We start from the raw sequence: 846,346 nt of genomic DNA on the forward strand, positions 1-846,346 counted from the left end.
AATTATGGTCATTTTAGTCATTTTACCTCGAAAACACAGCGAAGCAGTTTTAAGGCACGCATATTTCCCGTTGCCCGCAACTCCCCTTCGTCGTCATACATCGCAAACCGTGTACCACGCGTTTGAGGACTGAATTATGTATTTTTATATATTAATAAATTGATTCACCAGCTCTTGGACTACATATTGGATGACCGCCGGCAGAATATTTACGTATCTGACCACTCTCGTATTGACTACTACCACTGCAAGTCTGATAAAGATAACACTTCTTAAATTTTATTATTCTGTATTTTTCCGTGTTCAGTTAGTGATGTTGCAACACGAACTTTAACTATAGTTATTGTGATACGTGTGAAAAATAGTTTTAATAGTTCTACGTAGAATAGTTTTTGTGACAGTGTATTTGGGGAAAATGTTTAATTGTTTATTTTGTGTGGTTAATTAAAGTTTGTTTGTAATTGGCTTTAGTTTTATGGATGGATCAACATAGCTGAGTGGTTATTTTTTTTTATCGTTATAATTTTTTAATCCATTACTTAATTTAAATAAGTTTCTTTGATCAACATTCTAGTTTACTTATATAATCAGAGGAATATACATATAGATTATTGTGATTATTTTACGGCCTCCGTGGCGCAGTGGTATGCGCGGTGGATTTACAAAACGGAGGTCCTGGGTTCGATCCCCGGCTGGGAGATTGAGAGTTTCTTAATTGGTCCAGGTCTGGCTGGTGGGAGGCTTCGGCCGAAGCTAGTTACCACCCAACCGGCAAAGACGTACCGCCAAGCGATTTAGCGTTCCGGTACGATGCCGTGTAGAAATCGAAAGGGGTGTGGCTTTTCTCCTCCTAACAAGTTAGCCCGCTTCCATCTTAGACTGCATCATCACTTACCATCAGGTGAGATTGTAGTCAAGGGCTAACTTGTAAAAGAATAAAAAAAAAGATTAAATAAGTGGAATAAGTTGTCCCTAGTAATGCAACGCATAAGTATCATACACATACTATACACACACCGAAAAATCTCTAGTATGCAGGTTACCTCACAATATTTTTCCTTCACCGTTTGAGACACGTGAAATTTAATTTCTTCAAATGCACACAACTGAAAAGTTAGAGGTGCAAGCCCCGGTTCGGATTTGAACCCACACCCGGCAGAATCGACGGCAGAGTTCATATCCACTGGGCTATCACGGCTCTTACATACTCATTATCTGCTCAGAAACCCTAAACGACTGTCTCAGACCAAGCCGGAGCTCACAGGAGGCTGTATAGAGACACGTTTTGTGATACTAGTTATTTGACTCTATTACAATTTGGACGACCTCTCTAGTGCTTTGGTTATCGCTGACAAGTTAGCCCTTGACTGCCATCTCACTTGATATTAAGTGACGGTGCAGTTTAAGGTGAAAGCGAACTTACTTGAAATAGATGCGATCTAAAACGCATAGTCGCTGGTGTAATTAATTACATGCACATAAACCTTTATTTTAAAGGTTATTTAACATGTCCTTTTTTTGTGTTGAGTATGTGCCGATGGCTCCATGTAGGACCACTACGGTGACACTGAAGGTTTTGGGTGATCGTAGAAGCATCGCCTGATAAGACCCGAAATCTGAAATAAGGATAGAGGACGGAACGACTCTCTAAGGGCGTCTCCTATGAGACGAACCTCAGCTTAGAGGGACATTCGGGAGGGGGTGACCATGACCTGGGTGAATCAGTCCGGAGATCCCAGTGGAGTTAGAAGACCCACGTCCGGGTGATTATAATATGATCAATATTCCCACTCCCCTCCAACTAGTCGAAAGACTGTATTAGGAGTGGGTACCACAATAGACCAACGTGGTTGAGGGTCGAACCACCACCCCTCGGTGATAAGTCCGACCGCTCTTACTGTTGAGCTATTGAGGCTTTAAACCTAAGCCTCAATTCATGTGTCCACATGTGTGTGATGCGTATAGTTTAGCATTAAAAAATGCTTACAACCCAAAATTTTGTTCCGTCTTCTATCAACTCCTATTTTTTAATTGCGCTGAGGCAAAACAACGTTTGCCGGGTGAGATATTTATTACTAATAAAAATAAGTCGGGTTTTCCTTCCTGACGCTATAACTCCAGAACGCACGAACCGATTTCCACGGTTTTGCATTTGTTGGAAAGGTCTCAGGCTCCGTGAGGTTTATAGCAAAGAAAATTCAGGAAAAATTTCAACTTAAGGTAGAGGTAGGGTAGGGTACGGGTAGGGTAGGGTAGGGTAGGGGTAGGGTAGGTGTAGGGTAGGGGTAGGGTAGGGGTAGGGTAGGGTAGGGTAGGGGTAGGGTGGGGGTAGGGTAGGGGTAGGGTAGGGTAGGGGTAGGGTGGGGGTAGGGTAGGGGTAGGGTAGGGGTAGGGTAGGGTAGAGGTATTTGAAAGTTTACATCGAGTTTCACGCGAACGAAGTCGCGGGCATCCGCTAGTTTATTACTAATAATATTAATATAATAATATAAATATTAATCAACGTGTTATTCTGCTATAAGCTACAGTTATCCACTTACAATCTGGGTCATTTGATCCGTTAATCTATTCTTATATTATAACTAGCGGACGCCCGCGACTTCGTCCGCGTGGAGTTCAGTTTTTCACAAATCCCGCGGGAACTATGGATTTTTCCGGGATCAAAAGTAGCCTTTGTCTTAATCCAGAGTAAAATCTATTTCCATTCCAAATTTCAGCCAAAACACTTACACACAAACTTTCGCCTTTATAATATTAGTGTGATGGTAGTGTGAAGTGTGATAGTGTGAAAAGGAAAGATTTGATTGTTTGTTTGTCGATAAGATCTAAAATTTGAAAAATTTGATTATATTTGATTAAAATTTGATTTGAAAAATACTTTCACCGTTACAATCCTATATTATCCCTGAATAACATAGACTAATTTTTATCCCCATATTCCCACGGGAACGGGAACTACGCGGGCTAAACCGCGTTGCGTCTATTATTAATATAAAGAAAGACTAACAATATTAATTGTGTGTGTGTACATTTCTTTTGAACCTGTTAGTCATGCCAACGACCTATAACAGTATTTTGCATCGAGATTTGACTCTTTCTTTTGGTAATGAATAATTATTATTCATATTGTAGTCGAATTAATTATAGATTGTATTATTAATTACTTGTCATCTAATATATACTTAATATTTAATAGTGTTTGTGCGTTTCCTTGTACATGATAAACAAACAGCCAAATTTTTTAAAAATTTTTGTTTTGTTTAATAGCCAGTTCATGAGAAATACTTATTCAACTAAAATGTTGAACATCTCTCGACTCTCATGAATAGCTAAAGTAAACAACTTTGACGTCAGAACTTCTTCCATTGTAATAAAAAACCGTAGAAATCTTTTGATTGGCTTATCTCTTTAGCTTAGATCCATCTCGATTACGTAAGCTTGCAAAAAACGCATCATAATCGGTTCATTAGTTTAGAAATAACGATGCTAGAGACAGACAAACAGAGGCGTAATATATTTATAACACTCTTAAAAAACTTAAGGAAAGGATGAAAGTTCATAGGTACTTATGGATCTTATTTTTTTGAATTTAATTCACAATTTAGGACTAGATTAAATATAAAATGTATTGATAATAATTAAAGTTATGCTTGCAAAGGATTGTTTCACTTGTATCGTAAATATAAAAAAAATAATTTAATAATAATCAGACTATAAGGAAAATCTTAAAATGCGTTACTAAGCAGTCAATACTGGCAATTTATGATAGACATAACAAACGTCTAAAAAAATAAAACTCGACGTTATTTTCAATCTTCTTTATGCAAGGACATTTTATCCTATAGATATGTCACGTGCCTACATAATCACACAAAAAGTGATCCGAATTTAGCTTCATACACAATCTTGTGTTTTCTTACATTACACTAGCTGACGCCGCGCGGTTCCACCCGCGTGGTTCCCGTTCCCGTAAGAATATGGTAATAATATATAGCCTAATTCGATAAATGGGCTATCTAACACTGAAAGATTTTTTCAAATCCAACCAGTAGTTCCTGAGATTAGCGCGTTCAATCAAACAAACAAACAAACTCTTCAGCTTTATAATATTAGTATAGGTTTGTGTGCCTGAGCCGTGATAGCCCAGTGGATATAACCTCTGCCTCCGATGCCGGAGGGTATGGGTTCGAATCCGGTCCGGGGTATGCACCTACTACAACTATTCAGTTGTGTGCAATTTAAGAAATTAAATATCACGTGTCTCAAACGGTGAAGGAAAAATATCGTAAGGAAACCTGCATACCAGAGAATTTTCTTAATTCTCTGCGAGTGTAATGTCTGCCAATCCGCACTGGGCCAGTGTGGTGGACTACAGTAGTCAGGGCTAGGCGAGTTACTGGCCTAGCCCTGACTACTGTAAAGTAAACTCGAACTCGGCAATGAGTGGGTTGATAATGACGATGATGATAATATGTTTGTGTATAATTGTGTATATAGTTACACACTATAACACTTCCTGAACACACAACTCGACATTTTAGACACTAATTAGGTATTTTATGTTTAAGTAACTTTTGTAGTTTACTATAAGACTAAATTAAATTAAGACAATTAGCCACCTTTGTTCATCTCAGTTTCGACATTTTGAACTAGTTGAACTAGTGACATATCTAATAACTAGTAATACTCTTTGTCTATAAACCTTTTTTTACTCTGGTTAAGGTATATTTAGAGGCAACCTTCTCGACAAACAAGTCAATATATTATTACAAAAAAAATATTATCTAGACTTTAGCTGCCTCGTATATACAATGCGAATATGTGGACGCCTATGTTAATCTTGTGCATTCTCAATTTATATAAAAGGCGTAAATATTTTGAAATTGCTCACAATCGAAGGTAGGTAATCATCACGTAATGAACAATGACAATCACAATTTCATAACTATAGTCACCGCAAACAATCGTCGGCGTTTTGAGCTCGCTCTTCCGTAAAATGCAACGTGACAATAATTTATTCATTAACCCAGGACGACAATAACTTCTGAATTAATTCTCTACGTTTATAAATCGTACGAGATTTGTTGCAATCATCGTTGACAACCTATATTCGGCTCGCTGTTGAGCACGAGTCTCTTCTCAGTATGAGAGGATAATAGTCCACCACGCTAGCCCAATGAGGATTGGCAGACTTCACATACGAAGAGAATTCAGAAAATTCTCTGGTTCTGGTTTCCTCACGATGTTTTTCCTTCACCGTCTGAGACACGATAATTTAATTTCTTAAAATGCACATTACTGAAAAGTTTGAGGTGGAAGCCCCTGAACAGGTTCGAACCTACATCTCCCTAATCAAAGGCAGAGGTCATATCCACTGGGCTATCACGGCTCTGTAAATTATTTGGCTCTATAAGTTGTTGCAATAGTAGTAGGTAAAAGGAATTTCCTTTTTTTTCGTTTTTTTTTTTTTGGTAAAAATAGTCATTACAAGAATCGTCGTCGTCATTATCAACCCATATACGGCTCACTGCCAAGCTCGAGTCTCCTCTCAGAATGAGAGGGGTTAGGCCAAAAGTCCACCACGCTGGCCCAATGCGGATTGGTAGACTTCACACACGCAGAGAATTAAAAAATTCTCTGGTATGCAGGTTTCCTCACGATGTTTTCCTTCACCGATGAGACACGTGATATTTAATTTCTTAAAATGCACACAACTGAAAAGTTGGAGGTGCGTGGCCCGGACCGGATTCGAACCCACACCCTCCGGAATCGGAGGCAGAGGTCATATCCACTGGGCTATCACGGCATTACAAGAATATATAATACTAATTTTAAAAAATACAATCACAATAGATAATACATATCCAAAAAAGTTATATATAAATTTTAAATTGTGCATGATCATTTATGTCGCTAAATAACATTATACACAATATCCGACGCTAATGACATAACAATAGACATTTAGCTAGAAAATTATTTAATTATGTGAGAATACTTTAATTACAATATTATAACAACTAATTTATACAAAGACTTCATTAATTTTGTAATTGTTTTCGTCAACAAATTATAAATAATTAACATTATTTACTTTGCTATTTTCCGCAAAACATGACCTTTTATTTGACAATGATGTGATATACCTAAATAATTTATTTTTACTAGGCACGCACACATTTTAAGCTTATGTAATTTATATATAAGAACTGGATGACGTCACTTTTAAAATGTTAAAGTTTTGCTCTTAAACAAAGACACCATGCAATTGCCAGGTGATAATAGCAATATCCTCAAAATATAGTTATTTAAAAATACCCTGAACACTATTTGAAGTCCTAAAACAGCCAAACTCAAGATAGGTATCAGAAAAAATGTATAATTGCTTTGAAAAACCTAAATAGCATTCGCAAATGAACGTCATTAAATTACTAATTAGTTATCTTTAGTCGACTACCAAGCTAAAAATAGGAATTCTGTAATAAAACGGGGGTTTTCACATTAATTAGGATTATACTTTTACAGTAATGTGCGACAATAATCCGGAGTATCCTATCGACGATGGTTTACCACTTAACTTCAAATCTGCCATCTGCTTGCATCTACTATTGAAATTGGGATTAACAGCACGTAGACACTGCTTCTTGAATAGTCCTTCATAAATAACCTCTACAATTCGGTTAGGATCTAAAGGGACATACTTATTACAATGTTAATGTTTTTTTTATTACTCAGTAGAATATAAATCTTATACTTATGTTATTTTGTAAAATATCACATAGGTAATCTTCCGAATCATTTATTATAAACGCAATAATAGAGTTAGGTACACGCGTTAGCCTGTATAATAGACATCTAACTATGATATCGTAACGTTTACTATCTACAGTAATAATAAAACGAGCGTTGATCCAGCCAATGCACAACAAAAGCCAATTATCTGTGACTACGTTTTATCTTTATCAACATTTAATTGATATCAAACAAATATATCGGAGAAGTAAATAATAAAAGCAATTATAACGACTGCCACATTGTCGTCCATTGTGTTGTGTTGAACAGTGCAAGCCCGAGTGTTCGCGTCTCACTAGCTCCTACAAAATGAAAATATAAAGAAACAACGTGATTAACAGAAAGCTAGCGATTAATTGTGACATCATGGCAGAAAAACAAGAACATGTAGACAAAATAGAAGAAAAACCTTTAAATAAGGAACAGGTGGAACAGAAATACAAAGACAAGAGTTTTACAGACAAGTTATGGCATATAAAGGACAACATCACCGTCGAGCCTTTACTGGCAGGCATGATCATACCTAGTGTTATATCACGATTTGCAATGACAAATTTCAATTTGGATAAAGCCTGCAGAGTGTATTTCGAATTTGAAGACCATATTTGTGACGCCTTGATCAAGAAAAACAGTAATAACTACTCAACATATGAAAAAGAAGTGCAAATGTTAATAAGCTCTATTGACATCTGGAAAAGTATAATTCATACAGGATTACCTTTCATATTGATAATGTTTTTGGGCGCATGGAGTGACAGAACTGGGAAGAGAAAACTTTGCATTATGCTTCCGATTTTTGGTGAATTGTTAACGTCATTGAATAACTTGGTGAATGTTTATTTCTTCTACGAAATACCAGTTCACGTTACAGTGTTCTTAGAGACGTTCTTCCCGGCTATAACTGGGGGGTGGGTGACAATGTTCCTCGGCGTCTTTAGTTATATCAGCGACATAACTTCTGAAAAATCTCGGACCTTCAGAGTTGGCCTTGTTAACATCGGTATGACTGTTGGACTTCCGATCGGAATTGGCTTCAGCGGATACCTGTTGAAAATTCAATTGGGATATTATAGCATATTTTCTTTGACTACCGTCCTGTTTGCTGCTGTACTTCTTTATGGATGCACTTGTTTAAAAGAACCAGATCAGTGGCTACAAGAACGAGGAAAACCTACTGTAAGTGTACAAATCCTTTATTTATAAATTTCGATATCTCTATCTACAATATCATTTACTTCTGATACAGGTTTTATTATATCTTGAATACGCGAGTCAACGTTTTTGTGATACCTACTTATTTATATTATTATTGTTTTAACACCCAATATACCTATCTTCGACTAGTCGTTACCTATTATCTCAAAGCCTGTAAAACAATAGATCACGTGCTTGGGTAAATACACTTAGTCTGGAATTATAACACGTCTGTTTGCACATTGTTCTATTATGTATTTATCAGTTATCTATATGAAAGATAGTTTTTATCGAAGTTCTTTACGCTATTTATGTTTAAATTCTTGTAATTAATTTATATAGTTTTCCCTTAATAAAGTCATTCACATAAAATGACTGTCATGAACCAATTTGAATAGCTTCACATCCAGTAAAGGCTGACAGAATTGACATATTAATAAAAAAAAGTAAAATGTCCGCCCAGTGATTAGCTTATGTAGCTTCGTATCCTCAATGAAGTAACAATGATCGTTACAAAATCAAAGACTTAATGCTAACCTACTTTGGAACTGCGTAGTGTTTCTGTTTCATCATCCCATCTAGTCTCCTATAAGAAAGGAGACATGACTTTATAGTAATCCATTCAAATAGCCCGATGGAGACGACGACAGTTCCACTCATTCCATCAATCTGAGGTGTAAGTCTTAAGCCCAATGATGTTAGAAGAAAAAAGAGGCAGATAGGTTACATAAACTACATTCGATGTTTACAACTGGCACACAAAACTTATTTCAGCGGCGTTGTAAACGGCGCGATGACAGTGCGGCGACTGAGCTCAGGTTTGCTAATTAGCATAGTTATAACGTGCCACTTGCAGTCAGCGTATTACCTATCTACCTCTTTTTTCTTCTAACATCATTGCTTAAGCCTCATGTAATCGCCGGTTTTTGATGCAGAGTGACATATTATACTTGTAACAACTCAATCGTTGATCACAGGATTCATGAAAATCTTATTCAAATGACATATTTTTTAGGAGATAAACATTACATTCTCATAACTATTTAGGTATTTTTCTTTGTCATATTTGATTATACCGATAGAGTAATTTACAATCACAAATCCTCAGATACACAAATTATTGCTGATAATAACATATTACGATTGTATTAAACAGTTTGGTCGGTAGCAAACACATTTATTTCCTTTATACTCCGTATTTGTTTAGGTTCTTTCACAAGTTAGACTTTTATGAGTATTTCCTGTAACAATGAAATAAACATAATGTCTAAACACGTCGGGCATAGACCGACATTAATCACGTGTTTGTCTCGTATAATCCGTCTGTCCATCTATCCGAGGTTCAGCTTTGAGACGAGCACGAATTTAGCATAATGTGAAGTCCTTTTCATGAACGAAGTCCTTTGAAGTCATTTGTGTAAGGCTAATAACTTCTTTCATGAAAAGGACTCTATATACATTAACTACGCAGACGAAGTTGTAAAATAAAATCTAGAAAAAAAACCTGCGTTTTAAATGGGGACAATTTTTACTGGTTTATCCAGTGCCAGTGTCATCGAGATGAGGTTTAAAAAATTGAGGTTTTAAAAAAATATTGTGGGTGTTTATCATTTTTAACTTGTTTTTTTAACTTATGAGTTTTATTTGTGGAATATTGACCAACCAAAAATCACCGTTCTAAGTTTACGTTGGTGACGTACAGCTGCGGAACCCTACACTGTGCATTGCCAGATACACACTTGCCCGTTTTTTATTTATTGGGTAGGTACTTACTCAAAAAATTCTCTTTTTGGGTCAGTGTGTTCATAATTTTATATGCGATTAGATTACAGAGAATTAATTATTACACCGCAGGTTTCTAGGTAAAAGTAGGTATATTAAAGTAATTAAATAATTAAGGATTTGGGGCATGTTATTTGTATTGGCTTCATTTTACAGAAAAAAAAACAAGAGTGTTTTAAAAATACCAAAAAAAGCAAAATTTTTTTTTTACATTACACGCTTTTTATTACATTATTATCTTTCAAACCAGAATAGCTACATCTATAATGAAGAATTTGTTTGTTTAATTTAACGCGCTTATCTCAGGAACTACTGGTCCGATTTGAAAAATTCTTTTAGTGTTAGATAGCCCATTTATCGAGGAAGGCTATATATTAGTCCCATATTCTTACGGGAACGGGAACCATGCGGGTAAAACCGTGCGGCGTCAGCTAGTATAACATTCGTGTTTTATTATAGGTAAAGTAAATATATAGCAGTTTTCGCAAATGCATTAAACTAAGTGTGAATAAATTTACGTCTTGTTTCATTTTTATTATCAAATGAAATAAAAAAGCTGTACAAAACTAACTGAATCCCGCTACGTTGCAAGCGGTTACAGTTTATTAATAAGGTAAATGATAAAGATCATGACGGATGGCTCCAGGCACGGAGGTAACTTGAAAGTTCAATTTCGACTCAATTGCGTCCCCTGAGTCAATGGCCGATCACCGTACTGCGAATATGGCCAACAACAATTATTCTTTATGTACAGTTTTTAAATACAACAAAGGAGATGGTCCAAAATTGTATGGAGCCCAGGATCACTCATTGTACCCTAGCGGAAATAAAAGAACATATTTTTTTAACTAGTTTTGATTATATAAATCTACGAATTTACATTAATTCTTTCGAAATAATTTTTATTATCTCTCAAAAAATGCAACAATAATAAGGATAATAATGGCGGATAGATGACGTTTTCAATGCAGTAATCGATTTGACGTTTGCTGTCAATTGTCATGTCATAGTTGCTCTATGGGTGCCATCTTGATATAACTCAAAATCTTGGGTTTTTATTTTATTTATTTCTTTCTATTTAGTTAGATTTATTCACTTTAAGAAATTTTAATAAAATCCTTGTATTTTTTAAATTTTAATGATAATATACAAGAATGGACCTGAAATGAACCATCTCCTTTTCATTAGCACAAGACAAGCATAGTCATTAACGTATTATTATTCAGTCGCTTATTGTCCCAAAACTGATTTTAAATATTACGAAGAAAAACAGGTAGCTACCCTTTGTTTTTCTTTCTTTAATTTCATCACAAATACTATTTTATTTGCGTCTGACACCTAAAATCGAAATATAATCCCTTTAAGCAAGCCTTAATTTTTAATGGAAGATGTCTAGACAGATGTCAAAGTTTCAAATTTTTTGCGGCTTTGCGTGGGCAACGCACTGTCCCAAAAAAATACTAGTTTTATTTATCGGCACATGCCTCTCGAGATAATTAGAAGTCAATGACACTTCTGATAAGTTCAATTAATATTGGGTCGACTTGAAGGGCTTTTAATCATAGTGCAAATAAAGCTGTGTGCTTTTTAATTCATTTTTTTTTTCTCTCTTATGTGATTAGGACTTGGCATACTTATTTCTCTCATCATTATCATCAGCTGATGGACGTCTACTGCAGGACATAGGCCTTTTGTAGGGACATCCAAACATCACGATACTGAGCCACCTGCATCCAGCGAATCCCTGCGACTCGCTTGATGTCGTCAGTCCACCTGGTGGGGGGTCGGCCAACACTGCGCTTACTAGTGCGGGGTCGCCATTCTAGCACTTTGAGACCCCAACGACCATCGGCTCTTCGAACTATGTGCCCCGTCCATTGCCACATCAGCTTCGCCTTGGGGTTTATTCAGTTATTATTATTAAAGGAATATACATATAAGAAAGTGAAAGCATGTGGTCCTGTATTTGAGGCATTATTCTTTCAAAAATCTTTCCTATTCTAAATTATTAAATTATTTCAAAATTATTTTTCTTTTAAAAATTTTGTAGATGAAAATCATGACCTGACATGAAATCATGACATGACTCCTGATTCTTGTTCCTCGAAAGCCTTCGCGTCGGTCCCGCAACATATAATAGTGGACGTTAGTTAATTTAACATTATCACCCGCTCGCCAATCCGCATTGGGGCAGCGTGGTGGGTCTAAGCCCCATATTTCCTCTCCTATAAGAAGGGAGGCCTGACTCTGTGAAATAATTTTATAATAAAAATGATAATTACCCTAATAGGTCAACAAGAGCGATATTAATCAATATTTATCACATACAAATACCTACATTATGTCTAGTTATTAGTTATGTTTATCAGATGACGTGGTTTCAATACCGATATCGCGTTTTTATATCTGTAATTCTATCTTTATCCATTTTAATGATATATATTTTTCACAAGCTGACGCTTACGACTTTTGCCGCATTGAGATAATTTTCAACCGACCTAAAAAAAGTTAGTGTTCGAGCCATAATGTATTTATGTAAGTAAAAGCATGGATAGGTCATTTATCTATTTAAAGATATTTACAATATTATAAGAAAATTATGTAGAACATAACAGCATAGAAATACAACAGGGATTAAATAATCAAACATTTCTTTTTTTTAATTCAGCTACAAAATACGTGTAATAATAATAAGGGTCTAAAATATATCGTTATTATTTAATATGTAAATTATTAATAACTATCAATAACATCTGATAGTGGTCGTTACTCAATCAAATATTGAAGTATGGTGGGTCAAAGCTCCATATTTCCTCTCCTTTAAGGAGAGAGGCCTGTTTTAGTGGGCCGTAAATAGGGCCAATAATGATGGTTGAAACTATATCGCATACTCAGCAGTATATCTAAATGGGTCAGTAATATGAATCTGTATTAAAAATCAATAATGCAAATGTCCGTCACATGCATTTACGAACAATAGTTCGCGGCGAGAGTATACACGTAACAATAAATATGATAGTTTCACCAAATATCTCAATTATGTCGGAATCGTTCTGAAAATGTATATCCATTGTCGTCATCATAATATTTCGCCTAATTGTTAGTAGTAGAAGACCTCTTTGTCGTATAGTCTAAGTGTAAATGTAGTATTCGGTTTTTGGCGACCGCAACTCACGACCGCGACCGGGTCGCACGACCCACTGTTTAGTATGAATTTATATGGACCACTAAACAAATCCCGAGACCGTGTCGCGCGACCGACTTGTTTAGTGCTCCATATAAATTCATACTAAGCAGTGGGTCGCACGACCACGTTGCGGTCGCATGTCGCGGTTGCCAAGAACCGAATTGTTACTTTATGTTAAATGACAAAATAAAATTATGAATATGATAATCAGACACTAATGAAAAGGATGGTGATACCTGCCGTTAATTTAATTTTCAAAGCATCAGGATTACACTAATGTGCGAATGCGATGCGAAAGATCATCACGAAATCTCGAAAATCGTCTGACATAGAAAGATGAAATTTGGGATGAATTTAGTAGACGTGCACTAAGAACAGATTCCGACCGGGTCCGATTATGGAGGTCAAAGGGCGGACGAAGTCATGGGCGTCCGCTTTCACCTAACAACTCTAAGATGAATAGACAGAACTTGTTAAACAAAAAATATCTGTTTGTAGATGAGACACCAAAGTACGTCCTGTCCTGCAAAACTATAATAATTTTTGGTTAGTCTACATACAAAACTATTCATCAAATATAATCTGCGGTCGTGTTAGCACTTACGCGGTTATTCTATACTGTTTATTATTACAGTAGATACGTTTTAAAACTTAAATTCGGCTACGTAATCATTATCAGCCTTTATAATGACCCACTGCAGACTTAGATCTCTCTGCATATAGACGAAGGAATTAAACTATGAATGAAGCTATAATTATTACCTACTATCTGACGCTGCGCGGTTTCACCCGCGTGGTACCCAGTTCCCATAGGAATACGGGAATAATATATAGCCTATAGCCTTCCTCGATAAATGGGCTTACTAACACTGAAAGTATTTTTCAAATCAGACCAATAGTTCTTAAGATTAGCGCGTTGAAAGAAACAAACGAACTCTTCGGCTTATAATATTAGTATAGATTTTATAATATTAGTATAGTCACTAGCAGACGCCGCGTGGTTCCAGTTCCCGTAGAAATACGATTATGAAATATATATATATATGGAAAGTATGGAGCGCGCTTATCTAGAAGATGCCTTTTCACTCTTAGGTGTTTAAATTTTATAAGTGTCGGTAAACACAAACGCCGGAAGGGCATTCCAAATTTTTGCTGTACGAATTACAAATGTGAATGGAAATAGTTTCGTACGAGTTGCCTGGACATCCACAAAGTAAGGACTGAAACTACTGAACTGATTTTAAAAATGTTTTCACCGTTAAGAAGCTACACTATCCCCGAGTGCAATAGGCTATATTTTATCCCTGTATTCCTTCGGGAACGGAAGCCACGCGGGTGAAACCGTGCGGCGTCTGCTAGTCGTAATAAAAAATGCCGATAATTTCGGATTAGCTTAACAGATATTTATTGTAAGCTACGAGCTATATCAATTAAGTACATCAGCTTTCAAACAAAATCCACATCATAATTGGTTTATTAATTTAAAGGTTACAATGCTACAGACAGACACGTATATCACCGCTTTTTTTTGAACAGTATATTTGCCATTTCTTTAAAATATGACTAATATTCTCGTTTCCCTACAAAAAGTCGGAAAAGACTGTCTTAGGAGTGGGTACGACAATAGTCTAGCGGGCGGGAATCGACTGACTTGGACCAATTATAGAAGGACCAGTATCGCACCCAAATTCACGAACATTGTCTGTCATTTTCTCAGAAAAACAACTATGAAACATCGATGCTATAGAGACAGTTTTAATAATCGCATTAGATCATTGGTCATATACTTTGACAGAAAAGTAACGTCTAGCGAGGTAGGTCCTATACAATAATTGGTCTGAGCCATCTGGTGATGACTGGGCCATTTACCATTTTATTAGGGCTTCAAAACATCACATCGGGAGTTAATAATAGTGATCGGTCTTAACATTTCCTCTGAGGCATGGAAGTCAGTGGTGTTACGACCACTAATTATTATCTATACCTACTCTAAGAAGTATAGTGAGAAAAAATAATATTTTTTTTTAGAAAATGTAAAGCCTCGATAAATTTGTTTTTTCTTTTATCGTCCGCTTTATTATTTAATCTTATCGCCTCGTTTATTTGTTATTAAGAAAAGACTACTCGTAAGTAGTAAAATAATATTTTTCCTGTTTTTATATTTTGATTTTGTAACTCATAACAAAATCAAAATATAAAAAACCAGAAGTCCCAGTCCTTGATAATCCTAGTCTAAACTATTATAACAATGAGGTAAAATTAGATTTTTATTTGTTTGTTTGTTACGTTTTAACTAGAAAACTACTCGACTGGTTTTAAAAATCTTTCACTAGTAGAAAGCTACATCACTAAGTATCACGCGAATTGAACAGCTGATCAAAGTGGGGGCTCGAGGGTAGAGAGTTGACCTAGGTTGGTTGGCCCTAGCTGACGGGCGATATGAAGAGTAGGTTATGTGTGATATGTGGAGGTCGAAAATGGTGTATTTCCATGTGTTCACCCATCTGCAGGCTATAGAAATCCGCTACCCGCCACTATGCACTTCAATGTCCAAACATGTATAGTCCACTACCGCGGCAAAGGTTAGTTCAATCAGCAATCCAAATTCACACGGGAGTCCTGAACGAGAAAGAAAACTGCGCGGGTGAAACCGCCGAGCGTCGGCTGGTTAAAATTTTTGTGACGGATAAGTTTAAGGTCAACTAGATACACAAAGCAATTAAAGGATTGTAACTGCACATTCTTTAAATCATGCAATTAAGACAATTTCCGAATACTGTTTTTTTCCTTTATTCACTTACATACGTAAAGTCATTATGTGATATTTTCTCGATTGTTTTAACTACACACACGCGCGCACTACCTCCGTGGCGCAGTGGTATGCGCGGTGGATTTACAAGATGTCCTGGGTTCGATCCCCAGCTGAGCCGATTGAGGATTTCTTAATTGGGCCCAGGTCTGGCTGTTTACCATCCGCTTAGTTCCCAATCCCATGAGAATAATACGGGGATAAAATATAGCCTATGACACTTACAATCAATGAGGCTTGCTTTTCAAGAGAAAACAAAAGAATTTTCAAAATCTGATCAGTACAGAATCAGGGTTACTCCCTACAACCCCACAAACTTTACCTCTATAATATTAGTATCGATATGTTTCGACTATATATCTATACTAATATAATAAGTTTGTTTGTTCGTTTGTTTGTTTGAACGCGCTAATCTCAGGAACTCAGGAAGGTCCGATTTGAAAAATTATTTCCGTGCTAGATAGCCCATTTATCGAGGAAGGCTATAGGCTATATATTATCCTTATAATCCTACGGAACGTGAACCACGCGGGTAAAACCGCGCGGCATCATAATTTATATTTTTTCCAGACAACAAAAAAATCACCCAGCATAATCCTAGACAACGAAACACAAAAAAAGGAAGATGGTAACTCATAAAATTTACATTTTCCGCAGATAGCGAGAGCCGACAGCAAAGGAGTTTCGTTTTTCGATGTAACTCACGTACTGGATACAATGAGGGTGGCGTTTCGGAAGAGGCCCTCAAATCGAAGGGTCAAAGTGCTTCTTACCCTGGTAGCTGTGTTCATACTATTCGGGCCTTCTATGTGTAAGTAAATGCCCCTTTGGAGCAGTGGTTATAAAAAATAAAAAAATGAAAAATTTATTTATTTCAGGCATACACCCATATAAAGAAAAATATAAAAACAAAAATCAAAAATAAGATAAAAAGTCAAAATAGTATAGGTAAAATGTCAGAATAATATGAAATGTCATTGTTAATAAGGTAACATGATTTCAGTAGCGGATCGGGATATAAAAATAAATCTTCTATCTTTCTAGATATTCTCAGTAGCAACCCTATTAGGGGAACCTGGTGGTGTTAGACCCTTTGGCTCAGAGAGCACATCAATGGTAGGCGTCCACAGATCTGCATCGTACGTATCGGACGTAGCGCATCAAACGGATGTTAATGTTACAGTAGAAAAAAAACGTTCGTTGCGATCAGTACTATGCGGATCAGTGGACGCACTTGTATGACTTTCTATACAAATAATACTAAAATCCGTTTGATGCGATGCGTACGATGCAGATCTGTGGACGCCTGCCGTACTACGGATTATCATATAATAGTGTATTTACAAAATCGAACATTATCAACCTCGTTTTGCTATTCTTTTTTTATTAAATTAGTAGTTAGGGTTAACACCACCACCAAATTTTAAGTGACGCTGCAGTCAAAGATGGAAGCGGGCTAGACCAACTATAGCTTAACTCTTGACTTAATGTCGTCAGTCCACTTGGTGGGAGTCCACAACCAACACTGTTACGTCTCATGAGGTTGTAATTACACCCATCAGGTTGAACCACAGCTTGGTAGCAGAAATAAACATTATATTATCTAGCTGACGCCGGTGACTTTGTTCGCGTGAAATAAAGTTTTTCACAAAACCCACGGTATCTTAGATTTTTCCGATACAAAAGGAAAATTCAATAACCTCCTCTATCTCCTATTGAAAGTCTCATTAAAATCGGTCTAGCCATTCCAATGATTAGCCCGAACAAGCGGTAAGACAGGTAAAAAGTTTGATTGTGTTCTATTATGTTTATGATTTAATATCAGATTGTGAAAACTACTGTGCGGTTTCTTATGTGCTTGTGAAACCACACAGTTGTTTTGAAATAACATACAGACACTTCAATTTTATTTATATGTAATGATTCTTCTGTTCTTCTCCAGCGGAGTACAACGTCTTCTACCTGTTCGTGAGGAACCAGCTCAACTGGACACCGGCGAAGTATTCCTTCTACGCCAGCTACTCGATAGTCCTTCATTCCATCGGTAAATATATCACCAACAATATCGATTCCATCAAAATCATTGCTAGTATGTTTAGTTGCTTTCATCGTTTAAAAATTTAAATTATCTATACTAATATTATAAAGCTGAAGAGTTTGTTTGTTTGATTGAACGCACTAATCTCAGGAACTACTGGTTCGATTTTGAAAAAATCTTTCAGTGTTAGATAGCCCATTTATCGAGGAAGGCTATAGGCTATATATTATCCCCGTATTCCTACGGGAACGGGAACCACGCGAGTGATACCGTGCGGCGTCAGTATCTATATAAGTCAAAAACTGAAAGTTTACCAAACTCTTAGATTTCATTAAAGTTAAATATTTTACCAACTATGTTTAATTTTGATATGATGTATGAATGAAATTGTACACTATTAAACATAATTATTACCTGCCTACAAAATTACTGCAAAAACTAATCCAAATCTAGCGACTCTACTAAACGCATACATGCACAATTTCGAGTTTACTTACTCGTACATTATATATTTAGATATATATAGTTTTTACAGTTCCTGAATACACAACTCGACATTTTAGACAACATTTATGCATTATTTGCTTAAATATCTGTCGCTGTTTACAATGTAAAATTGAGAGCCCGGATAGCCCAGGACATTACCACTGTCTCAGATTCCGGAGGGTGTGGGTTCGAATCCAATCCAGAGCATGCACCTCCAACTTTTCAGTTATGTGCATTTTAAGAAATTAAATATCACGTGTTTCAAACGGTGAAAAAAAAACATCGTGAGGAAATCTACACACCTGAGAATTTTCTCAATTCTCTTCGTGTGTAAAGTCTGCCCATCCGCATTGGGCCAGCGTGGTGGACTATAAGCTTAACTTCTCTCATTCTGAGAGGAGATTCGAGCTCAGCAGTGAGCCGAATATGGGGAGTTCGCATCATAATTCTTGTATCATATTCCTTTTGTTTTAAAATATTGCACAACATAACAGCAAAATAAGTCAATTATTCACTACAGTGAATATAATATATAGGATGAGCGTGTAAGAAGCTTGGCGGACGTCGCATCCGAGTTGGCTGATCATTGTTCATGTGAGCCGACGCGTATAATCGCTTGCTTTACTGCGCGAACTATTGGATTGGACAGCCGTTGTTTACTTCTTACTGTGGGATTTTTTAGTATATTTGCATAGTTTTCTATCTATTTGTATAACATATAGGAAAACATATACCAGGGACATAATATTATGAAGTAGGTAGCTCCAAATTTCGAAAAAAAAAGGTGAACCGCCTAGTACAACTCGGATGAACGTGTGATCGAACCGCGTAATTATTTGTTACGAATACAAGTAGTTATTATACTCTTAAAACATTTTTAGTGCACAAGTGTTACATACAATTAAAACAGTGTGTAAAACCTGAAAGAAATGTGACAACGGTTACGGGTTTTGAAACTTAACTTAAGAAAAGCGAATTATTAAGATAGCCTACAATAACAGTGCAAAGAACAAAATATTTAGTGTTACTAAAAGTGACAAACAATTTAACGAAGTGCGCGTTGCTTAACAAGTAAAATTTATAAATTCATTTCATCATTAATGGTATTCATTCTTTTGATAAAGACATAATTATAACTCATACTCAATGAACTCCTTATGTATGAATGAACTGAGTTCTCAAGTAGAACTAAGTTCACCGTTTGGACTAGTGGATCATAACCAAGGAACGATATAATAATCTATCTATCAAATATACAGCAGAAGTAGAGATAGAACTTTAGAGCAAAAGGAAAATTTTGAAATGACGTAAGCGACTTATTATGTTATGACATAAATGACTTAAACGTAAAAGACCAAACAATATTCTTCATCCAAGAATAACAAGTATGAAAAATTCATTATCTTAAGATTATTATCAATAAAATAAAGGTACCTAATGAGACAACTAAGATTAAGTTGTTCATAAATTAAACGAAAGAACTTTGAAAATTGTTGAAAACATTAAAAAACATTCCTAAATAGATATGTAAGCCTGCTTAGATATAACTCTCCCACATAAACTTTGTGCTTAGTGAAAAAACGAACAACTTTCCACAACAGACACAAAAGTTATTCGGAGAAATCCCCTTGCTTATAATATATTCAAATATTTTCACCCGAGTTTTTCTTTTCAGTTTAAAAGGCCTTTGAATACTTGTTTGGTGAAATAAATTGTATTTTGTTACAAAGAAGAATGAAGTGGGAACCAATTTTGTTGTGAACAAATCTTTAAAATTAAGTTCGAAATAAAAAGAAAAGTGAGGTTTGATAATAATGGAATAGATGGAAAGTATAGCTGACAATTTGGTTAAAGTGTTATCCCAGGGTAATTCCAAATCTTGTCTTTAAAGTTTTTCGTTTGGATTGATTTTAGTATTTCTTTACCTGAATGATCAGCCGATTTGAATGCAATGTCCACTAAGCTTCTTACACGACCGCCTTCTATATTATATTCCGTATTTTCATAAAAAAAAGCTGTGGTGGTTTAATTGAGCTCCAGGAAAAGATCTCCTGATATTTGTTGGCAGTAGAATTTGCTTTCCGAACTGGTGTCTAATGGAAATAGTAAGAATACAACCATAACCTATAACAGATCAATACATGGCATACCTATTAGAATACGTAGAACACGTCCGATAAATTGCTGCCCTTTACATGAGCATGAAGCGTAGCATTAAGCCTCAACTGCCGTAGACTCATCATTTTATCAGCCGATGGATGTCCACTGCAGGACATCACAATCCTGAACCATCTGCATGTAACAAATGCTTGAAGTCAAGCGAGAGCAGTCGAGCTGGTGAGGGGTCGACCAAAACTGCACTGTCTAGTGCGGTGTCGCTTTTTCAGTATCTTGGGACCCCAACGTCCACCGGCTCTTTAGACCGTAGACAGCAAAGAAGAATAGAACACAGCAAAGTTGGTTGGCGAAGAAATAAACATGACAAAAGCGTTTCCCTGAACAAGCAGTCACTAAAAGCTCACTCGTACTACTTAATGAATTGGAATTTTATTATAAATGCATGTTTGTTCCAGGCACAATGTTCTCGATAACAGTTCTTAGCAAGAAGCTACAGATTGATGACTCCCTGTTGTGCTTCGTGTCTGTTTTTAGCAAATTCGTGGGCTCTATCTGGACAGCCTTCGTTACATCCGACATGGAATTGTATATCAGTACGTATTATTTCAGTTGTAGTTTCTGGTATTTATGATCCCTTGATTTTTTATTGTTACCACCTTTACTCAACATTCATTGCATGTTTCCTATGATCGTACCAAAACTTGATTGCTAACTATGGACCTAATTAGAAAGCTCAGAGTCACTCACGATGGAACTAGCTAAATTCGGAATTTCTCTCGTAATAAAATCAGAAATGAGGTGTTCCGCAGAAGAACCAAAGTTAGAAAAGCAATGACAATCATAGCTCAGCGAGTCGCGAAGATGAAGCGGCACTATCCATCAGCTCTTTGAATTGTGTGCTCCGCCGATTGCCACTTCGGCGTCAGGATTCGTTGAGCTATGTCGTGACTTTGTTTCTTTTGAAGATCTCCTCATTTCTCATTCGATCACGCAGATTTCTCACACACTCACTCCATCTGCTAAGTGATTCACCTTCTTTTTTAATATATTTTTATTTATTTATGTTCATGTATTTTTGTGTTATAATTGCAGTACCTGTGGTGGAGTTATTATCTGGAACTATATTTACGTCGCTACGCTCAATCTTATCCAAGTTGGTCGACAAACAAGAAACCGGTAAGTTGACCTTTCTGTATAATAATGTCATAATTAAAAAAGAGAAAGGCGGTCATCTGCTGTATATATCACATAAAGAAAATAAACCACCAGCATGAGAACTGTATAACTACCAATAACTTAGACAGAGTATTAAATAGATGGCCACGCGTCATGACATCGCTCGACTCTTCGAACATTCAACAATCGACATTGGTTCGACTTGTCTGGTTTCTTTACTGAGTCCATGTATCCATATCCATTTATAAGTTGTTCTTTTATTTTTTTAGAGAATGCAACGAATGTTATGAATGCGTCTAATATGCGACCAATAAATTGTAACTGACAGCATTTACAACTTTTTGGTAGTTTTAGTCTAAAAAATTACTTGCGTAAAGTTTTTTTTTTTATTCTTTACAAGTTAGCCCTTGACTACAATCTCACCTGATGGTAAGTGATGATGCAATCTAAAATAGAAGCGGGCTAACTTGTTAGGAGGAGGATGAAATCCACACTCCTTTCGGTTTTTACACGGCATCGTACTTGAACGCTAAATCGCTTGGTATCTTAATCGTCTTTGCCGGTAGTAAGTACAGTTAGCAAGAGGCCCATGAAACTTAGAATCGTTGTAGGGCACTGGGAAGGGCTTTAGTGTAAACTAAAATTTGATATTAAACAAAATAGTTTTCTATTAGGACCTGTTGATATATTGCACATTGATTTTTAAGCAAAATGCATTGCAACAAAGCGTACTGCTTCATTACGTAAGGTCAATTTATGCCAATTAGGTAAATAATGTGGTCATTCATTACAACCCAAAAAGTTATCCTCATTCAATTTCCACCGCAACTTAAAAGTATAAAAAACTTTATGGTGGTGCCACCAGTACCTTGTGGGGACATACATTGTCACCATAATATATATCCTCAGATCTACAGTCCAGTAAATAATTTTGTACCTGCATATGGGACATTTTTGACGGCCACCGCGGCGCATTGATATGCGCGGTGGATTTACAAGATGGAAGTTCTTGGATTCGTTCCCCGGCTAGGCGGATTGAGGTTTTCTTAGTTGGTTCAGGTCCGGCTGGTAGCTTCGGTCATGGCTAGTTGCCACCCTACCGCCTAAGACGTACCGCCAAACGATTTATCATTCTGGTACGATGTCATATAGAAGTAATGTGATGTCTTATAGAAACCAGCTATTTGCCTCGACTGGTGACAGAAGGGCTGGCTCATTTTTTGCTCAAAGGATCAGCCTGGCTGTCCAGCGCGGAAATGCAACCAGTATTCTTGCCACCATTCCACGTGGGCATGATTTGTATAGTTATTTGTATAGTTATGTATGTATTAGGATAAGTTAGCTTAAGTTCCTTATTGTATTCTTTCTCAATAAAAAAAAAATAAAAAATTTCAGCTAAGGTGAACTCCCTGTTCTCCCTCACGGAGACGCTGGCTTCTCTGATCTTCAACCCCATATATGCCTGGCTGTATAAGAACACGCTGGATGTCCTGCCTGGGGCCGTGTTCCTCACAAGCGCCATTCTGATAATACCCGCTGCCGTTATACTTGTGTGAGTAACGTTTTCAGAACTAGTAGAGATATTTGTGACAGAGCTCAGAAGTATCACCGCCATGCTTCATTCTGTTGTTGATGTTTGACAAACAAATTCGATACTCACAATGCCTAATTATAAAAAATCACTATAAAATAGCGCTACAATATAATACACTATCCTTTGGTTAGCAACTCTCCGCCAGTCTGTAGAAGGCTTAACCAGCTTCATTAGCCTGTCGTTAGTCATGTAATTTTATCAGGCAATTAATTACTATTGAAAAAAAAATTTTCTTCTTTTTTTTCTTTTCTTGGGTAATAGCACCCGCTAGATTTCTACTAGATCTAGATCTTTAGTCGTTAATGTTTGTAGATTAAAAATTTTACTAACTTTTTTATGTTAGTAATGATTTTTTTTATTTTATTAATTGGACTGGACAATTTTCAGATACTTTTTCACACTTCACCGAATAAGCTTGAGAAAAGCAAGAAAGAAAGCTTTAGAAGCAGAAGGGAAGAAAGAAATTGAAGCTGCCAAAATCTCTGAGAAGCCGCCATTGCCAGAAAATAATGCTAAGTTTGACTCAACACGTTTGTAGATGGTTTAAGCATGAAAGACTGAAATGAAAAGTTAACCAAAGATATTCTTCGATTAACTTTTCATTAATCAAAGAATATCGCCCGTAAGATAATTCCGAAGGATCCCTTGGGAATCTTTAAGATACCATATTTTGAGTCTGGACAAAGGTATATAGAAAAATCTATATCTTAATTATAGGTTCTGAATATCTTCGGAGCTCAGTATACGCATTAAAGTTATAAAGTCCCTATTCTATTTATTTAATTTTATATTCGGTTTAATAATTCAAAGAAACTACCTAGTTATTTATATCTTCGAATGAAGCGACTTATATAATAATGACCAAACTTCACGAAGTTCGTTTGTTCTTATAATATTCGACGGCCGACGCCATGCCAGGTACCCAATGATTTGCACAAACCTTGAAAATCTTCAAATCAAAACTAAATGAATACACATTTTGCTGATGTATCTCATTCAAAATATAAATAATAAGCTTTTATAAATTTAGAAGGTTAAGTTAAATAAACAATTACCTATTATGTTAGAAGCGCCGTGCTGGACAGTTTTAGGGACTGGGTCTGAAATATTGACCTTGAGACAAACTGGGGTGCATGAACAGACGTTTTACCTCACAGAGTCACAGCTCACTAGAGCTACTGGACAACCAGAGGTCTACCTATAGGGTAGCAAGGTTAGCAAAATCACTGGCACGGCTCGAAGGGTCCTCAGCCCGCGGAGTATTCTATTTGATGTATATGAGTATTTTATTATTGGTATGATTGGTTTTTTTCTGTAGCCTTAGCCAATGAATTCGCCAAGGGCCTCAAATAGAATAGTTACGCCACTGTGTTACTTAACCAGTAGTTCTGCGTCTCGAGTCGACGCCGCGTTGTCAACTGTCTCCAAGTGTCTTAAAATTGCGTGGTCAACAGTAAACCTCAGAAGGATCCAAGTGAATTTCACGTGATCAGCGAATGTACATCGTGTGGACCACAAATGTATACAGACGAGTACATACAAGTAAATCATATAATCCTTGCGTGAATCAGTTGCGGTCAGCGCGTGTCACTTGGTGCGGTAGCATTGTGCAGATTAGCTAGTAGGCACAATTAGTTAGCTTGTTAAGTCCAAAGAAATTCAAAATTAGAATACTAGCCGCATTAGGACAAGCGGTAGGTCTGTAGATCAGGTGCTGGTTGGCTCTAATGAGCTATAACTTTATTTTTGACAAATTTTTGTAACGCATTTTGTGCAGAGTCTTTTGTGTATAGTTTTTCTTTGATGTATTTATTCTTTCTCAATGATTTTTTTAACCAGAGTAGTTATAAGTCACTGTAAATAATTATCAGTTCACTGTACATAGGACATAATCCTGTTATATACGAGTTACAAATTAACTACAATAACCTTTTAATCTTGGTCTTTAATAAAATTCTGTATAATTCGTCGTAAATACTGGTCTGGGTCATTTAAATCTTAATTGTAAAAAAATACATTGTATCAAAAATTTACCTAGTGAGATTAAAATCCTTTATCAAAACCTTATCTACTTACTTAATATGTATTTTAGTGGCCTTACTGTCATTACTAGTATTAAGGTTAATTTGTATATCTCGATAATTTGTTAAGTTCATGTTCTATAAAATGTAATTTAAGGTTTTTAAGCAAGTATAATAGTTAAATTGTTATAGGTTAGAATATGTAAGTATGGATGTCATGGCTTATCTAAAAGTCTATAGTATTTCTACATGCAATGCATGCAATTTTGTGACTTTTAAAGTTCAAAATAATTATATCTAGGTACATGTTATTAAAGTTACTCTACTAAATGGTTTAATTTTAGATGTAGTAGTAACTAACTTATTACTTGCTTACTACTAGTAAGTAGGTAATTTGACAGCAAAAACGCCTTTGTGTATGCAATAACATAAAAAATTTAAAATTTTGAAAAATCCCCGAAATTATTAATTAAGTATACTCTCGATTAAGTTATCAATATTCTACTTAGCCGGCTGAGAATATGGATCCTTAAAACCATCTACCTCCTAAAGCTCCCAGGGTCCAATCTCCATAATTGGGTACCTTACTTACCTATACTGAAAAAGAAGAAATGTAAGAGCTGACAAACTTTTAGCATTTATAAAATGTCTAAGGTTGGGTTCATGGGCTCTTAGACTATTAGTTTCACTCACAAATGTGTCTGTCTGTTCACCTTACCACTGCAAGCAAAATCAAACCTTCTTCCTAAAGTAGAATATCTAAAGCACTATACTAGTAATTTTAATTTAGTGTTGAATTTTCCGTTCAAAAATTAGAAGTCTGGAACATCTAGGTTCTATTTTAGTAATATAAATAGAAAATAAATAGAAAAAGCTAAATTAACCACTAATAGACATTGTTTAGTAATTACTGTTATCTCGATCTTTAATAATAATTATTTCTTTAATACTCAACGATAACAAACCAACATATTTTAATTTTTATTATTATTAACACAGATTGTATCACAAAAGGACCAGACAGTTAATACAATTTGTGGTATGTAAAGTGATATGACTTATAGTGTAAAATATTAAAGTAATTTGTTAAATCAATGATAATTCGTTTTATTTTATTTAAACACTACCCCTTACAGCGGAGGGTTCGTTGCGGTTCGTTGCAGCGGCAGTTCGACGCCGCAACGAATCGTGTGGTGTCGCTGCGTCGTCTTACATAGGAATATCTGTGGCATGTCACACAATGCGCTCCGGCGCCGCACCGGACTTGCAACCACCGAGACGAAACGGGGAGGGGTGAATGAGTTGCGACGTCGGAGCGGCACCGCTCAGTTGTCTATGCGTCACAATATTACTTTATTAACAGACTGTCCAACGCTGCTACGGCGCTGCTGCGACATAACAACGTTGCGGCGCCGCACCACTCATGTGCCCGCTGATACGGTGAAATCTTTGCGATGCGGCGCCGCAACGCATCGTGTGCCCCCGCTCTACGTAAAGTAAGTAACGTGAGTTGCAATTATACCACCTGTCTATTGTATAATAGATTAATGATAAATTTGACTCATCATCATCATCATATCAGCCGATGGACGTCCACTGCAGGACATAGGCCTTCTGTAGGGACTTCCAAACATCACGATACTGCGCCACCTGCATTCAGCGAATCCCTGCGATTCGCTTGATGTCGTCAGTCCACATGGTGAGGGGTCGACCAACACTGTGCTTTCTAGTGCGGGGTCGCCATGCCAGCAACTTTGGGACCTCAACGTCCATCGGCTCTTCGAACTACGTTCCCCGCCCATTGCCACTTCAGCTTCGCAACTCGTTGAACTATCTCTGGATCTACTACCTTTCTTTTACCACTAGAAAGCCAAGTTATTTAGTGAGTGTCATAGGCTATACTTTACCCTATATTATCACGGGAACGGGAATTAAAAGACTAGTATATTAATAAGCAGACAAAATTGCAAATTCCTGCTTGGAATATAAAAACAGAACCTCCAACTAGTTCCACTATTGTGGAAGATCACGTTAACAAAGTGACCTAAAAACGTAATAGTTAGTGAAAGACTAAGATTAAGTTATTAGACATTATCATAATACAATAACTATATATTATAAGTTAGGTTAACGCTAAATTACTATTTAGTCACATAAGTAGGCTAGATCGTAATTTTATGAAGTACCAAATTGATAATATACAACAGAGAGAAAAAAAAAGTTCCACTGTTGTAATTACTGAAACCAACCATTATACTTGTAAATTACATCAAAATAAATATTTGTACTGTTCTAGCAATACTCTATTGTTAGATGTACCATCACATTGAGCAAGACACACTGTTTTATCATGAATTTAATCCTTATATTTCATTACTTTATACCCTAGCAATAAAATAATAAAAAGATTAATGATAATACTCGATACTAGTGGCACTGTTATTCCGCACTACATTAACAAAGTTCAGTGAAATTGGTGTGTACATAGTTAGCGAGCTTTGGAAATAATGACAGTTATAGATGAACTGTTAATGGAACTATAAACTCAGGAATAATCATAATACAAAGAAAAAAACAATATGGCTATAGAAAACGATAAAGATCTGAAAGAAAATGGAAGACAAGCCCCTTCAGACAGGAATGGTTTTGAAAAGCGTGATATTAAAGAAGAATATACAGAATCAGATCCTTTACAAGTAGATAATCAACGAAAAGAATACGTAATTAAAAGAACATTTAGAGAGACGTGCTGCTATGTATTAAGAAATATAACAGTAGAACCTTCAATATTTATTTACACAATTCCAACAGTCATAACAATTTTAACTTCTCAGAACTTAAATATAGAAAAAGCCTGTCGTGTAAACTTGAATTTTTCCTCAGAAATCTGTGACGCTCTAAGATTACAAACACTAGGTGAGCAAAACGAGTACGAAAGAGATGTACAATACCTTGTAGCTAAAGCTTTGTCTTGGAAGACTTATATCACCGCAACTTTACCTTGTGCTTTGTCTCTTTTTATCGGTACATGGTCTGACATAACTGGTCACCGAAAATGTTTCATCATGCTACCAGTTATCGGCCAGATTTTGGTATGCCTCAACGGTATTATAAATACTTACTTTTTGACACAACTCAATTTAGAAACATTGGTGTTTACTGAGGCGATACTAGATGGATTAACTGGAACCTGGTGTGTATGCATCCTAGTTGTAAACGCATACATAAGTGCAGCAACCTCTGATGACAACAGGACGTACCGTATGGGATTGGTTACTCTGAGCTTTACAGTAGGATTCCCTGTTGGAATGGGCATTAGTGGCATACTGATAAGAAAAATTGGCTTTTACGGATGTTATGGTATGAGTAGTGGCTTTCATTTAATGAATTTGCTGTACACCATTTTCATATTAAAGGATCCAAGGCGCAGTGATGAACAAAAGATGGTAAGTTCCATACATTCGTTTTTTATCTCTATTTATATTATTCATTATTCATTTTGGATAAAATTGATCCATTGTGGGAAACAGTCCACTTATGCAAAGATAATAGAAAACATTTAATATAATTATTATTATTATCCACATTATGTGCATAATTAATCGTTAATCACAGTCAACTATTATAATAGTTGTTTACTTTAGAATGCGTTAAATTTTACTCAGGCAAGTAATATATTGATATCCTAAACAATTCGTCAAAATTGAAAAAATAACAACTATTGAATCAGATAAACATGTAACATTTATTTAGGTTTGTTATCGCATTTTTAAATGGGCTGAAATTTGATAAGTAGACTGTATTGATAAACTTAATATTGCTCACAAATTTCACCTACTTTTGAATGAATTTAAAATTAAACAGTCAAAAGGGAAAACTTAGGAAATATCTCTTGAACACAAAACAAATGTAACCTTGTAACCTTTTTAATGGTTGCATTAGTAAGAAGTAACATTAACAAGTAACTTTGTAATAGTATCTACAAAAAATATTTTTGTTAATGCAATAGTATCTTATAATACAATTTTTATCTAACTCGTTAACTGTTAATACTCAAATACTACACCAGCTGATGATAAAATCAATGTTATCAATAGTAATTTAGCACCACCTACCTTGATTCATTATTCTTTTACGAAAAGTAAGTGTGTGAAGACCACTGCATTTTCAAGTAAAATAATATAATTATAATTGATCTGATAAATCTAAAAATATAGAGAGACTTGATAGTACAATAAAATGACTACAGAAAGAAGTAATCATACAAATAACGAGCATCAAAGAGATGAATTTGTAGAAACAGACCCATTGCAAGGAAATGAAGAAAATGAAGAAGAACCAAAGAGAACATGTAAAGAAACTTGCCTTTATGTAGTAAAGAATATAACAGTTGAGCCGACGATGTTCCTTTTTGTACTCGGAATCATCATATCAGTATTAACATCTCAGAATCTAAATCTAGAGAAAGCATGTCGCGTGAATTTGAATTTCACTACGGAAATATGTGACGCATTAAGAGCTCAAACACTGGGTGAACAGAATGAATATGAGAGAGCGGTACAACATCTAGTTGCTCAAGCTATGACTTGGAGAACATACATTACAGCATCAATCCCTTGCTTGCTAGCACTATTCATTGGATCGTGGTCAGACAAAACTGGCCATAGAATATTCTTTATTGGCTATGCTGTAACTGGACAGTTCCTAATATGTATTAACGGTATCTTGAATACATATTTCCTGAAACAAACCACTTTGGAGGTTTTTGTTGTCACAGATGCATTACTCGATGGTCTCTCAGGTTCTTGGTGTGTGACATTTCTGACTGTGTATTCCTATATAAGTGCCATAACTTCGGATAAAAATAGAACTTTTCGAATGGGATTGGCCAATTTTAGTCTAACCGTAGGATTTCCTATAGGAATGGGGGCAAGTGGTATTCTTTTGAGAACAATCGGGTTCTATGGATGTTATGCCCTTGCTGGTGGTATGCATATAATTAATTTACTATACGTTATATTTTATCTCAAGGATCCTAAACGCTCTCCAGAACAAAAAATGGTAAGTAGTAAAAATAAGTTTGTGACCACGCATTTTCATATTTAAAACTATTTAATTTACTTTATGAATTAGCGGTTTTTCGTTTTCACATACCTAATTTATTTTTTAACCGGTTTATCAATTCTAAATCTAAGCGTAAGTATTTTTGGTAATACCTGGTAATAATCTGTAATTTAGATTGCCTTCAAATTTATCGATAAGAGGAGTTTATCTCGATCTTGTTGTAACGGTAGACAGATAATTACTTATTTTCATCATTACGAGTACTACGAGTACAAACTAAAAAAATATAATTATGATTCTGTATGAAAACTTAGGGACTTTTACCTATTACTTTTAAACTCAAAAATAATGGTTCATTCCGTTCATAGGTTGAACCACTGTAATACTAAATTTCAGTGGTATATGTAGTTGTTGTTCTTATATCATCTTGCCATGTTATAAATCTTTAGCTATTTAACTAACTACAACTAGGTATTTTTTGCAAATCATGTTCACCAACAATTTTATAATCTGCATTTCTCATATCTTGATATTATTTATATTTTTATTTCAGGCTATAATAATACATTCAAAATAACTCTGATCCTAGTCATTCTGACTTGCAATTAATAAATGCAATCTATGTCTCTATGTCAGACAATAAATTTACTGGGTTAAATGGGGATTAATTGAAATCCGAAATATCATATCAGAGACAACTCTGATAGTAGTAGTCAATCTTTATACTTTATTGTCAGCGAAGACTTGCGAAAGAAAAATGTTACTTAAAAGTAGATTTTTGTGTACCTAACTCTAAATCGTCGTAGAATATACTAATTTCTACTGAAGACTACTGAAGACTCCGGCTCCGGGAAGGATGAGGTCGTTCTGGCATCCTGGCTGGACCATACACTTATAATTTTCTGAACTTTATCATGTAATCTTCTTTTCAGCACGACAAAAAGGGTGTCCTACACTTTTTCCGTATATTCTTCGACTTCAAGAACATCAAGGAAACATTCGCAGTAGTTTTCAAACAGGGACCCAACAACCGTCGCACGAGGATATGTGTCATGCTTCTTGTAGTCAGTATTCTTTTCGGACCCATGCATGGTAACAATCAGTTGTTTATTTGTGATACCTTTTCTAAGGGACTGGGAGTCTGCGATAGCCAGACATACCTCTTTTTCTGAAGGATAAAAGTTTGTCAGTCTCTTAGCGTAGTTATGTAAGGTAGCCAATTAGTGAGTTTAGATTGTAGTATGCAAGAAAACAGTTATCAGCCCTCAACCGTTTAAGCATTAAGCGTTTTTTTTTAAATGTCTATTAAATACTCTCGGTCTACAAAAATGAATTTTGACTCTAAAGGGGAATACCACCGTAAAAAGTATATGGATATGATAATATGACGTCTAAATAAGGATTTGGTTAAATAATTAGCTTAATAAAAGTATGTTTCTTGAGAAGAACATTTAGGGCAGGGCCGGGATGGACATTCCCTTTTAACATAAACTTTGAATCTAAATGAGACCTATTTTATATAGCTGGGCCCAGGTTTGATTAAACGTTACAATGTCCAAATTAGTGTAATATATTGAATAATAATATCAGTTATAGACTGATTTAATATCAGTTTGATTGACAGTTGCATAATCAAGATATAGGCAAGTATCTACTTTATAAAATTCGCGATTTCGACAATAAATACACATTATAAAAACTATGAATTTTAATTATTATTGTAGATTGTAATCTATTTTATAATCGTATTTTTTTTCTGTAACGGCCAAAAATGGTTGTTTTCTTTTCCTCTCCTAAAGTTTGTTTTTATCTTTTTATACTCTCTGTCTTTTAAATAATGTCAAATATTCTGGTATGTATTACGATTACAGCCAAATCTAAACCTTTTTATCAAATATTTATTTTGATTTAATTTATTTTAGGTGAACTGTCGGTAATGTACATATCTACAAGGTATAGATTTAATTGGGATGAAGTTAGATTCAGCATATTTCAAGCCTACAATTTTGTCACCCACACCATTGGTAAGTTAAAGTTTAGTTTAAACCACTTTCTATCCTTCTCTCTGGAATTGAAGTCTCTTCTCTCTCATGGCAAAGAGGGTCAAATGCTCTCGTGGCATGTGAATGTGTAAAGAATAAATGAAAATGGAATTATTTTTTTCAAAATCGTGTTTTTGTTATGCGATACTACTACTACTACTACTCGTAATTTTACACACCTACCTATATAGGTATGTAAAAATATTCTCAATTGTTTTAACTCTTTTATCTTTTAACAAAACTCTCGGGGCGAATGAGGGCTTATTATAATAACGATAGTTTTAGGGCTCGTTTGTTAGCAGTGACGTAGCTAGATAACCAAGGGCCTTGGTGCAAATGAAAAATGGGCCCCACTACCATCTTAACTGGTTAGGTTTTATCAAGTAAAAATATTCATCAGATCTTTTTCCTTTTCAAAATTTTCTAAGTTTAGTTCGATCGCGATTTTCTGGAAAGGAATCCAGGGCCCCCTGAGCTTAAGGGCCCCGGGGCATTGCACTGCCTAGCCCCTGGGTAGCTACGCCATTGTAAGTCCTTCACGCCGCAACTACTGGACCGATTTGGAAGAAATTTCAAATGGAAACTATAGATTAACACATAGACTACTTTCATCCAGGTGAATTTCAGTGTGGTAACATTCATGACGTTGTTCCTAATGTTCCAGGTACAATCTTCTCAATAACGGTGTTCAGCAAATACCTGCAGTGGCACGACTCCGTGCTGGGCATCATCTCCACCGTCAGCAAGATATCCGCCTCCTTCATTTATTGTTTTGCACCAAACGAAAGAATCTTCTTTATAGGTTAGTACTTTATTTGAAAAAACCTCTGCTTGCTTTAATTTCTGAAGATTCAGTTTTACTATTTTTTTTAAAAACTCTTTATTTTTCTTCAACTCTTAAAATATTACAACCCATGTTATAAAACAATTATCCTGTCTGCCAATCCGCATTTGGCCACCGTGGTGGACTAAGGCCTAACCCCTCTCATTCTGAGAGGGGGAAACAAAGTGGTCCTCCCGTTTCCGTTAAATTTAAGAGTATTTACATTATTGTTTCATACTAACTTTAACTGTATACTCGCGTTGCTAAAAATTCAGTTACCACACGGATCAAAAAATTTTCCTGTTGAGATACGTAATCCTCAAATCTTATAGCAGGGCGGAATGTATCTTACCTTCAAGATCGTACATTATGCATTTTGTAAATATTTTGTATATTTTCTGTGCTCAGCGTGGTCCTCAGAAAAGTTTTTTTTATTTCATTCAGTTTTATGTATAGAACTACGATAGAGAGAGCCGTGTTAGCCCAGTAGATATGCCTTTTGCCTTCGATTCGGAGAGCGTAGATTTGAATCCAGTCCGGAGCATGCACCTCCAACTTTTCAGTTATGCGCATTTTCAGAAATTATATATCACATGTCTACAACGGTGAAGGAAAAACATCTTGAGGAAACCTGCATATTAAATGAGAATTTTCTCAATTCTCTTCGTATGTAAAGTCTGCCAACACGCATTGGGCCTTGGTGGAGCTAACCCTTCTCATCCTGAGAGGATACTCTTGCTCAACAGTGAACCATATATGGGTTGTTAATGCAATAGCACTACAAAACGAATAGTTTGAGAACCACTGCTTTAAAATATCATGAGTAGAATATCAAGTCACAATTCCGTCGTCTCTTTTTCAGCACCACTGGTGGACATTTTAAACGGGACAGCCCTGCTTGCTCTGAGATCCATCGTCTCTAAATTAGTTCTGGCGACTGAATTTGGTAAGTTTCCGTACTTCTAACCAACGATAATTTTATACAATAGATATATAGATAGAACGAGTAGGTTACGTTCCTACAAAATCACCGCATAAAGTGACCAACCAACTTTTCAGTTGGGTGCATTTTAAGAAATTAAATATCACGTGTCTCAAACGGTGAAGGAAAACATCGTGAGAAAACCTGCATACCTGAGAATTTTCTTAATTCGCTGCGTGTGTGAAGTCTGCCAATCCGCATTGGGTCAGCATGGTGGACTGAGACCTAACCCCTCTCATTCTGAAAGGAGACTCTAGCTCAGCAGTGAGACGAATATGGGCTGAAAATGATGACTGACACACATGCACAATTTTGTCAATCGCTGTTTACTCAAGCGAGGCAGATGAACAGGAGTATACCTTGCACGTTGTTCAGTACCTCCACCAAGTATGAGCCCTTAATATTGGTGGGTTCGTTTAGGGCAACCAAAAAAAAAACTAACTTTAGTAATACTTAACCAGCACGTCAGATTAAGATAAGGTAGGTGAATTGATAGCTAAAAGGTGTGCATTTCTAAAATCTGACGATTTGAGCGTAACGTAATATAACGTAACGTAATAAGAATGGGATATTTCTGTTATCGAGCCACGACTCGAGTACGGTTTTTTTACTTATTTTGAATTAACTAATCTCCCTATTAATCAGTCATGTTTTCTGCTGTTTTCAGTAAGCCGAAGTAATAAAAATTGACTATAAAGTCTGTAGTTCTCTTTCCCACCGCTGAAAGAGAAAAAAGTATATTATGACCATTTATTTTTTCTATCATTTAACATCTTATCTACCAAATCTAATCGATTCCTATGACGCTTTAGTAATTGCAAATTCTTCATCAATTAAAACTATGCATCCACATTTAAGCAATTTGGTGGGTCTATGGTCAAATTCAAAAATTCATTTATTTCAATTAGGCTTAGTTTACAAGCACTTTTGAAACGTCAAGTGATTATATTATTAGATAATAGATTATCAAAAAATTTAAATTATAGTTACGAGGGCTCCTTGGTCCGAGAAGAGCTCACAACAAACTCAGCCAGTCCATATTTATGGTTTCCTATAAAAAAAACCTTTCGACGTTTCGACGGCCTCCGTTCGATCCCCAGCTGGGTTGATTGAGATTTTCTTAATTGGTCCAGGTCTGGCTGGTGGGAGGCTTCAGCCCTAGCTAGTTACCACCCTACCGACAAAGACGTACCCTCCAAGTGATTTAGCGTTCCGGTACAATGTCGTGTATAGAAACCGAAAGGGGTGTGGATTTTCATCCTCCTCCTAACAAGTTAGCCCGCTTCCATCTTAGATTGCACCATCACTTACCATCAGGTGAGATTGCAGTCAAGGGCTAACTTGTAAAGAAAAAAAAAAAGAAAAGAAAACCTGTAGATCGCTAAAATTGATAATGAATTGAAAACTGTACAAAGCTGATAATGATGATGATGTACGTCATTTTATTTCAGGGAAAGTGAACTCAATATTCGCCCTGACGGAGAACCTCATGCCTCTGGTGTACGTCCCTCTGTACACGCAGGTGTACGTGGCCACCATGGAGGTGTTGCCGGGAGCGGTGTTCCTGATGGGGTCCGCCATGACGATACCGGCTGTTATAGTCTTCATGTATGATGATTATTTTACTATGAATAATTTTCTCTCATTCAATCACGTATCTCAAACGGTGAAGGAAAAACTTTGTGAGGAAACCTGATACCAGAGAATTTTCTTAATTCTCTGTGTGAAGTCTGCCAATCCGCATTGGGCCAGCGTGGCTACCCCTCTCATTCTGAGAGGATACGAGCTCAGCAGTGAGCCGAATATGGCTTAATAATGATGAATGATAATTTTTCTCTGATATATTTACTTCCACATAGTTGGAACGTTAGGGTTCCAAAGTGCTGGTGCGCAGTTTTAGTCGACTCCTTTCTCTAATGACATGAATCGCTGGATCCAGACGGCTCTGATTTGGTTTGATTTGAGAACTTAAGGTCGTCTGGAAGAGATAGCTAAAAATATAGCGATAAGGCGGCCTTTTTGTATCGTAATTCTTATTTTCTTATTTGTTTGTTATATTGTTTATTTTTCCTTGTTTTGTGGTGTACAAATAAAGAAGAAGAAGTACAAAGGATTATGTTTTGAGGCTAATATAATAATGATGATGAATAATTATTATGATTTATTATATAGATAATAATTGTTATTTAAAGAAAAATCAGCCGATGGACGTCCAATGCAGGACATAGGCCTTTTGTAGTGACTTCCAAACATCACGATACTGAGCCATCGAATCCCTGCGACTTGATGTCGTCAGTCCACCTAGTTCTAGTGCGGCGTCGCCATTCCAACACTTTGGGACCCAAACGTCCATCGGCTCATCGAACTATGTGCCCCGCCCATTGCCACTTCAGCTTCGCAACTCGTTGAGCTATGTCAGTGACTTTGGTTCTTCTGCGGATCTCCTCATTTCTATGATGATGATGAAAGAAAAAAAATAATAATTAATTAGATATGAACAAACACAAACGCAATAACCCTTCTTGTAAGGTAAAATCTTACCAACTTACATTCTTTTTTATCTTTTCTTCCAGATATTTGTTTTGGGAACACAGAAGAAACCAAAGGCGATTAAAAGAGCAAAATAAAATCGAATTAAAGGAACAATAGCATTTGATGAAAATGGCTTAGTAATACCTTAGTTAGTTAAACAAGAAAACTAGTTCAATATACGTCGTACAAACAGAGTGCCTAGTGGGAGTTTTCAATATTTTCATACTCTTACTATCGCGTTAACGTAAACGCGAATTTATACGGAATTGAAACAATTGTGCAGTAGTGCCACTAGATGACACTGTTTCAATTCCTTAGAAATTCGCGTTTACGTCAACGCGATCGTCACAGTATCAAACTGCCACAAGGCCCTCTGATTAAACTTGACAAAGAGTTTAGTATTTTGTATGGCCCATCCCGAATATAACATACCTACTTTGTATTGTACTCTGTATGATTAATTAATATTTATATCAAACTTGTACTGTAAATTTTTTTTGTGTAAATTGTACTGTACTTATAGGTTTTAAAATAAAAAGAAATTAATAATTTTGTCTTATTCGTCGTAAGGTGAAACGCTTTGGAAAAAAATCTGCTTTGCAAAGCATTCAGTGCTCTATTTTCCTGATCTATCTAGGGAGAAACTAAAAGCAGGTTTTATGGGACCGCAAATCACAAAAATACTGAAGAATAATATACATATCTGAAAAAGTAGGTATTTCTGCCACTGAAAGATCTGCTTGGAATACATTAGAAATTGTTACCTGTTTTTAGGCAGCAAACTACATGAAAATCACGACAGTAAATTGTATAGATTTTTATTTAATTGTACAAATTTAAAAAAATGGGTTTCATCATAAGTTCACCAAACATCTCACGTTCTTCCTGAAACCGATGCGTCAGCGAGGAACATAGAGAGCGTTTTCACCAGAACCTTGAGTTTTTGAGCAAAATGGCACTACGGCAAAACAGATTTTTCCGACTGATTATTTTTCTCTTTCAATTTATTTACATTATTTTTCTCTTTCAATTTGTTAGAGAGCCGTGATAGCCCAGTGGATTTGACCTCTACCTCCGACTTCGGAGGGTGTGGATTCGAATCCGGTCCGGGGAAATTAAAAAATTAAATATCACATGTCTCAAACCTGCATACCAGAGAATTCTTAATTCTCTGCGTGTGTGAAGTCTACCAATCCGCATTGGGCCAGCGTGGTGGACTATTGGCCTCCTTCTGAGAGGAGACTCGAGCATTGAGCCGAATATGGGTTGATAATGATGATGATGATTTATTTACACTTTTAAATTTTTAAATATGCTTACAAAATACTTTAAATTTATAAAAACAATCCATCCGTGCGATTGAATGCTTTTTTGAATGCCAATGGAACAGGTGGCTCCAGATTGAAGAACCTTCTCCCAATACGCGCTACTACTAATATTATTTGTCGTAATAGATTTTATAGTTTACAAATTATAGTAAACGTAAATAAAATACGCAATATCGTGACGTAACATTCAACACAGTTATAACTTTTATTTACATAAAACAAATATTGTTAACAAAGTAAATGTTATGGATACAAATAATATATACTCAGTTCGTTATCATGAAACAATATCTTAGTGATGTAAAGGAATATTTATCAATAAGGTCCTGGGTTCGATATTTGACAAATTTCAGCTCCGTGGCGCAGTGGTATGCATGTTGGGTTTACAAGACGGAAGTCCTGAGTTCGATCCCCGGCTGGGTCGATTGAGATTTTCTGAATAGGTCCAGGTGAGGCTGGGGGAGGCTTCGGCCGTGGCTAGTTACCACCGTGGCAAAGATGTACCGTCAAACGATTTAGCGTTCCGGTACGATGTCATGTAGAAACCAAAAGGGATGTGGATTTTCATCCTCCCACTAACAAGTTAGCCCGCTTCCATCTTAGATTGCATCATCACTTACCATCAGGTGATATTGTACTCAAGGGCTAAAAAAACAGTAGTATCGCTGTAAAAATGGCGTAACTTCTCCCGTTTTCCCAACATTTCCCTTCACTGCTCTGCTCCTATTGATCGTAGCGTAATGAAGTATATACTTTAACCAGCCTAGGAGTGTGAAGAATAATTGTGCTAAGTTTTGTTAAAATCCGTCGAGTAGTTTTTGTTTCTACAACGAACATACAGACAGACAAACGGACAAAAATTTTACTAATCACCCCCTAATAGCTATTTGGAAATATTAATATGTACAGAATTGACCTCTACAGATTTATTATAAGTATAGATGATAAAAATAGGTAAAGGTTTGAATAATGTTAAGTACTCTAACAAAAGAGGGTTGAATTAATTTGTTGGACATAAACGCCACAATAAGGGACGCTCACCACCGATGTGGAACAAATCGCTTCAGACTGAATTTGAATAAGTGGATGAGTTTAGGCGTGTTTTACAGCTTGATGCATCGCAAATAAATGTTGTGGGGATTATAATTTTGTTTACTATAGGATGCTAAAAATATCTATACTAATATTATAAAGCTGACGAGTTTGTTTGTTTGAACGCGCTAATCTCAGTAACTACTTGTCCGATTTGAAAAATTATTCCAGTGTTAGATAGCTCATTTATCGAGGAAGGCTATAGACTATATATTATTTCCATATTCCTACGGAATCGGGAACCACGCGGGTGAAACCGCGCGGCGTCAGTTAGTAATAAAATATGCAGTGTCAGAATGATTTTCAATAATTTATTTATCAAGTACTAGCGGACCCGGTCAAGCTTCGCTTTGACTTATCTGCAATTCTTACCTACCTTACCCTCTCCTACCCTACCCCTACCCTTAAGATCTATAATTGACTCTTAAACGTTTGTATGGGAAATAGAAAAGGGTAGTTTTTATGGTTTTTCCGGCAATTATTCTACTACTTCTCACCTTTTAAACCTTCCCTATACCTCCACGAACATTTCAAGACCAAGATAAGATAAATCCGTTAAGCCGTTCTCGAGTTTTACCGAGACTAACGAACAGCAATTCATTTTTATATATATAGATAAAATAATATAAGAGATAGATATAATAGGTACGAAAACCTGCAACTCCACGTAAAATTCTGTTTTATTTTGAAAAACACAATGTGAAAATTTCCTATAGAAAAGAGATTTAAATATCGTATATAACATATCTTATCGACTTTCATCCCCTATTTTACCACTTCAAAAATATTAATTGAATTTTAAAAATTCTTGAATTACATTATATTTATATTCATGAACAAAATTTTAAAACTGTAACTATAAAAATGAAGGACTTTCAATACAAACTTTCAACCCCTGTTTCACCCCCTTTTATTTTTATTTCAGGGTCAAATCGTTTGCTCCAAGGTGTCATTTACCATTATACTAAAATTCATTTTGATCGGTTTAGTCATAAAAAGATGACAGACAGACAGACAGACTAACAGACAGACAGACTTACTTTCGAATTTATAATATTAGTATAGATTTTCTTAGCACTTGTAAACGCAATTCGTACCACAATTCGGTCAAAACAGGACAGTACTTCAGACTTTAATATTTACTAAATTGGGGATCATGTTCTAAACTAACTCATTGTCAACAGCACTAGTATTTTTTGTAAGGAGTATGGTTTAAAGAACTATTATTCCTTTGAAGCTAGAATGTGACTAAAGACATCATTATCATCATTAAGGTCAATGCCCATTGGCCACTCCAGGATACTGGCCTCCTGTCAAACGTTGAAAATTTATAGCTTAGATTCGCAACGCTGATTCAATGTGGGATGTTAGTACATTGCCACTTACACTAGTCACAAAAATCTTAATATGAATACAGTAAATATGTTGATTTATAAATCAATATTTCAAATCAAATCAAACCAATATTCATTTATTTCAATTAGGCTTAGTTTACGACAAAGTATATAAGCACTTTCGAAACGGCAGGTTATATGTTAAATGCAACTAATGCCCCAAATATGAAGGTTCTTAAAAGTAAAAACCCTCTCTTAATCCCTTAATAAACTTTCCGAATAACAATAAAACATAAAAACCAATTTTCAAGGTCTTGCAAAGCCTCTTGGTCTTGGTCTTGGGTATCCTTAAATTCTACTTCAAAATATTGTGCAAGACGTATACGAAAGAAATACTAAAATAAATAATTGTATTGATAATCACTGGCAATGTTGATGAAGATATTATGATCCTACACGCCGATACTTAAAAGCGTTTCTGTTTAACCTTCCAGACGTTTAAAGGCTTGTTATCTGGCTCATATAACATTGCAAATATTGGATTTGATTGTTATATAAATATTCGTAAACAACGATAATAGTTCAAGTAATTCTATTATTTAATTTAGTAGCATATTCACTCTGTTATAGAGAGACAGACGTAATAATCGTGATGTGATGCGGAATTATTTTTAAAGCGTAACGCATCTTCAATTCAAAATGGCGGAGACGCAAGAGAAAACAAAAGACGACAAAGAGTTAGATGATATGAATAAAGAAGAACATAACGAGAATTCACCCTTGAAACCTGAGAATGAAAATATTGATAAAAAAGATAAAAAGGAAAAAGTATCATTTTTACAAAGGCTAAAAATAATTAAAGCCAACACAACAGTGGAACCTATCCTGGCGTGTTACATAATGCCTAGTGTTCTGGCATCGCTGGCCACGCAAAATTTAAACCTAGAGAAGGCCTGTCTCGTGAACCTCAACTACAGTGAGGAAATTTGTGACGCTTTAAAATCTAGACAGACGGAAAATTATACAGAATACGAGGAGAAAGTTCAAACATTAATTGCTGGAATTCAGGCGTGGAAGAATGTCGTTCAAACAACGATCCCGGTTTTAATTATATTGTTCGTCGGCGCTTGGAGCGATAAAACTGGCAAAAGAAAAGCTTGCATTCTCATGCCAATAGTTGGCGAATTTATTACGTGTATGGGCTTCATTATTAACACGTACTATTTAAAAGAACTACCCGCAGAAGTTACTGCTTTGACTGAATCCATATTTCCGGCTATGCTTGGTGGTTGGTTTACCCACTTCATCGGTGTGTTTAGTTACATTGGTGATATAACTACCAACGAAGATCGTACCTACAGGATTGGAATAGTGAATTTATGCATGTCACTCGGTTATCCAATAGGCAGTGCGTTAAGCGGTGTGTTGCTAACTTGGATAGGTTACTATGGAATATTTTCGCTGTCAGCTGGCTTTTATTTATTCAGTATAGTTTACGGATACACCTGTTTAGAAGATCCCAGTCCGAAACCCAGGGATAAGGTAAGCCTTAATTACAAGTTACCAAAACTTAACCTATTTTGGAATTTACTCGAATTGCTTAAATGTAATGTTTTTAGGAAAACGGTTAGCTTTGATTGTAATAGTTATTTGTACAGGCATACTTAAGTTTGTTTGTGAAAGTGTTGTTGTTTTTTATTTTATTTATTTGTATACGATGTCACGCATCTCTCCCTGTATCACATTAAATAATCTATTCTGTTCTTCTGTAATGATCAATTGCCAATAGATCTAGAACCTGCAACCATCTAGAACCAGACATAGTCGTCATCAACCCATATTCGGCTCACTGCTGAGCTCGAGTCTCCTCTCAGAATGAGAGGGGTTAGGCCAATAGTCCACCACGCTGGCCCAATGCGAATTGGCAGACTTCACACACGCAGAGAATGAAGAAAATTCTCTAGTATGCAGGTTTCCTCACGATGTTTTTCCTTCACCGATTGAGACACGTGATATTTAATTTCTTAAAATCAGAACCATCTTATCTTTTAGAATCTTTCTTAGAACCAGACATACTTCTTTTTAAATAAGCTTAGTTAAAGTATGCCCATGCTCCTACCATCAACGATATTATATACTATAGATATGTTACGTACCTACAAAATCACCGCAAAATGTGATCCGAATGTAGCTACTTACTCAAATAAGGGCATACATTTTTGTGTCAACTTACATTTAATATTTATGTGTATATAGTTCTTACACTTTCTGAACACACAAATTGTCATTTTAGACAATATTATTATATTATTTGTTTAAATACCTTTCGTTGCAATGCGACTAAATGAAATTAAAACAATTAACCACTTTTGTCTACCTCAGTTTCAACACGCCGGTGACATATCAATATTATAAAATCTTTGCTACATAACATACTCAACACAACAAATTCTAACAAGCCCCCTCAAATATTTTCAGAAATACCAAGGAGTTTTTGGTTTCTTCAAAGAGTTCTTCGATATTGGCCTCGTGTTAGAGACTTTCAAAGTTGCTTTCAGAAAAGGTGAAGGCAACAGACGGACACGTGTGTGCTTGTTACTCATAGTTGTGTTCGTAGTCTTTGGACCCCTGCAGGGTAAGGTTTATGAATTTACTAGTGGACACCCTTGACTTCATCCCCGTGGAAATCAATGTAAACTATTCAACCCCTATTTCACTACTGAAGGGGTTGAATTTTAAAAATACTTTAGTTTATAGTTTTTTTTTTATATTTTATGAACAAATTTTTAAAACTGTAACTTTCAACCCCTATTTCACCTCCTTCTATTTTTATTTTAGGGTCAAAAAGTACCCTATGTTTTGCTCCTAGGACCCATTTACTATTACACCAAAATTCATCTTGATCGGTTCAGGGTTTAGCGGTGATAAGGTAACAGACAGACTTACTTTCGTATTTATAGTATTAGTATAGATTAGGATTATCATCACTCATCATCATTATCTTCACCATCACATCAGCTGATGGTCATAGGCACATTGTAGGGACTTCCAAATACCACGATTCGGATAGTGGATGGTGATAGATAATTCATTTGGACTTTAATTAGAAATTACTATTTCTATTACTATTACTATTAAATTATTATTTCACGCCCCCGGCCCGCGCGGACCATCGGCAGTGTTACGAACGAATTTGCAAACTATAGTTGTTTAAAGAGTAATATATTTTTCAGGCGAATTTTCAATACTGTACTTATTCACAAGATACCGGTTCAACTGGGATGAGGTCAAATTCAGCATATGGTCTACGTACAGTATCATGACTAATTTGCTCGGTAAGTCGCCTTAGTTTGTCATAAAATTAAGACAAAAAAAAATATTGTTGGATTACAGTGCGAAGGGTACGTAAATGAAGGAATATTTTTAATATATTTTTTTTTTATTAGTAGAATATAATTCTACAAAAACAAAAATATTCCTTCATTTTAAAATAATAGAATCAAAAGCAGTAGTAGCGATAAGCACACGAAGCGAGTGTGGTTCAATTTGCAAGAACCAGGTTTTCGAATTATCGCACTTCCCACTGCATTGCTACTCGCGTCACTCATGCATGGCCACATCTTAGGCACTTTTCACACTACATATGTTCAATAGTTGGCCAAGATTACATTTCTAAGTACAAGTAGCTCCAGGATTAGTAGACGTAACCCGATTTTATGGCACTATTTACAAAATTTTTTTTTTTTTGCTATACTTTTTGTTTTTTTTTTTTTTTTTTGTGGTGTTTTTTCTTTGCAATCTGTTATTAAAAACATTCAGCAAATGGTCTGTATGTTGTTGTTGACTTGAAGGGCATCACATCCAGTGACATGAACCCTATGTATTCTTTTCTTTATTAAAGGTCAGCAGGAGCTTTTCTTTTTAGTCTTTTAAATTTGGACTCATTCTTCATTAATTGTGTTGCAAGTATGTTTGGATGGTTATCTAGGCGCTTCTTGTAGCCTTTCATAGAGTGTGTAATTTCTTCTTTTACAGATCTTATTTGTAGGTCCTGGTGCAATTGCTGGTTAGTTACAAACCAGGGTGCGTTTGCAACTATTCTCAGCATCTTAGACTGAAACCTTTGTAGAATTTCTATGTTTGAGTTGGAGGCGGTTCCCCAGAGTTGGATCCCATAAGTCCAGACAGGTTTCAAAATGCACTTGTACAGCAGCAGCCTGTTGTCAAGCGAGAGACCAGACCCTTTCTTGAAAAGCCAGTACATTTTGTTGAGCAGGATGCCTAGAGCTTTACGTTTGGTAAATATGTGCTTTTTCCATGTGAGACGACTATCCAAGTAAAGTCCAAGATATCTGGCTTCTTTTGCTTGTGGAATTTGCACATTGTTTAGCATTACTGCCGGACAAGTGTCATGTCTCATAGTAAAAGTGACCTGTACCGATTTACTCTCATTAGCTTTGATTCTCCAGTATTCTAGCCATTCAGAAATGTTATCTAGGCTGGTTTGAAGCATAAGGCTAGCTTGTACCGGATTCTCATGGACTGCTAGAGCTGCTGTGTCATCAGCGAAAGTACCTATAACCACTCCCTCTGTTAATGGTAAATCTGAAGTAAAAAGCAGATACAAGGTCGGACCAAGGACGCTTCCCTGGGGTACCCCTGCATGTATGTTATGAAGATTTGTTGTGTCTTCTCCTTGCTTGACATAAAAACGCCTATCTGCCAGATATGACCTTAGGAAGATGTAGTAGTTTGTTGGAAGGTTCTTTTTTATTTTACAAAGTAGGCCATCATGCCAGACTCTGTCAAAGGCTTGGGATATATCCAAAAAGGCTGCACAGCAATACTTCTAATTTTCGTAAGCATTATGTATATTTTCAACCAAGCGATGAACCTGCTCAATGGTACCATGCTTCTGCCGAAAACCAAATTGATGGTTAGGTATTATTTTTGCTTCTGCTATTACAGCATTCAGCCGTTTTAAGAACAGGATTTCCATGACCTTTGACAAAATAGGCAGCAGGCTGATTGGTCTGTATGAGGAGACTTCTTCCCGGGGCTTGCCAGGTTTAGGTATCATTATGATTTGTGCTACTTTCCATTGTGGAGGGAAGAGACCTCTTTTCAATATACAGTTGAATAGCTGTGTCAAGAATAATACTGCTTTTTCAGGTAGTTCATATAGAATTTTGGCCGTAATTAGGTCATATCCTGGAGCCTTTTTTTTATTTAAGTTTTTAATGACCGCAGCAGTCTCCGTTTTCTTAATCTTTTTTATTGGAAGGTCCAGTTGAAAAGGTTCTTTAAGGCATTTAAGAAGTTGAGCATAATCTTTTCTTTCTGGGTTTTGGTTTGGGTTTGGTATGAAAACGTTGTCTAAATGACTCGCAAAGGTTTCTGCTTTCTCTTTGTCAGTTTTTGCCCAGGACCCATCTTGTTTACGTAAAGGTGGTCTAGAGACGGTAGATCTGTCTAAGGTTTTTGTCACTTTCCATAACGAGTAGTCACTATTGGCTGACGCGTCAAGATTGCGCAATTTGTTCTGAGTGTTTTCATTACTCTCTTTGCTCAAGATTTCTTTTAGCCTAGTCGTCAGGTAGTTGAGGTGCTTTTTGTCACCGCGATATCTAGTAGTCTGCCACTGTTTACGTGCCTGCCGTTTCTCAGCTAATAGATCACGAACTGATTTCGAGCAGTCATCCCAATTATAATTTTCTGTCTGTGTCTCTGGAGTACTTTCCCATGCTGCATCTTGAATGCACTTGTTAAAGTGTTCGACTGCCGTCATCATATTGTCATCGCTTCTCAGAGGCAAATTATTATTAATTCTGGATTCAACTAAGTAACGGAATAGTTCCCAGTTGGTTTTTTGGCCATGAAGCCGTAAGGGAGGTTGCAAGCGTACGATTTTCTGAGAAACTTCCACTAGGACAACACTATGATCGGATGAAAGGTCTTGAGTAGATGTGCACTTAAAGCAGCTTGAAGGAATTCCTTTTGTGACACAGAAGTCCACCAAGTCTGGTATTTTTCTTGGGTCAGTGGGCCAATAGGTAGGTGCTCCACATGATACAGTACTGAGATTTAAATCATCTATAGCAATCTGGAGTTGTCTGCCCTTGGGAGTCGTTAAGCGTGAACCCCATCTAGTATTTTTTGAATTATAGTCCCCGCCTGCTATAAATCTGGGTCCTAAAGTTTTGAAGAAACACACGTAATTTTCCCTCTTTACCGCATGTTTTGGTGGGGAATATAAAGCTGTAATAGTTAGATGTCCATGCCAGTCTTCAACAACTATGCTTGTTGCTTGGATTTCTGGTGATTTAAATGGCTCTATCTCATGGTGTCTTATGTTATTCTTTATAATTATAGCAGATCCTCCATGTGCTGTACCATCAGGATGCATTGTTTGATAGAATGAGTAATTTTTAATTTTCAAGTAGTTTTTTGTAGTAAAATGAGTTTCAGATATAAGTAAAATATCAATTTTATTTAGTTTTAAAAATGTCTCTACTTCGAGGACATGGTTTGACAGCCCATTAGCATTCCATAAGGCTAATTTTAGTGTATCGAATGTGACAGTTTGGTCATAATTTCCATTAGCAGGTTGGTCATTGATGTCAATTGTTGCATTAGTTGGGTCATGGTGGTCATCATTACTTTCATGTCCGCATTGATTGTTTGAGCTTGTAGTATTTCCGAATTGCTTTGATTTGGTTGGTTCGTTCGTGTTGGTTTTTTGTCTGACAAAACTTGACTATATAAAGGTTTATTGGGATGGGTCGTTTCAGTTTTTGAGTCCGATTGATTTATTGATTGATTTACAAAATACTATTAAAAAAAAGACACACCGGTTAATATTCTTAAAAAAAAACTCGGGTTTTTTTTTATTTTTTTATTATTCTTAATTTCTTAACCCGATTTATGGTACTATTTATAAAATACTATTTAAAAAAAGACACATGGGTTAATATTCTTAAAAAACCTCGGCTTGTTTACATTCTTTTTTTTTATTCTTTACAAGTTAGCCCTTGACTGCAATCACACCTGATGGTATGTGATAATGCAATCTAAGATGGAAGAGGGCTAACTTGTTAGGAGCAAGATGAAAATCCACACTCCTTTCGGTTTCTACACAGCATCGTACCGGAACGCTAAATCGCTTAGCGGTACGTCTTGCGCGTTGTAGAATAAAGATATTAGTTATTTAATAAAAAGTTGTTGAACCCTGATGTCAACATAAGTAGTAACTACTATTATTGTTTTAGGCACAGCATTCTCGATCAGCCTTTTCAGTAATTATCTCAAGCTGGACGACACTCTGCTGGCAATTATCTCAAACATGAGCAAAATCGTCGCGTCGTTCGCCTACGCCTTTGCCAGAAACGACATCGAAATATATTTGGGTAAGTTCTGCGGTTATGTGGGGATAAAGCATAACCTGTGACAGTCACAAATAATGTAAGTTTATATTGGTAAAAGAATTTCCAAAACAGTTCAGTAGATCCAGAAATTACCCCTTAGGCCACAAACTAAAGGTACTGTTACACATGCTCTAAAACAGCATGCTAAAAACGTGATATTAAGTATGCTCCATGCGAGCATGCTTATCATCTGTTTACATTTGCTAGCAATAAACATGCTATTTTTAAGTATGCTCCTGAATAAGCATGCTCAAAGCAAACATTCCAATTACACATGCTAATTTGTATCTATCGCTCTCTGTCTATAATACAAAAACAAAAACACGTGTTAGACAGGGAGAGATGAAGGTGAAAAGAATACAGAGTAGCAATGCTGATCGACTAGCATACTCAATAAGCAAACCTGTTCAGACGCGCTAAAAGCACGCTCCCTCCCACCTGCCCAGCAAGTAGCATGCTCATAAAATCGCACGACTGTTGATTGTCGAGCAAGCTCGAAATAAGTATGCTCATTATTAGCAATGTTGCGATACACATGCTAATAAGTAGCAACTGCTCAAAGGAGTATGCTTTCGTGCTTGAAATGAGCATATGTAACAGTAGCTTTACTACAAAATCTATATTATTTAACAGGTCCAATTCTGTACATTGTAGATATTTTGAAATTTTTCACTTTTCCCGAGTATTTTGACCAGGGATCACGTTGTCGCGAAAACAAAACCAGAAAGAGGGTGAAACTTATATCATCCCTAATTTTTCAAGTTACATTTGTGAAAATTCGTATAAATACTATCTACCAGAAAAATACTAAAAATACTGTAATTCAAGAAGGTGCAATAGGGGTTGAAACTCCACATAGAACTCACGCGGACGAAGTCGCGGGCGGCCGCAGTTAAATAATAATTGTACATTGTACCACGTGGACTTTGGCAAAGTTACGCCTATTTCTGTTCAATATTTAGAGCTAACAACAATAAGCTGTCTTAGCTTGCCTAAATAACGATTACAGAACTTTGTAACTCTGCAATAACCATCGTTGAAGCGTGCATCTGCTAACTTGAGTTTAAGTCTTGGTCGGCTAAGTTAGAGCAAGTTAAGCTAAAGTGTGGTGACAGTTAGATTGCTGATATATTTAACAAGTTTTTATTTAACATACAGGATGTACCGTAAATAACACGATGTAAGGATGAAAGTTTACATCAAGGCCTACTAAGGAAATTTTAGCCGATATTTTACGGTTTTTAAGTTTATTGATTAAGCAAAATACAAAAAATAGCAACATGTGTTGGAAAGCGATGACTTTCTACTTAGAAATAATTTTTAAATATTGTTTTGTTTTTGAGAAGTATATTTTATTTAAAAAAAAATTATTAAAATCGGACTACTTAATAAAAAAGTTACAAGTGTTCATACATAAAAAATAAACATGTCTAATTGATGACCTTTTCTCTGTCTTTCGTTGGTTGAAATGGCGCCTAATTTTTTTTTTTTATGTTACACATTACTTTGTCTGCACTTTTACTTTCACATTACTTTTAACGCTTGAAAATAATATACCCAGAAAAGTTGTACATAGAGCTTAATACATGTGAATACATACCTATAGCTTTGAATCAAGTTACACCATTCGATGATTCGTCAAATTCATATATTTTATTGATTTTTAAAGTCCCGTTCAACAGTTTGCATTGCTGTAATTTTTTTTATTGACCTGCAATTTAAAAAAGGGCGCAAAATTTCCTTAGGTTGTTATGACGATCTAAAGTATGTTTCTTTAAAAGTTCTTCTTAATAAGGATTCCAAAAAATGTTTATCATTTGTCATTAGTACATTTTTTGAAAAGGGGTTGATTAAGTAAACATGGTTATCTTGTAAAATTTGTTCCTGGCACTTGAACAACTAATACAAAAATTTCACTTAAAAATTAAAGACAAAAAAAAATTTGACAGATCGTAAAGTTCTTTTGAACCTTCTTGCCCTATATTTTTATCGCGATTTTAGTAAAAAAGAAGTTTAAAAGGCTGAAAAAAGTTTTCCGGATCGGCTATATTTTTAAATATATATTACATGGAAATATTGCAAATCATCATGAGGTGCTGTTATTATTATCAGAAAAAGTAAATAAAAATCTTGTACACTAGAAAATAGAGTCCTTTTTTGCAATATTAGAAAAATAAGGTTTTATTGGTTTTATCATTAGTGTAATAGGAAGAATAATTTAAACACGTTCTATGAGTATATCACGTAGGAATGTTTCGAATCTCTACTAATAAAATCGCTATCAGTTTATTTGTTAAAAACACTAAATAGGGCAATAGTGTTATCGGCTGCACTATCATCAATAAGTATCTGTCTGTGATCTCTAAATAATTGTTTAGTCTCAAGTATAGTAATATAGTTATCTAAAGGATACTAAAACACAATTAAACCTTATTTTTTTTTGTCTGATTGTATGTCTGTATATCTGGATGTATGCTGAAAAATATGAAATTTTAAATTATGAAAACTATTTATTACAAAATGTATAAAGAAAACAACACATAGTAACGCTCTGCTTAGGTACATCTTATTTTCGCTTCAAGTGTCATTAACTAGCATCATTGAGGCGTCAACTTTAAATATGTATTATTTTTATAATAGACTAACAGATGCCCGCGACTTCGTCCGCGTACAATTAATTTTTTTACAAATCCCGCGAGGACCTTGGATTTTCCGGTATGAAAACCTACGAGTATGTGTTAATCCAGAGTAAAATCTATTTCCTTTCCAAATTTCAGCCAAATCGCTTCAGTAGTCAGCAGGGCAAAGGAGCAACAAACATACATATTTACACACAAACTTTCGCCTTTAGTGTAATGTAATGAATAAAAAGAAGAAGAAGAATGTAAGAAACAAAAAGAGCCGTGATAGCCCAGTGGATATGACCTCTGCCTCCGATTCCGGATGGTGTGGGTTCGAATCCGGTCCGGGGCATGCACCTCCAACTTTTCAGTTGTGTGCATTTTAAGAAATTAAATATCACGTATCTCAATCGGTGAAGGAAAACATCGTGAGGAAACCTGCATACCAGAGAATTTTCTTAATTCTCTGCGTGTGTGAAGTCTGCCAATCCGCTTTGGGCCAGCGTGGTGGACTATTGGCCTAATCCCTCTCATTCTGAGAGGAGACTCGAGCTCAGCAGTGAGCCGAATATGAGTTGATGACGACGAATGAATAAAAACAGAGATGAAGTTTAAGTCTGAACGACCTTGCCTAGAAGATATCTATTCACTTTTGCCTTGAAGGTGTTCATATAGATGGCGGAAAACACCGCCTACAATAGCCAAGAGAAGGCCACACTCTTGTAAGAATTAGAGATGTAGACGCAATCTCCACTCTAGAATCTGTCTGTTGGATTTTCCCATAAAAATCCTGTCACATATTACCTACCCTCTAAAAGCGCTTATTTGTTTCTTGATTGGTATTTTATGATTTTCAGCGCCACTATTGGAAATATTAAATGGCACGTCATTCATCGCCATGCGGTCTATTGCAACAAAACTTGTCAGCGGAGAAGAATTTGGTAAGTCTTAATCTACAAATACGCATAAAATTCAACTTTTCAAATCTTGGCAGTTCTTTTTGTCTGACTAGTATCAGTACCTTGGATTTTTTATAAAAGTGATAAAAATGCTTAAACCTATATACTTCTCCTCACTATAATTTATCTCTGCTACAAATGACATCCACATCCATACAACAGTTCTGGTGTATTTGACTAACAAACGTCCATTGCCTGCGTGACAACGCACTTTGCCTGCGTAATATAAGTTAGACTTTTTTTTATTCTTTGAAAGTTAGCCCTTGACCTCAATCCCACCTGTTAGTATTTCATGATGCAATCTAAGATGGAAGCAGGCTTGTTAGGAGTAGGATGAAAATCCACACCCTTTTCTACACGACATCGTACGCTAAATCGCTTGGTGGTACGATTATTAAGTTAATATATGAATATTATTTTGTTTTCAGGTAAGGTGAACTCCTTGTTTGGTCTAGCGGAGGCCATGACTCCTCTTCTCTACGGCCCTCTGTACTCCAGGGTGTATATCGCTACACTCAGCTTTCTGCCTGGCGCTGTGTTCTTGATGGGAGCTCTACTCACTCTACCAGCTGTTGCCGTATTTTGGTAAGATAGTTCTTCTTTTTCTTTGTCGTTACATTCTTGACAGTGTGGTCGTGGTCGTCATTAAGGTGCGGTGTCAAGCCTCACTATCTACTTACTTGGTCAGTGCAGTGCATTGGTGACCTACCACGCGCTCTTGTGCCTTCCACCTTTCCCTGCACAAGTCTCTATGGACGTGTCATCTCTTCGTGTGATATGACCAAAGAAAGTCAGTATGCGACAGTGGACTATGGAAGAAAGACGCTGTTTGATGCCCAGTTCTTGGAGGACTGAAATGTTGGATCGGAACTATGTACAGGATATGCCAAACATTCTTCTCCAGCATTACATTTCTAGATCTTTTGTTTCTCACTTTCTCTCAGAATCTAAGTCTCAGAGTCCAAGTCCACCAAGATATTTGTTAGGCAAAGGATAAAGTAGACATTGGATAGAAGCAGGCGTTACTTTGCGGAAGTTCATCATGATTATATAATGATTTATTTATTTTGCTATCATCCGCGAAAGTTCGGCGAACCCATGCGACAACGTCACCCAGGTCCGACAAAACACTCTCTACGTACGTTTCACCCCGAAACCGAGCATCCTCAGGAGATGTTGACTCTACAACGTGCAATTGCAAAGTGTCGTTTTCGACCTTTGCTTCGTCTTTTATAGACCAAAAAGTAGGTGGGGCAAGAGGTGGGCGTTGCCAAGATACTCATAATATAAGCGATTTATCTTGCATCGCATTCAAACATTTTTATTAATGGTGACTTCGATAACTCTATTTGTTCATTTAATAGGGTAATTCCTGACTTATTATGTTTTATTATTTCTAATTGTTCCAAAACGCATAGTCGTAGGCCTTTATTGCAAGTGTGTAAAATGTCATACATATGATTATCTGCCAGCTTATGACCAGTATCTAGGAGATGCTTTGCAAAGTGCGACCTTTGTGGACGGTCATTTCGAACAGCGGATATGTGTTCCTTGTAACGTGTATCAAAATTCCGACCGGTTTGACCAATATATGTTGCATTACATTCAGAACATTGCAATTTATATACTCCCGATTTATGTTGCTTTTCTAGTTTATCTTTACCATTGCAAATATTTTTAAGAGAGTTATTTGTTCTGAAAGCCACATTTATATAATGCTTTCTAAGTGTTTTTGCAATACTAGCAAATTAATTAAATTTAAAGCTAGTCTAACATACTTTGGTCCAGTGTCGGAACGTATTGCAAAAACACTTAGAAAGCATGATATAAATGTGGCTTTCAGAACAAATAACTCTCTTAAAAATATTTGCAATGGTAAAGATAAACTACACCGCCAGCTACATGGCAACCGCCCTTTGCACATGCCACACCCGCGCACGCCACGCTCGCCGTGGCCGCGCCCGCGCCCGCCGCTCACGCCCAGGCTGTGGCCACGCCCGCCACGCGCGCCGTGGCCGTGGCTGCGCCCGCGCCCGCCGCGCGCGCCGTTGCACACACAGCGCGCGCGCCCGCCGCGCCCGCCGCGCTTGCCGCGCCCGCCGCGCATGCCGCGCCCGCCGCGCTTGCCGCTCCCGCCGCGCATGCCGCGCCCGCCGCGCCCGCCGCGCCCGCCGCGCCCGCCGCGCCCGCCGCGCCCGCCGCGCCCGCCGCGCCCGCCGCGCCCGCCGCGCCCGCCGCGCCCGCCGCGCACGCCGCGCCCGCCGCGCCCGCCGCGCCCGCCGCGCCCGCCGCGCTTGCCGCGCCCGCCACGCACGCCGCGCACGCCGCACACGCCATTGCCGCAGCCGTGCCTGCGCCCGCAGCGTACGCCATGGCTGTACCCAACGTGGCGTCGCCTGCCATGGCTGCGCCAGTGTACGCTGCGCCTGCGCACGTCGCGCCTACGGTGGCTGCGCCTGCGTGCGCTGCACCTGCGCACGCCGCGGCCGCAACAGTGGCCGCGCCAGCGAACATAACGCCCGCGCCCGCCATGACCGCGCCTGTGCCCACGCACCACGCGCCCGTGCACCACACGCCCGCGCACCACACGCTCGCACACTCCGCGCCAGCTGCAGCTGCGCTCGCGCTTGCCGCACCCACCGTGGCTATGCACGCCACGCCGCCGTCCACATGGCAACCGGTCCTTGCGCACCCTGCGCTACAGCTCACGCACACTTACGTTGCGCCGCCAGCCGCGTGGCCGCCGTCAACCGCGCGCGCCGCGCCACCATACACATGGCACCAAGCTTTTACCGCGCCGCAGGCCTCACATGTATACACGGCGCCGTCAGCTGCATGGCTGCCGCCAGACACGCACGCGACCCCACATACCACATTTCCGCCATCGACCGCGCACACATATGCTGTGCCACAGACGGTGTCCGCACACAACATGCTGGCACAGTTTACTGCACCAGCCGGAGAACATACACCCCGTCGAACGAAGACCACAGAACCCATTGTCATGGCAATGGAGACATCACCGGTGACGCAGGGATCACCAATGCTGCCAACGCAATCTCCCAGATCTGCCAGATATCTCGTGGCCCAACCACACATCCCTGTTGGCCGCTTCCCATCCCCGCCACAAAGGGCTCAAAAAAGGAGCATGCCGTCCACCTCCCCTAGTTCACCTAGGGAGACTGGACCGGTAGCACCCACCTATGCACGGACTGTGCAAACGCCACCGTCGACAGCCGCCTCAACGAGCGCCTCGCCGTACACAACCAACTCTGCCGCCTCCCCACCCACGCCCGCCGCCGCCGTGAATACCACCATCCCGGGCTCGACCGCAGCAACCGGAGAAGCCAGCCAAGCGCAAACGCAAATGCCGAAGCCACCAAGCAGCAGATACCCCCCTCTCGTAGTGGAGGTGCTGCCAGACTGGCCAACACACTTCCGAGAACTGAAGCGGTTACTTGGGCACACCCCGAACGGACGCCCTTTTGGCAAAGGCGTCCGCTTCCTGCCAAAGTCGGACCAGGAGTTCCGCGCCATCCAGCGCTACTTAACGCAGCTTGAGAGTGCAGCAGGAATATCCTGGTTCTGCTACTCGCTACCAGCAGAACGTAGTGTTAAGGTGGCAATACGCGGCCTGCCAGCAAACACGGAGCCGGCATTAGTGGAGCAGGAGCTGCGCGAGCTCGGGTATGTCCCGGAGCACGTGCGAGCGATCCCAGCTCGCCCGGGTAGACCGGGATGTCTTATGTTCGCGCAACTGCAGCGGACCTCGGGCCTCATCCCCGGCATTTACGAGGTGTGCGAACTCCTATGTATGCCAGGGATCAAGATCGAATCGTGGCGCGGCCGCAAGGGACCGGCGCAGTGCCACCGCTGTCAACAGTTCCGCCACTCCTCACACAACTGCCACAGACCTATCGCCTGTGTGCGCTGTGGTGAAAATCATCCCGCCAGAGATTGCCAGCGCCCCAGGGAAGAGCCTCCGACGTGCGCCAACTGTGGCGGTGCACACACCGCAAATAACACTGCATGTCCCGTCTTCAGAAAGGAGACTAGAAATCGCCGCGCGGGCACTGTGGCACGCACCACGACTGCTCAGCGTACAAACACTGCACAGAATGCCCCAGCCGCAGCGGTAGAAGTCGACGCACCCGGTTCGCTGATGGCTGCCGCTAACATGCCACAGCAGCAGCCAGGTGGTAAACGGCGCCGCAAACGCGGCAAACGCGCCCGAGTTCAGCCACCTGCACCGCCCATAGTACCTCCCTCCGGACCTCAACAAACCATCAGGCGGGTGACAACAGAGCCCAGCCAAGAGTCTAAACCCACCGTGGTCGCCGCCCCTGACAAGGGGACGAAGGCGAAGCGTGTGGTGCCGCAGTCAGTACCTCAGGTGGTCAGCGGCTCCTTGGACTCAAGGACGACCAGAATCATCAGTACCCTCAACCAGGTGCTGATGGCTATCCAGGAGCAACGTGACCCAATCCCGCTGATTCTGGCGTGCATCACGGAGATCTGCTGTAACAATGGCTGAGCTCCGCATCGCATTTTGGAATGCCGACGGGCTCTCAACAACAAAAGCCCGTCTTTTCAAGAACCTGATTTCTCAGCGCAAAGTGGACATTGGCCTGATCAGCGAGACTCACCTCAAACCGGTAGACAAGCTTAAGTTTCCCGGATTCTCTATCTACCGAGTGGACCACATATCACCGACAAGGACTGCCTATCGGGGTCTAGCAGTCCTTGTGCGTCGGAACATTATCCACCAACCGCTGCCAGTACCACAACTACAGACGTCGTACGCCCTGGGCGTGGAAGTCTGCATTGATCGCCAGCCCACCCGTGTGTTTGCCTTCTACAAGCCCCCACAAAATCGGCTTGCTGTCACTGACATCCGCGATTTGCTGGACTCCACACTGCCAACGATCATTGCTGGAGACTTTAATGCAAAAAATACGGCGTGGAACTCCAATATCATAGACCCGGATGGCAGACGCCTCCTGGACGACGCAGACCGGCACGGCTACGAGGTGTTTGGGCCAGAGGCCCCGACACACTACCCGTACTATGCAGCTCACTCACCAGACGTCATTGACATAGTTGCAGCTCGCGGGCTCTCAGCTGCACCATCATTAGATGTCTTGGATGATCACCTCATCTCCGACCATCAAGCCGTCCTCTTAACGTTGGGAAATCCTCCGATGAAATGGACACCTTCTCCTAAGCAACGCCAGGACTGGCACATCTTCGCCAACCACATGGCAAAGAATTCACCGTCCTACAGAGTGGAAACACCCGCAGACGTCGACCGACTCGCCTCGGACTTCAGCGAGACAATGTCCAGCGCTCTTCAAGAGTCCAGGCTCGACAATGCGTCTACGCATAGACCACCTCAGCTCCAAGCTAGCATCAAGGCGATGATTGAGGAGAAGAAGAAGCTGCGTAGGAAATGGCAAACCCTACGATGCCCGACCATGAGGTTGCAGCTCAACGCTCTGGCAGCTAAAATCTCGGAAGCGCTCGAAACGAATGCCACCGAATCATGGCACTTAACCATTGAGCGAGCTGGTGACGACTGGTCAGGCATTCACCGCCTCTGCCGCCGTCTCTCCGGAAAACCCCCTCCGATTAGGCCCCTCATGGCCAATGACGGTACCCCCCGTTACCGAGCCGAGGACCGAGCGGAGATTTTCGCGGATTTTCTGGAGTCGCAGTTTACACCGAACCCGACCACAGATGTGCAACAAGAAGATACCATCGAGCAGCATTTGAAGGACTACTTCGAGTTGCCGATAGAATCTACAGAGGACCCCGTCGTGTTTTCCCCTGGACAAGTCCTAAGGATGATTCGACGAACTAAACTACGCAAAGCACCCGGCTCCGATAGAGTCACTAACGAAGCCCTGCGTCACCTTCCTCCACGAGCAATCGCGACGCTGACGCGGCTCTTCAATGGCATCCTCCGCACCGGGCACTTCCCCTCAACGTGGAAGCTCGGCCGAGTCATCCTGCTCCCCAAACAAGGGAAGAACGTCCTGCTACCTGGGAGCTATCGTCCAATCACACTGCTGTCAACCACCTCGAAGGTTTTCGAAAAGCTGCTCCTGCTGCACATCACGCCTCATCTCCAGCCACGCGACGAACAGTTTGGATTCCGTGCCGAACACTCAACGACGCTCCAAGTAACGAGGGTACTGCACCACCTCGCTGCCGCCTTTAATAAGCGAGAGCACTCCATCGCAGTATTTCTCGACATGGAGAAAGCGTTCGACCGCGTCTGGCACACTGGATTAGTGTATAAGCTGTCCACGTCTACTACTCCTCGCCGAGTAGTTAAGACTGTGGCCACCTTCCTACAAGACAGACGCTTTCAAGTGGCGGTTGAAGACGTCCTGTCCACGGTACGGACCATCCGCGCCGGTGTGCCCCAGGGAAGCTGCCTGTCGCCCGTCTGCTATAGCAGATATACGGACGATATACCAGTTGCTGGCGGCGCCTTACTTGCGCTATACGCCGATGACGCTGCATTCATTACCACCTCGCTGTCTGGCCGACACGCAGCGATCAAAATGCAGCGAACACTGGATGCGCTTCCCCACTGGCTGAAGACCTGGAGACTCAAGGTCAACGTGGCAAAAACTCAGGCGACCTACATAGGGCGATCTCATCTACCGCCCCCGGTGTCGCTAATGGATGAGACTGTCGAATGGTCCCCGACGGCTAAATACCTCGGGGTGACCATAGACAGGAATCTCTCCATGCGACAGCACGTGAAGAACGTGGTCACGCAGACGCGTGCCGCACGTAGCCTCCTGCACCCTGAGCTAGCGTCTCATCTGCCTCTCCGTGCGAAACTGGGCGTCTACAAGGCGTACATCCGCACGCGCCTCACATACGCTGCCCCGGCGTGGTACGCGCTGGTCTGCGAGTCGGGTCGCAAGTCGCTGCGAGCGCAGCAATCTTTAGCGCTGCGCACAATTACAGCCGCCCCACGCTACGTACGCAACCAGGTCATCTCCAGAGACCTGAACATCGAGAGCCTGGACGATCACATTCGCCGCCTGAGCACCTCAATGTTCGCACGCGCCGACGGAGCGCAATCCCAGCACCTGCGAGGGATCGCGCCATACCATCGACGACCACCGGACGTACGAGGCCTGCCACGAGACCTGATCTCATGAACCCCCCAGACACGACCGCTCCCTCGCTGCTGGCTGACGGGCGCACTCCAGCACACATCTGGTGGGCTCCACCTCGCCGAGCAGTGAGAGAAGCCCCACACAGAAGACCATCACGCCGCAGCTCCGCAGATCGCCGGCGACCTGCGCAGGCTCGATCGCAGCGCGGCGTAACACACCGGATATGACACATCCATTCTGGCACCATGGACCGCGACAGTGGTCCCACCCAGTGACCCGCCTGTAGTCGCAGGCGGCGTTTGCAACCACCGTAAGAGGCCATCGCCGAGCCGGTAACCCCGAGACCCGTGAGGGTCTGCGTGGATGATCTCTCGTCGTCGAAAACGACACTTTGCAATTGCACGTTGTAGAGTCAACATCTCCTGAGGATGCTCCGGTTTCGGGGTGAAACGTACGTAGAGAGTGTTTTGTCGGACCTGGGTGACGTTGTCGCATGGGTTCGCCGAACTTTCGCGGATGATAGCAAAATAAATAAATCATTATATAAAGTAGACAGTCTCCTTTAAAAAAAATATTTTTATATAACCAAAAATAGTATACTCTATTTAATGCTATAACGTTGCCCATAACCCGTCCCATAGTTTCAAAGAGATGGACATGTGACTTTGCCGCCATTGGTTGACATTTTGTCTATTTCTCTTAACGAGATCGTTGGTCGCATGCTAGGCATATGGCTAGGCATATGGCCTAGGCATATAACAAGCTTTGTAAGAAAGAGGTAATCTACTAGATGTGCCCTTCAAAAAGTAAAAATGGTACCGAAAGAATCTAAAGTATGTATATTTTTGGATTTTCAGGTGGCTTTACTTTCAACACAAAAAAGATAGACTAATGAACGAAGAAAATCTGAAAAATGGAAGTAAAGAAAAATGCTGAATGAATATACCTACGAGTAAGATAAGAGTAGGGTAACTTTGAATATTTTAATAATAATATGGTAATTTAACAATTTTTATTAATAAATATTTTGTTATTTTTGTTTAGTTTTTCAAATCATAATACTCCTAACTAGCTTAAAAACTTTTCTTTCCTTATTTAACCTCATAATGTTTTATATGTTAAATACACATTAGTGCATTAACCGTTTTTCAAAAATATAACCCAAAACATGAACGATTTATGATATCTAGTTGTCTTAACGTAGATCGAACATGATGAAATATACAGGGTGCTCGGGAGTATTTCCCATAACTTCCACTTATAGGGGCCGAACTGCATTAACTAATTTATAATTAACTAAAAAAATCTTTTTATGTTTTCATACAAAGTAATTCAAATAATTCCGACTATCCATATAACACATGCCTATATCTATCCTTGCATTTTAAAATACGTAATCGTAGTGGTACGACTTTTGATATTGACGAGATATTGTAACTGGCACTCCGCACTTCACTAGTAAGCTTCTTCATGATATTTATCTAGAGTTATGGGAAATACTCCCGAGCATCCTGTATAATAACTTCGAAAAAAGTTTAAAATAATTATCATACCTACTTGATGTATTGCTAACCTGGCATCTTATTTCAACGTTAATTTTATGAACATCATCATTATCGGGCCCCTTTTAATTACTTTTAATGATTAAGCGAAAATTACCTTTTGTCTAATTCGAGGGAGCCTTTATGTGTGGCGAGTCGAGCCTTAATGAGGTTTTCCAAATTTAAAGGCAGTTTTGAAAATAATTAACGATCCTGAGTGACGCGCGCTTTTGTGTGCCGTTGACATTTATCTAATGCTGATAATATCGTAACATGGACGTAACGCAGAGTGAGAGAGATAGCAATTTATATTGGCAGTTCATGTAAATGCATAAGAGAACGAGAGTATGCATGTGTCGGATTAAAGTTGACATCAGAAGCGGATTTAAAGTCTAACAATTCCTACAAAGAATTACCCCTCGTTACCAATAAACCAAGTGGCAGAGAATAACCTTAAGTGAAGTCCCGGACTTGTGACCGATGGACGTAGGGTTAAGAAATTATTCTTTTAAAAAAATTAAGTCATTCTCCGCGCCTATCCCAAAATAATCCATGAAGGATTATCCTTCAAAAGGATAGACGAATCGAACGTCACGACAAGAATGATCTAGGCCGTCTGAGCTGTCTCCCACTACTCCCGACGTAACTCATGGAACACTTCGCACTATCTCGGCTCGTGACGACATGAGCCAACCTATCGAATGACTCACATGCATTGTAAATAGATGGTACGTAGCCTCATGTTATACAATATACTAGAAGAAGAAGACTCGACAGTCGCCTCATTGTACAGTGGTTAGGCTGTGTGGGATCGAGTCCTGGGTCGAGCTTTAAAATGCTGAGATTCTTTTTATAAGGAATTTTTAGTAAAACCTCTTAGTCTAGAATTGGGAAGTTGGTTGTGTTACACCCCCTTACATCGGAATGACGTTAAGTCGTTTGTCCGAGGTCATTATCGGAATACGAAATAAATAAATAAATATACATAATATGCATTTGTATATGCATAATGGATTGGGGCAGCGTAGTAAGTCTAACTCCATATCTCCTCTCCTGTAAGAATGGAAGTTAATAAAATAGGGGTTGATAGTAGAAGAATCACTATCCTACCCCTCCGATACTTTTACCCTACCTCTACCATACACCTTTGTAGTAGATTGATAATGAATGTCAATTGATTTTTTACGTTAAAATTAAGTAAAATATCGTACCTATTTAAGATTCGTTCTAAAATGAAAAAGCTATCTGCGTTTACTTCCATTAATTACTTAGTAAGAAGGTGGGTACCATTAAAAAGGAAGCTTTTATTAAATTAGCAAACGTCCGATGTGGTTTTTAGCTTATACTCAGAGAGGTCGCGGTCAATTCCGAAGGGGTGTTTGAAAAACTGAAACATTTTAATGTGGTTCCTTTATGTTATCTGAATATTGTAAGCTTTCTTATTCAAAGTTTGAGTGACAGGTACTTTGCGCTGAGTTTGTATATGATTTTAAGGGCCTAAAAACCACCTAAAAGTTTGTAACGTGACTTAACTTTGATAAAGTATAATGTTTAGTTCAGTTTCTTAAATAAAGCTCAATGATAACAATAAAAGAAATTTCTTTTATTTCAATTGTCTTTATTGTGAATGCGCGGGCGCCATCACTTCGCCATCCGGTGTCCGGGAGTATGATTTTACAAGTTATCGATATTCTATTACCTACTTCTAAAATCCTAGTCGACCGTAAACGGTTTTGCGCCTAAATTTTCAATTGGTCACTGCAGAGTATGGTCGAGATCTTCGCATTCCATACTTACTTTGGACTCACAATTGGCACATATAAGTATTATTAGGAGCCTGGAGCAAACAGGAGAGGCGCCATAATCGGATCTCGCTCCATTCTAAAATTTACTTCGGGCCGGAGTACCGAACACCCCTCATATTTTACCCATTACCTCTCATTCTAGTATTCCTTGAAAGAAAATTTTAAATAAGATTAAGCCCATAAATAGAATTTGAGCCGACCGTTAAATATCATTACGCCTAAGCTGTGCTTAGTTATTTAACACGCCTACCTCGCGTTTTGTATTAACAAAATTACGACCGGAAATAAGGAGGCTTTTTAATTTGATTCTAGAAGTTGTTTGTACCCTCCAATAAGGGTTTTATTGATACGCAGTTATTTTGTTACATGAATTGATTGCATGACGAGTATAATGTCAGCCACTGTCCAATAAGTTCAATTGTTTGCATGACATCATCCAGTTCGCGACCAACACACCATCAGTTTTATCGGATGTCCTGTTGCTAGCGCTGCAAACTTTTGAACTTATTTGATGGTCAATGGCCGACATAACATACCATTTTTTTATAATTTTAGCTGAAGTACCAAGGGTAGGTATGGTTCACCTGATTCTAATCGAAATTTAAAAAAATCCTAAAATTACTTAACTTTTGGACGGCCTCCGTGGCGCAGTGGTTTGCGCGGTGGATTTACAAGACGGAGGTCCTGGGTTCAATCCCCGGCTGGGCAGATTGAGATTTTCTTAATCAATCCAGGTCTGGCAGATTTCAGGCGTGGCGAACTACCACTCTCCCGGCAAAGACGTACCACCATTTAGCGTTTCGGTATGAGTCGATTTCGATTTTCGTCCTACTCCTTACAAGTTAGCCCGCCTCCATTGCATAACCACTTACCATCAGGTGAGATTGTAGTCAAGGACTAACGATAAAAAAAAAACAAAAAACTTGGAATCGATCTCAGAACCTCTACTGCAAACCACCACACTACCAACTGGAGCTGAGAGGTTCAAAAAACACGAAAAATTCATGTAACTTTAAATAATATTCAGTATATTTTACATACACTAATGAGGCTTTTGAAAAGAATGCCCTCGCTCCGAAGGGCTCACATAATTCTACATTCGTCCCTAATGAGATACAAAACCGTCGAGCCTCACAGTTCACACGTCCATGAATAACCCTTCAAATTAGCCATCTTTATGTCGTCCTACACTGCCAATGAATACTAATAGTCCTAGACGGTATATTTATTATTCTAACTGAAAACGTCTACCTACCTCAAGCATACTAAACTTTCATGATTAATTTCAATAAAGCTTTCGAAAAAAAGTGCACAAAAGTCAAAGTTAAAGATTATGTATTCAATTAAGCGTTTACAAGCACTTTCGAAACGTCAGGTAATAATATTATTAGATAATGGTAATAATAATTGGTCAAAAACTGAAAATTAAAGTTACTAGGGCTTACGCTGCTTAAACGGTTAATGTTTCGCAAAAATCATGTACGACAAAATTGTTTAAACCTTTAAAAGTATAAAAAAAAAGTGCGTAACAGTTCCAGCGGGATTTGTGAAAAACTAAAATCCACGCGGACAAAGTCGCGAGCATCCGCTAGTTATCAAGATAGTTTTAGCTAGTGGGAGGCATTGGCTAGGTACCATCTACGGCAAAGACGTACCGCCAAGCGATTTAGCTTTCCGGTACGATGTCGTAGAAACCGAAAGGAGTGTGGATTTCATCCTACTCCTAAGTTACTAACTCCTAGTTAGCCCGCTTCTATCTTGGATTGCATACATACATACAATCAGGTGAGATTGTAGTCAAGGGCTAGCAAAAAAAAAAAACATACATACAGCCGAACGTAGAACCTCCTCCTTTTTGGAAGTCGGTTAAAAAAGAAACGAGTTCAAAATTTTCAAAACGAGAGAAAAAGCGCACAGATTGGGGAGGTGGAATGTTTTATGCAAATCCCCGACTCATGTGAAGTTCCCGAACTGTACAAACTCGGGCTCCACAAAACAACCGGACGAATTTATAATTGAGCAAACCATTATTTAGATTTAGGCAAATGAGCGCGCAAAACATCGCCATTCACTTACACTCCTCCCCGTTTGTCTTTGTGTTTTTGATTACTTGTTTTTAAGTTTGCACTTATAAATTAAACACTGTACAAATAATTAGTATGTGTGAATTGATTATTAGTGTATTGCAAAGTTGCAAGCTGTAAGGCGGAATTTGGTGTTTATTTCAATAAAATCTGATTGTAACCTGAATTCGCATATTGATTGATTGATTGAGTGATTGATTTGCATCACTAGATAGCGACTGAACACATAAGTATTGGATAGAAACATGTGTTTCTTTACGAAAGTCTAAAAACAATGATTAATTGATTAACTTTTCGGTTATCCGAAAACATCTGAACGTTGACTCCAATATCCCCTAAGGATGGTATATAAGTAGAGGACTTTCTGTTGAATCTTGTTGATGTTTAGGTTTGACAGTTAAATAACAGATAGCAAAATAAACAATTATTAATAGTAATTTTAAAAAGTATTATTAAACTACACTTAAGCTTTATATAAAAGCCTCAATAGTCGATTACCCCAGAATAACCACTACTTTTGTTCCAATGCAGGTTGGTGGTCTTAGGTGATAATGTTCGATTTTGTAATAGAGATGTCACTAGCGAGTCAAAACTGACGCGAACAAAAGCGGCTAATTGTTTTAATTTCATTCAGTCGCATAGTAAACAATGAAAGTTGTATAAATAAATGATACCTAAATCTATACTTAATATTACAAAACTGAAGAGTTTGTTTGTTTGTTGATTGAACGCGCTAATCTCAGGAACTACTGGTCTGATTTGAAAAATTCTTTCAGTGTTAAATAGCCCATTTATAGAGGAAGAAGTCTATAGGCTACATTTTATCCTACGGGATTCCTACGGGAACGGGAACGGGAACCACGGGGGTGAAACCGCGCAGCGTCTACTAGTATTACATACAATGTCGAGTTGTGTGTTCAGGAACTGTGAAAACTCTATGTATACAGCTGTCTCTCGTATAAAACGCAAACGGTAGATTATTATATTACAAATTTGAATAGTTTTCCAAAACATCCCTAGGGTGACCAAGTTATATTTATTTTCGGAATTTTTAAAATTTTCTATTTTGAATCAGTTTTTTCAATGCTGTAGCTGCTGGAATTAAGATTTCCAATATCTTTTTTTTGTTGAACATTACGGATTAAACTCTCTAATAACTCCAGTATTCTAATTACTTCTGAATAATACAACTGGTTACTTTGTAATACTGGAACAATACAAAACCAGTATTATAACTCAATGACCTATTTCTAACCCTTTCTTACTCATAAAGCAATCATTTACATACTCCGCGAGTGCTAATTAACTCGCGTTCCACATTATTGCTGATTTACGACGTCTTTGAAATTAATCCCGTCTAAAGGGATCGACTTGATTACGACGAGATTTCGAAGAAATTCCAACAACCTTCGTGTGTGAAAATATGCTGAAAATATTATAAAATGAAACAAATGAAAAATAAAAATTTTAATAAAAAAAATTCAACCGACTTCCAACTCAAAAAATAACTTTAACTAAAAAGCAAAAAATAACATCCTACCTATGTGCTACCTTCTGATCAGTTTGAAGGCGGTGCCAAGCCAGTGATGTTTTCATCAAATACGTTTAAACTACAAAATTTCTGTGGTCATTCCAGAAACAGCTTTAATTAAAACACGACACTGGCTTGGCACCGCCTTCAAACTGATCAGAAGGTAGCACATAATCAGTTAAGCAAGCCCAAACAAAAGGTGACTGCTGTAAATCCTTGACGAGTTCCATCGTCTGTGTTTCGGCTCCATCATCAGACCAACTCCAAACCTTCATAAAGTTGTAGTGGTTTAAAATACCTTATGGAAACACTAACAAATGCACTAGCCATCCCTACAATTTTCGAAAGTTCCCCTCAATTTCTCCAGGATGCCATCATCAGATCCTGACATGAAAAAAATGGGACCACCCTGGAAGTAAACCCTACAAAAAAAAAAAGAATTTTCAAAATCGGTCCATAATTGACGGAAATATCGCTGGACAAACATAAAAAAAAAAACTCCTCCTTTTTGGAAGTCGGTTAAAAAACAAAATTAAAGATTTAAGGATTATCATCATCATCATTATCAACCCAAACTCAACCTTTACAACAAGTTGAATTATACTTCATTGGAGAATTGTTGCGTTACTCTCCGTTTTTCATATTCTATAATCCTTAAGGAACCGTGAGAGTCCAGTGGATATGACGTCTGCCTTCGATTCGGAGGGTGTGGGTTCGAATCCGGTCCGGGGCATGTACCTCCAAGTTTTCAGTTATGTGCATGTTAAGTAATTAAATATCACGTGTCTCAAATGGTGAAGGAGAAACATCGTGAGGAAACCTTCATACCTGAGACTTTTCTTATTTCTCTACGTGAGTGAAGTCTACCAATCCGCATTGGTCCAGCGTGGTGGCCTAACATCTCTCATTCTGAGAGGAGACTCGTGCTCAACAGTGAGGCGAAAATGGGTTGCTAATGATGATGATGAAACATTTTTTAGAAAAAAAAGAACAGCATACTTAGCTTTTCTTTTTTTTCTCATAGCCCGACCCAGGATTCGAAACCAGGACCTTGGTACCGAAATCATATTTGTTTTTTATTCTTTACAAGTTAGCCCTTAGCTACAATCTCACCTGATGGTAAGTGATGATGCAGTCTGAGAAGGAAGCGGGCTAACTTGTTAGGAGGGGGATGAAAATCCACACTCCTTTCGGTTTCTACACGACATCGTACCGGAACGCTAAATCGCTTGGCGGTACGTATTTGCCGGTAGGGTGGTAGCTAGCGACGGCCGAAGCATGGACCAATTCAGAAAATCTCAATCTGCCCAGCCGGGGATCGAACCCAGGACCTCCGTTTTGTAAATCCACCGCGCATATCTCTGCGCCACGGAGGCCGTCAAATATAGGCACTGGACCAACGGAACAGTTACTTTAAATTTATACATTGTAAAAAAAATCAAATACCCAATTCCAAATAAAATATTTTTTGAGAAAACAGAATTTGTAGCAAAAGAAATCCACTTGTAAACATTGAAGAGGGCGCGAAGGTGCTAAACCCGTCGGTACTTAGCGAGCTAGGGCACGCTTTGCCGCCCGTCCACTTCATTTGTACGTTTTATGAAATAAATTTTAATTAGGTTTGTAATTTTAAAAATGAATTAGTTGATATTCAGTCGTAACGTTGACTTTCTCTTTTTTTGTTTAACATCCTATAAATCACCACGTTAGGGTTAAGTTTTTGTTTATATTGAAACAAGGATATTGGTCACTCACTTTATATTACCAAAATGTTATCACATATGGTAGAGTGGTTAATGGTTGAGCAATTATACAGCAATTATACAAGTGTTTCCCATAACTTCAAGGTAATCGTTGTAAAAAAATTAAAGTTGACCAGAAGAAGTCCATTTACAGGAGCCGAAGTGCATAACAAATTTTTATAACTAAAAAAAAATTATGTTTTTAGCTACTTCATGATATTTATCAGTGAATAAGTTTGACTAGGTCATAGTACATATAAAGATGCAATATGAAGGACACAATTTAAAATCTATTTACAAAAGAATTAATATTTTTTACTCCGAAAATATTCATTTTGGAACACAATTTGTTCCATAAACATTTTTAATTAATAAAAATTTTCCTAAAAGAATATATTTCATAATTATGAGAAATACATAGAGAATAGATATGAAAATTATGGGAAATACTCTCGAGCACCATGTTTACAAAAACGAAACTAACGGACAAAAGAAGAATCTATACTAATATTATAAAGCTGTAGAGTTTCTTTATTTGATTGATTGAACCCGCTAATCTCAGGAACTAATAGTCCGATTTGAAAAATTCTTTCAGTGTTAGATAACCCATTTATCGAGGAAGGCTATAGGCTATATATTATCCCAATATTCTTACGGAAACAGGAACCACGCGAGTGAAACCGCACGTCGTAAATATTGACGTCTTCGTTAAAAACTAAATAAGTTATTTAAGTTACTTCGTACGCTAAGTCTAGACAAAGCGAATAAATTCACTCTAGTATATAGGTGCATACTTAAACAAATATACAATAAAAACAAAACTTAAAATTTTTATCACCAGTTTTTTATTGCTTTTTTACTAAGAATAATTTTGTATCTTCAGGCTTGTGTACAGGTAGGTACACAAACACATACTTAATTAAAACTAAGAGCCCCTTCACACTACACGTTACGTTACTTATCTAAGACAAACGTTCGTCGAACAATACAACAATATTTTTTTTCTGATGCCTTAGGCACCTTAATGTGACTTCAGCGGCGTCACCGGGAGGTAAGCAACAAAATATAGTCAACTTGAAATAGTAACGAGTTAAAATACGTTAAATTTTAACGAAATTCAATGATGTCATTTTACAAACAGGCTGTGATTTTTCGTTCATAAGATCATCTACATGCAGTTTAACTGCACAGTTTTAACTGTACATTTAATTGGTCCGTGTATAGACAAATCCGAGAACTGTGCTGTTGTAATTGTACAGTATTTTATGTAAATCAGCGCTACGTGTCCAAATTCAAATGGCCACGTAGCATTATGCTGAGCTGGGGCCATTTTCTGGGTTATGCCACACATCGCAGTGTATTGTCCTGGATGTCATTATGTACTGGAGATATTGTGATGTGTGTCATGATTTTAAAATAAACGCATTTTTCTTTATTTCTTTCTTTTCTTTCTTTATTTTCTATATTGATTTGATTTAAATTTCGATTAGATAAAACTGTACAGTTATAAAACAATAGCATGTCTGCATGCAGGTTATAAAATAAAGGCAACGTTGCCTTTAGTAACATTTTACAACAAATGGCTTTAACTGAGTGGTAGCGACAAGTCGTGACCACCAACGTGCAGCGAATTGCGTAACATTCGCCGCTAGTGTGTAGGCACTCTAAGTGATAATTTATAACATTACATACAATTACATCACATATTAATTCACTAGAATCAAATTATATACTAAATCATATCCGTAGGTTCATAGTCTCTTATATTCCGTTCCTTAATGTTTACTTCTAAAACTAAAAATCTAAATGTCTGTTTTAAAATAGAAATAAAATATAATTTTAAAACAGACATTTTATTTCTTAAAATAAAGGTTAAAAATATGGAGATCCAATACTATCCTTCCTTAGGTCCCAGAACAGTTTTTGGGTATTTTTTTTATTTTATATAGCTTGGCTGAGTTTGTTGAGGGCTCTTCTCGGACCAAGGCGTTTTTGGAACCCTCGTAACTTTAATTTTAAGTTTTCGTCTATTATTACCTCCATTAGATTATATTAAATTTTGACATATACCTGACCTTTCATAAGTGCTTGTAAGCTAAGCCTAATTGAAATAAAAGAATTTTGAATTTTTATAAAATTAAAAAGAAATACAATGTGGGCCGCAATGATTGCAAAATAGATCAAGAAAGTTTTTTTTTAATTTAAGGGTAATCTTTTGGGTAAACCAGGTTTATTATCGGACATAAGTCTTGAATATGGCTCGGAAGTAAAACGCCCCTCTACCAGGGCCTGCAGCCAAGTGGCAAGTTGATACTCTTTCTACCAACGCTAACGCTTCGAATACTAGAAAAATGTATGGGTATGACAGATCCGATCGACAACTTGATCACGTGACCTGTCGATAGAAATGTCATTCCTATACAATTTTGAATTTTTGAAGCGTTTGCGATCGTAGAAACAAAATCGACATACCACTTACATACATAAAGTTTGGGTAGGGTCATGAATAAATATTTTGTTCCTGGGCCCAATATAATTCAACACATACATAAAATATCTCGCGCTTTCAGTATGCTGTAAAGTCTAGTACTATGTAATGCAAGTGAGTGGATTTTAAAGTATTCATCGCCCACACATCCAATGCATTACAGCTCTCACTCTGTACTGACAGATTTTATTCATTTAGCACATATAAATACTTGATAACCCGACGAATCGCAGTTCGAAATTTAAAATTTACCTAATAAACTGAAGCAGGATTCGCTTTGTCGGTTTTATACTATGTAATGATTTATGTATGCTTAAATCTTAAAAACTACGCAACGATTTTTGATGCGGTATTTTTTATTAGATAGAGTGATTGAAGACTCAGACCAATTATTGTATAGGACCTGCCTCGCTAGACGTTCCTTTTCTGTCAAAGTATATGATCAACGATCTAATGCGATTATAAAAACTGTCTCTATAGAATCGATATTAAATAGTTGTTCGTCGGTTAAATAGCTCCGTAAAAATACCTTTTTGTGTAATTGAATTGTGTAAAAAACGGGCAAAAACTTCTAGTTTAATATAAGATATATACCAAATCTAAGCTCGTTTTCCTCAGAAAATGACATTTTGTTCGTGACTATGAGCGCGATACAGGTCCTTCTATAATTGGTCTGAGATTGAAGAGGATGGTTTATAAGTATAACTAGCGACCCGCCGCGGCTTCGCACGGGTGCAATGCTGATACTAAATACACTACAGAAAAACTGTGAACGTTGTATATACACACAAATATAAAATATCATAATGGCGAAAGTTTGTGTGAAAGTGAGTGAGTGTGTATGTTTGTTCCTCCTTTACGCTGCGGCTACTGAAGCGATTTGGCTGAAATATGGAATGGAAATAGATTTCACTCTGAATTAACACATAGGCTACTTTTAATCCCGGAAAAATCCATTGTGTGGGTTTTGTGAAAAACTGAATTCCACGCGGACGAAAACGCGGGCGTCCGCTAGTAATATAATATTTCTAAAAATAAAATGCTATTCAAAAAAGCACAGTCGTAAAGGTTATTTTTTGAATACTTTTGCAAAGTTGTGTTTTGACTATTATTATGATTTTGGAAAACACGTCTCTTACACTCAATACCGTAATTAATTAAATACAAATTCGGTGGTCGGTAGAAAGATGCTGGACTTTGCCCAGGAAGTCATAGTTACTCTACAAATAAGCAACAACCACAAAAAGCTTTCACTTGAGTCCGTGATTTTTATTACAAACTAGAGGTCGCCCGCGACTTCGTCCGCGTGTAATTCAGTTTTTTACGAATCCCGGGGGAACCATGGATTTTCCGAGGGGAAAAGTAGTTTGTATTAATCCAGAGTAAAATCTATTTCCATTCTAAATTTCAGCCAAATCGCTTCAGTAACCGTACATATGTTTTCTGTACCACAACGTAAATGAGGAACAAACATACTTAGGTACACACACACACACGATAATAATATATAAATGTATACGTATTGTCAAAAAAATATTTGTAAATTTAAATTTTTATGTATTAACGTCTCAAAACAATATGATAATTTTTTTTCAATTCAGCGATAATGAACAATTAAAAAAAAATCAACTATAGCTTGGCAACTTCGTTCGTAACACTCCCGATGCGGGAGCGGGTCGGGGGGTGTGTAGCGATGAATGAAAACCCACGACTGAGCACGTTACTTCCCCGCCCGCACGATTTCACACCCGTGCAGTCTTTCCCCCCTCGCCCGCATATCATGGGAGTGTCATCAACGGACTTGTCAGACTATAGTCTATTGACGAATTTTATTTCGAATTTTGATCCATACTCGCCATTGCGAAGCAATAGTTCAAATATAACACAGCTTTCTAATAAGAGGTCGCCATTCCAACACCTTGATGGGTTATGTGTCAGAAAAAATCATTCAGAATATGGAAAGTCCTTGCAAGTTTCATAACCATGATGACCGAAGCACTCAGACCAATTATAGAAGGACCTGTATCGCACTCATAGTCACGAACAAAATTGTCTGTCATTTTCTGAGGAAAACGAGCTTAGATTTTGTGTATATCTTATACTAAACTAGAAGTTTTTGCCCGTTTTTTATACCATTTAATTATACAGTATATATATATGTAATATTTTTACGGAGCTCTTTAACCGACGAACACGATTACAACTATTTAACATCGATTATATTCAGTTTTTATAATCGCATTAGATCGTTGATCATATACTTTGACAGAAAAATAACGTCTAGCGAGGCAGGTCCTATACAATAATTGGTCTGAGCCGAAGAATGCTCATCTCCCTGTATATATATTTTATTCACGCACTGGCCCCTGTCTCTCGCGCAGTTGCGTTGGACGGTACAGCTAGCCTCTTCTCTCGCGCATCTTTCTTATGTCGAGTGTAGAACCATCTGCGGAAATGTACAAAATCTGTCATTAGTTGACGAATAATAAATAACATAAATTTGATTTTCTTTTAAAACCCCCGAAGGTCAAAAAATTATTAATTACACTATCGATCAAGTCATCAATATTCTCTTTCATTGCGCTTTCATTCGGGACCCCACTCGAGTATATTTGCACTGTAAATATATTTGTAAATATACTCATAAACATACTGCAAATTTTGCTGACATTCGGTTATTCTTCCACAACTTTTAAACAGCTCAACCGAGGTTTCATCATTCATGTCTAAGAACACTCGCACATAAGTCACCTTTTATACAAAACAAACTAAATTGAAATCGCTTCATCCGTTCGGGAGCTTTGATGCCACAGACAGACTGATAGACAGACAGACACGTTAAACTTATAACCGTCTTTCCATGTAGTTAAATATAATGTAAGCCTCGCTTCAAACATAGTGAAAATAAGACGTCTTATCTAGGTAGGTTACTACTGTGGAAATGGTAAATCGCAGTTTGTAATGTCTGCCATGAAAAATAGCAGCGTTCAAGCATTATGCTTAGTCTACGAATTATGTACACGCCCGTGTACACCGGTACTAACATTTAACGTACTTAAATGATAGCCAGCGTAGATACCTAGCGTGACACTGAGCAGGAACACGGCGACAGGACAACACATGCAACGTTAGTATGTACACGACCGAGTACATCGGCGCTACCGTTTAACTCATATTTATATAAAAATACGGTGACGGCAGCACTAAGTAGAAACACGGCGCCGGGAAATACGTGCAAAGTCAGTATGTACACATGCGAGTACAGCGGCGCGAATACTTAACTCTTACTTACATTAAATTACCTAGTACAGGTACGATGATGGCGACACTGAGTAGGAAAGACGACGTTAGGCAACAAGTGCAGCGTCAGTATATACACGACCGAGTGTAATGGTGCGACGGCTTAACTTATACTTACATGAAGATCCCTAACGCGGGCACGGTGACGGTAGCACTGAGCAGGAACACGGCGCCAGGCAACACGTGCAGCGTCAGTATGTACACGCGCGAGTACAGCGGCGCAAACATCAACGGCATCATCGTCTCCGCCAGACCGAACAGCGAGAACACTTTGCCTGTCACCAAACGAAACCTCATCACCATCGTATTATTAAATATTATTCACACCATCTTCCTAATATTTTCTACATTTAGTCTACAGCATTAGCCAGGACAGGATTTTTGAGACTAACCTGAAGAAAATATAAAATGAAAAAAATTATGCCTGATTCTAAAAATATTGAAGGTCAGGAACCTTTGAAACCATTTTATTATCAACACATCTTCGGCTCACTGCTGAGTTCGAGTCTCCTCTCAGAATGAGAGGCATTAGGCCAATAGTCCACCGCGCGGTCCAATGCGGGTTGGCAGACTTCACACACGCAGAGAATTAAGAAAATTCTCTGGTATGCAGGTTTCCTCAGGATGTTTTTCCTTCACCGTTTGAGACACGTGATATTTAATTTCTTAGAATGCATACGACTGAAAAGTTGGAGGTACATGCCCCGGACCGGATTCGAACCCACACCCTCCGGAATCGGAGGCAGAGGTCATATCCACTGGGCTATCACGGCTCTCAGTATAATTTTATATCCGGTATTAAAATTACTTAAAGTTTAGAAAATAAGCAGTAGATATGATGTGTCATCCGTAGACAAAGAAACTCCGGTCACAGACAAAACTATTTATAGACATACAAGCGAACACCCGCGTCTTAACTCCAGGGTACAATGTTTCATCCAAATCAGTTCAGTATTTGGAGCGTAAAGTAACAAGCATTGTTACGTGCACTCTAGTATCCTTTATATTATTAGTGCGATACTTAAACACATTTTTATTCTTCTTTGGTTCTTAATTAAAACCAACATACATAAATTGCCAGTCTAGTTAATCAAATACAAGCAACAAAAGCAGTAGTACCAACCTAACTCTTGGTGAGAAACTAATTTGGAAGCGATGGAGCGCAGTGCAATCGTCGTGGTGCCGTCTAGTATTTGCGCGAGCGGAGCTGAAAAATAAACATCTTGATTACCGGTTTTAATCCCCAACGCGAGATACTTTACTCGCTAGATGAGATTCTAAGCAGACCTTCTGAACTGGTGGTAGACTCGAGCTTTAGCTATAATGTTTTGCTTTTACTGTGGTATGAATAAATGGATCGATGGATGGATGATTGAATGAATGAATGAATGAACGAATAAATGAATCTATACTAATATTATAAAGCTGAAGAGTTTGTTTGTTTGATTGAACGCGCTAATCTCAGGAACTACTGGTCCGATTTGAAAAATTCTTTCAGTGTTAGATAGCCCATTTATCAAGGAAGGCTATAGGCTATATATTATCCCCATATTCCTACGGGAACGGGAACCACGCGGGTGAAACCGCGCGGCGTCAGCTAGTTAATAATAATAGTTTACTCACAAAAAATAAGTGGTAGAGTCACTAGTCACTACAATCACATACCTGACGTTTCTAAAGTGTTTGTAAACTAAATCTGCTTGAAGTAAATTATTTTTTTAATTTTTGAGTAGGATTATTCTAGAGCTGCCTGCCAGTTGATCCAGTGGTTTCAACTCACGAGGTCCGGAATTTGAGTCCTGTTTTGTTCAATGACAAATACAGACAGTATAGGCCATACTTATTTAAGCCTATTTTAACGGCCCGCTACAGGGCTAGGCCTCCCTCCTTAGAAGGGGTTATGGAGTTTAGACCCACCACGTGCATCAGCCAAATTAGAGAGAAAGGCTGACCAAGCGAAAAAGTATCTTTACATTATTTTTACAAATATCTTACCCATATAAACTTCGGTGTTGTTCCTTGCGAAAGCCAAAACGAATGCGCCGGCTATTTTACTTGTGGTCGCGATTATACCCAGCACTGCATCGTCGAATCCTAACTTCTTACTGAAAACGCTTATCGAAAACATGGTGCCTGTAATTAAAAAAAGTTCATTGCAAGCATAATAAAGGTAGGTAGCTTGATTAAACTACGCAATGGAACTAATTAATGGAAAGCCATATTTTTTTTTAATCTTATGTATTTTGTAATCGTATAGACTAGTATTTTGACGGCCTCCGTGGCGCATCGTGGTATGCGCGTTGGATTTACAAAAGGCAGGTCCTGGGTTCGATCCGATTTTCATCCTCCTCTTAACAAGTTAGCCCGCTTCCTTCTTAGACTGCATCATCACTTACCATCAGGTAAGATTGTAGTCAAGGGCTAACTTGTAAAGAATAAAAAAAATAGTAAATAAATAAATGTAGGAGTAAATATATTTGTGGCAGGAAAAGGTTAAATAACTTAACACACACGACACAATGTTTCTTCAAGACACTGTATTAATTAAAACAAACAAAATCACACTTAGTCAAGAACAGACTCACTCGCTCGCGCGTGCCTACTGAGCAGCACGTTTTTACGCGGCGCTCAACGAACTGCGCGCCAACAGTGGCGCCCTCAACTAAACTTATTTATGACACGAAGTTCGCGCCAATAGTGGCGCCTTCAACAAAGCTTATTCACGACACTCCCTCCCTTTGTTGATTTACTTTATCTAAACAAGTTTAATATTAATTTTTCCAACAATCACTTAAACTAATTTTGATTTTAATCAACTTAAAATGAACTTTGTATTTGACTTAACTTAAATTGTAATCACTTTTGAATTTGACTTGATTATTGATTCTTAGTTTGTAATTTGAGTTTGAAACTTCGATTCTGTCTGTAATTATCGTTTACATGTTGTTAAGTTACAGCTGTCCTGAAATCAAAAATCGGCATTGGTTTTCCTCTGAAATTTGTCTTGTTAAATTTATATTTAAGTGCAAACATAAATAAGTGCTTTTACAATTTTCTAAATCTGTTTTCTTTACATAAAGTTCATTCTTTATTTTAGAAGTGCCTTATTAATTAGTCCATGGCTGAGATCTTGTTTCTCAAGTATGTGTGCGACTTTTGAGGCAAGGGTTTAGTCATTATATCTGCCAGATTTTCTTCTGTTGAAATCCAGAGTACTTTGACCTTTTTCTCATCCACACATTGCTTTACAAAGTCGCCATGAGTATCTGCCATGTGTTTTCTGTTCCCTGTTTTCTCTCTGAGTTCCAACTCTTTTTGAATGTCCCTAATTTTCTGATCGAATGTCTTGAGTTTGTGACTTCCATCCATCTCTGTGCAGTCTCTGGCTGACCTGTTATCACACCAGATCGTTGCTGGATACAATGTTTTTCCTATTATGTATCTCACAGATTTATCCAGTGATATGAGCTCTTGGCTAGCATCACTCATTGCTAAATATTCTGCCTGGCAAGTGGATAGTGTGACATACGATTGCTTATGACTTCTCCAAGCAATTACATCTCCGAATAGCTTTATCACATATCCACCAGTGGATGTTGAATCTTGGCAGTCTCTGAATGAAGCGTCTGTAAATGCTTCTAGGTTTTCTGATGTGGATTTGTATTTCAATCCCAGGCTGGTTGTTCCTCTCAGGTATCTAAAAATTCTTTTGACATCATTCCAGTCATCCTCTGTTGGGTTCAGTTGTTTTCTTGCAAGATAATTCACTGCGTATGCTATGTCAGGTCTTGTAGCATTTGCTAGGTACATCAAGCTACCAATCGCTTCTCTATAAGGTACTCTTTTTGTTTCAGTGCTTTCTTGTAAACTTTCCGAGTTTGGTTTTTGTCTCTTGTTTCTGTTATCCACCTGGCGAGTTACCATTGGTGTACTTTGTGGTTTGCAATCTTTCATGTTGAACTTTTCTAGCACTTTCTCCGTGTATGCAGCTTGATGGATTATTATGTGCTTTTCTTCTCTGTTTCTCTGAATTGTCATTCCTAGGAAATTTTTCGGTTCACCTAGATCTTTCATCTGGAAAGCTTTACTCAGGTGAGTTTTGATTTGTTGCATTTTCTTTGGACAGTTGCTTATTATCAACATGTCATCTACATATAAGACAACTGTTGCTACTTTACCATTTTGTCTCCATGTAAATAGACATGGATCATGTAAATCGTTTTCCAGACCCAATGATCTCATTTCTTCTGAGAATCTTATGTTCCACTTCTTTGGACTTATCTTCAGACCATACAAAGATCTTTTCAACTTGCATACTTTGTATTTTCTAGTTTTCTCTGAATTTTCTAAGCCAAGTGGAATTTCCATATGAACTTCTTCTTCTAATTCTCCATACAGAAATGCAGTCTTCACATCCATTTGGCACATATCCAAATCTTCTTTGTTAACAACAGATATTACTGCTCTGATTAAAGATAATCTAGAGACTGGTGCATATGTTTCTTTCAATCCGTATACATTTTTGTCTTTGAATCCTCTGATCACCAGTCTGGCTTTGAATTTAGATTTTCCATCTTCCTCTACTTTTCGTTTGAATACCCACTTTGAATCGATTATGTTTGGCTTCTTTCCATCTTGAGTCTCTTTTGGTCTATCGACTATATTCCACACCTGGTTTTCTCTCATCGATTCTAGTTCCTCGTTTATTGCTTGTATCCATGATTCTTTGTCTTCTGAATTCATTGCCTCTTCATATGTAGTTGGATCTTTATGTATGTTTGCGAGTAGAATATGACCAAACTCATCATTTTGTTCTTCTTGTGATCCCAGGACACTTGTGTATCTTGCAAAACTTGTGTCTGTAACTTTCTTTGATCTACTTCTTGTCATTGGTCCTTCATTTAGTTGCTCTTTTTTGTTTGTTTGTTTCTCTGGAGATTTCACTTCTGTTTTTCTTTCATGTAGATTTTGAGATGTTTTTGGTCTAACAGGTTTTATGGGTTCACCCAATTTCTTCTCTGATTTTTCGGTGACTTTTGAGTTATTTTGTTTTGCAAGTTCGTTGTGCTTCTGTTTTTCTGAATCAGATTTCTTAGGCCTTCCTCGCCTTCGAGGTTTTGTCTCTTTGATCTCTGAAGTATCTTCTTCTTTGGAATGGAATTCTATCATCGTATACTCCGTGTTTTTCTCATCTGGCTTGTTTTTGTACACATCCTTGTACACCAACTTCTCTATGAATTTTACGTGTCTAGATTCCAGGAATTTTCTAGAACTCGGGTGCCATAGAATGTAACCAGTTGATGTATGTCCTACCAAAACTGTTTTCAAAGCTGTGTTGCTGAATTTCGTTTCTGCTTTTGGCAGTTTCATGTATGCAATGCATCCAAACCTCCTTAACTCTTCTAGGTGACATCTGCTATTCGGTGAAAGTTTCAACAGTGGAACCTCATAATCGATTGATTTGTGTGGTGTGATATTGTAAGAATGAACTGCTGCTTCGACTGCGAACTCCCACATTGTGTTTGACAGTCCAGAATCACACATCATTGCTCTGGTTTTTTGCTCGATTGTTTTGTTGAATCTTTCAGCTACTCCGTTAAGTTCTGGTGTGTATGGTGGTCCATAATTTGGTTCTATATTTTCCTTTTTCATAACCTCTGCAAATTTTCCACCCGTGTACTCGGTACCACGATCTGATCTGATGTAACATACTTTCTCATTTGAACCTAGATGATTCCTTGTAGTTGTCAGATATTTCTCTAATGCTTCACCTGATTCGTTTTTTGTTTTTAAGCAATATATTTTTGCATATCGAGAATAATCATCGACGAATGTTATGATATACCTTTTTTGTCCTGGCCACGAGTTTGGTTTTATCACACCCATTATATCTGTATGTATGATTTCCATTGGCCTCTGTGCTCTTCTTCTATATTCTTTGAAAGGTAACTTTTCCATTTTTGACAAAATACATTGTTCACACTCTTTAATTGAGTCGTCGAATTTGACATGTTTTAATCTTTCCTCTTTCTTTTGCAGCATTCTGAGGTAATTTAAAGACGCATGACCTAATCTTTTGTGCCACAACATACCGTCACTCAGAGACTCATTAGATTGTGGGTTCGTTGGTGCAAATTCCGTTGCCATTTGCAAAAGGTTTTTTATATCTTCAGGATCTTCTCCATTCAGTACTTTTCGTGGTAAATTACCTGCCTCTTTTACTGTATACGTTTTCTCTAAATCAATCGTCTCCGAATTAACCTTCTCTGAATTGATATCCTCTGAGTTTGAATCAATGAGCTTTTCTGGTTTCTCCCTCCCAATCATAGGCACAAATGTCTCGTCTTGTCCGGAATTTTCCTTAACTCCCTCCGAATTGTTTGAATTCAAGCTTTCATTGTTTGCCTGTGATTGTTCGAGTGGCTCATTGAATTCTGCAATGCAAGCTGTACAACTATACTCGTTGTACTCATTTGATTCTGAACTTGAATTTTCAAAACCGTTTTCGACTTCAAATTTTACAACCCAATTTGGTTTTTGATATTGTCCGCTGAATATTGTTTTCTTATTATCTTTGTCGTACACTCTGAATATTTTGTCATTTAAAAATATACAAAACCCTGCATCTACAAGTTTGCGTAAGGATAACAAATTCTCTGAAACATTCTTTGCAGCAATAACATTGACTAGTTTAATAACTTTATTTTGTGCTACATTGCTTTTGAAAGTCAGATTGCCAGTACCATCTATCGCAATGTCAGCCCATTTATTTTTGTTTGCACTTTTGATAATTCCATTTTTCGAGACTTTAAAATCAGTTAAAATAAAGCTCTTGTTTACTATGTGCTCTGTAGCACCAGAGTCTGCAATAAATTCAACTTGTAATTTCTTACCTTGTTGTTTATCATAGACTGAATCGTTCTCTGTATATTCTTCTTCTTGGTGGGTAGTGTCTCCCTCTTCATATTCAGCTCTCCGTGCCGCATATTGATGTCTTGAACCTCTTCCTGTACCTCTATCTCTTGGCTGACCTCTGCCTCTGAAATTTTGGCCCCTGAATTGGTACGAGCCTCTGCCACTTTGTATCAACCTTGGCCTCTTGACGTGAGGTGCACTGGGTTCATCTTCTCTGTCGAATCTTCTTTTGAAATTGTTCCACTGTGGATGCTCAACCTTGAAGGGACACTGATCTCCTCTATGATCAGTCACTCTGTTGCAATAATAGCAAAACCATTGGTTTGTCCTTATCAAAGGACATTGCTGTTTCCAGTGCCCAGGGCTGTTGCACCTGTGACACTTGTTTTGTTTTGGTATTTTGACACGAGATACTGATGGAGTCGACTCTGAATTATCATGACTTTCTTCATCTTCCTGAATTCTTTGTATACTTTTCCTCAGTTGTTCCATAGTCATCTCCTTTCCTGTGGTTGCTATGACCGCTGAGTCAGTGCGCCTCACTTCTGGCATAATCCCAATTATTGCTTGATAAAAGGTTGACCGTTTTTCTTGATCCGTGAGCTTGACAGGGTCGTCACTAAGCTCATGTTCACGTATGATTTGATCGAATCGTTCGCAAAAGGTTTGGGCTTTTTCTCCTTTCTTCATTCTTACATTGTAAAGTTTGGTTCTTATGGAAGTTGGGGTCGACATCACCTCACCCTTTCTGCTGTCTCTTAGTTTGCGTAAAATCTCTGTGGGTTCTGTCATTCCAAGAATCTTTTTGTGGTATTCTTCATCAATATGGCTTATGATAATATCTTTAACAAAGTTCTTTTGCAAGGCTAATTCAACCCCTGTCAATCCTACTGGCCCTGGCAGGCTGGAATCAATCAGATACATCAGCTGATAACTCGTTAGTTCAGTCCTGAGACAGTCCAACCAAACCTCATAACTTGATTTGGAAGTTAGTTTATATGTCCTCTGAATTTTGGGTATCAACTGCATGGTGGTGTTTGCAAAGGTTTGACCGGCTGGCATCTCTTTGATTTGTCCAGCTTTTTGTACTTCAATATTCTTCAGTTTCTGTCGTTCTGCTTCCAGAACTCTCTTGTGTGCCAAGTTGATATTATCAACTGCACTTTTTATAAGACGTTCTGTTTCCTTGTCGACATGACTGAGAGACAAAACTTCATTGGCTGACTTCTGAGCTGAAACCAATGATCTCTGAAGATCCATTATGTTGTTCGTATCGTTGCTCTGAATCTCGTTATCATTGACCCCACTCTGAATTATTTCTGATGGTGTTATGGCAGGTTCTGTGAAAATTTTCTCTGTATTAGTACCTGGGTTTATCTCTGAAAATTGTCAGATCTGACCATTCACTCTTAAATATCAAAAGTTTGTTATTGAATTCCAACTGATTCAATCATTCAAATATTCGACCTCTGAATTGTTTTCACAGTGCTCTGATTTTAATTAATAAACAAATTTATAATGGCAAACATGATTTTAATTTAAAGATTAAAAGTCTCACCTTCACCAGATGAATTCTTTTCTATCTCAGTTCTAGTCCTTATGTACTCTTCATATTCCAAAACTTGTGCGTCAAGCTCTCCAAAGACCTCTGAATTGTTCGCCATCTGATCCAGGTTTGGAAAACAGGCTTATTTTTTTTTTTTTTTTTTTTTAAAGATTAATCTCTGAATTTTTCTAACTCTCTAAAACTTTAATTGTACCAGGTAAATTTCTCCATTTGCAACTCATTAAGCAATGTTTATTGCTACTGAACCATAAAAAATCAATTAGTTATAATTCGGAACAGGAAATTAAAATCACTCGATTTGCTATCTACACATGCACACCACTCACTTAGAATTGATTTTGGGAGTTACCCACAAGAATCAGTCAGTTGCGCACGCACATGTGTAGGGCAGAATGTAAGATCCTTCAAATTTCCCTAGTCAATTAACTAGACTCCACTTAACTTAAGTTTCATCCAGTCACTGACCCCAGAACAAAATTTGTTTATTTAAATATTTTTGTTTAAACAATCATTTAAATCACATTTAATTAAACTCTGAATTTCATTTTATGAAAAAGAAATATTTCTTTGGCCAGCAACCGAAGTCTATCTACAAGGTAGATTAGAGTAAGGTACCAAACTTCAGAAAATAATTCTACTAATATTTTGAATTTAAGTTTCACTTCAAGTTGAAAAGTAAAAAAAATATAGTCGGTCATAAATTTTAAAGTTAATGAGAATTTATTCACTTAAACATTGAAATCAAAGTTAAAAATTAAGAACTTTTAATTACTACTGTAATAATAATTGTTAATCAAAAGAATTTTAAACTCTGAAAAATATCAAGTCAAAAAAAATTAAACAATAGAAAATATTTAATCTTCACTCTGAAATCTACCAAACATCTTCTCTGAATTGTCTCTGAATTTTTGTTTAATAAAAACATATGATTGCTTATTTACAAGTATGCCGGAGATTGATCATCAACTTGTAATGGGATCAAAAGCGCATCACATACTAGAACATTCAAACCAAACAAACAAAAAAATTCATCATATTAGAACAAACTCCCTCCGTCTTTTTCAAAAATTATTTACAACAATGTAAAATTTAAATTTTAAAAAGTCAAATCAAATTTAAACTAAAACGTGATAAAGTTCTCTGCGCGCCAAGACGCAAGGCTTCCCGGCACAGCAGTGAACAACAACAAAGAACGTGCGCGGAGGGAAAATTTGTATGACACCGCACGTGCGAGCGTGCTACGTCATCGACGAACAGTTGACTCATTTCAGATCGTTTTAAAATTTTTAACGACTTACCACTTGTTCTCCTCTGAATCCTGGTGAAAAGATTCTAATAACCAGTACTCGGAAAAGCCGGTTCGAAAACACACTCACAGGTTCAACTTAACCTCTTTGAACACCATGTCCTTTCCGTACCACTTCAACCACGGACTGCTACCATGTAGGAGTAAATATATTTGTGGCAGGAAAAGGTTAAATAACTTAACACACACGACACAATGTTTCTTCAAGACACTGTATTAATTAAAACAAACAAAATCACACTTAGTCAAGAACAGACTCACTCGCTCGCGCGTGCCTACTGAGCAGCACGTTTTTACGCGGCGCTCAACGAACTGCGCGCCAACAGTGGCGCCCTCAACTAAACTTATTTATGACACGAAGTTCGCGCCAATAGTGGCGCCTTCAACAAAGCTTATTCACGACAATAAATAAATAAATAAATAAATATACTTGAACAATACACATCACTATCTAGCCCCAAAGTAAGCATACAGAGTAGCTTGTGTTATGGGTGCTAAGATAGTTGATATTATAATATTAATATACAACTGTATACTACATATAAATACTTATATAATGTATAAATACACACAGACACTGGAAAACACCCACGCTCATCACACAAATATTTTCCAGTTGTGGGAATCGAACCCACGGCCGTGGATGCAGAAAGCAGGGTCACTACCCACTGCGCCACGCGGCCGTCAAAAAAGTGAAAAGTGTAACAGATACTTAAGTGTGTAGATTGGTAGGCTTCCACATATCCGCATTGTACGTTTCTCAAGTAGATTATAATATTAATCTGTGATATTAAGTTCCGAACCTTCAAAACTCACCTGCCGCGTGTGTGATGAGACTGTACGTAGAATATATACTGTACTTCACTTCGTCCCAGTTAAAACGGTATCGCGCAAAAATATACATTACACTCAGTTCACCTGAAAAAGTTAAAAAGTCCATTAAGGCGAATACTCTGCGCCCCATGCATATTTAATATACACGAATTTTAAATACGCTTTATTTTTTTACTTTTTAACATTAGATTCCAAAATTAAAATACACGTTGTCCAGTGAAAATAATGTAAGCTGCATGGGATTTATAATATCCAGCTAATACCAGTACGAAGTAGAAAAAAATAATATCACAAGCTAATATAGTTATTTATTATTAAATGGATTGTTGAAAACAGCTACCATAATGGCTACTGCTACTACTAACAGGCCTTCCAATTTTGCTATCATCTTTCAGCATAATTATATATTATTATATGTCGAATAATGAGCATACGAGTAGGTTAAAATGAAATTAAATAAATAAAAGTTTTTTAGGACCTTTAAATAAATTACCTGAAATTGTAATGGTATATTGGATACAAGAGCTATTATTATTTTATGATATTGACCCGTAAACATGAGGAAAATACATTTTGTGACATAAACAGTTGACACTGTTTCTTAGAACAAATATGAAACATAGCTTAGAAGCCTGTCTACTGAAAAATCATGCGCTTAAAGTTGGTAATATATTTTAATGCATTTAATAAATAATATAGCAACGTTTGAGCATAGCCGATATATGCCATTGGCTGCAGCTGATGATCAAATAAAATAATAGTCGAAAAGCATTCGCCTTAAGAATCACCCATCCATCAAAACGGGCGAAATCTGTGAAAGTGCTCTCCCAGTATCATATTTGTTTCGCTGTGATGGAACTAAATGTTTTATATCGCCGCGCCATTCAAAATGAACATCAAATGAAAATCACGTGTAAAATTCACACGGGCGGGGTCTAGATTGAATTTTTAATGACATTTAGTACCTAGTGCCACAACTTAACTAAACTTGGATGTGTAAATATGAAAGTATCTCTTGGTTGACTACGGTATTTTATTTAGCAATCCCTTTCAAAGTTTCATTATTTGATACCATCATGGGGGTAGCCGGTAGGTACTTATTAACGGGTTCGCCAACTTTGAGATTCCATCTTATTTGGTTTTAGAATGTCGTCACTTAAGTAGTTATTACTTAATTTATACGAGTAGTAAACACTAAACGTGAATGGATAGAATGGATGAATATAGAATAGCACTCGCTGCAAACTTGTATAATAAATTATTATAGATTATTATTAGTAGGCGGGATGTTCCCATACTTCCCATATACTTTTACTTACAGAAACAAGATGCCCATATTTGTCTCAGGTTGAAAAGTTAATGTAGAAATCCCTTGCATTCTGTAAAGCTCAGAATACAGAAAAATGTAAAGTTACAGCGATGCCACATCGCTCATTTCCTTGGTAACTACGTTGTTACACATTTTATTTTGGCAGCCCATGGAAACAAAGTTCTAATTCCAATAAACCTTGTCGAAACCTTGGCGAATTGACAAGTATAAAAGGACACATTGTAAATCATGTTCCTAAAAAGCTTTTTGCGCGAGCTTTTTTTTTGTCACATTTATAGATGTATCCAACAACCGTAATTAAAAGAAATATTTTGTACAAAAAAGCTATCGGCACATACAAAACGCAGACGCTATACTGTAGGCTGTCATTTTTCATTCATTGCAATCCACGGGAGTGTTCCGTGCGTCAATTACTGAATTGAGCTGACATTAATGGAGTTACTGCCGCGAAATGTTCCCTACATACTCGTAGTCTAAGAGTTGGTGACAAAAAGTAAAGGAAAAAACTAAACTACATAACTAAGCTCCTCACCTGCGTGTTACAGGGGTGCGGGGTATGACAACAGAATGGGATAGATTGTGGATTGGGCGGCAGGTGTACTCTTCATTAATTCATTCATTCATTCATTCGATCATTAACAGGCGTGCTGCCAGCACAGCTCTCGCTACTCACCTCCGTCATATCATCATCATCATCATTAACCCATATTCGGCTCACACGAGTCTCCTCTCACAATGAGAGGGGTTAGGCTAATAGTCCACTTCAGTGGAGCAATGTGGATCGGCAAACTTTATATCCGCTGGGCTATCACGACTCTTAACTATCATCATACCATACAGACAGTGTATCGCAAAGGCAAGTACCAAGCTATATGCTTTTTTATAGTAGCGAGTACTAGTAGTTTAGTATAATATTTTAGTCAATGTTAGTGACGTAGGAAATAAAAATTTAAAAAAAAAACGGTCAAATGCCATTGATTGACTGATTTTTAAACCATTAAAAATACTATTTGCTATTTATTTACTACAAACTAACTTTACTTTCTACTTCTATATATAATTTTATAACATGTAAGTAATACTTTTATAGTATTTTTATAAACTACTAAAATACGTATTTAAATAACAAAAATCGACATCGGATTAATTGATTTTTAAAAAATTTGTCTATCAAACATACACACATGCATATACGACTATATACAAATCTAATATAAAACCTCCTTTATGAAATCGGATAATGAATTCATTTGATGAAGCGCCTTGTTTTATCGCAATAAAGAAAACGCATCGGTTATCTCTTAGCCTATAACATAATATATCACAGTGCTATTAGTTAATAGTAAAATACAAAATACATGTATACACGCATCAACAAACCAATAAACGGTCTCCTTTGTGATGTCAATACATTCAGATAATTAACACGTACTTTTTATTAACTTTGAGCATACCTATTATTTTAACAACATAGGTAGTACATGCAAGTACTTATAGGCCGGTCAAAATCAACGACAAAATTTATATCTGTGACTTTTAGTGTGTTGTTTGACCTAATTAGAGATATGTAAACCCAAGCTTGCAACTCTCGAAACTCGTGGACATTTTTTTACAAGAAATTCTGCAATACTGTTAGACTTGGGTAAATTGGGTAAGTATATGATCAAGGGTCCAAATTACGTACTAAGAAGAAGAAGGGGTCGTTGTAAAATAATTGTGATGCAATATAATATATGCAAGATAATTGTGATGCAATATAAGTTTTTGTCGACAAAAATATGGTCAAATCATTCTTCTAATTATATTTATAGAACATAATTTAATAATGTCCATTTTGATATGATAACAAAATTTTATTGATTTAATAATAATGTTTAAAGTTATTAGTTGGATAATTAACCACTACCACCACCACCACTTACTTAATAAGTACTTAATAAGTTAATGTTAATAATACCTACTTCCAATTCAATTCTTTAGTTTACCTAAATGGGTATTTTCGAGTTAATCTTATAGATATTTCGCTGCTGAAAGCAGTCAGAAATACCGTAATGCGATTTAGCGAATCAGGGCAGAATACTCAATTCTAAATTTCGAATTAGATTTTTTTTCATAAAATACCGACAACTTGGTATTTTTAATCTTTATTAGCCGACTATTAAAAACGCGTGACTTCTATAACAGCCGTTTGTTATATCTAAATGCATTAGACAGGTATTTTTGTGCATTACATAAGGCATTAACATGCTAACTTAATCTACGGAACCCTATACTGCGCGTGGCCTACACGCACTTAGCTGGTTTTTAACAACTCATGAACTCACAGAGCACTGGACCACTGTATATCTACTGGGACTGGACTTTGTCGGACATTTCCTTTAATTCCCATAATATTTCAACAAATTTACACAAAACCTTGACAAAACATATACATAATCCTTCCTCAAAAATCACCCTATCTATTAGTGAAAACTCCATGTAAATCCGTTCAATAATATTGGAGTTTATCGAGAACAAACAGACAGACACGGGGCTTTGTGTTTTAATATAGATAAATGAGAGATAATAGATCGTTTACAAGTGTTTAGTGGAAACAACTGAGAAAAAACCAATGTATCAACTGATCTTATTGTTTGTTTTCAACTAGCATTATGTCTTTAAGTATAAATTCATTGTTTTAAGCGATGTAAGGGAAAAAACTCGAGTGAACGCGACGAGATGTTGTCCCTCGATTTGATCCCCTATATCTCTGACAATTAAGCAGAACCTTTAGTTTTTAGTATACAGGCATTGGTGTATCTAGAATTATTTCCAAGGGTGGGCCTGGACCTATATATCCTATTAGAAATTAGATGTGATAGTACTCCTATGTGTACAGGCATCCAAGTCTTATTAAATGCTATAATATTCTTAAAAAATATATTAAATTTTTAATACCATATCTTCTGTACAACTAAAAATTCACCAGTTCTTAGACTAGTTTGCGTTTTTTCACAAGTACCAACTTTAATGTAATAATGTAAATAGTTATGAACTAGCGGACGCCCGCGACTTCGTCCGCGTGAAAATCAATGTAAACTTTCAAGCCCTATTTCACCACTTTAGAGGTTGATTCTTTTCTTCTTCTTTCTTGAATCACATTATATTTTGTATTTTTGTATGGTTTATGAACAAATTTTTAAAACTGTAACCTTAAAAATAAAGGACTTTCCATACAAACTTTTAACCAATATTTCACCCCCTTCTTATTTTATTTTGGCAAGAAAAAGTATCCTTTATCCTTCTCCGTAATATGCTAATTTTCATTCAAATTCATTAGTAGTTTCAGCGTGATGCCCGGTCAACTAAATCACGGTCAGACAGACAGACAGACAGACAAAAATTAAAAAAAATATTTTTGGCTTCAGTATCGATTATATAATGCCCTCCAACAAAAAAATTCAAAATAAGTTCAATGTACAGAATTTAACCTGTTACAGTTTTATTATAAGTATATAGATAGATGATGAATAAATATTGTAGACTTTAAATAAAAGTAGGTAAGTACCTACTTGAAAAAAAAAGAAAAAATCAAAAAAATAAGTGCGTTTTCTGACAAATAGATGTTTATATACAGTGTTCTGTACACGCATGACATGTCATGGCACGTCAGAGTTTTTGAGTTTATCACGTCCAAATAGACTTACAGACGCAACGGACGGACTTAGTTTATACTGATACGATTACAATACAATAAGCGATGCAGCCGTAGGCAAAATTACTGATGGCTGCATTGTATGTGGTGTGTGCTTTGTTTGCGTTGCATAATACCTACAGATTAATAGACTAATCAGTACATAACACCTATTTGTTATGTTAAACAAATATTTACCTTTCACAATACACCTATCTAATAATGTCAAGAATACTAGTACTAATAAATCCACTTCATAATTATTACACTCTCACTTTATTTGTTACTATAATCTAGAAAGTTTTCCATTCCTAGGCATAAATTAATTTCGTACAGTAATATTTCCTTTATAATTAATATGATATTTATATTTAGCTCGTTAGTTGTGGGAAGTCACTTTTCCGAAAGTAAAATACATAAATGTATTATTACGTCAGTACATAAAACATACCTACTACACTAGAAAGTGAAAATATTGGTCTTATTTAAAAGATGATAATCCAGTCAAATAAGACTTTGAAGGTTACAATAATTCCCATGGAACTAAAAATTGGTATGAATATTCAGAATACTATTATAAATGAATTGTGAAAAGTCCCCATCAATCCCCCTTGTGTAAATAATTTTATTGATGGTGAAAGTTTGCAAAAATTGGTTATTTTACGTTTTTCAGCTAAACTGTGAGTTTTACAGCAAAAATAGTTCAGAGAAAAATTGTAGATCATCCGATTCTCTACAAAAAATATATCCACACTTTTTTTCATAAGTATTGCCATTTATGGGAACTTTTCACAATTCATTTACAATAGTATTCTGAACATTCATACCAATTTTTAGCTCTATGGAAATTATTGTATAACCTTACTTATATTTTAAGGATTAATTTGACTAAAAAGCTAATACTTATTGTTTTTTTTTTAAATTTACGACCTTGCAAATGGAACAAGAAGTTATTGCATATACTAAACTACTAAAAGACGAGTTCTTCTAGTTTTTTCGAAAATTAATTATCTTTATGCGATCATGTCGAAAAAGTGTTGTTTGTTTTGATGACATTAAAATTAAAGCAGGTTTTTAAATGGTCACTATTTCGAAAAAGATATGGCAGATTGGTATGCAAAAAGTAGGTAGTCGAAGTACCGACCAGCCAAAGCTTTTATGCTCTATGCGTAATATGCCTTTATACGTCAACGGTAACGGAGCCGGACTTAATACCGAAAGTTGATGAGTTCGATCCCCGCCCGTTTTAACTCTTAGCCCGTTTACAGTCTTAGACCTTAGACCTAGAATTATGAAATTTGGCAAGGAATACCGTCTTAGGTACTAGTTTACCTAGGAAAAATCTCAGTTCTAATTTATTTTCATACCGGGATTTTGAACTCCAAAACGTAACGTGTTTTAGTAACGCACGGCATTGTAACGCATTTTGGTAACGCTTGAATCAAAAAAGTAATGTTTATACTTACCCCAAAGAGGTCCAAAAGTAAAGCACACAACAGCCATGACGAGGCATATCCTCAATCTTCTATTGTTTGTGCCTTTTTTGAACGCAATCTGAACTGTGTCCCTAATACTCCGGAAGTCAAAAAACTCCTTGAGAAATCCAATGAAACCGGGTTTCTTTTCCTGAAAGAAACTCATAATATGAAATTTCACTCGGAATTAATACATCCTACGTAGGTTCTTACTTGAAGTTAATACATTCTTTGCTGATGTATCAATAAGTGATACATATAAAAAATATCATAAAACTATTTTACATGGTGTATAACAAAAGTATGGAAGAACAGTGAATTTGTTTATCATATAAATTTAAAAATCGCCTGTAACAAACCATCGTTTCACAGAGAATGCAAGAAACAGTCCTGCAGGACGCCACCCTTCATTCGTTCGTTCATTATCATCATCATCATCATATCAGCCGATGGACGTCCACTGCTGGACATGGGTCTTTTGTAGGAATATTTACCCTTCATTACGCCTTTAAGGCAAATGCGTTTAATTACACTAGCAAGCATTCCCTTTACACCCGAACACAATGGTGATTTTGGGGAACGTTGTGTACTGCTGAACTTTATTAATGTACTAGCGGACGCCCGCGACTTCGTCCGCGTTAAAATCGATGTACACTTTCAACCCCTTATTCGCCCCCCTCTGTTTATATTTTCGTATGTTTTATATATAATAAATAGTCCGCTAATCATTTTACAAAATAACAACTCAAAAAAAGAACGATTTAAATAAAAAAACTTCAACCCCTTTTTAGCCTTTCAAAGGTAAAATCAATGACTATTCATACAAACTTTCAACCTATTTTATCTCCTTCTGATTTTATTTTCGCAACAAAAAGTATCCTTTAACCGTCTCTGTATTATGGTCTCAAAACGTGCCAAGTTTCATTTGAATTCATTTAGTAGTTTGAGCGTGATGCCTGGTCTACAAAAACATGGACAGACAGACCAATAATAAAAAAAAATTTGCTTCAGTATCGATTATATAATGCCCTCCAACTAAAATTTTCAAAATATCTTCAATGTACAGAATTGGACCTATTACAGTTTTATTATTTAGTATTGATAGATAAATGTTTTTTTAAAGCAGGCAAAAAAGGATCTTTTAGTGCAATTTTACTGCGTTTTTATATAAGGAATGTTTCCTTTATCCTTTGAGATACTTTCTTCGCTTCTATTTCAGGTTATCTACCCAGTTTTAAAGTGCAGAGCTATATTACAAAATGAATGAACGCTAGAAGTATTTTATCTCGTTTTATAACAATCAATGTGTAATAGTCGACTGTCAAGTGTTCATTACATACACTTCCGTTAGATAAATAGAATATCGATTAAAACAAATAAGTATATATTTCCTTCTAATTTGGTTTGTCATTTTCATTTGAATGACGAGTCATTAGGAAAAATTAGGCTATCATCGTCTCTTATCATTGGCTGATGATAAGAGATAGCCTATGATAGCCTAATTTAAAAAAAGGCCTGTGTGTGTGCCTTTCAAACACGTCAGTCCTGAGCCACCTACATCTAGCGACTCTGAAGGCCTGCTGGTAGGTGGTCACCATTCCAACACCTTAGGACTCCAACATCCATCGGCTCTACGAACCAAGTGCCCCACCTATTGCCACTCCAGCTTCGCGATTCGTTAAACTAAGTCGGTGACTTTGGTTCTTCTGCAGATCTCCGATCTGCTTCGATCACCCAAAGATACTCCGAGGATTGCTTGTTTCATCATCCAATGATTCTGCGTCCTCTTATGAGGCCTTCAGTAAGCGAATTTTGAAAAATTTGATACCTACTCGTAAAGTTAACAAATAAAATAGGTAAATACTAGAATAATAATAAAAACGGCGTCACCATTGATCTCTTATAATAATTATCAATAGGAGATCGATGGATGTCACCCAAGAACACCCAATATTAGTAAGAATATCGGGGTAAAAGGTGGTGTATGTGGGCTGTTCCAGACTCTATCTGTGTGCCAAATTTCATCCAAATCCGTTGAGCCGATGTTGCGTGAATAACAAATATTCAAATAAAAATAAAAACATACACACTTTAGCATCTAATGCCATAATAGTAGATAATTATACATCTTTTGTAAAATTTCTCATTCATAGTATTTAAATGAAGCTATCTATCATCTAGATCTAGCTTACGATCAAGGTCGAGATTTTGAGTAACACATCGAACCAAACAAAATTAGTGGTAGAGATCTAAAAATTCCCAGAAAAAGTGCAAAGTTTATATAGTGGTGATGTTACGATCTTATTTTTCCTTCCTTATGATTCGATGCTTATTTATGTAGTCCTGGCAGTTGACTATGGTGACAAGTTAATATTTAATACCTATATGTACAAATATGTTTACATATTTATTTTATTATACGTCAAAAGATAAAATGTTTCAAAAAAAATCAGTCATAATTCATCATCATCAATACAACCCATATTCGGCTCACTGCTGAGCACAAGTCTCCTCTCAGGATGAGAGGGTAGGCCAATAGTCCACCACGCTGGCTCAGTGCGGATTGGCAGATTTCACACATGTAGACAATTAAAAAAATATCTCAGGTATGCAGGTTTCCTCACTATGTTTTTCCTTCAACGTTTGAGACACGTGATATTTAATTTCTTAAAATGCACATAACTGAAAAGTTGGAGCTACATGCCTCTGCCCGGATTCGAACCTACGCCCTCCGGAATCAAATGCAGAGGTAATATCCACTGAGTTATCACGGTTTTATATAACTATATTAATTAAAACTCAATCATATACATACCTTATCTTTAGACTCCAACCACGTATGATCCTTGATAGAAAAAGTCACGTAACAGAAGTTCAAGAATTGGAACAATGCAGATACTGAAAAGACCCCATAGTACCCCGCGTACTTCAACAACACACCACTCATTCCCATGCCTATGGGGAAACCGATCGTCATACACAGACTCAATATTCCGATTCTGAACGTCCTTGTTTCCTTCGATGTAATATCACCTAAGTAGCTGTAAGTTCCTAATAACATAGTATACCAGCCACCTGTTATCGCTGGGAATATGACCTCCATAAACACAGTCAACTCCACTGGGACTTCATAGAAAAAATACGTGTTCACCATGTTAAGAATGCAAGTCATAAACTCCCCAAAGATCGGTACTGTCATACAGATTTTCCGCCTTCCTGTCTTGTCGCTCCAACCTCCGATAAACAACATCAAAATTGTAGGAACCGCTGTGTGGATAACACTTTTCCACGCTTGCACTGAAGCGATCAGCTTCTGAACCTCAAGTTCTTCGAACGTATGATTTTCTCGCTTCCTTAAACTCAGGTCTGTGCAAACCGCATCGTCGAATTGCAAATTAACACGGCAGGCTTTGTCTAAATTCAAATTCTGTGTCGCCAGCATAGCCAGTACACTGGGCATTACGAATAAGCCCAATACGGGTTCGACAGTTATGTTCTCCCTGACATATTTCAATTTCTGCCAGAAACTAAAGTTGCTGTAGAAACCATTTGTGGCTTCGTTCTTCAATGGTTGTTCTTCGGCGTCCTCCGCGATCGTGTTCTGGTTTTCAGTAGGCATTTTCGATTTTTAACTAATTATTAAAATCACACTAAACACATGTTTAATTTAAATTAATAATTAATGTTTTTTTTATTTATTGTTCATTGACTGTTAACGCGACCACTCACTAAGATAATCTCGACAGTATTAGGTATGTAGACGTCGTTGCATACAGACGCCTAGTGTTCGATTGTCCGTCGTTGTAAACGCAAACATCCTTTTTATTATTGTCATATCAGTGCTAAAAGTATCTGCAAACATCTATTGCAAATTGAAAATAAACCCACCTATTATATTATAACAGAGACAGGGTTGCCACTCACAATTTAATTTAAAAACATTTTCTACACCAGACTATGAATACGAAAATAAATAGACAAGCGAATTTATAAACGCGAAAAGTATCAAACGAATACGAGTGAAAAATATAAAAGTATAACATAATATGCTAATCTAGCCTATCTCCTTTACCAATAAAAGTAATTAGTACTAGTACAGGTTTGTGGGCTCCATGGTATATATAGGACCGGACTTTAATCCAAGAGGTCTAGACTTCTATGCCCACCTGTTCCCATTTCTAGCTACAGATTTTTCGCTTAGATAGTGAGGAATAATAAGAGATTAATAATTATAGATTAATTATTATGACTCAACACGAGCCATATAGCTGCGTATATTATAGGTGCACAATTCGTCATGTTGCTTATCCAGAGCAGACTAAAAGTATGGCGCAATATCAATTTTAACTGAAATTTTATTTAAATATATACTGAAAGTCGACCTCACTACCATAAAACTTGTAATTACTTCGTAGTGCATTTTCGATATTGACTACGCAAATCATTTATGATAATCAGCTTGTTTAATTCGACAGAGTGGCAACCCTACAATACATACAACGGATTAGGTGCGTGTAAGTCTAAATAGCGATTGTGAATATTTATAGCTAATGAAAGGCGAAACACAAATTTTATTGTTTAATCCAATTTTAGCCACTTTAAATTACTTGTAAGATTATGATAAGGGTCACTAAACGTCTTTATTTACGTTTTCCATCTCTTCCACCTGTTTGTTATCTTCTTGCTGCTCGAAATACATCCATCTGAAATTAAGAAGAATAGTAAGTTAGAGAGCGACAACTAAAATAATCTTCTTTATTTTAACAACTACAATGCCAGGCCTCTATTCATGAAGTAGAGGGAATACGAAAGTTAGCCACCACACAGCTCCGGTACGGGTTGGCGAGTCATAATATTTTTTACCTTTTTAACGATGACTATCAGATGACCTATCCCGACGGATTAACGTACTCTCCAGGCTGAGAATTTTTATATATGACTAGCGGACGCCTGCGACTTCGTCAACGTGGAATTAAGTTTTTCACAAATCCTGCGGGAACCATGGATTTTTCCGGGATGAAAAGTAGCCTATTTATTTTCAATACAAATTTCAGCCAAATCGCAGCAAAATTGACAAAGTTTAATACAAACTTTCATCCCCTATTTTATCCCCTTGGGGATAGAATTGATCCCAATCTTTTTCTTAGCGGATGCCTACGTCATAACATCTACCTGCATGCCAAATTTCAGCCTAATCCGTCCAGCGGTTTGTGCTATGCGTTGATAGATCACTATGTCAGTCAGTCACCTATGAGTTTTATATATTTATTTAGATTTTTAGTTTTTTTTTTTATTTGAACACTATCAGATAAGATATATTGGTAAATATATATTTTTTTTAATAAAAAAAAAATATACTTAAACAATACACATCACTATCTAGCCCCAAAGTAAGCATACAGAGTAGCTTGTGTTATGGGTGCTAAGATAGTTGATATTATAATATTAATATACAATTATATACTACATATAAATACTTATAAAATGTATAATATATACACACAGACACTGGAAAACACCCATGCTCATCACACAAATATTTTCCAGTTGTGGGAATCGAACCCACGGCCGGGGATGCAGAAAGCAGGGTCACTACCCACTGCGCCACGCGGCCGTCAATTTTACTACTATCAGTAAGTAGTTTTTATATACTTCAACCATTTATAGTAAATAAGTAATCTAGATTTGTTTGTTTGTGTAGGAAACAAGGAATTTACTTTCGATTGTTAAACTTTAAACTAAAAAAACTTTTCCACAGACGTGACCTTAGACAATTTGATATGCGTTATAGATGTCCTCAAATTCAATCTTGTAGGTACCGGTCCCATATACCTAATACCAGAATGAGCACATTTTTCAAACCTGCTAAAACAAAAATTTAAACTAATTAAAATTCAAAACCAAAACTCGTTTATTATTTTTGAACGTATGCCTTTTTTAGATTGAGCAAAAATATTCATCACTGGCAATGCATAAATATATATATATGTATAATGTTTGTTCTGATTAGTTTAAGTAACTCAAGCTTAACTTAATCATAACTTCAACTTGTTTGAAATTAAATATTGAATTTTTTACATAAAGCAAATTTTTTTTATTAATCTTTACAAGTTAGGCCATGACTACAATCTCACGTGGACATAGCCACGGCCGAAGCCTACCTTTAGCCAAACCTGGACCTATTATAAAAACCTTAATCGGTCCAGCCAGGAATCGAACCCAGGTCCTCCATCTTGTAAATCCACTGCGCCACTGCGGCCGTCAAAACATTATTACCATAAACGTCATAAACAGACTATTTTAACAGAACTGAGACGTGATAGCCCAGAGGATATGATCTCCACCTTCGATTTGAAGGGTGTAGGTTCGAATGGGCAGGGGCATGCACGTCTAACTTTTCAGTTGGGTGCATTTTAAAAAATTTAATGTTTAAGTTAAAGTCATCTATAAACGAACCACTTGAGCAAAACCGGTCTGGTCATCCGCGCGATTTTAATATTTTTGTATGAAATAAAATATGGCAACATTTGCCGGGTCCAGCTAGTTTGGAATAAAATTAACAAAAAATAAACAGTCATTATCAAGTCATTGACCATTGACAAACAACAGAGGTGCACACACCAAACAATGCAGTGCAAATATTTGGTTACGTAGAGTAAAACAAATAGGTACGAGATTTTTTTATCTCAGTTCAATTCCTCGGACCGTTAGTTGAACAACCTTCTAATTAACCTTCCTGGCCAAACTATAATTAATGCTAGTTAATAATGGTTAATAATAGTCGGGCCCGGAAATTTTTAGGCACTTTTCATCCATTTAACAAGTGGGTGAAGGTAATTTCTAATTGGAATCCACTATTAAGCTAATTAGTCATAGAGTCATAGACAAAAGCTCAGCACTGGCAGCATTATTATGTTGCTAATTGTACTCAATAACCTCGCACGACAGAATAAAGAAGATCCAGAATGAGTATTTACAAGCAGCGTGGTGAAGCCGGTGAAATCCATAAGTACCCCAAACCTTCTCCTCCCCACGCGTCTCCTTGACATCTGCATATACAAACTTTTTTCATAATTTGTATTTCAAAATTTAACACTTACAACAATTACGTAAATTAATAAAAAAATACTTCATCTTATGTCTTTAGTTTGTGTAAACGTTTTTAAAATGTTTAAAAACATAAGACGCCATTATTTAAGGTTCTCAATTCAAATGAATGTTTTTTTTGTATCTTGAATCATCATCTCCTTACCTTTATCCCACTTAAGTGAGCTCGGAAAAATACGTCAATCTTTTCCATTCGTCTCTATTACTCGTCAACTCATCATCCACTCCTTTTACACACATGTCCTCTTTCACACACATGTCCTCTTTCACACAATTCAACCAATTCTTTGGCCTTCCTCTCTTCTTATGTCCTTCCACTTGCACATTCGACATTTTCCTAGTAATATGACTTTCCTCCCTACGCATTACATGTCCATACCAAGCTAACCAGTTTTTGTACCTTGAATAATATTGAAAATTACTGATGCTACGCTTTGTGTCATACTGACTCGAGACTGTATTCGTTTTTGAATTCTGTATTTGGAATGGCTACGACACCGTCGTGTTTTGTACGCTCTATCTGTATATTATTCTTTAATCTGTGCCTCGTACTCATAAAATAATATAATTTTAAAAACACAGATGTTATCGCCGCGTCCCAACGACTTGACTTTGATACGGACTTCGGATTTCTTCGGTTCGGTTCGGATTTGTTAACAGTCAAAGGTACCTTTAACCCTACACACAACTTTCACAAGTGCGTGACTTCACTCAAGGTCGTATTTTGGTTACAGTTTGATTTGTTAAATAAGTTGTCCTGACAAATGTTGTGAATCACAACCTTTGACATTAGTTTTCTTATTTTCGGTAATCACTTTTGAGTCTTCTAAAACAGACACACTATTTATGTATTGTTGAGTTGATGAACCTCACCCAAAAATGGCCACCGCCGGGACCGTCATGGCCGCCCCCAGCAGGAACACGGCGCCGGGCAGCACGTTCAGCGTCGCCATGTACACCCGGGAGTACAGCGGGCCGTACACCAGCGGCATCATGGCCTCCGCCAGGCCGAACAGAGAGTTCACTTTACCTGGAAACAGATTCACTTCACTTTACCTGGAAACAAAGGCTTACATATTTTCATTGAAGTGAACACTTCTTTGAGGACTTTATCGCAGTTGTGAGACTGTGAATAAAAATATCGGTGATTTCTCATTCAACTCCGGTTATGACGTCTAGAAAATTTTTCAAAAATTTCATATACGCACTTCGTGATAGCCCAGTGGATATGACCTCTGCCTCCGATTCCGGAGGGCGGAGGCAGACGTCATATCCACTTCCAATTTTTCAATTTTAAGAAATTAAATATCACGTGTCTCAAAAGGTAAATGATAAACATCGTGAGGAAACCTGAAATTTTTTTTAAATAATTATCTACGTGTGTGAAGTCTGCCAATCCGAATTAGGCTAGCGTGGTGGACTAAAGCCTAACCCCTCTCATTCTGAGAGGATACTCATGCTCAGCAGTGAGTCGAATATGAGTTGATAATGATGACGAATGACTACAACTGCAAAAGTTATAAGCAATCAAAGATTAATAAAATTAGGGCTAAAATACAGTAACTCCAAAACTTTTGGTATTAGATAATTTTTACAATAAGTTTCTTAAAGAAGAGGTATTTTAGTAATTAAATTATTTTAGATTAACTTGTGAAACTTGATTTCTATTGTTATTAGATTTTATTTAATGTTGAAAGTCGCGTCATTGCTGAAAACTAAAAAAAAATAGAAAAAAGGATATTCTGTTACCTTGTCACTTCAAAGAATAAATCAATATACAAGATACGCGCGAGAAACATAACTCTTCTTGAAGTTGGGTAAAATATCATGTATTACGATATAGTTTCTATAAAGTTGTCTTGGCTGAGATTTATAAGGAGAGTTAGAAAAAAACCTTTTGCTAATTAAGTAAACAGGAAAGCGAGTAAAATAAACAGCAATGTAAATATTGCCACACGTGTTAAATGCTATTTAGATTTATCAGTCAACGCCAGTATTAGGTATTTTATTAAGGCTTACAGGCTACTAGCATAAAAATAAACTAAAGATATGCCTAATAGATAACGAAGTACAACAAAAATATTGTCTTTCTTTGTTACTAGTGAGATTTGAATAATATATCAGTTTTGATATGAATTCATTATAATAGGCAACTCCAGGGTTCGATTACGGATCTCAATCTTTTCTTTCCGAGATATGGAGGGCTTGGAAAGAAAAGAAACGGCCTCCATGACGCAGTGGTATGCGCGTTAGATTTACAAAACGGAGGTCCTGGGTTCGATCCCCAACTGGGCCGATTGAGATTTTCTTAATTGGTCCAGGTCTGGTTGGTAGTAGGCTTCGGCCGTGACCTACCTACAAAGACGTACCGCCAAACGATTCAGCGTTCCGTTACGATGCCCTGTAGAAACCGAAAAAGGGTGTGGATTTTCATCCTCCTCCTAACAAGTTAGCCCGCTTCCATCTTAGACTGTATCATCACTTACCATCAGGTGCGATTGTAGTCAAGGGCTAACTTGTAGAGAAAAAAAAAACGAAAGCTGCTTTGTTTCTAAATTTCCAACCTATCCAAGCTACCCCTACCCTTTCAGCCTTTACCCGGTTCAGCCGTTCTCGAGATTCGCGCTTAGCAACACATTTTTATATCATCATCATCATTGTCAACCCATATTCGGCTCACTGCTGAGCTAAAGTGTCCTCTCAGAATGAAAGGGGTTAGGCCAATAGTCCACCACACTGGCCCAATGCGGATTGGCAGACTTCACACACGCAGAGAATTGAGAAAATTCTCTGGTATGCAGGTGTCCTCACGATGTTTTCCTTCACCATTTGAGACACGTAATATTTAATTTCTTACTATGCACACAATGAAAAGTTGGAGATGCATGCCCCGGACCGGATTCGAATTTTTGTTTTTAAATCGATTTTTATATTATAGATTTAAAAACTGTCATCATCCCTATTGGTAGACTTACCCAACTCCTCGCTGGTCACCAACTTGGACGCAATGGAGCGCATCGCTATGAAGGATGTGCCGTTGAAGATTTCCACCAGCGGGGCTGTAACAAAGAACTGGATTAAGAAATTATCTTTTATTTACTGCGCTTAAGTAGGTTATGAATATTTAAACTTATACCTACTAATCTAGGAGGTTATTTACAAAATTACCTTCGAGATATTTAATCCTAGCTTTTCCTTTTCCTAGGGGTCGGTACACAAAAATATTAAAATACAGTTGCAAACACTAATAAAAAAGTCTTGTTCTCAAAAGCTATTTATACCAAAAAATTGTCAATCTTATTAATGGTCTAAGGGTCTAAGGTGTCATTCGATTCGGAATCAAATGTAGATGGTTTTTGAAAAATTGAAAGACCGCTCGCAAAAATTGCAAAAGTTATAAACAATAAACTAAAAATAATAAAAGAGGTTCGGTTTTTGACTTACTACTACTATACTTCCAATTTGACAAAATATTCAAAAGGAACAGAACCCCTTTTTTATTTTTAGTTAATTGTTTATAACTTTTGTAATTTTTGCAAGCGGGCCTTCATTTTTTTAAAAAATGAAATAAATTGAATGTAGATAACATTCAATTCCAAATCGAATGACAACTCAACTATTTTTATAGGAGACGGAGAAAAAATTTTGTACTACATAACACATATCCAGGCTAAAAGTACAAACAAAAAATCTGAAAAAGTACAATACAAAAGACTTTTGAAGAATGTAACTAACCAATGTAGCCATAAATAAATAACGAAATTATTATTATTAAAAGGCGGCCTTATCGCTTAGTAGTTAGCAGTCTCAACCAGGCAACCTTAGGCTCATGCTTAATATCTCAGGCTGCAGACATTTTTTTGCTCTAAAATTTTCACTATATTTGTGTCCATAAAAACTAGCTAACTCTTTACTAAAGGCGATGTTCCATTGGTGTGATCGATATTTAAGAAGTAGAAGAAGAAGTAGAAGTTTTTGATTTCGTCAACTGCTTCATCTACGCACGAATATGTAGATGATAAACTTATTGAATTTAGCGTTGTCTAGGTATAACAATAAAAGTATTATGTATTCACAAAGGTTTATCTTTTTATAATATTTCTAATCTTCTCTAATCTTCAGTTAACATTCAATTACATCAAGCGTATATAGACACTATTACCACTTTTAAAGTAGGCCGTGAAAAGAATAAATATAGAAAAAATAAGAAAAAACATAAATGTCTTCCTCTCACAGATATTATTCGTACTTAACGGTTTGTTCAGTTTGAGTAGCTATTCATAGTGCTAAATATATCAAATTAGGTTAGTAATTACTAACCTAATTTGATATATTTATTGTTCTATAACAAAGCTAATGTAACTGTGATCATGTAACCCTTTCAAGTACTCTTTAATTCAAACTAACTAAATTGGCGTTTATTATTCTGTATATTTATTTATCAAATTGACTAAACTAAAGTAGCACTTGTCCGTCCGCAGCAGTGGAGCAGTGCCTTTATGTGGTAAGTACGCGCCAGTCACAATCGATTTTCTCATAAAATATTAAAGCCACCGAAGTGGATTTAGCTATAAAAGCTTACGTGCCCAAATATATAATCTATAAAGTCACAAGTCAATTTTTTATACGCATAAGGGAAAAATGTGTACGTCTTTCTTTATATTCTCTGGATGGTTTGTCTTTTTATTACGGTATCTGTGGATTTAGTTAAAAAGCTTTAGAGGGAGAGAGTAAAAAGCTGTAACAAGAACTATGTCTATAAGTATCATATCAATCTTCTATTCTTCTATCTTCTATCTATCTATCTTCTTCTTCTATCTATCTATCTATACTATAATAAAAGAGTAGAAATCGAGTGTCTGTACTTTGGCCAAATTTAACTAAAATCAAGTTAGGGCGATTAGAAAAGAGCAATAGAATACAAAAATATTTTTTTAAATTTTCTTGTTTAGTAGCTGTTTAGTAGCCCGGCCTTCGGCCGGGAGTTTGTAATAGGGCCACCGACCGTGGCTAAGGTTGGGCATTTTACTCAAGCACAAAAAACGGAACGCGCGGCCTTTGGCCGGGGGTTTGTGATATGGCCTCTGATCGTCACTACGCCTAGCATTTTACCGATGCACAAAAAACGGAACGCGAGGCCTTCGGCCGCGCACTTTGTTGTGCACCGGCCTTCGGCCGGGGGTTTGTGATATGGCCTCTGTTCGTGGCTAGGGCTGGGCATTTTATCGATGCACAAAAAACGGAACGCGCGGCCTTCGGCCGCGCACTTTATTGTACGCCGGCCTTCGGCCGGGGGTTTGTGATATGGCCTCTGATCGTCACTACGGCTGGGCATTTTACCGATGCACAAAAAACGGAACGCGCGGCCTTCGGCCGGGGGTTTGTGATATGGCCTCTGATCGTCACTACGGCTGGGCATTTTACCGATGCACAAAAAACGGAACGCGCGGCCTTCGGCCGCGCACTTTATTCTACACCGGCCTTCGGCCGGGGGTTTGTGATATGGCCTCTGTTCGTGGCTACGGCTGGGCATTTTATCGATGCACAAAACACGGAACGCGCGGCCTTCGGCACGCGCACTGTTTTGTAGTCCGGCCTTCGGCCGGAAGTTTGTAATAGGGCCTCCGACCGTGGCTATGGCTGGGCATTTCACCCAAGCGAAAAAAACGCGCGACTTTCGGCTGGGCACTTTATTGTACACCGGCCTTCGGCCGGGGGTTTGTAATAGGGCCTCCGACCGTGGCTAAGGCTGGGCAATTTACCCAAGCACAAAAAACTTCGGCCGGGGACTTATGATGGGACTACCGACCGTGGCTATGACTGGGCATTTTACCCAAGCAAAAAAAAAGCGCACTTTATTGTATAGGGGTCATGATTTTGTATTTTTCATATATAAAAAATTCGAAAATGTAAATAGAAGGGGCGAAGGGTTCGAAAATGTACATCGATTTTCACGCGGACGAAGTCGCGGGCATCTGCTAGTACTTACATAAAATTAATATGTCTGCCTGTGGTTTTAAGATAACTGTTTCCTTAAGTGCATTTAGTTATATACACGACTATATACGTCCTTTTTTTAACTCGGTTAAAAATGAAGGACTTTAGATACAAACTTTCAACCCCTATTTCACCCTTCTTTTATATTTTAAGATCAAAAGTACCCTATGTTTTGCTCCAAGGTCACATTTACCATTATACCAAAATTCACCGTGAAAAGGTAACAGGCAGACAGAAAGACAGACAGACTTACTTTTGCATTTATAATATTAGTATAGATAAAATAACACACAAAAACTCACCGATGTAAATCTCAGTAGTGGTGGTTGCGAAAGCGAATATGAAGGAGGCGAGGATCTTGCTGGTGCAGGAGATGATCCCCACCACCGTGTCGTCCAGCTTCATGAAGTCGCTGAAGATGCTGATGGAGAACAGCGTCCCTGAAACACTCGCCATGAGAATACCAAAACAATCTAAAAGCTACAGAAGGGCATGGGAGTTAGAGACATCTCAGTAGTCATCACTCGAATCACTGTTGGACTTGGCAAGTTTGTTTGTAACACTCCCAATGTAGCACGCAGAGCGGGGGGCGTGCAGCGATGAATGACAAACCCACGACTAATGTACGTCACTTCCCCACACGTACGATTTCACACCGGCGCAGTCTTTCCGCCCGTCGCCCGCATATCATGGGACTATTATCAACTTACCGGACTATAGTTTAACAGTCTACGCTGGCCCAATGTTGGCCGACTTCACACACGTAGAGAATTCAGAAAATTCTCAAGTATGCATGCATGTTTTTAGTTCACGCATGTGATATTTATTTTCTTAAAATGCACATAACTGTAAAGTATGAGGTGCAAACCCTGGACCGGATTCGAACCTACGCTTTCCAAACCGAAGGCAGAGATCATATCCACTGGGCTATCGCGACTCAGCTTCAACACGTCGAGAAGTCATGAATTCGATCGACTACCCACATCTAAAACATATTCGTTAGGGGTACAGCACTACCAACCGCGCCAGAGAGGTAGTCAAAAGGCTACCTAAGCCCTTCTTATTCTTTGTCGCTGCACTCTTGATAGAGCGGTCGTGGTCTTTAGGACGTGTTGGAGGCAGATGTTATACGCCTCACGAGCATTCGCCACTTCTCCCTTTGTGTAGTGAGTCGCGTACATTCATGCAAGGGACCGCCTACAGCAGATTTAATCTGGTCGGTCCATCGCATGGGTGACCTTCCGCGTGGCCTAGTTCCCTCCACCTAAGCCCACCAACCCACATTAGAGCAATGTCTCTAAGTTCCATATTATGTCACGTATATGAAGAGGGAGGCCTGGCACTGGGTTGTTAAAACAGGCTGATATTGATGATAATAATTGATAACGATGAATAGTCATTAATAGGTTTATGATACGATCGATGACATCATAACAGAGCAGACAATTTCCTTTTGAACACACAAACACAGATAAGTGATAAGCCTTATGTGCCTCATTTTACTGACATACCCCTTTAGACACAGCCGCTAATTACCTTAATAAGCGGCAGAAATAAGTATTTATTTCCAAAGACAGAGCTGAAGTATGAAAAGGTCACGCAGATGGTTTTTTATCTATAACTCTTTGTTTTCAGTACAAAACTGATGGACACTTGACGGTACGAGTATGTAAAAACTTCCCTGAGGAAGTTTGTCACAAGAAACTCTGCTATAATTAAAACTATCGTTATCAACCCATATTCACTTATTAACTGCTGAGCTTGAGTCTCCTCTCAGAATGAGAGGGGTTAGGCTAATAGTCCACCACGCTGGCCCAATGCGGATTGACAGAATTCACACATGCGGAGAATTAAGAAAATTGTCTGGCTAAAATAAAGTCACCTCACGATGTTTTCCTTCACCGTTTGAGACATGATATTTAATTTCATAAAATGCACATAACTGAAAAGTTGGAGGTGCATGCCCCGGACCGGATTCGAAACCACACCCTCCGGAAGACAAGGCAGAGGTCATATCCACTGGGCTATCACGGCTCTTAAAACTATAACTACTAGTTTCTATACTTACAGAGTACATAATTTACTTCGGTTTGCCTTTGAAAACTAATAAATAGGAGTAGGGTAGATTTTCGTACTTACCCACTAAATTAGTGATAATGCTATATGTACAAAACATGCTGAACTGAACCTCGTCCCAGTTGAACCGGTACCTCATGAACAAATACAGAACGTTCATTTCTCCTGTAGACAAAAACAAAACAACCATATTAGAACATTTTGGAATGGACATATAAAAGCTGACATAGCTCGTGTTGCGAAGCTGAAGTGGCAATGGACGGGGCACATAGTTCGAAGAGCCGATGGACGTTGGGGTCCCAAATGCTGGAATGGCGACCCAGCAATAGTAAGCGCAGTGTTGGCCGACCCCCTACCAGGTGGACTGGAGTAAAGTTAATATAGCGACTAATAACTCATAGTTACCTACTTAGTACTTATAGATATTAAACAGACCACGATAGGCCTGTCTTAGCTACAGATCTTCATGTACCTACCTAAAGTAAAAAAAAGTATGTATATTTATATGTAAGTAAGTATATATCATAAGCACAAATGGAGTTTACTCTTCCAGATCGACTGTCTAAATAGGTGTATGTTGCCTCGCAGCATACACTATGTACGTCTCAATACGCCTGAAAGTGAAAGGTGCGCAACAGAGGAGCAGTAGGTCGCCCATATTTTTTTCATACCGGGGGCTATATATGACAAACCGATTCTTAAGGAGTCCAAAAATAATGTAATCACTTTTTGTCAAATCAAACGTGTTTTTTTTTATCGTCAGCGGCTCTGTTTGAAGCGTTTGTCAAACATTGTTTATTGAAAAAGTCAAGTTTGGCAAACAAGAATGTCAAACCTCGATAACGACAAGAGCGGTCGGACTCATCACCGAGGGGTGGGAGTTCGCCCAGTTGGTCTATTGTCGCACCCACTCCTAGCACAGTCTTTCCCGACTAGTTGGAGGGAAATAGAAATATTGGTCTTTTAAAAAAAAATGTTAGATTGTTATTAGGGACACTTATGGCATCATAACTCGTTATAGACAGTGTGACTCGACAGGCTACTTGGTGTAAGCACTAAGCAGTGATTACAACATAAGTCTCTATCATTCTCTTGAAGAATCTATTCAGTTGTTTTCTGCGAACTCTTGAACCAATGTACGGAACCACTTAAAAATTATATCTACCATGAGGCAAGCGGAAATAAGACACTTGAAGGAGTTAAGAACGTAATACATAGGTACATGGAAACATATGTAACTGTGTAAACTGTGAAAAAGTATATTCGTTGATGACTAATCTCCTCATTAATTTTCTGGACAGGATGTTTTGCTCAGAATTTCAGACTGTTCGCAAATTGGAGTTGCTCACTTCTAACCCGTTGCACGTACTTTTAGTTCCTATTTAACCGACTTCCAAAAAGGAGGAGGTTCGGCTGTATATATATGTTTTTTTTTTCTTGTTATCATTAGTCAATTTTTAATGTCAACGGGAAAAAATATTTAAAATAAAAGAAAAATAAACAATCGTTTTAACATAAAAATGGAACCAATTTCAAAGACGTATTCCAATTAAGTATTTTGATTTTAATACAAAACTACTAAGTCGATTACCATGAAAACTAAATGGGATCAATCTGGAAGTATCTTTTAAATAACAAAAGAATTTTCAAAATTGGTTAGTAAATGACGAACTTATTACGTAACAAAAATCAAAAAAAGAAACATACGCGTCGAATTGAGAACCTTCTTTTTTTGAAGTCAGTTAAAAATAAAGAAAAATCCTGCCACACATCATAATATAACATATTTTTCTCTAGACTATAGTGATCTGCCCCTGCATTCTGTAATGTTACAGCGATGTGACATCGCTCATTTCCATGGCATTGTTAGTGATGTTTTGTTTACCCACAGATATAAAGTTCGAAATATTCGGCGAATATAACATCGACAAGAAGCCGAAGAGATTGATTTCTTAAATCAATGAGTTAATTTTTTTTTTTTTATATCCAGCATTATTTTAGCATTCTTAAATTGGAAGATAAATAATGTTCTGATTCATTTCAATTTGAACGGTAGCTGTTTGCTGCTTTTTTCATTGAGATATGCTTGTAGTTGTAAGCTATCTATGATTACTGAACCAAGTATTATCAATACATATAAATAAAATTGAAGTGTCAGTCTGTGATTTCAAGATAACTGTGTGTTCTTAAGTTCTTATAGATATTTACACGATACCAAAACACAAACAAGCATTTTTTTTAATTTTTGGTGTCAGCCTCTCTGTTTGTCCTTGCTGATCTTAGGAACGGCTAAACCAATTTTAATGGGATTTTCAGTAAAGCTTATGATGATTAAGATGCTTACTAAAATATACTTGACTAGCGGACGCCTGCGGCTTCGTCCGCGTGGATTTCAGATTTTCACAAATCCGCGGAAACCATAGATTTTCCTGGATGAAAAGTAGCCTATGTGTTAATTTAATAAACCTATTTCAAGTCCAAATTTCAGCCGGTTCAGTAGTTGCGGCGTTAAAAAGTAACAAACATCCAAACATACAAACATCCAAACAAACAAACATTCATACAAACTTTCGCATTTATAATATTACTAGCGGCGTGTAATTCAGTTTTTCATAAATCCCGCAGGAACAAATCGCTTTAGTGGCCGCAGCGTAAAAGAGGAACAAACATACTTACACACTTGCACACTTTCACACTTACACACAAACTTTCGCCTCTTTAATATTAGTGTGAAAGTGTGATAGCTTGACAAATTCGTTCGTAACACTCCCGATGGTCCGCGCGGGCCGGGAAGTGTATAGCGATGAATGAAAAATCTCACTTCCCCGCATGCACGATTTCACACCGAAATCAAAAAAATCAAAATCAATAATCATTTATTTCAAGTAGGCTCAGTTTACAAGCACTTTTGACACGTCAGTTGACTATTTGTAAAGATTCTACCACCGGTTCGGAAAGCAGGTTTTGCTGAGAAGATACCGGCAAGAAACTCAACAGTTGCTCTTTTGAAAAAGTCATACAGTATTATAATTTACAATAAATTGATAACAATTACTGTTTACATTTCTTATAGTTTTACTTCCTGTGTGAAGGTGGAAGCTGATCCAACGGCATTAAGGAACTCATCAATGTTGTAGTACCCTCGACTAAGTAAATGTTTTTTAACATATATATTGACAGGCTACTGTTAGTATACCTATTTCTTTAAACTTTTGACGAAGGGACGCATTCTTTCCCCCCGTCGCCCGCATATCATGGGAGTGTCATCAAAGAAGTTGGCAAGCTATAATAGAATACTGACCATGTAGAGGGCCGAATATGACGCAGACGACGACGATGAGCAGCGACACGCGCAGGCGGCGGCGACGCGGTCCACTGCGGAACGCCACGGTGAGCGTCTCGCGCACGTGGCGCGCGTCGAAGAACGAGCACACCCAGCCGCGGCACCCCACCGGCTGCTCCTGCAACACATCATCAGCATCATCATCATCATCATCATCATTATCATACTCATCTTCATCATTATGACGGACTCCGTGGTGCAGTGGTATGCGCAGTGGATTTACAAGAGGTCCTGGGCCGATTGAGGTTTTCTTAATAGGTCTAGATCTGGCTGGTGGAAGGCTCATGCCGTGGCTAGTTACCATCATACCGGCAAAGACGTTCGGTTTGCGTACTGCTACGATGTTATGTAGAAACCGAAAGGTGTGTGGATTTTCATCCTCCTCCTAACAAGTTAGCCCGCTTCCATCTTAGATTGCATCATCACTTACCATCAGGTGACAGGTGAGATTGTAGTCAAGGGCTAACTTGTAAAGATTAAAAATATATATTGTGATAGACTGCTCGACCGACGACCATGTGCATGTGCACTTCCCCATTACATGTAAAGTGGGGATATTTTATTTTCTCCTCCATCCCGTAGCCGTAGTATCGCTATTAATATTGTATATTAGAAGGGTTTAAAGTATAATTTAATTTACGGATGTCCGAACCATTCAGTTACTGATTAGAAGAATTATTGCATGTTGTCCGCCGCGAACTTTACTTGGTAGACGCGGCAGCGTAATGTCTAAAGATAACCTCAATACACTCATCACTACACACTAGAGCTAAAAAGAGCTTGTTTATAGCCAGCTTTCACACAACGTATGGTTATAGTATGAGGACTCTTAGGGTATCTATAGCAGGTTCCAAATCGATTTTTAAAACATCCCCTGTACATCAAAGCACAGTTTGTGTGACTTTCGGATCCAGCGATAACGGACGCGGATCCCAGCTAACTCAATATCTATTTTTCATTGAAACCGAAAAATAAATCATTCGTACAACATCCGCGGCAAACGGAATAAATTGACAACCCTATCTCGATAGATCAGCGACATTGTAGTACAAGAGACGGTCGTAAGGTTTCGTTTCTACTTGTACCCAAAAGACAGAGTGCCCATTCAGAATTATCAAGCTCGAGTCTCCTCTTAAAATGAGAGGGGTTAGGTCAAATAGTCCATCTCGCTGGCAAAATGCGGATGATCAGACTTCACACGCGCAGACAATCAAGAAAACTCTCTGGTATTCAGGTTTTCTCACTATACTTTTCCTTTACTGTTTGAGACACGTGATATTTAATTTTGAAAGTGAGAGTGCCATTGCAGATTGCAAAATATCTGCCATACAGATCTAAACTTTTTTTTATCACACTACTACCACTTTCATTACGAAATGGGGACTATATTGTCATCAGACGCAGCTGAAAGAGTACCAACTACAGGCTACTCAAAATAATATAATCTAAGCAGCTTAGAATTTAATCAACTTTTAATACCAATACAGATCATTAAAATGTTTTATTTTAAAAAGGCGTGATACCACTACATAGATACTTCTATTACAAGTAGGTACTAGCCTATGGTGGTGAGCAGAAGATACCTATTCACTCTTGCCTTGAAGGCACTCAAGTTGCACGTGTCAGCACTGTTTGTTTATCTATTTTAATTATTTTTGGTTACATTTATAAACATCAAAATTATTAGGTACCTGTGGAACCTGCTATAAATTCAGGCAACAAATCGTGTGAAACCTTACAACCGTCTCCTGATCTATCACAAATGCAGACACCTATCTGAGCCCCGTGAAACCACTGATTGCGTTACGATGTTCCCCTTCGTTCGAATTTGCGTAGTGGCACAGAGCAATTTATCACTTAGACGTAGGACGACTGATGGACGGACTCTGCCTTAGTCGATAACCGGCAACCAGCGCCCGCGACCCTTCTCTTCCGATTCTACTTTCATCTACTGAGCCTGATCCTTGCAAACAAAAAAGATCCTTGGACTTGTTCGTGTTATAGACCACTTGACAAGAGATTCGGTTTTTGCATCTTAGGGTTCATTTACACCAGCGGCAACTCTACCGGCGACCGCAGTCGACTGCAGTCGGCGATGTCTCGGCGGCAGCCAACGGCAGTCGACTGCAGTCGACGATGTCTCGGCGGCAGGTGATGGCAGTCATGTAAATGAACACTTAACTGTTCAATTATAAAAGTGTTTTCATTCTACAGCTAAGCCTTTAAGGGTCTATTACCCTTACAATGTTAATTTTATATTTTAATTCAAGTTAATACCATCCAAACTAGTAATACTTCGATGAACTGATGGACGTTGGGGTCCTAAGATGCTGGAATGGCCCTCGCAACGGGAAGCGCAGTATTCGACCCCCCACAAGGTGGACCAAGAACACCAAGTGGGTTGCAGAGAGTCTCTGGATGCTATAGTATGCGCATTATCATCTGAGTCGTCCGGTCATAAAAGTCAAAAAAGATAGGAATGTGCAGCGCGCCTACCTGCGCACCCTAATTATCGATAAACGGCTACCTGCGCACGTGCTAATGATGAGTCAATAATGATTTGGACGATTCTGATTGGTCGGTTTCTAATGTAATTGCATTGCGTATTTTTTTTGCTATAAATGTGTTTACTGCAATTAAATAAATACATTCATGTGTTACTCGTTGCGCACTATGGATACTAATATATAATAAATTTGGCAGAAGACGAAGATTCTGATGATGAAGACTCAGATGAAGATTAATTTTATTTAGTTAATAATTATATAATATGAAATATGTATTATATTAAATCAAATATTGTTAATTTTTTTAATTTTGTGAACAAGATACGATAATAAACTTTACTTATCGATAATATGTCTTTCATTGTTACACCCTTCACTAGACGGCTCCATAAGACCCATAAGTGCAAGCGAGATAGATATAGAGAAATGATTTATGGCCCTAAGACTCAGTTGTTAATGCTATTAGTATAACGTCTAGAGACCATGTTGTTTGGAAGACCTTATAGAAGACCTATGTCCAGCAATAGATGTCCATTGACTGATTATCATGATGATGATACTAGTAAATATAAATTCAAAAGTGAGTCTTTCTATCTGTCACCAATTTTGGTATAAAAATAAAGACGTACCTAGGAATAATATAAGCAGAGCAGAGCGTAGGCTACTTTTGTCGCAAAAATATAAATAGGAGGGGTAAACGGGGATTGAAATTTTATAAGAAAGTCCTTCAGTTACGATAGGAGAATACATGGAACAAATGTAACCTGACGTTTCAATAGTGCTTGAGGATATCATTTTGACGTTTACTAACAATAATTGTCGTATGGTCATTGGTCCATTCAATAAACTCGATTTCCTTCTGCCTAAGCAAAAAAGAATACTTTACTACTTTTCGCTACGAAAACTTAGTATTCCGTTCAATTTAAATAATACACAATTCAATGGAGTGTTGACGTTGAGGCAAGAAGCTACGTCTTTATTTATTTTTTTGGAGTAGTTGTTCAAGAGGTCCAGCTGTAAGGTATAAACAACAGTTCAAGAACCCGCCAGAATGTAGTTATTTTTTTTAGTTTTTATTGGTTGTATGTAAAGAACTCTTCTACGGTACTCCCCCTCGCCTGTGATTCGCCAGCGAGATTTTATATTTTGGTGTCTTACTTGAGTTAACTAGAAATTGTTTAAGTTTCAGCAAAAGCTAATGTTATGAGACAAGATAAAGAGAGTATAAAACGATGTACAACTAAGTATTGAAACTTACTCGCTGTCTATCTTCGGAAATAATCGGGTCCTTCAGCCGTATGTATCCATAAATCAAACTGGTGAAATATAAACAGTTGGATATGAAAAAGATCCCGTAATATCCAATCTGCTGAAGTAGGATGCCACTCAGCGACATTCCCAAGGGAATCCCCAAAGACATACATAAATTAGCCACTCCCACCCTAAATGTCCTCATTTCTTTTGTGGTCACGTCACCGATATAGCTGAATACACCAACGCAAACAGTTATCCATCCTCCGGTTAATGAAGGAAACAAGTCGGAGAGAGCCGTGATTTCCAGCGGTAATTCGTAGAAGAAGTATGTATTCAAAATAAAACTCGTGCAACACAACACCTCACCGACGATCGGCAGGAGTATGCACGCTTTCCTTTTCCCCGTCTTGTCACTCCAGGAACCTACGAACAGTACTAATATACAAGGGAAAGCTGTCTGCACGATGTTCTTCCACGCCTGCACAGACGCTGTCAGTTTTTGCACCTCCGATTCTTCCACCGTGAAGTTCTCAGTCTGCCGTCTGTTCAGCGCTGAACAAACTTCATCACTGTACCCTAAATTCACTCTACAAGCTTTCTCCAAATTTAAGTTCTGAACGGCCAACCCAGAAAACACATTGGACATAATGTAGCACGCGATAATCGGTTCCACTGTTATGTTGGCCCTTATTTGCATCAACTTTTCTTTAACACTTATCCTCTTCTTCTCTTCCTTGATTTCTCCGGGAGCTTTTTCAGCTCCGACCGTTAACCCGTTCATTTTCTTGCTCAAAATTAAGCTGACTTATGGAGATTTATGTGTTCGGAGTTTGTTCTTTCTCATATTGTCGGTTAATAAGGGTTAGCATTTGTTGATCAATTTTAATGCCTCGTGAGTTCCATAGTTTCTACTGTTTTCGCTATTTCCATGTAATTTAGGATACCAGTGTGCCCCAAGTTAGACGGCAGACTGGAGAATCTTCTTGTCTTAAGTAGATTGAACGGATACGCGTTCGAGTGGAGTCATTTACCAATTTGTTGGTGTAGTGTCGCCTCAGATCGGCAGCGTTCGCGGCACTGCGTGGACGGGGCGTCACAACCTTGCTCTCAGCTACCGTTTATCCCATTAGACCAATGCCTGTCATTATTGTGAAACAGTGGGTACGTTTGTGTCATTAGTACACGGTCAAGGTACGCTTTAGTGGGCGGATGATATTGAAACGTTCAGGTACACTTCATTCGTGATTCTTAATCATAAGTCGGTTTTAAGAAGCTCTCCAAAAACCATATACATCGCCGCAGTACACAATTCGATGAATCTTACCTAAATTCACAAATGCAATTGCGAATGTGAATTTGTTGGTTAAACAACTTAAACAATTTAAAAAAATCTTTCACCAAAGCAAGTAAGGAGGCTATATTTTATTACCATATTCCCACGGGAAGAGGAACTTCGCGTTTGAACCCCAAGGCCTCCGCTAGACAATAAATAATCCGATTAGCGAATTTTGACCTTGTGTTTGACATTTTTTGCTTCTTACGTGTCAATAAACAAAACGTAATATATTACTTCCTAAACAACATTTTGGCAGGAAATTCCTGACTGAAGCTTAATATATGGGGGAGGCTAAAGGGCTTAATTCCCCGCGGTCACAAAAGCAATTAAAACACCATACGTCAGCCCCTGATGTACTGAACACGGACATCTGATACGTTTTTATCTCGTTGATTTATACCACCATTAAATCGGTATAAAAAATCATAGATTCCGCTTTTTGTTTTCATGCAAATGGCCGCCATTTTATTGCGTGGCTACATGAATGGATATGAATAAATGTTTTCATAAAGGTGAACAGTTTAATATCTCGAAATTGGAGCGCGAAATAAATCGTCGACACGGGTTTTTATTACGAACGTATAAATAAAATGTTAGTTTAGATACTTTGCCTCCATGCTCAGTAACTATACGGCAAAGGGTCACAGTTCAATCTCTGCCCGCTGGAATATTGTCGTACCCACTCCTGAAGCAGTCTTCCCGGATAAGTAGAGGGAAACGGAAATACTGGTCATATTTACAAACACTTTGAAAATATTCTTAAAAAAAATGTGTTTAGGTGATTAAAAGTTATACCTAGCCAATGTTTTCTGTGACCTAGCACGTTTCTCCAATCATCGTTGTTGCTTAGAAATTACTATGCCATGCCTATCGAATTTATCATCAGCTCCCTAGTGTATTAAATTGATTTTGAAAATACACAAGTACACAAATGGTCTTAAGCCGCCAGCATCTTTTGGCAGTTCAAGGTTGATTAACGCTATCACCTTGGGACTCTTCGAACCCTTGGGGCACCTTGGGACCCCAAATTCATTCGCTCTTCGAACTATGAGCCCTGCCCATTACCACTTCAGCTTCCCGACTCGCTGAGCTATGTCAGTGAATCTCATATCTGATTCAATTAAACAAAGATACTCCCAACATACTGCTGAGTGGCTCTGAGCCTTTTTTAAAGGTCCATAGTTAGAGACCAATTTTAGCTTCCAATAATGGACCACCAGTAGTAACAGGACAAATTAAATAGAAGCTTGTAATAAGGAGTCGTGATTTCCCAGTGCCTTCGATTCGGAGGGAGTAGAGTCAAAATTACAAATCACGTATATCTTAAACGGCGAAGGAAAAACATCATGAGGATACCTGCATATGTGAGAATTTTCTTAATTCTTAAAGTGTGTGAAGTCTGCCAATCCGCATTGAGTCAGCGTGGTGGACTTATAGCCTAACCCCTCTTATTCTCAAAGGATACTCGTGCTTAACAGTGAGCCGATTAAGGTTTGTTAATAATTGTAATAATAGACGTTGAATGTTCGAATTGGTAAACACTTGCCATTCGCTGGCCAGCCCGCAATAAACAACGTTAAATTGCTTATAAACAATATAACACAATACGCGCAATAAGTACGTTCAGATGAATTGCTATTAATTTCCTTGCTTACCCTTGTGACGTACGGTCACCATGATTTACAACTTACACCGGAATGCGAGTATGTAAAATACCTATATATCCATTGAAAATGTATGTACACATGTATTTATTATAATGATAAATATGTAATTATGTATTGAAATAATAGTATAATATTTTTTATTAGGTCTATAGTTTAACTCATTTTAGTTCCTTTTGGTTATTTATTATTAAATTTATTTTTCAGTTTAATGTCATTGTCAACGGTTACCAATTAATATTGTGGTCTGTAGATCAGACATTAGTGATCACGATTCTGTGCTGTTTTCAATCGGAAAACCTAAACACAGTACTCCAGCTCAAGTAAAATACTCAAAAAAGGTAAACTATGACCAAATATTAAAAGACCTTCAAGAAACAGACTGGTCTCAGTTCTTCAAACACACAGACATCAATGAGGCGACTGATGAATTCCTTAGTACAGTAAACGCGACTGTAGCCAAAAACACAGAGTTGCGCACTGTTCATCGTTCCCAATGCATACTCAAACCCTGGATGACTTTAGGTCTCCTGAAATGTATAGAGAAGCGTGATCGTCTCCATGCATCGTTACGAAAAAACCCTAAAGATCAAAAATTAAATGACCAGTACAAAAAATACAGGAATACTTGTAACAACATTATCCAAAACCTCAAAGATACACACGAAAGGAATAAATTATTAAATAGTAAAGGTGACCGTAAACGGACTTGGGATGTACTCAAAGATATTTGTAACTTAAATAATAAGAAAAGTAATCAACAATTAATTCTAAATAGCTCACAACCAAAATGTGTACTCGATGAAGCCAATAAATATTTTTCGAGTATAGGTGAAAAACTTGCTAATAAAATCTTAAGCGATTCCGGGAAAACTGAAACTGAACTGTCAAATAACTGCTTGACACACATGATTATCACAAATAAAAGCCAGCATTCTTTCTTCTTCACTCCGACCGATGAAATCGAAATTTTAAAAATAATTAGTAATTTAAAAAACAAGTCAGCATCTGGCTTAGACAATATATCAAACGTGCTTTTGAAAAAATGTAAACTCCAACTAGCTAGTCCCATCGCCTTCTTATGTAATCTCAGCTTATCTAGTGGGATTGTTCCAAAAAAGTTTAAGATAGCTAACGTATGTCCCATATTAAAAAACGGTGACCCTGGTGATTTATCTAATTATAGACCCATCTCTCTTCTCTCAAGCGTATCCAAAATTGTTGAAAAAATCGTTAATAAAAGACTTTTAAGCTATTTAGAACTGAATGGTCTTCTTTCAACCAATCAATATGGATTTAGGGCTAATAGATCGACAGAGGATGCCGTCACAGAACTTACAGACTACGTAACTAAGAAACTGGATGGCGGAAACAAATGTATAGGCTTATTTCTCGATCTAGCTAAAGCGTTTGATACCATATCTCGGAAAATACTGATTGCTAAATTAGAGGCCCTCGGAATACGCGGTGTAACGCTACAATGGTTTCAATCTTATTTAACTGACCGCAAACAAAAAGTTACTATTGATGAGTTATCTAGTGATCAAACAGAAATTCACTTCGGAGTTCCTCAAGGTAGTGTGCTTGGCCCTACCTTATTTTTGACCTACATAAACGACCTCTGTGCACTTAGCCTTAATCAAGCACGATTGTTCAGCTTTGCGAACGACACTGCAATAATATTCCACGGTGATAGTTGGGATTCAGTAAGACATCTATGTCAACAAGGCTTACAGGATGTTTCTTCATGGCTTGGAGACCATCTTCTTACGCTTAATGGTAACAAAACCAAATTCATTGCTTTCAGAATGTCAACTCGAACGGATCCAAAAGAACAACTACATATTAAACTACACTCATGCAAATATAATCCTGATAAAACCTGTCAATGTCCTACACTGGAACATGTCAGAGACATAAAATATCTAGGAGTTATACTAGATGAAGGGTTGAGATGGGATAAACATATATACGCATTAAGTGGTAGATTAAGAAAGCTCATATTCATATTTAAAAAACTTCGTAATGTGGCCAACGAAGAGGTTATTGGGCTTTTGTATGAGTCATTTTGCCAGTCTATTTTAAGCTATTGCCTGCCCGCCTGGGGGGGAGCCTGCAAAAGCTACTTCATGAAATTAGAGCGAGCCCAGCGAGCAGTTTTGAAAGCTGCCTACAAAAAGCCATTCCGATATCCAACTGATACTCTGTACCGCGAACTTGGTTATCTGCGTGTTAGACAACTTTACATCAAAAGTGTCGTTTTGAGGTTTCACAAAACGGCGGCTTTGACAGTAAACAAGCGCTTTCGTCTTCAAAGGTGGATATGTCCTGTGTTACGCACCCAGTTTGCACGTAAATCTTTCGCCTTCTCCGGACCATTCATATACACTAAAGTCAACAGAGCACTTAAAATCACACACGTGTCGAGGTATAAATGCAAACAACTCTTAAATAAATGGTTTGAGGAAATTAATTATGAAGAAACCGAAAAATTGCTGAAATTAAATTAAACTATGTGATTAACGCATGGATTAATTTATTGACATACACACATTCACACATTCCCCCACACACACCACAAACACACAACACACACATACACACCCAACACCACACACGCATATTCACATAATATATATTGTAATTATTTTGAATTATATAAACTTAGCATTAAGAACTTACCACCTAACTTAACTTTACTACCTAACTTAACTTGTTTGTCACACACTTCATAAACTGTTATATTCTTGTTTCACTACTGTGGAAGAAAGTGATTACCACAATACAGGGAATCCTAGTGTGGAGATCACAGACTTATGTAAATTATTTTTATGTGTACTAGTGAATCAATAAATATTATTATTATTATTATTATTATTGTGTGGGCTGTGTTCGTGGCGTTACCCAATCTTTGGTCCCAACTGAAAATCAGCGCTACGTCTACGTGTCCAAATTCAAATGGTCACGTAGCATTATGCTGAGCTGGGGTCATTTTCTGGGTTATGCCACACATCGCAGGGTATTGTCCTGGATGTCTTGGTGTACCTACTGGAGATATTGTAATGTGTGTCATAATTTTGAAATAAACGCATTTTTCTTCCTTTCTTTCTTTAAGTGTCTTTTTTTTAGTTTTAAATCTTGAAAACGAAAAAAAAATAATCTACAGGTAATCTACTAATATTATGAGGAGGAAAGATTTGTTTGTTTGCATTAAATAGACTCCGAAAATACTTACTGTTCGGAAGCTATACATATATATATCGCAAGGTGCTATTGTATCCTACGGAAACGGAAACTACGCGGGTGTAACCAAATGGCGTCTGCTAGTAATATTTTTTATTTGAAAGTAAGCCTATCCGTTATCTATTCACAGATAAACTGCGATTTCAATGAATTTTGGTATAGAAATATTGGAGCTTGGAGTAGAACGTAGGCTACGTTTTGTTGCGTAAATTTAAATAGATGGGGAATGGAACAGGAAACAGGAGCTAATTTATAAAATTCTCTCTCAATAAAAATATAAATGAGCCAAGTTAGAGTTATGTGTGTGTTTGTGAAGTGATTTTTTCATGAAAGTGTATTTTTTTTTCAAATTACATGGTGTTTCGTAAGTAGGAATACATTGACCATCATGAAAATGTAAAAATTACTCATAAATATTTACTGCAAAAATTACTAAATTAAATTAAATATGCTAGTCATTCCAGTTTTGTCCCTAAAATTCACTACGATAAATGAATTCCCTAAAAATACCCTCAATGAAAATCCGGACAATCCGTTAAAAACCCAGTCGCATGGACGGCCTACGTTTGCCCAACTATCCGGAATAATCTTATAACCTGCAATTAATTGGCTAGTTGAATGCTTAAGTATGCCCGATCCGTTACTTCCATATAATAGTGGCGTTTATGAACAGTTTACAGGGTTTCAGAGTTACGTTGACATTTTACGACCTTTTAACTATAGGGTAGGCTAGGATATAGCACCCTATACATACGTAGATTACAGTAGCTACTCGTATAAGGGAGCGTCTTCTTTGTTCTACATCTTCAACCAATTTGAGTGGCCACAACATATCTTTCCTTTAATAGGATTTGGGGCTGAAACCCTGCTACTTCAATGTTTATGGGCTTACAGTGACAATATTTAACTAAGAATATATAATAAAATATAAGAATAATATATAAGATTTTAATTATAATGAACGATACTTATATCCCGGGATCCGTGAAACAGATTTACAATTGATTACAATCAAGTTAATTTTCCGTGAGTAGCTTCATATTGATGAGACGCTCAACTTTTGTATTTACGAAGGTTCTTGATTTTTATCCGTTCCATCCACCTGACGTCATATCCGTTTCAGACTACTATTTCCTACAATAGTGTAACAATTGACTATTTGGAGGATATTGCTATTATTTTTACGCAGGCGCTCATTTCCGTAGCTAACCATTTGTAATCACTTCAGAGGCAGTTCATAGCACATAGCACGCAAGCTTGATTATACGCTAGTTAAGCATCAAAGTGTTTTTCATTAGCCATTTAAATATTAGCCACGATTCGAACCGAATTATTTCGATATTTTGAACGACATTCGACGATTATTTTGTTAGATCGTAATAATTTACGAAATTTACTTTCATAATCATCGGCGTATTTTAACATCCCACTCTCAGACCAATTATTGTATAGGACCTGCCTCGCTAGACGTTACTTTTCTGTCAAAGTATATGATCAACGATCTAAACGGGCAAAAATTCTAGTTTAGTGTAAGATATATGCCAAAACTAAGCTCGTTTTCCTCAGAAAATGATAGACAATTTTGTGCGTCAATTTGGGTGAGATACTAGTCCTTTGTTAATTGGTCTGAGATCCCACTACATAAAAATTGTATTTGCTATTATTATCGCTTCCCTTTTTATAAGAGAGGAGGTATATATAGAGTTTCAAACCACCATGCTGCTCCAATGTGAATTTAGATGTTAATTTGATAATCCTCTTCAATAGGGTAGTTGACTCATATCAAATTTAATCTAAACAATATTAATTTCGCATAGTACATGGAATAAGGGCCCAAAATACATCGATATTAATTAATAAAAGTTAAGGATTTCTTATAAAACTTAATTTAAAAATCATGTATTTTTCAAATTTTCCAAACGTCAAAAACGCTGTCTTCCATTTTGTGACGTCACAATGTTACTTGATGTACTAAAGCTCTCAGTTTGTAAAGGATTTGTTGAACAGTTGAAATATAGACTATCATGCCGACAGGCGTTTTGGCTCGCATTATCTAAAACTAAAATTTTCATGTAATCGAAAAAATAGGACAAAGTTTTTTCAATCTAGTAGAACGTAATAAGCTATTTAAGACTATTAAAAAAATTGTCAACTAGCCTATTGATAATGTTCTTCAATAATTAGGTGTGTACAATAAAAAAAAATATGCGCACACAAATACCTACAACTTCAATCAAATTAATTCATGAATTTTAGCGTTCAGCTCGAATAGCTGCCGGCTGCATGCAGATTAGGCATGTGATAATTTCTGACAAGCAAATACGATCGCAATGCTGCGTTAGCCCCGGGCTGAACTCGGCTAATATAAACCATAGCAGCTATATACGCCTAAGCTTCGTCGGTTTACATCAAACTTTACTAATGATACGTAATCCACGATCGAATTCTCTGAATTTACTATTTAAAATAGCCTGCGATAGCCAGACTTCATTTTATATAGGCTGAAAGTTAGAGATAGCCCAGTGGACATGACCTCTGCCTCTAATTCCAGAGGGGTTTGAATCCGGTCCGGGGCATGCACCTCTAGTGCAACCTTTTCAGTTGTGTGAAACACATCGTAAAGAAACCTGCATAACTGAGAATTTTCTTATTTCTCTGCGTGTGTGAAGTCTGCCAATCAGCATTGGGCCAGCGTGGTGGACTACTGGCTACTAACACTATGTACTAACACATCTCATTGCGAGTGGAGACGATTCCCATATTCTAACTATCTGCTGAGTGAGCACGAGTGCTCAGGGCACGTCTTTGCCGATAGGGTGGTAACTAGCCACGGCGAAAACCTCCTACCAGCCAGACCTGGACCAATTAAGAAAACCTTAATCGGCCCAGCCGGAGATCGAACCCATGACCTTCTTGTAATTCCTTCGCGCATACCACTGCGCCACCGTCAATAAATCCTGTTAAGTTCTGTTGTTGTTCCATACCAACCCTAAAAACAAAATAATATGCTAATGCATATATGCTAAACATGCTTTAATGCCAAAACCAACAAATTTCAAGACACATGGGCCAATCGCTTACAATTTTACGTTAACCCTAGCCAACCTCACCCTCGCCCGGACCCTGAAAAGGTGCCAGCATAATCGGTACCTTTTTATTCCGAGCGGACCTCATCAATTAGTGACACGTGTCTCTACACGAGGGTAGTAAATAGAGGTAATACGTAAACTTACAAGTAGCCTTGTAAAGTTGGGATTTAGACTGATCGATTATTTCTAGAAACCGATTTCTGGTTCAGATTTATGGTCGAATTGGTCACTATTTTTTTTGGATTTTGGAAAGGCATCATAAATCGATGCATCGACAACCACTGTGTCAAGAGTGAACGTTTAACGGCCGTTTTCAATAACCTATCTATCCGCCATTTCGCTTAAAAAAGTTAAGATTATCTAACTTTCTGTTCATATATGCTTTTCAATAACCTACTGACAGATACTTTGACTATGTAAAGATAGTTTGATTGTTACTGATAATCGAGGATAGATATCTATCCGTACTGTTGGGTAGGTGAAAACGGTCGTAAGAAAAACAGATCTACAGTCAATGATAAAATCATTGCTTATATCAATATTTCTTTGTTTATGAATGAATAAATAGTTCATCGATTTTAGAATCAATCACAAATATCACAGCGAGACATGGTTTTAATCAAACTTTAACTTATCACATAGGTAGGTACTTAATACTACAATGCTCAACTCAATCCGGTTGGTTTATTTTACATTTTTTCCTATTTACATAATACTAACAATCGTTTTGTTTATTACAGACGGTGGCGTCCGTGCTTCAGTTCTTCACGATGGCCTACGGTATAACCAATACGAACAATTTATTTGTACATTTTTCAATTTATCTCACCGGTATAGTTATTAATAAGAGATCAAAGGCGACTTTAAATCTATATATAAAATATGTCACACTAGGGCGGCGGCATAAATAATGTAGACTAGGGTGGACGCCGGCTAGTCACAGGACGAGTTATAGTGGATAAGACTCATGTATAATTCTTTATGGGACGTCATAACGCTATACATTTTTAATAGGTCCTTCCCAATGTTTCGACTCCGCGATGTGCGTGAAATTTTTATACCGGACCCTCGTTTCGTAATAAATAACACTTTGACAGATACAGGTACGAATTCCGAATTCAACTTGCAAACAAGAGCCTTGAAATTGACGTTTATATATATTTTTTCTGAGTGACTCCTTAATGAAATCGCAGAAGATTTACCGAGGGTTTATGCGAGCTTTTAAGGTCTGAGGTAGAGAATCAAGAAAATTTTCAGGTAGGTACGCTGATTACATCACGATGTTTTTCTTTCACCGTTTGAGACACGTGATATTTAATTAACCGACTTTAAAAAAAGGAGGAGGTTCTCAATTCGATGCGTATGTTTTTTTAATGTTTGTTACCGCATAACTTCGTCATTTCTTAACCAATTTTAAAAATACTTTTTTTATGTTTTTCGTCCGTACTGTGGCGCTTTCGTTCACTAACGAAATCATAAACTTTTAGGATTTATAGACAGTTATTTCCCGTAGTTCTTTCAGAAAAGGCTTTAAATAATGCGTCACTGGCTTGGCACATACGATGTTATTTTTCGCTTTTTAGTTTATTTTTTTTTTATTTTGATGTGCATGCCCCGATCCAGACTTGGACCTACGCCTCCCGAATCGAAGGCCGAGGTCATATCACGGCTTTCATAAACTATAGTGGATATAAAATATTGTTAAAATCCTCCCTAACCCTTAGCCGCATGGAAGCACGAGTGGTCACAACGGCCGGCCTGCTGCAGAATTTACATCATGCTACTACACGCTAGCATTCAATTCTATCTCAGAGTTATGATACATACTACGTACAACACTGCCCCGTAGTTCAGTGCTTAATCTATGTGGTTACAAACCACCAGATGCTACAAGGCGTTGGAAAGGATAATGAGCACCAATGTATGAAAACTATACCCATATACAGAATGGTAAAGTGGAATCGGTAGAAAAAGTTTTCTTTTTTTTAATACATCATCGGGTTAGCACCGCCTTCAAACTGATCATTAGGTAGAACATAATACGATATTGTTTTTCGCTTTTAAACTTAGTCGGTACGTTTTATGTTGTTGCAGTTGGTTGAAATTTTTTCATTGTTTTTTGTACTCCCAAAGTAAAAAGTAAAGGAATTATCGTAATAATTTAATAGTTAGGTTATTGTACGCGATTTCTTCACACTTCTTCGCGAGTCCATAATTAGACAAAATTGAAAATCCTTCCCCAATACAGGTTCATACCTAATAAGGCAGGATAGGTAGGTTATTGCATCCATAAAGCAAACACTACTGGTCTTCATCATTAACAATCCATATTTGACTCACTGTTGAGCACGAGTGTCCTACCAGAGAGGGGTTAGGCCAATAGTCTACTTCGCTAGCTGGAATTGAGGAAATTCTGAGGCAAGTAGATTTCCTCACGATGTCCTTCACCGTTTAAGCACAGTAGGTGGTTTGAGAGACGTCATATAAAATTTCTTTAAATGCACTTAACTGAAAAGTTAAACGCCCCAGGCCGGAAACGAATCTTCGCCCTCCGTATCAAAAGCAGAGATCATCCCCACTAGGCTATCAAGGTTTTACTAGGTACCTACCTAGTCGTTAATAAAAAACCCTACAATGGTTTAATATAAGGTTTATAAGTATGTTTCCACCCTTAACCCCGGGTTTTTTGCGTCGATTCAGGATAATTACTGCGAGTGTTTCGACCAGAACCCGCAAAGTTGGGCGCAGGGTTTTATACGGGGTCGTTAAAATTCTATGGACTTGTATTTCTTATGACGGTTGAGTTGCTCTTTGGAATAACGGAAACTTTGGAGTGAAATAAGTCAATGTTAATTATTCTGGCATGGCTTTTTCATAAGAATCGGTTAAAACAACGAGTGTTGTGTGGTTAAACTATAAAGATATAATTAACGGATCAAGATGAGTCACCTGCTTTAAGGAGTAGGTATACGGTTTTTACGGTGTTGGTCGACCCCCTACTAGATGGACCGAGGACATCAAGAAAGTTGCAGGGAGTCGCTGCACGCTCGCGGCTCGAGATCGTTTTGTTTGGAAGTCCACGCAAGAGTCCTTTGTCCAGCAGTGGACGTCAAATGATGATGATGATGAATCGTCATAAATTATTGACTGAAAAACGAAGATTTTTTTTTTCTGATTGTGTAAGTGCCGTAGGCTCCTTATGGGACCTCCGCGGCGTCATCGGGGGGTTTGGGCGAGCGCAGAAGCATCGCCTGATGGGGCCCGAAGGCAGAAGCAAGTAGAAGGGCGGAACGACTCTCTAAGGGCGTCTCCTCTGAGACTCGGGCCTCGACTTAGAGGGCCGTTCGGGAAGGGTGTTTTGGCCTGAGTGTATCAGTCCGGGCGCCCCCGAGATCGTGAGTTAAAAACGAAGAGGTATGTCTAGCTAGTGTAGACTCGCGTTCTAAATTTCCACTTTCATAATGTCAGTAACATTAACGTAGAAACGAAAAAAAAAATACAACATTGCCGGTAGAATAAAAAAAAAGTCCTCTCTCGTATCATACGCGTGCTTTGTATTTAGACGACACCCCATTCGGGAACTCATTGCATTGGTAAACCCAGGCTTTGGGCAAATGTTGACTCGACGCGATATTGCGGCGCCGCAAACTCGTACGCCTGTGTTTTTGCAAGGGCTTTAAGAGTGAACCTTAACATGCTATTTGAGGATATTAAATCTGTGTACTTGTATGTTTTGTCATTGCGTTCATTCACATCAAAACGATGGGTTGTAGCGATTGCTGAACAGTTATAAATAAATGTGGTAAAGATTTACGTGAAGCATTGGTATTAGATACCCCTCGTTGTCACTGGTTTATGATTATCAAAGGTGTTCATCATCAGGTTGGTATGCTATAGTAATCACTTATGCTGTCCATACAAGCGTGACCGAAAGATTAGACCCAACACCACATACATACGTATTTGCCAATTGCCGGGCTCCTAAAATAATGTGGATTCCGTTCGATTTTTGTGTATCGCGTCGTTTGTGTCGTCAACCCATGAACGGCTCACTGCTGAGCTCGAGTCTCCTCCAATACGGATTGTCAAACTTCACACACGCAGAGAATTAAGAAATTCTCTGATGTGCAAGTTTCCTCACGATGTTTTCCTTCACCGTTTTTACACGTAATATTTAATTTCTTAAAATGCACACAACTGTTAAGTTGGAGGTACATGCCCCGGACCGGATTCGAACCTACACCCTCCTGAATCGGAGGCAGAGGTCATATCCACTGGGCTATCACGGTTCGGACCATAAATTTGTTATTTTTACAGTTACTCTCGAGAGCGGCAGTTGAACATAGTATACTATACTATACCTAGCAATAGGCACCGTCGATAAACCTTTAAATTCTTCTAGTCCTGTCACCTAGAGCAGAAGTTTCTTCAAGAAGACTAAAATTTAAAAATTGTTGAGTATTTGTTTCTTGTAAACGATTGATACACTTCAAAATGCGATAAAATCCGATGAGAAAACTTCTTATTGTTACCTGTTACGGGGAAGAGTCCTAGAGCGGCACAGTAATGGTTTTATAAGCTTTTTTACACCCGATGTCGCCTGTTTTATTGAGTTTCTTCGGTTTAACGTTGTAATAAACATTTTTATAAGGGAGCCTGATCGAGAATCGAGATAGGCTATTATGCTTTAATGTGTATGGCAGGGGTTCTCAAACTTCGTTGTCATGTTTTTAATTTGCATAAACCCTTAACTAATGTATAGTACGCACCTGATTCAATTTTCGCTAATCTTCTGACTAATCCGTTTTTATAAATAAAATTTTAAAACAGAAATCACCTAAAACATAAAGTAATAGGTTACTAACTTTATGTTTTAAAAATGGTTTTATGGCATTATTTGGTGACAAATAGCTACTTATTAGGCACTAAGCCTAAAACGCTAGGAAAATATAACTGCTGTTTTTTATATGAGAACCACTACTGTGGACCCCTATTCATTTCAAAGTTCCACAATTAGGTACCTATACTTTTTACTAGCATAAACCCCTAGTACCTAGCTCGTCGTCGAACCGTGCGTATCGATGAAGACCACTTTGAGTAACACTGGTCTGTGATCTCAAAAAAGCGTCCCGCAAAAATGATACAAACATTGCGCGTTTACAGATTTCCTCTCTAATATTATACCAACCATTCCAAGTCCATTAAAAATACTAGTCGGTATACTCGATAGCCCAGCCTCCAATTCCGGAGGGTGTAGGTTCGAATCCGGTCCGGGGCATGCACTTCCAACTTTCTAGTGTGTATTTTAAGAAATTAAATATCACGTGTCTCAAACGGTAAAAAAAAACATCGTGAGGAAACCTGCATACCAGAGAATTTTCTTAATTCTCTGCGTGTGTGAAGTCTACCAATCCGCTTTGGGCCAGCGTTGTGGCCTTCTTGAAGTCCTGACTTCCGAGTCCTGGATCTGTCTATGAAATGAGCTTCTCTTTCTTCTATGAAATTCTTAGTAAAAATCCGTCGTTCCCAGTTTATATCATTAACATTAATAGTGATCGTTACAGAATAAAAATCATTATTGCCCTAAGCGCGCCAACTTTGGAACATCATGTCCAAGTTCCATATTTCCTATTAGTAGAAGATCCGTATTAAAAACGACCTTCACCCATTTGTTTAATGGTCAAAGTGTTTTTTATCACAAATAGGGATCTTCAAAATATCAGGCGAGTGGGTTGCCTCAAATACTACTGCCTAAACTATCAATAACGATAGTTAATAATGGTTAATAATAGTTTGGTTAGGTAATTTTTACGCAGTTTACTCGCAATATATTTTTTAATGTACTTAATTTTAAATATAAAACACTTTTAATAATGTAAGGAAGTGAGCCGATAAAATGGCCCGATAACGATGATGCCTAAAAATTGACTAAAATGACGAAACAGTAGGTAATTACCGACTACCGTCAACCTGTCAATAAAACAACTATTAATCAATCAATTGACAAAAAAGGCAGCGTTTGCTCTTTATTGTATTTTAAAGGCGTCTGTAATGCAAAAATTTAATCTCAAAGGCAATTTGGTTAGCTCAAAAAGGGTGCGCGCGTAATCGGGCCCTTTATATTCACCTCGGACCACACCAATTAGTGCCACGTGCTTTGGATTTACAAGGTGAGGGTAATCCGCAAAAGTTACGATTATTCAAAGGTGCTATGTGTGAAATAGATTTTATTTAACCCTGAAACTTTTACAAACTTGTTTGATAATGTTTTCTGTTCAAATCGTTGGAAAAAATAAGTGGATTTTGTTGAAATTTTTAAATTTCGTGCCACGTTGTTTGTACGCGATCAATTTTAATGAGAATCTTCAGTCTTTGTATAGAACAGTATGGTCCGACTTCAGATATCAGAAAGGAGTTTAAAACAAATCCTACTATATCTTAATCTTAATGTGTAAGTCTGTAAGTAATGTTTGTTCCTCTTTTACGCTGCGGCTACTGAACCGATTTGCCTTCAGTTTGGAATGGAAATTGATTTTACTCTGGATTAACACATAGGCCACATTTCATCCCGGAAAAATTCATGGTTCCCGAGGGATTTGTGAAAAACTAAATTTCACGCGGACGAAGTCGCGGGCGTCCGCTAGTATTACATAAATAAAACAGTTTTATTAGCGTGTCCATAATCAATTTTTTAATCTTCAAAAATCACAAATAAAACATGTATATCTAATTAATATTACAACACACTTATATATTATTAATACACACTTTACAGGCTACATCCTGTAATAAAAAAATCATACATTATTAAATTTTTAAAAATTATAACATTACAAATAATATTCACAAGAAAAGACGAAGAAATATACAATTACATACTTACAAAAAGTTACACAACTATATCGTTAAATGTTACAAATAAATGGTCCTTACAAAATATATTACTTTGTTAAATGTTAAAGCTGTTAACCATGTTGTAAAATCTTTTATCTATCCTATATAAAAAAATAATGTTTTTTGTTAATTAATAATAACATTAGTTCAAACAATATTTTTTCTATTTCTAATTGTACTTCCCTAACTCAAACTATTCTAACTTACAATTTTAATTTATTCAATCGAAAAATTGTGGACTCTGCCAATATTGCTGCAATATAGTAGGTACTACGTAGGTATATCCAGCGCCGGCCCGAGGTAAATTTTAGAATGGAGCGAGATCTAATTATGGCGCCTTTCCTGTTTGCTCTTAACATTATATACTAGGGACGTTTGAAAAGTTCGTAGCCTAACGTATATCGGAATGTCATTCCAGGCGCCCCCTAGGATTTGGCGCCTGGAGCGACCGCTCCGTTCGCCGTATGGACGGTCCGGCCCTGGGTATATCCTTGTATTCCTTATTGGTATACTAACTCAATTTAAGTTATGAGTTATATTAAAAAGTGTGTAAATGAAATTTATTATTATAAAAAGTGAAAGGAGCACCAGGCCGCGGCACGATGTTGGCGGCAGCGCACGGTGAAAGGTGCGCAGAATAAATTGCTCACAAATACGTAACGCTGTCATTCGTTCATCGGATTTTACTGCCCTTATTTGTTTTATACCGGGGGCTACATATGAAAAATCGATTGCTAAGGAGTAAACGTATTCCACGTTAGTTAAGTAAAGTTCAGGCAAACAATAGAATATCAAGTCAATCAAATCAAGTCAAAATACACTTATTTTGACATTTGTCACGTCATATTCCACGATAGCTCTAAAATGGCGGTGTTTCGAATATGTCAGTTATTTTCTTTCGGGAGTTTACTTGTACCATGGTCTCGTTTAGTCAAAACAGTTTAAAAACATTAAAAACTACATACATTTTCCCTATTGGAAGTGCTAACTGGCGTTGCAATGTCCATGTAGAATGTTTATCAACAAACAAATTAATTAAAAAACTTTTAGTACGCACTAATTTTCGTATTCCTGACAGCAAACGCTTTCATTTGATATCCATATCATGGGGATGGATTTCAAACAGCCAGTCCGCCATCTTGGGGAGGTCGCCATGTTGGATTTGTAATGACGTTTCTCAGCTAGTCATGTATTGTCATCAGAACTCAGAGCGTGTGCAAAATTTCATCCAAATCGAAGACCGGGAAGTGGGTCAAATGAAGATTCCAAGATTTTCTTACGTACATAGTTACAAGTAAAGCTAATATAAGCGTGTCAAAAATGAGGGTATAATCGATATTCGTTTTACACCTAATAATAATTTTTAACCCCCGACGAAAAATAGAGGGGTGCTATAAGTTTGACGTGTCTGTCTGTCTGTCTGTGGCACCATAGCTCCCGAACGGACGGAGCGATCTCAATTTAGTTTGTTTTGTATAAAAGGTGACTTACGGTCAAGTGTTCTTAGACATGTTTGATGAAAATCAGTTGAGCCGTTTAAAAGTTGTGGGGGGAAAGTGGGGAAGGACAACCGAATGTCTGCAAATATACTCGATAGAGTCTCAAATGAAAGCGCACTGAAAGAGAATATCGATGACTTTATCGAGAGTGTAATTAATAATTTCATGTCATTCGGGGGTTTTTCAAAATTTTCAATTTTATATTATTAAGTGACGTAATCTACATCGAGTTTTGCTTTATTATACTATGTGCGCTGTAGCATGGTGCGGGTGACAGACGCCTGTATGACGTTCATAATACATTATATTATGGTGAATCGCGACAAAGTGAAAATAACTGTCACCCGCACCATGCTATAGCACACGACCTATATATGAATTATTTTCTATAATAATTTATTACAAACACACACAATAAAAAATACATACACATTACACACCACTAACCTTTTTAACGACAAAATGTCACAATGTGCCTAATTTATTTATATAAAAACTATTACATTAAATTAAAAAAACATTAAAAAAACATACAAACTATTACAGTCATAACCTTGAACAAGAATACATAGTCTACTTTTTCTCGCGAAATCATTAATACAAGGGTGAAATTTAATGTCAGTATTAAAGACTATATAGTAGATGAGCCGAAGAGGGGATCTTTGCAGTTACTCGAGCGCGGCAGATGAAGATATGGAAATATACCTTGCACGTTGTTGATTACCTCCACCAATTATGAGCCCTTAATATTGGTGGATACGGCTAGGGCAACCAAAAAAAAACTAACTTCAGAAATACTCAACCAGCACGTCAGATTAAGATAAGGTAGGTGAGTTGATAGCAAAAAGGTGTGCAGCTGTCAGTTCTTAATATTAATAATTATTCATTGTCAAGTGTGTTCTTCAGAAGGGCTGGTCATGGTGGCTCCTTAATTTTCTTACATAATAACTTAAAATGTAAGGATAGAAAAGATATAGTTAGTCTTTCTGTGGAATGCATTGTTGAATTTTCTTGTGTGGAGTTGGAACAAATTATTATAGTATGCGTGTACCGACCCCCTCCTGCTGACTTTGATCAATTTGAAGAGGTAATGGAAGATGTAATGAGGCGATTGTGCACATCTTCCAAACAAATACTGATTTGCGGCGATTTTAATGTTGATATTCTAACAGAAAACACAAAATCTATTAGATTTCTTAACTTATTCAAATGTTTTGATTTGACGCATGCTTTTAACGAACCTACTAGGATAACCGCAACTTCAGGTACCTGTCTAGATAATATATTTTATAATTGTGTGCTTGAGAAAAAGAAGATAATAAATAAATTAAGCTCTGATCATAGCGGTCAAATAATTACTATCTTAAATAATAATAAACCCAATAGCAATCAATGGGTAAAGTGTAGGCCAATATCTGAAAGTAAATTAAAGCGATTTAAAAACACAATTATTTCTAAAATTCCAAGTCTTGCATTTGAAAATAATCATCCAGACTTGCTCTTTGGTACACTTTTCAAGTCAATAGACAGAGAGTTTAGTAAAATTTTTAACTTTAAACGCATTAATGCTAGCCAAAAATTAAAGTTTAGCGAATGGGCTACTGTAGGCATCTATAAAAGTAGAGATAAATTGTACGAGTTGTACGAGGAAAAACAATATAATCAAACGCGAACTTATTTAGATTACGTAAAAAGTTACTCAAAAATTTTTAAACGTGTTTGTATTCTTGCGAAATCGTTACACATCAAACAGAAAATAATTGAGTCTGAGAACAAGATACAAACCACCTGGAACATAATTAATAGAGAATCAGGAAAAATCAAACCGCGGGATATGAGTTTTGAATTAATTGTCAATGACAAAAAGGTAAACACTGATATCGAGGTTGTTAATGCCTTTGAAGATTTTTTCCAAAATGTTCCTATCTTGTTAACTGATTCACTAGATTCGTCTGCTACGGAAGCCCAGAGACTATTAAGAGGCAATGTTAAAGAGTGCAACGTTCTTTTTGAATTTCACCACATAACTGTATCAGACATTAAAAGATCTTTCAATTTATTAAAATTAAAAAGAACCGGAGATCTGTGGGGCATGTCAGTGAAAGTAATATCTAATATAATTGATATCATTGCTCCCCACTTAGCTATTATTTTTAATGAATGTGTGGACTTAGGTATTTTTCCGAACCAAATGAAGCATGGCAAATTGATACCACTTTTTAAATCAGGAGACAAATCAGATCTTAATAATTATAGACCGATTACAATATTGCCAACACTTAGCAAGGTCTTTGAAAAAATCATATTAAATCAACTTTTATGTCATTTTAATTTAAATAACTTGCTTCATCCTGAACAGTATGGTTTTACAAAAGGTCGCAATACAACTGATGCAGGGGCTAAACTTTTAAAACATATTTATGAAGCATGGGAAGGTTCTAAGAATGCAATTGGTGTGTTCTGTGATCTGTCCAAGGCGTTCGATTGTGTTGACCATAACACGCTTCTACTCAAGTTAAGCCACTATGGCATCAAAAGTGTTGCACTCGATCTCATTGCCTCTTATCTCAGTGATAGAACACAGAAGGTATGCATAAATGATATAAAGTCGCACGGTTCCACTACCATAATGGGCGTCCCACAGGGTTCAATTCTGGGTCCTTTTCTATTTTTAGTGTACATAAACGATTTACCATACCATGTCAGCGGCATATGTGAGATTGTACTGTTTGCTGATGATACATCCTTAATTTTTAAGTCCGACAAAAATAAAGATAACTCTGACGACGTAAACCGTGCCATATCGCATGTGTCGCATTGGTTCACTGCAAATAATCTACTTTTGAATGCTAAGAAAACAAAATGTATTGAGTTTTCATTGCCAAATGTTATAAAACTAGATAAGTCTATAATGATCGATGGTGAAACACTAGAAATGGAGAGTTCCACAGTTTTCCTGGGAGTGACCTTGGATTGTAAACTTCAGTGGGGTGCTCATATAGAAAAACTGTCTGGTAAACTTAGCTCAGCGGCATTTGCCGTGAGAAAAATAAGACAGTTTACTGATGTCGATACAGCTAGGCTTGTTTATTTTGCGTACTTTCACAGCGTAATGTCTTACGGTATTTTATTGTGGGGCAAGGCTGCCGATATACAATCTATATTTGTACTTCAAAAAAGAGCAATTCGAGCAATATATCAATTAAAATCACGCGAGTCCCTTCGTCAAAAGTTTAAAGAAATAGGTATACTAACAGTAGCCTGTCAATATATATATAACTGTATAATATATGTAAGACAAAATATTAATTTGTACAAACGAAAAGGAGATCTAAACCCACGTCTTACTAGACACGGGCATAAGTTAGTTATTTCTGCATATCGTCTCCAAAGAGTAAAAAAATCTTTTGTAGGTTTGGGTGTACTCTTCTATAATAAGATCCCCAAGACTGTGATGGACCTGCCAATGCATAGCTTTAAGCAATGTGTTAAAAAACATTTACTTAGTCGAGGGTACTACAACATTGATGAGTTCCTTAATGATAAAAATGCTTGGAGGCCATTGGATCAGCTTCCACCTTCACACAGGAAGTAAAACTATAACAAATGTAAACAGTAATTGTTATCAATTGTAAATTATAATACTGTATGACTTTTTCAAAAGAGCAACTGTTGAGTTTCTTGCCGGTATCTTCTCAGCAGGACCTGCCTTCCGAACCGGTGGTAGAATCTTTACAAATAGTCAACTGACGTGTCAAAAGTGCTTGTAAACTGAGCCTACTTGAAATAAATGATTTTTGATTTGATTTGATTTGATTTGATTTGCATTTCGAAAATCTTACGATTTCAGCGTAACGTAAAGGAATCGGAGGGTTCTAAAGTTACACCACGAGCGCAGTTAATTTTTTATTTATCTTGAATAAACTAATCTCCTGAATAATTGCTCATGTTTTCTGATGATTTCAGTAAGCTGAAGGAATAAAATGTCTTTAAGATCTGTAGTTGAAAAACTCCTTTCCACCGCTAAAAGCGTAAAAAGTAAATAACCTTTTATCCTATGATTTGATCTACCAAATGCAATCGGTTCCCATGACGCTTTAGTAACTGCAAATTTATCATCTCGGGCTCTCCTACTATTACAGAATTTAAGGGGATGAAACTTCATACAAATTATATTATAAGGGCGTCTACATAAGACAGATACAATGTTTAAAACAAGTCGTGTCGTTCTGCTTCGAATGGAGTTTCGTCACAAATGTTATTGTCTCTCAGTCACTTATTATCGTAGTACGAGAGCCGACATGAGAAATATATACCCTCATCTTGGGATCAGAAAATAAATAATAAAAATATTCACATTGACACCTTGCATATAAGGTGACAAGTTAAATTGTTGTCCAAAATATTAAATGATTTTTTTTTAATTTATTTCAATCCTTCCCATATTGGTTAATTTAAAAAAAACCATACACTAATTATAGAATTGAAAAAGTGAAAGTTGCCTGCTTTCACACTGGAACTGTGGGGTTGCTAGATATAAACGGTTAGTAATGTTTATCCTCATCAGTTATTTAGTCGTGTAATGTGTCATATGAAAGCCTATTTATTTTATGCTTAATTTAACTGTATTATGTTGACTTTGATCTAGTTAGATAGAATTATTTGCAATGTGTAAATGTGAACATTATTATCTATCATTAATTACATAGCACTAATGAATAACAGATGAGGGTATATATTTCTAATGCCGGATCTTAGACTATTAGCCACTTTCGCTTGTATTCACTCGCATTCACTTGCGTTCACTTGAATTCACTTCCTGACAGCGTAGCGAGGAGGGTTGCGAGAGTAGGGATGTGGCTCGATCCTCTCTCTGGCGCGAACTGCTTTAAGACCAACTGATTTATCAGTGACAGTAGCGTTCTTCGACCCACCTGTTAGTGTGTTAGAGGACAAACACAAACATTGAGTTAGTACACAAAACACACCACAGTCACCAACGTGCACTTCATGGGTGCAAAAAATACTCCTTACCTTGAGTCTCATTACAATCCTATATTGGAGGAATCATCTTTTCTGATTAATCTATACTCAGAGGCACAAATATCCGCCCACTTTAATAGGACGCGAGTATATTAAAGTGGACGGATAATTGTGCCTCTGAGTATGAGGTCCTGGGTCTACTGAGCTTTTCTATCTTCTTAGATATTTTCTGCCCAGAGTTGGAATGTTGGTGGTGTACAGAACACGTTAAGGGTGATTTCAGACTAGCGTATTTTTTCGCGCATATACGGTTGTTTCAGCATACGCGCTTCAAAAAGCCGAACATAACATAAACGAGCTTAGAAGCGCGTCAACGCTCGTACGAGTTGAGCGTGTGCCAAAAGGCGCGCCTATACGCGCCTACATGCGCTTCCAAAAGCGAAGTCATACGCGCGTATAACGCTAGTCTGAAATCGCTCTTAGCAGTCTGTCGATCCCAGACATTGTCATTAGTTGCTGATACTTTAACATAAGCCTAATCCCGCCCCGCATTGGAGCGGCGTGATGGTTCTAACTCCATATCCTTCTGCTATAAGTATTTACGTCAATATGCTGTTTGTGAACAAAATATAAAATTAACAAAAAATCACATTTCCTTTATGGAGAGGCCTCGCCCCATGCATTGCCTACCCTAGTTAAAACCGTGTGCACACCACGTGTTCATCACATCATAAAACATCACACCAGTGTTATTCCGAGTGTTAGTTATGTGCATATAACCCTCATTTGATAAAGCCCCTTAAAATTATGATGTGTCTCAGATATAGAATTCTGATTCTGACATTGAGTTGAGATCTTGGGTTCAATTTCCAGCTTGGGTCAATGAAGGATTTTATTTTTTCTAATAGGGTAGTTGACTAATACCAAATTTAATGTAAACAATATTAATTTTTTGTAGTAGGTACATGGAATAGGGGTTCCAAATATATCGATATTAATTAATAAAAGGTAAGGATTTCTTATAAAGATTGATTTCAATATCACGTATTTTTTTAAATTTTCCCAACGTCGAAAACGCTGTCGTCGTCCATTTTGTAACGTCACTAAAAGACTTGATGTACTAAACGTCAAACTAAATTGTTAACTAATATTTTTGTCAAACGCTGCGTTTGTAAGGGTTGAAAAGGAATTGAAGTTTTTTCAAACTAAATCGTTCACATTTTGAATTGTAACTTTTGTAAAATAATTAGTGTACTATGTACTATTTTTTAATAAATATGAAACATGCGAAAATATCGAAGGGGGTGAAATAGGGGCTGAAAGTTTAAATCTAGTTTCACGCGGACGAAGTTACAAGTAATATTTGTCCATAGAGTTAGTAATATTAAAAAAAAAATACCTTACACCAGTTGAGTTAGCATGCATCAACGACATCTCGTGACGACGTGAATACCGGCAGAATCGTAAATTACAGGTGGTATTAACATTCATTATTTATATTATTGTGGATGGTATAAATAAGAGAATATTTTGATGACTTCCGCTCAGTTGTTTGTAAGGCAGCGTGGACACCGTCACGCTGCTGGTCGCGTTAGTGATTTTTTGCGATAGTATTTTGAGTGGGCATGATGACTATGTCGGGCAGGGGGGTGAGTGTTTATGCATTCTAAAGGGATCCCCAAAACCTAATCTCAAAGTCACAAGTCCTGGGACCTGCTCGAGGTGTTTCCTCTACCCCAAAATAATAGCACAATCACAGTCGCTGCTACCCATCACGTCACAATTGCTCTCTGTAATGGGAATAGACTAGAGTACAATATTAGTAAAATAGTTTTTATTTATGTCAATTAATTACCTTGTACAGTACGGTAGCTGGAGCCGTCACGAGCTACGCTGGAGCCGAACGCCGCGCTGCGTGGCGGCGGCATGGCGGTGGCTATTCGCCGGACGGGCATCACCGGCTTCACTATACGAGCTGGTGAACCAAACAACACATTACACTTAACATAACCTAATGTATCAAAAGTGCTTGTAAACTAAGCCTAATATTTAAAATAAATGAATAAATAATTAATTAACTGGAAAACCGCGACAGTATTGGTACAAAGTTAACCCTTCAGTGGTGAAATTTCAACACTCTTTATATTTTAAGTTTATCTGTCGCGGCAAAAAGGAACCTATATCTTTCATGGCCCCATATCTCTCTTTACCAAAAAATATTTTATACAGAGTTACTACCACATTTATCCATACTAATAATATAGAGGAAAGATTAGATTTTTTGCTGGCATTGATTGGCTTTGAAACTACTTCAAAAACTCTTTCACTGTTTTATCCCCGTAAACCTACGGGAACTGGAACCACGAGGTTATATTATTATAGATAGGTATACATTTACAAGCTTGCTCAAAATAAATTTAACTTTCATTAACGCATCTAATAAATACAAACCCTTAAAATAACATAACACAACATAAGCCTTACCTTTATTGTCATTACTACAGTTGATAGTCCTTTGCGTATTCATAGTGGATAGTGTATTAGTGCGATCAGTCAATCCTCTCTTCACTGGCTGCACATCTTTAAATTCAACCTTACTGGACGCCTTTTTCAAATTATTCACCTTTTCCGCAAGTACAAAAGTGGAATTCAAATCATTGGGGTCAATTTTACCAAAATTATTGATATTTTCAATACCCATACAAGCTTCCGTCTTTATTTTCTTCGCAGAATTCAAATTTTCAGATTCAAACGAGTCGTTTATTATTATAGTTTCATTATTATTCAATTTTATAGGGGTCCCCTTGCGTTTGTTGTTGCAAGGTTTCTGATTTTCGGTATCTGCCAAATTGTCAGTGTCAGATACTATGTCAATGGTAGTGTTTGCATTGTCCTTGTCCTGGACATCTGCATTATTAGTGTCGGGAAGATTTGCAGTGAAATTCAGTGGTGAAATGGGGCTTTCCAAATCTAGGGTCGAAATGAATTTGATGTCTGGATCAGTATTTACCGTCGTATCGGACCAGCTAATGTTTTTGGCTGATTTGGCCTTATTTATTATACCCAAATATTGTAATGTCAACGCAGGTGGTGCGTGGCCGTAGCCTTTGAGGGTCAAGTAGACCTCTTTTAGCATATCAAACGTATCGGTCATACATTCAGCGGACACTGTGATCTCGTCTTTCATAATGGAAATGATTTTGCAGTGCAAATCGTTGCTGGCTTCGCTTATTCTGTATTTGCTTTGCAACTTCACTTTCTGTACAGTGTCCACCATACACGGACAGTCAGCTAAACATTCATCTAGTAACTTTTGCAGTTTTTGCCCACTAGCATTCCAGTTGCTCCAGACCTCCAGTATTTTTGAATTCCTATTGGTGTATTGTTTAGCATAGTTTTCGACCGCTCGGTCTTGGCGCGGTATATCTTCTGTATATATCTGAAAAGGAAATAAATTTAAATTGTAGGTGTATGCTAAATAAAATAACTTATAAGTTTGTATTTTTTCACACGTCATGTTAATAAAGTCATTAAGTACAATATTATAATATCTAGCAAACGTCATACATAATAAATAATAATGCCATATAAATATCGTACAAAAATACTTAAATCAGGATTATAAAATGGGGGTGGAGGTAGGGGTGGAAAATATTTTACGTCCTATTCTCATTTTTACCAAAATATACAAAAAGTTCATGAAAATCGATCCGGTCATTTCGGTATGTGATGTGAAATTTCCATTATAATAAAATTAGTACTGTGTGGTGATTTTAAATCAATAAACTGGGTCCTAACTGAAAATCAGTGCTGCATACTTCTTTTTTTTGTAGGAAGTATGTGGCAAAATGCTGAGTTAGGGCCTTTTTCTAGGTTATGCCACATATTGCAAGGCATTCTTCTTTTATTGCTTATGGAATAATTTAGAATTTAAGAATGTAATATGTGGCATTACTTAAAAATAAAGATCTTTCTTTCTTTTCAATAAAAAAAACTACAAATTCAAAGTAAGTATTGACCTGCTCCAGGGCATCGCATGAGGATCGATGTGCGAGGTCAGCGACGTGCTCAAACGCGCGCGTGCGCAGGTAGTGCCTCAGCGCGAGCACGCGCTGCTGACTCATCAGAGCAAGCAGCTTGCTCTCTAGCGCGCCGTGGACCAGCTCCTCTGCCGTGATGCGTCGACTCCACGATACTTGTTTCTCTGATGCTATTAAAGAAAAAGTTAATTAAAAATAATTAAATACAAATTAATCAAACCCCCTTTCAGATTGGTTCCATGAAAAATCCATTAGAATCTATAATTATATAATTAAATTATAGATTGTAATGAATTTTTAGGCTGTTAGCTATTTTATTTAACAAATACGAAGTAAAATCGGTAATTTGTATGGGCGTTAAAAAAAAATACAAATATTAGGTATCTTTAATTATTTGTCCGTTTATGTTTATACTTCTCATAATAAAAATCATATATTTTCATATACAATGCTTATAGAAATTTTAAATGTTTTCAATATTTCAGAACTCCAAACCAACATCCATTGCTTTTAACGTATGAATAACGCGTATAATATTAACTTAATTTTCCCTGAAAGTCTTGAAAAACAAAACAAATTCAAAAGTAGTCAAAAAATAATAAGTAAAAAGTCAACCCATTTGGCTTACCATTTCCTCCTCCAACATTCGACGACAGAGCCAACTTGGCCCTCAGCTCCTTATTCTTCTTCTCCTCTTCCTCCAGTCTCCTCTGCAACTCCTTGTTAACCTTCATACTCTGTGCGGCGTTCATGTCAGCGTTGATGATATTCTTCTTCAGACTCAGCTGGATCTTGTTCGCTCGGGCGGCGTACTTCAAAGTGTTGTAAGTGTCCTCATAGCTTATTGATGATGGTGACACGTTCGCAATCATAACAGTCTTGCAATTACCACCGAGACTGTCTTTGAGCAGGCGCGTCAATTTTGAATCCCTGTCCAAAAAAAAAATCGTAAAATAATATTTTAAAGCTTTTGCATAGCTTTTATAGCGGGCTTTGACCAAATCAAGAAATCCCGAAAATAAAAACCTAACACCTAAGCCGTAAGTAATAGGGATGATGACAGTTTTTTAAATTGTATATAAATTAAGAGTATGCTAATAGTAAAGCAATTTTGTAAAAGGAACAGGGTATCTGCGATCATTACTTTCGGAGCTACAGGGATTTAAAGGGTCAGATTTGCGGCGCTGCCACGGATCCCTGAAAAACGCTCCATACAAAATGGTACGATCTAATGACGTCGTAGGTAATGTAATGATCGTTACATTTGTATGTGCAAAAAAAAATTACTAATATCAAATAAAATTACTAATATCTTTGTTTTGTGTAAGGAAGCTAAAACTGTATAAATTTTCATCTAATTATGATAAAAGATTTTTAATAGATTTTGAAATTTTATAATCTCTTTTATTTTGCAAATATCCAGACAATATTTGCTTTTTATGTATAAATTAGTTAACATTGAATATATTCACCCGAATGTATCATAAAAATCAATATATTCAAACCTAGTCATCATCCCCATTCAAGTTAACAACATTTTGACGTTTTCATATCGACTGAACTGGACAAGTGGTGTGAAACTAGGGGCAAAACCTTAAACTAGAATTGATTCCAGCTCAATGTAAAGACATTTTTTTTTTTATTTTAATTATTCTTGTTCTTATAATTATTATAAGTTGATAAGAAATGATATGCAATAGCTTTTTTTTGTTTTCTCTGTGAAATAATCACGTCAATTTAGTTATTAATTTAGTATTTGTATTCTACAAAATATATTGGTACTCGTACCGCGGGGAGTGTGCTCTTCGCACACAAAGAAGTTTTAAAAAGAGTTGGTACTTGCAAATACCTGTTTATTTAGTATCCAAAAAATATAAATCGAAGAAACTAATATGTATCGACATATTAAATATTGTCTAAAACACCATTAACCGAACTAGCGGGAAAGAAAATCGAATCTAAATAAATTGCAAACTGTACACATTTACAATTTCCATTCTCCCTTATACGTAAATTATTGTCAATCATTTTATTTTAAATTAAATTGATTACTCGATTTATAAACACGATGTTTTAAACCACTACACGAATATAACTAGAAAAAAAATATTCATTGTAACATATGACGCGTGATAACTGACAAAGCAAATATTTTGTAGACTACCCTCAAATCATTTTTATGTGGCTTACGTATTGACAGCGTGTCACCTGTCACATAAAATATAGAAGTATCTATGTCTATCTAACTACGTAAAAATGAATAGCTGATATTTTGTGAACTTACTTATTTTATTATTTGATGGATTTGAATCATTCTTGTCTATTTTGTTCACTGTTATACAGGAGAGGTTTAAAACTAAAGAGAATTAGGGTAACCTTAAGCAACAGCCTAAACTTATTTACTTTATAGTCTAAGAGCTGGTTTACCCCAGACCTTTGTCATTTTATAAAAGCTGAAGGTTTGTCAGCTCATGCTCCTAATCATAGGTAAGTAAGCCAACTATGTAGTTTGGTCCGGTTACTTTGTGAGGAAGCAGGTTTAATGATCCAGATCCTTAACCGTCTAAGTATAAAGTGTATTTTTCCTCTGCACAATATGAAAAATTATATCCTCATTCACTTGGCCTTGGCTACATGGCAACCCTTCATTAGAGATCCATAAAGTTTAACCCAAAAGGGTGTTTTTCAAAGGGTTGCCGCGAACCTAGTTGACTGGCGACTATCTTCTAGACAGCTAAGACATTTTTCACCTGATATTATGATGATTATGACAATCACTATAGCTACTCCCATCGGCAAGCTTATTGATACAACTGTATCACTTTGAACTGCTGTAGGTTGCCCAACACACACATACTTTTGCTTATGTTGGACTAGGTTGCCCTGGTTTTGATGATGATGTAGATCAATGACCTGTACAGTATGGTATGTAACTGCTGCAGTTAGAGAGCTTGCTGGCGCCTGTTGCCCTGGTAAGGATAATGACAAGGGTTACTGACCTGTAACAACGCCCTGGTAATGATGATGATGTCACTGACCTGTACGGTATATAGCTACTTCCATCTGCAAGCTTATTGATACAGTTGCCTAACGCTAACAGGCTCCTGTTAATATTGGCGCCCTCCTTGAACCGCTCGCCGATGCAGCCGGTGGCGGAGGCGCGCTCACTGCCGGCCAGGTCGATCATGGAGAGCTTCACCATGCGGCACTGGTTGCTGGTCTTGCAGCGCATTGTCACATACACCTGTCAAATTACTTTTAACTTACAATATGTTTTTAGGGTTCCTTACCACTAAAAAATAGCTGAACCTTATAGGATTACTCTGTTATCTGTTTGTCTGTCTGTCAACAAGTATTGACATTAAATACTGTATAATCATGTCTATAGAAAAAATCAATTTCTAAACAATACTCTCAAGTATTTAAGAAGTACTTGTAAGTATTTGATAATCTGAATCTTCCCCTGACCATATTTCATAGTTCTATGAAATATGGTAAATAATATCATATTGTACTACTAATACTATATATACTATAAGTATAGGGAAAAATCAAAAACCTATACATTTGTAATTAAGTCCCAAAAAAACAGGGTACTTATGCTAGGAACAGGAAAGATGGTCTAATTTAAGAATTGAGTTCATTATGTTATGTGGTGTATTGACTAAAAAGGCTTTATTGGCACATGCTTAAACCAGTGTTTAATTATTTTTACAAAGTATGGCTTATGATTTATGATGGAGAAAAGTTTGTACAGAACCCACCGTGAGCGAGTTCAGCATTCACTCAGTATTTTTATTTTGTATGCTCTATACCTGTCATAAATACCATCACATCTAATTCATGGGTGATTTAAAACCAAAAAATAATAGGAAAGCCAAAAGGAAGTAAATAACATAAAAGTTTGGTAAGATGAAGCTAGATGAATTTTATAAAAATAATAACAGAAAGAATACTTGACCATGCCAGTGTTCAAGAACTAGATCTAGACTTGTGCAACTGAGTGCTTGTTAAGCTATTGGCCCCAGTCAATATCATTGAAGCACCTTGAAGGGTTAAAACTTCATATCCCCACTCCAATAAGAGGAAGGTTTGGTCCTATAGTGGGTTGTTAAAATAGGCTGATAATGGGGATGAAGACTAGGTTTGAATATATTTGATTTTTATGAGACATTCGGGTACATAAAGTCAATATTAAGTAAGTAAATTTGGATAGGTAGGGAGAACAACACGAGCAGAGAAGGGGAGTGTTGATCGATCATCAAGGAATTCCTTAACCCTACATCCAGTAGTCACAAGCCCTGGACTTTGCTTGGCGTTTTTCTCTCTATCACGTGATGGACCCGGCACATGCACGGTTAATTGACTCAAAATTGATTGACTGGGTGTTTGCAAAATAAATAAAATTATATAATTTAGTAATCTAAAAATAGATGAAAATTCATACATTTTTAGCTTACTTACATTAACATTAATTAAACTTTTTCAATATATGAACTATAATCATAAACGCACAAATAACAAAGCTATTTGTAATTTTGTTTGAATCCTCATAAAAATCTAACAATCGTATAGGGCGTTTTTCAAAAATCTTCTTCTTGTAGCTCCAAAAGTAATGATCACAGATATCCTGTTACTTTTAAAAAATTGCTTTACTATTAGCATCCAGCAATCCTAATTTTTATAGAATTAAAAATTTAAAAATCTGTCATCATCCCTATTATAGATATTATACCTGAAACACAGCATGGCTTCTGGAGCTCTCAGCATTAGCATCAGTGGGATGCTGAGTTCTGTTCTGGTTGCCAAACTCCAGCATATCCAGCAGCTCCTGCGCCACCTTGATGTTGCGTATGCTGAGTCCGGCCACCGTCACCCCGTACTGAGGGTAGTCCCGCAGCTGGAGCGGAGTGCTGGATGGTTGCAGCAAGTCGTACACATTCTCGTTATAAACCTGAACATGAAATTGTTTTTTGATTTTGTTTTTATAGATTTACTGAAGAAATTTGTTTTGTTTTTCAAAATAATTTGTAAAATATTTTGTCAGAAAAAGTTATTCACTAGATGTAAATTACTTTTTTCTTGTTCTAATTCTACTAAAAATGTATCCTTATTGTATATTATAATGTTTCTAAATATAGGACAAACAAAAATAAAATATAAATAATCTCTGATTAAAGACTAAATTACTTAATTCTACTTTATTTACTTAACTATATCAGAGCAATTACTCTATCCTTCCTCTTGGTTTTTCTTGACCTTAACAGGTTCTTTAAATTACATTTGTTTTATAGCTTGGTTAAAAACATTACTCAAGCCACCATGCTCATGTTTTTAAATATAATTAACCCTTAACCAGAATCAGTGGGTCCATTTGGACCCAAGAATAACAAACATGCATCACTTGGACTTTACTAGAAACGGAAAGAATAAGCCATCTTGGGTCCAATTGGACCCACAATTCCAGTTAATGGAAATATTATGGTAAAAGATATTCAGGAAATACTTCTAGTTAAATAATGCTCAGACTCTGAATATTTTAGTATTTGAAGCTTGTGACGAAGTACAAGTGAGAAGATAACTGTTTTTTATGATTTTAGAATAGTTGCAATTATTTTTTATCATTTATTATTTATTTGATTTCTTATAGAATCTCTCTTATTTGTTAATAATAGAAATACTTTAAAATTAAGAAATGTATTTAATTTCATGATGTTGATTAATAAAACCATTAAGGAATCAAATCAAATAATTAATAATTAACAACCCATAATCAACTCACTGCTGAGCACAAATTTCCTCTCTGAATGAGAGTGGTTAGGCCTTAGTCCACCATGCTGGCCAAGATTCTTTCACAAGAGAACCATGCCTTGATCCTGCAGTAGGCTGTAAAGACTGGTAATAGTAAACATATTGCTTGTCGTTTGAAAAAAAGAAAATCATTTACCTCAATATATGAGACTCCAATGTCAAACTCTCTGTCCATTTGATGCCCACTTATAGTCTGAAATAAGTGGTCCATTGTCAAATATGTTATGCCAGGATGTTCTTTACTGCCAATCATAGTGAAAGTCTTCCCTGCCCCCGTAGCCCCATACACGAACACGGAGCAGTTGTACCCTTCCATTAGTGACGCTAGCATATCTTTAGTAGCACATTCAAAGACATCCTGATTCGTTCTGTTAGGCCCGCACACGCAGTCAAAGGCGAACCTCAGTTCCTTGTTGGCACGTTTAAGGTAATTTTTGCTTGGTTGCTGTACGCCCTGGTAGTAAAAGGGAGGCAAATCCTCTTTCGGATCAAATACCAGTTGATTTTCGTCAAGAACTTCGATCACCGTGCGATTGTTTTGGCCCAATTCCTTAGCGTTAAAGGGTCGCACCCGCACCAGTACTTTTATATTCGCAGCCATATTCTGTGTTGAACCACTCCTAGAAGGCACCATGGCTGTAGTTTTAACCATTTTGAATCCTGAAGCTAAGTTACAAACGTTGGTCAAACTTCACATAAGTATCACCAAACAGCAACAGTCATACACTTGAATTCGTTACAATCTTAGTCACAAACAGTACATTAAATCACAGTCTAAACACAAATTAATAATATTAAATACACAATATCAATACATGATCACAGCTTCAGTCAATTTAATAAACGACGATCCGTTTTTCGTTTGCAAATAGTGATTTCGAATTATAAACCGTCAAAATTTAAATTTTGAAGTATTGAAGCTGACAGACGCCATATCAAACAGCCAATGAGAAAGTCGCTGTTGCGCTTCTATTCTAATTGTCTATGGTTGTAATTGTGTGTTCGGAAACATGTCGCCATCTTAAAAGTTAATTAATTAATGGTTATTTTATTTTTTATATTTAATGTGTTTTTGATATATAATTTTTATTTATTTTACCAATCTATTTATACTTTCTTACAAAGTGATCAATGGATTTAAATACAGTAATCTATTTAATCTATCATTATAGCGACCTTGGTAAGAAATGGTAAGAACCCTAGAAACTATCAGCACTAAAACCATGCACAGCCGTTTCTGAAAGAACTAGATAAAGCCTCAATAGCTCAACGGGAAGAGTGGTCGGACTTATCGCCGAGGGTACCTACGTGTTACCTATGTTTTTGAAGTCTTGTTTTTAATAAAATTTTGTAATTTTTTTTTTGGTTGAAAAGGTTGAAGTATTGTTATTTCAAATTTGGTCCCTTTGGAAACAAAATGTTTTTAGCATCTAGCTACATCCTTAACTAAAATAAATACTTAGGTACTAAGTACTATTGCAGCTGCTCATTTATAGCTTAATAGAGCCTTGTACATATGTTTTCTGTGATAGAGCCCGTACATATTGCTTAGTACAAGAGCCATTCTATATGCTTAGTTATATCAAGTCCGCTGTATTTAAGTTTATCATCCCAATGGAAACCCTACTAACTAGCACAACCACTACAACCAACAAGATTTAATACCTCCCTATACAAAATTAAGGTTTATTTATACACAGCGCGGCTAAGACGGAGCTTCGTTATTGCGTCGACGCGCGACGTTGTATAAGAAACAAATACAATTTCCTCTTAATTTCCGCCGCCGATGTTATCTGGACATAACGAGAGTCTTAGCATTCAGTCGGGACTGTAGCTAAAACTTCGGAGAAACCGGAATTATATTGAGCCCCTTTTGTGTACGGAATGAACTAGACAAGGGCTTTGGTCGCAAAGACTTTTTTGTTGAAACTGTGTATGATTCATAACTAGGTAAGTTGGAATATTGGTATAAAAATCTTGATTAAAAATCAAGATGTGACTACTATTTCCAACACTAAACGGCGATAACAATACAGAGTTCTCAAAAAAAAAAGGAGGAGGTTCTCTAATCGAGTGTATGTTTTTTATTTTTTTGTATGTATGTTACGCGATTACTCGAAGAGCCTGGACCGATTTCAATACTTAATTTTTTGTTTGTCCTCACGTCAGGATCTGATGATGGGATCCTGGAGAAGTCGAGGGGAACTTTCAAAAATCGTAACGGCAACTACAGGTTATGATCCTCTTACCTCCACAAAGATGTACAGTAGCTACCTTGTTTGATTATTATTTTATTGATGAGAACTTTCCGCCTAGATGGGTTTTGACTATTATTAGAGTTCTGATGATGGAGACGAAGGACAGTTACTGGAATTCCTCAACTGTTTACAGAAGCTACCTTGTGATTGGGTTTCACTAATCATTTGTATTGATGAGGACTTTTCACCGACCTATATGGTACACCTATATTTTTTATTTATAACGCAGAATACAGAAAGCTTTTAAAAATAGTGAACATTCTCCATTCGGCAAAATATTTATTAAAGATCTATCTAATAAGACTACACTAAAAATAGAAAAATAGAAAAAAATTATAAAAAAATTAAACGTTTCGACTAAACTAAAAAGCGAAAAATAACATCACATTATGTTTTTGCTGCTTTGCTGTTGATTATCTACTGATTAATTTAAAGGCGGTGCTAAGCCCGTGTCATGTTAATTTAAGCAGTTTCTAAAAGAACACTGATATGATATCTTTATATGGCTAAAATTGTTACATCATCGGGCTAGCACCGCCTTAAAATTGATCAGTAGGTAATCAACAGCAAAGCAGCAGAAACATAATGTGATTTCATTTTTCACTTTTTAGTTTAGTTAGTTTAAAACCAAAGTCTGCGCGGTTGCTTATGTATTTGTCTATGGTATGTAACGTTATTTTTTTTTAATTTAGGCGTTCGAAGCCCATCGGCTTTAAATTTCTAAAATATTCCGTTTGGTAAATACCTGTAAGTATACTATAAAATACATATTATTAACCTACTCATGTATAAAATTTATAGTTATATAGTCGAACCAAGGCAGTAGGTACGAAGGTACGAGTATTAGGATTACCTAATACCTTAGGTAGATAGAGTAGAGGATGTAATTTAAATTCAAAAGGAATTCAGAATGAAGGCATCCTCGTCTTCCACCGTACAATGGCTACTCTAGACTGAACAGTGAACACTTGGCGAACTTGCATTAATTCACATTCGCATTACGATGTATTGTCTATGAAACTTTACCCAGAGCTGTTCCAACTTGCAAGTTCTATGTTGGTAAGTTTTGAAGAATAGAACGTAGTGATCACTATTTGAATGGCATTCGCTACGAAGATGTAACGGATGTTATTCTTCAAAATCTTCTAACTTACGGTACTGTATAAGTAAAATAAATGCTACAATCTTTCCTTTGTAGTACCTACATAGTAGACCTATCCAGACCCAGTTATTGTTGAGGACTCTGCGCTTGTAGACGAATACATAATATACGTAGGACACACGGTCCAGTTAGGTAGGTCCAGTATCAAGAAAGAGGTGAACCGCCGAATCCAGCTCGGTTGGGCAGCGTTTGGGAAACTCCGCGACATCTTTATGTCCAAAATTCCTGAGTGCCTAAAAACGAAAATCTTCGCGTGCGTGTTGCCAGTGATGATCTACAGATTCGAGACTTAGTCTATGAACTATGAGCCTCATAAGAAGGCTCAGATTTACACAGCGGGCGATGGAACGAGCTATGCTATTAGAAGTATCTCTGCGTGATCGAATCAGAAAAGAGAAGATTTGTAGATCGACATTTATGTATTTCTCTTCACGGGCCTTCATCATAAGTTAGGACCACAGATTTTTTGCCCACCCTAGAATGGACCTATGCCCACCCTAGGATTCTGGGCTATCGATATGGAATTCTATTAATAGACTTGAAGTCGGGGGCTAGGCCCACCCTATGAAATAATGCTAATGCATAAAATCCGTCCAAAGCGATCCGTACGATGCGGATTAGTGGACGCATCTGTATGACATTCTGGACATTCTATACCATTCGTTCGATGTGTTGCGTCCGATACGTACGAAGGGGTTCTGTGGACGCCTATCATTACCTAACTTTATGAGTACGCTATTGTGAATAATATAAACAAGTGGCCGTCAAGGAATTCAGTTGATTTTCGATCGCATCGGCCGAAAGGTCTCGAGCGGCTACCGTCGTCACCTGTCACCTCCTCGACCTGGGCCCTGTTGGAAATTTAATTTGCCGCCCCTGTGGATAAATTGTGATTTGATAAGTAATTTAGTACGAGGGCCGGTGGCTATTGGCTCAGTTCTCGGTATTAACGGAAATTGCTTTCTGTGCGGTACTTGTTCGTGTAGCGTGGACTAATCTATACGTGCGGAAAGTCACTTCAGCGAGGCCCTTTTCTTTCAGTAGGTATCTATCGTTACCAAAAATTAAATATGACTAATATCCCCGTTCCCTGTTAATTTGTCGGAATACACTATTTTAGAAGTGAGTATATAAGATTAAGTCTGAAGGTGGCGCCAGTGACAGAAAAATTGAGGAGTAGGAGGTTAGCTTGGTATGGACATGTAATGCGTAGAGAGGAAAGTCATATTACTAGAAAAATGTTGAATGTGTAAGTGGAAGGTCATAAGAGGAGAGGAAGGCCAAAGAAGAGATGGTTGGATTGTGTGAAAGAGGACATGTGTGTAAAAGGAGTGGATGATGAGTTGACGAGTAATAGAGACGAATGGAAAAGATTGACATATTTTTCCGACCCCACTTAAATGGGATAAGGGTAAGGAGATGATGACACTATTTTAGAAGAGGGTATTACAACAAGAAGTGGAAGAATTAGTTCATCTGTAAATTTTTTTTTTTTTAATAAGAAACGTTACTATTGTGATCATATTATTAATTTATTATCTTCCTAGGCCGAACGAGGCTGGACTAGGGCCCACTTTGCATACACCTAGCTACGCCACTGTGCTCTGCTTGACAGCGCAAGCACTCTTAGTAATCCAGTTACATGAAAAGTTGATATCGAATAGGTACACACGATACAAGATTTTTATACATGACGGCCTCCGTGAAAAGCGCGATGAATTTACAAGACGGAGGTCGTGGGGATCGTCCCAGCCGGGGATTCGATCCCCGGCTGTCTTAATTAGTCCCGGTCTGTTCGGTCTCGGTCATTATCATTAACATCTGATAGTGATTGTTATGAGGTTAAACATATCCTAACCATAATCCCTAAGAATAGTTTAATTTTTAACTTTTAACCGGAAAACAATGCTGCTGTACTTTGAAGAGATGGCTTACTTTTGGAAGATTTTCCCATGTTTATGAATAGTTTATGAATGATTCTGGTTGCCATTATTAGTAGGTATGTCTAAATAAATAAATAAACAAATAAGTTTAACTTATTTGTTTAGGTTTAGGTGGGTCTACGCTCCAAATCTCCTCCCCTATAAGAAGAGAGGCCTGGGACCTAAATGGTCCCCTACAGAGCCAGCCTAGCAATTAGATAATAGCCTAGAAAATTATCCTAGAGTTATGAAAATATTTTATAGATTTTGTTCTGATTTCTCAAATTTCAAGATTGCCACGTCGTATGTTTGCCGCTAAGCAAGCTAACTTTGAGATTCGTGGTTTCAAATCAAAGTTCCGAAAATAAATTCGAAACCGTGAAACAAGTTCCTGAAACTTGTCCAACGTTATTATAATTGAAATAATCTCGAACTGGCAGAAGATTGAACACGAATCACGATACAATCAAAGCAATATTTAACTCTCGCAAAGTTTGAGATAGCTCCCCAGTTGCCAAGAATCCGCACTCGGAATCGATTTGAGCTTGAAATTACTCGTTAATCGATTCTGATTCAGCAAGTTCTCGATAGAAATGGAGTTGCAGATTTCAACTGGATTAAATGTTTGTACTTTGTAACGAAACTTGTTTGGGCGCCACTTGTGTGGAGCGCTAGTTTGATGGATTCCATCGCGGAGTCTCAGTCGGATAACTCTTGTCTTACAATATATCCACGTCTAATACTCGTATACTAGCTACATAAATAAACTAGCTTTAAGTGCTATACAAAACTACTAGCTGACGCTTGCGGTTTCACCCGCGTGGTTCCCGATCCCGTATGAATATGGAGATAACATATAGCCAATAGCCTTCCTCGATAAATGGGCTATCTAACACTGAAAGATTTTTTCAAATCGAACCGGTAGTTCCTGAGATTAGCGCGTTCAATCAAACAAACAAACAAACTCTCTGAAAAATTCAATTCAGATCTTTTCCGCCGTTGACCTTTGATTGATTGTAACAAAAATTTTTAAAATAATCGATTGTTTTATTTTTCTAACCTATTGCAGAATTTCTCAATCTTTCTAAAAAGTGTTCAAAATAAGATGCTCCTACTCCAATACAGGTTCGCAATGGGTCCTCAGGGTAGGCATTTTTGCATCTATTAAGTGCACGTCAATTATAATAAAATCTATACTAATATTATAAAGAGGTAAAGTTTGTAAGTTTGTAAGTTTGTCACATTTTTTAAATGGGGTAATCTTCGGAACTACTGGTCCGATTTTTAAAATTCTTTCACCAGTAGAATGCTCCATTATCGGGGAGTGCTATAGGCTATATTCTATATTGGTATCATATATATTAGCCGAGTTATCATAGTTTTTGTCATACAGGTCGGACTGAAAATCCTCTTAAACAGACTTATTCGCATGCGCTGCCTTAACTATTGTGTAAAATTTAAATTAATGTATGGAGACTTTATGTATCTTTAAAAGTTCTACAAAAAAATTCGCAATACCATATATCTATCTTCTATATATTAGCAGATATAGTACCTTTTGTGTTTTAAAAATTATTAATTTTATATACTTAGGTTTACGTCATTATTTATACAACTAAACTTTAATCCTTATTAAAATAAATTATTTAATAATCACAAGGATATTATGGAGATAAGATTTGCCCTTTACAGTATGTTAATTACTTAAATAGTTTCGGAGATAATACAAAATTTCTAAAAGACGCAGAAATTCCGCTACATGACGCCCGGCGCTCTCATTTACGTAGTTCCCGTGTGAGTATGGTGATCAAACATAGCCTATAACACTCGCAAATAACGTAGCTTTCTATTGGTAAAACAATTTTCCAAATCGGTCCAGTAGATCCAGAGATTACCTCCTACAACCACACGAACTTTACCTCTTTATATTATTAGTATAGAAGTCTCTATTCCTCTTGGTCATACCACCACTCTCGAAGGACTGGACCGATTTTGCTAAGGGTAGGAGTAAGATAGAGAAGTTACAGGGTAGGGTAGGGTACGGGTAGGGAAGCGTAGGGGTAGTGTAAGGGTAAGGTAGGTTTAGGGCCGGGTTTAGGGTAGTGGTAGGGTAGGGGTAGAGGTAGGGTAGTGGTAGGGTAGGGGTAGGATAGGCGTGAGATAGCGGTAGGGTAGATGTAGGGGTTGGGTAGGGTAGGGTTGGGGTAGGGTAGGGTAGGGGTAGAGTAGGGTAGGGGTAGTAGTAAAGTTGACATCGAAATTTACGCGGACGAAGTCGCGGGCGTCCGCTAGTAAATAAATAAAATAAAAAAGCCTTTATTCTAGTATCCATTTACAATTTTAACTTACAATCTAACATTAATAAAAAAGAAATAATACACTAGATACAAGTCGCCTGTACGGCGTAGGCCTCCCCCAAATCTTTCCATATTTTCCTGTTTCGGGCTGTACGCATCCAGGCCGTGCCAATCGTTTGTGAGAAGATGACGTGCCACGTCAATTATATGAGGTGCTAATGAGGTTTGGACTTTGAAGAGAGGATTATTCACTAATGGAATTTCAATCTTACTAATAAATAAAACATTAGTTTATCAGCAGCTCTGTTTATTTAATCTGCTCAGTTTCTATAGCTACTGGTAGTTCAGTACAAGGCTAAGCAGTTTGAAGTTAGTTCAAGAGATACACAGATTCGTGATATAGTATCTACTTACTAGATGGAGGTTTTTTGTTATGGTCAACAATGCCTGATGGAAAGCAATGATGAGGTCTAAGATGGGATGTTCTTGCTCAGAAAGTGCCAGTTTACTCTTGTCTGAAAGGCATTCAGTTTGTAGGCAGGAAACACAGACGCCTGAAGGGCATTCCACACTTTAGCAGTTCGAATAAAAAACATAAATAGAGACAGGTACTCCCAATATATTACTCCTCTATGTACTCGATATGGCCGTGATAGCCCAGCGGATATGACCTCTGTCTCCGATTCCGGAGGGCGTTGGTTCGAATCCTGTCCGGGACATGCACCACCAACTTTTCAGTTGTGTGCATTTTAAGAAATTAAATATCACGTGTCTCAAACGGTGAAGGAAAAACGTCGTGAGGAAACCTGCACACCGGAGAATTTTCTTAATTCTCTGCGTGTGTAAAGTCTGTCAATCCGCATTGGGCCAGCGTGGTGGACTAATGGCCTAACCCATCTGTGAGAGTGAGTGTGAGTCGAGCTCAGCAGTGAGCCGAATATGGGTTGATAATGATGATGTACTCGAGCCTCCGAGGCTGAGGATACGATGACGAGTCGTAGGTAAAATATCGCGCCCGCTAATTATTCACTAGTGGAATGTTTGGCATTGTACAAATCCGAAGTGGAGTGAAGTTATTCGCGTACGAACCTAGTCCATACAGCAGAATTAACATATAAATTGTTTTGAATCCGGCGTCTCCATCCCGTTAAATTATTTCGCGAACTTCGCAAATTTACATGGTAATTGCCAAAACTCGAGATTATTGTTGAGATCACGATTGTCCTCGCCGCTTAGATAGATGTGTATATCTGGAAATTAATAGTGACACCGTAATATGCGTACAAGTTTACTTTGCCGTTAATTCATGATTTATATTCAAGATAATTATTATTTTTAAGCTATTGCATAACTTTTATCGCAGGCTTTCAGCGCGGCGACCGAATTAAGAAATTCCGTAACGAAAATAAACCTAACACCCAAGCCGTGCATCAAGTTAACATTTCGACGTTATCATATCGACTCAACTGGACAAGGTGGTGCGAAACTAAGGGGCAAAATTTATTCCAGCTCAAGCTTCTTATATTTTATATTATTTTCTAAAGAAAAAAAAATACTGCATTAGCCCTTCCAGTAGTATTGCTGTAAAAATAGAGTAACTTCTTCCGTTTTCCCAATATTTCCTCTGCTGCTTTGGTCGTAGCGTGATGAAAAGTATACTATAATCTGCCCTGAGTATGAAGAATAATTGTACCAAGTTTCGTTAAAATCCGTGGAGTAGTTTTTGTTTCTATAACGAACATACGGACAGACAGACAAAATTTTACTGATTGCATTTATGGCATCAGTACCGATCACTTATCACCACCTGATAGTTTTGGAAATATATTTCATGTACAGAATTGACCTCTTTACAGATTTATTGTAAGTATGATAAGATAAAATAATTATAAGAAATACGGTGTATATTTCTTATAACTATTTTATCTAATAAATGTTCACCCAGAGTCGGGGTAAAATTACGCTAGCGCTATTACCCCTGGATGCCAAGGCCTAACTATTAACCTTAAGGCCTAAGGACCTTTGGGCCAAATAAGCGCCAGCTCTGGATGGCAAGGCTTAACCTTTGGGCCAAATAAACGTTAACGCTTCGAAAATTTTAAAATGTATAGAAATGAAATCTGTCATTCCCATATATTTTAGTTTTCAAAGCGTTAGCGTTTGTAGAAAGAGTCGACGTGCCACATGGCTACAGGCCCCTTTAGTGAGCCGTTAAAATAGGCTGATATGAATGATGAATACTTAAGCATAAATAGACTATGCTCTGTATTAAAAAAATATACTTTATCAAAGACAACAATTTTAAATTAGACTCATACCAGAAGCTAAGCTTTAAAAGTGGGTACCTACACAAAATTTTGTATAGCAGGTATTCAAGAGGAGTGTAACGGAAGTGAGGATGATGCTTTTCATCTCAAATTACATTGCTCTCGTGAATTTCAGTAGGAAGAAGTACGTACCTACGTATTCAAAGACAAGTTTTGTATTTATTCAAAAGTACAGACTTTACTCGTATTCAATTTAAGTAACTTTAGGGGCGTTGAATTATATTTGCTATACTACGAGTAGTTTCAGCTTCGTATACCTCATTCCTGTGAAAATCTATGCTAATTAGCTCCTACCAGTTTTTTTTTTATTTGGAAGGTCAGAAGGGTAATATTGGTCACAGTTGGACGTCAAGCGGTTTCACCCAATTGTTTCCGTTCGCGTGGATATACTGGGATAAAATACTCGCTAATAATGTGGCTTTTCATTAGTGAAAGAATTTTTAAAATCGCTTTAATGGTTTAGACGTGAAAGCATAACAAACAAACTGGAACATTAAACTATTTGGCCAATATTGTAAAAAAAATGCATTTACGTATGAATTAATGAATCTAATATAGCGGAATAAAGCAATCAGCTTTGTACATACGAAATATACATGTCGCGAAGCTGAAGTGGCAATGGGCGGGGACGTTAGGGTCCCAAGGTCCCATCGGCTCTTCGAATGGCTGCAATGGCGACCTCGCACTAGAAAGCGCAGTGTTGTTCGATCCCCCAGCAGGTGGACTGACGATATCAAGCGAGTCGCAGGGACTCGCTGAATGCAGGCGGCTCAGGACCGTGATGTTTGGAAGTCCCTAGAAAAGGAATATGTCCTGCAGTGGACATCCATCGGCTGTATGATGATGATGGGATGTAAGAGGGAGGCTAGTACCAGTCAGCCTCCTCAACTGCCAACCTCACCTGCTCGTGACCACCCTGCAGATTAGCCAACGAGGCTCTGGCGACCGACTAATGGCGGTATAACCATTCTCAACTGGCTGGATTTTTACAAATGGCATAGGTTGACGCTGGTTTCGGGCAGCAGCGCCACCGGTGCGAAATCCATGACATCCCGCATGCCCTGCGAATGACAATGACATCCCGCATGCCCAGCCGGCGTGGTTATTCTTTGGGCATTAACCTATATGGATAAAGCCAAATGAATTATCCACAATTTACAAAATTTTAAACAAACTTTTTCGTCCGTCCAAAGCATCTGCAGCAACGCACAACACCTGAGCAGATTCTGATTAAAGTTACTCAACTCTAATTGGAAAACTTGTGCTGATTAGATTGTTTTCAGAAGGATTAGGTACGTTTAACCCCCCCAAATTAATATTCAGGAAGATGAACTTTTCGTACTAAAAGTTTAATTAAATTATTTACCCGATCATTCGGTAATACCCAATCCCAGTAATAACAACCCAATGTCTGTGGCAATATTTTTGTTATTGAACAAATAAAACCAAATTCATTTTGATATTTTTCAAATATTTTTAACACAGTGGTGTGCGTGGTGGATTTACAAGACGGATGTCCTGGGTTCGATCCCCGGCTGGGCTGATTGAGGTTTTCTTAATTGGTCCAGTTCTGGCTTAAGGCAACCAACCGGCAAAGACGTAGCGCCAAGCAATTTAGCGTTCCGGTACAATGGATGTCTTGTAGAAACCGGGGTGTGGATTTTCATTTTCCTCCTAACAAGTTAGATTGCATCATCACTTACCAACAGTCAAGGGCTAACTTGTAAAGAATAAATAAAAAAAACTTCCTTGGTTCATAGTTATCCTGTGTGAGAATCACGAGGTCCTGGGTTCGTGTTCAAGGTAGGGTTAAGAAATACTAAGCTTTTATTGATTCCAAGAAATTCTCTGTATAAATTCTAAGGTAAGGGTTGGAAAGTTGGCAGGCCCCTTAACTCGAAAAGCACGTTATGACTCCGGTCGCGGTTATTACCGGAGTTAGATAAGCACACATACCACCAAGTTTCCAACCCTGAACTCCTTGAAAAGTTCCATAGTCTGATCCAGGGCTCGAACCCTGGGCTCCGTGATATGAGACGATAGTTACTTACTACTTAAATAAAGTAGAGTAGCTCCTAGCACTATAAATACCAAAAGGCTGCAAAGTTTACGGCCTCAGAAGTGAAGAAACGATAAACTTTGGAAACCAATTTCAAAAGCGAAAACGATATTTTGGGCGCATATTCGCGTAATTTTTACTGAAAGCCCCGCACGGGATCTTGGAACGTAATCAAATAGTGAAGAAGGCCAATTTTCCGTGTGAGCGCCCCGGACCTAGCGCTGCCGTACCGGCCAAATTAACCCGCTCTGGAACTTCTACAATGGTCATAAAAAATTACAGGAAATTCGAGTCGACTCTATATTAATGTCTTAGCTTATAGATATAGATAAGCTATATGTAAATAAATATAATGATATTAAATACAGCGGAAAAGTTTGTGTTTTTGTATACAGGAAGAAATTTTTTTTAGTACAGATATTTTTATATTTTGTACATAAACAAAATTTAATGAACACGTATTTTTTCTTTTTTTTTTTAACTCAAAAATAACAAAATTATCGTTAACTAAAGTTATTTACGTTTAAACAGAATTTAAGGGTCACCCTATCGCTGTACTAGGTAATAGGCAACTACAAAATCAGCTGGTAGGTACTACGTTAGCGAGCGCCCGCGCTGAGGGCCGTTGACCTTTGTGCGTTTATTTTATTTTTGTTTGATACCTATTATTTTTTATAATAATTAAAGGTCATCACTTTTGAGCTGAGTACCGATATTCTCTTCATACTTTATTGGGCTTAGGACCATCAATAATGCCTGAAGTGCATGCGTAATAATAATGAACTACCTATGAACCTATGAACTTTCGATTGAAATAATAAAATACAAATGATGATTATTATAACGCAAACTTTTGCATTAAAGACGTATTTAAAAAATTGTAATCAGCTTATTTACATTAATCAATGATATCTACTTACTAAGTTTGTTTTTGTTAATTTTAAAATGTTAATCACTGTATTTTAACAATTGTTCGAAATGAAGTCCATTCCTTTCAAGGCACAACCGAACACGTTTTAATAAATTAGTTTATTTAAAACACTTGTTCCTCACATTAGGCACTGCGGGGTTCAGGATTCCTTGGGCTCGTAGCCTAGGAACACAATACAGTCGCATCATTTCGTAATATTCGCGATTTGAAAATCCCGACATAGTGGCTTGCACATGCGATTTATTAATTAGGTAACTTAAATGCGCACGCGACGGCAGATTGTCTGTCACTGGTCGCCCATCGGCAATTCGGTAGGCGTCCTCAGGGATTTTTCGATCCCCTCACCTCTGCCGCCCCCGTCAGCCGAAGCCGAAGCGATATGCCTACGGCCGGTATTTCTTTGTCGGCGTCTTGCAAAGTGCCGCCAGCAGTTGCGCAGTTTGTTTGGTAATGTGTCCATTATTTTGTTATTTCTGAGACATAAATTGAAAAAAAAATATTACATAAAATGTATCGAACTGTTTGTAGATTTATGTTCTATTAATGATACAGAACCACGAAAAAAAATATCCGCACTAAAGACCGAATCACCCTGTATAGGTATGTACGAGTATGATCGTTTCTTTAAAAAGCCTAGTTTCTGGATTTTCTTAAGTTTTCTTCAAATGACCAATTGGATTGCAAACAATATTTTTGTACCTATACGATGTTGATAGTCCGAGGACTGATATAAAGTAACTTGAATAGGTGAGGGAAACTGTATAAGAGTCTCATCTTTAAAATTCAATAATTCATCTTGAAAATTTAAGTTTTATTAATTCTCTAGGTTACAACTTTATATAAAGTAACAATCCACGTGGGCATGATTTGTATAGTCATTAGGATAGTATCATTCATTGTATTTTTTCTCAATACAAAAAATATAATTGTAAACAGGTATAACTTGATAAACGAAGGACTTTCCTACAAACTTCCCTTGTTTACTTTTTCGTGACAAAAATTAGCCTTATTTTCTGCTTCAAAGTCCAATTTTTTATTTTATTCTTTACAAGTTAGCCCTTGACTACAATCTCACCTGATGGTAAGTGATGATGCAGTCTAAGATGGAAGCGGGCTAACTTGTTATGAGGAGAATGAAAATCCATACCCCTTTCGGTTTCTACACGGCATCGTACCGGAACGCTAAATCGCTTGGCGGTACGTCTTTGCCGGTAGGGTGGTAACTAGCCACGGCCGAAGCCTCCCACCAGCCAGACCTGGAGAAAATCGTAATCTGCCCAGCCGGGGATCGAACCCCGGACTTCCGCCTCGTAAATTCACCGAGCATACCACTGCACCACGGAGGCCGTAGAAATTTTACCTCCATATCACAGAATATAAATAATTATTATAATAAGTAGGTTTGATCCAAATCAAAATCTATTTCACAGTCAAGTCGTGAAAAGGCACATACATACTAACTTTCGCATTTATATTTTCCTTCTGCAAATCTGCAGCTATTGTGGAGGAGTTTTCAATAGTGGCATCATGCGGTAAACGGATTGCGATGTCTAGTTAGAAGGAATCAAATCTACGTGTAGGCGACCCGAACACGCCTAACTCGAGCCGAGCAAGTAATTGAGCTGCTGGCTTCGTATCCTACTACTTTGAGTGCTCTTTTACTTGGTTTTTTTTTCGCGCATAATGTAGTGCAGTTGAAAAAACTACACAAGCTACTAAAGTAGGAGCTACACCTGCAAAATAGCCCGATAATCATCATTATCGGGCTATTTTAACGGCCCACTACAGAGCTAAGCCTTATAGGAAAGGCATATGTAGCTTAGACCCACCACGCTGATATAATGCGGGATGGCGGGCGTAGGCTTCATTATCAATATCATTACCAACCTATTTTAATTGCCCACTACAGGGCCACACCTCTCTCCTTATAGGAGACAGATATGGAGCTCAGATCCGCCACGCTACTCAAATGAAACAATTTAACATTGTTAATGATAACCGACTAGATTAGAATGATAATAACCGGCTGAGAATCTTTTAATAATAATATAACTGTTTTTTTTTTAGAAAGAAAAGCTCCTAGTATCTAATTATGTAGGTACATATCTCATAAGCCCCAGAAATCGAATCCAGGATCGGATCCTCGTGTTCCGTTACCACATACTCGTACGCTAACAACAAAGTAGCTGGGAGATGTCCCGTAAATAGTGCGTCATACTCTACAGGGTTATAGAAAACAGATTAAAGAGGTCTAAGGGCGGACGAAGTCGTGGGCATCCGCTAGTTATGAATATTTATTTCGTACTACCCAGCAAATTACAGTTTTTAAAATATCCGATCACTTATCGAAACAAGTCTCATTAAAATTAGTATTCTGTCAGTCGATGGTCAGCCGTTATAAAATGGGCAACCCATATGAATAAACAGAACGTTGGGCTTTCGCATTTTGTGGTTTTATTTACGAGGCCCACATTATATTAATGGAGCAATCAAATTTATCAGCCATTGTGAAGTATTGTGTTTTAACAATATAACGCTTTGGGGAATTCGGGTGTGCTGTTATAAAATCAATTGGTTATTAATGTAGAACGCGTTTAATTTTGGAATTATCTAAAGTAGGCTTAAAAAAATTTACTTCTTGTTTGTTCTCGCCTGATGGAACAACCCAGTGTCGTATTGACCCGCATTAGATATCGTAGTTAGTCTACGCTTCGAATTTCCTCTCCAATATAGCCTTTATCTGGTGCTTCCCGGAGAACAAATAGTCAGTAGACAATATTCATTTACTTCAATTTTTTTATTTATTTATTATTCTACAAAAAAAAAACATTTAAAAGCCTAAACATAGTGCAACACAACTACAAGGTTTTACTGTGCACTGATTATTATTACGTAATACAATATTTAAGAACATGCCAGAGAATTATCTTAATTCTCTGCGTGTGTGAAGTCTTCGCATTGGGCCAGCGTGGTGGACTTGTCCCTCTCATATTGAGAGGAGACTTGAGCTCAGCAGCGAGCCGAATATGGATTGATGACGACGAATGAAGCATTATATAATGGATGTATTATTGTTGTTCGTTGGGCCTCGTAAATTACCTACGCGCGTTCGTCGCATCGGAATTCGTCGTATCTGTCGTCATGCGACGTACTCGTAGCATTGCGACGGTTTTGATGTATTGCGGTAGCAGTTATGCTGTAATTTGTTGTTGTACTGTTATTGTTTTACCAGCTGACAATCAGAAGAAGGTTATCCTAACGGAAAAATAACCCATATTTATAGAATCCCATTTTTGTTTCTCTGTCTGTCTGTCAAGACTTTTTACCTCGGGAACGCGTAATAATAACTCAGGTCTACAGTCCTTTGAAGGTGTGGAAATTACTTATATAAAATTGTATGTACTCGTAAAACTTATCCTAACTTTAAATTATAAGTGGGGGTTATCTTAACAATTTAAATCTAGTTTGGTCATTGTACCCACGCAAATTTTCACTAAAACCGGGTCAAATTGTCTTCAATGTCCTTTATAGTTTTTTACTCAATCAATAAAACCAAGGACTGAAAATGTGGTACAGAGATTGAATATATTCCCATATTCTATACGGGTGAAACCGAAGAGCACAACGAACATGATAATATGTTGATCATAATAACAATATATTACAACAAAGATCATAATACTTGCCTTGTACACAAGTGGTTCATATACCAAGTAACAATTACGTTACAACGTAATACGTAGAAATTTATGGTCTAAGAGCTGGTCGACATTTTAAAATAGGTATTTGATTTGTAAACTTGTACTGTATTCCTATAATACCCTAATATAAAACTGAAGACCTGGCTGAGGGCATTTTTCTTACAAAAAATACTTGAGAACACATGGTTCCATTATTTAGAAAACACTGAAAGAATTTTTCAAATCGGACCAGTAGTTACTGAGATTAGCACGTTCAATCAAACATACAAACGAACTCTTCAGCTTTATAATATTAGTATAGATATATGTAGTAGGTAGGTATTTGATTAAATATCTAATTTAGCCAGATTATTTAGTCGAGTCTTTGACTTAGCAAAATAACATGGGTGGGTCTAACATGCGACCGACGACATATCTCGTGAACTAGGACGAAAGAGATAAAAATGGGACGACTCCATCACCATTGTTCGATATTTTGTCTATTTTCTTCATTTGGTCGCACGCTAGGCATACCTACTGGAATAGCATCAAAACTATATTGCAACAAAAATGTTAAAAAACTGGCTTTTTTTTGTTCTTTAAATATAAGAAAGGTACAGGAACAATTTTCAGCGTAACTCAATCTCCTACCCAAAAATGTTGACAAGCTAAGTCAAAAGTCACAATTTATTAATTTCAAAGTAAACTTAGTTTACAAGCATGTTTTGAAACGTCAGCTCTCGGACTATCAGCTCAACGCTGATTGAAACACCGAATTGAGATCGTCCCAGAGCACTCCCTGATAATGACACGCTGTAGACTTGATAGCTCAATATTGCATCATAAACGTATCGTGTGCGCTGTTTCAATTTGGAGGCTTTTACCTGAGCATTGACAAGGGCTCCAATTTTCTATAGCTACCCTTATAACGATGACATACGAAAAGATAGATATATCTGAATGCTATTTCAATTTGGAGGCTTTTACCTGGGTATAAAGAAGGGTTCCAATGTTCTATAGTTAATTATAATATAAGACACATGAAACATCCTACTAATATTATAAACGCGAAAGTTTGTATGGATGTTTGTTTGGATGTATATTACTTTTTAACGCCGCAACTACTGAACTAATTTGGCTGAAATTTGGAATTGAAATGGATTTTACTCTAGATTAACACATAGGCTAATTTTCATCCCAGAAAATCCATTTAGCCCAAGTGATTTGCTTGTTGTTCTATTGTGCTTCAATTTGAAAGTTTTTACATGGGCACAAAAAAGGCATAAATTTTCTATAGCTAACCGTAATATGAGATATGAAAAGATAGATAAATACCTGTATGCTAGTACAATTTGGAGGGTTTTACGCGGGTATAAAGAAAAACTCCAATTTTCTATAGCTCCCCTTGAAATGATGGATATAAACTTAAATAAATAACATTTACTCGTAGGTATGTACGTGTTATTTCAATTTGGAGGCTTTTACCTGATAGTACTTGTACCAACTCACCTGACCCAAGATTAAAGTCACAACCTTCCGAACAAAGTCCTTTAAGCTGCCGACTCTTTAATACCAATATACCTAAACCATAAAAATAGCATTTTTACGATAAACCCAATCGTCCAAGAGAGCTACGCGAATGCGAATATAAAGCTGGTAATACACATAAATAATCTTGGGCTTAAAATTACTTTCAGACAATTTGTCAGGAAAAAGTGTCTCGCCGAAACAAATGGTCCGAACCTTTTTCGGTGTAACGGAATTTTGTAATCTATTATTTTGAATAATATATTCTACCGCTAATGCGTTACTTTTCATACTATGTACGTATATAACTAGGACCGCAACTTCGGTCTTGGTACAAAGTTTTGCGTTACTATCCACAGCTTCTTCGGTACGCTAGAAAAACTGGCATGCTTGCTATGCAACAGTTCATGCAAGCCGATTCCCGCCGTGTTACCTTTAAAAATTCTAGCATATTTCATAATCTAGATATACGAGAAACCGGAGTTAGTATCACGCTGTATTAATTTCCTATTCTTTGGGATGGCTTACCTTCATCTGAATTCCATCCTTCGCCACTGCTATGCAAACCGCTCCTTCCTTCACCGCCTTTACGGTACACTCTCTTCTCTTAGACAGAGTTCTCAATCCGAACGGAATCCCCCAAGGCTATATGATCTGGCCTCTTCTGAGTTGTCACTAAGAAGAGTTACCCAGTAAATAGTTCCGTTCCACATTCACTCTTTTTTTATTGGAGCAGGACAAGATTCAAAGCCTTCCTCCTTGTAGAAGACGGGTCCCTAGAAGAAGGAAGGCTTATCCCTGTAATGAACCATCAAACCGGCTGACGATTGCATTAAAGAAGATATAATAAGAGCCGTGTCCACCTATGCGACTATTGGCTGTTGATTGTGATAAAGATGATGATGGTTTAAGATGTACTATTTATTACCTAACATTACAAGTTTTTATATTTGGAAGGTACTTTCTTATTATTTTGATTTTTTTTTACAGGAGATCCCTTAGGTAGGCGCGCTTTAGCCTTCTAACATCTATTGGATGACCGAGGGCAGTAGCAAGTTTGTTTTCATGGGTGTTAATGCGATTTTTATAGCAGATATTTATTGATCTGAGTTCAACCTCTTCTTTTACTGTTTTTATGTCAAGATACTCAAAGTTCCGATATCTTAGTGAACCATGGAGCATTTGTGATGGTTTTTAAAACTTTATTCTGAAATATTTGTAGTATTTCCAAGTTTGAGTTCAATGCCGTAGGTCCGCACTGGTTTTATTACTGTTTTATAAATGAGCAATTTATTACTAAAAAAAAAACAAAATAATAAGTATGTACAAATGAAATACAAAAATTAACAAATAAAATAAATTAGCATGGCCTTCAATGGAAGGTCAGCTACACATGCCATGAAGTACCCACAAGCAATTTGCTTAAAGCTGTTGCAGCTGATTGCACAATAGTAATGAATTTAAAAAAAAAAGAATATTTGGAAGGTATTAAAGCAGTATAAAGCTGGGAAACTATATTGTTGTCAGCTGTCAGAGTAAACTTTAATCGCAACTCCCCGAAGTTTCGCAAGCCCAGGGAACTTTCGCGATTTACAGGACACATTGCTTTCCGATATTGCTCCTTTTATAAATTGTTTCTAAAATATTTTTAAGAGGGAAAACTTTATAAGATTTCGCTCTCCTAACGGACAGTGTTATTTAATGACTTAATCGAAACAAAAGTTGTTATAATAACTAGTATAATAAATGCGAATGTTGAGTTTGTTTGTTACGCTTTCATGCCATCAGTAAACCGATTTTCAAAATTCTTTCACCAATAGAAAGCTACATTATCGTCGAGTAACTTAGGTAATGTTTTACCCCCGTATTCCTACGGGAACAGGAACTACGCGAGTGAAACTGCGGTCCGTCGTAGCATAGAATATCTGGACATTTGCTCAATCTGGATTTTTTCACAGCTACAAAGTACAAATATGCTACAATAAAATTACGATAAAGTCTACTTTTGTGAGTAATTCGTAATGTGACTTCAAACTCAAACTTAAAATTTACTAGTAGGACCTCGCAGTTTCACCCATGTAGCTCCCATTCCTTTTGGAATACAGAGATAAAATAAAGCCTATGTTACTTCCTAATAAAATACCTTTCCGTCTTGCGAAGGAATTTTTCAAATCGGTCCAGTTTTTGAGTTTATTTGTTACAAAAAATAAAAAATATATCTTTCCTCTTTATAATATTAGGTAAATTTTGTCTTTTCTCTCATTTATTTAATTATTAACAATGTTATACATACAAAATATAAACAACACTATTAAAAACTTATAAAAAAATAACCCTCCCACTGCGAGACATCTGAGTGTTCAAGCAACCGGTCAGGGCTCCAGAGTGAAGAACCTCTTCACAATACGCGCCGTCTCGAGGATAACTGCCTTCTGTATCCGACCCTTGATCCAGCAGTTTAGCGAAAGCTTCATAAGGTGTTGGTCGAAGCTTTTTGCTATAACACCATTGACTGTAACGACTATCGTAAAAATAATAATAATTAATAGTTGACTCAACATTCCACATGGCGGTAATCTCGAGAGCAAGATCTAAGTATTTTGGTAATTTTTTCTATTATTATATTTTTATATATTATTATTACTATTCCTAGTAAATTTTCAACTATCCCTACCCTACCCCTACCCTACACTACCCCTATCCTACCCCTACAAAGTTTTCTAATTATTATTAATATGAACTTTATACAATAACAATAAAGCTCAAATTGACTACGTTTTAATTAGAAAACATTTGTATGGGAAAAAGAAAAAGGCTATTTTTATGGTTTTTTCCGGAAATTATTCGATTTTATCTCGCCGCAAAAACCATTCTAGAACTTCAACGAACATTTAAAAAAAAGAATTAGCCAAATTGGTCCAGGCGTTGTTGAGTTAAGCATTTTTATATTATAGATATTTAATATATGGTCCAATAACTTAATCATAATGAAGATGACTAATAAACACTGTTTTTGATTAAAGTCAGTCAACAGTGAATCACTCTAATGATCCACTTCCGGAGATAAGCTTTAAACTGGGCGCCATTTAAATGAATTACTCAACACTTCCCGGATTAAACTTCCATGGGCGGGGAGGGTGCCTGTCTCTCCTTTCTATAAGAGATAAAAATCAATAAAAGGGGAAAAACATAAATATTAAAAAGAAATCAAAAATATCTACTCGTACTTCTGTCTTTTCGTAATATCGCAAAAACCTTTTCGTTAATCCAAATTCATTTAGGTATAGATATATTGTTATTTTTATTTCATTCCAATGAGATCATCTATCTATATATCTTCTATAGGTACATAAATAAAAGTGAAAGTCGAAATTACGAAAGCTTATTTTAAGCTTAATTTAACTGTATTAGGTTACCTTTGAACTTGTTTTTGGTTTCCTAGATTTTTTTATGAAAACTGTGTGGCCGCATTTTAACTTTTTGCAGTAAATAATTTCTATTGCCGGATCTTAAACCAAAAGTTGAAATTTGGCAGGGAGGTAGTTTATAGTTAGTAGGTATAGTGTGCGCGAACATTACCCACAGTTAAAAAATTACTGTAGACATTCGCTAAGAACGGATTTTGAGAAAGGCCCGATTAAGAATGTCAAAGTCAGCTAGTTGTTCATATTTGTGTTATTAGGAAGGTAAGGTATCCAAACACACAAATACACGGAATAGTAAATGAACTTTTGAAATAGTGCACATATCTGCAATAAAGAGAGTTTGTCGTTTATTGTAATAAAATTTAAATTTTTGATAAACCACCAAAGGTCAAGAAATTATTAATTAATATATTCATGACACTCGATCAAGTCATCAATATTCTCATTCAGTGCTTTTCTTTTGAGAACCCACTCGGGTATATTTGCAGACATTCGGTTACTCTTCCCTACTTTCAACCTCCAGAACTTTCAAAAGGCTCAACCAATTCTCATCAAACGTCGCCTTCAGCTTCATCGTCACCTTTCATCCAAAAAAAACCTAATTGATTGACAGATTACACTGTAGCATTAAAGCATAGACTTGTAGATAGTTGATTTATCGGCTAACTTTTAAAATTCCATTTAGTCTACCAAATTAGTCTATTAATATATTGCAATTTAAATGTTTTATTTTAATTGTCGATAACTGTAAGTTAATTTAATTCGGGTTCTTGAAACACAAGAGCGTGAACAGTCCCAAAATAACTGAAAAATAAAACCACCGCTCAGTTTAATCGCTTAAATAAATAACCGAACACTTCTCTGAATAAATCTTCCATAGGGTATGGACGTGTTTCATCGGGGGGCCGCTGATAAATTGCGCGAAATTCAATTTAAAAGGGTAATGTTTGTGTCCCTATTACGACGTCACTCGACGCCCGCTATAAACTCTGTCGGTCCGCTGAACAATTGAAATATTGAGGCCTGACATACCTTACTCCCATAAAAATATTGGCCAAGTCACATGTCCTCAAAGTTATTTGTCCCGTGGACCATGCTCAGTGGAGCTAGCATGCGACCAATGACATAAATCGTTAGTGCCCCTCCATACTAAAGAACGAACAATTTTATGTCATTACCCAAAGACGTGCACGCACATCTTATCTTAGTACGTAACAAGCGCATGAGTGAGTGGACGTGGATTTAAAAAACATTCTCTGTTTTTTTTATTTTAATCCCTTAATTATGCATTCGTGTTCATTTTGGAAGTGTAAAAACACAAGCCACAACATGAATAAAGAGAAATGTGTTACGAGTGCGGACGTACTCAATGTGCGATCGATGACTGACATATCATCACGTTAATTTAGTCATCGCGGCTAGTTGCCTCAACAGAAGGGATAGCATTTTTTACACAAAGAATCCCCTGATAGCCTGGCTGTCCAGCGCGGAAATGCAGCCAGTATTTTTGCTCCATTCCACATGGGTATGGTTTGTACAATTATTGAGATAAGTTAGCTTCATTTCTTTAATGTATTCATTCTCAATAAAAAAAAATATAATCTCGTTAAAAGAATTAGACAAAATTTCCTGGGAAAGAGTAGTCCCAGGCCCATCTATTTCATTACAACGCAATGAAGGGGATAGCGATATTTCTGGCTGCGACGCAATTGGTTGTCTTTTATCTATTTCTCTTCGTTGGTCACATGTTAACACTACAGAATGGAATGGAATGATGGAATGGATCATAGAACTGGAATTCTGGATTGGTCATTAAAATGAGATCATTAGATTCTTTTTACTTCTAACAAGATTTCAGTAGCAGCCTGGACTTGGAAATGGCAGTGTTCCTTGTGTATTCCGTACATTGGGGAGAATGTACATGCATCCGTCACATATTACTATGATAGTGATAAATAAGTATTGAATTATAAAAATTACGCAATAAGTCATGTAAGTATGACAGAATGGTTTTCCTTTAAAAGTTCTAAAAGAAACAGCATACTGACTTTGTTTAAGGGTTTCCGCGCGAAGAAAGTCGCATGCTTTCACTAATATTACATATATCACGAAAATAAAACCTCAAGATCTCATAATTGAAAGTGTTTTATTTTACCATCAATATATAGTGGTTATCGGTGGGTTGATTCTACACCACTCACGTGGTAAATATCGTCCACTTTGAGAACGATTGGCCTAAGCCTTACTTTTGGTTTCCGATCACGGGTTAGGGTATTAAAGCGTCGACGTAATGGAAAGGATTTGGGAAGACGGAATGGCCTGTGTTACGTCACATTGCGTGGCATTCAGGACTCAGGGTTAGGGTGCCCCAGTATCCCTAAGTATGAGACTAATGTCTGAGACTTAGTCAACTTTTTTACGTAGAGGCGAATAACCTCTGGACACCGGTGTTGGTTAGTGTCAAACCCTCTAAAACGTAGCCTTAAAAATAATTGATGTGATGGACTTGCCAATGCACAACTTTAAGTAATGTGTTAAAAACATTTACTTAGTCGAGGTTCCTACTCTATTGATGAGTTCCTTAACGATAAAGGTACTTGGAGGCCATTGGATCAGCTTCCACCTTCACACAGGAAGTAAAACTATAAGAAATTGTAATTGTTATCAATTGTAAATTATAGTACTGTATGACTTTTTGCAAAAGAGCAACTGTTGTTTTCTTGCCGGTATCTTCTCAGCAGAACCTGCTTTCCCAACCGGTGGTAGAATCTTTACAAATAGTCAACTGACGTGTCAAAAGTGCTTGTAAACTGAGCCTACTTGAAATAAATGAATTTTGAATTATTAATGTATTATGCTCTAAGCTTTTAATTATACTAATACCTATTATAAAGAAGTAAAGTGGTTTTGTAGGTGATAATCTTTGGATCTACTAAAATGATTTTGAAAATTATTTTACCACTAGAGTGGTAGGTATTTGGTAGGTGGGTAGTTATTTTACCAATAAAGCCATGTTATTTGGTAGGTGGCTATATTTTATCCCCGTATTCACGAAAACGGGAACTACTCTAGTGAAACTCTCGGGGCGTTGGCTACTTGAAACTAAAATTAAAATTAATTGCTTTGCAGTATCATGGTGTTAATCCACATTAAAAAGAAGGTATAGGTAAATATGCATACGTATGCCAAATTAAATCCTCGATAAATCTCGTTAGGTCCTAAGGTCTGGAACGGCGACCCGCACTAAAAAGTGTGTGTCCTGCAGTGATATAATGATGATGATAGTGATGATGATAATGGTGATGATAATGATGATGATGATGATGATGATGATGATGATGAAATCTCGAACCACGACATCGTGATCCGAAGTCTATCCAATTGACCAACCTACACCATATTAAGAAATTTATAATCCCATTTATATACCTACCTCATTGGTAGTTTGATGCTGGAAAGAAAATAAAATTTTATATTAGGCAATATCTCCTTTTAGCTTATTAGATGTGAGTTGAGAAAAATTCCAAAAATCAAAAATATATAGAGATATGCATTGGAAGAGCAAGTTGACTGACCTCAATAACTATATTTTCTAAATTATAGATACCTGTTCAAGTGTTCAGTAAGAACAGACGTATAATTATCAGAAAGGAAAAAAAAACATACGCGTCGCATTGCGAACCTCCTCCTTGTTTTTGAAATCGGTAAAAAATAGATACTCTCCATAGATCCCCTGTAACGTAGATCCCCTTTCCTGTAAGGGGAGACCTGGCCATGTGTTGAAATATGCTGGGTGATGAGATACTCGTGATATGGAAGAATGTCAAGAATTCGCTGTTCCAAGTTCAAACGAATTGGTTTTTTAGTAATTGTGGCGTGAAGAATGCACACACAAACTACACATTTATAATATTAGTGTAATTAAAAAGAGGAGAATAAAACAATATACCTGTTTCTCTTCAATTTATTAGAAAGAGTATTAGAAATGGGTACAGTACAATGGGTTTGTGTTGGGTCCGTTTACCGAAGCTATTGAAGATTTTTATATCACGTTAAAAAATTTCGATCCTTCCTACAATCTACTCTTGGATTTTCGTGAATTAGTCGGCATGCCCGTGGATGTTTTGACGCAAATTGGACAGGCGTCAAGACATGCCGAAGCGTCGTTAGTGGTACTCCTAGATTTAACGAGATTGCCTCTCAGGTCTAGGGTTGACACCGCCCTGACATCGCGATATCTACTCGGCCATCCGTAATTGACACATTGGTACTAATAGACTGCCTAGTCGATAAAAAGATCTTGACCACGGAACTTTACCTAATGGTAAGGAATATTTAGGCACAAATACGTAATACAGCCAAGTGCAAGAAATATTTAGGGACTTCGTAATGATGTATCCAATGACAATCTATACTAATATTAGAAGCTGAAGAGTTAGTTTGTTTGCCTGAACGCGCTAATCTTAGGAACGAGATCTTAGACCTATTGAAAAATTCTTTTAGTGTTAGATAGCCCATTTATCGAGGAAGGCTATATATTATCCAAATATTCTTACAGGAACGGGAACCACGCGGATGAAACCGCACGGCGTCAGATAGTGTATAATATCATGTAATCCTGTATAACCCGCAGTGCAGTGTTGGCATTTCAAGGGTCGCTCAATGAATCACTCATGTTCATATATTATGTTATCTATGTTCTATGGTAGAACATTTAAGAAAACTCTTCAATATAAATCAACTAAGTGAATCAACCCACACCATAATACCGAACAAATATAATGCAAAGTTGAGTAAGTATAGAACTGTATAAATCTTCAACCAACTTAAACTCACAACGCTACTTCAAAGTTGGCATGCATGATAATGTTTGACTTTGCAACGACCGCTAACATAAGTTTAATAATGACAGTGATATTAAAACGCGCTTTTTAAGGCACGGGGTTATTATATCACCTAAAATAACATCCATAATTTTTCAGCCCGATCTTGTAACCGAAGCCAGGACCTGACAATTATGCCCTGTAACCTGTAATAAAGGTACACGACACAAAAACTTAACTTAAACTCTTACCAACTACCCTCAGGTTGATTTGATTCTTGGTATGCCCAGCGAAGAGTCGCTCTGTTTATAGAGGATGGTTTTCCACTTACCATAATTTTTGTCCGTCAATGATTAGGTATTATAAAAAGGTCTATTCAGGAACCATAAAAGACTTTAGGACAACCTCTGTCGCATTTGTATGTTTGACTCATTTGAGACATGAGGATTTCTGCCAGTTCACTTGTTAGCCGCAGAAAAGAAATTTTGTATTTTGACTCGCATTCGTATGTCATGCATCCGCAGTCGACAACCCTGAACTCGTCACAGTACAGCGCAGAGTAGATCGCTCGCTATTGCCTAATAAAGACTCCACGTATGGGATTTCAATTTGGGGGATTTTACTGAGGGGCTTCAATTTTCTGTAGCACTAACTGAGGCGTGATGTATTTGACGTCGCGATGTTAAGTTAATCAGTATGATAAATTGAGGTTTATTGATTCCATTCCTTTCGGACGGATTTTATGCGTATCACTTTGAGGAGAGCTAATAACTTTTCTTGTAGATTTAATTCTATGTAGGTATGTAACTGCTTATATACTGCAGATTTATAAGTATACTATTGTTATCGTATCGTATCGTGTATTAATAAATTTTTGCGCATTTTACGGAAGCGCAAAAAAACGCGCGATGGCTTCGGCTGGGCAATTTTACCCAAGCACAAAAAACCCGCGGCCATTGGCCCGGGGTTTGTCATATGACCTCCGATTGTGGCTACGGTTCGGCATTTTACCCAAGCATAAAAAAACGTGCGGCCTCCGGCCGCGCACTTTATTGTACACCGGCCTTCAGCCGCGCGCGGCACCAGCTAGTATAGGATAAGCCTCGCTGCCGCTACTATTTACTGAGGTATTTAATAACAGTAGCTACGAGTAAATAACGTAAAAATAACGTAAGTATTTCTATTCATGTTGGCGTTTGCAGCAAGTTTGTATTTTTCAATATCGCTGCCGGTGCCTTCGACACGCAGTTCAAAGTTGAGAAACTCTCGCAAGTTTGATAAGTTGGACACGAGTTCCACTACATACAGTCCGTCTACTTGCAATACAAACACTCGATACCTCCACGACTTACATTAAAGTTTGGACTTACAAAAATACTTCAAAACTTGAAATTTTCATTTTCATCTTGAAAGCTGAGTTATTATTAATATTAATAAACTTGTAATCATCATCAATATCATCCCATATTCGGCTCACTACTGAGATCGAGTCTCCTCTCAGAATGACATGGGTTAGGCTAATAGTCCACCACGCTGGCCCAATTCGGATTGGGTGACTTCACACATTGGGTGAATTAAGAAAATTCTCTGATATGCAGGATTTCTCACGATATGTTTAAATGCAACGTGCAATTGCAAAAGTTGTAGTCAACATCTCCTGGGTGTGTCGGCTTTTCGCGGATAATAGCAAAATAAACAAATTATTATATATTCATGAGGAACTTCCGCAAGTAACGCCTGCTTCTATCCAATGGATTATAATTTTTAAATCTTCATCATCAATTATTAACAACCCATATTCGGCTCACTGTTGCGCACAAGTCTCCTCACAGTCTCAGAATGAGAGTGGTTCAGTCCTTAGTCCACCACGCTAACCAATGGGAATTGGCAAACTTCACACAAGAAAATTCTCAGATAGGCAGCTTTCCGCACGATGTTTTTCCTTCACCGTTTGATATACGTGTTTTTAAATTTGATGAAATTATTTTAAAATGTGGCAAACTTGATTTTCCAACTTAATCGGGTAACTTCTTATAAATATAAGTAGAGGTACCAAGGTATTTTTACAGCTATACACACCCATACAGTACTTTTCATGCAATAGCGATAATTGAAGTCGGCTGATAATGATAATAATCGGCTACCAAACAGGCTTAAATTTTTCCAAAAATGAAGAATCAAGCCAAAACCATTGAGGAGGTTACATTCAACAAAATATTATGCTCAAAGTTGCAGTTTTGTAACAAAATCTCTCAAAGTTCTACGCGAGGCAGCAAACTTCATGGCACTAGTGTAAAGCGTCAACGTGCAAGATAGTTTCTCGTTCGTTCTTTACAAACACAAATACTTCCAAGCTTTTATTTTCGTATTTTCTAACTGCTATTCAGTTTGATGTTTTAAGTTTGAACACCAGAGAAAACTTTTCTAATTAACCTACTTAGATAATACCTACCTACAATTCACAAAATTTACTGGTTTACCTTAAGCTAAGTACTTAGTCAAATTTTGTGAAACAGTGTCTCGAATTAGCGTAAATAGTGACAGGAAAAGACTGCGATATGATGACTAAGTAGACTTTTTTTATTCGTTCCGGTACGATGTCGTGTGTACCGAAAGGAGTGTAGATTTTCATCCTACTCCTAAGATTGTAGTCAAGGGCTAACTTGTGAAAAAATATTTTTTTTTTTTTAAAGAATATTTGCAGGGAAAGACTATGCTAGGAGTGGGTACGACAATAGACAAACGGGGCGGGAATCGAACCACCACCCCTCGATGATGAGTCCGACTCCGACCGCTCTTACCGTTGAGCTATATTGATGCTATATGATGATACTTATGTATGTTTTCTGTGGTTTAAGTATAAAATTATAGTTCTAAATAAAGGTTTCACGAGCTTGTTTATGCAACAATGTTGTAGCCTAGTTAGAAAACTAAATAAACTCGAGCATATATTTAAAATAATACACACATCGCTATGTCGCCCCAAAGTACTAAAGCTTAACTTATGTCATGGATACTTAAGGGTATTTAGCTGATGAGAATACATAATTTTAATGTGTAATCAAAGATTTTAGAGTCGGTACAGAGTGTACACTGTACATTATAAGATATTATCTATGTGTGTAATACATAATATTTTGTATAAACCACCCAGACACATCCCATGGAAACATCCATGATCATCACACAAATATTTCACAGTTGTGGGAATCCACACGTAAATACGGAAGGCCATGGTCACTCTTATCTACCACTTATCTACTGCACCATTGTAGGTAGCGTTTAGCAATATAATTTGATAATAATAATATTTATAATATTTCAAAAAAATCGGAGTAAACTCTTAAAACTATAGTGTAAATATTAGAATAACTGAGTTTAATACATACAGTTTATGTAGTAATGCATTCACAAACAAAAAAATAATTTAAACAAATTATAAAACGCATGTTATTTGAATGATTTTTTAAATTTGGCGGGCGATTTCAGTCTCTACTTTCATTAGCCAAACTCTACTTAATTTAGTTTGAATCTTCGATATTTAGAGGATATGTAAAATACCCAACTATGAATTAAGTATTTATTTTAAGTGTTGTAATTAATACTCGGACCAAATACAACTTAATACTATAGGAACATAAATCATAGAGATGAAAAAAGAAATAAAGCAATATCAAAACGCAAACTCTAGTAAATGAAATGACAGCCAGCTGTCGAGTTGTCAAAAAATGTCAGCCAACAAGGAAAATAACCTTGTTCAGGCATACGTAGAATTAAATAAATTTTGCCAAAGCAGCGATTATGAAAGGGCTTTAAAAGCAGCAGGAAAAGGTAAATAAAAGGATCCATACATTTGTTTCTATTTCATTCATAAAACCACTTTTAAATTATACGTAAAGTATGTGTCCAGTTTCGTATACTTTTCGTAATTTTGCTCTCGCTTGTACTATTTAATCAATTATCTTAATGTAATAGCATGTTGCAATAAATTTACCAATGCTTTGTAATTCTTTAAATAGTTTTACGAATTTATAATTTGAAACGACTGTGTACCTATTGCTTGGCAACAGTTGTATTCCTTGTCTAAATTAGTGAGATTATATGTGCATACTTCAGCATATTATAATATCAATTGCTTTGAAACTGTCTTGCTGGCGTGTCTATTGAAACTGTGAACAAGGCAGTAAGTATTATACAGATGCATCAAAATATTTGGCACAGAAATAGATATATAGAAAGCTATATTTTAACCCTGGTAACCACATGGAAACATGATCAATGTGATAGAAATTCTCACTTTTTCCAGAGTCAGTAATTAGTGTAATGTAATAATGTTAATGGAAGATAAGTAATAAGATTCTAACAACAAATTTTATATGTTACAATCAGACGTCACACAGTTTCACCTGTGGAGTTCCCATTCTCATGAATATGGGGATAAAATATAGCCTACAGCACTCGAAGATAGTGTAACAGTAAAAGAATTTCTCAAATATGTTAAGAAGTTTCAGAGCCTATTCAATGCAAACAAACACAATCAAATCTTACCTCTTTATAATATTATAGATGGTTAACAAAGCATTCAAAATGACAAAACATCTTTTACAGTCCTGCAAATAGCACCAAATGAGCAAAAAGCATTTCACTGCAAAGTTATCTGCTTCATCCAACTTCACAACTTCAAGGAAGCTCTTACAGTTCTCTGCAATGCCAAGAATGCATCGCTGGCCAGCGAGCTTGTCTTTGAGAAAGCGTACACACAGTACCGGCTCAACTGTCCCAAGGAGGCTTTGGAGACTGTTGACAGTGCTCCGGAGCTAACCCCAGCTTTAAAAGAACTCAGGTTAGTAAAGTAATATTGAAAAGTTTATTATCATTTCTTCTTAGGGCACAACAAACTGTGTAAGGTTTTATTATTGTTTCAGGGCTCAAATTTTATACCGTCTGGAGCAGTACCAGGACTGCTACAACCTTTACAGAGATATAGTGAAGAACACCACAGACGATTATGAGGATGAGAGGAAAGCTAATATGTCTGCTGTTGTTGCTAACTTAGCTGCATTGAACCCAGTAAGTCAAGTTTTTTACCTCTAGTTAATAAATCAACCCACCATCTGTATGCCTAGTATGACACTAACAACATATCTTGTAAAAAGAAATAAACTAAATGTCATTCAATGACAGCAGAGTAGTCCCAGACCAATCTCCTATACCCTATGCAACAAAGATATAACAATATTACTGGTTGTGCTATTTATGCTATTGCTTGACATTTGTTTATTTCTTGTCTAAAGTCCTTTAGTCATAAAGTTGTTGTTTGGTTGTATGTTTGGCCTACTGATGTTAAGTTTTAACCATTGAATACCACAATTCTCAAGACAACATTTGGTGCCAGTGCATAGAAATGTTAAAAGTGTATTTTGTATAAAGATTATTATTTTTCTGCCAAGGTCCACAGTCAACAAGGAACCCTTATATTGTCAATACTATACCTTCTAGAAAAATACTAGGAATGTGTAATTTAGCATAAGTTTGTACCTTGCAACAAAAATCTAGAAAAATAATAATTTTTAGGGTAACTACCCTACTTAAAAAGTGAGAATGAATATTTTAACTTGTTTAACTCATTGTTATAAGTTTTTAAAAAGTATTGTGGGTGCATTAACACCATTTTCAGTGAATTAAAGTTTAAATTGATCATTTTCAGAAAACCTATCCTTGTTCTCACTATTCTTTGCCAGTCCACAGATTTACCATCATTTGAAGAGAACACCTATGAACTGTCGTACAATGCTGGCACGAAGCTTGCCATGGTTGGCAAATACAATGAAGCATTGCCAGTGCTGAAGAAAGCTGAACAGGCTTGCTCGGAGAGTGTCTTAGAAGACGGTGGCACTGAGGAAGAGGCTAAAGAAGAAGCTGCTATTATTAGGTAAAGTAGGAATATAATTTGTGATTAGAAACAATAATTGACTAACTTTGCTACTAGAAAAGGTTCACAACTTATGTTTTATACATATGTCACAAGAATGAATTGGATTTTTCTGAGATGAAAAGTTTCTTTCACTTCAAGATCCAATTTATTAATAAAATTGGTTCAGTGGTTTGCCTGTGAAAAGGTAATATAGACATACTTTCAAATTCAGTTATTCTAATAATTCTAATAAATCCTGTAATTACCATTGATTTTTCCGGGATAAAAAGTAGCCTGCATTACTATGTCTGAGGAGATGAAATGCCAAATATACTTCATAATATGGTCTCTCTAGAATTGCAGCAATTTCTATATTAGAATGGGTATCCAAAGCTTACCTAGTAGGATCTTACCAAATTTAGGTGGGGAGAACAACACAAGTGAAGAAGGGGAGTGTTAATCAATTGTCATAAAATTCCTTAACCCATTCCATTGGTCACAAGTCCAGGGGTTTGCTCAGAGATTTTCTCCCTACCACGAGAATGGACCCGGCACCTGCACAGTGCATCCATCGAATGCTACTCGTAAGATATTTGTCTAAAAAAAACAAATGTTTTAAAAAAGCTTGATAATGTTTTGGTATTGTGTGTGTAATTGTGTTATTTTAAAATCACAGACAGACACCTTAGTTTTATTCATATGTATTGATATCAGTTAGGATAAATTGATTCTTCTGCCCAGGGTGCAGCAAGCATACTGCCAACAGCAAATGGGCAAGGAGAAAGAAGCTGCCGCTCTGTACCAGAATGTGTTGAAGGACAAGCCCTCCGACCAGGCTCTCACCGCCATTGCGAGCAACAACCTGGTTGTCATCAACAGGTAACCTTTACAACTCCAATACATTACTAGCGAAGTAGATCAAAGTCAATTGAATAAGACAGTGTAGACACATATTTCCAATTGTTGTCGGTTTTGTCAGAGTCAAAGGAATTGAAACGGTCCGAAGTTTAATTTCAAGACTTCGTCAAAGCGTCGAAGCAAGCTTCAGACTTTAGGTTAAGCAGCACTATCACTGTGATATGTTACACTGATATGTATACACTGTGATGTGTGAATTGTTGGAAAATTAATCTATGAACGTTTTATTCAAAACACAAATCATTTTAGTACACTGCGATGTAAAAGTGTATATTTAATTTAAATTGCTCCTGGTTGAATATCTTGAAGGAAGTGACAACTAGCTAGCATTTGTGTTTCTTTTGTGAGAAATCTTTACCCTTCATTTGGGCCCCCAACAAATTTTTATACAGGGCCCCGACGCCACGTCACAGCCAATACCCAACGTTTTATTTCATAAAGTTTCCCAGGACATCACAAACTATATATTAACTGTGCCGGTTTTGTCCATTTCAATATTTTCACTGTGTGATTCTATTGTATTGACAGAGATACCAACGTGTTTGACTCTCGCAAGCGCATGAAGGCGGCGACACAGGACGGGCTGGAACACAAGCTGAACTCACGACAGCGCGCTAGCATCGCGTACAACCAGGCCATTCTCGCCATATACTCCAACCAGGTATCAACATTCTCACTATATACTCCAACCAGGTATCACCATTCTTGCCATATACTCCTACCAGGTATCAACATTCTCACCACTTTTTATATATGACCAATATTCCCATTCCCGTCTAACTAGTCGGGAAAGACTGCATTAGGAGTGGGTACGAAACCAACAAGGCAGGAATCGAACCACCATCCCTGGGTGATGAGTCTGAACGCTCTTACCGTTGAGCTATTTAGGCTCAAGCCAATCAATATCAAGAAAATGATATTATAATTTTTTATTTAATTCATTGTTTCCCAGCCGGACTTTTGCAAGCAGTGCTGCGTGAAGCTGTCCCGCGAGTTCGGCCAAGAGCGCAGAGCCGCTCTCGTGGAGGCGTCCTCTCTCGTCAAGGAAGGCAAGCGCGCGCAGGCGGTGGCATTGCTACTCAAACATGGCGGCTCGCTTACTCTTGCCGCTGCGCAGGTCCTGTTGGCGCAGGTGAGGTCATCATTATCATCATCATCCAATCATCATAATCAACGACAGTCCAATCATCATAATCATCATCATCATCATCATAATCATCATAATCATCATCATCATCATCATCATCATCATCATCATCAACAACATCATCATCATCATCATCATAAAAAAGTCAATATTAACTAAATAATAAATAACATGTAAAAATTAAAGATTGACTGGATCCGCGGCCGCAATTCTGACCCTTTAAATCCCTGTAGCTCTGAAAGTAATGATCGCAGATATCCTGTTACTTTTACAAAATTGCTTTAAATAATCCTAATTTATATACAACTAGCGGACGCCCGCGACTTCGTCCGCGTAAATTTCGTCAACTTTTCTACTACCCCTACCCTACCCTACCTCTACCCTACCACTACCCCAACCCTACCCAACCCCTACATCTACCCTACCCCTACCCTACTCTACCCCTACCCCCAGCCTACCCCTACCCTACTCCAAACCTACTCCTACCCTACCCCTACCTTACCTACACCCTACTCACATCCTACCCTTACCCCCATCCTACCCCTACCCTCCCCATACCCTATCCTTTTCCTACCCCTATCCCACCCGTACCCCTATCCTTACTACAACACTATGGTGGCGGCAGATCGTTCATTTTACAGGTTGACTCGTATTAATTATTGTTTGATTTTCCTTGTTAATTTAGTTTCCCATAAATGTTAATTTTGTTATTTTATTACTCTGTTCGTTCTTGTTTCATTATTTTATTTTACTTTGTATTCATGTATAAGTTTTAAGTTAAGACACGTCACGTAGACACGTCCGTGAACTCACAAGGTTTCACCTGAAAACCAGCGCCACAGCTCGCTGTGGCATCGTGCTGAGGTGGATACCTGTTTTGTCCACGACCAGATATTTGTATGTTCTGTTTGTTTATTTTATTTTATTTTATTACTCGTGTGTGGACAAATAAAGATATATTCTATTCTATTCTATTCTATCTCACGCCTATCCTACCCCTACCCTACCACTTCCCTATCCTACCCGTACCTCTACCCTACCACTACCCTACCTCTACCCCTACCCTACCACTACCCTAAACCCGGCCCTAAACCTACCCTACCCCTACACTACCCCTACGCTTCCCTACCCGTACCCCACCCTACCCTGTAACTTCTCTATCTTACTCCTACCCATAGCAAAATCGGTCCAATCCTTCGAGAGTGGTGGTATGACCAAGAGAAATATGCTAATAATATAAAGAGGTAAAGTTCGTGAGGTTGTAGGAGGTAATCTCTGGATTTACTGGACCGATTTGGAAAATTGTTTTACCAATAGAAAGCTACGTTATTTGCGAGTGTCATAGGCTATGTTTGATCCCCATATTCACACGGGAACGGGAACTACGTAAATGAAAGCGCCGGGCGTCATATATCGGAATTTCTGCGTCTTTTGAAAATGAAATTTTGTATTATCTCCGAAACTATTTAAGTAATTAACATACTGTAAAGGGCAAATCTTATCTCCATAATATCCTAGTGATTATTAAATAATTTATTTTAATAAGGATTAAAGTTTAGTTATATAAATAATGACGTAAACCTAACTATATAAAATTAATAATTTTTAAAACACAAAAGGTACTATATCTGCTAATATATAGAAGATAGATATATGGTGTCGCGGACTTTTTTGTAGAACTTTTACAGATACATAAAGTATCCATACATTAATTTCAATTTTACACAATAGTTAAGGCAGCGCATGCGAATAAGTCTGTTTAAGAGGATTTTCAGTCCGACCTATATGACAAAAACTGTGATAACTCGGCTAATATATATGATACCAATATAAAATATAGCCTATAGCACTCCCCGATAATGTAGCATTCTACTGGTGAAAGAATTTTTAAAATCGGACCAGTAGTTCCGAAGATTACCCCATTTAAAAAATGTGACAAACTTACAAACTTACAAACTTTACCTCTTTATAATATTAGTATAGAAGTATAGATTAGTATAGATAAAATATAGCCTATAGCACTCCCCGATAATGTAGCATTCTACTGGTGAAAGAATTTTTAAAATCGGACCAGTAGTTCCGAAGATTACCCCATTTAAAAAATGTGACAAACTTACAAACTTACAAACTTTACCTCTTTATAATATTAGTATAGATTTAAAAAACTGTCATCATTCCTATTCAAAAGAATATGTTGAATTGTTTTAAATTCTTTAATTAATTGTTTAATTTAATTTGATCATAAGTCTTCAGACATTGTTATACACATGTGGTCGTTTTTGAAAGATTGTTATACCAATGGGATCGTTTTTCAAACATTGCTACACAGGGATGACGGTTGATCAAACATTATAGATGTTTATAAGTTTTCAATGATTGTGACCTTAGCCTCTGTAGAAGTGCAGCTAGTTCTATATTAGAACGAGTATCCAAAGCTGCTCTAATAGGATCTTACCAAATTTGACTAGGCAGGGAGAACAACACAAGCAGAGAATGGGGAGTGTTGATCGATCGTCAAGGAATTCCTTAACCCTACATCCAGTAGTCACAAGTTCAGGACTCTGCTCGGAGTTCTTCTCTCTGCCACACTCAGACCAATTATAGAAGGACCTGTATCACACTCAGAGTCACAAACAAAATTGTCTGTCATTTTCTGAGGAAAACGAGCTTAGATTTGATATATATCTTATACTTAACTAGAAGTTTTTGCCAGTTTTTTACACCATTCAATTACACAAAAAGGTAATTTTACGGAGCTCTTTAACCTCCGAACACGATTACAACTATTTAACATCGATTCTGTAGAGACAGTTTTTATAATCGCATTAGATTGTTGATCATATACTTTGACAGAAAAGTGACGTCTAGCGAGGCAGGTCCTATACAATAATTGGTCTGAGCTGCCACGCGATGGACCCGGCACCCGCACGGTGAATCCATGGTATGCTAAGATATTCGTCTCTCACAGGGTGATCGTAAAGCGGCAGTGAAGCTGCTGGAGGAGAGCGAGTACAGGTACCGGCCGGCGGTGGTGGGGCTGCTGTGCACCGTGCTCACGGCCGACAACGACTGCGAGAAGGCCTCCAGGATGTTCATCGACGTGTACGAGCACTACAAGAACGATAGTGAGGTACTCTTCTGTACTTTTGTAATTCGTGACTTTACATTTTGTTTCTGTTTCTTCATTTTTAGCAATGTTTGTAGCCATAGTAGGCGTAAAGTTTGCGCTACGTATTGATAAAATGATACAAACATAAACGGTGAAGGAAAACATCGTGAGGAAACCTGCACACCAGTAAAATTTTCTTAATTCTTTGCGTGTGTGAAGCCTGCCAATCCGCTTTGGGCCAGCGTGGTGGACTTTGGCCTAACCCCTCTCATTCTGAGAGGAGACTCGAGCTCAGCAGTGAACCGAATATGGGTTGATAACGACGAAATAACGATGTAACGGAGCCACACCACGGAAACACATGGAATGCCAGAGGCAGTGTTTTTTGGATAATCCACAAAACACTTCCCCGTCTCCGGGCGCTTGTAGCATTGGTGTGCGAACTCTCGCAAATCATCATCATCATCATCATCATATCAGCCGATCGACGTCCACTGCAGGACATAGGTATTTTGTAAGGACTTCCAAACATCACAATACTGAGCACCTGCATCCAGCGAATCCCTGCGACTCGCTTGATGTCGTCAGTGTAGTACAACAAATAGTGTTGTATTCCAGAAGCTGCTCTCGCTGCGCAACATGTGGCGCGCGGCGGCCGAGGCGCACCAGCGCGCCAACAACGCGGGCGCCGCCGCCGCCGCGCACGAGGCGCTGGCGCGCGCGGCGCCGGGCGACAAGCGCAGCCTCGCGCGCCTCGTCAAGGCGCTGGGCGGCGACCCCGAGCGCGCCCGGCAGCTGGCCGCCGGCCTGCCGCCCGTATCCGAGCTGGAGGTAACTAGCGCCCCCCTGGCAGAGCCGTGGCGCGCGCGGCGCCGGGCGACAAGCGCAGCCTCGCGCGCCTCGTCAAGGCGCTGGGCGGCGACCCCGAGCGCGCCCGGCAGCTGGCCGCCGGCCTGCCGCCCGTGTCCGAGCTGGAGGTAACTAGCGCCCCCCCTGGCAGAGCCGTGGCGCATCTTCATCATCTCAGCCATACCAGTATATCGTCTATATCCACTGCTGGACCATTTACCATGACGTAATAAACGGCTTTCTGAAGCACGGGGATTCTATTGATAAAAAAATTCAAAAGGAAACACTAATTAATATGCATGAAAACCGAATGAATAAATATAAAAAAAAATCTCAAAAAACAGACAGATTGTAATATTTTGATATTTAAAATAAATATCATTCCAGGGAAAAATCGACGTGGACGCGTTGGAGTCCTCGAAATGGATGATGGGAGCCAAGGTTGTGAAGAAAACTGTTCAGAGCAAGCAGGAACAGTCTCCCGGGTAAGTGATTGTGAGAGTGACGATGTCACATAAGATATCACCAGACATACTTGAAACAAGTGCCAATTTTGGTCTAAGAGCCGGCATCAGAAATGTGTACACTCATCTGTTTTTTATTAGTGCTATGAAATAAATGATAGATAATGTTCACAGTGACACATTGCAAATAGGTTGCCTAATTAAATTACGGACGAACACATTTTTTCATAGAAAATCTAGGAAACCATGAACTAAATCAAAGGACTAAATAATAGATGAGGATATATAGTTATATAGTTTATATCTGGCACTGGAAGGTTGCCTGCTTTCACAGTGCCAGTGTGAAAGCAGGCAACCTTCACTTTTCCAATTCTTTTGCGTATATTCTATTAATTAGTGCATGATTTTTTTAATTATCTTCAACAGGTAGGTAAGGAGGCATAATAAATTAAAAAAAAATTATTTAGCTAGAAAACCTATGTGCAATGTGTCAATGTAAATATTTTCTTATCCCAATCAAATACCAGATGAGGGTACATATTTCTTATCAATACCAGTCTTTACAAGTCTGATCAATAACTTATTGATTCAATTAATCTATCAAAAGATTTTTTCAAGTCAACCATAGTTCTAGATATTTCTATTAACCTGCTAATTCACTAACTTTGACATATGTTAGTTAACACATACGAAATTGAGATTCTATGTAATTTATGTCATCTAGTGCCTGATGACAACCCTTTGTAGATTCCTTCCTTAATTAATTTGATGTTTACCTGGTACTTTAAGATTGTATGTGTTTACTGTTTAATGATTTTTTTCCTATAATTTAATAAAAAATTCTAGTGACTGTAAAACTCCTCCTCCTCCATATAGTAGGGGAGCCCGGGATGCTAAATTTGCAGTTACTCGAGCGTCATTGAGACCGATTACATTTGGTAGATTAAATTAAAGGAAGAATAAATGGTTATTTACTTTTTCCGCTTTTAGCGGTGGAAAAAAAACTACAGACTTTAAAAACAATTTTTATTACTTTGGCTTACTGAAATTGTAAGAAAATTTTAGCGATTAATTAGGAGATTATTTCCTTAAAAATAAGTAAAAATTAATCGCACTCGTACCTCGAGCACTAAAATATAAGGGTTTAATTTTGTAACTTTGAAACCCTCCCATTCCATTACGTTACGCTCAAATCGTCAGATTTTCGAAATGTGCAGTTTTTAGCTATCAACTCACCTACCTTATCTTAATATGACGTGCTGGTTGAGTATTTATGAAGTTAGTTTTTTTTTTGGTTGCCCTAAACGTACCCACCAATATTAAGGGCTCATACTCGGTGGAGGTACTCGACAAAGTGTAAAGTATAGTCCCTTATGTTTATCTGCCGCGCTCGAGTAACTGCAAAAATCCCCTCTTCGGCTCCTCTACTAATATTAGCTTGGTACTTTAAAGCTTGTGCGTTAAGTGACGATTTTTGCCAATCAATCAATTTCAATCTAGTGTAGACCGCATAAAAGAACTTTTTTCTTATAATTATTTATATATTTATGTTATTTCACACAGAACGCCGGGGTCTGAGCTGGGTCAGAAGACAAAGGCGAAGCGGAAACGCAAGACCAAGCTGCCTCCCAACGCAGACCTCTCCAGACCTCCGGACCCGGAGAGGTTTGTATAACTATACCCAGACAAACGTTGTTCTGCCATTTTTTTTCATACAGTAATACTAAAATCACAATTAAAATAATGTGGAGGGTGAAATAGTTATTTATGCCACTGTCACAATGTAATGAGGGCCATTGAAGCAGAAATATTTTTGTGCGATAAGGTGAAGAACAGCACGAGTGCTACAATGGCTAATTACGTGCAGTGGCATACAATACAATACCTTTTCTATGACTGTGATAAAATAAATAAAAGAATTAACGTAACTTGGTAAATAATAGATATTTGGTGTTCGATTTTGTATCGGCGTGGCCTAATGGATTTTGTCTCTTATAAGGAAGCCTGAATGGGCATGGAACTATTTAAAGATTATAAAAGAAAGAAATGTAAATAATTATAGTATTCAATACAAAAAATCAAACCATATCAAAAAGCTATTCATTTGTACAGGTTGTTTGATAATGTTTTTTTATGATGTGGTGATTTTTTGTATATCTTTTTAATATGGTTTGATTTTTTTGTATTGAGTAGATTATGAAATGGTAGTAGAAAATAATTAATGTTTCAACAAGAGAGCAAGTTCGTTTTTGCTGAGAGTGCCGAGTTTGAATCCCGAGCAAGCGAAGGATTCTTTAATTGAATCACAAGCGAATAATAGGGATGATGACAGAGATTAAGAGCATACTAATAGTAAAGCAATTTTGTAAAAGGAACAGGGTATCTGCGATCATTACTTTAGGAGCTACAGGTATTTAAAGGGTCATATTTGCGGCGTTGCCGCGGATCCCTGAAAAACGCCCCATACAAAATGGCACGAACTAATGACGTCATAGGCAATGTAATGATCGTTAGATTTGTATGCGCGTTCAAACAAAATTACTAATATCTTTGGTATTTGTGCGTTTATGCTTATAGTTCATATATTAAACATTTAATGTAAGGAAGCTAAAACTGTATGAATTTTCATCTAATTTCATTTATTACTATTATATAATCTCATTTATTCTGCAAATATCCAGACAATCTTTGGTTTTTATGTATAAATTAGTTAACATTGACCCTATTTACCAGAATGTATAATAAAAATCAATATATTCAAACCTAGTCATCATCCCCTTTATCTATTACGACCAGTGCACTCCATAAATGAAAAAGTGTACTGCATACCCTGAGATCTCATTATTATATTATCATGGTCATATCCCATGAATAAAAAGCGAAAAATAACACCATAATATGTTCTACCTGCTGATCAGTATGAAGGCGGTGCTAAGCCGGTGATGTATTAATTCAAGCCATGTGAGAATATCTTATATATTTAGATTTTGCAGACAGTGTTGTTTCATGTGGTCCTGTCAGAAATGGCACTGCTGTAAATCGCCGAGGAGTCCCCTCGTCTGTTTTATGGCTCCATCATCAGATCGATTTTAAACCTCCATGAAATTGTAGTGCTTAAAAGTACTAAATGGAAAAGTTTACGAACACACTAGACACCCATATAATTTTCGAAAGTTTCCCTCAATTTCTCCAGGATTCCATCATCAGATCTTGGCATGATGGCAATGGGACCAAATGGGGACTATACCGTTTCAAACAACAAAATAATTTTTGAAATCGGTCCACGCGTCTTTGAGTAATCGGTCGTCGTCGGAACGTCCTCCTTTTTGCAGTCGGTTAAAAAGTATCACTAACTCATTGTACAATATTGAATTTACAGATGGTTGCCCAAATACGAGCGCACCGCGTACCGAAAGCGGCGCGGCATACGGCGTGACGTCATCAAGGGCAGTCAGGGGATGACCACCACCGCCGTCGACCAGTAGTACGTAGTCACATCACATCACTCGCTGACGATGATTTAACTATAGCTTGGCAACTTCGTTCGTAACACTACCGATGTTCCGCGCGGGCCGGGGGTGCGTGTAGCGATGAATGAAAAACCCACCTCACACCCGCACAGTCTTTCCCCCCCCCGTCGCCCGCATATCATGGGAATGTCATCAACGAACTTGCCAGACTAATCGTGAATTATAATAATGTATGATTTACAAAAAATCAGCTTCGAGTTTCTTGCCTTTTCTCAGCAGAACCAGCCGTGAAAACTTTTGAAACGCCAGTTAACTTGATATAAAATGAAAAAAAAGAAAAAAAAATCTTTATTAACCTAACCAACAGATACAAAAACCAAGTATTTGATTGCCTCCATACTAGATTGATCTGTATCGTGGAGATAATTTTCTTATGTTTTCCGTTGGACTAGGACTACATTACAAAAAGAAATACATTACAAAAAAGAAAAGTATAGTGAAAAAGTAAACAGAAACGTTAGATATTTGTGCATAATTATTTTAGTTTATTTCATATTTGCATTGAGTAATTCTTCGTGATGTTTCAAAAGTGCTTGTAAACTAAGGCTACTTGAAATTAATGATTTGTAATATTGATTTTGATAATCGAATCAGCGGTTTAGCATTTGTTACGCTTTTAATTTTCGCATTTATTAAGTACCAGCAGAATATCGCGGTTTCGCCTTCGTCCATTCCAGTAGGAATAAGGGGATAAAATATAGCCTATTGGGGAAAGAATTTTTCTGATCGCTTCATTACTTTTGGGTTCATTAGTGTGTTTATTCATCTTATTTTAGAATTTAAACTATCGTGAGTGTTATTCATATTAATTGACGGTTAAAACTCACGTGATATTAGGTCGGAGTATGCCAGACTAGTTTCGAACCCATACGGGGCCCTTAGTCATGAGCTGGTTCTTACATCGCGGCACGATCCAAACTCATCCATTTATTCATCTTAATGTGAATGTAGATTAATTTATGCTTGCTCACAGTGACATGAGCAAACAAACCCCGAGCGCGACGGCGGCGGCGGCCAAGAGTCCGCGCGTGGAGGCCAAGCCGACGGACGGCGCGACGGCGTGGCAGCGCAAGCAGCAGCAGAAGAAGAAGGGCAAGGGGAAGGGGAAATGGTAGACTATACCGCATATTATATAAATATTATACATTTTATATCTATACTAGTTGTTTTATTCATTGAAGTAAAACTCCTATTCGTACGCTGGACTTTGGTGTGCACATATTAAGATATTAAGTGATGTGTGCTGCCATCTACAGAAATAGTGAAACAGTGTTTGTTATATAAAACTACCAGTAGATGGCGTTCTAAGAGAACTTTGAAACAATCCCTATTTGTACACTTCACGAACCTGTGGCGATGAAGTTATGCCTAAGGTTCATAGATGGCACTTTGTTTTTTTTTTAGCCATCTTCAATAAAGGAGGAGGGTCTCTATTCGTCTGTATCTTTTAATATTTTTTTAGGAAGCTGTACTTTAGTCGTATGGTCTACAGCACACTTTCTTTTTAGTACTAAAATATTGCAGGGGTGGTCTAACTAAAGGGTCAACTGATATATTTACTTTTGAAACTGCCCATAGTTACATACAATAGAACATTACTTGCATGAGCAAAGTTCACGCGTGGAGTCCAAGCCGACAGACGACAATACGGCGTGGCAGCACAAGCAACAACAGAAGAGCAATGGGAAGTCGAAAACTTATTTTGAGAGAGCCGCCACCCACCCCAACCAACTAGTGGTTGAGGCTTGCAGCTACTTTCCCGATACCAACGCTGATTTACAATCCTGACGATGACATAACGAACGACAATGCTTCCCAGGCAACACAAACACAACTACACAGCATCTTCGCCGGCGAAGACGAGGTCCCCGATGGGCTTTTTAACTCACGATCTCGGGGGCGCCCGGACTGATACACTCAGGCCAAAACACCCTTCCCGGCCCGCTAAGCCGAGGTCCGAGTCTCAGAGGAGACGCCCTTAGAGAGTCGTTCCGCCCGTCTACTCTGTTTCTGCCTTCGGGCCCCATCAAGCGATGCTTCTGCGCTCGTGCAAACCCCCCGGTGACGCCGCTGAGGTCCCATAAGGACTTACACAATCAGAAAAAAAAGGGAAGTGGTAGATTGTACCTGATTTTGACCGCGATTATACAAAGCTACATCTATGATAATACCTTTACCTTTACCGCCGACATTGTCCTACATTATCATTCACTCATTCCACAACTCTTTATACAGGAGCTATATGCTAAATGGATTCGGAAATAAAAACTTCTTTTTTCTTGCGTATTTTGTACAGGCAAAACATTTGACATGAAAAAAACAAATAAAATGAAAACAACTTTAAATCCATCAAGCATCATTATTTAATCTTATAAAAAATAAACCTTATTTTATCGTTTAGCGTTTTTCCTCTTAGATTTCCCGGGCCTTTGATTCTTCTGTTTAGGTTTAAACGATTTAGATTTAAAATTGAAAGGTTTCTTTTTAGCAGAACTGTTGAAGCCGTCCATTTGGCTTGATGACTCTCTGGTATTCAACTTTGATCCTTTCTTTTTGCCTCCAAAGCCGAACTTACTGTCTTTCATTGCACGTTTTTTATTGACTTTCGCTTTGGCATTCTTCGGATTGCCTTTGTTTGAATTTTTGCCTTTGTTATCTTCTAAAAAGTCCAAGTCTGTGGATTTCCCTTTACGCACCCTTTTAAGTTGTTCTAGCATTTGTTTCTTGTCTGCAGCCTGTTTTAGTTTGGCGTCAATCTGAAAGATTAAAAATAGTTATATTGTTAATTAATAATATCAGACGCCCGCGAATCTCTTTCGCGTGCAATTCAGTATTTAAAAAAAAAGAGGAGGTAGGGAAAAGAAACATAGTGAATCTTATAATAATAATTCTTTATATATTAGGAATAATTTAACTTAATACTGCTAGGTAGACTGTTCTACCTAGCAGTATTAAGTTAAATTATAATAGATAAAATAAAATTATCCCTAGTTTCACCTATCAAAATCATTTACTAGTTCAGCGTGATATGTTGCCAACAAAAAGAATCACAGACATAAAGTTATTATATATACATATAAGTGTCATCTAATAAAAATATTTTTACTAAAGTTTCAAACATTCCCAGCTTGTGACAGTTTAGGATTTTAAGTGTTAAATGTTTGTGTTTAGTCCATATTGTAGTTTTTTATGTAAATATGTAGAATGTAATAAGATCAAATTGTAATATTTGTTTATAGTATGTAAATTGTTTTAAGTATTTTGTTAATATACGTTATGTCTTGTTTTAGGTAACAAAAATATTATTTAATATTAACTATTTAGTAGATCCTCAGAATTGAACTTGTCATCATTCACCGAACAATCTCCTTTATGCCTTCTCCATCTACTTAAGACTGCAAGATAAGCCGCGCCTAGTTCGCACAAATGAAAGCCATTAAGAAGAATTGAATTGACTTGACTCTGTATGGTATGGTAGTAGGCATCGGCCATGGCTAATCATACCCTATTATCGAAGCCATATAATATGATGCTGTATACAAACAGTCAGAGGAATAGGTAGGCATCAATCATCATTCAAGCCTGCTTCCATCTTAAACTGCACAATCACATAACACAAGGTAAAGGGCTAACTTGTCATAGGATAAAAAGAACAAATTCTTCAAAATATCCACATACCTGTACTCTCTTAGCAATCTTCTTCTGTTCCCGCAACTGGCGCACCTTCTCTGTGCGAGCCTGCTCCGCCTGCTTAGACATCAGGTTCTTGCGCACCTTCTGCATGTGCTCGTCAGATTTTGCCATCTCAGCAAAATAGTCGTCCGGTCTTATAGAGAAAACATCTCATGTAACAACATAGGAACTGTGTTTTCACACAGTTACTATCGCGTTAGCGTAAACGAGAATTTAGAGAGTTGTTCAACCCATCCACTCTACTTCTGCCTTCGAGCCTCATCAGGTGATGCTATGGCACTTACACAATCAGAAAAAATAATTACAGAAAAAATAATTGATAAGACCTGAAGCAATTTGAAAATAATAATCTGCATTGATCTGAATCTGATAGCTTGAAATTTAACACTTCTTGATTACAAAGCAAGGTTGTTTGACTGTGTTAACTATACTAAAGCCCAACTCAATGAGAAATATTTATCAATAATTAGTGATTATCATCTCATTTTAATTTGTATGACAATCATTCCTCATTAGCTTTAGAACAGGTTGTTAAAAAGAAACAACAAAGTAATAAAAATTAAAATAATTGATAAAGAATCCCAACCTTTTTGTCGGCATGTTTAAGTCCTTCAGCCTCTTGATGCCATCCACAACAGCTGCCTGTGCCTGTCGGTGTATAAGGTTCTCTCTTTTAAACTCATTCAGCACGGGATCCTCTGTGGGGTCGTACTGTTTCTTGCCTTTTGTGTTTTCCATTATGTTCCTGGAAGTCATAGGAATTATATTTTCTGTCATACATTATTTGCAATTCAAGATGAAAGAAACATAGCTTCTTGTTGATTTTTGTTTCAATATGGCTTTCCAATATGCTTAGCCAGTCATCAAGTAATAATTTTTACCCAATAATTTGCCCTATTATGGCAAAAGTAGTCAAATATAGTCCATCATCCATCGTTGGTAGTCAGTCAGTCCTAGTCAAAAAAAAAATATGATTACAGTTTCTTTTTCTAGCTTTTTTTTCAACAACAAGTTAGCCTCTTAGCCCTTGCTATCTCAACTGATGTTAAGAAAATATTATAATATAGAAATCAACAATATAGAAATGATTATCATGTCTTATTTAATTACTGTAAATTAATGCCAATAGACGTAAAAACAAAATATTCCATAATAACAGAGCAGTATCTTCAAATAAAACCTAAACTGAAGGAAATTACATACAATAAACAACTAAGAAGTTCAAAAAAATGTAAATTGTATGTACCGAACTTCATAAATGGGTATGGTAAGAGAAGGCTGGAATATATTGTTCCAACAATCTTTAACGATTTTCCGGATGCGGTAAAGAATCTTCTAAAAGATACCAATATACTCACGAACGTACATAAGCGGAAACTAAAGAATTATTTTTTGGGACAGCCTGTGTAGCGCCGCAGCACCGGTTCACTCACACTTTTTTTTAACTACCCTATAATGATTATTCTTGGTATTTATCCTCTTCTGTTTGTTAATCTGTTTATTTATCCTCTTCTGTTTGTTAATAATGTTCTGTTTGTTCCTAAATATTGTATTTATTGTATGCAATAATAACCAGTGCACAGTAAAACTAACTGTGGTTTGTGTTGCACTATGGTTAGGCTTAATTTCAATGTGTTGTTTGTTGAATAATAAATAATAATAATAAACAAAAAATTATAAACCATAAAACAAAATTTAATCTTTGTCAGAGGACATGAGTGATAAATACTAAATACTCAGAGCTAGAAATTAAAAGAACATCCAGCATTAATATTAGGTACTAGTGGACCCGGTCAAGCTCTGCTTTCACTTTGTGCACTTCTTCCTACCCTACCCCTACCCCTTGACTCTTGAATGTATGTATGGAAAATGGAAAAGGGTTGTTTTTATGGTTTTCCTGGCAATTATTTTAATGTTTCTCACCTTTTAAACCTTCTCTACATCTCCACGAACATTTGAAGACCAAGATAAGATAAATCCTTTCAGCCGTTCTTGAGTTTAAGCGAGACAATTCATTTTTATATAAATAGATTAAACAACTAATCACTTAATTATAACTTACTTCCTCCGCTGCGCAGTCTGTTGCATCTGCAACGCAATATCAGGAGCCATTGGTGCAACCGACGTAACCAGATCAACAGTTTCCACCCAAGGCAGTTTCAGCTCGAATTCCTTCAACTTTGCTCTTAAATCTGCTACATTGTTCACGTATGTCTTCTGTACCTTCTCTATTTCTTCATTAAGTCCAGGTTTTAGTAAACCTTTAGCAAATGCCTCTTGTAACTGGAAAATTGTTTTTATATCAAGTATAACTTTTTAATTTTTTATTTATAATGTTTTAAAGAGTTGTTTTTTGATTTCAACTTACCTCTTCATCTGAATCAAGGTCAGTGTCGCTATCATTCAGCACAAAATCACTCATTTTCTAAATTATTTAGATTTATCGTTCGGTGGTAAAATATCAATACCAACCACCACAATATCACACAGATATTTTTAAAATTTTACCTAACCTAAAATTTTGATTCGAAAACCGTAACAAAAAATGACAATTTGGTATTGACCACAAACGAAACGGCTAAAAACGTGCACTTGACAGCTACGCAAAGACAAAAAGCTTACACTTTTTTTGTACATAGATCTAATTTTACCATAGATATTCGTAGATTGTCAAAGGATTTTACAGCTCCTTAGACCATTAATAACTGGACGTGGTTCGCATCCAAATTCACCAACAAAAAAGTCTGTCTTTTTTTGAGGGGGACGAGGTGAACTCACACAACGAAAACATTTAACACCATTAATTATATTCTGTGTCCATACACTATACACAACTATAAATTCGACTCGCAATACACACACGCGTAATTTTTACACACACTAACAAACACATTGTGCACAGTAAAAATATATACAAGCAGTATAATCGGCCGTATTTTTGAAATAAATACTTACGTAAACATGTGATAGGGTTGCCTGCCTCCAGCATATTAATTACATTTGCCAACTTTGTATTTCCATTTAGTTTTGTGATTGTAAATATACTTTTTTTATGTAAACAAATAAAATATTTTTTAAATTGTAGTAAAATAGGAAGTGATCAATAAAATGCGTGTTGTTTTTTGATTGGTACATTTAAATAAGACTGATACTAATCAATGACCTTGAATGATGTTTATTTTGGTTATGCCATCTAGGTATTACCTCCACACTACGTGACCAAATATTAAAAAAACCGGTCAAGTGCGTGTCGGGCCACGCGCAGTGTAGGGTTCCGTAGATTATGTTAGCCCTTTAATCCCTTATGTTTTTCTCAATTTCAAAGCCTTTATTATTCCTTACATTATTACATAAAACAAGGTTTTCAATTAATAAGAGTAACAGTTTTAATTTTTTTTTTCTATGTTAGTATATTGTTAGTGTATCTGTTTTAAGTTTAGTATGTTAGTGAGTTAGTCTTATTTCTAATTAATAAAATCTATTTAACTAGTAAGTTGAAATTGAAATTGAATTATAGCTCGCGTTTCGACCTCTAGTATGAAGTCAAACTACTGCTTGCATATTTACTGTGACATTGCTTAGACTATCCACAGATTAAATACATAGAATATTCGATTACTGATCGATGTTTGGCTGTTTCGCCAAAAGAATCGATTCTTTTTATAAATTGTTTTTATTAAAAATTTTATAAAATTAAGGTTTAAATACTTTCAAATGAAACGTTACTCCATCATTTACTAAACTACAAGTTTTTGGCCGTTTTTTATGCCATTTAACTACACAAACCGGCATTTTTAGGGAGCTCCTTACACGACGAAAACGATTAAAACAATGAAACATCGATTCTGTAGCAACAGTTTTTATAAACGCATTAGATCATAGATTTTTGATCTTTGCCAGAGGGGTAACGGTTAGCGAACCACGTCCAGTTATTAATGGTCTAAGTACAGCTCTGATAGTCCTTGGTCTGAGAACGGACTGGACTATTGTTAACACCGGTGTAACACAATAAATTAATAACCACCTACTGTGTTAACAAAAATGAGGATAAATCCAAATTATTTAAAACTAGCGGACCCTCCGTGGTTTCACCCGCGTTTTTCCTTGTTCCCATTTCCGTGAGAATACTAGGATAAAATATAACCGATGATACTCACATAGGTATAACGTGGCTTTCTATTAGTAGGTAAATTTTAAGGTATTAGCTTATTTAAGTAGCTGTACAGACTACTTTAGTTTTTTAGTCGAGTACAAACAATCTAATCTGGATCTACCCCTAGACCATTAAAAAGAAAGGAACTGCCTCGTAAACCGTTACCCCTCTGTCAAAGATCAAGAATCAATGATCTAACGCGTTTATAAAAATTGTTGCTATAGAATCGATGTTTCATTGTTGTAATCGTTTTCGTGGTGTAAAAAGCTCCCTAAAAATACCGGTTTGTGTAGTTGAATGGCATAAAAAACGGTCAAATACTTGTAGTTTAGTAAAAGATGGAGTAACGTTTCATTTGTAAGAATTTCTACCATAATTTTATCAAATTTGTAGTAAAAACGATTTCTAAAAAGATGTTCTCTTTCTTTTTTTTTTTGATTCTTAATTTGTTCATGGTTTAAATTTTAACCTGAACGCATCCACTTGTAAAAATATTCTGGAATATTTGTTTATGATTAAAATAAAATAAAAAGATTGCACTATGCTTCAACTATAAACAAATAGAGTAGTTACATCTTTGTCTATGATATTTAATCATATTCTTGTCTTTTATTATGTTTCTTCATTCATTATAACACTACAGTTTATAAATAATAATACTTGTATTCCAGTAAAACTTTTATATATTTTTTTAGTTACAGTATTAATAAATGAAACTTTTAAGAAGTCATTACATAAAAATTAAATTATATTTAGTTACATTTGACCGGAAGTGCTAAGTACTCAGACATGTTCCGTGAAACCCCCCGTTGTTTTGTATCAAGAAAATGCAATGGCCGCCATCTTCGACTCTTGTGAATGTTTTGGTCGTAGTTTCGGACTTTGAGGCCTTTTTCGTTTGTGCTATGCAAATACAGGATAGAAATAGTTTCGCTACATCATAGGAATTCTGAATTCGTTAACGTACAGGTTAGTATTGATCTCCTTCACCGATTTCTCTAAAAGTGTTTACATCTGGATTTCGTAGCCTAACGTTTGTAATGTCGTATTTATTGTGTGTGGTTCGTGATATTGTTATCTTTATCATTAAATATGTTCTAAAATTACATTAATTATGTCATGTTTGGTGATATAAATATACGAATTCTGATTTTCGTATGTATTTATATATTTCACCCCTTTGTTACTATGCGGGATATAATATTACATTTCTTTACTCAAAATAGTTCTATTTCAGTAATAAGTTCAGTATATCTCTCATAATATTAAAGTTTTAGGTTACTGTTTACTTTTTTGATGTTTGGAGACATTACAGTTTTTGTGCCACAATAATGGCGGCAGTGGATTTTAACCTATTCGCCGATTTTACTAATTTACACTCCGCTAAAACGGGCTTTTGTGCATATTTTTGCTTTTATTTGTTGTATTTTCTCGTAGGAATCAGAATAATGTGACTTTTGACTATTTTCTGAAACAATGACCTCGAGTGTCATGTCGTATTTGTGGACTAAAAATATTTTCACAAGACCGCTGTGCCGCGTTCAGTTTACGAAGATTGCGAAGGCAGATGGATAAAATGACGATTTTCGATTGCAGTCGCATAAAATAAACTTGGAGGCCGGGTGCTCTCCAAACTCTCATCTCGGGTTTAACCCAAGATGCTATTCTCAGCATGTCAGCGACATCAGATTACGAACCAGCGGTCCGGCAAGTGAGTACTTCATCAACGCTTTTCATTTATTTCATCAGATTCATAAACACTAACCTTGAACACCATATCAAATGTACACCATCACAAACCAAAATATTGATTTAGTGCAATATCACAATGTTTTTATTTTGAAAAAATATATATTTTTATGAATAACTGCCTGAAAGTATTCTAAAAGTATTGAAAATATATCAAAACTAAACACAGTGTAGCACATGATTTTTAATATTCATTTCAACTCTAAAAGTGCCGAAATACAGTGTGAAAATATAATATCATCAGTGTAACTTTGCTTAACATATAACCTGAATTTAATATAATTCTAGGAACATAATATAACAATAAAAATAACTTACGTGAATTGGCAAAGCCATATGTATCATACAAGTATTATTTCACTATATTTGTAACATAGTCTTTTTGCCCTAAAACAATATATTAACATAATATTTTCCCTGCACTGTATATTGTTTGTCACTTTCACATTAACATACATAAATTAATACATAATTTCTCTTTATACAGGTAATAAATAAATTATTGAAATTTTAATGTTGTATTATTGATACCTTTAGTTTGTAATATAAAAAGTGAATTTATATTGTTTAATGTAAGACTGCATTTTGTAATTTACTTTTTTTATATCTGGTGAGTATATGCTTTGTTTTGCTAATTCACTTGATTTGTGTTGATAAAGAAAATTGCAAATTAATTGGCTATATAACCAACTATGTTTTTTAACCAGCTTTTACTATTTTAATAGAGTTTATAAAGGTTAAGCTCCACAAGGAGAGTTTCTTGAATGCAAGCAACTGTATCTTTCTAGGTAACAGTGAAATCATGAAAGAGCGACTAAGATTGTTATCCAAAAGGAAACTTGCTCACATTCAAGTCTTATTGTACAGTTTGTGTTATTTTGAAAGTCTTTTTGGCTTTGGAAGTAGTGAAGTGTACAGACAGACAGCAATAATGTGTAAAAATAAAGGGTTATTCTTTAACAAAACATACTCTCAGACACAAACAAGATTGGTCTCTCATATCACTTCTACATGCAAATCTTTATGGATTTCCTGGAATAGATTGACTGTAACTTAAATTTATAATATTTAAAGTATTGTCCATCATACATATGCATTTATCACAAAGTTAGATAAATTAGGCCATTTGATAGAACATTACTTTGATGTTCATCTAGTTGCATTATTTATTATGTTGATTGCATGATAATGCATTCATATCATAGGGGACTGTGTTAGTTACAATTGTAATATCTGATTGAAGAAACATGTTTTAAATGATGCTAACATGTAACTGTAACATTTAAATATTTCTTCTCTGGCAGCAATCAGAATAATCCATATTGATGAATACAAAAAGTGAAGAAAGCATTTAAAAATTAATTTAATCATTGTTACAGACTGCCTTAACAATGTCTAACATTGCAATAGATTCAGTAATGAATTTTTTTTCTGTGTTTGTTAATTGGCTGTTGCGACTTTATTTTATTTACATGTAGATGAATCTCTGATTTCTCTCAATTTATATTATATCATAAAAAGTTTGTTAACTGATGTTTTATAACTTTGTTACAGGATTACGGGCCGACCACCTCCAGTGAAAATATATATGAGCATGTTTTGGATCATAAATTAACAAGTACTATGGATATATCAAGCATAAGAACACCTGTACTGAGGGCTGTTCCAATTTCACCCACCCAGGGTGACCCAGAACCCGATTCTACTAACCCAGAGAGTATTATACAAACTGTTCATAAAGTAGATGGCAAAGATATTGAGTTTATAAATGAGAAGAGATGTGACACAGAGATGTCCATTGACTCCCTTTCTAGAATTGTAAGAATTGAAGAAACCACTATTGATAATGTAGCACGCATAGCGTACCCCATAATACAAGAAACTGATGATTCCGGTGATGGCAACTATGTAGAAAACACTGCAGCTCTTATTCAAACTCCCTTGAATACTTCAATTGTACAGAATGTCACTAAGCTGCCACAAAATTTCACAATAAATGTTGATGCGGCTGTGGGAAATATATCACACACACAGCTCACAGCACTACAGAATGTATCACAGGACGTCACCAACCAAACTTTGTGGTTGCCAACTATCTTGACCACTGCTGCACCTCCTGATGGTAAGAATGAAGACGACAGGCCGGCTGGAGTTTCGCAGATCATAATAACTAGTGAAAGTTATGTCAGCGATGCCATACCATCTAATCGACGTGCAAACATTATAACAGAAACCAGTTACCTAAGGCCTAAAACATCTAAGGTGCAGATATTGAGCAACATATCTTTACCGAAAAATTCAAATTACCCTTCACAGTACATAACTCAAAGTAAAGATATAGCTACACCTGTTTATGGAACTCAGAATCACGTGTACAAATTGAGTGCTAATGTTGTTTCACAAAAGCAGTTGAACAACACAATGCTGAGCACAAAACCGCCGAAGAACCAGTCTCTCATAGGTGCTGCATCACTTTCACCCACAGTAATAAATAACACTTCCATGAAGAGTGTGCCATATGGTCACACATATTCTAAAAGCACAAACTTGAATAAGCTTAATAATGGTGCTAATTTAAATGCTATGGTCGCTGCCTCCTCTGGTAGCACGCAGTGTCATATATTGTCCAGAGTTGTTTCTGGACCTAACAAGTTGTCAGTTCACTCTGGAAGGAAATCTATAAGCACATTCAAAGGATCGAAAAGTTCTCAAGTTAATCAAAAGAATCAATCGAGAGCTATTAAAATTATACAGCAGGCTGGTACTGCTCACAAATCTGAGAACAAACCGTGGCCTTTAGCTAGTGTTACATACAAAAGCCAATCTTCCAATTATGGTATAGTTGAGTCAAATACTTCAAAAGTTATACAGAAAGTTGGAAGTCCTACACATAAAAATCAACAAACAATGACTGTGCAAAAAATTCCCAAAGGTGAACGTCTTGTTTTGCAGTCTCCTTGTGGACCAGTTTTATTATCCACTGGCCCCATAAGTACCACTCTACCAAAAGGTCCACATTATGTCCAATCAGGTTCTACTCCAAACCTAAGATATGTTCAAACATATGGGCCGGACAATCAGCTCTCTACAGTGTCCCAAGTGTCGGCAAACCAGCAGCTAACTGCACAAATATTAAAATCTCTATCACATTCACAGCCCAAACTAATGTTGCAACAAACTCAAACACCTCTACATGCAATAAATCATAAACCAATTGCATTGGTTACTATTGAAGAACCAATTGAAGCAAAGCCTATAAACCAGAAGAGGATAGTATTGTAAGTATACAAACATATTTTTTATTTTTACTATTACCTTACATATTAGTTGCATCCTTTGCTTTGACAATAAATAATATTCAATTAAATTTCTTATTAAAGAAAATGTGCAAAAAGTAAGTTGCAGAAATTTTTATCTTGTTCTAACCATTTTCTTTTTTACAGTGGGGATAAATCTACACTATTGACAGCAGATGATATTATAGGCATGGAGGAAAGACCGAATCTATCTGAAGAACTACGTCGATATTCTTTCCAATCTTTGGCTTTTATCATGCTAGATCACACATACTCCTTGCCTGTACAAAAACAACCAGTCGTTAGTACTCCAACCAGTACTGTGGCTTCCTTATCTCCAGTTATAACATCGACTGTCACAACCACTACTCCAATGAGTCCATTAAAAAGTTCGCCCGTCCCAGTGACTTCAGTTGTACAAGAGATACCACCAGCTGTACCAGTCAATATAGTCGGAGTTGGAGCAGGAGCTCCCATACCAGTGACTTCTGTTCCACTCGGAGCTCTCACATACAAACCGCAGCTTCCCCCATTGCCTTCTCAGGATGAGGATACAGCATCGGTCACATCCTCAATTGAAGGGGAAACGAGGCCTCCCATGCCCGGTGGCAGTGATACTGAAACTGCTCCAGAAGGTGAAGAAGAAGGGAAGACTAGATGTATTTGCAACTTCACTCATGACGACGGATATATGATATGTTGCGACCGATGCGGCGAATGGCAACACGTGGACTGTATGGGTATAGATCGACTGAATATACCTGACGCATACATGTGCGAGTTGTGCCATCCACGTCCCATAGATAGACGTCACGCCCGATCCATACAATTGAGAAAAAGAGAAGAATTGAGCGCTTTAGGTGCATCAGATTCAGATTCATCAGAATGTGGCCGACCTCCTGGTCAAAGAAGGAAACGGTTGTTAACAGTCACTACATACACTAACACTAGTGGATCATGTGTGACGACGTACAACTCCAACTTACCTGTCCTGCCACCACTACCCCAACCGACATTGACATTACCGAAGAGAGGTCTCAAACGTCCCAAAAAAGCAGAGGTCGTTAGAAAAGGCACAAAGAGAAAGCTTGCAGAAAAACGAGTGAAACGGAAGAAGGAAATGATGTTGAATAGAAGCAAATACAGTACTAATATGTCGACACAGTCTCATTGGAGAGATCAATACGAGCTAGCTGTGACAAATCACTATAGTCCAGAACTGCGCGCTAAGATTATGAAGTATAGTAGTAAACTCGGTAGCACGCCCAATATGGCAGCAGCGGTCACTGCGCATCTATGTACCACAGTTCCCCACGCCGGTGGAAAAATACTTATAGCTACGAAAGACCTCAAGGATAACTCACCCATTATCGAACTGAGAGGCAAATACATGCTCTCAATTCAGCACAGGCCACAATTACAAAACTCAGCTCGGGCAGGCAGTCAGAAACCAGGTCCATTTGTATTTTTCTACAGATTACCAAAAGACAATACACAAATATGTATTGATACGAGGACGTATGGGAATGAAGCGCGATTCGTGCGTCGCTCTTGTAAACCTAATGCTGAATTGCAGCATTGCATCGTTAAAGGTGCATTGCATGTGTATATTGTAACGATAACTGATATCCAATCGAATACTGAAATAACCGTTGGACACGACACAAACGGAAGCAAACAACCCTGCGCCTGTGGAAACCCTAAACACTGTAAAGTTAATGGTGGCCTTAGTCCTTTGGTGACTAGAAAAAGTGTTGATTGCACACAAAGAGAAAAGAGAAGTAGGAATAGATGCTTCAGTGCGTCGTCACCAGCGTCTCCTCCATTGACTCCTCTGACTCCCATAAAAGACTTACCGTCGCCATTTAGTATTGTTAAAACTGAGAAGAAATCTCCTATAAAACATGAGTTTCCCCCTATGTCGCCCGCTAAGGAGCCTTTACTTTCTCCCGACTACCCTCTGAAATTCGAACCTTTATTTGTGAAACAGGAAAAAGAGGAAGAGATTGACTTGACAGCCAAAGAAGAAATGAAACCAGAACTTGATGAACCCGATTTTGATAAAATTGAACCCAAAATAGAAGAAAATATAGAAAAATCAGAAGAGGAAATGGAAGTTGAACCAGAACCGGAAACTTTTAGTTCTGCTATAAAAATAGAAGAAGAAATTAAAGAGGAAGAAGTTCTACCCCCTCCAGTTGTTGAAGAAAAGATCGTGGAACCTATAAAAGAAGTGATAGAGGAGATACAGATTCCAGAAGAACCCAAAGTGGAAATTAAAACAGAACCTAAACTAGAACCCAAAATGGAACTCAAATTGGACCTAAAAGTGGAACCTAAAGCTGAACCCAAAGTTGAACATGAGAGACCTGTAACGCGAGAGCTGACTGCTAAATCTGCGTGTCACGACAGGTCATCAAGATCAAGCCGTACTACATGCATTAATCAAGATTCTATGGATGACAAAACTGATGACTCACAAGATAAAATCACAGCTGCTAAAGAGAAGGAAAAGAGGAAAATGGTAAGTGAATTCCATAAATTGTTGAATTAATCCTTTCGTCACTATCTTTATTACATAATAATGGAATGTTAGTAATGAAATAATAAAATAAAATGCAATATTGTGAATATTGCAGAAACCACAACAGATTCAGAATAAACAGAAATTCTTTTTTTTTTAATGCAATGAATTCAATTGAATCAATAAATATTTTTTTTGACAGAAATATTTTACATGTATTTTCATACAGGCTTATATACAAACAATATAACATACAAATTACAAATGGAAATAATTGTTTGCATATGAAATCTTTTTGGAAAACTTTGCACTAACTTGAGAGGTGGAATTCTTGCATATTGAATTTGAGTGTGTTTTTTTAAATTCTCTTTTGCTTACAGACTCGGGAAGAGCGTAAAATGGAAGCTATAATGAAGGCTTTCGAGCGTATGGAGAAGGCTCAGCAAAGGAGACAAGAGGTCAAAGAGAGGCAGAAGCGAAGGGAATCCGACCCACATCCCAGCAACATTGATAAGGATGATGATGATGATATACATTGCAGTTCTAAGAAGAGGAAGAAGTAAGTTTTGAGACTTGATTCCCTTTGACATGTCACAGATTTGTAATTTTTCAAAAATAATGACTTCCTACCCTACTCCCACCCTACCATACCCCTAATCAACCCTACTCTACTCCCAGAGTACCTCTAACCTACCCCTACCCCAAGTATCCTATGTCAGTCTCCTGGTTCTAAGCTCTCCACGGATTTTCAGACATAGTGTACACAACTTCCTTTATTAAATATTGTTGGTGAAAAAAAGAAAATTAAAGTTTTAGATGTATATTATTCAATCTTAGTGACTGATTGTAGGGAATAAAAGATATTTCGTTAAGATTGAAAAAAAAAATAAACGAAATATTATTATTTTTATTCATATTTAAATTTTAATATTTGTATCAGGCGTAAAGGTCGAGCTCGCACGGCGTCCCAATCAAACAGACGTCGTCTCAACTCCGCTGACAGCGACATGGTGACGTCAGGAGACGAGGCTGGTCCGCTGTCTCCGCGGGGCCCGATGCAGTTGGAGCATATTCCACACCCACCTGAGCCTGAAACACATGAACCAGTTAATGAGGTAAGTATAAAAAAAAAAAAACAAAAAACAACATTTTTTTAGAAATTTGTGGGTACATACTTATTTGTCTCAATATACATTTTTTGTGGCATAAAATGCTATCTTTTTTTACACAACTTTAAAGTAATTTTTTTTTAAGGTAAAGAACCCTAAATATAGCGTGCGTAAAAAAATCGTAGCTTAATAATTGTGTCATAGAAAATTGATTTTTAAATCAGTAAGAGAATGTATGTGAAGATTTCCTCACATACAATTTTTTTTATTTATAGACTGCCAAGTAAGTTATTGCTAATAATTTATTAACTTTGCACCTTTAACATTCTTCTTTTCCCAGGACCTCGGTTTAAGCTCGGCGTGCCTACTTGTAGAAGCGGCGGTTGGTTCCGTAGAATCTGCTTTCAAACTTCCCAAAACAAAGAAAACTATGGCAACAGAATGGCTTGGCCGTTCGCCTGAGCGGACCCCATCCCCTTACCAATCTCCATACAGACCCCCATTAGTATCGGCACCGTCGTTAGAAAGCTTAGTCAGGGTTGCCTCAACAATGATTGGTGATCTCAGTGGGACTCCGGATTTCAACGATGATGACCCTCCATCCCCACCAAGGACCCCTGGAAGGGAGAGGAATAAGCCACCGAAGAAGGCAAAGAGGATCACAAGGAGTACTCCTCCAGCTGAAGTTCCTGAAGTGATTCCAGTGCAGCACAGTGCTAAGAAACGATGGTTGAGACAAGCTATCAGTGAGGAGAGTGATTCCCCCATCATAGGTAAGTAACAATGTAGATATTTACTGAGACTTAAACTATAAAGACTATACTCAACCAGGCAGGGATCTAACTACAACCTCATGGTGGTAAATCCAGCATCTCTATTGTTGACCTATAAAGGCTTTAAATGATTGAGGAATTTATTAAGGAAATTTTAATATCCACCTTATTTAATCTGTACAATGTATAAGAATCAAATGGGAAATCTAGTCAGCAATTCATTGAGATGTATCTGCATTAAGGATTTTCTGTTACTTTGAGGAAGAAAATGTATATTGACTTTTGACATACATTATTTGTTTCAGAATCTCCTCCAAACGAAATTGTGACACCATTGAAGAAGAGACGTATGGCGAGGGAGTCATTGTCTTGTGAACAGAACACTATTGTGACGGTAAGTTGAATGTAATAGGTTAATGCTAGTCTTTTGTTTTCAAATAGTACTAGTAGAAAAGCAAGAAAGAATTGACCTTGACTGTACATTAGTTACTTGACCTTTGTTATGAAATTATAATGTTTTTTTTTTGTTTAGTGTAACGAGGACACTTCTCCAGTATTGACATCTGAGGATTCTCCAGTAAAAGAAGATGCGTTGTCTTTGGCGCGGCAATATAAACGGAATATAATGGATATGTACAGTCGCGACCGGACGCGGTCTGACAGCGGACAAGGCTCTGACGATCAATGCAACATTGATCATGACGTTTTAAATGTTAATTTAAGAGGCCCACACAATACCGAGCATATCAGAAGGATTATAGGTGTACCACCAACACCAGAAGAGGAAGTACCACCGGACATAACTAAACCAGAAGACATTGTTATGAACAACAACACTCTGGAACTCGACGAAGGAGCTTACAACAACAAAGTTGTGCCAATGGACATAGACACGACAGTCGTGACGCAAACAAAATTAGAATCAAACGAAAACATGTCAGAATTGAAAGATCTTAAAGGCATTGAGAGCCCAAACGACAAAGTGCATAGCTCCCAATCTGCCGACACGTCTGGAAACTCGTCACCACAACGAGACGAAATGGACGACATCCAAAAGAAAATACATTCATTTCACACAGAAAACATACAAATACTGAAGAGTAGGAATAAGAAACCTCCAAAAGAGAAGCGAAAGAAGGTCAACTTGAACTTTGACCTGAATATGGTGGACGATCAGATCAGCATACAGCTGCGCACTGAAGACGACGCCAGTTCAAAATCATCCGAGATCAACGGCGACATTCACGAAGAGGCAAATTCACACGAGGATGTAAAGTTACATGTTTCGCCCGAAAACATACCTCTGCCGCCCGTCGAGTCGATACCTCTGCCGGCGCCAGAGAACATACCTCTACCCGAAGAGCCCAGCCCTGTGGTGATGCCGTCTCCAGAAACGATACCCCTACCTGAAGAGCCGATGCAGCCGATTCAGAAATCAGTGATAGTAGAACCATCAGTGGTTAAAACTGTAGAGAAATGTAGTGACATCGAGCCGAGTGACAGGCCGTCAGTGTTGGACAACACGCTGCCGTTTTCGACTCGGTTCAGCTCTACCGGCCTATTTTCCGGGATATTCAGCAACATGTCCCACTCGTTCAAAGTGGACAGCCCTATAAACGAGAACATACCCAACATGTCGTTAATAAAGAGTGCAATAGACAGGACTACAAGTTTAGACGCTAGTTTGTTTGATAAAGGTAGTGTTAGCCCGGTGGACGAGTTGAAGAGTGTGCAGGAGATCTTGACTCGTGTGAACAATATGGACTCTAATAACAGTGTGTTGTTGTCTGGCGTGCTGAGGAGTGCAAGCGCGGGCAGCACGGGGGGCGTGGGGGCCGCGCGGCCCCTGAGGAACAACGACCCGCGCCTCAACCCGCCGCCGCAGGACAAGCCCAAACCTGTTCGGAGAAAGGTGAGTGTATTGCCCCCACAGCACCACTATACAAGTCTTATTTAATTTATTGAATATATTGATTTTTATGATACATTCGGGTAAATGAAGCTAAAAAAGCTAAGATTGTCTGGATATTTGCAAAATTTCAAAATCTATTAAAAACCTATTGTAATTAGATGAAAATTCATAGTTTTTCATAGCTTCCCTACATTAATAAATGTGACATTTTTCAATATATGAACTATAAACATAAAACGCACAAATAACACAAAGATATTAGTCATTTTGTTTAAACGCCCATACAAATTTAACAATCATTATGATCTACGACGTCATTAAATCGTATCATTTTTTATGGGGCGTTTTTCAGGGATCCGCGACAGCGTCGCAAATCTGACCCTTTAAATCCCTGTAGCTCTGAAAGTAATGATCGTAGATACCCTGTTACTTTTACAAAGTTATCTTCAAAGTTCAATTTTATTGATATCACATACATTTACACGAGCAGGCACACAAAGGCAGGTTTACTTCAAACATGAATAAAACCGCGAAAAATTAATGTAGCGAAACAGAATTGCATAATGAAAAACAACAAGAAACCATTAAAGTTTTACACTCAAACCGGTTTGATCAAGATGGCAAGGCCTCTCTGTGACCTTGATATTACTGAAGTGCATTCAATTTGAGATGTTTGGACTTTTTTTATTCATGTTTTTGCTTTACAACATTTTTAAATGACTGTTGAAGATTAAAGTATTGATGTAGCAATGAGAGTTGCAAATATACTCGGAGGCACAATTATCCGCCCACTTTAATATACTCGCGTCATATTAAAGTGGGCGGATAATTGTGTCTCTGAGTATATGTGTATTTATATTAATCAATACATATAAATGAAAGTGAAATTTCTGTCTGTGATTGATAACTATTTTAAAAGTTTGTCCGGGCTAATCTCTGAAATGGCTTAACCGATTTAAATGGAACTTTCACTGGTCGGTTGATAGAGGAGGTTATTGTATTTTTATTCAGGAAAAATCCATGGTTAACCGTGGGTTTTGTGAAAAACTGATTTTCTCGCGAACGAAATTACGCGCGTCAGCTAGTGTATAATAATATTTTCATTTACTACCTCTAAATATATTCATCATATCTGTATAGTATTTCAATCGATATTTAAAGATATTTTGATAATAAATCTTAGTGGTATTGAAATTTGTATCAAGGTGTTTGTTGATAAGATATTAAATAAATAATAATTGTGTTTGCTATTATAAAATAATTTCCAGATTCAGAGTATATAATTTTTGTACGTCATTGTAGTGTATATGTTGAGATAGCCATCTAATACGCCATCAAAGGGAAGTGTTGGGGCTTAATGAATAGCCTAGGCATTCTTTAAGAAATGGAAAAGCGAAACCAAGTCTCCATACAAAATCGGGCACAAATTATTCAAATGATACAGTGCTGAAAGTTGGTCATAATTAGGACAATTAAGGAGAAGTCATGGAGCAAATTTTCAGAGACATCTATATTTACCTAATCAGTTAAATTACTCATTAAAAGTGGGCAATACTATACTCTCCTTTCAACCTGATGACTGCGACATATTTCTAATTCTCTGCGTGTGTGAAGTCTGCCACCAGCGTGGTGGACTATTGGCCTAACCCCTCTCACTCTGAGAGGAGACTCGAGTTCTGCAGTGAGCCGAAAGTGTCAACTAGCCTATTGAATAGTGTCTGTGTGTACAGCTGTCGATCAGCGAGTACCGCAAGCGGCACCTGTGCGCGGGCGCGGAGGAGGGCGCGGCGGGCGCGGGCGGCGGGGAGGCGGGCGAGGGCGGCGAGTGGTCGCGCGGCTCGTCGGGCTCCGCCTCGCTGTCGCCGCAGCGGCTGGACGCGGCGGCGGCGGCGGCGGCCGACGAGCTGGAGCAGCGCCTGCACAGGGATCTCAACGCGCAGCTGCCCAAAGGTAACATCGTCATCCTCATCCTCATCGTTATCGTCATCATCATCGTCATCATCATCTATATCATCTATCATTATCATCATCATCTATCATCATCATCATCATCATCATCCATTATCATCATCGTCATCATCATCATCATCCAATATCATCATCATCATCCATTATCATCATCATCCATCATCATCATCATCCATCATCATCATCATCCATCATCATCATCATCCATCATCGTCATCATCATTATCATCGTTAACATCATCATCCATCATCATCGTCATCATCATCATTATCGTCATCATCATCATCATCATCATCATCATCATCATCATCATCATCATCATCATCATTATCGTCATCATCATCATCATCATCATCATCATTAACATGTATATCCTTCCTTACATCAAGGCCTCGAGCTGAAATGAAAATTGTTATATGGATAAATTGGAAATTTCTGCATAGGCTAGTACTTTTTATTCCATCAAAATTCATGGTAAAAAATTTAATTTCACGCAATAGTTACGGGCGTCCATAAAAAATAGTAATAACTTTTACGGATTTTCGTTTACATACTTTACCCCACATTAGCCATCATCAATAAAGAAGACTCCAATTTCTCAAGTCATCAAAACATGGATTCCATTTCTAACAACCGTCATAGTGGCGGTTGGCTGATCGGACGTGACCCCATTGTTCCCAAGGGTTCTGGTCCCTTGTCCCTCAAGTCTTATAGAGAGCCCTTTCTCTCCTACGAATAGTTCCTCTGGCCCTTGGACTCTGAGCTCACCCAAACGCCTTGGTAATGCTGCTATAGTTACATTAAGACTCCATTAAATACTCAGGACTATCTCTTAAATAAATTGAAAATTGTATAGTAATGCTAAATTTAAAATGATTACTAACACCGTTTATTGTGCACTGCACTTATCATTTAATGTTCATGTACTCATATATAAGTACATACTATTTATTGAATGCAGTAAATTGGCTTGATAAGATATAAAACGTTTAATTTAGTTGACGTAACATTTATTTACTGAGTGGATAGGTATTCTATTTTAGGAAGATGAGATCTTTTATAAAGATTAACGCAATTAATGTATCAAAAAGTCATCGAAACAGAAAATGTTTTTTAATTTATAATATGTTAGACTGCAAATATAATATGTTACCATCAAGTGAGATTGTAGGCAAGGGCTAACTTATAAAGAAAAAAAAAATGTCTATTAGTATCAGTTTTACCTACTAACGTTCAATTAGCCAACGACTAGGAAAATGAAGAGACTTTGTACCAAAAGGTATATATGATTTTGATTGAGGGGTTTTTATTGTATTTTGACGGTCTCCGTGGCGCAGTGGTATGCGCGGTGGATTTACAAGACAGAGGTCCTGGGTTATTTGAGGTTTTCTTGATTGGTCCAGGCCTGGCTGGTGGGAGGCTACGGCCGTGGCTAGTTACCGCCAAGCGATGTAGCGTTCCGATGTCGTGTAGAAACCGAAAGGGGTGTAGATTATCATCCTACTCCTAACATGTTAGCCCGCTTCCATCTTAGATTCAAAAAAATTCAAAATTCATTTATTTCAAGTAGGCTCAGTTTACAAGCACTTTTGACACGTCAGTTGACTATTTGTAAAGATTCTACCACCGGTTCGGAAGGCAGGTTCTGCTGAGAAGATACCGGCAAGAAACTCAACAGTTGCTCTTTTGAAAAAGTCATACAGTATTACAATTTACATTTGATAACAATTAAATTATAATTTCTTATAGTTTTATTTCCTGTGTGAAGGTGGAAGCTGATCCAATGGCCTCCAAGCACCGTTATCGTTAAGGAACTCATCAATAGTGTAGTAACCTTGACTAAGTAAATGTTTTTTAACACATTGCTTAAAGTTGTGCATTGGCAAGTCCATCACAGTCTTGGGGATCTTGTTATAGAAGAGTACACCCAAACCCACAAAAGATTTTTTAACTCTTTGGAGACGATATGCAGAAATAACTAACTTATGCCCGTGTCTAGTAAGACGTGGGTTTAGATCTCCTTTTCGTTTGTACAAATTAATATTTTGTCTCACATAAACTATACTGTTATATATATACTGACAGGCTACTGTTAAAATGCCTATTTCTTTAAACTTTTGACGAAGGGACTCGCGTGATTTTAGTTGATATATTGCTCGAATTGCTCTTTTTTCAAGTACAAATATAGAATGTATATCAGCAGCCTTGCCCCACAACAAAATACCGTAAGACATTACGCTGTGAAAGTACGCAAAATAAACAAGTCTAGCTGTATCAACATCAGTAAACTGTCTTATTTTTCTCACTGCAAAAGCAGCTGAGCTGAGTTTACCTGACAGTTTTTCTATATGAACACCCCACTGAAGTTTAGAATCCAAGGTCACTCCCAGGAAAACTGTGGAATTCTCTATTTCTAGTGTTTCACCATTGATAGACTTATCTAATTTTATAACATTTGGATTTTATAACAGATTGCATCATCACTTGCAGGAGAGATTGTAGTCAAGGGCTAAATCTGTAGAGAGGTCAATTTTGTACATTAAAAATATATTTCCATAATAACTATCAGGGGATGATTAGTGATCGCTACTGATGCCACAAATGCATTCAGTAAAGTTTTTGTCTGTCTGTATGTTCGTTATAGAAACAAAAACTACTCAACGGATTTTGACGAAACTTGGTACAATTATTCTTCATACTCCTGGGCAGGTTATTGTAAACTTTTCACCACGCTACGATCAATAGGAGCAGAGCAGTGAAGGGAAATGTTGGGAAAACGGGAGAAGTTAAGCCATTTTATCAGCATTGTAAGGGCTGGATTAAAGAGGTCTAAGAGCGGACGAAGTTGCGGGCGTCCGCTAGTTGTAAATAAAAAAAAAGTCTAAAAGCTCTTAGCTACAAGGGGATAGGGGATTTAAAAGTAGATAATAACATCACATAGTCAATGTTCGACCCCTTGACAAATAAAATGTTCAATATTGTATGTAACTGTTTGGAACCCATTGTTAGTAAAGCAAACACAATACGTGTTTGAATAATTAATGTCATACTTGTGTTTTTATGTATCCAACTGTCCTGTTGGTTAATTTACATTGGACTTTATTCCTAACATCGTAAGATATATAACTGTATGAATATGTTATAAGTGTTGTAGTGCCAAGTCGGAATAGCTGAGCTGTGAGATAATCCTATAGAGACAATACCACGTTTAATTTTCACATTTGTTTGCATGCATTTCTATTTACATACGTTTTGGCGCAAACGTAATATCTACAATGACAATATTTGTTCTCTGCTGGTTATGCCCTCCATAAATCGCATTTAGATCCTACTGCAGTTAGAATTTCGGATTATAAAGTGGCCTTTGACGAAAAAATCTATGGGATGGTGTATGTTGTTCCAGAATATAATCTATCTCTCCCAAATTCTTCGTTGAACTTCCACATTAGTGACTTGACCATTAATGGCTAACATGCGTGTAAATGCCCATATCTGGAACGCTTCTATGTTTCTAGATGGTTTTTAGATGTCCCCTTTTATTGTTCAGACTTCACATCCATACAGAAGTATACAGATGTAGCAATGCCAGAGTTGAATGCGCAAAGTTATTTTACGTCTGCGATTGCAGAGAAGATTCCATTAGTCAATTTGTATCATCATCACCATCATCACTATCATCATCCATCATCATCATCATCATCATTATCAGCTGATGGACCTTCACTACGGGACATAAGCCTTTTGTATAGACTTCTAAACATGCTGCTGGATGCTGGATCCAGCTGCTCCCTGCAACCCGTTTGATTTCCTGAGTCCATCTAGTGGGAGGTCGACCAATACTGCGCTTTCCGGTGCGGAGACGCCATTCCAGCACCTTGGGACCCCAACGTCCATCGGCTCTATGAACTATGTGCCCCGCCCATTGCCACTTCAGCTTCGCGACTCGCTGAGCTATGTCGGTGACTTTAGTTCGTCTGCGGATATCCTCATTTCTGATTCTATCTCGCAGATAAAACCAAGCATAGCTGGCTCCATCGCCCGCTTAGTGACTCGGAGCTTTCTTATAAGGGCCATAACAACCAAATCTCAGATCTTTAGATCATTAATAATACACACTATTCGAAGACTTTAAAGTTTAATGTCTTAATTGAATTATTTAGTCTTAAATTTATTTATTTAATTTGTCTGTCGTAAATTGTCAATATGTATATGTATGACAAATTCAATTTGTATGTTTTGCAGGCGTATTCGACGCTCAGCCGACAGCTTCGGAGCGGCAACGAGAGAACCTTAGCTCGCGGCTGCGCCGGGAGTTCGGCCTCGCGCTGCCCGAGGACGAGGACGCGCGCCTCGCGGACACCGGTGAGTTACGAATCTCACCAAAGGGAGATTAGCCTCTAAAGCTTGGCAAGTTCGGTGATGACGTCATCATTTGTTTGTTTGGTTGTTGTTAGTTTGGCGGTCATGTGTAGAAAACTCTTCCGGTCTTTTGCAATATTTTTAAGCCAAGTGCGGAAATGGCCTACAAAAGAAGAAGAAGCTATATACTATTTTAAAATAAGTATATACTTATTTTAAAATAGTATATAGCTTCTTCTTCTTTTGTAGGCCATTTCCGCACTTGGTCCACTCTTGAATAAGTATTAACATACTTATTTTAAAATAGTATATAGCTTCTTCTTCTTTTGTAGGCCATTTCCGCACTTGATCCACTCCTTGACATCATCATCTATCCACTTTCTTCGCTATCTTCCTGGAGCACGTTGATGTCTCTCCCATGATATGCGGGCGACGGCGGGAAAGGCCTGCGCGGGTGAGAGGTCGTGCGCGCGGGGTAGAGGGAATGACTGCGTGGGTATGAAATCGTGCGCGCGGGGCATTGCTAAGGAATTTCCAAGTCCTCTAGTTTTGTATAATTATTAGGTAGAAAGGGAAAGGACCCCTTCCCCTTGTACCTAAATAGAAAGCTAGAACCGATCTGAAGGAAGGAATAATAGGTGTTAGTTTCTTTTCCATTTATTTTATTATTACTTGGTTTTGTTTTATTTTAATTTGTTTAATTGTTAATAGTTATAATAAAGCAAAAAAATTGGCGCTGATTAGTGTGTGTTGTCCACAGATGCGGTCTTGAAGCGTTGCGACAGATAGAGGCGCGCCGGCGCTCGCAAGTATTTTTGTAAATCTCACGCGACTGTAATATACACTTTTATAAACGATTCGGTTTTATTGGCACTGAATCGTTCATACACAAATCCTGACACACATAAAACTGATGAACGTCTTGTCGTTTTTGTATAGGATTTGTGTATCAGCGAACTAGCATAGTTGTATTGTATTGTATATTTTCAGTTTCTTGTCTTTAGATTTTTTTTTATTTGTTTCATTTTCACGGTTTTTCTGCAAGTACAAATTGTTTTTATTTCCCTCTGTACATATTGTATATAGGAGAGTTTAAGGTAATTTTTACGGTACGTATAAAATAATGGTATATAATTAATTAAATATTGTATAGAGAAAAGATTTTTTATATGTGTACACAAAGCGTTTTAGGCGATATGTTTTTGCCTCTGGAGTGATTGTCATCAAGCGTCAAAAAGCCCACCTAATGAAACGACAAAGACGCAAAATGCAATAAATATACATTTTAAGGTAACGTCACATACCTCTCTCTTTTACTCGAGTTACGTAAAGTAACAAGGGATTGCAACCCTATCTTAATTCGGTTAGATCTGATCAAACTCCAATCTGATTTGAGTTGAGTGGTCATAATAAATAAACTAAAATTAAGTTTATAAAGAAAACAATTATATATGAAATGTTTCGAATCAATTTGGATTGTTTGGATTGCAATCCCTAGAAATACCATTACATGATCAATACGACTATTAATACGAGCAAATACTTGTGATACACAAAGGTTCTCTAGAGGTAACAACATCTCACTCGTTTTACGTATCACTATCATTGCGATATGATTATTTATTAAATAGAGGAGATTCGGGGTTGTAAGGAACGTCGGGTTTGGAGGATAGGATTTTTGTAACGCATAATGTAAGTAAATTAAAATTTGTTTTTATTGTTCGTTTTATCTATTATTCTATTTTTATTTTTCTCTTTTTAATAAATACTACGTGTTGCGGGCTCGTTTGGCTTTGATTACGTCACAAAAAATTTAATTTAACAACTTATTTAATAGTGAGTTTTGATATCACACCGTGTCAACAAACTGTGATATTTGAATATCACAAAAAATCTTTTTTTACTTAGTTTGTTAACGAAGTAAGAAATATTTTGAATATATCTGAAATAGATCATTAGGTTCAGAAGTTAAACACATTTTATTTATTAGATTAGTGTAATGGGAACTTCGTTGCAAACGCGTTTATATATAAGCGAATATTGTATAGAAAGTCACGACAACTAAACAAATCTGTGTGGCTTTAACACACAGAACCGACAAAATACCCTCAAGGTTTGTTTCACTCTTAAATGTTGACTTGACAAACGACACTTACAACAACAATAAAATAAGCTAAAAATAATCATTTATTATATCTTGTCATAATCTGAAAATGTCTGTTGGAATGGATCGAGCGTTGAAGGACTCTTGTCTGAAAACATGTGTCCTCAGAATACAGAAAACTCCAGGTGTGATCGCGCATAGGAATGAAGGAATGAAATTACTCTTTTTTGGTGTAATCACTATGTTTGCCATGTTGTGTGACGTATACAGGTACAAGTTTTGGACACAATGCGTGTGTCATGATTATACAGGTTAGTCAGATAGTCGCAGAAAATGACATTAAATGACTAGCTCGCATTAGATATATGAGGTTGACAATTTCTTGTGACGTAATCATAGCATAGTGTGTCCCCATCTACAAGTAGGTCTCTTTAGTGTAGAGTTTCTGGTGTAGTTTAGTGTCGATAATAGACTCTCGTAAGCCATTCTTAGAAGTAAATACGTGTCATATAGTTAGGCGAGCGCCTCATTGCAATGTCTACATCACAAGGTTAAGATAGACGCACACTTGCAACACGCCGCGTGTACGCCGCTCGATGTGTTATAAGTGTGTCAAATTTACGAAAGATTATTACCTGTCGGTTTTGAATTTTCGTTATGGATTTTTAACGACTTAGGCCGGATTTATTTTTTTGGGTAGAAATATTAGCTAGTAGTTCAGTCAAACTCTGTCGTAGTTTAAGCCTCGATATTGTCGTATTTACAGCACACGCTTTTCGATTAGCTGGATAAGAAAAGTGATGATTATTATTATTATTATTATATCCAAAAATAATATTGGTATAGAGAATCGTCGTAGATAAACCAAAATTTCTTTTATGCAAGTATTTTACGAGTACCTTTATAGGAATCTATACGGCATAGGTTTTTTTTTCATTTAAATTAATCAACAATGAAAAAATAAGTCATTATTTATTAATATAATACTAAAGCAACACAATTAGATTTTAATAGATTAAAGTAGGTACTTTACATCACAAATACACTCTTAAATACATGCCATTAACTACAAAGCCGTACTCTTGACGAGAATTTTTTTTAAAAATAAAATGTCCAATAATATGATATAGTATCTTACAATATTTCCCATAATTTTCCTAGATTTACCCTTTTACCTTGTATACAAAAAGATTTGCATAGCATAAAACTGTCTCGGTATAGATTACATTCAGTAATTGTTTGATAAAACTACCTAATTTTTTAAAAATCGTTACCTAAAACAAATATTTTGGTGTAATTATTATTACATAAATAATAAATATTCATTGTCATCTGGTAGTAGATGACAATAAATAATTTCTGTGATCAAAATAATGACGTTTAATTTTTTTTTAGTTTTCAAGACTTCCGTTCGTTGCATTTGTATGTATACAAATATACAGTAGTAGTCGATTGGTAATGAAAATTATATTAAATTTAAAAAAATCCCACATGTGTTTATTTTAAAATCACTATAAATTAAACCGATATTTAAATTATATTTAACATTAATAATTAATATACTTTTTTTTTCTCTAAAATTATTAATTTCTTGCTTTGCGTCCTAACATGATTATACTCAATGAGATTAATATAGTAGTAATTATTTAAATATAGAGAAAAAGGTCATTGACATGATAGAGATTTGTTGTTTTCTTAGGTAAAATCAATGATATGTTAATGTATCTAGAGTTCCTCCACATTACCACTGTCTTAAACATTTATGTAACTAATTGTGTAATGAATATAATATTTCTAATTTTGAATGTACTTACGAATAATTCACGTGGAATCGTTTTATTTGTCGGATAAAAAAATAACAACATATTGCAGATTTGTCTTTGAATAATATAATTAAAATTATTTATGTTATTTATTTAAGTTATATGGCAAATATTTGTAAAACAAAGATAAAAACCTTTTTGATAGGACACTTTGAAAATTCAGTCAATGAACTCTGGTCAGTTAAATACCAACTTATTCAATGTGAAAAATTACCAGAAATTGGTATTGGAAAAATTGTTTATCAACTTGTCATTTGGTAAATAATTCTCAGGAATTAGCCCTGTTTGTCTGTTGTTCGTTGAAATCAAAGATTTTCTATTAGACTTAGACATATGTCACGCGTCAAAACTGAGGCGACAAAAGCGGCTAATTGTCTTAATTTCGACGAAAGTTGTTTAAACAAATAATATCTAAATATTGTATACAATGTCGACTTATGTGTTCAGGAGTTGTATATACAATATACATAAATATTATATAATATAATGGAATTAAATGTGTGCTTTGATGAGTAGCTAAATTCGGATCACTGCGGTGATTTTCTAGGCACGTAACATATCTGCGAGACGGAGTGAGCTCTAGATGCGTGAACATATCACTGACGATGACCTAAATAATATGTTGTATAATAATCACAAGGCCCAGTGCGAGTCCAATTTATTTGCTCAATTTTATATTTAACTTTTTATTAAATTAAAACGCCAAATTGCAATGAACGGCATTTAAAAACCTTTACAATATTATTATTTAAATAAATCATTATTTATGTATGATAAACTTGAATGAAAAATCGTTGAAATTAAATTAAAATTAGAATTGAATATTCATTAATTTTAACCTTTTATTATTTATAATATGCATACAATTCATAAGAAATATTTTTCAGTTGGAACGGTTATTCTATTACTAACAATTTCACCTGTGTGTAAAAATTAAACTAAAACCTTGGACAGAAGCTTGCAATTTTGCTTTGCGCTTTTTTTTCTTTAATCATATGTAAATCGGCCGAAATGGTCTTTGTTATACCGCCTAAATCTAAATTATAGATTCGTAATAATAAGTTGGCTGAGCCATAATAATACGAATATCTTTGTTTCTATACTTAATTGATTCTTAACTTTCTGGTGCAATAGCTTAGTCAAGATTTCGTTGGTATCATAATAATTTTTCCACAATTTAAAGCGGCTAATCTCAGAAGCTACATGGTCACATCTCGATATAAGTATTGAAAATAATTAATTTATATTAACATACAATCAAATAAACGTTTAAAAATATAATCACGTGAGTGTACATGCATTTAAAATTACTTTTTTTTTTTAAATGAAATCTTTTCTCGTTGATAACAGCAGTCTTTGTTAGTTCAATTTAATGAAATGAACTTTGATTCGATTCATTTTAATTTTTAACAATTTTGATTACTTCCTAATACTTACGTTTACCTTCAGTCTTAAAGTAAAATCGGCATGACATTAATAAAATCATAAACGTTGTAAAAATAGTCGAGTAGGTATGCTATTTATGACTTTCTAACCAACCAACCAATCACACACACGATATAGAATGATATAAAAATTGTACATTTTTAACCGACTTTAAAAAAGGACGTTTCTTACATTTTTTTTTAAAAGAGCAACATTCATTTATTTAAAATAAATTTAGTTCACAAGCTTTGAAACTAACGCCATTTTGTTGATCGTTTTATAGGTTTTTTTTTTAATCTTTTCTCTGGCTATAGTTATAGCTACCTACTATAGTTGTGAATTCGTGTCTTTGTTTGAAATGATCTGCAAGCAATTCTCTACTTAATAGTTATACATTTTATAACACATTGTATGTAGGTATTTAACACGAAAAGTGGTGTTTTAAAATTGATGCCGCTCTCGAGTGGGCATCAGCATTGTGAAAAGATAGCAATACTTTCTTGTTTTGCCTATTTAATATATTTGGCAGCGTCGCTTATTTGTGCATAATGTATAATATATTTAGATGTTAGTCGAACGGTTGCAATAAATCGCCTAAAGGCATAAAAATATGTATTAGTGTATAGAAAAATTATTATTAGACGTCATCGATATAATGGATATCGATTCGGTATACCAGTGATAAAATCGATTTTTACATACATACACCATTGTAATTAAAATGATGTGCCCATATCTCAGACCAATTATTGTATAGGACCTGCCTCGCTAGACGTTACTTTTCTGTCAAAGTATATGATCAACGATCTAATGCGATTATAAAAACTGTCTCTATAGAACCGATGTTAAATAGTTGTAATCGTGTTCGTCGGTTAAAGAGCTCCGTTAAAATACCATTTTGTGTAATTGAATTGTGTAAAAAAACGGGCAAAAACTTCTAGTTTAGTATAAGATATATACAAAATCTAAGCTCGTTTTCCTCGGAAAATGACAGATAATTTTGTTCGTGACTATGAGTGCGATACAGGTCCTTCTATAATTGGTCTGAGGCCCATATCGATCGAATGGTCGCTGTTTCTCGAAATATTTTACAGTATCATAATAACAATTTACAATCGTATTCGTCAATAAACAAAATCGATATCCGTCTCGTCACTAGTAATAACAAATCAATAACAAATAATAATCAAACAATTTTTATTTTACGCATGAAATTATATTATTATTTAAAATTTCATTAAAAGAAATGATGTATATTTTGTATATAAAAAGAGAATTGAATGTTTTTTTGTCGATCTACTTATTATTGTCAAATTGCGTTGTGGTTTGTAATATTTATGGCATTACTGTGAAGAATCACAGATCTTCCAAACACGCAGGAATCCACCAAAATTAAAGGCAATTTCTACAAAATGGCGTGCCGTAAATTTTTAAAATAGAATTAATTTTCGAGAGATAAAAATAGCATGAATTCTGTGAAATCGCCTACCCCTGTAGGCCTTATATGCGCACCACGATGTATCTCGAGAGCGACATTTCGACCAATAGCGGTGTATTTAAAAGTATTGCTGTCTCTTTCATTATATTGGGAAAGAAAGAGAGAGCGATATCTTAAATCAGCCGCCATTTTTGTTAATCCTTTTATTTTTTTATGGTAGAAAAATTATTGTATGCCACTGCAATTAGCCATTGTAGCACTCGTATTGTCTATTGTGTAATTCGATTTCAAAATCTTCAAGATCACTCGGGATACAATGTCATTACATAACAGTGGCTTAAATAACTATTATTGTATGCCAAAAATAGAATGGAAAATACACAAGAAATTAACTTAAAAAAAAAAACTAATGTACAATTGGCGGCTTTATCGCTAATGAGCGATCGATATCGTATCGACCGAAAGAGAGCGATATTTCTGTCTCCCCGGCTATTGGTCGATGTTTGTCTTGTATGTCGTGGTGCGTTTTTAACCTAAATATTTAATGTGTTGTTGAACATAATAATAAATAATTGTATTTATTTCGCTTTTTACTCGATGTTGAAGTGCATTTTGCTGTGATGTTACATTTATAGGTATGTTTGAAGTGTACGCACGAGAAATAGAAACGCTGTAAAAATGTGACATTCTGTCTTGCGAAGGTTCGCCTTTGTAGTTATATTGATATTCTATTTTATGAAGATTGGCTTTGTAAGTTGTACAGGTTTGTGCGTGGAAATGAAGTAACGTCAACAAAACAGAAACATACTATTATCATGTAACTCCCAGTGGTTGCGGTTTTTTGGTAGACTTGTATCGTCCAAATAATAATTTAAAAATATGTTTGTTTTGTGAACGCTTCTTTAATTAACAAACACATACTCGATTGTACGGTTTACGTACTGCCAAACCTTCATCTTAAAATGGAAAAATATGTAGTACTGATACGCCTTTTTTTGTTCTACATGAACTTCAGTAGCCTAAATGCAACTGTAAATATCAAAAGAGTACATATTATGCGTACAGTACTAAAACTTGGTGTGACAGATAGATCTACATTTTTATGATAGTTTCTTTTTCAACGTACTAATTGTATAGTTTACACACTCAGACCAATTATTGTATAGGACCGGACTCGCTAGATGTTACTTTTCTGTCAAAGTATATGATCAATGATCTAATGCAATTATAAAAACTGTCTCTACAGTATCGATGTTTCAGAGTTGTAATCGGTTTCGTTCGTTCTCGTCGGTACTCCGTAAAAATAATACCTTTTTGTGTAGTTGAATGTTAGTAAACTTCTAGTTTAGTATAAGATATAATATAAATATGTAATATATCTAATCTAAAGTCATAAAATGACAGACAATTTCGATAACGATACTGGTCCTTCTATAGTTGGTCTGAGATTACACCCACAACCGATCTGTTGGTTGGAGTGGAGGAGATAATTATACTCGTGAAAGAGAGATTGTTTTTTTTTTCATTTCGCTTGTACGCTTTAGTGAAATACTTGCCATATACATTGTATAAGAGAAAAATTTTAGGAAATATCATATTTGATATACTTAATGTTGTTTTTATTTTTACTGTAGCAATCTATTTAGGATGTTTTCTAAGGTCACATTATCTGTTTCATGCTAATATTTTCACCCAACATGGACTCATTAAGATATTCACCTTGTTTTAATTTTACAAACTTTTTTTCTAATATAAATGATAACATTGAAGGTAATTTATTTTAACAACAACACAAATTCAGTTGTAGAAAGTTTTCAAGAATAGTTCAAGTCTTTACTCCTATACTGGAAATAGTTAACTATATTTAGTTTAATGTATGTGAAAGTTCATGAAATGTATCTGTTAGGCCGAATCCACACTCGTGTAATATGATGCATTTATATTACATTACACGAGCTTGGACCCTTAACGTGTAGTATCGTAAACAAAATCAGCACTTTGCGCTCTGACGTGGATTATAATAATATTAATAATAAATGAAAAAATATGAAGTATTTTGTAGAATATTAGATGAAATCTTTGTGATAATTTTTTTTAAAATATCATTCAGTAGTGAAAACCTGTGTCGTGTAAATATAACAAATACTGATTAAGCTACATAATATATTATTATATATTTTGTTAACGGATATCGAACGGTGTGTGTATCATTTGCCTATCCTAACTTATCGCCTTTAGATGTAAGTGCCTTTTGGGAAATTCATCTCTAAATTATATGTACCAATATATTTATATGTTTACGTAAGCTCAATAACTTTCAAAATCTACCCACGAAATTATTAATACAATTAAGTGTTTAAATAACTAGATAATTCATATGTTTCAATTGGACGTTCGTAAAAGTTGATTTTTAACCGAGTTTAAAAAGGAGGAGGTTCTCAAGTTGACCGGTATCTTTTTTTTTTTTTTATTAATCATTACTGCCTGGCAGTGACATGTAGCCGCGACCGTGGATCGTTCGCGACTGAGTGAATGTCGGGCAATTACTTTGTTATGTTAAAAACATAACAACAAAATGGCTTCTTATTTTAATTATTTTATAAAATTACATTAAATATTAAATTGATAATTTAAAAAGAGGCTTATTAATATATATGTTGGTACATATATTATGTATATCTGTTTGAAGTCAAAAGGCTCTTGTTATCTGAAGAAACTTATGGAGTTTGTATATTTTCCCACCTAGGCCTGAGTTTCTCCCGAACGGTTAAAGTGTAAGGTATTCGTATAAACAATGGAACATTTTTGCAATACATATAATATAAATTATATAATTTTTATTATAAATATTTTTTGTAACTTTTAAGCGGATCGTAATATGGTAGAAGCTCTTGTATATTATGCAGATGTTAAATATTATTATTTCTTTCTTAATGTTTGAAACTAAGCATGTAAAATTTAAAATAATAATAATAATATAGAATAAAAGATGTTACGATAATTAATTACATAAAATCTTCGTTTGAATTATTGCCTTTCCTTTAATTAATCCTTACTTAACGTTAAACGTACATTGTCGAAGCTCGCAACGTTTCTCTCTGCCACTTAGCAAACGACAGTGTGCGATTAACTTGACCTGCCCTTTATTTACTAGCAGACGCCGCGAGATTTCACCCTCGTGGTTCCCGTTCCCGTAGGAATATGGGGATAAAATATGACCTATAGGTAATAAGCTTCCCAGCAGAGAAAGAATTTTTCAAATTAGTTCAGTACTTTCAGAGCCTATTCAATGCCAACGATTATAATATACTAAGAGGCACAATTCCGCCCACTTTAATATACTCGCGTCATATTAAAGTGGGCGGATAATTGTGCCTTTGAGTATAGGAGTATTAGTATGGGTCGGCATTATCGACGCCCTGAAGAGCTTTTTAAATTGGTCAAAGAATTTTTTAAATCCTTGATGGTTTGGAAATGAAAGCGTAACAAACAAACACTTTCGAGAAGTTAGTAAACATCAATAGTTTTAATTTCAGAATTGTTAACCAACTTGAGACTTTGAATTTTTGCGACTACCTACATATCTCGAAAAAATGAAGGTGTTTGTTTGCAGATAAAATGTGTCCCGGGAAACAATTTCAGTGGATGACTTGGGATTATCCCAGAAGTGTAAATACACCGAAAAACATGCGCGCGCGTGCTACTAGGCTTTTTTTACCCCTCCGGGAAAATTTTGTCTTGGTCATACAGTTTCGGGGAATGGGGCTTCTAAGCAGCTCTAGTTATTTATATTATATTATCATTACCTAAGAGTATAAAATAATAATTATGTATATTTGGAAAACACCTAAAAATGCTGATTTCAGAGAATCTCTTTGATCAGCCTTGAACTTGAACACTAAAAGGAGAAAATAAATAAAACACTTTGGTAATTATTATAAATGTTTATTTTAAACATCTTTGAAAATTATGACTAACAAAATAACACAAAAATAAAATAATAGTTTATCGTGTTGCTAGTCCAAAACAAAATGAAAAATGGCGACAATTTCTCTCTTAATAGATAACACAGACTAAGGAAAAATAGAAAATAGATTCTATTTGAATCTCAAGCTAGGGCATTTATTTCCTTTTAGTCTGAATATTTATAATATAGACATATTTCTAAATCTAGCGTTACCATATAAAATCTACAAGTCTTATAACAAAAATAATGTTCCAAAAATCAACTTTGTCAAGGATTACTGCACTTGACTAGTAGGTACATTCTTATATCACAGCCGGAACTAACAACACTAAAATATTATCTTCACCAAGTGTTACAGTCTTCTGTGTTCACTTTCACCAACAATTACCTAATTATACAAAAATATAGATAATAATATAAATGTACATATTTATTTCTTTATAATATGTAAAAAACCAGAACATGGTAAGTAAATGACCTAAAAATCTTTTTGTTACCATCTGGGTATTTGGTTGCTGTCAGCCGAAATGGTTACAAAGTTTTCTGTTCAGAGTAACCAGGGTGATGGCACCATGGTCAGTAAAATACCCATATTGCATTGATTAACTATTAAAGGAGATACTTAAGATACCTACATGGTTAACGGTATAGAGTGTAACCTATAGATCCATACCTAACGCTCAACGTCACTATCGAATCATAATAAATAAGTTTAATAATATACTCAGAGGCACAATTACCCGCCCTCTTTAATATGACTAATTTTGAAATATGATTATTTTTGCCTCTGAGTATACAAATAATGCAATGCATAGTTTGCGGAAATATTCATACCTGATGACAAGGGAGCCTCGAACTGTAATCAGGCTCACAATCTACTTATAGTAAGCTGAACTGGCTCGTCGCCCATAAATCAATTATCTCGCTTGCACTTACTGGCCTCATGGAGATGCTTAAAGTTCGGCCGCTCAGAAATTGCGTTTCTGACACCTGTCAATGTCAATATGATATATAAATATCATAAAATAACCATAATAACGAGTAAAAATTTAATAATTTTGCCAACTTACAATAACCGTACCCACATAACGTTCATTTTGGGAAAAATGATTAAGAATTAATATATTAACTAATATAATAAAAATTTTAATAAAAAAATTCAACCGACTTCCAACTCAAAAATTAACCTATACTAAAAAGCAAAAAATAACATCTTACCTATGTGCTACCTTCTGATCAGTTTGAAGGCGGTGCCAAGCCAGTGATGTTTTAATTTAAGCCGTTTAAGTTACAAAATTTCTGTGGTTCTTTCAGAAACGGCTTTAATTAAAACATGACACTGGATTGGCACCGCCTTCAAACTGATCAGAAGGTAGCACATAGGTAAGATGTTATTTTTTGCTTTTTAGTATAGGTTAATTTTTGAGTTGGAAGTCGGTTGAATTTTTTTATTAAAATTTTTATTTTTTAATTTTTAGTGTTAGCACACCTACTGAGTGTGAACAAAAATTAATAAGCAATTAGTTGAAACGTAATTTTCTTCTGATAAGTATCTAAGTCCTACAATCCCAATTTTAAAAATACTACCTTAACTCATATACAAAATTTCTTTCCCCCTTTATCCACACGTAATATGAATATTCAGAAAAACGTGAAAGGTGACTGTCCTCCGTCTTCATCACCAGACCCCTTATGCAGTCACAATCTATATGGTTGGAAAGTTCTCATCAATACAAATTTATCAAGTCCAAACACAAGGTAGCTACTGTGAACCGTTGAGGAGTTCTCTTAACTGTCCTTCGCCTTCATCATCAGACCCTTAATACAGTCACAACCCATCTAGGTGGAAAGTTCTCATCAATACAAATAAATGAAGCCCAAACAAAAGGTACCTGCTGTAAATCGTTGTCGAGTTCCATCGTCTGTGTTTCGGCTCCATCATCAGACCAACTCCAGACCTTCATAAAAGTGTAGTGGTTTAAAATACCTTATGGAAACACTAACAAACGCACTAGCCGTCTCTACGATTTTCGAAAGTTCCCCTCGATTTCTCCAGGATGCCATCATCAGATCCTGACATGAAAAAAATGGGACCACCCTGGAATCAAACCCTTCAAAATAAAAAAAGAATTTTCAAAATCGGTCCACAAATGACGGAATTATCGCTGGACATACATAAAAAAAAAAAAAAAAAAAAAAAACATACATACAGCCGAACGTAGAACCTCCTCCTTTTTGGAAGTCGGTTAAAAAGGTGACATTGACAGGTGTCAGAAACGCAATCTCTGAGCGGCCGGACTTTAGTGATGGGCATAACTTTTAAAGAAATATATCGATATAATCGTATCTTGTAACTTGTTCATAAACTTTAACGAGATAACAAAAATTTCATGTTAAACTATATTTTTAATATTTTATAATCAATACCAAATACCACATTACACCGGTAGAATAAGTTTCATATGCAAATGGAATGTAAAATTATTTAATTTAAGCAAATAATATGTAACAAGTATAATGTAGTATCAACATTTAAATAAATATAATTTCTTTACATTATATTACTTTACAATAAGAATAATCTATATAGGTACCTACTTTATACAAATTAATATATAGAAATCTCTGAAAATAATTAAGTTGATTTGTATTTTACCAACAATCTGGTTGAAATGCTTAACGAAAATTGTTTGTAGTACTGTTCTATCCTACGTTTTCTATTTTCAAATATTAAAAAAAAAATGTGTTATGCTAATTAGATATCTAAAATCTGTGACTAAACATAAAAAAATAAGTTAGCATTTTAACAGATTGATAGTAGTTAACACGTACCTAAAAACGCTTCTAATTTTAAAATAGGATTGTCCTCTCCTCAGAGGAATTACTTGTTAGCTGGCATTCTAGATACTTACTTATTATTTAAAATTTTGGTAAGAATACAATACAGAATACAGTACATGGACAAGATGAATGTGTAATCTATAATCATTTCTGTTCATACAAAAGCTCATAAATATTAGAAATTGGAAGCGTGAAACCAGTTCTAAACAAATAAGTATATTCTTAAATTGGTCGCATTTATAAAAATCATATATGAGAATAACTATATCCAAAAATTAGACAATAATAAATGTTTTGCCGTTTTTCTTAGTAATAAATTCGTTCTTACAGCACCCCTTATTTGCCGACACCCTGCTTTGAATTTAAATCAGCTTTCATTTTTATATTACACTTAGACCCCTATTCGATACGCATTTAAATAATGACCATTAATACACTGCCGAGCTATATCTTAATTATTTTTTCTTGGCATCTCAACACATAGGATACACAGTACACACAATGTGTTTGTGTATTGTACACAGTTTAAATAAGAGTGCTAGACATCGTTTTCACATTTCCTGTGACGTCACGTCATTTCCTAGACCGTAGACAGAAAAGTATATAGACCGACAGAAAGCATACATTTCTTTCCGTAGGACTATGTAAATATATATGCAAAGAATACCAGCCTTAACTTGTTAAAATTATAAGTAACCAGTCAGCTTAAAATATATTAATGAAAAAATGGTTCAGTTTAGTATTTTGGGATGTCGAAATGTCAATTTTAAACTTACAGAACACAAATTATCTTATTAGACTTCTCTGTCTACGACTCATGCACAGTCTCACAACGAATTATGGTCCGAGGCGAGTATTATGTTTAGTCGAGGAATGACTATTACTTGCACGTCGAGCATGTATGTGCGTGTGAATCCAGCTTAAACAAAATCTCTACAGATAAATGTTGTCAAGGTACCCCCTTATCAAACAAAAAAGGTGCACGGCAGTGCACAGGACAAAGATTTACAGCGATATTCCTCAGGAAATCATGTTATTATTTAAACATTTAAATAGGTACGCGGCTGTACCAGCAGCATTGTACGAAATTAATTTTTGGCACATATTTATATTTTATTTAATTAGACATAATCGTATTACATGTAACTGAGGTTATAGATGTTGTTTACGACTAAATAGACTTACTTAGTGTAGGTTGATTTAAACTCAAGTTAGTTAACTAAAGTTCCAATCAAGTCAAATACATAACGAAACCTGTGAAATAAAAGCTTGTTTAATAAACCTGCTATAACTTCTGTGTTAAATTTTGCTTTCATATCCAAGATAACTTGCTGAAACTGACGAATTTAAAAAACTATGATTTCATTTGAATCGGCGTCAATTAACTTGAAGTAGCGTGGATTTGGCTTTTATAGCAAGTATTTTGTTTTATAATCCATTGTATCCAAAGCTTTAAGGTTGAGGTGATTAATCTCAACAAACACCATCAATTTCAGTTATGATGGCCTTTCGTTATGCACTTGTCAACTAATCTTATTACATAACACAAAGAAGACAGAAGACGGTACTCTACTGTCTACATAAATTAACACAGTCTCCTGCCTACACAGGTTGTCAGTCCTCTGTCCACACAGGGTGGCACAGTTCTTAGTCTACACTTTGTTGACACAGTCCCCCTGCCCACACAGGTCGACACAGTCCCCTGTTTGTACAGGATGACGCAGTCCTCTCTCTACACTGGTCGAATCAGTCCTATGTCCAGACAGGCAGGCACTGTCCCCGGCCTACATAGGCCGCCACTGCCGCTCGCCCGGCTCGCGCTTGACGTGGTAGTTGAGGCAGGGGAAGTTGACGTGTATGGTGACGGGATGTAACGCCGTGATGGGCCGCGTGTCCGAGTCCATGGTGCCGAGTTGCCGTGCTATGCAGGTGTAGTCTACGCTTAATGGCACATAGTATTTTCCTGGAAACAAATATAAAATATGTTGAATTACTTTTACCCTCAAACGAAACTAGCTAGCGAAAGGTCTAATCTGGGTCTGATCTGAATGTAAGTAAAGATTTATAAAACCAATACATACCTAATGAATTGAGAGCGAAGACTGGCACGTACTGAGTGGGTGGCTGAGGCTTGTCATAATGGTGGTTGTGCGGAGACTCGCTGGACGTGTCCTGGAAGTGATACGTAAATGGGTGATTAATATATTGTACTACACTGACCCGGAGATATACTAATATTATAAATCGTAAGACTTTGTATGTTTGTTTAAACGCGCTAGACACTGCAACTGCCAATCGAATTGGAAAATTTGAATGCTAGGTATATGATAGCTAAACACATGAGATCTGCGGCGAAGCATTCGACACAGTTTCAGTATCTTGCCGTGAGGCGCGCCATTCGTGCCATTGTGCGCCGCTGCGTCGCATCAGTCATCTGTATAGTAGTAGTAAGCTGCTTTCCGTGAGGCGCGCCGTGCGTCGCATCAGTCATCTGTATAGTAGTAGTAAGCAGCTTTCCGTGAGGCGCGCCGTTCGTATCGTTGTGCGCCGCTGCGTCAATCATCTGTACAGTAGTAGTGAGCTGCTACCTGTGGCGAGGTGTCCGGCGCGTCCTCGGTGGAGGTGGAGGCGGACGTGGATGCAGAGGGCGGTGCAGGCTTGAGCGCGCGGCGCCGCTTCAGCATCTTGCCGTGAGGTGCGCCGTTCGTGCCGTTGTGCGCCGCTGCGTCAGTCATCTGGTACAAAATACACAAAATATTTAGAACTCACTATAAGCGACAGTCTTTGTTTTTGCGTAGCTATATAAAGGAAAGATAATAGGGGAGCGAGAAAGCGGGCGGCAATAACCAATGCCTGTGAGGGTTACATTTTAAGCATACGTTTCACCATAACAAGCTGATGGACTTCCACTGCTGGATTATATAGTCGGAGGATTAATTTCAGTCAGTAAAATAACAAGTGCAACTGTCACTGAAATGTTATTTTACCAGTAAAATGACGGCCGCGTGGCGCAGTGGGTAGAGACCCTGCTTTCTGCATCCACGGCCGTGGGTTCGATTCCCACAACTGGAAAATATTTGTGTGAAGAGCATGAGTTTTTTCCAGTGTCTGTGTGTATTTATACATTATATAAGTATTTATATGTAGTATATAAATGTATATGAATATTATAATATCAACTATCTTAGTACCCATAACACAAGCTACTTTGTATGCTTACTTTGGGGCTAGATAGTGATGTGTGTTGTTTAAGTATATTTAGTAGGCTTTCATTTGTGCCAACTGGACACTGATTTATTTATTTAAGTGCAACTGTCATTGAAATGTTATTTTACTAGTAATATGACATTTCAGTGACAGTTGCAATTGTCATTTTACTGACTGGAATTAATAATCGTAACTATAGTCCTATTGTAAAAGCTGAAGAGCCTGCATTGAAATGGTTAATATAAATATAAAAGGAATAAGGTGTATGTACAGCTCGCGCGGATCTACTTGCCAGGTGTCAAGTTAATTCGCACGTGTTATAAAGGACCATTGAAATCTCCCAAAGCACAAACAACAGAACACAAATAAAGTGCTTGATCTACTTCTTATATCTGTGGTTACCACCACCAAACCTATGGCATGCATGACAAACATTTAGCATTTAAAAAATCACAAAGCTGCTGATAGCTAGGGTTAGGGACTCTATGGTTACAAATGAAACGAATCAAAGTTCTGATGTACCTCTGTGTCCTGCGATCTGCTGAACCGCCTCTCGATAGAGTTCTTGAACTTGTAGGAGTGCAGGTAGTCGTCGTTGTGGTCGAGCTTGCGGACCTTCCGCAGCGCGTCGCGCGCGCGGCCGTCTAGTTGCAGCGGCTCGGTGGCGCCCTCGGCCGGCACTTGGTTTTGTACTGGAAGTAAACACCAGCTTTACCCGACTGTGCGAGCATACGACTACCTCGTAAGCTTGTCATCCTTATCAGCCTATTATAAAGGCCTACTACAAGGCAATTAAAGACTACAGAGCCTTCAGTGCCTGAAGATGAAACTCTTCGAACAGTGCGTGTTGCCAGTGATGGAGCGAGCAACGCTTGGACTTTCTCTGCATGGCCGAATCAGAAATGAGGAGATACGCAGAAGGATCAAAGCTACTGACATACAGACTGACACTGACTGAGTCAGCGAGTCGCGATGCTGAAGTGGCAATAGGGCAGGGCACCTAGTTGGAGCAACCCCATAGGCCCCAAAAATAGGGCCCCACTACTTTCTAAACTGGTTAGGCTTTATCAACTAAAAACTAAAAATGTTCATCAGCTCTTTTTCGTTTTCGAAATTTTCTAAGTTCAGCTTAATCGCCATTTTCTGGTAAGGATTAACGGACCCCGGGGTAGCCACGCCATTGATCACTGTAGTCTGTGTACTATAAATAAGATCGATGGAAACACTTAGCTTACTCAAAATGCCTTCAATAACTAGTTATACCTCTTTCACATTCCATGGGGTAATGCTGTCCAGAGGGTGGATCCTGCTCATAAGGTTCAGGTACGAAGGCGGGCGGCAACTCCGGCCTCTGGATCACCTTTACGGCGTATCCATGGGAACTGCTCGAAGAACTCGTCGTCTCTGAAGATGACGTCCCGGGATGTGTTCGCGTCTTCTCTCGCAGCATCACATCACCTGGAATCGACGGAAGAGGATTGACGTGACGAAGGGCGAGCCAACTATCTTTTAACATATCCCCTCGATATTGGAAATGCCCGAAGACACCTAAATTTAGAAATATTATCTATGTACATGTAATGAATGAATGCGTGTTTCAAACTGTAAAGGAAAAACTTACCTGAAGATATTCTTAATTCTCTACGTGTGTGAAGGCTGCCAATCTGCATTGGGCCAGCGTGGTGGACGATTAGCCTAACCCGTCTCATTCTGAGAGTAGACTCGTGCGCCGAATATGGTTAAACTTGTTAATAATGAATGAGATTCTTGAAAACGAATAGCTATTCCAAATTCCCTTTAATATTTGATTTTTCCTCGAAAACACAGCCCAGGTGTCGATCTATAGATTATTAGTAAAGCAGGACAAACCTGTTACTCAATGGCCAATAGACAACGTCCTCTGCAATCTGTGGAGAGACAACTGCGATGGTAGTTTCAGACACCAACCTTTGGTGACGCCATCGCAGTGCCGCTGCAGATGCGTGGCGAGCTGCACGCAGAGGCCGTCGGCGGGGGAGAAGCCCTGCACATCGACGAGGAAGCGGACGGCCTCAGCCACGGCCTCCTGGTAGCCTCCGCGGAACTCGTCGGAGGCCTGCCGCTCCGCCGCTACAACAACCGCAACGCGCAAGATGGAGCACCTCTGGCGGCGGGGACTCGCGCAAACATTAGCATCCTTCAGTGTTGTATACGACAGATTGATTGTGCACAACGGCTGTCCTCGCTTTTTTACGCACCTACCTACATACCTATTTTATTTTGAAGCCTGAACTTTCGCGAAAGATACTGCCTGAATACGGGCTTTCATTATGTGTTTATAGGAACTGTATCTGTCTGGCTCGATAATAATAATTAGGTTTTGCCTTGTGATACGAAACTTAATTTATTTTACAACTCTATCCTCAAAATTTCGCCAGAAATATTGCCTGAATACTATGTGGCTATAACTGCATCCCTCTGGCTTGATAACAATTAGGTACTGTCTGTCTTAAGGTTTACGATACAAAACTGAATTTATTTAGCAACTTTACGCTTGAACTCTCGCGAAAAATTACTGATTAAGACCTCCAATTATGTGGCTATGAACTGCATCTCTCTAAAAGTCCGTGAAAGCTAGGTTTAAAACTTAACTTATTTTACAATTTAACGGCTAAAGTTTTGCAAGCAATATAAACTAAACATGACCTTAATATTGTGTGCTAAGGCTGTAAAGACATTACGACAAGTAAGTCCACTTATTTTAACAATTTTACGCTTAAACTTTCTCGAGCAGTATTATGTATGTTACATGTGTCTAAATTGTATAAAATTTCGCCGTTATTACATATTCGCGACAGGTTTACTGCTCACTGATTAATATTCTAAGCTCGTATCGTATTCTCGTATTTTGCTGGTTTTGTAACAGAGCGATTGAGCGTTTGCTAGACTTCCGCAAAAACTACCATATGACGAACCAACCAGATACCAAATTGATGGTATATGAATAACAATCTCCTATAACAGAGAAATATAACTCGCATGGCATGTTAACCATCCTGTTAACACGTTCGCTGCAGCACTGATATTTCTGTACTGGAAAGTACAGAAACTAAAACTTTATGTGTTGCGGTACGAGGTCAGTTGACCTCGTAACTCTTGAAGACGCTAGGCGTACGAGGTCCATTGACCTCGTAACTCTTGAAGACGCTAGGCGTACGAGGTCCATTGACCTCGTGACTCTTGAAGACGCTAGGCGTACGAGGTCCATTGACCTCGTACCGCAGCGAACGTGTTAACTGCTCTACATATAGCTACTCGTACTTGTACCTATACTACAGCCTTTCTTGATGAGTACTGTTTACCAACAAAGAAATTAGAAATAAAGTTAGAAAACGCATGTCATTTCATAACTTATTTTTTAAAATTATGTATGGTTTGTTTATAAAGTGTTCTAAGCTTATTAATCAAATTTATTTTCATTAATTTAAGAACAAGTTAATTATATATTATTATTAGGTGTGAAATGGCTAGTGATTTATACCCTCATTTTTAATTTGATTGTTGGTAAACAGTATTCACCAAGAAAGGCTGGAGTATAATTCTATTTCCACCAGCAATTTTAACCCTGCTAAAATACACAGCGTCTGCATAATACACAGATGACCCAAAACAGATCACAACCTAGTATTTTATAGGTAAACTGGTCAAACGCCTGAATTTGTGTGAAACCAAGGTATGAATTATTTGCAAATAATATGTGTGGCCAGCAAAAATTGTAATCTGAAAATGTGTAAGTCTTTTCTTCGCACATATTTTCTACGCGATATTTGGCTAACATAACGTGGAAAGAAGCGAGTACAGCCGTTGTATTTTTAGAATAAAACATTATTTCAATAGTAACAAAACGAGCATGATCAGAATAAAAATTTAAAACATGTATCCGTTTTGCACATAACAAATAGGTATTCATGATATATGCAGGTTACTTACTACGTTAATAATTCAGATGTGAATCAATCATGGAGCGTCGGCTGAAGAAAACTAAGTCACAAGTCTGACTGCCTACCTACATTCCTTGTATGGATACATCTATAATTTTAAAGGTACCTATAATTTTTTTTCTATTTATATATAACCAAGCAGATGGTTGTCAATTATAACACCTGTAATCCTAACATTTGCCTCAGATACACACCATGACATAACTCTAAATGAAATAAAGACATATAGTAAATAGTCAACCAATAGTGGCATAATTGAAAATATTGTTCACTCTTTCGTCCTATCGCTGAGAAACAGAGAGAGCGATATTTTCAAATGCTACGCGATAATATTATGTCATTGTACGCATCTTAGGCCTACTGATGGTAAGTGAAATAGGTACCATAAATAGATTTAATTATAAGAAATTAAATATCACGCGTCTCAAACGGTGAAGGAAAACATCGCGAGGAAACCTGCATACCAGAGAATTTTCTTAATTCTCTGCCTATGTGAAGTCTGCCAATCCGCATTGGGCCAGCGTGGTGGACCATTGGCCTATCGGTCTGAGAGGAAACTCAAGCTCAGCAGTGAGCCGAATATGGATTGATAATGATGATAACTTATAAATAGATCCTTGCAGGTCATGCAACGAACGTGTCCTATAAAACTGTCCTTTTTTACATGGGAAATTTCTTATGGAAACTTTCTTCACCCACGGTCCTCTGACCCGTCGCCTGATGACTGGGCTACGGGAACTTTTCGTAAGCTACTGCAACCTACAAAACTGCCTTGTGTCAACCTGAGGCGCAGGTGTTAAGGCTCCAATCATAGTGGTTTAAGATCCTCCATATGGAATATATACCCTCATACGTTATTTATTTGGAATAAGAAATAAATGATAGAAAATATTCACATTGACACATTGCAAATACGTTGCCTAGTCAAGTTGTGGCCAGACACGTTTTAAAACAAAATTTAAGAAACCATGAACTAGTTGTGGAATGCCCTTCCAGCTTCTGTGTTTCCTAACACTTATGATTTGTGCACCTTCAAGACAAGAGTGAATAGGCATTTTCTAGGCAAGCGCGCTCCAACCTAGACCTCATAATTGCTTTCTACCAGGCATGATTGTAGTCAAGCGCTAGTCTATTACGAATAAAAAAAAAAAAGATCAAAGGCTACTTAATACAGTAAAATTAAGCATAAAAGAAGCTTTCGTTTGATATATTAGACGATTTAATAACTGATGAGGTTATTTGTATGACATTAATTAACTGTTTATATCTGGCAACCCCACAGTTACAGTGTGAAAGCTGGCAACCTTTACGTTTTCAATTCTGTTGGGTATATTATTTTATCTAGTGTACGATATTTATTAATTAAAGCAAAAAGGGAAGTAGATTAAATAAATTTATTAAAAAATAATCATATGATTTAACTAATTTGCAATGTGTCAATCTAATTATTTTTTATCATTTATTTCTTAATAGCTGACGCCGCCCGGTTTCACCCGCGTGGTTCCTGTTCCCGTAGCAATACGGGGATAATATGTAGCCTATAGCCTTCCTCGATAAATGTGCTAACAAAGTCGGACCTGTAGTTCCTGAGATAAGCGCGTTCAATCAAACAAACAAACTCTTCAGCTTTGTAATATTAGTATCAATTAAATAACAGATGAGGGTATATATTCCTTATACCGGATCTCGAACTATAGGTACCCATCCCGCAACCTACAGAAATAAGCATGACGGTAAAGAAGTTGTTGTTTTTCTCTATTACTACCCTTATAACCTAAATATAAATGTATCTGTTTGTCTTTTTGTAACGTGTTTATCAATTATGTGGCAATAATGTAACTACCAGACCAGTGTGCCTAATGGCAGTTTTCAATGTTTGCATACTGTGACTATCGCGTAGCAGTAAACTAAAACAGCGCCATCTAGTGGCACTACTGCACAACTGTTTCAATTCCTTAGAAATTCGCGTTTACGGTTACGCGATAGTCACAGTATCAAAACATTGAAAACTCCCACTAGGCACTCAGAGCCAATTTAGAAAATATAAAATATTTTGACTCGATCTGGGAATGGAATATATGACCTATTGAATGCATTCACAGCATTACTAACAACGCCAAACAACGATATTCACTACTCCACTGATACGCAGGATATCTTACTAACCATTAACACGGTCCTGCAAGAACTTGAGATGTCTGATTGCCATTTCAATGATCTCTGTCTTCTCCACCCGGCCTCGGCCTTTCTTGAGGTACTCCGGTGGTATGAGGCGCGAGAGGTCGGCCAGGCAGTTGTTCATGCGGTCTCGACGACGCTTCTCTATGATCCGGTGGGACATAGGGTCTTGCTGTAAACAAAGGAGATAATCAGAACTATGTTGAACTTAGACTATTAAAAAGAATGGACCTGTTTCGCACCCAAATTCAAAAGAATCAAAAGAATCGATTCTTTTTAGAAATCGTTTTTATTACAAATTTGATAAAATTATCGTAGAAATACTTACAAATGAAACGTTACTCCGTCTTTTACTGAACTACAAGTTTTTGGCCGTTTTTTATGCCATTCAACTACACAAACCGGCATTTTTAGGGAGGTCTTTACACGACGAAAACGATTACAACAATGAAACATCGATTCTATAGCAACAGTTTTTATAAACGCGTTAGATCATTAATTCTTAATCTTTGACAGAGGGGTAACGGTTTACGAGGCAGGTCCTTTCTTTATAATGGTCTAAGATGTTGAAGCATAAAGTGGTTAAAATATTATGGATTTTATGGTTTAGCAGAATGGTACTCAACCTTTTTCTCAAAGGGGCCACAAACACGTGTTAGTTAGTCATGGTGTTGCGGACCGCAAAAAATCAATAAACTATTTCTTAGGTTTTCGCAAAAGGAATGATAATAGGTTAAAAGACGATAGGCTTTTATAGATTGTATATAAATTAAGAGTATGCTAATAGTATCGTCTCTGAAATTAACTACGCGCAGGTAATATGTACAGTGCACATTAAAAACAAAAGAACGTCAACGCGCGGGGTTATTTTTCAAAATGGTTTGATTAATACCAAATGTCTTAGATGGACCAACAACAAAAGCCTGGAGGGTTGACAGGTTGAGTGTCTAACAGGACTATTGTTGTTAATTTATTTTAAATGACCCAGTTATGGCCAGTTCTCTCATTGGAGAGGGTATTTGAAGCTTATATCAACCATGCTGCCTCAATATGGGTTGGCAGACTCAGGGTGATAATGTCTGACCCAGTAACGATCGATGTCAATTAAGTCGACAGCTTAACGTGCTCTCCACGTGATATAACTTGGGTTTGTAACAGTAGTACTGCCCCAATTCAGGCTATGAATTATTACTGAAAAATTCCAAGAATAAAGTCCAGCTAACGGTGGCTACAAATAGTCAAAGTGCTTGTAAACTAATGCCCGGTCCGCACGACAACGGCACGGTTAAAAAATTCGCGCCAATTTTTGTTCACACGTTCAACAAAACTGCACAAAGAGACTGCGTAGATTGTGCAGTTTTATCGTTGCGGTGTGGATCGGGCATAAGCCTACGTGAAATAAACGAATTTTGAATTTCGAACGGAATAAAGAGTATAAAGAGTAAAAATCGGGCATATTCAGTATGACTTGCCCTCGAGACCTTCCCCTTCTTGAGGTACGCGCCGGGCGGGTACTCCGCCTCGTCCTCCGACGGCGGCGCGTAGCCGTGCGCCTCGCCGCGACCGAAGCCATCGTTGGAGTTGTAACTGGAACAAAATAACAAACAGGTAAGATTTTTTTTAAATCTGCAGACCGCCAACGGATTGACGCTTTCGAGATATGATGTTGAAGGAAAAAGCTCCGGATTTAATGCATTGCAAACACCGAAGTGTGACTCTGTTTATAGGCGATGGCTTTCCACCTACCATGGGCTCTCAGACTAAATACATAAGGACTAGTATCGCACCCAAATTCACTAACAAAATTTAAAGGGACGAGGTGAATTCACACATTGAAAATATTTAACACCAATAAAAATATATGGCGTCCTTACACTAAACACAACTATAAATTCGATTCGCAATACACACATGTATATTTTTTACACAGATTGCCAAACACTCGTTACACAGAATATTTGATTATTTGATCGATGTTTTGCTCTTCCGGCTTAAGAATGGATAATTTTTATCCGTTGATATTGTTTTTTGTTTGTTGATCTTTAAAAAACTTACCAATGAAACGTAACTTCAGTTTATAGTACACTAAATAAGTTGTTGATCGATTTTTATTTCAAAGACACAAATCAGCATTTTGAGGGAGCCGTTTACACGGCTAAAACGATTACAACAATGAAACATCGGTTCTATAGAAATAGAAGAAGAAGAAGAAGAAGAAATATACTTTATTGTACATTAAAAACAAAAATAATCAATAACTTATAATAACACTTAGAAACTAATGTACAAATGGCGGTCTTATCGCTAAAGAGCGATCTCTTCCAGACAACCACTGTGGAAGAGAAAAAAAAAACGTAAGCACCGATTCGGGTATACGCACACAAAAAATAAGAAAAGTTAAGTAATTTAAATACATAAATAATATCCAATAATACATAATAATAATACAAACAGACTATACTTAACTACATCATACATATATACAAAGAAATACATATATACATACATACATACATACACACATACATACATGAAAACCTGCAAAACATAAAAACAAGACGGCATCTAAGGGAAGACACAAAAGAAAAATAAATAAACAAAATAATTCAAAAATAATTAATAAATAAAACATACACATACAAGCGTAATTTGGATTAATAAGTTATATTAAAAGATCAGGGAGGAAAAAAGTACTGATCTTATACTTTGACAGAGGGGTAACGTCAAATACGTCTACTCTGGATTACATTTTAATATATTCTCCTTTCACACAATAGAGACCCCAGACGGCCTAGTGGCAGTTTGATACTGTGACGATCGCGTTAACGTAAACGCGAATCTCTAAGGAATTGAAACAGCGCCATCTAGTGGCACTACTGCACAACTGTTACAATTCCTTATAAATTCGCGTTTACGTTAACGCCATAGTAACAGTATGAAAACATAGAAAACTCCCACTAGGCACACTGTTGTCCAGGGGTCCTGTATCATTGGTACAGCTGATAGGAAGGTAGATTTTTAACCTGATACAGACGGAAATATAGCATTGACTTGGCGGCAATAGTACGAGAATAATCAAGTTGGCTATTCATTTTAAAATTCTGAAGAAACTAAATAGTTTCTAGAACACAACAACTTGATACATAGGTATCGAGTTACATGATTTCCTGTCTGGACAATCGACACGTGATCAAAGAAACAATTATTCAAATATGAAATTCAGAATTCAATACCGTAGATACAGGTATGTGCGTTTAGTTCGTTTGAATTACAAAATGCTTTTATGGGTCTTTAAAAACACAAGACCGTGTTTGTTTTAATTTATTACTACTAAATTGTACTATTACATCATTATCAACCCATATTCGGCTCACTGCTGAGCTCGAGTCTCCTCTCAGAATGAGAGGGGTTAGGCCAATAGACTACCACGCTCAGCAATGTGGAATGTCCCATTCGATCCGTTGCTGCTTCATATGAGACGCGGAGGGTATTCTGGACCTCCTGGTCCCGGCGAGTTCCAGATACCCTCCCGAGAGTGCCGCGGAGGATGTCTCTTGCGCGACCTTCGGGAGGGATGCGTAAAAGCATTTCCCAGTGAGAAAAAAACAAAATAGTCCACCACGTTGGCCCAATGCGGATTGGCAGACTTAACGCAGAGAATTAAGAAAATTCTCTGGTATGCAGGTTTCCTCACGATGTTTTTTCCTTCACCGTTTGAGACACGTGATATTTAATTTCTTAGAATGCACATAACTGAAAAGTTGAAGCATGCCCCGGGCCGGATTCCAACACACACCCTCCGGAATCGGAGGCAGAGGTCATATCCGCTGGGCTATCAAGGCTCTTACTTGTTATTATACTACTTAGCGGACCCGGTCAAGCTTCGTTTTGACAAAAGTGCACTTATTCTCTATCCCTACTCTACCCTTCTATACCTCTACCCCTACCGATTGACTCTTAAGCGTTTGTATGGCAAATAGAAAAGGACAGTTTTTAGGGTTTTCCCGGAAATCATTTGATTTTTTCTCACCTTTTAAACCTTCCCTATACCTCCACGCACATTTCAAGACCAAGACAAGATAAGTCCGTTAAGCCGTTCTTGAGTTTTAGCGAGACTAACGAACAGCAATTCATTTTTATATAGATAGATTTTATATAGATAGATAGATTTGGCTTTGCAGCGCCTTCAAACTATCTAAATGTTAACTTACCTATACTAGAAAGTCATCGTAACTTCTTGTTCATTATCATTATTCATCATCGGAATCATCATCATGATCATCCGTTGCTGGATTTAAGCCTTCTGAAAGAACATTCTACTTCCCTAAGCTCTCTGCAGAATTTACGGGATACTTGATCACGTGTGGCTGGCTTATGAGGCCCATAGTTACTCATAAACATTCGTTGGTTGGTAGAATTTTTTGTTGTCAAACGTGTGCCGACCTTGAACATATGCCCGTGTTATCAATAGTTCTCGTTCCTCATGTCTAAGTCCACGTGAAACTTTACATATGGCACCAAAAACGCCTCACATGTCTGGTTTACCATAAACGGCGCGCGTGACTTTATAAATATTATATTTTCACTAACCTTGATGAATTTTAATGCTAACCGATCATTTTTTTGATGGAAAATATAGTTTTGCTCCAGAAAACACAACGTTTTCTAGGTGTTTCATGTTTTTATTTGTCGAATAACTAGCAGATGCCCGTGACTTCGTCCGCGTATAAAACACTTAACCTTCGAATTTCGAAGATCTGGGAGATCCTCCGTCCCCTTTTATTGTAAGCCATCATGAATCTGACTATCATATTAAAAATATATAATTATCAGACTACTTTTAGAGATTAGGGCGTTTAAGCAGACATATACAAACAAACTCCTTCTCTTACTAATATTTGCAGGTGTCTACATGAGTATCTATACATATATGAAATGATGAAATAAAATTATTATTTTTATAGGTAGGTAGTAGTAATTTCCTTTCCTGAAAGGTTTATACCTTTGACACCAGCATGTTCCTCTTACCTGCACCACAATAACAATAAATACAGTTTTTTTGATACTAAATTAACTGTTATAATAATACTATATTTTTAATGAAAAACCTTCAAAGAAAACTTTACTTTACTTTAATATGAGTATACTTTTTATTGATAACCCTGAATGTATTGAAAGGAAAATCTTTACGACACTTTCATAAGTGCGGTAATTTTACTTGCAAATATAATGGAATCTGTAAATATATAAATGGGTCGTAGTATACATTAATACAGATTAAACAACCTAAATACAGAGTTTTTACGGATGTTAACATACATAAATTGTACCTATCTGAATTCTGAGCAGAGAATCGTTAAATATTATAATTATCGCGTTTTATTCTTCTATATTTATATTTACTTTTTTTTTGTATATTTTATAAATGCACGTGTGTTAAATCATGCTGTAGATAGCTTATCGTAACAAACTAAAATCTAAATATAGTGTACCTTATCGGTTGGCTGGGTGAAGGAAACAATTGCATCTATTTATGTTAAATAGAATTGTAATCACAACTAAGCCACGGGTTTATTAAAAGTTTCAAATGATAAATTATATATAAGCTATTACATATTATGTATTCTGTTTAATTTAAAAATCTGTTTGCTTATAAATTAGATAGCCGTGATACCAGTAGATACAGGCAGGATAGGACCTCTGCCTCCTACCTTTCGGAGGGTATAGGTTCGAATCCGATCCGGGGCATGCACCTCCAACTTTCTAGTAATGTGCATTTTCAGAAATTAAATATAACGTGTCTTAAACGGTGAAGGAAAAACATCGTGAGGAAACCTGCATACCGCAGAATTTTCTTAATTCTCTACGTATCTGAAGTCTGCCAATCCGCATTAGGACAGCGTGGTGGACTACTAGTCTAACCCCTCTCATTCTGAAAGGAGACTCGTGCTCAACAGCAAACCTAATGTGGGTGATGATAAAATCGATCTATATTAATTATTTTTATGCCGCCATTTACCTTAAGAATGTACTCACAATGGCAATAATTACGTGCTATGACGTAAATTGTATAATTATATTTTTAAATTATAAGGGCATTTTCCTCTACATCCAGTAGAGCACGTGTTAGTCAATGACCTTAGGAAGACGTGTATGTTCTTAAGCAGCCCACACACTACACGCAATAATATTGTTAACTGGCGGACAACCGCGACTTCGTCTGCGTTAAATTTAGTTTTTTACAAATCCCGCGAGATCCATTGATATGTTAGACTAAATTTCAGGTATAACAACCGAAGCGCTAAATAATGGAGCTATTTCAGAATGTAACTATTTTGTTTGTGATACGATTTTAAGAAAACAAACATCAAATATTACGTTAAGTTTGCCACAATACATCAGTGACAACCACAATTAAATAGGTTGAGCCGTTCCTCAGTTTATTTTCAAAAATAAAAATAAAATATACATTTAAACAGAAAAACAAAAGCAAAAAAAAAAAAAAGCTGGAAATAAATAAAATATAAACTCAATATTCAATTTGTCACGCCACGCGGTTTCACCCGCGTTGTTTCCTTTCCCGTAGAAATACGGGGATTAAATATAGCCTATAGCACTCGGGAGATAGTGTAGCTTCCCAACAGTGAAAGAATTTTTCAAATCGGTCCAGTAGTTTCGGAGCCTATTCCATGCAAACAAACAATCTATCAAATCTTTCCTCTTTATATTAGATGCCATACGATTTCACCCACGTAGTTTCCGTTCCTGTAGGAATACGGGGATAAAGTATAGATTATATCGCTCGGAGATAATATCGCTTCCCAACAGTGAAATAATTTTTCAAATCGGTTCAGTAGTTTCGGAGCCTATTCGATGCAAACAAACAATCAAATTTTTCCGCTTTATAATATTAGTATAAAAGTATAGATATGTATGGAAACATTCCTTATCTTTCATACTATGAATATGTTAAAAATACATTGTGCAATCTTATCTTCACATATGTTTTCTGTGTTCACGTGTGGAGTCGTGTGACTGTTTTGTTTAAGTCGTTAAGGCTTTAATTTATTGATCTATTACTTTATTAATACGATTTTTATCTTTAACTATAAATGAATTTAAAGTGTTGGTTTTTGATTTAATATAAATGCTTAGAATACAAATGTATGAAAATATCCAATGCCTTTAAACAGTTAACAAAAATCAACAATGTCAACTGGTGAATGTCATCTACTTTATGATATCCACGTAGTGTTGTCAATAGGCACCGGATGACTTTTACATCTCTCAAATGAATCTCTATATTGACCGATTAGCATCAAAAAACAGTGAATACGAAATCACGTGACTTAAGAGTTTCTACATTATGACGTATATATGTATAAACTTATATATTAAAGACTATAATTATAGTCTAGTTGGTAAATCACTAACTTAGACGTATGTAAACTAACATACGTCAAAGTTAATTAATTGGCCCGTGGGCCCTGTAGGGGGCCGTTAAAATAGATTGATAACGATTACGAGGCCTAATGGACCTCAAAATATTCAAACCGCGAATGGTGCCGTCGCGAACAATAGCACGCTGTGTCCTAAATCTCAGAGTGACGCCGCCATCACGTGCGTGCAATCGGAACGTGACAGCGTCCGACGAAAACAACTCGCTTCATTGAATAATTTATTATCATACCTACTGTACCTACAGAATACTCGACTCAAACGACCTTGACTCAAACGCTATCTCCTATGTGCATCATTATCATTAACAACCCATGTTCGGATCACTGTCGAGCACGAGTCTCCTCTAAGAATGAAAGGGGTCAGGCTTATAGTCCACCACGCTGGTCTAATGCGGAATGGTAGATTGCATTTATTCTCAGATATGCAAGTTTTCTCACGATGTTTTTCCTTCACCGTTTGAGACACGTGATATTTAATATCATTAAATGCACGTAACTAAAAAGTTGGAAGTGCTCCGGACCAGATTCGAACCTACGCCCTCTGAATAGGAAGCCGAAATAATATCCACTATAGTCCACAACTTTAGGCTTTTTACACAACAATATCACTTCTCAAAAAGGTTCTTTTAGGGCGACACTTTTCGTTTCGATTCACATACATTGTATTTTTAATAATAAGCTTTACGGCTCTGGGTTCTAGCCCTTTTGAGCCCGGATTCACAAACAATAAATTAATTATCTCGGACCAATAATAGAAGGACCTACCTCGCAAGACGTTACCTCTCTGTCAAAGAATCAACGATCTATCTATATAGAGCGGGGCATTTAGAAGTGTTTGTAAAATCGGCTGGGATAGTTGAGCGGCTAACGCGTGTAAAAAAACTAACAAACGCGTTAGATTGTTCGATTGTATCGATGTTTCATTGTTGTAATCGTTTTCGTCGTCTAAAAAACTCCCTAAATATCCCGGTTTGTGTAGTAAGTAGTTCAATGGCATGAAAAACGGCCAACAACTTCCAATTCAGTAAAAGATGACACGTGACTTTCTATTTGAAAATATTTCTATTTTATTTTTGTTATTCTTTACATGTTAGCCCTTGATTTCTGTCTCACCTGATGGTAAGTGATGATGCAATCTAAGATGGACGGTATGATTTCTACACGACATCATACCGGAACGCTAAATCGCTTAGCGGTACGTTTTGTAGGTAGGGTGGTAACCAGCCAGACCTGGCACAATTAAGAAATTCTCAATCGGCCCAGCCGGGGATCGAACCTAGGTCCTCCGTCTTATAAATCCACCGCGCGTACCAGTGCGCCACGGAGGTCGTCAAAAACATAATTATAATTTATAATAAATTTGTAATAAAAACAATATCTAAAAGAAAAATCGATTCTATTCTTCTAACGAACGAACGAACAGAACATCGATCCATTAATTTAACGTTCTGTGTACAGATTATATTATTCTTGTTAAATATTTTATTATTTATTGTTAAATATTTTCGATGAGTGAGTTTACCTCGTCTCCTTCAAAAAACGACAGGCAATTTTGTTTCTGCATTTGGGTGCGATTTCATTTCCATGTCTAATTCGTCTATGTTAATTATTATATAGAGTTTGCACAATGTTGGGCAAAATTTGCCCAAAAACGATAAACGACATAAAAAGAACCTTAAATACCCCAAGCAGACATGAGTCACAAACCATTTTCAAAAACATAGATATTAAGATTTATGGGTATTAAATGTGCATTTATAAAATTAAATAATAACTTTAATAATTTTTATAAATGTCGTATTTTCATATCAAAAGAAGATGTTTTCTTTTATTTTAATGTGAATTTTACCTTTCATTTTAAAAGCAATGGAATAAAATAACACAAGCTGGAATGTATAAACTGTATTTCAAATAACTTATTACTCATTCTTAAACAAATCGTTACTTTGGTAGATGGATAATACATTAATTAAATTGACTTCACGCCACTTAAATCGCATGTTCCCCTCTTTTTCATAGAGTATATATCACAATACCCTACCAACCTCAGAATAAAACCATAATCATTAATAAACAGTACAGATTAAAACATTTATCTGGAAGAAGGAGTTTTTATATGTTGTCTTATGTATTTATAATTATTTAAATAATTAAAAATCTAACATTCGGCCATACTGACTACAAGTTTGTCCTCAAACTTTGTAAACACAAATAAATTCTAACATTACATTATTATAAAGATTCACTGAACTATGTCTCATAGTATTTAAAATTTTAATTTATGTTTATTACCACAACTCATTAATTCTCCAATAATTTCTAATTATAACAAAAGTGAGTCCCAATTAATCTATTATTATTACTACTTGCTAAATTCACTGATTTACAAGTAGTAAAATTTCAATTTTGTCATTACAGATATTTTCTAATTTTAAACCTTGATTTAACAATATGTTGAAACACCCTACAATACATTTAATTATTCTTTAAGAATTATATAATTATAGTTTAACAGATTTCTCATTCAATATTTACAAATTGTGAATACAGACCTATACAGATTTTGATAGTGATTCTATTGATAAAAATCCAAACACTTAAATTCAGTTAAACTGGTATGTTAATTCTTGTTTTTACAAATTTGAAATAAATTCAATCTTTAATCACTTCCAGATTCAGTCCAATTACCCAAATTCATGACAAAATTGTCTGTCATTTTGTCATTCCTAAACTAAACTAAAAGTTATGTTAATATAAAGTTATAACTATGAAACCTCGATTTTACAGAGACAGTTCTTATAATCGCATTAGATCATACAAGTAAATCATGTACTTTGACGAAAAACAACATCTAGCGAGGTAGGTCTTATGTATGTCTGAGCTTCCAGATGACAAGAGGGAGCTTTACTCTAGACAGAGACTTATTAAATATTGTAATTAACTTAGACAGAGTAGTAGATTAATTTAAAGCATTAAGTACATAGACGATATGTAATATTTACAAATGTAATGTCTTTATCTTCTAATATTTGTCTGAGCTTCCAGATGACAAGAGGGAGCTTTACTCTAGACAGAGACTTATTAAATATTGTAATTAACTTAGACAGAGTAGTAGATTAATTTAAAGCATTAAGTACATAGACGATATGTAATATTTACAAATGTAATGTCTTTATCTTCTAATATTTGTCTGAGCTTCCAGATGACAAGAGGGAGCTTTACTCTAGACAGAGACTTATTAAATATTGTAATTAACTTAGACAGAGTAGTAGATTAATTTAAAGCATTAAGTACATAGACGATATGTAATATTTACAAATGTAATGTCTTTATCTTCTAATATTTGTCTGAGCTTCCAGATGACAAGAGGGAGCTTTACTCTAGACAGAGACTTATTAAATATTGTAATTAACTTAGACAGAGTAGTAGATTAATTTAAAGCATTAAGTACATAGACGATATGTAATATTTACAAATGTAATGTCTTTATCTTCTAATATTCGGCCATCCTTACTAAAAGTTTGTCCCCAAACAACACAAGAATATCATGAAATTATGACATTACTATAATATCAACTATAAATAGAACAATGTTAACAATAAAATTTTATAATTAATTATCACACAGCATCCCATAAGTTATTTAAAAGAATCCAATGAAACTATAATGAAATTCTTGATTTCTTCTATATACTTTTATCATAAAAATGTTAAATAAGAATAAGAGTGATACATATTATAAATAAACATAATGTTCATGTGAAGCTTTTGTCAATCAACTTATCTATTTTCATCATTTCAAAACATTATTTATATTTGTCAAATTCGTCATCATCGATTAATGGCATCTGCACCGAACCCCTCACCACCCAGTCCAGAACTAGTAAAGTTACAGGACTTTGTGATCGTGTTAGACTTCCAGATGATGTGTGACATCTGCACCGAACCCCTCACCACCAAGTCCAGAACTAGTAAAATTACAGGACTTTGTGATCGTGTTAGACTTCCAGATGATGTGTGATATCTGCACCGAACCCCTCACCACCAAGTCAAGAACTAGTAAAGTTACAGGACTTTGTGATCGTGTTAGACTTCCAGATGATGTGTGACATCTGCACCGAACCCCTCACCACCAAGTCAAGAACTAGTAAAGTTACAGGACTTTGTGATCGTGTTAGACTTCCAGATGATGTGTTGCATCTGCACCGAACCCCTCACCATCAAGTTCAGAACTAATATAGTTACAGGACTTCATGATCGTGTTAGACTTCCAGATGACATGTGATAGAAGATAATCAAAATATAAAATCAGATATAAATACATATACATACATTTTTAAACGACTTCAAAAAAAAGGAGTTTATCAATTCGTTGGAATCTTTTTATATTTATTTATTTATTTTATTTTGCTGTGTAATAATCAATAGAGAAATTATTATACAACAAATATATCCATAATCATTCACAAAACAAATAACGGTATATTAGTCGTCATAACACTACTATACTATAATACTATCTAAAATATTATCGATAACACCGGCCGACAAATGAATACTTTTTGAACGTTGTTTTGATTTCAGTAAAAATTATCAGTAATTTATAGTATTTTGAACACAAAAATACCTGCACAATTACTCTATCACATCAATTTTTTTTTACAAAAAGGAAGACAAATTTTACTTTAAAAGCTTCTAACATACAGCAAAAATAACAATATCTGTATGATTGTCTTGCTTTCACTATATCATAGGTAGTACCAAAAGGTAGAGATTGTCTTTTGCTGTATGTCCAGTGTCCACTGCCTTAATTGTTCAACACGTTTAGTACAAACTGCAGAGTCCACGATTTTATTTGTATTTTGAAGTCAAAATAAGCTACATATTTATTATACATATTTTCCACAAATTTTTCAGTTTTTGCTTAGAATCATATAGTTTCAACAAATGTAACAAAATATATCTGGACTATTGTGACACTTTATAGAAGACGTTATGTTTATCAGACGTTTTCCAACAACAAAAAAAACCATTAACTAAAATATATATATATTTTTTTTTTAACAAAGGCACTATAACAGCTTATTTCCACGAAACGCGTTACAAATAGGTGTGTCGTTGTTATAACTGAAGTAATTTCTCATGAGAGGTTGCTTAATTCAAAGAAAGAGTGCCAAAACTCGAAAATTTCACTGAAAAATCAAAACTAGCGAATATATTAATTTTACTAAAAATCTGATGTGATATGATGAAATTAGGTCTGATTTCGTAATCAGCACTACAAAATCAGTAGAAAAAAAAATAATTATATCTTGGACAACGAAAATCGTGTCGGCCTGTGTAATACATCTATCCTTATATTAAAATTTTACCAAAACACAAATCGTCATCAGTAAGTCATAATTAATGAACAACATCATGGATGTGAGCAAATATTTAAAATATATGTATATATGATATCAAAACTAATAACTCTCAATATAATACATAATTATAATATCATCATATCATAAATAAAAATACTAAATTTAAATCGTGTGTTATCAATACATAGTGTAACTTCTCTCATCTTTGTGATTTGGGTCAACTGTCGAATAGGGCTGTGTTCAACCCAATGATTATCATGAGAATCTCATATATCCCATATTCATCAATCAATATCCATGCATCTCGGATCTGTAATCAAATATTTTCACACAGTATCACATAGCTCAGTCACTTAATCGTTCAGATAAATATCATACTTGTTTGACAAATAATTTAATTTAACATAACTAGCATACCTAGCATCCAAGAGAAAATCAGTCTATAATTGAATGAACCTTAGACCCGGTACATAAAATGAAATAAAATGTTAAACATGTGTTAATCTATCAATTTACTTTAATTCAGACAAAAGACTCTTTCTCTTAAAGAAATGCTTTTTTTTTTTTTAATGATAATAAAGACTTCTTGAAAATATTGCGATTTATGATTGTAATAATTTTAGTATGTAATCCAATCCTAGTAGTTATCACTAGATAAGAAAAGATGATATTTGACTATGTATTGTATAATTATCTTCAGACTACCCCCTTTTTTGTAATAATAGTAGCATAAACCTGTCTTAGACCAGACCACCCCCTTTGTTATATACCTCTAGTTTGCTATCAGAGGTTTTACCTATTCATTAATTTTAGTATATTCTTTTTTTTTTTTTTTAATTCTGTTAAATTTCTTTTTTTTTTTTTTTTGGCTATATCCATTAATTATTTTACTGATGTAATGATTTAAGTCTCTATATTGATTCATACTTGATGCAGACCACCCATCAGTTGCATGCAGGTACCAACAACTCGGTGGCGTGCACTTTGTAGATGCACAAATGTACTGACTACCTAAGGAACCAATACAAATCTATATTCAAAACCTATACCACTTAATATGTTGGCCAAGGAATTTTCTAATTTTTTTTTTTACCTTTAGTGTACTAGTATACCCTAGTTAAAACCTTATGCACATATCATTGTAACCATCCGAATATATAATTCTAACCACAACCCCATAATAATTACTAATTTTCATAATTATACAAAATATTGCAATCTAATAAAATGCTAGAAATAAACAAATGAGACATGGATTAAATACACTGGTGTATCTGCAAATAATAAACTGATTGATTGAATCTAAAACAACAGCAATAGTATGGTTAATTTACTTGTATGTAGAATCTATACATCTGCACATGACCATTAATGAAAAGAGAGCCCAACGACACCCACCCACAAAACTGTCAAAATATGTCTTAGACAAATATTTTACAACCTATTTATGGCAATCTGTGTCTCTTTACTTGAAGTCCATACAGACTGGGCTCTAAGACAATTTGTGATCAATGATATTATTATAATTAATTATTTATTACTCAATTGTCACACAAGTAACTTTTTAATATCACCCTAAAAAAAAATCTCCAATTTAATTAATTATAAGATTTCATTAAGATGAATATCATAATATCTCTTAGTACTCTTGTAGATAAGCCGAATATAATAATATTCATGGATAAGAATCATTTACTGTGTTGCTGCAGATTGTTAATAACTGTTCTATACTAAATAGGCTGAAGGCATGTTGTCAACGCTTGAATAGTTAAATAGGTTTTCAAACATAACTACAAATTTATTTTTCAAGAAATCTATCAATCCAATTTCTTAAAAGATTTAAAAAAATTTATATTAAGTACATACAGTAATCTACATAATGATATATCTAAGCAAATCCTATCTGAAAATATTGTAATAGCTGTCTCAAAACTTGTTATCAGGTACCTACATCAAGGCCTAAAATAATACTTGAACCATTACATAAAACTTCATATATTTTTAATTTTTATGTTATTCAGTCATAAAAACTCACATATAACAAATGTATAGTTTGAAGTTACAGGCACAAAAAAAAACAATATTTTAGTTAATTCATTTTAGTCCCATGTCAGCAACGGATGTAATGTAGTTCTATAATTAAGATTTCTCAATATTACATTATGCCAGTGTCCTACATCCTAACAACCCTAGAGTGGTCTGTCTTCATACGTTAATTTCTTGAGCAGTGTGTATGTGTGTGTGTGTGTGTGTACTTTTCACTTAAATGATTTTGGTTTCCTAGATATAGTCATCTAACAAAAATGTTTTGACAATAAGCCAGACAAACTGACAACCTATCAACCATACTTAGTTTCACCTAGTGATTATTTATTCTTTGTAATTTTATTTCATATTAGTCACAACTGAATAATTTATGAGGCTGTTTAATCAAAATAATAAAACTCACCAGACACCTAGTTTAATATATTTAGACATCATTGGTATTTCTCATCCGTCAAACCAACAGGATTCCATCTCATATAACTCTGCAGCTAACACCACACATGCATCTTTGTATTTTGTTATTAATTTACACGTTCTTCTCTGTTCTCTCGCAGTTTTTCAAATAATATCCTCTTATGAGTGCTGTTGGACTGTTTGACTGTTTTGCTCATAAATATCGTCAACATGGTATAAGTGTGTTACGTTTACGTTTCTTCATTCTTGTTAGATATTGTAAGCATCGACAACCGACATCGCATAAATACTTTTACCGGGACCAGTGCGGCGTGGTCCCATAGCCGTCAGTGGTATACATACTTAATGGTTGTACACACGTATGATTTTTATCGCATTTCTCGTAATGTAAACCACTGTTTCCCAAATTCACACTTCATTTAAATGCCGTTACATTTTCTTTCTGTAGATCGACTTTAATGTAGGTAATGACATCGTGTTCGTAGGTACTCTCACTTCTGATAAAAGCAATGGAATAAAATAACACAAGCTGGAATGTATAAACTGTATTTCAAATAACTTATTACTCATTCTTAAACAAATCGTTACTTTGGTAGATGGATAATACATTAATTAAATTGACTTCACGCCACTTAAATCGCATGTTCCCCTCTTTTTCATAGAGTATATATCACAATACCCTACCAACCTCAGAATAAAACCATAATCATTAATAAACAGTACAGATTAAAACATTTATCTGGAAGAAGGAGTTTTTATATGTTGTCTTATGTATTTATAATTATTTAAATAATTAAAAATCTAACAATTTATTGCAGAAATACCCTATACTATGATTAATTTTTTGATTTTGTGTTATTAAGTGAAAGAAGATTTGACATTTCACACACACACACTTCACAGCACAAAACACTACTTTATTTGTTGTCTGTGACTAATACTCCTACCTCACAGTATTCGTTAACTAAATCCAGACTGTTGTGCGTATTTTCTTCCTTTGTAATTTTTATTATTTCGTTTTGTTCTCGTTTCGTTGTTGTTGGTAATTATTGTTTATTTGTTGTTTGTTTTTCGCGCGTATCTTGTATGTATTATTTATTACCTCATATCTTCGAAACCGCTGAACGGATTTACGTAATTCAGATATCCTTAGATTTGTTTTAATAACCCAAGTGTTCTTAGATAGGTGAAATTAAAAAAAAACCAACAAGACGACTGTGAGATGCTATAAAATCGAGGTGATTTTTTTTTAAATATTGCAACAAGGGAATCAAATTCAAGGGCTTTTTGTGAGAATTTCAAAATGGTATATAATGGCCAACAAAAAACTACAATTAGAAAAACGTTATTTATTAATTGTATATACATAATACGCGAGGCGGACGACTATAAGGTTTATGAAGTGTAGTTATAAAATACCTTAAATAGACTATATTAAATATATTGATTATAAAACTCGACATGTGCGAGTCGGATTCGCCCACCGAGGGTTCCGTAGATTTTTTTGAATATTTACTTATCCTCGGTTGGACGTAGGTTTACACTATCGTACTTTGTAACAAACATAACAAATAAATCCGAAATTCACCATCTATCTAACTAAAAATTATGAAATAAAATAATTAAATAAACGAATAACCCGACTGCATAAATGATACAAAAACTGATTAAACTAAAGTGGGGACCTATTAAAAAATGTAGACGTAAATCATTATATTCAATATAATAGGTCCCGGACTGTTTTCTAATTTTTTTCTACACTTCTGGACTGAGCTTGTTTTTTTTCTTTTCAGTTTTTGTATCATATAGGCAGTCGGGTTTTTTATTTGTTTAATTAGTTAATTTATTAATTTTATTTAGTTTAGTACGAAAATGAGTGAAGCGGAGCCTGGTACTAGTCGGAGCAGTTATTCCGCATTGCTATCGTTTCCGTCACCAAAAAAGAAACGTACGAAGCTATCACCCTTATCGTCCTCCGAGAAAACCGTTTTGATTAATGTGTTTAAATATGTCGAGGATACCTTATGCTTGCTTATACATAATAAAAAACAAAACTATAAGGGTTCTTTATTGACTACGGAACCCTGAATATAAGTGAAACATTATCTGTTAGATAAATAACAGGATATAGGAATATAGAATAAAAAAAATATTGTCATGAAATAAAGGAAGTTTTATTTCATGACAATATTCGTAAATAATGCTGTAGTAAAATGTTGAGCACCCCTGAGTCAGCTGTTTTTGTTTATTTACATTGTTTAAAATACCTACCCGATCTGACTATAGGCTCATAATGTTATTATGCTGTTGTGTCGTGTGTGTACGGCTTTCTCCAAAATTAGGGGTTCTCAAACTAAAATCAAAATCCGGCCTCTGGGGAAATGCAACCAACAAAAGGTATTAGGATAAGTTAAAGCTTAAATTCCCTATTCTTTCTTGCCAATAAAAAAATCGTTTGTTTCAAGTGAGCATTAGTTTACATACATCTTTTGAAACGTTAAGTTTAACTATCTTTACTTTACCACCGGTTCAGAACTTATCTTATCTAGTTTTTATTCTCTCATTTATTTATGTCTTTTTTAATTTTTAACAATGTTAATAAAATCTATACTAATATTATAAAGCTGAAAAGTTTCTTTTGTTTGTTTGGTTGAACGCGTTAATCTCAGGAACTACTTACCTACTGGTCCGATTTGAAAAATTCTTTCATTGTTAGATAGTCCATTTATCGAGGAAGGCTAGGCTACATATTATCCCCGTATTCTTTGGGAACGAAACCACGCGGGTAAAACCGCGCGGCGTCAGCTAGCACAAAATATAATACTAAACACTATTAATAATTTATAAAAAAAAAACCTTCCCACTGCGGGACATTTGATCGCCCAAGCAACCGGTGGTCAGGGCTCCAGAATGAGGAACCTGTTCACGCGCGCCGTCCCAAGAATCATTGCCTTCTGTATCTAGTGGCAGTTTGATACTGTGACAATCGCGTAAACATAAACGCGAATTTCCAAGAAATTGAAATCGCCATCTAGTGGTACTACTGCCCTAGTGTTTCAATTCCATATAAATTATCGTTTACGTTTACGCGGTCGTCACAGTATGAAAACTTTGAAAACTCCCACTAGACACTCTGTATCCGATCAAGCAGTTAAGCGACAGGTGGCGACAGCTTCTTAAGGTATCGATCAAAGCTTTTGGCTGTAAGACAATTTATGTAGTTATCGTTAGTCAAATAAAAATGTGAAAGCGAGGTAAAACTGTGTTTTTATCGTATCGTATAACAAATTGCACAATCACAGACATTGTAATCCGATTTATTAGTTGTTTACATTTTCACGTGCACGGGTCACGTTAAATTAATCGTGTTATCGCGTTGCAGTTAGTGTTCCAAACACTTTTATATTAATTACTAGCCCGCCACGCGATTTCCCCCGCGTAGTTCCCGTTCCCATCGTAATGCGGAGATAAAATATAGCCTATAACACTCACTAATAACGAGGCTTTCTAGTGGAAAAAAAGAAATCGATATCGGTTTAGTAGATCCAAAGTTACCCATCCACAAACTTTGCCTCATAATAAGTAATCAAAAATACTCCTCTTGTGAAATTTTATATGTATATTCAGTAGGTCTGAGAATCGGCCAACATTTATTTTTTAAACTGCTAAACCCTAGAAGTAGGGGTAAGGTAGGAGTAGGATAGGGGTAGGGTAGGGGTAGGTTAGGAGTAGGAGTAGCAGAGGTGCACATAAGTCAAAGCGAAGCTTGACAGGGTTCGTTAGTATTAGTATAGATTAATACACTATAAGGACCTGGTTTGTTGTTATGGTTTTTGAAGAGAAGTACAGACATTGAGAGCCTGATTAGCCAGACCATGTCAACCCATGGTTTTCCATAGGAGAGTAATGTGTTGGGCAAAAACCGACCAAATACGAAGCCTATTTTATACTAGCTGAAGCTGCACGGTTTCACCCGCGTGGTTCCCGTTCCCGTAGGAATACGAGCCTTCCTCGAATCTAACACTGAAAGAATTTTTCAAATCGGACCAGTAGTTCCTGAGATTAGCGCATCAAATAAACAGACAAACAAACTCTTCAGCTTTACAATATTAGTATATATAACTTAGATTCGAGAAGCTTCCAAAAACTACCTTAATGATCAATCTTAAGGTATGTGAAAGGGTGTCACGAAACTGCCAGGCAACTACGGAAGAACGTTTCATTTCACTATATATTCCATCACAGGCTTTTAGCGATGTGACTCACAAGTCACATAGTCAATGGCTCATTACTTCATTAGTATATTCCAAGCATCGTAATGTATCTATTACCGGCTGTGGACTGTGCGAGCAATCCGTACACAGAATAAATAAATATAAAATATGTATTTATTAATGACACAGGCTCGTACTTATGTATGGAAGTCGGAGCTTTACGAAGGTTTTGTTGCTTCCTGCTTTCATAATAGAAGTAGTTCAAACTTTGAAACGATCAGTTTTATCGGACGTCGATCCATTAGCGCTGCAGATATGTGAGATAACTTGATCGTCAGTGGCTGACATTGGTAGAGAAATTAACCATTATTACATCTTCATCATTATTGAAGATTGATTGATGAGTGATTTTTAATATAAGCCACAATGATTTTATTAATTAGCCATGACGTTATGTTAAACATATTATTGTTTTTCCCTCTAATTCGGCGAACATATTTTGCTACGAGATGCTATGATGAGTTTGTCTATAGGTACCATTGATTCTCAAAGCGGTCCAGGTGGACCCAAGGGGTCTGTTGTACTAGAGTCTAGACTAGTCTAGACTACTCTAGACTATAGTCCAACAGACGGGAATCGAACTATTCAGATATAAGGAGAAGTCAATTAATATCTCTAAGAGATCTAATCCGGACGTCCTGAACTGAATGTAACATCACAAAACTTTCGTTTTAATCTTTGTAGATAAATGATTATTATCGAAAGATAATAATCATTTATCTACATTTATTTGTTTTTGTTGATTGATAAAGAATAATTTTCTAGTTACTAATTACTTTAAAATATTACGATAATAGGCAAATATAAATTATACGATAAAAACATCTAATGTCATGCAATATGTAAAAATGAAACTTTCGAGCAAAATAAAACATCAATTCTAATTATTTGCTTATGACGTAATTCTCAACACATTACAAATTGAAATTTTTAATTTGAAATATTTTTAGATAATAAATAGTGTTTCGTGCTGAAAACGCACGCAGTACTTCCATTAAATTTATACAAATAAAGAACCTCACAATTTCCGTAGTCGGTTAAAGATGGCAGCTATGCACATTTACGGGCATCACGTGACTCGCTTGAGGTCAACCAGCCACGATAAGGCCAACGTTGCAGTCTTTTTATTTATTTAAAGTAGGGTAAACGACCCAATTACTGGCCGGTATTTCACGACACTTAATTGATGCAGATTTTTAATGTCCTACTACATGTATATACCAAGCCGTATTAAATTTGTGTAAACGAAGCAATAGCTAACCGTTTTTAAGAAATGCTAAGCTAATATCCTAAGAGGAAAGATTTGCATTTTTTTATGCTACGAATAAATTCAAAAACTACTGGACCGATTTGAAAATTTTTTTCACCAATAGACAGACGTACATTTACAGGTAACATCAACGATATTTTATAAAGTTGCAATATTTCGGTATTTTGTGCATACATAATACCTAAATACAATGTCGAATTGTGTCGAAAGTGTAAAAACTATAATTATACACATAAAGCTAATTATACACATAATGTAAGTAAACACAAAATTGTGCACTCAGTGGAGTCGCCAAATTCGGATCACTTTTTGCGGTAATAGACTATATTTTATTCCCGATTTGAGCATACCTTGTAGGTAAACCACTCATATTACTGGTACCCTGTAAATAAGCTAGACCTTGACTTAGCTAGACTAGAGCCCAGTAGATTTAGTGCACTTATTTGTAAAATACACTTTAATCAACAAACGCTTGCGATTTCGTTCGCTAGGAAGCCCTTAAAGAACTTTAAGAGGAAGAATTCCGTCATACCGTTGTCATGATTTTTGCACAACTTTCCATTTACGCAGCACACGTAATTTAAACTCTAAAAATGAATATTTTATATATCTCTATAAACCATTTTTTTTCCCAAGTGATGTTATATACCCTATAGCCTTCATTGATGAATGGTCTATCTATACTAATATTATAAAGCTGAAGAGTTTGTTTGTTTGTTTGTTTGTTTGATTGATTGAACGCGCTAATCTCAGGAACTACTGGTCCGATTTGAAAAATTCATTCAGTGTTAGATAGCCCATTTATCGAGGAAGGCTATAGGCTATATTATCCCCGTATTCCTACGAAAACGGGAACCACGCGGGTGAAACCGCGCGGAGTCAGCTAGTCCAATATAAGTTCCTGAGATTGGTGATTTCAACCAAAGAAACAACTTCCTGTAATATAAAATACGCATTTTACTCGTACCCTTGAATTTTTTTACTTCCAAAATCTAAACAGTAAACTAGTTACCTATGGTAGGAACATTGGCTTACAAACAGTCAGCGTTCATACAATAAAGTATGTATGACGGAGGCTCTCGTTCTAAAACGAAACCAACGAAGGTCACATCGCAATCACAAACGATATGAAGCGAATACTTTCGTAAGAAAGCTGGTAAGGTAAAGGAGCGCTTGTACAAACAAGTCCGCATCGATCGATCGCTCGACGGCGTGGGGTGACACGTGCGTCAGTCACGTTGCTCGTCGCGCGTTCTGTGACGCAACGCCAACGCTTTGATACTCGATAGCTCTGCGCCTGGAGCGCAGGCTGCGCAGGGCTGCCAGATTCACGTCACAAGCGGACATCCGCTTACATTTTTTGATATGAAACCTTTATGGGCACTTTTATGAATGGGGGAAATCCCTGAAAGGATCCACGTCACTCCGTCGTATAAAATTTGTTTTGTAATGAAAACTTCTTACGGCACATTGGGCACTTTTGTGGTAAATAAGAAGCATTTCCTGGAGCGAAAACTTTTTAGGCACGTTGGGAACTTTCGTGATGTTGCATGAAAAGATTCACATCAACTATTAATAACATATTAATAAACGACGTACAATTCGTTTTTGTAATGTATACTTATTTTAAGAAGTTGGGCACTTTTGTTATGAAGAGAAAGGTACTGATCTGCGTCATTAGTAAACAACCAGTAAACTTTTTTTTTGAAGAGAAATCTTATTTTGGCACGTTGTAAACTTTTGCGATGGGGGTTGAAAAGATCCACGTCACTTATGTACGTCAATTAAACTTGTTACGACATGTTGAACGCTTTTGTGATAGAGAAAAAGAGGTAAAAAACAAAACAAAAAAAAACAGAGTACAAATTTAACTTTTAGGTGTCTTTTATTTATTTTGTAAACGAGTTTAGTAAGCGTGCATTAGCGTTAAATTTTTGGAGAGAAATCATTGGACGATTTGATGTGTTTGATTCTTAAACGTAACCACAAATAAACTAACATGCTATGGGTAGGTATAATAAAAACTAAAGTGGTGAGTGGCAACCCTATTAATACTTCATAGAAGAAATTCCAATAGTACGTTTTAAGGTCATCATAGTATGAATGTGTGACGTGCCTATAGTAATAGAAAGACTTCAACGAATCGCAACGTGGTTAAAGGTTATTGATACGTAGTATATTGCCACTTGTCCTATAAAATTTTGCATACACAGAAATAATAATTGGTATAATATTTTAATTACAAATTATAAATATGCAGCATAGAACTTGATGTTTCCTTACATAGCATTTAAATGAAACAAAGCCTCCATCATTCTAGTAGAATACTTTAAATTAGAATTAGGTCATTACGCTCAGTTTACATACAAAAGTTTGAAAGCTCAAGTCTGTCTGCTAGTAATGACTCTAGCGGTTTAGAAGCACAAAGAAGAGCCGTCAATAAGCTCGACATTTGTAGTTTAATATACGTGTAAGACTTAACTTTTTAGCACTCACACACGTGCAAAACAACCTATTAATTATTATCAATCAATTTACTTAATAATGGAAGAGCGAAGTCTTCTAGTACAGAGGTAGTTTACACTACTCCTAAAAGAAGGTTCCATACTCCCATGTATTTATGTGAAATAAACGTCTTTTTTTTTTATTTAACTTTACTTGAGAATATTTTCTAAATATTTTAAAATTGACCATAATAACGGTGGGTACGGAAATAACCCAGCGTGCTCCCTGCACGCTGGGTTATTTTCGTACCCATGACCTCTTGAAGCTGAGTCCGGACTCCGGACCGTTGAGCTACTGAGGTTTTAAAACACTCAACTTTACTAGATAGACTTTGGTTCATTATAAATATTTTTTTAAAGCTAAGACGTTAGACGTCCTAGCATCCTCATTATAATATCGGTATAATTATGCATTTATATAAAGACCTTTGTTTGTTTACAACGTGTAAGGCGTAAAAATTTTCCACACAAGGCAATTATTACGAGGTAGATACCAAATTAATGTATTTGTGATGTAAAAAATATTTGTAGCGCATCGATTCCTAGATAAACTATCATTTATTTTTCATATACCTTATAGATTGAGGCCCGTGGATGGACTTTGGAACTTAGAGGCTTAGTGAGGTTGTAAGTTGTAGATTTTACCCCTAAACTACAACCAAGGGACCAATCCAGGGACTCAACCATTCGGGTAACCTCTTCAAATCCGAAGATATCTTAAAACTATGCACCTGCTTATTGCCACTTAAGCTTTGCAACTCATTGAGTTATGTATCGGTAACAGTTCTCCAAATGTTTTTTTTATTCTTTACAAGTTAGCCCTTGATTGCAATCTCACATAATGATGATGGTAAGTGATGACGCAGTCTAAGATGGAAGCGGGCTAACTTGTTAGGAGTAGGATAAAAATCCATACCCCTTACGTGGCTTGGCTATAAAGGCTTATAAAGGCTCCGTATTTTGCCATTTCCCATAAATATACTAAGGTAAGTTTTATTTAGGGTCGACATCAAAGCCCTTTACCCTACTAGAAATTCTGCAAATATACATTGTCTGAAACGTCTTGAGCGCAAAATTCCCTTGTGCTTACAAAACGTGTTCGTATTTTCCCTGACACATGTTCCGGTAGCAAGCACGTGAGGCGTTTAATTAAAACAGCGGTTTATTCCATTCTAATCATTGACCTCATTTATATGTTTGAGCTCATATTTTTTCCTATTCCGCAGGGATTCCGATAATCGATTCACTGAATTGGGAAGTTAGTGGTGTTATAGGTAGGGTTGCCAACATTTCTTAAGACATTCTTTTCAGATTTAGTCATATAACATTTACTTGAAGTAAATATGGTATTTTACGATATAAGCGAAAAAAACACGTTTGTTTTTATAAAAACTTTTTTTTTATTTACAGTTATTGCATTTTTGTCTTAAGTAGGTAATTATGAGATCATTCAATGTACATACATTAAAAAAAAGATACAGGTCAACTTGAGAACCTCCTCCTTTTTGAAGTCGGTTGAAAATAACGTACAGTAGGTACATGAAACGAATTTGAATTTGAAAAATAAAGAAAGCGTTACTTTAACTTCATTCGATATAGATCCAATCCTTGAACTGTTGACATATTCAGTATTCTACCGGCTACACTCAATTCTGACCCTAATGTCATCCAGATACGATTGAATATCGTACGAAGGGATGTTCTAATCGAATGCGCACTGCATTTTTAATGTAAGAACCAAAGAACACTATTTTAAGATTTCCAATGACCTTGTAGGTCGTTGTATTAACAATGTATTGGCTTTGTACTATGGAACGATGACTCACGAAACCCATGTTATTTAAAGAGCGTCTAATAAGAATCAATATGACGCCTAGGTTATCTATAGAATGCGACTAACGAGATACTCTCGTGAAAAAAATAGGCAAATTTCAAGGAATGGAAGTACTACCGGAAATACCTCTTTCATTGGGACTTCTAAACAGAAACTCCGTCGCTATTGGACGATATTTTGTCTATTTCTCTTCACTTGGTCGAAACAACACTTCAAAGGGCATGCAAGGAGCATGTTACCCTGTATCAAAATGAGACGTAAGAGCCTCATATAAACGGGCAACCATACTCTTTAGAAAGGAGAAATTGCATGGTGGAGTAAAAGACATAAAGAAATGACGTGACCAGTACAAAATACAGAGACCAATGTCGTATTCGGCTCACTGGAGCACAAGTCTCCTCTCAGAGTGAGAGGGGCTAGGCGTAAGTCCACCACGCTGACCCAATGCGGATTGGCAGACTTCACACACGTATAGAGAATTAAGAAAATTCACAGGTACGCAGGTTTCCTCACGATGTTTTGGAGGAAGTGGTCTGTACCTTATGCGAGATTCTTTTAATTTCAAACAATTTAAAACTAAAAACATATGATTTTATTATGTTATTGTTTCATTAAGATCTCTGCCTTCAAATTCGGTAGCGACCTTGAACACGGTCCGGGGCACCTTCAACTTTTCAGTTAATGTGCATTTTAAAAAGTTAAATAATTATCTATCACGTGTCTCAAACGTTGAAGGAAATACATTGTGAGGAAATACATGAGAATTTTCTTAATTCTATACTTGTGTGAAGTCTGCCAATCCGCTTTGGGCCAGCGTGGTGGACTAGCCTAACCCTTGTCATTGAGAGGAGACTCATGTCCAAGAACACACAACTGTATAATTGGAGGTGCATGCCCCGGACCGGAATCGAATCAGCATCACAGCCTCCGGAATCGGAGGCAGAGGTCATATCCACTGGGCTATCACGGCTTAATGATGATGATGATTGTTTAGTATATAATAAAATATTGGCTAGCATCCAAGCAAAGTCAATACATTGTATTTACGTTCTATATCTACTCGGATATGATTGCATTATTTCTTATCGCTTGCACGAGTGTATCAGAACAACTACGCAGTTAGTTGATACATAACGCGCATGACCTAGCCCAACAGCCAAGATCGTTTTATTATCAACTATATGTTGTTAAAAGTATAAGTACCTATGTTGTTGGATAAAAATAAATTAGATAATTGTAAAACTACTAGGGAGTGGACATGATATACCTAATACCATATCTAAACTTTTTTTTTACCTCATTTATTTATTTTTTTAATATAACAACAATCTATACTAATATAATAAATAAATAAAGTTTGTAAGTTTGTAACATTCTTTGAAAGGGGTAATCTTCGGAACTATTGATCAGATTTCAAAAATATTTTCACCAGCTAATATATGTGATACCATATTTTATATTGGTATCACATATATTAGCAGAGTTACCATAGTTTTTGTCATACAGGTCGGACCGAAGCTCCTCTTAAACTGGCTCTAAGTCGCGGGCGTTCGCTAGTGTTATTAATATAAAACACAATTAAACATTTATAAAGCAACCGATGGTCAGGGCTCCAGAGTGAGGAACCTCCTCACAATACGCGCCATCTCAAGAATCACTGCCTTCTGTATCCGAGCCTTGATCCAACAGTTAAGTAAAAGCTTCTTGAGATTTTGGTTGAAGCTTTTCGCTATAAGACCATTGACTGAAACAACTATCGGAACAATAATAGTTGACTCAACATTCCACTTGGCGGTAATCTCGTGAGCAAGGTTCAAGTATTTTGATAATTTTTCCATATCTAAACTATTATAATGAGGTAATAGTTCTTTCACCAATGGAAAGCTAAATTATCACCGAGTAACATATTCCCGTGTTATCACGAGCGGGAACCATGTGGGTTAAACCTCGGGGCGTATGGTAGTACGCTATAACTATGTATTATTATTTATTTTAAGGTCAATAAATCTATTCGTAAACACGTTCGCAGTTGATCTAAGCCTTGGCGATATGATCAATCGATTTTAAAACGTATTGCATCAGCATAGAGTTCTATACAGTACGCTGTATCACAATGCAACTTGCACCGTTGTAGGCTAGTGACTATGCCGGATGCCTACGTTTCCCACTTACGTCATTATTTCCTTCAAAGATTTCCTTGGTTTATTTCCCTCTATAATACATAATATCTATGATTCTATGATATTATCTGTAGACATACCTACTAGCTACTATGCCATCGCCTTGTGTAAACGTTCTTTTCTATCCCTTGGGACTATCCTTATGATTTTTCTCATCAGGCAAGGAATCAGGGTAGCAGTGCACCCTTATGTATAGAAGACGGATCGAGCAAAAGCATGTATCCCCGGATCTTCCATAGTTTTGATTGATTAATTGATTTTATATTTTAATCTGCCTCATTGGTACCATGGTTAGACAATGAGGTCTAAGGTTCGGTCTAGGGTTCGATCAGGCCAATAAAAAAAAAATACGTTATTGGGATTTTTAACGACATCGTCATCATTTCATCATTATCAACCCATATTCGGCTCCCTCCTAATCCCCTCTCATTTTGAGAGGAGACCTCTCAGAATGAGAGGGGATAGGCCAATAGTCCACCAAGCTGGCCCAATGCGGATTGGCAGACTTCACACACGCAGAGAATTAAGAAAATCTCTGGTATGCAGGTTTCCTCAAAATGTTTTTCCTTCACCGTTTGAGACACGTTACATTTAATTTCTTAAAATGCACACAACTGAAAAGTTGGAGGTGCATGCCCCGGACCGGATTCTAACCCACGCCCTCTAGAATCGAAGGCAGAAGTCATATCCACTGGGCTATCACAGCTTTTTTATGTTATGTAGTATCGTGTAAATAACTTGGAAATAACGTGTAAATAACGTGAAAATCTCAGTTAATATGTATTTCTTGCAAAGTTTAAGTTTCAATAAACGCAGTCACGTTTTCCGCGCCTGCATTCATTCAAGTTGTAGTGGAAAATTTCGCCGAGCACAAAAACAAGCACTTGAGATAGAACGGTGTAAAAATGCTCGTTAAACGACACGTGAAGCTCATTTTTATTCGACATACACTTAAGGGGCTACCTTTGGTTCTAATGCCTTTACTTCGTGTTAGTCACTATTTTATTCTTTAGCAACTAGCAAGTTAGTTAGAGATTGTGATCTGCGGTCTAATTGTGTACCATTCAAACAATGAGTCACTACATCGATTTTCGTCGTATTTTCGTTTTTGTGATCATCTAATAAGTTCTCTACAAAATTACCTTGACTATGCCATTTAACATCAAGTGGTAATGATGTTTTGTTTTAACAATCGTGTGACATGAATATTTCAACAAAATAACGTAAATATCAGTTTTTCGTTAAAATAACGATACTATCTCCTACTACCACTATTACACTAATGTTACTTTACGTAAAATGACGATTATTGTGTCATTTCGTTGAAAACACAATGTTAGATGATTGCAAAATCGAAAATACGATGAAAAACGATGTAGCGACTGATTACTTGAATGGTACACCGAGTTACATAATAACCCTCCTGTTGTTAAGTGACGATGCAGTCCTAAGATAGAAATGGGTTTACTCGGAAGATATACGAATTTATTCTATCCATACCTTAGACGGTTTCTACGCGGCATATTACTTGGCGGTATGTTTTTTTTTAAGAATATTTGCCATGTTTGGCTTAAGTTACTTTTATCATAAAAACGTGAAGTAAAAATACTGCAACAAAAGGAGTTTAAAATGCATGATCCGCAAGAATGGGGGAGGGAGGTTTTATGTTTGCTAGCTGGGTTGCGGTAGTTTACGAAATGTTCCCGTGACTCAGTCATCAGGTGACGAGTTGGAACACCGTAAGGTTTTAGTCGGTTGAAGTCCGACATAACCTTCTTGCCTCCCCGTGGCGAGAAGGTATCCATGAGGATTTCCCCATGTTAAAAAGATGTAGGTTTTATGTTTTCCGTAAAAACAGTCCACACGTTTGAACTTGTGAATGTATAATTGTATATTGTTAACCGGCTTTAAAAAAGGAGGATGTTCGCAATTCGACGCGTCTGTTTTTTTTTTAAATATTTGTTAGGTACCTCATAATTTCATCATTTATTAACCAATTGTCATAATTATTTTTTTGTTTAAAAGAGTATACTTCAAGATTGGTTCCTATTTCATTGTCATAAAAATCGGTTTAGTAATTTTGTGTTAAAATCAAAATAACTGAAGTACGTCTTTGAAGTCGGTTTCATTTTTATGTTAAAAAGATTATTTTAGGAACCGATTAAGAGTAAAAAAAAAAAGAAAAGAGTATGAAGTAGTAAGATTAGATCAAACAAGCAGCTAATTTTCATTTTAAAAACTTGGTTAGTCGGAACCACTACCTGACATCCGATTGAAGCTAGAAGGTGAGCCCTTAATAAAGTAGATGCACGTGTTTACGATTCACTCATGCGTCAAGTCAAGCATCACGTGGTCTTTAGATAACACAGTACATTGGTCATTGGTCAAATTGTTCTTTGTGCATAAATCTCGCAAACCTACTAATACCGTTTTGTAAATCCACTGCGCCACAGAGGCCGTCAAAAGCTAGGCTAGGCAAGTCAAAGGCTAGGTTGTAGGGTAGAGGTAGGGTGGGAGTAGGGTAGAGAAGGGTAGGTGTAGGTGTAGTGTAGTGAGAGGAATAAGTTAGGGGTAGGGAATGAGTCAAAGCGAAGCTTGACCGGGTCCGCTAGTAACACTCATATTATAAAGAGGTAAAGTTTAATCTCTTTGATCTACTAAGTAAACCGATTTTAAAAATTCTTTTACCAGTTTAAAGCTACGTTATTTGTGAGTGGCATAGGCTATATTTTATTCCCGTATTCTCACGGGAACAGAGAGTACTCATGTGAAACTGCGGGACGTAGTACTAGTACCATTATATAGTACCATATTCACAAATAGTACTACTGTACTATTTGTGAATGAAGGTAATCGGAAATAGATTTTATCTATGTTAGCATAAAATGGATTTTATACTAACATAGTATAAAATCGTTCAAAATTCATTTATTTCAAGTAGGCTCAGTGTACAAGCACTTTTGATACGTCAGTTGACTATTTGTAAAGATTCTACCACTGGTTCGGAAGGTAGGTTCTGCTGAGAAGAAACCGGCAAGAAACTCAACAGTTGCTCTTTAAAAAAAATCGCACAATATTATAATTTACAATTGATGACAACATTACAATTTTTCATAGTTTTACTTCCTGTGTGAAGGTGGAAACTGATCCAATGGCCTTCAAGCATCTTTATCATTAAGGAACTCATCAATGGTGTAGTAACCTCGACTAAGTAAATGTTTTTTGACACATTGCTTAAAGCTATGCATTGGCAGGTCCATCGCAGTCTTGGGGATCCTTGTTATGATCGTCTGATTCGTACCTATCTGACCACGTATGATTCGTTCGCCTTACGTAAGTGCGAACGATAACTATAAATAACTGTTATAGCTTCGGTCACGTTTGCCTCCATGCTCGACTCGATACCTCTGTCTCACTCACACCCGTCACATTTCACAGTGTTATCTCTTTCATTCATAGTTCTTAGATTAATGTCATTGAATTTAAATTTGAATTAAAAAAAAAACATTAATTACGTAAGTACCTAGGTAGAAAAAGTGCAGCAAAAACTGGGAATTCCAATATTTATATCCGGGACTTATAAGTGTCGTCATCATCATAAACAAACCATATATGGCTCAGAGGACTCGTGTTTGACAGTAAACACGAGTCTCCTCTGAGGATGAGAGGGGTTAGGCACCCCAAGCTGGCCTAATACGGATTGGCAAACTTGACATACGAAGAAAATTGTGAAAATTCTCAGGTATGTAGGTTTCCTCACGATGTTTTTCCTTCAGCGTTTGAGCCACGTGATATTTAATTACTTACTTTAAATGTACGTGTAGGAGGTGCATGCCCTCCGAATCGAAGGCAAAGGTTATATCCACTGGGCTATCACGGCTTCTTATAAATGTAGCTATTGTTCATTGATAAATATCATGAAGTAGCTTACAAGTGAAGTGCGGAGTACCAGTCAATATCTCGGCGATATCGACAGGCTTACCAAAAGGCGAGTGTTCCGAGTGTTACATGGATAGTCGAAATTGTTTGAATTACTTTGTATGAAACAAAAAGTTTTTTTTTGGGTTAGTTATAAAAATTAGTTATGCAGTTCGGCTCCTATAAATGGACTTGTCAACATCTGGAAGTTATGGGAAATACTGCGCAACATGCTGTATAAATTATAAAAAAAGTTCGTGCGGATATCAAGGAGACGCGTGATGGAGTCATTCTGTGTCATTCTTTATTCTGTGAATTTTGTTTAATATTTTCTGTACAAACTGATAATTAAATTTTATTTAGATAGGTACCTATTATTCCTATTTCCTTTCGCTCGCTAAGTTTTTAAGAACTGATAATGTGCCCAAAAAGCGGGTATTGAACCCACGACTTCAGATTTGAATCCGGCTTCGCTTAGTCTCTAAGTCTCAGAGATACTTAAAGATTTTTAAATCGTCGCATTATTGTGATTCTAAATTTAAAAGTTGTGTGAAACGGCTATTTTTAGAACTACTTTAACTAATTCAAATATCGACAAAAACATAATCTGGATAAACGTGCTCATACTTAAATGTAAGCTAAGCGTGTGTTCTTTTCTGGAGAGGAGACGCCATGCCGAACGTTACCTCAACCAATGTACAAGCCCAAATGGGCGTGCGATCATAACTTGGTTATGTTTTGTTATTTACTTTTATCACAACCTGTTGGTTGCTAAGTTAGCTGCTCTTCTATTATAATTACTTGATTTTTCCATCTGTAATTTCGTTTGATATGGCTACGCACAGTTTATGAATTTATCTCTATGTACATGAGCCACTTTGGTTTCGCAACAATAACTTCTTTCTTATCTTTAGTCCACTTAATAAAACTAAATAATTAATACTATAGTAAAAACAAATGATAACAAAATCTTGGGACACAATCTGGCGATGCAGCTACGCAAGTATTACTCCTTCATCACCATACAAAATTTAATTACACTATTATTTAGTTGGTTTATTAAATGAGGACTGTGATGCATTGCACGGAGGGGGTAAGCGCCGCCATTTTGAATATTTTTTTATGAACCTGTTTACAATTTTGAATCATGTATGTCGATATCGAAAAACATCGCGATCGCTTCGCGCTGCTCTATACAGTCAGGCGATCGCGAACGTGATACAACGTCTATGTGTGTGTACGCTATCATCAGCCGACATTATAGGACGAGAGCCTTCATAGCCTGACTTACCTCATTCTGTGAAGGTTGAAAGTTCGTCAGCCCCTCTATATCTACCCTATGTAAGTAACTATCATAGGTCAACTATGGAGATTGGGTTATGGAGACTTTGGAAGGTAACAAGTTTAAAGTGGACCATGGTGTGTGAAAGTGGACCCTTAAATTGTCCAGGAGTAAAACGTATTTTTTTTTAATTTTTACGGGTTATCATAAGGAATCATGTCTTAGACCTCAGAGTCATCAGACCTTTAGCTTCATGGGAAACCTTTGCTAGATAGACCTGAAATTTTGATTTTTCACCGTGTTTTGGAACGGTGGACTGGAGACATTATTTCTCATAATAATCATTGGCCGGTTCCAAACTCTTGAAAACTGCTACCTTCCAAAGAAACCACAGTCCAAACTAGGTGGTCCACAATTGGCTACCCAAGATAGGAGCATAGGCTGACAAACAGTTTTCATAAAATAAGATATTACGGCTACGCAGGCTCTTAGTCTATTACCTGTTAGGAATGTGTTTAAATTCGTCTGTGTGCGTGCGTGTACGACTATCATCAGCCGACGTTAGTGTCGTAGTGTGCGCGGGTCACGTTCCGCGCGGCGTGCGATGCGGAGGCCGGCGGCGGCGCGTGCAGGCCCCAGCAAGTCACGTGTTCCAGCTATTTTAGTTTCGTTTAGCCGTTCGCTTTCGCCGTCTAGGGTCAGCGCACACTGAACTGCGCGTTGACAGACGATTGACAGACGATGCAGTGGATAGTGACCTTAATGTCCAAAATATGGATTTCTAAAGCAAGGCATGAGTGAATAGATTTCTATACAAGCGCGTTCACCTTTAATTTCGTTTACTCATAGCTTTCTCGTCATCATTATTAACAGAGAGTATGGACATCCAAACACCAGTCTCGAGCCGCTTGATGTCATCGGTCCACCTAGAGGGGGGTCAACAAACACTGCTCTTTCCGGTGCGGGGTCACCATTCCAGGGCCTTGAGACCCCAACGTTAATCAGCTCTTCAAACCAAACGACACGCTCATTGCCACTTCAGAGTTGCGATTCTTTGAGATATGACTTGACTTGACTTGAGATTGACTTTGGTTCTAGGTTAGTTTTGGTTCTAATAAGGCATACTTAGATAATGTTGTAATCAAATGCAAGCTATAAAAATACTGATAATACACGTCATTAAAACAATTACATTTATAAGAGAATCGCAAGACAAAACTACTTAAATAAGTAGGTACCTACGCCGAAATTTTCAAAATAAATGTTTATACCATTTTGTGGTATCCTTGTGCTTAGTACTTGGTGTGCGCTGGCCCTTAGAGTCGCGAATAATGCTGCGCTAGACGATTTTGACAATCAATATTGCCTATCGGTGATGTCATTGAATTATTTTAATGATAATGACCTTGCAGAAAACTAACCTAGCGCAATTTTTTTTATTACACCTATTTTTAGAAATTTTATTAGGTTTGCCCATTTAGAATTTTAATTTCGGATTTTAATTAATATGTACTTACAATAATAATAAAATACAACAATAATAATAAAAGAAGTTTGTGGATTTAATATTATAATAAAATATGAAATAAATGTTAATTTTGTAACCCTTCTACTTACCACTTATATAAATTAAGTGTTATAATAAATTAACTCATAAATAGACGTATAATTAATACCTATTTTAAATATTACAACATTGCAATTGTATAAAGCTTTTTGTGGTGCATAATAGGTATATACTAAAATAATTATTAAAGAAAATATAGCATTAGGATTCAAAATGAGTTCGCTCCTAAAATAAATAATTTAGTCAAGATATTACTTAAAATAAATACTTAGAAATTGCCTAGGTAGAGGTACCAGAATGAAAAATGTTACGGAATTTTCACAAAGAGTTCGTCAGAGTGGGAAAAATGATTCGACCTTGACCTCATTTGCAGAAGGATGTCATTTCGCTCACATTAAATAAATTGCAATTTTAGAGGATTAATTTTATCTTTTAGATTCTAATGATAACCTTAATACCTAATAGCTGACTGTGGTGGAAGTTTTAAATAGATCATCTTTTCGTTAATTTCTTTGTTTGGTTTAACGCGCTAATCTCAGGAACTACTGGTCCGATTTGAAAAATTCTTTCAGTGTTAGGTAGCCCATTTATCGAGAAAGGCTATATATTATCCCCGTATTCCTACGGAAACGGGCACCACGCCGGTGAAACCGCGCGGCGTCAGCTAGTTTCGAATAATTCCGATTCGTCTATTGGCTATAATTTTTTATCTTTTCGATTCGTCTTTTCGTTAAGGTTTTGCTTAATTCCGATTCGTTATGTTTTAAATTGCAATTGTTGGTTAAATTGCAAATTTATTCGTCAGAATTGGTCAGAATTCATATACCTATCCTTTAGGAATTTGGGATATTTTATACTATCCATTAATTTATACATCCGATATAAGAACTATAGGCGTAATGATTTCTGTATAAGTTAGATGGATAATAGGGATAAATAAATCAGTGTAGCGTTACAATTTACAATACAAATAGAAGTCGTTGTCTTACTCACAAAGGACTACTTATTAATACATAATTCCTAGAACCGTGATCGACTTTCAAGTCTAAAGACCTTGTCAAGGCAGAACTGAGAATACCAGCACAATGTTTGACTTTGAACACGTCGGTATTTCAACATTTACTTGCTTTAATCCTCCTAAAATTTTCCATTACGTAGGTAGGTAGATTCCATGATACGAAGTAGTTTTTTTTTCTTTTTTATTATTTAAAACATGAGAGGTTTATGTAACAAAATGTTACACCAAATTAAGACATTGATTATTTCACCCTTTTTGGTGTTTTAGACCTATAGGACCTGATACAAAATCTAATAAAGATACTACTTACTTGTCATATTTAACGGGATGGACATTTTCCTCCCAATAGTTACGAGTTTCCATCATATTCAAAGTTGATTCACAAGCAAAAGAAAGAATGTACACACTTGTCACTATCACAAATGAAATTAAACGTTGATAATTCTGTCACATGGTTCCCGTACGGGCACTTAACTGGTATCCTTCACACAAAACGAAACACTGTAGAGTTTAATTCGATGATTATCATAATTATCACGATTTGTATAAGATATTTCGTGGTTTGTTTGTTTGTACGCGAGGAACAACGACGTCGACTCTATGAGACGTTCGCGATGTTTCTGATCAGGGGGGGGACAGTTCCATACATTCTTAGCAATTTGTTGACTTACAGGCCATCTAGATCTAGTAGTGAAACAACTTTTCGACTAAGTTGGTAAAAATATCTCAACAGATGGCAGCAATTCCATCGCTCATCTTAGTGTGCCCAGTATCAATATTTGCAACCATTTCGTAATACTTAATAATTTTAACGACAATGAAAAAAATAGTAACTATGTAATAATCTCATAGACCACTACATGAAATATATATTTAAATCGTTTTGCAAATCAAACTTCTTCATTTACTAAAATATGTGACGCATAAGTTAACATAGAGTGTTTGGTTAGTTTTTAAGTAACAAATGGCAACTACGCAACAATATAAATGGTTAAGATGATATGAAGTAATAATCTTTATATTATGTCCGGGAACAAAATATTTATAGTATGTGGAGGCAAAACATGGAGCAGTGGCGTTTTTCTTTCAAGCCATTTTCCAGTCCTTAAAGCGTTTGATAGCAAATAATGTCTGCAAATTGGTTACGACTTCATATACTTTTCTATATTTATTCTGCAATTATTTTTTTAAATAAAAATGTTTTGACTGCTCAGTTTTGTCCGATTTCCCGTGAATATCACATAAACAGTTTTTACAGTATGATCATGAATTAAATTGTGTTGGTTGCGATTGTAAATTATTAGATGAAGAAAGTAAGCGTATATTAATTTCAACGTGGCCATGAACTGTCATCTGGTCCAGTGGTGTACATGGTCAAACGGAGTATAATAGCAAAGGTACGTATAATTAGGATTAGTCATGGGTTCGAGCCCGGGTGGAAATTGAATTACATCACAATTTTTTTTTTTTGTTTTTTTTTATTTGTTTTTCTCAATTCGTTTTTTTTAATATTTTTTGCGTTTTATTAAACCTCGATTAAAAATCTCCATTTAAATAAAATTGCGGCTGTTTTAGTAGTACCTATAAGTTTACTCCAAACCGCAGTTGGCGCTTCAATTTAATCCACCGAAAATCTGCAAGAGGGCTCTCTTTTCCCATATACTTATTATACTCTTTGTTTCTGATCGTTCGTCGAGCTCGGGCCGGCCGGCTAGGTCATGTGATTGCGCCGTCAAAATATGGCACGGGTGTAGGAATGTGCACGCACGCAGGGCTGGCGATTAACAGTTTTTAAAACAATGGGGATGATGAATATATTGATTTAAATGATACATTCGGGTAAATAAGGTCAATGTTAACTAATTTATACATAAAAAGCAAATATTTACTGGATATTTGCAAAATAAATAAGATTATAAAATTTCAAAATCTATTTTTTTATCGTAATTAGATGAAAATTTATACAGTTTTAGCTTCCTTAGCGTAAATGTGACATTTTTCAATAAATGAACTATAAACATAAACGCACAAAGATAATAGTAATTTTGTTTGAACGCCCATACAAACCTAACGATCAGCGAGCCAACGACGTCACTAAATCGTGCCATTTTGTATGGAGCGTTTTTCAGGGATTCGCGGCTCTTTAAATACCTGTAGCTCCGAAAGTAATGATCGCAAATAACCTGTTACTTTTACTAAATTGCTTTGCTATTAGTATACCGTTAATTTATATACAATTTAAAAAACTGTCATCATCCCTATTGGATATTTGACATTATTATAGTACATATAGTATATGACGGGGATACGCCTAAATTCCACTTTTGATAACGGAGAAGCCGTAGCCTCAGAGCAGGTTGGCAGATACACAATGTAACACTATCGATCATTACCGGAACGACCGCTTGACTTACTAATACAGTTCTACCCTCTAACTATAATATTGACCAAGTACAGCGCTGATACTATAAGATGTAAACCAGGATTAACTATCATAGGACACATAAGCTAACCATTAGACCAACTGAGAAGCAGGTTTCGGGTTTGTTCAATAGTTTCTTCGGGTGATGTGTGTCGATAAATGCATTGTATATGTTGTGATGTATTGTTTTTGAGTTACGACGAAGAATTGTACGAAACTCTCGACGGGCGAGTCCGATTCACAATAGTTCGGTCTTGAAGTGATAACTTTTTATGGTAGGCTAAACCACTTCGTAACGTAACGCGTTACGACGCCATCGTCTGGTTTCCCTACCTCTCACACATACGGCAATGGCAACAGGTCCTAAATTTAAACTCTTACGCACACGTTATTTTTCCTAATTAAAATAAACGCAGACTGCGTGCGTAATGGAGTTAGGGCGAGCGCAAAAGGAAGGTTTGCAAAAGGGGAGGTCTGACGTCCTCAGGCCTCGTGACCGTGGTTAGTATGACGTACGGGTGCCGTAAAACCGGGAATCTCGTTTCCCGTAATCACTGTGCAGAGGTTATTTTTTTTTTAAAGAATACTAACGGACGCCTGTGACTCTTCGTTGTATTAAATCGAACAGCTCATAGACTAAAAGCCTGTGTAGCATACCTCATTTTAAGAAGACTGTTTGTCAGCCAATGCTCGGTAGCCAATTAAGGACCGCGAAGTTTGGACTGTGATTGCTTTGTAGGGTAACAGTTTTCAAGAGTTTAAATTTAGAACTTCAACCGACCAAGTATTAAGCGTTTTTTTTAGTAACATTTTCTTAGCGTTAATATGAGTAATAATGTATCCAGTCCACTAATAATGTATCGAAAAACACAGTTTCTCGAAGGTTTTACTGGATTCACACTAGGCTCTCTAGCAAAAGGTTGCCATAAAGGTCTGATGACTCTGAGAAGAATTAATTGTACTGAGTTCTCAACGGGTGAGTGATGAGTCCAAATCGCAATAGTCTGTTTTTAAAGTGATACTTATGGGATGGTAAACCGCTTCGTTACGTAGTGCGTTACGGCTCCACTCTATCTGGCTTCCCTTTCTCTCACGCATACGGCAGTAGTTTTAAAATTCTTCAGATAGCACGGATACGATGATAATCGCCTAAGGTATGACGTTCATAATACGTACTATTATCGTAAATCGCGGCAAACTTTCAAGAGTGAAACGAACTGTCATCCTCACCATCCTACATGAAATGAACTGTAAGTTAGCAGTTCTGTCGAGTGTCCGACGCACACGTTTTTTTTCTTAATTCAGACTGCGTGCGTAATAGAGTTAGGGCGAGCGCAGTAGGAAGCTTTGCAAAAGCGAAGGTCTGACGTCGTCAGGCCTCGTGACCGAAGTTGTATGACGTGCGGGTGACGTAAAAATCGGGAACCTCGTTTCCCGTAATCACTGTACAGAGGTATTTTTTTTAAAGAATACTAGAGGACGTCCTATACAAAAAATTAGATATCACGTCTCAAACGGTGAAAGAAAAACATCGTGAAGAAACCTGCATACCAGAGAATTTTCTCAATTCTCTGCGTGTGTGAAGTCTGCTAAGCCGCATTGGGCCAGCGTGGTGGACTATTGGCCTAACCCCTCTCATTGTAAAAGGAGACTCGAGCTCATCATTTTTTTACAAATATACTCTGGGGAACTATTTATGGATTTTTCCGGAATAAAAAGTAGTCTGGTCCAAGAAGGCTCCAACTCCAAGGGCCAATTTACTAGTATATCTGTACCAATTTTCATCCATATAATTATGTTCAGAGGCTTAACCGTGAAAAGATTACGTTTGTTTCCTAACGAAGTGCACGCCACACATGCAGGAGCTATTCTGTAACGATGTTTTTTCGAATTCACCTCATTCTTTCTCTGTCTATAGTATCGTGTTAGACAGAGAGAGGTGGAGATGAATTTGAAACTCGCACTTGCGAGTTATACAAATGATCGTTACAGAGTAGTCCACCGTACAGGCATGCGTGTCTCTAAATTGGTACGCTAGTAACCCTAGCGTCGCACATTGCGCTCCATGTGTGAGCTGCGTTTTGTCAACATCACCTAATTCCAGCCTGAAATTACTTCTATTCGGTTTTGAATGATTGTGTAATAAATAAATTATCTACATAATCATCGATATAAATCGTTAGATGGGCCCTCCATATTAAAGAACGCACAATTTTTTATCATTACCCAAAGACGTGCACGCACATCTTAATGTTAGTACGTAACAAGCGCATGCTGTGAGTGGACGTGGACGGACTTACGTGGACGACGTAAATATTTACTGTCTTTTCTTGTTTTAATCCCTCAATTATGCCTTCGTGTTCATATTGGAAGTGTAAAAACATAAACCACAACATAAATAAAGAGAAATGTGTTACGAGTAATGACGTAATCAATGTGCGAAAACAATGACAATTCCGCGACGCTTTAAGGCCCATCTAACGATCTACTATCGATGTATATAATAATATAATAGGTACTAATATTATCAGTGTTAGATAGTCCACTTATTGAGGAAGGGTATAGGCTATATATTATTCCCATATTCCTACGGTAACGGGAACAACGCGGGTGAAACCGCGCAGCGTCAGCTATTACTGAATAATGCCAACCGTATTTCAAACAACTAAAAATATTGACCCTGCCCTGCATATATATTTTTGATATAATTATGTAAATTTGTCACTTTTAATATGTTAATTGGTCTGAGCCTCACACTGTCCTACACGTGTCGAGTCGATCTACACGTGATGACGTGAGTGAGTGAGTGTACGACGTCCTTGCAACCTCTCCTTCCCCGATGTGTTACGTCACCAAGACGTAACATTAGTTATCTTTACTTTCGGAAGTGTGTATATAGTAGAAAGATTAAGATCTCGTCATCATTATTCTAATAGCCCACTACAGGCCCGGTCCTCTTCGTAGGAGAGGGGATATGAAAATCAAATAGTGTAACTAACACGACTTTCTTATTGATATACATATAGGTAGATTCATTAACTATCAGATATTAATGATAGGATGAATGATGATCCTAATGACCGGGATCCGGGACCGACAACATAACGTGCTCTCTGAGACACGGAGGTGTAAGTATAAAACCACCACCTTCCCAAAATCTCAGTATCTCTAACACCTACCCAGGATTGGAACCCAGGATCTCGTAATCCTAAACCGAAACTAATATGATTATCATATTATACATGGATAACATACTACATAGTCGGGCTATAAGCTGGTGGATAGGACGAATTCATTGCCACTTCATTGCATTGAATTGCATTTAAATTCCGCGCCAAATTTGTAATTGGTTGACAGCTGTTGAAAACTTCGTGACGAACTAATACTGTTGCTACTTAAACACTTACGATTACCCTTGACCAAGCTCTCAATACAAGCTTTTCAATTTTTAAATTGAAATTAGATTGTGAATAAGTTAAAGTTTAATCGGAAGCCTTGTTCATATTGTTGTTGATAATCTAATAAAATAAAAATTGATGTCAGAATCACTAGAAACTAGGTTTTATGGTTTTGAAAAAATAAGGTTTTCTTTTTTGTTTTGAAATGTGGGTTACTACCACTTCAAAGTGGCATTTATACATACAAAATCAGATACGTTTTCAATCGAATCTTATTAGAAAAAAGACAGAATTTCCAATTAACACAATTACTTCCGCGACATCACATTCACTCAGGACTTCATATTACCCTATTTTTTTCCTGATTAATGGTAACAATCAGTTTGCTGGCAATAATCTAATAATAAATGACAGTCTTTTATTATCTATGGTTATAATCTTTTATCTATGCCTGTCACAGATTCACTATCCTAGATGGTGGTTGCGTTTAGAAATAACAATCGATGATTCACTTATATTTTGTTGGAAAAAATTACAATAGTAATAATGATGATTAAAATGTATTGTCTATTTATCAAACGCACAAATAAAGCACATTTTAATATAGACAAGATAGAAAACAAAAATTGGTTACTAAACGCAATCAGTGACTGTCAAATTGTTAGCAGCAGCGATTTTTCCGAAAGGCGTATTTTAATTTGACTTTCCTCTGAAACAAATATTTATTAACGAAATTAAAATGTTAGCTTTGATCAATCGGATCCTAGATTGGATTAAAAGCTTATTCTGGAAGGAAGAAATGGAGTTAACATTGGTTGGACTACAATATTCGGGAAAAACAACTTTCGTTAACGTCATAGCCGTATGTATTAAACTTATAGTGAAAACATTTAGAAATAACCACTATTGTTTACTGTTAGTTCAATTTGTTGACAATATTTGCCTCAAATCACCGTATCGACTTTCACTATTATGTAAAAGCACCTAAAATTGACTTTGTGTGATGAATTTTTTGTCGTAATTTTTTCATGACTCAGTTATCTATGAAGCGTAAGCCTTTTGTTTACGTCTATTGTTATTAAATATATTTCAATGAAAAACTAACTACTTGCTGTGATTAATTTAAATTCAAAATTCTTATCAGAATATTATTGATTTTTATGTAGCTAGAGTTAATAGTATGAAAAACAAAAATTGATAGGTCGCTATTTGATAATTTAATGCTAACAATATGGATAGATAACAAGTGGTATGAATTTCATGTACTACATATTAACTTTATACTCAATATTGAACATTACTGAAAGTAATGTAAAAACTGGTGCTATTTATTTAGCCATTGCATAGAATTTTAATAAAATATGATTTAACCCCATTTTATACATACTTTTAGCTTTAGCAATTCCCCTTTCCTAATATAAACAAAAATATAATTTGTCACTAAGTAATAGGAGGTTGATAAAACCAAACAATTGATAAGACCACTATGCTTATAAGCAGACATTATTATCATGTTTTTGGTAATCTGTAGGACAATTATCTAGTTTATTGATTCCAAACTACTTTCTGCACATTTTCACTTTTAATAATAAATTAAAGCCTCAATAGCTTGAAGGGGCTGGACTTTGAGAGGTCTATCTATCCTGTTGTCGAGCTATTGTCACACTCACTCTATTATATATAAATAATTATATATAATATATAATATTATATATAAATGAGACGCGTAATTTTGGCCCCTGACCACTTCCCACACAAAAGTGCTAAGTAGCCTTTGCATCACAGAAATCACCATTGCACTGCAGAAACTGTCTCAGTTTCGGATAAAACTGAAACTCAATCATAATCATTAGGTAATTTTTTTGTACAAAAGAAACAGTAAAATTTAAAAGAACTTCTTTTAGTCCAGATTATATTATAAATTTGGAAATGCAAATGAACCAAGAAAGCTGAATTTTGAATATGACGTTGGGCGCGCTAGAAAAGCTTAACTTCACTTGCAGTTTGTATATGCACATGCAGGCAGTATGTTTTGTTTATTAATCAATGTTTTGTCTGTAAGACAGCTTGAAAATTTTATTAAATTCAAATGGTGTCAATTATATTTTCAGTCTGGACAGTTCAGTGAAGACATGATCCCGACTGTAGGATTCAACATGCGCAAAATTACCAAAGGCAATGTCACTATTAAAGTGAGTAAACTGATATTATAATAGTGAATGTAACCCTGTGGTGAGTTATGCTTTGATGCTCAAATCAGACACATAGCCCATATCGAGCTGTAATCTATTGACATTCACTAATATGTAAAAACACCTAAAAATGTGAAAAATCAGAAGGGCACAAATTCCCAAGAGCAGTTGAATGTTAGGGTCCCAAGGTGCTGGAATGGTGGAATGGTCAACCCCAGTTGGCAGCTCAAGCCTGGTGATTGAAAACACCATACAAGAAGTTTTATGTCCAGCTGAGGTCATCCATTGCTTGATAATGATGATGATGAAGCTTGTTTGTTATATTTTTACATTTAACTACTTTTTTGGTCATCCTAATTGATGATGATTTTCCGATAGCATGGGTACGGTGACAGTCCCCTGTATGACATTAATAATATATACCATTATCATGAATTGCGGCAAACTTTTAATGGTGAAACAAACTGTCACTCCCATCAGCCAGACTTGGATCAATTAAGACCCAGGGATCGAATCCAGGACCTCCGACATGTAAGCCGAGGCCGTCAATGTTAAGCCATTGGTGCCATTCATCATCATGAACATTATCACTAAGAAAATCAAGGCACTTTGGATCATTGTGGTGTCTAAATTCCCCTCTTCTCTCATATAAGTTTAGACATCTGTCGTAAATACAAATTTGACTGCAGAATTTATTATTCAAAATCTAAGTTTTATATAACCTTACTAAGAGAGTTGTATGGTTTTTAGGTTTGGGACATTGGTGGCCAGCCCAGGTTCCGTTCCATGTGGGAACGGTATTGTAGAGGCGTCAACGCTATTGTGTAAGTTGAATATTTCAACTATTTATTCAATAAAAAAAATTAGTATATAATTTTGACCCAGTGGATATGGCCTCTGCCTCAGATTCCGGAGGGGTTGGTGTGCGTTAAAATCCAGTCTGGAGCATGCATGTCTAACTTTTCAGTTGTGTGCATTTTAAGAAATTAAATATCATGTGTCTCAAACGGTGAAGGAAAATCTAGTTTCAAGAGTGATGGGGTCTCATGGTGCTGGAATGGTGACCCCACACCTGAAAGTGCAGTGGTAGATCCCTCACTAGGTGGACCGAGGATATCAAGCAGGTTGCAGGTAGCCACTGGATGCTGGCGGCTTAAAACTGTTGTTTGGAAGTCCATGCATGAGGCCTATGTCCAGCAGAGGCCCATTAGCTTAGTGATAATGATGATCAATCATACACTCAATGTATCTGTTGGACAACTAAATTCTGTTTGCAGATACATGGTCGACGCAGCTGACCCTGACAAGATAGAGGCTTCAAGGAATGAGCTGCACAGCCTGTTGGACAAGCAGCAGCTTACAGGCATCCCGGTGCTGGTGTTGGGCAACAAGCGCGACCTGCCGCACGCTCTGGACGAGCACGGGCTCATTGAGCGCATGTAAGTAACAGATAGAGGCGGCAAGGGACGAGCTGCACAGCCTGTTGGACAAGCAGCAGCTCACAGGCATCCCGGTGCTGGTGTTAGGCAACAAGTTACTAGATCCCGTGCAAAGAGAACGACAACATCAACACAACTGTCCAATGTTCAATCCAATCCATGATTTGCACAAATTCTAAACAAAAATAAATTGACAGTGTCTGAATACTGTTGTTCTTTTCCAACAAGAACATTGTGGAAATTGTAACACTTGTTTGACACCTGTCAATTTCGTGCAATTTAGAATGACAGATTTAGCAGTATCTTTACATATAACACTTTAGAAAACAACAATGGGTACTTATTTAAATTCACTTAGGTATAATAATAAATAACTTGAGTTGGGACACTGCATGTAGTGAGGCAGTATTAAATTGTGTTCATTGCTCGTTTGCTTGATATCAATATTGATATTGATTTCGGTATATTCAAAGTCCTGTTTATAAGATCGTTTTATTATCTCTTCCTCCAGGAATCTCTCAGCTATCCAGGACCGCGAGATTTGCTGTTACTCGATCTCGTGCAAAGAGAAGGACAACATCGACATAACTCTCCAATGGCTCATCTCGCACAGTAAGTCTGGTAGTGCGCGTTAACTCACACGCTCACACAAATGTACGTACATGAGGCGGTACACACACAGAGGCGCAGTCTACAGCACACTACCATAAACAGCTATTTTGTTAGGGGCCATTCATTTGTTACGTGAAGAGGTTTTAGCATTGATCTTTATAGTGACTGGATAGCTTTCAACGCATGCGCGGCCGCCTTTGATAATTACTAATAAATAATATAAACTTCTGCTGTAACTAGTGGCACTGACTGACTTGAAAATTTTCAAACTTTTTCAGTAATCATTAGCTATCCAGTTAGTATACAGATCAGTGGGTTATGTGGGGAAGGTTTTGTATTACAAATAGATAATTGTACACGCCACTGAATAAACGCAAAAGTTAAAAAGCTTATAATACTAGTGGAGTTTACAATACAAACAGAAAATTGAAGACGAAAAATGACCTTGAATGATGTAAGAAAAAGATAGACAAAACTTTTGTAGACCTTTCTTTTTTCTGTACCTATGTTTTACACTAGACTGGGTATTTTAATACAAATCTATTCATAGTACATTATTTATTTGGCGCAGATTTGTGTTTAGATCGTTCCAATATAAAAATTTTAATAAAAAAATACAACCGACTTCAAAACCTAAAAACGTACCCACTAAACTAAAAAGCGAAAAATAACATTATCATATGTTCTACCTGCTGATCAGTATGAAGGCGGTGCTAATGATTCCATCATCAGATCTTGACATGATGGCAATGGGACCAAATGGGGACTATACCGTTTCAAACAACAAAGAATTTTTGAAATCGGTTAAAAAAAAAAATACCGACCGAATTGAGAACCTCCTCCTTTTTGAAGTCGGTTAAAAATCTGAATCTATTTTCTTTTCTCTAATTGATTTTCATTAAGTAATTATACAAAAGAACAGGACATAAAGGGACATCATTCAAAGACATTTTTTCGGCTTTAATTTTCTATTAGTATTGCAATCTCCAGTTAGTGTGTATGCTTTTTGCTTTGCACTAAATTGACAGAAAAGGTCAAATCTGTCAATTTAGTGAACAGTGGATATCCAAAGCCGCGTTAATTCATTCACAATGATTCAATCGGGCTGTGCATAACAAGTGCATTACCTAATTAGAACGACAAGTTGACAATAAGACTTTAGCTCTTTTAGCTCTATAATGACTGTTATACAGCTCTACAAGAGTTTATACTTGTTAACTTTTCGTGTTAATTCGGCAGTCAGTCGTGATATAAAAATACTCAAATCTAGTTTTTTATTCCTGAAATTGAAAAGTCAAAGTAAAGTAATCTTTAAAAGGGTGTCCATAGTAACAAATTCATCTTGCGTAATTCATGAAGGGTTCCATACTCGGCGCGTAAACACATATAGATACAGCGAGGGCCCTAAATACGAGTAAAGTAAATGACATTTTACATAGAAAATTGTTGAGCCACAGGGAAATACCTTAGCGTGCTTACAAAAGTCACTATAGTCTGGCAAATTCGTTGATGACACTTCCATGATATGCGGGCGACGGGGGGAAAGACTGCGCGGGTGTGAAATCGCGGGGAAGTGAGGTGGACCTCCAAAGGACCATGGGAATGTTACGAACGAAGTTACCAAGCTATACACACACATTACATATTAACACATGCGTTAATGTACGTACACTAATTTGACAGGTGTAAAAATAGTGCAGTTTACAACATTACAACAATCCTTTTAATGTATCTGTAAGCATGCTTATGGTTAATCTTGCCTTCAACACATTGGGCCTAAAGTGTATAACAATTAACAACGCACTTTAATTAATGTTGAATTGGTTAAATCTTTTGTTTTGGAATTACATACATCAAATAAGATAATATAAATATAGGAATAGTTTTTGCATTCCCCGTTTGAGATTCCTTTAAATATAAATAATTAATTAATTATTATTAGAAAAAAGAAATAGTCTGTTTGATAGATGGGTAGACTAATACATACCGCGATTTTTTGAAGTAGGTACCTTCGAAAAATCGCATTTGTGCTTCGCCTTATAAAAGTGTGAATTAATAGAAACTTTTTCTCTCAATGCGACAATCGCCAAAACCTCTTTCAGTAATAGAACTTATCTAAATATTTGTAATCTAAGAGCCCAACAACGAATGTATTGAAGACTTGACAAAATATATTAAATTTTGGGCTCTTGACTTAATAACAATGTAAAGTTCTATTCCTAAGCTTTTATTTTGGCGATGTTTTTCACATTGAATTACACTTCAAACACAACCAGTAGTTGTTGAGATGTCATAAAACATTTTAAAAGCCAAATAAATAGGTACATATTTTTATGTATTCAAGCGTATTCACGGAACTATTTTTCATTGTATCTCGTGCTAAATAGTAAATTTTGAGCTCAATTACATTATACATTACAGTAAGTACTTTTTGGCACAAATTGTAATAAAAACTTTGCCTTATCCCGAAGAAAAATTTTAAGTAAGTAACAAACCAAATAATTGACCTTTAAACGCTAAATTTTATGTCCACTTTAAAATTTATCAGGGTTCATGATCTTATCATAGTTTTGCACAAATACTAAACAAAAATAAATTGACAGTGTCTGAATACTGTCATTCTTTTCCAACAAGAACATTATTGAATATTGTAACACTTGTTTTGACACCTGTCAATTTAGTGCAATTTAGAATGACAGATTTATCAATAACTTTACATTTAACACTTTTTAAGACAATAAGTAAAGTTGAGTTTAAATTGTAATTCAATGGGAAGTTATTTAAATTCATTTAGGTATAATAACTAGCTTGAGTCGGACACTCTCTGTGTAGTGTGGTAATATTCTGTTTACATACAAAATGGCGGTCTATTAATATATTGGTGCCAAGTTTGTCGAGCGCTTTTTTAATTTATATTATCGGAGTATGAATTTAGGGTATTGCCACATAATAAAATGATATGACAATTTGGGGACTGGTAGAAATGATTATATCAAAAAATTCTGGGCCAGCTACATTTTGCAATTTATAATTGATATATTCCTTAACAGGTAAAATGTGTTAAATGTCTAATTGTTGTTTACACATTCTTTTTATCAGATGTTATTTAATTTCAGTAATTGATTTTGATTCTTAAATATTGTTTTTATATGTAGCTGTCGATGGGAAATATATCAGATATTTTTTATCTACCAGTTCCAATATTGAGGATCGGCTGGGCTATTCGCTAACTGAGTAGTTTTTACAATGAATGACCGAGCTCAATGACAATTATGCATTTCCCCTAGTAGAGCAATAGTTATAATTATATATTTGTTTTTAAATTAATATTTCATTGCATAAATGTGATGAACAAAATGTCAAAATAGATCTGCAACGTTTTGTACAGTTGGCCAATAGCCCAATCTGTATGTACTATGGGTTAGAGTGTTTAGATTCTTAATACTAGCATTATAAATATACTTATCTCATATTGTTAGCTAAATAATAAGTTAAAAATATATTATTATATACATATAGTGTGAGACTAATAATAATAATATTTTTCTCGATAATAGCTGTATATAATTAAAATGTAATTAATATATATATATATTGTGTTTTGTTTATTGGCTGTATTAGACTCACAGGACAAAATCGTCAGTCATTAGTTTTAAAAAATATTATTATTAATTAAAGTAATGCTTCACTTGCACGACGTTTGGTTCGTTTTAAAACGCTCGCACATTTGAAATGTCAATTTAGTTTTACACAAATCCCTAAACTACACTAAATTGACAGGTGAAAAAAAAATGTCTTTTTACAGCACTATTTTTGTTTTAATTATAGTATGTTTGGCTCTGGATGTAGTGGTAATTTGTATAGTTGGGTGCAATCTTTATGATGTCTACCAAATGAGCTGCAATAGTTCAGGTCTTATCATAGAGACAATATACTGTCTACTGTCAAACAAGCGATTCACAGTAGACAGTTGTCAGACAATGTGTGTAAAATTTCAAAGGAATATTTATTAATATTTAATCGTACAGTCAAACTGTTCAGTTAAATCGTCTGTGTGTAAAACTATGTGTGCCAAAACACACACTTTTACACACGGAACTCATAGTTTTTTTCGGAAATTTCAATTAGATACAACTGAATTATAATTATAACCCATATTAGTTATTACCATTACACCCAAACGGAATTCCCGGAATAGGTTGACTATACAACCAAATTAGAAAAGAAAAAAAATTTGTTTTTTAAAAATAACACTGATTTCGAATGGCAGATTGAAGTGAACCTATACGCTTCACGCTTCTGCTTTTCGGATTTCGAAATCCTTTTTACTTTTCCTGGGTTTGATTCCCAGACCATATAGTTTACAGGAAAGACTACTTGTTTAATCTGTAGGCGATCACTTTGTTTCATTATTGAAAGTGTCTTAATTTCTTAAGGTTATAGATTTATTTAATATGTTAGTTTTCGGCTGTAATATAGTTGTTCTTTTTGTATGATGACACAAATCAGTGCACTGCTGACTACGGTTGAAAGAAAATATTATTAAATTATGTTCAACAGACAGTGTTTTTATTTGATTTCCTTCTACTAAAATTAGTTATGTACAGCAAAATTCATGTTTATTTTTTTTAATGTGGATGACGAGCCTGGGCTTGTAGCCACGTGGCACGTCGATTCTCTTTCTACAAACGCTAACGCTTCGAAAACTAACAAAATGTACGGGAATGACAGATCTGATCGCCAACTTAATCACGTGAACTGTCGATAGTGAATGTCATTCCATTATATCTTTTAATTTTCGAAGCGTTAGTGTTTTGTAGAAAGAGAATCGACTGTCATATGGCCACAGGCCCTGCTTAGCCTGAGGTACCTCTTTTTATGATAGCTGAAACTTTGTCAGCCTATTCTCCGACCATAAGTTAGTATGGTAGCCAATTATGGAGTCGTCTGTGGTGGTTTTCGAAGGTATAGTCGGCTGTCGGATGCTATGTTGACGTCTCCGAAATGATCTGCGATAGCCCAGTGATAGCATATGCCTCTGCCTCTGATTCCAGTCCGGGGCATGCACCTCTCAATTTTTCACTTGTGTGCATTTTAAGAAATTAAATATCACGATGTCTCAAACGGTGAAGAAAAAACATCGTAAGGAAACCTGCATATCAGAGAATTTTCTTAATTATATGCGAGTGTAAAGTCTGCCAATCCGCATTGGGCCAGCGTGGACTATTGGCCTATACCCTCTCACAACGACAGGACAGGACAACACAGGTGCTCCTGCCGTTAGCGCTGCAGGCACGTCGACTTATTGGATGGTGAGTGCATAACGCACGATGTTCGTAAACGTCATAAAGATTGCCTCCGCGTAGCAAGTTTCATATTGAAATTTCGGTCCTTTAATATTGTACAGAATTATTTTGAAATGTTAACTAGCCTACTTGCTCCTCTATTTCTTTGACCTACTGACATATAGCGCACTAAAGGAGACTCCGCTTTGCTGTTCCTAGTTAATATTTATTCAGAGCTATTTTAAAGGCTGTTTATAATAAATACCTAAATAGTCCGCCAAAATGTTTAAAGAAAACGACACAGTAGCGAAATAAAAATCTGTAATCAATTAATTATTGAAAATATATTCATTAAAAAATTCAAATCAGATAATAATTGTTTTTTACACAATTTATATAATCATTACTTATTTATGGAAAATACCATTCGAAATATTCATAAACACCTAATTCTAGCAAAGTTTGTACTAAACGTATTAATGGATATTTACAAATATTCCAATTGGTACTTCATTAAAATATAATATTTTAAATTATTAAAACTAACTTGTTAGGAGGAGGATGAAAATCCACACCCCTTTCGGTTTCTACACGACATCGTACCGGAACGCTAAATCGCTTGGCGGTACGTCTTTTTCGGTAGGGTGGTAACTAGCCAGGGCCTCTCTGCACCAGTCAGACCTGGGTCAATTAAGAAAACCTCAATAGGCCTAGCTGGGGATCGAGCCCAGGACCTCCGTCTTGTAAATCCACCGCGCACACCACTGTGCCACGGAGGCCGTCGAAATGTAGCATGCGTCTAATCACTTTTGTTTATGATTGTCACTGCACAGATAACTATTATTTTGGTTCAACTTACTTGCCGGGGTCTATACATTGCCCGTGGGTAAACAAACATTAGATGGCGTAAATTTTTATTTAATATTTTCTAACCAGTCTCAAGTTTTTTTTTATCACCCAAAATGTAACCCATTCTTTTATGTGGGTTCCTGTCTCCTTAAAAATTACAGTGATATCGTCATTTCATTGTCATTGATATCACAAATTAATTATTTAAAGGATCTCCATTCAAATAGAATATCCATGTGATGATATTAATTATTATACTAAGGCGCAAATTTTTTGTATAAATTTTAATTAAATATTTTGTAAACAGTCTCAAGTTATTTTTCTATCACCCAAAATGTACACCATTCTTTTATCTTTGTCTCCTTAAAAATTACAACAATATCATCATTGATTGTGAGTCATAATATACCTAACAATATATACTCAGAGGCACAATTATCCGCCCACTTTAATATACTCGCGTCATATTTAAGTGGGCGGATACTTGTGTCTCTGAGTATAATTAATTATTTAAAACATCTCCATCTAAATAGAAAATACTAATTATCATATCCATGTGATGATGTTAAAACAGCATCTTGTCTAATAATAAAAATCAATCATTCTTAACCTTAACTCATCAACCTCCTATTAAAAAGTGGATGCACAATCAGCGACCAAAAAACGTTTACATTCAATGAGTGCCAAACACAACTTCTTGGCACTCAATTCAAGTAGTCGCATTTGCAAATTTAACCTTCAACTCAATGTATAAGGTTGAATTTGCTCTGAAATTGGGATTTTATTGAATATTGGACTATATTTAAAGGCCTTTAGGTATAATTTTCTTTCTAACTGTCCAGTTTTTAATTGAAATTTTCTACATGATTGTGCATCCTTTTATTATAAGAGGTCTATCATCTTGTCTAATAATAAAAATCAATTATTCTTAACAAGTTCTTAACATTAAGTACAATATATATAAAAAAATTGTGATCCCTGAAAATAGAATATAAAATTGTTGCAAATATGGAAGTTAGTGCGTTTTATTAACACTTGTGGTGGTTTCTATGTTGTATAATTGTTTATAATCATATTATATCAAAAAATATACATATCAAGATTTCCATATTGATATTGACATTTCTTGACAAAAATATAGAATTTTTCAGATTTAGCCATAAAAAATAAATTCAGTGTTTAAAGAAAATATCGTATTTTAGGAAATAAGCCAAATAAATATATTTATTTACACTTATTGTATTTTTCAATATTTTTGGTGTTATGTAAATAAAAGATATTTTATGCTTTTTCAAGTTATTTATATTGGTATCATATATATTAGCCGAGTTATCACAGTTTTTGTCATAGAGGTCGGACTGAAAATCCTCTTAAACAGACTTATTCGCATGCGCTGCCTTAACTATTGTGTAAAATTGAAATTAATGTATGGAGACTTTATGTATCTTTAATAGTTCTACAAAAAAGTCCGCGACACCATATATCTATCTTCTATATATTAGCAGATATAGTACCTTTTGTGTTTTAAACATTATTAATTTTATATACTCAGGTTTCCGTCATTATTTATACAACTAAACTTTAATCCTTATTAAAAGAAATTATTTAATAATCACAAGGATATTATGGAGATAAGATTTGCCCTTTACAGTATGTTAATTACTTAAATAGTTTCGGAGATAATACAAAATTTCTAAAAGACGCAGAAATTCCGCTATATGACGCCCGGCGCTTTCATTTACGTAGTTCCCGTTCCCGTGTGAATATGGGAATCAAACATAGCCTATGACACTCGCAAATAACGTAGCTTTCTATTGGTAAAACAATTTTCCAAATCGGTCCAGTAGTTCCAGAGATTACCTCCTACAACCACACGAACTTTACCTCTTTATATTATTAGCATAGAAGTCTCTATTTCTCTTGGTCATACCACCACTCTCGAAGGACTGGACCGATTTTGCTAAGGGTAGGAGTAAGATAGAGAAGTTACAGGGTAGGGTAGGGTACGGGTAGGGAAGCGTAGGGGTAGTGTAGGGGTAGGGTAGGTTTAGGGTAGTGGTACGGTAGGGGTAGAGGTAGGGTAGTGGTAGGGTAGAGGTACGGGTGGGATAGGGAAGTGGTAGAATAGGGGTAGGATAGGCGTGAGATAGGGGTACGGGTGGGATAGGGTACGGAGACGGTAGGGGTAGGATTGGGGTAGGGGTAGGTTGGGGGTAGGGTGTAGGTAAGGTAGGGGTAGGTTTGGGGTAGGGTAGGGGTAGGGTGGGGGTAGGGTTTAGGGTAGGGTAGGGTAGGGGTAGGGTAGGGTTGGGGTAGTGGTAGGTTAGGGGTAATGTAGGGTAGGGGTAGGGTAGGGTAGGGGTAGTAGTAAAGTTGACATCGAAATTTACGCAGACGAATTCGCGGGCGTCCGCTAGTCGTTATTTAAGTGTGGTATTCAATAAGATAGAAGTTCGAATTCGTTGATAATTTTCATAAAATTTAAAGCTCATAAAGTTGTTGAAAATATAGTATTTTTGCGTACTACATATATCTTCAACAGTACGTAGATCCGAAATATAGTACAATACTATATATTATAGTACTGTTGGCAGCCCTAACTTCAGCAAGCAACACAAACAATGCAAATCCTCTTTGACTAAATGCAGACATTTTGATGCAACATGGGTGTTGCTATAATTATATTATCATCCAAAACATAGTAAATCTGTCACTTCAGTATCTTGTGTATTTTTTATTTCCAATACTTCCGCTTTTTTATTTTCCAATATGTCCACTTTTAGCTGTGTTGAATTTTGATTGGTTTCATTTTTAAGCTCCTGCAATTCTTTTTCTAATTTCATTATTTTGTCATCTTGTTGCTCCACTCTTGTAGTCAATCGATCAACTTTGGATATAAGACTTTTAACAAGATCAAAGACTTTGTCGTCATCTTGTTTTTTGTTAGGTATTTGGATGTTAGTTGAACAAGAGGAAGAAGAAGAAGATATTGATCTAACAATAACATTGTCTGCTGGAAGATTAGCCTCTTGTTTCTTATAAAATTCGGATTCTTTAAATTCTTTTATTTCATCTGTAGTTAATAACGCGTATGCTACCTTCTCTACATCATTGGCATCAATGCTGTCTAGGACCTGTTTAAGCTTTTCCGCATAGTCGTTCAAAAGGGTCTCCTTTACACCCTGTATTAGATTGTTGTCTTCATTCCAAAAGTATGGAATGTTCTTCTCTTTGATAGCATTGTATAATTCTTCTACCATCTCGCGGAAGATTACGCTAAGTTTCCTCTGCCAATACTTTTTGTCTTCTGTCTTTTGGACTTTCCAAAGGAACAGTGTTTTTATGTAGTAGCTCGCAATGGCTTTCATTCCACGCGCGTCTCGTAGCTTTTTCACCTAAATGATAAATCAGAGTTTTAAATAAAATTTTATTATTTTTAAATGAAATACAATATTTAATTAGTTTATTATTTCATTTGTTATTATTAAATTAAACTTCTATTAAATTTTCCTTTTTTGCCTCAATAATAATTGTCATTAATATCTGATAATAATAATTAAAATAAAATATTATGACCCTAAACCTGTACGTCTTCAAAATAGGACATACTATTCATCCATATAAAGCAATTAACTAAAAATGGTGGAAGAACCACAAAGGAGTATGCCCTATTATATAATACAGTGTCTGGACTGGTCTATTTTTTTAATAACTTGGAAACTATTAATTTCAAAATTACAAAAAATATATATTTGCAATCCTCTTACCATGCTTGTTTGTTGGACGTGTCACATGATGTTTAAAAAGTTTTTTTTTTAAATCTCCCATCTTGCCCCCAAAAGTGACCTTCATATTTAAAAATCCTAGAGTTTCAAAGTTTCCCGAAAATCTTCCAGTAAAAAAACTAAATACAGTATTTTTTTCAAAATTTTACATACTTACAGTAGTTTCCGAGAAGGGCATGGTTAGTTGTTCAAATAACTTACAAGAATTTTTTATTATAATTCCAAAAGTAATATTTTTAAAATCCTCTTATTAATTTACCTTTAATTTGATGTATATATATATAACAAGATGAATTTTGCAAAAGTTTTTTTTTCAACTTATCATCTTTACTTTTTTGGTTTGGAACCCTGATAAACAAATTCATGTTAAATATAGCCAATAAAAGTTAATTTTCTAATTAGTCTAGAAATACATCCCTTATCCATATTTGAAGACTCAACTATTTTGTTAGTCCAGTGGTCAGTTTCTGTGTCTTCGGATCACAAGTTCCTGTGTTTGTCACAAGTCCTGGGTTAAGCCATGAAATACTGAGCTTTTCTTTCTGCTAAGCAACCTTATTTTTTGAAGTAGAAACCTCTTGAAAGCCATTTGAGAGTTTATGAGATAATCGCGAATAGACAGAAACAAACACATTTCAAATTTTACTCAAAATACAAATATTTGATTACATATTAATTTACATACCAATCTTATGATGTTTTTGAGTTGTGAGCAGCCCTTGATCATATCTCTCTCATAGTCCTGGAAGGACAGTCTCCACAGGCGGTTCCTCTGCGACTCATCAGCAACCGCCTTGTTGGGCTTCGGCACAGCGAGCCACTCCTTCACCTGGCTGCCCTCCATCATTCTGATAAGTATAACAACATTCTGATCGTATCTATATAAATAGATGAAAAACTGACTGAAAGACATTAATATCCAGCCCTGCGGCAAGCACCATAAAAATTAGATATAATTTCCAGTTTTGTCATGCACTGTGAAACAGAGCTGTCTGACTTATTTTATTGGTCTCTAACTTAATAAAGAAAAATTGAAGATTTATAGAATCACTTTGTTGTCTGTCTGTATGTCAAGAAGATCCTTTATAAAGACGCAAGATTTGTTTTTTTTATAAGTATAAACTGAGCCAATGAAACAATTTGAGAAATACTTTCACCAATAGAAAGCTACAGTATCAGGGAGTAACATATTATATATATAGCCTATATTTTATCCCCAAATTCCCACAGAATTTGGTTGCCTAGTAGCGTAATTATGGGGGGATGTGCTTACACCACACTTATTTCTGCAGCAAGTATGTGAAATTATAGGGATATGAGGCTTAAAACATCATCATGACTAAGATGTTGATATACATATACTTACAGGTAATAGACAACAGTTTTTCACTTGATATTAGGTGGGCAATTTACTCTATTTATCTAGTCCAGTCATCATCATCATCAGCTAATAGACATCCGCTGCTGCTGTATATACGCTGCTTTCCAAACACAAGTCTATAGTCTCAAACCTGGCTGGTGCAAGGCTTGGCCGTGGCTAGTCACCCTAGCCAAGTGATTTAGCGTTCAGGTACGATGTTGTGTAGAAACCGAACAGAGTGTGGATTTTCACCCTCCTCCTAACAACAAGTTAGCCCGCTACCGTCTTAGATTGCATCATCACCTACCATCAGGTGAGATTGTAGTCAAGGGCTATCTTGTAAACAATAAAATAAAACCACTACCATCAGTTTCCTGCAAAACCCACTTGAAGTCATCAGTCCAGCTAGAGTGGGTTCTACCAACACTGCACTCTTCTGTCAAATATTACTTCCAATCAAATATTTAGGCTATTTAATTTTTTTGTAGTATTTGTCTGATGTGATTAATCATCAGACTATGAGCAGAAGCATTGTCAGAAAGTTGGAGATTTAGATTTTTAAAAAACCATCACATTGTTGCTAATTACCTGTATCCCTCAGGCCATCGTGGCAGGAGAAACCGTATAACAGGCACAAGGTCCACGTCAAGCAGGAAATGGTCCTCCCCATCAGCGTTACGGATGTTCAATGTATAAGCCGGGCCTGACATCTTGTACTTCATGAGGTACGTCACTCCATTCACTGTCACTTGACCATTGAGCTCGTTGAGAGTCTTCTGTACAATGCTATGGAGCCAGTGACGGAACTTGTTTTGTAGGAAGTACTTGTCAGAGTCCCTCCAGTCTCGAGTCACTCTGTGACGGTTCTCCCATTCCTGTCAATAATATAACTAAGCTTAGACCTATACCTAAATAGAAACTTTTACTTGATTGTTGGATTAGGGGTTGGATACAGAAAGCAGTGATTCTTGAGATGGTGCATATTCAAAGCGGTCATTTTGTATTATATTGTGTATACATTACAAGTGTATACATTATAGGGCTTTTATAATAGTTTAATAGATTATCACTGTGTCTGCAGCCAAGCAGCATTGCAGTGTACTAGTTGAGCATGGTACAGTAGGGATACATAAGGCGTGGCACCTATGCCTCAGGTTGATCAGAAGTAAGGTAACAGAGATTTTAGTCTATTTGTTGTTGTACTGAAAAGTGATGCTGATTTTATCTGTTTAACATTAGATTTGGTCACTGGTGTGCATTTTTCATAGATACTAAAATGCAATGTCTTCCTTGAAGACTTATTACAAAAACATTTTAACATTTTAAACAATTTGTATGTATGGTCTCTACAATATTTAATAACCTTGTGGACTTCACTGGGTGAGGCATCTACTTGTTTGTCATTGTGAACTGTTACAGATTTCTTACAAGTTGTTTAATAACTCAGATGTACTATTGGTATGAAGTTGCATTGTAGTATGCCTGCTACACGCATTATGAATTCCATTAAAACTATTACCTTTTGCTTATCCAAGTTGTCAAAAGCTTTAACAATCTTCAGCGTAACAAAGCCAGGCTCTGCATTCTCTATTATGATGCCGTTCTCTCCATCATCCTGATAGTTGACGGGCAGGCGGATGACAATGTCCATATCAAACTCATCCAGCTTGCTGACCTTGATGCCATCATACACACTGCCTGCGTACAGCACCTATTGATAACGACAAAGACTTCTTAGATGTTAGCCCTTGACTACAATCTTACCTGATGGTAAGTGATGATGCAATCTAAGACGGAAGCGGGCTTGTAAGAGCAGGATGAAAATCAACATCCCTCCCTTTTGTCAGCTTCTACATGACATCATACTGGAACGCTAAATTGCTTGGCGGTACATCTTCGCCGGTAGGGTGGTAAATAGCCATTGCTTCCCAGGTGTCAGACCAGGACCATTTAAGAATACCTCAATTGGCCCAACCGGGATCAAACCCAGGACCTCCGTTTTGTAAATTGACATACCACTGCATCACAGAGGCTGTCAAAAAAGACTACATAAATGAATACAACAATATTTTAAAATTTAATGATTTGTTAAAAAATACACAAGTATTTATTAAATAGTAATAAAGGAGTTGGGAATTTGGTTACACCCCTGTACCTCCAAGAGCATGTTAAAGAACCATTGGTCATGGTCTCAAGTCATTATAAATAACATTGGTTATTAGTTCTTAAAAATGTACATTAAAATGGTGTTGCGTGTCAAACCTTATCCTCTTCTTACCCTGTGGGCCATCTAAAGTAAAGACTGAAACTAACAGAATAATAGATAGAATATTCTATATTTCTCTCTGACCTGTGATGCATATGTCCCAAAATAGTTGCACTGTTCCCCCATCTTCTGTTTGAATTGTTCAAACACACTTTTGAACACCTCCTGAGACCTTTTGAAGTCGTCATCTTTGAGCGCTACGAACTGCTTGAATATCTCGCCGAGGTAAACATCCAGATTTTTCTTTTTTGCAGACATGACTTTTTTTTTTAATTTATGTTCTTTTAAGTATTATGTTTCATGAAGGGTTACTTTGTTGGCTGCTAAGGGCTATTGAAAATGTGTTAAAGATGGTTAAAATGCTATAACTTTTGACAGAGATTTAAGTAATATATTTACAATTTTCGGCTGATATTAATAACCATTTGTTTATGGCCATTCACTGAAAGTGCAAGCGACTGCAAACTTGCAAGTGGAAAACAGCAATCAAGTCTCAAACTCTCAACTCATTACTCAAATACTCAACAACCGGCTCTCCACTGCCGTAAGGAGTGTTTTTTTAATTAGCATTTTGCATACCACAATACAATGATTAAATATGAGTATTTATTTATAGAAGTAAATAACAAATCAACAAACAGTAAACACTAATCACTGATCTTAATTTATACCTTAAATCTGGGATTGGGAATGGAAATATGAAAAGTCACAATCACAAACATAGAAAGTTATTTAAACTATAATCAATTCAAGGAACATATTTGCTATTAATGATCGCAAACAGGCTTGGGAACGGGATTTCCCCATACTTAAAGTAGTACCACAGACCACAAAGTAAAAAAAAAGTTTAGACCATGTATTAAACTACTCTATGGTTTACACCGGTTAACTCAGAATTCGTCTGAGCCTAATGAGACTAATTACTAAAGGACCTAACTACCTAGCTAAAAGTTACCCCTCTATCATAGATGATAAATCAAGATCTAACGCGTTTTTAAATAGTAGATTGTGGGGCTACAAATACCCATTACCCTTTTTATTTTTAAGCCGCTAAATAGAAACCAAGTTTATAATGGGTTTACTCTGCGTGTTAAACTATACTCTTTACTATTCTTTTTGCAGACGCAGCTCGCAATTCAATAAAAATCCAATTAAAAAAAAATTACGCATTCCACAGACAAGAACGCTTTCCAATTTCAAATGTTTTATCAAAAAATCAGGGCCTTACTTATGTACTCTACTCGTAGTCTCGTACCCACATACGATTAATATGATTCCATTTACGAATAAAACCTTCTTCGTTTTATAGAGGTCATTATTTTATAGAAACTATTTACGAATTAAACCTTTTTCGCTTAGACCATTAGGTCTAAGCCTTTTTCGTTTTAGAGTAGGCTAGTACTCGTAACCTTCGACTATTAATAACAGGACCTGCCTCGCTAACCGTTACCTCTCTGGCAAAGATCAAAAATCAATGATCTAATGTTTTTATAAAAACTGATGCTATAGAATCGATGTTTCAGTGTTGTAATTGTTTTCGTCGTGTAAAGAGCTCCCTAAAAATACCGGATTATTAAAATATACGAATTAAACGGCATAAAAAACGGCTAAAAACTTGTACTTGTAAGTAATTCTACTTTAATTTTATCAAATTCGTAATAAAAATAATTTATAAAAAGAATCGATTCTTTTGACGGAACAGCAAAAAATCGATCAAGCAATCGAATATTCTATGTATTTATTCTGTGGATAGTCTAAGCGATGTGTTGTTTAGTTGAGTAAAAATTACGCGTGTGTGTATTGCGAGTCAATTATAGTTGTATGTGTGTTGTTGTGCACAGGATTTAAATAATGATGTCAAATATTTTCGATGTGTGAGTTTACCCAGACCCCTCAAAAAAAACGACAGACTTTTTTGTTGGTGAATTTGGGTGCGAAACAGGTCTAAATAGTCAAAGCTCATAACAGACAAAAATTAAAAAAACAAAATTACTTTAGCCCCTAGAAGCATAAGTGTTTTTAAGCAAGAGTAGTAAAAAACTATTTTTTACAGAATCGATGTTAGTTCCTACAAAATCAACGCAAAAATTGATCCGAATTCAGCTACTCCACTGAGTGCACATATGCACAATTTTGTGTTAACTTACATTAAATATTTAAATATGTATAGGTATTTAGTTTTTACACTTCCTGAACACTCAACTCGACATTATAGACAATATTTAGGTGTTATTTGTTTAAAAAGTTGGTACCCAAAAATCGTTCGTTCTCGACCAAAATACTAAAGTAGTTCTATAAACTTTAGAGGCCGTACTATAACCGTACGGTTTAGTACCGTATTAGTACTTTAGTCGAATACGAATAATTTTTAGGAGGTAAATCCAAAAATTGTTTGTACTCGTCTAAAATACTAAAGTAGTCCGAACTAGGCCTCAAAGCCGTAAAACACGTTTAAAAAAAAATAGTAACATTGTTTATTTCGAAGTATATAATAGTCTGTGTTTCGAGTTTACTTTGTCTTTAGTTGGGATTTTTTCGTTATCCACACTCCGCGGCTAACTATCGCTAATTGATATTCGATAAGCTAAGCGTGCTTTATCAATCTCAACAAGCAGGGTTCCCAACTTAGGGGTTTTCCCCCCAGATTTAGGGGGCAAATAAGTGAAATGGGATTTTTTAGGGGTCTGAAATTTTTAGGGGTATTTTCAGGGATTTTTTGACTCTTTAATATTTTTAAATTGATGATAATTTTAATATTTCTTTCTTGGCCTAGCGACTTATAACGACATATAATACGTTATTCTACAACCACTCTGAGGCAATTGGAGGCAATTTTCATCGAATAAAAAAAATTGGTAAATTTGTTCATTGTCAACATGTATGATTTCAAAAAATCTAAATCTTCAGATAAAGACGTAGTATTTTGTCTGTATTAAATATAGACTTTTGAAACATATGACAGCATATTATTTCTAAATTATTATGAATTTATATTTTTTAGGGGGACAACTCAATAATTAAGGCGATTTTAGGGGTTTTTGACACCAACTTTAGGGATAAATATTTTGGAGAGTTGGTAACACTGTCAACAAGTGAAGTGAGCTCAGGGTTCCCAACTTAGGGGTTTTCCCCCCAGATTTAGGGGGCAAATAAGTGAAATGGGATTTTTTTAGGGGTCTGAAATTTTTAGGGGTATTTTCAGGGATTTTTTGACTTTTTAATATTTTTAAATTGATGATAATTTTAATATTTCTTTCTTGGCCTAGCGACTTATAACGACATATAATACGTTATTCTACAACCACTGAGGCAATTGGAGGCAATTTTCATCGAATAAAAAAAATTGGTAAATTTGTTCATTGTCAACATGTATGATTTCAAAAAGTCTGAATCTTCAGATAAAGACGTAGTATTTTTTCTGTATTAAATATAGACTTTGAAACATATGACAGCATATTATTTCTAAATTATTATGAATTTATATTTTTTAGGGGGACAACTCAATAATTAAGGCGATTTTAGGGGTTTTTGACACCAACTTTAGGGATAAATATTTTGGAGAGTTGGTAACACTGAGTGAGCTGTTGTTGTGAGTCATGGCAGCCCGATGTATTCCTAATAATATACTTACTTGCGTTGGTAGAGTTAATGTGGTTTATATACTACATGATTGATATCCATGATCATTATCATCTAAAGTCGTTTGTTGGTTTTGTGAACTTTAAATTAGACCAAAATTATCTAGACCGTATTTATGTCATACAACTTCACTGTTTATAAATATTGTGAATAGGTACAATACAAAAAGGAGGTGCACTTACGAGTTACGAAGTTACGAACCGTTAGTAAGTATCTTTTTTTATGTATGTTCACCGATTACTCGAAGACGTCTAAACTGATTTATTTTTTTTGTTAGAAAGGGTTTACTTTCCAGTTGGTCCCATAGTAATCATGTCGGGATCTGATGATGGGGTCCTGGAGAAATTGAGGGGAACTTTCGAATATTATAGGCACAACTAGTGCGTTTGTTAGTGTTTTCATTAAGTATTTTAAAGCACTACAATTCAATGAAGGTCTGGTGTCGATCTGATGATGGAGCCGAAGCACAGACGAGGAAACTCCTCATCGATTTACAGCAGTTACCTTGTGTTTGGAGTTAATTAATTTGTGTCGATGAGTACTTTACGTCTAGATGGGTTGGGACTGTCATCAGGGGTCTCATGATAGAGACTAAAGACAGTTAAGGTTTCTCCTCAACAGTGTACAGCCATGAGTACCATGTGATTGGGCTTGATTAAATTGTATTGATGATAACTTTTCACCTAGATGTGTTGTGACTGTCATTAGGAGGAGTATAGTGATGAGCATGAGAAGAAAAAGAAATAAAGAAGATTTTGAATATTCATATTTCGTAGGGGTAAACGGGGAGTGATGTATTTAAGGTTAAAATAGTATTTTTAAAATTGGGTTGGTTAGTGTACCGAGATACGAGTACATGTGTAATAATCATAACATAATAATACGTGGTTTAAGGATTTATAACGAAAATACTTAATATTTTACACTTATAACATTTTATCACTAAAACGGGAAAAATAAAAAAACACAACCAACTTCAAAATCACAAAAATGTTTCTACTAAAAGCGAAAAATAGCATGTGCTACCTTCATTCTGTCTTAATTTCATTCGTAGGCCTTACAGACGACTTTTTATTTTAGTCGAGTACGAACAATTTTTAGGCGGCAAATCCAAAAATTGTTCGTACTCGACTAAAATACTAAAGTAGTCCGAACTGTAAGGGTAGGGGTTGGATAGGGGTAGGGTTGGGGTAGCTGAAAGTTTACATCGACTTTCACGCGGACGACGTCGCGGGCGTCCGCTAGTACCTAATATAAGTACCTAAACTCAAATTTGTGCATGAGTGCGCTCAGTGGAGTAGCTAAATTCGGATAACTTTTTGCGGTGATTTTGTAGGCACGTAACATATCTATAGTGTAAAATATCGTTCGTGAACATAGGTACATAAAAATGGAATGTAGGTATAAACAGAAATGTAGTACCTAATGTTCCTATCACAGATTAAGAATAATAGGCAGACGGAGCGCACGGAACACGACGGTGTCGTAGCCGCTCCAAATACAAAATTCTAAAATTAATACATTCTCGAGTCAGTACGACACGAGCACGAGGCGTCGCATCAGTAACTTTCAATAATAATCAAGAAAAATGGCGTCATAAGTTTTAAAATATTTTAGAAACTGTTCAAAAAACTAAAGAAATAAGATGGAGTATTTTTTTATTGGCAATTATTGATTATTATATTAACGTAATTATTGTTAGTGTTAAATTTTTATATACAAATTATGAAAAAAATTGTTTAAGCGGATAGTAAGGAGACGCTTGATGGTTTTTTTATGGGTTTCACCGGCTTCACCACACTTGTAAAGACTCACTCTGTATGGTGTTTACTCTGTATAATATATAAACAAAAATGTAATGTATAAACAAAACAAAGTAATTTTAGTAGATAAACCAAGATGAATAGAGACAACAACAGAGACAGAGACAGAGACGAAAACGGAAACGGAAACGGTAATGGTGGGAACCAAAATGGCGGTTGGACTTGGTGGCAAGCCGGAGCTACAGCAGCCGGCGTCGGCGCGCTCGCTTCTCTAGGGTACTTGCTTATCAGAGGCAGCTCTAGTTCTGAAGAACCCAGTCCAGCCCACCCGCCGCCGCAGCGAGACGCGAGCGAACGAAGAGGATTTCTATCCAATTTGGCAGATACACTTGAAGCGGCAACCAATACAAATAAAATGGACTGGTAAGTGAGTGTTTTGGTACTTTTAGGCCTCTATTAATATAATTTAATCGACTAATATCACAGGTGATGAATATCTAGCCATTTAAATAAACATCACAATTATTACACGCACAATTATTATAACATCACAATTACTATGTCAAGTTGGAGTTCAAGTCCGATATTGAAGAACGTCTATAATTTAATTTAATACTATTTTAAATTATATTACTAATCTAAAACAAAGTGTAAATATTCTTTATTCAGATTATCTAATCTAAATAATTGATAATCGGCGCGAATTTTTTTGGTGATATTTTAGGGAGCCCGTAAACGTTCAAATAAGTTTGACGAACTTGCTTATCAAAAATATATTTTTTCGATTTCTTGTCTGTCTGTCTGTCTGTCCGTATCTTTTGTTGACCGGACATCACGCTGAATCTACTGAATGAATTCAAATGAAATTTAGCAAGGTTTGAGAACATAATACGGAGCAGGTTTTAGGATACTTATTATAGCAAAAATTAAATTAGAAGGGGGTAAAATAGGGGTTGAAAGATTGTATGGAAAGTTCTCCATTTCTAGAGTAACAGTTATAAAAGTTTGTTCATAAATCAAAAAAAAACATGCGAAATGTGATTCAAGAATTTTTAAAATTCAACCCCTGAAGGGCCAAAAGGGGCTAAAAGTCATTTATCAAGTTATATTTGTAAAATTGGTTTTCATACGCTTTGTCTAACATCAAAAAGGAACTTCAAAAATTTCACCCCTAAAGGGTTAATTACTCAAATTTTGTTCACGGTATTTATTATCATTGACTATCGATATAATGTGAAATGCAATAGGGATAAAAAGTTCAACCCCTAAAGGGTTGAAAGGGAATTTTTCTGGAATTAAAAATCTTACATTTTCAAGTCATATTTGAGAAAAATCATCTACAAACGGTAGGTTTAACATGTAAAAAGAACTTCGAAAATATATTCGAAGATAAATTTCAAATAGGTATAAAGTTCACGTGGACATGATTTGTTGATTCGGATAATTCAGTTTTAGTTCCTTATTGTATTCTCTTTATTATCTTTATTGTTTTGTTTGTAGCGTTGTGTCCCGGGCGAATGTCCCGTCGTGGCCGAACATCAACAACCTCAACGCGCTGCTCGCCGACATCCACGTGCGGCACATCGCGCTGAAGAGGGAAGACTTCCAGCGCCACTACCGCGTGTTCATGGGGGTGTTCGCTCAACTGCAGCAATGCATGAAAGAGGTCGACAAGTACTACGAGCGCTATGCTAGCAATGTATGTGGAGGTTTTTAGTGACTTTCTAGTGTTTCGTTTGTACGTACAAATACGGAACCCCTAAAAGATACGTCTATCAAAGTCAAGTTCCTCCACATCTACTGGGCTAATTAAATGGATATTTGGTACACATATCATTTTTTGGGACCTAAACGCAGAGGATGTGCCGTGAACAGAACAGGTGCACTTTTGGTGGGCCCGATCGAAATTTTTTATGTTCCTTTTTTTTTGAAGGGCAAGATGGAATATTTAAAAAAATATTTGCATAAAAATAAAGAGCTTGATAAGAGGATCTCAAATATATATTTTTTGTGTATAATTTGTATATAATATTTTTTTTTTGTATTTATAAAATAAACCTTGCATCCTTGTAGCGCAGTTTTGTGCGCGGTGGACTTACAAGAAGGAGATACTTGGATTTATCCCCGACTGGGCCGAATGAGGTTCTCATAATTAGTCTTGGCTGGTGGGAGGCTTCGGCCATGGCTAGTTACCACCAAAGACGTATCGCCAAGCGATTTAGCGTTACGGTACGATGTCGTGGAGAAACCGAAAGGGGTATGGGTTTTCATCTTACTCCTACCATGTTAGCTCATCTAAGATTGCATCATCATTTACCATCAGGTGATATTGTAGTCAAGGGCGTTGTAAAAAAATCCGAAAGTGGTCGAGAGGTCGTCAATTGAATAATCGAAAATATTACAACTTTACGATATTCTGCACTCTGCAGCAGTGGCGTAAATAGGGCGGTGCCACCGGTGTCCAGGCACAGGGCGTAGACTCTTGGGGGCGCAAGAAAAGATAGAATTAAGCATCAGAATGGGCAATGCTTTTGCTGTAGTTTATGTGAGTGAGACACAGTGGGTGGTATGATAGGCAAGAGGTCTAGTTAAATAGGGCGCAGTTATAGAAGCTCGCACAGGGCGCGGAAAAGGATATTTACGGCACTGCTCTACAGGTACAATTCGCCGGTAGCCACTACGACCGCCTCCGTATAAAGAAGCCGGACGAGTTCGACATGGACATCGTCATCGGCGTGCCGGTCAACATGCGAAGGGACCCCTCCGACCCGCTGGAGAGCGACATCGTCATCGAGCAGAAGTCGCCCGGCTTCGTTCAGCTGCGCGCCGGCACGCAGTACCAGAACATACTGATCCGCGACGGCATCGACTGCGTCATCAACAAGACGGCCTACGGCTGGCTGGACGACAGGAAGTACATCCTCCGCTCCAAGTTCATAGACTGGTTCAAGAGCGTCGGGAACAAAGGCCTCAATAGGTTCCAGGTGATTTCATTTTATCATCATCTTACCCTTATCCCACTTAAGTGGGGTCGGAAAAATATGTCAATCTTTTCCATTCGTCTCTATTACTTGTCAACTCATCATCCACTCCTTTTACACACATGTCCTCTTTCTCATTATCCAACCATCTCTTCTTTGGTCTTCCTCTCCTCTTATGCCTTTCCACTTGCACATTCAACATTTTTCTAGTAATATGACTTTCCTCCCCACGCATTACATGTCCATACCAAGCTAACCTTCTACTCTTCAAATTTTCTGTCACTGGCGCCACCTTCAGACTTCCTCTTATATACTCATTCCTTATTTTATCTATTCTTGTCACACCACACATCCATCTCAACATATGCATTTCGTTCACATGCATTCGTTTACGTTTATTCTGATCCATACAGCACGACAGGTCTTACAACCGTTTTGTATATTTTACCCTTAAGTCTAAGAGGCATTCGCGGGTCACATAGTACACCTGAGACCTGTCGCCATTTCATCCATCCCGCATTCATTCTACTTTTTACGTCTCGGTCCACATTGCCATCGTTTTGAAAAAGCGATCCGAGGTACCGAAAATCGGAGCAAGCTGGTAGGGTTACAATTTTATATCATTTAAAAATCAACAATTAAATAAAACTTTAAGAAACACATTTAGGTATGTTAAGATAAATTATATCATTTGGAAGAAAGTCATAGTAGAATCACGCTAAAACACATCTTTAGGCATGTTAGTCTTGATTTCTATTGATTATGTATTCCATACTTAGACCATTAAAAATAATGGACCTGTTTCGCACCCAAATTCACCAACAAAAAAGTCTGTCGTTTTTGAGGGGGACGAGGTAAACTCGCATCGAAAACATTCAACACCATTAAGTTTATTCAGTGTCCATACACTACACACAACTATATAATTGACTCGCAATACACACACGTAATCTTATTCCATAAGATTGTTTAAATATCAGTTTTATCAGCAGGAAGAGCGAGGATGATAGGTTTTTCGAACTTAATTCAATGTCTTCGGCACTATTCTAAAGTGACATAATATGTCAGCCACTGACGATCAAGTAATCTCACATGCCTGCAGCGCTAACGGTTTGACAGCCGATAAAACTGATCGTGTGTTGGTTGCGATGTGCATAACATCATGCCGATGTGAGAATACTTGATCGTCAGTGGCTGACTTTATAGTGCGACATAAAATAGTAGAAGTTAATAAAAATGGAACTAATAAATTCGCTGTGTGGCAACACCACATTTACTGTCATTATCTCAAAGATGTCTCAGTAAAGACCAACTAATTAATAAAATTATCAAGTATTTGCAGTCACAAGGGGATGACAGAAGATAGGGTTATTAAATGAACGACTTTAAGTGACAATCGCACCCTCATTTATTTTCTACTATTTTGCCTCGCACTATAATTTAGCAATTCATCATCATCATCATCATCAATAGCTACCCATATTCGACTCTCTGCTGAGCTCGAGTCTCCTCTCAGAATTGGTTAGGCCACCATGCTGGCCCAATGCGGATTGGCATTTTAGCAACTAATTTAATTTCAATTCATTTCGCTAACAAACTACCAAACCAAACCAAACCAAAGTCACTGACGTAGCTCAGCGAATCGCAATGCTGAAGTGGCAATGGGCAGACCACATAGTTCAAAGAGCCGATGGACATTGGGGTCCCAATTGCTGGAATGGCGACCCCGCACCGGAAAGCGCAGTGTTGGTCGACCCCCCACTAGGTGGACCGAGGGTTGTAGGGAGCCGCTTGATGCTCGCAGCTCCAGACCGTTTTGTTTGGAAGTCCATGCAAGAGGCCTATGTCCAGCAGTGGACGTCTATCGGCTGATAAGGTGAGGTAATGACGGCCTCCGTGGCGCAGTGATATGCGCGGTGGATTTATAAGATGGAGGTCCTGGGTTCGATCCCCGGCTGGGCCGATTGAGGTTTTCTTAATTGGTCCATGTCTGGCTGGTGGAAGGCTTCAGCCGTGACTAGTTACCACCCTACCGACAAAGACGTCCCGCCAAGCATTCCGGTACGATGTCGTGTAGAAACTGAAAGGGGTGTGATTTCATCCTACTCATAACAACTTAGCCCGCTTCCATCTTAGATTGCATCACTTCCATCAGGTGAGATTGTAGTCAAGGGCTAACTTGTAAAGAATAAAAAAAAAGGTAAGGTACATTTCATTGACCTCTGCCTCCGATTCCGGAGGGTGTGGGTTCGAATCCGATCCGGGGCATGCACCTCCAACTTTTCAGTTGTGTGCATTTTAAGAAATTAAATATAACGTGTCTCAATCGGTGAAGGAAAACATCGTGAGGAAACCTGCATACCAGATAATTATCTTAATTCTCTGCGTGTGTGAAGTCTGCCAATCCGCATTGGGCCAGCGTGGTGGACTATTGGCCTAACCCCTCTCATTCTGAGAGGAGACTCGAGCTCAGCAGTGAGCCGAATATGGGTTGATGACGACATTTCATTTCATCAGCTGAAGGACGGTCAGCGGGTATGTTACGTCGACAGCACATGCTACACGATCCGCACGTCGTCCAGCGGGCCGGCGTGGACGATCATCATCGAAGCGCCCGGCTTCAGGCTGGACGTGGACCTCGTGCCTGCGCTCAAGTTCCCCGAGAACAGGTGGCTGAACGCCAGGAGCTACCGCCCCATCCCCGTCGACTGCCGCAGAGGGTACTGGATGGTGGTGCCCAAGCCCAACAAGGCGGGCTCGCCGCATGACGAGCAGCGCTCCTGGCGCATCGCTCTGCAGGAACAGGAGAAGCAGCTCCTCAACAATACGAACAGTTTGCGACAGGTCATCCGGCTGGTGAGTTTTTACTATTCATTGCATTCACTCTATTCTTGTTCTATTTCCAAAATCACAATAGCAAAAACAATTAACCGTGTTAATCGTGTCCACGTGAGGATATCAATGAAAGGGCTTCTTTGGCAAAAAGATATCTGCAGATTTTTATTCATTGTTCTTTTAATATTTATGACGAAAAATAAAATATACTGAACCTAATAAAGTAAGCTGGTGAATGCCTGACGGAGCGTTACGAAAAGTGTGATCGGGCGAGGCGAACATATAGATTAGTTAAGATAGAGAGAGAGCAGTGTGCGCCCACATTTTCTTTATCTCTCTCATCTATATCTATACATATAATAAAGCTGTAGAGAGGTCAATTCTGTACGTGAAATATATTTTCAGAATAACTATCAGAGAGTGATTAGTGATCGATACTGATGCCAAAAATGCAATCAGTAACATTTTTGTCTGTCTGCCTGTATGTTCGTTATAGAAACAAAAACTACTCGACGGATTTTAATGAAACTTGGTACAATTATTCTTCATACTCCTGGGCAGGTTATAGTATACTTTTCATCACGCTACGATCAATAGGAGCAGAGCAGAGAAGGGAAATGTTGGGAAAACGGGAGAACTTACTACATTTTTACAGCGATACCACTGTAAGGGCTGGATTAAATAGGTCTAAGGGTGGTCGAAGTCGCGGGCGTCTGCTAGTTCATAATGTAGATTTAGCTAAAGAAGTTTTACTCCAGCCGTGTAGCATAAAGCATAATTGTATATTGTTTAATATTAACCGTGTAATAAAGCAAGACCAAGGTTTCTTATTTTGTATCAGGTACATATTCATATACGAGTATAAGTACACATAGGTACACATAGGTAGCCTTATATAGTATTTTATATTTTTTCAGCTCAAAAAATTCCGTGACGCCCAGGGCATGCAGAAGATAGCCAGCTATTACATCAAAACCATCTTCTTCTGGGAAATTATTGAAAAGCAAGGCGATACCACCTTTTGGCAACGAAATGACATAGCTTATCTATTCCAACACATGATGAAAAAGTTCTATGAAGCTTTGGATAGAGGGAGTATACCATATTTTTGGAATAGGAATAACAACATGATTGAAAATTTGAACAGTAACCTTAGAAATGAGTACAAGCGAAAAATTTTGTCCTTGTTAAACGTTCTTGATAGTCCGAGAGAATACAAATCTGTGGCGAGATATTTGTTAGATTCTAACGAATATCTTGAGTACCAACGCTTCATAAATTAAGTTTTTAATATTGACCTCAATATTAATTAATTTATTTTAAACAAGCGGACGCCCGCGACTTCGTCTGCGTGAAACCCTACTACTACCAACCCTACCCCTACCCTACCCTACCCTAACCCTTCCCTACCCCTGCCCTACCACGTGACGGCGAGCGCGAGCTTAAAAAATGGAGTATCTTCTACCGTTTTCTCAACATTTCCCTTCACTGCTCTGCTCCTATTGATTGTAGCGTGATAAAAAGTATACTATAACCTGTCCAGAAGTATGAAAAATAATTGTACCAAGTTTTGTTAATATCCGTCGAGTAGTTTTTGTTTCTATGACGAACATATCACGCGACGGAAGCTTAACAAATTTAGTAACTTCTCCCGTTTTCCCAACATTTCCCTTCACTGCTCTGCACCTATTGATCGCAGCGTGATGAAAAGTATACTATAACCTCCCCAGGAGTATGAAGAATAATTGTACCAAGTTTCGTTAAAATCCGTCGAGTAGTTTTTGTTTCTATAAAGAACATACAGACAGACAGACAGACAAAATTTTTTCTAATTGCATTTTTGGCATCAGTATCGACCACTAATCACTCTCTGATAGTTATTTTGGAAATATATTTCATGTACAGAATTGACCTCTCTACAGATTTATTATAAGTATAGATGGGGATGATGAAAATTCATACAGTTTTAGCTTTCTTACATTAAATGTGACATTTTTTTAATAAATGGACTATAAATGGATTTTGTTATTTGTGCATAAACACACAAATAACAAAGATATTAGTAATTTTGTTTGAAAGCACATACAAATCTAACGATCATTACATTACCTACGATGTCATTAGTTCGTGCCATTTTGTATGGGGCGTTTTTCAGGGATCCGCGGCAGCGCCGCAAATCTGACCCTTTAAATCCCTGTAGCTCTGAAAGTAATGATCGCAGATACCTTGTTCCTTTTACAAAATTGATTTACTATTAGCATACTCTAGAATTATATTCAATTTAAAAAACTGTCATCATCCCTATTGATATTTTTACTCTTTTTACTAATCTTGTAAGTGTTTAATTCATCGAGAGAAGTTTCTATATATTTCCTAAATATTATGCATATAAAAATCAATGCTGCTTTTCGTTGTAATTTTATAACTCAAGAAGGGGTCACCTATCCAAACCAAATGTTTAGGCTTTGTTCGGACTATTTAACAGATGGTTTATGTGAAGTTTGCTCAAAATCGGTCGAGCGGCTCTTCATTCATGACAATTTTTGTAACAAATTAATTTAGGGGTAGGGTAGGGGTAGGGTGGGGGTAAGGCTAGTTTAGGGTAGGGAAGACGTGCACATAAATGAAAGCGAAGCTTGACCGGGTCCGCTAGTAATTAATACTTTTAAGTTTATTATCTTACTAGCTGATGCCGCGCGGCTTCACCCGCGTGGTTCCCGTTCCCGTGGGAATATGGGGATAATATATAGCCTATAGCCTTCCTCGATAAATGGGCTATCTAACACTGAAAGAATTTTTCAAATCGGACCAGTAGTTCCTGAGATTAGCGCGTTCAATCAAACAAACAAACAAACAAACAAACTCTTCAGCTTTATTATATTAGATTAAATAAGTACAAGTACCTAAGTAAGTTTATGTTTTGTATGAATAATAAATATATACCTAATCATTAAAGGCCTTTTTATCAAAGATTTCATATTATTAGTACCTACCTATATTGTTGTTGTTTTTTATTACTAACTAAAATTTTTGAATCTTATCATGGTTAGGACCACAGACTTATTATGTACGTATTGAGTGTCTGTGTTTTCTTTGCATACATAACATTTTATTTTAACAGTTTTACTATATTCAACCTGACCTTAACACTATCTTTTTAATTTTTCCCAGAAAATAATAAAGTACTCTTCGATAGGGATTATTAATATTATCTATGGACTTTGGTTATTTTGACAAAGTTGTCAATTTATAATAATTTATTTTTGTGAACCTAATAGTATTAAATTAAAAATATGTTGATTCTTTGAAATTTGACACGAATAGGTATTTGTCGATTGTTACCTGATACCCAATTTTTGAAAACATTAGATGCAAAAATATTATCGACATGAGTCATGACTGATAAGATTGATAAGGTACACGTGTGTTGTGTTTGTAGATTGGGGACAAAAGGTCTTTATACCTTCTGAGGTCACAAATTCCCTACGCAAAAAAGGACATACGATTCGTGGATACTTACCTACCAAACTTTGATTTTTAATTTTGGAAGACATGTTAAGTAAATAATATTTATTTTGTAAATAGATGTCGAGAGCCGTGATAGCTCAGTGGATATGACCTCTGCCTTCGATTCCGGAGGGTGTGGGTTCGAATCCGGTCCGGGACATGCACCTACAACTTTTCAGTTGTGTGCATTTTTAGAAATTAAATATCACGTGTCTCAAACGGTGAAGAAAAACATCGTGAGGAAACCTACATACCAGAGAATTTTCTTAATTATCTGTGTGTGAGATGTCTGCCATTATTGTCTATTTTTGGAAGTTGGAACACATTTCCGGGGATCCCTACAAAAAATAAATACGTTTATGTACTCGCTAAGAACTGAGTAGAGGAAATACCGCGCGCTATTCACTCATGTCTTATCTTCCGTACCTATGTAAGTATACTGTCAAGGCCGGCCCGTCCATACGGCGAACGGAGCAGTCGCTCCAGGCGCCAAATCGTACAGTAGAGAGCGCCTAAATGATAATCCTAGTCAACCGTAGACGGTACTGCGCCTGATGTTCAATTGGTCACCCCAGAGTATGGTCGAAATCTTCGCGTTCCATTCTTACTTTACACTCATAATTTGGTATAGGTATCTGCATATTATTATGAGCAAACAGGAGAGGCGCCATAATTGGATCTCGCTCCATTTAAAAATTTACTTCTGGTCGGCGCTGTATACTGTGCTTCCGTTATTGATTAATAGGTACAATGTTTACGTAAGCATCTAAGAACTTTGCCTACTTTTTCTGACTAGGGTGGAAGTTAATAATATTTTTTTAATTTATTATGAAACACGGCTAAAACTCACGTGATACAATGTCCGAGTATGCCCGACTAATTTCATACCCATACGGGGGGCCCTTAGTCATGAGCTGATTTTTGCATTGCGGCACGATCCAAACAGCGGGCATACTCGACGTTGTATCTTGTGGGTTAATAATTACAAAAAAAATTTGCTTACGTAATGACGGCCTCCGTGGCGCAGTGGTGTGCGCGGTAGATTTACAATACGGAGGTCCTGGATTCGATCCTCAGCTGGGCCGATTGAGGTTTCCTTAATTGGTCGAGGTCTGGCTGGGTGGGAGGCTTCGGCCGTGACTAGTTCTGTAGTAACCGAAAGGGGTATGAATTTTCATCTTACTTTTAACAAGTTAACCCGCTTCCATCTTAGACTGCATCATCGCTTACTATTGGGCGAGATTGTAGTCATGAGCTAACTTGTAGATAATAACAGAATATCTGCGATCATTACTTTCGGAGCTACAGGGATTTAAAGGGTTAATTTTGCGGCTCTACCATGCTCTATGTCAAAACAAAACTCTCACTACTAAATGGCACGAAACAACAAACGTATTTACTCTACTTTTTTCAGTGTAAAATTCATGGAAAAAGGATAAATAAGTGTAAAGAAAAAAGAAGTGTCGACCTGTCGATGTCAATTCTGTCATACATACATAACAGTTTCTCACTTTCTCACCTTCTGTATAAATTGTAAAATGAGTAAGTATGTAGATCTTGTACGAGTATCTAAAATAATATAATGCCGAAGATGGGTTACCACAGGAATGGTACATACCTACCTACCAACGGAAAATGTTTATATGTATAATACTATTTTGACTTCAAAAATCCAGTGAAATGTGTGACTGGTGCGTTTATATTTGTATTCTTTATATTTATCCCTTATTCTTCACCGTTTTTAGTATATCCTATTCCTATGAGTATTAGCTGAAAACTTCAGCCCTTAGCGGCACTCTGCATAATTCGAATTTATCGTTTTATTCTTGGAAATTATGCATCGAATCAATTCAGTCTGTCTTATTTTTTACAACATATTATAGGTACGTATTATACGTACCTTTATTATGTTGTATTTAGTTACACGGACTGCAGTTACCCACACCATATAGTAGGTAAATTTTAACGCAGCATATACCTACGGTATTGACTTTGATAGAATAGAAGACACCTAACCGTTCACCTTATTACTTGTATAACTACAAATGCATGGTTAGTTTGTCTGGCTAAAACTCAAGAATAGTATAATATGAACAATATGAATATTATTTATTTTTACCGCAATTTTAGCTACCTAGCATGACCAATCCATTAACTAGCACATAGGTTATACTACAATTTAAATAGTAGTACAATAAAGCGTAACCACACTTAAGATATAGTTATAAACTTATCCGTAACTAAAGGTAATAAAGGCCGTTATCAAGCTATGGATAAGCTAAGAACTATATCATATTATGACTATGCTATAACATAAGAAAATAAAAAGCCTTTGTGGATTTCTTTGAATGTTTCGAGTGTTTTCAGTTCTGCAGAATTGGAAAGTAAATCTTCGCGCCCCATTCCGTCGCTACAGTCCGAAGCATCATCCCTAAGTGCTTGCGAGTGGATGGGCTGGCCCTCGCGGAGCTCAGCCTCCTCGCAGGGTGGGGAGGGAAGACCTAAGACCTGGATGTCGATAACGGTGTTAGGATTGGGAGGCACTACTTTGACCCTATTTGCCCTATTCTATAAGTTCAAAGACAAGATTAAAACGTTGATATGGGGTAGCCCAAGCGACCCTTGTAACGGACTCGGAAGGAAAACGAAACAAGTTAGTCTTACCAATCGAATACTCGTTACTAGATAGGTGTATATAAGTATATTAATTTTACCCAAGATGTGTGTCGATATTCTCGAGACGAAAGAAAGACAAAATGTTGGCCAATACGAAAGAGAAGCGGTATTTTCAACTCTGTCGCTATTGGCCGACAAGTTATTGTATTTTTTTCTTCACGAGTTAAATCGTAGACGCATGATATACCTACCTGGTCTCTAGTACCTATATTACTCGTAGTACTTATTGCTTGAAGTGTAGCGTCAATGACACACCGGAAACACTTTCAACAATACCAAAGAGCCTGATGTTCGGGTGGCGCTGGATGGCTGGCCATTGTAGTTAGCTTAATCAGTTTAACTACTTTATTGCGTTGTAGGTTGTTCATCTTGCAAACCACCACTCACTTGTGTACTGTACCTACTTGAACAAAGTGCGAACGATTTTTGGCCAGTGACAAGTAGATTAGTACGCTACTGGAAATGCTAAAGTAGTCCGAACAAGGCTATAAGAAAACATTCCCGTAGCCCTGTCATCAGGTGACGAGTTGGAACACCGTGGGGTTTTAGTCGGTTGAAGTCAGACATAACCGTGTTGCATCCTCGTGACGAGAAGGTATCCATGAGGATTACGCCACGTAAAAAACTGAAGTTCCAGTGTAGTCCAAGCCCACAACAAACGCAGCTTTACCATTTGAATAATAATCTCATATTTTTTTCAGGTGCGAGAAAAGAACAAGCTGTGTGTTTGTTAATAAAAAGGAAAACCAAAATTAACAATTGCATTTCTTAACATTTGTTTACAAAATACTCAATAAAAGGTTATTGGATTGAGGCACCCTTTGTTTAAATTTTACTCTGTTAGTTTATTTTTTTATTCTTTACAAGTTAGCCCAATCTCACCTGATGGTAAGTGATGCAGTCTAAGATGGAAGCGGACTAACTTGTTAGGAGGAGGATGAAAATCCTCACCCCTTTCGGTTTCTACACGGCATCGTACCGGAACGCTAAATCGCTTGGCGGTACGTCTTTGCCGGTAGGGTGGTAACTAGCCACGGCCGAAGCCTCCAGCCAGACCTGGACAAATTAAGAAAATCACAATATGCCCAGCCGGGGATCGAACCCAGGACCTCCGTTTTGTAAATCCACCGCGCATACCACTGCACCACGGAGGCCGTCAAAGTTTGGTCTTCAAAGTATCTTTCTACTAAACCAACCGTTGTCACAATAGCTGGTTTAGTAGAAAGCAAATATGTTACTCGATTATATTGGATAATAATAAGGTAATGGTGAAAGGTATAAGGTATTTCTAAAATGACTTATTCTCCAGCACACTAGGTATAGGTAGGTATTTTATTTCTTTCAACTAGTTTAGTATTTTTACATAACAATCTAAGTCATTCCCGCCAACCAATCGCTACCCCTCTTTACTGAAACAAGTCGTTAGTCGCGCCACCTAGTCGGTGCGAGCCACCACGAGATCGAGCGACGTCACATCCGTCTCAGATTACCATTTCTTACATTAAATTAATATCTGTGGGCCTAGAGCTCACAGACAACAAATTCAAAACAGTCATCACAGGAAATAAATTAAAACGCAAATAGAAACAAAATATATTTATTAATACTACCTTTCATTTACAAATTATAGGTATCCTCAAGTGCCTCAGTCGGCCAACTATAGCTATCAGCGAGTGCGGCCGCGGCCGCAGTAACAAAACCTAAGGACGTAACGTAACGTCCTAAGTAACGCCAGTAGTCCTTCGGCGTGTTTACACGTAACGAGTGCACACAACCGTTAGCACCGAACTTGTCACATCACATTGCAAGTAGCAATCTTTAAAAATATCCTTTGATCTTATCTTGGACGATTCTAAGAATGTTTCAGCGAACAACGGAAGTTACAGCCAATCGAAAATGATTGCGATTTGCGTAATTACATTGTCGCTGTCATTGTGATATTCAAAACATCAATATTATCATAGTACACATATCTAATTATTATCTAATTAGATATGTGTACTATGATACATCATACATATATCTATAGTAATTAATTATCTGTGAAAATTCTCTGTGTGAGCCCAGAGTCCTGCTATCCGTTGGATAATCTCCACGGGCCACGAAAATATCGCCAACGTATCATTGCGATTGTATCACCCAGTCGAGATTGTCCTAATGAGTTTGAATAGATTTGGTGAACTTCCATTACGTGATTCAAACGACTGCACATCCTTTTAATGGGTAAAGTAAAAACTGAAGCGAAGGTGATTTGAATGCCATAGTCTCAACATAGTAGTGTTGTGTGGCTTGGGTGCAGTAACTCGCGTCGTGTAAACTAGCCGTTATATCAGGTGATTACCACATTGACTCTGTCATAAATGCAAAATGAAACATTGTTGTTTCAAATTGTAACATTCAATTTTCAATGAACTGAGTCAATGTAAAATCAACTTTAAACAAGGAACGTTAGAGTCTTAAGTGTATTCGTATAGTCAACATCACATACATACGTAACAAAATGAACAGTCAATATATACAGAGTGATTCATTTTTATCTTGCACAATATCTTAAATCAAAAAAAAAAAAATGTAATGCATTAGAAGAACATTGTAGTTATTTTATGAGAAAGATTTAATATTCAATTAAAAAAATAGAACTTTTCTCATAAAATAGGATGTCTTCGAAAACACATTGTATATTTGATTTTGTATTTTCAAATAAAAAATGAAACACTCCTTATAAATACATATATTTATTATTTACAAGTTAATCTAAAGATACACAAACATTTGCATATAATATGCATATCTGTTGGGTACCTACATTGCACGGAATATTCTGTAATATATTTGTTCTAGAACTTTTAAGTCATGCAATTTTCGTATAAAAAATATAAATTTACTAGTGATTGTTAAAAATTTAAGGCCCACTTAAATTTTAATTGTTTATATTTTTTGGCATAATTGTAATTGTTAAATTGTATTCCAATTTATATTATGGAATGTAATTAACAATTTATTTGTTTTTCTATTCGATGTTTACTAATTTTTGACTACTGTTTAATTTTTCTTTCTGTAAATATGATGCTGACTGTACACAGAACTTATATACAAAATACACGAGTGATTATGAAAGGACGATTCGTATATGAAAATAATTGAACCGATATTGGAAACTTTAGTCTTATACTTTTTTATTCTACTGCGATTGTTTGCAAAGACTATGTACACAAAATAGAAGTGTGATGGTAGACATAGGTAAAGTCAACGTTTATAAATTATCACTCGAGTATTTTTATATCTAGATTTATTACAAAAATAACTAGATACAAAATGTTTTCAGTAACTGATATGATAAACTCGGGTGTAACTTTGCCTAAATTGAACGGCGTTCAAACATTTTGTCAGTCAGTGTTGAAACATTCTCCGAACCTAAAATTATTACTTACATATAATTGACAGAAGTTACACCATTCCTGTTGACGTGAACGGAATTGTGAAAATCGCGTATTTATACAACAATAATAATTATCACATAAAATAAAAAAAAAAACAAAACGATCTGACAGTGAGACCGATTTTGTATTATTTTTTTATTTTAAGCTAAGCAGAATTTTATATTCTCACAATACCGTCCGCCAACCAGTCAGAATTATCTCTTTATCCGTCTATTGCACAATATCTACATCGGTGTATCATATAACAGGTACATCTGACAAATATATTATTATTTCTATTATATAATAATAATTAAAACCTTATTTGCTGACGTTTTTTAATCGCACAGAACGTTTTATATTCGAACACCACTATAACTAGAACACAGAGACTAATGCAAAAAGATAGAGGCTCTAATGGTGGCACATAGTAATTAGTACAAAATATACACGACAATTGTTCATTGTATATTATATATTATGTAACTATAAGAATTGAGTGGAATAGAAAATGGATCGATCTTAGGGCGGAAAGTCAAGGTATATAATATTACATATATGGATGCCCTGTTTCGTCATTAGGATGATCTCGATGACATCTCGGAACGTAAGCGGTTAGAGTGGAGGCACTGTAGCTCGGCAAGTTCGTTGATGACACTCGCATGATATGCGGGCGACGGGGAGGGAAGGACTGTGTGGGTGTGAAGTCGTGCGCGCGGGGCAGAGGCTGAAAGTGGGGTGGATCAGTTGTGGGTTTTTCTGTCATCGCTACCCGCCTCCCGAACGAACGAATTTGCCAAGCTATAAAAGTTTTTTTTTAAATTTTGACGTACAAGGAAGTCAGCCGAAACAAGCCAAGTATCTTGCGAGGGAGGCATTTTAGGATATTTTGAAGCGATTTTGTATGGTTGAAGTTTAGACTTCGACATAATCAAAAGGACATTAGATATTCACATCAGGAGATAACTAAAAGGTATCTGTGGTGTGGTTCCGTACCATCTATCTTTTTTTAGTCTGTGGTTAGCTAGTATACAATTTATACAAAAAATATTTAAATCTACCGACGGTCATAGATTTTAATTATACATTTTTATTACTTAGTACAATATGTATATTACAATTAATAAATAATAATATTAAGCTAAAATATCTCTTAAATTTTCCATAATTTTTGTTAATCGAACCCAACCTTTTCTATTTATTTTATGTCTAAACTGAATAGCGTGTTTTTTTTTCATGTTATTTAAAAAAAGCAAGTAGTCAGACGACGATTCATAAAAAAAAGTATACCAATTGTAAACCTTTTGTATAAAAGGCACTTTGTATTATTGTTATGCGAAAATATTAAAGTCAGACAATTACACTATTATCCCGGTTCTATTCCAGCCCCGAACAAAAGACACAGATCTTGTAGGTATTCTCAAATTGTCAACTTTGTGACAATATCTCTAAAATACATTACAATATGTGAATTATTTCTACCGGACACCTCATACTTATAGTCACTTTTCACGTTTTTCTAAACCACTAATTCCCAAAGTGGTGGTGGTTTGTGGTGGTTGTAGTTTGGGAACATCTGTTCTAGATACTACACAAGCATGCGTTGAGGAGCCAGAAAAAATAATTTACTTAAATATTGGATAGAAGCAGGCGTTACTTTGCGGAAGTTCATCATGATTATATAATGATTTATTTATTTTGCTATCATCCGCGAAAATTCGGCGAACCCATGCGATGTGCAATTGCACGTTGTAGAGTCAACATCTCCTGAGGATGCTCCGGTTTCGGGGTGAAACGTACGTAGAGAGTATTTTGTCGGACCTGGGTGACGTTGTCGCATGGGTTCGCCGAATTTTCGCGGATGATAGCAAAATAAATAAATCATTATATAATCATAATTTACTTATACAGCGGCTCATTTTATTTTATTTATAAAATTTAAAATCAATGAATATGATAAAAAAAATGCATCCCACATTAGATTTGGACGGACATAAAATTGCTCTCATGTATAAATAAAAGGAAGTTCTACAGCTTTAAACATTCAAATAAGTTTAAACTGCATATGTGTGCATATAGTTCACACACAAACATAATTTAAAAATAAAATTGCCATATATGTTTCAACACCAACTATCTATTATGTTTTATACCATTATGAAATATGTATTTTTATTCATAATAAATAATGCAATTTTATTGATTTTTTACAATAGTTAATCTTCGTTTGGCACAGACGATTTTTTCGATTTTAGTGTTTACGTCATTATTACACATTATTTTGGGAATGAGGATCAAATATTTCAAACGTTGATATGCCAAGGGACAGTAAGTTAATGAAATATATTTAGAATTATTGATTACTTAGCTATTCTCGAATATATCTGCGCGATCAAATCAGAAATAAGAAGAACCAGAGATACCGACATAGCTCATCGAGTGGTTATGGTAAGTGGCAATGGAATGGCCACCACTGAATTGTTGGATGAAGCGACCAGTGGCCTAATTCACTATTTTGGTTTTTATTATCAACTTATTGAAGTGGACAACAAAATGTCATCTACATATTAAATGATATACACCGTAGGTACCGGATGACATTTGTAATTTGTATCATAGTATGTGGATGACATTTTGTCAATAAATTTGTTTTTTATTTTGATAATAAAAACCAAAATAGGAAATATGCCAGCTGGAGAGTTATTTAATGGTATTCACAATAAAACAAAATCGTTTATTAGTCGTCACTCATTAAAGACAATTGATATTAAAAAAAAAACTATTCAGAAACTAAAATAGGACACAAAATAGTAGCGTGCCAAATAGTAAGTGTTTGAAACTAATCTGTCGTCGTTCACGCTTGGATGGACCTGCGTAAATAAATATATTATAATTTCTCCATAAATATCATTATATACATAATTATGTCGCAATATGATAGACAAAGCTAAAATAGTTATATCCCAAGAAATATAGTTATACTAGAACACAATAATTATACGACACGATTACCTTACTAGGAATATACTTAATATATTATTAATATTATATTTTTGATTTCATTTAAAAAAATTATCATTCAAAACATACGAAACGAATTATATTAAAAAACTTTCGTTTCAAAACGTTTCAGTATCGCTTATATAACAAGAACTTCTCCTTCAACAAAATTTTTCAAAGTATCTTCAATATAAAGAGTTTTATCTGTTATAGTATTATTTTAGGTAATATATATCCAAACAAATCAGTTAAATATCCAAACAAAATATAAATAATATATATTGCGTCCATATTATACTTATATTACGGTATATATAACTATATCCATACCATAGGAACGCAACTATAATACGGCTTTATCTATCTTACTGCAACATATAAATTATGGGGGCATATCTCATTTCAAATATTTGACCACGATTTTATTTAAGTAGGTTATTTATTTTACTTTATTTACAACCAAATTACCCTGACCATAGAAGCAGCTTTATTTTTGTAATATTAAAAAAAATAAAGATTTGATCATTTATTATTTCTATATACAAAAATATACCGTTTTTGATCTTATAGTTTGTGATTTGAATCGATTATTTTAATAAGTAACTTTTGTATAAATAATAAAAATTTGATAAATTACTATTATTCTGTAAAAATATAAAAACAATGTTTATAATTTATTTGATTTTCTGTTAAGTCAAAGAAAAAAAATGCTATGTATATTTTGTCACTATTAATAAATAAAAAGATAGTGTCTGAATCTATTTTTGAAGCTAACAATGAAACTATTCATGTTCAATTCGAACTCCTTTATTTAAAGTAGAAAAAAGTCGAATTTGTCTGTATGTATGGTATCGGACTTTCATTTGCAAAAGTGTATAATAATAAATCACTGGTCAATCACACATTTGCTTGGGTTGTTGACTCAAAGGTCCCTTTTTTATAATTTTTTAATAGTTTTTTGTATTATAATTTATATTTTATTAACATTATTAAAATTAAAAAAAAGGAAAAATAAATAAAATATATATAATCACTGGACACAACTTTTAACACTGAGCTGCGATATATTTCTTCAGTTTTTATAATCAGTCAGTATAATTAAATTATAGTTCGAAGAACGTATTTACACGATACTAAAACACTTAAAACTTTTTGCAAACATTACAAAAAGTCTGTTCGTTTGTCTGGTTGTAGTAGCTAATCTCTCTATCTAATCTGGAACGGTTAAACGAAGGTTTGTATTCAACATTTATGGTACTTTTTATCACAGAAAAATCCATAGTTCCTGCGGGATTTATGAAAAACTATATATACCATGTGGACGAAGTCTCAAGCGTCCGCTAGTAATGTAGAGTTGTATAAATTTTAAAATTTCGATTTTCTTACAAAAATTATGTATTTATTAGATGTGTTTCAGGTTTTCCTTTTCTTATTTGTTTTACAAAAAAAAAAAGGTGTTTTTAGTGAGATTTAAACAGAATATTATGAAATCATCAAAATAATCGATTCAATATTGATATTATATCAGATTTTCAACAGAACTGTTTTGACACATGTTTTTGTACGTTATAGATCGTCGCGGATTTATTCTCTTTCGCCATCGATCTCCTATTAAAAAGTGGATGCACAATCAGCGACCAAAAAAACGTTCCCACTCAATGAGTGCCAAACACAACTTCTTGGCACTCAATTCAAGTAGCATTTGCAAATTCAACCTTAAACTCAATCCTTAAGGTTGAATTTGGGATTTTTTCAATATTGGACTATATATATAGGCCTTTAGGTATAATTTTCTTTACCAATAATTCTAAGACTGTCAAATCAAAATTGGTCACTTTTTTAAATGAAATTTTCTACATAATTGTGCATCCTTTCCTAATAAGAGGTCAATGTCTTTTGCATTATTAAAATTGACTCGACGTTGCGCTATCATAATTTGCTGTATTTTTATAATTTGAAACATATTTTTTTCATTATTCCTGAATTTGGCAAAGTGTTCAATATACTTAATTAAGAAGTTATTATTGGTGCAGTTATTATAAAGTATGGACCTTGTAGGCACGTTTCTGTATTACATAGATGTTTATAGATTATCGCAGTTTAAAAATATCAAAGATTTTAATCAAAGATTGCTGTTGAAAAGTTTTCCATGAATATAATGGTATAAGATCTTCCCAGTAGGGTTGCCATCTGTACTATGCATTGCACACTGCATATGTTTTTGTACTATTAGAGTCAAAGAAGTACGAAAAATATATATTTTTTCAATGTATACTGATTTCTGTAATTACTGTAAGAACCTTGGTAGATATTTTAACATTGTTAAAAATAAATAATGATCTAAATTATTAGTGTATATTATTTAGTCTATGGAGGTCTATGGCTCTCATTCATTCAGGAAACGAACATTCAGTTTACACACACAAATGCAATAGTAATATTTTTCGACTTCAAAGAGCAGATTAACTGTATTGAAATACTTGACGGTGTGGTGAAAGCGTTACGAAAAATGTAATGGGGTGAGGCGAACGGACATTGTGCGGTAGTATTAAAAAAGTTTTCCTTCAATCGTGTGGTCTAAAGCACACTATTTTTTTTTGTATTCATTATTTCTGTGAATCATACCATATATTTTGCAAAATTAAAAATAATAATTGGATAATTATATAAAATCTAAGTTGGCAACCCTACTCGAGCTCACTCACTCGGGCATATATTTCATAGATTTAAATCTTTGAATATATATTCAAAGCTATCACACACCTTTTTATATAAATAGTAAGTTTAAAGAATTAGTTCAACTTGAGGACGATTTCGCAAATAGTATACAAAAGTTTTTGTAGATATCCACAAGATAAAATATTTGAGTATAAATAAATAATTTTATGTGATTTATTCGCAAAAAAAAGAGAACTCTATGACTCTGTCTGTTAAACTAGCTTAAATAACCAGAGAGATGTTATTACCTCTAGATTGTTCACTATCACTTGCCATATGTCTATCTACATACATACAAATGAAGAAAATGAAGCCTCATTTAATTCTAAGGTTAGGAAAACCTCACAGTCTTGGTTTTATGTTACAATATTTTATCACCATCTTGTCGTTGGAATCATGGATGGACGATCTGATGTAGAACTTTAAAAAAAAAGTTCGTAGTTTTTTTTAAAAGACTGCTCAAATAGAACTATTAAAAGTGGAAAACTCAGGTTACGTCATAATTTCTAAATGCATAAACAGTTTTGGATGTATGGGATATTTTTACATAAATATAAGAAGGCCTCAAAATTATTTGTAGTTGTATTTTTAATTTCACAAACCGAAAAAAAAAACTTTTCTAGATGTTCCTCTACATTGTATCGGGATTACCGTCTAACCATAGTACAGAGAATGAAAAGTATGAATCTTTTTTTTGCAAGGTTTGAGTCATTCGAAATAGAGGTGATTCTAGAAGCAATATCATCTCAATGTAAATATAAAATAACATTACAATAATTATTAAATCCCGAGACGAAAAAATAATTATTACAAGAAAAGAACATACATAACCTAATAAACATCAGTACTCCAAACACTTCACCATTTGCAAATAAACTAAAGTATACATTATGACAATATCTCTCATTAGAACTTAAATGTTAACGAATATTTACAAACTCATGTAATCTGGCAAGTAGTATGTAATTTAATACTGTATAATATATAAATTATAAATATGTAAACAAATAATTATAACCTATTATTTGCATATGCAAACACCAAATTAAGTATGATAGATTTATATCAGTTTTATATATATGTGATTAATTTACAAAGTCCAAGTACTCAAACTCATCGCGTCAGGTCGGCAGATATATAGTCTCTGACACTTTGCTTAGTTTATAGAGACAACAATAAATCAAAGATTGGTGACTTATTATCTGATGGTCACACAAATACAGATCGCCATTGCACATAAACACTTGTGTGTGTGTGTATGTGATCAGTCGGGCGGGCGGCGCCGCTACGAGCGCGAGTCGAACAGCGGCAGCTTGGAGCGCACGGCGCCCTCGCAGATGAGGCGGCGCGCGCCGCACGGGTCGTCGCGCGCGCGCTCGCCGCCGGGCCGCGGCCGCCGCTCGAAGTACTCCACGATGCGCGCGATCTGCGCCGAGCGCGCGCGCGGCCGCTCGTCGTACAGGCTGTCCGAGCCCAGCGACGCGCCGTCCTCCGAGCTGTCCGTGTACACGCTGCCGCTGCCGCCCGCCGGGCACGCGCGCGCCGCGCAGCAGCAGCGCGCCAGCACGTGCGCCTCGTCCGTGCCTCCCTCGCACAGCAGCGCGCCGGCCGCGGCGGGCACGCGGCGCCGCAGCAGCCGGTCGTAGGCGCGCAGGCACGCGCCGCACGCGCGCACGCAGCGCTCGCGCCCGCCCGCGCCGCGCCGCCACCAGCAGCGGTGGCAGCCCAGCAGCGAGCACGGGCACAGCGCGCCCGCCGCCTCCTCCGCCGCCACGCTGAAGATGCCGCTCTCGCACGACGCGCGCCGCCGCAGCGAGCCGTCGCGCCGCGCCATGGCCGGCGACGGCGGCAGCGACGCGGCGCGCGGCTCGTCGGCCGGCGCGGGCGACAGCGGCGGCGGCTCGCCCGACGAGCTGCGCGCCACGGCCGGCTCCAGGATCTTGTGCACGCCGCGGAACGAGTGCAGCGCGCGGCGCGCGGGCGCGGGCGCGGCGTGCGTGTCGCGCAGCAGCATCACGTGCGCCAAGCGCTGCAAGCGCGCCAGGCGCGGCGGCGCGGGCGGCGGGGCGGCCAGCGCGCCGGCCGAGCGGTGCGGCGGCCGCTCGCAGCGCCCCGCCCACTCCAGCTCGGACAGCGAGCGCCGGTGCGCCGCGCGCGCCTCGCGCCCCGCGCAGCCCGCGCCGCCCTCGGAGCGCAGCCGCCCGGCGCGCCGCCACGCCGCCGGCCCGGGGCACGAGCGCGGGCCCGACGAGTCCGCCGAGTCGCTGCGACAGAGAGCGCACGTCAGCCCGGCTGCGACGCGACGCGACGAGCGCAACGCACGCGACGCGGTGACACGTACCTGTCGTAGGAGTTGTTGGGCGTGAGGCACTCCCACGCGGCGTCGTCGAGGCCCTCCTTCACCTCGGCGAGTTTGCTCACTATTTCCGTGAATAGCGGCCGCGCTTTGGCTTCATACTGCGAACAGAGAAGGAGTGATATGCAATTCGATTTCGTCCTTGAAGTCCAGAAGATCTGCTATCAGTGCAGTAGCGACACTCACGATGCAGCAATGGAAGGCGAGGCGCAGGAAGTCGGGCACGGTGTCCTCGTCGCACAGCTCCACGAAGGCCATGTAGTTGAGGCCGAAGTTGTCCGTGCGCGGCAGCACGTCGGGGTCGGCGTCGACACGCGCGATGAGCTGGCACAGGATGATGCCGTACGAGAAGATGTCGGAGCGGTGGTCGTACCAGCGCCCGCGCAGGCACTCCGGCGACATCCACCACGGCGAGCCGACGCTGGGCAGCCGGTAGCCGTTGCTGGAAGCGAAAACCTTCACCGTCAACAAAGTCCCTCAACCTTTATTGGTCACCTGTGATGGACAGGTTTTTTCATTTTATAAAAGACTTGCGGTATTGGCAGTGTCTGTTCACAACTATCGACCACACAGTAGGTAGGCGATGGTAAGCGCACAATATCCGCAGCGTTCGCAAAGAGAAGGGTAGTGGTTGCCACGGCCGCTTGATTAATGGCCCAAAGTTGACAAATGACCCGTTCCGTCACATGCTGCGCCGCGGCACGCGAGCTGCCGTGCGATAGCCTGCGTACAGTCTACCGTGTGTACAACTATAATATAATTGTCGGTTACGCGCTGCCGCTGCAAATAATTCGATGCCACTTCTACGCAATACAACTACGAGTATACGCATAAATTCGAAACGAAATCACTTTAATGAGTGTGATATCCTAGTAGCAATTGTGCCACATCATCCAGTCAATCTAATATATGCTATAATCTAGTATATAAAAATAAGTCGGGTTTTCCTTCCTGACGCTATAACTCCAGAACGTACGATCCGATTTCCACGGTTTTGCATTCGTTGGAAAGGTCTTGGGCTCAGTGAGGTTTAGAGGAAAAAAAATCAGGAAAAGGTAGGGGTAGGGTAGGGGTAGGGTAGGGTTAGGGTAGGGGTAGAGTTAGGTAGGGGTAGTTGAAAGAAAAGTATACATCGAGTTTCACGCGGACGAAGTCGCGGGCGTCCGCTAGTAAAATAATAGAATTTGACTTTATTTATGTAGATTGTCTAAAAGTGATATTGAAAGAAGAGTAAATGCCAAATGATGGGATGGCCTAAAGTTGTCCCGTAAGGTAAGACTGGTTGTGCATAGTAGAGTGTTAGTGCCAAAACTTAGGTACGGTATTGAAAGTTCGGTATGGCAGTAGAAGCATTAAAGTGAAATAAATGCAGTAGAGATGAGACAATTGAAAAGTATGAACGAAGTATTATTTGAGAGAGCAAGGAACAGTAATATGAGAACGTTGTGGAGTAAAAGAAAAAGGAGGCACTAAGATCGAGATTCTTAGATGGTTTGGGCACATAAAGAAGGTGAATGAAAGGAGGTTAACAAAAGGCGAGTGTGAATGGAAGTGTAACTTTCGTGGACCAAATCTAGGATATTCTCATTATAGGATAGGTCAAGAGTACGAGTACCTACTTAACCTAAATCGACAAACTTGTATGAAAGGATTGATAAGAATAGAAGAAGCAAGGGAGATATGCAAGGACTCTGCCTACCCCTACGGGAAAGAGGTGTGATGGAATGTATGTACATTGAGCGTTATTATCAAAAATTGAGATAAGGATGTAAAATAAGAGCAAAAAAAATATTTAATAGAAACTAATAACAAAGTTTAACGCATATGTCTATCTGTCAGCTTATTCATAAAGTCTGTAATGCTAATGTATGGTAAACTTACATAGAATGTGGAATTTTGGCGGCCAAACCGAAATCCGCGACAATGGCGGTGTACTCGCCATCTGGTCGCTTCCTCAATAGTACATTCTGGAAACAACATACAAGTTATAAGTCGCTTGACGGTGTTGGAGAGCAAATAATTAAAAAACAAAAACAATAATTACAACACAAAACACTAATGCACAAAATCACTAACGCGACTGTCTAGGTTGCAATCTCTTCTAAAACACGTTTGGTCACCATCTAAGTTTAAACTTCAGTCTGGGACACATGAGTCAAGACAAGTGTCTGAACTAGAGAGTATTACGATACTCTGCTAGTTCAGATACTTGTAAAGGCAGGCAAGATCCAAGGGTGGACCTTAGCAGGCGATTCACCTTTTGGTTCAAACAAGGTATATGTTACATTTTCCCCTTCTAGGAAAGTTTCAACACAGTACGACGGATACCCAACGTATCTTCGTCAATAGCACCAACAGCGCCACTGGTGCGAACTCCCGCAGCCGGCGAAGTTTTCTTCCAACGAGACGTGGATTATGTAGAAGACCGGCCGCTTCTTCCCGTGAAGAATTCCATCCTTTTATAGAGGACATTACCAGGACAGTGACAGATACATAGGACAGGACGTCATGTCTGTCCTTGTTCACAATCACAAACCCACAAACAACTTACAATGACAGACTAGAATCACAAACCCACAAAATCTCATCCCATGCCGGTTCGCCCCAAAACATCATTTATTAAAACACATCACCTCGTATGACCTTTCAACCTCTCTGTTATTTGGGCCGAATTCAGGGAGAACAAGCCAGGTAGGTACTTGCTCTTGGCGTGTTATGATATGGGGCGCCTTTATAAGCCCCCTTAAATATTTATTTTGCTCAGTGTTATAATAATTTCCTGTTATATAGCCGCAACAGAAAAAGAATACCTGTGAAAATTTCAACTGTGTAACCATCACGGTTCCTGAGATACAACCGGCCGGACAACCGGCAACAAACCGACGGACGGATGGACAGTGGAGTACCCGTTTTACCATTTGGGTACGGGACCCGAAGAATGAGAATCCTCACCTTAGTAGTAAGATCTCTATGGAAGACCCCCAAGGAGTGCAGGTACTTCATGCCCTCGGCCACGTCGGCGGCCAGGGCTATGCGCAGCGGCTGCGGCAGCGGCTCGGGCGGCCGGCTGAGGATCAGCTGCTCCAGCGAGCCGCCCTCCATGTACTCCGTGAGCGCGTGCAGCTGCCCCTCGTGCACGCACACGCCCATGAATCTGGAATTGTGAACAATACATTTAATGTAGGCGTCCACATATCCGCATCGTACGGATTTTTAATTTTACGCTCTATAAAACCGATGCGGATCAGTGGGTGCGTCCACTTGTATGATTTTCTATACGGAGAATACTGAAATCCGTTTGACGCGGTCCGTCTAAAAAATCATAATTTTTGGGAATTTTCTTTATTTAGCCATGATATAATCAGCTGTATATTAGTAACTATAGGACGCCTACGACTACGCTCGCCCTTAGACCTCCTTACTTCGGCCCTGGCGTAAAATCAGTTCTCAACAGATTAGCAGACTAACTATAAACTTCCTCTCCCTGCCAAGAGTAGTAATAAGAGTGAAGATGCCTATTCACTCTTATTTAAAAGATACCCGAGTTATAAGACTCAGGAAATACAAAGTTAGGAAGGAACTTATTCCAAACCCTAGCCGTAAGTATGAGAAAATAAGACTAAGAATACATCTACAACATAGGGGTAAAAACCCACACAATGTCTTGCGGTAAAAAGTTGAATGGGATTTCATTTAATGCATTAAATTAATTAATTTACAGTGCCATAAATTCTGCGTCCTATAGATCGTCTCGGATATTATCATTTAACGTACCAAACAATAGATGAAATAGGAGTGAATAAAAACGGGTTCAAACTTCAAACCAGTTCTTATACCCCCTTATCAGGTTGTACACCTGACGAAGCGAAGGGTGCCAAGGTGGGCACAATAGCAGTGTAGTGTAGTGGTTCCACCTCACAACAAATGCATGCAAGTCAACAGCTACAAACAATGCTCCTACTCGAGACGACATTCAAAACACATTTTTGAGGTTGAAGCCCTTTGTGTATAAATAGACTTGGAAAGCCTAGCGGCTAAACACTCGTGTGTAAACTAACACAATAATATAAAGGGAAGAACATTAAGGCAATAGGGTGCGGTTTTGAATATACTTATATTTTTTTATGAAGACAATTACAATAAGAGCAAAATTAAAACAACTGAATTCCTCAATGGTAACTACAAACTATAGGAAGGAACATATTATTATTAGAAAAGCAAAAACAGTGAAATTATTAGTTGCGTGGTAAGGCAAAGGGACATTAAAAACAAAATTAAAAAAAAAAAAAACAGACATGGCGCATTCAAATTGAAATTAATTCGCAGTAAAGTAGCAAGAACCGTTATACTTCATGCTAAATTAGTATGTTTAAGTATTTATTCAAATACAAAAAGAAAGCGGTTTAAGAAAACAAGAAGAATTATTATACAATGAAAAGGAAGTAGCAGCATCAAGCGATTATCTAGAAGGCGTCACGCAACGAAAATAGGAGCTAGTGTCAAGGCCCGTCAATCAATCGAGCAATCAATGCGAATTGCCAATTAAACAGTCGCGTGCACGAGAGAGGGCTCAATTATAATGCAAATGCCATGGAAGAATAAAATAAACGACGCGAATGATAGATGCACACGCAAAAGATGTTACGCGCAGTGAAAGTACTAGTCCTTCCTAGGAAGTTTCGAGAATCGAGAGCCACGATAGTGAATGCCATTGTTATCTTCTAACAATTTAATGATGGGCTCTTATGTGGTTCTCCCCTTGACTAGATGGCAATTATCCGACATCTTAAATAGTAACAAATACAAAATACTGGTGTTCTTTAATTGAAGTAGATAGAGTTATCCGTGAAGTCAATTATGTGCGTTTCTAGATATTTTCTCACAATTTTTTTTGCTGCTTATTTACTGTTAAGTATTATTTACCCAGCAGTTCATTTCATTATATTTTATTAGAAAAATAGTGAACGAAATTGCCAACTGTAAATTTTGGGACTTTTTTGTTTTTTCAGAAGATGTAATTATAAATAAGTTTAATGACATACATACCAAGTATTCTTGGTATGTATGTCATTAACCTGTACGCTTCACTTGAATTTTTAGCATAGTCAAGGAAAAAGGAAGTAAGTGCATACCTCACAAACACCAAAAAATATGCATAGTAATAAAAGATCGATTGCTTAGTTAAGTTTTAACTAATCTTATGCATTGGATTTTGTTACAAATATAATCAAAGAGATGCAGTAGAAACTTAGTTAATTTTTACTATTTGCAAAACATAAAACATTGTACAAAGAGCCTTTATTATTATTATTATACCTAGCTTCCCGAGCAATGAAAATAAAATATTTTTCCTTGTCCTAAAGAAAGCACAGAAATAGAAACGACTTTTATCAGAGACGAACCACGTTCATGCACCAGTAAAATGATATAATAGGCGGAACGGAACTTTTGCTTATTTTTAGTGCTATTCCGCTTCAACGTCTTAAGAATAAACGAGACATTCCAACTTCTTAGAATTTGCTTCAACGAAATTCTCGGAAGTAAAATTGATACCTTGGGAAACATTTGAATATCATTCAAACTTAACTTCAAAATAAAAATGAAGAGAGTTTCTTCAAAGCCGACATAGCAACTAAAAATATATTCGTAATAGCTAATGCAAGATGAAAAAAGTAAAACTGTTTTCAAAACTTTAAAACCAAAAATGACGCGTTACAATAGATGTAGTTTTTGGACCTAGCAAAAAATGCTTCGATGCCACACGACACAGTTCTTCGAAATTAAATTAGGAGGCAGGTAAGTCGTCCATTATGCAATCACGTCTTGGAAGTCGTGATGAAGATGTCAAGTAAAGAGGTCACGTTTTGATGTCACCCCAGTTGCTAAACGATTGGGTGAGTGCATAACAAAACAATAAGACTTGCGTTTCGTCAATTATAGCGTGTTTAGCACGTTCTACACATACAATTTGTATATTGGCACTAATTCGTTTATACGTACGCAAATGGCCGTCCAAATTGACAGCTCTATAAGTAGTGTCTTCTGTTTCTACACCAACGATGGGAAATGGTTTTGTTTATGATCTGTGAACTCTATACACAATAATGTATAGAGTTGCTTTGCCTTTCTCTGTAGGTACTATTTCTAATAGATTTTTCATAAATCCAATAGATTTTTTAAAAAAATTCTTTTTTTTGATGTTATAGGTGGTGACATGGTGTCGCTGGACTCAATCCCCTTCAAACCCTAACTTTACTAAAATAGAGTAGTCACTAGTCAATCTAGGCTTACAATGATACTAAATTTATTGTCAACCTCTACAATGACATTGTTAAAAGCCAAAGTGAAATTCGTAGTATTCATTATTCAAATGAAAGTACAAAAAGCTCAAACATAGATGCCGCCCTAGATGCTGAGAAAAATATGATTCAACAATGTAATCAAAGAGGCATTGTTTTTATATTATTTGCGGAGATAAGCGACCAGGAAATGAACTAAAACAGAGCAACCTATTGTTTTGGCGTTGTTGCCATTTCGTAACACGTTACGAGGCTTACGTATTGCCGATACTTGGTTGGAGATGATGGCATTTGACCTGAGGTTGAGGAAAATTGTTGTTCGCATACAACTACGAGGTGAGGATTAAATCCTATCGAAACAATCTTATCTTATTTATACTAATAGGTATTATAAAGAGGAATTATTTGATTATTTGTTAGTTTGTTTGAGTAGGCTCCGAAACTACTGGACCGATTTGAGAAAATCCTTCACCATTGGAATCCTACATTAATCAAGAGTAACATAGACTATATTTTATCATCATATTCCCACGGAGGCGGGAGCTATGCAGCTGAAACTAGCGGAGTCTGCTTGTTTAATATCTTAGTTCATCTTCAGGACCATCATCTTATACATATTAAATACTTATAGTATAGTAGAGAGGATACATCTGACTCACCCCAGTATGTTGGGATGCTTCAGTTTGTTCATGAGCTGCACCTCCCGCAGCATGTTGGGCCGGTTGGCGCGCTGCTGGTTCATCTTCAGGACCATCACCTTGCCCGACGTTTTGTGTGTCACCTGGAACATTTCAACGCCGTTGTTAGCTATGCTAATTAGTTCAATTCAATAAAGTACTCAGTGTTGTGTGTAGTACAATCTTATAAAAAACATACAAAATGGCAAAGCAGGTGTAAAAAAATCCCATTTCAATTGACCGCTCTTTTAAAGATAAAGTCGTTCCAACTAACGAAAAAATATTTATCAATGTAGTTGCACCGGTTTGGTACAATGCCGGAAACATTGAGTTTAAGCAAATGTCCCCTTATTTTATTTTAAATCCCCAATTTTAGCGTCCCACACAATAAATAATGTCCTTATCGATACAGATGACCTAATCAAAGAAAACTAAATACAATCAAACTTATAAATAAAATAAATATACTTAAACAATACACATCACTATCTTGCCCCAAAGTAAGCATACAGAGTAGCTTGTGTTATGGGTGCTAAGATAGTTGATATTATAATATTAATATACAATTATATACTACATATAAATACTTATATAATGTATAAATACACACAGACACTGGAAAACACTCATGCTCATCACACTAATATTTTCCAGTTGTGGGAATCGAACCCACGGCCGTGGATGCAGAAAGCAGGGTCACTACCCACTGCGCCACGCGGCCGTCTAACTTATAACATCTTTACCAGCGAATACGAGGTCCCCGATTTTTTACGTCATCCGGATGTACCATTGTCAGGTCAGAACTGTTCTGACGATGAGCCCACAATGCAAATAATAATGGTTTCAGACCCTCTAAGCCGAAGTCTCATAAGAGTTGCCGAAAGTAACATCTCGTCCTCTAGAAATCGAATCTAGCAGAACTTCTGAGCTCGAGTAAATTTTTTAAAGACATTGTCATGGATCCATTAATGAACCAACAGCAAATATACAATTTAAAAAGAAAGTTCAGACAAATTGCGTAAGAGTTTTTTTTCTATTTTCACTGGTTTCATTTATTTCTATTTTGCTCATCAGAAATGTAGGCAAACTTCATCATCATCATCGTGATATCATCACCTTTTCAAAGGTTTCCACTGAAAGCCAGCGCTGCTACTAGTTGCAGCTTTATGCTGAGTTGGAGACCTTTATTTTTATTATCTGTGATTTCTTTTTTCAAGTTTTACTGAATCAAACAAACATACAGCCGATATATATAAAATAAAGTAGTAATACATTTTCAATGCCATGTTGTTTATATCGTAATTATAGAACGTTATCAGAACTCAATCAATACTAACTAATTAGCTCCGATATTATCTATCTATCGGCTTTTGCACCAATACACATAATCTTTATTAAGTAGATAATTAGTATATTCCTGATATCAAAAATGGCTTCCTATGAAGTCTTACATAAATAAATATTTAGTGTACCAAGTAGAACATAATATATTTATTATCTATATCGAGGTATGTCAAGTAAATTAGTACTATCTAACTCTCAATTCATTGTATCAGTTTTAACTGTTTCAGCTAGTAATCTAAGTACAATTTCAGCTATCATCCGATAGGAGCATTGGCTCAGGTTGTGAATGTCTATCGCAAGCTTTCGTTATATTAGGAAACAGAATCTTACTAAAGTAAAAAATTGAAGTGATTTATGGTACAGGCAACGAGTACCAAATGGTACTCGATCGCCATCACTTGCGAAACGCCTCGTTCACACCGTCCCAAGTGGGCCCGTAACAGTATTTCACGCCCACGCCCAACAGCCTCACGACTTCATTACCTAGCTATTGGTTTTCGCCTCTATAGCGAAGGCGTTGGGTGCACAAATAATTCTGTCGAATTTACGTTAGGGTGCCATCATAAAGTGTGTTTCCGGCGTGAAAACTATAAACCGATTGTCGAAATGTCGCTGGGTTACATCGTAGAGAGAAGTTTCAAGTTTTATTATTTGGAGAGCTCTTTTGTCACAAAGCTCGTCCGTGTAACGTTTATAATAATAAATAAGACCACCGATGCTTGACGATTATATTATTTAATAGGCTAGATACGTGTACAGACTTTAGGACATGACAGTAGACAATAGACAAGACAATTAGACAGACAAGTAACATAACATTGACATTGACAATTACACAGATTATAAATATTATTAATGTATATATATGTGTTGGTTAATTGTATATAACAGTCCGGGAACGTACTAAAGCTTTCCTTCTGCCACCAAGCAAGCATCATGTTTGCAAATATAGCTGCATTCACTCAAGGGAGTGACCGCATAGACTGATAACAATAATACAAGGTCGGAATAATATTCGTGTCAGATACAGGTATTTATTACTGCTAAAACCAATAGTAGCAAATTGCGACAATTGTCACACAAGACGATCGTATGAACGAGACCTTATCCGTTCAGCGTCCACTTGACACGAACTGTGCTGATCGTATGATACACGCGGAGTATCGGAGAGCACTTGAACTTTTGCACAATTAGCGACCGCTCCGGGTTATTGGGTGAAAAAATAACTATGGCTATGGATTAGTGGGTGAAAAAATACCGATCACGAAGGCAGATTTTGCAAGCAGGTGAAGGTGGTGTGATTCTTATTCTCCTATGTTTAGAATTTAGATGTATTTTATTGATTTAGAAGGTGCAACTTCATTGGCGAAGTTGCCCAAGTTTTATAAATCAATCTATCAAAATTAAGATATTTTAGCAAAGAAAATAGTACATACTAGCTGATGTCACGCGGTTTCACCCGCGTGGTTCCCGTTCCCGTAGGAATATGGGGATAATATATAGACTAGACTATAGCCTTCCTCGATAAAAGGGTTATCTAACACTGAAAGTATTTTTCAAATCGGACCTGTAGATCCTGAGATTATCGCGTTCAATCAAACAAACAAACTCTTCAGCTTTATAATATTAAGTATAGATTATGTACCACATTTAAAATTACAATTCAACCAACTACAGACTTAGCAAATTCTGTAGTTGGCAAAACTTGGAAAATTACTACATTTACTACTGTTAGACAATTATTCCAATTATAAAGATATAGTTAATTACTTTTAAGATGGGTATTTAAAAAATAAATGGTGCAATTGATGTTGCCACATAATATCTAAAGTGTTTGTATAAACCCAGGTTAGTACGAAGTGTCGCAGAGATATGCGCTCAGAGATAGCACTCTCCTCCGCCGGTAGGTTGCAAAGTATAAAATGAAACAGAGAGTAAACTTCAAATGACCGTCCAGTGACAGTGATAGTTTGTACCTAATATAAAAACGACACAAAGTCCACACGAAGCGCATACGGCAGCAGGCAGCAGAATCGCTTTAACGTAACTCCAACAGTAAAGTGAGACAAAATCAAAGACAGTAGATAAAGATAAAGCTGTTCAACAAATGAATAATTATGATGGGCGTGTAAAATAATATTACATTGCTGTGAAGCGCATTTTTTGATATTTTAACTTTCTAACTAAAAAAGCTTTAATAAGAGATTTGAATTCAATTTAGTTTGTGATTTAATAAAAACAGAAAAAAAGTCTTATTTATCGTTCTGTGGGTTGTTGTTGTCTTTCAGAATAGGTATAAATATGTACAGCTTTTTAGACCTTTCTATTAGTCTGTGGCTGGATGCTCTGCGTCCGTTATCTTATCAATGCTGTTCCCAGTTTGTTTTTATAACTCTAGCGTCACACTGTTTGCGTATACTTTTAACTTTACCTACATTTTATATGGATCGCTACATTCATTATACCTCTGCGTAGTAATTATATTGTTGTTGAATTGAATTATATGCTTGTTCAATCAACGCGGCGTGAACTAAACCAATGTTTGACATACAACCTTACAATTAGTTCACGCCGCGTAGCATGAACAAGCTTATGAGTAAGGGCCCCATTAGTATTGGTTCGAAACTAGTCAGGTCCCACAATGTTTTGTTATTTGAAGATCAAATTAAGCACCATGTTTCATACTATTCAGATTCATGCCCTGAAGCGTAGCCGCGAGTTGAATCCATATCAAGTAAGCTTATAATTTGGTGCGCTTCGACTAACTGTGCCTTATCTAAAACTGCATTAACACCCAAAGCGAATCCCGTCCGAGGCACGTCTCGGAGGAGAATTTCCATAATTGCACTGCTTTCAACTGCTTCGCTCTTCAAATATGGCTTCTCTGTGACCCTAAACTGCTAACTACCGTAATATGCCATCCCAATACGGGAATTCTGATACTATCGGCTCTTTTAAAACGATAGACTCTATTGCCTAGATTTGTATTGCGGTCTCGATTTATACGGTAATTTATGGCGAATAAATTGCTCTTTGATCGTATCGTTTATTGTTCACCCATTTATTTGACACTACCAATAGTACTCGTATTAATCTTATTATAATTGTATACTTAAAATGGTCTTTTGAGTTCTAACCTAAAGTGTATTTACCTTAACACGGCTCATTATTTGACTATTTAGCATAGTGCCGCAATGTAGTTTGTTTTTTTACTGTGTTCTCGTTTACTATTGGGGTTTCATTAATAGTCTCATGCCTGTCTGTCTGTCGTGATAGCCCAGTGGATATGAGCTCTGCCTCCGATTCCGGAGGGCGTAGGTCGAATCCGGTCCGGGGCATCACCCCCAACTTTTTTTATTAGTATGCATTTTAAAAAATTAAATATCACGTGTCTCAAACGGTGAAGAAAACATCGTGAGGAAATCAGCACATCAGATAATTTTCTAAATTCTCTGCGTGTGTGAAGTCTGCCAATCCGCGTTGGGCCAGCGTGGTGGACTATTGGCCTAACCCCTCTCATTCTGAGAGGAGAGTCAAGCTTAGCAGTGAGCCGAATATGGGTTGATAATGATGATGCCTGTCTGTAATAAACTGAAAATTATGGATAGATCGTGAGATAAGGTGAGTGATATAGGCTATATTTTATCCCTGTATTCCTACGGGAACATGAACCACGCGTTTAAAAGTACAACTAAAATATAAAACCAATGCACGGCTTCCGCTTCACCATTGTTTCAAACAACTTTGCGCCAACAGACACGTTTAAAACAAAATAATGTGTTCGTGACTGAATGGTTTTTACAAGTTCATTGGTTTCGAATTCACCATAACACGTGTATCGTGACGTGACTCCAGGTCGAAGTCTTTTGGTTTTACAACTTAAACGTTTTCTTAAATTGCATCAAATAAAACTGTGCTAGCTTCTTCTATCCGTAGTTATTATCGCTAACCGTTCTCGCAACTGATTTCATTTCTTCTTGAACTATTGTTGGTTCTATTGTAAACTATTTATTATTCTTGACTAGTTTCTGAGATAGATCTGCTAATTATGTATGAGATTGATGCATGAAATTCGATGGATAGCTGTGAAGACTCTTTAGTAACAAGATCATCTGTCATGCATATGTGTGCCACTTTAGATGATACATTTTTATAGGAATTAGTTCTATTTATATTTAAAGATTCTAGTACTAGATTTTTTTTTGTTTGCTCTTATTCTATTTTCGTTTTTAGTTTTGTGAATATAAGATGAAGTGTCTGTCTGTGATTAAAATAACTGTGTCTTCTCAAGTGCATTTATACGATTGTAAAACACAAACTTTTTTTCAATTTGTGAAGAACTGAATTTACGCCGAAGAACCTGCTAGTAGGTACAAAAAAAACAATGACAGGACGAGTACAACTTTTATAAAAAGTAACAGAATAATGTATCCAGGTAAATATATGTCATTGCAAAACACTACACGTACAAAGTCGGTGCTATAAAAAGATCGCCGCAAACCCTGATAACGTTATCTTGCAGCTGTGATAACGAAGGTAACGGGAGAGTTATCATTAACTCTAATAATTGCAATAATAGTCTACTGACTACATACTCGTACATTGTGTGTTTTCATCGACATTGAATATTTTTTTAATGAGCTTAACAGTGACCATGTTGTCCATACAAACATACAGTAAAGTAGACATAAATAATAGTAAATTAATTACTAATTAAAATATAATTCTTCGAACGGGTGGAAGAGTTCATAAAGCTTAGTGTGTGAATTAAGTATAATTTAGTGAGTTAATGATTGATGAATGATTTAACTTCTATAGTAATTCAATACAAAATGTCGGAACTCAAGAGTCAGATTTTAAATGTAGAACCAGAAGGACTTAGAATGCAGAAAACACCAGAAGCCACGTTCAACCGTCATTATAAAGCACGCATTGTGTTCAAAAATTGTACCTGTACTGCACGTCACTCTACGGCATACACAGAGTGACTAATCGCTTGTTCGGAAAATTACACCAAAAAAGAGTAATTTCAATTCATTCTTATACTCGATCACTCCTTCTGGAGTTTTCTGTATTCTGAGCACAATGAGATAGGCGGTAGTTCTTTGCAAAACAATATATTTTGAATGTCAATTCTAACCTTCAAAAAAACAACTGTAACATAAAATCTTATTGAAGAAATAAATCTCCCAAGGTATAGAATACTAAACAAAAGTCAACTTCCTTACAGGCACAGTATAATGATATTTCCTTATGGAATGACAGATCGTCTTCTCATTTTGCACGCTCGCTTCGTTACCATAAGCAAGCAACGGGACTCCTCTCTACAATGGTTAATAACATTTGATATTCATAGTCTGCGGAGATAGGTTCATTCCTAAACATTTCTTTAGAATGCGAATAAAGGTTTCGTAAGACGAAAATGTTTTCCATAGACAATTTAAACTTATATACTTACACAGAAATCATCATCATCATCATCATCATCATCATATCAGCCGATGGACGTCCACTGCAGGACATAGGCCTTTTGTAGGGACTTCCAAACACCACGATACTGAGCCGCCTGCACCCAGCGAATCCCTGCGACTCGCTTGATGTCGTCAGTCCACCTGGTGGGGGTCTACCAACACTACGGATTGTAGTGCGGGGTCGCCATTCCAGCAGCTTGGGACCCCAACGTTCATCGGCTCTTCGAACTATGTGCCCTGCCCATTGCAACTTCAGCTTCGCGACTCGTTGAGCTATGTCGGTGACTTTGGTTCTTCTGCGGATCTCCTCATTTCTGATTCGATCACGCAGAGATACTCCGAGCATAGCTCGTTCCATCGCCCGCTGTGTGACTCTGAGCCTTCTTATGAGGCAAGTTTATGCAAGTTTAATCAGTATAACGTAACAGATCATTCTGCTTAAAAGTCTCAAGTCGAATGCTGACATTTTTATTAAGTATTTATAAGTAATTTGGAACGACTAAGTTCCAAATTTAAAAATACATTATTATTATCATAAAGTATTTAAGTTATTTTGCCTAATCTCCATTTATTGTGTGGCAATCAAACACAATTGGATATACATTCGTTATCCAAAATTGTATTTGATTATTTTATAATGATGTAAAAAATGTATTTACGATAAGATTTTTTTCTCGATAACTCTAAACACACAACTCTACATTATAGACAGTATTTAGGTATTTGTTTAAATAACTGTCGTTGTCTATGCAACTAAAGGAAATTAAGACAGAATAGTTTTAGAGAGTGCTCGGGCACTCATTGTTTACAACTTGATTGATTCGATTGATTGATCAATTGATTGATTTCAAAGCGCACGCATACGGTGACTCCGTAATTCCGATACTCCGGCTATGGGCCCCCGGACTTAACGGAATTACAGACGGGTGGTAAATCCTCACAAATAGTCAAATGACGTTTCAAAAGTGCTTGTGGACTGAGCCTGCTTGAAATAAATGATTGGTCTGATACAGTAGGTATTAAATAAAGAGGAAGATTTATTAAAAACGGATACAAATCCCATCTTACTCAATCCGCATCTTGATAGTCAGTGTGCACGCGGCCTAAGCTTTAATAACGGAGTGCGGATCGTGCAGGGGAGATAAGTCGGGCCCGCGGCGCTCAGCGTTGCCCGCAGGCCGCAGGATCCATCGGGAAGGTGTAAGCGGAAGAAATTGCAAAGATGCATTGTTTATGAGAGAACATCAACCGTAACAAACAAATCTGATCTGAAACGGTAAACCAGACGTTTTGCCAGATGACAAGATGGATAAAGATGAAGAAATTACAGCATTTTTAGACGATACAAAATAATATTGCTCTATTGTGCCTCAAATTCTTAGTAGATTAGTTGTTTGTTGCTTTTCCTAAACTATCGAATAAAGTAACGGTACATCACAAATCAAGTCACAATCGTGTATAAAAGAAGCTGATTAAAACTTTCGACAAATCATTTAAGATACCTTGAGTGTGTACAGAAAATGTACGATAGAATTAAACTCAAATAAATTTTGAAGTGCAACTTTTAAAACATTAATAGTTTTAAAGAATCGAATGAATAATATATTATAAAACTAAAAAATATCGAATGAATATTTAATAATAAAACTATTCAAGAGACGGCAGCTGTTAAAATAAGTTGTAGGATGAATGAATAAATTTATACGGAGGATTTTACATTGTTTAAATTCTAGATAGATTCTTGGAAATTGAAGATTTAAATTCCTCTTTAAAATAATAGACTGTTCATGATGAGTAAAAATCAGATAATAAAATTCATAGACACGATTTTAGTTTCTATGTTTTAATTTATGGTGTAACAAATAATAAAGATGGAATGTATCTTACTTATTATTAGATTATGGTATCTGTGTAACTTTATTAGTTTGACTTATAAAGTTAATTGAGGAACACTAAATATTAATGAAATGTGCGCAATATTTCCCTTCGGAAATATACCAGGACCTGTAGCTATGTAGCAAGTCGATTCTACAATCGGAAACGCTTCCAACATTAAAAAATATATGAGAATGGACATTTGTTATCGACAAGTCACGTGATCGACCAGATCAGATCAGTCAATTTATCGATCAGATCTGTCATTCCCATAGGTACATTATTTTTGATGCAATCGTTTATTTTATCAACGTTACAGTAACTGAGGATTAGATTTAGATTTTCAAAATCAAATGAAGTGCTGCCAACTGCCACCGACCTGTTTCGATTTACATTCGAAAGAAACACCCACAAATTGCGTAGGACATTATAAATAAAGTGCCACAAGTGATTCTGGGTTAATCCTAAAATATACATCCGATTAATTTAAACAATGTTGTAACATAAAAACGTGGGATATAATTTAATTTAGTTACAGGAATAACACACATTTGGATCATTTTAGTGGAAACTAGGTTTTGTTTATATTTTTTCACAATATAGGTTATAGGGAGCTATAACTGTGACAGTGAAAAGCACTTAAATACTCTTAGAACAAATCGTTAAAGATTATTCTAAATCATAGTAGGTGCCTACTATTATTATCATTCACAATGGATTTATAAGCAACATCTTGCTAAATAATAATTAAATTACCGTCCGCAAAAAGGCAGTTTGTACAATTTTTGCGGATTAACTTGACATTTGGCTCAAATGATTTGTTTTTTTTTTTTCTGTTGAAGATTATTTCAGATAGAAAGATGAAATAAAATCAGCTTTTCAAACTATAGAATGTCATTATGAAAAATAAAAAGTGCCCCTCATCATCATCATATTAGCCGATGGACGTCCACCAGGACATGATTTAGAGACTTCCAAACATCACGATCCTGAGCTGCCTGCATCCAGCAAATCTCTGTGCCCCTAAACTTTGGTATTTCAGAATTTCGTTTCAAAAGGAATTTGATTCAGTTTACAGATTAGAGTCCATTCATTCTAATTAGACACAAAATTGTTCAACACGTCATCGTAACGCATAAAGGTGATGCAGATGCACCGGCAGCGTCTCAGATTAGTTATTCTTGTCCAACTAAAAATACGGGCATCCAACATGGCGCCGTCTGTAATGCAGTTTTTATGCATCTCGCTAAATATTTTAGACGGTGAATATCTTCGCAGACGGAAGGGCGACATTCGCTTGCAGGCAACACTGCATTCCGCCACGTCTGGGCGAGGATTATCTTCACTTCGAGTAATTTTCGTTGCAAATTGATTAAGCGGAACTTTTGATTCCATAGATACATTCAGCTTTATCGCCGCCAGGTAAGCCGAACACTTTTTGCTCGAATAACTTTCGATTACGCGCGAGTCATATAAGAAATCGCGTTACGATGTTGCGGAGCTTTTTAAATCCCGGATTTAAGTGAGCCGCAATATTTAAGATTTCGCGATTACGTCCATTGGTTCGGATATTCCACATCATTTGTTAGATTATTTGAATTCCACTGAGGGCAAAATGACGTCGTAAAAACAAATTGCATTCGACACAAATACCGCGCGTTCTCGAACCACAAAAAAACATATACTCGGAAAATTTGCTATGCTATTAAAGTTTGACCCAGAAATTTGGCATTCGGTTTAACTCGGCACATATTTATTTGAATTTAGACAGAGTGAGATTTACGGACACCCCAAATCGTGATCGTGGATTTAATTAATCGACTAAAGGGACCTCGTATTCTAGTTTTCTAAGCGATTTATTTGAAGGTTGTTGACAGCCAGTAAGTAAGCGCGCTACGAATTTTGTTTCTGGATTCCTTTTCAATGAGAACTTTATTTAACGTTTAAACTTTAATGATGTCACCCAGAATCGATATTTTCTCATTTAAACTTTAAATTACTCTAAATCAGTGTAATACGGGTAATCTTCCACAGTAATCTTTTAACCTTTAATTTATACTATTATTATAAAGAGATAAAGTTTGTGGTATTGCAGGGGGTAGTCTCTGGATTTATTGAACCGATTTTGAAAATAACAGTGTCGCAGTATGGATCTCGCTGCGTTGCAAGAACCATACTAAGGGCCCCGTATGGGTTCAGAACTAGTCGGGCATACTCCGACGTTGTCTCACGTGAGTTTTAGCCATAAATAATAATTTAATAGAAAATAACTTAATTAAGGACAACAGAATTTGATAGCTCATAAAGTTGATCTTGCACTCGAGTTGAGCTCATACTCGTAGAAAGTCTGAAACAAATATTATGGACTAGCGGATGTCTGATGAAATTCAGTATCACACAAATCCCACGAAACCTACGAATGAAATGAAAAGAATAACATCATTTATCTTCCAGTGAAAGTCCCATTGAAATTGGTTTAGCCGTTCCAAATGATTAGCCCGGACAAAGAGATAGACAGACAGAAAAATAATTTTTAAACAGTTCCTTTTTTTTTGTTATAAGCACTTAAGAAAACAGTCATTTTTAAATCACTTGAATTTTATTTACATGTATCGATGATAACGAAACAGTCAATATTATATTACTATTAGAAGTAGTCTATAGCCTTTCACGATAAATGGGCTATCTAACACTGAAAGAATTTTTCAAATCGGACCAGTAGTTCCTGAGATTAGCGCGTTCAATCAAACAAACAAACAAACTCTTCAGCTTTATAATATTAGTATAGATTTTTGCAATGTTTCGTTAACCGTACCTAATTATTTGCATGGCCATCAGCGTTGTTTCATTTCACAGATAATTACGAACATTATGACAGTCGCAGGTTTTAATTATGCGACCGATATAACACAGCTCTATTAAAATAATAACGAGTATTAGCAGTTGTCTCTTTTAATATTAATGTAAGTTTTTTATTGGCCTTAATTATATTTACCGTACCAATGTATTAACTTATTAACTGCTTTGACGTTGTGTGACTTTTTACTTGACGACTTATTTTTTCACGTCAAGTTTCTTTGATATTATTTACTTTGTCTTCATTATGTATTTCATATAGAGTCACGATTGCTTCCATTTCTGTTTTAATGCAATTGTTTTCGATAATATTAGTTCGATGCACAATGTTGCAAAGCTGATTTTAGACTAATACATGTTATCAAGTTGGCAGGAGCTGAAAGCTAATGTGAGCCAAAATACTGTTTGCACGATGGACGTATATTAACGGCGAATATTTCCTCACAACTCATAAACCATGCACCATAATTGAAGTGTCTATAATCCATAACTTTAATAAGGTCGTTCACATTAATCACAATGTTGGTTAAACTATTTATGAATTTATTTTTGCTAAAACAAATGCACCCGTAATTCGTAAAAGACTTGATTCAAGGAATCGTGTTAAAGTAGCAGGAGACAACGGATTGTGGCTTTATCATTCCACAGAGGAATAAAAGCTTTCTATAATCACCATCAAATCAAACGTTTGCAAAAGAAGCCATCTTGCACGGCCTTGACACGGTGGGTAGATTGAAATAATTCTTCCTGTTGTATTTTATTTGCTTATTTGTTGGAAAGCTTTTGTTGGCATCTGAAAAGAACTGCTATCGTATTGCCACGGTCACGGGTTAGTGGGAGCGCCGCACGCGACTCTTCGATAGATTGACCGGCAACAATAACTGTACAGTTTGGTACCAAGGCCGATCGTTTGTAATATCTATTACGGATTATACCTAGTGATTTGCCTTCAGTATTGAATGGTTCAATTGATGATGTTTGTTATCTCGAATCTTTTTCATCGTCGATTTAAAAATCAGTTTACGGAATTAATTCTAAGGCTAAAGTTAAAACCAACATACATTTAAAAACAACAATGGATTTCATTCTGGAGAAAGTTCAACTTTTCATTTCAGGAATTAAAGATTTAGGATTTAGGAAGGAAAAGATACAAATAACACTAATAGTAGTGGACGTGGATGATTCGTCCGCTCTAGTAAATAACTTAAACAACTTTTCAAACAGTAGTCGTATTTGTTTAACAACAAATCACATTTCTCATACTGTCTACAGAAGAAACCACCACAAATAGGTAGATTGCACCCAATCGTTTTTACTAATTTGCGGGGGTGATATCATCGACTCAATCCAGTTAAAGTGCTGCCCATCGTATTGCAGTGATCACGTCATTGCGGCTTATGCAATTGCTTAATAGATGCTTAATAGAGATGAACCGGTAATAGTAACTGTCTCGGAATTTGTACCGACCGTTCGCAGATAGATTGACGTGGCCATTACTTGCGGTTAAGTATTTATGGAGGAAAATATAGGACTTAACTGATTTCCATGAACTGAAAGTCGCTTATAAATTGAGTTGCATTTCTGTGCCAATGCAATAAAATGTGATAGTATTGCATATTATAGCGATCCGGTAGACTAAGCAACGGTTCAGTTGAGCTTGCTTGGTTTAATAACATAATGCAAAAAGTATTACGATATTAAACCAAGCAAGCTATTAACTAATTCTACAATTGAACATTGTAGTCAAATCTCCTAAGGAAGCTTCAGGTCCTTAGTACGGACGTATAGGATTTTATATTGGTACTGGGCCGGGATGTCGGGATGGAAAATATTCATTGATAATTCCGCAAAAATACGCTCTGTTTCTTCTTCTTCTTCTTAATGTCGCGGCTCTGCAGGTCTTCTTGAGGTCCTGTATCACATTGACCGTTACCGATCTATTGTGATCGCCACTGACTAGATTTCCCCTCCAATACTGGTTGCTGCCAGGTACAGCAGCAGTTTCTTGGCTGGGATGTGTTTCACCTCCTCTGGATCCATTGTGTAATGCCCTAAGTGGAGGTTGCGTTTATGTATTAGAGCTGGGCAATTGCATAAGATGTGCATAGGTGTTTCCTCTGCCTCTAGGCAGAGTCTGCACAGATCTGTGTCCCGGAGTTTAAGATTGAACATGTGTCTATTGAGTCCACAGTGTCCGGTAAGTGCCCGCACTAAGATACATAGGTTTTTCCTACTAAGCGCTAGTAGGTCTGAAGCAGCCTTCTTATTGAAGGATTTTACTAGCGCTTTTGAGTGATTCATTCCTGGAAGTTTTCTCCAGCGAATAAGGGTGTCGTAGTAACAGTAAGTTAACAGGGTGAGTTTGGCTAGGCTTTTAGGTATACCACAGAAGGGTTCAGATCCTGTCTGTGGTAACCTCGCGCCTAGTTTCGCAAGTTGGTCCGCCTTTTCGTTGCCGACTATTCCTGCATGCCCTGGAACCCAGCGAAGGATAACCTGATTACGGTTGCCCAAGTTATTTAGACATTGCCAGCAGTTTTCAACAAGTCTAGAGGTAATAACCTCCGCGGACAAGGCTGAAAGAGCCGCTTGGCTGTCAGAGTGAATATAAATAGTTCTGTTAACGTAGTTGTTTTGCTGCAAGGCTTCCGCACAATCAATAATGGCGTACACCTCTGCCTGGAAGATGGAGGTATACGTTCCCAGGTTCCGGTGAATTTTCACCCTGGGCTTCTCTCCATAGGTTCCACAGCCTACGTCTTTTCCTGACTTGGAACCATCGGTGTATCACTTTAGGCTTCCCGCTTTCCAAGTTATTTCATTTTTTAGCCACCTGTCCCGATCGGGTATCTCAACGGTGTAGTTCCTTTGGAAGTAGTAGTTTGGGGTCATAGTGTCTGATGGCATCCCCAGAACTGGAATATCAAGTACTGAGTTTTGTAGGTTCCTCATAACTTGAGAAAGCCAGTTCACCTCTTTCTGGCAGATTACTCTGTACATGCCCTCTCTTGCCTCCTTTTCCAAGTAGAGAAACAGGGGCGGGAGGTTAAGTAGTGCATCAAGAGCTGCTCCAGGTGAGGTGTTCATGGCTCCGGTTATAAGCAAGCAGGCAGATCTTTGAAGACTGCTAAGCTTACTTTGAGTGTTTTTCTGCATCGTTTTCCTGCACCAAACTGTTGAGGCGTAAGATACAATCGGCCTCACCACAGCTGTATAGAGCCAGAGGGTTATTTTAGGTTTCAGCCCCCATCGTGCTCCTGCCAGTCGACTGCAGATACCGAGGGCTGTTTTCGCCCTCTTTAGTGTACCATCCACGTGAGAGTTCCAAGTAAGTTTCTGGTCTAAGGTAATACCCAGGTACTTAGCCTCGCACGAGAACGGAATGTGTTTTCCATTCAAAATAGGCGGCTCGAGTTTTTCGAGTTTATGCTTATTGGTGAATGGGACAATAACTGTTTTATCTGCATTAACAGATAAGTCATTCTCTTTGCACCATCTTTCAATGGTGTTTAGTGCTTTCTGTATGAGGTACGAAATAGTACTTTGGCAGTTTCCTCTCACAATGATTACCAGGTCATCCGCGTATCCCTGGGTATCTATGCGGAGTTCAGCCATCTTATACAGCAGGTGATCGACTGCAAGGGTCCATAGCAGGGGTGACAAGACCCCGCCTTGCGGGCATCCCCTTGTCGTAAGCACTTCAGTCGAGATGTCGTTTAGCTTAAATCTGGCTATTCTGTTTGAGAGCATCGCTTCGACCCAGCGAACAGTGGTTGGGTCAGCCAGTTTGCTGGTTAGACCATTCACCAATGTTCGGATGGGAGTGTTATCGAAAGCTCCCTCAATGTCTAGAAACGCCGCGAGGGCGATTTCTTTGTCTTCCAGTGCCTTTTCGATTTTATCAACCAGGCTTAGCAGGGCGGTTTCTGTGGAGCGTCCTCTGCAATAGGCATGCTGGGTTACATGGATGGGTCTCTCAATGAGAATCCCATCCCTAATATACCTATCCAGTACCTTACGCTCTGTTTACTATCCAGATTGTACCTTTAAATTATAAGTAGAATTTTACCTAGCGCATGATCGGTGGTAAATCTGTAGCAACACTCACTCCCTTAACGGCGTAACTGTAAAACGTCCCGGAATCTGTACCAAGGCCGACCGTTTTAATATCGATTGCGATCCATTCCTCGCGGTCAGCCCTTTGGCAGTTATCAAAGAAACTACGGACCTTGCAGATGTATTAGCATTGAATAGACTGAGTCGAGGAAGGCGGTTGTTCCGAGGTAATATTCAATTGCTTTACATTAATGTTTATTCAATTGTATAGCATTGTATTCATTTGATACAAAGGGGGTAGAATTTAGATCGTTTCAATATTCGGCGTTTGAATTCTGATTTCGTTTGATACCATTTTCTAAAGGCGGCGACTGACATGAATATTCGCTCGATATGAGCAAGTTGAACATTCGGCATGTCAGAATAGCAAGCCGAGAGAGCGCGCTCCATCCGACAGACGGTGTTTCGGCGAATGTTATATGTTGATAGTTGTTTAAGTTATTTACTAGAGCGGACGAATCATCAACGTCCACTATTATTGTTAGTGTTATTTGTTTATTTTCCTTCCTGAATCCTGAATCTTTATTTTCTGAAATGAAAAGTAGAACTTTCTTCAGAATGTAATCCATTGTTGTATGTTGGTTTTAACTTCATAAAGTTAGTCGTTAGCACGAGCAGGCTGCAGTGTTTTTATTACTGTTGGAAGATGTTACCATCAAGCAAAGCGAGCAAATATCTGCTCCCAAAGAACAAATACTCGTTGAGAATATTCGTGTCAGTGGCCATATCTTCACCCTTAGTTACCGTAATCGTGTAGAAAAGTTAACGAAACTGATATTAACGATTTTAGATTTGAGACAGATCTAAGAAACTTTTCCACGAAAAATCAGCTTTCTGTTAAATAACCCATTCATAATCAGACATTTTTGAAGGGCGGTTATTAATTCAAACTGAGTAAGTATATCCATACTAATATTGTAAGTAATAAAAGCTCTCTTTCGCCTACACTTCAGAAATATTGAAGCTTCAATAGCACCACGTATAAGGGGTCTGATTCAAATCCTAAAGTTGAATTTAATATTGTCGTACCCACTTCTAGCGCTCTTCGCTTAGTTGCGTGGGAAAAGAGAAATATTGGTGCCGTACAAGATTTCATTTATAAACCCTGTATGCAAACAACGCAATACTTTTCCGTTTAAAATAAATGCATGTACTTTTCTCCACTCAATCCTGAAGGGCTACTACTATTAAAATGTAATTGAATTTAATGTTTGTTTAAATACTTCTATGTTTAAGTTCTTACTAAGTATTGGATTTAAGTACTGCAAAGCTATTATGTATATAAACTGTATATAGTTTATATACAATACAGCTTGTCATGAATATATTGCCATGTATGGATATCCATAATTTCTAAAGTAAGATATATGAAAGGTAGTTAAGATAAACGAAGTCACAGACGACATCTAACTAGATAAATTACATAACGCGAACGCATTCAAACGTATTAATAAACCGAAACTGAAGCAGAGACGGACGTTAAAAATTAAAAGACCGCTCCACATTGTCAGGAAGTGCTTAGTTTAGTTCACAAACGATTAGATTGTACAAATATAAAACCCACCTTTCTAACGGTGTTTTCACACGGGCCACTTCGGTTTTTGTATAATTATTACACGTAAGTACTACGATTTAATTACTCACGCATGAAAGGATGTTATCTAAAAGATTTTCGCTTTTTAGTTTAACATTATTATACGGATTGTTATATAAAAATGTAATGCGGTAATGTGATTTCCGTGGGCGTAACATCTGTTAATGTCGTTGGAATCTAGTTTTTTTTAAACAAGACTTGTATCGGGCGTACTCATAATACTGTCTAAAGTGGCGAAGACTTAAAGAACCCGATTCATACGCTGCATATATCTATCAGTCAATGGAGCCAGTGAGTTCTACAATATAGAGCTGAACTGAGGCCCAAGTGGAAGTGTGATACTGTGACGATCGCGTCAACGTAAACGCGAATTTCCAAGGAATTGAAACAACGACATCTACTAGCACTACTGTACAACCGTTTAAATTCCATATAAATTCGCGTTTACGTTAACGCGATAGTAACAGTATGAAAATATCGAAAACTCCTACTAGGCTACTCCCACTATATTGGCTAGCATTTAATACATTGCTATGTTACCTAAGCTATTAAAAGTGTCACTAACGTCAAGTATCTAATCATTTACTGGAGTTCCCAAACAAAATTACCTACTTGTTAAACTATTAATTCTTTGGGTTTCCTTTTATTTAATGCAAACAAACCAAGATATTTTTTCTGTGCCATGACTTTCGGTTTAAAAGATACTATACCTACACATTTATTCCATCTTGGTCAGAAAAGCCTGACTGCCTGCCTGAATTAGAAATATATCGTGGTAAGTACATTACTACTTACCACGATATATTTCTAGTTTAGGATTGATATAACACCAAAGAGCAACATATTTACCTGTAATCTAACTCTACCATTAACAGTCAACCTAAAGAATGATTGAATGACATGACATGAAAGAATGATTGAATGACAGATGTAGCTAAAATTGACAAAAATATTGTATGTGGCACATGAAACACTGAACACGTAGGTAGTATTGAGAATGTTAATGTACTTTTAATTCTTAACACTACAAGTAAGTAGGTCGGTGCTCGGGGCCCAAATATTTTCAGTTTCGAAATTTGTAGAGCGTTGATAATACGGCGTGTTTGCCCGCGCGACTCCGCCTACGTCAGTGCGGCAAATTACTTTTTACCTAACTACAGATTTTTTATAATTTTTTGTTAAGATTAAATCCTCCGGCGCAATTGGTAGTGGTTTTCACTTGTACGAGTAGGTCCTGGTTTCAATTCTCAGCTCGGGTCAGTTTCATCATCATCATTATCATCATATCAGCCGATTGACGTCCACTGCAGGACATAGGCCTTTTGTAGAGACTTCCAAACATCACGATACTGAGCCGCCTGCATCCAGCGAATCCCTGCGACTCGCTTGATGTCGTCAGCCCACCTGGAGGTCAACTGCACTTTCTAGTGCTGTGTCGCCATTCTAGCACCCTGGGATCACAACGTCCATCGGCTCTTCGAACTTCGAACTCCCGTTACCACTTCAGCTCGGGTCAGTTTAGGATCTTTTATTTTCTAAATTAGCTAAGCTCTGGTTTGGTGGCAGGCATCGGCCGTAGCTAGTTCCCGGAAAGACGTATTTCCAAGCGACTTAGCATTTCGCTACGATGCCGCATAGAAACCGTCAGAAATATGGATAGAATACTTGTAGTTCTTTCAATTAAGCCTGCTTCTATCTTAGGCTGCACCGTCGCTTAACATCAGGTGAGATCGCAGTGAAAGGCTAAATTGTCAAAGAATTTTAAAAAAAACTAGTCATTGAATAAAAAAAAGTCATATCCGGTCGACGCTGCCCAAGGATGCTTCAGCCGAACTTCGGATTTGGTATAATTGCAGTCAGTAAATAATAAAGTAAAACACCCATAAATAAATTAATACGTAAACGTATCAAGATAATTTTCAGCCGATGGACGTCTACTACTACTGTTACTTAATAATTAATATTCATCGAGTTTATTACACTAGGTACGTACCTATGTACCATTTATGATTACGGATAAAAATCCGATTGTCTTTTTGGTTTCTTTTTCATGTTCTAAATTTCTGAGCAAACGAGAGAAAATATAACAAATAATGAATTTTATAATAGAGTTTTAAAATGTTTTCGTATTAATTAAATTAAAGATAAAAAACGTCAGACAATAGACAACAAATTACGTGATACGGAACGTAGGTGTTCACATAACTTACATAATTTTAAAGCTAGTGAAAACAGCAGGCAATTGACACTAAAAATAATAAGAGATAAGATCGAGTCGCACGAGACAGATCATTAATGGTAGGCGTCCACATTTTGGCATCGTACGTAACGGATTTCAGTATTTTTTGTATAGAACAATACAAGTGCGTCCACTGAACCGCATCGTACGGATCGTATCGAACGGATTTTTTCTACCGTAAAATTAAAAATTCATTTGATGCGATGCGTCCGATACGGATATGTGGACGCCTACGTTTAGACGACCTTAATAGGGATGATGACGGTTTTTAAATTGTATATAAATTAACAGTATACTAATAGTAAAGCAATTTTGTAAAAGGAACAGGGTATCTGCGATCATTACTTTCGGAGCTACAGGGATTTAAAGAGTCAGATTTGCGGCGTTGCCGCGGATCCCTGAAAAACGCCCCATACAAAATGGCTCGAAAAAATGACGTCATAGGCAACGTAATGATCGTTATATTTGTATGCGCGATCAAACAAAATTACTAATATCTTTGTTATTTGTGCGTTTATCTTTATAGTTCATATATTAAAAAATGTCACATTTAATGTAAGGAAGCTAAAACTGTATAAATTTTTATCTAATTACGATAAAAAAATTTTAATAGTTTTTGAAATTTTATAATCTCATATATTTTGCAAATATCCAGACAATCTTTGCTTTTTATTTATAAATTAGTTAACATTGACCCTATGTACCCAAATGTATCATAAAAATCAATATATTCCAACCTAGTCATCATCCCCATTAGGACTGCCTCGCTGGTTCAGTGGTTAGCCCATGTGGCTTAAGATCACGAGGTCCTGGGTTCGAATCCTGGGTCGGGCTATGCAATACTAAATTTTTCTTTCTTCTAAGATTTTTTTCAGTTACAATTGGGAAGTTGGTGGTGTAACACCCCGTATCTCGGGCAGCGCGTTAAAGCCGTCAGTACCGGTCATATAGTGATCGTTAATGAATTGAACATTATCACCCGCAGCCCACCAACCCGCATTGGAGTAGTGTGGTGGCACCAAAGAATTTATACTATCTATACTTAATATTATAAAGCTGAAGAGTTTGTTTGATTGAACGCGCTAATCTCAGGAACTACTGGTCCGATTTGAAAAATTCTTTCAATATTAGATAGCCCATTTATTGAGGAAGGCTATAAAATATATATTATCCCCGTATTCCTACGGGAACAGGAACCACGTCAAAACTGAGGCGCCGTGGCGAAGCGCCTTGAAAGTGGCTAATTGTCACATTGTCGCTCAGTGGAGTAATCTATTCGGATCACATTTTGCGGTGATTTTGCAGGCACGTACCATATCTCATAGTACAAAATCTTTGGGTGTCACTATATTCACTCTCTTTTAATGAGGAAGGCCTCGCCCTGTGGGTCGTTAAAATAGGCTGATAATAATGAATGATGATTAGGGATTTCAGAAAAATAAAACTTTTAGCAAGATCGTACCAACGGAAAGTTTCAAAGGCATCTGGAATCATTAAGTCTGTCTGATGGTTAAAGGAAACACTCTGAAACTGGGTTAACAATGATAGATAGATTCTTGAAGATGAACATAATGGTTTAGGAATCCTTCCACGAAGTTTGATAAAGTTTAAAATTCAAACGAACTAAAGTATGACGGCCTCCGTGGCGCAGTGGTATGCGCGGTCGATTTACAAGACAGAGGTCCTGGGTTCGATCCCCGTCTGGGCCGGTTGAGGTTTTCTTATTTGTCCAGATCTGGCTAGTGGGAGGCTTTGGTCGTGGCTAGTTACCATCCTACTGACAAAGACGTACCTTAGAGTTCATATCCACTGGGATACGAACTCTGCCTCCGATTCTGGAGGGTTTAGGTTCGAATTAAGTCCGGACATGCTACTCCTGCTACCTTTTCACATAGGTGCATTTTAAGAAATTAGCATCAAACGGTGTAAAACCTGAGAATTTTCTTAATTCATACACGTGTGAAGTCTGTCAATCCGCATTGGGCCAGCGTGGTGGACTATTGGCCTAACCCTTCTCATTCTGGGAGGAGACTCGTGCACAGTAGTGAGCCGAATATGGGAAATGATAATAATGATGATGATGATGATGGAAGTATGAATACTGAACTGATGGAAAGAAACGTCACACGTCTAAGGACCAATACACATCACCAGGGAGTGATGACTTCCTATGATTGTATATACAACACTGCTTGTTTATTTTAGTACGGCCGTTGGATTGTAAAGCATCTTGATAAACAATACCTGTATTGATTGATTTGTACACTCTCGATTTCGTTTCGTTGATTGTTTAGATGAATTGAGTGATTGATTATGTTTTATACATATATTGATACTTTGAGCTTGATTGGACGACGAGTATTACACGGTTTTAATAGCTTTAAATGCTGATATATTTTATCACCTAAAACAGGTACAGAAGAAGATGTAAGACTGATGGGAATCTTATTATGTTAAGTTAGAAGCAACACAACTAAGGTTATAAGAAAATTCGGAGTGCCAATTTACACTATAATATAGCCTTATCTTTAAGGCTAAATAATTATATTTTGTGAGAAAAAACGCGATAGTGTAACGCGAGTAAAACCGCGGGGCTTTGCTACTTTTGTTTAAAATCTGAGTAAACATTATAAACACATAAGTAAAACACTAACTAACAATGTACGCTTCATAGTTGAGTAACGAACTTCATTAGCTCAACAGCCTGCAAGGTTATTAAATTAAAGAGAATATCTGAACGTAGCAGCCGGTGTTCACTAAAAAGCTAACTGTTTTGAAATAGGATTAAAATACTCCGCTCAGGCACGTCGACAAAGCTAAGTTGATTAACTCGAAGCATTCAATTTGCCGTATGCTACCTAGGCAGATAGAAGTATGTTAACTCGATGTATTATTCAGTTTTCCATCAACAAAAATGCATACATCCTAGGTATGCCAACTAGGATGTATGAACACATTTTTCAAGCGTTTCTGATTTTATATACAGACTTCTGATTTTTTTGTAATCGCTATAGCACAGCTAAACAGCTCAGAAAATAAAACATTTGTGTGTTTTAAAATAACAAAAATTGTAATTAATTGCTGTTTTAATATCCAGATAGTAAATCAACTATTTTTAGCAACAAATTTTCATCTATACATCACAGTCGAATCCCTGCATTCTGTAAAGTTACAGCGATGTGACATCGCTCATTTCCATGACAACTTCGTTGTTAGTGACATTTTATTTTTGCCATCCCATATAAATGGAGTTCAAATTCTAATAAAACTAGTTATAGGCGAATATTACATCGACGAGTATAAAATAGCGGAATCACACCCCTAAAGTGAACTTAGATGTAACTACCGATTTAAGCTGTGTAATGGGCGATCAGCTTAACACTACAAAAAGATCCATCGATAAGTGTGAAGCAATCGACACGTTAGTTAGTTACGAACGATTGTGAGAGGATTAATTTATTTGCTCTTACACACAGACATATCAATCACAATCACGAGTGCTTCTGATAATGATGGGATCTGACAAGTGTTGTGCGAGTAGATGCCACACTAGATAACGTTGCAACTATCACAAATAATCAAAACACTAATAACAATAACTCGTGTTATATGTAGTAACCAAATATTTTTTACAATTGTTCATCGATCTCCTATTAAAAAGTGGATGCACAATCAGCGACTCAATGAATGCCAAATACACGTCATTCAAGTAGTCACATTTTCAAATTCAACATTAAATTCAATTCTTAAGGTTGAATATGGATTTTTTTTGAATATTGGACTATATGTAAAGGCCTTTAGGTGTAATTTTCTTTACCGATAATTCTAAAACTGTCAAAGCAAAATTAGCCAGTTTTTAAGTGAATTTTTTTATATGATTGTACGTCCTTTTATTATAAGAGGTCGATGCAGTTGTTATAAGAAAGGGAGTCTGTGATAAAAACAATAAACTGCTAGTACAGTTTGGCAAGAGAATAGCATAAGGAAAAAAACAATCACACTTTTCTCATGTTGTAATAAAGATTGAGAATAAGGTGAAGATTTCAAGGATCCAGAAACATCCAAGTACAAAACGTAAACTTTTTATTTTCCTTCGGTATAATATGAGAAATGATGTCGCCAGTCAATAAGCTTCGTGATAAACCTTCGATAAACACAAGTAAAGATCAAACTTTAAGGGTCTCTAGCGATGGTTCATGATCATGAAACTAAGTATAAGGTAACAGGGAATATGATACACATGATATCCTGAGTAGTCATGTCAAAATATAACAAAAATATGTTCATGGATTAGAGGAGATCCTCCTATGACAAAGTATTAAACAGGAAAAAAGTTTCAAGGATCCAGATGATCCTTTTCCCTTCCAAAATTTCCCCATGGTCCAAACTACACTACCATACTTCTATGGTAGGAACATAAGCTGACCAACTTCAGCTTTTATAAAATGAGGAACGTCTGGCCAACACAGCCGCTTATTTCACAGTCTATCTCTGATACTTTCACAAATGTTTCAAGCTCAAAACTGACATAATACAAATGCTGCATAATTTTTGATAAATTGCCAAATTTTCCAAATACAGTGAGTGCCAAAAATATAATTAACGCCAATACGATATGTAGGTATAATAAAATGCACGACCGAAAAAGTCCGTTACGAAACACGCTAAGAACTTGAGGAATGGACATCCGACGTGCCGAAGGGCTTATGAGTGCTATAAATAACGTTCCCACTGATCCGTGGACGCCAGCCTAAGTCCTCACACATCTTAACGACTTGCGCATGCATATTGTACGTGTTGGTGTTACGATCATCATTTGTTATTATGTGTTTGATAAAGTAGATTTCTAAAGGGATGTGTTGTCTACTGTATGTACTATGACTTACTAACTAATTATAAAGCTGAAGAGTTTGTTTGTTTGATTGAACGCGCTAATCTCAGGAACTACTGGCCCGATTTAAAAAATTCTTTCAGTGTTAGATAGCCCATTTATCGAGGAAGGCTATAGTATATATTTTCCTTCCTTCCGCATTCCTACGTTAACGGGAACCACGCGGGTAAAACCGCACAGCGTCAGCTAGCTAGCTAAAAAACACCTAGTTGTTACTAACCAGCTGTTTTTTTACTGTTGCTTAATTAATAGTTATACAATTTAACAGCCACATTGTCCAACATATTGCGTAGTACATTATCTTATTCCGACGCTTTGAAATTTTCATTTCCTGGTGACTCAGTTAGCTACCAGAATCAAGAATCACCTCATCGAGGTGAAGCTACTCACGAAAAATTAGCTTGTTAGTAATCAGGTGCTCAAAATGTTATAGAGATCCCTGACTATTATTATTATTTATCCCGAAGCATCATCATTCTTTAGCAAAAGAGTTCAATATCTGTAACGGAGAATGAATAAATTTATTTGTTGGAACATAAAAACAAAACTTTTAGATAAACATTTAGGTACACTGCAATAAAGCAATGTCAGACAAATTCTGCGGTATATCTATCTTGTAAAATTGGCAAGAATCTGAGTAAAAATGCATCAGCAAGTAGGTATTTCTTAAGCCAAGTACTCGTATATTCCGGAGCAATGTAGACGCGACTGAATCGATCGCTGAGGTGTAAGGCGCCTTTGCAAGCGCATAGCCACAAAATTAACTTTTAATTTAATTTTCTTATACGGTCTTCTAAATTTTCCCTTATTATTTTTATCTAACTAATCTGCATTGTATCAGATGTTTAACGGTCCGTTATTCCTGCTTGTTTATTATACAGTTTTCCTTTAAATACCAATATTCCAAATGTTATCTTGAAGGCACTCACATTTTTATTTATACGAGGAACTGGTGTCTTGATTTCAATAACACAAATCTGTCCGATTTGCTTATTAAGCAGGGGTGACCTTTAGCTCTAATCCTTTTTCTGTGCTTCAGAGAACACGTCAAGCTGTAATCTCAGTTATTAACCTATTATACCTAAAGGCAAGAGTATACGTTATCAAATCCCTATTCCTGTCTTAAATGAAGTATGCATCTTAATAACTAAGTTGATGTTAGTAAAAGCAGTACAAGTTCATCATCATTAATCAGTCTCTTTTAATTCTCTCTGCTTATAAGAGATAAAGGTAAGCTTTTTTTCGTCTATGGAGCATTACATTAGAATGGAGAGTTGGAGGAGAAGGTGAACTTAGGTTAATATTTTACTCGTGTACTGTTTGTTAATAATGTTTTTATCAGATGTCAATGACAATGACCGAGACCGACTGATTACGGGAGATGTAACTTCTCAAATTCAGGATGCTACTAAGAATTGAAAAAACAAAAACAAAAGCTTAATGGTTCATATGACGACCAATCTAGTGGTTGGCTTTGGATCAGTAGTTACATAAACCGAATTCCTTCCACTAAACGCATCGTTGCTATGCGAGCAGCCTACCGACCGTGTGAAATGTAACTGAATAACTATTGCGTCGTGCGTCAGGGCGACGCATCCCGCGTCTTCGCCGTCCTTCGATACTAACGAGCTCTTATAATTAGATCGCGTTATGCATTTCAGCTTTACGAGTACGTCTACAACTGTACGAGTACAGCCATTTGTTTCAACTGCATAATGGTGCGACTGGCGGGAATTTATGTGAAGGCTGGCTCTGTTGATACAGGTAATCGGTTATAGCGGATTATGTGATGTGGTTTATTGCACTATGCGCTGAAATAGATTGTAAATAATATTTTTATGTTGTAAAAATAAAATTAGACGACATTTGACTTGACATCGTAAACGCTGATTTGAGAGCCAGCCAACAAACTTAAGAAGTCCGGCAAATTATGCCGTATAGCAGACCCCACGTAGACCACGCTAGGAAGAAAAATAAAATATGATTGTGTATTGATAACAAGCATTTTTGTGTAATAATGCAAGTTGAAAAAAATATACAAAGTAATTTAGGTAACTGTAGCCAAATGCAAATGCCTGTTTTGAGAAATTGTAACGATATAAAAATTCCGCATATGTACAAAATTTACCGTATCGGAATTTTCATGACAACACATTTAAATATTGACCTTTCCAATGAAAAAATGCTAAAATTCCAATAAACCCGAACACCGTTAAACACTCACTGCACTGCAGACGCTCCAGGAAGTAACGTATACATCTCAACTCGTTCACTTACCTGAAAAGAAAACAGAATTGGATTAAAAAAATGCATCACATAAACACAGACGGTTATTTCCATTGAAATAAACAAGTTCAAATAATTAACCTTAAACAAATCGAATGTGAACGAGAAGAACAATTTAGGAACATGCATTTGGAAACGTACTCTCACGAAAAACTGACGCACGTGTAATCCAATTTATTAAAAACAAAGTTTTTATTATTTTGTTATTGAGTTAACTTTTAAACGCAAAAATATAAAAGTTGCATGACATTCGAAGTTAGCAATTCCAGATTACTTACATAGATGCTATATACCCACAAGTCGTATGATAACTTTTCAAACAATTCCGAGTTGGAAACTTAGATTAGTTTTTATATGGTGGATTTTATTGACACTAGTTGACTTCTAGAGGTCGTTGTTGTCGTTTTAACAGACGAACACATTGGATAGATTTCGATGTTTTAATGCTTTTATCCAAGGTTTACTTACCTCAGAATTGAAGGAGTTAACTAAAAGAGTTATTATGCGGTTAATACAAAGCGAAAGTAATTTTAAAATGTCTCATAATGTTGTTGTCGCTATTTCTGAAAAATCATGTTTTTTTTTGTATACTGTTACGTTACGATGTTGTATTACATATTTAAGGGTTATTGAATGTGTCACATGTACACTTTGCTGAGTAACTAACGTTCTAAAATTGAAAGCACTTACATCAAGTAGTCGTCGTTCAGCTATTTGCAATGCCGGATGATTTCGAGCATAGCCTACTGGGCGGCTGTCCAAAATACCTCACCTTCTGGTTTTCGTCGATGTGCACTTTCTATATGACATACTTGTATGTCATCGGCAATATTCGTCCTTACATATTGGTGTCAGCGTACCAGAAGATAAAAGAAAAAGTTAAAAAGAAATTGTAGCTTCTTTTTAAAAAATGAATAATGTGTCCCATTAGTTTTTTAGAGAGATTATTATTTGTAGTGGTCACACGTAATTGCTTCGTTTAAGTCGACTACATAATTCAAAGTAATTACAGATTTACAGAATACAGTTTAAAATTAAGGAAAAAAAAAACGATTTTAAATGCGCATAAAGCCTGTCAGAATATGTGTGATATCGCTGCACGTGGATATGTCTAATATTTCTCAGAACAATTGTTTAAAGTTTAAATTATCCCAACCTGCTATCTCTGAGAAGCCCTCAATAAACTCAGACGATGAATTCACGTTAAATGTCGTTAGCTGGTGACTATTAACACAATATTAACATTAATATTTTGAGTTTTAACTACATTGGCCCCTATAAATAAGATTGTTCTTTCAATCAGGATGTAGTTTATTGTTCTTAATTTTAATTTGCTATGACATTCTGTTTACCGACTGGTTGGAGTCGTGCAAACTCGTGCCTATATTCGCCCTATTTATTAACAAAAGAGCCCCAGATTGATCCTTTGTGTTCGGTTCGTTAAAACGGGATCAAGTGGTCTGTCAATTAAATTCGCTTATTTTTTGTAGGGGTATTGAATTAGCTCTATTATCCCCACGACTGACCGAGCTTGTTTAGTTAATAATTTTGACATTGTTGTTTTTATGAAGCGAGCGAATTTATTAATTTCAATTTATAAATAGGTATTACCTATAGGCACGACCTTTAAATACGTTTATTTTATCTCTTAATAAATTTATGTTCTATACATCTAAATTTGTATATCATAGTAAATACATAAAAGTCTACTTAACATAGCTGATGTAATTTCCTATACTTTCTAGTTTTAACTATCAATTAATAAGATACTTCAAAACACGAATAATAAGATACTTACTTGAATAACTTCAATGGAACGTACAGCAATGTAAGTATAATATTGCTTTCAAACATAACGAAATCATTTTAAAATATTCGTGTATCTAGGCTGCTCGTAAATCTGATACCTACTGTACAATCATCTAAGGAAAATTATTTCTCATCTGTCGTAATAAATAATGTAGTTTACAACGGTGTTTTGACTTTTCTTGTCGAAGCCCTTAATGCTGGCCTACAGCGTGGACTGTAGGCGGGAATTATTTATGAGCCACGAGAACGACGGACACTCGGGCAGAGGCAACTACCATCTGATGCAACTTCCTCTGCACCCACGGCGCTGTCGAAAGAATAGGAAAAAAAAAAAACAACAATTGCTTCTGTTTTGCAATATTAATACGTCTGGTACAGTTACCTCCAGATAAATGTAAACAATCTGTTGAAACTGTAGGTTAATTTGGGTAGTTTTTATTTAAATTGTCTATTCCATTATTACCTAAGTGTATCATCAATTATAGCGATGAAAGAATAATAACGCGTATGCGTTCTTTTTCTTTCAACAATAACTTTAAGTGAAAAGTCGATTTTAGGATCGATAAATTAAGTGTCGATAAGATTATTGAAATAGGATGTCCCGTATTTAATCGTAAAACGCAAGTGGGAGATACCGAGATCTAAAACTAATTTAGTTAATTTTGAAAAGATCTGTAGGGTGACTAAGTTATACTTAATTTTCGGATTTTTTATCACTGTAGCTGCTGTAATGAATATTTTAAATATCGGATTTTTGTAAAAAGAAAATTTTTGTTCGAGGTGTTTTTAATTTAAAATACGTTTATTTGTGATAATGGTGCACACCCATTCAATGCAATACAAGTTCAATTAAATCGCATATGAATAACATGAGAACTTGTTGGTAAGCTAGAGATATCTGATACTAACTGTACAGCGTGCATTCTAAGCCGAAGTTCGCGAAGCGTATACGAACAATTAAAAAGCAATCGTGTGCCATCGGCATAGCAAAAAATCTAGCTTTGGAGGAAGCGATTTAATTTCTTCCTTCTTTGTTTCCGCAAGCGAACAATTACACGTAATCGGCGGATGCGACACATCTAATTATCGACATGTTTTTTGAGGTGAGGATGAGGAATTCATGTACATAGGGTTTTTTACTATTACTTCGCAGATCGGTTGCTGTCGGAAACGATAACTTAGTTATAGCTACTAGTTATAAAACAAATCACAACAATGTTTACCAAATAAAACACAAACTTGAACAATAATAATGCAACTTCATCTCGATACGCAGACGGAAATTCGAGGATAGATATAGAGAGATGTGAATTCATGTCCTTTAAAAATCATGACGCACCACGAGTTATGACACGTATATTATATTCATTTATACCACTATACTACATATATAACAAAACTCAAGAAAATAGATATCACGTGTCTCAAACGGTGAAGGAAAACATCGAGAGGAAACCTGCATAGCAGAGAGTTTTCTTAATTCTCTGCGTGTGTGAAGTCTGCCAATCCGCATTGGGCTAGCGTGGTGGACTATTGGCCTAACCGCTCTCATTCGGAGAGAAGACTCGAGATCAGTAGTGAGCCGAATATGGGTTGATAATGAAACTCAATATCAACTCTCAAATTGGAGAGTTGAGGCAGAAGAACTCCACTTCAGCGGAGGCATAAGAATTGATAAAATTGTCTGATCACATTTCAAATCGAAAAGGGCTGACTTTTTTTCAGCTTCATAACTGCTATATCCACAGGCCCAAACTTTTGATAGCAAATATAACAAGATCAGCTTATTGGATTAAAGAAGAGTTCGATAACACAGTAGAGTGGATTGGGTACAATGAAACTTCAATTTTCAGTTTATTGAACTTTCAAGGCAAAACAATTGAGGACACATTATTTGTAACTTCATTTCATTTATCAACCGAGCAGTCATTTCAATATTATTTCTATGGAACAATATTATCACGATGCACCCACGTATGCGTCCATATACTCGTCTACATTTACAACTGACGCCAATTTATAAAGAGATGATTAATTTATTGTATCAATTACCATAGCTAATAAAGGGCTTTAACCTTATACTAGTCTGTAATAATGGTCTTGCATCGCTGCATAGACAGATAACAAACTGGTTCATATCCTGCCAATGATATCTACATCGTAACGCCGCATCATTTTATAAATAAACCAGTCATACTTAAGCGATTGTTCATCTATGAAGCCGTATATGGATTAAGCATAAAAATACTATGCGGAAAATTAAATATGAATAAATGGAGAGAGCTTGCGATGAAAAATATGCAACACAACTTTAAAGATTGCTCGTCTGTAGAAGTTTTTTATGCAGAATATATTATTTCAATACGTGCGGAGCAATTTCTTCTTGCTATGCACCTAGTTTTCATTTATGACTTTTAACAACGAGACTGCCGCTGTATATTTACAGCATGCGTCCACAAATCCGCATCGTACGCATCGGACGCATCGCATCGTTCCTCAGCAGAGCACATGCTCTGCTAAGGAACGAGTTAATTTGTATCCTGTGTTTCGTGATAGAGATACTGAACAATTCTTTAAAAAAAATATATTATAATCATGCATAGACATTGCAGAATCAACATCTGAGGATATGGATGATTCGATTTAGTAGTGAAAAGTGCGTAGGGGATTTTTTGACATATTTGGGTGGCAACAACAAATGCATTCCAAAGTATATGTTCACACGACAGCGTTTTTAAAACACGACGCCTTTTTTGAGCAGTGTTGCATTTTCAATTTTGGGCCTTGGACACTTTATTAACGTCCTTTAAAAAAAACTCTCGTGCGAATTTGAGCTTAGCGCCACAAAGAATTTAGGCCATACACACCTGTTCAACACGACTGACTCCAAGGGTTCTGGTGATCGTGCAACGAAATGTGTCACATACAATAACCATCTTACAGAACCATGGTGTATCAGCTATCACAGGTTGTCTGACCGAGTGAATCGAAACAGACGGTTGTAATTTGCGCGGGCGTACATGGCGCCTTGTTCCTACGCAACGTCGAACCCAGGTAATATCTATTACGGAATCTCTAACGAGTTTTACGAGTAAGTACACAATATAACAGCTGACTTATTGGATCCGCGTCGTGATTCTGTAAATTTTACGAACGCTGGTACCGAAATTAATATTGGGTGTGAAATAATTTAGAATTTGTTTTACGACTAAAGTTTCTGTTTGTCCCCGATAAACTAGCCAATGGGGTGAAGATGCCACGTGTAGGGTAGGGGTATTATATGGTCGGGGTAGAGAAGTAAGTGTACACTAAGTCAAAGAGAAGATTGACCTGTTGGCTTATTAACTAGTTAGAATAGGTATAGGTTGAATAATATGTCACTAACATAGTCAAAGTTAGTGAATTAGCCTGCGGGTCCGCTAGTTATGTTTATAACACAAATACTTTATTATTATTGTCAGACGACGAACCTCCACTCGAAGACGTAGACCATACGTACAGCCATAATCCTTACTCTAGTAGTTTTCATTCCTTACAAAATGCCAAAGTATCTTGTACGAATATACGAGTACATCGAAAAAATACATAGATTCATAGTCTTTATTAAATCTCTGTTAACCCGGGAAACATATTTCCCTTCGATACCGTAACTGTTATATAAGATAGAGGATTTGATGAATTACGGAAAAAATAATTACTTCAATTAAACATTAACCCTTGCTCGTTATACCGGGAACATGCTCCGTCGAAGAGAAACTATATGCTAATTTGCAGGCCGCAAAATCTACATTACATTTCCTCAACTACGCAATAACAATTTTACGTCTATTTAATAATAGAATTGTTATTAATTTTCCATAAAATATACACTGTAGCGTAGCCACTATGTAGGCATATAAAATTTAATCGCTCCAGTAGTTTCCATTCCGAACCCGGGACCAAGTTTTTACGATGCCACGGGTTGAACAAACATAGACGTTGTGTGTGACCATAATCGGAATATTATGATCACGGGCACCGCATATAGGCATTTTGAGGCAACACTGTTGCAAAGTCGATATCTGCCATTAAATTTTGATTACAATAGGTACTAGTGCCTACAACTGTGATGCAATTATTTAGATAAATATTTACTAACAAGACGGTGTTTTTATGTCAGATCCTTATCTCAAACTCAGATAAAAATACAGACAAAATCTAAATCGGGTATCAGAACTTACTATAATTTTATCGTCTGAATTATATTCCTTACAAGAAAAACATCAAAAACAGAAGCGTAAGCACATAAAACTGCTTACGCTATCAAGGACGTTGTATTTAGCGCATCGGCATATTCGCAATACGGCTTAGTAACTAATCGTCGTTCAGGAATTTTGTCATTTCATTGCCTGGTCTCATCCATTTGATAAAATTGAAATTACTAAAAACGCCAACTAAGAGTAAACGGTAAAGGTAACTTGAAAGAGATTTTATTCGGGAAAGTGCTATATAATTTTGTTACCGATCATCAAAATTCTGTCAGTCACATTATGAGGTTTATCATCTCTGCTCTGTAACCAATGTTTTGCTTCACTTTGGTATGTGTCTACGAGTTGTAATTGCTCTACTATAGAGTATAGAACTATAGACGATTGGTTTTTATTTAAAATTCTTAGAATACAAAGTTGTTGCGTTAATTCTGTAAAATCCAAAATCAAACTTAGCAAGAGATCGTTCGAAACGTTGACTTGTCTGAGTGGTGTGCACTGCCTAACCAGAGCACTAGATATTAACCGAGATTTTTCTCAGTTTGAATAATTTAGTGCTTACCAGGGTTCGAAACCTTTCTTTTCGCATTGCAATCCGGGCATCATTTCGCATGCAATTGCAATGCGTAAAGGAAGCCACCGAGATCGTGATCTATACTAATATAATAAAGCTGAAGAGTGTTTATTTGAACGCGCTAATCTCAGGAACTACTGGTCCGATTTTAAAAATTCTTTTAGTGTTAGATAGTCCATTTATCGAGGAAGGCTATAGGCTATACATTATCCCCGTAGTCCTATGGGAACGGGAACCACGCAGGTGAAACGGCGCGGCGTCAGCTAGTAAACAATATTCTTGCACATATTGATAAGGCTGATGAACGCGGTCAGTAGACCTTGTTCACTGTATCTAATGCAGTTTTAGGAATCGATTCGTTACGATAATGCCGCTGAAATATCAGCTATTGTTATCGTGGAAAGCGGATGGCGTCGGCCATTGCATTTTTTTTGAGAGCAAACATAATATATCCGAATAAGTCCCAATTCGATAAGCATATCTTAAAGTTTGACAAACCCAATGATATCATTAGTCATCTTACAGATAGGGGTCAATTGCAATTGCTTTTCTTGTAATGTTCCGTTTTTATTTATGGTCATTTTCTTCAGACATTTGTACTTTTTAGAGTTTTGTAGTCAACAAGGGATCCATATAGTTTGTTCATGTCCTTATAGTTTGTCTGTCTGTGCGCGGTTTAGCTCAGATATTATTAGTAATATTCTTCAAAAATATTGTGAGCGTGAGAACACCATTATTCAATTCTATTTAAATTAGTTGTTGTAACGAAACCCACCATTAATTGGATTATTCGGTTAAGACGTATTCGTACAAACTGCGGAACCTTAGGACTCATTTACACGAGCAGCAACTACTACCGACGACTGCAGTCGGCGACGTCACGGCGGCAGTCAAAGGCAGTCAACGGCAGTCGCCGGCAGTCGACGGCAGTCAACGGCAGTCGACTGCAGTCGTTAGTAGCAATTGCCAGCTGCTGTTGGCAACGTGCTGCTCGTGTAAATGAACCCTTACACTGTGAGGAGAACATGACTTGTTTTTTTAGAATCGCGGCTGAAAAAAAAACACGAGTTGTTGGCTTTAAATGTTATCCGAGATAAAGCGGAACGGGCGTCGTGCGCCGACAGGTGGCGCGCGACACCTGCCACCGGCGGATTCGTCGCGCGACAATCTCAGGTGGAATGTCTTCTACGCTACATTTAACGCAGTACGCTTGTATAGATCTGTGGTGTACATGAATTCGTTAACATGGGACAAACTACCTTTCTCTTTTTATTGATTCCTACTTCAGGACCTGTAGCCATGTGGCACGTCGATTCTCATTCTACAAACGTTAACGCTTCAAAAACTAACACAATGTATGGGAATGAGAAATCCGATCGACAACTTGATCAAGTGACCGCTCTATAACAAATGTCATTCCGATACAATTTTCATTTTCGAAGCGTTAGCGTTTTTAGAAAGAAAATATACGTGTCACATGGCTACAGCCCAGCCGTAATAATAACATCCTCACAAGGGTAGTAGTATTCCAAATTTCCAAAATTTTCGTTTCGTAAAAACTTGCTACAAAGTATTGTAACAATTAAAAAAGAAAAAACTAAGAAGATACATAAAACGTAAGTAAATAAGAATTAATTTTTGTATGCAGATCATAATACATCATGCTGAAACTCTGCTTATTATAACGCTTTCCACAAATCCTTTTAATGTCGTCAGGGGCATTCCACAAAAAGGACATTCAATTTTCATACGAGTAATTTTAAAAACTTAATAACACTTGTGTTGTTTTTATACAATAAAGAATATCTGTATTTGATAATGTCGTTCAACAATTCGAACCCACAGTAAGCTTACAAACCGTGTCAGTCACATGCACCGCTGCACTGTTGTGGGCGAGAAATACCAAACCGTCATTACAACCGAGGCGATACACCGCTAACATGCCGCTAATGATTTATAGCCGCGATTGTACAAAAAACGTGTAGAAAGTGCCAAGGAGTCAACGGCACCAGCGCTGGGCCAAACGGTGGCAAGGCCGCCTCTATTCGATAATAGACGGCCCGTTGTGAAGTAATCGTTTGTTTATAGTTTTTCTGCACCGGCCGGTGACATAGACGTTCTGTCGCGGCAGCGTGGCATTGAGGGCATAATAGAAAATGTCGCGATAAAAATCGACAAATTACTCGCTGAAGAAACATTCGACAATAAAAATAAAGTTATAAACATTCCTTTGACTGCACATGCTTCATTACTAGAATGTAACGTAAGTGTAAATATTGAAACTTCGAGTGAAACTTTGATTAAACGAGATTATTAAACTGTTTTACTGCTGGACATACTTCTGTAAGGACTTCCAAACACCACTGTGTCGAACCATACAGCAACGAGGACGAGAAGTTGCAGGGATCCATTAGAATCTAGATCATAAGCGTCAATATTCGTTAATAAATTAGTTTCTGTCAATTCGTTTCTTTGTAATTAAATAATCTGCCACATCAGATGGGATGGAATTCTAAAAAAACACTAGCCTGAACCTGGCCCTGATTATGAATCGCATTTCAAGTGCTTCGAACATTTCAAACTTCTTATAGTTACGTCTGTGTGTACGTCGTCTTATTACACTGGTCGTCAATTCGAATCAATTTGAAACTGTTTTTAATAATCGTCGACTCGTTTCATGGATTAACGAAGCAGAGCGATTTGTTGATTGCTCGAAGACGGACGCGGTGGAGCGTAAACGCTGCAATCACGTGGCTAATGTTTATTTTGAGCGATGGAATTCGTTTGATACAACAATCGGTTGTTGAATTATAAAGGTCGTGCAATAAAAAAATCTGCAACTGCATAATAATTTATTTGACAGTTCAGTGTCGATTCCGGTAGTTTTTATGTCGTTAATACTTCCTGGGTTTTCAACAACAGTTTTCCGGATGCGTGTGTTGTAAGATAAAAAGTTTTCCCTTTAAGTTTGTCATACAATGCAATCTTGAATATAAATAGCCAATGATGAAGAACTTCTAGATTTGTTTTTTTATTGAAAACAAGAAAATGTATTTTTGTTGATTTTTATGCCAACTTTTGCACAACTTTTAATTGCGGTCGTTTAGTACAACAGTCTAATGTTACAAATATGTAGGCCAGTCACCTTGTGCTGGAACTCAAGGATTTGTACAGTATTCTAATCAATTTTAGTCCTCGTAATCGTAAAATGAGACGATTATTAGAAGCGGGAAGGGGAGAATGATTAAGTAACATGAAAAAATTAAAAATGAAATAAAATTATTGGTGTACTTCTTTCTATTTTATATATTCATTTATTAATCTAGAATCTATATAGTCAAGTATTAAAAGATAGAACGAGAGAATCAAAGGAACCAACAATATAATGAACATCTAAAGATAGTCACAATAATGTAAATGAAGAGTTTCCATACTTGTTTTATAATTTCCGCCAGACAAGCTATGCTTACAAATTGTAGATAATCAGAAACATTACAAGCGTAACATATATTAACTATCAAGTAGTTCTTTGTAAGAGAGATTAGGAATTGTTCGCTTATTTATATGACTTCACGACCGCATTCATATGGAAGTGAATCCAGATATTATAATCAAATCAAGGAAAGATTTTTAATTCCATAAAAACCATCCGAATCAACCAATTATTTTATTTTATTTTTGATCTGATTTCACTGAAATGCAATATACCTATACCCTAGAAAGACAAACTAAAAGGCTGGAGGTTAGTTCTGTATCCCTATGGTCAGATCAACTGAAATAGACAGTTGCCCGTACCTTCTACGAGTACAGTCCCTATCAGATGGTACCCAGTGGAAGAACAAGAAGAAGAACAGTCATGAAGGACGATTGGAGAAAGAGAGAAACCTATTCCATAAAAAAACAATGAAATAAGTGGCGCATAAACGCCACCTAACTGCGTAAATATGATCTAACCAAACAACTGTAAGTACAACATACATTACAATGTATTTACCTAAGGAGAGTCTTACAGAGACGCAAGGTTGTTTGCTATAGATCCCATTGAGCCGGCGATTAGTTACACACGGTTTCGAGGTCGCCGCTCCATGATTGTGACTATGCACACATTATTGGTGATGTAGAATTTTCCAGTTATGTAAACAAACTTATACAATAGTGAACTGTAGAGGAGTCCCCGTCGAATAGAAATAGGTTTTAATATTAAGTTAAACGAAATGAGCTTCAACAGGTAGTATCAGTCGGCGCTGTATTGAGATTTTCCTCCTTCATGGAAGTCCATTAAAAAACAAGAACCTCCAAACATCTAAAAGGTCATACACGAACACTACAAAAGGTAACATTTGGCTCGAATCATTCAATATTATTTTTGAGATTCAATATATCACAAAAACATTTAGCATACCTATTCAATAATTTATTGTATGCGATCTTAATTTAACTCTGAACACAGTTATGAGTGAAATTACATAGTGATGCTTCAGGGTTATTAATTGCACCCTGGTAAAAGCCTTTTTGGCCTAACGCCTCACATTCTGAGAGGAGACTTGAGCTCAGCGGTGAGCTGATTATGGGTTGATAAATGATGAAAGCCTTTTAGACCTATACATAATCTAGAGATCACAGGCAGAGTATCTCAGGTGGATCTATACATATATATCCGGAGCTTTCCTTCGCGTCGCTAAAGCAGGATATATTTTATCGTCGTTTGCACGCTGCACTGAACGTGTTATTTTCACTAATGTCATCCCAAGGGCTATTTTTGCAGACAATAGGTCGTAACAGCCAAACGACTAATTGTCCTGACAACACGAGCAAGGTCGTCACTACGTCTCGATTCATCTGGATTGTTCTAGATATGTGTGCAATATCAAAGGTGCAATATTAAGAATCGAAATATTTTTTTTTAATTTTAAAAGTTTAATTATGTTTTGTATTGGTGATTAGTCTTTCGTCTTAATCACTGGTGATTCAAAAAAATATTCAGTTAGGCCAAAATGCTTAATTGATTATTTCATTTAGGTTAGGTTTAGTGAAGATAGCTGGAGGTTTATGACGAAACTTCTCAACGGATAATATGAAATAAATACTTAATTCTTTAGGAATAAGCAACTACTAATTTTTTAGCCTTTGGTAGACTTTAAAAATTTAAACTTTAAAATTTTTAAATTTTTTCACCCGCGTATTTCCCTTACCTGTGGGAATATGGGTATAAAATATAGCTATGAAACTCATTGAAGATGTAGCTTTCTAACGTAGAAGGAATTTTCAAAATATGTTTTAGAGATTACTCCGTACAACTTCACAAACATTACCTCTATTGTATGTGAATTATACCAGATTCCACGCGGTTATGGAAAATTATGGTAGGTCTGGACACCTACTAAGGAGGAAATCTTGGCAATGTTTCAATTTCTAAAACAATCTCTCGGTCTATTTTCGCAAATTTAGGAAAAAGGTGTTTGGCAAAAACAGCGTGTTTAAAATTAGACATTTTAGTGGACCGAACACTTTTACAGATTCGCTTTCATCTGAATTTTGCCAGTTTGGTAACATTGAAATGATTTGAACTATTAGTGTCATGAGACAATTAAATTGATATTGTAGTATTGGTAAATTGCTATATACGATTTTACGATTAAAATGTTTCCTAATAAAAAACAAATCACAAATTATGCACTGCTTTTTGTACCAAAAAATATTTGAGGTTATACTTAATAATTAATATTGATAAATTATACGCTTAAACAAAAAAAAGTTAACTTAATTTCAATATTATAACAGTCGTTTGATCTGAACAGTTCAGTGAGGAACGTTAAAAAACGAAATCGATAATCAAATACATCTAGAATACCGAAGATTCTTAACAAAGCGTTCGATATTGATCGCGTGCGCATTGTAATTTGACTAGAGAATGCAAACGCCGACACTTAGCACTTTTCACTGAGAAACGTTTAACATTTTCATCGACAAATTGAACGAAAACCGAATGCATTTTAACTCATCACCTTTTTAATAAACTAATCTAACATGCTATGACATTTATAAATGAGTATTTTACAGATACGCGTGCAAAATAAATAATAAACTGACAATTAACTTGTAATTTTAGAGGTTCTGATGTATACGAGATTCTTTAATATGTTAATGTGTTGATCGAACTTTAGGTGGATCGATGGTATCAAACAGGAAGAATTCTGGGGGTTCAAGATCGGTACGGAAGCCCTTGGAAGAGGCCTATGCCCTATGATGACAATGTTTATTTATTTATTAATGTTTATTAATAGGTAATTCGCGAAGTCATGAATCTTAATAAAAATTGAATAATACAACAACAACCACAAAAATAGAAATTATCACAAAAGCTAAAGAGGTTTTTAGTAGAGGAGGTTCTATATACGGTAATATATAATATGTTTTTCGTAAAAAGCATTCATCGAAGGAGGGTGGATGAGAGTGTTGACATATTAAGTCTGTACGTGTTGCCGCGTACCTTTGACTTCAATACGTTTCCCTTACACAAAGCCTTCCAGCTGACATATTACTTCGCTTTGCTTTCTTGTTTTTTTTTTATTAAACTTCTAAATGCGAAGAAACGACGAAACGAGCTGACATCCCTAGTCCGTGTATTGATTCTCGATAACATCGGGGTCACGAAAGTTTCAAAGTATTAGATATTCAATACCACTTAATAAGAGCGAACGATTTGTATGACTATGTAAAATATTCGCAACTTTTTACAGACAAACATACTTATATTTCATAGTGATAATTAACGGACCAAGCAGATGTCCCACCTGATGGTAAGTGGAGCAATAGTGTTTGTTGCTTCCGAAATCAAACATCAGTAGAATCACTAATTTTAATGACAATGTGACGTTAGTGTCTTTGACTGCTATTTTGCATCCACGGGAGTACCTACAGATAAAATTACAGTACCCGATAAATAAACTTAAAGTGGGAAAGCTGCGGGTAAAAGCTTGTGTAACAATATTATGTTTAAGATGAGTCATTGTGAATTCAAAACATAATTGTGTCTCGGCAAATAAACAACTTCCTCGATTGAAAATTAGTTTGCATACAAACAATGGCCGTGACAATCCAAAGTTCGCGGCAGAGACCTCGACACTGAGCGTCACACCTAAGGACAGATGAACCGAATCGCGGAACCATCATGGCGTTAGCAAAGGCTGTATGTGCAATGAAAAACAACTAAAGAAGGGCGTGACCATAATGAACAATAACAATAAAAAGAAAGTTGCAATGATGCAGCTTAGCTCGCGACGTACTTTGTTTATCAAGACAGGAATAGAAATGGATAAATAAAGAATATCAAAGAAAGAAAATATTTTGAGATAATTTGTATATGCATGCCCATAAGAACAATTTTCGAGGTATTTTTGCAATTTTTTAAGAAAAACTTTAAAGCTGATATTTAAGTTGGACAATTGCAAAAATTGTAAAGGTTTCTTCGAATTCGAAGCAGCAAAAAAAAATATTCAAGCTGTGTTTAGATTTTCTCATTCTTCTCTTGATTTTCAGTGTTATAGGTAGTGGTGACTGAGAATTTTTAAAGTACCCAACTTTGGCACAAAGAAATAGGCCATATATAATAAGCTAAAACAAGCAAACTCTTTAATCGGATTAAAAGGAAATCCGTAGGCACATCGAAGCCTTAGAATGGTTTGGAAAGAAGTTTATGTTTACGCGAAAAAGACTAGTCTGATTTAATATATTCACCAATAGTATATTACAAGAGTAATCTTATAGAGCAATTCGTAAGTTACAGAATATTTTATTCAAACAACCGTATAAGCACGGAAATGCTAGATATTATTAACATTGTAACTAGATAAGTACTATTATGGCTCAAGGAAAGGAAAGCAACCCATAACAATACAGATAAAGCAGACATAACAAAAACATATGAGCTCGATAAGGACGCAGGTACATAGGACAATAGTATCCACGTTATTTAAGACGATGTGAGAAATAGGACAAACGGCGAAAAGCAATACTTTGTTTAAAATAATTTGTACAAGGAAGGAAAAATACATTAAACATTTTTATAATGTATGTGGTATGTAATTATGTGTTATAAATAAATATTAATTATTATCTTGTAACAAAATCGTACATGACATGGTCAATGCCTATTTTTATTTTTTTTAACGATTTATTTATTTAAGCACTCCTCATAAATACCGATTTAATTTATAAGCAATAAATTAGATGAGGGCATGAGGATTTTCATTATGAAAAATGATTTATGCTGATTTCATTGATACAGAGCGTATAAGGCAATTGATATATCTATTCGACGAATGACTTTTAGAGCAAAAGCCTATATGGCTTTATAAGGAACGGTCATATATTTTAATGGAAAACTTACGAATCACATACTTTATTAATGGAACGATTGACAGTCTGGTTTTTTGAAACCTGATACCTTGCAAAGTCTAAAGCAGAAGCTTGTAAAATAAATTGATAACATTGATATGTTGATCTCCAAATCACCAAAAATGTCTGCGTATGCGCAGTGCCTTACGAGGGTTACGCCTTTACTCGTACAGTCAAACACACGTGAGAATCGAACAATACGCGACCGACCGACGGTTTAAATAGGAACATTAATCAATCAAGATTACGACCATGAAATATGTGTTTTCCAAGAGGTCATTGCAGATCATTAAATAGGTACTGCTGAGTATGGGGAGCTGTATGCCAAATAAGAGACTACAGAATACAGATAAGAAATTATATTAGCCTAGATTACACTCAATATGGAGTTGCTGATCCCAAATTACGATAAATAATTTCAGACGCTATAGTAATAAGATTTATTTAGCGTACTAGAATTATCAAATACATTTTAAAGACATGAATTATTTTACTGATAAGCATTCAGTAAAATATTTTTTAATTTTAAAGTCACAATTGAATTTGGAATTTCAAGACGGACAATAACTTGCAATTAATGAAACATTTCAAGCATTATAACTTAACAAATGAAGTTAAGATATTTTATTTATGAATATTTGATGAGTTCTAAAAAGTTATGTAATAGGTAAAGAAATATGACGTTCTAGTAAAGAGTTTTAATGCGTTTCTGTTACGCTAGATGAGCAATTATGAGATGAAACGGTTTATATGCGCACTTACTTGCCACCTAAGTGGACTTTGAACGACTATTACTTTTGAGTGTCATACAACTCAGCACAATGGTAGTCTGAACACACAACATTAAAGAAAAGTGATTATGAGAATTCTTTAATTTGAATTTTACATGAAGACGACGAGATAATATACCTTTGATACCTATAACAAAATCACAACAATAGATTCTTCATCAGATTACGGATTACGTACATTTGTTTTACCATCGGACACTAAAAAAATATGTCGGATATACCTGCAGACTCATCGTGCTTCGAATTCAAAAACTGCTATTAGGATCTATAGCAAATAATTTGCAATTCGTCAAAGTCAATAAATTTTGAGGAGCGGAAAAAGCTGAGAGTAAAACAAAGAGCGATTTTCGCATTCAATGGCAACATAATAAATAGTTTATCTCTGAACAACAATGATCATGAGTTAGTTGAAGTAGTAGGAATCGTGTTAAATTGACCGGGAATAATAGATTGGAATTCAGGATATAATAATATTATGTGTCATCGAGATTTACCAGTATATATTTCGCTTAAAAATACAAAGTAAGTTCTTCTAATATTCAATTCTAGCTATGAAATAACACAGAAATGGCTCATCTTCAGTGTAGTCGGTAGACATAATATACAATTTATTGGTTTTTGGATATAATACAGATTTCGATCGTTCATCTGTTCCGCATCTGAGTTTCCTCAAATCGATTTCAAGTAAACATTACGAAATCGCTTATGCATTGGAAATAAACGTTGCAACTAGGGAAAACATGAAGTAAATTGCTCGCTGCGTTTCCAGTTTTTGTTATTTATCCATTAAAAGGGAATTTTATGTAAGAAAGAAAGTTGCATACACCCTTTTTGGTAAGACTTACATATACGAAAATTGTCAACTTTAATGACAGTTTCAGGTGATGTAACTGTAATCTTAAAGACAGATTTTCCACTGTTACAGAATTGTGGTCGTTTAGTAGGTAATTAGACCATTAGCTATGGAATTAAAAATAGTACGATATTTCATATGATGTATGTAATATTAAACATTTCGTTTCGTTATCAATGGAACGGTACATGGTAATCTTTTGGGTTTTATTTTAAACATCCTTATTTCTGAAGATAAAGACGAAAAATGTAATATGATTTTTTCTGGTCTTGTCATTCGAATTACAGAACACTAATTATATTAGGTTAACAAATGCTTTCAGACGTTTGAACAAGTTCGTATATTTCGGCCACCCCACACAATCCAATCGTCAACTGGTTTTTCTGTGGGCCCGAACTGGAAACGTAAGACAAAAGTTGCCGCAAATATTTTTAGTAGTCGTGTCCAATGCGGGCTAACGATTCGACATTCTTGACTGAAAAACTTGCACGACTGGTCCGTATGGTGCAGGCGGCATGGAAGCTTCGTGACCATCAATAACGATGGCCACATTAGGCCCATATGCGACTTGCGACATTATAAAAATTTTCGCCGATCAAAATAAGCTGCATTTCCTTAATGACACATGATTTTATCCACTAGTGTCAAACTAGATTTGCAAAATAATCACTCCAACCTAAAAATGCTTTTGTTTGGCTTTACAAGTGATATCCTAAAAAAACCAATGTTCCTAAATACAAATATGACAAACAGCTGTATTTCTTGTACAGTTACGAATATGGATCAACTTATTTTGCTATTTTCTGCGAAAACCGAAAAATATATGTGACATCGTTTCCTAGATCCGACAGAAAATCCTCTACAAAAGTTTCAATAACTGCAAGAACAAGATAAGTACTCACAATATGTAGTTTGTGAGTACTTGAGTAATTTTTGTAATGTAATCGTGTAGTAATAATTGCAATCGTTGATTACTTTTAATTTCGCTCTTGGAGTCGCGTCTCAAATCACAGCCTAGTGTAGCCTTCGCTGTAATAATATCGAGCTAACTATAATATTGTCTGACTTTCGCTGGAAAATGTCCATTATTTATTAATACTTGTTTCTATGATTACAAGCCTTCTGATGTTAAAGCAATTTCGAGCACGGTCTTTTGCTGCATGTTCTTCGACGCAACTTGCTTTCTAAGTAACACGATTTCTTAATGCTACTAAATTAAATAGAATGCCCACTCTAATAAAATACTAAATATCCAAGCAAGCAGCAACATGTTTGCATAAAGAGGCTTCAATTGAAGATTTTATTGTTGGATAGGCTACTCGTAGTTTAAGAGATTTTAATGTGACAGTTATAGGTCGAAAATAACGTAAAATCTGAATAGTCAAAGCACACAAAACTCAAGAAGTGCACAGTACAAAAGGAGTAGTTATTACAACACGTCAGTTTGGCGAGACGAGGAAACGAGTTGATCCTATTAACCGACTGTTGTTGTTGCTTCGAATACAACAATTTAAAAAGTGTGTTACAACGTAATATTATACTGCGTGATATAATCGTGACTGTGTGTAATGCTAATTAAAGCTTATTTCAGTTTACGTATTATTTCATTATTACTCAATCTCCTCTGAGATTTGTGTCGTGAAAGTGTAACGCCAGATTAAGATGAAAAGATGCAATTTATTTCTCACCAAAACTTTATCATTTTAACGTTTCGCCGGATTCACATCAGAATGCGATGATGTATCAGAACAAATAATCTGAACCAAGCGTATATTTTGTAATTTTCCTTTTCATATAGCTTTGATATCTCTGATAGTGTTAGCAGTATTGCAATCGTCTCTTACGGATACTCCGTATTCAAGTTAGTTAAGATAGTACTTTTAATGGTAGTGCTCTAATAAGAATGCCATATATACCAGCAACTTAGGTCTCGTTAATATTTCAATAAGTGGGGTTTATTTTACGTCTGTCATAAAAGCGAAAGTATATCAGTTTGTTCATAAACGTTACCACGCTTAAACTTCTGAACAAATTTTGATTCAATTCAATTAGACAGATATTACATGTTATAGGCTACATTTACAGCAAAAATAAAACTTAAGTTAGTCACTCACGGTACTACTTGTTCTAAATGTACGGGCATAAAAATAAAAAGGACAATTTATTTCTATTTGTGTCAAAAACTGCAATAAATACGCTTAGCAAGAAAAATAATTAAAATCAGTATCAGCATACTTCGGTTAAGTTAAAAAATTATGCAGTTTACTTGCAAAGCTTGCCATGTCCTTAGAGAGAAACGATGCCGCGGCGACAGATGGCTTTATCAATTGCAAATCTAGGTAAGCCGCTGCCTCAATGACTTATTTATTCTTCAAACACGAAGGCTCTAGATTCTAGGACGTGAACCACTAAAGTGACTTACACATTGGATTTTATAATAAATCATTATTTAATATTATTTTTCAACAAACAGTTTGCTTTGCTAGTTTTAGAGTTTGCTACTTTGGTTTATCTTGTTTAGTTTAGGAGTTCCTATAGCTAATGACGACATAATCAGACCAGCTCCGTGATACTCAATTATTAGAATATCACTGTCAAGCTCAGGATGGTCGCAGATGTGGGCAATGATAAAAATATCAGAATGCGGTTATAAGTATGGCTCCGGTATTTTTTCTCTGCCCACATATCTAACCATCATGCAGATTTGATCGAGAGTATGAAGTAGAAACACTATCTCATAAAAATGTGGTCCACGTATAAGTAACCTGTGTTATCTGACATTGATAAAGATTCCCCGCCGCGTACCTACGCAACGCAGCATCGTCTTATTCACATTGCGCTTTATTTTTACTCTTATCACAAGACTTGTCATAATTTATTACTGCGGGGACATCATTGACTGGGAAAGTTTATATCATATCGTATGTCCATGTCGCCCTTCAGGGATTGTTTTTCTTTCTTTACCATTAAGTATTATTGATACTGTATTTAAAATCATTACAACAAATAATAATGCCAAAGGTATTAGCTATTCAATACATCAGGTTCAACATCAACATAATCGTATGTTGTAGTAGTATGGTTAACTGTGTAGTCCAAACATTTATTTTCGTCATCAGTAATTTTTTGTTGTGCAAATCTTGACTAGCAGGAGAGAGATGTGACCCTGTCAATAGCAAATATGCTTTTATATTTTGCCTGATCCACTAGATTTTCAGGGTCCGTATCCGAACAGGCTAATTAGACCTTACGAGGCAGTTAATTATTATTATTATCATCATTTATTACCTCTCCGAAAGTGATAAAGTTTATCATCATATTAACAAATGTTCATGTCACTCTCACTGGTTCTAGAGCCAATAAAATTATAACACATTTATTGTACTCGACTCAAATTGGACCCGATTTACGAGTACGAATACCTAATTGCTGAATTTTATGTCCGAAGTTATTGGGACGTGACACTCAACTTCGCCGCAAACTCTAATAGTGAGTCGGCTCTCGAGCCAGCTGTTAATTTAAGGGTATATGTATAGTAAACAATTTTATTACCATATTCATCCCTATATGTATAATTAAATTTCAAAATTTAAAGTTTCATCATCATCATCATATTAGCCGATGGACGTCCACTGCAGGACATAGGCCTTTTGTAAGGACTTCCAAACATCACGATACTGAGCCACCTGCATCCAGCGAATCCCTGCGACTCGCTTGATGTCGTCAGTCCACCTGGTGGGGGGTCGGCCAACACTGCGCTTACTAGTGCGGGGTCGATATTCCAGCACTTTCGGACCCCAACGTCCATCGACTCGTCAAAATTTAAATTTTACCCTTTTTAGTTTGTTTTATTTATTACCAATATTTACTTATTGGTACACCACGATAAAGAATGTAATACATAGAACAGACATATACCTACAGATTATGTAATATCCAAAATCACTACCAGTCAACCTCTTTTTGAAGCAGTCGGGTAAAAATTTAATATGTAGGAATGTCTGTCAAAAAATTAGGTCCTACAGACCTAAAATAAAGTTCTAAATCGCCTATTAGACACTAAAAGATAAACTGAGTAAAATATTTCGTACCTACAATGAATGCTCGTGAATACGCGTACAATTTGGATTGATTTGGACTTTGGAGAAGTTAAGTTAATCTGAAGAAGACGAAATATTAAATACACACAAAATACAAAACAAATGAAATATGATTAATTAAAACTACTGAACGGTATATTATTTCTATAAATAACTGGCAATGATAAAAATTCTTCATGAACGCATATCAATTATTTATTGTTATTAATGTATTATTGTAGTTTATTGTTATCCATATCACATTGCGTATTTTATTGAACTCAGAATCACTCATCGAGAATGAATAAGTTATTTGCACAGTAGTAGGTACTGCAGACGGATAGAATCATAATTTTTGGATGTCTCTACAAGGTCTACTATTCTGTCTCTACAACAACAAGTCTATCTCTACAAGGTATAGGGCGTCAATCGGCTGGTGAGATAATGATATATCATCATCATCATCATCATCATTGTCAACCCATATTCCGCTGACTGCTGAGCTCGTGTCTCCTGCTTGAGTGAGAGAGGTTAGGCCAATAGTCCACCACTCTGGCCCAATGCGGATTGGCAGACAGACTGGTTATGAGGTAACGAACATCAAAAAAAAAAAAAAAAACATACGCGTCGAATTGAGAACCTCCTTTTTTTTGAGGTCGGTTAATTATAAACAAGTCGTAGTAGGCAGTAGGTAGATATATATCGGTAGTGAGGTGTCACACAATACTGTGTCATCGGGTGTCCGACCTCCGCCCGATAGAACGACCTACACAAGCCGACCTGTCTCAAAACGTGGCCTCAAGTGGCGCCTGTACTGGTACTCGTGTCACACATATGAATAATACGCGGCAATCACTTGAGCTAACACGTATCGTCTACTAGCACGCGGTTTCACCCGCGTGGTTCCCGTTCCCGTAGTAATACGGGGATAATATGTAGCCTATAGCCTTCCTCGATAAATAAACTGTCTAACACTGAAATAATTTTTCAAATCAGATCAATAGTTCCTGAAATTAGCGCGTTCAAACAAACAAATTTTTCAGCTTTATAATATTAGTGTAGATAAAGTGAATAGGAAGATCATTACAAATATAACGTTCGAACACAATGTGCATAGTACAAATATACCTTGCATCTTTATCCTTGTGAAAAACAAACAAATTTTCCAAGACATAAACAAACAAACAAACAATGTCGCTGTATAATAATAGAACCTATAGTTATAGATAGATGCGATTAGATTAAAGGGTATAAAACCTGCAATATGAATTTTATTTAATGACTGATCTGCATTCTGCAAACCAAATAGTCAGTCAGTCAGTCAAATAAATCAATAAGTCTGGAGAAAAATACAAAGTAATGACGTAGGGGAGAAAAATTCATCAAAATAACATTGTACGCATCGTAAACAAAACCTGAAATTTGTATGCAGATAACGACACCTATTGCATACGTCGGGCTATTTTGGTGTACCTAGTAAAAGAATATTCCTACTTTATGGTACAAAAAATAAAAGAATATTCCTACTTTATGGTACAAGGAATAATATTTTTTATATTTAAAGAGTCTAATCTCCTACATCAGTGTTGTCAGGAATTGAATCCTAGTTAGCGTCTCACAAGGGACGAGAGGACAGTTTCTGAGTGAACTCAGTTAGCAGTCAATATGTTTCAGGCAATATGATGTAAAACAGCAAACACAACACAGATAACAAAGGCATCGTCAAATAGAAAAAGAATTCAGTTTTTATTAAATTATCTGGTACGCTAGTACCAGATAATTTAATAAAAACTTAACTCGGCTACGACGCCCGCGACTTCGTCCGCGTGAAACTCGATGTAAACTTTCAACTACCCCTATCTTACCCCTAGCCTACGCCTACCCCTACCCTACTCCTACCTACCCTACTTTTCTGGTTGATTTTTGAATTCTACACCTTGTGTCCGAAAAACCCAAATATCTTACGGAACCCTATTTTTTCCCAAAATTAAATTTAGCCTATGTTACTTGTGGATAATGTAGCTTTCAAATGGTGAAAGAATTTTTAAAATCGGTCCAGTAGTTTTTGAGCCTATTCATTACAATCAAACAAACAAAGAAACAGAGTTTTCCTCTTTATAATATTAGTATAGACTAAGTACGAGTACAACCGCAAACTCCAATTACTGAACACTGTGTAGGCGACGGCGCCATATGTCACGGTATGGGCTTGGTCGAACACAATACGAGAAGTTCTGGTACAATCCAATAGCTCTAAATAAAGCTGCTAGTTTAAGTATGAATTCGATCAACGAAAATAGCTATGCAAGTGACTATTGCTTTAATTGTGCAACTAAAATACGTTTGCTACTCAGACATTACTCGTAGATCATTAATTGTAAATAAATAGATTAATTTGTTTCTCATTAACCACAGCTACGAACGAATCGATTTGTTACGCTAAGTAGGCAACGGTGTTAGGTCAGACGTATGTTACAAATTCTTATTTAATCTGACGAATTTTAGGAGATTGTTGCACTTTGAGATTTTAACTTTTTCAAATCGGAATGTGATTTAACAAAATACTGCACTAATCATTTTAAAACTAATGATGCTAATTCGAAAATACTTATATTTCATTAAAAAGACCACCTAAACTCAAATGTATGGTGTATTTTTAAGCTACAATTTCACATTTTAAATATTTTATATAAATGCTAACATTAAACTACTAGGACCTACTTAGTTTCACTGATGTGACATTGAGAAAATACGGTCAGAGCCTTAGACACAAAAACGAAAGCGTATATTTTGTTTATTGTTTGAATATACGTAAATTTTGTTGTTTTACTCCAATGTAGACTAACTATTGCAGCGCTATTCTTTAACGATGTTTCATGAACAGTGTGAGCCTTGACTTCGTGTCTATCTGTCTCTGTCTAACACGTTACTATAGGGTAGAGATTTTTAGAATTATAATTTTTAAAGCCTCAATTATCGCAAAATTACATCTTTCACTAGCTGACGCCGCGCGATTTCACCCGCATCCATTTCCGTAGGAATAGGGGGGTAATATATAGCCGATAGCCTTCCTCGATAAATGGGCTATCTAACAGATTTTTTTCAAATCGGATCAGTAGTTCCTGAGATTAGCGCATTCAAGCAAACAAACAAACTATTCAGCTTTATAATATTAGTATACATTAATTCTGAATAACCAAATTTTCTTCACAGAGATGATTAGTGGCTACCATTATCATAACTAGGTCTAAATTGATTTGGAGAAGAACGTTTCTATAATTAATCATACATAAAGAAACCGGGGTCGTCTCGTTGGCATGAAGTGCAGCTCTCATAAAAATAAAGCAGATGTCACCAGAGACCTAGAGTACACCCACGTAAGGTATTATTTACCACTCATTTACTGTCTGTACATATAGAGTTCCCCTCTCAATAAACACCTGCCGCAACATAAGGTGATACGCTCCGATGAACGGGGGTCGACACTCAAGTTCAAACAAATGACCTCCAAATTTCTTCGAAGAACTGCGACTGCGATCCAATATAACATAACCGACTATAACAACTGCATGTTCTGGTGATCTGACTATTCGTTTATAACATGTTGTTAGCTAAGTTGGTTTTAATATGTTGTGTGTTTGCAAACCCTTACCTGAAACAATAGAAATGAAAAATTAATTTAGATTCTTTAATCTTAGAGATTTGTTATCATCTAATACAAAGGCTTAATCTAATAAAAATGTAAAAAAATAGCGCAACAATGAAAATCTCCAATTGAGTAATTGTTTAAAAATGCATAACAATAGTAAACAATTGCATGATCGCTCAACGTTACAAAAAGAAATAAAAATTCTAATGAGAGGTTTTGGGAATACACTTACAAAATACTGCGTTATACGGACGATAAATACAAATCAGCCGGTCGTTGTCCGCAAATGTTACTATAATTGCTTAATGTATTTAGAAAAATGCTGTTCTGCTTTAATTATAGGTTATATCACTTTTACCTGCTCTTTTGTTACTTAAACATTGCATAAACATTGGCTTCAGTGAAGATAAGTGGAATTAATTCGTACTTTGCAATCGTGCATAAATTGAACAACGCTCCGTTTTATACAATTTTGCAAATGCGAGCGCGTTGCATACAATTAATATTTTCTTCGTTTAGCAAAGAGCTTTATGGACCGTTCAGTTATTAATCTTCTGCAACGCGAATAACAATTATTGTTATCAGTGAGGAAACTACTCTAGTTTGGCCAAAATGGCTCAAAAACCTAAATAACAATTACACGCTTTTCCTTTGAAAGTTTTCTTGAATTATTTTACCTTACTTAGAATACACTAAACATACTTTGAAAAGTATATAAATAAATAAAAGGCGTGGTGTCAGTTTCTATCACTTTTAAATAAGACAAATCAGATCGACGATGCTTCGTGCTTATGCTCGTAGATTAGAGTAGAAGACATGAGATTTTATCACATGGATTATATTTTATATAAATATTGTATCGGAAGTAAAATCTGACGACCTATAAATGTTTTGACATTGACAGTAGATAACTATGTGACAGACGTGATGGATAATCTATAACTGGCGTCCATTAGAGGAAATCGGCGCAAGGCTTTACGATATGCTTATTTTTAGAGTACGCTATGCGAAAAAAATGTTAAGTTGTAATTTCTAGAATTTATTTCGTATAGTATCGATATTCTTCTTCTATCCGTCGTTATTCTTTAATCCGGAAGATAAGTTCTAATAACTTTAGTAAGAACGTTTAATTCAAAATCAAATATTGGAACAGTCGTTGATATATCATAGAATGTAGTAAAAGTAAAAATAAAGAGCGAGATTAAATTAGCGAGAGCAATGAACAAAAGCTGTGCGTGCTGAGATGCTATGAAGTTGACGTTTTTAACATTATTAATAGTAATTGTCAAGAATGCCTCTTTGACACGCGAGAATTAAATCACTGTGACCCTTCCCCGGCGTAGCAAGTAATTATAATTTTAAGTTCCGCGTAATATATCTTCCGCCAAGGCCGAATTTTGTGATGAAGTACCCAATTTACATAATATTTACTCGGGTCTGCTTTGTGAGCGAAAAATTTTAACAATTCTAGCAAATTGTAGTACATAAATATCAAGAATTAATTGCTCGAAATTCTAATATTTTTAATACTAGACAAAAATGGTAAGCTAGCTGAGCATGAAGAATTAAAAGCTTTACAAAATATTATTTATAATATTTATTTAGAGCGATTATGCAAGGTATTGGCAAAGAAAATGTTTCTAAATATTTTCTTGGTGTCTCTTGTAAAAGATATGAAATACATACAATATTTATTCTACAGACAGTAACGATAACTTGAAATCTGAAATAGAGATCCTTCTGCATGTAACTTTCAACAGCGTAATGTACAACTACAGTGTAGAGATTCAAAGTTTAGAAAATGTTTAGTTAGACATAATTAATTCTAACGACTTTTACGTGTAAACACAAAGTAATTTATATTCAAGAACTATAGAAAATAGAGAGACCGAGACTGACAAAGTTGAGAGCATAGTGAACATACAAATCAACATTTGCCTTAAATATTCGAATGGTGGAGTATACGCATGATATAATAAAAGTTATTAGTGGTATTTTTTTATCAGGTACAAGATAACTAAGTAATGTTTAAATAATAACGAATCACATCACATGTACAAACCTAAATTTTTGAAGGGAATAATCAATAAATCTAAAGGTTCTTAAGGTAGGGATGGACAATGGTCAAAAAAGCTTAGAATAAGCAACACATACTGAAGCGGAAAACAAAGACCTTTCCATAGTTTACAGGGACACAAAAGATGGAGAAATATTAGAGGCCATGACCTAAATAGTAGCTCATAAGAACGAATAGGTTATACAGCTGGTTATCACGTTAGCCTGAATATAAATTGCTAACACCTGAGATGCGAAGTGCAATATATTTCAGTCAGATATTAACCCACATTTCGCCAGTACGAATGTTACTGACAACGTAAACACCTACAATGGGAACAGCGCATTATGCTTTTACTGTACTCCGATTTAGTATTGTGATCGAACCTTTAGTACTTAGTAATCCATTTTGTTCATAATAGAAATTGGAATAATGGCTAATTTAGAAAATAACACATAACGGTATAACAGATTTTGAAGTCTCCAAATCATTGAAAAATGTTGCATTTAGTAATCATAAATACGAGTAAGAAGTATCAAATAGATTGTTGAAAATTGACGATAATCTTCTTCATCATGCATGGTAATATTTCCGACGTACAACTCGTCAGATTCATTGAAATCGCCACATGACTCTTGTATCGATTAAGAATTTAGTTTCTACTTTCTGCATAAATAAAACATTACTGCAACAAATTCCTAACGAAGGCATTGGCAATTTTTCTATAGTAAACATCTCTATTGTATTATGCAATGCGGAATACAAATGTCGGTCGTATTATCCGAAGCACAATAAAAAGACAGTGGGCTCGTTCGTGGAAGAATTTCTGGTCGGCTGGTTGAAGGATCTACGCTAATCGTTCCACCTGTCATTACCATCATTGTCAAGCGTTAATTAAAGAATTACAAATATACGTTGATTGGCAGGAAATGATAGTTCTCATTTATAAAGTGCCCATTGACATTTTTGTACACTTATTTCAAGACAAGAAGAAATGAGTTAACGATGTTCTATTTATGTCTGGCTGTGTGGCGCACTAAAATATAAAATGGCGTGATTAAAAAACAAATTGTCCTAATTCATGAAATGAGGTCAAATGTTATGAATTTGTTGTGGTTTCGTAGGCGCTTTTATTCCCCTCGCTCGTTCAAAAGAGTGATTCCAGCGAAACTTCTTTACATTATTTTTCTGACCTACTTATATTATAACAACTTCTTCAATAATAAAAAAGAAAACATTACATAAAGTCGAGGGAATTGTGTAAAGGCTGCATAAAGGACGAAGTTACGCGCAAACCGGATCGTCGTATGCAACTGCAATGTACGAAAATGAAAGTATTACGAAACGACAATCAATATATTTGGTCAGATCAAGTTGTGACATGATTATCTGAAAAGAGTTCATACAAGCCTACAAGCTGATGTGTACTTTAATTGTAAAGCAGTGGAAGTTAATACTGTGTTTAATAATGGAAACGATGTTTGCTCGTTAATAGACTGCATTGTGTGTGGTACGAGCGACTATTTTTATACAACTCATTAAAGTTTTGTTGTAATGTTTTTTGTCGTTGTCTTAATTGGGATTTGCTGATTTTAATTTCAAGTTGAATTATAAAAGGCCGACTTGTTTATTGTTGTTTGAAATTAGCGGTCTTTATTCAGTGCGTCATGATAGATGCATCTGAACTAAAAATAAAACGAATGTGCTCTTGAAACATTTTATATTAATAAATTTGGAGTTAGCTATAAAAAAGGCTTACTTATACTTGATTAACATAATTTACTAATCTAACCTGTACTAAAAATATTTGACATCACTTGTGAAAATTCATTAAAATTATGGTTTTGAAAAATTCTGATATTGCATAAATTTTCAAAGAGAAATTTTATAGTGAATAAATAATCAAGGTCAAGCAGTAAGCAATATAATTTTCAGTAAGAATACTAAAGTCAGGCTTTTGTCCAGTGTTCCCACATGCGTGCCATTACATAGACAATTGCAATGTAACAATGCAATAAAAACATCGCTAGTTCCATATCCAACTTTGCTTATGCAAGCGTTTCCGCGCACGCCACTCCGCCGGAAACGTTTTACACTCAATGTGACCGTAAAATTTGGTCACCTTTTTCCTATTTCTGTTCGTGACTTGAAATTTTTAAAGGCTAACTAATGTAACTGTGTGGAAGAGATTCATTTCCTTGTTTAAAGTTTAGAAGATGACACGTAAGATTTAAAAGATGCAATTGAAGTGAGTAATGAATCTATGGAATAACTTTAATTACACAAGTTAATTTTTTATCTAGTGTTTACTAAGATTTACTTGGTTAAATGATTCTATCATTAAAACTTCAAAATTTAGTGGCCCGTATTAAAAACTAATAAGTTCTGCAGACGGTTAGGCGGATGATACAAAAATCACTCAAGTTTAACAGACAAGAAATGCTATTTCCTTGTTTGTATCTGCAGACCTTTACAAATATCTTAAAAAGTGGATCATCGCGGGCAGCCAAGTCGAACATTAATGTTTTTACACTTGCAGCCCACTTTATGCTTATAGCTGGTATAAAGTGTGCACACGCTTACAACACACTAAAGTGCAAGCAAGTGAAATTCACGATCGGCATTCCATAAATTATTTTATTTCGTTTTTGAGTTTGGATCACTTTTTATGTTCACTTCCGGGCGGGTTGAACGCTTTCGAAATTAATTTGTGAAATGTATGCTGTTTGTGTACTTCGAATTTAATGAGCTGATTTGAAGATGGACAAGGACATCGAAATTTTTTAATGTCATATTACCTATTTAGTTTTGATCAGTGATTTTATTATTAATTCGTAAAATTTAGTAAATTAGGTTTTAATATTTAATTTTTTTGTTATATTATTAGATTTGTATTGTAGATAGATTATTGAGCCGTGATAGCCCAGTTTATATGACCTCTACCTCCGATTCCGGAGGGTGTGGGTTCGAATTCGGTCCGGGGCATGCACTTCCATCTTTTCAGTTGTGTGCATTTTAAGAAATTAAATATCACGAGTCTCAAACGGTGAAGGAAAAACATCGTGAGGAAACCTGCACTACGGAGAATTTTCTTAATTCTCTTCGTGTGTTAAGTCTGCCAATCCGCATTGGGCCAGCGTGGTGGACTATTGGCCTAACCTCTCTCATTCTGTGAGGAGACTCGAGCTCAGCAGTGAGCCGAATGTGGATTGATAATGATGATTGTTGATAGTCTACATACCTATATTATTTAGGTATAGGTATTTTATGGATGATTTACAAGAATTTTAATAAAGTTCAGAAATAAATGATTGCACAGAGGCAATGCTATTAAAACGCTACATAAATGTATTCGTTAATAAACGGTAACTGCAAAAGATCCGGATGAGTATCCTATCGAATTGTGCGTGACAAATGCAAATAAAAATACAACAATAAAATTTTATCGATACATTAAAAGTAATTTTAGAAATGGAAACACTATTCCGAGATTCGAAACAAATTGTACTGACCGTGTCCAGCGTAAGAGGAGATACCTTTACAGGGATTTCTTTAGATATTATGTAGAAAGCGGCATTCGATAGTGCCAATTAAAATACTCTGATAACAGTTTCAAAAGTTGTCTTGAACCTTGCAGACCATTTTATAACCTATGTTGTTCTGGTAAGATATAAAATTTAAAGTATATTTTCTTGGAATTCATTTTCGCTGATGGCTCCAGTACTGTTAAGGTTGGTTGTCACGATACATCGCAATGGACCGCTTGGAAACTCTTCTAAAGATTGCTATATTTGGACGACCAATGAGAGTAAAACAAACAGATGTCCCAGATATGATGATGATAAAACTGAGACATAAGTAAAGAGAAATAGACATTATTTTTTATAATTGCACTAAAATTCACTAATTAAAAGGGTGCTAATAAAAAAATTTACTAATACGTTTTCAGTGGAGGTGTTTGATTATGATGCAGATGAAGATGTAACTATGGAATGAGGAACAAAAAGTACAAAGCAAACTCGCAGTACTTTTTTGTTGTAGTATAATTATCATTTAATGTGTCACTGGTTCTATAAATATATCTCATGCTGCAGTTCAACGACCATCTAATTCTAAAATGATCGAACAGGTAACTATTTTGCGGATTGAATAAATTAATCTGATGAGATTATTGCTGAAATCGGACCATTTCAAATGACCTCGTAAGCTTGTTTTCAGTAAGGTAACCTTGAGCAAGTGACATCATCATGACCGACCAAAATCATCAAACTTTAGTTATTTATTTAAACAACACAATAATATCTCGTTTTCAATACACTTATCTGTCTGGCAGTAGGTTGCTTAGTATCAATCTTATTAATATACATACGAGTATAATTAAGAATGGAGACTAAATTGTGATTGATAAATATTTTTTTTTAAATACCACCTGGCTTTCAAAAAATAAAGGTAACTACGAACATGAAAAAGCGAAAAATAACATTATAATATTTTCTACCTACTGATCAGTTTGAAGGCGGTGACAAGCAGGTGATGTCAAGGCGTATCTTTAGTAAATTTAGGTTTCATTATATCTTTCAGGCCGACCGATGCGTTAAATATAAATTTCCCGACTGCACAAATACCATGTCAACTCAGCCTTAAAAGAGACTTGCACTTTCTACGGTTTCGGGGGCACCAGTGTCCAGGTGCTTCCGTAGATTAATTTGAAATTCTGATGCGATTATATGCGTCCTTGCATTAAGTAACCAATGGTATTTAGGGTACACGCAAATTATGTAGTGCATTCCCTATGCGCCAATAATTTTATTTGTCAAAGGAATGCGCCATCTATTTTAGCTAATCGGACTGATAGACAGATCAAAGGAATACGCGATCTATTCAGATCGATATACCAATGTCAAGTATAAAATAGTAAGAATCTGTGTGCCGCTATTTAGCAGTTATTAACATACATTATACAGGTACTTCATTATTTATAATCATCCGATTGTGATTTATTGAATTAGTCTATTCTAAATATTTTGAATTAATCAAAATTTATGCGGTCAGTCAGCAGGGCCTCTGAAAGCGACCTTGCTTTGAGTAACCCGTGGTCCTTATAATGTAGCCTGAATAGTAAAATCATGATTCACATTTCACATGAGATCAGGCAGTCGACAAGTGGTGAGTCATACGTAAAATAATTAAAGACTATCGCGTGCGACGCTATTGTATAATAGTCGACAGATTAATACACCAACAGTTTAGACTTATAGGATAACACAGATTATAAGAGTCAATTATGATCATTTTTACAAACCATTTGCAAACACTATTTATGTGCACGCTACTGGTTAGAAGTCTAAATTGTAGCATAGATCAGCAGATAGGAAACGTTTCGATAATCCAAATGATGTTTATTAATAGACAAATTAACATTTTTGACTTTATAAATTATTGCACGGGTATCGTTCCCCTCTTGTGCGCTGGGGTCCGGAAATATATTCGTGATATACCTCCGCCCAGGCAACAATGTACTCAACGCCTATATGATGACTAATGCGAAATATTCGTCACCAAGGGAACTTTGATATACACGCTACATAAGTATGTAAATAAACATGTCTTATGTATAAATAACTAATGATAATTGAATAATGAGTGAACGTATTTGTAAAAAATCTAACTAATAGACTGAGGCTGATTAAATAAGGGAGGTCAAATTTAATAAAATTAAGTTGCAATTGTTAAGACTGATGAGGAAATAAAATAAGACTTCCAGGTAGAAGAGATGAATAAAAGTAGAATCATCATCATCAGTAGTCAGCATTATAAAAAGATCAAAACAAATTTACCATCAAAACTTTACTGGCGCCGAGTAAAAAGATTTGCATTCAATTAATGAAGTCATTTTATATAAAAAATGTTTAACGCCGACTTCTACGTTGGAAAGTTTTTGCAGATAGCAAAAACTTTCCAACGTAGAAGTCGGCTTTCCTGGTAATGGATAAGACTTGAGAGTCAAGAGCAAGTAACGCGGAGAGCCCAATTGATTTCTTGTAATTTGCTTCGCTGAAAGGATGCGAAGGTTTGTACATTTTATACAGGTGGTGAATTTAGTAATTGATAATAAAATTGAGCACAAAATTAACGACAATAAAACATATTAGTTATGTCGGTAAGCAGTTGATTTTATAATGGGAATTTTCTCAGATCTTGTCACGGGGAACTCATAATCTCCGAAACATTAGTTCTGATATATAGAGTAAAGAAGGTAATAATGCTTTTTTTGGACAGGATACGTAAATATGTTTAGAAGAGTACCCGCTGTAAATCTAATTTTTAAACCTGATAGCCACTTCTAGCTTAACTAACTTCTTCTTACAACTCTATTCTTCTTTATTTGGGTATACTATTTCTTTGGGTCTATTCCACAGTAGTAGGTAGTTACGTAAAGACGAGCAACACCCATAAACTGGCCAGTGGCCGCACATAATCGCCGCAGTCGACTGCGTAGATGTTATCACCACGGCTTTATCTGCCGCACGCATAATTCCGGAACTTAGAGGCAAATCCACGAAAGTTGCACGTTTGTTCGCTTTCATTATTATTAAACATGGCGACGGGGTCTGAATTACAGCGGATGTTATCTAAGTATGCTGTTAATAATGACGATAGAAAATTGTTCCGATGAAAATTTTATTGCTAATAGAAATTGCATAGTCGAGTAGAGATTAGATAATTGATCTCATAATAGATTTGCTTTTATGTATAATGCAAGACGTAAACGTAAACCTTCTGAAGGAAAACAATGCTGCACTAGCAATACATACCTAATACTACGAGTATACTACACTAAATTGCCAAAAAGTGATGATGAACAAAGCGATGTCTAGTAACCGACAAGCATAAGTTTTTTTTAGCTTACTTAAAGAAAGGAGAGGAGTTACTAAATGAAACCCAACAACATGAGAGTTTCCAAAAGAAACCTACAATAATCATTAATTAAATTGTTTCACTACAATACTGCTGGTAATGACACCTCTCATAAATCTTCATGAAGGTTTTACAGACTCATCTACATACGAGTATGCATAGAAACCTGATGAGTTACGCGACGCGCGGTAGGTAAGAGTCTTGCGGGGAACTCTCATCGTCGTTTCTATACTAAAGGAGTGTTTATTATTGTATCGTTGCGTGTGAAATGCTACTACGTAACGTTAAATCTTCGACATATTATGTGCCAACAAAGTCTGCTGTTAGAACATTCCAACATATTTAGCGAATGATTATTAAGTTAATTAAATTTATTTTAAATATATTATGTTCCTTTAGATATTTCATGAGTTTTTGTGACGTAGAGTTGAGAGAGTGTAGTGATAAAATCGGCAGGCCGATTGCCTGGTGATTTTATTTCAAATATTAACAAGTAATTCTACAAACATGTTAATTTTTGAAGGAAATACTAGGAACTTTTAGGAACACACGTTATAAGATAACGTTTTGGTATAAAAGAAGATGAAGTGATTAAAATCGAGAAAGGTATGCTAAGATGGTTTGGGCACGTAGAGATGAGGAATAAAAGTAGATTAACAAAAGCGGTTTAAGTACAAGTATACAGTGAGAGTGAATGAAAATGTAAGAAGGGGAAGGCGAAAATTCAGGACATTCTCAATAAAATCCAGGTAAAAGTACCCTAAATCGACGACCTTGTATGAAAGGATTGATGAGAATGGAACAAGCAAGGGAGACTACTCTTAACAGAATCGTAGCAAGTGGAAGGACGTGGCATCTACCTATCGTTATAGGAATGAAGCGTGATGATATGATTTATATGAACAAACGTCTATTAATTGGGTCGATATATTCCCAAATGATCGTGGTATGTAACCGTTGTTACATTTGCCCATACTATGCCGACATCAATTGGAAGTTGACACGTCTATATATAAGAAGGTACAATGCAAGAATGTTGTGAGTTTCCAAATAAAACACCATTCATTCACGAGGTGACTACCCTTTTACGTAAGTTACGTATTACCAAAAGGCATTGTGTTAAATTGTATTGTGATTGTTAGTATAATGTTATAATTTTTGAGTACGTGTTATACAACGCAGACATGTTTTACTTACTTTGTTATGGTTTAATGAATCGGTATAATGAACGTTTATTTAAACTGACTTTAATTGAACCTTCAAATATGGTATTTGTATAGTATCGTTGAATCGTTATCTCACTTGATGTAAAATGGAAATCTATCTTAGCAGTGGGTGTCATACCGGAGCGGTTAATTGTTACTGGTACGCCTTTAACAGTAAGGGTAAGAGTTAGTTACCTAGTTGCTGAAAATTTAGAATATATCTAAAGTGGGAATATCATCAAAGTAAAAAGCCAACGTATTCTAACTGATGCTATAAAGCACCTTGTAATAGTGTATTCGAAAAAGCACCTTGTAATAATAATTAATGTATTTGTACTTTTAAACCAGCAAAAGATACAGCAGCTGTTCTTTACGAAATGATCTCGCATTCCATATTGACAACATCTATTGCCATTCTATCTTTTGTACAGATAATGGTGATGAATCATACAATAACAACAGTTCGATAAATAAGAAACTAGACAAACGATAAATGATGAAACTCATGCGCGACTGTTGCAACTGCATTAAAAAATAATTATTATATTTATTATGTAAAAGATAGAGTTCATGACTCACATATAATAATACCTAGTGTAACATTTATTAACAAAATGATTAACTTACTTATGAATTATATATTTTCCTTTCAAGGTTACTCAAGTTATAAAAATACCATGATCTTTATTTTTATTACTCATGGATAAGATTCCAGGATGCTACTTCAATAAATATGTTTCCAATTTCATTAATATCCCTTTCAATATATTAAGCAATGAAGGCTTTAGGTTTTAAAAGTAAAAAATTAGGGATTATTCATCATAGAACCATACAAATGTATATTATTCAATAACACGTCATGAGACACTATTACAATGATAAACTAGAAAGCTAATTGGGACAAATTATGAGTGTTCAGCTAAAATCTAATAACAACAGACAACAATAGCTAACAAAATAACGTTCAAAAGATGCCGAAGTCTGCAAGAGGGCAATAAAAAAAACTCTCTTGGAAACAGAGTACCCTTACCTTACCTTAGTTAAAATTAAACTAAGTTACTTCAGCTTGGTTTTACAGCCAAAATTGACTGGTGCAATGATTTTTAAACATGTTATGCTCTTTAATCTTACAGCCTAAGTCAACATTAAGGATGTGGTAGTATTCAATGAAACCGGTAAAAGGTTATTTTAAAATTCAATGAATAATTTGGACGTTATTGATAATTGAAGCCGTAAACATAAAAATTAAAGCTATGATCATATATTAAATGTCCGTCTGACCGAACAGTTTAGATTGATATGACATCGAACAAATATTTAAACAATTAGAAAACCATAATATGAGATGTCCTTTTCACTTGGCAGACATTCCTCTTACTCATGACCTACTGTATACCTAATTTCTATAATACGTAATTCGATCAGTCACGCATGATTGACTAATATGGCTGCATTCAGCAAACATAGCAGATTTAGTGAACGGGCGACGTTCAGTAGCAGTTGATCATTTCAACCATAACATACATCTCAAATAACCGTATAACGTTCATAAATGTTGTAAACTGGGCACTAAAGTATAAATTAAAAAGATATTTAATAAGAATAGATTGATGAACGAAAAATTTAAAGACTGTTAAATATTTAGTCTTTATCTTCTTAGGTTTCGTCGGAAAAAATAACGTAAAAGTTATTCCCCTTACCCTACCCCTTACCCTTCATGAGGGTTTTCCCACGTCGAACGAAAGAGGAAATAAAATAATTGGGTTTAATGTAACCAAATTATCGATAACAAAGTGATATCGATAGTTTGGTTAAGTTGATTGTAGCACCGAAACAGCATAAAAGCCACGAAAATCTCGGAGGTCTTGCACGTGATTTCTCTTTGGTTGTGTCAGAAAGTGATGTAAATGATGATGAGTATAGTAATGTATGGTGGTTGTGGTCACAGACGCATAAAATTATGAAATAAATAAAACAATTACGTCACTTATAGGTTAGTAGGATAAAATGCAGGATACCTCAATGAGTCACACACAAATATACCGTACATTTGAAATAGTCAAGCCCTAAAACAAGTAATTTGGATGACGATATGAGTATTGAGTATGTTTCACGCAACTTGCTGGTCATGCGGTTAATGTGGTGACGAAGGGGAAGGTGCTGGAAAGTGCAATTTAACACTAAGGCAAATGTATTGTTTTTATTTAGTTAGAAAATAATATTGTAATAACATGAATTTATTACTTAACTTATATCTAACCTGGATATGACCTCTGCCTCCGATTTCGGAGGGTGTGGGTTCGAATCCGGTCCGATGCATGCACCACCAACTTTTCAGTTGTGTGCATTTTAAGAAATTAAATATCACGTCTCTCAAACGGTGAAGGAAAACATCGTGAGGAAACCTGCACACCAGAGAATTTCTTAATTCTCTGCGTGTGTGAAGTCTGCCAATCCGCATTGGGCCAGCGTGGTGGACTATTGGCCTAACCCCTCTCATTCTGAGAGGAGACTCGAGTTTAGCAGTGAGCCGTATATGGGTTGATAACAACGATATCTAACCGAAATAATTTTCAAACGATTAGTAAAATTAGTTTTTAGTCAGATAGCTTTAATATGGTTTAATTCGCGAATGATGCAATCCGCGGTTAGCCCTTAAAGTTTTTATGATAAACTGTATTGAAAACGATCTATTTATTAAATGATCAATGAAACAATTTATTTTTACTATTTGACAGAAAATTAACATCATTGGGGAATTGGACTATACTTACCAAATCAGGCTAAATATGAGAACTGGACTAGAGTTTGTGCACAAAGTAGATCAGATTTATTTTGAGTAAGTTTCTATAGAGTACTTAAAGTTTAAACACCCGGTAGACGTATCGGACGGGTTGTTTCATATCCGTACGTCTTAGGTCCTGAACTTCGTCATTCGGTCAAAGAGAAGCTTAGCACTATTATATTTTAGCACCATAGAATCTAAATTGTTTACAAACCAACACTCACTAAAGTAGGTCACCAAGATATTAAGGGTCGTTTTGTTTCATGAAAAATGATTAAGGCCGCACTTGTTAAGGCCACGAAATTGTACCTCAGCCATATATGGACGGAACATGTTGCCAGAGTGAAAAAAAAAACCTCTTAAAAGATTGAATAATTACACACGTTCGCGATATTTACGACGTTATATAAATTGCGACCCAGATAAATGAAATTATGAATCGATTTATTTTTCTTAATCGGCTAGCGATTTATATATATTTTTTTGATGTAGGTACATTTAAAGAATAATTTGGCATCTATGGATTTTTTAATCTTTTGATTTTTATTTTTTACACCTGAGTTACTAAACATTAAAAAACTTTTAATCCATTTACATTTACCTAATCAAAAATTATCATAATTATTGGAATATAATCCGACGTATCGAATTCGATGCAAAAGATTTTCGAGTTATCAACTACAACTTGCATAAAGATTTTTATCTTATTATAAAAATTTACAAAATCGCTAAAATGTGAAACTAAGGAACAGCATATTTTATATTTTGTTAAATAATGGTGTTTCCCTATATTTTTTCTCCATGGTAAAAATAAAAAAATTAAGGAAACCCCAAATAAACAGCACAAAAAATTGTGTTACCGTCATAATACCACTATTTTTTTTTCTCTTTTTTCTGTACTTTAGATCAATGAATCAGCATCTGAGCAATGTAGGTACAAAAATAAGGTTTTCTATGATTGTCAGGTCGTTGACCCCGCCATCTCCGCGCAAGGGCCCGCGCGAGGGGGCCCCGGGGACGTGTTGAATGGGAGGTTAAGCGGCGCTCGGCGTTACATTGATTTAAGGGCGTAGACTTGTGACTTCGCCGGGAACGACACATCCGGCGGTATAATTTAAATGAAATCGTACAAACGTTCAATTTGCTGAATACATTATCAATTTGTAACAGGTGTTTAGATTTAGATTGCAATCATCGCATATTTAATAAATCGTAAGGAAGACCGATCTGTACGTGGAGTATTTATTTAATTATGTTTGGGGTCTGGCCTAACTGACCCCAAAGCAGGTGTTTATTGTTTTTTCAAGTTTGTCTGTTTATTGCTACTAGTTAATTAGTTCAAGCGTCACTCATAAACATGTACTGATTTTCATACGCTTTTTCGGGGCAGTTTAAGTTTCTCTAGGAACTCCTTTTAATTGAACTTAGAGGTAAGTAAAGAAAATTATATGTCAATAAAAATTAGACGAAGGATCCACATTCTACAATAGACATAGCAGTAGCTTTAGACATATTTATTTACTTATTACATAAAGCTATAAAAGTTCTTTCAAAATCCATATACTCGTACTCAGTGCAATCGTCATTAAATTACGAGAAACTTCCAAGTAACCAAGAGATTGCATCAATCAGAGAGTGCCAATGACAGCACACGTTCGTGTCAAAGTGAATTCACTTTACAAAAAAAAAAACAATTTTTTTCTACATTCCAAAAATAGACCGCGCTTACAAAACTGGCTTACACTCCGCACACGATATAGAATACCTAATAAGCGGATCGGTTTAAATCTCATACACGTTGATATTAAAAAAAACCAAAGACACGGAAAGCTTTGCCGCCTCAGACCAATTAACTTCAATAGGACCTGCATGGCTAGAGGTTACGCCTCTGTCAAAAATATATGATCATGATCGAAATTATAGATTCTAAGTGTTCATACAAACTGCATCTATAGAATCGATGTTTCATTGTGTTAAAATAACACGTGTGTATATTACGATTTTAAATTTATATTTGAGTGTAGTGTTAGGACACACGATATATTTATTGGTGTTAAATATTGTGTGAGTTTACTTCGTCCCCCTTAAAAAACGACAAACAAATTTAAGTGCGATACAAGTTTAAGTTTGCTGCTTTCAGAGTCTGCTATGTTTTTGTCTTTGTTTCGTCGTTTATTGCTAGAAGAATACCTTGCATGGCATGTATCGCTAATAGGCGATTAGATTGAGAGCCTGTCACAGTCAGATCTTCGTCGTTCGAACTTTTCATAAAAGTTGAATGTTTTACAGCTATGAAAAAAAACCAGAATATAAAAATCGAAAAGCAACATCTTTTTCATATAAATGTATTTTTTTAATTTTCATTATAATTAATGAAACGCTTGATTATGATCTTCATAAAAGCTGATTGCGTTATCGTCCAATAAGTGCCGCATTTTTGGCGTTAAAAACGAGCAATGACATCCAATGGAATGTTGATAAGATATTTACATAACTACAGCTGATTATTTTAATATACTCCAGTCAAATATGGATTTCATATCGGAATGAGAAATAGTAAGCTGTAATGGACCTTCATTTTGGTGTTCTAAAAGGTTTGATTGAATTTTGGCGAATTTGGTCGATTGGACTTAAATCTGTAAGGCTTTTATGTCTTGTCTCATAGTGGACTTTATTTTTTTATAAATTTTTTTGGCGGTAGGCGGAAGGTTTTGTAGGTATATATCTCGGTGTTGGTATGTCATTGCTCGTACGCTAACCCGTGCAGGGTCAACGACCCGTTGGTGCCGGCTAAGCAAGACGCTGCGCAGGCGCAGGCTTATTGTTGTCTATAGTCTATACTATGGCCGCACTACGCGAATAGATCCGAAGGTTATGTGGCCTTATTGCGATAGAGTTTAACGAATTGTTGCTTTTGGTCAAGCGGGTCGGACGTAGGCGATATTTATGTTCCGCTTGAGTGCAACTAAAATATTTTAATTCTTAGCCCGATGTTTGACTTACTTGCAAACCACAGCTGAGCCAGTTGTGGTTTACGGAATAACTGCTTCATAAGTATATCATTGGTGCAGTGATTTGCCTAAGCGGCTGCGAATCGCGAGGTTTCACGTACGAGTCCTGTTATGGGTATAATATATTAAGTTTTTCATTGTTCAGTAACTGCCTAAAGGTAGGAAGTAAGTGGTGTTACCGAGCAACACCACCTACTGCTTTGGATAGAACGTTAAGCCTACGGTATCGGTCATTATCATTAACATTATTAGAGAGTCACTTTAAGCGCACCAACCCGCACTAAAGCAGCTCGTTGGGTCTAAACTCCAACTCCTCTCTTATTAGGACAGAAGTTTGAGCCTATTAACCACCAAAATAAGCTGATGATGATGAATGAAATTAAAATATATTAATCCTTAGTCTAAGGCTTTACCATAAACAAAAACACTATACGTTAGGAACCGGCTGAAAGAGAACGGCTGTTACTTGGTCTTGAAAAAATGCCGCGAAATTGGTGCAAGCAATTCGTTTATGACTTGACTGATTGGCGCCACTTATCAGTCCCGAGCGTAGATAATCAAATTGTCATACGCCTTGGCGGTCACGTAGATATGTGCCTACGTCACGAGGAACTAGTGTGGGGCAGAGGTGGATATGCTCTCTGCTCAAATTGGGGAAATCTAATTAGAAATTCCACATCAAGGGTCAAAATAAAATAAAATACCGCGATGCGTTGATTAAATCCGTGCAAAGCCTCGTTAAATCAAAATTTCTCCTCTACCCCTCGTCATAGCTTATACTCACCACACTTCTAATATGCGGGGTGGGCTTAGGGTGATAATGTTTTACTTTATGATCACTACTAGCTGACGCCGCGCGGTTTCACCCGCGTGTCAAAAGTGCTTGTAAACTGAGCCTACTTGAAATAAATGATTTTTGATTTTTTTTTGTGGTTCCCGTTCCCGAAGGAATAATATAAGGGGATAACACAATTATAGCCTATGGCCTTCCTCGATAAATGAGCTATCTAACACTGAAATAATTTTTCAAATCGGACCAGTAGTTCCTGACATTAGCGCGTTCAATCAAACAAACAAACTCTTCAGCTTTATAATATAAGTATAGATAAAATTTGAAGCGACGTTTGAAGCTGCTCTACGAGGGACGGGGGTGTAATACCACAAACTTCCCAATTTGAAGACATGGGGTATATTATGTTCCCGATTTCAAATTTAACCAAATTGTAGGTAATTTAAAGAATATTCCTACGTAGACACACAATCGGAGTGGTTTTATATCGGTTTAAAAACAAAGTGGATCGAACATTAAAACGGATAATTATCGTATTTGAAAAATTACTCAAGTTAGCGTAACTAACGTCCCTATTATGTCAAGGTTTTGATATGCAATGATTACGCAATACATAAACTTCATTTTGAAAGTTTTAGAAACTTCTGCTATTTAACTGGCAAAGCATGAGTTCTGAAGACAGAACTGTACACGACAAAGGTATCTCGGATAAGTTTCTAATAGACCACATGACGATAACTACTTGTAAAACATATCTACTTAAGAGTACATCAAGTATATTGAGACATTCTGTATAGAACAAGATCCTGCAATAGCCAGACGTACCTTATTTAGATACCTAGCTACGGTAGGTTAATATGAAATTTGGACTGAAGTGATTTTGGAAGGTTTGAAGTTTCCAACCCTTAACCATCCGAGTATACCTAAAGTTTTTTTTTAACATTTTCCTATGCATAATGCCATCAAATGCTGAAAGTTTGTAATTTGCTGACATGATAGTTCATACTATCATGTCAGCAAATGACAAACTTTCACCACAAACGTCCGACTATCACAGCCCTCTATTTTTTATTCAGCCATTGTGTACTTGGTTTTATAAATTAGCAATTCCGAATTTATCTACTTGATAAAAAAATACAAAAGCCGATTGCAATTACAAGCAATGATGCAGCAGAAAAAAAGATGGGAAACCACTGTATTGTTATATAAAAATAATCCTTAAAGTCGGTTGGATGGATGGCAACAAACATAAATGAACAAGGATGTAAATGTGCTCAAAAAATACAAAATCTAATTAAAATTCGCATGTAGAAACCTTTGAACGAGGTAAATTGGTTGTAGTGAATTTTTTTGTGAAGTTTTTATTCCGTCGCCATGAGCAATACCAAATATAAATTTGATAAAATTGAATATGTAATGCGTATGTATTTACGTAAAACTAAATTTGCATTTTAAATTTTGGCTTTGCCAATCGTACTTGTAAGAGATCACGTTTTGGTTTTTAAGTTAGGTTATCCAACACGGACACTAAAGGACACGGTCCAAAAATTCATTTCAAAAATACAGTTACTACACAGTACGTGAGTTTTAAAAATTAAACAATTATTAAATGCTACATTTTTATGTTAATTTTTCAACCAACAAAATATGTATGTACAAAATAGGTGCTATTAGAAAGGATTATGATATTTAAAAAAAAAAACATTAAAAAAGAATTTCTGAAATAACAGGTGTAACAACGAACCTCCGTGACGGCCTCTGTGGCGCAATGGTATTTACAAAACGGAGGTCCTGGGTTCGATCCCCGGCTGGGCCGATTGAGGTTTTCTTAATTAGTCCAGTTCTGGCTGGTGGGAGGCTTCGGCCGTGGCTAGTTACCACCCTACCGGCAAAGACGTACCACCAAGCGATTTAGCGTTCCGGTACGATGCCGAAAGAAGATGTAGAAACCGATAGGGGAGTGGATTTTCATCCACCTCCTAACAAGTTAGCCCGCTTCCATCTTAGACTGCATCATCACATCAGGTGAGATTGTAGACAAGGGCTAGCTTGTAAAGAATAATAAAAAAAAGAACACAGAAATGTAACCTAACGTTCAGGGAAAAAAACTTAACTTAATAAAAACTGTTGCATATATTACGATAGGTGAATGAAACTGTAATGGCAAATTTACTTTCAAATTACTAGGCGAATTAGACAATGAAGATATTATTGTTGGTAACTATAAACTTACTTTCAAAACTACCATCTGACGAAAGCGCGTTTATTTGGACGAGCGAGAAAGTTTACTGGACGCTGCCTCTATTACATCTAATCTGAATGATTTATTTCATTACGTATTAAGAATGTATAATAGATTGAAATGTGGGCGTTTAAGAGAAAATATAAAAAAAATTAAGAACGTCATAAATAATAACACGACAGAACTACAGAAGTGAAGAAAAGATTTGAATCTTAAGGAACATGAGAAGATTGGTATCCTGAGTTAGTCTTGATTAGGACGTTTAATTAGCACTAAATAAAGACTTAAAGTTGATGAACCAACTTAATTAAAAAGAACATAATATCAGTGTTACAGGAAAAATACTTATTGTTGTGTGCAACATTACCTAAAGTATGGATAGCCTTAATGGTAGATGGCAATCTCTAATAGTAGATGGCATTGCAAGAAGATTAAGATATAATCATAATTACCTCGCTAAAAGAATATACGTAAATAAAATATGAATGGTCTAAGTATTTCTTTAATCATTAAACGAGCACAGAAACTCTATCTATTAAATTGGAAACCATTGCCAAGGCATCCTAGCAACACTTCATACAATGTGACTCCTTGCACCCATCAAATATGAAATATAATAATGTCTCATATATCTGTAACATCAGAGGAAGATAAAAATAAGCAAGTTTTAAACATTGTCTTTATAGAAGTTTTCTTTTGATACTTAGGTACTTAAAGAGATCTAAGTGTTATGCTGGTGCACTGTGCAGCTTAATAAACTTACATCGCTTCAATATCTTTTTTTCTCTATAATTTTGTTTTTGTGTATTCTAGACTAGCTAATAAAAAAAACCACAAATGAAACAACATCTTTAATCTTTCGCACGACTGTTTATTTATTCGCTTTCATGTTTTTTCTAAACATCATCTCGGAGTTTATTGATTACGTCGAGTTATTTAACGGATCTATAATTATTGCCATAGAGCTCTTGACGGTTGTTGTAAATATAAAATTATGTGGTACTTATTATATTATGAGTAATTATCGTAAATAACCTCTAACGAGCTAGACGATGATAAAATTCGTCGGTACCTTCTGACGTACCTAACGTATAAAAGTAGAGTCTTCTTATGATGTAAATTATGTAATGACGAGGCTTAAAATTTACGAGCACCATTTCAATGTAGTAATTTTCCTTTTAAGTAGATTCTGTTTTAGTAGGTACAACTATGCTGCTGATGCCAAAAAGCCTTTCTTTTTTAGGGAATTTAGACTATAACCGGCATGTTTTTCATATATTTTATAGATTTCATTACCTTCTGAGGTCTGATAAGTGTCAGATAGTTTAAACATAAATTTTATCACTGTCTTACTTTATGTCAAATCACAAAGACAAAACTAATGAATAAGCTAATAATAATAATATTATTCTAACAATTATCAGAAGGAGATGAAACCGTCATTAACTCTCTTGTCGAACTAATAATATTATTATACTTCAAGTTCTTATCAATAAAATATTAATAAGAATTCTTTAAGTGTCTACATAAATTGAACATAATGAACACTTATGAATTCAAACGGTGATTACACAAAACATTAAAGAAGAAGCAGCCAATCGCAAACACTTTCTCGTTCAACAAAAATAAAGCACCAGACGTCATTTTGCCATTGTTATTAGAAGGTACTTGTTTGTTAACCAACACTTTAGCGTCACCTGTTGTATGGATGGAGCTGAATCGATCTGTCATCATGAGTGGTACAGTCGGCCTCAAATATAAATTATTTTCAAAGACCACAATACAATGTTTGTCAAAATAACAAACAAACAGTTATAACTCCGTCACTCAATTATGAATATTTACTTAATTAAAGTAAGTGTAGTATGTTTAATGGAATTGAATCTTAATTGAGTATGGTAAATTAACATACTGGTAAATGCAATTGATCTAAAACACACTCCAGCAACAATGTACAATAAAATTTCAAGTATTTCGAAATTGGATCTACGTGATATAATCGAATATGATTCCGCAAATTTTAGCTCCTTTACTGGAAGACTATAATTATAAGGATATTATTGAAAATAATGCTATATAATACATACTGGTTAATTGCTAATGAACTTACAACAATATACCAATGTTACTTATTGTAAAAAATAATCTAAAATTGGCTCTATATGATATGATCGAATATGATTCTGCAACTTTTTAGCATCTATTCTTGAAGGCGAGGATTTAGTTTAAAGTCCATGTACAGAAACCATAGATATGTTCGACGTCAACTGTACATTGGTACTACTATAGATTGTCATTATTGTCAATGCGAGTATCGAGTGAGTTCATGAACCATAGGTGTTATAGAAAGCGTGGGTGATCGGCAATTAATGGCAACATCTAGAGATCTGCTTGCATTGTTCCGTTGCCACGTGTAATTAGTGGTGAAAGTCGTGAAAGTCTCCGCACACATGGTCCCACGTTCGTTCTTGCTTTGTTTTTAGGTGTTACGTGTAGGTTACGTCTCAAGGTCGTTGGTATTGTTAAACTTTATAAACCTTTACATGTTTAGACTCTAGAGCTTGGCTGTGGCGAAGAAAACTAATGATAATATAGTATTAAAATAGAAACCCAATTGAGATTTTGGACATGAGTAGCAAACGTAATACGTTTATAAACGCCAAAACAACAACACAGCCACTTAACCACTTAACACATTTAACCAATAGCCCGCGACTTCGCACGCAATTGAAGCTCTCAAAAGTTTTTCCTTTTCCAGCAACATTTTGTCGTAACATATATAACACTAGCAGACGCCCGCGACTTCGTCCGCGTGAAATATAGTTTTTCACAAATCCCTCGGGAACCATGGACTTTTCCGAGATAAAAAGTAACTTATGTGTTAAAGCAGAGTAATATCTATTTCCATTTCAAATTTCAACGAAATCGGTTTAGTAGTTTCGGCATTTAAGAGTAACAAACATCCATATAAACTTTCGCGTTTATAATATTAGTAGGATGAACAATTAAAAGAGTAACTAAAAATGAAGGACAAACTTTCAACCCCTATTTCACCCCCTTCTATTTTTATTTTAGGGTCAAAAAGTATCCTATGTTTTGCTTTAAGGTCCCATTTACGATCATACCTAAATTCATCTTGATCGGTTTAGCCGTGAAAAGGTAACAGACAGACAGACAGAGTTACTTTCGCATTTATAATATTAGTATAACATAACATCACATAGCGTGATGTTATGCCTTTCTCGATAAATGAACAAACTAACACAAAATTAATTTTTCAATTTGTACCTCAGTTCCTCAGATTAGCGCGTTCAACTTATAGATTTAGATGAAAGAGGTCACACATAAAGTCAATTATTCAGACGTACTTAACTTACTTGACACGAGGTTTAGAAATATATTAAGTACAGTTGTTGATAAAAAAATTAGCACAACACACAAATACACTAATAGAAATATCCACATTCCAAACAGGTTCTAAGCAGATGAAAACTAGTTCAGGTAATTGGACTGACGAAGTCTAAATGCGCAAAATTAAGTCATTAAGTATTTATGCTGACCGCATACAATTCATCGCAAACTGGTTGTTAAGTGTTTTATGAATGCAATTGAAAAAAAAAATTACATTTGATTGTAACGTATTCAAATTGATTATTAACGAAGTGTTTAATTTAAATTTTAAATTGCGAACCTCGGAAAATCTTTTTCAATACTTATTAAGGTCAATTGGACAAGTGATTGACCGAAATAGATTTTTCCTTTTATTTAAATATTATGCTGACCGGCCTTGCTTGAAGAGGCGAGACGAAGGTAGCTGCGAAATGAGGTATTTTAGGGTTCAGTACCAATATATCTCAAATGATGAACAAAAAGGATCCTTTATAGGATCTCTTTGTTAGCCGTCTTGTCTGACTGACATCGAGACTCTTTTGCTTAGTATTGCATAAAGCGTATTGAAAGTATCAATTTTATATGAATACCAAATATTTGTAATCCCTAAGAGCACGCAATATACAATTGTACTCGCCGCATATTTTGATACTCGCAAAGGAACCGCACTTCGCGAGTCCGATTCGCGCTTGACCTTTTAAAGCTAGAAACACATTTATTACACCCGTGATAAATAATTCGAATCAGTAGTATGACCATAAACAACTAACGTGAGGTGGTGTTGAGAATTTCTTGAAAGCTCAATAAATAATACTAGTGTTTGATTTGATTCAACACGTGTAGCTTGGAATCGTATCTTGTAACTTGTTCTAGGTGTCAATACATAGTTTTATTTAACTTCTTGATCTTTTATATAGAAACATCTTTAATTTTCAATATTTAAGATAAGTTAAAATTAAGACAGATTACAAGTTCATTTCATTAACCGATGTCTAAAACGGAGGAGGTTTTTTTTGTAGGTAAATGTTTTCAAAAGTCTGATAAATAATATAATTTAAGGGCTGTTCGGCTGTATATGTATGTTTCCAAATATCTGTCATCTGGTAAATAACAAGAATATTATCGTCTTTCGAAAAGGGATAGTTAAAATGGTAATTTTCTGGATATCGAATAACTTAAGAGAAAAACAGTGTAAAGCGATCAAGGCGATCGATTTAGCAATAAACACCGCCCAAGTAGCACGTGTTTCAGCTCCTGTGGCGCGGCGTGGTCTAGTGTTACAGTTATCACTACATTAGCAGTGTTGCCACTATTCAATTACTGGAACGTGCCTAAGCCGAAAGTACGCGTGCGTTATCGTGCCGTGTGACCTTGACCGACACTCACATGTGTGATTACTTTGTTGGTATTGTGATAAAAATAAATTGAATTAGTAAAGCCAAAGGATTTTAGGTCACGAATGAACACATTGACTTGAGGTTTAGTTGCGACACCAACAATTAGTAGGTAGGTTCAGATGGAACCTATTGCCACAGAATTAACTACGAATTGGAAAACCTAGTGAAAGGCGAAACAATAGTGAGACACTGTAAAGTCTAACGTCTTCAGTGCCTAGGGCACGTGGAGAGGATGCCAAATACTACGGCCTAAGGATGACAAAATGGAGACCACAGGTAAAAAGATTAGAAGGAAGACTTAAAAAAAGATAGCTAGATTGTGTGAAAGAAGACTTTCAAAAAATGGAAAGCTATGTGGGAAAAAAACGTGAAGAAAAGAATGAATGGAGAAAAGTGGTAGAGGAGGCCAAGACCCACAAAGGGTTGAGGAAGGCGCCGAAGGAAGTTGTAAGTAACAGCTTCTGCTGCCTCGTTGGTCACAAGGACCTGGATTCGAATCCTGGATTGGGTCTTGGAATACCTAAGGAGCTTTTCTTTTTCTATGAAACTCACAGCTAAATTCTGAGCCCGGACGTAGGGATGGAATACCCAGCCGCCATGACGAACACGTTTCCGACTATCGGTCCCCGTGGATAACATCTTATTAAATTATTAGTAACACTTATAGAATCAAACATTATCACCCTAAACCCGCTAATCCGCATTGTAGCAGCGAATTGGTTCAAGTCCTATAGCCCCTCTCATAAAAGGAGCCTAGCCCTCTAGCGGACAGTTGAAATAGACTAATAATAATCAAAGATTTGCTAATGATATTTCTATTTATACTATGTATTATGTAATACATCCTCGTATATATAAAATAGAAGCAATACTTTGTACGGGCGATCTATTACGAAAGTCCGAATTTGACCTGTACTATTCCCAATGTCACGGGAAGTAAGTACATTACTACATTAGTCACGGTACCGGTCGTTGCCATCGACATCTTGCAACAATAGCTAGTTAACGAATTGTAACAGCGTGCTGTTTTATCCTGTTTTTAATTATTTAAAAAAAATACTATGTCTATAAGAATAAAAAAATATATTCTCGTAAGACTATAATGATGATATTTTATTAATAACTAGCGGATCCGGTCAAGTTTCGCTTTGACTTATGTGCACTTCTTCCCTACCCATGACTCTACCTCACCCCTCCTACCCTTCGTATCCAAAACCATCGTTGTATTTCAAGGAATATTCTAAAAAAATAATTAGCTAAATCAGTTCAGCCGTTCTCGAGATTTGAGCTTAACAACACATTTAACGATTCATTATTAAAGTATAGATAACAATAATTGAAGGACCATGCAGAAGATCCAACTGTATCCAATTAAAAACCATCGCTTGTCAAAGCGAGGAAGCAAGGAATGCATCGTATAAAGTGCCGCCTTGTGTCCATCAACCTTAGGCAGTTTTAAGCCTCATGTGTTTGTAATTGCACCTCTAACGATCCTTCAGACCAGAGCACTACGAAGCTACACAAACAAGCATAGCTGTAATACTTCTCCGGACAATCTCTGTCACAGAAATCTCTATTGAACAGAGACGAATATCTTAGCATTCCATGGGTGCCGGGTCCATCGTGTGGCAAAAGGAAAACTCCAAGCAGAGCCCTGGACTTGTGACCAATGGGCGTAGGGTTAAGGAATTCCTTTACAATCAATTATTTCCGAACGATATTTCCGGTTGCGCCGCTGTTGGTTGACTTTTGTCTATTTCTCTTCACAAGAAATGTTGTTGGTCGCAAGTTAGGCTTACTGATAAATGGACTATCTAACGCAAAACGCAATTAGAATCATTTGTTCCTGAGATTAGCACGTTCAACCAAACAAACAAACTCTTCAGCTGTATATTGATATAGATAGCAACCCTATATCGCCGTCACCACAGTAAAAAACGAAGGTCACCATTAGGGGTTATTGTAACTATTTATTGCGGCCACGTTGTGGTTTGACGCCGGCTCGTAAATTAGATTACAGGCTTACTCTTTATCTCATTATATCTCGATTCGTTTTGTTACTTTTTACTGCATTCAATTGCTCCAGCTTATCTCTGTTATTTTTCTTTTTACGCATTTTTTTACCTGACTGCAAGAAGGGTTATGTTTTTATAAGCTTAGTATTGGTACCCACCTATTATATGTTTCGTAGTAAATCTAAATTAGTATTATAAAGAGGTAAGATTTTTCGTTTGCTTGTTAACTCAAAAACTCGAAAATTATGCTACTAATTTTAAAATTTCTTTCACCATTAGAAAGCTACATTTTCAACGAATAGCAGTAGTATTAAAATCCTTCAAAGTCACAGATTACATATCTACTAACATACATTACGTCATATATAGATTACTTAATAATTGTCTACTACAAAAAATACTTTATGTGTCTACTTAACCACAGTCAGTCGAATGTTTAGAAACTTATTTGAAAAGATTGTTGAATACCTAATAAATCTTGCAAATTAATTTATTGAAGTAGAATAATGTAGAGTGTATATAATAATAATGGAGAATAATGTAGAGTAATAATGGAGAATAATGTAGAGTATTAATAAAATGAATCTGTGTCAACACAAAATTAAAGACTATCATATTTTATTATTTCAGTTCTCACAATAGTTCTTTATGATATTGATATAACTCGAATTACATTGGTATACCAGATCCAATGCTTACCACAAAACGTTCGACAATACTACGAATAAGTATTTATAGGGCTGCCATAAACTTTACGCCTCTAATATCTTTCATCTCTATGCAAAAAATAAATTGGAAATGTAAAAAATAATATCCACTGTATTATACGAATATAGTAATAGTAATAAAGATTAAGTAAACGATCCTAAATAGAGTACCTGAATGTAGAGGATACGGGCTTTATCGTTTCAGGGGAAAAACATGTTAAAGATTATGGCACTCTATTTTCTTTGTCCAATTAAACTTATCTACTTTACGGGAATCGATCATTTAGCAAATCTGAGTTTTCAACACGTACAATTTTAACATTTAGTATAAAACAATGTGACTTCAGCTGCAGCTTTAGTGTTTCACGAGGAATGTTTGTACGTTTAGCTTAACGTTTTCCACACGGACAAAGTATATATCTGAACAATTAATTCGCAAGTCTTGATGTCAAACGATTAAAATTCTAATTATTCTGCCCTTGACGTAGGTACATCTGCATTTTAAATACGAGTCTAACAGCATCTTGAAAATTGTTATCTCGCCATTTACTATGCCTCGACCAGTCTAATTGCAGCGAAGATGACTGCCATTGTGAAACGATTCTCACGGTTTGCTGGTGATTTTTATTTTTTTTCATTCTTAACCTTAATTAAGTACCGACTGCAGGTGTATTGTAAACAACTTTATAGATTTATTTTCCATAAATAATAGCATAAACATTATACAATACAATAGCAAGGTACCTAATAGCATTATTTAAACGCAAGTCGATGAAGATTTTTTCTAACTAGAAGAATTTAAAAAACTCTCTCACGTAACAAACAATAATGTTATTTCTACAAGTTTATTAATAAACTGATTCACTTACAGTTGATATATATATAAATTAAAAAATTACAACTATAGAATACAATAAACTTTAAATAATGCAAAAGAAACATGATAACTTTGAATTAATAGTTAAATAAGCAACAGATGTAAACAAAGAAGTGCTAGATGTTACAGCAGCTGTGAAACGTGATACAAGCGCGAAGGGAGAGCAAGCGGGATTGATTGAATTAAGTCGGCAAAGGTCCCCTCTCGAAGCTGGATCTATGTGCACCGCACACAACAATTTAAGTAATTGAACGCTACCGCCAATGAAATTGATGAATGAATATTTTGATTAGTACAGAATATTTAACAATACGGTGTACCATCAAACTTTCTTGCTAACAACAAACATAACATAACCTTCAATACAATACAAACACTGCTAATATTTGTTATGAAAATCAGCGTTTTAATCAGCAGTAGCCTAACGATAATAATAATTTTAAACAATATCAATGACTAGATACCTACCTAACTTTTGCATTGTTGATCGCATGATAATCCGTTCAAATCCTATTATCATATGTATATTTACAATCTAGATTCTAGAGTATTTATAAAATTCAATAGTTATTTAAATAAAAAAATATGTACATAACATTTAATTAAACGTACAACGTTATTCACCGACATCTGTATCTGAGCAGCGTATTTTAATTCTTCTTATTAATTCATAGGAAGTTTCAATCGATGTTAATCAGAAACTTGTATTTTCAAATCATTTACATGCTCATTATAATAACCTCACTTTCACGAGCGTCGATTTCGTGCGTATTACAATATGGTTATAGAGTAACGGAAGAAAATATAATTTTACGTTGGCAAATCAATGCGCGATAACTAACTGTAACGCGGTTATAAATTTATCAATACGGAGCTATCAAGAGCGTTTCGCCAGCTCCTGCCAAACCGACCGTTTCATATCGCAATAAATACAACGACGGACACTGTAGCGAACGTACTTGTATTCGTAACACCCGAGTATGTAACAAGTGCGTATTTTGTTAAAATTCCGCAATTGTACTGCAAGTGTTGTGTAATTTTTGTAATAGTTTGGAAATGTTCAGAAGTGGGATCATTTTTTTTTGGAAATACCGCAAACATTGCAACTGTTGTGTAATTTTAGTTTAATTTATTTAGAAGTGGGATCACTTAACTTATACTTATCGGATGCTGTCTGTAGAGCCTCCTATTTTTTATAATAGGAGATAAAAATGGGTAATACAGTCCTCCACGCAGCGATTTGGCAAACTTTGGAATAACGGAGTTTTAACAAGTTGACTCGCGTACTTTGTATAGCGATTAATAAATAACGTTTTTCTAATTGTAGGTTTTTTTTTTAATATACCATTTTGAAATCCTCTTGATGAGCCCTTGAATTTGATACCCGTATCACAATATTAAAAAAATAAAATTTTTGACCGAGTCTATAGCGCACAGTCGTCTTGTTGGTTTTTTTTTTAACTTCACCTATCAAAGAACACTCGGGCTGTTAAGACAATTGTAACAATGTCTTATTTACGTAAATACGTTCAGCGGTTTGGAAGATATTAAGGAATATTACATACATACAAACATTACATACGAGTACATACAAGATACGCGCGAAAAACATAACCTTTCTTGCAGTCGGGTATTTTTTATCAAATGTGTGTAATTCAAAATAATCTTTAACTTAATTTGTTTTAATTTTAAGACGATATCATCAGATTTTCTGCTTAGTTTAATTTAGGAAACTTACCCTAAACCGGTATAAAAAATACTATTTCCAAAAGGTTTTTCTATACGAACGTTTAAAAGCCGTAAGTTGTGAACATACACACTTTCACCAGATTTAAGATTTCCATCATTGCACTGACAACTTTCCAATACAGATGCGCCGATGTGTAAGAGAAGAGTATTCTTGGTGGTGCACTGATTTCGCGCAGTCATGCACAATCATGTCATTAATTTGTTTTCAAAAATCGGACTATAAACGCTTTCATACTCAACAGTTACATGCATTTTCGTATTATGTCACAGCAGAAAAGTGTTTTTATCTGTAATACTTAATGTTATGCGATTAATTACTTTTTTTAAATTCAGTAGAATGACCACGATGTAAGCATAGATATATTTATATTGATATAACCTTATCAACATATTCCTTTAATAAAAGAAAACATTGACATCGAAATCTGGAGGAAAGAACTGAAATATCTTACAAATATGAAATACTTACCACAGAAAACTGTTTACAATGCGAGGAAGATTACCACAATGTAAGTATAGATATATTTATATTAATATCAATTTGTCAACAGATTCCTTTAATAAAAGAAAACATTGACATCGAAATCTGTAGGAAAGAACTGAAATATCTTACAAATATGAAATACCACTGCAAACTGTTTACAACGCGAGGAAGAATAGAGAAAATAATGAGGCGTAATATGTCAAATGCAAATGGCAAATCTCTACAAATTTCATAGTAGATATGTAGACATGGATCATAGTGTCGCCGACGTCGTACAATTTTTGATTCATACAAAATGTATGAATCTTACAAAGCATTGTCAATAAGCGTCATCAGAACGTGACATGTTTTTTCGATGAACCGATTCAACGCTGTCATGCGAATTGATTAGCGAATGATTAGTATACTTTATTCTGAGGATTATATAACTTTAATAACACAGTCATTGCACTAATACTAACAGATAGTTTCCTCATAAGAATTAAAGTTTTTTGGATACATTAAAAGCATGAATAATGATCGTAATAAAAGCTTTCAAAAGAAGTCTTTCTTTTGACGCCCTCCCATTTAATGGTATTGATATAATAAGGATAGTTTTCCGATTAACTTTCCTTGAGACTGCATCCTTTTTCGTTTATCCCAATGATATTTATTCTTATTGTTGTTCCTTTTTTCATGTTTATCATTGATTAATAATTATACGTCACTCTTTATATATTTTTTATTCCTTTTTTTCTTTACAGGCTATTTAAGTATGTAGTGATGAAATCATGGACGTTTATTGCAAGCCGCTCAGTTTCCGCGCGTCATGCTCGATCACTCTCTGGCACGTGGAAAGTTTGAAGGTACACCGAAAGTAATATCTGTTTTTACTTAAATGGAAAATGATAAACTGTTAACTTTTATGACAAGTGAAACTGGATCCACTGCATTGTAATTACCACGAACGAATGCTCCGCAGTTATAAATGCCCCGTAATACTTCTTTTACGTTTCACTTTTACCTGTTATTAACAATTTGATTTATTGTATGTGATCAGATGTGTTCACATAAGACAAGTTGCCCAATGCTTTTCTTCTTTAAAATGTGGTCTAACAATCTATATAGCCTTCGATGCATAAAATTACTAAATTACACTTGAGGAAATTTTCGACGAATATGTAATTCTTCGTTTCGATTGGTACGAGTAAGAAGTAAGATTCGGTTAGGGGTTGAATAAAGTAGGGCATACCTACCTCTTCTGGTATACTTTGCCTGACTTTAACGATAAATTAAATTGCAGTCATTGTATTCCTTATGATTGAATTTCTTAGACCACTGATTAAAAGTAATCAACTCAATCAAATACAGTTACAACGTATAAAATAGAAAAAAGTGTTATATTAACTTACTTACCTAATCAATATCTATATTACACAGAATTTTATATAATACATAATATATAGGTTATTACAATAACATCGACGTAATCTTAACTTCTGGTATATAAAATTATAAAGATTCGATCGTTTGTTAATAGAACTATGCGTATTTTACGATATCAAAGAAACTGCACGTAACTTTGAAGAAAGGGGAAAAGCGTAGCACATAACGTCGCAAGTCATAACTCAGTGCAATAAAAACAAACAAAAAAATATTATAAAGAGGAAAGATTTTTTTCGTTTGTTTGTTTGGTTTCGAAACTACCGTACCGGTTTCACTACATTATCAGAAAGTAAACATGGGCTATAATTTGTTTTCAAAAGTTTAAGTGTTCCTTAAGAAAGTTACAAAAAACCTAATTCAAAGCATACGAAGTCGCGATCCCGCTAGTTATGAATAAAATAAAATTACATCACATTAATGGTAGGCGTCCACAGATCCGCATCGTAGGTACGTATCGGACGCATCGCCTCAAACGGATTTTAAATTTTACTATAGATAAAATCCGTTCGTGTCGATTCGTACGATGCGTATAATGCGGATGCAGTTGTATGAGTATAAATCTGTTTGATGCGATGCGTTCGATCTGTGGACGCCTGCCTTAAGTTTACCGGTTGAAAATGGCTCCAGTTTCGCCATTGTATTTTTATCTTTATGTGGATAGATTTATAAATAAACATAACAAGTTTATGAATATGAGATGGCTGATCCATGTCAGCTAGACATGGATTGGTATACGATGCAAAAATGGTTCTTTATCACAAAAATGTTTTCGATTCGATTTCAAAAAAAAAAAAAATTTTTAACAATTTTCATTTACTTACTTAATTATATAAAACATTACATTTTTACTATAACATTGATCACACCGACAAGATAATACTTGGTAAAGCGTCAAACGTTTACGCCATCTCATTACCGCGTATACATATTGTTGCAGATTATAAGATGGGAGCCTGAGACGGTCAGACATACCTCATTTTATAAACACTAAAAGTTTGTCAGTTTATGCTCCTAACTTAAGTACGGTAGTCAAATATAGTTTAAACCGTTACGACTACCAGGTATCAGGTTTCAAATATGCAGATCTTCAATAGCTGGATTATACTTGACACTTTTTATTACTTAAAGTGTCTAAAATTGTTCATTATAAAATTTGTATTGTCAAAAAAATAATTAAAAATTTTAATTTTTTCGGACCTTATTCCATGCACTACAAGAAATTAATATTGTTTATATTAAATTTGATATGAGTCAACTGCTTTAATGTTCAAGTATAAAGTACTAGCTGACGCCGCGCGGTTTCACCTGCGTGGTTCCCGTTCTCGTAGGAATACGGGGATGATATACATATAGCCTGTTCAGCCTTCCTCGATAAATGGGCTATCTAACACTAAATTATTTTTTCAAATCAGACCAGTAGTTCCGGAGATTAGCGCGTTCAAGCAAACGAACTCTTCAGCTTTATAATATTAGTATAGATAATTTGAGGTATATCTGGCTATCGCAGACTCTTAGTGTATTGGAGATATTGTTAAAGCATTTCACGTAACAAAGTTTCCGTTAAATGCCTTGTTTGTATTTAAATTTGACGCTTTGTATTCAGGTATACATGCCGCCCCACCTGTTTACGCTGACAAATTTCTTACTGATGAGCAATTCAACTAATTAGTTACCTTGTATACGTTTAGACTTAATAAATAATTTTCCAGTAATTGGGTATTCTACTATTTTGGAATATGTCTTTATAAATTTACGAGAATTTCGTGTGTATATATATATATATATATATGTAATATAGGGTATGTAATAAATACCTATTAATATACCTATTCATATTAAAAAAACTAAGATTCGCGATTTTTTCTAAAACAATCTTGAATCATATATTTTTAGCTTCCTCATATTAAATGTGACATTTTTTATTACTAGAACTAGTGGACCCGGTCAAGCTTCGCATTGACTTATGTGCACTTCTTCCCTATCCCTACTCTACACTACCCTACCCCTACCATACCCTACCCCTTGACTCTTAAACGTTTGTATGGGAAATAGAAAAGGGTTGTTTCTATGGTTTTCCCGCCAATTATTCTAATTTTTTTACCTTTTAAACCTTCCCTATACCTCCACGAACATTTGAAGACCAAGATAAGATAAATCCGTTCAGCCGTTTTCGAGTTTTAGCGAGACTAACGAACAGCAATTCATTTATATATATATATATATATAGAAGATTATTATAAAAAATAAACGAACAAAATAACAAATTATAAGTATTTGTAATTTTGTTTGAATACCCGATTTTACGTTCCCTTGTCATATTTAATTCTGCCGAATCTAGTATTGGGTGTTCTTGAACGATACACAAGGATGTATAACATAAAAATAAAAAATACATATTACAAACAGGTTAGAAAATTAAACTTTTATTGAATATATGAAACTTAAAACTCTGAAACAGAATACAGATAAATCGCCCGTAGTAAATGGCCTTAAGGTTTTAATAATAAATTTCTATTCTACCAGCTAGTTATCATTACAATTAATTTTCTTTACCACAGGCTAACCATTTGATTGCCCGGCCTTGTTGTGTTATTTATAAACGACGAATATTTGCAACCGAATAATTAACAAGGTAATTAAATACCTAGTTAAATTAAGGCGCGTGACAGATTGGTTTTGTCCATAGAAATCTCATGAAACGGGAAATAGAAATGGCATGAACTATTCGCCGCGCAAGTAACAAACACACACCTCCAAAGTTCAATAAAGATAATATCTGTAAATAAGTCAAATGTAAATTCTGTAACGTCAGTCGGCCTAAGATCTGCGCAACGAAATTATGAGTTAAGTTGTCTACGTACCTATGTCTCTATTTCTCTCTGAGAGAGAGACGAAAACTCATTGCAACTAAAAAGGGAGCGATATTTATGAAAATATCTCTCGCTCTCTCTTTTATTGCGATAGGACGAAAGAGAAAACGATATGTAGAAAACGTATACGATGATGTGTTATATTAAAAAAATATGTTTCATATACTTAATGCAATTTTAATTTGCATGCATATTTATATATTTAGTAAATATTTAGTAAATATGTCTTTATAAATTTACGAGAATTTCGTGTGTATATATATATATATATATATATATATGTAATATAGGGTATGTAATAAATACCTATTAATATACCTATTCATATTAAAAAAACTAAGATTCGCGATTTTTTCTAAAACAATCTTGAATCATATATTTTTAGCTTCCTCATATTAAATGTGACATTTTTTATTACTAGAACTAGTGGACCCGGTCAAGCTTCGCATTGACTTATGTGCACTTCTTCCCTATCCCTACTCTACACTACCCTACCCCTACCATACCCTACCCCTTGACTCTTAAACGTTTGTATGGGAAATAGAAAAGGGTTGTTTCTATGGTTTTCCCGCCAATTATTCTAATTTTTTTACCTTTTAAACCTTCCCTATACCTCCACGAACATTTGAAGACCAAGATAAGATAAATCCGTTCAGCCGTTTTCGAGTTTTAGCGAGACTAACGAACAGCAATTCATTTATATATATATATATATATAGAAAATTATTATAAAAAATAAACGAACAAAATAACAAATTATAAGTATTTGTAATTTTGTTTGAATACCCGATTTTACGTTCCCTTGTCATATTTAATTCTGCCGAATCTAGTATTGGGTGTTCTTGAACGATACACAAGGATGTATAACATAAAAATAAAAAATACATATTACAAACAGGTTAGAAAATTAAACTTTTATTGAATATATGAAACTTAAAACTCTGAAACAGAATACAGATAAATCGCCCGTAGTAAATGGCCTTAAGGTTTTAATAATAAATTTCTATTCTACCAGCTAGTTATCATTACAATTAATTTTCTTTACCACAGGCTAACCATTTGATTGCCCGGCCTTGTTGTGTTATTTATAAACGACGAATATTTGCAACCGAATAATTAACAAGGTAATTAAATACCTAGTTAAATTAAGGCGCGTGACAGATTGGTTTTGTCCATAGAAATCTCATGAAACGGGAAATAGAAATGGCATGAACTATTCGCCGCGCAAGTAACAAACACACACCTCCAAAGTTCAATAAAGATAATATCTGTAAATAAGTCAAATGTAAATTCTGTAACGTCAGTCGGCCTAAGATCTGCGCAACGAAATTATGAGTTAAGTTGTCTACGTACCTATGTCTCTATTTCTCTCTGAGAGAGAGACGAAAACTCATTGCAACTAAAAAGGGAGCGATATTTATGAAAATATCTCTCGCTCTCTCTTTTATTGCGATAGGACGAAAGAGAAAACGATATGTAGAAAACGTATACGATGATGTGTTATATTAAAAAAATATGTTTCATATACTTAATGCAATTTTAATTTGCATGCATATTTATATATTTAGTAAATATTTAGTAAATATGTCTTTATAAATTTACGAGAATTTCGTGTGTATATATATATATATATATATATATATATGTAATATAGGGTATGTAATAAATACCTATTAATATACCTATTCATATTAAAAAAACTAAGATTCGCGATTTTTTCTAAAACAATCTTGAATCATATATTTTTAGCTTCCTCATATTAAATGTGACATTTTTTATTACTAGAACTAGTGGACCCGGTCAAGCTTCGCATTGACTTATGTGCACTTCTTCCCTATCCCTACTCTACACTACCCTACCCCTACCATACCCTACCCCTTGACTCTTAAACGTTTGTATGGGAAATAGAAAAGGGTTGTTTCTATGGTTTTCCCGCCAATTATTCTAATTTTTTTACCTTTTAAACCTTCCCTATACCTCCACGAACATTTGAAGACCAAGATAAGATAAATCCGTTCAGCCGTTTTCGAGTTTTAGCGAGACTAACGAACAGCAATTCATTTATATATATATATATATAGAAGATTATTATAAAAAATAAACGAACAAAATAACAAATTATAAGTATTTGTAATTTTGTTTGAATACCCGATTTTACGTTCCCTTGTCATATTTAATTCTGCCGAATCTAGTATTGGGTGTTCTTGAACGATACACAAGGATGTATAACATAAAAATAAAAAATACATATTACAAACAGGTTAGAAAATTAAACTTTTATTGAATATATGAAACTTAAAACTCTGAAACAGAATACAGATAAATCGCCCGTAGTAAATGGCCTTAAGGTTTTAATAATAAATTTCTATTCTACCAGCTAGTTATCATTACAATTAATTTTCTTTACCACAGGCTAACCATTTGATTGCCCGGCCTTGTTGTGTTATTTATAAACGACGAATATTTGCAACCGAATAATTAACAAGGTAATTAAATACCTAGTTAAATTAAGGCGCGTGACAGATTGGTTTTGTCCATAGAAATCTCATGAAACGGGAAATAGAAATGGCATGAACTATTCGCCGCGCAAGTAACAAACACACACCTCCAAAGTTCAATAAAGATAATATCTGTAAATAAGTCAAATGTAAATTCTGTAACGTCAGTCGGCCTAAGATCTGCGCAACGAAATTATGAGTTAAGTTGTCTACGTACCTATGTCTCTATTTCTCTCTGAGAGAGAGACGAAAACTCATTGCAACTAAAAAGGGAGCGATATTTATGAAAATATCTCTCGCTCTCTCTTTTATTGCGATAGGACGAAAGAGAAAACGATATGTAGAAAACGTATACGATGATGTGTTATATTAAAAAAATATGTTTCATATACTTAATGCAATTTTAATTTGCATGCATATTTATATATTTAGTAAATACAGATGTTTGCACTCTAAAAACAGATACGACATTTGTTTCTTTAGTTTGTAGTGAATCAAGGCATTTCTATTGCCATGTTATTAAGATTTCTATGGTTTCGCTCGAACCAAATTCGTGTTACATTGATACAGTTGTCAATGAGTTTGGCCAAATGGGATTGACGCCAAAACTATTAATAACTTAAAAGTTTTAAAATAGATTCAATGATTAAAAAATTAAAATATGGAGTTATGCTCGGAGTATCTTTGCGATATCGAATCAGAAATGAGGAGATCCGTAGAAGAGCCAAAGTCACCGACATAGCTCAATAAGTCGCAAAGCTGAAGTGGTAATGGGCGGGGCACATAGTTCGATGAGTCTATAAACGTTGGGTCCCAAGGTGCTGGAATGGCGTCCCCGAACCGAAAAAAAATACATGGTGGTTAACCCCTACTAGCTGGACCGATGATATCAAGGAATTCAAATCAATCAAGGAAATCACCGGATTACAGGAAACTATTGGATGCAGACCAAGTCCGTTGTGTTTGGATGACCTTACATGAGGCCTATGTTCAGCAGTGGACGTCCATCCCTAGATAATGATGATGAAATGAAGGGTTAAAAAATTTTGATTGTCGAGAGGGCTTAGGCTAATAGTCCACCATGCTGGCCCAATACGGAGAGGAGTCTTCACACATGCAGAGAATTAAGAAAATTCTCAGGTATGCAGGTTTCCTCACAATGATTTCCTTCACCGACTGAGACATGTGATATTAAATTACTTAAAATGCACACAACTGAAAAGTTGGAGGTGCATGCCCCGGACCGGATACAAACCCACACACTCAGGAATCGGAGGCAGAGAACATATCCACTGGGCTATCACGTATACGAATTTTATTAAAAAAAAAAACGATTGTAATGTATTCAAAAAAGTTATGGGGTCCTGAGTATTCCTAACTGGCTAACTACTTAACAATAGTAATAATAATAGGTAATTTAAGAGATTAGTTAGGGAAATACAAAATATTAAACCTGAATTATTTTCCTATGCTTTTGTGTTAATCTTGTATAGCCTTTTCACACAGATTTTGAAACGCTGCACATACTTGTACTTTAATCATTATAAACATATAATAAACAAACAAAATTATATTTTTAATAGCCGTCGAAGCGTCTCGTGTTTATAATATGCGACAAAGGCCACTCGCGGTCGTAATTTTTTTGCAAAATAAGCAAAAAAAAAAAAAGACATTATAATCTTTAATGGCATGTAAGTGGGTACACATATAGCCTGTACACGACGCGAACCCTTACGCGTTTTTAGGTTAATGGCTTCGCGTATGTCGAAGACAGCCTTGCGGGGAAGGTTGTCCCGTGTCTGCCTTATCAGCCGGCTGCACTTAATAACAATCGACTGCATAATACCACTCGGCGACGACCTCCGACGCACAGTTGCGGTTTTTACCCGACTGCGCGATGTAGGGAAGGGTTATGTATTCGTTTTCCGACTGCTTATACAAGGAGAGGGTTAGGTGTTTATTACTGCGCGATGCGAGGGAAGGGTTATGTGTTACTGTGTATGTTTGTTTTGTTGCTTTGTGGTGCTGTAGATACGAAACATATAGGCCAATTTCGTTGACTAGTTACATCAATCTATTCGTCTTACTTGCGCAAGTGTCACTAATGATAATATAGTAATCACAATTCAATATGGGAAATAGGTGTGGACAGGTGAGTAAATGTTGTGTATATGCCCTCCGGTGTTCTTCGGTCGTCTAATATGTCAAAGCTTTTTATTATTAATTTAACTCTAATAGGTTGCCTTATTTAATCTTACAGTTGCTTACAAAAATAAAGAAAAAAAAATATGGCGGCAAACAGGCGTCAATAAAGCAAGCCCATTTTCATCTTAGACTGCAACGTTGCTTAAAATTATGTGAGATCGCAGTCAAGAGCTAACTTGTTATAAAATACTGTTATATTGAAGTCCAAGACAAAATTTTTTTATTTCTTAGTTTACAAGCACTTTGAAACGTCAAGTTATCTCATAATAATGGTGATAATTAAAGTCGATTTCAAACCATTTTTTCAAACACTTAAAACAACGTAAATGAGATCCATCGTATATAGAAGATTCCTCAAATACACGTCATAATAGCATTTAATTGCGTACATAATACGCACACACAGATATAATTTCTCATGGTTCATCAAGAACCAGTTAGGCGGCCTTCGCAAAGGATTTCATCTCAATTAACTGGTAACGACTGATTGACCGATCTTTAAACTAAACACCCGCTAAACCTGATATCGGACGTCTTGGATTCTCGACTCGCGGAACTAATCGGGAAGTCATTAACTACGAGTAAGTACCTACTTTGTGCTGGCATTTGCATGCAACTTTGAGTACAGGAGCTGTTAACGGAGTGAGATTTTAATGCAATAATTCCGACAAACTTCCGAGTCACAATAACTTTACGATCAATTTTAAGCGAGAGGTCTTGTCTCATATTTGTTAGGAATCTTTTCGATTAATTGGAGGAGGATGGGGCAAATTGGGCATGTATTCATAGCTACTATTCTATTAAACAATTCAGTAGTTGCGCACCACTAGAATAGAAAGAAATTTCGATGCTCATTATTTTCAAAAGATAATACGCATAGTATGATACTTGCACGAACATACGAACTCTTTTGAATTTTTCAAATACTTAATCCTTTGTCATCTCAGAGCGGTACTTATAGTGTCCATCAAATCAGTAGACACATATTTAAACAATTCAGAATTCCAATATAATGTCGCGCCGAAAACAGTCTGGACTTGGAAAGTGAGAATATCCCATACACTATTATAAAATTCGCCATCACTACAAACAGTAGTTTTATTTACAAACAGTAAATTAAATAGTTCTCAGTCGTAAAGTTTCAGAGTTTTTCTTAATTAAACGCGTCAAAATCCGACGTCTAAAATTACTCTTGAGTTAGCGCGTTCCATCTACGAGAAGCCACTTATCATTAAGCGAGATCGCAGCGAAGTGCTAGCCTGTCATAAACGTTAAAAGAACGTCTGGCATTTCGATCTGCATCAGATTAACTAAACACCTAGTGCGTCTTTTATCACCACGCCACTCTATTAGATAGAGTGAATGAGTGATTCCGACCTAACTGACCCCTGGCTTAGATTACACTACGTCATTACTATTAATAAAACAGTAATTCAATATCATCAATTACTTAGTTTATTATGCGCGGCTGCGTTATCACAAAGCGGCGTCTTATCATTAGGGTTACGCCAGAGGCCGTGTATAATGAGAAATGACATAATTGTTAAAACACGAATAAAAAATATATAAGTTAAATACGTACATATAAAAAATTCGCGTCCAGTTTTTTGTGGGTCATCGAGAACGTTGAACGGTATGATTTTTTACGATTATTTGGAAACATGAAACGTTGTGAGATTATAAAATTACCCATCTTTCGTTGGTTGGGTGGTCTTTACATATTGTACAGTACTGAAATTATTTGCAACACAAACAAATTGATTTTATACAAATTCTGTTAATTGGATTCCTATTTACTTAGGCTTAATTTGTCTTCTTATCTAGAATATCGTAAATAGATTATTATCGCAGAAATAACAATTTTCATTTTTAGGTGGATCTATGGATGGCCTATGGTCTAAGTGGCTTGCTTTTTTGTTTGACTACGGACCGATAGGGTCGTGAATTGGAATTGAAATATTGCGTCTTTTATAAATTCTGACAAATTCTCAACAAAAGAGTTCTACCCGCGTGTTTGGGAAAGCACGTAAAGCTGTGAATCTCGATCAATTTACTTAACATCTAATAGTAACACTGATAGTCATTCAAATGGGATGATGATCCACAAACTTAGTAGACCACTAAAGGGATTAAATAAAAATAAAAAAAGTTTGCTGCTTCTCTCGGATCTGAGCGCGTTATTTATGAGTGACAAAAAATTTTAATAAAAAAAATTCAACCGACTTCCAAGTCAAAAAATAGCTTTAACTAAAAAGCAAAAAATAACATCCTACCTATGTGCTACCTTCTGATCAGTTTGAAGGCGGTGCCAAGCCAGTGATGTTTTAATTAAACACGTTTTAACTACAAAATTTCTGTGGTTCTTTTAGAAACAGCTTTAATTAAAACACGACACTGGCTTGGCACCGCCTTCAAACTGATCAGAAGGTAGCACATAGGTAGGATGTTATTTTTTGCTTTTTAGTTAAAGCTATTTTTTGACTTGGAAGTCGGTTGAATTTTTTTTATTAAAATTTTTATTTTTTTATTTTTAGTGTTAGCATACCTACTGCGTGTGTACAGTCACAACCTATCTAAGTGGAAAGTTCTTATCAAGACAAAATTATCAAGTCCAAACACAAGGTAGCTACTGTGAGCCGTCGAGGAGTTCTCTTCACTGTGCTTCGTTTTCATCACCAGACCCTTAATACAGTCACAATCTATCTAGGTGGAAAGTTCTCATCAATACAAATTTATCAAGTCCAAACACAAGGTAGCTACTGTGAACCGTCGAGGAGTTCTCTTCACTGTCCCTTGTCTTCATCATCAGATCCTTAATACAGTCACAATCCATCTAGGTGGAAAGTTCTCATCAACACAAATTTATCAAGTCCAAACACAAGGTAGTTACTGTGAACCGTCGAGGAGTTCTGTTCACTGTCCCTCGTCTTCATCACCAGACCCTTAATACAGTCACAATCCATCTAGGTGGAAAGTGCTCATCAATACAAATTTATCAAGTCCAAACACGAGGTAGCTACTGTGAACCGTCGAGGAGTTCTCTTCACTGTCCCTCGTCTTCATCACCAGACCCTTAATACAGTCACAACCCATACAGGTGGAAAGTACTCATCAATACAAATTTATCAAGTCCAAACAAAAGGTGACTGCTGTAAATCGTTGACGAGTTCCATCGTCTGTGTTTCGGCTCCATCATCAGACCAACTCCAAACCTTCATAAAGTTGTAGTGGTTTAAAATACCTTATGGAAACACTAACAAACGCACTAGCCGTCTCTACAACTTTCGAAAGTTCCCTTCAATTTCTCCAGGATGCCATCATCAGATCCTGACATGAAAAAAATGGGACCACCCTGGAAGTAAACCCTTCAAAACAAAAAAAGAATTTTCAAAATCGGTCCATAATTGACGGAATTATCGCTGGACATACATAAAAAAAAAAAAAAAAAAAAAAAACATACATACAGCCGAACATAGAACCTCCTCCTTTTTGGAAGTCGGTTAAAAATGTAGGTGTTGCGAAATCCGGAGAGCAGATTAGCGTCGTTATCCGAGGCGAATGTCGAAAACATCTGCTCGCGACAAGAGGACTACGTTCTAGCATTGCCAATTTGTGGGGAATTCCCCGAATTGCGGAGAATTTCAACTCAATTTTGGACCAATGTCGGCACATACTAAATGACTATTCGTCGTCATCAACCCATATTCGGCTCACTGATGAGCTCGAGTCTCCTCTCAGAATGAGAGGGGTTAGGCCAATAGTCCACCACGCTTACCCAATGCGGATTGGCAGACTTCACACACTCAGAGAATTAAGAAAATTCTCTGGTATGCAGGTTTCCTCACGATGTTTTCCTTCACCGTTTAAGACACGGCTATCACGGCTCTCCAAAACAGACAAATGACTATTGGAGACTTAATAAAAATAATTATACGGTAAAAAAGACAAAAGCCCTAAAATATCAATACAAAGTTAATTTTCCTTTATTTCTACAAGTGAGAAATCTGTTAGTAATCAGGATGATTTCTTTAAATTTGTGGATTTTTGTTTCGATCTGTGGGGAACTAGGGAAATACTAAATAGACATTGGCAACACTGCTGCGTTCGTAAAGCGGTCGAGGCAAGCGTCAGCCATCGATGGGGAATTCGTGTCCATAATGCCGCTTTTTGCCGCTTAGCTAGTTATTAGTGTGTCCAATTTATCTGACCGCTATGTACTCGTAGTATAGTAAACAGTGAAGCCTTATTGATATTACGTAGTTGGGTTAAAATTTCTTACTGCTCAATTAGCTCAAATTCCCCATACCTTTAGTAAGTTGAGCAAGGTAATTCCACATAACTTGCTGAATTTACCCCATCACTTACATAAGGGTTACTTATGTGTAGAAGACTGGCATGAAATGAGATTACCAAATTGAAGAGCAAATTGTGTTGTGTGCCATAATGCTGTAATAAAGCTTTGTTTCTTTCTTTCTTCTTTCTTACCTAATAACTGCTTTCATTTTCATTTCTAAAAACTTGAATTTTGGATCTAAAAACTACATCATATTCTAAAAAAAACTAAATCATTCATATTTACTAAATAGATCGCTCAATAAAAATATTACTGTATAGTTCTGATGACTTGGTTATCTAATAAAATAGATTTTATTATACATTTAAACATTTGCTTGTCTTGATTCAGGCTAAACATTCTAGGAAAAATTATCTTCAGAACGCACCAAAAACAATGATATTTGCTATACGTAAACCTAAATAAAAAGATTTTAAGCAAATGTCTCAAATAGCAAATTTCTTTACCATTAAAAACAGTTTCCTGTACATAACTCAGAGGTTAAATCTATACTAATATTATAAAGCTGAAGAGTTTGTTTGTTTGATTGAACGCGCTAATGTCAGAAACTACTGGGCCGATTTGAAAAATTATTTCAGTGTTAGAGAGCCCATTTATCGAGGAAGGCTATAGGCTATATATTAATCCCGTATTCCTACGGGAACGGGAACCACGCGAGTGAAACCGCGCGGCGTCAGCTAGTCCTAGAATATGAAGGAGCAGTAAAATCGCCGGTCCGCTGCACATCACAAACAAATCACACGTGGTTAGCTATAATTAGGCAGTTTATAAGCGGTTTGTGGACGCGAACCTTGTGATTCACTACTAGGTAAATACAATAGAACATTCTACACCAATAATAATTCAATCCCACTAAGCGTTACTATAAAATAAAACTTATAATAAGAGGACTCATGCACCTTTCCTTAAAAAAGTTTTGGTAGTAGTAAGGCTAAGGATGCGAGATCAGATCATAAATGAGGCGATCCGCAAAAGAACCAAAGTCACTGACATAGCTCAGCGAGTCGCGAAGCTGAAGTGGCAGTTCGAAGAGCCGATGGACGTTGGGGTCCTAAGGTGCTGGAATGGCTACCCCGCACCGGAAAGCGCAGAGTTAGTCGACCCCCTGTTTCTGCCCTTGATGCTGGCGGCTCGACAGCGTTTTGTTTGGAAGTCCATGCAAGAGGCTTATGTCCAGCAGTGGACGACCATCAGCTGTTAATGTTGATGATGAAGAATATTGTGCCAGTCCTCATACATGAAAATACTACCACCAAGCAGCATTGCTGCGTTCGAGGCAGAGGCGCATGTTGTCGGTTCATGAGCACAAGGCGCTTAAGCGTAGCATAAGTGCTTGTTCTGTGAGCACAAGAGACTTAACATCTACGTTGATGGATGGACATGGGACGGCATTTGTAGTACGTGTTGCGTGTCATAGACAATAGTTTTCCACACATCAGTGTTAAAAATAATAAAGAAAATACGGGTAGGTACTCAAAAATGCACTATAAAAACATAAAATATAATTGCACAATTTGGTTTCTTAACTTTAAAATATCTCTGAAATCTTCTTACTGAACCGAAAGAATTGATTTAAAAAAAAGGGTTGATTGAAGGATTGATGGCACCCATCATTCTTTTTTGAAGTCAGTTAACAGTCCGTTTATTCTTCACACTTCAAAACTGACTTTTAGTTATCTTCAAATCACTTAACACAGTTATACTTATCTACTAAAAACACATTGCCTCGTAAACCTTGCTCGAAGGTAACATCCTGTATCCACATCAAACTTCCTTAGAAACATTTTCCTGCATTCAATCTCAGGCCGCGGCACAATGCCGAACAAAAAGTTTATTAATTTCTTCCGTGGAACTCGACTGTTGCGTCGCACGATTGTTTTGCGATAACTATAATAATTAGAAATTAATTAAATAAGGAATCTCTTCGCACGATCTTTGTATAAGCAGCTGATATGATAGCATCAGATCGCGATTGGGATGTTGAAACAGTGTTGCAAGAAATAGAAAGTTTGGAAACAAAAAGGGATATTTTAAAGCGGAAAATATACGACGGAAATTTTTCCTTAAGGAAATGTCAACTTGATGAGGGTTTTGATCATCCATATTTAATGACTATGTCATCGAATCCGGTCCGGGGCATGCACTTTCAACTTTTCGGTTGTGTGCATTTTAAGAAATTAAATATCACGTGTCTCAAACGGTGAAGGAAAAACATCGTGAGGAAATCTATATACCAGAGAATTTTCTTAAAGTGATGTGAGTGTGTGAAGTCTGCCAATCCGCATTGGGCTAGCGTGGTGGACTATTTTCCTAACCCGTCTCATTTTGAGAGAGACTCGAGTATGGGTTGATAATGATGAATTAAAAGCTAGTTCTATATTAGAACGAGTATCCATCTGCCTTAGTACCAAGGGTAGGGCAGGGAGAACAACACGAGCGGGGTAGGTAAGTGTTGACACGCGTCATCAAGGATACTCTTAAACCTACACCAGGGACACAAGTACTCTCCGGGATTTGCTCGTAATTTCTCTGCCACGCTATAGACCCGGCACCCACACGGTGAACCTATAGAATACTAGGATATTTCATAGAGAAATTTTTTACTTGCTAAATAAAATCAAAACATTTTAATAATTGAATCCAAATGCAAATGATGATAGCGATAAAGTTGAAGAATTACCGAATCGATCCACTGAGAAATTCTTAATTTCACGTATCTATGAGGCAATTTATAAGCGTAGTGTAATTTTTTAATCTGAAAAGTTGTTCCATTTAGGCACCTACAGCCATTCAAGAAGCCATTAGAAGTGTACGCAATAATTTGGCATTTTTAACGAAGGTTGCGTTGAGAAATTTCGCATAAAATAATATTGTGAAAGCGCGAAGTTTCGCACTTCACCAGTTTTTATTATAAAAGCGTACGCCGTACAAGTTAGTGGGAGTTAATGGAGAATGAAGATTCAATAAGAGAGTTTTCTTTTAAGTAATTAAAGCTTTCTTCGCTGTAGAAGTTACAAACCTATTACCTATAGATAAAATTCTATTTTCGGAAGACTCACTACTTGGCCTTTAGAATTTGATAAGCAACTTAATAGGTTTTTTTTTATTCTCTACAAGTTAGCCCTTGTTAGGAGGAGGATGAAAATCCACACCCCTTTTCGGTTTCTACACGACATTGTACCGAAACGCTAAATCGCTTGGCGGTACGTCTTTGTCGGTAGGGTGGTAACTAGCCACGGCCGAAGCCTCCCAGCCAGACCTGGACCAATTAAGAAAATATCAATCGGCCCAGCGGGGATCGAACCCAGGACCTCCGTTTTGTAAATCCACCGCGAATACCACTGCGCCACGGAGGCCGGTTGGTATTTCATCAAGAAATTAGGTAAATTTTCGCAAAATAGATGAACTTTAAGATCAAGTAACAGTACACCTATATCACATCACACTAGTATTATAAGACGAAAGTTTGTGTGCAAGTGTGTATCTTTGTTCTTCCTTTACGCTGCGGATACTTAAGCGATTTGTATAAAATTTGGAATGGAAATAGATTTTACTCTTGATTAAAACATAAGCTATTTTTCATCCCGTAAAAATCCATGGTTCCCGCGGGATTAGAGAAAAACTTGTTTCCACGCGGACGAAGTACTGAGCGAAGAGCCGTGATAGCCCATAGGATATGACCTCTGCCTCCGATTCAGGAGAGGGTGGGTTCGAGTCCGGTCCGGGGCATGCACCTCCAACTTTTCAGTTGTGTGTATTTTAAGAAATTAAATTTCACGTGTCTTAAACGATGAAGGAAAACATCGTGAGGAAACATGCATATCAGAGAATTTTCTTAATTCTCTGCATGTGTGAAGTCTGCCAATCCGCATTGGGCGGATGGACTATTCTGAGAGACTCGAGCTCAGCAGTGGGCCGAATATGGGTATGATAATGATGATGATGACTTTTAATTTCAATCTAGTTTAATTAGCATTTTCGTTGAATCTACAGTCTTTGGCTATGAGAAAAAAAAAACAGTCGACTCCTACATTATCGACAAGGAATTCGAAATCAATACAATCTAAATATGCGTACAAAAAGTCTACAACACGTCAACATAGAGTGAGCGTTTCACATGACAGTCGCAAAAGATTGCCATGCCCATTTGACGTACCGACCGATTGCAGATAAAAAATGCGCATGCATTTGACAGCGCGCTGCGTGATCCTCGATCACTTGTCTCTGATAACGCTGGCATAGACAAGATCGGACGGTGATGTTTTTTTTTTGTGTCCCTCTATTTTTGGATCTAGCATGATTCTTTCATCTATGTTATCAACATTGATTTTATTAATTTCTCTGTGTGAGGTTGTTGCGTGCTGATAATTTTGAAAACAAATCAAATCATGATCATGAAAAATTTCTTTCGCATAACTAAAGTCTGTTACAATTACCAATATAAACTTCTGATTTAAATACAAAATACTACTTACTAGCTGACGCCGCGCGGTTTCACCCGCGTGGTTCCTGTTCCCGTAGGAATACGGGGATAATATATTCCTCGATAAATGGGCTATCTAACACTGAAACCATTTTTCAAATCGGACCAGTAGTTTCTGAGATTAGCGCGTTCAATCAAACAAACAAATAAACTCTTCAGATTTATAATATTAGTATATATAATATAATAATATTAATTAATTATTTAATATTACTTATTTTAATCCTCTAGGTAGAGGATTTACTCCGAAACGAATTAAGGAGGAGACAATAAGATAGATAATATTCATAAGTGTGATTTGTTTGTTTGTTTGTTAGGAATATGCTGCACTGATTTTAAAATTCTTTCACCAATGTAAAGCTACATTGTTAGCGAGTAACATCTAATGTTATCCGCGCATTCTCACAGGAATGGAAACAACGCAGATGATACCGCTTCACCATATTTATATTTAAGTATTAGAATTTGTTTAGAAATCCGTAACCTTAGCTGCAGTAATAATAATCATCAGATTTATAAAAAGATCCGTGATAGCGAGCGGTGATAGCCCAGTGGATATACCTCTGCTTCCGATTCCGGAGGGTGTGGGTTCGAATCCGGTCCGGGCATGCACCTCCAACTTTTCAGTTGTGTGCATTTTAAGAAATTAAATATCACATGACTCAACCGGTGAAGGAAAACATCGTGAGGAACAGCATACCAGTGAATTTCTTAATTCTCTTGTATGAGAGGAGACTCCGAGCTCAGCAGTGAGCCGAATATGGGTTGATGATGATAAAAAGATCAATTTAAAATCAATAACAATTACGTATTTTAATCTTGCTAAACAATTTTAATCGATACATGAACTGATGAAATCGCCGCCTAATCTCCGATTAGGTCTGGGCGTAACAGCATAGACCGGAAAATCGAAAATAGTTTAATTAGCGAGTTTCAGGATAGAGCCAATCAGCCGGCCGGTGAGCCCTAACCTACGCATTAGATAATTCAGACCATTATAAAAAGCGGCTTTTTATTGACTTACGAACTTTGTGCATTTAAATTCTAAACTAATACCTGCAAACAGGTGAGATTGGACTGTTTGCTTGTTTTTTCAAAAACCACTGGACCGATTTGGAAAATTGTTACGCCAATGAAAAGCTACATTATCAACGAGTAACACAGTAATATATTATACCAATATTTTCATGGAAATGAAAACTACGCGGGTGATAACGTCTGGGTGGTCTGATAAGGTTTTACTTAACGTGCTCTCTAAAACACGGGACGACAACACCAATTTTACAGCTTCGGGCTGCTACTGACATTTTTTATTAGGACTCGAACCCACGACCTCGTGATTCAAAGCCGTGGAGGCTAACAATGCATTTTAATAGGTGTACAAAAGAGGTTAAAAAAAAAATTAAAAACAAGTCTTCTTGCAATTCTATGGAATTCAATTTGATAAAAATCAATAAAAAAAAATGCCGAGCATGTTATTTTGTATCTTTCCTTTGAAAGTTTGATTCGTATTATGAAATTAAAATTGCCTATTGTAGTAAACAACGACTGACCACGCCACATCTAGTCAATTTAGCTTTTTCGTCTTCACCTTCTCAGAATGTCAAAATCTTTTAAAATAAATTTTAAAATTCCGAAAAAGAGCTTCAGCACTGAAATCATTACGCAAACAAATTTGACTCAACGCGTAAAATATTTCCAATATGTACTCGTACCAGTTGGCATGCAAGTAAACCTAATCACTGAGCAAATATTGAAGACTCCTCACTCGTCTGCATCACAATGGCCGACATTGGCCTGTGGAATTCCACATACAATAAACACTATATAACAAATGATGTCACTACCCAAGCACGCCTTTCTTAGCAACACTTGGACCAACAACTTATGTGACAATACTGTCACGCTCTTTACGCTTCATCTTGTATTGTAATATCGTGTAAAACACATAGTAATTAACGAGTAAATGCATATCTAGTGTTTAGTAGTAGATCTTTTTGTGATAGAACTCGTGCAAAGAAATAACTTCACGCTTCTGTCGCTAAGTAACATTGTTGTTCCGGTCTTAGAGGTATAGCGACCGGTATAAGCCACTCACCATCCAATAAGTCCACGTGCCTGCAGCGCGAACGGCAGGACATCCGATAAAACTGAGCGCATATTGGTCGCGATGTACATGACATCATACAGATCGCGACCAATCTATCAGTCACTATCAGTTTTATCGGATGTCCTGCCTTTACCGCTGCAGACACGTGACCTTGTTGGATGGTGAGTGCCTAGCATAACAAGATAAAAATAAGGATTAGCGGCATGCCTCAGCGCTTGAAAACAAAAATCTTCTATCAGTGCGTGTTGCCAGTGATGACATACGGAACTGAAAGTTGATCGCTAACCTGGGCCTCATAACCGTAAAAAGAATCACTCAAGGCTCGAGGCAATTAACGGGCGATAGAGTGAGCTATGCTCAGAGTATCTATCTCAGAGTAAGACACAAAGTTATCGATATAGCTTAACAAGTCGCAAAGTTTAGTGCAGTAAGTAAGTCGTATATTTCAAAGACCCCGCACTGAAAAGCGCAGTGTTGGTCGACCTCACACTACGTGGACTAACGATATCAAAAGGGAAGTTCATAACCAGGGTCAGGGTTCGAACCCCGCCTATTGGACTATTCGCTATATTTGTCATACATATGGGATACGTTAAAATATTAGTTTAGCAGATACATACAATGTTCCAATCGGTATAGTAAATGACATAACGCATTGGTCATCACAGGTATCCATTACGTGTTAGATCGTTCAAACAAACTGTAAGCGACGATCGTTGTACAAGACTGTTTGAACAACAAACAACAAAGTCCAACAACACGAGTCCGACAACAAAAGTCCAGTTACCGGCTACGCACATGTAAAAATAACGTTCCGCGTACCACAACAGTGTGAAACGGCTGAATCACTTCCCCGGCGCGACGTGACAAAGCGAGCTGGGGGGCGAAAATGTGTTTCGGAAATAAGTTTCTTACGAACAACCGACAAAGCAATAAGGAGCCGTCAATACACTCGCGTTGACGTCTGAAGCGTTCATTATGAAATTATTGGGCTAGTTTTTTTAATAGGGATGATGACAGTTTTTTAATTGTATAAATAACATAAGAGTATGCTAATAGTAAAGCAATTTTGTAAAAGTAACAGGGCATCTGTGAACATTACTTTCGGAGCTACAGGGATTTTAAGGGTAATTTTTTGCTTAATGCCAAAACGCACGAAAGAATGACGTAGTCGCTGACTGCAAGAACTTTGAACCAATATTACAAATATCGTTGTTTTTTGTGTGTTTATGTTTAAGGCTTGCTGGCCTTTATATTTTTTAAGTCGGTGAGGTAAAGAATCATCATCATCATCATCATCATCATTAACAGCCGATGGACGTCCACTGCTTTTCACACAAAACAATCTTAAGCCACCAGCAATCTTAATCCTCAGAGCCCATCAGCTCTTTGAATCGTGTGCCCTGCCCACCCTGCCTGCCTGAGGTCGAGAATAAAGTAGACGATAGATTCTACTACTACCCTCTACTAGTCAAAGATTGAATTCAACTCTAACAAATCAGTAGTTTTACAACTCTTTATATGCAAATAATATAAATATGCAGGTGAAACCATGAAGCACAGCTAGTCATTCAAATAAATGATATGAAAAACGTGATGAATTGGAGATAATTATATCATTTGTAAACAACAAAACAAACATATTGAAGGCAAGGAATCATTGGTAGTACAAATATGGTCTAGTATTTGAGCAGTACTCAATGTCAAATACCTACATGTTCAAGGCGCTTCTAACAATTCAAATTATGTATACAAAATGAAATATACTCAGTGAATGAATAATTAAATACTAAGGTCATTGGCAAGGTTAGGAAAACCATAACATGATGACTGCATCAGTAATGATTTGTTGTGAGTCAATTCTTAAATATGTTTTGTGGTTTGAGTGCAATAGAGACTTAAGGAGGAGTTAAAATAAATAATTTTGTCAACTAAACTAAATTAAAGTATTTTTCAGTTAGCATTGGTATGGTGACAATCGCCTATATGACATTCATAATATGTACTAATATCGTGAATCGCAGCAAACTTTCAATAGTGAAACAAACTCTCACCTGCACCATCCTACATAAAACAAACTATAGAAGTAAAGTTTGTGAGGTGGTGGGGGTAATCTCTGAATCTACTGAACCAATTTTGAAAATTTATTTACCAATTTTATCCCTATATCCCTTTATGAATGACTACAAGGGTGAAGCCATGGGTGTCCTGCTAATAATTTAAAATTTAATTTTTGTAGTTACTGAATGTCAATCAAGTATGAGTTAGTCAATTTTCTGGTTTTCCTCAAACTAAACAATAATTCTTATTTTTATTAATTATTAAATTAATAAACAACATGGCAGAGAATTGAACCTGCAACCACTTGGATTTGATCATAGCATCTAAACTATGGCGGTTTGAAAATATAAATACACTAGCAGATGCCCGCGACTTTGTCTGCCTGGAAATCAATGTGAACTTTCAATCCTTATTTCACTTTTTTATGATTTATGAATAGATTTTTAAAACTATAACTCTAAAAATGAATGACTTTTCATACACACTTTCAACCCCTATTCACCCCTTTATTTTATTTTAGGGTCAAAAGTGTTTTACTGCAACATTGCATTCACCATTATTACTAAAATTAATCTTGATCAGTTCAGCCATTTAGCCGTGAAAAGGTAACAGACAGACAAGAGTTACTTTCAAATTTGTAATATAAGTATAGATTTGTAACATACTGCTGTATAGAAAAACACCAAGCAAAGTCCTAGACTTCGCTTGGTGTTTTTCTCTCTACCACGCGATGGACCCAGCACCTGCATGGTGAATCCATGGAAGGCTAAGATATTCTTCTCTGTAACATACTGCCATTTGAAATAATTGTTGTATTTCAGTCTCTAAAATAAAAGACAACATTTAAATAACTAGTATTCAAGCCAATGTAGCGTATTGTCCTAAATTACTATAAATTTTTATTGCAAGACAACAATTTTAATTACATGCAAATTAGCAACATTCTAGTGCAGATATTTAAAGGCAAAACGCCAGTGAAATTGTTAGCAGGAGTAAAACGAGCAACTGCCAAAATATATCTTTGCCAAATAATATGATAACGGCAAGTTTATTGCCACATGTTTATCAACAAATAAAGAGGCCACATTTATTTTGTAATCTATTCTTGTGAAACTCACCTCACTGACACTTTTTATTACTATAAAACAGGTTAGTGTTGGTTTTATAAAATAAAAAAATGTATTTTGTTTAATAATACTTGAAACTAAAGTTTTTTTATTATATGGATGGATTGATCCATAGGTAAGTAGAAAAGGGTTTAGGTATTATGTACATCACACTAATATTATAAAGGAGAAAGTTTGTGTGTGTGTGTGTTCGTTTCTCTTTTGCGCTGCAGCTACTGAAATTTGGAATGGAAATAGATTTTATTCTGGATTAACACATAGGCTACTTTTCATCCCAGAAAAATCCATGGTTCCCATGGGATATGTGAAAAACTGAATTCCACGTAGACATATTCGCATGCGTCTGCTAGTTTACAATCAAACTTGCAGACTGACAAAAGGACTGATAAACTCACTTAATGCTGGTTATAACTTATAATTTTATTATTATTACAAAATATTTTTTTAAAAATCAGTTTAGATGTTTACAATAAATGCTAACCTGTTGCAGGTTCCTAATGTTAAATATAAATTAATATTATGTATGTAAAATAAAGTGTGTACATTCTAATAAGAATTTAAATATAGATAAATTAGCTACTATTATTACACAACTAAGCACAGGTCTTAGTGCTTATACCTACCAATACTGCACTTAGTGCAGTTAAATTTGAGAATGGATAAATCATTAACATTAGAGTTGTCAAAAAGAAAATTTTTGAATTAGGGTGACCCACAAATTGAACTCTGTTTCTGATCCTTAGCAAATGGCCACATTACTAATTTATTATATTGTTTCTTAAATGCAAGTCCAATACATTATTTCATAAAAGCATTTCATTTTGATTCATGACAAATAAGCCCTCGATGATCACACCTGATGTTAAGTGACAAGTCTAAGATAACTAAGGTAACTTGGAAGAGGTTAAAGTATGTTCTAAATACCTCAAATGTAGTGATAAATCACTGTACATATTTTCCAACAACAACAACAAAAACCTCTAGAGTATGCCTTTTGTGCAAGATATCTTATAAAGAGAAAAGGACATAATATTGTCAAAGACTAGTGGTGGCATCACAAAAATTCACTCTCAAAAATATCTTTTAAATCAGTCATCAATATGTCATTTATGTTCAGAGATTGTTGAAGCATACTAGGCATACTGATAATCAAAATTCTTCAGAAATACTACTATAAATGCCAAAATAAACACTTAAGTACTCTCTAATGTTTGGCTATGAAATGTAAATAAACAAATAACCTAGCAACTGCTTTACAAATGAATGCAAGATATAGTTTATCAGTGCTATGTCACATGTTTTTCTTTATAGGCAGACAGCACATAATAACTTGTTTGATTGTTTTAAAATCAATTTCTAGAAGTCCATTTGGCTTTTTATGGAGTGATAAGATGATAAACCACACGTGTTTGTATGTTAGAGTAAACTGATAGAGCATTATTACTGTACAGTGAGTTTTAGGCACCTACGCACCTGTCAAACTCTTGTATGCTTTGGATATACTTAGTGGTTCTTAACCAGGCTAGGCACTGTACATACAAATAGTATGTAATAGAAAATTCCTCCTCGGATACAGGTTCATAATAACTGGTATGCAGTGTGTTTATGCAGATACCTAACAAATTACCTGTATATCCAAAGCCTCTCAGAGTAGATTGTCTATACAATAAGCAGGTGATAATAATTTAGTTTCTAACTATTTTAAAAGTTTATTTTTAAAGAAGAAAGTATTGTAGTTTAAATTTACAACTCTTTTTAACTTTAGATTGTTGAATAGTAAAAATTACAGGCAACTTAAGCCTTAATTCCTCTTTTGCATAACAAAAGTTGAATTAAGCCTGTAATTTAACATCTCTGCCTCAGGTTGATTAATGTAAAACAGGGTAGACTATGTGCCCTTAGCAAGTGTGCTCTGTAGTATTGTGATTTTAGTATTATTGGCAACGGTTTACCATTTAACATCACTTAGGCTTTCTGCTTGTTTGGTCAACTAATATTATAAAAATACTATTGGTTACATTGTCACTTCTATCCAAAATGAATGGACTTACTTTAAAAACTTCCGAGAAGAACCCGGTCCCGATTTTCTCGAGGATGAAGTCGTCGAAGGGGTAGAGCGCGGCGACGGCGGTCCTCAGCGCTGTACATGAGGACCCGGTCACCTGGCGGTCACCTACTTTCTCACCATCACTAACACTTGACTCCGCACAATTATCATCACAACACGCGCGTTTGCCTCGCACCCCATTTTCCTGAAACTTCCTGCCCACCCGCGAGTTCGGGCCACGCACGTAACGGCCTGCCTTAGCAGTCTCGTCCAAGTTCGTGAAGCTCTCCGCTATCTTTAACACTTTGGTAGGCCTCCGCTCGAAGTTCCTCTTCAGTTCTGTACACTCGTCTTGCATTCTAACTGTTGATCACGAACTAAAGTTTACCACGGTTAGCCCGCTTCGAACATAGTGGACGTAAGTCTCACACACGAATCCCATAGTAAATACTCATGTGGCGGCACTCGAAACTATGCGAAACATTGTTATTCTCACAAAAAAAGGATTCGATTTTACGCGAATGTCACTTTCACATATCTCCGAAGCATCAGTTTTGCTGGGTTTCAGTTCCTTAACTTTATGCTGGAGTTTATTGACTTATAGTTCGTATGTTATTGTGTTTGTATTATTTCACTGAACGGGCCATTGACTGACGCGCGTACAAGCAAAGCAACGAAAGCAGAAAGTAAGCAAGCAAGCAAGCATTGCCAGTGCCACTTCAATCTGCAATTGACGTTTAATTTCTGAGTTGTGGCACCAGTGCGCAATCTTTTTTGTCAATGTTGGCTAGCTTCAAATTTCGTTCAGAAATTACGAAGAAACGTGACATTGCCACGTTTTTTTTAAATAATTCATTTCTTTTTTCACATTTCACATTAAATAATTTCAGAAAAGCACAATTGAGCAATGAGCATTACTGCGCGTGTGCGTCGAAATCAGATTTTTGTACAATTTTTCATGAAACGACAGCCGTTAGTAATCTCGTAGTCTCGTATCTATGGTCTGCATGCAAAATGGCGCGACATTCAAATTTAGAACAACTATGCATTGTTGGTCTTTGAGGCATGTTTATTTCTTTTTCGTAGTTTAAAAAACAAACCTTATTATATTATTTAACTATGAAATAAATTTACTACCGCACCAGACGTTGTATATTTTTAGATTATTTTCGTTTCTTTGAGGAAGATTTTCGAAATTTCATTAAACACACCTGTCGGTATTAAATTACGTGTTCAAGCCATCAGGCTATGTATTATAATAATTATAATTATATTCAAAATGTCGCTCAAACATATTCATCGTTTTTGGGATTTTATGACGCCTGCGACTTCGTCCGCGTGAAAATCGATTTAAACTTTCAATCTCTTCTTCTATTTAACTTTTGCATAGTAGTCTCAGACTCTCAGCGTGATGCCCGGTCAACCAAAAACGGACAGACAGACAAAAAATAAAAGTATATAGTATCGATCATAATAATTAATGCCATTCAACAAAAAAAAATATCTTCAATGTACCTACAGAATTGGATCTGTTACATTTTTAATAAAATTGATAAGTAGAGACAGCAAAGATGACGCCTGCAATGCGCCTGCAGCTTTGCTTACCTATTTTGTATCTGCATTAATAAAATATAATATAGGCAGCTTATTGTTGTCACATCTCAGTTTTAGGCACCTATTCAGCCAGTTACCAGCAGCGAAGAGTCGTACAAGCCGATTCCTGTCTGGTTACCTTTTAAAATATTTTTTTAAATCCATACATAGGTACATATTCTTTGAGACGAACATCTTAGCTTTCCATGGATTCATCGTGCGGGTGCCGGGTCCATCGGGTGGTAGAGAGAAACTCCGAGCAGAGTCTTGACTACAGGATGTAGGGTTAAGGAATTCCTTGACGATCGATCAACACTCCCTGTTCTCTGCTCGTGTTGTTCTCACTGCCTAGCCAAATTTGGTAAGATCCTATTAGATTTGGATACTCGTTCTTATATAGAACTAGCTGCACTTCTAGAGAGGCCAAGGTCTTTAAGCAAGTTATAGAGAGATTTTGCTGGTAATCCTCTCGCACCTACTTCTACGGCGTACAAACTACATAGCCATTTTTAGTTAGTTTATTTGTTAGGTTATAATATTTGTTAACTTTTATACTGTGGTCCTTCGGAATATTAGTCTCCCATGGCACAGTAAGCTCTACAAGTACTTGCTTAGTTTGTTTGGACAAAAGGAAAATGTCTGGTCTAGATCTCGAAATAGCGACATCCGCTGGGATTTTTAATGCTTCTCATACGTATCCATTATTAATGTCCAATCAGGTACATAAACTAGGATTGAGTAAGGCTTACTATATAGATGATTTTGTTATTGAACCTACTTTGACGAAGTTAATTTGTCTTTTATTTGTAGTCAATCCTTTTTGAGTTCTAGCTACTGAGAGGCTTATAGCTTCATGTATAATTTGAAGTACTCTATCAAGACGACGTGAGTAAAGACCTCTATCCAGGAGCACTTTGCATCCAACCAACAAGTGCTTTGCTGTTCCTATTGCCTCACCACAAGAATAGCAAGATTGTTCAGTGGCTTTCCCCCATCGTACTAAGTTGCTCTGATCTGAGAGTCATTTGAAAGGCATTAAGATAGAATTTTAATAATGCAGGAGACCAGTCATATAGCAAAGCGCGCCACATTAGTGCAACCGGGATGCAGAACTCATCTAAGGATAACCACTCATTTTGAATTTCTAAACTCTTTGCGTGCACTTTGTAGCTGTCATTTATAATTAATGAATATAAATATTGTAAAGAGGACTAAAATTTAAAAAGTAAACAAATAAAACAACCGTTACAATTTTGCAGTTTATTATAATCCATGCTGACGACTATATAATATACTTAATTAAATGTATCTATATCACACGATGTAAACCACGATGACATTGTGTTCAGAGAATCATCTTTAAGATTTAACTTGACTTGGAAAAGACGAATGGTTAGCCCAGTGACGTTATTTTAAATTAATCATGGCAGGTTCTCAAAGATGGCGGATCTGTAAAATCTCTATCAAGATCACGGATTAATGGGATATTATGGATCAAGATTTTAATAAAGATGTATAAAATGAATGTCAAGAAGAATAGTCACAAAATATTTTATTATATCAATACAAAATTCAAAAACGAATACATTCTCGAGTCAGTACGACACGAAGCGTCGCATCAGTAACTTTCAATATTAGTCAAGAAAAATGGCGTCCTACGTTTTTAAATATTTTAAAAACTGTTCACAAAAACTAAAGAAATAAGATGGAGTATTTTTTATTGGTAATTATTGATTAATATTTTTATATTAATTTACGTACCTAGGTAATTGTTGTTAGTGTTAAATTTTGAAATACAACTTATGAAAAAAGATTGTACCTTTAAGCGGATGGATGTCAAAGAGACGCGTGACTTTTTTATGGGTTTCACTGGCTACACTGCTTGTAAAGACTCATTCTATATGATCTTTATTCTGTGACTAAAAGACGGAACGAGTGGATGACCCCTATATAAACATTACTTTCCTTTTCCATACTTAATATCTACTACGTACTTGGAATAGGTATACAAAGTACTGTGCCCGTTTTGAGGCATAGGCGTTAAGCATAGTGTGCCTATAACCTAATAGACAACCTTCAGATCGAATCAGCGATGATGTCTAAGAGAAAAAATCATTAATGGTATTGGTGGAAGAGCAATTATTCTACAATATTCGGTATTGAAATGAAATGAAAAATGAAAGTACTCTTTAATGAACACCGAAAATTATAAAATGAATAAAAAGGAATAAATTAAGTAGGTATAATAGGCGACCTTATTACTAAGCTTGGTTATTTTATAAAATTATATGTATACTTATTTATAGCGATGTGTAACAAATAACCCTAAAGATGATTCTCCTCTTATTTCCATAGAAATAACTCTGTCACGATAAAAAATAACAACACTAGCTCAATTATTCACAACTACCTATTAACTATTAAAAATTTAACGCTCAATAGCTATAAATACAAATATATTATTGCTGTCGCGATGTTATATCTAAACCTTAACTATCTAGTTAACTATACATTTATCTCATAGTGAGTATTCGTTTTTTCTCTTATCTAAATGTATATACTATAACTATCTTAGTATTGCTTGATGAAGGAAAACATTGCTTCCCTTAGAAAGTTGTAACAAATACGTACTAACTATCAAAGCGACCATCAGATGGCGCGCTTGTAACAATTGTGAGTATGAAAAGCTTCCTTCTCATTCTAGATTTAAATATAAAATAGTGACCCATTAAAATGTTAACCTGGCCTATTTAGTAACTTTTCAAGCCAACTAACGTGACGAGTATGTTACGATATTTTGTAAGGAGTTGACAACCTTTGACAAAACCTTATAGATTTTTTATTTATTTTTTGTCAAAAAAATATCAGCAGCCATATTTTAAATGTTCAATAGTCTAGGACTTGGTAAGACAACAGTCTGATGAGAATGGGAATATAAAGCTTTAAGCCAGTTAAAAAGCCAAAATACATATTTGGCTTTTTTGGCTAAAACCTTTAATATGTAATAAAGCCAAAATACATATTTGGCTTTTTTGGCTAAAACCTTTAATATGTCTGGACTACAAAATAAATGTAATGATAACCTTTGTGGGTTTTATTGGGATCTCAGGAATGACGGACTAACATGGTTGTGACGCCAGCTAACTTGAACAGTTACATAGGCATAGATATCTTTCACAAGAATAAAAAAGAAGCTTTAAAGTTAAGCCCCTTATACACTGACGCATTAAACGGTGTCGCTTGGAAATGCTGTCTTGTCAGATACGAGCAGGACGCAATCAACGACGTAACCGTAAACAATTCAGTGTATTCGGAGCTTTAGTGCCGTATTACAATCATTTGCAGAATTAACGTTCCAAATGTAATTATGGATTAGGTCCTTGTTTTTAGTGACAGAATTGCTGAACATAATTTTCGTCTCAATTTTCCGAACCATAGGACAGATAATTCGTTATAAATCCAAGAAAAAACTACAACAAAGTTTCTAAAAGTTTACTAACGCAGTTTTTTGAGCCAAAAAAAAGATACCGCTGTTCTTCATACATTCAATTAGTCGGTTAAATATTAAGATAGTCTAAAAACTATCTGAAAATCTAACAACTGTTAGTTCTGTTAAACGAGTCTCTACTTTAGTTAAATGTGTTCTACAAACCCAAGACCTATATTTATCAACACAAACATTTAATAACTGCAATTGATTGTAATAGCTTGCATAGACCGTACAGCTAACTTCAAAAATATTTTAGTTAGGGATAAAAGTACCTAGTAGAAATATTTTTTATTATAAGTTATAAAATAATAATTTAGTTTACGTGGTAAAAGCAGGTGGTACAATTTCAAAATAGTATTTAAACAGTGTCAGGGATCGCAAACCTTAATTTTAATATAAAATTTTCGTTTTATAATAACCCGCAACGGTGCCGCGATAGAAAGAATCATTTTCATATCCTTACCATTGCCCATTGAGATAAATTGTACGAGTATTACGTAATACCAAATGAAATCTATTTTTCGACATTTTTCCTTAATTAATTTATGAGCCCAAATAAGTCTAACATGTAAAAAGTTTGCCATCTCTGACCAAACGAATGATAGTGAAATTGTAACGTTTGGGGATTAGTGGATATATGAAAAAATTGTTCCAATAAAAAATTAAGAAAAATTAGATAGAAAATCATAGGCTTTGCGTGCATGTTAATGATATATTTTTTAGGGAAATTGTAAACAATCAAAATAAAATATACCTATAATTGGTATGGTAGATATTGTTAGTATTTCATGTCATTATAATATCATGCATGACGCAAAGCCTATATAAATTCCAAACTTAACCAATGAATATTTCGAATATCTAAATATTATACCGGTGCTACATAAAGCTACAAACATTTGAACATTAATAACAGACTTTTTATACTTGTTTTAAACACACACACAGAAGTTACCTATTTGATATATGCTAAAAAACCGACACCGCTTGGTAAAGTGCATTTATTCGAATAAAGATCCTTGACTGACATACTCTTACCTTCATGCAGGTACAAATGTTTGAAGCTTTATGTAAACCGGCGTTAGAACAAAGACTGTTCATGGAAAATATAGCGCTAAATTATTCTAGCTACAGTAACGTTACAATATCTTTGTACATCTTCACTAAGCTTCGTGTTCATATCTTTTCTATCAAACATTGTTAACATGAATATTTTTCACATAAAACAATAATATTTTGTTTAAATACAATGTGTAAGATTAGAATTAAAAGCGTGAAACTAAATGATTTCTTTCACAATATTCCTATATTATTAGTATAACTGAGGCACAATGAAATGACCGTTTTGATGTTTATGGTGCTCAATTTTTGTTCCTATTAACGGTTATATTCAAGCAAAAATGCTGTTTTTTAAACAGGTAGCAGTGGCGAAGGTTATTAACAAGCCGATTCCCATCGGGCAATTCTTCGAACATCTTTTGACTGTCAACAGCACGTTAATTAGTGATCTATTTATGATCCGTCCACGTGGCAAATCGCAAATATACCTGATGATAGAAAATGTTTTGTTTTCCGTGTATGTTATTCAAGTTTTACTAATACTCAGCCATAATACATTCCTATAAATTTTTTCTAATTGTGTTTCAGTATTCTAAATTACCTATTTCTTGAAAATTTACAGAAAAAATTACAACTTTAGAACCGAATTTTGCAGTGTAAATAAAGAAATGTATTTAAAATCAAGTGGTAACCTTGACAATTAATTTTCAGATATATTTGTTATGGGACACATTGAAGTATGTACTTTGATGGCTTGGAAGGAGAAAGTACCACCACCATCGTTCGCTACGTTTATACTTTTTTTCGGCTCGCCATGAATATTTATGTATTATGTATTATGTATTATGTATTATGTATGTATTTGATATACCTATACAAAGTTCGAAATATTGTATTATATTTATATGCCCAAGGATTATACTTTTACATCTGAAAATTTTAAACTCAAATGACTGCACCACGCTGCCTAGGAATCACTCATGTTTCGCCTCTGGTATATTGTGAAAGAAGCTTAAATTATCTTAACTATCTGAGAAATATACAGTCTTCGATGCTGTGATTAAAGCTAATTTATTTATTTTGTTTGTTATAATTTCAATGCATTTTTAATATACATTTACATAAATATTGTTAAGTGGGTGATATTTGAGACTACTATGTATTGTACAAAAATTATGCTTTATAAAATTTTATAATACTGAAAAATTATAAATAGTTTACTATTACATGGTGTACTGTTACAGGCTTTTACATAAATAATAAAATAATCGTTAAGTGAGTTAGTATTAAACCTACCTGTTTAAAACACTTCAATGTTATTTTATTTTTTTCCTGGCTCCTCAACACTTTCATACACTGTCCTTGTATAGGAGGTATCTATGTAGCGACAATTCATAATTCATTTATTGCCATTACGTCGATCATTACTAAGCCTAATTGAAGTAAATGAATTTGGACTTTGACTTTTGACTTGGGCTTTGACTGTGACATTGATAATGTAATGAATTCACAGCACACAGTAAAACCAACCGTGGTTTTACTGTGTGCTTGTACACTTTGGTGAGGCTTAATTTCATGTATCTTTGAGTTATAATTATTAAATAAATAGTTATTTTGTTTAAAAGTAAGTTGTTTAAATGTATAATTTTGATGAGGTCACCGGTAGAAATAATTAAGATATACATACAAAAAGTTTTTAAGTCAACAGAATATAAAGATTGTGAAGTTATGAATAATATAGATTCTAAAATAAACTGATTCTTTACAGGAAAACTTTAAGTCGACTTTGTTATATCACAATGCATTTATGGAGTTTTCCTATGAACACTATTATCAGAAGTGGGATCTGAGAGTTATATAGAGTATAAAAAATCGCTTCACAATAAGTAAAGACATCACGTTACATACATATAGAAAAATTAAATCAAAAAGCAAAGTTTCTTTTTTTTGATGTCTGTTAATATATCATCGAGTATGTTTTAAATGTAAGTATTCCTTTTTTAACAAATTACATATTTAATTATATTGTTAGCGGACGCTTCCAAATTCTTCTATATTGAAGCGAGAAAGTTTCTTATGTATTGTTCTTTTAAAAAAATTAAAATTCCGTTTAATAATTTCGGAGAGCAGTGTAAACAGACATACAGGTTTATTGACTCCTCACCCTCTTCTTTTATAACAATATCCTCTTTTTGGTATATTCAATGTATTCGACTGCTTCTGTTATATTAGAAATATTATTTGTAGGTAGATAACTTTTTTTGGGGAAATACCCACTTAAGAATTTCTGTAAAATAGTGAAAAATAGGTTGCCTTGCATTGTAAGATAAGCCAGATAGTTTTATATTAAGATAGTTCAGTTTATGAGTTATAATATGTGTTATTTTAATTTTATGAATTACTATATTAAAATCATTTTCTGTGTACAAGCTACAAGTTAAATACAAGTGCTTTAAAATAATAGAAAATTATTCATGATACATCTAATCCATAGATAGTAACAACAGGCGCTTTTAGCTGGTAATCTCGCGTAGGTACCCTAGAATTTTCGTCATACGCCAATAGAATTTCGACGCCGTGTGCCTAAACGATAATCACTGAGTTATCAACATGGGATAGTAAATTGCAGTCATTGCTAGTCTACAAAAGTTAACGCTTCGAAAACAAAAAATGCATGGGAATGATAAATTTGATCAAAAAATTGATCACGTGACCTGTCGATAGCAAAATATGTCATTCCCATACACTTTTTAATTATCGAAGCGTTGGCGATTGTAGAAAGAGTATTGACGTGCCAAATGGCTACAGGCCCCGAATAGACCACCGTTGCAGGTAGCTCATAAATCATGTTTTACATATGATAACTTGCACTTGCATATGCATACGAGTATCGTATGCATATGCACGCTTTAATAGGACCACATCACTATAACGAATATTATAAAGCGTTTTGAGAAAATTTTCTGTGCGTTTGTCGACAACTGTCGACATGTGTGCTTGTACATCACTACATACTCCTGTCAGATACACAAGTGTGAGGGAGCGCGCTATATTCTCCGTTTTGCTCACATGATTTATTGCAAATCCTGCAGCGAGATTTTGTCCACACCATAGTGAAGTAACTAGGTCGATATTGATCTAGTTGTAACGTTCAATTGAAGTACATTTATCATTAGGTCGCTAATTTTGAACTATTATATTCTTGCGTTTAATTCAATATCAAAAAAATATATATCTAACTCTGACACACAATATTACAATATTAAAGTTCCATTTACCGATGTTACCATTTATATTACGCACTCTAAAACCGAGGTATTACAGACGATTCTTTCACAAGTAGTTATTAATAAACATTTATTTCACAACCATTTGCACCATCTCTAATGTCATTCAAAATAATACGACTCGCTTGCATACATATATTGAAGTATATAATATTGAATATGAATATTCAAATCACTTACAAATTAATCTGAGTGCATATATTATGGAGGAGGTTTGTATATTCACATACGAAATCTGGAATTAAATAGAATTAAGTGTTTAAATATAAGGTCACAAGTGTTTAGAAGTGCCTGAGAAAATAAATGGAACCTGTTTTATTTTATTCACTATAGTTTTTGTGTTCGGCTGCAAAATTCTTGTATTCCGCAAGTAACTAATTGTTTTCGAGTAAAAGAAGGATTTTATGGACCATAATTATTCATAAAATAATCCAAGAATCCTAGATTCAACGACACAGGATACTAAGAATAATGCAGCAGCGCACAGCACATAATTTTCCATCTCACTACAGCACATAAAGGAAAAGCAATTAAAATTTTCTCATCATGTATGAAATTCAAATCGCTTTCCACGCTAATTGATAAAATAGACTTTTGCTCGCTGTTTTTAAAGCATAAATAAATCCGTTCCGTGCTAGTGAGATGAAAAACACATTCTTAAATAAACGACTAAATTACGCAATTAATGATAATATTTCAACTAAACGACATCAAAACTTTCATATATTTAACAGTTTTTATTACAATTTACCTGTACACACAACAAATAAAACATATAGAAATTAAGTTTTATAAATACGATGAGCAATTTCAAAAATACATTAAAATCAATGTAATAATGTGTGAAATGAACATTTATTACCTAAGCATTTTATATAATTACAACGGTTTTGAAAATTCCTATATCGTGTGTCTATGTGAATCACCTCGGTTTGATGAAGTGTAGGATGACTGCAGTCATGATGACAGTGTAAGCAGATGGGGACCGAGACGCCTGGCCGCTGGGCTTGTCTTGACATTTGCCTGAAACAATGATCAAAACCATATTACATACTATACAACTAAAATAATATATATCTCAAGCGCGCATTAAAGTCAAAATTTTTATATGAATACTTAACATCCTTAACGAATCTAGCCCTCCTCAATCCAGCCTTATTGCCGAATCCATTTTACGCGGACTGTAAAGTACCTCCCTGCCTAGTCTCCGGCTCAGCCACGGCGCGCTCGCAGTTGGCCGCCGAGCGCGCGACACCGGCTCGTCACCACGAGTATACTGACCTGTGAAGGCGGCGTCAAACAGCACAGTCTCCGGCTCGGCCACGGCGCGCTCGCAGTTGGCCGCCGAGCGCGCGACGGCGAGCGCCCCGTCCCGCGGCTCGCGCGACACGAAGCAGTAGCGCCGCGCCGCCGTGCTGTCGCGCGTCACCGGCGTCGTCACCACGAACGACGCGCCGTTCTCGTACCAGCCGCCGTGGCATATGTATACTGAAATAGTACAATTTCTATTAAAAGCGCCCAGCGCGTCGGTACGATATGGATATAAAATTCAAAGCGCAAGCGAGACGCCGAATTATGACTGTCATGTGAGTGAAAAGCACGGAGCGATTGACGCGCGACGCAAATATTATGACGTGAGCGCCAAAACCATTTTTACCTAATTGCAAGTAAATTAAACAACATAACGAAAAACAAAATGGCCATGTTCAAGATATATACCTAATTTTCTATACAAAACAAAAATTTAAGAAAATAAGTTTGCTTTTCCTGAAATTGAAAGCAAAATGTGAGCAAAACATGTATTTTAAAAAAAAAATAAACTATCGAGAAAAGTTTTACAAATTGTGTATTTTGTATAACGAAGCTAACATTTTGAAATATCATTTACCCAAATATCAGGCTCCTAACTTTTCCAGAATCTGAGATCCAGAACCATTTGTAACCACCAAATTACATATTGCTCACTCTTAAGAGTTACCACTCCAAGTGACCATTTTAACCACATAAAATGGTCACTTCTCTCTGCTGCTATTTATAACCTACCCTGTCCGAAATTGGGCATGCATATACATCCCGTGTTGATTGTCGCAAGACTGCATACGTCTTTGAAAACGAGGAGGGATGGTCTTTGAGCATAATTTACAAGTTGATTGTAGAAAAAAACACTACAACTCTTTCCAATTCAAATATATTTCTATATGCTATTATGTGTCATCTGAGCACAACTTAATTAATATTCACATACATGAAATAATCCATGAAATTGCTATGAACAAAACGTACCTGTAACTACTTCCTTATTATCACAAGTGGAATAGAACTCCATGTTCTTATTAGAATTGCACCCGACCGCCAGCCTGCTGTACACTCCACCAGAGCACGTGGGCTCCTCCGACTGCCTCCTACTCCTCAGTATGGGAGTACTCGACATATTCCTTACGCTAAAATTGAACAGCCTAGTGTGGTTAACCCTATGATTATGTTCAAACATTGCTTTCTCTCGTTCGTTCATACGAAAACTTCGTTTGTGACGGTGGTTCGAGATTATGTACTTCCCCGAGTATGGGCATTCCTTTGACTCGGGATTACTAGCTGAAACACAAAATAATATAAATTAAAAATATAATAATTACAAAAAAAATTGCACGTAGTTCAGAACTCAAGTATTTCAATCTATAAATCAATTGCAAATCAGAGCCTGAAGATAAAATTCTTCGAACAAAGCGTATTGCCAATGATGGTTCCGAGACTTGGTCGCTAACTATGAGTCACACAGCGGGCGATGGAGCGAGTTATGCTTGAAGCTTCTTTGTGTCATCGAATCAGAAATGAAGAGAATCGCACAAGAACCTTACTCACTGACATAGCTCAGCGTGTGAAGCTGAAGTGGCAATGGACAGGCCACAGTTCGAAGAGCAGTGCAGTTGCAGGAAGCCGCTGGATGCAGGCGGCTCGAGACCGTGGTGTTTAGAAACCTCAGACCAATTATAGAAGGACCTGTATGGCACTCTTAGTTACGAACAAAATTGTCTGTCATTTTCTGAGGAAAACGAGCTTAGATTTGGTATATATCTTATACTAAACTAGAATTTTTGCCCGTTTTTTACACAATTCAATAACACAAAAATGTAATTTTACGGAGCTCTTTAACCGACGAACACGATTACAACTATTTAACATCGATTCTATAGGGACAGTTTTTATAATCGCATTAGATCGTTGATCATATACTTTGACAGAAAAGTAACGTCTAGCGAGGCAGGTCCTATACAATAATTGGTCTGAGTTAGAAACCCATGCAAGAGGTCTATATCCAGCAGTGGACGTCTATCGGCTGCTAATGACGATGACGATGATGTTGTTGACGATCAGGCGAATAAGAAATAGAAAGTCTTACCAACTAAAGTAACGTAAGGCGCTGTGACAGCGTTGAAGTGGTGCGTGGAGCAGGCGTCGTCCGGGCGGGCCGTGGGCGTGCCGCGCTGCAGCTCGGCGATGTGCGTGTCGCGCCGGTACAGCACCACGCACACGTAGCGCGACGCGCTGCGGATAAGTGTATAACGAATGTGTGTTCGCTTATAGTACTCTGTCTTTCTGTCTGCATAGGCCTTTAGCTCACTACGTTTTATATGAATACGACGACCGTCCGCGTCGGTCTTAACTTAATACTTAATCAATTATTATAAACAAAAAGGTATCACAAAATAAGGAACGTGAGAGATCTGTTGGCTGCTGTTCGAACAGCAAGCTTGTAAGACGGTCTAAGTGGTAATGCCAGGCAGACTATATTCCCCGCACGTGTGTTTCTTAGCCAGCAGATCGCATTCCGTATTTGAAAGCCGATTTTGCAATTTGAAACAGCCATTCCTAGCCAGTCTAAACGCTATGCGAATTTCTTGGCTCACTACAGGCTCCTAAAAGTTCCTACTCCCATTTTGTAATCTACCTACTCAACATAAAACCACAAACCATATCACAAAGCTATTCATGCCTACAAGACGTTTGGTAATGTTCATTACCACACGGGTAATTAATAAATAGTTCCATGTTATTCGCTACAAAAATTCAGGCTTTCTTGTAAGAGATAACATCTACGAGGCCACGAGACTAAATCGAGGGGGTCTTGCCAACGCCATTATTTACCAACTTTTGTTAACTCTTTTATCATAGTCGTAGAAAAATTGAAGCACTCATGTTGTCTATTAAATCGGCTTCGCCTCATTCCAAAATAATCACTTGTGTTACAAAAGTCCCCATTGCCTCATTACATGACAGTGGCGTAAATAACCATTGCAAAGCTCACCAGTGGTGCTGCCAGTGCGCCACCAGCGCGACGGAGTTGCCGCTGGGCGAGCTGGCTTTGACGTAGACGCAGTGCACCTTGACGTCGGCGCCCGAGCTGTTGCTGATGCGCAGCGTGGCGTTGCGCTGGTAGAACGTGTAGTTGCTGCTGTAGTCCAGCGTGTGCCACGTGTGCGAGAACGTCATCCACGTGGGGAACTGGCAGTTGAAGCGGACTGACACTGGAACAACATTATTTTTTTTTTTAAAAAGAATATTTGCCATATCTTTTATAATATGACCAATATTCCCATTCCCCTCCAACTAGTCGGGAAAGACTGTGCTAGGAGTGGGTACGACAATAGACCAACGGGGCGGGGATCGAACCACCACCCCGCGATGATGAGTCCTACCGCTCTTACCATTGAGCTATTGAGGCTTTTACATTAGGCAATGACGTTAAATACTGTCAGATGTGTTACTAGCGCATGAAAAATGAGGCGCTCAAAAGAGGAAATTTATACACAACTCAATGTTAGTTGTGGTTAAACGAACGTTATTTCTGGTTTAAGATCTTTATTTTTCTCAAAAGAATTACATTAAATTCGCTTTTAAGATAAATATAATTAACTTACTAAGGTAATTCACGTGTGTACATACTAATTAGACTTAAATTCTACAGATAAAAATCTAAATAAATAATTGCTAAATTAAACGGGTAGTTTTTAAATTAGGTTATTTAAACACATAATACCTAAATATCGTCTACAATGTCGAGTTGTGTTTTCAGGAAGTGTAAAAACTATAAATACATACTTATATAATATATAAAGGAATTAAAGACAAAATTCTGCATGTGTGCGCTCAGTGTTGTAGCCTATTATTCGGATCACTTTTTGTGGTGACTTTGTAGGGACATAATCTATCTATAGTATAAAATTATCATTGGTAGAAGGTAGTTTTGACGGCCTCCATGCAGTGGTTTAGCTAGGTAACCAAGGGCCCTGGTGCAAATAAAAAATGGGGCCCACCACTATCTATCTAAACTGGTTAGGTTTTACCAAGTAAAAAGTTTATTATATATAAGTAATTGAGTAAAAAAAAAAATAATTTAAAAAATTAGCTTCATCCGTGACTCGTTACCACTCTACCGGCAAAGACATACCGCCAAGCGATTTAGCGTTCCGGTACGATGTCGTGTAGAAACCGAAAGGTCTGGATTTTCTTCCTACGCCTAACAAGGTAGCCCGCTTCTGTCTTAGATTGCATCATCATTTACCTTCAGGTAAATGCAGCCAAGGGGTAATCTCTAAAGAGTAAAACAAAGTCAAAGAAAATGTGTTCCGTTATGTAACATGAATACAACTTAATAGTTCTATATTAGAACGGATTTCAGGGCTGCTCTCGCCAGATTTAAACTAGATGGGGAGAATGACTTGAGCAGAGAAGGGTTGTGTTAACCAGTTTAAAGGATGTCCTTAACCCTACATCCATCGGTCATAAGTTCGGGGCTTTGCTCAAGGCTCTGCCACTCGAGGGTTCATTGCTAATGTATAGCAAGGTGAAAGAAAATGCTTAGCTGATTAGACACCAACACTAACTAGGTTACAGCTGTCTATCCAAAAGCATTTCTCATTTAGTTTGTAACCAAAAAAGGTGGCCATTTAACCATACTTTAGGAATAAAAAATAATAATAACCTCTCTTCAAGGCCATAGTCCTTGAGCCTTCCGTAGCACTGAAGAGGCCGTTGCAAGTGGCGTCACCAGACTGCGCCACTCGGTACTCGACCCCGCCTGCTGGCGTCGGACCTTCCTTCATACTGCTCCCTGACGCTGGAACAACAAGACATTTCTGACGTGAATACAATTATTTCTTCCGAAAAGTACCTACTCTACACAAACTCGGATTTAAATAAAAACCATGTATTAAGCCAATAGCAGAAGTCATAAGGATATTGAAGCTTTTGATAATATACACCTAACAAAGTTATTCATTGTACCTTATGAATTACCACAAATTTATATTCAATAATAATATAAATTTTAGAGAGCAGTGATAGCCCAGTGGATATGACCTCTGCCTCCGATTCCGGAGGGTGTGGGTTCGAATCCGGTCCGGGGCATTCACCTCCAACTTATCAGTTGTGTGCATTTTAAGAAATTAAATATCACGTGTCTCAATCGGTGAAGGAAAACATCGTGAGGAAACCTGCATTCTCTGCGTGTGTGAAGTCTGCCAATCCGCATTGGGCCAGCGTGGTGGACTATTGGCCTAACCCCTCTCATTCTGAGAGGAGACTCGAGCTCAGCAGTGAGCCGAATATGGGTTGATAACGAAATAAGACAGTATGTAAGACTAAAATGGACTAAGAATAATTAAATTAACAAATACTAAAACACTTACAGGGGATAGCTTATCAAGTCAATAAAATTAGAAAACATAAGAGCTAAGTAGGAATTTGTGGATTAATTATTATATGCTTTAATTAGTTTCTGGCTTTCGACTAGGCACATCAATCACATTATTGGATTATCACAGAATTGCCAAAACGGTGGTAGAGTATTTACAAATAGTCAAAACTTGACATTTCAGTTCAGAATAGAAACCAGATGTAGGTTTTTTACAGAATATTTTAAAATTTGATTAAAAGACCAACAATATGTACCCTCATCTGAAATAGCTTTCAAAGAAATCATATAAAACAAGAGACAGTAAAGGAAAACCAAAAGATACAAACCAAAAAGCAAGTAAGTCTTACCAATACCATTGGTCTTCTCGTAGACGAAGCACCGGTAGCGGTCCTCGTTGCTGGTGGCGTGGTTGTGGTGCAGCTTCCCCACCAGGAACCGCAGGCTGCCCTCCTTCCACGTGGCCAGGCATTCCAGCTCCTCCACTGGAAATATGGGTTTGAACTTGAGATATATATTTTTTACAAGTTAGCCCTTGACTGCAATCTCACCTGATGGTAAGAATGATGCAATCTAAGATAGAAGCGGGCTATCTTGTTAAGCATAAGATGAAAATCCACATTCATTTCGGTTTCTACACGACAACTAACACTAAGGGCGGTACGTCTTTGCCGGTATCCGCATTAGAAACGACCTTCACCAATCTGTTTACTGGAGGATATTTTATATTAAATTACCTAACAATACTATTTTGAAATGCTGATAACAAACACATTATGTTTGTTAGTAAAACGTAATAACCCACGTTTTTTAATCCTATCCAATCGGAGACAACCAGCCAGAGACCTACACCAAACCCCGATGAATCAAAATTCACCGTCAACCTATAAACTGCTTAATTATAAGTTACTGCATCACCCAAATATTAATTAAATAAACTTTATCTCATCTTCTAATTAAGTGTTGTAAGACTAAGATCCAGGTTCGTTTGCACCAATCAGCGATCTCAAATATTCCTGCAACACTAACTTCGCTAACAAGCAGTGACAAACCCGCCGGGACCGTCACTTAAAATAGCCAAGTTATTTCTATTGTCTTTATAAATACAACGAGATTCTCGCAACTGTCGACCCGTCATGGAATGTCTGTAGCCGCTAATTCAAGATGCTCATTTTTTGGTTCTGTGAGAAATTGGACAATTAGACTGACCTAAACAAGTAAACAGTAAACAAGTAAAAAAGTAAACAGTGGCGTAGCTAGGTGCTGTAGGCAACCAAGGGCCCTAGTGCAAATAAAAAATGGGCCACACTACCATTTTAACTGGTTAGGTTTTATCAAGCAAAACTGAACCAGTTAAAGCCAAAGTCAAAGTCAGTCAGTCAGTTTACAAGCTCTTCAGGTAATAATATTAAACTTAAGATAATGGTGATAATAATCATTCGAAAACTTAAAATTAAAGTTACGAGCGTCCCGGGGCATTGCACCGCCTAGCCCCTGGGTAGCTACACCATTGCCTGTAATGGTGATTTCAGACTAGCGTATTTTTTGCGCGTATACGGTCGTTTTAGCATACGCGCTTACGTGTATAACATATACGAGCTTAGAATAAAAGCGCGTCAACGCTCGTACGAGTTGAGCGTGTGCCATAATGCGCGCATATATACGCCTACATACGCTTCCAAAAACGAGCTTATACGCGCGTATAAAACGCTAGTCCGAGACCGCATTAGACCAGCAGGTGAAGATCGAACCACAACCTCTAAGGGGACTACTGATTCCAATGAAGATGAAGCTAAATAATCTTATAAAAAAAAAAAAAAACTTCTGAAACGAAGAAAATATGTCGTCCAACAAGTTCTGTATCAAAATAACGTAGATGACACAGACAGAAATAGTTAAGACTGAGTTATTTTAGAGCAAGCATTAAACAATAGTGTAAGAATGCCAGCGGCGCGAACTGCCGAGCGTCTCATAAAACGATATTGAGTGGCTGTGAAACAATCTGCCCGCTTTTATTTTTACTATTCTTCAACGATTTCATACTATTAGATATGTTACGTGCGTACAAAATCACCGCGAAATGTGATCCGAATTTAGCTACTCCACTGAGCGCACGTGTCGTGACAGCCCAGTGGATATGACCGCTGCCTCCGATTTCGGAGGGTGTGAATTCGAATCCGGTCCGGGGCATGAACCTCCAACTTTTCAGTGCATTGTGCATTTTAAGAAATTAAATGTCACGTGTCTCAAACGGTGAAGGAAAAACATCGTGAGGATACCTGCACACCAGAGAATTTTCTTAATTCTCTGCGTGTGTGAAGTCTGCCAATCCGCATTGGGCCAGCGTGGCGGACTATTGGCCTAAGCCCTCTCTGCTCTCTAAGACTCGAGCTCAGCAGTGAGCCTAATATGGGTTAATAACTGAGCGCACACGTTTTTTTCATTCTTTACAAGTTAGCTACAATCTCATTCTCATTCCTACTTTTGCGGTAGGGTGGTAACTAGCCACGGCCGACACTTCCCACCAGCCAGATCTGGACCAATTAAGAAAACTCTCGGCCCAGCCGGGGATCAAACCCTAGACCCCTGCCTTGTAAATATACACTGCGCATATCATTGCGCCACGGAGACTGCCACGTTCACAATTTTGTGACTTTAAATTAAAACAATTAGCCTTTTTCGCCCCAGTCTCAACGCGCTAGTGACATATCTGATAGTATAAAATCTTTGCTGTTCTTACCATTTATTGTTAGCAGACTTTATGTTGAATTTTATTTTTAAGGAACGTTCATTCAATCAGAATAACACCTGATGAAGCTGTGGCTTAGATAGTAAAAGCTTTGAGAATTACAATTAAATATATAATTTATTAATTTCTGAGGCAGATTTTGTGTAAAACTTTTTAACCGACTTCAAAAAAAGGAGGAGGTTCACAACCACATCGGTTGAGTAATTTTGTGTTAAAATGCACATAACGAAATGGTCCGTACTGTGGAGCTTTCGTTCACTGAATGAAAGCTCTACATTGCGGGTCATTTTTTACTAAAGCCGATTAAATCATAAACTTTTAGGATTTAAAGACAGTTCTTTCCCCTGGTTCTTTCTGAAACGGCTTTAATTAATACGTCACTGGCTCGGCACCGCCTTCAGAGTGATCAGAAGGTAGTACATACAATATTATTTTCCGCTTTCTTGTTTATCTTTGTGATTTTGAAGTCGGTTAAATTTTTTTATCAAAAAGGTTTCAATTTATTTTTACAAGTTTTTTTATTTTCATGTGTATGCCTAAGCTTACCAACCCGCATTGCAGCCGAGTGGTGGGTCTAAGCTACATATCCCCTCTCCTATAAGGCTGATAGTGATGTAAGTAGGTACCTGTGCTCTCTGAGCCGTAAACGTCCGGACACGCTTGGTAGTTGAGCAGTAATCGAGAGTCTTCGGTACAACTTTCTATGGACGACGCCGGTATCTTGCAGTCGCCATGTCCCCTGAAATTTTATTATAACATAGTTTTAGTTAAGGAAATAAATAGACACAATATTAATTAATCAAATTAACATCTTGTTAACAGTGTTACTTCAGTTTGGTTTCATCGATTTTTATTTTTAAGTTGCCCATATCTACTAAAGGTACCGATCCAGCGTCAATTCATGAAAATAGCAGTACATTGCTTTACAGTGACCTACTTATCACTGACGGGTATATTGTAGCATAGACAACACGTTCTACGAAATATTTCCCTGTGTCCATTAATATGAGACTTAGGTGTGTGAATAGGTATTAAGTCATGTGCCTGTACGTAATTCACAAAAAACAGGCAAACAGGCAACCTTTGAACACAGTAGCTGTTTGAGTGCTTGGCAGCAGAAATAAGCATGGAGTATTTCCCCGGACGAGCACCGTCACATAAAGCTCTACTGTCACTCGAATGGTTAAATATATGTATGTGAACTCTTGACGAGAGCTTACAGTACGTAGCACCAACTATATTTCATACTATAGAGTATAGATATGTTACGTGACTACATAATAAAAATTTTAATAAAAAAAATACAACCGACTTCAAAACCTAAAAACGTACCCACTAAACTAAAAAGTGAAAAATAACATCATAATATGTTCTACCTGCTGATCAGTATGAAGGCGGTGCTAAGCCGGTGATGTATTAATTCAAGCCATGTGAGAATATCTTATAGATTTAGATTTTGCAGACAGTGTTGTTTCATGTGGTCCTGTCAGAAATGGCTTATATTAAGACAACACCGGCTAAGCACCGCCTTCATACTGATCAGCAGGTAGAACATATTATGATGTTATTTTTCACTTTTTAGTTTAGTGGGTACGTTTTTAGGTTTTGAAGTCGGTTGTATTTTTTTTATTAAAATTTTTATTATTTTTCCATTTTTAGTGTAAAATTTCATCTCAAATGAATACATCATAACCCTAATGACAGTCACAACCCATCTTGGTACAAAATTCTCAGCAATACAAATTAATCAAGCCCAAGCACAAGGTAGCTACCGTAAACCGTTAAGGGGTTCCCTTAATTGACCTTGGTCTTCATCACCAGATCCCTAATAACAGACACAACTCATCTAGGTAGAAAGTTCTCAGCAATACGAAGTAATCAAGGCCAAACACAAGGTAGTTACTGTAACCTATTAAGGAGTTCCCTTAATTGTCCTTGGTCTTCATCACCAAACCCCTAAATGACAGTCACAACCTATATATGTGGAAAGTTCTCATTAATACAAATTAATCAAGCCCAAACACAAGGTAACTGCTGTAAATCGCCAAGGAGTTCCCTCATCTGTTTTGTGGCTCCATCATCAGATCGATTTTAAACCTTCATGAAATTGTAGTGCTTAAAAGTACTAAATGGAAAAGTATACGAACACACTAGACACCCATATAATTTTCGAAAGTTCCCCTCAATTTCTCCAGGATTCCATCATTAGATCTTGACATGATGGCAATGGGACCAAATGGGGACTATACCGTTTCAAACAAAAAAAGAATTTTTGAAATCGGTCCAGGCGTCTTTGAGTAATCGGTGTACATACCTCCTTTTTGAAGTCGGTTAAAAATCACGGCAAAAAGTGCTCAGAAGTTAGCTACTCCACTGAGCACACACATGTACAATTTTATGTTTATTTACATTATATAGCGGTCGCTAACTATGGGCCTCATAAGAAAGCTCAGAGTCACACAGCGGGCGATGGAACGAGCTATGTTAGGAGTATCTCTGCGTGATCGAATCAGAAATGAGGAGTTCCGCAGAAGAACCAAAGTCACCGACATAGCTCAACGAGTCGCGAAGCTGAAGTGGCAATGGGCGGGACACATAGTTCGAAGAGCCGATGGACGTTGGGGTCCCAAAGTGCTGGAATGGCGACCCCGCACTAGTAAGCGCAGCGTTAACGACCCCCAACAAGGGGGACTGACGACATCAAGCGAGTCGCAGGGATTCGCTGGATGCAGGTGGCTCAGTATCGTGATGTTTGGAAGTCCCTACAAAAGGCCTATGTCCTGCAGTGAACGTTCAGATATTTATTTATTTATTTATTTATTTATTTAAAGCACGCCAACAATACACATATTAACCATTAAAAACAATACAATATACCACAAAAAACCTGATATGTATACTAACGCTTGGCGCACATAACATTTTATATAATTTCATGTCAACACTTTCATAATAATATGATGATTATGATGATGATTACATTATATATATAGTTATTACAATTTCTGAACACAAAACCTGACACTGTAGACATAATTTAGCTATTATTTGTATTTAAATAACTTTCATTGTTTACTATGCGAATAATTTAAATTAAGACAATATATAGACGCCTTTGTTTGCCTCAGCGCTATAAAATCTTTGCGTAACACTATCATAGCTCCTCACCTGTTATATGTAAAAGAAAATGGCCCTTTGAGTGGGCAGGCGACGGGCTCGGCGTTTTCCCTGAACATGGAGTAGAGTAGGGCGTCTCCGGTGATCATTGAGCACAGGTGAGGGAGGGCATCGCGGCGGTGGCAGAACGCTACAAATTGACAAATTAAAAAAAACAATGAATGAAATGTTCGACGAATATAAGTTCTTGTTGGCTAGCGGTCTGCAGTCTTAGTAAGGGTCTCTAAGTACAGGAGCCCATAACTCGCAACGTGGATTTACTCGAACGTCGGTAGGACCTTTTCGATTTGGTTTAATTAAATGATAGGTAGAATAAATGGTTACATCCTATTTTATATAAAGGAAAAAAAACTACTGATAAAAAGACACAGTTTTTTTAGAATATTATAACATTAAAATTATTTGTTTATTTATTACTAAGTGAAGATTTGCTAAAGATTTTTTTTTAGAATGTATAAAATTATTTGTTTATTTATTATTTACTATTGTTAAAAAATAATTGTCGGCTTCGTAGGTGAGTGAAGATTTATCAAAGAAGTTTTAGAAGAGTTTACAAATTGTAAGTACAAGGAGGTATTATTCAATACTTCAGTACATTTCAAATGCAAAGCTATACTCACTTTCTTTATACTGCAGTACATTCAAATGTTTTTCATGCATTACTACGCAGCGGTAACAGCCTTTTCTGAAAACAGAAAAAAAAAATCATGAGTATAAGTAATAATATAATATGTATTGTAGGGATATAAGAGTCATCATCATCATATCAGCCGATGGACGTCCACTGCAGGACATAGGACTTTTGTAGGGACTTCCAAACATCACGATATTGAGCCGCCTGCATCCAGCGAATCCCTGCGACTCGCTTGATGTCGTCAGTCCACCTGGTGGGGGGTCGGCCAACACTGCGCTTACTAGTGCGGGGTCGCCATTCCAGCACTTTGGGACCCTAACGTCCATCGGCTCTTCGAACTATGTGCCCCGCCCATTGCCACTTCAGCTTCGCAACTCGCTGAGCTATGTCGGTGACTTTGGTTCTTCTGCGGATCTCATCATTTCTGATTCGATCACGCAGAGATACTCCTATAATATAAGAGTGACATCTTCATTATCAGCTAAAGGCAGCCATTGACGGTCAATTATTCTCACGTTTCTGCAGCGCTAACGGCAGCGAAGCCGTTTCATAAGTCGAGCCGTCATGCACGCAGAGACCAATACACGATCAGTTATAGTCGTGGGTGCTGCAGAAACGTGAGAATAATTGATCATCAATAGCGTGTATAATCACACTAATATTACAAAGACGAAAGACGAAGATGTAAGTGTGTAAGTATGTTTGTTCCTCATTTACGCTGCGGCTACTGAAGCGATTTGGCTGAAATTTGGAATTAACACATAAGCTACTTTTCATCCCGCAAAATCCACGGTTCTAGCGGGATTTGTGAAAAACTGAATTCCACGTCCACGTTCCACGTTCCACGTTTTGTCGTTAGTTGTGTATTTTTTTATTGACTTAATCGTGAATAAATACTAATTAGATTTTCTCACGCGGACGAAGCCGCGGGCGTCCGCTTGTATTACATAAATTTACCCACATAATATTCTAACATAACTTATAATATATATTTCCCATTATTCCATTCTCCTCGAGTTCGCAGCCTAATTTGAAACCGCTGAAGGAAGATACAATAACTATTATAACAAAAAGCGTTCTCATTCGCTCACCTCATTTCAGTTTTGATTCAAGACATTCCACGAGATTGGCGAGAGCGGGGGAGAATAGGGCAATAATTTTAATCTCGGAATTATGCGATTCGAGATTGTCATTGTCGGGCTGTTGAGCGCTCCTCGGAGTGTCTTCCGATAAAATCTGGAGCGAAGAGCATTTATCATTTTTGTCGTTAGTCTAGTAACGTCAATCGTTCGTCATCGTTTTTGTTACAAGCTTTTATTTAAGAGCGCGCAGCGCGTCGGTACGATATGGATAAAATTCGAAGCGCAAACGAGACGCCGAATTATGACTTTCACGTGAATGAAAAGCACGGAGCGATTGACGCGCGACGCAAATTTTATGACGTGAGCGCCAAAACCATTTTTACCTAATTGCAAGTAAATTAAACAACATAACGAAAAACAAAATGGCCATGTTCAAGATATATACCTAATTTTCTATACAAAGCAAAAATTTATGAAAATAAGTTTGCTTTTCCTGAGATTGAAAGCAAAATGTGAGCAAAACATGTATTTTTCAAATAAATAAACTATCGAGAAAAGTTTTACAAATTGTGTATTTTGTATAGTCATAACGAAGCTAATACTTTGGAATATCATTTACCCAAATATCAGATTCGTAACTTTTCCAGAATCTGAGATCCAGAGTCATTTGTAACCACCAAATTACATATTGCACACTCTTAACGTACGTTGAATGTTTGTTTAGATGTAATTTTCCAAGTGTATTGTAAAGTAATCATGTAACCGATTGTAGACGATAGTGCATGATTAGCTAAATGTAATTTTAAATAGGTCCAATATATCGGATTAGCGATAAGTGATAAATATTATAAAATATAGAGGACTATAGTCTGGCAAATTTGTTGAAGACACTCCCATGATATGCGGGCGACGTGGGGAAAGACTGCGTGGGTGTAAAATTGTGCGTGCGTTGAAATGAGGTGCATCAGTCGTGGGTTTTTCATTCATCGCTACACGCCTCCCGGCCCGCATGGACCATGAGGGAGTTACGAACGAAGTGAAAAGCTATAGTTATATATATGCAACCCTATGATCCAGGTGCAAGGTTCCAATAAACGTATAACCCCTAATTCTCTACTTTATAATATTTGTATTTTAGCGACAAACATCAGCCTGTAATCTGCTTCAATGTCCAATTTATCTCTACATTAAAATTAATGTAAGTCTGTGCTGTAAGCGGTTAATGATAGGCGTCCACACATCCGCATTGTAAGTATTGATCGATTTGAATGTTAGTGTAGAGGTTTTTTTATTAAAAGAATATTTGCCATATCTTTTAAATATGACCAATATTCCCATTCTCCTCCAACTAGTCGGGAAAGACTGTATTAGGAGTGGGTACGACAATAGATCAACGGGGCGGGAATCGAACCACTACCCCTCGGTGATGAGTCCGACCGTTCTTACCTATGAGCTGTTGAGAGGTATAAAAGGGTGACAGACCGGCAGACAGTTTTCAGCTTTTATATTAGTATGGATATGGAATACTTACTCGTCAACGATAAGGAACTTGTCGCCTTCGGAGGAGAGGCAGCGGCCCTTGTTGGAGAGCAGTGCGCCGTCGATCATGATGGGCTGGATGACGCCGGACTGGAACCAGCGGCCTTGCCAGCGCGCGGGGAACGCGCAGCCTGGGACAAACAGAACATCATTTAATTTGACCCTCATAATAACTGCCTCTTTAATGGTTAGGCTGTGGTTTTGGATTACGAAGTAGGAGATCTTCGTGCTATGAGATATTGAGTCTTTATTTTTTTTAAATAAGTTCTCAGCCCGGTGGTAGTTGTTTGTACAGTGGCGTAGCGTGCCTTGGGGGGTTTGTATCGAAATTAGTTGGGGGGCCCCAAATAAAGGTTAAGGTTTCTTACAAAAGAAACAAAAATTCTCGCATAAAATAAATATGATAGTGACTTAACCTATGAAGGATTTTTCCAAGTTTTGTACTTTAAATAATGTGATAGTGATTTAACCTACGAGTATGTAGGATTTGTCCGCGTTTTGTAGAAAGGCGTGTTAAATTAGACTGATAATGGTGAGACATTCTCGTGCTCACTGTACTCGTAACTCTGTACTGCCTTTGTTTGTCTTTGTTAACGGTTTAGTAAGAGATACGGCATAAATAAAATAAAATATATACCTCACTGGCTAATTAATAAATTCGTACAACACTGCAACTCTGCTGTGGGGTTGCCAGATATAGGTAAACAGTTGAATAATGTTATTTAAATGCCCCCATCAATTATTATTATGTGAAATGAAAGCTTATTTTATGCTCTATAGCTCCAACTTTTCAGTTGTGTGCATTTTAAGAAATTAAATATCACTTGACTCAAACGGTGAAGGAAAACATCGTGAGGAAACCTGCATACCAGGGAATTTTCTTAATTCTCTGCGTGTGTGAAGTCTGCCAATCCGCATTCGGCCAGCGTGGTGGACTAAGGCCTAACCACTCTTATTCTGAGAGGAGACTCGAGCTCTGCAGTGAGCCGACTATGGGTTGGTAACGAATAAATTACAGATGAGGGTATACTTACACTTCTAATGCCGGATCTTAGACCAGCCCCTGCAGCTAAGTGGCACGACGATTCTCTTTCTACGATCGCATACGCTTCGAAAACTAGAAAAATGCATGGAAATGACAGATCTTGATCACGTGACCTGTCGATTTTAAATGTCATTCCCATACATTTTTCTAGTTTTCGAAGCGTTTGCGATCGTAGAAAGAGAATCGTCGTGCTACTTAGCTACAGGGGCTGTATAGATTAAGGTAAATAAAATATGTTTGCGCAAGTAATCCTCCATTACTATTATTAGGTCTTAGCTATAAGCGTTCTAACGTACTATTACTACCCGCATGTAGTGGCTTTCAAAGCGTTTTTAATGTAATGAAAATATAAAATATTCATACATTCCACGCTCTAGGTCTCTATTTATTGATTATCGAGTGCTTCCTCCATGTTGATGCTTAAGTTCGCTGTGGTTAATTGTATTAGTAAACATTGTATACGAATTGCAAATGTACACTACAACTGTAGAGAGGAAAGATTTGATTGTTTGTTAGAATAGGCTACTTGCCTCTTTTGTAAACATTGTTTAAACTGAATTATGGAAGTATTATAAGCTATATTTTATTTTGGCCCATAAATAATAATTAGTAAAAAAATCAATATAAATGAAAAAATATCTACGTAAAATTTTTGCCGCCGAAACACAATACATTAGCAAGTGACGTCATTCATGGAGATAACAGCGTGATTGGCGTTTGCAGTGATGTCATATATCACGTCACCGCAAGCGCCAATCACAAACCGATGCCTTGTAGCGAATGACGTCACAGTTTATGATGTGCGTTTGCGGTAACGTGATAAAAATGCAATTTTGTTTTATTAAAATATTACAATTACGAGATTATTTTCACAAATAAAAATGTGATTAGAGTTTCTAGGCAACTAAACTGCCTACATGCAAAAAATCTTCTTAGTTTTGTACAGCAGGCGAGAAGCCTATTGAATATGCTCTGGAATTACTTCACTGATTCGAAAAATTCTTTCACAATTTTTAATGGTAATGGTGAGTGGTAAAAATTATAAGTTAATTTTAGGCAACTCCACCGTCATAATTAACAATCCATATGTGGCTCGCTGTTGAGCACAAGTCTCGTCTCAGAATAAGAGGGGTTAGGCTAATATTCTACCCAATGCGAATTAGCAGACTGCACACACGCAGAGAATTAAGAAAATTCTCAGGTATGCAGATTTCCTCACGCTGCTTTTCCTTCACCCTTTGAGACACATGTAACTGAAAAGTTGGAGGTGCATGCCCCGGACCGAATTCGAACCTACGCCTTCCGAATCAAAGGCAGAGAATCCACTGGGTTATTACGGCTCTTACTACTGTTAACTTCACCCTACTGAGATATAAAGTGGAGAAGTGTGGCGTAGCATGACGAAGAGTCGTTGTTTAGTTTTCGACGGCCTCCGTGGCGCAGTGGTATGCGCGGTGGATTTTACAAGACGGAGGTCCTGGGTTCAGCCGTGGCTAGTTACCACCCTACCGGCAAAGACGTACCGCCAAGCGATTTGGCGTTCCGATACGATGCCGTGTAGAAACCGAAAGGGGTGTGGATTTTCATCCTCCTCCGAACAAGTTAGCCCGCTTCCACCTTAGATTGCATCATCACTTACCTTCAGGTGAGATTACAGTCAACGGCTAACTTGTAAAAAAAAAGAGTTAGCATCGGACGTTCCGATGATTCGTAGAAGGGCAGATGGCACAAATTCTTAGATTGCTGAATTGAAAACTTTATTCAATGACCTACCTGAATACATAAAATAAATTAGCTGTAAATAAATTTAGGAAAACATTATTTGATTTATTAATGAAAAAGTTGTACTATAGCGTCAATGATTACATGAATGAAAAATTTAAATAGGGACATTGACCATAAAAGTGACATTTATATTGACATTTTTTATTGACATTTATATTAACATTAATTAATTCGAACTTTGTTTTATTTTTATTATTTGTAAATTTGTAATTTGTAAATTAATTTGTAAGATCTGTTAACTTTTGCACGCCAACTATGGCAGGATATGTGTTAAAATATGTAAATATTAAAGACCTATGTAAATGTACCATATTCTGGCGAAATAAAATTGATTGATTGATTGTAAAAAGATAAGTTGTATCTTGGAGATTGATAAAAAAGTTATACAACTTTTGTGATAGCTGAAGGATCCCTCCTTCATCATCATCATATCAGCCGATGGACATCCACTGCAGGACATAGGCCTTTTGTAGGGACTTCCAAACATCACGATACTGAGCTACCTGTATCCAGCGTATCCCTGCGACTCGCTTGATGTCGTCAGTCTACCTGGTGGGGGATCGACCAACACTTCGCTTTCTAGTACGGGGTCGCCATTCCAGCACTTTGGCACCCCAACGTCACTGGCAACACGCTATATGTAGCCAGGTCTAGTCGTCGGGGTTGGCAGCGGCATTTCTGCCGGAGATTCTTAACACCCCTTACCCTGCCGTTACCGTAACCGCCAACGCCAGAGCCAGGAATAGCGGGCTGCCGGGGACTAGGGGCTGTGTAAGGTTTTTGTTGTCCATACTAAGCTTTGCCCAAATCTGACCACGCTGGTCATGCGGGTTGGTCAGCATAGTGATAGATTACTCGCGCCGATGTAAGGCATTTTAGGCAGGCAGGTGAGGTTGGCAGTTAGGGAAACTGAATCCTCCCCCCCCCCCGTTACACTCCATACTCCCCTACGTAACTGCATTTCCTAGCTATAAAAAAAATCTTATTATTGTCCGTCCTTATTATTGGCTAGCCACTGGACGCAGCAATTACTCGATAAACGACGAAGGAAATCTCAGTGTGTTGTCGATTGGTTTACAATATAAACAGCTGTCTGTCACATGGAGCGGCCATTGTGGGACGATCACAGTGATTGAGGCTATTAGAGCACAAAGATCGTTCAATTGGCCATCTCGGCTGAATGAATAAAAATTATCTCCATAGACGTGGTACAATCATTTGTTCCGGCCTTTGTAGAACAAGAATAACTTGTTTATTTATAACTATTTCCGGTAATTTTATATAAATCTTTTAATAGATTATTCTTTAACGATATACGAATTCTTAGATAACGAAAGTATATGTATCTACTTAGATACATATATTTTCATATCTACGAGTATAATATGCTGGGTTAAAACAAAATTTTGTCTTATAAGATTCAAGACATTAATGTGGATTTAAAAATAAGAACACTGTGGAAAAAACATTTTAAGTGCCAATTTTTACGAGAACTATTTCCTAACTTACATTAACCGAGCTGAAACAAATTTTATACGGAATTTACGGACAAACAAATACTGAATTTAAAATTTACAAACACTAACTCTCAGCACCGGCCCGAAGTATATTTTAAAATGGAGCGAGATCCAATTATTTGTATGCTCCTAATAATGACAACCGACATGACCGACAAATGGCGGTATATCCATTCACAATGGCTAGATTTTCAAATGGCACAGGCCGGTGTCGGGCAGCAGCGACACCGGTGCGAGAAATCTGGTCCTGCGCTGACCAACCCGCATGCCCAGCGTGGTCAGTATCGGGCAAACCTTTGTAGATGGACCAACAAACTAAAACACAGCCCCTAGTCCCCGGCAGCCCCGCTATTCCTGGCTCTGGCAGCGGTTACGGTAACGGCGGGGCAAGGGGTGTTAAGAATCTCCGGAAGAGATTCCGCTGCCAACCCCGACGACTAGACCTGGCAACATACAACGCACGCACTTTGAGGTCCGACGAAAAGGTCATCGAGCTGGAAGAAGTTATGAGCAAGTTGCATTGGGATGTCATAGGATTGTCTGAAGTCCGAAGAGAGGGGGAGGGCTCGATAATCCTTGAATCCGGCAACATGCTCTACTACCGGGAGGGCAACCATCAGTCCCAGGGTGGTGTCGGATTTATCGTTCACAAGTCCCTCGTGAACAATGTTGTAAAAGTCGAGAGTGTGTCGAGCAGGGTAGCGTTCCTGGTCCTCCGAATTACCAAACGGTATTCGTTGAAGGTTATACAGGTTTACGCACCGACCTCGACACATCCCGACGAGGAGGTTGAGGTATTGTATGAGGATATTTCTAAAGCCATACATGCCTCAAACTCTTATTACAATGTTGTGATGGGGGATTTTAACGCAAAGTTGGGCGAACGTAGTGGTTCAGAGTTGAAAGTGGGACGATTTGGATATGGGCAACGGAACGACAGGGGCCAAATGTTGGCTGACTTCATGGAGAAGGAGGGCCTCTTTATGATGAACTCCTTCTTCAAGAAGCCACCACACAGGAAATGGACCTGGATGAGCCCCGATGGTTCCACGAAAAATGAGATTGACTTCATCTTGTCTACCAGACGGCAAATATTCAACGATGTTTCTGTGATCCATAGGGTGAAAACCGGTAGCGATCAACGAATGGTTAGAGGCACGTTGAATATCAACGTTCAGCTGGAACGGTATCGACTGGTGAAGTCTACGCTCCGACCTACTCGTGCCCATATTCAAGACCCCGAGTCCTTTCAACTAGAACTGCAGAACCGCTTTGATTGCCTAGCAAATTGCGAAACTGTGGACGATCTGAACAACAGGTTCGTGGAAACTGTCCATTCCGTTGGGTCTAAGTTCTATAAGACCCAGCGTACGAAAAGAACCAAAAAGTTCTCGGACCGAACACTTAAACTCATGGAAGAGAGGCAAGAAATGAGATTACAGTCTTCAGCAGATGCGTCAAAATACCGACAAATCAGTAGACAGATCTCTAAGTCGCAAACCAGCGACTTGCGAAACTTCAATACCGAGCGTATTAAAAATGCGATTGAAAGCAATCGAGGCTCGAAAGTTTTCGCCAGAGATCTGTCTATTGGACAGAGGCAGCTGACGCGTTTGAAGACCGAACACGGTAATCTGATTTCTTCCAAGCCCGAGTTATTAAGTGAGGTCGAGAAGTTCTATGGACAGCTATACACGACTACTCAGCAGCCTGTTGCCAATTTGGCTAAAGACCCCAGAGCCAAGTTGACCCGACACTATACCGAAGATATCCCGGACGTCAGCCTATACGAGATTAGTATGGCTCTCAAACACCTGAAGAACAATAAGGCGCCAGGTGAGGACGGAATCACAGCAGAACTCCTGAAAGCGGGTGGAAAACCGATACTTAAAGTCCTTCAGCGATTGTTCAATTCCGTCATTCACGAGGGCACAACGCCTGAGGCGTGGCATAGGAGCGTGGTGGTTCTTTTCTTCAAAAAAGGTGACAACACCTTGCTGAAGAATTACAGACCCATCTCGCTGCTGAGCCATGTTTACAAATTGTTCTCGAGAGTCATTACGAATCGTCTCGCTAATAGGTTTGACGACTTCCAGCCTCCCGAACAAGCCGATTTCCGAAAAGGCTTTAGTACCATAGACCACATCCATACGCTGCGGCAGGTTATACAGAAGACTCACGAGTATAACCTGCCACTTTGCTTAGCGTTTGTGGATTATGAGAAAGCCTTTGATTCGGTGGAAACCTGGGCTGTGCTAAGGTCATTGCAGAGATGCCGAATTGATTACAGGTATATCCAAGCGTTGAAGTGCTTGTACGAAAACGCCACTATGTCAGTCCGTATTCAGGATCAGACTACGAGGCCAATCCAGTTGCAGCGAGGAGTGCGTCAGGGAGATGTGATCTCTCCGAAGCTATTTACCGCCGCATTGGAAGACGTCTTTAAGCTTCTGGACTGGGGCGGACTTGGCATCAACATCAATGGCGAGTACATCACTCAACTGCGGTTCGCGGACGATGTAGTCATCATGGCAGAGACTCTGGATGACCTTAGTACCATGCTCAATGACCTCAGCAGAGTTTCTCAACAGGTGGGCCTAAAAATGAACATGGCCAAAACGAAAGTAATGTGTAATGCTCATGTATCGCTCCACCCAGTTATAGTTGAGAACGCTGCACTCGAAATTGTAGACGAATACATATACCTAGGACATATGATCCAGTTAGGTAGGTCCAATTTCGAGAAAGAGGTGAACCGTCGAATCCAACTCGGATGGGCTGCATTCGGGAAGCTTCGCGACATCTTTTCGTCCGAAATTCCTCAGTGCCTGAAGACGAAAGTCTTCGAACAGTGCGTGTTGCCAGTGATGACCTATGGTTCCGAGACTTGGTCGCTAACTATGGGCCTCATAAGAAGGCTCAGAGTCACACAGCGGGCGATGGAACGAGCTATGTTAGGAGTATCTCTGCGTGATCGAATCAGCAATGAAGAGATCCGCAGAAGAACCAAAGTCACCGACATAGCTCAACGAGTTGCAAAGCTGAAGTGGCAATGGGCGGGGCACATAGTTCGAAGAGCCGATGGACGTTGGGGTCCCAAAGTGCTGGAATGGCGACCCCGCACTAGTAAGCGCAGTGTTGGCCGACCCCCCACCAGGTGGACTGACGACATCAAGCGAGTCGCAGGGATTCGCTGGATGCAGGCGGCTCAGTATCGTGATGTTTAGAAGTCCCTACAAAAGGCCTATGTCCTGCAGTGGACGTCCATCGGCTGATATGATGATGATGAATAATATGCAGATACCTATACCAAATTATCAAATAGTATAGTATAAAGTAAGAATAGAACGCGAAATTCTCGACCATACTCTGGGGTGAGCAATTGAAAATGAGGCGCAGTTAACTAGGTTTATCATTTAGGCGCTCTCTAGGATTTGGCGCCTGGAGCGACTGCTCCGTTCGCCGTATAGACAGGCCGGCCCTGCTAACTCTACTAGTACATAATTCTACGAACTTCTTTAGACAGAGGTAAAATGAACGCTCCTCATCAATCCTTACTTATAGACGAACGACGTCCCTATTTCTTGAACATCCGTAATACAAAATCCAATCTGTTTTATTCAAGGTTATTTATTTTGATACACATCATAGTTTTAAGTAATACAAAGTGCAGGCTTTCAATTAAATAAAGCGCAAGGACACGCCCAAACTTTAAAAAAGCAACCCAAAACTTACAATTAGATCTCTGATAACATCATAATGGTCCATATAAACGCAACCAGTGTTACCCGGCCAAATAAAGTGGATGCTATTTTCATGTTCACATAACAGGTAACGGAGCGTATTTGATTTGGTTGTGTAATGTGAATTACTTAATTTTCGGTTAGAATGGTTTGAGCAGTCATTCCCAAAGTGGTCTAAAACAAACTGTCTAAAAAATGTCAACCTTGGCTGCAAAGGTTACATGAGACATTGAAATCTTATACCCAGTGGCATGCACTTCACAGATGTAAAAAAGCACTGCCTATCCTGAGGACTTAATAGTCACAATGCAAACCTATTAATATATGCATGCATTATTTAAATAATGACAAACTCATCCTAATAAAATTATTGGTTTGTGAATTAGTCAAAATCATAATATAAGTCATCATTATCAGCCTATTTTAACGGCCTATTATAGGGCCAGGCCTCGCTCCTTATAAGAGAAGGGATATTACCCACCATAGGACCACTTGCGCAAAAAAACGACGGTTACTTATTCGTTTAAAATTCTTTCAGGGACATGAACATGAGTGTGGCTTACATAAATAAAATCCTGGCAGCAAATCTAACTTTTTTAAAAGAATAACAAATTTTACTAGCATGACCTCGTGATATTTTCACAGCGCTCGCACCAACAGTACACGGGCAAAAGTTAGACATTAATAAAATATCCTCATCGCTCGTATGACGTGTCACTTAACAGTAACTGGACGATACTCAATTGCAAAAATATTCTCTATGATAACTACACCATGTTTTCGCGAAAATAACAAAATGATTTCTTTATTTAGCTACTAGCTGACAACGCGCGGTTTCGCGGGAAAATATATAGCCAGCCTTCCTCGATAAATGGGCTGTCTATCATTGAAAGTACTTTTCAAATCGGACCAGTAGTTCCTGAGATTAGCGCGTTCAATCAAACAAACAAACAAACTCTTCAGCTTTATAATATTAGTAAAGATAGATGTTGATATTTCTATTTCCCCTGCATTTAAATATAAAACAGAAGCAGGCATTACTTTGCGGAAGTTAATCTCGAACGTTGAATAATTGATTTATTTTGCTATTCTTTGCGAAAAAGCAACGAATCTAAGCGAAAACTTTATCCAGACTAGACAAAAATCATCTAAGTACGTTTCTTTACTAAACCGGAGTATTCTCAGGAGATTTTTAAAGAAATAATTTGTTGTTGTGACCAACGTTTAATTTTAAAACAAACTTTATAGAATGAGTTGTGTACAATATAATATCGCCATTATTAATTGTATGACACCAAAAAGGTTGGGAACCTTTGGATTTAAGTTTACATTAATTTATTATAATGATACTTTGATTATGTGGCGCTTACCTTGGGGTAGAGGGTGGTTTTTAGTCAATAATGTACCTTAATGTTTATTTTTTTAAAAGAATACAATGTAGGTGCAGTGAATACATTGTTGTTTTTTTTTTGTTATTATTCTAGGATCCCACACAATAGCAGGTTTTGAAACAGTTGAATTTGAAATTGAATTTTGAAAGAGCCGTGATAGCCCAGTGGATATGACCTCTGCCTCCGATTCCGGAGGGTGTGGGTTCGAATCCGGTTCGGGGCATGCACCTCCAACTTTTCAGTTGTGTGCATTTTAAAAAATTAAATATCACGTGTCTCAATCGGTGAAGGAAAACATCGTGAGGAAACCTATATACCAGAGAATTTTCTTAATTCTCTGCGTGTGTGAAGTCTGCCAATCCGCATTGGGCTAGCGTGGTGGACTATTGGCCTAACCCCTCTCATTCTGAGAGGAGACTCGAGCTCAGCAGTGAGCCTAATATGGGTTGATGACGAATCCGAAACTGACTAATTATACTGTAATAGTAACACAGTTTTTAAGTACATACGGGCGGAAAAGAAGGAAATAAAATATTAAGATTAAAAGGTCGGCACGAAAAAATTTAAAATGTATTCTTTTTAGCAGTTATTAGGTTGTCATTTTAGGCCTTATTCGCACGAGAGTTAAAAAGCGATGCGTTAAAAAAACAACATCGTCGGGCGTATAGTATGACGTAGGTAGTATATGGTCCAAAATTTAAAATGCAACAGATCGATAAAAAAACGTCGTCTTTTAAAAGCTGTCGTGTAAACATATACTTGATAATGCGTTTGAACGTCTTTTTACGTCAGTTAAAAACTCTCGTGCGAATGAGGGCTAAGACCGTGCGAGACTGATTGTTCAGCAACAAAAGAATCTCGTCTAGCGTCTATATTAAAAAGCGGTAGAGTTTGTCTATATATTTGTTAAATAAGCCTAAAAACCGATTCTTATTAAGAGTAAAGTTAAGCGAAATTAAACAAAGGCGGTTAAATAGCCACCGTTTCTACGGACGCGATTATAACGTCCCTACTTACTTGCTTTCATAAAAAACTTTTCATTTTGCATAATCCGGGTTTATTGTTTGCGTACGGGTTTCCTTCGGAAGGCTGCTTGCAGTTGGGGTGGCCATGTCGGCGGTAGGTCACCGGACTTGTCCTACTTTCGGGACGTTACTTTTTAAGACCATCCGCTTGGTTATCGCCATTGGATAATCGGTATTGTTTGCAAGTGTCGTTTATAGTACAATATGAGAAAAAGTTCTTTAATTTGTTTTTATATAGAATAAGCTCGCGCTTGACCATCTCACCTGATGGTAAGTGTAGCTATGGTAAAGAGAAACGCGCTTGCCTAGAAGATGCCTATTCACTCTCATCTTTAAGATGCCTAGGTTGTAAGAATTAGGTACAAACTAACTTAACACTGATTTTGGGAGAGTTCCATACCCTAGCCATGCGTACCTATAAGAAACGAAGAAATCGCTTCGTACTAGTTCTAGGGATGTCAATGACATAGGGACACATAAAGTTTATGGTTTATCAAGATTATGATACAAATATTATAATAATAAGTAAATAATATTATCTGCGAAAAATAATGCCACCCAGCTCCGATAAAAACTCTACTCATTTTATAATCGAACATTGTAGAGTCAATATTAATTTTGAGGTTACTACAGTTACTAAGTGATACGTACCTACCTACCTACGAAAAGTACTTGCCAGTTAACCTATTCACTATTTTGGTCTTTATTATCAACCTTATATATTAATTTAGAAATGTCTACCTACCGTATGATATGCACCAGTAGGCACCGGATGACATTTATTACATAAAATCTCCATTTCGTATATGTCAACTTGCATATGTCAAAGATAGTGAATTAGCCTGCCAGGTAGGTAGGTGATTCTTTGGCACAGTTAATATAGTTTTTTACAACAGAGCGAGTGTTCGATATGGCAGTTTTCATACTGTGACGGTCACGTAACGTAAACACGAAATTCTAAGGGATTGAAACAGTGCCATCTAGTGACACTACTGCACAACTTTTTCAATTCCATATTTCAAGACCGTTTACGTTTACGCGATCGTCACAGTATGAAAACATTGGAAAATCCGACTAGGCTCAGATCAATTTAGGACTTTATATTCTTAAACGACAGTAACAGCATCCCGTTTTAATATTTTAACGGATGTTCATAATAATTGCAATACATTTTATAACTAGTTAGTCGAAAGTTGGCCGTGTGCCAAGAATGTTTAATTTTACTAACTAGAAATGAATTAGACGGTCCAACACAGAGTGTGTGTGTTCCAAATATTTGCTCAGAGGATTTCATTTCGGGATTTTGTTTTGTTATGTTGATTCTACTTAAGTGCTGTGAAATTTTTGAATTAATTTGATAACAGACTTTTGAGTGGGAAGTCGTGTTAGCGATTATGTATGGAGGTTATGTATGTATAACCTTTTTGGGGCAGTTAAGCATTTATAAGAGAAAGTTCCTGAGTTTGGTTTCCAATTCGGATAATTTAGGATTTTCTATTATTTTATCCGTATTACTATCTATATTCTCTGTATAATGTGTCATCATTATCAACCCATTTTCGGCTCACTACTGAGCTACAGTCTCCTCTCAGAATGAGAGGAGTTAGTTCAATAGTCCACCACACTAGCCCAAAGCGGACTTCACACACGTAGAAAATTAAGAAAATTCTCAGGTGTGCAGGTTTCCTCACGATGTTTTTCAATCACCGTTTGAGACACGTGATATTTAATTTCTTAAATTTAACATAACTCAAAAGTTGAAGGTGCATACCACTGACTGGATTCAAAATTACGTCCTCCAAATCGAAGGCAGAGGTGATATCCACTGGGCTATCACGGCTCTCACATGTATACTATACAATGTGTACATTGTTTTAATTTTTCTGCTCAGGTATTCCCATTTTTTAACATCACCCTTGTGTATATTAGAGTATACAAAACAAAATATTCAAAAAGGTCAAGCCGTGACTGCCAGACTGATTGGTACAGATGTTAGATGTTGGTTTCTCATCACGAGAAACTGTTGCTGGTTGGTTCGAGTCAACATTTAGATATTCTTTCTTGTAAGAAATTTTCTTTATGAGGTCAAGTCGTTTTCGATTGAATAGATTAATGAATAAAATTGATTTTTGAAATGAGAATGTTAGCTTAGGCTGATGGTATAAAAAAGAAAATTATAGGCAATAAAGTGTCCACAGACAATGAGTCATAAACTACAAATCAGTATGAATCACTACAATTCACATGTATTTTACATGCAAATTGCGTATCATTTATTGAAGGGAGCCCAGAGACAATGTAGACGCAAACTCAAACAAAACTTAAACGGAAACAGGAAGCCCTTCGTGAATATAGAATAGCCATTAAATACTGAGCAATATTATCGTCATTCAATATTATAAACGAGAGTCAAAATCAAAATTTGTTAATTTCAAGTAAGCTTATTACAAGCACTTTTGACGTCTTACAAGCTATTTGTAAAGACTTGTAAAGACAGGTGTTTGTTACTTATTAACATAAAAACTAGAGGCTTTTAACCGACTTCTTATATAAGAACTTTTGAAAAGGCAAATCTGTCTATGAGTAATGACTCTACCATTGGCCAGGAAAGAAGATTCTGTCAAGGATAACCAGCAAGAAACTAAAAATTTATTATTATAAATTAAAAATTAAAGTAATACAGCCTTAGGTGGCTGATTTGTACACTGGTGGCTATTGATCCATCATCATCATCATCATCAGCCGATGGACGTCCACTGCTGGACATAGGCCTCTTCCATGGACCTTCAAGCATATCGATCTCTAGCCGCCAGCATCCAGCGGTTTCCTGCAATCCGCTTGATGTCCTCGGTCCATCTAGTGGGGGGTCGACCAACACTGCGCTTTCCGGTGCGGGGTCGCCAATCCAACACTTTAACTATGTGGCCTGCCCATTGCCACTTCAGAATCGCTACTCACTGAGCTATGTCGGTGACTTTGGTTCGTCTGCGGATCTCCTCATTTTTGATTCGATCACGCAGAGAAACTCCAAGCATCCATCGCTCCATCGCCCGCTGAGTGATTTTGAGCCTTCTAACGAGGCCCATAGTTAGCGATTGCAAAAGAGTAATAGGTAGCTGTTTTAATTAAAAATCATAGGTGAGAATATAGTGAGGTGAGAATATAGTGAGAACCCAGTGGATATTAGTATAAACCAGGTAATAATCTTGTAGATATTAGATATATGCTAATTATCCAACATAAAAATTGACCAAAGTTGACAACAGAACGTAAGATCTCCCGTTTGTATTCGAATGAATACAAAACTGTGTCACAAAAGTCAAAGACACAATAGAGAGTGTAATAAACAATACAGTACAGCTGATACGATGCGAGGCAGATATAAAATTAATGATCTCACGAACTTTGCTAATTACTCACCATTTTGTACATACTTGAAACATGACGTCAGATGTATTTATAACATACGATCATTGGAGTATACTCGTATGTATCTATACTATAATATTACAAAACTGAAGAGTTTGTTTGTTTGGATGGTTGAACGCGCTAATCTCAGGAACTACTACTAGTCCGATTTAAAAAAATATTTCAGTGTTAGATAGCCCATTTATCGAGGAAAGCTATATGGCTATATCGCGGGGATAAGATAGGATAATCCTACGGGAACGGGAACCACGCGGGTGAAACCGCGCGGCGTCAGCTAGTTGTACGATATTTTATTTCATTAAAAAAATAACGCCGAATGCTGAATTTCATTGAGCGTGTGTACCTAATATTTTTTATACAGAATATTTTTAAGTATGGCCAATATTTCCATTCCCCTCCAACTAGTCGGGAAAGTAGTATTAGGGGTGGGTACGACAATAGACCAACGTGCTCTCCGAGGCACGGGGCTTTACACCACAAACGTCCTAGAGCCAGACATAAAATTATAGTCAAGAGTAACATAAGGTCATAATATTCGGGACAGTCGGATTTTAATTTCTATTAATGTAAGTCAAAAGGGTTGACATGACAGGCCTAGAGATGTCGCGAAAGTCCATTATCGGATCGGAACCGTGTCGCGACGTGTGACACGAGTGAAATTGGCGGGGGCTCATTTGTTTAAATGAATATGTAGAAGGAGACGATGAATTTCGTTGGAAACTTGACACCCCGCCTGAACATACACAAGTTATGTTATTATTTTGTAAGCGAAGGTTTATTGCTGTTTAGAGTTATTGTTCGCACATAATACATGTTGTGATAAAAGCTTTCTTTTTAATGTTTTTTTTTTATGTATATTGGTAAATTTAAACGATAGTTGGCTTTAGAACCATTGCATCAAGTCTTTTTAGTATCAACTTATGCCGGACTATATATCAAGCAGGTGGACTGACGACATCGAGCGAGTCGCAGGGATTCGCTGTATGCAGGTGGCTCAGTATCGTGATGTATGGAAGTCCCTACAGTGGACGTCCGTCGGCTGATATGATGATGATGATGATGATATGGTAACATAAAATAAGGTAAAAAGGAAAAAATCCTTTGTTGCTGTCTATCAAGATCTATCTCTAGAATGCGTGGAGGTTTCGAGTTGTAAATCAAATCGTATCTCAGGTCATTCCGAGGTAGCCAATTTATTTGACTGGGGTAGCCGACACCCTGTGGGTTGCGTTGCATGTTAATATCATCAATTTGGACAATTTGGATTAACACATTCAACTATACTTATATTAACACATCATCATCATCATCATCATCATCATCATCATCATCATCATCATCATTAACAGCCGATGGACGTACACTGCCGGACATAGGCCTCTTTCATGGATTTCCAAACAAAACAGTCTCGAGCCGCGAGCATCCAGGTGCTCCCTGTAACCCTCTTGATTACCTCAGTCCACCCAGTGGGGAGACCAACACTGAGCTTTCCCATGCGGGGTCGCCATTGTTAAAATATCTGTGGGATGCAAAAAAGAGAGAGGTAATATTGGTCACATTTATAAAAAGACATACATACAGCCGAACGTAGAATCTCCTCCTTTTTGGAAGTCGGTTAAAAAACTAGCTGAAGCCGCGCGGTTTCGATCGTGGTTCCCGTTCCCGAAGGAATACGGGGATAATATATAGCCTATCGGACCAGTAGTTTCTGAGATTAGCGCGTTTAATCAAACAAACAAACAAACTTTATAATATTAGTATAGCTTTAGTAAATATTCTATAAAAAATACATGTACAATTTCAGCTAGTTGGAATATAGCTGTTATTAAAGTTCGCCGCAAAAGAAGTGGTATACAGGGCAGGCTCTTAGCTCCAAGTTTCAATGTTCCCGTCGCAAATCGATGCAATGTATCCCGGGATACGACTGAATGGGAATTAATGATGGTCGCTTCTGGGCAGCACCTGACTCGGCGCCCTGCCCGCCTTTTTATGGCGCTCATTTGAAACGCTTACTGTTATTTCACTTAAGTTACGAGTGTTTCTGGTCATCCACTTTTTTACAACCTTTTATGTAACTGCCCTGTTGTAGCATCGCTATCGGATTACTTTAAATTACTATACTTTATTTACTTTATTTTGGCTGGTGGGAGGCTTCGGCCGTGGCTAGTTACCACCCTACCGACGAAGACGTACCGCAAAGCGATTTAGCGTTCCGGTACGATGTCGTGTAGAAACCGAAAGGGGTGTGGATTGTCATCCTACTCCTAACAAGTTAGCCCGCTTCCATCTTAGATTGCATCATCACTTACCATCAGGTGAGATTGTAGTCAAGGGCTAACTTGTACAGAATAAAAAAAAATACGATAAATCATTATACGATTTTGTACTTAGTTCTAGATAAGTAAGTCTGTAAAATGGTGGTAAACAAAAAAAAGTACAGCTTGGCTGAGTTTGTTGTGAGCTCTTCTCGGATCAAGGCGCTTTGGAACCCTCGTAACTTTAATTTTAAGTTTTCGACTTTAATTATCACCATTAATCGTGACGTAACTTGACTTTTCAAAAGTGCTTGTAAACTAGGCTTACTAATTGAAATAAACGAAATTTAGATTTAAATGGCTCACCACATTATGTATATCGGTGTACGATGCCAATTATGAACGACATCAAATGGTAGTGATTTTTTGTGTTCACGGGTCATTTAATATGGGTTATCTCTTAGCATAGCATCTAAGAAATTATAATAGTAAATAATTGAAATAAATCATCATCATTATTATCATCAACCCAAATTTGGCTCAATGCTGAGCTTGAGCCTCCTCTCAGAATGAGAGGGGTTGGGCCAATAGTCCAATACGCTGGATGAGAATAAAGAAAGTTTTCAGGTATGCAGGTTTCCTCACGATGTTTTTCCTGCACCGTTTGAGACACGTGATATTTAATTTCTTAAAATACACACAACTGAAAAGTTGGAGGTGCATGCTTCGGACCGGATTCGAACCTACACCCTCCGGAATCGAAGGCAGAGGTCATATCCACTGGGCTATCATGTAAGAACTAAAACTAAGAATTAATATATTTTAATTGTATTCATCATCATATCGTGACTCGAAATTGACATTCTATCTAAGAAATTAACAAATATCTATCGGTGCCTCCTGACAACCCTTTGTGGATATCAAACAGTAGGTAGATGACATTCCTCAGTTAAGTTGATGTTTATTTTAATAGGTTGTTATAGACCAAATTAGTAAAAGCAGGTAGATAAAGGAGATGGCCCATTTCAGATTCACTCTTGTACCCCGTATCATTAAAATTTAATAAATACAAGGATTTCATTTTTATTTTCCCTTGGTCATCAGACACCAAAAAATTGTATGTTCGACAAATTGATCCATACGTCAGGTGACCCAAGACCTGGCGCTTATTTGGCCCGAAGGATAAGTCTAGCCATCCAGAGGAGTAACAGCGCCAGCGTATTGGGTACCTTGCCTATTGGTGAACAATTAGATGGTGTGTTTTGTTATAATTATTTAATTTATTATTATTTTTAATTAATTTAATTAGATTAGTTTATTTTAGAATTTAATTTAGATTAGTTTATAATAATTATATTAGGATTTTATTAAGTTCTAAATAAGTGAACATTTATTTTAAATGTATGACCCCTACTAGCCCCTCAAATTCGGTTTTTAATAAAATTGGGTCCAAATAGTTCCATCCGTTGGTACATCATCATTAATACACATGGCAAACTTTTAATACCAACTTAAAGGTTAAAAATAATAAATTGCTAGTTGTTCCTTTTTGGTACACTGTGTCACTCAACTGTTAATGGTTGCGACGAATGAACGCAAAAAACGCACTCAATGCGAACGCCGAACACCGGAGCGCACTTACAGTAAACGCACACGATTTTTTATGCCAAGTAGGTGAATATATCACGACGATGGGGTGAATGGGGCGATGTAAAGTGCCGCGTTTTATTTTAAGTTTGACGGCCTCCGTGGCGCAGTATGCGCGGTGGATTTACAAGACGGAGGTCCTGGGTTCGATCCCCGGCTGGGCAGATTGAGATTTTCTTAATTTGTCCAGTTCTGGCTGGTGGGAGGCTTCGGCCGTGGCTAGTTACCACCCTACCGGCAAAGACGTACCGCCAAGCAATTTAGCGTTCCGGTATGATGAAGTGTAGAAACCGAAAGGGGTGTGGATTTTCATCCTCCTCCTAAAGGGCTAACTTGTAAAGAATAAAAAAAAAAGTTCATTCGAGAGTTTCAACACTTACGATTTAGGAGTGGAATTATTATTATTATTTTTATTAGGAAAATCAACGGAAAGTACATTAATTTCTTGCTTAAAATTAAGTACATTAATAGAGTAAATAAATGCTTAGCTCCTTAAAGATTCTCACAACGTTCACAATTTTTAGAATATGTCATTAAATTCGTTATCTATAATATATAGTCGTTTCCAATAATTCTGTTACAATAAAATATAACATTTTTAGTATTTACAATAAAATAAAAAACAATTATAAGCTATTTCCGTGGCGCAGTGGTATGCTCGGTGATTCACAAGACGGAGGTCCTGGATTCGATCCCCCGCTGGACCGATTGAGGTTTTCTTAATTGGTCCAGGTCTGGCTGGTGGGAGGCTTAAGCCGTGGCTAGTTACCACTACCAACAAAGACGTAACGCCAAGCGACTTAGCGTTCTGGTGCGATGTCGTGTAGGAACCGAAATGGTTGTGGATTTTCATCCTACGCCTAACAAGTTAGCCCGCTTCCATCTTAGATTACATCATCGCTTACCATCAGGTGAGATTGCAGTCAAGGCTAACTTGTAAGAATTTTTTAATATGACTTGAAGTCGGTATTTTTGCGCTAAGTTGAGATTAGAAAATAATTAAAAAAAAGATAAGGGTTTTACCTACAAAACTACATTGTATGTAGTATACAGCATACAAATATTACATACTGCACTCATTTTTCCAACACAATAACCTATTTACGTTGTTTTCCATACAATTCGGCTCACGCTCGCATTCTCGGATGAATTGCAAAACTGTTGAATACAATTTTCGAGACTCACTCTGCGAAGGCACTAGTAAAACTGGATTTAAAATAAACGTCCTGTGGATTTTATTCCTCACGTGACTTACACAACTTATAATATTGCCTTATTTAATTATTGAAATTGTGAGGAAATTAATGCTAAAAAAAGAGAAGAATATGGAAAACTTATTTCCATTCCAAATTTCAGTCAAGTGTTTCATAGCTGTGGCATGAAGTATTAACAAATATAAACACTTACAACTTTTTCTTATAATATTAGTGTGAGAGAAGGAAAGTAAACTTTCTCTCACACTAATATTACTAATAATATTACTCAAGGTAAAACTTTGTAAATTGTAATATTTTTAAGCCGCTGCCAGAGCCGCTGGATGCTGGTGGCTCGAGATCTTTGTGTACGCAAGAGACCCATATCCAGCTGTGGACATTATCTAGTGATAATGATGATGATGATGAATGTTTTTAAAAGTTTGCCAAAATCTTTTAAATTTCCCTTCTTCTCCAACTAGTCGGGAACATTGTTAGGAGTGGGTACGACATTATTCAGCAGGCGAAGATTGAACCCCCTCTCGGTTTTGAGTCTGGCTCCTTTACCGTCATTGAGACTGCAAATTGGAGATAAAAATGTACCTATAACTAAGAGGATTTTGAAAAAATTAAAAGAAATAATTCATTTACCATCCAAGACTCGAACCTATGACGTCATGATCCGAAGTCACAAAAAGCCAATGGGACTGTTGATTCGAAATACAAGACGCCATAATTAGATGCATACGACATTCTATTAGTTTTAACGTTTTATTATCTGACGAATAACTCAAACAACCGGACACCTTGCATACAGCTGTATTATAATTATTATTTACAAAGACTAATGAAATAACATAGACTTTACAATATAGTAACACTATAAATAATAGGTTGTAAATAATAATAACTTTGAGATGAGATCCCTATCCTCTCTAAGGCCAAGTGTGGGTGCAGGGTGCAGGGAGTAAGGCTACACGTCTACTACGAATAATCAAAATCGTCAAGTAGTTGTTGCGCTTTGTGTCACTTTTAATACGTTTACGCTGGCAAAGACAAGACCCCGATTCATCTTATCCGGATCTTATGTCACCCAGTGGTGGATGCTAATCACGGTCACAGGCCATCATGATTGACCTCAAGCCTTACTCACTTACAAATTCCTTACATTGCAACGCGAGGTCAGAGTCTTACAAGTGACGCACTTTTGCCGTTAACGCCTCTTTACGAATTTCTCGCCCTCACGCTTTACTTTGGGAAACGTTTTACACTTGTTTAAAACTACGGTGACACTGTTACTTTATGCCATTATATGGTGTTTCGCAACCTATTTCACTATCCTCATGCGAGTGTGTGTGATCCGTCAGTGCAGCAGACACGATCAGAAAAATAGTAACTCTTATAGAGTTGTTTAGACGGTTTCGTCTATATTTACTTAGTCCTTGGTTACACAGTAAAGTAGTGTATAATGTATAATAAATTGTACCACCTACGCGACGGAGAGGTATAAATTTCAAGCAACCCATACTTAACCCTGTGATAGCCGCGTAAATAAATACCGCCGAGAGTATTGGATAGCTTAGGGTTGTCAACCGAATTTTTTTGAAAGTACTTGATTTATAAATATTATCTTGACGTATATTAGTGGCTCAAAATACATTTATAATTATTACTAACTTACTAGCGGACGCCCGCGTGAAATTTCACGTGATTTCAGATAATTTCTTTTCTACAACATATTTTCTTTATGTTGCTTCAATCAACATACCTGTGAAAATCTTTAATTTTGAAGCTATATTTGGAGGCTTAACTTCATTAATATTAGATTTAAGGGGAAAAGGAACTTTGAAATTTATAGGAAAATTAAAACTGCACGTGGGCAAAGTAGCAGGCATTGCCTAGTACCATATAGAAATTTCTATACGAAACGTGTGTGTTTCAAGGCCAAAGTCAAAATAATATTTTTTTACGTGGCCAACCCTATAGGCCATAGATTATTAATATTTTCGGCTGGATAGCGATACGTGATGTTCAACACATATACATTAAGAGCTGGTGACTGCTGTACAACTCGTACTTGTGAGTATCAGAGTCAGAATACAAATATTTATTATTAAATAATATTCAATATTCCATGAGCCGATGGACGTTGTCGGTCTAAGGTGCTGGAATGACGACCCTGCACTAGGAAATGCAGTGTTGGTCGACTCCCTACCAAGGGGACTGACGACATCAAGTGAATCGCAATTCGCTAGATGCAGGCGACTCAGAATCGTGATGTTTGGAAGTCCCAACATAAGGCCTGTCCTGCAATGGACGTCCATCGGCTGATATGATGATGATAAATGTTGAATATTTCCTTCTAAATTCAAATTCAAAATTCAGTAATTTCAAGTCTGTTTAGTTTACAAGTGCGTTTGAAACGAACGTTATGTTGTCATGATGATAAGTACTTAAAGCCGAAAAACAGCTATGAAGGTTCAAAATGCGCTTTGATTTAAGAAGAGCCCACAACAAACTTAGCCTGGGTTTTTTTCGTTAACACCATTTCAAAACATTGTCAAAAGATATTTGACAATGATTGGTTCTGTAAGGTTTTCTATCAGTCTACCTCGTTTTTTCTTTGGTTATCCTGTGTGGTTACGAATTTTGAGGTTTGAGTTTTGAGTTGGTCTAAGAAATATTCGTTTCTTTTTCTGTCAATCAATTTTTAATAGTAACCCTGATCTTTGAAGTTTTTAAGTTATACCCCTGTGCCTCAGAGAGCACATTTTGCCTTCAGTCGGTATTTTTAACCGACTTCAAACATAGAGGAAGTTAAACCTTTTGCTATATATATGCATGTTTTTTATATAATGTAGAACATTATATAAAAACATATACATAGTTTAAAACTAATTATATTGTCACTACAATACGAGAATTAGATTACCTTCTCTCAGACTATAATACACATTAGGCACTTTTGAGAATATAGCTCACTTGACCGAAGCTTTTAGCCTTCTTAGAGACCTGATCGGAATAATTTATACCATTTTTCTATAACGCTTTCAATTGTAGGAACATTTTATAGTGATAGAACATTTGATTTATTGTCTATTATTAACAAAGTGTAAATAATAAAGAAAAGTTAATAAACATTATCGCTTTACTTATAACTCAATATAATATTGTAATCATCTATTATACCGGTCCTCTTAAGGGCCAGGCTAACTTAGGAGAGGGGATATAGAACGTGGAGCCACCATGGAGTTCCAATGCAGTGTGGCGAGCTTTGCCTGATAATTTTTGACTTTCAGAATAGATGTTGTTGATGTTAATGATAATTACCAGTTAGCCTATTCACTAATTTGGTCTTTGTTAACAACTTATTAAAATAAACATCAATCAACTGAGAAATGTCAACTACTTACTGTATGATAACCACGAAAGATTGTCAGTAGGTAAATACTTTGAATCAAACTCGTAAAATTTTAATGTTCAATTGTTAGAAGATTTATAATAATCGATACTAATATTAACATTACAAAGAGGCAAAGTTTGTAGTGTTGTATACCACTGGATCTACTGAACCGATTTTGAAAATTCTTTTAAGAATAGAAAGCCACGTTATTTGCGAGGGTCTTAAGTTATATTTTATCTCCGTATTCTCATGCGAACGGGAACTACGCGGTTGAAACTGCGGGGCGTCTGCTTTTAATTTATAAACGTTTAGTTAATTTAATTAAAAATTCAACTAGTACTATTATATAATACTATTTTTAAATCTCATTGGCTCTCAAATCAAAGTGTTTTATATTTAAACATTGAAAAAATAACAATTTTCAAACTCAAATCAGGCGCTCCGGGTCGCTGAATTAACACGGAAAGCATTTTAACCCTAAACTAACACTGCGGTCGCTCTCGCCGCTGCGCGTCCATTTTGCGAGCAAATATTTTCCAATAGACGGCTAATTGTACGCATAGGCCAAACTGTAGGTACATAGGTACATTCGACCGATATGCACTTTAATATTTCGTTATAAAGACAAAGACGTACCGCCAAGCGATTTAGCGTTCGGATAGGTTTAGGGTGTGGATTTTCATCCTCCTCCTAACAAGTTAGCTCGCTTCCATCTTAGATTGCATTATCACTTACCATCAGGTGATATTGTAGTCAAGGGCCGAGACGAATATCTTAGCATTCTATGGATTTACCGTGCGGGTGCCGGGTCCATCGCGTGGTAGAGAGAAAAACTCCGTGCAGAGTCCTGAACTTGTGACTACAGGATGTAGGGTTAAGGAATTCCTTGACGATCGATCAACACTCCCTGTTCTCTGCTCGTGTTGTTCTTGTAAAGAATAAAAAACGAAAATCGTAGAAAAAACAATGCCGTGATCATTTTATCGCGTCATTTAAAGTCTAATATTTTTTTTGCTTTCGAGTATCTTAAAAAAAAGTTGAATGAAGTACATTCAACTAAATTATTTTATGGTGTCATATTTTGTTTTTCATTGCAAATTTCTTTGTTAAAACTAAATCAGTCTTTAATTAATATTGTGACATTTTTGTCTTTGTTAGTCGAGTTGTTTGGGCATCGATAATGTGGATTGAGAGCGAGGAAAAACAGACTATGAGATGGAGGAAACGGTGTGAAGTAAATGGCAAATATTTATATTCGCACGCACTTGTTCAATTAAACATCTCTCGTTAATCTAAAGGTGTGATAGTGTGGCTGAAAATTGGTTGTAAGAAACGATGCATCAATGCGTCTAATATGATGGCATACTCGTATAAACCAGTCAGCGTTTGACAAAGTTTCGATTCAAATCAGTTTATGCTATCGCCGCGTTGGCCGCTTTTAAGTTTACATGTTTTTGATAAATAGTGTAGGAAATAGTAGTCTGTGACGGATATGACGTCGCTCGATCTCGTGTTGGATTCAGTGTGCTCGTGGCGTTCGAGCTATCCACATCTCTTGTTGTGTAATTCTTTATGGGTTACTTGGGAAAGGCGGGGAGAGTGACTTGAGTAGAAAAGGGGAGTGTTTGTTAACAGTCAAAGGTACCTTTAACCCTACACACAACGTTCACAAGTGCGTGACTTCATTCAAGGTCATTCTCCGTCATTCTAGGGTCTTATTTTGGTTACAGTTTGATTTGTTAATTAAATTGTCCTGACAAATGTTGTGAATCATAACCTTTGTTCGACATTTCTTATTTTTGTAATCACCTTTGAGTCTGCTAAAATTTATGTTTCACACATAGAGAGAATAGAAAAAAAGATCCTCGTTGTTGCAAATATACCAATGTATAACACGATGACGTCGATGATTTAACACGAAAAGCATTTTAACCCCAAACTGGCATTGCGGTCGGTCCGGCACCGTCCATCTATTTTGCGGGCAAATGTTTTCCAATGGACGGTTAATTGTACGTATTTTCAGCCGGGATGCACTTCGGAAATTTCGTTTTCCATTCTAGTTCCTGATGTGGCTTCTTTGAAAATTCTCCCCCTGTTATTTTAAAATATGTCAAGGAAGTGTCTTTGCCTATTCTTACTTCTGCTTGTTTTAACTCAGCTACTATTAAGTGATTGGGTTGAACTTAAGTGCAATTGTATGTATTTCCTTCACAGAATAAAGGAATACAATCATTTAAGTGTTTAGAATAAAATAATCCAAGCATAGGGTACCTAAGCGTCATGTATTTTATTGAACAATTGATGTAGATATCAATCGCAAAATAAGCACTTTCCCAAAAGCAAGGTAAGGAAGACAAAATGAGGTCTGCTAATATAAGAGGCGTCTGTCATTTAAAGTATATAGTTATGAAAAAAAATACTTGAAACATAAAGAAGCGTCACTAAATTATTATAACATACAAGATTTAAGGAAATGCTTTCTCAAATATTGAAAACAATTATAGATTAGCTACTGATTACATTAATGTAGTTCTACACACGAATGGTATAGAGTCGATATTTATTTGATATGATCGGCAAACGACAAAAACAGATGCCAACAACTAATATCCTAATCCTATATCCGAACAAATGACTTGCCACCCTCAAATAAACCGAAGTCACGAGGAAGTGTTTATTTAGCTCCCAATTTATGTTATACTTAGCAGCCGCTCAGATCCACTGTAAACGTAGGCTTTGTTATACTTAGCAGCCGCTCAGATCCACTGTAAACGAAGTTTTGTTTGAATTAACACTCTACATCCTACAATGACTTTTTAATCCTCAGCTAACCGTTAATTGTTGTCTGAGTAGATATTTACATAGGCGTGAAGAACTATTTGTTATTTAATACAATATAACTATCCGATAGTTGGTTTACTTGTATTGTATCAATAGTTATAGTATTTTGTTTCTATTAATCTAGGATTAAAACCTATCTCGAATGTCGGCTTCCTTAGTTCTTCTTCTTCTTCTATCTTGTGAATTTCATTGTAAGACTAGAAGCTACTCAAAGAGATATTTTAGTTCACAAGTGTGCAACCACCGATGGAATATCTATTCCTCTATTCTTTTACTTACATAGTCTAATGGTCATAGTCAAAATAAACGCTAAATCAACACGCCCACAAGTAGATCAGGCGGTGGACATCGCCATAGACATAGCTTAACGTGATCTTTAACTAATGTGCAAGTAAATACCGAAACTATACCACTATGAGCTAAATATAACCCACCACAAACATATGTTACAGGGTATTTAAGCGTTCTACCATGTCAACCATTAACAATAATCCTTTGTAAAACTAGTGAAATACCGACGTGGTCGCAAAGACCGTATTGCTTGTAGTTTAGGGTTGATTTTACTGCAGCGGTGGTGTTTTAAAAATGGTGCTTATAAAGATTGTAAGGCGACATAAACTTGCTATTAATCAGGATGTTTTGAGGGAAATAAAAAAGATATCGTAGTTGGTTGGTAGGATGGAGTTTTGTCCAGATGTTTTTTCCGTTGCACATTTTTACTACGATATTAAAAATGTTACATGGAATAACTTTTAAATATTTATTTTTTATTTATTTATTTATTTATTTAATTATATATAATAATTACATGATAAAAATTAAAAAGGTGCAGACATAAACTTGTTAAAGTTTTTCTGCGCACCCTTCGCCGTTGACAATACTGTAATTGAATCCACTACTATATAATACTCTAATACTAATCTACTATGAACTTAAAAATAATTAAAAATTAGAAAGTGAAAACTAATTTTACAATTAAAAATACACATAATACATAAAAACATTACGTTTAACTTAAAAACAATAATTAAAAACAAAATGTAAACAAAAACAGAAAAGGTGGGTATGAAGTGAATAAAACTGACATCTGAGTGATATTTGTATATACAGGCTGTTCATACAATAATTGGTAATACTTATGTTACTCATAGTTATTAGTGATAACTTTTAGATAATACTCTTTTAATTTTTGTTTTATATTTCTTATAGTAGTAATAAAAATGTATAGTGGTATGCGAGGACTATTTAGCCGTATTATAGATTTTTTAATTAGGTATATAGGTAATAAAAGTACGTGTTCCAAGGAATTGATTGGTACATTACATAGCAGGTAATATTTTGAAGATCTCTGTGTCGTAGCTTTTTTGGAGCTCTCGTCTTCCTGTGTCCTGTTCCCTAAAGCCATATAAAAGCCAAGAAATATCTAAAGTACAATCAAGAGTGGTTACTACCCCACGCTAAAAATAGAGTCAATCAATACTGAGGTCAATATAGATTCTTTGTTTTTTTTCAACAAAACTTGCTTTTGGTTTTTAACAGAGAACAGTAAGGCGCAGTGAACATTGGTATAATGTGGTTGGCATCTAGTCAAATCATCTCGCTTCTACCATAATTTATCAGCTGGCCTATTCACTGTTTTGGTCTTTATTATCAACCTATTTATAATAAATATCAAATCAATGACCAAATGTCATTTGCCTACTGTGTGACATTTTTGCATAGTATTATATGTCAACTAGCATACGTCAAATATATTAATTTAGCCTGCAGGTAAATAATGTGGAATGACCTTCCGTGATGATCACACGAGCTTAATACCCTATCCCAAATTACCTGACCAAAGTGCCTGAAGTTTTCACTTCAAAAATACTCCAATAGCTAAGTTATCTGCATGTTTCGTTGAGTAAAAAAAAGAAAAGTTGTTTCAAATGAACATAATTTGTAGGTAGCGTGTGTCTGACGTCACTTGACGTCGCGTGCAGTTGCGACGCAAAATTAGCGAGTGGCGGCGTCAATTTACTTGGAGTTTAAACGTCAAACGTTTGAACGAATTCACGAAGGATATTGAAGACGTTATTACAACGGAGCGACTAATAACAGTGGTTGGCAATGAGGATGGTAGGGAGAGACCGACAATGCATATTACGTGTGCGTAGTTATAATATTTTACATATCAATGTTTAATGCTGCGGATCAGAGACTTGGTCGCTAACTAGCCTCATGAGAAGGCTCAGAGTCACTCAGATGTATGTCTGCGTGATCGAATCAATTCGATCCGCAGATCCATAGATACCGATATAGATCGACTCGCGAGCGAGTTCGAAGAACGAATGGGTCCCAATATGATTGGCGACCTCGTACCGGAAAGTTGCTCGACTCCCACAAGGTGGTCCGACGACATCAAACAGGTAACAGGGATGCATGTAGATCGGGACCGTGGTGTGTGGAAATCCTTAGAATGATCATTTCTAATAAAATCGTACGCTTATTGCGTCTTGGTGGACCTAAACCAGAGACTTCTTCTTTAAGTGCGTCTCCACTAATGTAGGTCGGCGATCAGCTTCCTATATTTTGTGGGTACGACAATAGACCAACAGGGTGAGGAATGAGGATTGAACCACCATCGAGGTGATGAGTCCAACCGCTCTTACCGTTGAGCTATTAAGGCATTGTCCATGGCTAGGCGGAAAAGAAGAAAAGGAAAAGTTCGACTGTTTTCATGCCAGTCTACTCTTTTATGTTTCGTAGCCAGGACTTCTACCTTCTTCCTAATCCTCTGTTGCCTGCAATCTTGAATCGAAGACTTCCAGCTTTTTACGTAGGTCTTCCACTAGGGTCAAAACTTCACAGCCAAATAATACCAGAGACTATATAAACTAAATTACAAAATAATCTTAACAAGTAATGCATGAATTTCTAGACAAAACGGACCCAATATCCAAAGTGGTTGATCCAACAATATATTGACACATTGAAGTGCTAATAACTCAATGATACCCCATATCATTATGACGACGCCGCCGGGGGAATGGTCCGAATAGTCCGCGGACTAATTTTATTTATTGCCGACCACCCCAACACATTTATTACACCACGAAACAGCCAAACCAATAGAACCTCTGAATCAAAGAGAAAAAGTGCTTTTAGTTCCATAAATATTTTATTTCGGATAGTGAGAAGTAGGGTGGATATGCGGGGGAGAAAACAATTATTGAAACAGCTATACGGGAAGTGTTCGGTGTGGTTTTTTTTATGTAAACATACATGAAGAATACTTATAGTTATGTTGTCGTTTATTTTGTTTTTTTTTTTTTAAATGGAGTATTGTAAATTTTAAAATAGAAATACATTACTGCAAACTTACTTTACTTTAACTAACTGGATGTAAAGTACTCGAAATTATTTATTAATTATATTGATATATTTATATTTTTTACATTATTTTTTATACATTAATTATTAATTATATTGAATCGAGTAGTGCAACTACTTGATTTCTTAATTAATAATTACGTGTTATTAATGAGACAACAATAAATATTATAAAAATAATATTATTTTTATAACTAAAAAAATTAATACAAACTTTTTTTTAGGAAAAGTAAAGTAGATTTCTTGTAACGGACCTCGCCACAAAAAAGAAGAAGTTTTTCCTCGGTAAGTTAGCATATTCCTACAGCTCGGGCACACACAGAGTAAGATGACCCTTGAAATTACAGGCACATTGTAAGGCACGCATTAAGTGGGTATATGCCAATGTATGCGCCAAACTTCAAGTCCGATCTGAACATGAGGCTTATATGGCTGCACAGTGTATCCCAGCGGGGTTAACTAACGCAATTCGACGTGATGCAATGTCAGAGATGACTAGATGATTGGCGCATATCCAGTTACAGGTTTTCCTCATAACATTACTGAACAAGCAGATGATCATTTAGTTGTTGTAGAAGGCAATCGTAGACTAATGAGTAAACAAAGAGTCTATGGATGCAGTACATACCAAAGACAAAATACGTAGCTATGTTGACAATCGTCAGATAGTTGAATTTATTTTATTATTTTATTTACGCCAAGCAGAGCCGAGTTTAGTCTGAGTGAACAAGCCGGTGAAATACTACAGTTGTGACAACTGACAAGACAACTATTAGTACCAAAATAAACAGAAGTAGTTTATTAAAAGAAATTATATAAAACAAGTCCGATAATCGATGAAAGCTTACTGACCCTACTCTTAGAGCCGGGCAACTTTACTAATGTGCGCTAGGCAAATGGACTCTTGAGACTGCTTACATTCAATATGAAGCTTTATGTCCACGCGGTAGAGTGCAATATGCTATAATAATACATTTAGGATGTATGGGAGGACGGGACGCCTCTCTTATTCATGCATATGGAAATTTTGACTTAGGGCTATGGAAATGCCTACTTTTACATTGGGCCGCCATTTTGGTATCTATCCTGATTCCTGAGACGGCTGTTTCAATGTAAGCCACAAAATCATTTTCCACTGATAAGAACGACTAAAGTCAAGACAAAAATTAGTGTATTTAAGACCGATCTCCTAATAAGAGGTCAATGAAAATTTATAATAAAATGGTACCCATTTTAGATGAATGATATACTCGTATATATTTTTTTGGAAATCGAACTCTCGGTTTGGTCAGAAAGGTCAATCAAATTGCAAGCCCTTGTTTGCAATGTATTGTATTTGGGACCATTGAAGGTCCATCAGAAACAAATGGTGCATTTTATAATAATAATTCATAGTTCAACTCTTGAAAGAGCTTATTAAATTATGAGAGGTCCATGATTCGATTTTCACCCATACTTGCCATAGCTTCTTCACTTAGTTTGGCTGGGAACAGATATATTGGTCATATTCTAAGTGACTATATTGGTCATATTCTAAGTGAATATATTGGTCACACTCTTAGTGAATATATTGGTCACACTCTTAGTGAATATATATATTTGTTCCCCAATAACGACAATTCATACATTTAATCAAAGAACTAATGGCCAACTTTATGAAAAACGCGTTGAAGGCGAAGTCCAATACGTGACATTTTCCCCTACACATGTATAATACAGAATCTATCCACGTAACCCTATCCTAACGCAACCGTAAAGGTACACTCGATAACTAAATTATGTCTCTAGGGTCATATTTGTTGGTGAATTATTAAACAGCAAACAATCATAACTTACAACAAACACCGGTTATGGATTTAGGAGACACAGACCGTCTAAATGATGATTTACGTTGCGTGGTGGGCATAAGTCGTATCGGCGTTTGCATGGCGTTCAACTAGCTTCAGTCAAACTGATCTTGGCACCTTATAGTTGGATTTTTGTTTTATTTGAGGAGTTGTAACCATATATTGATGGCACTCTGGACCTTTTTGAATCATTTCAAAAATTACACATTGATGTAAGCTCCAAAATGGAATAAATAAGAGTTCTTAAAATTGGAAAAGCAGAATGAATAAAAACTCTTCTCTTTTTAAAAGTCGGTTAAAAAGGTAATAAATAATAAAAAATCCCAAAACAGAAATTAATAGGTACGTATAACAAACAAACAATGACTTTGTATGTCGAGTCATGCCCATAACTGTATTTTAAAATAAAATATAATATCTGAAGCTGTAAATGTCCCGTAAAATATTTACGTACGAAAAAAGGTATTGAAACCACAAAATAAACATAATAAGAAAATAATGTAACACTTATTGCAAACAATGAATTGGCAAAATCCAAACAAAATGAAATAACATTTTTATACGGCAGTCCGTTTTTAGGGATACGCAAAACAACTGAAAAAAATTTCATGAAGTTTTACAGTTTGCATATGTATGACTAGGTTTTGAATAAGTTACAAGAGTCAATTGCATATGTATTGTATGTACGTTATCACATGTTATCATTTATCAATATCAGCTGATGGACGTCCACTGCTGAACATAATGAAAGACTTCCAAACAACACGGTTTTGAGCGATCGAATGTCTCTTTGCAACCTGCTTGATATCCTCCGTCTACATAGTGGGTCTACTAACAATGTACAAAACATGATACATAAGATTTAATTATACGCGTTTTTTACGTAACTAACTGTGGCGTTCATGGAGGCTAAAAGTCACTCAGTGGATGGAGCGAGCTATGCTAGGAGTTTCTCGCGAGAATCAGAAATGGGGAGATCCATTGGCATATCTAGAATTATTTCCTAGGCTGCCATGCTTCTAAGCAGAGTCGACAATCAGTAAAGAAATTTCGTTTACAATGTTTGTGGACGCTGACCTCTGAAACGGGTCTACTGATTTATGGATTTTTTTTGTATGTTTTGTATTTTGGCGTCCATCGTAGAATTTTCAGTCGGCAGTCCAGAATTCTAGGGTGGACACTGGACCATTCTAAGGTGGGCACGGCACACCCGGCCCACCCCCTATATACGCATATGAGGAGATCCGCAGAAGATAAAAAATCAATATTTAATTCAGGTCCAGAAAATCGAAAAGTGAACCCGAGGGCGAAAGCCAGTGTAACATGAAATACCGAAACAGTGACTTGCACGAACCTTAACATAACAATGAATACTTAACAAAGAGACGGTAACATATAGCAACATATTGTGAGGCAATCGTTGGGGGTACGCATCCGTTCCGTTCTGTTCTGATAAATAGATTGGGTACGGAGTCTGCCCGATAATTAGTGGCGCGTGTGCAAATTTAATAACTCTTGTGCGGTCGGCTTAGCTGTTAGACCTCACGACACGATTGGGATTACATTCCAGTATAAAGTATCCTGATTACATTATAGTAGCTGCCATGTTGCCGTCAATGCTTCCGATTGTTCGGGCCACACATAAGTTTTTCATCGATTAATGCTCAGTAGTAGCCCGGTGTTTGGAAGTTGGCGTTACACTCCTGTGCATCAGATAGCGCTAAACTCTCTGATCCGCTCATTTACCATGAAAAATCTGACCATGATTGCTATAAGAACCATCACGTTAAGCTCACCACTTAGCATTGGGATGGCGTAGTGGGTATAAACTCCAAACAACCAAGTGATATTGCAGCGTACATTATTTTGCATTTGAGTTACGGAACACAAAACCGATATTGAGAAGAAAAATTTATTTCACCAGCGATTTACCCAAATATACCCAATACTGTACTGCTTGGTGGCAGCACACAGCCAGACGAGCTTTGTCACATACTCTCAAGATGAAAGTCAGAAGTCATGAAACGATATGTCTTGAAACGATGGTTTGGTGGTGCATGGCCAGATGGGAAGGCCAATCACGACCACTCTGCTTAAAATGCACGACTAGAGAAGAAGATCGTTAAGTCACGATCGTATCGTATTCGTATCGCAAGGTGTAAAGGCAGCGGGGGAGTATTTGCTTACCGCGGCCGCTCGTCAATCACGCTCGAAGGCTGACTGTGCATTTCAATATGAGGCCTCCGCTACATAGCTGAGGGAGCGGGCTTTTTGTTAACGAACTAACAAACTAGCGATGTTAAACGTTTAGCTTCAGTTCGGCTTCAAGAGGAAGATGTTACATTTTTTATTCCATTCATTAGTAGACTTTTGCGCGTAAATAATGCATATTGTTGTTGTATTGGGCCAGGCTTAATAAAACACAGGTTTACTTGTTAAAAACGGCTTAAATCGGGAACGTACGTGGTAACGGTTAGGCGCTTGGCGTAAAAGTCGTTGATTTAATTTAAAAAGCTGTCAAAGTCACATTATCTTATGTCATGACACCACAGACGTTCCGTTTTCGACCCTTTATTGTAAGGCACAGGTTACATAATTAAAGGCGTCGCTAACACATATAATGTGTCAAACTGTTTTTCGCAATAAAGTTAGTTTGCAGTAGTTACAGAGATCATTTAATCATACACACAAAGAAAGATAGATCGACAGTAAAAACGGGTTCATCTTTTATCAAATCGATTTTTAATTTTGGTCGTCTCTCTCTTATGACATGATTTTGTTCAAAGTACAAACAAATACTCAAAGTTCAAAAAAACGACGAGGTTCTTAATTCGTATGTTTGTTATTTTAATGTTTCATAACTCATTGTTTTGAAAATTAATTTTTTTTTATGAAAATCGGTTTAGTAATTTTGTCTTAAAATGAAACTAACTGAAATACGTCGTTCTAAAAACCTATAAAAAGAATTACTTATTTTGTTAGTTTAAAACAAAAATGTACGCTTCATTCAAATTCTTCGTGTAATCGTAAACTTTGTCCAATTTGTCGGTAAGTTACAGCAACGTAAAAGCTTTGCTTCGTTCTTGCCACCGCACCGCCTAACTTATCAAGCGGCTCAAATTAAGAATAACGATTTGTGGAGTGGACGGACGGTTTTAACTTTAATTAGCGAATGACCGACAGTGGTGAATATAGGATCAGTATTGGTCAGGGTAAGCACAAAAAGACTAGAAATGAATACGAATGATAGGATATGAATGGATTGAATTTAACATATTGATTTAGTTGTACTAAGAATTTCCGAATTAAAGTTTTACCGCTAAACAGTTGAGTCGACATGTCTTTTTAGATTCTTACCTGAAACAATACAAATTACAGGGTTAATATTTAGAAAAAATATGTATTTAAATTAGTCATTTTAATATTTTTTTTTCTTATAATATAAAAACATTTTACTAAAATACTATAGGTAAAATAGCACCCCAGATCTGCTGGCTGGTGGGAGGCTTCGGCCGTGGCTAGTTACCCTATTGGTACCGCCAAGCGATTTAGCGTTTCGATATTCATCCTTCTCCTAACAAGTTAGCCCGCGTCCATCTAAGATTGTATCAAGGGCTAACTTGTAAAGAATAAGAAAAAGATCATCATTATCACAACCTATGAATAAACAACCTTTCAAACCAATATTTTAATTCAGCTTAAAGAAAGAATTTTACTTTTTTACACAGAAATTATGGATATTGTGAATACAAAAAATATAAAATTCTGTAATAAAAAATATCATTTTCATTTCCTCGTTGGTAAATACGACAATCGCAAAAATGCAAAGTGACAGCCGAAAGCGGCCTGTCGGCGCGTCAATCGAGTTCCGCTTATACATAGCGGAGCTGGCCAAATTGACAAGCGAAGCGATTTAACACGAAATCCTAGTTTAGAAACTGTAAATTGTTAATGTCTAATTAATGATTGATTTATTTTGCTATACCTACTTCGTGAAATACCGATAAACCCAGGCCAGAGAAAAACTATCAAAATGTACATTTTTAAGCACGTACTTTACACGTAAACAAAAGAAATTGTTGTTAGGCATATCGTATTGCATAATATTCGAACTAAGTAATGTCAAAACTTTTGAAAATAATCAACACAGCAATGTACTAGTCTTACAAATATAATATTATAAACGCAAAAGTATGTATAGATGTTTGGATGATTGTTACTCTTTAACGTCGCTACTACTAAACCGATTTGGCTGAAATTTTGAATGAAAATAGATTTTACTCTGGATTAACACATAGACTACTTTTCCTTATGATTTTGATGGTACAAGTGTTTGTTACTTCTCACGCCTCGACTACTGAATATACTTATCTGAAATTTGGTATTGAGATATATTACAACATAGATTAACACATAAGCTACTTTTTATCCCAGAAAAATCCATTTTGCCCGATGGATTTGTCAAAAAATTAAATTCCACGCGGACGAATTCGCGGGCGTCCGCTAGTTTACTATAAGTTTAATAAAAATTGACATTCCCTATTTAATCACTCTTAGTTATTTCACATTTAAGCTATACATACATATGTAACTATATTCTTGAACGTACCTAACTTAAAAATGAAAATGAAGTATGAATTAACATTTGAACGTTTGAGTTATTTTTGCGTCATAAGTGATAGATAAAGTTAATAAACGTTACCTAATATTTTGGTAAGTATATTATTTGCATGCGTTACCGCCCGCTATTGCATGTGAATTGAGACACTACACGAAACAACTCACTTTGATATGACGGCTTTTATCAGGTATTGTTTAGCTTTCGCGATTGACGGAGCGCTGCCGGCGCCGCGAGGCGGGGACCTAAGAGGTACCTACGTCAGGAGGCAAGGGGTTATTGCGTAAGGGGTTACATTGCGTATTAATCGATTCGTTAATGATCGTTCTCTATTTAACTCGCAAAAGTCCCTTGAACCTTTGGGAATATTAAATTTCCTTAAATGCCGAATTTAACTCAGCCGCCGTATGGTTCAATTTGCGATAGAGTTGGCGTAAATGCCTATATACAGCATGTGTGACTGATTATTTTAATGGTTAAAGAGCTTTTGCACATGGATACACCCTGTTAGATTTTGGTAATCAATAGAAGTAGAGTGTCGCGATAGCCCACTGGATATGGACCTCTGCCTCCGATTCCGGAGGGTGTAGTTTCGAATCCGGTCTAGGGCATGCACCTCAAATTTTTCAGTTATGTGCATTTTAAGAAACTAAATATCACGTGTCTCAAACGGTAAAGGAAAAACATCGTGAGGAAACCTGCACAATAGACAATTTTCTTAATTTTCTGCGTGTTTGAAGTCTGCCAATCCGCATTGGGCCAGCGTGGTGGACTGTTTGACCTGACCCCTCTCATTCTGAGAGGAGACTCGTGCTCAGCAGTGAGCCGAATATGGGTTGATGAATGATGAATCAATAGAATGATATTTTTTAGAGACGAATTCCTAAAGTAGGTACCTACCTACCCTTATAATTATTCTCTTTTGTTCTTCTATCATTATCAATATCACTATCGGACGAAAATGATAATGACCAGCATCGACGGCGAGACGTGCTTACCATTACCTACCATTACCATACTAATTTTTTTTTAAAAGTAAAAATATAACCAACAGTCCCTTCTTCATAGCCCATACTATCGAACCCAAGATCCTCATGAGTCGTAATCGAACAAAACAACTGCAACAACGAGGCATTCAATCGCTACATTCTATGTTCCATGTGAAAACCCTTACAAAAACTGCTTAAAATTGCTTGTATGAATATCAAAAAGCTCTCTGAGATGTGATTGTGTATCATGTATAGATATGAAAATATCTTTTGTCGCGATGTTACTCGTACCTTTAAATTGATTTTTTGTGTCAAAAGCGAAACGTTTATTGCCTCTAAATGTTTTCAGCCGTCTGCTTTGTTTACGTAAGCCATTTTTTGGGATCGGTTATGAAACATTAAACCTTCAGGACGATGAATTTATAAACTTCTGTTACATCCTAACTGTCAGAGATATGAATGCCAGTTTGTTTGTTACGATTTCACGCTTTAAATCTTTAATTAAAAAATTATCTATATTAACCCGAGCAGAGATTTGAACCCAGCTGGCCTATTCACTAATTTGGTCTTTAATAACAAAACAAACGATTAAAATAAACATCAAACAACCGAGAAATGTCGTCTATGATCGTCGTCGTCATGAAGGGTTCTCACTTGGCACCGGATGACATTTGTTACATAGAATCTCAATTTCATATATGTCAATTAATTTACGTCAAAGTTAGTGAATCAGTGAAGTCAACCTTCAAAAGATAAGTGCTAAACAACAAATTCTGTTTTCAATATGATCACAAGATCACAAATCAAAAAGAATGTCAAAAAAAACATTTTTATTTATTCAAAAAGCTTTAAGACTTCTATTTGGCCATTGGAGTTTATAAAGATCTCCTAATTACAAAAATCTAAAAGACTTTTTTGTAATTTAAAAACCTTTACATAAGCTTGTGTCCGAACTCATAATAAGCAGTGAACTCAATGGCCCTACCAAAAGTCCCATGTCTTTCATCAAAGTTTGCCCTTTTTGGAAACGTGCAAAATAACGTGAGTTCTATAAACCCTTGTGACCTGTCGAACCATCTCAGAAATACCGGTATACACCCGACAACTGAAAAAGAGCACCGCTATCGGATGTTCACAGGCGTATTAGTACGGTATTAGTAGAACATATTTTACACCTGATTATTAAAAAGTTAATTTTTCGTGAGTAGCTCATCATAGAGTCATCTCGATGAGACGACCAACTTTATTATTTACGAAAATTCTCAATTCTGGTAGCTAACTGAGTTAGAAAAATTAAGAATTTGCAGAAAGAATTCATTAACTCAAAAACTAATAAATGGATTGATTGTCCCCCGCCGTCAGACGGACGCGTCGGGGACTTTGTTTTATAATATGTTCAGATGAATATTTTATTAACACCCTGATAGTATTTCTAATATCCATTGCCAGTGGATGTGAATAATTCTATGTGTTGAAATAATGTATTACAACACAGGTTAGTTACACCACCGGTCAGTGTTCTTTTGATGTGACGCGAGCTATACCATACCTTCTGAATAATAGAAAATGAATCTACTAAAACGAGTGTAAGGCCTCTAAGGAGTCCTTAAACTCTCCACAGACGTAAATAAAGACATCTTTAGAAAAGCCTCCGTTTTAAATTCATTTAAAAGGCATTCATAAAATTCGTAGCCGGCCATATTTTTTTAATTAAACCTCCATACAAATGGCGGTATAATGCGATGCATTTCTTTATGCGTAAAACATAAATGTCTAAGGAAGATGTTTTTTTTTATTTCTTTACCTTCTTTTTCTTTGTCTTGAGGTTTTATTATAACGCAGTTGCTAGAACCTGACGATTTAGTATGAAAGTTTCAATCCAGACATTATTCCGTTATCACTCTCATGGGCGCAGGGTGGATTATATTATAATTATGAAAAGAAGAGAGAAAGAGTTTTGTTTGTATGTTCTGGGGACTTAGACCCTGTAGGCCAAATATTCGTATCAAGACATGATTTAATGGCGACCAATAGCGGTGCAATCGAAAATCTCGCTCTCTCTCGACCGGGGCGTAGTTGTCAACCGTACTATAATAAATAGTATTGTACTATATTTCGGGTCTGCGATTAAAGAAATATTTGGTACGCAAAAATAATAGACTATCAACACTGAAATCTTAACAAACAAATGTTTAATTTTAATACTTTATGAACATTAGTATTTAACAGATGCATACCTGTATGCAACAGATGGTGATTAACGAACGATTTACAAGAAATGGGAGTTTGGTTTCGATATTTTAAAAAAGCCTCAATAGCTCAACGGTAAGAGCGGTCGGACTCATCACCGAGGGGTGGTGGTTCGATCCCCGCCCCGTTGGTCTATTGTCGTACCCACTCCTAATACAGTCCTTCCCGACTAGTTGGAGGGGAATGGGAATATTGGTCATAAAAAAGGTATGGGAGTGTCATTTTAGACAAAATATACTTGAACAATGCAAAAAGTGCAGTAAATATAGTTTTTAAAGATAAATAAAATTTGTAAGGGTACTATAGTTTTTATAGCTAAATCTGAAAAATATTTTTTTCAAGAAATGTTGGTTGGTTATTGAGACGAAGGAGAGAGCGACTGTGAAGTCTGCCAATCGGCATTGGGCCAGCGTGGTGGACTTATGGCCTAACTCCTTTCATTCTGAGAGGAGTTAGGTTAGCTCAGCGATATTTTCGCAGCGCCGCTATTCGTTGACATCCCGTTTTGAAATATCTCGTAGTGAACATCTTAGTCCCACTGGACCTCATTATTCGAAATCGAAATCAAAAAAAATCAAAAGCAAAAATCATTTATTTCAAGTAGGCTCAGTTTACAAGCACTTTTGACACGTCAGTTGACTATTTGTAAAGATTCTATCACCGGTTCGGAAGGCAGGTTCTGCTGAGAAGATACCGGCAAGAAACTCAACAGTTGCTCCTTTGAAAAAGTCATACAGTATTATAATTTACAATTGATAACAATTACTGTTTACATTTCTTATAGTTTTACTTCCTGTGAAGGTGGAAGCTGATCCAACGGCCTCCAAGCATCTTTATCATTAAGGAATTCGACTGAGTAAATGTTTTTTAACACATTGCTTAAAGCTATGCATTGGCAGGTCCATCACAGTTTTACTCTTTGGAGACGATATGCAGAAATAACTAACTTATGCCCGTGTCTAGTTAGATAACTATGGAATTAATGAGACAGTTAAAGAAATCGTTGACATAAACACTACAAAAGACATCGTCCAAATAACAGAAGAATATTTCTTAGGAGATACAGAAAGGTTACAATTTGTACAAACTACCTGTAACGTTGAACAAATGGCGCTGTTTTGAAGACATTAACAGCCTATTAATCCATTTTATTGAGTCATAGACAATGCCGCAGAGAAGATGAAAGTGAAGGAAGCACGCGAAAAACGTATTTAGGCCGTTTTTGAAGGACATTTGATTTTCAGAATGGCGTATTAACTAATAAATACAAAAAATAATAAATTCAAGTAGATACCATAATGCTTATCATAATATATCTTTATCGTAATTTAAAATGATATTACAACTGATATGCTCCGTGTAAGTGTATTTTACACACAGCTTAAAATTAAGGAATTTGAAGTTGTTAAGTGAAATGCAAAAAAAAAAAATTCAAAATATATTTAATTATTTCAGGAACTTCAGACTAATTTAAATGTAACCTGTATTATAGGTTTAAGTACTGGAATAAAAATACCCACCCAAGATGAGAGATAAATGTAATGACCAATTAATCATTTTTTTAAAAGATCATTTAAAGGGGCTTGTACACGTGTTATCTTTTTCATCCGAATAAAAAGCGCTGTCTACTAATGGGGTAGATGTAACTCAGGATAGGAGCACAACCCAAGAAAATTTAAATCTTATTATGTCCAACTAATAAAGTTCAAAATACTTTGTAACACAAGGTAAGTATGAATTATTAGTCGAGCCTGTCATATTAATTTGATTGTTCTCTGAATTTTTAAACACCCAATTTTCCGCTTTACTGCTCTATGAATAAAGCTGTAAATTATAAATTAACATTTCCGAGTTTGGATATATTTATGTTGAATTAATGGTTAATTAGGACAGCTCATTAAGACGTGTTCAGTTAATATTTATTTGGACTTCGTTAATTTAATTTGGACATTATTAATAAGCGTCAACTTTAATGTTCGAAGATTTTTCAAGATTATAATAGAAGCCCTCCTTGATTAATGATGTAATTTAATATGTACTTGGATGTTTTTTTTTTGTTTTAAACAAAATAATTATGTATTTGGACGTTTGCGATTTACATATCCCGCAAGAACCATGGATTTTTTCAGAATAAAAGTGTGACCATGTGTTAATCCATTATATAATCTATCTCCATTACAAATTGCAGCCAAATCCATTCGGTAGTTTTTAAAAGAAAAAGTGAAAAACATCCATACAATTATCCATACAAACATCTGTATCCTACTAATATTATAAACGCGAAAGTTTGTTTGGATGTTTGTTACTCTTTAACGCCGCTACTACTGAAGCGATTTGGCTGAAATTTGGAATGGAAATAGATTTTATCCCGAAAAAATCCATGGTTTCCCGTGATTTGCGAAAACTGATGATTTTGATGATATGAATGTTTGTTACTCTTTCACGGCTCGACTACTAAACCGAATTAGTTGAAATTTGGTATTGAGATATATTATAGCATGAATTAACACATAGGCTACTTTTAATCCCTGAAAAATCCATGGTTCCCGAGGGATTTGTGAAAAAGTAAATTTCACGCGGGCGAAGTCGCGGACGTCTGCTAGTTTATAATATTAGTGGGATGGATGGGATTCATGATCGAATCTCACCTTAAGACTATAATCTAGACCAAAGAGTAAATTAATATAATGGTCTAGGCGAGAAATATTTCGGTGCGCTTGTGAGGAAAAATGCACGGAAAGAGACCTCGAGGCACCACTCTCGACGCGAAGGTACACGAGGATTTCCAAATCGCGACATCATCCAGAAAAAAGTTATTAAGATCTTAAAAGTGTCAGGGGTCATGACCCACAATAATGAGGAAATACGACGCAAAGAGGAGGACCAAGTATAATAATAATAATATTAATCGTTTATTTCTTAGTAATATACAGTTTTAACAAATAGGGGCCGAAACCTCCTTGTAGGTATATAATAACCCGTGTTAGGAGGCCTCGCTTTTCTATAACAGAGGTATTAAAATTACTAAATTAACAAATAGTTTTTTTCTTAACAATTACTCACAGTTATCACAAATGTGCGTGCGTGCGTGTGATGTGTGTGTGCGCATGTGAGTGTATGAATGAGTGTGTGTGTGTGCGTGTGGATTTGTGTATGCAAGCGAGTATGGTGTATTAAAATTATGTCTACGTCAATTTGAGTGGATTTAATAGTGATTCTGTTTCTTCATAACTTTTTGTTTTTAGCCAGTTTTTATTTCGAAGAAATACAATAAAAAATTATATAACAAGATAAGAATCCGGGACCATGAATATTGTAGCCGAGTAACTACACTACTCCACTACACCAACGTAGCAATAGATTAAGTTTAACAACTTGCGGTGGTAGCGAGCGATCTAACAAACTAGGCAGTTGCTTAAGTAACACAACTCGCCTTTATTTCAATTCCTTCATTCCCACTTACGAATTCTGCCACAAATTACATACTGTGCGGCAGAAGCGTAGTTCAACAATTGCAAAGTAGCAGGTAGTATCTATCAATTAACTGGAGGCGCAATTAAAACAGCTCCCCAAGTCTTTAGCAGCTAACAATTTCCTAGTGCGCGAATTAGTGCAACTTTAGCAGACTTCTCTATGTACGTAGCGTTCCATTTGGCACGACTTTACCTAACTAGTAACATTATTCTAGCGTCTTCGCTGTGAAAATAGTCTTGTAGGGTGCCTTTTCACCGATGTGTTCAAAGTTTTTATTGAACGCAAACTTATGGGTAGAATAATTTTACTGTTACAGGATAGCTAAGATTAAATTTTCGTATTCAAATAGGTTTTTAGTTTTATAAAGTAAGGCAGAAAATTTCGTTTTTGAATTTGATTTTGGTTTATCTATACTAATTATTATAAAGCTGAAGAGTTTGTTTGTTTGATTGAAAGCGCTAATCTCAGAAACTTCTAGTCCGATTTAAAAAAATCTTTCAGTGTTAGATAGCCCATTTATCGAGGAAGGCTAAAGGCTATATTATATTATCCCTGTTTTCCTACGGGACCGGGAACCACGCAAGTAAAACCGCGTGGCGTAAGCTACAGGCGCGGCGCAGGCCTTTCCCCCCGTCGACCGCATACCATGGGAGTGTCATGAACGAACTTGCCAAGCTATAAATCTAACTGGTTATTTTACATATTAGCGCAATCAAACAACAAAGACTCCAGTTCAGTTCTAATTAGTATCAATTATAATTGTATCTACATTAACATTTAATAAAGCACCATTAATAATACGAAATTTAATTTTACCTCAGTATCTATTAGCGAGATAGTTGCTTAATTAAAACTATTCGTTAAAATGCTGCTTATTCGGAGAATATACAAGTGCATGAATTTCATCGGACGATAAATAGTTCGTACAGTTTTTAGGATCTAAACTATTACAAAGTTATTTCTTCTAAATTTGTGTAATGCAAGAAAACTACATTGGCGTTAAAATCTTGCAGCAAAATTAGTGATAAATAAATAAAATAAAAAATAAAAATAAAAAAGCCTTTTATTCCTGTCTTACAAGTAATATATAATATATAATATTATAGACAGATTAGTAAAAGTAAAATATTTTATTATAGACAGATTAGTAATACAAGTAATACAAGAACCCCTCTAGGAGAGGGTGAAGGCTTATGGTTCAGACCATCTCTGCCGATCTTTGGCTAGTTTAGCCCATGGGCTAAAATTAGTGATATTGTGTACTAATTGTGAACATAAGCAATTGACGTAACGAAATTATTCCTAATTAATGTCAATATATCTTATATATTATGTATATTACAAGCTGATCCAATGAGCGCCGCCATACCACGTTATTAATATAGTAATATGAATTAATAAACTAATAGTAAATTAGAGAACTATGTTTACTGTAACATAGTTCGAAGAGCCGATGGACGTTGAGGTCCCAAGGTGCTGGAATGGCGACCCCGAGTAAGCGCAGTGTTGGCGACCCCCCACCAGGTGGACTGACGACATCAAGCGAGTCGCAGGGATTCGCTGGATGCAGGTGGCTCAGTATCGTGATGTTTGGAAGTCCCTACAAAAGGCCTATGTCCTGCAGTGGACGTCCATCGGCTGATTTGATGACGATGATGATGATAATGAAATTAAAGTTACCCAATAGTTTATAAAATAAACTATTGGGTTTCTCTAATTTACTTTATTTCAAAATAAACTGTAACTACACGTAGTCTAAGACCTTTATGCTGATGATCTTTGAAACTCAAATATCAACAATGTTCTGATATTTTCATTTTGGTAAGTTTTATGAAGTCAGTTAATAAACAGCATGTTTTATTTTCTTGGTAACTATTTTGTTCTCCAGTTTCAGTACATGGTCTAGTTTTGGAGACGATAGATTATTATCGATAATAGGAGCGCAAGTCGGGCTGTCATTTCAAGTTTTAGCTAAAAAGAAAACTTTACAAGACAGAATATTTCGTCAAGTGAATATGTGAAAATATATGTGTTTATTTTTAGACTTTTTTAAACTTAGGACACATTAAGTTACTTATTACAATAACAATAATTAGTTCACTGGCTCTTTTGAAGCAATTTGTTTGTAGTCTCCCCACCAACCTCTACGTAACCTCTGAATCTGCAAGTTATTCGACTAAAAATAAGTAATCTCATGTGATGTCTTGTATTATTCCACGACACGACGATTGACATTAAGTTTTGCTATTCCAAAAATGAATGTCATTTACTTCTGAATATCAAGTCGAGTATTGCGAATAGAAATTGCACTATTATATTACAAATTGCACATTCACAATATTCTTTCAATAAATATTTGAATCGTTAATGCGGAAAAAATGTAAAGCAGCATTTTATGCACCCGCAGCGAGTTTGACAATGGAGGCAGACAGATGACAATGTGAAAACGAATGGAGGCAGCCATAATGAGGGAAAACTTCGTCTGAAAAGGCTGATTCAATTTATAGAAATTATCACTATTTAGTTGACAAGCCAGTACCTAGCGGGCGCCCACGACTTCGTTCCCGAGAAATTCTTTTTTTAGTAAAAACGGGAACCATTTTTGGGGATAAAAGTATGTTCTTCTCCAAGGTCAATTTCTATACCAGACTTTATCTAAATAAGTGGTTTAAGCGTGAAAACGTAACAGACAGAAAGACAGACAGATAATTTAGTGTGGATATTATTATGGATTATTATTAGTGACTATCGTCTTCATAGATTTAGGATTTGTTATAAGACCCGAGGGAACTCTTTGTTCCCTAGGATAAAAAAAAAACATTTTTTGGGAGAGCACTTCCTATCACAAACTTATCACGTCACGCTTTCATACATAAATTGCGCTGGTTTTGGTTAGTGCTGTATGATCACAAATAATGTAGGTACCTACTAGACACCAAACTATTGTAAAAATTTAACAACTATGAGAAAATATCTACGCTGACTTCTTTCGAGCACCTACATAACCTTTTGTGAAAAATAGTTAGCGTAGGTCAGAGAAGATGAGTAAATGATAAGCGGGGGCAATAATATTATCATTTCTCGCCATCTGTTCACCTAAAGCCCGCGAGTGTTCGCGCTAACTTCTGAGTTGCACAATTCGTTTCAGAATAAAAGAGGAAGCGATTTAATAAGCTGAAGCGAGAGAGTTTCTGTCGACGAGATCAAAGAAAATATTAAACTCTATAGAAATATTTTTCTGGGCCGATCGAGGTTTTCTTAATTGCTGGTGGTCTGGCTGGTGGGAGGCTTCGGCCGTGGCTAGTTACCACCCTACCGACAAAGACGTACCGCCAAGCAATTTAGCGTTCCGGTACGATGTGTAGATACCGAAAGGTGTGTGAATTTTCATCCTCCTCCTAATAAGATTCCGCTTCTATCTTAGATTACATCATTACTTACTATCAGGTGAGATTGTAGTCGAGGGTTAACTTGTAAAGAATAAAAAGAAAACAAACTCAGACTAGGCTTTTGCAACTAGATTTACTATTTTTTAAAGTACTGTTAAAATAAACATTTTAGTAATACCTAATTGGCGGAAGATGTAGACTGCTAACCAAATTGTTCAGCGCAAAACCATACTTATGAAAAAGCTGTACTTCGCAGAATTTGCAAATAACAAATCCTAAATGCACGTCTGTGTGCTTGCCAACCAATAGTTTAGGTTAAACTTTCTGTGCCCGTAATATTACCAGTAACCATGCCTTACTAATCGGATCATAGCAATGGATAAACATGAAACAAAATAAACATGGCGGTTGCGCTTACGAGTACCTGGACGAACTCCGTAACAGTAACTCTGCTTAACTAGTAAGCTTTACTTCTAAGCACGCGTCAAAGTTTTCAATCTATGATTTGAACACAATAAATCAGGTTTGGTCAAGACTTTTTTCCTTTACCAAGTCCTGATTGTTTGATTACAATTGAATAGGCTTTCAAACTACTGATACTGAACTCATTTGAATAATTCTTTCACTGTTGGGATTTCACAACAGGCTATATTTTATCCCCGTATTCGACCGAAACAGGGATAAAATATAGCCGGGGGGAACGAGGACCAAATTTAAAATTCGTTCGTCACGACTTGATTCTCACGCAAATTTCTCATAACTTGGGCCACAACAGTCAGAGTTTGCCATTCTAACTCTATTCGGTGGATCGATTGCTCGCCAGCCTTTATATCTTTTCTACTTTCTCATCTCCCGGGGATTAACCGACTCCGGACAGAGAACTGCCGGCTTTCTTATTGGCCATTGTTTCGGAGAACGAATGAATTGCTATTTGGTTTAACGGCGACCTATCTATAACTACGGGGAATATCTTTTTCCATTGTAGAGGGTTGATGGAAATGTTGCAATGGTGATATAACAATTACTTGTATTGTTTTGAGTTTTATTTTACCAGAGAGACAATAAATACTGATTTCAATCAATTTACAGCATTTCAATTTGAGTAAGTTCGATATTTTTTGTTGGAGGTCCATTATAAAGTATAAAAAATTGATATCGTATAGTTCCGACTTTCCGAAGTCAATTTTGTATAATTATAATAAATAATATATAAAAATATATATATATAAAAATATACTTTTTCATATAATTTTTTTAAGGAAAACGAACAGCATTTAGCTTTATTTATATAATAAAGATACACTGAAAAAATATTATTATACTGTAGGAAGAGAGTAGTCTGAGACGAATATGACATCGCGCGAATAGTTTTCGTAAAGAGTGGGAGTTAGAAAGTGGAAGTTAGTAAACCTGCACCCACAGTCACAAGTCTCTGGAACTGCCCATTGTTCTTCTCTTCTATTCAAGGGTTTATTTTGGTTACATTTTGATTTGAAAATTAAGTTGTCCTAACAAATATTGTGAATCACAACCTTTGTTCAAACATTGGGTTTCATATTTTCTAAATCCACTTCCAAGTCTGCTAAATGTACATACATATATTAAAACGAACTTCCCATCTAGATCGGTCGGTATACAACGTAGGGCCAAAATAGAACCAAATTAAGTCGGTTTTAATTAAATTATTAGTTGAGTTTCAAAAACAAAGTTTAAGTACATTATTTGTTATTGCATAACCCATCCATCGCTTACTTTGAACCATTGTTTAACCAACCGTAACCCATCACAAAGTAGTAACTAGGCCAAACCACTACACCCTCGTCAAATAGCAGTTATTATACGTGTATCATTATAACGTGATTATAGACTCACTTCAGTTTCTCATTAGCAGCTCACATGGGACACCATTCATGTGACACTCGTAAAATTAACAATAACTACACTTGGCATTATATTACGCTCCAAAAAAGAAGTAGGCCATGGTCGAAACCCAGTGCAGGTGAAAGATTTTTTGATAAAGTAAAATTCAAACTTTTTGAGTTCTCGAAACATCGTTTGATGTCTGATGTCATATGCCAAATATTAAGTACTAGCAAAGCCCCGCGGTTACATCCGCGTAGTTCCCGTTCCTGTGGGAATACAGGGATAAAATATAGCCTATTTCGCTCGGTGAAGATGTAGGTTTTTAATGGTGAAAGAATTCTTAAAATAGGTTAAGTTGTTTTTGTAACAAACCAAAATTAAATCTTTCTTTCTAATATTAGTTTCATCAGCGGGAAAGTGTATGTAACCCAAGGTATTGAATCAGCAATTGATATTTAATGATTACTAGCGGACGCCTGCGACTTCGTCCGCGTGGAATTCTGTTTTTCAGGAATCCCGCGGAACTATGATTTTTTTCGGGGTGAAGAGGGGATGATATGTTAATCCAGATTAAAATCTATTTCCATTACAAATTTGGAAGCGTAAACGTGGAACAAACACACAAATTTTCGCCTTTATAATATTAGTGTGACAATTTTTTTTCATTTTCTCTACAATTTAGCCCTTGATTACAATCTCACCTAATGGTAAGTGATGATGCAATCTAAGATGGAAGCGGGCTAACTTGTTGGGAGTACCGGAATGCTAAATCGGTCTTTGTCGGTTTTTCATAGATAAAGCAAGCTCTTTGGACTAATTAAGACAATATTTAATTGAGGGAAGGAGGAAAATTACTATTTATGCAAAATAGCTGGCGTTAAATAGATTTTATTTGAGTAAACCGAATACCCACTAAATATACAGAAATTCGCTCCCATAGTGGTTTGCAAGTTTGTAACTGAACTTGGTACTTCAACACTCTCACGGATAACACGTGTAATGTGCACACAATCCCTTTTGACGTTTGCCGTCAGCGAACAACAGCCAGGCTTTGGGCTATCGGATACCGACAGAACAATGTGCGGGACACCGTACCACGCTATGGAAACTACATGCTAATTTGATGACATTTCTACCGTCAATGAGTTCTTGGGATATAACATACTAGCGGACGTCCACGACTCCGTCCTCGTGAAACTCGATGTGAGCTTTCTACTACTCCAATCCTACCCCTACTCCTACTCCTACCCTAACATTTTATGGTTCTATTTTTTATAGTTTAGGCAGCGTACGCAAAATAAGTAACTTTTCTGGTTAATTTTTTACACCTTGTGTCCGAAAAACCCAAATATCTAACGGAACCCTATTTTTTTCCAACATAAAATTTAACCTATGTTACTTGTGGATAATGTAGCTTTCGAATGGTGAAAGAATTTTTAAAATCCGTCCAGTAGTTTTTGAGCCTATTCATTACAAACAAACAAACAAACATAGAAACAAAGTTTTCCTCTTTATAATATTAGTATAGAAGTATAGAAAATGGAAAATTTTGAAAACCCACGTTTTAGCTGACTCAAAAGTGATTACAACAACAAGAAAAAAAAAACATACATACAACATTGATTTGTTAATTAAGTTGTCAGGACAACTTAATTAACAAATCAAACTGTAAACAAAATAAAACCCTAGAATGGTAGAGAATGACCTTGAGTGGAGTCACGTACTTGTGAACGATGTGTGTAGGGCTAAAGGATCCTTTGTCTGTTAACAAACACTCCCTTTTTCCACTCAAGTCACTCTCCCCGCCTATCCCAAGTAACCCATAAAGAATTATACAACAAGAGATGTGGACGGCTCGAACGCCACGAGCACACTGAAGCCGTCCGTACCGCAAGTCGTTGCTACGCGGCGATAACACACGAATGTCATGAAATTATTAAATATCAATATTATTTTTCAGTGCGCTTTCATTTGAGACCCCATTAAGACACTCGAGTATACTTGCAGACATTCGGTTATTCCCCACTTTCACCCCCCACACCTTTTAAACAGTTTAACCGACTTTCATGAAACAACATGAACACTCGCACATAGGTCACTTTTAATACAATAAAAACTAAACTGAAATCACTTCATCTGTTCGGGAGCTATGGTGCCACTGACAAACTGACAGACAGACAGACAGACGGACACTTAAACTTATAACACATTTCTTTTTGCGTCGGGGGTTAATTGTGACTGGTTTCAAAAAGTATGATAGATACTGTAAACGAGTATATATGTAATAGTTCGAGAAAAGATTTTGTACATCATATAATGTTAGTTTTCCAGAGCCTGAGTTGGCAAACTTTCAGCTTTTATAAAATGAGGAAGGTCTGGGGTTCACGGGCTCTGTCAATTCCACGGATATCTATACTAATATTATAAAGAGGAAAACTTTGTTTTTATGTTTGTTTGTTTGTAATGAATAGGCTCAAAAACTACTGGACCGATTTTAAAAATTCTTTCACCATTCAAAAGCTACATTATCCACAAGTAACATAGGCTAAATTTTATTTTGGAAAAAAATAGGGTTCCGTTAGATATTTGGGTTTTTCGGACACAAGGTGTAAAAAATTAACCAGAAGTGTTACTTATTTTGCGTACGCTGCCAAAACTATAAAAGATAGAACCATAAAATGTTAGGGTAGGAGTAGGAGTAGGGGTAGGGTAGGGGTAGGACTGGAGTAGTAGAAAGCTCACATCGAGTTTCACGCGGACGGAGTCGCGGACGTCCGCTGGTAAGAAATAAAAAGCAGCATAGGTGCTCTTTGTTGTGTGGTTTGTTCGGTCAAAAATTAAGACACAGAACCTTGTGCAAAACGTTTAGAATTGGCGTCATTCGGCGATTGTGTCGTTAACAGTTGATACTGCAATCTGCATAACCGAATCATAGCGCTGCTGTAACGAACCTCGGTGGCTCCACTCGTTATGTACGAGACTGTACTGAGATAAAGGGAATAAAGGACTTGTTGGGATGTTGGGACTGATTTCAAAGCCATCAAGCGGAAAAGCCTTGGTTTCTCATATATTTTTTCGTTTTTTTGTTTCGGTTTAATGCAAAAATTACTCAATTGATTTAAATTATGTCAAAATTAGAAAGCTGCATCATCTACGTGAACGGGAATCACGCGTAAAACCGAGGGACGTTTACTAGTCTATACTTATATTATAAAGAGGAAAGATTGTTTGTTTGTATTGAATAGGCTCCGAAACTACAGAACCGATTAGAAAAATTCTTTCACTATTAAGAAATTACACTGTCTGCGGATGCTGTAGGCTATATTTTATCCCCGTATTCCTACGGGAACAGGTACTACGCGGTAGAAACCGCGTTGCGTCTGTTAGTATTTTATACGACTAAATGTGGATGCGAGTTAATGTGTTAGATGTTTGGTAGTATGCAAAGGTAGGTATACCATCCTATTGACAAAGATCGCCTAGCGATTTACAGGTAGAATATTGTCGCGTAGAAACATTCAGAGGTATGGCTACTTGTACCTCTTCCAAGTAAGTGCGCTTTCATTTTGGACTTCATCACTAACATCAGATAACATGGCAGACTCGTATAGGCCCAGCATGCGACCAAGTGAAGAGATATAGAGAAAATGACCAATAGCAGCGGAGTTGTCTCAGTCCGATCTATTTCTTCCTAAAGCAATGAAAGATATAGCGGTATTTCCGGTTGCGCTTCTTTTGGGTAAAATTTATCTATTTCTCATCACGGGATATTTCATTGGTCGCATGTTAGTAATAAAGTGTAACTTGTCGTTGTGGGTGTTTAGCCTTTGTGAGAGTCCATAAAAACGTATCCTGCAGGTAATGTGTTGTGTTGGTCATGATGATGATGATGAAATCATGCCGATCTCGACCAACACACGATCAGTTTTATCGGCTGTCAAGCCGTTAGCGCTTCAGGCATGTGAGCTTACTTGATCATCAGTGGCTGACTTAATACAGCGATGTACGTACCTACAATTAGGAAGGTCAATTGCTTGTGCCGTCAATATTTCAAAAATGTCAGCAACAAAAATGTATGCTCCAGTTCCAGCCCCGAAAGAGGTCAGGGTCGGTCACACCGTCACGTGTGGACCTCTCAGAGGAAACGTGGCGAAGTGATTACCTTTCCGCTGGGAATTGGGATGTGTTTTGTGTTTCGTTCCCAACATTGAGCCGAACTTTACTTTGTGGTTATGTGTTGTACATGTTGCCTTTTGTTCACTGTTTTTTTAACATAACAATATGTTTGAATATTTTTTTTTTCGTGTGCTTTAAATGAGTATGGAGTATGGACAGCATCCATCTTTTTTTATACAGAGATATGTGTGAAGCCTTATTTATGTTTCTTACTGTGCCAATTTTACTCACCACCATCCTGGTAAATGATTGTTTTCTAATACTTGGTACAATACAAAAAAATAAAAATATGAAAATCCCACGAAAAAGTCCGTTTGGACATTTTGACGGAACCGATCCTGAAGAAATTTGGCACAGAGGTTTAGGTTACCTGTATATACAATTTATTTGTATATTCCCACAATCATTAAATTTTCGCAAATGAAACCAGATAAAACTATCATCATCATCGTCATATCAGCCGATGGACGTCCACTGCAGGTCATAGGCCTTTTGTAAGGACTCCCAAACATCACGATCCTGAGCCGCCTGCATCCAGCTAATCCCTGCGACTCGCTTGATGTCGTCAGTCCATCTGGTGATATATATGATAACTGTAATAGTTCCTAATAATTCTGTGTTTCTCTGCATATTTTACGGAAGTGTGGAAAATAGTGCATTAGGCGACGTCACTTGATATACAAACAAATCTTCCAATAGCGACAGAAACTGTTCATACCGATATATCAGCGGATTAATCGAAGGGAGCGATATGAAGGGTCTCATAACGTTGGCGCTAGCTGATGCATTCCATTTGATATTAATCGAGCAGGTTTTTTACAGGGTTTTATTGAGCTTGCGCTGTTAGTATGTGTGGATGAAATGTTAGAAGCTGTGAATAAATAAGAACCATGTCTTGGCAATCGTTAAAAATCAAATTAATGTTTTTTTTAATTAAACTTTTTTTACATCGACTCGTTTTTAGTTCTATTACAACCCGTCGCGGAGTTAAGGAACGTGAAAGGCGCTTGGAATAGCAGACAAAACCAATATAACAACACCCGTTTAGTTTCACTTGCATCGTGGTTTCATAAAATCATTATGCTTTTTACTTTTCTGCTATGATTGTATAATAGGCGTAGGCTCCATAATGAGACCTCAGCGTCGTCATCTCAGGTTTAGGCCGAGCGCTGAAGTACTTACTGCTACTATATGGAATACCAGTTTTTCTCGGTTCGTGGTTCATTAATTATAACTGTAAGAAAAGGAACTCGTAACCACATAAAATCCTGTATGAAATAATTCCAAGTTTATAGATTAGTCTGCGACGTAGTTTGCGGTGCACACACTCTTGGGATTGAAGTCTTGAGACGCATCCCAGCCGTCAATGGAACCCGATCTCATCCGCGCTGTACAAACCTTCTTCACGAATATTGAGGGCGCATTTCCACTGACGTACGATACGACACGGTTTCCAGAATATAAAAGCCATCTAATTACTATTAATTAGCTGGCTTTTATATTTTGGGTAAAGGAACATCGTCCCAAAAACTATTTTTTGGGACGAAGTTACCAGTAGTTAAGTACCCAGTGTTAAGGCCGCTGTTAAAAAGGTCAAAATAAAGTTAAGCGCCTTATAGTAGACTGAACCTGCTGAGTCATTACAATGTTTTAAAATAGTTATGAAAAATGTCTATTATATTTAAAAAAATATATCACTCAATTGTCACTGTAATGAGCCTAGATTACCAGGGTAATATAAATTGTGAGGAGGTACCAAACAGTAGTACAGACTATGAGAAGAGGTCACTAAAATAATTCAACTATCAACATCACTATATTGGTAATTAACTTACCTAACTGTATGGCCGGGCTAATCTCTCGAACTGCTCTGTTTTTATTGGAATCAAAAGAGATTATTGAGCAACATGTAGACTACTTTTTAATCCGGGAAAATCCATCGTTCCTGCGGGTTTCGTAGAATGCTGAAGCTCATGCTGGTGTCCGTTATCCCTTGTTCGTATAAAGATGATTAATTTAATTATTACCCGTCCCGTGACGTGTGTACAAAGGACCCGCGCACTCCTCACACAAGCTCGGTGTCGCTTCGTCAAATATTTTCCCTGAACCGAGCGCGAGGTGTTATTCCGTGGAATTATAACGTGTTGTGTCAAAACTTGGGCGCAAACAAAAATTTAATTGATTCTCATACAAAACCGGGTGTTATGTTTCGTTGTGATATCTGAGATGTTTGAGGTTATTTGGAGGCTGTTTAATAGATAAAGAAGTAATTTTAATTTATCAACATTCTTAACTAATATTTTAAAGAGGTAATATATCATTTTTGTTGGTTTGTAATAAATAGGCTCCGAAAGTAAAGGACCGATTTTAAAAATTCTTTCACCAATGGAAAGCTATCAGGCTCCAGGTAGCAGGTTATATTCCCATGGGTATATGAACTAACGCGAAAGACACCGCGGGGCATCTGCTAGTTCGCTGGACGATCGTTGACTAAACCTAAACATGGAAAAAGTCGTTTTAGCAGACTCAGAAGTGATTACAAAAATAAGAAAACTAATGTCGAACAAAGGTTATGATTCACAACATTTGTCAGGACAACTTATTTAACAAATCAAACTATAACCAAAATAAGATCCTAGAATGGCAGAGAATAATCTTGAGTGAAGTCACGCACTTGTGAACGTTGTGTGCAGGGTTAAAAGTACCTTTGACTGTTAACAAACACTCCCCTTTTCCACTCAAGTCACTCTCCCCGTCTATCCCAAGTATTACACAACAAGAGATGTGGACGGCTCGAACGCCACGAGCACACTGAAGCCGTCCGTACCGCAAGTCGTTGCAACGCGGCGATAACAGTCGCATCAGCGAAGCTCTTTTCTTTCAATATTTAAACCTGAAAATTCTATAACATAGATGTTTTTAGTTTTAACCGACTAAAGCGTACCGATTAGTCAACTTCTTGTCAGTCAATCTTTTACCCATGATTTCCATTATTTAACATTTTTATTCAATACCTAAATCTTTCTTTTTTCTGTTTCTAAACCCAAGTCCCATCATATTCAGACTATTTATCCAAGAACCAACAAGACAGCATGGTTTAGTAGGTACCTACTTTCTGTACTCTTGATATATGAAGCTTGGACCGTCCAGGCTGCTCCATTGCGGACAGACGAACAGGCCTATTTAAAAAAAAGTGCCTTCATGGTACTTAAAAAATAGATAAAAAGCTTTAAATTGCTCTTATTCAGAGTGGGTTACCGGACCTGTCAAACGATGCCCATCTCAAAATCTCACCCTGTGTAGGCTCAAATGAATACACACCATTATGGTCATTAGCTGCTAATTAATAAGACCCAGTGTGGCGCGGCCCGGGTCTGGGAGTGTCCGCGCCCGATAGCGTAATCCCGGCTTTTTATCTCACACGCTGTGGGAAGGGACTAATAAAGTAGCGCGGATGTTTGACAAGAATACGGAGACCTTTAACCGATTACGTCGAAGGGTATTATGTTATTGACCCAGTTTTTGTTTAAAAAAGTGGGAGATATTGGTATATGTATGTTTTTTTTATTTTTTACAAGGTGGGCTACCTTTTCTTGACTACAATTTCACCTGAAGGTAAATGATGATGCAATCTAAGATACTAACTAACTTATTAGGAGTAGGATGAAAATCCACACCCCTTTCGGTTTCTACGCGACATCATACCGGAACGTTAAATCGCTTGGCGTTACGTCTTTGTAGAATGGTAACTAGCCACAGCCTAAGCCTCCCACCGACCAGATCTGGTCAAATTAAGAAAACCTCAATCGGCCCAGACGAGTATCGAATCCAGGTATAGTCCGTCACAGAGATTAGCGGGCATGGGATGATGTTAGAACCGGTAACGATCATTATCAAATGTTAATGAATATGTCCGTGGAAGATGTTATTGACATGTAAGTATACGTGCTCTATGCTAAGTATATACAGCTGACAATTTCTTGGAAAGAAAAATAACCCAATGTTTTATAGCTCCCAGGAATCGAACCTAGATCAGCAGTTTCACCAGTTTAACCAGTGTGTCAACAAGACTAATATTCAGATTGATCTGCGTTAAATTCGGGCATTCGCGTCACAGTTTATCTAGGCATGATAATCTTACAGAATGTATTAGTAAATGTAGAAGTACCTACCTACAAGTAAAGAATAACTTTCAAAAAAGTATTTTTTTCAATTTTATGTAAAACAACTGTGTATTGATTACTCAATCAATATAAAAACAAAAAAAATAATCACATTTATCTAACATCTGGTAGTAGAAGGGGCGCGGTGTCTTGTTTCATTGTAAAAGGACAATTAACAAAATTTTCTCATGCGGGCGGATATATTTGGAATGGTATAATTAATAAAGTTTAATATTCTAGACTAGGGTCCGTCCGCGATTTCGCTCAAGTCGACCTCCATGATGATTTTCCCATAGAAAGATTAACTAACAAAAAAAAAGATAATCCAAATGTTGATAAGTCTATCATTAAAAATATCGCGTGAAATTTCAATAGACTAAAGATCTATAGACATAATAAACATACCTTGCATTTCTTTCCTTAAAAGTTGAAAATATTAATAATCATTTTTTATTCAAAAAAAATCTTTGTCTAATTTAATCGATAATTCAAGTAAAACTTCTTATTTGATAATTTTGCAAAGATTGAAGATTTCAAAATATTCAAAAACATGTGTCAATGCGTGTGATGACGCGCCTTTAGGTATATTGATGACGTTGTGTTGCAAAGACTTACGAGTTACATACGGCGCAGGTTGTATTTGGAAATTCTACTATAAGGACTATTATCTAACAGTTGACGAATCCGCTGATATGATATGATGATGATGATGATGATGACACGAGTCTAAAACGGACATTTGTCATAAAGACATCTCTACTCCCATCCGTGAGAATCCAGAGCAATAAAAAAAAACAGATGTCCGTTACACAATTCGAAATACAGATGTATTATAAGCCATAGGGCGCAGCGAACAAGTCGGTCCCCGCAGGACCTCAGGGGCAATGTAAGTCACGATCAGATAGCCGACGGCTTTATTTTTGTAATAAATTACCGACCGCAGTGTTTTCACCTGCCTTCCCTTTATTTGGGACCGTTTCGGGGATTACAGGTGCGTATATTGATTTAGGGCCCCTGCATACGCGACCACACGGGCGACTGTCTGGCGGATGTGTCGATTACAGAGTTGTGAAAGATCTCGTCATTTTAAAATATATGTACTACACATAGAGCGTTTGTAAGAAATGTCGTCATTTTAAAATTTAATTTAACGTTATTAGTTTTTTTTCAAGGCAGTGTATTTTTAATGAGAAAGAATAAAATCAAAAATCTAAGCTAACTTATGCCTATCTCAATAACTAAATTAATAACCATATATTGTAAAATATATAGTTTTACGTCAGCCAGCGTGGTGGACTAATGCCCTAACTCCTCTCATTTTGAGAGGAGATTCGAGTTTAGCCGTGAGCCGAATATGGGTTGATAATGATGATTCTAAAATATATGTACTACACACATACATGGTCTAACTTTTTTCAAGGCACTATAATAATTATTTTTAATGAGAAAAAATAAAATCAGAAATTTAAGCTAACTTATTTCTATCCTAACAAATATACATGTCATGCTTATGTGGAACAGTGGCAAGAATATTGGCTGCATTTCCGCGTTGGACAGCGAATCTAATTCTTTGCGCAAAAAAAATGAGCCAGGCAACCTAGTCTAAGCCTAAAATTAGAAAATAAATTTAATGTAATTATCAGCAAAAAAAATCTCAACCTGGACTTGGGAAGTTGATGGTATTAGCCGTGCCTAGGAGTCCAGTTGTTATTGTTAACATTTAATAGTGGTTATCAATTTACATTGTCATCCGCCATCTGTTATCGACGCATTGTGGTGGGTTATTTCCATATCCCCTCATCTCCCCATACTCCTAACATGAGTTGACCCTGGCCGTGTAGTGGCCAATAAAATAGGTAGATATCGATGAATATGTAAAAGTTTGTAATATCAATGGTGCCAGAACAGCTGTACGGATATGCATATGTTCTGTTGGTGTCTAGTCTATAAGTAACACATGACGAGCCTGGGCAGTTACATAAGAATGGCCCCATTCTCTAATTGGCTGTGGCAGGTGAGGTGAGCCCGCTTTACCTAAGTGTGCGTATGAACTATGTAATAGCTGCGGGCCATACAAATAGTACCTTCAGACTAGGACAGAAAACAGAGGTTTACAACCTTTTTGGAGTTTACTTAACAAAAATTATACCTGCGGTGCCAAAGAAGTGTGTTATAAGTCGAGTGTTGCCGAGTTTAAGGCGATATTGTTTGACTCCATAATTATTACTATATTGCTACACCTGCTGGCCTATTTCCTATTTTGGTGTTTATTATCAACCCATCAAAATAAAAAAAACAAAACGATTGACAAAATGTCATCCACATACTATGATACAAACTACAAATGTGCTTACGGTGGATGTAGATGGCACTTTGTTGTCTACTTCAATAGGTTGATAATAAAGACCAAAATAGTGAATAGGCCCCTGCAGGCTAATTCACTATCTTTGACGTATGCTAGTTGACAAAATATACGAAATTAAGATTCTGTGTAACAAATGTCATTTGGTGCTTATTGGTGGATATCATACAATATGTAGATATGACATTTTGTCAATTAATTTTATGTTTATTTTAATAGGTTGATAATAAAGAACAAAATAGTTAATCGACCAGCAGGACAGATGACTTAACGACTATGCAACTCTGTATTGCCGCTGAAAATTTTTCGAAAGAAAGAAAATACCAAAATTTCATATCCCAATAAATCGCATCTATCAGAGTAACAAAAGTGTAACACCATTAATATCTCACTCCAGTTTACTGATGTGCTTTTTAGAAGATAGAAATACCTAATATTTCATATCCATCCCAGGACTCAAACCCGAGAAAAAAGATCCGTAGCCACACCATGCTCAGCAATGTACCAAAGAGGTATAATCATTTGATAACCTATCGTAATCATAAATCAAAAAACCCTAAAATATTTGGGAGGTTATTTGATTGTAGTCCATAGACGGCAATCATCTGCTATTCCCGATTTTGATATAAGGGTAAATCAAAACCCCCAAGGCATTTATGGGGTTCGGTGTATTGGATACTAATTATCACCAGCGGCGTTTTTTGCGTGGGAATAAAGAGTTAAAAGGTGGACAGGAAGAGTCAGCCAGGTGGTATTTTGAAATTAGCATTCATCTTCTACTCCTTTATAACTTAACATAAAACAAAGTGAGCTTCCGGCCCTCTGTATTTATTATGTACTAGCTGACGCCGCGCGGTTTACCCGCGTGGTTCTTGTTCCCGTAGGAATACGGAGATAAAATATAGTCTATTGCCTTCCTCGATAAATGGGCTATCTGACACTGATATAATTTTTCAAATCGGACCAGTAGTTCCTGAGATTAGCGAGTTCAATCAAACAAACAAACTCTTCAGTTTTATAATATTAGTATAGATTCTAAAATCAAAATAAATGATAATATGTGGTGTCTATAATTTTCTAAAACAACAGGGAGGTTGTTCGGCGTAATCTCAAAAAGGTTTTTAGTCCAAAAAAGGAAAGAAAATCCTTTTCGTTTTCGCAACGCATACCAGGACAAGTCAATGATTAAATTATAAATAGCATTTTTATTGCAATTATTCATTACTAGCGGACGACCGCGACTTCGTCCGCCCTTAGACCTCTTTAATCCAGCCCTTACAGTAGTATCGCTATAAAAATGGAGTAACTACTCCCGTTTTCCCAACATTTTTCTTTACTGATCTGCTTCTATTGATCGTAGTGTGATGAAAAGTATACTATAACCTGCCCAGGAGTACGAAGAATAATTGTACCAAGTTTCGTTAAAATCCGTCGAGTAGTTTTTGTTTCTATAACGAACATACAGACAGACAAAAATATTTCTGATTGCATTTTTGGCATCAGTATCGATCACTAATCACCCCCTTATAGTTATTTTTGAAATAAATTTAATGTACAGAATTCACCTCTCTACAGATTTATTATAAGTGTTATAAATTATTGCTTGTTAAAACTGTACAGCTGTAGTTAAAATCCGCCTTTTAAAGAATTTCAAACAAAGAAAACTGCTATGTAATTTAAAAATCGAAAATTCCGAAGGGCTTTTTCTTATGTTATTCAATGTCCTTGAAGTGAAATCTCAAGAGCTTTTTGTTCGATACGAAAAAGTAAAAGTGTTCTCTCGTATTTATTTCACAAGTTTTCAGGGGACAAAGTCTGAGACACTCATCTCGAGTGCTACAAGAGTGTATACGGACAAAAATTCTTATATACTATACATTATATAGAACGTTTATACAGCGTAACGAACAAAACATTCGATTTTATGTCTTAAATCTTCAAATTCAAAGTCTAAAGTTATTTTCAGTTGAATTTTGCAACCATTGTCGAATTGGATGTTGTTTGGAAAATTTCAATTCGCACGTTGTGGTTCTTATGGCGTAAAAAATAAAAGTCATATTGTTATTTGCGGACTGTTGTATGCATCTTTGTTATATACCTTCTACAAACACACCAACTTCTCAATACAACTATAATGTTTGTAGATTGACTAATTGATTGAGGTTAGTACGTCGCTTTAAATAGGGTAGCTTCACCATCATATAATTTTCACCTTTAATTAATTTAGTATCAATTAGTAATGAATAATTGAATTAAAGTTTAAGTTTATTTATAATTATAATTTTCCGTTTGCAGTTAAATATTTAATAAAGCAATCATGTTTATTAAATGTATAAATTGTAATACGTAACAACTTTCAGACTAAACGAAACCTATAAATTCAAGTGTTCAGCAGCAGATGACATATATTATTACTTATAGTCAGACGATGTCTATAAGATTTGTTTAGATTATTTACTTTAAGAAGATAAAAATTAGGGTTGAACTGGATATTTGAAATATAATTACAACCCAACTGTTATTTAAGCGTTGGGTTGGTGGGAAAGTATAAATAGATTGGCGTCTGGTTGGCGCGTCTGTAGCAGGTTTAACACGGACGCCCTAAAGCAGACGTCAAAAAAGTACTGTAGAGTTCACTAACGAGGGTGGGACAAAGGTCCGTTCCGTTTGTGACAAATGATTACGGCTTTTTATTGTTCAATGTATGTTTATTTGTTCATTCGTTACTGTTAACGTCATCAACCCCTATTAACTATAGATATCTGTTTCTATAAAATCTCAATACTTTTTCAAGTTCAATGTAAGTAGCTTGTTTTATAAACACACACATATACCTAATGAAATTTGAAAAATGAAAAATAATACAATGTATTATGTCTATAAAATGTGTATGTTAATAAAATAATTTATTTATATATTGTAATCTAGGAGTAGTGGCTATAGCGGTCAAGCCAGATATCGGAGACAACATATTATATTAACTTAGGCCTATACTCGTAAGTATTATAAAGGCGGAATTAAAAATAGTTCGAAAAATAAATCATTCATATATTTTTTTTGAATTTTTCATCAAGCAGAAACAAAACGCTTACTTACTTTTTCTTAAAAAATACTAGAAAACCTAATGAAATCAGTACTTTTTTAAATCGCATATTATAAATACTAATATACCAATAATTATAATAAAGAAATATAATATTATAAAAAAATAACATTGATGAGTTCCTTAATACATTGATGAGTTCCTTAATACATTGATGAGTTCCTTAATGATAAAGATGCTTGGAGGCCGTTGGATCAGCTTCCACCTTCACACAGAAAGTAAAACTATAAGAAATGTAAACAGTAATTGTTATCAATTGTAAATTATAATACTGTATGACTTTTTCATTTCAAAATAGCAACTGTTGAGTTTCTTGCCGGTATCTTCTCAGCAGAACCTGCCTTCCGAACCGGTGGTAGAATCTTTACAAATAGTCAACTGACGTGTCAAAAGTGCTTGTAAACTGAGCCTACTTGAAATAAATGATTTTTGATTTTGATTTTTGATTTTGAATCATATAAATCAGAAAAGTAGTTTTTTTTATTTGCAGATATTAAAAATATGCATTAAGAAAGTATATAGATATACCTACAATCTACATATATCGTACATACCATCAAACCTCTTTCTTGAAACCAGTTAGAAAAAAAGAAAGAAAGAAAAATAATTTATTAAAAAAAATGTGCCATACACCACAATACCTAAGTAAGCACTATTGGAGTGCCTGATGCTTCAGCCACCTGAACAATTGAAAATCAAAACTAAAGTAGTTGAATCATCAAAAACGTATACTCAAAAGTTAAGTAATAAACCATCTTTTCGTGAATATATATATATTTTGTATCGCCTCTTGCATTAATTAATGTAACTGTCGAAAAAGCTTCCCCCTGCGAAACTGTCAGGCAGATAACGTCGGAGTGAGACGCCGCGTGCGAGTGAGACGACAGACGCTATCCGTCTTAATATTAATGTAGTTGGAGGATGATGAATGGAGACACAGCAAAGCACTTTGTGGTAAACAGCTCTATTATTATTTCTTAGGGTCAAATTAAGACATATTTACATACACCGCTCATTGTCTATTTTTAATCTCATCATAATCATTATCAGTCTTTTTCAACATCACAGGGCCTCCCTCCGTATAGGAGAGTGGATATGGAGCTTAAAACCATCAAGATGCTTTAATGCGGGTTTTTTTTTAATTATTTTAAGTTAGAGCTAGACTACACGCTCACCTAATGATTAATGTTGATGCAATCTGAGATGGAAGCGGGCTAACTTATTAGGAGAAGGATGAAATCTTTTCCCTTTTCGGTTTCTTCACGACATCGTACCAGAACGCTAAATCGCTTGGCGGTACGTCTTTGGCGGTAGGGTGGTAACTAGGAACAGCCTCCTACCAGCCAGACCTGAACCAAATAAGAATCGGCCCAGCCGGGATCGAAACCAGGACCTCCATCTTGTAAATCAACCTCGCATACCACTGCGTCACGAAGGCCGTCAAAAAGTAGTTTCTTAAGCACTACAGTATATTATTTTATGTCTACTTGTAGAACCGAACAAAACTTCCAGTAAACGTTTCAGCCATGACACCTTAGAGTTAATTTCATTAGAAATAATGTGAATTCCAAATAAGCTTCAGGTGACATTAAATACAGTTGGTGGATGACAAGTTGACACAGCAAAGCACTTAGTGTTAAAGTCTGCATCTATTCTTAGGGCGTCACTTAGTGGGCTGTCATAAATTACCACTTATTTACATACACCGCTCTTCGCCTATTTGCAGTATCACTTACAGTTTATTATTATGATAAACTTTATGGTTATCCAATAGCTGACGCCGCGCGGTTTTACCCGGATGGTTCCCGTTCCCGTGGGAATACGGGGATAATATATAGCCTATAGCCTTCCTCGATAAATGGGCTATCTAACACTGAAATAATTTTTCAAATCGGACCAGTAGTTCCTGAGATTAGCGCGATTAGCAAATAAACAAATTCTTCAGCTTTATAATATTAGTATAGATTAAATTGTCTTAAATATAGGTACCATTCATCTGCCCTAATTATTTTATAGACTACAGTGATCGTCTACGACTTAGTTCTCCTGAAATTCTGTTTATACGAATCCCCATTGATTTTCCGGGATAAAAACCTACAAGATATAATCCATTTTGATTCCAAAGACGAATGCCCGTCGGCCAATACAAACTTTTTTTTGATAAAGTAATAATTTAATTATTGTAGTATAGTGTAGTGTATTGTAGTGTATTGTAGTAGTAGTAGAACTAGCAAGTTTTTTTTAGATATAAGTAAAAAGACGGATGGTTAGGGTAGGCCAGGTCCAGGGATGGGCATTTCAGCTAAATCGGTTAAATTTATAATGAATTTACAGCACTGATTTGAATAATTCCGTCACCAATGGAAAGCTACATCATCAGCGTGTAAAATAGGCTATATTCTATCCCCGTATTCCCACGGAAATGGGATCTACCCTTGGAAAACCGCGTGGGGTCTGATTGTCTATACTAATATTATAAAGCTGAAGAGTTTGTTTGTGTGTTTCATTGATTGAACGCGCTAACTCAGGAACTACTGGTCCGATTTGAAAAAAATATTTCATTGTTAGATAGCCCATTTATCAAGGCTATAGGTTGCATTGTATCCCCGTATTCCTACGGGAACGGAAACCACGCGGGTGAAACCCGCGGCGTCTACTAGTATGTTATATGCACGAATGTTCTGCAGACAGTTAGCTAATGATGGTGGTCATGCTACATTTGTGGTCACCATGGTCAATGGTGTAGAGGTGCCATTAGGATAAAGTTCTAATTCGCCTATTGTGGATAACTCATACTTAGTTAGCTAAGGATGTCTTATAAAAGATAGGAAAGTTAGTGCGGCAAACTTTGTATACATTTCAAGTTTATGGACGTCCAATAAATACTGAATTGTCATTTTGTGATAACAACTTGATTTATTTAGAAATAGCTTTTACTGGTTCCTCCTCTAATACAGCTCTAAGCATCATTCGTGTGAACTTTTGTTGTGACCCGGCTCGACATCGATACTTAGCCATACTAATATTGTAAATGCGAAAGTCTGGCTGTCGGTCTGTCTGTTACTTTTTAACGGCCAAGCTACTAAAACGATTTGGATGAAATTAGATGGTCCATTTCAGGTCCACTCTTGTACCCCGTATCATTAAAATTTAAAAAATACAAGTATTTTATTAAAATCAAAATAATCTTACTAAATAAAAAGAAATAAATAAAATTAAAACCCAAGTTTTCGAGTTATATCAAGATGGCAAACATAAATCAACTATGACATGAAAATTGACAGCAAACGTCAAAACGACTACTGCGTTGAAAACGTCATCAATCCGCCATTATTACCCATAATAGTGTTGCATTTCTTGGGAGAGAATAAATATTATTTCGAAAGAATTAAAGTAAATTCGTAGATTTGTATAATCGAAAATAGTTAAAAAAATTATTTTCTTGTATTTCCGCCAGGGTACAACTGAAAAGTTGGAGAATGCACCTCCAACTTTTCAGTTGTACCCCAGACTAGATTCGCACCCACACCCTCCGGAATCGGAGGCACAGGTCTTATCCACTGGGCTATCAAGGAACTGTGAATAATTGATAGAATATCTTTATAATAGTCACATCACCTAGAACTGACAGAAAACCCTCTACTACTATTCATTCTGAAACCGGAGCATCATCAGATAATGTTGTCTCTACTCAAATGTCGACACTACTTAGTAGAGTCAACAGCCTCTGATTATCTCTCATCCTAGTGTCCAAAAAAGAAGAGAAGAGAAAAGAGCTATGTTATGTTTAGAACAGGTTTTACAACTTTAATAAGCTTTCGGAAAATATCATATTCAAAGAGCAGCCCAGGTGATCACAAGAGTTCTGATGACGGTAAGCACTAGGTCATCTAAAGGAAAAGATTAGACGAAATACTAAGAGTATGCATTATTGTTGGCAGCCTCCTTACAGTTCTATGAAAGTATGAATAGAAACAGATAGCGATGATGACGCGGCAGCTCCTAGACTAATAAATATTATTTTCCACTTAGGGGTGACTCGTCAAACATACTTGTGAAGCCAAAATAAGCACTTTTCCGTTTTTTCTGCGTCTATTTGTATTGGCATGCTGCCAGTAGGGAGATTTTAATCGCGTCCCCTGCTGGTGTATTGGCATTTTGCTTCTATGACTATACAGTATACACGTATACGATAGTTGTGACTTTTGATATTTTCTCTTGACATTTCGATACTGCAGATAGCTCAATTGTTGAGGGGCCGGACTTAAATATGATTCTGTCCCGGGTTCTATTATTTTAAATTTTTGTCGTTCTCACTCTCATTAACGGATATAGAGCTCTATAAATAGATACCTAAATGGGAAAAAATCATAATTTATACGAACGAGTATATAATTTAACATTAAATAAACGAATAATTTCACCGCGGCTAGTTGCCTCGACTTGTGACAGAAGGGCTGGCTCATTTTTTGTCCAAAGGATTAGCCTGGCTGTCCAGCGCGGAAATGCAGCCAGTATTCTTGCCACCATTCCACATGAGCATGATTTGTCTAGTTTTTAGGATAAGTTAGCTTAAGTTCCATATCGTATTCTTTCTCAATAAAAAAAACACATTAAATTAAATGTAAGTACTTATTTATTTATATGTAAACTTATAACAAAGATAACAAATAATCAAAAATACATTATTCCGATGCAAGTTTAACTTATAATACTCATAAGGGTCTCAGCACACATACCAATTCGAAAAGGACCGTCCTTCTGAGTTGGTATGTACGCTAAAATAAACCTACAAACCATCGGCCTCTACAACTAACCATTCATCGTGTTGTCATTGTGTAGTCTTGGGGTGTGATTTCACTATTTTATTCTTGTCGATGTAATATTTACTTATAACAAGTCTTATTAGAACTTGAACTTTATTTCTATGGGATGTCAAAAATACAATGTCGCTAACAACGTAGTTGCTATGGAAATGATGATGTCACATCGCTGTAACTTTACAGAATTTAGGGGCTGCTTTCGGCGTTACGTAAGCGCGAAGAGCGATGGCCCATTAGGGCATTGCGGTGCGTTGCGTCGTGGCTGCGTCGACGACATTCCATTAATTGCGTAGCGTGAACGCAAGCAAGGTTTCAACGAAGAAAACGGACAATTGACAGTGCTCATTTGTTTGGTATGCATTTTTGCTGTGAGAGAGTGTTGAGACAGACTAGGTGCGCGCGTCTTCCTCTTGCGTTGCGACGTAATGCGTCATCGCAACGCAGGTGTGACATACAAAGCGTTTACACAATGCAACGAAGTAACGAGGCATCGCTTGGAGCCGAGTCAATGTTTCGTTGACGGCGAGGCGATATGGTTACGATACCTCGTCGAGTAGATATGTGAGCTACGAGCCTAAGGCTCGCAGCGCTTCGGCAAGTTTCCGTGAGACAGCACTCGGGGCGCGCGTGGCGACGACAGCGTCAGGCACACGCTGTATAACTTATGACAACGATGTGTTGTGCAGTTTATGCACTATTTTTAACCGACTTCAAAAAAGGAGGAGATTCTCAAATTGTCGTTGTCAAATCTTTTTTTTATAAGTTAAAGTAGTCGATGCCCGCGACTTCGTATACGTGAATATCTGTTTTTTATTCTGCGGGAACCGTGGATTTTTTTCCGGATTTAAAGGACCTTATATAATTTCTTACTAACTAAAGATAACTTCCAATGGAAGTCATTAAAGTCGCTTTTGGACAAACAGACAGACAAAAAACTCCAAATGCTAGTTTGTAGCTTTTTTAGTGTGTTATTTAACTCTATAACGATCATTATTAAATATTAATTATTATGTACGACAAGAATGGTGTTCTCCAAGGCACGGATATCATCATCAATTTACCAACTCCGGACTGAGAGTTTTCTTTTTAAATAGGCCAACCCTCCAATCTAGGACCTCGGGATCCAAAGCGTGAGTGGACCAACGAGGGGAGTATATTATACTAGAATTCAGTTTTTCACAAATCCCGCGGGAACCATGGATTTTTCCGGACGAAAAGTAGCTTATGTGTTGATCCAGAGTAAAATCTATTTCCATTTCAAATTTCGCTTCAGTAGCCGCAGCGTAAAAGAGGAAAAAACATACTAACACACTTACACACAAACCTTCGCTTTTATAATATTAGTGTGATGTAATTTCAATTACCTTTCATCTAGTCTGTTTTGTAAGGTAAAGGATTAATCTTTAAAATTGAAATAGTTAACTTGAAAAAAAACAGTAAACTCGTACTAAATCACAGCGCAAAAGCTCTCATAGTTGGAAATTTGGCTCTCCTCGATCTGAGTAGACGCTAATACAAACTTTGCTGAATTAAGTTAACATGCTCCCGCTTTGACTCAATGAAACATACATTTATGTTATCAATATATCTAGTTAATCAAACTTTAGTCTTAGTAGCTAAGCATTCACTTAATCTAATAATGTACCAGCGGCGAAGAGTCCATACCGGCCGATTCCCGCCGGGTTATCTGTTAAAAATCCAAACATACATCCATGTTTTTCATGATTGAAATGATTAAATATGTATGGATGCATGAAATGAAGAAATCGGAGTTTGTATCCAACGGTAAGAATTTCCTTATCTTTGGGTCGATTTACCTTCGTCAATATTCCATCCTTCGCCACTGTAATGCTAAATGTAAGCATGGATTTATTGTAGGTACCTATTAGCTGTTGATTTTCTTGAATAAATAAATAAAATATTAACTTAATATGAAAAAACTTGTATTACTTAATTAAGTACCTAATTACGTATTTGTCTATCTAGATAAAAAAACCCAGAACACATAATATAAATAAAATATAAACTTGATTTGAAAATACTATCAACGTCTATACTAATATTATAAAGCTGAAGAGTTTGTTTGTTTGTTTGATTGAACGCGCTTATCTCAGGAACTACTGGTCCGGATTGAAATATTCTTTCAGTGCTAGATAGCCCATTTATCGAGGAAGGCTATAGGCTATATAATGTATCCCCGTATTCATATGGGAAAGGGAACCACGCGGGTAAAACCGCGCGGCGTCTACTAGTCATTTATAAAAGTACATTAAGATCATTTACAGCGTTTACGGTCGTTGAAATTGGTACATTAACCAATCTAGTCATAGTAAATCTGTAGCATTTTTTATAGCAATGAAGATAGGGATGTCCTAACTTCATTGCTATGTTGCATCCATCCGTAGATTGTTTTATTAAAAAGTACCTTCTAAAAAAGCTAAACCACGCTAAGTTCTAAAGTATAAAATTCGCACATACTCGTAGCACACACTCACAGGAGCCGCCCGAGCCGCGTCGCCTCAAACGCAAACTTTGCTAAATTAAGTTAACACGCTCCCGCCTTGGTTGCACGACCCGCGTATGGTTCGTAGACGAAGTTTTTTTTATATTGACTTTTATATTTGTTGGAAATATAGTCAGATTTAGAATCTAATAGAAGATTGTGGTCTAACACAAGACTGTCAAAAAAAAAAACATACTAACGAGTAATTATTGAAATAAGGAATAATAGGCTACAACCCTGAGCGCACATATGCACAATTTTGTCTTTAATTCCATTATATATTTATGAATATATAAGTTTTACACTTCCTGAACACGCAACTCGAAATTGTAGATAATATTTAAGTATTAGTCGTTAAAATAACGTTCGTTGTTGACCACAACTAACATTCAGTTGATTATAAATTTCCTCTTTTAAGCGCCTCATTTTTCATGCGCTAGTAAGACATCTAACACTATTTTATATCATTTTTATACTTATTGACTTTCTGTAAAATAAGTTTTCGACTAGCCGGACCCCGCGGTGTCACCAGTGTATTTCCCGTTCCTGTAGGGGTATAAAATATAACCTACGTTACTACTCATTACATCAGTTACCTTCCAGTAAAGTACTGTCAAAATTGATTCAGCCGTTTCAAAGATTAGCCGTAGCAAACAGAACAAATAATTGATATTAAAACTTAGCGTAGCTACCTTACACGATTTTATTTAGCGAAAAGCTGTCATTTGACCACTCTACGAAACTACTACAAATCTATTAGCTGATTCGAAATATTCGTTCACTATTTTGTCAATATCATTAGGCCTTTAGCCTTTATTGATGTCTCAATACAGCATACTGATCTCTCTACACTACTCTATTAGGTTACTTAGTGTTACAAGTTCCTCGATTTCAGGTAGTATTAACATTCATTATATATGTTATTGTAAAGGGTCATCAGTGTTGGTATAAATAAGAGGTTATTTGATGACTTGAGCTCAGTTGTTTGTTAGGCAGCGTAGACACCGTCACGCTGCCAGTCGCGTTCGTTATTTTGTGCAATAATGTTTTGTGTTGTAATTATTGTTTATCATAAATTGTTAAGTGTGGGCATGGAGAAATTGTCGGGAGGTGAGTGTTAATGCATTCTAAAGGGATTCCTTAAACCTACTCTCAAGTCCTGGGACCTGCTCAAGGTGTATCCTCTACCACAAAATAATGGTACAATCACTGTCGCTGCTATACATCACGACACATAAGCGTCTTCAGTATATTAAGTATGAGAAGATAATATACTTGATGTATATTATCTCCGTATCGTGGAACTTGGGTGATTACAGAGCCTGTTTATCAATTAGTACTGTCAGGTGGAAAGTTTTTGCGGGGGTAGCTATCGAGGGACCTTTAGGTATACCTATGGATACGTGTAATAGGTAGTATATCTATTTAAAACTGTAGCTTCGGTTAGTCTGGTAGTAAGTATGTACCTATACTTATTGCGTCATTTTGGTTGAGTCTTTTTTTTTTATTCTTTACAAGTTAGCACTTGACTACAATCTCACCTGATTGTAAGTGATGATGCAGTCTAAGATGGAAGCAGGCTAACTTGTTAGGAGGATGAAAATCCACACCCCTTTTCGGTTTCTACACGACATCGTACCGGAACGCTAAATCGCTTGGCTACGTCTTTGCCGGTACTGCGGTAACTAGCCACGGCCGAAGCCTCCCACCAGCCAGACCTGGACCAATTAAGAAAATCTCAATCGGCAAAATCTAAATCTCAATAAATAAAAAAAAAAATATACTTAAACAATAATAATACATCACTATCTAGCCCAAAAGTAAGCATACAGAGTAGCTTGTGTTATGGTACTAAGATATTTGATATTATAATATTCATATACATGAATAAACGGTTGGAAAGGTTACTGCACTATTGATGAATTTCTAAAGGCCATTGGTTCTTCAGTTCATCTTCATACAGGTAGTAAAAATAAAAGAAATATTTTCAAAAGAGCAACTGTTGAGTTTCTTGCCTGCTCTTCTCAGCAGAACCTGCCTTCCGAACCGGTGGTAGTGTCTTTACAAATAAACAAACTTACAAAAGTGCTTGTAACAAAGCCTACTTGAAATAAATTAATTTTGATTTTGCTTTTTAAATTGGTCCAACGTGTTGAAGGATTTTCGTTATCGCTGGTCTCAGTGGTTGACCACGCACCATTAGTTGACCATTGTCTAATATATAATTTATGATTGAAAAGTAAATAATATTATAATTGTAAATAAAAAGTGTGTGTCAGCTCCGACGCACTAGACTGTCTACTGTATACGATTATGTTGCCCCGCAGCAAAATACACTATGTACGTCTCAATATCCACGCCTGAAAAGTGAAAGGTGCGCAGAATAGGTTACGCAAAAACGTGACGCTATCATTCGTTCATCGAATTTTACTGCCCATATTTTTTCATACCGGGGGCTATATATGAAAAAATGGTTCTTAAGGAGTAAACTTCAAAAAATAAAATCCAAAATGCATGACTAAACAAAGCCTATTTATATGCCGTCAAATTATTTAATTACCGGCGTTATTAAATCATTATATAATATCACGATGTCACGATATTATAACTCCCAAGAGCCCAAATCTTATAAATTCCAAGTTTATCTACCTATACCATGTTATACTAAACTTGATGCGAACGTCGCAGGCGATCCCTGAAGACTCATACATCGATATTAACTGCTAACTCTGTGGCAAGGTCTTTATCATCTAGACATGTGTAGGCCAAGCTAATGTGACTCCTATGACACTTATCATAAAGTATGTAATGGTATTCACTGTTGTAAAACCATTTAGAGGTAAACAATGGCCCAAGTTCTGCTTTGATGTGATAAATTTGTTTCTGAGATATATTATAATGTGCAGTTTATAAAAAGACAACAGTTGTTAAAAGTATTTCTTGTCGTGAAACTAGCTGAACGGACGGAATTTTTAATCATCATTATCAACCCATATCTGGCTCACTGCTGAGCTCGAGTCTCCTCTCAGAATGAGAGGGGTTAGACCAATAGTCCACCACGCTGGCCCAATGTCGATTGGCAGACTTCACACACGCAGAAAATAAAGAAAATTCTCTGGTATCTATAGGTTTCCTCACGATGATTTTCCTTAACCGTTTGAGACACGTGATATTTAATTTCTTAAAATGCACAACAACTGAAAAGTTGGAGGTGCATTCCACGCACCGAATTCGTACCCACGCCCTTCGGAATCGGAAGCAGAGGTCATATCCACTGGGCTATCACGGCTCTTTTAATACATAGTAATAATTGTTGTAAGAAACAGATGGTCCACCACAGGGCAAGTGAGGACGTCCATCACCTGAGGTGTAGGTGTTAAGCCTCATATATGTATACCTGTAGGTACCCAACGATATTAGATATGTTACGTGCCTACAAAATCATCGCAAAAAGTGATCAGAATTTACATTTAGTGCATACATGCACAATTTTGTTTTTAAATATTTATGTATATACATATACAGTGTTTGCAAATGCTGAAAACTCGAGATTGTATAAATATTTAGGTATTATTTATTTAAATAACTTTCGTTGTTTACTTTGCGGCTCAATTAAATTAAGACAATTATCCGATTTTGTTCGTCTCAATTTTGATGTGCTAATGACATATCTCTATTATAAATCTTTGCCTGTAACTGAAACTTTGTTTTATATGAAAATATCTACATTGTGTTTTACTTAAGCTCAGTTGTTTGTTAGGCAGCGTAGACGCCGTCACGCTGCCAGTTAATGTTTTGTGTTGTAATTATTGTTTATTATAAATTGTTTAGTTGTGGCATCTTTGTGTTCATCCGATTTATTTCCGTTATTTCACTAGTAAAATATTAAACCCATATCATCCATTTTTGATAACACAGTAATACATAATTAAATTAAAACGCATGCCCTACTGCGATCTGCGGACATCAAACTAGACCAATTGGATTAACAATATACGCTTAACCGGATTCGAACCTGGGACTTTACACTGCTGACTTATTTCTAAACAACTAAGGCCCTTACCCTCTTAACCCATTGAGCTATTGAATTTTCCTTGAAGATACTCAATTAAGACGTATTAGTCGATTATGGGTTGAAAGGCCTCAGTCAAGAGGATCGTCAACGAATCACTGAAAGGATTATACCTACTTGGCCTAAATTAAAAGCATTTTGCAAGTTAAAAGACTGGGTAGATCATGTGAGATAGATAGAGAGCGTAATATTGACATAGTTCTAAAGATATTTAATTTATAAGAGGACGGGACTTTGACGCGTGGGTTACATAATTGGAACATTAGAAAAAAAAATCCCAAGACCTGGACTAATTAAAAAACTCAGTCGGCCCAGCCGGGGATCGAACCCAGGACCTCCGTCTTGTAAATCCACCGGGCATGCAACAGAAAAATATGTTTAATTCAATATTAACAGATAAGATAATATATGATTTGCTTTTAACTGGTATTTTTTTTTTATTCTTTACAAGTTAACCCTTGACTACAATCTCACCTGATGGTAAGTGATGATGCAGTCTAAGATGGAAGCGGGCTAACTTGTTTTAGGAGGATGAAAATCCACACTCCTTTCGGTTTCTACACGACATCATACCAGAACGCTAAATCACTTGGCGGTACGTCTTTGTCGGTAGGGTGGTAACTAGCCACGGCCGAAGCCTCCCACCAACCAGACCTGGACCAATAAAGAAAATCTCAATCGACCCAGACGGGGATCGAACCCAGGACCTCCGTCTTGTAAATCCACCGCGCATACCACTGCGCCACGGAGGCCGTCAAAATTTACTTTTAACTGGTATGAAATAATCGTCAGGTTCTTATTAATTTAATTTATATTATGCCTTTTTTGTTAAAAAATACTAAAAGTATTATTATTTTTATTGAAATCAAAAAGAAATTGAAATAAATAGGAAAAGGTTCATCGTTTTACTAAAACGTACGTGCCTGAACGTTAAAGTAGAAAATCAGTAATCGCTTTAAGAAAATCTAAAAAGAAAACTGAACAGTTAACCGGAGAAATCATTGGCATTAATTTGTGCAGTCGTGGATATCTAAACTTTTAGATGCACAGTGCAATTTTGTGACACTTTTACTATTAACTTTATTAGTGTACCCACTTAATTTGGTTACTTTTTATTGGGTATAGTTTAATATTTCAAATTAAATGCAGCGTCTATGTAAACTTTTTAAGCTTAAAGTTCTTTGAACTTCTCAAATGTCTTAAAACTTTGAAATAGAATATTGTTGTGAAAAAGTTCAGTATAAAATCATAAAATTTACACTGAGATTCTAAGAACGGACAAAATAAGAGACATCCACTATAATTTGGTTGTCAAAATTTATTTATTTAAATTAAGCTCAGATTACAAGAACTTATGAAACGTCAGGTATGTTAACAGATAATGGTGTTAATAAAACTCGAAATCTTAAAATTAAAGTTACGTATTAATAAGCACATAGAACAAAGTAATTCAAAAGTCGTCAATCTTTGTATATTTGTTATAGCAAATCTGTATTTCACTTGAGCCTTTCTATTTCAAATTTTTAGTATATCAATGGTTCAACTTGATTTTTCTCCGCCGTTAATTTTAATTGAGCGACCTGGGTAACCTATTTATAGCCTTTTCAGACTCCAGGCTTAATACGGATTCCCTCTCGTGTTTTATAATGAAAAGTAAAGCGTGTTAAGTGTCAGCTCATTATACTATGCTACTTGTGCGTATTTATGTGAAATATTCATAATTATCATGCATCTAGGGTTTATGTATCTGACTGAATAATAAATTTATCATTTCTGTTGCTCACCATTCATCATGAGATTGACGTCCACTTGGACGTAGGCCTAATTTTAGTAGACCTTCCTCCTAAGATCTTTGTTTTATATGTACAAAAAGGTGTTTAAAATAAAATGATTGGAATATATATCTTCTAAAGGAGATGGTCCAAAATTGTATGGAGCCCAGGTCCAGTTTTAATGATACGGGGTACAAGAATGGACCTGAAATGGACCATCTCCTTTATTTATTGTGTATAATGTAATGTGCAACTGCCTTAATAGTATTTAACAAGATATCATCTACAAGACAAGATCGTCAAAGGAGAGGTGTTGATTTCGGCAATGCTCTCAGAGCGGATAGCTTTAGATGAAGTTTAACCACAAGCCTTTGTGTTGCTCGTCAAAGAGGAACTATGCTACGTTTACTGTGTGTTACTTAAGCCTAGTATTAAGAGGCCCTGGGCCTTGCCGGCGCGCTCGATACATCGGATGTTTTGTTTCTGTTACAACCTATTTAAAATATTGAATAGAACAGAAGCAACTGTGTATGTGTGTGTGAAGTATGCCAATCTGCATTGGGCCAGCGTGGTGGACTACTGGCCTAACCCCTCTCATTCTGAGAGGAGACTCGAGCTCAGCAGTGAGCCGAATATGGGTTGATAATAATAACTGTGTATGTGTAGATGTGTGTGTGTGTTGGAAAGATGATAAGAATTTCCAAAAGTAAATTGTTGTTTTAGTTCTTATTCTATATTTATATTGGCTTACATTTGAAGCCTTTCAATGTAATTAAATTTTAATTAATCATTCTTTACAATATTAATAATATACTAGTGTATGCTTGCAACCCCGTTAGCCTCTGCCTCTGATTCCGGAGAGTGTGGGTTCGAATCCGGTCCAGGGCATGCACCTCCAACTTTTCAGTTGTGTGCATTTTAAGAAATTAAATATCATGTGTGTTAAACGGTGAAGGAAAAACATCGTGAGGTAACCTGCATATCAGAGAATTTTCCTTATTCTCTGCGTGTTTGAAGTCTAGCAATCCGCATTGGTAGTTGTGGTATTGTAGGGGGTAATCTCTAGACCTACTGAACCGATTTTGAAAGTTCTTGTACTTGGTCTTTATATTCTCACGGGAACGGGAACTACGCGGGTGAAACTACGAGCCGCCGGCTAGTCATTAATAAGTGCGTAGTGTTGGAACTCCTAAAACATAAAAGCTATTGATAATAAAACCCACCTGTTAATCTAGAGAAGTTCTTTAGAGCTTTACTTAGTAACAAGTTAGGTTCGGTAGCCCAGCGTGCAATATATCGTTTATTATTCACGGGCAGATCTCATAAAGGTGCTTTAGTGGATACTCAAACACAGTTTACGAGTTAGTTAGGAGCTAGACGTCTGTAAAGTTGAGAAGCGTTGAGTTTACAGCAAGTTTCCAAAAAAGTTACGTTTTCCAAAAAAAAGTATGTTCTGTACACGACTCCTACGATTTGGTCGAAAACTACGTATTACGTAAATAATTTAAAGGTTTTTTCTAGAAAATATTGACTCTAAGAAAAAAAAATCGTTGTTTTCTGTGACACAATCATTAAGCCTTATTGGAGGGGAGGGGGAATATTGGCACATTTAATTTAATTAATATTATAAAGCTGAAGAGTTTGTTTGTTTGTTTGATTGAATGCGCTAGTCTCAGGAACTACTGGTCCGATTTGAAAAATTCTTTCAGTGTTAGATAGCCCATTTATCGCGGAAGGCTATATATTTATCCCCGTTTTCCTACGGAAACGGGAACCACGCGGGTGAAACCGCGAGGCGTCTTCTAAACTACTACTATTAAAATGAATCAAAAACAATGACAAAAAGGCGACGACTACAGGATCATGACCACACCATCTTCTCTACAATCATGTTTTTTGACACTAATATTGTAAAACCAAATGTTTGTGTGTATGTAGGTATGTTTGTCTTGTCGCAAATATACCCGATTTTATTGAAATTCGGAATGGAAATAGATTAATATTAGGCTTTTTGTTCTTGCCGCGTTGCAACGACTTGCGGTACGGACGGCTTCAGTGTGTGCGTTTCGTGGCGTTCGAGCCGTCCACATCTCTTGTTGTGTAATTCTTTATGAGTTACTTGGGATAGGCGGGGAGAGTGACTCGAGTCGAAAAGGGGAGTGTTTGATAACAGTTAAAGGATCCTTTAACCCTACACATAACGTTCACAAGTGCGTGACTCCACTCAAGGTCATTCTCTGCCATTCTAGAGTCTTTATTTGGTAACAATTTGATTTGTTATTAAGTTGTTCTGACAAATGTTGTGAATTATTAACCTTTGTTCGACGTTAGTGTCTTATTTTTGTAATCACTTTTGAGTTTGCTAAAATTTTTATCCTTGATTTGTAAAAAACTGAATTTCAAGCGAACGAAGCCGTGGGCATCTGCTTGTATATTCTAGGTACATCTATGTCGGGTCTGCTCGCCGTTACGTCATTAGAATTTCAGTGTACCCTTGAGCTATTGAGTCAGCCGTTACATAACAAGGAATAAAACAGCTAGCAACATTTTTCCATCAAAGGCTGAGGCGGCCGGCGTGACGCGCGGGTACAAGGGGGCGGTTTCAGACAATAGTTCCGAAAAAACAGGCCCTTTGTTTCCCCGGACCCTCTGACAGCAATTAATGTTGTATTTTAACTTTATGCTGCTGGCACACGAGCCGGATGTATCTTATTCGCTGTTTCATCAATTATATCATTTGAATTAACTTTGTGGGTATTCTAAATAATAATCTTTGTATCAGACATAACCATAATTTGTTGCTAACAAGAATAGAAGTGTGAACACTAAATTAGTACAACTAACAACCTTACTTACTAACCTAACTGTTAAAAACCGAGGTGCTTGCCACTGATGTCTCTATAAGAGGGGGGAAATAGACACGTATTAAAATAATCCAAACTAATATTATAGGTAAATTCGAATGCAAGTGTGTCTATTGGTCTGTTCTTCTAACGACTTAACCACTGAATCGATTTGGATGCAGTTTGGTACAACTTTGGCAGAACATAGGCTAGAACACAGAATTTGACGCGAACAGAGTCACGGGCATCCGCTAGTATATTAAAAAAAATGTTTATTTTAGCATAATACAAATTTATATTACTAACGATGAAATCTCATGGTTTCATTTGGCAGGCTTGGAAACAGATTCTTTACTAATAGTACAAGATCCAATATAAAAATTATGTACCCTCATCTGTTATTGAATTGGGGAAATAAATAATAGAAAATCTTTGATTAATCAAAGTAGAAAATATTCACATTTACACATTGCACAAAGGTTGCCTAGTTAAATTTTGACCGAACAGTATTAAATGATTATTTTTTTTAATTTAAACCTCCTTCCCTCGTTGGTTAATTAAAAAAATCGTACACTAGATAATAGAATATACCCCAAGAAAAAATAATTGAAAAAAGTAAAGGTCGCTGCCTTCACATTGCAACTGTGGGCTTGCCAGATATAAACAATTAAGTAATGTTATTTAAATATACCCTTATTCGTCTAATAATATCAAATGAAAGCTTATTTATGCTTAATTTAACTGTATTAGATTGTCTTTGATCTAGTTTATGGTGTCTTAGATTTTGTATAAAAAATGTGTTTGGCAGCAATTTAACTAGGCAACCTGTTTGCAATGTGTCACTGTGAACATTATCTATCATTTATTTCATAGCACTAATAAATAACAGATGAGTGTATACATTTCTAATGCCGGATCTTAGACCATAAGCAACAGGGGTGAAATTATAATAACAGCATAATTATGACATTACGAATAATGGCCCGGTGTGAGCTCAGCATTTTGTGACGACTCAATAGAGTTGTAACTAGCGGCACCTGCCCCGTGCGCCGGATATTGGCTGTTTAACGATTTGTTTAAATATTACAAAAAATATCTATTGTGTTTATTTACATATTTAGAACTTAATTATAATGAAAAAAGAGGGGTTGTATTTGAGTTTTGTATAATAGATTGTTATTGAAATGTGTGGGTTAAGGAGGGTAGGTAAAGGTAAAGAGAACCAACTCAAGCCGGGATGTATCTACAAGTGATTGTTCAAAATCGATTTACTATTAAAGCATTACGAAATATAAATAAAGCAGGAGTTTAAAGCGAGTTATAAGAATAAGAGCTCGGCACTAATTATTCGGGCATGCTTCGGACAGTTTGTGGTATCTACCTAAAGCCTTTGGTTCAAATTTTCAGAATCTTAGGAAGCAAATTGGTTGCCATTAACACAGTTGTATTTCTACTGTTGTGAATGGACGTCATACCGCATTTTATTGTAAATCGATAAAAACTGCATACGATGATGTAGTATAGCGCATATTACATGTAGCCATACAAGCTTTTACAAGCCTTTGTAGTGTAGAATGAAGTAAAAATCACACTAATATTAGAAAGGCGAAAGTTTGAGTGTAAGTGTGTAAGTGTATAAGTATGTTTGTTCCTCTTTTACGCTGCAGCTACTAAACCGATTTGGCTAAAATTTGGAATGGAAATAGATTTTGCTCTGGATTAACACATAGGCTACTTTTCATCCCGGAAAAATCCATGGTTCCCGCGAGATTTGTGAAAAACTGAATCCCACGCTGACGAAGTCTCGGGCGTCCGCTAGTTGACTATATGTGGTTAATACTCACCATCCTGTTTGACAGTGTTCCCCAGCGGGCCGCAGGTAGCCAGCCACACGAGGAAGATCCACCTCAGCATCAGCCCCGAACTGCCACCCCTCTGCAGCTCCGGCTGGTTGTGGAAGTGGCGCGCGGTCGGCCGGTGCCGCGCCATCGCGTGATCAACATTGACACTTCACTTCACTTCGCACTTTGCACTTCAGTTGCACTTCACTTTTGTATCGTACATAGTTTTGTTATTGTTTCACTTTTAGTGTCTAGTTTATAGATTGTAAATTATTTGTGTTGTTGTAAATCTGTTTCTGTTTGATAAATATTTGGTAACTATTGGTGCAACTATACCGGACTTACTTTTTTTAGAGCAACGGTTTACAATACAATTATATAAAACTGTCCTGTCTAATAGCCTGAGGCGTAGGTATTAATCAGGTGCATGTAATTATCCGTGATCGGAACACTGCAAAGCTGTAAATATTTCCCTGGACAAGCTTTGTCACCAAAACTCTACTAATATAATGAAACCTTAACATCGTTACATCTGCAAACATTGCTCTACGAAAAGTAAGATTGATGCATGCTTGTGGACGTCATAAGAATGCTCAAGCTCTGTCAAGCTCAGTCATACAGCGGGCGATGGAGAGAGGTTATACTCGTAAAAATACTCTTTACATTATCAAATTCAAATACTTAAGGGGTTTCAAAATATATGAAAACTATCGACATAGGTAATATCGAAATTCCTCAGTGCCTGAAGACAAAAGTCTTCGAACAGTGCGTGTTGCCAGTGATGTCCTATGGTTCCGAGACTTGGTCGCTAACTATGGGCCTCATAAGAAGGCTCAGAGTCACACAGCGGGCGATGGAACGAGCTATGTTAGGAGTATCTCTGCGTGATCGAATCAGAAATGAGGAGATCCGCAGAAGTACCAAAGTCACCGACATAGCTCAACGAGTTGCGAAGCTGAAGTGGCAATAGGCGGGGCACGTAGTGCGAAGAGCCGATGGACGTTGGGGTCCCAAAGTGCTGGAATGGCGACCCCGCACTAGTAAGCGCAGTGTTGGCCGACCCCCCACCAGGTGGACTGACGACATCAAGCGAGTCGCAGGGATTCGCTGGATGCAGGTGGTTTAGTATCGTGATGTTTGGAAGTCCCTACAAAAGGCCTATGTCCAGCAGTGGACGTCCATCGGCTGATATGATGATGATGATGATGATCGACATAGGTACAAAGGTAAAGTGGTACACAGGTCCAAGAGACGATGGATTATGGTCCCTATATTAACTGGTATATAGACCCCTGTAATAGAGAGCGCAGGTCTGGGTAATCCCCACAAGGTAGACAACAACACGAAGTGCAGCAGTTGGCGTTCATCGGCTCAGATGATGATAAAATTATAAAATGTTTAATATGCCTAAATGGTTCTACATCTTTGTTTTTGTAAGGATGCAAGGATGGAATTATGAAGAACCACGTACCAAGTGTTCTCAATAGGGCGTATTTGAAGTTCGATACAAATCTACTTTACTTTATGGAATTACTAACTGACGCTGATAGCCTTCCTCGATAAAAAAGCTATCTTACACCGAAAGAACTTTTCAAATCGGACCAGTAGTTCCTGAGATTAGCGCGTTCAACCAAACAAACAAACTCTTCAGCTTTATATATATTAGCATACATACAATGCGCGAGGCTAATAAGTAATTATGCCGCAAAAAAGGCTTCGGCCGCGTCTAACTTATAAGCATGATGACTACATCCGAGTTTGTCTATTAGTGTTCTGTTCTTTCTCTTAGGGCTAGCGTTTTTCTATATGACTGCATCGTCATTCGTCACCATTACGTGAGTTCGTAATTAATATGTAAAAACATGAGTATTGTTTAGGTATACCTAATCAAGTGGCTTACAAGCTTATATCAAACGGTATCTTGAATCAACATGAAAGGTTACTGTGCTTAACATACAAGTATTTTGTAGGGTGGCCATGAGAAAAGTATGTTAAGGAAAAATATGTAACCACAATATATTTTTTCCAGTTTCATTAATATTCTAATTTCTTAATTTAATAATTTTCATTTAGCTGTAATCGAGCGCAATGATTGACATTTAACTTTAAACTGTTTTTAAACGATTTCATTTTTATTAGTTACATTTTACAGTGATAAGAATTTGGCAAATGTCAAAAAACGTTCTACGAGTAAAATATAAAATAGAAAGCATTTTATTTATTCAGGTTGTAACGGTAAAATCAAAAGCAACATGATTGATAGTGTTGGTCAATTGTTAAGCTTGTTTTAGTTTAAAATATGTGAATAGAATTTTACGATCAATTAGGGGTTATTGTGGTTAAAGTTAGTTTGATTAACCGCATTACAATTCAAATACTCCATTTATATATACGATTATATTTCTAACATCACGCAGAAATTAAATTGAAATAGTTATTACTTTTTAACTGAAATATTTTAACCCTTGACTATTTTTATAAAATGAAAGTTGTTAATAAATATTTATTATTTTAAAGTGTTGAGGTTTGGAATTATATCAACAGTTTTATAGTACCTACTATTTTTTTGCTCTTTTTACACTAGCTTTGTATGATTTACATTGAATATATTGAATTACAAAAAAAAAAATGATTTCATAATAAGAGAGTACTAAACGGTACAAAAACTATTTTTTGTTTTGTCTGTTCTGGAAATTGCTTTGCGGTGAAATTTGATCAATTTGATGTTAAAGCTCAAATTAACGGCTAAAAAACTAAAACAATCGACATTGGTATTGAAATGTTCTCCAAAATTAGGTGATGACGAGTTTTATTAACTTATAGGCTGGATTTTGTATGTCCGTTCTCCAGACTAGTACCATGGTCACCCCAGTGAAGGTAACCTTAATAAATCAAAACGTTGAAACAGATCGTCGATAAGGCCTTTTAGCAGTAATGGACGGGCCGGCGACCCAGCTCTCGAATTGTGATTAATTCTTCTAATCTTCGTTAATACTTTGAACGGCCTTTAATGTTACATGGCTACGTGATTTCGATAAGTGGACATTTTGATAAACTTAATTTTTAAAATGACTGCCAATGGAGGGTTATGATTTTCATTTTATTTTTAGGCATTTGGCTGTAAGAAACAAAAATTATGTTAAAGGACAATGGCAAAAATATAGAATTACACAAATTCTTATGTTAAATACATATACCAAATACAAATGTCAATTATTTATGTATGTACCTATATATTATACTAATTGTGATATTTAAATAAATATTACATATTTGTGTTTAATAGTAATTCAAAAATCAAATAAAAATCAAAAATTATTTGTTTCAAGTAGGCTCATTTTACAAGCACTATTGACACGTCAGTTGACTATTTGTAAAGATTCTACCACCAGTTCGGAAGGCTGGTTCTGCTGAGAAGAAACCGGCAAGAAACTCAACAGTTACTCTTTTTAAAAAAAATCATTCAATAATTGTATGTAATAATACTTTCGTTTACTAGTTACTACAATCAGGCGATAAGCTGCTAATGAGGAGGTACATACGGCATAGTGCTATAAACAATAGCCTACGGGTGCGGCTAATAAAAATAATAACTAATTCAGATTTTCATTTTTGAGATAATCTTTTAATCCTTTTTCCGTCCGTTTAATTTTATTTTCGAGATAAACTGTAGCCCATCCGTTTTCAAAACACCGCCTATCTATGTACCTACCAATCATTCATCAATATTGGTATTGCGTGCCATAAAATACTTCCAGTCAGGTGTATATTTTTTATAATGGAATCCAAAAACGACTCAACTGTAACAACCCGTTTACTTAAACTATCATTATGACCCTACCGCTTAACATCTGCCATTTAATAAGCATTGAGGTCTTTATTATCTGTCAAAATTTCTTACTTTATATTAAGTCTTTACTTTGTAAAATCAGGATATTTTGTGTTCCTTCTGTCGATCACTAATAATTGTACCAATTTAATTACCTTTTTTATATCTCAATAAAAGTTTGACTGAGAAGTCTCGGAAAAAATTACGATTTACTCTATGATGACAACATAGTTTTAAGATGATAGCACGCTATCTTGGAAGGAGTATGTTTTAATTAATCCTTCTTCCTTATTAGCCAATAAACAGACCATAGAACTAATCTGAGTCGAATTCACGACCCCATGATCTAAGTCCAAAAATACTAACAACTGGATCAACGGGGCAATCACATAACTCCAGGGTTTTTTCAATTGTTATACTAATATTAAGAGAGACGTGATAGCCCAGTTGATTTGACATATGCCTTCGATTCGGAGGGCGTAGTTTTGAATCCGGTCCAGGGTATGATCCTCCAACTTTCTCCTCTATCTTCCAGTGAAAGTCCCATTATAACCGGTCTAGCCGTTTCGAAGATTAACTCGGACAGACAGACAGTTTGATAAAATACAGCTGTTTTGAAACTACAGACAGAGACTTTAATTTTGTTTAATGTATATTGCTATAAATAGGATATGTACAGTATATATCCTATTAATTTTAACAGTCTAATACAGAATGTAGGTATAGGAACTAATACCAAGCTTTGCCCGTCAGGCAGGCGTATATTAAATATTTGAAACCCCCAAGTCTACCGCACTGCAAGATAACAAGACAATGTAAACTCATTTTGCAAGAATCCAGTGTACGCATATCAAACTTTATACCCTCAGGGCAATAGTTGACAAAGTACGAGTAATGTTAGACCACAAACTTGGCTAACTAGAAATATGGCTATTGAGAATTTATGTTTTGAGTTATTTTTTTTAATTAAACTTTTTTATGGAGGGAATGGCTTGTAGCCCTTGTGATGCTAAAAGTTTGTATACATTTTACCATAGGTATTAAATATCACGAGTCTCAATCGGTGAAGGTATAACATCGTGAGGAAAACTGTCTGAGATTTTTCTTAATTCTCTACGTGTGTGAAGTCTGCCGATGCGCATTGGGCTAGCATGGTGATGATCTTTGGTTTCCATTTAGTGCTATACTTTAATTTATATTTTTATTTTCACTGAAAACCATAGTAGGTAAGTGGAACGGTACCAAAGTATTTTTACAAAACATTTAAAGAAGTTATTTTAGACAAAAGGCCTAGAACCCAGAGCTATAAAGTTAGTTTCATAAAAAAAAACAAGTTAGTTATAATAGAGCGGGCTACACTCGAAACTAAAAATGTGGGTACAGAATATCTCAAACCCACTCACTTCGAACACCTTTACAATTTAATTGGTTTTTAAATCGACCCGATGGTTTCGTGCGGTAGAAAAAAACCTAAGCGTTTTCAAACGACCAGGTATACCTACCTAACCTATATAACGAGATTCAAAAGGGATTCGTGGGTGTGTAGGCCGAGAGTTGGTGAACTATTTGAATAGTGTTTTGTAACGCGTCGAATGCAAACCTAAATGGAACCTCTTCGGTTATACTCTTTCTAAATTTAATTTGAATTGCCATATAATGCATAAACGCTGATCTGGTTGTAGCAAAAAAAATTAAGTTTTAATAAGATAACCACAAAGTTATATAACAAAAGCACCATCTCATCATTAACAACTCATATTCGGCTCACTGTTAAGCACGAATCTCCTTTTAGATGAATAGTTAGACTAAGTAATAGTCCTCCACGCTGACCGAATGCGGATTGGCAGACTTCACACACGTAGAGAATTGAGAAAATTCTTAGGTATGCAGGTTTCCTCACGATGTTTTTCCTTCACCGATTGAGTCACGTGATATTTAATTGCTTAAAATGCACATATCTGAAAAGTTGAAGGTACACGCCACGGGCCGGATTTGAACTTACGCCCTCCGAATCGAAGGCAGAGGTCATATCTACTGGACTATCCTCGCTCCATCTACAGGTCATCTAATACATTATACAATACAGAGTTATAATTAAGAACAGCAATATTTTTTTTGTTATCAAGGATAACAATACAAGCAGCGAAGATTTTAAATTTCAAATATCTTGTTCAGTATAATTTTCAAGCAAACTAGTCTTATCTAAATCAAAACCTTAATAAATAAATATAAAATCGCGTTCATCAATATGGATAGCTGTCTCTTAGACTAAGTTTAATACTGTGTTCTATTCACGTTGAAGTGAGATTTAGGTTTTTTTCCAGAGATCTTTAGATGGTTCTATTTTTATTTTAATAGCGGTGTCAAATAGTGTCGCCGTGAATAGCTTATTTAAGTAGATGTCAAAATAGAAAAACTTTTATTTCTTCTGTTAGATGAGTTTTGGTCCCTCCCTAAGTGACACCCTATTAATGTGGCATTGAAAGATACGTCTGAATATAATAAATTATAAACCGGCTTTAAAAAAGGGAGATTCTTTTTTCCACCCATACGTGCGTGTGTATGTTTGTATACGGCGATTTTAACAAAAACTATTGATACATATTGGGAAGGGTAATAATATAAATGAAATATTAGTCGTCGTTATCAACCCATATTCGGCTCATTGCTGAGCTCGAGTCTCCTCTCAAATTGAGAGAGTTTAGGCCAGTAGTTCACCACGCTGGCCCAAAGCGGATTGGCAGACTTTACACGCAGAGAATAAAGAAAATTCTCTGGTATGGAGGTTTCTTCACGATGTTTTCCTTCACCGTTTAGACACGAGATATTTAATTTATTAAAATGCACACAACTGAAAAGTTAGAGGTGCATGCCGTAGACCAGATAATATTAGTGCAGATATCAAAATTCGCGGAGCAAACGGGAACCGAACTAAAGTACCAATTATTGTCACACTGTGCTTGTCTGTCAATCCGCATTGGGCCAGCGTGGTGGACTATTGGCCTAACCCCTTTCATTCTGATAGGAGACTCGAGCTCAGCAGTGAGCCGAATATGGGTTGATAATGATGTGCTTGTGACGTGCTTTGTTTCACAACATTATGATTAAATACGTACACAAAGAAATAATTAAAAAATTAAATATCACGTGTCTCAATCGGTGAAGGAAAACATCGTGAGGAAACCTGCATACCAGAGAATTATCTTAATTATCTGCGTGTGTGAAGTCTGCCAATCCGCATTGGCCTTATCCCTCTCATTCTGAGAGGAGACTCGAGCTCAGCAGTGAGCCGAATATGAGTTGATGACGAAGACGTACACAAAGCCGCGGTCTACAGCTAGTTAGTGTATAAATGTGAAATTATTTTCAAGAACATTTTAAATAATTAAGTATTCTTTGAGTGTAGCGAAAAATTTCTTTACATTAAAATTCAAAATCTGAAAGAGGTAGTTAGTTTAACGTCGTGATTAAACACAAACCATGTTATAGCGTTTTCATTATACTGCGAACTTAATGCATTATAGTTGTATAATAAAGTTAACAATCCTTAGGTCTTCATTATAAGACCATAAGGGCTATATTACAAAAATAATTCGGAAACCAGTCGCTCACGGGACTCTACACACTTATCAGTGAAAAGTCGCATTTAGAATTCGTAACTAGGAGTATAATTAATCTCTAGTTGTTGTAATACTAGTAATGAGTCTTTATACTGTTCATTTACTAGTACTCAATTATCTAATTAATGGTCTCACTAAAACTCAAGGACTTTGATCGTTTTGAATATTTTGTTTCGCTTGTTATATATTAACACAGGGGTACTTTCACGGGGGTACAGGGTCATTACTAGTATACGAACATCGAACATAATAGAAAACACCCAAAGGAAAGGCAAACTCTTCAAAAAAATCAGAATCAAAACGTATTTTTTATTAGAACCGCGATGCATTTCAGAATACAAATAAATGAATGAAGAATGCGCGATTCAATGAGAATGAGTGATGAAAATTATATTGTGTGCTCGAGTGGGTATATAAATAGTTAGATTTACCATTTAAACCGTTGCTGGCGTTGCGAAGTGGTTCTACATATACTTTTTGTATTATTTGTAATCTACCTTCATTACTCTATACATCTACATTTTGACCCTAAACTTTGTGCTTCTATATTGCTTTCTTGGATATAATTATCACTCTTGATAAATAATATCTAATAATAGATATGCTTATTTTGACCTCATCCGGACTTTAGCAGGGGTGAAAATCTAATCTAAAGTAAGTTAATTAATTTAGTTTAATTATAATCTTTACTAATGTACTTTAATTAGATTTAAATTCGGAACGACGTAATGCGATTTCGTGCCGACAAATGTGTATCGAACCCAAACTTCCTACAAGACCATCGCGTGACTAAGGAAATTTACAAAATTACTCCGCGCAGTCAATTTGTGCTTTATTTTCATGTTTTATGGACGCATTTTCATTGACCCAACTTTTAATAAGTTGGTCTCGATGAAAGTAGAACCATGAGGCATGGTGTTCTCTCGGTGATTACTGCGCACTGATCGAGTGGTATATTTGACTGATATATTGTCCATATTTCATGAATTTATTTTTCCTTCCAATTGGCTTATAGCGAAGGTCAATGAGAGACTTCATATTTTCTTAACAATTTACTTGTATAAAGTAACTGTTTTACCACTATATTTGGTAGAGATCGATTACTGGATGGAGGGATTTTGGTTGGAGCTTTATTAAACACATAGCTTGATTGTGTGTACCGATATTTTTTTGTAATTCAACAAGTACTTCACTATATTCTACATCAATTGCTGAAATTGAAGTCTTAATGCCTCCATTCCTGTCTCAAGACCGATAGGTAATAGGTTTGATCCCTTTCAACGATTGTCGTACCTGGCCACGCAATAATGTAGGTACCTTAATACCTACTACTACTACAGTTTCAACGTAGAGGAGCAGCATATTAATGTAAAGCTTAATAGCTCAACGGTAAGAGCGGTCAGACTCATCACCGAGGGGTGGTGGATCGATCCCCGCCCCGTTGGTCTATTATCGTACCCACTCTTAATACAGTCTTTCCCGACTAGTTGGAGGGGAATGTAAATATTGGTCATATTTAAAAGATATGGCAAATATTCTTTTTTTTTTTAAATATAGCGCTCAGCCTTATTCGTAGTACAGATTATTCTACGAAAAACCTCTAGGTAGATTTCTATATAACATCATAATAAAACACTAAACTAAACAAACATAACATCGGAAAACATAATTTCTTAAACAACATAGAAAAACACAAAGTCTCTTTCGGCATTTGCGTAAAAAGAAAGTTATATACTGGTAGAAACATGTAAGCAGAGCCTATTTAGGAACTCGGTTGAAAACGAAACCTATTTTCACGAGGATGTTAACAAAAACTTAGTTTCCATTTCCAGCGAGGGTCTCAAGTCACTCGGAAGTAACTCGGCCAAACATTGTGCTGAGGAAACGAGGGCGGACACTAAACCAAGCGCTAGGCAAATATGACCATACACTGTGACCTGTGCAACCGTTCATCATGTTTGCACAGGCGGACTAGCTGTGGCTGGTTACCTTTGCTAGGAATAGCGTGGTATATTAGTTGACATCTTTCACTAAGCACGAGTAGGATGATTAACAGAAAAATCTCGTAAGAAAACGGGAATGCTACATTTCTCGATTCCTTACGCAAGAATTTTGTAGTGATGCTCTTTGTACTTTATTCACTCGGAAAGGTCTGATTTTTGTGCTTGTAGGTATATTTTTTATTGACTTTAAAAAAAGGAGGAGGTTCTCAATTCCAGTATGTTTTTTTGTCACAATTACTTGAAGACTACTGGACCGATTGAATTTTGTTTGAAAGGGTATTATACTCCTGAGGTGGTCCCATTGTCAACATTTCAGGATCTGACGATGGGAATAGAGGGGAACTTTCAAAAATCGTAAGCGTGATTACAGAATTTCCTTTCAGCACTATAGAGCACTAAAATTTGATGAAGGTTTGGAGTCGATCTGATGAAGAAACTGAAACAGACGAGGAATCTTTTCAACGGTATACAGGAATATAACAATAACTCAATAACAAAATATTTTGTTATTTATCGCTTTTTAGTTAAAGTGGGTACGTTTTTTAAATTTTATTAATATTTTTTTGTTATTCTATTACAAATTGCCTTTCACTGCAATCTCATCTGATGTTAGAGTGCGCGCGACTGGCAGCGCAATTATTTTGCCAGCTTTAGTGGTCTCTTTTACCCGCCAAGAGATAGATAGAGATAGACGACAAGATGGCGGCGGAATTAGTTCCGATTTTGGCCACGCGCAAACATGTCTTGCGCGCAGTTTATGTGTGATGGCGATCTGCATGATGTCATGCACATCGCGACCAACACGATCAGTTTTATCGGATGTCAAGCCGTTAGCGCTGCAGGCACGAGGGTTTATCGGATAGTGAGTGGCTAACTGCAACATACTTAAAAAGTTGCCATTGTATGGGTATTCAAATATTTAATTCGTTGCCCGAAAACATTAAATTATTGCCCTATAAAAAATTAAAATCCGCACTTAGAAAGTGGCTCATTAATTATGGATTTTATTCATCTAGAGATTTTTTTAATTATAAAAGCAAATAAAAAACTATGTATTGTGACATTATTAATATTCAATTTTTTTTTGTTTATATTTATTAATTATGTTTATCCTATGACATTGTAAAGATTATTATTATATTATTAATTATTATTATTTGAAATAAGTACTCTGTACCTGCACAGATTGTAATTTTTAACTTTTTCTAATTTTTAGTTTTCGATTAATCATCTGCTATTGAATTTATTTTTTTATATTTTGTCAATAGTATTTGTAATATAAATTGTTGTATGCCAGAAATGGCTAAATACATTAGATTGTATGTGTTCTCAGCAAAATAAATGAATGAATAAATGAATGAATGAATAACATAAATTAAAAGCTTAAAAAATTTAAATATTATCAATAAACCGTAAAGAAAACATTTGTTACGTTGTTATACCGAAATATACCAGTGATCACGTAATCAGGGAGGTTGTGGTTTTAAAACTGTTTGTCAGATATTTAATTATTAAATACACGTGGTTTAAACAGCTTTTAGGCATCACGCCAAAATTATATCGATTGTGTTGGCGGATGAAGATTTTTTAACTTACCGAGTAAATCCGCTTTTAACTTTATCATCGTCGTCAGATTATTTTAACCATCCACTACAACATGCTTTCCCTCAAATAGTAGAGGGAATGTTATAGAGCATAGATCCACCACGTTGCCTATATACGGGTGGGGAATTTATCGATCTTTATCACATGTTAATTATGAACTGGCACCAACGGCTTATAACGCCCTGTCCTGAGGCATAAAGGTATCTTTTGGCTCACTGTTGAGCACGAGTCTCTTCTCAGAATGAGAGGGGTTAGGCCAATAGTCCACCACGATAGCCAAATGCGGATCGGCAGACTTCACTCACGTAGAGAATTAACAAAATCTCCTAAAACCCCCTCGGGGGCCACCCACCCTTACCCTACTCCTACCCTACCTCTAACATACCCCTACACTAAATATCCTATGTCTGTCTCCTTGTTCTAAGCTTCTTCTTTAAATTCTCCACCAATTTTCAGCCAAATCGGCAGTTCTTGAGTTATAAATAGCGTTACTAACACGACTTTCTTTTATTTAATAGATTTCATAAAAAAAAATTAGTATTGAATTATTAGACCCCGCACTAAAAAGTGCAGTGTTGGCCGACCCCCCACCAGGTGGACTGACGACATCAAGCCAGTCGCAGGTATTCGCTGGATGCAGATGACTCAGTATCGTGATGTTTGGAAGTCGTTACAAAAGGCCTATGTGGAAGCCCTTCGGCTGATATGATGATGATGATGAAATTATTAGAATGTATTACAGTTTACAATTATATTAAATCAAGCAAAGCCTTAGTGCAATATATTTTATCCAATTTCTCTAGAGCAACCGTATTATAAAGTTTCCAAGTGTAAAAAAGGCTTTCGGCTGCGTTACATGATAAGCTCGTGATTAAGGTTGGTTGGATATAGGATAAATTTAAATTTGCTACTCTTCCTGAGCCTGTTTGTTTTTTTTTTTTATTAAAACAAAATGAAGATTAAACAATTGTTTTTAGATAGTTAATATATTTTTTTTAATAATTAAAAATTAAAAAAAATATCTCAACTCAGTTACAAAAAGAACCTTCAGCATAACAACAATAATTCTAATTTTTTGTTCTATTTCTGTTCCAGTACAATATAATGGTCGAGATAAAATTAATCGTTCCTGTACGCTGTACTGCCTGAGGCCTCCACGTGTCACAAAACAAGAATACATTTGCATCCCACGTAGCTCCTATTTATAAGCTATTAAAGTTTTTTTTTGTGCGTGACAGTTACATGAGACAGTTCTGTCAGTTGTCCGTCACAACTGACGTACCGTTTTAGTCCCACTTTTTCGCTTGGATTCTTGCGTTATATTTAAGGGAGAGGAACAGAAAATAGATTTATTTATTTGAAACATTAGCATACAGATATTTCGATAAATCTGTTTTGGTTTTATTCATTAAATAGACATAGAAAATCTTTCCAAAGTTCTCATAACGTATAACTTTTATTTCACTTCTAACTTAACTGAAATATTAGATTTTTTAGATATATCTATCTTGCCTAAAAGTTAAAATGGCTTGTGTTATTAGGTACCTAGGAACTAAGATACTGAAATAGTATATTTAGATATACTGCATCGACTGTCTAGATAGAGAATAGATTTATGCTTATGCTAAAGCAAAACATTAATAGTAGTTGATAATAAAGTTACCAATAGTAAGCAATTTTAAGCCCATCGCTTTATGACAGTAAAAACAACTGTAATTTCTCATCGGGAAACAAATTGCCAAATTTATCACCCAACAGTAACTACAAACGGGTAAAAATAAAGACATATTCCACAAGACAAATTGATTCCAACAGAAAGTTCTTAGCACAAAGAAAATAGCAGAGTGGCAATTCAAAAAGTGAATTAGTTCGTAGCTGAGAAATTAATCTAACCATGCCCGTTTCGTTTCCTAAAATTAAGTAGCACTTAAATTAGATCGTTAATTACTACTTTATGTGCTACTTAATTTTAAGGCTGTGTAGAGAACGAATATCTTACTGCGTTATCGTAAACTATATAAAGGTATATCGGTGATGCATCGTAAAAATTCTATATATTTTGGCGGACCAAATATTTCCTTGACTGCGTGATACTAGTATGAAATTATCATTGCAGCTTATTTTTAAGGCCTTTTTCTTAGAGAGGATTTATATCTTAATATTGAATGTACACAGTTAAAAATATTGTCTATATTATTGGCAATACGTATGAAAACGGCGTCTATGGCGTATCCCTTTCCTGGCCAAACCATTATTAAATATATATAAAATAATAGTTTGGCCAGGAAATTTTTAGGCAACCTTCTCGCAATATATGATATAATATATCAGTAATGATATTTTCACCGGGAGTTGAAGGTCGTTATTAATACTGATCTTAGACTTTTACTATAATGATCACTATGAAGATATTTGTAGACAGCTTAACTCTTCGAGGGTGGAACTCATAACTTACCAATACTGATGTGTGTGCGACTGGGAACTTTTCAGTAGAAAGTCCTACTCAGGTTAAGACTAGAATTAAGTTAAGATTAGAACCCAGTAGATTCTAGACTACTAGCCACATGCAATAACCATTGGACAACGAGGCAAGCAATTGTCGCAAAGCAATGAAATTTTTAAGTAAAAATAAATACGCTCTGCATTTAATTATCATGTAAATTTTTCATCATAATATTTTGATACTAAAACTTATTGTGTTCTCTACTTGTCTTGCTTTTAAACGTCAAGAAACCGGTCGAATGCTGATAACTTCCGGCGCGCAAGAAATAAGACTATGTCGGGGTAGTTTCGTTCTTGTTTCTCTTATTTCTCTTAGTTCACATGGTGTTTTTATTTCTTTTGGCTCGGCTTTTGCTGGCGTCGGGTTTTTGTTGGTGCATCTCCTTTATTAAAACTTGTTCATAGGTTTTTTTACCAAACGCAATACGTATCCACCTTTATTTAACGCTCCATTACTTTAAGTGATTTTTGAAGCACTCTGTAGACTAGTAGGTACTTTTTGTAGTAGGTTTTTTTGTATTATATTTAAGTAGGGGTATCAGAAAATTGGTTTTGTTCATGTCATTATATTGTCAGACTGACAGACTGATACATGCAGGTTTTATAGGATTTTTTGTATTTATAATGACTAAGTTGGCGTTTCATGGTATTGTATGTTGTAAAATGTATACCGAATCTGAACGTTTTATTTTGAAAAAGTGATTTTGTATCTTTAAAAAATCCCAAATCATCTTTTTAAAAATGCCTACTGCTAAATTAGATGTGGGTCAATTAAAACAAAACGGCACAACAACACGACAATTTTTACACTACCATTTATAAATAACTAAAAATATTTGTTTGACATTGACATTTTATTTTAAAATTGGACATTGCTTATTAGTTTCATTATTTTTGACTATTGTAATTGGGTGGATATGTTTATTTAATTTTATTAGCTTTAATTAATCTATTATTATGATAACTATAGCTGACACTTATATTATTTAAAATTTTGAAGATTCTAATTTAATTCTATAAAATTGTTCTACTCAAATTTCTACTTAAATTTAACTTTTATTTTTAATTTTGTCCAATAAAATGTTAAATATATTATTAGAATGTAACAATATTGTTATTAGCAATTCCCTGACAGTAAATAAATAAATAAAACCAAGGCCCAACTGTCCCAAGGAGGCGACTGAGGTCTGGTAGTATCATAAAATAATATAATTTAGAAAATTTCTAATTTGTGTAACAGATTCCCTCTTACGAACATGAAATTTTCTGAGCCATAAATTTTGTAATCCAATAAGTGTAACACTAAATGGAATAACCAATAAATTACAAGTTCCGATCGAATCGTTGCTCGTCGGCATCCATTCTCGGGTATCTTATGATTTATACCTTCCATTGCAGCTTTCCCACTTGGTGAGGTTTCATCTAATGATTTGTATAGGTCATAACCAGCTGTGGCAAATCGCCTTATTTGTTACTAAAATTTAAATACATATCTATTAGTGATCCCCACAATTCAGTTCGCAACATATTTTGGTTTTCACAAATTCCGTCGGGACCATAGATTTTACCGAGATAAAAAGTAGTCAAGGTCTTAGACCTAGTTCGGACTACTTTAGTATTTTAGTCAAGTACGGACAAGTTTTGAATTTACCGCCCAAAAATTGTACTCGACTAAAATACTAAAGTAGTCCGAACAAGGCCTAAGGGATTTGAGCCAGATACTATCATATTTATACCTAATATTAGTACGGAATCAAAATGGAAGTAGGTCCTTGTAGGTGATTCAATTCAACTATTTATGACTTTCATTTGTGCCAACTAAGCACAACTTATCTCGCCATTGTCGAGTAGATTATTAGCCTATTATGGCTAGTTGACACTTAATTTATTTTTTCATATTTTTTTGAGACGTGATTACATGAAAATTTTAGTTTTTGAATATGTTTTTGACAATACGAGCCATAACGCTTATATTTCAACTGTTTCATGACGACGTCACTTCACTATAACGAATCCCTTAAGTGACGTGAATTATATTGGAGCGTTTGCCAAAAATATTAGTTAACAATTAGTTTGAAGTTTAGTACATCAAGTGTGTTAGTGACGTCACAAAATGGATGACAGCGTTTTTGACGTTGGGTTATTTGAAAAAATACGTGATATTTAAATTAGGTTTTATAAAAATCCTTAAGTTTTATTAATTGATATCGATATTTTTCGGACGCTTATTTCATGTATTACACGAAATTATTGTTGTTTATAGTAGATTTGATACGAGTCAACTACCCTATTAGGAGAATATTCGGTCTTGTAGGTGATAAAAAATAGTGACATAAATAAGTTAAAAATATTCTATTTTATAAAACAAATATTCCGGACTATTTAGAGAATATATATAGTCCAGGACATTATGATCCATTTCCAAATATGTTAAGCCACTGGACCAAACTGGGTATATTCATAAGAATACATTCCATATGTACGAGTAGCTATAAGTATTAAAGGTAGTTCTGTACTTTTGTTTGTTGTTTCTTTGTACTTTTTGGTAATAGTCAGGTCAAGAACCTTAAATCGGGTTTGATTGTTACGGATACTGTTTTTATGATTGAACTGATTTCAATAGCGGACGCATTAATAGTTACAGTAACCGTTATTCTGATGTTGATTGGATCAGTTCTGTTTCATTAACTGGAAGCAAAGCCAAAAGAAAGAGTAATGATTTCAACATACCATGTAGTTAATATAATTGTCATTCGTAAAAACGTTGAAAAAATTATAGTTAATATTTAAAACATATAAGGTAAATTAACAGAAATAAATTCAAAACCTAAAATCAGAGTACAGAATTACCATGATTTAGCACGTAAAAATTTTGTTTAATCCCCGACTGTCTTAACAGTAGCTAATAAAAGATCTTTACTAGAATATAACCTTTTGTATAGAATTAATTTTAATATTATAAAAAAACACCTAAATCTTCGAATTGGCTATAGACAAGTATAATCTTAGCACTGTTTCAATCACGTCAGGTTTTTAAACAAACAATACTGCATTACAAATTTTAATAGGTCTATCAGTTTAGACGCTATCGGTTTAGATGCCACAGACAACAAACAACATACTCGTAATATAAATATTCTAAGAAATAATTTAAGAAAAGCCGTTTGCATAGACTTTAATTATAATGCAAAAATATAGATAAATAAATAAATTATTGCTTGTAAAGCTCTTGTAATGTCAAAATTATGTATCTATAAAATAGAGCTTCCTATTTCATGCATACATAATTCTGACTTTATACAATCACCTAAATTTGAATGAATAATGAACAGAACGGTCTAAACGGTCGTCGGTATCATGTTTTAGGCGCGGTTTATAAATCGTAAACTGGTTGGAAATTTACATTTTAGGAACAAGCCCTCATTGTTTCTGGAGCCAGCTTGCATTGAAAACAAACGAAGTGTGGACGAATTTCACTCCATCTGCTTCTACAAATCCGTATTTTGTGAGCAATCCGGCGATTATTGAACCTAACGACACGACGGTCTCTTTGGCGTAGCCGTTTCTATTGCTTTGGCAGGCAGCTACGAATTTTCAATTGTTTTATTCCTATTTTTTAATTAATTTTTTTTTTTGTACGAGATGAACAAAAGATGATTTTAAAGTATTATAATTATAGTTTGTTTTTCACCATTATAAAGTAAATTCGTAAATTTTAAAAGAAGAATTATGATAGTTTCAAACACTTCTCATGCTCAAAGTCATAGAAGAAGCCGAAAATCAGCCATGTTTTCCATTCTGTTTGTTTTATTATATCACAAAAGTTCTTTGTCCCGCCATCTCGAAATATAGTGGATGCATGAAACCTTAAAGTTTAATTAAACCAATTATACGTAACAAATAAATAAATTACGTAAATCATTCACTGTCGAACATTCACATTTCTGCATTTCTTAAAAACTGCAATCAAGTACTAAAAGTGTTACTGGTAAAAAGCGGAGTGATTTGTCGATTAGAACCTGAATAGAAAATTGCTTATTGACTGAAGTGTTTGAAAGACGGAAAGAGGGCAAATGAAAAAGTAGCAGAACTCTTTTGACCACTGGCGGAATTGCAGGGGCTATTATAGAAGTTTGTAAAGCCACTAGTTCTGGATGAATCACTAGTTTCTGAAGCCATTTGGCTGAGTACTCTGAATGCTACACAGAAATCGAGTTTTAGTTCTAATCCCGTGATACATTTGTCTAACTTCACTGCGATATTTCTTTGAATAAAAAGAAAAACACATTGTTAAGACTAATTATTTATTTATTAACATGCTGGACTTACTCGTAATAAATATTTTTAGCGATTCATTTATTCGAAATTAGCGCTTTAATAATCAAGTCAGTGTAATCAATTATAATGTAAATTTTAATACTTAAACACAGTATTATACTAAATCAGTTTCGGATCACAAAGTCAATTAACTTACCTATAAACATGAAACCCTTAATGTCCCGTTAGGAATTCATTTTCGTCAGTCTATTCATATTACGCGTTTTCAAAAGTTTATTTTTCGAAATTAACTGTGTATTTTTAAAATTAAAACATTCTTCTTTTCTTTTTTAAGCAAAAAACTAGTAGTAGTTGTGTATTACAAAATTAAAAGCAAGAAGATAACGTACGACAGTACGAGTAGTCCAACGGGCAAAGATATAAACTCAAGACTTCTCTGACTTGATTCAACACACAACTATAGAGCTAATAATAGTTTTATTAAATGTTTCTTTGATAACCGAAAACCCGTAAGAGTGTGGGGAGATTTTGTATTTGTAAAAAAACTAACCCCACGACTTTCATTCTTTGTTGTTTCTAACTCTACATTTTCCCACAATACGGGATCATACATACAATTAATACAAACAGATTTATTTTTATAAACAAGAACGTTAACCGTGTCTTTTATAATATGAACAACTGCATTCACCTTAAAGAATCCTTCATTCTCTTTATTCAGCAAAAAAACTGGATTACGAGTGTGTACATCAATAGACGAAAATTCCAAAAAATCTCGGATTTGATTGCAAACCCATAACCCTGGATAAATTAAAGGTATTGTTAAATCTTTCTTTGATAAACATTAATTCTGTTAAGAGTGCAAAGATTTTGTATTTGTATAAACCGCACGCCACGACTCTAAATCATTCATTGTTGTCTCTAACTCTACGTTTTCACACAATACGTGGGATCATATAATTAATGCACCCCAAAGACATTGCCACAATCGCAACCAAACCAACGGTAGCTCCGTTTCAACTGGCTTTTGTTTCGTTCGAGATAAAAACAAGAACGCAGACTTTGCGAAAGAAACTAGTCTACGAATATGATAGTGTATTTTAGTAGTTGTGGACCTAAACATCTAAACGAACACTACTAACTTGAAAATACCTAAACTGACTGAGACTGACTGATTAATACGTCGTTAACGTTTACCTTTTAACATTTTTAGTTATCTTGAAACTCACTAAAAAGCTTTTCTAGTGCAACAATCCTTTATCTCGCCATTCTCATCAATTTCAGACCTAGTGATGAGATGATTGCCTTTTTAATGAATCAATAGCTTTTCCAATTTGTTAAAAATAATGGATATAGGTACTCAAGATAACCATTACTTTAATAAGTTATTAATGCAGTGAATATGAAAATTTTCAATTATTTACTTCTCGTCATCGATAAGGACTTGCCAAACAATGAGCCCTGAAAAACAGTGTAAAATATATTCATAGAACTGGTGTGATTATTAATTGCCTACATTATTCATCATTTGTCATTGTTTACCTAGCTGAAGACTTCTACTTAACAACTACAATTTTTTTTTAATAATTGCCGTAGAGATAACTAAAATACTTTTCCTGTAGCTTATAACATTCTTCTTAAGTTATGACTGTATTGGAGCAAATAAAACATAACAAAATTATTAATTTCGGCGTCTGCGAGTTTGAACAATATTTATATAATACTTATTCGGAACTCTAAAGAGCAGAAAAAGATTAATTCTATTCAAAATGTAAACGATATCATTCTACTTACGTGATATACCTATAAGTAAAAGTATAAAGTAACTTTATAAAGAATTATGTTTAAATTCTGTTAAAATTCTTTATCTAGTTGCTTTTAAAGTTTGCTAAATAAACATAAAAAATAATCAGAAAAAGGATTGTCCATGATGATAATAAAATGTGATCAATACTTGAAATAAGTAAATCTAAATAAATTTAGTAAAACAAATGAAAGTAAACTTAAATCATAGACTTTATTTCTACATACAAAACAGGATATTGTTATAAATTAAAATTAGTATCAAGGTGATAATTTTGTTTGTTCGAATAATTGAGAAAACAAAGAAAGGAATTCAAATCACGAAGATTATAACAACCATCACTAACTCTACTGTTTTGAATCTAAATATTTACAAAGGACGGGCTAAAACAAGGTGCGAAATACACATTTGCGACGAACAGAACAACGGCAAAAACCTGTAACTGTGCTTTATAAAACAGTAGATATCAATAAAATTTTGGCAGTGACAAAAACATGAAAATTTGCAACACAAATCGCACTGCAGTATCTAGTGCAGAGGTTTTTGTGTGCCGGTTTAAAGAAACCCTCTGATTAGCATATTACACAGACACCCACTCTCTATGTGGTCCAACCATCATTCCACTAATGTATACTATCTCAACCCCAACTCGCATTACCGATTAAAGAGCACAGTTACGAGCGATTTATTGCCGTACAAAATGTTGTTTTATATCATTATTCAAGATACTGTGACGCTGGGTGCAAAGCTTCTTGACGTTACCACTCTATACAACAGGTTCGTTCACATTTTTGTAACAGATAACACTTCGGGCGGCACAAGAACACTGGGTCTATGCATATTTTAGTGATTGGCAGTGAGATTTTTGGGTTATTTTGTTCTATTTTGTATGTGAATAGTACGGGCCGCGACGCTACGTTCAGGCGCCCCCTTCGCGCGCGCATAAACGACTGATTGTATTACCCCGGCTGAAGGTTTCTGTCCCGGCCGGCGCACGATGTACACTTCAATCGCGTTCCGTTTCAACCACAAACATATTGATTCTCAATTCTTATATTTATTTATTAAAATATAATAAGTCACTCCAATTTAAATAAACGGTATTTATTCAATAACTTTTAGTAATATATCTGGTATTTTGTTAGTAAAATTTATTTTTTTGTAGATATTTCACAAGTTCATACATTTATTTGAATGTTATTATATTCTTAATTATCGTACGAATTAGTAATGCGGTTCTTGGTTTTCTAAAACATGAGAAATTTGATAAAACATGATAAGTTCAATTTACAATTTGTGCTTGAAAAGGAACGGGAACCGAAATTGGCAACAGTGACGCCATCTCGCTCGCTCTACTCGAACCAAAGCAAAGCTCCCAGAGTGGTGCGTGTTTCAACCCTGTGTACCCTTCTCAATGCAGGGTAACACTACCCAATATAACCTGACCCCAAGCTATTGTTCGTTGTATCCGTTTTCGGGAATATTACGCGACGCCGCGGAGTTCCATTCAAATTTGGTTTGGTGGGTTTGTTACAATACAAAGCGTAGGGCTACAATTTTAGGGCCAACAAATGAGAAAGGGGAGAAAAAACGTCCGAACGTCAGGTTTATTGACATTTCGCCGGGCGATAATTAAGGCTTACGACGGTTCCGTAGTACGAGGGTCTATGGAAGTTATCGACACACCGTTAAATTTTAAAGCTTGGATTTTCGTTTCAATTAGTTCGTTTCGATTGGCTCTTAAATGAGGTTGTAACAGGGTGCTCATTTTTATTGGATTTCGGCGTTTAACAGGTAGGCATTTAATGGAGATCTGTCGCATAATAAGCTGGTTGTAAAAGGAACTGCCCATCTTTTTGTGCAATACGTTTTGACTCGGGGTCTTTAATTAGCTCAAGTCTTGAATTTGTGAGGACAGTTTTAAGCTCTTTTCAAATTTATTGTAGTTTGCCTGTTTAGTTATATAAGAAAATATATCCTTTTGCCACCGAAAACTAATGACATTAATACATATTTAAAATAAAATCTTTCATATAAATCACAGAATATAGAACGCTAAATTTAATTCATAGTTCGGTGGTGTAAATTCCATACTAAAAAAAAATAAAAATTATATTATTTATAGAAATTTCATGCAAATCGGATTAGTGGTTTAGCCATGAAAGAAACAGATAGGTATACAAACTTACTTTCGGGGAAGCTAATCCTAATAACTATACAAATCATGCCCACATGGAATGGTGGCAAGAATACTGACAGCATTTACTTGTTGGACAGCCAGGCTAATCCTTTGTGCAAAAAATGAGCTAGCCCTTCTGTTAACAGTCAAGGCAACTAGTCGCGGTGAAATAATTCAGAGAAATTATTTGGTACTCCGACTCCATGGCCCAAGGGTCTCACTCACAGCGTGACGGTGATTCGTATTAAATACGACCTTCACCTATCCGTTTAAACGATGAAAAGTGTTTTATATTTAGAACTTTAAAAATATAACACGAGACAACCTGCCTCAAAAAGTCCTGGCCAAACTGCCATTAATGATAGGTAATGATTTTTAGTAATAGTTTGGCCAGGAAATTTTTTAGGCAACCTAATCGCCTAAATTAGTATTTTCTTTAACGTACTTTGTTGTAAAACACTTTTCATCCAATAAGCAGATGGGTGAAGATATATAGATTTTTTTATAAGGATCTTCTACTATTAGCACAATCACAAGCAAGCTGCAATCTCCTACTGCAGCTTAATTGCTATTGTTTTACTAAATGTTCGTGGTATAAAGTGTAGTAATACACTAAGTTTAATCGTATAGCCGTGTAAGTAGTTCCTATAAAATAAAATTATTAAATTATTAAAACAATTATTTTGCTTTATTTTACTTGCAGAGTAAGTTTTTATTTTTTATTCTTTCTTTTGCATTCTTCTCAGCTTAGCATAATGAAGAAGACGCCATCTATTACAATTTTTGCCAAACAACAACTACGTACAACTGCCATCTACTGAAAACCTTCTATAAACCTCGCCCATAACGCTGTTCAAATAGCCTCCAATAGATGACGCTACGTGTAAAAAAGTGTACGTTATTTTATGACCAAAGAGGGCCCTTCCCACTGCGCTACTTGGTCATCAAAATATCATCATCATCATCATCATCATCATCATCATCAGTAACAGTTTATGGCCGTCCATAGGCCTCTTGCATTATACTTCCAAATACCACGGTTTCGAGTCGCCACCATCCAGCGGCTCCCTGCAACTGGCTTGATGTCTTCGGTCCACTTAGTGGCGGGTCGACCAAATTTATCAATCATAAAAGCCTCGATAGCTTTACGGTAGGAGTAGTTGGATTATCACCAAGGGGTGGTGGTTCGATTCCCGCCCCGTTGGTCTATTGTCGTACCCACTTCTAATACAGTCTTTCCCGATTGGTTGGAGGGAAATGGGAATATTGGATATATTATAAAAGATATGGCAAATATTCTTTTTTTTTATTTAAATATATTATTTCTGCTGATTTTGATCTTCATTGTGACTCCACTCTATGATTTATGCATTGGTGAAAACCGTATAAAAATTTGTTCAGTAGAGTTTATTTGAAATAAACAGTAAACGGACAGTATCTGGAATATTGTTTTGTAATGGTAACTACTAAGTGACAATAATAATTTAATAGAAGATCCGAATTAAAAACGACCTTCACCCATCTGTTTAATGAATGAAGTGTTTTATATCTTGATCCGCGGCTATGCCGATTGAGGTTTTCTTAATTGGTCCAGGTCTGGCTGGTGGGAGGCTTCAGCCGTGGCTAGTTACCACCCTACCGGCAAAGACGTACCGCCAAGCGATTTAGCGTTCCGGTATGTGCCGTGTAGAAACCGAAAGGGGTGTGGATTTTCATCCTCCTCCTAACAAGTTAGCCCGTTTCCATCTTAGATTGCATCATCACTTACCATCAGGTGACATTGTAGTCAAGGGCTCACTTGTAAATAAAAAAAATCCTGCATTGCGAGTAAATTGCCTAAAAATTTCCTGGCCAAACTATCATTAACCATTATTAACTATCATTAATATCATTAATGATAATTTGGCCAGGAGTTTTTGGGGTAACCTACTTAGGTATCTACTTTTTTTTGTCTAAATCGTAGCAAACTGCTGAGAAGTACGAAATGCCAAAGTGAACAATAAAACAAGTTACATAGTTAAATATAGTTTTTAATAATGTAAAAAAGTAAACATTTACAAATAGGTATAATAAAGTCGTAGGTATATTCGTACTAAAATAATTTCCTTAAAAGTATTTATTTTTCACAACTGACTGATACATTGGCTTTTAAAATATTTTCAGTACACGTTTAACGGTACCCTTCCACCGGGAGCTATAATATAATCGGCTTTTAATTATATTAAAAGAGCCACAAACAATATGCCGTATAATACTGTTTTTACCTTTCTTCACAAGCTAGACTTTAGCCAGAAATATTTTAAAAATAATTTGAATCTCTTAGTAAGCATTGAACCGATTTTCATGAACTTTCTGAACTTTTGAATTTGAACTTTTGAACATTAAATTGACAACAACGTTTTCTTAAAATAAATGTTTTGCAGTAGGTATAAGGTACTAACTCGTAGATTAAATTTACAATTTCGTATATTAAATTTACAATATTTACATTTATACCTAAGATTAAATAAAGCTTTATATTGGACGGATACAAAGTAAAGGACGGAAGAATGAGGTAGATGAAATTATAAAAAAAACAGATAAATAAAAAAAGAAATATAGCTTGGAGAAAAATCACTGTACAAAAACTATATATAGCACCAAAATGGTAACTAACACTATAATATATTTGTGAAAATACTTTAAAAACTTAATTTTCAACAAGAACTTTCTTACGTTAGGTTTTAAAATTAATTATAGCAATCTGAAACTCACAGGACGTCAAAATATTATGCAGTTTATCCATACAACTATACAGAGTAAAGGAGTGGCCAAATCGGATATCGAATAAATGGCAGACCGTTATGGTGGTACAGTAAAAAATGTAACTATTTAGTTATTATCTCGTATATATTTTTTATCGCTACGCATCTTAACTCTGTAATGTTATGTGCTGAGCTTTATACGATTGCAGACTTCAGCGCAATTTTATTATTGTAGTTGTTTTGTTTCCTTTACTCCATAAATGGAATTGTAATAAGTTAATCAACTAACTAAATCTTTTATTGATTCAATAAAAGACTTATTTTAAGTAGATTACCATTATTATAGTGTATGTACAAAGTCTTTTGGGGCTTAATTAAAGATCTCAATTTCCATACAAGATGCTCTCTTTCTTAAACACAATAGTGTACCTTTACATTGGCCTCTGAAATTTCTGAGCATAATCATCATGCCAATGCTTCTGGCATATAAAACTCGTTGTATGTACTCAACTGAGTGTGGTATGTGGTACATACTCCTACGCTATTTTTTAGGTGCTAAAAATAGACAGGATCGTTGGAGCGTTATATATAGTTTTTTTTTTAAATAAACCAAAAATCCAGTAAAACACTGTAATATTTATGGCTTAATATGCAAAAAACATTCTAAAATATCACATACCCACTTGAAGATAATATCAAACTTAAATAACATAATTGTCTTGAAATTGTTGGTAACCTCTGGTATTGTAAAATTTCAAAAAGTTTTTATGTTGCATTTCAAAAACCCTCTTAACAAAGTTGTTATAATCATGTTTTCTTCCAAAAATCCTTATTTTGAAATTGTTTAAGCACATTCCATATTAAAAATCCTAAAAAGTAATATTCAAAATTCACTAGTCCCTTGTAAAATCTTATAATTATTGTAATTCTTACTAACAATTGCTTTTCTTTTTTACACTATAATATAATTATTACAACATTCCTATCCTTGTAATATTATTATAATCGGTCAAGGTTTTATTTGATTTTAATAATTTGTATCGTTTTTGTTTAAATGCATATAACGGATATGAGTAACTTTTTGAATCAATTAAATAATTAAGAAAATAATCAAATATGCTTAGTAAATGTATCGTAACTAAAACATTTGCCTTACATTTAGTACAAACTCAAATCAAATTTTTTTGATAAGAGATGTCCAAAAAGTACAATAAATATTATAAATGTTTGCTTCACATCAATCGTCTAAATTATTGAACGCATTTAAATTTAATTTTTACTTAAAATTATTCACGAAAGTGTTGAGAATAAATTTAAGTAATTTTTTCATTGAATTCACCGAAATTTGTCTAAAAAATTGTATTTAATTACGATATAGTCGCTTCTATTCATTTGTTTATTGCTTTAAAGTGTTTGCTTTGATATAATCTAATTAAAATGATCTTTTTAATTAAAAAGTACAATCAAATGGTTTCGAATACACATTAATTAGAATTTCGAATTTTGCCGCAAATTTACAATTGCGGTCGATTATAATTATTAGAAAAAGTTTCTCTCGTTCAAATTATGTTTTTTCTCGCGTTACGTTTTCGTAATTTAAATCGTTATTCCACTCGGAAATTATTCGGAAATTGTTTCTAATGTTGTTCACTGTAATTTTGTATTACGCAATACCTTTCAAAAATCATATGTTTTTACTTACGTAGACATTCAATTATTACATGAGCCATCTAATTACTATTTAACTTGAGCCTTCAGTTTGGATACTTGTAAGTAAAAGCCTACCAAAATACAACCTCCTTTCTAATTTTTAATACAATGTATGTTAAATATTATAACTGCCTTATCATCTTTTATTTGTCGTAATTTCTTAAAGTTAAATGACATTAATTTTTATTGTCATACCATTCAGCAATAGTCTTTGTACCGTTCGTTTCTCTTAAGATATTTACAAAAGTCTTATTAATCACTTTCACACTGTCTTTTGTTTAATCATCGGACTAATGCACTTTTTCTTTGACAATGTGACCGTTGGCGTATCCATTCGTTATACTACTCTCGGTGACGTGATTCATCATGGCTTGGCCATTGGTTGTCGCATGGCCATTGCTTGTCGCGTGGCCATTTGCCACAACGTGGCCATTGGTCGTGGCGTGACCATTTCCTATCGCAGTGCCGTTGGTTATTGCGAAGCCATTGGTTTTAACGTTGCCATTTGCAATGTAGCCATTGTTGTTATTATTGTAAGCATCAACTTTCTGCTTCGGTTTGTCTCTCTTGTAAGCCTGTATGTAGAAGTTTGTGAATAGCACGATGAATATCGACGAGTGAAGTATCAGACCGGATGCGATGATTCTGTAACAAATGGTACGCATCATTAAGGTCAAAGAAGTGATTCAACATCTTTTTGTGAAGATAATGACGACGTTGTACATAGTACATTATTCTAGTAGTTGTAGTAGTAGGTTTCTTGTACACGACTCGTCGTTGAAACTATTTTCGTCGTTTTCATATTATATATCTGTGACCAGAAATATTATTAGAGCCGTGATAGCCCAGTGGATATGACCTCTGCCTCCGATTTCAGAGGGTGTTGGTTCGAATCCGGTCCGGGGCATGCACCTCCAACTTTTCAGCTGTGTGCATTTTAAGAAATTAAATATATCGTGTCTCAATCGGCGAAAGAAAACATCGTCAGGAAACCTGCATACCAGAGAATTTCTTAATTCTCTGCGTGTGTGACGTCTGGCAATCCGCATTGGGCCAGCGTGGTGGACTATTGGCCTAACCCCTCTCATTCTGAGAGGAGACTCGAGCTAATTTTATAATTTTTCCGCTTAGTATTAGTTTAAGACCTTATTTCTCAATTTTATAAGTGTAAAAATATAGTGTTTATGTCATCTGTCTCATCAAACCAACATTTTACTAAATCTGAGGTCCGATTCATGGCATTACAAATTTTGGGAGAATAAAAATAGAAATTTCTATTAAAACACGGCCGTTTATGACAAATATGGTGTTTCTCAAACATTAAACACCTTTGAGACATGTAACAAGTCGTTTGAAAGTTAATACAATTAAGCTACAATCAGCTCACACAACTAAAGGCCTTAGAGAGTGGACGATTTACGGACTACATTTAACTGTGATAAATTTACCTGACATCAACATATACGGTTTAAAATTAAAGCGCACTAATAACAGTCATCCAAATTACAAAGTAACTCATCAGAACGGATGTGATATGACGTAACTTGTAAGATGGAGACGATTATGACTACGATGCACATCACGAGAACCTGACAAAATAGGTATTCTTTAATCTCTCTTTTGACGATTTTTTCGGCGTAATTTTTAATAGAAAAGTTCTGGGTTCAATTTTTACTTAGGACTTTTACATTTTCTAAATTCACTCAAATATAGTCGGCTGGTAGGCGGCAGTTAATCTACTACCCAATCAGCACCGAGTAAAGCTGTATTAACAAGTGAGCATTCCGGTATGATGCCGGACATTCACACAGAAAGTAAAACTATAAGAAACGTAAACAGTAATTGTTATTAATTGTAAATTATAATACTGTATGACTTTTTCAAAAGAGCAACTGTTGAGTTTCTTGCCGGTATCTTCTCAGCAGAACCTGCCTTCCGAACCGGTGGTAGAATCTTTACAAATAGTCAACTGACGTGTCAAAAGTGCTTGTAAACTGAGCCTACTTGAAATAAATGATTTTTGATTTTGATTTTTGCCGCGTTGAAAGCAGACTGTCAGAGGTAATGGGCAGGGGCGTAGCTACCGTCATTTTAGCCGTAACAATGTTATGGCCCCCCGGACTATAGGGGCCCCTTCGTATAAAAGCAAAAATTACTAAAATGTTCACAATCTCACTTATTCTTATACTTCTTAGAGAGTAGGTATTCTATGCATCAGTAGTGGTCACTTCAGAAATGACACAAATCAAAAATCGCTTTAAACGACTGTTTTCGAGTTGCAAGCCTAATAATTGTAAACTTTCTACATAGGTCACTTTACTTCACTGTCATATTTATTATATGCAAGATTTTTAATTTTATTTTGTGAGAAAACTTTACCTCTGATTCATCATCATTATCAATTTCACTTTTTTAAAATTCAGCTCACTGTTGAGCTCGAGTCTCCTATCAGTATGAGAGGGGTTAGGCCAATAGTCCAACACGCTGGTCCAATGGCGGATTGGCAGACTTCACACATGCAGAGAATTAAGAAAATTCTCTGGTATGCAGGTTTCCTCACCATTTTTTTCCTTTACCGTTTGAGACACGAGATATTTAATTTCTTAAAATGCACACAACTGAAAAGCTGGAGGTGCATGCTCCGGACCGGATTCGAACCCACACCCTTCGGAATCGTAGGCAGAGGTCATATCCACTATCACGGCTCTTACCTTGAAAGGTACCCTATAATTCAATGCCCCTCTTACAGGGCACTCCATGGCATGCTACCACTGGGTATGGATATTAACTTGTACCTTTTCCAAGTATCTAAGCCCGTCCATGTTAGACTGCATTTTCAATTAGCATATTCAAATATCATCAAAATCGCAGCCAACCTACCTACCTTCATTGTCTTTGATTAAAAAAATATTTTATATGCTTAAACTTTTTTAGGTACCATATCGTAAATTTAAATTAACACCCCAGATATTACATATTACACAGTCAAATATGTATGTAAAGTAATACTTTATAAAATAAACTGACAAATGATTATAAAATTACTTACTTTGGATAACCACAATCGTATACTAGTGCACTGATAGAATGAAACAGCACCATGAAGAATTGGATCTGAAAACAAAATAAATCGGATTTAAAATAATTTAATAAAACCTTATAATAAGAAAAATAAAACTAAATATCATACAAATAAATATACCCAGCACGTAAGTGTATTTTGTCTTTTAAAGGTTATTCTGACGAAAGATTTGTCAATCGTTTAACAACTAGTAATAATTTCCATAGAACATGGTCTAGGTACGCATAATGTTGTCTAGATTTATTGCCGTCTACTTGAAAGGATTGATAAGTTGCCGCTTGCTCAAGTTGCGAACCAGTGTTCACTTTATTTTATTGAGATTCAACAAATTAAATTTTCGATTATGATTTTCAAATCATACATAGTTGTGATAACCAATCAAGTAATACCAATTAATATTTTTAAATTTGTTGTTGAAATTTGATGAGAAAAGTTCAAGAACGTAATATTTTACGTAAACTTAAAAGTTAGATCTTTGCATGAAATAAATACCATTCTTGACCGCAGCTAAAGTGTTATTTAATGTTCAGAGATTAGTAATGCATGCTAAAAGATAATTATCGTAAATTAAATTATAAAATGAAAGTGAAACCGTTATTGTTAAGAGAAATAAATTTGACCTTGAGATAACTATTTAGTAAGAAATATTTAGTTAGTAAATTAAGAACTTTCGCACCAGTACAATGCTCCAAAAGGATCATTAAATGATTAGTATTCAAAATATTAGATTAAAAATAAAACAAATGAAATGCTACTAAAAAATGCGTGACCTTCGTTAATTGATGTTATAAAACATTTCTCTTCCACAAACGTTTCTACTGAATTAAAAATCGATTGGAATGCATTAATTATTCCACATTTATCACTACAGTTTGATAATGCATACGTCGTAGTGTATATTAACGACTTGTTTATCTTAGTCGGTCCTGATGGTGAAATTGCATCAAAACTGGTCGGTTAGGTTTTTTTAACGAGCACCCTTGGTGACCTAAATACAACCAGTATAAAATGTAATTCAGTGAGTATAAAAATCTTAACAGATAAAAATCAAGTTATCAAGAATCTAGTAAAAGTAATCTAATGACGTGGTAGCTGAAAATCGAATTTATGTTAACGTTCGATTAATTTAATAAAAAAAAATAATAATTTAAAAATTAAAGTAATTACTCAAATCAAGTGTCTTTCGTAAACATTCGCTCTCTAAATATAATGTATTGCGGTTAATAATGAATGAACATTTAAGGTTGATAAAATAATATGAAACGGCAAACCATAAAGATTGTAAATTCTGTGGTTGCGTGTAGACTAACTGGGTAATTGTTATGTTTGTCCTTCTATAGTTCTTTCTTGTTAACATTTTCTGTAGTACTACTGTAATATTGTTACTTAACCAGCAATATTTCGTATTAATTGTACACAATTGAACTTGCAGTTGATAAAGATTGACTGACAGCCTGCAATAGCCAGACAAACCTTTAGAAATTGGACTGTAGTACTTTTGAGGGGTAGCAGATTAAAAAAATTCAAAAATTCAAAATTCTAATTTAATTTATTGCTAAAATGCGGTAATGTACAAATGTTAATTTGGTGTGGCTAGTCACAATCTGTCTAATAGTCGTGCAATAATTAAAACAAATAAACAACAATAATAATAGTAATTAAATAAAACAATGTTATAAAATCCTTTATTGCACATTGCACAGCAAAAACTAAAATTCGTCAATCGTGTAATTTAGACCTTTTGAAATATCAAGTTTGATTATTTGTAAAGACTACCACCGGTATGGAAGGCAGGTTCTGCTCTAAAAAGCAAGCAAGAAACTCAATAGTTACTCTATTGAAAAGAATACATATAATAATAAAATAATTAAAATTGTTAACACCACAAAGTAGCTCCCTGCCTGTTTGAAGGTAGAAGCATGTCCAATGCTCCAAGCTTCAAGGGATTCATCAATTGTGTAGTTACCTCAATGATTCATTGCCATAATATGAGACAATATCATAGACCCCATCGCCTATTACTTAACTTCGTTGCAACTTTTCAAAAACAACGTTAAACATAAAACTTCAAGGGTCTATCGAAGAGTTGCCTCAAATCTAAAAGTCTATCGACTGGAGATCTGAATATTCATTAAGAAGAATAAAAAATATGTTTTATACTTGGACTGTTACTATCTAGAAACCTACCTTTACCTACTTACTTTTCAAAGCTATCTTTCAAAGCTACCACGGTCAAAACTCCATAATTGGCTGCACGTACGTAGGTTAGGTACTTACTTACCTATGACATCATCATCATCATGGGTTGATAAACTCTCAGTATTGATAAAATGAGGTATGTGTGGCTAATGCAGGCTGTCGCTGACTGAGCCACACCCATCTTAGTGGCACTTTCTTTTGTAATTACGAGTATAATCTAAAGCGTCATGGTGGTCTCATGTCATGTAACATTCCATCTCGCTTTAAAAAGTTTATTATTACAGTTTCAAGGCAATTTCCAAAATTCAAAATCATTTAATGCCAGAATGCGGTAATGTACAGATGTTAAATTAGTGTGGCTCAGTCACAATCTGCCTAATAGGCGTGCAAGAATTACAATAAACAAATAAAAAAATAATAATAATAAAATTAAAACTTGGTTGCCCGGGCACTCGAATGTCCTGCAGCGGAAGGGTTAATATTTTTTTTCAATTTTTAATAGTGTTTTGTATTATATTTTGTATGCATAATATTGTTAATAAAATTAAAAAATAAATGGAACAATGTCAAACATATTATGTTACATTTTTTATATAAAAACATTAATCCTTTAGAAATTTATCAATCCTGTAATATCCTTTATCCATTAGAATTTTGTGTATTCTGCCCTTAAATTGCTCAGCAAAAACAAAAACATGTTACACCTGGTTGAAATTATTCATTTTGAATATTAGATTTTTACGATTAGTTAACTAACAATATTGCACATAATTGTCGTATAAAATTTTGGACGTAAATGAAAGTTAACGTGCATTATAACTTTCACAAAATAATATTGTAGTTTTGAATAAGAAGATATTCTGTTATGAAATGCGTTTATTGGTTGCTTTCGTTGGAAATTAAAATTATGAATAGATATAATGACAAATAGATGCTTCCATATGAAATCAAGTTTTATTGTTGACTAGTATTTGTGATACAATATCACTTGGCCACAACAATGATAAGTCATAATACGGTTGTTTTATTTCGGGAAAAAGACAAAGAAGAAGAATTTAAAAATAAAAATTACCATGCAAAGCCGGCCTTATTGCTATAAGCAATCACGAACAGGCAACGCTTGTAAAATCCTCATGGACATCCTCAACAGATAGTGTCGGACTCCTACCGGGTCAGACCCTCAAGGAACTGGTGCTTCTGCAGTTTTGGCCCTGTATTCGATTGTTAAAACGTAACCGTAAAATAAAGGTTGAAAATACTAAGAAACTGAAGAACACAAAATTGCAACGTCAAAAAAAACATTTTTTCACAATTATCTGAAATCTTATCTAAATATTGTATCTAAATATCTAAATATTTTTCATTTGTTCGCATTATTATTAGAATATACTTGAGATACTTTATTACTATATTACACTTATTGAAACTTTCAATCTAAATAAGTAGTTCGTTCAATTATTAAGGTAAAAACACAGAACAGAAAACGCTAAAGCTAAAAGTGTAAAAAACGATTTTCGAAGGTTATTTTGTAGACTAAATTAATTTATTTTCAATCTGTATAGATCAAATCTAGACCTATCTGAGACTTTATTAATGCTAGACAAAGGTTAAGAGCGAGCTTATTTTTGATGAATTACAACCAATAAGGTTAATTGCAAAAAATATTTATTTATCTATAAAGTTGCAAAGCTTAAGTCGAAGGAGATAAAGACGATTCGTTGAAATTTATGAGAATGTTAGAACCGAGGAAGTCGTTATTAAAAATAATGTTATTGTAATTAAGGACCAAACGAATTTACCTGGAAGTGAAGTTCGATCATAATTATATGATCAGCTCACTCGACCCGATTTATAAATAAGCTGCAGCAGAGGAGTATACTACAATATGTTAACTTAAATCGGGTCGAGTGAGTTGAGAAATATAATAATAAGTTGGCTATTAAATAGACCTGATATAGTGCTAGTCCATCGTTCAGAGCGTCGTGCAATAATTGTTGATATTACAGTTCCACATGACGATAATCTGGTTAAAGCCGAAAAGGAAAAAATATCAAAATACTTGAACCTTGCTCATGAGATTACCGCCATGTGGAATGTTGAGTCAACTTTTATTGTTCCGATAGTTGTTTCAGTCAATGGTCTTATAGCGAAAAGCTTCGATCAACACCTTAATCAACACATCAATCACCATCACCTTGGATCAAGAGTCGGATGCAAAAGGCAGTGATTTTTGAGACGGCGCGTATTGTGAGGAGGTTCCTCACTCTGACCATCGGTTGCTTGGGCACTCGAATGTCCCGCAGCGGGAGGGTGGATTTTTTTATAATTTTTTAATAATGTTTTGTATTTTATACTTATATTGTTAAAAATATAAAAAAGAAGTAATAAATAAATAAGAGAAAAAAAAAGTTGGCTAAAGACAGACTAGTTAAACTCGATAATTTGCATATAATTTTTCTTATAACAAAAAAGACTACAGCTTGAGAAATTCAGTTTTACCAAGCGTAACAATTTAACTAACATTTTTTAGATCAAGGCGAATAATTTCCATGATAGGGCCTTGAAGTGTATTATGTTATTTAGATGTTGATGCTTTCAACTTTCTCTCACTTTCAATTTTAGCATTCGTACATACGCAGCCTCTATTATTGTTAGTATCGATCTGATGAGAGAGTATAGGCACAGATGTTTTAAAATTAAAACCGGTCACATTCTACTTAACGACTTTTATTAAAGTGTTTTCTTCAACAGGTTCAAGTTTGACTTAATCTCAGCTTACGGTAGTTAGTGAAGAGGTATGACAAACTTAACGACCCATCACTTTACCTTGAAAGGGGAAAGTACATCTCGGTTTGCTAATATGATATTTATTTTTCATTCATCGACGAATTTACGCTTGCCTGCGATTTCACCTGTTGTTAAGTGACGTCGCAGTCTTAGGTGGCATCTCGCTGAATTAGTAGTACGTTTTATATACCCTTGACTGGTACATCGACTTCTCACCAAAACGCTAAATAGTGGGAACCATTATTTCAGGATGAAAACTAGCCTACATGTTGATCAATAATTTCATCATCTCCCAGTGAAAGACCCATCAAAATCGGTTTAGCCATTCCAAAGATTAGCCCGGACAAACTGAAAGACAGACTGACACTTTAATTTCATAAATATGTATTGTTGATGATAGAGTAGGTGCAATTGTCCGATGCTCTTGCACACGAAGTAAGCGGATAAATCTATAACTGCAATGAGTCAATCGCAATTTGCTTGCAACACTTCCTTCTGGTACTAGCAGTAGATGCAGTTCGAGGAATTCTTTGCCACTGCACTAAAATCTAATTATCTAGTTTTCACTGCATCCGAAGGTCTCACTACTGGTAGAATGTTCTCGGTAATACAGCTAGGGTTGCCAATATTTTAATGAATATTTTTCGTTAATGTGTTTTGGGATTCTAGAACTATAGTTAACAGTTAGGTCATCCTCAAATAATTGTTTTGTTACATGCTAAAAGCAAAGTTTTTTGTAGATCTATAAAAATTTGCAGATCTATGATATTTTATAATTTACACAACAGTGCACAAAATCAATTAACGAAACTTTTGATAATTTAATTAATACTGCAATTCTTTAAGTTAGCTATTATAAATACTTTTACGTAATATTCGAGTTTTAATATCTTCATGCTTAAATGACCGGACTTAAATCAAACAGTGCTTGGGTTCGATCACCACCAGCTGAACTATCATCATATTATCATTAAATACAGGATTAACGATACTGTATTCAGGATGGAATATGAATCTACGATGGAGGTGAAAATGAAAAATAGAATGGAGGATAGGGAAAATGAAATATCGGTAATATAACAACAATATGTGGTTAAAATCTTAGAAACATAGCTAGAAAATTTGGCTTTGTATTAATATTAATTAATTAGTAGGTGTAGTATATGTCAACAGCCTTGACTATCAATAGATTAGTCTATAAATACAAGCTTCGAACAAGAGGGTGGCAGTTGCATTTGGGCGTTGCGTCTTCTTTTCTCATACGCACGGCTAAGGTTTGGAATACCCTTCCCAAGTCTGTGTTTCCTGAATATTATAACTTGGGTATCTTCAAAACAAGAGTGAATAGGCACCTTCTAGGCAAGCGTGTCCCATCTTAGACTGTATCTACACTTACCATCAGGTTAGATCACGGTCAAACGCGAGCCTATTTGCATTAAAAAAAAAAGTGCGTGTAACTAAGTTGATATACTGTTCAACCCAGAGGAAGTAATTAACCGAGTGATCAACTGATCATCAGATAGTACGCAAATATTTCAGTAGGAATAAATAAAACAGTATTTTTAACTAAAGCGTAACTGATAACCCTGAGTACAACAGCCAGCAGAGAAAGGATATAACGTTCCGCTTGCAGTGTTGAAATCGCTGAATGTTGCCCTCAACGCTCGATACCGTGCCTTATTGCTGTACTAGCTGCCGACCGCTACTTTACTCTATTGATTTGTTTTTGGTTATTTGATAAACGAATGATAAAGTTGGGAGTCAACAATAAGTTTAATCATTACCATACTGTTGTGCAGGCCAACTTTCTGCAACTTTCAAATGTATTGTCAGTATCAATGTGCTACATCATAGGCTTTTATTTACAATTTTGAAAGCACAGCACACAGTTTTTTTATGAATTAGCCTTTATGTGGTTTTAAAACTTAAACTCTAATCAAAAGAGTTTCTCTGCAAAGAAATTCAACATTTTGCTAAATTGTAAAAACCTTCTAAGCTGTTGGCGGATTACATGAGTGGATAAGCTAAGCCATCATCAGAGTAAATTCAGGATTTTTACTAAAAAAGATTACAAAAGTAGTAAAGTAAAGTTATTTTATCAAAATCATTAAAGTGTGAAAAAAGTGTGTGAAACATTCATAAATCTGCCTTCAATTATAATAATGAAATACAAAACAGGACTTTATAAAATTAAGTATATTTTTTTCATTAAACCTTACGTACAAGCAAACTTTTCACTATATTACAATTTAGCCGTGGCTTTGTAATTCGACCTTGTCCTTATCATCTTTTATATCAGTGTTATGAAAACTTTGATGCTTATCGTATTTATCATCACAATTATTTTCTTTGTTTTTTTATATTTTATTTTGTTCATATTGTGTCATCAAAAATATGTTCTTTTAAATCGTTTCCTTTGACGTCTAATATTTAGGAAGTTTCTTTACTTTTCATTTATTTTGTTTTCATTTCTTTACTTTTCGTTTAGAATTAATTACTATTTTCTTATTTATCATATTTATCTTATTACCTATTATTATTTGTTACGCTACCTTACAAATCAAAAAATGGAATGCGCCCCATATTACTACATGTACTATTAGTTCTTGAATAACACTATTGGAGTATGTAATAACAAAATGATATGAAAATTAAATATTTAGTATTTTATCAAGCTTTACGTTCGGTAAAAGATCAATTTTCTTGTAAGTTATATTGTCTATATTTAAAGTGATAACTGATACTATTGGCTCACTTCTGTTATTGTTGATTTCTATGTAAAACTGTGCAATTACTTTGAATGGTAGTTACCACATCTGATGTTTCAATATCATCAAAGTATAAAATTGCATTCATCGATCAATTTTTTCCATTGAGTTCATTGAAAAGCTTGTTGCAAAATATTATCTTCTAATAGTTACGTTATATTTTATTTAAAGACTAGACAAATTTTTATATCAATAATATCTATCAAATTCTTTACTATTAAATACCATTGAACATATTGTTATTCTTAACATACCATCAGGAAATCTAGATATCTAAAACGATTGATAAAGAATTACGATAACTCGATTTCAATTGGGTTCTTTTTGTGACAAAATCGCCATGAAATACTAGCAAAACATTAAACAACTCTAGCGTGAAATTTCATTGTATTTAGCAAGTCGTAAACGTAGTGGTTCATTCAAAAGTGCTCAAATAATAAATTATTTTTTACAATTTGATTATAACTGATTTAATCTTAATAACCTGACCTTGCGAGAAAATTAAGTATAATAATTATTGTGATTATAAACTATAATGAAATGGAATGAAACATAATTTTTTGCAAAGTAGTAATCGCAAGTACGTAATTATTTCTCCTTAAATGAGACACATTTGAATAATACATATTGTCACTTGTTTTGAAAAACAATCACGTTAAGAGTACTTTAAAATAATATTATACATTATTACTGATTTAATGGTTAACAAATGGGAAATCACCGATTAAATCACAAAGATGAAATCGATCCATTATAATAACAAATTCAAGGCAAATGTTTTGGGGACTGCATTAGGTATCGGACAAAGAGATTTATCAAACAGATTTAACTTCCTGTTTGTGTTAAGCTTATATTATGTTTTATCGACATACATATTATAATCTTTTCGGGAATATTAATAAAACAAAATTCGTTACTGTAAGTTAAATCACTGGATTGAAATAAAATAACAATGGGTCCAAAAAACAATATATAACTTATTGATTTATATTGTCACAGTTATTATAATCGAGTGTCACTTGTCACATTACCACTATGATTGTAATTAAAGTTTCTTAATCAAGTCTTCTGTAGTTGCCACCGTTTGGCCTTGTTCCAGTATTTGTCTCTTTTGTTATAGCGTTGTACAATACTTTATCGTAAATTTTCTTTTTATTCTAACCGATCTTGCAGCCGTTGGCGCGGAGTTGGCATTTGGTTACATGGTCATGGGAACTGATAATTCAATGATGTTTACATTTGCAGTCATCGCTGCGATAATTAGTCACTTTGGTGGTAATGTCATCAAATGTTAGGATTAATCTTGGCTTAAATATTCTGAGAATCATGAACAGGTTCGTTAATTTTGATGAAATTATTCAATTACTTAGTTGTATTTGGTATTATGCATGTCTTTTTAAACGCATATATATTTAGTTATTCTTGATAATTAGCATAGCAAGTGATAGTACCTACTAATTTTATGAATCTTTACAACAATTACAAATAAAAATCAGACTATCATTATAAAGGCGAAAGTTTGTCTGAGTGTGTATATTTTTTACTTCATCACGTCGCAACTACTTGAATTGAGAAAGATTGATTGAAGATGACCCTGAATTAACACACGCCATAGACATGTCGAAATAATCTATGATTTCCGCTGGATTTGTGAAAGAACGCGAAAGAATTTTCGTGCGTCCGCCACTACTTAATTCGCTATTTGAAAGTATCAATAGATCATAGTAAGTAACACATTCAGTCATTTCAAAGTTTACAGATTGATAATCCACTATACCAGTTTCTGAGTCCGATCATATTATCTCGACGACTAAATTGATCCGCCAGTTAAACTGAGTACCAATATAGCGGAAAATCCTTTCTATTACAAACCCACTTTAGCGCGAGTACTTAACTATATCCTAACAATTTTGCGCAACTTTCCGTCTCAAGGAATTCGGGGTGTGGTGTTGGAAGGCCTTATTCGTTTGGGAATGTGGAAAATCCTGCGGACCACGGATGTCTTGCACATTACGATTTAATTTGGGCTTAGAAACGTTGGCTCATTCATTTAAGGGCTCGTTAACGCGTTGGCTCATTCACTTAAGGGCCTGTTAACACATGGGCTTGTGATGTTGCCGATAATTGTTGTTAGCACATAGGTTACAATATTCTCTCGCTCATGATTTGTTTGCTTAAGATATCAATTATAGGGGTCATTGCTCAACTTTACAATGTGGTAAATGCAGTTAACACAACACACAGATTTTTTGTCCTTTGAACAAATGCTCTATTACCACTAACACTGCCTATGACTGACTTATATGTCTGTATCAGTAACACTACAGTATTTAAAAGTTTAATTGTAAAATTGCGTCCTGGTTTACGATCATTTTCGACATTATTATTATTTATTTAAATTATTTTAGCTACACTTCATCGTTCACCAAAATAAATAACCAATTCTAACATACTTCCTCATCACTCTTCAACGTTTTTAAAATTATAAAACATGAAGAATGTTCATGAATGAAAGCTTTGAAGAAGATATTACTGAATCATCATCATCATTATGAATCCATATTCGGCTCACTGCTGCGCTCGAGTCTCCTCCCAGAATGAGAGGGGTTAGGCCAATAATAGTCCACCACTTCACACACGCAGAGAATTGAGAAAATTCTCTAGTATGCCGGTTTCCTTACGATGTTTTCCTTGACCGTTTGAAACACGTGATATTTAATTTCTTAAATTTGAGAGCTGTGATAGCGCAATGGATATGACCTCTGCATTCGATCCCGGAGGGTGTGGGTTCAAATTCGGTCCGGGACATGCACCTCCAACTTTTCAGTTGTGTGCATTTTAAGAAATTAAATATGAATGAATATAATTATTAATATATAATCTTTTAAACTACATCTCGTTCGGGGAAGTATACTAGTTTATTTGCACTAAGTAGAACTCCTGTGGTCTGGTTCAAAGGGTGACATGAGGCACATGGCTTAAAGCCTTAACTTAAGGGTAGTATCAGCCTAATATGAAACAAATGACTTACTAGCTGCAGGGTTGTGAGGTGCTTCTTCCACCACAAATACTTCTGGTACTGCGGGCCCATGGCCGCCATCATGTAGTAGCTGTACATGATCACGTGGACTAGGTTGTTGACGATGTTCGAGAAGGTTCCGTGACCACCTAATTGAAAAAAAGAAATAGTAATTTATAAAAAGACTCACGCTAAATTAAAAATGTCTTTGTGTGCATATATGAGTATAGGCTTTAAAGCTTACGCTTTGGCTAAAGGATATGAATATTCCTTCTTTAACAAGGTTATTGTTGAAGAAGGAATATTCATATCCTTCTTTGTTAAGAAGGAGATGGTAAAATATATCTTTATTGTTTCTGTGGCATGTCGGATGAACCGATTTGGACGCGGATCTTATAGAAATTTAAATTCGAAACTATACAAACAAACGTCAGAACTTCCGATTAATTTGACACCTCAAATTCCAAATTTCAAATTCGGTTTTTAAACATTTTGCTGCACTAAGTCCATGGGGTCTTACCTGCAATAAATTTAACAAGCAGCCACGCCTCGAACGGCGTCAGGGAGTGATGGTAGAGGTGGAGCCAAGTTATCTGACTTTTCTTCTTTCTGAGCACGAAGAATATTGTGTCTGCGAACTCCGATAACTTGGAGAAGTAATACACCCAGCATAGATGAAGCATCTGAAAGAGGTAAACTATGTATTAGAAATGTTATTTAAATAAATGTCGATACAGAAAAATATATATTTGGTAGAATTATTATTGACGGCCTTCATGGCCCAGTGATATGCGCTGTGGATTTAGAAAACGGAGGTCCATAGTTCTATCCCCGGCCGGGACGATTGACGAGGCCGGTTTTCTTAATTGGTGAAGTTCTGGCTTATGGAAGGCTTCGACCCTGGCTAATTACCACCGGCAAAGACGTACCGCCAAGCGATTTAGCGTTCCGGTAAGATGTCGTATAGAGACCGAAAGGTGTGTTGTGTCTTCCATCTTAGATTGCATCATCACTGTCCATCATGGAGATTGTAAACAAGGACTAGCTTGTTAAGAATAAAAAATCAAAGACAAGGTATGACCACAAGGCCAATAAAATAAGTAAAGTCCAAGTAACCCTGCTATAAGAGTGACCTTAACTTAGAATAGGTATAGTCTGACAAGTTCGTTGATTACACTCCCATGATATGCGAGCGACGGGAGGAAAAACTGCGTGGGTGTGAAATCGTGCGTGCGGGGAAGTGAGGTGCATCAGTCGTGGGTTTTTCACTCATCGCTACACGCCTCCTAGCCCACGCGGGCTATCGGGAGTGTTACGAACGAAGTTGCCGAAGCTATACAAGTTTATTCTACCCATCCCAGTCTTTAAATTTCAGACGCGATTATTCATACTTGAACCTTATTTAGGAATATGGCTATGTCCTAGCCCTAATCAATTCAGAAATAATTAAATAGGATTCTAGATTTTATCTAGAATAAGTTGTTAATAAAGACATTCCCAACTGCGCGAGAGAGTTCGTTGAAAACGATCGAGGCGAAGAGACTACGACTTTTACTAACTCTAGTAACGATTGAGCTATTTAAAACATAAGACTCCTGAAAACGCATTATTCAATTATTAGGTAAAAAAGTATCTGCACAAAAATAAAACTGTGCCAACTTTGAAAGAGATCCATCTTGTAAAGTAGCCTACTTTATCATAACGCCTGATTATTTGTGTCCCGTCAAATATAATATGTTAACATTAAAAACGTTAAGAGATTCGTTGACAAATTAAACAATTTACTAATTGTGCATATATTTAGCATTTGTCAAATCAAACTATAATTTTGACACTAGTGTTTTATATTAATTTGAATATGAATGGTACGATAATTTTTTTGCCTATTAAATTAACATAATTTCGGCATTAACAAAGCTTTAATCGTCGTTTATCTCGACATACGAGTATAAGTTTAACGCCAGGTTAAACTCTGTCTTACTTGTATGAGACTAGCTCATTAAGTGATGGTGTATCTGAACATATTAATACTATACGGTCGTTAGGTACTCATAGCTCGTGGTACATGATGTTGATTTATTTACATTTTTTGGAAGGAAAAAAAAACAAAACAACAAGCACAAATACAAAAAGCTCTACGACTCTTCTATATATATACTAGCGGATGCCCGCGACTTCGTCCGCGTGAAACTCGATGTAAACTTTCAACTACCGCTACCCTACCCCTACCCTACCCCTAACCTACCCCTACCCTACCCCTACCTTACCCCTACCCTACCCCTACCCTACCCCTACCCTACCCCTACCCTACCCCTACCCTACCCCTACCCTACCCCTACCCTACCCCTACCTATTTGTATGTATAGTTTTTAATTAACAAATAAAATATAAGGGTTGATCGTAGAGGGGTGAAAATTTAGGGTTGTATGTATTTTTGTATGCTGTGTCATAAAAAAATAAAAACAAAAAATTTTGCTTAAAAAATAAAAAAAAAATTTAGGGGTGGACTACCCTTAACATTTAGGGGTTTGAAAAATAGATGTTGGCCGATTCTCAGACCTACTAAATATGCACAAAAAATTTCATCAAAATCGGTCGAGCCGTTTCGGAGGAGTTCAATGTCGAACACCGCGACACGAGAATTTTATATATTAGATATATATAAATCAATGCCACTTTTCGTTGTAATTTTACAACTCGAGAACGGGCTCACATATTCAAACTAAACTTTGACTTTGTTCGGACTATTTAGTAGATGGTTTATGTGAAGTTTGCACAAAATTGGTTTCATTTATCACATTGTTTGTTACAAATGAATTCAGGGGTAAGGGGTAGAGATGGGGCAAACTGCGCCAGATAGTTCTTCAAAATGTTTCATAAACTGATTCACACTATGAAGATAATACAGAATAACCTTTAAAATTTCGGTTTTCGTAGCGCCACGATGGCATTTTCAAGCCAAACATGCAGTTTGTTCCAGCAACAGTCTGCATCTTCGCTTAGCACCAAGCAATATACCAGACTAGCTCTGTCTTAGACTGTACTTGTGCAGTCTAGGTCTAGGGTACAGGCTTGTCTTGTAACGAGATTTACCAGGTCGCTTAAACCGGACGTGTATTCCTATCATAGACACACTGTTCCGAATACACTGACACACTTAGCTCACAAAAGTTTTCCGAACGTCATTTTATCTCACAATTTTCTGTAGGGAGATCTTTCATATAGCCCGAGGGCTACAATCCAGAAGAACTTTTTTGCTTGCTTAACCCTTACTAAGTCTGTGGTGGTAAAGAGCCTTCACCACAGACAGAAAAAAAATCTAGTTAAGCCTTTTCACTTTTAACGCGAACCATGTGACGTAAACGCAATTACCAACTTAACTTGCGGTTAACAGACGCCGGCTTTCACCGTTACATCACAAGTTCATTGCGACCGTAAAGGTTGGGGTCAGTGAAACTGGATGTGTGGCTTGACAAAAAAATAATGCGGAATTCCAATAACTGCGTGCTTTCCGGCGCAATGGTGCATTTCTGGGTGATTTCCCAGGTTTGATTTTAATGATTTTCTTTCGTTGATCGACTTTTTCGTGTATTTTGTGGGTTATTCATTTTCAGCCTATTATAACGGCCCAGGCCTCTTCTTATAGGAGAGGGTATAAGGAGTTAAGGTCCACCATGCTACTACAATTATCAATCCATATTTGGCTCACTGCTGAGCTCGAGTCTCAGAATTGGTTAGGCCAATAGTCCACCACGTTGGCCCAATGCGGATTGGCAGACTTCACACACGCAGAGAATTAAGAAAATTCTCTGGTATGCAGGTTTCCTCACGATGTTTTTCCTTCACCGTTTGAGACACGTGATACTTAATTTCTTAAAATGCGCACAACTGAAAAGTTGGTGGTGCATGCCTCGCACCGGATTAGAACCCACACCCATTAGAATCGGAAGCAGAGGTCATACCCACTGGGCTATCACGGAAGTAGGATAAAGGTGATAATGTTACATTAACGGCCACTACAAGATGACCGGGACCGACAGGTTAACGTACTCTCTGAGGCACGGAGTGTGGATTAATGAGAGTGTAAAATTTAGAGTCATTTTCTCCAAGTAGATGCTCCAGCTGGACTGATAGACAGTTTGATATAGGCTTCTTGTCTTGGCTTGTCATTTCAGTTTTACAATTCGTTGAGCTAAATATGTTGGTTTTTCTGTGGATCTCTTCATACATACAAGTTTGACTATTTGTTTTATTATTTGTCAAGCGTGACTCTACCATCGGTTCAGAAGGCAGGTTCTGTTGATAATAGCTGGCAAAAACTCAACGATTGCTCTTTTAAAAAAATAATAAAAGAAATATTATGATTTTGTATGATTTTTATTAAAATTTATTTTAGTTATACTTCATGTGTGAAGGTAGAAGCTGATCCAATGGCCTCCAAGCATCTTTAACTCAAATGTTAAAATGGATTAGGTTAGTAAACCACATCACGTAAATTGGTACAAAATTACCGTAACCGTTGATGATGATGCTTCTGCGCATTTAATTTTATTTGAAAAAATATAAAATATATTTTTTTTCCAACACAATTGAGAACAACTCAATGAAACTTGATACCTAGTACGAGTAGGTTAGTATTTACTCTAACGAGCGTGTCGCCCCGCCCAAACTCATTTCTCTTTTGTTTCATACTCGCATATTTGTGTAGTAGGCCGAGAGATGATGAAAAATTTTAAGTAGGTATTTTTATATATTTTTAAAAATAATTATTTCCGGAAAGACTGTTAGGAGTGAGACCACAGATATAAGAGGAAACTAGATTTATAAGGTGTCAATTCTTTGTATTGAAACCAGCGTACCCAGGGGCGTGGCCTAAATGGCTGTTTAATATTTAGTGAAAAATGAAATATGTCACCCTTACTTTAGAGTTGAATATTATTTATTCCTTTTGTCACAGAACAAAACAAGGCTGCTAGTATATGTCCGCGCATATACTAGCAGCCTTGTTTTGTTTGCGATGTTCCGCACACCCGAATGTACGCGTGCCACGCCCCCTTGCTACTTCTATTGCTAAAAGCGTTAGCTTTTAGCGATGTCTATTCTGTGAGTGAGACCGATCCGATGACTTCTATTTTGAGATCGGCCCCTTTACCGTGTAACTATTGAAGCTATATGGCATTATGAAAATTTTTTCAATATTCAAATTTCAATACATAGTTACTAATTATGTGTATTATATCTTGAAAATCAAAATATAATGATACAATTCGATGGCTGTGACTTCGTTCGCGTGAATTTGTATTGCTTTCAAATCCCGCAGAACCTTGGACTTTTCGGGATAAAAAGTAGCCTATATCTTCTTCAATGTCCAATTTATCTCTAAACTTTAACTTAAAAAAAATTTCATCAAAATCGGTTAGTAGGTAGGTAAAAGACATATACACTTACTTTCGCAGTAATATTAGCATGGATTTAGATTTATAAGAAAATATTTTTAAGGATGTAGTAGTGTTTTGAGTATTTTATATAACCCTCTTTTTCATTGCGATGGAACGAAAGCAAAGAATATAAGTGTATTATAAATAGTACAAAGAAATTACAATATCTTGTTAAAATTATGTCGTTCTCTCTTAGAACTTATCGTACCTACCTAATGTACCTAATGTAACATTAAGGCATCAAACTTAAGGTCTTTAAAGGTCTTTATAAGACCTACTTAAAATGTACATTAGCTCTCTGACTATAGGGGCTACACGACGGGAAATAAACACTGATTCGAAAGTATCGCGTAGTGTAGCCAGTGCCTTTGGCTGAACTTGACCGAGATATGCAGAGCTCTGAATGGACAGAAGTGGCATTAAAAAATTTTCACTTTTTCGCGTTAGATTGATAAAGTGTAAACGGTATTTTTTTAATATAAAGATTTAATGTAGTCAATTTATTTAGTCAAATCATTAGCGGTCTATCCGAACAGCTGGGGCCAGACGTCCTTTCTTATAGAAGAGGGGATTTGGAGCTAACACCAACCACGCTACTTAAATACAGATTGGCAGGTGATATGTTTTGAAATTATAATGACCACTGTTGCTGATGTTTTTTATTTTTCACAAGTTAGCCCTTGATTAAAATCTCACCTGATGTTAAGTGATGATGATAAAGATAGAAGCTGACTAACTTGTTAGGAGGATGAAAATCTACACCCCTTTCGGTTTCTACACGACATCGTATCGCTACTTCGCGACGAAGCGACGCTAATTTGCTTGGCGGCACGTCTTTGCCGGTAGGGTGGTAACTAGCCACGGCCGAAGCCTCCGATCACCCAATTGATAATCACCGGAACCGTGCTCTACGAGGCACGGCGGTGTCACATTAGTACCTTCCCAACTCAGTATTAAACATTTCTTGAAAAGATTAAATTAATATTATATCATATCCCCACCCAGATCTCGAATCAAGAAGACAACATCATAATAATCGTTTTGATGCTACGATGCCATAGACATACACACTCACTTTTTGCGTTAAAAGCAGTAAGTGTTGAATTAAATTTTGTCAAAACAAGATAGACAATAAATTAATTAATTAAACAAATAAAAAAACCCGTTGTTTAATTAATTAATTTATTTCACACCTTTTTAGTTACGATAGATGGTGAATTTCGGATTAATTTGTTGGTTACATGTTTCAAAGTACGATAATGTATACCCAACCGAGGTTCAGTAAATATTCAAAAAGATCTACGAAACCCTCGGTGGGCGAATTTAACTCGCACTTTTCCAATTTTTATAATGAATATATTTAGTTTAGTATATTTTAGGTGATAAATAACATCACTTCATAAACCTCGCACCTTATAGTCATCCGCCTCGCGTATTTTGTATAGACAATTAATAAATAACGTTTTTCTAATAATAGTTTTTTTAACATGGCTATGATATACCATTTTGAATTCCTCACAAAAAGCCCTTGATTTTGATACCCATGTTGCAATAGTAAAAAAAAAAAAATTTTTTTCACCTCGAATCTTTAGCGTCTCACAGTCGTTTTGTTGTTTCTTTTTCAATTTCACCTATCTAAGAACACTTGGGTTATTGAGACAAATCTAATGATATCTTAATTACGTAAATCCGTCTAGCGGTTTGGAAGATATGAGGTAATAAAGAATATTACATACATACTTACATACATATACATACAAGATAAGCGCGAAAAACATAACCCTTCTTGCAGTCGGGTAAAAACCAATTAATTATGAAATAACTGATAAACATATTTTTGAAATAGGTATAATTTTTTTTGCTCTGGTCTTTTACATACGTAACTCTGCTACAATGTTTCTCGGCCAGTAACAACCGGTACGTCTCATCTGCACTTTCTATGAGTAATGAGATATGCTTCCCAGAGACCATGACCGTCTGTGGGTTGCTTATCATTGAAAATTATTATAATTTTACAATCTTTATTTACTTATACACTCATTGTTATTATATCTACACCATCATTGTGAATAGCTTCGTTGGTCCAGTAGTAAGTAGTAAGTTTTCAGTCATGACGTTTGATTTTTTTATTATTCTTTTTTTATTTTCTACAGCCCTTGATTGCAATCTCACCTGAGGCTAACTTGTTAGGAGTAGGATGAAACAAAACTCCTTTTGGTTTCTACGCAACATCGTACCGGAACGCTAAATCGCTTGGCGGTACGTCTTTGTCGGTAGGGTGGTAACTGGCCACGCTCAAAGCCTTCCACCAGCCAAACTTGGACCAATTAAGAAAACCTCAACAATCCAGCCGGGGATCGAACCCAGGACCTCCGTCTTATAAATCTACCGCGCATACCACTGCGCCACGGAGGACGGATTATTGGATGGAGTTATGAAATGTTGGAATTTTCTTTTTTCCATAGAGGCTTATTAGCACCCTGGACCTAAAAAGTTTGTGTTGTTGCCCCGTCCTTCGATGGTCATGTTATAGAAAATCGTCTCCCTCAAAAAACGACAGCTAATTTTGTTTGTGAATTAGGTGCGATACTAGTCCTTAGGTAAGTAGTCCGAGCAGCAAAACTTAAGATGTGATTACACTAACTATATATGTATTCTGATATTATACTCACTCGTCTCGCCTTCTCACTGTCGCTGTAGTCGACCGGCTGACACGTGAGGCTGTAGTCGGCCCACCAGCCCGACATTAGGTGCTGTAACAAATATTACATTTTGAATAGAAGCAGGCGTTACTTTGCGAAAACTCATTATAAACGACGAACAATAGGCTACTTCCCTCTCTTGTGAACAGTGTTTAAACTGAATTATGGAAGTAATATAAGCTATATTTTATTTTGTCCCGTCAATAATAATTAGTAAAAAATTCAATATAAACGAAAAAATATCTACTTAAATTTTTTTTCGCCGAAATACAACACATTAGCAAGTGACGTCATTTATAGAGATAACAGCGTGATAGGCGTCTGCAGTGATGTGATATATCCCGTCACTGCAAGCGCCAATCACAAACCGGTGTCTTGTAGCGAATGACGTCACAGTTTATGATTGGCGTTTGCGGTGACGTGATAAAAATACAGTTTTGTTGTATAAAAATATTACAATACAAATACGAGATTATTTTCCCAAATAAAAATGTGATTACAGTTTCTAAGCATCTAAACTGTTTATATGCAAAAAATCTTCTTAGTTTTGTACAGCAGGCGAGTAGCCTATTTATTATTGTCTACGAGAAAACGAAGAATTATTGTGAATGTGGAAACAGCTTCCAGCTAAGTTTCCACATATAGAGTAATTTATGAAATGGATAAACAAATCCCTCAAAGGCTGGCTATGTATTTGCAGTGCCTCTGGTGCTAATGACTGTATGCGGCGGAAATCACTTAACATCATGTGACCCGCTTGCTCGTTTGTTCGCAAATGTATCTAAGCGACAAACACAAAAACAAGAAATTTGACATCCAGATATCTTCAGGAGATGTTGGCTTTACAATGACACATTTGAAAATCAGTTACTTGACTTTAGGGTCTGAATAGAGACTCTAGTAACCACTTGGGCTTGTTGGTCTTTTGTTGGTTTTTTAAGAAGAGTAGAAGAGACAAAAACTAAATTATTAATTAGATTTTTGTTTAGACATTTAGATTGTAGTGAGTGGAATTTTATTCATAATTAATTTTACTACCTTTTAAGTAGCCATAATACCCCATATTAGAATTAGAATAAAAAATAACGTATTTAAACATAGATTTTAATATCCACTACAATAACTATTGACACAAACAAACAATGCAAGTCGAAACACATCACCTTAAACTTCCATCATACTTCGTAGATACATGACATATAATGCTACTCGTCAAGACAAAGCATAAAAATACCATAAAGACTTTATTTATAACTCAAATTAAGCTATTATCTCAAAATTAGATGCAAAATTATGTAATTACATGGTCAAAAATACGACAAGCGTTGTCAAAAACATTGTAGCGAGGACGTTAGTCCACAAAGAGGCATTGGTCGTTGTTATATTTGCAGTTTGCGGTACTGGAATTGATGTGACACGCAACCTTTCGTCACAGAGATGTCAAGGAACGCCATTAAATAATCATTTAAGTCATGCACCCGTGACGTATACAAAAAATGTGCCGCTTCTGTTTGCTCTAATGCTCAGTCTTATACTCGTAGGTAGAAATTAAATAATCTGCTATACAAACATTAGCAGAGTAGATGATGTCCTTCTGTTGTTTTATTCTTCTAAATTATGATTCTAACTACCGTACGTGGCCAGACGAACTTTCTGCTTTTATATAAAATTAGAAAAGTTGTCTACTATCCCCTTAATTAAAGTTTATTGATATTAATTTAAAGTTTTTCTAATTAATCTTATGCAATACGAAAGAGCTTTAATCACTGTGTCAAATTTCACTGGCAAATTTCAAGCGAAATTTTCGTAAAACTTTACGGAAAGTTTTTGGTTCACATATTAATATATAGATAGATGTTAATGTAGTCAATGGTTTCACAAATTCTAAAATATATTTACAATGTTATATCTATGATGTGTATAAAGTTATCGCTGGAAATGTACTGAAGGACATTAGAGATGGTATTTACATAAGTTCTGGAGTTGTGTCAACAGGTGAAGATTAGTCAAGCGCGATACTTTCGCAACAATGACGTATCGGTTGTAATACGATCCAAGCTTATTCACTTTAAAGGTTATTTTAGCCCCTGATTTAAAAGAGGATTGGTATAAATTTGTGTGTCTATTATATGTGTGGCATCGAAGATTTAAAAACAATGGACCGATGCGGATTTTTTTATTCGGAAGCTGACGTGATGGAGATAGTCCTTAGCAATATACGATGAATATCCATTAAGCTAGTTTGGAGATATCGGTATTTAACTGTCAAAGATTGACTTGTCCAATATTAGCTTACTACTTATCTTATCTACGTATTTAACTGTTAGTGTTGTATTTTCTCTGAATGCTAATTAAAATTTAACTAAAGTAAACTATTGGTGAAATAGGTGTAGGTATATATGTAAATAAAGAGTTTTAATAGCACTGCATGATTTAACACATATCTAAATAAAAATACAGATTACTAAAAATAATCGTGTAATTTTACAACAAAAACTTTAGGTCACTTATCTAGTTTTTTTTTTTTTTTTTTTTTTTTTTTTTTTTAATCTCTCAATATTCCTGCAATCTGTCTTGAGACATTCAGCGGGATTTTAAGTATTTATATTAAGGCGTGTTAGGTGCAAAATCCAGTGATTTGCCCATATATAATAATGTAGTGTCTATTTCATGACATCTTGTGGTGCTCGTCTCTTGAGCCTTTTGAAAGTTGTACCAGGTTTCTTCATCATTAGGTTCCTTGCAAGTTGATTTGGATGTTTACGAATACGCATTTGGTATGTTTTCAGTGAGTGTGCAACTTCTGTCTTTATAGTCTTAATTTTTAGTTCACGATGCAGGCGATCATTTTTGAAGTACCAAGGAGCATTGGTAATCATGCGCAGCATTTTTGACTGGAACCGTTGCAGAATTTCTAAATTCGAGTTTGATGCTGTACCCCAAAGTTGCACTCCGTACGTCCATACCGGTTTAAGTATGACTTTGTATAATAAAAGCTTATTTTCCAGCGATAGTTGGGACTTTCGATTTAAAAGCCAATACATCTTTCTCACTTGTTGGCCAAGGGCTTTTCTTTTCGTGAAGATGTGTTTCGTCCAAGTTAGCCGTCTGTCCAGATATATACCTAAGTATCTCACATTCTCTGACTGAGGGATCTTAACTTGATTGAGTTCCACTTCGGGACATGTATCGCGCCTTAGTGTGAAAGTCACATGTACGGACTTCGATTCGTTTGCTTTTATTCTCCAGTCCTTTAACCATTTCGATAGACAGTTCAAAGTTCCTTGGAGTTTAAGAGAAGCTCCAGATGCAGTTGCATCAGCTGCTAAAATGGCTGTGTCGTCGGCATATGTGCCGGTGACCACATTATCTGCATTCGGAAGATCATAGGTGTAGATCAAATACAGTAAGGGGCCCATAATGCTGCCCTGAGGGACTCCTGCTTTAATCTTGAAAAGTTCAGTCATGCTATCACCATGTTTTACGTAGAAATACCTTTCCTCAAGGTAAGACTTTACAAACTTGAAATAGTTGATAGGTAGATTTAGGTGTACTTTGTAAAGCAGTCCATCATGCCATACTCTGTCGAACGCCTGTGATATGTCCAAAAATACTGCTGAAATATACAGTTTCTGTTCTAGAGCATTATTGATTTGCTCTACTAGTCTGTGTACTTGCTCTATTGTCCCGTGTCCTTCCCTGAATCCGAACTGGTGCTCTGGGATAAGATTGATTTCAATCAGTTTTACCATTAACCTCTTTATGAATAGTTTTTCCATGACTTTAGAGAGAAGAGGTAAGAGGCTGATAGGACGATAAGATTTAACATCTGTGGGATCTTTACCTGGTTTCGGAACTAGAATTATTTCTGCCACTTTCCATTGTGGTGGAACAAAGTTTCTATAAAGGATAGAGTTGTAGAGCTGTGTTAAGAAAGTAAATCCCTTGGTTGGTAGTTCTCTTAAAGCTTTTGCCGTGATGAGGTCATAACCTGGGGCTTTATGGATTTTAAGACTCATGATAGCCGCCTTTACTTCTGATTTTTTGAATTTCTTAATAGGCAGATCCAATTGGTGGGGTGTGTTCAGGAGTTCAGTTACTGTTGCTTCTTTAGTTGAACAGAAGCCCTCATGAGCTGTAAATACTCCAGATAAATGTTTCGCAAAAGTTACGCTTTTATCTTGGTCATTTTGGGCCCAGCTGCCGTCAGCTTTTTTTATAGGAGATTGATGAACAATTGGTCTTTTCAATTTTTTTGTTGCTTTCCAGAGGGAATAGTCTGTAGCTTGTGTAGCATCAAGGTTTCGCAGATACATACCAACATCGCGATTAACAAAAGCCGCGAGTGCGTCCTTTAATTGTGAAGCGAGCTGATTGAATTTGAATTTATCTGGTGGGTACTTTGTAGACTGCCATGTTTTTCTAGCCTGGCGCTTCTTCTTTATTAGTTCGAGAATGGACTTTGGATAGAAGTACATGTCTTCTGTGTATGTTGTGAGGTCGGGAGTAGATGACCATGCTGCTTGTTGAATGCAGTTATTGAATAATTCCACTGCCTGAATAACTTCAGAATCAGAGGTCAGAGGTATTCCGCAATCAAGTGAATTTTCTACTATCTCTCTGAAGTTTGTCCAGTTTGTTTGTTTCGTATGCAGCTTACAAGTTCTTATATTTTGTAAAAATTTACAGCTTAACAGCACAATCACAGGAGAGTGGTCAGAGGTTAAATCGTAACAGGAAAAGCATCTTACATTAGAGCCAGGTACTCCTTTTGTGATTACGAAGTCAACTAAATCAGGTTTCTTTTTTGGATCAGCAGGCCAGTAAGTTGGTTCACCTGTAGACGAAAAGGCGAGTTGTAGTCTCTTGATCGATTTCAGCAATTCCCTACCCTTTGATGTTGTAAGTCTTGAGCCCCAATCTGTGTGTTTCGCATTATAATCTCCACCCGCGATAAATCGGTGACCAAGTGTTTGAAGAAAATTGGAATAATCTCTTTCCTTTAAATTATGTTTTGGTGGTATGTATACTGCTGTTATATTGAGCTGATCCTTAGAGTCACTAATTATTATGCTAGTCGCCTGTATTTCTTCAGTACTGTACGAGTTTGTAGCGTAGTGTTTGATTTTATCTTTTATTAAAATAGCGGAACCACCGTGAGCTGTGCCATCTGGGTGCATTGTATGGTATAACTTGTAGTTCGGGATTTTAAAGTAGCTCTTTTGTGTGAAGTGGGTTTCCGATACTAATAGTATATCGACGCCATTTGTTTCTAAAAATAGTTTAACTTCTAAAGAATGGTGTGACAGGCCATTTGCGTTCCATAAGACTATTTTGAGTTGCTCGAATTTTGACACAAGACTGTCATTAAATTGGTGAGTAGATTGGTCACGGTGCATAATTGATTCATGATTTGATTGAACATATTTATTACATTATTAATATCATTTGGATTATCGGAAGATTCTTGGATATTAGAATATTTTTTTGGTTTTGATTTGTTTTTAAGGATATCTGCGTAGCTCGTTTCAGGCATTTGCTGTTGTTGTCTCAGCGTTATTGGATTGATTGGTATTTTAGGCTGCCCTGATTCTGTAGCAGGTTTTTTAGGGCGTAGAGGAGGATATTTCTGCTTCTGTAGTTCTTTATAGACACTGCATCCCTTGTAATTTGCCGGGTGATTTCCACCACATAATACACACTTGACTGAGTCTGATCGTTCTTTGCGTAAGCAGTCTTTTGAGGCGTGATTCCCAGCACATTTTATGCACTTGGGCTTGCGGTGACAATATGCTTTGGTATGTCCATAGTTTTGACAGTTAGCACACTGTGGAATGTGACGGGTTGGTCTTGGAGGTTCAAATGTTATCCGACAGTTTAGAAGGCTTTTGACGTCGTATATTTCTTTATTGTTTTGTTGTGGAGATAGTTCCACTATGAACATGTAAAGTGGTTTCTTAGATATTCTTTGTTTTATATTCCAGATATTAACTGTTTTGTGTCCAAGATCTAGCAGAGCTGCCTTTATTTCTTCCAAGTCAGTGGAAGGGTGCATCTTCTTTAGGACTACCCTAAATGATCGTTCTTGTTTAGGTTTATATGTGTAGTAATCTGTACCTCTCGTATCCAGCTGTTTCTCTACTTCCCTGTAGACTTCTTGAGTTTTGAATAGAATTTTTACTCTATTACCGCTTAATATTTTTAGCTCATAATTTTTACTTGCATATTGGTCTAGAAGCTGTTTTAAAGGTGTGATATTTTCTACTCCATCCACAAATATTGGAGGGGGCCTTGGTATTTTCTCAGCTGGCACAGCTGATTCTTTGTCTTCAGCGTCCAAATCCAACTCTTCAAAAGAGTTGGAGGTTTGAATTGGTTGACTTAGCCAGTTACTATTAAACTTGGTCTGTTTTTGTACATTGAAATTGTTGGTAGGGCTGGTCATAGGACGTTTTTTGTAGTTTGATTTGTCTGTTTTTATATTTTGTGCAGCTTTTTCGCCAACGATACGAGATTCTTCAACATTACTCACCGAACTAGGTACACGTTGGAAGAAACTTGAATGTAAGACTTGTTGCACATATTTTCTGTTTCCAGTAGCATGAACTTCGACAGCGTCCTGAGAACTCTCTCCTGGAGAGTCGTCGGTCACATTGCCTGGTCCGGGAACCGGGGAGCGCCGGGGGTTAGCCGGGTTAAAAGACATCGCATTCTCAGTATATTACTAGTATTTAATAATACTAGTGTAAATAAATTATTGTTTATATCACTTATTTATTACGCCTTACGCAACAAATAATGTAGGCCATCGTAACTCGCGCGGCGAGGCCGGTAAGAAACGCGGACGGTAGCGCTGTGTCAGCAGTTTAACTGTGAGCGCAACACGGGTGTTCTAATTGGAGTGAGAATTACTTATCTAGTTGTGATTTAACTTTGATTCACTATTGTTTTACATTTTGAACTACGGCTAATTTAATAAGTTCTTAACGAATTTCGGGGATAAGTTGACTAAAAATACAAAAATATTTTTAGTTATGGTTGTTCTACGATCACTGTATTTTTACCTAGCTTATTGAAGTATTTGAATTTATTGAAACTATTTGAAACACCAAGATTATATTTGACGATACATATTTGAATAAATATTAAAGATCACATTTGTATTGCATTTTCAATTTACATCTAATGCATTATGCTTTTTGTTTAGAGTCTGAATCTAAATAAATTTAAGGTTTAAGAAATAAAATTTATGTTATTTACAGGTTAACAGATGATTATCTAGGCTACACTAGTATCAACTCATTATGTTACCTTTGTATGTTTTAATTACATTAATTCGATCTTGATTATATGGCACTTAACGTTTATTGGTTACATTTTCTCTGCCGGTTTGCAATTTTCTTAAATAGTGTCGTAACTTTTATTACATATCTGATTTTATTATGTTTTAAATTGATTTCTGTCTATATACCACAATGGGTTTTGGAATTTGGGTATTTAATATTTAGATTGATCATTAATAAACTCACCTCATAAAACATATATAAAGACAGTAGAACTTGACCAGCGTTATAACCAACTAGTACGTTCTTTATCCGGAATGGTTTTCTGTTCGCCATCCATTGTGGGCCAGCCACCATAACGAAGCCGAGGTATATTATGACCATCACTAAGGTCACTAGTGGTGTGTCGAACAGGAACCATCCTTGTACTCGGGGATCTGAGGACAAAGTCTGTGATGAATAGATTGAATACTTTGGGGCCAAGTGTGTACCCCTGTAAAGGGATCATTTTAATAGAAATTTTTGAAATTGTTGAATCTTTTAAAATAGAATCGTAAGGCTTAAGGTGAGGATATCTAGCATTCTCGGTTACCTTGACATACAAGATGAGGAAAACAGAGAGAAAATTAAATTTAATATACTCGTATTTGCTGAATATTGAGAAATTTCAATCCTAACGAAGAAAGATTTTAGACGGAAAAAGTATATTACACAGTGTATAAGAAGTAAATATACCTGAATTAAAAATTTAAACAACAACTGTAACAAGGATAATTTTATATGCACAAATATCATCACTTATATTAGCTTATTTAAATAGCCCACAACAGGGCACCCGACTTTTAAAAGATATGGCGCTATTTATTATAATTATGAAAAAAGACTCGCGCTTAACCACGATCTCAGCTGATGGTTAGTATAGACGTAGTCTAAAGCGGAACCCGCTTGCCAAGAAGATGCTTACTCAAAACCTACAGAGATTACTTAGTAATAAGGCCGCCTTTGCATGCTAAGTTAAATTTATCTTTTTAACGTTTTAATTTATAATTGTATTTTTGTGTGCAATAAAGTATTTCTTCTTCCTTCTTCTTCTACCTATTTATTATTCTCTGGAAGGTACTCAGATCTTCAAGGCATTAGGAAATACAAACTTCGGGAGAGGTTTCTTACCCTAGCCATACTTATAACAAATTAAGATGAAAAAGATGTACGAGTTTCAGTGTCTTGCAGTGCGATAGTTAATCAAATCAAATCATGACAAAGTTCTAAATATCTCAATGTCTGTTAATAATTAATATTACTTTAAACTTGACGTATTCTAATACTAAACGTAGGTAAGGTAAAGAGAATAAATTACTTTTACAGTCTTGCCTTTAAAATGTCTATTTATCTGTTATGATAAAAAGTAAACGGAAAAAACTCTTAAAATAAGGCTAAAATTTTAGTTATTGCATAAACTGGTTATACAGGTTATAAGTACCCTCCTACAAATGCACAAAATAAAGCCGGGTTCATTCAAGATGTCAATGTTGGAGCGTGTCGGATAGGTCAAATAACTTTCGCGGAAATACCTACGGGTTATATTTGTTGAACCGGATGTATTGTATTGATGTAAGAACATTTTTAACTTTCTTAGATTTTTCTTTTGTTAAGATTTTTATCTTTTTACATTGTAGAGGTCAGATGCAACCTATGGTCTTATTATATCTACTGTGCTATGGTGGTGGTAGAAGGATCATTCACTATATGTATGTTGTAAGTGGTAGAATTGTAGCTCTAAGGGCATTTCATAACTTCGCAGTAAGAATCTGGAAGAAGAGCCAAAATGCTTTGTACTTACTGTACTAGGGACATCAATTACGTAAAGATCTGGATGTAGTCTTGAATTTTAAAAGTATTTATATGTATTAAAAATATTTAAATTATGTATAAAACAATTCAGATCTATTTATAAAAGAAATATTACTCTGTAAATATTTATTTTAGAACACACGTTATTTAAACATTTTTAACACGTTCCTTGAACATTTTTAAAATAATTAAAATGTTTAAGGAACATTGTGTTCTAAAATGAATATTTTCGGAGTAAAAAATATTTGTTTTGTAACTAGTTCTTTAATAGTGTCCCATAAATCGTATCCTTATTATGACCAAGCCAAACTTATTCATTGATAAATATCATGTAGCAGTTACTATATAGTGAAGTGCGGAGTGCCAGTTGCAATATCTCGTCGATATCGACAGTCTTACCACTACGATTACGTATTTTAAAATGCAAGGATAAATAAAGGCGTGTATTACACGAATAGTAGTTATATACATGAATAGTCGGAACTATTTGAATAACTTTGTAAGAAAACATAAAAAGTTTTTTTTAGTTAATAAAAAATTAGTTAAGCAGTTCGGCTCCTATAAGTGTCAACACCTTGAAGTTATGGGAAATACTTCGCAACACCCTGTATAAAGGGGAATGCCCACCGGCCCATACAACGTCGGCCCAGGGAACCCAGCCGGGCTAGCATGGGCAAGGGATATATCACCCATTATATCCACTGACTAAGGATATAAATCCACCCGTCATAGCATGGCCACAAGGAAAAGACAAATTAATCCCCGATTGACATTACGCGTGGAGATCTTTTCCTCGACTATGGCATATGGAGTGGATAAAATGATATACTTTGGGACTTTTGACATTTAAACGCGATAAATTTATCCCTGTGAAGTTGATGTGGGGATAAAACTTTACTTAAAAAAACAATTATGTCTCGCATGTTTTGGTCTTTAACAATTGCTTCGCAATATGGGGTGGGGTAGGGGTAGGGTAGGGGTAGGGTGGGGGGGTAGGGGGGTAGGGGGGTAGGGGGGTAGGGGGTAGTTTGTAGGGGTGGGGTAGGGGTGGGGTGGGGGGGTAGGGTGGAGGGGGTGGAGTAGGGGTGGGGTGGGGGGGTAGGGGGGTAGGGGTTAGTTTGTAGGGGTGGGGTAGGGGTGGGGTGCGGGGTAGGGGCGTAGGGTGGAGGGGGTGGAGTAGGGGTGGGGTGGGGGTGGGGGGGGGGGTAGGGGGGGTAGGGGGGTAGGGGGTAGGGGGGGTAGGGTAGAGGTAGGGTAGGGGTGGGGTAGGGTAGGGGTGGGGTAGGGGTGGGGTAGTGGTGAGGTAGGGTAGGGGTAGGGTAGGGCAGGGGTAGGGCAGGGGTAGGGTAGGGGTAGGGCAGGGGTAGGGTAGGGGTAGAGGTAAAGAAGGGTAGAGTAGGGATAGAGAATAAGTGCACTTATGTCACAACGAAGCTTGACCGGGTCCGCTAGTATGATAGATACTATAGATACATACTACAAACCACCGCAAAAAACAATCACCAAACAAAACAATGCCCACAGAAAACAGATAAATAATATGCACAAAATAACCAAATATTATCAAATTTACGTTTATTTCGGACTATTAATATACCTAATGCCAATTTATAAGATATATACAAATGGGTTGACAAGTCTTTCCCTCCGTTTATCCACCGGGGATATTATATCCACCGGCGTGCCCATGCGCGGTGAGTGGATAAAACGAGTGTGGGGGATAAACGTTTTGTCCTCTCCCCGTGGATAAATTTCTCCCTTGCCCGTGCTAGCCCTGCAGGTATACCTCCACATAAAGTAAATGGATATGATAATATGATGTATAAATAAGGATCTGGTTAATTAATTGGCTTAATAAAAGTATGCTTCTTGAAGAAAAATACATTTTTTTATCGCTCTTTTAGGGCAAAATGTTCGCCGGTGTACCAAAGCGGCGAAGTAACATTTGAAGCTGTATTATTTTTTTATATTATTTTTTCTGTTAAAAAACCGGACAAGTGCGAGTCGAACTCGCCCACCGAGGGTTCCGTACGATCATTATTAATTATTCAGGAATTTTACTAGAATTCAGCTTACAAAACTTTAAGACCTAACTTAACCTAACCTTTTTTTTACATTTTGTTATAGTTTAGTAATTTTTTTGTAGTTTTCTCTTGTATTTGTGGTCCAACGATGTTACTTGCCAATTTTCATAGTTGTAAACGGGAAGTTTTGATTCCCAGATTTGAAATATGCGATTTTGCTAAATAAATGGCCGTATCTTTTTTTTTAGGTACGGTTTAAATTTCACTTGATATCTCCATGTATTTCCGAAAGAGAAGGTCATCACAGATATACAGATGGATATACTAGTGATCTCCGAAGGTTTCCGTTTATTTGTTTTGAGATAGGTACGGAACCCTAAAAAGAGAAATAATAAAAAAAATATGGAAAATAAAGTTAATTGAAGTTTTCAGAAAATTAAAGCTTTTTGGTATTAGGTTAAAATATTCCGTTCATAGAATTAATCTACAGTTTTTCAATCTAAGTTATATTCGCGATTCATCTTTAGCATTATCACGAACTCAATCACTCTGATAGTTACCGGTTGGTGTTATTACAATAATCCGCGATCATTTACATTTTACGTCAAGGAAAAAACATTGTATTGTAAGTCTTAGCCTTCAATTGAGCTCACGAAATGTGCTCATCAGGCATTTTACTACCTTAATGAGTCGAAGCTAGAAGATACACTTCATAGGGTTGCTACGAAACGCTACGTCAAGGAGGAGGAGTCACTATCCGTTATTTACATTGAAGGACTATCATCATCATTATCAACCCATATTCGGCTCTCTGCTGTGCTCGAGTCTCCTCTCAGAATGAGAGGGGTTAGGCCAATAGTCCACCAAGCTGGCCCAATGCGTATTGGCAGACTTCACACACGCAGAGAATTAAGAAATTTCTCTGGTATGCAGGTTTCCTCACGATGTTTTCCTTCACCGTATGAGACACGTGATATTTAAATACTTAAAATGCACACAACTGATAAGTTGGAGGTGCAAGCTCCAGGCCGGATTCGAACCCACGCCCTCCGGAATCGGAGGCAGAGGTCATATCCACTGGGCTATCACGGCTTAGCTTTGAGCTAAAGGACTATGCACACCACGTTTTTTAAACGCGCGAACGTCGCCTATTTGTAGCGATACAAACGCGAAGCTAACGCGTAGTATCTAAAACGCGCGACGATAGCGCGTTTAAAAAACTTGGTGTGCTTAGGCCCTAATATTACAAAGAGGATAAATATTTTCTTGTTTGTAACGAATACGCTCCAAAACTAATTAACTGAATTTTAAATTATTTGACCAATGGAAAGCTTTATTATCAGTAAGTAACATATGTTATGTTTTATCCCCGCATTCAGCGTGAACTACGCCAGTAAATCCGCGGGGGATGACTCAGTGGCTACCACGGCTCTTTCGTGAACATTTTTGTACTTAGGCATTTTTCTACATTTATCTGAAATATTTTTTTATTTCATCGTTTTTGGACCACTTTTTTACGTTGTAAACTTTATTTTTTATTGTATTTCTGTATACTTAGGTAACGAAAGGACAGAAAACTATTGGGACGAACATTTATTTCACCTATAATAATATCTTGGTACTCCCAAGGGAACTATGCGGATAAAACTGCGAGGTGGTAGTCTAAATATATAAAGTTCAAAGGTGACTGACTGACATAGTGATCTATCAACGCACAGCCCAAATCACTAGACGGATCGGGCTGAAATTTGGCATGCCAATAGTTGTTATGACGTAGCCATCCGCTAAGAAAGGATTTTGATCAATTCTACCCCTAAGGGGATAAAATTGGGGATGAAAGTTTGTATGAATCTTTGTCAATTTGGCTGAAATTGGAATGAAAATAGATTTTACTCTGAATTAACATATAAGCTACTTTTCATCCCGGAAAAATGCATGGTTCCCGTGGGTTTGTGAAAAACTGAATTACACGCGGACGAAGTCGCGGACGCCCGCTAGTAACTTATACAATTTAAGAAGAGAAAATTCTTTTATACATCAGTACAAGTACGAGTAAAAACAATAGACCGGTGACTGCTAAAACTAATACATCGACTACAATAGTAGATTGTTATACAAGGGGCTAAAAAGACCCATTACATACGAGGTATTTTTAGGGCCCGAGACGTAAGGCGAGGGCCGCCTAAATAGAAACCGAGTTTATAATGGTTTTAGCCCCACGTGTTACACTCTGATTTTCACTACGATTGCGAGAAAATAAAATACTTTAGTACAATATTCAATGATTAATTTTAATTGATAGTTAAATGTACAAAGTCTACAATTTTGGATATCAAGGGAGATGCTTTTACCCGGTAACATAATTTCCGACTACTGTGAAGATGAATAATGAGTACGTGAGATAAACGTGGGAGATAATTGTTTAAAAAACTCCTTTCCTAAGTGAATCCATTCGTTGTTGTTTTCTTCACTTATTAAATTTTTCGTAGGTATTCGTAGCTATCGTAGGTAAAAATTTAAGTAAATGCGTCTCGACATTGATGGTAACAGATTAAAAATTTCATCCATCTCCAAATTAGGATCACCATTCTCACTAGATGAACACAACAATAACAATTATTGTTGAAAAATATGTAAGTTACGGTCACAAATTTACAATGAATTTCTGAAAAAATCAATTCACGCCAATTTTTTTTAAAATTCTCGCTTTTTAATTTTATTTTTTTCACATGAGAAAAAGGCAAAGGTAAAGGATGTCCCATGTCTTCAAATCTCGCTCTATTCGCAACTCAATAAAAATTAAATAAAAAAATAAACGCATTCCACAGACAAGAACGCTGCATTTCATTCCAATTTAAAGTTTTTTATTTATTTTTCAAAACAATCAGTGCCTTACCTATAATGATTCTATTTTCGAATGAAACCTCCTCCGTTTTATAGTAGGCTAGTATTTGGCTAGTACTCGTAACAGACGAGAATTTTAAAAAACAAAATTACTTTAGCCCCTAGAGGCTAATATGCTTGTTTAGCCCCGCTGTGGAGTGGTAATATGACAGTGTTTTTGAGCAAGATTAGTGAAAAGTCTATTGTAAAGTCATTTACAGTAAGACGTATAAGTATATAAATAAAATTTGAGTGTATGTCCGTGATTTCAAAATAACCGTGTTATCAAGTGTTTACATTTATTTACACGATATCAAAACACAAACAAGCTTTTTTAAAATTTTTGTCTGTCTGACTGAGCTTAAGAACGGCTGGACCGATTTTAACGGGACTTTCGCTAGCAGATAAAGGAAGTTATTGAGCAACATATGGGCAACTTTTTATCTCGGAAAAATCATAGGTTCTCTCAAGAATTTGTGAAAAAACTGGATATCACGCGGACGAAGTTGCAGGCGCGACCGCTAGCCATAATATACAATTTGTATTTAATAAAATAACGTATTATAAAAAATCTGTATCTTTGAAAATACCAGTACATATACAGCATGTATTTATAATACTGCTTGTCTTAATCATGTACATGTACCTACATTTGACGGATTTAATGACGGAGGTCCTGGGTTCGATCCCCGGCTGGGCCGATTGAGGTTTTCTTAATTGGTCCAGGTCTAGCTGGTGGGAGGCTTCGGCCGTGGCTAGTTACCAGCCTACCGACAAGACGTACCGCCAAGCGATTTAGCGTTCCGGTACGATGTCGTGTAGAAACCGAACGGAGTGTGGATTTTCATCCTCCTTCTAACAAGTTAGTCCGCTTCCATCTTAGATTACATCATCAATTATCATCAGGTGAGACTGTAGTTAAGGGCTTACTTGTAAAGAATAAAAAACTGACGTGTCAAAAGTGATTGTAAACTGAGCCTACTTGAAATAAATGATTTTTGATTTTTTTTTTTTTTTTTAAATAAAATAATTAAATGATTAGCGGTTCTTAATGTTTGTAGTGTAACAAAAGATTCATATAATCTGAAAGTCCGTGACTTTCAGCTCACACGCGTAAACTACTCCTGATTCAGTACATTTAATTCACGTCTTGATGTCTGTAACGAAATTAATTGCGATGCACTTAATAATTATTAACGTTTCTTGTTTGCGAAGCACGCTGTATAATTCGGACGCCAATTATATTAATAAGATACAAAGATATATTTGAACTTTCTTTTTTCATTTCAATTTGTATGAATAGAAAAGAGAAGTGCGAAAATAATTTTAGATGATGATGATAGCTTTAGTAGGTGTCATGTAAAAAGAACGCTGTCAGTCCACATCAAGAACTCGCCTAACCCTATGTACTACAAAAAGAGCAAAGTAGTATTTATTTACAAATGTATTTTATTTGCGTACGTTTTTTTTAATAAATTACATTAATCATTTGTCTTGTCCACAATATTAATGTACATACGAGTAAGTATTTTTTTTTGCAGGCGAGAAAGTTATTTTGGAATAGTAGTGTATTTCGTTAGTTATAGTCTAAGTTGGTAATAGAGTTCCTCGAAGCAAGATTAAATATAGGACAAATATGTTACGTATGTAAATATTAACGTACATACGAGTGCGTAAATTTCTTTTCTTTAACCGAAATTTTGATTATACGACGCGCAAGCGTGAAAGGTTTTTTGGACTCTTGCTGACTAAAGTCTTGAAATAATTATTTTTGCCCGTAATTTTAAGTTCAGCCAACCAACCAGTCAATAACATCTCACAAGCTAGGTAGATCTTGCCCTACAACGCAGTGTCATGCACTCGTTAACTCTATACATAAAAGTGTTGAGGCTAATTTTATGGTCATACAGAAATACTAGTACAGTGTTGTCACTTTCACAAGTATTACTTCCCGAGACAGTTCTCTTGAGATACTCTAAATTAAATACTACTACTCTAAATTGTGATTCATTTTTATTTTATTAATTTATTTATTTACGTACGCTTACAACATACATATACATATATACGCTACATGCACAAATAGATTATGTTTATAAATATCTCACATTCACTTGTACGTAGATCTATGACAAGTGCACACAACACTCACTAAAAAAATCATTATTAGCAGTTATAATTTCATCATAAAGCGAATCCAAATTGTAAAGTCGCTTAGCGTTCTTTTTTAGTGACACGACTTTACGATGATATTCTCAGACTCTTGATGACAATGGGATTTCGTGTGCTTGAATAATAATGACTAATGTTATTTTATTCTATTGATGTATTTGACGGGTTAGCGCTAGACTGCAGTCTCACGTGAAAGTTAGTTTTGACGGTCTCAGATTGAAGTGTGCTAACCTGGTAAATATCTTAATCTCCTATAAATGGTTTATAGGCATTTAACGTTAGCTAACTCTTTTAGAATGTATTTACTGCTGCTGTTTGGGTGATAACTATTCTTGAAAGTTGTATAGTCTATCAAAAAAAAAAAAAATAGAAACTGCACCGACTTATTGGACCGGATTTAAACCCGAGTTATGTTGTTTTTAATTATTAAAAATAATATTTATTATTAATTTATAGGCTTTCTATATTTAACGTTCGTATATATTTAGTTCTTAATTATGTATTTTATGAGTGTCATGGAATCAAAAAAAACATTTTCAATTAAATTTTATATTTGAAAGGAGGATGAGATAATTAATTCAAAACAAGCTGTAGATTTTTTACATTATATTTCTACTATTTTTAACTATATAAACAGTAGGTTTTTATTTAATTTTATATTATCCTTGTTACATTAGTTATTGAATTTACATTAGTGTAGAAGGCTACATTAATTTTTAGCATTTCAGTTCCTTCTTTACTTCGAGTTTGATTTTTGGTTGTAATTTTTTTTTTATGTAAATTAGTTATCGTTGTCTGTGTTAAGAGAAAATTTCCTTTTTTCCTCTCAACGAAAAGTCTTAGCACGAATGCTTTACCGGTTACTAAAGAGTGCAAAAGTGAGATAAAAAAAATTAGTTTCTATTCTAGGCTTAAAACTAGCAGGAATTCGCTGGATGCACTCGGGATATTTAATGTTTGGAAGTCCTTACAAAAGGTTCTGCAGTCCATCAGCTGATGATATGATGATGATGACGATGATAATGATGATGATGACGATGAAGATGATTCTAGGGCTTAGAATAATATAAAATTATATAGTTGAAGTCCCGTTATATTATGAAAAAAAAAATCCTGCGCTCGTTTTGAAAGAAACAAAGCTGTTTTATATAAATCACCCTGCTTTTTTTTGCAATTTGTTTTATAGAAATTGTGTTTTTGTTTCTTTTTCCATCTTATTTTTTGGCATTTACGAGTGGTTAGGTTAAGTTATTCAGTAATAATTGCGGTTACCAAGGACTTTCGGTGTTTAAAGACTAACTTGTCTGTCTGTTGCCATGCTTATAGCTTCTAAATGACTAGATCCATAACGCTGTGACTTTTTTGTTTGAGATTTAGCGTATAAGATAAAAATCCGATAAGTCATCGAAGATCCGAAGATCTTTCCGCTTTTTTATTAGGATGTAAATAATTTCTGACAGAAGTCGTGAGTTTTAGGGAAATTCCATAATTTAAGTTATTTATTAATGTATTTGATATTTTGTATTAGATATTCCATAATTTAAGTTATTGTCTCTCGTTTCAAAGCTGTTTAACTTAATTTTTCTATATTTTTTAATAAAAAAATATTTTGACTTACCGGAAACTCTTTCTGCTAGCATCCAATACTTTTTAATTATAGTTGTCCAATTGCTGTCCGAGTAATAGTCGTCAATGGCTATTTTAACGAAACCGGACATTTTGGAAACTGTCTATCACTTCGCACACTTTTAAGTTAAATCTCACTTGACACACACTTCACTTCACTTGCTCAAAGAAGTCACTTCTATACCCGGTATAGACAATTTGCAGCGCGCAAGCTGTCACCTGGAACCAAAAATATGCAATATTTCAAAAAAAACATACCAACAAATATATTTTTTCTAAATATTCAGTAACACGTGATATGAAAAAAATCGAAAAATGTTTCTAAATATTTTTAATTTTGTTTCCGAAATAATTTCATTTTTTTATTCTGTTTAAGTATTAATAAAAATATATTGGAATTAAAATTGGAAATATATTTTTGTAAAATTACAATTGATGATATATTTTTTATTTTATTCTTTTTAATATTAAATAATATACACCTATAATTAAATAGTACAATCTATATTATTAATGAAAATTTTGAATTAAATGCCTGATTACGTACTAATAAAATATTTTTTTTTTTATAAAATATCGACATTGGAATTTTTTTTTTTTAATAAAATCAAATAATTTACCGAAATCGTTCGCCCGCGCGAAGCATTTCTCCAAACGACAATATTTATTCGTAAAATATTTTCCCAGTCATGTGGTATAAAAGCGAAAGCTTGGAAAGTGCTCGCGCGCCGGTCACTTGGATGCAATTGAATCTCGCGCGGTTATTCCGACCAATGGATGCCGTTCCGCCCCACGCGGCACAAGGACGTATGTACCGTGTTGCGTCAGACTAAATTGCGTTCTATTACGATTAACAAAAAGTGTATATTTCCTCAACAGTACATCCAATTTGTTTAGGAAGGCTTCTGTGTTTTTTTTTTTTTTTATAATTAATATTTGTGTGATCTGATGGTCACGGTGCATTATAAGTAATTGGTGTAATTTGTAGAAAAGAATAGATTAATTGCATTTGTAAGGTCGATTTTACTTTTAAAACTAGATATACCTATATTAAATCTTAATAAGGCTTCGGCTTGCCTTGTCATATTTGAAAGATACATAATTATTAAGTTTTTTAAAACAAGTATATTAATCATATAAAAGTATCTTTATAATTTTGTAATAAACTTTACCATTAATCCACAGGCTTTATCTTTAAATAAGTTAAAGATTTTTATTAAAATAATAAAACAAAATCTTATTTTAAGTACCTAAACTGCTGCAGCTGGGCAATCTCGAGCTTTTTTTGCACTACCTACCTTCCTAGTCATAACTAGGAAGATACTAAATTTGAGAGAATACCTATTGTGAAATGGCGAATGGTGATAACAAAAAATGTTAGGTTTGTTGTGGGTTTTTCTCTGGACCAAAGCGTGTAACTATTATGTATTCAGTAATGTTGTTCTGTTTCATCATTAACAACCCATATTCGGCTCACTGTTGAGCACGAGTCTCCTCTTAGAATGAGAAGAGATAGGCTAGTAGTCCACCATCGCTAGCCCAATGTGGATTGGCAGACTTCACACACATAGAGAATTGCGAAAATTCTCAAATATGCAGGTTTATTCACGATGTTTTTCCTTCATCGTTTGAGACACGTCATATTTAATTTCTTTGTGGAGGTGCATGCTCCGGACCGGATTCGAACCTACGCCCTCCGAACTGAAGGCAGAGGTTATATCCACTGGGCTATATCACTGCTCTATTTATAGGCAATATTACCTATATTATAGAGATAGGCTTAATATTACATAGAGGTAAACTTTGTACCTACTGTTGTAGGGGAATCTCTGGATTTAGTAAACCGAATTTGAAATTTTATTCACCACTACAAAGCCACGTTATTTGCAAGTGTCATAGGCTATATTTTATCCCCGTATTATCTACGGATACGATACGATGTGGCATTAGCTAGTCACAACTAGCCAATAGTACCTACTTCCTTTATTATCTAGTTACACATATGTAACTAGATAATAACCGAAGTAGGTTCTGTACTCATTATAATGGATTATAGAGATCTCATCTCAGTTGAGCAACATGTCAGTCATCGAATCTTAATGCCCTTCACAATTGTCTAATTTTCACACATTCGATATTTCTTCAAACGGTTTTTGTAACTTTTTCACATGTTTGACTTGCAATTTACCATTTGAAAATATCATATTGAAAATTCTCCCCTACTTTTTTTGTGTGACAGGATTCATCCAGAGTTTATAAATTAATTGCCGTTAATATAGCCGTGATAGCCCAGTGGATATGACCTCTGCCTGGGAGTGTGTTCAAATCCGGCCCGGGGCATGCACCTCTAAGATTTCAGTTCTGTGCATTTTAAAAAATTCAATATCGCGTGCCTCAAGCGCTGAAGAAAAAACATCGAGAGGAAACCTGCATACCAGAGAATTTTCTTAATTCTGTGCGTGTGTGAAATCTGCCAATCCGCATTGGGCCAACGTGGTGGACTATTGGCCTAAAGCCTCTTATTCTGAGAGGAGACTCGAGCTCAGCAGTCAACCGAATTTGGGTATCGAATGAGGTTTGATAACGAATGTAACGAAAATACTATACTTACACTTAAGAGTTTGTACCATGCTCATCTGAGAGGAATTAGCAATACTGTATTTTACTCTACCTAGTAACAAAAGGTTAGCGCATTATTTGCGCAAAGGATATGCCTGGATGTCCAACGTGGAATTGCAGTATTCTTGCCACCATTCCATTTGGGCATGTACGAGTAAGTATAGGTATTAGAAAAACTCAGTTCAAGTTTCTCATTGTATTTATATTTACAACTTTTAAAATAGGAATGGTCTTCTCATCTTCATCACCAAAGCCTATTTTAAAGGCCCATTACAGGGCCAGGCCCTCTGCCTTATAGGAGAGGAGATATGGAACTTAGACCCACCGCGCTGCTTCAAATGTTTCTGAATGTATGGATGGATGATACCTCTGAATACCTTATATGTATATACCTATATCCCCTACCTACTTATCAATAATATGTCTCGAGTGATCGAATCACAAGGAATAAAAAGGTAAAGATAATGTACGACTTGCGGGTAGGCAGTGTGTTTTTGCATGGCACTTCATCATCATTCATTCATCATTCATCACTCCTCCTCATCTTTAGGAAAGTTTCAAAGTTCACCGTTCTGCCATCTATGAGGACAGCTTTCGCTTGCGTAAAAGTTTTGAACCTTTATGATAGATGGCGTTAGTAGTAGATTTTTGTTGAAATAACGTTTTGTAATGAACTTGATTTACTTAGTCAAAGTCATGGCTGTTTTGAAAGTCTGCGGTTGGAGTGCATTTAGACGACTTTAGAGCAGGTTACTTCTCGTTACTCTTTTGGTTTCTCATGGTAAGAAGTATTTCTTTAAAACCAATTTGGAACTCTCAAAAATAGATTGGCACTGTACGAAAGGCAAGGCTGTTGTACTGTAAGATATGCCACCGCAGATATTTTTCAGGAACTTTGAATAACTGAAATTCTTTTTTACTGTGTAGGTGAAAATTTTAGAAAGAATAATTCGGTTTTTCATTTCCCGATCAAAAAACGACCATTGATTGATTATAGAAACATATGATAGAATCATATAGTTACCTAATCACTGGACCAATGAGGTAGTCGACGGCAGATGAATTTAATCAATTGTAAAACTCGACAGCCCACAATGATATTTTATACTTAGAGATAGGGCACTAGCGTCAAAAATGATGTATGAGCGGACAAATGTGCATAATTGTCTTAATTTCATTTAGTCGCTGATTAAACAACGAAAGTTATTTATACACATAATACCTAAATATTCAAATTGAAATTTCATTTATTTCAATTAGGCTTAGTTTAGAAGCATTTTTGAAACGTCAAGTTATGTTATGATTTAATGGTTAAATTAAAGTTGAAAACTTAAAATTAAAGTTAAGAAATTATTATTTAATTATTGTCTATAATGTCGAGTTTAGGAAGTGTAAAAACTATATACATAAATATTATAATACAGGTAAGTAAACCCAAAACTGTTTAGTGTGCGCTCAGTGGATTCGTTAATTCGGATCACTTTGCGGTTTAGTAGGTACGTAGCATATCTATAGTATAAAACAATCATTGACTGCCCATCAATGTCAACTTTCGTCAACATTGGGAAAGACGTCAAACACTTGACTCTCCACTTGTTCTAGGTTGACACGCCAACGGGGTCAGGGTCAGAGTCATGTGTGGTTTACGTAAGTAAAAAATATTATTGTTTGTGCACCGGGCCATTTATGTCAGCTGTCATAACCTATTATTGGCATGCGATGGTTTTTCCATTTCTTGGAAAATTTTTGACGCCAACACAAATTGGCGGTGCAATTTTACAAGGGTATTTAAAAGAATGCCTGTTTAAAATGGGATAGTCTACCTATAATGTAATTTTTTTTACAATATAGGTAGACTAAAATTTGAAAAATGTAAATTTTCTTAGAGCCTCAATAGCTCAACGGTAAAGCGGCTAGACTCATCACAGATGGGTGGAGGTTCGATCCCCACCCCACTTGTCTATTGTCGTACTCACTCCTAATATAGTCTTTCCCAACTAATTGGAGCGGAATTGGAATATTGGTATTTAAAAAATATGGCAAATATTCTTTAAAAAAATGTAAATAAAGAAGCTAAGTGTTTGTATATTGAACTGACTCAAAATTTAGCAAGCAATGATGGAATATAGTCGGAATAGCTAAATTACTGTTAACCACAAATGCCTCCGTATTATGGTCATAGTGATAGCGATTGACATGGGATTAGAAAATCACGAATCCTGATTCGGAAGGACGTAATTAAAAAAAAATACAAGTCTTCTATGATACTTCTAAAAAAACGTGAAGAAAAGAAATTAATGGAGAAAAGTGATAGAGGAGGCCAATACCCACAAAGGATTGCAGCGCCGAAGGAAGTAAGAAGCATATACTATGATACTTCTAAGATAACTAACCTAACTAAAGAAACGTAAAGAACTATTCGTATTGCAGATAAAAGTCCGAGATTGGAACTTACCAAGATCGCGATCAGAAATGAAGGAACGACTGCAGAGAAAGAAATATATAAAACGAAAGCTTGAAGAATTAAAAAAAACTAATTGCAAGATGGATTAGTGATTAAAGCTCAGCTGGCCTATTCAAAATTTTGGTCTTTATTATCAACCTATTAAAATAAATATCAAATCAATTGACAAAATGTCAATTACCTACTGTATGATATCCACTAGTAAGTGTATGACATTTTACATAGAATTTCAATTTCGTTAATTTCAACAAACATAAGTACGTCAAAGATAGTGAATTAGCCTTTTTTTTTTTTTTTTTTCTTAGCGGGGAGGAAAAAAATCCCTACGGACTTCTGCCGTCAGGCAGGGCATGTCCGACTCGCACGGACTAAAAATAACCCCCCACAACTCCTGGGTCAGCACGGAACCGCGTAGCATTACTTCGTGCTGACCGATTAGTTTTCATTCCTCGCATCCCTTTTTCTCTTGTCTTTCTCTCGTTTCCCTCCGAACCATTATTGTTCGGAGCGTGTTAGCGCATTTGTGCCACTCGTTTTCGCTCTCCAACATGCGAGCAACAAGAGTTTGCGCATTAAACTCCCCTGTTTCCTGTGCTTCTGCTGTCACGTCTGCACATCCCGGGCATTCAAAGAGAGCATGCCTCGGATTGTCCTCTTCTCCGCAGAAGTAACATTTTTCATGTGGCGCCTTACCAATAGCGAAGAGGTAGGTATTAAACACCCCGTGTCCACTGAGAGCTTGTGTAAGCCAGCGGTCTACCTCCCCATGCTTCCTATGTAGCCAGGCCTTTAAATCGGGGATTAATTCGCGGGTCCAGCTTCCCTTCCCTGCACCCGACCATTCTCTCTCCCACTCCTTCAAGGTGTTCTCACGTGTTTCATGGGGATTTTGATCTCTCTTTTCGAACAATAGGGCCCGTTCTTTTACTAGCTTATCTATCGGGACCAGTCCTGCTATGACCAGCACTGCTTCTGTGGAGACTGTCCGGTAGGCACCGCATACTCCTATCGCAAGGCGTCTTTGTACCGTCTCTAGTTTTTTACGGTACAGTTCCACATTCATGGCCTTCTTGAACAGAGGTGCCCCGTAAAGTATAGTAGAGTGGGCAACCGACGCTAAAATTCTTCTTCTGCTCGCTCGGGGACCGCCTCTTGTCGGCATCAGCCTGCATAGTGCCTCGGTCAATTTTTGTGCCTTCTGAGCTACCTCCTCAATGTGAGTCTTGAAGCTTATGTTTTTGTCAAGCCACACTCCCAAATACTTAACATGGTCTTTAGGTGTCACTGCAGTACCCTGAATTGAGAAATTAATGGGTTGCAGTTTTCGCCTTCCGCTAAATACGACTGCCTCCGTTTTCTCGGGTGCCAGAGCTAGCTGTTTCTTTTGCATCCATGCATTAACTCGTTCAAGCGCTTTGTTTGCCCGAGACATGAGGCTTATTTCTGTTTTGGCCACCACCACAATGGCAAGGTCGTCCGCGAAGCCTAACACTTGCACCCCTTCTTCTTGTTCTAGCGTGAAAACACCGTCATACAGAATATTCCATAAGGTTGGACCTAATATTGACCCTTGTGGAACCCCGCTACTGACAGTTATTACTTCTGTCACTCCTTTGTTGTCTCTGACGATTATACTTCTGTCCTCTAGATAGCTACTTAAGAGGTTTTGTAAGTAGCCCGGTAGACCTCTTTTTCTTATTTCTAACAGAATTTCCTTCCAAGGAGCAGAGTTAAACGCATTTTTGACGTCGAGACATATTAGGGCACAAAGCCTTCTAGTCCTGCGTGAGCCCTGTCTCGCCACTACAGCGGTTTCCACTACCCTTTTGATGGCCATTAGTGTAGATCGGCCTTGCCGGAAGCCGTACTGGTGCTCTGAGAGACCTCCATGTTCTGGTAGGAGCTTGTCTATTCTATTCACTAGAAGTCTCTCCATCAGCTTGCCGTAACAATCGAGCAAGCAGACCGGTCTATAGCCAGATGGGTCATCTTTGGGCTTATTGTCTTTCCTAAGCAGGATCAAATTGGCCGTCTTCCAGACTGCCGGAAAAACTCCAGATTTGAACGCCGCATCCATGATCTGTCTTATTTTTTCTGGTATAGCTTGCACGGCCAATTTAACTATCTCTGGATACAGAAAATCCGGTCCGGGCGCTTTTTTAGGTTTTAAGTTTTCCGCCGCCGTTTTCAGCTCGTCCTCTGTTACATCCACGGGTTGAGACTCATCAGCTATGATTCGCCCAAAGGTTTTGTGTGCTGGAAACAGGACCACCGCCACGGATTTTATTAATTCCATTTCTAAACCGGGTGGGCGTGGCCGCATCTTTTTGGTGACGATTTTATACCCTAGTCCCCACGTGTCTTTATCCACCTCGTCGCAAAGCTTTTTCCACTCTTCCGTCTTTGACTTCATTATTGCTATTTGCAATGCAATTTTGGCAGACTTATATTCTTCTCTCTTTTTCTGAATACCTTGATCCGCAGCACCATCAATATTTATAGGTCCCCTTTTGTTTTTCCGCCTCTCACGCGTATATTTTCTACGGCAGCTAGTACAGTACTTTCTTTTTTCTCCTATTTCCCTATTCCACCAGTAAACAGGTGCTTTACGAGAAGTGAATTAGCCTGTAAGAAAATTTCATTTATACATTGTTTTAATTATGAATTCTTGATAATTTAATGTCTTAAATACTTTTAACACTGATTGATCAAAGTACTCAACCAATATAAACTAAGGGTAGGGCTCACGCAGTCCGAAGAGAGACCAATCAATGACTGCCAAAATCATTGAATCAATAATTTAAATGGATGATATCACGGAATAAACTCATTCATATAAATCGTGAATATAATCCTGCCATATTCGGAAGACATGCAGATTGCTGGCGATACATTGGGCAACCGGTGCACGCAATTGGCAGGATATTGCGCCCGCACGCCCAAGGACTTGAAAATCGTACGGAAGTTTTGTATGGAAATGACTGGACTGCGAGTGACTTGAGCGGTTTGTTTAATTGAACTGCAATTTTAGTAATTAGTTAGTACAATTTACTTACGAACAGGTGTATGCTCTTTCATAATATACTTAACAAGCAGACGCTTGAATGATAAAGGTACTTGGAGGCCATTGGATCAGCTTCCACCTTATCACAGGAAGTAAAACTATAAGAAATTAAGATTTTTTTTTTTAAAGAGCAACTGTTGAGTTTCTTGCCGGTTCTTCTCAGCAGAACCTGCCTTTCGAACCGGTGGTAGAATCTTTACAAATAGCCAACTGACGTTTCAAAAGTGCTTGTAAACTTGAAGTATGATTTTTGAATTTTGCTTTGCGGTTTAAACCACGCAGTGCCCATTCCCGTGGGAATACAAGAGTTTTTTTTTTTATAATGAAATCTAAGGTGGAAGCGGGCTAACTTGTTAGGATGAGGATGAAAATCCACACCTTTTTTCGGTTGCTACACGACATCGTAGCGGAACGCTAAATCGCTTGGCGGTATGCCTTTGCCAGTAGGATGGTAAATAGCCACGGCCGAAGCCTCCCACCAGCCAGACCTGGACCAATTAAGAAAATCTCAATCGGCCCAGCCGGGGTTCAAACCCAGGACCTCCGACTTGTAAATCCCCCGCGCATACCAAAGCGCCACGGAGGCCGTAAAAAATAAAAATAGATGAAATGAAATAGCTGAAGTTACTTGGTAAAGATGTGGCTTTCTAATAGTGGATAGAAAACCAAAAAGCGTCTGCTTTTAGCGATGACTGTTCTGTGTATAAAACAATATATTCGTAAAAAAAACAGAAGTTCAAGCTAGTACTCTGTTATTAAGAATTTGCAATTGCAAATTATATTTTGTTTTATGTAAAAAGATTAAAATAAAGTGAACTATAAATTAGCAAAACATTGTACTTGGTATCTTCAACCTGAAACAATGCAATGTTAACGATGTTACCACAAATTAGGGAAACAAAAACTGTTTTTCTGTCGTTTTGTTAATAAAATATACGAGTTTTAGTTCCCTAGTAAATTATCTTTAATACCTATGTACAAACTCTCAACAGTCATGAATGTAGCTTGTTATTCAAGCTACTATTGTGCAATAATAAGTATTATTTTTGTGATTTAATTACAAACAGTTTTCTGGTGTTCCCCTATATGTATTTGTTATCCCCGCACTAGTAAGCGCAGTGTTGGTCGACCCCCCCCACCAGGTGGACTGACGACATCAAGCGAGTCGCAGGTATTCGCTGGATGCAGATGGCTCAGTATTGTGATGTTTGGAAGTCCCTACAAAAGGCCTATGTCCTGCAATGGACGTCCATTGTTTTTATATAAGTAAGTATTTGTTATATAAGTCAGTTTTACCATCATCCAGCGAATCCCTGCAACTCGCTTGATGTCGTCAGTCCACCTGGTGCGGGGTCGACCAACACTGCGCTTTCTAGTGCGGCGTCGCCATTCCAGCACCCAGGTCCATCGGCTCTTCGAACTATGAGCCCGCCCATTGCCATTTCAGCTTCATGACATGTTCAGCAATGTCGGTGACCTTGGTTCTTCTGCGGATCTCTTCATTTCTGATTCAATAACGCAGGGATACTCCGAGCATAGCTCGTTCCATCGCCCGTTGTGTGACTCTGAGCCACACAACGGGCGACCAAGTCTGGAAACCATAGGTCACTGGTAACACGCACTGTTCGAAGACTTTTGTCTTCAGACACTGAGGAATTTCGGACGAAGAGATATCGCGAAGTTTCCCAAATGCGGCGCAGTCGAATTATAATCGGCGGTTCACCTCTTTCTCGAAATTGGACCTACCAACACAACAGACACACAGACAGACATAACGACAACAATGAATTTCGTGCGTAACTCTGTAAGCAACAAAAATAAGGAAGTCTTAGGTTGATATTATTAAATACCTTAACGACCTCCATCAGATGTTGAATGATAATGACAGGAACTGAGGTCTAATGATAGGCGTCCACATATCCGCATCGTACGTATCGGACATATCGCAACAAACTGATATTTAATTTTATGGTAGATCCGTGCGATCCATACGTTGCGGATCGGTAGACGCACTTGAGTTTTCTATACAAATAATACTACAATCCGTTCGACGGGATTTGTACTAAAAAGAAGAAAGACAATCTCAAAATTCCATACTCCGGCCATATACCTGGACCTCGGGATTCAATGTGACAGGCTAACCATTTTACCAAAGAAGTAGTCTGTCCAAGGTAGTCATCAGTAACCCATATTCGGCTCACAGCTTAGCAGGAGTATCCTCTCAGATTGAGACGGGTTAGGTCAATATTCCACCACGATGGCCAAATGCGGATTGGCAGACTTTACACACGTAGAGAATTAAGAAATTTCTCAGGTATGCACGTTTCCTCACGATATTTTTCCTTAACCGTTTGAAGCACGTGATATTTAAATTCTTAAAATGCACATAACTGAAAATTTTGAGGTGCATGTCCCGGACCGGATCCGAACCTACGCCCTCCGAGTTGAAGGCAGAGGTCGTATCCACTGGGCTACGACGTCTCATATTTCTATATAATTATTTGTTTTATTAAAACTGCAGAATATAATTAAAAAAAAGAATATAATTAAGGCTCATTAAAGATGCGCGAGTTTCAGGAAAACATTACTTATCCTTGCAATTTTACAACAAAGAATAGTCGAGTTGTAGGTACAAAAGGTTGCATCAGATGGTGTAATGGATGCAATTAACTCGAACGATATATCGTAACTTTAATTATTCAATGAAGTTTACCTAACATAACAATATTAGACGTAGAACGCTGAGATAACTAGACAAAAGCGTGAACAAATAATTCTGTAATACTACCTAATATTACTCAGTCCAAAGATTATGTACTAGTAGATATGTTATTAACACGCTGAAACTAAGACGCAGAAAGGTGGCAGTAACAGGGGCGATGGCACCTAACAACCCGAATCCTATTGGGTTACCTTTTAAAAATATTACTTTTAACTTAAATTAACGTATCCAACCCAGTCAAAAATACATTCAGACTAAAAACCACATGAACGGGTGAATACCTACGAGAATTTCAGTTTTCGCTACTCGTGGCTAATTGTCTTAATTTCAATTAGGGGCATAGTTAAAATCTTAAGAGTTAAGAGTTTTTTAAACAAATAGTACCTGTATATTGTCTTTAATAGTGTCCACAAATGCACAAAAACGCACAAGTAAGCTCTCATTCGCACGAGACTTTTTTAACGGACTTAAAAAAATGGAACAAATGCATTCCCAAGTATATATTTACATGACAGCGTTTTTAAAACTCGACGCTTTTTTTCGAGCAGTGTTGCATTTTCAATTTTGGGCGTTGGAATTCCCTTCCTTCCTTTAATTAACTTTATACTACGTTTGAACGCTTTTTTAACGTCCCTTAAGAAATGTATCTCATGCAAATGATGCTCGTTATAAAGTCCGATCAATATTTTTTCAATTCAGATTTCACATAATCTTGTAGTTATAAAGCGAGTTCTGTTTACGCAAAGAGATACTCGCACATTCGATGCTCTCAGTTTATGTTGTAAGCTGATTGAAATCAGATTGCGGCTTGGGCAATACGCATCAACGATGCAAACTTTAATGCTAATTGCTAAGTAATATTCCTCGCGCGTTGTGATACTAAGGCAAATAAATAATGCTCAGATAAACCGTGCAACGCATGATTATTGCGTTTGTATCGTACTTTATTAGTGTGTTAACTATGAGTGATGGCTGGTTGGCAAGAACAGTTAGAATGTAGCAGACCATTTTTATATACGAGTGTACTTAGAACATATATAGAAAAGTCGCCTTTAGAAAAAAAAAACAAATTGAAATCGTATCGACATACAGACACGTCAAACTTATAACAAAGCTTTTGCATCGGGAGTTAAATAACTTTAAATAGTTAAAAAAAAAACTAAAAAACACGCTTTTAGCGAAGTAACTACTAAAAACTGTTGGGGAGGCCGCCATATTGGATTTGTAATGACGTTTCTTAGCTAGTCATGTATTGTCATCAGAACTCAGAGCGTGTGCAAAATTTCATCCTACACGAAGACCGGGAAGTGGGTCAAATTAAGAGTCCAAGATCTGTCTTTCCTACTTAGTTAAAGTGTTTGGGGAGGCCGCCATATTGGATTTGTAATGACGTTTCATAGCTGGTCATGTATTATCATCAAAACTCAGAGCGTGTTCAAAATTTCATCCTACACGAAGACCGGGAAGTGGGGTAAATTGAGATTCCAAGATATGTCTTTCTTAGATAGTTAATGTGATTGGGGAGGCCGCCATGTTGGATTTGTAATGACATTTCTTAGCTAGTCATGTATTATCATCAAAATTCAGAGCGTGTGTAAAATTTCATCCTAATCGGAAATCGGGACGTGGGTCAAATTTAGATTCCATGATTTTCTTACATACATAGTTACAAGTGAAGCTAATATAAAGCGTGTAAAGTTAATATAAAATCAATTGAAAAAGAGGTCACTAATCTATATATATAAAAATCAATGCCACTTTTCGTTGTAATTCCATAACTCAAGAACGGGCTCACCTATCCAAACCAAATGCTTAGGATTTGGTCGGCATATTTAGTAGATGGTTTATGTGAAGTTTGCATAAAATCGGTCGAGCCGTTCCTCATTTGTCACATTTTTTGTAATAAATGAATTCAATAGAAACTTTTTTCACAGAAACTTTTTTGAAGTTTTGTTGACAGGACAAGCACGTTGTTATGTCATTCATGCCGTCAGTTCATTTTGGACGTGGTTCGATGAATTTATGTGTACTTTTCTAAGTTGCCGTATATGATTTCACATGGCATCATATGCGACAGCTTCTTGGGAATTTGTTTTTTTTTTGTTCTAATTTTTTTTTTCGAGTTTTAAGCGAAAACATATGTGCATACGGGAAAAATGCCACCAGCCAGACGAGCAAATATAGGTCGGCGAACGCGTAATGCAAATGATGTGGCATTACTAAGACGATCACAGACTGCAGATGAACGCGCACAAGCTAATGCATCGCAGCGTGAACGTAATGCACGCAATGGATTTGTTAACCCAGTACCTGTACTGAATCTTGCACGGCCATCACGAATACGTCGTGCTGTTTTGGCTGAAATGATGCGTGCTGCTTTTAATTACAACAGTCAGATTGATTATAGTATGTATGGATACATTGGAATGATGGACGCAATATGTCCACATTGTGATGCGGCTAACTTTCCAGGTGAAACGCCCGGCATGTGTTGTGCTAATGGCAAAGTGAGATTGCCAGCATTAGAAACTCCACCCGAACCATTGTATTCATTTATTTTTGGGACATCGCAAGCGTCGAAGCACTTTCTGAGTCATATTCAACAATACAATTCGGCATTTCAAATGACTTCTTTTGGTGCAACTAAAATTATTAGAGATAATTTTATGCCGACGTTTAAGGTAAATACTTCAACAGGATTATTCCATGTTTGTATCAATCTGAAGCATAAAGTATATTTAAAAAAAAACTGATATAAGATTTACCTAAAATTGTATACATGTTACAGATTCAGGGCCAGATTTATCATCAAGCTGGTTCGTTATTGCCATACCCCGACGCTGATCATCAATTTTTGCAAATTTATTTTATTGGTGATGAAAATCGTGAATTGGATCAACGTTGTGCAATTGTTTCGAATACAAGACGAGAAATTATTCGTGAGCTACAAAGGTTTTTCCATCAGCATAACGCATTAGTTCAATTGTTTAAAATTGCTCTCGATCGTATGCCAACTGATAATCACAAAATCGTAATAAGAGCTGATAGAACACCTTTTGGAGAGCATGCAAGGCGATTTAATGCACCAACAATTGATGAGGTTGCAATTGTAATTCTTGGTGATCAGTTTCAATCCCGTGATATTGTACTTCATCGTAGAAATGAGCAATTGCAACGTGTTTCGGAACTTCATCGTAGTTACGATGCATTACAGTACCCAATATTGCATTGGAAAGGTGACGATGGTTACCATATCAATATACCAATGATTGATCCACGAACAGGTAAATAATTGACCTATTTTTAGTGTGTTGACATTTCATTTCTACAACTTTCTAAAGTCACATTTTGTAATTATTTTCAGGTCTACATATACAGAAAAAAGTTAGTGCCATGAATTTTTATTCGTATCGATTGATGATTCGTCCACAAGAACAAAATTATATCTTAAAATGTGGTAAACTATATCATCAGTACATCGTTGATATGTATGCCAAAATAGAGACTGAACGTCTTAATTATATTCGTTTCAACCAAGCAAAATTAAGATCCGAAGAATATATTCATTTGCAAGATGCGATAGCGAATGATGCTAATGTTAATGACATCGGACGTTTAACTATATTGCCATCTTCGTATATTGGTAGCCCACGGCATATGAACGAATATGCACAAGACGCAATGTCTTATGTACGAAAATACGGTCGACCGGATCTGTTCATTACATTTACATGTAATCCGCAGTGGGATGACATCAAGAACAATTTATTTGAAGGCCAGTCGACAACTGATCGTCATGACATTACAGCACGTGTTTTTCGGCGAAAATTGAAAGCACTTATGGATTTAATTGTGAAATTACGTGTATTTGGAGAGGTGCGTTGCCATATGTACTCCATCGAATGGCAAAAAAGGGGATTGCCGCACGCACATATATTAATTTGGCTGGTAAATAAAATAACTCCGGATCAAATCGATAACGTTATATCAGGTGAAATTCCTGATCAAACTGTTGATCCTGAGTTATTTGATGTTGTCGTTAAAAACATGATACATGGTCCGTGCGGTGAACTAAATATGAATTCGCCATGTATGATTGATGGAAAGTGTTCGAAACGATACCCAAGACAATTGACTTCAGACACAATAACGGGCAATGACGGATATCCGTTGTATAGACGTAGATCACCTAATGATAATGGCAAAACGGCAACCATTAGAATGCGTAACCAGGACGTTGAAGTTGATAATCGTTGGGTGGTTCCGTATTGTCCATTATTATCGAAAATATTCAAGGCTCATATAAATGTGGAGTATTGTAATTCAGTCAAATCCATTAAATATATTTGCAAGTATGTAAATAAAGGGAGCGATATGGCTGTTTTCGGTGTAGCTGGTGATAATAGAAATGATGAAATTACTCAGTATCAACTGGGGCGCTATATTAGTAGTAATGAAGCTGTCTGGAGGATTCTGTCGTTTCCAATGCACGAAAGACATCCTGTGGTTGTTCACTTAGCTGTGCATCTTGAGAATGGCCAACGTATTTATTTTAATGAAGCAAATGCATTGGAAAGAGCAGCACACCCACCAGCGACTACGTTGACAGCTTTTTTCAAATTATGCGAAACTGATACATTTGCTAGAAATTTGTTATATTCCGAAGTGCCTCAGTACTATACATGGAATGTGTCTTCAAAAAAATTTCAAAGACGTAAACAAGGAACAGCAGTCGATGGGCATTCAGGCATTTTCAAAACAGATGCAATTGGGAGAATGTATACAGTACATCCAAACAATGCTGAGTGTTTTTATTTGCGATTGCTATTAGTTAACGTCAATGGCCCAAAATCATTTCAAGAATTAAGGACAGTCGACGGTCATTTGTGTCAAACATATCGTGAAGCATGTCAACTCTTGCATTTGTTGGAGGATGATGCACATTGGGATTCAACACTTAATGATGCATCTACGTCAGCTCATCCACAACAAATACGAATGCTATTTGCCATTATATTATCGACATGTATGCCATCAAATCCACTTGAATTATGGAACAAATATAAAAATTATATGGCAGAAGATATTTTAATTCGTATGCGTCATCATGCAAGAAATCCTGATTTGTTGATTACCTTGGAAATGTGCAACGAAGCTTTGATAATAATTGAAGATATATGTCTAACGATTGCAAATAAAGCATTAGTACAATTGGGTATGACCGCACCAAATCGTCCCATGCATGATTTGTTTGATCGTGAATTGCAACGTGAGCAGGAATTCAACTGTAATGATTTGCGTTTATTTGTACAATCGAATATAACCAAATTAAATATTCAGCAAAAACATGTATATGATACAATCATGCAAGCCGTTTCCAATAATGCAGGTGGATTATATTTTTTGGATGCACCTGGTGGCACAGGTAAAACGTTCGTTATATCATTGATTTTAGCGACTATTCGATCAGATCAGAAAATTGCACTAGCACTTGCATCTTCGGGAATTGCTGCTACATTATTAGAAGGTGGTCGGACCGCACACTCTGCATTAAAATTGCCATTGAATGTACAGGTGATTGAAACTCCAACTTGCAATATATCGAGAAATTCTGCTATGGCAAAAGTTCTGCGATTAACGTCAATTATTTTATGGGATGAGTGTACAATGGCGAATAAAAAATCACTAGAAGCATTCAATCGAACAATGCAAGATTTACGTGGTAATCAACAGCTTTTTGGTGGTGCTTTGATATTACTTTCAGGGGATTTTCGTCAAACATTGCCTGTCATTCCTCGATCAACTCCTGCTGATGAAATAAATGCCTGCTTGAAGTCATCAGTTCTTTGGAGATATCTACAAAAATTGACACTAAACATTAATATGCGTGTTCACCTACAAAATGATCCAGCTGCCCATGAGTTCTCAAAACAATTGTTAGAAATTGGTGACGGCAAAATACAAATCGACAGAACCAACGGATTGATCGCTGTACCGAACAATTTTTGTACAATTGCGCAATCGATAGATGAATTGATTGAATGTGTTTTTCCGAATATTGTTCAGAATTACAGAAATCATGATTGGTTGACAGAACGCGCCATTTTAGCACCGAAAAACATTCATGTCAATGCAATTAATTTTCAAATTCAAGCGAAACTGCCAGGCGTAGTCACGAAATATAAATCAATTGACAGTGTTATGAATCAAGATGAGGCAATGAATTATCCAATTGAATTTTTAAATTCATTGGAGCCGGCTGGTATGCCACCGCATTGCTTGAATCTGAAAGTTGGTTCTTCGATTATATTATTGCGAAATATTAATCCACCAAAACTGTGTAACGGAACAAGATTGGCAGTGAAAAAGTTATTGCCAAATTTGATTGAAGCTACGATCTTAACTGGTAAATCAAAAGGAGAAGTTGTTTTGATACCGCGTATACCTATGATTCCAACTGATATGCCTTTTGAGTTCAAACGTTTACAATATCCTGTGCGTTTATCATTTGCGATGTCCATCAACAAGGCCCAAGGTCAAACACTTCACGTTTGTGGTGTGAATTTGGAGGAACATTGTTTTTCACATGGCCAGTTATATGTTGCCTGTTCCAGAGTCGGTACCCCCAGCCGTTTGTTTATTTATGCTCAAAATGGAAAAACAAAAAATATTGTTTATCCAAATGTTTTGGATTAAGTGTGTTGTAAATAGCTAGCAATTGATTTCGATTTTAAATAAAATATTTTTTTGATTAAATAAATGAATTTGATGTTCCGATTTGTTTATTTTATTTCACTTTATACGTAGCGAAGCACGTACCGGGCCGCTAGTATTCTTATATAAATACTCGTAAAACAGTCATCAAACAGGCTAGCTGATCTCGTTATTTGACCAAGTTCATATATCAAGTTCGAGTTTCCTCATATTTGATCTGGAGCGGTTCGACAGTGACCCGGCGGCGTGAGCATACACGGTCGGCCTCAGAGATGAAATTGGAAGGTTAACTTACAAAATAGCTGTCGTAATTGCACTTGAGAGACATAATGTTGGTTTATGAGGTTAAAATAACACAATGTACGGACTAGCGGTTTGCTAGATTTCAAGGTTGCTCAAAAACAGAATTTAAGTAAACTGAAAACTAAATTAAACTAACCGTCTAAAATCCGCTATTAGAAATATACACCCTCATCTGTTATTTATTAGTGACTAGCTAACGCCACGCGGTATCACTCGCGTGGTTCCCGTTCCCGTAGGAATACGGGGATAATATATAGCCTATAACCTTTGTCGATAAATGGGCTATCTAACACTGAAAGAATTTTTCAAATCGGACCAGTATTTGCTGAGATTAGCGCGTTCAATCAAACAAACAAACAAACTCTTCAGCCTTATAATATTAGTTAAGATAAGAAAAAAAATATCATACTTCACACTAATGTTATAAAAGCGAAAGTTTGTGTGTGTGTATATGTTTGTTCCTCCTTTACGCTGCGGTTACTGAAGCGATTTGGCTGAAATTTGAAATGGAATACTTTTCATCCCGGAAAAATCCATGATTCCCGTGGGATTTGTGAAAAATTACATGCGAACGAAGTCGCGGGCGTCCGCTAAACGATAATTATTTATTTGACGAAGTTTTTACTGTTAGTAAAGTTTTGTTGACTGTTTTTACTGTTAGTTAAGTGTCTTTGTTTGTTTACACTAATTTCCGAAAAAAATACAACATATTATCATGCAAGTAAGTTATAAGTTCATGCAAGCAAAGACGCGCGATTTTACTAGTATACCTATACTATTTAAAAGAAAAGTTTGTGATGTTGTAAGGGGTAATCTCTGGATCAACTAAACCGATTTCAAATATTCTTAATTTACCAATAGAAAGTCACGTTATTTGCGAGTGTCTGCTATATTTACTATCATAAAATCCCGCGAGAACGTTTTTGTTGCCTTCTAAAAGCATAATAATTACGACACATCTTTTATGTATCTAGTACGAGTAGGTATCTAGACTTAGATCCCACAATGAAACATTGAATTTTTCGAAAAAAAAATTGTCCCACGAATTAAAACTCAAACTAATGTTTTCTTATATGTAACCTACCTTGTGTAAAAACTTAATTATCCACCACTGAATTATAATTTACACGTATTTTTACAATTTAATCACTGTTGCATATTTTAACTTGTAAAATTAGTTTTATTTAATTTATTTATATAATTTGAATATTATATAAACAATAAAATAAAATCGGTTTCGTCACAATGACTGAAGCGCGTCAAGTGAGATTTTTATTTATATGTATATTTTCGTGCATCAAAAAGTACGCGGCCGGTCAAATTGCACAGTCTACTGAAACCTACAGAGGTTTCGCGTACTTCTCAACTAGAAGGACCTTGCTACGTCCGTCTTTTTACTAACGTAAATAATCTTGTGTAATATTTTGACCTAGGAATGCTATACATCATATTTAAAACATGTAGATCATTGTTTTATTAGTGTTACGAGTAATCTCTATTTCCGTTTTTTTTAATTATATTTTTTTGGTCCAATTTCGGTGGTTATTAGTGCAAATTGGATGCGCAATAAAATAATTATTATTAAATTAATTTTAGAAATGTAGTGTAAGTTTATATTTATCAAGATTAAAATCTGATAGTTTTAATTATTTAATAACAAATAATTTTATTTCCTTTTACATAATTTTTATCGTGCTTGTTTTTGTGGTGCAAATTACAATATTTTGTTAACACATAAAATAATGAATTTTCAAATTGAAAATTGCATTTAATTTTAGTTGTTTTGTGAAACATTAATTTATTTATTGTAGAAGGTCACTAGAACGACAACTCACACAAATATTATGAATTAGTCTGTTTGTTTTTTACTCCTCAATAGCACGACTAGGTATTGAATTGATTTAGCTGAAATTTGTAATGGAGATAGATAATATCTTGGATTAACTTCACGCCAACTGAATTGCAGTCTCCCGCTTGTATTATACACTAGCCGACGCCCCGCGGTTTCACCCGCTTAGTTCCTGTTCCCGTGAGCATTCGGGGATAAAATATAGCCTGTGACTCACATATAATCTAGATCTAGAGTTTATCACTTATTATTACTTTCATCCCCTCCATTCTTCTAGCCCTAGAGTTCTGGCAACCTACAAGTATATATATATATATATATATATATATATATATATATATATATATATATAGACTTCATTAGTGATCTTCTGTGTATGAGAGTAACGTTTGTATATATCATTTCATTCCCTCTGTACAAAAGTTACTCTACCTTTCAGTTGTTTACAAAAGTTTCTTTATTTTTTGCAATTCGTACGTCTTTCTAATGGTTTTCTGCGTCAAATAGTTTGCAAAAAGCCATGTCATGCCATGGGTCTCTAATGTTCGTGTCTTTTGTTCGTGGAAATCACCTAAGGTTATTAACTCTCACGATATTTTACTAGCAGATGCTAGCGACTTCGACCATGAAAAGTTCGCTGAAAACTTTTATTTTACGTGAAAATGTTTAAAAGATAAAATGTGTAAGCCAATAATGAATCGATTGACACAATAAATTATTTAAATCGGATTAATAGTTCACACTACGGAGGTATATACTAATATGCACAATTGCACTTAAAAAAAATATTATACCCTCATCTGTTATTTAATTAGTATAAAATTTGTAGATTAACTAATTTTAATTTTTAATTAGTCGTCTAATATGTCAAATGAAATCATTTTGTGCTTAATTTAACATATTGCATTTTATCTATTCTACAACCTATCTTGTTGAGTACTGTTTACCAACAAAGAAATTAGAAATGAAGGTAGAAAACACATGTCATTTCGTAACTTATTTATTTTAAATTATGTATGGTTTGTTATTTAAATATCATGTATCTCAATCGGTGAAGGAAAACATCGTGAGGAAACCTGCATACCAGAGAATTATCTTAACTCTTTGCGTGTGTGAAGTCTGCCAATCCGCATTGGGCCAGCGTGGTGAACTAATGGCCTTACCCCTGTCATTCTGAGAGGAGACTCGAGCTCAGCCGTGAGCCGAATATGGGTTGATGACGAACGATGGTTTAAATATTGGATAGAATCAGGCGTTACTTTGCGGAAGTTCATCATGATTTAATGATTTATTTATTTTGCTATCATCCGCGAAAAGTCGACGACTCTACAACGTGCAATTGCAAAGTATTCTTTGCAATTGCACGTTGTAGAGTCAACATCTCCTGAAGATGCTCCGGTTTCAGGGTGAAACGTACGTAGAGAGTATTTTGTCGGACCTGGGTGACGTTGTCGCATGGGTTCGTCGACTTTTCGCGGATGATAGTAAAATAAATAAATCATTATATAAGAACGATGGTTTGTTTACAAAATGTTATATAAAATATATTAACCATATCTAATTGTTCTAAGCTTATTAATCAAATTTATTTTCATTCATTTCATGATCAAGATAATTATAATTATTATTAGGTGTGAAATGACTAGTGATTTATACCTACTCTCATTTTTAATTCGTTTGTTGGTAAACAGTACTCATCAAGAAAAGTTGTAGTATAGTTCATGATTTTCTAGATATTGTATGAAAAATGTGTCTGACAGATGAGGGTATATTTCTAATGCCGGATCTTAGGCCATAAAGTCATATCCATTTTTTTTGACTGCAAAAAAAATTCAAAAACTTACAGCTCTTCCAGTAGACCAACTAGGCCATACATCGATAGCCAATGGTTTAATACGGCATGGCTCGATGGTGGTTGATGAACTCGTACTCCTCTTCCTCCGTCAGGGCGCATTCTTCGAAGCACCAGAGACCAGCTATCGCCAGGAGAACGGTATACACCATGCAGTACACGACGTAGAGGAGGATTGTGAACAACATTGTCTCTTGTGTTAACTGGATTTTGAACCTGTAAATTAAAAAAAAGTTCATTTAAACGGCCATCGTATGCTATATTTATAGTCGTCACCCTATTAATCGCCACTTTTAATCAACATTTTTAATCGTCACTACACGATTAACCGGCCTATTCACTAACTTTGAGAAACTAGTAGATATACAAGAAATATACTTTCTAACTATTAGCTATTGTTAGTAATTCTCAAGTCACGTGATTCTGTATTCGCTATTTATTTAATGCTAATTAATTTAAATTGATATTTAGGTAAAATATGTGTTCCAGTTATGGTTACTGACAACCCGTGGATATCATATAGTAGGTAGATGATAGTGGATAGTGATTACTGTTGACATTGTGATTTTTGATAACTTTTCGCTTTACGTGATACGAACAAAATTGGTTGTTATTTATTTGATGTTATATACCTATCGTCCTATAGATCAACTAAATTAGATAGCGAACATACGTCAATACGTTGGAATAGTCTTTATTTTATTCGTAAGAATAAGAGTAGATATACCTATAACTATTCTCCAGCTGATCCGTCCCATATAAATAGGGATCTTAGAATGGGATCCTGGAAGGGAACTATACCATAAACTGTTTGAGAGGAATTTTGCACTCAGTGGCTTGGTAGTTTTTATCGACTGTGTATTTGATTGGGATCGCAGTAGTGTCAACGAGGGGCGTCTATGGGCGAGCGCAGATGGAAGCTCTACCATTTGAGAGATCGAGGACGTGATGGGTTGACGTCTCTATATGGAATGTAAATATTGTGTTTTTGTATCTTCTAAGGTATTTCTATGGTTTCATAACATTTCTATGAGTTTAAAATAATTTCTACAGTGTGATCTCTTAGTAATCATTATCAACTCATATTCGGCACACCGCTGAACTTGAGTCTCCTCTCAGAATGAGAGAGGTAAGGCCAATAGTCCACCACGCTGGCCCAATGCGAATTGGCAGACTTCACACACGCAGAAAATTAAGAAAATTCTCTGGTATGCAGAATTTCCTCGCGATGTTTTTCCTTCACCGTTTAAGTCACATGATATTTAATTTCTTAAAAAACCCACACCCTCCGGAATCGTAGGCGGAGGTCATATCCATTAGGATATCACGACTATCTCTCTCTACCATCTATATGGAAAGTAAATATTGTTTTTTTTGTATCTTCTAAGGTATTTTTATGGTTTCATAATATTTCTATGAATTTAAATTAATCAGTGTGAATCTACAGTGTGATCTCTTAGTAATCGCGGATAGCATACTTACTAACGTAAGTTACAGGGACAAATAGAAGGATAAATTAAACGTTGAGTCATTATGACAATTATTTCTCACTGTATATTTGATAGTAATTAATAATATCGAAGAATAATCTAGAATAAATAATGACGTAGTCAGGTTTGTGTGATACAAATCACTACGTTTTCCGTGAGAATATGGGGATAAATATTCCGCATTTCTATGTATCTCGCTGATAATGAAGCTTCCATTGAAATAAGTATATTCCATATGAAATATGTATAGATATGCTCGTAATTATAAGAATCACGATGCTATGCAATTGTCAATCGTTAACTTTACTACAAGTTATACCTACGAGTATGTGTTTTACCTACCCTCTACGAGTATGTGTTTTTTGACGGCCTCCGTGGTGCAGTGGTATGCGCGGTGAATTTACAAGACGGAGGACCTGGGTTCGATCCCCAGCTGGACCGAGGTTTTCTTACTGGTCCAGGTCTGGTTGGTGGGAGGCTTCGGCCATGGCTAACCACCACCCTACCGACAAAGACATACCGCCAAGCGATTTAGCGTTCCGTTACGATGAAAATGAAAAATGAAAATGAATTTTTTTTTTGTTTATTTGATAAGGTTTAGTAATTTTGTTTTAAAAACAAAATAATTGAAATACGTCTTTGAAGTCAGTTCCATTTTTATGTCAAAAAGATGTTATTTTGTTATTATACTTATGATTACTATACAGCTTTTATTGTACATTGTTTAAGTTAGTTTTTTAATATAAGCATAAAATAATAAATTAATTAAAAACTTAAATAGCTGTCCTTGTATACTTTACCTTCACATTTTATTTCAAAAAACGAGGATATGGTAATTTAATTAACGATATACTTTAGTTTTTAACACTCTTTCCTTAGAAAAAGCAAAACAAATACCTACTCGAAAGTAAATAATTTGTAAATCGTGCTTGCGTTAAAGTCCCTTAAAGCATAGTAAGCAAATTTAATAGAGTACCTTAACTTTTTATGCATTAAATGAACGCACATAAATCCATGGTTGCCTACAATTATCATTGTATTTTTTATATTTTCTTTATAATAAAACATATATTACGGAGATTAATACGTGTCGTAGAAGATTTAAGAGACAACTTACGTGAATTGCGCGATGGTCGGCAGACGCGAACTGAATACTAACGGAGGTAAATACAAACACACGGACACTTGTAATGCAAACCTTCGTCATTGTTGAGATTATTAAAATATGTAGAGGCTGTATAAATCAAATTCAAAATCATAGAACCCTATTCCATTTTCAATAAAAAAGAAATATATGTTTATTTCAGGCCAATGACACACTCCATCAGGCTAATTCACTAACACGAGTACGTTAGTTGACGTACACGAACTTGAGATTCTATGTAACACATGTCATCCGTTGCCTACTGACAACCATTCGTGAATATCATACAGTAGGTAGATGATATTACTCAGTTGATTTGATGTTTATTTTAATAGGTTGTTAATAAAGACCAAATTAAAAATGAAATGAAATTTTATTTATTTTCCTTCACATTACGATATATACAACAATATAACTGTGTTAAGTTATAATTGGATAATGTGATAATGTGGGGACTGGAGCTCGCACTGGGTACAAAACCTGTGTTGCAAGACACCAGGCCCTATCCTCACATCTAATGAGTTAGTAGATAATCCTAACAATATTAACAATAATTGTGACGTAAATAAATAGTGTTTAGTAAGTACCTAAGTAAATTACTGAGTAAGCTAGCAGGGTCTACCCTTCTACTTTAGCAGATAGGATTTAGCCAACCATGCTGTAACTTATGTGGGTTGGCGGGTTTAGAGTTATAATATTTCATTCTGTAACGATCATGTTATAGGCAATGCTATTTCACTGAACGTCATCCATCTTCTTCTATTACTACAGTAAAACATTTGATCCGAAATCCATCGACTCCCAGTAACACGGTAATGTCGTCGATCCACCTAATAGGTAGGGCAACCTATTGGTTGCCCAGGTACAGCGCTTTACGGCGCGAAGTCAACATTTTTGCACATTGGGACTTAAACTACTGCCCCGCCAATTACTTTCAGTAATACAACTTTTCTACATCATTTAGAAATATGAGGAATGTGCAGTGCCCATGTAAACTGACGCGAGTTTTAGGACCCCAAGAATATATTGTACCAGCTGACGCCGCGCGGTTTCACTCGCAAGGTTCCCGTAGGAATACAGGGATGATATGTAGCCTATAGCCTTCAAAAGCCTGAAAGAATTTTTCAAATCAAACCAGTAGATCCTGAGATTAGCGCGTTCAATCAAACAAACAAACTCTTCAGCTTTATAATATTAGTATAGATATATCAATAAATAAAAATATAAATAGTCTTTCATTATATATTATTTACAAATAAAAAACAAACAACTCGTTGAGCAATGACGGTAACTTTGGTTTTTCTGCAGATCTTCCCATACCTGATTCTATCATTCAGAGATATTACGAACATAGCTTGGTTCATCACCCGCTGAGTGACTCTGAGCATTTTTATAACGTCCATAGTCAGCGACATTGTCTCAAACAGTCCTTAATGAAATATGTCCACTATTATGTATCATAATTGGATAAAAACTGCATATAAAACCTTAACGAATCCGAAAACCCAAAAAAAATGTGACTACGTATTAGGATCCATTGTTTACAACAATAACGACTTAAAGTAATGATAGTTTTTGTTGCAATTACCCGGTAATGCGATGGCACGTTTCCCATAATAATAATTAGCCCGGTCTTTTCCCTTTTTAATGGAGCTGGAAAAACTTAATCATCAATACAAGTCGATTGTGTTGATAATGAAATTGGTGTGTATTAAATAAATCCTAGAATAATAAATAAATAAAAAAAATACTACCAATATTATAAACGCGAAAGTTTGTATGGATGTTTGGATGTTTGTTACTCTTTAAAGCCGAAAGATTTAGCTGAAACTTAGAATGAAAATAGATTTTACTCTGGATTAACACATACGCTACTTTTTATCTCGAAAAAATCCATGGTTTCCTGAGATTTACGAAAACTGATGAATTTGATGATATGAATGTTTGTTACTCTTTTACGCCTCGACTACTGAATCGAATTAGCTGAAATTTGGTATTGAGATATATTTATGGCATGGATTAACACATAGGCTAGTTTTAATCCCGGAAAAATCCATAGTTCAGGAGGGATTTGTGAAAGACGCGGACGAAAACGCGGGCATCCGCTAGTGTTATAAAGGTGAAAGTTTGTATGGATGTTTGTTAGGATGTTTGTTACTCTATAATGCCGCTACTACTGAAGCGATTTGGCTGAAATTTGGATTGAAAACAGATTTTACTCTGGATCAACACATAGGCTACATTTAATCCTGGAAAAATCCATGGTTCCTGAGGGATTTGTAAGAAACTAAATTCCACGCGGACGAAATCGCGGGCGTCCGCTAGTATCATAATTATAACTGGTGAACATCGTTCGCAATTGTCTCGGCGGTCCAATAGGTAGCCTATGCGGTTACAGATCACGGGATAGTGGGTTCGAATCCTGGGTTAAATAAATTACATAAATTTGAAATTAACAAATCTAACTGTAAACATAAAACTACAAATTTCGTGTGAATTTGTAAAGAAGCAGCTTAACTTTAATTTGCTACGTTTATTTAATAATTCGTGTATTTCTATTGTTCTTGCAATTCCCAATATTAAATACATATTAACAATTTTAATAAAAAACATAGACGTCAATGGTATTTATTGATATTTTTTATAACAATTTCATTTTTACTACGTCTTCATTTTTAAAACAATTGAATTTTGTTAATCATTTTTATTATTGTTAAATCAATAAATGCTTTTATATCTCTCTTTCAGTTGGCTGGGATTAAAGTGGAAGGTTGTTAATAAAGACCAAATTAGTGAATAGGCCAGCAGAAAAAAAATAGCATGACATAGTGAATATATGGCATAATTCCAATTATTTCTCAAAACAACAAAAAAAAATTCAAATCGGTCTAGGGGTAACCCCTAGAAAAAACATACACTCGAATTGAGAACCTCCTTCTTTTTTTGAAGTCGGTTAAAATGTTACTGTATGATATCCACGAAGACTTGTCAGTAGCCACCAGATAACATTATTGTTACATACTAGGTACTACGTCAAAGTTAGTGAATTAGCCTGCTAGTCAGGCTATACAAAAAAAATATTGTACTGCCAACCGTTTATTTACGTTGCACATTTTGATGCAATTTATAAAGTATTTAGCGACTTTTAGCAACTTGACCTGTTCTCTAACACACGGATATAAGGACTTAGCGCTTTCAATATTCTATGGTCTAACACTTAATTATAGCTGAGTTAGCAACACTAATTATTCTATGTGTGATTATACCTAGATAGTTATTTATTAGATACGCTTAAACTATGTAGCAATGTCTCAAATAGGACGCCCAGAGGTTAAATATTGCATATTGCAGACTGCATTTGCAGTTGTTGTTGCAATGCATCTTTGTTTACAGAATCACTTATTATTATTTAAATCAATGGAATGAGCAAATACCTTTTCTACTAATGCCTATAAAGGTGAACTTTTATTTTATGGTGATAGTGAAAGATTCGGATTAAAAGCGATCAACATCCATCTGTACATTAGATGAAAATTATTTTGAATCTTTACCTACCTAAGTGTTTTTTTTTTTAAAGAATATATGGCGTATCTTTTAAATATGTTCAATATTCCCATTCTCCTCCAACTAGTCAGGAAAGACTGTATTAGGAGTGGGTACGATAATAGACCAACGGGGCGAGGATCGAACCACCACCCCTCGATGATGAGTCCGACCGCTCTTACCGTTGAGCTATTGAGGCTTTAATAAGTTAAAAATATATCGAAAATAGTTTGCCTAAAATAGTCTAGATATTCTAAATAGGTGGCAAAACTATTAGTATTAACGATAACTAACTACATATTATTAGTCACAGTTCAACCAGTAGTTTTGAGGACTTTGTTTTTATCCGACTGCAAGAAGGGTTATATTTTTCGCGCGTATTTCTATGGTTTCGATGTCCTACGTCTCCCTCTGAATCACTTTATATAATTTAACATTGCATTTCTGTCATGCAGTAAGCTTTAACTAGTTTAAAGGAGAAGGTCCAAAATTGTATGGAGCCCAGGATCAGTCATTGTACCCTAGCGGAAATAAAAGGAGATGTTTTTTTGACTATTTTTGATTATACAAATTTACGAATTTACTTTAATTCTTTCGAAATAATATTAATTATCTCCCAAGAAATGCAACATTAGTAGAGGTAATAATGGCGGATAGATGACGTTTTCAATGCAGTAAACAAAATATTTATGTATGACTTTAGGTACTGTCAGTGGCTGATTTTGATCTTAGTGCCTAGAGCCACAGTAGATATCTAGAGCGGCCTAGGTATGCCTAATCGATTTGACGTTTGCTGTCAATTGTCATGTCATAGTTGCTCTATGGGCGCCATCTTGATATAAATCAAAAACTTGGGTTATTATTTTATTTATTTCTTTTTATGTAGTTAGATTTATTCACTTTAATAAATTTTAATAAAATCCTCGTATTTTTTAAATTTTAATGATATGGGGTACAAGAGTGGACCTGAAATGGACCATCTCCTTTACACTATTACTAGACACTACTCGTCTAAGGCAAAGGCAAACCGGGAATAGAAGTGTATTCCATTGTTAGTGTATTCTATTGTGTTTAATGTCTATACTGAACCGTTGGAGCAAGCAAGCAAGCAACACGTAAGTTGACAAAAATCTACACTTAAACACGTAAACGACTAATAAAGCCTCGGTAAACCAAGACAAAAGATTTTTTTGTAACAAAAAGTATCACGAATATGGAATTGCCGCCTCCGAGATTTGCACGTGAGATTAGAATAAGTCCTATAACCTTGGGATGAGTCGTAGGTTTTTTGCACTCATAAACTATATGTACCAACATATAAATTACTTCGTTATCAACCCATATTCGACTCACCGCTGAGCTCGAGTCTCCTCTCAGAATGAGAGGGGTTATGACCTAACCCCTAACACGACGGTTGAAGTGCCATTCGATTCGGAATTAAATGTAGATAATTTTTGAAAAAATTTAAGGCCCGCTCGCAACCATTTTTATATATATTATAGACGGAGAACTTTTGTCACCTAAATGGCACATGTGAACGTGACTATATTGTCAATTTTAGTTCATCTTTCTGTTAAGAATATGAAATAAAGGCACTAAAAACACGTTATGTAACAAAAATATATTGCAAGTTGTAATATTTTTGGATTTGAAATATTTTTGGATTTGAATTATTTGTTAAATAACAGTTTAAATATGTTGTTTTTAATCAAGACGAAAGATAAAATACAATTAACCTTTTCTTGCCAATCGTTGTCTTAGGAGTGGTAAATTAAAATTTGTTGTAAGATTTAATTAATTTTACAACTGTAGATATTTCATAAGGGTTAGAGAGTTATCTTATTCTGTTATCACTTAACATCAAGTGAGATTGACGTTAAGTTTAAACCTGTTATAAGTGACTATGATGATTTTGTCCTTACTTAATTGCAAGTTTACGCAAAAAAAACATTTATTGTTTTGTGCAGGTACCCTGTGTAGAATAAGAGTATAATAACAATAATAAAAACACTTTATTACACAAAAAAAATACTAAAACAAATGAGAAGACATGTTGTGAAACAAAAAGCCCGATCTAGAATTTGATGTAAGTATTGTTTAGTTTTACCTCGTGATAGGCAGTTACTAAGTCGAAGAACGTAGTGTCGAATCGAAATTAAGATCGAATCATATATGAGGAGATTCGCAAAACCAAAGTCACCGACATAGCTCAACGTTTTTTTTTCTCTACAAATCTCACGTGATGATATCTGATGATGCAATCTAAAATAGAAGCGGGGTGATTTGTTAGGAGTAGGACGAAAATCCACACCCCTTTCGGTTTCTAGTAGACATCGTACCGGAACACTAAATCGCTTGGCGGTACGTCTTTAACAGTACGGTCGTAACAAGCCACGACCGAAACCTCCCACCAGCCAGACCTGGACCAATTATGAAAACCTCAATCGCCCCAGCCGGGGTTCGAACCTAGGACCTCCATCTTGCAAATCCACCGCACACAACACCGCGGAGGCCGTTAAAAACCGTCACATGTCACAAAGTCGCGTGTGGGGCACATAGTTCGAAGAGCCGATGGACGTTCTGGTCACAAGGTGTTACAATGGCGACTCCGCACCGGAAAGCGTACTCCAAGTGGAGTGATCAAGCGAGTCGAGGGGAGTCACTGCATGCAAGCGACTCAGAATAATGTTTGGAAGGCTTACAACAGATCTGTGTCACAGAAAAAAACAACAAAAGACAAGATTTCTCTTATGAATTAGTTTTTATGCATAAATTTAAAATAACAGATTTACGTTACATTGTTATATTTAGATTTACGTTAAACTCATTTCAAGATCAATCAAGATTTATTATAATTTTGAATACTTTGTTATTATTTAAAAAAAATGCGCCTGCAGTGAGAGCCAGAGCAAAATAGCGTATTGAACTTGAACTAAATGGCTAATAAAAATTACTATCGTTTAAATATTGTTTAAGCATCGTCGAGGCTCTCGAAATCCTATAAGAATAAAGGGATGATTTTGCAGTGCACTATTAAAAATAGGCTTAGAACAATGAGTTTAAAATTATACATAAATAATAAATATCCTATGGAAAAATCATCGTCGTCTTTGCCGTAGGGTTGGCTATATAGCCTACGATTTTGAGCCAAAATGGCTGAGACAAAGTACTTTTGATTGGGTCATTTCCACTGCGTTAAACCCGCTTGTGGGCAGCCTTGCGGTGTTATCACGGGTTTGACCACAGAAGTGAAGGGGGGAGGGTTAGGTACCCGGCGTCTGGGGGGCAAGTACGACTGGAACTTTCGACTTTATTTGATCACAGGTGGGCTTTGATCACGCGCCGTTATGTGACTTATATACACTATTTTAGCGCAGAATGACCTGGCTCAGAGAGGACAAGTTAGGATAGCTTAAACATAACTAGGTATATGTGATATTGGAGGCCCTTTATAACTTAGATCTGCATGGTCACTTAACGTCAGGTGATATCGCTGCGTAAATGGAAAAAAATATTGTAATTTTATCACCATTGCATCTGCAAAGTAAACAATGGAGTCAATTTCTTTGTTCGCGTCACACAGACGTCATGGCGTGGCATTGGATCATAGTGCACTTGACCTGTGCCAATTATTAACGCTATTTACCATTATATAATGGTGGTAAAATTACGTTACATCTTACACGAGTCCCGAGGTATATATTATATCTCATTAACAACAACACATTACATTTGTTCAATATTTTATTACAAATTCTTAACTTTTCCTCGCAATATTTCCATCTCTTTCTATACATAAAACAAAGCTGTAACAGATTTATTTCTGTGCATTGAAGATATTTTGATAATTTTTATTAGAGCACATTGCGTATTTGATACTAAAGCCAAAATGAGTTTTTGCTTCTTGCCCGTCTGTCTATCGTCACGCCGAAACTACTAAATAAATTAAATTGAAAGTTGAATGGAATGATCTGAGTGCATACTACTTTATTTTTTTTATTAGAAAGATGATGCTTTGAGTACTATTTCGTAAATATTTCAATGTTGTCGATTCAGAAATTATAGACATCACAACCCCCAGTATATAGCTCAAATAACTTGAAACGCGTATTATATGGGAACTATTGAACGTATGGCTCATCTTACGCTGGCGAGAGCACGTTTTAGCATCTTGGCTATATCATTGTTCAAAACTGATAGACCTATTTTCATTTACCTTTTTCAGATAGATCAAGTAAGTAGTAAGACTGGAGCAGATCGGATAAACATGTAAGTGTATAAGACAGTAAGTGAAGTAATATGCACGTGTAAAAAGTACAAATGATTCCTATTTAGCTATAACTAATTCCTAGAAGCCTTTCATTGATCATATTTAGACATTCATGTCAAGTCTAAGAATATCGAGCAAAAAATAAAAATATTTAATTATATTTTTGATTGATGGCACTATGAATTCAGAAGCACTTTTTGTTCAAATTAATGAGCTACTCATTAACTTTAGTTAACCATTATTAAAGCACTAATAATAATCTTTGAAATAAATCAAATAATAAATTGCCACACCGCATCGCTCGTTACAAAGTAGACTCAAGTGGAAATACTTTAGAGTATCTTTCGCAATATCAAATCCACTTTTGGTTTAGAACATGTTAAGTGTTTAACAGCTGTACAAGTGGCGTCTATAATGTACGCAATTCTAAGATACGACTTTACGTTCACGGTCCAGGTAATCGGTAAAGCTATAAAATTTTTATATTATTGACGAATAAGCTTTGTACTAAACCTATCTTGAATGGGCATTTAAATAACGAAATTTTCGTTATTTAAACGCCTCAGATTATTTAAATACGTTATTTAAAAACGTCAGAAATAGATCAGCAGTTTTTTTTAACCATAAATAGATAACAACCGTATTCAACTCGGACAAATTCGTGAGCGTTTTTAAACTTACACAGTAAAGTTATGATAATATACTGATTAGTATAAATATAAAATATCACAAACGTTAGGTATTTTGAATAATAAATATAGTTGTTATTAATATTATTTTTTAAAATTTACAAATTCAAATACTTTGGGGGTTGTAATCGAGACTTCGTGTATCAAGGGTTTCTAACAACTCAGGTATACAAATCTTAGATTCCAAAGGTAGGTGCTTCGAGACCGTTGTGTTTGGAATTCCGTGCAAAAGGCCTATGTCGAGCAGTGTGGACGTCTTTCGGCTGTTAGTGATGAGGATGACAGGTAAATTATGTAAAGTTATATAAATACATATCTTAAAGTAAAATGTCGTAGTTAATGTTACATACGAAATTAATCAGTAGTTTTCTTAACAATAACAACAAAATAACTACAACCGGATTATAATTAAATAGGACAAAATCATGGACGTTTGTTATTGTTCAAAGTAAGCATGTGAAATCTTAGCTTCACAGTAGCTTCTACTAGGCTCAGAACTTTAATGTCGTTCCGTTAACTTAATCCAAACGCACTCGTACGAGTATGTATAGAAAGGCAGGGCTTGCGTCTTGCGCCACGCGTCCGTACGTTGCGCCAGCGACACCGGATTCCGTCGGCTTGAGGCAGGTCAGGTTCTAGAGCTTTCGGAAGGAAGGGAATGGAGCTCCCCTTTATTTATTTTATGTTTTATTTTACTGTTTTTTTTTTAAATTTCTGTACTACTTTTAATATACTTAAAATGTATCGCTATTTAACTACTGTACTGTGTATTTAATTGATGGGTCCAAAGAGTTTTTTCCACAAGCAGTATGGAAATGAAATTGTCACATATTACTAAAACACTGCGCTCAACGGAAATTGTAGTAAATTTATTGTTATTCATTTTTTTTTTGAATTGTTTTACCATTTGAATGAAAAAGGAGATATTTTCTAAAAAGTATTAGCCGCCATATTTTCATAGCAGTATTTTCCGGCTTGAGTTCGCCACCTTTCTATTTAAAAAAACCCTGCCATTTCAGATACACAATAGGTGAATATATAGGATGTAGAAGTCAAATATACCGTATTTGATTGTACCGATCCCCGTGTGCTACTGACCCACTGACTATTGCCATAGGATTGTGAAGATGATCTCAGTTCAAGGTTGACGCAGGTCATCTCCTCCCAGATAAAAATTCGGGGGGGGGGGGGGGATCAGTTCAAGGTTTTGTGTGTTAATTTGTGTTGCTTGTGTATTATCATAGATGGCGTTAACGTATTTGTCAAAGCTTTTTAAAAACTTAAAGTTTACCACTTTAGTTAGTAAACGTCTTTGAAATGTCATAACGGTTTATAATTATTTTGAGTATGATTTGATAAAGAATTTGAATTTTCCAAGAAATTACATCAAAACATGTTAAATTAGGCAATCAATCAAATTAGAGAAAAAGTTTATTAACATTGTTACATCAATCATCTTGTTTCTTAATTCTCGTCATCTTTATAAATATAAATATGGTAGGTAGAGTCTTTATAAATAGTAAAACTTGATGTTCCTAAAACGAATTGTTGTTTGTTGGTTTTGCTGAATCTCGAAAACGGACATGACCGCCTTTTTCAATAATTCTTTTTTTTTCTTTTGTACAGACAAGATATTGGTAGTTTTAATTTTTATAGTTCACTGCGTCAGCTAGAAGTCGACGTCTTTTTTTGAAATTTTTTGAACGTCTCTGTACTAGATGGCGTTGTGTTATGATATGTACAGCTGAGAAAATTGTTCATAATAGCCGCAAGCTTTTCATAGTTAGATCAAGACGTGCAAGATCTCTAAAGTCAAAATGAACGAGATGATAAAAATTGTTAAGGGACTGTTAACAAAAAAAAAAAAAATATTACGTTTACTATTGTAATTAAAAAAAATAACGAATATTGTTTTGCTAGAATTTTTCCGGATTCTGGACTAATACCGATAATATCTTAAAAGAAATGATACTGTCGTAAAAGTCTTATTACAAATATAATATTATACGAGTAGAATAGAATATAAATATTAACTTTTGAAATATATTATATTTCAAATGTTAAGAACAAAGCGACTGTTGAACGTCCTTGATCCACTCGTCAATTGGTGCATGGTTTTCAAGTCTACTTTTATTTGCGTTACGTGCAAATTGGCTTAGGAAATAGGAATCCTAAAAAACTATTGCATTATAGATAATGGTTAATTAACTAGATATAATGTTTCCACTCTCTAACTTTATTGCCGAAGAAGGCTTAAAGTCACTCAGGGGGTTATGAAGCGAGATATGCTTGGAGTTTCTTTGCGTGATCGAATTAGAATTAAGGTTATCCGTAGAAGAAACAAAGTCACTGACACAGAGTCGCGATGCTAAAGTGGCAATGGGCAGGGTATATACAAATTTTAAAGAGCCGATGGACGTTGAGGTCCCAAGGTATTGGCGTACCGGATTGCGCAGTATTGTTCAACCTTCCCCTAGGTGGACTGAAAACATCAAGGGGGTTACAGGAAGCCGCTGGATGGTGGCGGCGCGAGACTGTGGTATATGGAAGTCTATGCAAGATGCCTATATCCAGCAGTGGACGTCCATCAGCTGTTAATGATGATGTTTCCACATATTCAAAGAAATTTACTCCATATTTACTCTTCTATAAGAGAGACAGCCTGATACTGTTTGTAGGCTATAAAAATAGGCTGATAATTATGTTTTTCCGAGTACTAGTAGGAAATATAATAAAAAATAGGTTAAAATATACAGGCAACGCAACAGGTTCTGTACTAGAAAGTGCAAGTGGCGGTGTCCATACCAACGGTGACCTTGACTCGATGACCAACGTCGACGCGTGAGTTCATCGACCAATTACGAACTGGAGTAACAAATTATGAATGGATCATTGCTATGGATACTGACATGTACTACAAATCTATCGTGTAAAGCCTATTGTCAGGTGTCATGGATGCCATTGCCTTAAAAGTGATGTCCCATATACCACATTTAAATAAAGAAACAGAACAGAATATTTACGCCTTTTTAACGCCTTTAACAGATACAGAAGAATAATTTTAGTTTCATGCAGAGGCACTGGATTACCTAGTTTGAGGATTTGAATACATAATTATGTATAATTATATTATATTAAAATGTTAGCGAGGTATATTAAATAAATTTCGTCCTATCACTTGTTTGGAAAATCAGTAAGCAAAATACGTTTTACTACCTAGGCAGCAAATTCAGCGCTGCATATTCCTTTAATTAAGCTGTAATATAGGCTATGTTTTATCCCTCTAATTTCATGAAAACGAGAACCTTGGCGATGAAAAGGCAGCGAATCTGCTAGTGGGTAATAAATCCCTTATCTTCTTAAAATGTCGATGAATTAGTTCGATTCTTTTCCTTCCAAAAGACATCAACGAGTATGAAGCTTGGACAAAAATAAAATTTTAAATATAAAGATCTACTTACAGAGATCTCCGTGGATCCTTCTAGAGGCACAACACTATAATATTTCTTTAAAACATGTATTTTACGCAATTTTACCGCCTGTCTTAGTCTGACCTTCACCCACTGCGCTGCCGTGCGTTTGATGATTTTACTCCACAAAATGTATTCAATACGGAATAATATATAAATAAACAGACTATATTAACAGGTTTCTTGAAGTTCGTACAACTGTTGCATTGCTCGCATTTGGTTGTAAACCGGAATAACTTGAGCAATAACTTGGTGAGTATGTGCATGTGAACAAAAAAATATTTTTTAAAATAAATTCGAATTCTTGAAATCAATTCGATCAAATATGATGCCTTTAAAACGACATTTGCTTTTTAGTTTCAATTACTTATTAATCTTTTTTTCTACAAGTTAGCCCTTGACTACAATCTCAACTGATGGTAAGTGATGATGCAATACATGGTCGAAGCGGGCTAGCTTGTTAAGAGGAGGATGAAAGCCCTTTCGGTTTCTACACGATATCGTACCGGAACGCTAAATCGCTTAGAGGTACGTCTTAGTCGGTAGGGTGGTAACTAGCCACGGCCGAAGCCTCCCACCAGCCAAGACATCGACTTCAAAGTGATCAGTAGGTAGATAATATTACAATTTTATTTTTCGCTTTTTAGTTTCGTGAGTACGTTTTTGTTTTAATGTCGGTTGTAATTTTTTTTTAATACATATTTATCATAGTCAAAATTTACTCTTACGTTATCATCGTCAGCCCGCCAACTCGCATTTTAGCAGCGTGGTGGTTCTTAGTTCCAAAACTCGAATCTTTTAAGCAGGCTTCGTGTTTATAAGCTTTATAGTAGGCAGTATAAACAGACATATTAGGTATATATAATTTAATAGAATTAATTATATCTATACAATAATCTATGGAGCGGTCAGTACTTACAAACTAAACAGTAGCATGTGCGGCGTAGCGGTCATTGAACTCGCTACCGGTCAGCTGATTTCATTAATCTATTATACGAATATTATTATTGTTTTTTTTATTGTACAAAACAAAAAGTGTTACCGTTTTTAAGGTACAAAATTACCCATCCTCATAAATTCGACCATTTTATGAGGATGGCGAGTTTATTATTATGCTAATTAATTTTATTATATTACAATTATGCACATTAGGAACACAATTCGGTACTATATTTTTATAATACCTAACTATGTCGCCTAGTGAAGTGCATCCCCAAAAAGAGTCTCGTGTTCAACAGTTAGCTGATTATGGGGTTGTTAATGATGAATGTAGATTCTTAAATTATTATGAATGAAATTTTAACGCCTTTATCATTAAATTATTCATAATATATCATTTATTTATAAATGATCAGGCAACAGCAGGCTAAATTAGTAATAATAAAATAAACTAATAGTTGGAATACACAAAATTGAGATTCAATGTTACAAATGTGACCCAGTGCCTATAGACAACCCTTCGTGGCTATCATATAGTAGGTAGATGACATATTTTCACAGTTTTTATTTGATATTTTAATGGGTTGGTAATAAAGGCCAAATTAGTGAATAGACCAGCAAATTCACGTTCGAATTTATTTATACCGGCAACTAACTACGTTACAAGGATTTTTTTCATCTATGAAGTTTTAGCCACTTTATAAAAGTTGCATAAAAGTTCAATAACATTTGTACAATCATCATCAAATTTATATCTATACTAATATTATAAAGCTGAAGAGTTTGTTTGTTTGTTTGTTTGTTTGTTTGTTTGTTTGTTTGTTTGTTTGTTTGTTTGTTTGATTGAACGCGCTAATCTCAGGAACTACTGGTCCGATTTAAAAAATTCTTTCAGTGTTAGATAGCCCATTTATCGAGAAAGGCTATAGGCTATATATTATCCCCGTATTCTTACGGGAACGGGAACGACGCGGGTGAAACCGTGCGGCGACAGCTAGTCTGTAATAGACATTAACCGTTTTGGACTACAGTCAAATAATTTCAACACTTGGAATGTTGCTACTATTTAATCCATACTCTTTTGAGTCGTACCGATGTCGTAGTCACATTCACCTTTATACTGAAATTTATATTGCCCAAGAAGTGTATACGAATACTACAGGCATTTAAATATATCCATTTTGAGCCTTTATACCATTGAAATAAAGTTGATTATCGATTTCCTTAACACAATTAATTGCAAATCCATAAAAGACATCATCAAAAAGATTAAGAATATCTATACTTCTGTCTTAACTCAGAAATTTAATTGGCTAGACATCATTACCCATCCAGTTTCCACGTTAACCCCGTATATTTATTTGAAACTTCGGAATTGCGAAATAAATTAATAATTTAATTATTGTCGGTTTATTAGTTGTTCGAACACGCTAATAATAGGAATCATTGGTTTGAACTGAAAAAATCTTTCAGTGTTGAATAGACTTTTTAACTAAGAAAGTTAAAGGCTACATTACATAAAAACAAAAATATCCCTTAGAGCCCCCGCTCACTTACAACTTTTAGTTGGCCTACTTAGTCGGCCGATTATAGAACAGGTATAGCGATGTATGACAGCCCGCACATCTGTCCAACTAAATCGTCCAACTAAATCACGCACAATTAAAAAGTGGTCCAACTATCGGCCAACTAAAAGTTGTCAGTGAGCGGCCACCCTTACGAAATATGAGAGAATTATTCTCTTGTCTCGAGTAACTATTGGACGCCTATAGCTAGACCTGGACCAATTAAGAAAACCTCAATCGGCGCAGCCGGGAATCGAACCCAGGAACTCCGATTTGTAAGTCCACCGCGCATACCACTGCGCCACGGAGGCCGTCACAATTAAAATGAAAATAATAAATTAGTGTGAGGGTGCATGACAATCAAATAAACAGTGTGAAGTTAGGCACGCGTTATGTCGTAAGATCTCGTAGCCTTGGCTGGAGCGTCAAGGCCTCCAAATATTATCGCTTCTGTTGTGAAAGCGCTTCTAATGTCACGCTGAGTTATCACGCGTATGTGAAAGATTGCGACCTTGGTGCTTTGTTAGAAAGAGTTTGGGTAAATTACGACTAAATAACAGTTACATTTATATTTTCTTTATTTTCTAGCTCAAAGATAGAATAGCATTTTTACTTTACGGGAAAAAGATTTTTTTTTTTGTGAAAGTGCCGTAGGCTACGGAACCACTGCGGCGTCACCGGAGTTTCGGCAGCATGTCCTGTGAGACTCGGACCTCGGCTTATAGGACCGTTCTGGAAGAGTGTCTTGGCTTGAGTGAATCAGTTCAGACGAAGTTCGGTTCGGCCATAGTAGTGAGTATACAGCCTATTTATTTTTTAATTAAATTAAAAAAAAAAGATTTTTTCTATTATAATAAACATTTCATCATTTACAACCCATATTCGGCTCACTATTGAGCACTTGTCTCCTCTCAGAATGAGAGCGGTTAGATCTTATCCAAATGCGGATTGGCAGACTTCACACACGCAAGAGTATAAAGAAAATTCTCACGATGTTTTTCTTTCACCGTTTTGAGACACGTGATATATAATCATAGACTGCACATAACGGAAAAGTTGTAGGTGCATGCTCCAGACCGGATTCGAACCTACGCCCTCCGAACCGAAGGCAGAGGTCATATATCCACTGGGCTATCCTATCTGCTATAATAATCATTAATTATTATTAATTTTTAGTATAGAAAAAGAAATTAATCAAAATTTAAATAAACAGACCAACCATTATTGATGCTCTAAGTAATGCAAGCGTAATGATCTATGTAGTTTCGGGAATAAAGGTGAATCGACTAACATACTGGATTAAAATTATCCATTAGATAAGTCATGTCTAGTGTTAGTACTCTTCGAGGTCCAGCTTCTAATGATTATCGATTTGCCTGATTATTTGTTAGCACGTCGAGAGCGTACAGTCTAAATGACATTCATGTCACCCTGACAATGAATTCTTCTGTATTATGCTTTTCTTAACAAACTAACAACTTCATCAGGCAATTAAACCAAAATATTGGTCAATCCGCCGTTGAGCAAAACAGGGAGCCGCTGGATGCAGGCGGCTCGATACCGTTGTGCTTGGAAGTCCATGCAAGAGTCCTATATCCAGCAGTGGACGTCCTTCGACTGATAATTATGATGATGATGATTGGTCAATCGCAAACCTGTCAACGAAAAAAAAAACTAATTGACTTGCAGATGTAACCACGCTAAGTGCAAGCTACAGCGGATATGTTTTTTACTTATTTTCACATTACCTTTTACAATTTGTTAGAAATATATTATACTGTATTGCATTGCATTGCCACATCTAAGTTAAGCCGTTCACCTTTGAAGGTAAAACTTAAAATGGCTCGCTGAAGTATGGCGTATTAACCGTTCAATTTATTATAACTTTCTACTTGGTTATATTGTTGACATCGGTGTTTACCAGAAATCATCTCATCTTAGAAGTGGAATAGCTTTGCCATTGCATGCTTTGTACAGCATGTCTTCACGCACAATTTTTTTATTATCATTCAATGATAAGTTAGCCTTTGATAGCAATATCACCTGATGTTAGATGATGATTAAGTCAAGATGATACAGGTACATCTTTGCCGGTTAAGCCATGGCTGATGTCTACCAGACAGTTTTGACTTGAGTAAATTTTGAAATCCTAAATTCTGGGAATCTAATTGAATTTATCGAGTCATTAAAATATGATGGTAAAATGAAAAAATAAAAAAAAAACAAATTTAGAGATTCCTTCCCCACATGCAAAGTCAGGATGTTTTAAAAATAAAAAAGAGTTAATCTATGGAACCCTACACTGTACGGGCCCGACACGCACTTGACCGTTTTATCATAATAACATTCATGTGAAGAACCGTCCATGTATAGATTGGACCACTTCCCACGACGAACTACGAAACTGAATTGGAGCAGGAAGCTCCCATTTTGTACATTTTTTACGAATATGCCTACCATAGTTTACAACCTTATGCACGCTACTGGATGGAAGGACCAGAGGCTGACTTAGTTTTAGTCAACCTAATATGAGGCCTCGGTCTGAGATAGAAGACTGAGAACTATGATTTGAGCAACAGTTAAGCAAACAATGTTGACACAAAATACAATGAGTGTTACTTTGTGTGTAAATCTTTAACGGAGCGAGCTGACAAGCTGGTATTGAGTTTATGTTTAAAGTGTAATGTTTGTTCCACCCTTTTATATGGTTGCGAGACATGGGTCTTGAAAAAAGAGTGAGTCGACGGTTGCAAGCCTTTGAGATGTGAGGGATTAAGGAAACTGTTCAAAATTCCCTGGAAACAACACTTCGTCTCGAAGTTTTAATAAGAGCCAACAAGCTACTGTCACAGACAATCATTATGAGGAGGAAAATCGCATTTTTCAGGCATCTGGTAAGGGGATCCCTCTATGAGTTTCCTAGGTTGATCCTAGAAGGTGTCTTCCTAACGTTTTCCGGGTATCTTACCCGGAAAACGTTAGGAAGACAGCAAGAACAGTGGATAGTTGATGTCAAAGAGTGGACCAAGTTAACCTAGGTATACACAGCTTGAAACATTTGCGAAAGACGAAGATTTTTTTACACATGACCGCCAAAATTCATTTGGATGAAGGAACCCAATGATGATGATGATGATGTACTTTAGTCATATACTTTCAGACGCCGGCAACTTCGTCCACGTGAACCCTTGGTTACCTTAGAGAAGTTAGTGACTTTGTCAGATATGTGGCATTACTTAAAAATAAAGATCTTTCTTACTTTCTTTCTTCGTACGAAACGGCTCAAGTAGTATCAAAGGACTCTAGTAAAAGAACCTTTTCAGTTATAAATATAATACGAGGTACTTAATTTTAAAGTTAAATTAATTAAATAATTTAAATTAAATATTATCTAGTCCATAGACTTAATTTACCCAATGAAATATCATTTTGGTGCAGAAACGGAATAATAATATACTTTCTCATAACCCAAATAAGTGGGGTCGGCAAAATATGTCAATACTAGCTGACGCTGCGCGGTTTCACTCGCGTGGTTCCCGTTCCCGTAGGAATACGGGTATAATATATAGCCTATAGCCTTCCTTGATAAATGGGCTAAAACAAACAAACAGACTCTTCAGCTTTATAATATTAGTATTTCCATTCGTCTCTATTACTCGTACAGTCATCATTCACTCCCTTTACACACATGTCCTCTTTATCTTAAAATTTTCCATAAAACATTTTCAGGTCAATTAAATACAATTCTAAGATAATCTAGTCTCGTTGAATTTTCAAGTTACAAGTTGCCTTGCATCTTAAAATCATTCAGACGGTACATTACAATATTGAGGTAAAGCTAAAAAATTAATCGCAAAAAATGCAATATCCTTACGTTTTAAAGTTATTTTAATTTTGAATTAAAACTGTTCTCGCCTTGTTGCGCAGTGGACGACACTCGAGTATTTCCAAAAGATTCAAAATGGCGGGCTCAAATTATATTAGTGAGTTAAATAATTACTTATATTCAGTATTTTATAAAAGAGGCGATTTTTAAATTGAAACAAAGTTAAAAAATTGCTTATAATATAATTTTGCATTTTCTTTATATAATTTTTCAATATCTAGGTATCTTAACAAGCTACTCTACTGACAGAGCCACCACTGTTTCTTCACCACCACAAATTAAATATCATTTAAATAAAAAAATGGTTTATTTGTATTTATCAAATAAAAATGAAAATAAAGAATCCATTTTTTGTCAGAAAAAAAAACTTAGCAGTCAAAAATATTTGTTGTCCGTTGAACTTTACATACTTAATGCTACATAATTATTATCATTTAAGTATTTTTATTTAATGATATAATATAATAATAGAAATGAATTAATATGATTGACTTTGTTTACAAAATGCCTTATAATCTATACTAATATATAAAGCTGAAGAGTTTGTTTGTTTATTTGTTTGTTTGTTTGATTGAACGCGCTAATCTCAGGAACTACTGGTCTGATTTGAAAAATTCTTTCAGTATTAGATAGCATATTTATTGAGGAATATATTATCCCCGTACTCCTACGGGAACGAGAACCACGCGGGTGGAACCGCGCGGCGTCAGCTAGTATTGTAATAATTCAATTCAGTGGCACACTCATCTTTTGGAAGTGACGCTTCTAATTCGTCCTGAGACTTTGCCAGGATATGCGTTTTGATAACTCTAACATGATTGTAGCATTCCGATCTTCTTCCGCTTCTTTATTTTCAACCCAAAACTGTTGTGAGCCCTGAATAAAGTTGAGGGGTCAGCCGAGAGTGCCAGGCCAATCCAAAACTTCAATGTATCTTCAATGTTTATAACGCTTGCATCAAATTTTGCTACAAGGGTTTTACCAATATCGTAAACAAGGAAAGGCCAAGTCAGACGTGAAGTAAGATAGTTATCGTAAATCCAAGCTTTTTTGATATTGCTATTTATTGGCTGTTGGTCTACCTTATTGAGGTCATTAATGAAATAATCGACAACTACCACTAAAGATGGTGTACGTCCTTTGTAATCAATCTTTCTACCAAGAAATTAATAAGGCACTGCTTCGGCAATTGTGGTTACTTTTTAGACACTAATAGAGTATTCAAACTACTACACTTTGTATTCAAAGTCAAGTGACGTAATGTTGTTGTGACTGACCACCGTGACTTAACTCCGAACTTTTGCGTTAGTTAAAATATTCGCAATTATTTGCGACACTTTATGACTTGGCGCGTCGCTCCATTGACGATGGTGAGAATTAGTCTATTGTAATTATTCTACTTCGTATTATTTTCTCATTGTATAAGTGCTGTAGGCTCCTTAATGGGACCTCAGCGGCGTCACCGGGGGGATTGGGCGAGCGCAGAAGCATCGCCTGCTGGGACCCAAAAGTAGAAGCAGAGTAGATGGGCGGAATGACTCTCATCACTACCTCGTTGGTTCAATGGCTAGCTGCTATGGCTTCAAATCAAAAGGTCAAAAAAGTATCTTGGGTTCAAGTCTTGGTTTGGACTGTGAATAAAATAATAATAATAATATTTGGCTGGTGGGAGGCTTCGGCCGTAGCTACCACACTACCGGCAGAGACGTACCGCCAAGCGATTTAGCGTTCCTGTACGATATCGTGTAGATACCGGAAGGGGTGTGGATTTTCATCCTACTTCTAACAAGTTGGCCCGCTTCTATCCAAGATTGCATCATCACTTACTATTAGGTGAGATTGTAAAAGGTCAAGGGCTAACTTGTAAACAGTAATAAAAGTACATATAAAGAAATAATATTTTTAAAAGTGTGCATTTGATCATCGTAGACAGAGACTATTACTAATCTGTGGTAATAATCGTAGACGGAGTATTTCTCTATGTACGAACAATAAAAATGTTGATGTAACATCACACATAGACGAAGACAAGATTTGGAGAGATGGATCTTATTATTTTTTTAATTTTAAGCTTCTAAACAAAAAGAAAAAAAAAATCTATACTATATAATATATATTTTTAAATTGAGTCCTGCTTTAAAATAAACTACATAAATATTATTCTATATTATTGGTGACCACATTTTCTGGCAAACTTAGGCTTGGGTTAACCATCGCCATTTGCTGATCATTGTGCATAACAAAACAAAAACAAAGCAACGCAAAACTTGATTTTATTCAAAAAAGATCAAGATAGGTATAGGATTTATAGACACAAGCAGTTAAGTGCACAAAAAGTAAAAAACAAAATGGAAGTATACTGAAACATGATAAATCGTTGTATGCTTCAAACTATGCAATGGGCAATTAGCTCGTTCAATTTAATTTGTGATAGCCCAGTGGATGATGATCTCTGCCTCCGAATCTGGAGGGTGTGGGTTCGAATCCGGTCCGGGGCATGCACCTCCAACTATTTAGTTGTGTGCATTTTAAGAAATTAAATATCACGTGTCTCTTAACGGTGAAGGAAAAACATCGTGAGAAAACCTGCATACCAGAGAATTTTCTTAATTCTCTGCGTGTGTGAAGTCCGCCAATCCGCCTTGGGCCAGCGTGGTCGAATATTGGCCTAACCCCTCCTATTCTGAGAGGAGACTCGAGCTCAGCAGTGAGCCGAATATGGGTTGATGATGATGATGAATGGGCAATAAAGTACAAATGGGATGAACAGAATAAAAAATGGGAGATAAAGTCGTGGTTTGTGAAAACTAAAAATCTTAAAATTATATTCTCATAGTTATAGACCGTACAATAGCATTGTGCCATATTGTCGATTGAGGATCCTATTGTCGATTGCGAATAATTGAATATGTAGGGAGTTAAGAGGTTAAACTATCTTAATACTATTACTACTAATACTAATACTAATACTATTACTACTATTTAAACATTCAATCATATTGCATGGTGTATGGACGCCTGTCTTCAACTTAAAGTGAATGTGTGAAACAATCAACTTAGCAACTCACACTAACTTAGAGGGTTGATTTGTATTTATTTAAGTTTACAGGCATATTTTAGCCTCTAATGAAACACTAAACACGTACCTACTTACTGTAAAATCAATATAATATACAGTAGAAACTTGTTTAGTTTTCAATAACTATTTATTTTAAAATGTAGGTAATCCTTATAATCTATAATACTATATAGCAGAATTATTTTATTATGTTTTGCCACATAAAAAAATGCTCGTTGGTGTAAATCACGTATATTATAATTATAATAGTACAGGAAAAAACGTGTGCGTAAACTAATTGTTACAAATAACTGAATCTAAATAATTATTTAATTTAATCAAGAATTCTCTATTGTCGGAGAGGTGGGCAGAACATGACAGCAACAACATAGAAACTTTTAAAATAGTCTGTGGTCGTAAAATCAGTCCGAAATTCGCTATGACAAGTGCAAACGTCAAAGAGTAAATGAATATCATCATCTGTAACGCGTTTCGTTACCAAGCGGTTTGCCCTCCTATAAAAAGTCACTTCAAAAAATCATGTGTTTATGCTCAGACTACAGAAAAACACCAGTAATCGCACAAAGGAGTGAAGCCATTAAAACTACACTTTTTATGAATAAGTAGGTACACTTACAAGCGATCAGGCACTCTGTGTACGCTGTGTTGTGTGACGTGCTATACAGATGACAAATTAACACATTAATTAATAATTTGTTTTGGAGACACTGCGCGTTTTATAATGACATCGTGGCTTCTGGTGTTTTTCTGTATTTATGCGGATTCAATAAAAACCTACAGTATTCTATGTCAAAGCAAAGCTGTTAACCCCGTTCATCCGCTTCGATCTATTGCAGATTAGATTTCAATGCAGTTTTCAACAATACAATATATAGTTGCGTAATTGATTTGTGTTTGATTTGATTTGAGTAATTCAATCAAATAGACGGTTTATAATAAAATAAAAATGTCATGGTTCAGGGTTATCACGCGGAAGAAGATGCGCGCGTCCGCTAGTAATCAGAGGTCCTAGTGCCAGTTTGATATTGTTACTATAGCGTTAACGTAAACGCGAATTTCTAAGGAGTTGAAAAAGCGCCATTTAATGGCAATACTGCACAACTGTTTCAATTATGTAAATTCGCGTTTACGTTAACGCAATAGTAAGAGTGTAAAAATATAGAAAACTCCCACTAGGCACTCTGTACGTCTGCTAGGCTATTCTGTCACGATATTTTTATAATTCGCAAGTGCGAGTTTTGATTTAACCTCTATCTCTCTCTGTTTAACACGATACTACAGAATGAGAAAGATAGTGGTGAATTCGAAACTCGCACTTGCGAGTAATACTATACATCGTTAGAGAATAGCCGTGCAGGTCTTGATCAACTCCAAATCTAATAAACGAATTTCCTTCAAGGTTTTTCATCAATGAACAGAGAAAGAGAAAGTGACATAATTCATTTGTCAAGGATTTGTTTAAATTGGAAGAAATATGACAATAATTGCCAGAAAGGTCAGGCGGATGGCCAGCCAATCAAGCGCTGTCAGAATAGCAACTGCAGTGGTCTGAGCCGCATAGAACGCGAGGCTCTATCTGGAAAAAATCTCTAAATGTCACCAGATTTTTGTTGGTGTATCCCACTATTTCTATGGAAATACAAAATAGAAAAAGTGGGACAAGCGTTTTTTTCCAAGTTATATCCCATTATTTCTATTGCGGGGAAAAAAACGCTAGTACAGTCTAATCCCTAACATAAGGCAACAAACAGAGCCACTCGAGACTAATGAAATACAAGATGAGGTTAATAGAACTACAATGACAATGGCAGCTATCTATCACCAGTCAACTATTTACTACTAAGTATATCCAAGAGGTTTTATCTAAAAAGGAAATAAAAAGTTTCTATGTGCACGCTAGCGTTTTTTTGCCGCCGCGTTTTTAACCGCTGCCCTGTATTTCTATCAATAGAAATCCAAAATAGATATAGTGTGACCCAAACAGCTCACATTGAGAATTGACAGTGCTCTTTACTAAACAACTACTTAATTGTATAAAAACTGAAGAGGGATTAAGCCCATAACCTATAACACATACATTACAAGTCTTAAAACTATGAGAGCGAAACGCGTTTCAAAAGTTAGTAACAACCAAAGTCAAGTTTAAGACGTTGCCACACTCACCCCAAGGCCGTTCGCTGCAAGGTCGCGACGGAGCGGCAAAGCAAAGTGTTCCAACGCTCGCTAGCTACTGAGAGCATAACGTGGCCCGCTAACGATTTCACAACCCTGTGTGGTGGTGTCTTAACATTTCGCAGTGACTGTATCGGTAAGGGACGACTTGTGTTTTAGGGTTCCGTAAATGTCGGCATAAATGCTTTTTGTGCATTAAATGTCTTTGACCTGTAGGTATAGATATTCTATTTTTACCCGACTGCAAGAAGGGTTATTAAAAAGTTTTGTTTTAGTTGTGTTATTTAGGAGTGATTTATTTTAAAGGATAAGCTGTTGAGTTTCTTGCCAGTTTCTTCTCAGCAGAATTAACATACCGAACCGGTGGTAGAATCTTTACAAATAGTCAACTGACGTGTCAAAACTGAGCCTACTTGAAATAAATGAATTTTGAATTGAATTGAATTGAGTACAGACAGGCGCGTTTGTGTGGAACTAAATGGTAGTTTATATGGTATATAAACCACCATTGATTTTTAATAAGCCTGTTAACTGAATATAAGCTATATACTAATATTATAAAGCTGAAGAGTTTGTTTGTTTGCTTGAACGCGATAATCTCAGGAACTACTGGTCCGATTTGAAAAATTCTTTCAGTATTAGATAGCCCACTTATTCATGCGAGAACGGGAACGCGGGTAATACCGCGCGACGTCAGCTAGTATATCATATATACATCGTGGCACGACTGGTCGTGGCTACCAACCAACGTATAGTCGCGCCGGCCAGCCAACCAAGCGCTGTCAGAATAACAACTGCAGTGAACTGCAGTCTGAGCCGCATAGAACACGAGGCTCTATCTGGAAAAAATCTCTAAATGTCACTAGAATTTTGTGACACACGGATATCATTCTGACACCGGAATATCCTCAGGACATGTCTCCTCATAGAGGGCGAGGCTCTATCCTGAAAAATTGCTTAGATGTGTCCGGACTTTTGTGACTAAAGTTGATGTTATATCTTTGCGTTTGCTTAGATCGGTCCCTAATAAATAATTAATTGGATGCTGCATTATTATTATTAATAATTATTTTATTAAAACCTATATATTTTAAGTATAAAAGTTTTATTAAATAAGTTATCCAGTATGATTATCAAGCCAGCAGCAATTATTGTTGTAACTTTTATAATAATGAAAACAGTGGACGTCCAGCTGATAATGATGGTGATGATGAAGCAAGAGAAACAGCCACTTTTCCGAAATGCGATCTCTTTCAGTCCCTACTAAGTATTATGTATAGCTTTTAGTTTTAAAATATTATTTTTTTGGACCTTTTGGAACTAAAATTGACAGTGCCTTACACGAATGACAATAAGACCGCCATTACCAAATGACAATGAGATTAAGACATTAGCACCGGCGGACTTCTTCCATGAAAAGGACTTTACGATACCCTACAGCGTTTGAACTCTTCTCACACATGATCTTTTTATCAGGTACTTGTATTTCGTTTTATTCATACAATCTGACTAGTAGTACATCTTAAAAACTAGTTAGTCGAGATATTATTACGAACAAGTGTTTCATTTCTGTCACTACCTGTAACGTAAACCTATGAATTTATTATTGGCGCAGCAATTTCAGTAGTTGAAATAGATTCATATTAATACTGGTTATAGGATGTCTTCATATTATATCCACACTTTTTTTATTTTATTTTTTATAATTAATAATTACTTTTTATTTAAGGATAAATAAATACGTTTAGTCCATTTCTGAGTATGTGACCACGTAAGAGAACCTCTTTTTAACCGACTTCCAAAAAGGAGGAGGTTCTACGTTCGGCTGTATGTATGTTTTTTTTCCCGTTGGTTTAACCCGCGTGGTTCCCGTTTCCGTAGGAATACGGAGATAAAACGGGGATAGTGTAGTCCCAAAAGTGAAAGAATTTGTGAAATCGGTCCAGGCGTCTTCCAGTAATCGGTGTACATACATAAATGAAAATTGTCTTAATTTAAGCCGTTTCTGACAGGACCACATAAACAATAATATAAAATATTACATGGCTTGAATTAATACATCATCGGCTTAGCACCGCCTTCATACTGATCAGCAGGTAGAGCATAATAATATTATGATGTTATTTTACACTTTTTAGTTTAGGTACGTTTTTAGGTTTTTGAAGTCAGTTATATTTTTTTTGTAAAAATTTTATCTAGGTGTCTATAATTTGACCTATGCGCAGAAAGATAATATTTTCAAATGTGAGCGACGTACAGACGAATAGCAACACCTTGACGACATTACAGTCGCGTACGAAACTTCCAATAAGACATGTTTTATGTAGGTACTGCGGTGGACTCAGTGGCAGATTTACCTTAAGGTCTAGTTGACCCGGGCTAAATGCTTAAAGCAGTCAGATGTTTGGGGCGGCCATACGAGACCAAAAAATGTGGGAATAAGCAATGAAAAGTAACAAAATGTTCCCAGTTTGAATTATTTATAATTTTGTAAGTTTTTTTTTTACTTAAAATCGTTTGGAGTGTCTTACAATGTGCCTTTTTTGACCTCTGAAAATATTACAAAATGAATTTATTTCGATAAAAGGCAATAAAATGTTATATGGTTCCTAAAAAGGGATAGCATTTTTTGGTTAGGGGGGAAAATTTCTTTAGCCCTTAACTACAATCTCACCTGATGGTAAGTGATGATGCTGCAATCTAAGGTGGAAGCGGGCTAACTTGTTAAGAGAAGGATGAAAATCCACACCCCTTTCGGTTTCTACACGACATCGTATCGGAACGCTAAATCGCTTGGCGGTACGCCGGTAGGGTGGTAACCAGCCACGGCCGAAGCCTCCCACCAGCCAGATAGGTCTGGCTGGTGGGAGACCAATTAAGAAAACCTCAATCGGCCCAGCCGGGGATTGAACCCAGGGCCCCCGTCAAGTAAATCCACCGCGCATACCGCTGCGCCACGGAGGCCGTCTCTTTCTGAGATACCTTGAGTTACGGGGGAGGAGACGGGTTATGTGAGACTTACCACTAAAACCCTTTCGGTGGCTACACTCAGCGCATTTTGGTATACTCTGTGACCAAACTCGCCAGTGCCTCCGATGCACTTTATACCCATAGTGCTCGTCTAAGAGTGACAAATTAAGTCTGCTACTACCACGTTTATCAGACGTTTATCAGGTTATGTCACTCTAAGCTGCTATCGCATATTATGAGCATCCAGAGATCCTACTGTGACCGCTTACGACACCGAGGGACTAATGAGGAACAAGTGCTTTGGGGCCTAGGGTGGAAAAGACTACAAATCCACCACTGGCAGGTATGTTAGCCGTATCCCTCTCATTCTGAGAGTAGACTCATGCTCAACAGTGAACCGGATACGGAGCATTGATGATGGTTGTTACATTTACTAGATTCATGAGCGTATATATGAGTAATCCTGTTGCGAGGTGTCTGTCCGTCACGGTGCACTGAGGGCTCGCTCGCTTGCGCAAGTGTGTGTCGCAAGTGTCCAATGCGCGCTACATCTTACAACTACGTGATATATTCACTTGCTTCTCAGACCAATTATAGAAGGACCTGTATCGCACTCATAGTCACGAACAAAATTGTCTGTCATTTTCTGAGGAAAACGAGCTTAGATTTGGTATATATCTTATACTAAACTAGAAGTTTTTGCCCGCTTATTACACAATTCAATTACACAAAAAGGTATTTTTCGGAGCTCTTTAACCGACAAACACGATTACAACTATTTAACATCGATACTATAGAGACAGTTTTTATAATCGCATTAGATCGTTGATCATATACTTTGACAGAAAAGTAAAGTCTAGCGAGGCAGGTCCTATTAATTATTGGTCTGAGACTTGCTTGTACGAACGTGAAGCGGCTTGTAATCCATTTTAACCCCCGACGCAAAGAGGGGTGTTATAAGTTTGACGTGTCTGTCTGTCAGTCTGTCTGTGGCACCATAGCTCCCGAACGGATGAAGCAAATTCAATTTAGTTTTATTTTGTATTAAAGGTGACTCATGTGCGAATGTTGATGAAACTCGGTTAAGGCGTTTAAAAGTGAAACCGAATTTTCGCAAATATACTCGAGTGGGGTCTCAAATGAAAGCGCACTGAAAGAGAATATTGATATCTTGATTGAGAGTGTAATTAATAATTTCATGACCTACGGGGGTTTTTCAAAATTTGCAATTTTATGTTATATGTATTTATAGAGTAATACTACCCTGATGAGCTTATATTCATCGGATACTCAGGGATAATGTGTTCCGGTCAAAAAGATTTGGTTGCCGAGGGATATGAACCTTTATACCCATGCCTCAAGTCTAGGTTATCGGGTCAATGTAGGTACATGTTTCTTAGAGGTTCGGCACAGTGTTATTTTGTTACGGGCGGTTGTTGTAGGATTTAAATTTTCTCTATCATCGTCATCCAAATTTTTTAATTTCATTTCATTCTTCTGTATCTCATTTACAACATAGGTGATTTGAACTTTAGAATAGATTCTGTAACGATCACTATCACGATGATAATGACGGCGACAGACGACTTGACGTGTTCCCGCGGCATGCCTTAAGAATTCCTTTAAAAAATAACCAATATATGTTTTATAATCTGACCCAGAACACAAACCAATACCAAGAACAAAATTGTTAATAGAGAGATTTTGGCTGGTAGGAGGCTTTGGCCGTGGTTAGTTACTATCGACAAAGACGTACCGCCAAGCGATTTAGCGTTCAAGTACGATGTCGTGTAGAAACCGAAATGGGCGTGGAGTTTCATCTTACGCCTAACAAGTTAGCCCGCTTCCAACTTAAATTGCATCTTCACTTACCATCAGGTGGGATTGCAGGCAAGGGCAAAAAAAGAGAGAAAAAGTAAACACTGTGACTTCCAGAACTTGACCCATTTTTCACATTTATGTTCGTTGGAATTTCAGTTAAGTTAGTCATTATAAATTGACCTAGTCAAACCGTAGTTGCGAAAAGTTGTGACACAAGTCACCAATCGACAGGCGACATAGAATAGTTGCAAAACCTCATTCGGAAATACTTCCAGGCACCCTAACAGGTAAAACAAGTTAAATGCTCTGTATAACTACTGTAAAATTAGCTCCAGTGGTTAGCCTTTATAGCTTATATACTCCTTAATTCAAATCGTGGATGGTGTTATGAAATAATGACCTTTTCTTTTAAACGAAAAATTCTGAATCCTCCTGAACAAGGAGCTGGGAAGTTCATAGTTACATTCTTGTGCCTCAAATAGTCGTCAGTGTAAGTCATTTTAAGCTAGGCTATTCTGTAACGATATTTTTATTAAGTTTAGAATTCACCGCTATCTCTCTCTGTTTAACACGACACTACAGAATGAGAAAGATAGCGATGAATTCGAAACTCGCCCTTGCGAGTTATACAAAACATCGTTAGAGAATAGCCTCCTTGGGTGAACCGACGACATCAATCAGGTTTCAAGACCGCTAGCAGGTGGCTCTAGACCATGGTGTTTGAAAGTCCTTACAAGAGATTTTTGTACCAGTGGAACAGTGGACGCCTATATTTATGATGATGATGATATACTTACTTAAATAATATAAATTACACATCATCAGCAACCCATTTTTGGATCACTGATGACCATGAGTCTCCTCTCAGAATGAGAGGGGTTAAGACAATAGTCCACCACGCTGGCCCAATGCGGATAGGCAGACTTCACACACGTAGAAAATTAAGAAAATTCTCAAGTAGGTATGCAGGTTTCCTCATGATGTTTTTCCTTAACCGTTTGATACGCGTAATTTATTTTCTTATAATGCACATTGCACATAACTGAAAAGTAGGAGGTGCATGCCCTCGAACGGATTCGAACCTACGCCATCGGAATCGAAGACAGAGGTTAAATAAATTACACACCGTACCTTACATAAACTGCAAATTATGTTTAACTGTTTTTAGTTAGAGTTAACATAATTAATTAATTATGTATAATTAAATGCAAAAATGCAACGTTGCATGTTGTCTTTATAACATGGAAGCTTCGGACAAAATTGCACGTTGTAAAGTCAACATCTCCTGCGGATGCTCCGGGGTGAAACGTACGTAGTAGAGTATTTTGTCGGACCTGGGTGACGTTGTCGCATGGGTTCGTCGACTTTTCGCGGATGATAGCAAAATAAATAAATTATTATCTATTCATGATGAACTTCCGCAAAGTAACGCCTGCTTCTATCCAATATCTATACTTAAAACTGGTCGAATTCTATACATTTATTCGCAATTTGAGATTTTACTTATACCATTTGTAACACCAAAGGTTATCGTGGCATAACGGACGCCAGCGCCATCTAGAATCTATACTTATAATAAGAATTCTGTAAATTTTGTACATTCTGTATATTGAAGATATTTTGAAAATTTATATTGGGGGGTTTATTATATAATCGATACTGAAGTTAAAATATTTTTTTTCGATTTTATTCTTTCTGTCTTTCTGTCCGTCCGTGTTTTTTTGTTATTCGGGCATCACGCTAAAACTACAGAATGAATTCAAATGAAACTTGTCACGGTTTAAGACTATAAAACGGAAAAGCTTATAGGCTACTTTTTATTGCGAAAATAAAATAAGAAGGGGGTGAAAGTTTGTATGGAAAGTCAATTTCCTTCCGAAAGGAAAGTCAGAAAAAAGAAAGTTTACATTGATTTCCACGCGAGTCCGCTAGTTTAAAATAATAGAGTGTTAAAGCATGCGGAGTCGGCAACAACAGCTAGTTACTACTAATTTAAGTACTTATAATGCAACATTGTGCAAGAACAGGCTTAAAGACTCTTCAGTGAACTTATACAAAAGAGGATCTTGAAACTCTGTTGGCCAACTTAAATGTATTAACCTTGGTTAGTAGACGGAAATTTTAATGTATTATTGTGGCCGTATATGTAGCGATGATTACTGGACATAGTGTTACAATAATTAGGGTTTTATATGCTTTTTTTTAAATCGAAGAGCCGATAGACGTTGGGGTCCCTAGGTATGGCAACCCCGCACTAGAAAGTGTTGGTCAACCCCCACCAGGTGGAATGACGACATCAAGCTAGTTGCAGGGATTCGCTGGATGCAGGCGGTTCAGGATCGTGATGTTTGGAAGTCCCTACTAAAGGTCTCTTCAGCTTCGCGCTGCGTTGAGTTGTCAGTGATTATGGATTATATCCTTATTCTATCACGCAGAGATACTGCGAGTGTAGCTCGCTTGAGGGACTCTGAACCTTCTTGAAAAGCATAATTATAGTTAGTCAGCAAATTAATATACTTACTACAATCATAATAATTAAAAAAGCATTGTTTTTTCTGGTTCTCGACTGAAAACCACGGGTCTGAAAACGTCCTCTATGCACTGCAAAGTGCTGGAACCAGCTTTCGTTTCTCGACAGCACGTATTATTTCGGTATTTTTGAGCTAAGAGTGAAAGGTACCTTCTACGAAAGCAGACGATGACTTTAAATTGCATTTTTTACTACCGGAACTCTAAAACGTTTGGCGGTATATTTCTACCGGTAGATCTGGTTCTAAAGCTTTTAACCTAGCTCTTATCAGTTTATTAATTACTCAATATAGTCAACCGTAACCTTCGGTTCTATTTATTTGCTCTTATTCTAACAAACTCCAATCAACCTTAAAACTTCAGTTAAACAACCTTCGTGGTTGGGTAACAGACAAACATATTCACGGACAACATTTCACTTTTAATACTATATCAATAAACGTCTTTGGCAATACAATGACATGACAATATGGACTATTGAATGACACAGTACGCACATACTTTACCTGCTAATTGGTAGATGTTTCTCAAGAGTTCTACAGTTTTTTTACAATCGCGTAGCAATGCTACGCTCCATTGATATTGATATTGTATATTTTTGTTCCTTGGATCAGAGCCTCGTATAAAAAGTAATGTAAGAATTTTCAAATTCGTGGGATGGGCAAAATGGGAAGGGGTAGCGATGTCCCACTCGCACGACTTCACACCCACGCAGTCCGTTTCCCCCCGTCGCCCGCATATCATGGGAGTGTCATCAACGAACTTGCCAAGCTATAGATATGTACAAGAATTGCCCTGCGGTTACACCTGTAATCATAATTATCACCTATTTTACTTAAACTCCCCATTCGACCGCTATAAAAATATCTCATTACAAAAGCGGTGAAGTTTTCGATGAAAGCTCCCATGGGGGTTGATTTTTTCTGACACTTCCAATAATAAAGGCGCATGAAATTCCGTCCAGTAGTTTCGAGATTTTGTTTCATAACCTTTAAATTAAACCTTAATATTTTCTAACAATTTCGGCAACCTGACGATTACTTCGTCGTCAAAAAATTTAGAGAGATAGTTACTATTAAGTACCTGACTAGATTTTTGTTCACCGCTGAAAGCGAAAATTGTACATCGCCAACTATTATTTCTCGAGTCTCACCTAATATACCAAATCTAATAGGTCCTCACGACACTCGAGTAAGTACACGTTTAGCATCATGGGCTTCTCAACCATAACGCATTATCATCATGAGCATCGACGATCCCACTATTTAACAATCGTACAGATTGCCACACAGCGATTACCACACGCGGACACAAGCGTAGGCTACAATTACCAGTGCAGCACTAATTTCTTTGAATGACTGTACCAAAGGGCGGCAGCAACGTTAGGCAATGTTTGGATATATGTATATAACACTAGCTAAGGCTCCACGGTTTCATCTACGTAGTAACTGTTACTGCGAGAATACGCGGATAAAATAGTACGTGACACTCACAAATAACATGGTTTTCTAAAGGTAAAAGAATTTTCAAAATTGGTTCAGTAGACTCAGAGATTACCACTAAAAATATCAGAAACTTTATCTCTTTAAAAAATCGGTTGTCTGTAAAGTCGGCTTACTGACGATTGTTGAACATGACAATGTCATAAGAAAATACTGATGGAATGGTTGCATTTTTCAAAAGAAAATGTTCGTTTTTCTAAAATACTGTTTAATAACCTTCATAGACCAGAATATACTTTATTTCTTGTAAAAAAAGTTGGCAACCCTAGAGCGAGGGAACGACGTGTGACGTCATCTTTTTTCGAGTTTGCAGCCGGCTTCATCAAATTATAAGACGTTATCACGTCAAAAATTTGTATTGATAATACGTGTATATAAATACTAGTAGGCGTCCATGTCAACCGAATAATTTATATATATGAAATATTTTTCGTTGTCGTATGGGACTCAGCGGTTTTTTGCGAATGTTAAATAAATTAGTTTCTATTTATAATGAATTTCCCCAAAGTAACACCTGCTTCAATTTAAGGCTTTATTTGTGCTTGTACACACACAGCAAAAATGGCAATTTATTTTTTACAATAGCTATCTATATAAGCTATATAAGGAATGCTACTCATTGTCCCACTAACAAAAGGAGCGTTAATCGATGAAGTGTTGAAATTGTAAGATCATTTCGTTTGAACTAACTCACGACTTTCAATTCCTTTCTTAGAACAACGCATCGAGAGCAATATTGTGTGGCATAATGATTACAGATTAGCAATCATACAGATAGCCCAGTGAAACAGACGTGGTTATTCTGGCCCGTTTGTTTGTAGCCCTAGGTAGCTATCATAAACTTCTTGTCTATTTTTGAAAAAAATACATCTACACTAATATTATAACGCTGAAAAGTTTGTTTGTTTGCTTGAACACGCAAATCTCAGGAACAACTGGTTTGATTTGAAAAATTCTTTTAAAGTTAGATAGCCCATTTATCGCGGAAGGCTATATAGCGTATTCCTACGGGGTCCGGAACCACGCGGGTGAAACCTAGTTTTATATAAATGCTTATAAAGGCTATTATTCCTTTTCAAAAATTACTATCTCATAGAAACGTTTGTCGTTATGATGTCATTATGACTAGAGAATCAATTCACTTGATTTATAAATAATAAAAAAAAAATAAGAAATATCATCGCCTTTAATAATATATCAGAACAAAATTTCGCACGAGACGAGTTTTGCAATGCGTTGCCCAATGCCCTGCGTCCATCAGCTTGACTCATAGGTAACGCCGTTTATTTAACACAAAAGCAGTATAGGTAAATTATAATTTGGCTGGTGGGAGGTTTCAACTAGTCAAGGGATAACTTGTAAAGAATAATAAAAATCAAAAACTTATATACATTAAGAATCCAATTTTGGAAATCTCTTCTGGTTTAACTGTATCATTGTTAAACCATACTAGTAATATGCCGGAGTAAGTGAAATAGTAGGTAACTCAGTTTTTGCCGTGCGCAAATAACAGTCGTGCATTGTCGCATTACCAACATCTTCTTTAAACCTTCGCAACTAATTAATCTTCGCTACTTTGCTTGTTTTATAAAAAGATGTACTGGCTACTTGGTAGACATTTCTCGCTGTCAACATAGAGACAAGTCCTTATGCCCGTTTGGACCTATGGAATACAGATGTGGGGCTGTACCAAAAAGAGCAACATCCAAATTATACAAAGATTCCAGAACAAGGTACCCAGGAACATTATAAATGCACCTCCATCGTCCGTTCGTTATCAACCCATATTCGGCTCACAGCTGAGCTGTGAGTCGAATATGGGTTGGGTAAATATGGGTAAATATGGGTCTCATTCTGAGTCTCCTCTCAGAATGAGAGGGGTTAGGCCATTAGTCCACCGCGCTGCACCAGCACCTAATGCGGATTGGCAGACTTCACACACGCAGAGAATTAAGAAAATTCTCTTGTATGCAGGTTTCCTCACTATGTTTTCCTTCACCGTTTGAGACACCTGATATTTAATTTCTTAAAATGCACACAACTGAAAAGTTGGAGGTGCGTGCCCCGGACCGGATTCGAACCCACACCCCTCTGGAATCGGAGGCAGAGATCATATCCTGAGCTATCATGGCTCTCTGGTACATGCAAAATGCACCTTGGTACATTCGAAATGATGTTATTCATCAGACCTTATAATTGAAAACGTCGACAAAATAATTCAAAAATGTCTCTTGCTCATGAACAAAGACTTCTCACCATCACGTAAACATCGAGGCGATCCAGCTACTCTACGTTAGGATTACAGTGAAAATTTCGCTGTCGTTGAAAAATGTTAATTTTGTATTAAAGTTGCTTAGTTAAGTATTTGCAAAAGCATTTTCTTAACTAAGCATCATTGCTTGTAAAATACTTTTAGGCGCGCCTGTTTATCAGTACCATACTTCATACTACTGTAGTAGTAGTCTCCAGGGCACCGAACGGTGGTACAAAACCATGGACTCCTAAACTCTGAGCTGCTAATTTCATGCAAGAATACTAGGCTAGGGGGTTCAATGCCCCGGGGCCCCTTAATCTCAGGGGAACCTCGAATTATTACCAAAAAAATTGCGATAGAACTGAACTTAGAAAAATTCGAAAACGAAACAGAGCTTAAGTAGCTTAGAATTTTTATGTATTTGTATATATCTATAATGTTTTTACTGGATAAAACCTAACCAGTTTAGATAGTAGTGGGGCCCATTTTTTTTGTTTTCACCAGGGCCTCTGATTACCTAGGTATGGTGTACCTAGGTAATCAAAGGCCTGAGAGGTCTGATTCGGAATATGAATTCGCTAATAATACTAATATCATACAGAGGAATTTATTGTTTGTTTGCATTGCACTACTGTGTTTTTCGAAAGATTATCACGAAGTTACGTTACTAAAAGTATTATTACCGTTTAGGGTCTGGATTCTAGTTCTTAAAACCACGGCGTTTACATGTAGAAAGCAGGTTGCTTAGGCTGAGCAACCAGCGCATATCGGTACTGCTGGCCTATTTTCTTACTTTACTCAATGTAAGCAAACTATTGTGGTTATACACAATAATAACATCAAGTTATTGTTAGTGATTAAGTATTCACTATCCATTTATTGCTAACTGATCAAAATTACTAACCAGTGTGTTTGAAATTGTGATTTTTGTTAACTATTGGCTTTACGGAATACGAAAATTAATGATAGTTAGTGAATAAGCCTTCTATAGTTTGAGAATTTCATGCAAGAGGCCTAAGTTCTGAGCAGTGGTCCTTTGGCTGATAATGAGAATAATGATGAAACTGATTTCTACGTGAATACGCCCATAAGTTGTTGGGTGCCGTACTTCTACCGTATTTAGAAGTATGGGCTCATAGGCTTTCAGCTTTGATATAAGGAGCAAGATCTGGTTATCAAAAATCATCTATAATTATCATCATCATTAGCAACACATATTTGGCTCACTGCTGCGCTCGAGTCTCCTCTCAGAATGAGAGGGGTTAGGCCAAATAGTCCACCACGCTGGCCCAATGCGAATTGGCAGACTTCACACACGCAAGATAATTAAGAAAACTCTCAGTTATGCAGGTTTTCTTACGATGTTTTTCCTTCACCGTGACACGTGATATTTAATTTCTTAAACTGCACATAAGTGAAAAGTTGGATTTGCATGCCCCGGACCGAATTCGAACCTACACCCTCCGAAATCGGAGGCAGAGGTGTTATCCACTGGGCTGTGACGGCTCATCTATAATTATAGGTTATTGGATATTTTTAACAATTGGGTATTATTTGGCGACTTAAGACTCGGCCCCAAATAAAAAAGGAGCAGGTTGAAATTGGGTCTAGTTTTGAATACAAAGTGCATTGTGATTTGTTAATTATATACATGGTGTCCCGATGAAAAGATACAATTCGATTTTATAATCGACTTCAGATAAAGAGGTTCTGTATTTTTCTTTGTTTTTTTTTATTCTTTACAAGTTATCCCTTGACTACAATCTCACCTGGTGAAAAGTGATGATGCAATCTAAGATGGAAACGGGCTAACTTGTTAGAAGGAGGATGAAAAGCCACACCCCTTTCGGTTTCTACACGGCATCGTTCCGGAACGCTAAATTGCTTGGCGGTTCGTCTTTGCCGGTAGGGTGGTAACTAACCACGGCAGAAGCCTCCCACCAGCCAGACCTGGACCAATTAAGAAAACCTTAATCGGTCCAGCCGGGGATCGAACCCAGGATCTCCGTCTTGTAAATCCACCGTGCATACCACTGCGCCACGGAGGCCGTCAAAAATTATATTTATACATTCTTATTATTCATTCCTATTATTGTATTTCATTCTAAAAGTGGCTTATTACATTATTACTATTACAATATTACTTATATACACACGACTATGTCGTATCACGTGTGTGTCTGTGTATGTAATCATTATTTAAACAGTGAAGGTTTAAATATTATTTGAAAGCGGTTTCTTTTTACACGCTTTAGATTAGCTTCACTTGTAAGCATGTAAGACAATCTTGTAATCTTAATTTGACCCACTTCCCGGTATTCGATTAGGCTGAAATTTTGCACACGCTCTGAGTTCTGATGACAATAACTGACTAGCTAAGAAAAAGGTTAACTAAATGAGAACGAAAATTTACAGCAATTTTCTCGTAGATGAAGTTGCGCTTATACCCTATTATTACCCTACCGGGTTCATCCGGGATATTCAAAAGTTTAAAGAAATAGGTATACTAACAGTAGCCTGTCAATATATATATAACAGTATAGTCTATGTAAGACAAAATATTAATTTGTACAAACGAAAAGGAGATTTAAACCCACGTCTTACTAGACACGGGCATAAGTTAGTTATTTCTGCATATCGTCTCCAAAGAGTAAAAAAATCTTTTGTAGGTTTAGGTGTACTCTTCTATAACAAGATCCCCAAGACTGTGATGGACCTGCCAATGGATAGCTTTAAGCAATGTGTTAAAAAACATTTACTTAGTCGAGGTTACTACAACATTGATGAGTTCCTTAAAGATAAAAGCGCTTGGAGGCCATTGGATCAGCTTCCACCTTCACACAGGAAATAAAACTATAAGAAATTGTAATTGTTATCAATTGTAAATTATAATACTGTATGACTTTTTCAAAAGAGCAACTGTTGAGTTTCTTGCCGGTATCTTCTCAGCAGAACCTGCCTTCCGAACCGGTGGTAGAATCTTTACAAATAGTCAACTGACGTGTCAAAAGTGCTTGTAAACTGAGCCTACTTGAAATAAATGATTTTTGATTTTGATTTTGATTTTGTTTGCTAATTAATCGTCAAGAGACATTTTGTGAAGACACTCTGTATACAATGCAGTGTCACTAACCCATTTAATAATGCGTCAATTAAATTTAAATCTAATGTCACAGCTATATAGGCTATTTTAACATGACGAAAATATTAAGTACACGTAGAAAATTTCTTTTTAAACAATATGGAATATTAAGCAGGACATAGAAGTACGTACTAATGCAATGTATATTGACTATTTTGAATCTCTCATTAGGTTTAGTTTCAAATATACTCTTGGACGTAATAGTATAATCTTAAGTAGTCTTGCGGTATTTATAATGGCTACAAAATTAAGTTCGCAATTTTTTCAAAATTCAAATGAAAATACTGATTTCGGTAAGTGTTCTGTCCGTGTTTTATTCAGTTTATTTTAATGGCCTTCAATTTGGCTTTTAGACTTGTCAAGCTACTCCAAGGCGGGTTGGCATGACATCCGTAATAACTCGTATGACTAACGTATATTATTCCCGAGTGCTACAGGCTATATTTTATCCCCGTATTCTTAAACGCCTCTGCGGCGTATGCCAGTGATTTAAAAAGCCATAATAACTTCGTCATCATCATATCAGCCGATGGACGTCCACTGCAGGACATAGGCCTTTTGTAGGGACTTTCCATCACGATACTGAGCCGCCTGCATCCAGCAAATCCCTGCGACTCGCTTAATGTCGTCAGTCCACCTGGTGAGGGGTCTACCAACACTGTAGTGCGGGGTAGCCATTCCAGCACCTTGGGAACCCAACTTGGGTAATAACTTACAACAAAAAAAAAACCTCGGCTGAGTTTGTTGTGGGCTCTTCTCGGGGTGCGTTTGGGACCCTCGTAACTTTAATTTCAAGTTTTCGAATTGAATTGCCACCATTAAATCATGAGAACAAATAAACTAAGCCTAATTAAAATAAATGAATTTGAATTTTTGAATTTACCATCGGATCGAAAACCGATACAGAAACGTTCTTTTTAATAATTTGATTAGATATTATAATACTTTTGTTTTGGTCTTCCAGGTGGAGTCCAAACATGGACCTTCGAAGAAACATCTTTGGGTCTGGCGGCTGTTATAATTTCATACCTAATATTGGTGCTGAAGATATTACCAAGTTTCATGAAAAACAGACAGCCTTTACACTTGAAAAAAACATTGCTCTTTTATAACATTTTTCAAGTGTTTTTTTCTTTCTATGCAGTGTTTTTGGTGAGTATGACCAACGATATTTTATACTATAGATGTGTTACGTTTTTTTTTTATTCTTTACAAGCTAGCCCTTGACTACAATCTCATCTGATGGTAAGTGATAATGCAGTATAAGATGGAAGCGGGCAAACTTGTTAAGAGGAGCACACCTCTTTTTCGGTTTCCACACGACATCGTACCGGAACGCTAAATCGCTTGGCGGTACGTCTTTGTCGGCAGGGTGGTATCTAGCCACGGCCGAAGCCAGCCAGTTAAGAAAATCTCAACCCGAAATTTCAAAATCGAACCCAGGACCTCCGTTTTGTAAATCCACCGCGCATACCAGTGCGCTACGGAGGCCGTCAAACGTGTCAACAAAATCACCGCAAAAGTGATCTGAATTTAGCTACTTCACTGAGCGCACACATGCACAGTTTTGTGTTTAATTTAAAGAGCCATGATAGCCTAGTAAATGCCGTGATAGCCTAGTGGATATGACCTCTGCCTTCGATTCGGAGGGCGTAGGTTCGAATCCGGTCCGGGGCACGCACCTCCAACTTTTCAGTTATGTGCATTTTAAGAGATTAAATATCACGTGTCTCTAACGCTGAGACTGATGAGAATTTTCTCAATTCTCTACGTGTGTGAGTCTGCCAATCTGCATTGGACTAAGGCCTAACCCCTTTTATTCTGGGAGAAGACTCGTGCTCAACAGTGAGCCGAATATGAGTTGTTGATAATAATACGCTTTTGTTCGCGTCAGTTTTAACGCTTTAGTGACATATCTCTATTATTATAAAATATTTGAAAATTACAAATTGCATTTAAATTAACGCAGGCGTTATATCGCCATCATATTCTTTTCCGTTTTCTTATAACTAATAACTGTTTTAATGTCCGTGCATCATATCTAAAGAAAATGGTATGATAGTTTAGTAATGTATTTATATAGGTTTACCTACATGAACAAATTGGAGTTGCGAGTTTTATGATGGTCTTGCCTTTTTTATTGTTTCAACGGGATGAAATATTTCCAGCAACCGGCATATTTAATTTCGTACACAGTGTTAATTATCAAAATATACGTTATAAAAATATTTGCTTTTAAATTTTGCCAGGCGCTTCACACATGCAACACACATGCTGAATTCTTAAAATCTATACAAACTATTTATTTACTTGTTTATTTGGCTAGAATTTATTACTTTAAAGCCTTATTCTGTCAACAAAACAAAATATGTTTTTGTCACGAAAAACTTTTTTTTTTTTTTTATTCTTACACATTTACAAGTTAGCCCTTGACTACAATCTCACCTGATGGTAAGTGATGATGCAGTCTAAGATGGAAGCGGGCTAACTTGTTAGGAGGAGGATGAAAATCCCCACCCCTTTCGGTTTCTACACGGCATCGTACCGGAACGCTAAATCGCTTGGCGGTACGTCTTTGCCGGTAGGGTGGTAACTAGCCACGGCCGAAGCCTCCCACCAGCCAGACCTGGACCGATTAAGAAAATCTCAATCTGCCCAGCCGGGGATCGAACCCAGGACCTCCGGTTTGTAAATCCACCGCGCATACCACTGCGCCACGGAGGAAACTCTTTCGGATAAATAATAATAGGGATGATGACTAGGTTTGAATATATTGATTTTTATGATACATTCGGGTAAATAAGGTCAATGTTAACTAATTTATACATAAAAAACAAAGATTGGATGGATATTTGCAAAATAAATAAGATTATAAAATTTCAAAATCTATTAAAAATCTTTTATCGTAATTAGATGAAAATTCATACAGTTTTAGCTTCCTTACATTAAATGTGACATATTTCAATAAATGAACTATAAACATAAACGCACAAATAACAAAGATATTTGTAATTTTGTTTAAACGCCCATACAAATCTAACGATCAGCGAGCCAACGACGTCATTGGTTCGTACCATTTTGTATGGGGCGTTTTTCAGGGATCCGCGGCAGCGCCGCAAATCTGACTCTTTAAATCCCTGTAGCTCCGAAAGTAATGATCGCAGATACCCTGTTACCTTTACAAAATTGCTTTACTATTGGCATACTCCTAATTTATATACAATTAAAAAAACTGTCATCATCCCCATTAATTAGGGCAAGCAGTGAGAAGATGAAAAATGAAAAATAAAATAATAACTAGGTGTTGGTTATCTTTTCAGTTATTTCGACGAAACATTCGCACAATAATTTTATATAATGGTTATATTGGTTTAAAAAATTTTGATTTTTCACCTGCAATTATTGTTATTATAATACTTTTTGTTTATTACACAATATTTTTTGTTTAATTTCAGTACACAAGGTACATAATGAGGCATGGCCTTATAATCACTCGGTGTCCTAAAGGTGAAGATTTACAAGTGGTATGTATAAGTAATTTACATTGCTTGCACACACTATGTCCAGTTTCACCAATGATCCATAAAATTTAAGGGGGTTTCATACTTAACTTAATTATTTAGGGGTCTCTTAGGGCAGTTAGGTAAGGCAATAAGTAAGGTACTCTGTGAGCTCTGTGAAGAATTACTGGTGATATGGGCCCCAGAAAAATGACATATTGTATTTCGAAGCTCACAACCAATCGTCCTAATGTTTTCAAGAACCACGACGACCCGTGACGGCCTCCGTGGCGCAGTGATGCGCGGTGGATTTACAAAACGGAGGTCCTGGGTTCGATCCCCGGTTGGGCACATTGAGATTTTCTTGATTTGTCCAGGTCTGGCTGGTGGGAGTCTTCGGCCGTGGCTAGTTACCACCCTACCGGCAAAGACGTACCGCCAAGCGATTTAGCGTTCCGGTACGATGCCGTGTAGAAACCGAAAGCGGTGTGGATTTTCATCCTCCTCCTAACAAGTTAGCCCGCTTCCATCTTAGACTGCATCATCACTTACCATCAGGTGAGATTGTAGTCTTGACTACAATCTCACCTGATGGTAAGAGCCTGGAGGCTAACTTGTAAAGAATAAAAATAAAATAAGAAACATGGAAATTTGCCAGCCTTGCGATCCTCTCGTGAAAATGCCACGTAACGCCATTTAGAAAAAGAAAAACAAGTCGAGCAAGTGCTTTAATTTTTTTGATGCTTGACCAAAACATTTACTTGTATTTTTTCATCACAGTAACTGATGGGTCCATCTGATGAGTGGTAAACTATTGCCTATAAACACGTCAATAAGATCTTTTGAGCGCCATACCGTATCCATGAACCTGAGGCGTAGATGTTAAGCCTCAAAGTGCCTCTAATTACACCGGCAATCATGACTCCTTCAGATTAGGATTAGCAATGCTGCTTGGCAGCAGTCATACTTCGGTACTTGCCTAGACAAACTTTGTCACAAACACTTTGTTGCATGTCAAGATGCACAATAAGATCATAATTACATTTTTTGTTTTGAACACGTCACTATTAGGTACAAAAAAAATTTGTTTAAACTCCTGTAAATTTTTAAGAGCAATTGTCACATTAAGATTGTATGCTATATCTGACAAGTTCGTTGATGACACTGCCATGATATGTGGGCGACGAGGGAAAACACTGCGCGGGTGTGAAATCGTGCGTACTTTGCGGGAAATGAGGTGCATCAGTCGTCGGTTATTCATTCAGCGCTACACGCCTCCTAGCCCCCGCGGCCCATCGGCAGTGTTACGAACGAAGTTGCCAAACTATCGCTTAAGTTTCTCTTTAAAAATTTCTATGGAAGTACGTATTTAAACTCATAAATTTAGATGATCGTGAGTAAGTAAAAGTATTTATACCCAGAAATATGATTGAAATAAAGTCAAAAATAATAAGTAATGATAGTATGAGAAGATGTCATAAAACTTATTCATGCGTTTGCAGGATTATTTAATGAAGAATCATCAAACCAATGTCGCCAATTAAAACAACATTTTTGTATTTTAATTAACTTACATAATAAAAGTTGTTCATAAAATATATTTTTAAATATTAAATATTTGTTTTTAGGTAATAACTGAAATCATGCCGTACTTCCTAGCGAAGCACCTCGACCTATTAGACACGGTGTTCTTCGTGCTTAGGAAGAAGGACAACCAAGTGACATTCCTCCATGTGTTCCACCATGCACTCATGGTTACATGGGCATGGTTCTACCGATTCTACCACCCGACAGACCATTTTGTCGTCGTTGGATTGATCAACAGTTTTGTACATGTTTTGATGTATGCATACTATGGGATTTCGTCGTTAGGACCGGACTACGCTAAATATGTTTGGTGGAAAAAGCACTTAACTAAAGTTCAGTTGGTAAGTTGTTTTGCACTGACATGTGGCTTACCTCCTTTTTATTAGTACTACTAAGATTAACATGTTTGCATGAATAAGTAGAATGATATATTTTATTGCGAAGAATTATCACAAAAAAAGAAAATACAGAAAACAAAATAGAAAATACCAAAAAGCTTTCCACTCTGCATTTAGGTACATAATCGTACTATCGAGAGCGTGCGTTGGCCAGGCATAGTTCATTTTAGGAAGGTTTGCTGATTGTGATGATGATGATGATGATGAAAGTTTGTCAGCCTATCCTCCTTCATACCACCAGTACCGATAAAGGCTGATGCATGCAACCTGCTTTCTACGTGAATACGCCTAAGGTATAATGGCGGATTTACAAATATGCCGCCAGTACGCTATTAAATTATTTACGCCTCTACTTTATATACTGTGCCTACGGTCCTCTGAAATCCGACACTATTGTTCGCAAACATTTTCATTACATTTAATTCAAAATTCATTTATTTCAAGTAGGCTCAGTTTACAAGGACTTTTATTAAACTTCAGTTAACTGTTATTTGTAAAAATTCTACCACGAAGAAGAAGTAGAAGAAACCACTGTTCATCTGTTGGTGACACTGCGACTTTTAATATTTTTAGTAGGTACGTGCAGTACTAAAATACCTATTGAAAATTGTAGTTTTCTTTATTTCTGCAATAAAAACCACGTGCCAAATATGCCACCCTCTGAAATCTGCCGCCCTAGGCTGCAGCCTTCTTAACCTACTGGTAAATCCGCTACTGTTGAGATAGGAGCATAGGTACCTAAACAGCCTTCCTATGCGTGCTATGTATGACTATGCGGGCTCTCAGGCTTTTCGTGCAAACACCGCACTGGTCTTTCATAACATTTTTGTTGTTTCCAGATCCAGTTTATCCTAGTGGAAGCCAGTCTATACTTCCAACAGAAGCTGACGCCGTGTCCCATACCGAGCTTGTTCCATTACTTCAGCGTTTCCAGCATTGCTTCCTTCTTTATTCTGTTCATGAACTTCTATTTGAAAAGTTACTTTTCTAAATCCAAGAAGAAAACTCCGGAGAAAGGCGTAGAGAAGAATGATATGTTTGTATGCGCAATAAAATCGAAGTAGGTGACAAAATTTGGAGCGAACTACTTTAAAGTAATTAATTACTTACCAATAATTCTAAGATAGGACAAAGATATTAGAAGCAACGACGTATATATACAAAGTGATAAAGACATCTTTTAAGATGTAGATGAAATCATCATACTCACATATGAATGAAAGAAAAAACTCAAATGTTAAACCGACACAGCAGTCTATAAATACAGTAATCTATTTATACATAGACATATTATATTTATATGGAAGGTGCCTACCTATATGTAACTTCGCAAGTTAACTATGTAACTAAAAATCAACAGATAATATACAATACACAATACACATATTATAATGATTTTTTCTTTTTTATACATTTTTAATAGTGTTTTGTATTATATTTTGTATAAATAAGAGACAATGTAAACGTTCAAGCCCTATTCCACCACTTTAGAGTTTGAATTTAAAAAAAAAAAAAATCCTATTATAAATTTGTATTTTTTATGATTTATAAACAAATTTTTAAAACTGTAACTCTAACAGTGAATGACTTCCCATACAAACTTTCGACCCCTATTTCACCCCTTCTTACTTTATTTTCGCAATAAAAAGTATCCTATAACATTCTCCGTATTATGGTCTTAAATCATGTCAAGTTTTATTTGAATTCATTCAGTAAAAATATTTTTAGCCTCAGTATCGATTATATAATGCCCCCCAACAAAATTTTTCAAAATATCTTCAATGTACAGAATATACAAAATGTACAGAATTTGTATTATAACTATAGATTCTAGATGGCGCTGGCGTCCGTTATGCCACGGTAACGTTTGGTGTTACAAACGGTATAAGTAAAATCTCAAATTGTGAATATATAGAATTCGACTAGTTTTATTATAAATATAGATAGATATAGATAGATATCACGCGGCATGCTTCATTTCCGTCCGAGACCACGTCCTTCAACTTGCTATGATCTTGCTTCTTCCATTTTCATTAATTTTTTCATACGAATTCGTCGGTTCATTCATTTCTTTATACAGATACACGAGGCTAAAAATTGGAATACAATTCACTGTTATAGTTATTCTATTGCAGCAACTGCAAAGCAGAAAAATGTTTGCAAATTGTAAAATTGTATAAAGGAACAGTAGAAGTTTGAGGCGAACGGAAAATAGGACATTTATTTTTATTTCATAATTTCATTTCATAAGAGTTTATAGGTCCCATAATAACAGAGAATAAAAAAAAGTGTGCGTTCCATACTATTTAGCTACATTCTAGTTCTTACTGCATTCCAGCGTTATATTTATCATATTACTAGCGGACGCCCGCGACTTTGTCCGCGTGAAACTCGATGTAAACTTTCAACTACGAACTACGCTATCCTACCCCTACCCTACCCTTAAACCTACCCCTACCCTACCCTACGCCTACCCCGTTTTCTAATTATTATTAATATGAACTTTATACAATAACAATAAAGCAAAAATTTACTACGTTTTAGTTAGAAAACATTTGTATGGGAAAAAGAAAAGGGTTTTAATGGTTTTTCCGGCAATTATTCGAATTTTTCTCGCCGTAAAAACCATCCTAGTACTTCAACGAACATTTTAAAAAAAGAATTTGCCAAATTTGTCCAGGCGTTGTTGAGTTATGCGCTTACCAACGCATTTTGCGATTCATTTTTATATTATACATTGTTTACTGTCAGCAACAGTGTTATGATTTGCATCATCATTGGTCTCTATGTAGCACAAGCATTTAGAGCAGGTACACGAAACATTTACTATTATTACTTTGTAAGGTAAATATATAAAGTAGTGGCCGCTAATGACGCGCGAACAGCGTGTACTAACACCATCGGATGCACATTGCGCCGCCGGAAACGGAAATGAAAGTTATTCGCGTTGCCCCAGCGCAACCTTCAGCGCTACTGCGTGTGAGGGCACGTAACATCCTCAGTACTGCGTATTGTTTAAGTGCCGGGAAATTCGGCGCGGTGAAAATTCGGGCAATGTATGTAAATTTATTGAGAATGCTGCGGACGTACGAACATTTCTGAATGCGATGTTACAGTTAAATTTATTGTTTGTGTTTGTACGCTTTAAGCACTTAATCGATCATCATTAGGTGTGTATAAAGAAAATATAATTTCCTTAAGAAATTAATTATACTAAAACAACGAAGACAAAATTATGTCTTTGAAGTACTTGTATATTTGTTTAATTGTATGTTTGTTACCTCAAACCCATTAAACGGCTGAGGTGTTGCAATCTACATAACATATATATTTTTTTCTTTACAAGTTAGCCCTTGACTACAAGTGATAATGCAGTCTAAGATGGAAGCGGGCTAACTTGTTAGGAGAAGGATGAAAATTTTGTGGATTTTCATCCTTCTCCTAACAAGTTTGCCCATCCATCCTTTCGGTTTCTACACGGCATCGTACCGGAACGCTAAATCGCTTGACGGTACATCTTTGCCTGTAGGCTGGTTACTAGCTACGGCCGAAGCCTCCCACCAGCCAAAACCATTACATTCTGAGCCTCGGGAAACTCAGGGCGACGTCGCTGTTTTTAACGGTAAAGAAAAAACATCGTGAGGAAACCTGCATACTTGAGAATTTTCTTAATTATCTACGTGTGTGAAGTCTGCCAATCCGCATTGGGCCAGCGTGGTGGACTATTGGCCTAACCCCTCTCATACTGAGAGGAGACTCGTACTCAGCAGTGAGCCGAATATGGTTTAATAATGATGAGAGGTTATTGGGCAACTTAAAGGCCGCTTTTTATTCGGGAAAAATTCGTGGTTCCCCAGGATTTGTGAAAAAGAAAACAAATTTTACGTGAACGAAGTCGCAGGCGTCCGCTAGTTCAATAATATAACTAATTGCGTTGCATCCTAGTTTGGTGTTTCGAGTCTACTAGTAAGTATGCTATATTGATGAATTGCTTCTATACCCAATAGACTTGTAAATTGCGTAACTACAAAGGTCTTTGAACTTCAAGGCAATTTCAACCGTACGTAAATTATGCCTAAAGTTTACTTTTAATTGGCAGCCCATTGCGACGCATCGTTGCCCCTTACTGATCTTTATAATATATTCAAATCCCCTATGTAACCTGACTGCGGTAAATAAGTTATAGAATTTTTATGATAGGCAGTTCTTTCTATCTATAATCGAATTTGAGTAACATTATAAATCTTCTATGTATTACGTTACAAATTACAAATCTGTAAAGCCTATTCATAAATAAATTAATGTATACTAGATTAATAATAAAAAAATAATTCCCGATTAACTTAATAACTTGGAAAGTGGAATACTAAAACGTCTAGATTTCTATAGTTGACGAAACAAGTTATCTGATCTAAGTAGTAGGCCTATAACAGAGTTGTGTCTATAACCAGAGTAAAAGGCTATATAACTCACAAAGGTTGCCCACTAGGCTGTTTGATAAAGTACATAAAATAAGTTTTTGATTTTTTTATGTTTTGTTACTTTTGTCTACACTAGTAAATTGGGGATAACCTGTAATGTTAGTGTTAGATTGAAATAAAAAAATAAAAAAAAAGAATGTTTTTATTTTCTTATTGTGTTATTCCCGTGGGCTTCTTAATGGGCTCCTCAGCGGCATCTCACCAAGGGCTTTGGGCCAGCGCAGAAGCATTGCCTGGTGGGCCCGAAGGCAAAAGAAGCAGAGAAGGGCGGAAAAGCTCTCTCTCTAAGGGCGTCGTGTGAGAGTTGAACTTCCGCTTAAGCGTTTATGAACGTTGTTTTTCTCTAAATGTATCAGTATTTAGTACATCCTCGTGACCGTGGATAAAACCGATGTCCGGATGACGTAAGAAAATGGGAACCTTGTCTTTACCGGCGAAGATGCTGCGCTGCTTGTGATTGTGTATCTGATAAGCGTAGTCTGTTGTGTCGTCGTCCGGAGAGTTAACGACTTTATTGTATAAATGGGGCCCCCCAGAGGATCATTCAACTGCTGAGTGTCAAATTCTTAAACAAATAGAGGTTAAATTCGATACTCAGCGGCTGAATGATTCCTTGGGGGTGCCCCAACAATGTCTATGAATGCCACTGTTGGCCCCCATTCGCACGAGAGTTTTTTAATGGACGTTAAAAGAACGTTCAAATATTTCAAATTCATTTTCATTTTCAATTTTTAGCGTTGGACCTTCATTTAACTTCATACTATATTTGAACGCCTTTTAATGCTCGTTAAAAAAACGCTCGTGCGAATGAGGGCTAAGTCTCATCGTTGTCAGCGTATTTTGACTTCCAGGGTTCTCTTTGTAGGTGAAGGTAAATGTTACTTAAATAAATAAAAAATAATGCCTTGTGAACCCACCCTTAGCCACACAAACTGACCAGACTTGGGCCAATTTAGAAAATATAAAATTCTAAACCGACCATAGCTGGGGAATCCAGGACCTCTTTGTTGAGACACCTTGGAGTAGCTTGTGATGTACAAGCTATTCCAAATTCCTAAGAGTCCGTCATAAACTCTACCATAAGCCGTATAACTAAACTTCGTTCCGACACTCGATTATTAAAAGTGGGCACAAAAGGAAATCTATTAGTTTACACAGTAATTAATGTTGAAGTCATCGCAATAGCAAGATTTACGCAAAAATGATCAATAAAGCAATAATTGTTACTGACTGTGAAGCAAAGAATCACCTTGACCTCAAATCAATTTAACGGTATTATTTATTGTAATCATTTTATACATTATATAACGTTATGGAATTGTTTTACGATGTATAGGTATTTTATTAGGTACCCCTTAACCACCTATGTGAGGTCTCAGAGACCGCAACGGGTTTCAAAATTAGCTTTTTTAAAAAATTTTCGATACGTACTTTTTGTACACATTTAACTGTAATATGCTTGCGCTCGGGGATACGTGCCCGTGTTCAACTTCGAGCAGGAAAATATTTCGCCAGCGGTCTCTGAGACCGCTCGTAGGTGGTTGCGTGATTTTTTATTCATTTATACTTGTAGATTTAATGTTTTAATGAATGGAAACGAATAATTATTGTCAAATGTTATTGGAAAGAAGAGCTAAACAAGAATTATATGCTGAATGATTATTCTGATGTGATGATGATTTATAGTGTATGTTGAAAGTTGTGACCGAACGTAGGACGTTAAGGAAATTAAATTTGGTAGGTGATTAAGGGTTACTTAAATCTAAGAAAGTATTCTTGAGAGAGTAATTGTTTCGCGTTACGTCACAGAAAACATATGTACAAGACGTTCGATATAATAAATATATACATCGAAACATAGATAAAATAGGTATGACGTGTCTGTCTGTGATTTCAAAATAACTGTTTTATCATAAGTACTTTTAAGTTATATAAATGAGTTGTTTACACGACCCCAAAACATAAACAATAATTTCCCAAAAATGCTTATATTTATCCCGGAATAAACCATAGTTCCCGCGGGACTTAAGAAATCCTGAATTCCATGTGGACAAAGTTGCGCACGTTTACTATACCCTTATTTTTTGAGGTTTGAAGATAGACACATGAATATTTGATTTTGTGTCCTTTTATCTTTAACCGTAAAATCAGTGTATTTCATCGCTTTTTTAAACTCCATTGAATTTAACAATTTAACGATAGGTACTCAATGACATTAACTATTGTCTCAATGTGCCAATCACTGTGTTTATCTTGAATAATGACAGATTTTCGTAAAAAAAAAACAACCCTTAGTTATAGAGTTATTGTGGCTTGAGGAGTAGGTACTTCTTAACCTGATTAGCTGTCATTAAGAGCTCTATTATACATAAAAATGTTTATGCTAAAAATGGTTCAAATATTAATTAAACGTTAAAACGTAAAAAGCTGATTCACAGTTTCTTTCTTTCCTTAACCTATTACAAAATACTTATACTATATTTTCTTATTTCTATGTTAGTAATACTAAATGAAGTACGTGTTAGATTGTTTAATTTTAGCATGCTTCTCTCCATAACCCGCTGACAAGTTCTTATCTTGTTTGTAAAATACACATTTGAGAGCCATAGGTAAAGCAGGGCAAAATACAGGTGTCCATGACAGTCTTTTTCATAATCAGGTCGTAGTTCTTGTGGGCCCAATATTTCTTACAGCTACACGTGACTCAATCTTATGTGAACTTCGTCTTCATTATTTCTTTTAGAAAAATATACTTGTTTTCCTAAGTATGAGCATTGCTCAACATATTATACAAGTTCTACACCATCTAGCATTATATTTATTTTTTTTCTATTTGTCATTATTTTTGTCTTGCTAAGGTTCATATGAAGTTCTACATGTATACTCTCTTCTCTATATTTAGTTAGGAATCATATTTTGTAATTTCTTTCGAGTTTCAGCAAAGATTGCTATGTCGTCAGCAAATCTGAGATGGGTGAGACGATCGTTGTTGATAGGGATACCTTCAGAGATCCAGTTCAATTTGGAAAATATGTCCTGCAAGATAGCTAAAAATAATTTTGGGGATAGTGGGTCACCCTGCCTGACGCCCCGGGCTATTTTAAATTCTTGCCTCGGACTTCTAGCTTGACTCTGCTCATACTATTTTGATATATATTTTTTATAGTTCTAATGAACATTGGGTCTAAGTTGCAGTTGTGTAGAGCTTGCCTGATAGAGCTATGATAGAGACTGTCAAAAGCTTTGGTGTAATCGATGAGACCTATATACAAGTCTTTGTTGAATTCAGAGTATTTTTCTATGACTTGATCTAGCGTATAGATGTGGTCAATAGTTGAAAAAAAGCTTGCTCTATCGGTTGCGCACTATCTATTATTGAGGTAATTTTGCTATGTATAATGGAAGTAAATAATTTGTATTACCTATTTTATTATATATTAGTTACTACTATTATTATATTAGTTATTACTATATTAGTTAGTTTCAAAATTATTATTACTGTTTTATAATGAAACTACGAGTATAGTTATGGAAGAGCGGGTCTTTTCTCATACAGGTCTAATACGTCACAGCCCAAACAGTTATATTAACATGGTTAAATTGTCTGTCTGTCTGTCAACTGTCTACTGTCAAATGCTTGACTGTCATTTTACTACTTTAAACAAACTTCCTAAAGTTAGAATTAGTGTTATTGTAACTAACTCAATACTAAAGTTCGCTTTTACTCGTAGTTATTGTTTTAAAATAACTGATTCACAACTACGTAACATACTCATACTCGTACATTTATACGAGCATCTACAAAAATTGGTAGGCTTTTAAGGAATTTGGATCACAAATAACACACCTGAGTGCACATATCACAACAAAAGCGTAAAGACAAAATTGCATAGAGAAAACGGTGACGGGCAATCTCAGAAACATATCTCACATTGCATAACGATGTAGGCTTCGATGGGCATCGCGCCGCGACCTGCGCCTGCGCAGCCTACTCCGAGTAACATCAGTTGCTTTCAGACCACCGTGAAGGGTTGACGTGTTTTGTGTCCCATTTTTAAAATTCGAATTTTTCAATTACGCGATCGTGTGTGTAAATAATTTTTCAAGTTGATTGTGTTCCCCGATCGAAGAGGTTAGTAAATTTAACATACAATTTGTTTATTTATTTTCTAACAGAAATTTGCATAATTATGCAATTTTATAAACAATTTTCCATGATTTGGTGTATAGAAAGCATTACGTCTTAATGATGATTACCGTGTTTGGTAATTTCAAACCTTTTTTTTTTTGGTCGTGCGTTTTTAGCAAAGTACCCGACACTTTGTGTTTGGTTCTAATTTGGGTGAAAGTTTGACGTGTTACACTTGTTTTTTATCGTTTTGCAGAACGCTTGTTACGGTTACCTACTGTCTGTCATTTTTTTAGAAAATAGATTGGAGTGGGGTTCGGTAGTTTGGTTGTGCGAGAGTGGGAAAAGTTATACGATGCGGTGTTGTTAAGTAATGTTAGGTCAAGTTACCTAATTAGAATGTTACGGGTGACCGGATTTTCATATGATGGGCTAAAAATGAGATTAGGAAATTAAGTAAGAAATTTTCTAAGCAAACGCATTTTAAATCGGCAGCCTAATTCACATTTGACGTATTTTAGTTGATATATACGAAATTGAAATCTATAAAAAATGTCATCCATATTGACAACCCTTCGTGCATATCATACAGTAGGTAGATGACATTTCTCAGTTGATTTGATGTTTATTTTAATAGGTTGCTAATAAAGAGCAAATTAATGTAACGGCCAGCCTATTCTATAGGTATCTACTTGCATAAATAAACAATAAATTAGTCGATAGGGTCTCTTGGACCCATTAAGTAGAGGTCATTCTTATTTTGAGACTATCTACACAGAGAATATACAGGAGGAACTGTCTCGTAGGACCAGTGGTTAGTCCAAGTATGTGGTTTCAGATCATGAGGTCCTGTGTTGGAATCCTGCGTTATGCTATATCTGAGATTTTCTTTCTAGTAAGAAATTTTCAGTATGTTAGTAAAAATTAAGATCGTGAGGAAACTGAAAATTATCTGTGTGTGTGAAGCCTCCCAAGCCGCATTAGGCCAGCGAGGTAGAATATTGGTCTAATCCCTCTCATCCTGAGAGGAGACTCGAGCTCAGCAGTGAGCCGAATAGACATCATCACTTACCATCAGGTGAGATTGTAGTCAAGGGCTAACTTGTAAAGAATAAAAAAAAAACCAACCAACCGGGGATCGAACCCAGGACTTCCGTCTTGAAAAACCATCGCACATGCCACTGCACCACAGACGCCGATAATAACAATGATGAACATATATATTTAATCGTATAATATGAATAAATAAATGAATTTAGAATTTTTGTCACAGACTTTCAAAAATTATACCTGGAACCTAATTTTATTTTTATTTAATCGCTTTCGCGTTAGATTTGTGAGATAGGTTCTTGCTTACATTTGAGATTTGAGTGAATTGTTGAGTTTGTTACATTACGTTCCACTTTTAAACTGGGTATGAAGATTTGTAGGTCACTTGTCAGCAAATATGTACCTATGTTACTAGATTTTGAAGACTACACTACACTATGAATCTTTCTCCGGGTTTGTTGAATAGAAAATTATTATAACATCAAACTGTTGGCTTCATAAAATAAACGTTTTTTTTAAGAGGTCAACTAAGCCAAGTTAAGTCTCATTGGATTAATTTTGCGTATTTGCTTAGATGATGAGACTATAAGTACTCATAACTTGAACAGCACTTTGTACTATTATAATTATTATCTAAGTTTTAGAGAGAGAGAACCCAGGTAGCTCTGTGGATATGACCTTTGACATTACATAAAAAAAATACCGATCAAATTGTGAACCTACTCCTTTTTCAAGTCGGTTAAAAATAACTTCAAGTGATGGGAAACGTCATCTACTCGTTCTTACTCTGTGATATCCACGATGGGTTGTTAGTACCGGTTGACATTTTTTACCTAATCTAATCTCAATGTTGATCAGATAACATTAAATAAATAGTGGTTATGAAATCACGTGACTTGAAAATTACTAACAATAGCTAGGTGGTACATTTTGTAATGTCCACTAACATACGTCAAAGTTAGTGAATTGTCCTGCAGAATCTACCAAATAACTCTTGAGTGTTTGCTTATTGCACATTATGTGCAAGACTTACAAGCATTCTAATAACTGCGTATTTAAATTTATTAACAAATCACTCTATCAGTCTATGATATAGGTAGCAGAGAGCGTAAACTTTTTATTGCAAAGTTACGATCATCATAAAATGTTATTTATTGGAGTGTTAATTTATTGTCTGTGGTATGTTAATTATATCAATTCTTTATTGAGAGTTTATATTGCGGATCCGAATCTTTGTTTGTATTATCTAAATCTATACACATCATATTATTTTTAAGGCGAAGGTTGTGTGTGTGTGTGTGTAAGTATGTATGTTTGTTACTCTTTTACGCTACGGCTACTGAAGCGGTTTGGCTGAAATTTGGAATGGAAATAGATTTTACTCTGGATTACCACATAGGCTTTTCATACCGGAAAGATCCATGGATTCCGTAGGATTTGTGAAAAACTGAAATCCACGCGGAAGAAGTCGCGGGCGTCCTTTAATTATAAAATCACGTCCTCCACCGCGTTTGTCTGTTTGTTGTTGGCGATAAATTTGAGTGAATTTCCATGCAGTTTTCAACTATGGATAGAGTTATTCATAAGTAAGGTTTGAATATATAATAGTTTTGAGTAAATCGGCTGAAATAATAAGACGATAATTGTTGGAATTGTCCGATAAATCAAGTCTGAGAGCTTTTATCGAAAATGCTGCAAAATCCCTTGAATAAGTAAACAATACATGGTGGCTTCGTCTTTCATAAATCTCACATACAAACATATTCACGTACCAACAGGAACAAATCAGCCGAATCAGTTTTAGACAATAGTCGTTTCGTCCATCTCTTCTCTGCATCTGCCTTCGGACCCCCTCAGGCTTCTGTAGACGCCCAAAAGCTTCGGTGACGACACTAAGGTCCTATTAAGGAGACAGTACGACACTCAAAAAATAAAATAGAGTCATTTTGGAAAACATAAAAATGACTTCAGCTAGGAATCGATCCCTGGACATTTGTAGTAATGCATTCATAGTGGAGAAGTCGTCAAATAGTTGTTGACGCAATGTATACCTACACGTCTTACACAGCAGCAGTGTCTTGAGCAAGTCTTTGTTTACCACTTTAACATATTATTTTGCAAGGACCTACCACTACACTATCTTGAACTCGCCTGAGTGATTTGCAAAAATAAAATTACGACTAACAAAATATTGTTTATTTAAACAAAAGTAAGAACTTTATAGAACTCTTCTTTTTGTCGATGATAAGTTTGCGTTTGATTGCGTCTAAAATTTAAATGAAAAACGATATACTAATTTCAAATTTAAAGAAACTATCCACAGGCCATTGAATCAGCTAAGGATTTACAGTTCAATATAATATAAGTACTAGTGACGTGAATAAATTGTAAATATTTTTTATTTAAAAATCAATCATTATCATCATCATTATCAGCCGATGGACATCCACTGCTGGACATGTTGTGCATTGGTATCTTGAATGGACAACGTTCTATCCAGAAATTGCACAACGGTCTCGAGCTGCCAACATCCAGCGACTTTCTGCAACTCGCTTGATGTCCTAGGTCTATCTAGTGGGGGGTCGACGAATACTAAACAAATATAAATACAATAACTTAAATGTATCCTAAATATAAATACAGTGACATAAATAAGTATTTATGAACGACGTATGAATAACTTGATAAATTGATCACATGACCTAGGGAAAAGAAGTGAAAAAACTCATAAATTTTTATTATTATCGAAGCGTTTGTAGAAATAGAACAGCTAGGCTATTTATTCTGTAACGATATTTTTATCTTTACAGAATAAATAGCAGAATAAGTCGCAATTGCGAGTTTCGAGTTCACCTCTATCTCTCTCTTTTTTACACGATACTATAGAATGAGAAAGATATCGGAGAATTCGAAACTCGCACTTGCGAGTTATACAAAACATACACATGCCCCACAGTCTTTATGACTCTAAAAGGATGAAATAGTAAACATTTCCTAACCAATATGCTAAATAGAGTGTGAAATTCTTGTTTGATTGTTAAAAAGGATATCTCGTACGTAACTGCTTATATATTTTCGAAACCGGACGATTACTAGTTGGTTCAAGTGCGTGTAGGTACGAGTTAATGAAAACTCCATTATTAATGTAAACAGAGTTTCTCTAATTGTGAAATTGTTGTGAAACTAAAAAACTTATAATTATTTTCAAAGTTAAATACATTTACTATGATAAAAAACTTGCCATTTTCTATATTTAAGCTTTTATCTCAATTATAGCTTTTAGTTTTTTTTTAATTCATTCATTATTACAGGTACCTACCAAAATATACATATTGTCTCTAGGGTTGCCAAAATATAGTATTTTTTGGGACTAAGCTAAAACTAAAAAATCAACATTTATTTAAAATAAAATATTAATTTTATAGTCATGTTGTATTTTTGAAGATTTGTTTGTGGTATAAGCGTGTCAATTCCTTTTGCACATCGGATTTTTATATTTTTGAAAACCAAATGATATGTTTTTTAATTTTTTTTTTTAATGTTTGGAACTCAGTACGATAGGAAAGTATTGATAGGCTTGACGTTATTGCATCTGTCGAAAACTAATGTTCCTAAATACTTAAAATGAAAATTTTGTTTGTTAGATATGAACGTTGAAAATATAGTATTTTTACGTACTATATATTTTTTCTATAGTATATAGTACGCAGACCCAAAATATAGTATATATATATAATATAATATATATTATAGTACGGTTGGCAACTCTACATGTCTCATGTCAAATCTACTTTAACTGAGCTAAATAAGCTATCAAAATTTTTATCTCCTGTTATTTATAGGTAGTGATTTAAATTTTTAACTTGCAACACTTGATTGTCTGCTAGAGAGAGGGTGAAGTTAATCACAAGCTTCTTACTAGATAATTACACCAGACAATAGTAATTATGTTACATGAACATGTGTTAATAGCTAATTTAAAGCCATGGGCCGGATACAGAATGTCTACCTATCACTTGTAGGCTAAGAGTCAATGTCTAATTGCTTGTAAGCTGGTAAAATAGTTGTGCAGATAAGAACGAAGTTTTAGGCCTCAATAAGATAATACAAGCTATAACTTGTTTAAAATATTAAATTAAATATTAGTTTTTAAGCTATTTTAACAAAATAAGAATTGAATTAAGAATACATATTACTCGTCAATGGCAGTTGCGCTATTGTGTTCTAACTTCTGTCTCTAATAATAAAAAATTCAATTATGGAAAATATGTCTGTATAATGTGGCTTTTAAATTATACTTACTATGTTAAAAAAATATAATCAGTAGGTTTCATACTTTAAACGTTTAGAATTAATCTTTATTTGAGTTAAACTTAAAAAAAATCCCGACATGACATTAATAGCGGGCTCAATGTTATCTTGTTTTGGAGATTCTTATTAATTGTGCACTGATGGAGGATATAGGACATCGATGATTGTGAATGAATTGATAGGAAATAGAAAAAAAAAATAAAAGAAATGCATTCACAAGTAAGTAAAATAATTAAACTAAAACCTTGGTTTCGAAACACAGGCAGGTATTAAAAGAGGAAACCGATTCCACTTTGCCATTGCATTGTAACGATATTGGTTGAACATTGCTTTAGTTCATCTTTTGTAAATAGTTGTTACTTACATGAAAAATTAAAGATACTTTTTCATGTAATTTTTAATGACTAGCTCTTAGACTACTCTCTATTGAGATGATTTATAAGAGCAGTGCACTAAATTACATAAGGATTTTTTAGTACCTACCTGTGCCGCTTTCGTTGTTAAAATATTTGGGTCTTGCGCTTTTGTATTATTTTGTAGAGCAATCATCATTGCTTGACTTTTAGTGTGTATTGTATTTTTAGTGTGTGTGCTACGTTGTCGAAATCCCTCGGGCGCGTACCAAGCGGTTTAGTTCCTCATTCCTTATATGCACTGCAAAGATGTGGAATGCTCTCCCAGCTTCAGTTTTCCCCACCACCTACAACATGGGTATTTTCAAGTCAAGAGTGAATAGGCATCTTCTAGGCAAGCGCGTTCCACCATAGGCTGCATCATCGCTTACCATCAGGCATGATTGCAGCTAAGCGCTTGCTTATTCAAAATAAAAAAAAAAAAGTATTACTTTAGGTCCTTTCTTGTATTTTTTATTTTAGTTTTGTTTCTACTCACAGGAAGGTCTGTTATTTTAGTATTTTGGCAAATATTTGTCACAGTTTAAACCAACCATTATGGGTGTAATATAAGTCATCATCATCTCAACTTACCCTTATCCCACTTAAGTGGGGTCGGAAAAATATGTCAATCTTTTCCATTCGTCTCTAATACTCGTCAACTCACCATCCACTCCTTTTACACACATGTCCTCTTTAACACAATCCAACCATCTCTTCTTTGGACTTCCTCTCCTCTTACGTCCTTCCACTTGCACATTCAACATTTTTCTAGTAATATGACTTTCCTCCCTACGCATTACAATGGGTGTAATATAAGTAATTTAAGTAATACATTATAGTGTTTGTTTATTTGAATGATACAACTAGAATGAAAAAAAATCATGTAGGTATAATAATAAAATTCAATTTCATAAATTCCATTTTAAGTTTCCGATTAGCGTTTCTAACAAAGAAACCACCTTAAATATAATAATTATAACGAAATAATCTTCTTCGTATAATGGTCCCAAATCGTGCCAAGTTTTATTCAGTAGCTTCAGTGTGATGCCCGAACAACAAAAAACGGACAGACAGACAGACAAAAAATAAAAAATATATTTTTTTAGCTTCAGTATTACCCATTATTTAAATATTTCTATTATAATATAATGCCCTCTAGCTAAAATTTTCAAAATATCTTCAATATAGAATTTAACCTGTTACAGTTTTATTTTAAGTACTTGAAGATTATTAAAATGAATGAATATTATTAAATTTATGAGCTCCAAAGTATGTACTTACATTGTTCGAAACATACTTATTTAAGAAACTTTTTTCTTACTTTAGCAACCTACTGACAAAGCGTAAGGTAACAAGGATCTTCTATAAATAATAATAGATGCCTATACATAAAAATAACATATGAGAGACTTGATAGCCCAGTAGATATGACTTCTGCCTCCGATTCCGGAGGGTGTAGTTTCGAATCCAGTCCGTGGCATGCACTTCCAACTTTTCAGTTGTGTGCATTTAAAAAAAAATAATATCACGTGTCTCAAACGGTGAAAGAAAAACATGGTGAGGAAACCTGAGAATTTTATTAATTCTCTGCGTGTGTGAAGTTTGCTAATCCGCATTAGCCCAGCGTGCTGGATTATTAGCCTTACCCCTCTCATTCTGAAAGGACACTCGAGCTCAGAAGTGATCTGAAGGGTTGATAATGATAATACATAAAAATGTTGTATTTCTCTTTTCAAATGCTCAAAAAGTACTGCATTGCTATTAGGTATAGGTACATAATTTTGTGTGTTTGCGTATAAAATTTATTTTTTTCCAACGACAGCGTAAGATGCTCAAGCAATAGATGCGAAGTGGTTTTGCAAGCGCTTAGTAATTTTACTGCACATTCGGATATCGACTTGAGGCCTTCATAGTGATGGCGACCTCAATATTTATCTAACGTACAATTACGATCAGCGTAATTATAAAATTTACAACTCGACCTAAATAACTAAAAACTATTATTATTATTAATAAGTTGACATAACATGCATAGGAGTTGCGAAATAAACTATTGCAATATCTGCAGATTTAAGTAATTGTAGATAATCTCTTGCAGTTCTCTCTATAGATAACGAAACGATGAAATTGATTAATTAGTTGAACAATGAAACTATTATATAGTTTACTTGTTTGAGTTAGATTCCTTATTGTCCCATTCCAATTAATTTTCGATTACTTCGTGCATTTTTCTCTTGGATGATTGGACAGTGAAAACAAGGTTTTTGGTATTGTATTGCAATGGTGGATGTCATATATATTTATATATTTGCCACAGTCGAAGCCTTCCAGCCGGCTAATTCACTATCTTTAATGTATGCCACCACAGTATGATATCCACCAGTAAGTCAATTACTTACTGTTGGATTTCATACTGTATGTAGAATGTAGATGACATTATGTCAACTGGTTTGATGTTTATTTTAATAGGTTGGTAATAAAGACCAAAGTAGTGAATATGCCAGCAGCCGACCTTACAAGTTAAATAAAAAAAATATTTGAATCAAAATATACTCAAACCCCGACACTACCTGCGCTCTATGTCGTAGTTGGACATACATAAATTTTAACCGACTTCAAAAAAGGAGGAGGTTTCTTAATTCGACCGTATATACATATATATTTTTTCATGTGTGTTCGCGCATAACTTCATCGTTTATGGAGCAATTCTGATGATTATTTTTATCTCCTAATCCCAAGGTGCCCTGAGATAGTCGACGCAATTTTAGAACCGCGTCGTGGGTCTATATTTTCTATCCTATATGGAAAAACGCCTCGCCCCGTGGTGAGCCGATAAAAGAGACTAATAATGAAGAAGTTATTTGAAATATCCTTAATTTCTCCTTTCGAGGTGGCCTTTAGAAAATTACAAAATTTATAATTACGTTATATTCTCAGGATGTTATATCTAGTTAAAGAGACGGTTGTTTTATAATATATACCGTTTAATGCGTTATATCATCAGCTACCGCGCCCAAACTAGTTAACTGTTTGAAATAACCTCCAGTTTGTTGAATAGATCCTAAAGATGTACCGGTTTTTGAAATGAGATTATTGATTTTATATGTTCGTCTATAAGTATGTATGAATTTTTAAACTAATCATTAAGCCTTCATTCGCACGAGAGTTTTTTTAACGAACGTTAAAAAAGTGTTGAAATACAACAAATGCATTCCCAAGTATATGTTCACACGACAACGTTTTTGCGACACGAATTTTTTCGAGAAATGTTGGATTTTAAATTTTTGGATTTGGAAATAGACGTCTTTGAACTTCATACTATATTTGACTTCATACTATAATTGAACGCTTTTTTAACGTTTTTAAAAGGCATTGAAGCAGTTAACTAAAAAACAAAACATACGCGTCTAATTGTGAACCTCCTCCTTTTTTTCAAGTCGGTTAAAAACTACGCAACAAAGTGAAATACGATAGAAGAATAACAGTACACCCCTGACCGCCGCCACGGTTCCACGTGGTTGATGTTCCGTTTTCAATGAGAACTGCACGTAAAAAGATAAGTCGGTTTTTCCGTTACGTCTCAGATATCAAACAGTGATCATGATCGTGAGAATAATTGCAGTTTGGGCAAGAAATATATTGCAGTCTAAGTAATGGTTAAAAGAAGGGAATAAGGACTTTATTCGTTTGAGTTAAATGCATTGCTGTTGTGTCATTGTGATGTTATTGTTGTTGTAGAGGTTAAATTGTTTTCCCATCGGTGCTGTCCTATAGCTAAAATCATGTAATTAAAATAAATGAACATTAGACAGACATTTTATAGATACTTATTTAGATTATAATAGATCTTTTTCTTGTCGAAGTTTTATTCTTCTAACAAGCAGCAAATTTTGGAGCGCCACTGATAGCCTGTATGTCCGTGAGAGCGCCCAATCTATACTAATATTATAAAGCTGAAGAGTTTGTTTGTTTGATTGAACTCGCTAATCTCAGGAATTACTAGTCTGATTTGAAGAACTCTTTCAGTGTTAGATAGCCCATTTATCGAGGAAGGTTATAGGTTATATATTATCCACATATTCCTACGGGAACGGGAACCACGCGGGTGAAACCGCGCGGTGTCAGCTAGTTTTCAATATAGATCCTGCTTTACTCTTTTACCGTAGATCGGCAGCCATACATTGCAGTAACCTTCGTCCTGACGTAGATGATGTCCTTTTGAACTTGTAAGAAGCTTTTTTAGCTCTTTTTTAGTGAATTAATATTATAATGAGTCGATCTGCATAAAGGGGTAGGGTAGGGGCAGGGTAGGGTAGAGTAGGGGTAGGGTAGGGTTAGGGTAGGGTAGGGGAAGAGTAGGGATTTGGTAGGAGTAGGGTAGGGGTAGGGTTGAGTCCCTACTCATCCCCTGTATGGTAGGGTAGCTGTAGAGTGGGAGTAGGGTAGGGTAGTAGTAGGGTTTCACGCGGATGAAGTCGCAGGCGTCCGCTAGTTATTATTAAGTCCATACTTACGTGCGTACATAATACGTAACCCTTCTACAGGTTCACCAAGGTCGAATAAAGCTTGTCATGTAGTAAAAAAGTTAAATAAATTAGCTAAATTAAACGGTAATCAAGATACACATCTATATAGCTTTGGCAATGAACTTGAAACGTTATTGAATATTTGCATCTATTAAAACATAGCCCGAGGCTTGGTTATTGTGGTCTATTAGGTTTTATATGGCCTGACAATTTAAATAATATACTTAAGATTACATAATAATACTTGTATAACTATTATTGTTCCGATAATCTTTTTGGTCAATAGTCTAAAAGCGAAAAGCGTCGACCAATTACACTATAAGAAGCTTTTACTTAACTGCTGGATCAAGGGTCGGATACAGAAGGCAGTGATTCTTGAGACGGCTCGTTTGTGAGGGGGTTCCTCACTCTGGAGCTCTGGCCAGCGGTTGTTTGAGCACTCAAATGGCCCGCAGTGGGAGGGTTGTATTTTTTTCATAATTTTTCAATAGTGTTTTGTATTAATTATATTTCGTATTTAATTAGTTTATTTAACCATTTAACCATTTTTTAAATTAAACAAAAAAAAAAAACAATAAATAATGAAAGAAAAACTCGTGTAATAAATATTTGTTATTTAATAATTTTAATTGAATTGTGTAGTGGTTAGAATAAGATTATTTATTCCGGTGTAATAAAATTAATAAAATCATTTAAAAGCGTTAGCTTTTAGATGATTTTATCTAAAATCGCTCTCTGTTCTGTGAAAATCATAGACCTGATCACAACGCAACCTACCGGAATTAGTACCGACCACGACTTAAACATTCAATCACAGAACCATATTATTACTATCGCAAAACCTGCCATGGATATTGTAAAAAGAAAAAAGCTCAACAATTTTACCACTTTAATATTTGATGGAAACTTTTGAAACCTGCTACCCAAAAAAATTCAAAGCCACCATGGTGAAAACTCTACTATTGCCAACCACACTGACCTATGGTATACGTATAAATTATCAGCTTTTATAAAATTATGGAGGTCTGTGTATCACAGCCATAAGATAAGATATAGTTTTTAGACCTATGAATCTCCTTGTTCTGATTTAATTATTTTTGGATCACTAGTTCCACCACTCGTAGGAATACGGGGATTAAATATAGCCTTCCCCGATAAATGGGCTATCTAACACTGAAATATTTTTTCAAATCGGACCACTTAGTTCCTAAGAGAAGCGCGTTCAAGCAAACAAACAAGCAATCTCTTCAGCTCTATAATATTAGCATAGACATAGATAATCTATACTAATATTTTAAAAAGGTAAAGTTTGTATTGTAGAGGATAATCTTTAGATCTACTGAAACGATTTTGAATATTCTTTTACCACTATAAAACCACGTTATTTGTGAGTATCATATAGGCTGTATTTCATCCCCGTATTTCTACGGGAACTATGCAAGTGAAACCGCGGGTCGTCAGCGAGTAGGAAGTAAAACTAATGGCCCTACTGTTAACCAATTTTTAATCGAACTATGTCATGTATAACCAATCAAAGGTTTATATAACTGCCACACTTTTCCCGCCTACCTTCCGACTACATCGTTCACCATCAGGTCAAGGTGAAACCAAGCGGAAACCTGTCATGTGTAGAAAAAATTCCATTACAGAAGAGAGCCTGCAATAGCTAGATAGACATTATGAAAGCCGAACGTCAGCCCATCCTCAAACCATCATTTTTGAAGTTATGACAGTGATGGCTTTGAAAGTTTTTAGTTTCAAGGGTTAAAATTTTTAATTGTCCAAGTTCTAAACGTAATTTTTTTTTTTTTGGGATAATTTAAGGGATCATGTCGCCAGACCATTATCGTGACAACTTAACTAAAGATCTAAAAAGCAACTGGCGACTGAGGACATGTCTTTTCATATTTTTTCGAACAAAATAATAATAAAATACTCTTTATACTTGGAAGGTTGAAGGTCTTGACCCTTGAAACCTGCCTGCTGTATATATAAATAAATATATATAATGTAAGTAAACACAAAATTTTTCATGTGTGCGCTCAGTGGTAGCTAAATTCGGATCACTTCTTGCGATGATTTTGTAGGCACGACATTAAACTATATTAGTATAAAATCATTGCTTTGGCATTAATTACTTAACTACGGTATAAAAAATATACAAAATTGAGATACGTCTGGTTACGGCAGGCTCTAAGTCTATTACAAACATCTGGGTCATTACGAAGGCACGATACATTTCTATAACGAAAGTTAGACCCGTGAAAACTCACGATCATAATACGGCCTGCTACAGTTGCAAATAATGAATACATGAATAAATTTGAATTAATTTATATGTATTTATAGATTTTAATTTACTACGGTTTAAAAATATAATATTATGTAAAGTATTATGATGGCCTACGGAATTACGATATTAAGCTAGGTTAGGATGAGTTGAGAAATTTGTTTGTTTTCATTATTATGAGTCATTAGGATTTATTTTATTATCGCTGCGAAACATTCCGCTTGAATTCAATCATGACTTTTCTGGTATTAAGTACAAAACTGGCCTTACTAATAATAATATGTTTTTCTAGAAAATGTCATTCGTAGCATCACATCAGCCGATTAACGTCCACTACAGGACATGGAATTTTTGTAGGAACTTTCAAACATCACTATCCTGAGCTGCCTGTATCCAGTGACTCCCTGCGACTCACTTGATGTCATCCTTCCATCTGGTGGGGTTCGCTTTCCGGTGCAGGTCGTTTTTTGAAAATCACTTTTAAAGACAATTTTAATAAGGCAATTTTATATGTTTAGAATTCCACCGCGTCATTTGAGTCAGTCAGTCAGTCTCATAATAGGTCCATGGTCAGTCTAAATAAATAAAGTTTTAGTACATTTTTTTTTCTGATTGTGTAAGTGCCGTAGGCTCCTTATGGGACCTCAACGGCGTCACAGGGGGTTTGGGCGAGCGCAGAAGCATCGCCTGATGGGGCCCGAAGGCAGAAGCAGAGTAGATGGGCGGAACGACTCTCTAAGGGCGTCTCCTCTGAGTTTTAGTACAGGGTTTTCAATGCTGGTGAAGTCGCGGACATTGAATCTTATATACGTGTATATAGTAAGTTGATATGTGGTCTTGTTTTGTCATACCGGCAGTGTCGATTTAACGCGGTTTGATGCGAAACTTGCATCACAATAAAAGGACCTCAGTAACACTATAAACATTTTCTTGAACAGTCTGACCTCTCACGTTTACTTCCCTGTACGTATACAACCTTTAAGAAAGGTGAAAGATCATATACCTACTTACAATTCAAACATGCATTGGAGCAAATCTTAATAGTCGTAAAGGATCTTAACAATCGTCTGTATTGAAATAGACGTAATTTACTTGTAGTGTTTTCAGGTTACTGCCTCCTTGGGTACTCTTCTATATTACTATTTTATAAGGTCCGTTAAAAAAATCTTGTGCGAATGGGGGCTTAAAACCCAGCGTTGGTGGGCGTAGCGTGCAGTATAAAGTTGCATATGAGTTGTTTTTTGGAAATGGAAAATTGAAAATGCAATACTGCTCGATAAAAAAAAACGTTGTCGTGTTTTAAAAACGCTGTCGCATTTCTTGCATTTGAACGCTTTTTTAACTTCCGTTAAAAAAACTCTCGTGCGAATGAGTGCTAAGTGATGATGATGATGAAAGTCATTATTATTATGTGACCGTGACCTTAAAAAAAAGTTGTACGATAAGTCCCAGTCATAACGTAATAAGTTTGACATTTTTGACGTAAAAGGTATGATGACTTAAAAATAATTACAAGGAAGTCTCCGCCGACTTTCCTGTATATTGAATCCGATAACATAAAATCCTCTCAACATCGTTATATTTAAAAAAAAAATCGTAATATCTTAAGACCAGGAGAGAACACTGGATACAAACGATACAACAATACATTAAAAATATATTTTGTAAACTTCAATTACCATTATTTTTCTGTATTTCTTTAAATTTGTTAGTAATCGAATAATTTTCCTGTATTTACGAGAAATCCACAAACATCACAGAAATAAAGATATCAAAGAATATTTCGTAGACGCTTGTACCCAACTCCACGACATCGTTTCGTTCAAAATTTCTCAGTGCCTGAAGACGAAAGTTTTCGAACAGTGCGTGGTGCCAGTGATGACTTACGGATCCGACACTTGTTTGCTGTTTGGGGTCTTCATAAAAGGGTTCAAAGTCACTCAGCGTGCGACGGAGCGAGCTATGCTTGGAGTTTCTCTGCGTGATCTAATCAGAAATGAGGAGTTTCGCAGAAGAACCAAAGTCGCTGAAGTGGCAATTGGCAGGCCACATAGTTCGTAGAGCCGATGGACGTTGGGATCCCAAGGTGCAAGAATGGCGACACTTTACTCCACGACCCCCCCACTAGGTGGACCGATTGATGATGATGATGATGATGATGATGATGTATTCACAGAACCTAAAGCACTTATTTTGTACCTACCGCACGCCTCTAACATCCGAAAATGTTGAAAATGAAAAGTCGACTGCCACCGAGACGTCGACAGTCGACTGCTGTTGACTGCCGTTGACTGCCGCCGATACGTCGCCGACTGCATTCGTCGGCAGCAGTTGCTGCTCGTGTAAATGAACCCTAAGGCGAGCATGGTTTGACAAACATTCATCCTTCCTACAATAAAAAAACTCTCGGTATGAGGAGAGGTATGTAGGACTATCACAAGCCTTCGTAAAAAAGTCGTAAATAAAAAGTAAATAGGTATAAAGTTATACCTATTTATCATCGACGCAACTCTGCAAATAATTTATTCAATAGGGATGATGACAGTTTTTTAAATTGTGTATAAATTAAGAGTATACTAATAGTAAAGCAATTTTGTAAAAGGAACAGGGTATCTGCGATCATTACTTTCGGAGCTACAGGGATTTAAAGAGTCAGATTTACGGCGCTGCCGCGGATCCCTGAAAAACGCCCCATACAAAATGGCTCGAAAAAATGACGTCATAGGCAATGTAATGATCGTTAGATTTGTATGCGCGTTCAAACAAAATTACTAATATCTTTGTTATTTGTGCGTTTATCTTTATAGTTCATATATTAAAAAATGTCACATTTAATGTAAGGAAGCTAAAACTGTATGAATTTTCATCTAATTACGATAATTTTTTTTTAATAGTTTTTGAAATTTTATAATCTCATTTATTTTGCAAATATGCAGACAATCTTTGCTTTTTATGTATAAATTAGTTAACATTGACCCTATTTACCCGAATGTATCATAAAAATCAATATATTCAAACCTAGTCATCATCCCCATTAACAGTTCAACGCAACTCCGCAAATTATTTAGGCAATTTTCATGTGTGTGAATTAGAAATAAATACCTATAGATAGGTATGTAAATACCTGAGTAGATCCTGATTCTTTGATTAACACATTTTTTTATGAAACGAATATTATGGACATTGGACATGTTAAAACTCTGGTAAGTACCTACCTAATAAAATAAAAAACTGGCCAAGTGCGTGTCGGGCCACGCGTAGGGTTTCGTAAATTAGGTTAGCACCTTAATACCCTTTGTAATGCACCAAAAATACCGATAACCATACCCATCCATCCATCCTCAAATTTTTGTAAGGAAGGAACCAAAAAAAAAATTTTTTTTCAAAAATTTTTTTTCATTTTATAGACGATCGAAAAGTATTGGAAAAAAAACCCTCACATCTTTTAAATACCTATCTAGCTACTACACTGTGAAATAAACAAGTAAAAAAAATATCCCTCAAAAAATATAATATTTCACGATTTTATTTTACGACTTTGTTCACATATTCAATGTACAAATGTCAATTTACAGCTTTCTAGTAGTAAAAGTCTGTGTGTTAAACCGCGGACGGACGGACGGACAGACGTACATGACGAAACTATTACGTATTTTTTTCAAATTTTCTAAACGTCATTAACGCTGTCGTCCATTTTGTGACGTCACTAACACACTTGATGTATTAAACGTCGAAGTATTTGTTAACTAATACTTTTGTCAAACGCTCCATTTGTATGAGATTTATTAAAGTGACGTCACGAAACAGTCTAGTAGAACTACATGTAATGATCTATTTAAGACCATTTAAAAAAAAGTGTCAACTAGCCTATTATCATCATCATTAACAGACTAATACTACGTTGGCTCGAGCTGGGTATCGAACCTGACCTTTCTGTTAAAAACCAGAAAGTACCTACTGTTACCAGTGAGGTGCATCTACACTTATTGAACATACATTTTAGGTCAATAACAAAATATTTATCCGAAATAGCAACCACCAAACGTTTACCCGAAGACCACAAATCTGTGACCACAAAACAACGATCTGCATACGACCTTAACCGCACACTGAAATTGGCAAGCGTGTGAGCAATTATCCTAAAACTGCATGTTGAATCAATTTCAAAATTCGAATACCATAACTTCTAAAGAAGAACTTGTGGGTAGTAAGGATATTTGACTTTTATTAGTTTTTTTTATGGTCCCCTACTTAATTATAAGTATGAAATAAATTTGCTTCATTGTTTTTCAATTAGCAGCTATCAGACGCCCGAGGCTCTGTGTTCTCGTTAATTTTTAAGTACAGACTTCCATACAAAGTTTAATCTCTTTTAGTCTTTTCCCCTTTTAAGTACCTACCTACTATTCTATTAAAATATATTATATTTTAGTCTAGTTATCATAATATACGTTTATAATTTTAAAAACTTTATAAAGAAATATTACGTATATTTCCAGAGATTAACGCGTTAAAACCAAACAAGGTTAAACAGTGAATGAAGAATTTTCTCAGTAAGAAATTTTTACTGATGACCTTTTTTTTATTCAACATACTTCATAAGTTTTATTCGTATACTGATACCTCAACAATTTACCAGAGTTTGCAAAAGTACAATTTTACCAATAAGTAGTTAGATACTGAAGTTAATGAAATAACGTGATCGATAAATAAATATATTTTTTCAATAATAATCAACAGATAATAACAGGATAACAATACTACACAATTATTTATAGTAATTTTATGATTATTGTTATTAGTTCACGTTATGTTAATAGAAAATCAACTAATCGAAGATGTTATCACTATAAATAATTACTTTAGTATATACATTTTATTGTTACGGTACTGGTTTTATATATATTTCGGAAATATTGAAAACGGTTGTGATGATTTGAATAAAATTTTGTAGGGCTTTACTTCCTCATATTTATCTTATTGTTATTTTTCATTATCTCAAAGAATATGACAAATATTAAAAAAAATATATCAAATGATCCTGTTGCGAAAACCGTAGTAGTGATCTATAAGATCAAACTTCGAGCAATCCTTCTCTAGAGACAAAGGACTGCCACAAAGCTTATAATTATATATATAGTATATAGTTATATATATATAGTATATATATAGTTTGGCGTGTGACGAAATGATTCCTCATCATATGACGTTATCTGGGTCTGATCTGCCTCTAAAAGCCTGCTACTTCCTAGCCGAACTCCATAGTTGCCTACCGTACGACCGCACCAGTCCATAGTATAATGAAAAATGTATAAGTTCTAAAAATTTTCGAAACTCTAACCATTATATTCAGACCATTACTTTAGTATCTCTTAACTACACCTATTAACGTCATTTTAATCCGAGTTTAAATTATTATGCTTATCCGTGTTTAAATTATTATGCTTTCTAATTTCAGTCGAATTTTGACCAGTGTTTACATGTATAAGTAAAACAGTACAAATGTAACATTGTATATAGTTATATAAACTGTATATAGTTAAAAGTAGGAAAATCTTAACCCCGTTCTAGCAGACAACACATTAAAGACGTTACGCTGAGGTCCGATTTAATTGTTTGAAACGGTTTTGGAAAGGAAATAAAAAGTTCTTAAATTTTTCATCATGTTTAATAGTAGGAAACATTTGTAATTATGTTATGTCTAGTACATCTAGATTATATAAACAGTACCTTTCGAATGAATGAATAAATTATACTTTTATTAATACTAATGTCTGTCTGAATATGCAGATGTTACACATAACCTTTCTCTTGTTTATATTATTACGAGGTAGGTACTCTGACAATAATATAGACAAGTCTCTTACTCTGTATTGACACACACATTGGCCACATTGGCCTCATAAGAAAAAAAATTTGGTTCAATTTGGTTTCAAAATAAAAATAACCCATTTACTTCACAAAACATATAACTTTTTAAAGACATTTCTCTCAACTATTACAATCTTTAATAAAAGAAAAAAAAAGATTCTTGTTCAAGATTCTTAGGATGCAATATTTTTCTTCTAATTAAATATAGCTTTTATATTTAAGAATTTTCAAAATATGCTGAAGTGTAGCAAACAAGTTCACATTTGTATCTATTAGTTAGAATAATATATGATCAAATCATTATAATCAGCCGATGGATGGCCAGTTTCGCGCTTGTTTTATAAGTATCGATTATGATTATATGATGATGATAATGAATAATATAACTATTTATAGAATGATTATCATAATATGTAAATGATATCTTAAAAATATATTATGTGAGCGATCTAGTTAATTCATTTCCTATTTGACTAACATCGTTTCGCTTCATAACAGTGGAAGAATTTTAGGCGACCTGTTTCACTAAGGTCTAAATTCTTCTGTTTATGTGTAAAAGTTATGTAAACATGTCGGGTTCGATTCCCAACTTTATTATTTATTTTAGAACTGGCGGACGCCCGCGACGTCGTCCGCCCAAAGACCTCTTTAATCCAGCCCTTACAGTAGTATCGCTGTAAAAATGGAGTAGCTTCTCCCGTTTTCCCAACATTTCCCTTCACTGCTCTGCTCCTATTGATCTTAGCGTGATGAAAAGTATACTATAACTTGCCCAAGTTTCGTTAAAATCCGTCGAGTAGTCGTCGTTTTTGTTTCTATAACGAACATATAGAAAGACAGACAGACAAACAAAAATTTTACTGATTGCATTTTTGGCATCAGTATTGATCACTAATCACCCCTGATAGTTATTTTGGAAATATATTTCATATACAGAATTGACATCTCTACAGATTTATTTTAAGTAGATATGCCCTTATTATGTATTTTTCAATATGCCCATTTCCCTCGTACTAATCGGAAAAGACTGTATTAGTAGGTATGACAATAGACCAGCGGACAGGGTTCGAACCTCGAACTTTCGGTGATGAGTCCCTTTGCTATTGAGGCTTCTTGGAACAATCTGTGATTTTGCATTTTCTCAATTGCCTCAGATTCGAGCTCTTGATAGAATACGACAACTGTAGTAAAATCCTAGCCTCCTCAGCGCTGTAGCTCATCGAGGATAGTAATAGCCATGCTTATTTCAAGCAGCAATGCTGTGTTTCAGTTTGACACTTTAATTTACATTATTCTATGTTATCGAGACGTGCGGAGCGCGACTGCCAAATTCCAGAGAACAACCGACAACAAACCGAAAAGTTCTACACGTTTGTTATTGCTAGAAATTGGAATAGTGCTGATATTGACAAAGATAACAGTCGTAAATGCCATTACGGAAGCTCACATGGTAATGTTACACAATTAATTATACAACCTTAATAGAAATATAGAGAACCCTCGCTAAGGCACCTACGCATCATTTTGTAATATGAGTGAGAGTGGTAGGGATTTCCGAACGGTATTCTGTGGACCGAGGTATTTAGGACAGGCAGCGGACCGAAGCAGTGTTGAAACAAGCAAACCTGACATCTAGACCGAGCAAATATATCACTTACTGCATTAGGACTAAAGTTCACACGCACTGCAAATATTATATTTGCTGGTACTCGTGAAAACCAATACGAAAGACCTTTAAAGGTTTGCTGATTTCGACTTTGCGTTTAACGTTGAACGGGTCAAGTTGTGTTGGACGTGTCTCGTGTAACTTTGGTGCAAGTATGAATGAATCTTGCGAAAGTTATACATGGGTGCACTGCAGGTAGAGTTGATGTAATGCAAGTGCTTGTGAATGTGAGAGTAATGACCCGTGGGTCTTTTTGGCAACCGTGAAGTTCAGGGTCGCTTGATATTGTGCCCTTTTAATTTGACGGCCTCCGTGACGGAGGCCGATGCGCAGTGGATTTAATGACGGAGGTCCTGGGTTCGATCTCCAACTCGACCGATTGAGGTTTTTTTAACTGGTCCAGGTCTAGCTGGTGGGAGGCTTCGGCAGTGGCTAGTTACCACCCTACCGACAAAGACGTACCGCCAAGCGATTTAGCGTTCCCGTACGATGTCGTGTAGAAACCGAAAGGAGTGTGGGTTTTCATCTTAGATTATATCGTCGCATACCATCAGGTGAGATTGGAGTCAAGGGCTTACTTGTAAAGAATAAAAAAAAAAATTGTTTCATATTCAATCAGTGACCCTGATATCCGCGTCTTTGTAATTAATTCTGATAGAAAGTCAGATTAAATTCCAATTATCATTTTATATTAAAACAAGCCGATGCCGAGCCGAATGATATAGAAAAAGAAAGAAAGATTGCGCCTCACTTAACCCCTAAACACTATTGTATTGATTGAAACTCAAATCACTTGTCCAAGCATCAGAAAACCACTGTCATATTTGGCACAACCTTGAAGAAGGATCCAGCTCAGCATTGTGCTGCATGCATTATCTTTTTTATTTTATTTTTTATCTTAAAGAATAAAGTGCTTATATTTTTTGCATTGTGTGTTTTTATGTGTATTGATTTTATGATTAGCATTTTATTTTTTACTGCATACGGAAATTTTGCGAGAAGGTTTCTTTTCCTGCATCATAAATATTTTCAGACTCGTTCTGACTCCTGTCCTGTTATGTTCTGTTATATTATTTTTTCAGATTATTACGTATCTCTATCCGCTATTAATAATCTATAATCTCGTGAACTAAACGGCATCAAAGTCGTAAAAGCTTAGTAATAGAGCTTTTTGTGACAAATCTCTTCCGGAGAAGCATGCACTACTACATGCTAATGTTTGCTGTCAACAAGTATTGCTGTGTTCAGCTGGCCTATTCACTAATTTGGTCTTTATTATAATAACCTATTTAAAACATCAAATCAACTGCGAAATGTCATCTACGAGTTCCTATTGTGTGATATCCACAAAGGGTTGTCAGCACCGAATGACATTAGTTACATAGAATCTCAATTTCGTATTTGGCAACTAACATACGTCAAAGTTAGTGAATTAGCCTGCTGGTCTGAGGGGCATAGTATAATAGGCGCATGAAAGTATCACCCCGTCAACCTGAGGTGATAAGCACAGCTCACGTTGACAGGGCGGTACTTTGTGGAATGTTCCTTGAAGTATTGTTCATAGCTGATGACTTAATCTTTCTATTATTATGAAATTAATAAGAAAGAAAGATTTTATTTGGCAAATCTTCTTCTTTCTTTGTCATATTACCACTCCACAGCGGGGCTAAACAAGCATTTCAGCCTCTAGGGGCTAAAGTAATTTTGTTTTTTTAATTTTTGTCTGTTACGAGTACTAGCGAAGTACTAGCCTACTTAATAACGAAGGAGGTTTTATACGTAAATAGAATCACTGTAGGTAAGGCCTAACCTAACCCGATTGTTTAATAAAAATAAAACTTGAAATTGGAATAAAATGCAGCGTTCTTGTTAGTAGAATGCGGTTATTTTTTTTTTTTTGATTTTTATTGAGTTGCGTATTTATAGAGCGAGATTTGAAGACAAGGTTGTATGGTGTAATAATACCTTTGCCTTTTCTTCATGGGAAAAAAATATATAAGTAAAGAAAATAAAATTACAGAGCGAGAATTTAAAAACAATAATTATTGTCGTGAATAATCTAATTACTTGATATTTTTAAATAAATTCATTGTGGATTTGTGACTGTAATTTACATGTTTCGCAACATTAATTGTTATTTCTTCATCTAGTGAGAATGGTGACCCTAATTTGGAGCTGGATCAAAAAAGACTTACAAATTAAACACCTACTTACGAAAAATTTAATAAGTGGAGAAAAGAACAACAAGTCATTGACTAACGCATGGTGTTTTTAAACAATTATCTCCCATGTTTACCCCTCATACTCATTATTTGACTTCACTGTAGTCGGAAATTAAGTTACCGGGTAAAAGCATCTCCCCGAAACATCCAAAGTTGTAGCATTTTGTACCTACATTTTAATTTTCAAATAAAATGAAACATTGAATACTGTACCGAGTTATTTTATTTTCTCAATCGTAGTGAAAAGTATTGTGTATCGGGGCTAAACCCATTATAAACTCGGGGTCTGTTTAGGCGACACTCGCCTTACAGTTCGTGCCCTAAAAATACCTCGTTTAAAATGGGGTTTTTTAGCCCCTTGTATAACAATCTACTATTGTACGAGTCAGTTCACTTGCCTCGTAGGTGTCTCAAAATATACGAGTAGGTATATTAAAAAAATCGTTTCTTTATCAAACGATAATAAACAAATGGGTTAAATATATTAGTCTAGCGGCTGACCGAATTTTTTGAACTATATGAATTTTTTCGGGATGAAAAGTAGCCTATTTTCTGTTCAGTTTAATGCTTAAGCTTTGAAAAAGTGACAGACACACTTTCGCATTGGAAATATTAGTGTGGATGAAGTGAGAGTGGTAACAAATATATTGTGGTTGTATGCAGAACATTTCCTTAGATATTAATTCCGCAACGACTCCTTTGTTCTAAAGCGACCGTGTTTGCAAAATTTTAAAACGCTTTTCCTTTCTTTGTTGATTTCCTGCTCTATATTAAGACAGTTTTACACAACTTTATCTGTAGATATATATCGTACATTTATATTGTATTAACTGCCTCATCTTAGTGGTTAGTCTATGTCTTCAGATCACAGAGTGTTGGGTTCGAGTTCTAGGTTAGGATATGCGATACTTAGTTTTTTTTCTTTTAATATAATTTTTCAGTAAATTTTATTAGCCGTTCTGACAGTGATCGTTAAAGTGTTACCTATTACCTTAAACCCACCAATTCACATTGGAGGAGCATGGCGAGTCTTTCAAATCCTTCTCTCACAAAGAAAGATGCTTTGTCTTGCTGTGGACCATTCAAATGCGGTGGTACGATGGACCTAATGTCGTGATTTTCTAGTAGTACAGGAAATCTAGGAAATATGACTACAAGAATTACATGACTCGAGATTTTTAACCATCGGTAGGGAGCACCCCAACAAGTATAACTTCAGTACATCGACCGCCCCCTCCCTTCGAGTAGCTCAGAAACTAAAAAAGTTTTTAGATTGCGTTTTTCTCCTAAACTATGAGGTTTAGATTAAAGTTTGTTTGACAAAAAATGTAGAGGATATTCTCATCTACAATTGTATCATCTAGTAAAACAAAGGTTCCCATACAAAATGCCAACCAACAGCAACCACCATTATTGCGGCACCGTAAAGGCGGATATACGAGTATTATGAAACTTGTATTTCAAAAAGAAGTTTCTGCGAAATTTTAAAAAATAAAGCGGATAACAATTTTGCAGTAAACCAAAGTTTTTGTTTTGTAATCCTTATAACAATTTAATTTTCGATTTGACGAGCATTCATTGACCTTAATCGAGATCGAATAAGTACCAGAAAGTGTCAAAAACGTGTTTTCGATTACCTGGTGAGAAATTTTGATTAAGGGCTAAGTACTTTTATGGCAATCAATGTACTCAATTTTGATGTGAAACTATGAACAACTTGTATGTGCCAATCAAAAGCCATAATATACTCGAGAAAATTTTAGTTAGCTCGGGAAAATTCGGCTAGGCTTTGAATATATCGTTGCTTTTTAGGCGTTTGGTGTAAAACTAAATTTGTATATAAATGTATTATAGAGATCCATCATGGTTAACTAGTGCGACTACGAATTATGTGATCCTTCAAGTTCAGGGTCGGGCTATGAAATATTATTTTGTATTTCTTCGTTTCAAGTAATTCTCAGTAGCAAACCGTAGTTGGAAAGTTGATGGTTGGAAGGAAAAATGTTATGCCATCGGCCACGATAATAATTTAGAAACATGTAATAAGTGACAATTCCCAAGCCCAACAATCCGCATTTGATTTGAGCAGCCTGGTGGATTGTAGCTTTAAACTTCTTCCTTTGTAGGAATGACGGCCTCCGTGGCGCAGTGGTATGCGCGGTGGATTTACAAGAGGCTTCGGCCGTGGCTAGTTACCACCCTACCGGCAAAGACGTACCGCCAAGCGATTTAGCGTTCCGGTACGATGCCGTGTAAACCGACAGGGGTGTGGATTTTCATCCTCCTCCTAACAAGTTAGCCCGCTTCCATCTTAGACTGCATCATCACTTACCATCAGGTGAGATTGTAAAGAACTAACTTGTAAAGAATAAAAAAAATCAAAAAAAAAAGAATAATAAAAACCTTTGCTGATATTTAGTTATTTAGTTTTATTAATTTAATCTTGTATGTACAGATAAAAGTAGATCAGTTTGTTTCCAAGCATTGCTGTCATTATTTTTCTTAATGAACGCAGTCGAAAAAAAGTAAGTCAACAAAGTCTTTTTAATGTATTATTAAGGTATATGCAGTGGTAAAGTATCGGCAGGAACTGTATAGCGATAGGCCATCCAAACCTACGTTGTATAATCTGATATAAAGGATGTTCTTTTTGCTAAATTAATACTTATCACACTAATATTATAAAGGTGAAAGTTTGTGTGTAAGTGTGAAAGTGTGTAAGTATGTTTGTTCCTCTTTTACGATGCGGCTACTGAAGCGATTTGGCTGAAATTTGGAACTTTTCATCCCGGAAAAATTCATGGTTCCCGCGGGATTTGTGTAAAACTGAATTCCCCGCGGACGAAGTCGCGGGCGTCCGCTAGTTTATAATAATGCAAGTTTTAAGATAATAGCGTGCAATAATAATATATTAAACAAAATGTAAATATGTTTTTTTAATCGATCATCACAAACTTTCCTATATATCCATTACATAAGTATGATACATACTTACACAACAAACAACATGCGTTTATGAATTAATAAAACAAGTTGAAGGGATTTACGCCGATTATTTACGGTTGTTAATTGAAACGTAGATTATTCCGCCATGGCCGTTCGCTTCAATCACGTTACATCCGAGTCATTATACCACTATGCGTCCCTATTATGTATCTCAGTGTACCATTCAAACAATAAGTCACTACTTACGGTTGACGGCCTCCGTGGCGCAGTGGTATGCGCGGTGGATTCACAAGACGGAGGTCCTGGGTTCGATCCCCGGCTGGATAGATTGAGATTTCTTAATTTGTCCAGGTCTGGCTGGTGGGAGGCTTCGGCCGTGGCTAGTTACCACCCTACCGGCAAAGACGTACCGCCAAGCGATTTAGCGTTCCGATACGATGCCGTGTGGAAACCGAAAGGGGTGTGGATTTTCATCCTCCTCCTGACAAGTTAGCCCGCTTCCATCTTAGACTGCATCATCACTTACCATCAGGTGAGATTGTCGTCAAGGGCTAACTTGTAAAGAAAAAAAAAAAAAAAAAAAAATTACATCGATTTTCGTCGTATTTACGTTTTTGTGATCACCTTACATAGTTATTTCATTGAAATGACCTACACTTTACCATGTTACATCAAGTGACAATGATTTTTTGTTTTGACGATCATATAACATGTATTTCAACGAAATTACGTAAATAACGATTTTTCGCTTAAATAATGTATTGTATACTATAGTCTGTCAAGTTCATTGATGACACTCCCAAGATATGCAGGCGACGGGGGGAAAGACATGATTACGTTATTTCGTGGAAAACACAATATTAGATGATTGCAGAAACGAAAATACGACGAAAAACGATGTATTGAATGGCACACTGAGGTACTCGTATATAATAACCCTGCAGAACTATCTGAATACGATGATAGGTGGAATGGCTTTGTGAGCAAAAGTCTTGCTTTCTTTTGTTAAGTTTTAAGGCTTCGCTTATTATTATACAACTAGCGAACGCCCGCGACTTCGTCCGACCTTAGACTGCAAAATCTGTTCTTAGCGGATACCTACTAACTATATACTACCTCTCCGCCAAATTACACCTTTGTGCGTCACGCTTGACGCATACAGGTGAATCCGCAATTTCGAGATTTTGTGATGAATGACCTTTCGACTAATATACGATTAGATTAACGACTTTATTTGCATAGAAGTAGTTTTAATTTGTCTTTTAAAAAAGTCAAAATCTATTTATAAATGATGAAGTTACAATGTAACAAACATTTACCCCTATATCAATAAGTAAAATTGCCTACTCGTAAATTTAAATTATCTGATACGTATAGAGTAAAATATTATGTGAGGTGTATTTGTTTTGTTAGTAGAGCCGTGATAGCCCAGTGGATATGAGGTTGTGGGTCTGAATTCGGTCCGGTCAGTTATATGCATTTTAAGAAATTAAATATCACGTGTCTCAAACGGTGAAAGAAAAACATCGTGAGGAAACCTGCATACCAGAGAAGTTTCTTAATTCTCGCATCCGAATAATTCTTTCGCATTGGGCCAGCGTGGTGGACTATTGGCCTAACCCCTTTCATTCTGAGAGGAGACTTGAGCTCAGCAGTGAGCCGAATATGGGTTGATAATGATTATGATGATGATTTGTTTTGTTGGTATTTGAATAAGATCGCATTTTAAACATGATATTCCTTCAAACTATGATCAATGTTGAAACTATGCACTATCCAAAAACACAATCTAATGCACTCGCAAAAAAAAAGGAAATGGCTTACAATCAGAACATCCTGTAGTCACCTCCCCCGTGATCCCACCCTTAGCCAAAATGGCGCCCGAGGGTAGGCTGGGGAGAAGGGAGAAGCTCATGCTCAGTTGCGACAAAGCTTCAGATGAGAGGGGACGTGTTGTGAAAGTGATAAAAAATATAATGTGATCACGTTTGTGATAGTGTAAGCCTTGATATCTTATTATGTAATTAAAAAATAATAAATTAAGGTTATTAGTTATTTTGATTTTGATATGGAACATAGTTTAGTGTTTTATTAATTTAAATTCGAGAGCAGTGATCGGTGGAACGAGAGAAATGGTCACTGTCTGTCGATGTTGATACTCGTGCCACAAATACTGAAGTTTAAATTTAAGCTAAATGAACAGTGTTTGGATTTTAACCGTAAAGTTTTAATTGTGGAAGTACTACTACCATAATCGTTGCAGCCGCCATGCAGCAGTAGCGGTCCAAAGTGTTGTCGGTGAAATTTTAGGACATTTGGTCGATTCCTGTAGTTCGTTTCATGTAACATGGTGCAAGTGACAGTTCGTTTCACTCTTGTAAGTTTGCTGCGATTTACGATAATAAAACGTATGATTAAACGTTATACAGGCTGTCACCATGCTATCTGAAAAATGGCGATTGTGCCTCTGCTAGATAGTGTGATTCTGGCGATGATTTTTCATTTAAGATCAGTTAATAAATTGACGTAATCTGTATTTTTTTTTTAAATATCGGTAGGTACAGAATTTTTTAATAGATAGTCTGCTTCTTTAATATTGATTTCGAAAATTGTTTTCGACCTCAGTCGCTTACCTCTTACTATCAGATAGATCGTTCTAGCTAAAATATCTAGGTAGGTATGGTGTAGGTTTCAGTTAATTAGGGTGTGATTTCGCTATTTTATACTCGTAATATTCACATATAACAAGTTTTATTAGAATTTGAACATTATTTCTATGGGATGCAAAAAAACGTCACTAACAACGAAGTTGCTTTGGAAATGAGCGATGTCACATCGCTGTAACTTTACAGAATGCATGGGCTGGTTCTATGTATTCGATGGGTTGTTTGATAAACCATGTTCTCGTCATCAACCCATATTCGGCTCACTGCTGAGCTCGAGTCTCCATTCAGAATGAGAGGGGTTAGACTAATAGTCCACCACGCTGGCCCAATGCGGATTGGCAGAGCAGAGAATTAAGATAATTCCCTGGTATGCAGGTTTCCTCACGATGTTTTCCTTCACCGATTGAGACACGTGATATTTAATTTCTTAAAATGCACACAACTGAAAAGTTGGAGGTGCATGCCCCGACCGGATTCAAACCCACAGCCTCCGGAAACGGGGGCAGAGGTCATATTCACTGGGCTATCACGGCTCTCGGCTAATAAATAACTATTTAACGGTGTCTATTATTTAGTAGATTGAATGTAATTTAACTCAAGTAGCAGAGTTGCAAACGACCTGATTTACGTTGACGGATTTTATCATACGCACTGTATACAACCTTCGTTACATAACAAAAACATAATAAACACATTTACTCTACTTTCGTTGATCTAGATTGCGGAATATTAAATGCCTCAAAACTTGACTTTGGATGCAAAACTTTCCATTGTATTTGTAAGGCTTCAACATTGTAGGATCATGTTAAAAGTTTAACTCTTGAAATAGGCAAATAGGAACACTTTGAATTCAGATTATTCGCCTTTTTCGATGTCGGTTAAAAACTTGTATATTTTTCGTATAGTACATATATTAATTTAATGTATATTGCAGAAAAATAAAAAATAAATGGTTTTGTAGTTTTGATTGTGTTAGTAAACTAGTCTATCCCGTTGAGTTTGATCCATTAATTTATCATTAACCATAGGTGTAGTGGGGGGGGCCGGTTGGGCCGTGTCCACCCTAGAATGGACCTATCCCCACCCTAAGATTCTGGGTTACCATTATGGAATTCTATTATGATACTAATAATAGACTTGATGTCGGGGCTAGGCCCACCCTAGAAAATAATCCTAGATACACCAACGTCATTAACCCTAAAACAACCGCTTTTTAAATGTTCGTCTATTTTGTATTTTTCTGTTTGTTCGAGCACGGGTCAAAATGTTTCTAATTTCTGAGTGATAGATGTGTCTCAATGACTTCCGATAAAAAATACTGAATTTTATGTAGACAAATCCGTTCAAAATGTAATTAGTGGACACCCACTAATTATTTACACCAACTAAAACAATAATATTTGCCTAACTAAATTAACTACCTAATAATATTATAAAGACAAAATAAAAGGAAAACTTAAATAAAATAAAAAGAAAACCCCTTCAATTAGGTACTAATTACTGTATAACAAAAAGTGTGTTTAAATATAAATTGAAAACATTGCACAAAAAGTATATGTGCATGTGCTTTTTATCAACACTAAAAACCATGAGGTATTATGTGTATTTCCGAGTAATAATATAATATTATTACACTATCACGGGTATGGGATGGTGGTTTTATCTAGGCAAAGCGCAAAAGGTATTAAATGCAAAGTTCAAAAAATAATTAAAAATATTTGTTGTGTACCAGCTCCTCAGACCTTAGGACTTTTCTCGCTAGACGTTACCTCTCTGTCAAAAGTATATGATCACGATCTAACGTGTTTATAATAAAACACATTTTAACATTGAACTGTTTCTTTATAATCGATGTTTCATTGTTGTAATCATTTGTGTCGTGTAAAGAACTCCCTAAAAATGCCGATTTGTGTAGTTGCATGGCGTAAGAATGGCAACAACTTCTAGTTTACTAAAAAATGATTTTACGTTTTATTTGTATTTCTACCTTAATTATTATTATCAAATTTGTAATAAAAACAATATCTAAAAAGAATCGTTTATTTTAACGGAGCAGCAAAACATCGATTCTTCTGAAACTAATCTAACGTGCAAATGAACATTCTGTGCATTATTCTATTATCTGTATTCTGTGGATAGTTTAAGCGTTGTGTCTGTTAGTCTGTGTAAAAATTACATGTGTATGCATTGCGAATCTAGTTTATAGTTGTGTGTAGTATAAGGACACATAATATATTTATTGGTGTTTAATATTTTCGATAAGCGAGTTTACCTCGTCCCCCTCAAAAAGCGACACAATTTTGTTGGTCAATTTGGGTGCGATGCATCTCCATATCTAATTCCTCTATGACCTGCTCGTATATTGACAAATCAAAAATGTATAGGAATGACATTTACTATTGACATGTCACGTGGTCAAGTTGTCGACCGGATCTGTCATTCCCATACATTTTTTTTTTAGTTTTCGAAGTGTTAGCGTTGGTAGAAAGAGAATCGACGTGCCACTTGGCTAAGCGCCCAGGACCACTATTTTGAGATCCAACGCATTACCTATTGCGCCAGAGAGGTTGTCAGACCAATACAATAATCTTGGTAATAAATATTTATCAAATTTTGTATTTATGAAGGTTTTGCTCTTAAGTTCATCTTATTTATTATTTACATATATAGTTTTTAGGGGGAAAACGCATAACAAGGTGACATACATGAAATTTTTGTTTAGTACTTTAGAAGCTATGATGTCATCGATACCTACATATCATACATATACATATGCAGTATATGTATAATATGTATATACTACACCCTATACGAGTTTATATAGGTTGTCCCGTAATTTAACAGGATAAAACGCAAATGGTATAAACACCAACTAATTGTCTAAAACTAATTTGAATAGTTTTCCAAAATACCTTAGGGTGACCAAGTTATATTTTATTTTTTCCAATTTTTGAATCAGTTTTCAATGCTGTATATTTTCGGATTATTCTATTTTTAAATCACTTTTCAATATGTAAATAATGTTTTAAAGATCTGATTATTGTTAAATTACTAGTGTAATTTACTATACCCTATATATACCCTGTAACGACAGGAGGTAAAAAAGATCCTGCAAAAATTATAAATCTTATAAACTTTGTTTCCAGGTTCAGCAAATCCGAGTGGTAGTCAATAAAATGCGGCCAAGCCTCTCATGACAGTCGGAAGTAACCACGCGAGCGGACGCAACATGGCGCTCTCTAACAACTCCATCACGAACACTTACCACCGACTGTTCGTAGAGTTAGCTGGTAAGTTCACAGTCTAGTCTTTCCTCATCATGTTATTGCCACGTTGCAACGACTTGTGGTACGGAAGGCTTCAGTGAGCTCGTGGCGTTCGAGCCGTCCTCATCTCTTGTTGTGTAATTCTTTATGGGTTACTTGGGATAGGCGGGGAAAATGACTTGAGTCGAAAAGGGGAGTGTTAGATATCTGTGAAAGGCGTCTTTAACCCTACACACATCGTTCACAAGTGCGTGACTTCACTCAAGGTCATTCTCTGCCATTGTAGGGTCTTATTTTGGTTACAGTTTGATTTGTTAATTAAGTTGCCCTGACAAATGTTGTGAATCTCTGTTCGATATTAGTTTCTTATTTCTTATATTTGTAATCACTTTTGAGTCTGCTAAAAATCATCAGCCTCACCCGCTATAGGGCCAGCAGGCCTATTCACTAACTTTGATTAACTTTTGGTTGGGTTGGGTGAGTTTTTTCCTAATTGAAAATCAGTGCTACATACTTTTTTTAGGAAGTATGTGGCAAAATGCTGACTTGGGGCCTTTTACAAAGTTATGCCAAATGTCGTAGGACATTTTATTTCTCCACTGTTTGAGGGGACAGTTAAGCTATAATATAATTTAGGATTTAATAATATGATTTGTGGCTATACTTAAAAATAAAGATCTTTCTTTCTTTGTACAAGCGTTGAAAAGTGAATCTTTGGGTATACACAAAAACCAACTAGCTATTGTTAGTAATTTCGTATTTAACCGATCTTATTGACCAAATGGAAGTTATAGTCAATGTCTATAGAGCAAGAGCAAAATGTATAATTGCTAATAGGTAGCGTTTCAAGACATTTCAGTGTTTATCGATAATAGATTATTTATAGGTAAAAACAGTCATTCGATGTATATCATAGAGTACTTAGTGGATAATCGTAATACGTATATTGCCTAGTTGTCATTGTAATGGGCTTTACAATATACGAAAAATGCGGTTGTTATTGATTTGATGTTAATTATATTACGTGGATAATATATTGGCGTATATTAAGTAAGATAAATTAAATGATGCTGCTGCAGTTGACGGACTTGGAATGATAATGTTTGATCAGATGCTCTCTTCAATAATAACAGAAACGACGACTTAACCTTAAGGATATCGCACATTAGCCGGCCACGACCACGGCTAGTTGTTCTCCGTCTTTGTCCTCGCAATATTGGCGGGCTACAACCAAGGTACTAAGCATACCTAGCTTGGTGGCAACTAGTCGTGCCGGCCGTTCTTATGGATTCTTCAGTTAATTCGGTCGTTGCGGCGTAGTCGTGGTCGTGAGCACGATCGCCTGTCGTTGGAGCTTTCTACACTATAAAGGTAAAATAATGTCTACAGGGGAGTTATGAGCTTTCCAGGAGTATTTTCGCACATGTTTGAGTGACTAACAAGCTTCCGTAGGCACGTTTTTGAAGAAATCTTCCACAGATTGAAAAAATGAATTCAACGACTCCCAAAAAACGATAATCGGCATCCATTGTGCTGTAGAACGGGTTGCACAAATTGATGGTCGGAAACGGCATGTTAATTGTACAATCCCGTCTACGGCGCATACATCAACAAACTGCAATATTTTACACAACACAAGGCGCAGCCGATAACAAACCATACGTCTGCAGTCAGAAGATAATGCATGACGATTCAGAATCTACGCTAGTCTAAAAAATAAGAAATGTAAGTCTGTAGTAAAGACGATGCCTCATTAGTGCGTATGCGCATTGTACGGCATACATGGGTTAAATTGATGCACTACGTCACAGCGTCAGAGGACGAGGCACGCACCCAGCCCGTCTCAATGATGCATCAAAACACTATCCATCGTCCGTTGAAACGTCGCCAAGTCACAATAAAGCGGCGACGCAACGCTTTGTTGTTACTTTTACTCTATTCTTATACTTTAAAGACGAAAGGTTTTTGAGGTTGTAGATTAATCTCTGGATCGACTGAATCGATTTTGAAAGTTCTTTTACGTACCAAAAATTATTATTCGTGAGTGCCATCACACTGATCACACTAATATTGTAAAGGCGAAAGTTTGTGTGTGTGTAAGTGTGTAAGTATGTTTATTCCTATTTTACGTTGCGACTACTGAAGCTGATTTGGCTGAAATTTGGAATGGAAATGGAAATGGAAATACCTCTGGATTAACACATACTTTTCATCCCGAAGAAATGTGACAAACTGAATTCCACGCGGATGAAGTCGCGGGCGTTCGTTTAACTACCATATTCCCATGGTAACAAGAACTACGTGAGTGCTAATTACATAATGGAAAACGACTCAGCGTCGACTTTGCGACGTCGCAACGTAAAGCAACGCATTAATGGGACATCGCTTAGTTTGTGTGGTATCTATATACAATTTGTAGTGTCCGAAATACACTCGTTTCTGTATATTTCGTGGTTAAGGACGAATAATATTACTGCTCAATACACTCTGTCTTCTATCGTGACATAGAAGTAGCGCTATTCTGTACCGATATTTTTATAACTCGACGGTGTGTTTGAATGTAAAGTCAAAGTCAAAGTCAAAATTCATTTATTTCAATTAGGCTTACTTTACAAGCACTTTTGAAAGGTCAAGATTATGTCATAATTTAATTTAATCTAATGGTGGCAATAATAGTCGAAAACTTAAAACTAAAGTTACGAGGGTTCCAAATGCGCCTTGGTCCGAGAAGAGCCCACAACAAACTCAGCCAAGGTTTTTTTTTGTTTACCACCATTTTACAAACTTATTTAAAACTAAGCACACAGTCGTACATTACAGTTTAACATCATGCTTTGAATTCAGCTATACCTCATTCCGTTTAATACAATATTAAAGATAGAGGGCGACAGACTCAATTTCGAAGTTCACATTGTCGAGTAAAAAACATCGTCACAGAATAGCGCTCTAGAGAGCTTTGATGTTCAACTGTTGTAATAGCAATATGATATGCAATTGACGTTTGGGGAGCTGTCTTAAATATCCCAGTTTATCACCATCATTGGCCCCTTTTTTTCTTAAAAAAAAAAGAATACTCTATATTTCTATTCCCCTAAATAATATTTTGAGATAATCAAATTAAGTTGAATGTAGATTGCGCATTGTAAATAAAAATTAAATTCGACTGACTTCAAAAACACAAATTTGTACCCATTGAACTAAAAAATTAAGAATAACATCATATGTGCTAACTATTGATCGGTTTGAAAGTGGTTTTTAACCGACTTCAAAAAGAAGGAGGAGGTTTCTCAATTCGACCCTATATATATATTTTGTTTTTTTAGTAGGTAGCTAAGTACATTTTGTGTTTTTAAAGTCGATTGAATTTTTATTCATACCTAATATTATGCTAGCTTATTATGGAAGAGCTGTGATAGCCCAGTGGATATGACCTCTGCCTCCGATTCCGGAGGGTGTGGGTTCGAATCCGGTCCGGGGCATGCACCTCCAACTTTTCAGTTGTGTGCATTTTAAGAAATTAAATATCACGTGTCTCAATCGGTGAAGGAAAACATCGTGAGGAAACCTGCATACCAGAGAATTATCTTAACTCTCTGCGTTTGTGAAGTCTGCCAATCCGCATTGGGCCAGCGTGGTGGACTACTGGCCTAACTCCTCTCATTCTGAGAGGAGACTCGAGCTCAGCAGTGAGCCGAATATGTGTTGATGACGTATTATGCTAGCAAATATTAATTTAATTGAAGCAATAGTTAATATTTGTGATTAAATTAATTTTGTTTTAATGTTTGTACTTGACCTTGCATTACATAACAGGAATTGGCTAGCGGATATAGGTTGACACTTGACTGCCTGTTAGTGGGATCAACTTGTAAATATTTTAACTTTAGGTCAAGGTTTTATGGTTTCCGGTTATAATAATACGCACGAGCACAAAATATAAACACAGTCAGCGTGTAATAAAGACCTGAGTGCCTAGTGGGAGTTTCCAATATTTTCATACTGTTACTATCGCGTTGACGTAAACGCGAATTTCTAAGGAAAAAAAAACAGCGCCATCTAGTGGCACTACTGCACAACTGTTTCAATTCCATTTAAATTCGCTTTTACGTCAACGCGATAGTAACAGTATGAAAATATTGGAAACTCCCACTAGGCACTCAGGTCTTTATTACACGCTGACTGTGTTTATATTTTGTGCTCGAGAAAACAAAATTTTATATTTATTAAAGTCAATAGTCCTGCGAAATTAATGTCAACTTTACCATATTGATATGGAAGCTCATTTCTTTTTATTACTGGTTATTGTCTTCCGTGACATTGGTTGTTTCTGGTAATATGTCAAATTTGTGACCTTTTACAATAAAGAACAAAGTGGTTCGTGGACAATGACAATGCATGATGCTATTTTTAGCATTAAAAAAAAATAGGTACATAAAAAATGCAATAAATACATAAAAATACATTTATTTATTTATTTTATATTTTATTTAAATATAAATATACATTTTTATAACTATTCTTAAATAACATAGCAGTGTGACATAAACTTGATCGAGTTTCTCTGCACACTGGCAAACGTCGCGTCGTCAGCACTCTGAGTTCTCAATCAATAAATACATAAAACGTATTTTTATGTATTTATTGCATTTTTTTTTGGACGATTGAGGGCTATGAAATAGCGTGACAAACATTTATGACATTCTACTAATATGATAAACGCGAAAGTTTATATGGATGTTTATTACTCTATTACGCCGCAACTACTGAACCGATTTGGCTGAAATTGGGAATGGAAATAGATTTAACTCTGGATTAACAGTCTACTTATCTGACGTGTCAAAAGTGCTTGTAAACTGAGCCTACTTGAAATAAATGAATTTTGAATTTTGAATTTTTTTGAATACTTTTCATCCCGGAAAAGTCCACGGTTCCCGAGGGATTTGTGTAAAACTAAATTCCACGCGAACAAAGTTGAGGGCGTCCGCTAGTATGTAATATTAAAATAGATCATGTGATATATGACATAGTTTTATATGACATAGTTTTATGAATAAAATGTGATATGTCTAGCTGTCGCAAGCTATCGGTGTACTGTAAAGTTACGGAATGATGCGTTTGCAATATGTTACAACACATGTAGGCGCCTTAGATGGAATATGTTTAGTGCCACTAACGTAACTATAAGGAGGTAGGTTTAATATTTTTGTAGTGTGTATATAAGTTTTTACTTATAGAACATGACCTAAAGTTCTATTAGTAAAAAAAAAAATTTGCAGTAAAAAAAAAACTAAAACAGTTTAATTTTTTTTTTTTGCAGGCTTAGTTTACAAAACGTCAAGTTTCTTTATTTGATTTTTTTTTATAATAGGAGATTGAATATTGATTGAGGCGGTGAGACCCATAAAAAAAAACGTCACGCGTCTCCGTGACATCCGCTTAAACAAACTTTTTTCATAATTTGTATTAAAAAATTTAACACTAACAACAATTAAGTACGTAAATTAATATAACAATCAATAATTAACCCCAAATCAATAAAAAACCCATAAAAAATACTTCATCTTATTTCGTTAGTTTTTGTGTACAGTTTTTTATATAAATAAAAACATAAGACGCCATTTTAAACTTATTTCGTGGTTGTTCATTATGTCGATATATCGACAATAAAAATCTCGTCGTTTTATCGTGGTATGTACCCGTTTAAATAACATTCATAAGACGCCATACTTGAATAATATTGAAAGTTACAGATGCGACACATTGTGTCGTACTGACTCGAGAATGTATTCGTTTTTAAATTTTGTATTTGGAGCGGCTACGACACCGTCGTGTTCCATGCGATCCATCTGCCTATTTTTCTTTATCTGTGTATTCAATCTATACTTTTCTCAATTCCAGATCCTCGGACCAATGATTGGTTCCTCATCAAGAGTCCTATACCGGGACTGACAATAATAGGCCTGTACCTGTACTTCACGCTGAAATGGGGTCCGCGGTACATGGCTGATAAGAAACCCTTCCAACTGCAGAAGACGTTGGTGATCTACAACTTCATACAAGTTATAGCAAGTTGCTGGTTGTTTTACGAGGTTGGTATCGATCATCATTATTATAAACCTATTTTAAGGGTCCACTATGAGCCTCCGTACTTGTAGGAAACGGGTATTGGAGCTACCACGCCGCTTCAAAGTGGGTTGGTGGGCTCACAGTGATAATTTTTGTTTATGAGGTAATGAGCATAACCTTACTAATATAATAATAATGACCAGGAGTGACGAATTAATGTCTTCTTATTTACTGAGTTTTTTAGAAGAAAACAAAAAAAAAACAACAACAACAAACTAAAAATATAATTAATACCAATACATTTTAAATACTTATTTGAATTTACTTTAGATATTTAGGGTGTGAGAACCAGCTTGAACTCTACCGAAAAAGTGAGTTGAGTAATATCATTTAATGTGTACAAATTACCTAAAAACAATTACACCAAAATGTTTAATTAATTTATTTAGGCTACATTTTATAATTGTAAACTTCGTTATAACGCGTTAAAGTGAAAAGACTTTATAAAGTTACACGAAACTTGTGGTTTTTTCATAATTGCGTTGGTTTAAAATTATATTCTACTAGCTGACGAACTGAACCATGTATTTTCCGGGAAGAATAGTAGCCTATGTATTAATCCAGAGTATAATCTATTTCCATTCTAAATTTCAGCCAAATCGCGCAAAACATACACACTTTCACACTTACACACAAACTTTCGCCTTTATAGTAATTGTGTGATTATCATCTCCAAATACTTTTATATAGGGGTATACCTGGGTTCCTGAGGCTAATGCTGTACCTATTGCCCCTTTGCAGCCGTGTGCAATACTTTTTCTCGTAATAAGTTGGTTAAGGTGAGTTTCGGTGTGCTATGAAGTTATATTATAAATTCACCTACAATGTTTATTTAGTGCGTTAAACACCTCGTAACGCTCGGGACTATTTTTGAATCCCTTTCCTAGCTCCTGGTTCAATCTTATAATCCTTCGTTTTTACCGATCAATACATGCGATCGCAACAAACAACAATTTTGTTAACTTGCCTAATATTGCCTTATTAGAACAATAAAAAACTATAGAACTTTTGACGGCCTCCGTCGCACAGTGAATTTTAAAAATTTAAAAGACGGAGGTCCTGGGTTCTACCTCCGGATGGGCTTATTGAAGTTTTCTTAATTGGTCCAGGTCTGGCTGGTGGGAGGCTTAGGCCGTTACTAGTTACCACCCTACATACAGGCAAAGACGTACCGTCAAGCTATTTAGCCTTCCGGTACGATGTCGCGTTGAAAATGAAAGGGGTGTGGATTTTCATCCTCCTCCTAACAAGTTAGCCCTCATCACTTACCCTAAGGTGAAATTGTAGATAAAGGCTAACTTGTAAAGAGTAAAAAAAAAAACTCTTAGACAGGCTTTGAATTAATGGACAAAATTGCTAGTAACGCCGCGGACACCAGTAATCAGAACACGCCAATGTTTTTTTTTTATCAATGTGGGACCAACTAACTATCTATCATAAATGTAATTAATTGCAACATGCCATTTGCCTGTAACTACTTCTGCTTTCGGAGTGCCATTGCAGACTTTAAAAAATCACCAGTTAGATTATTTTGTAATTTAAGTTTGTTCCTGTATCTATCATTAGACACTCGATGAGGCAATCAAACATTTGATTGATGAAATCGTATAGCAGTTAGGTACGGATATCGAGCTGTGAAAAAGTAAAAAAAAATGAGGACATTGACCCGTTACTGACGGTTAGAAGTAAAATAACGTTATCTTTCTTATATATGACCATGAAATTATTTTAGGGATAGATGTTTTTGTCAAATTTAATTTGTTTTTTGAGAGATGCAGTATTTTTTTTTTAAGGTTAGGATGCAAATTTGCGTGAAAATACCTAATTAATAATACCAATGTCTGAATTTTAGTCTAAATTATTTTGAGTTGAGCATGACAAATTTTAGTGCAAAATTATTTGTGGAAACACAGGTGTACTCTCTATATTCTAGCTATCGGATTTTGATGGATCTGCCACACACTGTGTAGTGGCGTGGGAAGTAGCGAGGGAAGTAGGCAGTCGTGTTGCTACATTACTCGTTCTGCCGCATTTGCTTCGCTCCTTACTGTGGGTGCCAGACAGGGTAACATCGCGGCGACATCGCGTCAGCGCGAGCAACAGGTCGAGAAGCATTAAATGGTTGTGGAGTTACGTCGAGAGACCTATAACTCTATTGGCTCCTAAAGCACATGTCTACTCCAACCTAATAATGGATAGAAGAAGTTTATATGTCCTCTATATAGTAGGATGACTTGGTTCTCGAATCCTTACTCATTCACTCTTGATCGTGGTTGGACGTGATAGCCCAGTGGATATGACCTTTGCTTTCGATTCGGAGGGCGTAGGTTCGAATGCGGTCCGGGGCATGCACCTCCAACTTTTCAGTTATGTGCATTTTACGGAATAAAATATCACTTGTCTCAAACGGTGAAGGAATCGTGAGGAAACCTGCATACCTGAGAATTTTCTCAATTCTCTACGTGTGTGAAGTCTGCCAATCCGCATTGGGCCAGCGTGGTGGACTATTGGCCTAACCCCACTCATTCTGAAAGGAGACTCGTGCTCAACAGTGAGCCGAAAATGCTAATGATGATGATGTCTAATAAAACAAATATAAAACACTGAAATGGTTAAAAATAACTTTAATATCCAGAGAAGTGACGTTTTTTTTTATAATTTCAGGGCCTCGACGCTGGATGGTTGAGGACTTACAGTTGGAAATGTCAGCCAGTCGACTTTTCCTCGACGCCTGAAGCTATGAGGGTAAATGTTACACTTTTATATGATGTCGTTGTTGTTTCATTGGTCGCCCAATTGTCGAATTTTGACAATGATTCATTTAAATAAAATTTGAATATTTTATAATTGCAAAAATATTGCAAATACCAAACTTAACCTTTAAAATCAACTCACTTATTAATAAATACTAGTCAAATAATGTTCTTTACATTTCGTCAAGTTAGACAAGTACTCATTTTTTTAACAATCAGGGTTGTCAAGGCCCTCTTGCCTATTTGCTAGATTTGCATCAGTGATATCTACCATTTTGTCCTCATAATCACTTCTGTAGCCACCAGACTACAGAAGTGACAAACTCTTCAGCATTATATATTAGTATAGAGTAAAGAGTATAGATTAACAAATGTTAAAAATCGATGGCTGACGAGGGATTATCATCACCAAGATTCCAACTGGCTGTTACTGAAATAATTCTTGGAGTATAGAAACCTCAAAGGACTCAATACGAAGACGGTACGGTGACGACCTTCGTGGCGCGGTGGACTTAAAAAACGGAGGTCCTGGGTTGGTTGGGTTTGCCCAATTGGGGTTTTCTTAATTGGTCCAGGTCTGGCTGGGAGAATTCTGGGCTAATTACCGCAGTAGCGACAAAGATGTATCGCCAACCGATTTAGAGTTCCGGTACAATGTTGGGTAGAAACCGGAGGTGGATGAACCGGAGGAGGATGAAGGTTACCTAACAAGTTAACCCGGTTATATATTAGTATAGTGAATTATTATCACTTACCATTAGGTGATATTGTCAAGGGCTAACTTGTAAAGAATAAAAAAAGAAACATATTCGAACCCAAGACATACTGTCACGTACAGAAGCTGCATAGGTTAACCACTGTACCAAAGGCGTATAAAATCCTCTTTCATTTCTGATTCCAGGTAGCACGAGGCGTATATATCTACTTCTTGGCGAAAATGTCCGAACTACTAGACACTGTCTTCTTCGTGATAAGAAAGAAGGAACGCCAGATAACGTTCCTGCATTTGTACCACCACACCGTTATGCCGATGATATCGTGGGGTGCAACGAAATACTACCCCGGAGGTCATGGAACTCTCATAGGAGTGATAAACTCCTTTGTGCATATAGTGATGTACACTTACTACATGTTGGCTGCCATGGGGCCGCAATACCAAAGGTTCTTGTTCTGGAAACGTTACATCACTACTCTGCAAATGGTAATGACATTATCTCTTTTATCTTTCTCTCATTATCTTTTGTAGTTTATAGCGGTAAACTCAAGTCAATCTATTTATTTAAAATAGAAAAGATTTTTAATATTGATATGTTCACTATAAAATCTTGTTAGGTTAGCTAATTACGCTAATAATTTGAAACAGAAGATCCCTTAATTACGGACAGAATAAAGTAATCGACTTGGTATTACATGGATCTCGCAACTTTTTGCGGTAGAATAACTGATTGCGAGAGTTGCTTTATTTTATCAGTGTTGTTTTTTATGGCATTAAATATATATATTTTTACTTACCTATCATAATAATTCCTATTTCTAGGTTGTTTGAGCACTTGTTTTTTTATTAAAATGTTTTTCTTTTTACTTTTTAAACAATATAAATTGTTGAACATTAATTTTGCCATTTTATTATTGTTCTAATTTCAAATAAATTTTCATTTTTCAGCTCCAGTTCTGCATCACCTTCCTCCACTCCTCTCAACTTCTCTTCTACGAGTGCGGCTATCCGCGCTGGTCTGTCGTCTTCACTCTACCCAACTCAATCTTCTTCTATTATCTTTTCTATGACTTCTACTATAAGGCTTATGGAAGACCTGAGAAAAAAAGTAAAGACAAAAAAGCTAGTGGAAGCATACAAAACGGTTTACAAAATGGATCCATATCAACTGGGAAGAAAATTGACTAGATAACTTTGTATGTTTTATTATACAATGTAAATATAGTTGTACAACACTAGGTACTAGCAATGAGCATGTATATAATTTCATTGAATTATGTTACTAATATTGTATTTTTATAAATACTCGTATATTTTTTTTTAGAAATATGCATTATATCCAAAATAATTTAACCGATAATTAACGCGAACAATATGAGGATTCTTCTTACTTTTTTCGAACGACGCGACGCGTGACGACGTTGAAAATAATATTTATAATTTCCTCCTTTAATAATTACAGAGCAAAATCTCAGAGCAGAGAAATAAATACAAAATAATACGAATTAAATTACATAATAATACTCTGATCGTAAGTCGTTTGCTATTTTGGTCAGGCGGCCAGATTTTAGGTATCGTTATCTTTTTTAGTTTTCAATGTTGGCAAAAACTTATTATTATGTTTGTATATTGTATATCTGTAAAAATCTATATATACAGAAGCCCATTTTAGTCAAAGAACAGAAAAAAATGTTACACGTAGTAGTTCCAAATCTGAGTAACATCTTGCTCATATTTTTCCGTGACTTGGCGATAAAATAACTTTCTTACAAGACTAAAGGTAAAAATTACGTTTTGTATTATCAAGTAACGTCTGTAAGCCTTGAGATCTACGAGTAACCTCATCTTGGACCATAATATCACACATTAATTTATGAGTAAGAGAGGTCACCGAATTGGAAATTTTGGATATTATGCATATCTCTTAAAAAATAATCTAGTACTCTATTAATACTTAAAGTAAAATAGCAGAATTGTCGGTGTTTTTAGAAGCTAGAAAAAGTATTTACCATACCAAAAAGGACATTTTGTAAAAATTGTAATGTTAACAAATTAGTTTTGTTTGTTTTTGTGAAAACAACATTTGTGATGATTTTGAAATTCTCTGAGTTACCTTTTCATCCCAAAGTAAACAAATGCCTTTGGTAGATTATTATACAAGAATCACGCTTAGTTTGAAGTATGAAAAGAAGGTAGAGGTCTTTATTTTTTATTCGTGAAATATGAAAAGTCCATATCAAAGGAAATTTGTTTCAAACAGATTAAAAAGACCTTTTTAAATTTTTTAACATAAATGTATATAAAAATATCTTTTTTAATCGAAAAATAAATAGATTTTCTATCACAAAAGTACGGACAATCCATAAATCTAATTATATAACACAAGATTTTTAATTGTAAACTAAAGAAAATTAGTCGATGTTTTTACTTTTTAACCGAATTCAATAAATGTAAGACGTTCTCAATTCATCGTGAATGGTTTTATACAAAGAATGGTCGATCGATGTACAATCTTTCAATATCAATTTATGTTTTTATAGAATGTGAATGAATGACAGATACATACGTCATCATCAATACCTACATATAAATATAATTTGAAGTGTCTGTATATGATGTCTAAATAACTGAGTTTTTTTTAAGTGTATTATCGCGGGATTTTTGTACAACTAAATTTTACGTGGACGAAGTCGTGGGCGACCGCTATTAGAAATATAATTAAGGATCAAACGAACTTACCTGGAAGTGAAGTTCGATCATAATTATATGATCAGCTCACTCGACCCGATTTAAGTTAACATATTGTAGTATACACCTATGCTTCAGCCTATGACACAGTTTTTTTAAAGATATTAGGAACGTTTTTAAATATCACCATGGCAACTCGAACATCACTCCTGCACGGCCCGAGGTCGCCATTTTCATTCTGTATTTCTGTGTCCAAGCCTAGACACACTTATACAAACAATCGTAGAAATATTAGAATTTATATAATAGTCAAGTTTGGTTACCATTAAAATAATAAATATTTTTTAAGAATGTAATAAAGTAAGTACTAAATAATGAACTACGTTTGATAAGGAGTTCATTTGGTTATACATATTTACCTATCAATATAAATAATATGAAGGGCGCTTAGGAAGAAATAAGACTAAGAAAATTTTTGTGATAAATAATTTTCCTTAGTCTTCTATATAAATTAAGTTAGTTTTAAAGCTATAGTTATTTGGGTAGGCCAAGTAACTTGTGTATATAGTTATAACAATTTATACAGACTTAGTTTAAAAGTAAATATATTGTTTCTATGTATGCGATATTGGAATATTGGCCAAATAGATCATCAGATCAAAACATTGGCAAAGTTGATGAATTTTACATAGTGGTTATATTTGTATAAACAAATTAAACGATTTTTTTTACTGTCTGATGTTTTCTTTGGTCGAGTCTCCTCTAAGAATGAAAGCAGACTTCACACACGCAGAAAATCAAGAAAATTCTCTGGTATGCAGGTTTCCTCACGATGTTTCCTGCACCGTTTGAGACACGTGGTATTTACCTTCTTAAAATGCTTACAACTGCAAAAGGTGCATGCCCCGGACCGGATTCGAACCCACTCCCTCCGGAAAAGCAGAGGTCATATCCACTGGGTTATCACTGCTTTTCTTTGGTTCCTACTTTAAAATAATAACAAAAACTGTTATTTGCATTTACATCTAAGTAAACATCATCATCACGATTTATGAGACCTCATATGAGAGTCTCAGCATAGATATAGATAATTCAGTAGTTTCAGGATCATCAGGATCATAAACACTTTTTCAGGATCATCAGGATCATAAACACTTTTTTTAAACATTTAACATAGGTACTTCTTATACAACAGGGCATCTTAACTCAGACATCTAAAACACATTATCGTAATGTTGTTTTTATTCTTCTCACCTGATTGTGTTGATGCAATCTAAGATGGAAGCGGGCTAACTTGTTAAGAGTAGGAACTCCAGGAGGAGGAAATCCACACTCCTTTCTGTTTCCACACGACTTCGTACCGGAAAGCTAAATCGGTTGGCGGTACGTCCTTGCCGGTAGGGTGGTAACTAGCCACGGCCCAAGCCTCTGACCATCCAGACCTGGACCAATTAAGAAAACCTCGGTCGGCCCAGCCGAGGATCGAACCCAGGAGCTCCGTCTTGTAAATCCAGCGCGCATTCCAGTGCGCCACGGGGGCCGTAAGCAATGATATTTTATACTAGAGATAGGGCACTAGCATTAAAACTGAGGCGTAAATGTGCATAATTGTCTTAATTTCATTTAGTCACTTATTAAATAACGAAAGTTCCACGGCCGTGGGTTCGATTCCCAGAACTGGAAAATATTTGTGTGATGAGCATGAGTGTTTTCCACTGTCTGGGTGTATTTACCTATAATATGTAGTTTATAAATATATTATATTATGATATAAAATCAGCTATCTCAGCACCCATATCACAGGCTTACTTTGTGGCTTGATAGTGTGTGTTTATATATAAAAAATTGGTCTGTCTGTCTGTTGGAAAGAAAATATCACGTTTAATGTAAGGAAGCTAAAACTGTATGAATTTTCATCTAATTACGATAAAAGATTTTTTAATAGATTTTGAAATGTTATAAATTTTATTTATTTTGCAAACATCTAGACAATCTTTGCTTTTTACGTACAAATAGTAATTAACATAGTATATAATAATAGTAGTTAACATTGACCTATTTACCTGAATGTCTCATAAAAATCATTATATTCAAACCTAGTCATTATCCGCATTGCCTGTCGTTTTTTGAGGGGGACAAAGTAAACTGACACATCGAAAATATATAACATCAATAAATACATCATAGTACCTACTTAAACAGCTTATAGGCTATTCTAGAACTGTAGCGATGTTTTGTCTCTTAGAAAAGTCTCAAATTATTTTGTTTATTTTTTGCCACGTTTATTATAGCAAGTAGGTAATGATGTGTAATGAGAACTTCATTACTATCTATCTTTTATAAGTATATATTTTTACTTTTATAATCTTTTAATGTAAATACTATGTTAGGTGATGCTTCAGGTAATTTGTAATAATTAATTCATAAACATAGAATATCTGTGTTATAAGATCACAGTTTAATTAAGTGGGTAGGTATAATTTATTATAGGTAGTTGAAAGATACAATCTTTATTATACTTTGTAAAAACTGGCTCGTTGGTCCACTGAACCTGCCTTGTTCATCCAGTATGTAACTTTGGATCACGAGGTCCTGGGTTGGAGACCTTTTTAGGGTTCCGTAGTCCACAAGGAACCCTTGTAGTTTCGCTACGTTCGTCTGGATCTGTCCGTCCTTTCGCGGTTAAGCGCAGAGACTATTACTATTAGAAAGCTGTAAATTAGCATGAGTTTGTACGAGAACATTAAAAATGTGAACCAAGTGCAATAAAATCTTGAAAAATATGTTTTTTTTTATTCTCTACAAGTTAGCCCTTGACTACAATCTCCACTACAACCTGATGGTAAGTGATGATGCAATCTTAGATGCGGGCTGATTTGTTAGGAGTAGGATGATATCCACACTCCTTTCGGTTTCTACACGACATCGTACCGGAACGCTAAATCGCTTGGCGGTACGTCTTTGTCGGTAGGGTGGTAACTAGCCACTGCCGAAGCCTTCCACCGAAAACCTCAATCGGCCCAGCCGGGGATCGAACCCAGGACCTCCGTCTTGTAAATCCATCGCGCATACCACTGCGCCACGGAGGCCGTCAATTTTCTGTAAGAGGGATAATCCTCATGGACACCCATGTTGGGTAGTACGGAGTGCCCGTCTCCTACCCTCCAAATACCCCTCCTAGCATCTAGACGCTGGCGTCCCTGTCTTAAAGCTTACAATGGGCTGGTGATCTGGGTGGATCTATATAAGTCTAATCTATAAAATCTTGACTATGGATCTAATTCTCATTAAATCTGAGGTGGGAAGGTGACATTAGAAAATACCTGGACCGCAATGGAAACAAATTGCCAAAGAGAAATGGCAATCGTTGGAAGTGCCATTCACCTGAGAGCCTAATATTTTATAGAGAATTATAATTACCTTTAAACGAAAAATCGTACACAGTAAAAGTTGTTTAAAATATTTAGTTTAACGTACCTAATTGTAATATGTATTTAGGAAATATAAGTTTTTTTTTTTGATTTTTTATGACTACGGAACCCTAATGAGTTTGTATTGATACAAACATTGTCGTTTGCACATTGGTTTTCAAGGAAAAATCATTCATTTCACACTTGACACGCCGCTAATGCTTACGGTAATCATAATCACATACGAAAACTAACAATAGCTTAATAACAAATTATCGTGCGATCATCTCCGTACGATCATTACGACATTGATAGTGATACGTGATCATTGTAATGATAGGGTATTAGTTGTAAGTGTCATTGATTAGTAGTCATGTGAATATTAACGACTAGCCGATCTACGGTATCGCCCGCTTAGTTCCCTTTCCCGTGAGAATGTCGGGATAATATAAAGCCAATGACACTCACAAATAACGTGGCTTTCTAGTGGTAAAAGAATTTTCAAAATCGGTTCAGCAGATCCGGAGATTACCTTACAACACCACATTTAGCTCTGGTAGTACCAAAACTCCGCCATTTTATCCATGTAGTTCCCATTTCCATGGAAATACGAGGATAAAAATATAACCTGTGTTACTCCCAGATAATGTAGATTTACATCTATGAAAGAGTATTTACAAGTACCTAGGTCTAATAGTTTCAAAGCCGTTAAATATAAAAACGTTATTTATTATCCAAACATATAAAAGTCGGTTAAAAATTAAAAAAATATCAAATACCATTTGACGTACAAAGATGAAATTCGGCAGAGAGAAAGTTTATACTCGTAGTTGGTAGACGTCCGCTAAGAACGGATTTTGCTAAAGGGCCGGATTAAGGAGGTCTAGTAGCGGACGAAGTCGCGAGCGTCCACTAGTAAGTATAGATGATTTTAATCAAAGAGAACGTTAGTACAATATTTCAAGCATAGAACATTCCACTATTGTGGGCATCGACCGCAAACCTAATAATTAATTAATTGCTAATTATTCAGTTGCCTTTGACACCCATTGAGAATACAATGCACGTCTTGAGAACCGGCGACAATACAACGCAACTTCTATTCTATTCAGTTCATTAACAAAAGGTCAAAGTTATTGGTCAATATGAAAGTTCGCGAAGATTTTTGCAACCTGGTTGGTCTGCGAATCATTATCATCATCAAGACGGCCTCGTGGCGCAGTGAGTAGTGACCCTGCTCTCTCTATACACGGTCTTGGGTTCGATTTCCACAACTGGAAAATATTTGTGTGATGAGCATGAGTGTTTTACAGTGTCTGGATGTATTGTTTAAAGATTATTTTAAAAGTATTTATATGTAGTATATAAATATAGGTTATAGCCCAGTGGATATGACTTCTACCTCCAATTCGGAGGATGTGGATAAAACCTCCTCCTCCAACTTTTTAGTTGTGTGCATTTTATGAAATTAAATATCACGTGTCTCAAACGGTGAAGGAAAAACATGAGGAAACCTGCCAAAGAATTTTCTCAATGTGTGTGTGAAGACTTCAATCCGCATTAGGCCAGCGTGATGGACTATTGGCCTAACCCCTCTCAGTGACTCGAATATGAGTTGATTTCAATTCATTCTCCAGATATCAATTTTGAACGAAATCAGAGCTGGAAAGCAGAGATAAGAAATTTTAAACTCTATATCTATATATCTACTCATACGGTAGATATAGAGCTTAAGCTCACCACGCTGTTCCAATGAGGGTACAACCTTCTAGGTTAATTTGGAAATTTCTCACATCCTCTCGTACCTGTTTGACAAAAGGTCAATGTCAGGTGTACTGACATAACCTACTCAACACATATAAGATTATTATGTTGATTTTATGATTTTCTCTCAAATTAAAGTTAAACAATACTTTGATGGCACAACTGCAAAAAGGAGTAGGCATTGTTTTGTTCCAAGTATCCATGAGAATTTAACGTAGCTTTTTTTTGCGTGGTTTCTACGACGATTGCCATCTTTAAATTAATTTGTAAGTTTTACCGCAGAGGAAATTAGTAGATCGATGGTTTTATCGCAAAGACTAAATGTTTTACCTAAAAACAGTGATTTTCCAAATTTCGTTTTAATGAAATAAATGTGATAGATAAAAATAATTTATTAATATTGAAAATATTTAAAAATGTTTTATTTATTTATTTATACTTTATTGCACAAAACAAAAACAATAACAAAGAAAACAAAAGAAAACATAGTAGACAAGTATGTGCAAAGGCGGTCTTATTGCTTATAGCAATATCTACTAGACAACCTTTGGATAAAGGAATTAATGTAATTAAATGCGGGATAGTGCAACAAAAAAAAAAAAGAAAAATTATATAATAATAAAAATAGTACATTTATATATATACTACATGTATAAATAAATGTTTTCTGATATTTAAGATTTCTTTTCTTCATAGTTTTTTTTTCATTATGTTTTCTCTGTTGATTTTTTTAATATTAACGTGGGCAAAGTAAATGTTTTTAATCCAAAGGCGCCAAGGTGTTTTTAATTGACGGGTGTTTATAGTGTAAGGCATATGTATACTTGTATATATGTTTTTTGTACTTGTACCACGACTAAGTTCGTCTGCTAAAATACAATCGTAACAACAGATAGCATTGCAGTGAAATTAAATAGTAATTGGATAATAAAATAAAATTATTTGTCTCTACAGATAATAGTATTTTTTACCCGACTACGGCGAAGGCAAAAGGAAGGATAATGATTTTGGCAGTCTATGTATGTATCTACTGAACCGATTTTAATGAATGAGGTGTCAAGATTTGAATTTGATTAAAAATATTCTCAGTTTTCTTTTCTACTAGTAATGGTAATCGTCTGATAACGATAAAGCAAGCTACAGCAGAACAGTAGAACGTGCTTTCGATAGTTTCCATTTTCTATTAACTTGAACACTTTGTAAATTATTATTATTCTAAAGTTGTTATATATTAAAATTCTTGATAAGTGAATAAGTTACTTAAGAGCAGTTTTTTCTGTGAAAGTACAGAAGCCATTCTACTTGTCTGTTTGTTGGTGTAGTACTGACGCGTTAAAAAGACCTTCGGATAATACGTTCCTAAATTAACCGTGACTATATAAATATTTTCTTTCCTAAGCCGTATGTATCATCTTTGTCAAATATTGGTTATAACGAATGCTGTTTGTTCGCGGAATTACCCTTGCTTACTCCTTACTAACAGAACGTGAATATTTAATTAATTATGCTATTTGGCTTGGCTGTTGACTCGTCAAGCGAAATCCTATTTCTTTTTACTTGGTTGACACCATTTATTACTCATCATCATCATTATCAGCTGATGGCACCGATACTTTATATACTAGAGATAAGGCACTATCAAAATTGAGGGGGACAAATGTGCATAATTGTTTTAATTTCATTAAGTCGCTTATTAAACAACGAAAGTTATTTATACAAATAATACCTGAATATTGTCTACAATGTTGAGTTGTGCGTTCAGGAAGTGTAAAAACTAAATTTAATTAAAAATGGCTGAGTAAATGGACTTAAGCGGGAATAAGTAAAAAATTGAAATTTTTAGAACATAGTGATTTTTTGTGCTTAAAATTTAATTTTGCAATGGATTGCCACGTATTTCCTTTATGGGGTGATAGGAGGGATCATTTAGTATATTATTATTTTGGGGTAGACCGCGCAAAGATGTACCGATTTCGAAAAAAAATGTGAAGAAATATGGGTAAACGCTGCTTCAAAGTTGATTTAATGGATGTGTTTGATGATTTGGCTAAGTAATTCGTTTTATGTTTTCTGTTCAATTTGTTTTGCTCAGTTAATTATAATTATTAATTAACATTCACGTTATTTAAGAGCAGTATTTTTATTTATGTTTTTAGAAAAAAAATGTAACTTACTAAAATAAATAAGTCCTCAGAGTCAAAAACATTTTATTTATGACAAGATATTTCCTATTCGACTATGTGGTACCAAATATTAACATATTTCATTGTCATAAACTGTGTATTTTCCTAAAAATAAAGAAAAAACCCTACAAAACAAAAAAAGAATTTTCAAAATCGGTCCATAATTGACGGAATTATCGCTGGACATACATAAAAAAAAACATACATACAGCCGAACGTAGAACCTCCTCCTTTTTGGAAGTCGGTTAATAAAATAAAATGATGAGTTCAGTGAGAAATAATACTAAAAACAAATAGGTAAAGGATAAATTTTATCGCTAGTTATCTATTTTTTTATTTGGGCTATGTGGTAAAATAATTTATAATAGTTGAGTGTTAACAAAAAAATAATTATCAACATTCGGAAATTATCATTCACTAATAATACCTACCTAATTAGTTACCACACTTGTTTTTATCCTTATTGTTAATTATTATCGTTGCTATATTAAGTTGGCTGTAGTTTAAAAGTTGACTGTAACACTTGGTACACGTAAACGCGTTATCAATAAACAATGACTTCCGCTACGTTTGTCTGTCTGTCTGTTCGCGATAAACTCAAAACTACTATACGGATTATATACAGAGTAATCCATGAGAAAAATTTAAGTGTAAAATTTTTCAAGTATTTCTGTAGATCGATTGAAATATGACGATAATTCTTGGAACTCTTAGAAAAAGCCAAGCCTCCTAGGAGCTTTTATCGAAAAGATGTAACAAAACATGCGTGGTTTTGTTATGTCTAGAAGCGAGCGCAGAAGCATCGTCTGATGAGGCCTCGCAAGCTGAAGACGTAGAAGAGAAGAGGGTGGAACAGCTCTCTAAGGGTCTCCTCTGAGACTCGGACTTCGGCTTAGAGGGTCGTTTTGGTTTTGGCCTGAGTGTCAGGCCGGGCGCCCATGAAGTCGAGAGTTTAAAACCCACGCCCGGGTGATGTCAGACATGGGATATTACTCTTTGCAATGCAAATATGCAAATATAAATATATATTAAATCACTAGCAGACACCCACGGAAATATGTAGATTAATGTTTTAATTAGTGGGTGTGTGTAAAATCCCATGAGATGCCAGGACGTACCTTATTGATGATCAACATGTACGAGTTAATATTGGTTCTATTGAAGTGACAATGTAGCACCCGGATTTTGTTATATGTATGTCATGTTTTAATTACTTTTCAAAATATGTTTGGGTTACAATTATATTTTTAAGTAAGAGCGGTTTCAGACGAGCATTTTAAACGCGCGTATAAGACGCGTTTAACACGTTCATAGTCCACATACAAAGTATACTATCACCCTACAAGTCCCAAAAAGTGAAGTTAGTAGAAGAAAATTCACAAGTTTTCATTGAATGACAAGCTAGCCCTTGACTACAATCTCACCTGAGAGTGTTCATGCAATCTTTATTTTTTTTATTCTTTTACAAGTTAACCCTTGACTACAATCTCACCTGATGGTAAGTGATGATGCAATCTAAGATGGAAGCGAGCTAACTTGTTAGGGGAAGGATGAAAATCCACACCCCTTTCGGTTTCTACATGACATCGTACCGGAACGTTAAATCGCTTGGTGGTATCTTTGCCAGTAAGGTAAGGTACTAGCCACGGCCGAAGCCTCTCACCAGCCAATAAATTGTTGATGCTGACTCACCCCTATCGTCTACGCGAGTAAGCGCGAAACGTTTAAGCGCTTATGCCGAGACTAACGTCCACGTGCAGAATTGCGATGGTTACATCCTATATGGTACATTCTATCCTCACTTAGTCATCAACCCATATTCGGCTCACTGCTGAGCTCGAGTCTCCTCTCAGAATGAGAGGGGTTAGGCCAATAGTCCACCACACTGGCCCAATGCGGATTGCGCATTGGGCCAGCGTGGTGGACTATTGGCCTTACCCCTCTCATTCTGAGAGGATGACGACGAATAGTTTAATATTAATTATCCCCAAATTTTCATTTTATTTGTATATAAATTGAAGAATGAAATTTTCAGACTATGTTTTTTTCGAAAGTCCCATTTATTTTCAATTATTATTTTTCTAAAATTAATACAAAATCGATTTAGCATTTCAGTAATAAAGATAATTATTTTCGTGTCTAGAATATTCGTTTGGATAGGTAAATAAAGATTAAATAACACAAAAATAAAATAATAAAAATTTAAATCACAAAATTTATTGTTTGCAATAAATAAATATTAATTAAGTGCCTTAATAATGACAATTAGATTAATTGTCATAATACAAAACATGTATAAGATAGGTACATTTTCTTAGTATACATATTTAGGTATAATCGAGTTAAACATTATATTAATGATGAATATAAAAATTTGAATTTATTTTTGCACCATTGTAAAAAACATAAACACACATCCGTGCTAATTATATTTTTTTTATTTTAATTTTTAGAGTCCATTAAAATAATTATACATTAAAGATATTATATTCACTAGCTAACAAATAGGTACATAGTCCGTCTTAATTATCTTCTATTGTTTTTAGGTTTTTGATACTATAAAAGTTATGACATTATTAAAAGTACCTAACGGTTATAAGCTAACAAACTTTAGGTATTGATTTAATATAATTTATTACTATATATCATTATCACTAGAACTAACTCCATATTTACATTATTTATCTATAAACAAAGACAAGGAATGGTAGAGACGTGGGCAAAGGCAATAAAGATATTATGCTAGAAACTCACCATTCAATAAGTTAGGTATCTTATAATCCATAAGCGACCGACACACGATCAGTTTTATCGGATGTCCTGCCGTAAGCGCTGCAGGTACGTGAACTTATTGGATGGTGAGTGGCTAGCATTTATTTTATATAGCAAAATATAACAGAAGTTCAAATTACCCTTTACATGAATGCCTATTAAAGTAAATTATCACACTGCCCACCGTGTAGTGCCCTTTATAAAAGTTGGGTATAGGTAATAATGATGTTTGAACCGTTGTGGCAGGCTTAAAGGTCCAAACCCTCAATTGACTCTATTTTTTATATATACTCAGAGGCACAATTATCCGCCCACTTTAATATACTCGCTTCATATTAAACTGGGCGGATTATTGTGCCTCTGAGTATATTTATATTGCCAATCTTATGTACAAAAGCGAAAGGTCACTCATCACGAAATCTCGAAAACTGCTTTACAAGTTGAAATATAGCAAGGAAGTAGTTAAGACATCCGCTCAACCAAATCAAGGAGGTCTGACGGCGGGCGAAGTCGCGGGTGATCGCTAGTTTTCTGTATTTTAATTGGCACTACTTCATAAAGAGACACTAACGATAGTCACGCTAGAAGAATAAATTATCTAAAATACAGTAGAACCTTGCTTCATCAAGAAGAAGAAATTGAGGAAAAGAAAAAAAAATAAGCTTCTTACTAAATTTCATCCGTTCAACTTAGATTGATTGTAAGATAAATATTTGAGTTGGGATGTTAATTACATACTTGTTTTAACTTCGTAGTATATAGATCTTCATCTACACTGAGATAAAAATGTTTAATTCTAATGTATCTTTTTTAGATCTAACAATTCATAGTGATTTTATTATTTTTATATAATTTACAGGTATTAATTTAACATCCTGATATGTTGTGTGTTCAGATTTGGAGGCTTTGAAAAAAAGAAAAGTTTTATGTTTCGTTTGTGTGGTTGAGGTACCTTTTCGACTTAACAAGGTTCGGTTGACAGAGGTTCTAATTCTACAATAAATACTATAACATAAAACCAAATAATTTGTAGTATATGCAATACTTCCTTTAAGAGTATTTCGCATTACTTCAATGAAAGCGTAGAATAGACATCGAAAATGAATATTATATACCGTATGGTATATTATATACCATTTTTCTTGATCTGAATCTTGATTTTCTTTTCTTTTTTTTATAAAATATAACTTTATTGTCAGATTTCAGTAATTATTAATAATATACATAAAAACCTGAAACTATAGGTAGGTCTATGCATAGACATAAAACTGTAGATATGCATTTTTGCATCTTTCTCATAATTAAAATAGTAATTTTGAAAGTCTTTGGTGTAAATTTTTCTGTTCTCAATATATTTTACGTAAAAAAACAGTTTTTTAAGTAATATTTTGACCAACTTATGAATATCATAAGATCATTTTCAGATCAATTTTACGCTTACAATTTGTGTTTTCTTCTCTAACAATTTGTTTACTATTCTTAATTACTTTAAAAAAGTTATTTAACTTTTTGACTATTAACACATTCTTCTGTAGGCGTCTGAGGGAAACAGGGCACTCCGTTGGATAGTTTTTTGTTTCTCTTCGAGTAACTTTGTCGGTAGAAATTCAGGAAGAGTAAAAGGAAGAAGCCTGTATTGCAGGCTATGAATGTGGCTACTCCGCTAGAAGGCGGGCACTCTGAATGTCTTACTGCCAAGATGTAGTGTATGATTATACATACAAATTGTACCTGTAACAATATTTAATATCCTAGTAGTATTATTTTAAGCACCGTGATATTTATTTGTTGAGAGTATTTCTAGCGTACAACAACAATTTTGATTATTCTTTATAGCCTAGTAGATATGATCTCTGCCTTTAATTTGGAGGACGTAGGTTTTAATTTGGTCAACTGGCATGCAATAAATAACTCGACTAAATGTAACAAGCAAAGCTGAAGAAAAGTATTTATTTGATGCTAAAAAAATAACTGCCGGTGTGCCGCAAGGATGTGTTTTAGATCCTTTGCTATTCATTACATATAATATTAATGACTTTCCTAAATCTACATATCATCAAATGGTATTGTTTGCGGATGACTGCGCAATATTTTTTATGAGTAACAACAAAACTAATCTTGAAACAGACATCAATAATGGAATTGGAAATATGATTAGTTGGCTGACATCAAATAATTTAACATTCAAGTATGGACTTAATTTTTTCTTAACACTACTGTGGACATAGTCTTACAAGCTTATAGTACTTATTTGATTTGTACTATGTTTTCATAATACAACAAGAATGCTTTGCGCATTTTTACGAATCTAAGACATGCTACGGATTTTAATGCAGTTTTCAACGTGATTAAAGAAGAATACACTAAGTTTAATATAATAAAAAATTCCATGGTTCAGGGTTTCCACGCGTAAGAAGTCGCGGGGATCCACGACTTAATGAATAGAAGCACTTTAAGGAACTTTGTAACGAAAGTTTGCTAAATTACGCGAAAATCTAAAAATATAAATTAGCATATTTATAACTTACCAGTTGAAATTTAGTAATGTATTTTTTCCAAAATATATATTTAGCGACTTCAGGACCCAAAGCGGCTAGTCCGTAGTACGTATACATGAAGACATGGACCGTTGAATTCAAGAAGCCAATGAAGAAGAGCGTTGTTGAAGGCCAGTGCTTCAAGTAGGCCCAAGTTCCTACCATCATAATGGAGTGATGGTATAAATGGAGGAATGTGATTTGATTGTCTTTTTTCCGTAACACAAAGAATACCGTATCCAAGAGCTCAGATACTTTTGCGGCGAAATATAGCCATATGGTGAAGAGAATCTGTAAGAAGAAAAAATAAATTAATTGAAAAAAAAAGAAATAAAAAGTTCGACTGAGTGTTACTAAAAAAAATAATAATAAAAGAAATTTATTATTAAACCGACTTCAAAAACATAAAACGTACCGTCTAAACTAATAAGCGATAAATAACATCATATTATGTTCCTGCTGCTTTGCTGTTTATTACCTACTGATAAATTTGAACGGTGCTAACCCAATGGTGTATTAACTCAAGCCATATAAAAAAGATATCATAAGGAATTTAGCTTTTTCAGACAGTGTTCTTTCAGAAACGATTTAAGTTAACAAGACGCGGGCTTAGCACCGCCTTCAAATTAATTAGTATTAAGTGTCTCATGATCCAAATTTGCTTAGGCTAACCACTAGTTTAACGCAACAAGCATGCATGAGTAATGCATTTCATATAAAAAGCTTTTTATAAAAACTTAATCCGCAATATTTTTGGAAAGCAAGTTTGCCTTGACAGTGGCGTGGTACCTACTTAAACTTTAAAGTACGCTAATAAAATTATTAAATAATTCACACAAAATAATTCACTATATTCCGCGTTTAGGTCCTTTTCCGCCATTCACGAAGGTAGGTACTTATTTGATTTCATAATACGCGTACCACAATGTCAAGTTTAAAAACACTTAAACCTTTTTTGTTAAAGTAAACCTTAATTTCAAGGGTGTCCTTTTTGCAAGGTAAATATTATATTTTAGTCAAGGTAACGCAAGCTGCATTAAACAAAAAAAAACACTTTTTGTAATATGATAACAAAAAGTTATTATGGAAATTTTTTTTTTGGAACTTTTAAAAATATAACACTATTAAAAACATACCACGGTTTGCTTTGTATGAAATGGGTACAATAAAGCCAGTAAAAACAATTTTTTCATCTCCAACTTTTCAGTTATGTGCATTTTAAGAAAACATCGTGAAAATTTTCATGTTAGGATAGTTGAATTATATCAAATTTAATATAAGCAATATCAATTTCGTGTAGTACATGGACTAAGGGTCTGAAATATATCGCAATCAATCAATAAAAGTTAAGCATTTTATTATAAAACTTAATTTAAAAATCATGTATTTTTCCAAATTTTCCAAACGTCAAAACGCTGGCCATTTTGTGACGTCACAGTGTTATATGATGTATTATACACGTCATACTAATTATTAACCAAATTTTGTCAAAAAACCCAATAGTTTTCTAATAGTTTAGTCCGTTTGGTAAGGGATTAATTACCGTGACGTCATGAAACAGTTAAAGTAGACCATCATGGCCGACAGCGATTTGGCTCGTTATATTAAAAATTAAAATTTTCAAAAAAATATATTTGTTTTTCTATCTAATAATAAAGATCAATCTATCTAGTAATAAAGATTTTTCTATCTAGTAATAAAGATCAATTAAAGACCATTTATAAAAAAGGGGCCAACTAGCCTATTTTGGCCGACTAGGTACGTGTGTGAAGTCTGCCAATTCGCATTGGGGCCGCGTGGTGGACTATTCGTATTAGCCTAATTCTCATTCTGAGAGGTGACTCGTAGTCAAGAGTGAGCCGAATATGGTTTTTTGATGATGATGAAGTACAAAATTAAAGAGCCTTACCTCTTCTCTTTCGCTCTCAATATTAATATGGCACGTCTTTGGTAGAAGTCCTTGATATATTAATTGTTTAAAGCACTGAAAAAAAAGATATATATCAAATGTTAGTTCAATATTTTTTGTACGAGTATAAACTACTTTAGCTAAAGGATTTTAAAAAAAAAAAAGGTTTATGATGACAACCAAAGGGGGTGGCTCGGTTCCCGAATCCGTTCGATCAATTTAGAATGATTTTAATATTCGTCTATTTTCCGATCGCATGACAAGAATGTGTAAAAATCCATACATATAATTAAATTTAAAGGGTCTGTCTGTGATTTCAAAATAAGTGTATTATTAAAAAAAAAATTTGGTTGTCTGTCTGTTTGCCCGGGCTAATCTTTGAAACGGCTGAACTGATTTGAATGAAACTTGCACTGGAAGATAGAGGAGGTTATTGAGCAACACTACTATTTTCATTCCCGAAAATCAGTGGTTCCCGCGGGATTTGTGCAGAATTGAATTTCACATGGTCGAGGTCATGCTTCCGTATTCCGTATTAATGAATAAAATACAAGGAAATTAATAATTCTAATAGAACATCGATTTGGATGAATTATACGTCTTTAGATATAATTTTATATTTCCTTTTTTATTTTAAAATAGGTTCAGCTAGTTAATTTAGTTAAATATTAAGGTTTTAGTGTAGATAATTGTAAATACAAAGCGAGTTATTAAATGAAAAATATTACTAAAAGATAAAGATAGACGGACAGGTTTTTAAATAATTTAAAATGATGATAAAGGCTATTCTGTAATTAACTTTTTTAGTTGAGTGTTTTATTTATTATTATCTATCTATACTTATAATAAAATTGTAACAGGTCAAATTCTGTACGTTGAAGATATTTTGAAAAATTTTGTAGGAGGTGATTTTACAATCAATACTGGAGCTACATATATATTAATAATATATATAAATATATGTAAATATTTATTAAAAATAAATATATATTATTTATTGTTTGCCTGTCTGTCTGTCTCTCTATCTGTCCTAATTTTGTTAACCACGCATCATAACTTACATTAACTACATAATAAATTCAAATGAAACTTGGCACGATTTAAGACCATAACACGGAAAACTTTATAAGATACTTTTTGTTTCGAGAATGAAATTAAAAGGGTGTGAAATATGGGTTGACACTTTGTATGGAGAGAGAGAGAGAGAGATGGTACAGATGTGTACTACCAAAAAATATTAAAAACAATGTTGTTCAAGATTTTTCAAAGTTTTACTAATAAAGAGTTAAAAAAGAGTTTTTTTATTACAAATCCTTCCTGTTTGGAGTTATATTTTTGTAAAATTATTTGTGGGGTATTTATTATATATAAAACATGCGAAAATACAAATAGAAGGGAATGAAATAGAGGTAGAAAGTTTACATCGATTTCTAAACGGACGTAGTCGCGGGCGTCCGCTAGTACAAAATAAAACAGTCTTTACTCTTTACAAACTTACCTTTTGCGCTAAATAAAAGGAACCTATCACTTGAGCGCCATTATAAAGCACTAATGCGGCTTTTAATTTATAAGGCTCCCTTTTCGTCATCAGCGCGGGACCAATTTTCAAAACATATAGCAAGTAGACAGCTAGAATCATCAACACTGGTCCAGGGGTGGCCATAAGGGGTAGAGAGTCGGTTTCGGCATCTGAAAAAAAAACCTACCATTAATATTTTATTTCCTATGAATGATGACCCCGCACTGGTAAGCGACCTCTCACTAAGTGAACCGATGACATTAAGTGGAGTTGCAGGTACCTGATGGATGCTGGAATGGACTTCAAGTTTCAATTATATTGAACGGCCTGATGATTTTGACGGCCTTCGTGGCGCAGTGGTATGCGCGGTGGATTTACAAAACGGAGGTCTTGGGTTCGATCCCCAGCTGGGCAGATTGAAATTTTCCTAATTTGTCTAGGTCTGGCTGGTGGGAGGCTTCGGCCGTGGCTAGTTACCACCGTACCGGCTAATACGTACTGCCAAGTGATTTAGCGTTCCGGTACGATGCCTTGTAGAAACCGAAAGGGGTGTAGATTTTCATCCTCCTCCTAACAAGTTAGCCCGCTTCCATCTTAGACTTCATCATCACTTACCATCAGGTGATATTGTCGTCAAAGGCTAACTTGTTAATAATAAAAAAAAAAAAAATTCCAGCTAGATCCATAATTTTACGATACGCAGTCGCACAAACAAATCATCGTGATTTGTCTAGGTATAGGAACTTTAAACAAGGATTAATAATCTACAGAATTGCACGCAACACGTGAGAATTTTATTGTTAAGAAACACATAGGTTTTGTTCTAAATAAACCAAGCGTTAAAGGGGTCAAATAATAAAACAATAACGTTGAAAAATCATTGGTATAAAAAATATAGGCAATTCAACAATATGCACGTGTGTTTTTTAAACGTAAACAGTTCAAGCAAATAAATAAAATAAATAAAAAATAATGCAAATAAATAAAAAAATCAAAACCACCCCGCCGTATTATGTAGTGGCGGCCATTATTGGATCTGAAAATCATATTTTTTTAAAATAGTTTGATATTTTAGAGAAGTGTGAGTTTGGATGAAATTTATTTTGAATAATGTTCATCTAAATATTTTTTGTTTTAAGCGCGAAAATCCTCATGGATTCCAGAGCACTGGCACCATAGTTCCAAACTCCATCGAGCTAAAACGTCTAAAAGTAATAAAAATATATAAACATGTTGAAGATTTGTTTTGTAAGTCAAACAAAATACTTATTTTCCAAACTTTTAGTTTTCCACTTTTTTGTTATTGGCCACGTCAAGTAAACCCAGAACATTTAAATACTAATTAATAAAACAGGTTAACGTACCAAATTATACTTATAAAAAATATGATTAAGTACTGGGAGATCCGAACAGGATTCTAGCACATCTGACGTAAATAGTTCGACATTCTCAAGCAACAATATACAATAACATTTTTCTAATGATTACGTTATAATAACTTAATTGGCTTGACTCATAAATCAAAAGATTTTTTCTAACGTCACTAACTAGTTTGTAAAGCCTAAAATTGTTTAAATTTAAGGAAAATCATTAAAATCTTAGTTATTTTAAAATTACATACGTTATAGAACTATAATATTACGTTATAGAATATTTTTTTCAAAAACTTCCGTTTATTAGTGTAATAACATTCTTGCTAAAAATAAAATCGAAATTCAAGTTAATAAAGTTAAACTAATTCCAAATTTTAATAGATTTTAAAATTTAAATTCAAGTTAAATTTATTTTGAATTTAGTTTTTTCTGAAAGTTCCATTTTTACTATTTATTTTATTTTCTATTCTAAGGGTCAACTGCAGGCTAATTCACTTATCTTATATCTTTGACATATACGAAATTAAGATTCTATGTAAAAGTGGTATCCGGTGCTTACTGGTGGATATCACACAATAGGTAAATGACATTGGTTTGTAATTGATCAGATGTTTATTTTTATTGGTTGTTAATAAAGACCACAATAGTGAATAGTAATATAATAGTAAAAATAATAATTCCACGTGAATGAATTCGAGGTTGTCCAAATAGTATTAAAATTAAGCCTAAAATTGTTTTGAAATGAGGAAAATAACATGAAATTTTAATTAAATGAATCGGAATGCTATTATTTTTTTAAGTATAAATAATCTGAATTATTTCACGATGGCCATTGGGTTTATAGTAATAAAAATGCCAATAACAAAACGGATCAAATGAATGTTGGAAGAGGCATAAAGTATCTACTACGTCGGTATATAGGTTTGTGACGTCATAGACCCGAAGTCACTCCCAAAAGGAAAATGGAATTACCTATTCTAAATAACATTAGTACAATATTAAGGGCCAAGTTCATCACCTTTGGATAAGTGATTGATAACTTAAACACAAGTTCTGTCTCTGTCACATATAATATTAAGTAGGTAAGTAAGAGACAAAACTTACGCTTCGACTATCGGACACATAATCTTGGTTAAAGTAATAATACAATACTTAGATTACATGGAATTTATCTAATCATCGAGTTAGAAAATACCCATATAAACTTAACTAAACAAGATGAACTCTTCTAATTTTGACACTTTTAGAAATATAAAAGAACTAACTATGGGCCTCTGGAGGCACACAGCGGGCGATGGAGCGAGATAGCTCGAAGCATCTCTGCGTGATACTCAGAAGAACCAAAGTCACCGACATAGCTCAACAAGTCGCGAAGCTGAAGTGGCAATGGGCGGGGTACATAATTCGAAGAGTCGATAGACTTTGGGGTCCCAAAGTGCGGGAATGGTGACCCCGCACTAGAAAGCGCAGTGTTGGTTGACCCTCCACCAGGTGGACTGTCGACATCAAGCGAGTCACAGGCATTCGCTGGATGCAGGGGGCACAAGATAGTGATGTTTGGAAGTCCCTACAAAAAGCCTATGTCCTGCAGTGGACGTCCATCGTCTGATATGATGATGACGAACACTTTTATACCACATGTCAAAGCATTTTAGTAGCACCATGTTCATTAAAATTTTATTTTAACTGAAAAAAGCAATTGATGAGTTCTTCTTAATAGAGTCTGGCTTTCCAAGGAGGTAGTGGAACCATTGATAAATTTTACGTTTAAAAGAATGCTTACAAACTAAGCTTATTACTCGACTGTAAGAAGGGTTATGTTTTTTTAAGCTATCGTACTTGAATTTGATAGTAATATAAGATTGCAGTTTCAAAACCTGGATTGGCCATGTCATACCAACTATATACGTTATATATTAATATTATATTACTAACTGTAGATGTAACGACCGAGCGCCGGCCAACCCGCATTGGGCCAACGTGGTAGATTTTTAGCCAAACCCCTCTCATTCTGAGAGGAGACTAAAAACCCTGGACTTCAATATCCGATGCAAAACAAATTAACCCCCAAACTAACAAGAGCGTTAATCTAACGATACGATGACGTTAATTATTTTAGCGTTAACTTGACCTTAGAACTACAAAATGTTGTAATAAAAGGACACATTTTACGAGTCTTTTCGATAATAAACACTTCAAGTATGTTTTATGGTTTGTGTTTAAAAAAAAACTATGTTGCTTTGAAGATTACACGCCTTCATTGCGTGTGAAGACTGCGTGCTGATTATTATATACAGCAGAAAGCGTATTGGCATTTTGAGTTCTACGTTTTGCGTTCAAAGTTTGTAACTTAACCGTGCAGATAGTTGGTGGTCAGGCCTGCTGACTGCAACGCGTTATGAAGTTACAATATTTTACAGAGAACGTGGAACATAGAACGCATTCAGAACGCGTTTTTCTTTTTGTCTGCGCGGGCACTAATAGTTGACGGAAGATTGTCAACAAATTAATTAGTTCTCAAATCAGATAGATGGCTGTCAATTAATTTATGCCAGAGTCCTTTGGGAAGTTCATTCAGTTCATGTGCTCAAATTTTCAATTTTCAAAAAAATATAGCGTATTTTTTGTTTTCCTCGGTACAATATGGTGAATCATGTCCCTAGTCGCCAATCGCCAACTTCATGATACCACTTCGTAAAAGACCATTAAAGATCAAAGTTCAAGGGTCTCTATTTGATCAGTCATCGCGGGGCATATACGAGTACCTAGGCGTCCTACCCCAGGACCTTTTCAGGATCATATCAATCTGTATCCATAGTGGTTATCGAGGGTTAATGAGGGCGTTATAAAAGTGGTTTTACTTACATTTGCTCTTGGTTAGATCCCAATCGAGGAAACGGAGGTGCCCTTCGCCGTTCATTGTGTAACTGCAATGATAGAAAATGGTACATTACATTTAAAAAAAAAAAAAAAACTTTGTATTGTTATGAATGCTTCAAAATCATCTTCATCATAATCAGCTTCTTTTTATTCTTTACAAGTTAGCCCTTGACTACAATCTCAGCTGATGGTAAGTAATGATGAAATCTAAGGTGGAAGCGGGCTAACTTGTTAGTAGGAGGATGAAAATCCACACCCCATTTCTATTTCTACACGACATCGTACTGGAACGCTAAATCGCTTGGCGGTACGTCGTTGCCGGTAGGGGGTAACTAGCCACGGCTGGAGCCTTCCACCAGCCAGACCTAGACCAATTAAGAAAATCTCAATCGGCCCTGCCGGGGTTTGAACCCAGACCCAGTAGGTACGTCTTGTAAATCCACCACGGAGGCCGTCAGCTGATGGACGCTTACTGCTTGGCATAGGTAAGGAGCCGCCAGCACAATGGTGCACTGTGACCGGTTTGATGTCATTGGATGGCCGCTATGACCAGCTGGCCTATTCACTATTTTGGTCTTTATTATCAACCTATTAAAATAAACAACATCAAATCAATTGAGAAATGTCATCTAGCTACTGAATGATATCCACCTTTAGGCACCGGACGAAATTTGTTACATAGAATCTAAATTTCGTATATGTCAGCTAGCATACGTCAAAAACAGTGAATTACCCTGCAGGCCTAGTGGCAGTCCGATACGGTGACAACCGTGTTGACGTAAACGCGAATTTCTAAGGAATTAAAACAGTGCCATCTAGTGGCACAACTGTTTCAATTCCATATAAATTCGCGTTTACGTTAACGCGACAGTATGAAAACATTGAAAACTCCCACTAGGCACACAGGTAAACAGAAGAACCTACATGACAACAAATTACTGATATTCACGATGACAGAAAATGCTATCTTGAAAAAAGGCACAAGACTTTTTACAAAGCGCGACGAACTTGAACGTTGGCCTGTTTACGGGTTAGAGTTGGAGTCAATGGGAGTCAATGTTCGTAAGATTCAACATTCGATCTAATCTATGGGATATCAACCTTAAAGTGACTCTTTAGTATACTGGCTACTTTGTATGAGCTGTTCTTTAAATGGTTAATGTGTATCATATTTTTTTTTTTAATTTTGGAAGTGATGTACGCAAGCAAGTATTAAAGACAATAACCTCATTAATATTAAACGCATGGTAAAAAAACGTACATAATATTATCTACTTTAATTTTGTAATTTAGTACGAAAATAACGTTATTACCTAGTTTGTAAATATTATACATGTAAATTTGAATCATCGGGGTAAAATAACTTCAATTCTTATAATATTATAAATTTGAATGCATGTATTTTTGTTACTCATTCATGCAAAAATTTCTGGAAATTCCCTTCAGATTTACAAAAAGGAAGACGTGCAGAGAGCCTAGTGGCAGTTTGATACTCTTACTGTCACGTAATGTAAACGCGAAATTCTATGGAATTGAAACAGAGCCATCTAGTAGCACTACTGCACAACTGTTTCAATTCCATATAAGTTTGCGTTACCCGGGCAAGGAGGCGTATAGCTTCGAGGCCCGTACCCCCACCTGGATTTTTGTCCGGGAGGAGATGACCTGCCACAAGTTTGCGTTTACGTCAACGTGATGGTAACAGTATGAAAATATTGAAAACTCGCACTAGGCACACAGATTGCATATAATTTGGATGACTTTTCGCATTCATGAAATAACTACAGGCCACCACAGGCACTGGCTCTATTGATATTATATAGCCTGAATAAATTAAATGACGAAAAATTAAGATTTAGCAATAAAAGAAGAATAGATACTACTTTTTTTGCTACTTTAATAAACATTAATTGTTAAAGAAACATATTTATTTTACAAACTTTATATTAAAACTAGCGGACGCCCGCGACTTCGTCCGCGTGGAATTTAGTTTTTCACAAATCCCACGGAATCCATGGGTTTTTCCGGGATAAAAAGTATGCCTATGTGTTAATCCATGCTATAATATATTTATATAAAATAATAAATATTAATTAATATAATAATTTCAGCTAGTTCGGTTTAGTGGTAGCGGCGCTAAAGAGTAACAAACATCCAAACATCAATACAAACTTTCGCGGTTATAATATTAGTAGGAAGTAGGGTAGGATAGGATCAAAAATAGTAAAAAGGTTGACGAGAAAAATTATTTCAACACGCGGCGGAGGTCGCGACTGTCTCCTAGTCTGTATTATAATAAAAGCCTAAAAATATTTTTTACATGAGAAAAAACGTTATAATGATAATATGATGTAAAAATAAGGATCTGGTTAATTAATTGGCTTAATAAAAGTATGTTTCTTTAAGAAAAATAGATTTTTTTTTACCACTCTTGTAGTACAAAATGTTCGCCGGTGTACCAAAGCGGCGAAGTAACATTTGAAGCAGTATTTTTTTGTATTATATTTTCTGTTACCAACAAGCTTAACAAACAAGAAAACGAACAAACGAACCAATCAGTCTTCCGATCTGAGCTTGTCCCCAATGTAGACAAATTAAAGATGAATTAAAAATGTCGTAAAACATTGTAGCAAACTTTTTTGAATAAAGTAATGATTTTATTATTAATGTAGATTTAACTAGATTTTTTAGATATGAATACTGAATAGTTTTTATGTTTTTCCTCATGTAGAGAACATTCTGTTAGCTTGAACAACAGTCTTAACAGATTATCATAACAAAAAAGTAAGAAAAAAATTAATAACTATAAAACTTTAATAAAGGCATTGGTTTAGTAGAAAAACGCCACTTTGCATTACTCTACCTAGAAATACTCGGACAAACACCTACAGTACCTTACAGCTAACTTTTAACTCATTTTGAAAAAAAACTTAAAGCTTTTTCGCATGAAAATAATGATCAAATCTGCCAAACAAACACTATGATAATATTCCATATATATAATATTCCACGTTAAATTCGTATAATTATTGTTTTGGGATTTCCACAAAAAAATAGCTGAAATTAAAAATGGACTAATTAATTACTGTTCTAACCGTCACGCCTTGAGTTACCGATGTATGATGAACGTACTTTTTTTATTCTTTTAAAAATACTAATTCTTTCGTTATATTTTTTGCATGTACATTAGTTTATTCTGCCTTGTATATATTGAAATAAACCGACACATATTAAAAAGTTTCATCATCATCATCATCAATGGTGTCGGTGCTAGAATAATTGGAATGAGAAGATGGAACCAAAAAGTAGGGCGACTTCTCAGGCGCAGCTGGTAATGCAGTAGTTTTCTATATATAGAGAGGTCGCAAGTTCGATTTTCGGCTCAATTTTTATATTTTATAAATTTTATTATGAGCTGTGATGGTCCAGTGGATATGACCTCTGCGTTCGATTTGGAAGGCGTATGTTCGAATCTGATTTGGGGCACGCACCTCCAACTTTTCAGATATGTGCATTATAAGAAATTAAATATCACGTGTCTCACGGTAAAGGAAAAACATTGTGAGGAGACATGTATACCTGAAAATTTTCTTAATTCTCTACGTATGTGAAGTCTGCCAATCCGCATTGGGCCAGCATGGTGGACTATTGGCCTAACCCCTCTCAGTCTGAGAGGAGTGCTGTGCTCAACGGTGAGCCGAAAATGGGTTGCTAATGATAATGATCATGATAAATTGGCTTGTTCTTCGGCCGTGGCTAGTTACCGCCTTACCGGTAAACCTAATCGCCAAGAGATTAAGCATTCGATGAGTAGTAACCTCGACTTAAACGTGTTTTGAACTCACTGTTCAATACTGATGAATTTGAAATCGATGCCTGTCTAACCCTAGGGTTATCTGAATGAGATCTTCGATTAGAGATAAAGCCCCGAACACCATCTTTGTGTTTCTATTGTGTGTGTGTTCATACAAAAGAATATTCATGCTTATTCAACAGAGCGCGGGTTGACATTGTGATATACTTCTGTTCTAATTCAAATTCAAATTTATTTATAATCGACAAAAAAATGGTGTAGGTTGTAACTGATTTAAAATGCCTCATCTATAAGTAAGTACGATTGTAAGTCTGTCTGTCTGTTACCTTTTCACGGCTGAACCGATCAAGATGAATTTTAGTATAATGGTAAATGGGATTTTGGAGCTAAGTTCCCTTATGTGAAGACACTCCTGGCTACATCATCACTTTGCCTTATAAGTCCATGTTCGCCCAAAGAGCCGACTTCCTACTCAGTGGCGGATTTATAAATATGCCGCCAGTAGTATTAAACTTTTACTGTTCACACAATTGTTCGATAACATTTTTATTACTTTTGTCTGTCGGTAACACTGAGACTTTTAATATTTTTAGTATCTAAATACAGTAGGAACCACGCAAAATTCTAGCTAGTAAAATTAAAATCGTATGTTTTTTTTACAATTTCTTTACTTTATGTGATAGGTCTACAAAAGAAATTTGGTCTAAAATAATAATTTGCTTTATGATAAGTTTAGATCACTTATAATAATTATATATTTAGTATTTACCGGTAAGAGAGGTGTTTAGTAGATATTGATGATCAAAAAATCCTTTTTTCCAAAAATATCTTGAAATTAAATTCACTTCACGGTTTTAATTTAAAAATCCACCAACAAACTCGACGTCTTTCACAACAGTGCACAAAAATCACCCGTTGCTCACCAAAAATTTGTTAATTAATTAATTAGTAATTAAATAATTACCATTAGGCCATTTTCTCGGATGGTATTTAATATAAGTATGTATTTAATATAGCAATTTAAAAGCTATTAGAAATGCTGATTCACACACTCATAGCTGTTTGAACCGGACATGATAACATACAGTCAGGTCAGGCAAATATGAATAAAAAAATAATAATAATTTAATTGTAAACATACTCGATAGAACCTGGGACTTTTAAGTTATGAATCACAACCCCAATAAGCCTCGGAGTTCGAAACTTAAAAACTAGCGTCACAAGCTAAGGAAATTCCGACGTAGTTGTACAAAAAATATTAATTTAAATATTCAACAGCTTAATTTATTCTCGAAGAATAACTTTTGATGTAATTAAATTAAGAATGGTCCGAAATCTTTTGAATCGAATACAAAAAAATGTAACATCGGCTACCAAAATATTTAATTTACGTTAAGGCGTCTACACGCAATTATAATACGTTTATCTAAATTTATTATAAACGTATTTATATAATACGTTTATATAAATACGTTTGTCTTACTGTGTTTTTTTACTGTTGATGAATTAATAGTTATACAACTTAACAGCCACAATGCCCTACAAACTGTGTGGTACATTATCTTGTTCCGACGCTCAGAAATTTTTATTTCCTGGTAACTGAGTTAGCTATAAGAATCAAGAATTTTCGTAAATATCAAATTTGATAAAAAATTATAACCGACTTCAGAAACTAAAAACTGGGTACGTTTTAGCTAAAAAGCGAAAAATAACATCATGATATTAGTATGTTCTGACCTGACCAGTTTAAAGACGTTGCTAAGACGGTGTCGTATTAATTTAAGCCGTTTCGAAAAGAACCTGAAATACTGTCTGAAATACCTAAATATTTTCAATACTCATAGCTGGAAATACATCATCGGCTTAGCACCGTCTTCAAACTAGTCAGGTCAGGTGAGGTAGAACATACTCGAAGCTACTCACGACAAATTAACATAATAAGTTGTAAAAAAATTGTTCTACGGATCCCTGACTACTATATTTTATTCCCGTATTTTCACGGGAACGGGTGCGGGTAAAATCATAAGAGTAATAGGGAATAACACTGTCAAGATCAGCCAGTTATTATTTTAATGTCTACAAAAAATAATAGTGTTAATTCAACAGATTTTGAGATTTTTTTTCATCAAAATATGGTACAATAATAAAAATTGGTTTTTTATTCATTTATTCTTGTTACTGAGGCCTGGTTAGGGTTTCTGTTAACTACTGCTTATAGCTCTTGATTTAAAGATAAGCTACATTAATTTATTTTTTGGCTTAACATCAATCACAACACATTATTGTAAAACAAAGCTTCTGCCGTCTGTTTATTTGCGATAAACTCAAAGACTATTTAACGGATTTAATGGATTATTTTTATTTAACGGACGATTTAACGGATTTTGATACGACTTTCTCTAATAGATTCACAAGAATAATTTGTTAAAGTTTTGTGAAAATTGATGGAAATATTAAATATGCTTAAGGACGATGGAATGGAAATATCAAAATATAGATATAAGCATTTATTCATTACGATTGATAGGTTTTGTGTTAAAATTATTTTGTATTACGAATAATTGTTTTTAGAAAATTTTAACTTTAACTTGTTGCTAATTTTAAATAGGATCTTAAACTGACTTTACGAGTACAACGTATTTTCCTTATCAATTTTCTAAACAGTCATAGATTAGGTACAATAGAGTAAACTGTGTTATCGGATTACATTCTTTCTGCTGATCGATAAAGAAATAACAAGTATTGAAAAATTATTCTCTAACGTTTTATTAAAAATGTATTAAAATCGATTTTTTTACAAAATCTTTAATCTTTTCTCTACCTTTTTAATACAGTTCCATTCATACTATGCGATATGTATATTGTAGTCGTCTAAAATTCTCTTAATTTACATGTTTTGATAAATAACCACATATGAGTACCTACCACAACCACCTTTTCAAGTGTTAAAAAAAGATTGTTGACAACGCACATTTTTACAATGAATGTTATGCACGACTTATCATTAATCTACGCATCTTTGTTTTCTTCTTCAATATTTTGCATTACAACTACTCGTATATCAAATATGTAAGACATGATGAGTATACTATATTTATCCGATTGTAAGATCGCGTTTTCTTGAAAAAATATCTAAAAAATACTTGAAAAAAATGCAAAACAATCTTGAAATGCAGAATTTTTATTTTCTGCTTTGTTTCCGAGATATAAAATGACAAACGTGTCGTTTATTACGTAAACGACAAAACGTAATAAAAATATTTCATAAAGATTTCGTAAAAATTCATTTAAAAGTATTATACAAGATTTATTCATTTATTTATTTGGCCCGTGTGCAGCGACACTTTGAAATACATATATGCATCTTATTCGTTACTAAAAGCACTAATAGCAAACATACTTTGACCCGTTGTCTATCTAGTGGTGAAGTTAAAATTTTAATGTATCGATCATATTCTATAGAACGTCAAATCGTCAAAAACCATTTTGTTGTAATTATGTTTTTTAGTTCTTTTAATAAATATGGTTTTACAGAAGAAGGCCAGGCAAAATATTGTTTATTCACTTTCATAAAACGACGAAAGTTTGAAAGCTTAACCACCTGCAACCTGCAATGTCATTCCCGGAAAAAGTCACAAGTCATATATTGGACATATATTTAGGTACACTAAATTAGCATGGTCATTAATTTAAAAACAATTTCGTAAATAATTTGCCTCACATTGCGAGTGTCACAAAATTAACACGATAAATAATGACACAAAATGATGGACACCTAGACGATTTCAAAATCTTTTCGCTCTCACAAATAATTCCCATGATTAGGTATTGCTTAAATGTAAGTAGACAAGCCAGCAAGCCTTTGTTGTGTTGATAATAATGATTTGTGACAGAAAGGTCACGGAGCGCAAAAGTTGTATGGATGCAATGCAAACGATCTTGCAAAGAAATTTATTAGATTTTAAACTCCAAACATACCTAACATCGTCTCTCTGAATCTATTTGCCTCATTGTTTGTGAGGTTTAATTTTTAAATTTATTTCCACAATAAGAAACTAAACGAGATAGTTAAGTTATTTATTTCGGGAAAAACCTCAATAGCAAGTATTTAGTTAGAAATCGGTGATTATGATACACTCCGTGTGTCAATATTACTTCCAGTACAGGGTCACCATTCTACCTATTCTTGTAATAAGTAAGTACATCACCCATAAATCTATTTTACCATGAACTCGTATTTGGGAAACCCATACTAACGATGTCGCTCAATTTTACACTACGCAAATTATAACGGTCATCATCATCATCATCATATCAGCCGATAGACGTCCACTGCAGGACATAGGCCTTTTATAGGGACTTCCAAACATCACGATACTGAGCCACCTGCATCCAGCGAATCCCTGCGACTCGCTTGATGTCGTTCACACTTCGCTTTCTAGTACGGGGTCGGCATTCTAGCACTTTGGGACCCCAACGTCCACCAGCCCCGAATTATAACAGTATTTTCATAATAATAATTAGTAATATTGTAACAGAAATTAGCTTCCGTAACGATTCAATACTATGGTTCATTTTAAACATGCACAAAAGCAAAAGTAGTTAAGTAACAGTATTGAAAATAATATGTGCCTGCTATCACAATCTAAATAGGTAAATGTTTTTCAAATGGGCAAATAAGTCATGCTCCATTCTGAATGTTCATATTTTTGTGTTAAAAATGTCATGTCAGTCATGAATTTAAATAATACTAAAGACAAACTTGATGATGAAATGTTTAAATTATACAAAATAATAATTCTAACCAACTTAATCCTAAATTAATGAAAATAAATTTGACTAAGGGGTTAAGCTAAAAACAATTAGTTATAGTAAATATCTTTTAAATAACACTATATAAAAAACAATACATAATTTAAAATAAATCAGGCATGAAATTTAAATATATGACTTCTCTCTTTCTCCCATCGGGGGCTAGAAATATGTATTTAAATGTGTTTTGAATAGTTAAAGTGTTAAAATCTAACACGTGTCGAGATCTATTGCATCTTTTTTCTTTATTAATATTTTAAAGAGGTAAAGTGTGATAATGGATATGACCTCTGCCTCCGATTCCAGAGGGTGTGGGTTCGCATCCAGTCCGGGGCATGCAGCTCCAACTTTTCAGTTGCGTGCGTTTTAAGAAATTAAATATCGCGTGTCTCAAACGGTGAAGGAAAAACATCGTGAGGAAACCTGCATACCAGAGAATTTTCTTAATTTCTAAAGTCTGCCAATCCGCATTGGTCCAGCGTGGTGGACTATTGGGCTAACCCCTCTCATTCTGAGAGGAGACTTGAGCTCAACAGTGAGCCGAATATGGGTTGATAATGAATGAATGTATTGTGTGGTATTGTAGACGGTAATAACAATTTGGAAATGTCAACCAACTAGGATACATCAAAGATAGTGAATTAGCCAACTGGCGTACTTCGTACCTAGTGATACAAACAAATCTTTAGTGGTCCTCAAGTTTTAACAAATCAATAGCAATCAATTTTTATTAACATAAGCCTAGTATATTTTAAGTGCGGAACTAAAAAATATTTAAACAAATAGCTTTTATAGGTTTTTCTTTTGAAAACAATCGTAAATATAATTTATTTAAAACCTTGTATAATTATGTCATTAAACTTTTTTGTCATAATTACGTATAATATTTGATTGTAATATATTTAGTGTTGACTACCGGTGACTGACCTTCTGCAATATTTACATAAGGTAAACGCAGGTAACTTTTTTTAAATTGGGTGAACGGTTAATTAATTAATAATTATATGATGAATAAATAAGGTTGCACAACGTATACCGGAAATAAAAACACATGTAAGCTTTGACAAACACAGCTTTCGCTTGATTGATGGATCAAGGGTTGGATACAGAAGGCAGTGATTCTTGAGACGGTGCATATTGTGAGGAGGTCCCTCCCTCTGGCTGGCTTGGCACTCAAATGTCCCGCAATGGTAGGGTTGTTTTTTTTTAAATATTTTTAATAGTGTTTTGTATTTTAATTATTGTAAAAAACTTAAAACAAAGTTTAAATATTGCATGAGAGAAAAATAGCAACCCTATAAATATAAATGGGTAGACTTCGCAGATTGCCCCATTTTTTTTACCACAGACAAAAATGTTTGATATGTTATAATATTATGTCTTTGTATCTATGTTTGTCTGTGGCTGCGTAGCTTCTAAGCTAATTAACCGATTAAGACGGTAACTTGACTTGACGGCCTCCGTGGCGCAGTGGTATGCGCGGTGGATTTACAAAACAGAGGTCCTGGGTTCGATCCCCGGCTGGGCAGATTGAGATTTTCTTAATTTGTCCAGGTCTGGCTGGTGGGAGGCTTCGGCCGTGGCTAGTCACCACCCTACCGGCAAAGACGTACCGCCAAGCGATTTAGCGTTCCGGTACGATGCCGTGTAGAAACCGAAAGGGGTGTGGATTTTCATCCTCCTCCTAACAAGTTAGCCCGCTTCCATCTTAGACTGCATCATCACTTACCATCAGGTGAGATTGCAGTCAAGGGCTAACTTGTAAAGAATAAAAAAAAAAAAAGATGCGATTCTTTTTGTTTGAAAGTTAACGTGATCATGATGCTCTTTAGATAAACATAGAAGAAATAACCAATAAGCAAACCTGAAGACATTTTTTCATGATTCATGGTTTCATATCGTTATTACCTATAGCTAAATTTTTGACAATCGGGGGATTTAAAAAAATGACTTTACCTTGTTGAAAAAATCATGAAGTTAAACTAAGACAATTTGCATATATTTCCTCCATCATCTTATGCGTAATATAATAATTTTTAAGCGAAATAAATTTAACAAATATTTACTTATTTCAAGCGAATTAATCGAAAATGGTTTTAAATTATTTTAATCGGTCGTACTTAAAATAAAATATAGTATTACTGATGGAAGGTCAGCATACGCGACACAGTGATTTTATTCTTAGGGTCATTTTATTTATCACCCAAAACTACATTCACACTATTTTCAAAGTCAAAGTCAAGGTTAGATTCGGCTAGCGTTGCCGCTTGGTTTCGACGGGGTTTTTGCGGATAATAGCCAAATAAATCGATTTTTTCTTGCATTAAATGAAAGCTTGCTATCGGTCTAGCTGGTGAGAGGCTTCGGCCGTGGCTAGTTACCACCCTACTGGCAAAGACCGCCAAGCGATTTAGCGTTCCGGTACGATGTCGTGTAGAAACATCCTAGTATATTAGTATAGTAGATTTTCATCCTCCTGGTGAACTGAATCAAGCGAGCCGCATGGAGTCGCTGCATGCTGGCGACGGCTTTGTTTAGAAGTGGATATAACGGTCCTATGTCCAGCAGTGGACGTCCATAGGCTTACATTTTTGGCTGGTGGGAGACTTCGGCCGTGGCTAGTTAGACAACCTACCGGCAAAGACGTACCCCGCCAAGCGATTTAGCGTTCCGGTACGATGTCGTGTAGAAAACGAAAGGGGTGTGGTTTTTCATTCTCCATTTAACAAGTTAGCCAGCTTTTATCTTAGATTGCATCATCACTTACTCGTACTATCAGGTGAAATTGTAGTCAAGGGCTAAAACTAGTAAAGAATAAAAAAATTAACAATCAATAATTATATTTTTTATTGTTGCTGACGGCTCAACTTGCTTTCATGTGATTTTGTTTTTTTTTATTTTAATGACAGATTAACTTTTGACAGCGATTTCATTTCTTTTTGGTTATATTACCGTGATTCAAAAATACTACAGCAATCCAAATCCGTGGTCCGAAGTAGTGAGACCATCAAAATCATCGTCATCATCATCATAATAATTTTTTTTTATTCTTTACAAGTTAGTCCTTGATTACAATGTCACCTGATGGTAAGTGATAATGCAATCTAAGATGGGAGCTAGCTAACTTGTTAGGAGGATGAAAATCCACAACCCTTTCGGTTTCTATACGACATCGAACCGGAACGCTAAATCACTTGGCGGGGTACGTCTTTGCCGGTAGGGTGGTAACTAGCCACGGCCGAACCCACCACCACCAGCCAAAAATGTCAGCTGATGGACATCCACTGCTAGACATAGAACTCTAAACAATACTATCTCGAACCAAAAACATCCAGCGACTCCCTGCGCCTAGATTCATTCCACCTGGTGAAGATTCTTTTAAGTGCGTAATCGCGGTTCCAACATCTTGGGGCTTCAATCCATCGCTGCTTGATGTGCTCTATGTGCCCCGCCCATTGCTAGTTTAGCTTTGCGACTCGTTGAGCTATGTGAATGACTTTCTTCTTCTTTCTTTCTTCGTTCTTTTGCGGATTTTCTCATTTCTGATTGGATCATACAGAGAAATTTCGAACATAGCTTGTTCTATCGCCCGCTAAGTGTTTTAAGCCGAAAGATGTGTAATCATCATCCTGACGCATGCTGAGGCCTGGTTATTGAAGTTTTCTACTCTCAATGTCAATCATCACTTTAGCACCATAACAAGTAGTAGCAGTAGTAGAAAAAGTAGTAGTATGTATCAGCAAATAAATTATTGGATTTTATTTGGAGAAAATATCCCAGAAATCAGTGTTCTAAAGGGTTTTTAAAACTTTAAATTGTAAAAAGTTCCTTCACTAACTTAACCAACGTTAAGTTAAGGTCCTTCCAAGCTCTTGGTAAGCAACAGACGGAGCAATGGGATCCTTAGATCCCCAGTGGAGGGTCTGCCTCGGCGGACGCCGCTGTCTGAGTTGCGGAAGATTAATTTTTTGTTCCCGGAACTCAGGCATCAGGCGAGGCGATGGAATTTAGCTGGGTTTTAGTGGAGTATTCTGGCTGACTCGCAGCCGGTGAGTCCCACATACTCCCTCGGAAATGGTGCCAGCCTATGCCACTATTTCCGAGGGAGATGCGTAAATGCATTTCCCAGCTTGAAAAAAAAAAAAAAAAAGGTCCTTCCAAGCTTTGATCCGTAGTTTTTACTCGTGTAAAACTATAATTATGTACCTACATTTAATTAACCTTTAATTATTTATTGGACAGTAAATTAGCCAAGACTGTAATAAGTTTGAAGTATTTCCTGAGATTAGCGCATTCAACCAAACTATTTCTTCAGCTTTATGTTATTAAATAAAGAAGGTAAGTTACATTTTGTTAAATTAATTGCAATGTTACATAATAATTATTTGTTTTTATGGGTATTACCTACCTCTTATCATAAAGTGACATGGGAACAGGAAAATATCGGACTTTACAGGAAACTAAAACATGTACGAGTTATATCAAAATACATGTACAGTAAGCTTTATTTGTCAACCTTTATTAATATCTAAAGAACCGGTGGCAGATTTACCAGTAGGCTGGGTAGGCTTGAGCCTGCAGATTTTAGGGTGCGGAAAATTTGGACATTTTTTTGTCATACGAAGTAAGGAAAAACGTATTTTTCTGTCTTTGTACTCGTACAAGTAGTACAAACACATACGTTTTTTTTTTTTTTGAAAAAGTAACGAAAGTTTAGTTAAAGATTTTAACTATCTATACTGATAATAAATCTGTAGAGAGGTCAATTCTGTACATGAAATATATTTCCAAAATAACTAGCAGGAGGTGATTAGTGATCGATACTGATGCCAAAAATGCAATCAGTAACATTTTTGTCTGTCTGTATGTTCGTCATAGACACAAAAACTACTCGACAGATTTTAACGAAACTTGGTACAATTATTCTTCATACTCCTGGGCAGGTTATAGTATACTTTTCATCACGCTGCGATCTACGGAAATGTTGGGAAAACGGGAGATGTCACTCCATTTTTACAGCGATACTACTGTAAGGGCTGGATTAAACAGGTCTAAGGGCGGACGAAGTCGCGGGCCTCTGCTAGTTAATAAATAAAAAAAACATGTAGGTTCACTGCGAAATAATGCCATCTTTCAACCAATATCGTTCATATGAATAAAACCAGAAAATAAACTCACAAAAAAAGTTATCAAAATCAGTAAAGCATAAACTTATTAAGAATAAAAATTAACAACCTTTTTACATACGGTATGCAATACGACATACCTATTATATTATGCGGATTATTTAATTTGTCAAATAAAAAAGTTAAATCTTGCGAATAAACTATCATACATCAGAAAGTAGGAAAAAACGAGCCACTGACATACAAACAACAAACCCTTTCTAAACTACCCCACACACAGTAAAACGTATCACCAAACACATCAAACATAAAAAAAAAAATCAAAATCGATTCAACAGTTTAGTTCCTTGATACTTGGAACAGAAGAATTACATAATTATCGTTTAATATTTAACTAAGCATTTTAGGTTTGATCCTTATAAAATAGTTTAAAAAACTAAGATTAAGTTATTGGATGGAAGGTATCTTCGTTTATATTACGAGTATTACAAGGAAAGGTTAATGTCAAATTATTAATTATTCACTAATGATTTATTATACTTTTATTGAATACCTAAAAGGTACATCGTAAATTTATCGAATAATTAATTATTATTCGATAAATTTACTACTTTAAGGTAGGTAGGTACTTTAAAATTACATTGTTTTTTTTTAATAATACTCGTATTTTTAATTAAAAAAAAACTCACCGTTTATATTTCGGAACTGAATGAGTATCCAACGAACTCCAATAGCACTGTATTCGCAACTGTCGTCCACACGCAAGTCACCATGCGGAGTCAACACTCAAACCACTATGATGGCAGAGTGGTTCCGCGCTCAGTTTATGTTTACATCTCGGCTGCGTCGAGCAGAAAATAAATGCACAGGTTCAAGGATACGTCTATTTTTCAAATCCAATTTAGCTATATATATTGAAGTTCCGTATATAAAAAAAACATTTCTCAAAGTTAATTTTATTTTTATTTGGTTATCTTAAAAAATAAATATGTATAAAAATCATCGCTTTTACAATGTCGAGTTGTGTCAGAAAATTGTTTTGTAGGTTACTATAGAAAACCATAATTACAATATTTTTTTTAATCTCTCAAAGCAAATAATGCTTTTAGTTGGCTTTATTTCGTCTTATCGCAGAGAAATAGATATATTTTTTATTCGGTCACTATTGGTCGACAATGATATTATCGTTTTCTCTTCTCTGTCTTGACAAGACATATCGTTGGCACATTTTGATCCAGAGATTATTATTATTTGTCAATCTATATCTGTACTATATTATAAAGAGGAGTTTGTGGTATTTTAGGGAGTTATCTCTTGAACTAATGAAGTTGTAAAAGCTAGTGATCTATAAAGTGGCACGCATTGCCTTGACTTTGTAAACCATATGAATTATCCAGGTAATTCGCAAGGAATACTAGCGTAATCTGAAATCTGTAGTATTTTTTTTACATATAATTTTATAAAACATAAAAAAGTTACTAGCCCGGTGCCTAACCTCAAAAGGAAAAACGGTACCATAAAGGATAACTTTGTTGTCTGTGACTCTTTTTCTCGGGAATGGAGGGATACATGGAAGTTTTTAGTTAAAACCATTTACTCAGGTCTACAGTCCCTTCAAGGAGGAAAATGTTAACACCTACAAATTAATTCTTTCTTACGTTAGTAAAAAAAGATACCGTATATGCAAATACGACACTCTCAAAGAAATCATAGATAGTCAACGGGTACTTCTAATCTATAACTATGAAATTTGGAAAGTAGGTTATATCGTCTTAGACTGCAAGTCTAGAGAATAATCCAAAAACTATATATTTTTTAACACAAAAAACAGACATTTTATTCAAGAAACGGCGGTCAAAATTATGATTTGAGATACCTAACCATGTGGGGTATGGATGACTTCTTTGGTACAAACTTCATAAAATGTCTAGAACCTTTGAAGGGTGAGTGTTGTACGAGTAAATCGTACTTGTTTGATTTTTTACCTTCATTAACACACACATACCCGAGTTATGACTTCCATAATAATTAACGATGTAACCAAATAAAGAACATAAAATAATCTGTCATAATTTTTTAATTGCTATTTTTTTATGAATATTCGGTCACTCAACTGTATCAGGTGAGACTGTAGTCAAGGGCTAACTTGTATAGAATAAAAAAAAAATCTTTTGTGCAAGGTCGTTACTAATAATCCAGATACCGATAAATTTTATAGTTATATTATAATACTAGCGGATGCCCGCGACTTCGTCAGCGTGAAAGTCGATGTAAACTTTCAAGCCCTATTTCACCACTTTAGGGGTTGAGTTTGAAAATTTTTGAATTAAATATATTTCGTATTTTTGTTATGATTTATGAACAAATTTTTAAAACTGTAACTCTAAAAATGAAGGACTTTCCATACAAACTTTCTATCCCTATTTCACACCCTTTTCATGTTATTTTCACAATAAAAAGTATCCTTTAACCTTTTCCGTATTTTGTTCTTAAACCGTGCCAAGTTTTATTTGAATTCATTTAGTAGTTTCTGCGTGATGCCCGAATAACAAAAAACACGGACAGATAGACAGACAGACAGACAAAAAATCGAAAAAAAATATTTTTATCTTAAGTATCGATTATATAATGCCCCCCCCCAAAAATTTTCAAAATATCTTCAATGTACAGAATGTACAAAAAGTACAGAATTCGTATTATAAGTATAGATTCTAGATGGCGCTGGCGTCCTTTATGCCACGTTATACGTTTGTTGTTACAAATGGTTTCAGTAACATCTCAAATTGCGAATAAATGTATAAAATTCAACCAGTTTTATTATAAGTATAGATATAGATATAGGTAGATTTATTGAATATAGTTAATAGATTTAATGAATATAGTTAATAGATTTAATGAATATAGTTAATAGTTTAGTAATTTTTATTTAGTTATCAGTTATGTTTAGATCTCAGACTGCAACATCATTTTTGTAAAGCCTCAAATACACTATCCGCTTCGACGCTTCGACGAAGTCCTACTAGGCTATTCTGTCACGATATTTTTATAACTCGCAAGTGCGAGTTTCGAATTCACCTCTATCTCTCTGTTTAACACGATACTACAGAATCAGAAAGATAGCGGTGAATTCGAAACTCGCACTTGCGAGTTATACAATGCATAGTAAGAGAATAGCCAGCTCACTTCAGAGCCGAGTATTGTAGCGAGTAGCTTCGGGTCGCTTCGACTCAAAAATCGACAACGATCGGAAGTTGAAAGAAGCGAACGAGGTTGCACCAGCGCGCTTGAGAACTACTGACAACAATAAAACGATTCCGACGAATTGATAACCTCCTCATTTAATGAAGTCGGTTGAAATCGACCAGGTATCGATTGTCTTCGATCAATCTATCAACTTCGCTAGTACTTTATTGCGGGTGATAAGTTTCAAATTAACGTCCTCCGTGGCGCAGTGGTATGCGCGGTGGATTTGCAGGACGGAGGTCCTTGGTTCGATCCCCGGCTGAGCCTGGGGATGTCGTGTAGAAACCAAAAGGGGTATGGATTTTCATCCAACTCCTAACTAGTTAGCCCGCTTCCATTTTAGATTGTATCATCACTTACCAACAGGTGAGATTGTAGTCAAGGGCTGACTTGTAAAGAATAAAAAATAAAAAAAAAAATCATCCGCTGCTCAATAATCGAATCTAGGATTCTAGGAATTTAAGTCATTATTTTAATTACAATCAATTATGAAATTAGTAAAAAGAATTCCACGTTACTTAATAGTTGGAATTTAATAACATCAGGATATTAAATGAATGTAAAAAAAGTTTGGAAAAAAAGAAATAATTATATTATTTTACCTACTTGATTGCTTGTTTGATGGGATAAATAATAGGTACGCGCTCTCGTAGATGCGTCATCAGTTGCGTTTGCGACGGCCTCCGTGGCGCAGTGGTGAGGACTTACTTGACGGAGGTCATGGGTTCGATTCCCAGCTCGGGTTAGTAGGATTTGATATTTCTAAATTGTCTCAGACCGGTCTGATGGAAGGCCTAGGCCGTGCCTTGTTACCACCCTGCCGGCAAAGACGTACTGCGAAGCGATTTAGCGTTTCGATACGATGCCGTGTGGAAACCGTTAGAGGTATCTGTAGAATAAAGTACCTCTTCCTAGTAAGCCAGCTTCCGTCGAATGCGTTGCGACGTCGGAGCGGCACCGCTCAGTTGTTTATGCGTCACAACATTACTTTATTAACAGACTGTCCAACGCTGCTACGGCGCCGCTGCGACATAACAACGTTGCGGCGCCGCACCGCTCGTGTGCCAGCTGATACGGTGAAATCTTTGCGATGCGGCGCCGCAATGCATCGTGTGCCCCCGCTCTAGAATACATCATAACTTAACGCCTGGATAGCAGACTATCTTGCCACTGAATATTTTAACTTCAACTAATAAAAAACATTAACATGTAAAAAAAAAATAGCCGACGGTTTCACTACCCATACTTTCCGTTCCCGCGAGAATACGGGAATAAAATGACCCATGACACTCACAAGTGATGTGGCTTTCTAGTGGTAAAATAATTTTCAAAATCAGTTTAGTAGATACAGAGATTGTGTCTACATACTTTACTTGTTTATAATAAAAGTAAAAATAAGTAGTAATAAAAAAATTGAGCTTCAAAATTGACCCGAGCTCATCAGTGAGCCGAATAGATTGTTAATGATGGTGATGATGAACTATTAGCGGTTCTATTGAAGTTCTGTTAACTACTTATTCGCTTAGTACTCGTAGCCTAAAGATCCGGTACGATAACCACCTAGTGGTAGGCGTTCACTGATCTGCATCGTATGGACTATGACGCGTCGTATCAAACGGGTTTTTTATTTCACGGTAGATAGAATCCGTTCAATCCGTACGATGCGGATCTGTGTATGCCTGTCGTAGACCATCTTCTGCGTATCGAGTGATTGCTTGCGATTAAAATTTCGTATAGTATAAACGGAAAGGACATGTTTTTCTTTAGGACTACCATATAAAAATAATTATACCCACAAAGTATCTAATTAACATACATACAACATTAGGGTAATGTGCAGCCGTTATTTTTTTTTTTTATAAGTGAAGTTAAAATTTAAAATGTGGGTTTCAAATTCGTCACCATCTTTTCCGTCTATAATCTCGTGCGAGACAAAAAAATTAAGACGAATTTGTTAAAACTTTGTTTTGAACACGACAGTGTGTTTTAAATTCCCTATCTTTTTCCGTATATAATCTCGTGTGAGACAGAAAAAATAAAGATGAATTTGTTGAAACTTTGTTTTGAACTTGACGGTGTGAGTATCAAATTCCCTTTTTTTCTCCGTCTGTTATCTCGTGTGAGACAGAAATAACGACGAATTTGTAGAAACTATGTTTTGAACTCAACGGTGTGAGTATTAAAATCTTATCTTTCTCCGTCTATAATCTCGTGTGAGACAGAAAAACAAGGACGAATTTGTTGAAACTTTGTTTTGAACTCGACAGTGTGAGTTTTTAAATTTCCTCTCTTTTTCCGTCTATAATTTCATGTGAGATTGAGAAATAAATTCGATTTTTTACTAGTATGGCTCACTACAAGGCTATCTCTCTCTCCATATAGAAGATGGGGAGAGCTTAGACTCACAATGCTGCTCCAATACTGGTTAAAAGGATAATAATGTTTAACTTTTTACTATCACTATCATGTATACATTATGACGGCCTTCGTTGCGCTGTTGTATGCGCGGTGGATTTACAAGACGGAGGTCCTGGGCTCGATATCTGGTTGGGCCGATTCTGGCTGGTGGGAGGCTTCAGCCGTGGCTATTTACCTACCACCCTACTGGCAATGATGTATCCGCCAAGCGATTTAGCGGATTCCGGTAACACCAAAAGGGGTGTAGATTTTCATCCTCCATCTAACAAGTAAGAGTGCTATCTTTTTTTTATTATATTTCATTATCACTTACCCGTACCATCAAGTGAAATTGTAATCAAGGGCTAACTAGTAAAGAATAAAAAAATAAACAATCAATAATTATATTTTTTATTGTTGCTGTAGGCTCGAGTTGCTTTGACGAGGCTTTGTACGGGGGCGTAATGCAATAGCCGCCATCAGACTAATAATGTTTACTGAACATTTCTAAGAAGAAAGAAAAGCTTTGTACCTTCTTTAAAGCTCCACGAAGGTCTCAAACCCAGGACATCGAGATCCAAAGTCACATAGGCTAACCACTGGTACCACCTGTAGAGGTTCCTACGTACCAAGTTATTTTTTTAAATATTAACGTGTACACGGGTACTTGACTTGACAAACTTATGTCTTAGACTTTTGACTTTGAAATGGCTATAAAGATAATGTTGGTAAACATTTCCTCTAAGTATTATAATAATTATAATTGCTTAAATTAATAACTACAAGGTCTCACACGTCATATTATATAATAAGCTAGCGGACTTCGTACGCGTGAAATTCTGTTTTTTACAAATACTTCGGGAACTATATATTTTTTCGGGATTAAAAGTAACCTGTAGGTATGTTGCTCTATAATCTCCCGTATATTCCAGTGAAAGTTTCATTTAAATAGCTTCAGCCGTTCCAGAGATTAGCCAGAACAGATAAAAACAGACATTTTCTATTGTCATACACACGGAATAATTCTACGAGTAATCATATACAGTTGAAAAAATGTTCCCTCGGAATATTCGGAAAAATAACAAAACCACAGACGTACGATTACGCACAACTGTGCGTTACGTCTTTAAATGTATAGGTATATTTTAATTTTCTTATGATTTTATTATAAATGCATAGATTAACTATGAGACGGTTGACCACGATATGACTTTGAAAAAACCCCGTCTATTAGATGGTTTTGGAATGTTAATCTGTTTTATTTGGAATGGAAATGTTTTCTTTGTCGTAATTAATTATGCGGTTTGTTAGGTACGCGTGCGTCATAACAAACCACTATCCACCACACGCTACGAAGGCCGCGATAAGATATATTTTTCTAACATAATAACGAAGAAAATAATATAGTCAAATGCAAAGGAGACGGATCCTTCTTCATACATTGCTGGCCCAGATTTAATAAACCGTTACAATATAACCACGTTATTAGCCAATCAAACAGTTCTAACAAACCCTTATAAAACTATAAATAAACCAGGTCAGAATCAGGATATAGAGAGGGTAAATTCATATTGTGGATATGCAGAAAAAAATAAGTTCAAAATCGCTAAAAATCAAGCTTTAGCTAAGCCACTGAACCTTGGAAGCCCTTATGAACCTACAAATAAGTCACTTCAGAATCAGGATATAGATAGTCTAAATTCATATTCTGGACATGCGGGCAAAAATACGTTCAATTTGTTCGGGGATCAAACTTTAGACAACCAAACGGTTCCACAAAATCCATATGAAAATATAAATGAGCCTCGTAGGAATCAGGATGTTGATAGATTAAATTCAAATTCTGGACCTACCGAGAAAAGTATTATACCTCAAGTGACTTCAGATTTAACTAATGTGGTAAGAATCATGCTTTAAGTAATATTGTGTGTAATAACATCGATCTCTGTGTATATAACTGTTGCGTGTACAGTCATTTTCAATTCTGTTGATTCTTTCCAAACAACAAAATTGTGTTGATAGCATTGACCTCTTATAATAAAAGGGACTCATGTAGAAAATTTCACTTGAAAACTGGCCAATTTTGCTTTGACAATTTTATAATTGTTAGTTGTATGGTTATACAGTGATAGATAGAGATTTATTCGAGACTCACAATGACGAGTTATAAAAACATCGGTAAAGCTGGTCTTATAATTATTAAAATACCAGCAGACGCCCGCGACTTCGTCCGCGCGGAATTAAATTTTTCACAAATACCTTAAGAACCATGTATTTTTCCGGGATAAAAAGTAGCCTATGTGTTAATCCAGACTATAATCTATCTCTACTTCAAAGTTCAGGTGATTCGGTTCAGTATTCGCGACGTGAAAGATTAACAAACATTCATACCATCAAAATGTTTTTTTGCAAATATCGGGATACTATAGATTTTTTCGGTAAAATCTATTTCGATTTCAAATTTCAACTAAATCAGTTCAGTAGTTGCGGCGTTAAAGAATAACAAACATCCAAACATACAAACTTTCGCGCTTATAATATTAGTAGGATTAAATAATATGTTGGCATCATCTAAAAAACGTTTCGAAATAAGATTCCTTTATTATATTAAATTAGAAACTACACTATGATAGACTCAACTTCAACACAAATTTATTCATAAATCATCCATATGCCTTTGAAACCTTGTTCATAATAAATAGCAATTATTCAACATAATTAATTTGCTATAATATTTTCATCAGGCGCTAAAAGACAAATAAAAAATGAAATTTAACCAGTATGGTAGGACTTTGTTCGCCTCAACTTCAACACGATAGTGCCATGTATATAATAGTACTAGCTGACGCTGCGCGGTTTCAGCCGTGTGGTTCCCGTTCCCGTAAGAATACTGTGATAATATATAGCCTATAGCATTCCTCGATAAATGGGCTATTTAACACTGAAAGAATTTTTCAAATCGGACCAGTAATTCTTAAGATTAGCGCGTTCAAAGAAACAAACTCTTCAGTTTTATAATATTAGTATAGATAAAATTATTGGGTATAAACATTTCAATAGGCTAGCCGCTAGACTTTCAAATGACACAGGCGGCAACGAAACCTGTGCGAATACGAGAGTATAGCTTGGCAACTTCGTTCGTAACTGTCCCAATGGTCCGCGCGGGCCGGGGGGCGTGTATCGAAGAATGAAAAACCCACGATTGATGCTCCTCACTTCTTTTATTTGACGTTTCGAAATTCTTGGATAGAAGCAGGCGTTACTTTGCGGAAGTTCATCATGATTATATAATGATTTATTTATTTTGCTATCATCCGCGAAAATTCGGCGAACCCATGCGACAACGTCACCCAGGTCCGACAAAATACTCTCTACGTACGTTTCACCCCGAAACCGGAGCATCCTCAGGAGATGTTGACTCTACAACGTGCAATTGCAAAGACTTTGCAATTGCACGTTGTAGACCTGGGTGACGTTGTCGCATGGGTTCGCCGAATTTTCGCGGATGATAGCAAAATAAATAAATCATTATATAGTTTCGAAATTCAATTTTATTTACATGTATTAATTATATTTAATAGTATTCACAATTGATTATATTGTGTATCCAAGTCGAATCTTGTCGAAGTATATAGAAAAAGTTAGGAAAACTAATGATTTGACCTTTCTAAGATACCGCAAGGTTCACAATAAATATTTGTTTTTGCGGAAGTCGTTAAAGATTACTTATAGTTATTATGAATGAAATTGATGCTTAGAAAAAAATATTTCTTTAGTCATTTAACCAAGTTTATGTACGAATAACTTAAACATTATTTTATGGTATTAAGTATATGCTTTAACTAATACAGGTGGTCGATTGTGTTGTTATTTCGTCAAGAAATTTAAAAAGTTTACATTATGTTTCCACTTGCTAAATAATTGACTGTTTACCAACAACCATTGTTTGAGTTAATTGACATGGTATTTGCGAATTTTTACATATTTAGTTTTTTCAATATAGGTACATTAATGAATAAAATGAAATAGGAACTATATTAGAGAATATTCGAAATTCTAAGCCAGTGATGTATTAATTAAAGCCATGTAATATCATAGTGATTCTGATTTTGCAGATAGTGCTGTTTTATGTGGTCTTGTCAGAAACGTCTTATATTAAGACAACACTGGTTTAACACCGCCTTCATACTGATCAGCAGGTAGAACATAATAATATTATGATGTTATTTTCACATTTTTAGTTTAGGTTTTGAAGTCGGTTATATTTTTTTTATTAAAAATTTTATTATTTTTCCATTTTTAGTGTAAAATTTCATCTCAAACTATAAATACATCAGCATAAGTAGTAGGTAGTAGTTCTATGTAAAACTTAAAAAAAAAAAAAATCAAAAATCAAAAATCATTTATTTCAAGTAGGCTCAGTTTACAAGCACTTTTGACACGTCAGTTGACTATTTGTAAAGATTCTACCACCGGTTCGGAAGGCAGGTTCTGCTGAGAAGATACCGGCAAGAAACTCAACAGTTGCTCTTTTGAAAAATTCATACAGTATTATAATTTACAATTGATAACAATTACAATTTCTTATAGTTTTATTTCCTGTGTGAAGGTAGAAGCTGATCCAATGGCCTCCAAGCGCTTTTATCTTTAAGGAACTCATCAATGTTGTAGTAACCTCGACTAAGTAAATGTTTTTTAACACATTGCTTAAAGCTATGCATTGGCAGGTCCATCACAGTCTTGGGGATCTTGTTATAGAAGAGTACACCCAAACCTACAAAAGATTTTTTTACTCTTTGGAGACGATATGCAGAAATAACTAACTTATGCCCGTGTCTAGTAAGACGTGGGTTTAAATCTCCTTTTCGTTTGTACAAATTAATATTTTGTCTTACATAGACTATACTGTTATATATATATTGACAGGCTACTGTTAGTATACCTATTTCTTTAAACTTTTGACGAAGGGACTCGCGTGATTTTAATTGATATATTGCTCGAATTGCTCTTTTTTGAAGTACAAATATAGATTGTATATCGGCAGCCTTGCCCCACAATAAAATACCGTAAGACATTACGCTGTGAAAGTACGCAAAATAAACTAGCCTAGCTGTATCAACATCAGTGAACTGTCTTATTTTTCTCACTGCAAATGCCGCTGAGCTGAGTTTACCAGACAGTTTTTCTATATGAGCACCCCACTGAAGTTTACAATCCAAGGTCACTCCCAGGAAAACTGTGGAACTCTCCATTTCCAGTGTTTCACCATCGATCATTATAGACTTTTCTAATTTTATTACATTTGGCAATGAAAACTCAATACATTTAGTTTTCTTGGCATTTAAAAGTAGATTATTTGCAGTGAACCAATGCGACACATGCGACATGGCACGGTTTACGTCGTCAGAGTTATCTTTATTTCTGTCCGTCTTAAAAATTAAGGATGTGTCATCAGCAAACAGTACAATCTCACATATGCCGCTGACATGGAATGGTAAATCGTTTATGTACACTAGGAATAAAAAAGGACCCAGAATTGAACCCTGTGGGACGCCCATTTTGGTAGTGGAACCGTGCGACTTTATATCATTTATGCATACCTTTTGTGTTCTATCACTGAGATAAGAGGCAATGAGATCAAGCGCAACACTTTTGATGCCATAGTGGCTTAACTTGAGTAAAAGAGTGTTATGGTCAACACAATCGAACGCCTTGGACAGATCACAGAACACACCAATAGCATTCTTAGAACTTTCCCATGCTTCATAAATATGTTTTAAAAGTTTAGCCCCTGCATCAGTTGTATTGCGACCTTTTGTAAAACCATACTGTTCAGGATGAAACAAGTTATTTAAATTAAAATGACATAAAAGTTGATTTAATATGATTTTTTCAAAGACCTTGCTAAGTGTTGGCAATATTGTAATCGGTCTATAATTATTAAGATCTGATTTGTCTCCTGATTTAAAAAGTGGTATCAATTTGCCATGCTTCATTAGGTTCGGAAAAATACCTAAGTCCACACATTCATTAAAAATAATGGCTAAGTGGGGAGCAATTACATCAATTATATTAGATATTACTTTCACTGACATGCCCCACAGATCTCCAGTTCTTTTTAATTTTAACAAATTGAAAGATTTTTTAATGTCAGATACAGTGATATGGTGAAATTCAAAAAGATCGTTGCACTCTTTAACATTGCCTCTTAATAGTCTCTGGGCTTCCGTAGCAGACGAATCCAGTGAATCTGTTAACAAGATAGGAACATTCTGGAAAAAATCTTCAAAGGCATTAACAACCTCGTTATCAGTGTTTACCTTTTTGTCATTGACAATTAATTCAAAACTCGTATCACGCGGTTTGATTTTTCCTGATTCTCTATTAATTATATTCCAGGTGGTTTGTATCTTGTTCTCAGACTCAATTATTTTCTGTTTGATGTGTAACGATTTCGCAAGAATACAAACACGTTTGAAAATTTTTGAGTATCTTTTTACATAATCTAAATAAGTTCGCGTTTGAGTATATTGTTTTTCTTCGTACAACTCGTACAATTTATCTCTACTTTTATAGATACCTACAGTAGCCCATTCGCTAAACTTTAATTTTTGGCTAGCATTAATGCGTTTGAAGTTAAAAATTTTACTAAACTCTCTGTCTATTGTCTTGAAAAGTGAACCAAAGAGCAAGTCTGGATGACTATTTTCAAATGCAAGACTTGGAATTTTAGAAATAATTGTGTTTTTGAATCGCTCTAATTTACCTTCAGTTATTGGCCTATACATTACCCATTGATTGTTATTGGTTTTATTTATTAAAATAGTAATTATTTGACCACTATGATCAGAGCTTAATTTATTTATTATCTTCTTTCTCTCAAGCACACAATTATAAAATATATTATCTAGACAGGTACCTGAAGTTGCGGTTATCCTAGTAGGTTCGTTAAAAGCATGTGTCAAATCAAAACATTTGAATAAGTTAAGAAATCTAACAGACTTTGAGTTTTCTGTTAGAATATCAACATTAAAATCGCCGCAAATCAGTATTTGTTTGGAAGATGTGCACAATCGCCTCATTACATCTTCCATTACCTCTTCAAATTGATCAAAGTCAGCCGGAGGGGGTCTGTACACGCATACTATAACAATTTGTTCCAACTCCACACAGGATAGTTCAACAATGCATTCTACAGAAAGGCTAACTATATCTTTTCGATCCTTACATTTTAAGTTATTATGTAAAAAAATTAAAGAGCCACCATGACCAGCCCTTCTGAAGAACACACTTGACAATGAATAATTATTAATATTAAGTACTGACAGCTGTGAGTTAGTGAGCCAATGCTCCGTAATACATAAGATGTATATATTGAATTTTTCTACAAATAGTTCAACTTCTAATTCCTTGCCGTTGATGCTCTGTATGTTTTGGTGTACAAGGTTAATGTTACAGGGCATCTCCGTTGTCGTATTTTCTAGTTTAAAATATTTTCAAGTGTAACAGTACTAGGATTGGTACTGCAGTCAGGTATAGAAATATTTGTACTATTAGTACAGGTTGTAAACATGTCAAAAGACTGCGTTACAATACTTGTAACTGGATCGGTTAAATTACAATTAACAATTGAGACAGTACTATCATTCGTACTCTGGTCAATAGAAACATAACCACTATTATTACATGTCATATTAATGTCAATAGACTGAGTTACAACACTTGTAACTGACTCATTTAAGTTGTAAGCTTAATTAGCTACTTCAGTTTTAATTAGCTATTCTTTTGGTACGAACTGAACATTGTAACAATATTGAACCATAAGAATAATTCCAAAAGGTAGCTACTGTAAACCGATGATGAGTTACCTTAACTGTGCTTCATCTTCATCACTAGACCCCTAATGACAGTCACAACCCATATAGGTACAAAATTCTCATCAATACAAATTAATCAAGCCCAAACATAAAGTGGCTACTGTAAACCGTTCAGGAGTTCCCATAATTGACCTTGGTCTTCATCACCAGACCTCTAATGATAGACACTACCCTATCTACTATCTAGGTAGAAATTTCTCAGCAACATGAATTAATCAAGCCCAAACACAATGTAGTTATCGTAAAAAGGAGTTCCCTTGATTGTCCTTGGTCTTCATCAGCAGACCCCTAATGACAATCACAACCTATCTAGGTGGAAAGTTCTCATTGATACAAATAAATCAAGCCCAAACACAAGGTAACTGCTGAAAATCGTTGAGGAGAGCGTCTGTATTATGGTTCCATCATCAAATCGATTCCAAACCTACATACTGTAGTGCTTTAAAATACTAATTGGAAAAATTTACGAACACACTAGTCACCTATATGATTTTTCAAAGTTCCTCTCAATTTCTCCAGGATTCCATCATCAGATCTTAACATGATGGCAATGGGACCAAATGAGGGGTATACCCTTTAAAACAAAAAAATAATTTTTGAAATCGGTCCAGGTGTCTTCGAGTAATCGGCGTTTTTTTTAATTTTATGTATGTACACATAACATTAAAAAAAACATACCGGTCAAATTGAGAACCTCCTTCTTTTTGAAGTCGGTTAAAAACTACATCACTAATGCATCGATATCGATATCTTCTTTTGACGGCCTCCGTGGCGCAGTGGTATGCGGCTATGGATGATCCCCGGCTGAGCCGGTTGAGGTTTTCTTAATTGGTTCAGGTTTGGCTGGTGGGAGGCTTCGGCTGTAGCTAGTTACCCTACCGACAAAGACGTACCGCCACGCGTACGGTACGATGTCGTGTAGAAACCTAAGGGGGTGTGGATTTTCATCCTCCTCCTTAGAAGTTAACCCGCTTTTAACTTAGATTGCACCATCACTTACCATCAGGTGTGATTGTAGTTAAGGGCTAACTTGTATTTTTGTATGTACGTATAAACTCAAAAACTATTGGACCAATTTAAATTTTATTTTACCAATTATGCTAAATTATAAGCTACATTATCAAGGAGTAATGCTATTTACCCCCGTATTCTCACAGGAATGGGATTTAAGTAAAGTAAAGAATAAAGAATAATCTTTAGTGGACGCTGTACCTCTCTAAAGTTGGCACTTTTTGCCAACTTTAGAGTTAGATTGGCAGTACTACGCTACTTCTAGAGGTTGGTAATTATTTCCATCCCAGACGTCCGTCAGACGTGAGCTCGAGCTAACGTAACAGTGATGTGTCTTACAATGGTACGAGATTCAGCATAAGAAATATATACCCTCATCTGTTACTTAATTGGGTTAGGAAATAAATTATAGAAAATATTCACATTGACACATTGCACATAGGTTGCCTAGTCATACTTCGACCGAAAAGTATTCAATGATCAATTTCTGTTTGACGTGACAACGTCTTATAATTCGATGAAGCCAGATGCAAACTCGTAAAAGATGACGTCATGCGTCGTTCTCTTGCTCTAGGGTTGCCAACTTTTTTTAATTTATTTATTCCCCTTCCCATATTGGTTAATTAAAAAATCACATACACAAATTAATAGTATATACCCAAAATAATTAAAAAGTAAAGGTTTCCTGCTTTCACACTGCATGGTTTTTATAAACATCATCAGTTATTTAGTCGCCTAAAATGTCAGATGAAAGCTTATTTTATGCTTAATTTAACTATATTAGGTTGCCCTTGAACAAGTTCATGGTTTCCTAGATTTCGTATGAAAAATTTGTTTGGCCGCAATTTAACTAAACAACCTATTTGCACTATTTGTCACTGCACTGCACATTATGTTTATTTTATTTCATAGCACTTATGAATCGCAGATGAGGGTATATATTTCTAATGCCGGATCTTAGACTATAAAGTAATGATTATATACTCTTTGCGTTTGAGTTAACAGTTAGTAAGAGTGCAACCGTCTTCGATAATTAATTCAAACTGAAAAGTACAAGTGATATAGTTATAAGTCTGTTATTCGTTTATTTTCAACGTAGTATGTAGCAGTAGAAGTAGTTAATAATATTCATCATCATTATTAAACCGTTAACAGTTGTAAGTGGAAAAAACTAAAATCTTTGAAAATGTAAAAAAGTTAATTAGGCAATGAAAAAAGATAATTATTTCGGCTTCGTAGAACATCAAGTTTTTGTTCAATTCATATTTTGATTTGATATTACAGTTTACTAGTTTACAAATTATTTGTTTGTCTTATTCTTTTATTTATTTAGCGGAATCATGCGTATCCTGTAAGTATATTTTGTACAGTACAAAGATTTTTCGTTTAGCCTATTAATACCAAATAATTCATCATCATCATACCAGCCAATTGACGTCTACTGTAGGACGCAAGCCTTATGTAAGGACTCCCAAACATCATGATCCTGAGCCGCCTGCGTCCAGTGAATCATTGTAACTCGCTTGACGTCGGCAGTCCACCTGGTGAGGGGTTGACCAACTTTGTTTAAAGCAGCTTTGGATCCCATCGTCCATCGGCTGTCTGAACTATGTGACCACTTCAGCTTCGCGGCTCAATATAAATACTAACGCCTGAAGCGAAAATTGAGTACACCTTTTTGAGAAAATTGCGTAAGCAGGATGAACTTAAAATTATATAGAAAAGTTTATACAGTTTTCTAGAGAAGAAGTATATAAAGCTATTTATTATCATAAAATTAGCGAGGGATCTTTGATAACGTATAAATGTTTGTGAAATTTTGATCATTTGGCTACCATTAGTTTGTATGAGTAGATACCCGTTTATACATAAACTTAACCTTAAGACTTATGACCATTGACTTTCGTCTTCCGTCATTTAAAGAAATATATTGTTTCTAGCCGACGCGATAATAAGGGGATAAAATAACTTAAAACACTCATAAATTCTGGTGCTATAAGAATTTTCGAAATCGGTTCAGTAAAACCAGATATTATTTCATACAATATCACAAACTACCTCTTTATTATATCTAAACTAATATCAATATTAATATTATAAAGCTGAAGAGTTTGTTTGTTTGATTGAACGCGCTAATCTCAGGAACTACTGGTCTGATTTCAAAAATTCTTTCAGTGTTAGATAGCCCATTTATTGAGGAAGGCTATAGGCTATATATTATCCCCGTATTCTTACGGGAACGGGAACCACGCGAGTGAAACCGCGCGGCGTCAGCTATTAATATTATAAAGCTGAAGAGTTTGTTTGCTTGAACGCGATAATCTAAGGAACTACTGATCCGATTTGAAAAATTCTTTCAGTGTTAGATAGCCCATTTATCGAGGAAGGCTATAAACTATATATTATCCTCGTATTTTTACGGGAACAGGAACCACGCGGGTAAAAACGCATAGCGTCAGCTAGTTACCATATATTTAGAAAGCCACTCCAAAATAGCATAAGCATAGTATGGCTTAAAAGTCCGTGGATTCCAAATTTACCTCTTTTCCAAATTAGTTTATTTCACAAATGTACCTGCTCTTTGTTTACAAGCACTTATAAAGTGTCAAGTTCAGCTATAAACGTCCATCGGTTGTTAAGGATGATGATTGATGACAACAATTGAAGAATATAGCGATCAAAGTTCAGTTATAATACAACAATATTAGATGTCAATGACACTAAACATCCAAATATGAATAAATTTGAAAATTTAGATCTACCAAAATGATCTCAGGGTTACGATGTTGAGGTTAAATCGCGTCGAACCGAGGTTTCCACTTCAGTACAAAAAATACTATGGAATGCTATTTTTTCCTTTTATAGAGCAATCCGATAATTACAATACAATTAGGTTGCGAAATTTTAAACAGTAATTATACCTACAATGGCGCGTTTTTCATTGTTCATGAAAATTTTACGTTTTATTCGTAAGCTTAATGTTGAGATAGGAGGACCTCCAAGAAATAATCTAAAAATTACCGTTTAATTACATAGTTTTGTTGTTTAACAAAATAATATTTTTGTTATATTGTAAAGGACATTGTATAAACAGAATAGATTTGTAAATTGTTAAATAATTGTATCTACAAGAAAAGTGGTGACAAAAAGAAAATGGATAACACTGTTAAAAATGTAACGTTGGCAGAAACAATATGGAGTTTCAAAGGGAAAGGTAATACTGTCTTTTCTTTTTGTCTAACATAAATTAATTATAAATGGCTTAATCGGAAACCATTATAGATTTTTAAAATAGGTATTTTTTGAATTAAACATAGAGAACTTGATTTTTTAATTTTTTAAATAAGAATATTTACCATATCTTTTGATTATCACACTAATGTTTTAAATGCGAAAGTTTGTGTGTAAGTGTGTTTATTCCTTCTTTGTGCTGCGGGTACTGAAGCGATTTGGCTGAAATTTGGAATGGAAATAGATTTTACTTATACTTTTTATCCGAGAAAAATCCATGGATCCCGCGGGATTTGTGAAAAACTAAAATTCCACGCGAACACAGTCGCGGGCATCCGCCAAAAGCCAAAATTCTCATTCCCCTTCGACTAGTCGGAAAAGATTGTGTTTGGAGTGTGTACAACAAATAGTCCAGCAATTGAAGTTCGAACCACGACTTCTCGGTTATGAGTTTTTTGACGGCCTCCGTGGCGCAGTGGTATGTGCGGTGGATTTACAAGACGGGGGTCCTGGTTTCGATCCCTGGCTGGGGAGATTGAGATTTTCTTAATCTGTCCAGGTCTGGCTGGTGGGAGGCTTCGGCCGTGGCTAGTTACCACCCTACCGACAAAGACATACCGCCAACCGATTTAGCGTTCCGGTACGATGCCGTGTAGAAACCGAAAGGGGTGTGGATTTTCATCCTCCTCCTAACAAGTTAGCCCAATTCCATCTTAGACTACATCATCACTTACCATCAGGTGAGATTGTAGTCATGGGCTAACTTGTAAAGAATAAAAAAAAAAAGAGTTCTGTCCCTTTACTGTTGAGCTATTGATGATTGAGTATGATTATAAAAACATTAATTATTCCGACTTCCAACAAAAAAATTAACATACCCACGTAATTAAAAACCGAAAAATTAGATCGTATGTGCTACCTTTTGTTCAGTTTGAAGGCGGTACTAAGTTAGTGATGTATTAATTCAAGCCGTTTAAATAATAAATATTTAGGATTTTCAGACAATTCTTTCATAAACGGCTTTAATTAACACACCACTAACTTGGTACCGCCTTTAAACTGATCAGAAGGTAGCACATACGATGTTATTTTCGCTTCTTAGTTTAGTAGAAACTTTTTCATAATTTTGAAGTCGGTTGTTTTTTTTATATATATTTTTTATTATGTAAGTTTTATATAGGTATTATTCGAGCGTGTGCAAGCATTGTTCTGTAAAAACGCGTAAAAAACACCTCTTAGTTTGAATTTTTTAAATAACACCGTATAATACACCTACATATATATTTTTTGGATACAAGTTTAAAATTTTTAAAATCCATTGGCAATGGATTTCGGACTTTGAATATATACAAGAGACGTTTTCGAAATAATTACAAAGGAGATTATAGTGACAGCGATATTAGTAGTGTACGACATTCTTGCTTGCTTGCTTGCTTGTTTGGTTAAATAATTATCTAAACCTAATTATTATTACATTTTTTTTGTTAAGATAAATAAATTTTATAATAATAAGCAAGTTGGTAGGCACAATATTGAATGATTTACCACTAAAAATGCCCAAGATTCTTGGTTTGCTTCGAATCGCCTTCAAAACGGTTAATGGAATCACATTGGTTGTTCAACTTATGTTTTTGAAGTCGGTGATTTATGTTCAAGTTTTGACTTGATATTTTTTGATCATACAAAAAATCACCGCGTAATATGCGCTCTGGCGTAACGGCGAGGCCTTGATACAAACCCGACCAAACAAAAACATAGATATTTACATATTACGAGGGTATTTTTAATATTAGCTGTGCCCAGTGGTTTCACTCGCGTATTAAAAAGTTTTTCAGATAGCATGGGTAGGGTGACAGTCGCCTGTTTGATGTTTATAATACGTACTATTATCGTAAATCGCGGCAAACTTTCAAGAGTAATACGAACTGTCACCCGCACCATCCTACATGAAACGAACTGTAGTTGTCGCATATATAGATCTGTGTATTATCTTCTTGCCTTCTACCTGGCCTTTTCCGAACTTAGCTTGATAGTGCCAAATATAAATATTTAAAAAATTCGAAAATAACTATTGAAAGGTGGAAAGAAGAATAAGAAGCAATAGGTACAGCATAGCAAAGGCCTTATTATCACCTCTCTAGGGAAAATTTATATTGATATTAAAGTTCCAAAAGTTATGAATTTATTTTTAGGAAATCCTATGGTCCTTTTTAAATCTACTGAATTTTATCCATTTAGTCCTTATTATTTTAATTGACAAAGGATACAATAAGAAATCTAAGCTGACAAATCCTAATAGCTGTACAAATCATGCCAATGTGGCAAAAAAATTGTTTTAGAGATATTTTTGCAAAAAACTAATATTTTAGTAAACTAACACGTTAACACTACCCTTTTTAAACAATTTGAAAAACTAGATTTAGGTACGACTTGTCTATAAAAGTATAAGTACAAAGGTACACTAACCATCATCATCATCATCATCATATCAGCCGATGGACGTCCACTGCAGAACATAGGCCTTTTGCATGGATTTCCAAACATCACAATCCTGAGCCGCCTGCATCCAACGAATCCGTGCGACTCGTTTGATGTCGTCACTCTACCTGGTGAGGGGTCAACCAACACTGTGCTTTCTACTGCGGGGTCGCCATTCCAGCACCTTGGGACCCCAACGTCTATCGGCTCTTCGAAAACATAACTATTAATTTAAACAAATTGTATATACGTATATGTTTTCAGTGGATTATGTCGACGATTGGTTTCTCATGAAGAGTCCATTCCTTTTAATCTTCATCACGTCATGTTATCTGACGTTTGTACTGAAAGTTGGACCGGCCTATATGAAGGACAGACGTCCGTTCAACGTTACCAAGATTCTTATATTGTATAATACCTTCCAAGTTTTATACTCTGTCTACTTGTGTATTGAAGTAAGTATTAAAACGTATGTCAAAGGTCACAAATACTTTGTATTTGTGACTTACGTAATATGCAAATCCTGCGCATTATATCATTGGCCGTGAACTGGCCTTAGAGAGCAATGAATTAAAATTAATGCATTATTTAAAAAAAACATCATTATTCTTAACGGTTCACTACAGACATTCCGTTTGTAAGACAGAGGTCCTGGGTTCGGTTGGGCCGATTGATTGATTTTTCGTAATTGGTCAAGGTCTGGCTGGTGGGAGGCTTCGGCCACCTTCAAAGACGTACCGCCAATCGATTTAGCGTTCCGGTTCGATGTCGTGTAGAAACCGAAAGGGATGTGGTTTTTCGTCCTACTCTTATCAAGCTACCCTGCTTCCATCGTGGATTGCGTTAACACTTACCATCAAGGGAAAACTTGTAAAAATTAAAAAAATAATAATAGTTATAGAGCCGTCATGTTACTCCAATGTCGTTAGGCTAATTTGGACACTTTAACGATCATTATCAGCAGGGTTATTATGTATCTCGGTGAATCATTCAAATAATAAGTCGCTACATGGTTTCTCATCTTTTTCTCGTTTACGAGATCAAATAACATAGTTATTTCATTAAAATTACCTACACTACGCCGTTTTACATCAAGTCGCAGTAGTATTTTGTTATTGCAATTATCTGACATTATTTTAACAACTATACGTAAAAAGCTTGCTACTATCACTACTTTACTACTGTCACTTTACGTTAAATGACTACTACTCGTATATCATTTCGTTGAAAAGACGATGTTAGATGATTGCAAAAACGAAAATACGATGAAAAACGACGTAGTGACTCTTTATTTGATTGGTACACAGAGATATTCAACAGGCCCCACTGGCGGTTTTCGAGCTACTAGTTATACCCATCAACTTCCCAATTTTGAACTGAAAATGTATACTGAATATTTCATAAAAAAAATATGTACTTTATAGCCAGTATAGGTACAGGAGTCGAATTCAGGACCTCGTGATTCAAAGTCATGTTGGCTAAAAACTTCATCAAGGAAGCAGTGAATTTCACTTGCGACACATTCCTAGATATCGTGTCTCGGAGTGTCTTCCTCTTCGGAAAAGATATCTTTTCCTGTTCCGACAATTTCACATGATACATTTATTTTACAAGTTATTACTAACCAGAACAAAGTACTGTGATGATAAAAATGTCATATTACGGTTTTCAGGGTACAGATTTAATTTGGTTCAACGGACTGTTGTGCCCATCTTGCCTCATGGACACGAAAGAGAGTCGCTACTTGGTAAGTGTGGGATTTAACCCCTATATCGTTGATGGCCTACGCCTTTTTGTAAAAATATTAGAAAACCAGATGCCGCCTTTTGAAATAACAATCTGTTTTGTACTTTAACTCAGTCAGCCTATTCGTAACAAACAAAAAAAAAACTCAAATCATACTTCTTTATAATATTAGTTTAGATTGCTCATTCAAATAGTTACTATTATTTCTCCGCTGTTTCACTGTTATTATAAAGGCGAAAGCACAGGCTCATAAGAAGGCTCAGAGTCACACAGCGGGCGATGGAACGAGCTATGTTAGGAGTATCTCTGCGTGATCGAATCAGAAATGAGGAGATCCGCAGAAGAACCAAAGTCACCGACATAGCTCAACGAGTTGCGAAGCTGAAGTGGCAATGGGCGAGGCACATAGTTCGAAGAGCCGATGGACGTTGGGGTCCCAAAGTGCTGGAATGGCGACCCCGCACTAGTAAGCGCAGTGTTGGCCGACCCCCCACCAGGTGGACTGACGACATCAAGCGAGTCGCAGGGATTCGCTGGATGCAGGCGGCTTAGTATCGTGATGTTTGGAAGTCCCTACAAAAGGCCTATGTCCTGCAGTGGACGTCCATCGGCTGATATGATGATGATGATGATGATGATGATGATGAAAGCACAGGAATAGAAATAGATTTTACGCTGGATTAACACATAGGCTACTTTTCATCCCGTAAAAATGCATGGCTGCCGCGGGATTTCTGAAAAACTGAATTCCACGCAAACGACGCAAATTCGCAGGCGTCCAATAGTGGTAAAATAATTTCGGTACAGTAGATCCAGAGATTACCCCCTACAATACCACTTTACCTCTTTAGATTATTAGTATTAGATATACGAGTACATAGAGAATATTACGAGTAGTATAGGTTTAAGAAATTAAATATCACGTGTCTCAAACTGTGAAGCTATCGTGAGGAAACCTGTATACCAGAGAATTTCCTTAATTCTCAGCCTGGGTCTGCGTGGTGGACTATTGGAATAACCGCTCTCATTCTGAGAGGACACTCGAGCTCAGCAGTGAGCCAAATATGGGTTGATAATGATGATGATTGATATAGACAAATAAGCAAAGTACTAAAACAACTTTTGAATATTTTTCACATTTGTCTGTTCACTACCTTTTCAGATAACATCAAGGACCTATTTTTACTTTCTGGCCAAGGTCTCCGAGTTGTTAGACACCATTTTCTTTGTCCTCCGTAAGAAGGACAACCAAGTCACCTTCCTCCACGTGTACCATCACTCGCTGATGATGTGGTCTACCTGGCTGACTCTGAAATACGAACCGACGTACAACACCATATTCCTGGGCACGCTTAACTCCTTCGTGCATGTGATTATGTACACTTACTATGGTTTGTCGGCGTTTCCCGAATTGGAAAAATACCTCTGGTGGAAGAGGTACATTACGAAAATGCAACTGGTAATTTTTTGATTTTTTATTACGATTACTCGAAAAAGCTATTTTTGCTCAATTTAATTTTTAAGTAAAAAAGAAAAGTCTATTTTTACTAAGAATTGTCATTAAAATATTTTTACCGCCTAAGCAAGCGAAGTATTTTTTTTTCAATATTTAAGTTTAAGTGAGTTATTTTGTTTTTAAGAGGTTTGCTTTTGGTTTTTAAATTTTTTTTTATAACTTTGATCAAAAAAAATATAATATTTATTTTTAAATACCTAATAATAATAACAGGCATAAAATAGATTTAATATAAAACTATTCAATTTAAAAGTTCACAGACGAACAGACTGTATGGTCACCCACCATTGCTTGTTAAGCTCTTACTACGGTACGGTAGGGTTACTACGGTGTTCATTAAGTAGTGAGACTAACTAAGAGAAAAATAAAATAGCATTTGACAAAAGATAACTGTATCTTTTGTCAATTAATGCTATTTTATTAACCGACTACAAAAAGGAGGTTCTCAATTTGATCGGTATTTTTTTTTATTTTTCTTTTTATGTATTTACACCGATTACTCAGACGTCTGAACCGATTTGGAAAATTCTTTTTTGTTTAAAAGGTTATACCCCCCATGTGGTCCCATAGCTATCATGTCAGGATCTGATGAAGGGATCCAGGAGAAATTGAGGGGAACTTTCAAAAATTTTAAGGGTGACTAGTATGTTTCTTAACTTTTTCATTAGGTATTTCAAAGCACTATAATTATTTTTCAACGAAACCACCTTTTACGAATATTCACTTGGCATATTATCTTTTTTCTAAACATAAAATTCCTTTTAGAAGAAAGTCTTTGTCGTGATCCCACAAAAAGTCGTCTGACTTCTGAAGTGCTCCTTTAGCCGCGAAAAGAGATAAAAATCTCTAGGAGCGAGGTCCGGTGAATAGGGTGGGTGCTCCATCTTCCATGGTACGAGTAACCAACGCAACTTTGGGCGCAAGTTATCTTGGTGAAACATAACAACTTTTTGTCAGTTTTCCACGCCGTTTCTCGCTTATTTCATGACGCACTGTTTTGGCAAAGACAAATGCGCTCAAAATTAAACCTCAACGTTGATTTCCATCAGCCATGCAACTTATAAAATAACCTTATTAGTAAAGACACAATGCTAGATTGTTAAGTAATACTGATAAGTAATTTTCCCGTCCGAAACCAGAAGAGGAAATAATTATCTTCAAAGATAGCATGCGATAGTTATCTATTATAGGCTAAGGTGAGATTGAAGACAAGCGAGCAACCTTGACGGCAAATAAAAAATAATTTAGCTTTTATGTTTTATGGTATGAAATATTTATATCGATGGAAATAATACTTAGTGTTAATTCGGCGACAGCGGGGCACAAGAATTTTTAAACATTCACAGAATGTATTATTCCAATTACCAAACTACTCGAAAAACAAAAAAAAAAAGTCAAAACAAAAGTCGTTTATTTCACCTAGATAGAAAAAATTGTTCGAATTAAGAATGTTATACAGTAGTAACAGAAGTAACTGAGGATTTTTTTCCTATATGATATTATTAAAATTTCTCAGACCGCAGAGCATGTTGAGCCCCTGTCCCGGTTGTTGGCTTCGATCAATGACATTATCGAATCAAACAATTGCAATGATTTGTTAATGATTCCGTCCGCCGACCCACATTGTAGAAGCGTGATGGTTTTTTTTTTTTATTCTTTACAAGTTAGCCCTTGACCTCACCTGAATATGGTAAGTGATGATGCAATCTAAGATGGAAGAGGGCTAACTTGTTAGAAGGAGGATGAAAATCCACACCCCTTTCGGTTTCTACACGGCATCGTACCGGAACGCTAAATCGCTTGGCGGTACGTCTTTGCCGGTAGGGTGGTAACTAGCCACGGCCGAAGCCTCCCACCAGCCAAAAGCTGGCTGGTTATAAGCTATGTACCTTCTCTCTAATAAAAGGGAAACTGTAGTTGTCATGATTATTAAAAAAAAAATACAACCGACTTCAAACATTAACGTACCCACGAAACTAAAAAGGAAAAATTACATTTTAATATTTTCTACTTTGAAGAAGAAAGTAGTATTCGATTACTTGATTGTTTTGCTGTTTGAAGTATCGATTCTCTTTAGATATTGTTTTTATTTAAAATTTGATTTAATTAAATTAGATATCATCATCATCATCATCATATCAGCCGATGGACGTCCACTGCAGGACATAGGCCTTTTGTAAGGACTTCCAAACATCACGATACTGAGCCACCTGCATCCAGCGAATCCCTGCGACTCGCTTGATGTCGTCAGTCCACTTGGTGGGGGACCAAATTAGATATACTTACCAAAAAAGTAACTTTTTTTATTAAACTGGAAGTGTTTGACCTATATTTTATTTAGGGCTCCAAACGTACGTAGTACAAAATCGGAACCAGATTATTATCACGCGCGCGCATTTTATTAAGCTATTGGTCTACACAAACCGGCATTTTAGGGAGCTCTTCACACGATTTTTTTGTAAATAATTTTTATAAACGCATTAGATCATTGATCTTATACGGGGTAACGTCTAGCGAGACGGATCCCTATATAATTCGTCTGAGCTTTATAAGAACACTGTCACTTTTGTTACAGACTCAATTCGTCGTGATCCTGCTGCACGCAATGGCCAACCTGAGGTACTCCGGTTGTCCGCCATCCAATACTTTGCTGATAACTATTGTTGCGAATGTGATCATATTCATATACCTGTTCGGTAAATTTTACATCAACGCCTATATGAAATCAAAGGGCAAAAATGTGAAATTGATAAATAATAATAATGTGACTCATGATATAAAAAGCATGAAAAGCAAATAATTTTTCGTTTCTTTCATTTCAAGTTCCTGTATTTTTAGTAAAAGTTTCGTCGTCATCAACCCATATTCAGCTCACTGCTGAGCTCGAGTCTCCTCTCAGAATGAGAGGGATAAGGCCAATAGTCCACCACGCTGGCCCAATGCGGCTTGGCAGACTTCACACACGCAGATAATTAAGATAATTCTCTGGTATGCAGGTTTCCTCACGATGTTTTCCTTCACCGATTGAGACACGTGATATTTAATTTCTTAAAATGCACACAACTGAAAAGTTGGAGGTGCATGCCCCGGACCGGATTCGAACCCACACCCTCCGGAATCGGAGGCAGAAGTTATATCCACTGGGCTATCACGGCTCTTAGTAAAAGTTTGCCATACCGTAAAAATATATAATTAATTTTCGACTTACTTGCTCAGAAAGGTCTTATAAAAGTGATGAAAAAATGTTATATAGGTAAATGGTAATGAAAAATCTTTTGTTTATAATGAAATTAACCTTTGTGACACGTCGGGTAGCAGCGACAGTTATTTCATCTGCCACAAAAGTATGGTAATTCTTCTGTGGTAGAGGAAACACCTCGAGCAATAAACAATAATTACAACACAAAACATTATTGCACAAAATCACTATAAGCGACGGTGTCTACGCTGCCTAACAAACAACTGAACTCAAATCATCAAATACCCTCTTATTTATACCAACACTGATACTTCCCCTCTACAATAACATTAATAATGAATGTTAATACTACATATAATCCTTTAATCGAGGAAATTGTAACACCTTACCTCATATATATTTTATTTAAAAAAAAAGTACTTAATTGGTTTCTCTTCCAAAAATTCAATATTTAAAATCACATAAATGAACCTATGAAACTATTATAAAAAAGACAGAAATTTATTTATGTTTTTTATTATCTTTATTAACAATTTTAGTTTTACTAGTTGTATCACTTTTTAGATTTTTATTCTTTTTATAGGTTTTTATATAAAAGTCCAAGAATAAGTAGATGAAGAGGAATAAATGGAATATTACCGCCAAGAATACTATATTTAATTCCTCACATCTTGCGATTTTGTAGGACACGAAATGGTGTAACATAATAACACCAAATTGTATCTGAAATAAAAATTATGTGCTGTAGTAAGATGGTAATTCTCTGAAGAGATCTGATATAAAGAGTTCTACTACAAATAAATCGACATAAGACGTTAATTTTAATGGTTTAAAAGGCTGTGATGACCAGACCTTTTATTCTATTCTTCTGCCTAATAAAAGCTATAAGTTTGTTTGTTCGTGCTGGTCAAGTATCCAACTATGAAGTCTAGACCGTGGTGGATTTGGAAGCTAGCAGATTTCAAGGGCGAAATCTCGAAAACCATTTCACGTAAAAAGATAAAATTTAGCAGGGAGGTAGTTTACAGTTAGTAAACATCCGCTAAGAACGGCATTTTGCAAGAGGGCCGGATTAAGGAGGTCTAAGGGCGGACAAAGTTGAAAGCGTGCGCTAGTTCTTTTTATTTCCTACGGTATAATATCATGAGAAACCATATTCTCAGACACTAGACACTTCGTTTTCTGGCAACCATTTGCTAGAAACCCAAAGTATGAAAGTATTAGGTATTCGTTATTAACGTATTTCGAAGGACTGCTACTAACTAGCCTACTACGCCTACTAGACTAGCATTTGGGATCAAGCAAGATCTCTTGTACGCTCAGGATAACATAACAAAAATCACACATTGTACTTGGATGATTGAGGGTCTTGGACCCTTAACACAGTACACCCTTTCTACACTACACCCTAAAGTCACCAAGCCCAGTCCCAAAATCACCTACCCTACCATACGTATATCTGCTAGGAGCATGGGTTTCAGCTTTATAAAACATCAAGGTCTGACTCCCATGGGATTTTAGTCTCATGGGTATGTACCATGATAAACCGATTAGGATTATTTTGTAGACATATCGATTTCGGTCTGTCTGGATCGAAATGTCAACTTGTGTCGTGGTACGTAGCTGTTTAAATATCGAGCAAACACAGAATAGATTTACGTTCTTCGAGCCAGTAATAGAATCTGTGATTACAGAATCACTGGTTCGAAAGAAGCAAAGACATGGTTCGGTTCACACTCACCAGCTGAAGTGTAGTGATGTATTTCTTCCACCACAGATGTTTTGTCATGCTGGGGAACGTCGATAACCCATAATACGTGTACATTATAATATGCACTATTCCATTAGCCGCTGCCAAGAATGCTCCACTTGGGTTGACTGAATCAATCTTGATAGCAATCCACGTCACAAAGATGTTTATGGAGTGATGGTAGACATGCAGGAACGTGATCTGATGATAGTTCTTCTTCAGAACGAAGAAAACTGTATCCACCAATTCAGATATTTTGGCAATAAGGTACGTGTAACTACCTTTTGTTAACTGAAAATAATTGATACATATTAATGTAAATTTTCTAGTGTGTATAAAGTATTTAACAAAATAATGTTCTAACCCAACTTGATTTTCATTTTGTAAAAAGTGGTTCAGCAATATTTTTTTGGATATTCTAGCAAAATTGTGTTATGTAAAAAAAAGGAATTTTTTTGTAAGCCTACGTTTTTTTCCTAATGTTTTTTCGAAAACAACGAATATACAATTTTTGACCATATATAATTTGACTACACATTTTGCACAGAAAAGGATCGTTGAGGATTTTACACAATTTAATTGTAATGTTTATTTAAATAGGGATGATGACAGTTTTTTAAAGTGTATACAAATTAAAAGTACGCTAATAGTAAAGCATTTGTGTAAAAGGAACAGGGTATCTGCGATCATTACTTTCGGAGCTACAGGGATTTAAAGGGTCAGATTTGCGGCGCTGCCGCGGATCCCTGAAAAACGCCCCATACAAAATGTCACGAACTAATGTTACTAAACTAATCTTTGTTATTTGTGCGCTTATGTTTATAGTTCAAATATTAAAAAATGTCACATTTAATGTAAAGAAGCTAAAACTGTATGAGTTTTCATCTAATCATAATAAAAGATTTTTATTAGATTTTGAAATTTTATAATCTCATTTATTTTGCAAATATCCAGACAATCTTTGCTTTTTATATATAAATTAGTTAACAATGACCCTATTTACCCGAATGTATCATAAAAATCAATATATTCAAACCTAGTCATCATCCCCATTATAGCCTTCTTCTTCTAGAGTTACTTTTTGGGCTAATATGTCTGGGCTACGCTTGTTCATCTAAGTTAAAAAACCAGCGATATGTTGTATAATATACATTACAGCATAGCTTAAAAATATCTGTAAGCTGTGTGTTTTTAGTTTTATTTAACTGGAAGTTAGACAAAATTAAAAACAAACGGAAGTAATATTGAGAAGTACAATGTAAAACAAATTCTTACCACTACTCTTAATTCTATCGGATCTCCTGGACATATCGATGGGAAGAGGCTGTATGTCAGTAGAAAATCAACTGCCTACAAAATAGATCATATTTACATATAGATATCTAACGAATTGATAGATAGATTGATATTTAAAGAAAATAAGGCTCTTAATGCAATACAGGTATAGGACGTAATAGACGTAATACCCATAAATAAATAAACAAAAATATAAGGCTTAGCTTTTTCACCACAAAGGAAAAACGCGGATATAGACTTAATCTACAGAATTAATTAACCGCAGGGGACTTATTCATACTTAAATAATATTATTGAGCTGTAATTGTGTGCATTTTAAGAAATTAAATGTAACTTGTCTCAAACGGTAAAAGAAAAACATCGTGAGGAAACCTCCATACCTTAGAATTTTCTTAAGTCTGTGTGTGTGTAGTCTGCCAATCTTTATTTGGCCAGCGTGGCGGTAGGCCTAACCCTCCTCATTCTAAGAGGAGACTCGCTCAATAGTGAGTCAAATATGGGTTGTTAAAGATAATTAATTCGCTTTAAAACTTACCAAGGTAGTTGTATACAGAGAAAATAAAACTTGAAAAATATTGTATGCCGTCAGACATTTCGTGACGTGAAATGGTTGTTTACTCTTCATGTACAAGGGTCCTAGTTTCAGCACAAATAACCAATACGAGATCAGTATAACTGGCACAGGGTATGGAGACCTTATAAGGAACCAATCTTGGACTTCCATTTCTGAAATAAAAAATCATTAATTCAATATTATGTTAGCTTTCAATTTAAGATTTTGTCAGCTAGGCCTGTGATGGCCACATCTGTCATTTTTAAAAGCTGAAACCGTCCCATTTACTCTGGACCCTTGAAACCAGCTATCACCCAAAGCCATAGTCCTCAAACGCCATAGTTACGCATGGAGTTTGATAACTGTGAGGTAGCCTAGTAATGGTGATCAGAAAAAGTATTCAACCTGATTACATATTGCATAATATATAATTTAGATGTTTTTTTTTTACTTTACCTATATGACATCTAATATATAAAATTCTCGTTTCACAGTTTTCGTTGCCATACTCCTCCGAAACGGCTTGACCGATTTTGATGAAATTTTTTGTGCATGTATCTGACAATCGGCCAACATCTATTTTTCAAACACCTAAATCCTAGGGTAGGGTAGTGGTAGGGTAGGGGTATGGAATAGGGATAAGGTAGGGGTAGGGTAGCGGTAGGGTAGGGGTAGGGTAGGGGTAGGGTAGGGGTAGGGGTAGGGTAGGGGTAGGGTAGGGTAGTGGTAGGGTAGGTTTATGGTATAGGGATAGGGTAGGGGTAGGGTAGTTGTAGGGTAGGGGTAGAGTAGAGGTAGGGTAGGGATAGGGGTAGGAGTAGGGTAGTGTAAGTCAAAGCGAAGCTTGAGCGGGTCCGCTAGTAACATTATAATATGAATTGGACCTTGCAAACAGAATTTCGGATAATTTTTATCCTGGACAAAATCATTCATTTTGTTCATCGGGAATTTGTAAGAAACAAAATTTCACGCGAACAAAACACGGGCGTGTAAAATAAAATTTTCATCCGGTGAGTAGATGGGTAAATCTCTTTGGTCCATCTGCCTCGGTATTCTCAACTGGTACTATTTTACTACTATCTACCTTACCTTCCTACCTTCCGTGCCGATAGACTTCTGGACATGGGCCTCTTGCATGCACAACGGTCTCGAGCCGCTAGCATCCAACGGCTCCCTGCAACCCGCTTAATATCCTCGGTCCATTAAGTAGGGGGTCTAACAACACTGCGCTTTCCGGAGCGGGGTCGCCATTCCAGCACCTTGGGACCTCAACGTCCATCGGCTCTTCGAACTATGTGGCCTGCCCATTGCCACTTCAGCTTCGCGACTCGCTGAGCTATACCAGTGACTTTGTCTGCGGATCTCCTCATTCCTAATTCGGTCACGCAGAGAAACTCCAAGCATAGCTCGCTCCATCGCCCGCTGAGTGACTTTGAGCCTTCTAATAAGGCCCATAGTCAGCGACCAAGTCTCGGGTCCGTAGGTCATCACTGGCAACACGCACTGATTGAAGACTTTCGTCTTCAAGCACTGAGACTGAGATATTTACTATAATCTTAAAGATTTAGGCTGATATTTCTTTTTCTGTAAAATAATACTGTGATTATTGTGATAATTATGCAATCGTTGACTTACTTTGTTGTTTTGTATTCCATTGTTGTATTGTTTCGTTGAATTCTAGTAGCAGTTCGCCCATGGTCAAGTTTGATTGAAAAATGCAATTGAAAATACATCATTTTATGTGTAACATTACAATTACAGATATAAAATGCGTGGCTCTAGTACGAGCGATTGAAAATTACGGAAAATCATCTAGGTAGGTCTTATGTAAGTATATTTATCATTGAATACTAGTTTAGGAATTCATACTGACTGTGACTAAACCGAGTAAGATTACTGAATCCAATATTGTTGGTTCATATATTTTATACTTTTAGAGAAATGTCTATAAATAGAAAATACTATAAAACTAGGCTAATTTTAACAATGGAAATGTAGTGAAATAAAGATAATTATTATATGTACATAAGAAAGAAAGATAGAAAATTATTTTATTTGGACACACACACACACACACACACACAGAAGACAACAAATACTTAAAACAAAAGAAAGAAATTTAAAAAATACAGTAAACTAATAATTTAACTAAGAATTAAATAAATCCAAAAAATGATGTGTGTGGTACCAAAATGATCACCACACACATGTATGCACCAGCGCAGCGCTGGTCTTCCGTGGAGCCATGTACATCATAAACTTAAACATAAACGCACAGTAAAATTCCATTGTAAACGTTACATAAAACCTACTTAGAAATTGTTGATAATTTAATAATGATTATTAATGTTATTGATTTACGTTTAGTCTGATGAGCAGACCATTTCTGAAATAATGAACTTTCATTATTTCTTATCGTTTAGTCTTTCAAAACAAAACATCGTCAAAATAATTGCAAACCGTCCGCTTCCAAAGACACCACACCAAGGTTTCATTAAAACAGTAAATTATTGTGTGGTGTTGTTACCTTTTTTCACCTTTGTGAATAAATTAAATTTACAATAAACCTGGTAAATTATTCACGTATGTTATTTTTAAGCGCAGTGTTGGTCGACCCCGAGTTATTCTAGTTCTTTTGTATCAAAGTATGTAGATGACATTTTTGACAATAATTGATTAATAGTTTATTGTAATAGTATGTTTGCGAAACACACATATTAATTTATGTTTTAGAAAATATTTTAGTAGTCAATAATTTTGATATTGTTACATTATTTTACAGTAATAATACAACTATATATATATACAACTAAGATAATGTTGATAATTATGAAATACCAAAGTTATGATGTAAAATTATGAGAGTTCAATCGCATCTACTCTGATAAGTATGTAAGAACATACCTGTTGTGATGCGCTAAGAGGCCGTACAGACTACTTTAGTATTTTAGTCGAGGACGAACGATTTTTGGGGGGTAAATTCAAAAATTATTCTTACTCGACTAAAATACTTAAGTAGTCCGAACTAGGCCTAAGGGTTCCCACAGAGTTTGATAAGAATATGTTACATTAGCCACCTGGTATCAATTGACCCATGGCGTCGCGCCCTTAAGCTGTGGGTCATTAGACGTCATCCCCTTATTTCTTACGCCATTACTTCGCCTGTCGCATTAGACACGTGCCCAGAATTGCGATACTGTGATTACGACAAAGCTTGAGGCACACTAAACACTTTATAGACAAGTCTTGCTATTAATTATTAACTACATATTGCCCGCTTTGTTTTTCCAAAATTCCATCTACGAATGCCATCAGTACGTTTTCCTTTTTTTTTAATAAATATTTGCCATGGCTTTTAAATATGACCGATATATCCATTCCCCTTCAACTAGTCGCGAAAGACTTAAATATGAGTGGGTACAACAATAGTTCAGCGGGGCAGGGATCGAACCAGCACCCACCGCTTTGCCGTTGAGCTATTGGGGCTCTAAAAAAGGCTAATAAGGACTTTTGCATTCATCACTATCAACCCATATTCGGCTCACTGCTGAGCTCGAGTCTCCTCTGAATGAGAGGGTTTAGGCCAATACTCTACCACGCTGGCCCAATGTGGATTGGCAGACTTCACACACGTAGAGAATTAAGAATTCTCTGGTATGCAGGTTTTATCACGATGTTTCTCTTCACCGTTTGAGACACGTTATTTAATTTCTTAACACATGACATTCTTAACGCACGCAACTGAAAAGTTGGAGATGCATGCCCCGGACCGTATTCGAACCCACACCCTCCGGAATCGGTGGCAGAGGTCATATTCACTGGGCTATCACAGCTGATTTTTGCATTATAATGTTAATATTTCACTGACCATGCCTACGTGATACTTTGTACTATTATTTACGTATTTAGTGGAAAATTTTCATAATTATTACTGTGATTTTGCAAATTCTCAATTGGTTTGAATTATGTGTTTAATTTACCATACGATTTGAATGTAAATAATTTTTGTATTTAAAATGTAAATAATTTATAATACTTTATATTCACGAGCATTGATAAGTTCAGTATTAATTCTATAATTAGTAAGTATAAGTATAAGTATAAGGATGCTTAATACTGTTGCTTTTGTTAGTAAAATAAATTTATATAAACATAATATACATACCTTAATTGACTTAATTCTACTGGAATGAATGTATTTTCAGATAAGTATTGATAAATATAAAACTTTAAATAAGTTAATTCTGCCAGGAAGTCAGACAAACAAAATTACAATCCCGTCATTGCGCAAAATACCTATTTCTATTCAATAATAGATATTATAATAAATATGTAACCAACTACGAGTATCCAATGGACATCAAATTACTAACTAGAATATGTTTACGACACGTGCCTCACACAAATATTGGTCTTGTGTGTCCAAGACCTTACAATTACATCCTGCATTTTAACATAAGCTCTTTTTGTAACAGTTTAAGGTTGATTTCGCGTTGACGAAATAATTGGAATACTTGTGATAATCAAGGCACTCCGGATTGTTATAAACAAGTGAATGTGTATCAAGTTATTATGGTAGCGCCATTTCTGATCCTTTTAGTGACAGCTAATGAGGAAAGTTACTTTATAGCTACTGTTACACATGCTCATTTCAAGCACGAAATCATGCTACTATTGAGCAGTTGCTACTTATAAGCATGTGTATCGCAACATTGCTAACAATGTGCATGCTTATTTCAAACTTGCTCATAAATCGCACGACTGTTGATAGTCGTGCGATTTATGAGCATGCTACTTGCTGCGCGGGTGGAAGTGGGCGGGCTTTTAGCACGTCTGAACAGGTTTGCTTATTGGGTATGCTAGTCGATCAGCATTGCTATTCTGTAATCTCTTCACCTTCATCACTCCCTGTCTAACACGATAGTATAGACAGAGAGCGATAGATACAAATTAGCATGTGTAAGTGAAATGTTTGCTTTGAGCATGCTTATTCAGGAGCATACATAAAAATAGCATGATTATTGCTAGGAAATCTAAACTGATGATAAGCATGCTCGTATGGAGCATACTTAACAGCACGTTTTTAGCATGCTATTTTAGAGCATGTGTAACAGTACCTTTCTTGAAATAGTTAATCTTTTTGATTACATTTTTATTATACTACTAGCGGACGCTCGTGACTTCATCCGTAAAACAATGTAAACTTTTAATTCTATTTCATCACTTTAGAGGTTGAATTTTAAAAGTTCTTGAATCACATTTTATTTCGTATTTTTTTTATGAATTATGAACAAATTTTACCCAACTATAATTATTTAAAAAACAAATATGCAATATAAAATAATAGACTTCAAAACTTTAACGTATCCACGAAATCAAAAATGCAAATTAACAATGTAATATTTTTTACCTATTGATCATTTTGAAGGAAAAAACCACATGAAAGACAAAAATAATGTCTAAGACAAAAATCTTTAGGATATGTACGCCTCGAATTAATAGATCACAGGCTTGGAACCGACTTCAAAGTGGAAAATAATGTTATTTTTCAGTTTCGTGGGTACGTGAAAGTTTTAAAGTTGGTTGTATTTTTTTGAATAATTATTAAATACGATAGGATGAGCCGAATCTCTATGTAAAAGGCTTGTATCCATTTTTCCAGCAAACGTCGGAATAACACATGTATGGTACAACAATTCGGTCGCTCCCGCCCTGGAGGAAATCACAGGTAAACGCCACAACACTGTGTATCTCACATTTAGCGTTTTTACGCACAAAATACCTCCCAGTACATATATAACTGTACGTATTAATGCTATTACAATCTAATTGCATACAATAATTTTATCTACGTATGTACAATATACTTTTGTAGCGGAATTGTATTTTTTATCGATCGACGTAAAAAATAAGTGTTTTGTAAGTTTTGAGGTGTCTGTCTGTAAGTATATAAGATATATATATGTATCTGATGAAGATTCAATAAGCCTACACCTACTAAACTGAATGTATATGAGTTTTAATATAACGATAGGTAATAAAAAAAAATTTCTTTCTGACATATTTTGTTTTTAAATTCACTGTCCGGGATAAATTTTTAAAATTCTAAACTCCGATATAAGGTTGGCTATATTGTTAGCTTGTAAAATAAATGCATTTTTTCCATTTTAATTTTTTTTTTACTTATGATAAACTACATAACATGCATATTAGTTACAACCTCATGGTGGGTGTTATTTGTTAAAAATAAAAAAAAATACGCAATTATGTATAGGTACAAACCATTTATCCAAGTGACACTTTCTTAACTCTCTGCTCAAAAAAACTCCCAGAAAAATGAATTGTTCCACGAAATTAACAGCGTTTTCCATGCACAGAGCATGGAAAACGCTGTTCATTTCGTGGTTCTCTCCATAGGATTCAGTACAAAATATCCAAATCTATAGAAACAAACATTTTCTAAATAAGTTTGCTTAAATCAATATCAGTTACTTATAGATTGTATTTTCTTCATTCATTACTATTTCATTACATTTTTGATTCATCTCGAAGTAGAAATGAATACATCCTATGCCCATTTGTGCATATAACTTGATACCTTGTAACAATTCGGTAGTGTAGCTTGTCCTTTGGGAAATCACTTGCAAAACGTGTTCTCTGAAAAACCGTGTAGCTATCTTACGTAAAAGGGTTTGTCCATGTAACTATAGTTTTAGATTACGTACGAACGAATACGTTATATATTCGAAAGACGGTTAAATTTGGGATTGTTGGTAGTAAGGTAAGTAAGGAAAGCAAACGCGTTTATATGTAAACTATACGAACGTCAGCACAACAGAAACGCATTATTTAAGTAATTAAAATGATACATCGCGTGTGACGTTAAAAGCCATTTACCAAGAAGTGAAGTACCAGAAGAATGTCGTGTTTTAGCTTTCCACGCGAACAAGTTCATGGGTATCTGATAGTTATTAACAAAATAAATAAATACTTGTTATCGCCGTTTTGCAACGACTTGCGGTACGGACGGCTTCAGTGTGTTCGAGCCGTCCACATCTCTTGTTGTGTAATTCTTTATGGGTTACTTAGGATGGGCGGGGAGACTGACTTGAGTGGAAAAGGGAAGTGTTAGTCGACTGTCAAAGGATCCTTTAACCCTACACACATCGTTCACAAGTACGTGACTCCACTCAAGGTCGTTCTCTGCCATTCTGGGCTCTTATTTTGGTTACAGTTTGATTTGTTAGATAAGTTGTCCTGACAAGTGTTGTGAATCATAACCTTTGTTCGACATTAGATTTCTTATATTTGTAATCACTTTTTGAGTCCTATAGTATACTTAAAACCTTTTTTGTTTCCATCCATAACTTTATTACATAAAATACCTATAATCTTTAGAGTAGCAAAATTCGTGTTTATTTAAATATGCCTCGTCCACTTAACGATTATCGCTTAAGAAGTTTTATTTCATAAATTCTTTATTGTACAAACGGAATATTTGCAATAACTCTGTTTTAGAAGCATTCATTAATTCGCTTTATTGCATGCCTCCCAAACAATTACGTTAATCGTAAAACAGTACATTTTATTGTGTGCCGCGTATAAACGTCCTCTAATATAAACTAAGGCTATAGGCACATTTAAGGACGGATAATGGTACGTCTGATACTTTTCAGCATTATAACCTCTCTTAATAATTTATTAATAAGTTTGTTTGTTTGCTTGAACGCGCTAATCTCATGATAACTACCAACTTGTCTGGTCCAATTTGAAAAATTCTTTCAGTGTTAGATAGCCCATTTATCGTGGAAGGCTAAGTAAATTATTCTCGAATTCTACGGGGACGGGGTCAGCTAGTTTACCTATAAAAGCATATGTTCCTAATTTCATGTCCGATACATTTTCTGTGATAACTTTTTTGTAATTTTAATACAGCAAAACCTTTTATTGCGTTATATACTAGAACATTTTTCTGCTGGCCTAATTTATCTCAGTACAATTAACACATAACCCGTTTTTTAGGTAACAAAATTAAAAAAAAAAGACAGAGCCTCCGATAGCCAAATTTACCTCATTTTATGAAGGCTCAGCTTATGCTTCTACCAGAAGTCAATTTATGACATTATGCAATGGTCACTTTGAAAGGAAGCATACGTTTCAAGGGTCTAAATCCTAAATTATCCCAGTTAAACGTATTTTATCATATTTTATACGGGATATCATGTTACGGGGAGCATGTCTCCACTTACCAGATCCTTAGTTTCGTTGCAATCTTTTGCTAGAGCCCCATAAAGTTTGATTAAGCCCCATTAAGTTAATTAATACCATTTTTAGAAAAGTTTCCCGATGCGCTTAGCAATGCGTTTTTATCCTAATTTATGTATTTATCTGGATGCAGGCGGCTCAGGATAGTGATGTTTGAAAGTCCCTACAAAAGGCCTACGTCCTAGACGTCGATCGGCTGATATGATGATGATAATTTATTTATCTGTTGTTAATGTTCTGGTGTAGTCTGAGCTTATATCTAAAATATAGAGGTACCTTCTTAGAATTTAACTAAAGCAATAATCTTATCTGTATGAATTTGGCGCGCGTTGTGAATTAATTAGGTAGATGAAATTACGTAAATTATCACTTTGGGGTGCCGGGGTGAGCTGTTGTTAAAGATAAACCCGGGGTGACTTATTGCAATTACACGGAAATGCTGGATCTTTGAGGAAAATTAGAAGAGTTATGTGGTGGAAAATAATTAAATAAAACGCTTTAAACTCGTAGTCTTGCAGTCTTGAATCCTTGAGACAGTTTTCACTTTATGGAGGTTTCTCATACTTGTAGTTACATGTTTTCTGATGTACTGGTATCTTTATTTAGTTAGGACTTCATTCATTCATCATTATCAATCCATATTAGGCTCACTGCTGAGCTAGAGTCTCTCCTCAGAATGAGAGGGGTTAGGCCAATAGTCCACCACGCTGGCCCAATGCGGATTGGCAGACTTCACACACGCAGAGAATTAAGAAAATTCTCTGGAATGCAGGTTTCCTCACGATGTTTTCCTTCACCGTTTGAGACACGTGATATTTAATTTCTTAAAATGCACATAACTAAAAAGTTGGAGGTGCAAGCCCCGGATTGGATTGAACCCACACCCTCTACTAGGCTATCACGGCTCTTAGGACTTCCTACATGAAAATTGCAAGTTTTTTGAAAATGATAAACTTTAAACACTTCAAGATAAATGGAAAATAATAATAATTAATTAAAGAGCACCTTGATCTTGACGACCTTTTTTTTTTTTTTTTTGACTACAATCTCACCTGATGGTAAGTGATGATGCAGTCTAAGTCGGAAGCGGGCTAACTTGTTAGGAGGAGGATGAAAATCCACACCCCTTTCGGTTTCTACACGGTATCGTACCGGAACGCTAAATCGCTTGGCGGTACGTCTTTGCCGGTAGGGTGGTAACTAGCCACGGCCGAAGCCTCCCACCAGCCACCTCTCGTCTCTAATAAAGTTGTAAACTACAAAGTCAAATTAACGCCTGGAGGTATAATTTACTAACTTAATCCTAAGGCCGTCTTCTCACTGGCGCTGTTTGAACCGCATACAGAAATGCTAAGTTTAGAAACTATGACATTTACATAAGTAATACATTACTTACTTGACAATTACTTTTTTTAAACTGACTTCAAAAAAAGGAGGAGGTTCTCAATTCGACGCTTATGTTTTTTATAATGTTTGTTTCCTGATAAGCAGGATTCATCCAGCCACGGCTTTAAAGGCGTGGATAAGCAGCGTATAGCGCGCCGGGCGGCGTGATGAGCTGAGTGATGATGCTGGGAATCGAACTCAGGACTTCTCTGTTGGTAGCCCCAGCACTACCAACTACGGCGGAAAGATGGTCAAAAATGTTTATTTGTTTCTATTCTTTACACGTTATTAGCCCTAGAGTGCAATCTCACCTGTAAGTGATGAAGCAATCTAAGTTGGAAGCAGGCTAACTTTTTGGGGGTAGTTTAAAATTACACACTGTTTTAAGTTTCTACACGACATCGTAACGGAACGATAAATTACTTGGCGATACGCCTTACGGTAGGATGGTAACTAACCACAGCCGAAGCCTCCCACCAGTCAAAATAGCGTAAAACACCCACAGTTAGCGGCTAATTTTCCGTCATTAGATTTACGAGAAATACGTAAACATGTCGAGTGACTCCATGTCACTTTGAGTAGGCATCAAGTATGTATACAGATTTGACGTTTATTTTTCGGTTAATTGAAAATTCCCCTCTCACAACACTCATATTGACCCAATTTTCATATGGTAGTCTTTTTAAGACAGAAACATACTTACAAAACGCCATATGATGTGGCAATTTTTTATGGTAAATTTATGGTAAAATATGGCAAATTTAAATGGTAAATCAACAAACAGTTATAAATAGTAGGTATAAATAGCATTTATAATAATTATTAATGCTTTTTTATAAGAATGATGATAGGCAATGATGATTTCTTTCGAGGATAAGTAACTCCCGTCGTGATCTCGAATTCGCGATACAGTTAAATAAAATATCGCGCAAGTTTAAAAGTTAGATATTAACCTAATTAATATTCATTTTATTATGATAATGAATAATTTGTTTTTGTTTTTGTGACCGTTAATCCGAATGTTCCTGATGAATAATGAAAATAGAACCAGGCAGGGAGGTCTGGTTCTATTTTCATTATTCATCATTTTCTTAAAGAAGAGGGGATTTAAAAATTAGACCTACCAGACTTGGCAGGCTATAGTGTCAATGTTTGTATGTTGTAACCAATCACTATCTTTTAAAATAGGACTAATATTTCCAGTACCAAATATACAAGAACAAGCTTTTTGTTAAGAGTGGGTATAGGCAATATCCTAGGACTTCTCAGAATTGAGTACACGGTACAGTTTATGGGTTATGGCAACGACATCAAACATCATTGGGTTATGGTATTAGCTAGTATTGAACGGAAATAAATTACTGTGATATAACTTACCTAAGTGGAGTTCATAAATATATCGTGCGATTAAATAAACGCTCTTAATGGAACACATTTAAAGAGTACGCATCTGTCATAAGCTCATTCAAAATTCACGGCGTGCGATTTACCGGATTTGTCGGACCACAAAATTTTACCTTTGAAAAGCGTCGTAAATTACCGTTAAACTAAATTTGTATTTTATTTTGTATTAACCACAGCGGCCGCCATTTTGTAAACCGTAACATTTTAGCCTTATTGACCAAGCGGTTTCAAAATTTACGTAAGATGAATAAAGTACAAAATTTTGTTAAGATTTTCCTGAATAGTTTCAAAGATTTACAATGTTACTTTCAAATCAAGAGTGATTTATGAATACTTTCTATCAGCCATGATTGTAGTCAAGTGCAAGTCAATTATTGACCATAAAAAATATCAATCTCGTGATCAACGACATACATTGTACCTACGGTACATAATGTCGTGTGATATATCAAAACATATTAGGTATATCTTCTCATTGTAAAAAAAACAGCTAATTATTTACCTAATTTTGTCTCTGCGATGATCATTATACGTTGAAATGATAATCATGGACGTCTATTTAGTTAGATTTAAGATTTGAGATTCATTCATACATAGTTTAGGCGATGTTAATATTTCCAACACTTTCTTAGCGAGTAAGAAACTATTGTCCGAATTTCAGCTTGCTTCAATTTTCTTAAAATTTCTGGCAAGTAGAGGACAGGTGGTTCAACTTAAGCGTTGAATTCTACGAATAGATATGTCAGTCAGTTATAATTTTAAACACCGTGTCTTGTCAGGAAGACAGAATCAGTGCCGGGAGTCGCAGCAGAAAAAGCTGAAACTATTAAAGCTGAAAACGGTAAGTGGCACACGTATGTCTCTCTGACTGAGACACATTTGTTCCTTTTGCCGTGAAGACCCTTGGGCCATGGAGTTGCAGTGTCAAAAAATACTCCGAATAATTTCACCGCGACTCAACTGGTAACAGAAGGGCTAGCTCATTTTTAGTGCAGAAATGCAGCCAGTATTCTTGCCACCATTCAACGTGGGCATGATTTTTATAGTTATTAGGATAAGTTAGCTTAAATTCCTTATTGTATAATTTCTCAATAATAAAGTGCATGAGAAATTATGATATAACTTAGAAAAATGTTTTATAATGGCGATAACCGTCCGCGTCTGTTAAAAAGTGACATATTATAAATTCACTAAAGAATGGTTGAATTTTATTCCATTTAACAGTAATTAAACACAAAATAAAATTAAAAACTCACTAACTAACTGCAACGTAAATAAAATGGCCGCTACCAGTAAAATTGTCATTGTTAGTAATGTACTCGTATATACAGGGTGTGGATAAAACAAACAGCCATAGCGAATGTGTTTGTTTTACAAAATTACTAATGGCGGGTCTCCCTGTGTACATGCTCGCCGTGTTTAAGTTAATTTAATTGGACTACTACAACAGCCGACTGTTATTTATTTAATACTAGCTATGCATCGCGGTTTCACCCGTGCAAATTCCATGATTTAGCTAAAGTAGACAATTTTCTATAATTAGCACAATCTGTTTGTGGCAAAAGGAGATGATCCAAAATTGTATGGGGCCCAGGATCAGTCATTGTACCCTGGCGGAAATAAAAGAAAATATTTTTTTAACTATTTTTGATTATACAAATCTACCAGTTTACTTTATTTCTTTCGAAATAAAGTAAACTGGTAAAAATATTCATTCTCTCCCAATAAATGAAACACAATAAGGGTAATAATGGCGGATTGATGACGTTTTCAATGCAGTAGTCGTTTTGACGTTTGCTGTCAATTGTATTGTCATAAAATTCAAATTTCAAAATTTATTTCAGGCTATCACGGTTCAGCTTGTCGCGTGTAACCACTAGCATTAGAATAAGAAAGATTAGGTAAAATCAGGATATATCTAAAGCAGTGTCCAGGGCAACGCTCTCGTAAATCAGAGAAAGCTTAAGTTGCTCCCGAGAGTACACTTTATATTCAGAACTGAATACCTAAAGGTATAAATTTGCTACTCTATTGGAGAGGAATGTGTTTTAAAGTGAAGTAAATATTTTATCTACTTTATACCTATATGTAAATACCATCAACTATTTATAATAAGTATATAAATGTTTATGTATCTCTCAAAGAGTATTTTCAACTTGATTGGCCGAGACTATTAGTCATCCAACCCATCTACTATAGAAAGGCGGCTAGACCTGTAGTGGCCTGTTAAAATAGGCTGATAATGATGATTATAATAAGAAAAACCGCACAAGCGCGAGTCAGACTCGCCCACCAAGGGTTCCGTACGCAGGATCTTTATATATGGTTCAGAAATCGAATTACACCGTTTTTGTTGAATTTTTTCGTTTTTCAGACTCCTGTTTTTATAGAAAATTTAAATTTTTATGACAATTTAATTGAATTACAAGACAAAATCTCAAACTTGAGTTTTTTTTCGTGGACATGTGGACTGTGATCTATAATGATGCTTCTTGCCAAATTTTATGATAGCGATGATGACTAGGTTTGAGTATATTGATTTTTATGACAAATAAGGTCTAATATTAACTAATTAATATGATTATAAAATTTATATGTCAACGGGAAGTACCGTATGAGTTTTAATTGCATTGAGGGTCGTAATAACCCCTACTTTATAAGGGTTTTTTCTTTTGAGGTACGGAACTCTTAAAAGGTTCGCTCTTCACAAGAACCTGCAATACCTGAATTTATATTTTTAATGCAAATATGCTCGCGTTTGACCATGATCTAACCTGATAGTAAATCATAAATCATAAATCATAAATCATTTATTGCCAGAATGTGGTCATATACAGATATTGTTACATTTTAATGTTCCTACACAATCTGCCTCATAGGCGTGCAAGCCGAGTACATTATTATAATTTTTATTTACTAATATTAGAACTGTCAATCATTTATAATGTCATTTCATAAATTAAAGTCATATAACAAACATAATAAAATAAAATTAAACGAAAGTAATATTGTCAAAACATTAAGTATAAATTTACATGTTATTAATATAAAATAATTTGTCATTAAGGAACTCTGCTACTGTGTAATATCCCTTATTTAAGAGTATTTTAACCATTCTTCCTTTGAATTGCATAGCATCTAACCTTTTCAAACAAGATAAGAGATCTAAGTGTAGATACAGTTTAAGATGGGACACGCTTTCGTGGAAGGTGTCTATTCACATTTACTTGTAAGCTAACTTGCTCAGTCCAGTTAGTAAGAACACAAAAAGTAGAAATGTTACAAGTTTAAAATGAACAGTACAAGTGCAGTGTGCAAGTAATGTCTATGCCAGCTGACGTCGGTGCACTTGATGGCTAAAAAAGATGTCATATTTCGCGATGGGAGCTGCCGGCGATCGTTGAGCGACATTCTTTTGTTCTTTCTCACGCTGTGTAGCAATTTAACAACTTTATTAAAGCTTGTTGGTCCAGTGGTTAGTAAGACCTTGAGTGCTCATCACTAACAACCCATATTCGGCACACTGCTGAGCTCGACTTTCCTTTCAAAATGAGAGAAGTTAGGTCAAAAACCTACTACCACCCTGGCCAGGATGGTAGAGCCCTGGCCAAATGCAGGTTGGCAGACCTGCATACCTGAGAACTTAGAAAATTCGCAGGTATGGTTTTATGGTAGGCAGGTAGGTAGGCAGGCAGGTAGGTAGGCAGGTATGGTATTGGTAAGGTTTCATCACGATGTTTTTGTCCTTCACCATTCGAGACACGTGATATTTAATTTCTTGAAATGCACACAATTGAAAAGTTGGAGGTGCATGCCTCGGAAAAGATTCGCTTCGGTCGTGGTTAGATCCCACCCAACCGACGAATGCGTCTGCTGATTTAGCTTTCGAGTACGATGTCGTGTAGACAACGAAAGGGGTGTGGATTTTCAACCTCTTCCTAACAAGTTAGGCCGCTTCCATTTTAGTTTGCATCAGCACTTACGTTCAGGTGAGATTGTAGTCAAGGGCTAACTTGTAAAAGAATAAAAAAAGTAATAATAGTGAAAAAACAATATAGTCTGATAGATATGACGATCAAAAATAATCTTTTGATTTTATTTTGACGGCCTCCGTAGCGCAGTGGTATGCGCGGTGGATTTACAAGACGGAGGTCCTGGGTTCGATCCCCGGCTGGGCCGTTTTCTTAATTGGTCCAGTTCTGGCTGGTGGGAGGCTTCGGCCGAGGCTAGTTACCACCCTACCGACAAAGACGTACCGCCAAGCGATTTAGCGTTCCGGTACGATGTCGTGTAGAAACCGAAAGGAGTGTAAATTTTCATCCTCCTCCTAACAAGTTAGCCCGCTTCCATCTTAGATTGCATCATCTTTTACCATCAGGTGTGATTGTAGTCAAGGGTTAACTTGTAAAGAATAAAAAAAAAAAGTATTTTTACTTTGTATTTTAAGTGTTACGATGTATTCTTGAAAACTTGTAAAAAACATCTTGTATACACTCAGCGCAAGATAGTGGGAGATAGCCATTCTATTTTCCTAGATGACAGTGAGTTTTCCAGAACTCGCGAGTCATGTGGCTTTATAAGATTTAATTTATGATGCTATTGTGATACGTACAAAGGTTGCTCGTATAGGAGATTAGTTCGCCTTACCGAAATCATATTGAATAGTGAATATTATAATAGTGGGGGTAGTGGGAAATAAATGCCTTTCGAGAATGATCGTTTATCTTCGGAAATGCGATTGCAGAACGTTACGGATATGTAGAGTTGAAATAGTCTGTAAGGGAATACCAAATAGCTGCATAAATTCCATTTTCTCCAAACTTTATTGTGGAGGAAATTTTTGTCTTTTTGTATCCATTAAATAAATAGGTACACAAAAAACTTTGTTGGCTTAAAAATGTCGTATTTTTACGCTTGTTAACTTTAAAATTAAACTAATTTTTTTTTTCTTTGTAATATTTGTCATATCTTTTAAATATGAACAATATTCTATTTCCCCTCCAACTATTCGGGAAAGACTCTACTAGGCGTGGGTACGACAATAGACCAACGGGGCGGGGATCGAACCAACACCCCTCGATGATGAGTCCGACCGCTCTTACCGTTGAGCTAAGTATTGAGCCTCTTGAATCTGTATTAGTGCGGGCTACATCACAAATTAAAACGAATGGATAAATGAATTAATTGTTTGACTTGGTATGCGTAGTTATGCTAGCCTTTTAATAGCGTATCGCTTTTTGGTCACAAATCAAAGATGTTAGTTTGCAATGCCTTCACACGTTTGTGTGCATACTAAGAAATTACTCTATTCTGATGAGAAAATTTAATAACTGTAATTATTCAGATGAAGATCAAATGCTTGTTTGTTTGTTTCATCTTAGTCGTTATCAACCCATATTCGGCTCACTTTTGAGCTCGAGTCTCTTCTCAGAATAAAAGGGGTTAGGCCAGTAGTCAACCACGCTGGCCCAATGCGGATTGGCAGACGCAGAGAATTAAGAAAGTTCTCTGGAATGCAGGTTTCCTCACGATGTTTTTCCTACACCATTTTAGACACGTGGTGGTTAATTTTTTTAATTATTTTTTCGTTTACTTTTATTTAATTTTTATTGCAAAATATTATTGTCGACCCAATTTCAACGTCCGCCAAATTTGCCTCTTCAAAATGTACTAACGCATTGGCAAGCATGTTTGATGTTTGATTCCCCAAAATGAAGCCAAATGAATTTGCGGTAAGTGCCAAACAAGTGGTTCAGGCGCAATGATCACCGGAAAACTTATGCTGCCTTTTATGTTTACAGTAAATAAGTACCTATCTAATGACTTTATTTATAGTGGTAATTTTCAATATAGACAAAAAATGGACAAATCTGTATATCGCTTGTGATATTTTGACTCAAAAGTACCTCGTATGATTAACCTCAATACTCTTTTTTCTTCGATAATTATCGAAAATTACGAAATTATTGTCGTTAGAAATTTTATACTTTACTATTTAATGACGATTTTCCATAACCATTGAGAAAATTGTACAAAATACACTCTATAGTGTTTGAGTTGACGCATTCAGGCAGACGCTGGTCTACTTTATTTATTAGTGTAGGTCCTGCATAATATAATAATATTTTTGTTAAAAAATTCTCGCTCTCCATATAAAAATATTACTATTTTTTGCAAGTAAAAAAGTTGTGTTTCGCTCTTTATAATTCACAATATTTGATTCACTCTTTTACACACACAAAAAAATATACAAAACAACTTGATTCTCATTAAATACGAACGAAATATTCCTATCACGTCTGACGCCATCATGTACCATAATACAATTTACGGTTTAAAAGATAACACGTTTCAGGAAAACAGCCGTATTACCAAGTAAATAACGCTCAAGTTGGTTGTCGTTGGAAGTGAATTTCTTTCTCCGTTCGGTAAAGTTAAGTTTGCCGCCCGCGATGCCAGAGGCTGCACAAAATTTCCATTTTCCACACGATTTACCACAAATTAATGCTCCGAATCCGTCGGCGCCTCGCCAATTTATGTGAGGACCTGCATCTAACCAACAAGAGCTAAATTTTTCACGGACGAACGCTGATTACTGTTTGCTAAAATATTTTTTCTTATATACCTACTTAACTTTGGAGTGTATTCTCCAATTTTCGAATAATAACTCTGGAGCGATCATAGACATCATATTTATTAGGTATCTTGATGGCACTTAGTTCGAAGAGTCGATGGACGTTGGGGTCCCAAAGTGCTGGAATGGCGACCCCGCACTAGAAAGCGCAGTGTTGGTCAAACCAGGTGAACTGACGACATCAAGCGAGTCGCAGGGATTCGTTGAATGCAGGTGGCTCAGTATCGTGATGTTTGGAAGTCCGTACAAAAGGTCTATGTCCTGCAGTGGACGACCATCGGCTGATATTAAGATGATGATGAAATATATCTCCAAAGTTCTCAGCTAAATTGTTAAGATACGAGTACGCGAATTCCTGTCAAAAAAGGCTGCTGCCTAGCTGAGCCATAGGTTAACATTTATTAAAGCTCATTTTACTAAAACCTGGCAATAAAATGATTGACCCATATGATTGTGAGAATCATACAACACTACAACAAGTGTTACAAACTTGATCAGCTTTCAATTCCTTATAACATGACAATAAATTTAAATTGTATATTAAAAAAAATATTTGCCTATTAAATTTCAACCGGCTCTTTTTCAACCTTGATTTTTTAGTTGAATTACAATGATCATTATGAAAGTATAATTTCTAAAGCTTCTAAGTTAAGCTAAGCTAAACATTTAGTTAGTGATAGTGAATTAAGGGAGTACCGAGACGGGATTATTCTGCTTACCTGACGTCAAAGAGGGGATAAGTCAAGGGAGATTAACTGTAGCGTCGGGACGTTACTGTAAAGTATTTAAATACAACTCTTTGTTATAGAGATTCTGGATTAGACAAAAAAGCGGCTTTAATAAAAAATACTTATCTATATCTCGGAATGTAAGTTTGTTTGTTAAGCTTTCACGCCTACATTACTAAAACATTTTTTTATCAGATATCTGAATATAAATTTAAAAACCCTTACGAGTACGTAGAGTAGGTACGTCTTATAAAAAATTTGATCTACGTAGGTACATTTTTGTACCCCTTTCCTTGATATTATTTGAAATACTTACAGTTATTACTTACTTTCAAATCAATGATATAAAATATAATGTGTTACTAGCGCATGAAAAATGAGGTGTTCAAAATAGGAAATCTATTATAGTCAACTCAATGTTAGTTGTGGTCGACAATGAACGTTTTTTAAACAAATAAATATCGTCTACAATGTCGAGTTGTGTGTTCAAGAAGTGTAAAACCTATATATTTATACACAAATATATAATGGCATTAAAGATAAAATTGTGCGTATTGTTGTAGTTATTGTTGTATTTATTATTCGTATCACTTTTTGCGGTGTTTTGTAGGGACGTAACCGATTTATAGTATAAAATTATCATTGGTTCAAATAGAGTATGCCACGTTATTTTTAAGATTTGTGGATTCACCAAGAAGTGGTTGATGATAATAATGATGATCATGATTTACCGAAATTGCCCTGAAATTCAACGTTACCTACGTTACATTATTTATTTAACAAGTTCAATGTATATAAATTATTGCAGAAGTAAGAAACCGTTACGGAAGTTGAAGTTATAAACTTAAGTACCTCGAATTCTCAACAGAAAACACTTATTAGGACCATTCTTAACTATGAAACTCAATAATATTTTTAACTCATAAAAGTTCGGAGTCGTGCTTAGAGAGAGTGTTCAACGAAATTCCTTTCGCAGAAAATGGTCTGATAAAAATATATTCTATATTTTTGAGCCACAATACACGTCTGAAAGTAGGTTGACCATTCTGAGCGGAGAAATATTATAAAACGGAGCGGATGAAATAACAGCAAGTTTTATTTACGTTAGCCATAATATTAAATTCCATTGGAATTATTTAATTTTCGAGCCAATTTAACCGTTAAACATGAAAATTTTAATTCCATTTAAGCGGCTGAAATGAACTTACTGGTATAAAACTGGTTCGTAAGTTTATTATAATCGGGTCATTATACCAAAAAATTAAAAATGTTATTTATTATATTAACTATAATAATTTCAGAATAATTCAACGATCGTGGTTAAATTATACAGATTATTATACAAATTCTTGATTGTATGTTGTTAATTAATATTAAATTCGCAGTGCATGCAGAATAAAATAAAGAAATATTTGGTAAACAAGCCAGGAACAAAAAATTACCGTCGACAAATTATCAATTATCCAGGGCACGATAGATAGGACGGACTTCATAAGACAAATGGGAAATAAAAAAAAAGTATTTTTTACTTTGACTGAAAAACCTACGTCAACATACTCGTAGCACCTGAACAATAAAGCTTGGACACATTTTTTAATTTTCAAAGCGTTGGCGTTTGTAGAAAGAGAATTTTAACGTGCCAAATGGCTACAGGCCTTGTACTATCTTTTACATTTGTCGATACAAAAGTCCTTAGAGTTTTAACACGTTTAGAGAGTTAATCTACTTTTCTATAACTATAAATCTACTTTTCGATAACTGAAAATCATGGTCATACCAACTGTTATACAAGATCGTAATATCCATCGCATTTTCACTCTAAAATGCAAACACCGGCGTTGCGGCAAAACCTATTATTTTGAACAATACAAAAATAGGTAAATTGAAGCTTCTTTCCCACAATTCAAAACATGAAGTGGTTTGGAATTTAGCTCGGCTTTATTTATTCATTCAGTATAGGTGTTGAGTATTTTTAAATGTAAATATTATGTTATACTTTTAAAGAAATATATTTTAAAGGGCCCTTAAATAACGCAACTTATGCCGACTTTGATGCCATAACCAAAATAGAATAAAACTTTTTCTATTATTTATAAATCCCGCGGGAACCATGTATTTATCCGAGATCAAAAGTAGTTTACGTTTAAGATACAGGAGATTAAGGAGTAGCATACTCCATAATCTCCTGTATCTTTCAGTGAAATCCTCATTAAAATCGGTTCAACTGTTGCAGAGATTAGCTTTGACAAACAGAAAGACAACCAGACACAAAAAAAGCAAAAAAAGCTTGATTATATTTTAGTATCGTGTACATAGCTGTAAGCACTTTAAAAACACAGTTATTGTAATGTAAATGTAGTGTAAATGTAATGATATGTCTAAACATATTTTTAAATACGTATATAGATATATCATCAAAGACTTAAAAGGTTACCATCAGAATAGGAGGAGTCAGAGTAACAGCGACAAAATACAGAATTCAAATAATCCTTTATATTAATTAAATTGTAGACTGACAACCAGTAATGATGTCTCAATGGTCTCAATTGTCTCAGCACGCAACTCTAGATCTTCGTCTAAGAGGATTATTTCGCTGAATGCAAGTATGTATAAATTATTTCAGCGTACGACGGAATACACAACGTCTATTATAATTTATTCACACAAAACCCAAGTCCCATGAGATAGAATAGGTTTGCAGATTCTGAGAACATTTTTTCAATTAATTATTGCTTGCTAATTTTTAAATATGATGAATGAAACGCGATTTCTTAGTGCTAATTGCTTTAAAAATTATTTTAGCTTCAGGAATTTTCTTTTTTGGTTTTTTGGTTAAAAAGCGATATTTGTTGGTAGTATGTATATAATAATTTACGTATACCTACTTGTTGGGGAAGGATTAATCGTTAATAAATTAAAAACCCTCCATCTATATAAGATTGTATTTCTTGGTCTAGGATGACTTATCACACTATCACATCACACTAATATTTTATAGGGTAAAGTTTGTATGTGTGTAAGTGTGTAAGTATGTTTGTTCCTGTTTTACGCTGCGGCTAATCGATTGGAATAAATGAATAATCAAGGAATTTCTTAACCCTACGTCCATTGGTAACAAGTCCTGGACTTTGCTCGGAGTTTTCTCTCAGCCATGCGATTGACCCTTGATCCTTACGGTTAATTTATGGATTGCTAAGATATTCGTCTTTATCGGTTAAAATATTGCCGTCGCAAACTATTGTTCAGAATGTTCGCTGTGAATAATATACAGAAGAATATAACGTGGTACAGTCGAACATTACAACAGAGACTCCTCCTTTTTGGAAATCGGTTAAAAATATTACGTCAATATTTCTACGCACACTACAATACGAGTATCAGAGGGTAGCCAATCTTCGTGAGATCCCAGTTAACATCACACAAATTGAAATAACCACAGACAATAATCAAAGCTTTATGAACGATTAAACCGCGGGTTAACACAATGCCTGTCACAAAATCCGAGAATTAAATCAGGTGTTCCAATTAAAATTCAATCCGATGGTTCAATGGTCTAATCCAGGGGCGCGAGAAATTAATCGCCCCACCATTGTAGCCCGGGGCAAATTAATTCTTAATCCGACCCAAATGAGCTCCGCCCCAGTTCTTGGCCACTTATCGGTCCGATTGCGACCTTAGGCCTGCCACACTGGCTAGACAAACGCATTTGTTAAGAAAAGAAAACACTAAAGACCAACACATTACATATTTTATTTCCTTATTTTACCTTACAATGTTATCCTATTCGTAAACTCATCGTATTTCCTTATTTTACCTTACAATGTTATCCTATTCGTAAACTCATTATTAATCTTAACCATTCTAGCCTAATCATAATAATAAATAGAACAATAGCTCACCAATTCCAACCTCTATGCTGACCACGTTTTAACAGAAACTGCGTTAAGTAACATGTATTTGATTTACACAACAGCCAAACTTCCACCAAAAATACATCAGGAGTCCGAGATAGTAAAAAGCCCCAAGACAACACACGGCTCCCTTTTATAGATTTTTGAATATTAATAACAAAAGATAATTGACGTTCTCTATTTCAATTTCTGTTTAGAATAATTACAATTTATTTTTAATTTTTCAAGTAGGTTTAATAGATACTTTCCGAAAACCATGACAGTTAACTTACGATATAATTAACACAATTATTTTCTTATATTATAGGACAGAGAATATGGAGCTTAGGCCAGAAGCTTAAATTATTCGACACCCGTTGTCGTTGGCTTCTGGCCTAACTGCCCAGGTTCGACAAATTCATTGAATGGGGCTCCAGAAAAAGTTGTACGTAATTTTTAGTAGATAATATTACATGACTACCACACCACACTAGAAAGCGCAGTGTTGGTCGACCTTTTCGTCGATTATTGAAAAGATCGGTGTAGGACGCCCTACAGCCAGATGGTCTGACGACATCAAGATGGTAGTGGGAAGTGTTCGTATTAGTAACCTATGTGGTGGCGCGCTCTTGGAAATGCCCATATCCAGCAGTGGAGGAATACAGACTGATGATGATGAAAATATTATTAATTCATAGCTCGACCAGGACCTAGGAATCCAGGACCTTATGATCGAAACTTACATTTAAGCACTTCACTAACGACAACAAAGCACTTCCATGAGCATATTATGACGACAAGCAATATTAAAGAGTATGCTACAAATAAGTATAAAAACTGTCTATCTCGTGCGTCCGCCTTTATATTTTACAATAGGTGATACCAAAACGGAAATGTCGTCTGAACAGCAGCATTGAGCTTCGAATATTTGTAGATTCTACCTATATCCTACCACATTATGCCTTGTAGTATTCGTACTAGTAGCATTTTAATATTAAAAATTATATTCACAAGATCGTTACCGAGGTTTTGATTGGCATGAAAACTGATTTTAGATATGCGACTTCAGACTTCCTTCATCATTTAACCATTGCACTGCTAGACACCGTGGCAGTTATTATTCAAGAATGACTTGCATCTGACATGCTTTCGAGTTCTATTTTTCCTCGAACCAGTAAAATTTAAGCATCTTTAAGACAGGAGTAAATTGGCATCAAGCAAACGTTGTAAAGTTAGTGATAGCCTTTATGACCTCTGCCTCCGATTTCGGAGGGCGTAGGTCCGAATCCGGTCCGGGGCATGCACCTCCAACATTTCAGTTATGTGTATTTCAAAAAATTAAATATCACGTGTTTCAAATGGTGCAGGAAAAACATCGTGAGGAAACCTGCATACCCGAGAATTATGCCATTGGGTGGTGGACTATTGGCCTAACCCCTCACATTCTGAGAGAGACTCGTGCTCAGCACGTAGACCTCTTGTAACTTTCAAACACCACGACCTCAAGTCACACGCAGCCTGCGACTCCCTTTTCTTGCTTGATCTGTCCAACTAGTGAGGGGACCAAAATTGCGTTTTCCGGTGTGGGGAATCATCGCCTTCCAGCACATTAGGACTCCAACGTAAATCTGATTTTCAAACTATTTGCTCCACACTTTAATTGTGGTTGCTCGTGCGGATTAACTTGACACCTTTGTATTATGGTGTTTGGTAGTCTGGTGTCAAGTTACTGCGCACGAGTTATATGCCTCTAACATTTGTTGGTGTTGCGGATCACCTCTCTGCTGATTCGATCACATTCGTCACTCTTCTTGTAACGATCTCCTTGGACTAAGGTAACTTACCTTCGTATACCAAGGTACCAAGGTACCAAGAAAATAAAAAAATTGCAACCTTACCAATAATTCTCCGCTAAGCCGAGTTCCGAGGGGAAATCATTACTTTTTTCTAATCCATCTAATGAGAGCACTGTTAATTAGCGGCGTTTGCTTAAGGAAAGCTCGAAAGAATTTTTATTCCTCAACAATTTTCGTATTATTCCGCCCCAAATAGTACTTTCTTTGTGAAATTGTGGTGGAGCGGTATGAATGCTTAGAAATGGAAATATATTTTTCAGCGTTATCATTGATCAAATTACCTAATATCAACGAATTAAAGTTTCTGGGTATGATTCTCGCCTTACTTGGACTATCTTGATTACAGGTTTTCGTGCACTTGAAAGATCGTCATTATTCATGTTCAAAGACAAGCCCATTTTTATTTTTATTTTTCAAAAATAGTTGAGTTGTAGTAATTACGATTATTATAGGATTACTGAGCGCGAGCGAGACACTTTGTTTTTATTCATATAATTTGATAAAATACATGTTAAAATTATCGCAAATAGTTTCGTGTAAGTTCCTCTGGATGCTCTAAGTTATGCATCGCCATTGTTTTTATGGAAGGCTTGAGCTTAACTACAATCGTGCTTGATGCAATGATGAGGACGCGTATGGGACGTGGTTGCCTAAAAAGTGCCTATTCTTTTTAACGTGACAACGTCTTATAATTCGATGAAGCCGGCTGCATACTCGAAAAAAGATGACGTCATGCGTCGTTCCCTCGCTCTAGGGTTGCCAACTTTTTTTACAAGAAATAAAGTAGGTATATTCTGGTCTATGGAGATTATTAAACAATATTTTAGAAAAACCAATATTTTATTTTGAAAATGCAAGCATTCCATCAGTATTTCCTTATTACGTTGTCACGTTCAACTATCGTCAGTAAACCGACTTTACAGACAACCGATTTTTTCTTTTTTTCTTTACCCACCAGCCAAAACTTTTCACTCTTCACTCTTTCAATATCCACTATTCACTCTTGCCTTGAAAGTGTTTAGATTGTAGGTGGCAGGAACCAAGAAGAGCATTGTTTTATGTTACCTACCTCAAACAATTACGAAGAAATTTCAATTTTCAAGCCACAAAATGCCTCTCGCGCAGTCAAGATTTCTATACCATTACACCAATTTCTGCTTTCAAAATCAAGATGAATATTTCATACGTCCCGAAAATTTATTAATATACACAACGGAATTAAAACCAGAATACGGCGGGCCAGGGTATACTGGCCAGATTACCTGTGGCGGAGAAATTATTTCAAATGCCTTAATTAAAATTACAAATTAATGACCAATTTGTAAATTTAATCTGCGGGAACGCTGCAAGCTCGCTAAACGAGGACCTTTTCATGAAACTCGTCAACATTCAAAGTCAAAGTTGAATGAGTGAGCAAATAGAATGATATTTAATCAATTATTCAACTAGACATCTTAGAAAATGGCTGAAATTAGAATTTATTCTTTTAAAGTTCGTCTACGAAACAACTATATTATATAATTTTTTCAAGTAATTGATTTAAATATTAATACAAATTCCAAATTTTAACACAGTTTTTGCCAATTTCAATGTAATTAATCATCTCTTATATCAAATCTCTTTGAAATTCAACGTTAAAAATTTCTTTCACTCAACCACTTTATTAATACTCTCAATTTTAATTAAACAAGCTTATATTTTAACATCAAAATCTTCTTATGAATACAGCGAAAATTGTTGATGAAAAAACACGGGTTCATTTCACAAACCAAACCGCAGAATTATTTAGTGCGTATTATGTTGATTTGCATTTAAACTGCAAGTCAGTTTCATAATTGCAATTTGCGCGCAATTTGACTAGTCGGCAGTTTTGATAGACTTATGTCGGACAAAATACACACCGACACTGCAATATTTGATGCGTATTGCAGGCACAACAAAAACAGTCTAACCGTGAAATATGTTCAATGTTTCGCGATATTACTACGGTAATTAATAAAACTAGGTAATTAAAATGATTTTTTCTTGTCTGTAACGCTATGTAATAATGTATTTGCGACTGTCAATCGTTCTCTAACTAGCACGATACTTATAGAAAGTGATAGAGATAAATTCGATACTCGATGAAATTTTATCGATAATTCTCTTCACTGATCGCATGTTAGCAACACTGAACTTAACTATGAATATTGTTGTTTTATAAAAACCTATTTACAAACTGATTAGCCTATAGATAGACGCTAATATATTTTTTTAAAACAAGAATATTTTTTCTTTCCCAGTATCTACCAATTAGTCGTAAATACTGTGTCTAACCCATAACCCCTCGGTGTTTGGTCCAGACCCTTAAACGTGGAGCTATAAACAAGGCTTGTCATCTCTCATCATCATCGGTAACAGCCTATTTTAACTGTCAGAGATCCATCTTTATAGGAGAGGGGATATAAAACTTAGACCCACCAAGCTGCTAAAATGCAGGTTGGCGGGATTTTAGACACTGCATATGCACAATTTGGTGCATGAATTAATCTAGACATACGAGTATTTGAAGTTTTAGCGTGATATACTAACCGATATTTGCATATAGACGCCCGTGTGTTTACGGTAAAAGTAAAAAATCCGTTATTTAACAGTAATGTAAGGGCGCTTAATTCATTAGCCTTCTGTAATCCACCGATAAATCCCTTGCTCCTCGTTAAGGGTGATTGCCTACCAATTTATCTTCAGTCTAATGTCCAAGGGGCGCGGACTGCCAATAACTTTTTTTTTCTTCCACAGCTGTTTATTACTGAAACTACTTTAAGAGATTGAGGATTTCTTAACATTCCCTTTGCACGGACGTTTTTAGGTCAGACGATTTGAAGCATGATGGGAGTAGAGCCTTATTAAATTGAGCGAACACTGAGGCGAGGCGATGTGAAAATTTGACGTTACAAAAATATTTGTAAATCAAAACGACTAAACGAATTTGATTTGTTTCCTACTTTAGTAACCAGTAACTATTTTAAATAAAAAAATAATTAAATGTACTAACTTCAAAAAAACAAGTCTGTTTAAAAAAAAGTTGCCTTAGTTAACTTGACTGTAAATAATGAAATCTTTTTCTTAATCAATGTCGTAAATAAATTAACCCTTGTCTGCAAATATGGAAGAGCTGCAAAGCCTGTTCTACCTCCTGGCGGATTTTATCGCGGCATTTTAGGTATTTTATGTCAGCAGGCTAGCTGACAGATACTAACCTTCTTGTTACAACCAAAGGAGGACATTTTTGTTAAGCCTACAGCCATGTCAAGCCAAACATGAGCAACTTTCTTCCTTCCTGATTCGACTTTGTTCATTACATCCAAATCGAACCCTGAACTTTTAGAACACGATTCCAGCTCCATAACCTTGGAGCTTTTTAGTTCAACTTGATCATATGTAGGTACCTACTTATGGCAACATACCCCCAGTTCTATACAAACAGTTGTAAAGCAAAAAATGTATTTGTAATGGCATGAACACATTAACAACGATAAACGCGCGCCATTACGAGCCGAGCCGCGTATTGGAAATAATAAAATGTCTGCTAAACGATTCCATTTTAACGTGTTAACGCATTTCGCTACATAACTACAATGTACATTATTTGCACACATTGGATTTAACAGCTTTCGGATGCTTTAGATTTTTTATTGAACTTTTTTAATTCATGTTTCATTATTAAAGTCTAATTTAAAACAAAATGCTGGGAATCGACCTAGACCTAGATTTCCGGCCGGGTCTGAAAAGCTGTTAAGACTTTGCGATTATACACAATTACAAAATGTACCTAACATATATACCTACTTGTACATGTTTTTTTATTCGAACAGTGCGTGTTGCTAGTAATGACTTGGTCGCGTACTATGGACTCCATAAGGAGGCTCAGAGTCACATAGCCGACGATGAAACGAGCTATGCTCGGAGTATCTCTGCGTGATCGAATCAGAAATGAGGAGATCCGCAGAAGAACCAAAGTCACCGACATAGCTCAACGACTCGCGAAGCTGAAGTGGGAATGGACGGGGTCCGAAGAGCCGATCATCGACCCCCCACCAGGTGGACACTGGATTGACGACATCAAGCGAGTCCCAGGGATTCGCTGGATGCAGGCGGCTCAGTATCGTGATGTATGGAAGTCTCTACAAATGGCCTATGTCCTGCAGTGGACGTCCATCCGCTGATATGATGATGATGATTATGTACACGTATCAATAATAATAAAAATGATTAAAAATCAATATCATTTTACTTTAATTGTATCAATATTCTGCATTAAAATCTCTGTCAGCGCAAATCTTTAATCTATGCTTTCCCGATCCATTTCGTCGGATTGAATGCGAAAATATTTGCGAGGAATCATCGAGAGCAATTTGTTTGAATGTCGTAATAAAACAACATGAATGCAGATTTATTTTAAAACTACCATTATTTTGATGCAGATTTTTAAACGCGTATTCGGTTAATTCAAGCCGTAACAGATTCCCGCTTATGGTTCAGCTTGATTTCTTTACTCTAGTAGTATAACAAGTTCTATGTAAGATTACCTTTTGGAAATCTTTTTCCTGGGCTACTTGTCAACGGCTACGGCAATGATGTTAGAAGAAAAAAGAGTTAGATACGTTATACGCGGACCACAAGTGGCACGTTAAAAACTGTATTAATTCGCAAACCAGCTCAGTCGCCGCATTGTCATCGCCCCATTGACAAGTCCACTGAAATTATTTTTGTGCGCCAGTTGGGCTACGGCAAAGTTTCTGATTCGTACTGAAAGTTACCACCACAATTCACAGTGTTACTAAAGTACTCGTTTTAAACGAATTCTCATAATAATAGGTAGATAAGGCTTCGATTTGATTTAGATAAGGCTTTGTTTGATCAAACGTAGAGAAAAATGGATACACTATGTCAGTCATAAGGTACTCATACATTTAGGTAGGTTATACTCGTAATGTTTTTAAACTTATTTCGTGGTTGTTCATTATGTGGTTGTTCAAAATGACGAGATTTTTAATGTCGATATTTCGACCCACGATCCATGCAACTGGGTCGAAATATCGACATTAAAAATCTCGTCATTTTATCGTGGTTTGTACCCGTTTAAATAACATTCATAAGTTTATACTCGTAATGTTATTTTTTTTGATTTTGGAAAGCGATGTTCATTATCATCATCAGAATATTTTGTCACTAAATTCAAAATTCATTTATTTTAAGTAGACTCAGTTTACATACACTTTTGAAATATCAGTTGACTATTTGTAAAGATTCTACCACCGGTTCGGAAAGCAGGTTCTGCTGAGAAAAGCCGGCAAGAAACTCAATAGTTGCTGTTTTAAAAAAAATCATTGTCATTGCCTCTCTCCTATCCTGATGTAGTCGTATGTATTTAATACTTTAACTACCATTATAATTAGTTTAATGATTTTGACAGGGACTGACAACATGATGTAAGGGACGGACGTGGCACTGCCTAAAATTCTCAACTCCGAACTGCTAATAAAAATTTTCATAGAAGGAAATACACTCAATTATCCACACAAATAAAAGGTATTCTGTTAAAAATACAAAACGCAAATAAAACTTGGCATACAACTCAGTAAAACGTCATTTGTTTCCAATTTGAAATGCATTCGAGGAACGGAATCAAACAATTTCCCCATCCGGATCAAATGTCCGAAGTTGGGCCTCGGAAGTTAGCTTCGACAAAAGCGGGGGATTAGGGTCGCCGTTGCGACATTCGACTTGTGCAGTTCGCGGAATTTTCAACAAACGACCAATTCCGAACTTGCCCACGTCTTGTTAGCAGACATGAGAGAGCACGACTCCATTGTCACTGATCTTACGAGAATATATCTATGTATCATCATCATTATCAACCCATATTCGGCTCACTGCTGAGCTCGAGTCTCCTCTCAGAATGAGAGGGGTTAGGCCAATAGTCCACCACATTGGCCCAATTGAATTGAATTGTGAATTGTACTATTTGCCAAGCATATGTTCGCAGCAAAAAATCAAATAAACAGATTTTCATATATTACTTATAGATAAATTAAGCCAACTTTGACTGCCTTCGTGCCGCAATGGTGTGCGCGGTGGATTTACAAGACGGAGGTCCTGAGTACGATCCCCAGTTGGGCCGATTGAGGTTTTCTTAAAAGACTCCTAACTCCTCCTAACAAGTTAGCCCGCTTCCATCTTAGGTTGCATCATCACTTACCACTAGGTGAGATTGTAATCAAGGGCTAACTTGTAAAGAATAAGAAAAAAAAAACTTTCGAATTGGATCAACATAGCATCGTTTTCATCAAAATTAAAACGAAGAAAAGATAGAAAATGTACATTTTTATGCAGGTGGCGTCGCGGGTACCAAAAAAAGAAAAAAGAAAAGTGTCTGTAGGCTTTATTTCATTGACAATAAACATAAGGAAAAAAGTGATACGAAAAAGCAGTTTTCACGTGATTGAATATGCAATGCAAGCAATTAGTAGTTAGACAAACAAAACAAACAGTCTATTTGACTAACCTTAAACAACCTCAAAAACACGAGATTTTTTTCAAATGAGATAGAAATCAGATAATAAAAAAAATAATTACGGCAAATGCCGTAAGTAAATGGAAACACGATTTTAACTTTAAAACATATCGATCTGTGATCACGATTTCTAAAACACATGCATTGTGAGGATGCTATGAATAAATTCATCATTTACGTTTGACCGATGTTATTTAGTTTTTGATGTACCTATTTGTACCTACCTAATGTTTGTATTGAACATATTATTTTGATTGGTATATATTTATGAATTCACATAAATTATCGAAAATAGTGTCTTTAATTTTAGTTGATCAATAAGAATATAATTATTATAATTTTTGATAGTTTTGTTAAATGTAAACCAGTTTGTGTTACTATATTCTTTACCTTCACTGAAACGGCATTTATGTTAACAGGAAAATTAAACGGACGAAGCCAGGGATAAAAGCTAGCACGAACTAAACTGAGCGTTGGTTACATTAAATCTAGCTTTGCGACTTACTCTGGGATATAACATAGTTGAAGTACTTTGAGTTACACGATTGGGAGAGGATTTGACTTTACTTTTGAGAATTTGATTTGAATCAGATTAATTACATTTTTAGTTTGCTTAAAAAGAATATTACGAGGAACGTCTGCGTATTTTAAATCTTGTTACGCTTATCCTCGAAACAACGGAACCAATTATTACCTATAAAGTGCCTTTCAGTGCGGAATATAGCTATTCAGCTTGCGTGTAAGTTTTGTGCAAACATAATAATAAACTTTCAGTAATGTTTTAGTATCTTTAACCGACTCCAAAAAAAGGAGGAGGTTCTCAATTCGACGCCTATGTTGTTTTTTTAATAATTGTTACTTCATAACTTCTTCATAAACATTGTCATAATTAAATAAAGAAACGTGTGTGTCTCGGGACGCCCAACAGAAGTGATATCTTAAACCTTCTACCGTATAGGTAAGAGAAAGGGAAGCCAGCAAGAGTGGCGCCGTAACGCGTTACGTTACGAAGCGGTTTACCTTCCCCTGAGGAGTTTTTACTTTAATAAAAATTGTAAATAAATATACATAGATTATAAATGGTCTTGTTTATTGCCAGTAAGAGACATTAACTATGTCATCTCCCCTTTGCCAGCTACCTGCTCTATGGCTAACGTATAACGTACCAAAGCTATTCATAGCTTTTAAACAGAATAGCAAATAGCTCATCCTTTTATCACGGTAGCATAGCGCGCCGTCAATTTTAAACTTTCATCGTATACGGGACCCGTTCAAGCCTGCATGAACTGCGGGTTTTCAATATCTATTATAGTGGCATTAGACCTGTACCATTTATGGGTCTGTGGTGAGTTCGAGCGGATAATAAAAAGCTTTTAACTTTGGATGTTGTATGTGGATTAAGGACCGAAAATACAAGACGATGCCTTGCAGCCTATTACCATATCCTGCTCAGCCCTTAAGTCTTGCTAGCAGGGAAATACTTTTTACTAAAAAAACTGCCTTCTTTATAAGAATACTAGCGAACGCCCGCGACTTTGTCCGCGTAAAAATCGATGTCAACTTACAATCCCTATTTAACATGCTTCTTTTTCTAAGCCTACCCAACTCTATCCTACCCTACCTTATCCCTACCCTAACTCTAACTAAATATACATACCTAATAAATTCACCCTACCCCTACCTTACCTCTACCCTACCGCTACCCCTACCCCTATCCTACAGACAAAGATGTACTGCCAAGCGATTTAGCGTTCCGGTACTATGCCGTGTAGAAACCGAAAGGGGTGTGGATTTTCATCCTCCTCCTTACAAGTTAGCCCGCTTCCATCTAAGACTACATCATCACTTACCATCAGGTGAGATTGTAGTCAAGGGCTAACATGTAAAAGATATAAAAAAAATATATACCAACCTCAAGTATAACAGCTATAACTAAACCTATAAGGGCTAACTTGTAAACAATAAAAAAAAAAGATTCGCGATATCGCCCGCTGTTGCTCACAGTGTGGCCAAGCCCTTAAACAACAAGCGTTTAACCGTTGCTCGCAAATCGAGTGGGGGGAGGGGAGGTGTATAACTATGTAGTTTCGACAACTCGTTACGAGCTCTCACTGAAAAACTTTTAGTTGCATCGCCTATAGAACGATATCGGTTAGCGTTAGTGTGGCGTTGGTGGGGCCTTTAAACTTGTTTTTATTCGTACACTAGCTCACGCCGCGTGGTTCCCGTTCCCGTAGGAACACGGGGATAATATATAGCCTATAACCTTCCTCGATAAGTGGACTATCTAACACTGAAATAATTTTTCAAATCGGACCAGTAGTTCCTGAGATTACCGCGTTCAATCAAACAAACAAACAAACTCTTCTGCTTTATAATATTAGTATAGATTAGTATAGATAAAGAGCCCAGTGGATATGACCTCTGCCTTCAACTACGGAGGGTGTTGGTTCGAATCCGGTCCGGGGCATGCACCTCCAACTTTTCAGTTGTGTGCATTTTAAGAAATTAAAATATCACGTGCTTATTTCTCGGCGTGTGTGAAGTCTGCTAATACGCATTGGGCCAGCGTGATGGTGGACTATTGGCCTAAAGCGTTCATTCTGTGATGAGACTCGAGCTCAGCAGTGAGCCGAATATGGATTAATAATGATGATGGTGATACTTACATTATATCTACATTAATATAGCAAAAATTAATATTTTAGAATTTAAACTATAGTGAGTGTTGTTTATATGTTGATTATGAAACACGGCTAAAACTCACGTGATATTAGGTCGGAGTATGCCCGACTAGTTTCGAACCCATACGGGGCCCTTAGTCATGAGCTGGTTCATGCAACGCGGCACGATCCAAACTAAAAAAAAATAATATAATATTTCCAGCAGTATTATAATTGTTGTATGTTATGGTGGGGTGTGTTTATAATAATACAAATAATAAAAGTTTGTTTGTTTGCAAAACAAGTCTCCGGAATAGAGTTTAGTTGCATTTGGCTATATTTTTTTTGGATCTCTAGTCCAGCTGTCCCCATCTAGGATAGACTTCGGATTCTGTACCAATTAGTAGGAACCAACGAGTGTCTTAGGTGAGAAAATCTTAGTGGAGCGTTTTCCTCGTTTCTACGTAAACCACGGGTCAAGTGCGTAGTTAGAGGCACATCCTGGCATCTTCACTAGCTGCGTACAGTATACTCGTTATATCTGAGAATAGGTTATAATTTTTTTTTCAATATACTATTATAATATTTTGGCGGCCTCCGTGGCGCAGTGGTATGCGCGGTGGATTTACAACGGGTTCGATCCCCGGCTGGGCAGATTGAGATTTTCTAAATTGGACCAAGTCTGGCTGGTGGGAGGCTTCGGCCATGGCTAGTTCGTACCTACCGCCAAGTGATTTAGCGTTCCGGTACGATATCGTGTAGAAACCGAGAGGAGTGTGGATTTTCATCCTCCTAACAAGTTAGCCCGCTTCCATCTTAGACTGCACCATCACTTACCATCAGGTGAGATTGTAGTCAAGGGCTAACTTGTAAAGAATAAAAAAAAATACTCACTATTGATCCCCATTTTATAAATACTTCTTCTTTTTAGCGTGATCCCTCTAGAGTTGGGGCTCGTCTTTTTACTCTTTCACTATTTTATGAGTATTCTTGCTTTTTGCATCAAATTTAATCTTTATGAAAAAACTTAATTATTTTTTATAAAAAATAAAAAAAAAATACAATAAATATAGTTTTATTTTTGTAAGCTAGTCTAGTGTGCAGCAGCTTTAATTTTAACGTCACAAATAAAAATAATTTTCATACACATGCTAATTTACAGCTTTCTAGTAGTAATAGTCTCTGCGCTAAACCGCGGACGGACGGACAGACGGACATGGCGAAACCATAAGGCTTCCTAATGGACTACGGAATCTTTAAAACCAAGATATATTACTTGAATCGTGAGAGAAATCTCCTACATCCTCTCAAGAGCTATCAATTACAATATTACGCAAAAAAGCCATAACTCATATTTAGAAGAATGGGATACAAATTAAATATAATGGTTTTGTTAAGGAATACCTACTTGCTTCCCTCAATTTGTCATGCCGCTGGCGTTTGTACGAGTATCATTAAATACTCATTAGGGAGCACCATGTATATAAGCTTCTTATATTTATTTATATTTTGCTTGCATTAGCATGCATACCAGCACATACACTTATTGTATCACGTATTGAACTTTTTGTATTGCATTATACGTGTATTTTTAATGTTTGATCATTTATTTTGATAATTTTTAAATTGATCAGCAGATACGTACATACGATGGTTTTTTGTGCATATAACGTTGTGGTAGTAGACTAGGTACCTAATTTTTACATTTTTTTCTAGAAATTATGTGCCGAGATCATGGCATGGTAGAAATCATTTAAGCAATGCATTTATCATGATAAATGTGCTTTAAGGTATGGGCAAATAGGTGTAAAATATAGTGATTTTACACCTATTTGCCTGCTCGTGCTTACTATAAAATGCCGAGCTATAATTGTCCAAACTCCACAATTGGTTACAGTACTTATGCTAGGATCATGGGCAGACAACTTTCAGTTGTGTAATTATAACAATCGTTTATATCTTTACACAGACTGATTATGTGACCTCGCAGAGTTTGGAGGTGCAATAACAAAATACTTTAACCCTTTTTTATATTTACCATTTTTGTATAAGTACCATAATTATAACAATACGTAACAAACTGAACTGTAACTGTATCGATAAAACAAGATTTTAATAAAAAATTGTTTATTTACATTAACGAGTAATTAACACATTAGTGTTAACAAAATTATGCAAAAGACCCAATAGAGTACGAAAACATTCATTCAAACATTTCGTGCACATTAAGCCTAAAGCGCTAAACATACGTTAAACCCATTGGCATAATGAGAGGACGATGCGCTTTAAAGCGCAAAAATCGGTACGCGAGTATAACGTCCTACCACTTCATTAATGGTGGCACATTTGTGATGAGATTCGCAGCTCTTATTTTAAAAGCTGTAAGAACTATTTTGCAACCAACGATAGATCGTGTGAAACAACGTGGATGCGCATAATAGTAGGACATTTATGCCATTTTCTGTGCTAGAAAGGGTTTTAGGGATGGAACAAAGCTATAAAATATAGTGTATTTTATTCTAACAACATTTTAATGAGTTATGTACATACATAGCAATTATAGTTGAATATTAAACTAATTAAAAAAAAGAGAACTATAACTTTACCCAAACATTACCCCAATACATCTAAATCTGCGCTGTCAAAGCAACGTTATAAAATTTTCGTTTTAAAGTCATTATTGCTCCGGACTCTTTTAAGCCCTTATTTAAATTATTTTCTCTAGCATGATGCACGAAAATTCGTTAAGCTAGTTATTTCGGAGATAATAATTGTGAACAGACACATATAAATTAGAATAATGTTTTGTTTGTTTTTGGGTAGGTACTTATTTTAGACAGTGAAAACAAAGGGGGGGGGGGGGGGGTCTATTGTTAACAAAATGCAATGTATAAAAATCTGTTTACACGATTTTATTATAATTTAACAAGATAAATTGAATAAAAGCCTTAATTCTCTCACTTCACCCGCGAAGCAAATTTGGGGGTAAATCCTAGAATGCTCTCGGGGCAATATTTAGGCTTAGGTGAGGATTTATTCCCCAAAAATATATCCAGTTTACCCGCCAACTGAGCTGGGTACATTCTAGATACGAGAGTACCTTTTATATGGTTCTGGTTAAATACTGCCTTCTTGTGATGACAAGGATTTGTTTGAGGCTTCACGTGTTGTATAATGGAACTAACTTTGGGCGCGACTTTTGGCATTGAGCCACATAGTGTACAGCAGTGTGCACAGGGTTTTAAACTAGGGTAGCACTAAAATATTGGGTAACTCCCATAGTAATAAGTCTTAGTAGACAGTGCATTTTTGTATGATTGTGTACGCCACTTTAGGTTAGGTACTGTTAATAGATTATGTATATAAATAAAAGAGGCTGTTTGTATATTATATGGTTGAATTGTTTTTAACCGACTTCCAAAAAGGAGGAGGTTCTACGTTCGGCTGTATGTATGTTTTTTTTTTTTTTTTTATGTATGTCCAGCGATAATTCCGTCAATTATGGACCGATTTTGAAAATTCTTTTTTTGTTTTGTAGGGTTTACTTCCAGGGTGGTCCCATTTATTTCATGTCAGGATCTGATGATGGCATCCTGGAGAAATTGAGGGGAACTTTCGAAAGTTGTAGAGAGGGCTAGTACGTTTGTTAGTGTTTCCATAAGGTATTTTAAACCACTACAACTTTATGAAGGTTTGGAGTTGGTCTGATGATGAAGCCGAAACACAGACGATGGAACTCGTCAAGGATTTACAGCAGTCACCTTTTGTTTGGGCTTGATTAATTTGTATTGATGAGTACTTTCCACCTATATGGGTTGTGACTGTATTAAGGGTCTGGTGATGAAGACGAGGGACAGTGAAGAGAACTCCTCGACGGTTCACAGTAGCTACCTTGTGTTTGGACTTGATAAATTTGTATTGATGAGAACTTACCACCTAGATGGATTGTGACTGTATTAAGGGTCTGATGATGAAGACGAGGGATAGTGAAGAGAACTCCTCGACGGTTCACAGTAGCTACTTTGTGTATGGACTTGATAAATTTGTATTGATGAGAACTTTCCACCTAGAAGGATTGTGACTGTATTAAGGGTCTGGTGATGAAGACGAGGGACAGTGAAGAGAACTCCTCGACGGTTCACAGTAGCTACCTTGTGTTTGGACTTGATAAATTTGTATTGATGAGAACTTTCCACCTAGATGGATTGCGACTGTATTAAGGGTCTGATGATGAAGACGAGGGACAGTGAAGAGAACTCCTCGACGGCTCACAGTAGCTACCTTGTGTTTGGACTTGATAATTTTGTATTGATAAGAACTTTCCACTTAGATAGGTTGTGACTGTACACACGCAGTGGGTATGCTAACACTAAAAATAAAAAAATAAAAATTTTAATAAAAAAAATTCAACCGACTTCCAACTCAAAAATTAACCTAAACTAAAAAGCAAAAAATAACATCTTACCTATGTGCTACCTTCTGATCAATTTGAAGGCGGTGCCAAACCAGTGTCATGTTTTAATTAAAGCCGTTTCTGAAAGAACCACAGAAATTTTGTAATTTAAACGGCTTTAATTAAAACATGACACTGGTTTGGCACCGCTTTCAAATTGATCAGAAGGTAGCACATAGGTAAGATGTTATTTTTTGCTTTTTAGTTTAGGTTAATTTTTGAGTTGGATGTCGGTTGAATTTTTTTTATTAAAATTTTTATTTTTTTATTTTTAGTGTTAGCATACCCACTGCGTGTGTACAGTCACAACCTATCTAAGTGGAAAGTTCTTATCAATACAAAATTATCAAGTCCAAACACAAGCTAGCTACTGTAGCCGTCGAGGAGTTCTCTTCACTGTCCCTCGTCTTCATCATCAGACCCTTAATACAATCGCAATCCATCTAGGTGGAAAGTTCTCATCAATACAAATTTATCAAGTCCAAACACAAGGTAGCTACTGTGAACCGTCGAGGAGTTCTCTTCACTGTCCCTCGTCTTCATCACCAGACCCTTAATACAGTCACAATCCTTCTAGGTGGAAAGTTCTCATCAATACAAATTTATCAAGTCCATACACAAAGTAGCTACTGTGAACCGTCGAGGAGTTCTCTTCACTATCCCTCGTCTTCATCATCAGACCCTTAATACAGTCACAATCCATCTAGGTGGTAAGTTCTCATCAATACAAATTTATCAAGTCCAAACACAAGGTAGCTACTGTGAACCGTCGAGGAGTTCTCTTCACTGTCCCTCGTCTTCATCACCAGACCCTTAATACAGTCACAACCCATATAGGTGGAAAGTACTCATTAATACAAATTAATCAAGCCCAAACAAAAGGTGACTGCTGTAAATCCTTGACGAGTTCCATCGTCTGTGTTTCGGCTTCATCATCAGACCAACTCCAAACCTTCATAAAGTTGTAGTGGTTTAAAATACCTTATGGAAACACTAACAAACGTACTAGCCGTCTCTACAACTTTCGAAAGTTCCCCTCAATTTCTCCAGGATGTCATCATCAGATCCTGACATGAAATAAATGGGACCACCCTGGAAGTAAACCCTACAAAACAAAAAAAGAATTTTCAAAATCGGTCCATAATTGACGGAATTATCGCTGGACATACATAAAAAAAAAAAAAACATACATACAGCCGAACGTAGAACCTCCTCCTTTTTGGAAGTCGGTTAAAAACAATTCAACCATATAATATACAAACAGCCTCTTTTATTTATATACATAATCTATTAACAGTACCTAACCTAAAGTGGCGTACACAATCATACAAAAATGCACTGTCTACTAAGACTTATTACTATGGGAGTTACCCAATATTTTAGTGCTACCCTAGTTTAAAACCCTGTGCACACTGCTGTACACTATGTGGCTCAATGCCAAAAGTCGCGCCCAAAGTTAGTTCCATTATACAACACGTGAAGCCTCAAACAAATCCTTGTCATCACAAGAAGGCAGTATTTAACCAGAACCATATAAAAGGTACTCTCGTATCTAGAATGTACCCAGCTCAGTTGGCGGGTAAACTGGATATATTTTTGGGGAATAAATCCTCACCTAAGCCTAAATATTGCCCCGAGAGCATTCTAGGATTTACCCCCAAATTTGCTTCGCGGGTGAAGTGAGAGAATTAAGGCTTTTATTCAATTTATCTTGTTAAATTATAATAAAATCGTGTAAACAGATTTTTATACATTGCATTTTGTTAACAATAGACCCCCCCCCCCTTTGTTTTCACTGTCTAAAATAAGTACCTACCCAAAAACAAACAAAACATTATTCTAATTTATATGTGTCTGTTCACAATTATTATCTCCGAAATAACTAGCTTAACGAATTTTCGTGCATCATGCTAGAGAAAATAATTTAAATAAGGGCTTAAAAGAGTCCGGAGCAATAATGACTTTAAAACGAAAATTTTATAACGTTGCTTTGACAGCGCAGATTTAGATGTATTGGGGTAATGTTTGGGTAAAGTTATAGTTCTCTTTTTTTTAATTAGTTTAATATTCAACTATAATTGCTATGTATGTACATAACTCATTAAAATGTTGTTAGAATAAAATACACTATATTTTATAGCTTTGTTCCATCCCTAAAACCCTTTCTAGCACAGAAAATGGCATAAATGTCCTACTATTATGCGCATCCACGTTGTTTCACACGATCTATCGTTGGTTGCAAAATAGTTCTTACAGCTTTTAAAATAAGAGCTGCGAATCTCATCACAAATGTGCCACCATTAATGAAGTGGTAGGACGTTATACTCGCGTACCGATTTTTGCGCTTTAAAGCGCATCGTCCTCTCATTATGCCAATGGGTTTAACGTATGTTTAGCGCTTTAGGCTTAATGTGCACGAAATGTTTGAATGAATGTTTTCGTACTCTATTGGGTCTTTTGCATAATTTTGTTAACACTTATGTGTTAATTACTCGTTAATGTAAATAAACAATTTTTTATTAAAATCTTGTTTTATTGATACAGTTACAGTTCAGTTTATTACGTATTGTTATAATTACTTATAAATAAATGGTAAATATAAAAAATAGTTAAAGAATTTGTAATTGCACCTCCAAACTCTGCGAGATCACGTAATCAGTCTGTGTAAAGATATAAACGATTGTTATAACTATGTACTAACTTTTCCATTAAAAGTTGTTTTTGTTTTACAGACAAGAATACACATTACATTCATACTTTTTTAAAGTAGGTTGATAAACACACAGAAGTCACATAACTATTTCCAACAAAAAGATCTATGTAAAGCCATGATAACACTTTGATTTGCTTATCTGAACAGTAGAACCTATAAGAAAGGAATTAAACTAAATTTATTTTAATTTCTCCATCTGCAGGGTCAAATGCTAAGCAGCAATAAATACTTTTCACCTTAAACGGCGAGATAAAGTGAGTAAAAAGTGTTATGCTAAAGAAAAATCACATCTCGCCCTCCTCCCAGATAACAAGGGTTCCAAAATCCAGTGAAAATAAATTTCTCCGTTCAGCCCTGACCCTCGAGAACGCTTAATAAGACCCCCGCAACGATAAATAAGTTTAAATGAGTTGTCTATTAAAGTACCTTTTTAATTTTTACTTTGGGCGAAGCAAAATATATCTTGAATGTTATACTGTAGTATAACTTCTAACGAACCCTATTATATTAAGAACTTGGGTTATTGTGGCTATTTAATTTTCCTTTCCAAAACGTTTAGGGTATATTTTTCAATAAATTCTGTTGCTTCAAATAAACGAAAAAATAATGTAAAAATATTGACCAATAGATTGGGAATGAATCTAAGACCTACTAGATTTTGTCTCGTCGTCGTCGTTATTAACCCATATACGGCTCACTGCTCAGCTCGAGTCTCCTCTCAGAATGAGAGGGGTTAGGCCAATAGTCCACCACGCTGGCCCAATGCGGATTGGCAGACTTCACACACGCAGTGAATTAAGAAATTCTCTGGTATGCAGGTTTCCTCACGATGTTTTGCTTCACCGATTGAGACACGTGATATTTAATTTCTTAAAATGCACACAACTGAAAAGTTGGAGGTGAATGCCCCGGACCGGATTCGAACCCACACCCTCCGGAATTGGAGGCAGAGGTCATATCCACTGGGCTATTACGTCTACAGATTTTGTCTATCGCTACTTAACCGTCAAATGGCGATATTCTTTTTAATAGTCCACTGTAGGACATTACTTGGAGTAGAGAGCGTCAAATGTATGGAAAGTCACGTGTGCAACCCGCAAGAATAAGAGTCTTTTATTTTTAAGCAATTTTCATATCAAAGCACATTCCCATGTAAATTATCTTCTTCGATTTGATTTACTGTGACCAGACCATTACTATTTTAAAAGGCCACTTGTAGTGTTTGCATAGCTCATTCTGAAGAAACACTTCATATTCTGAAAGGATACTAGTGGTTCACTATGCCCTAACCTTTTTCAGTCTGTGGCTTAGTCCTTCTCATTCTAAGAAGGAACTCGTGGTACTGAGGCCTAAGCTTTCTTATTCTGAGACGACACTAGTGTTTGAATATTTTACCATTCTCATTCCATGAAGACATACGTGGCTAACTTTGGCCTAACACTTCTCATTCAAAGAAAACACTCTTGGTTTACTGTGATCTTAGTAACCTGGGGCCTTATCACATTAATATTATATAGGTGCAAGTTTGTGTGTAAGTGTGAATGTTAATTTGATCCTCCTTTACGCAGCGGCTACTAAAGCGATTAAAAAAAAAATAGTTTATTTCGTTAACATCAATCAGTAACAAATAATTAAAGGCTAGAGTCTTCTTTTAAGAGTTGTACACTCCTGTGACAGAAGACTCCGCTCTTCCATAACAAGCCGTAATTAAAGATATTTATAATTAATCATAGTGGGTATAACTAAAACTAAAGACATAAAAACATGTGTGTGTGTGTGTGTGTGTGTGTTGAAATTTTGGCTCAAATTTGGAATAGAAATAGATTTTACTCTGGATTAACACATACTTTTCATCCCAGAAAAATCCATAGTTCCCGCGGGATTTGTGAAAAACTGAATTCCACGCGGATGAAGTCGCAGGCGTCTGCTAGTTCCTAATAATCTGGTGTTCAGTAGAGAGTTTGATGTGGTTACTCAACCAAGAAAGACGAGCTTGTTAGCAACACGAGTACACGGGCAAAATTAGCTGAAGCCAAACCGTAATGAGACCCCTGATTGGATGCTGCGGCAACTCTCCGGGGCTCTGCTCGTAAATCAAATGTAGCCGGTGTGTATAATCAGACAAGCCAAATTCAGACAATTGATTACTTGTATGTTTATAAATGTAATAATATACTAGCAGACGCTAGCGACTTTGTATGCAAGAAATTCTGTTTTTCACAAATCCCTCGGGAACCATGTATTTTTCCGGGATAAAGTATAGCCTTTAATATGCTGCACTATAACCTATAGCTATCATATACCTACTGTTGAGGAGTCTGCGCCCGAAATTGTAGACGAATATGTACCTAGGCATGTATACCTAGGACACCTAGTTCTAGTTAGGTAGGTCAAATTTCGAGAAAGAGGTAGATCGCCGATCTTAGGTCGGCTGGGCAGTAAGGTTTGTATTTCTTTATTCACCTCGAAAGGACAGCACATCGATGCGTCTTCATTTAAAACATTCAATTAATGCAGGACCGACGCACGGCCTAAGTTGCTCCGAGAGGCATGGATGGAGGTTTAAAAGCCATTGCCAAAATCAACACTGTATTTTTGGTGACCTAAGCGGGAACCAAGGAGACAGTACTATGTTCTGTTTATGTTTTTATTCTTTACAAGTTAGGCCTTGACTACAATCTCACCTGTTGGTAGGTGATGATGCAATCTAAGATGGAAGCGGGCTAACTTGTTAGGAGGAGGATGAAATGCACATCCCTTTCGGTTTCTACACGACATCGTACCGGAACGTTTGTCGGTACGTCTTTGCCGGTAGGGTGGTAACTAGCCCTGGGCTAAGCCTCCCACCAGCCAGACCTGGACCAATTAAGAAAACCTCAATCGACCCAACCGGGGATCGCACTCAGGACCTCCGTCTTGTAAATCCACTGCGTATACCACTGCGTCACGGAGGATGTCAAGTCTTAGAGAGACTGGTTAATCCGTATAATGTACACTAGGTTGGTCGCACGAGCTCAATATCCCAGATCCTTGCATGATAAAACAGACAATGCATCAGCAAATGCTGGGAATTTACAAGCACTTCAACACGACTAAACGCAACATGACTAAATACACGTAAGCTCTAAACCTGCTGGCATAATGAGAGGACAACGACATAAAGAGTACCTACATCGCTCTACCACTTCATTACTCTGTGCATCACCAAAGTTATGGTCTTTATTATAAAAGCATTACGGTTCAGATTCGCGTTGAATTGTCAACGTATCTCGGCCGTGCGGAACCGTGAGTGCGCATAATAGGAGGTAAATGAAGGCTTTTGTGTCCTTGCAAATATAGAGCAGGTTAATGCTTGATGTTGAGCGTTTTCACCTATTGACCGATTTGGTTTAGCGGGAATGAGTAATGAGGATGATACGATGAAACAACTTACCTCTTCACCTTTTTGATATAACTTATTATTCTTATGTTTTAATTGCTGTGAAGTTTTAAGGTAATATTACTCTTTCTCTGTTTTATACTTATTAGACATTTTCAACTGATTTTATAAATGACATGATAGTCTCTTTTATTGTTTTTTTTGTATTGTTGTTTTGTTTCTTTTTGTAGCTTTTGTAGTATTCTTATTTCCATTAAGTTCCATACACGCCTATAACGGCAAAACATGTTCGGAATTGAAAACTGACAATTAGGTGATTGTGAAACATAGACATTAAAAAATAAAATTATAGTTCGTAATGTATTTTGCCCTTATAATTTTCAAAATTGGCAAAAAAATTCAAGCTTCATAAAACAGTTGCACATTGACAAAATTATCGTAAGTAAAAAAATGCATGTCACAATATTTTCTTTTTTTCAAGATACAGCCTATTTAAATAGGCGAGGACTCTTTTCTTATAAAAAATGTGATGTTTTAATGCAAGAATCCTTGGAATTTGAGCAATATACGTTAAAACGAAATATTTTAACTTCGAAAAACAACCATTTCGCGTGAAGTAAGAGTAAACGTAGGCGTCCACATATCCGCATCGTACGACTTTCTATATAAAGAATACTACAATCCGTTTCATGCGAAGCGTCCGGTACGTACGATGTGTATCTGTGGACGCTTACTATTAATCCCACCTCAACGCTTTGTTGTGTGAGGCATGCTATAGTTAATTAGTTATTTATGCCACTGTCATGTAATGAGGGCCTAGGTTACAATGGCTAATTACGTTCAGTGACATACATTTTTTTTACGACCATGATAAAATAAATAAAAGAATTAACGAAACTTGGTAAATAACACATAATTGGCGTTGGGCATGGATGGCCTCCTAGATTTTGTTTCTTTTAAGGAAGCCTGATTTTTTGTAGCCCTGGAAAAATTTTAAAAATAAGAAAATTCATTCAAATCATTGTAGCACGGTTTATTCGTGTGGTATAAATGAACATTACCAAACGACGGTGTAGGAATGAGTAACTTTGTGATATCGTTTGAGGTTTTGTTAATTAGATTATGAAATGATACTAGAAAAAACATGTGTATAATTTATTATCACAGCTAGTTAGATGTAAAAACATAAATAAATTAACATCAATTCGTAAAATTAGGTATATATAATCAAAGGTACGTACATGGTCGCAGTCGGTAGGATTTTAACAAAAAATCCCATAGGGACTCAGCTTTGAACTGCTACAGAAATTAAACTTAATACTGAGACATTCTAGGAAAAGCATTTACTGTACAGGACCAAAGTACACAGCTCAATTTGAAGCCATTGGTATTCATTTACACCAGTTACATATAAAAACAAAAATAAATTAACACCAATTTGGAAAAATATTATGTTTTAACTTCCAACGTACGTACGGAACGTATGGCGCAGTCAGTAGGATTTTAACAAACAGTCCCATAGGGACACAGCTTTCAACTGCTACAGAAATTAAACTTAATACTGGGACATTCTAGAAATCGCTCTAAAGGAAAATCATTTACTGTACAGGACCAAAGGCAAGCACAGCTCAGTGTATAGCCATTGGTATTAACCCAGTTATTACGGATATACCTTTTGTTGCTAGATCATTGTAATTTTTCGTACACAGTTTATTTATGATCCCAAAGGACCTAAAAAAATATGAAAAAAATTTTCATTCTTTTGGAAATTGCGGAAAATGGTGTTTGATAAAAGGAACGCTAGTAAAATGCATTACCATAAGCTGATTTGTATGTACTACGTATTATTTGAGCTAATTTGATAAATAAAAAGAAAAAAATACTGTAACCAAGATAAGTTTTATTTTATATCACACGAGAATAGCATACAGCTGCATATTATTCAATTATTTGGCGTATGATAAGCTTCAAAACAGCTTTTTAGATGAAGAGTTACAGAACATTTTTTACAAAACAAATTGGCATTTTTATGACAAAATGTACATTGCAGCTGTTCATTTTGATATCGGATTATATGGCCTATGTTGTCATAGCGAGAACTCTCATGATAATGTTATGACAATCGACCAGGCTTTCGGGGAATGCATTTATTATGTGTTCCTAACAAAAAAGTGGAAACACTCCTTCGAAATTTTATATGGTCGTAATCTCCTCTGTTTATTTTATATAACTGCCATTCATTATGGACAGTCATAGCCAAGCAGTGGAAGAGCAACGAAAAATACCATTTTTTCCCAATAATAGACTATGTTCAGTACAGTCCAATATTTTGATCTGAGCGATCTACTTCATCCATCTTTTCATTATATGTTTTTATCAAAGCCGACTGATCAATATGAATGTATTTTTTCTGTTTTTGTGGAAATCTTTTTATTTATATAGTCAGTCGGACTGTTGCTGCACTGGAAACCACAGTAGCTACATACCATTTGCACACGACAATTTCTTCGGCTCTGGTAGATTTATACCTTATCCTGCCAGGTTCTGTTTTCTGCAAGTATTTATTTTTTCCTATTCTGTCGGATTGCTCCTGTGGCCTTCAGAACCCAAAGTTAGTAACTTCGTCATCTTCGTCGCTCATATCCGAATCTGGCGATGATATGCTGACGTTTATTTCAGCTGGAGCTCTCAATTGTGGCCCAAGTCAATTTGGAAGAGATATTTTCATCCCCAGAATCTTCATCGGTCATTTCAATGTTATTATTTTCAGGGGGAAATGTAGTTAGGAGTCTGGAACAGATTGTTCTTCATTACATTCCAGATCCTCAATAATCTCATTCAAGTTCAAAGCTTTTGTTTGACGCCTAAAAAAAAATAATAGTAGTTGATATTACTACTGTTTGATATAAGGAACGCCAACTTTCATACAAATATAACTTCAGTAAATCTAATGCAATTGCAAATGTTTTTATACTTGCAAATAAAAGAAGTTCACTACTTTCATGATTTCACAAAACATATATAAATGTACGGATTAAACATGTTTTAACTTACATTGACAAATCCATAACGAAAAACCACTAAGTTACAACTCGCACTAGTAAATCACGGAACACGATAACAACCTCAAACCACTTCTAATAGCTTCACACAGTGAACAACTAACTGCAAAACCATAAATATTTTTTTAAAACTACCCACTTTTTTGTTTAGAATTTTATTTCTCACTTGATCTTTTTATCAAACGATAGTAACAAGTGGGTTAATTTATCGAGTATCGGTTTTCGCTTATGGCGGGAGATTATCGTATCGCACAAATTGAGTACAGCTCGTAAACCACGCGTCTTTATCGCCTATAAGCCACCGTTTGAAGTGTCAGAATTACTATACGGTGATCCTATCAAAACAATGTACATTATAATATAAGAAACGGAAAAATAATCCTAATTATCCTGTACCTATTAAGTATATCCCAGTTTTCTTGTTTAATCTGTAGATAGTTTAATATTATCTAAAAAACAACTGAAATATTATTTTCAATAATGTTTAGTTACCATATAAAAAGTAAGTCAAGTTTTCCATATTAATCTATAACACCTGCCTACTCGTATTTTCCTGTTCTCTGGACCTAGTCAAAAAGTCAACGTAGACAAAGTCGCGGACATCAACTAATCATAAAATAAAGTCATTTGTATGATAAAAGTATTTAAAAAAAGTATTGTATTGTAAGGTATTAACCTTATTTCATAGATATTTTGTATATGTACAAGTACTTAGTTATCCAACGGTATTAAAACATTTTTTGTTGCTATGTAAATTAAATTATTATTATCTATAAAAATATAAACGTAGGTGTGTGTGTCATCAACCCATATTCGGCTCACTGATGAGCTCGAGTCTCCTCTCAGAATAAGAGGGGTTAGGCCAATAGTCCACCACGCTGGCCCAATGCGGATTGGCAGAATTCACACACGCAGAGAATTAAGAAAATTCTCTGGTATGCAGGTTTCCTCACGATGTTTTCCTTCACCGATTGAGATACGTGATATTTAATTTCTTAAAATGCACACAACTGAAAAGTTGGAGGTGCATGCCCCGGACCGGATTCGAACCCACACCATCCGGAATCGGAGGCAGAGGTCATATCCACTGGGCTATAAACGTAGGTATTGTATTTTAATACAATTGTGTGTATTTTAATTCTGAAGTGAAGTGGTGAGACTGAGCCCAATTCGACCTATTTATATTAAATTGTTATTATGTGTTACTGCACACTGCAGCAAGAGTCGCTTCGTACACGCACAGCATCGCTAAATCGTAACATTGCACAATGCTTCACAAAACGCAAGTCGTATATATTACGTATGTAATGTGTATAGTCAAAAATATTATATTTTATCATATTTTGTTTATATCCTGTATGGTTTTAATTTGGTATTACATCGAAACCCTTATTGAAGAAGTTGATAATTGTGATAAAAGCAGTCAAAGTCAAAAGTAGTATGCGCGGTGGATTTACGAAATGGAGGTCCTGGGTTCGATCCCCGGCTGGGTCGATTGAGATTTTCTTAATTGGTCCAGGTCTGGCTGGTGGGAGGCTTCAGCCGCGGTTAGTTACCACCCTACCGACAAAGACGAACCGCCAAGGGATTTAGCGTTCCGGTACGATGTCGTGTAGAAACCGAAAAGGGGTGTGGAAGTTAGCCCGCTTCCATCTTAGACTGCATCATCACTTACCATCAGGTGAGCTTGTAGTCAAGGGCTAACTTGTAAAGAATAAACAAATCATATTATTCGGTTCAATAGTCTTACGTATCTAATGCAAAAACAAAATTAATTATTCTACCAGTAGACGACTACATTGGTAACAATATCTTACACTTGTAGTATTGTAGAATATGAAGCACCTATACACAATGTGCTCGTGAACCATGGTTATCGTTGCGTTCAGGTTGCGGCATGCGGCTCGTATTGCAATGTACAATCGATTTCATTCATTAAATTATTAATATTGCAATGCAGTGGGAAAATTGGCACGCAAAAAGAGAAGGCTTTTATTATTCGTAATCGTAGATGCGGTAAATTGTGTCCGCACGCCGCGTTCGAGTTTTGTGCAAAAATAAAATTGCAAACTTCATAACATGTAGGAAATATTACAATATTGATCATGTTTTTTTTAATTAATAATTAATTGACACACCAATTTACAAAATATCGCCTATATACAGAGGAACACTTCATCTATGCAAATAACACGTCCTACAAAGTTCCGCCGCGTTTCGATACCCTCAGACCAATTATAGAAGGACCTGTATCGCACTCATAGTCACAAACAAAATTGTCTGTCATTTTCTGAGGAAAACGAGCTTAGATTTGGTATATATCTTATATAAAACTAAAGGTTTTTGTACGTTTTAACACCATTAAACTACACAAAAAAGTATTTTTACGGAGCTCTTTAACCGAGGAATACGATAACAACTATTTAACATCGATTCAATAAAGACAGCTTTTATTATTGCATTAGATCGTTGCTCATATACTTTGACAGAAAAGTAACATTTAGCGAGGCAGGTCCTATACAATAGTTGGTCTGAGGTTTTACCTATGTAAGTGCTAAGTTTCATGATAATTACAATATATATACTAGGTGTATATGTATACTAGGTAAGGACCACTGTTTCCCTTGCCGAAAAAGTACAAAAATATTAAAAAATAGTACATAAGCAGTATACCTATGGCTTTCCTCGAAAAATTACTGGCGTTTATCAAAAAGGTATACCTAGATTAGATACATTAATATATTTTAATCTCAATTTATTGAGATTTCTTTTAGTACTTTTTTTTAATTCTTGTATTACGTATTCTCAATTTCTGGATTTTAAACCTTCACTAAAGCAAATTGGAGTAAGTATATTAGGTACTCCAATTTGCTTGAAGGTTTCATCATTACATCTCCTAAGGTTAAAGCCACACCAATTCAAATAAACCCACAGTCCCAGTAACATATCCGAGGAAATCCTCAAATAATTGGAACACGCGTAGTGTCTGGAACTAGCTTAATTGCCCATTGTTCCCTAATTTGTTCATGTCACCACTGTCTCGAGAGAGAGCCACTGGCCATTACTACGGCACAACTTTACAGTGCACACAATTTGAGCGATTACGACTCGTGTTCATTTACAATAAGGATTATTAGAAGTGTAATTGTATGTCGGTGTGCAAGTAGTTGGCAAATTGCATCAGTGTACGACATATCGTGACATCTTTTTCTAATATATTAATACTGAATAGTGTAAGAAAGATAGAAAACATTTTTTTTGTAGTCCTTAATTACGAGTATGTCATTGTAATTATCAGAAAAATAATTGATGATAATTCAAGGTTGATGCTTACTGCCTCATTGGTCCCGTGGTTAGCTGGTTCAGCTACCGACCATGAGGTCCAGGGTTCGAATCTAATCCAAGGATTTGCCAAAATTTGCAGTAGCCAATTACGGAGCTTAGACAGGTTTTATGGGTCCAGAACCAGACCCACAGTTATCCAATTATTCAACAATTTTTTTGTAACTTACAAGTTTCACTTAAAAACTGCCGTTAAAATTGATTCATTTGAAACACGCGAAATGTCGATTTAATGTGATAGGTTCAGATAACGACGATTTTCTGCCCCAGACCACGTTCCTGCTCTGTTATTACGAAATTGGCTCAGGTTTGGTTTATTCACAGGGAATTTTTATGTACTCGTAGTATGACTAAAATTTTAAATTTAAGATCCAAATTAAATTTGGTATTTTGAGTACAATTTCACTTTGAGATAAAATATAAACAAACGAATGTAAAACTATTCCATTACTATTCCATATTACTATACTATTCCACTATTAACCAGTGTATTATAATATCCTTTCTAAATTTCAGCCTTTTGTACGTAGTAGTTTAGGCGTGAAAGAGTAACAAACATCCATCCATACAAACTTTCGCGTTAATATTATTAGGATGTTATAGGGCTGGTTGAGATGGGTTAAGTTATTGTTTTTTAAAAATATTGTCTTCCAATATGTCAGTTAAATTGCGGTCAAACACATTTTTCATACAAAATCTAGGAAACCATGAACTTGATAAAAGGCGACTTTATACGATATTACAGTAAAATTAAGCGTAAAATAAGCTTCCATTTAATATATTACACGACTAAATAACTGATGAGGGTAAATAAACAACATTACATAACTGTTTATATCTGGCAACCCCACAGTTGCAGTTGTGAAAGCAGGCAACCTTTATTTTTTCAATTCTTTTAGATAATATATTCTCTTAACTACTGTACGATTTTTTTTATTAACCAATGATGAAAGTAGATTAAATAAATTAAAAAAAAATATGCATTAAATACTAACCAGCCGCAACTAGGCAACCCATGTGTCAATGAGAATATTTTCTATCATATATTTCTAATCACAATTAAATAACAGATGAGGGTATATATTCCTTATGCCGGATCTCGTACTATTAGATGAGGCATTGTAGTCAAAGGTCTGTATGTATTCAAGGCGCTATTTTGAATGTCCATTGTCCATTTACCTAACTACTACATCCAAACAAACTAATAAATAGTTCTAGGAATAGTCTATACGGTTCATCAGTATACTGTTTGTTTGAATAGAACCAAGCTCATTGATTTAAACCGAGAAACACGAAGTCGAAGCAAAGACAGACATTCCCTAAATAAGTGGCTTAAACAAGTATAGCTCGAAATATTAATTAAAGTTAAACACAAAAGCAAAATAGTCTTAGCAAGACAAATTTACAGTTTCAAGGAGGTAAGTAATTCAATTTCAGCAAACAGTCTTACCCTCAAAAGACTTTCATGAACTGTGCAACTGTAAACAAAGTATTTTCAACAAAGCTCCTCGGGAATGGAAATAAAATTATCGCTGACTTAAGGCGGGGCTTAAAATCTGTGCTATTTTTGTTCATTAAAAATCGGTCTGGAGTTTAATTGTTTTTAATGTGGTTAATGTCATGAAAACCCTGCGTTCGAGTCAGGATGTGTAATATTAAGTTTTTCTTTGGCCTGTTGAGGACCATCAAAATAGATATCTAAAATATATTATGTTGAAATGTTCCCTGGAAGAAATCGCTACGCTACCTTTTGCTGTCTTGTTATTTGTTTCTCGTTATGTTGTGGTGTATAAATAAAGTATAAATAAATAACTGTTTCTTTATATTTTACAGTTTCTTACCCATAAAGGTATAAAGAAACCGTCACAAATACTTTTGGTATAACAAACTTGTACCTCTTTCAAGTTAGCCCGCTCCCATCTTATTCATTATTAATGGTGAGATGCTCAACTCAAAAGCACAGTACACGAGTGCTGTATTGAGTTCCTCACCCTACAAAATATCACAATGATCTCAAGTTGCTTGAACATCAAGTTGGATATTTAGCAACAACGCATTAATATGGGCCTTAAATTCCATCGTCACTTACCATAAGGTAGAATGGCGGTCAGGGCCTAACTTATACTTGAAATAAAAGCACAAGTTAGGTTTGTAGGGACCACAGATATAAGAGGTAACTAGATTTATAAAGTGTCAATTCTTTGTATTGAAACCAGCGTACCCAGGGGGTGGCCTAAATAGATGTTTCATATTTAGTGAAAAATGAAATATGTCACCCTTACTTTAGAGTTGAATATTATTTATTCCTTTTGTCACAGAACAAAACAAGGCTGCTAGTACATGCATGGACACGCTTGCGATGTTCCGCACACCCGGGTGTACGCGGGCCACGCCCCCTTGCTACTTCTATTGCTAAAAGCGTTAGCTTTTAACGCTGTCTGTTCTATGGTAGGGACGCAGATTAGGCACATTGTACGCCTTAAGTGCTTCAAACAATTGAATAAATTTCTACGGTGAAAAAAACCGCCCGTCAGGTTGTGTGAAGCGATTCTTCAAGCAAAAGCGTCCGAGGGGCGAACTTTACGCATAATTACTGTCTCTCATTTAAATATTTTCAACTTTGTACTTGTTACTAAAATACTAAAAGCATTGTATACGAAACTTTATAATGAAAACGGGGACCGGAGTGCGAAATACATTTCTGTGGCTGATAAACAAACCAAGAAACAGATGGTTTATGTATAGTATGTACCTTACCTTACCTTATCAGCCGATAGACGTCCACTGCTGGACATAGGCCTCTTGCATGGACCTCCAAGCACAACGATCTCGAGCCGCCAGCATCCAGCGGCTCCCTGCAACCCGCTTGATATCCTCGGTCCACCTAGTGGGGGGTCGCCCAACACTGCGCTTTCCGGTGCGGGGTCGCCATTCCAGCACCTTGGGGCCCCAACGTCCATCGGCTCTTCGAACTATGTGGCCCGCCCATTGCCACTTCAGCTTCGCGACTCGCTGAGCTATGTCAGTGACTTTGGTTCGTCTGCGGATCTCCTCATTCCTGATTCGATCACGCAGAGAAACTCCAAGCATAGCTCGCTCCATCGCCCGCTGAGTGACTTTGAGCCTTCTAATAAGGCCCATAGTCAGCGACCAAGTCTCGGATCCGTATGTCATCACTGGCAACACGCACTGATCGAAGACTTTCGTCTTCAAGCACTGAGGAATTTCGGACGAAAAGATGTCGCGGAGTTTCCCGAACGCTGCCCAGCCGAGCTGGATTCGGCGATTCACCTCTTTCTCAAAATTGGACCTACCTAACTGGACTGTGTGTCCTAGGTATATATATTCGTCTACAATTTCGAGCGCAGAGTCCTCAACAATAACTGGGTGGAGCGGTACATGAGTATTAGTCATGATCTTCGTCTTGCTCATGTTCATTTTTAGGCCCACACGTTGAGAAACCCTGCTGAGGTCGTTGAGCATGGTACTAAGGTCCTCCAGAGTCTCTGCCATAATGACTACATCATCGGCAAAACGTAGTTGAGTGATGTACTCACCATTGATGTTGATGCCAAATCCGTTCCAGTCCAGAAGCTTAAAGACATCTTCCAATGCAGCGGTAAATAGCTTTGGGGAGATCACATCTCCCTGCCGCACTCCTCGCTGCAGTTGGATTGGCCTCGTAGTCTGATCCTGTATACGGACTGACATGGTGGCGCTTTCATACAAACACTTCAACGCTTGAATGTACCTGTAGTCGATCCGGCATCTCTGCAAAGACCTCAGCACAGCCCAAGTTTCCACCGAATCGAAGGCTTTCTCATAGTCCACAAACGCTAAGCAAAGTGGCTGGTTATACTCTTCGGTCTTCTGTATAACCTGCCGCAGCGTATGAATGTGGTCCATGGTACTAAAGCCTGCTCGGAAACCGGCTTGTTCGGGAGGCTGGAAGTCGTCAAACCTACGAGCGAGACGATTCGTAATGACTCTTGAGAACAACTTGTAGACATGACTCAACAACGAGATGGGTCTGTAGTTTTTCAGCAAGGTATTGTCACCTTTTTTGAAGAACAGAACCACCACGCTCCTGTGCCACGCCTTAGGTGTTGTACCCTCGTGAATGACGGAATTGAACAACCGCTGAAGGACCTTAAGTATCGGTTTTCCACCCGCTTTCAGGAGTTCTGCTGTGATTCCGTCATCACCTGGTGCTTTGTTGTTCTTAAGTTGTTTGAGAGCCATACTAATCTCGTATAGGCTGACGTCCGGGATATCTTCGGTATAGTGTCGGGTCAATTTGGCTCTAGGATCTTTGGCCAAATTGTCAACAGGCTTTTGGGTAGAGGTGTATAACTGTCCGTAGAACTTCTCGACCTCACTCAAGATCTCAGGCTTAGAAGAAATGATATTGCCCTGATCGGTCTTCAAACGTGTCAACTGTCTTCGTCCAATAGACAGATCTCTCGCGAACACTTTCGAGCCTCGATTTTTCTCGATTGTATCTTTGATACGCTCGGTATTGAAGCGTCGCAAGTCGCAAGTCTGCGATTTAGAGATCTGTCTATTAATCTGACGGTATTTTAACGCGTCTGTTGAAGACTGCAATCTCATTTCTTGTCTTTCCTCCATGAGCTTGAGTGTATGGTCCGAGAACTTGTTAGTTCTTTTTGTACGGTATAGTATGTACTATGTACTTATCTACAGTTTGTTATTAAACAAATTTTCTAAAGAGGTAACAGTTTGCGATGTTGTAGGTAATATTTGAATGTACTGAACTGATTTTGAAATTGTTTAACCACTGGAAGGCCACTTTATTTGTGAGTGTTATAGGCTATGTTTAATCTCCGTATTCTCACGGGAACGGGAATTACGCGTGTCAAACCGCAGGGAGTTGGCTAGTTACTTTTAAGGCTATCAGCGATTTGCCGCTACGTAGTCGATGTCCCTCGGACACATATTGCACGCACTGCAATAATGTGGAACGCCCTGCCAGTTTAAATTTTCCCCACAATATAGGTATCTTCAAGTCAAGAGTGAATACGCATAGCTAAGGTAGCTAGCTTAGCGTGCTTCGTCACAGACTATTTATTACCATCAGACATGATTGCAGTGAATAACCGTGATAGCTCAGTGGATATTACCTCTGTCTCCGATTCCGAAGGGTGTGGGTTCGAATCCTGTCCGGGGTTTGCACCTCCAACTTTTCAGTTGTGTGCATTTTAAAAAGTGCAAGTGCAAGCGTGAAGTTTGCCCATCCGCATTGGGCCAGCGTGGTGGACTATTTGGCCTAACCCCTATCATTCTGAGAGGAGAATATGGGTTCATAATGATGATGACTGATGAGATCAGGCAGGGTGTATCGCGAACAGATAGACAGGCAGACGCGGCGGAGAATTTATTTTTTTAGATTTTATGAATGTTAATAACGTTAGTAACGATGATAAGCAGATTATAACGCATCATTGTTTATGGGCAACAATGAAAAATGGTAACAATACTGCTTAATCATGATGTTGTTCGTCGGAACTGTATTAGCG

The 846,346-nt window shown here is 36.1% G+C and overlaps 24 protein-coding genes across 46 annotated transcripts; 12 read left to right on the top strand and 12 right to left on the bottom strand.

Annotated features, from left to right (window-relative positions):
- Positions 1-228: 228 nt before the first annotated feature.
- On the top strand, positions 229-26,292 carry LOC112047237 (proton-coupled folate transporter-like). Of its 5 annotated transcripts, none has more exons than XM_024084279.2 (8): positions 229-500; positions 6,890-7,968; positions 16,422-16,575; positions 17,707-17,808; positions 20,862-20,999; positions 21,499-21,582; positions 22,978-23,134; positions 23,564-26,292. In XM_024084279.2, exons 2-8 carry the CDS (start codon positions 7,159-7,161, stop codon positions 23,712-23,714), a joined length of 1,596 nt encoding a protein of 531 aa, XP_023940047.2. In that variant the 5' UTR covers positions 229-500; positions 6,890-7,158; the 3' UTR covers positions 23,715-26,292. The 5 variants fall into 5 exon arrangements, with proteins under 5 accessions (XP_023940047.2, XP_052738465.1, XP_023940049.2 ...); XM_052882505.1 differs by having other exon boundaries at positions 6,916-7,968; XM_024084281.2 differs by having other exon boundaries at positions 7,002-7,968.
- A 1,895-nt stretch (positions 26,293-28,187) lies between these two features.
- On the top strand, positions 28,188-37,182 carry LOC112047251 (solute carrier family 46 member 3-like). Its single transcript, XM_052882517.1, has 7 exons — positions 28,188-28,643; positions 31,194-31,353; positions 32,184-32,285; positions 32,968-33,105; positions 33,989-34,072; positions 35,560-35,716; positions 36,682-37,182. The coding sequence occupies exons 1-7, from the start codon at positions 28,263-28,265 to the stop codon at positions 36,755-36,757; spliced, it is 1,098 nt and encodes a 365-aa protein (XP_052738477.1). The 5' UTR covers positions 28,188-28,262; the 3' UTR covers positions 36,758-37,182.
- Positions 37,183-41,009: 3,827 nt separating this feature from the next.
- Positions 41,010-61,647, top strand: LOC112047249 (proton-coupled folate transporter-like). Its single transcript, XM_024084297.2, has 7 exons — positions 41,010-41,936; positions 42,873-43,029; positions 43,628-43,729; positions 47,663-47,800; positions 51,297-51,380; positions 51,827-51,983; positions 59,395-61,647. The coding sequence occupies exons 1-7, from the start codon at positions 41,094-41,096 to the stop codon at positions 59,471-59,473; spliced, it is 1,560 nt and encodes a 519-aa protein (XP_023940065.2). The 5' UTR covers positions 41,010-41,093; the 3' UTR covers positions 59,474-61,647.
- A 6,415-nt stretch (positions 61,648-68,062) lies between these two features.
- Positions 68,063-93,936, bottom strand: LOC112047250 (solute carrier family 46 member 3-like). The gene is made up of 7 exons (XM_024084300.2): positions 92,944-93,936; positions 90,120-90,279; positions 83,633-83,734; positions 75,024-75,161; positions 74,152-74,235; positions 73,147-73,303; positions 68,063-72,174 (listed from the first exon to the last, which is right to left on the bottom strand). Exons 1-7 carry the CDS (start codon positions 93,745-93,747, stop codon positions 72,081-72,083), a joined length of 1,539 nt encoding a protein of 512 aa, XP_023940068.2. The 5' UTR covers positions 93,748-93,936; the 3' UTR covers positions 68,063-72,080.
- LOC128198214 (uncharacterized) lies at positions 75,168-81,363 on the bottom strand. The gene is made up of 2 exons (XM_052882390.1): positions 79,922-81,363; positions 75,168-75,990 (listed from the first exon to the last, which is right to left on the bottom strand). Exons 1-2 carry the CDS (start codon positions 81,201-81,203, stop codon positions 75,980-75,982), a joined length of 1,293 nt encoding a protein of 430 aa, XP_052738350.1. The 5' UTR covers positions 81,204-81,363; the 3' UTR covers positions 75,168-75,979.
- A 757-nt stretch (positions 93,937-94,693) lies between the features above and the next one.
- On the bottom strand, positions 94,694-113,484 carry LOC112047248 (proton-coupled folate transporter-like). The gene is made up of 7 exons (XM_024084296.2): positions 112,417-113,484; positions 108,610-108,769; positions 105,372-105,473; positions 103,535-103,672; positions 100,211-100,294; positions 98,109-98,265; positions 94,694-94,831 (listed from the first exon to the last, which is right to left on the bottom strand). The coding sequence occupies exons 1-7, from the start codon at positions 113,191-113,193 to the stop codon at positions 94,759-94,761; spliced, it is 1,491 nt and encodes a 496-aa protein (XP_023940064.1). The 5' UTR covers positions 113,194-113,484; the 3' UTR covers positions 94,694-94,758.
- A 20,447-nt stretch (positions 113,485-133,931) lies between these two features.
- Positions 133,932-145,880, bottom strand: LOC112047246 (kinesin-like protein KIF18A). Of its 4 annotated transcripts, none has more exons than XM_024084295.2 (8): positions 145,108-145,880; positions 143,896-144,114; positions 142,199-142,404; positions 139,789-140,090; positions 139,140-139,330; positions 137,605-138,559; positions 136,976-137,095; positions 133,932-135,020 (listed from the first exon to the last, which is right to left on the bottom strand). In XM_024084295.2, the coding sequence occupies exons 1-8, from the start codon at positions 145,621-145,623 to the stop codon at positions 134,950-134,952; spliced, it is 2,580 nt and encodes an 859-aa protein (XP_023940063.2). In that variant the 5' UTR covers positions 145,624-145,880; the 3' UTR covers positions 133,932-134,949. The 4 variants fall into 4 exon arrangements, with proteins under 4 accessions (XP_023940063.2, XP_023940062.2, XP_023940061.2 ...); XM_024084294.2 differs by having other exon boundaries at positions 133,932-135,023; XM_024084293.2 differs by having other exon boundaries at positions 133,932-135,035.
- A 29,177-nt stretch (positions 145,881-175,057) lies between these two features.
- On the top strand, positions 175,058-188,472 carry LOC112047241 (signal recognition particle subunit SRP72). Its single transcript, XM_052882546.1, has 13 exons — positions 175,058-175,213; positions 175,991-176,225; positions 176,308-176,452; positions 177,124-177,314; positions 178,038-178,175; positions 178,743-178,875; positions 179,167-179,346; positions 182,330-182,491; positions 183,089-183,301; positions 183,707-183,804; positions 185,347-185,448; positions 187,163-187,267; positions 188,287-188,472. Exons 1-13 carry the CDS (start codon positions 175,111-175,113, stop codon positions 188,426-188,428), a joined length of 1,947 nt encoding a protein of 648 aa, XP_052738506.1. The 5' UTR covers positions 175,058-175,110; the 3' UTR covers positions 188,429-188,472.
- A 1,186-nt stretch (positions 188,473-189,658) lies between these two features.
- On the bottom strand, positions 189,659-193,589 carry LOC112047233 (probable rRNA-processing protein EBP2 homolog). Its single transcript, XM_024084269.2, has 5 exons — positions 193,375-193,589; positions 193,069-193,289; positions 191,593-191,751; positions 190,992-191,139; positions 189,659-190,069 (listed from the first exon to the last, which is right to left on the bottom strand). Exons 1-5 carry the CDS (start codon positions 193,426-193,428, stop codon positions 189,704-189,706), a joined length of 948 nt encoding a protein of 315 aa, XP_023940037.2. The 5' UTR covers positions 193,429-193,589; the 3' UTR covers positions 189,659-189,703.
- A 2,369-nt stretch (positions 193,590-195,958) lies between these two features.
- LOC112047238 (uncharacterized) lies at positions 195,959-222,667 on the top strand. 2 transcript variants are annotated; one of them, XM_052882547.1, is made up of 12 exons: positions 195,959-196,128; positions 196,597-196,870; positions 198,463-200,186; positions 200,352-202,728; positions 203,109-203,287; positions 203,669-203,843; positions 204,178-204,610; positions 204,916-205,004; positions 205,143-206,522; positions 208,253-208,472; positions 212,734-212,853; positions 213,611-222,667. In XM_052882547.1, exons 2-12 carry the CDS (start codon positions 196,832-196,834, stop codon positions 213,637-213,639), a joined length of 6,765 nt encoding a protein of 2,254 aa, XP_052738507.1. In that variant the 5' UTR covers positions 195,959-196,128; positions 196,597-196,831; the 3' UTR covers positions 213,640-222,667. The 2 variants fall into 2 exon arrangements, with proteins under 2 accessions (XP_052738507.1, XP_023940050.2); XM_024084282.2 differs by having other exon boundaries at positions 196,756-196,870.
- Positions 222,668-223,575: 908 nt separating this feature from the next.
- LOC112047231 (transcription factor cwo) lies at positions 223,576-271,566 on the bottom strand. 2 transcript variants are annotated; one of them, XM_024084268.2, is made up of 9 exons: positions 271,257-271,566; positions 237,295-237,400; positions 235,802-235,985; positions 231,603-231,764; positions 230,919-231,113; positions 230,178-230,347; positions 229,037-229,183; positions 228,530-228,620; positions 223,576-228,411 (listed from the first exon to the last, which is right to left on the bottom strand). In XM_024084268.2, the coding sequence occupies exons 1-9, from the start codon at positions 271,310-271,312 to the stop codon at positions 228,233-228,235; spliced, it is 1,290 nt and encodes a 429-aa protein (XP_023940036.2). In that variant the 5' UTR covers positions 271,313-271,566; the 3' UTR covers positions 223,576-228,232. The 2 variants fall into 2 exon arrangements, with proteins under 2 accessions (XP_023940036.2, XP_023940035.2); XM_024084267.2 differs by having other exon boundaries at positions 237,286-237,400.
- A 5,839-nt stretch (positions 271,567-277,405) lies between these two features.
- Positions 277,406-285,568, top strand: LOC112047236 (ADP-ribosylation factor-like protein 8). Its single transcript, XM_024084278.2, has 5 exons — positions 277,406-277,628; positions 278,878-278,958; positions 279,709-279,782; positions 280,236-280,397; positions 280,909-285,568. The coding sequence occupies exons 1-5, from the start codon at positions 277,506-277,508 to the stop codon at positions 281,030-281,032; spliced, it is 564 nt and encodes a 187-aa protein (XP_023940046.1). The 5' UTR covers positions 277,406-277,505; the 3' UTR covers positions 281,033-285,568.
- Positions 285,569-286,598: 1,030 nt separating this feature from the next.
- LOC112047234 (cyclic GMP-AMP synthase-like receptor) lies at positions 286,599-295,378 on the bottom strand. 2 transcript variants are annotated; one of them, XM_024084271.2, is made up of 6 exons: positions 295,226-295,378; positions 294,639-294,884; positions 293,808-293,999; positions 292,877-293,163; positions 291,614-291,776; positions 286,599-290,538 (listed from the first exon to the last, which is right to left on the bottom strand). In XM_024084271.2, exons 2-6 carry the CDS (start codon positions 294,810-294,812, stop codon positions 289,831-289,833), a joined length of 1,524 nt encoding a protein of 507 aa, XP_023940039.2. In that variant the 5' UTR covers positions 294,813-294,884; positions 295,226-295,378; the 3' UTR covers positions 286,599-289,830. The 2 variants fall into 2 exon arrangements, with proteins under 2 accessions (XP_023940039.2, XP_023940038.2); XM_024084270.2 differs by having other exon boundaries at positions 294,639-295,330.
- A 2,750-nt stretch (positions 295,379-298,128) lies between these two features.
- LOC112047235 (cyclic GMP-AMP synthase-like receptor) lies at positions 298,129-308,727 on the top strand. 2 transcript variants are annotated; one of them, XM_024084272.2, is made up of 6 exons: positions 298,129-298,399; positions 300,080-300,379; positions 301,457-301,655; positions 302,614-302,940; positions 305,455-305,793; positions 306,690-308,727. In XM_024084272.2, exons 2-6 carry the CDS (start codon positions 300,093-300,095, stop codon positions 307,053-307,055), a joined length of 1,518 nt encoding a protein of 505 aa, XP_023940040.2. In that variant the 5' UTR covers positions 298,129-298,399; positions 300,080-300,092; the 3' UTR covers positions 307,056-308,727. The 2 variants fall into 2 exon arrangements, with proteins under 2 accessions (XP_023940040.2, XP_023940042.2); XM_024084274.2 differs by having other exon boundaries at positions 300,083-300,379.
- Positions 308,728-310,827: 2,100 nt separating this feature from the next.
- Positions 310,828-312,770, top strand: LOC112047240 (uncharacterized). The gene is made up of 3 exons (XM_024084283.2): positions 310,828-310,970; positions 311,647-311,932; positions 312,657-312,770. Exons 1-3 carry the CDS (start codon positions 310,960-310,962, stop codon positions 312,687-312,689), a joined length of 330 nt encoding a protein of 109 aa, XP_023940051.2. The 5' UTR covers positions 310,828-310,959; the 3' UTR covers positions 312,690-312,770.
- A 9,460-nt stretch (positions 312,771-322,230) lies between these two features.
- LOC112047243 (dual specificity testis-specific protein kinase 1) lies at positions 322,231-437,038 on the bottom strand. Its single transcript, XM_024084288.2, has 7 exons — positions 436,306-437,038; positions 330,407-330,528; positions 326,401-326,602; positions 325,330-325,415; positions 323,635-323,890; positions 323,434-323,549; positions 322,231-323,356 (listed from the first exon to the last, which is right to left on the bottom strand). Exons 1-7 carry the CDS (start codon positions 436,657-436,659, stop codon positions 322,378-322,380), a joined length of 2,115 nt encoding a protein of 704 aa, XP_023940056.2. The 5' UTR covers positions 436,660-437,038; the 3' UTR covers positions 322,231-322,377.
- A 2,101-nt stretch (positions 437,039-439,139) lies between these two features.
- Positions 439,140-560,952, bottom strand: LOC112044092 (uncharacterized). Of its 5 annotated transcripts, none has more exons than XM_052882492.1 (13): positions 560,740-560,952; positions 540,340-540,632; positions 461,595-461,733; positions 458,968-459,032; positions 458,339-458,477; positions 455,797-455,909; positions 452,778-452,906; positions 451,711-451,845; positions 450,034-450,253; positions 449,128-449,273; positions 448,014-448,322; positions 447,012-447,218; positions 439,140-446,753 (listed from the first exon to the last, which is right to left on the bottom strand). In XM_052882492.1, the coding sequence occupies exons 2-13, from the start codon at positions 540,482-540,484 to the stop codon at positions 446,653-446,655; spliced, it is 1,848 nt and encodes a 615-aa protein (XP_052738452.1). In that variant the 5' UTR covers positions 540,485-540,632; positions 560,740-560,952; the 3' UTR covers positions 439,140-446,652. The 5 variants fall into 5 exon arrangements, with proteins under 5 accessions (XP_052738452.1, XP_052738448.1, XP_052738451.1 ...); XM_052882488.1 differs by having other exon boundaries at positions 452,772-452,906; positions 560,740-560,951; XM_052882491.1 differs by having other exon boundaries at positions 452,772-452,906; positions 540,340-540,666; positions 560,740-560,951.
- A 3,218-nt stretch (positions 560,953-564,170) lies between these two features.
- Positions 564,171-654,368, bottom strand: LOC112044101 (elongation of very long chain fatty acids protein 7). Of its 4 annotated transcripts, none has more exons than XM_052882380.1 (9): positions 654,270-654,368; positions 628,024-628,247; positions 606,437-606,663; positions 596,135-596,325; positions 588,576-588,656; positions 580,986-581,148; positions 580,478-580,614; positions 569,660-569,724; positions 564,171-567,255 (listed from the first exon to the last, which is right to left on the bottom strand). In XM_052882380.1, the coding sequence occupies exons 3-9, from the start codon at positions 606,534-606,536 to the stop codon at positions 566,901-566,903; spliced, it is 1,092 nt and encodes a 363-aa protein (XP_052738340.1). In that variant the 5' UTR covers positions 606,537-606,663; positions 628,024-628,247; positions 654,270-654,368; the 3' UTR covers positions 564,171-566,900. The 4 variants fall into 4 exon arrangements, with proteins under 4 accessions (XP_052738340.1, XP_052738341.1, XP_052738339.1 ...); XM_052882381.1 differs by lacking the exon at positions 654,270-654,368 and adding an exon at positions 642,629-642,649; XM_052882379.1 differs by lacking the exon at positions 654,270-654,368 and adding an exon at positions 629,864-629,985.
- Positions 620,002-624,087, top strand: LOC128198209 (uncharacterized). The gene is made up of 2 exons (XM_052882378.1): positions 620,002-620,597; positions 620,678-624,087. The coding sequence occupies exons 1-2, from the start codon at positions 620,093-620,095 to the stop codon at positions 624,007-624,009; spliced, it is 3,837 nt and encodes a 1,278-aa protein (XP_052738338.1). The 5' UTR covers positions 620,002-620,092; the 3' UTR covers positions 624,010-624,087.
- LOC112044071 (elongation of very long chain fatty acids protein 7-like) lies at positions 649,035-675,060 on the top strand. The gene is made up of 5 exons (XM_052882382.1): positions 649,035-649,124; positions 669,461-669,648; positions 671,952-672,020; positions 673,625-673,924; positions 674,821-675,060. The coding sequence occupies exons 1-5, from the start codon at positions 649,103-649,105 to the stop codon at positions 675,043-675,045; spliced, it is 804 nt and encodes a 267-aa protein (XP_052738342.1). The 5' UTR covers positions 649,035-649,102; the 3' UTR covers positions 675,046-675,060.
- Positions 675,061-682,425: 7,365 nt separating this feature from the next.
- Positions 682,426-726,816, top strand: LOC112044103 (elongation of very long chain fatty acids protein AAEL008004). Of its 2 annotated transcripts, none has more exons than XM_024079847.2 (6): positions 682,426-682,594; positions 713,681-713,824; positions 719,699-719,889; positions 722,591-722,671; positions 723,581-723,880; positions 724,343-726,816. In XM_024079847.2, the coding sequence occupies exons 2-6, from the start codon at positions 713,728-713,730 to the stop codon at positions 724,580-724,582; spliced, it is 909 nt and encodes a 302-aa protein (XP_023935615.1). In that variant the 5' UTR covers positions 682,426-682,594; positions 713,681-713,727; the 3' UTR covers positions 724,583-726,816. The 2 variants fall into 2 exon arrangements, with proteins under 2 accessions (XP_023935615.1, XP_023935616.1); XM_024079848.2 differs by lacking the exon at positions 682,426-682,594 and adding an exon at positions 709,788-709,866.
- An 8,824-nt stretch (positions 726,817-735,640) lies between these two features.
- LOC112044093 (elongation of very long chain fatty acids protein) lies at positions 735,641-761,014 on the bottom strand. Of its 2 annotated transcripts, none has more exons than XM_024079831.2 (6): positions 760,871-761,014; positions 746,415-746,476; positions 742,156-742,346; positions 740,658-740,732; positions 738,740-739,039; positions 735,641-737,942 (listed from the first exon to the last, which is right to left on the bottom strand). In XM_024079831.2, exons 2-6 carry the CDS (start codon positions 746,467-746,469, stop codon positions 737,709-737,711), a joined length of 855 nt encoding a protein of 284 aa, XP_023935599.2. In that variant the 5' UTR covers positions 746,470-746,476; positions 760,871-761,014; the 3' UTR covers positions 735,641-737,708. The 2 variants fall into 2 exon arrangements, with proteins under 2 accessions (XP_023935599.2, XP_052738381.1); XM_052882421.1 differs by lacking the exon at positions 760,871-761,014 and adding an exon at positions 751,013-751,163.
- On the top strand, positions 756,092-786,509 carry LOC112044094 (elongation of very long chain fatty acids protein 7). 2 transcript variants are annotated; one of them, XM_024079835.2, is made up of 5 exons: positions 756,092-756,245; positions 780,683-780,873; positions 782,091-782,165; positions 783,327-783,623; positions 786,256-786,509. In XM_024079835.2, the coding sequence occupies exons 1-5, from the start codon at positions 756,233-756,235 to the stop codon at positions 786,478-786,480; spliced, it is 801 nt and encodes a 266-aa protein (XP_023935603.1). In that variant the 5' UTR covers positions 756,092-756,232; the 3' UTR covers positions 786,481-786,509. The 2 variants fall into 2 exon arrangements, with proteins under 2 accessions (XP_023935603.1, XP_023935602.2); XM_024079834.2 differs by lacking the exon at positions 756,092-756,245 and adding an exon at positions 777,668-777,923.
- Positions 786,510-786,837: 328 nt separating this feature from the next.
- LOC128198224 (elongation of very long chain fatty acids protein 7-like) lies at positions 786,838-792,360 on the bottom strand. 2 transcript variants are annotated; one of them, XM_052882423.1, is made up of 5 exons: positions 792,114-792,304; positions 790,461-790,651; positions 789,905-789,979; positions 788,621-788,920; positions 786,838-787,602 (listed from the first exon to the last, which is right to left on the bottom strand). In XM_052882423.1, exons 1-5 carry the CDS (start codon positions 792,172-792,174, stop codon positions 787,381-787,383), a joined length of 849 nt encoding a protein of 282 aa, XP_052738383.1. In that variant the 5' UTR covers positions 792,175-792,304; the 3' UTR covers positions 786,838-787,380. The 2 variants fall into 2 exon arrangements, with proteins under 2 accessions (XP_052738383.1, XP_052738384.1); XM_052882424.1 differs by lacking the exon at positions 789,905-789,979 and having other exon boundaries at positions 792,114-792,360.
- Positions 792,361-846,346: the final 53,986 nt, after the last annotated feature.

The sequence above is a fragment of the Bicyclus anynana genome, chromosome 7 (genome assembly GCF_947172395.1).
Source record: "Bicyclus anynana chromosome 7, ilBicAnyn1.1, whole genome shotgun sequence".
Classification (NCBI taxonomy): Eukaryota; Metazoa; Arthropoda; class Insecta; order Lepidoptera; family Nymphalidae; genus Bicyclus; species Bicyclus anynana.

Bases quoted from the DNA above. Each gene is read 5' to 3' on its own strand.
- LOC112047237 (XM_024084279.2), top strand. From the start codon at position 7,159: ATGGCAGAAAAACAAGAACATGTAGACAAAATAGAAGAAAAACCTTTA. The intron at 17,809-20,861 runs GTAAATATATCA...TGTTTGTTCCAG, and splicing joins GATAGTCCTTCATTCCATCG to GCACAATGTTCTCGATAACA. The intron at 23,135-23,563 runs GTGAGTAACGTT...GACAATTTTCAG, and splicing joins CCCGCTGCCGTTATACTTGT to ATACTTTTTCACACTTCACC.
- LOC112047251 (XM_052882517.1), top strand. From the start codon at position 28,263: ATGCTACCAGTTATCGGCCAGATTTTGGTATGCCTCAACGGTATTATA. The intron at 32,286-32,967 runs GTAAGTTAAAGT...CTAATGTTCCAG, and splicing joins TTTTGTCACCCACACCATTG to GTACAATCTTCTCAATAACG. The intron at 33,106-33,988 runs GTTAGTACTTTA...TCTCTTTTTCAG, and splicing joins CGAAAGAATCTTCTTTATAG to CACCACTGGTGGACATTTTA.
- LOC112047249 (XM_024084297.2), top strand. From the start codon at position 41,094: ATGGCGGAGACGCAAGAGAAAACAAAAGACGACAAAGAGTTAGATGAT. The intron at 43,730-47,662 runs GTAAGTCGCCTT...TTATTGTTTTAG, and splicing joins TATCATGACTAATTTGCTCG to GCACAGCATTCTCGATCAGC. The intron at 51,381-51,826 runs GTAAGTCTTAAT...TTTTGTTTTCAG, and splicing joins TGTCAGCGGAGAAGAATTTG to GTAAGGTGAACTCCTTGTTT.
- LOC128198214 (XM_052882390.1), bottom strand. From the start codon at position 81,203: ATGGATCTTCAGAGATCATTGGTTTCAGCTCAGAAGTCAGCCAATGAA.
- LOC112047250 (XM_024084300.2), bottom strand. From the start codon at position 93,747: ATGCCTACTGAAAACCAGAACACGATCGCGGAGGACGCCGAAGAACAA. The intron at 74,236-75,023 runs GTAAGATATTTG...TTTATTTTTCAG, and splicing joins CAACACCGAAGTTTATATGG to CTCCGCTCGCGCAAATACTA. The intron at 73,304-74,151 runs GTTGGTACTACT...GTTTGGTGACAG, and splicing joins AGTTTCTCACCAAGAGTTAG to GCAAAGTGTTCTCGCTGTTC.
- LOC112047248 (XM_024084296.2), bottom strand. From the start codon at position 113,193: ATGAACGGGTTAACGGTCGGAGCTGAAAAAGCTCCCGGAGAAATCAAG. The intron at 103,673-105,371 runs GTAAGTACGAAA...CGAGTGTTTCAG, and splicing joins CATTATCACTAATTTAGTGG to GGACGCTGTTCTCCATCAGC. The intron at 94,832-98,108 runs GTGAGGTTCATC...TCTTAATTTCAG, and splicing joins CCGGCGGTGGCCATTTTTGG to ATGGATGTATTTCGAGCAGC.
- LOC112047246 (XM_024084292.2), bottom strand. From the start codon at position 145,623: ATGGTTAAAACTACAGCCATGGTGCCTTCTAGGAGTGGTTCAACACAG. The intron at 139,331-139,788 runs GTAAGCCAAATG...TTTCTTTAATAG, and splicing joins GAATGTTGGAGGAGGAAATG to CATCAGAGAAACAAGTATCG. The intron at 135,072-136,975 runs GTAATTAATTGA...ACACACTAACAG, and splicing joins CAGCTACCGTACTGTACAAG to GTGGGTCGAAGAACGCTACT.
- LOC112047241 (XM_052882546.1), top strand. From the start codon at position 175,111: ATGTCAGCCAACAAGGAAAATAACCTTGTTCAGGCATACGTAGAATTA. The intron at 176,226-176,307 runs GTTAGTAAAGTA...TTATTGTTTCAG, and splicing joins CCAGCTTTAAAAGAACTCAG to GGCTCAAATTTTATACCGTC. The intron at 187,268-188,286 runs GTACGTAGTCAC...GCTTGCTCACAG, and splicing joins ACCACCGCCGTCGACCAGTA to TGACATGAGCAAACAAACCC.
- LOC112047233 (XM_024084269.2), bottom strand. From the start codon at position 193,428: ATGAGTGATTTTGTGCTGAATGATAGCGACACTGACCTTGATTCAGAT. The intron at 193,290-193,374 runs GTAAGTTGAAAT...ACAATTTTCCAG, and splicing joins ACCTTGATTCAGATGAAGAG to TTACAAGAGGCATTTGCTAA. The intron at 191,140-191,592 runs GTTGGGATTCTT...TTTCTCTATAAG, and splicing joins TTAAACATGCCGACAAAAAG to ACCGGACGACTATTTTGCTG.
- LOC112047238 (XM_052882547.1), top strand. From the start codon at position 196,832: ATGTCAGCGACATCAGATTACGAACCAGCGGTCCGGCAA. The intron at 203,288-203,668 runs GTAAGTTTTGAG...TATTTGTATCAG, and splicing joins AGTTCTAAGAAGAGGAAGAA to GCGTAAAGGTCGAGCTCGCA. The intron at 205,005-205,142 runs GTAAGTTGAATG...TTTTTTGTTTAG, and splicing joins AACAGAACACTATTGTGACG to TGTAACGAGGACACTTCTCC.
- LOC112047231 (XM_024084267.2), bottom strand. From the start codon at position 271,312: ATGATGGAAACTCGTAACTATTGGGAGGAAAATGTCCATCCCGTTAAA. The intron at 231,765-235,801 runs GTTAGTAAGATA...CGGTTGTTGTAG, and splicing joins CTTGCAGGACCGTGTTAATG to CGGCGGAGCGGCAGGCCTCC. The intron at 231,114-231,602 runs GTTGGTGTCTGA...CGTCGATTCCAG, and splicing joins CTGCGATGGCGTCACCAAAG to GTGATGTGATGCTGCGAGAG.
- LOC112047236 (XM_024084278.2), top strand. From the start codon at position 277,506: ATGTTAGCTTTGATCAATCGGATCCTAGATTGGATTAAAAGCTTATTC. The intron at 277,629-278,877 runs GTATGTATTAAA...TTATATTTTCAG, and splicing joins CTTTCGTTAACGTCATAGCC to TCTGGACAGTTCAGTGAAGA. The intron at 278,959-279,708 runs GTGAGTAAACTG...TATGGTTTTTAG, and splicing joins AAGGCAATGTCACTATTAAA to GTTTGGGACATTGGTGGCCA.
- LOC112047234 (XM_024084271.2), bottom strand. From the start codon at position 294,812: ATGTCTGCAAAAAAGAAAAATCTGGATGTTTACCTCGGCGAGATATTC. The intron at 293,164-293,807 runs GTAATAGTTTTA...TATTATTGACAG, and splicing joins ACAACTTGGATAAGCAAAAG to GAATGGGAGAACCGTCACAG. The intron at 291,777-292,876 runs GTAATTAGCAAC...TATACTTATCAG, and splicing joins CGATGGCCTGAGGGATACAG to AATGATGGAGGGCAGCCAGG.
- LOC112047235 (XM_024084272.2), top strand. From the start codon at position 300,093: ATGAATAGAGACAACAACAGAGACAGAGACAGAGACGAAAACGGAAAC. The intron at 300,380-301,456 runs GTAAGTGAGTGT...TTTTGTTTGTAG, and splicing joins AATACAAATAAAATGGACTG to CGTTGTGTCCCGGGCGAATG. The intron at 302,941-305,454 runs GTGATTTCATTT...TCATTTCATCAG, and splicing joins AAGGCCTCAATAGGTTCCAG to CTGAAGGACGGTCAGCGGGT.
- LOC112047240 (XM_024084283.2), top strand. The intron at 311,933-312,656 runs GTTAGTCTTACC...TATTTTTTTCAG, and splicing joins TCGGAAGGAAAACGAAACAA to GTGCGAGAAAAGAACAAGCT.
- LOC112047243 (XM_024084288.2), bottom strand. From the start codon at position 436,659: ATGCAAGACGAGTGTACAGAACTGAAGAGGAACTTCGAGCGGAGGCCT. The intron at 330,529-436,305 runs GTAAGTCCATTC...GAAATGTTCCAG, and splicing joins TCTTCTCGGAAGTTTTTAAA to GTGACACACAAAACGTCGGG. The intron at 325,416-326,400 runs GTGAGGATTCTC...TGTTGTTTCCAG, and splicing joins ATAGAGATCTTACTACTAAG to AATGTACTATTGAGGAAGCG.
- LOC112044092 (XM_052882488.1), bottom strand. From the start codon at position 540,484: ATGGCGCGGCACCGGCCGACCGCGCGCCACTTCCACAACCAGCCGGAG. The intron at 459,033-461,594 runs GTAAGTATTCCA...TTCTGTTTTCAG, and splicing joins AAGTTCCTTATCGTTGACGA to AAAAGGCTGTTACCGCTGCG. The intron at 446,754-447,011 runs GTCAGTATACTC...TCATTGTTTCAG, and splicing joins GTTTGACGCCGCCTTCACAG to GCAAATGTCAAGACAAGCCC.
- LOC112044101 (XM_052882380.1), bottom strand. From the start codon at position 606,536: ATGTCCGGTTTCGTTAAAATAGCCATTGACGACTATTACTCGGACAGC. The intron at 569,725-580,477 runs GTAAGTCATTTG...TTTTGTTTTCAG, and splicing joins ACCTCACAACCCTGCAGCTA to ATCCAATTCTTCATGGTGCT. The intron at 567,256-569,659 runs GTAAGTAATTTT...CATTTGTTACAG, and splicing joins TACGATTGTGGTTATCCAAA to AATCATCGCATCCGGTCTGA.
- LOC128198209 (XM_052882378.1), top strand. From the start codon at position 620,093: ATGTTACAGATTCAGGGCCAGATTTATCATCAAGCTGGTTCGTTATTG. The intron at 620,598-620,677 runs GTAAATAATTGA...AATTATTTTCAG, and splicing joins AATGATTGATCCACGAACAG to GTCTACATATACAGAAAAAA.
- LOC112044071 (XM_052882382.1), top strand. From the start codon at position 649,103: ATGGCGGGCTCAAATTATATTA. The intron at 672,021-673,624 runs GTATGTATAAGT...ATTTGTTTTTAG, and splicing joins AAGGTGAAGATTTACAAGTG to GTAATAACTGAAATCATGCC. The intron at 673,925-674,820 runs GTAAGTTGTTTT...TGTTGTTTCCAG, and splicing joins ACTTAACTAAAGTTCAGTTG to ATCCAGTTTATCCTAGTGGA.
- LOC112044103 (XM_024079847.2), top strand. From the start codon at position 713,728: ATGACAGTCGGAAGTAACCACGCGAGCGGACGCAACATGGCGCTCTCT. The intron at 719,890-722,590 runs GTTGGTATCGAT...TTATAATTTCAG, and splicing joins GTTGCTGGTTGTTTTACGAG to GGCCTCGACGCTGGATGGTT. The intron at 723,881-724,342 runs GTAATGACATTA...TTCATTTTTCAG, and splicing joins ACATCACTACTCTGCAAATG to CTCCAGTTCTGCATCACCTT.
- LOC112044093 (XM_024079831.2), bottom strand. From the start codon at position 746,469: ATGAACGGCGAAGGGCACCTCCGTTTCCTCGATTGGGATCTAACCAAG. The intron at 740,733-742,155 runs GTAAGTTTGTAA...CTTTTTTTTCAG, and splicing joins CCTTTTATTTAGCGCAAAAG to TGCTTTAAACAATTAATATA. The intron at 739,040-740,657 runs GTAAGGCTCTTT...TTCTTCTTACAG, and splicing joins TTGAGAGCGAAAGAGAAGAG to ATTCTCTTCACCATATGGCT.
- LOC112044094 (XM_024079834.2), top strand. From the start codon at position 777,863: ATGGATAACACTGTTAAAAATGTAACGTTGGCAGAAACAATATGGAGT. The intron at 777,924-780,682 runs GTAATACTGTCT...ATATGTTTTCAG, and splicing joins ATGGAGTTTCAAAGGGAAAG to TGGATTATGTCGACGATTGG. The intron at 780,874-782,090 runs GTAAGTATTAAA...TACGGTTTTCAG, and splicing joins CTGTCTACTTGTGTATTGAA to GGTACAGATTTAATTTGGTT.
- LOC128198224 (XM_052882423.1), bottom strand. From the start codon at position 792,174: ATGGGCGAACTGCTACTAGAATTCAACGAAACAATACAACAATGGAAT. The intron at 790,652-792,113 runs GTAAGTCAACGA...TTTTTATTTCAG, and splicing joins ATGGAATACAAAACAACAAA to AAATGGAAGTCCAAGATTGG. The intron at 789,980-790,460 runs GTAAGTTTTAAA...TCTATTTTGTAG, and splicing joins CTCTGTATACAACTACCTTG to GCAGTTGATTTTCTACTGAC.